The following is a 1153433-nucleotide window of genomic DNA, read 5'->3' on the forward strand; positions in this document are numbered from 1 at the left end:
CACCTTGACTAACCACTGGCAGCGATGGAATTGGTGACTAGTATACCTCGGTTTACAACTTTTGAAACTACAGGGTGGTCCATATGTCTTGTTACACCCATAATTTTACATAACTTGATAATAATACAACTTTATAATAATACAATATAATATAATGAAGTGTAAGGTAGCCATTGATTCCATATGTCGTGTGACACCAACAATTTTACATAATTTTATATTATAATAACAATATAACAATTTGTAAGACATGGATTCAGCGTCAACCAGGATGTTCACGCATCCAAAAGGTCAGTATGACCACCATTATTTTCATGGCACAAAATGACACGGCGCCATGACCTGTGTGAGATTTTACAAAGCAAATTTTTCGTGATTGTTGTCTGAAAGGCTGCCCTAATAGCGTCCTTTAATTATTCTGTTCTTTGGTATCGTTGTTGATACCTGCATTGTTACAAGATGAGAGATCAGGGCTTCTGGGAGGCCAATCCAGAGGCGCCGGATGATGTACCGATCCGCATCCTATCCACCTATTGGGAAACACTTTACTTAAATATTCCCTGACTGCGATGGCATAGTGGGGCGGTGCTCCATCCTGTTGAAACCAGGAACGTCCCAGGAGATTCATTCTTTGGAGCTGTGGAAAAAAAAAAGCCCGTAACATGGTGAGATAGGAGTGTTGATTGACTACGCCATCGAAGAAATAGGGACTTATCAAGTGTTTAGCGGACATAGCGACCCAGAGCATCACATGTGGGGGGTTGTTTTCCAGCTCTTCGTAATAATGCGGATTTTCCTTGGACCAGAAATACACATTCCTTGCACGTGCACTTCGATATATTGCGCATTCATCGGAGAAGAAGGCGCTCTTCTACATTGTAAGAACTTGTGTCAGCCATCTCTGCAAAAGAAACACTGAATTAGAGATAAAAAGATATTGATTGGGGGGGGGGGTAACAAGACATATGGACCACCCTGTACATTGCATAGACAGCGTAGTGCAGCACAGGGAGTGCAGACTCAGACAAATTGTCGAGAGAGAGGTCCCGGGTTCGATACCCGGTGGAGGCACAAGTTGTTCGGATACCACTTTAAACTGTAGGTCCAATCCCGATTAGCCTTAATGTGCATAAAGTGCACTTAAAACAACAAATCAAATCAAAACAAATCGTCGAGAGGAAGTGAACTTGGATCTAGAAATTTTAGTCATGGCAGATGGCAACACTTTCTTACTATCTGACAACTATGAAGGTGAGATTTGCAATTTCCAGAGGGAAAAAAAATAATTAAAACACCAAAAAAATATTTTCTTGGATGGAACATTTAAGAGTGTTAGCAAGAGTTTGCTTCATTAAACACTATTAGGATTGTAGCCCTCGGACGAAACGCTACTTGGTCAGGTAAACGTAAGTTGCCTGTTACCAGGAATTCGGACGCGAAACGCTACGCCACGTGCTGTACACCTGGCGGTTCAGAAAGCGAAGATGAGCATGAGCGACGAATGCTGAAACTGGCTGAAACTGATGAAGGGACACTCACAGAGAACACTCATGTGCAGGTCGGGATTCGAAACCGGGACCCCTGGCATCGTAGCACGCTGTGCTAACCACTCTGCCACGTAATATTTTTTTATTTACTCATTTTTAGCTACTTCCTTTTAAACTAACTAACTAACTAACTCTCTAGCTTGACACGTTCTTGCAATTACTTCACGCGTCGTATTATTTTACTATTAATATTAACTTAATAATACTCAGCGGTGAACGATGAGACTCAGGTACAGGGATAGTGTTAGGCAAAGACAATATTCACAGCACAGAGAAATAAAACCACATTACTACAGTATGTATAAACTGAAAGGGTTTATTCTTTATTTATTGCATTTATAATGCAAATGTACTTGAGACGAAGGCGAGGACTTCGCTTTGTCGATGAATTGACTCAACTAAAATGCATAAACTCAATGCGTGGCTATCGGCAAGCCTATGATCACATAGACCTAGCTTGCGCCCCGAACTACCACACCAAGAGATATGCAATGATAAGTGAGCCAATATTTGCTCTTTAGCCTTTTATTTCCAAATTAATCCTTAGGCTAGCTTTACTATTTAACGTAGAATGGTTGCAGTATTGTGCATATCATCAATGCATGGCTATCGGCGTACCTATGGTCACATAGGCCTAGCTTGCGCCCCAAACTACCATACCAAGACGTATGCACAACACCGAGGAGTTCTTTTTAATTTTAAAAGCTTCGTCGATCCGTGGCGAAAAAGTATGATGATCTCTTACGCGATATCCTCGCTTTTATACTATTTTCGAGAACAGAGATTAAAGTACAGATGAATCACTCACTATCTACAAAAGGATACTATCAACAAAACTGAAATCTATACATCTTTAGAAATACAAATTCGTATAGTGCACTCTTGCAAACATGAAGATACATTAAATACTCATAACAGAGCATAAAATACAATAAACATTAAAGAAAAGAAATATATTACAAACAGGGTGCAATATTACATATAATAACAAAACATTTACGCGTCCTTTCATAAAAGTATAATATATCAGTGACATATTTTAAAGTTGTGACGTCACATAAAAATATGGATCATATCAAGGTTTCTTAAACCCGAAGGTTCATGGCTGCAGCAACACAGGCCTTCCATCTTTCCCTATCTTGAGCAAGATCTATATACTCTTTTCCATCCCTACCGATTTCCTGTAGGTCCATCTCAACGTTGTCCCTCCATCTTGGTCTTGGCCTTCCTATAGGTCTCTTACCATCAGGTTTCCCCAACAAGAATCCTATAAACTCCTCTTTCCTCTCCCATTCGTGCCATATGGCCTGCCCACCTAATTTGTCTAATAACATCTGGACATGAATACAAATTATGTAGTTCTAAATTATGTAACCTTCTCCACTTACCTGCCTCCTCATCCCTTTTAGGTCCAAAAATTTTCCTAAGGATCTTATTTTCAAATACTCTCAATTTATGTTCCTCTTTCAATGTAACGGACCAAGTTTCACACCCATATAATACTACAGGCAAAATTACTGTTTTGTATATTTTAACTTTTAGTTTCTTAGATATTAAACGAGAAGACAAAAGTTTATGAAGAGAGAAGTAACATGCATTTCCTGAATTAAGCCTACTTTTTATTTCCTCTTTAATATAATTTTCATTTGTTAATATTACTCCTAAGTATTTGAATTTGGAAGCTGGTTCAAACGAGTTGTTATCAATAATTAGATTTTGATTATTACCTAACACTTGGTTTTGGCCTGTAAGCATATATTTAGTTTTCTCTTTGTTAACTTCCAAACCTATGTCTTTAGCAGTTTCGAAAAGTATTTTAGCATTATTCTTAATTGTATTTATATCATCCCCTAATAAGTCTACATCATCTGCATATGCTAACAACTGAGTCACACCATTTAATTTTAGTCCTTCTTTAGTTTCTTTTACCTTCCTAACAGCATATTCCAAGGCAAAATTAAAGAGCAAAGGATATAATGCATCTCCTTGTTTTAACCCATCATGAATTGTAAATTTGTCAGACACATTAATACCCACACGAATTTTACTTTCTGTTTCACTTGTGCATACTTTTATCATATTAACAAGCTTCTTAGGTATTCCAAACTTGACTAATATATTATATAATTTATCTCTTTTGACAGAATCATATGCTTTTTTTAAATCAATGAATAGCTGATGGACATTTTGATTATATTCCCACTTTTTTCAAGTGACTGCCTTTTACCTACGCTAAAAAAAGAAATTAAAAAATGAATATTAGTATTTTTTTCAACATGTCCATTGAGAATGTAAATGATCTGTCCATTTTTCATTTTGTCAGGAAACCTTTAAAGTTTGACATTATAGTTATTGGACCTTTGTCGCCATTGCACTGAAAGTTTACATCATTGCAAAGGTTGATATATCTATCTACCAGATAGTACACTGGAATTGAATGAGATTAGGTAGTTGTTCTGTAATGGAGATAACACAATGCCATTATAACTTTAATCGATTACTTTGATTTCACTATTATTCAAAATGTATCTATCTGTTAAAAGCAAAAGTAAGAACCGAAGTCCATGCAAGCAACGCTACTACTTCTAAGCAACTCCCACAAGTGACTGAGGTTAGAATGAAAGCTTGTCTTGTTTTAAGTTCACTTGTATGCACAGATAGGCTAATTGGGAGTGGACCTACAGTTTAAAGTGGGAAATGAACCACTGTGCCTCCACCAGGAATCGAACCCCGCTAGAATGTAAGTGGTTTCTCATACTCAGATGGCAATTGTAGTTGATTGAGGGAAATTGTAGGCTGAAATTGTTTCATCTCTTATCGTCTGATGTCTACATACAAGCAATTTTGGTATATTGAGTGTGTGTTTTCGTTCATCTACGCAATATGGCAGCAGCTACAAGAATGCAAACTCAAGACAGGCACACAAATTTGGAAGTAGTAAATACTGTATAGATGAATGAACAGGGCAAAATTTAAATTAACACACAAGTATTGCTTTCGAAAGTCTTAGCATGCTGTGGAGCAAATTGTGGTTTTGCTTTAAAGGGAAGACACGCGAATACCACTACTCACTCGTGCATGCAGTGATCGAAGTGGTAGTTTGTAGCTAGGGTGAAACGAGCCTTGGAAATCGGTCGGGAAGTTGTTTGTTATTGTTTCACATAATTTGTAGGTAGTCACACGTAGTCTGAAAAACAGAAAAGTCACACATACAAGAACCTTGCTTGCAGGCCACGGACAATAATCTTCATGGGTTAAAAAGTGTAGCTTTCCTGGCGAAGTGTTCTCGGCTTGCGAGCCAGCTGAAATCGGCATTAGCGTTCAATGTTTCGAGCGCATACATTGCTCCCATCATAAGGTAGAGAGCATTCTGCTTAGAGCAATGTATGCACTCCAAACGTTGGACGCTGACGCCGATATAACCTGGCTCGCAAGCCGAGAACACTGTTCGAATCTCCACAGGCATATAATAAGAATGTATCGTACCCAAATGGCATATCTGGCGTAATACCTAACATGCCAAATTTTGGAAAATAGGAGCTGATAGCGTGTGTGAGAACCAGAGGGACTTAACTCCAATTTATCAAATTTATAGGAGAGGAAATAATGCATTCTTTGGAATATGACTCTTAAACGTGACTCCGCCTTACAGATAAGAATTAGAAGTGGAAAAATGTCGATTTACTCCAAATACTCTTCAGAGGATTTTTTCTAACAAAACTGAAAACAGCATTATTGTAGTTACGTTCCTCTGATTCCCGTAGGACGATAGGTGAAATACATTTCATATGTGATGTTTGAAAGAAGTTGTGTTAAGATGTCAAACATGTAGCCCACAGCCATGCTGTATGAAGAAAGCATAGAGGATAAGCTCCAATCACACTTAATCTAGGCTCACAACAAAGATAGCGGCTGAGTAACCATGCGTAATGAAAGGCAAAGAAAACAGTTAATCATTGGAAGAAACAATGAGTTTCATGTTTAAGATCATTCTATCATATGTATAATTAATGCAGTTGCTTATAGAAATAAGAATGGTCCAAAGTGCTTCAAAGTAATTTAAAATATGAGGTGTTGCGAATACGAAGGGCGAACTCAAAAAAGTTCATTGTGAGGGAAATGCATTTCAAGTTACCAGACACAGTGCGAACTCCACAAAAAATTTTGAAAATCATGCATGAAACATTCCGATATACTGTTACCAAGTTTTTGTGGAGCTAGAACTGTGCCTGACAACTTGAAACCCATTTCCCTCACAATGTAAGTTTGTTGAGTTCGCCCTTCGTATCTGCAATGTCTCATATTGTCTCTAGGAAAGACCATTCAAACTAAAAACCACGATTTTCATACTAAATAGAAGGCATTTTCACCACATACTTGAAATTAGTTTGAGAAAATCTAAAATAAGAGGAATTCCTATCCCTGTTCTCGTGTTGATATTTCCTGGCAAATAAGAGACTGTCGCGGTCTATTGCCGTGCTATACATTGAAGAAACAATGCTTTCTAACGACCGCCATGTTAGGCAGATTTCAGTTGTATATTGGCATTTATCTTATTCGTATATTTTCAAGTTAAGAACTTGGATTAAATTATTTATAGTTAATTGTTTTTATAATTCATGTATATATTATGTTTTTTTTATATATTTTATAATATTATTCGCGTATTTTTGCAACATTAATTCTAATGATTATCCCAAATAATATATGCAACGTTTTCATTGTTTTTGAAGCACAAGTTAAATACATTTCTTCTCAATATCGATTTTTGTTCAACAATGTACAAGATTGAAGTAATTTGTCTTTGGTATAAACTAAATCTTTATTTAATCATTTTTTATGTACAAGGGCAAATATGATTTATTTGATAAAATCAGTTTAGTTATTTCTATATAGTTTAATATTGTAATATTATAGCAAAGTATTTCTCCCTCGTTTTCAATAAAATATCGTATTCCTATTGGCTGTTGTGTTAGGAGTAGTGTTGCCCACGGGACGAGACGGGACAGGCTTTTAAAAATTCGAGACGAGATGAGATTGACCATGTGTCATAAGACATACGAATATTTTCGAGACGAGACAGCATTTCCATGAGACTTTGGCCTGTCTCGTCTCGTGGGCAACACTAGTTAGGAGTGGGGGAACCACGCTTCGTGTTCTTGGCGATGTAAAAACTTCCACGTTGGCATTTTTAATTGTTGCCAACCTTAACTTTAGCTTACTATCGCTAATTAACATTGATTCTTGTGTTATTTTATGTTATGAGTTTGTATTGTAAGTTAGAACAATCTGTTATGCTGCGCCTCGCGCTTGAGGTAGCATGTGAGGTCTTGCTATTAACTGTGAAGGCGGTGCGCGGACTCTCATGTTAAATAAATTGCTTATGACTGGCTGCGAGCGTGCATGACCCAATAAATTATAACTTTTAACTTGTGCGAATCAGTACGTACGCGTGCGATTCGTGATTAAAGATTTTGGACATTTTAATTATAAAGTATTTTTTTAATTTTATTTACTGTCACGTGTCGCAATTCTGTGGTTTCCTTCCTGGAGGAAGGGTGGATCGTCTTAATCCTGATCCTTGAGTGAGAACTGGTGCTCCCAACTGACCAGCCGGAACAAGGAGCGGTGTGTTGCCCATTCGGATCTCCATACCCTGGAGTTACGAGTGGTGGCACGTTGCAGCTTTATACTCCGAAGTCGATACCAAAGGTTCATGGACGTCTGCAGGATTTTTTTCCAGGGAGGGGCAAGCAAGGTAGTTTTTTTCCAGGGGGGGCAAACAAGGTGCATGTTCCCCCATAACAGTGTTGTCTCCTCAAAAAACATTGCTTTCATTTGAAGTTATCATGTTCATGCAATAATTAACATATATTATTATAGCTAAAATGCAATTGCGCGATATATATATAATTTTTGGTTGACTTTCCTTTTCCAGGTGGGTCGTGCCCTTGCCTCTCTTTCGGACATTCATGCAAAGGTTCTATTTTTATTTCGCGTCTACCACTTTCGGTTAATCGCGATGATAAAGGATGTGATAGGTGATGGATATTTGCTATAAAGACAAATGACCCATCCATATTTTCTAATCCGACATTAGACTTCGCAGTGTATTACGCTAACTAATTTGACACGGGATCGGCTTCTTCGTGTTTGTCTACTCATCAAATGAGTGATTAGTTATTCAAACTATACAGGGTGTCGCAAAACTCTTTCAACAACTCTTGTGTGCTGGTAGATATCATTAAAACAAGTAACTTTTCCCTATAAAGTTTACCTCGAAAGCGCTGAGATTCTGAGCTATAAGCGCTTAAAATCTATCCTGTACATATGCAACCCAACAAAGCAAACGCTGGCTGTGACATAATTACCAGGGGCGCATGGCAGGGTTGCCACTAGCGTTCCTCGTTAAGAGAGAAGACTTGAAAACAACAACTTGGGAGTCTTGCCTGAGCAAAATCCAAAACATTAATGATACTTGCGATGTTGTAAGAAGAATTCACAGTATTTATAAACTGACCAAGACAAATAATGGGCAGACTGAAATTCAAGATTACTTACTCATTCTAAAATATCTCCATAATTGATCGATTGATTTGGATTATTTTAATTTGCTTTTCTGCCACCTTTGCCTAATCGCGAAGATGAGGATGATAGCTATGATGAAATAACAAATGACACCATTGTCTAGGCCAGGATTTAAACCCGAGACACCTGGCGCCTTAGCAATCTCTGCTAACAACATCACCACGGAGTGTTTCGTGTATCATGCAATATCAGCAATTTCAAGGGACACGTAAGGTAGGGGAAATCCACGAACGAACAAATGTATACATAATGTGTTTGCTGCCTCGTTTCGAACACGCAGACTGTAATGTTATTACAATTTATTTGAAAATTATTCCTTGTAATCAAGGGGTCCCGGGTTCGATACCCGGTGGAGGCACAAGTGGTTCGGATCCCACTTTAAACTGTAGGTCCAGTCCCGATTAGCCTTACTGTGCATAAAGTGGACTTAAAACACCAACTCAACTCAACTCAACAAAATTATTCCTATCTGTGCTAGCGTTATTGCTAATCGTGTTCGTCTCATTAGGCCTCCCCGATGGCGCAGTGGTAGCGTCGTCGCCTCCTAATCAAGGGGTCCCGGGTTCGATATCCTGTGGAGGCACATACTGGTTCGGATCCCACTTTAAACTGTAAACCCATTCCAATTAGACTTACTGTGCATAAAGTGGACTTAAACACCCAATCAATCAATCATAAGGAAATAATTGCAAGGCTCTTTTAATTTAATGATTGATTGATTCATTGATTGATCGATTTTATTTATTTTACCTATCTTTTTGTGCCACTTTTGGGTAAGTTGCGAAGATGGGGATGAGTGATGATATGATGAAATTGATGAATGGACACTCACAAACATTCATACCCAAGCCGAGATTCGAATCCAAGACCCGTGGCATCGTAGCGCGATGTTCTAACCACTCCGCCACGGGGGCCGACTTTCAATTTAATGAAAAACGTCGTTTATACATGAATAAATTCACAAATTAAAACTAGTGCTTATTAAGAACCAAAGCCAAGAAATGCATACATATATCAAGCGCTGAACTGTAAAGGGCACTCGTATTGCACATTTGCGCATTACTTACATTTGTTCGTTCGTGGATTTCCCGTATCTTACGTGTCTCTTGCAATTGTTGATATTGCATGATACACGAAAAACTACGTGGTGATGTTGTTAGCAAAGATCGCTAAGACACCAGGTGTCTCGGGTTTAAATCCTGGCCTAGACAATGGTGTCATTTGTTATTTCATCATATCATCCTGATCTTTGCGATTAGCCAAAGGTAGGAGAAAAGCAAATTAAAATAATCCAAATCAATCGATCCATTATGGAGATATTTTAGAATGAGTAAGTAATCTTGAATTTCAGTCTGCCCATTATTTGTCTTGGTCAGTTTATAAATACTGTGAATTCTTCTTACAACATCGCAAGTATCATTAATGTTTTGGATTTTGCTCAGGCAAGACTCCCAAGTTGTTGTTTTCAAGTCGTCTCTCTTAACGAGGAAAACGCTAGTGGCAACCCTGCCACGTGCCCCTGGTAGTTATGTCAGAGCAAGCGTTTTCTGTGTTGGGTTGCATACGTACAGGATAGATTTTAAGCGCTTATAGCTCAGAAACTAAGCGCTTTCGAGGTAAACTTTATAGGGAAAAGTTACTTGTTTTAATGATATCTACCAGCACCCAAGCGTTGTTGAAAGAGTTTTGCGACACCCTGTATAGGTAGGAAAGCTATATAAGATAACGAAACAGAAAAAAATCCACTTGACGTCTTGTAGTACTATCATCAACCTACAATTTCATGCTCTCAAATCCACACAGAAAACTTCTTGTGGCATTAGTTTTGTGGCCTTCGGGAATAAAGATCGTCCATTTCCTGGTTCAGCTCGAAACAATTCAGGTGCCTTATCGAAGCTGCTCTAGAGCACGCAGGGTTTCTAACCTACTTCGCCGTAATTCAGTTGTTGTATCTTGTTTAATATGATGTATTGTAGAGCCAACCGCAGATTAAATAGGAGGAAAAAGATTTTTCCGACTGAAAATAAGTTGGCAATGCTGCGAACACCGAGGCATTCTTGATAAGACGCTTGAGGAGGGCCGAGAAAACTTTCCTGAAAAAGCGTAACCCCAGTATCGAAGGTCATGCTACACGTGGATTGGTAACTTTCGGGAGCATGCTGTCTGTCTACACAATTCTACTCAAATACCTGTTTGAAAATGAATCTTCTGCTCGCATTTTATTTTTCAAATGTAGTTCTGACATTGTAGTCATTTTGCAATTATTTTTATTTGTTCTTGTTTTGCTTTGCTTTTATGTCACTTTTATAATTAATCGAAACTATGAAGATGGATGATAAATAGATGAAATTGATGAAGAGACACCTAAAAAAGATATTTACAGACCAGGACTCGAAGCCGGAACCTAAAGCGGATAGGTTGGGGGGGGGAAGAACGTTAATAACTCCCGGCCAGGAACTGGCTTATAACTTTTGTAATTTCTCAGGAGTATTTTTTGTTCTGTTCGTGCATAATGCCTGCTTTCGGAAACTTAATTTATAAGTGACACACTTCGTTCGTTGGGGACAAGCCACGTATTGTTTGAGAGGAGGGACACATCTCGTTCATATACTAGATACAATCATGGACTATACTTGAAATGGCCTCCCCGATGGCGCAGTGGTTGCGTCGTCGCCTAGTAATCAAGTGGTTCGGATTCCACTTCAAACTGTAGGTCCAGTCCCGATTAGCCTTACTGTGCATGAAGTGGACTCAAAACACCAAATCAATCAATTATATACTTGAAATGTGACGTGCTAAACACTACTTTCGGAGATCAGATGGACATGGCAATTTTGATATACAAGTTGCATTTTTCTACTTAGATTATTTATGTCCAAATTTTATCCTAATAGATAATCTCGCAACAACGCAAAATGTTTAAATTGACTCGAATTCACAATGACTCATATACAGTGTGTTTGTAAATGAACGGTGCGGCTTCAAAAATTAATAATAAATCTATTTATTACCTTACACGGGCAAAACCTACACCGTAATCAGCAGCAACTGTCCAAGTTTATATAACTTTATTTAAATTGGCATAAAGATAGAAATCGAGAGGGGGCAATTGCCCCTCTGTGCCCCCTTGCAGGTCCTCTTGGCCGTCTGGGAGAAATAGTGCACGAAAGACGTGAAAACTAAATCCATCTTGAGTATCCTTTTGTCTTGCTACTCTTAGATTCTGCAACCTTTCTTTCTATAGTCCAATGTTTGCCTTCCTTACCTCCTAGAATTGATTTCTGTACATGTTTGAGGGCTAATCTCCCCTGCCCCCTGTGGTTGTGCCACTGCACCTTCTTCCGCCGTTGTTGCTTTGTGAACTTTCATCGGCTTCAAAATACTTCATTTTCTTCAAGAGCATAATATCGTTTAATAATCGGCGATATGATGCCTCTACCCTAAATTTCTGGATTAAAGTATAACAATATAGGGGCATGGAAATCTGGAAGGGGGCGAGGATGGCCACCTCTCCCCTTTAGAAAACGAATGTCAGCTAAAAGTATTTATTTCACACATATAATTTGATTTGTCATAGTAATTTAAATTAATTATTATAATGGGGATGCAGGAATACGATAATTTCAAATTCAAGTGGTGTTTCTTGAGGGTTCAACACTATTATCGGGTTAATATGCATATGCAAATGGCATATTTCCCTGCGTCTATAATATCGACAGATGTCCATGATTAGGGGGGGCATTTGCCCCCCCCCCCTTGCACCCTGTGCGCACGCCTATTGCTACACTAGCCCGACCCTGTGGCTGAGTGGTTAGCACATCGCTCTCGCCAAGGGTCCCGGGTTCGAATCCCGGTCGGGCTTGGTTGTTTGTGAATGTCCATTCATCAATTTCATCATTTCATCACTCATCCCCATCTTCGCAAATTAGCCAAGAGGCACAAAACGCGAAGTAAAATAAACTAAATCAAATCAAATCATTGCTACACTAGTTGGAAGCTTTATTCAATTTTGAGCCCAAAATGTAATTTAATATCAAATCAGGGTTGTTAAACGTCCACGAACCCATAAATTCTACTGGGTTCTATTGGGTTCCGCAACAAGACCGGAACCTTTTTTATCGCACAGTTTAAATTCGGTCCAAGTTGCGTATTCTTTCATTTCAATATGGAACTTATACCATCTTTAAATTGATCCGGAAAGAAGGTCCCTGTGCCGTATTTCAATTGATCAGGAGAAAAGGTCCCTGGAACGAATTGAAATACATAAAAAGGCTCATTACAGTCCAGAATCATTTATGCTTGCTAATATTCCCTGCTGAACCGGAATTGAATTGATTTAAAATTCTTGACCCTTTAACAACCCTGGTTTAAATTCATTTTTTTACAAACAACCATATTTTTAACGGCTATTTCACATTAATCCCATACGATATACTGAGTTATTTTTCGCAATGTTCCAATGAAAGGTAAGAGATTTTGGCTATTCCTTTTTCTTCCTTGATGTTAAATAGATCATATTCGTCACGCGCCTATAACGTTACTAGCTAACATTTGTGAATTGTTCTTTCCTTGTAACGTTAACATCTACCATACTGAATTTATTTACGTTCCTTATGCAGATGGTATCTACCCAACTGCATTTTGTTCCGTTCCGCTACAGTGGTTTACATGTTGCTACATTCCTATGTAACGTTAATTAACATTTTGCCTTTCACTTCATTCCATTACGGAGGATTGCATTCATTACGTTCCTATGTACCGTTATTTACTACCATGTTGCATTTCGTTACGTTTTTGTAACGCTAGTATATACCATATTGCATTTCGTTACTACGTTCCTTGTAACGGTAGTATATACCATATTGCATATTACGTTATGTTCCAATGTGCTCATTTCGTTCCGTTCCTTTATAACGTTAATATCTACCATAATACATTTTGTTACGTTCTCTGTAACGCCAGTCCATAACATATTGCATTTCGTTACGTTACATGGGTACCAGCAGCTGAACCATACTCTTCCTCCTTCAAAATGGAACGTACCGTGTAACGCAAATTGGGTACGTTACGACTCCCTGGTTACGCCATCCAGGAAGAGTAGAATCAAAATTTTTCAGACGAAAGTATTTTAGATAATTTAATATTTTGTCCTTCTTTGTAGCTGTGCGGTCATGCTTTGGGCTCTGGCTATGGGACGTGTGCAAGTTTGAGTCTCCTTGGGGAAACGTAACAGCTTTACTCGTGAGATTTTGGCCTGTGTATGAGACTAGTGAACATTCACCACCATGATTAGGGTTTGATACCCGGTGGAGGCACAAGTGGTTCGGATTCCACTTTAAACTGTAGGTCCAGTCCCGATTAGCCTTACTGGGCATAAAGTGGACTTAAAAAACACCAAATCAACCAAATCAAATCAACCATCATGATTAATTTGGGGAGCTATGAATGAGTAGCATAACCTGGTCATGGAAACCTACAACGATGACTGGGGGTTCGTCGTGCTGACCACATGCCACCCCGTAACAGGTTGCATAATCTTCCACCTCAGAGTAGGATCAGGTGGGAGTGTGGCCAGCTGTCGGTAGGCAGGCCCTCAATGGTCTGTTGCTAGACGGGTTTTGTATGGATAAAAATATATAAATGACTTACGTGAGTGAGTAGAAATGGTTCAAAATGACGTTTCGGAAGTCTGTACTACTTTCTTCGTCAGGTAAATAAAGTAAAAGACTTTAGGTGCCAAACAGGTACCGTGTTGTCAAATCGTAAGCTGAGGATAAAAAAGGTAAAAAACTTAAAGTGACTGCATAAAAACTCCGATGAAAACCTTCACTGGTTAAAAAAGTTTAAAACAAGAACCACACAACTAAAAATCAATGGCCTATTATAGCCCCCTAGTGACTCCTTTCAGTGTTGGGTAGAACACATGGACTGGAAGCGCTCCGGTGCTATGTTGAAGGGGAAAATTTCCACTCCAACGTTCCCCTCTACGATCGTTTACGTCACCACCTCTCTTCTTCGATGGCCCTCACAACCTCGGGAGTGACATGAAAACCCATTTTAGTGTTGGTATTTACTGCTTTATCCCACTTTTTAAGAAAAGCGATCCACCCTTCCTCCAGATTACCATCATCTCTGTTAAGCTTATTCCTTTTTCCGATGCATATAAATGCAGCTTCATAAACGTTCCTGTTTAATTTATTCTCCTCCTTCCTAATTACTTCTCTTTTTATAATCCTATGTCCGCTCATTATGTAATGTTCGGATAGGCCTGTTTTGGGATCCCCTTCCGGAGCGATTTTACAATACCGGACCCTTCTCTAATTTTGTTCATATTTCGCACACTCACTAATTTAGGGCTCCTAATCACGAATCTGAAGTTAAAATTTGGCACTCACATGTGGAACTTGCAAAATAAGGGGGGTCAGTGATCGCAACCGACAATGCAAGATTGCTCATTATTTATCGCAAAACTTTGCATTTCGAATACTTAAAGAACGAAATTTATATTCCTGATATTACTACGACCCCAAAATTTAACTGTTTGCCTAACCTAACCTAACCACACGTCAATGGTTTGTGGGGCTAGAGTCAATGGTTTACAATTATTTTGCAATTTCTAGATCCTGATACTTCCACGACACGAAATTTTAACTATGTTTTCCTAACCTAACCGAAACTAACCTAACCACACGTCAATGGTTCGTGGGGCTAGCATCAATGGTTCACAATTATTTTGCAATTTCTAGATTCCTCATTAGAAGGCTTCAATTAGTAAGTATGCCAAATATGAAGAAAATCGGAGAGGAAATGGCATTTTCCAAAGCTAAACTTACGAAAAAATGGACATTACTTCCTTCCTTCAAAAGACACCATCTTCCTCACATGAACAACTGACGAACTGAAGGTCTCACTTATCGTACAACACTTTATCAACCTTCTTGTGTACTGAATGCAATGTAATGAATAACGGGTCTCGCTTATCGCACAACACTTTAGCAACCTTCTGAGCGCAATGGAACTAGTTGCGGACGTCACTTGTTCACATGAGAAAACATGGCTTCTTCATTGTTTATGTATCGACAATCACCGTGGTAATTCACAATGCTACTTTACAACTTCTACACGTTAAATTACAATTTCTACACGTGACCACCAAATCTAAACTGCAGATACGTCATCAGGCCTCCATAATTAGTGAGTATTAGAATTTTTAACGAAATTATGCCTTTTTTGGTATTGTAAAATCACAACCTTCTAAACTTTATTTTGAAAGTTCCACACAAGAGTGCCAAATTTTAAGTGCAGATTCGTGATTAGGAGCCCTAAATTAGTCAGTATGCGAAATATGGACAAAATTGGAGAAGGGTCCAGTATTGTAAAATCATATCCCCCTTCCTTAATATCTTTATCATGTTCATCCCATCTAGTGCGCATGATGAAGGAATCAGCTTTACCAGGGAAAATATAAAAGGTGGAAGTATTAATTTTTTGGATTTAAGCATTACAAAAACTGAAAAAGGGCTTACTACCGGTGTTTTTCATAAACCACTTGCAGGCGAACTGTACCTCAACAAAAAATCAGAACACCCCTATGGGGTTAAATTGAACATTTTCCTTTATTTCTTTATCCGAAAGACTATGTAATAATGGCAATGAAAAACAGAAAAATCGCCTGGATTAAAAGAGTAGGTCAGAAAAATGGATATAATATCCGAGATTTGGACAAGATGGCTAAGAAAGCAAGAAAGATTATCGTGAATGAAAGTAATAATTAAAAAGAAAAAGATGATAATGAAAAATGTAATGAAGGACATTTCGTCGGAATCCCCTATTACAAGTGGGTCTCCGAAAAGATCTCAAAAACAATGAGGAAATACAGCGTAAAATGCAGGATGAAGGCCCCTAAAAATATCGAGAAGAATTTTACTGGGTATAAAAAGGGGGGGAGGAATAAGAATAACCCGGAAGAACAAAAAGGGGTATACTGGATAGAATGTGAATGCGGGAATGAATATGTTGGGCAGATGGGGAGAAAAATGCGCACTAGATGGGATGAACATCATAAAGATATTAAGGAAGGGGTTCCCAAAACAGGCCTATCCGAACATTACATAATGAGCGGACATAGGATTATAAAAAGAGAAGTAATTAGGAAGGAGGAGAATAAATTAAACAGGAACGTTTATGAAGCTGCATTTATATGCATCGGAAAAAGGAATAAGCTTAACAGAGATGATGGTAATCTGGAGGAAGGGTGGATCGCTTTTCTTAAAAAGTGGGATAAAGCGGTAAATACTGACACTAAAATGGGTTTTCATGTCACTCCCGAGGTTGTGAGGGCCGTCGAAGAAGAGAGGGAGTTCACCTTGGAATGATGACGTAAACGATCGTAGAGGGGAACGTTGGAGGAGAAATTTTCCCCTTCAACTCGGCACCGGAGTGCTCCCAGTCCATGTGTTCTACCCAACACTGATGGGAGTCACTAGGGTATATAATAGGCTGTTGATTTTTATTTGTTTTAGTTGTGTGGTTCTTGTTTTTAACCAATGAAGGTTTTCATCAGAGTTTTTATGTAGTCACAGTAAGTTTTCTACCTTTTTTATACTCAACCTGAATCCTCAGCTTACGATTTGACAACGTGGTACCATGTTTGGCACCTAAAGTTTTTTACTTTATTTACTTGATGAAGGAAGTCGTACAGACTTCCGAAACGTCGTTTTGAACCATTTCTACTCACTCACGTAAGCCATTTATATATTTTTATCTGTATTGATAGTGAGTAAAATGCACCATTGTAAAATGTTTGGGTTATGTATGTTTTTTTGTTTAATCATTTCATGGTATGAGACCTTGATTGTCAATTCTTAACTATGTTAACAGAAAACATTAAATAGTTTTTGATTCAGTGAACTAAAACAATACAAACTGAATGTTCCAATATATTACTATGAGAGAAAAATGTATTTAATTTTTTAAAAAATATAAATTTATAAACATAACCTGAAAAAACCCAATAAAACCCAGTTTTGCCTGGGTTTTATCTAAAAAAAAACACCTGGGTCAGGTTTTTTAAAAAAAATGGGCAAAATGCCAACCTTGCTTCACACTGTGCTACTCTGCATGTTACATTCACGTTTTTCATTTGTATACTGTAATTATTGTCATCAATTCTTAATTTACACAGTACTGTATTGTATTGCAATGACATACAGTATTCCGGGCTAAGCATGTGACATTTTTGGCTACCAATGAGGCTCGTACCAGTGTACAGCTTGAAGCATTTTAGATTTAAACTTGCCTATTTCCAACAACTTTTCCTTCATTCCTTTTTTTCACTATGTGCACTAATAACGGATTTTGATAGAGGACTGTACTTTTCATTCACCCTGTATTTCTAAGAACTGCGAATGCAAATACCAGCTTCATGTACATTAATTCAAACAATATTGTGTTTCTTATTTGGTATACTTTTACTTTTGAATTATAGTAATTTGTCTATCAAAATAGTGTCGTCGCCTTGTAATCAAGGGGTTCCGGGTTCAATACCCGGTGAAGGCTCATAGTGGTTCAGATCCCACTTTAAACTGTAGGTCCAGTCTCGATTAGCCTTACTGTGCATAAAGTGGACTTAAAACACCAACTCAATCAATCTATGAAAATATGTTATGATGCATTACCTAACCTACCTTAACCTGTTACTAATTACAGGTTATTTATGGTAAGGTTCTCATTACTTACCTCTCATGTAGATCAAGCAAACTAATGTGGTGTGTGAACTCATGTGAATACATAATGTATCACGTCTTCCTTAGCTGCTTTGTTATTATGCAAGGGGAGATTGTGATACTGCCTGGTCTATCTTCCCTTTGAAAATAAACTTTTCTTCCTTCTTTTGTAAATGAACCTTTGCAGTTCTGTTCTCTCAGACTAGTACATAGGAGATGCTGGTTTGATTATCTTTGAGGAATTGTGCTTTAAAGAAATGCACGTTCATTACTCCTGCCATCAGACATCAGTTTAAACTGTGTCTTCATAGTTAATGCCTACCTTGTGACCCATATTAGAATAATAAAATGGAGAAGACTTAGGTTGGCAAGCCATACGGCATGAATGGGAGATGAAAGAAGAGTTTACAGGATTCTTGGTGGGAAACCTGATGGTAAGAGACCAGTAGGGATTGCCAAGACGAAGATAGAGGGATAACGTTGAGATTTACCTAAAGGAAATTGAAAATTGGATTGATCTTGCCCAGGATACAGACAGATCAAAGGCTTGTGTTGCTGCAGCCAAAAACCATCCGGTTTAATGAGGCTAGATAGTTAGTTAGCTAGAGTGCACGTCAAATCTCCTGCATATGGCCTTGAACGGCTGAACAGCACCAGCGAATCACGGACGTGCAGCGTTGCCTAGTTTGCTCAACCACGCTGTCTCTTTTCCGTGTGAGATATCGACATGGCGGGGTGTAAGGGGGTACCTTCCACGTAGGTGCCCAAAAGTCAACCTCACTTCCACATAGTGCACCCTGGACTAAAGACTAACGAGGCTCTGGCGACTGGCACTGTGGCCAGTATAATTTTGTGTGTGTTATCCTGTTTTTTGTCCTTGTGTGTACTGAGTGCCCGTTTACAGCCCCAGCTTTTAACAGAAGTCAGTAGATTTTAAAATTTTTAGTTATGCAACGTTAGAGTTGTTATTTGTAATGATAAGGGGCTGGCCCCCGTATAATGTGACGGGAGCAAAATAGCCTAAGTGCTGACACTCCCACAATTTTAAATTCAAAGCAAAAATCAAATATCGACATGGCAGCGCTGCAGTGCGCTGCTATTGGCTATCGTCGTATGCAGGAGATTTGACGCTCACTCTAGCTTGTTATCCATCAGGATCTACTTTTGATTTTATAATTGTGGCTGCTGAGGACTTTGTATCATTGTTGGTAAGTTTGAGTATTGTACTTGTAACCAGTTCACAAATGCCTAATAATTTGTGCTGGACCAATCTTTTCAAATTCAATCACCAATAGCTGACACCTGTGGCAGAGTGATTAGCATAGCATGCTTTGATGCCAGAGGTCCCAGGTTCGAATTCCAGCCTGAGATGGATAAACAACTGTTTCCAAGTTGCCATTATCCATCTTTTACCCCACCCCCCAGAAATACATCTTCCTACAGGCAATGGGAAAGGGCCTATATATGAGGCATGCATGCTTCTATATCCCCCCCGACTCAACCTTGCCACCCAATAGTCCTTTCCCCTCCTTCCTGAACTCCACCCACCCACCTTGCAGTAAACACTGGAGACACATGTTACATTTGTTACATATCAACTGTCTCTGGCAACGCTGTATCAATGCCACCGTCAGTATTCTGTGCCCCTGCTCTAAGTGATACTGTGCTAATTCTCTCTGTTGTGAACATGTGGTCGTATATCCCACGAAATATCAACTTTTTTTCTTTTGTGTGGTGAGTATTTACGGTCTTCTTCGTCATTTGTGTTTATTCGCTCTTCTGGCATTTATTAACTTTAATTTGCAATATTTCAGCAATCAGGACACCTATAGAAGTAATCCAGATAGTGTTGGAAAGGTCTTGTAGGGCTCTTTCACACGAGATGTTGCATGTCTATGTCAGTGTAAAAACAAATTAAAGTGGTGTAAAGAACATTTTGGTAAGTCATTTTCTCAAAAAATTATATGTTATACATACACTGTTACTCAATGACTGTACAAAATTTCAGAATGCATGGAATCTGGAGTTATGGTAGATTTAGGTAAGGTTAGGGTAGGTTAGGTCATAGTCATTAGCTTTGTTTGGCACACACCACCTGCTAGCGATTTCTTGTCAGATGTTCTAGTTGTGAGCAGTCTACTCTTCTCAAAGGAACACCTACTCTTCAGTAATACTCTTCCTCTTCTGATTCCATGTTTCAAAACACGTGCGTGTTTTGATATTTGAAAGTATGTTTATGTTATAAGTTGGTGTTTCCATGCAAAACTGTAAAATATCCACATGACGTGAGTACATGGTTCATAAAATGGGGAAATGGGATATCCACGCATTGCAATTGTTTATAAAGAGTATTACGATATTGTTACTGAAGTGAGCATTGGAGAAACAAATCTGTGATTGATTGTGTAGTTTCTCCACACTGGCGGGAAGTTTCAGGCACTGTATATGAACTTGGGTGCATTTTGACATGACCGGCATCGTAAACACTAATACTGCTCGGGGTAGATTCATGTTTTGTAACCAAGGACATTTGTTTCCAATTTGTGCATGCCACTTATAAGTAGTGGCATGTTGTATTTTTTGGGTGCGCCGTAGGTTAGGTAATGCATGATAACTTATTTTGATAAACAAATTACCATAATTCAAAGGGATGACTGAAAAGTCCAGTGTCATAGGCAACTCTGTTATTAGTGCACATAGCGAAAAATGTACAGAGGGGGAAGTTGTTGGAATTAGGTTAGTTTCTGTCTAAAATGTCAAATGCTTGGCCTGGAATACTGTATGTCATCACAATACCATACTGTACTGGATAAATTCAGAATTGATAACGATAAATACAGGCAAAGTAAACAAGTAAAAACGTGAATGTGACATGCGTGGTGGTACAGTGTGACTCACATAATGTAGCCTGATTCTCATTTGTGCATGTGTATCATTTTCTAGTGGTTTGGGGAGGGTAGGTGGTTGATCGTCACATGTACAAATTACGAGGTTGGATTTCTTTTGTAATAATAATGTTTCACTTTTTATTGGAGCTTTTTGAGACATCAAGAAAAGCAGCACCATTCTTGTAGAATCTGAGCATGCACCTCCCATCACATGGGAGGCATATCAGCAGTATTAGTCTGTCGTGGAAAAACTAATTGAAAACAAAATTGTCAAAAATCGTTTCCGCTATAGAAACTGTCTCGAAAAGATGCTAGAAACTCCTGGTAACTGCATGTAACACGTGTATATCGACAGGTGTAAATAAAAATTACCCCTGTGGGTTTTTCAATGTTCGCCTGAAATCATTGTAAACACTTTCGGGCGCCATTCTGGTGGAATTCAACTATGCACCTTCTGTCACACGGAATGTGTATCAAAGGTATTTGTCAGGTGAAAAATAATAGAAAATAACTTCCTGAGTGCTGCAAATGCATAATGTAATTGTGATCTTGCTTTCGTCTATTACAGAATAAACAAGGTGGTTTCAGAAGTGAAAGCTTTGGGATGCTAAACACAGTGGAGGGAGGGGGTTGGGGGAAGTGGCATGGGTTAGTGACTCATTGCATACACAAGACGATATCCTCCTCTTGGTCTACATAGCAACAGGTGACTCATTGAATAGGTATGATGTCATTCACTCTTATAATCAGCATAGCAACTCCTTTACAACCTGCAACTAAGAAAGCCATTTCTTGAACCTGAATTGTACTATGCATTATATTGGAGATATAATTGTTTGTTGCTTTTCCCATCAAAAACCAATACACAACACACACAAGCATTATACAGATGTAAGTATGGTAATTTGTATATCAAAATGTGTTGTGCTTCACCTAACCTAAATCTAACATAACTCTGAATATCGTTGGCAATCAATCTTTAAATTTTGTACAGTTATTGAGGTCTTTTAAATTGAAAAAATGGCTACCAAATTGATCTTTACACCACCATCATTTGTTTTTTACTCTGACATAGGCATGCAATGTTTCATGTGAAAGAGCCCTTCAAGCAGGGACGTAGCTAGGTTGATCAGTTTGGGGGGGGGGGGCCAAAACTTAAGATTTTTTCTAACAAACCATTAAAAACTAACAAACTATTAATATAACATATAGGCCCACATATATGTACAGTATGTGTGTGTGTGTGCTTTATATATATATATATATATATACACACACATAAAAAAATACGAATATAGATTCGCGAAATCCACGGCCATTATTCGGGAATCTAAATGCAGAATGAACTCATTAATTTAATGGCATCTAGACAGTCTTTAAAAATCCATGTATTTCTCTTATGTTAGATTTGAGACACCAAGAACAATGCCATTAGTCTTTACTCCTTAGATATGTAAATTTGATCGAAGAAAATTGAGAAGTAGAGAACACCGTGGCTTTTATTTATAGCAAAATCGAATCCGGCGCCCTTTAGCACAAGGCGACAGCATTAACCACTATTTTATGGGACATGCCCGAGTCTTTGTGGCGTCGTACTGTACACATTGGAGAATTATGACGATATATAAGAAATGTTATGCATACATCTAATTTCTTAAAAGTAATCTTCTTTCTTTGTACGTGCAAAACTGAATAGGCTATATGATGGCAATAGAAATAACAAAATTCCCCCGTGCTAAAAATATTGCGCTCTCGTCTTTGGTATGACAAATTCAAGGTTCGATCCCTGGTAGGAAATCCAAAATTTCTGTAATGGCCCAACATTGTGAGGACAATTGGGAAGCTACTTTAAATCAATATGTAAGTGAATTCCACTCTCAACACTAGATGGGACTCGATGTGATGACCACGCGTCACCGAATGGAAAAACACTTCGGAGGCTTTGTCCTTCAAAATTTATTTTACTGAATAATTGTAGTTTTCTTTAGAGGACCTAAACATGGTTCTTTTGCACAGTACAATGTTGTTTTCTTTCACCCTATACTTGTATAGTTTTACATTCAAAGGATTCCACTCCCGAAGCATGAGCATAACGCGCTACGAAACCATAGGTCCCAGTTTCGGACTTTGGACAGGTGTGGTTGCATCATGTCTCTCGCATCGCTATTCCTTCAGATCATCATCCAATCTTATCATCGCATTTAACCCAAGAGGTAGAAAAGCGGCGTAAAATAATGAAACAGAAATGATTGATTGACTTGGTTCATTTTTACTTCATTTTTCTGACCATTTTTGCTAATCGTGAAGATGAGAATGAGTTAAGATTAAATTGATGAAAGGACCATCACAAAGAAGACACATCCAGGCTGGGATTCGAACCCGGGACACACGGCTTCCTAGCGTAACCTGCTAACCACTCCACCACAGAGTTGTCGGTTCAAATAGAAATGAAAATTATAAAATGCCGTCTTGAATTTGCAGGAACCGAGTTCATCACCAAGGGCAAAAGATTCTCGCTCTTACTAGGATAGGTAAATAATAGAATATACTTGATAAGTAATTTGGCTCTCCATATTTCATGATATTATTATGGAAGTAACTATTATTCGCTATATAACTGGATTAATTCTATTTGTATGTGTAGTCAACTTTCCCGCCTAAGCAGCAGCCACAGCGTCTGCATTTGTGGGTGGAGACCAGAGTTGTTAAAGGTCCAGGAATTTTAAATAAATTCAATTCCCGTCCAGAAACTTTTTTTCCTGTATGAATTTAAATACGGTGCAGGAACTCTTTTTCCGGTTGTATTTAAATACAATCCGGGAATCTTGTTTGCGGCTGAATTTAAACACTGTCCAGGAACCTTTTTTTCAGAGATCAATTAAAATTCGGTGCGTAAATCTTTTTCCATATCAATTTAAATACGATCCAGTAACCTTTTTTAATGGAACAATACACTACTTGGACCGAATTTATATTGTGCGAGAAAAAAGCTTCTGGTCCTGCAACGGAACCCAATAAAACCCATTAGAACTTATGGGTTCCTGGACCTTTGACAACCCTGGTGGACGCTAAATGAAGAAAAATCACAGAAAGTCATAAAAATATGCAGAATTTTGAAACGTAATATTTCTAGAGCATGCACACTACTATAAAAAGTTGACTACATACCTCGTTTCCTTCCATAAATGAAAAGTGACTTATTCTTCATCACATGTGTGATCAAACATGTGGTTGATCAGTCGATCCTACTTCAATTTTTTCGACAGGAAGACAAGCTGGCAGCTTCGCCAGCCCCCGTGGCAGAGTGGTTAGCACATCGTGCTACGATACCAGGTGTCCCGGGTTCGAATCCCGGACTGGGCATGGGTGTTTGTAATGTCCATTGATCAATTTCATCATATCATCACTAATCCCCATCTTCGCAATGAGCCAAATGTGGCAGAAAAGCGACGTAAAATGAACCAAATCAATCGAATTTTTACTCGCAATGTATGAAACGAGATCTCGAGCACTCCGTGATCCTACCGGAATCTCACGTTTACAGAAGATAACTATGAAACCACTTCTTGGATCAAACTGTTCTTCGAACTAGCTGACAGTCATCAATTGTCGACCAATCAACACAGTAGGGCAAAAAGAAGCAGATGTTTCTTGAAAATTAGTGGAAAGTTATCAAGGAAAAATATAAAGTCGGTACATTACAAAGGCTTATTATGGCCTTTCCCCTAATTGCAGGTTATGAGCACAAGGGTTGAATGTGGGTACCTGAAGGAACCGCGACATCTTTGTCATTCATCTCCTGCCAGAAAAGGGACAAACAGTAGAATTTTCAATTTGAAAAGCCTATGTCCATCCTGAACCATAAAGTAATTAACCCAGAAAGTCCTAGCTACCTGCAGTGCTTTCCGGCGCGGCCGATAACCAGAGCCAGATGAAGAGAAGATTTTGTGGGAGGGGGTGACCTGGCTTAGGCGCTTAGGTTCCCTGGTGTGCATGAAGGGAAAGTGTGTTTACAAAAGGTCCCCGACTTCCCAGAAAGGGACGGCCCATCAAATCACTGCATTTCCTAACAATGCATCTGTTTGTGTTCAACCAAAGTGTATGTCACCGTAGGATCCGAGCGCTTCGAGTTTTGTCAACATGGTGTCACTCAGAGTTTCTTTCTGCCAAGGTCGTTGCACCTATAAATCGGCTCTTCAGCTTGAGTGGCAAAAGACAAGTTGGACGGAGGAAAGTTGCACCGGAAAAGTTACCTTCATAAATACGATGAAACCTGTGAAACATCCACAGATATTTATTTGGGGGTGGTCCCTTTGACAAAACATCAATATTCTCAAAATTCTTCGAACGGACTGTGTAAAACATTGCAATACTCCAAAAACTGAACCTGCTCTGCAAGACGAGGAAAATGCCTCATTAAGCAATCAATGTGCCTTTGTTAAGTTGGTATGTTCAGTATGGCACTATATTTTAATTAATGCTGATGGAATATATCAATAAAGTTTGTTAAATGACAACGACTCCTTACCACAAGAATATAATTATTCTTTATGGATATCCCCTATAACGGTTGGGGGTTCGACGTGCTGACCCCACGTCATCCAATTACTGGTTCAAGATCTCCACACCTCTAGGTAGAATTGTGGGAGGGAGACTGGCAGTCGGGAGATAGGCCAAGGCCCTTCCAGGGCTGTCGAACAACGGGTTATTATTTATTTATAGATGCTTAAATATATGTGCAACCACACATGTATTTCCAGTGACTTATTGCAAGGGTTGCTTATTGTACTTGACTCAATAAAATAAACTTACTGTGTGAGGCAGATTCATACGAACAAAAAATAGCCATAATAATAATAATACTAATAATAATAATAATAATAATAATTTATTTCAAAATAAAAAATATATATTTACTTGTTCAAATTTTCGATTCTTCGAAACGTTTGTTAAGGAGTTGAGTTGAATTGGTGTTGTAAGTCCACTTTATGCGCAGTAAGGCTAATCAGGACTGGACCTACAGTTAAAGTAAGATCCAGACCACTATGTGCCTCCACCCATGTATTGAACCCAGGACCCCTCAATTACAAAGCAACGACGCAATCACTGCGCCATCGGGGAGGCATCGTTTGTTAAGGAGGATTCTCAAAATCGGTCTTCATGAAATCGAAACAAATATGCGACTCAAGAAATCGTACAGTTTGTGAAGATAATTACTTTTAACATGTTGCGTATTTTAGACTGTTTCAATAGTAGAATAATTATTTGGTGCGAATAATACTACGTACTTACCCGGAAGTATGATAATCTACATGGCATCCTGCCACCATTACACTTATATTAGCGTGTATTGCACTCTGATTCGAGCCCACTTGTAACTGTTTGCATATATGTGGTTTACCGCTGCCAAGCGGTCGTTCTTCAATCTGGTCACAAACTACTCAAGCTCGAAACATTATTTGGACGCAACGGTAACACCCAACGCCCAACCCTGCCTGTTCTTGACCTGCGACTGCGAGCGGTGGAAAGACCGCTCCATCAAAATTCCAAGAAACATTGAAGTGCTAGGTTCCTAGTCCTACACTGATATCATCCACTATAGCTAGAACTAGGGAAATGAGAAAGAAATGTTTTGTTTGGGGTTCGTGCCATTCACATTCAAGAAGTATTTCAAACTAAAAGCAAAATTTACTGAAACACTATTTTGCAATATTTGTCATGGAAGTAAACTTTTCAGCAAGTGTAGAACAGTTTGCCGGGGCCACGTGAACATTTCGGGGGGCCAGTGCCCCCCCGTGCCCCCCCTAACGACGTCCCTGCCTTCAAGACCTTCCCCATGCCATCTGAATCATTTCTGTAGGATAATATGCAACTTTGAATATTTTCCTACCTCAGGTGCCTTTTTCAGAATGCCAAATTTCAAATGAATCAAAAAATGTAAGATTGAGGATCTTTTTCATTTGACCTGGAATGACCCTACTACAGTGTTGAAATGCCAGTTTTGGTATTGATATGGTTCACAGTGGTATTGGCAGAGCTCTACTAATAACCATAGACAATGGCGAGAGCATAGTTAACTAGAGGCTACCATATAATAACCACAGAAGAGGTTCTAAAAATGCAAATGTTACAGTTAGGGTAAACTGAAATCTAATTTTTGTCAATCTGTCCTGGATGTTAATTTGCTTGGGTGAAAAAGGCCAAATTAAGTGAGCAGTAGTTGAGTGGGCATAATCATGAACTATTGCCCATTAAATTTAGTCCTTGCACAAGTAAGTTAGCATCCAGGCATGCTGAATTAAGCTAATTTTCATCAAAATGTAGCATGTTTCCTTTTAGAACTAAGCCACATTCAGATTTTTTACTATGAGTTTGACTTTTCATTGGATCGGTACATTTTCCAGTGTCAGTAAATTTTCTATTGGGTACTGTGTGTACATTAGTATAAATTTCATATATCAGTACATGTATGGTACAGAAACCTCGCATGTTTATGAATACTAATCAGTTAAATACGCTAACGCATCAATTTTCCCATTGTCCTGTATGTGTTCATTGATTCATATTTGTGTTTACCATTCCAGGATTTTGCAGTTGGTTGTACTGGAATGCCAGGAGCTGGTCACCAAAGCGGTGTCGCGCCTCTATCATCTTCAAACAACACTTCCGTTCTGGTAGATGTGAAGAAGAAGGGTCATGTTGTGGACAAAGAAAACAAGCAATGCTAGAAGATGAACCTATCGTACCATGCCCTGTTCGGTTAAGAAATATTGACCCTGGCAGACCTTGTCAGCTCCTGCTCAGAAATGTGTAGAATAAGCTTTCTACAGGAAATGGTAAGAACACTGGCCTTTGGCAAGAGGTGACGAGAGGCCAAGCGAGGGTTTATATACGTGCGCATGAGAGCGACACGAGGTCTTTTAATCTGGAATCATCGGAGAAGCAGGAGCTACTGGTCTTATTTCTAAACCGAACAGGGTAAGCTAGTCTACACCCATTCTGCCATTTGCATTGCTCACTTCAGTCTAGAAACGAATCATGAGTCTATTTGAATGAATAGTTAGATATTTGTACCTGCCCGTTCAGGGCTGTCTCTACCATCAACTAGTACTAATAGTACATCCCTATTTAAGATCCCGCAACCAGAGGAACGCTACGTGGTGGATTGATGCGGGCCTTTTCATTTTCTTTTGGAAATGAAAAGCGTCAAAGACTTGTTTTCTTAAACAGACATGACAATTGAAAGGATAGGCATCGTTACGTGGTTTGAGATGCGTGGGCTTTTCATCCATTTTTACGGAAATGTGATGAAAATTAGCGCTACGTAGTGGAGTTGCGGAATTTTTTCATTTATTTCACTCTGAAATAAATTAAAATTGAAATTTGTTAAATAGTGACATGTCAGAATTGTTTTTTTCTCCGCGAATCTTTATTTTTGGGGAAAGCTGCGTAGCACGCAGTTTTAATGTTAATGATGGTTAATGTCGATAATCAGCTTTAATTCAGTCCTTACCCACCACACCCACCCAATAGGCTAATCACCCGCTGCATTAAAGCACATTACAATGCAGAGGAAACGAAAATAGAATGTTTCCTTTGGTAGCCACGGGCGCTTTTGCTTCGTCGCGGTTTTCCGCGTCGATGCGATGTGGCATAAGGTACGTCCGTCATTCCGCGCGCCGGAAGGTTCGATGTCGGACATTCGAGTGTCATATTCCGCCCAGAATTTGGCCAGCCCGGGCACGTCTACCGACAAGCCCTTGTCATTCCGCTCCTAGTAACGGCGTGGTTCGCTCGAACCCGGTACCTTCGGTCAGGTCCTGATGGCTATGACAGAACTACCACCTGGGAAATTTTCATCAATTCCCAGGATTTTATCTAAATTTTGAAAGTGGCACTTAATTTTGATGACCCTTGTTTTTGCAGTAGTCTCTTGAACAATTTGGTATTTTTTTTTTAACGTAAATTTGGTGCGTGACTTATGATATTTCGGCTATAAACGATACGACTCAATCACACCATGGTGTGTGTACTTAGTGGGTCACAGCAGAGAGTATTGCTGAAGTTAATTGTGTTTTTAATTAATTAAAGTCCTTTAAAGTTTCAATTTCATATATATTTTTAAAACAGACCGTAACTTGTTAATGATCCGAAAAGTAACGCCGTTTGTGTTTATGTGTTTTAAGTTAAACTGTTAAAGATTATCGCAAGGAGGATATTTAATTTTATCACGTATAGTTTTGAAATGCACAAGGATCAGTGGTCGACTCACTCGTAATTTAAAATGACTGAAATCTCCTCTCCCCGAAGATGGGAGCCTTGGTACTAATAATTGTAGTGCAAATTGATAAGGAGATAGTCGAGAGAATACACGAGTCAGTCGCAGAGCATTTTTATTTTTACCTTGTTTAAGGAATATTTATTTTACTAAAGTAAAGTTAATATGTGAAAAAACGAAACGCTAATTATATTTCTAGGAATAGAGGAGCAATTATATGTCCGCTACTATACGCTGGCGTAAGTAGTAAGAGTGACGCTACCATTCGGCTAGAGTATAACCCGCTCGTTGATTCAATGTTCTAGCTAAGGGATAATAATAGGTGTTTTTAGTTGTACGCGCAGAAATACCGGTAGTGAAATATAAAAGAGTGCGCAAGTGTTTATATATATGTTTTAAGGAATAGAGGAGCAATGATGTCCGCTACTAAAGGTAGTAAGTGTGACGCTCCCTTCCATTAGTTTTAAGGTTAATTATGTCTTCCCCTACGAATTAATTGTGTACACAGAGGTACCCGTAGCAAGAGGAATGACACTGTCATTGTAGCGCAATGACATAAGAATGACTTAGTCTGCATGACTTTTAGTTTGTTAAAACACCATAGTTAGGCGTAAGCCAACTTGTAATGAAAAGTAGAACGAGACGTAAGCGGTATTCAAGGCGTGGAGTATTTCACATATTAACGAGATTTTTTTGTTATTATCCATATATTTATTGTCTCCTTCAGCTATTTATTAAAGGATAGCGTTTTCTAGCTTTGAATTTTAAATACCTTAAATTTCATGTGTATTTATATTATGATATTTATATTTCAAGTTACGGCATTCCTTAATGTTTAAATAAACATTCTTTAGCGTTATTCAACAGATTTCGTGTGGTTATTTAATCGCATCGCAAATCATTAAATCACTAAATAGCGATAAAAGTTAAAAAGGTTGTTTAAATTAAGGCAAATCTGGTTGTCATTTTTTTCATTAAATAACGATGAAGTATTGCGAATAGTGTAATCAATCAAGCCCTCCCCTTAGGTATAATCACGTTTACATTCCGTCAGCTTACGATAGGTTTAAACACGCAAGTTTAATCTCAGCACCGAAAGCACGATTCATTCGTTGTTTTCCTTTTGTTCCTTCGAACTCAGGATATGTGCAGTCGCAAGACTCAAGTCCAGGATTTTCCTCCCATGTAAGTCGCCAGATTTCCGTGCGGAAATTTTCACATTCGAGTTAGCGGAAGAATCATATCTTATTTCAGTCTCGGAGAGAGATAATTTGATGACACCTTTCTTTGTTGTAGATGAACTTTACACTCAGCTGGCGTCGACACTGAAATTCCTAGCCTCCCAAAGAGGCGAGAATAAGAGTCTTTTCAAGGGCGCTTATTTATGCGACGTTTTCTCGTTCCTTCAGAATTTTCAAAAGTTTCCAGAATGAAATTTAATTACTTCTTACAGATTAATTTCATGTTAATCTTCGTGAAGTAGGTAATAGCGAGTAATTGTGCTTATATTTTGATCTCCCACACGTCATAGACTTTAGTTGAAGTAATATCATACGAAATCCTATAATTTTCTCCCGGCCCGGCGTCATGATGTTCATTTACGGTTCCGTTTCAATTTTTTTTCCTAAGGCGACCATAAACAGTAGTTTTGTTTACCTTATTAGGCTAAAAACTCAAAAGAGTGGATTTAGACGCCTACAGTTGTCATGGGTCAAATGTAATCTCTTACGCGACGAGCATTTATGCTAAGTGACGAAGAAAATCCACGGCGGGTTATAGCATTATTATTATTCCTCTTTTCTGTTTAACGCAATACCTTATATATATTTTTTTCCCCTTTATTCTCAGAACCGTAAATTTACTTCACAGATAGCCAAGAAATGTTTTCTAAATCAATAACCCAGTTTAGTTTCAGTTTTGAATTTACTGTTATCCTATTACTAATTTGGAACTTCATTTTAACTGTTTATTTATGCTATACGTCAGGCGTATGCAAGCGCAAACAAACCTTGACTAGTGAGCGCTAACAGTGCGTCACTATGTCGCCTTGATTTATTCATCCATTTTATTATGTATCTTTCGTAATTAATGATCTTAACGTCATTGGAGCCATGTCATTTACTCTTTTATTTTACTTGTGGCTAGGTCCGTTTTAACAGCTGTGACGTTACCAAATTTTGGGTTAATTATTTTTTTTTTTCGTCAGTTCCTCATTTTTTACAATGCTTTGACACTTCTGACATGATATTAATGGATTTCGTTGGGTTAATTTTCTGATACCAGGGGATATATTTTATACCATCTCCATTTTACTTTTATATATTTATCAATATTTAAACCTAGATATTTTCGTTTATTTTATTGTATATTGATCATGTCCCAACAAAGGGCATTTAGTGCCAAGTCATAACTTTAGTTTATATTGCACATTATTTTATATTTTGGGAGAAGCCAGGGGCTATATATATATATATATATATATAATTTAGTCAATATATACATATATTACTTTTGATGAAGTTAGATTTTCATTTTAATGGTGTTCCAGTATTAAGGCGTCAAATAACATTTTCCGCCTTTTATTTTCTTTAGCCTTCATTCAAACTTTGTTTTATAATTTATATCACTTATTGGGCAGTTTATTTTATTTTAGTTTACTTATCTTTACTCATGATTTTCACTTGCCTATAGAAGACGATTACTTTACACATTTTTATATATTTTCAATATTGAATGACTGAGAGCAATGTAGTTTTCCCATGTCCAACCTGTTTCCTTCCCTGTTCGGGAATTCCAAGAGTTCAAGGAATTTCGAAAAGTCCAGTGATTTTTTGAGGCCGGAAGAAGAACGCATTCCTGAAGGCTTTGGAGCTCACCAGCCTCCTTTGGTTTTCAGCGGTGTATGTCACGTAGCAGCACCGAAAATCCTATTCCAAGTGACATCCCAGGACTGGAACAGCGTCAGAAACATCAGAAGAAATGTCATCTTACAGAGCAACCCCCCCCCCCCCCCACGACTCTAACCCCCTTAAGAAGAAGCATGAACATCTTTCATGTACATCGTCCCCTTTTGCTCTGTAAGGCCAGGCAATGTCCTTCACCACATATTGGAACTTTCCGGGTACAGTCAACGACCCAAATGTGTTGAGACCCAGCCCTGTGGATCAGCAACCTGCCAGGCCACCTGTGACGTTTCATCCTACCAGTGGCCATAATTACTGTATGCAATGGCGTCTGCTGTGAATTTTCGGGGGCCTATCCTAACATCCCCCCAGTGTTCGCCATTGGACAAGGCATATTTTTGGGGCTTGGAACCGCTACTTGGAGTGGCTTCCCATGGACTACCCTGTGTTCGCCCGCCCCACGGCCCACGTCTTTTCATCTGACCTTTGCTGACCAGTATTCCGAAACTTTCCACACCGGGATTCGAATCCGGTCCCCCAGTGAAAATGATCGGTCAAGGACCATGTATGTCACAGAACAGTGCTTCGTACCCCAGGACTCCGGGGTTGGAATGTATTTGGACTGCCCTGCCGTCTCATTTCTCAGGTCATAGTGTGCACACATAGTGTGCTAAGAACGTCAGTGGCAAGTGCAAACATAACCTTCATCCATTTTTTAATCTTCGTGTGGTTGTGGAGTTTGGTGTTTACCACGGTCCTTTGCTCTCGCCTCGAACTGTCATCCTGATGAGGCGGAAGATTGCGAGCATGCGGCATTAAAGTTTCTCACGGATTATGTTCTGTGCTTATTTAGCACTTGTTCAGAAGCAAGTCGCATGTATCGCGTTACGATGCAGTGTGTTGAACTTTCCGCTGACTCCACGGACCTGCAAACAACACTTTATATCGCATGTTGACCAACCGTCAGCATTGTTGATTACGAAAGACTCTTCCAGCGTGTGGCTAATGTAAACATAGGACTTTATTTCAGCATTCAAGCTTGAGCTTAATTCTGTTTCATTTAATTTTCGGTGAAGGGTCTCCGACATTTTTTTTATTATTTTATTTTATGTAACCTTTTTTTTTCATGTAATAAACAAAAACCTTTTAAATTTTGGTGAATGGCAGAAGGTTCAATTTAAACTTTTCATGACTACAATTTCAATTTTGGAAATTGTTTCGCAAGAGGGAGTGTCGTACCATGCCCTGTTCGGTTAAGAAATATTGACCCTGGCAGACCTTGTCAGCTCCTGCTCAGAAATGTGTAGAATAAGCTTTCTACAGGAAATGGTAAGAACACTGGCCTTTGGCAAGAGGTGACGAGAGGCCAAGCGAGGGTTTATATACGTGCGCATGAGAGCGACACGAGGTCTTTTAATCTGGAATCATCGGAGAAGCAGGAGCTACTGGTCTTATTTCTAAACCGAACAGGGTAAGCTAGTCTACACCCATTCTGCCATTTGCATTGCTCACTTCAGTCTAGAAACGAATCATGAGTCTATTTGAATGAATAGTTAGATATTTGTACCTGCCCGTTCAGGGCTGTCTCTACCATCAACTAGTACTAATAGTACATCCCTATTTAAGATCCCGCGTTCAGAGGAACGCTACGCTATGACTGAAAATAAATAGTACCAATGTGTTATTAAAGGCAGGATAATATTGTAGGTTCTGTTGCATGTATACATTTTTCCCTCTCAATGAGAAGAAATATTGTGTGTAAATAAAATTGATTATCAGTACTCTATTGGTATCTGTCAATATAGGCATATCAGTAAAATTACTAATGTATTTACCGATGTCATATTTCTGTGAATAGGATGAAATGTAATGCACAATTCTGCCATTTTGCTGTTATTTTTATGTTCACAAACATCAATTTGTATAGAATTCTCACTGACCTCCATGGCATAGTGGTTAGCTACAGTACACACAGTACACCACGCTACAGTACTAGGCATCCTGGGTTTGAATCCCAGCCAGAGCATGAGTGTTCTTTGGGAGTGTCCTTCATCACTCATCCTCATCTTTGCAATTAGTCTAAGATGCAGAAGAGAGAAGTAATATAAACCAATTCAATCAATCAAACATATTAAAGTTAAAATCCATTGCAGTTTTATATCAGATCAGTACAATATCGGTTACATATGCATTTTATATCTGTACTTTATTGGTATTGGCTAAAATTTATCAGACCATCCCTAATACTAAAAAGCAACCATACCCAGTGTTTGCTAAATAAATGTATTTTTGTATAATATTTTGTGTAAAATTAGAAGAAAGAAAGAACAGCACACATGTAATAGTCACTAAATTTCTCTCTCTCTCTCTCGGCTACAATTTAAGCATTCTTAGTAGATACTGTAATGGTTTAAAGATAAGTTATTTTGCAGAAACATTGCTGAATCCATGTACTGCAAGGCTAAAGTTAGACTTTTTATGCATGAAATTATACAGGGTGTCCCACTAGCTTTCGAACCCGAAAAAAACATTATAATTTCCGAACGAACATACATAGGAAAATGAAATTCACAATACTTATACCTTGTTTCATGCTGAATACATGATCGTCGCAGCAGGTGCTGCAAGTGTCTTGCCTGGACGTCCAGAAATGTTTATACACGGTGTTCCATATTGGGAAAAGTCTGATGTAGAGTCTCCGGTGTGATCTCGTGAATCGCATTCTCGATGTTGTTTCGCAACTCTTGCAGTAATCCTGGTTTGTTTCTGTAGACACAACCTTTAAGGAAACCCCATAAAAATAAATCCGGAGGTGTCAAATCTGGGGATCTTGGCGGCCACAATCCTTTGGAGATGATTCTGTCACCAAAAAAGGACTCAATTTCTGCCATAGACACGTTTGAAGTATTGCATGTCGCTCCGTCTTGTTGGAAATAACCGCGACGCAGTTATTCATCACCCAGCTGATTCACAAATGCACTGAAGATGTGTAAGTAAACTTGTGTGTTTACTGTATCTTCAAAGAAGATGGGTCCAATGATACGCTGTCGGGAAATTGCACACCAAACTCCCACCTTCAATGGTCCTTTACGGCGTCCAAATTCATGTTGAACGGTCTGATACGATCCCGATATCCAATATTTCTTTACAATCAACACTCGTTCTGGTACGGTGTACCGTTCCATACTCGTGATGCAGGGACTCTCGCATTACTTCCCCTGGTGCCACCTACCATCTTTGTTTTGATGCGTGCGTTTATTTTCAACCCTGCCTCGTGTTCAGCATGAAACAAGGTATTTGTATTGTGAATTTCATTTTCCTATGTATGTTTGATCGGAAATTATAACGTTTTTTTCAGGTTCGAAAGCTAGTGGGACACCCGTTACATTTAAAAAGTAACATTATTGGTCAGTAGTCATGTATATTATGCAATATTATTATAGTACTGTTTAGATTTTTGTGCTAACTGTATTCCATGATAATTGCATGATCCATACATGCAAAAAGTTGTTTGATATGAAGATATACATGATTGCTATTAGTTCTGGTCATTCTTTATAAACTTATATTTATTTGGAGATTGTGAAAAGAGGAAACTGGAATGCATTATGCATGAACAGAAATACTTCAGTGTGAATGTAAATGTATTTTCATGTTCCAAAGAAGAAAGAATGTTATTGTCTACTGCATTGTATATTCCACTTCAAAATATACAAGTGTTACGTGTGTTTAGCTAAAAATTGTATTATGTACTTTGTTGCAAAATTCATGTATTTTATTGTATTTTCTTGTATTGCTCCTGGAGTTAAATAAATAAATAAATTTATAAATATGTTGTTGTATTTTATTTTAAAACTCCTATTTTTTTAAAAAAAAAATTGATTAACAAACAAGCTAATATTTATTTTAAAAATTTAAGAGAGATTAAAAGCAAAGTAATTCAATTATTTGTCAACAGGTAATTGCAGCAGTATAAAGCTTGCAGTTTTCTTCTTTGCCACTACCACAAAACATTGGCAACATATTACTATAATAATAATCCTGTGCATAACAGCCCAAGGGCCTTGGTTTTCTACCAACTTCTAGTCTCCCTCCCACGCTTTCCTTCATCATATTGGAATAGTCATGGGGGTCAGTCCAATTACTAATAATAATAAAAATAGAATGGATGAACACTTGTGTGTGTGTCAGTTCTTGAGGTCATAGTACCACCATATATTGTTTAGATATAAAGTGGTAACAATGTAGTTCAGCAACTTACCACCAGATGGCAGCACCATGCAGTGCAGTGCTGCCATCTATGAGCAGGAATCTGAAGCTTGTAATTCAGAGCCTCGCCACTAGATGGCCTGACATCTATTGGTGGAGCTCTGAACTAACCCCAGTAGAGCAAAAAGCAAAACGGCTCTCTTGCAGCTCAGTCAGTTAAGGGGGATAATCCTGCCTTATGAGCCCTTTGCTTGGTGCAGGTATATAGGTCTTTGGACTTGGTGATCTTGCATCCACCTCCCGCCGGCCCCCTAGGACAGGCAATGGTGGTTGTTGGCTTCCACCCCGATCAGAGAACCTGGAAAGGACTTAGGAGGAAAAGGTAAAGGATTGGCTTGAAGAGGTGAGGTATTGGAAGCAACCAAAAACTCCAACTGCACCAGGATTTGAACCTGGAACTTCTGGGATGATGCCTTTACTGATATTTTTTTTTTATTATTTTCTTTTTTAAAAGGAAAGCCCCTATTCCAAAGCTTCCCCATCACACTTCATTCACTCATATCATTTCATTCATTTTTCATTTTCAGGACAGACAATCACAATCATCCATGTCCAAGCCAGGATTCAACCCCGGGACCCCTGTCATCATAGCACGATGTGCTAACCACTCAGTCACAGGTGCCAACTACTGAGAACACTGGAGATGAGAATTTCAGAACTTCTACTTATGTTACCAATTACTGACGGATAAAAAATATAAAAATATATATATAGTTTCTCACTATGTAGGATTGTTCTTATCAATGTAAATAGAATTATGAACAACCTACAGTACTTAGAAACAGGTACAAGTATTAAAAATATAAACATTTCTAGTATTAAACCTCCACATATGTATCTTTGTTGCTTCAACCATACACACTACGAAGATCAATTTTTTCATTTGAAATGTTTACAAAATTAATACATGTTTCAAAGTAGAGTACTTGTACATACTATTGACACTAACATAGTGTCAATTCCACATAGGGACGGGCTACATTATTTTATTCTGCTTATTGAGGCATTAAGATTATTTCTAGATATGTGTATTTATTACTAAATATGCAATTTTGTTTCTCAATTTTATCAATTTTTATTATTTTCATTTTCATTATTATTATTATTTTAACTCTGGGACAGAGATGTTTGTGGGTTACTGAGAGGAAAACATGACTGGAGCTTGAATATCAAGTGTGAAATCCAATAGGAATGCAATACACATGGAAAATTCAATTTTGTGATGAAACAATTGTATTGAAAAGAGCTGAACCTGGAAGGCAGAATCACTCAATTTCTTTTCAATCAGATGCATGTAATATCATTCAACGAAATGTTTTTCCAGATGCAGATTTTATTATTCGATTGGAAGTTTACATTAAAAACACAATACACTGAATTGTTCAACACTAATTCAAATGATGGAGGATTCATATGGAAATGAACATCTGCACCAGTTATTCTCTCTCCTTTGATCATTGTGATTAGCCAAAAGAGGCAGACATGCAATGTTAAATCAGATGAATCAATGTCTGCTTTGACTTTCATTTCTGATTGTTGCTGGAACTGTTACTTAAAAGTGTTTGAGTTTGAGTTTTTAAGTCCATTTTATGCACAGAAAGGCTTATCAGGACCCCTTGATTACAAGGTAAGGACCCTACTACTGGCCCATCAGGGATATATTTGAAAAGGACGAGGCATACAGTTTCCTTCATGGAGCATGAGGAGCTCAAAGAGAGGAACATATACGTAACCTGAAGTCGGAGAGAAGCCAGAATTATATCAGTGTTCGGAAGGTACTTTTTAAAAGTAACTCAGTTACAATTACTGGTACTTGAAGAGTAACTGTAAGTTACTTTTAGTTATTTTATGCTGAAAATTTTCTTGCAAACAAATTACACACAGTCAATGATCATTAATATATGAAGATGTACATGTGTTGTATTTATATTTCTAGTACATAAGTCTCCATAGATTTACTTTATAACCACAGATAAAATGAAATGGAACAGAGTCAGCTTTGCTTGAATGGTCATTCAATTTAATTTAATCTCTCTGCATATGGATATCCCTTTAACATTATCTCTTAGCTTGACTGTCATGTTCCAAATGAATACAGCAATCCACCCCAAACACTAAAGGGGTATGAAGGGTGACTCTTTCTCAAGACATCCTTCCATGTAGTACACCCTGGATGAGGTTGTGGGGTCTGGACCCATGGCAAGTATAATCCTCTGCTGTGTGCATCACATTGTGTTTGTGATTGTCCCTTCTTCCATTTCATTACTATTCATCCTCATCTTCGTGATTAACCAAAAGTGTAAGATAATATAAAAGATAAAATCAACTTCAACTTCGAAACACAAAATTCACATGCAACTAGAAATTAATTGCAACAGAGAATGGGCTTCTAATTTAGCATGTAACGAAACCTAGCTTCCTTGCCTTACACAATTGCACGAAATATCATTTCACCCTAGCATCCACAGAAGACACATAGTTGGTAACAGAGTTGCTACATTTAGCTATTCCTCCACGTTACAGATTTTCAAGTTCTCTATTTTAGTATCATAAAGTAATTGTTGATAACATTACTTGTGTTGCAAAAGGCATCTCTGTGACAGTTACATACTTTTTAAAGTAGCTAGTTATATTTATAATTCTCCCCAAAAGTAACTGTTCACTTCACTTGCATAATATTCACATTAGAATAACTACAAGGGCTCGTTTTAGGTTCCTTCACAGTGGAAGCCACCAGGAAACAGCCAGGGGGCTTTGATCATAAAATGATAGCAATAGTAAATTTCTTGTGAAATAGTTCCACTTTATTTGTATTAACAATTATTACAGAAAGAAAGATATAAGGTTGAGAATTAATTTATTCACGGGGAACTGTCACAAAATGGAAAGTAAAATAAACCAAATCTTCGTATTCCTAATGTGCATTTATTCTTGACTACTGTGTTGTCTTCCTGTCTTGTATTTACAACATAGAACACAATAATGGACATATGTCTGTTCCGTTCCAAATAATACTCCTACTCAGGGCGATTCCTCCATGTAGGAAGTGAGAAACTTCCTACAGTTCATTTATACTTGCTTCTAGTTCTCTACTTTTTAGGAGTTATAAAATAATAATAATAATTATAATAAAATAATGCGCGTTATAAAATTATGAGCTCAATGTACGTACACTTGACTAGGTTAGCTACTGTCAAGAGTTGACTGCTGTCGCTCGCTCCAGCTGCAGCCGAAAGGCGATGGACACACAGGCTTTTCTGCCCGTCTGGAGGAACCTTGCTGGTATCACTACAAACAGATGGATGAAGAGTTGAAAAGGGGCAGGGGGAAGGTTGCGGTTTTAAAGCAACCAGCGAGGAAGCATCGAGGGTTTCCTCAACCAGTGATGACAACTCCAGCAAAATGGTACCGGTACTAAACCTAGCACAGTTTGATCTTCCTTGGTACCTAGCTCCCTGCTTTTGGCATAATGGTAAAATATAGCATAATCTGCAAACGTAAGTCCCTGTGAGAGGGAAATCTAATTCAAAGGAATATGTTTTCATGAAATAAAAGTAAAATTAGGTCCAAATCTTATTATTACTTCACCAGCGGAAATGTTTCAAATAAAAAGGGAGTATGTCTACACAGCGACAAGTTTTTTACAACCATGCCACGATCCATCCTCTATTTTTTCTTTATCTTGCCAGATTTTGTTCATGAGGAAATTTTATGGCAGAAAATCGGTAGAAGGTTGGGGTCAAACAGAGACTTTTCTAAAATCGTTTCAAGTTCTATGCTGAACCCATTTCGTTTGTTGAGCTTTCGTACACAATTTTTCAAACCTTCCTCGCTTTACCATAACTTCTTCCTACACCCCAAAAAAGCCAGGAGTCGCCAGTGGTCTTACTTCCCTGAAGTTAATTGATAGCATTCATTTCACCCCTGCTTCATTCAATTTAATCTAAAGTATCCCCATCCTTTATTACTGGGGAGTCCCCGATGGCATAGTGGTAACGGCCTGGTCTTGTAATCCAGGGATCCCGGGTTCGATACTCTGTGGAGTAGTGTTGCCCACGGGACGAGACGGGACAGGCTTTTAAAAATTCGAGACGAGACGAGATTGATCATGTGTCCCGAGACAAACGAATATTTTCGAGACGAGACAGCATTTCACAGCATTTCCACGAGACGAGACAGGCCAAAATCTCGTCTCGTGGGCAACACTACTGTGGAGACATGTAGAGGTTTGGATGAAACTTGAAACTGCAGGTCCAGTCTCAATTAGCCTATCTGTGAAAGTGGACTTAATAAAAACTCAAAACTCAATCTTTTGCTGACTTTAAAACAAAACAAAAATAAATAAGTAACTCTACTTTCAAATTTCGCCGAACATTAAGACATCCAGATTCGATTCCCGACAGGGGTTCATTCTTGCTGTTTAAATCTTATTTTAAACTGTGTGTCCATGGACATAACTTGGGTCCCTAATTTTGGAAGGCATAATTTTACTTAGGGCTTAACTTTGGAGGGGAGGTAGACTCGAAAAGTTATCCATCCCATTATATTAACATCCAGTGTTGCTTACTAAATAAATGCTACTTTTCGTCGTTGCCTTGTAATCAAGAGGTGCCGGGTTCGATATCTGGTGGAGGCACATGGCACAGTTGTTCGGATCCCACTTTACACTGTAGGTCCAGTCTTGATTAGTCTTTCTGTGCATAAAGTGGACTTAAAACAACAATTCAATCAATCAATCAGATGCTGCCTTTGCGAAATCATAAAAATTACGCTTCATTACTTTGCTTCTAGGAGTTTCACGAAAGTACTCGTAAATTTTAATACAGTTGAGACCTTTGGGGAGCAAGTGCCCCTTGCCCCCGCCAAATTATGGCTATGTACGTGTCTTCTCCGTTTAGACCCTGTTCATAAAGTGGACTTTCTATTCAGCAATCTTGTCGAACCATTACACTGAAAATTAGTTTATTCGTTTTTCTTTCTTTTCCCCTTTTTTACAATACAATTGTTTCGTTTTGTGGCTTATTTAATCGTTTTAACGAAAGACAATCTCATCCGCCTGTTTCCTAAAAAGAGTTACTTGATCGTAAATGCAAGAATGAAGCCGGCTTTGGTCTCAGCAAAAATGCAGTGGATCCTCGTTCTGACTTGCGAAAAAAGTCCATCATATTTTAAATGCGTTCTCTATGATACGGAAAGCGTGTTTGAGACCAGCTGAACGATAATGTGCCTTGGAAGGTGTCCAGGTGGTAGAGCTAAAAAAAAAAAGTTAAATCTTAGCCAAGAAAGGAACTTCTTTCAACCATAGAGATATTCCAACATTGACCCTTCATAAATTCCAACTTATTTCTGCTTTGAATATATCCAAATCTGGTAAGCTTTTGGCAAAGAGGGAACAAAGATATTTTAGTGCTTAAACCATGGGGATACAGCAGAATGTGTTTGTATATGTTGGTGATATTACCTCGCATTTCTAGCTCTCTGGGTTAATCGCGATGATGATGAAGAATAGTAAATTGATTAAGCAGACGAAGAAATAAACACAATGAAATATCCAAGCCTTCTCCAGGACTCAAACCTACGACTTTTGGCACTGCAGCTTGCTACTCTAATACAGGGTGTTTCACTCGCTCTCGGCCCCTGATTTTCGCTTACTAAAATCAAAATATTGGTCATTATGTAATGAAACTTGCAACGGACATACTTTGGTGTATGAGAAGCATGGTGACGTTACGTTAGATGGCGCCACAGTCTCTAATCCTTGCGTGAGCATGCGCGTCCGTCTTGGCGATTCTACCGTTAAATGCCAAACGTACGAACGTGTGCTTTCAGTCTGAGTTCTTGGTCCTGCTATTGTGACGCACCTGATAGTGGTTCGTGTATGTTCGGGTTCGGTTGAAAGTTCGTGAAGAAACGGAAAACAACGGGAACATTGTTGGATGTGCATAAATGTGGACGTACGCCTGAAGCAGAGCGCCTGACTTTTCCCACCGGATTTCTTCCTTTGGGGCATGCTGAAAGGAAAGGTCTATCACAACAAGCCATGGAACTGTAAGACAGCATTAGACGGGAAATTGACGTTATTACTCGTGATGTGTTGGTGGCTACCTTCTGTAACATGGAGAGGCGTGTGCAGGAGTGCATTGATGTTATTGGCGACCACTCCCAACACTCGCTGTGATGTCACCATGCTTCTCATACACAAAGATATGTCCGTAGCAAATTTCATTACATAATGACCAATAGTTTGGTTTATATAAGCAAATATCAGGGGCAGAGAGCGAGTGAAACACCCTGTATGTGTAATGATGAATATACCCAGTTTTTCAAGTCATTCAATCCTATTTTTGATATATATGACATGAAAACAGTAAGATAGATTTACACTAGTTATTATGCATTATGAAGTTTCATCCATCCAGAAACTTTAATAAATTTTGATGCCTGTATACTCCATCTTGGAATTTCGACAATTAATTAAGAGTTCAAGTCAGAATGGAGAGAAATATGTGTATATATATTTTTTAAAATGTCACAGGATTATACATCAAAGTTTTGTGACTGATACCATGCTAATCTGTGATTTGCGACCACGCAGCCATTATTTAGAATATCGAATCATGGGTGGAGTGAAAATTAATATTTTAGTGGCATATAGTCTTGCTTGAAATCATTAGCAGAACAGAATTTTGTCCGCAGGTGAAGAACCTGACCATGCAATAGTACCAACTTTACATACATTGATGAGGGGGGGGGGGGGGGTGGCAAGTTTTGATACATATGTATATAGTGTAAAATATTGTTCATAAGTTCCTTCATTTGGTATTTGTGTCGTTTGAACGCGGCTCGCTTAGCGACTGGAAGCACGCCGCCTGCCTGCGAAATGGGATGTACGTATTTTTAGGGTTTACAAACTACAAGCGAGGGAGGGTGTCTTACGGTCACTCTGTACATTCTATTGTGGGGTATGAATGGCAAGTCAACCTTATCTACACGTATCCAATGCTGCAGGCCAACGCGGCTCTGGCGTCTGATCCCACTACCAGCATAATCTTCTGTGGGGCTTGTGTTGTGTTGTCCGTACCATGCCCCCTTCCATCGTCGCTATTAGCCAAAAGTGGAAGAAATGCAACTTTAAATAAACTAAACTGAACAAGAATTCTATTGTAAACAATACATCGATTCCCGGTGGAGGCAGACTGCAGACTGGTTCGGATTCCACTTTAAACTGTAGGTGTTAGTCTATCTGAATAAAGTGGACTCAAAACAAACTTTCGCAATGCATGGAATTGTTTAAATCGTTGTTTTAAGTACACTTTATGCACAGATAGGCTAATCGGGATTGAACCTACAGTTTAAAGTGAGATCCGAATCACTGTGCAATGTGCCTCCACAGGGCACAATGGCGGGTAGTTGCGTTTGACGAACCATTCTTCACTAAGGCAGGAACTTCCTTAGCCCCCAAGCATTTTGAGGACCTGTTGGTCTGTATGACATATTCACTTTTGCAGCTTCCTGCAAGACTGTCGCAAAAGAAACAGGCAGAGGGGGAGGGGGCCCAGTAAAATTTCACAGTCTGACAATAAAATTAAATTACGTCCGCTAGGTGTTTAGGGGGGCCGGGGTGCGAAGGAGGAGGACTACATGTGTGAAGGATGCAGAAAGCGGAAAAGCGAGTCTGAATTTTCTCTACGCTCGCTAACTGCCTTCGGAGGGTCGTGAGAGGAAATAACAATCACGGTGGAAGGGAAGAAGCTGGATAACATGGCTAAAAATAGCCACAAAAGTGTCAATATGAAGGAAGGAACATCCTTGTTTACGGAGAAGCGAGATGTACAATTCATAACCTAAACGCCCCATTACTTTACCTTTGAATTTCATTTAAATTTACCCTTGAAAACTTCAATTTAGACGTTATCGTGAATCGAGTTAAGGTTGGCTGACTTTTATTCCAATCTCTCGTATGCCAAGATCCTCCTTGCAGTGCGCACTGGAAAAGATAGCTTTGCTGGTTAACGAGGCTCTGGCGACTAGAATCAAAACGATAATAGCCAGCCTGTGCGTCGGAGTCACAGCGACGCCCTGGGTCCTGGGATCGAATCCCGACCTGGGCATTCGTTTTGAGTGTTCCTTCATAAATTTCATCATATCATCACTCATCCTCATCTTCGCTATTACATAAAATTGATAGAATTACGAAGTAAAACAAACAAAATCAATCGATCAATCAAAGCCATGATCATGTGCGGATTTGCAATGTTTGTTACAATTATCAACAAGCATAAAGTTAGGTTTAAATTAGTTGTCAACCATAGGATGTAATATAATCTTGTAGTTTCCTCAGGTCAACATCATTAAATTAATTTGGTGTTGCATTTTCAACGCCGAAAAATCCATTTAATATTTTGACTTTCACAAAAAGATTTGTTAATGAAAACTGATCCAATTAATTGGTCTGTACGGGACACCCGGTTCGATTCTTATGGTGGGTGCTCTCATCCTGATTTTCTCTGTATATATCGACTCTTGAGTTCGCCCAGCCTCTAGGGGCCTTCATAGAATTCTAGATCAATCAATCAATTAAACATTGACACACATAACCAAGCTTCTAATTCATCGGTACCTGAAGGTAATCCTAGAGGGGACATTAGCGACCAGAGCGTGGTGCTGATCACATTGCACCCACTACTGCAGAGATCGAGAATGTGTGGGACCTTACCTCCACATCCCCAATGGCACTGTGTAACGCACAGGGGATGGCTTTACCACTTACCTTCTTATATTCACGTAGGCTTGTGATCTGCAGTGTAAGGTCATCTCTGAACTACGCAGATGCAAACCGGGAGTCGAACCAGAAACTTCCTTGATTGAAAGGTGAGAGTGTTATCTACCTCACTATTGAGGAAATGATTGAGCACGCATTCTGTGCTTTATTAATGAGAAATGCTAGCTACCCACAGAAAAGTAAATGCACCATCTGAAACAAGAAAATGCATAAAGGCTGTAGCTCAGACCAAATGTTTGTTTATCATCGAGAAAGAAAAGATGCATAAGGGTTCATAAAATGCATCAAGTGATGCATTAAAGTGCATTTCAACCGAGAGGAATACTCACTTGAATCATATGATACACTTTGGTGTTACCATAAAACACGCTACAGTTCATCAATCGATGTATTTCTGGTGCATTAATAGATATATTTAAGAAGCATTTAGTTTTCTGTGTGTAGTATGTTGAAACGTAATTGTAATTATTTTGACACACTAATTAATGTTTTGATTGTTGACTTTGCAACGGTATATTTTGTGTTTTTAAGCTGATTCTCAGCAACATACACAATATACACTACCATACATTTTTGAATCCTTGTCCCGAGGTTCAAAACTTGCAGTACCTGAAGTTCTGTGGATGCTAGTTTAGGCAATAGACACGTACCTCTTCAAATTACAACTTAACGCCCATTTCCTTTTAGATATATATAGGTTTATTCATAGTATATTTACAGAAGTTAATTCTTGGCCGTTATTCACAAAATTACATTTCGGTGTACCCTGTCCCCCCTTCCCGAAGAGAGTGTGTAGACTCGCGTAGCCACTGGCTCCACGAGTAAAAAAAAATATAACCCTCAGTACCAAAAAAGGTGGCTGAAGGTATGTGTGTTGTGTACCCGGTTTCCCACATGAAATAAACTATTGGAATAATGTGAAAAGAGCAAGTGTGTGTATTAAAAGAAAGAGAGAAAGTTAAAGTATCCGCCTATTCATATTATCAAGAAAAGTCTTCGTTTCGCCCCATAGAGAAAAGACACCTCTTTACCTCACCGTATTGCACCAAAACATCTGAGGCCGACTGCTGCCTTCCCTTCCTTTTATAGGCCCCGCTAATGACCTAAACCGTTACTGGAAACTTACCGCTCCCCAACGGCCAAGAACTCAAACGTACAGGACATAGACATAGGCATACACAATTTATAACATAAAAAAGGATCCAGTAATGATCGCATCATTACATAGTCCCCCCTTCCTGAAGAGAGAAAAATCAAAGTTCTGTAACCTAGAAAAATAATAATAATATACACAATACACTTGTCCGCAGTTTCTGTTCACTACAAACACACTTTCATTAGGTCACACGACACTGACAGTCAATGTTCACTCTAATTTTGTCCACAAGTGTACTTCGAGATCTGCGTTCTTCCCTCAGCACTGGAGCTGGTTAACCCACGTCGATTCTTACCCACTCAGCATCTCTTCCATCCTTCCTCCTGGACCAATTAGGGACAGTCTCCTGGAAATCCATCCAAGTCACCAAGGCTGCTGGTTCGACTCCCGGCAACGCCACTGTTCTGCGCTCCTGCCGAGATCGGAAGACACCGCTTCGACCGGCTTCCACATGAATGGGTCTAAATGGCTCTACATCCAGAGATGTCACTGCTATTCACTGGATTTTCTCACCACCGAACTGCGGCTTCTCGACGAAAATACGTGGTAAAGAAATACGCACTAACTTTGCGTTACTTTTGTTGACTGCGGAACGAAACGTTTGCAGGAGTAGTGTGTGAGGTATCAGAGAGAGAAAATAAATGAAAGATAAAAAATAAAGAAAAGATAGATAAATCCCTATATACAATATTTACAAAAATCCCCTTTTGAAATTAGATCAGAATCTGTTTCTCAGCTTGTAACGCATCTGGGGTACATCTTCATTCTCGTCTTCTGGAGAAGATACGTGCGCTCCCTTCGCTGAATTTTGCCCGGCTACTTTCTTCGCGAACTCAGGCGGCGAAGAATAAGGTTTTAACTGATCGCTGTTGGCTCTCAATATTCTTCCGTCCTCGCTGTGTTTTAGTTTGAAAGTATTTGCCGAAGTTTGCTCCACAATTGCGTGTGGTCCAGAGAACTTCCCCGAGAGTTTACTAGTTACTCCACGGGCCTTATCAGAGAGAGGATGTTCCTTAAGCCAAGCTTTTTCCCCCACCTTAAACGTGCACTTGCGGCGTTTCTTATCATATACTTTCTTCTGTGCATTATGCATGCGCTCTTGATTGTTGCAAGCTATCTTCTTGGCCTCTTCTATCCTGAATTTCGTTTCCTCCACGAATTCCAAGATGTCCTCCTGTCTGATTTCAGGTCCTTGAGGCAAAGCGTCCCTGGCCTTCTCGAAAGGACCCCTCACAGAACGTCCAAAATGCAAATATGCTGGACTGAATGTGGTCGTGTTGCAAACTTGGGAATTCAATGCAAACTGCACGTACGGTAACGATGACGCCCACTCGTTGTGCGACGAAATTAGTGTGGAAAGAGCACGTTTAGTTGCCTTTACGTAGCATTCTGCGAGATTGCCCTGCGGGCGATATGGAGAAATTCTGATCTGCTTGGAATCAAACATCTTCATCATCTGTTTCCACATTCTGGAATTGAAAATGCTTTGATTATCAGTGGAGATTCTCGGGTAGAATCCATGGATCGAGAATATATCCAGTAATTGTTCTAGCACAGATTTCGCAGTCACAACGCGAAGGGGGCGCAAGATAGTAAATCTGCTAAAACTATCAACGCATACTAGAACGTATTGGAAATTTCCCTTTTTCGAACGAACGACTGGTCCCAGAATGTCACAGTATAAGTTCTTGCCAACTTCTGTTTCCTTATTACTTGCCATGAAGCCTTGCTTCTTAGTCGTGTCCCCTTTAAATACACAGCATGGTTGGCACGACTTACAGTATTGAATAACGTCTTTTGTTAGGCCTAGCCACGTGTATTGTTCTCTGACCTTTGCTAAAGTTTTCAATCTTCCAGGGTGAGAAGCGAATGCACTATCATGCAAGGACATAAGAATTTGCGCACGTAGAGAAAGAGGTGCCCATATTTTGCCAGTTCCTTTCTCTTTGTACTTTTCTGCAGGCAAATTTCTCCTAAGGATACCATCATCGTCGAAATACGAAGATTTGGCCAGTGTCTTCAACTTTTCCTTGTACATCTTCGTCCCTTCCACCTCCTCGTTCCTAACAGTCTTCGCTAAGTCTGCAAGAAAATTATCTTTCATTTGCTCTGAAATGATTGAAGTGGTGTCCAGAAGCCTGCTCGGATCCAGCGGTTCGTGTTCTTCATTCCCCTCGGCCACGGAGAAAGGCAACAATGAAAAGCCCTGCATCTTTTCACTTTTAGAGAGACGAACCTTGGGTAGTTTGATCCCTCGAAGCAAATTTTCTCGTCGTTTCTTCTTTATTTGCTTCGCGCTTTGTATAGTGCACAAAGCACTGAGGTCAGCAACTGGTTTCTGTGCAATATCTGACGAATCGATCACAGCTCCGTCTTCCATCTCGAATTTCACGTAGCCTTCATCATTTTCATCTTCCAGGGGGAATGTTTCCTGCGCTGCGGGTAACCCGTCGTACTCAGACGGATGGGTGTTGCATACTTCATTTCTCGATAGAAAGTCTACCAGATTTAGCTCTCCTTTCACGTATTTGATGAGCAGAGGGTAGCGCGAGAGACGAGCGGTCCACCTTGACATCTTTGCGCTCTTGTTTTCAGTACTGAATATCGTGGTCAGAGCACTGTGGTCAGTGAAAACTTCCACTGCCGGAGCGTGGCAGATGTACTTGTCGAAAGTCTCGACTGCAAGGAGCAAAGCGAGGAATTCTTTGTGCGTTGTGCTGTAGTTCTTCTGGGCTTGTGAGAACTTTTTACTTCCAAAGGATACAACATGCAGTTTCCCCCCTTGGTCCCTCTGTCCTAGTAAGAAACCGGCGCAGTTATCGCTCGCGTCGCTGTAGATGACGAACGGCTCATTCAGTACAGGAATGTACAGAGAAACGTTATTCTTTACTGCTTCTTTCAGTTTGGTCAGGCACTCTTCGTGAACATCCGTCCACCGAAAACGAACTCCCTTACGTAACATGTCAGTGAGAGGACTCGTCAACTCTGACATATGGCTAATATGACCTTTCAGAAATCCGAAGAATCCTAAAATGCTCTGGAGTTGCTTCACATTCTTCGGAGCCCTTATCTGGTCCAAATACTCAATCTTGGATGGGTGGCACATCACTTGCTTGTGAGAAATTCTGAAACCCAGGTAATCCACTTCCGAAGTAAAAAGTTGGGACTTCGATGGTGAAAGTGTTAAGTTCGCCTTGTGCATTCTCTCCAAAACTTCTTTCAGTGCGAGCAACAATTCTCCCTCCGTTTCTCCATAAACCAAAATGTCATCGTAAAAAGCAATGCATGAGACACCCTGCAGCTCTCCAAGGACAATATTCATCAGTTTCGCCAGTGTGTTAGGAATCATGCTCAATCCATAGGGACATCTCAAATAGCGAAAGATTCCTCGTGAAGTGTTGAAAGCCGTGTATTGGCGTGAGTTTTCTTCCAATAAAAGCTGGCCAAAAGCGTTTACCAAATCTAATTTACAGAAATATCTAGCCTTGCCTAATTTACTCAAAGATTCAAACATATCCGGGACTTCATTCCTAGATTTCTTTGTTACTGCGTTTGTCTTTCGAGGATCCAGGATCACCTTGTATTTATCCCCTTTCCTGATTAACAACGGTGAATTAATGTAATTAGATTTGCAGGGCTCAATGAAACCCCCAGCTAACAGCTCATCGATACAGTTATCCATTATTTCTTGCTTTTCTGGAGTCAAAATACGAAGCTTAGAATAGAATGGTGTCCTATCGGTTAGTTCTATTTTGTGCTGTAAGATGTGTGTAACGCCAGGTTTTTCAGAAAAGACGTTACTGTAGATGTTTAAAATATCTGCTAATTTTTTCTTTACTTCTGGTGAACATTCTGCACGCTCAATCAATTCTGCTATTTCGGGACGTCTTTGGCAATATCCCATCGTCGCGGTTGTTGCATCAGATGTTTCACTTTTTCCCATCGTCGCGGTTACCGTCGCGGTTGCCCCAGCTTCAGCCTCCACAGTCGACGTTATCCCCTGCAGAATCGGAAGACTCATCCCCGCTTCCCTCTTCTCCGCAGAAAACAAATAGATGACGTCACTGTCTGCAAAGCTGTAGCCTCCCTCTTTCAAGTGCAGAGATAATCCGGCTTGCCTTATGAACCCACGACCTGCGATGAATCCCTTGAAACAATCGCGCAAAACGACGAATTTATGCCTAAGTTTCGCCCCATTCAAATGTACAGTAAGATACATTTCCCCACATGATTGTACAGAGCCTACTGCCAAAGAAATATTGATACGTTTATTGTTAATCTTATTTCCTTGTTTTTCCAGTTGTTTTGCGATTTCTAAATTTACAGTGCTCACAGAGGCCCCTGTGTCTACGAATAAGGAGAAGTCCTTTCCATTGATTTTACAGGGGACTAACGGCTCTTTTTCGCCAGAAGTGAAATTCCTGCAGTTGCGTATCTTCCTACTCCCCCCTTTGTTTTTCTTCCACGCAGCGCCTGCTACGATGGCGGTGTCGCTCTGTTCGGGCCTAACGAGTTTTTTGGAGCAGTACACATGGCGGCTTTGTGGTCAAGACCGTCACACCGAAAACAACGGATCCCCCTTCTCTTCGTCGGTTCTTCTGCTCTCGACGGGGTTCCAATATTCCCGGAAAGGCTCAAGCGGTTGAAAAGACCCGGATTTATGGCACTCATTGATACTTCTGTTCCCACGCGGCCGAAAGTGTTCATTGTCCCCGCGGCTGCTAATTGCCTTGTGCCACTCGCTGAAGTCGGCATGGCAGACAGATGCGGCGAACTGTTGTCCCTCAGTTCTGGACAATAGTACAGGGCTTCTGAATACAATCTCTTTTGAATGTCCATAGAATGGGTTTCCAAATCTTTGATTGTTGCGAATGTTCTGTTGTACAAGTGTGTTCTGAATTTAGGATGGGAAAATTTCAAAACGTGCTGGATGACCTCGTCTTCTGTCCCCCGTTTCTCCCTCATTGCGAAAAGCTTCCTGGTGTGTCGAATAAATGCAAGAAGAGACTGGTCTGGTGACTGGTAATTGTTCTGAATGATCCTTGCTATTTCCGAGTCGTAATCGACACTAAAGAATTCTTCCAAGAACGCCTTCTCAAATTCCCTAAAAGTGCCGAATGGTCTCGAAAATCTGAACCAATCTGCAGCGATTTCCTTCAACGAAAGCGGCAAGATTCTATCTAAGAGAAAAGTATCCCCAATTTCCATGATTTCCTGATAATTGCGTAATTCATACAAATAATCGTGTGGACTTACATCGCCGACGTTTCCCTTAAAGATCGGAATGTTTATGTTGCTTTTTTCCAAGATTTTGTTCATTTTCTCCTCGCCCGTCCTTGCCGAAGTTCCTTGCGTAAGGTTTAGAGAAAGTCTCTCAAGTTCCCCAACAATATCTTCCTCAGGCCTTCCCTCCAAGTTCGCATTGCCTAGCAACTTGCCAATGAGCTCCCTGTCTATTTGAATTGCCATTTTGTCTTCTGTTACTTTCTTTCCACTTCGCAATAACATATGCCTTCAGTACTTCTTACAAAAAATATCCCGACTATGAGCCCCCAGTATGCAACGGTATATTTTGTGTTTTTAAGCTGATTCTCAGCAACATACACAATATACACTACCATACATTTTTGAATCCTTGTCCCGAGGTTCAAAACTTGCAGTACCTGAAGTTCTGTGGATGCTAGTTTAGGCAATAGACACGTACCTCTTCAAATTACAACTTAACGCCCATTTCCTTTTAGATATATATAGGTTTATTCATAGTATATTTACAGAAGTTAATTCTTGGCCGTTATTCACAAAATTACATTTCGGTGTACCCTGTCCCCCCTTCCCGAAGAGAGTGTGTAGACTCGCGTAGCCACTGGCTCCACGAGTAAAAAAAAATATAACCCTCAGTACCAAAAAAGGTGGCTGAAGGTATGTGTGTTGTGTACCCGGTTTCCCACATGAAATAAACTATTGGAATAATGTGAAAAGAGCAAGTGTGTGTATTAAAAGAAAGAGAGAAAGTTAAAGTATCCGCCTATTCATATTATCAAGAAAAGTCTTCGTTTCGCCCCATAGAGAAAAGACACCTCTTTACCTCGCCGTATTGCACCAAAACATCTGAGGCCGACTGCTGCCTTCCCTTCCTTTTATAGGCCCCGCTAATGACCTAAACCGTTACTGGAAACTTACCGCTCCCCAACGGCCAAGAACTCAAACGTACAGGACATAGACATAGGCATACACAATTTATAACATAAAAAAGGATCCAGTAATGATCGCATCATTACAACTTTCTCTCCTGATGGTCAGTGCTTTATCCACAGACAACAAAAACTAGTTTCACAAATGCAAATTTATATTCATTATAATGTTAAATTATATTTATACCACACTAGAAACTTCCTTAAGTGCCCCAAGATTTAAAATGTTGTACACACGGGATGGTTAATAAAAATGGCTATGAAGTAAGGAGTCCTAAGTTTGAATCCAGAAGACCACATACATGCTTTTCTGTTAATTCATTCATTCATCTATTTCATCATATGCCCTCGCTAGCCCACTTTTCTAGCTGAGTGGTTAGCACATGGGTCATACTGTACTGGGAATGGGTATTCTTTGCGATTTCATCATATCATTACTCATCCTAATCGCGATTTGCCAAAAGTGGAAGAAAAGCGACGCTAACAATAAAAATCACATCATTCGTTCTCGTTGTCTCCATTAATCTAGAGTGTTACAAAGCTAAATAAAATACCAAAATTCAAACATTTCATTTTGAGTTTGAGAGGGGTGCAACCAACGAGGATAGAGCTGTGGAAAGCTTGAAATGGGCCATTTTGTTTAAGCAAATTGAAGGTTAAGTGTTTTGTAACAGGCGGGAGAGCGCAGGGGCCGTCGAGTATTTCCGACACTCCATTGGATGTCGTTTGCTCCGCCCACTCGCTTTCTCCTTTTCGCTACCGTTATGCGCGACGTTGCTCCACATATTCCTGGATTGTCAAGTGTGTACTAAACTTATCCGGAGAGATGGGAACCTTATGTTGCTGGCGGAATGGACCTTCGGGTTTTAGAAGCGCCAGAGAGTTAGTTTTCAAAGAGATAAGATTTTTTTTTAAAAAAAAATTGTATTAACAATAACATAAAATATATATGTAACAACATGTGTAATTATCATAAAAGTTTAACGTTTTTAAAACTAGCATTGAACGATATTCATTCGAACTTTAAACAGAGTTAACAAGTCATACCTCAATCAACACACAAATCACTTCGGAAACGTATCAATCACTATCCCAACCACCATCACTCTTCCTTTGGAGTCGAACGTTCTCTTTATCTTCATCATCTTCACTCTCGTCACTCTCCCACTCTCTGCCTTCCTCTTCAGTCTTCTCCAACCTTCTTCTCCTTCTCTCCCCGTCTCTCTCCATCATCCTCCTTGTAATTCTCTCTTCCTGCACCTGTATTTTTCTTTCTTCCTTTTGTAACACTTCCCAGTTCGTTATTTTCAATTGCTGAACTCTCTTCACAGAATTCTTCATGAAGACCATCATCCTCAGTCCGTGCCTTTCGGGGCTTTTCTTCACGACCTTCAACCTTTGTGCAAATCTGCTGCCCCACTCGTGAAGCTCCTCAGCCTCTTCATCAAACTCTTTGTTTACTTGGTCTCTCTTCTCGGAGAGCCTCACACTGAAAATAAGAAAGAGCAACCAAATTTATTTTCTACGGAAAGAAAAAGAAATGACAGTATTAAGCTTAGCTTACCCGTACTATACGAGAAACTTAGTTGACTGAGGAAGGGGGGGGGGTGGTTCACAGGCCCACCATGCGCATTTTGCCTCCTATTTAAATTATAATTATTTTTTTAATGAATGAAAAATAATACGGTAATATTGGGAACAAGCAATACAAAAATTACCATCATTACCAAGCAATTGTACACTCTCACTAAGTATTAGGGATGGCCAAACGGATCCGGATCCGAAAATTTCGGATCTGGATCCGAGAGTTTCGTATCTCAATCCCATTATAATATTAACACACCTTAAAAGGTATGATTTTCGATTACAAAGAAATTTTTCATTAGTTAGTCCTACAAGATTTTCTTTTTCAAGTGTTGTTCCTAAAATACTTTGCTACGCATCGGCTAACACACACGTGCACAGAAATAATCTTACTTGTTTAACATAAAATGTCAGAGGTGATTTTGTAAATGCTATTGATACGAATATGTATTAATTCGAATGTATTGGAAATGGAAACACACATAAATGTGAGACATTCCATTCCAGGATGAAACCTTTAACACATATAACAAGATAGAAATGTTATACAAAAATTATACAATTTTTCTACAGTCACAGTTAGTGTTGCCCACGAGACGAGACTTTGGCCTGTCTCGTCTCGTGGAAATGTTGTGATGTGAAATGCTGTCTCGTCTCGAAAATATTCGTTTGTCTCGGGACACATGATCAATCTCGTCTCGTCTCGAATTTTTAAAAGCCTGTCCCGTCTCGTCCCGTGGGCAACACTAGTTACAATTTTACAAATTAAAATAAAACATTATAATATATGCAGTGTTATATAATTACAAAGTGTAAGACTAACAAGGGAGGTTATCTAAGTGTCCCCCTCCGATTTCCAAGAAACTTGGCAGGTGTATAGTGGAGCTCAATGGAAGAAATACGTATTGTTTTGTTTCAGCTAAAAAACTGTTTTAGGGGGCAAAACCCCCTCAAATGTGAAGATGAGGACAAATTGAAGTGAGGATCTAACCCCTGTGTCCCTCTCCGATTTCCATGATACTTGGCAGGTGTGTGTATAAACGGACCCAAAGGAAGAAATTCGTGTGTTTTGTTTCGGCTAAAAAATTGTTTTAGGGGGCAACACCCCTCAAATGTCAATATGAGGACAAATTTAAGTAGGCATTTGACCTCCGTGTCCCCCTCCGATTTCCATGAAACTTGGCGGGTGTATAGTGGGGCCCTAAGGAAGAAAAACGTGTTTTATTTTTTTGTTTCAGCTTAAAAAAGGTTTTAGGGGGCAAAACCCACTCAAATGTCAAGATGAGGACAAATTGAAGTGGGGATCTGACCCCTGTGTCCCCCTCCGATTTCCATGAAACTTGGTAGGTGTGTGTATAAACGGGCCCAAAGGAAGAAATACGTGTTTTTTTTTTTTGTTTCGGCTAAAAAACTGTTTTAGGGGACAACCCCCTCAAATGTCAAGATGAGGACAAATTTTAGTGGGCATTTGACCCCTGTGTCCCCTTCCGATTTCCATGAAACTTGGGAGATGTATAGAGGGGCCCAAAGGAAGAAATACGTGCCCCCCCCCCCCCAAGGCCCATGGAGTCGGCGCCTATGCCCTGCACTGAATTTTTCAGGCTAACGAGACACTGATTGTGGAATCACGCAAACATATCCTCTGTGAGGCTCCTGTTGTGTTCTAGGTATTCGTATGTGTTTGTGATTGTCCTTTACATCTAATCACTTTTCATCCTCAACTCATGATTAGCCAAAAGTGCAATTCGATCATTGAATAAAGTAAACAAACGTTATCAACAGTCTTTGGTATACAAAATATCTGCCATCCGTCCTCTAAAGTATGATCGTTAAATTACAACTATATTCAAGTTCAACATGACCGAAAGAATATAAAGTTTTAATGCCGTTTTAAGGAACGAGTTTACAATACCGGACCACTCTCCAATTTCTATGAAATTTCGCCTACTCACTAATTGTGAACTCCTAATCACGAATCTTCTTGTAATAATTGGCGGTCAAGTATGTAAATCGAGAAAAAAACGAAATAAACTATGTTTTTTTAACGTAACGTAACACAGTAGCTCCACGGAAGACGCCATTTTACCAACATGAAGAAATCAACGTTGAATACACTGTATAGTTCTCTAAGCCAAAATATTAATTTTTCTTTGTATTTATGCTAATGGAACCTAACCTAACAGGCCTAACCTAATCTCGTAGCCATTCCTCGTCGTGCATAAAGGATGACCATTATGGGATATCGAAAGAAAGATGGTTCCGAATTGCTGTGTATGGACAATCACCGTGGTAATTCGTAAGGTTATTTTACAAGTTCTACACGTAAATGTACAATTTTAACAAGTGACCGCCAAATATGAACTACAGATACGTCATCAGGACACCGAAATTAGTAAGTAGGCGAAATTCTATAGAAATTGGAGAGTGGTCCGGTATTGTAAACTCATGCCCGTTTGAAAATAGTTATGTAAGAAATAACTACTGTACCAAATGTTAACAATATAGTGTTAACTACTACTAAAATCACTTATGAAGCGTTATTTCAATGCAAACAAGCTCGGTATATGATGGGATAGAGTTCAGAGAAGTCGAGAAACATCGTGAAAGAATAGTCAATATTTTGCCTGCAGGCCTGATTTAACAATTTCTTTTTCACCAATTATTATTCTTGCACGTATATATATTTTATATGTAATATCTTTCTCCTCCTTTCGTGTTAAAATAGTTTGTAAACTGCAAATTTATGTTATCTATGTTCTCGTAAGATGTAGAATAGAACAACAGCCTGAATCTTAACTTTAAAGTTGCGGCTTTTCAGTGTGAAATATCGCTTATTAACTGTTATTAATCGTTCATATATGTATTTAATTTTAATATTAACATTATAATATTACTTACAGCTTTCTGTAACAGTTTGCTTGAGACATTGTTATATTACTGTTCTCCACCAAACTTGGCTTTCAAGGCTACAAAGATCAGGAATATCTATCTATCTCTGCATAGATCATCGCGTATGTTAAGGTCTGTTCGCTCAGGTCTGTTCGTTCATGAAAGCACACTAGCGATGACGTCACATTAAATCGGTTGAATCGTCAAGGAAAATGAGCAGAACGCAATATCGCGACTGGTTTAAATGTTGCACATTTATTATGTATTTAGTATTTTAGTATTATTTAGTATCAACAAGTAAGTAGCATTATTTATATAAGGATAAAGGCTTCCCCGATGGCGTAGCCATAAGGTCGTCGCCTTCTAGTTAAAGGGTCCCAGGTTCGATACGTGGTGGAGGCATATTGCACAGTGGTTCGGATCCCACTTTATATTGTACGTCCAGTCCCGATTATCCTATCTGTGCATAAAGTGGACTTCAAACATCAATCAGCCGAATTCAAGCAATTCAAACTCAATTCAATTAGGATAGAAACTCAATGTAGGGGAAACCTAAGGTGATATTATCGGCATTTATATTGCTTCTAGATTAAGTTGTCCACGTTATTTTATTTCGTTTGTGTTCATACTCAATAGACGTAGTTAGTGCATCTAAGCCTGCACATCAAAGAGATAGAAGACGTTCAAAAATTATATTCGGTTGATGATTGGCACTGCGATTTTCTTATATTTTCTGACTTTCGCAGCACTTTCAGAATAATAAATGTTCATTTCATTTCAGCTTTTGCTTTTCTGATTTTATCATTATTTTACTTCTTCGATTACAAGTTAGGTTCAAGTTAATAATGTTCGGAATAAAAAAAACATTTGCTCCATCCTACCACGTTGGAATAATTGTCACATCTTTTGCTCTTTTAAGGGCCTTTTTTTGTCTTCCTCGCAATATTTTGTTTTTATACCTCTATAGATAATATGAGAAAAAATGTTGCTAGTTTCTAAACTAGTTTTAAGATTTAAGTAGTCTCAAACAATGACTGCAGGGTTTAAGGAAGTGAAGAGCCTAACCTACCTCTATACATGAACATAAACTTCAGCTTGATTAAAATGATACACTACAAGCTGTAGTAATTAACATAGGTTAAAATATCTAAGCACTACTCAGAAAACTATATACTTAATATATTTGCAATGCATAACGCATTCAATTCCCTATGGTGCAGTGGTTGCGTTGTTGCCTTGTAATCAAGGGGTGCCAGGTTCGATACCCGGTGGAGGCACATAGTGGTTTGGATCCCACTTTAAACTGTATGTCCAGTCCCGATTAGCCTTACTGTGCATAAAGTGGACTTAATACACCAAATCAACCAATCAAATCAAATTCAATTAACGCATTCACTGTGACAGTAACGTAGTTTCAGAATTCAATCCTTGCACTTTTTTTATTGGGCTCTCTGTGTCAGTTTTTTAATGACTATGTCAAACACAATTATTCTTGTGACTGTTTAGAATAGTGCAACTTACATATATGTATACACATACAGGAATGTGGACATCACAGTCATATTTCAATTACAATGTCAAGAAACCAATGCAATTAGATTATGAAAAGGTTGATTGGTGTTTGATAGCAACACTACAAAAGAAAGAAACTAGTGGCAGCATTATATTTCTGAAATTATATTGTATGGAACCAATTTCTTTGATAAAAAGTTCAAGGGGATATGAAACCTTGTGTAAGCCAATAGCTCTGTGGTAATATGTAAAAAATGATAGTTTTTAAAGTACAGTAAGAATGTAAACAATATTAAAGTACTAGACAGTGCTATTTTTGTGGAACAAGCAGCAAGTCAAAACTATTGCATGTGTAAAAAAAGTTATATTCCTTTTTTAATTCATAAAAACACACACATGGGGAAATAAATATTTTGTATACTGTTGGACAATGCAATGGTGATTTCGGCCATGGTGGCAACATAGAGCTGTTGTACCAAGATGCTGCAAATTGATGTAGATATTGCCTATTTTTTGTGTTTTATGTAGAAAATTTATTTTGAAGTCAAATATAAATTAGATACATTTTTTTTTCTGTACAATAAAAGTTTACACAACACTTTTTTGTACACTCTTTGTCACATAAAGTGGTACATTTCTTAAGGTTGAATAGTTAAAGTATGTACCACTTTAACTAAACAGGACTAGACAAATGGTATCACTGTTTTCAAGGTATTTTCATGTGGTAGCTTTCACTTTCTAGAAAGTTTACTTAGTTTTACACATTTCAAGGAATTTAGTCTACAAATAGCAGTTTTTATACAGTGTTTATTTTGTAATGAACCACTCTCACAAGTATATGGAATTACATTCTTGTTCTACTGCAGCTAAATGCAGTGCTTCACTTCACCCTTCTCCAAAATTCTCGAAAAAATAATCTCCAATAAAATACATGATTTTTGCTCCAAATTTAATATTATAAATGAACATCAGCATGGTTTTCAAAAAGACAAATCAATGAATTCTGCAACTGTACAGTTTATAAAGATAATTAATGAAGCCTTGGAGGACAATGAAATTCCAAGCACAGTATTTCTAGATCTGTCCAAAGCATTTGACTCTCTCAACCACAACACACTTATGCATAAACTGCATAGTTTAGGTATCCAAGGTGGCACATATAACTTAATTAAATCATTTCTATATCTGATTGGATACAATGCACTCAAATTGAGCATATAGATAATTCATCTATCAAAACCTTCTACTCCAGCTACAAATCGTCAAAGATAGGTGTCCGTCAAGGATCTATACTTGGTCCATTATTATTCATCCACTACATCAATGACATTCCGATGAACAACATAACTCAAACTATCACCTATGCAGATGGCACTAACATAATATGTAGGGCAAGAACAAAAGAACAATTTGAAATTCAGTCTTACATCTCAATTAATGAAATAACCCAGTACTTGAACACTAATAGCCTAAATGTAAACAATCAAGAAACAAATTTCATGATTTTTAACCCTGGCAACAAGAAGAACTTTGATAACTTGATGATTTACTTAGATGAAAATGAAATAGAGAATATTGTATTACTATTAAATAATATTGAAACCTGTATTATGGTTTTATTTATCCTCACTTAGAATGCTGTATTACAGCTTGGGGAGGGGCAGCTCACATACATACAAAAAGAGTGTTCACACTACAGACAAGGGCTGTTAGATTGATTGATTGATTGATTTATTAGCATCCATTCAACTTTACAAAAGTTTGGAATTGTCACATTGTACATGTACATTTAGAATACATCTATAAAATTATATTATATTATATTATGTGCAAAATCCCATCCAGATCCACATGCAGAATTGCAAAAACAAAATTATGACTGTATACTCGCTCAAGTATTATCTATGTACTTAATGACAAGACACAATTAAGGAATTAAGAAATTCATGGACATAATACAAGACAAAGACAAAACTTTCATATCCAGACTAACAGATTAACTCTGACATACAGATCACCACATTCTGCAGGTATAAAATTCCACAACAACCTTCCCCCTTGGCTAAAAAATATCATTCCCTTAAAGAAAAAATTGCATCTAATCAAAAAATACCTCACAGACAGAGCTCTGTATGACATTAAAATACTATAAATTAGATTGGGTAAAAATATCATGTGGACAAAGAAATGTAATAATACCATAGAAGAAACAATGTAACTTCTATTTTTTTAAAAAAAAAAAAGTCATGCATGTATTTTATATATACGGTAGGATATATATATATATATATATATATATATATATATATATATATATTATACAGGTATATATGCTTATTATTGTTTTTAATATTGTGAATGTAATGTACAATTTATTTTTGTATTTTTTATCACATATGTGCAGCATATAAAAATCTTTTGTTCTTAAACTTATGTAATTGCTTGTATACCATACCTTATATATTCATGTATCTGGACGAAATCCATACCCATGCAAAATGGGTCAACGAATGAAGAAAGATTATGATTATAATAAAATATAAGTGCCTTTCAACATTCTGTGATCAATGTGGCTGTGTTGAGCAGACAAGATTTCAGTTTGAAACTCTGTTAATTATGGAAATAATTGATGTGGACACACAAAACTGTTGACATTTTCATTTTCACACCACCCTTTTACAGCTTTCCAAAACTACGGTGAGACTCTGATTTGGAAAAAAAAAACATTTTCATTTTAATACAATCACAAAAACTGGAATTTTACAACCCAACCTAACCTAACCTAAAGTATATTTATTACCTTTTGTTACTTGAACTGCCTCTGTAATTACACTATATCGCAAGGCGTTCAAGCGTTCATCATAAATATTTCCTCATTGGCCGCCAGCCTGCCATCCTCATACAGTATTCTGTGGCTCAAACCTGGGGTGAGCAAGGTTCAAGATTACTCAGAATTCAAGTGAGCAGCGCTCGCTGAGCAACGCTTAAATATCAATATGTACCATGATTGAAGTATTCAGAAAGAAACATTGTTACGCATAATTTATTTTACACTCTGAAATTTACAGCACTCCTCTTGAATGTAATTTTAACAGGAGAAAGTAGTTTTAAGCTCACTTTTCCATGGTTTGGCAAATGGTGGAAACAACTGCTGGGAAAATGCAAGATCAACTTCAATTTGTTAACCAATGTACACCCAACCTTTCTCATATAAAACCTCTAATTGATCAAACAATTCTAATTATTTGGGTCAGTACCTTTCCAGTTAGTTATTTGGATCATTGGGACCTTGAATCAGCTCTGATACTTCTTTAGTTCAGCTCACAGAGCCTGTAGTACTGACTGTGTAAATATTGTCTGTGCAAGTGCTCATTCTTTTCACCTACTAATGAAGTACCATATGCCATACATAGTGTGTATCTGTGAAATTTTTATTGCAATGTAGCGTAATCCTTGAAATTACAAAGGGGATGAGCAAGTTAAACGTGAGCTATACTCTGTCCCGGGAATCTGTGGAACAAGGCTGTGCATAACGGGAGAAAAAGGGAGAGCATAGCAGTACATGCTGCTGCTAACAGCTGGTAGTCGCAGCTTGATTTAACTCTTCTTGCACTCACTTCTCTTCTCACACATTCATTGGTCAAGCCCTCTCGAGTCACTACTTGCACAGAGACTTGTTTTTGTTTGCTTACTCCAGACATTCCCAGGATAGATTACACAGTGCAACAAATTTGAACTTTGTGTCTTGCCACGAGATGAAAGAAGGTGTTCTTTACTAAATCAAATATGCTGATTACGAAAATGAAATCAGAATGTTCCATCACGTACCAATTTTTCTGGAAAAGATATGCCGCATGTACCACTAAGCCTATATTTCATATAGTAAGCAATAAATTGTAATTCATGAAAAACAAAGTAGCAACTTTCGCGACACTTGGAAATGACTCCATTACAGTACAGGAGGAACCTGTAGCTGGATAAAATACAAATCATGGAACAAAATTAATTGTTTGTATTACAAAACATAAAAAAGGTACGCGAAAGCTTCAAAAAGCTTGAAATGTATTTATAAGTTAGAAACATGTCCTGGAAACTTTCCTTTTGTGGGTGGATGGTGAAACTTCTTGTAGGAGTGTCCAGCAGTAATCTGCCAAAAGGTTTGGTGACCATCTTCCCTTATATATGGTCTTTCCATGGGAGCGGTATCTTGGTGAAATCGCTCACCATGTTCGTCACTCACATCTCCGAGATTAGGCAGGAAAACATCCAAATGAGAATGCAGGAAATGTATTTTGAAAAACATGTTGACCCCCATAGCCTTGTAACAGTCCAGCATGTATTCCGTCAGGTCCCTGTAATTGTCAGACCTGACGTTACCCAAGAAATTGTTGCATACATCTTTGAAGGGAAGCCAAGATGCCTTCTCAGTATCTTTTGGGTCTTCAAAGGTTATGTCATTCATCAAGTCACGAATCTGAGGACAAATTAAAATACCTTATTTAATTTTTGCAATACTAATCTCAGGAAATTTGGACAGTAAAAATTTAAATTTTTCATGAAGCCCAATTTCAGACAGCACACTGTCTTTGTCAACAACGGGCTCATGCCAATTCTGCCTGTGACAATGGCTGTGGTTGGGGCTGTGATGTAGATGGCATGTAATCAAGATCTTCGTGATCTATTGGTTGGTCACTACCATCGTCTGTTTCATCTTCCAGTGTCCATTCCGTTCGTGGTTTTGGAACTGGGAGAGAAAGGGAATGCGGAACTGGGCGCACTGCAGATTCCAAATTTGGATATCAAACTGTGTGTTTTGATTTACTAGAGATTCCAATTAGTTTCATTAAACAATAGTAGCAATCTGTTATGTGGTCTCTAGGTTCCTTCCACAACTGTGGTACGGCAAATGGCATAGATGGGTTCCATGCAACCAGCCTCTTAAATAGCAAGAGCAACATGAGCAACAGTTCTGTGGTGCCCAACACTTACCCTCATCTACCTTTGAGTCAAAATACAACTTGTACACCTTTTTGACGAGCAGGGAAATGGGATGTCTTTGGGACTTTGTCGTAAACGCACCACACACATAACAGAAAAGTTTGGTAAATTAACACACTTCCTAGCCATTGCTGAACACATGAAACATGCGAACACAGTATTCTTCATGTTAGGGGTTTTGCATGACACACACTGCAGGAACAGACACTGCGTGATCCCACTAGCAACTGACTGATGCAAATAACTGCAACTCCATTATACCTTACTATACCTCAACCAAGTGGCTATCTATCCCTTCTCACTCCGCCCCTTTCCTATGCACCATCGAGCCATAGTAACAGGCTGTGCTGGTAAGTGCCGCGACAACAATAACATGCAGTCGTGCGCTGATAAAACTGCGTTTCCAGAGAAAAGTTTAGGTGATAGTGAAAAACTGTTTTCACTATTGTCATCAGGGCACTGAACTCCATAGGAATCACATGTTTTTGTTTTGCGGCAATTTTCATTGTCGCACAGTGTTATAGTATGACCACTATACTCTCACTTTGATCTTTCTCTACAGTTCATGTTCTCTGCTCTTCCCTCCCCAAAAATGTTTGATCTGTGATGAATTAAACATTGCCAAGAAAGTCTTAATGGGCATGTGAGGAGCTGCAGTGGTCTAATAGGTAGGGCATCCGACTGCCACGTGGGAGGCCCAGGTTCGATTCCAAAGGTTGGTGATCTAAGGTCGGAATTTATCTGGCCTTGTCAGGCCCGTAGCCAGGCAGGGGCGAGGGGGATCTGGGTGGAAACTAGTGCATTCCGACTTGAGAAATATTTTTGCTTATGAGTAATATTTACCAAGCTCATGTCCTTGCATCCTAACAGAGAGTGTGCATCCTTCTGGGTTAATTTTTTTATTATTGCTTTTGCTGATCCATAATACATATGTTCATTTTGGTACTTTGCAGTACAATAATGCTAATTACTTTCTGTCTATATTATGTTTATAAAAATAATATTTCTTGGATACAATGAAGGTGACAATGGCAAATATTTGGTTATACAGGATGATTCTGAACAATGGGGACAAACTTCAGGAAGTGATTCCTGACAGGACAAGGAACAAAGGAGCCAATATGAATATATGTCTGGAAATGTGTGTGTTCCAAGAAAAACTGAAACCACCTGTTGTCATGCTGGGAGTCCCCCGTAAGAGCACTAGTTGACTAACATGGGAAAGAATTGCATGCAATTCATCATTTAGAATGCACTTGTACATGTGAATACTGTCAGAAAAATGAAGAAATGTACAGAAATGCACAGTCAGTCCTCATAAGCATCATGACAGTACATGACATTGCACGACACTAGTATGCCAGTGTTTGGACAGGTTCACACATATTCATACTGCCTCATGGGTTTCAATGCAAGCACCCATGTGGTGCATCAAGGATTACACACCTGTTCGAATTTGCCAGTCTGTACCTGACTAGCATCACAGGCAGCATAGTTATGTTAAAATACTCGAGTATTGCCCAATTGTTACCATTTTTGGCTATGTATTTTGTATTTGTATGTGTAAGATCTATTAATGTAGTATTTTATTGTAATGTCCTATATTACCATCTACTGTTATTTGTCAGGACTCGAACTCGGATAAACCCCAAAAATGTCTACGTAGTACATCTCCTGTGTGTGCCTAATCTTCAATAATTAAAATCTCTATGCTGGGAGGAACCAGGCAACATCGAAGTCTATACAGTGTTTCAAAGGCAGCAGATCCCGTTGTGGTAGCACTGACAGACGATTCCACGCAGGTAAAATAGCGACTGCGAAAAATCGGGCAAGCCCAGGCTGGCTCAGTAGCTCAGTGGTAGAGCAATGGCACAGTATGCCAGAGACTCTGGTTTGAGTCCTGGTTGAGCCTGCAAGTTTCGCTTAAAAAATTCTATGAAAAATGTAGTAAAAAACAGTTTCTAAATCTCCTTCGAGAGTGTACTGCAAAATTTAGAATGTGAAATAAATGCTACGTAGAAATTTCAGTGAAAAATGCAGGCTTGACCAGGACTCGAACCAAAGCCTCTGACATATGACATTGCTCTACACACTGAACTACCCAGCCAGCTCTGGTTTCGACTGATTTTTTCCTCTTGCTGTTTTACCTGTGTGGAATTATTCCTGATGTGCTATTACAATGGGATCTGTTAGCTTTAAAACACTGTTGACATCAACACAACAGTCCCTAGCAACCAAGACAGGCTTAGTATCTCAGTTGGTATAAAAATGGCATGGTATGCCAGGGTTCGAGTCTGCCAAATGGTAGAGGAATTTACATTTCTCTTCTTTTTGTTTTCATTGAACCATACTTTACAGTTCTCCTCCAGTAAAGGTAATGAATCGGTGACAAGGAGGAAAAATATATTTCAAATTGATGTTCAATATATCGTATTGAAAAAAAAAACTAAATATCTGAGATAAGTTCTATTCCATGCACTGAAAATGTATTCCTTCGCATTGCATTTTAACCCAAATTGAGCATACCCATTTTTAAATTTTGTGCACATATTGAGTAATTGTGTATGTATGACAAATATTCCTTTGAAAAAGAAAAGAGAAAATAAAACCTATTTTTGAGAAAATGACTACCAAAATTTTCTTTACACTTCCTTCAATTGTTTTTTACCCTGAAATAGGCATGCAGTATCTCGTGTGAAAGAGCCCTTCAAGACTTTTCCAACGTCATCTGAATCACTTCTATAGGTGCTGTTATTGCCCAAATATTGCAACTTAAAGTTAAGATGTTTAAAAAAATGGTCAAAATTGCACATTTTTCAACCCTGTAATTTCAGAAATGGATCTGGAATTTTGCATATTTTCCTACCTCAAGTGGCCCTTTCAGTATGACAAATTTGAAATGAACCAAAATAAATGAGGTTGAAAAGTGCATGCAGCATGACATGTTTTCTGTGCAATGTCAAAACAACAAATGTATGGACCTTTCTTCTGTATGGGAGAAACTGTCACAGGAATTGCATATCTAGACATGCTCCAGAATTGACTCTTTCTTCAACTGGAGCATCAACAACAGAACATAATTTGTCATCAAGATGGTGCATCCCCCCCCCCCCCCCCACTTTCATAACAGAATGTGGGAATCGTTGAATGAAGTTTTCCTCCATTGCTGGATTGGTCGGTCACGATGACATGTGAGCAACCAGGGCAAGAGTGGACATCGGGGCAAGAGTGGACATCGGGGCAAGAGTAAACATGGCATTTCCTTAAGTTCGGAACACTGCTAAACAAGTGAATAGCGAAGACTAGAAAGACATCATAGATGCCGAGTGGTAAAGGCAACAAAAAGTTCAGTCTTAACTGTGATGCCTAGGAAAGTGTCGTATCACTGAAAACTGCCACCTGAACAAATGTTTTGCAGGTATGTGTTACATATGCAATTCCGATGACACACAGATATACCTACCTACCATGCCAATTACAGTTAGACATGATGTTATGGTTCTCAACGATGAATTAAAAAGAATTTCCACCTGGTGTGATTCCAATGCACTGATATTAAATCCCAAAAAAATCCACATACATGTTACTGGGGAACAGACAAACAATTACGAACGACAAGTATAACGACATAGTCTTGAAGATACATGGGACGTGCATACCACATAAAACAACATCTAAAAACCTGGGTTTGGTGATTGATAGTTCTCTTACTTGGACAGAACACATCAATGGACTGTGTAGAAAATCATTCTACATTCTCAGAAATTTATATAGGTCTCAAAATTATCTAACAGAAAAAGTTAAACTGAAGCTCGTTGAGCTCTTATTGTGGTCACTCTTTGATTACTGTGATGTAGTTTATGGTGCTGGGGTCTCAGTCAGAGATAAAAGGAAAATTCAGGTGATGCAAAATTCTTGTATACGATTTGCATTGAACATAAGAAAATATGAACATATCCTGCCTCATTTGAACACAAAGAAAATATTAACAATGGACAGAAGAAGGCATCTGCACTATATCACCTTCATAAACAAAATTTTGAAAGTAAGTAAACCAGATTATCTATTCAGAAAACTTAAAATAGCCACTCAAATACACTCACACTTCACGCAAGAGCATAACAAATTTTTACATGTCATTACAGTACCGCCTCCTTCAAATCAACATTCTCGGTAAATGCAGTTTCAACCTGGAATAAATTGCCCATAACAATAACTAACCAATCAACATTGCATGCTCTTAAATCCACAGCAAAGAACTATCTACTATGTAAACAGTTTGAATCTAGAAGCACACACAAATAAAAATACATCCCACAATGTATTAATGTCAATGTAAGAATTTGATATTACTTCATGTCAAATATTTCTATTCTTGCACCATCAAACATTAACAAATATGCATTTACGTGCACATGTGTGTGTGCCTATATATATATACTTAAAATTGTATTTAGAATTTAGTTTTATTTGTATACATATATTCATTAATTGTATCTTTACAGTTCTTATTTGATTTCAAATTGTCCATACATTTTTCTTTCATCTTTCTTACTTATTTACTGTTATTATTATTACTACTTTTTTGTTTTGTTTTCTTTTTTTCCTTATTGGATATATATACCGTTTGTAACTGTAGACTGTATTCTGGCAAGGGTTAGGTGGGAGAACAGCGTACATTGAACCTCGCCCGCTCAATAAAGATATATTATTATTATTATTATCTGATAGCGCAGTATATACAAAAGTTGAAGGTTGTAAATTTTCGTCCAAAAGGCTTCATTCCTTATTATTACTTTGACACGGTATTGAAAAAGAACACGTTCCCAGCCTAGAGCTGGCAGTCATGAAAGTCAAAGACGGCAATGCCGAGGCAAGAAGAATTATGCACTCTTGCCCCTATCGAGATCTTAGCTATTTCTCCACTACCTCTCTGCAGTCTAACACAGGGCAAAGGGAAAAATAAACTGCTCTTACAGCATCACCACATAAAAGTATGCTTGTAGAAAGAGAAAGGAAAATAGAATATGCCAGCCAAGCCAATAGAAATTCATCATTGGAGCCAGAAGTGCCAAGTAAACAATCCAACAAAATACCTTTGTTTCATGGATCTGATAATGAAATCTCTTCTATGCAAGTGGAAGAAACAACACGTGATACCACTAAAAACATTCATAATACACCTTTTCAGTTCTGTGGTGAATTGTTTGCCAAATCTCCCGTAGGTGAAATGTGGGTTGCTGTGCAATTTGCCAGCAGTAGTCTCACGAGCAGTGCTCAAACTTTGATCCTCCACAGCCTCTGCATGTGTGTGACTACTGCAAGTGATATTTGTATTCCATTGCTACTTTCAGTTTCATTTTTACAAGTGTTTCTGTTTATACTTTTAAGTACATTATGAGGACTTTCTCATTCAGAGCCACCACAAGTTACATTCCAATTATTTCATTGGCAATAATGATCACATATATTTTTTTCTTTAAAATGTGTTCCAAATACAATATTTGAGCTCATTGTAATGTAATGTATTTTGTATTTCATGAATTGTGTAATGTTTACTATGCATTCCTTCTTGCCCTGTGCACTGTTTACTCTTACCCCACCCACTGGGGCAAGAGTGAATTTTTGCAGAGTTTGGAAATATTTCCTGTGGCACATTTATAATTTATCTAATTTCCATAGACGTGTCATTACTATGATATTAGAAACTTGTAGTTTTCATGTCCTACCATTACATAATCTCTTACTCTACATGTTTAACTTATAATTCGTCTTCCAAAACAAGATGTTCACTCTTGCCCTGCTTTCCCATACCCCTTCTCCAGTGGCCTCCATAATCTCCAGACCTCACCCCCTGTGATTTCTTTTTGTGGTATTATGTAAAATATAGTGTCTATGTGCCACCGTTACCTGCCAACTTACAAGTCTTGACAACCAGGATTGTTATAGTGCTAGAGTCGATTACACAAGATGTGCTAATATCACTGTAGGAAGAAATGAACTACCAGCTGTATATGTGCAATGTCACAAAAGGCTCCCACATTGAACACTTTTAACATGTATTATTGAAGCTTGTTGATTTACTCTTTCAACTCTTCCATTTACAACAAAGCAAATACATTCTCCAGATCCATTGGCAAGCAAACTCTCACTTTTATTATTACGGCGGCTGGTCCTAGTTCCGGCAAGGAAAATGGGGAGCTAGATTACGCTGCAGACCAGCCAGACAACAGTGGTGGTGGCAAGAGTTAGGATGTGGCAGGAAGAAGTACTACATGAACCTTGTTCTACTGGCTGCTGCATTTCTTTTCATGCTGGATTGGTCGCTTCCCTGCTCTACTTCCCTTGCAGCATTAGAATCGGCCACCATAACAGTAGAAAGACCTTCAAGTAATGAGGCCAAAATGATGCATGGTCAATATTTTAAGAACAGGATGTATGCAGCGGGAACTATAAGGAAAGAGGTATTGGAATGCATTCTTAGTGAGTTGGAAGAACTTGGACGCAATTGAAGGTTTGCAATCACCCCACATATTCCATACGAGTGACAACAACCCTCCCTCACTGTAAGCAGGAGTTTAGTTTCAGTAGCACAGACTAATTGGTTTTTCAGATTCTCCAGGAATGCACAGTCTTGGATGTTGCATATGCTTTCTCTGATTCTGAGGAAGAGTCAGATACTGATGAGTCTGATCTCAAGTTCTCGGGTACTGAGAACTCTTGCGGATTGTGGAATTGCTTAGTGACAAAACTAACAGGATGAAGAAATACATTTGTGTCTGCCATTCAGAAATCTCAGAACAAAAAGTTGATGAAATCTATACGCATTTCTGGAACCACTTGGAAAATCTTGTATAAAATACTGATCAAAATGAATGGGAGAATAAATCATACCTCCTCCACACATTGAAATGAATGGGTTAAACATAGGTCTTTGTACTTTCAAGCAGAATCCTGTATGAATATTGTAGTACTAAGAAGCTACTAATTGGTATTTATATTTTTTGTAATGCCATTAAGAATACAGATTAACAGAAAAGAGTAATGAAAATGGTACTAAAGGTGTTCATTTTACATTAAGACTTGAATGTACGATGTTACAATCTACAATCCACCCCCCCCCACCCCCCAAAAAATATGATGGATATAATGTTGTAAATATTCACAGTTTTCAAGTTGAATGATGGTATGTCAAGTTTTACCAATGTGTGAATCACTCCTGGAACTCCCATTATTCTTGAATAGCCCCAAAGCAAAGTTATCACAGAGCTCACTCTTCAAGAAAGATAGATAGATAGTTTTCATCACCTTCAGAATGAGTACATTCATCGTTTCATCATGGTTGTAATTGGATAGTAACAATGTCATCATTCTGAATACTATAATGATTCTGGATGAGCTCAATGTCTTTTTTTTTTTTTTTTTTTTCAAAATAGGTAGATTTGAAGTGTGTGATTGTCACACCCACACTCATTTGCAGGTTTCAAATATGGGACAGAAAAGACTTTACATAACTTACAAAGTAAATTTAAAGTATCCTCTATTTGATTATATTACATGCAAAGCAAAGAATGTACCTTTGCAGGTTATGTTGTTATTCACTTGCCATAATAATGTAAATTATAATCATTAATTAAAATGTCAATAAGAACTAAATTTTCTTACTGAGCAATGTTGCCCCACTGATGTTTATGCTCCTCACGGGCATTGGGAGAGGAGGTCAAATTGGTCCACCACATCCCCATAAATTGACATCATCCATTTTAAGTTTGAAAATAACAGGCTTTCTGTCTTTTGTTTGATATAACAGAAATAAAACTTCAGTTAATATTCAAACAAAATAACCAAAGTAAAAACTGCTTTGTGTAAAATACAGGAGCAATGTTGTTTTCATAATCTAGCATTTAAACAAAAAAATAAATGGTTCCACAACTTTATCGCCTTTGTTTATTTCTTTTAATTTAGACTTGGAATATGAATGAAGGTGGAAGAAACTCAAGTAAGACTAAAATTAAATTGGATAACTGAGTCGTAAACATACACAGATGGCTTTGATATAGGCTACTGGGGAATGATTTGAAATCAGTCAGTGCCTAAGGTGGAAAATGTTAGCTGGGGGAATGTTTGATCGAGCCTTGGAATAAGCTGAGGAGATGCTCCTATGTTTTAACATGGTGGTGACAATGAGACAGCAAAATTTTGCTAGCTGGGGTATACCATCCCCTGCATCTCCCCTCACTTCGAACACTGAATACAGTTGATAATAATACTAAAATACTTTTACAAGAAGCAAAGGACATAGGTTTGGAAGACAGCATAGAGAAAACTGAGTACATCCTTACAGGTTGAAGTCAATTGGTAGGTAATAATAAAAAAATAATTACAAACAATAACATTTTTGAACCAGTTTCTAAATTCCAATATTTAGGAGCAATATAAAAAATGAAAATGATATTAAAGAGGAAATGAAAGGAAGATATAAATTAGATATTGTAAGTTATTTTTCTATTTATAAACTTTTATCCTCTAATGTTAAAGAATCTAAACATTAAAATATACAAAGCAGTAATTATGCCTGTAGTTCTGTATTGACGTGGAAGGTGGCTCTTTACATTAAAAGATGAACACAAACTAAGAGTTTCTGAAAACAATGTGAAGAAAGATATTTTGATCTAAGTGATGGAATGACAAGTGAGTCGAGGAAGTTACATATAACTGAACTACATAATCTGTATTCATTCCCTGAGATAATAAGAATAATTAAAGAAAGAAGATATCAGTGGGCGGGCCATTAGCATGCTTGGGAGAGGATAGAAATGTTTACAAGGTGGCAAAAGACTTGTGGGGAGGCCAAGATGAAGATTGATTGACAATATTAAGATGGACCTGCAGCAAATTGTACTCTGTCCTGGGATTCTCTGGAGTGAGTGAACTAAAACAAGTCTCCGTGCAAGTAGTGACTCAAGATGGCTCGACCAATGAACTCGTGAGAGGGGAAGTGAGTGCATGGAGGGCAAAACATGGCTGCAGCTACTAGCAGTTTGCAGCAGAGCACACTGCTTTGCTCAACCCACTCGCTATCTCTCATTCTCTACCATTATGCACAATGTTGCTCCACAGACACCTGAAACGTGGTGTAGTATAGCGATGGTCAAGAGTGAATTGAACTTGTCCGTAGAGATCGGAAACTTATGTCGCTGGAGCAATGAACCTTCTGGTTTAGAAATACCAGGGAGTTATTCTAATAGACAAATATTTTTTTTTGAAACAGCTGTATTCAAAATGCAACACACACACACACACACCCAAACACACACACACATACACCCACACACACACACGTACAATAAAAAAAAAGGATTTGCAGTTTTATAAATACAAATTGTAAGTCATAATGATCAAGAAATTTAACACATACAAATAAGAATCGCACAGTCAAGAAAGTAACAAAAGAATATATCTCCAATATCGTCTCTTCAAGCTATTTTGCATTCTTCTCCTTTGGAATTTTATTTTCCTTTACTTTATCCTTTATCTGCCTTGCTCTTCTTCTCATTGTCTTTCAGTGTATCTCCTTTCCTTCTCAGCCTCTCCATTTTTCTTTTCAAGGTTTCTTCATTAACCTTCCTCAGGTGTTCAAGGTTGGATACAGAGTTTTTCAGTAGGACTAGCATTCTGAGACCAAATTCATCTGGTCGTTTCTCAGTCTGAACAAGTCGAGCTTTGAATTGTCTTTCCAACTGATTATTATGTTTCTTGTTCTTCAGGTATTTCTTACATTCCGAACCCAATTCTTTCTCTCCTCCATAATGCAGTCTGAAAATAAGGAAGAGCAATCAAATTAATTTTCTACAGAAATGAAAAGAAATGGCAATATTAATATACCAGATCACATTATCTCAAAGCATAGAACACACTTACAGTTAGTGCAATATATTACTAGTAAATACTAAGCAAGTCAGTGATTTATCTACACACCCCAACACACTCCCCCCAAATTCCCTCAACATCCACCTGATTTTTTTCACAAAGACTCAATTTATGGTCATTTTGGCACCAAATTTACACTTACACTCTCTAATTCTAGTCTTGCACCCCTCATATGCCAATTAATATAGTATATAAAACTGCAATTTTGGAAATGGGTGATGTAGCAAAATCTATATTCTTTTATCTGTCTAAGGTATTCCACAGCAAGTAAACCATGGAAAACTTTACAATTATGGAATAAGATAGATACCTTTTAACTTAATTCAGTCGTATTTGCAAGGTAGAAATATGTATGTACATGAAAATGAAATTGAATGAAGCTAATGTTAAAACAGTATTCAAATCAGAAAGAAATGTTGAAAGTGGAGATCTACAAGGGCCACTCTTAGAGCCCTACGAGGGTCACTATTTATATTTTGAGCCTAACAATGAAAACACAGGAATTTGGCATTGAAAACTGCTTTATTGTTTTTCGAAGTATTCTCCTTTATGGTCAATACACTTTTGCATTCGTTCGAACCAATTTTCAAAGCAGTTTTTCCAATCTTCTTGAGACACCTCCATAATATGGTTTTTGAACGCATCAACGGCGTCTTCCGCCGACGAAAATCGTTGTCCACGCAATTTATTCTTGACATTCGGGAACAAGAAGAAGTCATTGGGTGCCAAATCAGGACTGTGCGGCGGATGACCCATCAATTCGATTCTTTGATTGTTCATAAAGTCGGTTGTTAGACGAGATGTGTGACAGCTGGCATTGTCTTGATGAAGAATTATCCGACGGCGTTTGTTTGTTTTCCGTATTTGACCGAAGACCTCTGGCAAACAAATTGTTGTGTACCATTCAGAGTTGACCGTTCTATGTTCCTCTAAAGGCACAGTTGCCACATGACCAGTTTTCCCGAAAAAACAGGCGACCATTTGTTTCGATGTGCTTCGAGCGCGAACAACTTTTGTTGGATTGGGTTCATCTTGAAACACCCATACAGTCGACTGCTGTTTACGTTCCGGCTCATATGCATATATCCATGATTCGTCACCTGTTACAATCTTATATTCGTCTTTTGAAGCACCACGATTGTATTTATTGAGCATTTGTTTGCACCAATTGACGCGAGCGTCTTTTTGAGTTTTTGTCAAATTGTGTGGGATCCAACGAGAACATACCTTTCTCACAGCTAAATGATCATGTAATATTTTATATATGCTGGTGGAACTAATGCCTATGGTTGCCTCAATCTCACAGTATGTCACATGACGATCTTGCAGTATTAGGTTTTGCACAGCATCAATGTTTTCTTGAACAACAACTGATTTTGGACGACCTTCGCGAATATCGTCGGTGAGCGAATGGCGGCCACGATTAAATTCGTTATACCAGCGTTTCACAGTGGCAAAGGATAGGGCTTCATCGCCAAATGTGGAAGTAAGTTGATCGATGCACTCTTGTCTTGATAATCCACGTCGAAAATCGTAAAAAATCATCGCGCAATCTCCAAGGCAACATAAACAACACAAATGAAGCTATTGACAAAACATTTGAAGTACGTTATGGTCAATAATGCCAGACGATTCCGTGCAAACGTCAAATCGCGCCTAACTTCAATCAGTGTTGCCAAGGCTCAAAATATAAATAGTGACCCTCGTATATACATAAATGACATACCACACCTTGCACATGGTGAAACTACGTATGTTCAATTGTGCAGATAAAATACAACATTAAAATGCAGAAGTAAAGAACCAAAAACTAGAAATCAATACATTTAGTGCCGCAAATCAACTCATGCAATATCTTAATTCCAATGAGTTACCCACAAACAATGATGAGACTAATAGCAGAATAGCTCAAGAATTTCCCCTCTCCGTGGCGACGACCAATCCGATTGGTTCAAGGGTTCATGTGACCCTCCCTGCCTTTTGACGGAAAAGACAATAACAGAATTTGAAATTGGTTCTTTGAGCGATCGGGCTTTACATTTAATGAGTACATATGAAAGCAGACGCGTCCATAGCATTAATCGCAAGTACTACGTGTAGTGGTCTTTGGGAAGGAAGTTAACAATTTTTGCGCTTTGCCTTTGATGTCGGCTCCAGTTAAGGGGAGTGTGGAATCCAACAACGTGAACTCAGCAAAACAACCTTCCTCATGCAAACTTCCTGTGTGAGTCAGAGAGCAATTGAACTCCTTGCCTCTTAAGATGAGCAAAGGGTTCAACAACACTTGATTAGGCTCGATTAGTTGCACTTCAACCTCACTTCAAATAACTGCAAGTTAGTGCTCGGTTCCGTGTTGATGACTTCTGCAGTGGGTTGCAGCTCTCCTTGGCGAGAAGCAAGGACGTATTATAAAGGGATCCAGGGTGTCCGGACCCCCCAAAAGACTTATCAAGTACTAAAATTATACCGGGTGGTCCATTTATAATGATAGTATGGAATTAGAGAGCTGCATATCGGTCAGAATCGCTTACTAGGCCCGCCTGGCTGGTCGGGCGGGCGAGTAAAACTATATACCTGAGTTTTGACCCGTCAAGCATCGAAAGCCCACGGGTAACTGGAAGGCCTTGCAAGACGAAGCTCGCTTAACTTCAGCGTACGCTCATTCCGGTTTTGCACCGTCTCCAGATACATGAGTCACTAAGTCACCGTTGCCAACTTTTAGATTCTAAACTGTTCTAGGAGCACTTAAAATGTTCAACACTTTTATCAATTTGAAATTGCAGACATTTATTCCTTGGGAGAAAATATTTGTATCATTCACACTCAGTGGCGGCGATTGGGTTCCAAAACTAAGGGGCCAAGGTGCAAAAGTGGGGGGGGGGGACAAGGACAGTTTAATTGTTTCAAAAAGTCGGGGGGCGGGAGGCAACTGCAATCTCTCGGCCCCGCCCCTAATTGCCGCCATTGCTGACACCTGTAAAGGAGTACGAACCAAGTATCGCAAAAAGTGCCATCGTAAATATTTTGGACTTTGTGTTACTGGTGGTTGTTCTACATTATAATATTGGGGGGAGGGTGCTCCACTATGGCGCAGTGGTAGTGTCGTCGCCTTGTAATCAAGGGGTACTGGGTTCGATACCCGATGGGGGCACATGGTGGTTCGGATCCCACTTTAAACTATAGGTCCAGTCCCGATTAGCCTTATTGTGCATAAATTGACCAAATAAATGAATCAATTAATCAAACATGATTTTCTCTCTGGTGTAATTTTGCCAATGCAATATCCGAATTAGTTGCTCAAGACCCCCCCCCCCTGAACACTAAGGCACGATGGTCCATAAAATGGAAAATGAAATCAGACTTTGCATTATAAAAGGTTTTTGAATATTGTCATCTCTTTCAACAAATCGTCGTTCGCTCATGTTGTTGTAACACCAGTAAGCCTTGTTTCCGTGATATGAAAAACTCAATATGCTGACCAACGCAGAAATTTATTTTATTTTAAAACATAAACTAAACGTAACGTTTCAACCTTCTAGCAAGGTTTTCTTCAGACTCTGTGCTCAGTATAAAAAAATGTTGTTGCTAGTTATCTAGTTCTACAGACCGCATTGATAGTAATACGATGCAAAATATAATTATTGTTAGCTTGTCTCTTCATATGGGTGCAAATTGCAGGCAATGCTATTTACACATTTCAACATACGAACAACGTAAAAATGACACCGAGAGGAGATTTACGATATCAAGACCAGAAAAGTGACATAAAATGAACAAGACACACAAACCTATTTGAAGACCTTCGAAACAAATTTGGAAAATATGTGGTAGTTGGTTTCGCATAATAATGAAACTAATTTGAGAAGTTACAAAAATCTTAGGTACAGTGGCGTAACAACATATCGCGAGGCCCTGGGCGAGATTAGAATGCAAGGCTCCGTCCGTTCTTTAAGTTTGAAATATGAATGTGAATCGATATACAGTCATCAAGGAAACGTCAGCAAATTATTATATTTATATAATAGCCTATAATAATAATTAATTTCTGACGAAAATTATATTTAATAGTACGCGACAGAGAAATTTACACTGGGCAGAGCTACAGTAACACGCTGCTGGAATTTTCATTAACCAAGGCAGTAGTAATAGTACGTTTTTTAAGATGTTCTTTAGACAGTAAGACATCTGAAATATCCTTAAATATGCTAAATTTTCTTTTAAATAAATCAGAAATACAAACTAAGAATCTTTAAATATAACCTATATATACCTATATATTATTTAATGAGTCGTTCATTGTTTCCTCATTTCAAAATTTGTAGGATGTAAATGTCACAAACCATGGCTTATAGAAAATATACAAGGACGCACATAAAATGTCTGTGCTTGATAGAGCGGGGGGAAGGGGCTGCGCTAAACCACAATCCTGTCTAGGGGCCCAAAGTATCTACCTACTCTTCGACACAATCGGTTTCAACATCAACAAATCATAAAACGATAGTAATTTGCCCCATAAATGTGAAATCTTTGGTGTAATCAATTGATACAGCTAATTTTACTTTTTTAATTAGCAATTTTGACTTTGTTGCACATTAATTGTACTAGTTTACTTTGAATTTTAGGGCTTAGATGATAATAATAATTGTGAATCTCATTTTGTTGTTACGTCTTAATGTTCTTGCAATATTAAATATTTGACGCAGTGGCGTAACAAAATCGTAAAGTACGCGGCCGCAAGAAACAAATTTGGGTCCCTCAAGTACAGTCAGATTCTTCCAGGAAATGTATGTAATTACTTAGAATGGCTGATTGTGGCTACACTTACATTAATAATTATACAAATCGATGCTCTACCTCTGAATTTTCACATATTACAACATATTAGTTAGTCAAATATCAGCTGCCATATTTATTTACAGTTTAATGAAAATGACACTATTTACGGTTTAACGTGATTAGTATTTTGTATATTATTCTATTTAAAAAATGTGCTATTTTTGTTTATAAAAAATATTGAATTTTAAATCAAGGGAAATTTAAGTTGTTTTTTTAAATGACATATTACATTTATTTTCGTATGAGCTTCACTCCATCAGGACATATATTTTGTTTCCTTTATTTCCTTTCTCATACCATAATAAACACTATTAAATGAATACGAGATTAATATACTTTCACAAAAAGTGATTCTGATATCTACAAATTTCTTTTTTTAAATCTTATTTAAAGTTATTTCAATAAGTGTTTTTTTTAAAAATAGAATTCCCCAATTTAAATTTTGATTTAAATCAAACCACCTTGCTTAACAGAAAGCTGGCTTCTGGGCGGCGAATGACACTTAAACATTAGATCTTGCCCTTTCTCGTTCAAGAGTGAGATTACTGAGTCCGGTAATCATACCATTCGACACTACCTTCCAGAAGTTTTTCCTAAGTTTCAATTTTGAGAAAGATAGTTCTTTTTTCGTGGTTGTTACTTGGAGAGTAGGAAACAAACAGAAGGCGGTACAGGATACAGAGAACACTGGAAGCTAGTGTAGAGCTATCAAGGAGAAGAAACTTTGCCAAAGCACTTGATTTCAGATTTAAGCACATTCCTGAAACGTAAAACTTTATCAGGATATTCTGAAGATAAATCATCTTCGTGCCCGTTACAGAGGGCAATAGCTGCATCTGAAGTTGTAGGAACGAAGGAAGAACTGCTAATATTATCCATAACCTTCTTCAGTTTAGAACACCGGAAGCATTTAAATGCCCCATACTTTGCTCCGTGGCAGTTTGAGGTGCTTTATCATTAACATATTAAAATCGTGTAGGCTATGCAAGGTTACGAGATAGAAGCAAAGCCGAGACAAAGCGCTTTCTATTCAAGAAAATAATAATTGGATAAAATTGTCCAAGCATTTTTTGCATTAATGTTTCACATGAAAAATGAGAATTGTTTTGACTTTTTGGGTCCCCTTAGGCTTAGAGCTCCCGCCCGCCTCTGATTTGACGTATTCATTCAAATTATAACGTTAAACTAGAATATAAAACCAGATAAAAAAAATGTTTTAATTTTATTGCCCACAAAAATTAGCCTTTTCTATCTTTCTCACTTCCATTTATTGCGTTTTTCGTATCAACCTCATAGAACGCGAGGCCCCTACATGCGCGAGGCCCAGGGTGGTCGTCCAATTCGCCCATCCCTTGCTTCGCCAATGGTTATACAACCTCAAGGCACCTGCGCCTAGCAGAAATTCAAATATTTCCATGCGTAGTGAAATATAATGGCTGTTGGCAACACTGACAGTAGTGCTCGCCGTCTACCTGCAAGAACTTCATCGAGTCTCACGGGTCTTCTTAAGACCCGGGTAATAGAAAAACCTGGCAGGCATCGATGCCTGAGCACAACTGTGACGTGAAGCTCGCTTGCGCGATTTCGAACACCTGGGCTTGACTTGCGTGTTGCATATTATTGTAGGCGCGCCTCCTCGCAGACGGGTATTTTCCGGGTCTTGTGCAGTCTCTCTATGGAATATCGCATGCAGAATGCATCCAATCGAAAAATTGTACAGAAAAAAAGTTTGATACTATTGAGAGGGTAAGTCAATGCCCGCAAAAAATTTCGTCGCCACCACCCACCCCTTAGGGGGGGTGGGGGTAAATGTGAAATTTCAAATGGAACACCCCCATTCGTTTTACGTATTTGGATTCCGTGTTGAAAAAGAAGTATTTTTTGTTCGAAAAATTTTGTAAAAAAATTGCAACCTTCCAACATTTATAAACATTTGGTAGTTTCAGTTTTATTTTGTTCCCTTTATGTAATAACAGTTTTGGTTTCCGTTGAGAACATTGCAAAAACGAATTTTATTCAAAAAATGTGTGCAAAGAATTCAGCAAAAGAAAATTGTTTGCAATTTATGTTTTTGTGTAACAATAAATAATATTAATTTGTTCCAACTCTTTGGTTTCAAGGAACAATTTCATATGAACAACAAAATTAAGTATGTTACTAGGAATCAGTTATCATTTGAGGTACACAAATAAATGTTTAAAGGAGCAAATGTTCAAAATGATGACAGTTCTCTTCAATTCATTTCAAAACACGGTGTCTGAAGCTCCACACTGTTCGTCCCAAAATGTCAGGAGTGATAGAGGCACAACCATCAATAATTCGTTGCCGCATGTTTTCTGGCGTTGTTGGAACTTCGTGGTAGCACTTTTCTTTAAGTAGTCCCCAAAGGCATAAATCAGGCGACGTGAGATCGGGTGAACGAGCTGGCCAAGAAACGGGTCCTCCACGTCCTATCCATCGACCAGGAAACTTTGTGTCCAACATGGCTAGAGCCTGAATGGAGTAGTGAGCTGGACAACCATCATGTTGATACCACATGTTGCAGCGCTGGTGCAGTGGCAATTCTTCTAACAGCCCTGGCAGAATATTTACCAAAAACTCTGTACTTTTGTCCATTTAATGTGCCTTCAATGAAATATGGTCCACTCAATCGGCTTCCAATTATTCCGCACCAAACATTTACACTCCAATGTCTTCAGGGTGTTCAACTTCTCGAATCCAATGCGGATTTTCAACAGACCAATAATGCATATTGTGTCTGTTAATATGACCATGGTTGATGAATGACGATTCGTCAGAGAATAACACGGATGAAAAGAATTGTTCATACATTTGCATCTGTTGCAGTGCCCAATTGCACAAATTTAAACGATTTTGAAAGTCTTCGCCATGAAGTTCCTGGTGCAAATTCAGCCGTTTTTATTTTGTGGTTGATTACTTACTTTCTAATTTTACTAATGCTTTGATTGTTGTAACCTGGTTCGGCTTGCAAGCTCTGGGCAGGGTTGGCAATTGTTTTTTTTAAAAAAAATAACAAAACAAACTTTTTTTGTTTAAAATATATTTTTTTGCATGAGTTAAAAATAGCATGTTTTAAATATGTTTAAAACAAAAGAAAGTCAACCATTACGCAGTAAATTATATTTAGTCGTTAAAGAAAAAAAGAAAACTCAGTTTTATGAGTACAGTGGCATCAAGAACAGTTTATTTCCCTTTGGAGATAAGGTTTACTATAGTGCAGGGTAGGGGTATGAGAGACAGAATTTTTTGGGTCGGGACGGGAAATTCTTTAAATCCCGACATTCGGGACGGGGAAAATTCTTAATTTCACGACAAAGTTGGGAAATTTTCGGAACGGGATATGTTCGAAATTTCCCAAAGCTCTTCAAATCTCGAATTCTACACGTAATTTCCATCTTAAGTGCTTGTTTTTGCACTTCTGGTACAAATACTAACAATTTCCGATAAATTCCAGACATTTACAATGCAGAAAACTTCGAGAATTGACGACTTTTTAAAATGACCATTCGGCATTTCCCGACTGCTTGGGATCCCGAAAAGTCGGGAAGTCATTCCCAGAAGTCGGGATCGGGACGGGATTTTTTTTCCCGATCCCAGTCCCGACTTTTCGAGATCCCGCACACCTCTACTGCAGGGACAAAAGTTGGGGAGGTAATAGCCCCCCTTTTTCCGCCACTGCTGAAGTAGGTTAGAATTCATATTCATCTAAATTTCAAGAAACTAAATATTATAGAATTAAGCCCGCATCACACGGAACTGGAAATCCAGAAGGTATGCCCTAGTTGGCGCTGAACTAGCTACCAATTTGCTAGTTTTCGCCTCACACGATATTTATAAGCGTACTTGTCGATAGACTTTTGTTCCCATACGAGGGAAGTTCTAATGGCGGCCGCATGAGATGTAAACAATGTATCACTTCACATTTCCCTGCAGTAGAGGTGTGCGGGATCTCGATAAGTCGGGACTGGGATCGGGAAAAAAAATCCCGTCCCGATCCCGACTTCTGGGAATGACTTCCCGACTTTTCGGGATCCCAAGCAGTCGGGAAATGCCGAATAGTCATTTTAAAAAGTCGTCAATTCTCGAAGTTTTCTGCATTGTAAATGTCTGGAATTTATCGGAAATTGTTTTAAACAAGGAAAACATTTTTTTTTGTTTTTTTTAAAAAAAACACAAATTTTGCCAACCCTGCTGTGGACCACAGTACACATCGTGGAAGTTGCAGAAAAGGTGCTCCTTCCCTTTCATATCTCCATACGCAGACTGCAACCTGAACGCATGGATGTCTGTTGTGTGTTCAAAATCAACATCCTCCCAATGCACCAGAAGAGCACCCGACTTCTCTTCAATGTCAACAACCTGTACCGGCCCCATGCGAGAGATTCGTCCGAGAGTGAGGATCTTGTTTTGAAGTTCAATTCGTGCAGCACTGCCTGATAATTGAAATGATATGTCTGGCACTTGGAGTTTTGGAACAGCAGGTAGGCTTCCTAACTCGGAAGCTTGCTCGGCAAATGTCAATGTTCTATCTGCCCTAGCTCTCCAACATTCAGAATGTTCTTCCCTTCCTCAATGTACGTCCTTGTGTCGTGCAGCTTCTCCTTGATCAAATCCTGGCAAGCCAGCAAAGGCTTCAATCCAGCCCCTTGTAAGCCTCTTACCTCTGCCTTCAGGAACTCGCGTCTTTTGTTTAGGGTATCCAAAAGAGCTGACGACAATACTTGAAATGTAAAATCAATTTATGTGTTGGTTTTGGAAACACTGGTAATGTTCTGAGTTTCTGCCTCTTCTACACACTGCAAAAGCTCCTCCAACTTTGATGCACATTCCTGTGCTGTATCTATAGTTTCCAACACAGTTTTCTTACTCGCAACTTCCATTCTTCAGAACATATTGATCTCCAAATTTGCAGTAGTGCCATCAGACGTCGCGTTGCGAGTTCCCTGCGATTGACCAAACTTTATCCGGGCGTCGAGAAAATACATTTAAACGCATTAGACGGTAGTTTAAATCATTAGTAAAGTTAAGCTTGGGAAGAGTTGTTATTGAAACAAGTTGTTACTATTTTAGTCCCACACCACATTCTCTGGCATAAGAAGAACAGCATAAGAAGACAAGTTGATATTGATTATTGGAAATGCCACTGTTTATAGTGTAAAATGCAGTGAATATTGGATTAGAAGGTTTATTTTCAAATACAAGGTAAAAATTAGATATTATTAGTAGTTTATTTCCTTTTGTATTAATCTTATTTACAGTTCACTAATTAGCTAACTTAAGACTTGCGAGTTACTGGTCGGTCTGGTGCCGTAAACCCAGAGCTCGCAAGCCGAATCAGGTTACTACAATCAAAGTAATAGTAAAATTAGAAAGAAAGTAATCAACCACAAAATAAAAACGGTTGAACAAAGACATACGCTACGGATGCAACTTGAAACTTCTCAGAATTCACAGAGTACTGGTTTTAGAAATTCCGGAACCTAGGGATATTTGCCTTGTGCTGATGTGGGATTGTAAGCAACAGCACTTAAAACATTAATTGCAGCCTCTTCATTTGTAACAGTTTTCCTCCTGGTCTTAGATTTTGGATGAATAGTGCCAGTTTCCGTGAATTGTTTCACTATGCGGTAGAAGGTTGCAATGCCTGGAGTATCTCGGTCCTCGTATCGATTGCTGTACAAAGTTCTTGTAGCTTCAACATTTTGATGTGCTTCACTGTAAAGCAGAACGATATCAACTTTTGCTTGTATTGACTGACGCACCATTTTACAAACCTATTCCTCAATTCGACAAACGTGATACTACTAAATCATTGGTACCCTGCCAAGATACGGGAGAGACATTTACATTATTTCACTCCAACACAAATATGGTACGGGTAATCACATCTCGGATCCTTCGTAGATTTAATAAAACACAAAGTCACGTTTTCACTAACATAACGGAAGCATGGTGTTGAACGTCTTTGAAATATTCAAAGCCTTATCCTTTCAAATCCATAGGTAATTCAAAATAAATAACAGCACATGACAATTCACAATCCCCACTATTTCAATCTTCACGCCCGAACCTGTTGAAAAGTAAAAAACACCATCGTAATTTCCCTGGTAACCGTACATACAAGAAATGTACATAAAGGTTAGTCTCTATCTTGACATTATTGGTGATTGGACTGAACATTAAATAAATCTACGTACATCACACAGGCCCGTAGGTAGAATTGATCTCCAGGGGGGGCTCACGGGTTATCAGGGGGGCTTTGTAAACCAAGTCCATTTTCAAAAGTTTAACAGTGTTAAATGAAGGTAAATTATTTGTGTGTGTGTGTGTGGGGGGGGGGGGGCATTATGTTAAAATATAATTTAGAAATATCACACAAATAGTACAATTTTCTATAGGTATCTTCTAAAACATCTCTTGAAGTGTTAATTGCTATTGACATCATCCCTTATTACATACTACACACTACTTTTGATGATAAAGATATTTATTTGTATCATAAAAAAAATCACAATATTCAATCATAGTGCCTACCCCCGGGTTCGATACCCGGTGGAGGCACATAGTGGTTCGGATCCCACTTTAAACTGTATGTCCAGTCCCGATTAGCCTTACTGTGCATAAAGTGGACTTAAAGCACCAAATCAATCAATCATAGTGCCTACCGTACATTCCACCCCCATCCCTTCATTCCAAAAACTTAGGAACTGTTGACCATTGATGCAGATATGGAAGGAATGTGGATGATGACGTCAAAGTCACAGATTACTGTCTAAACGGGAGACCGCAACAGGGGCAGCAAAGGTACAGTTCCTCTGTGAAAGAACGTTCTCTAAATACTTGCCGCTACTTCGACTTCAGCTTATAAAGAAGATGAAGTTTATGTTCTGTGAATTTAACCTTCACCAAGTTGTCAGCAAAATAATATCTGCTGTCTACATTTTCACTCTTCACTGCAAACAAATTATACAAAATAGTTTTACCTTATGTCAAGGGGGAGCTCAGCCTGGTTACGGCCCTGCTATGCAAGAACTTTCTAAACTCTATACAACCTACTAAATACAGGGTGTCTACAAATGATTGAAGCAGTTTAACGATGTTACTGTACGTGTATTATTGATCATATTGTTAAGTAACTTTACAGTTTTGTAGAGAAACTCAACAAGTTTTATGACACATTACAAGTGTTTGATATGCCCCCGCTTTGTGATTCTGCGGACATAATCAAGTTCTTCCCAAACGCCTATCAATTCGATCAAAAGCACGCAGTTCTGCTAGATCACTCGGTAATGGAGGCACAAACACTAAATCCTTCACACACGAAAAAGTCACCGTGAGGCAATGACAGCAGTTGTTGATCATCATATCCACAACGACCGACCCATCGGTTTGATACTCTGGCGGTTAAGATTTTTTGGACATCGTGATGGAACTGGGGCGGAGCACCATCCAACTGGTGGATAAAGTTCTCACTGTCTGTCTCCAACTGTGGCATGAGCCAATTTTATAACATGTCAAGATACCTGTATTCTGCAATGGTTGTTCGCTGGAGAACAAGCTGCCGTAAACTCCAAATTTTGAGAGTGCACAAAAAGGATTGAGTTCCGGAAAGTCACGAATATGCTCAACGCCGCCACGGTGATCAGAAACCTCCCATAACTTGTAATGAGTCACCAAACTTGTTGAGTTTCTCTACAGAACTGCAAAGTTACTTCGTGATACATTCAGTAATACATGTACAGTAACATCATGAAACCGATATCAATCATTTGTAGACACCGTGTACTTTCCGCTACTTATACTTCAGTTCATAAACAACATGAAGGAATGTGATAGCTGATCGATCTTCGTTCTGTGAATTTGTCCTTTCATCAAGTTATGACCACATAATATCCGCTGTCTGCATTTTCACTTGTCACTACAAACAAATTATAGGCCTGCAATAGTTTTACCTAATGACCGGGTGCTAACGACAATGCAGGGGGGGCTGAGGACGATGCCAGGGATTGAGGCCCCCCCCCCCCTGGCCCCTGCCTGGCTACGGGCCTGACATCACATATAGACTAAGATTAATAACAATAATAATTGGAACAAACGGAAAGGTCATTAAGAAAACAAAACAGTCAAATTTGTACAAAGGGGTTCGGACCCCCCCCCCCCGAAACATATTTCTAGATACGTGCCTGGCTAGAGGGTTGTTTGCCACAGCCCAGTTCATTAAATCAATGATTCCCTTTAGTTTCTACCAAGTTTAGGTTTTAGCGGATGTCTCGGTTGGTAGGATCAATGATAGAACGTAGTTACTGCTGTTGTCAGAAATTATGTTTGATGTTAGGTATTGGGAGAGTTTTATAAGGTGCTGTTACGGGTGTATTTTTGTTGTATTCTGTTGAAAATAAACAAAAATATTAATAACATAAAATCCTGACAAGCAAAAATTTGTACTTGGAAAAACCTAACGTAACACTTTCATAATTATTTTGGGTCTTTCATATGGTTCTTTTTGCCTTATACCAAATTTTACACACACACATACATACATACATATATATTCATATAGGTACTCGTGCGTAAGTCCTTTCGATCACCGGCCTGATCATTGATGTTCTTTGTGTCATCAAATCATCACTCATTCTCATGATTTGCTAAAAGTGACAGAAAAGCTACGTAAAATAACCCAATTGAATCACTCAATCAATCCTTTTGAGCAAATAACATAACTAACGTGATAACTTATAACTGATCGAGATATGGTTAAGGTGACGAGCGTTCAAATTACTTTGATTATAGCTTTAATAAAAGGTTCGTGCAGAAGGGCTGCACTCTTCTGTGGAGCAGTGCCGCTCATAACGGTAGAGAAGGGTAGAAAGCGAGTGGGCGGAGCAATGCAGTATGCGCTGCTGCAAACGGCTGGTAGCTTCACGTTGCTCCCTCCGTATAACCCCTAACCATCTCTGCCGTTCATTGGTTGAGTCCCCTCAAGTCACTACTTGCGCAGAGGACTCGTTTTCGTTCGTCTGCTCCACAGACTCCTTGGACGGAGTATACGTTTGAGGTAACCACAAATTATGGCTACAACAAAAGGCGCATTTATGAGGCACTATCAACTTTGTGGAGTAGAGATGGATTTCATAGAAACGGCATTGGTTTTTGCAGGGAGTGTAATGTTCCACAAGTGGCTTGCGGATACCACAATTGTAGCCAGAAAAAGCAACAGGTCTCGTCTGCGAGTAAAGCCATTTCCTTTTCCGGCTTCCCTCTCCCTGTGGCGGTTAACCTGTAGACACAAATAAGTGATGTTAAATAAGCCAACCTAGGCAAAACGTACAATCTGTCCCGGATATCTCTGGAGCAAGCGAACGAAAAAAAAGTCTCTGTGCAAGTAGTGAGTCGAGAGGCGTCAACCAATGAACGCCTGAGAGGGGGAGTGAGTGCATGGAGGGAAAACGTGGCTGAAGCTACAGCCGGTTGCAGCAGCTCGCACTACTTTGCTCCGCCCACTCGCTTTCTACCCTTCTCTACCGTTACGCGCGGCGTTGCTCCACAGACTTCTGGAACAGATTGTTGCTCTTCTGCACTAACCCTTAATTAAAGTTTTCTCCCCTTCTCTACACTCTTTCTCGGGAATCTGTGGAGCAAGGCCGAGCATAACGGTAGTGAAGGTAGAGATTCCCGGGACAGAGTGTACCGTTATGCACGGCCTTGCTCCACAGATTCCCGAGACAGAGTATATCCGAATGCAAATGAATTTAAGATATCAATTTGCAATGCATCTGCAACCACAAAGAGAAAAACACGTTCCCAGGTCTTCATCGCGTAAGAATTCCATCAGGAAAAAATGCCGAGGAAAATACGACACTAAAAAGTTTGTAGTTGTTAACAGCAGGAAAGAGGGAGAGATTGGTTTGGCGAAGAATCCCGGAATTGGTGGGCAACCTTGAGAGAGCTCTCTTCGCCAAAGGCCATCGGATTTGGATCAAAGTAAAGCCCTCTCTTTGGCTCGTCGATCTTCTTTACAGCATTAGCTGGAGCCTGGAGACCTCAGGAAAATGTTCTAACGACATATATCCTTGTTACGAAACTTTTCCATTGAAAAAATAAAGATGTGACTAGAGTTTGTAAATAGGAAAAGGCAGAAGGTACCGTGGATCGACTTAACACAGAAGAGGATGTGCCTATCTCAAGGACAGAAATACAGCAGTTTAAATGTACATTTCAGATATCAAATTTTCAGAGGGCTATTGCGTCATGGAGTAATATAATCCGTAATTTATTGTAAATTAGTAGAGGAAGCACGGATATTGTGAATACCGTTTTCATTTAAAAGTCCTTAAACGCTGGCGTTGATTTGTTTTATGTTGCTTCGCTTTTCTGCCACCTTTGGCCACTCGCGAATATGAGATTGATATGATGAAATTGATGAAGGGACACTCACAAAAAACACCCATGGTCAGGCCGGGATTCGAACCCCTAACGTCTTAGCGGGCTGTGCTAACCACTCCGCCAGGGAGGTCGGATGAAGTCCTGATACGAACATCATGCAAGTACAATAATTATTTTCCCCCTGAATGTGCCTTCATAGCTAGGTGTTATATTCACGGGGAACTTTACCTTACCTATTCTCAAATAAAGTGTGAAGTATTTTCTTTAGAAACAAAATAATATCAGCTGCACAGGATATATATTGTAAGTTATACTAGTAGTTTAAAAAATCAGAACTATTTTAGAACCTACCAGGTGGGAGGGTAATGTGGAATACTATTCCACATTGGCCTCTATCTATCTATTATATATCGTCATATAGCTTAGAAAATATTTGTTCTTGCTTATTGAAATAATAGACCTACGAACAAGGCTTGGTTACAGACGTGAATTTATGTTAAGACAGATTATGCAATGTAAAGGACATACTAAATGCCAAAGCACATGTTTCCTAAACAGCTTAGATAAATTTTGCTGACCGCATCTACTACATGGTAAAATTCACCACCTTCAAGAATGGAAACTGATAAAGTTGAATACTATTCCACTTCATCTTGCTTCCAGGTTTTTAACTCTACCCACCGCCCGCCATTTTGCTATTTGAGAACATATTTCTAAACTGGTCGCACGAATATGTAAGGTGAACCTATCGTTTAGTGTTTACAACTTTCCTTACCTACGGACACTGCTATGTAATATACAAGTTACATTAACGAGGTGCAATCTAAAATCCGAGCTCCTTGTGAAATTGGTTTTTAAGCTGCAGAAGCGACGAAACCATTTGTTGCCAGCTCAAACCTCCATCGAAACTTCAATGACCATGGTGCAGCAGTTTATAATATTTCCACCAGATATCACCCTCTATCGGAGCCAGAATCGTATCCTCTGTCTCGGGAAGCTGTGGAGCAAGGTCGCGCATAATGATAGAGAAGGGGAGAAAGCGAGTGGTCGGAGCAAAACCGTGCGCGCTGCTTCAAACGATTGGTAGATGCAGCCGCATTTTTCCCTCCATGCACTCACTTCTCCTCTCAAGCTTTCATGGTGAAGTTGTAGAGAAGTCTACAAAGCCTTGACTTCGCCACGATAATCAAGAAGTAATAAATAAATAAATTGGTCGAGCCCTCTCAAGCCCTACTTATGCAGAGGACCATTCTTCGTTCGTTTGCTCCACAGATTCCCGGCACAGAGTGTAGTATTCCACGTTACACAACCTATTCCACAATACCCGCACTTCCTCTATTCTGGAAATGCTTCTTTAGCCAATGATTAATTATCACATTGTAGTGGTTAAAAAAGTAAGAACATTGCAGGAGATAATGTATTTACTCCGTCTCAGGGGTATCTGGAGCAAGGCCGCGCATAACGGAAGAGAAGGGGAGAAAGCGAGTGGGCGGAGCGAAGCAGTGTGCGCTGCTGCAAACGGCTGGTAGATGCAATCGCGTTGTCCCTACTTTCCCCATATTTCCCTCTCGCGCGTTTATTGGTCAAGCCCTCTTGAATCACTACTACAGCTCTTTTCTGGTCTTACTGCGGGCGCTCTACATGCTGGCAAGGGAAGTGGGGAGCGGGGAACTGACCAATCCAGCGCTATAAGAGACGCAGCAGCCTGTAGAACGAGGTACACGTAGTAGTTCCTCCCCTCGACGTCGTAACTCTCGGCGCCACCGCTGTTGTCTGGTTGGTCTGCTGCGTATTCCCCGCTTCCCACTTCACTTGCCAGCATATAGAGCGCCCGCCGGGAGTGGAAAATACCTACTCGTTTTCGTTCGCTTGCTCCACAGGTTCCTGGGACAGAGTATAATACGGAACTTTGAAGACGGGAATTATTTGAAGTACGACATATGCCATGAGAAGATAATAAATAAACGAAATTGACGTTCATTTACACCAGTAGGATTCTGAGTATAGAATGCATTCATGTAAAAACTGAAGTTGCCAGTATAAGAAAGTATTACAGAACAATAATTGCACTGAATATCATGCTTTATTTTGCGATGTTCCGTCGTCAGTAATAAACACATTTCAATCTGCAGAAACTCCAGTTCCTTCTCTCTCCTGCCTTTAAACAGTTCAGCTCTTTTGGTGTCAATATGTTTGTTCATGAAAAATTAAATATGCTGACCAAGGCAGTAATTTATTTTATTAAAAATCATAAACTAACGCAACGTTTCAACCTTCTAGCAAGGTCTTCTTCAGACTCTGTATCAAGTACTTTTGTACTTGATACAGAGTCTGAAGAAGACCTTGCTAGAAGGTTGAAACGTTACGTTAGTTTATGATTTTTAATAAAATAAATTACTGCCTTGGTCAGCATATTTAATTTTTCATAATCATGGAAACAAGGCTTAATGGAGTTATGTTTGTTCAGTCTAGAATTTCTTCCTTGGAGGGTATGGACTTAATTTTCTCTTCGTTCGAATGTATTTGACTTGCTGGTTCAGGTTTTCGGTAAATACGTATTTTCTCTGTTTTTCCTTGATGAAAAGCTTTCCTGCGACCCGTATATCTGAGTCTTCGATTCGATTCGGTTATTGATTTTACTTCCTTCTCTTCCACACCTTCAATATACCATTCTAATACAGAAGTTGTCATAGAAATTAAGCTTCAGTTATAACAACGTTCACTTCTTTTATTTATGTATATGGCATTTGTCAGACCCGTTCCCGAATTCAGTACTGTGACATGGAATTATTCCTGTAGCATTGTAAAAGTGACATATTTGAGAATATACAAAATAAATTTCTTTCATAATTATATTTTAGATTTAAATTGTTTAAATTCTTTAATAGCTATGATAATCTATTGAACAAATTGAAACTTGAATCCCTTTCACCTAAAGGAAACAAAAATGACCACAAATTTGTTGCGAAAATCTTAGAAGGTTATTTCTCTGTCCCCATGCTTTTATCCAAAGTATCTATACGAGCTATCTTGTAAGAACAAAATGCGCGTCATTAACAACCTGCAAAGAATATTAAAAATGATTTACTAAACTCTATTGTCAGCAATTATAATGATTTTAACCGATCCTAAGGATCGCATTGTATTGTAATGCATGTATTATGTATATCTGTATTTTTTATTATGTAAGTGCCCCATCTTACGCTCGCCAAGTTACGCCTTTGAACTTAACTTTATCATTTACGGTTCGAATCTACCTATGACTTTTCAACTGGTTTTAACGAGATACAAGTGAGCATCACACTGCACTCAAACTTGAAAGGAAACAAAACTTAATCATTAATTAAGGTGAATAATGGCAACGAAATGAAAATTGCACGGAGGCAAAATTAATCTTTTTCAAACACAACAAGATCTGAGAGAACAGCTTTAGTGGTAAACTTGCTGCAAATTGTCTCTTCGATAGCAGTTAGCAACGGGAGAAGGGAAATATCTGCATACCAGCATATGCGTTCTCATAATAATGTGGGGATGGAATTGGTTCTACCCACTGTTGATTCTGCCAAAGGCAATTACACCCCGTGTCACGGAAATGGAATTCTCGCTCTGGTCTAGCATTTACCACATGCCTAGAGGGATTCACAAACAAGATCTGTTTATTGTTTCTCTAACCGATGAAACTAAATATTAATATCTCCATTCTAATATACGTAGGTAATATTCATTAACGAAATGCATTTATTAAAACTAATTTGTCGAGGTTTTTTAATATCTAACCAATCTTGAAAAAGTAAGAGAACTACTTTGTTCATGTTAATTTATGACAATCTGTTTACACGTCACCTGGTCCAATAAATTGGGTCATTCATGTTAATTATTCATTGGGTATTCGATTGCATTAGACCAATTACAACATATAGATGTTAATTATTTCCAACTGATTACGCGGCTTTATTATGTTATCGTGTATCACGTTTGAGATCGCTCACGCCATTGTTTTCCAAAGCGATATTTTGTGTAATTAATTTAATGCTAGACAAATTTGGACCTCTACACAGTTTTAAAGAACTAAGATACATCTCTAATTTCCATTAATTAATTTCGTTTTGAGATATTGTAAAGTGAAACACACACACGTACAGTCACCGGCAATAAAAATGGGACACATAGATCCTGAAATAATCGCTACTCTGCATGGCGTTATGTGTGTTGCCTAACTCAACGGCGATAACGGAACCTGCCATTGAAAATTTGCTATTAAAAAGAACTTTTCGCCGTAGAGTTAGGCAACACACACAACGCCTTGCAGGAAAGCGAGTATTTCAGGAACTAGGTGTCTCATTTTTATTGCCGGTGACTGTACGCACACACACTGCTATCTTACTGGGAAGGAAGGTCCTGGTACACTTAATCATTTATATCATATTATTGTTTGTTTGTTTGTTGGAGTTGGTGTTTTAAGTCCACTTTATGCACAGTAAGGCTAATTGGGACTGGACCTACAATTTAAAGTGGGATCCGAACCACTATGTGCCTCCACCGGGTATCGAACCCAGGACACCTTGATTACAAGGCGACGACGCCACCACTGCGCATCGGGAATTTCATATTATTAAATGAAGAAAAACAACATGTAATAGTGACACAACGATACTGAACCAGAGCTGAAAAAAATACTTCAGTATATTCAATAGTACGTTTGCACATACTGATCTACATTTCTTACGTTAACATGAACAAACAAAAAAAAAATGTTGGTTGCCGAACAACACTGATGGTCCAAGTCGAGTCCTGACGTCATAAATTCAATCTCTTCATTCATCTTCATCGTGGAGCTTAACCTAAAGAGAGAGATAAGCGACTTCAAATAAGAAAATACACGAACAATTATTTGTTTTCAGGTAAACAGAAATAATGTAATTGTTGTAATTGTTGTTTGAGTTACAGACGTGCACTGGTTGTTATATTGTCTTCTGTGTGGGTGACATTCATCCAGCCTCCTCACTTTATGAATGCTTGAGTTCGTCAGCATGAAGTTACTGTAAAAGTAACTGTTGAATTAGTTTCAAAGTAACATTTTCATGATAAGTAACTACAACTGAGTTACTTTTCAAAATTATTAACTGTAAATTAATGATTTTTCAAAACGACTCTAACAGCTATTTCTAGAAATGAGTAAGTCTTGCTAAGAGCAAGCAACTTTAATGAGATTTGTCTTTCAGAACAAGTTACAGTAGCCGATTTATTTTTTGGTAAAGCAAGTTTGTAAAAGCTTCTTTGTTTCAAGTTCACTTTATCCTCATGTAGGTTAATCGGGACTGTACCTACAGTTTGAAGTAGGATTCAAACCACTGCACAATTGGCCTCCACAGGGAATCGAACCAGGGTTGCCTTGATCACGGACGACAGCGTTACACTACGCCACCGGGAAGGCCCTTAACAAAGTAAATGAAACTGGGCCACTTTTTAAAACAAGTAAATGAACGTAAGGTACTCTTTGAAACTACTAGGCTAACTGTAATATTTTGCATAAATACCGTGATCGGGACTCGAATTCGGAAACTTGGGAAGTGAAATTCTGAGTCGATCACTCAACGCGCCTACACTCTGTCCCAGGAATCTCTGGAGCCAGCGAACGAAAACAAGTCCTCTGCGCAAGTACTAACTCGAGAAGCCTCGACCAATGAACGCGTGAGAGGAGAAGTGAGTGCATGGAGGGGAAAACGAGGTTTCAGCTACCATCCGTTTGCAGCAGCGCGCAATGCTTCGCTTCGCCCACTCGCTTTCTCCCCTTCTCTACCGTTATGAGTGGCTTTTCTTCACAGATTCCAATGACAGAGTGTACTTTACAATTAATTGATTGATTTGGTTTATTTTATTTCGCATTTATGCTACTTTTGGATAATCGCGAAGATGAAGATGAGTGATGATATGATGAAATTGATGAAGGGACACTTACAAAGAACACCGGGATTCGGACCCGAGACCCCTGGCTTCGAAGCGCCGTGATAACCACTCCGCCACGGAGGCCGGCTTAAGTAACAACTAAGTACACGTATACCCTGTCCTGGTTATCTCTGGAGCAATGTAGCTCATAGCGGCAGAGAAGGGGAGGAAATCGAGTGGGCAGAGCGAAGCAGTACACGCTGCTGCGAAAGCTAGTAACTGCAGTCGTTTCCCGCTCCACGCAATCTCATTTCCTCTCACGTGTTCATTGGTGGAGCCGTGTCGCGTCACTACTTGAGCACAGACTGGTTTTCGTTCGCTTGCTCCAGAGATGACGGGGATAGAGTATAGCTGTAATTACAATTGAAAGTAACTTCATCAACGCTGTTCGCTGATACCAGCTCCTGACAGTTTCATGCCATCAGGCATTGTTATAGACTTGCGGATAGATGAACAAAATAAAGAGATGTTTTAACAATCCATCGGGCATATGCGATTTCTGGAAATTAAGGTTTTTGGGGAAAACAAGCAAGAAAACAAGATGTCGTGAAAATATTAATTCCACTCCTGGTTGCCACTGTGCCCTCCCAAGGCCAACCCAGTTCCCATGGCAACTTGTCGTTACAGCATCAGTTGATTGGTTTTCAACGAGGATGTGTCAATCCCATGTCCAGAATAGGCAGACTAATAGCGAAGCCGTACGTTGCTTTCCCTGAAACCTTTTTCACGCCTCTAGTTCTAGAGAGTCCTCGGGATGGCTTTTTAGAGACGATTGTTCTAAAAGCCATGACCTGGTGGAGGGCAGTGGGAGATCATTACATGGTAGGGAGTTTCAAAGGGATTTTATTTATACATTTCTAGAGAGCTATCATCCTCCCACTGCTGTCCATTTTTAGCTCTTGGTTTAAAGCAATACCGCAAAAGGATAGGCATTGGGCCACACCTGACGATACAAAGTTGGGCTTCTTCAATACAGGTTAGCTTGGATTGATTGATTGATTATTTTATGTCGCTATCTGCCACTTTTGGTTAAGGATGAGTGATGATATGATGAAATAGATGAAGGGACATTCACAAAGAACACTAATGCCGGGATTCGAAGCAGGTTACATTGGAGTTTCAGTAAATGAGAATGAGACAATATAAACGATGGTGTAACAATTCATTTTAGCTGTCTTAGCAACGGTCGAATTGTTACGTAATAAAATTTAGCACATTGTTTATTTGAAGTTATATTTTTGGGTGCGTCAGCACTTAAAGGCTATTTTGCACCCGCCACGTTATACGGGGTCCAACCCCTTACCTTATCCAAAATATATATAAGAACGCAATTGTGCCATAACTTGAATTGTTTTAAATTTGAATTTAAAATTTTGGGTGCATCAGCACTTAGGCTATTTTGCACCCGACACATTATACGGGGTCCAGCCCCTTACCATAACTAAAATTTCATAATTGCAGTGTCGTGTTACTAAAATATTCTGACTTTCGTTAAAAGCTGAGGCTGTGAAGGGGCACTCAGCACACACAAGGACAAAGACAGGACAACACACACAAAATTATACTGGCCATAGTGCCAGTCGCCAGAGCCTTGTTCGCCTGCAAAATGCAGTCCAGGGTGTACTGCGTGGAAGGGAGGTTGACCTTTGGGCGCCTACGTGGAAGATCACCCCTTACACCCCACATTGTCCATTTTATGAATGTTCCGGTGGTAGAATGTACTGATTTAGACTCAGAAAATTTTGGATTCGAATCATTTGTTCTGTCTCTTTCATCTACCACACGCACCTAAACTGGTCCTCTAGGGCCTTGGAGTGGTCACAACTAAGTTACCCAAATCGGACTTCTCAGTTAGCTAATAGGGTAAACAGATGACAGGCCCTGACTGTTCACTGGTGTCGGATTTATACTTTTCCTTTAGTTAGAAATGAAAGGTTATGGAACTTTCTTCCAATAAAGTTTGATTTATTATCCTTTTATGCACAATATACTTATTTATCCACTGGCAAACCTGGATCGAGTTGACAGATGCAGACCTGTGTACAAATCAGTAACGGGCAACCATTCACGGTTTGATGGTATCGCAAGAACCCAGCGCATAAGCAGCAGGTAAAAAGGTAAAGGTAAAGTGTTCCCCTGTGCATAGCACCACGCCATGAAGGCGTATAGGGGGTGTGGGGGTAACGCCCCACACTTTCTTGATCCGGTCGTGAGTGGGGGTGATGTGATCAGCATCACGCCCCTGACCGCCTTTACCCCCCAGGGTTTCCCCCAGGTACCCATGTTATTCGACGCTGGGTAGGCGCCGGGGCCGCTTCCACCGTTAGAAAAGTTCCCGGATTTGAACCGGCCGGGGATCGAACCCGGGACCTTTAGCATGGTAGTCAGACGCGTTACCGACTTTTTTTTAAATTTTATTTTATTTTTTTTATTTTATTTTATTTTTTCCGACTGAGCCACCGCGGCATAAGCAGCAGGTTATGAGAAACTGACCCAAGCATAAGCAGAGCCCGACAGGTGGCACAGGCAGTTCTCCTTACGAGGTTGACTTGTGATACTAGCCTAACGGCAACCGGGTGAGAAAGCCGAACTATACAGAAATCTGGTTCTCTTTTATAACGAATGGTTGTTTACAAAATACCAAGGATTTTTTTTGCGGGGGGGGGGGGATTTGTAATCAGGATTTGTGTATCCCAGCATATTGTTTATTCTGAACATTAACTGGAGTCGGAAATGATTACAAGAAATGTACAAAGTTCAAGTATTACATCAATAAGTACAAAGTCCTCATGCAAGGGACGCATGATTAAGGAAATATATAGAGCATTCCCTGACATTCGCTACGAGACTCGGCGGAAAGCAGCCCGGCATCAGCGCTTGTCTTTCCCGGCGAACGGGGTCCGCGACAGTCGGCTATTAAAAATTACAGTTTTCATATTGTGTACTAACATTGACTACAGAAGGTGTTGAAAATGATATCCCTCTGCTGCAACACATTCCTGGCACCTCCGAAGGAAATTGGCATTTACACGTGCAAGTTCGTCTACTGTAATTCTCCGAATTTCTTGTACAATACTCTATTTTAACTCACGGATGGTGTGCGGATTGTCTTTGTATACTTTATTTTTTAGATTTCCCCATAAATAAAAATCGCAGGCTGACAAATCGGGGGACCTAGAGGGTTTTTGAAACACCCGTTTCTTGTGATAGATTTCCGACGAGACTGTTCTAACCTTTGTCATATCTCGTCGAGTTTTGGCTCAGTAAGTACACGTGGGTTTCTCTTTCAACTTTTATTCAGAACTGACCCTGTTACTCTAAACGTTTTTACGAGGTTTAATATAGTGGTCCTATGTGGAACGAGAACACCAGGATATTTCGTTGCAAGACGTCGTCGCACTTCTCCACAATTTCTCTTTCCCAAGTAACACTCGACAAGATAAATCCATTGTTGTAATGTAAACTTTTGTGGTACCATATTAAGCCACAATCTTCAACACACGGACACGACACAACACAACTTCCGAGGGAGGATTATACTGGCGTCAGTCTGCAACGTCAACAGAAAGGGAAAGAGAGCGAAGGCAGGGAGAGCGAAAAAAAACAGACTGTAGCGTGCGACTGTCGCGGACCCCGTTCACCGGGAAAGATAAGTGCTGACGCCTCGTCGCTTGCCACCGAGTCTCTTAGCAAATGTCAGGGAATGCTCTGTATAATATTCCCAAGAAATCCCAAAAAGGGAACAACACAAGACGGAACAACATAAAACATATATCTCAGAAGAGCGTCGCCAACGTCCGAAGATGTTGGAAGCCTGCTTCTGAATCGGTCAAAGTTCGTAGATGTTCTAGTCCATCTACTAATAGCTGTAGCGCCCTGAAGGTGTCGGGGTCCCATAGTTGACCGAGTAGTCGTCGGACGTTCCGAAGAACTTCTGATGTCTTCCCGGGAGCGGGTGACGTCGGAGTAGTTGCAGGAGGCGAAGAGCTCGCTGTAAATCGGTGATTTGCTGACAGCTGGGAAGCTGCTGGTCGCTGCTTCGATGGAACTTCGGGCTCTTTTGACCGAAGAATGAAGTTGATTGGGACAGAAGGCGGTGGTTGTTATTCTGTCTTCTGCCGTCGAACTTGTAATGGACGATCGCTTGGATGTTTTTGGCAATGCATCGACTCGATTTTTCAATACAAGGGACAACCCTTGTAGTTGGCGGTATGTTGACCGGAACAATTGGCACATCGAGCTGATATCTGCGGAGAACGTTGTGGATATTCCTTAATTGGAAGTTCTCCCGCACATTTGACACAGTGGGGTTTGGCCTTGCAGAAAGCCTGACATTTATGGCATTGCAATATTCCTTGCGGTCGGAGTCTTTCTACCCTAATGTTAAATTGGAGTATGGTGTCCAATTTCAATATTTCCGGGGCGGGACGATCCTTGCACCCGGGTCGAAGATCACTACGACGGAGTTTGACGTAGACGAGCGGGTAGAGGTGGCATTCCTTCTCCCAGTAGCCTGCATATGACGAAATCTTCTTTGGCGAAGTATATTCTTGTTTGCTAAGACGTCGAACTTCTATGACATGAAAGCCGAGTTGCTGTAGAGCTTTTTGTATATCTCAGTTGGAGTGATCCGGGGGGATATATCGAATAACCACCTTAAGTGTTTGATGTGCATCTAAACCAGAGGCGAACTGCAGGTGCTGCTCAAATTTGCCCTCAATAAGCGCTTGCCAAATCTTGTTTCTCTCTTCTTGTGTCGAACAGGTAACTCTCAAGCAGTTCCATTTATAGGTGAATGTTAGCATTCGTCGAACCAGAAAAAAAAAACATACCAAGGAAACTTGGTCGATATTTATACGTATCCATTGATCTACATAATTACATCATGCAATTTAGTCTTATACATTTTTTACATAAAATTATTAAAGTTGTAAATTACATACCTTCCTAAAATATGTTTTCAATGCCTAAAAAGATCACATAATTATTAATTTTGTTATCTTAAAAACTGCAGATTATTTCCAGAACATTCGAATTTCATGCAAGTCACAGATAATGTATGCATAATCTAGCACGCGCAGATGTTGAGCTCCTGCTTTACAAATAAAAGCATGACCAGATCCGACTGGGGCCTACACATCTATCTACGTATCTCCCTTCCAAATGTGTGTGTTGTGTGTGTGTATTTATATATATATATATATATATATATATATATATATATATATATTCTGCTTGTTTCCTTGCACTTCACATATTTTCATGTATCGTGTGACTTTCCTGACAGCCTAGTGGTCAGGTGATAAGATGATTTTATTTTTTGTTATATTGCGTCGCTTTTGTTCCACTTTGGGTAATCTCGACGATATTTATGATTAAATTGATGAAGGGACACTCATAGGGAACACCCCTGACCAGGTCGGGAATCGAACCTCGGACCCCTGGCGTCATACACGCTGGAGATTTAGACTTAGTTCTGGTTAGCTTCTGTGTAAAGTGACTAATGTACCTTGTTAATCATTGGTCCTAAGAAATCAGTGAAAAATTGATGATACAGACCCGCATTCCTTTTGGATATCAATTCTGTGGTGTTAAAAATACATTTACTTTGTGAAATTTTGTCTCACGGTCTTCGCAATTAACCCGTTTATACTGTTAGGAGACATAATTGGTATTCAATTTCTGCATTAATAACTTGCATTTTGAAGAAGTTTTCGATATCGGTAACGCCGTCAAAATTCGCCCTTCATGTGTAAAAGTTGCTGATAAGTATGGAAATTATAGTACCATTAATTTGTCTTTATCATCCGGCACAGTAAAGCAGACAAGATCATTCTCTTGAAATAATGAACTTTTGGAGAAAATAGAATTGACATAAGAAAGAAGAATAAAACTGACATCTTGAATATTGTTCTTTCAGTTGAGGGGAATTTACCATTGGCCTTGGATTTCATTCTTCATATTTTTAATTTTCTAATACCAATTATTGTTGTCCTGTTCTTAGTGAAAGAGAGAGAGATTATATTAATAACTTCATTAGGAGAAAATAAATCGTCAGAGCAATAGATAAATAATCATAAAATACCTTCCATTTCAAAGAATTTCGCATGGGAGGGAATTGGGGGGTGTTGGGGGAGAGAAAGAATGGAGAAATATATAATTAATATTTTCTATCTTGAGACTAATTGGCTCAGTCGGTAACGCGTCTGACTACCATGCTAAAGGTCCCGGGTTCGATCCCCGGCCGGTTCAAATCCGGGAACTTTTCTAACGGTGGAAGCGGCCCCGGCGCACACCCAGCGTCGAATAACATGGGTACCTGGGGGAAACCCTGGGGGGTAAAGGCGGTCAGGGGCGTGATGCTGATCACATCACCCCCACTCACGACCGGATCAAGAAAGTGTGGGGCGTTACCCCCACACCCCCTATACGCCTTCATGGCGTGGTGCTATGCACAGGGGAACACTTTACCTTTTTTTTTTAGACTAATTAATGTTAAAAGTAGGTTTTGAAGCTATCCTGGCACAAATTATGAAATTATTCTCTCTGGCTATCGACGAGGTGTGTTGTGGAAATGATTCGAAGCTTTCGAAAGAGAACGTTGCTCTTATCTTCGGGGTAGATGAGAAGATGAGAGTGACGTTAGCTCTCGAGAGCTTGGAATGGCTTTTTTTAGTTGATAGCCCGGGAGAATCGTTTCATAATCAATATTATTCCAGGCATTTACCTCTTTCTATTTTGTTAATAATCCATGTTTATTGAGTCCCGGGTTCGATACCGGGTGGAGGCACATAGTGGTTCAGATCCCAGTTTAAACTGTAGGTTCAGTCCCGATCAGCCATTGTGTGCATAAAGTGGACTTTAAACAGCAACTAAATCAATCAACCATGTTCATTGATTGATTTGGTTTATTTTACTTCGCTTCTACTACTTTTGGCTAATTGCGAAGATGAGGATGAGTGATTATATGATGAAATTGATGAAGGGACACTAACAAAGAACATTTATGCCCAGGCCGGGATTCGAACAGAGGATCTATCAGTCTATGTTTAGTTTATAATATAGGTGATAGATACATGCAAGTTAGCTAATGACTTGCATTGTCTAGTACAGGGCACACGATTTTAAACGGAATAGAAAACATTCTTGTAAAGTAATAAAAACTAACGTGAAATGCACGAGTAGTGGTAAGAACAGAAATTACGTTGATTGCATTAATGTGCACAATTCCTTAATTTGTCCGAAAGACGAGCTACGTAAGTCTACATATCTCCGAATTTGTTAGTTCCATTAGGTAACAGATAATTTTTGCAATAAAGGTTTATATGCAGCACATTTTCACCCTGGAATCTTAGAGGACTGGGATAGACTAAGATGTTACACTTTAACCTTCCATTGATGATCCATATCAACGTGGATTTTTCATATTTTTGCATCCCAATTTTGCCACTCTGCCTTATCGCGACGATGAGGATGAATGATGATTATATGAAATTAGTGAAATGATACAAAGAAACACCCAAGTCCAGGCCAGGAGTTGAGCATGGAATTTTCTATGGCGAGAGCGTAAGTCCACAACTTAACGCCTTTGGTCAACGAGGTGCCTCACATCTATCTGTAACAATCTCTTATTCAAATTTATAAGAAACATTAGCTAGTTGCGCAGACATGCAATGTTTAAGAAGAAACTGGACCAATAATACTGAAGTGTACACCGATGAAGAAGATGTTTCTCTACACTGTGTCTCGGGAATCTGCCCCGCATAACGGTAGAGAAGGAGAACAAACGAGTGAGCGGAGTAGAACAGTGAGTGGTGCGGGAAACTAATGGTAGCTGCAGCTGTGTTTTCCCTCCATGCACTCACTTCCTCTATCACACCTTCATTGGTCTATATCCCTCTCGAATCCTACTGGCGCAGAGGAATTGTCTTTGTTCGTTTGCTTCAGAAATTCCTGAGAGATAGAGTGTAGGCAGCTGAAACTGCTCCCGTCCGAGATAAAATAAATATAATGCCATCCAGGCTTGGATGAACTCGCTGCATCTGTTGAACACAGCTCTACTTGCCTCCTCTGTTGGTTACCTCCCAAACATTTGCTGCCCCGCCGATGATAAGGAAAGATATCACATTCAAATCTCCTCGAGCTCTCTGTCAAATTATAGTGTCATCTTTTGTACTCTTTGGAATCTAAATAAACATGTTAACCTAACTTACTTACATTCTAAATTCAGCAAATAGTATAGCTACGCTAGAAATTGTCTTTTCTAAGGAGATAATTGCTACAATTGTCGGTATTAATATGCTTGAATTGTTGTACATGAAGGGAAATATTGCCGTTGATAAAGTCTTGCTGAAAAATACGCTAAAATTCATATACCTTACATCCTTTCCTGAAAAACAACCTTGCATCATGTCTGACTTGTCTGTCAAATGGAATATACATTAAATGGATTGTAGGGTATGTGTGAATGATTTCATAACAATGGTAATTTTCCATTAACTTTCCATGTACACGGACACTTCTGGGGTGTAACATACCCATATGCTTTCAATGGAATTGCTACAACTCAGAAGTATCCGTGACTGTACAAAGTAATTATGGAATTATAGAAATATTAGGAAATTATAACACTTTGTATCGTTCAATCGCTTAGTAATTCTTTGATTTTCTTCATATGACTTCGCTTTTTGCCACTTTTGTCTAAACGCGAAGGTCATATGAAAGGTGGTAAGTTGAGATGGATGGAAAGACAATCACAGGACACAACAGAAGCCAAACAGAGGATTACACGGGCAGTGGGTCCAGACGCCCGTCCATGATGTACTAGGTGGAAGAGAGGTTGACATTTGGATGCCTTCCAAAAGGGTCACGCCTTACACCCCCAACCGTTTAATGAGAGACAACTTTCATTTTCACCAATATTTGTCATGGGACGTTTTAAAGATTCCCTAACAACGCTAAATTCTCCCTGAGTGTACATAGAGATTTGAACACATTTCGAATGGGAATGCGAGCAATTACAGAGGATGGCCTGAAGTTGTTGTCCTGGGCCTGGTCTCGTAAGCAAATGAGCCCTGGGGCTTTCATATCACGACCTGACTCCAAAACCAGGTTTTGCAGTGATGACGAGTTTTCCATCTCTCAAGCTGTGGACGATGTTCGAGATGAATGCATATTCGCCTCTGCTGTTCTGAATAGCAAATGAAGCTCTGGTCCGTGGAGGAAAAATACACTTAGATCCTCCGATAAATCCTACTATGTCTTTTTTTTATAATTGTTTCGTGACTGAAATCAAGGCTATGCAGAATCTCCAAGAAAAATAATATGTTGTCAGTAATGTAATGAATTTTGCATTTGAAACACAGCTTCCAATGCCTTAATAGAGCATACGCACAATTTCTTACCTGAAAATATTACTCAAGAATACAAATTTTTGTATTCCCTACAAAATAGTAATTTACAATTACATTATACTAATGTATACTTACTGGTCTGTATATTTAATTAACTAAACCAATTGAAATTCCTGTTAATTCTATTTTTCACCATTCTATCTTCTCTTTAGTACACTCCATGTAATATTAAACACCCAAATAAAAGGAACAACATTATTTGAGTTCTAGTTTTTGTTTTAAGTCCGCTTTATGAACGGATAGGATAATCGGGACTAGACCTACAGTTTGAAGTGGAATATGAACCACTAATTTCCCTCCACCGGGTTATCGAAGCTCGAAACCCCTTTATTTCAAGGCGACGACGTTACCATTAAGCCATCAAGGAGCCCTTGAACAGCTTTATTGTTATAGCGGTTAAATATTTTATTGCTAATAACAATAAATACATCCAAATAATATTAAATTCAGAATTCACGGAAGGAAACTACACAATACAAATCTCAGAATCAAAGCAGTACTAAGCTCTCTACAAATGGTTTTGTTTCTTGTCCAAGCATAAAACTACTAACTAGCGTGTTCAAAATGTATTTACGCCATTTCCCGTGATCAAGTGGTTAGCACAGCGAGCTACGACGCCAGGGATCCTGGGTTCGAATCCCGGCCTAGGTATGGGTGTTTTTTTGTAATTGTCCCTTCATCAATTTCATTCTATCATCACTCAACCTCTCACGCGGTGGAGGCACTTGGCACAGTGGTTCTGATCTCACTTTAAACTGTAGGTCCAGTCCCAATTACCCTTTCTGTGCATAAAGTGGACTTAAAACACCAAATCAAACAAACAAATAATCACTCATACTCATGGTCCCGATTAGCCAAAAGTGACAAAAACGACGATAAAGAACAAAAATCAAATCGGATGAAATTGAAAATGTGTTTCCATTTTAATTTTGGATATTTTACGTCCATCTTTACTTTCGGGTTAATCGCGACCATGAGGATGAAATGGAAGGTGAGACAAAGAAATCCCTTACGCAGGGTTTTAACCAGGGACGTTTGGCTTCGTAGCGCGATAATAAGCTTCCCTTTAATGTAAAAGGGGATGTTGTAATCCACACAAACACCTATGCTTTATAAGAATTCGGGTGTAGAATATACGTAAGTTATATGAAAATTTCGCTTAAATAAAAATTGCTTAATATATGACTTATTTGAAAATCCCAAAGGAGTGGTTGTCTGTTAATATGTATCATATCGATAAATAACCAAAGTTTAATGTTCAAAAACTTATAATTAAGTTTGTTATTATTTTTAGCTCTTTCGAGACCCGGAACGAAACAGAGAAGGGATCGAGATTTGAATTTACAGATATCGAGACGAGACGGAGACGAGAGCTGTACCCTGTCCCATCTATATCTGGAGCAAGGCGGCGCATACAGAGAAGGGGGGATCGAGTGGGCAGAGCGAAGCAGTACGTGCTGCTGTGAAGGCTGGTAACTGCAGTCGCTCTCCTCCCCTTCACGCAATCCCATTCCCTCTCACGCGTTCATTGGTGGACTACTTGCGCAGAGACTTGTTTTCGTTCGCCTGCTCCAAAGATAACTGGGACAGAGTGTAGAATAAAATGAAACGAGACTTGAGTCCAATCTCGTCTCGTCTAGGTACCACCGTCGCTTCTCTACCTTTTGGATTAATCGCAACGACGAGAATGAGTGAAGAACCGATAATATAACCATCCTTACCCAGAATTCAAAGCTACGATACATCCACGGCTTAGGAAAGGCAGCAAGCAACTCCTGCAGCACAGGAATTGTAAGGGAGACGCCGATTGGTCCCTTTCCCCGTTAATAACTTGTTGCAATCTGTACTGTTTCCTTTTTCAGCTTCCGGTGATGTACAGTCATAAACATCTCTGGGGTGTTTATGACTTTGCATTATTAACTTTGAATGCAATCGTTACAACCCGGAAGTGTCCTCGATTGTACATAGTCTATTGGAGAATGAAGATCCAGGAACAATATCTTAAACAATACTCTATTTCGGAAATCTGTGGAGCAAGGCTGCGCCATAGGGTAGATAAGGGGAGAAAGCGAGTTGAAGTGAATCAGTACAGGCTGCTGCAAATTACTTGTAGATGCAGTAGCTCTTCCCGCTTCACGCATTTCCTTTCCCTTTCACGTGTTCATTGGTCGAGCAGTCTCCAGTGACTACATTGTCCCGGGAATCTCTGGAGCAAGCAAACGAATGAGCAAGTAGTGACTTGCTTCCTGGATTTTCAATTTACTTCTTCACGCAGAAGCATTTTTATTGACCGATTCCTTTAGGAGAAGCATTCATAATGATTAGTAATTTGTAGATTGGCATAGAACTGTAAGGGCGAGAGAATGACTCGCTTTATATTACACAGCCAGTGCTACATTTTATAAGCTTTTCACCTAATCAGCGCTTTATATACAGGTATTGAACAAAATAATGGAAACACCTGTGGAAGTCGGAACATCATGTATTAATACGGTGTTGGGCCACCTTTAGCATGCAATACAACTTGGATTCGGGACGGGATAGACCGATACAAGTCCTGGATGGTGGTGAGTGGAATTTGAAGCCATTCTTCATGCAGCACAGCCTCCAGCTCAGGTAGAGACGAAGGAGGTAGAAATCGACGCCGAACCGTGAATTCCAAAACAGCCCACAGAGGCTCGATGATATTCAGGTCTGGGGACTGGGTGGGCCAGGGAAGATGTTGAACCTCATCAGCATGCTCTGGAAACCACTGTTGAACAGTGCTAGCAGTATGAATGGGGGCATTTTCATCCTGGAAGATAACATTCCGGTTTGGAAATAAGGTTTGCACCATTAGATGGATCTGGTTATCCAAGAGTTCTCTATACACTGCTTATGAGACCCGACTGTGTAATGTGACAAGGGGGCTGCCGAATACCATGATATAATGCCCCAGACTATAATAGAGCCGCCACCATGTTTGACAGTCGGGCGGTGACAGTCCACATCGTATGCTGCCGAGGGTGTTCGCCATACAAACACGCGTCCAGTAGTGGGGAAGAGGGTAAAGGTTGACTAGTCTGACGAAATGACATGTTTCCAGTCCTCCAACGTCCAAGTTTTGTGGTCATTGCATCATGCACGTTACCTTCGAGCAGTGCTGATTAAGTTCTGTAGTCACTTTGGAGGCCATTGTTTTCTTCTGCAACGTCACAATACGCTTCAAGGCCCGGCGGTCCCTTTCCTGCAGCTTCGTCTTTCAACCACTTTTGTGCTTAGCAGACCCTATTTCACCGTGCACTGTGTATGCGGTCATGACTTTCGAGACCGTGCCTCGTGTTACACCGCATAACTTTGCTGTTTTGCTCACAAATGCTCCAGTGAAACGGGCACCAACAATTAGTCCTCTTTCAAACTCCGTCAGGTCGGCTATACTGGTCACTCACTACACCTGAACAACGTGCAGTACCACACTGCCTCACTCTACTGTCAGTGCACAGTCCATACTACCTTCAACAAACAAGAGAAGGTTGATTTCCGCCGTGTTCAGTATTACCAGGCACATTGAAAATATGTCCCACTTCTGACTCGTGTTTCCATTATTTTGTCCAATACCTGTAGTAAGTTTGAGATACTCTAAGCTTATTTCACCCACTGTGGGAAATCCACTGAAACTTATATAATCTGCTTATGTAAAAGAAAAAGGGAAGTCACTTGTAATCAATATTATATGAAAATCTTTGCATGCAAGAGCTCGCTTCGTAGAATATTTGCATCAGCACTTGCGGCGTTCCGCCCATTCCCTTTCTCTCCTCCTCTGCTGTCATGCGCGACCTTGCTCCAGAGATTCCCGGGTTTCATTTTCTTACGCGTACCTCATTTGAAAAATTCGAATAAAAACATTGAACACATTGTAATTTGAAGACAGAGCGTTACTTGGCAGTCTCTTTAACCGCCTTCGGTTCAGATTACTTTGAAGTTCGCGTGTACCGATTGCCAGAGGTTGTCAGCTTTCCCTCCGCCAATTGTGTAACATCCAACGAGGACGTTACATAAACACGTCCATGTTGTGACTTCCCTCTGGAGAAACATGACACGGTCGACTGGATTAAATTTCTCCCTTCCCCCTTCTCCCTGCCTCTTTCACCCTTGCTCTTCCTATCTTGTTGATTTTCTCTAATGTGCTATCCCATTTCCTCTTCCTTACCACGAGTCGGCCCCCGTGGTGGAGTGGTTAGCACATCGCGCTACGACGCCAGTGGTCCTGGGTTCGATTCCTGGACTAGGTATGGATGTTTGTGAGTGTCCATTCATCAATTTCATCATATCATCATTCAACCCAATATTAGCAAATTAGCCAAAGTGGTACAAGAAGCGAAATAAAATAACGCAAATCAATCAATCAATCAATCTTCCTTAGCACGAAACTTAGACTCGAGTCAAACCGGAAGAGGAAAAGGAGATAAACAGAAAATTCATAGAACAGGGATCTGAGGAATATAAGACTATGAGCCTTAATTATTTTTTAATTGGCATCAAACATCCTACCCAACAAATCTGAATGCCATATCAATTTTTGAGTTAATAACATAAGGATTATGAGGTGTAAGTGGCGCACAAGTGTCAATATCTCTATAGTCTGTCTCTGGAATCTGTGGAGCAAGACCACGCATGACGGTAGAGAAGCGAGTTGGCGAGCAAAACAGTGGCTGGCAGCTGCATTCACTTGACCCTTTCACGAGTTCATTGGTCGAACCATCTTGAGTCACTACTTGCGCAGAGACTTGTTTTCGTTCGCTTGCTCCAGAGATTCCTGGGACAAAGTGCGCTTGGGTATGAACTGCATGCGTTTATCTGTAAAAACGACTGGATTAGAGAGTGTGCAAATAACAATTTCATCAACCACTGGGTTCGAGCTTATTTTTCTCTCCTCCCTTTGTAAATTACAGATGCAAAATGCTAACTATGTATTTTAGTAGAAACCAATATGTCGGATTATATAATTCCAGGATGACGAACATCGACAATATTATATAAGATATGGTTTAGCATATTCATTTCTAAGTGATTCTAAAATGGCGGAAATCGATGATATTATAAGGAGAAACCAAGATGTCGGACTGAATGAATCCAAGATGGCTGACAACGATAATGTTATGTCCGGAAATGCATGAAGTATTAAGTTTCTAATTAACCTAAGATGGCTGGCGGGATAATTTGAAGATGGCGGATATCGATGGTATTGTAGGGAGAAACCAAGATATCAGATTGAGCGAATTCAAGAAGACAGACAGCAATGATTATATGCCGAAGAGTTTAATAATGTATTAAGTTAGGAATTAAAATAAACTGGCGGCCAGAGTTAATTCCGATAAAGCGGATACCGATTATGTTAATGTATGCCGCTGTAAGCATTGTCAGCGAGATTGCAAAATATAATAAATCTGTGCAGAAGTTCAAATTTAGTTAGTCTAAGCGAATACAAATGTAAGCTATGCGCTTTAAGCATTGTCAAACCTTACTGATAGTGTTGAAGCCATATACATATGTAGTGGCTGCGGTGAAAAACGAGATATTTTTTTTATGAACACCTACATATGCTAATCCCGTATGGTAGGGACTTTTAGGTTCACATGTAAAAGGAGCTAGTGAAGGTTGTAGATATTGTAAAGTTCGTCTGTTAATGTTAAAGCGATTTGTGACGGTGCAAAACCTTGATATTTGTTACTTAAGACAATAAGAATGATAGTCATGCACCGCAAGCAACGACATAACAAGATATTCATTATCGAGATGTTCGTAGAACATGGGAGAGGAAAGAAGAATTTGTTGGAAAACCTGATGGTAAGAGACCAATAGGAAGGCCAAGACGAAGATTGAGGGATAACGTTGAGATGGACCTAAAGGAAATCGGTAAGGATGGAAAAGATTGGTTTGATCTTGCCCAGGATAGGGGCAGATGGAAGGCTTGTGTTGCTGCAGCCATAAACCTTCGGGTTTAAGAACGCTAGAGAGTTAGTTAGTTAGTTTTCGCAGAAGATCAAAATATGTTGCTCTAAGTGACTTTAAAGCCTGACGATGCACCGTAAGCCACGTTTGATTTTATTCTTGCCAAGTTAAAAGAAAATTAGTGAATAGGTTTAAATTATTGAGTTTAGATTTACAAGCATTTATTTATTCGAATGTATTATTTGGATAATGAAGTCAGACACGCTGCGAAAGTAATTGATATTTGGAGATAAACGCAAAAAAGGAAAAACTAATTTTATCAATGCTAATGGGTAATATTGTACAAAATACAATGAACAATATTGATTTACCGTTTCTATGGAACAACGAACACAGATACCTCACGGCAGACACAGAAAAGTAAATAAAGGCTGAAAACAAAAAACTGGAAAGCTCTGGCTGTGCAAATAGATTTATCCGGCTGTTTTTCAAACGATTTAGCTGTAATTGCTTGAGCATCATGATCTGATCACATTTTGATTCAATTGTACGTGATGACGTGAACAAGAAGGGATTAGGGAAGAAATCGAACGTTGGGATTGCAAAACGTTCTCCTCACGTGTTCAATGCCCTATCACGCCTGATTCACACTTTTATTGGATACGGATTGACGCAAATCAAACAAAAATACGTGATATATATCCGATAGAAGTTGTTACGTCTGACAAAAATAAATACGTTAATTATTTTGCAAACTGTGCATTAGAGTATGACGGGTAGTTAAAATGTATCAATCAATTAGTTTAAGTAGTACTTCAAACCTACGTGAGACTTTGATAAATTCAATATATTTTTAGCTCATGTTATTCACGAAGTTAATAAGGGCCTTAATTATATCGATGAGAACGTGAACTGAGCTATTTCATATCACAAACTAATTTAGAAGAGAAGTTAGTACAAGTATTTAACCATCAGTGATGTGCAGTCCGAAAACCAGAAGTTCCCGATTTGATTGTGTTTTTCTTACTTCGCTCCTCTGTCGCTTTTGACTACTCGCGACGATGAGGATGAGTGAAGATGTGATGAAATGACGAACAAACATTCACAAAGTGTGCCCATGCTCAGGTCAAGGTTCGAACCCTGACCTCTGGCGTCGTGGCACGCAGTGCCAGAAGTTTGCGAGTTGTAAGCTTTATAGAGCTATATTTTACATACAGGATGTCGCCGTAAATAGCGGTACATTTTCACAGTGTGTAGAGGACATGAACGCGAATATTTCTTAACAACGTTTAACTCGTTGAGGCCTGGTTTCGAGGCTAATTTTTATCTTCTATGTATATAACTTCGCGGCACACATTTACCGTTGAAAATTAAATGTATTTTTTGTATGGTGTATAAGTACACAAAGATCCAGAAGTATCCAAGAAATTCTGGTTAATCTTATGTGATTATTGTAAAAAATATCATAATAGTTTAGTATCTTCAAATGAACGTTATGTAGTCCTAGTGTATTACAAATTGTATTAATTATGTGAACCTGTTATCCTAGCGGGTCCAATGAGTTTCATCAAAGGCAAGGAGAAATAATTTTCGATAAAAATAATCATGAATTATGATTTCTAACAAGATTTTCTGGAAGTAAATCGACACTGGTTCAAGCTGATGAATTTATGCATCTATGCAAATGCAATAATGTACATGGATTGGTATTAAGGTGTACGTTCGTACTAATCCTACAGCATTACCGATTCCTTTGCGATTTGCAAGCTATTAGTGTAATTGGCTCAATCACATGTTTAATCAATTAATGTGGATCAATAATCGGCGACAGTGTTAAGAAGCGTTAAGAGACTAACATTCGCGACAATACACAATGAAAGAAACTGCAGTTGCGTGTAGAAGTTGTGTAATGGGAAGGCAATACAATCTACAGTTTGTCCCAGGAATCTCTGGAGCGAGCGAAAGAAAACGAATCTCTGCACACGTAGGACTCGGAGGGTTCGACCCGGGAACCGAGTGCAGCTACCAGCCGTTTGCAGCAGCGGGCACTGCTTCCCTCCGCCAACTCGCTTTCTCTTCCGTTATGCGTGACCTTGCTCTACACATTCCAGAGACAGAGTAGATATACCAATTTTTTACTGAATTGAAGCACATTTTAACAGCATTAGATAAATGTGGATATTAGGAAGCTTTTGCACCGAACTAACTCGCATACCGCTCGATTGATTGATTGATTTGATTTATTTTACTTCGCATTTCTGCAACTTTTGGCTAATCGCAAATATAAGGATAAGTGATAACATGGTGAAATTTATGAACGGACACTCACGGAGAACACTCATGAACAGGCCGGGATTGGAACTATGAACTCCTGGCGTAGTAGCGCGCTGTGATAGCCACTTCGTCACGGAGGTCGGCACATGACGCTTGAACACTAACCGGTCAGTTACACTTTATCCCGTGAATCTCTGGAGTTATACCGCGCATAAAGGTAGAGAAGGGGAGAAAGGGAGTGGGCGGAAGGAAGCAATACTTGCTGCTGTAAAGGCTGGTCACTGCAGTCGTTTTCCCCCCTACACGTAATCTCGTCCCCTTGCACTTGTTCATTGGTCGAGACGTCTCGAGCCACTACTTGTGCAGAGACTTGCTTTCGTTTGCTTGCTCCAGAGATTCCCGGGACAGAGTATACAGGAACATGCCTGTAAATGCCACGAGGAATGTCACACTTGGCATGTAACTTCAGTGTGAAGGTTTCCATATGTGAAACTGTACCTTTTCCTGTTAAAGTTTATTCATGCTCTACTACAATGGATCCCAAAGGGTGCCCCGCCGGCGCGCTGGGGCGCCGTGGTTGGCTTGCTGGGACGCCGCGATATGTTCCAATATACTCAGTCAATTCTATGATTGTTCCAAATATGTGTTTATTTAGTACTTATTACATGTAAAATGTTTGTGAATTTGGAATATAAGCTAAAGTTCCCCAAATCGCACCAGTTTTTAAATAAATGGGCGTAGCTGCAAAACAAGTGACATGACTTACTATATTGTTTTTTCTTTGGTTCTATTAGTACAATTTTTATTCTGCCGTCGAACAACGTGAATAACACAAGAGACCTGCAGTGAATTTTTATATTTAAGTATGTAAGTATTTATACACAAAAAATACTGTATTACTATTTATTAAAGGCCAAAGAACCTGACTTCTGCGGTTTACAAACAAATCCGGAATACACAGATTAGTCAGCTTCCGGTGTGACTTTGTTGAGATATCAGACCAAAATATTTCTTGGAGGTTACTTCACTGAGTATTTACGTCTTCGACGTAGCCACTTAGCTATTTCATTCACTTTGCGTTAAACACGCTTGAAAACACTAATGGTGAACACTTAGGGGGAGTTGGGGGAAAGCACAAAACTTGCTGATAACGAGTTGAAGGTCTTCTATCTTCTAATCCTCCTGTCGTTGGTTTATAATAAAAATGTAGCCTCTCTTCTTTAGTAACCCTTTTTCATGTTCTGATAGGAATACTGCACAGGCCGATAGTTCACTCACAGTTTATTCTTTAGACACTATCTCTCTTTCTGGCAAAGATTATGGCCGATAGTTCACTCACAGTTTGTTCTTTAGACACTATATCTCTTTTCGGCAGAGATCATGGCCGTTAGTTCACTTACAGTTTCTCACGGACCGCGAAACCAATAACCAACGTAACACGGATCCGTGTATAACGGGTGCGTCAAGATCGGTTACATTACGCTTTTGATATATCAGCTCATAAACGAAACTTTTACCTTTCTTCATATTCTTTTGGAAAATTGTATTCCAATTGGAAGTACCAGAAAAATATTAAATTCTAAACCCTTGCAAATGGCGCGATTTAGGGAACGTTTCCCTAAGTTTATTTTTAACTTAAGGCAAGAAACCTAACCACACTAAGTGAGTATTGCAAGTGTTAAATAGGCCTACATTCTGACTTGGACGCTGCGGAGAAATCTTGAAACACAAAGGGCGCATTGAAGCGAAAAAGTTAGGGAACCCCTACTTTACTATATTCTTCCCACTAAATACATTGTAGTTTCATTGTGTCCTACTTGGAATCCTGTTGTGCTCCATACCCACACTCTCATGATATCTTGCTGAAGTAGAACATGTTGCTCACTGCCCGTGGCTAAATAATTTTCCGTCGGGGCCTGGTACATCCATTGTAAAACGGCCAATCAAACGCAGCTGCTACAGGAACCAACGTCCCGCCTGCCCAAGCACCTCCTTCTGATGTTCGTGGAGTGTCTCGTGAGCTTGTTATGAGTCAGTTGCAGGCATCTTGGGACGTAGAAGTGGATAATAAATTGCACGCAATAAAGCCACAAGTTCTGGAGCGGAATTCGCGTCGCTGTCGGCGCGAGGAAGAAGTCCTCGCGGTGGTCACAACCATTTGTTGCTAAGTGTGGATCTTCCTGCGAGAAACGCATGCAGCCCTCATGTGAGTGTTCTCCTTGTTCCTCGGGAGTGCGATTATATTCTGGTCTGGCTATCTCTGGAGCAAGGACGCGCATAGCGGTAGAGAAAGGGGGAATCGAGTGGGCACAGCGAAACAATACATGTTGCTGCGAAGGTCGGTAACTGCAGTAGCTTTCCCCCCTCCACGCAGTTCCGTTCCCTCTCACGTGTTCATTGGTGAAGCCGTCTCGCGTCAGAACTTGCGCAGAGATTCGTTCACTTGCTCCAGAGATACCTGGAATAGAGTATAGAACTTTCACTTAAGGGAGAGTTCCTATTCTCCAACTTGGAGCGCAGGAACTCTGACACTCAAATGTTAGACACTGTTTCGGTTTTCTTTCTTTTGGGGAGGTAGGGTTGCCATACGGGATTGTCCCCTTTTTTAAAGAAATGTCCCAGTATCCCGGAAAATGTTCTCGGGACGCCCATTTGTCCCGTATTTAGCTAAAGAAATAATAAGTGAATGAGAATAAGTCATGTTCTGAATTTTATAGTAATGCATTGGAAAAAAAAATGTCCTCTTCAAGGACGCCAAGAGTTCACTCAAATATTAATATAATCAAAATGTTAAAAAATTAGGGATTAAGAATGCTTTAAACAGCAATTGATTTTGTAATGTTTAAAAATGTTATAAAAAATAAATTTAACTATATCCATGCCTATAATCAGTATGTCCCGTTTTTCTATTTTAGAAATCTGGCAACTGGGGAGGCTTTATTTTACTTCACTTTTGTGCCACTTCAGGCTAATTTGCGAAGATGGGGATGAGTGATGGACAATCGCAAAGGAAACTCATGCCCAGGCCGGGATTCGAACCCGGGACCCCTGGCGTCGTAGCGATGTGCTAAGACTCTGTCTCTGGAATCTGTGAAGCAAGGACGTGCATAACAGAAAGAAAGGGAGAAAGCGAGTTGGAGGAACAAAGTAGTGAGAGCTACAGCTAATGGCGGGTAGCTGCACTCGCTTCCCCTCTCGTGAGTTCATATGTAGAACTCTCGAGTCACTACTGGCGCATAAACTTGTTTTCGTTCGTTTGCTCCAGAGATTCCCGGGACGGATTGTTATCTTTTTCCTCTATCAAGTTTCTGCAGAATGACTTGAAGTGGGTGGGTAGAGTGAAATTCGTTTTCTGGGCACCTCACTCGATAGCGTACACTCTGTACCGGGCGGGAATCTCTGGAGCAAGCAAACGAAAACAAGTCCTCTGCGCAAGTAGTAACTCGAGATGGCTCGATCAGCGAACGCATAAGATGGGGGAGTACGTGCATAAAGGGGAAAACGCGGCTGCAGCTACCAGCCGTTTGCAGCAGCGCTCATTGTTTTGCTCCGCCCACTCGCTTTATCCCCTTCTCTACCGTTATAAGCGGCCTTGCTCCACAGAGTGTAGTGACTAATGTTACAGAAAATAAAACGTTAATGTTTGACCATACTTAAAATTATCTTCTTAAGATCAGTAATGGTATCATTTATTTGGTATTGTACGGTGAAGAGGATGTTTGGTTTGAGTTGCTGTTTTAAGACCACTTTATGCACAGTAAGGCTAATCGGGACTGGACCTACAGTTTAAAGTGGGATCCGAACCACTTGTGCCTCCACCGGGTATCGAACCCGGGACCCCTTGATTACAAGGCAATGACGCTACCACTGCGCGATAGGGGATGCCCGGTGAAGAGGATGTGCTAGATCATTAAACACGTGATCTATAGAGGCCTCTTGATCATTATATTTTGTTCTTTTCAAGAAAAAAATAGGGAATTAACTATTGGAATTCATTGGGTGAACAATTTGAAGATTTGATGGGACAATTTGCCCACTTCGCAGATTTAGTTCTCAATCTCACTTGGTAGGAAAATAAAGCACGTCGAGTGTTCCTCTCATGATTTTGACTCCATTGTTGTAATGTAAACTTTTGTGGTACCATATTAAGCCACAATCTTCAACACACGGACACGACACAACACAACTTCCGAGGGAGGATTATACTGGCGTCAGTCTGCAACGTCAACAGAAAGGGAAAGAGAGCGAAGGCAGGGAGAGCGAAAAAAAACAGACTGTAGCGTGCGACTGTCGCGGACCCCGTTCACCGGGAAAGATAAGTTCTGACGCCTCGTCGCTTGCCACCGAGTCTCTTAGCAAATGTCAGGGAATGCTCTGTATAATGTTCCCAAGAAATCCCAAAAAGGGAACAACACAAGACGGAACAACATAAAACATATATCTCAGAAGAGCGTCGCCAACGTCCGAAGATGTTGGAAGCCTGCTTCTGAATCGGTCAAAGTTCGTAGATGTTCTAGTCCATCTACTAATAGCTGTAGCGCCCTGAAGGTGTCGGGGTCCCATAGTTGACCGAGTAGTCGTCGGACGTTCCGAAGAACTTCTGATGTCTTCCCGGGAGCGGGTGACGTCGGAGTAGTTGCAGGAGGCGAAGAGCTCGCTGTAAATCGGTGATTGGCTGACAGCTGGGAAGCTGCTGGTCGCTGCTTCGATGGAACTTCGGGCTCTTTTGACCGAAGAATGGAGTTGATTGGGACAGAAGGCGGTGGTTGTTATTCTGTCTTCTGCCGTCGAACTTGTAATGGACGATCGCTTGGATGTTTTTGGCAATGCATCGACTCGATTTTTCAATACAAGGGACAACCCTTGTAGTTGGCGGTATGTTGACCGGAACAATTGGCACATCGAGCTGATATCTGCGGAGAACGTTGTGGATATTCCTTAATTGGAAGTTCTCCCGCACATTTGACACAGTGGGGTTTGGCCTCGCAGAAAGCCTGACATTTATGGCATTGCAATATTCCTTGCGGTCGGAGTCTTTCTACCCTAATGTTAAATTGGAGTATGGTGTCCAATTTCAATATTTCCGGGGCGGGACGATCCTTGCACCCGGGTCGAAGATCACTACGACGGAGTTTGACGTAGACGAGCGGGTAGAGGTGGCATTCCTTCTCCCAGTAGCCTGCATATGACGAAATCTTCTTTGGCGAAGTATATTCTTGTTTGCTAAGACGTCGAACTTCTATGACATGAAAGCCGAGTTGCTGTAGAGCTTTTTGTATATCTCAGTTGGAGTGATCCGGGGGGATATATCGAATAACCACCTTAAGTGTTTGATGTCCATCTGAACCAGTGGCGAACTGCAGGTGCTGCTCAAATTTGCCCTCAATAAGCGCTTGCCAAATCTTGTTTCTCTCTTCTTGTGTCGAACAGGTAACTCTCAAGCAGTTCCCTTTATAGGTGAATGTTAGCATTCGTCGAACCAGAAAAAAAACATACCAAGGAAACTTGGTCGATATTTATACGTATCCATTGATCTACATAATTACATCATGCAATTTAGTCTTATACATTTTTTACATAAAATTATTAAAGTTGTAAATTACATACCTTCCTAAAATATGTTTTCAATGCCTAAAAAGATCACATAATTATTAATTTTGTTATCTTAAAAACTGCAGATTATTTCCAGAACATTCGAATTTCATGCAAGTCACAGATAATGTATGCATAATCTAGCACGCGCAGATGTTGAGCTCCTGCTTTACAAATAAAAGCATGACCAGATCCGACTGGGGCCTACACATCTATCTACGTATCTCCCTTCCAAATGTGTGTGTTGTGTGTGTGTATTATATATATATATATATATATATATATATATATATATATATATTCTGCTTGTTTCCTTGCACTTCACATATTTTCATGTATCGTGTGACTTTCCTGACAGCCTAGTGGTCAGGTGATAAGATGATTTTATTTTTTGTTATATTGCGTCGCTTTTGTTCCACTTTGGGTAATCTCGACGATATTTATGATTAAATTGATGAAGGGACACTCATAGGGAACACCCCTGACCAGGTCGGGAATCGAACCTCGGACCCCTGGCGTCATACACGCTGGAGATTTAGACTTAGTTCTGGTTAGCTTCTGTGTAAAGTGACTAATGTACCTTGTTAATCATTGGTCCTAAGAAATCAGTGAAAAATTGATGATACAGACCCGCATTCCTTTTGGATATCAATTCTGTGGTGTTAAAAATACATTTACTTTGTGAAATTTTGTCTCACGGTCTTCGCAATTAACCCGTTTATACTGTTAGGAGACATAATTGGTATTCAATTTCTGCATTAATAACTTGCATTTTGAAGAAGTTTTCGATATCGGTAACGCCGTCAAAATTCGCCCTTCATGTGTAAAAGTTGCTGATAAGTATGGAAATTATAGTACCATTAATTTGTCTTTATCATCCGGCACAGTAAAGCAGACAAGATCATTCCCTTGAAATAATGAACTTTTGGAGAAAATAGAATTGACATAAGAAAGGAGAATAAAACTGACATCTTGAATATTGTTCTTTCAGTTGAGGGGAATTTACCATTGGCCTTGGATTTCATTCTTCATATTTTTAATTTTCTAATACCAATTATTGTTGTCCTGTTCTTAGTGAAAGAGAGAGAGATTATATTAATAACTTCATTAGGAGAAAATAAATCGTCAGAGCAATAGATAAATAATCATAAAATACCTTCCATTTCAAAGAATTTCGCATGGGAGGGAATTGGGGGGTGTTGGGGGAGAGAAAGAATGGAGAAATATATAATTAATATTTTCTATCTTGAGACTAATTAATGTTAAAAGTAGGTTTTGAAGCTATCCTGGCACAAATTATGAAATTATTCTCTCTGGCTATCGACGAGGTGTGTTGTGGAAATGATTCGAAGCTTTCGAAAGAGAACGTTGCTCTTATCTTCGGGGTAGATGAGAAGATGAGAGTGACGTTAGCTCTCGAGAGCTTGGAATGGCTTTTTTTAGTTGATAGCCCGGGAGAATCGTTTCATAATCAATATTATTCCAGGCATTTACCTCTTTCTATTTTGTTAATAATCCATGTTTATTGAGTCCCGGGTTCGATACCGGGTGGAGGCACATAGTGGTTCAGATCCCAGTTTAAACTGTAGGTTCAGTCCCGATCAGCCATAGTGTGCATAAAGTGGACTTTAAACAGCAACTAAATCAATCAACCATGTTCATTGATTGATTTGGTTTATTTTACTTCGCTTCTACTACTTTTGGCTAATTGCGAAGATGAGGATGAGTGATTATATGATGAAATTGATGAAGGGACACTAACAAAGAACATTTATGCCCAGGCCGGGATTCGAACAGAGGATCTATCAGTCTATGTTTAGTTTATAATATAGGTGATAGATACATGCAAGTTAGCTAATGACTTGCATTGTCTAGTACAGGGCACACGATTTTAAACGGAATAGAAAACATTCTTGTAAAGTAATAAAAACTAACGTGAAATGCACGAGTAGTGGTAAGAACAGAAATTACGTTGATTGCATTAATGTGCACAATTCCTTAATTTGTCCGAAAGACGAGCTACGTAAGTCTACATATCTCCGAATTTGTTAGTTCCATTAGGTAACAGATAATTTTTGCAATAAAGGTTTATATGCAGCACATTTTCACCCTGGAATCTTAGAGGACTGGGACAGACTAAGATGTTACACTTTAACCTTCCATTGATGATCCATATCAACGTGGATTTTTCATATTTTTGCATCCCAATTTTGCCACTCTGCCTTATCGCGACGATGAGGATGAATGATGATTATATGAAATTAGTGAAATGATACAAAGAAACACCCAAGTCCAGGCCAGGAGTTAAGCATGGAATTTTCTATGGCGAGAGCGTAAGTCCACAACTTAACGCCTTTGGTCAACGAGGTGCCTCACATCTATCTGTAACAATCTCTTATTCAAATTTATAAGAAACATTAGCTAGTTGTGCAGACATGCAATGTTTAAGAAGAAACTGGACCAATAATACTGAAGTGTACACCGATGAAGAAGATGTTTCTCTACACTGTGTCTCGGGAATCTGCCCCGCATAACGGTAGAGAAGGAGAACAAACGAGTGAGCGGAGTAGAACAGTGAGCGGTGCGGGAAACTAATGGTAGCTGCAGCTGTGTTTTCCCTCCATGCACTCACTTCCTCTATCACACCTTCATTGGTCTATATCCCTCTCGAATCCTACTGGCGCAGAGGAATTGTCTTTGTTCGTTTGCTTCAGAAATTCCTGAGAGATAGAGTGTAGGCAGCTGAAACTGCTCCCGTCCGAGATAAAATAAATATAATGCCATCCAGGCTTGGATGAACTCGCTGCATCTGTTGAACACAGCTCAACTTGCCTCCTCTGTTGGTTACCTCCCAAACATTTGCTGCCCCGCCGATGATAAGGAAAGATATCACATACAAATCTCCTCGAGCTCTCTGTCAAATTATAGTGTCATCTTGTGTACTCTTTGGAATCTAAATAAACATGTTAACCTAACTTACTTACATTCTAAATTCAGCAAATAGTATAGCTACGCTAGAAATTGTCTTTTCTAAGGAGATAATTGCTACAATTGTCGGCATTAATATGCTTGAATTGTTGTACATGAAGGGAAATATTGCCGTTGATAAAGTCTTGCTGAAAAATACGCTAAAATTCATATACCTTACATCCTTTCCTGAAAAACAACCTTGCATCATGTCTGACTTGTCTGTCAAATGGAATATACATTAAATGGATTGTAGGGTATGTGTGAATGATTTCATAACAATGGTAATTTTCCATTAACTTTCCATGTACACGGACACTTCTGGGGTGTAACATACCCATATGCTTTCAATGGAATTGCTACAACTCAGAAGTATCCGTGACTGTACAAAGTAATTATGGAATTATAGAAATATTAGGAAATTATAACACTTTGTATCGTTCAATCGCTTAGTAATTCTTTGATTTTCTTCATATGACTTCGCTTTTTGCCACTTTTGTCTAAACGCGAAGGTAATATGAAAGGTGGTAAGTTGAGATGGATGGAAAGACAATCACAGGACACAACAGAAGCCAAACAGAGGATTACACGGGCAGTGGGTCCAGACGCCCGTCCATGATGTACTAGGTGGAAGAGAGGTTGACATTTGGATGCCTTCCAAAAGGGTCACGCCTTACAACTTTCATTTTCACCAATATTTGTCATGGGACTTTTTAAAGATTCCCTAACAACGCTAAATTCTCCCTGAGTGTACATAGAGATTTGAACACATTTCGAATGGGAATGCGAGCAATTACAGAGGATGGCCTGAAGTTGTTGTCCTGGGCCTGGTCTCGTAAGCAAATGAGCCCTGGGGCTTTCATATCACGACCTGACTCAAAAACCAGGTTTTGCAGTGATGACGAGTTTTCCATCTCTCAAGCTGTGGACGATGTTCGAGATGAATGCATATTCGCCTCTGCTGTTCTGAATAGCAAATGAAGCTCTGGTCCGTGGAGGAAAAATACACTTAGATCCTCCGATAAATCCTACTATGTCTTTTTTTATAATTGTTTCGTGGCTGAAATCAAGGCTATGCAGAATCTCCAAGAAAAATAATATGTTGTCAGTAATGTAATGAATTTTGCATTTGAAACACAGCTTCCAATGCCTTAATAGAGCATACGCACAATTTCTTACCTGAAAATATTACTCAAGAATACAAATTTTTGTATTCCCTACAAAATAGTAATTTACAATTACATTATACTAATTTTTACTTACTGGTCTGTATATTTAATTAACTAAACCAATTGAAATTCCTGTTAATTCTATTTTTCACCATTCTATCTTCTCTTTAGTACACTCCATGTAATATTAAACACCCAAATAAAAGGAACAACATTATTTGAGTTCTAGTTTTTGTTTTAAGTCCGCTTTATGAACGGATAGGATAATCGGGACTAGACCTACAGTTTGAAGTGGAATATGAACCACTAATTTCCCTCCACCGGGTTATCGAAGCTCGAAACCCCTTTATTTCAAGGCGACGACGTTACCATTAAGCCATCAAGGAGCCCTTGAACAGCTTTATTGTTATAGCGGTTAAATATTTTATTGCTAATAACAATAAATACATCCAAATAATATTAATTTCAGAATTCACGGAAGGAAACTACACAATACAAATCTCAGAATCAAAGCAGTACTAAGCTCTCTACAAATGGTTTTGTTTCTTGTCCAAGCATAAAACTACTAACTAGCGTATTCAAAATGTATTTACGCCATTTCCCGTGATCAAGTGGTTAGCACAGCGAGCTACGACGCCAGGGATCCTGGGTTCGAATCCCGGCCTAGGTATGGGTGTTTTTTTGTAATTGTCCCTTCATCAATTTCATTCTATCATCACTCAACCTCTCACGCGGTGGAGGCACTTGGCACAGTGGTTCTGATCTCACTTTAAACTGTAGGTCCAGTCCCAATTACCCTTTCTGTGCATAAAGTGGACTTAAAACACCAAATCAAACAAACAAATAATCACTCATACTCATGGTCCCGATTAGCCAAAAGTGACAAAAACGACGATAAAGAACAAAAATCAAATCGGATGAAATTGAAAATGTGTTTCCATTTTAATTTTGGATATTTTACGTCCATCTTTACTTTCGGGTTAATCGCGACCATGAGGATGAAATGGAAGGTGAGACAAAGAAATGCCTTACGCAGGGTTTTAACCAGGGACGTTTGGCTTCGTAGCGCGATAATAAGCTTCCCTTGAATGTAAAAGGGGATGTTGTAATCCACACAAACACCTATGCTTTATAAGAATTCGGGTGTAGAATATACGTAAGTTATATGAAAATTTCGCTTAAATAAAAATTGCTTAATATATGACTTATTTGAAAATCCCAAAGGAGTGGTTGTCTGTTAATATGTATCATATCGATAAATAACCAAAGTTTAATGTTCAAAAACTTATAATTAAGTTTGTTATTATTTTTAGCTCTTTCGAGACCCGGAACGAAACAGAGAAGGGATCGAGATTTGAATTTACAGATATCGAGACGAGACGGAGACGAGAGCTGTACCCTGTCCCATCTATATCTGGAGCAAGGCGGCGCATACAGAGAAGGGGGGGGGATCGAGTGGGCAGAGCGAAGCAGTACGTGCTGCTGTGAAGGCTGGTAACTGCAGTCGCTCTCCTCCCCTTCACGCAATCCCATTCCCTCTCACGCGTTCATTGGTGGACTACTTGCGCAGAGACTTGTTTTCGTTCGCCTGCTCCAAAGATAACTGGGACAGAGTGTAGAATAAAATGAAACGAGACTTGGAGTCCAATCTCGTCTCGTCTAGGTACCACCGTCGCTTCTCTACCTTTTGGATTAATCGCAACGACGAGAATGAGTGAAGAACCGATAATATAACCATCCTTACCCAGAATTCAAAGCTACGATACATCCACGGCTTAGGAAAGGCAGCAAGCAACTCCTGCAGCACAGGAATTGTAAGGGAGACGCCGATTGGTCCCTTTCCCCGTTAATAACTTGTTGCAATCTGTACTGTTTCCTATCAAGGGGTCCCGGGTTCGATACCCGGTGGAGGCACAAGTGGTTCGGATCCCACTTTAAACTGTAGGTCCAGTCCCGATTAGCCTTACTGTGCATAAAGTGGACTTAAAAACAGCAACTCAAACTCAAACTGTACTGTTTCCTTTTTCAGCTTCCGGTGATGTACAGTCATAAACACCTCTGGGGTGTTTATGACTTTGCATTATTAACTTTGAATGCAATCGTTACAACCCGGAAGTGTCCTCGATTGTACATAGTCTATTGGAGAATGAAGATCCAGGAACAATATCTTAAACAATACTCTATTTCGGAAATCTGTGGAGCAAGGCTGCGCCATAGGGTAGATAAGGGGAGAAAGCGAGTTGAAGTGAATCAGTACAGGCTGCTGCAAATTACTTGTAGATGCAGTAGCTCTTCCCGCTTCACGCATTTCCTTTCCCTTTCACGTGTTCATTGGTCGAGCAGTCTCCAGTGACTACATTGTCCCGGGAATCTCTGGAGCAAGCGAACGAATGCGCAAGTAGTGACTTGCTTCCTGGATTTTCAATTTACTTCTTCACGCAGAAGCATTTTTATTGACCGATTCCTTTAGGAGAAGCATTCATAATGATTAGTAATTTGTAGATTGGCATAGAACTGTAAGGGCGAGAGAATGACTCGCTTTATATTACACAGCCAGTGCTACATTTTATAAGCTTTTCACCTAATCAGCGCTTTATATACAGGTATTGAACAAAATAATGGAAACACCTGTGGAAGTCGGAACATCATGTATTAATACGGTGTTGGGCCACCTTTAGCATGCAATACAACTTGGATTCGGGACGGAATAGACCGATACAAGTCCTGAATGGTGGTGAGTGGAATTTGAAGCCATTCTTCATGCAGCACAGCCTCCAGCTCAGGTAGAGACGAAGGAGGTAGAAATCGACGCCGAACCGTGAATTCCAAAACAGCCCACAGAGGCTCGATGATATTCAGGTCTGGGGACTGGGTGGGCCAGGGAAGATGTTGAACCTCATCAGCATGCTCTGGAAACCACTGTTGAACAGTGCTAGCAGTATGAATGGGGGCATTTTCATCCTGGAAGATAACATTCCGGTTTGGAAATAAGGTTTGCACCATTAGGTGGATCTGGTTATCCAAGAGTTCTCTATACACTGCTTATGAGACCCGACTGTGTAATGTGACAAGGGGGCTGCCGAATACCATGATATAATGCCCCAGACTATAATAGAGCCGCCACCATGTTTGACAGTCGGGCGGTGACAGTCCACATCGTATGCTGCCGAGGGTGTTCGCCATACAAACAAGTGTCCAGTAGTGGGGAAGAGGGTAAAGGTTGACTAGTCTGACCAAATGACATGTTTCCAGTCCTCCAACGTCCAAGTTTTGTGGTCATTGCATCATGCACGTTACCTTCGAGCAGTGCTGATTAAGTTCTGTAGTCACTTTGGAGGACATTGTTTTCTTCTGCAACGTCACAATACGCTTCAAGGCCCGGCGGTCCCTTTCCTGTAGCTTCGTCTTTCAATCACTATTGTGCTTAGCAGACCCTATTTCACCGTGCACTGTGTATGCGGTCATGACTTCCGAGACCGTGCCTCGTGTTACACCGCATAACTTTGCTGTTTTGCTCACAAATGCTCGAGTGAAACGGGCACCAACAATTAGTCCTCTTTCAAACTCCGTCAGGTCGGCTATACTGGTCACTCACTACACCTGAACAACGTGCAGTACCACACTGCCTCACTCTACTGTCAGTGCACAGTCCATACTACCTTCAACAAACAAGAGAAGGTTGATTTCCGCCGTGTTCAGTATTACCAGGCACATTGAAAATATGTCCCACTTCTGACTCGTGTTTCCATTATTTTGTCCAATACCTGTAGTAAGTTTGAGATGCTCTAAGCTTATTTCACCCACTGTGGGAAATCCACTGAAACTTATATAATCTGCTTATGTAAAAGAAAAAGGGAAGTCACTTGTAATCAATATTATATGAAAATCTTTGCATGCAAGAGCTCGCTTCGTAGAATATTTGCATCAGCACTTGCGGCGTTCCGCCCATTCTCTTTCTCTCCTCCTCTGCTGTCATGCGCGACCTTGCTCCAGAGATTCCCGGGTTTCATTTTCTTACGCGTACCTCATTTGAAAAATTCAAATAAAAACATTGAACACATTGTAATTTGAAGACAGAGGGTTACTTGGCAGTCTCTTTAACCGCCTTCGGTTCAGATTACTTTGAAGTTCGCGTGTACCGATTGCCAGAGGTTGTCAGCTTTCCCTCCGCCAATTGTGTAACATCCAACGAGGACGTTACATAAACACGTCCATGTTGTGACTTCCCTCTGGAGAAACATGACACGGTCGACTGGATTAAATTTCTCCCTTCCCCCTTCTCCCTGCCTCTTTCACCCTTGCTCTTCCTATCTTGTTGATTTTCTCTAATGTGCTATCCCATTTCCTCTTCCTTACCACGAGTCGGCCCCCGTGGTGGAGTGGTTAGCACATCGCGCTACGACGCCAGTGGTCCTGGGTTCGATTCCTGGACTAGGTATGGATGTTTGTGAGTGTCCATTCATCAATTTCATCATATCATCATTCAACCCAATATTAGCAAATTAGCCAAAGTGGTACAAGAAGCGAAATAAAATAACGCAAATCAATCAATCAATCAATCTTCCTTAGCACGAAACTTAGACTCGAGTCAAACCGGAAGAGGAAAAGGAGATAAACAGAAAATTCATAGAACAGGGATCTGAGGAATATAAGACTATGAGCCTTAATTATTTTTTAATTGGCATCAAACATTCTACCCAACAAATCTGAATGCCATATCAATTTTTGAGTTAATAACATAAGGATTATGAGGTGTAAGTGGCGCACAAGTGTCAATATCTCTATAGTCTGTCTCTGGAATCTGTGGAGCAAGACCACGCATGACGGTAGAGAAGCGAGTTGGCGAGCAAAACAGTGGCTGGCAGCTGCATTCACTTCCCCCTTTCACGAGTTCATTGGTCGAACCATCTTGAGTCACTACTTGCGCAGAGACTTGTTTTCGTTCGCTTGCTCCAGAGATTCCTGGGACAAAGTGCGCTTGGGTATGAACTGCATGCGTTTATCTGTAAAAACGACTGGATTAGAGAGTGTGCAAATAACAATTTCATCAACCACTGGGTTCGAGCTTATTTTTCTCTCCTCCCTTTGTAAATTACAGATGCAAAATGCTAACTATGTATTTTAGTAGAAACCAATATGTCGGATTATATAATTCCAGGATGACGAACATCGACAATATTATATAAGATATGGTTTAGCATATTCATTTCTAAGTGATTCTAAAATGGCGGAAATCGATGATATTATAAAGAGAAACCAAGATGTCGGACTGAATGAATCCAAGATGGCTGACAACGATAATGTTATGTCCGGAAATGCATGAAGTATTAAGTTTCTAATTAACCTAAGATGGCTGGCGGGATAATTTGAAGATGGCGGATATCGATGGTATTGTAGGGAGAAACCAAGATATCAGATTGAGCGAATTCAAGAAGACAGACAGCAATGATTATATGCCGAAGAGTTTAATAATGTATTAAGTTAGGAATTAAAATAAACTGGCGGCCAGAGTTAATTCCGATAAAGCGGATACCGATTATGTTAATGTATGCCGCTGTAAGCATTGTCAGCGAGATTGCAAAATATAATAAATCTGTGCAGAAGTTCAAATTTAGTTAGTCTAAGCGAATACAAATGTAAGCTATGCGCTTTAAGCATTGTCAAACCTTACTGATAGTGTTGAAGCCATATACATATGTAGTGGCTGCGGTGAAAAACGAGATATTTTTTTTATGAACACCTACATATGCTAATCCCGTATGGTAGGGACTTTTAGGTTCACATGTAAAAGGAGCTAGTGAAGGTTGTAGATATTGTAAAGTTCGTCTGTTAATGTTAAAGCGATTTGTGACGGTGCAAAACCTTGATATTTGTTACTTAAGACAATAAGAATGATAGTCATGCACCGCAAGCAACGACATAACAAGATATTTATTATCGAGATGTTCGTAGAACATGGGAGAGGAAAGAAGAATTTGTTGGAAAACCTGATGGTAAGAGACCAATAGGAAGGCCAAGACGAAGATTGAGGGATAACGTTGAGATGGACCTAAAGGAAATCGGTAAGGATGGAAAAGATTGGTTTGATCTTGCCCAGGATAGGGGCAGATGGAAGGCTTGTGTTGCTGCAGCCATAAACCTTCGGGTTTAAGAACGCTAGAGAGTTAGTTAGTTAGTTTTCGCAGAAGATCAAAATATGTTGCTCTAAGTGACTTTAAAGCCTGACGATGCACCGTAAGCCACGTTTGATTTTATTCTTGCCAAGTTAAAAGAAAATTAGTGAATAGGTTTAAATTATTGAGTTTAGATTTACAAGCATTTATTTATTCGAATGTATTATTTGGATAATGAAGTCAGACACGCTGCGAAAGTAATTGATATTTGGAGATAAACGCAAAAAAGGAAAAACTAATTTTATCAATGCTAATGGGTAATATTGTACAAAATACAATGAACAATATTGATTTACCGTTTCTATGGAACAACGAACACAGATACCTCACGGCAGACACAGAAAAGTAAATAAAGGCTGAAAACAAAAAACTGGAAAGCTCTGGCTGTGCAAATAGATTTATCCGGCTGTTTTTCAAACGATTTAGCTGTAATTGCTTGAGCATCATGATCTGATCACATTTTGATTCAATTGTACGTGATGACGTGAACAAGAAGGGATTAGGGAAGAAATCGAACGTTGGGATTGCAAAACGTTCTCCTCACGTGTTCAATGCCCTATCACGCCTGATTCACACTTTTATTGGATACGGATTGACGCAAATCAAACAAAAATACGTGATATATATCCGATAGAAGTTGTTACGTCTGACAAAAATAAATACGTTAATTATTTTGCAAACTGTGCATTAGAGTATGACGGGTAGTTAAAATGTATCAATCAATTAGTTTAAGTAGTACTTCAAACCTACGTGAGACTTTGATAAATTCAATATATTTTTAGCTCATGTTATTCACGAAGTTAATAAGGGCCTTAATTATATCGATGAGAACGTGAACCGAGCTATTTCATATCACAAACTAATTTAGAAGAGAAGTTAGTACAAGTATTTAACCATCAGTGATGTGCAGTCCGAAAACCAGAAGTTCCCGATTTGATTGTGTTTTTCTTACTTCGCTCCTCTGTCGCTTTTGACTACTCGCGACGATGAGGATGAGTGAAGATGTGATGAAATGACGAACAAACATTCACAAAGTGTGCCCATGCTCAGGTCAAGGTTCGAACCCTGACCTCTGGCGTCGTGGCACGCAGTGCCAGAAGTTTGCGAGTTGTAAGCTTTATAGAGCTATATTTTACATACAGGATGTCGCCGTAAATAGCGGTACATTTTCACAGTGTGTAGAGGACATGAACGCGAATATTTCTTAACAACGTTTAACTCGTTGAGGCCTGGTTTCGAGGCTAATTTTTACCTTCTATGTATTTAACTTCGCGGCACACATTTACCGTTGAAAATTAAATGTATTTTTTGTATGGTGTATAAGTACACAAGGATCCAGAAGTATCCAAGAAATTCTGGTTAATCTTATGTGATTATTGTAAAAAATATCATAATAGTTTAGTATCTTCAAATGAACGTTATGTAGTCCTAGTGTATTACAAATTGTATTAATTATGTGAACCTGTTATCCTAGCGGGTCCAATGAGTTTCATCAAAGGCAAGGAGAAATAATTTTCGATAAAAATAATCATGAATTATGATTTCTAACAAGATTTTCTGAAAGTAAATCGACACTGGTTCAAGCTGATGAATTTATGCATCTATGCAAATGCAATAATGTACATGGATTGGTATTAAGGTGTACGTTCGTACTAATCCTAGAGCATTACCGATTCCTTTGCGATTTGCAAGCTATTAGTGTAATTGGCTCAATCACATGTTTAATCAATTAATGTGGATCAATATTCGGCGACAGTGTTAAGAAGCGTTAAGAGACTAACATTCGCGACAATACACAATGAAAGAAACTGCAGTTGCGTGTAGAAGTTGTGTAATGGGAAGGCAATACAATCTACAGTTTGTCCCAGGAATCTCTGGAGCGAGCGAAAGAAAACGAATCTCTGCACACGTAGGACTCGGAGGGTTCGACCCGGGAACCGAGTTCAGCTACCAGCCGTTTGCAGCAGCGGGCACTGCTTCCCTCCGCCAACTCGCTTTCTCTTCCGTTATGCGTGACCTTGCTCTACACATTCCAGAGACAGAGTAGATATACCAATTTTTTACTGAATTGGAGCGCATTTTAACAGCATTAGATAAATGAGGATATTAGGAAGCTTTTGCACCGAACTAACTCGCATACCGCTCGATTGATTGATTGATTTGATTTATTTTACTTCGCATTTCTGCAACTTTTGGCTAATCGCAAATATAAGGATAAGTGATAACATGGTGAAATTTATGAACGGACACTCACGGAGAACACTCATGAACAGGCCGGGATTCGAACTATGAACTCCTGGCGTAGTAGCGCGCTGTGATAGCCACTTCGTCACGGAGGTCGGCACATGACGCTTGAACACTAACCGGTCAGTTACACTTTATCCCGTGAATCTCTGGAGTTATACCGCGCATAAAGGTAGAGAAGGGGAGAAAGGGAGTGGGCGGAAGGAAGCAATACTTGCTGCTGTAAAGGCTGGTCACTGCAGTCGTTTTCCCCCCTACACGTAATCTCGTCCCCTTGCACTTGTTCATTGGTCGAGCCGTCTCGAGCCACTACTTGTGCAGAGACTTGCTTTCGTTTGCTTGCTCCAGAGATTCCCGGGACAGAGTATACAGGAACATGCCTGTAAATGCCACGAGGAATGTCACACTTGGCATGTAACTTCAGTGTGAAGGTTTCCATATGTGAAACTGTACCTTTTCCTGTTAAAGTTTATTCATGCTCTACTACAATGGATTCCAAAGGGTGCCCCGCCGGCGCGCTGGGGCGCCGTGGTTGGCTTGCTGGGACGCCGCGATATGTTCCAATATACTCAGTCAATTCTATGATTGTTCCAAATATGTGTTTATTTAGTACTTATTACATGTAAAATGTTTGTGAATTTGGAATATAAGCTAAAGTTCCCCAAATCGCACCAGTTTTTAAATAAATGGGCGTAGCTGCAAAACAAGTGACATGACTTACTATATTGTTTTTTCTTTGGTTCTATTAGTACAATTTTTATTCTGCCGTCGAACAACGTGAATAACACAAAAGGAGACCTGCAGTGAATTTTTATATTTAAGTATGTAAGTATTTATACACAAAAAATACTGTATTACTATTTATTAAAGGCCAAAGAACCTGACTTCTGCGGTTTACAAACAAATCCGGAATACACAGATTAGTCAGCTTCCGGTGTGACTTTGTTGAGATATCAGACCAAAATATTTCTTGGAGGTTACTTCACTGAGTATTTACGTCTTCGATGTAGCCACTTAGCTATTTAATTCACTTTGCGTTAAACACGCTTGAAAACACTAATGGTGAACACTTAGGGGGAGTTGGGGGAAAGCACAAAACTTGCTGATAACGAGTTGAAGGTCTTCTATCTTCTAATCCTCCTGTCGTTGGTTTATAATAAAAATGTAGCCTCTCTTCTTTAGTAACCCTTTTTCATGTTCTGATAGGAATACTGCACAGGCCGATAGTTCACTCACAGTTTATTCTTTAGACACTATCTCTCTTTCCGGCAAAGATTATGGCCGATAGTTCACTCACAGTTTGTTCTTTAGACACTATCTCTCTTTTCGGCAGAGATCATGGCCGTTAGTTCACTTACAGTTTCTCACGGACCGCGAAACCAATAACCAACGTAACACGGATCCTAACCGTATCAATGCTTGACTCGGACTGTCTTCTCTGCAACGCACATCAACCGTTCACTAGAAAAGACGTTAACTTCTCTTGCCGCCCTTTTTTCCCCAACGAGGGCGGGTCAACCTTTTATAACGGGTGCGTCAAGATCGGTTACATTACGCTTTTGATATATCAGCTCATAAAGGAAACTTTTACCTTTCTTCATATTCTTTTGGAAAATTGTATTCCAATTGGAAGTACCAGAAAAATATTAAATTCTAAACCCTTGCAAATGGCGCGATTTAGGGAACGTTTCCCTAAGTTTATTTTTAACTTAAGGCAAGAAACCTAACCACACTAAGTGAGTATTGCAAGTGTTAAATAGGCCTACATTCTGACTTGGACGCTGCGGAGAAATCTTGAAACACAAAGGGCGCATTGAAGCGAAAAAGTTAGGGAACCCCTACTTTACTATATTCTTCCCACTAAATACATTGTAGTTTCATTGTGTCCTACTTGGAATCCTGTTGTGCTCCATACCCACACTCTCATGATATCTTGCTGAAGTAGAACATGTTGCTCACTGCCCGTTGCTAAATAATTTTCCGTCGGGGCCTGGTACATCCATTGTAAAACGGCCAATCAAACGCAGCTGCTACAGGAACCAACGTCCCGCCTGCCCAAGCACCTCCTTCTGATGTTCGTGGAGTGTCTCGTGAGCTTGTTATGAGTCAGTTGCAGGCATCTTGGGACGTAGAAGTGGATAATAAATTGCACGCAATAAAGCCACAAGTTCTGGAGCGGAATTCGCGTCGCTGTCGGCGCGAGGAAGAAGTCCTCGCGGTGGTCACAACCATTTGTTGCTAAGTGTGGATCTTCCTGCGAGAAACGCATGCAGCCCTCATGTGAGTGTTCTCCTTGTTCCTCGGGAGTGCGATTATATTCTGGTCTGGCTATCTCTGGAGCAAGGACGCGCATAGCGGTAGAGAAAGGGGGAATCGAGTGGGCACAGCGAAACAGTACATGTTGCTGCGAAGGTCGGTAACTGCAGTAGCTTTCCCCCCTCCACGCAGTTCCGTTCCCTCTCACGTGTTCATTGGTGAAGCCGTCTCGCGTCAGAACTTGCGCAGAGATTCGTTCACTTGCTCCAGAGATACCTGGAATAGAGTATAGAACTTTCACTTAAGGGAGAGTTCCTATTCTCCAACTTGGAGCGCAGGAACTCTGACACTCAAATGTTAGACACTGTTTCGGTTTTCTTTCTTTTGGGGAGGTAGGGTTGCCAGACGTCCCGTATATATACGGGATTGTCCCCTTTTTTAAAGAAATGTCCCAGTATCCCGGAAAATGTTCTCGGGACGCCCATTTGTCCCGTATTTAGCTAAAGAAATAATAAGTGAATGAGAATAAGTCATGTTCTGAATTTTATAGTAATGCATTGGAAAAAAAAATGTCCTCTTCAAGGACGCCAAGAGTTCACTCAAATATTAATATAATCAAAATGTTAAAAAATTAGGGATTAAGAATGCTTTAAACAGCAATTGATTTTGTAATGTTTAAAAATGTTATAAAAAATAAATTTAACTATATCCATGCCTATAATCAGTATGTCCCGTTTTTCTATTTTAGAAATCTGGCAACTGGGGAGGCTTTATTTTACTTCACTTTTGTGCCACTTCAGGCTAATTTGCGAAGATGGGGATGAGTGATGGACAATCGCAAAGAAAACTCATGCCCAGGCCGGGATTCGAACCCGGGACCCCTGGCGTCGTAGCGATGTGCTAAGACTCTGTCTCTGGAATCTGTGAAGCAAGGACGTGCATAACAGAAAGAAAGGGAGAAAGCGAGTTGGAGGAACAAAGTAGTGAGAGCTACAGCTAATGGCGGGTAGCTGCACTCGCTTCCCCTCTCGTGAGTTCATATATAGAACTCTCGAGTCACTACTGGTGCATAAACTTGTTTTCGTTCGTTTGCTCCAGAGATTCCCGGGACGGATTGTTATCTTTTTCCTCTATCAAGTTTCTGCAGAATGACTTGAAGTGGGTGGGTAGAGTGAAATTCGTTTTTTGGGCACCTCACTCGATAGCGTACACTCTGTACCGGGCGGGAATCTCTGGAGCAAGCAAACGAAAACAAGTCCTCTGCGCAAGTAGTGACTCGAGATGGCTCGATCAGCGAACGCATAAGATGGGGGAGTACGTGCATAAAGGGGAAAACGCGGCTGCAGCTACCAGCCGTTTGCAGCAGCGTTCATTGTTTTGCTCCGCCCACTCGCTTTATCCCCTTCTCTACCGTTATAAGCGGCCTTGCTCCACAGAGTGTAGTGACTAATGTTACAGAAAATAAAACGTTAATGTTTGACCATACTTAAAATTATCTTCTTAAGATCAGTAATGGTATCATTTATTTGGTATTGTACGGTGATGAGGATGTTTGGTTTGAGTTGCTGTTTTAAGACCACTTTATGCACAGTAAGGCTAATCGGGACTGGACCTACAGTTTAAAGTGGGATCCGAACCACTTGTGCCTCCACCGGGTATCGAACCCGGGACCCCTTGATTACAAGGCAATGACGCTACCACTGCGCGATAGGGGATGCCCGGTGAAGAGGATGTGCTAGATCATTAAACACGTGATCTATAGAGGCCTCTTGATCATTATATTTTGTTCTTTTCAAGAAAAAATTAGGGAATTAACTATTGGAATTCATTGGGTGAACAATTTGAAGATTTGATGGGACAATTTGCCCACTTCGCAGATTTAGTTCTCAATCTCACTTGGTAGGAAAATAAAGCACGTCGAGTGTTCCTCTCATGATTTTGACTCCGAAGTTGCTGGTTCGAGTCCGAGCCATTGTCGTATTCCCTTTTAATTCTGTGTGTTTTAACCTAAACAGATAGAAAAATTCATTTTTGATATTCAGCGTCACTTTTCCTCAGTTTTGGCTAATCGCGACGATGAGGATGAATGACAATATGATGAAAATAATGAAGGGACACTCACAAATAACACCTATGCCCAGGCCGGGATAAAGTGTTAAAAAGCAACTTAAAATAACCAAATTAAAGTACAATATAGTAAAAGACAGCTTGTGTATTATATATACACAACGAAAAAAGTCGACCACGGGCCTCCTATTTGAAAAATTGACACAACCCTTATGAGAAACTGAATCGAAGATATTTCCTGGCAAGAAACTTCAATATGTTTTCACATTATCCCTACTGCGGCTTTCAGGAAAGAAAAGGGTTCCGAAGAATATTGCATTCCACGTCCGTCCAAAGAAATGGAGAACGCGCGTGTAGAAGCGAACGCTACTGTTCTTCATGCTTTCGTCGCTTGGAGGCGCTGGGGTCGTACGAAACCGCGGCACGCAACTGGTGGAAGCTTTCTCATTCCAGTTGTGCGGGTTGCGGAGATCGAAGCTAGAGCGATTGAGCTCGTAATCCTTTAACATCTCGTCAAGTTGTTGGGCCCATCACACGTAGCTTTCCGATTCTCCAGCTCGTCTCGTCTGCGCTGCAGCGATGCTTATCTAAAACCTTGTACTTGTCGAAAAAAGCGGACTGTGTTCGGTGAGTAAATCAAAATAACTTTTTCGGTTTCTTAGTGGTATTTTACTTTATATTTAAAATACAAATTACATTATTTGATGACGGTACCGAACAAGCAAATGAAAATAACGACAAAACATTTATTTAATGCACGACATATTTTGCATCTTTAAAAATAATCGAAGAATATTTAGGAATACAAACACATGTTCGTAAAAATATAACACGAATCGCACTATATTTCTGATTTAGTGTTGCATATTTTAAACTTTAATCCAAGTATTGTTTTATATTTTGGTTATTTAACGTCACTTTTCTGTTACTTTTGGCTAATCGGGACGATGAGAATGAGTGATGTTATGATCAAATTGATGAATGTTCGAACGGGGATTCGAACTCAGGACCCCTGCGTCGTAGCGCGCTACGGACTTTAAAAAATACGTCAAATTCACTTTACCTTCAAAATAGAATCGGCATCAGGTCTACCTATGAACTAATAGGGAGGGTAGACATACATAATAGTGAAATGCACTTAGAAATACCTAGAAATTTATTAAAATATTCTCATATACAAATCGCGACAATTAAACAACAATTTTCAACCCTTTCACAGTTTCAAGATAGGTGCTCTGCACTATATATGGGGCAGTGGCTCGCTCGATCACCCCACTAATTGATCACACGTCATTGTGCACTGTTTTCTTAACAAATATGGTTGAGTTGTTCATACTTGCTGGTTTATTTTTTTCTTCTCCAGCCACACTAGTTTCCAAGTATTAACAATTTGAAATCAACTAGATTTGAATGGGATTCAAATACGTACAATTTGAAATGTTCAGATAAGAAAAATATTATCTTAATATATGAAATTTATGAAACAAAAGCACACTGATAGTAATATTCTACTATTTAAATTGTGAAACTCCAAAACATAGGCAAATTATAAAGCATGGTTACCCAAACCATGGCCCGCCGAACACATCCAGCCCCCATAGCTTTGTATGTGACCAGTTTTGGAAACTATTTTTTAGTGTACATATAATGTAATTTGGCCCGCGAGGAATTACTAGAGTAGTTTCTGACCTTACAAAGTTTGGACACACCTGCTACAAAGTCTGACGTGTAAACTAATTAAGATTAAGTAATCGGTTACTATGACATATAAACTTAAGTTATGTATTATTGCTTAGTTGTAATATATACGTATTTCTCAAGCACTTTCATAAGTTTTTGCTTCCTTTTTTATGGTTTAAAATTAGGAATAATATATATTTATGTATTCGAGACATTTGTGTAATGCATTAGTTTACAACATACAACAAAGCTCGCCGTCATTCAATTTTGTTAATATGATGCTGGGTACCAAAGATTCTGGGTTGAATATACGTAAAGTACGGATGTATGTACAGTCGGAGAAAGAATTACCTGGGCCACGGTACCTAGAATTTCGTAACGTCTTAAAGCCTGTTGTTTATGCAACCCAAATAACAAATTATTCGCTTAAGTTTGTCTGGTGGATCTGAGTTCTCGGGAAGGATTGAGCATTGATAGCATGAGTCACATGACTCATGCCCCAGCAACAACAAATAACAGCTGGGTGCTACGTGGCCTCAAGAAGAACATTTCAGCAACTGGTTTCTTAACAAGATCTACTCGTAAGAAAATATTTTTCGAGTGATACTAGTCATTGTCAAGAAGGTTCACTGAAATGATGGTTCTCATCACAGGCCACATGCCACACGCTAATGGTTTAAGTCCACTTTATGCACTGGACCTACAGATTAAAGTGGGATCCGAACCAAATGTTCCTCTATCTGGTATTGAATTCGGAAGCCTTTGATTACATGTCGAAGACGTTACCACTACGCCATCGGAGAGGCAATGGAACGCCTTGAGAAAGAGACGAGTGAAACCATATTTGACGTAAATTTTAAAAATAAGACAATATTTTGTGGCTACAGTTTCGAACCGTGGGAGAGGCATATATATTATTTTGTCCCATCGTCCATTTCACGAGTTTATAATTCTTCCTCACCGACACGATTAACGTCAGTGGGAGAAGAAAAGCGAAGTAAAATAACTGAAACAGAAATAAAAGGAAAAAGCGAAACAAATTTTATCCATAATATTCTGCAGTCACTTCAGTCGTGTTCAAGGAATCCTACCTTTAAAGAGAGCCGTGGTCTCTAACTTGTCTTTTCCCCTTCCTTTGTGCTCTCGATTCCCTCTGTCACGATTGGTCTAAAACTAATTAATGCGACGTTAATTAAACAATCCAAACAACGAAACAATGCACAATCAACTGCACAAAACAACATTCCATTTGTTTTCGAACCGGAAAACAATTGAGATGCTGTAAAATGAAGCAAGAAGCAGTAATAAACTGGGAATTTGGTACGGTATAGAATTAAATCGGTGAAGATGTTCCATTTGATTAGATTTTGTTATTTAGTGTCGCTATTCTTTCACTTTTGGCAAATAGCGACGATGAAGATGAGTAATGAGTGATGATATGATGACATTGATTAACGGACACTCACCAAGAACACCCATGGCCAAGCCGAGATTCGAACCAGGGGCCCATGCTGTCGTAGCGCGCTGTGCTAACCACTCCGCCACGGAGGTTGGTTAGGAGTGGACATTATACCATATTTTGTGTGCGCAATTGGGATCAATCAATCGAATGACTAGGCATATTATATTATTAATATATTCATATCATAATATCACGTCATATTATTCGGCACGAAGTAACATCATAGACATTCAATCTTGCATTATTGCCTTTCAACTATTTCTTCGACTTCGGGTTAATAACATCAATAAGATAAATTATGAAACAAATGATAATGAATGTGGGATATTGACAGTTATTTCGAATTACCTGACACAAGCAACATTAAGCAGACTCGGTGGGCAAGCTCATTAAGTGGTCAACCTTCGATCTCGTCACCAAAGTTCCCGGATTTGAGTACCGTCCTTGTCACAGGTGTTTGAGTATTTCGTCATTAATTTCATGTAATGGTCAGTCGTCCACGGTTGGGAAGAAAAGTGATGTTACGTAACAAAACTAATAAAAATAAACATGATCGAAGAGTACTTATTTCATATCTCACGAAATCTCCTATAAAACCGGGATATATGAAATATATGTATACTTTTTCGATTTCTATATGTAACTAGCCAAGACCGAGAACGGGAGAGCAATTTTCAATTCGAGAAACCGAGAGACGGAGACATTGTAAAGTCTTGTTTCTTTCTTGACATCTCCCTAATTGAGTTGTTGTTCTGTTCGTTATTGGCTTTGTATTGGCAATTATTGTCATTATTCCTCCCCTGGAGGTAAACCATAACGACGATTTATGATTAAATACATTAAAGCAGATAAAAGGGCAAGAACAAGAGAGTCATGCGTGCCCGGGACTTCAACCCAGAACCTTAAGTAACGAGATTTGAAATTCTGGAGAAGGCATCTGTGTTTTGCTTGGCTTTCTCTTTCCTCAACTTCTGTTATTTTATCATGCACGTATAATTAAAATGGATCTGAGAAAATACGTTGCGATCCATAATTGTGTTGGTTAGATGCTATAAATGTGAACTCCAACATGGAATAAATTATTCCTTTTGTATGTGGTTGAACATGAAATTTTCTTACACTGTGACAATTTCTTTTTTTTACTTTTTCTGCACAGATAAGCTAATCTGGACTGGACCTTCAGTTTAAAATGACATACGAACTACTACGTGCATCCACCGTGTATCGAACCTGGGATCCCTTGATTATAAGGTGACGACGTTATCATTACGCCATCGAGGAGGTCCCGTGAGAAAATATTATTTACTCGATCTATACAATAATTTATATAAACATTTACATTTTCGTTTTCTTCTTTCTTTTTTGTTAACTACTCTTCTACGACTCTTTTTTGTCTTGGAATTTTTTCTTGTTTCAGGAAAAAAAATAATACATGCAGGCTGTATACCCCCCCCCCCCATACAAATAGATAGAAAGCTCACTCTCGAGAACTAATTTATAAATAACGTAACCATTAGGAAACAATTCGAACGTTAACTGATATAACTGCAGATGAAACAATACTTCCAAACGCTAACGAAATATCTATTCTTGCATAAGCTTACAGACAACAGGTATCTGGTGAGTCATTCACTCTTGCTAACTACGAGCGAAGGTCACTGAACCAAAGGGTGGCAAACAAGCGTCTGCTCTACGAAACTAGGGGTAGCAGACGAGGCGTGTTCCTGTTATCAATGACGTACGAAATAAGGAGGAACACAGCTTTCATATCAAACTAGACCCTTGTTTTGGTCCCGTCATTGCATATAAACACTTTTTCGTCGTGGCCTTGAATCCCTACCTAAAGGCTTCTCTGCAAGAAAGAAATCTTACCATTGAGGGGAGGAAAAGTGTGTGTGTGTATCGAGGTCCTTCAACTTTCGTATTCTTCTTCATTTCAGAACGCGTGCTGTATCGTCGATTTAATCCAATCTAGCCGTTGTAGGTTCTGTTTCTGTTGGGTAATTTCACATTGTCTTCCTGCTTATGTTATTCGCGACGGAGCTTCTGGTTTCAATAATCTGGACGATAACGGGATTGTGTTGGTTGGTTGATTTGGTGTCTTAAGTCCACTTTATGCACAGTAAGACTAATCGGGAATGCACCTACAGTTTAAAGTGGTATCCGAACCACTATGTGCCTACACATTACTTTGTTGCTAGATATTTGCATGCTAAGATCTAGGAAATGCTACATTTTCAGTGTGTGGAATTGAGAGTTATTTCGGATACGAAGAATTGGAGAATGGAGTAGTGAGAAAAGTATCACCTCACATGTTTGAATTATAGCCCCCCCCCCCCACACACACACACAGGACATCGGCCGTGGTTTTTATAACGAAATATAACATGAATGAATTGTGTCAAGAAAAACTGGAGCCTATTCACATCCCTACGGAACTTGGAAGAAGTCCACATAGAAATTAGAAAGTTCTGTTCCGACAAAATCGGGACGTTTAGTAAATGAAAGAGCAAAGTGCTACCTTGTGCTTTGCACCAAGCCATGAAGGCGTGTAGGGGGTGCGGAGTTAGGGTCCCACACTTTCTTGTTACGGCCGAAGGTGGGGATAATGTGATCAGCACCACACCCCTGGCCGCCTTTACCCTTTCCCCCCACAAGTTTCCTAGAGGTACCCATTTTATACGACGCTGGGTGGGCGCCAGAGCCACTTGAACAGGTGGACAAAATTCCAATTCTCCCCAGTCGGAGATCGAACTCAGATCTCTCGCATGGTAATCAAACTCCCAAACGACCGAGCTACCGCGGCACATATAGTATAGTAGCCTTTGTAATTAAGGCAAGAATTATTTTAGCGTTTCGTTCAACGGTTTTAGGGGAATCATTTTCGGACATAGGCTATAACTCTTGTCGGTTCTGCGACCTGGCTTGAGAAAAGGCGATTTTATGACGAACAACATTCCACCTGATGTCACGTGACTTTCCTACATTTCCTGTGTCTGTTGGCTATTGCATAAAAGACGAGTTGGTCCTTGAGACAGACAGAATCACCCGATCACCTAAAGGTGCAATGTGTGTTGCCTACCTTTCCGGCATTATTTACTCCCATTAAAGTCTTATGGGGAAGAACTTTTCTCCACCACTGTACGCCTTCACTTATCTTTCATCATGATTATGTATCCGACACCATTATTGTCGTTAGCATCAGAAAATATTGGCATAAATCCAACATTTTCTTCCAACGTTTCGATAGGAACAGGATAATTGAAATGTGTTTGCTCATGTCTGAGTATATAAACTTTCAATAGCCTATGTATAAACCAGCTGGAGTAGTAATTAAATAACATCTTTATGCTGCACCGAAATTAGTACACGCAATTAGAATATTGTAGAAACAACGTTAGTTGAAAGTACTTGAGTTTCATTACTATTGTTGAGTTGAGTTGGTGTTTTAAGTTCACTTTATGCACAGTAAGGCTAATCGGGACTGGACCTACAGTTTAAAGTGGGATCCGAACCACTTGTGCCTCCACCGGGTATCGAACCCGGAACCTTTTGATTACAAGGCGACGATGCTATCACTGCGCCATCGGGGTTACTATTGTAGGAAAGCTCAAGGAGCATAATTTAAAAATTAATACATTTTTCCGTTGTTATTTTTAACGGGGTTAAAACATATGCCTTTTCTACAAGTCACTAATTTCTAGCCAACATCTTACTTTTCTATTTTTTCTTTTTAGTAACAATTGGCATTGGGCATTTTAAAGAAAAAAACAAGTACCTAACATGTATCTAACAATAGAGAATATACTGGTACATCAGCATAATATTGTAAAGGCACAAAAGACCTGCATACACAACATCATAATATAAATAATGCCAATAATGTTGCATACAAGGCCTTTGAATACATGCTAAAGTAGGTTTAACACATGTTAAAAATAGATTTAACCACATATTTGCATTCTCCTTTTCAGTAACAAGTAAGTTAATTCTAAAATATTATATTTTAACCCTAAATGTTCTTTAGAAGTCAGTCCTATATTTTTTCTGCTTTTGACGTATTTAATTTAGGAAAAACGAACCAAAAGAGAATTTCCCTGTACTTCTACTACTCCTAACTCCATCCCCCTTCCCCTCCCCCCTACTTGGTTAAGGCCAGAGAAATATGTTGGTATTTTCCTTAACGACCGATAGAATCACAGGAAACATTCGTTTGTTGGTTTCCTTTTCTCTTAGTAAAAACTATGTTTATCTGTGTTGCATACAATTTGAATAAAAAAAATATTAAAATTGAGAAAATCATTTTGTTCACTCCATGATTCATATCATTGTGAAACCATTTACTTGTGTGATATTATGTAGTAAAAATATTGAAGAATATTCAATATTCTCTTATTTTTCATGCGTGTTCTCCGATTTGACATTACATGAAATAGGAAAAGACTAGGGTGTCCACCAGATACACTATCTACGGACTTCGGTTCGAACCATGGAAGTAAACATTATTTCATTTCCTTCGCTGCTGTCAAATTGTGAACTTCTCTGAAAGCTTGCCCAGTTTCATCACTCATCCTCATCATCGCTATTATCCAAAAGTTACAGAAAAGCAACGTAAAATAAACCAAATCAATCAAGCCCACTCAACCTATCTGAAAGAAACAACGAGAGGACAGAATATAAAGCTTTCGGAGCGTGATACTTATCACAGAACATTTTTCAAAGCCACGGTCGAGAATGTCAGAAGTCTTGCTTACAATGTCTGTAATTTTCTTGTAACCTTGAAACATTGTTAAATCACAGGGGAAAATGTATCCTTTGCTTTATATCAATTTACAATTTGTCAAAAAACAATATAATTGATAAGAATCCTGAAACATCTTTTGTTTCTACCGTTGACGGAGATGTTGCTTCGTACAGATATTTTCCTTCCTTAGCACCGATTCTTTACCATTATTGCGTAAACAAGCATAGTTTGACGCAACAGTACAGGCATTGGTTGCAAGGCAAAATCTGCAAAATTGGCTACTGTAAGAAAAATTTTACACCACCACCATATTCGTTCTTTAAACTTGAACTTTAAACACAAACACAATCCTACCCAAATATACCCATCAACATATATTCGGGATCTTCGGGGAAAGGCATGTAAATCACAAATTGCGATTCTATGTTGCTTTAAGTCTCTTTCAATCATTTAAGGAGCTTATTATAAGTACGATTTTATATTGGGCACGTGTAAAGATTCTAAACAGTGATGGTTCAATATGTATATCATGTCTACAATGTTTGCTATTAAAATAATAAACATAAAAATCACCTTCTGTAAAATCGCATTTTTTTACTTAAGTGCTCTTTCCCGAACACCACAGATATGATCTTCCATTTCATCAACCTGTGCAAAATGTTTTCTCAGCAATAAGGTAGCGACATACAAAAACATTAAATGTTATAAAAATAGACTAAGTTTCCAAACTAGATTTTTTGAACTGTGCGCACAACAGGACATAGGGTATTCTTACCCGTCCCACAATACAGGGATGAGTCCCTTAACTAAAACAAAATTGAGGACAGGTCCCTAACAAGAAAGCAAAATATGTGTGATGAATATTTACTTACTCAAATTTTAAAAATTAATTAATTCATTCATTACTTAACAAGAACTAAAATTATGCTGTTTCCGAGGACTAACATCTCCTTACCAAATTTAAAGGTGAGGCTGTAAAGGGGCACCCAGAACACAGAAGGACAAACACAAGACAACACAAACCAACACAGTAAAATCCTGGCCGTGGGTTCAGGCGCCAGAGCCTCGTTGGCCTGCAAGAAGCAGTTACCGGGTTGTGCTACGTGGAAATAAGGTTGACGTTTTGGTCCCTTACACGCAATTTCCAAACTAAAGCAACACTAAAACGTAAATTTTCAAATGGCACACAGAGAAAGTAAAAATGTTCTTGCAACACTGTTGTTATCTTCTACAAGGGTTGGATAAAAAGTAATGGCAACACTAAAACGTAAATTTTCAAATGGCACACAGAGAAAGTAAAAATGTTCTTGCAACACCGTTGTTATCTTCTACAAGGGTTGGATAAAAAGTAATGGCAACACTGGTATAATTGCTACTTGACTGTATTGGCAGAGGAGCACGTGTTACATTCCTTCAATGTAATCGCCCCCCCCCTTCCCCATCTCTACGACATTCTGCCACACGTATGGAAGGCGTCGTACACCGTCAGCGCGTCCATCTCTGTCGATGTCCCGCAGTGACCGCCCTATAGCACGTATGATGGCTTCGCGCGTGTCGTAGTGCTTCCCGCCCAGTGGTTCCTTCATTTTGGCAAAAAGGTCGTAATCACACGGTCTCATACCGGTGAATACGGCGGATGTTCCAGTACCTCCCACTACCAGTTATGCAGGAGCGCCGTCACAGTGTTCGCAGTGTGACACTTTGCATTGTCAAGCAGCATGATGGGACACCGTGCCAGAACGTGCCGTCGCTTCCTTCTTAATGCGAGACGAAGGTGGGGTTGCAAGAAGGTGCAGTAGTAGGCTGCGTTGACCGTCTGCCTAAGAGACGTTGTTCTTCTTGCCTAAACATCTTGTTAGGGTGCTTGCACTCTCGTCCTCTGCTTCAGAGCACTGCTGTTTTTGACTGAATAACATACAATCGCACCCCACTCACTATACTTCCTCGTCTGACATTCCTTTATCAACCACGAAACGGTTGTGGCGCTGTGACTCGCCCCTTTCACGGGACAGCAGTGTTGCCATTACTTTTTATCCAACCCTTGTATATATATATATATATATATATATATATATATATATACAAATGGATGTATGTGTGTGTGTGTGTGTGTGTGTGTGTGTGTGTGTGTATATATTTGTTTGTTCCGGCATAACTCTCGAAAGCCTGGAGAAATTTCAATCAAACTTGGTACACATATCACTTGCAATCTGGAAAGAAATACTGTGGGGGTAAGACACCCCTGGCTCGTCTAGGGGCGGGGTGGGAAGGGTGACATGTAAAAATAATCGAGAACGACAGATATTAAATTCCGCACAAACAGGCATCCGTGACTCTATGCAATCCGCACAACGCTAGTGTTTCCCGGGTTGTCTAACATTCAGGCTGTGTTGCGAATGGAATCCATAGTATTCGTGACACTCCTAATGCGGTTCAACTCCAAGTTCATCACCTATCGGCATGGAGGGTGAAAGGGGTGAAAAACATTTAAAATTAGTTACATTTTACATTATAGTTAGAATTCATTATTTTCCTGTCTAATACAAGATTGGGATAAATAAATACCCCGGCAACGCCGGGTAATCTGCTAGTTTTAAATAAAACATTCTTAGTACCTTGTTGCTTGTACGTATTTAGCAACATATGTGAAGTCACAGACACTTCTGAGTTGTAACAATCCCATTGACTGGCAATGGGATTGAAGTGTCCGTGACTGCACACATTACATTCATAATGACGTGAAAAAATATCCTCTGGAATATGAAATTTGACATATTACATTGATTGGACAGGCGATGTTTGTTTGTTATGAAACGTTTTGCTTCCAAAAAATTTAATTATAGCTCGTATTTCGATTTAATTCGTTTGAATTATCCACATAGCCCCGAGAACCTGATGCACAGAGGGCATAATTGGTCGTTGTGAAAGCAACTTCAAGCATTGAGATCCAGAATGTAGTGATCTTATTTCAATGTCTGTGCTACTGTAAATAGCTCAAGGGGATCTATTTTGGACAGCCAAGAAGATTCTAATTGAGTCAGATTGAAGCGCAAATAACTTCCAGTACAAGTAATCCTTCAAATTCCCTTCATTGTAAGGGGTGACCTTCTGTAAGTGTCAACCCCTCTTCCACGTAGTACAACATCTTCGACTGCATTCTTGCAGACTAACGAGACTATGGCGACCGAAGCCAGTACATTACTCTGTAAGGCGCTTCCGTTGTCTTGTCCATGTGTGTTTGTGATTGGCCATTTCATCAACTTCACCTTATCACCATTAATCAACCAATCATGTCCTCATTAATGCAATTAGCCAAAGCAGGAGGAAAAGCGACATTCAGTCATTCAAATTTAATGAAAAGGACCTAAAATTAATTTATGTGCAGTTTTGTTCAAATCTGACTCTATTTTACGTAATTAGTGATTTATAACAACGTTAAGAGCGTGTTAAAAAGTTGAAATATTTCGTTTTGTAATTCCATTGCTTCACTAGTATGTCAATATTAGTTATTTTAAAAAGCTTTCAACCTCCCTACACCCTGCCCGGTATGTCTGGAGCAAAGGAACGAAAACAAGTCTCTGCGCAAGTAGTGACGCGGGACGGCTCCACCAATGAACACGTGAGAGAGAATGGGAATGCGTGGAGGGGGAAAGCGACTGCAGTCACCACCTTCGCAGCAGCGTGTACTGCTTCGCTCTGCCCACTCGATCTCCCCCTTCTCTGCCGCTATGCACGGCCTTGCTACAGAGATAGGTGATACAAGGTAGAAGCTAGTCGCGGAGTTGGGACTAAATGATGAACACTCTTTTTTGTTAGTATCTGATCAAGGTACAAGATAAAATCTTATGAAGTGTTTTGGCCTTGGTTTTTGTGATTCAATACAAGTCAGTGCAGAAGCGCTAAATAATGGTTGCACTTAGAGTTTATTTAATATAAGTAGAAATTTAATTTTACCATTTCTGATATAAGGAACATGGCTTAAAAAAACCTGATCATTAATAAACAACGGGTAAGAGAAGTCACTAGAAAAGCACGAAGGCAGTTTTACTCAAAGACTGGAGAATATACTTTAAAGAATTACAAGATTATTTCGATCATTTGTTGCTAACTAATGTGTCGTTCGTTTCATTGATATAACAAACCGTTGCATAGAGCCTGGAGGATCATGAAACTGAAAGAGTACAAAAATGTGGAACATTTACATGAATAGACATGCAGATATGAAGACAGGTGCTGATATATTATGAGTAGGGCTCGGAAGTAGGGGAAAATTCATTTTTTTCCCTAGTGTCCGAAGACGAGGCCCAACATAATGTATGCTCATTTTGGGTCATTGTAGGCCAGAAAAAGGTGGATTTTATTTGTCCTTTTTTGGCTTATTGGTACTTTTTTAGCCTTTTTTAGGTCTTAACGGATTTTTTGCAACTTCACCTTCTATCGACTACGTTTTTACTGCCCATTCTCAATTCGAATCATCATCAGTTCATCACCTCTTAAACATCCTTTCTGTAGTGAAGAAATAAAAAAAGAGAGAAATAAATATATTTGAACCGATCCCTGAAACAAGAGAAAAACATTTTTGGACGACTGACACAGGTACGGTACAAGATTCTTTAACCGTAACTTGTCTGGAAGGTCTTTTTATAGGTTTTTTTTTCTTTGGCAATTTATAGGTCTTCAACTTCAGAGCCATAATTATGAGGGAAAACACTGAGCTGCTAGCGATTCTATACTCCGTCCCAGTAGCCTGTGGAGAACTGATGCGCATAATGGTAGAGAAGGGGAGAAAGGGAGTGGGCGGAGCAAAGAAGTGCGAGCTGCTGGAAATGCTTGGTAGCTGTAGTAGCGTTTTCCCCTCCATACACTTACTTCCCTTCACACGCATTCATTGGTCGAGCTCTCTCAAATCAGTATATTCAGGAATCTTTGTAGCAACGCCGCGCATAACGGTATAGAAGGGGATGAATCGAGTGAGAGAAGCGAAGCAGTGCAGGCTGTTGCAAATGGCTGTCACGTTGCCCCCTCCATGCCCCACCTTTCCCTCTCACGCATTCATTGGCGTTCATTATGTCACTACTTGCGCAGGGTACTCGTTTAAGTTTGCTTGCATCACAGATTCCTGGGACAGAGTATACTTGAGCAGGGACATGTTTTCGTTCACTTATTCCAGAGATTCCCGTGAGAGAGCGTTGTCTTGTCTTAGTGCTGAAATGGTATGTCACACAAAACAAAAACAGCTTAAGACGTCTGTCAGTTCTACTACGGAACGCAAAAATCCAATGACGTCGTTGAATTTAGCTAGGTAATTTTTCCATTGTAAAAAACAAGTAAACAACGGAACCTCATAGCATCCCTCGGCCTACCCAAACATAACAAGAGCAACAACATAGGCATGGTAAAACGAGGCATTCAAACGATGCCTTATGTCAACTTCATGTGGTTATCAGTCAAGTTACTTTTTGAACATACCATTTTTCCAGTTGAACATTTTAATTCTAACTTCAAATTAATAGTTTTAAAAAAAATCAATGTGTAGGTGGGAACCTACTGCAAATAGCACTGGAGCAAGTGCTGCTAGAAGATAAGGACGTTCTCCATTGAACTGCTTCCAATTGAGATATCAACCTGACGACACAAGGGAAGCGTGTAATCCACTCTAGGCAGGAATGCGATGAATTCGAAGAGCAAGTTCAGAGAACAACGAACGGGATATTGTACAAGTTCACAGAAAACATAGCAACGGGGTAATGAGCCGAGTATGAAATGCGAAGTAAAATAGCGCGCAAACAGTCATCTGTAATTCAATTACACGATCAGCACAGCTTACATTTCTGGCTCTGTCTGGACAAGTTTTTAGAAGCTGAAAAATTGCTATCAAATCCAGCTCACAGAACAATGCAGAACAGATTATTGTCTGAGGTAGACAATTAAAGTTAAGTTTCTAGCGGAAAAACTCAGATTACAAACTTTCTGGTAAAACTCCTACAGATATTACTTACGGTAAAGTGATTCCAAACTCGAATTCCAGCAGAGATACCTCTACAAAGCATCAAGACATTGTTATGTTGAGATGCTAAGGTAAATGGTAAAGTTCCCCGTGCAAATAGCACCGTGCCTTATATTTGTAGTATGTGGGATAGGGCCCCACATATTCTTGATCTCGGCCAGGCCTCCCAAATGGCTGTGGTAGCGTCGTCGCCTTGTAATCAAGGGGTCCCGGGTTTGATACCCGGTGGAGACACCATAGTGGTTCGGATCCCACTTTAAAGTGTAGGTCCAGTCCCGATTAGCCTTTCTGTGCATAAAGTGGACTTAAAACAACAAATTAATCAATCAAAATCAATCGATCTCGGCCATTTTGCAGGTGATGTGATCAGCACCGCGCTCCGGCAGCCTACACCCCCTCCCAAGGGTTGCCCCCAGGTACCCATTGATTTGAGACTGGGTGAGCCCCAGAGCCGCTTTATGCGCGGACAAGGCTGGAAAAATTCCTACCTTAAACCACCCACCCCGGAAATCGAACCAAGGTCCACCCTGTCAGAAAAAAAATATCTAAGTTAATTTTATGCATTTTCATATTCCGTACAAACACACAGGTTCTTGCTTATATGTATGTGTGTTGGAAAGGAAAGGTTGAATCTAGCTTGTATTCTGGCAATGTTCCACTTATAGTAACGGTACTCGATAATAAATTATCAGAAGTGAATGCTGCGAATACTAAACACGTTTAAAGCCCTTTATTCTAATCTTAACCCAATTTATACCAAATTAATAATTATTTATTATTTTATGGATTCCTTATTGGATTTACTTGACATTTCATTAACAGAGAATTGACACAATAAATATAGTTCATTATAGTAACACATTCACACATAAAGACTTAAAATACATTTTTGTGCAGAATTTTTTTTATTTAAGTGAACACAAGAATCTGAATGACCAAAATAACACATTGTTTTTTTGTCCAATATAACAATACCATAAATAATGGAAAATTAGAGATTTGTTCATGCGTGGTTTGTTCTATTACACCTTGGCTCAGAATTGGCTCCGATTTATTAATTCCTTTGTTCAACGTTCCTCATATATTTGTTCCCCGCATGATAGTTCTGTTGTCTAATAATCAAAGGGTCCCTGTTTTGTTTTTCTTATGGGGGTGTTGCCATTTAGATCCAACTATAAATTATAGATGTAGCATAATTTAGCCACTGCACATAATTTAGATTTTGAAAAAAATAATAATAAATGTAGTTGTTGATAGAGTTAATTGTATACTAAAGTTGTCTCAGTTGCATGTTAGTTTCCACTGTTACCGCTTCCCTCAATTTGATAATATATTTTAGTTACAATTATTGCCGGTTTGTAAGTTGTTGTCCTTTATGGCTTTAACTATTATACTTATGTTTAATAATGGGAGTAATGGAGACCACAAAGTGAACTCAAAGTTTGTACTAAACTCTGTAGTTAGGATTTGTTATGTGTATTTTTAACGATGTAAATGTAATAAATACACTTGTAATGTTGAGGAATTAACTTACCGCAATGCTTCTAAGAAATATCCAAATGAGTGTAAAAATTGTAATGGTGTTTGAGCGAACTATTTTGAGTGGTTTTATCAACTTTACCAAACCGGCTTTCGAGAATTATGACGAACAGTTTGACTTTGAACGCTAAGCTCAGCCGAAACTCGTCGAGTTCCGATGCAAGGATTTCTCTCGGCAGCTTGAGAAGAAATCGGAATTGAATTGAAAGTGGGTTTCTCCGACGTGGCTTATCTCAAGATGCTGCGGCACCTAGATTTCTCTCAAGCTGTGGAAATCTATGATTCTCATTATAATGCCTTCACTCTTAAAATCCAACAATTTAGTAGCCAATTTAAATGATGGTGCGTTCGGGACGATATTCAATGAATGTATATGGACCAAAATAGACAAAACACAAGGTTCATTCAATAAATAACCGGAAATATTTTTTGTTACAGAATCTATTATTAGAATCGAATACAACACATGATTATTATTCAACGTAGTCCCACTCAAGTTCAATGCACCTGCGCCAGCGCTCGACAAGCCTCCCAATGCCACGTGAAAAGAATTATGTTGGGCGTGTGCGTAACCAGTCATGCACTGATGCCTGGACTTCTTCATTACCCTCGAACCTTGAACCACTAAGAGCGTCTTTAAGTGGGCCAAAAATGTGATAATCTGAAGGTGCCAGATCCGGGGAATATGGGGGGGGGGGAGTGGGGTAAGCAGACGAACTTTAGGTCATTGATGGTAGCTAATGTGACTCTAGCAGTGTGAAGTCTCGCGTTGTCATGCAGTAACAGGACACCACTAGACACCAGACCACGTCGCTTCTACAAAAATGCTGGTTTTAAATTTTCACGCATAAGGTTTGCGTATGTCACACTGTTTACATTCTGACCTCTCGGCATGTAATGTTCAAGAATTGTTCCCTTATGATCCCAAAACAAAGTCAACATGATCTTACCAGCACTTCTTTCAGCTCGCACCTTCTTGGGTCTTGGAGATGAAGAATGTCGCCACTCCATTGTAGCCCGCTTTCGTTCAGGTTCATAAAAATGTACCCAACTTTCATCTCCCGTGACAATACGGTGAAGAAATGCCTCCCCCTCAGCCTCGTACTGTCGCAAAAGCTCCATGCGCCTTTCTTTCATTTCATTTTGGAACCCACCTCGCACACACTTTCTTGAACATCAGTACGTCATGAACATTATGGTGGGCAGATCCGACACTAACGTTCATCTCTGATGCAATCTCCTCACCGTAATACGCCTGTTTTCCCGTATCAACTCTCGCAATGTTCTCCGTGACTGCAGAGACAGAGCGTTCTGGACGTGGCGAATCTTGAACACTAGTTATACCCTGTTTGAACTTCTCTGCCCACTCTTGCACGTGTGTTCGACTCAAACAGCATTCACCATATTGCACTGCCATCCGACGGTGAATTTCGATTGGTTTCAACCCTTCAGCTAACAGAAATCTAATGACACTTTGCTGCTCCAAGTTGGTGCAAACCTGCAAGGGTGCCGCCATCTTGTTTCACTGATTCCCAGCACCCCGTTCGCGAGGCAGGTGTGCAAAGCCCATCTGTTAATAGTTCTAGGACGCCACCACAAAATAACAAAGAAACACCAAACATGGTCGTATTTTCGATTTTTTATACAACTTTTCCGGTTATTTATTGAATGGACCTTGTATCTGGATTGAACTCAATTGGAAAAATTCGAAATGATTCGAAGGTAAAATATAAAGATTTGAAACTTCACTCTCAAAGGACTTCGTACTAGTATAGTTAACATATACTATTCTCCATTTCCAAACATTTTCTGGTTAATCTCTGTACCTAAAGCGGAAACATTGAAAACAATTCGAGATTTATCTATGTATATCTCAAATATATTTCTTCTTAATATTATATCTTGTACCTAATATCTATCTAAGATATACACAAATTAAAATGTATATAAAGCAAATTATTATTATCGGTTAAATTTCAGTTTTGAATTTACAAAATTACGGGAACTTAAGAAAGTTTTATTCAGTATTTATTGTGTAATTATTATATACGTCTTCCCTCGAGTCAGATAATTGTGACTACAGGGATGATAGATGATCATGATTTCCTCGTATTTCCGTAGAAGAAGAATGGCTGATTATTATTGTGCTTGAATACACTACAAAAATTTTCTGACACGCCAATTTTTACATAAAAGGGAGTTAAAATTTGTTGGCTAGTGTTATCTGTCACAGACTGCTTACTTAATAGAGCTATTTCCACTCATTTATAAAATACTCGGACAATAAGAATTAAAAATAAGTAATATAATTGGAACGGTAGATGAAACTGATGCATAAGACTTCATGCTTATGTTCACTGAGCTTTGTTTTTTGTATTTTTGCTTTGTTAGATTTTTAAAAATGGGGATCTTTTATTAATTAAAGAGAGCGTAATATTTATAACGTATAAAAGCGTACATGATTAGGAACAAAGCCGAAATTATGCACCCATTACTTATACCGTTTTCTAATCTGGTTGAAGTTAATGGTTCGAAGATAACAAGAGATAAATTGGGGTAACCTCAAGCAATAATGAAGGTAGTTGTGTAGCATTATACCTCAATGCATTTGTCGAGTCCACAAGATGATGAATAAGCTCCAGAGTCAGTTCTTTAAGAACTATGAACAACTACTGGATCATTGGTAATAGACAAATGATTTAGACAATATGTTAAATGAAATACAAACTGAAAATTTGGTCGAGTGGAGTGGTCAAAGGGTCATTTATAACTGTGCGAAACAACGAAGTCCGAGTTAGAAATTAGTAAACCGCTCTGTTCGTCGAACGCAACCTTTATGTATACTCTTTCCAGGGAATCTCTGGAACAAGCAAACGAAAACAAGTCTCTGCGCAAGTACTGTGACTCGAGAGGGCTTTAAACTGTAGATCCAGTCCCGATTAGCCTTTCTGTGCATAAAGTGGACCTTAAACAGCAAATCAATCAATCAATCAATCGAGAGGGATTGACCAATGAACACGTGAGAGGATAAGTGAAGAGGAAACTGCTGCTGCAGCTACCAGCCGTTTGCAGCACTGCTTTGCTCGGCCCACTCGTTTTCTCCTCTTCTCGCCATTATGCACGGCGTTGCATTACAGACTCCTGGGACGAAGTATAGTTGCCAAAGTGAAGACTTGATTCAATTGGTTTATTTTACTTTGCTTTTCTGCCACTTTTGGCTAATCGCAAAGATGAGGATGAGTGATGATATGATGATATTGACGATGGGTCCCTCACCAAGAATACCCATAACCGGGCCAGGATTCGAACTCCGGACCCCTGGCGTTGTTGCGCTTTATGCTAACCACTCCGCCACGGAGGTCGGCCAAGAGTAGCGACTTAAAAATCAACATACAGTAGGTCTGAAACAAAAAAAAAATCTATTCGCGTTTTGCGACCGCTAATTTCGACACTGATTTGAGCTAATTAGTCATATCTGTCTACCTCTTAATTACATTTTATTATTTGTTCCTCCTTAATCAAAATAGGTGTTTATAGTGTCCAATAATTGCGAGACATGCCTCTCAACTTTATATTCAAGAGTCCCAAGGAAGAGAAATTGGTAGAAGAAGCTGTTCCCTCCTACGAGCCTCTTCTGCTTTTACTTTGACTCCTGTTTTTCGTCATTCCATGCATATTCAAGTACTACTTGACGATTACAGACAAGTCGCGCTCAAAAGTTATCGAAGATTGTTTCTATGCGAAGTTTCCACAAGAGCTCCAACGTTGCTGAGGTCCATTTATAATTAGACCTTCACAGACACTGGACTCATGAAGCAAGGTGACGTGACCTCGCGTCCAGGGTGTTAGGTGGAAACACAATATTTGTTTCTTTACGTATGTATTTTATGTTATAATAATCATCATGATTATTTTAATTTCATCGTAGCTGACAGTTTAGTTACTAATAGCTTCTATATCTTCTGGGTAATCTCTCTCCCGGTTCATTTAGGAGTTGGTCACAAGCATGTACAATTCTCTGTACTGATTGTATCCGTCCTGTTTGATTACAACGCAACCTCTCGGAAATGTTCTGTTTTGTAAACAAAGAGTAAACCTCGGAACGCGCAAGAGTAAAGCACTCTGTGTTTACAAAATGCAATCAGTGACGGCTTGTAACCACACATTCGCACACATTATTAGCATTTTACCAACTAGGACGACGCTTACAAACAGTGAAGTCAGTGGCGGCTTGTAACCACACATTCGCAATTATCTCGAAAACGGCTCGTTTGCAGACCGATGTTTACCGAGACTTTTTTGCTTCTATCATCGTGTACTTTCATCTGTGTCAGTTTGAGCTATTACTTATGAGACACCCTGTATATACAGGGTGTCGTTTTAATGGCGCCCACTGGTAAGCACATCGCGCTGCGACGCCAAGGGTCCCGGGTTTAAATCAGGCTCGGGTTTGGTTGTTTGTGAATGTCCATTCATCAATTTCATCATTTCATCACCCATCCCCATCTTCGCAAATTAGCCAAGAGGCACAAAACGCGAAGTAAAATAAACTAAATCAATCAATCAATCAATAATGGCGCCCACGGACCACATATTCGTATAGAGAACATCATAACAAACAACTTTTCTCAGTAACATTTTTCTCGTTGGTGTGTCGATTCGACGCTACAGCCGTTCAAAAAAGACCGTTTTGCTGCCTGTATACTGGCAACCCAACACAACATTTGATGGTATCTGTGACGTCATTTCCTTCGACGAAACAGCACACGGAAGGGTTGCAAGCAACACGCAAATTTTGTAAAAAATGACAGACTACCAACCACATTATTAGCTGTAAAAGGAAGCGAGAAACGCTTCCAGTAGCCCGAACATCATAGCCTACCAGCCAGAAGATCAGCAGTCATCTCAGGGGAAGGGGGAAGTGAACCAACGATATGAGAAATGGTAAAAACGTATTCAAAATGAAGTGTCAATATCGGATTTTGTCTCAGCCTACATGTCAAATATCAACAAGAATAAATTTTATTGGACTTACAGCTTACATGTGGCTCTTTACGCCCAGCTACATGTCAAATATTTGCAAATCTCGTTTCAAGGTTGATATCTACAGGTTTGTGTCCAGATGCCTTGTGGTACTTTTGTGCTGATAAGGGAAGTATCCGAGGTTCACGTTGTTACATTACGGCTAAAACACGTACAACCACAGTAACAATCTAATGATGAATCAGTAGCGAATATACTGTCCTGTTCACAGTTGCAAACTATTACATGTGTATCCGGTCCATAGATAAACAGAGTCGTCGGGGAGCTTGTACTCGTATTACTACCATTTTTGCCACTTGCCTCATAATGCCCTGAATATACATTATATTATGTGTTTCTTACCTTTGGAATTTTGAGTTCTTTCATTTATATTATATCATCTGTTCATATGTCACAGACAACTGGTATCAGAAGGACGAAGTGGATAGACTAAATTGTAGATGCCAACTTGGTAAATGGGGCCTCCCCGATGGCGCAGTGGTAGCGACGTCGCCTTGTAATCAAGGGGTCCCGAGTTCGATACCCGGTGGAGGCACAAGTGGTTCGGATCCCACTTTAAACTGTAGGTTCAGTCCCGATTAGCCTTACTGTGCATAAAGTGGACTTAAAACAACATATTATCACCAACACCAACTTGGTAACTAGATTTGCAAATATTTGACATGTAAGCCGAGACAAAATTCGATACAACCACTTCCACTTGAATTCTATTTTCTTTCTACCATTTTTCGTATCGTTTGTTTACTTCCTGTTAGGTTACAGAACGTGTTTTCTAGTTTTGTTTTACGGTACATAATGTGGTTGATTGTAGCTATGTCATTTTTCACATAATATGAGTGTTCCTGGCAACCCTGGAACGCATCGCTTCACGACGGGATATGACGTCACAAATGTAATCAAATGTTGTGTGTGCTTGCCAGCATTCAGGTGGCAAAGCGGGCTTTTTTGAACGACTGTAGCGCCGAAATGATGCACCAACGAGAAAAATGTTACTGAGAAATGTTGTTTGTTTTGATGTCCTCTATACGTTTCCATGATCCGTGGACGCCATTAAAATGACACCCTGTATAATACACACACACACACGCGCGCGCGCGCGCGCGTGTAATATGTGTGTGTAGGGGGGGCATACGCGAGAAGGAAAACACAAGTGCATATATTAACCAAAGACTGACATTGATACTGAAGGAATACATTTAGGGTAAGCGATTTTTTTACCCAATTTCGTTGAGTATATATCATTCCCTTGGTCAAGTTCACCAAAATGTGTCCTTTATTTTAACAACAACAATTGATTACTATCTTTCATTTAAAAAAAAAATATTCATCTTTTTATTTCATCAGGTTCTCTACTTTTCAACCACCTCTGTATTCATTTTCAGGTTTTGTAATTATGCAGATATCCACAGCCCATTCAAATTGAATTAGTATTTGGTTTCTTTCAAATACCTTGGTATTCACATCGTACTTTCGTACTGTATTTAACTATGCCTCTTGCGTTAACACGAACAATCACGATTTTTTTACTCAGATATGAAAGTGGCGTTCCGTCGGGTACTGCCAGGAAAAAAAAACTGGTTGTAGATAATATTTGAGATGGATTGCATTCTAAGAAAGGTTGATCTACGTATATGAAACTTAAGGATATATTGCCAAGTTTGCTGATGCAAGCTAAAAATAGCTACCACCATGACGGACTTCTTCGGGCTGACGTTTCTTTTATTTATAATCGAATGCACTTGTTTATAAAATGGAACAACAAACGGCTGAATGCTCAAATAAACTATCACGTAACGAAAGCCAGAACAAAAAGTTTGAGACTTAGGTTTCTTTTACTCAGACATGTTGATGGTTCGCACCCAGGAGATCGAGTATTATTACCTAAGTATTGAGCGCATTGATTTCTCCAAGAGGATGGAAATATCAGTGTTTGCTAAAATATAAATCTTGTTTCTTTAAGAAAATAATGTGTTACATTAATACAGGCAACCAAAATATTTTTAGTCGCAAATGGTTTTCTTGTATTCATTAGAAATTTTGCGCAATTTAGTTATTGATGCCTTTTTTCATTAACGTTCCATATTTTATTATGGCATTAATATTGGATGCAATGTATTGGAATGGGAGGAGATAGAATGAGAGAATGGGTCTTCTTTGTGAGTGTACCTTCATCAATTTCATCCAGAATCCTCGTCGTCGCGATTTGTTAAAAGTGACAGAAGAGCGATGCTAAATAACAAAAATACAAATAAAATGAGAGAACAATAAAGTGATACAAGAGTAAAACTGCCTCCCAAGCTCCCATATAACAAAAATATAATACAACCAACGACAGCATGAGAATATTAAGTATGTAATAAATTTACAATATTTATGCAATTCATTCATTCGTATTTGAGAAACTTTCACGTTCAACATTAAGTTTCAGCATATATTTATTCAATTGAAGATTGGAGTGGCCTGTGTTGTTTGAGCTAGATAAGAATTTTGCCAGAATGTCGACCATCTTGACAAAAAGACAGTAATCATCCTTTGATAAAATAATAAAATTCAATTCGCTACGACATCACAGGATCAAGTGGAAACAAACTTGGGTCTATTAACAAGTAATTAACTTTCTTCCAGGTTTAATTTTTGGGGCCTACAAATTCGCCTCCAGTCAGCTCAAGTTGCAGAAAATTCCACCACTTGTGAGAACACTTAGAAATGTGAACGGAATTATGTGACTTAAATATTGCATACGTTTTACTGTTTAAACTAATATACAAATTTCGAAATGCATAATTGAACTGAGCCATAAAACCTTTCGTAATGCCAAATTAAGTCCCAAATCACATTAATAACTAATTTCTAGGGCCGAGCCGATACCGATGGCGTTATATCGGTATCGGCCGATACCACTGGTATCGGTATCGGAAAGTATCGGTTGGAATTCATCTGCCGATACCAGCCGATACTTTTCCAGCATATTGGTCTTTCACTGGGTCAGCAAAAATGCCGTGCGACACTTTCTGTTTTCTAATTATCCTGAAAATTATGAAAAAATCAAACTTATTTTTATTTTTCACGAAAACTGTATCTTTATTACGTAATATCTATTTTAATATTCTGATGTAATTCTTGAATATTCTAAAGAAAATTTATTGGTAAATTGATGCATATAATTGGAGAATAATATTTACATACCAATATTGATCAATATTTTGAACAAATTTTAATTATTTTAATTTTCATGTATCGGTTCAAAGTGGTATCGGCTCAGCCACACTAATTTCTATGGCACGCTTAGTGCAATTCCATTATTATTAGATGAGAAAATAAATCAGAAAATTTTTCATAGGATTGTATTCTGTGAACAACTTAAGAACATTCTAATTCTGACAGATCGCTGATATCAGATAAAATTCAAATAACTTTAACTGGAGAAATTTGTTACAAATGAATTTCAAAACTTTTCTTCATGTAATTTCATATTCTAAAAACTACACGACATTTCTCAATGCATTAAAAGAAATAAGAATTTATTTTACGTGATATCTTAGCAATTTCTATCTCCAGAATGATGTACAGATCAAATCTGGAACACGGACTAAATTTAGATCTTTCGAGGGTGGTTTATTTGCAATTCATGCAAATGAGAATTTGAGATGAACGTTCGAAGATAAAGGAATGTCAAACAGAGCTACGTTCTCAAGGATTGCTTCACAAATTTCGCGCCATTACCTCAGAACTCAAATCCGTATTTTCTGCGCCATGCATTATTCAGCCGTCACTTGCCAAAGCTTCCGGAAGTAGGTCGCATCCCGGCTCGCCCTTCAGCAATAGATCTTTTGTGGTGAAAATTGAAAGCTCGGCCAGCGCTCTATTTCGGCCACATATGAAGAGCTCGTAAGATTTTTTTCCCCGTGCTGTAGTGTCGGAATTATTCCCGCTCAGCGCAAGTCCAATCTACCACTGCCCAGGGGTTCATTGATCGCTATTTTCTTTCCAGACCGAGAATATTTTTCAGTAGCGGCAGCAGAGGTAACAGTCAGACAAAGGGTCGTGCAACAACGAAAGGAAGATACAGATTGAGGAGCTGCAGGCACACAAAGAGCTAAGATTTTGTACTTTTGTCAAGCGAAATAGACCGCGAATCTAGGAATGACCGTCAGAGAAGGAAAAGTCAAGCACTAGGATATAACTACTCCTCGGAACAACGCTAGACTCATTTCAACAGTCAAGTGTCAAAAGCGGTTATAGTTTTGCTAAGAAAAGGACCCTTTCAAATTTCATTCTCATAAGTAGACGGAATTTAAGGATATAGCATTCGAGGATATGTATTTTATTTATTTTACCTAAAGTTTCAGATGCAGTACTGAATGGCCATTCAGAAGCCCTTTAACCTTCAACCGTACAATCCCAAACGCAGAAATGACAATATAATGCGTTTGTACGTTCGTCACTCCGATAGCAGGTGAATAGATCAGGCAGTGAAGAGATGTGATGTTCGATTAGTCACATGAGTGGATAAGGTGTAAAGCCTTCAACAGTTACAATTATTCTGGAATTTTCTTTTATATTATGAAATATCATTTTTGAAATATTTATCACAAAGTAATGACTGATATTTACAAGTGTAGCGTTGCTATTTTTTAAATTTTATATCCATACTATCTAGTGGTATGTCACAAATCTGTGCACATACGAATTGTCCCTATTCACGGCGTAGGTTTTCCCGTGAACCTCAGTTGATGAACAGATTTTAGTGTATGATGAATCTATCTGAAATTATACTTTTCGAGGACTTAATAATAAAACATTAATTTTCTTTATTTCCAAATCTTTATTTGGTCCGACTTCAACATGAAAATGGCAAAGGCTGTGCAAGGAATGACTATAATAAAATGCAAGAGCATACTTTGTTAATTTGTTTCATAAAAGTATTGTTAAACTTTGTATCGAAAGTTTCGAGTCTTGCCTATCGAGACCGAGACAGGGATTTACAATTCGCGATGAGACCAACAACAATACAAGCATTTCTTTGTAACTCGAGACTAGACTGAGAACGAGATATGCTTATCCATTCTCAAAACGAGGCTGTACCAGTTCAACTAACATCTCGTCTCGATAACTTGCCTACGATCCATAAAAATTAAGAATGGCCATATCAAGGACATACAAGATCGTTTTAGTGGAAATTGTTATTTCGTGGGCGTAAAAACTGAACTCTCGTTGCAACGTCTAAATGTCACAGAACTGAAATTATGATGGCAGCCTCTTGCCTCCCACCTACAAGGAAACATGCAAGACCACTGAACAGAGGAAAGCGCATGTGGAATTATGCACCTCACACCATTATCTCATTAAAGCGATGAGCATAAATAAATTGCACCTTATTAATGTTCCCTTTATTTATTAAACAGAACTTCCGCTTCAAATAGTTGGCGATGCATTCATCATTCATTTGGTATAATGGATACAATAGCAAATTATGCTTTTTGTAAAGTTGATGATTTATTTACTTGCAAACATTAGGATACTCAAAGATAATAAATTGGATACATCCTTGTTTTCTTAATACAAGGTAAAAGGTCATAGATAAATTTATAGGGACAAAATATCTACGAAATACTAGCCTAATACAATATAATGTATGCACTTTTGCACATTTACATTCCATTGCGAGTTAAATCATGGATATCACATTACCTAGAGTATGAAAGATATTTGATGGACCTACAAACCTTTCGAACATTGATATTCCTAGCATAGAATGGCCAATTAACTGCCTCTTGGAGATGACAATCAATTGTGGGCATTTTTCATATCAATAATACAAAATATTTTACATTAGATTTATGGTTTTAAGTAAAAGAACTCAAATGTAACCCATATCAAAGTACATATAATGCTGATAAAGGGAACTTTCTGCCTATTCTTAGGAGTAACACTTAACGTGCTATGCGGAAAACTCAGTAAATTGTTCATAAAAACCTTACACATATACACACAGATATGTATGTGTGTGTGTGTGTGTGTGTGGTTACTAAGAGTATTGCAGATATTGCATTTTTGGCATATGTGGGTTACGAATCTATATAAAGTGAAATGACAGTACATTAGACTACTGATTATTATTAAGCATCATAGGCGCAACTCTGAACTTATTTTTACCCAAAGACAGTGAGAAAGGGTGCAAGACCCAGTAGCCCTTCTGGAAAAACAATTTTTCAATAAAGAGCTGCTTATATGGGCTCCATTTCAAAACTGTAGTACAGTATTCGGTTAGAGAAATTTATAAAAAAAATAATTTTTTTTCTGTTTTCTGTTTTCAAGATCATCATCCGTTTGGTTTTTGGAAACCTATCGCGACCAAACCAAACGACATTGAAAGGTTATTACACTCTGCCTGCACATGAAGTGAACTTGAAAACTTTGTGGGGAAAAATGATTTCGCGGGGGAAAAAAGTGGCTCGTTTACGAACAATGGCTATTTTTTCGCATAAAAGATGAATGGAAAACGCTCTATATTGATTTATCCAACGTTCTGCATTCAGTGAAACGAGATCTCATTATCCGCAAGTTACAAAACAAATCTAATTTGCATCGGAAAAGCCCTCATTCTGACTTCCCAGCCATCAAACTTCAAAGAATAGCTTTATCGGAGATTTCATTGTGTTGGCAGTCAGTTTCATTAGGCATGCCACGCGGGAACCTGCAGTGAGCCAATTTCATCTGTTATTTACCCAAGAGGTAGCAGAGCAACAAAATGTGAAATGTATCTAGAGGTTAGACGCTGATGATAGCTCATATTGTTACATATTCATTTGGAGAGTCGATATGGAATGTCGACTTGACGTGTGACAGGAAAATCAAAAAGAGATGTCCTCCCAAACATTTACACAGTAGGTGTGCCAGGATATTTGCTTTCTTTAAAGGCCACAATAAATTCTCACATTTGCGTTTAGTGTGTAAATTCTCTTATTCTCGTGCCTTAGCTTTTTCTCCAGCAGCTTTCACCTATACTCTGTCCACGGAATCTGTGGAGCAAGGTTTTGCATAGCGACAGACAAAGGGAGGGGGAGATCGATTTGAAATTCAAGCGTCTTCCTCAAACGTAACATTCAAAAGACAATTAAAATTACACATGCTAAGCAAATGGATCTAGAAATTAAATTCCTAAACTACACAGAAAGGCAAAACAAAATAATGCATAATGTTTTTTGCTCATGAAATTGCTTTCTCTGTATGCATGTATATATATTTGTGTGCACACGTGTCTGCGCGTGTGTGTGCGCGTATGCAAACTGTTTTACTTTTGACTTACCTTTTTCATTTTTCATTGTATTAGTGAAGATATGTAATGATTACTGTTATTAATTATTATTAAGCGGTGTGTGTCCACATATACAAACTGTATTGCTTTTACTTTCATTTTATTTCTTATCTTTTTTCATTTTCTTTTAATTTCGCACTACGACGCCATGAGTCCCGTGTTCAAATCCCGACCTGGGCATGAGTGTCTTTTGAGAGTGTCCCTTCATCAATTTCATCATATCATCAGTCATTACCGTCTTCGCGATTAGCCAAAAGTGGCAGAAAAGCTAAGTAAAATAAACCGAATCAAAATCAAATCATTTTCCATTGTATTAGTAAAAAAAAATAATTAATACTGTAATTAATGATAAGCGGAAGAGCAGGCATTAGAGCTTTTACTTAGCCATGTAAACAAAGTCTTAAATAATATAATCATCCTAATTTCATAACCAATACCTCACTTGTTTATTAAAAAATTCCGAACGTTTGCTGCCAGACTGAAGCATATCAGAGCTTTTTATATTATTATATTTATATATTTATTTATTTCAATTCGTGTTTAAAATGCTGTACACAGATAATTCTACAAGAGAACGTGATTTCAAGTAAGTGATACATAAAACTCTGTGCCGAGCTTCCGTTTCCGTTGTGAGCAAACCGCAATACAGACAAGAGAGAAGTGAGGAGAGACTGCAATAAAATTTACATAGACTCGCGTATCACATGAACAACAATATCTTTCAAAATGCAACAGAGCTGCAACATTGTCACGGCTTCTGCACACATCGGAATTACCGCCTCCCCTCTCGGAATAAATTATTGCTGTCCACGTTGTTGAAAGAAGACAAAAACGGGTGTGTGTTGTTTTTGTTATGAACTCGTAACTACATTGGTCCGAGGCTGTGGCTAGATTCAGAATGCTCATGAAATGTTGAATGCAGTGTGCGATAAAATTAATCAACTAAAAGAAGTGTGACGGGGTTTCATAACGTACTTGTTACTGGACACTGAGAAATTGTTAGCATAGTAATTGATCAAAAACCAATAAAACGGGTAAAGAGCTGCACGACTGTTCGTTGACATAAGCAATAAAAACATTGAAATAAGTTTAATACCCTGTAAAACATTTTGCCTTTGCATAAAGGTTTTAATGATTTATTGATTTGCTTTATTTTACTTCGATTTTGTGCCACTTTTGGCTAATTTGTGAAGATGGGGATGAGTGATGATGTGATGAAATTGATGAATGGACACTCACAAACATCCATGCCCAGGCCGGAATTAGAACCCGGGACCCCTGGCGTCATAGCGCGATGTACTAACCACTCCGCCACGGGGGTCGGCTGTAAAGGTTTTAAAAATACACTTTTGTAGGTACCCAAAATATTGTAATTTCTGTTAATTATCTAACATTTTGGACGCCAGGGATCCCGAGTTTGAATCCCGGACTGGGCATGGGTGTTATTTGTGAGTGTCCATCAATTTTATCATATCATAGCTCATCCACATATTTGCGATTAGCCAGAAAAGTCAGATAAGCGAAGTAAAATAAACGAAACCAATAAAAAACAATTCTATATTTTGGACACAATTTCAGAAAATATGTAGATAAAACTGCTTATACGCGTATATTTGTTTATTGTAAAGTAAAATAAACGATTTGCTATAGGAAAACATAATTAAATCAATTAATTAAACAAGGGGAAAAATTTAAAATTTGAATAGTTTTGGCAAAATTTACAAAATATAAACCTAAATGTGCGAACTGATTTTATCCTATTTTGATTTTCCCCTACGTTACAGCTTGCATAATATAACTTTCTCGCACTATTAGAACTTGATGAAGCGAACTTCATTTTCGACCCACCTTGTTTTCAACGTTCACCAAAAGTCTTAGAACAGCAACATTTTATACTACGCAACCCAACTTACACAAGGTATTGGTTGGTGAGTTGCACATAGAGTTAGGCTCTATTTCAGAGTTGCCACATGCACAACATACATGTGTGAAATACACGAAAGTAATAAAATTGTGTGTTTAAAAGTACACATAATTTTAGTACTGTATCGCAAATAACGAGGTACTTTAGAAAAGAAATAGAGTTCTTGTATTTGAAGAAAATCTGGTTCCTGCTATTTCATCGCTGAGGAACCTACAGAAATAAAGAGATGAAAGAAGCAAGGGTAGAGGCGAGAGGAGAGGATATAGAGCAGAGGTGGAGAAAGGAGAGGTGGAAGAAAGAGAGGAGAGAAGTAATGAGAGGAAAGGAAAGAAGACGCAAAGGAGAGATAAGGGAAAGGGTGAAAAGGAGATAAGTAGAAAAAGAAATAATTTGGATAGTCTACGTAACACAGCTTTGTATCAAGAGAGGCTTGTGAATCGCATTCTTCTTGGCATGCTGAAGTAATAAATAGAGCGTCTGTGTGTATGAAGTAGATAAGTGAAGCTTAAAAACCGCTCATAAACATTTTTTTTACGAATATTGATCTCCATATAGATATAAGGAAGTTATTTTTAGTCAAAAGCATTCAGAACTTAGTTTTTTAAATACTAACGTAATAAAACGAAGAAATCTACTTTTCTAATGGTGTTCATAGTAAACATACAAGTGAATCATATTTGCTGTAAATAATTTAGAAATTTATTTTCATTTGTAAATCAGATTTTTTTGAAACATCAACTTTCAGTATCTCGAAACCTGCATTTTGTCACTTACCATGTTTTACACCCGAGGCCTTCATGTAATACTTTTTAGAATTTGCCTTGTTTCCCGGATATTTTGTCAGATTGACGTTCGCTGGTGTGTCACGGATGCATGTTGGTTCAACGTATACGCAACCTTTACCTTAGTCAATCTGTAGGAATATGAAATTTGCAAACGTGATAATTTATTCACAGATATCCGTCTCGTTTGGCCAGTGTGTTGACACAATATTGATCATATGTCATTTGTTGAAGGATGAAGTTTTCATTGATTAGGTTTATTTTACTTCGCATTTCTACTGCATTTGGCTAATCGCGAAGATGAGGATGAAATTGATGAAGGGACACTCGCAAAGAACACTCATGCCCAAGCCAGGATTCGAACCCGGGAACCTTGACGCCGTAGCGCGCTGTGCTAACTACTCGCCACGGAGACTGGCTTCCAAGGATGTAGTATTGACCACTAATGTGAATTATCCCTTTACACTCATATTTCTTCGTCATTTGATAATTCACAAGCGAGTGCTTCAAAACACAATCAACAGTTTTGAAATCATTTACGATTTCAATCTGTACATATGATCTCCGTAAGAACATTTTATCAAACATTCTGTCAAATATACTTTGCAATGCACAGTTCTAGCTCTAATAGAATGTTCAGTTTTATTCATACGACCCAATATTTCAATTAAGCTGTATGGCAATTAGATCGTCAGTTCGAGAAGTACTGAAAAAAGGATGTTGAAGGGCAGTGTACATATTTTACTTAACTTCTATTGAATTAAAATTCTAGGCAAATTACTTCTGTTTATGTTGGTCTCCCCAACGCCTTGCTCTGCAAGCTTCACTATATCCGTGCAGTTACGTAGTTTCCAATAAACTCTTAGGAAGGTACTGTTCCCTAGGAAACGTCACCTATACATCACTGGACCATCAGTTTCAGACACCTCGAAACTTCAGAATTTCTTGTCAAAGAGAAAAAGAAAATATCAAACCAAGTCGGCGGAGGTTGATAAACTGTGTAGTTTTGCTTTCCCGACTAATGATTTTTCGTAAACATCTAAAATCAGCGATGAATACAAGCGGGGTTAATGTTTACATTTTGCAGTTTCATTCAAAGAGTTCCCCCGTAAAATACAAGGTATGCACTGAAAGTAATAAGCCAAGTGATATTTCTCAAAGTCAGAAAGCAATATTTTTATTCTACCTATGGTAATACATAATTTGGAACTTGTTGTTACTTTTCCATATAACATTCAGATCGTTCAACACATTTGCGCCACCGTACCGGCAGTTGGAAAATGTCACTCTTGTAGAAGTCCGTTTCGGCACGACATAACCACTGGCGAACCTCATCCTTAAACTTGTCCTGTATAGCACTGTGTTCAATGTTCAGATAACGTGCAATTTATCGTACAGTTATCCTCCTGTCACTTTGGATAAGCTCGTCGATGCCAATCTTGGATATTGTTTTCTCCATCAAGACATTATTGAATAAGATCGCGGATCTCAGGTTTTGTGATATCGTCAATGGGTTGTAAATGTCTCTGCAACTGCTGGTATAGGGCGAGCAGGGTCAAGAAGTGAGCTCTCAATGATCTTCAGTAGGCATGGCCATTCAGCAGTAAAACTACTGTTGGCTTGGCGTACAGCATACCCCAAAGTTCCTCTATACCACTTCCTGACATAATGTACACGATCGTGCCCAGAAATCACATAAATAAATGGAAACCACCTAAGCGCACTACAATTTTGGACAATTCAGAAGTTTCTTCAGCTGCAGATACATTTTCAACAGCTTTCCATTATAATGGCTGGTCGAATGTCACAACACAGGTGCTCTGCTTAATTTTCTTGCACTCCAACACTGCATACAGCAGAGCAGAGTAGATAGTATTGATATCTGACGCTACATTATTGAAGAAAGGCAAAGGAACTACACTGCTTATATAAATGCCCGACCCTGTGGCCGAGTGGTTAGCACATCGCGCTGCGACGCCAAGGGTCCCGGGTTCGAATCCCGGTCGGTCTTGGTTGTTTGTGAATGTCCATTCATCAATTTCATCATTTCATCTCTCATCCCCATCTTCGCAAATTATCCAAGAGGCACAAAACGCGAAGTAAAATAAACTAAATCAAATCAAATCAAAACACTGCTTATATCAAAGGGAGAGTCTTGATCTACATAGCGTGCATGGCACCACTCCACAATGGTTGTGGCGTACCTTTCACAAGATGCATGGCTATCCAAAGGTTGTTTGAGAACTCTGCCAGTCTGAGTCCAGGAATTGGTGTTCCATCTGGAGGAGAGAGAGAGAGAGAGAGAGACTTGATTTCGAGTCTGGACAAGCCATGTTTTTTTTTGTAAGGAACTATTCTTTGTTTGCCGAAGGAAGACACAATTTCTGCTGCTGGAGTTCGCAGACGAGGGACCAGAAGACCAGTCACTGATTCTTCAAGAGACGTTCTTATTCGGATACCTCCCATGCTGTGGAAGGTTCCATGGACATCAAGAGTTCTTGTGTTAAAATCAGCATTGTCAAAAACAAATTGTGTGAAATGACAAGTGGGTTGCGAAGTAAATTTCATATTCGAAAATTCATATGCACGAACGTCAGTGTAGCTGACAGATATACCAAGACTGTGAAGAATATCTACTAATTTGCGGGAACTGAAATGACGTAAGCAGTAGACTCCTACAGCTGGTGAATAGGAGACGTAAATGTTCTAGGGAGACACATGGAAATAATACTGTGGCAGACCATGTCCTGTTATCTGGTCAAAATCTTTGGATCACATTTCTTACTCCAGGTAATCCCTCAACTAAGAGTTTCAGAGTCGGTGGTACATATTGATCCTTGTGTACAAACATGCGTTCTGCCTGAGGATAAGATGAGTTATCATATATTTTCGACTGAATGTCTTCTCTAATAATTTTCGATGCCATTGATGCGATCCGAGCTCTTTCTTGTTCCTCGTCGGTATCTCTCTTCTCATATCAAGGGCTATGCAGTAGCTTCTTACCATCATCTCTAAACGTTAGAACAGTGTGTCTACCGTCACCGTAGTAACCCTCTGTTACTATTAAACTGGAGCCAAATCTTTGTATGAATAGATTTTTTATTTGTGCTGCTGTATAGCAATCATCTTCGTCTGCATAATTTTGAAGCTTTGTATGGAGCTCTCTGTTACTGAAAATTGGCATTCATCTTCACTTTTTATATAATCACACAGTTTTTCAAAAGCTTCCCTCTTCCTCTTTTCCACAGGTCTGCCGGTTTTATTTGAAGTTGTGGGGTTAAAAAAGCTGCTAAAGCAATCCCCATGATATTTAGCTTCGGCCTCAACTAGGTCGACCACACTGTTCACCATAGCTAACACACTTTCACTTAGTTCATCACTTCTTTTCAACCCCTGTTCAGTTATGCTTCCCCGAACTTCTATTGTTATGACCTCATGAATTGATTTTAGGTACTTTCGAACTTTTCTCGTTTCCGTTCGAAATGAAGCGTCCTTTCCACAAAATAAGCAATGCTTTTTTAAATCAAAAATCGAAGTAGGTGCTGTCCTAGCTTTTCTCGATGTACTTGGTATGTACGCCTCTTCATTACTGGCGGATTTCTCTCTGCAGTATTTTATTATCTGATTCTCATTAATATAGTTCTTTCGGCAAGTGACATGTAAACGAATTTTATCAACATTACGAAAATAAATTTCTAGTCCATCATTGCGGTCACACTAGCTTTAATAACATTTGGGAGACCTCTAGCAACGGTCACAACCTCTCCTTCGTTGAGTGATGCATTGCAGATTACACATTCTCCGGACTCCATAGCGTTTCCGTCCAATGACAGCGTTCTCCGCCCTGCTACTTCTAAAGTTGAAGAAACGATGACTGACTGTGAGACCTGAAACGATAGAAAATATTACACATTTACAGTTTTAGAGCAAAATTTGAAATGAAAGGTAGCAATTGTAACTACAATTTAATAAGAAACCTTTTCACATTACACAAAAACTTTGAAACACAATCTGTTTCAAAATTAAATATCTGAGATAATTTTTAACCGGTCTGAACGGGCGTCTTCTAAATTGTAGGTAATGATTAGCTCATTAAAAATATTTCAACCTTTACCGTCTATTAATCGATAAGGAGATTTTTGCATAAACTGCCAGAATAAGGGCCAAAATTCCTACAATTTTCAGGTTTACATGGATGTAAATTCTTTAAAAGTGATTCGATCCAAAACTGTTACACTTAGAGTTAAAGTTAGGTGTTTTTAGAGTTCAAATAATTTTACACAAGTGAATTACGACTTATCATTTCCGAACTATGACCAAAATTCCGAACTGTACTCATACGGACTGGCCGCCATCTTTGTCGGCCATTTTGAGGATGACGCACACATTTTATTCTCTGCGACTTTTATTAAGTTATTCCAAATAACTTGAAAAACAAATCCTGACATTTTTAGCTTTATATAAATTATTTGAGCTCACAACCCTTTATTTACTGGGCTGGAATTTATGTAGCTCCAACTTTTTCACTAACAAGGAATTCCACAACAGCACGTTGACGAAACGAACTGTCTGTGCACGCCATTCTTCTACTACCGAGAGTACTGACAGCGAAAGTGCGCATGCGCTAGCATATGTGGACAGCAGATGGCTGTACCTGCCATACGTGTGGTTTCAACCCAAATGGTCAAGGCCTGAGAGTAATCGAACAAGGCTCAAGGCTTTCAGGTCAGGATGTGCCTTGTACAGTCATGGACTCTTCTGGATTGTAACGATCCTATTGAAGATAATAAATTCGTTACAACCCAGAAGTGTCCGTGACTGTACATTAGCATCAGCTGTAGCAGCTACAGTAGGCTAACGAATTGACCCTTTGAAAACGACGTGGGTCAGTCTCTGCGGAGATGTGATTAGCGTATCGTTCTATGACGCTGAAGTCCTAGGTTTGAATCCTGTTGCCTGTTTCATCACCTATTTAACCATTTAAGTATTCATCCTCATCATCTCGGCTAACCTAGATATGTAGAAAAGCGACGTAATAGAAATATAAAAAAAGTTCGCTCTTCGGAAACAAAGAAGTTTTCCCTATTTAAAAATAAAGAATAGATGAGAAGGAATGGAAAAGACAAATTTTAATAAGACCAAAATTGCAAAAATACATTTTTTGTGGTTTATGTTATTCAATTATCTTTATAGTTAATTAGATTGTGATTCGATAGGTAATGAAATTAAGGATGATGACTTTAAAAATATAGCAAACTATCACATAAAATCAGGTAGTAATCTATGTTATAAAGTATGGAATTTTAACTTTCTCGTACCATCCTCGTTACAGCTCAAATATATTGGAGTGGTTATTTGATGCACATTCAGCAGATTAACCAGCTACTCGGCGCTGGTTAGTGGTTAGCTGAGAAAGTAGATCTCTCGAAAGTACTGCTTTTCGGCGTTCGTTTGTGCTTTTATTTCAACTGTTAATCGCCCATTCTCATCGACCTGATTATTCTAGAGAGACAGAATAATGGAGTAAAAATAGTTCAAATCAAAAGCAGTCACTGGAAGGATTTTAGACGGAAAGTGTTTCATTCTCAAAGATTAAGTTTTTCAAGAGATCCGTGCGATGGTGGCAACACTGCGTTATAAAAGCCAACAAGCCCAGGCTTGAAGAAAGCCTTTATCTTTCGATCCTCTTTTTTTTTTACGCCAAGCGCTTTCCAAATGCCTTCTTCTTCTAGCTCTCGAGGCATTTCTTACCTTATTTGATTCAGGGCCCGTTTCGAGACCATAAGGAGAGCGTCACGATACAATAGCACTTCGGGCACTGCTTGCGATATTATTGAACTACGTCACGACCTATACTTGAAGTGGAAACCATGCGAAATTAATCCGTGTATTCATTCATTCATTGTTTTCTGCCTAATTGGCAGGTTTTTCACTGCAATCTCCAGCTTTCCCTGTTCTCTGCCTTACGCTTCGTAATAGCATACGACCCAGTTAATTTAATATCATCCATAAGCTGATATCTCTTTCTTCCACGGACTTTTCTTCCTTCAACCATTCCCTCCAAGGCATCTCTTAGCAGGCAGTTTCTTCTTAGACAGTGTCCTAACCAGTTTATTTTCCTCTTCTTGATGGTCTCCAGTATAGATCTTTTTTCACCAACTCTTTTCAGTACGGCTTCGTTTCTTACCTTGTCTGTCCATTTTACACGCTCCATTTTTCGCCATGTCCACATTTCAAAAGCTTCGAGTCGTTTCTCTTTATTTCTTCTCAACGTCCAGGTTTCTGCACCATATAGTGCTACACTCCACACAAAACATTTCACTAATCTCTTCCTTAGACCTATGTCCATTTCTTGTATGCAACTAATATTACAAGCGTAACGCGTTAAGAAGCTGGATGTCGCAGGTTCGATTGATTGACTTTTATATTGTGGACACATCAGCACATAGGCTACTTTTCTCAGTCAATTTTTTAAAACTAATACAGTCTTAGATTCTTTAACAAGAAATAAAATGTTACTGTCTCCAAGGAAAAAAATCTCCATACCCTCCAAATCTTCAAAAGCCGAGGCTGTAAAGGGGCACCTATCACAAAAAGGACACACACAGGACAACACGACCCAACAGAGGATTATATTGGTCTAAGTCCATGCTCCATAGCCTCACTGGCCTGCAAGACGGCAGTTACCGGTATGTACTACGTGAAAATGAGGTTTACTTTTGGGTAGCACCCCCCTCCCCATCTCAAGTCTCACACAAAATAAACAGGATTGTGTGAATAGAGTAACTCAAATTAATTCTGAGTTTAGCAAAAGTAATGAACCATACATAGTCTTAGCTTTCATACCAGCATCCTTATTTGAAGCCAGCATACTGGGTTTTATTGTTGTATTGGCCTTCTCTTTCATAATGCAGGGAATTGACATTGTCTATTGCAGCAACTAGGAAAGTAGTTAACATTCCATTGTAATTGTATCAGGCGATAGTCGTGAATCCATTGAAAAAACTCTCTTTACGTCCTAAGGATCATTTTAAGAATGTTTCTCGCGTCGTAGATGGTAAAAAAAGACCAGCATTTGCTACACTTAGATAGGCATCCAAATTCACCGCAAATGTCCAACCATATTTGTCAGGCCTTTCTCACACTGTTTGCTATAGTTTATGCGACATTCAAAATTGACAAATTTTCTTTGTGATGTTTTTCACATTCAAGTACCGGATGATTATGATAGTAGACTTTAGATATTATCCTACCCTGAATATTATTTGTGCGGCTGGATTACAAGCCGTTTCATTTTAATTGCCGCATGTGGTGTACAACTGGTAGAAGTCTGTGCGACTTGAGTCTTTCCAGACGTTAGGAATTAGTAACACCATGTGTTTACTTTCATCTTCCGTATTTATTATTTCTTTCCTAGATTCACCAAAATTACGCTTCTCACAAGCTTCTTTAATGGCATTGAAAAGAGCCGTGATGTAGTCAAAATTAGTTTTAAGTCCATCATGTGCTCAGTAGGATAATAGTTTTATTTATTATCATTTAGTTTATTTTACATCTCTTTTCTGCTACTTTCTGTTAATCGCGAAGATGAGGATGAGTGACGATATGATGGAAAGGGAGACTCACAAAGAACACCCTTGCCCAGACCGGGATTCGAACCCGGGGCACACGTATCATGCTGTGATAAACACTGCCACGACGGAGGTCGGCTTGGGTAATCGGGACTTGCCCTTGATTATAAGACGAGAGCGTCACTACTACGCATCAAGGAAGCCCTCACAGTGATGTAGCTCACCAAAAAGGCTCAATTTGCCCGAGCTTCGGTCCGCAGCCAGACACATGATTACGCCATGTCGCGCTAATGAACGGGGTTTTCATCCGTGAGAGTACTGAGCTTGTCATTCAAAATGTGGCACCATAGTCGCTTTCCAAATAAATTTCCAGAGATCGAAAAAACTTTCCATATTTGCTTAATGCTAATGCCTTGACTGAAAAAGATAATTGAATTTGAAAGAGCAAATATAATTACGCGACAACTCGAACAATGCAGGTTAATTGAAAAGGAATCACTTTCTCCTTTGTAATGATTAATTACTTCAAAATTTTCTTCCTTCCAAGAAAATGCTGACTGCGTAATAAATGTCCGACGTGCCATAATGTACCGCAAATTTAATTCTTCGATTAGAGAAATCTGGGATTCGCAGCATCAGCGAAAGGGTTTAACAGATTCGAACTTATCCACAGCACAGTTTTCTAGGGAGTTCCAGACTCGTTTCAAGTAGAACCTTCACTTCGGCTGTGATGTCGCAGGCAAAGAAAGTAGACGTTACAAGATTTAGTGAGTTTTCTAGTGTTCCCTCGTACCACCTACACGTTCAGAATCTCAGAACTTTTCCCGAAGTCGATCTGATGTCAACTTCTCTTTCAAGAAGAACGTCATGGAAAAAGAATTCTTCCAAGGTAACGACGTCGTCGCCTTGTAACCAAGGGGTCCCTGATTCGATACTCTGTGAAGACACATAGTAGTTCGGATACCACTTTAAACTTTAGATCCAGTCTCGATTAGCCTATCTGTGCATAAGGTGAACTTTACAAAATAAAACCAACCCGATGTGACTAGTTTGAATCACTGTGAGAATAATACCGTGTGAGGATGCGTGTCTCCGATGTTATCTAATCACGGTTTTCATCTTAAATATGGGGATTTTGAGTTTTGTTATTTCGTCGTGTGTGACCCAGAGGGACGTAACTCATATTATATCAAGTTTACTGGAGAGAGGAAACAAAGTATTCTTAAGAATATACCTGACTCTTAGAAAGACTCAGTTAATGGAAGATACGTGTCTCCACGTTACTGCTTAGGATTAGAAGTGGAGATACGTTGATCCGACTCCAAATAGAGATCTTCACAGGAGTTTATTTAAACAAAACTGAAAACAGCATTTTTGGAGTTACATTCCTCTTATTCCCATACGAAGATTTAGCGTAGCTTCTGCTAATCGCGATGATGATGATGAAATTGATGAAGGGATACTGCCAAGAAACATCCTTGCAGGCTTGGATTCAAACCCGGGACTCTGGCGCATAGATATAGAGTTTTTAGTCGTTTATCGTATATTTCTTGTTCATAAGGAGTATATTTGCGCAAGATGAATCTTATCCAATACTCTTAATTTTAATTCGTGAACCCAGTCCTGCATTTCATTTTTATAAGGGGCTTGTACCCTGAATCGTGCAAATAACCTAACTACTCACACATTCAGGATTTGTATGTGAATGAGACAATCGATAGTCAGAAACTTGAATAACAACATAGTTTTAAAATTCTCCCAGCTTTGAAGATGAACACAGTATCCTGAATTGTACGCAACCCGAATAACTCATAGAATCTGTGGGTTGCCTGCACGCAAGGCGTACGCACAAAATCTAAAAAGTACGCACCTTTTACAGAAGGAAGAGATATTGAGTTAGAAAAACTTCATCACTCGTGTATTTTGATAAGAGAGTTCGGGTAAGGAAGGTCGCAGCAGTATCCTGAGGCACGAAGCATGAAGTGTAGGCTGCTTAGGTGTGTAAACTTATTTCCTGCGAGTTTTTTGATTGAAGTCTTGTAAGACATTAACTGGGTAGTAATGAAAGAATTCTTGCTGATCAACCATTGCTGATCACCAAATATTTTCAAGTCTGAGTTAGTGCCTGTATTGATTGATTGATTGATTTTGCTTTTTTATTATGCTTTTTGTGTCATTTTTGGCTAATTTGCGAAGATGGGGATGAGTGATGATGGGATGAAATTGATGAATGGACACTCACAAACATCCATGACCAGGCCAGGATTCGAACCTGGGACCCCTGGCGTTGTAGCGCGATGTGCTAACCACTCCGCCACGGGAGCCGGCTTAGTGCCTGTATTCCTCAAGAAGAAGAATATTTGGAATACAGGAGCAGTCACTTACGAGCCACTGCGAAGTTCTATCCACCCATCTGCTTGCAACATGAGACCATTGTCGAACTTCCTTCTCTATTTGTAAGCTTGCTGGTGTGGTAAGCATGCATACAGATATTTAATTTTCATTTGCCGGAGAGTGTCTATACGTTTCTTGGCTTCCAGATGGCAAGAAACCATTGCTCTTTGTTAGTGCAAGTGTATCTTTAAAGCAGTCTTTAAAATAACAAAAATGGGGTTTTGAAGCTCGCCTGATCAGTGTTGCAGCCCTGAGGTCGTTTTGTAAATAACAGTTGATCCCTGATGTAAAGTTGATCTGTATATAGTATGTTCTACAATTTATATCATACTATTAAGGTTTTTATTCGACTCTCCCTCCTCTGCGTTTTGAAAACAGTCCTTGTTTAATTACAGAACCATACAGAAATGAATGTAAATAGTTAAATAAACGTACTCAATTTTATCTTATCTAGCTTACTGTGATTCTGAATCGGATTTATTCACAACCTGAACAATAGCTCTCACCCATTCCTCTGCAGTTTCGCGAGTTAGGGCTTCTGTGTTGTCTGTAATCCCTCTCGAAATGTCCTTTCATCGGATCGCCAGGCTACGTGCGCATGCTTGCACTTCCTCAATAATTCAACGTGGTCTTCCCACAGAAATTTGTTTGGCTAAAGGTTTGAGTACACGTTGAAAAGTACGGGTCGTGTGTCCCTTTGGACTGGTTTCTGCTTAGTCTATACCTTGGCCAGGGATTACTTGTCTCTCTCAGTTTCCATGGAAACGGAATACCAATTATTTCTCTGTTTCCAAGTTTCCACCTTCTCACTTCATTAACGTTTTGAACACATGGTGCTCGCCAGACCATGTGACGAGTCTACGCCATAAGACAAAGGAGGAGCAACTAATTGGCCACTGCTGAGACGGGTAATGGGATGATCTTATAAAGGGGCTGTTATGTACATTTTTCGCTTGAGTGTTTTCCTGTGTTTTCTATAGAATTGTCAGAGGTTACAGTGCTACTCTCAAGAAGGGGAAGAAACAGGAAGTTTAATAATTACTTTTAAAGGTCAACTAACTAATGAATGGTGGAAAAGAGAGAAAACTTTCCACAAATTACTTTCGTTAAAAACGTTACGCACACCATACGAGTTGAACTGTAACAACTACGTACAGTTAAATCAAATTCTACAATTATTAATTCTTATCCTCAATGACTAGGTTTTTACAAAGCAATTTCTCATATATTACAACCAAATGCTTTGCGAAATATAATTTTACACAATTATCCCTATTTTATTACTTATAATTTCTGCATTCTTAGAAACAAAACCTTAATTACATTGTAAAGATATGCAGCATGCCCAAAGCTATTGCACATTATGGGATATTTAAAGAAAACTATTTGAATTCAACAACACAAGGATAATCTATTCATCATACTATATTCGCATAAATAGTTTTGCAAAGTTCGCTTCATGTTCAAACACTATCAGGATTGCAATTCGAATCAATGCAATGTAACCCTTGATTCAAATGAATTAGGTTATTTAGGTAAAAAAAGGTAAAAAGGTAAAGTGTTCCCCTGTGCATAGCACCACGCCATGAAGGCGTATAGGGGGTGTGGGGGTAACGCCCCACACTTTCTTGATCCGGTCGTGAGTGGGGGTGATGTGATCAGCATCACGCCCCTGACCGCCTTTACCCCCCAGGGTTTCCCCCAGGTACCCATGTTATTCGACGCTGGGTGGGCGCCGGGGCCGCTTCAGGGTTATTTAGGAGACTCAGGATACATGTGGAACTATTTGAAACCACAGCCTTTAATGGTAAATTTGGAATAATCATTGTCTATGTATTGATCAGCTTCATACCTACTCGCAATATAAAGATCCACAAATACAGAGTTATATTCTATTTTCTTGCACAAGTAAGAGATAATAAATTGAAATAGTAAAATGGCAAAAGGGAGAACAAATTGTCACACTTTCATCCTCATAATTACTTTCTGTCGTTCCATATATGTACATACATATTAAATATCATTCGTCAATAAAAGGGTCATGTGTAATACGGACCGAGGGTTGGCAATGGCTATGCTCGGAATTCCCATTTTCTGAAATTCTGTATCTTAATTTTTTGTCACAGAAAGTTGAATGCGGAAAGGAGCTCTGGCTATCAAAAGAAAGCTTTTCAGTCATAAATTTGCAGCCTCTCTACAAATCGAATACCTAAAAGCTTGCCGAAGTCGTTGAAAGTTGAATGTGGAAAGAGAGACGAGAGTATTCTAGTTTAAGATATCTTTGCACTTAGACCTAGGAAGATTGAACTTTTCGCTACGGAAACAAAGCGTGAAAAGATTTTTGATATTTACCTATTGGTTAAGGATATATCACCCACTTAATTTATGGATAAGTCGTTGTCTTTTTTACATATTTAGGAACCTTGAAAAGAACATACTTAAAATATAACAAAGAAATAACGTCATAAAATGGCATCCATGAAGGATTTAATTTTTATCAAGATTGTCCTGCTTGACTACTACTGATTACAGTCATTATACGGAGCTGGTTTGAACTGATAAACGAATATGTGGATGTTCTGGGCAATCTCACCGTAACAAAAATGTACGATGTTCATCGATGCTGATATGACACTGATAATGGGCAAACTCAATGTCCATTTTGCGATTTTATTTCTGTAAATGCCATCAGATTGTATACGATTCTCAGAAGTTGATTGAAAAATGAAAAGAGATACGTCATCTTTAAGATCAGAACCTGTGGTAATTTACTGATAGAATGAATATTATGAAATCTGTTGCTCAAAGGAATAAAAGTTTTCTTTATGTTATGGTTCGCCTATCAGAACAAATGTAACAATTTATAGAGTTAAAAAGCCTAAACAAAAGACATATTTTTATCGTAAATTTATCGGTATATTAATATCGAACCTGATTAACAATTTACCGCTAAATGTATTATGATTTCCAGTAGTTAAAGAGTTGTAAAACAGCATAAAAATACCTTGCAAGGTACGGTTCTCATGTTATTTCAAGAACATAAGTATGGAACACTTATGACAAATTTTTGTTTAATAGTATTCAGGATGTGCAGAGTGGGACTGACAGTTTTTTTAAAGTGTGTTATTTTAATATGGTAAGGAGTAGCTAGTAACAAAAACATAACATTTTGAAGGCGAACTCGCCAAGTTTTATTGGAAGCAGTTACCGCTCAATACAGCTCCGTTTGTTGCACGGATAATGTCCAGCCTGTATTCAATCTCCCTTCACGTGTTCTGTAGCATCTGAGGGATTACAGAAGCAAGAATATTCCGAATACGTTCTGCAGTTCTTGTAGATCATCTATCATTTAACCAGAATACACTATGTCTTTGATGTACCAAAAAAGAAAGAAGTCTAGAGGGGTAAAATCAATCTTCTGCACTATATCCAATACAGGGTAAGTCAAAATGATGGACCCGATTTCAGACATTTATTCTGTGAAATATAATAAACAAATGTTATTGTGAGACATGTGCTAAGAAAGGTAAACTGTCAAAGTTTTTTTCAAACAAATCACAAGTGTTCTATGTGAGCACCTCGCGTAACACGGCACACATCAAGCCGATAGTCTATCTCCTGCCAAACCTTGTGTAGCATGTTGCGGTCAATATCAGCAATGGCTGCTGTGATGCAGGCACGCAGGTCATCCAATGTTGTTGGAAGTGGTGGTACGTAAACATGATCCTTGAAAAATCTCCACATGAAGAAATCACATCGGTCGAGTCGGGGGAATGAGGTGGCCAATGAAGGAGAGGTCGATCCTCCGGAGATGCACGGCCTATCCAACGTTGTTCCAATGCCGCATTGAGATGGTCTCGAATGCTGCCACGGCAATGCGCAGGGCCACCATCCAATTGGAGAATGAAATCTGCGCTATCATTTGCAAGCTGTGGAAGGAGCCATAGTTGCAGGATATCAAGGAAAAATAGTCCTGTCACAGTACGTTCATGGAAGAAAAAGGGCCCATAAATCTTTTCATGGGAAATGGCACAAAAGGCATTCACTTTGGGAGAATCGCGTTCGTGTTCCACAAATTCATGGGGGTTAGCAGTTCCCCAAATCCTTACGTTGTGTCTATTCACTTTCCCTGAAAGGTGAAAAGTTGCTTCATCACTGTAAATTAACCTCTCAGAGAACCCATCCGTTTCCATTAATGCAAGGAAATCAGCACAGAAGGACGTGCGCAAAGCATAATCAGTGTCTTTTAAGGCTTGAACTAGTTGCAAGCAGTAGGGTTTCTTTTGTAAAAGTTTCCGCAGAACCCGCCAGACAGTTTTCTGTGGAAGTTGAAGTTCTCTCGCTGCCCGGTAGGTGGACTTCTGTGGACTCCGCACGAAACATGTGCGCACTCGTTCCACTGTCTCTTCCCCAGTCGATGGACGGCCAGTCGATTTTCGTTTACAGATGCAGCCCGAATCTCTGAAATGTTCATACCACTTACTTCCCCGTAGGTGGTTCTCTCCGATATTTGGTACTGAAATGCCGTTGCACACTAATCACAGACATGTTCACATGATAATCAAGCACACCGAAAAATCTCTGTTCTCCAGTCAACGCCATTTTCCTGCTCGCTGCTGACTCCTAGCGGTAGAAAGTGGAAACATTGCGTGGAAACTAAACTTTGAAAGTTAATCTTTCGAATCGCATGTCTCACAATAGAATAAATTTCTATAATCGGGTCCATCATTTTGACTTACCCTGTATAATCAAACTCGACAATGTGTGGAGCACTACTCGCATCCCCGTTACGTCCCTTCATGGCATGCTACACAACCTATTTGGATAAATAGCTACACCATCGTCATCCGACGGAATACCTTTTTCTTTTTGCGAGATTATTTTTTGTTTCAATATAAACTTATGACCGGTGAAGTTGTACGTATTTTTACAAACATGTTCGTGGTTCCGTAGTTCCAACAACACTATATCCATCGGTTGATTGATTGAATTAGGTTATTTTACGTCCCTTTTCTGCCATTTTTGGCTAATCACGACGATGTGGATGAGTAATGATATGATGAAATTGATGAAGCAATACTCACAAAGAATACCCATGCCCAGGCTGGGATTAGAACCTTATTATTATTTCCGTTGAGTTCAGAAAGCAGTGTTGATATTTGGTCGTCGTAATGTGGGCATGGGTACTCAAACGAATGTTCCAATCCATTAGTAAAAATTGAACAGTGCTGAGAAAGAAATTGATACGTTTCCTTTTGTCCTGAAGCTCCAAGTTAAGGCGGGAAAATAAAGACTGCCTGTCATTAATGTAACACCAAGAAAATATCAGAAAATCTCACAAATGGAAAACTTATCAATAGGGCAGAGAAACAAGAGACTCAACACAGGAGAAGGCGGAAAAATACATCAAATCCTTCTTCATTTCAAAGGCAAACACCACAAAGTATATTATGGGAAACGAAGTTCAAAATATTAATTAAGCATATGATCTATTGTCTCATGTTTTCAAGCATACTTACTGCATTTTAGATATAGAAAATTCTAGCAATGCCCGCGGTGCAACACAGGATTTCAGTCGGATCACATAAGAAATAAAAATAAACTATTGGCAACCTTTTCTTACTGTCATACTCAGTCAAATAAATGTGGGAGTATTTTATTCCTTCTCACCTAGCTAGGTAATATCACATGATAATATAACTAACAATCTTAGAGACATATTCCAATAAGACTTAAATAATCGTTTTGCCAATTGGATTTCAATTATTTAGTCTCATGTTCTTGGGGAAAATGTTAAAGAATTTCTTCCAGTAATGGTGTGGCTGTGAAAACTGAGATGCTCTAAGTCATCATACTTTTTAATTTATTAATTTAACTTTCCAAGGTTTCCACAATAAAATATATACCATACAAACAGAATTATGAAAACTTTACTTTGTAGAAAACTTTCACTGATATGCAATTTTTAACATAGAAGAGGCACACTTGGGCTTCATAATTTATGATAACGTTATTAAAAAGGCACATCAAATTCGCTCATCTCTTAATAAGGTTCAGCTCATATTTCAATATTAATTATGAAAGAAATCAATCATGCACGCTTATATGATCATATTTTGCCCTTATTCTCTCTACAGTGTTCCAGGGTTACTGAAAAATATACAAAATACTGAAGAGATATTTTCCTGGTTTCCCCATTTATCAAGCTGACATTCAAGATTGCCAGACAGAGGTATAGATTTTTCCATCAGCTTAATTAGGACTAGAGACCTATAATTTTTTTTCTTTTTGATACAACACATCATGCGGTTTACGGGGCCCCATCAGTCATACTAAACGGTAAAGGTCATGGGTAATCTATCCTTTACGTGGTGTTTTCAACAACGCATTCGATATGGACTCTTGTGACATCTGAATGTTCGCACACAGTCGGTACGAAATCGAACGCATATTTCCAATATCGAAACTTCCTTTGCTGAAGCAGTCTCAGAAGCCAAATCCAGTGAATCGGATTTTCATTGGGCTTCGGCTGGTCAACTCATCGATTTCCTCTTTCTGGATTTTCCATTGCTTTCTACTTTTCTTATTCCAGTTGTCCTCGCAATCCTGTGTCAATACAGAAAATACCCGCAGGGAATTGAACGTGGCATCTCATAAACAGAAATATAGCAATTTAAATAGTACTCAATGGCATCGACACAGTCTTGTGAATTCAAAATTCAAGAGAGGAAAATAGGTCCAACAACAAACTAGTGCTGACTGTTACGAGAGACGCAGCTTCCCCATCCCTTACCTCTCCCCAACAGCCGAAGGAACAAACTAAACAAAGCAAGTACATTTTCGAGCACGAACTACAAACATTTCAAGTGCATCTTCATAGTGGCAAACAAACAAACTAAAGTTCTGCGGTGGACCTATTGAAAGCTTGATTGTGTCACTTTGCCAGAACACTGGAAACGCCAACAAATCACATGCACTATATGTACACTTAAACCCTTCCAAAACCTGCCGGCCCCCGTGGAGGAGTGGTTAACACAGCGCCCTAAGAAGCCAGCCGATCAGGGATCGAATCCCGGCCATCACATGAGTGTTCTTTGTAAGTGTCCATCAATTTCATCATATCATCACTCATCTTCATGATTAGCCAAAAGTGGCAGAGCGCGACGTAAATTACCAAATCGAATCAAATCAAAGTTTCCAATATTACAGAAAGTATGATGAGGATGTATATAAAGCAATATTTAAGACTATCGAATTTCAAAACACAATCATCCTTCCTTGTGAACCATCAAAATATCTCTCTTACGGAAGATCTTCAAATGTTTGGATTTCGCACGTAAGAATTCTCATGATTTCCCGCGTATCACTCAGTCTCCTCTAAGCATAATGATAGGAACTTGCTGCTGGTGAAATCTCTCCCGTTTTCGTTAAGGAGTCAAAGTGGTATTGATCTCCATCTGTATCAGTTGTCTGATAATAAATAAATAAAATTACAATTGTTCTGCGAAGCGAACCCTTGCTTGTATAGATTTTTCGTTGATATTTATTACAACTTACTTTCCTTTTTCTCTCATACATGCAGATTACATAAGTTTCAGTGGCTTTCCCACTGTATACTCTACCCCGTCTAGCTCTGGAGCCAGCGAACAAAAACACGTCTCTGCGCAAGTAGTGACGCGAGACGGCTCTTACAATCAACACGTGAGAGGGAATGGGATTGCGTGGAGGGGAAATCGACTGTGGTTACCAGCCTTCCCAGTAGCGTGTACTCCTTCGCTCTGCCCACACGAATTCCACCTTCTCTATCGCTATGCGCGGCATTGCTCCAGAGATATCCGGGACAGAGTATATTTGGAAGAAGCTTAGAGCATCTAAAATTTAATAAGTAAAGCGTTAATTAGGTAAAAAGATTGTAAAATATAGCACTGGCTGTGTAGACTAAAGCGAGTACTTCTCCCGCCCTTACAGTTCTATCCTCATCTACAGTATCCTGGGTTCACTACTGATCATTATGAATGCTTCTCCTAAGGATTCGGTCAAGAAAATCGCTCCTGCATGGAGAAGTAAATTGAAAAGCCAGGAAGCAAGACATTGCTAATTAAGCAACTGCTTAAATATTAAAATATTATCCAGTTTCTCTCCAAAGCTAGCCAAAGGTCCCGACAGCCTTTGTTCATTCTCCTTGGTTTCTTGTAACAAAATATATGTGCAAATATTAGTTGGTTTATCTTGCAATACTTTTCTTCTTGCAAGGAACATGCACTTTTTTGTTGTACGTGTGATAGTCAAGGGGATTGCGGACTTTCCCCACTATTTTCTTTGCTAACATGCATTTTTCAGAGTTTCATTATGAGAGGATGGCGTTAGGCCTCAGGGTTCAACATTTTTTACGATGGGCACTTTGCAGTTTTGATTTTCAAAATATTAAATCTGAAAAATGTTTTATTTTGTTTCCATAGGCTCGTCAACTATCACACTTTATTATTTTTTTTCATGTTTTGTTCCTAATATCTCTACGAGCAAATTGATAAAATATTTTTTTTTTCATTAAGTGAAGTACTTTATTAAGTGCTCATTTTGCTAAGATAATGAATATGAATGAGAGACAGAAAGACAAATATCTTTTAAATTTCCATTATTAGAATTGCAATCTACATTTGCTTTGAGTATCCTGGCAGAACAGAATATGAAAACACATTTCATAAAAGAACCAGAAAGAATTCTTTGGGATATTTGCAAAGCTAAACACAGAAGAAAAAAATACTCCCAACAGTCAGTATTTGAATTTCATTACTTGATTAGCTTTTCATTACGCTCTTACTAGAATTCTCCTATTTTTTGTTTTTTTAATTTCCTGTTTTTCTCTTCCGCTTCCCTTTGTTTTAATACGATCAAAACGCAATTTGCGCACAGACAAAGAAAGCAAATACTCCATCCGTTTTCCTCTGCGTTCGGAAAGTTCCGGACTTCCATTTCCAGGGACGTTTCCCCTCCAGGCATTTTGCTCGTTCCATCTCGGAAAAAAATATACTTCATTGGTACATTTGCACACTCAAGAATTTTCCACGAGAAGCTATACATACTTACTCGTGTATCGAAAAAAATACCACAGAAACACAAGTATAATTTGGCCTTAATTAGAGGAAAATGCGACGTTCGAGATTTCCAAGAATTTGTAATTAGACAGAAGATAACAAGATGAGAAATTTATCCCCAACGTTAACTCTATATATATATATATATAATAAACGAGGAATTTGTGGAACGAGGAATATTTCATCTCTCGTGAATTTCAGCGGTAGATTTGACATTTGCATACCCAGATGAATGTTTGTTTCTTGTACAACAGAACAAACTAGCCTTCGTAGAAACTAGTAGGAATAGTATTGAAGTTGGAAGTAATAAGTAAAAGAAATAAGACTAACTAAATTCCATCCCTGTGTAGTGCAATTGTATATTCGTAAATTTGGTCATTTTACGTGGCTTACATTTCTTTGTTAATTGTGGTGAAAATGAAAGATGAATCGAGGAAATACACTCTGTTCCGCCAATCTCTGGAGCAAGCGAACGAAAACAACAACTCTGCGCAAGTATACTCTGTCCTGTATATCTCTAGAGCAAGCGATCGAAGCAAATCTCTGGGCAAGTAGTGACGCGAGACGGCTCCACCAATGAACACGTGAGAGGGAATGGGATTGCGAAGAGGGGGGAAAACGACTCTAGTTACTAGCCCTCGCAGCAGCGTGCACAGTCTCGCTCTGCCCACTCTCCCCCTTCTCTGCCGATATGCGCGGCCTTGCTCCAGAGATACACGAGGCAGCGTATAGGACTCGAGATGGCTAGACCAATGAAAACGTGATAGGGGAGGTGAGTTCATAGAGAGGAAGACGCGGTTGCAGAAGAGCGCACTGCTTTGCTTCTCCCACTCCCTGTCTCCCCTTCACTGTAGTTATGCGTGCCTTGCTCCACAGATTCCCGAGACAGAATGTAGATACAGGTACTGACACTAAACGACCCTGTTTTACCGAAGTACCGTTTTCGTAGCGCGTTACAGTAACCACTCTACAACGGAGGCTGGTTTGTAGAGTACAAAACAAGACTCTCATTCATAGACTCTACAACAAACTCCAAAGGTGCTAAAGAAAGTTGAGAAATGAAAATCTATACTCTGTCCCTATATCTCTGGAGCAAGCGAAAGAAAACACGCACCTGCGCAAGTAGCGACATGAGGGGGCTCCACCAATTAACACGTGAGAGGGAACGGGATTGCGAGGAGGGGAGAAATTTACTGCAATTACCAGCCTTCGTAGCACCGTGTACTGCTTCCCTCTGTGCACTCGATCCGCTCCTTCTCTGCCGCTATGCGCGGCCTTGCTTCAGAGATTACCGGGACAGGGTATAGTATGCGCATATTTGCGCGTGCGTGTGCACTTATTTCATTGCATGAACTCAAACAAATAAAACAATAGAGTTTCTAATTTCTGACCTGGACACCGTAAAAATTAATATACTTGTAAAACACATTATCTTACACATAATATGGGGGATATGTACATTTCGAAACTCCGTCGTTCTTCTTACAGCAGGCACGAACTTTCAATTTGTGGTAGTGAAACTAAAAATTCCATTAAAAAGAAGAAGGAACTCCAGTATAGAAACTACACCAGTTGTGTCAACAGGATGGCAATTTAGAGAGAGCAAACAGACCATACGGGGCAAGAAAGAACATCGGGAGGAAGTTTAATAACTGGATCTTCTACTAGCATACAAAGTCAACTGAAATTTTGAATTTGCGGTGTTAAAGTTTCATTCCATGGAAGTTGTAGTTTGCTACTTTGCGTTCACGATATTGCAGTACCTTCGGCTAAATTAAAGCTCTCCTTTGCTTGATATTCCAATCGTGCAATCTACATGAAATTCATAATTTCTTAACGATTATAACATGTCGTTAGAAATTCTTCTAGAAAAGAGCATTTGTTTCCAATTGCTCTACTCTTTATCAAAAAATATTATATTTTGCTACGGTTTCTATTCAAATGTTAAGACTCTTTACAAGTTTGAGGGAACCAGGGACCGGGAATTCTTGATTACGAGGCGACAATGTTACAATACGCCATCGGGGAGGTCCAATCGCTAATATTTAATTGCAATTGTCAATGATATGCTTATTTCTAAATATGTTATGTTACAAAGCGTCCACACAACAAGAACCTTATGTAATATTATTACTGATTTATTTTATTAATATTTCAATTTGTATTTTTATTGTTGGATATTTTATGTCTCTTTTCCACGTATCTCCATATGGATGATGAATGGTGCATTGCTGAAATATAAAGGAGTGAACAAAAATGCCGTAACCAGGATTCGAATCTAGTACCCCTGATTCGCACCTTAATCACTACACAAGTAATGCCAACTTTAATGGTAGACTATAATAATTATATTTTTTCTGGAAAGCATGTTAATAGCTTGTGACATATACAGTATTTGCTTTGTAAAATTGATTTTATTTATATTTAAAGTAAGTTGAATTTTATAATGTGTAGCTGATAACAATAAGAATTTGTGGCAGAGATTTTCATCTTTTGTTAATTGTTTTTATTTCTTCCCCCTTCTCTTTGTCCAAGACCAGAGGAAATCCGAAAGGCTAATAATAAATCGTTAGGGTTGCGTAGCATCTGTTGCACAAACCACCAATCTGCTGCATCGCTGTGGTAAGTTGGTATATTTAACTCTCTGTGTGTTCGTTATTAAAACTGATGATTGTGGTAATTAAAACCCACTGTACCTGCGGGAAATAATTACCCTTTGAGATATTGTAAGCTTCATTCATTTTTGTCGTGTTCATACAGCATCCCAGAACAGATCTCCCCTTTCTTGTTAAAAATCCGAGTTATTTTTCGGTGAGTAATCTGGTTTCTGTGAACAATACTTTTAATGTAATACAATCTTTCATATGGTGAGTTTTTGCAACGTTTCCTACTTTAAAAAAATATTTTTCAAAATTCAAAATTGCTACACCAACGCCATTAATGCAATAATCAATAAGGTCATGTATTTCAAACATAAGCATCTCGCTTTTACTTGGAGTAGATTATCAGCGTTAATTATTTTTTAAAAAAGTATTCTTAGTATTATTCTTTCTTAATATCACAAAACGTTGCTCGCCACTTAGAGCCTAGAACAATAGATAATATTATAATAAGTATTATTTACAAAATTTGCAAAATATTTACTAAAACGCAGTGGCGGCGATTAGGGAAAGCGTGGGGGTGCAATTCCCCCCCCCCCCACACACACACACAGTTTTTGCCACTTTTACCCCCGCACTATGGCATCTTAATGTTAAGTCTTGTCTACCAAGAGAAAGTACACTGTCCTTGCCTACCCCCAGTTTTCGCACCCAATCGCCGCCACTGCTAAAACTTGTTCTCTTCCTTCAGTTCGTGAACTTTTTAAACATATCTTACTACCAAAAGGGGCAATAGTTAAGTAAGGTAGGATTTAACAACCAATTTATGGATAAATAAAAGAGAGAGATGAATATTAGATAGGCGTATAGACATGTGAACTTGTAATATAACAAAATCAAAACTTCATAATATGTCCAAGATAAGAATCAGATTTATACATTAAATGATTTGTTTATTTTGTTTCATGGTTTGCTGAAAACGATCGCATGACTAGTATTTAATATTGATCAAAACTATGGATAATTTCGAACGCACTAGCGAATTATGTCATCTGAGCTCGCAATGCGTCAGAATTCATCAATTATCTTAATATTATCTTGAGCAATCATTGCTTTTTTCCAAATCAATTTAAAGTAGGGTACAAAATCCTACAAACACGTAGATAGGATGAATGCCAAGGGTCCTATCTTGACTGGCTCAAAGTTCAAAACTAAATCATTAAAAAAATGTTATATCTTGGATATACCTGACGTTTTGGTTTTCACATGTCATTCAGACTTCTCTTGAACGCATTTTCAGCAATACTGCCAAACCAACTTCAACATGAAAGTTACATTTATGCTTAAAAAGATCCTTCAATGTGATCATTTTTATATGAAAAATGCTCTTACCGGAATACATTGCGGAATATTGTTGAGGATTTTAGTTCCAATTTATTTTGAAGTTTGTGAAAAGTTATATTTCTCCTGTGAAGGAACTTAATACCGATTTTGAACTTGCGCCTACACAGATCCCTGAGTCATTAAGGTTACGAGGGACAGTTTCTCACCGGGTGAGAATTTATTTCATTAACGTTGTAATGTGAACTGCTACTGAAAAAGCGACAGAGGCTAAAGAGAGCATGACTTCTTTCCCCATGTTAGAAGTGGTTTTTGAAGTTGCTTATTAATAACAGATACAATGTGTGAAAAATATGATGATTAAGTATTTACAGGATCCCCATATATTCCTAACGGAGAGGCAACTTAACTTCACGTTACGTCTAATCAAATGGACATTTTGACTTTTCCAACCGCAAATTAAAAATTGAGCCTGTTTTCTTTCCGTTCATATGTTTTTCTACGCTATCGGAAGTTTGGCATTCTCAAGAGAACAAGTAAAATAATACTTCAATAAGCGTAATGTTAAGTTTCTCACCTTCCTACAACTACCCAGAGGACAGACCACTTTTCCCCCAGCTCGCCGCGGGGAAAATTCGGTGCGGGGAGGAACAGTTAAGGGTCCTCGCGTCTGGATGGACACAAACTGTTTCTTCTGCCCTTAATGAAACAATGCTGGTCACAACTCTACGGATGCCTCTTTAGTCATTCTTAGTCGACAGTAAATGGATTTCATAATTGAGCACCACGATCAAATAGTTTTAAACCAACAGGCTTACCGCAGATTAAATATCCGATATACGCTAATACCTCAGAGTTTCAAGTACAAAATCCCTTGTAACCTATCAACCGAGGTCAAAATACAAACAGTAGCAACTATTAGGTTTGTAGTGGTGAATTTGAGAATAATAATGGAGTCCCCGACATGACATAGAGCCAAAAATGTTACTGTTATTATCACTTACTGAAATAAAATTATATATGGTGGATGCTTTAAGGTAGGTATAACGGCAATGCAAGCGTAAACACGCCACTGATAGTTTCTGTGCGTGAACTTTTGTGTTTGTGAATGCTTTTAGCACAGAAAATGAGATTTGAGAGACTGAAATTTTCTATTAGCACGCTTGACGTAATTAATCAAGTTTTGTGAGTTTTAATTACAATGTTGCGCAAGAGAATCTTAATTGATCCATGCTTTCGTTGTTTAAAGGAAGCAGTTTAGTAGATATCAGCAGGAGAAGGAAAATCAGTGATGCAGGAAATCAAGAGATAGCGTTGGAGCTTTTTCACATCAAGATATTCTCAAGATATTTTCTTCTACGAGCAAACTTGAAATTTAATCACGTAAAGTTTTAAATAAATTAAATACTTGATAAATGAAATGCATCGCACATGTTACCGAGAGCACAATGGTATTTTATCTTGCATGGGCAGTGAAAGATGCAGGATATGTGAACACCAATTAATATCCTACATGGGTGAAAAACGTTTAACTTTAAGGAGAATTGAAGCTATTACATAATGTTGATGTGGAAAATATGAATTGTTTGGCGTGAATGATGCTTCTCAGCGTGTTATATATTATATATGTATTATATACATATGTATGTGTGTGTGTGTGTGTGTGTGTGTGTGTGTGTGTGTTATATGTCGGTCTCAGTGGCAAAGTGTTCAACGTAACGATGTACAAAAAGCCAGGGTTCGAACCCTGGTTACGGCATGGATGTATCATTGTCCCACTGTTCATTTCTTCAGTTCAGTATTCACCATCATCGTCGCGAGTAACCCAAGATGTCTAAAAGCAACGTAAAATATCCGAAATAGAAATACATGATTTGAAAATGGAAAATAAATAATGTACATCATTAATTTTCCATAATATATTAATGTTATAAAGAAACAAATTTCTTCCATTTCAAGGAAGGAGAACTAATTTTTCGAACAAGAGTCGTGGAGACTTCTCTTCAAGTATTTTTACTGAAATCGTGATATTGCACGATAACTTGTTGCTATTTTTTCGTAACAATGAAGTACCATTGTTATACACTGTTGACCAATCTGATCTACTTATTACCGGTTTTATTATTTAATTGATTCTGTTAGTATGCTTTTATCATATTTCGAAAACTGTAACTTAAGCAACAGATCAAGAAATGTTCAGTCTAGACCAACAGTGAGTTTGATCAGTCTATGAACAATAGTTCTTTACTTGCCATTGTCCGTTGCTGTACACCTTGTCTTATTATTCACGATACAAAATTAACTGATCTTTTCCAAATTTCAAATTATCTTCCGTAAACGTCGGAAGGTAGTAGCATTTTTCTGATATGATTGTTTAATTTGGCTTGATTTGGTTTATAACTTCGCATTTCTGCCACTCTTGGCTAATCGCGAAGATGGAGATGAGTAATGATATAATGAAATTCATGAACTTACACTCACAAACACCCATGCCCAGGCCGGGATACGACCCCGACACCCCTCGCGTCATAGCGCGATGTGGTAACCACTCCGCCACGGAGGCCGGCTTTTCTGGATTTTTTTTTTTTTCAAATGAAGGCGATGGAAACGTGATTGAATACCTCAAAGTTTATTTTGTTACTAGGTGATTACCCAGCGTATGTGATCGTGAATGACACCAATTAGCTTAGCGACTCCGAAAACTATGGATTCGACACTAATCTAGGTCATTTGTGGCATTTTATTTTTCACCCCCTCTCACCCCCATGCCGATAGGTGATGAACTTGAAGTTGAACCGCATTGGGAGTGTCACAAAAACTATGGATTCCACACTAATATCGGTCGTTTCCGCAACACAGCCTGAATGTTAGACAATCCGAGAAACACTATCGTTGTGCAGGATTGCATAGAGCCACGGATGTCTGTTTGTGTGGAATTTAATATCGGTCTTACAAGTCACCCCTTCCCACCCCACCCCTAGGAGTGCCAGGGGTGTCTTACCCCGAAAGTATTATTTCCAGATTGCAAGTGATACGTGTACCAAGTTTGGTTGAAATTGCTCCAGTCCAGACGTTCGACAGTTATGCTGAAACAAACAAATATATACACCCACACACATACATACATTTTTATGTATATACTAGCTGATTGCCTGGCGTTGCCCGGGTATTTATTTATCTTAATGTTCTATTAGACGTGTCTCTATTCATCTCAGCGGCCCCGAAAACTATGGATTCCACACAAATATCGGTCGTTTTACATGTCACCCCTTCCCGTCCCCACCCCTAGGGGTGCCAGGGGTGTCTTGGTATTGAACGGCATTGGGAGTGTCACTATTCATTTCAGCAACCCCGAAAACTATGGTTTCCACACTAATATTGGTCGTTTTGCATGTCACCCCCTTCCCACCCCCGCCTCTACAGGTGCCAGGGGTGTCTTGGAGTTGAACATCATTGGGAGTGTCACTATTCATCTTAGCGACACCAACAACTATGGATTCCACACTAATATCGGTTGTTTTGGATTATTTTTACATGTCACCCCTTCCCACCTCCATCCCTAGGGGTGCCAGGGGTATCTTACCCCTACAGTATTTCATTCCAGATTGTAAGTCATATGTGTACCAAGTTTGGTCATCGTGCATGTCACCAATTAGCTTAGGGACTCCAAAAACTATGGATTCGACACTAATGTAGGAGGTTATTTTTGACATTTTATTTTTCAGCCCATCTCACCCCCATTCCGATAGGTGATGAACTTGGAGTTGAACGGCATTCGGAATGTCACTATTCATCTTCGTGACTCCGAAAACTATTTATTCCACACTAAAATCGGTCGTTTTCGACTATTTTTACATGTCACCCCCTCCCAAGCCTAGGGGTGCCAGGAGTGTCTTACCCACACAGTATTTCTTTCGGGATTGTAAGTGATACGTGTTCCAAGTTTGGTTGAAATCGCTCCAGGCGTTCGAGAGTTATGCTGGAAAAAACACACACACACACTCACGCACACATACACATCCATTTTTAAATATTAGAAGATTAGATAAAAAATAAAAATAAAATGATAATTAGATTGTCTTCATGCTATAACGTAAAAAACAATGTTTTGTTTGATTGTTTGAGTTGGTGTCTTAAGTCCACTTTATGCACAGTAAGGCTAATTGGCACTGGAACTACAGTTTACAGTGGGATCCGAACAACTATGTGCCTCCAAAAAAAATGTATTAGTTAACTAACGTACTAGTCGCTTTTATAGGTTTGTCACTTCATTCTTCGTCCCATTCACAAATTGCTTTCATGTTCGCGCACTGATGAGAGCTCGTTTAACAAAAGCCACATTCGAAAAGCCACCGTAGAATAAAGAGTGGAAAAGGCGTCTTCATCACGCTTCACTTGATGTGCCCAATGGGGAGATTCAAATTGCCATGGGACCATGAGAATCGATATTGTGTGGCTTGTTTACTCTAGGATCAGCTTACAAAACTAATCGATAGGGCGTCGTATGTGGAAGGTTGACACATATATGATGAAGTGGCCGTATATTGTCTTCAAGCAGACGTTTCAAACACATTAAATATTGCTTTCTGGAGGTTTATTATAAGGAAATGTAATCATACGCAATCAGGTATAAAGCCAGTTGATTTATCGTCACCTACTACAACACTTAATCACACCTTACAGCAACCAACATGGCACAGAGTAATATTATGTTTTTCGAATAATTGAAAATTTATAGCTGTGCAATGTCTTTAGTAGTGAAGCACATCGTGTAAATTTTCTGGAGAATATTCTTAATATTCATTGACCAAGAAATTCCTAATGACATTTTCGTTTATCTTCTACAGCAAAAAACCTAAAATATGATCAACATTTGATTTGGCAAATTGCCACCTTTTAAAGCAACAGATAAATTACATAAAGTCTTAAGTGTATTGTTTAACGTACTCACTCGTCGTAATTTTAATGAACGATGTCGTTCTATTTCCGAATAGTTCTAATTGCGAACACTTGCTATCTCAACACGAAAAACACTATATAACCTGGAAGGGTTGTGTCCCAATTGCGAACACGTTTTCTACCTTGGGACCTACAACTTTTCGCCACATCTGCATTGCGACCCATTTTGTAATGGTTTTTCACAACTGAAGCACACAACCTCTCCAGTTAACTGTACAGTCAACGGCAAGATAATAATAGGCAAATTGCCCATCGCTACTTTTATCGTGTGTTGTTTAAAGCAATGGAGATACGCATTATCTCCATTGCTCTTTAATTTTGACTTAGAATATGCTGTTAGGAAGGTAAAAGAAACTAAAGAAGGACTAAAATTAAATGGTATGACTCAGTTGTTAGCATATGCAGATGATGTAGACTCATTAGGGGATGATATAAATACAATTAAGAATAATGCTAAAATATTTTTCGAAACTGCTAAAGAGATAGGTTTGGAAGTTAACAAAGAGAAAACTAAATATATGCTTACAGGCCGAAACCAAGTGTTAGGTAATAATCAAAATCTAATTATTGATAACAACTCATTTGAACCAGTTTCCAAATTCAAATACTTAGGAGTAATATTAACAAATGAAAATTATATTAAAAAGTAGGCTTAATTCAGGAAATGCATGTTACTTCTCTCTTCATAAACTTTTGTCTTCTCGTTTAATATCTAAGAAACTAAAAGTTAAAATATACAAAACAGTAATTTTGCCTGTAGTATTATATGGGTGTGAAACTTGGTCCCTTACATTGACAGAAGAACATAAATTGAGAGTATTTGAAAATAAGATCCTTAGGAAAATCTTTGGACCTAAAAGGGATGAGGATAGAGGTGAGTGGAGAGGGTTACATAATTTAGAACTACATAATTTGTATTCATGTCCAGATATTATTAGAATAATTAAATCAAGAAGACTTAGGTGGGCAGGCCATGTGTCACGAATGGGAGACGAAAGAAGGCTTTACAGGATTCTTGTTGGGAAACCTGATGGTAAGAGACCTGTAGGAAGGCCAAGACGAAGATGGAGGAACAACGTTGAGATGGTCCTAAAGGAAATCGGTAGAGATGGAAAAAGAGTATAGATCTTGCTCAAGATAGGTACAGATGGAAGGCCTGTGTTGCTGCAGCCATGAACCTTCGGGTTTAAGAAGGCTAGAGAGTTAGTTTGTTTAAAGGAATGGAAGTAATTTATTGACGTTCTTATTTCAATTCTAAAGTCACCTAGTATACACCTAGTGGACAAGCGTGCAAGGAGAACAACACACAATGAGCATGTGCATGTCAGTGGCGGATCCTAACAATGCATTCATACATTCCCAATTATCTCCCAACTGATTCATTTGCGGACCTGTGTTTTCAGAGACTTTTGCTTGTGTTTGTACTTTTCACCCTCACATTCAGAGGCCTGCACAAGACGTGGAGCAGACCCGTTCGCGAGACACCGCTCCTGAAATGCCATGCAACCTGCGCAACACCCTCGCTTGAGCACCTTGCCTGACCATCTGCCCAGATCGTTCTTGGCAGGTATTGAAAACCCACCGGGTACCCGCAGTCGTAAGATACCTAGTAGGTCTCAGTGCGTTCATTCAATCAACTGCACGCCTCTTCCTCTGCATGACGTAGTTGCTTCGAGTAGAAACTGCACCGGGCCCACACCGTTCTGCAGTGTTGCCAACTGCAATAGATTTTCACTACTTAAAAAAGGGAACTCAAAGCTTCGTAAGCCACATCACCAATGAAATGAGATTTACGAATGTTGCTACCCCCCACACACATTGAAATAGGTTTTCCGTGGCACAGGATCCATAAGTATATGTCGTAAACAACCAATATACGTATATAGTGATATAGGGCAGGACTGAAACATGTCACGTTCGACGCTGAGGTCGCGAGTCGAACAACACACACTGTTCTACTGCGAACACCAGGGCCGTAGCCAGCCAGGGGCATTGCCGTTACCCTCGTTGGGGGGGGGGGGGGGCAAGTACTTGGATAAACGTGCCAACAACAACAATCACAATATTAGAAAAAAAGTAGCATGAAAGGCATTATTATCCTCATAAATCATGCAAAAAGGTGGTAGAAGTCGGTTCTAACGCATTTGTGTTGAAACAGAGGATTAGAAATATTTCTTTTCAACACGTCAATTTCACATTAGCTAATAATGGAAAACAAGCACACAAACTGTTTTTGAAAGAAAGAAAGTGCATGATAAATGCATTACGAATGTATATACATATGGCATGTAAAATTTCCATCTACAATATTTTCTTTTCACATGGAGCGACGTATTACATAATCAATTCATCCAACTCGTAACAAACCAACATTAATAGCAAATAATATCACGGGCCGCCATAGCATTCTCTGTTTTAAAACTTTTCTCACTTAGATTGTTCGGCGCTCAGGACCGACTCCCGCTACCCCTTTGCTACGGCATTGAACTTGATGAGACTGTATAATATTTTATAATATATTTCTACTTTCATAAAATTTGAAATCAAGGGGTTGCAATTACCCCTCCATTCCCCCTCTGCAGGTGCCCTTGGCCGTCTGGAAGGAAAATGCAAGAAAAATATGAAAATTAATTCCATCTTGAGTACCATTTAGCCCTGCTACTCTTTAATTCTGCCAGCCTGTTTTTTCTTGTACTTTAATGTTTGACCCCACCCTGACTCCTCCGCTAGACTTAATTTCCGTCCAAGGTTGTGAGAAATGCACCCTGCCCCCTCTGGTTGCGCCACTGCGTGCCTGGTTAAGGCACCATGCAATGGAAAACAATTAGTTTTCAGTGAGTAGATTTTTGTTTGCTCGATCGTTCATTTAGATAAATGAAGCTGTAATATTGCGTGCATTTCGTGGCAATAAGATAAAAACTGCTTACGCTGAAATGAAATCGCTAAGTATATAAATTCTCCTTGGAGGAGAGAGCTCCTCCTAGGACTTCGTAGGATTTAGGAGCTACGTAAGTAGGCAACACTGGCTGCAGCCGTCCACGTGGTGATGAAACACCTGGAGCGACACGCTGCCGGAGGGATGTTTCCTTCCAGCAGGTTTTGCAGGCGCCCGGGTCTTGTTGAATGCCCAGTTACCTTGTAAGCGCAGAGCGTCTTGAAGACCAAGAACCCGGGTAAAGACGCAAGTCGACTCGTTGCCGTTGGCAGGCGAGCAGGTATACCTGTCCTCGCGTGCAAGCGGGCAGTGGGAAGGTAAAAGGCAGACTATGCAGGCCTCTACTCACATTCTGAACCATCACTTATGATGGTTGTGAGTTTCCTAGTATTTCTAACACAACTACAAGAAAATAATTTGGACGTTTTTGTAAATCTACATAAAGAGTGAGAACTTTCATATATGATTTGCCTCATATTTTTTTTTATGTTTTATATAAATTGATATGAACTGTATGTAATAGGTGGACAATAGCATATTTCTGTTGATATGCTGGAAAATTATAACAACAATGGCCTAAATCTCTAGACATTTATCACCTCTTCTGTTGTTGTTTTTTTACCACTCATGGACCTATACTCTGTCCAGGGAATCTCTGGAGTGCGCGAACGAAATCAAGTCTCTGTGCAAATAGTGACTCCATAGGGCTCGACCAATGAACACGTACGAGTGAAGTGGATAGTGTAGAAGGGATAAACAACTGGAGCTCCCAGCTGTTTGTATCACCGTGAACTGCTTCGCTTCGCCCACTTCTTTCCTGTTCTTCTGCGCGACCTTGCTCCAGAGATTCCCGGGATAGAGTAAAATGTAGGTTGATTTTTCCACGAAAAATTTCTTCCTTTTGTGTGTTTTTACTATACATTGTATTTTGGAGGGAAAGTGTGTTTACTGAGGAAAGAGAACATTCAGAGCCGAAAAAGGGTTAAAAGATCATCTCAAAGCACATATAGGGCTATGTGTATACTACAAACGTACATATTTTTTCCGTGGTTTTACTCGTTCAGTGAAAATTTAAGTTTGAGTTTTGGTTTTAAGTTCACTTTATGCACAGAAAGGCTAATCCTGACTGGACTTACAGTTTAAAGTGAGATTCGAACCACTATGTGTCTCAACCAGGTATCGAACGCGGGGCCCCTTGATTACAAGGCGACGACGTTACCACTACTTCATCAAGGAGACGCTGTTCAGTGAGAGCGAATTGTGAGATGGTGCTTTTGAAACAGTCAAGGATGCTACCTCTCATTTCCTCTCACTACTCAGTCTCCATTAGACAAGTGTTAAAATAGATGTTGTGAATTAAATTAGCCAATCAGCATGCATGTGCGCAATGTATTTTGTTTGCACAAAGCAATGTAAAGGAACGTTATACCAAGTTACTACCTCTCCACTTTAAAGTCCTCAAAGAAACCATAGAAATATAATATGTAGAATTTGATATCGTGATTTGCTCCTCTACTGCAGAGAAGAGCAAACGGAAAAGTTATTTCCTGAGCAAGCCATCTCGTAATATCTTATTTTCCTGGAAGGCATGAGTCTGCTCTGAACAGCGTATTGACATGAAATCCAGCATAGCTGAAAGTCAACAAGACGGAAATTCATCCTTTGTAGTAAGTCTAAGAGAAGCCTATAGATAGAGGAATTGCAACAGAGGTGTGAGTGTGTGTTCTGTTATGTTGCTTCTCACACATTATCACTTTATTCTATTCGATGATCGAATCATCTTGTTTGTTTGTATTGAATTTCAAACAAAATTCCGCGTCGCAACGGGTTTTTGAGTGCCAAGATATAGCCAGGTAGGTTCTCGATTGAATCCACGTGATCAGTGTGTGGATGACAATCGTTATATACTTTGTCCCGGGTATCTCTGGAGCGAGCGAACGAAAGCAAGTCTTTATTTATTTTATTTATATATTTATTGAAATTTCCAGTACAGCAGAAGCCATTTTAAACCAGAAAGAAACAACAGTAAAACAATAGACTCAGATTAAAAAGAACGGATAACATAAAATAAACAAAAATAAAACAAGCCAAAAAAGTACCAAGGTAAGAAGATCAGTTTCACAAAAGCATTACTTATGTACAATGTTTTCTATGTTGCTGATAAAAAATGAATATGAAGTGAATATATCTATTTGGTTTGAGATTATATTGAACTGATTCGGTAGCCTATGGAATAGTGATCGTTGCACGAGTGAGAGCCTGGGAGTTGTAGTGTGGAAAGTTTCCTTGCTCCGTGTTTTATGTCTAGGCACTCTGGGTGAGAGTTCGTGGAGTGGGATGCTGCATCTTAAGTTTCCATTTATAATCTTTTATAGCAATTTCATATCTGCAATGTATCTACGAATTTCTGGAGTATTAATATGAAGTTTTACAAGCACATCTCTCTCTTAGGCAGGTGTCTCAGGGCAGTAGTGAGTCGAGAGGGCTCGACCAATGAACACGTGCAAATGAACGGGATTGCGTGGAAGGGGCAAAGCGACTGCAGCCACCAGCCTCTCCTCGCTCCGCCTACTTGCTTTCTTATCGTTCTCTACCTTTATACGCGGCCTTGGTCCAGAGATTCCCGAGATAAAGTATAGTTTTACCTGCCTTCTCCCAACCTCCCCACTTGACCTTAACGAGGCGGAGAGTCTCCATCGGGAGTCGAAGCTGCTCTCACCAACTCTGGTATCTCAAATATTTTACTTTCCCTCACTTCCATCCTACATACACGAAAACTCATACCCCAACGATATCAATTCAAAATTCAAGTACACTCTGTTTCGGGAATCTGCGCAGCAAAGCCGCACATAACGGTATAGAGGGGGAGAGAACAACTAAGTGGAGCAAACAAGTGCGCGCTGCTGGAAACGGCTTGTAGTTGCAGCCAGTTTTCCCCTCCATACACTCACTCCCCGTCTCACGCTTTCATTGGTCGAGCCCTCTCAATTACTGTTTGCACAGATGACTGGTTTTCGGTTACATGCTCCAGAGATTCCAGGGACAGGGTGTAGTATTCAAACTCACAAATGCCGCAACTAATTTTTGAGATAATCTATGTGTATATATGTGGAATTGTTCAGCAAATATGAATTCTGAACTAAATTACGCGAAGATTCCAAAAAGTACCAAATTTTCTACAATAATATCCCCTGAAATTCTTGCTGATAACCCCTACACTCTGTCCCATCTATCTCTGGAGCAGGCGAACAAAAACAAGTCTCTGCGTAAGTAGTGACGCGAGACGGCTCCACGAATGAAGCACGTTAGAGGGAACGAGATTGCGTGGAGGGGGAAAGCGACTGACGTTACCAGCCTTCGCAGCAGCGTGTACTGCTTCGCTCTACTCACTCGACCCCCCCCCCCACTTCTCTGCCGCTATGCGTGGCCTTGCTCCAGGGAAAGTTGGGACAGGGCATAAGATTTGTCGTAATATCGCTTCCCCGATTTAAATTTCTGGATATATAACTGTAAGACAGAATTAGATCTATTTCCCTTAATGAAATTTTAATTATTTATACAACTAACTTTTATTTTACTGTGTGGGTCCTTTAGATCTAAGAAATAATGGTGTTTCTATTTCTTGTACAGAAGTTCTTCCTCTTTAAAATGGAGACAGTTTATCTCTTGAACGCATGATCTGTTTGATTTCGGCGGGAACAAGTGAGGAGCAGAGCGTGGTTAACCAGTGGCATGGTTCTGGCTTCGTGCAAGTCAATGCGTTATCGAACATGCCAATACGATTAACACAGACGCATGTGTGTAGGATCTATCATGGCAAACATGTCCATTGTATGTGATGTCAGATATTATCGGTTGCTCTATAGGTTCCTCGTGCTCTGCTGAACACATATTCAAACTTGACTTGATGAACTGCCCTGTGGGTGGCAAAACATCTAAACTTTTTTTATTCTAGTAACTCAAAACGAGAGTGGGAAAACATTGTACACAGTTCGTGTCCTACACATGTACTTCCTTTTAATATAAATTATCCACAAATGGCCTATTATTGACGAAAAATCAATCGAGCTTACAATATTTGTATAATGCAATACGTAAACATTATAAATAGCCTGGTGGTAGGGTTACTGAACCTGGAATTGCGGTACGACAAAAGTGTTTTATTATTATATATTTTTGGAGCATTTTCGTGTTCCGACTGCAAAACTGCCAGGTTTCAAGTCTTCACTGTTGAGAAAAATGAGATATCAGTCCCCAAAAGCAATTAAGCGATCTATGAATAAGCCATGCTCTATAACTTTCGATTTCGATACCGAAGTTCCAAAATTCGAGTCCTGGTGTGGGCATGGATGTTTCTTGCGAATGTCGTTTCATCAATCTCATCTGTTTATCACTCATCTTCATCGTTGGAAGAAAAACGACTTAAATAACAGAAAATAATAAAAAGAAAACATATTGGGAGTGACACCTCCCTCCTATGGATTTTTCGAGCCCAGTTCTTAATATACGAGGAGTGATCAAAACTTTCGAGGCATATTGATTAAGGGATGAATTTACGAAAGTGAAATAATTTGCTAACTTCTTTCATTTTTAAATGAAAATTCTCTATGTGGATCAAACATACAGATACAAGATTTACAGAAACTTCCTAGTTTTGAAACAATTCACCAAACCAGTATGACCTACAATCTGTCCCAGAAGTCAGTGAAGCAAGGCCGTGCGTAACGGTACAGAAAGAGAGAAAGCAAGTGGACGGAGCGAGGAAATTATTACTGAAGCAAACGGCTGGTACAGAGCTACCACAAACAAACAAAAATCTTCTGCCAAAAGCCTACGCGCATCTTCCCCTCCATTCGTTCAACTCGGGCCATAAGGTAGCCAGCTCCACTCTACCCTTCCCCTCCTCGCGCGAATACGATGCACAGGAGACGCGGTTCTGCGCAGGTTCTTTTGCCTGTGATCCCACTATAGCTACAACCGCGTTGCCCCTCCATTCAATCTCTTATATTTATATATTTTCCACATTTCAAGTAACTTTTTCATTTTGTGGTTCTTTTCAAATAACGTTCCCTTGGTCGAGAGACTCCTTTGCAGGTTGTGGCCCGGGGTTGTAGCCCCCCCCCCAAATCCGCTACAGAACAAAGAAAAAATTGACTGCGAGAAATAAGTAGAGGTATTTTTAGCATTAGCAGCATCTATTGGTCTTTGTAACGAAAATGGGTTATACCCTACAGAGATAAATGGTTTTTCAGTCTTTCCCTACCTCTCGCTCGCCACTGTTTCGCCTTTCTCCTGTTTTTTAAGTGTTGTCATTAATCATGAGTTAAGTGAGCTAACGACAAGTGGTTATGTCATTTGTTTTAACAAAGTACTCCATATCAGGGAGCGAGACTCCAGAAACAGTCCATAGGCTTTTAATCACTATCTTACTGAAGCAGCCCTTTTGTTATTTTGTGCAACTTGTTCACATGTTAAAATCGAACTTTCAGACGTTAATTTTAATAGTAAATGAGTTTTAGTTACAGTTAGTTTGCTTAAAAAAATAAATCAGCTAAAATTAATGTTACTTACTTTGAAAACTACTTTTACAGTTTCTTTAAAATATAATGTCATTGTTAAAAACTCTTTTCATAACAGAAACCTCATCACATTTATTATTTACTAAGAGTTCCAGTTTCTTCATTACTTGCTGAAGTGATTAACGCGCATTGTACAAATAGGCTGTGTTTAATAATATTAATAAATGCAACTTCAAACTTTCAAAAGATGGCGGATGTCATGAATACATGCAACTTCTTTTAATTGAAATTTACTATTGTAGAGTTTCCTTTCGATGTCGTGCAAGTTAAAGTTTACCTTATTGATATGCAACCATACAGAAAATATGGGTTGTCGCTGTCTCGAGTATATCTAAAGCAAGCTAACGAAACAAGTCTCTGTAGTAATGATGAGAGACTACTCTACCAATGAACACATTAGAGGGAACGGGATTGCGTGGAGGGAGGAAAACGACCGCAGTTTACCAGTCTTCGCAGCAAGGTGTACTGCTTCGCTCTCCCCACTCGATTCTTCCCTCCCCTACTTTCCCCTCTCTGCCGCTATGCGCGGAATTGCTCCACAGATTACGGGGATAGAGTGTAACTTGCAGGTGAGTTTACAGTTCTGATCAATAGCTGTTCTTTTTGGCTGAGTCACATTGCTCGTGTTACAGTTGAACGAAGAACTACTTTTTCAAGTTATTTATTTGCACGATCATTTACTATACTCTATCCAAGTAGTCTGTGGAGCAAGCGAAGGAAAACAAGTCATCTGCGCAAGTAGCGACTCGAGAGGTTTCGCCAAATGAACACGCGATACAGAAAGTGATTGCATGAAGGAAGCAAAGCGACTACAGCTATAACCCGTTTGCATCAGAGCGCACTGCTTTTCCCCGCCCACTTGCTTTCTCCTATTCTCTACAGTTATGCCCGGCGTCGCTCCACAGACTTCTGAGTCGAGATATAATTGATTTAATGGTAGCGTAGTGGTAATGCTGTTTTCTTGTAATCTCCGGTGAAGGCACATTGAACAGTAGTTCTAAACATACTTTAAACTATAATCCCAGTCCCGATTAGCATGTCTTGGCATAAAATGGACTTAAAACAAACTTATTGATTAAATTTTTAACTCTGTCTCGGGTATCTCTGGAGCAAGCTAACGAAAACAAATCTCTGTGCAAGTAGACTCTATCCCGGGAATCTCTGGAGCGAGCGCGAACGAAAGAAAGTGTCTGCGCAAGTAATGATTTCGGAGGACTCGACTAATGAACGCGTGCAAGGAAACGGGATTGCGTGGACGAGAAGAACGACTGCAGTTACCAGCTTTTACAGCAGCGTGTACTTCTTTGCTCCGCCCACTCGCTTTCTCCCCTACTCTGCCGTTATGCGCAGTCTTATTCCACAGTTTCTCGGGATAGAGTATAGTGACGCGAAACGGTCTGCCAATGAACATGTGAGGCAACGGAATTGCGTGGAGGGGCGGGAAGCGACTGCAGTACCCGATTTTGCAGCAGCGTGTACTGCTTCGCTCTGCCTACTCAATCACCTGCCGCTATGCGCGGTCTTGCTCCAAAGATTCCCGAATAGAGTATACACCTACTTAAAATATATTTAATTGTAATTAACAAATTGTTTGTCTTCGTTATCTTTACCACTCAACAAATTATATATAAGTTGATTTTTACACCTGTGAGCGTGTACGTGTTTGTATGTACACTGTCCTATTGTTTGTTTGTTCGTTCGTTTGAGCTTATTTGAGTTTTTAAGTCTACTTTATGCACAGAAAGTCTAATCGGAACTGAACCTTCATTTTAAAGTATTATTATGTGCTTCTACCGGGTATCGAACCCGGGATCCCTTCATTACAAGGCGACGACGTTACCACTACGCCATCGTGGAGGCGTTTGTATGCATATGTACACAAACACACGCACACATATGGGGTGTAGGGGGTGGCTTTTCGGAAGACGTTCAAATGTCAATCTCTCCTCCACGTACTACACCCTGAATTACATTTTGCATACTAATGAGGCTCTGGTGTTTGGACCCACAGCCAGTATGGCTTGTAACTGCGTATATGATAGTCCATTCATCAGTTTCGTGCATTTAATCTTCATCTTCTCATCTTCGCGATTAGCCAAAAGTAGCAGAGAAGCGAAGTAAAATAAATCAGTCACACACACGTACATTAATGTGATACATACACACATGTTTCTTAATGATTTACTAGAATTATTTCTGTTAGCTTTTCTGCCACTTTTGGCTATTCGCGAAGATGAAGATGATGTGATGATATGATGAAGGAACACGCACACAGAGCATCCATCGAACTCGAGACCCCTGGTGTCGTAACGCGATGTGCTAACCACTCCGCCACGGGTTGTATGGAACTCAATGAAACAGTGCTTTGTAGTGTTGGACGGGTAAAGCTAGCCAGACGATATTGGGTGACACGGGTGAGCTATCGTTTTTCCTCTCCTTTTATAGGAAACCGCTACTTCTTCTCCTAGTAGCTCCCAGCTGTCCACGCAATGCTCTTGTCAATATGCAGCATCTACACTCCCACCCGGAATCGAACACGGTATAGTTCGAATCAAAGGCGAAGGGAATAATCAATAGGCAAGAACTGAGATTCCGAACATGTAAGAAATAAAACCACGCATTTTCATTAAAATTTTTACCAATATTGTTCCGTGCAATAAAATGTAACTTTATATTGAAAACTAATACAAGCACTCACTTGTTGGTAAAACGTAATGCTCCAAAATTAAATTAGCCGACCTCCGTGGCGGAGTGGTTAGCACAGAGAGCTACGACGCCAGGTTCGAATCTCGGCCTGGGCATGGGTATTCATTGTGAGTACCCCTTCATCAATGTCATCATATTACTCATCTTCATCTTCGCAATTACTAAAAGGTGGCAGAAAAGCGAAGTAAAATAAACCAAAATTAAATTATCAAATAACATGCATATTAAAAATATTTATATTGCTTGTGTAGAAAGCACTTTCAGAAGTAGCCTACACCCCGAATACTCATGGAAGTGATGTTGGGAAGTTATAATTACTAACTAACTAACTAACTCTCTAGCATTCTTAAACCCGAACGTTTATGGCTGCAGCAACACAGGCCTTACATCTGTACCTATCCTGGGCAAGATCAATCCAATCTTTTCCATCCATACGTATTTCCTTTAGGTCCATCTCAACGTTGTCCCTCCATCTTCGTCTTGGCCTTTCTACAGGACTCTTACCATCAGGTTTCCCAACAATAATCCTGTAAACTCTTTTTTCTCTCCCATTCGTGCCACATTTATTTAATTATTCTAATGATATTTGGAGAGGAATACAAATTGTGCAAATCTAAATTATGTAACCGTCTTTACTCCACTCAAGTTGTAATTACTTGAATGTTGAATTTTAAAGTACTCGTAGAGTAAATATAATATGCAATCTCCTACTTTGGCATGCATTTTATTTGGAACTTGCTACATGATATTTCTAACCAGAGAAAATGTTGAATTGAATTATTGTTTTCTAAGTCCACTTTATACGCAGAAAGGCTAATCGGGATTGGACCTACAGTTTAAAGTGGGATCCGAACCACCGAGCCATGCTCCTCCTCTAACCAGAGAAAAATATTAGTTAATTTTACAGAGAGAACTTTATGATAATATCCGAGTGAGCTTTGATTCTTGAAAATAATCTCTTTACAGCACATGTGCATTAAAAATTCTTTTGGAGATAATGCTTCCTCTTTAATGAATAATATACAGGGAAAATGCAAGTGAACAAATTAATATTAAAGTGAATTAGGTCATCAGTATCATCGATGTAACAGTGTCAGTGCGGAAGAGTACAGCATGTGTGCCGTGGGGGTAACTTACGGAGGAAAGGGGGATATCTCGCCCTCATCTCAAATGTTCAAGTTTCTTAAAATTTACAAGTTAAGGGTACGTGTTTTTAACCTCCTGCAACCTGAGGTTTATATTCTGTTTCCACAAAGTTAAACTCCAAGCTACGCTGCTGATGTGTGCATTATTAAGTTCAGCCTTTTGAGATGAATCTCGGTCAAAATAATGCCTTAAAAGCAAATTAGTAATTTTAGCAGACATTTGTTTTTTTAAAAAAAAAGGTAACTTAAATATCGCAAACTGATCAATTACTTTACTTTGTCCTGTCTATCTCTGGATCAAGGCCGCGCATGGCGGCAGAGAAGGGAGAGAAATCGAGTGTACAGAGCGAAGCAGTTCACGCTGCTGTGAAGGCTGATAACTGCAGTCGGTTTCCCCCTCCACTCAATCCCATTCTCTCCCACTTGTTCATTGGTGGAGCTGTCTCGCGTCACTACTTGCGCAGAGTTCAAAATAAATTCACTCCCTATATAGTTTTTAGGATAGATGGTGTATAATATCCAAAGATGACACCTTATAACGAATTACTAATTAAATTACACATTACCTCCCTTGCAAACAGAAGAACCATACATCAGCTCCTTTTTCTTTTCAAACTTCTTAACGACAAATTGGATTCTTCCTCTCTGCTTTCAAAAATAGCTTTCTATGTCCCCCATCCAAAGTTGCGATCAAGAAAGCAACTCTTTGCAATTTCCTGCACCAGCACAAAATCCGCAGAAATGGCTCCCCTGCGAAGAACGTGTAGCTTGCATAATAGAGAGGGGCGTACACTTGGACATATTTGCTAAATTTTCTGAGTATAAACGCTGTTTAATGGACAACATTCTTACTTTATTTTTTATTTTTTTATTTTTATTTTACCTTCTTTATGTGTATGTACAGGGTATTTCGTAAGTTCGTTTACAACGCTTGGGGGGTGATTGTACGAGTGAAAATAAGGTGGAAAGTTCATGTAACGAAATTCCGGAAACTGCTTTGTTGCCGAGTTATTGACGTTTGAAAACGTTGGAAAAAGATTTTCCGAAGTGAATAATGGCAAAACGGGTGGAGAGAAGTCGTCGGTGTTGGGCGGTTCACTAATAAATTTGGTACGCTCTTGTCAAAAAATCACGCGGCAATGTTGTGCAATGTCGGCGCAAGGGATTCCCCAAAGGACGCGAACGAAGATGTTGACGGGAGTGGGGTGGGTGTGCGTTCTGCGTGAGCTGGTATCGACGAAAACTGGCATGTGTTGAATGGCACCAAAAAACAAAGAAAATTTCCTGAGCGAAGGGCACCATGACGTAAAAACGAAAAAATGAACTGTCATAGGTTGCATACCCTGAAGGGCACACAGTATGCTTAATGGAGATGTGAAGAGAACCTCATCACAGACGGTTTTCAAAGTGTCCACCATGTACTTCCAAGCAGAGGCGACAACGGCGAATCAATGATTGTCGAGCGCGACCCAACAACCCCGGCGTTTCTGCTATCGATGCTGCAGCTACATTGATACGGGCAACGAGGTCCTCAGCTGACACGACAGGTGTTTCGTAAACGAGGCGTTTCATCTCCCCCAGAGGAAGAAATCCAGGGGCGTAATATCAGGCGATCGAGGTGGCCATGGCACAGGCCCTCCCCTGCCAATGCACTGGTTGTGGAATACGGTATTGAAGAAATGGCGCACATTCCGATCGAAATGTGGGGGTGCACTGTCATGTTGAAACCACGGTCTTTGTCTCAGTGCCAAGGGCACGTCCTCTAGTAGTTCAGGCAAAACCTCACTGAGAAATGCTTGATAAGTGGGTCCACATAGGCGAACAGGGAGAATGTACGGTCCAATCAAATGGTCATGCAGTATCCCGCACCACACATTCACTGCAAATCTGTGCTGATGATGTGCCACTAGAAGTGCATGTGGATTTTCATGTTCCCACACATGACTGTTTTTACTATTGAACACACCAGTTTTCGTGAAGATAGCCTCATCAGTCCATAGTACCGTATTCTGAAAATTGGGGATAGTTTCAATTTGATGAACAAATAAATCATTGGCAAAAGTCCTCACGTGGGCCAAAGTCCCGAGGTAGAAGATCTTGCACTTTCTTCAATTTGTTAGGGTGCATCCCCTCTTCTGCCAGGACTCGCCACACATTCACATGGGAGGTGTTTCGTTCGTGGGATAGTGCGCGCGTACTGGTGCCTGGATGATCCATCACTGCAGTTAGCACATCTTCCACAAACCGTCGTGTTCGCACACTTCGCGGTCGTCCAACTTCTCGACGAGGTGGCAACACTGATCCTGTTTCCCGAAGTCGAGTGTCTACAGTTTGAAATAAGGTGTGCGATGGTAACACCCTATTTGGAAAACGTGCCCCATACAGACGCCTTGCAGACGGCTATTACCTCCAACCTCCCCATAAATCAGATATATGTCCGCCAGCTCTCAGGACGTGTATGCAGCCATCCCTTACTCCGGGCTACAAGTATTTATGGCCGTTAACACTAGTACTCTTCACAGAACACGATGGGCTGGGGCTAAGAATTAGCACGTAACACTGCTAGGTCAAATGTTTGCCCAACACTACTGTCCAAGAACCTTACGTATTTCCATTCAACCATGAATGTTTAACAACCTGCTGCTAGTACAGCACCGGAAGCACGAATGGCACAGACACGAGCGCTCCTACACTGTTGGCGCCCCTAGCGGAAAATGTGGTACTTAACGTCAGATCACACGGACACCCATCTGCCCTTCAGGGTATGCAACCTATGACAGTTCATTTTTTTTTTCGTTTTTACGTCATGGTGCCCTTCGCTCAGGAAATTTTCTTTGTTTTTTGGTGCTATTCAACACATGCCAATTTTCGTCGACACCAGCTCACGCAGAATGCACACCCACCCCAATCCCGTCAACATCTTCGTTCGCGTCCTTTGGGGAATCCTTTGCGCCGACATTGCACAACATTGCCGCGTGATTTTTTGACAAGAGCGTACCCAGTTTTAGTGGACCGCCAAACACAGACGACTTCTCTCCACCCGATTTGCCATTATTCACTTCGGAAAATCATTTTCCCACGTTTTCAAACGTCAATAACTCGGCAACAAAGCAGTTTCCGGAATTTCGTTACATGAACTTTCCACCTTATTTTCACTCGTACAATCACCTCCCAAGTGTTGTAAACGAACTTTCGAAACACCCTGTATATATATCCATACATATATGAATGTAATTGTGTAAAATTTGATTCATTTTTATCCACGGTAATGTATAAGGATGATATATATATAACCTCTATATGTATTTTTTTATATCTGAAAATGTGTATAAATATTATGTTTATGTGTATAAATACTCAAATGTAAGACATTTACTGTGCACTGTAAAAGGGCAGATGCCAGTTGTGTGCAGGATAATAAATAAATAAATAAATAAATCCAACTGGGAGAAAGATTCAAGTTTAAGTTTAAATTAAAAACAACAATTTCTCAACAAATCACGTTGACATCAGTGTTTCTACCTATTTGGATATTGATATGTTATATAACCTCTATTTTGAATATTTAGGAAACATTTTTCATCATTCTAAAGAATATAAAACGCTAACTAAATAACACCATCAATAACGTACTGTTCGATAATTATTTAGAAAAATGAGCTTCTAAATTCATTTTTTCCACTCTAATTTATAAATTTTTCGTTCTACTGAGCGCTAGCTATGCTTTGATAGTTTGAAACTCATGTAATGACGTAAGAAATTCGATAGAAGGAAAATGCAAGCAAAAACAATTAAGGTACTTAATTGCTCAAAGAAAACAATGCCTTTGTACAGTGTCTCTCAAAAGTTTTAGGACAACGACATTTTAAACTAGGCAACCCAAATTACGTAAGGCGCAGGTGGGTTGCGTGTTGAATTAAGCTCAATTTCAGGGTTGCCATATGCACAATAGATATTTACGAAATACGAGAAAGGAATACAACCAAGTATTATTATATAAAACTCTAAACAAATATCAGTATTACATTTGTCGCAAATAAGAAATACTTTCTGAAAGAAATAAAATTATTTTCTAGTATTTCATCGCCTATGAGTCTACACAAAGGAAAAGGGGAGAGAGGAAACGAAAAGGGACAAAAATGAGAGGAGAAAAGAGAGCGCAAGAGGGGAAGAGGAAAAGTAAAGGAGGGAAGAAAAGATAGGACAGATGTGGATAGGAGAAGTAATGAGGAGAAAGGGAAAAGATGCGAGGAGAGATGAGGAAAATGGAGCAAAGAGGAGAAGAGAGGAGGGGAAAAGATAGGAGAAGAGGAGGTTAGAGAGGAGAGGAAGGGACGAGAAGAGGGGAGTTGAGAGTAGAGTAAAAGAGAGAACATGAGAGAATGAAAAGAAGAGGAGAAGAGTGAAGTGGGGTCGGAAATCTAAGACAGGAGAGGAGATAAGAGGAGTGGAGAAGAATGTACTCAAGTCCAGCGTTTACTGGTCGATCTCTCTATAGTTGTTCTACTTGCATAGAGGAATTGTTTTCGTTCGCTTGCTCAAGAAATTCCCTAGACAGAGTGTAAATCCTTACTAAATTAGAGAAGTGGCTAGTAGTTTTCTAAATGCACAAATATCGATTACTCGAGAACGTCATGTTTTCAGTCGAATGCACTTTTCTCACGAATGTATGTTAGCCATGTGTGTGTCGGTACTTGTTCATGTGAACATAACACACCGACTAGCAGAAATGTCTTTCTTCACTTTAGCAATTCTATTTTGTGGGGGTGGTTTCTTCATTTCTTCAAACATCTATTGTTGTTCAAAATCAAAAATTTCGAAGAAGATTGGATACCCTGTTGAAGCTTGAGGGTATATTTTTTTCTAGAGCAGTAAAATTGCATTTGTCGCACCATCGCTTGAGGCTTCCCATACGATGGCCAGAGTTAGAAATTGTTCATCAGGAAGCTCTATTGTGGTTTTTGAAATTCTATAGCAACGAGTCCTACGCGTTTCTTCTCTATTTACTCGGGCAGTGCGTGTTTTTCATTTAACACAGCAGGATATCTCTTAAATAAATGTGTACCCCGCTTGTTTTCTCTTTCCGGGAATCATCCTCGCCGTAGGAAGCTCCAAAAGAAGGCTGCGTTGGAACAGAAAAATACTGCCTCCAGGAAAGATTTTATCTGACGTAGTTCGTGCTTACTACTTTAAGGGAAATGCAGTTCAGTTATCGAAATTTGAACTCTTATCTAGAGCTCAACTACATATTGAAGTGTGACTCAATTGAACCTTGGGAATCGAGAATCACCGGGATGTAGCAAATTATAAAGCGAGAGGTTTATGGTTCATAACTAATTCAAAAGGGATCCCCCCCTGGTCAATGAAGGAAGAGATGAATTATAGATGAGTGAGAATGCTCTCTCCACACTATCATACCTGCCCGAAGTTCTTGTCCTACAAGGGTTGGATAAAAAGTAATGTCAACACTGCTGTCCCGTGAAAGGCGAGTCACAGCGCCACAACCGTTTCGTGGTTGATAAAGGAATGTCTGACGAGGAAGTATAGTGAGTGGAGTGCGATTGTATGTTATTCAGTCAAAAACAGCAGAGGACGAGAGTGCAAGCGCCCTAACAAGATGTTTAGGCAAGAAGAACAACGTCTCTTAGGCAGACGGTCAACGCAGCCTACTACAGAAGGTCGTTCGGGATCTCTGAGGACAATGTTGGAAGGGTGATAAGTTCATGAAAACCCATGTCGCCACCAACGATCATGCTCAATTGGAAAACCAGCATTCCGCACTATAGCCGGACAACGTAATTTCCATTACAACAGACTTTTCCGAAGAGTTATCATGTCTAACTTTTCCCACTCTTCCTGACTGGCTTTCCAGAGGCCATTGAGAGTGTGTGGACGTCTCTTTCCTAAGGCCCGTTTTAGGAGTCCAAATGCACAGAAGTCCATGGGTGACCCATCTGGCGCCTTGACCAGAATGTCGCTGTAAGGAATTGCACGGATGCCAGTTTCCACCTCCATTCGCTGTAAGAACAGACGAGTCGAACGGGAGGTATGGCTGGATGCTTTATCTTGGTGCACCCAGACCTGGTTTTTGGTCCCCCCATACAGTGCCGGGATATCTATGTTATAAATGGGTGTTAAAACCTCATCCTGATAGTACGTTCACCTTCACATTATTAGCTACACGGCGAATTGCTAGCTTGCCATTATAGCAGTATCCAGCGATGATCATGAAACACCGTGGAAAACTTTCCTGGCATTCTCGATACAATGTTTGATAATTGTTTTTGTCGCGAGGGTGGTAGTAAATCGCGCGGGGTTTGTGACAGTCACTAAGGTAGACATATGCTTCGTCTAATGTCACCACATTTTTCCATCTCTCCCCTGCAAGATAGGTCTCATAGAGCTTTCTAGCGTTCGTGCGACGTTCTGCAATGTGACGAGGCAACAGCTTGTGAACTCGCCGCTTATGCCGCATTTCTAGTTGCAGGTCCTTCTTGATTATGGTGTTCACTGTTGACACAGACATTTTCAACTTACGTGCGCTACTCCTTTGGGGGGCAGGGTTACCACCTGACACAAGGGCCTTCACTTTTCTCACTATGTCCGGTGTACGACTCGTAGCTGCTCGTGGATTTGCCTGTTTCTTCCCCTGTGGAATTAGGCCCAGTCGGCCTTTGCCTTTTTTGTTGAATACCGCACCGATCCCGTTCTTCGATATCACAAAACCACGCTTCTTGCACATTCCTTTGATTGCCGAATAGCTATATTTAGCATCGGAAAGGGCTGTTATGTAGCCCTCCCAGTATGGTTCAATTTTCTTCGGCATCGTTGTAGGTAAATGACACAACACTCTGCACATGCGTTCTCGGTACTGACGTGGCTCAGCATGCACCGTTTGGACGGACTGACGTTGATAACAGCGCCGCCAGCGGCTTTCAAAATCGTCACCAGAGATCCCGAACAACCTTCTGTACTGCACCTTCTTGCAACACCACCTTCGTCTCGCATTAACAAGGAAGCGACGGCACGTTCTGGCACGGTGTCCCATCATCCTGCTTAACAATGCAACGTGTCACACTGCGAACACTGTGACGGCGCTCCTGCATAACTGGTAGTGGGAGGTACTGGAACATCCGCCGTATTCACCGGTATGAGACCGTGTGATTACGACCTTTTTGCCAAAATGAAGGAACCACTGGGCGGGAAGGACTACGACACGCGCGAAGCCATCATACGTGCTATAGGGCGGTCACTGCGGGACATCGACAGAGATGGACGCGCTGACGGTGTACGACGCCTTCCATACGTGTGGCAGAAGGTCGTAGAGATGTTGGGGGCGATTACATTGAAGGAATGTAACACGTGCTCCTCTGCCAATACAGTCAAGTAGCAATTATACCATTGCCATTACTTTTTATCCAACCCTTGTAGATAAAGATGTATTCTCAGTCCATATCGTGTCAGAATCCGTACTTCCAGTCTGACCAACTTGTCCTCCGTTATCCCGCGCCAAGTGTATCGAAGTAGATTCAGAGTAAAACTGTGAGGGAATGAGAGCGATGTTCTTCCGCACTTCGCATTTATACTCATGCCGGACTAGAGGTTGTTACTCCTCCAGTCTTCTATCGTCGAGGCGCACTTTCGTCACCTCCCGCAGAACTTCAGTATTGAGGCAATATGAAATGCAGCGCATTCCTGGGATAACTTGGAGGCAATCGATGAAGGAGGCAGGTTAATGAACAGTGGAAGAGAGCATTAAACGAGCCTCTTCTCGAGTTTTGAGTTGGTGTTTTAAGTCCACTTTATGCACAGTAAGGCTAATCGGGACTGGACCTACAGTTTAAAGTGGGATCCGAACCACTTGTGCCTCCACCGGGTATCGAACCCGGGACCCCTTGATTACAAGGCAATGACGCTACCACTGCGCCATAGGGGAGGCCGAGCCTCTTCTCGAACTTCACTCCGATATTCAAACTGTGACATTTGTGTATACAGAAGAAGAACATGAAACACGGGAATGAGTCATACAACTTTATTACTCAAGGATCAGTACAAATTGTGCTTTCCATCTGCCTCTTCGTCTGTCATTCCTGTACTACCATTTTGGCATACCGGACTATAATTATGGGACAGAGGGAGTATTCAAAATACGCCCTATTGAATATTTTATAATTTTTCATCCGCTCAAGTCAAGACTTAAATAAAACTCAGATGTCTAACACTATGCTCTGGCCCGGGAATCTCTGGAGCAAGCGAACGAAAGCAAGTCTCTGCGCAAGCAATGACTGCTCGACAAATGAACACGTGTCATGGAATGGGATGGCGTGGTAGGGGAAAAGCGACTGCAGTTGCACCGTGACATGAACACACGTATGAAATGTGGTAGCAAGGTCCCACACATTCTCAATCTCAGCCATAACTGAGGTGATGTGATCGGCACCACGCTCCGACCGCCTTTACCCCCAGATACTCATTGAGGCTGGGTGAGAGCCGATCTATGCAAGAACATTCTCTTTAAAAAATCCCACCTGAGTTCGCCCACCAGTGTCTTCAGCGTGTCAGTCTAACGACCTACCGACTGGACCTCAATGACTCCATATATTACACAGAGTTATTCAAAATGATTGTCGGTGTTTCGACATTTTTTCAGGCATAGTACAAATAAGATATGATTATATTTTTGATCGTAAGTTTATTTTTTATAACTTTACAAATGCTCTATATGTTTGCACCGTCCGTCGCTCTGCAGATGGGTCATTCCATGTCAAATCGACCAATTTCAGAAAAGTTTCCAGGTCATGTTTATTTTAATTTTGGATGAAATTTGGCACGAAGGTTCAATCATGTCTGGAAGGTTCGTATTCCAAATATTAGGTTCCTCCAAGGAATATTTCTGAAGTTATAGTCTGTGGAAGAAGGTGGTGCGCAACAGAAAATGTGATCCAAATATGAGAAATGAGACTCAGAGCTAACTTCAGGACTCGATAACTTTGGAACTATAGATCACAGCCTAGTGATATTAACACACCAAACAAACCTTCCACCAAGGAACACGTGTATTGCATCAAAATACCCTCAGCCTGTTTACGTTAGCAAATAAAATACCCCAAAATATGCCTTAAAAAGCCTTACGTGTCAAAAAATGCATATTTTCTGTGTGTGCCTGCTATTACAACTGTAATTTAACCAGGAAGGTGGCATTAATTTTTCTAGTAACCCTGATGTTAGCGCAGTATACACACATTATGTCGTCTCCATATATATAACCCAATCCATATTATATGTGCTTGAATATGCAAGAAATTGAAAAAAAGCTGGAAAATGGTGGATTTTTGAAAAGGTGTAGCACAAAGGGACAAGATATATCCAAGCCAAGTTGCATACACTACATAATTAAATATTCCTCTAATGTGTGTCAAAATTTCAACTTGTTATTGCAAGTTCCTAGTGCACAGTAAAGGTAGACCCTTAAACGCCCAGCGCGTTTTCAGTGGGAAGTTTAAAATTGAGCAAGGTTTCAAATGAAGGTTTATATCTCCGTAACTACGAATGCTATAGTTACAAATTATAGCTTTTTTTCTTTCAGTACAGTCTCAGCTACACGCCTATTGTTGAAAAGATCCAATTTGCACTAACCAAATATAAGAAGAAGACGAAATTTAATAATCTTATTTTTTCTTTTTCAAAATGTCAATTTCGTCAGGCCCCCACGGAGGCAACGCCAAGACGTAAAGGTTCAAAACAGTTCCTGCGTATTGCCTAATATGCATTTCATTCTTGTAGCAAGAATTGTGCACTTACTGATGACACTTTCGTAGAAAAATATTTTCTAATATAAAAACCATGCTTTTTAACGGGAAATTCAAAATTCCAAAAATTGTATAACTATAACTCCAGAACTATTTCTCGGAGAAACCTAATATTTGGAATACGAACCTTTCAGACACGATTGAACCTTCATGTCAAATTTCATCCAAATCAAATAGCCATGACCTGGAGGCCCTGATCGATCTGACGTGACCCAAATGCTTAAGCGATATTAATTAGTCAATTTCTTTCCAAACTCGTTGAAATACGTCAGTTGTGGCGGTTTGAATGGCCGTTGGGATTTGCACTTTCAGATTCGGCATGCTTGCAGGAAGAGAAGAAAAACTTAGTCCTTGAAGTATCCCCATGGAAAAAAAATCGCAAGGGGTTAGGGCTGGAGAACGAGATGGCCATGAGAGTATCTTCTGATCTCCATTCCCACGATCGATCCATCGCTGCGTTAAATACTGGTTTAAAAATGCCCTTACTGTCCGGTGGAAATGGGGAAGGCTCCATCTTGTTGCATTACAAAGTCAGCTCTGTCCCCATTCAGCTGGGGTAGTAGCAAACATTTACTAACAATTACAACTTTAACAACAATTACAATTCGTATCAATCCATTGGATTATTCTTCACGTAACGAACTCTGAGGTTCGTGGGATCGAACCAAGAACCTTTAACCATTCAGGTGGGTGATATAACTTGCTAATCACTCGCTCTTCATGGTAAGCCTAATGGTAATGAGCAAAAGGTACAAATATCTACACACTTAAATGGCAAACATAACACTTGAGTTCAAACCCCTACAGACTGGATCAGCGTGGCTAAGAATAATGGTATACCTGTCTCTACACTGCAGTCGAAGTTCTGTGAAGTTTGATTCTCATGGCCACTGTACAACAGTCTGACTTGAGACTCGCTACTTAATACGTTCTTCCTTGAACCGTACTTCTCCCCTGCTCCATTTCAGGCTCCTAACTAACTGCCTCGCTTCGTACTCAGATCGACTGCTCGACTGCCTCACCGTTTAGAATTGCTCGTTTGGAACTGACCACTGACCTCTCTCTCCTCCCAGATAATTTATTCCAACTCAATTTACTCAATATCGCCGACTCAGTTATCTGACGACTCTTCCTTGATCGCGGTTGTTTGCACAACTTTACAACAGTCGCGATCAAGGAAGCTCAAGGAAGCTCGGCAATGTCTGACAAGACATTTCTTAAATGTTTCGAGCTATTTCCTGACTGGAAAGTTGACGGCTAAATGTCTGGGGTTCGGAGGTCTTTGTGCTTTACATTTCAACAATTCTACCTATTGTTACGAATTTACTTACAACATTTATTTGTAAGTATATCCAGATACGTCAGGCCCTTTTCGGTATTTTCTGCAAAGAAGATTGGCCCAAAATGATTAATTTTCACATTGCATAACACATTCAGTTGGGGAAATCACGAACCACTTCAACAAAAGGGTGGGTATTTTGCATCCTCCATATGCGAACATTGTTTTTGTGGATCGTGACCAAAAAGTAGTCCATTGAATAAAAACATCTTCCACCATGAGCTCTGGCCGTTCACTACAGAAAGTCTTCCATCGAGGGTGGCCATCAGGTGTTAAATCTTGAAACATCATTAGTCGGCCTCCGTGAAGGAGTGGTTAGTACAGTGGGGGTACGACACCAGGGGTCCCGAGTTCGAATCCCAGCCTGGATGTGTGTTTCTGTCAGTGTTCCTTCGTCAATTTAATTCACTCCTCCCCATCTTCGCGATTATCCAAAAGTGGGAAAAATACGAAGTAAGATTAACCAAACCATTCAATCGATTGAAACATTGTTAGGCGAAAGAGTTGCATTTCTAGTCGCTTCCGCAAAATACACCAAACTGTAGGTTGAGACATGACAATTTCATTGCCGTCTCAAACAGTCGATTTTCTAGGATTCCGGTGTAAAGCCTTTCTCTCCCGGTCCACTCAGGTTACTGCCACGGACAAACGGCGAATGCTTCTTCCTTTGCACAGGCACCTGGTCTTCTCAAACTGTGCGTACCAATGGAATTGTTGGATGGTGGATCTTCTTTAAAATTTTGTGCGGAAGTGCCACTGGACAATGGTAACTGACCTGAGTTTCATGAAATTGGAACACGTAAAACGCCATCTTTGCCGCCATCTTGCAAACTCTGACTCCTAACGGCCAAATGCGTCACTACAGGACATTATCCGCAACGAAAGAAACTTCCAGAATTTCTCCATCAACTGGTCCACCTACAAATATTATGTTTTTCAACCCCCCCTCCCCCCACAAGCCGGCCCCCCTGGCGGAGTGGTTAGTACATCGCGCTACGACGCAAGGTGTCCCGGTTCGAATCCCGGCCTGGGCGTGGATGTTTATGAGTGTCCATTCATCAATTTCATCATGTCAGCACTCATCTCCATCTTCGCAAATTAGCCAAAAGTGGCACAAAAAGTGAAGTAAAATAATGAAAATAACCCTCCCACAACAAAATATTGAAACTCCAACAATTATTTTAAATAACCCGGTATAAAAGCGACAAATAAATATTTGTCCATCAAAAATGATTCGAATGAAACAAAACAAAACACTGTTTGGCAGTGTAAGTAAACAATTATACAAATAGGGATCAATATGTTTATCCATGACAATCTTCATTGCCAATTATCTGAGTATTTATAGCATTGAAAATGTGTAAAAACGATTGGTTATTGCAAACAAAAAAATCCCCAAAGTTCAAACAAACCTTTTGGTACATCAAAACAAAATCACTTTTTTTCAGTAAACAATTCAAGTCGGTAAAATAATCAAAGTAATTTGACTCTTTTGTTACGTAACATTAATTTAATAGTTATATTATGAACAACAAAGCTGTTTAAACTTATTTCATTTAAAATTAAATTTATGCAACAAGGAAATCCTGACCCCAACGGCTTCCAACTGGGATTGACTATTGCATTTGATTGCCAATTAAATTAAACTAACTATTCAGCTAGTGATGAGCTGTTTATCCAATGAAAGTTGATATTTAAGGAGCTCTAGGGGTGTAAGGAGTGACCCTTTCCGAAGACAGACAAAGGTCAAACTCCCTTCCACGTAGTACACCCTGAACTGCATTTTGCAGGCCAACGAGGCTCTGGCGTAAGGACTCACGACCAGTATAATGTTCTGTGGGGCTCTTGTTGTGTCGTCCATATATCTTTGTGATTGTCCGCTCATCCATCTCATCACCACTCTTCTTCATCTTCGCGATTAGTCAAAAGTGGTAGAAACGCGAAGTAAAATAAAACCAATCAATCAATCGATGAGCTCTACACTCTGTCTCAGGTATCTCTGTAGCAAGCGAACGAAAACAAGTCTCTGCGCAAGTAGTGACGCGAGACGACTCCACCAATGAACACGTGAGAGGAACGGGATTGTGTGGAGGGGTAAAAGCGACTGTAGTTACCAGCCTTCCCAGCAGCGTATACTGCTTTGCTCTGCACACTCGATCCCCCTCCCCTTCTCTGCCGCTATGTCCGGCCTTGCTCCAGAGATACCCGAGACAGGGTAACGCTGACAATTTTCCAGGTGGTAACTAGACTGGTGCTTCTAGTGAGGGGGATGGGTACTTGGGACGAGAAGAGATGGAGCATCACCTCTGCTCCCACTACCTGTTAGAAACGTACTTAGTATGGAAGACATCTTTATGTTTTTTTCTCCTTTGCCTTACAAGGGGAAATAAGATTTCTGCGCTTCGCGAACTGGGTAATACAATTCAAAGTTAATCAGAACCTTCGTAGCCACATCGTTCCGTAGGAAATCCAAATCATGCTTCCTTCTTACCTTTGAAATTCTGAAGCTCCGAGTGAAACGAATTTAATATAATTTCTCCCGGGCGCCTCCTGTGAACTTTAATTTTCTTAGGACGAGGCTTACTCCTTTCATTCCCATCCAAACTCGTGCATTTTTAAAATCCTATGTATGCTTCTGTTCTAACAGTTAATTTGTTCAGTCGTTTCTCCATCGAGATGTGCCACAAGCGGTGTAATCCTATATTAAGTACTAACAAGAAAATGATTTATGTGTTGAGTTAGTAATTAATTGATTGACGTATTCTTATCATATTTATTTGTCCGTAAGTTATAGCCGACCTCCGTGGCGGAGTGGTTAGTACAACGTACGACGTCAGAGATCCCGGGTTCGGATCCCGACCTGGGTATGGGTGTTCTTTGTGAGTGTCCATTCATCAATTTCATCATATCATCACTCATCCTCATCGTAGTGATTAGCCTAAAGTGGCAGAAGAGCGACGCTTAATAATACAAATCAAGTAATAGTTTCAATATTACTGTAAATCTTTTGCTTTATTGTTATTACACAATGGTATGAAAACAATGGAATGTGAATTCATTTTAACAAAAAGTAAGGTGTTATGTTGCACGACAAAAACGTAATTTTTAATGGTTGGTGAAGTTTATTATAACTCCGTTATATGCACGGATTGACTAATTGGGACTGGATCTACAGTTTAAAGTGGGATCCAAACCGCTATGTACCTCCACCGGATATGGAACCCAGGACCCTTTCATTACAAGGCAACGAGGTTACCACTGCGCCATTGGCGAGGCCATTAACTTCATTAAGGTCTTTCGAGTCCTAAGGACCTTGCAATAATTATTAATTCATTTCTTTTATTTGAAACAAACATAAATAAAACATAGCCCATAGAAAGCTAAAATATATTAATTTTTCTTTGTGTCGGAATAGTTTTAACAAGATATTCATTTTTCCTTAGCTTTTGCAATTTGCATAATTTGCAATTTGTTTGACATGTTTTAAGTTAGCAATGTACTTTTTCTATCTACTCTTCCTTTAATATTTATTTTCATTATTCCTTCATACATCACGATATATCAAAGTTTTCCAGTCCTTGATATCTACCTTTGGTATACATATTAAGATTACCTGTGTCGGTAATGCACAGCCATAAATCTTGTGCTACATCCTTATGAGTTAACAACTATTTCTTATTGCCAAATCTTTACCTATGTTATCAATTTTTTATATCTTTGCTGAATCTTATTACCAGAGCTAGGATTGATTTTGATTACTTTGCATATTCGGTCCGCTAATCTTGAAACGCACCTGCTTTAATATTTACTCGTTTTGTCCCAAATTAATAAAGCTTTTAAAAGGAATTCGTTGGGGCATTTTGTGCATCTTTATGCAAATTCGTGCATACCAGTTTCTTCGTCTTCAACATTCAACATTTAATTTGTGATTTAGTTCATTCATTGTTTTCCAAAACAAAGTTGAAGAGTACGAAACGGAAGCGAAACTAAAGAAAAACGTCAAGGATGTTTTCGGTAACATCTAATTTTTCATCAATTTCAATCTGATTTTTCAATCAACTTTTATCAGACTCATTGCATGTTCTACAGTCAGTTTATGATTCTTCTTTCTATGATATAGATTCCTGCCTTTCTTAGAATTCTAAGCATTATCCTTCATTCCACATTATCAAATAGTTCCTCGAGCTCTACAAAAGCAAGACATTTCCTACAATATCATGAAAATCCTTGGGAGGAAAAGATGAAAGCACATATTACCTCCATCTTATTAGCTTATAACCTTTTATTTTCTTTCCGGAGGCCTAAAAATTATTCAAAAATTTCACTTGGCATTTCAATATTCCATTCGAGGACTTGATTGCTTCGAAGTTTAATAGAAGGACGATCGATATTTTTTAATTAAGATCAGGGTTTGAGCTTGGCAAGTTGCTTACCCCGATAAAGTCACAATTACTTACAATGGATCAGTTCTCCAAAATTACCATGGTCATATCTTTATCTCCTACCTCAATCTTTTGTAACGTGATCCGGTCTTTTCGGAATTTATAGTTGGATCTGTTTAATTAAGTTGAAGAATTCGTTCGCTGTGCTATCTCTATAATGAAAATATGTTATTGTTTTAAGGCAACACCTTTTAAAATAATCACATCCTATAGCTCTTGTCCAGTCTTGCGGCGGGCGCTCTACATGCTGGTAAGGAAAGTTGGGAGCGGGGAAGCGACCAATCCAGCGCGATAAGAAATGCAGCAGCCTGTAGAATGAGGTGCACGTAGTACGTCCTTCCGCCACGTCGTATCTCTCGGCGCCACAGCTGTTATCTGGTTGGTCTGCGGCGTATTCACCGCTCCCCACTTCCCTTGCCAACATATAGGCCGCCCGCCGTTAGAGTAGACAAGAGCTATAATAATGTGTCACAAAGAGAACGTATCATCAGAAAATCTGAGAACTACTACAAATGAAATTGTGCAGAGTATTTTTTAAAGTACTCTATTCCGGGAATCTCTGGAGCGAGCGAATAAAAACAAGTATCTGGCAAGTGGTGTCACGAGGCGGCTCGACCAGTGATGAACAAGTGCGAGGAAACGGGATTACGTGAAGGGCGGACGCGACTGCAGTTACCAGCCTTCGCAGCAGCATGTACTGCTTCAGCTCCGCCCATTCGTTCTCTCGACTTCTCTGTCCTTGTGCGCGGCCATGCTCCAGAGATTCCCGGGATAGAGTTGGAGTATATATTTTACACTACGGTGGTGGTTGTAACCCCTTGGAAAAGAACTCCAAGTACACTGAAAGATGGTACTTGTATTTTCGGTTGTTTGATGTAACCTCTAGATTTATTAGTATGATGCAGATGAGTAGTTTCATTGTTTGACTTCGTTTTTCTGCCACTTTTGGCTAATCGCGAAGATGAGGATGAATGGTGATAAGTTGAAATCGATGAGAGGACAATCACAAACATATGGACAGGACACATGTTCCAGAGAGGATTATATTGGATGCGGGTTCAGGCGCCAGAATCTCGCTAGTCTGCGAGAATGCAGTCGAGGATGTACTACGTGGAAAAGAGGTTGACATTTGTGTGCTTTGTCGTCACCTCTTATACTCTCAAATGATTATGGAACTTAATTCAAGAGATGAAGGGACAAACACCATCCGGCTGGTAGCTGCAACTGCAGATGCGTTCCCCCCTCCACGCACTCACTTCCTCTTTCACGCGTTCATTGGTCAAGTCCTCTCGAGTCACTGCTTACGCAGAGATTTGTTTTCATTGACTTGCTCCACAGACTCCTGGGACAAACGACCAAAACATACATGCATGGTGTTGTGTTTGTGAAAAATTAACATATCGACGGCCGAATATATCAAACCTTTTCTATACATCTAGAGCCAATTAAGGAAAATATAAATATTAACATAATATTAATAATATAACATTGAAATTAGTAACATTTGTGAATTAATCAAAATGTTCATCCGCTTTAGTTCAAACAACCGGACATTTTCTAAAAATATGATGTTTCATATACAAATATATAACAGCTTCATAATTTAAGATAAACAATAAGATTGAGAAATATCAACATTACCAGAAAAGTAAGATAACGTAAAAAGGAGAAAATGATTAGTATGCGCCCACAGTAATATTATTGACACAATAGAATTCATTAATTTCAGTAACGTTACACAGAATATTATGAAAATTTGTTATATTAAATAACATATATTTAGGTTCCTTAAATAGAATAAATGAAAGGTGGAAAAATTTCACATTTTAGATATCTGTCTTAATATAAACACACCGGTGGAAAATTTGGTATTTTTCTCACTATAAAAATGTATTTATCAAACGTAGCACAACACGGAACTCTTATGCAAGAGCATTGACTCACTATAATTAAAACTTGGCCTTTGTCGATTCTTCCCTTCCTATTTAACATCATTTGAAATGATTGATGGTGCGTATATTTAGAGGTTGATCAATAAAATCCATCAGTCTACTTTCTTGTGTTTCAGCACAATTTGCATCACACTTGAGTAAATGCAGTAAACTAAGGAACAGAATAGTACTTAAGGGGAAGCAAGAAAATAGAAACCTAAGTCAACAAGCAATATAAATCGACTCGTTTTCCAAAAGGAAAATTCTTTCATTTTTATGTATTATTAAGAAGTTGAGGTGTTTAATTTTATTGTATTTTCTACCACTATATGGGCCAAATTAATATGCATTTCAACACTTTCTGACAGAAGTCTAACCTAATTGATGATGTAACTTAGTTCACTTAACTTACTTTCTTACTCTTGATTTCAAATCTGAAAGCTACAATCAGGAGACGAAAACTTTGAGAATGTAAACACAACTTTGGATAGGATCTGTATTTCGTATAAGAACCTACGATTTTGAGTTCATGCCTCTTACTCTAACTTCCATATCCAGTCTCGGTTATCTGTGGAGCAAGGCCGCGCATAGCGACAGTAAAGGGGAGGGATATCGAGTGGGCAGAGCTAAGCAGTACACGGTGCTGCGAAGGCTGGTAACCGCATTCGCTTACCCTCTCACGTGTTCATTGGTGGAACCGTCTCGCGTCACTACTTGTGCGCAGAGACTTGTTTTCGTTAGCTTGCTCCAGAGATATTCGGAACAGAGTATAGATAACGGTCGTCCGGTGAATATATTAGAGAGAGATTCTAGTTCAAGTTTTTGTTGTGTCTCATACCATTACAATAATTCGCCGGTAAATGAATAAGTTTAAATTTCAATATGGTACTCCTTGCAGAACGGTAATTTCGAAATCTGCGGTGTGCTCCAAAGTCGCATGACCCTAACTTGGACTATGAATAACATTTAAACCGTTAAAATATCTCCATATTAAATGCATTTTTAGTATTTTTTATTTGTTTGATTTTTCGAAAGCAGAAATTGCGAAAAATTGACTTTTACTGTTTCTATCCTTCATTACGTTCTGCAAAAATAAAGAGCATTTTAAGTAACGAGCTCAATTGGTTAACACGTGCAGGCACGTATCCAGGAATTCCTTTCGGGGGGGGCTCAACATCATTTTTTTAAGGGGTATAATAAGAACCTCACAATTGTGTGTTTAAGACCAGAGGTGGCAATTGGGTTCCAAACCGGGGGGGGGGGGGGGTGCGGAGGGCGTTGCAAGGAAAGTTTACTTTCTCTTGGTAACCAAGGCTTAACATTAAGAGGTCATAATGTTCAGGCAAAAAAATTAAAAAATGGGAGCAACTATCCCTTAAATCGTTGCCACTGTAAGGCTATCATTTTAATCAGAACGTGAAATCTGAACATTTTTTACCACTCGACTCCTCTGTGCCGGAACCATCTCAGTATGTGGGTTTGTCCATTTCTTCTCATCAGGCATAAAATCATCTATGGTGTCTTTGAGTGTTTTTACGAAGCTGTTACACATGCACGGGATGGACATCCACTCGACAACGCGAGATTCAAATTGTGAGATGCGAACTGGACGCAGACAGCTCTCGAATATTTCTCTCTGATTCGAGCCTGAACACCACTAACGGTCTTGTCCTCCCATTTTTTCAGCTCTTATAAAAGCCGAAACCCAACAAATTGTTCAGATTCAGGCCTTAGCAGTCACAAGTGTTCAAAAATGCCTGTCACAGCTTCCGCTGTCTTTGTTTCGGCACGAAACAAAGGAAGTCTTCTCGAATACAGGTGGATCACGAAACAATTAATGCACAGTGAAAACCCTTCCGTTCCCAACACATCTAATGTATCGTCTCCCAGTATGATGAAATGCTTACTCATTTATTTCTAGTGACGTGCCCAAGGGAGGTTTGGTGAGGTAATAACCCCATTTGACCCAGTATTCTTAAAAAAAAATAAAAAAATAAAGAAAAGGAACGTCAAAGACAGGGAAAAAATGGCAAAATCAGGACTAACCACCAACAATAGTATGCGTAACCCCTCTCCCTTCCAAAAATCCTGGGCACGCCTCTCTTTATCTCGGACACATTTTTTAAAATCAACTCACCAGAAGTTTTTATCATCGTATTGGAGATTGAAGTAAGATGCGTTCTTCCTGCAGGTTTGGATATGATCCTTAAGGGTGCTGTCGTCTGCCTGCCTTCACACCTAACCCTAATTTTCCATCCTTGTGACTTGGATTTTCAAGACTTAGGAAGGTTTCAGACCAAAAGGACACGCGATACATGTCGATTGGAACGGGCCAATCAACAGCAACGTTTCACACCGTAGCGACACAAAAGGCCGCACAAACCTAATCTTCAGGCGACACGGTGTGAAATCTCCCTTATTAGGCCACTGTCATTGTCACCTCGAAGTAGTAGCTCTTGTTGACCACAGAAAAAAATTCTCCTCAACCGGTGGGAATGCTCCTCAGTTTTCTTCTCTCTCCTATAGTTTCTGTGCTTGTTCACTATACAGGCAACACCTTACGATTTGATATACACAGGACATGTACTATGTAGACATTTTAACGAAAAATCGGTTGAAGTCAAGGATGGCTAGGTGGCTCCGTTGGTAGAGCCCTGATTTGGGTCCTGGCAGAGCCTGCAATTACCGCCTAAAATGTCTACATATGCAACATCATCTTGCTTTCTCTTCTCGACATTCATAACATTTTCGGTTGTCTCTTTATGGTAGTTAAGTGTTTGAATGTGTTTCGAACCCCGTAGGCTTAAACAAAAGTATTTTTTTTATACCATGAAATTCTCGGACTGCATATACGAAATTTAGTTCTGGCAAAACTAAATCATCACTCAAAACTTTGCTTTTCAGTTGATCTATGCAGTTTATTTCTGTTTTAATAAACCACTCCAATATCCGGTACTGCTGAAATATTCACTTTAGAGAGAGAGACCTTTGATCTCTTCGGCCCTCGAACCGTGCTAGCCCTACACTGAGGCCCCGGAAGTTCCGCTGTCGTCAATGTCTTCATTTTCGAATCACTATATCTTATAAAGCAACCAGAGGACGCTGACTGATCTGATCATCAATCGACTGTGTGAATTGTCACACTTACCTCTGAAATCTCATTAACCGATTCTTTGTACAGATCAACCGAAAAATTGAATCCGCGTATTTACATCCTCATTATATTCTAGAACATTCCGCAGATAAAACGATTCGTTAATATCGCCAGTAGTTGACTCCTTCTCTCATTCAAGAACGTACCCTCTACCGCCTTCCAGAGATTAGAAATTACAACGAATCGCCCTACGTGTGGCGCTTCCTTTGTTGTGCAGCTTCCAAATGCTGACAAGTCTCTACATAGTGCTCCAGTGCACTGCGACAACACCGAAAGTTCAAGAAAAGTGTACGTGCAATATTATTAACAACATTGTTATAGAACATTCTCCGTCTTGCCTCGATAATTGTCTATCTCCTTAAATCATCGTCACATTATTCAAAAAGCCAAAAACCTTATTTTATCTAGTGTAAAATTAAAAAAAATCATGGGGGGGGCTCGAGCCACCTCAACCCCAGCTTGGATACGTGCTATTGACAATAATAGGGTTATAGAACACTCTCCGTTTTGTCTCGATAATTATTTCTCTCAGATTTATAAATTTATTTTCTTCACATTATTCAAGACGCCAAAAATCTAATTTTATCTAGTGTAAATTGAAAAATTTCCTGAGGGAGGGGTGGGGCTCGAGCCATTAACAATAACAGGAGTATAAAACATGCTCCGTCTTGGCTCGATAATTATTTCTCTTCTTACATTATTTTCATATTATTTAAGAAGCCAAAAACCTAATTTTATCTAACGTAAACTGAAAAATTTCCTGGGGAAAGGGTCGAGCCCCCTGTGCCCCATCTTGGATACGTGCTATTATCAATAACAGGGTTACGGAACATTCTCCGTCTTGCCTCGATAATTATTTCTCTCCTTAAATTATTGTCACATTATTTTATTTCACACCACAAGAAATCAAAAACCTCATTTTATCTAGTGTAAACCTAAAACTTTCGGGGGGCTCGAGCCCCCTAAGCCCCCCCTCTGGATACGTGCCTGAACACGTGCTTTCCAGTTAACAACGCTCTAATGCCTGAACCCATTTGCCAGTATAGTACTCCGTGGAATTGGGCAAATTGTCTTGTGTCTTATCTGTGAGTCGGGTGTCTTCATGTAGCATCAGTTTTTATTGAACGCGTAGTTAATTCTTCAAAGCATATTAATATATTTCTAATAAGGAATTTATCACCATATCATTTGTTATAGTCTAAATATTTGGTCTTTTTAACTGACTAACTTAAATTGGTATTGTTTTTTCTAAAGATGCAAGCAACTTTATGTTGGCGCAACCATTACAATTGTTAGTAATCGATCACAGCACCACTTACGAAACCTCGAATTCAACATCAGGAATGACTTTTGTTGTAAGTTTCTTTGTGCATTTATATGTGATTCAAATCCGCCGGCTTGGCGGCAAAGTGCATTAAGTGGGCTACTTTCATCTAGCCAGTGAAGTTCTGTGTTTGAATCTCGGCCGGAGAATGGATGTTCTCTGTGGACGTCCCTTCCTTACTTTCATCTAATCATCCCTCATCCTCACGATTAGCCAGAAGTTACAAGAAATCGACGGTAAACAACCAAAATCAAACATTATTACATCTGCACCAGTAACTTAATTCTAGACGCTCCTGTGCGGCGTTAGTAGTGACGCGAGACGGATCCACCAATGAACGAACACGCTAGGGGGAAAGCGACTGCATTTACCAGCCTTAGAAGCAGCGCGTACTGCTTCGCTCTGCCCACTCGATTTCCTCCCCTTCTCTGACGCTATGCGAGGCCTTGCTCCAGAGATACCTGGGACAGGGTATAAGCGAAAGGTTGGATGGATCACTTTGTACTACTGCGAAACTAAATGTTTATTGAGTAAATAACGCAGAGACTATTGAATGCGACGATGAATTCCTATCAAAGAAGAATCTTGAACATTGAATATTTGTATTAAACTTGACTCAAGTTATTTAGATGCAAGAGCTGAAATCATTTTCATCTATTGACATCTGGTCTTCTCCGCCTTCGTGTCGATATTTTTCCATCTAACAAAGCCAAAAAAGGTAGATACGTAAACACAAATATATTACAAAACCTTATTTGAAATAGTGCACCAATAACTATAAATCTACTAGTCTGATGAACCGGAAATAAAAAAATATTTATTAGTGAAATCCAACTCTAGCTTCCCTGTATTTCAACTGTAGGCGTTTCCTTTTGCGCTTTCCGCAGTACGCTCTTGTCCCACGAAGTACTTTGAGCCACTTAAAGCTTCAATCAATATCCACGGACGTCAGTAACTCCAAACAAAGTTTCACGTTGGTGAGGTCACTAAATTTGCTTGAAAGAAGAAAAGCTTGCTTCGCGTAAAACAAGTAGCGGGAGTATGGAGTCTGTGAACTGGTTTAGCAAGTCAATTGCATTAACATAAATTTTTAGACATGTATTTAAAAATACAGCATAGTGATAAAACATAACGCTTTTGAAATACCTAAAATAATATGGTAGGATATTGATATTTACAGTGTTCGACTCCTAAAAATTATACAGAATTGATTTAGAAAACTGTAATGATCATTTATTTGATACAAGTTATGACTAATTCTCTATACTGTGTAGCTTGTTTATATTTTGCTTGGAAAAACTTGCTTTATACTCAGGTATAGGATGAGACTAGAACTGCAGTTTAAAATTTGATATGAACCACAAGAGATTCAGATGTTATTTTTATCGGATAAAACCCAAAAAAGAATCTGGGATGTTTCATTCTTGAGAAAATTTAAATATGCTAGCGTTGTATCAACTTTGTATGTAAATAATAATATTGAAAAATACTGTTTCAAAACGCGTGCATAACTGTGAACGAAACCATCTGGTGGTGCTCACGATACATTTTCGCCTCAGGTACTGGAAAATACGATTTTAAAAATGATTGATCATTATTGCGAAAAGTATTTTTAAATAAATTTCATCTAATCTCTTGAAATGTTTCAATTTGACGGTAGACGCATTCCGGTGTTGCTAACTTCACAAAAAAACATCTCTACATCCAATTAGGACGCAAGGGAGAGTAAAGATTGTGTGATATTTATTCTTAACTCACTCTATAGATTCATATTGTATCAAAATGCTATTTAAATTCATAGATTGCGCGAGGTGCAAACCTATCACCAGTGTGTTTTCCATCTGGTAAAATGATTTGTCCCTAAGCTGATTCCTTAATGGTACGATAAATATTACGAAGCGTGTCCGGAAAGAAAGGTTACAACGGCTAGTATTCATTAAAGAAAATGTATTTGAGAGCACGTCCACTACATATTATTTAGTGTTACATGAGTTATTTTTCCACATAATTTCCGTCATTGTCCAAACACTTGTTAAGTCTAGGTACTAGCTTCTGTATTCCACAGTCATAGATTTCTGCCGACTGCTGCTGGAACCACATTTCAACTTTGTTCTTGATCTCTTCATCGTCCTGGAAGTGTTGACCTGCAAGATGTTTCTCAAGGTGAAGAAACAAGTGGAAGTTGCTGGGCGCAAGGTCCGGGATGTACGGCGGATGATCCAAAACTTCCCACTTTGAATCCTTTGAGAAACGCCTTGGTGACATTCGCTGTGTGAGCTTTTGCATGGAGAAAACATATGACGGAGCGCACTTCACATTTGGCGGAATTCTGAACCGGCGCAGCCATTATCAGTACGTTGATATTGATATGTTGTTTTAAGTCCACTTTATGCACAGTAAGGCTAATCGGGACTGGACCTACAGTTTAAAGTGGGATCCACTTTGTGCCTCCACCGGGTATCGAACCCGGGACCCCTTGATTACAAGGCAACGACGCTACCACTGCGCCATCGGGGAGGTCCCATTATCAGTACGTGTTACTCGAACTAGACTTCAGGTAACAATGACGAACGGTCGCGAGACGAAAGCGGAAGGATGAAGGTCAAAGCCAGTGTTGCCAACGTACGCACTAAAACATCACCTTTCGTCCTATACGGGCTGTAACCTTTATTTCCGGATACGCCTCGTATGTTGCCACATTGTCGTGTTCTGAACTTTAAAAATTTCTCGCGGTGGACAATTAAGGGGTTGAGAAATGTTCATTTTCACTTTGTAGTATGAAAAGTGATAGGCTGGAATACAAGATTAATTAAACATAATTCATGTGTGAAAATTGGTAGTACGCACAACATACATTTAGGGATATACCAATGCACTAATTATTATAAGACTTGAATAATATGTTAAAAAGTTCTTTGAATTTAAAGAGGCTATGTCTATTTTATGTTGTCGAATATGAGTTTATTTTGCGTCATATTTGCCTTTATTGCACTTTCCATTTAACATCATTAATCAGTTGCATGTCATTCCTTTTTCCATATGCTGATGATCTACGCATACCCTCTTTTCCGTAGAGATCAAATATGAAAGAAAACAGTTGTGCCTTACTCTCGTATTTTCCATGATTAAACTCTGCGTTGCAAGATGCTTTAAGGCACTTCCCCGACCTATATTTCATTCTGCATTTTCGATCTGATGGAATCTATTAGATTTGCCTTGTGGTAGCCCCAGGAAAGGGTGGCTGGATAGCCACTGCTTATTAGACAAGCTTTCTCCAAACACTTCCACAAGAGAAGCTTTAGGTTCAACCGGAATCAAATCCTGTTAAAGTTGTCGTTTGACCGGTATTATTCGAGAACATATCGTAAATTATCATTTTCAAATTTGTCTATATCCTACTGTTTTGTATATTGGATTGCGCGGCTTCCTCATTTATCATTTGTTTAAATATATCGAGCGTAACGTACATACTTAAAAGTAAATACATTCAATAATGAGAACTGTATATGTGTTCTAACCTCAAATAAACCCTCTAATTGTTGGAGAGTGCATCAAATAAGCATTCACGTTAGCTATATTTTCACCAATAACTTTTAAATGAATTTAAATTTCAGGATTCTTTTCTCTTACAGGCAACAATATTCATGACCATTTTAAGGGTTTACGTGATGTTTTCTTCTTGTGATGTATTTAAAATTTGAAAATTGCTATTTATTTGCGACAATTTCTTAAATAGGATGACCGAATACTACATGCAAGATAAGGAACATTACGTTGTTACCTCATTGTTATGCGACCTTGTTGTTATACATGTCTATATATGTATGTGTGTGTGTGTGTGTGCGCGCGCGAGCGTGCACGCGCATGCTTCTAATTTGTTAATTTATTTTTTCTCTGTTGATATCCTGATCTAAAATGGATTTCTCTGTATTCAGGATTTTCCAAATAAATAAAATAAATAATCAAGAGGTCCTGAGTTCGATACTCGGAGGAGAGACATACTGGTTCGGATCCAACTTTAGAGTGTAGGTCGAGTCCCGATTAGCATATCTGTGCATAAAACGGACTTAAAAACGCAAGTTAAGAAACTATTCGCGTGCATTTCTTTTATACAGATTGAAACTTCAATTATTGAGAAAGAAATAAAAACAGTGAAAGCGTGTGAGTGTATGTGATTGTTTCAGTTTATTTTTATGTCCACTTTGTGCTAATAGGGACTGGACCTACAGTTTAAAGTAAGATCCGATCCACTAAGTGCCTCCACGTCCACCGATATCGAACCCGGGACCCCTTGATTACATGCGAGTTCATATGAATAAACCAAAGTGCTACGGTGTGGGGATAGGTTCATAAGTACAGCCGTAGCATTTTGTCAAATGTTTGGAACGAGAAGTTAAAAAAAAAGGTAAAGTGTCCCCTGTGCTTAGCACCACGCCATGAAGGCGTATAGGGGGTGTGGGGGTAACGCCCCACACTTTCTTGATCCGGTCATGAGTGGGGGTGATGTGATCAGCATCACGCCCCTGACCGCCTTTACCCCCCAGGGTTTCCCCCAGGTACCCATGTTATTCGACGCTGGGTGGGCGTCGGGGCCGCTTCCAACGTTAGAAAAGTTCCCGGATTTGAAGCGGCCGGGGATCGAACCCGGGACCTTGAGCATGGTAGTCAGACGCGTTACCGACTGAGCCACCGCGGCCAGTCGGTAACGAGAAGTTAGGATAAAAATCAACATCTCCACCCTTGTCTTGCAAACAAGATGTTGCAGGTCTGAAGTGCCTTGTGGACTAGGAACAACTACCTTGCTGTTAATCTCAGCATCGAAAAGTAACGCAATATTCATGACGCCCTCCGTCATGCTTGCTTTTTAGTCTCTCCTCCGTGTATGGATTCCGTAAGTACATTTCTCGAGGCATGGTAACCGAACGGATTCCTCGTTTACAAGCGAATGCAAACATAAAGGTGCTTCTTTGTTCTCGAAAAGCGGATATAAGCTCAAAGGTTTCCTTATTACGGCTCCAAGTTCCTATCCCTTTCTTCTCTCTTCCCTTCCCCCTTCCACTTCCTCCTGCTGCGATGCCTTGAAGTTCTGCTCGAGATCTTGGTTCTTTTCCAAAATTTGTTATTTGCAAGGCGTTGGATACGTTACAATTTTCCTTAGGCCGTTTGAAAATACAAAAAGAAATGTCTTAAAACAGAAAACTTTGTTAGGGAAACTAAAAGTTTCACTTTTTCCAAGAAAGTAAATCAGTTCCTTACAATTAATACACCTCACATTTACAGGGATGTAAGGAATGACCCAATCTGAAGACATCCACATGTCAATCTCACTTCCACGTATACTTAGTCCCGGGAATATCTGGAGCGAGCGAACGAAATCAAATCTCTGGGCAAGTAGTGACTCCAGAGGACTAGACTAGTGAACGCGTGCGAGGGACGGGATTGCGTGGAGGTGGAAGTGCGACTGAAGTTACCAGCCTTTCCAGCAGGGTGTAGTGCTTCGCTCCACCCACTTGATTTTCCCCATCTCTGCCTTTATGCCCGACCTTGCTCCACAGATTCCCTGGATAGAGTATAGCAGGCCAACGAGGCTCTGGCGTCTGGAGCTACGACCTGTATAATACTCTATAGGGTTGTCCTGTGTTTTGTCTTTGTGTGTGCTGAGGGCCCCTTTACAGCCTCAGCTTTTAACTAGGTTAGGATATTTTAGTCTTCAGAGACATGCATTGATTTATATTACAATAAGGGGCTGGGATCCGTGTATTGGGCAAATAGGCCAAGTGCTGACGCACCTAAAATATTCAGTTCAAATAAACAAACCTTACATTTACAAATTTTGCGTACATTTCATTTTGTTACAGCTTCTTGTAATATTTCTCTACATTATAAGTGAGCAATATATCTAAGCACTCACTTTAGTAATGTAGTGCCCAATTTGCGTGTTGGATTTCAAAAATATGAAATATATTATAAATATGCTTTTTTTCTCACGTACGTTAACATACCCTTAATTCTTCTAATCGTGTTTACTTGTGGCTTATTTCCAGTGAGACCTCAGCTATTCGGAACACACACATGTATACTCTTATAACACCATTAAGCCTTGTTTCCATGAAAAAAAAAAAACAATATGCTGACCAAGGCAATAATTTAATTTTATTATAAAACATAAACTAAACGTAACGTTTCAACCTTATAGCAAGGTCTTCTTCAGACTCTGCACCAAGTACAAATGTAACAAGATACAAAAACAGTCTATGTTTTATAATAAAATTAAATTACTGCCTTGGTCAGCATATTGAATTTTTATGTATACTCTGTCCCAGTAGTCTGTGAAGCAAGCGAAAGAAAACAAGCCATTTGCTGATATTAACTTAAAGAGGCAAATAAAACAATACAAAGTAAGAAAAATATAAAACCCTACCCTGGATTCGAGCCCAGCATCCCTGGCATTGCCGTAATCTATGCTAACCACTACGCCACAAGGACCTGCTCTACTCTTTTCCAGGAGTCTACGGACCAAGCGAACGAAAGCAAGTCCTTTGCGCAAGTAGTGACTCGAGAGGGCTCGACCAATGAACGCGTGAGAAGGAAAAGGATTTCCATGGTGGCAGCAGCAGTGCGTACTGCTTTGCTCCGCCCACTTGCTTTCTCCCCTTCTTCACCGTTATGAGTCTCTACAGACTCCTGGGACAGACTGTAGATATTTCGTGATCGTTAAAAGTTTGCCTTAGATTTTTACACGAAAGGGAACATTGCTCCCACGTCACGCATGTATTTTTAACGAAACCACCGAAGAGACTTATGTGCCCTTTGGGACGATTTATCAGCAAGCGGTTAAGTTGAAGGTGAGATCGGAACGTAGGAAAAGAAGTGCAACGTGAGAACGGAAAAAAGCAGGCTTCCCGGTTCACCTCTCCAATATAAAGAACATGACGTCACTGCAGAGGGAGGAACAAGAAACTACTCGCAAACATTTGCTGAACATTGCAGAATATTTCAGTCTGAAGGTTCTTGCCTTCAGGAAATATATAAAGAGACCTAAACGGGTACGATGGAAAGAAAATACAAGAGGAAGTAAATGAAAAAGGTATTTTTTATTTTTTTTTTATTTTTTCCCCTTTCAAACTCGGAACTTTCACTCAAAAGTAATACTAACCTTTTGATCCTTGAAACTCAAACTGAGATCTGAATCGAAACATTTTCTTTACGAGACCTTCTGTTTCGATTATAAATCTGCAGAGAGTTTTAATTGAACGTTGCAGTATACCGTGAAAAAACGGTCTCTTTTAAAGGCCTTTGTGTGGCTTATAATGGTTAATTTTTAATGAAAATTACCCCTTTTTAAGTTCAGGGTTCATTGTCCCGACAGAATGCCAAAATCTTTCCTCTGAATTTATTTTTATTCTTTTTTTGAAACGTTTAAAATCTTTCTTTGTATTTATTTTAACACCAACTGTAAAAAGAACATGATGATACAAGAAAAATTACGCTGTTGAAACTAATATGCCTTGTAAATATATGCGTTCATAGATATTATATCGAGTTCTAAATTTTGAGTCTTGAAATAATGAACACGATTTTGTCCTGTTTAAATTGTTTTTCCCACTTTTATCCTGGTGACATTCCGAAAATTTAGCCTCATTGATTAGCCAAATATTCCGGATATGAGAAACTCTAATATATTTATATTTATATATATATATATATAACTAATATCCTCATTCGTAATGAAGTTTTAAACCTGCCTGGATTCATTATCATCAGTAAATCATTTTAATCAATACAACACACACACACACTATATATATATATTGCGTTATACTGCGTGATAAAGATGTTAAGTTAACAATGTATGAGGTCATAAGTGTTTTTTCACTATTAATTTTCCATCTACATAATTAAAATGCATATATATCATGTAATATATATTACCTTAAATGGATCATTAGTTCAGTGGACAGTACTTTTACCTAGTTACAGTGTATTTTTAAAAAAAACAGTCTCTTATTCGTTCTTCTTGTATTTTTTTTGATCACACATTTCTCTGAATGTTTACACATATTCAAGCACAGGGAATGTATAATATTAATAAATTTTTGATAGTTTCGTGCCTTTAAAATTCATAATGTTTCGCTTTAATTAACTGGCACACACATCAGAACTGTTAGGATTGTTGCGACATATATTTGGGTTTCCTAATTAGAAAATTTAATGTAATGACATACCTGCTTTTATAATTTTTCTGCATGAATTTAACTGTATTTAATTTACCTACCCTAGGCCTAACCATATTCACCGCTATCGTCATATTTCTGTGCTGGAAACATATCCTTTGACAAATTGCCATACGTAAAAGTAACAGAAATATCACTGCGTTCTATCCCAAGGTTGATCTAGTTGTAACTAGGAAATATGTTTCCTTGGAAACGTTACCAACCAAAAAAACAGCTAAGTAAATTGTAACCGATACTAGGAATCCCGTTACTACATGTAATCTGACACAGGAAACCAAGGTGTGCTCAGTTGCCGTATGATTTTTCTATTGTTGCTTCCCTTCATTAGTCTCTAAAATTGTTATAAAATTTCAAATATTTCCATTCTGTTCTCCAAATATGAAAGGGTCGTATTTTATGATATCTGGTAGCATGTAATCATTTTTTGTAATTTTTCTTCTTGAATAGTAACTACAAGGAGAGATAAGAATTGAAAGCAACTCCGTACTTCCTTTGCGTTCATTAGCATTTTTCTTATTAGTGTCATGGACGCTGAACAAACGATAACAACATAACGAAAATTTAATTTTTTTCCAGAAGTATCGCCCACTTAAAATCTTCCCCAGTATCTTACCTAAACTTTCAACCTTCATTTTGAGTATTCACTGTGAAGAAAATTCTACGCATTCTGTGCATTATTATTTGTAATCAATTAGTAGTTTCATCCAACTACCGTGCTCCATCCTACACGTTTCCAATTGAGCTCCATTTACTGTTCCCATTATGTTGAAAATTTTCAAGCACGCTCATTAGTATTTACAAGCACTGGTTTATATACAGAGTTTTCTAAATCTTTACCATTGATGGACGTTGTATTGCTTCTCAAGAAGTTTATATCGAGTATCCTTGTTATTTTAATGATCTTTTTAAATTCAGTCACCATCCTTGGCTTGTTATTCACTAAAGTTTACTTGCCCTTGCATTCTTCTTAAAATGTTCTTGTAATCTTATTTTTCGGATTAACCTATTTTGGATCTTTCGAGAAAGAAATTCGGTAGGCAATTATTTTCACGGACGTTTCCCAAAAATGCAATTATTTTATTTTAAAGAAAGATTTACATTATTTGCAAGCATTGCTTTTTTTATCATGTGTTCTAGACAAATATTTTGTACTTCTCGTCTCCACCTAAAGCGTACTTGTACACACATATACACACATCCCCGAACACAAGCACATCCCTATACATTACATCTTCTTAAGGTTTGGTGTGTGTGTTTTGCTGTATGAGTAAGTGCACATGTTTATATGCTGCACAGCAATAAGTACACTTAGCAACACTTTAATTGACCATACCTCGAAAAATGTCAAAGCTCTGAAGCCGACCACAACATATCCAAGCGCTTCACCCGATGGCTTAGTGGTAACGCTGTCACAAGGAATCCAGGTTTCGGTACCCGCTAGAGCCATGTAGTGTTTCGGATCGCACTTTCAACTGTAGGTAGATCCCGGATTAGCCTATCTGTACATAAAGTGCACTTAAAACATACTTTGTCAAACTTTGACTTTGACAATAACATAGCAATTGTGCTTCAACTGCAAAGAATTAACAAACTTGCAAATGATTGAATTCCAGTTAGATTTTTAATATGTTCTACCTAACTGGTTGGTTATTTTGAGACTAATTCATTATTATTTTGTGATATGTCGCATCGCGCCATAAAATGAACATCTTTGTTTACAGGAGCTGAAAGAGCGCCTTGTGAATATTGTAATTCCATCCTCATTTTGAGGTTATAAGAAACTATTCAATCTGCGCAATATGATTAAATTCTAGAGGCGAGGTTGTTGTAGGATATACCTGAGTACATTTGGATTTAGATGTGATTAAACAGAAACCTCCAACTAAATCTTCATGGTTTATGGTTTACTTAACCGCAAATATCCTGTTAGGTGTAATGTGTTGGTCGCATTAAATTATCTAAAGCAGAGCCTACTTAAGCATTTCCGGTGCTTGCAATGAGCATTCTTGTTTAAGAATGGAAGTTCTATAGTAAAAGCAATGATTCCCAATGGAAAACAGATTAAGTGGCAACTGTGGCCAAAACGAAATTACTAAGGGAATGCTCATCTTCGCGATTAGCCAAAAGTGAAAGTAGAAAAAAAAACAATCGATCTTTCTATATCAATCTCGTCAAAGATCGTTTCAAGTACACTTTAAGCTCCGATAGGCAAATGGGACTGAACCTACAGTTTAAACTGGGATTCACCGTGAATAGAACCCGGCATCCCTTAACCACAAGGCAGCAGCGCATCCTAACCGTCGTAATTAGCCGGAAGAGGCAACAAGCGACGTAAAATAGAAGAAATGAAAAACATACACCGTGTTTCATCCCATTGTAATTACAACAATTTTGCAACTACATTGTCCTGGAAATTTCAATTCAATAGTCTTTATTCTTGGGCGAGGTTCAGCAAATGCTGATCTACCACCTAACCCCACAAAGAAAGATGTAGCACAGTACATGATTATACAGGAAAATTATAAGACACTACATTAATATAATAACATAAAGAACTTATATAAATTTTTTTAAGACCTGATACGGCAGATAATATTTCAAGTACAAATTATTTAGGAAACTGTGATTTTTCATCTTTTTTGATTGACTGCTGGACATCCAGCAATTTTCTACCTGTAATGTATTGGCATTCTGCCTCTGTTTAGAGCCCGAATTTATCTTTGCCTTCAGGCTAAGTTTCGGTTGTCAAGCTCAAAAAGGCAGATCTTCCCTTCAGAAGAAATATCGTCGACTGTCACACGACTCCAGCCATGCCTTCCAACTCTTTCGCTTCACTTTCACGTCCATTTCACAAAAAGAAGAATCGATTCCGCAAGATAAGAGACAAAGGATCTTGAGGCTCCTTAATCCATCTTATACACTGACAGCACAGTCCATTGAAAACCAGAATGGAAATCTCAGCTTAGAAGATGCAGAATGAAAGAGAGGGATGCATTATAGAATGAAACAACTCTTTCAGTATCCAAAGTTGTGGAAATTAAATTCTTGTTACGCGTTCAAAAAGAGACAACTGGGCGCATCAAGAGAGAGACTTCGTTTTTATTCCCATTTTCTAGTCCTTATTGAGAACTCGAAATCTGTCTATATTACAGTTAGTAATAAAAAAACTAAGGCCTTTATTTTCTCCTATATTCTCAGAAGTATTTAATACAAACACGTTGGATGTATCTTTTCGGAAAGCTAATGACTAAAAGTTTGCTCTTTTATTTTCTAAAAAAGAATCTGAAATAAAAATTGGATGTTTGATTCATGTCATTTATTTCACTTTGCCTTTCTGCCACTTTTGGATACTTGTGAAGATGAGGATGAGTGATGATATGATAAAATTGATGAAGGGACACTTACAAAGAGCACCCATGCCGGGATTTGTTTTTCTTTTCTTTTTTTGTGAAGATGAGGCTGAATGGTAATAAGATGAATTTGATGAAAGGACAATCATAAACACATATCAACAGCACGCAACACAAATCTGGCTTGATTTCTTATTTTATTTTTGTTATTTTAGCGTCGGTTCCTGCCACTTTTGGTTAATCGCGACGATGAGGATGAGTGATGATATAAAGAAATTGATGAAGGGACAGGCTGTGCTAACCACTCCGCTACGGAGGTCGGCACCATGGTCTGGCGTTTGGACTCTCAGCCAGTATAATATGGTAGGGCTTGTGTTGTGTTCTGCCCATCTGCGTCCGCCACACACCTTTACTAATTTTCTAAATATGATGTTTACATCGGTGTACAAGAAAAGTACCCTGTTGTTCAATGGAGTTTTCTCTTTTGTAAACCCTGTTGGGAAGTTTCCGAACTGCATGAAAATAATCAGTTCATGTGTATGAGTAGATGATCCACATAACCTAAATATGTTAAGCGTGTTGGAATAGCAGGGTTGGAATCCATTTTTATCTCTCTGAGTGGATATGAGAGACCAAAAGTGTGGTCAGAATGAGAGGTTTCCAATGAGGGAGTTAACGCTATGAAATTTAATCTCAGCTTAAATCTCATTCATACGCTGTATGAAAATCCTGTTTCGGGGTTCAATACTCATTCATGTCCAAATATAGATTATCAAGAGATAAAATTAAATTTTGTTCCTTTGTTTGCCGTAAAATTCCCAATGTTTATGGGATCAAGTTGAATAGCATAAAATCCAAAAGCAAAATGGCAAATAATTCCTGGTAAATATTATTTAACCACCAGCTACAATACCCAATAAGATATTGAAAATTACACAATAAAGTTACTAATCAGTGTGCTATATTATGCCGTAAAATATCCTTACATTATATCCCTGGAATCTCTGGAGCGAACGAACGAAAACAAGTTTCTGCGGAGGCGGCTCCACCAATGAACACGTGAGAGGGAACGGGAGAGCGTGGAGGGGGGAAAGCACCTGCTATTAGAAGCCTTCGCAGCAGTGCTTCGCTCTGCCTACTCGATTTCACCCCCTCTCTGCCGCCATGCGCGGCCTTGCTCCAGAAATAACCGGGACACAGTATATTTATTGGTCATCGACAAATTATACCTGAATGAAAATCTTTGTTTTAAAATGTTTCTCCACCTGAAAATTAACTTTTTTGTACCTAAAATATGATGTATGAGAGAGAACTTAGAAAATGATCAGTAATTTAACAAGAAGTCTTAGGTAAACATAAAAATGCATTAGAACATTTTTTTTGTTTGTAAATTTCTTAGCTGTCTCTATTCGTCACAATAAAGGGAATGGTGCGTGATTATAACGAAAAATTAAAATGTCATATCAGGATTATAACCCATGAGACACCTGTGCTCGCAGAGGCTAACAGTGAGGTTACGGAAGACAGCAAGACCAAAGTAACAAAAGCAAATAAAGTGGGTTAGATGTTAATGGCTTTTCTATTCAGTCCTTTGAATTTCAATCGGCCAATTAGAAAGGGAGGAGAGAGAGAGAGAGAGTTGGAATTATTACCGAGACGTGCGTTCCTACAATTAACACAGCCATCTTGCCCATGCTATTACTCCAAGTGACGAAAAGGAAACGCATAACTTTCAACACGCCCATTCCCATCAGCCAATAAGCTTCGAGAGCGCAGTCGCACAAAGCCATTGTTGGCGCGAGCTCTGACCCTGCAACAATCAGAAAGAGAGAACCAGATAGGAACTGCTCAACACAAGAGACAAAGTCAACCCATGTATTTCTAATGCACCAGTGTCGTAACGGGGTCAAATTAAATTACTTTCAAGTATTCACAAGTTAATAGAATCTGATAAGTAGCGAAGTGCTTCTCTGGCAGTCAGCGGAGAGCGGCCTTTGTTGCACACCTGATTTCATGCAAAACTAATTAGTATTCGGCGGGTTCTGAATAAAGGAGCGATCGATACTGTAAAATTTGATGCATTGTGGCAATTTAGGTGATCAAAGCAGGTCCCCGGTTCTGTGAATCATTTTTCAGTTCCACAGGGCTTTTAGTGTTGGCGATTTCGGAAGCTAAATAGACATCCGATTGAATTCTATAGAATCGACTCGCGAAAGAGCTATTTGAATGCGAGCCGAGTCTTGCGATTGAAAATGGGAGACAGTCACACTTCTTTTGGATGACGTATCCAGAAACGTTTCAGAATAAAAGTGACCAAATTTTTATAAAGGTTGGTGCATGATAAGACGAGCATTGCTTCCTTGTAGTCACGGATAGTTCTGAGTTTTAACAAACCCATCGACTTTCAACCGTGTTGTTACAACCCAGAACTGTCTGCGCACATACCTGCCAGATTGAATGACATTTTTGTTAAGACCACTTTATGCATTGATAGGCTAATCTTGACTGGACCTACAGTTGAAATTGTGATCTGGACCACTGTACAATGTGCCTCCACCGGGTATCGAACTCTGGACCCCTTGATTAAAAGGCGACGACGTTACCACTACGCCATTGATTTGGTTTATTTTACTTCACTTTTCTGCAACTTTGGCTAATCGCAAAGATGAGGATGAGTGAAGAAGAAGAAAAAAAAGTAAAGTGTTCCCCTGTGCATAGCACCACGCCATGAAGGCGTATAGGAGATGTGGGGGTAACGCCCCACACTTTCTTGATCCGGTCGTGAGTGGGGGTGATGTGATCAGCATCACGCCCCTGACCGCCTTTACCCCCCAGGGTTTCCCCCAGGTACACATGTCATTCGACGCTGGGTGGACGCCGGGGCCGCTTCCATTGTTAGAAAAGTTCCCGGATTTGAACCGGCCGGGGACCTTGAGCATGGTAGTCAGACGCGTTACCGACTGAGCCACTGCGGCCGAAGTGAGTGAAGAAATTATGAAATTGACGAAAGAATACCCATGCTCACACCGGGTTTCGAACCCGGTACCCCTTGAGTTGAAAAACTCAATATGCTCAACATTCCAGTTCATTGTGTCTTCTTCTCTATTTCCTTGGCCTCCTCCCATTTTCTCACTAGTACTCTCTTCTCCCTTCCTATTTGGTTAGCCTCATCCCACTCTATGTCATGTCCTGTTTCTCTCGTGTGTTTAATGAATGGAATGGGGGACTCAAGATAAACAAAGAATGGAAGAAGGTGTTAGAAAGAGTGGAAAGGACAAGAGCGAAAGAAGAGAGAAGAAGGAAGAGGAATGAAGAAAGAAAGGAAAAGGAGAGTGAGATAAAGAGTCCAACCACTTTCCAGATGAAAGGAAATGTTTAGCTAAATCGCCTGTCAGGTGAAAGTACAGTTGACAAGGGAAGGTCACCTGCTGGAATGTTCCAGAAACAACTTTCTAATAATCTTGTGTCTGGAGGGGAGTGATTTTTGTGTATATATATCTTCCTGTTTTGTACCTTGTTTCATTTGTACTGGGTACAGAGTCTGATGAAGACCTTGCTAGAAGGTTGAAACGTTACGTTTAGTCTGTGTTTTAAAATATAATAAATTTCTACCTTGGTCAGCATATTGAGTTTTTCATATTATGGAAACAAGGCTTAATGGTGTTACCCTTGAGTTGCAGCACGCTGTGATAACCACTCTACCACGCGTATCTCAAAGAATCTGAATGTTTGGAACTATCAGCAGTTAAAATAATTGTGCAGTGTTTTGTTTTCGATCTGGGCAGACAAAATTTATCTTACAATTAAAAAGCTATCCCGTATGCCTTGCACTGTGTCATGGAGGCACATACGGGGCGTGGAGGTAGAGCTCCGCACATCTCGTCCATAGTCCAGACCACGTGATCAGTACATCTAAAGCCGTCTTTACCAATATCATTGATGAGATGCTGGGTGAGCCCTAGAGTATAGTGGATATTGTCGGGAAAATGCCCACCAGAAAACAAATAACCCGAGAATCGATTGATTGATTGATTTGTTGTTTACGTCCACTTTATGCACAGTAAGGCTAATCGGGACTGGACCTACAGTTTAAAGTGGGATCCGAACCACTATGTACCTCCACCGGGAATCGAACCCGGGACCCAACCCGAGAATCGATACCGAGCCTCCCGCGTGGAAGTTAAATGCCATACCAACTGGAACACCGCAGCTCCTAAGTTTTATAATACACGCAGAAAGTAAATGCATTAGCTGAAACAAAAAATGCATAAAGGCTGTAGCTCATGTTTAAGTGCATCATTGAGAAAGATGCATCAAGAAACGCATCAATTCATGCATTAAAGTACAGCTTGACAGAAAGAAAAAGGAAGTTGCATCATATGATGCCCTTTGGCGTTACCTTTACAAATAATGTACACAAAAATGCATCAAACTGTGAAGCTGAGTGTTTGCAAAGGCCAAAAAAAAGAAAACCCTATTTCATTGGATCAATGAATGCGTTTCTGGTACATCAAATAGATTTTATTCATTTAGTTGTCGATGTGTACAGCATTAACATAAAAGTGAAGGCCTGTACCATTTTTAGGTTGGAGAATTTTTTTGAAATGCTAACGTGGTTACTCTCTATAAAATAAAATTCCTTTCTTTAAAATGACACGTGTCTACTGAAATCTGAGCTTTTCATCTTCCATCTCATCTTTCAGCTCTATAAAATGAAAATTAGAATATTTTCCGTTAGTAGTTTCCGCGAAACTTGCGAGCCATACATTACCCAGCCAAGCTAAAGGGATTACCTTACTAAAAGAAGATCAAAAGCGTCCCCATTTAGTGAGATTTCCCTCGAGGAACCGAACCTTACAAACTCCGAATTCATTCAATTCCATGCTGGAAAATTGAGAAATGACATTGACATTTGGATAGTCCCTGCGTCTAGAACGGTTTTAGAAGGTGGTCGGTCTCGTAGCTTGTTCCATTTCGAATCGCTCAATTGGTTTAACTGGTCGAGCCCTCTTGTAATTTACACTTGCTTCATTCTGGTCTGATCATTTTTCAATTCGGTTATTTAACATCGCATATTTTCTACCATGAGGCAACGGAATTTTATGCACACTTGCATACATTCAAGTGTAGGCGCTTATTGCATTGGTGCCTTTAAAATAAACCAGGGCGTCAGATCCGTGGAATTTCGGTTTCCCCGTTTTCCTTGTCCTCCTTCCTTATTGTTGCTTTCATATACATGTTTGAGGCGTTAAGCCACAACTGGATAACGTCTCATGTATATTGTGGACGAAGAATGTTTTGGCGTACCAGAAACAAGCCTGGTTCACAGATAAGATTTATGTGCTAGTAGTGCAATAAAATAAAATGTATATATATTTATCAGTAAGTTAGTAATAGAACAATGGTGTAATGTGTTATGATAGGGGGACTAGAACGAGTGCTATTTCTTGAATGATATTAAATAAGTTAGTCTCACTAAAATATGAGAATTAGTAAATAACAACAACAACAATAATAATAATAATAATAATAATAAAGAGAAAAGAAAGAAAGAGAAAAATGGATTGTTGCACAAAATTGAATTATGCACAGAAAGGCTAATCGGGACTGAACCTATACTTTATCCGGGAATCTCCGGAGCATAGCCGCGCATAAGAGAGAAACCGATTGTGTGGAGCGAATCAGTGCACGCTGCTGCAAAGGTTGGTAGTTATAGTCACTTTCCGCTCCACGGAATCCCGTTCCCTCTCAGGTGTTCATTGGTCGAGCCCTCTCGAGTCACTACTTGCGCAGAGACTTGCTTTCGTTCGCTAGCTCCAGAGATTCCCTGGACAGAGTATCCAGTTTAAAGTGGGATCCAAACCATGTGTCCTCACCGGGTATCCAACCCGGGACTCCTTGATCACAAGGCGACGATGTTACCACTACGCCATCGGGGAGGCCCTTGTGTTTTTAATTGTTCAGTCATGGCGGACCCTGTGGCCAAGTGGTTAGCATATTGCGCTACGAAGCCAAGGGTCCCGGGTTCGAATCCCGCTCGGGCTTGGTTGTTTGTGAATGTCCATTCATCAATTTCATCACTCATCCCCATCTTCGCAAATTAGCCAAGAGGCACAAAACGCGAAGTAAAATAAGCTAAATCAATCAATCAATCAATTGTTCAGTCATCAATTTCATCCCATCACAATCCATTTTCATTTTCGATTAGGGAAAAGTGCAAGAAAAGCGAAATAAACAAAAATCGAATCAAATCAATCAATGAATTGAAAAGTTTGTTTGACAAAGTTTATTTAAGTCTGCATATGTGCTCAGTATAATCGGAACATGGTGTAAAGGAAAAGTAAAAAAGAATGTTTCACTGCAGAATATGTGTCAGATCATATTTTAGATCCAAACCACTACATTGTGCTGGTGAAGCCAAATCAGAAGATGTGGAGGAGGCAGCGTCCACACATGCTCGATTTCGGATATTTTTGAAGATGATATGATCAGCATCAGGCTGCAGCCGTCTTCACCCACAGGGTTGTCCTCAGGTACCATTAATTTTATGCAGTGAAAAGGCAGGGGAAATTACGACCGTAGATCACCCACCCTGGGAACCGAACCTAGGTCTCCTCGTGTCACAAACCCTACCCACTAGACCACCGCGGCTCAGAACACACTCGTCAACTCTATTCCTATCGATTTTCGATCTCTGTACCAAAGGTCCCGGGTTCGAGTCTCCGCCTGGTTTTGTGTGTTCTTTGCGAACATCACCCTTCATCAGTCTCATCTAATTATCCACCCATCTTTATGTCGCGATTGGTCAAACGTGGCACAAAAGTGACGTAAAATAATAAAAATACGAAGATCAAGCCAATCTATAATACTGTTCCGAAAATTAAATGTTGATAAGTGTATGTACTTGGAAATTTAGGTTCATAAAGATTTGCGCAGGACACAAATTTTAGCACATTTTGTTTATCAGACGTATTTTTAATAATTATTGACCATGTAATTATGAATGGATTCAATTCGTGACAATCAAATCCTTATTAAATTAATTTTCTTGAATCTGATTCTGGCACTGGCTATACTCCGTCCCGGGAATGTGTGGAGCAAGACCGCGCGTAACAGTAGAGAAGGGGAAATAGCGAGTTAGCGGAGCTAAGCAGTACGCGCTGCTGCTATAGCTCTTTTCCAGTCTAACCGCGGACGTCCTATAAGCTGGAAAGGGATGTGGGGAGCGGGAAAGCTACCAATCCAGCGCCACAAGAAACGCAGTAGCCAATAGAACGAGGTTCACGTAGTACTTTCTTCCGCCGCGTCGTCTATCTCGGTACCACTGCTGTTGTGTGGCTGGTCTGCGGTGTAATCCTCGCTCCCCACTTCCCTTGCCAACATGTAGGCCGCCCGCCGTAAGAGTGGAAAAGACCTTTAACAGTTGTTAGCTGCAGCCGCATTCTCCTTCCTTTTCATGCATTTCTCGTACTTCCCCTAACATTAAGACCTCCCGAGTCACTACTTGCGCAGAGACTTGTTTTCGTTCGCTTGCTCCAGAGATTCCCGGGACAGAGTATAACAGATAAGGTGCATGCAGAAGATCACAAGTGACTTGTAGAATAATGATATTCTACTGTATAAACTGTCTTATGTAAGAGCACAATTGCAAATAAATAAAATCTCAGGAAAGAATCTTTAGTTCGAAACAGGTGTAATCCCCCACTTCTCTCAGACCAAAACGTTTCTCTACGTTGATGCACGTATGAAATAAGACACCGTTCTTGAACGTGATTTTTAAAAATCTAAATGGAATGCTCCTTTCATAACCAGACATTCAATTTTAACTGCTTTGAGTTATTTGGTACGTAAAAAGTAATGACCAAAGCCTTTTCAGTCTTTTATATCCTTTCCGTGAATTCAGACGTTGAGTTGCGGTTTAACGTGAGCAAAACAGCTTTGACAAGAAATGATTAATGTTTTTTTTATATACCACTGGGTAAAACTGACGTCAGCTTGCTGTGCTTTAACAGGTGTTTGTGATGTGAAATCAATGTGAAAAATATTAAAATGTATTTTTTGGGATTTCTTTTCCTCTTTCAAAAGGTAAATGAAGCATCCTGCAAATATTTTTGAGCAAATAGAGCTCAGGTACGAACATTCTTTTGTTTGCTGGAGAAGCAAGGTAGTACAAAAAGTAGAGATATGAATGCATAAATGCATGAATTATTGATTTAAGTCCACTTTATTCACAGAAAGGCTAATCGGGACTGGGCCTACAGTTTAAAGTGGGATCCGAAAAGTAGAGATGTGTTAATAGAGAAACTGTTTATTTGTTGAACATTTTCTTTAAACATATTCAATTAATTCAATTTAATTATTCTTCATTAAAGGGCGAGGTTCAGCTTTCGGCTCTTCTGCCACCTAACGCCAGACAGAACACAGTGCCATACTCTTATATGGGATTGCGTGGAGGGGGAGAAGCGACTGCAGTTACCAGCCTTCGAAGCAGCGTGTACTGCTTCGCTCTGCCCACTCGATTCCCCCCCTTCTTTGCCGTTATGCGCGGCCTTGCTAAGGTGCTAATCGGGACAGAGTATAGTGGGTACCCAGGATGGTTCTAAATCCCCCTCCTTTGGCCTAAGATTTTTAATTAAAAAAAAGAACGTTGCATGTAGGACCAGAAGACCAATATATGTCTCTCATCTAAAAAAAATGGACGGAATATTCCTCCCTCGTACAAATGTCACTCTCTTGTGTTTCTTGTGGAGATTAATGCATACACATATCGTCATGAATACTTATCACACATTATACTGTTTGTAATTCAATTTATTTCAATATGAATAATCATAGGGCCTTATTCTACAGAGTGGTCACAAAAGTGCTGTATGCTTGATAAGGACATGATAGTTTAAGAGTCTAGAACATCGCCATGTTCTGTGCAGATGTTTTGGGGAGATAATTCTAGCTCACTTGCGCGAAAGCATCTTTCACGGCTGCTCGTACTTGCGTTGTGCGATACCGGTTATTTCTGACCTTGTCATTGATGAACCACCTCTGGAACTTCTTGAAGTTCTTTTAGAACCTCTTCCAATCAACCGCCCGGCAAAGGTCTTATTCAGGTAATGACACACTTGCAACGCGAAGTGTGCCAGAACAAGGCGCAGAATTCGTCTGTGCTACGAAATTGACGCTCTCCATACCAATGTTCCGGACTCTTAAACCATTAGGTATGTGTCCATATCAAGCATTCAACCATAACCATCGTGGTGTAGAAAGTAAAGTAGGGTATGCCCACTTTGTGACCACTCTGTACACCAACAAACTTTCACAGCTTGCAAAGGATATGAAGACTTCTGATAACGTTTTGCTTGTCAAAACAGAACCTTACTGGAAAATTCAATTTGCAATTGGAAATAAAAACTTGCCCTGTAATGAACGTACTCCTTCCTCGAAGGAGGTTAAATTCTACTAAAGCTCCATTCCTATACACTGAAGGGCTATGTTTTGCAAAGACTTGCTAAGTGTCAGCATGTCTTAGGTATTCGAGTTTGCACAAGATACAGCTAGGTACACCACCCTCCCTTATGTTATTTAGTACGTTAACAAGAAAAGCGTTACTGAGAAAAGTTTTTGTATTGATTTCCTCTGCAGGCTGTGAAACTTTGTCGCTATTGAACAGGATACCACATATATATTCAATAATAATTGCCAATTAAATTCGACGCCGGAAGTAATGGATTTAGAAAACACGAGAGCTTCTCATGGTTCAATTTATAACGTCAACAAATACAGACTTGGTCACATACCAGCTAAAGAATCCCATTCCCTTAGATACTCGTGTTTCCCATCCCTGCAACAATTTGTTTCAATTTTTTTTAAAAAAATGTAAAAAAAACCTCAATGAGCCGATCAATAAATAACAAAGTTGAAATCAATCATACCGGGTTTACCGAACACGCTTTCGTTGAACAACACGTAATTAATCTTCCACGTCCCAATAATTCACAAAAATACATTCGTGGCGTAATATGGGTAAAATACAGGCTATAATGAAGAATCCCATAAACGGATTTTTCACAATTTTTATAAAATAAAAACAAAAAAATAGAGTGGTTAGATCAGTGTCACGTTTTACTAAAATTAATTTATTTTATTCTATTTATTTTTTATTGGAAGAAATGGCTCTGTAACATATTCAGGCCTACTACTTATAAGATAACAACTTTTCTTTACTTTGTTCTTAAAATGAATAAAATATAAACTCTAAGCACAGGGGAGCACTTTTTTTTTCTTTTCTTTTTACATTCCACGCCAAATTAAACCAAACATCACCTGTTGTTATTTTAAAAATACATCCCTCATATTGAGATGCATTTCTTTGATAATTTGTAATATCACAAGGATAGATTAGAAGCCATAATTCTTTGTTTGGAACATTAAATCACGTTCTCGTATGTGAGGAATAACTAAAGAACTCACAAAGTAATTCGGCGAATATGTTCATTGGTATTAATAAGACCTTCCGCCTCGGAGATGGAGCGAGATGTCTACTCAGCTTGCACTACAGAAAGTTCAAGATTGGAATCCTGGCCTGGGCGTAGATACTCCTTTACGTGATCACACTCACCGTTGTGATTTGCCAAAAATGTATAAAACCAGCGTAAAATAAGAAAAATTCAAAAATTAATAAATTTATTTGAAAAGTTGCATGTTATATATCTACATCTGAGGAATTCGAGCTTGTTCATTTTTTTTTTTAAAAAAAAAGTACCAAAGATTAATTTATACATATTTATTAGAATCGACATTTATACATACAGCGAATTTAGGATTCAAGGATGAATTATTATTATTTCATATAGTAGTGATAATAGTATTACTAGTGGGGGTTGTTTGTTTTATTATTTTAGTTGTTTGTATATTAAATGGGGTTGCATTGTTTGTTTGAGCGGAGGATTCTTGGCTGTAATCAGGTTCGTACGTAGGGGTCCTAATAGGGTGGGTGTTTCTGGTGTTTTCCGAGTTTTGCAGATGCTCTAAAATTTAATTACTATCCTTATAATTGTCTCCTATTTTAGATTATTCTCGTCTTTATTAGTTTGGGTTACTTTTCATTATTATACTTTAATATTTTGTTTTTATTTGGAAGCATATACTATATGCCATATAGAGTACAATAAAATGTGTAAATAAACAGATTTGTTTGAGAGGCGGTTTGCTTTTGTCAACAGCTGCCAAGTACGTAAATAAAAGGAAGAGCAAGGCGAAATCTTTTATCTTTAAGTTCAGTTTCCAGTTTCTACAATTTCTAGAAAGGTCGAAAGGTCCGTGATGGGTTTTCCTTCCGTTGAACGAAGAGTCCCCAGACTCCTTTCGACTGTCAACCAACCTTCTTAGCCAATCCCATCCGTGAACAGCGCAGAATACACAGCAGGAAATCCTCGGGGAACAGAAAAAAATGCACGGTCAAAGATCCAGCGTATGAAAATTTAACTGGTTTTGACTTTTCAGAAAGAAAAGGGAATGTTAAGTTCGCGTCAGGTTCTTCAAGCGAAATTATCCACCCGTTTAGAGTTCTAATAAAGAAATTGAAATGTACGTCGGTAAGTCACCCTTTAAAAGCCTCACATTGAGCGTCAAAGTAGACATGTTTTTTTACGGTGGGTTGGCCGCCAATGATCTCAGCCCAGAGATTCATTACAACTGTTCAAATAGACGCTATTACTCAAGTGACTCCTTCAACACGGTAGGCCATTTAACGACACCTTTTTGTGAAAAAAGACCTGACAGTGTTTTAATCTTGTTCTTCAGTTTGATGCTACACTGCATAATCGTACCTACACGCAGGAAAGTAAATGCATCAGCTGAAAAAATGTATAAAGTATGTAGCTCAATACAAATATTTAAGTGCATCATTGAGAATGATTCGGGAAGATGCATCAATTGATGCATTCAAGTACAACTCGACATCGAAATAAATACTCGCTTGTATCACATGATGCAGTTTGGCGTTACCCTTACTGCAGCGCCTTGAATAACGTAGTGTGGAAAACGACCCAAGAAACTGGTTCCCCGAGACGATGACAAGTAGATGGCAGTGCGATCGACCCAGGTGCTAATTTTGTTATGAAAGTAATGCAGCTTAGTTAGTTTTTGGAATATATTGTGTAGATTAGTTTCTCTAGAAAGGCGGTAAGTGAATTGATGGAAACAGTTATATTTGTGGAGTGATTTGCAGTCACGAAATGGCATTAATTTGGAAAGAAAAGTAAAATAAAATTAATAAATAAATAGCATGCGTAACACAAGAAGAAACATCGCAATGTGATTCCGGACGTCAGGTCTTGGACTGTGTATTAGAGTTTATTTTTCTATGTTATTAGAATATAAATAGTATCCTGAGAGATATTTCATACCGAGGCGACAAACCACAAATGTCGCTTGAAAGCGAGCGGTCGGAAATCAATGCAGCCTTTCGAACCGTAGGGACCACAAGCTCTGACTGCACTGTTTCCTCAAGGAGATTTTACACCAAAGCGACACGCGACAAACGATACGATGAATTCACACCAAAGCGACACGGGTCCTTCGGTCCAAGGCAACTTTCACACCGAAGCGACACATGTTGCTTGGAAACGAGCCAATCAAGAGCAACATTTCACATCGTAGCGGCATGACGGGAAGCACGGACCAGCGTTCGGTTGGTGAAATCCTCAAGCGATAAGTGTCGCGTGCCGCTTGTCGCTTTGGTGCGCAATCGCACTAAAGCAAGACACTCATTGCATCGCGTATGTGCGAACAACAAACCACGGCAACATGTTGCAAGCTATTGAGGAAATGGCCCAGTTTGAGCGACGCAGAAGCGACAAAGCGACACGTGTTGCTTATCGTGTCGCCTAGATCTGTAGTTGTAATGTGCGGTTTATCGTGTCGCCTATCTGTTGTTCGCAAGCAACGCTTGCTAATAGACTGAAGGCACCATGTCGCTTGTCACTTAGTTGGGAACTCCCCCTGTAGCGCGTCGCTTCTGTCTGAGCACCCTTCCTTTAAGGAGCTTTCCGACCGAAGTAACAAGTAGCACGCGAATACGCCATATGAACGTGTCGTTTGCTGTTTGGACCCTCATGTGCAATGAATGCTATTTTACAGTCTGGAAGTGTGTCTCACTAGTGTGACAGTGTGAACATCCCGTGTCGCTTGTCCCATTGGTTTGAAAGTTTACTTACAATCATGTCGATGGCACTAAGAAAGTTTTGTGGGGTTTCCCTTGTCGTTTCATGCAATCATCATTATCATCATCGCCGCGATTAGTTTAAAGCGGAAGAAAAGAGACAGTAAATATCAAAAATACAAATGCTTCAGTGTGTATATCTTTAAAAGAAATGATGATGATAATAATAACGAACCTAATTCATACACAAAAATTTAATGCCAAGAGCATTCCACGCGTATTTTTTCTCCCGTATTATTAACGAAAGTATGACGTTAACAGGACGTGGTCGACTGTCTAGAGTGTTCGTTAATATCTTCGCGACCACTGTACCAAATATCATAGCAATTATCACATTCATAGAAATGCTTCATGTAAAAGAATCAGACGTTGCAGCGAAAACTCCATTTACTTCCACTATAAGCAGTCGAACACCAAGAACCGGGGTCAACACCAGCGCCTCTAGCGGATCATTTTCTAGTGGAACCATCCAGAGAGCGCAGAAGCATGCCGTTTTCCACACTACGTTATTCTAGGCGCTGTACCCTTACAAACGATATGCAAAAGTGCATCGAAATATAAACCTGATTCTTGAAGAAGGCTAAAATACACTACAATACATCAATCGATGAGTCTCTGGTGCACTAAATGGATCTGATGAATTTAGTTTTCGTGTGTAGACAAACTAGGCATTAGTAAGAATAAAATAAATGTTTGTTTTGATTCATGACCACTTTATATGCCTATAGACTAATTAAAAAGAACTTAACATAACACGTGGCGCAAGAGCCTTTGAGGGCTCCCTACCGACTTCCGGCCTAACTCCCATATGCCGTAGCAGAGGTTGGAGATCGCCCAACCAGTTACGGGGTGACGTGTGGTCAGCACGACGAACCCCCAGTGGTTGCTGTAGGTTTTCCACGACCAGATTACGTTCCTCGTTCGTATCTCCCCAATTTCCTCACGATGTTGCATGAAAGTTAATTAAATATAACCTGTCCCAGGTATCTCTGGAGCAGGCGAACGAAAATAAGTATCTGCGCAAGTAGTGACGCGAGACGGATCCACCAATGAACACTTGAGAGGGAACGGCATTGCGTGAAGGGGGAAAAGCGACTGCAGTTACCAGCCTTTGCAGCAGCGTGTACTGCTTCGCTCTGCCCACTCGATTTCCTCCCCTTCTCTGACGCTATGCGCGGTCTTGCTCCAGAGTTAGCTGGGACAGGGTATAGATTCAACAGAAGATATTCTGGAGGTGTGCTTCTTGCGAAATTTCCGTGTGTTTACGATTGACAAGCGTAGTGCAAAAGAAATTTCATGAAATAGTAATAACGGTTTGAAATTAAGTATGATTATTCGCTGTTTCAAAATAGTGAGACGTGTGTATTTACAGCTACTTGGAAAATAACATCAGAATAAACAACTAATGATTCCGCTCTTAAACCTTTCTACTACGGTAATGTTTTTTCTTGCCAGGAAATCTCTTGGCGTCTGCTAGACCATTATATAGGACCAATATTGTTATCACATTCCCTTTTATACTCTGTCCCTGGAATCTCTGGAGCGGACGAACAAAAGAAAGTCTCTGCGCAAGTAGTGACTCGAGTTGACTCGAACAATGAACACGTGCAAGGGAACGAGATTTCGTGGAGGGGAGAAAACGACTGCAGTTACCATTCTTGGCAGCATCGTGAACTGATTTGCTCCGCTCACTCGCTTTCTCCCCTTATGCGAGGCCTTCCTCCACACATTTCTGGGATAGAGTATACGTATAGAGTTTAATAACCCATAGCTCTACAGCCCGTGAGAGCCTTGGCTTACCTACCGACTGCTGGTCTCCCTCCCACACTGTTCCTCCGTCACCTGTTATAGCGTGGAGATCTTAGACCAGTATTGGAATGTCGGGGGATCAGCCCGACGAGCCCCCAGCCGTTGCAGGTCTTCTCGATTGGGTTACGCTCACTCACTCGGAGCTTCCCAATTTCCTCACGATGGTGGGTTGCCACCGGCCCTATACGTAGGCCGAATAAATTCCGACCAGAGCCGGATTCGAACCTACGCCGTCCCGCAGCGAACGATCTCAAGACGAGTGAACGCCTTAAGCCGCTCGACTACGGAGGAGGACACGTATAGAGTTTAGTAATTGGAAGAAAAAGTGCAGTATCAGGTCAGTCCCAGATTTGAACCTAGTCAGGCATGGATATATCATTGTGTTTGACCCATCCCATCTCCAACCTTATCGTCGCGATTTAGCCAGTATACTCTGTCTCAACTATCTCTGGAGCAAGGCCGCGCATAGCGGCAGAGACGGTTGGGATTGAGTGGGCAGAGCGAAGCAGTACACGCTGCTGCGAAGGCTGGTAACTGCAGTCGTCCACGCTATCCCATTCCTTCTCACGTGTTCATTGGTGGAGCCGTGTCCCGTCACTACTTGCGCAGAGACTTGTTTTCGTTCGCTAGCTCGAGATAGCTGGGACAGAGTGTAGGTGGGAAAGCAACGTAGAGGAAGCAAAATAGAAATAGATAAACATGACAAAATAGAGTATAACCAAACCCAAACATGCAGACTCGCCCGTGGATGTTTGCATTTCCATTCAGAGTGCTTATTATTTTTTCTACAGGAACGTCGGGTTCAGATAACAGAGAACCCTTGTGCCTGTTTGTGCTTCTCTTTTGGATCATACCTGTGTGCTTCACCCGACAGGGCACTCACGTGCATCTGGCGCGGAGTGACAGGTAAAAGGGAAGGCCGTTGCCCCCTGCTACGCTCTGTAATTTTCAAATAAAAATTCCCGCCAGGTGCTGTTTGCAGTTAGTTTATCGATTATCTTCCCAGAAGAATATGAAAAGGATTTTTTCCCCCCCAAAAGTATAGCCTGCGAAAAGGCAGATATTTTTTTTTTCGGAGAAAAGAACGTGGGAGAATCATTCTCGCCTACATCTTATGCGACACAAATAGCAGTTCTGTCCAGCGGTACAGCCTGACATTCAGGATATAACAAGGAGATCGCGAGAAATGATACACATCTCATTGAATCTTCCTTTTGTTATTGTTAGATTGAAGGTTCAGAAACACGATCTTGATTTTCTCCTGGAAACGATTGCAATATGCTGATCATAATTGGAGAAAGTCTATACACTTTCTAATAGCTTTGCAAAATTGCCAAAAATAAGAATACGACTTTTAGAAAAACAAATAGAACTTACCAACATGGTGATCACGTAACACTAACATTCGTAACCTCAGAAGGAGTCAGGAATGTTTCTTTTGCTGTTTTTTCCTAATGTCTTTCATCAATTAATTCTCATCAACGTGATTGAAGAAGTGAAATTTATTTACAAGAAATGAAGATCTTCCCTCTGAAGTGCACTGTGTCATGAAAAGTACAAAGGGAGTATGGAGTTAAGGAACCACATAATCTCGATGTCTGCCATAACGAATATGATGCCAGAAACTCTACTGGCCTAATGTAAGCCATTGGTGAAACTTTGCACGAGTCCGGAACCGTTTATGCAAGGGACATTAAGAGAATCGAACCAGGGTCTCATGTGTCACTCAAGACACCCTACCGAATAGACCACTGCTGATATAAAATAGATTGAAAACGACGCAGAATAACTAATATGCATAATACACAGCTATTCGTTTTTTCCAGGAGTGTAAGAGGCGGCCTTTTGATTGATTTTGTTTATTTTGCTTCGCTTTTCTGCCACTTTGGCTAATCGCGCGAAGAAGAGGATGAGCGATGATATGATGAAATTGATGAAGGGACGACCAGGCCAGGATTCGAACCTGGGACCCCTGGTGTCGTAGAGTGTTGAGATAAACCACTCCGCCTTGGAGGTCGGTTGGCGGACTTTTGAGAAGGCACACAAAAGTCAAACGTAGTACGTCCAGTCTTGCAGTTAAATGAAGCTCTAGTGCTTGAATCCAGAGTCCACATCCACTGTAATTTTTTTTTTGTTTTGATTAATTGAATGGCATTATGTTACTTCGCTTTTTGTGCCACTTTTGGCTAATTTTCGAAGATGGGTATGAGTGATGATATGATGAAATTGATGAATGGACACTCACAAACATCAATGCCGGGATTCGAACCCGGGACCCCAGGCGTTGTAGCGCGATGTGCTAACCGCTCCGCCACGGGCGCTGGTTCACCAATAGGTGTTTGTGATTTTGCATTTATCCTATTCATCTTATCATTTATCCTCATCCTCGCGATTAGCTAAAAGTGGTACAAAAGCGACGTAAAATAAATAAACATCAATAAGTTCTTTCTGCATCTTTCAACGTGTAATTAAATTTGCAGTTTCTTGCTTCGTATATATTTATCCATTACCTCTCTTGGCTGATTAGTCTTTGGTAGGATTATATTACACTATTAACAAGGAAACGGTGACCTGCTCATTGTCAGGTCAGACTCTATTGTTGATTTGTATTATAGCTACAGGGTGGCACATATTATATGTACGTATCAGTTGGCAACCCTGTAACGCAGGTGCGCATGCGCAGAAGTCTCCCATGTTTAGCAGCTGCAATCTGGCAATCAGTCTGACATGAAATGTTCACCTGTTCAGGCGCGAATCGTGGCAGTTGACGCGTTCATCCGAACGGGTGCCATTCATGAGACGCAGCAGCCACTGCGATGACGGTTCAATGAGGGTCGCCATCAACCCGTGCCAGAGCGTCACAACATGATACGATGGGCCAGATAATAGAAATCCAATGGCAGCGTGCAGAAACAGAAGTATTCAGGTCAGAAGAGGCGTATTCTCTGGCGTCCTGATGCTTCTCAGTGCAGTGCTTGCTGCGTCTCCTGAATGGAACCCTTTCGGATGAACACATCCACTGGCATTACTCGTGTCTGAACCGCCCAACAGTTTCATGGCAGACTGATGGCAAGACTTGCAGCTGCCCAAGCATGGGAGGTTTCTGCATTCCAACAGGGTTGCCAACTGATACTGGTGGATACAATATGCGCCATCCTGTATAATATGAGTGGGTTACGAAGGAACGGAGTGTGTACAACAATATTTGCGATTAATAAAACCCTTTCATAAAAACCAGACTAATGAAGCCATTGCACACTTAACTCCATGTGGACCTTCATCGTTCATCAGTCTTGTGTAGAGTCTGTCGCATAGTTACAAAAAGACAGAACAATACTAAATCTAACATTAAAAATCTAGTAAAATAAACAGAATATTATTGCAACAGTTTCGAATTGTAAGCATGATTTGCAGACACGAGGAAATTTTTCTTCAGAAAACTCGGAGAGGTTATTTTCTCGTATGAAATTCCCTGAGGAAATTACCACATAAATCTGTTCTTCTTAAGGGAAATGCGTGGAAGAAAAGAACTTCATTACAAAGCACCGCCATCCACCCCCTCTCCCGCTCTTCCCCCTTCTTTCAATTTCTTATCTCCCTTATTGCCACCCTAATTCATATCTAATGCATGTCGCATCACAAAAGAGTCGACAGGTCTGAGCAATTTTGGTTCCATCATTCAAGTTCTCGAATTTTCCTCCTCTTTTCATCACTCTGTTTATCAGACTACAAGAAAATTAGATTCTACTTGTGATTGGGGTTAGTCTCATGAAAAACTAAATGGTTAGAGGATTTCTGAAGATTATTTTACTTTAATTGACCAAAAATTACACAGTAAGTACAAAATATTAACCGAGAATTTTCTGCTAAAAGGTGGATAATGCAAATAAGTTCTTATTAGAGATTGTAAACAATTCAGTTATAGTTCCAGTAAAAGTTACTTTAAAAAGAAACTAAGTTACTTTTAAACTTACTTTGTTCTAGCTATAACTCGAACCAGTATAACATGGTCAATTCAGGATTTGCAAGAAGAATGATATTTTCACTGACAATCATGAAAAATTTAACAAATCTTCGATAAATTATAAATAACCTCATTTTTAATACGAAAATATATAGGTTATAAAATTCAAAGCATAGACCTGTGATTCAAAATGATTATTTTTTTTTAACAAATCATAGTTTTGTTAATTGCTGTAAAACTAGGGATCTTTGGCCACTACAGGATGATTGACATATTATAGCTATGTCCTAGTGTTCTAAAACAAACGCAGCTGGGACATATATGCAGTGGCAGTACTGACGTTAAAAGTATAACATTTTTTTTAAAAAAAAAATAATTATAAAACAACGCATTCTTTCAGAACATGTGGTTCGCGATAATGAAACAACCTGATCGAAGAAAATGTTCCTCCATGCAAAAACCTAAAGAGGAGTAAATTTTAATTTCGTAACATGTTTATTGAAAAAAATAATTGTTATTTCCAATGATTAATACACACACACACACACACACACACACACACACACACACACACCTTACGAAATGAAATAGGACACACTCCAATGGATCTAACAGTAAGACACTCAAATAATATTTCAACTGTGATCGCGTGTTGCTTTGCTTGATACACCAAAATATCCAAATCGTATCTAAGGGGTATACGCTGAAAAATGACAAGAAATGCGCGTTCTATTTTCATGAACTTTTTCTTGAATGAGAAATATAATTAATATCTACAGAACTTGTGAACATGAACATCAAGAAAAAAATTATTAATAAATATAAATTCGCATGAATAATTTGTCACATAATTATCTCTGCTACAATGTACTTGTCTTATAAAACTATACACATTTTACTTCTACCGAAATTGTCTTCAGTCACACACAACAAATGATGTGATTATACCTTAAACAAAAGAACCCGCTTCATTTCATATCTTTCCTCTTTCATTCCATCCTACGTATCGTCAACTTGAATTTTTCGTTCGCCAAAGTGTTGACATAAGCAACGTTAACCTATTACTATCTGAGTAGGTGGCTAAAACTAAACTATCGTTATACTCGCCATGCATATGAAATAAAACACTTTCAAAACTGAACATCCGCATAGCGAATTTTAGGTCTTCCGACTCCAACATCTGCATGTGATGACTAAGAGCGTCTATGAAGCTTGACGGACAAAATTCACACATCAATGAACCCCCAGTTTTATGCATGAAGCGAAGGCTCTTAATGAGGTTGGTACGGAACGCGATATGATGACATACGGCTTTTGAGGCCTACCAAGCTCGGATTGGATGCTAAAATGCTTGTCACGTTTCAGATTACCGTTCCCTTCTTTCCATTTTTTTACAGGCAAAGCAGATATGCAGAGGTACCGGATTTCGTTCTTTACTATTTCAATCGTTTTTATTCCTTTCAATCTTGCTGAATATTTTGTTCAGTGCTGAACAACAAATGTTAACTTAGTTTTAAGGGTTTGATTTTATTTAATATTTTCTCACTTTTATTTATAAATTTATTAAAATAACCTTAAAATGGTAATAGTGGTAACGTTGGTGCCTGGTAATCAAGTTATCATAGGTTCGATACCCGGTGGAGATAAATAGCGATTCGGATCACACTTTAAACTGTAGATCCAGTCCCTATTAACCTATTTGTCCTATAAAGTGGACTTAAAAACTTAAGGCGTCAAGACTTACTTAAATATTACCAACACAATTTTATTTATTGATGGTAATGATACATTTTTACTAATAATCTTGTAATGATAAAATCACATTATAATGCAATATGCTAATACGAAAATGAAGTGTAAGTTAAGTAGAGATGATTAATGTAAAAAATAAATTGCGTAGGTTTTATCACAAATAAACTGATTAATTTGAGAGTAGAAGTAAATAAAAAAATATTTTTCCATAAATTCTGGTATTGTTACCTTCTAACTACAACTATCAAATAAAGAAATAAAACTGAAAATCAGAATTGACATCTTAAAGCATCCGATCGATACCTCTCGGCCAACGGAAGCGATTGTGAGCATTAATTGGGATTTAAATTAAATATTCGCATATCTGCACGTGATTAGTAATGAAAATGTAGTGCACTCGATTTGTCTCTCCACATACTCATTCAACTATGACGCGAGCTTTGTTATCGACAGGTATTTTATACCCTTTACCTATTCACGATATGTGTGCGTGATATAGAGCTCATGACAAACGCATGCAATTTACTGCCACTAGAAAATCTGATGCGTGACCTTCGATAATGTAAGCCCATAGTGTAATATTGCTCATGAATGACGGATGGAGATCCTTGCCGACTACGAGAGACTTCTGACGTACTGGACACTGGCTGGACAGGCTGAGTATATTGCATTACAGTCTATCGCCCTTTATAGGCCCTCATGGCCGGGTGTAATTTACCTAAAGTCCATTGATTTATTTTGAGTTCTTAAAAGTGCAAGAAAAGGAAATTGTTTTAGTTTAGATTTTTTTAGGTGGATTGCTCCGGGTCATGTTGGCTGTGGGGGGTTTGGGCTGGGTTGCGATTTGCTCTGACTCGTGTAGCCTTTACTTACTGACTGCTGACTATCAAATGGGACAAATTAAACTAGGTTAACTGGGAGATAATCCATAGACATTTCTGTTGAATTAATTGTATTTGGAAAGTATAAGTACTAATATGTTTTGTAATAAATATTGGGTTAACGAATATTAAGTTCCAATTGTATACTTTAAGTACCTAATATATGATCATCCACTGCGCCGATAAGACAATCCTCGTCTCACTTCTTTGGTATTAAAGGGGAAACAAGAGACGTAGAGGATTATAATAAGGAACGCACAGAATGGAATACGAAGTTACTTCGTGAAACGTCAATTTTATGAAATAGCGGTTTCGAAATGCTTTTTTGTTTTTTCCGATTTCAATCATCGATTTTCACTGTTAAACCAAACGGGCAAAGGAGACTAGGGCTGGTGAAAGATACGACTGAGACGAGTCAATGAAATGTCAATGAGCGAAGGTGAATTTCCATATTTAACAAAATAAGTCTTTGAAATCCAGAGAGGTTTATATATTAACATTTAAATAAAAATCATTACATAATGTACTCTTTCCCTGGAATCTGTGGAGCAAGGTGGCACATGGCGGCAGAGAGGGGGAGGATCGAATGGGCAGAGCGAAGCAGTACACGCTGCTGTGAAGGTGGTAACTGCAGTCGCTTTCCCCCTCCACGCAATTCCATTCCCTCTCACGTGTTCATTGGTGGAGCCGTCTCGCGTCACTACTTGCGCAGAGACTTGTTTTCGTTTGCTTGCTCCAGAGAGAGTCTGGATAGAGTATATTTTTATTAATCTTTGCGGAAAACCTAATTTTAATTTCGTTATGTAATGCTGCTTTTTAACGTCGTTAGGTTAATCGTGGCGATAAAGATAAATTATGATTAGTACCTTTGACAGCAAGGTTTGAGTCGAGCATTCAAAGCGATGGGTCAATGTCGAATACTGTGAAATAGATAGTGATAACGTTGTTAAAACCATTTCAACGACATATATAAGGATAACTATTTCAGAACTCTTTTATAGTTCTATAGATGAAATATAACAATTGTACATTTGTTTATGCATTTTTAAAATTCTAGTAGTTTTAGGTTATGTTTTGCTAAATATTTTCAAATGCTCTGTAGTCCAATACTTTGGTTTTGGATACCTTGAAATATGTAACTTTGTAACCTTGTAACCATGTAACATGCAATACTGCTGTACTAAGGCTGGAAAGCTGTTCTCGGCAGTTTAAAAACACTTTTAAATAAATAAATAAATAAATAAATATGCTGATATTAGACTTGTATGTATGTATCTATGTTGTATGATAAACTAAAATAATGGTAATTAAGTCATTTTTCAAGTATTTCGTTTCTATGATTATTAATTTATAAAATGTTTCTTTCAGACCATTTGTGCAGTATCATCACCAGCAGAAAAGTGAGTGTAAGTAGACAGTTTGTATTGTAATAAATATGAAATTGAAACCATGTAAATTTGCGCTACCGTTACTTGTTACTAAACTTTTTTTTCTGTCAAAATATTGTGTACTGAAGGAGTTTCCTTTGTGATTGGCAATTGAAGGAAATACAATAGTTAAGAAACCAAAACTGCTCTCTCAAAATTATTAAGAACTACAAACTATACTCTATCCCCGGAATCTGTGGAGCAAGGTCATGCATAGCTGCAGAGAAGGGGCGAAATCGAGTGGGCAGAGCGAAGCAGTACACACTGCTGGAAAGACTGGTAACTGCAGTCGCTCTCCCCTTCCTCGCAATCCCGTTCCTCTCAGTGTTCATTGGTGGAGTCCTCTTGCGTCACTACTTTCGTTCGCTAGCTCCAGAGATACTTCGGAACAGAGTATATTATAGTATAGTATAGTATAGTATATATTTTGACCTACAAAAATATTCCTTGAACTTGCTTCACTTAATATTAAGTGCCTTCATGAAAAAATCAAATGATTTTTCGTTTGAAATACCCCCAGTAGATTTGCTGACAAGAAAGAATCAGTTTACCTGCTCTAACCCTCCAGAAAAATAATGAGATCATTATCCTTTCCTTTCCTAATTTTAAAACACCATTAATTTGTTCATGGAATATCCAAATTGAACTTGATTTGCGGTGAATATTATTCTGGTAAGTTTAGGAGAAAATCACATGAAAATGCTTCTAATTTAACCCTTCAACAATTATAATAAACAACCCGGTTAAAGGAAATTACATATATTTGAAGTGTTAAAACAATTTTGACAAAGATTATCCAAAGTAATTTTGTGCTCTGTAGATGATGTCTGCTATAAATTTCAGAAACAGTTTCCATCGCCATAACAACTTGCTTCAGTCATCGAAAACCTTCGTCGAACATGACACCATATATCCAATATCGTGCTTGGTAATGATTTATCTCCAAATTGTGTGACAGGAACAAATGGCTTCGGCACAGACACACCCATATAATCAATATCTTGTCATAATCTGTAACTTCCAAAATATATCACGTTGTTAGGTATGTATCTCTAATGACGGACAACACCGATTCGATAACTTATATAATGTTGGATGGATATGTCCTACGGATAACAGACTTGCTCTCGCAATGTCGAATGGCCAAATCCTGAATGTTCAAAGTGACTACATGTGGCATTACATTACACACAAACTATAACCAATTGACACAACTCTAAGTGAATAAAATAATGACTGTGCACAAAGTAAATTGGTAATGTTATTTTATTTCACTAATTTTCATTAATTACTTTAGGTAAAGGTAAAGTTCCCCGTGCATGAAGGCACATTTAAGGGATGTGGGAGTAGGGCCCCAGACATGCTCGATCTCGGCCATTTTGGAGGTGATGTGATAAGCACCATGCTCCGGCCGCCTTCACCCCTAAAGGTATCCATTGACTTGAGACTGGGTGAGCCCCGGAGCCGCTTTATGCGGGGACAAGGCCGGAAACTTAGATCACCCACCCCGGGAATCGAAACCGGTTCTCCCGCGTGACAGTCAGACGCCCTGCCGACAAGAGCACCGCCTCTCTTTGAGTAGTTTGTTTCTTTGTTTTACGGAAATAATAGTGCTTCTTACTAAAATGTGTATCCAATATTTAATATATGAATTAAATGAATCAGATAATGACCCAAAATACACGCTGTGTCAAATGTCAGTAGTTTGAAAACTTATTCAATCCGTTTTGATTTGATTGTTTGATTTGTTGTTTTAAGTCCACTTTATGCACAGAAACGCTAATCGGGACCGGACCTACAGTTTAAAGTGGGATCCGAACCACTGTGCCATACGCCTCCACCGGGTATCGAACCCGGGACTCCTTATTCAATCCGTTTTAACAACAATCTAAGGTTCGTGTACCAAATTTCGCCACCTATCAGGAAAAGTGATTTTTTTAAAAAAATGTGCGCATTTGTTAGTAATACAAGTCGAAAATATTTAAAATAATCTGTCTAATAATAAGAAAAGAAACTTTGATTCCCAGTGGAAACCCCTAAAATTTCGACGTTGACCCAGCTTCGTGAGAGCAATTTGGGAACTACTTGAAAAAATCTAGCGAGCTTCGTTCTTGAAAGACAGAAAACATCGTCGATGTTACTGGATGCGCTGACCATGCGTCACCCAATGGAAAAGCTGCTCTGGCTCGCCCTGCCCCTCAGAGAGCTGGTGCGCTATGGAACTAAAGCCATGTACTTTAGTAACAGAGAACACAAAACAATTCTACGAAATAATTCAAAAGCACAACAATTGAATACACAATTCTATCAAATCAATTAATGCATTTTGAGTAAAAAATATATTTTTATGCCTTTACTTTCTCTATGTAGGTGCATTCAAAGAAGGTCGTAATGTTGCTTTCGATTTTCATGGTGCATCCTTACTTTCACTCTTAATATTTTTGAGTTTCTCGTCACGGTTATGTCAAACTAATACAGATTAAAATGTAAATTTATTGGATTTTGGTTATTAAACGCCACTTTTATATCTAAATAAGTTAATCGCATCGATGAGGATGAATGATAATTGAATGCAACAGATGAAGATCATAAAACCTCTTTCTCTGGCCAAGACATGAACTTTCAACCTTTCGGTCCTGGGTTCAGTTCCTGGTGAAAGAACGATTCAGTAATTCAGTAGATCCTGTCCCGATTAGCCTATTAATGCACAAAGCGAATTCAAAACTAACTTGGAAAAATAGAAAGAGCCTTCGTGGGCGACATCATGAGGAGTCAATTTCTCAATGATCTATACTCTGTCTCAGCAATCTCTGGAGTAAGACCGCACATAGCGGCAGATAACTCAGAGCAAAGCAGTACCGTTCCCTCTCACGTGTTCATTGGTGAAGCCGTCTCGCGTCACTACTTGGGCAGAATCTTGTTTTCGTTCGCTTGCTCCAGAGTATACGTGTCAATACAATATATATTATGAATTAAATTAACATTTCTGTCTAACTACAGTAAAAAACCAAATTACCTTGTTGTGTAATTAATTCCCCAATATTTCAGGATAATGCAAATGATGAAAATCTGCATCATGTTCTACAGATTCTACTTGAGAATCTAACTCGGAATTAGGCCGTCGGTCTAGGAATAATAATCTCGGATGCAGTTTTACGGTAAAAAAACAGCCTGAGTCTTGTTTGGCCTGCAATGAAACTAAACCAAAGCAAAACAACGGTCTCCGATGTGGCGTGTTTTCCTAACCCTTGATGCGACGTGGGATTAACAAAGAAACAACAAACATGGAACCAAAAAAAAAGAAAGAAGTCTGTTACCTGAAACGTTGAACATAAAAGAAACCTTTCGCCCACATGATTGGTTTGGTTTGATTTGGTGTTTTAAGTCCACTTTATGCACAGTAAGGCTAATCGGGACTGGACCTACAGTTTAAAGTGGGATCCGAACCACTATGTGCCTCCACCGGGTATCGAACCCGGGACCCCTTGATTACAAGGCAACGACGCTACCACTGCGCCATCGGGGAGGCCCTCGCCCACATGACTTCGAAATTATGTTTGTTGTTGGAGGAAAAACAGGCCGTTCTTTTGACAAAGGAGGCGACCAGCGGTGTTCCTGCAGTTACTGAAGAGAAATTCATTAAAACGACTGCTGCAGGGAAATACTTTTTTAGCTTTTCTATGTAAGCGCAGAGTTTTTCTGAATTAATTTCATCTTAAGTGCTATTGAAATACAAAAAATGGCATGTACAAGTAATACACAGCAAATTTAAGCTTCGTTACGGAAAGAAATGCCTAAACTGTTTTCTTGTCAAATCCTTTAATAACTGTAAATTAATATCAACTATAGATCAATCATTTCCCAACGCCTATACCTTGTCTCAGTTATCTCTGGAGCAAGGCCGCGCATAGCGGCAGAGAAGAGGGGGAAATCGAGTGGGCAGAACGAAGCAGTACACGCTGCTGGGAAGGCTGGTAACTGCAGTCACTTCCCCCCTCCCACGCAATCTCGTTCCTCTCACGTGTTCATTGGTGGAGCCGTCTCGCGTCACTACTTGCGCACAAACAAGTTTTTCGTTCGCCTGCTCCTGAGATAGCTTGGACAGAGTGTAAAACATCGTCCTTCATTCAAACAGCAAAGCCGGCCCCCGTAGCGGAGTGGTTAGCACATCGCGCAACGACGCCAGGGCTCCCGGGTTCGAATCTCGGCCTGGGCACGGATGCTTGTGAGTATCCATTTATCAATTTCATCATCTCATCATTCATCCCCATCTTTGCAAATTAGCCAAAAGTGGCACAAAAGGCGAAGTACAATAAAGCAAATCAATCAATCAAACAGCAGAGATGAGCATAGTTAAAGTTTATGCTTAGCTGGGGGCAAAGTTTATATACATGGATGTACACTCTTTCCCTGCAATCTGTGAAGTAATGCCACGCAAAGCGGCAGAGAAGGAGGGAGCGAGTGAGCAGAGCGAAGTAGTACACGCTGCTGCAAAGGCTGGTAACCGCAGTCGCTTTCCCCCTCCATGCAATCCCGTTCCCTCTCACGTGTCCATTGGTGGAGTCGTCTCGCGTCACTACTTGTGCAGAGACTTGATTATGTTCGCTTTCTCCAGAGATACCCGGGACAGAGTGTAGATGCCGTAAATCACAGGTTTTCGGCAGGAAAATAGTTTATTACTTTTCCAAAAGAACCTACTTGTTTCTCAGGTGTTGTCAATAAAACAAGTACAAGTTAACAGAGGAAACCACAACATGCCACCTTGGTGGACGAGCGCATTTGGTGGTCGACTTACGGTCTCGCAAAGAAAGGTTACGGGTTCGAGTCCAGGCCTGGGCATTGACGTTCCTTCATCTAATCATCAGTCCCACTCATCGTCACGATTAGCCAAAAGTGGCAGATAAAATACGGAAAATGGACACAGAGACCAACACATGTCGCGAGAGTTGAACAGAAAATAATTACTGAAGCTCCGGTCCTACCTTTGAACCGTGCCGGAATCGACATTTCTCCCTTTTATCTTTCTATTTCGATCTTTCATTTCCCCCAGCCATGGTTGTGCAACATTGTGGGGCTCCTTTGATGTCTCGAATGTTCCGTTTCACAATGAAACAAAGGAACCGATGTCGATTACACAGCTTCTTGGTTGGAAGTTTTTAAACCCTAAAACCAATGAAGTAGTTCCGAGTCTTTTCTTTGTCTTACAAAGCATCCCTAACTGTGCACGTTTTGTTTTCCACTTGAGATGTCATGTAGAATTACATCGAATCATGTGCACTGCATATGCATATATTATATGATGCATGTTCACAAAAAAATATAGTCAAAACAATGTTGTTTTCTACTTTAGTTAAAGGTGTGAGGGTTGTCCCTTTCTGAAGACACCAAATATCAACCTCCCTTCCATGTAGCACACCCTGTTTTTTTGCAGACTAGCGAGGCTCTGGCGAATTCACAGCCAGTAAAATTCTCTCTAGAGCTCGTTTTGTGTAGTTCCTGTGTGTCTGATTGTTCCTTCACCCATAGTCGAAGTCCAAATTCTTAGCGGACAGGATGTGTGGTCGAGTCTTGAGGCTTCCTGTGGGGAAGCTCCTATGGTTTCACATGGCGACAGTGAGACAACTGGAGGATGCTTTCCGAAAATTTATCTAACTTGGGGATACCATCCGCTCGCATCCGTCCTCATTTCGACCACTGGAACACGGAGTTTACTGAATCATGGTCAAGTAATTTTACGCTCTCTCCTACTGAGTGATCCTATACGGTTTCCAAGGCTCTGGAACCATGGGCGGAGTTTGAGCTTTTGCTTTTGGGGGGCAGACTCTGGGAGAAGCATATGATATACCTGAGGGTTATTCAATATCCCCTAGTTCATAAGGGATCCGGAGGCCTTCCCCCGGAAATTAAAAGAAAAAAACAAACTTAAAAACACTGAGTTGTAGGCCTTTTAGATTTGAAAATGTTAAATTTCCTCGCTTAAGTAAACAAATATTAATTAGTATATTGGTTGTCAGTTTCAAAAGAAGCAAAACAGTACGATGATTGAATTTTGCATTTCATTAATTTTTTATTGATACAATACTCGTATTGCTTTAAGAAAGTTAAGGTACAATAGCAGAAATTTTTGAAAAATTAAATTGAAAAGTTCTTTTGATGCCCCAGCAGTAACTGTGAACTCAACACAAAGTCATTTTACGTTTTTGTTTCTTCAAACTGTATACATCAATCAAATCGTCTAAGACCCGCTATTGTGGCGCAATTACCACACATAACATCATGCCAAACGTCAAGATTTGCGGTATGGCTTCATAACAAAAATGTAGTAACTGAACTTAATCATGTGTTATTTTTTATTTTTTTTTAAGTTGGGGACCCCCCCCCGGCCCCTCCAGAACTCCGCCTATGTTTGGAACCTCTACACTCTGTCCCAGTTATCTCTAGAGCAGGCAAACTAAAACAAGTCTCTGCGCAAATAGTGACGCGAGACGACTCCACCAATGTACAGTGAAATGAACGGGATTGCGTGGAAGTGAGGAAAGCGACTGCAGTTACCAGCCTTCCCAGCAGCGTGTACTGCTTCGCTCTGCCCACTCGATATCCCCACCACCCCTTCTTTGCCTGTATGCGCGGCCTTGCTCCAGAGATATAGTGGAACCACAAGCAAAAAAAAAAAAAAAAAACCTGCCCAGGTCCGCGACTCCTGTGCGCCGAACTCCCGCACGGAGGGAAGGGGCAGAGTGGAACATGCTTTCTTATGGTCTTTTCGTCGAAGGTTCTTTTGCTTCTGGTCGCTCTATACCTGGGACAGGGTATAGTACCGAATATGTCTATACTTCTCGTGGTCTTAGTTGTTTACATGATCGGTCATACTGACAGACCTATCGATCACATGCATGTTCTATTAAGTTCTTCCCTGACCACCGTTCAATACTTGATGCTTTGTTGCCACTAAGATAGGTTGGTTGTTATGGTTATTAGCTTGTAATCAAGGGTTCCAAGATCAACTCCCTGTGTTGAAAGCAGACCTCCGTAGCGGAGTGTATAGCACATCGCGCTACGACGCCAGGGGTACCGGCTTCGAATCCCAGCCTGGGCGTGGATGTTTGTGAGTGTCCATTCATCAATTTCATCGCGTCATTATTCATCCCCATCTTCGCCAATTAGCCAAAAGTGGCACAAAAAGCGAAGTAAAATAAACCCAATCAATCAACCCTGAAGTCAATCTGATTTGAAACCCCAGCTGCTGGCCTTTGTGATGGAGTATAAGCATGACTCGCCGCGAAAACAGAGATACTATACTCTGTCCTGGAAATCTCTGGAGCGAGTGAACGAAAGCAAGTCTCTGCGCAAGTAGTGACTCGAGGGGGGTCAACCAATGTAGAGGTGATAGGGAACAGGATTGAGTGGAGAGAGAAAAACGACAGAAGCTACCAGCTTTTGCAGGAGCGTGTACTGCTTCGCCCTGTCCACTAGCTTTCTCCCCTTCTCTGGCGTTATGTGCGACCTGGCTCCAGAGATTCCCGGGATAGAGTAAAAGTTCGATTCCAGAATAAACATGCCATTGTATCTCTTCAATTGCCAATGGGATAATTCATACCGAAGAGACACGCGACAGGCGACACGAGAGTTTCACACCAAAGAGACAAGCTGCACGCGACACGCAGCAAGCGACACTTGTTTCTTGCTCAGTTCGCATGATGATACCGATATAATTGCATTAATCAGTTCTTTAGTCACCCGAAAAAAATGTAACAAGAGACATTCTTACATATAAATCGCGTTGTAAAATTTGAGCAAGTAATATAAACTTGAAAGAGGAATGTTGTGCTTGAGAAACGGAGAAATAATATGCACTCACCTCAAAGAGTATACGCTAGACTTTCCAGCCTGGATAAAGCGAAGACCTAAACACTAGAGAAATGATTCTCAACCTTCTTGAAACCATGACACGGTATTTCATTCTCAATTAGCAGATGTGCATAAGGTTATCATCATCATAAAATATACATTGCACCGAAAAGTGTCAATTTACAGTATATTGAAGTCTCTTGTCGGAATTAGCACGGTCTTCTGATAGGATTGCAAGCCGATAACGTTTTCCATTCAAAATTCATCATTGTAAAAGCATTTTTAAATGTCCTCCGCAAAAAGCGGGTAAAAATCATTTATTGCTGCTCTTCTCCACGTGATAAAAGTCGAAAGCATGAATCGATGAGAGATTGAAGACGAAACTCTAAAATTGCGGTAATCTGTGCTCGCCGAGACCGCGGATCCGAACCCAATCAAGCAGATGGCAGCCAATTTTCCTGCTGCTAATTGGATTTCAAGTGCAGAGCAAATTAGAGTTCAGATTCCACACGTATTCAACATCGCCCGTGGGAGAAACTTGCATGCTTGGCTTTTGTAATAAGTTAATTATTAACGCAATCAAGTAAAGAGCATATTTTTTCTCCTAAAGTTTTATCTGAACAATTGCTTTTATTCTCAATTTGACCATTCGAGGAGAAAGCCAGACAGTAATTCCACTCGCGTATATTGTAATTTCCTCATGCAGTAGATCTGAAGAACAAATAAAACATTTTCTGAAATTTCACTTACTTTGATTACTATTAAACTTCTGGTATGAAAAGTTAGAAAATGCATTGCGCAGAAAAAGTTGACACAAACGAAATTCAAGAAATGCCTTTCTATGCAATTCATACTATCAATTATCATTCTGTGTTGATTGTCATTTGTAGATATGAAAATAGCACGATTTTGTTTATTTGAATTTCATTTCTAGGGTGTTTGGGAAAAGGCATATGAGTCACAAACTGGGATTTTCAGTTGCATACATTTAATCCACACTGAATCAATTAAAGAAAATATTATAAGTATAATTTTATATTGGGCATGTGCAAAGATTCTAAACAGTGATGATCCAACATTTATATCATGTCTGTAATGTTTGCTACTAGAGGAATAAGCATGAATTTCTGCTGTAAATTGCATTTTTTTATTTAAGGGCTTTTTCCGGAATAGCCCATATTTGTGTGTGGTATTTTCTGATTTTGAATTTTCCGCAAATGTTTGCGTCGCTGTACCATTTCATTCCAATCTACTGTTTTGTTTGTTTGATAGATTTGGTGTTTTGAGTCCACTTTATCCACAGTAAGGCTAATCGGGACTGGACCTACAGTTTAAAGTGGGATCCGAACCACCATGTGCCAACACCGGGAATCGAACCCGGGACCCCTTGATTACAATGCAACGACGCTACCACTGAGCCATCGTGGAGACCTCCAATCTACTGTCAATATTGAATTTCTGTTGTAAATAATCGTAGAGGTAGAATAAGTAAAAGATCATACTTTTCCACCTCTCTTAATTGTACTAATCAGCTGCCACGGTGAATGAGCACTTGGAGTGATCTTCTCTTGATCTCGCCAGCGAAGTTTCCAGGTTCGAGTGCTTGTGTGGGCATTGTGTCCCTTTGTAATTGTGAATTCATCAATTTCATTTAATCAATATTTTTCCTCGTTGTCGCGAAGTAGCAGTAAAGTGACCAAGAAATGAAAAACCTAATAAGCTATACACTGTCCCGGGTATCTCTGGAGAAAGCGAACGAAAACAAGTCTCTGCGCAGTAGTGACGCGAGACAGCTCCACCAATGAACACGTGAGAAAGGATGGGTTCACGTGGAGGAGGGGTGAGCGACTGCAGTTACCAGCCTTCGCAGCAGTGTGTACTACGTTCTGCACACTCGATTTCCCCCCTTCTCTGTCGCCATGCGCGACCTTGCTCCACAGATTCCGAGGATAGAGTATAGTAATCCTTACCTCTAAAAGTCTGTGGAATAATGTCCGAGAAAGTCAGTAGTTTTGATGCTAAAAGGCTTTCTTACTCTGCTTCTCATCTCTCTTTTCTGTGTCTTTTCATATTTTTATTTTCCCTCTGTCCATCTTTCTTTCCTCCTCTCTCTTTTTCCCCCTCTTTTTGTATCTGTTTCTTCTTCTCTTTGTCTATCTCTTTTCCTTCCTTCTATCCTACTCTCCTTTTCCTCCATCGCATTCTTTCTTTATTCTACTTATGTTCCTGCATGTACCTCTCCCTTTCTTTTTTCCTTCCTTTGCTGTTCTCTCTTTCTGTTTCTCTCTACTCCTCTGTCTGTTTCATTCAGGGTTGTAAAGCAGGTCCAGGAACCCATAAATTCTAATAGGTTCTATTGGGTTCCGCTTCAGAACCGGAACATTTTTTTTCGCACAATTGAAATTCGATCCAAGTTGCGTATTGTTTCATTGCAAAAAAGTTCCTGGACCGAATTTAAATTCAGTCTGAAAAAAGGTTCCTGGACCGAATTTAAATTGATCTGGAAAAAATGTTCCTGGACCGAACTGAAATACTTTGCGGATAAAAAGGTTCTTTACGGTCCAGAACCCATTTACGCTTGCTGATTTTCTCTCCTGGACCGGAATTGAATTCATTTAAAATTCCTGGACCTTTAACAACCCTGGTTTCATTATATCTCTATTTATCCCTTTACATGTGCGCGCATGTGTGTAATTCTAGTTTTTCTCTTATATAAATTACTTCGAAAATTTCTCGTGAAATTTGCCTGAAGGGAGAGGTAAACTTAGTTTACTGTATGCTAGAACCCCCCTTCGCCTCCAGAGGTGGCGACGACCCTGATGGTCATTCGTGACGGTTTCAATAAAAATCGGTGCCAAATGTATGTCACACATATTGGCAAATAGAAATTGCAAGACGAGAAAAAATCCAGTTGTGATCGTATTTTTTCAGCCGTCGTATCTCTGAGTGTGATAACTTCTCATTATATATTTTTTTCAATTGAATACTTTGCCTCAGATCTTTACTAAGATATGTACATTTTTCATTCTCTGGCTATAGAAGTGTTGTCAGACGTCCTGTAGGGGTCCCGGGATCGAATCCCGCTCGGGCATGGTTGTTTGTAAATGTCCATTCATCAATTTCATCATTTCATCGCTATCTTCGCAAATTAGCCAAGAGGCACAAAACGCGACGTAAAATAAAACAAATCAATCAATCAATCAGACGTCCTGTATTCCACAATCTGTTTTGGTGACCTGTGAAACTTTGTTACGTATTATATACCACTACAAGCGCAGAAAAATGCAGGGCGCCCAGTCGGCATGGCGCCTGAAAATTTTCAACTGGCGCCTAAATTTTCAAATTCAGTCCTGAAAAAAAAATTGGGTGATATATCGAGTCCACTTATGGAAATTTCCATTACTTTGTTTTTTAATAACGCGTACAGGATGTGGTTTTTTTTTTGCACCGCAAGTATCATTAAATCATAATAATAAACATGAATTTAAAATCTACTGCGATATGGTACAGTCAGTTATACAGGTTGTCCATAAGGTCTCACCCCACCCTCGGTATTCTGAGAACGGCTGTAAATAGGAAAAAATTGCGAAACACGTATTCCATGATGTTCAGAGGGAAACGTTTGAGGCCAACCATTCCCTACCCCTTCCCCCCACAAGGGGGTAGGCTGGGGTCGACTCAATTTTTTCAAATAGCAAGGGGGGTCGAAGAATATGTCGTTTGAAAGGTCTTATCATAACAACAATAATACAGCAAATCCGGGGTCTCTACGTAGCTCCAATTGACAATGGCGTGAAATCAAATGTGGAACATGACCAGCATTGGACAGGACTCCAACTCCTACAGTAACAATCCTAGACAACAGTGGGAGCTGGAAAAATGTTCCTACACTGTAGCATGATTCGGAGATATCCTAGCAGTGTCTACAAATACGTACACCCCTCCCCAAGAGATGGCAAGCGTCCGTACACAAAACCGCATATCATCGCGCCCCCTGACATTGCTACCAGGAGGACAAGGACATCTTGTAACCCTCCCCCCCCCACCCCATTTGCCTTCAGTTGACATTGTACATGTAACTACCAGTGGCGTAGCATGGACATTTCGGGTGGGAACGCCAAGTCCGAAGGAAGAGTCGGCCCTTTCTTGCTTAATAATTTACTTATGGTATTAGTCGCCACGGGTATTATTTGCCTGAAGTAAGCTGGGTTTTCAATAAAACATCATCCATGCATGTTTTAGCTAGAAAATTAAATGCCTCACTATGCCACAGATGTTTTGAACTCTGGTGTTCTATACCTTTTTTTATATCTTTCTGCATGACGCAAGTCATTAAAAACCTACCTGAATCACAAGCGCCTCTGCACAACAGTAGACGTCATTGTTGTGGGCCATCCAACTACTGATTGATTTGGTTTATTTTACTTCGCTTTTCTACCACTTTTGGTTAATTGCGAATATGAATATGAGTGATGATATTGATGAAGGGACACTGACAAAGAACACCCGTGCTCACGCCGGGATTCGAACCAGGGACCTCTGTCGTCTTGGCGCACTGTGCAAAGCACTCTTGACACGGAGGTGGGTGGATGATCCAAATATCGTACACTCTACTGACGTAACAGTGCCGATTAGTAATTCAGACCACTGTTTATTACATCTTGAGAATGCTGATAAACATTTTAAAATAATTTTCTCCAGAGACCATTCGATGTTAAGAGTTTTCAAATGAATGCTAAACATTTCCATTCACACAATATTAAGTAGTTAGATAATAACGAAAAAATACAATAAGAAAATAATAGTTTTGCGGGTTAAGTGGTAGAGCAGCCACAGGCTGAATTTCTATCACGAGGACTTCACCAACTTATTTGACAAAAACTGTGTTGATCTTTTAGTTTCTAATACACATCGCTGTTCGTGCGATAAATTATACAATGCAGTGGCCATTAAGAAGCAGTATATTTGAGATTGGTAAAGTTACGTTCAGTCAATATTGCGTATTGTAGCATCACACAGCACGAGTTGCATGAGCGCGAAGAGCGAAGAACCGGGTAGGAATTCTGCCGCTGTGGTCTGCTTCAGAAGGCAGGAAGGGTCACATGAACCAATCACGGTAGACCTCTCGTACGCCGGCGTAAGAGAGCCTATTTACGCGCGTGCTGTAGAAATGGAAGCTTTCCCTCCATAAAAGCAGCAAGGAATATAGGAGTCCTGTACGCCGAACCTGCTCGGCGTCCGGCCGGGAAAGGCATTGAAAAGAGATGCTAGAACGAGTGTTGAGAGTGGAGCGTTGCAAGCGGATCGCGAAAAATAGCCATTATAATGCCATGAAGGTCAAACATATATGAAATTAGTCACGTTTTACTTTATAATCACAGCATTTAAGCATTTTTGAAATTTTAAATCTGGGAACGCCGGGCGTACGGGCGTACTATAACGCTACGCCACTGATAACTACGTGCCAACTTCACCATTTGACTTGAGTTGCGATTGTGCATGTCGGTCCTTGTCCTCCTCAGGGGGGAATTTTTTTTTAGTTTTGTCTATCCCTGTGCCACCATAGTCTAAAAGTCCGAGGACTCGCCGCAGGGCACAGCACTGTGATGTGACTCGGCAGAAGCAGCAGCCGAGTTCCGCCAATTCGCTTTCTCCCCTTCTCTTCCGCTATGCGCGATTTTGCTCCACAGATTCCAGAGGCAGAGTACAGACGTCTGTTGCTGCTCCCATGTCACGCCACACGTGCTGCCCTCTGGGGTGAGTCCTCGAACTTTTGGACTGTAGTGAATTGAGTTTTTTAAGTTTACTTTATGTATAGATTGGCTAATCGGGACTGGACCTACAGTTTAAAGTTGGATCCGAACCAGTATCTGTCTCCATCGAGTATCGAACCTCGGACACATTGATTACAAGGCGTCGCACTCTAGTTGTATATTGTTTTAATATATGTTGCGTGTTAGTACATCAAAGCTGGTATTTACATTTTCGTTTTTGACGACCTACGTGGCAAAGTGGTTATCACAGCTCGCTACGACGCCAGGTCTCGGGTTCGAATCCTGGCCTGTGCATGGGTGTTCTTTGTGAGTGTCCCTTCATCAATTTCATGATATCATCTTCCATCCTCATCTTCGCGATTAGCCAAAAGTAGCAGAATTGATTGATTGATTGATTTAGTTTATTTTACTTCGCGTTTTGTGCCTCTTGGCTAATTTGCGAAGATGGGGATGAGTGATGAAATGATGAAATTGATGAATGGACATTCACAAACAACCAAGCCCGAGCGGGATTCGAACCCGGGACCCTTGGCCAAAAGTGGCAGAAAAGCGAAGTAAAATAAACTTAATCAATCAATTACATTCCCGTTCAGTGTGTCTTGCATTGGCAAAAGAGAGATATACTATGCAACGTTACATTACTTAGACAAGCGTCCCCTGAGGCATATAATTGGAAAGAGTGTTGAATTATCTAACGTTTGAGCAATGCGAGAAAGATGTGAAACTGACCTTTAGTACTGTGCTATAACATGGCTGAATAACTAATATTTGACTGTTGGAGAATCATAAAAGCCTATACCTACTATTCTACATGTTGCAAGAGGCTCATGGCGCTTAGTATGTGAAACACATCCGTTCATGCATGATCACGGTCTGCACGCAGCATCTGAGATTAACTCAATCAACGATGATCGCAGAGTCATTACATGGTAAATGGCCTTGTCATGCAAAAACGTTGATGGACTCAGAATAAGGTTACTGTGCATTCGACCATCTCCTACGATTATCGCAACTCGTTCATAACATTACCTATTTTTCTCCCGTTCGCGCTGACATCAATCGATCACTTTTTTGTCAATCAAGGCCTGAAGAAAATTTCCTTTAAATCACAGTGCAAAATGAAGAGTGGGAACTTTCTAACAGCCTATTCTTGATTAGACCCTAATCCAGGTCTTTAAATATGCACACTCAATTTTGATTAACCTATTTGCGTAAAGTAAACTTTACAATAGCAACGTCACCAAACTTGTTACCGAGAGAATATGGCATAGTTTCACTTGATTGTTGTTTGTTTGAATTATTGTTTTTGGTCCACATGCACAGAAAGGCTAATCGGGACTTGACCTACAATTTAAAGTGGGATCCGAACCACTGTCCAATGTTTGTATCTCCACCGAGAATCGACTTCGGGACTCTTTGATTACAAGGCGACGACGTTACCACTACGCCATCGGGAAGGTTATTTACTATTACTCTTTTATAATATTTTTAATTATGTCACAATTATCAGTATACTGTTATTCGGTTTTATTTGGATAAGTGCATCTCTTAGAAGCATTTTTATTTGTATATTTGTTATTCGGAGTCTCTTTTCTGTCACGTTTGGCTAATCGCAACGATGATGAGTGATGATTAGATGAAATTGATGAAGGGACAAATACCCACACCAGGACTAATCCAAAAACTTCGGTTGAGAGATCGCAAGTTGACCACTTAACGCCACCGACCCGGCTTTACTATAGTGCGTTCCAGGAGTCTGTGGAGCAAACGAACGACAACAAGTCCTCTGCGCAAGTAATGACTCGAGAGGGCTCGGCCAATGAGCTCGTGAGAGGGAAAGGGATTGCATGGAGAGAAAACCCGACTGCAACTAGTGCACTGGTTTGCTCCAATCACTCGCTCCCCCCTTCTCTACCGTTATGCGGTCTTGCTCCACAGAATCCCGGGACGGAGTAGAATATACTGTATGGCAAGAAACCATGTCTAATTTCGTGCGAATCATTACTCATTAATTCCAACTAAAACTATAAACTTTATCATGTAGAACAAATAGGAATGAGTTTAGGAATTAGTCGCAGAAAATTGAAGTTTTCTATCTTTGTCTGTCTGCTTAAGAAGTTTATCGAGAAGAAGATCCGCAGACTAAATGTGAGATTATTACGAAAATTATAAAGTAACTATCAGAATCTGAATTCCTTTATAGTCAAGTTTAGTTTACGTCCCTTTTTGCAGTTTGGATGGCCAAGTGCATTTAATGATGTAGGATCTAAGTTCAAATCTCGATTTATCATCATTCACCCCTATTACCGTGATTAATCTAAAGCAGTAGAAAAATACTAACTCTAAATGATGAATACGCCCCTTTTCTAACTTTTTAGATTAATCGAGACAATGATGATGATTGATAAAATAGACTTTCGGTATTGCGGCACGTTGTAATAACCAATACACCAGAGAAGCCGACGCCGACTTGTTTTGAAAATTCCTCCTCATCGTCAGAATTATTCTACTGAAGCAAAAAATAATATATAATAACTAAAATATACTCTGTCCCTGGATTTTGTGGAGCATCACGAAAGAGAAGGGGAGAAAGCGAATTGTTGGAGCAAATCAGTGCGCGCTGCTACGAACGCTGGTGGCTGCAATCACTTCCCTACTCACGAATTCATTGGTTGAGCACTCTCGAGTCGCTACGGGGCGGAGTGTAAATTACATATTCAAGTTTTTAAATTTAGTGTATTCAGTTCATTTAAATTATGATAGATGGGATTGTATGTATTTTAGCTGCACGCATCCACCACCTCGTACGGGGAGCTTTGTTATTACTTATCAGGAATAATACGTCCTCTTGATCCAGGTTATTCTTGGCATGAGTTACTTGTATATTTAACGTTGCTGGCCCACGTGGCGAAGTGGTTAGCACATCGCGCTAGGACGCCAGGGGTCCCGGGTTCGAATCCCGGTCTGGGCATGGATGTTTGTGAGTGTCCAATAGTCAATTTCATCAGTCATCCCCATATTCGCAAATTAGCCAAAAATGGCACAAGAAGCAAAGTAAAATAAAGCAAATCAATTATATTTAACTTTGGTTTTCTGCCGCTTTTGGCTAATTCGGCGGCAAGGATGAGTGATGATTGGATGAAACTGAAGAAGAGACAGACTATCAACTATCAAATGCCTTGTCATCCATGTTAACGCCAGGAATCGAACCTGGAATCTTCAGAGATCGTGAAATCGACAACTCAACGCACTTGATCACCGAGGAGGTCCAAGAAGTGCCTAATGGTTTCAGTCAATAGCCGGAACGCCAACCACAAATGAATTGACACGAGTACTCCAGCTACTACTACTAATAATAATAATCAGTGGGTTTTTTTTTCTGGGAAGAAATATTCCGGTACTCATCAACTTGGTTAGTTATTGTGTTTGTCATAAGAACTTATGGGCGTCCACAGGAAGGGTCAAAGGGGGAGTCGCTTAAACCCCCTTGGAATAAGCTAAGATTGCCTACTTCTCTTTCCTTCCTCTCTTTTATATGTAACACTTTTGTCTCTTTCTTTATAGTTTTCGACCTTTTCTCAGTTTTAGTACCTATTCGTTCACGTTTCCTTTTGGGTCACGTTTCCTTTTCGGTCACGTTATTCATGATCTCTTCTTGACCATTTTTTTAAATATTTCCCTCCCATTTTCTTATTAATTCTCTCTCTCTACCGATCGTTTGTTCTTTCTCTTCCTGCTTGTTTTATTTTCAATTTTCCTTCTTTCCTATCTCGCTTTTCTGTTTTCTTTTTCCCTCTCTCTCTCTCTCTGCAATCTATATTTTACTCTCTCTTGCTCGATTCTCTATTTCTTTCTCTCCTTCACGCTTTTTTCTCCTTCTCTCTCTCTCTCTCTGTGTTTGGCTTCATTATTTCCCTCCCTCCCCCTCTCTTTCTCTCTGCGTGTGTATATTGTCTCGCTTGTTTATTTCCCTTTCTTTACCTGTCTCTCACTTATGATTCCCTTCTCTTTCCTTTTCTCTATCCGTGTGGCTTCCTTACCTTTCTACCGCTACATCTTTCATCTCTTTTTCCTTATCTCCCTTAAAACACTACTTTTTTGGGACAGATTAATCGGTATCGAAAGATATAGGCATATCGGTGAATCGGTTTATCGGTAATATTACCGATTATTTTATCGATCCGATATATCTATAAATATATTATAATTTAGTGCAAAATTCTGCCATTTTGTTATAATTTTTATGGATAATCGCGATGTCCTACTTTTAAAAAAAGTAAATGTCTAAATATGCAACTTCTTTTGCACTATACACACCTGGAAACAAACATTTATTAAGGAGGTCAATGAACTATTCAGGTTCTTCAAAGACCATTCGGAATTTTATATCGGATTGATAGAATATCGGTTATAAGTATCGGTAAATTTTATATCGGTACTTTATCGGTATCGGCGAAAATTTCATATCAGTCCATCCCTACTACTTTCCTTATGATGACATGTAAACGTCATGTCAATTTTTACACCCCATTGAACATTTTCTTAAGGCGTCCATGTAAGTAGTACTCAAAATATTGTGGTCTCTTCATAAATGATTATGTATTCATGCATTTACACGTGCGCGCACACACACACACACACACGCACGCACGCACATTTCTAAAACGATATTAGATTCAATTCTCACCTATAAAAAGATGTCGGTACAGCGTACCGGAATAAAAAGCACTGCCAATAATAATAATAAATGCATATGAAAATAACACGGTGTTTATTATTATTGCTATTATTATTATTACTATTATTATTATTATTATTATTATTATTATTATTTCATCCAAAGTAAATATATAAACAAGACCTATTGCGTCTGTCATTTCAAGAAATTACGTTCTCATTTACATCTTAAACCAATAGCATTTACCAAAATATATTATTTTCTCTTAAATTTCGGGATGGCCCACTGTCAGGAGACAAATTTAATACAAGAACTTTATATTTCTTCTTCATCTATTGTTTACAAGAATGTAGCAAAGAATGAAATTTTGTACAGTGCATTAAATAAATAAAAGGGATGTTCAATGTTCAGCATGAACCGAGTTCCGGCACCAAACTGAGTTGGCAGCCCAAACGATCTCATGGAACCACCGCTATCCGCAACATTGTCCACGCGCCTCAAACACATTCTGTGCGAGGGTTGGAGAATTACAAAGTCTTCAAGGTAGAAACAAGCGAGGCAACCTTTGAGCCATTTGTTTTCCTTAGCACGTTGCCTGGAAGTCGATATCTCCTTCCTACACTCTAATAGCATCTGCAACTTACTCTACCCGCGATGGCGGTTGTGAAAGCGCTTTATGTAAGTTTCGGCTTCAAGATGCAGGAACTCATTTGGAGCGTTGCCAGGGTTGATGATAGTAAAATTATCGCAATATCCTCTGACTTGAGAGCAAGGGTGGGCCCCGTGGAGGAACAGCAGAGTCTAAAGATCTTCCTCTTTTCAAACTTCTTGCCGTGGTTTGCTCTCCTTCATGCGAAAAGATAAAGTCCGAACTAATAACCGGAAATTAACAGCTGAAGTGGTATCACTGTATCTACATCAGATCAAATAAAAGATCGTCAAAATCAGAAGAAACGAAGCCGCACATTAGAAACATCAAAGTAAGCTTCTTTGAACTCCATTTGCAAATTAGGCTGCGGGGAAAAAAATAATCGGTCTTTGGTGGCGAAGATCACTATTGTAATTCATGGAATATTATCGTTTTTACCCACATTTGTCAAAACTTATGTGGTTTTATAGCAAGAATTACCTTTTAAGAGCAGTGGCTGTTCGTGAGGTTTGCAAGAGGTAGGGCACAATCAAAATATGGAAATATGATAAAATATGCTTCCTGCAAATAGTAGCTAAGAGTTCATTTTGAATTATCTTTCATGTAGCTTTGAAGACACTTGAACCACTTTCTAAATGGTCTTTCAAAACATAGTCGAGGTGCAATTAATGAGTCCTGTGTTTTGTCATGACCACGCAAAGCCCATTCAAATTCCTCACAAAATTTAATCGCATCGATAATACGTGACAAAATATATATATATTTTCTACACAAGTTCATTATGTCTTAAAACTCTACAACGATCATCAAGTTGCACTTTGATATCTTACTGTTTATAAGTTCTTTCTTTCTCTTTCTTAAGAAAACAAAATGTTTCATCATTATACGCCGAAAGAATTCTCAACTTAATTACTGACTTAGTGTTATAATATTTCATAAAAATTTGTCATCTCCAATGTGATACATTTCCGTGTCCTGTATTATTTGCACCATTCGTGCTCACATCGTTTTTAGGAAAGAACTTAAAGAACCAGGATGAGGATATAGACGCTAAGAACTCTCAAAATAGGTAGGCGAAATAGAACCTAACACACAAAATAGGCACTAAAATTGATAAACATCGACAGGTTTTTCGTATTTTCCCGGATTAGGCACTCAAAAATCAGGTATCTGCGAAATAAGCACATATGACTAAAGTAAGCCAAAACAGCCACTGTATAATTCGCGTATTCCTCTCAGAAATTGACTGAAACAGTTTTTAAACGTAAAAGTCTACATTATCTGGCCAAGGAATAAAAGATGCATTTTAGAGCAAATCCTAACCCCATTTATGACACATATTATTGCATAAAATTATAAAACAAATGTCAGAGTTCAGTCCACCCAATGTTTTTCAAAATATGGCGCCACTATATGCAAGTTATATGTATTCCTTACCATCAACATCGATTGCTGGATATTGTCTTGGAAATATTGAACAAACCCCCTAACGGACATAAATGCAAATTTGTTGCTACTATAATTTCAGATATTTCAGATTCACAGGCCAAGACTTTATGGACTTACCGAGTATGAAAAAAACAATTGAAATGCAATTTTATGATTAAGAAATGTTACCACGAGCTAGTATGTAAGAAATAATAAGTCCGGAAGTGGAGAATAGTGTTTATAAAATGGGCAGAGAAAAGCAAAATAGTTATCAACAAAAACGCTTGGGAATTAGAAGGACGAAGTGGAAAAGAGTTGAATAGGCTGGGAATGGTTGGCTCAGGGGATCTAACAAACAAGTTGGTGAATTGGTCAACGAAGGTGGAGGGAAGGAGGAGAGAAAGGATGGCACATAGAGAGAGAGAGAGAGAGAGAGAGAGAGAAAGAGAGAGAGAGAGAGAGAAAGAGAGAGAGAGAGAGAAAATTGCATTGAAGAAAGCAGCTATTAACAACGACATTGAAAAAAAACTCCACGCTGCTTTCACTTCCTGAAGGAAAGTAGCTCTCCTTTCACTTATGGGGTTCACACTCCACTAGTGTCACCATACAACAGCGAAAAATTTCACAGCACGTAGAGGACATCACGACAAACAACTTTTCATCGTAACGTTTTGGTCGTTAAGGCCTCGCTTCGACGCCACGAACCCTTGAAAAACTACATTTCCTATCCTGCATGTATGCAGCCATGCCACAGACATTCATGATTGCCACATGCGTTGTGGAATAGTTTTGTTTGGGTCACCCATTATATTGTAATGAAGGGGTTCAATACCAGGTGGATACACATAGTGCTTCGGACCCCCATTTAAAAATGTAGTTCCAGTCCCGATTAGCCTATCTGTGAATAAAGTAGACATAAAACTCAAACTCTTTAGAGCATACGAAGATATAAACTCTGTCCCGTATATCTCTGGAGCAAGTGAACGAAAACAAGTCTCTGCGCCAGTAGTGACGCGAGATGGCTCCACCAATGAACACTTGAGAGGGTACGAGATTGCGTGGAGGGGGAAGCGACTGCAGTTACCAGCTTTCGCAGCAGCGTGTACTGCTTTGCTTCTCTCACTCGATTCCCCACCCCTTCTCTGCTGCTATGCGCGGCCTTGCTCCAGAGATAACGGGGCAGAGTATATAAAGCAGTATCATCAAATTGAAATACTTTTTGAGAGAGACCAGATTGATATAAATGCTATTTTAATACACGTGTTTAGGAATTTCGGGGGGTTACAGAAATTGACTTGCCGCTACAAAGTCTGGGCCTATATTACAAAGTATTATAAAGTGTTCTAGTTCATGATGCATCACACAAACTTAAGTATTTTTATGTTACAAAATGTTATAGCCATAATATTCTGATTTTCCAATTGATGGATCGAAGGAAAAATTAGAAATTTTCAAGCTATTTTGCAGTAATGGAACATGAAATAAACTTTTCCATATCTGCGAGAAAGCAAATTTTAGGTTTCACAACGCGTTATGTTAGACCACTTGTAATACGGTTTGTGGCGATTATAAAGGAGATTCGATTAGAAATTTTCTCCAGTGAGGCATATTCTGTTAAATTTTGTAAGCGTACACTTGGAAGGCAAATTGCCAGTTTAAATGAAGGCATAATCGCTTGTGAAACTTTGAAAGCTAGTTCTCCCCCAATACTGGTCCCTTGGAGTTCTCCATAATGTAATTAACTTATCAGGAAAATATCAGGCCTTGAAGCAACATTTAAAGTTACTACGTAGGATGCTTTGATGGTTTCTACGATCGATTTCAGGAGTTACATGCCCCTCGTAAATAAATTACAAAAAAAACAAAAAACAAGAAAAGAAATTTCTTCTCTTTAAAGTCTTCTTGTGTTTTTCCCTTTGAGGTAACTTGTCAGCCAATAGAACGATCCATAGGAGTTATATTAGGGCGCCTGTGTGGCAGACTGGTTAGCACCTCGCACTAACGCATAAGGGGTTTCTGGTTCGAATCCTTGTTAAAGCGTTCATCTATTTCATTAGTTCATCAATCATACTCATCGTCGTGATAAACACGGGTAAGAAGAAGAGCGACGAGAAATAACCGAAATAATAGAGTTTATCTTCAGATTCCGGTTTAGTTACAATTTTATTTATTTTTACTTTTATTATTAATGAGAGTTCGAATCCTGGCCTGGGCATGGGTGGTCATTGTGTGTGTCCCTTCATCAATTTCATCACTCATCCTCGCCTTCGTGATTACCCAAGTGGTAGAAAATAGAAGTAAAATAAACCAAATCAATTAATCTATCGACTCTTCTATTTTTCTAATGTTTTTACACTGTACTTTCCAATGTAATATTAATACTAATATTATTTTCAAACATATTTTAGTATCCCCAGAATATTATCTCGCCGGCTGGGTCACCGAGAGCATTAAGAGGTCGGCTTTGATCTCGTCACCGAAATTTACGTGTTCGAGTACGTGGGCATGTTTTTTCTTTGTGAGTGCTCCTTTATCAATTTCATCTCATCATCACTCATCGCCATCGTTGTGATTATCCAAAAGTGGCAGAAAACATATTTCAAATAACAAAAATAGTAAAATTATATATTATCTCAACTATATTGTAAATTGTTAAACAAAACCTGGAAATTTCAAATGCACAATGAACTGAAGTAGTGGAAAAAAATTGAGTTGTATTATGAATTCGTAGCAGTTCCATATATATTTGCTGCAAGTGCGAAAATTCCTCTAACATTGATTGATTATATTACTTCGGTTTTCTGCTACTTTTGTCTAATCGCGAAGATGAAGATGAGTGATGATATGATAAAATGGATGAAGGGACACTCACAAAGAACACCCATTCCCAGGCCGGTATTCGACCCCAGAATTATCAATATGCAATGAAGTTAAGGACACATGGTGTCGTAGCGCGCTGTGCTATCCACTCCGCCACGAAGGTCGGCACTCCTATAACAATATCGAACACAAGTATAAGTATTATATTACATAAATGTCCAATTTTCAGACTGAATCCTTCAATGCACTTCTTTCCAATGAGATGCTTTTAAAACTGCTTATTGGGAGTATTATTTCGAGCAATGCCGGCCAGCAACAACCTTTCATTAACACGTAATTTACGTGTATGTTGCGTTGGCCTACCGGTTAATGTATAGTTCAGTATCACCAGATCGAATCTCAAACAATTCGTTGTTGTTTGTTACTTCATAGTTACCAAATTACCACAATCATTCGTCCTAATTGGTTAATTGAACAGCGTGTTAGATGACAAACCTAGAAATCGGACACTAACCATACACCATAGCACGTGTATTCCTGACCATTCCGTGTGTACTGATTATTATTGATCGGAACGATCCGATTAAAACTTTAAATAGAGTACTAATTTAATCTTTACAACTTAGATATATCCACCATAGGGGTGTAAAGGCTGACCCTTTCTCAAGACATCCAAATGTCAACTCACTTTTTGCAGACTAGCGAGGCTCTGGCGTCTGGACCCATAGCCAGTATAGTTCTCTATGGGACTTGTGTCGGGTGCTGTCTATTTATGTTTGCGATGTCTCTTCATCATCCGTCATCCCTCTCACCTTATCACCATTCATCCCCATATTCGCCATTTGCCGAAAGTGGCAAAAAGCGAAGTAAAATAAACTAAACAAATCAATATATCCACTACAAAATACTTGTCTTCTGTCTTAATTTTTTTCAAATTTTTAAATTTTTCAAATTTTTTTTCAAAATTTTCAATTTTTTAAATTTTTTTTAAAAATTTTTCAATTTTTATAAGTGTATGTCCACTTTATGCTCGGATAGGATACTCTGGACTGGACTGGAAATTGTGCAGTATGTGTGCTGTACTCATTGATAATTGACACTGCTTAAAAAACTCACTGAAATGAATTCGCTTACGCCACTACATAACGTAAATACAGTTTTCCATAACATTACCTCAGTAACAAACCTCCATCATCAACCATCACATAATTTAATTACACACACTCGAAATTTAATTGCACATCTCAGTGATTCTCATCATTAGTCGCTTCGTTGACATTAAAGTAAAATCATGCTTCTCTATCTAAGGATTTTTAGTGGTGTGTTGATTGGTTTAATTAGCAAAACTCATTTGTACCATTATGTTAACCGCAGGGAGAAGAGAAGAGAAGCATCAAAGCAAAGAGACAAGGAAGTGTGAAGAAATATTTTTGACCTTCACTGAAGGTACTACCCCTGTAATCGGTTGGAATGGAGGATGAAGCCAAAGGGAAACTTAAGTCAGAATGATAGGCTGTGTGATTTTAACCTACAATTTCCAGAATACGAGGTTGTTACTATAAACACAATATACAAGTTATGTGCGTCTGTGTGGTGTGCTTAAAGTGTTGACATAATAATTTTGTCTGGATAGTTTTTTCACAAATTTCAGACCATCAATGTCATTCCTCGTTTAAGTCCTCTGTTTTAGTGTTTCTAATTTCAAATGAAATAGCCAAATACACTTTTTGGCGCCAAAAATTATATTTCGAGACTGAAATGTAAAAACCTAAAATAGTGACGTTAGATGATGACTACCATGCGAGAGACCCGGGTTCGATTCCCGGCGGGGGAGAACCGGATTTTTTCCCACCTGTTCAAACTGCTCCGGCGCACAACGAGCGTCGTATAAAGTGGGTACCTGGAGGAAACTCTGGGGGGTAAAGGCGGCCAGGGGCGTGGTGCTGATCACATCACCCCCACGTTCGCCGTGATCAAGAAAGTGATGCCCGCCCCTATACGCCTTCATGGCGTGGTGCAAAGCACAGGGGGGCACTTTACTTTTTTTTTAGATGACACCGTACATATAGACATTTTTAGACTCACAGTTGTGAAAATATATTAGCTGATATGTATTACTCCAAGAATTTACTTACAACGTCATCGCCTTGTAATCAAGGAGTCCCGGGTTCGATAGCTGATGGAAGCACATAATGGTTCGGATCCCTCTTTAAACTGTAGGCCCAGTCCCGATTAACATTATTGTTCGTAAAATGGACTTAAAAAGAAAAAAGAGTGGAACCCCATGAAGAAGCATACATTCAGGTGTATGCGCTTGTGATCTGGTGCTTATAAAATAAGCCACGACGTCATTTCCTTAGAATTACTGATCCCCCGTTTCTTAAAATGTGGAAATCACTTTATTTGTCAGTATATTTATAATGTATAAGATAAGTATTACATAAGATACAGTTGTTTAAAACAAAATACTCAAAACTAAGTCTCAAAGAATGATTGAATGAATTTAATGAAAATTTTGGATGCTTCAGCACTTAGGCTATTTGCACCCATCACATTATACCATAACTAAAATCTTTACGTCTCTGAGATCTAAAATTTCCTATATTAAATGCTAAGGCTGTAAAGGGGCACTCAACACATTGAAGAACAAAAACACAGGACAATATTCAGTCCTAGAGAGGATTATACTGACTAAATCCAGACGCCAGGGCCTCGTTGGCCTGCAACATTGCAGTTGAAATGTAGTACGTCGAAGACCTTTTAAGAAGGTCAAAAACTTTACTTCGAGGATAAAGGCTCTGGTGGAGCTTTTGTGACTGGGATAATCTCCACTATGAAGGTGAAGAATGATTCAATGAAAGTGATGAAGGGACACTCAGAAAGGGACGTCCAGGCCAGGACTCAAAGCTGGAATCTTCGATTGCGAGATCGTAAGTCGCTCACTCAAAGCAAGGTTTTTCTGAAGCTAGGGAAACATTCTTTTGCTGTTCGACTTTTTGAAGAAAGGCTCTAAATTGAAGCTTGCGAAAAGGGGAAAGCCGAGGCAAGAAAAGATCTGTGACCGCCAGAGCTTTTCATTACCGTAGCCTGTTCAGCCAAGGTCCCTGCGAGCAGAATACCAAGGAATGCAACAAGCCACGATATATCTTCCGGGGAATCTGACACGATTTGTGAAACCGTGGATTTAAGAGAGCTTGAATTACACGTAGGGCGACAGGACGCTGTCGCACTTATTAAACAATAAATCTTGTACCTGGATAAATATAACTGTCTCCGGAAACTTTAAAGAAACGGACGGGTTGCAAAGATGCCTGACTTAAGTTTAAAAAAAAAATAGAGCTGCTTGCAAGATTTTGGCGCCCTAGGCAGGATTGTGGTTTGCCGCTTCGTAATATAATAAAAGAAATTATACAAAGTAATAAATCTAATAACATTTACCTTAAAATATATCACCGATAAAAAAACATTTTTATCTCCATAGTATCACTTAACTACTCAACAATATGAACACTAGGGTTTATCTTCTTATTTACGATATTTTCTTCTTATGCCATGAATTTATTTATTTAGTTAATGTTTTAAGTCAACTTTATGCACATATAGGTATATCGGGACTGGACCTACAGTTTAAAGGGGGATTCTAACAACTGTGCAATGTACCTCCACTGGAAATCGAACCGGGGGCCCCTTGATTACAAAGCGACGACGTTACCATTACGCCATCGGGGAAGCAGTCTTATTAAAAAAAACTTATTAAAAATAATATAGGTTACAGTAAAGATTCGTAGTTTGCATTTCTGATTTTTAAAAAGTTTAGTATATTGAAGAATATTTCAGCGGTCTTAATCTTGAAAAAGTACTATTACTACATACTAGGGTAAATTTTTCCGTCGCATATTCTTCCTTGTTGTCTTTTCTTTCTGGAAAAAAAAAAAAGCTTTGAATGGCTCCCTAGCCTTCAGCTCTTCTACCCTATCCCTCGCTACGAGCCTGGATTTGAAATCTTCAAACCACAAACCATAGAGCGTATTATCAAAGCAAAGTTCTCGAAATTTGAGACGTCCGTATGGTGCATCGTATTGAAGCATCTCCCCTTAAGCGAAACCGGAACTTGAATCCATCCCCTTTACGAAATGTTTTGCCATTCCTGTTGAATATTTCACAACTTTTCCTGAGTTGCGGGAAAGCCTTCAAGATTTAATTTATACATCCTTGTGGAGCTGACTTGTTTATGTGAAGGGCTGTGTTTCGGAGCTGAACTTAAATGAAAATGGAGGATGACAGATAATGGGCTCCTAATTACACATGAAATGCTAACACTGAAAATGGCTACGAGATATACTTTTGACACTCTCCTGTAATTTATCCAATTAGGCTAGAGATGAAAGGCACTACTCAATATAATAATAGAGAAAGCTCATGTTCACAGACATCTTCCTACACAAGGAGCTCATATTTCATATCACATTATGATTCATCTTTAAAATACATGATCTGAACAGTTATTTCCCATCTGTTGTCGTAAACTCTTATCTCGTTTAAATATAGTCGTATTACACGTACTGTTTCCATTTACTTAATTAGCCACCTCCGTGGCGGAGTGATTAGCACAGCGTGCTACGACGCCAAGAGTCCCGGCTTCGAATCCCGGCCTGGGCATGAGCGTTCTTTGTGAGTGCCCCTTCATCAATTCATCATATCATCATTTATCCTCATCTTCGCGATTAGGTAAAAGTGGCAGAAAAGCGAAGTAAAATATACCAAATCAATCAATAATTTACTTAACAGTAGAATTAAGACAATAAACATTAAGTAGTGATATACACGCGATATGTATGCAAGAGCAATTTTATTTTAAATAATGAGCAACAAATATTACATTCATATCAGTACAATTATTATGCGAAATGTAATAATGAAACCGAATTATTTGTATTCTTACTTTAAGTCGCCTTTCTGCCGTTTTGGCTAATCACAACAGTACACTTACAAAGGAATTCCCTGGCCAGGATTTGAACCTTGAACCTACTGTGGGGCGATCTTGAGTCGATCATTCAAAGCGGTGGCCTTTGAAGGCGAAATATGGATACACTCATTAGAAAAATGGGTTATTTTCTCCATCTTTATGAGTTGAAAAGTAGGATTCGTGCGCCCTTTCCTCAACGAGTAAGACAGATACATTTTAATAAGTGGAAGCATACATAAGGAAGTGAGTTCACGCTCCATAGTAGCAACTACGTTCCTGGATGCAAGACACAAGTCATTCATTTTTAAAGCACACAGAAATAAATGAAAATTTTCCCAAGGGGAAGAAATAACAGAGGAAATGCCTAGCTTCTTAAAATACTAGATTTTTACAATTGTCCTTGTCAACGATGAAAATGGTGTAAAACTACTATTTTCTCTTGAAAGCTGCCCACAGAGTTGAGCATTGCTAACAACGTGATCGCGGGTTCGAAACTCATTGAACGAGATGTACGCCAAATCAGGGTGAATGTCTTTATTTGTTTATGCGTGTTTATTTTTTCTAAATGAATGCCTTGAGTCTTGCTTCTAGGAAGGACGTAGCTTCTAGTGGCATGCACAAATCGGAAACAAACATCCTTGGTTTCAACACCTAAATCTACCCCAAGCAGTGCACATGTTCACTTTAAGAATGTGTGCAGGTCATGTCGTAATGCACCCACACTCGTATTCAGCGCCAGCAACTTCCTGTCAGTGTAGAGAACCAGTACAATCAACCATACAGTTGATTCTCCAATGCCCAATTCAACATCGACATAGCAATACTCCCTACAAAAATCTAGGAGAGTATGCCCTATTTCCGATGTTCCTTTCCACTCTACTCTACGACCCACGGATGTGGATATGTGGATATTGTACGTATATCTATGGATCTATATCTAATTGTGAACTTCTCACAATTACAAACTCAGTCTAGAAGACAAAGCTTTAGAAGAAGAGCAAATGCAGATCATAGGCGTGCGCAAAGGGGGGCAAGGGAGAAGTTGTACCTCTCTAACATTTATCGCCGTTAATAAACAATGTTACATATCTAGTCTTAATATAATGAAGCATTTTCAAGCCGAAAGTTACAAGCTACAAGGAGGGCATTATTTCTTATGTACCTGATTGTGTCAGTGACATGTTGAAGGTATTAAAAATTCTTGTATCACCTGAACGAAGACTAACATTATAGGATAGGATATTCTCGTAAGACTTCAAACGTTCATACTAATGTTGGACCAACGGTGTTTCATATGCTATCTCATATTTGTAAATACATGTATATGTGCACTCAGTTCATAAGTGCCGGCCTCCGTAGCAGAGTGGTTAGCAAGCTGCGCTACAACGCCAAAGGTCTCGGGTTCGAATCCCGGCTGGACATCGGTGTTCTTCGTGTGTCCCTTCATCAATTTCATCATATGAAATCTTCATCTGATCCTCATCTTCGCGATTGGCCAAAAGTGGAAGACATGCGAAATAAAATAAACCAAATCAGTCAGTCAGTTCATAAGCGTGAGTGGTGAAAGTTTTAGTTTGAGAAGAGCTGTGAATTTTCATTACATTCGACTCTCCTTTTTTTGAAGTAAATTTGAGTTCAATTTCTGTATCAGAAGTAAGTCGTATATACAGCGTGCTTCAAAATGGTAACGATAAGAAACCGTTCCAGAAGCGATAAAACTTTAGCAACAATTAAAGTTCTATGTAAATACTTTCAACCATATCCTCGAGTTTTGTTTGCAATGGTCGTAGTAGTTCCAAATTTCTCCACTAGGTGGCAGGGTGATAAGTTCCAAAATGGCTGCCTGTGGTGCAGAGAAAGCTTTTTGCGTCCTACAGTTTCACGTTTATCGGTCTGTTGTTAGTGTTGAGCGTGAGTTTCGTACGAACTTTCGTAAAGAACCACCATCCAAAATCTCCATACGTAAGTCGTATGATAAATTCAAGACAATGGGATGCATTTGCAAAGGAAAATCGTTCGGTAGACCGTCCACGTCTGAGGCAGATGTCGAAAGAGTTCGAGCTAGTTTTCAACGCAGCCCCCAAAAGTCTACAAGGAAAGTGAGTCAAGAGCTAACAATGTCTCGAGCAGCTGTTTGGCGCGTAGTGCGTAGGCGTATAAAGATGTATCCCTATCGAGTGCAGTTGTTACAACATTTAACACCTAATGATCACACGTCCCGCAAAAATGTTTGAGTCAGTTCTAGAGTTATGCAATGGTGATGATGATTTTTATTGACAAACTTTGTTTCAGTGATGACGCTACGTTCCATGTGACAGGAAGAGTGAACAAGCAATGTTCGCATCTGGGGGACTGAAAATCCTCGTCAAATCGTTGAAGTTGTGCGTAATTCACCGAAGACTAATGTGTTTTGCGCCATTTCATCTACCAAAGTGTACGGTCCGTACTTCTTTCACGAAGAAACTGTGACTGGACAAACATTCCTACACATGCTTACTACAAATTACCTTAATAACAGACTGCCAGACCGCTGGATTGGGCGATCTACTCAAAATGATCAACACTTACTACGTTGGCCACCAAGATCCCCGGATTTAACCCCCTGTGATTTTTTTTTCTGTGGGGACATCTAAAGGACATTGTGTACAAACCTCCTCTACCCGCAGATGTCAATAAACTGAAAGAGCGCATTACTGCTGCAGTGCAAACTGTTGATGCAGACATGTTGAAACGGGTCTGGGCGGAATTGGATTATCGAATTGATGTATGCAGGGTAACAAAGGGGGCTCACATAGAACATTTGTGAGATACTGTGTTCAAAATTTTATCAAAAAAAACTTGGACAGTTTTAGGAATTGCGTGTAAAATGTAAAGCAATTTGGACGAAAAATAGAAAAATATATAAGGATTTGAAATCGTTCACATCATTTTGAAGCAGCCCGTATAATTACGTCTACAATTACACTAAATGTACACAGAAGTGAGGTTTTCGGGGGGGGGCAGGGGCCCGGATCAATTCGAGAAACTAATTTGCCCCTGTTTTGTACACTTTAATACAGAGTTTGTAAAACAGTGGAATGTAGTTTTGGAACTTTCATCACCCCTCCCCTAATCAGGGGGTGTGCGCACGCTTATGATGCTGATTAAAGGATACAACTATAAATGGTGATAATACTCCCCATCATCCTTACTACAATAAGCAACTATTTTCGTCAACGGGTGAGAGTGCATTTTCCACATGTAACTTCTAGCCGTTGTACTCCATACTTTCGGTCTGTCAGACCACACGTTTACCAGCTGTGTTCAGAAATTGGCTTCTCTTTCAGAAGAAACGCATTTAATTTTAATTGAACGCTACCGTAAATATTTTTTCACATATTTCTTTTTAATGTTTTTTTTTCACTCTATTAATTTAACCTAAACTCCATGTTTATACAATTACAATCGGAGCAGACCCTAGGGAGGGGTAAGTCGGGCACTCGCCCCAGTCCCCGCGCTCTATAGGGCCTCGCATCAGATTAAATAATTGTTTGAGCACGGTTTATGGGACGCTTGTGCTTCCAGTTAAGTAACAAATCTGATTTTTTACATGTTTCGTGGATTGTTTTGACATGCTTTAAAATATCAATATCCAAAATTACTGAAATCATATTCTAGACATAAAAATCGTGATCAAGTATTCAATTCAAAGTAGTTAATATGCACTATTCGTTTAATTACAGAATAAAATCATGAAGAAAAAATAATATTTTATATGAAACAATAAATATAATATATAAAATAATATCTGGCAATAACAACAATACCATAATATAAAATACAATAACATATATAAACCTTCAGCGTCAAAATTCAATGAGAAGTAAACAAAAGGGAATTATATTAGAGAAGTCTGTTTGATATGATTAGAAATTGCCACTTTGATAGATAAATTACTAGTTTGGTATTGAACACGCCAAGTTTTCTAATGAAATATAATGAATGTCGCACCAGTGCCACATGGGAAATGAACATAGCAAATAGAAATAGTTTAGAATCTTATTAGCTTCCCACAGTTCTTGGCTTTAACCTTCAACACGTTCGGCTTATTGCTTTTAGGTAATAATACAATAAATATATAAATTAATTGTTTATTAATTATAATATTATAATTGTGTAGGACCGTCTGCTTCAGACTAAGGAACAAAATCTCTATTTTTTTCAAACCTCTGAAAAACTTTTACTTGTAGGCTCTGATTAAAATTATATGTATTATTTTTCTATATAACTCGGGTGGATTCAATGTAAGAATAATCACATTTTGTATTATCGTATTCAGTTTGTTTTCAATAATTATATATATATATATATATGTGTGTGTGTGGGGGGGGGGGGTGTGTGTAGACGTTGCTTAAATAAAATCAAGGTAGTTTCATCTTAACGAGTTGCCCAACAGTTTGGTGCAAACAGATAAAATGTTCAAAAATGATTCATGTATTTCGACTGGGATCAGGCAGATCGCACAATACGAATGACAAAAACTCTAACCACATTACCACTTAAGGGATAAACGCCAGGAAAATTTTCATTGTAAGGAAGTTGTTGGTTGAAAATGGAAAGTATTTTGAGTTTTGAAATTTTGTGATAATATGCATGTATTATTCATAGAAGAAACGTCCATTGTATCTCATAAGTCATTAAAAAAAAAAGAGAAAAAAGGCATACCGAAAAATTTCTGGGCTTAAAGACCCTAGTTGTTGATCAGATAATTTGCAATAATCTCCACATGTCATCAAAAGGAAAGATTACATTTTGCCGTGCACACAAAATCTAAGAATATGACAAATAATGCACTTACCTTGAGATGCAACATTCCAACTAGTCTCACCACTACTCCACAACATTGACGGCGTCAGAAGGGGGCAAGGGACGCGCTTGCCCTTGATCAAGGGCCATTTCTATGTCTTAGTGGTCACGCTGCTTGTAATCAAGGGGTCCCATGTTTGATTCCCGGTGGAGAGTACATTGCACAATATTTCGGATCCCACTTTGAACTGCAAGTCTATCCCAATTAACCCATCTGAGAATAAAGAGGAAGTAAATACAAATTCAAACCACCAAAGTCTCTGCTGGTACACCTATCTGTCCCCCCACTTTCCCGCAGCAAACATTATTCTCTTACATTTTTTCGTTATTTTACGTCGCTTTTCTACCTCTTGGTTTAATCGTGACGATAAGGATGAATGATGAACTGATGAAAGAGATAATAGAACACACATAATGACCTTACCCAAGTTTCGAACCTTTGATCTCTAGCTTCGTAATGCGCTACGCTAACTACTCTGTCACGGAGACTGTTTCCTCCAGCAAACTAGAAAAATCTAAATAAAAGTTATCTTACAGTACATATTTAGGGGTATATTACCCCATAATATTATTACAGACCAAGTTCATTTTGTTTTATTGCGATTTCATCATGCTACGAATGCAATTTTAACATGGTTCGATTTCGATTTATTTCTGTTAACACATACTGCGGAGTTTTAGCGATTATTTAAGAATTTGTTCAATATATGCTTTCGTAGTTAGGTAGGCCAGGTTTGGTTATCTTAGCATTAAAATAAATGTTTTTTTCAAACATATTTTTTTTTTCGAAATCCAAACAGTGCTCATTATTTTAAGGAAGGTTTAAATTTCGTGTGACAATAATTGCCAACATTCTACGATAATTAGTCTTCCTGCTAGGAGAATTTGAAAAAAATCATACAAGAACCGGAACCGTTAAATTAAGAGTATATTAATCTTATCCCCCCACCCATACCCTCTGCCTTCCTATGGCAGCAAAAACCATATGCTCAGCTTTTTAGTACAACTCGCACAGGTATTGCTATTTGGAACTGAATCCACATTTTAAAGTGCAATGCAAAGCACTCAAATGTGTCCCCATCGGGAATGAAACGGCATTCCTACATTACAATGCGACAGCATTAACCACTACGCTACCGGGTAGAAAGAAGCCTGCACTAATGCTAAGTTCTAGTTGCTAAAAAACAGCCGAAGGTTTATAAAGTTGCACCATTCCACCTCTTCCTATTCACCTAGGTTGAACACGCACACACTATCACGTGACACTGGTCACTGACGGCGAAGCACAGAAACATTCTAACAGCACTAGTAAATTCGTCTGTTTGTTTGAATTCGTTTTCAAGTCCACTCATGCATAGACAGGTCACAAGTAACACGTGAGTTTCACTGCACGAAAGCTGCAAGTTGACTCTGTGCTAACAGACTTCGCAGTGCACCAACTTCCGAACGTTAATCCATGATAAATCACGTGACAGAGGCAGAAGTGGTTTTCGTGGGTCTCACTTATCGGACACCGTATTCAACACCGTCGTCTACTGGCGTCACGATAAATGTTTGCGTTGTTGGGTTAGGCCAGGGTGCGAAATTCTGGGGGGCAGGGTGGATTTCTCCCCACCAAAAATTTACAGGGGCGAGAGTTTTTGTTGTAACAACAAAAGATGAGCAATTAGTTTTGACTTGTTTTGAATACACACCATCTCTTTCAAGAGATCATAAACAAATCTACAAAAATAACAATATATGCACAATAAAAGTAAAACAACAATGCAAGACATGTAAGTATGAAACCTAATTGCTTTATATTAATAGAAAGCAAAACTAAACAAACTATTTCATTTCAATGTATTACAGTATTACAGAATGAAACTATTTCAACAATTTTGTCATTTATTGACATCTTTAACCAGTTAGTAAAGGAATTAGTTTGCTACTTTATAAATATCTGATGCATGGGCATCCGGAAAGGGAACAAGGTGGGCCACGCCCCCCCCCCCTGGAAAATGGAAGTCAACCAAAAAGTACATATTTCACACATGATTTCATATCAGTCACAGAAATATGTGTGAATTATTTCAAGAGCATTGCAGGAGTATGAAAACTTCAAATTCAAGCAATGTTTTTTTGAGGCGGACAATATTTTTATGGGGGAAAATGTGCCTAGTCCTCCTGGAAAAAATACCTTTCTTGCCCCTCCCTGAAAAAATTCATGCGGACGTCCATAATCTGATATAGTACGTATATAAAAGGAACAAACAAATTCCTTCTTAATAATGTATTTTAGAGCTTTTAGCATAAATAATGCATTTTTGGTCAAGCCCCGAACTAAACATAACTGACCGTACCTAACAACGAAGGCATTCCGCGCTGACGTCGCAGACGAAAGTGTTCACAACGGTGTGCGATAAGTGCCAGATTTACGCCAGTCGGTCACTACAAACGTACACATCACCACACAACTCGACTCAACAACTTCCTTGTCTGTCAACGTTCGTTCAAGGCCGAGAACTCACTGCGCAGAAAAACGAGTTCTTTCGCCGCAGTTCAAACCTTTGAACACTGGTGTTGAGTGTCGACCTTACAAGGAAGGAAAATATTAGATTCCATGTTCTTGCACAAAACAAGACAGGTACACACTCAAAACAAACGGATGTGAAAAAGGTTTTGTTTATCACTTTATGCTCAGAGAGGCTAATCAGGACTGCGCCTACAATATAAAATTTTCACCCGGGCGAGGTGGATTTGGGGAGCTTCCCTAGTTTCCACCTTGCCTCACCATCTTTCTACCCTGATCCTCATACTTTACACCTCCCTTTAATAAAAAACAAGACGGTTTTAGTGACGAAAATTAATAGTCTTATTTTAAAAATAAAAAATAATGTTGAAAAACACGTTTGTTGTATGTGTTTAATTAATACCTACATAATGACATCAAAATAACAGTAATCTCTTAGTTTAAACTGCTACATGATTTTGAATTGTTGTTGTTGCTTCAAGTGCACTTTATGTAATATGCTTATTACGTTATGCAACAGTAACCTCAATAAATTATTTTCAACAATAAATCCAACTCTTACTAAAACAAATAGCCACACACCCGGTGGAGGGAGATAGTGGTTTGGATCCCACTTTAAACTGTAGGTCCAGTCTCGATTAACCTTTCTGTGCTCAAATAAACTCAAACTAATAGCCAAGCTTATGTAATCCGAAATAAGGGTTTGGCGTTAATCAAGGGGGATGGTCCGGTTTGGTCCCCCTGCCTACAATTTAAAGTGGGATCCGAACCACTATGTAATGTTTCTCCACCGGATCAAACGTAACGAAACAACTAAGCAGGTAAATATTATTTCTCCCTAAAATACCACCCTCCCTAGTACCAACCTTCATGACGTTTAGCGTATAGCGCACTACGAATCTAAGGGTTGCCTTGATAAAGCAAGGTGTTTTTCATTGTGTTCATTCATCCTCATAGTCGCGATCGCGAGAAACGTAAGGAGGCAGAAACGTGACGTAAAAATAACAAAAGTGCAAAATGCAAATCTTCCCGATATGGGGTAGTGTAATTTAAGTGGCTTTATTAAGTTTCAATTGTCTTTAGGTAGAATATAATTCTAAATTGTAAGATTTTGGTGAATGTTTCAATAACTACATAACATTAATTTCTCCTTACCACATAGTACATCCGAACTGTAGGCTACCATACCAAAGTTTCGTCGCGCATATTGCATGAATGCAAATTAGAGAATCAATCCGATGAAAACAGCAGAAATTATTAATCAATGGGTGCTTATTGATGCATCTACGTGTATATTCTGCTGATGACATGCTTACTGACAGGTTCATTAACGAGGTCAGTGAAATCTAATTACACATGTTTGCAAAAATAAATTATTAAAGATAGTTTTATTTTCAACAAGAACTCTTGTATATTCATGAATCTAAAGTAGAAAATGAGGTTTTTATTATAAGTTATCGTGAATAAATATAGTATTAATAAAACTAACACTATTGAGAGCAATAGAGTTGTTATCACACCACGCTAGGACGCTATAGGTCCCGAGTTCGAGTCCCGGACTAAACATGAGTGTTCTTTGTGAGTGTCCCTTCATCAGTTTCATCATTCATACTCATCTTCGCGATTAGCCAAAAGTGGCAGAAAAGCGAAGTAAAATAAATTAATCAATCAATCAACAATTGAGAGCACGGAGACAACATTCGGCTCTTATTATTAAATCCTTTTTTCAATAGCTATTATGCGTAAAGGGGAGGGGAATATGAATCCTTTCTTTCATAGTCAGTGCTAATCGGGGAAGGGGGTTTATGACCTCCATCAAAAGTAGCGCCAAGATATATGAGCATATGAGGCTCGAGCCCACCCAATAACATGTCTATTATTGTTATATTATATTTCAGAAAGACAGCCCCGCATTTAATAAAAGAGAAGGTTGCATAATTACACTCTTAAAGAATTCTTACAACTTAATTACTGAGTTAGTGTTATCAAAATACTTCGTAATAATTTGATAGACCCCCAATATAATATTTCAGTGTTCTGTATTATATATCACTCTCCGATACACAATGCTGCTTCTTTTCTGGCGGTACGCAACAGTACGACGTACCGACACCTTTTTATAAGTGATAATCATCTGCTAATCCTCTTCATACTCTGATACTAATAACCAGGGCTAGGATTTACCGGTATAATGTTAATACATACTTTTAGTTTGACAAATCACCACTGAAATTTTGTAATATCTTTACGAATAATAATGTTTGTAGTGATTTAAGTATTGTCAATATTTTTCCATATTTCTATCTTTAACACATACTTTTACATATTTAAGGAAAACATACTTATTTTTACATATTTCAACAAGTTTGTTTCACATATTGTTCATATTTAATCATTTTGGAATTGTTCCAACTCTCGACTCTGGCACGTGTTTCTGCAGGAGTTGTATGAAGGAGGCTGTCATTTTTGCTGCTTAATGCCATCCATATTGTATTCTTTGTTAAAATTGCCATGCTTTGATGGGTGACAATTCCATAGCAAAAGAAAACGCCGCGCGGCTTATCGTCTGGTGGCAGTATATGTACTTGTTATTGTTGCAGAAGCCGGCATCGTTTGTAAATGTGCAACAAAGGCAGCCAACTGTCGCCCATCACATTGAGGCAATAATACTGCTGAAAAAGGAGTGTTGTGGTTCAATTGTCGAGGTTTAACACGTTCGCTGGTTATTTGTTTTCTAACCCAGGCCCCCTGGCGTCGTAGCGCGATGTGCTAACCACTCCGCCACGGCCCGGCATTCTCCGCATGTGTCAGTCCATAATTTAGTCCTTATTTGACCAATAAAGCTACTTAGTACATATTAATCCCACCCCTGCAAATAACGTTTTACTTTAACAAAATAAATGTGTGTGTAATTACATGAGTGCACCATCATTTATGAACATACTACAATATTTTGAGGCTTGCATGGGTAAGTTTTTTATAAACTCTTCATTATTTCCATCCTTAAGTTGCATATATTCGCATCATGTTTACATGTCATCACAAGAAAGAAGTGTTTTACGGGAGATAGAAAGAAACGGTAGACAATGAGAGGTAGGAAGAGAATCACAGACGGTACACAGAGAGGAAAAAAGAAACAAGGAAAGCATAAGTGAGAGGCAGATAAGGAAAGAGAAAAAAGCCAGATAACAAACGCACGCACGCACAGAGAGAGAGAGAGAGAGAGAGAGAGAGAGAGAGGCGATAGGTACAGGGAAGGGAAAGAAAGAAGGAAATAGAGAACAGAGACAGAGAGAGAGAAGGAAAGAAATAGAAAAACGAGAGAGAAATTTAGAGGAGAAAAAACAGAAAGAGAGAGAGAGAAGTAAAGGGAGTAGCAGATGAACGATAGAGAGAAAGGATAAAGAAGAAACTGACAGAAAATGGGAAGAATAACAAATAAAACGGATGGAGGGAGATGTACGCATTTTTTCGTTATTCCAAGGGGGTCAAGCGAACACAACAAACCAAGTTGACGAGTACCGGAACCTTTTTTCCGGGTAGAAAAAAGCACTGTATACATATGTAGTGTGTATGTGTGTATGTATGTAAAGGGTGCCGCAAGAGTCATCATCCTATTTCAACTGACCTTTATTTTGACATCTTGTTGTTTATATCAGTAGTGTTTTGTCAGTTAAATAGAAGATACTCACGAAATTTATTGTGTGCGAAAACAAGAAAGTGGAAAAATTGTGATAATTTTGCGTGACACTTTTCCGGGCAGAGTAATATCCCGTTTTGATGATTTACCATGGCCGGCCAGGTCCCCCGATTTGTCCGCTCCAGATTTTTCCTTTGGAGATATTTGAAGTAATTGGTTTTTGTGCATAAGCCAGAGACGTTACAGCAACTAATATTCAGCATGAAATTTAAAACATTTCCCCGCAGATTTCCAACACCATGGAAAATGCAATAAAAAGAGCCTAAATTTTCCTCAATTCGAATGGTGGTCATTTATTGGATGTTATTTTTAAAAAATGAGGACATAAAACTTAGAAGTATCAATAAAAGTTTAACACAAAAAAAACTACTTTGTTTAATTTAAAACCCAAGCTATAGGTTAAGAAAAGCAAGTGATGACGTTTGCACCACCTTGCACACACCTTGCACACCATCTTCAAGGTAAACGGAGATGTATTGATTGATTGAGTTGGTATTTTAAGTTCACTTTATGCACAGTAAGGCTATATGTGCCTCATCGGGTATCGAAACCGGGACCCCTTTATTACACTGATATATATATACATATATATATATATATATATATATATATATATAGCAATCTCTGAAAAGGTTGTCACATAGGAAAAAAAACAAGTACAATGGTTAAAAGTCCGAACAATTCATAATGTAGTTCTTTTTTTGGTGGTAAATATAGCACAATTCGCTACTTTTCTTGTGACGATAATTCCAATACACCTGGTTAATCCGAAACTAGAGATCGATTGTTTGTTTTTTGAATCGTGACCTTAGAGCTTCAAATAACTGTTGTAAACATGGCGGTCTTGTAATTAACACAAATAAGTCTTGCATTACAGTAATTGGCTCTAATTTTTGGGAAGTAAAATCCAGTTAAACACGTTACCAATTACCCTTAATCACGCGGAAATGTTCTGCGCTCTGCAACAATAAAAGTGTGTGCATTTTTTTTTATCAGAAACGTAATTGTCGAAACAACATATTACCCTCTGTGAAGAAATTTTAAATGCACGACACGTCGATTCAAACAGGAACCATGTGTAATAGATTTCCAATTCGACGTGAATTGCTTTGCTACAAATTCTACTAAACTTCACCTGAACTACGTTACTGAAAATCTGTAAATCCATTATCTATCGAAACAATGACCTTTCTAATATTTTTCGGATCCCACTTTAAATTGTAGGTCCAGTCCCGATTAGCCTTACTGTGCATAAAGTGGACTTAAAACACCAAATCAATCATTCAATCTATTTCTTTTCTTTCAGGACAGAGAATCACAAACATCCATGTCCGAGCCGGGATTCGAACCCGGGACCCCTGGCGTTGCAGCGCTGACTTTCTTTTCTTACTTTTTTTTTATTTTCGAGACTTACAAGTTACATTTTATATGAACACGGTTATATATAATATACCTCTCTTTTATTCATATACAACATTTAGGAAATTTGAATAATTCTTTCTGTTTTGAACAATAGTTTTGCATTAATTAATGATGTAAGAAGTCTTTAAAATTACATGTATTTTTAATATTCTTGCAGTTTAATATATAGTAAATAGAATTGCTAATAAGCCATTGCACTGCTTTCCATTTGATTTTAGAATAATACTGAAAGTCTGGAATTATTACAGTCTGTGTCGTATAACTAGCTGTTGATGTACCTACGACATATTCTATTTAACATGTTTCGTAATTGTTGCCACATAGTACTTGCGTGAGGACATTTAGTTATTCTGTGTTCTATTGTGTCATCTTCATTACACACATTACATAAATACATGTTACTGAATTGAAGTCTGTGTATTTTACTTTTGGTATCATATTTATCATGTACTAATATGTACTACCATAAAGATTGAACCTTATTAGTTAAATGCTTTGCCCAAACATTCACCCATACCATGCACCATTCCTTATGGGAGTCTGTTGCTCTACTATCCTTATCTGGATATTTAGGTCAAGTTCCTGTTGATACAAGTCATTAACTTGTAGGTTTTGTATCGTACTTTCTGCTCCCAATCTGTACACACACATTCTACAACGGATGTTAAAAGATCAAGGGAAGGCCATTTTGTCCAGTATCAATCGAAGCAGTTTCGCTGTGTAGCTATCTGGTTGTTGTGTTAGCGTCTGAAGATTGTGCATGTTGAACAAGGCCGCAGCTTGCCATTCCAAGTGTGTCAGTCCCAATCCACCTGTCGTTTGCTGTTGCACTGCAGTGTGATAAGCCACTCTGAAAACCTGGCCTTCCCAGAAGAAATAGGTAGCTAGCGATCATAAACGTATTGAATATGTTCTTGGCAGTGGAAATGTGCTGCCACAAACCAAACTTTGTCACCAATCAGCCACGTAAGTCGACAATGACTGAGCTACCACAGCTACTGCATGTGCTGGCATCAATTCCACTTGAACCTGTTTCTTTCGCTTCCATTCCAAGCTCAACAAGATCCACTCCCTCGACAATGACGCACTCCAAGCTTGACTACCAGGTTCCAAATGAATGCAGCAATCTACCCAAAGCTGAAGTCTTCGTATGCAATTAGAAATTACAAATTGTAATAAAGAGTGCAAAGAGTCCTAGCTTTTGCCTCGGGCGATATAATGAAAACCCTTTATCTTATTTATTTATTTTTTTAACTTGCATAAGTATCCCTCTACCAACACTTTCTCCATCTATCGCCAAACTCGACCAAGCATGCCCCCAACTAGGAATTTCCACTTCAAGCACTGCACTGCACATACTACACACCAAAACAAACAAACAAACAAACAAACAAACACACACACACACACACACACACACACACACACACACACACACACACACACACACACACACACACACACACACACACACACACACACACACACACACACACACACACACACACACACACACACACACACACACACACACACACACACACACACACACACACACACACACACACACACACACACACAGAGAGAGAGAGAGAGAGAGAGAGAGAGAGAGACCTTTTAAGGCACTATTATTGGAAAAAATTATGTACATTCATTAACAAGTAAGTGACATCTAGTAATTGTTGTTGGATTGGATTGTTCTTAATGCATCTTTTTAATTAATTTCAGGTGCAACAGGTTTACATCACACAAACCAACTTTGCTGAAGATGAGTAGTTTAATGAATTCACTGACAAGTAACTCAACCAATCACATTCCTCCTCAAGAGACAGCCAGGATTCTGGCAATGCACAGAAATACCCAATCCAATGCGGTAGTGTACATAGTAGTTGTCCTTCTTATGTATGCTACTGCCTTGGTTTTCATCATGGTGAAATACCTGAAGAGGGAGCGAGACGAGTCTCGCCTCAGCTACTTTGATTCAGATTTCTTCAAGAAAGATCGGCTCAGAAGACAGAAAAGAGATGGAAACACTGGGTCAAGTGCTCCACTGGTTGGCGACCCCACCTTATCTTCTGGGACAAGTCGACCTCCAGAACCTTGCCAGGTGGTTGTTACAATCGGCACTAAATTGGAGCCAAATGGAAGGATGTCATCGGAAATGGTGACACACGTATAAACACAAAGCCAGTGTGTGTGCTCTTTCAGTGTGGAGGTTATAAAAAAAGGTTGAAACTCACATTCAAATAAAAATTACTATGTTGTCTATTTGTAATGTGATACCTCTTCCTTCAAAGATGTCAATATATTTATTTTGAAGACAACAGAAATACTATCTTCCTACTTTTGTACTGTGAGCTCTAAAAAATGTAATAACAGTAATTTTAAACTGAGTAATATGTTTGTAATGTGAAAAAAAATCATAAAAGTTCTGTGCAAGGGCGCATTTCTGTCCTCATGATAAAAAATTTATATTCATGTTAAACGTACATATGTCTATAAAATTTTAAAGTGGTGATTGTTGTGTATTAATAGAATCATTTAAAAATTTCCCATAAAATACTATGGTTATTAAAACAAAACAAAGTGCATAAAATCCTCAAAAAGTAACCTCACAACCATGGACATCCACAGGATTTTTTCCAGAGAGAGCCAAGCAAGGTATTTTTTTCCCAGGGGGGAGCAAAGGAGGCAAAAGCATGGCCCCCTCAGAAAATACTTGTTCAGATTTAAGTTATCATGTCCAACAAGGTGCTTATAAAAATAAAAACAAATTATTGTGAATGAAATGAAGTGTGTGAAATATTTAATTATAGGTTGACATTCATTTTCCATGGGGAGCTACAGCCTCCCTTGTCCCTTCCCCTTCCGGATGTCCATGCTCACAACATTATATCTTGTGGATGAGTGTGTTAATTACTTACTACCTGATTTCAGAGTAAAATAACTACAAAACTTTTAGGATGAATGAATAAGCTGAGTATGTGCACACAGAGATAAAGGAAATGCTGTGAAATAAGTTCCTCAGAGTTACTCATCACTTAGAAAGTAGATCATAGAAAAGATAAAAAGGAACAGTTAAATTAGAATATTAGAAAAATGAGTACAACTGACTTTTCAGAATTCCAAATAATTAAGGCAATGGATGGCTGCTGTAAATTTGCTATACATACCTCATGTATAGCAAATTAAAGCATGCAATAAATCAAATTGGAAACAGTGGACCAAATACATCAAATGTACTATAAACAATAAGCTAAACACATTGTAGCTTCTATAAATAAATGCAATTTCAAGCAAAATTAAAGTATCTTAACTCATGAACATGGCAACAAATTCCATCACTTTGTGAAATAAAAAGATCAGGAAAGTTATTTTGTCATAATGCTCATGCTTAATTGTATTAATACATTGTTGTGGAAATTTTACTGAGAATATACAAGTGAAAGAAATAAGGTGTCATTATAAGTGATGTTGAGATTGATGTAACATTGGCAATGACTGCTAAACATGTGTCATTTCAATGGGGCTGTTCATTGTCAAACTTTTTTGCTAGAGGTGCCACCCCTGTTGTGTCCCTACAGAATTTCATTCATCATCTGGTTGCCCTAAGCTTTACATTGGAGCGGGATGGGATGGCTACCCAAACTTTATTTTCAACGAAGTTAAGAATTTCTCGTGCAAATCGATAATAAAAATGTATTTAGATTATGTAGCAAATCATAAGTTTCCAAAAATTACATTGTCCTAAACCTAACAATTAATATATTAAAGCGCAACAGCAGCGTAGCTCAAACTGGCTAAATATAGTATGTTTATGCACAAAGAGCACTAAACTTGACGTTATTTTTGTCGTACCTAGCTGCCATAGGACGATAATACAAGAATTTAGATTCTTACACTACGCTTTCTTTCTTCTGGTTGCGAGTATGTCTGATTCAACGACGGGAGTAGGAATCGGAGAACTCCCAAAATTATAAAGTGCGTAAGCACATGGTATTTATTATTATACACTATGACACTATGCCATATCCGATAACTTAATATTTACGCATGTTTTCATTGTATTAAGCAGACATTTCCCCCTCATATTTTCATCTTTTTCTTTTGTAACAGCAATTTTAAAATTATAATCCCTGTTAATAATTAAGCCCTAGAGGTTGCAAGACATGAAACAGAAAATAAAATATTTTTTTAATAACTATTCTTCTCGATAAATGTGTATATCTAAAACAGAGGACCATATTTACTAGCCATGTGGAAAAGTATGATATCATGGGGAAAAAAAGAGTGAGTTATTAATATGGCCTGGATTCTCAGGTTTTAACCTGTTTTATTATTTACTTGGTAACGTCACTATTCTAACATATATTTTCGTTTTAGCCATTTCTTAATGAAATACATGAATCCTATAGATCCTAAAAATGGCTAAAAGGAGTTAAGATCCTTAAAAAGGCTAAATTGAACGTTTTGTTACATCAGAGTGAACACATTGTTAACTGTATGGCAATATGAAAACTTATTCTCTCTCCCCCTCTCTCTTACACACACACATACACGCACATACAGAAGGGGGAATGGAAATGAGAGAAGGGAAAGCGCATGAGAAAGAAAAGGGAAGCAAAGTTGGCATTACAAAAGAAATAGCTTAACAATGACACATTTTAATTTTTTATTATTTTCTGTATTTTCTAAAAACTGTTTTTTTTATGCTTTAAGTTTAGTAAACATGTAATATGTGAAGGAAAATGTTTTTGCAGTATTGATGCTCATGTAAATGCAAAGATTTGTGATTGATTTCAATAAAAATACGGGTAGGGTAAAATCCTAAAAAGGGCTAAATCATCTCTTTACAAAGCCTAAAATGATGTCTATAAAATTCTAAACGTCCGGGACCTAGTTATTAATAACAAGTAACTATAAAAATTAAAGTAGTCACGTGGAATTATTATGTATTATTCTTTAGCGGTTTCACAACAATAAAGTACTTAAATTGTGAAAATTGCAAGCGACGTAAACAAGTGCTGTGCAAATTTTAAGACTTTTTTGAGTTCCGATATCTTTTTGGTTGTTGACGATTGTCTTTTCAAGAATCTTAGGTTTACATCAGCACTGATTATTTTATTCAACTATCATTTTCAGACATAATTTCGGAGGTTAAGATGAAATTAAACTTGCAATTTAATGTGATAGCAGCACGTTAAGCATGAAATTCTCCATGAATTTGAATGGGAGAACAATTACCAATCAAAAGCGTGGGGACACAATAGGGGTGCTGCTGCCTACAATAGTTTGCTTTGACCAGGCCCATTTAATTTTGCTCTGTAATATGATATATACAGAATGTGTGTCTTTTTTTCTTCATGAATCTTAATTCCACACTTTTCCACAGTCACACTAAATAATGAATATTGTAAATAAGTGTAGAATTCTATTTTACTCAATGCCACTCATTGCAGAGAAGATTGATCAATTCATATTAGCTGTGGCTCCACCAGTTAAGGGAGGAAAGATCAATATGGAATAAAATTTCAGGGGCAAATAATCCTATGCATAATTTCTGTTGGCATTATTAATCTGTTAAAACATCTTTCATGTATGACAAATATTGCTCACTGCAGCACATGGATCAATCAGCAAACACACAAAGTGTGATGTGCTTTTATTATGGAAACTGTCCTCAACTACATTCCTTTGATCGATCAAGCTCCTCCCACTAGTGTTACGTTACTTAGTTCGCAGGCTTAATGGCTTGGCTGTGAGGTTGTACATGCTTAATTTAGAGGTTGGCTAAATGATTAAATGCCCTATTGCACTTCACCAATCTTTAATAGTGACCTTTATAAGTGAGAGAGGATGATCAGGTATGAGCCGGGTTAAGAAAACTAAACATTGGTACTTAACAGGTTCATTGGTAGAGTCATGCTGCAGTGCTGTGTGACAATTTCTACATTGAACACTGCCCAACCTTCACGTGGACACACTTTATGCTTCACACCACTGAAGTCTACTACTCACTTTGCCCACTCTCTTAAGACTCCCCCAGCAACCTCTTGTCACCCGGGAGCAGGCTGGCATTTTTGATGATATAGCATCTTATTTCCGGCTCATGGCACTAGCACAGGAACTACATCCTGGCTATGCTATCATCAAACTTCCGTCATCATCTGTCATGTTTCCAATTGGAGAATATTATTACCATTAGAATATTGTTACTGTTGAAGAATAACAAATGCATGTGAAACTAAATGGGGGAAAGATGTAGACCATGCAGACAGTATTGCAATTATTGGCAAGGATCCATCACCTATGCTTACATCTATCAACAAAAATAAAGGCCCGGAATATGTGTTACTTCCCTCATGGAAATTAAAGGTGAGAAACATCCTGCTTCCAGGAAGTGTAAAACATTTACAGGTGAAAGTGTAAAAAAAGTAAAGTGTAAAAAATTTGAAAACTTAAGGAAAACATGAAAAAACAGTCATATAACATCATAAATGAAACTCAACTCTGTATAATTTTGGACTAGTAGAATACAATAAATAAAATAATATGTCCTGACTTTTTAGAATAACATATGCCTTTGCAATAGTCTTAAATGAATACTGTTTAACAAATGCTCCAGATTTGTTTATTAATATTTTTGATGTAATTGCAATAATTTTCAATATTTGGGTGTGACTTAATGTAATGGTCAGGAATACCCTTCATTGAAACCAGCATCCACCACTAGAAATCTGGCAATAATAATATACCTTGCATTCACCTAATAATGCTGGCATTGGCATAAAGAGCATGTGGACAGAAGAATACATCCAGTTTCTAACAATTTTAGGGCACATACTTCAGGAGTGCTTCATTGTTTTCTTCCCTACAACTTATACCTTTGTAATTATCATTGTTGTAATTGATCACATCTCATATGAGAATGAAATTCTCTGAATCATCGCTGCCCAGGATGACTGCTATGTAACATTACTGGCAATAAATGTTTTCGAACACACTGGTGTTTGCCCATGTTCTGAATTGGAGTGCTGCAGGGAGAGCATTTCACTTGAGTGCCAAATAGTTTGCATGGATGACAGTAGAGTGTATGAAATTGAGAGCTTTTTCACCCAAGCGAATAATGCTTGAACAGGCAAAACGAGCAGTATACACTCTAAGCCCAGTAGTACACATATAATTGTTGTCCGAGGTAGTGGGCCCTCAAATATTGATAGTGAAGTGAAGATGCAGTGAAATTGAAACTTAAGAGAACATAGTCATCATCTCTATGTTAAAATGTGGCTTAGTCTATCTTACCAATGAAGATGAAAGAGATGATTGTGGGCTGAAACTACCAAGGTGGATATTTGACATATGTGTGTCTACGATTATTGTCACATTAAAATGATATTCCATTGTACAGTATATGCTAGAGCGTAGAATGAGTATGAGCGACCGAAAGTGGTCCCATGCAGTAATCCATTCTGAACACATTTTTGCCAGGAGTTGGGTAAAATCATAAGCATCTGATTAGGGGGGGAGGGGGAAGTATAGTTGAAAGTTCAGTCAAGGAATAAAAACTATGTTCCATCTTGCTGCTTTACAAACTCTGAACTGATGCATACAAAGCAGGAAGTTTGTCTGGAGCCATGAAATTCCAATTCTTGTGTACATTTAGTGCAATTTTAGGTGTAATTACATATGTCATACCTTTGATGTGGAAATGGAACTCATATTTTCTCAATATAAAGGAAAGCAGAATCAAATAACTCTAACTGTACCTCTGTTACTTTTAAAAAGAAACTTTATGAACATTGCAGTGGCATATTCTCCCATGTTACTTGGTGGACCACCGGTAAACCAACTTTTTTCATATATATATATATATATATATATATATAAATTGCTGGAAGATTTGAAGTTGTCAAACTTCTATTTTTGTTTCACATGCATGCCTGCATTGGTATTTTACTTCCCTTATATCTAATACATAATTCATATATATACAATAAATAAGAATTATGTGGTAAACCAGGTCAAATCTTCAGAATACGCCACTGGAACACTGACAATCTCAAAGTTAGTTATTCCAAGTTTCTGCACAAATGTTATGTTGCCGAACTTACGAATCCTCAATTTTTAATTTTTGCACAGTGGTGAACTAATAAGTCATGAATTGAAGTGTAAAAATATTGGCAGGGATTGGTAAGAGCATCTGTTCTGCTCAACTATTTTTTAAAAAAATTATTCACTGAAAATTACAATATAACTTCCAATGTCAGTTTTCCATGCATACAATTATACAAACCAAAAATACTTATACTGTCCCATAGAGTACAAATCTCCAAATTATCTCCATTACTTATTCACAATGTCTGAAATATATCCATGGATATCCAACAGATATCCAGTTTTGTATATCCATTGGATGCTATTGGATATTCCATCCTAGATATCAATTGGATACACATGCGACCTCCAATGCTGGATATCCATAGTATATACATGTCCACATTCAAAAATTGACACCAATGTTTTGATATTCATGGAAAGATTCATTCATAGTGTCTTAGTCATTCAACTGTATGTCAGGAATCCAACTATGTGATACAGTCTTAAATCATAGCTCGCACACATTGCCCAAAGTTATAAGAGTTGTGCACAAGCTCATTGTCTGATCCAGTGAGTATGAGCTAGTTGAAAATTCCTATGCTAGGAGCCTTTGTGTGCGTCTCACTTGCCATGCCAGTTTGAATTGAGCAAGTTGCAGTGCTCACACGTGGTAGTAAAGAATAAACTCAAAATTGGCACATAGTCTGCTTATCATGGATATGCATGTGAATCTAAAACACTGTGCTCAAATAGATGATACCCGGCACCTCCACCATTTGTAATTGTATGGGTTTCCTATTGTGAACTGCACCCAAAAACAAAGTTAGCAGCAAAGTTATGAACATGTGAAAACTTGCATGTTACATTTCAGATGTGTAAATGTGTGCATTGGGGGGGGGGGGGGGCAAGTAGGTTCTGAACATCCTTGATATGCCTAAGTAGAGTAAAGTATGTTCTTTTCATATCCAAATGTGCATGAAAAATATACAGATAGTGTCCCAACAATGTCTAATGAATGTCCTTATTAGATCCACTTCTAGTCCAAAATATATCTTTTTCTTATCTACAATCAAATAAAAACATCCAAATGATGTTCTGTTCATGCAAACCACATAACATTGGGATCCAAAACGTATCCGAAAATGATACACATAATATCCATGAAACATCCTTCCTAAATATTATATGGATGTCTGCTGGATATTCCTGGATATCTTTTGGACATACAAACATCAGCAGTAGTATCCGAAAGACATACATTGGATGTCCTTCTGAAATTAGCGTAGTGTATGGGGTTAAGTACCAAATCTTCTTCATTAACCTATTTGAGCACAAAAGCAAAATTAAAAATATGAATAAAAAGTGTAAATAATATTCATAATAACTACATTCTCTGCCAAGCAGCTTTTCACTGCATGGTCAGTGTATCAAGTCCCATTGCCGCCATAATCTAGCTTTCCAGATTATAGCTCTTGAATTGTCACCATGATGGTGAAGCACGAAATTTTTGAGGTTCCCAAAACAGATGTTACCTGGGTCAGCTTACAGCTTGTCAAAGACAAAGGTTTTCCTATTTGGATAGTCAGAGCCTAATATACACATAACAATTAAAAATTTACATTTCCACCCAAAACGTCTGATGCATTACTTTCTTTTATTTATTATAATAATAATAATGCTGGGCGTAGCTCATTCATATGGAGAAAAGGTGCATGAGGTATGAACATGTCAGAATTAATATCATGTTTACCTTTGATATGCTTTCTTCTTTGCTATATATGTATATCAACATCACATAAAGAAGTTCAGTTCTGAATAAGATGCACATCTGTTTCAAATTGTCCAATTATATATCATAAGAAACAGGAATGTTATAAATTAGGCATTTCTAATCATTGAAACTGCAAGTGGAACATTAATTCAATACTTCAAATTAAGATCAATAAATATTTTCAGAAAGAGGAAAACAATTATCTTCAAATTTACATTTTCAACAAACATTTTGGCATCTTCGAACAGTATTTTTTTTTTACTAAATTTTTCATCTTTCCATTCATAATTTTGTAATTATTTTCAAAACATGAGTAGAATTTATTTCTACATAAAATGTAAAATACATTGGATTCTAAATAAACTCTCACACAAACATAAGTTTACCCTGCAGTTCCTCAACATTCTTCACCTACAGAAGAAAACTGTACCTCCTCTTAAAAGAAATACAGTTTACACATTGCATGTTGCTCCTCTCCTATTCAAAAAGAGTTAAATTTTCAAAATATGCAAGGAATATACATTTTCAATTCAGACTGAAGTTCCAACTTCACAGTGTTTTTTTTCAAGCAATTAAAATACATTTTATTTCAAGTAAATTTGTCAGTGTTTTGAAAACCCAACTTATTCTTTCCCTGGGCTTTATGGGATGATCACATCCACTTCATGCTGGATCAGATGTAAATATTAGATGCTGGAAGGTCTTCACACATATTAAGAAATAAATCAACACTATACCAATGCATGGTTAAATATGCACATGTACAAATGTACAGTGTGTCTCACAAGTCCCCACACCCATACTTGTATGTATTCTGTTCCATACGTATAGAATATTAGCTGGTATTTGATTGCTTTGGAATGATTTCATTTACGTGGTTGTCATCCCTGCTCTGAAGGTCCCACAGAATGCTTGCTCGAATTTGTATGTCAGTTGTTGCACCAGTGTTAAAGTTAATGACTTCTCTGACACATTGTATTTTTTAATTGTGCATCAGTATAGTGTTACCTTGTTCTGTATGTGTGTGAACATAAATGATGATCATTCTACATAGCCCTGGAAAAAAATTAAGTTTTCAAACCACCAGTGTGAAATCAAACTTTTGCTCTCAATCTGTAGGTACTCTCTAATTATTTGGTTTGTGAAGATTGGTGCAGTGTGCACATTCAGAATGTTTTACTGTGTTATCATTTATCAAGTTGTTCAGGTTTGATCATAGCATCAGGTAAAATAAAACTATATAAATTATAAGTTCAATACAACCATTGTTAAAATCTCTTTTCAATTACAAATTATTTTGACAATAGTTGTTACCTGTTTTAAAACATCCCATGATGGGAATATTTAACTTTCTCTTTTCTATCCATGTTATTTCACACTGTGCCAGGCATTCTTCAATATACATCCATGTTTTCATGAACTCTAAATAAAAGGGAGAGTGCAAATATATAAAAAATTCCTTGATTTGATTCCACTTCATTCAATAAGCACACACAGATTTATACATTGTTCCAGTAATAGGAGCAAAAAGGAAGAGAAGGTCATGACCCTTCACTTAACTATATCCTGTCATCTGCAGCGACACAATTACACTATCTGAAGCAACACAAGATTCCTCTTATCCTATTTTGTCACATAGTGGAATCAAGTCAAATCAAATCCAAAAGATTTTTTTATTCGCACACTATTACCTCTCAATTTTTTTTAACACAATGTCTTCACAAAAGATTTACACATACATTTAACAGGCGTTAAAGGAAATGAACACTTACTACCCGGCATTAATAACTAAAGATTCCAGATGTCTTTCATTGACAATGTAAAATGTTGCATTGGATCGTTTTCTTTTCATTTAATTCACATATAAAAATCATACTGTAGGAGTACTAACTTCAGTTTATGAAGGACGGCTTAACTCACAGTCATCATTTCCCTCCACGTGTGCCTCAAAACCTGTGTGAAAAAATGCCACAGCACTGACTGTGAGAGTAATCTTGAAAATCTAATATCAATACTTGATGGTACATTGAGGGGAGATATAGATGGTGCTCTAGCACACTATAAAAGTATAAAGCAATTGTTAGCAAACAACAAAATGTAATGATGATGCAATATGCCCAAATATCCAAACAAGCAAGTACATCAAACTGGAAGCCGATAGTTTTACTTGATATTACAGTCGCGTGTAAATTGACAATTCACAACACAGCATAAGGCACTTTATCATCAACAGAGTTGCAAGGTTTTAATTATGGAGTACCTCATGCACAAAAAATTTGCATTTTAAAAATGATCCATGTGTAATTTTTAAACATAACATAATTTATATCAATGGGACACTTTTAATTGATGATAATGAAGATTACTTTCACTCCAGTACATTTGTAAAGCACTTGGTTAGATTCATGTACACACCAAAATTTCGTAATAATCAAGAAAGTACTAACTGCTGTCTCTGGATTTCACGCAGAAAAATAATAGCCATCAAGAAACAAATTAATGGAGAAATAAACACCAAATATCTCATGATAACACATAATACACATAAACATACGTGTCTTTTGTATTTGTATACTGAAAAACATCACAGAATTATATCATTCAGGAAGACAGATACACACTGTATGAAACATTAAGTACAAATTTTAAATGCTAGAAATCAAGAATACATTCTTGGATTTGTTCCATTTCCTTTAACACCATCATAGAAATAAACTCTCAGTAAATTTGTAATTCAATCTGATGGCAATGGCACATACTCTCACAACACTTCACACACTCTCACACACATACATAAGCAGAACCACACTCACATCCTCAATTGTATAGTTGAAATACAACATAAAACACAAATAAGACACCAGTGAAGCACATTGCTCAGTGTACTCTGAATCCTGTAATTGTACATGGAGGCACTGCCTAAAAAGAGGAAGAAGTGGAAACCAGTTTACTCAATTTTTCATTTTACATATTACTCTCTCTGAACAAGATCTATGTTCATTTTCAATTCCTTTCTTAGTTGAAAGATTAGACAAATTAAGTATAAAAACAAACAGAAGTTTAATAGTGTAAGTACTTATCATAAAATTTGAGAAAAAGAGGCTAAACATTTTACTTCTTCAAATGGAAAGACAATTTCATTCAAAATTTTGAATCATGCAAAATTTTATACTCGTTGTGTGCATATTATTAGGTAGCTAGAGGCTCTGATCCAAATCTTTAGGTCTGATGTGTATCCACTCAATTTTCATCCTTAACTACCTTGTTTTATTTATGGAGTAGAGTATAATCAAGTTGAAAAGAACTAAATTCACTACTTAAAATATATTCAAATATTTTTTTGAGATATTAATAAAATGAATACAGATTTACCACAATAAATAAACACGTTATTAGAGCTAATGTAAAATACTGACTAAAATTCTGTATCATAGTTCAATTTAACATAGTAGAAGTACTGATACTTCATACTTCAGGATGCTTTTAGAAAATACACACGTTTAAACATTGGGGTAAAAAAGAGGCACTGTATATGCAATGTTGCACTACAAAAGTTTTAAACTTGTGTCAGGTTCACTTAATGTTTTCTTACTTCAATTCTTGTTTCAAAAACTAATTCTCTATTACCACCTTGACATAGGCAATATACTTTAATATAAAATTTTAAAGGGCAATAATCACTATTACATAGTTGTATACACTTATCTGTTCAAAAACTGAATCTGATAAAGTTTCAAGGAAGTCATCCTTCATATTAATATAAGATTTATCTTATTTAAAGCACAGAAATGTCAATTTGTGAGAGAGTTAAACAAATACAGCATAGGAATTTTCAAGTTATATTTACAAGTAACAAAGCTAAAGAATGTTATATATGTGGCTGTAATTCAATGTTTGTAATTTAAATTATTGTTTTATATGCAACTTTAAAATAAAGAAAGTCTGCAAACAATATTGAACTTCCAGACTGATAAACAATTTTCACAGAAATATATTTGACAAAGGTACAACATTTAAGAAATGTTTAATGGAATAGGCTGCACATGCCACAGACCTGCTTGCAAAAAATAAAACCACCTTCCAATGTACTTAAGATTAGAGTACACTAAACAATAATATATTCACTGGTTAACTTTACAGTGTGCAATTCTGTACACAATAATTCTCATATTGAAAGCTTTGGTATATAACTAGAAACAATAAAGTACAAATTGACTGTGTCTATTTCCATTTCAATGTTTAAACTGCAACCAAATAATTAGCATTATTAGAAAACTGTACAAAACAAAATAAATATTTTTTAATTAACCTTTCTGTGTGTGCCAATATTTCTCAAGTACATACTCTTTTATTTTTATGAAAATAAAAATATTTAAATTATCTGAAATTTGCCAAAGAGGACAAGAATGCCTGGTAGCATCGGTGTTCCATGGGGTGAACTCAGTTCTTGGTGTATATCTTCTCAACACATTCCAAGGAATAAGGATTCCATATATTCTTTTTGGTCCCAAACATACACAATTCGACAATCCACGTGGCTTCTTCAAATTTCCCACCTCACACTCAATCACCCTCAGACTAGTAAATCTGTACAGCTGTTCAAATAAAATGATCATGCATGGAACACAACCAAGAGACAGCACCCAAAACCAATGGCAGTTTGGGACTTGCACGAAGCCCTGGACTGCATGTTACTTGCAGGCTACAACACACTTGACTATCTTCACTACAAGTGTCCAGTCTTGAAGTATTCAAATTCAGTCTTCTGACAATAAAGTGTGTTGGCAAGATTATCTAACAAAATGCCTGGTTTATAATGCCCCCAGATGGCCTAAACTACATCTGCTGCACAGTGCTTGGACATTTGAAAACACATTCATCCAAAGAGTTATCTGCTTTTCATCACACGTTTGGATGTTGTGATTCACCAAAAAAAAAAAAAATTTACAGTGTACATATGATACAACATTCATAATAGGTAACAGTCTCTATCTGACCTGCACTTTTTAACAAAAGAACAACAAAATATTGATATGCAGCATTCAACTGCATACCACAGTTATAAAGTTAAAATTTGTTGCAGCTTTCCTAAGTGTCTTTCATATAAAAAAGGGGATTTAAAATAATTGCTCTGAAAATCCTTCCGTATCTAGATCCTTGTCATGACACTAGATATCCTAGTATCATATTCCAGGCACTCAATGTTAGGAAACTATTGTGCTTTCAAAGACACATCTAACATCCTCCCTATTCCAATAAAGCCATTCACAGATTTCCATTAAAAGTCCAGGATTTCTGACGTGAAACCATAGGTTTGGCACAGACAAGTACTTTGTTTGTCTGAACCACCATGGTCACACGACATTCTGGTCACCTGATCTCAACAATGAACTAACTCTAATAAACACTTGTAATTCCATAAATCACAGTTTTCAGTTGCATGTGCACAAAAGCATATCACAGTTTCAATAGAGATTGGCCAATAAGAGATCAGGTGACCCGCGATGTCAGCATGTAGAGGTTTCTTCACCTTCAAGCGTACAGGCCACATTTTCTAGCTTGTGTGCAAGGTGCATTTTCTTACAGTAGGGATCGGTTTCAAGTGCTTCCAAAACCTAGAAAAAGATAATACAATGTATGAAGCACAACCTAAGTTTAACATAGAAATACACAAAATTTTAAATTTTCCTGCTTATATTACAAAGCATATATACACCAAGTTAATGTTTTCATGATTACCTGAATTATTTTTAATTGTGCACTGATAAAATCATAAAACCAACATCCCAACCACACCTACTGGAATAGTTGATTTTTTCAGAGCAGATGTCTTACAGCAGATAAATAACTTTATTATAACAAGATGGAAAATACTTCCTTATTTCATGCACTTTTGTTTAGAAGAACCTAATAATTCAGAAGGTTTGCTGCCTCTTCAGAGGTGTCTCCTGAATGCATGCGTCAATTGTGGGAAAAAGGCTCAACTACGCTTATATTACATTTCTTTGATCTGAAGTGAAATAAAGTAATAATTATTTTCCCACAATTGACGCATGAGTTACTTCAGATAGAAGAAATGTAATATAAGCTTAGTTGAGTGCTCTTGTCTAAAATAAATACTTCTCCTATATGAATAAATTAGAATGTAGAAATGCTCATTAATGTGGTCTCAGAGCAAGCTGTCCTTTTTCCCACAATTGCTGCATGCGCAGCATGCATTGCATGCATTCAGAAGATGCCTCTGTGCCTCTTTCAGGTTGATGGTGTCACATGAGAACCAGAGGAATGTAACTCATAAAATGCAGTTTTCAGTTTTGTTTAATGAATCACCTCTGTGAGGAGATCTATTTGGAGTCAGATCGACATATCTCCACTTCTAATCCTTAGCAGTAAGGTGGAGTCATGTATCTCTAATTTGCGGACACTTTTGAAGAGCCAGGCAGACATATTCCTGCAAATACATTATTTCTTCTCTCCTGTAAACTTGAGTTACGTCCCTCTGGTTCTCACACGATGACATGCATATGCGAAAAATCAAACTTCCACCACATGATTGTAATCACAACAATGTTACTTACATCCAATATGTTATCAAGCTGAAACCTTTGAAAGGAAGCAACAATGAAAAAAGTCTCTTCCATCTTGGTTTACCTAGCTACATATATAGTTATTCACTCCCATTTGACAGATGGCAAATTTTCAATATGTACTGACATTACAATTAATTTCATCTACTTTGAAGGATAGATAAGGATAATCGTGTATGCATTTTATCAATCTTAAATTCATGGTTAGGAGTGGATTAGGTATTATGTCTCCCTCAGGAATATCCCAACAGCCCCTGATAAACAATAGCCAAATGATATTAGAGTGAAGGACAAAATGCAAGATGGTTTGACAATGTGTACTGGATGAATCGAATGCCATGCCAATTTAAGGCTCAGATGGTCCTTTGGCCAACGCCAGTGAAGCCATTTATAAAATTTACCTTCCTTTCGAAAATTGCTAAGATATTTCAAAATCTAAAAAATTTACATCTGCCTAAAATTCCTTCTAGAGCATTCATGTAGTTTGCTTTCACTGTCATCTAGATATTCCCAATAGCTTTGTGGCTACATAAGCATATTAAGCTATTGGAATTATCTAGACAACAGCAAAAGCAAATCGCACAGTTTCATATCAATGCTCTAGAAGGGATTCTAAGCAGATGTAATTTTTCAGAATTTGGAATATTATAGTGGTTTTACGAAAGGAGAGGAAATTTCAAAAATGGCTTTGCTGGTGTTCAACAAAGGTCCAGCCAAGCCTCAATCAGCAACTTAACGACATTCAGGTTTTACTATGGAGCAAGTATAATGCATGGAATTGTTTAATATGTTGTGCGTTTCATGAGACTGAGAATATTATCAGGTAGCAATGTCACAAAATGGAAGACATAGTGGCAACATTACAACTGTTACACAAATAAGACTAAGCAATCACAGTTTAGCAATAGTGTTGCTGGATGTAGTATGTCAGATGTTTGATGCCTACTGCTTCCAATACAATACCAAGAGCAGTAAGAGGGGGAAGACTTAGTGAAATCTTTCAAGTTTTAAGTGAACCAACCCAAAGAAATTGAATGAAAAATGAATCAATTGGTCATGTTAATAAAATTGACCATCTATTAATGTTTTCAATTTTTTGGAGCACCTGCTGCATTTTGTATGTTGAGAACCTGTTCACACACGTTTGATCTACTTACTTGGTGAGTACGTGCTCCAGCAGTGAGCATGTGCTCACATTTTGATATGAATGGGAAAAATGCAGGTTCTCAGAAATTGACAGGTGCTTAAACAAACACACACCATGCATACATGCAAGAGTTTAAAAATGTTGACATATCTATGAATAGTCAATGGGTTGGAAACTATGTATAAGGGAGGACTTTATTCCACCCCCACTGGAATGTGTGTTCATTAGCACCTAATCATTTCTTATTAATATCACTCAATGTAGTTGAAAATTTAACTTTTCTCTCTTTGGATGAAATCAGTGGTGGCTATTGAGGGGGGGGGGGTAGTTTTGTCACCCAATTACCACTACTGGATGAAGTAGTTCCATTCACACAACTTCATACTTATTTGTCACTAGTTAATGATAGTGAATCATTAGAAGATATATACAGTGCAACCCCAAATGTCCCTTGAATCAGTCTTCCTCCCTGCCTGAGAAGGTCCCAACATAATTGGGCTTTTTAACAACCCCCGCGGTCGAGAATTCTGTGACGTCATCACGGAAGCACTTGCCTTCTTTTGCCAGTCTTTTTACATGGAAGCGCATTGGAGACACAAATGTTTTCAATTAGTATACAAACCTATATGTATGCAATTGTTGTTGGAATTTTTGTATGCAATGTCGTATTTAGAGGAAGGGTTCTGTGGGTTAAGCTCCCCCGGAAAAGTTGACAAGTACTAAAATTGAATAAGCAAAATACTTGGTTACAGTATGATCAGTGAGATGGAATGCTCTGGAACTCTGTTGTTGGAATTCAGTTCCTGCTGTGAAAGTCCATTCTCTGACACCTTGTAAGCAATAGGTAATGAGGAAAGAGAAAGTTCTTGAACGAAATTTGACTGATGTCGGTGGTTGGTCCAAAAATTTAGAGAAAAGAAAATACATTTCGGTCAGTGCTATTCATTTAAGTTGTAATTGAGTACCTAATTTCCTGAAACGACAGACGTGATAGATCTTGTGTTTATATATTTACTTTGGATGCAATAATATTATATAATAATTATAATAATAATAGCCGGCCCCATGCTGGAGTGGTTAGCACATCACGCTACAATGCCAGGGATCCCAGGTTCAAATCCCAACCTGGGCATGGTTGTTTGTGAGTGTCCATTCATCACTTTTATCATGTCATCACTCATCCCCATTCGCAAATTAGCCAAAAGTGGCAAAAAAGCGAAGTAAAATAAAGCATATCAATCAATATCATCAATCAATAATAATTATAATCTTGGGTCTCATAGCAGTCAGATGCCCTACCAACTTAATCACCACAGCTCCCTGCCTCTATTCACAAATCATCAATAAGTATTACAAGTATTACCTAATCTTTATCTATTTCTTTCTACTTAGTTCTTTTATCGCTTTTCTACCACTTTTGGCTAATCGTGACGATGAGTGATAATTGGATGAAACTGATTAAGAACACGCATACCCAGGCTGGGGTTCAAACCTGGGAACTTCGGTGGCGAGATCGAAAGTCTACCCCTTTACGCACTCTGTCATAGAGCCGGCTATCCTTTGTCTTATAACACAGTATTATTAGCAAATATTGTAATATAAAGACATTTTTGTGTGATACATATTATACTATTATATGTGATACAATTGACCAACAATGTCCAAGAACCCTTCCCAAAATATATTTCTAGATAAGTCCATGTCATACCCCAGAAATAAAATAAACGATATAAGGAGTCAAATATTTAGTTGTAACTATTGCAAAATATTGACACCTCGTCATTGTTTTCAAATGAATTTGTCAAGGCAGAGGGGAAGCTTGCTTCCACGGTGATGTCACAAGTTTACGATCCCCGCCCTTCATGGAAAAGAGGCGGTTATGGTCAGACCTCTTCAAGTGGGGTAGGGGAAAGTCTTCACGTGATAAAGTTCTCACATTTTACATTTTCCTACTTTATACAGATTATCTCTGGCCCCAATGCAGAAAAATCTTATAAAAATTTCCCAGATTATATATTTTCATGGATTGTATCTGTAGCCACAATAATAAAATGTTTGTGCAAATCTTAAAGTGTGTTCAAAATCCACATACGTCACCAGTTCTCCTGAAACATTAGTGCAGATGAACGTATGACATAGTATTCAGCCAGTCACATGACAATGCAAAATCACAATTAGCTCTGGTTTCTACAGAAAATTGACATTAAAAGTGTATATGCTGCCAATACAGCTGATTATGTTATACAATTTTGTTTCAGAAATGTACCAAAAACATTTTACAGAGGTAGAGGACATGAAGAGAAATAACTATTCTTTGTGATACTTTTCTCCATGGCACCTCCTCAGTTTGGCACTAGATCACATCAAAGTTATCTACCTGCACAAATTGAGTCACACCAGTGTGATGCCTGATTTTTGTAGGGTGCCGAATCAAGGTACTAGAGGGAAATATTACTATTAAAAGAAGTTTGTCTTGATGTTTTGTGATTGTGCATGTGTTATTTTGAAACATGATTTATCGAGTTAGTTTTTAAGTCCATCTCTGTGAACTTTGATCTCTTGTCCAGTGTAATCGAGGTCCTGTTGTTACTTATAGTAGAACATCGATTTTAAGTTTCTCAGGGGATCAAGATGGTATTATTATTATTATTATTATTTAAAATTATTTAATAATAATAATAATAATAATAATAATAAAATAAAACAAAACAAAACTTGGAATGTGGGGAAAATGTAAAATCCAGGAAAATTTTATATTTGGCACTACTGAGACAAAGACTGAATGTATAATCCAGGACAATGCAAAAACTGGGAATGTAAAATTGGGGTTCCACTGTTATTTATGTCACTTTTCTAGCTCTTTGAAATAATCATCTATAAGCATAAATGATGATTGATGAAAGAGATGATGGAGCAAATACAATGGAAAGTGTCTACCTTACCCATGTTCTGAATCTAGGACACAGAAGATGTGGTACCAAATTTTGTCTGTTATACATATGAAGCTATTATATTATTAGATACTGACATTCACAAACTATCATTCACACTTTAAATATATCAATTTTGTGCTTACCTGTTGGCTGTATTTCGTAACGTAAATGTACAGTTCTTTTAAAGCTGATATAATATCAAACTCTCCACCTTGTGAAACAGATAACTGCTGCATAGCCGTACCCATTTCCTGATCAGTAATCTGTGGTAGCATTTGGACATCACAATAAAAATGAGCTACCATTTCCCGATAATGAGGAATGTCCTTGGCAAACAACAACTTGTTTGATGGTGAGTCCTTCCCCAAACGATGTTCAGTGGTTGAACAGGCATCCATGAAAGTCTGAGCAATAACGGAGAGACACGAGTCAACAGTAGTAGTTTTGTTGATGTCAAATATGAAGTCTGGATTCTTGATGAAATTCACCCAGAACCTTAATGGAAGACTGAAAGAAAGAAATTACCAATTAATACACAGTTTCTAGGGTACGTGACATACAATATAAATGCTTTTCTGATAATAATTTCTTCAAAATTATACAAAACAAGTGTGTGTTATAAAAGCAATTGAATATTACATGCTCAGTAAAATTTTACATGATCAGTAAAAATAATAGGTTCAGCCCATATATTTGCATTAATCAAACATCATTCACAATTTCTGTAGTCACAAGCTGGCTATACCACAGATACAAACAATTGTTTAGATTAATAATCACAAATTCAAATTAGTAAGGTAAAGCAGTTCCATTTTCTCCATGAAAAAATACAGTAATGGATACATAAAAATATGTTAGATACATTTGAGTCATTGTCAAGCAATTTACTCCTACTATAAAAATAAATTTATCATGTTATAATTAATGATACTAATTTCTTAAGTCTAAGGCAATAGCAAGAATTTTCATCAGGAAACCTACCTGAAGCAAATAATGTCTTGCTTCCTGCAGAAGAGATGCATATCTAGTTGTCTCAGATGAGCTGCATCATTTACGCACTTCGAAATACTATTTTTTAACAAAGTAATATCTTCCCAAGATGTGTGAAATTTGGAAGGATTGAAGAACTCCATTCTTCTTGGGGGTTATGTTCCACAGTGCAAATATCTTGTGAAATTATGTGCCTCACTTGCATGAAACTCCAGGTCAAGCAGTTTTGAGACAGACCCTACAGGTCTTCCACTATTCCACAATCCTTGAAATTCATCACATTTCGTACCATGCTGTAAGAAGCTTCCACATGATCCATGGATAATACTGAGTAAGTTAGAAAATAGAAAGTAATTTATTTTCTTGCAATTCACTCACCTTCTGAAGGCTTCGCCAAAACAAATCAAATTGGTAAAATGTCCTTGTGCTACATTTGCAAACATACATTTTTCACCTCTTCAAATTTTTAAGTAGCATAACAATGCATTTTTCTCTTTGGCCCAATTATTTTTCACATTTTTTACATGGGAAATATTTGACAGATCTGATGTTTACCATCAATGTCACATTTCTGCACTGAGAATTGTACTTTTCTAATTCAAGATTTTCCTTCTATTTCATATAATTTCTGTCATATTGACCTTTGGCTACAATAAGGAAACATTCCACCATTCAATTGTATCAACAGATCTTTTGTGTTTCCCAGTCCCTTTGATCCAAATTGTTTATCAATTATTAGAAATTTTTCTTCTTCTTCTTGGATTTAAGACCGAATTTATGACTCTTCTGAACTATCTTCATGTACATCCAAATACTCAAATCTCTTCTGACAACAGAATTTGGTTTCATGTTCTGATCAGGCACTAATAGCATAAATATCAATATATTTATCTTGATTCTGTATATTCTGCATCATTGTCTTTTTCTTACATTGAATTTTTGACTTTAAGACTAATTTTAATGTTCTTTGAATTTGTTTCTTGAAGCATAACAATTGTTAGAGTAATCCACCAGCTTAAAACGTTGAAAATATTTGTATACATGGCTTATACATTTGCTATGATTCTTTCTCCATGATTTATATGATTTTCTGTTAATAAATATATATAAAAATCTTAAATTTAGTGATACAAATGATCAATATAATGTTGGAAATATTCAATTTCCCATATATATTTTGTCTTTGGTTTTCACTTTCGTGTAAATATTTTCATAATTTATTCATTTAGAAAAGGATACATTTATCCTTATTCTATTCAGTAAGAAAAGGTCTTCAAAGAATAAGTTGATACTTATAAAATTGATTTTAAACATAAATATTATTTTTTGTCAGTATAAAAATAATAGAGAAGGCAACAATTTAGGGTTTAATTTTTGGGCTCTTTGACAATAAAAATTCACTATTTCTGGTACAACCACGGTAATAAATAAATGCAAACCTTCTCTCATTATTAATAAGTAAAAGTTTGATAACATTATAATTTCTGTTGAGAACTTCAATTCCACAAAACATAATTCAGTTTCTTTTATTGTTATTTTCTTTTCATGTCACTATTTTCTTGTTATTTATATTCGTCATTATTTTCATTACAAAACTAGTATTGATCTTGAAGTTTTATTTGAACATTATACTTATTGCTAAATACAAGTGTCATTTTGTTGTAGTAAGAAAAAAATTGTAAGGTAAACATAGTTTCAGTAATTTTGAAGTGCCACGTTCTGGTATTCACTTTTTGAAGTGCATGATTTTTTAAAATAAATATCTAATTCTCAAATTTAAAAAAGAAAATATCTTTTTGTCAAGCTTCTGCTCTGTAAATTGCAAATATTTTTCATAATTAAAAGCTAACAATATCCACATTCTCTGTTTTATAATATTTGAAGTTTTCAATGTATTTTTTATGTGAAATTGCATACTATACTTTACTGAAGTAAAAAATGATCAACAGGGCCTATTATAAACTTAACTGTATTTTGGAGTAAATTTGAGAATTCGCCATTCCTTCACAGTTACTTTTCCTACAATTCTATTCTATTAACTTTCGTTGGAGTGTTTTGTTGAAAATGCTATAACCTAACGATCAGTATTTTATGTCGAATTTCTAAAAATGTACATAATCTTTTTGCTTCTTTAGTGGGCTTTTACTCATCAGGAAGGTACACACATCATAAAATATATCTTCATATGGTTCACTCTGCTCACTTTAGATAATTTTCATCAGAAGCTTCATCCAGACAATATCCTTGAAAAGTATTTCACATCACTTTGTATGCAGCTCATTTGAGAATCATCAGCTCAATAGTTATGACTGGCATTCTGTTATTATCTTCGTAAAATGCATTCTATGACAAACTTTATACAGTATATATACAGTATTTGTGTCAAATGCAAACTTGAAATGACTAAATTTTGGTGCCATTTTTGAACTGGGTAGCTATTTTTGATGAACTTCCAAACTATCATCTTCTCACAAAAGCATCTCTGTGTTTACAATAAACACTGACTAATTACACAACTTACTTTTAAACACACAATTCTGTTCCAAAATTATTAAATAAAGTGATCACAAATTTAGAGAAATTGATTTTTTTATGTGACATCTTGACTCATTACCATCTTCCTTAAATCTGCAAATAATTATGGGCAGACCTATTATTATTACTGATCTCAAATATGTATCTGCTTCAGCTTTTGTATTTATATATTTTTTTGCAAACTATTAATGTATTTATTTGTAAATTGCTCCTCTCACGCTTGAACTAATATGTTTCAAAAATCTGAATGTTATTCTGTAACCTTCAGCTCACTGATATTCATATAGTAAATCTCTACTTCATCCGTGTACATCCTCCCACTTGGCTGAGTACATGCAAGGATGAGAGAGTCATCTCGTCATGAAGGTGAAACTCCTTTTATTTATCCAGTTGCAGTTCCTATCACGTAAAGAAATACTTCCCAAAACATCTGATAATTTGGAAACGTGTTTTCTCTTCATAAGTATTACAAGGCAAGCGGGTAACCCACCTGTTGGATTTCCAGGCGTGGACGACCTCGGGATCGATAATGCTGTGTTTCTTTGCTGCATCGTCTAGCAAGTCGAAGAGCCACTTTACTGCTGGTGGGAGGGCTTCGTTTGCAGTCAGTATTGTGTTGAAGAAGTCATCCACAAATTTTTGAATAGTACCCTTCGTAGACAATAACCTAGTGAGGAAGATTTCTGGAATGGCTTTGTGAGTTCTTTCAGATTTATTATTCTGATACTGATGATCATCTATTGGCTTAATTAGGTGATACATTCTAAAATTTGAACCTGATTCCACATCACCATTAGCTGCTATAATAGGAGACAGGGTAGTTGTGAAGTATGTTCCCGTACCTAAAACAGTAAAGTAGAAAACAAAACAATTAGGAAGCTTTGGCTATTTGGAAACAACTTCCGCAGACACAAAAATTCAATATCATCATCACAATAAGTAAATGTCTGTACAGTGGAACCTCAATATTACATTTTTCGGGGGACAAAGCTGAAAAAAATTAAAATGTGGGAAAATGAAGAATCCTGGAAAATACCATAGCTAGGTCAGAACTAATACAAATTTTAACCAATACCCACACTGGCATACACAAGGGGAGAGCTGATGGGGCTACAGCCCCTCCAGAATTTTGAGCAAAGCAAAATTTTTCCAATCAAAGCAGTAAAGATCTTGGGTAATACCAAAGTGCTAAATGCAAACTCTGCTTAAAATGACACCCAATTACCACATTTCTCTTTGAACAACTTTTAAAATGAAGATTAGAAATCGTAATTAGGAAATTTTTTATACTGTATCTTCTCTCACCTTCCCCAGAACTCAGATATGTAATATCCACCTTTGCAATTCCAATCCCCTCAAATACAATAATAATAATAAATAAATCATGCATATGCCTGTGGATATGCATATGAATGTTGCTAACCTTACTGATTTCCACCAATACCAATGCTTGAAAACTGTGACAATTAAAAATTGTTCAAAATAATTATTAGTAAAGAATCAATTTACCAGTTTTGCTTCAAAATATTCAAGAATTACATCACAATTGTAAATTATCTGTTATAAATCACAAAATACAGTTCTTCACCCAATATTGGTGCAAAATGAATGGAAACTCAGAATTTTGCATAGCTTTCAGAATAATTGGACTCTGTGCAAGTGTCGAAAGGCAATTTTTCAGACCCCCCAAAAGAGCAAAATACTCAGAAATATCAGCCAGTGACAGTAAATAAAATCCAGCCAATACTTTTCAATATCGATACCACTGCTATCAGATGATACCAATACATCAGCATCGATATCAGCTCAGCCCTATTTATAACACATGACTTTATTGGACACAAAGTTTGAATGTATAATGCAGGAAAATGGCAATTCCAGGAATGTAAAACTGGGGTTCCACTGTAATTAACAGTTAAACAATTTCATGAGAGTTTTTGAAATGAAATACAACAAAACTTCCATGTTTCAGAACAAAACTTCACCACTAGCGATTTTTAAAAATATATTCCACATACATGCATAGGCAAAAATCTTTGTTCTCTTACAACTGATACACAGATGATGCCAAGACCAAGCAACATATCAAATTCATAGCTAGTTAAGTAAAGGTGAAGAACTTAATTACCTACGTGAAATTTTGTATTTTCGCGTTGCACAATTTAACAGTTATTTCCGATTAATTTCCAAACTAACAAAGAAGTGATGTGCTACCATCTTCACTCCAAATGTCATGCCCTTAGTGAATGAAGGCAGTTAGCCTTCGAAATTAATCTGAAATAACTATTAAATTGTGCAACTCAGAAATACGAAATTTCACGTAGGTAATACTCAAACCACGTTTACCACACCCATCATGAAGAACTTTATATTTATTTTTTCAAGAAGTTAGTCTGTATTTTTATTTAAAATTCTCGCAATCAGCTTTTTAATATTTATTCTCAAACATATAAAACTTAGGAACCAAAATAGAGACTGAAGTGGCACTGTGAATAAATAGCACAAATTGATAATGAAGCACCAAATTTTTTTAAATAAACTAGGGAATATTGCAACCACTTGTAGAACACAAGATTGATACCCAAAATCTGAAACAAGATGTAAAGTACAAATAAGGACTTAAAAAAAAAAAAAAAAAAAAAAAAGTACCACAATCCATTGCAAATTTAAAGCTCTATCATTCTAAAGAGACCCAACAACAAAATGAAAAAACAATTTAGATGTTTTTGACGTACTTTATTTGCCTGGCCCAGATAAATACACTGCACAGCACACACAGCAAATAATAATTTTCTAACCCGTAGCTAGAATTTATGGATTTTCTGAAAGCTAGTTTCCCTCTCATCATCATCATCGATCTCATCAGGAGCTTTATCAGCGAAAAACTAAAAGATCTTATTATCATTTTAGGAGTCAGAAAAGTGTGTGCCACATTTGCATTACACTTACATACTAATAAATAAGGTAACATTTTAGGCAAAATTTTTGGAATTCTTAGATGACATGGTGAACAACTGGCCCAATTAAGCTACTGGAGAACCCATACATACATAGAGTAAATTGATTGGTTTGCTGTTTTAAGTCTACTTTATGCACATATAGGCTAATTGGGACTGGACCTACAAGTGGGATCCGAACCACTATGTGCCTTCACTGGGTATCAAACCTGGGACCCTTGATTACAAGGTGATGACATTACCACTATGCCATCGGAGAGGCCCTACATAGAGTACAGAGAAATAGCATAATCAGGACTGGACTTCAGTGTGAAGTGGAACTCATAGCAGATAGTAAAAAATAATAATAATAATAATAATAATAATAAATAAAAATAAATAATAATTAAGAATGTTGATGAAGACTAGAATCTGATCCAGTAAGTTCTGTTCACCTCTTGAGAACATTACTATTAAGATACAAATCACTAAAAAACTTAATGAAACATTTCATGTTTACACTACCTCAAAATGTCATTTCTTGTGCATAATTTTATGCTTGTAATTAAGAATTTTATTTACTAATTAATGCTTAGAAAAAAGTACATCAGTATCAACATCGTGCTTCTATTAGTTGTATCACTGAGAAAAACAAGCTTCTTGATGATATTGTTGTTTTGTCTACTGTTTTCTCTGTAATACGGCCAGGTAACACATTGAAAATGTCAATATTAAATAATTATAAAGAATGTCAAGGTATTTAAGATTTCATATTTGTGAAAATGTTCTCCAGAATGGAAGAATAGCACAAGGTTACTAGATGTGTTGTTAGACAAGGATATATTTCAACTTCTCGGGTACAATAAAAATATAAATCGTATGCAGTTTGAACAGGAATATCTTCATAGTGATAGAAAAGTAAGATGTGGTCTTTATGCATTTGCCATGCTAAAGCTGTACTTTTTTAGAGACAAGAGCCAAGGAGTCATCAAGAAATTTGATTTCCATTGTACCTTGCTTAGCATTTCAACAATTTGCTATGCTCAAAATTGAAGAAAATAGAAATTATGCACTAACTTATCTATTAGTTTATTCATCATGGCAAATCACATTGGAAATTATAGTCTTTCAGCAATGATAAAATATTTCCAGCATTTAAATCCATGTTATCACACTTGACTATTCCTTATAACAACACTTTGTTATTCTGTCATTTTTTGGCTAATCACAAAGATGATGATGAATGATGATGTGATGAAATCGATTAAGGGGCACTTGGAAAGAGCACCCATGCCCAGCTGTGATGATAATCACTCCACCACAGAATTCTGCATGAAAATTTTGTTTCAACATATTTGTGCTACACCACATCACACAGTCTTCAAATTAAAGTCCTACAAAGTGCTACATTGATATATCTGTATATTATTTCAAGTGATATGCAAAGATATAAAAATGAAAGTATATGCAAGCTTTATAAGTTGACACATCCACTACTTGTGCATGTGCAAAAGTGGCTAATACTGACAGCAGACTATATAAATGATTTGCAAAAGGGGGCAGGAATGGGCTTGAAAGTACAAAAATGGGTCTCCAATAAGGCTCTTAAAGCGAACCACAATAAATTCATTTTCCATAGAAATGCGACTTGTGAAAATGTTTTTTTCCCAGTAAATGAAGAAAATATAAATTATGTAGTAAGGTAAAGTTCCCCATGTATATAGCACCGAGCCATGAAGGCTCTTTTAGGAGGTGTGGGGGTCGGGTCACAGGAACAAACTTAAACTTAGGGTTTATTGATATTTTTAATAAATTATATAGTAACTATTAGTTTATTCATCATGGAAAATTTCACATTGAAAATTAAGGAGGTCTTTCAGAAATGACAAACAATTCCTACCCTTTAAATCCATGTTATCATACTCTGCACTATCCTAAAGTCTGTGTTATTTAGAAGTAAAAAATGTATAAATTAATCTGCATGGAATCCAGAGGTACTTACAATTCTGACAAGGTTGTTTGCAATTTGCATTAAAGCTGTCATTTTGCCGAGGTATCAAAGACATCACAGCTGATTCTTTTACACCATAATGAGATAGCGTATTCAACTTCTTCCAGCCACAAATAGATTTTGTTGTTAAATCTTCATCCTGCAAGGTTAAATGGCCTCCTCTTCCATGCCTCCACTCTGAGAAAGAAATATAAACATAAGCATGTACATCACAACTTTCTCACTGGAAGAAATAAAATAAAAGTAGATTAAATGACATTTGAATAATGAATATTGGGTGTAATTTCTGTACATCTAAGTATTTTGACTGAATATGCTATGGTATAGCAAGAGTGCGGATTATATTTGTTATTTTATTTGACAATGCAAGATGTCTGAACACCTCCCTCCTATGCCATGTAACTAACTCATTCCCAAAATTTTAACATAAAAAATAAAAATCCAGAAAATGATTCAGTTTGGAGATATTCTTACATATTTTAAATATGCGAGTCTTCAAATTATATTACTTTAAATCTATAAAATAGATAAAATACAATTATTAAATTATAATATTAATTTATTACAAGAAAATAGACAATTGTTCCGTGCTGATCTGAAAAAATAATTATAATCCAAAGTTATGGGTAAGTGCAAAGAAGTATATACCTATACAAATGGCATGGAATATACATCAATTTATCAAGAAGGCAATTTAGCACAAAAACTACAGGCTGAAAGATTGAAAGTTCACTAAATATAATAAATCTTCCGATTGTCATTTCATTATTTGAATGGAAAATTACCACAGATATTACTAATCATCTTTTCTAAAATAAAGAAAATATACTTGAGCTTATTTTTCCATGAACATGCCTTTTCATGATACCCAACATATGCTCTAAAATAGACTTTTATACTTACCCAAATCAACTTCATGTATGGATGGTCTTAAGGAAAATGGTGTATTTTTGTACAAGGCATCAAGAATTTTAGATTTGACCTGACTTATGGTGTCACAATCCAATACTTTACACTGAATTTTCTCATCCAAATCATCTTGAACCACATGGAGAGTCTGAAATTCGAAACGAATAATTAAAATCGGTAATAATTTTATTTACTAATATCGATATATCCGATTATTTACTAATATATGATCAGACTGGGTGCTTCACCACTGTAAACAAAAATTTGACAATTCTCTACAGTACACAATATATTGGCTAGCAAAATTAAAAAAAAAAAATTCTACTGTATTCTTTCAAGTGAAAATCAAACTCAATTATAACTAAAATCCTAAAACACATCTACATCAAGCAACATACTAGTTTTCCTTTCTTTTTTAAAAACTTAATTAATGAAGAAGGTAAGGTTTTATCAACTTCTTCTATTTAAATATAATATTTGAATACAAAAAGATAAATATGACAAAATAGAACCTTGATTGTATGATTTTCAGGGCGTTGTGGTTAAAGAACTTATAATGAAGGAAAATGTAGAAAATCCAGGAAAATTTTGTAACATTTTTCTCTATGGGAACTCCGAAGACACAGTGTATAATATGGACAAATATATAAGCCATGAAATCAAATTTAGGTTTCACTTTATCTCTCTACTTGTATTTATAACACACACACACACATAAACATTAATGTAATCATTTTATAAACAACACAGTGTTATATAAGATGTAAGCAAGTTACTAAAGTTATATCCACAAAACTTACTTGTACATGTTCCATTAATTTCGGTGGTCTCTGCCACCATCCACTTGGGAACTCGATGCAGAGGCCACCGAAATTAATAGAACATTTACAAGTAAGTTTTGTGGATATAACTTTAGTAACTCGCTTACGTATTATATTATCAACTGCATTGTTTATTCTCCTTAACATGAACACTGTGTTATTTGGAAAAATATATTACAATAAAATTATGTAATTTAAATTATATAGAGAGAATTGGGTAGCTTCTATATAATTTTCAATTAGTTGATAATTAAACAATGTGCTAGATGCAATTACTACTGTGTTAATTTATTCTCTTGATTATAAGCTGTTGTAGAATACACTATTTCTTATGTGTGTTATTGTTATACACTATGGTTCTAAAGCTTCTAATTGAAATGATTAATAAATATGATGCTACAAGCTACTGTAATGACAGTTCAACCTACAATATGTGAGAAGAGTATGCACCCTACTACGAAAGCAAGCAACACACTTCACTGTGCAAATGGTACTAAATAGGGAAACTTACTGTAGATTAGAAATAAGAACCTTAATATGCAACAGAATGACAGAAACTAAGAAAAAATAAGTTATTCATAGCTGTCCATGAACCTTACGAAAAAATAAACATGAAACAGATGTTTCAAAATCCCCACACATGAATTTCACTTTAAGTTGGATTGCAATTTAGCTGGCAATATTTTAATCTTTACAGTTTATTTTCAGTAAGTGCTTTAAAGTTACAGAATTTGATTTATAGTTTTAAACTGAACTTGCAGTAATTTAAACCCGTATCGCAGCAAGTGTCAAATACAGTTACTCAGATATCAAAGATGCCCAGCAACTTTTAGGTGGAGTAGTGCAATTCCATTTTTACCTTGTTGTATTTGTATTTTCATTTAGTTTGCAAACTAAAGTATTCTGAAAAAAAAAATGACATCACGCGACACATAAAATACTTATCGAATTCGAGCTCTATTGGGTACAACAAAAATGACAGTAATACCAGCCTTAAAGTTATAATTGTCAGAGATTGACTGATTGTTTTGCTTTTATTTTACTTCGCTTTTTGTGCCACTTTTTGGCGAAGATGGGGGATGAGCGATGATATGATGAAATTGATGGCCACTCACAAACATCCATGCCCAGGCTGGGATTCAAACCTGGGACCCCTGGAGCCATAGCACAATGTGCTAACCACTCTGCCATGAGAGCCGGCTGTCAAGAGATTGAAACAACCTGTCACTAGTAAAACAGTTAAGATAGAGTAGATACGAGTTTTATGTACTGTACTGTTATATTAGTGGCTCATTTATTATTTTAATTAAGATGCACCAATATTTTTAAGTATTTTCTACAATGACATAATAATATTTGTGAAAATTTATGCCATTTTAAGATAACTGGTTTGATTAGGTGTAAGGAATTTAAGATTTTTTTTAGATAGAGTAACTGCAGTAAGCTGTGTTTCCGAGTTTGAGTTTTGTTTTTAAGTCCACATTTATGCCCAGATAGGCTAATCGGGATGGGACCTACAGTTAAAAGTGGGATCTGAACCACTATGTGCCTCCACCAGGTATCTAATCCAGGAGTCCTTGATTACAAGATTACAAGGTGGTGGCATTATCACTATGCTATCGGGGAGGCCCCGAAGCTGTGTTTATTTTTCAATCTCTGTTATCAAAAATGTTACATCAATATCTTCCCTGTCCCTTCATACCTGAAAGGTTTAGTAATAGATACAATCGGCAGCTACGATAACAGTAGACAAATTGTCCATCACTATTCTCATTCTTTATTATTCTATATCCTATCGTTGTATGAGAACCAGGAAATGTAACTCCAAAAAATTTTAACATATCTCCTCTGAAGAGGAGTCAGATTGACATATGTGCACTTCTAATCCTCAGCAGCAAGATGGAGCAATATACTGACTGACTCTTTGATGAGTCAAACACATTCCTAAAAATACATTATTTCAGTTTTCCTGTTATTTCATAAATTGGATTTACGTCCCTCTGGTTCTCGCACATGTTGTTTGAAGGAGTGGAATTGTGCCAATTCTGAGGCACACATTGTCCTCCGATTATTGGTGCTATTATTAGAATTCATTACTCTCACATTCTGGAAAACAAGAATGAAATTGTTGGACAATTTGCTTACTATTATTCTTGCCATTGACTGTAGAAAGTTCCAAAGCGGAGATCTCAGAATATGAATTTCATGCTTTCCTTTTCCACCATAAACAACAAATGACAGGATAGTCAACCTATATTCACCAATCCTAGCAACTATAACTACAATAAGCAAGCAATACTTGGAAACAATATGTAATGCAAAGAAAGCAATCAAAACAAAATAAAAGGGGATAAGTGGAAAAATAAGTATGATCAATTGCACATACTTGATACGTTTGGTAGGGAATTTTTTCATAATGTGGATCCTCTTGCACAAGGTGGATTGTCTAAGAGAAAAAAGAAAGGGAAAAATGAAGATCAAAATGAAAATCAGTAAGCAAATGCTATTTTTAAAAATAATAGACTGCTTCCAAAATAAATTTTTAATGTAAATTTGGCATCATGCAACATGTATTACTACCTAATATTGGGTAATTGTGCTTACTGCATGAAGTAACATTTGAATGAACACTTTCTGAATAACAATGTATCTATGTAACTACGAAATCTTCATTAAAACAGTTCCCTATTTAAGTTAGTACACTTTAACTGTTAGACAAGCATGATACCGAAGCCCACATATTCCTAAAGAAGCAGAAATTAATTGATTTCAAGTATGCATACATTTATTTTTGAATTGACAGCCATGCAAAGCTCAAGCAACTATTACACCTATGTTCTTTCTATATTGTAATAAATCAGTTCTGAAGACCCTGTATGTACCTTTTGTTCGCAGAAAACATTTTATTTCTTACAGGTTTAAAAATCTAGAGTAGGAATGTCCACCTTTTAAAACACAATCTAACACTACAATATCTAAATTTCAGATTACTTATGCAAGGAATGGATACTTGCTCTGAAGCAAAACATATTAAGAGTTAAAATAATTAACATATTTGTTTCTGGAAGCATATGTGTGCATGTGCATTTGCGTGGAGTTCATAAAAGTGCATTTCACACATTCAGTTTTTGCAAGACATTTACAGTGTAACTAAATAATATGCTGTACAATAGTTGTGAAAAATAGTGTCCAATATAGACCTTTTATACATAAGTTCATTAATAATTTAAATTAAATAATTATTGGTGAGCATCATAATTTCTTAGCAACTTTTAAAATGTTGTATTCACATGAAATCATTACAACACAGAGCCTCTAGTATTTCCAATAATTTTTACACATCTTCCACTAATACAGGGGTAAGCAATCTAAATAGTTGCATTTCAGCATTGTAACATCATGTAACTATCCATGACTCCAAATTTGGACTTAAGCATCCACATTAAATTTAACAAGTTTAAAGTGAACTATGTAAAACCAATACAGAATATATTAAATTTATTGAGATGCTATATTCTGTACAATCTAAATTTTAAGCATAAATAATGTCCATATGTTATGTGTGGTTTTTTAATACTTACAACCATGCCATGATCTATCTGTTCACGAAGAAGACGTTCTTCTGACAAGGAATAGCGAGCATCGTGTGTAACAGCGTCAACAGGCCCTTTTTCAATTTGGTGTTTGATGGCTTTGAACAGTAGAAACAATGCAGATCCTGCATACTCCCTTAAATAATTGTACATGCATAAGGCCATCCAATTTGTAAGCATTTTCTCTACCACAGATTCAGTTCGACGAAGCATCAACTGAGGGTGTTTCGTTCCAACAGATTTATCAATTAACCTCAGTAATAAACTCTTCAAAATATCTGTGGCATATTCCATTTTCCCCATCAGAACCACCATAATAAGAGAGGCAACATTTACTCTGAAAAATAAAGCATATTATTTAAAAAAATATGTACAAGCACATTAACAAACAATTAAAATTAAACACCTCAAGAAAATCAACACGACCATTTTTTCCATTTAAAATTAACTTGTATTGTCATTTTAAAATGTATCAAAGGGAAAACAAAAGTATGGAATTAGTTACTTTCTCATATGTGACTTGAATATTTTCATTCTTAAACTGAACACAAACATGAAATATGGCAATGTGTGTCAAGAGAGAAAGCAATTATAAATATCTCAAATCTATTCAAATAAAATATTAATACTTACTTGTCTCTAATATTAAATGACTTTTGTGCTTCTAAAGTTTCGATGAAAGTGAGGATAAAATATCTGTTGTTTATTAGCTGCTCAAACTGAAGCATTGCTGCATCATAATTTGTTCTAGGACCATTAATTCGCACCTGTAACAAAAGATAATGAGAATTAAATATATCATGTTAAAAAGTAGCAAATATAAATGCACACAAAATAGCAGGTCCATGTTGATTTTCGAATTCAACGGGAGTCTCATAAAAACCACCATATTAAATAAATTCACAAAGTGAAGCAATATAGAATATATATTTTTTGTGCAAATATTTAGTAACTATATTCCTGACCTTAGACATGAAAATTTTATTACTGATATTCTCTGTGAATATTTCAATTCGTGTAAGCAGTTCCATCTTTTTCAGTACATTAGGGGAATAAAATACACTCATTTTAGTCCATAACTTTTTCCTCTTCACTAATTTAAAATGAAGAATATCAGTTTAATATAATAAATCTTTACAATAACCATTACATCCATCATTGGGCATGAGTCTAACATGTGAAAAGATGGTAAACAACAAATTAGGACACTGACAAGTAAAAAAAATGTATACATCTTCTCATATAAATATACAGCATGTCATTTTAATGGTGCCCATGGACCACAGAAACTTACAGAGGACATCAAGACAAAACAACTTTTCTCAGTAACATTTTTCTCGTTGGTGCATAATTTCGGCGCTACAGTTGCCCAAAAAAGCCCATATTGCCACCTGAATGCTGGTAACCACACACAACATTTGATTGCATTTGTGACGTCATATCCCGTCGTGAAGCGATACATTCCAGGGTTGCCAGGAACACACATATTCTGTGAAAAATGACATGGCTACAATCAGCCACATTATGTACCATAAAACAAAACAAGAAAATAAGTTCTGTAACAGGAAGTAAGCAAACAATATGAAAAATGGTAGAAAGAAAATAGAATTCAAGTGGAAGTGGTCATATTGAATTTTGTCTCAGCTTGCATGTCAAATATTTGCAAATCTAGTTATCAAGTTGGCATCTACAATTTAGTCTATGCACAGTCTTTCTGATACCAGTTGTCTGTGACATATGAACAGATGACAAAATAGAAATGAAAGAACTCAAAATTCCAAAGGTAAGCAACACATAATATAATGTATATTCAGGGCATTGTGAGGCAAGTGACAAAATGGTTGAAAATACAGGGATATAAGTAGTAGTAAAACAAACTCTCTGACAACAGTGTTTATCTACGCACCCGATACACATGTAATAGTTTGCAACTGTGAATAGGGCAGTATATATGCTACTGATTCATCATTAGATTGTTACTGTGGTTGTATCGTGTTTTAGCCATAATGTAACAACGTGAACCTCTGATACTTCCATTATCAGCACAAAAGTACCACAAGGCATCTGGACACAAACCTGTTGATATCAACCTTGCAACAAGATTTGCAAATATTTGACATGTAGCTGGGCGTAAACAGCCACATATAAGCTGTAAGTCCAATAAAATTAATTATTGTTGATATTTGACATGTAGGCTGAGACAAAAATCCGATACTGACACTTCATTTCGAATATGTTTTTACATTTTCTCATATTGTTGGTTCTCTTCCCCCTTCCCCTGGGATGACTGTTGATCTTCTGGCTGGTAGACTATGATCTTCGGTCTACTGGATGCCTTTCTCGCTTCATTTTACAGCAAATAATGTGGTTGGTAGTTTGTCATTTTTCACAAAATTTGTGTGTACAACCCTGCCGTGTGCTGTTTCATCGCAGGAAATGACATCACAGATACGATCAAATGTTGTGTTGGGTTGCCAGCATCCAGGCAGCAAAATGGTCTTTTTTTGAGCGACCGTAGCGCTGAAACTACGCACCAATGAGAAAAATGTTACTGAGATAAGTTGTTTGTCTTGATGTCCTCTATACGAATCTGTGGTCCATGGGCATCATTAAAATGAGACCTTGTATAAAACTGCTCGACTTGATAAGTATTTTTGCCTCAGAATTTAATTAATTATATTTTAATTGCACCAAAATGATGGAATAGAAACACTTGAGAAAAGTGGCAAATTGGCATTTCGATGTCCTGTTTACTCTGACAAGATATTCATAGCATGGACAAATTCCAAGAATTATGCACAATGTTACACTCAATCAATTCCTAATATATATTTCCTTAATCTGTCAAATATTTGTAACAGGTTTCTAAGTTCATTTCTGTACAAAAATTATATGAATGCAAAGTTCATTATTAAAAGTACTTCAACCAAAAATCAATAGAGTTTGTAATCTTATCAACAAATTATATATTATATAGTTCCATGTATGTTGGCAACATTTTTCAGCCTTTCTAAATCTAAGGGCTCCTGTCAAGCCAAATGCTAGCGCTCTAGCATTTGGTGCAAGAGGTCTCAGGTTTGGTTTAAAGTGGGAGCCAAAATTTTCAGTGTTGACCCAGAATTTTAAGGACAATTGGGGAGCTACTTGAAAAGAAGAAGTAGCGATCTCTGTCTCAAAAGCCAGAAAACAGCAGTAAAATGGGACTCCCATGTGTTGACCATGCGTCACCTAACAAAACAGAAATTCTCTGGCAGATCCCGACTCTAAAGGGCTGTTACGCTATGGAGTTAAGTTTAGTTCTAAATCTAAGCTAAGAAACCTAAACTCTGTGGTGCAAACCTCCTGAGGGTCAATGTTTGATGTGTTGTCGGCACAACAAGTTCAATTCCCAATTCTGACTTTCTAGCTCAGTCTGTTGGGCTCCCAAGTATCTTTAAAACTGTTCCCACCAGGAGTTGAACAAGGAATCATTTGTCAAACATGACAGTGTTAACAATTCTGCTACATGGAAACTCTCTTTTCTACATCTAATTTGTAAGTCTAAAAAACCACACACACACACAATTACCTTTGGGTCATTGAGGATTGGATGATCACTTACACCTGGGAAGAACACTTTCATGACGTAATTCTTGTGATCGAGTGTGGGAATGCCTGATGATTCTAAATCAGCTGTCAGATCAGTCATGTCTGTCTGGAGTTCAGCAAATGCTAAAAAGAGAAAACAAGAAAATCATAAAATTGGTTGTAAAAATATAAACAATTAAGCCCCATTTTTTTCACATGCTAGTACCATTATGCAGACATATTCCCACCATAGAGATGCAGACTTAAAACAGTGATGCAGTAATACCCAAACAAAACAACTATTTCACCTGCGGACAGCTTACTCAGCCAAATTATGATCATTGAATTACTTTAGGCTGTTTTGCATGATACTATTTCTTTCATCAATTACATCTGATAGTGCACCCTTACAGAAATCTGAGTACGAACTTCCTGAGAACATAAAAAGCCAATGGAAACATTAAATATCATCTCGTCAAAGTATTTAGCCAGCAGCCAGCCTGCTTGCTTTTTGTCATTCATCAAAACAATGTTAGCGGTAGCTTTTATTTTATTTGTGAACTGTACCCAGTTCTGGATAACATTCCAGGCTGATCAGAGTACTGAACGGTACAATGAAATGGCTACAAGGTAACTAAGTTTCAAATCTGCCATTACAACTTTCTCTTTTTACATGCACCAGCATATCTGAAATCATTCCTTCAGTTCACGCATTCCATCCTAAAGGAAAGAAAAAGGTATTAGTAGAACATGCTTGGCAGGCTGTAAAAAAATCTGCAACTGAGTTAGTAGGTTAAGCTTGGACACAATGCATGTGCAGAGAAACAAGCAACTACCAAATTAAGCAGCAGTACCATGCATCTGCAAACCACCATTGCGCCGTGGATCCCAGGTACACATCTGAGCGAAAGCTGAAAGAAATGGAAAACAAACACCCCTTTATTACTAAGTCTGATCACTAGTTTTCATTCTAACATAATGCCATTAGAAAATGTAGTGTAATCATAAAATGAATTGCCAGTGCATATTAATGGATATTTTTGGGAAGAAAATAGTAAAAAAAAAAATAAAGAAAAAGGTTCGTGAAAATTATAATCACAGCAAAACAGTCATGAGGCTAAATCGTGCTTCAAGATTTTGTCATTTGCATACTATCAACTACAAGTGCAAAGTATCTAACAAACACGTTACAATATATTTTAAAAATGAACAAAAAACATAAAATACAAAATAATTCTTGCCTTGTTTGCATTCTGATCGGACATTGCTCTCAAGTGTATCCATTTGTATTTGTATTCTCTTGTATTCCCTCTCTGCTTGCGTGGATTTCCGGCGATATACAATGAGGACAATCAGGAAAAGGAAAACCAGAAAGAATGTTCCAGCAGCTATTCCAGCTATTGCTTCTGGTGGAAAGGTGTAAGGTTTGATCACTTCATATCTCAGATATCCTATTGAGAATCTCAGACTTCGGCCCACACGAACAACAACTAACGGCAGGTTGTTATCACTTTTAATCCCAATTTCATCTGTTCCTGCAGGTTGGACTTCCGGCGGGGTGCATACAAGCTGAGATAATGCGAGGGATGTTACGTTACATGGTCTTGTTCCAATCGTTACATTCACATCGGATTCATCACTTGCCAAGTTCAAATTTTCTCCCTGTAGAAAGAATGACACCATGAGTTACTTTTCATGCCATTCATAGAGTTTACTTTTTATTTGGGTTACAAGACAGCACACATGAGCTTGTATTTCAAGCTCAATGTTGAGGGAAAACTTTTATTTTCTACACATTTGTGAATGTCAAGGTTGGGACTGTGATCAATATGGGAAGAAGTTCACAATCATTAATGTTCCAATAAGTAAACATGAAAAAACTTCTAATAGCAACAAGAAATTTAAAATATGTCTCAAGACTTAGACAATTAAAATTACTTTAGATTCAAATGCACCCAGTATCTGACACTTGTGTTTCATTTCAAGTGAGGCTCACTGTATGTATAAAAACTAGTTAACTATTATAAATTCTGAAGAAGAAGAAAAGAAGAAAAAAACATTGCATGTATAAAATCTCTGATTAGTACATGCATCAATACATCGAGAGTGGTGCAAAATTTCTCTATTAACAACTCTATCATTTGATGAATCAAAAACTTTCTTTCTTCAGAAGCCACTTAACACACAGGTAAAATAATATATAGGATTAAAATCGATGAAAAGTAATTAGGTTACTTCACAACCTAATCAATTCTTGAAAAAGTAACATCTAACTCATAAATACTCAAGAAATACAAAAATTTAACAGCAAATGGCAAATTCCCAACAATAAAGTGTTATAAAACCCCCAAAAGTGAATATGCATACAAAGTAAATATTGCCTGCTTTAGTCACTAAATATCTTATGTTGATACCTCAAAATATAATAAAACATGCAGAGTATAAATGATAAATAACTTACCTCAATTACTAAGGTGTCCCCTTTGTAAAGTTTTATTAAGTTTGGAAACTTGAAAAATTTGGGATCATCTACATAGGTGAGATGAGATCGCAGGGACTGAAAGTGTTTTTGCAAATCTTTGACAGACTCTACATTGTCCATAATAAAACCAATTCGGAGATGAACAGGATCTCTATATTTCTGAAGGGATCGAGATGACTTTGTGAGTGAACGCTCAACTCGTGTTGCATACACAAATTCATGGCTGACAGGTGGGGAAGGGCATTCCATTTGGTTATGGTTAAGAACAGTGCACACCTGAAACAAGGAAACAACTTTTAAATATTGCAAATTGACAAACTGCAGTATAAAACTGTTGTAGTATTTCACATAAGAAACCTCAATTTCAACCATGTTATAGAACTTGAATATATTATAAAAGAATAAAAAAAAAAAAAAACATACATTCATAACAAATCTAAAAATCCAGATAGCATGTGAGCTTGTATCAAGTTTACAATAGCTTATAGCTTGTCCAACAGGGAACGAACCTGGATGACTCCAATTACAAGGCAATTGTGTTACCACTATGCCATCGGATAAGCCTGTGAAGGTAATGTGAAAATACTTCTATCAAATGGGAAGAAACTAATGAAGCTAGAATAAGTACTTGTGATGTGATTTGAAAGCAAATACTTACAGTTTTATTTACAGGTTCCATATTATCTTCAAAATAAACAACCATTTCTGGCTTCTGAATGGCATCCAAATGAGTACCATGGACAGTAATCATTCTTCCTCCAGAAGCAAAACTTTTCAAAGGTCTTATATCCCTAATGGTGGGATCCATGGTGTAGTTAAATGGCTTATTTTCCAGCGTTCTATTAGCACCATCAATTGTAAGTGTCAATTTCTGGATCTGACGAGGGCCATTGGATCGAGATGTGATGCATGTTATTCGGCTGCTGGAAGCTTGAGTTGTGTTCACCTGACAAGGGAGATCATCGAGGAAAGCAGAGATTGTGCTACCAATGTTGAGGTACTGTCCTGTAATTGCCAGTTGAGTTCCACCACTTTGAGGTCCTATTGGTGGGAAAACGCCCTTCAACTGAATATCCTGTAAAAGAAAATTGTACATTGTTCATTCATTTTTAACAGAAAATTACACTGAAATGTGCTGCATCCATGCAGCTCAATTATCCATATACAATATTAATATAATTTTAAGGAACTCTACATATTATACATTAGATGGATAAATTGATTTGGTTTATTTTACTTCTGCCACTTTTAGCCAATAATGAAGATGAGGATGACTGACAATATGATGAAATTGATGAAGACACACTTACAAAGAGTATCCATGCCCAGGCCAGGATTCAAACCCAGGACCCATGGCATCATAGTGCACTGTACTAATCACTATGCTGCCAAGGTCGGTATATTATACATTAGGGATAAGAAAGAAAAGATTCTCTCGGGCCATCAACCAGGTGAGTTGTGGAAAGGATTCCAAGCTTTCGACAGCTAATGTCACTCTCATCTTCATGGTCTTCTACCCTGAAGATGTGTGTTATTGTGTGTCTACAATCATACAAGTCCAGTTGCAAATTGCAAGTGTTTATCACACAAAATATACTTCTCCAATTATTAATATTTATGTGACTTTTATAACCTTATTACATTATTTCCTTATTTTAAACTATGAGGTGTAAAATCTATAATTGAAGGGCTCAGCTGTAAAAAAATGCAATTAACATTTTGGTCATTGTTGTGTTACAAAGTAAAATGTACCATCCTTCAATTTTTGCTTGCAATTGCCATGTCATGCAATTTGCATTGGACTCATTGAACCTTCCTGAAATTGGTAAACACAACACAAAAACAATTTATCCACAGTAAGCTTCTAATAACCTTTCTGCTTAAGAAACTCAATAATGATCAAAATGTTACCATGTTTTACCCCAGAGTCCTCCAATTAATATAACACTATATTAATGTTATTAGATACTACTACTACTACTACTAATAATAATAACAGCAATAAAAAATTTAGTAATGAAGATGTGGCCTTCAGATTTTTGATTCGGTAGTTACATGGTTCCAGTTAAGCACAGAGTTTGACAAAAAAAAAAAAAATTCAAGCCTTATTCCTAGTCCAAAGCACTGATGATCTATGACTCACACAAGAGTGCATATTCCATATGCTATGTATCACTTACACTGTTATTCTTACATAAATATTTATGCAGAACTCTCATATCACACATGTAAGGCACCAATTTAAAAAATAATGCATCCTACTCACTTTGTAGCTAAAGCGCACTGCAGACTCCGTAAAACCAGCATCATTGCCAACTATTACTGGTGCTACAATTTCTCCTTCAGATGGTCCTGTACGGCACACTATTCTGACAGACACTTGGTATCTTACTAATTCACAGGGGGTGTCTCCAATCTGAATTTTGCCTTTCACATCTTCTTCCTTAAGCCCCAGGTTACTACCTTCAATTGTCACCAATGTTCCTCCTTCTATGGGACCACTCAATGGCTTTATCTGAAATTGAAACAACCACATTGACATGACCAGATTACAGACACAAAAAAACAGTTGTCTAAAACTGGCACATACAAACAGAACTTTATTTCAATTGTAGTAACTCCAAGTAGACTATTACTAAAATCAGGGAATTTTAATGAACTGCATACTCATTGCTCAAATTTCATTACTGTGCAAGTTAAATGCAAAATGAAAACTGAAAAGTGCAACTTGTAAAATTTCAATCACTAAAATATCTGTATGTTGTATTTTTTTTCTTATTTTAACATCAATTTTCTGCCTCTTTAGGCTGATTGCGATGATGACTATGATTAGATTAAATTATGAAAAGAAACACCCATCCCTGGTCAGGACCTGAACCCGACATCTTAGGTAGTAAGATTATGAGTCAATCAATCAATGTTGATAGTCACCAGAATGGCTGTAAATTATCTGATGAACACCTTTCCAATCAGTAGAGTATCTGAAGTAAGTCTTAAAGCTTTCCTGGCAACAAATGATGAAAAGATTATCTAGGGCTATTGACCAGGTGAATAAAGAATTTATTATTATTATTATTGTTCCTGAAGATGAGAGTGATGTTAGCTCTCGAAAGCTTGGAATCCTTTCCACAGCTCACCTGGTCAATAGCCCGAGAGAATCTTTTCATCAGTAGAGTATTGTTTATATGCATTTAGTCATAGTTTTTTTTATTATTATTATTTTGGTATGGAAATATGTACACATTCGTCTTGTTAACTATTTTAGAACAGAAAATTAAAATTTACATGTTTTATTACCTAAAGATGCAATTTTTAGAATAAAACATCCAACAAAACTTTTAAGGAAATATCATGTAAGTTATTCATGGGAACTACTATCAACTGATGAAATTAAAATACAGTGGAATCTTTTTAATTCAAACTCCAAGGTGCCACAAAAGTTTGAATTATCCAAAATTCGAATTAACAAAAACATGTATAATTAAAGATGATTTCAAGGGGAATAAACTTGTTTGTTGAATTACCAAGTAATTCAAATTATCCCAAGTTCGAATTAAAAAGAGTCCACTGTACAACGTTTGATAGTAGTAGATCCTATACATACCATATCAATGCGAGGTTTTGGACATTCGTTCACAGCCATCTGCATGCAGCTTTCACTGTAGCTACAAGTATTTCCACACCATGTACAGCGATACTTTGCATTCCGTGTGACACACAGGGAGCAGTCTGGATGTTCACGGTGAGATCCAAGAATGTCACACTTGTACAATGTTACATTAATCGTATCGACATGATGACTACGATTCCACACAATGGTCACATTTGCTTGGTATTCCCCTGTTGCAGCCTCATAAGAATACTGAAATAAAGAGCAATACCATAATAAAAAAATGGTACAGTTAGAATGAGTATGAATTTCAATAATGAAATATTAGATAAAACTATCAAGTATTTGCAATAACAGCATCACCATTTATTAAAACCCATATGATTAAATGTGGTATCTTATCGATATTTTTTTCTTTCAGGTTGTAACCAAGGTGGAATTTGGTCTATGTCCATATATGAAAACCTTTCTCTGTATGCAGGTCTATGATTCTGTGGCTTTTGTTATTGGACATTCTTTTTTCTTTTTTACATCTCCATGTTAATTGCAATGAAGTATATGACAAGAGGAACAAATTGACTAATCCATGATGTGCCCAGAATTAGAACTTCGAACCTCTGGCTTCATGTCATGTTAGATTAAATACTTCACCAGAGGAGGTTGCAATATCTAGATTGCACTTGCCACTGTGGTCTGTATCTGTAGTTCTATATTTTTCCCAAATATAATCAAACATTATATACATGATTATACAGTTGTAGCTATGTTTTCAAAGCTACATTTTGACCATTACTTCACATCACTGAGAGTAAGCATAAATTTTAGTTCTATTGTTGATAAATAATTGTTTATGTAATGCACCTTGAGTATAAAATATTAACTTATTTCCTTATATTATTGATATAGTTGTGCTCAATTGTGTGTAAATAGTTTGCCAGCTCCAAACATGACAATTGTAGAGAATTTGTAACAAATCCAAGAGTTTTGGTTGTTATAATTATGAATGGGATACTAGTATGTTGAATTGCAAGATACTTTTGTTCTTGTACAACTAACCTAGTCTTACATTACTAATACCAGACATTTATGTAGGAAAAGGTTCATCATTTGCAGTAGGGTTGTGTTAAATTTAAACTAAAAATGCATCAGTGCATTTTTCTTGTCATTCCTTAAACAAAATATGTAAAAATTTTACTTCACATAAAAAAAACAAAAAAAAACTGAATGGAGATTAAACAGTGATTATAATACAAAGTTTTAAATGTTTTAAAAATATTCCACAGTAACTCTGTTGGAATTCCTTGAATTATTAAAATCAAGGATGTGTTCAAGTTTGATCATTAATACATTTCATGTTTACACATAACAAGTTGAAAATTAAACTAAACCATTTATGTCCTATGCTATTTAAGTCCCCATCATTTAGGAAGATGGTTGATTAGCAATGGTTAAAACAGATTTTCTCAACAAATTCCCATATTCCGTGTCTTTGACCTTAACAAAAGACATGAAGAACGTACTCAGAAATCAAACCCAAGACACTGCGTTGACAAAAATTGTTCCATTATTCTACTACAACACATTCTAATATGCTTTCCTTGCTAATGTTTAGTATAAGTACAATGAATTTTACTTTAACATACCGTAGTTTTGTCACATACTATAAACCGGTTGGATTCAACTCTTGCTGGAACCATCATATTTGCTCCTTCAATGTTGACAATGCATTGGAAACCTGAATGCCCTGGTTGAGGATGAGGCAAGTTCTCCACTTCCAAAACAATTTCTTTAAGGACATTATTTGGAAGCAATATATCTTCATTGGGGTGACGAAATCGAGGGCAGAAGTTTGCACCATGTGTTATCAAGTGTGCTGGATTCTGCAAGTACAAACAAAAATAAATCATTAATTCATTTCTACATGATAGATATAGGAGAAATATGTGATGGTAATTATATCATAGCACATATAATTAATATGACTTGGAGACAAACAGAATTCTAACTCAGTTAACATCTTGAAAGTTTTTTTTTTATGAACTGGCATGGCAAAGTATATATGAAACTGATTACATTTTTCAAATATGTATAACAACATATTTCTATGTAACAATCCATTTTTAAATAAGTGAAGTGAACAGACACAACAATTAATTTTAGATAAATAATACCATCTTACACATTTTCACTAACATCAACAATAACATTTAGATAGTTTCTATTACATGCATTTGTGACAGCTAAACACATACAGTCAAACTCAATGCTAAATATTAGTAATATCTACCAATGACTAAGATTATACATGTAAATTATATGCAGTACTATACATTTTATCATGACTGCTATTAACTATCACTGAAAGAAAGTAAAGTTTGAACAATTCATGTGATGCAATGTGACCAATTGACCCAATATAAGAGTATTAATATCTTTCACGCCTTGCCTATTTCTCTATCTCTCTTTCCATATTAGATTAATTAAAAACTGGATGAAATGAAATTTTCTTTGGGTATTCATATTCTATTTTCCCTGTGTGTCTCATTTTAAATTTTCGTCACAAAATTACAGATTGAAGACATTCATTTACTTCTATTATGTAAAGAAATAGCAACAGAGAATGAAAGAAATAGCGATGTCTTCCACCCAGCAGGTTATCTATCACTAGGATAAAAGAATATACTGCATTATTCTTGTTATCAACAGAAGTATAAGAGTGAAAAATGTTTGCCAAAATACTTTCAATTAGCTTGAAGAATAACGTAGCTCTTAATCCACGTTAGGGGACTTTGCATGCAGTTTTGCTTGATTAATTTCAGTGACCCCTGTTCTGATATGGATGGTGACAGCAGTCACCAAATTTAATCGAGCAAAATAAACAGGTACACAGATACGTTCACATGTTTCATGTGCATATGAGTAGCTCTTAAATGTTTTACACATTCGTGCAGGAAACACCACATATAATAGTAAAAAAACATGAAAATAGCTATGCAAAAATTAAATTACTAAAGGTACCACAACATTTTAAAGAAATCTTTCTTAATGCAAATAAGTATTTTGATTAATACATATCTTACCAAAATCTTCTGACTTTCATTTTGAACTGTAAATATTTCCAAAAAATCCATAATGTAAGTACAATAAAGGGCACCAAAGGTAAATATGCAAGGATGTTCAAAAATGGAATTTCTTGGTGTTCAGAAATTTTGATATCAGTGCCTATCATATATTTGCAAAGTACCAATTTTATTTTTTGCTGATAATAATAAATAAAAGAAAGAGGGATAAAAGATATTGCTGATTTTCATCCTGATATATAAGAAGCTTGTGAAGATACGATTTTCATGTTTGTGAATACAAGAGAGTTAGTTGGTTATGACCGGAAATATTCCTATATTAAGTATTTATCCAACATCTTTGATGAAAATATAAGCAGAGTAAGCTGAAGTGATGACTGATGTTCTGCCTCAATCTGTGTTCCCAGGAATATAATTTTGAACGTGCTGCTTGCAAGGAACGGGGGGGGGGGGGTCGAACAAGCAATGACATATTTAAGTAGTTTCTAATATAATGATGACAGATGAGAGAGAGAGACAGAATAAATTGAAGCACAAATGACAAAATAATAGTGTGGTAAGCAATGAGAAAAAAAATGTTCTATCTCTAATGTCTGCATGATGGTCAACACAATAAACAAAACATTTACAAAATGTATACTGTGTAAGAATCTCAAAAGAAATAAAGGTTACAGTATTCCCAAGCTTCACTGGAACACTATCAACAGAGTTTCAATAAATCACTCCACGAATGACCTCTACAGTGACTCAAGCATGACTTCCTGAATAATGATAAATTGGTGAGCATTGTCTGTAAAATAACCAAAGAATCAAATGTGACTATTATTTAGTCCCAAAGTCACATGAATGTACTGTCTTGTGCATTCCAGAAATATGCTACTTTGAGCTGTTTAAGAACATTTAGCACAAACTTTAAATTTAATTTATTTTCAAAATATGTTGCAAACTCTAATATATAATTTCAATTTAATTACATTCAGGAAAATAAATTCTTCTTGAAAGTTAAGTATTGGTCTGGGGTATCATCAAATTATACATCTTACGTCTCAGCTAGATCTTTGGCTGACGCCAGAAAAGCCATCTTCGAATATTTCTCCTTTTGTAAAAATGCAATGATATTCCAAAATTGGAAAAATTACATATCCTTAGAATTACTTCTAGAACTCATGTGAATCTTCGTGTGGTTTGCTGTCTAGATATTCTCAATAGTTTCATGGCTACGTAATCCTGTTAAAACTATTGAGAATATCTAGACATTGGAGCAAGCAAACTGCACAAAGATTCAAATGGTCTAGAAGTAATTCTAAGGATATGCATTTTTTTCAGCTTTTGAAATACCATAGAGGTTTTTGGAAAGGAGAACAACGTTAGAAAACTGATTTGCTAGTGTCGGTCAAAGGTAAAGCTGAGCCTTAGGCACTTGTATAGCTACAGACTTTCATCCCATTGGTTTACTTTACTTTATTTTACTTCGCTTTTCTGCCACTTTTGGCTAATTGCGAAGGTGGGGATGACTGATGATATGATAAAATTGATGAATGGACACTCACAATCATTCATGCCCAGGCCGGGACCTCCAACGTCGTAGCACAATGTGCTAACCACTCCGCCACGGTGGCCCTTTCATCCCATTGGGATATTACAGTAGGACAGATAAGAAAACAACTGATACAGAAACTCAGTGGCTTTCAACACGGATAGCATAAGTGCAACTTATTAAGCTAGAATTATAATATTTCTTAACTGGTTCAAGGACATTTGTGGGGGTGGATTTCTGGAGAAATTTAAAAAAAAAAATGGGCAAAAAAAAAATATTGGAGGAAACTGAAGTGATATCAAAATTATCAGGAAAATTTACTGCAAGCTTTTGAACATCCTTAGCAAAAGGGAGAAGAGAAAAAGGTGAATACCTGTTGAAGCATATGGAGGATGCTTACGTTTTCTCCACTGATCACCGTACGTTGGCAGGAAGATGTATTGTGCGTACACTTGTTCTCGTAGACACACCAATTGCATGCCCACTGGGATTTCACGCAGTCCATGCAAGTAAGGTGACGTCCGCAGTCATAGTAGGCAAAATTGCGACTGACAAAATCCTTGTTGGTCTCCGAAGAACGGACGGATAAAGGGACAAGCACATGATCTCTGTCATCCGAGATGCCTGGCCTCACGGAAACAGGTGGAGTTGGACAGGAGAGACCAAAAGATGTTACAGAAGCATCAATTGGCTCTGCTTCGCCGAAAACACATTTGTACTTGGCCCCTGAGGGGAGTTCCGGTAATGTCCTGATGGTTAGCTGCACCTGGAGAGAGAGAGAGAAATATTTAAAAATTAATTTTCATATTCATAAATTAAATACATCTCTAACAAGAAAAAGACATTTCTGATGAATACACACACCATTTTCAGAACAACCATGCCAGGAAATTTTGGGATGAGGCTGAAGGATTTGTCTGGATTGCACATTCAAAGCATGCCAATAATTTTGCTCCATAATTGATATTGAAAGATTCATAAATTAACCTACTTCAACATTTTACATGAAATTTTTATTGTGTATGGAAGAATATGATTTAGGCTATCCTCTTTATTTCTCAAAGGATGAAAATATATAGAAATAGATTATAGTAAATTCTTAATTAGAAGTAGAGTTGTGGATAAATGGGAAAAGGCTTGATGATTTTTGGTTACTCGTTTGATATAAAGAACACTATGGATCTTGTATTACAGGCAGAAGCGTAGCAAGGGGGAGGGGTGATGATCGCTCCAGGCCTCGCGTCCCATGGGGCTTATTAAAAAATATTGTAATAAATAGAAGTAAGAAAAAAGATGGGAAGGGGTAATTTTTTTGTGGAAATACAACTAAAACATTCTGTTTTTAATCGGCTTGAAATTTTAATTAAACGTTACAATTTGAAACAATACATCAAATATTTATTATTTTAAATAAACTGGGCGGTAGTCATCTGATTTTAGGATTTTAAGAAGGGTAACGATTCCGAATGTTTAATGATTTCTCGCAACTTTTATGGGAGTATTAGGAAGTATTTTAGAATACTGGAAATGATTGTAGAAGTAAGTTCGAAGCTTCTAGAAACTAATTAGCACAGTTAAAAGCTTCACTAAGTGTTAGTTATTGGAGAAATTAAGATTTGAAATGTAGGTTGCGCGAGTAAGAATTCTTGGTTTCTGGTCTACTTGGACACCCACAGCAGGGGCCAGGATATTCGGCTCGTCTCAAAACCAACATGAAAAAATAACTTCATTTCGTAAGTTAATTTCCGGGCACCCGGCTCAGAGAAAAAGTCCCCCTCCCCTGACAAGGGTAACCGAATGACGAAGCATATGTGGAAAATATATACCATTGTCGCGCTTATCATTTTCATCGCGCTTTTGGCAAGAGGGCGTGGCGGCAAAGGGTGACAAATCTCATGTTGTCGTAATGCTGTTTGGCGCGGGGGGGGGGGGGGGCTCGCCATGCGTGGCTGGTGTTACCACGAAGGCGTACACCCCTGGTCACGACAATTTTTTTCCCCCCGCCTGTTTCGATTTCTCATAACGACATAATCCAGGCCGAGCTCCCGAGTCCTCTCTTGCCGCACTCAATATCGGATTTTACATCAACGTTAAGATTGCTTCGAACGTGGGCAACCCCTCCCTAACCACACCCCCTGCACGCCCGCCGGTCCCTTTTCATGTGACAAGCGAGCACGCAAATACCGGTCGTCGCAAGTGCGGTGTTCACCTGACACCTCAAGATTGACGCCTTGGCAATTCTTCACGTTGGCCCTAACTGTGTGTGGGGGTGGGGGGGATGTTTATAATTACATCAGCACCACACGCACTTAAGGCAAATATCATCGGACTGCGTTCCGGCCAAGACGTCTCAAATCTCCAGACAGTACTTTCCTTTTCGTCTACAGCCGACCTCCGTGGCGGAGTGGCTAGCACAGCGCGCACCGGCATAGGTGTTCTTTGTAGCGCGCACCGGCATAGGTGTTCTTTGTAAGTGTCGCTTCATCAATCTCATATCACCATCATCCATCCTCGCGATTAGCCAAAAGTGGCTGAAAAGCAAGGTAAACCAAATTAATGAATATATCAACCTTTTAATTTACGCAGGAAACCGCTACTTCTTTCCCACCGCCCCCCTCCCCCAATTAGTGGGGTAGGCAGATGGGGATATTTTCTCGGATTTAGTTACATGCAATACCCCGAGTATTATATCACTAAGTACAATCATTATATTTGGACTAAAATAACACATATTTATATAATTTTTGCCTGCTGGGGAGCAAAGACTGGTTGACTGGGGGCGTCCGCCCCTCTGACGCTGTCGCTGGCCTGTCTCGTTACCTTTGTTGATTGATGTGATTTGCTTTGTTTTTACTTCGCTTTTGTGCCACTTTTGGCTAATTTGCGAAGACGGGAATGAGAGATGATATGGTGAAATCGATGTATGGACTCTCGCAAACATCCATGCCCAGGTCGGGATTCGAACCCGGGAACCCTGGCGTCGTAGCGCGATGTGCTAACCACTCCGCCACGGGGGAAAGCTCCTTTGTTGATTTAATTGATTTGTTGTTTTAAGTCCACTTTATGCACAGAAAGGTTAATAGGGACTGGGCCAAGAGTTTAAAGTGGGATCCGAACCACTGTTGCCTCCACCGGGTAACGAACCGGGACCCCTTGATCACACGGCGCGTTACATTTTTGTTCCCACACTTTGCCATAAGTTTCACTCCTCTATCTTAAAAACATCAGAGAAGGTAGAAATGTTCGTAATCATGCAAGGACTTTGCGGGACACTCAAACCAACATGATTACTTCTTTTTTAATATAATTTGAGGGGATGTTCTGTGAGTTAGTTGGTGTATAACAGAGTGCATGGAGGAACTATATGCTATGTTGATGGTTTCTATGGAAGCAACTTTAAAATAGGTTATGTTTGAGCTTTACATGCGTTACTATGAGTTAAATGTTTGCACGATGTATTTGTAGATGTAAATGTCATGCCAATACCTATACTTCGATATAGTGAAAAGTCGATACCTGAATTGGCATTTTGCTTCTTCTAAAGCTTATTATCTTCGAATTATTCAGCTTGTGAAACACGAGCTTTGCAACAGTCAGCTACCATAATCTAGATGCATGAACAGTATCAAGTTCCGTGCAAACCAGGGGCAGGAGACGAATAATGCAAACGCATACACCGCACTCACTGGATCGCATTACAGTCACGCTGAGTCTTTCTTGAAATTGCAGACATTTATATAAAACTACAGATGTGCTGAAACATTTTCTGCAAACATGTTTCAATTACATATGAAATTTCAATGTATCTTAATACATTTGATGTTCTCACATAGTTCTGGAAAACAAATCATTATCAATCCCCACAATCTGAGCGGAATCTTTTGCGTTCCTGCTGTTCTAGAACAATCCTAAACTGATATACCCATCACACAAGCATATAAAAATTGCATGGGGAGATTTGAAATAAATTAAAGTAGAATTTCTACATTTGGCGACAGTTTTAACAGAATCATAAGACAAAATTAATTGAGTTTGTGTTTTAAGTCCACTTTATGCACAGTAAAGCTAATCGGGACTGGACCTACAGTTTAAAGTGGGATCCGAACCACTTGTGCCTCCACCCACCGGGTATCGAACCCGAGACCCCTTGATTACAAAGCAGCAATGTTACCACTACGGGGAGGCCCTAATACAAAATTAATGTTCATTCATTAACCCGTATCGATGACTGCAAAGATGAATATGTTCCTCACATACAAACTTATTCAAAACATTAGAATGTAATTTTTACAGCATTAATAGCAGTAGAGGCAGCTAGCTACTCCTTGACGAGTTAATTCTTTTAACTTGAGGATGTTAAAACTGACCCGTTGTATCTTTGTTTTTTCCATGTGTTTCTGGTCCATCATAGGTTAACAGTCTCGGACTTAAAATTAATGCGGATATATATTTATTAGTTTCTAGTCATTGAATATGGTTAATATGGAAATACCACTGCCCCTCTCCAATTATTCATTGAGCATATGGAATGTGTCCGCTGTCGATCTACGTACTACATGGAGGCGATGTGATCAGCATCAAGCTCTGGTTGCATTTTACGTCATGGAGGACAGATAGTTTTCAAAGGCACCAAGAATTAGGAAAACAGATAAATACGCTCGCTTGGAACCGTAATTGAATCTTGGTAGTCAGAAGAAAAATCCATGGAATCAGGATGGTATTTGAAGGGGGGATTCCTCTCTGGTTACTAATTTTTTGGATCTTGTGTGGAGGGGATATGTATATTATTTATATAATATCCCAATGCTTCAAGAGTTACTGCAAATTGCAGCAACACTTGGTTCTTATGATATTTCTATAGCAAAACAATGTCTATTTGCACTAAAAACAGGTCATACTCATTAGACCCGTATAGTTCGCTGCATTTTTTGATACAAGGTGCACAGCAGGTGTAGGCTATCCCGGGTGTCAGGCTGGTGCAAAGAAACCGTGCTCAACCAAATAGACGAATAGCGGTGTGCAATTGATTGATTGATTGATTTGGTGTTTTAAGTCAACTTTATGCACAGTAAGGCTAATCGGGGCTGGACCTACAGTTTCAAGTGGGATCTGAACCACTATGTGCCTCCACCGGGTATCGAACCCGGGACTCCGTGATTACAAGGCAACGACTTTACCACTGCGCGATCGGGGAGGCCAAGCGGTGTTCAAGTAAAAAATAGGTTCAACAAATGCCTATCTGCCGTTTTCATCGTTCACTTGATTGGTTAGTACGTACCACGTGATCATACACCAGACTGTACACCGTTCCAGAACGTAGTGCAAACGGTGGAGACACCAAATACACTACGTGACACAAATCAACGAAGTAGGCGACACTGTGTTGCAGTTTGTAACCAATTAGACGCGTGAGTGCAAAGACAGCCAAAAGGTGCAGCGAACTATACTCCGTTTTCGGTATCTCTAGGTCGAGTAGAAGAAGGAAAGAAAGACGGGAGAAAAAGAAGCGAAGCAGTACACGCTGCTGAGAAGGTTGGTAACTGCAGTCGCTTCCCCCCTTCCACGCAATCCCGTTTCCTCTCAAGCGTTCATTGGTGGTGCCGTCTCGCGTCACTACTTGCGCAGAGACTTGTTTTCGTTCGCTTGCTCCAGAGATAGCCGGGACAGAGTATAGACGGGGCAAATGGTTACGGTTTTACAATGTCGGAGTCTAGTTTACTGAGAAAAAACGGGAAGCTTTCCGACAGTTTGGCCGTTATAAAATTTGATTATAATTTTATTCTTCGCCAACACATTTTTACCTGAGCTGACAGAACCAACAATTGGACAGCAAAAGTAGACAGACTCGATTTGCTCTCACGAAATCACTCACCATTACAAGTCGCACGCGTGAGACATATTTTCTGAACACCCAGTCAGGAAATACAAACGTTTGAGTTCAATGCGGGTTATTTGCATGGAAAGGCATTTCGTTGCCAACTTCTCTCTCGGCGTTCGAGGCACAAAATAACTTTACTTCGACGCAAGAACAAGAGGACAATTCCTCTCGGCGTCGGAACGGTTTGCAATAACCAAGGCGACAGCCTGCCAGCCAAACCACCCTCCGCTCAAGAGTGAATGCCGCGCAGATTTTGACCGCTATCACGGCCCACCCACCCCCCTCTTCTTCGCAGCAACTCCGTTTATTTCTCCCTTGCAGATAATTAAGGAGAACTGTGCCTAAATCGAGGCACTTCTTCCCGCAGCACAGGGAGCAGATAGACAGACTTTTCAAGTACCGTCCCCCACCCTTCTCCCCCGCACCGCCGCGTCACGGCCCAGCCTGTAGGGGCTAGCGATAAGTAAGGGGAGCGAGCGATCGATAGCAACCGACACACACACACACACATACGCTCTTTCAAACGAAAGGAAATAGATGGGAGGAGGAGGGGGCAGACGGAACACAAAAGGCATTACTGAAAGGGGAAGGTAATATGAAAGTTAAAGAAGATGTAAGAAAGACAGGGAGGGAAAAAAAGTTGGAAACAAAAGGGGGGGGGGGGTTCAAAAGGGGAAATCACGTTCACAACGAAGGTGCCAAGTACGGAAGTTTAAATGGATGCTTAAAAAAAGAGCAGCCGTTACAGAATAAAAAACACAAACTATTGACTGAATAACAATGTACATACAAATTAAATGCAAAAAGGGCTGGGTTATTTTTTCCAGTTGGAAAACAAGGCAATATAATATATAGTAATGAATACAGACAAAATCTAGAGAAGATTTCAGATCGAAGCGACACGCGACACATATCGCTTGGGAACGATTGACTGACTTAGTTTAATTTACTTCGCATCTCTGTCACTTTTGGCTAATCGCAAAGACGAGGATGAATGATGATGAGATGGATGAAGGGACACTGCAAAAATACCTTCATTTCGTTACCAGTTGCCTGAAAAAATAACGAATTGATTGGTTTTGTTTTACGTCATCTGCGCAAGTGGGACTCGCAAGGGTTCGGGCAATGAACGCATGAGAGGGGAAGTGAGTGCTACCACCAGTTTGTAGCAGCTCGCACTCGCTTTCTCCCCTTCTCTACTGTTATGCCTTGTTCCATAGATCCCAGAGACAGAGTGTACTCTATCTGGATATAAAGTAGACAAAAACAAACTGTTTGGCAAAGTTTGATTTATGTGTGCAATGCAGCTCCGCTGGCAATCGAGCCCGGGGCTCCTTGGTTACAAGGCGACAGCGTTACTACAACACCATAGGAGTGTCCCAGATTGAACTCGCTACAGTTCAATTCTACTAGTTTACTTTGCGAATTTAGGAACTCTACTGTTTTCGCCGCGGTGCAGGCTGTAATTTAAAATAAATATTTAGTAATGTTCTTGAAGACCACGCTGTTTTGTTACGCGAAGAGGCAGAAACGAGCATAAAATTGATGGGTGTGCAATATTGAGTGTCTACTTCCGAAAATCAATGCATCTGAAGCTATGAAGAATGATAAGTACAGCTCGCGAAACTAAATAATACGTTTCCAATACAGGAACTCCTTTTCCTGTTCGAGACTGCTGTACATTTAAACCTACAAGTGGCAGTTTCTTCTTTTCGTTTTTCACGGTTGTCGTGTCCTGAAGCGGAGCTCTATTTTTCGTAATCACGGTTTGGTAGAGTCTCTTCTTCAATCTATACTCTGTCCCAGCTAACTGTGGAGCAGGTGAACGAAAACAAGTCTCTGCGCAAGTAGCAACGAGAGACGGCTCCACCAATGAGGGGAAACTGAAACGTATCCGAAAATAAAATTACGTGCTCCGCTCACACGCATAAGGCTCGGCAGCGAAATGTTCAGAATGTATTCATGATGTAAAAATAACGATTGTGTAAATTGCGTTCATTTCTGAAATGGGGTTTTCTTGTGGAACTTTTGGTGGTTAAATATTACCGAGACTAAACAATTTAAGAGAAATACACAAACGTCGACCTCTGTGGCGGAGTGGTTAGCAGAGCGCGCTACGACGCCAGAGGTCCCGGGTTCGAATCCCGGAATGAGTGTTCTTTGCGAATGCCCCTTTTTATCAATTTCATATCATCACTCATCCTCATCGTCACGATGTCAAAAGTGGCAGAAAAGCAAAGTAAAATAAATCAAATATACGTAAGACAAGAAATATATATTTCCATTACATAGGTGCCATAACGAATAAACAAAGGCATAAGAACGCATCATTCAGCATTTGCCAACGTGCACGGAGGATCAAATAGTAAAAAATGGACCGGAATAGGGGTTCACGAATCTTAGCACATAAACTTATTCTTAAGCCTGCAGAGAAAAGGTATTTTTAATAATTTACGTAGTTTTTCTGCCTCTGTAGGCAAATCGTAAATCGTAACGATGAGCATGAATGATTACATGAAACTGGCCACGGCTCGAACCCGGATCCCGCCGACCTCCGTGGCGAAGTGGTTAGGACAGCGCGCTATGGCGCCAGGGGTCTCGTGTCCGAATCGCGGTCTGGTATTTGCGAGTGTTCCTTTCATCAATTTCGTCACATCGTATCATCTTCGCGATTAGTCAAAAGTGGCAGAAAAGCAAAGTGAAATGAACCAAATAAAATAAAAATCGAACGCAGATCCTTCAGTGGAGAGAATGCAAGTTGCACTCAACGCCTCAACAACCGATGTGGCTTCAAAGAAAGATTGGTTAACTTCTATCTCTCCGTCCACATACACGTGGGGTGTAAGGGGTGATTTTCTACGTAGTACACCCAACTGTCAACCTCACTTCCACGTTAGTACACCCTGGACTGCGTTTTGCAGACGAACGAGGCTCTGGCGACTGGCACTCTGGCCAGTATAATTTTGTGTGTGTTGTCCTGTTTTTTTTGTCCTTGTGTGTGCTGAGTGCCCCTTTACAGCCTCAGCTTTTAACGAAAGTCAGAACATTTTAAGCTTTTAAGATTTTACTTATGCAACGTTAGAGTTGTTCTTTGTAAAGATAAGGGGCTGGACCCCGTATAAGGTGACGGGTGCAAAATAGCCTAAGTGCTGACGCACCCAAAATTTTAAAATCACAAATCACATCACATACACGTATAAGCTACACAAACGGAATTATGAAAGAATATTTGATAAAGCTTCCTCCATTGGAGTAGAATGCATGGAAGATACGCGGGTGATTTTTTTCAAAGGAAAAAATCCGGCACATTCATGAAAGAAGCTGGAAAAGGGGTGGGTGGAAGCAGGCACGCCTAATCCATAATTTAGCAGGAAATCATGCAGGCTTACTGAAACAGCCGAATTTGTGTCTTGCAAGCCACCTGATACACTCTTAACTTCCTCCAGAGAACGTGACTGCGAGCAGTTTTATGTTCCGGGCTAGATTTTTCATTCCTGCTTTGACCTTATGCTCCACTTCTCCCCACTCTAAAACCCGGGCCACCCTTCAAGCCACAGATTTAGACACCCTTCAAGCCACAGATTTAGACAAATGGATCTGTCCAGATGTGAGTGAATGATAATAATGGGGCTGTTCTTGTACTTTTAGGTGCTTTACTTTCGTCTTTGCCATAGTATATTCTACGAACATTCTGTTTGTTAGCTGAGCCGTTGAGCTACATTGAACTGTGTTCAATATTAACATTTTATTTATTTAATATTCTCTGAATGTTAGTGACAATGGTTCTTGATCAGCATGCAGCAAAGAAAGAGAGGAGGGAAAGAGAATAAAGACATGGAGAAACATGTGAAGTAAGAAATACGAAGAACAGAGAGAGAGGAACAGTAAAACAACAGAAAGATAGGAAGAGACAGAACTTAGGATAGTGTGTGTCAGGACAATGGTTTCAGCAGAATGCAGCAGAGAAAAAGGGTTTGGTTTGAGTTGCTGTTTTTAAGTCCACTTTATGCACAGTAAGGCTAATCGGAACTGGGCCTACAGTTTAAAGTGGGATCCGAATCACTTTTGCCTCCACCGGGTATCGGACCCCTTGATTACAAGGCAATGACGCTACCATTGCGTCATGGGGGAGGCCCAGCAGAATAAAAGAGAAGGGAAAGAGAAATAAATACATGGAGGAACATGTGAAGAAATAAATATAGACAACTGGGGAAGTAATACGAACAGAGGGAGGAACAGAAAGAGAAAAGAAAGATATGAAGAGACAGAACGAAGGATAGAGAGTGTTAGTGACAATGATTTTATCAGAATACAGCAGAGAAAGAGAGAAGGAAAAGATAAATAAAGACATGGAGAAACATGAAGAAATAAATATAGAAAACAGGGGAAGAAAGAAATAAGAAGAATAGAGAGAGGAACAGAGAAAGAAAAGAAAGGAAGAGAGATACAGAGACAGAATGAAGGATAGAGAGAAAGGGTGGAAATACAGAAACAGGCAAAAAAGAGAGAAACAGAGGGGAGAATAAGTAAGTACCGAGAAAAAGAGAATATTTGTAGATATGACCATAGAACCAGAGGCACTCTTGAGATAATGCTACTGAATGTAAATAGATCGTTGTAGCGTGACGTGGTAGTGTTGGCCTAGTCGGAGGTATCTTCGAAGCCTTGTTCTTCTTTCCCCGAGTTTGAGAAGAGTTGGAGCAGGGTCCATTCGGGAAAGACGAGCTAGTTTGTTTACATATAAGTAAGTAGTCACATTATTTATTTATTTATTTGAGAAAATTTCAGATACAGCACAGGTGGCCATTTTACACTGAAATTGTCAACAATGAGAAAGCAATAATTATAATAAGCATAAAGATAAAAAATAAAATAAAATAAATAAATAAAAATAAATAAGTGAAATCATTTATATTTGTATATTCATAAAATTAGAGTGCGGTGTTGATTTCTAGGTATCCGATAACAGAGAAAAAATTTAAGCTTAAGGCTTTACTTCATTACGAAATTGTGTTTCGATCCAGGGCGCTTCAGTTTCACAATTAAATACAGTTTTGAAAGAGTCAGAAAGCAGGTTTTGATCGACTCATATACAGAAATCATCGAAATACCAAAGTTAATGAAAAAACCCACTGGGTTTTAAAAAAATTTCGAGTGGGCTTGTTAGTTCGGAATCCTGTTCTAGTGCAGGCCTAGAACTCCCGTTGTGTCCATCTCGCCTGGAGTCGTGTGGAACACATGTACCACTCGCGTAGTTTTTATTTCATTAATAGAACATTCGTTCGTGCGTTTTAACATTGAAAATAACATTTTTTGTTAGTATATGCCGCCAGAATACTACGGTAGCATTTCTCACCATTATTGCTCAAAATAAGGAAAATATAGCATTTTTTTTTTTAAAAAAAGAGGACTTACCCTGTAATTATTAATAGAATTGCACGCTCCACAATAAGGGTGTTGACTGGGTTGATGTTTTTGCTCCCTGACAATTAACTATTTTAAGAAATATCTTATTCACAGGAACATTAGAATACTTTATTCGAGTCATCTTTACAACATTATTACCTTGAAAGAAAGACCTAATCATTTCATTGTGGTCGGAGTGTTTATTCACAAGTTTTTATCATCAATCAACGCTTTGGTAAAAAAAAAATATGCACAGACACACACTTTATCATTTAATTTTATTTTTTTTATTATTATTTTAATAGGTTCAGAACAGTGATCTGCAGTGTAAAACCAGTTCCATTAATAATTCGACAGTTCCCTTCCTCATACATAGTTATGCGATGAACACTGTAAAGAAAGTGACGTTATGTTGATTAAAAATTACTATTACTTTACAAAAGGATCATAGTTGCGGCTGACGTTCATATAAAATTATACCTACGTAAAAAGTATCAGTTACGGTCATCAACGTAACAACTACCCGTTACGCTCATCCAGTGCTACGCAAAATGAACCAGCTGTCGCCCGATAACCAATCTTGTGATCCTTGGATAAGGGTAATTGTTCCCGGCTCTACTATCATTATGAAGTTCGATAGAGAGCTTCAACCTGTTCCCATACATTCTTGTCTGCATGCCTAGTGCGACCGGAAGATTTAAGGAATGCATGCAATAGAAATCCAAATCTGTGTGAAGGAAGGAATCCCTAATTTTCAGCGCACATCCATCACGAAGAAATTTGGCTGTCTGTACGGGTATAAAGCCTGAGTGAACGCACTGATCGCGTTGTTCTAAACGATTGAGAAAATGCTGAATTGATTAATTTTGACGATTAAAACAATTGGTAATTGCCAAATCCGACGAATATGGGAGATCACGAGCATCCAGGGACCACGTTGGCAGCATGTGCGCAGGCGCACCGTTCTGAAACAATACAAAGTTCCGGATCCGAAGGCCTGGACCTGAAGTGCCGGTTCTGAAACAATACTTTGTTCTATCTGATCTACCATTTTTTTATTTTGATTTTTGTTATTTAGCATCGCCACTTTGGACTAATCGCGACGACGAGGCTGAGAGATGATATGATGAAATTGATGAAGGGACACTCATAAAGAAGATCCATGCCGGTTGGGGTTCGAACCTAGGACCCCTGGCGCAGTAGCGCGCTGTGATAACCACTCCGCCACGGTCAGATTTACCTGATCTACCATAGTCTACTGTGGAATATAAATCGGTAACTGTCTTCACGGCTAAGGGAGATTTCACATCAAAGCGACAAGCTAAGGGTTCGCTTTCAAGCGACACGTGTTGCTTGTCGCTTCGGTGTGAAATCTCCCTTAGACTTGACAACTACAAGACGGAATATTGCATTTGTGTTTAATCCTACGCAATGATAGTAAGTAATGGGGAAATAATATGGGTACTGCTGTAGTAAGAGTAAGCAGACCGAAAATTTGCAAACTTTGAAAAGAGGGAGGCTTCTGCCAGAAAATATTTTTTATCATTCTATGGGGATGTCACTCAAACTGTCTACAAAGGAAGAGTTTGCTACAATAATACTCACACTAACAATAGAGGTGCAAATCCAGCTAGTCGATATGAACATTCATCAGCATACATCAGTTCATAATTGTCTCAGTGTTGCAATATATTCGACAAGACATTTGCTGATCTCGTTACGGGCAGCCTTCTCTTGTCTAACGCGCTCCTTCGGTGCCACAAGTGGTTTGAGTGTCAGCTCGGATGAAATCAACAGAGTTGTTCACCGAGCTATGAGTGAACCAAGCCCAAGTACTTCGGCAGTAAAATGCGTTGCGGAAGTTATTCCTTTGATTTCCTAAGGGACGGCCGGTGGGTGTTACTCCCATCCTCGTCGATCTCAACGAATGTCACACACCGAAAGATCGAACCTCGACCGGGCCCTGCGCCGTCAACCTCACGAGAGGAGCTCAACAGACAGCGCTGGGATTTTGGTGGCTTTCGGGCTTCCCTGGAACCTGATAAAAAATTAACAACGTCAGATTTCCGCTTCCTTTTTCTACGTTTTGAGACAGGACCCCAAACGACCCCGCCACCACCACCTTGTCTTAACCCTCCCTCTTTTGGTGACGTACGACACAATCCTGCTGCGAGCAAAATGTCCCCCATGTTGCTATGGGAACAGGACATAAATATAATTTGCCGCAACCAGTAACAGTCTCGGGAGGCCAGGAGAGATCCACGATCAGAGAGAGAGAGGAGTCTGGGTGATTTTTCTCTCCGAGTTCAAGCATCTTTCTCCTGCAATCACAAACTCTCAGCGGAAGGATATTAACTGCAACTATTTCCCATATTTTATTCCTACCACCTTACGCAGATGAGTCAAAAACACACATGTAATATTTTGCATCCTGACCTTTTACAAGGTGGATACTCTAGGACCGTGATAAAATTTAAGTATAATTCCCGGTTTTCAAGGCGAATTTTCCAAACATTCAAGGCTACAAGAACATGTCATCTCGATTTCAACTTACGTATTACCCCCTCTCAACACCCACCCACACAAATATATTAACAATATAAAGGATGTGTGTGATTCCAATGTATCCAAAAATTCCAATTCAATTAATTTGAGGTGCGAAGTTTAGATTTGCCACTTCACATACTCAGACTGAGTTGGTGTTTTAAGTCTACTTTATACACAGTAAGGTTAATCGGGACTGGACCTACAGTTTAAAGTGGGATCCGAACCACTATATGCCTCCTACCCGGGACCCCTTGATTACAAGGCGACGACGCTACCACTGCGCAATCGGAGAGGCTCTCAAACTTGAAATATATCCACAAACATAAGTCACAAATGTTTCGGTTTATATTCTAATCTACGAAAAATTGTTAACTGTACATGAATTTCATCATACGAAAGTTTACCTATTCATCTTCAAGATATGATATCTTTCATCTGTAAGATATTATTCTGCAAAGGACATTACCAAAGTAAACGGGCTGAGAGAATTCGGTTCCTTCCTCGATAAAAATAAAAAAAATAAACTGAAAAACTTGCCTCTTAGTATTCATAAATATGTATAAATTCAATGTGATTTGGATTAATAAAAGTTGCAATTTTTCACGTCTATGGAGAAAAACTCACGCAGAATTCCCGGGGAGTAGCCACCCTGTTTTGAATTAATCAGAAAATATACTGCTCGAAAAAGTAGTAATATTCAAGCAAAGAGAAAGCTCCCAGATATAACTCCTTTGTTGTTGCTATGATTCAACGAATTCTTTCTTTATTTCAGTTATTTTAATAGATTTTTCACTTGCGGGTCCTTAGGGCTCTTTACTGTCGTGAATATATTTTAGTGAATGCATGCACCAAAATTCTCTTTCAGCCGACCTCCGTGACGGAGTGGTTAGCACAGCACGATACAACGCCACGGATCCCGGGTTCGAATCCCGGCCTTGACACGGGTATTGCTTGTGAGTGTCTCTCCATTAATTTATCATATCATCACTCATCCCCATGGTCGCGATTAGCCAAAAGTGGCAGAAAAGCGACGCTAAATAACAAAAACGCGTTGGGTGATTGACTCACTATCTCACCACCGAATGTTCTGGGTTCGTTTTCACACATTATAGAGTTGGTGTTTCTTTATGAGTGCCTCGTTATTAGTCATCTTCATTACAATTAATCGTCGTGATCAGTCAAGAGGGGCATAAATGTGACGAACCTACACACAAATTATCTTCCACACACTTATTACATTATTTATAAAGGACATATGAAAATAAATACATTACAATATTTCTTGATGAAGTATTTATGTGTGGACATAATATTATGTAGAGGAAGAGTCTCTGAACAAGTTTATCTTATTTTAATGGAATATTTTTTAAAAAATACGTGCGTATGAATTCGAAACTGCCTCTTATTCGTAACGAACTACATTCTCAGGACTATTCCTTTGTAATAAAAGTGTTTATTCACTAGTTATGTGGTATATATTCTGATATGTTCGTTTGATACTGTATTCCATATCTGTATCTTATTTCTTGGCGCATGCTAGACTAAATTTGTCATGCAGTACTCACAAAATGCATTGCTTGGTGTCTCTGAAGTAGTGAATCCATTGAAGAAAATCCCTCTTGTGGTTACAGCATCCCACCTTTGAAGGAGACTTCCGAAAATGAGGCAACACTGCGCGCGCAACAGGTCGACAACTGAAAGCGCGGCCACTAATTCATCTTTATACAGAGAAAACCGTTTACCTAAGCTAAACTAACATTTAGTTAATATAAAACCAACACCGCTTTCGCATACAGAACATAAGGCATTTTTGAAACAACGTCGTCGCTTTGTACAAGACTAGTAACACGGATTGTGGGCAAAACATGTGTCGTTCGTACAGTGTTTGTTCTCGCATTCACTTTACGCTTCGAATTTCCACCGCTGGTTAATTGCAAGGATGAATGAAGATCAGGCAAAATTATCTTTCCTCTCAGATAATTGCTTCATGGCACATTGCTGTACGGTTGAAGGCTCGGGCAAACTGTCCACCACCATTGGCACTCACATTTATGCATATTTTATTTGATGGCTTGCATTGGTGGAGTTGGGCGATCTTGTTTCATTTCTTGAAACTCTTAATGACCAAAAGGAATGGAATGTGTTTGAGGCCAATTTGGGTGCACATGTATTTTAATTGGTAAAATCAATTTCATTTTTTTTACACGGGTTGCTTGTGCAGAATATTATTTTCAAAAATAAAATAGTAATGATTTACGTTACGCACAATTTCTATTTGATCGGCTAAATCATATATTGAACAATAAGCTCATTTCATTTACTGGGGCCTTACTTGTAGAAAGCAGAAACTTAATATTTCTGTTGCTAAATTTGAATTAAAGTTGTACAACACACTTATGAATCTTGATTTGGAAACTCGCTCTTTTCAAATTATTTAAGAGCTATATTAGTTAAGAGTGTAATTTTGGCATTAAATTATTATTATTGTTCAATGCTCAGTTGATACGCTTTTGTATACACACAATTTTCTGTGATATAGATTGCAGTATTTTTTCGTGTTAAGAGTATTCCACATGCGTTAAAGATGATTTGGGTGAACGAACACTTTTTGTGAAAAATGCTTTAAAACGTTGAAAAAGAGCAGCATATTCAAGAAATTAAAGCAAAATTGGATTTTTTACATCTGCGGCAAGCACAGCATGGCCAATGGGATAGCGTCGGGGACAAAAGGATAGAACGGTAAGCCAAACGAATGCGCAGGCGCGCTTGTGTATGTGTACGTGTGTGTGTGTGTGTGTGTGTGCCGGGCGCCACCGCAAATATCACACAGATGGCCCGTAATTACCAAGTTCCCAATCTATCTACTCTTTTTTTTCTATAATTGAAATTAAACTGGTCCAGAGATAAATTTCGGTTCCTGAGGGAAGAGAACACCACCTCCCAATATTAGCCGGCCCACTTCTCCACTGTAGATCGAGCAGGAGGAAGAGGGGAAAGGGGGCGCAGTGGGGGATAGAAATTGGATCTTTCTCAATTAACGGTTGAAATCCTCGGCCACGCATTTTTGGCCATTAAAACCCCGACTTAAAGCACGGAGGGGGGAAAGCCCGTCTTCCTTGCAGATGCGATCTGCAATCGCAAGTTCAAAACCCTGTCTTTGGTTTCTTATACCCTGCTCCTCCAATGTAGAAAATTAACCGTTCCGATTAGTGGTATGCAAACGAAAGACTTTGCCTCTTACCTCGTGGCGTCAAGATGAGTCATCACGTGGCACATGTGCAGAAACCCTTACGTGTTCGTGAATCATTTACTTACCAAAACAACGGAAGAAGGGTTAGATATGAATGTGACAATTTTACATTGCTCACCTGGTCCTTATTAGGTAACTTTCGTCGAGATCAGGCAGGTCCAACTCGGTGGATTCACTGACATGACACAATTTAGTAATAATTTTCGAGACTTCTTACAGAACCACACACCATTTTCAATGGCTCATAAGCAATGATTAAACGCTCCAAAATTTCCGTGATGTAGCATCATTTTGAGTTATTTTGGTTTTTAAGTCCGCTTTATGCACACATAGGGTAATGGAAGTGGGATCCAAACCACTATGTGCCTCCACCGGGTATCGAATCCGACACTCCTTGATTACAAGGCGATAATGTTACCACTGGAAAGTCCTGTTGTAGCAAGAGAACAGTTGTGGAGCTACTCGAAAACAAAAGTAGCAGATCCCAGCCTCGAAAACTAGAAAAATAGTGCGCGCTACGACGCAAGGAGTTCCGAGTTCAAATCCCGGCATGGGTGTTCCTTGTAATTGCTCCATCAAATCATCTCTCATCCTCATCTTCGCGATTAGCCAAAAGTGGCAGAAATGCGAAGTAAAATAAACCAAATCAATCAATCAAAGCTAGACAATAACCGATGAGGGCTCGATGTGCTGACCACGTGTCACTCAATGAAAAGCTACTGAAACACTCCTAGACTCAAAGGGCTGTTGCGCCGCTGAATTTGGTTTCTCAATTAATAAAAAAAATGTATCTGTAAAGATGGATTCAACACTTGAGCAGTCCTAGCTCTACAAGACTTCGTATGAGTTTTTGCTTTAAGTACGCTTATGCAATGATAGCTAGTACTTTAAATTGGGATCCGAACCACTAAGTATTTCCACCGGGTATCGAGTAACTTGAGTATATGCTGTAGGAAAAATTTAACTCGAATTGCAGGGATAAAAAGAGACATAAATAGTGTCGGACTCCCAACTACACAAGAGTAAATCATTATTGTTAGTAGCACACTTTTAAAGGCTGTCAGCGTCTCTTAAACTGTAGGTACTTGCATCGTTGTGAAACTTTTAACTATTATAGTACTTTGCAATGCGTTTTTCTGACACCTCGAAAAGGAGAAAATGGGTTAAAGCATTCATTCATAACTTTTTAATGGTTAAAGATTCGTCGAATAACCTTCAATACTGCATTTCTTGTGAAATTGTAGCCTGATCTTCATATATTATATCACCCCTTTATCCATCTAAAATTTTGAAGTTTAATTCAATATGGCGGACATCGGCTTGACAGACACAACTATGGTTTCCCCTAGGCCTAACCTGTTTTTCTATCAGGAGCCATGACCAATTATATCCAGCATAATTCCTTTACTTTTTATGGCGGGTATTAACGGACTTTTGACTCACCCTGTAGATTCAGAGATATTAATGCATCACATGATACAGATTACCGCAGTAACAGTTTCTAACAATCAGTAGCTAATATCAAAGTACGAGCATAAACTTCAGAAAGTGTACTTTCTATTTCAGCTAATCTGATTTGTAACTTTTCAGTGGAAGCAAAGTTTAGTTCTATGCAAGTTCTACATCAGATAGTAAAATTATGGTTGTTAACTGACTCAGAATAGAAAGCTCCATATGTACTGAGAATATTTTTTTTAAAAAAAAAAGTCCTGTTAGTCGCACAAACAACCCTTTCGTTTCCAACCACTCTTGTTCCTCCAGGCAGTCCCTGTATCTTGTCCGTCCCTCCATGTAACTAAAAATTGTAACACACAGCTGCTTCTGAACGCAGGGAGACCGAACTCTGCTAACTCAATAACTACTGAAAGTAATGAAGTAACAATGTGGTAGGGGAGATATATACATTACCCAGCTGTGGAATGAAGAAAAATAAAAGTCCAATGTACAATGACATTCCCCCAGAGACCCCCTTGGCTATTATCTTGAAATAAAATGTAATTCTCCCCACCCCAACAATGAATGGGGGGAGCTGCCCCTTGTTTTTCGAAATCAAGCATTTTTCTCTCAATGTAGCAAACCTATGCTCCTCGTACCTGTGAAACCTTTTTTGTTCAGCTGGGTTTCAAGGAACTCGAGGAACAGGCTGCCCAAGTGTGCTACCTTGATTAGAGGAAAATAACATGCTGGTTCCAACTTTAATGGTAGCGCTCTTTTCGGGTTAATCAAGACGAGGCGACCAAACACCAACCCTGGAAGCCTCAACATCGCTACCATGTTCTTTGACAGCAGTGAAAAGAGAAAACGGTCGAGTAATGGGAAAGAAGATTGAGAGAAGGAGTGGGAGGTAGAAGGAAGATGAACAACACACGATGCCGTCAAAATGTTCCAACATTTAACATTCGCTCCTCCTACATCTGAAGGACACAAATGCACAGGCACTTTGCAAGATGCTGGCGTGTGTTGCTGCTGGAAGGGCCTTGACAATCCAACGCCCACAGAACTAGATTTGGAATTCTCCGAAAAATGTTATCTTGGTAAGCAATCAGGGCATTATGGAAAAGTTAATGGTTTTGTTGAGAGGTGCTTGTAGGGAATTCAGTGCCTGGGCTTGAAAAGCTATTGTTGAGCCCTTCGAAAAAAATAGCTGCTGATTTGACAGTTCGAGCGGGCTACTTGAAACCACGTTCTTCCTACATGTCCACTCAAGTGGTTCACCAAATGCCGGTGTCACATTTTTAGAGTGACGTTAGAGAACAATTCCTATTAAACCCCAATTTTGAAACTTACACAATTTCATCAAACAAATCAGAAGTTTTGTATGAAATAATTAACTAAAAATCCACTTCTTAATATACGTTCAAAATTATTTATATTCAAAATATTTCATCATGTAACGGTTAAATATTTTGTTATTATGCCAATCGTCCTCGTTCCTTAATGTTTCGAAATTAGAGTTTAAAGTCTTAAAGTGGACTTTTATTTTACCAGCTTATAATTATTTTTAAAAACTTCAGCATTTGGAAGAATATGAAAAATATCAACCCTTACGGGTGTAACTGGGTGGTTTCATGTGGTAATATTGCAGGATGCAGTCATCAAATTACGATACCATATTCACATCCAAACTATACTCATAACTCAAGTAAATAGTAGCAACCTGAGAAAGGCAAATATCAACCCTTACGGGTACCTGGGGGAAACCCTGGGGGGTAAAGGCGGTTAGGGGCGTGATGCTGATCACATCACCCCCACTCACGACCGGATCAAGAAAGTGTGGGGCGTTACCCCCACACCCCCTATACGCCTTCATGGCGTGGTGCTATGCACAGGGGAACACTTTACCTTTTACCTTTACCTTTTTACCTGAGAAAGGCAAAAGCAATAGAGATTTACCTAATATAATTATTTATTCCAGTTTGACTAAGTACACATTAATATAAGGCAAGGTCTACATGCTCGATTGGATGCACGCGCGCAAGGCACACGCATGTATGTATTGTAACCTTCAAAGTTGTAAATTCCAAACATCTACAAGAAACAAGAAGAGTATCTTCTCTTCACGTCTTTCTTTCATGATGACTGGATTCAAACTGTCTCAATGGATCAGTAAATGTTTGTAATCGTAGACCGTTCTTCGATTAACACATACAAAGCTATGATCTCGAAGGATATAGGAAAAAATCTTCAAGTGCCACACACACTCGCTTGATTTGATGGCAAGGTCTGAATATCTAGTCCCTACTAACCCTTTATTGATAACCTCCTATTCTTTGACCTCAAGCTCAAATGTTGAAGTTGTCATTTGAGTCAGCATTAGGCATATTTGTATAGTTGCTTTAAACATTGAAAGGACGTACTCATTAACATACAAAATACAATAATGTTACAAAGTAATTTGAGAGTGGCCATAGGGTTACAAAGTTCTTCTAAGTAAGCATACTTCGTTTAAAACTTTGCAAAACATTTTATCAAATGAAAATGCTATGTAGGGGTACATATTTCACATTTTCTTCCACATCCTTCATACACTTCAGTTTAATCATGAAAATAAATTAAAAACAAATACAATTTACAGAACATTATGTGAGATTTTATCACGATTGGATTTCATATGACGAATAGCATATGAAAATCGACGAATTTAATATTTATATCAATAAGATAATCAAGAAGAAATATTAATTTTGTTAAGTAATTGTAATGGTATTCACTTGCAGGTAACTTATGATAATTAGTAAGTTCACTCCTTTATATTGGTCTGCCGTTATGTTAATTAAAAATCTCTTAATTATTCTATTATACTTTTAGAGGTAATATAACATGAAATCTTCTGTTCGAGCTTGATGCTGTTAACAAAAGTGCCCGAAAGAGGAACCATGCTATTTTCAAAACTGCGCAAGCTCTTATAACGTCTACAGACAGAACATTTTTTTGTGAAGAAAGGGTTGAATAACGAGCCGGCATATGCCTTGCTCTTCAAGCACGCCGACATAGCAGAGGTTTGCTCGTTCCTCACCTTTTACCTTCTGTCCTTCCAACTCCCTCTCATTAAATCTAATTAGCTAGCGACGCCCGTTCGAGCTGTTTGAATAATAATTAACCCTTTCCCCTCTTGGGCCTCAAAGAGCCGCTTCTCTGGATGTGGGTCGCTCCTGCTGAGCAAGCGGGTCTCTAAAAACGTTCTGTACCAAAGTCTGGTGATTTCCTCGTCCAGAAACAAAGCACAGACATACACCGTGCGACGTTCGAATTAATATTTCCTTACACACCGGAGGCGATTAGCAACTTTTCTTCTGCATTAAGCTTTCATACCGCCAAGTGGTGCTCAGGCGTTAGATTTATTCACACCGAAGGCGAGAAAGTAAATTAAGAACAAATCCTCTCTATATTTTATCGGCTCATTCGCCACTTCTTAGAAGACTTCCTATAAAGCAATTTTCCAACAAAACTAAAGATTGCTAGCCTTTTACTTGAAATTTCGAAACGAGATGCTGTACTCGCGGGGTACCATAAGCGCTGAAACACTTGTAGACTAAGAAACCTATGGCGAATAGAATATTGGCCAAAATTTTTAATAGTTTTCATAATTTTCTCCATTCTCGTTTCATCATTATTTCGTCCTAGTCTATTCTGACGAACTAATTTAATCCTTAGTTTTATCGTAATAATGTAACTGTGTTAACAGCTTAAGTAGTGACGCTACCGTATAATTAGAAGTGTGTAAAGTATTATACAAGACTTTATATGTATTAATATTATATTGTATAAAGACATTAAAATTTTCAATAGTGACTTAAGAATTAGGCAATTACATGTACCTATACACAGAGTAGTGACAATGAACAAAAATTTCCATATGTGTACAATTATATCTTGGTTATAATACCCGGGTATTTCATAGACGGCTTATTGTCTCCTGTATGAATGAATTTTTAGCTTATTCGTATATTGCATTGCTTTTCCGCAAAATTTGACCAAACTCGACGATGAGGATTGATGATATTTGGATTAAATTGATGAAGGGGCATTTACAAGGAAACACTCTTGCCAGGACTCGAAGCTAGAACCTTCGGTCAAAGATTCCTGTTTTTTAGCTCATTAATGCACTATTCAAATCTCCCTTGTTTCATCATATTAGCTTAGAAAAATAGTCTTAACTTGACACTGAGACCAAGAATAATAAGTTTGTTCTGTCTTTATTGGGTTTATCCATTTTAATTGTTGCAGATAGATTAGAGGTGGAAATATGCAACATTTGACAATATACGTGAACAGGCAACATATGACAAAATATGTGAAGAAAGGTCATGTGGTTATGGTGTACACCCAGCTTAACATGTCTTGCATTACTGTGCTAATAAATCTCACCACGGAAGATGTTTGAACCTATGGCAAGCAGGTTTTTTTTACACACACACACACACACACACACACACACACACAATAACAAACCGTTTAAAAAACTATATTACTACCTTTAGAGAATTTCTCCTAAAACAGTATATTTTCTGATTTTTGTTGTTAAATCTATAGTTTAAATTAGTTTAGCGTATTTTGCGTTCTTTCTTGGTAATAGCTTATTTTACGTCGCTTTTCCAAGTTTTGAGGCCTAGCTTTAGTCTGGGAGTTCCTTTGTTCAGTGCCCTTCATTGATTTGATTAAATTATGATTCACTCATAGTTACGATTAGCCAAAAAGTGGCGGAAAAGTTACACAAAATACAATAAATGCTTTCTACCTCTTACGGTTAATCGCGATGACTGCAATGATAACGTTGAAATGAAACTGTCGAAAGGGACAAAGAAATACCCAAGTTCAGGCGGGATCTCGAACCTCTGTTCCAACAGCTGTGAGGACACATGCCCAGTTGAAAATTGCCATACATAAGAAGACTGTTCGTTTATTGACCCAGCGTTACAAAGAGATGCAAAGGAAATGCTGGGAGATAAACGCCCAAGACGAGCGAAGCTAATAAAGGTTCTAAACAACACTTCAAGCACATCCAGCAAACAAAGCACATCAAGTATTCTACGGATGCCCTTGGTACCTACATGGTCGCGGCAATTTTTTTCTTTCTTGAACATGTTTTCGCTATTATTCAGAAACGTTAATTCGCTACAGGAATAAGCAGAGGAGTCACGTTAATAAAATTTCAATCATTAGAGTTTACGTGACTCAGATCTTAATGCAGCAGCGGTGGCTCGAAAGTGTCTACCTGAACTCGCAACAAAACAACTTCTTGCCTCTCGGACCCCACCAAGACAAAACCGGAAAAGAACTATTAGGCGTATTAATGGTGCACAGATGCGTCATTATGCAGCGAGATGAACGGGGAGAAAGAAAACATACTCGCAGAATTCTGTAAATAATACAATAGTAACTTGATCCTGTTGAAATTGAGTATTCTTGCTAATGTGATTTAGTATGATGGCGGCAGTATGCTACGATTGCAAACAATGTTCAATTGTTGGGAACGGAAGCAAAAATACCAAACAAAAATTAATTTCCTTGAAACGCTTGAAAAATAAATGGAAATTAATTTTAAGCGCGTATTACCAATAGACATGCATCATGAGTTCAATCCTTGGAGCAAACGTATATTAAGCCTACAGGCACACTCTTTCTCCTATCTGACCGTGTAGTGAGTCGTTGCTGATTATCTGAATCGATAATCCCAATCGATAATGTAGAGCCTCTCATGTATGTTCAGGACTAAGACATTAGGCAAGAACTAACATTGCCTTTTAAAAAAGTAAAAGTTCACTTTTTCTCGAATAAAATTACATATTTGATAAGAATGTCACTTTTAGAAGCTTTAGTACAGTCACACTAGTATTAATAACAGTCGCAAACTGTTGACAATACAGTTATTATTAGGGCTGAACCGATAGCGATACCGACGCGATGATTCGGTATCAGGAAGTATCGGTTGGATTTTATTTACCGATTCCGGCCGATTCTTTTCCGTCATTTTGATCGTTCGCGGGGTCCGTGAAGAATGCCGTGCGACACTTTTACGAAGTCAAATTATCCTGGAAATTATGCAAAATTCGAAATTCCCATTGTTTTTGTGCTTTTCCATTTCCAGTATTATTATGACAAATGTGATCTTTTAATATTTGAAAGCAAACTCTGGTTAACTGATGCTCATAATTGGAGTGGAATGCTCACCCAATAATGTTAATCGATATTTTGAACAGCTTTTTAATTGTTAACAATATTCAAGGATCGGTATCGGTAGGATTTGATTTTTGATTGATTTGGTGTTTGAAGTCCACTTTATGCACAGTAAGGCTAATCGGGAGAGTTTAAAGTGGGATCCGAACCACTATGTGCCTCCACCGGGTATCGAACCCGGGACCCCTTGATTACAAGGAGACGTCGCTACCACTGCGCTATCAGGGAGGCCCTCGGTATCGCTATGGGCATCGGTTCAAAGTGGTATCGGCTCAACCTTAATTATTGTTATTGTAGTTTCTCAGTTACAGTTTCATCTTTTAGCTTATTATCCAAACCTTCATCAAAACAAACATTGAATAACTAACTAACTAATACGGATCTAGAATATTTCCATTTCAAGTTAAATTAATATAAATTTATTTCGATTCCCATCCTCGTTCGTTCTCCAAGTTGAAGCCCAAGTCCCAGTCTGAATCTAATATCGCCTCAAACTATTCTCCTAAGAGCTTGAAAATAAAAACAGTCGCTTTCGTGTTTCCAATGCATCAGGAAATGTTATATTTTAATGTTGGATGATGACAAGTGTGTTTTCCCCTAAAACGCTGTGTGTAACCTCGCTCCTCCCCCCACCCTATCTACCCACATGAATCATCAATGTGAGGGCAATAATTACTGGGTGTTTAGTTGATTGACTGTTGCTCGAGGAAATCACAACACAATGAGACTGATCCGGACTTTATTCCCATTACATCGCGTGAAATGTACGAGTATCGTTAAACAACGAACGACAGGAAGAAAGCTCTTTTCTGAATACGAAAATTATATAATATAATACAGGGAGGTTATTGCAGCATGCCACCGCTTCAGCATCGGCCGCTTGCCGGTCCAGTCATGCAACAGGTGCCGGCAAATTGCGTAACAGATAGCCCGTAACAGAAACCGCTTGTTTTGTAATGTTTCCACTTTTCACAATTACAGTTACAATTACAATTGAAATAAGCACGTACCTTGTCGCACGGATGCAGGAAAAGGTGTCCTCCCAAATACAAATATTTCTGGCACCTTATTTCTGACGTCTAATCTTAGATTAGTCATCGCTACTTTATTCTCAGTTGTCGCGACAGCGCCTGCAGCTTATCGGGGGTTGGGTGAGTTGTCAGCCGCGAGATGGCGCTTCATACTGCACGTGTCGGCAGTGATGCCAACCGTAGGGACATGTCCCTACGCATAGGGACTTTTCACTAAATTTCGCCCGCGTAGGAACGTAGGGACAGATTTTGCCAAATGAGGGAAAACGTAGGTACTTTTTTCAATCTTGGTAAATTACATTTTATGAATTAGTTTATCTGGATACTTTAGCGAGGAGGAGAAAAAAGAACTAACTAACAGATCTCCATCAGAATTTTGGAACATGTTATCGGTTACCAAAAACTTTCAAGGCAAGTTCCTTTTTGAAAACATTTCCACTCTCGCGAAAATAGTGCTAACATTGCCGCATTCTAACGCGGAAACGGAAAGAATATTTTCAATGTTAAGTGATACAAAAACAAAAAAGGGAAATAAAATGGGACCAAAATTGTTAAAGAATGCAGGAAATACAGCATCACCAACCAACATCTATCTCTTCACAGCAGCAGCATGTATGACTTCAAATAACATAATCAACAGTAAACGACTCAACGTTATTCATTAGGGGTGTGCTGGATTCTTTACTTTAAAAAGTCGTTAATTCTCGACGTTTTCTGCCTTGTAAGTTTCTGGAACTTATCGAAAGTTGTAAGTTTTTATTCTAGAAATGCAAAAACAATCACTTAAAGTGAAAATGACTTGTAAAATTCGAGATTTCCAGTGCTTCGGGAAATTTCGAACATTTCCCGTCCAGAAAATTTTCCGACTTGGTCGGGAAATTGCAAATTTTTCAGTCCCGAATGTCGGGATTTAAAAAAATTACCGTCCCGATCCCGTCCCGACCCAAAAAATTCTGTCCAGCACACCCCTATTATTCATTAAGGCAAGAATTTACAATACCGGACCCTTCTGTAATTTCTATGCTACGTCTTATACTCACGAAATAATTATTCGTGATTATTTATCTCAAGTTAACATGTTGGGGTGAGGGGGAAAAAATGTTCATTAACGTGTAGAAGTTGTAAAATAAGCTTTTCAATTCTCGCAATGATTCTCCGTATACAAGTATGGTAGCCATATTTGTTGATATGAACAAATTAAAATTAGTTACGCTGTCTACAGCGTTGCCACACTGTTGATTTCATACTTGGAGAGCATGGATCGTGTAAGAATGGCGGAAGAGAACAGTAAAAAAGTTGTTAATGTTGTACAGATTGTTAGGTGGAGTGTGCAGGAGGATGGCTGTGGGCTAATTAATAAACTTATGGATTTCAGTATATTGCCCAAAGAACGTGCTTACATGTGACAGCGACAATCACGATGTAGAAGAACTGATTTGATTACAGGTAAATTTGGCAACAGTACATCAATCATAAAATTGCAGGATACGAAAATGGCCTTCGATGATGAACGTTTGCCGTTAAAGTGCTACGAAAATAATATTTTTTATCGGTTCGTAATCACAATTACCGCAAAACCATTCAGGAATAGCCCCACTGACCATTCTCGGTAAGTTTAGGTTAAGTTAGGTTAGGCAAACATAGTTAAAATTTGGGCTCGAAAAAAACATGCACGGGTAGCCCAACAAACCATTGACGGATAGCCCCACGAACCATTCAGGTACGGTTAGGTTAGGTTAGGATAGGCAAACATAGTTAAAATTTGGGGTCGTAGTAATATCAGGAATGTATATTTCGTTTTTTAAGTATTGGAAACACAAAATCTTCCGGTAAATAATAAGCAATCGTGCCGATCGCGGACCACTCAATGTCACTTATTTTGCAATTTCTACACGTGACCCCCCAAATTTTAACTTCAAATTCGTGATTAGGAGGCCTCAATTAGTGAGTATGCGAAATATTACAAAAAATCGCGGAGAGGTCCTATATTGTAAATTCGCTCCTTCATTAATTGTGGAAGCACCGAGCAGAAAGATTTGGTAAGTAAATGTGTATATTTTATCTTCTGTTTGCATGCTCATGAGGTGTTTTTTTTTTAGTCACTTTACTTGGCGTAGGGACATTTGGTCAGTTGTAGGGACATTTTGACTACGTCTGTAGGGACATTGCCGAAAAATGGTTAGCAACACTGTCGGCTACCAGACAGTGAGTCTACGCTCATTCATGTTCACTTCTGTTCGCGTTTATCAGTACGCGTTTTGTTTATACTGTGTTATTGAGTTGGTGTGCTAGTGCTTTATTGTGTGTTAATTGTTATTCATTCATTACTTATGTCGTTAAACAAATATAGTCTTGAACATAGAGTTTTTATGTACGATAATTACGTGAAAACGAATTCTTGCAGAAAAGTGGTCAGGGATTACGATAGACAGGATCTCTTGAACCTAAGAAACGTGTTGTATTGCTGTTGAAGGAAGTCATTTTCAACATCTCTTATAACACAGGAGGTTAGTGATCATCATTATTATTACTTTTAAATATCATTTTACGCTTTCGGTTTGCTTTATGCGCCGGGATGCTGTCTTCCCTTTCTGTCAACTGAGGATAAAGTAGCGATGTCTAATCTAAGATTAGATGTCAGAAATAAGGTGCCGGAAATATTTGTATTTGGGAGGACACCTTTTCCTGCATCCGTGCGACAAGGTACGTGCTTATTTCAATTGTAATTGTAACTGTAATTGTGAAAAGTGGAAACATTACAAAACAAGCGGTTTCTGTTACGGGCTATCTGTTACGCAATTTGCCGGCACCTGTTGCATGACTGGGCCGGCAAGCGGCCGATGCTGAAGCGGTGGCATGCTGCAATAACCTCCCTGTATAATTCTAATAAAACATCAAATGTTTAAATTAATATAATTTACAGATTTATTCGTAATAACATGTAAATTAATAAATATCGTATTGTTATTATTACATAAATTGGTAAATAAGACTGTATAAGAATAGAGATGTAACAGAACGTATTCATTATCTAGCTTACGTGCAGTTATGATCGCAAAATGTGTATAAAACGACTGTCCTGGCAAGGAAATTAATATAAAACAGAATTGAATATTTATTGAGTAACAAAAAAGGATGACAAAAAGTAAAGCTCCTGATTAATATTTTATTCATGTTATTGTATGTAATAGTGTACATAAATCATCTTTGGTAATGTCATTCAAAGCCATATGATCCCAATATAATCCTTGCCTTCCAGTAAGTTCGGCGGAAATAAATTAGCCTCGATTGTACGTACAACAAATACTAATCAAGTACATTTTCATTATTTAATTTTATTACTTGGCAAGTCTTCGGGTGGAGAGGGGACCCTCTCCCTAAGTATGTTCTTGCAAACCATCGTATTTATAAGCCTCTTCCGGCAATATTCTTATTCTCACAATTCACATTACACAAAATAAAGACACTTAGATAAAATGGATTCGCAATGATGATACGAACTTCTTACTTTTGGAAAGATAAAGATTGGCTTGGATCTTGTTTCCTACATCCCATCTATTTACGAAATCCTCCATGTAATGTAATTGTAGCCGCCTGCACAAGACAGGTGAACATCCGCATTGATTACATCTCCAGCGCTTTCCCCAAGCCCCTCTGATTTTATTATCTCCACGTTGCAATTCGTCGATGACGTGGCCATCTAATTCAGGTAGTCTAATTACTGTTTCGCCTTGATAGATTGCAGTACGGCACTAAAATCAATGCGAAATCCCTTGGGAGTGTGAAGAAAAAAAGGGAAGACCAAGTAAACTAGAATTCAATTTTGGTAATTACCAAGTTGCTACTCGTGTGTTATTAAAGCTAACATTGCTTCAGGCCTAAGATAAACAATTTATCAATTGTTATTTACGCGTGCTTCGTCGTGGTTTGATACATAATACAGTGTTATCTAGTTCCATTTCTAGTAGTATTTGCATTGTAACGAGCGCACCCTATGCTAAATTGTCAACATATGTTTTTTTTTTTTTTTTTTAAAACTATGAAACTTGACCAAATGGGGTTATGATGATCATACTGTAATTGATTTTCATATTATTTGTTATTTTATGTGGCTTTTATATCTGTCTAGGTTAATCATGAGGATGAGGATGAATGAAGAAATGGCTGACGTAAAGAAACACAATGACATATTCATGCCATATCCAAGATTCGAACCAAGGGGTCTAACTTCTCCGCCAAAGAACTCAAGTTTCTTCAAACAAAATACGTAAATTTCAGAAAAATAAATATTGGAGGCAGAAATAAATAACCAGCTTTTACGAAGCTCCGACACGAAATAACAGTGAAAATGGAAACTTAATCCTTCAATTTTCATTTTATGTAGAAGTCGCTAACCCAATTACAGTTCATGTGTCCTTTACTCTCGACACAACATAATTCGGTAACTACAGGATTCACAACCAACATGTTCCCTTATCGGAATTGCTTGTATCTTATAGTAACTATTATGCGACTTATTTTTTTGTAACAGTACGATCTGCCACAGGGAATAGAATCCAGGACCTTTGAATATGCGACAAAGCGTTAACAACTGCAGTATGTGCAGTCACGGACACTTCTGGGTTGTAACACTCCCATTAACCTTCAATGGAGTCATTCCAACCCAGAATTGTCCCTGACTGTACACGGAATCCAGAGAGAAACAAAATATAATTAGTGATTATCTCTTATCAAATTAAACAAAAAATGCATTTAAAATTATATTAATTCAAATGAAGTTCAGAATTACCTAAAGTATACATTGCTTTTATATTAATTTTACATAATTTCGATTTCGTTATATTCACGACAATGATTGATTGTTAAGAAAACTCTGTGAGAAGAACGACACTCGTTCAAGTAAAGGAGTTTTAATTCTATTTCAGTGCCTATATCGATCATGTTCACCGATTTGTTTGAAAATGAATATTAAAGACGATGGCAATCTATGAAAAAGTTCGTTTCTAGTCCACTTTATGCTCAGATAAGGTAATCGGGGCTGGACCTGCAGTACAAAGTGGGAATCGAAACCCGAACCCCTTGATTACAAGGAGAAGGAAACAACGATGGTGGTAAAAACGCTGAACATGCGTACAAATGCTGTGAATTATCGATATTCATGTAATAATTCTTCCAAATGTCGTATGACATTAACTTCAATCCAGTGGCAGGCATCAAATTAGTTAATTGCAATTAATGCAAGGAAACCCTATTATCTAACACTAAGTGCAAACTTGGAGATTGGTAGGAATGCATGTTTTTAAAGAGACCACATCACCCTAAATATCAGAGTAATACTTCGAATCTGCAAAGTTATTTATTTACATTGAATACTTTCAGCAAAGTAAAAACACAACCTAAATTAGTTGTAATAGAGCTATGAAAAACAATGAAATAATTATATTCAGTGATAAAATCCAGAGATCGTGTTAAATTAAATACCCAAGACTCAGGTTCACACAGATAATTAATATCAAGTTAAAATAACACAAGAAAATAACCGATGGGAAATACAAAATAAATACCCCAGCACAGAATATACTTACCGTTGTCATCTGGTTTATAGGTATGCGATCGGGAAGAACTTGTTCGAAGTCGATGCATTGCTGTCCAGAGCCCAGCGCCAGCCAACGAGGTGAGCTGTGGCTAGCCTTCTGACAAGCGCTGCGAACCGTACACCTGGAACAAGAGGAAAAAGGATTTCACACACAACGAAAATTAATGTCTGTATTTTACCCACACCCACCAACCCTCCATCTTCCCCTTCACACTCGACATGGAAATACGCGCTGAAGCCCCGGTAATTGCGTTTTGCTTCCCTCTGCCCCTTACCAATCGATAGCTGGCGGCGACTTGTACAAAAACCACCCCAGGTGAATTATGAGCTAGCATGAAGAGGGGTGATGGGCTACTGTTGCTGTTATGTGTGTGCGGGAGCGTGGTTCGCACATACGCTCACTGCTGCGGCAAAGTTGACCTAAAGTTCAGTGCGTTGCCCTTCCTTGCCAACCCTGGCAGTTTGGGGTAATTGAGAGTACTGATTCAACACGGAAATGATGATTAAAAAAAGTGCGAGAGACCGTACCGTCAGATTCATTATAGCTTATCTGCAAACATGCTTCGCTTGTACTATGATTATGGCAATGTTATGTATCGTACCATAATTCTTCTGTCCACCAAACTACCCTCACCCCCATTTAAAGCTTACGAAGTGCACTATCCACCTACGGCTTCATGCTCAATTTTATATTTCACAACTCGGCGGTTAAAATTGTTATATCCGATAGAAATCCCTGTATATATTGTTCCCTATTTATCAGTTAGTTCCAAATTCAGGGTTTCATTTTAAGGTTGTAATAACCAAAATGCTAGTGATACCTTGTGTCAGCATTTTTCCTATTTTACGTCGCTTACAAAGACGATTATTATTATTATTATTTATAATAATATTATTATAATAATATATATTTTGACAGTGATGTACCTGGTTGTCAAATCGTGCTCATCACAAATAAATATTATTATTATTAAACATCCATAACGAGCCCGGGACTCGATCTAATAAACTTTGGTGACGATGGCACAAGTATTGTAACCAAAATTTAAATTTAGAAAACACCATATCAACATTTTATGCGAGAAAACCCTGTAATGATACAGCGTGTTTGAGAGAAGGCATAGCTAAGTACCTTAAATCACTTATTTCTTGTAGTACGTACATGCATCCATATTCAACATAACCTGTACATGATTAAAAGATTACCCAATATAAAATGATTGAATCCATTGCCGAAGATCGAATTGCAGTTCTTTTATTAAAAAAATAAATAATGGCCTGATAGTCCATCGGTTTACCACTTCGTACGTCAACCAATTGCTATCGTTCGCCAGAAAACACTGAAACAGATTTATTCGATTAAATCAAATTTTTCACGGGAGGCTTCTTTTCTACTAGTACTAATTTTCTTGGAACAGAGTTAGTGTGCACAAAAAAGCCTCAGAAGGGGAAAAAATCTTATTGGAATCAAGCTATTCAAAGCAGCACGACGTGAAAGTCAAGGTATCATAAAAAGAGACACCGGACACGAATGGGAGCTTTCTGAAAACGGAATTAAGGAGGATGGCCAGTTCTCATCGATTTCCAGCGGGCCTACGGGGGAAAAATGCAGCGGAACAAACGTTTTCCCGCAGAGTCAAGTGATCACTCTTGTTGGTCTCAACCATGAACCGAGCTTGGAAAACAACAAAGTCTCCATCTCACGACTTCCCAACAGACGCTCGCTCTCCTCCGTCTCTTGCCCTTGTGGACCTCTTTAACCTTAGCAACTGGCTGCAAACAAAACAAGAAGACATTCTCAACGTGAGATCTGAGCGCAGAAAGGAAACTGCCACTCTCAGAATTCCCAAAACAAATTTTGATTCTCCAGTACATGGAAACCTCCTAGACGGCGTTATACTCCTTCACGGTTCTTGGACGTCCTGTTAATTGCCCGCAGAGCAGTTCTTGAGACCTATTCATGCAATCACGATCTGTAATCAATGCAAAACGAAAGGACTTGGCAAAGGTGGTGTGCTTTGGGACAAGAACATCAGCATCCAACAAGTTTAAGTACCAATTAAAACAGGGTAGATTCTTTTCTTGATTAACTTCATAATTCCAACATGCCCTTAACACGTAACGTATCCTGGTACTCCCGTTTTTTTTTTTTTTTTTTTTTTTTTTTTTTAAAAAAAGATAATACTATCCTGTGGTCAAAGATCATGTGGAAAAATGAAACCGCATCTGCATGTAACGACACTGGCAGTTGCAGGATCGAAAAATCAAATAAACAAAAGTTCAATAAACGTCAAATGTAGGACATTTACAGGATTGTTTACATGTCCTGTCAAAATACACGATCATAATTTATCGGCTACGCCAATAAAAAAATGGAAGAAAAGTTTACTGCATAAACAATAGTGTATCAGTGCTTTTGAATAATATAGTACATAAATAAGAACACCGTTATGGCCCACTTTATGCACTGCACAGGAAGGCTAATAGGGACTGGACCTACAGTTTAAAGTGGGATCGGAACCACTTGTGCCTCCACCGGGTATCGAACCAGGAGCTAATGAGGATCATTACGGGAAGGGAAAGGGCGGGAGGGAGGGAGGAAACTCAAATAAGGGACCTGGGAACCCTCCTACATTACGCCTGGACAAAGGGGGCGAATAAGATGAGGGAGGGGAGTGAAAGTGCTTGAGAGCGGTGTGCAGAAAGCGAATTGTTGATTCAAATAAAAAAATGGAGAGGAAGATAGATTGTAGTGAGGGAAGATCTCACAATTAACATGAAAGGAATAGACGAACATAATAGGACATAAGGAAAGGGGATATGTAAAAACACCTCATTGATGAATGGAAATGTGTGTACAGCCGAAAAGGCTCATACTGAAAATAAATCTATTCTATTCTATAAATAAGGACAATTACTTTTGGCTGGATTAAAGGAATAGATGCATCAACAATTGCGGTAACGGCACACAAGTAGGTATATATCTATTTAAAAATGTAGGTTAAAAATTCGACGTGATAAATGTTCCACGTGCTCTCAAACGCACGCAAAGCATTGGCTCGTAGGGCGGTAATGGTCAAATGAGAAGCCAAACAAGCAGTTGGCACAGAGACTACAGTCACGACACCATTCATCACTACTCAGGCACCAACATCCTGTTCCTACCGATCTGTTATATATGAATACCTCCAACATATCGCTACATATAGCTTCGTTGTAAAGTCACGCACAAGCCAGTTTCAAAGAGAATTCACTTTCCAAATTGCTTTTCCGAGAAACGCACACCTAGGCGCAATTATATTTTCACCCTGTCTATGACAAGGCATAATGGATCTGGTTGTGAAACACGATAAAGCTAGTGTGCGTTTGGAATCGTCAACCTAACGCACTACTGTGAGTAAATATTTGCGGAAATGTTCAAAACCATTATGTACGGTGATAGAAAGTTTTCAATTCTTCGATGCAATTTGTCGTGTCCGTTTATATTTATGTGTATGTGTGTGTGTGTGTTTATATATATATATATTGTGTGTGTAACGAAAGGAGGTCAAAATCAATGGTGAGGAAGCGGTAACAGACCTCTTCGATAGCTGAGCATGTGAAGTCGTCGAATTACGATATCCCTTCCGAAAGTTTTCGGTTCGAGTCCTGGGTAAGATAAATGGATGTCTCTTTTGTGACTGTCGTTTCATCAATTTCATCTATCATGACGTATGTCGTCGCTATTGGCCAAAAGAAGTGAAAAGGATAATAAATAAATAAATCGACAAACATTCTTGTTTCCCATTTGTTTGTAGGTCAGTCTCCGTTGCGGAGTTGTTAGCACAGCAAGCTACGACGAGAGTGGTCCCGGGTTCAAATCCCGACCTGTGCATGGGTGTTCTTCGTGAGTGTCTCCTCATCAATTTCATCATATCGTCACATTAACTAAAGTGGCAGAAAAATTACGGTAAGTAACAAAAATACAAATGCCATTTGTTGATTTGAGGTTTCCGAGTCCACTTTATGCAGAGAATGGCTAATTGGGACTGGACCTACAGTTTAAAAGTGGGATCAGAACCACTATGTGCCTCCACCGGGTATGGAAGTCGGTTTCACTTGACTACTTTACCAGTACGCCATCGGGGAGGATCTTGTTTTCCATTTTCCTCTAAGTTCTTGCAAAATTTGAGTTTGTTCATTTAAATTGTAGTCTTCATTCCCTCGTCGCCGCCTTGTAATCTAGGGTTCTCGAGTTCGATACCCAGTGGAGCCAGATTGCACACTTGCTCGGATCCCAATTTAAACTGTTGGTCCAGTCTCGATTAGCCTACTTGTGCATACAGTGGACTTAAAACAAAAACTCAAAACTCTTCATTCCCAGTTACTTTGTGACCTGGCTTGCTTCAATAAGTTGCGTGATTTGAAAATAGTAACGACATTTTATTTTTAATGTCTATAGTTTATGTTCCCTATTATCAAGCAACAAGGATAAAAGCATTTCGGCGTTTTAGTATTTCATTCAGATCAGGTCAATACAAAAAAAAAAGTTATCAAAAATTTGATTAGTATTTTAAAATATGTAAAGCACATCGTGCTAAACTCAAAAGCACTATTTATCAAACATGCCTTCATATTAATAACGATAAATCATTCTGCAAACAAAAATGCGCAACAAGGACTTTCGGTTTTGCAGATAATGGTTGTTTTCCGTCCAATCTGTGTTGCAAGGACGAAGACAACCCTTTTCTGCGGTGGATGGTTTAGCCTACTTCCGTAACGCAGCAAGACAGCGCGAAACTAGACTGTCAGAAGCTTTTGAAAGTCAGGCCAGAAACTCAACTCGGCGAACAAGTGGAAACCGAGACCTCAGCTCCTGTAACACGATCTAACGTGACAGTTTACATCTTCAAGTGAAAGGGAGGCTGCCATTCCGAAATCCACACTCGCCACCCAACATCTCCCTACTGCTGCTCCTACCCCTCTTTTTCATCCCTTCTGTCCCATGGGGAAAGTCTGTCAATTCTATCTACAGATTGCGACTTAGTTCAAGTTCTGGAAGAATAATTGACCAGCGCATCGAAGTTGTCATCACAACCGACGCCAGACAAAATAACAATGGCCAAACGCAGGTCGTGGGAAAACCAACTGAAAAGTGTTCTTTATGGCAAAAGTTTATAAATATACTGATACAATATCACTTAGTCTCTGCAATGTATTTAACAAATAGAATCGTCAACGATTATACATGAATGATCGAAATTTAGAAAATTCTGAAAAAAATATGAAATCTTTGTTCCAAGTTCGTACGCGCAAATATATTTTAAAGCATCAATTCAAGCACTTGGCTGAGATTTTTTTTCGGCAAAGTAATATTTGCTATGTTTGTGCCCATTGATTCGAGATGAAACTCCTTACTCTCACCGATATCATGCATCCGTCATGAGTTTAAATGTATAAAACATTGAAGAATTATATCAAAATTGAGAGAACCAAAAATGACTCTAGGAAACGTAGTTAATTTTAATTACTGGATGTGTCTTGAACAACTATAAAATGTTAATTTAGAAACTTTTTCAAAGGCTGACACAATTCATTTTGAAATGGAAATGGTTTCAGTGAACTGTTTGTTCTTAACACTTCAACTTTAAGTGCCAATCTGGTTTCATCTGATTGTTGTTATTTAGCGTCACTTTTCTTCCACTTTTGGTTTATCGCGACGATAAAGATGAGAGATGATATGATGAAATGTGTGAAGGTACACTCGCAAAGAACACCCATGTCCAGGTCGGGATTCGAACTCGGGTCTCCGGCACCGTGGCGCGCTGTGTTAACCACTCCGCTTTAAGTGCTAATCAAACGACTCCTTAAAACATTTTGAAAAGTATTTAAACTGCAGACTTGAGTACAACATAAAAAACAAAGAAAAACATACGTTGTAAGGCATGCAGTAAATATTTTAAAACTATATTTTTAAAAATTATATGTAAGAAAAAATTAGTCCTTCGTTTGAAACATCCCGAAACCAGCATTCGATTGGTGAAATACTCCAGTGATACGTGTTGCTTGTCGCTTCGGTGTGAGATCTCCCTTTGCGTCAGTACACAAACGTTAAGGTTCAATATGAACAGAAGATAAGTGCTCTGGCATAATTTCAGGTTTGGCACTTTAAGTTTCCTCAGAAATATTTTCATGGCATTGGGAAGTTGCAACTGAACAGGAAATTACCTTACCTCGCCCGTGCAGGTGACACAATTTCCAGGCAATAAAAAAAAAATATCGGTCCCCGTCCGTTTTCCGGTGAACAGAGTTTTCCATTAAGCCTGCAACACAGAAGTGTTCTTTTGAAGTGGACCTCTGTTAGCAACATGGTGCGTGCGCGGGCTTTACGGAAAATAGAAACAAGTATTTGAAGTCTGACAATGAACAATGTTTGTCTCCTTGCTGAAAAGGAGTGACATACGTGGCAAAAACGGACAAAAGGTGTAGTTCGTTCCTAAGTCCATCCAGACTGGGATGAGAGTAACGTTCGGGATACGAGATTACGTTATTTTCTGGTTGTCTTTTTTTCCCTCGTTCATTGTTTTGCCGCCGGTGCAGTGAATTGGAGAGGAACTCAGGCCATTGTAGAAGAGAGAAACAAATGAAAAACAGACTAATTCACGATGAACCGAGGTGGCTGCAGCGCGTCTCCCTCCTGTATTCATTTTGCGACGGGGCGATATTTGATCAGGAGCGGCACGGAACGAAAATATTTTGTATCCAAACAAGAGGGTTGAGATAGGAAATGATCGATTCCACTGCCGAACGGAACACGCTGCGGTCAGTCAACTAATTGGAAGGACCGAAGTTCCATCGTCCATGCTTTGTCGCGTTCCACGAAGACACACTCCAAATAACAGGCCTTGTATGTAAGTGTTTATTTACAGAAAATTCGGTACGCAACAAAAACATTTGGAAAGTGCGTTCGCTCCAGAAGTGTAAAGTTGAATGTTTCTCCACAGCAAGGACGCTTCGCTGAAGATCCAGTGTTTGGGAAAGCGAATCCCAGGGGAGCACCAAAAGAAAGCATTGACGAATCGAATGGTGAAAATTAAGCTGTGACACACTCCGTGAACTTATATTTCTACGAACAGAACGGGAAACTCAAGACAAAAATATCAAGTTTTTAATGTCCTAATGCACAGCGATTACGAATCAGATTTAGATTTTTTGACAATACATGGCAGCCTTTTCAAAAGTTTAAAAGAGTTTTTCGAGATTATATCAACACTTCCTACACGTTACAGTTGTAGAAAAACACGGTTGACGAGAATAGGGCCATGGTAATGTTCGATGTATCAATAATGTGAAAAGTATTGTTGTTTACAGCAATTGCAACACGCCCTAAGATTCCTACATGTATAGGCTATATTTTTTTGGCAGAGAAGCCTAATACTGGTAAAAATAAAGAGCCAATACACAATGTAAGATATTTTTATTTCAGGATAGGGTAAGCTATGAGAATTCTAGACTGTTTGGAAAAATGCACATAAGTCACAAATTACAATTGCCTGTTGCATTCTTTTAGGTCTCACTGAATAAATAAAATAATACTATAAGTATAAGATTCTGAACAGTGATGATCCAACATGTAAATCATGTCTGCAATGTTTGCTTTTAAAAGAATAAACATAAAAACTGCTGTAAAATTGGATTTTTTTAAAAAAAATTTTTTATTTTTATTTTTTTTTACTTAAGTGCATTTTCCCGAACAGCCTAGAATGTCAGTGTGTTTTTCAGAAATCTCTAGCACTCACTGTTTACTCCTAACTGTACAATAATATCACCTGTTGTAAATTTGGGGAGGGGGTGTAAGAGGGAAAATTAAATAGAGAAAAACATTCCTGATGTTTAATGACACAAATTAGGCAACACATGTTGCATTTATTAATTTAAGAAATATTCCGTACCTATCAATCACGTGAAGATTGAATCTAGGAAAGTCATCATGTATGGATATGCAACTCCATATAACACCAACAATTTGAAAAACGAAAAAAATTGTACCAGCTAACCCAATCTCCTCCATGTACGTCAGCATTGTAAATGCTTGGGTTTCAACGTATGAATCGTGGAATTGGAGATGTTTCCCCATACGCCACCGGTTTCATGCAGAAAATGTAGACTCGCGTTTGGAGAGGAAGGGGGGGAAAAATTGTCAATTTGTGCGAATCCCCGTAGGGCTACTACGTACCCACTGATTTGACTGGGAGCGTGTGCATTGTGTCCAGCATCGTGACAGCGGCGGAGAATAGCCGACTGCTGGGACACCATTTCCGCTCTCTCGAAAGACCCCAATTGCAGTGAGCTAATTCTACACGTGCCTCGTTTGCGTATTGACGAGATGTTGAAGAAAGCTGTTTTTCGGATGGGGGAAAATACACAAAAGCCGGGATTTTAATCCATCCGTTCGGGTCCTAGGACAGATGTTCGACCTGAAAATTATCATGAGGACTTCACGTTGACGATTTGTCAACCGGCAAAGGAAGTCTGTCTTCAAAAGTATACCGATAGTCAGGAAATTTTGCGCCCCGTAAAAGTTGAAGTTCTCTCCATTGTCTTGCACCGTGGCATGGGGGTGAACAGGGAGTTGTGGGGTTCCGTGCATTCTTGATCTCGGCAATCGTGATGATTGACGTTCGACGGCCAACCGATTGGGCCACGCCGGCTCGTTGCCCCTTCGGGGAGGTTACGTTGGTCATATAAAATTGGTCATATAAATGACGGGGGACGCCAGGGGTGCCGCGTTCGAATCCAAGCTTGGGCATAATTGTTCTTTGTGCATGTCCCTTCATCAATTTCATCACTCATCCTCATATTAGCCAGCCCAAAAGTGGTAGAAAAGCGAAGCAAAATAAGTCAATCAAAAACCATTTAGGTGCGAAATTTCTTGTCTGATCTCTCACATAGAAACACCAATCCTTGGAATTCTTATGAATAAATAAAACTCGATATTAACAACATGAAAATTGCATAATTAATGAACGAAATGTGATATCGTTAGTTTTTACACCATATTCATCGAGCCACCTCATATTATGATGTTTATGCCAAGAAACGAAAAACTTTTCTTTCAACAATCATTATTGATAATTAATTATGAATATACATATTCTGGGACAGTTCTGAATAAAAAGTTAACAACATGTTATTTATTTTACAGGCGCCTAGCAGCAGACACACAGCCTAACAAATAAATGAGCTTGGGGATACCCAAAGGATTCGATTTTCAACCGTCAGTCGGCGACTGAAATTGAACTCCCAATTAGGAACCCAGGAATTCCTCTCACTAACAGAAGCTTACAGTTACCAATTAACTTTTTCCCCCTTCTTTTTTAAGTCGTGGTTAAGTGACGGACATAATACAATATGGCTTACCAAACTCTACGTTAGCATTGTCATTGGTTATCAATCCATAGAAATGCACTTCAAGTTCACAAGGGTTGACAACAGGAAGTATATACGAATATGGGATGAATGAAAAGATATGTTTACATTATCCGACAAGAGGAATGTTTAGATGAAGCCTAGTTGATGCCAGAACAGGAAATTGTGCTTTGTACGTGCGCATGGCTAAGTGTCGTACCCGACGGTGGAGTGTTAAGTGATGATGTGGGTGGAGTTACGTGAGGAGCCGGAGACTCCAAAGCTTTGTCCTTTTGTTAGTGACGGCCTTGCAGGAAGACAATGGATTGGGAGGGGAAATGCGGTGATGTAGTCCGCGAGGAGAAAGGATTCCTCCGCCTGAATAAAAGTCAAGTGAGTCCCAGAGCCAAAGAGATTTCTTTTCCCCAATCCTCTTCGCAGGGAGCATAGCGTAATAAAGGCTTCTGCGACTGTCAGATAAGAACTGGAAGTATTGTTCGGTAGCCTCGGCAAAGTACCCTCCTTTCTGGAGTCTGTGCGACATTTTGGCAAGGAAAGTGCTACTAAATGAAGGCATAAATTGCGAGCGGGATTGCATTCTTACATTGTAGCCGAGAACGTATTGTGATTGATGAGTACTGCAATTGCTTCAGTTGAAGAAACCTCGAGAACAGTGTCTTCATCTCTCAATCGTTGTAGAGAATGTTGAGTAACCCCTTCCAGCTTCACAAAGCACACATACTTGGTTGACTTCCAATGTCGAGGTAGCTATTTAGAGACATGCATTTTTACTAACACAGTAATCTCGAAAATGTGCAATTACAGAAAAACATATTTCCATGGTCTAGTGGTTAGCGTAATGCATTGCGAACCAAGTATTGTGTGGTGGTGAATATTCCATTCTGTTGCCTTTTTAATCAATTTTATGTAGCCTCATCATCATTACTGAATTAACTGAATAAAACTGATGTAAAATACAAAAAAAAAAAATAACAAATACAGAATAAGTTAAACTGATAAATGTGGGATCCGAACCACTTTTTATGGCCATAAAATGGATTGATAACCAATGACAATGCTAATGTAGAGTTTGGGAAGCCATATTGTATAATGTCCGTCACTTAACCACGACTTTAAAAAGAGGTTCCTTGCAATGTGCCTCCACCGGGTATCGAACCCGTGAAACTAATCCTGTCTTTGTTAAGTTTGTCTATATATAAAAATACATTCTTCGTCGATGGAGACCATTAACATCCATGCCACAGTTGGGATTCTAATCCAAAACCTTACCTTCGTAGTTCGCTATGGTAGGCCACAAATTCTGCCTTAGCGTGGTAGTCCAGTAACAAAAGGAAATGGGCAAGTCTGAAGTAAAAATGAAGGACAAACTCGTGTTTGCAATATCATATAACAAAACTCACGTACGAGAATGCAATATCATAATATCATATTACAATTACAACATCTGAACATTCCTTTCAAGCCTGCACGATTCTGAAAACAACTGAATCGGGCTTGTATTTCTGCAGTTTTCGAGCTCAACTGAATCAAGAATTTAATGGATTGGTGCTAACAACTGCTCACCGTTTCCAATTGCGGGAATTTGATCGTGAGCTTCGTTCTCTTTAGAGCCCTCAATTTACTTTCTGCGCTTGGCAACGGACGAATCTGGTACGAAGAAAAGACCGGATGGTTCTTTCGGAGGCAACTTTCATAATCGTTTCATCACACTCTTGATGGGAGTTCATCTCCATCTCTTCCTCATAGCTGTAGAAATTAATAACTTCACAGTGATAGAGGCAGGGTTGCCCTTGCTCGAGCCCAAATTACGTATTTTCCAAGAACCAAGCCCTTGTTCAGTTTCTCTGCAAAAACCAACGCAAATTCAACATTTTTTATAACGTGAAAAAACGATAGAAAATAGAGAGTGTATGAGCAATGAACATTATCCAGGTATATACATAATAATGTTAAGCGACAAATAAAACAACGTGAAGTATGATATAGCTAACTGTGCCGAACGAATTTAATGTTGTGTCGGCTGATTAATGAAAGCTTAAATTACATATTTAACGTAGTAGATGTTTTACTAAAGATGATTAATATTGAATGTATACGCACGCAACTTAAATTAGCGTGAAATTCTATTTCACTGTATGTCTACTTCTAAGAAGATAATAAGGAAGCATTTCGTGGTCCAACTTTAGTACTCAATCTCGAGTACGTACACTACTGGTAGTATTGATTGCGTCAAGGAGATTATATTTTTAAGGAGGAAAAAATAGCAATTAAACAAAGTGCATATCTCATTATGCACTTCTTTATTGTTCCTGATGTTTAAAGTAAAAATGGACACGATTTTTGTGTAATTAGTTAAATCTGAGAAGGAGATGCTAATTTACTTTAAATTGTTTTGCAGTCATGAACACCAGAAAGGTAAAGGTTTTAAAATATGGCCAAGTTGCACCATGAAGAGACACGGGAGTGTGGATGCAGGGTTGCACACATTCTCCACCTAAACCATAGTGGAGGTTAGCATCACGTCACGTAGAACTCCCAGGTACTCATTCACAAGAGGATGGATAAGCCTTAGAGCCGCTTAAGCTGGGCAATAATGGAACACGTTTCCTGAGATCGCCTATCCTGGAACACGAACCCGGTGGCCATCAGGCTGCTTACCGACTAGAATAGTTCGACTTATTCAAAATACCGACTTCACACTACAAAACACTTTTATGTCAGTGGCAACAGTGTTTCACGTTGGAAGGAAAAGAGGCTTCGTTTTCTGGGAACTGGTAACTTCGTTTAAAGCTGATTCCACGTTGCTGTCAAGAGATCAAGGTTCTTCAATTACCTGCCCTTAATCAGAAATAACTAGCTCAATCACTAATTATGTAAGTTTCATTGTGTTAAATCAAAGGGCGACAAGGAAGGAAGATTAAGGAGAAGATGAAGGAATATGGCGAACCTTTAAGAGGATTACCAGTATCACAAGTATATTACCATCAATTCTTGCAAAAATTCTAACTTATATTACCATATAATTAATTTAATTGTTCATCTTTACGTTACAGGCTATTAATTTATAGGAACTGTTGAAAAATAGGATTGAAAAGGAGCGAAAATGGAATATATTTCCGTAGCCTCATTTAAAAATTGAACTTATAAATTAGAGTAACACCAAGAAAAACACTACAACATGACCAATATGAGCCATTCCTAGGGTTGTAGTAATAAACTGAAAAATACGAGTCTAGCATTCTGGCTGATGGATTAGCTGTGTAGGGCGCAAGTAAATAAAACGTCATGTGTCCTTTACAACGAATTTACAAAAAGAAAAAAAATCAATGAGTGTTCATTAATTATGCAAGTTATTACGATGAGAGAATCCTAACTTTTTTAATAAATCTCCCAGAGTAGAGTTTTAGAGAAACTGGAAAAAATCTTCAAGAGAAAAGAAGGAATTCCTTGATTCCAATACTGGATAAAGACTAACCAAAACGTCCAGCAGTATAGAAGGTATCTCCAAAGGACTTGAGATATCTGCATGGATTATGTACGCAAAAAGAAAAAAAGGTAAGGCATCAATAATTTTTGGTTAAGATGATCGACCTGCAAGTGACTATGGTATAATTACAAAGACTACTTTGGGTAGGATACACTGCTTGGGTTCTTAATTAGAATGTCTAGGTTGAAAAGGAAGAAACGTTCAAACATATGGTTGTGGTAGAGAGAAAAAATCAAGTCACAGAGTTTGATAACCCGGGTTCTTTAGTACAGAATTTGGAATCTCAAGGAAAGTAAGCTGTGTGTAGTTTGTTGCATTGGATATTTTTTCTTAATTGAGATTGAATGTTCTACCGATCTTGCACGAATATTTTCCAGCGTGTACACAAACAAAAGAAAAATAAATACAATAAAATATTGAAATTATGACCAAAGTAAAAAAAAAATATATATGTTCGTTTCTACACTAACTCGCAACAGATTATGTTACGTCATTTGGTAACGGATAACACTGGTTCAAGTCCTGGTCGAGTCTGCCTTTCTCGCTTAAATTTCTACATAATATTTGTGTCACGAGAGAAAGATCTGAAGCAAGATTTATAAACAAAATTTTCGATAAGATAGGTTAGGTTTTGCAATTAGTTACCAGATCTTCTCCCATACAAAAACTATTTGCAAAAATGTTTGTGAAGATGGTTCTAGGACTTATGAACTATGCAACAAATATTCATTCAGGTATTGCATATTGCAATGGGCATTACTTCTTCCCAGTGTGAAAAGGGGTGAACATCCTCTTTTCAACCTCCATCCCACAGAGCGAGGTGCCTGCGTATGACAACGGATTTTGCACGACACAGGTTGTCCCTTTCACATGTGTGTGCGTATGTGCACTCTTCGTTTGTTGTGTTGAGAGATATGTCCTCTACATTTCCCCAGACTGCCTGTGGCCTACATTTGGACGGCTTTTTTGTGGTTGGGGAATTACTGTCGGTCTTGGAGCGCCTATTTCTACTTTTATCGTCTTTGATAAATGAAATCAAAGGAAGCAGAAGAGCGTATGGCAAGTGTGGAATGTATTCTGCACAGTAGTGATTTAAATGACAGAATTTTAATTGGCATACAAAGTTTAACAGACTTCAAAATTTTGCATGCTTATTATTATTATTATTATTATTATTATTATCCCGACAGTACTTCGGGTGAGGTTGAACCTCGAAATACCTTTAACTTTCTGAAGTTGGTTTGAGAGTCCACTTTATGCACATTAAGGCTAATCGGGACTGGATCTGCAGTTTAAAGTGGGATCTGAACCACTACGTGCCTCCACCGGGTATCGAACCTGGGACCCCTGGATTAGAAGGGTGCGACGTTACCACTACGAAACCTTTATATAAAGTGCGCTACCGTTTTGTAACTTTTCTCCACAAACATTCCTAATTTCTCAAACCAGCTCCCACACACTTACCTCACCATAGAGGAAGATGTTTCATGATAATGAAATATGGACGGAATAAGGAACAGTAAATTCTTGGTGCCGGTAACCCGAGAGAAAATTGGTACTAAATCTATCTGTATCACATAATTATATGGCTTCCCTTCCTTTCCCGCCGTTTCGTGGGCTCTAATTTCTCCTGAGAGAAAGAACACAGGGAAGAACCAACGACTTGGATGCTTGTATCTTCCGAAAACGAAGTCCATTGTTCCTCTTTTTGTGCAGAACTGAAGGGGTTGGGTTCTTTTTTTTATTACATCAAGCCAAGTATAGAATTGAGAGCGGGGTGAAAAAGAGTTGATGAGTGCCGGGTGAAAGTGAATTAGAACCGGGATGACAGGTACTGAATATTAATGCGCGGTGTACACTGCCACCATACAAACACTACGGAATGCTAATCTGCCAGATCTGACAAAATTAGGTCGAACATCAATACAGCAGAAAACATTTCGGTTGTCAAGGGTTGTGGGCGACCAGAGGGGTATATTTGTGTGCGGCCTTCTATTCAATAATAACTTGGGCACATAGAAAAAAGAAAAGTGGACGATTTTATTTTTACAGCGCCAGAGTGGAAGAGATAGGAGAGTAGTGTGAAACGTCCCTCATTCCACCCCTTAACAAGTGAACGTTTGGAAATCTCGCTCAGACAGGACATGAGAAATTTCCTATTTGTTAGAATGCTAACGATAATTTAGTGCTAGGGAATAATTTAACAGAGACAGGGGCGGAGGAGGGGGGGAGGGAGAAAAAGCCCGGGAGAAATAAAAGTAGGACATTTCAGAGCGGCTGGCTGTTGTTCGATTCATAAAGCAATGCTATTTTCCGCAACGCTGAAAGAACACTCTTTCATAATTTTGTTTCCCATTATTAACATCACTGGCGTTTGATTAATGGCATGATCGTAACCAGTAATTTCGATTAGCAGAGTTCCATCATGAACCAAATTACTTTTTCTTGGCGCAGGGAGTTTAAATTACAAAATTTACCCATCAATGTCACTCCTGCGCGTGCATAATTCAAACAATGCTCATACATTATCGATACAAATAATATAAAACACTCATAAAACCTGCATCGTGCTCTACGCAAACCCCAAGTTGTGGTCTATGCACCACGTTCGTAATTCCATATTCATTTCGAACGTTATTGAATTCGGGGAAACTGGGGAAAGAAAATAGGGCGGAAAAACCGACGCTGTTAGGCAGATACATTGATACTTTTTGAACCATGCAGGTGATGGCCATAAAATCAAATTCAAATTTGAGCTAAATTCATAAACGTCATTCGGAGTTTACATCGAAGGGAGACTAACTTGATATATGTCAATAATGAAGAAGTTTAATTCCAGTAGCAAAAATTTAATGAATTCAGGTGGCCGAAATTGCGAGCGAGTGAATTATGGTTCGAAGGGTGTGCTTGCACCATGCGTGTTCAGTGACCTTTAACGATCGGTACACAGCCCAGGATCAGATTAAAGCAAGTCTCTAAATTTACATTTTATTCCCTACAGCACGAATCACGAACACTGTCTACCTGCTAACTATGCAGTCCGTGGGTGGTTGTGGATAAAAGATGGTTGTAACTCTCAAAACTGACTTGTGGGTTCGTTTGCATGGCAGTCATCTGTCAAAACCTGAAGATGCAGCTGCTACACTATGTCCTGCAGCCAGAAAATTATTTGTGATGAAGGTTTCTCTTATGGGTGAAGGGAGAATTAGAAATATTTGATTTATTAATTTACACTATGTATATTTCGCTCGTTGTGCACACATTTTCGTTGCCTTGTTAGCCGAACGCGTTGAGTGTTGACTCACGATGGTTCCAGGTTCGAGTCTTGGCGTGGGCATGGGTGTTTGCGAGTGCCCTTCTTCATCTAACGACCTTTCATCCTCACCGCGATTAGCCAAAAGTGGCAGAAAAGCGATGCTAAATAACAAAAACTGGGTATACACAAAAATGTACCGTCACCCGCAATAAAAGTGGGACACTTAGATCCTGAAAAACTCCCAGCAAGGCGTTGTGTGTTGCCTAACTCTACGGAGGTGGTAGAAGTTGCCATTGAAAATTCGCTATTAAAATCCACTTACTGCCGTAGAGTTAGGCAACACACATAACGCCTTGCAGAGAAGCAGGATCGGTGTCCCATATTTATTGCCGGTGACTGTACATACTTAAGGAGCTCAATGCTTATTCGCGAAAAATTGAAAAACTTCTAGTGGTGATACGTCTGAATTCTTCATGTAAATACTGAACAATTATCAATCACACTTTGTAAAGTACTAAACCAGAGTAATTTGGGGGGGTTCTATTGAAAAGTTGTGTCCCCCCCAAAAGTAGGGATACAAACAAAACAACAATCATCTGTCAGGTAGTGTCAATTACATGTCAGGAGATTCCACACATAGGAATTCCTGACAGGAAATGTTCTCAGATTAGGACTGGCCCCTTCATGTTGCTTTGTGTATAGACCCTGTACTGGGAGTGTATATTTATTTATTTTATTTATTTAATAGAAGATTCCAAATACAGCGTTAGCCATTTTACATTGGAACGATTTTATAGAACATGAGGACAAAAATAATAACATACAAAAATGACATGTGGTTAAGAGACTTAGATACTTTTAGTTACCTTTCTTCTAAAGCAGTCCAGATTTTCAAAGATATAAGATGATGGTTGTATCTTTCATCAATTTATTGTGAATCCTCGTCTGAAGAAGACCCTGTTAGAAGGTGGAAACTTTTACGTTTTGAGTGTGTAATTTTTATACAATAAATTTTGCCTTGGTCAGCATTTAATGTTTTAATAAAAATGTCTGTATATCTTCAGCTTATATTTTTGAGTCTACGCACTGGCTGTAGAAAATATGCACAGAGTCGGAATAAACCGTGATATAACACCTAATTGACTATTAAAGACCTCCATTCTTGGTGTGGTTTGATGCAAATGGTGTAACAAGACACCAAAGATGGTGCTAAGTAACGTCAATTCTACATTAACACCAAAAGAAGGAGTATCCTGTTGCCACTTTTTTCAACTCAGTTGTATATATTTTTATTACAATAATAATAATAATAATAATAATAATAATAATAATAGAGTGCACTGATGAAGAATTAATGAAATGGGTGTGGAACAACTACAATGAAACATTCGGGATCCGAACCCATGCATGTACCGCTTTATGCTAACCACTACATTTAGGGAGACAGGCCAAATTGAGTTTATGGTCCAACTTATAATTTTCTAAGGTGTGGATTACATAATAATCAACGGGAAAAGCGGCAGTGTGATAAAGTGTGCCACTGAAGTTACCTCGGCTTCAAAGTACTTTCAAAACTCTCCAAGTTACGTCTCAATTGTCATATGGAACTTTGGTTAATGGAGGACCCGTCCTGTACTTCCGTCCTTTTTGGGGAAACTGTGGGGAACACACGAGAAAGTTTAATCAGGCTAACCCCATCATTCTTAAACTACGCACGTCCTACAGAAATTAGCAAGCGGCGGTGGACCAGTAACGCTCTCTCCACGTTGAAAAAGATTCAACGTTCCATATTCTTGTCGAATGCTTTGGTATATCTTCTTTCCCATTACTCACATGACAATGTCACCTCCTTATGCATATTCAGATTATGTCTGCCAGTCTCTACTTAGAATAAATTTGTATTCAGTCGCCGGAAAGGCGCTTCCTGCCTTGTGTGGAATTACCATCCACTATGCCAAATGCCACGCGAGTTGCCGTAAAAACGTGACTATGTAAAACCCCCAAAGTGACAAATGACATAATTCAATGTCAGCCGCGTCCCCTATGGCTGCCTCCCCTCTCTCCCCTCCGTCGCCCATGCACAAGAGCACAGAGCCATCCATGTCCGCAGACATAACAATATCGCAAAGTTCGTTGCAACAGCCAATCGGAAACTCTAATATTAACGATAGATCTCCTTGCACGAAACCGAAGAAAATATGAACATTTTGCGAATTTCCGTGTGTTTGACAACGAATTATTCGACTGGTTTCGGCTGTAGTGTGAATAATCCCCAGAATATGTATGTATAAAAAGTTGTTATAGTCCAAGTCCACTTGATGCACAGATAGGCTAATGGGGACTGGACCTACAGTTTAAAGTAGGATCCCAATCAATATGTACCTCTATACGTTTAAACTATGTATGATCATTTATATACAAAGCACGGAATGTTATCTCAAGATTATATGAATATTCACTCCTTTTACAATCATTCAGACTTGATTTTTATTTAGCGTCGCTTTTCTGCTGACTTTGGCTAATCGCGACGATGGGGATGAATGACGATATGATGTAAAAGATGCAGGAACAAAAGTAAGGAACGCCCATGCCCGGGTCTGGATTCGAACCCGCGACCCCTGACGTCGTAGTGCGCTGTGCTAACCACTCCGCCACTGAGGTCGACGAAATATCCACATACCGAAAAGCAATTATCTGTATATTTTTATTACGAAGCTCCCCAAGCAAATCTAGATAAATCGATGTAAGTACTGTCGTTGTCTTTCAGGTAAGAAATATGAAAAATAATAAAAAGAAACAGAAGAAATAAGTGGTGGTATGAAGAAAAAAAATAAGAGAAGAGATGAAAAGAAAAGGGAAAAAGAGGTAAGAAAAGAGAGGATGGGAAAGAAGAGGGAGGAGAAGTAGAAGGAAAAGAGTGTGAGGAGAGGTAGAAGGAGAAAGGGAAGGGAGGAGAGAGTGAGAGAGAATGAAAAAGAGAAGGGAGGATAGGTAGATGGGGAAAAAAGAAGAGAGGAGAGGTAAAAGGAAAATGAAGAGGAAGGTGAGGTAGCAGGAAAGGGGGGAGAGGTAGAAAGAAAAAGAGAAGGGAGGAGAGGTAGAAGGAAAGAGAGAAGGGAGGAGGTAGAAGGAAAGAGAGAAGGGAGGAGAGGTAGAAGGAAAGAGAGAAGGGAGGAGAGGTAGAATGAAAGAGAGAAGGGAGGAGAGGTAGAATGAAAGAGAGAAGGGAGGAGAGGTAGAAGGAAAGAGAGAAGGGAGGAGAGGTAGAAAGAAAAGAGAATGGAGGAAAGGGAGAAGAAAAGAGAGAAGGGGAGAAAAGTGAACAGATTAGAACAAGAAGGGAAAAGAAAAGTAAGAGGGAAGAAGAGAAACAATCCAGACTGGCAATTAATTACCATTTTCCACCGTGTATTTAACCGAATAAAATCCACATTGTGCTGCATACGGGACTTGCAAAACAGCATCTACATGTATTATTACGATAAACGTTAATAGTAAAGTTAACAATAATAACAAGTTCGATTTCGTGGCGCGTATTTTTATAAGTGCAACGTTAGGGATTACCTCTGAGGAGAAATGTATGCAACGAAAATCAGGAAAGAAAGAACCGCAAGGGCAGGTCCGAGACTAAACGATATTGTACAATCTAACAGATGTCCATTTTTCTGTCTCGTTTGGACCTGCCAATGCCTGGCCTTGTCCTCGATATCTAACCCTCCGTCTCGTTTCACTCGGTCTCGAAGGGAAGTCTCGAACTAGCATAATAATAATAATAGGAGACACGACCGAAACTTGTCTCTGTGCCATCAGTTTAATTTTTTTTTTAATCTTACCTCTACGGAAAGAACAAAAGAAGGATTACCTCCTTTGAATGCTCGAGGATTTTCATACCCGCTGAAATGTTGAGGTTCAAGGAAAAACAAATGCAAAAGTTGGTGGTATTTCAGCTTAGGGATAACGGAATTCTTCTCAGCGGCAGTAATCAGCAACAGAATTCTTCTGGCATTTGTCCCAAAGAATAAAAGATGTAAAGCCCAGCTCCGTGCTTATCGGGAAAGAGACAGCCATGAGGTTTGTGAACCCGTAATTCGTCTTATCTGTAATTGGCCTGGTAACAACTTCAACGTTTCATCAGCCTGTTCTCATCCTGTAGTTTCCTCCTCTCCCGTTAGAATTTCATCACGTCCATCCAAGATTCTCGTTTTCATGATCCTATTTTTTTAAAAAAAGGTAATATATGATACAGAAAGAGAATTTTCGAGAAGCACTCTGAAATGAATGGTTGTTACATTAGCTTTGCTCTCACTTTGAGATGTTCAGTTACATTTTCCAAAAGATATCTGATTTGCAAGCTCCGTCTCGGGTAACATTTTCCATGGCACTATCTACAAGTACCCATTACTTATTTTGAAAGTCGTTTTATCCTTTGTTGAAGGGAAGAGCTATTTTTTTCTGAAGGAAGATAATTTAAAGTGTGTCTTAAAGTAACGATTTCCTTACTTTAAGTATCAGAAATTACAGAAATGAAACATATCGTAACAAAGCACAGAGCTGTAAGAGTTCTTTATAATTTTATTCAATCTCAATCTTTACAGAAAGAATACAGAGCATTATATCTAGGAACACTTGAACCTCTGATTTTCCCGTGTTATAATTTTAATAGTATAACTTGTAACCTGAATCAATGCAATAAATATTGAAGTATGCATAGAAATTCATCAATATTCGTAAATTTACCACTAAAATTCATTCAGTCCTTCAGAAGAATGATTATTCTTCGATTCATCCGAATGGTTCAAATACGAGTGTTAGTGATTCGTAACTGGTACTCTGCGGCACCTATGCAACAATAATAGAAGATAGCATAGTCTTGAAGCTTTCCTGGGGACGAATTATGAATAGATTCTCTCGGGTTATCGACCAGGTGGGTTAAGGAAAGGTTTCCAGGCTTGGAAACTTATCCATAACTCACCTAGTCGATAGCCCGAGAGAATCTATTCATAATCATAAAGACGTTGTTCGTTTGATGGTTTACATATGGCAGACCGTAAGCAGTCATTCACAGATAAATATATACGAAGTAACCATCAACAATATTGAAATTATTCCGAAATAGTCGCAGATATTCAAGAATTTTCAGAGCATCTATGCTGGGTTTCAGCTCATCCGCTAACATGGGGGGATGGGGGTAGGAGGCGAATGCGGACTAACCAAACAAGGGGGGAGCTAAAATTATTGTCCCAGTCCCAATTTGTGAATGGCTTTGACCAGAATTAATGCCTGCCAATGTTTCTCCTTGTGTGAATGGGATATTGATGGGATCAATTACCGCATCTGTTGTTAACTTATTCAAAATCTGTCCCTGATTTAATTGGTATCTCTTGTCAGGATGCTTGACGGATTACGGTGGATCCCGGCATAGCTAGATAAATAGCAGTGATGTGTGATTTTCGATACGACAGGTGATTCTTGAGTTGCATTAATCACGTGAGGATTGAAGTCTGCACTGGCCATAGGATGACAAAGATAAGCATTGATTAGTGAATGCAGTACGCAAATGCACCAACTCTACTATCAAGAAAATCCTTGCTAATGTTTTTTTCTTTCTTTTTTTTCAAGTTGACAGGGGAGCCCCCGTCGTCCGATTAATCCGCGAGTAACATCTCATATGTTGCTTGATGAAATATTACTCATGCATCTTCCTAATTCATCGATTATCATTCACGAACCTTTGTCTTTTAAAGTAAATATCCGAAGTTAATACATGCCACGTAAAGATAAGTGGGAATTTTTGTATGCTTTTGTTAAACTTGTAAAAATATATAAACGTGAAACATACTACTGCTACAGTTGTTTTATTTGGATAATAAGTTTGTATACATACACACCAATTATATGTCCTGGGTTAGCGTTTGATGAGTCGCACTTTCATTCTAATTGCTCGTGTCAAACGTTTACTACAGTTGTTACAGAATATCAATTTTCTCTCTTCTATGTCACCAGTTGAGAAATGTTATTGTCGTTATGGGACAGGGTAGGCTTTTTTTGAATTTTCATCTCCTTGTAAAAAAATGTTATCTAAAATCTGAAAAATGACATCTGCTTAGAATTTCTTTTATAACATTCACGTGAATCTTCGTGTTGTTTGCTTTCGCAGTTGTCTAGATATTAACTATAGACTTACGCAGCCACGAAACTATAGATAATATCTAGAAAACAGCGAAAGATAACCACACGAAATTCACGTGAATTTTAAGCTATGTAACTTTTCACATTTTAGAATATCATAACGATTTTTTGCAAGGAGGTGAAAATTCGAAAAAAGCTATCTTGGCGTCGACCAAAAGGTCAAGCCGAGCCTTAAATACTAGTGGTAACTAAGAAAACCATCCGAAATGTGCAACAGAGCAGCCATTGCGGAATTTTCATAAGTGATTTCGTTGTGTCCCATTGTTGTTGTTGTTGTTACCAGATATTGTAGTCATTGTACAATACACTATACTCTATCGCGGGAATCTTTGGAGCAAGCGAACAAAAGCAAGTCTCTGCGCAAGTAGTGACTCGAGAGGGCTCGACCAATGAACACGTGCGAGGAAGCTGGATTGCGTGGAGGGGAGGAGCGACTGCAGTTACTAGCCTTTACAGCAGTGTATACTGCTTTTCTCCGCCCAATCATTTTCTCCCCTTCTCTACCGCAATGCGCGGCCTCCAGAGATTCCCGGGATAGAGAAGGTGTTCTCGGCTACACTGTTTCTGTCTGTCTGAACCCATACACTTGGCGTTACATTACGCTCACACGTTTTACATTGAAAGGCGTAAGGACATACAATGCACCTGCGCGTTTTGCATTGTCAGGAGTAATAAATACAATGCACCTGCGAGTTTTGCATCAACAGGAGTAAGAAATACAATGCACCTGCGCGTTTTGCATCGACAGAAGTAAGAAATACAATGCACCTGCGCGTTTTACATCGACAGGAGTAATACATACAATGCACCTGCGCGTTTTGCACCGACAGGAGTAGGAAATACAATGCACCTGCGCGCGCGTGCACAAGAGGTTACAGGTTCAATCTCTGGTCAGGTCCCGATTACATATTGGTCTAGAAGTTTAAGAGGTCTCAAAAACCGTATTTATCCGCCTTTTGGGAAAAGGAAAAAACGCAAGCATATTTCATCCTTAGTACACATTTGGAAACAACGAATATACTCGCTATCTAATTGCAAGAACCCAGTGCACGTTGGATAACCTGCACATTATTTGCGTGCGATTGTTGGCTTACGTCGGTAAACGTTTGCGTGCAGGGACTCTGTGCACATTTATCTGCGGTGAAGCAAGCGGGGTTCTGCTATATGCCGGCGTATCTATTTACGATAAAGCTACCAGTCACGTAATTTTCCAATTTCACTTTTACTTTTGCTCCATCTCTTAGCGTACTTGTTTCCTCTGATAAGTCCGGAGCAGATCTGATAGCCAGTCCATAGCGAGCGTAACTCAAAGTAAGTGTGTTATAATGTGGCGAATTGCACCAAGTCGTGCAATAATAATAATAATTCCCATCGCGGGTAGAAAAATATAGGACCCGGTCGCCATGGCACGTGAATTTTCAAATTCAGTGCCATTTTTTTCTTTTAATATTTCCAGTTAGCTTATAAAATTTTCATTTCCTTCTTTTTTTTTTAAAAAAAAAAAAACTTTTTCCTTTTTATGTTTTTGTGTTTTCTGTGTGACTTGTATCATTAAATCAGAATAAACATGCATTGTTTTACTGTTGCTAGTCGAATTTTAAAATCGCCGGCGATATGGCAATGTCGACCATATATTGGAATGTTTTGATTTGATTTAGTTTATTTTACTTCGCGTTTTGTGCCTCTTGGCTAATTTTCGAAGATGGGGATGAGTGATGAAATGATGAAATTGATGAATGGACATTCACAAACAACCAAGCCCGACCGGGATTCGAACCCGGGACCCTTGGCGTCGCAGCGCGATGTGCTAACCACTCGGCCACAGGGTCGGGCATATATTGGAATGTATTGCATAGTTATTCATAGTGTTGCCTTTAGGAATGCCACTCTGACGGAAGAATTAAATATTTTTAATCCAATCTTGTATTAATTAATAAATTAAATGTTTTAAGATCATATTTAAAAATCCTGTAGCTTTATCTTAATTGGATTCTTGGCGTCTTACTTCTTATTTGGAGGCTGGCTGGCTTCTGAATAGTTTTTTTTTTCTGCTCCTGATTCCCATTATTATTATCATCAGAGTCCTGCGAAGCGTGTAATTCCACAAGCAGTGCGGTTCGTAAACGGATCAATGACCGTCTTGCGCATAAAATTGTGCACTGCATTATGCTTTATTGCAAGGCGGAATAATTATGGTTGTAAAGTTACGAAAGGAGATTGCCTAGCCAAAGTGCGAACTAGGAGGTTTCGGCTAAATTCTGGAAGAAGCTTTACGGCATTTTAGAACCAGTAACAATGCAGTACTAATGAGTTCTTTAACATGCGTGAGCACGCCAATCAATAGAAATGTGTTAGGCCTGAGTCACGACATTTACAGCTGCATACTCTCCCATGCCTCGTTCTAACGTCTTCAGTCTGTCAGAGGAGCATTCTTCCTTTCACAACTTGGTCTAGTAACTTGGCAGCCAGCTCTTGCCGGCTTAGAACAGTCAAAACATAGAAAATAACATTACACATACCACTGGAGTCTGTGGTATTATTTTTAGAATGTTGTACTGTTTGGTACATACCTCGAATGACATCGTGTCATTCTTTCTTTTTTCGTTTAACTTTTCGTCAAGACTTTTTTCAGCTTATATTGAGTAAGGTTTCAGTGTTAGACAACTTAATGATCACCGAGTTTACAGTAAGTTGTGTTTATGTGTCCGTATTTTCTATCATAGCAGAGTTATTTATTGATTTAGTTTATTTTACTTCGCTTTTATGCCACTTTTGGTTAATCGCGAAGATGAGGATGAATTGTGATAAGATTAGATGGGTGAAGGGACAATCACAAACACATATGGGCAACATATCGCGAGCCCCATGGAGGATTATACTGGTTGTGGGTTCAGACGCCTGAGCCTCGCTAGTCTGCAAAATGGAGTCCAGGATGTACTATGTGGAAGGGAGGTTGACATTTGTGTCTCTCTAGAATAGGTCACCTCTTACACTCCAGCAGAATTATTGTCACGTAGACTATATACTCCAGCAAAAACTTATATCCATGCTCGGCTACACTTTTTTACGTGGCCAATTTTACGTGATCTGCAAGGATCGTGTAAAATTTTCATATTTTTTCCACATGAAGAATGAGTGAGTTTATCGAAAAAATGGAAGTAATTTCGAATTTGTCACCGCTGTCATCTACCATACGACATCATATTATAACTCAAGATTTGAAACAAACTTATATATCTGGGGGAAATAGTTACTAAATCGAGATTCGTTCTTGGGGAAAAGTCTAGTTTCGATAGTCTAGAATCCTCTCCCGTATGTAAGTTTGTCATTTTTCCTCATCTTATAGCCACTCATCCTCATCTTCACGATTAGCCAAAAGTGGCAGAAAAGCGAGGTAAAATAAAACAATCAATCCTTTCTGGGAAATTAAAGGAATTCTGAGGGTGGAAGTTAAGACATTAAGGGCAAGTTTTGAATGTGGCAACCAGCCTGGAAACACGCAGGTATTTAGAGAACTTAAAACTAACACGTTTCAGTGCCGAGGTGTTTAAGGTCCCGTGAATGGTGAAAAAAAGGCCTTCGGGGTCTCTCTCTCTCTTCCTGGTCTAAACAAAGGCCTCTCGTATGGATCTGTTTATCTTCCTCGTGAACAGTTCCAGCATCCACCGAACTAACGGTGCGTCACGTACCGATTATTGCACGTAAACAAAAAGCGGTTTCAATCCACGTTCGGAACACATGTGGCATAAATGCGAGATCCCTCGCACGAAGATCACACGTGGATATACTGTCACATACTTGCTTAATCGCATCTCCGTGTAAGTAAATACAGAGGCTGGAAGAAATTAGTGCTAAGAAATGCCTCACAGCAGGAACGTTGTTAAGGAGGGGTTGGAAGGGGGGACATCCACGTGTCCCCCTCCCCCGAATTTCGGTCTTAAACAATTTACTTTAATATCAGAAAAATACCTTCCAAATTATTTATTTAGAAATCTTTTCATGCGGATCGTAATCGGTTACTATTTTTAATTATTGTACTTGTTGAGATACAGACTAAGTTGAATATTAACGTAATAATGCGTCTCTGGCAAATTCGAAAAATAGTCTACGTTTATTTTTTATATATTTCATAAATATTCGACACGTGACCACACACCACTGTTCATGTTATATCTATATTTTTGAAGTGATTGACATACCAGTTGCACGCACACACACACACACACACATTATATATATATATATATATATATATATATATATATATATATATGTGTGTGTGTGTGTGTGTGTGTATATGTATGTATGTATGTATGTATGTATGTATGTATGTATGTATGTATAATACACACACGTCACTGTTTCATAGTTTCAAATAGTAGTTCGCTGTATTAAACGAAATACGATATTTATGTAAATTCACCGTTAAAATTGGAAATAGAATTATAGGGAAAAGACATGAATAGAATCAAGGAACTATTACAATTGTTAAATTCTGACACAAAATATTTGACATAGTGGACCACATGTGATTCAAGCAACCAATCACAATACGCTATCCACCGCTAAATGGATCTTCCGTGATCATTAGTGCTTCTCGAGAAGAGGAATCAGTTGTGTCTCGCGCACTAGATGAAATGTGACAGCATTGGAGCATCCGAAAAAAACAATTCAGCAGAAGGACTGGATGGCAATAAAATGAAGGTAAAGTGTAAGTCTGACGAAACCTGTTCTCATCTTCCAATTGAATGATAATGAATTGAAAGGGTTTCATAAAAATAAGAATAAAAATAAATGTTTGTGGCACTTCTGCTTACATTTCTCCAAAGACATGCCAATCCATATTTAGCTACGTTAACGTGCAAAAAACTACGTTAAGTACATCTTGCAAAAAGTTACACAACAGGTTTCAAACTTGGCAACACCATTTATGGTTCGACTTGAAACTACAAATATATAAATTCAAATTCAGCTTTTCCATTGATGTCTCGAAGAATAGTAAACGAAGCACAGAAAGAACTTCTGCTATTTGTGCTCCTCTAAAGAGTTCCACTTTACATGCCGTGCATAATTTATGCACTGTTACCTCTAGGTCAACTTTACGCAATTAAAGTTTTTATTTTACCAAGGTATAACTTTAATTAGAAATTCTTATCCCTAAATTAAATCGCAAAAATTGTGTTTTCCATTAATGTAAATGAAGGTACGGACTGCTCCTTTCGCCACTCTTTGTATTTACAGAAAACTAACTGTTAAAAGAATTTTCTTTGTGTTTGTATTTTGAGTATATTCGTATTTCTTCCATATTCGGCTAATCGCGGTGTTGAGTGTGAAATGATAATTACAAGCGCAATGGCGAGCCCAGGCCGGAACTCGAAACTGTATCCTCAATAGGAAGTTCATGATTGATTGAACTGATAGAATTTCTGCCACCTTTGGCTCATCGCGACGATGATGATGAGTGATGAAATGATGAAATTGATGAAGGGACAATAATAAAGAACACCCATCCCCAGGCCGGAATTGATCCCGGGACCTCTGACATCGTAGCACGCTGTGCTAACCACTTCGTCACATAGGTCAGCCGATCAACAAGCTCGGCAATGGAAGAGGCTCGATTTTGTTTGCGAAAGTGTAAAGCATCATTGTACTCTGATTGATTGATTGTTGTTTTAAGTACACTTTATGCACAGAAAGGATAATCGGGACTGGGCCTACAGTTTAAAGTGGGATCCATTGTACTCTGTATGAAAGAAGATACATATTATTCTACCCCTCACACCAATAAAAATGCCAAAGTCCCGCTTCCGCACAAAATATCCCCTGGTGTTAATTTGAACAAAATAATCTAATATGTTTGAGACTGTGTTTCCCTTCAAATGAAAAATAGCGATGGGACGCAGTTCCATTTGTCGGTAATAACCCATCAATGATAGAACAGTAACACAATAGGCTCGTCGTTGATCAATATGTCTGGCACGTCATAACATGAAGGTGCAGGAAGCACGCACACCAACAACACAAACGACATTTTTTGGGTGGATAACATTCTGATGGAGAAGCATTTGTTGCGAAAAAATGACGGTAATATTCCGGCCAAAGGAAAGGCTGTGTAATAACGTTTCACTTGCATTACGACTGCGAGCAATTGTCAATGAATGAGGAATGCATTTCGTACTACAAGCACGTTTTATGGCGCCCCATTTTCAAAGAGAAAGCAAGTTGGAACCGAGTGTACGGTGCGCATTTGTGATGGGTTCCATGGTAACTTTGGTCACTTTATATACATTGTTGACTCTTACATTCAAATATGCTACTGATAACAAATATGTATTCATGGTTGCAATTACATATCTGGCGTAAATGAACATTTTACATCACCCAAGTTGCGCTTGTACACCCAACGGCGAAAGAAACAGTAGGCGAATTGTCCACCACTATTTTAATTCGGTCTGTATTACACATTGTGATCACAATGAATTGAAATAATGACGTCAATAAGCAGAGAACAATGCCTGCTTCGAACCAACATAGTTTCATTCATTAAAACAACACAGGATGTAGAATATTAAAAAAGTAATTAAAATACCATTATCTTTGCCGTTGACTGTACATTGTTCGCAAATGTAGAGGGTGATTCTTTCGCTATTGTTACAGAAATACCTGAATTACTCATAACGTCTGGTAGATTTTAAATTTACGCAGATTATCTTTGCCGAGCTCCCTTTGGAGCAATCTGTCCCAGTTTGAGGGAGGCGCCCCATTTTTCAATTGGCGACCCACTTGATAAGAAAGAGTCAGCGGACTAGAAAACAAAAAAAACAGGTGATGGAACTCTTATGTGATGATCATGCCTCGATTAATAAAAAGCTACTTGGCAGTTCAAAAGTTTTTAGTTTAGATTTAATACATTTTGATCACATATTGAAGATAAAATATTTCAATCTGCGTTTTTTTTTTCGTTTCTAAGATCAATATATAAGATTGCGTTTCTTAAGGCAACTTTATTGATATACTTTACTTCCCTTTTCTTCCACTTTAGGTTAATGGCGTGGATGAGGATGAACGATGATGATATAAGATTGATGAAGGGACAGTTGCAAGCATACGCAGACGACACAACAAGAGGCCCACGGAGGATTATACTGGCCGCGAGTCCAGACGCCAGATCCTAGGTAGTCGGCAAAATGCAGTCCAGGATGTGCTATGCGGAAGGGAGGTTGACATTTGGGTGTCTCTAGAATGGCAATTTGGAACGCACTTTTGCTCGTGACTGTACAAGCAAATGCGCCGGATGTAATAAGCTGTGGTCCTACTTCTAAGGGGCTGAAACTCGAAACTTCCAGCCCCGCTGATGGAATGGGGCATGATGTGCCGAAGGCCACAAAATTCACCCATGCTAAGATTTATGACCGCGTGTTTATAAAACAGAATCACGTTACGACCTCTGTGTGACTGCGGCCGTCTCGTGCACATCTTGCACCCAACACGTGCGTGTGTGCTTTCAGGAAGGTAAGTTGCTGAGCACGCGCTCGTGGGCGTAAGTTTGCAAGGGTAAACGTATCCCCTAAGAAATCAAAACGATCGTTCGTGGCGAATATTAACCTTAACTAACCTTTGTAGTCACGTTTAGCACGACTTTCTTTTAGCCTTTGTAATGGTTTCCAGATGAAAATAAAAAATAAACGTGGGGGATTATCCCTGGCACACGTTTGTAGGTTGTTAAAAGTACAAAAAGGAACTCCGAGAGAAAGGCTCTTTTAGTCGGATTGGTTACGTGACCCAATATACCATAAAACTTTGCACATTACTTACTTTATGTCACATTTGAACTTCCCTATTTTACTACGAAAATGAAATGAAAGATTAATTCATGATACAGAAGGTAAATTAGGACTATCCAAGCCTTGACTTGATTCGTACCCAGAAAGTAACACTACCGCCTAAACCCCGTACCAGCTAACTGTAGACAAGGCGAACGAGAACAAGTCTGCGCAAGTAGTGACGCGACGCGACTCCACCAATGAACAGGGAGAGCAACAGGATTGCGTAATGGACGACTGGAGTTACCCGCTTTCCCTGCTTCAATCTGTCAGCGTTGCAAACTTTTGAACCGATAATACCGTACGCATATGGCAAACGGACAGTTCTTTTTTTTTTTTTTTTTTTTTGGTCCAGGTCCGTACGCTTGGTTTAAGAATGTTTTAGGGAAATGTTAGGGATAAAACGGCAAGTGCAAATTTTGACAAGTCGTAAATTTGCGTACAGACTAAGGTCTGGACCGTACGTCTGTACATACCATGAAATTTCCGTACATGTACCGTCAGGATCGTACGGTTGGCAACGTTGAGCTTTCACCACTCGATTTCCGTCCTTCTCCTCTGCCGCTATGTGCGGCCCTGCTCTACAGTTAGCTGGGACAGGATATAGATTACGTGATCTACTCCTTACCAAGAGAGGCAAATATTATACTCTGTCCAGGCTCTGGAGCAAGACCGCGCATAGCGGCAGATAAGGGATGGAAATCGAGTGGGCAGAGCGAAGCAGTACACGTTGCTGCGAAGGCTGGTAACTGCAGTCGCTTTTCTCCCCTCCACGCAATCCCATTCCCTCTCACGTGTTTATTGGTTGGAGCCGTATCGCGTCACTACTTACGACTTACTTGTTTTCGTTCGCTTGCTCCAGAGACGCCGAACGAAAATAAATTGACTCAACGTTACCGGGTTTTGAAATGTGTACAACAATGCTGTACCTAAATCCCACCCAATTAGATTACTTTCCCATCTATTTGAGTAATCAATGAATACGACAGCATAAAATGGAACAATATAACATCACTGATCAAGTAATTAAACTGGGAACAAAGAAAATATAAATTGATTATCGCAATACAGCGCTAGTAGTAAATCAAAGTATAAGTTTAAAATTTCCCTCGGGGTAAAAATAGGACTGACATTGATTTTGGTATTTTACTCGGCATTTCTTCAACTCTTGGCTAATCGCGAAGATGAAGATGAATCGTGAGGGATGAAATTAATGAAAGGACAATCACAAACGTACATGGACAGGAGAGTACACTAGTCCCACAGATGATCATACTGGCTGTGACGCCAGAGCCTCGTTAGACAGCAACAATGTAGTCCAGGGTGCACTGTGTGTACGTGAGGTTGACACTTCCTTCCGTGTCTTCTGAAAACCCATGCTGCCGGCTCCCGTGGCGGAGTGGTTGCACATCGCGCTACGACGCCAGGGGTCCCGGGTTCGAATCCCGGCCTGGGCATGGATGTTTGTGAGTGTCCATTCATCAATTTCAACATATCATCACTCATCCCCATCTTCGCAAATTAGCCAAAAGTGGCACAAAAAGCGAAGTAAAATAATGAAAATCAAATCAAACCTTCGATGCTAAATGCACATGTAAGAAAATACTGCTATAACAACTTCGCAATCTACAGATAATTCTCGCTTACAATCTGGGGGGGTTAAAGTTTCAAAACACCGCCGTAAAACGACTTCAACTGTAAAGCGATCGCATTAATTCTTTGTACTCACGCATGCATGCAAGTAACGACTAGTGGCATTTTACTAGAATAGTATTTCAAATGCACAATAGGAGTACTCATAAAGAGGATGCACTTCGGGGAACAGACGTAAGAGAAAGTCAAGCTCCGAAAATAACAATAAACATGGATATGCCGTATTAACGAAAAAGATGTAAAGCGAAGCGCCTCTAGAATGGGACGTCTGCAATAAGGCAAGTAGGCTAAGGACCGAATGTCGGCGTTGTGGTCTAGCACTGCATAAGTATGAGACAAGCAGGAAGCTGTACATAGAATTCCACCACTGCTTTTGGAGGGCAAAATTCTACGCACCCAACGTAGGAACTTCCTTTTTCCAGGGAGTACTAAAATTTTAAGGACTGTTGTCGAATTTGTTCAACAAGAAGGAGAGATTACGGTTCGCTCGTAAACAACAGAGATTAGACTTCAGAGTACCTGGCTAACGGACATTACAACAAACTCACTGCTTCACTTCAACATGGTAGAAACCTTCTTTGACTAATTCATAATCCATGAGACTGAGAGACTGAAGTCTCTAGTGTGACACGAACAAGTTAATGGGGCTTTAATGGTCAAGAGACCACAGGAAACCCACGTCTATCAGGTGCTCGAATTCTAACATATCCCATTCTTTATTTATAAAATCCTTCGCGCGGGAACGTACAATTGCTCTTTTACTTCTCATGATAGCCCATTTCCACTAAATGACGCAGGTAAGAAATCTACTTGGTGATGTTCTGGAAGGAAGGAAAAATTATAGTCGTTAAGTTTCCTCACGAGAATGGTGGTTAGGCTATGCAGTGAAAATTCTCTCCTCTCACATCTATCCAACTATGCATCATGGCTTTGCTTCAGAAATCATATCAACAGAAACACGTATAAATATGAAAATAAATTTTGCGAATAATAGCCCCCTTTCTCTCTCCCCAATTCTGATATTAATATTCAAGATTACCCAAAGTGACAGAAAAGAAATGTTTAAAATGTAACAAAAAATCTGATAATATTACAATACGAATTAATTGTATTGCGGTCACCTGATGAGTTTCTTCACGTATTCCAAACTATTCTTGGAGTAACAGCAGAAGTTTCATCCCTTCTCCATGAAGAAGAGCTCACCTCTAACGGCGGAATGGTAAACACAGCATGCTACGACGCCAGGGGTCCCGGGTTCGAATACCAGGTTGGGCATGGGTGTTCCTTACGAGTGTCCCTCCATCATATCATATCACTCATCCTCGCGATTAACCAAAATGGAAGAAAAGCGACGTAAAATAACCTAATTCAATCAATCAATCTAAAAATAAGAAATGTTTAGGAAATTTACGAAAGAATTAAAGTGTATTGGACACGTGCAAGTAACATTCCATAGGCCTAATGTCCCACATCATTCGTGGAACGAACTGCTGCAGTGAAACAAATCTACCATCAACAAGACACTCCAATACACAAAAGAGTTCGAGTTCTTGTTTAAAGTACACTTTATGAAGAGGTAGGCTAATAGGGATTGGACCTAGAGTTTAAAGTGGGATCCGAACCACTGTGCCATGTGCCTCCACCCTTTAGTCTACTATTCCAGTACTATTTCTATTATCCCGTGTTGGTGCCAGACTAAGGAAGAGCAGGCCGCTCGTCAGCGTTCAAGCACATGGAAAACATTCACTGATCTGTCTCTTGTCACAAAGAACGTCCGCTTAATCAATGGAGTTTCTGTTATTTGGTTCAAGGCCGACGCGAAGACCGCTTGGACAATAACGAAGCTATAAAGGACACCAAACTTCACGAAGGATAGAAGGACGCATGCAAGTCCTTCCAAGTTACCAGTCAACGTGGAAGGCTTCTCTCGACACCCAACGCAGAGGATCTTCCGAGCCTATTAAATATAAATGGAAGCGACGTGATTGCAGCTTTTAGAGGGAATCTCCCTTCTCCGTCTTCTATTATTCAGATGCGTTTCATTATGACTATTTTCTTCAAATCTCCTTCACCTTGTTCAGCGCCATTATGTGGAAGGAACCAGAAACCCTCTTCCCTTCGTCGATTCAATTCACTCTTTGCGATGCGTGGTAGGGTGCGGTCACAACGGGAGCTGCGTACTGGAATTTTAGGCTTGAAGACAGGGAACAAAGACGGTTGATGAAGTAACAACGACGCATTGTTTTACACCAACAAACTGAACTTTCCCTATCTGCTCCTGACTGTGAAATCTCTCAACATGCTACAAGATCTTGGGAGTACTCCGAGAAGACAAAGCAAAAACAAGGATTCGCCTTAATGCGTTTTGGTTGATGTTTGATGCATAGTAAACGAGCTGCTCGATCCATGGCATCTTTCGTTCTCCAATACCACTCTCGCCCTCGGAAGCCCTTGCTAACCCTTCTCTTCTGCAGGCTAAGGCCAAAGTACCTGCCCTGGGGGGAAAAGGGCAGAAGTGGGGGCAGGGGGAGTAAGAAGTAACGGGGATCCAAGGAGTGGAGCAAAGTTTACACAATCGCAGTCTCTATGTCTAGAACCAATTCGCGCTCAGTGAATTAAGGTGTTCATGTTTATGCAAATCCAAGTCTGTGGATTGCCTCCTTGGGCGCACTCAGTTTCCCTTAAACCTCACAAAACTTCGTTCCTCATAATACACAAAGACGGAATGAACTTTCTCTTGGAAAAGTGAACTTTTGGTTTGGGGTCTGTCGCTGCATTTTTCGTGCAATTTAATAAAACTATTAAGGTACACAAGGATTGGAATGAAAGTGCATTATGAACAATTCAGCAGAAGGAGGAATTTGTCTGGCCTGTTTATTCGCAAGTAGCATGAAATGACGAAAAGCTCTATTCCTTACTGGTGTTTAGACTTCCAGTTTTTCATCAAAGCGTCTTTACCTATTCAGGAGTCTACGTCTAGGAAAATTATTTCATCAGTGCTCTCGTGGCGACACTACTTTGTGCCAACGTTCAGGAATCTGTGAAACGGCTGAAGAAAATAGTTTCCAACACTGAACATTCTGAAAGCAACAGTAAATTAAACTACAACTAATTTTGTAGTCAAGAATGAATTACCAGAAAATGTCTTTCAATAGTGCTTTGTCAGTATTTCTGGTGAAAATGAATTTGATGGTACCAGAAAATGCTGAAACGGCTTTTCAGTGACACGTGGTTTTCTACGAATAAGCATTTTAGGCTTCGAAACTTTCAGGGGGAAAAATGTAGAAATCACACAATTAAGACGTCGTTGACACTACCTCAACATGCCATTGGCCACATGTGAAAAACTATCGGTAGATAAAAGCGGCAAAAGGATGTCCTTGGCTAGAAAACAAATCGTTGTTGTATTGCATACATGGGGGGAAACTTAAATAACAACAAACTCAGTGGTTTAATAGTCTACTCCGAAGCCTTTCACTGCCCAGTGCATTGAGTCCCATCGCCGCTTGACCACTATTATTTTCAAGTAATTATCCAGTTGTCCAAACAAATGCGAGGTCGTGCCGAATAACTCGCTTTCCACCAAGTTTCGAACCCAAGTTTTCTTATGTGAGAACTCTATAACTACCTAGGTATTACGATAAATGTTAATCCTAATATAATACTTAGGGATGAAGAGAATAAAGAAGACGCAGTGTTGTCAGATATCACATTAATTCCTTACACATTTTTAAGAAAACCTTCTTTTGTCCTGTTGTCGTAAGCTGCTTATGTATTTTCCTAAGGCTTGTGGGAATTTAATAATGTACTTGTGCAGTTAGCGTCAAAGTGTTTGAAACATAATACGAAATTTTCATAGCATGCAATAATGATGAGCAAATTGTGATACAAAACAGGCTTCTGTTACGAAATTGCAACAACTTTTCTATAATCTGTATTTAGAATATTGGTCACAATCAGCTTTACATTTTTGTATATTTAAGTTTAAAAAACGTTAATACAATTATGTAAGCAATAAAATTAACTTTCAAGCTTTATTGAAATTTTAATTATCTTCATGATGTCATATTAATTAAATCAATCTTTTGACATGATACAAGAAAACATGTAAAAGCACACCTCGATGTAATCCTGTTGGTCCTTAAAAAAATAATTAAGTTAACTACCTCAATACCACCGGTCTCTAATGAACAATGTTAAGTTCCAAAATAGAGCGATCGCTACCTCCCTTCACCACATTCTACTGGAGACACACTGCCAAGTCGATTGTGGTGAGAGTTGCATCTGCATCAAGACGTAGCCTAGAAAGTTCCTCACACAAGTTTGGGGAGAGACGAGAAAAAAAATCTTTGGCGCCATATTTAGGGAACACTTTGGTCCCAAACTTGGGCCTTCACCATTCACCGTGCTGCGAAACAACAGATAGCCTGTAACTTCTCCTTGGCCTCTACTCAAAGGAACCGAATCCAATTAACTTCAGTGGAACGTCATCTAAGTTGTGAAACCCACTGCAAACAAAGCGAACCGACCCTGCTACCCTCACTCCGATTTCATTAACTCGTCCAACATGAAGGGACTCCGGGACACCACAGCCTTCGAGATCGACTTCCATTCAATAGCCAGACGGTGTTTGCACAGGATATGGAATCGAGACGTTTTCATCAAAATCCGTTTTATTTAGCACTATCTACTCTTTATTTCTCATACAGTCCTTTCGGAAAGAACTCCTAGCAATCCTTCGCCTCTCCTTATATATACTTCCAGTTTTGGATTTCCTTGCACCATCGCATTTTGTGAATCATCCCTACTTCTTAATCACGCAGACACAATTCATGTTCTATTTTAAACTTAGTCTTCTGATGCAAATGTACAGGGTGGGTGAGAAGTAACTAGACATTGAAAATTTGCTGTAGTGTTTGTAATATTTAAGCAACCTCAATGGAACTTTCTGTACATGTACATTATAGAATAGGATTATACATGTGCATACGAATTTCACAATATCGTAGCCGATAGGGTTGCAGGTCCATATTTTCTGCATGACACTATGAATGGCGAACGCTACCTGACAATGTTGCAAGGTCTGGCCCATCGTATTTTGCTTGGAAACATTGGCGAGCTTGTGTTCATGCATGCCGGCGCGCGGCCACACTTTGCACTCACCGTACGGGCCTGGTTGGGCCACAATTTTCCAGGATCTTGGCTGGGACGACGACGAGGACCTCACGAATGGCCTTACAATAGTCCAGATCTCGCGACCTGTGACTTTTTCCTGTGAGGCTGGGCAAAGGAGGAAGTGTGCAAGACAAAACCCTGCACTGTGGAACAATTAGAAGCACCTTCGGGTTGTTCCGAAGGAATTCCTATAGAAGATCGTGGATTCCACGCCGTTCCTTGGAGGAAGCTGGTGGATGCCGCCGGTGCCTGCATTGAATTCTGACTTGGCACATATGTAATCTTATTACATAATGTATATGTACAGAAAATGTCATTATATTACAAAAACTACAGCACATATTCAATGCCTAGTTACTTCTCACCCACCCTATAGTTTGTTATATTTTTTCTTGCCTGTGACTAATTCACGTTTTGGTAAGTGTTTTAAGTCTTTCCAAGTTCAGTGCCCATAATATGCCAGCAGTATGACCATAATTTAAAATTCTGACATAAATCAAATCTACAAGGGTCGTTCAAGGTTGACCGGGACTTTCGTACGTAAAAAATCGATGAATAGCCGGATCATGATGAAACGTGCGGGTGACGTAATGTATTCCTTCGTGAGTAACTAGCGCCCGGCATGACGTATTTCGCGCATGCGCATCAGTTGCAGCGAACATGGCGGCAAGCAGTGTGTCTGTGGCTGTGGAGCAGCGGTGTGTAATCAAATTTCTCGTGAAGGAGAAAGTGAAACCAGCTGAGATTTTTAGACGATTGCAAGCACAGTATGGTGAACAAACGATGTCGCGGACAAGAGTGTACGAATGGTGTGAGCAGTTTCGCGAAGGACGGGGGCTGGTGACAAATGAAGCGCATGGACACATTCGCCCGACTGCAGTCACGCCAGTGAATATCGCACGTGTTGAGCAAATGATTCTTGAGAACCGGCGAGTAACAGTGCGGGATATTGCTGCCGAGGTGAATATCAGTGTCGGGAGTGTTGAGACAATCATTCACGACCACTTACGCTTCCGCAAAATCTGTGCAAGGTGGGTTCCCCGCCAGCTGACATTCGATCAGAAGTGGACACGCAAGACGGTCTGTGAACAGCTTCTGAATCGGTTTCGAGCAGAAGGTGATGAATTGTTGCAATCCATCATCACGTGTGATGAAACATGGTTGCACAATTCAACCCCAGAGACCAAAAGACGCAGCATGGAGTGGGAAGAAATTCACGACAGACGAAGCACTGTGGAGCGATGTCCTCCAGTGGCTACGACACCAACCACGTTCTTTCTACGCCAAAGGAATTCGGGAGCTGCCAGAACGATGGCAACGGTGCCTCGGCGCGCACGGAGAATACTTTGAAAAACTGACATAGTTTGGTGTTTCTTCTGCTACCTATTTCCTCTGCAGAAATAAAAGTCCCGGTCAACCTTGAACGACCCTTGTATTAAACCACTCCCACATGAGAAGCAATGAAATAAAATGATGCGATTGACCGCATGTTTATTTCACGTTAAAGGCTATTCAAATGCATGCCTGGCCCTTTCGGGCAACCAGTCGATAAATTCTAGTGCCGACACTGATGGTTTGATTCAAACGTTGTCACAAGACGACCCCGGGCATTTCAACAGCAATGCAAGCGAAATGAATACCTACGTACTTTACAATTTCACCAAAAGCTATTTTAGGCTCGCAAAGTGACTGCAATTATCTTCCAATATATTGATGGCAGCCGTGATAGAAGCGGCGATACCTCCCCTTGTGATTGGCAGAGAGCATTTGTCCAATGGGAGGGTGTAAAACAGTTACATGCGACAAAGTACGAGGAGATGCCCATATTAACAAACATCCATCACTCATGGTGTGGGTACTCAGGGCAATCGGTTTCAGTGATAACACGTCTGCAGCGAGCAAATGTACGCCATGAAATCAGTCGAGGTGGCTAGTTCAATGTGTCGACATTCGCTGCCGCCGAACCCACATAAATCGTGCTCAGAGCACGGTAAAATTTCTACAAACATAGGATTATACCAGGTTATAATACAGAACCATGAGGAATGCATACAGCATAAACGTTGGAGTGTTCATGTATCACGCAATTCTCTAAATGCAACGATGATTCAGTTAGCGTGCTACTAAATGCATGTCGGTTGTGCAAATTAATGACTATGTTTGATAATTAAAAAGGGCGATAGGTGCCATGGGGTTACGCACGGAGAAATTTTTAGAGGCTCATCTTTGTCGAACGGGAATTAAATCAGTATTTTCTAACTATCTCTATCTCTAAATGATAACTGCTCTTTTTCAGATAAAACAATCGAAAATTAGTTTACTAAATACACGATCGCCTAAATGTTAAGTAAACTAATGAATCAAGATTCAATAAAACACAAATATGAACAATATAGTACACGATTCCCACATTTTATTTTACTTCACCATGCAGAAAAATCTATTGAACATTCTATATAAGACAGCATTGCATTTCTGGGGCCAAATACATGAACACGTGTTCAAGTATAAAAATATTATTATTATTACTATTATTATTAATAATAATAATAGTAGTAGTAATAATAATATTCATAAGAATGAGTGCATGTTTTATTGTCGAGCAGGAGCACGTGGAAAAACCAAGAAAATGTGACGTGGTGCGTAATTTAATTAAACTCACAACACTTCAAATAAAATCACTTCCATTTTACACATTTTCATTACACGGAAAAAAATGGATCACAACACTGATAACTCGTGACAGTTTTTATTCTTCATAGCTTTCGCACTTCCCTTTTTATATTTCCTATTAATTAGAAAACGTTACTTCTTCAGCACCTACGATGTAAATTGCAAACTTTCCACTTCTCTTACCAAAGCTGCAGAAGGTGTAAGCATTGCAGTAATTATTGCTCAAGTTATCCGCCAATTGCTACCCAATTTGACAAGGGCCTTCGGCGAGAATTTCAAAGTCACGAATGATGCCGAACAGCATCCCTACACCCCTACCACAAGTGAGATTTTGTCACGAGATAATTGCCATCAGAACTGACAGTCGAAAAGCTCGATCCAGTTTCGCCAATCAAGGCTGAGTACTCTCTTCTCATTCCGTCAGCAATACGTTCAGCTTCGAACCTCAATTTTTGAATGGACAATGACACTCTATGCAGACACAAAAATCCATTAGTTTCGTAGATATATTTTGTACATTTATTGCACGTAATTCGAAGCAAGTAAAAGAGGTGACAAAGGAAATGTGACTCATCAAAGCTAGAATATTAAAACGGGCTTTGCAGCAACGGAACGAAAAGTTTCACTGAGTATCTGAAAAGTGATAAAACTGCATGTTTATATTTGCATGGACGTAGAGCTTAGCTTATTCATAAAATGATGATTTCTACATTGATTTTAATGTAAGTAACCCACACAGCAAATACTTATTCATTTTTTAAAAAGACAGCCTAATAATTTCTCAAAAGTATGAATACTACTCTAGAAAATTAATAACTAAGTATATTCATTTACTTCTTCCGGAATTAAATTACTTCTGAAGAGCTTCTTTAAAACACATTTTGATACTTGACATATGATAGTCTGGTTATTTGCACGTTTTGTAACTTTGTCTTTTTAACTCAAACCGTGCCCAGAAATCTGTTCAATGGCTGAAAATAAGTATATATTCAGTTAACAAAGAAACATATCGTAATGAGTACTGCAGAAGGTGTATCCGTGAGCCATGTCTAAAACACATGGCAATGTTTTCTTTCTTTTTTTATTTATTTACAACTGTTTAAAACATTTATATGGATGAAATAGTTTTGTGTGTCCGAACAGCCACTCGCATGTTACATATTAAAAGCACACAAAATACAATGAAATATGATTCACGATATCGCACTGGTATAACTTTCATATTGTGCGATTCAATGTCTTTTTAGTGGACGGCAGAATTACTTTAGACACTGTTTTTTAAATGACAAAATTTGATACTGCTTCGTAATTCTGCATACCTTACGGTAATGCATTTTAAAGATTTATCTTGAGAATATATATCCGCATGTAGGTTCCTACGATAGTTACGGTAGTGTGTGGTCCAAGAGAAAAATTACAATATAGGGCCTCCCCGATGGCGCAGTGGTAGCGTCTTCGCCTTGTAATCAAGGGGTCCCGGGATAGATACCCGATGGAGGCACAAGTGGTTCGGATCCCACTTTAAACTGTAGGTCCAGTGTCGATTAGCCTTACTGTGCATAAAGTGGACTTAAAAACAACAAATCAAATAAACAATTACAATAAAAGAGTGCCAAAAAATCACTCAAAAGCTACATCCACAATGCAATTCACGGCAGGAAAGGGAAATGAAAAGCAAAAAGTTATCAAATTTCAGGTTTCTTGAACCTTCGTACTATTATTTTCATAATGCGTTCTCTTCCACCGGGTTTTCTAGTGATATGAACCGAAAAAAATGCACTGTGAATGCGTGTAGGTCTGAAGCTGTCCCTATTTCACTGCATTAGACCATTATCTCTACACACAAAAAGCTAAGGCTGTCCGCTGCGACAGCAGAGAGCGTATCGCGCTTCGATGTTATCGAGGTTTAATGGATGCTCAAAGCGAGACGCCGAGAGGTAGAGGAAAATGCCCCGAGGTCCCATGAAGGTAATGTTTGATGCAGCTTCTTATCTGAGCGTCTCTTATTGATAAGTGGCCTCCCAACTCCAAATGAGGATAGTCTTGGTCGTTTGGTGTCAAATAATTATACTTGAATAATTTTCGTTATGCGAGGACGGAGTGTTTAAAGTGTTCGGAGGCGCTGGAATAGAACACCAAGTGCGCAATAGCTTTTACGGTAAAGATAGTTAAGTGGAAAACATTCGGAAGTTGGAAGATAGAGTTCCCCTGTGCGCATTATTAGCTTCCCCAAAACAATGAGCCAAGAAAACCTGGTGGGCCATTAAGTGTGAAAGAAACAATTATTACAACAAAAAACATATCACTATACGTGTGAAGGAAACTGTTGAAAGTTACAATGGAAAATGGAAGTTTTACTTTTAGCAATAGAAAGCAAGAATCAAGTTTCATCATTAAAAATCAGTTTTACTGTCTTACAATCGCACACAATAGTTTAGGAATTGGTGACGCCTACTTTAGAAGAAAAAGAATTCTGAAACTTTTCAGTATTTAATATAGAGATTAATGATAACGGGGCCAGGATGGAGCATGCAAATGTGAGAATGCATTTTTTTGGAGAGGGTTCTACAATTCCTCTATCTTACTTTATTTAGGATTTTATTTAACGGAACTCCAAACCCTGTAGTCTAAAAGTAAAATTATTGTAACTATTAATGTTATTAATTGGTTTATGCTTTTAGCATAAAAACTTCAGCTTGTCATTTCCTGAGTACTTTTTCGCAATATATCAACGGCATCATGCTTTCAAAAAATATACAACTTTTGTTACCAGATGCACTGTTCAGTCAAGCTGATAAATTATAATGGGACGTGAAAAAATAATGAACATAACTGTACAACAAACACTTATTAATAACCAAATGCATTCCACAAGCATATTTAATATACTTTTTTATGGAATGGTCAAAATTTCACCACAATCGTCTTTCTGTACACAAATCTGGTTACAATAAAATTATTCATTTACTCGTTAAATAAAAATCCAAATTAAGATATGAAATCTACCGTTCCAATGCAATTTGGGAACAAAAAATATCCATCTCTTTATGGAATATTCTCAAGCAAGGAAAGGGTTCAATGAACACCGGCACATCAAACAAAAACTCAACCCATTAAACTTTACACCATGTATGCGCGCGTGCTGATGTAAATTTTATACATAATATTGCTCCTCTGCTTGCGAGGGATTTGAGTTGAAGGGGATACGGCGCACATCACAGATAAAATTTCTGGGTCTGTTTAGCAGAAAACACACGCTTGATATTAGTAAAGAGGCTATCGACAGAGAAAAGCGGCGGGCGGATGCTGCAGAGAGAGGGAGCCCAGGCCGCAGAGAAATTAAATGAAACTGCTCTACAGGAAAGAACGGCAATTGAATTATGTATCCAATGTACCTGCGTATATCTCGTTTTTGCCAACGCTGTTAGTAATTAAGTAACTCACTGCTTCTATTTTGGTGCACTTTATTTTGATTGATAGCGTTAGAAGTCGTCTCTCAAAACGAGATATGAATCCAAAAACATCAGCATCTCCTATCCTGAATACGAGGCAAAGGTAGGAACGCATACTTTTATCAAAACTCCAAACACACATTATATGATATTCAAGTTTTGAAAAGGCATACCAGGGTGGAAGATCAATGTAGGTTAAAATTCACATTAAAAGTGAATCTTTCTGGACACAGCGATAAAACAGAAAGACCGAAAGGCTAAAAATATAAAATTGTGAAAAGAACCGAGAATGACTCACCAGACTGCCTAAAGATTTATTACGTATTATATTTCATGGTGTTAACCGTAATCCTTCTCTCCACATGGGATGGTGCGAAATATAATAATCTTCATATTATATTGAAGGTGTATCTTTCATGATTATATAACTCACTGTTTTTATTATGCTGCACTTTCATCTGACTGACTGTGATAGACACTGCTGCATTACTTGCACTTGCACGTGGTTCGGATCCCACTTTAAACTGTAGATTCAGTCCCGATTAGCCTATCTGTGCATAAAGTGGACTTAAAACCTCAATTCAAATTCAATTCAATATATGCACTGCCACACACAAACACTTGTGTCTAGTGAAGCTGTGTTGGTCCACTCAGTAGGGCATCTGATTGCCACACGAAAAACTCTGAGTGTGTGATCTCAAACAGGAATATTTTCGTTGATGTCCCTGCACAAGCGACTGTGGAGATCACGCAGCCACTCATCAATTAGTGTTGCCCACGAGACGAGACTTTGGCATGTCTCGTCTCGTGGAAATGCTGTGAAATGCTGTCTCTTCTCGAAAATATTCGTTTGTCTCGGGACACATGATCAATCTCGTCTCGTCTCGAATTTTTAAAAGCCTGTCCCGTATCGTCCCGTGGGCAACACTATCATCAATATGTTCTGTGGGAGGAAGACCCCTGGAGCGTGATGCTGATCACATCACCTCCAATGTGGATGGGGTGGAGAATATGTAGGGTCCTTCCTCCACATCCTATGGGTGCCTTCACACAGGGGATAGCTTTATCCTCTAGTAGTATACCACAAATCAATAAATGTAAGATTGATGTGTTAAAATGAACGATTTGGTTTATTTTACTTCGCATTTCTGCCACCTCTGGCTAATTGCGAATATGAGGATGAATGGTGATGAAATGAAGTGGATAAAAGGACAAACACAGAGATGGCACAAACCCAATTCTTACAGAAAATTATACTGGCTGCAGGTCCAGGCGCCAGAGCCTCGTTACTCTGCAACAATGTAGTCCATGGCGTACTACGCGGAAGTGAGGTTGCCATTTGGATGTTTTTACACCCCGATGTGTTGAAAGTATTATTCTTCATTCGTTCATTTAGTTAGTACATATTTATATGTATATGTTAATTTAAAATGGAAGTACGTATATACCATGGTAATGCAGGAATGATCGTGTGTGTAGGTTTATACAGTATATACATAAAAATTGTCCCTATACTCTGTCCCAGCTAACTGTGGAGGAGGCAAACGAAAACAAGTCACTGCGCAAGTAGTGACGCGAGACGGCTCCACTAATGAACACGTAAGAGGAACGGAATTACGTGGAGTGGGGAAAAGCGACTGCAGTTCCCAGCGGCGTGTGCAGCTTCGCTCTGGCCACTCGATTTCCTTCGCTTCTCTGGCGTTATGCGCGGCCTTGTTCCACAGTTAGCCGAGACAGGGTATAATGGTATTCTCGTGAGAGAAAGAGTTCTGTCATTATTTTCTGCGTAGACCTATAGAAATGAAAGCGGTTATATCACATTTCTTTCTACAGTCCAACGGACGACAAGGATATACTTGTCCTGTTCGCCCCTTACAAGGTCTTCCACCAAAGTGTGCCACAGGAGGAATTCCAACCAGCATATCGCACCAGAAAAGCAATGACACAAGAAAACGACGTCGTCCTGAAAGTAATCAGAGAAAGAGGTGCGAATATTTGTAAACATTGGACGAAGAATGGGACAAGAGACCCGGTCCCAAAGAGTCGAGGCTCCATGCATTAGAGTGGGCATGTGTCGGTATAAGACGGCTCGCGCCACTTCCCATCTGTCGCATCCAATTCACTCTCCCAGCATCCCTACAAACCCAGCATGCATCGCTGTTTGTGTTCCCCGCTACGCTCGACAATTGTCTACCCGCGGCCATCCCACTACCGTTTTTATTAGATTACCTTCTTCCTCTAGGAATGAATAAAAGCTGCTCTTACCTCTTCTCCAGGGAGCACCAGCCACAGTAAGGATCCCTTGCTTCCAGACACGCCGAGCAGTTTGTGTAGGTGTTACAGTGCTCCACCTTCACTTTGCTAACCTGCAAAAGGAAATGAAGAAAGGTGAAAGACGACAAAGGAAATCACATTCGTTTACAGTTCCCAACAAAGACTTAATGTATAAAGAAAGATAGGGGGGAAAAAAAACAGTTCGTTTGAAAAATCGTTTGGTTTCTCCGCTCGTTTGGAAACAAGAAAAGATAAATCGATGTTATGCATAAGTTCTACTTCGGTTCTACACCTGTAGTGCCGTGCTTCTTTATGTACCGACTCAAGACTTAATATATTGATTAGTTAAATATAAATGTTTTTCATTCAAGTTCCTACAATAAACGCACATAAGCGTTTGTCTTAATAATGTATATACTTTCTTATTCCCGACTTAGAATGTATTTTCAAGTTGTTTTTATATGTGTGTATATATATATATATACACCCCCACCCCCCCCCCCACACACACATACATATATATATCCTTCATTTCATAAGGGTATTGATTACGTTGTCTAACGAATTTGTACCACGTATTACTTCAAATTATAAATCACCCATTATCCGGTCTTTCATAGATTATCCTATTTATCTTGTGTACTTTCTTATTTTATTCTATTCTGCACTTAAAACGAGAATGACAAAATATATAGAATATGGAAAAAATACGATAAATATTCATTTAATTATTACATTAGAAACACATACAGTTAATTGATAAGCATATAAAAAATTAAAGCCACCTTACGCTTTGCAAGATGCCATGAGGGTATATAGGAGGATGTAGAAGTAGGGTTCCGCACATTCACAATCTCGACACCACGCTCGGCTAACGACTGGACCACTACAACTTTTGAAAAACCATAAATCGTGCTATTTGCGTACCAAAAACGTATATCAATTGCATCAGAAAGATAATAAAAGTGAAGGTGCTAGAGAGTTTACATTAATATTTACTGTCCGGAATATGAACCCACATGAAATGATGACTATCTTGAAAAAGATTCCTCTTTTTGTTTGCGATATTTGATTATTAACGTCGCATGTTTCAACCACCGAGTTAACAGAGTTGATGATAATGAACGAGATTAAAGGTTATGGGCTACAAAATCTCGTGCAGTCCCTAAGAGCCATTAAACCTAAGCGAACGAAATATCGTCAAAGTAAACCGTCACAACATTAATTCTTATTCGAAATCTATAAGCACGTTCTTGGAAGATACAAACAAATACGGTCACACTTATAAACTTCCTCTCAAACGATACTTTCCTTTGAGTACATCTACAAATTGGACCAGTATATCGTGACGCGGATCACATGCTATATGCAAATTTTTAATATGCATGTCTAGCCTTGACGGTGAATTCACGTGTGTTGGATCTTCTGTACTAATATAATAAGAACGCACTTTGAACTTTAGATGGAAGATATGAGTCAAAATTGCTGATGCGAATAACACGAACTTCGCAGAACGAAAGGGTTGCACGCAAAAGTCTCCTCTTCGGAAAAGGTTCCATGTGAAAGATCTTTCGAAGTTGAAGGTCCCACTTGAATTTGGTTTCATTGATTAAAATCCTAGTTATACCAATACGAGCTTGCACTTGCTTTGCGTGGCCTATTTTCTGGTATTGCGTGATCACAGAGCAAAAGGGGACACACCACAGACAAAAGAAGATCCAGCGCATTAACATTCGAGCTATGTAAGGCAGATTTATCCAACCTTTTGTTAAGTGGAATGAACTGTACGGTGTTGGTTGCAGCCTGCGAATAATTTAAAACATCGATGAATATCCCAACAATTTCCACGAGTTTTCTACGAATTACATGAACATTCCCCCAGGAGGCCTGGACCGTCGAACCCACAAGGAATGCAAAGAATGGTCATTGATTTAATATGAACACTAAATGCATGCATAAAATCAGTATAAAGTGGAATTTACAGTTTTCAAATAAATAACGAGTTGAAAAATACCTCGACAGAGCCTGGACATAATTCGTTTAATGGTTTTCAGCTGCGTTAAAGTTAAACGATACGTGTGTATTTAAACTATAAGATTGGCGATTGAACCTCATTTTTCTAAAGTAACTCCGACATAATGCTCATTATCGAGTCATTCTAGCAACTATGATCTTGCGTGGAAACCAAATGAATGTGTTGCACACTCCTGTTCACATAAAGGGGCACACTTTATACGGTTTAGCAGTTCAAACATGTGCCACTTTATCTGAACAACAGTGTACAGTGACTTATATTTTGCACCTACAAATCATTTCACAGTGCTTATGTGAAATTGAGTATCCCATTAAACATACCTACATAATCGAATAACCAGCCTGATGCATCCTTTAGAAAATATATATTTATAAGAATTACAGAAACCAATAAAATATGATAGTGTCCGCTTAAAAAACGAGTTAAAAGTTTTGCACGAATAATATCAGGGGATACAAAACCACCATACAAATGCGTCAAACCGACTTCTTAAGGGAGTGGTTTACGATGCATTTCTGATTTCAATAAATCATCCAGGTGGATAATGAAAAACTAGAATGGTTTCTTCTGATATATCAATTATTTACGTGTGATTTGTATGATGCCAATATTACCTTGCGAACATACTGCCGCATATTAGAAACGCTGAAATTAACTACTAAACTTTCGGTCATTTTGAAAAGTTTACTCTGTTAGAAACTTTCTTGTCTGTATAATAAACGCATTGTGAAAGTTTTCCTTTGCGTCACTTAGCAACGGAATTGGGTGCAGTTTCTAAGGCAACATTTCCTAAAAGTTTTAACAATGAGATAACCCTACTCCAGAAAAACGTTCTCCAACGAGAACTGGGATATTTGGAATCAGGATATAGTTAGCTGTAAATTTACTTTGTAATGTCCATCCGTTATTGTTAGAAACAAAAATATGAGTAACTAAATTACATTTCATTGATTTCGATTGATTGATTTAGTTTATTTTAGCGCCACTTTTGGCTAATTGCGAAGATGGGGATGAGTGATGATATGATGAAATTGATGGATGGACATTCACAAACATCCATGCCCAGGCCGGAATTTGAACCCGGGATTCCTGGCTTCGTAGCGCGATGTGCTAACCACTCCGCCACGGGGCCCGGCAAAATTACATTTCAAAATTATCTTGAAGCAATTTGTAAAAATGTTGAGATAACATTTGCTACTTCAGCTGAAGAACACACGGCAACATTTTTGTTGTAATTAAGATATATGTAAGATAGTATTTTACTACAATTTAGATTGCTATTGTGGTAAACATTATTACGTTATAATGCGGGTTGCGGGTTTCAAGACAATGCAATAACATTTCTTCAGTAACAATTAGCACGATTAAGTTAAGAAGTATTATACAAACAGATTATCATGTAAAAACAACTATCAGATTCAAGCAGAACAAATCAGTCCATGTTTATAGTTAATAAGGATAATTTAGATGAAATGATCCTTGAATAAACGAACTTGAAATTCTTAAAGCGCCGAGATGCAATGAAAAACTAAATTTGGTTAACATTGGGATAATATATAACTTTCTTCCATAACTTTTTGTACCAAAAAAAAACAACAACTGAGACCATATCCGTGAGAGACTGGAGAGCACTGCCATTAAATACACCGATTCGGATGAGCATTTGTCAAATGTCTAGGCAGTGTAATTACTGTCTACTTGAAGGATCCCCTAATTTGCCATGTTAGTCACCGCGATATGCCCGACAAATACACATCTCTTTTCGCGAATTTTGTAATTCCCTCACATCATCAATGGAGGAGTAACAGGACGCAGCCACACCTTAGGGATCACACTTTCCAGGATATCACCGATGCTCGAGTGCCGATAAGAGGGCTGGGCTATCAACACTCCACGAAATATCTGTGAAATATTAGTACTAAAAATATAGCCTACATGCAAAATTAATTCTCTTTCATTTTCCACTTTTTCATATTGGTAGTATTTATATAAGTCGCAACGTAATTTTATTAGCCAAAGTTGCCGGCCCCCGTGGCGGAGTGGTTAGCAGATAGCGCTACGACGCCAGGGGTCCCGGGTTCGAATCCCGGCCTGGGTATGGATGTTTGCGAGTGTCCATTCATCAATTTCATCATATCATTACTCATCCCCATCTTCGCAATTAGCCAAAGGTGGCACAAAAGGCGAAGTAGAATAAAGCAAATCAATCAGTCATTCAATCAATTATTAGCCACAGTTCGAGATTAATTGTTTCGTACACAACGGACGGCAATATTCTCTTCGACCTCAAACTCACTCGAATATTAGAATATTCCTCGAAAAGTACATTAGGTCTCATGTAAAGTAAGTAAAACGTAATATGATTCATGGGAAGTGTCAATTCATTCAATTTTTTAAAAAATCAGTAGAGGTATGTGGGGTCGAAAATTGCTTGGAAGTGTCACTCCTTCATTCCAGAAATGAGAAAACAATTACTTCGTGGAGAAAAAGTGTGTAGAATTCCACATTTCTACAGAAACATATAAATGTATGTATGTATGTATGTATGTATGTGTATATCAATGCTGAACTTGAAATAATAACAATAATAGGCATATTACAATACGCAAAATGTGGGTTCCCGAGATTATTTGGAAAGGTCATGTAATGGATTTAAGAAGCATAGTGTAATTGTTTGTGTATGATCGGGCCATTGTACAGATTTTATGCAATATATACCTCTAAACAGCAATTTTTTGTCTGGACACGAATGTATGCTGTTCACAACCAAACATGGAAAGTTACATTCCCTTTGGACATTTTGGTATACAGTGCAGTGTTGTATCTTTTGTTACACAGTGTTGTTTGTTTCTTCTGTTGAAGTCATATTCACTTATTTTTTCACGTGATAAACAACTTAAATTGTTCCCAAGTTCTGAAATGGAAGTCTCCATTCGAGAATTCTGCATACGAGCATAGACAATCAGCATTGCACACAAGGGTGTAGTATTGTTTGTCAAACAACTTCTACCCTGTTGGGATTCTAATTCAATGCAACGTTAGACCGTGATCTACAGCCTTTTGTAGTGCCCGATGCAGTCCACACAAAAACCAAATAAAAGTGTGCCACAACTCGGTTATGGAATAAAACCTCGGCGCCGGCTCTTATTTTCTAGCACCGTCGCATTAACATCCATCAACATCAGCAGAGAAAGTAGGTCCTGTATGAACGATGTCGAATGATTGTCATTTCGAAGTCATCCGAGGGTCCCTAAACACGAGCTTTATTCCGAAATCCCTTTCGCGGCTCGTAAACACGTCACGTTGCAGGCGTACATCATTTTTACGTTGGGCTTCAATTGCTCACTCAGGGCACGATTCATTTTCAAGGCAACAACGGAAAGGTCAATGGTGCAAAAATTCTGGAATACACTTTAGGTAACCAGAAAGGCAGCCGGGGGGGATGGTAAAAAAATCCATCCACGCATCGAGCGTATGCAACTTATCCACGAGAAGGTTGGCCAGCAACCTATGTTCCGAGCGACGCATCAACTGTCAGGAGGCAGAATGTTTTCTTGTCACATGGATCTCTACTGCTGGCGAGAGAACATCCTTTTATTGACCTACGGCAGCCGTTTCTGCAGACTGTCTGGCACTTGTCTCTACAATTCTCGTTCTACGGGCGGGCTACTCTCTAACTGGCTTGAATCGTAAGGTTGACACGGCGCCATCACTCAGTGTCTGACAGGTCTATATTTCCCCTCCCCTCTTCTCCCCGGGAAAAATGCCTGCAAACCAAAAAGTCTTTCTTTGTGTAGACCCATCCGAGAATTAATTACTTGTAGCGGACAGAGTCGGTGCCGCAGGACCACCGAGGTGGATCCCGAGCACTTAATGCCAGGTTGCCAGAATTAAGAGAGCAATGGACCGATGTGGTGAACGACACTGGTGCTCTCTGGTGAGGAAAAAGCGAGCGAGCACACATGTAACGCTGCTCTCAAAGGAGCATCCATTGCTATATATAATCAGACCACCACGAGAGTTCCTTTCCATGCGGAAGGATTTCCTGGATTAGGAAAGCAGGAGCATCCCACGTTTCCTTTTCTTCTTTAACCATATCCGCAAGCTACATCCTGCAGGTATAACACTTGCTAAAGCACCGTGCATAACGGGCAGATGTTCAACCATTAGGTATTGCCTTGCTTAGCTAACAACATCCCTATTACACGGTGCAATACTAAATGGGACCCCCATCGGCTTTCTAAATTTAATAACCAACTGCAAATAAAATACTGCAGTTTCTTGTAGTCAGTGAGTTTTTCTCTGGCGGCACCTTTTTATGGGTGAGAATAAAAACTAATAACGTTTTATTTTAATGAAACAAATTGTGTGTGTGCGCGTGGTGCGTATAACTGCATGAATGCACGATCATTTATGAACATATTTTGAGTAGTTCCTACATGGACGTCGGCATAAAGTTTACATCCTTAAGTTAAATAAACGGTAGAGAAACAGATCAAAAGGGACAAAATAAATAACAGAGACAACATGAAATTTAGAAGGAAAACAGGCAGAAAGAGATACAGAGAGAAAATAAAGAAGAAACTGGCAGAAAATGGAAGCCAAAAAATCAAGAAGGGAGGAAGTACACACGATGAGTGCTAAAACACGAGGGATCAAAAGCTATAAAAATACAAGGAAAGAAAGAGGGGAAAGAGTCACAAAGAGAGGGAGGATACAGAAGTGCGCAATTCTCCTTATTTCAAGGGGGAGTAAAGCGACCGCTATCACCCTTCCTGCGGGCGCCCACGATTTGCTTTATTTTACATCACTTTTTGTGCCACTTTTGGCTAATTTGCGAAGATGGAGATGAGTGATGAAATTGATGGGCACACAAACATCAATGCCCAGGCCAGGAATCGAACCCGGGACCCCTGCGGGCGCCCACAAGTTCTTATGATGAACACAATAACAAACTAAGCTGAAGAGTACAGGAACTTTGCTTTCCAGGAAAAAAGCACTACTTGCAATATATATTCCATATAATTACAGAATTTATCCAGATAAACACTAACAAAAATATCTCATACCATGATCTGGCACCATGATGTTTGAGTGAACTTCAATATTACTCAGTCTGAACATAGCAACCCAGTTCAGTATTTAATTTATAACTCTTATTTAATTTAGTTCGCTCTTCTGCTACTTTTGGTTAATCGCGACGATAATGATGAAGGGACACTCACAGAGAACACTTATGCCCAGGCCGGGATCCGAACCCGAGACTCCAGGCGTCGTAGCGCGCTGTCATAACCACGCCGCTCTAACCCTTGTAGTCATTGTCTTAATATTACGAAATCGTGCCCAAAATATCACGTTTACGGCACATCTGTTTTTATCTAGCATAGTCGTAGACGCACATGATCGATTGATTTGGTTTAAATAATTATTTTACTTCGCTTTTCTGCCACTTTTGGCTAATCGCGAAGATGAGGATGAGCAGTGATCTGATGTAACTGATGAAGCGACACTCGTAAAGAACACCCATGCCCAGGGTGGGATTCGAAGCCGTGACTTCTGGCGTCATATTGTGCTGTGCTAACCACTCCGCCACGAAGGACGTAGAGACACAAGACGATTGTCTTTCCCCGATTCAAATTTAATTTTAATTTCTATCGTTTTACTTATTAAGTTTACTTAACTGGATATAATTGTCAACATAATATGAACACAATAATCTCAGTGTCGTGAAAAGACAGAATTCTAAAAGACAAAACAAACTTGCAGGATAAAAAAAAGATACCATTTGCCGATAAATAAATTCCACGAATACCCATCTGAAAACCCTACGAGACTCCTCTGGTTACGCCGAATTAAGATTTTGGGACTTCTGCCACCTTAACCTACCCTCAGATAAATTGTGCGGAGAGGGAACACATACTGCATACCTATGATCGAGCTCATCTACAACGTGCAGACGCATTTATAGCTTTTTTTCTACACAGGAAGACACGCTTGCTGTCATCTTGAAGATATTTTCTCAAATTCCTTTCGGCAGGGTTTCCAACTCGATGCTACAGGAAGTTTAAGGTAATATATTTCCCTCACTCCCCTTTAATTAAGCTTTCCACGTGTTAACGACGAGACATACACGCTTTAACATTGAAATCGGTTCTGTTTCACGGCTAATTCTGAAATGATCTAGAGACGAACAGCTGTTGAATGCCTTTTTCCTCACACATCTCTTACAGTGAAATGGGTGTCTTATGTCTAAAGTGTGTGTCAGCTGATCTAAATGAGGCACTACAGATTCAAATGACAGTTGCTGTCGGCTAATTACATATCAAAATTAGGCTTTCAACAGCCATTCTAAAATTATAAACATCCTTTTCAGAGGACAACCGATTATAATTCTTCTGGTATGCAAAAATGATACTGTAACCCTTATGTCTCAATCTACAAGATGGAGCTTGTGAATTTTAAGATGGATGTGACATTCTTATATGGAAACAATGTAAGAAGATAAGATGTTGGTTCCCAATACTCTTCGGATACACTCAAATACTACCCTAATATATCCCTGTAATCAACGAAGATATATGTACGATAAAGAGAGTTTGTACTTGCTGTAGCGCCTAAATTTACAAGAAATTTAGTTCATGTATACACAGTATATATTATATTACTTGATTTAGCGGCTTAATTATTTTGATGTATCACATTGTTTTATACATTGTGTTGGAAAGGTGTACTACTATCAAAAGTACAAAACAGCTTGTACTTTTTCGAAATGCTATCTACCAAAACTCAATAACATACTTTTTTACTAAGCCTAAATTTAGGTTTTAATTTAATAGTCCTTTTTTTAACGTAGTTCCTAAAATATACTATCATTCAAGGTGGAAAGTTGTGTAGTGTATACGGATAGTCAAGATACGAGAAATCGTTTACACTACGTCACTATAGCAAGTACTGGATTAAGACAGTAGACAGAAGGTCATAAGCCTTTCACTTGCATGCCCAACTCACCATTCTTGGATGTCACATTCTTAATATTTTCAATGTTATGCATAGATGCACCCAAAAATGTGCGGGTAGCAGTTAGAGTTTTGTGCGTAGTGAGAACAGTATCACGTTCCGATCTGAGAAAATCGAAAGTGGACCATTCATGTCAAGTCATACTACTAGTTTATGATGAACAATTTTGCATTACATATAAAGAAGGCACTGGTGACATAAAGGTCAAATTGTATTGAGGGAACGTTTAGACAAAAACGACACGCGGTATGTGTCGCTTTGAAACGAGCCCACAGTAATACATGAAACCTTTCGAACCAAAGCGATACGACAAGTTGCGCGTGTCTGGGCCGTTTTCTGAATACAGTGCGTCGTGTCGCCTCGGTCTGTAGTTCGCGCATGAGCGGTGAATGCTTGCTTATAGACAGAACGGGCCGGCGTCGTTTGTCGCTTCGTTGTGAAACTCTCGTGTCGCGTGCCTCTTCCGTTGAATACTACCTTAAGACTATTTGGATCGTGCATTGCCAAACCTCTACACAGATTTGGCTCTCTTGCGTGGTGGCAACGAAGGAAATCAAACTGAAGGTAATCGAAAACAACATTAAGAGAACTATAGCAGGGTGTGTTAAGAATTTTTGTCGGAGAGCCCGGAAGAATTTTGGGAAGCGCATGCGGCGTAAAAACACGCACCTGCTCAGGCACCTGCAACTACGTTAATTGACTAACAGGATGGTCGTACATAATCATCAATTTCACAGTCATATTTTTGAAGGAAACATCAACTCGATATCAAATACACTCCACTTCTTTATCATACTACGATATTAATTTTAAAATACTTAAACAAGTTTTTATTTGCCGTGAGTAACCTATGTTTCTAAGAGATGAGTGGGGGCAAATGGAAGTATAATTACAAAGAGATCGAAGTTGTTTCCCCGCTGGGAGGAATAGTATATAGGATTTCTCTTGGTGAGGTAAAGGGGAAGGGCAGTGGGAGAGAAACAGAAGCGCATATGAACATCCCATTACCTTCTACTAAGTAAGTGACACTATTCGCAGCATAGTGTATATTCCAAATTGGAGAATTAGTAATAAAAATTATGCACCTTTTATACCCAGCTTCAGACTAAGCTCTTTTACTAACTTGAAAATTTCACAATTATCATGATATATTCAATAGTTATTTCAGTTTGCTTAAATTTAAATATTTTAAAAACCCATACTTAAGCAACACAGACAGCGCGGATAAGCTAATAATATATTACTAAACAGTGCTTCTCCTACAACAATACATAGCATTTAAAATTAGGCATATAGCCAGTGGTATTATCAATAAACAGATTTCATTATAAATATTTACGGGATTTTTTGTGGGCATATCATTGAACCAATAAAATTGTGACCAGTGAAACAATGACATTTCTGAGTCTTCACTACGATTGTTTCTCAATCTTAGAAAGACCGATAAAACATTTTCATTTTTACAGCATTCCAAAGTAAATGTTGATAACTTCGTGAAAAGAAAAAATGACCGAAATATTCACAGAGGATAACAATCTTGTTAATATTTGTGAAAGTTAAATAAAAACTGTAAAGTACATACAACAGGCCGAAACACAATGAAAAATACAGTTAAGAGAAAACAGACATATCGTAAACAAGAAAAAATGTGATATGATTACAAATTTTAAGAGGAAAAGTTCCTCAGTATTTCTTTTCTTTGCCATACTTCATCTGTTGTGCAAAATGAAAGTCCAATGTTCCCAATCAACCTAAAAAGAAAGTAACTTAATTTACCTGTTACAGGGTGGCTACAAACAAGCAAAAATGAAATTCCCTGACTTTTCCAGGTTTTCCAGGACAAAATTTACATTTTTCCCTGACAATTACAAACTAAACTAAAGCGATGTTTTTGTAAATTGAAATAATAAACTCATACAGATCCAGGCATGGATTTGTTAAGCACCAATATTATCTTCAATGAAATTGACTAAATTCCTCTATTCTCTATGATTTGAATTCAAACTGCAAAATAGTGAATTTGGAAAATTATTACAATTCACAAGCTAAGGAAGAATTACGGAATTTTGTTGTACCCAGTAAGTTTAAAATAAAATACTTGATTATTTTTAAAGTTACGACTAAATGAGATAAGAGTGAAGAGTGAATAATTAAGAAATACAATTTGTAATTTATCAGTCTCCTTATCCATTCTCGGTATTATATGTTGATATTTCCACTGAAGTTTGGAAGCCTCTGCTTGCAAGAACCATGAGTGTGGACTCAATTTTCAATGCATAAAGCTACTTCCCTCTTCTCTGTAAAGCAAACAACTTAACTCTTTCATATAAGTGAAACAATTGAATCGAACAAAATAAAGTGTCATATTTCCTTACATTATCAATGGGATTTCTAAATGCTTCAGTACAGTATATCCAAGTGAAGTACTGTGAAATTGACAACATGCAGTTATACCATTAATGCTGACGAAAAGGGTATGTAGATATTAGAAATTTAATGCAAGGAATTTATAGAATTGCATTGTATAGGTACCTGATTTAGCTAACCACACATTAAAACACTAATAATAAAAGCTTCTGAAAGTTCATATACGAGGGGAATCCTGAAAAAAGCTCCAATGGTGTCTATACGCAGCACTAGTGGTCGGAGAGCGACACACACACATGCAGGCAGGAAGAAGTGGCATTTAGCTGTAAATGGTAATAGTCGTAATGCAGCCGTTTTAGGAGAGTTCTAGGTTAAAGATTGCAGCTTTCATACAGTCTCCCACAGACTGCGATGTAACCTACATTGCACGCTCGGAATTTGGCACAGAACCACCAGCAATTGTGTGAGGTGTGCAGACCGGACGTCGTGAACGATAGTATGGTCAGACGATGTTGCAGACAATTCACGGAAGGCCAATCGAATGTGCACAACCCCATACAGCACAACACAGGCCCTTTGCATCACTTCAGGTGAGAGATCTTGGATCACTCCATGCCCTTTAATGTACCGACTTTCATCTCCTGGTTTAACTGAAGATGTTTCTGGCAGGGCAAGAATTTGACAGCTACACTGCGGTAGAGATAGTTCCAGTCTTTGTTTGTCAGACACATATACCATGGGCATACAAAATTTAGTGACATGCTACGACAAATGCCAGAAGAACGATGGTGATTATGCCGAAAATTAAGTTAGGACTCACTGTTACTAATGCAATAAATTACTACTGATATTCTTGTTTTATTTATGCCTAATCGGTAGGGACCTTAATATTTTGTAGTTTTTTTCTAAATTGGTGTATTTTCTTATTTTTTAGTTTTTACTATACGGTGTTATTTTTCCCAAATTCACATTTTCATTTTAGCGCATTTTCTGGCAAATATCTGAAATTATACCTTGACGGTGTTTTTAAACTACTGTTTCACATGGCCTACATATCTTCATGAGAGTTTGATATGTTGAAAGTTGTTTTGAGAAAGTTATTTTCCATACATCTTTTTTTAAATTTTAAGGTAAGGATTTTAGATAATGGAATTTCCCCCGTATATACTGAAGGGTGCATAATGACCATAAGTGGCGACGCACCAAAAAAATTTTAATCAATCAATCTCACGTGACAGATATCGATATATTATAGCACCAAAAATTGGCATTATCTTTTTTTGACTTGTTAGTGTTATGTTTCCCAAAATTCGCGTTTTTGTTTTAGAACATTTATCTGCCAAATATACCGAAACTTAATACTTCATTGTGCTTTTAAACTATTATTTTAAATTGTAGGTCACATGGTCTACGTATTTTCGTGACAGTTTGATATGTTGGAACTGGTTTTTGAGGAAGTAAAAGTAAAGTGCTCCCCTGCACTTTTCCATGAAGGTGTATAGGGGTGTGGAGTTAGGGTCCCACACTTTCTTGATCACGGCTGAAGGTGGCTAGTGATGTGATCAGCACCACAGTCCTGGCTACCTTTATCCCTCAAAGTTTCCTCAAGGTACCAGTTTCATATTATGCTGGCGCCGGAGCAGTCTGAATATGTGGAAAACATCCCAGTTCTCCCCCGCAGGGGATCTACCCCGGGTCTCTCGCATATTAGTCAGATGCCCTAACGACTGAGCTCCATTATTACTCGCTTGACAAATGCCGATGGTGCACACTTAGCTTGGTAATTCAAAACATATCTTCTGTGACAAATACGAAGATGTGGCTCCCTTGTGACGGTAGATATGCACTCGATCTCCTGTTAGAACCCTACCACTTTGCTCTGTGATGCAAATGGTTTTGATAGAAGTTGAAAAAATTGTGGGAAATACATGATTTAATGTGTCTATCAGAATTATTCCATGTACGTATAACCCTACAATTTACTCTTGAGTAAAATGTTGGAAAACTTGCATGTTCTATGTACATAAACATGGCCTAGAAAAGACAAGAATGTTGGATTTCATGGAATTTTTCATTTTTTTAAGGACATTTCTTTTAAAAAATCGTTAAAAATGCCAACAATTCGCATTTTATGCCAAATTCGCATTATTTCGATATTTCGAAGGGGCGAAAAATGTGTCCAGACATCACTGCACATTCCTAAACATAACTTCGCAGCAATTACCATTTTTCACGGTTTTGGCGTTTGCGAAAAATCAATGTCCCTACTAATTGGAAATTACTTTCTGGCCACCCCTCATATAAATCAGTAGATGGAAAGTGAAAATTTAGCAGGGCTGGTAGAGAAAAGTCAATCCTTGAAGAAAGTGATTTGCTTTTATGACTGAATGAATCGAGTAAATATGATATTAAAATATTTACGTATTTATTATTAGTATTTTGTTTCATAATATTGGATATTAACCTTACCCTGTGAGAGATTAATGACCATCTCTCATGAGTTTAAACAGACAGGACAGAGAGTGGCGTTAATTTCAATGCAATACTAGTGTTACAGTAAATTTGAGGTTGGGAGCATGCTCTTGCCAATTTTTATAACTTTCACCAATGCAGTTTATGTTTCACTTTTTCGTGATAGTATTCAATATATATCCCGTTTGGTTGAATTCTTCTTGATATCTAAGAATAGTGCAATGTCATTGTAAACGTATGTTAACTTGTGCGAAACCAGTAATACGTCAGGATGATGAAAGAAGACCTACATTAGCACTGCTACATTAAATAAGGTGAAGTGAGCCAGGAGAGTAATAAAATTCCAGCATCATATTTGCAGTCCATGCAATTTCTGTCGCATGTTGTAGTGAGATACTTTGTCAGGTGGCGATATTCAACAAAAATCGTATGTATCAATGGAACCTATTTGTTTCCATGTTCCTTCAGTTTGCCCAACAAAATGCTTTACTACGTGACAAGTCCCCTTACTACTCCCATATGGACAAGAAAAAATGATAATTCAATGCATTTTGCACGTAATATTTAGAGGCTTAACCTTTACTCCCCCAATGATACCATATGTTATCATCAGAGTAAGGTCGTACTGGCCTGATGATACCATATGGTATAATGGTGCTGATTACGAAATGAATGTGCTTTTTGGACATTCATACTCTTATGTTTGGGTGGAAACTCTCACACAGGTCTGGAGCAAGCCTGGGAAATTCATATTGATGACCAACCTTCCCCCTCTCCGCAACATATCCATGCCACATTTCCGAACAGAGTTTCACATTTTGGCTCATTATTCAATCTGTATGGCACCCAGGAAAATGTAATATGTTTCATTCTCTTTGGAAACGACCATTCTTTGAAGAGAATACTAAGGTTTGCGCCTTTTCACTAAAATAGCGGGAGAAGAGGGGGCAAACCTCAGTTTTTTATGTTTTTTCATTGAAATTCGGTGGTCGCGCCCTCAAACCCCCCTTCCTCCGTTCGGCGATCTGAATTGTACACGGTTGCATGCTCTGATGTTTTATCTGTAAAACAAAACTTATCCGCAGTAGATTGCTCCCATAGTGCCCGAGTTATAACAATTTTCCTCCAAAAATGCAAATTACCTATTTTTCGTAAAAAAAATAATCACATTTTGGCTTATTATTCAACTTGTATAGCAGTCAAGAACATGAAACATGTTTCATTCTCTTGAGAAATGCCCATTCTTTGAAAAGAATACTAAACTTCGCGCCTTCGTCCCAAATAGCGGGAGAAGAGGGGGCAAACTCCAGATTTTTATAGTTTTTAATTAAAATTCAGGGGTCGCGCCCCCAAACCCCCCCCTTCCTCAGTTCGGCGTTCTGAATTGTACACGGTTGCATGCTATGATGTATTAGCCGCAAAACAAAACTTATCTGAAGTAGATTGCTCCCATAGTGCAAGAGTTATAACAATTTTCTGAGCAATATGCAAATTACCTATTTTTAGTAAAAAAACAGTGTTTCACATTTTGACTTATGGCACCCAAGAACATGAAACATGTTTCATTCTCTTTGGAAACGTCCATTCTTTGAAGAGAATACTAAGGTTTGCGCCTTATACCCAAAATAGCGGGAGAAGAGGGGGCAAACTTCAGATTTTTATGTTTTTTTCAATGAAATTCGGGGTCGGTCTCCCCCAAATTCCCTTCCTCGGTCAGGCATTCTGAATTGTACATGGTTGTATGCTTTGATGTTCTATCTGAAAAACAAAACTTATCTGAAGTAGATTGCTCCTATAGTGCCTGAGTTATAACAATTTACCTCCAAAAATGCAAATTACATCTCTTTCGTAAAAAAAATAATCACATTTTGGCTTATTATTCAACTTGTATGGCACCTAAGAACATGAAACACGTTACATTCTCTTGAGAAATGTCCATTCTTTGAAAACAATAATAAAATTCGTGCTCTGTACCCAAAATAGCGGGGGAAGTAGGGGCAAAATCATTTTTTTTTCCATTGAAATTCGGGGGTCGTGCCCCCAGCCCCTATTCCTCGGTCCGGCGTTCTGAATTGTACACGGTTACATGCACTGATGTTTTATCTGAAAAACAAAACTTATCTGAAGTAGATTGCTCCTATAGTGCCCAAGTTATAACAATTTTCCTCCAAAAATGCAAGTTACATATTTTTCATTAAAAAAAAATCACATTTTGGCTTATTATTCTACTTGTATGGCACCCAAGAACATGAAACATGCTTCATTCTTTTGAGAAATGTCCATTCTTTGAGAAGAATACTAAAGTTTGCGCCTTCTTCCCAAAATAGTGGGAGATTTTTGTTTTTTCTATTGAAATTCGGGGGTCGCGCCCCCCAAACCCCCTTCCTCGGTTCAGCATTCTGAATTGTACACGGTTGCATGCTATGATGTTTTAGCTGCAAAACAAAACTTATCCGAAGTAGATTGCTCCCATAGTACCCGAGTTATAACAATTTTCCTCCAAAAATGCAAATTACATATTTTTCATTTTAAAAAAATCACATTTTGGCTTATTATTCTGCTTGTATGGCACCCAAGAACATGAAACATGTTTCATTCTCTTGAGAAATGTCCATTCTTTGAAAAGAATACTAAAGTTTGCGCCTTCTCCCCAAAATAGTGGGAGAAGAGTGGGGCAAACTTCAGATTTTTGTTTTTTTCTATTGAAATTCGGGGGTCGAGCCCCTCAAACCCCCTTCCTCGTTCCGGCGTTCTGAATTGTACACGTTTGCATGTGCTTATGTCTTAGCTGCAAAACAAAACTTATTCGAAGTAGATTGCTCCCATAGTGCCCGAGTTATAACAATTTTCTGTTCCCGTGCAGAGTTTCATAACGATATCTTTAAATAAAAAAATTTAAAAAAGTCAATGAAGACAAAATTCCCTGACATTTCCCTGACTTTTTTTGACACCTCAAATTCCCTGACTTTTCCCGGTTTTCCAGGTTTTCCAGGTCTGTCGCCACCCTGTGTTAATTCTACAGTGAATGTCTGCGAGGAGATAAATATGAAAAAAGGGCCTGCTGTAAGGGCAAGAATTCTCCCTTTACAGACCCTTTACTGCAACATCAATGGAATCATCCTGAAACCAAGCCTTGCAATTACATTGCAATTTCCGTCTCTCGTGTACGACAACCATATACGCTTCCTAAAATTTTTACTCCCCGAGGTTTGGAAATTAGATTACAACTGTGGTGTGTATCGTATCCTGAACTAAAATGTTGTAAATAAAAGTTTTAATTCTGTTATAAGCTAACTGTAGCACAAGCCGACATCTTCCCCCCTTTTCCGCTATACAGACACACACTAATTTCCCACCAGCCATCCAAAGTGTTGAAACGTTTCGGTTATTCGTACAATGAAAATACCACGACTTTTGCTACTCTCCTAGGGTCATCATCCTAGAGGACTTTCTGTCAGCTAATGACTGTCATTCAATTAGGAACTTGCCTCTCGTTTCGAGAGGAAAAGCACAAACACAAGCACAAATAGGAACAATAACATCACCAGCTGGCCAGCAAACTAAACCCTCTCCTCAATGCCTCTCCCCGACATACATCATCAATGGTTAGTTTGATGAAAGCCGTAAAAAGAACATAACAAGACAAAGCAACAGACGGGCGACGAAACGAAAAGTCACGTTCTTTCGTGTCACTTTTCCAAGAATTTTATCTTATATTGCTTTCAACTTATATCCCTCTAACGTGACCACTGCATTTACTTTGCTACAAACGTAATGCGTTTGTCTGAATTACATTTGAAACTCGACTGTCATGGTGCACCATCAAGTATTTCTTAAGGTCTAAAAGGAGAAAAATGCCAAACACACTATTATTACTACTTGCTGTCATTCTTTAGCTAGCTTATAATAAATGATGCAGCTACTATTGACAGTGCTAAGGTCCGTTAAGATTTTCTTATTCAAAACATCCCAGAGGAAACCGAGAAAGGTTTTATGTAATTTGGGCGTGATGATTACTAATAAATTATTTAACAACTGCCAACTTAGCTCGGTTGGTTGGTTCGAAGATACGTATTTTAGTGTAGCTTCAGTGATATTAAGCGAGGCAAAATGTCTTTCAAATTTATATTTAGGCGCCAGTTACCACCTGCCAAAAATAACAAGCATGAGATTCTGAATATCTTCTCACGCACACACATTATAAAAGGCACATTACGATGAAACTCAGAACCCCATAAAAGTCAACCACCATAGCTTCTGTTTCATGTCTTTCCTTACTGGCAAAGGTTCAAATCCTTCGTTTAGCCAAGAATGTCGTAGACCACTAGCCCACGAGGCAACCAAATGAACAAAATTAAGAATATTCCCAGACTACCGTAATGCATCAAAAACGTGTCAACACACACTATTCTGAATATGATATTAATTAATAAAAAATGACTTGACTGAATACACGAATAAATTAAAAAATTGTGGTACGTAAGTACTTTCGGCTATTTACACCAATCACGATTATATGGATTGTAAGCACCTTAATCTACAATCAAACTTTGTTCAGATCTTACAAATTAACACAAAATCGGTCTCGATTGAAACTTACGATACAGAGATGAACTCCTCACAAAGAATGAAAACAATAAATGTATGAGGATTAAGTTTAATTTATCCCAACCAATCAAAAAAGCTGAGGCTGTATAGAAGCAGTCAGCACGCACAAGAAGAAAACACAGCTTCACGGATGGGTTATCGATTCTAAGTCCAGGCGCCATAGCTTCGTTAGCCTACAATCACGTAGTTCCTGCGGTGTACTGTGTGAAAAATAAGGAAAACTGAATTATATGGCAAGAATTACAGCTAAATAAAGTCCAATAATAATCCCTCTTGTTTTTCTCATAGTGTAAAAGACAAGAAGTTACTATTTTTCTAGTTTCTCTCCAGTGCTTCTAGGTAAACGCTCTCACGAGACCATTCTTCTTTCCACTTGGTAATGGTACAGGTTTACAATATAAAACAATACATCATTAAATTAAAGAGAAACATTAGTCCCTCTCAACTGACAAGTACTTCCTCTTGTAACTTCACGAGCAAATGGCATGTTTTGTTTTCATTTTGAATCTTTAATTGTTATTACAGAGATAATTAACGCTGGGTGTCTTAACGTTTGTTACTTTCAACAATACAGGAATGACAATAACAGCAAAATAATGGATAAATATGAATGCATCTTCATGCTCTAGATTCAATAAACCAACAGCTGCTAGCCGAGTTTAGGTAGAGCCATATTAAACCACAGGAATATATTAGCCTGCAATTCACTAATGAGAAAATTACTGTTGCATGTCACTTCTCAGTTTTATTACAATTTTATGTCCTTTACTTCCATAACACAGACTAAATCTTGTGTGCATGAAGAAAGGAAAGGAGCACAAAATAGCAGTGACCTAAATGGAAGTCAAGCTATTTCTAAGCATTGACATTGTACCTATCTTTAGGAATCATCATTAAATGCAATGCTACAATTTAAGCAAACTCACTCAACAGAAATTGTGAATCATTGTGGTCTTTGTCTACATGTTCTTGTTTACACTACCCCATAATGGTCTCTGCGTACATGTTCTTGTTTATACTACCCCAGAAAATACACAAAGCAAATTTCAAGTACTGTACATTACACGCACACAGTAAAGTAAAATGGACTTAGTTGGTACGGTTTGTGGTAAACACAACTATATTAGAGCAATGAACTTTTTGTACAGCTCCTTGTTTTCCTTAGTTAATTCCAAAGGTTCAATTTGCTACATATAACCGCAATAACCATCTCTACCTTTTCAACAACCTGAACACTGGAAAGTAAGATATGGGTGGGGTACAGAGAAGGGAAAGAAAGAACTTTAAACCAATAATTTACAGTATGAATATGATGTGATCGTTTCATATACTAGCTCACGTCGCTTGATTATCAATTTTCCCAGGAAATATCATCCCTACTTTTTTCTTCTTCTTTAACTTTGGACAAGGATGTAGATTATTCAAGGCCCGAACATTAGAATTAGGAGCAGTGTAATCTCTTCGTTTCTTTATCATGCAAGAGGCAGTGCCAGTTTTTGCTTCGACAATTGGTTGGAAGGAAGGACAAGTCATGCAGACGGGACCACAACGACATAGGCGATAAAGCAGGTTAAACTGGCCCCTCCATCACGTGCTTGTAGATGCAGCATGTTTGGAATGGAAAAACCTGATACCAATCCACAAATGCCCCTCAGCTGATTTATTATTTAATTACACAGTCCGGCAGTTTTCACAATTACGATGCAACTCCTTTTCCTAGTATGGACCCCAAACCATAGCGAAGACAACAAGAGCCGTGGAAGTTTTTCTCTACTTCATACATTGCTTGAGCATTCAAAAGACTCCGACATCATCTTGACCAGGATCGCGGCAGATACGAGGTAACTTACATGCCAAGTCGTCTCTTAACTATCCCGTAGAAGACTTGAAAGAACAGAGTGAGGAGAAGGAAAGAACAATGGCTTATACTATACGCATCATTCGAGGAATGTGAGAGTGTATGAGTATATAAAGTAAAACCATGTGCATAAAACATTACGGTACGACGAATAAGGTATTAAAAGTTGCGTGAAGTTTGAAAGAAGTTTTTTTTATATACTCTCATTTTATCAAGAACTCGAGAAAATGCTCTCCCACATTCGTATTCACATGCAGAAGCAGGGGACTAAACGATAATAGATCCTCCCGTGTATGTTCCTTTCATAAAAGCCACAAATACAATGGAATCTCATGTAAATAGAATGCGTGGCCCTGGGTTCTAACGCCGATAAAAGCCCATTGGAGAGTGGTTTAGATCCTTTTTTAAACTGTAGGACCAATTCCAATTTGCCTATATGACCACAAAGGAGACAACATAAACCTTGATAGACTTTTTTTTAAAAAAAATAAAGAGTTCGTGAACAATCACAGTGCAACCCACTCAGTCATAGAAACAGGTGTGGACAAGTATTCAACAAATACACCGAGTCCTAAATACAGACCAAAGCGTGTACACAAACATACACCGAAATGGCATACATGCATATTACATACAATGCCCAACGTTAATTGGTACTGATTAATACATTACCTGTAATGCTATCGGACCAACGATATTAGGCCCTTTAAATTACTTATTCTGCCAGTAATCTGCTCTTAATACTTGAGAATATACTAAGTGTGCTTTGCTTTTTATGCAAAATATGTCATTAAAATTGGATGCTTTCAAGATGTAATAATCTGAAAACAAAAAAGTGGTTGTTATTTGTCACTGTAACATGCACAATAGCAGGTCTGAAATAGCGCAATATTCAAAGCGTTCTGTAAATGATGGGTCCTTTTCAGCTGCATATTCTCCGCCTATTCATATTTGCAGCCCGTCCATTATCTATTGTTCATTCTTTTCTCTTCTCTTTCATCCTTTCTTGTTAAAGGAAAAAAAAGATTGAGACTAGAAACATATGCATTACGTTGGTATATGGGAAATGTAAATTTGCTGCTTTTCCTCTCTTCATGTGAGCCTTCCGGGGGTAAGGGAGAGGAAATGAAATAGGGAGCATTGATGTCTTTTCCAGAACCTTCTCCATTCATCTTGCACGTTTGCTCCCTATTCACTTTAAGACTGTGACAAATTGCAAAGCTAGAGACTAGCCAAGCCAAATAATTTTTCTCTACGGTTTGGTTTTCTCCTGGAACCACGATACTGCCTGCTATACATTATTCCTTATCTTTTTTTCCAAAGACAAAAACCACCTATTCCCTCTCGGCATCGTGGGATGGTCAAGTAACCCACCACTGACCTCTTTTTAAAAATTTGATCCAACAATCAAATGCAGGAAGACAAATTACTTCACCATACGCTCCAGTAGAGTGGGTCCTTCCAAGATCGAACGAAACATCGGAGAAATCTCTCCAACATTAAAAGAAAGGAACAGTCTTGCATATCTTTTGCTGATGAACTTACAAGGATTCTTGTTTATTCGAGAATAACATTGGGGAGAAGCAATAAATCTTGCTGAATTCTGTTCTCTGACGATCACGTTGAAAACAACTTTTTAGACGATGGCCAATTCAATTCCAACCGCTGGGAAAGTCGCCACAAACTGCTCAGGACAGCAAAACGAAGCGGAAAAGGGAGAAGGCACTTGGGAACCCTAAATTTTCTTGGCTGACATGTAGCACCAAGGAAAATTTTCTTGTCATCCAAGGAATGAAACCTTCCGAAAGAGATGAAGATCTTCAAACAAAATGTTCATATCTACATTCTTTGGACAAGGCAATTGTATGCATGCGCTCTCTAGAGAGAAAAAAATAAAAAAAGCTGGTCTCAATTGTGTCCATCATATTTTCAGTAAAATTTACTTGTGCTTCAACATACTTTATTTGAGAACAATAAGCAAGCACTGCTCGAGAGAGAAAATAATAGGTATTGTTATAAAATCTAATATTTTTATTTTATTGTGTTACTTCCTTTTACCAGCTATTTGCAAGTCATAAACAAAAGAAAAATTTCCTTGCTTGATTATTTCCGTGCATAAACACACCAGTTTACAATTCCAACTTAAAGCGTTGGTATTTAATGAAATAGCCAACCATATTTTCACCCTTATCTGCACAGGTTATTCTGAAGACGAACGAAATAATCAACATTATTTTCATCACTTCCAAGTAAGCAGACAAATTACATCGTTTTCCTCATTATCTACATGGTCTTCAACTTGTTAACTTGATTACACGTCAAGCCGTTGAAATCGCCCATTTTACAAAGGTACGCAAATTATATCAAAATATTGTTATCTTAGAGGGGAAACAATAATAAGCTACCTTGAACGGTTTTCCTTCTCGATCTCATCTTGTGAAACAGCCAGTAATCAGCGAGTTGTGCCCTGCCCTACCCACATTTTAAGCAATTAACTATGGGATCGATAACTAAAGGTTCTTTCTTTGGGCTGCCTGAGGCACTTTCATTCTGCCCAGCACTGTATGGAAGATGTTGTGATTAAGAGGAGAGACAAAGGGAATGAAAAGGCTAAATCTTACCACATTTCAACAAACGAAATATTATTATACATTAGACCAGTGTGTACGCTTCATTGCAAACTCGCACCGATTGAACAGCCTCAAACATATGAATTCGCTCTTCATTCCGAATAATATAACGAAACTGCTTTGTGCCAAACGATAAATATAATTTCATCTTCCCACATATGTAGCAGACTACAGTACACCTTTCGTTCTCAATTTTAAGAATATGATAAGATAATACAATATATAAAACACGACATTACTTTATTTAATATTTTTTCACAAAAGTGAAAGCCAAAATGCAACGGAGAACCAATGCCACACTAAATAAAAGCTATACGTATATAGAATTAACAATGCTAAATGTGTGGATAGTATCTTGCAAAACACGAAAATAGAGATATTCGAGAACTCAAAAGTTTTGCAAGTGTTAGGAATAATTTCGGTCGCATTAGACTGTAGTAAGACAACCTCCGTGGCGGAATGGTTAATGCAGCGCATCACGAACCCATGAGTCCTAGGGTCGAATCTCTCATCAAATCATCATTCATCCTTATCATCGCGATTAACCTAGAGAGGTACAAGAGGCACAGATTCAAACAATGTCAACCGGCAGCCCAAGTTAGCGTACTCCTTTCATCAATGTTGCCAAGATCCGTATTCGATGTAAATTACATCGCTAGAAATATTTTTCATGATCTATTGGAAAGTACTGATATAATGGCAATTCATGTAAGTGTGCGAGTATCGCCAGCATAATTCGCTCCATGTTACAACAATTAGAATAGGAGGAATTGGAATAAGATGTGTTTCCGCATGAAATAAAATTTGGTGTGAAGTGAACTCTCGTGATACCGGAAGTGTCGTAAGGAATGTCCTTATTTTTTCCCCAGAAACCGCAGCTTTGTATATCCTGAAACCTTGCAGCAACACCACGGAAGTCGGATACAGTGTTATTATCAATAGAAGTGATAATCGCTAAGTTTTCCATTCTCGTAATTAACCAAATGATTAAAAGTTGGACATGTGTTGACTTTATGTATCCCATTCACATATATTTTTTTTAATGGCAAAACGCAGAATGCTTCACGCATCCAAAAAGCCTCCTCAATTACAAATATATATATATTTTTCAAATCATACAACACGTTGTCCTTGTACAGCATTTTTATTATAACTAGAAAACTGAAGGTTTTTTTCTAATATGAAAGTTACTAATATAGTGTTAAACTTATACTATTCTTAAGGATTATGCAAGTATCATTTCGCCAATATGAACCAATTCACAGTCATCTTTGAGCAATCTCTGGTTACCTGAATCTTACGGATGTCCACTATAATACAACCTTCCTGATTACGACACGAAAACCGCGACTCCTCGATTATAAATATTTTCCACTGTTAAAGGTAAAGGTAAAGTGTTCCCCTGTGCATAGCACCACGCCATGAAGGCGTATAGGGGTGTGGGGGTAACGCCCCACACTTTCTTGATCCGGTCGTGAGTGGGGGTGATGTGATCAGCATCACGCACCTGACCGCCTTTACCCCCCAGGGTTTCCCCCAGGTACCCATGTTATTCGACGCTGGGTAGGCGCCGGGGCCGCTTCCATCGTTAGAAAAGTTCCCGGATTTGAACCGGCCAGGGATCGAACCCGGGACCTTTAGCATGGTAGTCAGACGCGTTACCGACTGAGCCACCGCGGTCACTGTTGCAGAAGCAATCTTCAGGAAACAAGTTACTTTATTGCATTATAAAATGTTATTTTTTCAAATAGATTTACGTATATGTTGTCGAGTCAGAATTTCACCTATGATCGAGTAAATATAATCCTCCTAGCAGTAATCAAATAGACATTTGAATGCAAGCCATTTATGTTCAGGCTCTTTGATTAACAGAAAGTAAGTCGTAGTAGTCATAATCGGGACATGGAAGCTCTTGTTTTAGTGTATTTCTTCATAGGATTACAAATGGTTCCCAGCCTAGTTCTTGTCTTTCTTCTCTCACACATTCACTCAGATGGTATAAGATGTATGATATATTCTATTGAGTAATAGAATGAGAGAGAACGGCTTTGAGAAAGAAGATGAGTTAACAGAAGGTAAGGGAGAATCAGCAATTGTAGCAAGATAAGAAAAGATGATGCTCTCGATTTATATTTTCCTACCGTTCTTCCTCTATCTCTCGCTTCTTCTAGAGAAGTGACTAGTGCTCTTTTTAAAACTAAACCGAAAGTAATGTATTTCTGTTGCCCTTCACTCAACTTGCATTTTCAATACTATTCAGCATCTTCGAATTTCGCATTTGCTTTGTGGTACGATATGGTTAACTAGCAACACAGCTTCTTGGGATTCTATCTATTCACATGCCACCCGCTCTTGGTAAAAGGGCATCACTCACGATAGTGGGTAAACCCGAAAAAATTGTGTACTTGCTTGAAGTTGTGCAAACGACACAAAGGAAACGTGTGCTCAACAGAAGGTTAAGATTGATATTCTATATAAAATCTGGAAAAATCTATGGTATCAGGTTGGTAAACTGAATTTGATGGAATGTTGATAATATGGGAAGTGAAGAATTTAATGTCCTCCTATTATCATATTTTTTCTTGCTGAACAATTTGCATAAGCTGCTTGCAATTAGAGTACTGGTATTGTACGGATATGAATACGGCTTAACTGTTTACTAAACATGTTTGTGTACAAGTTTCGCATCCAAAGACAGTATGGTAAGCGGGAATGTACTATCGTGCGAGCATCACGTACGTTCATAGCAACTACCTGCAGGATCACGAACATCAAGAGGAACTGTCTGCTTCAAGCTAAAGACTATTCTGAAAAATTCGTTCCGCTTTTCAATTCCAACGCTTCTTCCCCCACCCTGCACCCCGCAGCCGCCACCAACGAAAAAGTCAGCGGGAACCCCTGAAGGCTCACGTGTGGATCTTCCATGCAATGTAGTCGGTACCTTCACCATTCTGCCTCGCAGAAACCTGGGAGGAAGAGAGAGACAGACAGACATGCACATATGGGTTTGTGTGCGGTATGGAAACTTTACTTACTGTTGCTGTGGATAGCACGTAGAGAAATTCGCCGGTGGGGTCGACCGTTGTATCAGGGAGGAGGGTTCGGCCTGAATCCACCACAACTTCCTCGTACTCCACCGCCTGGGTGGTGCCTGAGAGCAGAACCTAGAAGAGAAGAAGCACCTATTAGGAGACACGTATCTAGAAATATATTGCGGGAAGTCCGAACCAAGTGTATAATAATAATAAAATAATGTTTAAATTAAAGTAATTATATTAATTAAAATATTTATTAAAATTGCAAATTAATTATTATATTATTTTTGGCCGCGACTATTTTCACCAGATGCTGAGGGACAGCATATGTGTATTTTCATCAGCAAAAGTAATTATCTGAATCATACAATGATATTTTATTTTATCTTATTTTATTACACTGGCAGTGATGCTGAACTTACTGCTAAAAAGTTATTTCAATTAACAATGGGTGCGTCACCTGGTAGAGAGAATAGCATGAAGTGCTGAAGACCAGAAATTACATGATCAGGTATTGGTAAGTATTTACAGAAGTAATTTTAATGCTAATAGACCCTAAACCTGACCTGCCTAACCTAACAATGAAAGCATTTAGGAAAGCAATACCCCTTCATACTTCCGTAACGCAATGTTAATACTGCGTTGGGATCGAACCGCAGACCCAGAATCGTCTATTGGGTGGCGTAGCTATTAGTCATTTATCTTCCAGATGTTTATCACTCGCTTGGCCTATATGCGAGATATGCAAGAGGTTACGTTCAAAGGAATGGCAAAAGACTTTAGATGTACAATAAATGGATTTTGTACTCTCCACGACTGAACCGATATGGACTTTGTTAAGAAAAGCATATTACTTGCCTCCCGTGTGGATGATGATTATTCCCACAGATTGTCCTTCAATAAGGGTAATTGGCACACATCTGATCTCCCTGTCAGAATTCACTCTCCTCAAGCACTACTGTTCAATAATCGCGTCATGAAACACATTAGCAGAAATCAACAGGTAGGTCAAGAAAAAGTCAAGAAATTATGGATGTGGTCAAGAATTTTTGCTATTTTTTTACACTATAGTGAATTTACATTGTTATATACCCGTACTTGTGTTTGATAAAATTGAAAATCTAAAATTGTATTGGGTTGTGGTTACTTTTTTTTCGCTTTGTTTCTCAATTTCCAACCATACCTAAGTAGCGGGGGCGATTAAATACATAAGAAAAAGGGGGGAAATGTCAAGAATTTTGGATTTGTTATTTTGGCAGATACCCTGACATGCAGTTTAAAATCTGGTGAAAATAGCTCAAAAGCTAGCTTCACCACCTGGTGAAAATAGTCACTCAGTTTATTTTTATTACATGAATAGGCAAAAATGTGGTATAAGAATACTGATACAACTGCACGAATTCATTACCTAGATTACGTACAGATAAGATCGCCAAAATTTGTATAAAACTGCCCTGGAAAAGAAATTAATGTAAAATAAAGAATTATATATGTATATATATTGAACAACAAAAAAGGATGTTAGATCCTGCTTTTGCAAAAAGTAAAGTTCTTGATTAATATTTTATTCATATTATTATAAGTATGCCCTGTATCAAATATCTCTGGAGCAAGGCCGCGCATAGCGTCGGAGAAGTGGGGAAGTGGGGGAAATCGAGTGGGCAGAGCGAAGCAGTATATGCTGACGCGAAGGCTGGTAACTGCAGTCGCTTTTTCCCTCCACGCAATTCAGTTCCTCTCACGCGTTCATTGGTGGAGCTGACTCGCGTCAGTACTTGCGCAGAGACTTGCTTTCGTTCGCCTGCTCCAGAGATATGTGGGACAGAGTATAGTAGTGTGAATAAATCTTCTATGGTACTGTAATTAAAAGTCGTATGATCCCAATATAATCCTTGCCTTCCAAAGTTCGATGGAAATAAACCTCGATTAAACAACAAATGCTAAGCAAGTATGTTTTCATTATTTAATTTTTAGTACTTGGTAAGTTATTGTGGTGGGGAGGTCCGGACCCCCTGACCCCCCCCTAACAAGCCACAATAAACACGGCGGACTTCTCGCATTAGAAGGGCTAAAATGTACAAAATAGTCACTATTTATCGAAGAGGTTCCTTGTATGCAGCCCGGGCAAATTCTGGGGTGCATACCAAATATCTACCATTAAACTTTAAAAAATAAGCACATATTTATGTAATTTCATTATCCATTAAAGATAGGAAAGATTGCGAAGAAAATAATATGCATCCATGCTCAAATAAGTCCTTCACAAGTGAAACGCATATAAAAATAATCTTCTAAATTCAGAGTCAAAATTTGCACAGTAAATGAATTTAACAAGTTACAATGTACAACATTAGATCGATTCAACAGAAAATGTAATTATTCATGTGACGAAGGTATCTGTGACACTTTTCAACTTGCCTATAAGTAACTGAAGCAACACAAAATTGTGTAATTTTACTAAAGAAAATATTAATAAATTAGATTATGATTTACAGACATATAAGAAGACGTGTATTACCACTGACGACTTGATATTTCTTTGTTTGCGTTGTTTCTTTTAATGTCGCAAACAGAACATACCTAGTGCAAAAATACATGCTCATTCCAGAGGCTATTAACTGTTTGTTGGTAGAAGCTCATGGATGGAGATGATTAATTATACACTGAGTATCAAATATCGATTTTAAACACAGGAATTTTCATGTGATGAGACTAATAAAACGGCGAATTACAGTTTTATGACGAATTCCAAACGAGACCATAGGTTTCTGTGCCAACGGATTTTCAGATTCCATACAGAGGCATTTGCACTGCCCAATTGACAAACGAGCGAGTCGGTTGAGTTAAGAGATACAGATATGCGAAATTGCGAAGTTTTTCTTAGAAGATTGCATGCTCACTTGGGTAGCATTGACATTAATTGGCTCGGTGGCCAAGCATTTAAATGGTCGACTCAACCACTGAAGGTTTGGGGTTCGAATCCTGGCGTGAGGATTTACGACACTGAGTGTTCCTTCATCTATTCCATCTAATTATAAGTCATCCTCATCGTCGCTATTAGCAAAGAAGGTAAATTAAGAAAAGCAGAAATTGAAAGGATCGTATGAAATTCGGAGATGCATATCACATGATCTTTCATGAGGAAAATTGCACTGATACGCACACGAAATGTGAGTATAAGAAGTACTCTCTTTCAAGTTCATCCGAGCCACTTCCCTTTGACCTATTTCTTTCTGGGTAGCATGCCATCCCAGGACACGCGGCTGGAACATCTTCAATGATCTTTGCGTGTATCATGGTTTGTAAAAATTTACCAGGGGAGTCACGCGAACCCTTTGCATTAGTAACTCCCAACCTGCATTACAAGAAGACTTCTCTCCGGAGACAAAAATGTTACTCTAAAGAGAGGTAGGAACAAAGTACTACTAAATTAAGGGATATATTAAAGTGCATTATGCAGTTCTTCCTGAATAAAAAGCGCGTTTGTTTCATTCTCTTACAGAATCTGCATTCCTATGTTGTATGATTTCTGCAAATATACTGAACCTTTCACCATTAAATCATTAACGTGCTGGTAAATAACAACAAATTGGGTCCATTCCTTGGCTTGTAAAAATCGACAACAATATTGTTAGGTTGGGCAATTGTATTTGTGTTCAACAAAGCACTAGGGTAAATGTACTAATTTGATTCAGGAGTTTGTCTGTGGTAAAATATACACTGGTGTTTAATAACTAAGAAAATGCTGAAATAGTAGTTTTTCTTGTGTAAAGAATAATTTTATGAATATGTGATATTGTAATTCTTAATTGAAAAGTTTGCCATTCTAGTTCAACATTATATTTTGTTATTTGTTCAGATAAGTAAAAGCATAACAAGAAAATTTTCTTCAAATATTAGATTACTGCACCGACAGAATTTTCTATAAAATATCATTTGAATGGTTAACGTGAAACAAAATTTTAACTTTTGCGCCTGATATTTAAATTCGAACTAAGTAAAGGTAGTTTTCGACTGGAATTTCAACATTAAATTATAAATGATCTTTAGTTTATGTTCGTCAACAATAATTTTACATAATGTGGAAATGCAATCTTTGATACCGAAATGGCAGTGGTATAGAAACAAATTACACTAAACCACACATTGCGAGGGAAACAAACAACAGAATGAACTCGCAGCTAACGAAAGGTGTTGTTTTTCGAGGTATAAGATCGCAAGAGCGAAGTTAACATTCCTCTGTGTCTATTCCAACCAGAAAAAGCATAGTGCCTCAATTGAAACAAGCACACCGGGCTTCAGAATCCTTTGAGAAACATATCCAATTTCGGAAACTGAGAAAATTAAAAGACAGTTCCTGAATTACTGCAGTGTTGAGCACGTCTTGAAATTCAAGTCTTATCTCTAGTTCCCGTCTCGGGTGTTTTTCATTCTTCTTTTTTTTCATCGAATTCATAGTTTTGAAAGTATATATATTAATTATATTTTATTGATGCATATTAATATTACACATGAATGTGTATTAATTGAAACAAAAGATGATGGCGACTTAGTAGCCACCGTAATTCGTGTAACTCAACAGCTCATCGAGTAATTGCCGGACCCCGTGGCCGAGTGGTTAGCACATCGCGATGCGACGCTAGGGGTTCGAATCCCGCTCGGGCATGGTTGTTTGTAAATGTCTATTCATCAATTTCATCATTTCATCCCTCATCCCCATCTTCGCAAATTAGCCAAGAGGCACAAAATGCGAAGTAAAATAAAATAAATCAATCAATCATCGAGAAATTGTTGTTGTTGCTGGACAGCCAATGACGTAAAGAAATAGCAAGGGTGCTAACAACGCCAAATCTACATTAGTACCAAAACGAGGGTTCTGTTACATAAAGTTGATTATTTCTAAAACCATGCTTGATGTTACATTGCACATTGTTTTTACAGTGTAGCAGAAACAGCTAGTTACTACATTTTAAAAGTGAATAAGTAAAATATTAGGAAAATCAAGTTCGGAAACTTTTTAGACAGAACCCCTGTTGTCCATGCAATACTACGATCAAGATAAGATTATTACTGAGCTTCCAAATAACCATTCATCTTCCTTGGTCTTGGGGGGAAAATACTAATGTTAGCACGTGTGTGGAAATCAAAAAGAGAAAAACGAAGCATATATTTCCTCATGCACAACCACTGCTTGTTTTTCACATAGTACCAATAAGTAACGGGAACAGCTAAGCTGGGAGTAAATATGCATGAATGGGAAATGCATTCTCATACGAGGAGCGTTTTAATCACTCTTTGGTAAAGCGAGACAGAGTGGAGAAAACGTAACGGTACGTATGAGCATACATACAAACAATTAAGCCGTCGTGATCAACGCATCAAAGCCTGATTGGCGTACTAAAAGCTGTGATGTGGTAACACATGTACTCTTGCTTTCAATTCATGTATGCTGAACAGTTTACCAAAGCGCCCAATAAAAAGCAATTTTTTGAAAATTATAAAAAGCATATAAAAATGTTGAAAGCATGAGAAATATTTTTCTGCCTTGCATCATCATACTAGCTTCTAAAGGCACCAGACAGTATGCATTCCATTTCACAAAGCGTACCTATTTGAATCCGTTTATAAATTGAAATGCATAGGAGTTATAATAACAAATGAAAACTATACTCTGACGAAAATTAAAAGTAGGCTCTATTCAGATAATGCTTCTATTCATAAACGTTATCCTCTAATATAAAAGAATATAAAAGTCAAAACATACAAAACAGTAGTTTTGCCTGTAGTTTTGTATGGATACGAAACGTGGTCCCTTACACTAAAGAGGAAGTTGACCGTAATTACGGAAAGACAGAGAGACAAAGACACTTGGGTTTGAAAGATTGTACTAATTGTACCATTTTATGCCGCTTTTCTGTTACTTTTGGCCAATTGCGGCGAGCGCTCGAAACAGATAAGCCAATAGTGAGTGGAGAAGATTGTGCAGTTTAGTAAGCATCCTCCGATATAATGAGAAAAATTAAATCAAGACGACTGCGGATCATGTAGCACACGCATGGGAGAGGAAAGGGAAGTTTAAATATACCTTGTCAGTAAATTTAGTAAGGTCAAGAGGAAGATATAGCAATTTGGACCTGAAGGAAATGTAAGGATGATCAAGAGTCGATTTATCTTGCCCACAGGGACAGATGGAAGTCTTGTGTTGCTGCGGCAATAAACCTTAGGATTTAGGGGCAACAGATAGTTAGTTTTCAAATAGTAATCTTCAATAAAAACAATGTATCTTCATTGGATGCTATTGACATTTTCTTTTCTTTACATACTTATATAATTATGCGCGCGCGCGCACGCAAACACTTTTAATATTATGGAATAAATACCCGTTACATGAAGAAAAATTTACGAAAACTTACTATAGAAACAAATGTTAAAACTGCATATTGTATACCAATAAGCTCTGCAGTGAAGAACCATTGAAGAACAATACTACTATTGGGAATGAACCTGAGTTTAACTTAAGCCACAATAATATTAGTTACTCTTTTTTTTTTTAAATTTTAACTGACGTCAGGAAAGCGATTCGGTCATTCAGAAGTTAGCTTCCACGAAAGGCGCCATCATGAATGTTATCAATAGAATCTAAATGAAATGAACAACAATCAATTAATTGTTTCCATTGATGAGAGGCGTCAGTTATTGAAATATGCACGCGTAGCGCAACACATTTTCGTTTAATCGAGTTTCGGTATGTGATTGCATGGCTTTAAAATTACAATGTGGTTAATGGGTGAACAGAATTGTTCACTTATAGATAATTCAACTCTTCAGCAAAGAGCTTTGTTACTTATTAATGTATTTTAATATATTAATTCTATGTGCATGGGCGTACGCGCTCTCACACAAATACACACACACTAAAGTTTGGTTCTTATCAAAAGTATCTTAGTAAAGGTACATACAATGAAACTAAGGGGTCGTCACATTATGATGGGCCGGGGGTGATGCATGACGGTGAGTCAAGTAAGTATGATACAAGCATTTAGTGTCAAAAATATCTTATCTTCTGCTTCAACTTAGCTCAAGGTTTCTAGACGTCTGAAGCTCTACGTTGTTAGTGTTTAAAGGAATGAAATTACAAATTTCAGAATTCGCTTTGGCCCCAGTTTAATAGGTATCTGGTTGCAAGAAATCACACTTAAAGACAAGGAACTTCTCAAATTTTGCCAACGTTTCCGAAGGAGAGGTACTCAGTCTTGCCCCATCTTGGACCAATGTGATATCAATTCTAACTAACTAACTAACTCTCTAGCCTTCTTAAACCCGAAGGTTCATGGCTGCAGCAACACAGGCCTTCCATGTTTCCCTATTTTGAGCAAGTTCTATATACTCTTTTCCATCCCTACCGATTTCCCTTAGGTCCATCTCAACAGTGTGGATTTCGAGCTAGGGTCTCAAATTACACTTACAACTGTAGGTCCAGTACTGATTTTTCTTTAATCAGAAAGCACTAACATACTTTCTAAAAAGCTTGTTTTCTAATGGAGGACATTTCTGGGGAGTATTTTTCTCCGTTGGAAAATTAAAACAAGTGATTAAAGGTGCCGTCTCCACGGTGAGTCCAATTTTAGACATAGCCGTCGTGGTATTTGCTCAAAGCAGCTAGCTGCGTTTGATTACAATTAGAAGCAGCGTTCCTGCAGAAATGACCTCAGCTTTAAGTTTTTTCCCCTTCTGTGTAAACAAAGAATCCAATGTGCGTTGAACTGTAAACTTGATGCTCTTTTTGGACGCACGCAAATTGCTGGCTTCCTCTTGGCTGTTGAACGCGAAAGGACAGCGCCGCATGAAAATCGGTACAAGTCAAAGAAAGTCCCTGACACTTCTTCCGAGTCCAATGTTTCCGCTATATGGAAATATACATCAAAGCCTTTACACACCAAATCCGCAGAGGAAAAGTACAGGAATTGCTCTTCCGCCGTCGTGTATTTTTAAAACCAAAATAATTTTGCGGATGTCTCGTTTCGTTTATATACGTATGTATCCGAGGTGGTATGATCAAGTTGTGTTCCATAGAATGTGGAAGTTATTTTTGTAAGGCTTCTGAGCCACAGACAAATGTAATGTTTGTGATACGCATATCATCTTTAAGTGCAAAATGCAGTCCTATGCTTCGTCAAAATCATTTCGGAAGGAGGAGATAAAACTGAAATTAATTCTATTCTACAATTTTAGGGAAACTGGGAAATTATTAGAAGCTTATGTTATTTTATTAAGGATTAAATAATTGTAACAAATTAAGTAATGGGGTAGGTATTTGACTTCAATATTATAAGTAAATAAAGGTTGTACGAATATTTTTGCGCCTCGTTTAATCTTCATTTTTGCGAATAACATTTTTCCCGACTTCCTAACTACTCTTTATTCTAAGAGGTATCACATTGTAAACCATAACGAATGCAAATAGTCGAAGTGCTGACGCACCCAAGCAATCCCAGTTCTATTATATGCTAATTATTTTCAGTAGCTATTTCCTTAAATATTCTGATTAATCGTGACGATGAGGATGAATAATACAAGGAACCTAACAAAAGAAGAAATGTAGAGAAACTAATGCCTTACGGGACTCAAACCAGAACTCTTGTTTTCACAGCTTATGCTAAGCACTACGTCATAAAGGCAGGCACAAGGAAGCTTTCTTTAATAAACAGCAGTGATGAGGGTTAAGGCATAACTAATGAAACCATAACCAAGTGAACGTTGACCTTCATTGTGTTGAAAAAGAATGAAAAATTAAAGAGAAAGATTCCGAATATGTAAACCAATAAATGAAAGACGTGGATTCCAAGATTCAACCAGTTCATCTCCAAATTATGCTTTGACTGAAACAACACTTTCCTGGATTAACTAGAGGCAAGTTCCACAAGACCAACTGATGCAGAAAATTTAGAAAACGAGTTTCATTCCATCTCGTGTTGGTCATCGTCCCCTGGCCATTCTCTCCCATCCAGAAGAACCGTAATATATTATTACTCCTACCTACCTACCGTGTTTTGGGAAATCAAGAGGTCCCGGATCTACCGGAAATATTATGCTTTAACTACACGTTCGCTGATATTAAACCAGTCTTCCTGCCCTCCAACCATCCTAGCACTTTTTATGACACATTTCCTGTCGTCTGAAGAGGAATTAGGCACACTGGAAAAGACACGCTATCGCCGGCCGTTGCTTGAGAGAGAACTCTCGACACTTTCCGTTTCTGCTTTTGTTCACATGTTCTCCCTTTACTATTATTATATATTCGTCAAATAATTGTTGTTTTGTAGCGAATCTTTAATCAAAAAACGTACTTACGAATTAATATCGGATACAGTCTTTTCTTTGGTCTGTGAAACTTTGCACGAGATGACCTCCTTGGTTAGCTCAACGCGATGCGACGCCAAGGGTTCCAGGTTCGAATCTCGGCCTGGGCATAGGTGTTCGAGAGAGTCCCTTCATCAATTTCATCATATCACTCATCCTTATCTTCGCAATTAGCCAAAAGTGGCAGAAGTAAAGTAAACCAAATCAATCAATCAACTTTGCATGTATGCCCATCGAGGACAAGTCATGATTGCAATGCAGTTGAATGCAAGACAGTAGTAAACAGTGAAAGGGAAGTTTGGTTGCTTGATTTAGTTTATTTTACTTCGATTTTCTGCTACTTGTGTAGGGGTCCCGGGTTCGATACCCGGTGGAGGTACAGTGGTTCGGATCCCTCTTTAAACTGTAGGTCCAGTCCCGATTAGCCTTACTGTGCATAAAGTGAACTTAAAACACCAATTCAAACCAAACTCTGCTACTTGTGGCTAATCGGAAAGATTAGAATGAATGATAAGATTAGATCGATTAAGGGACAATCACAAACATATAGTGACGACACAAGACAAGTCCCACAGGGCTGTAGGTCCAGGTGCCAGAGCATCGTTAGTCTGCAAAATGCAGTTCAGGGTGTAGTACGTGGAAGACAGGCTCACATTTTGGTATCTCTAGAAAGGGTCACCCCATGTACATACATGGTATTTTGTTAAAAATCTCTGGGTTCAAACCTGATTGCTTTCCTTGAATACGTCACTGGATCATAGTTTTTGTTTTAAATATACTTTGCAAGGCGGTGGAAAATGTAAATACGATTTAGAACGCAAAAATTGCAGTGTTTCGGATACAATTTTAAACAGTGGGTGGGTGCAGTCCAGATTAGCCTATATGAGCATGAAACGAGCTTAACACAAAGTTTATATTAATGCTCTCGAGAACATTGATATTAGTCATACTGCAGCATTTTTCACCTGCTTCCACTGTTTGCATAGCTCAACGTAGATCAATACAGTACAAGCTCCCATGGCTTTTTTAATTTTTTCTCATGAAAAATCGTTATTGGATTAAACGTTTACTCAACTAACAATAATTTTAGCCACGCCAGGAGATGGGTTGAAGCGTTTTCGAACGAACAATATTCACAGCTGCAGGGTACGTTCAACCGGAGGAGAGCCCGGCTATGTGAAACAGCTGGTGTTTAACAACTCTGGTCATTGTTCAAATATTGATGGGTATTGTTTGTAACAGTGTTTACCTTTGCCCGGCGTAAAGCAAGAGGTTTGTTCAGTTTTAAGTTTCCTTCTGTGCTGTGAGCATTTCACACTTTACTCATTGACATGCAAACAATAAACTACATAGGCCGTTCTCGTGCAAGTCCTTCATTTTCCTCAAAGTCCTTGACAATTAGGAAGCAGAAATGAGCCTATGTGTAAGCAATTTTGGAACAGTGTGTTTATCTTCATTTCATATATTGATTGGTTGTGATAGAATATTCTGGAATTACAGGTACGAACTAAAGCATCGTAAATTTTTATTCATGTACATCAATGCCAATAATATATTCCAAAAATTGTTTGCCAAATCAAACTGCCTCAGCACAGACCGATTTCATGTTAATTATTTTATATTTATTTATAATTTTCATCCATCATTTAATGCGAAAATTGCCTTTAAAATCTGCCACTTTCCAGTTCCAAATATCTTTAAAAATTATAATGTAATTGCTTTCACAGAAGCATCTTCCATCAATGATCATCTTGATCGATTGAGTTAAAATTTGTTGAGTGAGTCAACACTCAGGGTGTCAGCCCCTGTCAAACTATTCGAGGGAAATTCCGCTTATCTATAATTCGTATCTAAATTAGAAAGGCGTTCGAAAGCTTTCTGGTTGGAATAAAAGTGCAAAAATAAACAAAAAACGCATTTGAAACGTATGTCACTACAATCATATTTTTACATTAAATGACGAAAATATTCCATTTTGCGGGGGGGTTATGATTTCAAAACTATTAGACATTACGCTTCGTTTGTGGGTTGATCGGAGTTGCTGAAATTTTAAAGATGATTTGAATCCATCCCTACAAATTAGTTCTTTTCATTTATCTGTTTTTCTTCTTTTTTTACCTTTGAGGCAGTCACATCACACGGTAATTGATAACGAATTTACGATGTTTTATTATTTTTACAGATATCGTTATTCTTTTGCTCTTTTAAAACTTTTTTAGGATAAACTGACGTGGATTAAACAACTCTTATTTGATTATCGTATAGGTTTCGCACAAAATGAAATAGTTTTCATCGTTGTAATTGTTTTCAAAAGCATCCCGATCGCCTCCTACTGTTTTTTTACAAAGGGCTGCCGGAGTGGGAAAACTAATTTGTTGGTAGTTTAATAATGGTGTTGAACAAATAAAATTCTCATTCATGCCACTGGTCGATTATTGAATTTATGCCCGTGTTTTGTTTGGAATTCACAGTATTTTTTTTCTGAACACTTCTTTTGTTCTAATATTATCGCGAACAAAATGAAGTTTTGGGTTTCTGATTAACAGTTTTGTTTTGCTCGTTTTTTTTTTTTGTAATTTGCCACTCAGTGTCACTTGATGCTTTTAGAAATGTTGAATTCAAACATGGTTTGGGCGAAAGTGTGTAAATTAATTCTGTGTAATGTGAGCTGTTGGACTGGTGCCTAGCATGTAAGTTGATCTTATTTTGACTTCTCTTCAGGGCATGCTTAACCGAAGTTAATTTCTGACAGGACACAAACAATAGTCACGTTTTGTGTCTCAGAGATATAAACCATTCTTGTGGAAGCAGCGGGTCAACTTGGCTAGAATTTTTGTTTCTGGGAACGTTGACTTTGTTTAGTTCTGAAGCTTGAAAATTCAGCCATTTTCATGGTCTTGAAATGCTCAGGGAATACAGGGATCGACTAGAAAATATTTAAGTTAACTTCTAAGCTGAATCACATTTTCTGCATAATTTTAGGTATTACCACAAGTAATAATTGTGTTAATTAGTTCTAATGTGTATCTCGTACCTCTGAGTAATCTGCGTAAGGAACAATTACAGTCTATTGGGTGTCAAGAAATATTTTTTCCTAGAAAGAAAATTGATGGATGAACAGAAAGAAGTACAGACATAGACAATTCTGGGTTGTAACAACCGCATTGATTTTCAATGGGGTCATTACAGCCCAGAAGTGTTCCTGACTGTACAAGTTGTAGTCCTGGTAGAAATAACGACGTGGCTGTCATTCCAAGTTCCAAGTCGATAAATTTTATGTACAGGAATTATTTGGACAAGCACAAACAACGATAAAGCGTAACGAATGCTCTTTTTAAAGGCAAAGAAAAATCTTAAAAACAAACGCAGATGAAAAAGTTAATACATTCTGACAATTTCTACAATACAAATTACGAGAGTAGTGGAAATAAATGTTGCTCTCGTGGTTATATATCGATAAAAATATTATTACTTCCTGGATTAAGTAATTTTAAAACTATTAATAAATTGACTGACTCTCATCTCTCTCTCTTATGTGTGTGTGTGTGTGTGTGTGTGTGTGTGTGTGTGTGTGTGTGTAGATGGTCTTTACTACTGAACGTTATGGACTGCAACAAAGCACTGGAAATTGCTCTCCTTGGCTTTCACAAGGATAGCAATGCAAGGTCAATGCCCCAACAAGGGGACAATGAAATGCTATAAACATGCTCGTTTTTTCCGTGCTTTGTGCAAGATTCCCATGTTGTGTCCTCATGTATAGTTCTCTGCAACATATCATGCTACTACACTTTACACGAAATGCAACACATGTCTTCCACGAGAAAGAATTTTGGAATGGCCATGCGATGTGAAATTATGCATGGGAGCAGGCAGCGTGTAGCTGGTGTGCGTAAATGTATGTGTGTGTGTGTGAGTGTGTGTGTGTGTGTGTCTGCCTTGGCATTTACCTCAAGTGACCGAGCGGAAGCTATTAAGGTCTTTACATACACGCCATAACATATCGACGGATTTGTATGAAATCAAAATACTTCATCGGTGTGTAATTAACATTCCTTCTTTTGCATGTCCCCTTTCCCGCGCTAGGGAGCGCTCCACAATTTCGGTGCCAATGAGAAACGAGGAAAAAATCGTCTGCTGGGCAGCGAGGAGCGAATGGAAGCCAGAAGAGAGGCGCTTACGTAGACACTGTTGCGACGTTGCGTATTTTAATTGGCTGCCTGGCTTTGACTTTCCCCAGCACCGAGAAAAGCCAGGGAGCAACTAGCGCGGGAACCGGGACAGGTTGTAACAAACGCGGTATAGACTGCATCTCGAAAATCAATTTATGCAGTAACTATCTGGTAAGATCCTTTCATTACTTCGATAAAAAAAAATCTTCAGACGGGATCTTAGCCTCTCATCCCTTGAACGTTGCATTGTTTTGAAATTTCAAATCTTATTTTCTATACATCTCTGTTGTCTTACGTGCATCTTCTACTTATTAAATTAATCGCGACGATGAAGATGAATAATGACCTTGTAAAATAAATGATGGGACAAACACATTGAAACAAGCACGCCTTACCAGGGTACGAACCTGGAACCTCTGGTTCCGTAGTGCAATAAGCAGACCACTCACCCGCGGATACATTTCAAATCAAATAGACAAATGTATGTAGAGCAATCTTATCAAAATTTATGCACAATATAATATTTAATGGTTGTTATATTTGCTGTTTATTGTTGCGTAACCTTGGTATGTAGTCTGTATAGTTCATTTTTCTCATTTATTGTCTGATAAATCCTACTTGAACTGGTTAGGATAATTGAAATCATAAAAGAGGACTATATATATATATATATATATATATATATATATATATATATATATATATATATACATACACACACACACACACACACACACACACCCACCTCTCAGGAAAAGTTTGAATATTGTTACATTTTGCACAACAAGTTTGTAATATTCCAGCAGATAGACAGATACCATGTGTTGTCGCATGCCAAGCCTGTGCTTGTCACCTAATGCCTAATATAACAATATTCCAAACTTTTTGTGAGGAGTGTATGTATGTAAATGTAAATCCCTTTAAATTAGAGTTGAGTTCAGTTTTAGTTTTAAGTCCACTTACCCGAGCACGAATCAGCGTTGCTTTTTGGAGAGCGAGACGAGATGAAACCGAAAACGAGACTAGACAGACTTAGTCACACACGATACGAGACAGCTGACTGCCAAGTTTCATCATTAACTAAGAAACAAACAGGCAATGTGTGTTGTGAACTGGGAATTTCACGCGCCTTATCGTTCAACCAACACTTTTACCAAACGTTTCAACAGCGAGGCAACGACTAATTCAACAAATTCTAAGGACAGTCTGACCGCCTGTAATGGGGCAATCACTCAACGATAACCCCCGCGAGGAAACTGAATGCAGCAGCGAAGAAAGTCAACGCTTGTGCTAGTGATCGATCTTTATCCTGAAGCTCGACACTAGGCAAATTGCCTTCGAATTCAATCGTGTCTGATCCACAAGCCTTTCCTATGATCCACCTAAGCAATAGATTTTTTCAATCGCAGTCGTCCCTAAAGCGGGCACAGTAGCTTTGCAGGGAGAGACACTTTCCTGAATTAGAAAGGGGCAGCTTCTAAATTTTACCAGTGTGTTGAAGTTTCAATACAAAAAATTATCGCACGACTAATAATTCCAACATTAGAAAGATTGCAGATTTAGTTAGATGATAGTTCTCCCTGAAGACGAAGATCACACATTGATTTTTATTTTGGGAAAAAAAAAAACCTGACGGCCTTTACCCCCCAGGGTTTCCCCCAGGTACCCATGTCATTCGACGCTGGGTAAAGTTCCCGGATTTGAACAGGCAGGGGATCGAACCCGGAACATTTAGCATGGTAGTCAGACGCGTTACCAACTTTTATTATTATTATTCTAAAAGGAAAGCCCCTAAGCGAAAGCTTCCCCCATCACACTTCATTCACTCATATTATTTCATTCACATTTCTATTTCAGGGCTTTTCAGGACAGACAATCACAACTACCCATGCCTTACCCGGGACTCGAACCCGGAACCTCTGGCGTTGCAGGCGCGCTCTGCTAACCACTTCGCCACGGAGGTCGACTCGACCGAGCCACAAATTTTGATGTTTGTTATTTGATGTCGCTTTTCTGCCACTTTTGGCTAATCGCGACGACGAGGATGAGTGATAATGATATGATGAAACTGATGAAGACACCCACAAAGAAAGCCCAGGCTAATCCATGAAGAATACGAATGATTAATTTATTAATTCATGCATGTTATCAAGGGGCTGTAATATATTTTGCTTTAGAAAAAGAAACTGTGTATCCAGACATTTAATTTACAATGATTATACCTAAATATTCATGAAAATAAAATGATAGAATTTTTTAAGATTTATAGAAATATCAGATCGATCAAATTAACGACAATTTTACTGATACTCAGTTCAGATTTATCTGCCTCGTTACCGCAATAAACAAAGGCACACGAAACGATTTTATCATTTTCCAGCCATATTTTATCAACTTTCTGAGACATTTAAAGCCAAAACGCCGGGCGCATATTTATCAGAAATAAAAAAAGAAAAATACTGGACCCGTGCTTCCGGATTTGATCAGCTAAGCCACTGTGTCTGATATTGCAAGACCAACATGCGAATGGGAATTAGAGTTAAAACCTGCCATCCATCAGAGGTCCACCTACACAAGACTGCTCTAACATTCTAATCCCTAGTGCCAGCTTGCTCTGTAACTCAAGTGTTAAAGTTCAACAGGGGAAATTTGGTAATTTAGAGGAAAGGGAAAGTTTTAATCCAAGTTTAATTAGGAGTTCAAACACATTGTTATTGAGAAGTTACATTCATTGCATTTCGGGAAAGAGGGTCTGAATTACTGATAGCGACAGGACGTTCAATAAATCACATTTCATTCAACCTCTGTAACCCGCACTCCAATTTTTGCACATAAAGTTTGTCTATTTCTGTTCGCCTTTTATGGGTTGCAAAATGCCGCTCAATATAAGGTTGGTTGAGTAGTGATAATATATTTCGGTTAATTCGTATGTGCAACGTTTTAGTTTTTACTGGCTACAAATGACAAAATATTAAAATTCAGATTAGAAAATCCAATATTTTAGAAACTACGCCTATTCAGCAGGTTTACGCACATCCGAAATAGTTTCCAAATAAAAGATTTATAATTACGTTCTGGTATATTCACTCTTAAAAGTGAACCATGCTGGGTTGCATGGTAAAGATTTCCAACATCATGCCCTCGATGGTATCTTAAGTCGGTAATTTTAATTAATTAAAATTTATATATAAGTATATATTACATAAATATTATTTATTATATGTATAAGTATTATTTCTTGTCATGTTTATTTAAAATATAAACTAAAATTATATAATTAACGATACTATCTTTTTCATTTTAATCATACTTTCAGTGATTTACTCGATAAATGTACTTCATAGAGGATGCTACGCAAAGAATCTATTGCAATCATTATCAAATATTGTATCTATTCCATTGGAGCTAGAAAGTTACATAATTAACAATATAAAAAGTGTGTGGAAATTATGCACATTTATGTATAATATATAATGTGTGTGTGTAAAAGGAAATATAATTTGGTTCACGCATACTACAGATAAGATTTTTATCTTGAGATCCGTCTTGAAGACGAAACCGAGTAGTTCAGATCTTGGCACTACAATGCCTATTTTTAGTCTTCAAAGCAAAACACTATAAAATACGGAGAATTTCCACAATTTCAGCACATTTCGCAAGAAAGTCAGCCGCACGGGGAAGACCCCGACACTAAGATAAGGAGGTAACAAAAACCGAAGATGAGAAAAGGATGGGTGGAAAAGTTCGGAATGATTCTGTCACCTTGAAAGAAATATGAAAAAAAAAATCTATTGAGCTGGGCAGGCTCCGTCCAGTCAGCCAGAGAAAATACCACGTTGCTCCATTAAAACGACATCCATATTTTACTTGGGAGGGACGCTGTTTGTATAGGAAAGAGAAGAGAGCACTGTCGCTTTCATATAGCCGACAGAGGTTCGACATGCTAAAGAAATTCGATATAGGATTCCCAGCCTCATAGAAACAGATAACGTGGAAGGTGGGATGCAACAATGCCTTTCCTATAATGACGCCCGTACATCAAGTGACGGAATACCTTATCAGAAGAACAATCCAGCATCCATCAAAACGGGTTCCAACCTCGCATTTCTTGATCCGTTCGCTCTGCCTCCAACAGAAAGCGTGGTATTTGACAGAAAAAAAAAAGCCAATGTAGCCAGTTTCTTTTACGAAAGATTACCAAGGAGAATGCTAATGCACTGCCACAACAATGCATTAAGATGATTCTAAGTTCTTTCTTTTCCCCATCAAGCAAATGGTCCTTGTTTTCCCGTTAGGCAACGTTAAAATGCTGAGAAGAAAAATGGATCCGCAGTATTTTTACTGTTACACCTCTACTGATTTTGAGTATTATGCCAGGAAACTAGGTGCTAAATAAACATGGGCGTCCACTAACGGGTACTGGAAAATGAAAAAGATAATAGTATGCTTTATTAGTTTATTTCTAATATTTGTATTCTATTTACCTCTTTTCCTTCTTGTCTTTCCTGAATTTTTATCTTTCTTCCTATGTCATTGAATCTATTTATTCTTGCTTACATTCTTATTATTTTTATTTTTTATTCATTCGATCGAACTTCTTTCTCTCACTCTCTGTCTCGACTTTCTTCAATTCCTTTTACAAGAGTTTCTTTTTCTCTCTCTTTCTCACTTCCTTCGATTTCTTTTCTGTCGAGCTTCTTTTCTCTCTTTCTCATTTTATCAACCTTCTTCAATTTCTTTCTCTCTCTCTCAATTGTACAATAACCGTAACCACGACGTCACACGACTTTCAATATACCACCCTTCAAAACACTTAATTAATTTTTCTTATTAATTTATTTTTGGTATTGTTAACACCATTAAAAATTCCCCTTTGATGCCCATGAAAGCAATGATATCCTATTGTAATAATAAGTATAACCAGAGTTAATTTCCTGCCCGACCCTGTGGCCGAGTGGTTAGCACATCGCGCTGCGACGCCAAGGGTCCCGGGTTCGAATCCCGGTCGGGCTTGGTTGTTTGTGAATGTCCATTCATCAATTTCATCATTTCATCACTCATCCCCATCTTCGCAAATTAGCCAAGAGGCACAAAACGCGAAGTAAAATAAACTAAATCAATCAATCAGAGTTAATTTCCGATTGGGGCATATTTCAGTGACCCGTTTCTCACTTTAAAACTGAAAGTCAGTGCCGATTAACCTCAGAGCAAGGACAGTTTACTTTTTCATGGTAGACAAGGGTTCATTAAGAGGCCATAGTGGGGGGCAAAAGTGTCAAAAATTGTGGGACTGCCCCCTCCCTAAACGCCGCTATTGGTGATGGGACAATTATCCTGCTATTACTTTCGCCGTTGCGTGTACTATCTACGCCTGTAGCCTGTGAATGTTCTTTAACCTGCTTCGAATGCTTAGATTTCTGCAGGAGTAGGACCGATACTCTTACCTCCGTAGCTCACGGAAACATAAGACGCTGTGGCAAATATTCATAGTGCTTTTCGTGAAAAAGTTTTTCAAAGTAAAATCCTTTTCCCGTTGCACGCACTCCCGCGATGGACCCATTCGAAGTGAAACCACTGGAATCGTCCCCTGGCGACATCCAGACCAAAGCCACTCATTTCCACACAACGCTTGGGCAGGCTTCGAAGTGATCGAACATTTTTCGACGGTCCTGTGGGCCCCGAGTAAGCACAACTTGAGGTTAGACGAGGGTGGTTTAACGATACATTCCCGGCATGTGTGTGTGACTGCCTCTCGCATTCATCATCGCTACGTCCCCCCAACGAGGACTGCCAGACTCCTTGAATTGCCGATGAAACTTCGGAGAGAGAATTTGGACCAAGTCTGTTATCTTCAGATCATCGAGGATCTGTAGTGTGTGTTAGGGAGGGAGGCTGGGAGGGGGAAGGGAAGAATGGGGAGTCATCCGGGGCAGTAACGACTTCAGGCTACAGTCCAACTATGGCAAGAACGATGCTTTTCCCCTTAGTTGCTTCCTTATCAGCTATGCCCCTCCAAAACTTGGGAGAAATCGTCAGATTATCCAGGGAATAGACAAACCCACGGATTGGCGAGGGTGAAGAGAAAAACTAGTGTTGCAGACAAGAACAGAGCTTTGCAACTCCGTTGGAAGGTTTTGGTGTACGACACAAGATACGCTAGCTTATGAAAGTCTTTCCAAGAATAACTGCGTTTCAGAAAAACGCAGAACAGTACGTGCGGTTGTGACATCACTTCTGTGCTTGTTCTTTGCAAGCAGGGGCGCGTCGAGTATCTGGGCGTTCAGCGAGCAACGTGATCACTCGGCTACTTGACTGCCAAATAAGCGTTGCTCCATGAACGCTGCTCACTTGCACGCTGAGCGAACTTGAACCTTGCTCACCAGAGGTTTAAGAAACAGAATATATCGTTTCTAAGTCTCCATATTGTGAAGCAAAGAGAAGAGGAAAATTGTTTGAAGATCCGGCAAATGTAGAAGTATTTGTGATTAACGGAATTCGATATAGCGTAATTACAGTGGAAGTTCAAGTAACAGAAGGTAATATAATTTTCCACCTTTTGTAATTGTATTAAAATGCAAGTGTTCATTCGAAATATACACCGTAGTCTTGGAGCGAAAAGAAGAAAATTTCGTGCACATCAACCATTTCCATAATTAACAGCTTATCAGAATCACTGGAATCTTATCCACTCGACGCAGCCATATTGCGCACAGGTCAAAGGCATGATATTTTGATCAATGAGCGTCAAGTAAATGGTCTGCCTGCTCAACGAGTGAAAATCTTGCTCGGTGAGCAACGCTCAGATACTCGACTCGCCCCTGCATAACAGTTCTTTCCCCACACTCAGACCCTACAATTGATAGGTCTTTCCCGGCTCCCCCTGGCGTTCATTTAAATCAGACGAGGAGGATCTTTGTGGAAAGGGGACGAAGAAATAAAGCGCCTTTCCGCTGTTTTATGGGATACCAGGGCGAACGCGAGACGCCCGCGAACGGACTATTTCGCAAAGTTTTATTAGCAAATCATTTCCCAAATATCTCCTGCGTCAGTCGATTCCACATACAAGCCGTACTTTTTATGGCACACGACTTGGCTATGTACGTCCCAAACACGTATTTGTTATGCCAATGTGGTGAAAATTGAAGGAACGGGGAGATTGCCCTCCTTCCATTCAGACGGCAATAGGAATGTTAATGTTTTAACGAAGCATCAGCTGCACTTCATATTTCCTCAATATTAAAGTCCATATTCATCTGCCTTTTACATATAAATCACCCATGACCGTGCTTTTTATGAAGGGCTAAATAATTTTCCCAGACAAATATTCGGCTACCAATTCATAAAACTCTCAAAAGGTTTCCTGTCTAAAAGTATTACGACTTCGGCTGTAAAAGGACTCCGGGAACTTGTGAACGAATACTTATAAATTGTGGGACTTGGACGGAGGTTAGATATCCAGTTTTTTCCTCCATCGTACGTTAACTCTGCCTAGACCTTGAGGAAAAGCCGAAGAACATGGTTAACGAATACAAAACAACATAGTACGACCGCTGCTTATTCAATTTAAAAAAATGCAGTAAAACAGAGAGAAGAGGGGGGCTATAAAACTGGCAATTTTACAGGTACTCTAGGATGTGCTAAACTCACTGATGAGTTCGACACTGGAACGACCAAAAAAAATAAAATAAAATAAAAAATAAAAAGTTGCTCTACTGGTTTCGTTTTATGCTAGAATGAGGGCAAAAAGGATAAACACTTAATTCAATTTAGTCTCAGACAGACATTTATAAGCTCGTTTGGATTCCCTAATATTTCATTTCATTCCCGGTGCACCAGCATATTCATGGCGAGATAAGGATCAGAAGCGGAGAGATAAAGCAGTTTTACAACCCTGCTTCGCGCGCAACTTGACAGATTCGAAGTTGTGATAAAGAAACATGTTCACTGTAGCCCGGCTTCTTCTGAACAACCATTCTCTAGTAACGCTGATGCCGCTCAACAATAAAGAACTCATTTGATTATTACACTATTATAGCCTGTGATTTCGCGTTTTTCCTTTCGCGAATGTCATGCAACTTCTTCAACATCACCTCCATGTAGTCATCAATCCATTGCAACCAATTTAGCTGGACTATGTGAAGTAGACAGAGTAGAGAAGAAAGGACAATGACGCACCAAGAAATGGCAATGCTTGACAAGCAAAGGCAGATTAGTTACACAAACACGCGTTCGATATTAGGTTACAATTTTTCTGTAGCCTACGTAAGCATCTTCAGAGATCACAGAGACTGTCATCGGCGTGACTACAACACGGGGCAAAGGCGACCTCAGCTTACTGCTGATCACATCACCTTATGGCCGAGGTCAAAGATGTGTGGAGCACACCCCTTTAATTTCGCGGTACACTAACGCACAAGGTAGAACATTACCCATCATTTTTTTCCATCTCTCACGAATGCAACTGATTAATAATTCCAATAACTTCACTGTACTATAGACACGAAATAACTTTACGGTCACGACTGGCAAAATTAATTTATATTCAGTTTACTATCAACTGTACTTTACAAGTCCTTAATTCTACATTAACCTCCCCAATGGCGCAGTGGTAGCGTCGTCGCCTTGTAATCAAGGGGTCCCTGTCCCTGTGGGTCGGATCCCATTTTAAACTGTAGGTCCAGTCACGATTAGCCTTACTGTGCCATAAAGTAGACTTAAAACCAACTCAATCAATCAATTCTACATTACATTATATTTGTCGATAATCCTTTTTTTTTACGTGCTCTTGTGATTAGATTACTCTTAATATGGAACAGAGCCTTCAGCGGCCGGTTCACCATATCGTCACCTGAGGTAGGTTCCGGGTTCGAGTCCAGATCTCAATATTATCCTTAGATAAAATAAGAAAATTGATGTAATTTAAATAATCTAGTCATAACATTTCCTGTCTTAAATTGAGGGGAAAACATACAAAAAAGAATAAAAATCCTTTTGTTTTGTATTTTTTCTCCAAAATTTAAGACAGGTTAGATCTTTGAATTAGGGTACATTTATCTCGTTTATAGCACATTTATCTCACTGCAAAGGTCCTAACTTTTCACGTGACGTTGCCAGAACACAATAGTGACTGCACCGATCGTTGTCACACGAATAATTCAAGCAGAACGTATCAGTGAAACGCTACTGATCTCGGTTGCTATTTGGCACAGCCAAATGGCTGTCGTGTTCGTGCTACAGATGTTCCAATGCATATTTCATGGTCAACTCCTGATTGAACTCAGATTGGAACAAACACCGAGACAAGAAAACGGAAAGTGAATTCGTCCGTTTCGCACTTTTAGTTTCACTAAAATAAAAACAAACTTCATCTGAAAACTGTAACACAGATCGGTTTCAGGTTTCATTTACATTGAAACATACATTACATTGGTGTATCAGTTCGTGGCATAAATTCAGCTTGTAATTGATATGGATGAAACATACACTGTGTATAGTCTCGTCTAAATCTCTTCTAAAACACTGTTGTTGTTTTTTTTAATTTAATTGCTTCATGCTGCTTTTTGTAGAAAGGGTCAATTTACCCAAAATTCAAACCCACACACAGTTACCGTAACCAGAAGGTCAATAAATGAAATTTTAGAATAGGCGTGTGCACAATGATGCACTTCCCCACTTTTTCTATTTCTGACCATCAGAGAAATATAATATCAAGCAGCAGATGTTGTCTATGTTACGCTTTACACACAGATTACGAATGCGACATAGAAGACTCGTCTCGTTCGCTGCACTTTTTGTATCCCGATGCCAGGCTGGTGAAATGAAATTACGTTCAACCAAGTAGACGAAAAGCTGTGTTCCATTTCAGAAGGTTCAACAAGTGCCTGTATGCTGCTTAAAACGTTCATTTGATTAGTCAGCACCCACTACGTGATCATACACCACACCGCTCCAGAACGTAGTGCAAACGGTGCAGACACCAAGTACACTACTTGACACCAAATCAATGAAGTAGACGAGTCTGTGTTGCACCTTGTAACCAACTAGACGCGCAAGTGCAGAGAGTCAAAAGGTGCAGCGAATTAGACTGACAAAGAATTTTAAGAGGGGTCCAAACCATTGCAATCAAACCAGCTAATCATTAATTACACAGTGATACAGTTTTAATTGTAAGGTTTCGTAAAGAAAGACTAATAACTAGTAATTACTCATAGTATAGCGTTATAGTCAAATCTTATTACAATATTTCGCACTATCTCAACTAGGACAAGCAAGAGGATTTCAACTCCAGCTGAAAAATATATGATTAACCTTCCATAGATGAAAGCACCTTCCATATTAATCACATAGCAAAAAATTTACTAATGCATAGCAAACTGGCAGAAATGAGTCGCTTAGGTAATACTCCACAACCAAACGCTATTGACTATGCTTATACAAGCAAAACTCATTTGATTGTCTCCATTCCACTGCGTTGACTAGTTTAATGCACATGGGCATCATGCGACAGTGAATGTGTGTACTATGGCAACCCGCATGGCTTTTTTCAACTGCTTCTTGGTTTGTTGAATTGGTTTCACGATGAACACCGACCCGTATCCTTTGAAGAAAAAACATGGGAACCCAATGTCAATGGACAATAGACACCACACACGATCAGTCTCGAACACGTACATATTGCCCATTTAAAGGGCATATCGTAGAGTTCGACGGTACCCCTTTAAAGTGTCTCAGACGCACTCAAAGTTGTGCAGAAATATTTCTAATAACAAGTAAATCAACACAGAGGCTGGGGAAACTTGTTGCCATGGGAACGCTTCAATTGCTGAGCTCCTTAGCTGAGTGTTGCTACTCATCTCATTAGTAAACAAATTCTCATCTTATTGCTAGAAGGAAGTGAGCGTGACATGTATATGCATAACTCCAAATGGCACACATGCAAAACTTTGTATTCGATATTATTATTTTTTCTCTAACAAGACTTTTCTTCACTCAGTGCAGAAAAGGTGACACTGTTGCAGAAAAATGGACAAAGATCCGAAATGTGTTCAAATTGAGAGATAATTTTAGCTTTACGACTCGATTCAGAACGATATGTACAGTCATGGACATGTCTGGATTGACAGCAATTCCGTTGGAAGTCACAGTAGGGTAGTTAACACACAAAAGTATCGATGATCTACAAGTTTTTCATCTTCAGGGTTTCCTGCGAGAATTTGATTCATATTAACATTTCCGGGAAAGAGTGGTGAATCGATAACATTACCTCCAAGTTCCTAGTAACTGATACAGATTACTGCAGGCAAAATTTACCAACTGCGGTGGTGAAGTTGTTAGCATAACAACCAAGCATTGGTGTAAATTTATAAAAGTAAGATTAACGTAATGAGTTGGAACAACATATTACACCATATGTAACCTTTAAAAAATGTGTAGCCGACCTCCGTGGCAAAGCCACAGCTCGCTACGACGCCAGGGGCCCCAAGTTCGATACCTGGCATAGGCACGGTGTTCTTGGCGAGTGTCCCTTCATCAATTTCGTCACATCATCACTCACCCTCGTCGTCGCGATTAGCCAAAAGCGGCAGAAAAAGCGAGGCTGTATAACAAAAATCAAACCAAGTTTTAAAAATGCGTTTTGCGGGGGGTACACAGGGGGTACACAGAAGTTTGGGCGTTTCCAGGTTTGGGCTGCTATCACGAACAAAGCACGCGTTTGTGTTACATTTTAAAACTGACCTTTGTGATATATTACGTGTTGTAAAACCAGGGGCATTGGGTTCGAATCTGTACTTGTCTCACCATCTAGTTCATGGTAATTAGTGATCAATTCGCAACGCAGCGGTCAACCTAACGGTATACATACAAAGATCTTAAGTAACCGAATACGCAAGCAACCGAAGCCTAAGAGCGCGGACGTTAAATCTTGAGAGCATTTATAAATCGACTGTTTACGTCCCTTATCGCACTGAAACAAATTACCTTCTTTCTTGGAAGAAACTACGCACCACACCTTCAAGAGCAACACGGCAGTTCCACATAACATGCACGCGTGTGCACGCGTGTCTCTAAAATTGGTTCTACACTTTGACTTGTAGTTTTTACAAGCAGAGAGGCTTAAAATTGCTTCAAGCAGATCGGGATTCCTAAACACACAGGAAGGAGAACAGGGGATATTATGCTCACCACTAGAATGCAGGCAAAGAAGAAAGGTGCCTTGTATAAGACGCGGTGGTTGCGTATCGTGATCTTCAACGTGTGTGTCTAAGGTAAAATTATTTTGCCTCAGAGTTTTTATGGGGGTCGTCCCATCGCCCTGTGAGCATCAGCTTTGAAGGAGACGTACGTAATATTCATTTAAATCGCATTACGGCCACACAGCGGAATCTTCTCAGTGATGTAAACCCCTCTAGTAAGTCCCCAGACCTAGGTATTAGGTGGCACCTCTCCTGTCTAAGGCTTCCATTTCTTGGTGTGAATGCGATCTTTCCTTTCTATCCGCTGGGTAATATTTTAAAGAAACCTTTTCATTACCAATTCCGAGATAAGAGGCGGAATGACAATGCTTCTTCAGTCGATATCCGTGGCGGAGTCATCAGCTTAAGGAGCCATGAAGCCAGAGGTTCTCGGTTCGAACCCTCGGTAAACAATAAGTGTGTCATTCTGCTTGTCCCATCATCAATTTCATCAGTTCATCATTCATCTCCATCGTCGCGATTAGTCCAAGGGGTAAAACAGCGATGTAAAATAAATGAAATAGACTATATTTTTCTAAGAAAACAATTATTCAACAACAAGGATTCGAAGACAACTGGCGTGGTTCAACTTTATCCAAAACGGAAACTAAATCTCATATTTTCATAAATTTTGTTAACTCTGGACACACATACCACCAGTACATGGTATTACCTGCGCGATCAAGTGAACAGCAAAGCTTGAAGTCGCGGGTCAGTCATTATAAAATGGATAACAGTGTAGCCTGGTTTCACATTCACTGTTTAAGTTTAAGTGACAGTTTCGCATCACTTGTACATTTATTTCAATATCGTCGGAATGGGCACTGCTACCAAAAAAAATCTCCAGTCAACAGAGAGTATGAATTTCTCCCTATTTAGCAAGTAGAAGCGTTTTTTTTTAAAAAGTTGATTATTACGCTAGATACGATGATTGAAATATATGATAAATAAGAATTTTCAGAATCCCATGTATTCTTTATGGAGAAAAAAGGAACATCTTCAACTGCCGCCTGCCAATCAAATCTCTAACCTGTTCTCTCTCCGTTCATCTGTTTTTCTGTGGCATCCGAAGTTTGATATTCCCAAGAGAACAAGTGAAATAACACTCCCATAAGAGTAATTCTAAGTTTTCTCCTCCTTCTACGACCATCCAGCGCACATACCTCTTTATCCCCAGGTCACCGCGAGGAAAGGTCGGTGGGGAGGAGCAGTTTAGGGTCCTCGCGTCTGGCTGGACACAAACTATTCCTCCTGCCCTTAATATATATTGATTTGGTTGATTTTACTTGGCTTTTCTGCCACTTTTGGCTAATCGCGAAGATAAGGATGGTAGAATTGAAGGGACATTCACAAAGAACGATCTTGTCCAGCCTGGGATTCGAACCCGGGCCCCATGTGTAACCACTCCGCCACGAAGGTCGCCGAAGTTTGTAGAGATGTATCCGCGTTGTCGTTCATCGCCCACCCACCTATTAGCCAAAAGTCTTCTATCAGATACTGGCAAGAATTTTTCAACGCTTTGGTTAGCAACACTACTCGAGCATCAGCTCCCTTCCAACACGGTAAGCACACGTCACGTGCCGGTCTTATCTGAGCCATGCAGCCTGAAGATCACATCACACTCCACATTCTACCCTACGCAGACATCACAAGACCACAAACTCGAATTCGGTTCGTAGAAAACAACGTGCAGGAAGAAAAGAAACTGAGCCGCAGAAGACGTTTGACGTCATGGAAATTAAATTCCTCCACCTCAGTTGTTATTCGGATGAAATTAGAACTACTACAGTTCTAGAGCTTCGAGGTCGTTTGAAGTGAGCGGCGAAGAATTCCTTTTGCAACAGAAATCCCTCCGCGTAGGTAGGTAACCAACCTGTTTGGTATCTGAATGAACAATGGCAGATGAAATGTAGCTACTTCGCAAATTCCAATAATTCATAACGTCGACGGGTTTTTGTTAATGAGAGTTCATTACAGGTTCCCGGGCTAACTGTTGAGCGCATCGGGAGTGCAGTAAAGAGGTTTGCAGAGTTTTACCTCCACATGACATGTTTTATTTTCCAGGCTGGTTGGAGCAGGGATACAATTACAAGAAGCAAAGAAGTTGTCTGTAATGGCGAGCAAGAAATACAAAAGGTGGTTGTCCTTTATTGAACGTACAATAAATTGTCAAGAAATCATTGTCCATCATCGTCTTCGGAAAAGACAAGTGTTCACAAAGAAAATTTTTATCGTTATAAATGTTACTGGCGGTGGTAGATATGATAGAAGAACATTAGAGATGATAAAAATAAGTTCATATGTACAGTCACCGGCAATAGAAATGAGACACCTAGATCCTGAAATAGCAGCTTCCCTGCAAAACGTTATGTGGGTTGCCTAACTCTAAAGCGATAAGTGGATAGTAATAAGAATTGTCCATGGCAACTTCTACTAGCGCCGTAGAGTTAGGCAACACACATAACGCCTTGCAAAGAAAGCTAGTATTTCAGGATATACGTGTCCATTTTTATTGCTGGCGACTGTACAGTGGAACTCATATACAACATTAAATTGAATTTCCTCGGTCACCACAGTTTGTCTTTAACTCCACAGATTACTGGTTGATGCATCGATCAATTGGAACTACTGGCGTACGCAGGGGTGGAGCTGATGGGGCTACAGCTCCCCTGAAATTTTGAAAAAAAAACAACTAATTTCAAATGAAAGCAGTCAAAAGCTTGGGAAAGTCAAACTGGTAAATGCAAACCCACATAAAAATGGCCCCGATTACCCCTTTCGTCTCTGAACAACTTTTAAAAGGAAAGTTAAAAATGGTATTACAAAATATTTTATAGTGTGTAACGCCCATCCCTAAAACGCCGCTACGTAACATTCGTCTTTACAATTCCAGTCCCACCCGAAAAAAAAAAAAAAAAAAAAAAAAAAAAAAAAAAAAAAAAAAAAAAAAAGTCCTGCGTACGCTAGTGATTGTGACATAATACTGTCACATTAGCAGTGTAATATGAATGATGCAGGAAAAAGTGGGGGGGGGGAATGGTACGATCAGCAATAACATGCAAATTACCTAATTTAAACAATCAATTTCAAGGTAACAAAATTTTCATAGAAGTGATTGGAAATGTTTTACCAGTGAAGAATAGTTGTAAAAATCTTTTCGTAAAATTCAGGATCAATGCTTCAGAGACATTGAAGCCCTCCTTACTACATGCGTGTTACTGGTACAAATAGTGCAAAATGAATTTATGTACACTTCTGTAGCAAATTCTTCTGAAGTGCAAATAGTGGTATTAATATATTTATGAAAATTGCTTTACCATGGGTTCGTATCAAGTCGTTATTGCGTCCTCCCTTCAGATAGTGTAGGAAAAATTCAGCTCTACTCTCTACCCGAAGGACTAACGACAGCACTTATGGGATCTTCGTAGGGAAAGAAATGTTTGAGTTTTCTTTCGAACTTGGGAAGGAAATTGCTGCAAGGGTATAAACGTCAAAAGCAATTTATTGACGTCGTGTGAGAGAACCATTACAGAACTGGCAGAAGTTGGGAAGACATATATTGTGCTTCGGTACATCTATGAAGAACCAGTCTGGCTGTTCTGGTTATTTCTTACATCAAGAAAGATGTATTTACAATATTTTCAAGCTATTGAAGCGTCATTACAACGAATAACCTAATGCTAATAAAATGTATATATATGTATGTGTGTATGTATATATACACATATAGCATATACAGTGTGTCCGTAAAGTCATGGTGCACTTTTGACCGGTCACAGGAAAGCAACAAAACAAGATAGAAATGTGAAATCTTCACCAAATAAAAGGAAAACTCTCCAAGTTTCCGTACTATGATGCGCAAGCGTGTGCGCACACAGGTGATGACGCAACACCACGAACTGCGCAGCAGCGGATCTGCCCTCGCCCACGCCAGTCTAGATGTGGACTGTACAGAAGCGCTTCGTTGTACACGCGACGATATTTACATTGCACTTTGCTCACGGATTCGAACTTCGCAAGCCACAGAACACACTGGACTTGCCTCTGTACCGTCCATATCTCGACTGGCGTGGGCGAGGGCTGATCCGCTGTTGCGCAGTTCGTGGTGTTGCGTCATCACCTGTGTGCGTACACGCTTGCGCATCAAAGTACGGAAACTTGGAGAGTTTTCCTTTTATTTGGTGAAGATTTCACATTTCTATCTTGTTTTGTTGCTTTCCTGTGACCGGTCAAAAGTGCACCATGACTTTACGGACACACTGTATATGAAAGTATGATGAAAGTCGTAGAGAGTTGGCGCATTAATATTTCAATGAGGAAACTTGTATTAACGACAAATGCATGGAAAACATTTTAACCTGCTGATAGAGCGTTAATATGGACTTTCATGTGTATTCTGTTATAGCACCAAGGAAATATTAACGTTCACGGAGGTGTGCGCTCGTGATGTAGCAATCCAGGCTTATCTAAATATAAAATACAGTTTCCCTTTCCTGCTAAAAAAAAAAAGGATTAAATAATCAATTCGAGATGCGGATGTACTCGAGGCCGGAAGGAGATTTTTTTTTCATTCGTGCAACGCTATTATTTCTCGGCTATCACACGAACTCTTAACTGTGTTGTTATAAATTCTCACCTTTTGACTTTCTTTTGTTGAAATTATGCGTAGAGTTCAAAGTGTGTTATTCTTTGTTGTTTTAAGTCCACTTTATGCACAGATAGGCTAATCGGGACTAGACCTACAGTTTAAAGGGGAATCCAAACCACCATGTGCTTCCAGCGGGTATCGAACCCAGGACCCCTTGGTTACAAGGCGGCGACGTTACCACTACGCCATCGGAGAGGCCTCGCGCATTTCAAAGCTTCTTATGATGAATATATATTATGCACAAATTCATACTGTTACATCAGAATGCATTGCATAATGAGCTGGGTATTCCGATAGCGTAACGTTATCGCCTAATGATCAAGGAGTTCCGGGTTCGAGTTTAGTGCACAGTGGGTCCAGTTCCGATTAGCTTGTCTGAGCATGAAGTGGACTTAAACCTTTGCAGGACAACATTGCTCCGTGCCTCCAGGAGGTGAGGCTACACACATTCTCGATCACAGCCATAGTGTTCTGGGCACGTTTAGCCGCCAGGTGTGGCCGGCCACCCGCATCCATCAACGAAGGGTGCGAGGGGAATGACCGGGAAGAAAATCCAACCCGAGGTCACCAAGCCCAGACGAATCCACCGTGGTACTATTCTAAGGAAGTAAGGTGCAGTATTTAATGTCTGAGAAGTCTGTAGTCTCATGTAGAGGTGAGAGTTCGAGTCTCGTATTTGGGTGTTCTAGGTTAGAATCAGTGTTGTAGTTCAAAAACATTCACAGGCTATACGGTAAGTTTCGTGAAACGTTAAGTGGAGACCATGTATCCATTATGGATGAAAGCATTTAACTTCCACAAAGAATGCCACTGATTATAGAATACATGATAATTACAATAATTGGTACAAAAGAGTCACATAAAGAATCTAAAACGTGTGTTTTAATGTTTGCATTGAAATATAAAGGCTGCATTATGGCATGTTACTGAATTTTATTTTCATGCTGATACTGCTTTGGTGAACTGTCAGTTTGTATGCTGTTAATAACTTTTAATAATACTTCTAAGAACATTAAAAGCAGAAGGTATACGGTAATGAGTAATGTTAACCAGACTGTATACCCTCGACTACAGCCCTGATACTGCACCTAAAATTAACTACTTGGATGTAAGGACAGTATCGCAAGATAGGCCAGTGATATTTCGATAGGTTCCATGTAAGCCTTTCATATGGTGCTGTAGATATATGCATATGGCCATTACGAATTAAGAAAAATATGTATATTTGTAAACACAATGGTGGGAAATATGTAATACAGATTCAGTTCGGCAATTAGGTATGCATTGTTAATTTGGAGAACATGCTGTTCACACGCTCACTTAGCTTGAGAGGATAATTTAATAATGACATTCACTGCAGACCATTTGTAACTAATCGTGTTCATGAAATCGCTCAGTTTATTTATTTATCATCCAGCTGGAATATGAGGCGCATACATCCTTATTGTGCATGGAGTTCGGAGCCAAGGGCTACGAGAAGTAGCTAAATAATTTATTGCAGCCTCTTCGTAACAGCTACAACAACGAACACGTTGGAATATGGGGAAGAGGAACTCGATCCCCACCCGAGAGTGAAACCTACTATTTTATTGATCCAGGCGTCCATACATGTACATGGACATAAATGTGTATGAACCTAGAAGGCTCCCCCCTTTAACATACGAGAGCTCCATAGTTATCCGCGCATGTGGTTCGGACGAGAAGTGCAACATCTGTAGGAGGATGCCTCATGACGAAGATCTGACAAGTTTTTCAATAATGCAACTCTCTTTCATCTTTCGAGAGGACCACGGCGTGCCGCTGATGAGAAAATGTGCTGCCCTGAAAACCAAGCACCTAACTTAAAAACCTAAGCGTCACGGGAAAAGCTGCCCTTCCAGAGCGCTGGAACTTGAAAGCTTGTAGTGTTGCCTCTAATGCACATTCGTATAGTGTATTTTTAGAATACAGAACAGAGGAATTTCACTACGGTAGGTAGTGCAACGATATTTTTGTTAGCTAACGTCTGGGATCTAGGTTCGAGTCCTGGGCACGATTTTCACGTTTCAATTAGTTTTTGTTCCTGTACTTTCATCTTCATTTTCACGATCAATCACTTTCATCTTCATCATCACGATCAATCTAGAGAGATTGAAAAGCGACATTAAATAACTAAAATAGAAACAAATACACGATAGTACACGTATTCATTAAATTAACTGCAGAGGGTAAAGATGAAATATTCATTGATTTACTTCATTTCACTTTTCTGCCACTTTTGGCTAAGCGAAGATGAGGATGAGATGGTATGGTGAAACTGACGAACACCCATACCGGGACCCATACCGCGCTGTGCTAACCACCCCGCCATGGACGTCGGCGATGATATATTAAAATTATATTTGTATTATAATTTAAGAGACGCATTAATTATACTTTCCTTGTTTACATAAGTTTATCTGTCTCTTTAGGCTAATTGTGACAATGAGAATAAATGACAATTACATGAAATTGAAGAAACGTCACTCGTGTTCACGCCGGGACTCAAACCAGAAACCTTCAGTGTTGAGACATGAGGTGCATTACGCCAAGAGCGTGATATCATCTTTGGCAGACTCCGATTAAACGGTTACCATAGTTTGCTGTAAGATCATAGACTCTACAGTTCAAATCGTGTAGGACGGTCACCAATGACCAGCAAGACCCTGAAGTTTAAAGTAGGAAATTATATGTGAAATCAAAATAACTCAAAATAATCATTAATATATTTGAGATTACTTAACAAATGCAAGGATCTTAGGAAATCTCAAATCTAAATGGAACTGAACAGTGCGTGCGAAACCGAAATCTCGGTGGAAAAAATTCGTGAACACCAAGTCCAAATGATGACGACAGATCCTACAGAAAGACTTCTCTTTAATAAGACTGGATTCCGAAAGCGGAAAAAAAAGCCTAGCTTGTTGAAACGTTCTTATGACGTCAGCCTTTCCCAGCATTCAGCACAAGATACGAAACTCCGTCACACTTTGATGATCCTGTACAACAGGAGAACATTTGACGAAGACCAAATTTCGCGAGAGGAACTACCACGGTAAACGTTTAAGCTTCAAAACTTCGTTAACGGTCGAGGTGAAAAAAATCTATTTCATTACATTTTTTCCTTTCCTTCAGAACTTTTGTTTCCCAACTCCGAGAATTTTCCCTCTCCCTGTTTTGTCCGTATCTTTTCCAGAGAAGATGGAACTTAATTGAAAACGATATTCCCTTGGAAGCTGCCTAGTGCAATGTCCATTAACTTAGCCTTGTGGACTTCTTCTATTCCACATCGTACCTTCCAGGTAGAGGAATATAAGAGTTCATCTTGGAACTCTGATTATAACTGCAAGCCTTGGTACTGAGCTACAAAGCCAGAGGTCCCAGGTTCGCATTCTGGGTAATGCATGAATATTGTATTGGTCCCTTCATCACTTTCCTATTTATTCTCATTGAGACTATTTAATCTAGTGAGGTAAAGAAAAATATGGAAAATAACACAAAAAGTGGCTCAAGTCAAATTATACTCAAACGCTCAAGAAAGATCTGAAGGAAATATTGAACTGAAATTCTAATAAAATATTGGAAAACAAAGTGTTCAATGGAGAAAGGAGGGATTGTTCAGAACAATTTTCTTAAAACTCTCAACTCGTAACAATAGTTAGTAACGCATATGTTTCAGCACACATACGATTATATTTTCTAAATCCCTTACGATATATACCCATATCAGATACAGATCAAATGAATTATAGCCATAATAACTGATAATTCTTTGAATCGTTTGGGTTTATACATTTTAAACGATTCCATTGCAGCATTCGATGCGATAAAAAGTGTATTCGAAAATGAATGTGGGCGTTGTACTTGTTTTTGTAGTTGTATTATCTGACGTTGCTTTCTTGCCACCTTTGGCTAATCGCGATGATGAGGCTGAGTGACAATTAGATTGAAGTAACAATTACAAAGAACACCCATGCCCAAGCCGTGACTCGACCCCGGGAACTTCGATGGCGAGATTGAAAGTTGACTAACGCGGTAGAAAGTATGTTAGTTGAAGAATGAAGATTAGTATAAAAGGCATGTGGTCCGTGCCAATGTTATGCCAGTAAGCTTCTGTTTTCAGTATCCGCAGAGGCATTTATGACTATCTAGCTCTGATATTCAACGTGTGAAATACTTCAAGCGAAGCGAGATATGTCTGAATCGGCAATTTCGTATCGGCGGTCATTGAAAATATTAAACATGCAAATTTATGCACGTGCGTCCTTCTTTCCCCTTACGTTACGCAGATACAGTTTTATGCATAGCTTGTCCTCAGAGCAGAACACAGCGGGATATCCATGCAATCTAGGCAGCCACATTGACAGTTACACGTGTTTAAATTTATCAATTGTACCGGGGCTCCTTGTTTAGGAACTGCGCTTTCAAAATTCTTTATGCAGTGCAGTGTTTGCATCTCGCAGTTTCTACACTTTTCACGTCAACTGGGCATTGCCAGCAGCGGTTTTGACTAATCGCGACCATGAGGATGATTAGATTAAATTGATGAGGAGACACTCGGAAAAGAACACCGAAGCCCTGGAGTCGACCACTCAACGCGGTCAACCACCGAGCCGGCGAGATGTAAGGATAAAATTGTACTCCCCCCATAATTTCTTCTCATATCTTCTCGGTTCGTATTTGAATATGTTTCAAGAAAGTGAGGCGAAAGAAATAGAAATGAGGTTAAGGTAGAGAGAGATAGAGAAACAGGAAGAAAGAGAAACAAAATAAGAAAAGAGGAAGAAAATAAAAACAGAATAATAAAGGTAGAGAGAAATGAATGTAAAAATATAAGTGAGAGAAAGAGAGAAAGTGATAGAGAAACTTGAAAAGAGAACAAGAGATAGGGGAGAAGTAGAAAGAAATATTGAGAAAGAGAAAGGGATGGAGACAAACAGTAAGGAAATAAGAGAGAAAGAGGAAAGAAAGAAAGAAGAGGACGATAGAAAACCTTGTAAAACAGAAAGATCATAACAAACCTTGACCACCAAAGCAGTTACCACCTCAAAATATTTCGCCTCCCTTTGAACCCACCCAAGATGAATTGATGAAATACAGGAGAGAAGCAACACAGTGGCTTGCCAGGATTCTCATTCCTGGTTTAGTAGCGCCATACATTACCTAAACGACGGAGGCCAGTTCATTTGCACTAAAATTAAATGTTGCTATTTGAGTATTTGCACATAAATATTGCAACTATGGAACAAAGTGTTCATGGTCAGATACGAATATATATAACAAAGTTTCACCGATTACAGGTTTAATGCCCTAAATATTATTACTATTTTAAATTAATATGTAATGATCATTGACACAGTGCACTATTCAGCGAATGCCCGTTATACTTATATGTCCTCTTCTATCAATTATGAATGATCAATTTGATCATAAACCAATACTGAATATGAAAAGTAGTACATTTCTGCTACTACCTGATAAAGATGATTTAATTGTATGTCCATTCAGAAACACGGGATTAATTTTGCACATCTGCTTCACAAACAAATATAATTTCACCTTTGCGATCAGACGCCATGCCGGTTTGGACCACCGCGGCTCTCATACATAGCTATAACCAGTTTAAAAAACAGACCAAACTGAATATTCGTATCAAGTTCAGTATAGTTAGAAAACTGTAACTGTTCCTACCTTTTTCAGCACACCTTCAGCAGTTCCCAAGTAGGCAACGGTGTGTCGCTCCGTAGTTGCCATAGAAACAGACGTTACAGATGTGTTGGGAAAATGGATGGCTGCCTGACTACTTATTGGTGTAACTCCAGAAATTTTCAAGCCAGCTTCGCAAAAGTTCAATATGTTCCCGGTAGTCTGAAAGAGAAAAAAAGATATAAAACATTTAATATAACCAAACGTTTGGTGTGATTGCATATAATATGTGAAAACAAACATTAAACTGAGGACAAACATATTTTACTTAGACAAAAAGTAAGTCAAAATATAAATGATACACTACAAGTCAGGTAAATAAAACTTGTATTAATCACACAAAACACTCTACTAAACTGTGGAATAATTTGTGAAAATTGTTTTCTTAATAAATAGTTCTATCTGTAAATCCAGTTATTACACAAAATAAGTGAATTAACTTTGGAGAAACAGGTTCCGTAAAATATTCAAAATGCTCATGTTGGACAATGAACACGTGGAATAAAGATTTTTACTAATTGGTATATATCTTCTGTATTAATAACAGTGATAATTATACATTTCCACGTTACTGGTCTACAATATTCTTGCATATGCAGCATTTCCAAGACGCTCAAGAATTATTAATAAAATTCAATTAAAATGTAAACAGTTTATAAAAGATTTCTTTAAATTTGTTAACATGAAAATTTAAAATTGTGGGATCACGAAAAACTAGATTCCTTCCATGGCAAATCTAATGAGAAAATACATATTTTACTTCTGTCTCAACAGACTGTCTTGTCTCGTACTTCTGATAACGTGCTGCCCAGTTCAACCTCCTGGTTCTGCTACGACGTGATGTGTGGGTTTTGTCCTTTTCATCCCTATAAACACAGCTCATCTGACGATTCAAACTCATTATTAATTAAAGGAAAAATAAAAAGGCTGTGTAAAAAATTCCGAACACGAATGTCGTGACTAATTGCATATAACTTTGAGAACTTGTGCCTATTTTGCATGTTTCTCTAACGCTAATTATCCCTGAAAAATTTGCTTCAAAATGAACGGAAGTATGAAACTACTTGCTACATGTTAACGGATTCCGCTGTGGGCAAATTACACTTGAGGTAGTATCGTCTGGAAAAAGAGGGGATTAAGATTGGCGGAAAGGCCTCACATCACTAAAGGCATTTCTCACTCACTAACACATGAATACATTTGTAGCTTGCGGACCTGGTCACCGCCATAAAAAAAAAAAGTCAAGCTCCATTACATTTCAGGGTAAAATGTCTATGTTTCGTAAAAAGTGGCGCATACTAACAGCTATAAGGTGTAAGGTATAACAGTTTATGTATAATGAGATACGCTAAAATTTGAACTTGAGGAAAAAGCAGTGAAAACTTGTACATTTATTTCAAACTGCAAATACATTCATTATTTGCCGTAACCTTAAAAAGGATTACTGAAAATTACGTAAACTAATTGCAGACTGGTAATCTGCAAATATAATGTATATCCAAACGTGAAGTTAGTGGTTACTTCCGCTAGCTATGCTTCTGCGGCACGAAACTATAATTCAATGTTAGTGATAATGTCTTTATTATTAGTGTTAATTTTCAATCTTAACTGCACATTATGTAATTATAGTTTGCCCTTTACGTACTCTTAACACTGCAATTTATTCCTACTTAGGATATTTTACGTCATTTTTTACACATCTAGAGTTAATCGCGACAATGAGGATGAATGTGAACTGATGAAATGACTTAACACAATAACAGCTACGCCATAGCTAGAATTCGAACTTAGGACCTCTGGAATCGTAGAGCGTTACGCTAACTAACCACCAGTGAGGCCAGGCACGCTACATTTGGAGAGAAACGAAGAAAAGAGAAGTGCTTTCTAACCACAGGCAGAAGGCAAACTATACTCTGACCCGGCCCCGTCTATACTCTGTCCCGGCTATCTCTGGAGCAAACGAACGAAAACTAGTATCTGCGCAAGTAGTGACGCAAGACGGCTCTACCAATAAACTAGTGCGAGTGAACGGGACTGCGTGAAGGAGGGGAAAACTATTGCACTTATCAGCCTTCGCAGCAACGTGGACTGACTGCTTCGCTTTTCCTACTAGATTTCCTCCCCTTTTCTGCCGCTATGCGCGGCCTTGCTCCACAGATTCCGGGGATAGAGTATAGACGATAGACGCAAACGGCAAAGATTGTATACTGACGCCACGAATAACCGATAGACCAGGGAAGCCAGCTCCATCTCATAGGATCACACGATCATACTGAGGTCAGATTCTCGCAGCTTCCTTCTTCGTGTTTTATTAATATTAATACATTTCAATTCAATCATAATATTACTTTACGAGTGGAAAATAATTGATTATTTTCGTACTAACTTTTAAGGCCAGTTATTAACTTTGACGTATGACTCAATTGAGAAACTGCTATTTCGGTTTCTTTCGTGAAGAAGTAATTGGTATGTATCTTACTGTTCATGGACGGATAAGTAAACAACAAGCACTATGCGCTCCAATTCCCTAGTCCTAATTTAATTATATTTGGGAAAACGAGATTTGGAAAACCACCTCAGTCTTGGAAAACTAAAGCAATGCTGGTAAAAAGAGGAAATGATGAAGTAGCCAGCAATCAATTACCGATTCGTACAAACTTTAACGAGGGCCAAAACTGTCTGAAGCGAGGAAAAAGTTGGAAATGAAAATTAATGTGTTAGTACTTATTAGGTACTTTTGTAACATGATTACCGTCGGACGAGGGAAGGGGTTAACAATGGACAGCTCAACCAGCTCATATTTAGAGGACCATTCTTTGTTGGAGTGACTTCGGTTGCGCACAACTGACCTTGGATCTAAAGAGTTCTATTCTGCTTGAAATAAGCCGATGGCCATATCCTCTTGCGTGCTGACCACTGCCCCGACAATGCAGACACTTAATCACGAGTTATTAGAACAAAGGGATAAGTTCCGAGAGGAGAATGACGATAAAGATCATCGGACAAGCAAGAAAGAATGCAGAAGAACATGTATCAGCGGCCAAGAGCAAACATACTGACTGGGAAGATCGCTCGATGTGGACCAAGACTGGGCAAACATCTCTGCCTTTGAATGTTTTATTATAATAAGAGATCGAGGAAGAGAGATACACAATACCGCTGGTCTGTACAGAACAAACTAACTACTTCAGTCACGAATTTCTTGATTAAAAAAATAATTATTTTTCTATTTTTTTAAATGAAGATGATAAATAGGCTTCGAGGTTTGTGCTCAATAATATGTTTCATTTGTTACTTCTACATCTCAAACAAAAAAAAATGGATGAATCAGATTACCATTCATTTGTGTTGAATTAACTGCAGTTCTTAAGTAAGTTCCTCCCCGATGGCGTGTCACTATCTTGTAATCAAGGTGTCCAGATTCGATACCCGGTGAATGCACATAGTGGTTCGGATCCCACTTTAAACTGTAGGTCCAGTCCTGATTACTCTTTCTGTGCATAAAGCGGACTTAAAAACAAAAATAATCATACGGACAGTTCTTGAGTAATGAGCAGAACTGTTGCCTCAGTGTCAAAAACTGAGTGGTGAGCACAGCTCGCTACAACGGCAGGGGCCCCGGGTTCGAATCCTGGCCTGGACATGGGTGTTCTTTGTGAGTGTCCCTTCATCAAATCATCGCCCATCTTTATCTTCGCGATTAACCAAGAGAGACAGAAAAGCGAAGTAAAATAAATTAAATCCATCAATGAATGTCCCCCAAAAAAACGTATTCATCCTAAATATGTCTGTTACCCTCAAGTATTGCTCCATCGTCACTTTCTCTTCCTTTATACCCACGCTGTAAAAACAAAGATGAATTTGTAAATGTTTATAAGCTTCCAAATCCTGATGTGCACCGGCAGATGTTCTTATATTTGTTTGGTAGGAATTAAAATTGTATTCGAAAAAGGAACAGAAGACCGATCCTGCAACCTTGAAGTCTCTCTCAATCTCGTTTCACCTTCAAGTATTAATTTCTTCTCTTTTCGCGAAAAATCCCGGTTTGGTGTTCTTAAAGTTAAAGCTTTGCTCGCCTTTCCTCCATGTGTCTTACGACTTTCACGAAATCGATTTCGTTAAATGATGCGACAGGAAACGACGAAATATCATTCATTTTTCAAGCAGTCTACCTTTCTTCAATCTAAACATGGATATTTCACCTGTTGATCTTGCAATTTAAAGTAATACAAAAAAGACAAAAACGTAAGCTTAGCCGACTGGGAATACCCAAACATTTAACTGCTACATGATAGTTTCCTCTTTCATTTCTTCTTCACTTCTTGGCCTCTTCATAATCTCATTTTATTTTTAATTTTCTGCAAACGTCACTCACTTCACAGTGGGTGGGTTTTCTAATTGGGTCTGACTCTTATGTAAAGAGTTTCTTTCTAGAGCCGCACGTGACCAATAGAATTACCTTTAGTGAGAGGCCTCCCACATTAGAATTTCATTTCTCAATTTCTCCTTTCTCTTCCAGTCTCTCACTACAAATTTTATTCAAGGCCATCCTCTGATCACGGTAAAGAAAAAGACTACCGACAACAGAGGAATTGGATAGAAAGGTTTATATCATGAGATGAGAAAATGTGTACTGAACCATGACCACAAGTCAGCCTCTTGATTGAGATCAGAATATTTATTTCTCGCAGCATGAATACTTAATACATATAGATTGCCATTTTGAAGTTGTGGTTGGATGGATGTGTTCAAGCGTGACACAAAAGGTGAGTGCTTTCGCTTAAATTGTGCGGTGCGAGTAATAAGATGTACACATAAAAATTTGTAACGTCATTCGCTGATCTAAAGAATCGAAGGTTCATCAAAGTAAGGATAATCAAGAGGTGCCGGGTTCGATTCCCGGTGGAGGCACATAGTGGTTCGGATCCCACTTTAAACTGTAGGTCCAGTCCCGATTAGCCTTACTGTGCATAAAGTGGACTTAAAACACCAAATCAAACAAGCAGTAAGGAGAAAAGTCTTGTAACTCCTGTCTAATGTATAAAAGATAACACTGAATGGAAATACCTCCGAAAGGAATATTGAACAGCTACATGGTACTGACGCTATTAACTTACCAGTTTTATTCCAAAATACAAAAATACCAATTAATAATAACCAACTTAGAAATGCAATGTCTGAAAGTACATGACAATGTAATCGAAGGAGATAAGCAAGCAAGTAAAGTGTATGTTGGTTTCACACAATGTGTTCTAAGGAAAACATGTGTGAAAACTTACTTTCTATGGATGGAGACCAGAATAAAAAATCTTACTAATAGATTCATATTAAGTAGTCCGAAGACCGGCTTTATTTCTTCTACGTTACTGTTGCAATAACCGATATGCTCCCCACTCACTAACATGAAATGATGTGGTATCCTCACTGAAAAGTGAATGAAGTAGGCTCCTTGCAGTCGTGGATGTTATATCACTTAGCAGTTCTTAAAAATGTCATTCATGTCATTCAGTCTAGCTTGTTCAATATTTACAGACTCCATTCAGCAACTTGTCACATCAATTACGGTCGACAATCGACATTCGAAAGGGAGGGGGAGGGAATTCTAGAGAGCTTGTCATAATAAGACTAAAAATCGAACAATTCTACATACTTCTTGAAATGGCACCTTATCACATTTCCTAACCTATACCTTTTCTTCTTTTTATTGTTCCTTTAAGGCGTAGAGATCGTTCTCTGCTAGTCATATTAATACCATTTGCCAGAAACGAATGAGGTAAAATGAAAAAAGCTAATAAAAGTGAGCCATTTCTATTCGATATCCCTTGAAGAGCATTATTCTGCCAGTAAAGTCAAACGTCCATATTTTTTCAGCTCAACCTTCCAGTCCCCCAAAGTGGCAAATCAGAAAATTCTTAGAAGCTTCTAAGAAGGAACGCATATCGACTGAAAGAGTTTTTCACAACACATAAATAAAATGTATACGGCTCCTTTCCGGAACGTGTCTTGATTTCATCCACTTTAGTAAGCAATCTTCTCGATTTCTTTCCATCCCGTAAATGGATCTTGCAGTTAACCTCATCGACTCAAACCTGACTGGATATTCGATTTGAGAACTGACAATTCATTTTGCTGGCGACCCTCTTCGTCCTCTCGTTAAATCAGATTGGGAATTCCCCTTCCAGCCTCACTCTTTATGTACTGCAGCAGCAAACCGTAGGCGTGCATGGACGCCCGGAAAACTGGCGCCGACGCGTTCGACGCCAATTTCATCTCGCCGACGCGCCGACCCTACCAGTCTTGCTCATCCCAAACGTCTGAAATCCGACAACTTCTTCATTTGAGCTGTACAAAGTGTCTCCGCTGCTGTTATCGCGACACCACCTTCAGCCAGCTGAGCGGCTTCTACTTCTCGATGCGCAATCGCAAGATACAGTGTAGATTTGCCTCATGACCTCGAGGGACATCCCCAGAAAATAACTCTCTCTTAACCCAGGGGCGGTTTGGCGACTGACCGAGGCGCCAAACCAGGGCGTCCTCCTTGAGTGGCGCTAAACTCTTCATTTTAATTATATAATCGTGGTGTGGCTATTTGTTACAAAAAGAGTTGGTACAAACCAGATATTTCAACAACACGACATTTAAAGAAAGGAGTTTCGAAAACGAAACATAGATGGCAGCACAAGATGAAAATAATATATATAAATTGTTGTAGGATAAATATTGATTTAGTGAAAGTAAAATATGATTAAAAGCAGTATAAAAAATGAAAACAATGTATAAAATATAGATAATAGATGTAAAGGAAAATAAAAGTGGTTTTCATTATTCAACAAGTTAAAAGTGTATAGTCGATTATTTGGCACGCATAAAGAAGTATTCAACGAAGTAAAAATTTACGGGCTCCATCCAAAGAGGAAATCTTTTGATTTACTGCTGAATAACATTATACATACATTGCAAAGTCGCGGAGCAATTTAAGTTAAGAGATTAGTGTTATTTTGATATAATGATATAATTATGTATGTATTAAAAATAAGGCTTTTATTTTCATTTGAAACAGTAACATAGTCAAGGTTTTATTGGGATTGGAAAGTAGTAGGGGGGGGGGGCAAAAATCCACCGCGTCCGGGTGAAAATTTTATTTTGAGCCGCCCCTGTCTTAACTGATAGAAGACACCTGTATACATATACGCCTTGTTCTCGAAGAGGCAAGCCTTATCGGAAACACTTATGTGAAATTCACCAACAGGTGGGTGAGAGTTGAGACTCCTGGGATCAAAATCCTCCAGCTCAATTAGAAGACCTGGCAACTATGGGTTCAATCCTCATGAGAGCTATGCTTTTAACTACGGTCAAAACCGCTTGTCTCTCCTCGCCCCCCGTCGGCCGTCGTCAAGTGCGATTGGGAGAAAAGAAGGCTAACGCCGAACCATTCGATTATCTCAGACATTAACTCATTTGGAATAAATTGGTGGCGAAGTAATTTACTACGAATTAATCTTAGCTAAAACTAAACGTAACATTAAATGCTGAGTCCTAATTATTGATTGATTTACTTAATTTTACTTCGCTTCTTGTGCCACTTTTTTGCTGATTTGCGAAGATTGGTATGAGTGATGATGTGCCACGGGGGCCGGCAAGAGCCCTAATTATAGCTACATAAACAAACATTCCACAAAACTTTCTTTTAAAACAATTTGACACGCAATAAATTCTAATTATTTCTTTTAAAGAGTTTGAGAACTGGAATATGGTACGAGGATAGTGTACTAAAATTTTAAATTTATGTTCCTTCACTTGCATCCACTTTGCACCAACTCCTAGTACCAAACGTCAGTAATGTTCGGATGTAAAACTCAAACTGCTGAATAGACAAAGTGAATACTGTGTTCATATTATTTATTAATTTATTTTCCTCAAGTTTCAGACCATTTCATAGATATACTGTATGTCGTCTAAGACGTTTCATACATATTCTGGAACAAGTACAACACAAAACAAGATGGCATAGGGGAAAAAATTATACATGCACATACATTACGCAGAAATGCCAAGGCTTTGGACGATAATTTTGCCCATGGAATCACGTTAGTTTAGTAGAGGTCTGGCTTTAACACAAGTAAGTCTTGTGCATACTTCAAGTTTCAAGAAGGTTTTTGTTTCTTGATTCAATTGAAAGAATAAATCTATCTGCTTTGTCATGATAGAAATAATACACGCCAAGGAAAGAAATAAAAAGCCAAAACGCGAGAATACCCATTCGACGCAGCATACATCTCTGTAATATGGTACACTATTCCGAATGTGTGCATGCCATGTTATCTAAAATTCCCAATAAATCTCTCCGAAATATCTCTTAAGAAAACCACAAGCCAGGAGCAAGCAATTATTTTCATCCGGAGCCTGAATTAGTTTAGAGCTAATTATAAATTCCACTTCCGTCACCATGGTGCTGAAGAATAAACCAGTGCAATCCAGCTAGAAATAATTAGCGATTTCATTTCAGTTTTTCGTTGTTTTGTGGCGGTGGCCCTTCCCGTCTTCAACGCTCTTCCTGGTGGATTAGACCTTATTTACGTAGAACAATGTTGGACGAAGCACAATCGTCTTGGTTTATGGAGTAAGATGTGAGAGCAGAAGATAATTAATATCATACAATGCACTCTGCTTCGTTTGTAATAAGATAAGAACCAAATAACATTGTCAGACCAGATTTTCTTGTTTGTATCTAAAATCAATCGAGATAGTTGTAATGTAGGCTTCAACAACTTGCTTGCATTTGTGTAGGGCAGTTCCGTGCGGTGCGAGCTTTCCGCCTGCTGCTCGCTCTGCAGTCGACATGTGCATACAAGAACGTTCTTCGACAATTACAGCGAGTTGACCAGACCTCTTGTAATGCTTCGAAATGTTGGGAGAGGAAAGATCAATCACTAAACCAAGTCAGAATGAAACTTACTTATAATTTTATTTGGTATATTTTACTTCGCTTTTCTGCCACTTTTGGCTAATCGCGACGATGACGATGAGTGATCGTATGATGACATTGATGAAGGACACTCACGAAGAACACCCATGCCCTGGCCGGAATTTGAACCCGGGACGCCTGGCGCCGTAGCGAGCCCACAGAAGCCGGCTTGAACTTTTGAAATGAGTCATGTGTGCATCTTGTATAGAATTATTTTTCTTGCTGATGTCCAGCATGTTGGAGCGTAGACATAAAATATAAATTTGCATTACATTTCAGTGCAAAATTACAATAAATTTTGAAGCCAATATGTGGTTAGTGTATGGTCGGTCATTTCTTGAGTTCCAATGGGATTTTTTTGTCATTCGTGACATTCACACTCATAAAATATTTCATGCATGCCTGTCTGCGGCAAACTACATTTTCACGCGATTGCATCGTGATTAGAGAAACGTATTTTTCATTCAGTTTGAGTATTTGAAAGAAGTTCATTTTAGCCTTTACCATACGTTAAGAGCGATGCATTAGAACCGACAAATATTTTTCTGCAAAAGAAATAATTTACGGAACAGAAATGTTGATTTGCACATCTTTTAAAATTTTCATTATTAAATATTACGATTTGAGCTGTTGAACTTTCAAATAGCAATACGTCAATAAGACAACACATACAACTAAATTATTAAACTTAAAGAGAAGGAACAGATTCGAAAGTGAATCTGCTGCTTGGATACAAGTGGCCCAGGTTCCGATGTTAATTGCCTCGCTGGCATTAATACCTGTTGCGTTTTCATTTAGTTTTCGCTTTCAAGCATGTTGAATCAATTGTGCATCCCCTTCGCTTTACCTTTGAAAGCGAAACGACGTCGCAAACATTAAGCTCATACTGTGAACAAATTGCAGGAACGTGAGAATGATGATCGCGTTGTACCATTCAACCTGGAAGGAGCAGTTTCTTTGAATTTTATCACATCATCAGAATTTCATGGAGACAGTGGCAAATTGCTTGCTGTGTTCCTGGTTACGAAGGAAACATTTACGAGCTCGACCTTAACGAAATACTGTCTGATATGATGGAGGAATATTGCATTCTGCTCTGCTGCAATTCATATAAGGGTGTCTGGAGAGAGACACTGAAGTAGCATCCCTGTTAGATCTCGTTCTCGACTTCCAAACTTTAACCCTATCTCGGTCATTGTCTCGGTGTCCATAGTTCACTCGTTTCTGGTTGGTGTTCATATTGCTGATGCTGTTTTGTCTTCACTACGAGCAAATCTCGGTGGGTATCAATCACCTCGTTACATACATGAGCTACAAAACAAGACATCTAACATTCGGAAAATTCCAGGTAGAGCGCATATGCCAGTTCAGGGAAAGGGTTGTTTTCATCCTACCTCAATTTTCCTTTATGAAAACTTACAAATGCTAGATCCATGGCTTTGTGAATCACTAAACCTATTAGAAGGACGAACTAGCAAACAGGAAAAAGTTATTTTTCATACCTTCCTTGATGACACAATATTTTCCTTTGAAGCATATATATATATATATATTTGACATGAAAATTGAAAAATATTTAGTAGGCTGCACGACTCAATAGATCTTTTACACATTCAAATTAAAGAATCTGTTGGTATTGTGGAAGGGTTAATAGAAAGAGCTAACTTTTATAGAATACCTATAAGACGATAAATATATCCAGAGTAATTAGTTCATTACAAATGCCAACACCAAAGGGCTGAAATAGAAAATTGTTTGCTCAGAACATAGGAGAAATGAAAATGCTACAAGTTACGAAATAGCTGTTGCAATTGACTAGTTGTAATGGATTTAGCAATGAATGATGTTATCAATAATAAGAGAGCTGTGTAAATTATCCCCTATTTCTCCAGAACCCAATGAGCAACATCGGCACAATTTGCAATTTCGTTTCTCTTAAGTTAAACATTGGATGATTCTTCTAAAGAAATTTTGTGTGCGTAAATAATGCACAAACTGAGACAAATACACTCCTGCTCCCACGCACATATATGCAGATACATATATGGTTGCCTCCGTGGCGAGGTAAAGTGTATTTGTCACATCATCGATTAACCTAGAAGTAGAAAAGCGACGATACATACATACATACATACATACACACATACATACATACATACACACACACACACACACACACACACACACATATATATATATATATATATATATATATATATATATATATATATGATGAAGAAATATACATGTATATATTGTTTGTGTATATATATATATATATATATATTGTGTGTGTGTGTGTGTGTGTGTGTATGTGTATGTGTGTTTACATCCATATACACACGTGCATGCATACACATAATAAAACAGTATTGGCAATTCGGTAGAAGCATCAGGTGAACACCATCCCCCCCTCTAATATAGCTATTTACATTTCAACTTGACAGCTGTATCGATCGCATAACACTAGCAATTGAAGCAGCTTGCCTTCCTCAAAATACATTTCTAAAAACTCGCAAATACTGTATGGAAGGCTATTGTATATGCACTCAAGAATGCTACGCGTATCAACATGTTCATACGTGTCTTCTAGCGTCAATAATTAAATTGTAGCTTGCTAACAGTTCACACACAGAGTAAGTGAGTAAGCGAAAATTGGAACACTGGTGTAGATTTTTTCTGTTACCAACCTAGCGAAAGAAGACATGAATTTGTTGAGTAGATATGCTTAAGTTCCTATTTTGCAAATGCACTTGGAATTGCCCCACACATTATCAGCCTATGTTAATTGCACTAATGGTAGTGATACATGTAGGTAATCACTATTGTATTGATTGCTAAAACTTGCTGAATACTTCAAAAACAAATAGAGAATGTGGAAATCATCGATATGCAATTCCTGCTGATAATTTCAATATTGTTCTGCTATAAATGGCACGAGAAGAAAAGGTTTTACTATTTTCTTATGTGGAATATCAAAGAGTTGCGTTATAAATTACTTTTCAAAAGGCAACATACACCAGGTCCATAATCGTTCATTAATATCTGTTTGGAAAATATTAATTTTATACTGTAATGTCCTAATCAGAGACATCTGCTGGCGCCCTTTAAAAGCAGTGCGTGTGCACTAGAAAAATAAATGAACGACAAATGAGTGGGGAAAATGCGAACTGGAAATACAAGTTTCTTTCCTTCATATGAGCAAAAAGAAGGTACCCGTATCGGTAATGTGTGATAAGAAGATCCTTCCTTGAACTAGAAGGAAAAATATCCAATAATTTGTTTACTGGAATCAAAAAAGTATTCGTAACACTTAAGAGCTATTACCAGAGGTCTGCACATCACAAGTTTCCTAAAGATGTGTTTCCATTCCCTCTTCCTACTTTATTAGCAGCAATAAAATTACACCCCGTTCCGTTTTTGTGTCGTTGCGTGCACTTCATCACTAACTGTAGCCTTAGGAAGAAGAAAAAATAGTGAAATTCCAACTCCACTGCGACTCCAACTTTTTTCATCAAACTTAGGACGAGTTGAAGGAGGATGTTTCAAATTTAAGAGCGATAGTGAACTTGCCAAAAACACGTCTTGTATCTTTTTCGCATGAACAGCGAAAGAAGCGACACTTTTTTGTTGTTGTTTTCTGCACGGAAACTTCTTCGTAAGTAAAAATGATGTAGAATATTTGAGAACATCGCGCAAAACTTTCCCAAAAGGTATCCAAAATAAAAATAAAAAGTTTGGAAATGAAGCCACGTAGCTTCGCAAGGAAAACAAAATTTCTTATACCGTGAAGGATAGGCATATATTTTGATGTCTAGCATGGTGGAAAACGGTATATTTCGTTACGCACGATAGCCCTTTTTTGTCCTCTTTTTCTGTGTGATAACGCCATAGACTATTGGATCTTGGACAGGGGCAGAGCTCACCGCATGATATATTCGAAAGATCTTGTCCGATCCCCTTAGCTATAAATATGAAATATGATACCGTAGGCAAGTTAAGGCCGCCCGCTCGGCACTACTATTCGTCCCTATTCTTCCCCGGTCGATTGATATGCTCAAATAACTTCCCGGTGTTGTATGAGCTTGGATCCGAGTCCACGAATGGCGCCAACGACCACAAATGAAGGGCATCGGCAAACGGCGTAAGTTGGGCACAGTCCTTCACTATGTATCACAAAGGTTGGGAAGGGCATAAATTAAATGATAAATTACCCTTTAAAGAAAAATATGAGTCATTGGAAGCAAGAATAAAAGTTTTTAGTAGTGATATTTCAGCCACATCTTTTGAAAATGTACACATTAGTGGTCGTTGACTTTGTAATTATATATCAGTATTGTGTTCTCCCCGAAATCGTGTCAGCACTGCCAGAAATGTGTTATAAAATTCCTGCCAAAAGGGGGAGGTGGCAGATTTAAAAGAGAGAAAGAAATGGAGAAAACTCAATGGAAACACTGGATAATCGGGTATGTTTAAATAAGCCTATACACTTCAATCATTATCATCCTAGCATGATTGTATAACAAATACATTGGTGTGCCACTGGTTGGATATGTGTCAAAACAAATCGCTTTCTAACATGTCAAATGTACTAGTGGACGAATTGTTGTCCATCATACTCATTAACTCTCCGCAATTCGAGGGTCATGAATTGAAAACAACAGACCTAATAAACACAGGATAATTCCTTAAAATAACATAGAATGCAGAATAAAGAATTGACTGATTGATTGACTTTTTGGTTAATCCCGAAGGGCTGGATAGTTAGCCTCTTATCTTACGTTGACTCTCACGATCCCAAGACTAAGTTGGAACTGTAATTGGATCGATAAATTACCAGAGAAGCAGTCCCATATCTAATAATTGCCGAAGAATGATACGAAGAATCAAACGTTTAATAATAGGTGTCACAAAAGAAATACTCTGTGCTTCAGTTGTTGAAGCAGTAAATAGTGTGACATTCAACAGTATAAACTGGATTTGTTTCTAGGAAGCTGCAGGTAAAGAAGGTGCAGTCGTTCATTGTCTTCGTAGTCCTCACCGTAACAAATGAAACCTAACCACATGTGTTCAATATACACTTTTCTATTATATTTTAAACTCCGAGGAACTTCACATCCACGATTCTTTTATAAATAATACACATTTAACAAACGAACATGATGAAAAACAACCTTGTTCAAAAGGTAAAATTATTCCAAAGTTATTTAACGTTCATATAGTAATAATTAAGTATTGAATATGATATGGATCGACAGAGGTATATAACATGGAAACACGTAGATAAACATGTTGCTTATCCTTAAACAATATCATATTTAATAAATTCCCTCTATTTTGCAACTTTAGAATATACTTTACTGTATTTAAACACCAGAATACATTTACAATAACTAAGAGCTCTCGAAAAGTATAATGTTCACCGTGAACTTTCAGTAGCAACTGTTTATACCGTTGAAAGTTCTCAGCAGCTCTTCGTTCAACAAACAGAATTCGCTTGAAGCAATACAGAAAAAACCTTTTAAGTTTTCCTAACACCTACAAGGAATAATTTCACATTTCCAGAAAAAGCATACGAATGATCATGTATAAAACCCATTTCACAGTTGAAGATAGCGCCTAACGTGAGTATCTTGTGGATTTGCAGTATTAAAAAGTATCAAAGAATGGGAAAATGTCGATGTTGTGCTTTTGGTTACACGAATAACAAGCCTCGTCAGCATCAGTGCGTCCCCAACTCTAGATCTCCGGGAGACATCAGCGTTTCTATGGCAACCTCTTATAATGGAAGCGATACTTGTCTATATAGACATCAGGACGTCGTTATATGGTTACAGACCAGTGGAAGAAGAGGATGTATATTCTTCGAACTCGGATCGCGCCTCCAGCCTCACAAGAAGTGTTTTTTTTCTTTCTTTTTCTTTTTTTATGTGATCTTGTGAATGAGATAACTAATAAAGTAAAAGGGAAGATCAAATACCTTAATATATTTTGCAACGTTCTGAAGATTGTACATTGGAGTATGTACCTAGATAAGGAGCAAATAGATTCTACCTTACCTACAGCCAAGAAATTCTATTTCTGGAGACAGAGATCTTACTTGGTTCCTTTAAGAGCACCTACACCGCCTGTTTTGTGTTTTATCGTGAACTAAATATAATTGAATTTGTTATTGATATGCATTGCATTTAGGCGGAATAAAATACAGGGTTAAAGAAATCACTCATGCTATTGGTTAGGTATTTGCCTAGACCGAGAAAAAAATACAGGGCTCACGATTTAGATTTCTTAACTAGTTTATATAACCTAAACCGTTCCTGCGATTTGTATATGTAAACGTTGCGAGTTATTTCTGTGTTGTTTTTGTAGATATTTACAAAACTAAGAACATTACATTCAAAGACACGAGTCTTTTAATGTGTGGTTAAGCCGCAGATTCTGTATACATATATACAAATGCCATGTCATTCTTAGATGTCAATTAAAAGGAACATAATTAGTCGTAGGGTATAACATGCTTATAATAGGACCAACTATTCATAGTAAACTGAAGTGTCACTAGTGTTCTTCAAATTATTTGATTTTGCAGGTTTTCTAGTATTTTTTGATTGCGATTCGAAATTAACTAATTGTACATGAAGCATTCCCTGTCAGTAAACGAGATACTTGTTGTCTGAAAGATATAGTATTTAATCTGTTCTTAAAAAGTATGGATTGTTAAGTGTGGAAATTATATTTTAAGATTAAAAATTATTATTCAAAGTGATCGTTAGTTTATGGACATGGAACACTGTAAAATACGTGAATAAGAATGAAGCTACATATCTTTAAAACTCGGAATCTACTTCGGAACTTGCCTATTCGATAATCATACAGAGCAACTTTATCAAGAAAGCACAACTGAGAAAAACGAATGATGGCGTCCTACACATGTAGACCTTATTGTAATAGATATGTACGTGTCATCATGGAAAACTAATTCTATGTATTAACTGCAAACTATTTCGAAGAAAGGTCGATTCTACGTAGTGCTTCAAAACGTATCTATAACTAATGCCACTGCTCTTTTGAGTCAGTAAATGCATATCACATTAGCAAAGAGGTCTAAATTGGCCGAGCTCCTACACACTTTGACAGCAGATCACGGTGGCCTTATTCTGTTAAAGCCATTCACAGCAGGGCTGAAAAATACTTCATTAACAACCTGGCCTCGAAACAGAACATTCCTCCACGGTCGCTTTAAATTAGAAAGGGAGTGCAAATAATTTTGGTTTACGAGTACACTTGCTAAGTGCTAACTGATACCTGTTGAAATGAGTCTCTTGAAATCTGACACGGGTAAGTAACAAAACACTAACTGTAAGTGCTGCGTCGTCGTGTGATGAAGAGCCAGGGAAAACGAATTAGTAAGAGTAGGTGGCTAATTAACTGGCACGGTAGACAGCCGAGTCAGTGCTTAGTAGCATATTAGTGCCAATTATCGACAACAGAAGAAAAACTGAAGGTGATAATAACAAAGTAGCGTGGGAGGTCTGAACAGGAATACATAAGAGATTTGCTACGAGAGGCGTGGGATGAAAAAAGTTCGCCTTCATTGCAAAGGAGCAGAGAACAGCAGATGAGTCAAGTTCATATGATGTGGAGCAACTTGGGGTTACTTGTAGAATCTTAGAGACTCTTCTACAAATGGATATAACTCGGCAATTACATAATTCGAGATACGAATGACTGTGACACATTCCAGGTTACATGCCAGTTCAAACGTTCTACATCATCTACCCTCAGATTAAACGGCATCAACACTCGCAAACAGAATGTCAAAAAATGGGGGGTGGGGGGGCATGGGTAGAAAACGCTTAAAATAATTCAGGCGCCAGCCACTTTTTCTCAGGAGCAAGTTTTTTTTCTCAACTGGTCTAATAAAGCCATGAATGCAACTAAGATCAAGCTTTACCATTTTAAAACATTTTATATATTAATTAATACAAGTTTGGATTAAAAGTAATTTAATCTCTCCCCGGAGTGGCCGTCTATACCATATCGCCGCAGATTTTAAACTTCAGCTAGCAACATTGCAAAAATGTATAATGGCATGTTTATTATTCTGATTAATTATACATGTGATACAGAGAACACATACTGTACTTCTTGTTTGAAAAAAAAAAAGGTAATGGAAATTTCAATAAGCGAACCCGAAATTTCATGTAAAAAAAAAAAAAAAAGAACTGAATTTGAAAATTCAGGCGCCATGGCGACTGGGGGCGCTCTATTTTTCTACTCCTGATGGGGGTTTCACATTGTGGAATCGATGCTGTTGTCGACCACACAACCACTTTTTAGTGCCAATATGAAGGAGTTAGGACGCTTTCGTACAAACTAATGGATTAGCCTTGAATCCAAATTTCTGGAAAACATTCTCGTCTCGTTATCCGTGCGGAAATAAACACGCTCGCACAGTGTACGCTTTCACATATAATGCTGCATAGATATAATCCAGCTTTAACAGCAAGTCTCAGACTCTATGCTCTCGACCCAATGGTTCAGCCTCCAGATCATTAGCTAATCCAGTATTAGAAGAAAACTTTCTGCTTCCAGAGCAAAGGCTTAATCAATGAAAGAACGGTGACCAGACACCTTGCATTCCCACGCTATAGCTTCTCGCATGTTTTATCCATATTATAAAACCATTGGGGTGTAGAGTATAAAGATTAAAAATAGGTTGATAAGTAATTTCACCGAGTTAAGGGAGACCATTTGTACTAAAACCAATTGCAATTGAGCAATGTCTGTGTGCTCTACAAACAGACTATAAAACTCAAACATAAAACCTCAAGTGACTGAAGTTTCCCACTGGAATTCAACCTAATGTCATGAGAGCATCCGTATTATCGGTTCCAATTCTGAAAGCGTGCAAGGCCATCACAATTTCCTCATAACGACTTCAAACATTTCGTTGGTGGCATTATTATGCTTCCTATCATGACTTCCTGCACTATCATTCGAGAAAAGGCAGAAGCCTCAGAAAACTCCCGGCATATGGAAAATTTTTTAACCTCTTAGGAAACCACGAAGAGGCGGCATTAAAAAGTTTAAAAAGGGGAAGAAAATCCAAGACGTAAAATTGCCTTAGAATCCCCCATCCTCCGACAACCATCTCCAAATAAAACTCTTCTGCTCTCATCTTATTTGAGGCTGTAATGGGATACGAAATGGAATTTGAAATTCTCGCTCGTGCATTTCTTGCCTTTACGACCGAGTGCTGGTATCCCCTTGTAGGAAACCGTTGAACTTAGAAATATAAGTAGTCTAAGAGTATGTAAATAGCATTGAACACACTCAAGTGAGTGATAAATCAATCAATCGTTTTGACTGCAGTGCGCTTACCATAAAAATTGAATGACAAAAATGAGAAGATTAACAGAGTATGTATGCATGCACTTCAGCTTTTCAGAATTACCGTTAACAAAAGATCAAGCGAGAAAATCCTGAGTGATTATTATAATTATATACGGCTTTTCCTGCAGTTTTTATCGTAGGTGAGAATAAAATGTAATAATAGTTTTGTGTTAACAAAAGAAATATAGATAAATATAAGTGAACGTACGCTCACATATGAATTTACCGCAGTAAACACAGTAGTCCCTATCAGTTTTGAATCCGCCAGCGTAACAAACTGCCTGAAGTACGTCGAGTACTGGCACTTTTAATTTTTCCCAGTGTGTGTACACACACTCAAAACACTTTACTGGGACGTGTAAAATAAACTCCAAAAATTCCGTTTGTAACTGATATCCCAAGCACTATTTGCGCTAGGAAATCTTGAAAGCAAAATCAATATTTATATAAGGGCCCAATTTTTTTTATATATTCAGGGATATGAGTAATTACATCCACACTTGGTCGAGGGGTATATTACATAATACTTAAACTAAATACAATGTCTCAAAAGAGAGTTAAGATATTCTGTAAGTACTAATGCTGGCCCGCTACAGTAGTTTGAACAGCCCTGGTTATGTTCTGTCCGAATTTCATCCACAACTTTCATAATTTCACCAAGAATGGAAATGAAATTTGGCACAATAGCTTACGTATTTCGTGTGTTGTGGGTGGATGAGAGGACTGCGGCAGTTTCTTATAGCCTCAAATGGGTAAAGAAACACCATAGCTGAGTATTAATTTCTTCTGTCACTTACAGGACGTTTCCCAGTGTAAAATTACAGAGCTTTATGAGCAAAACATTGCTTTATGGCATGTAAAGATAAGGAAAGCAATGAACATTACGATACTACAACGCAATTTAAATCGGACATTGATCCGCTCCATAACCTTCTTTATATACGTTAAGAAGCTGAAATTATCAGGCATGACAAGACGCTGCCAGACGTACGATTTGATTAATGTTTTTTGAACGACCCTTGTCATTTATGTCTTGTAAATTACACGTCATCCTTCTAAACATAAATGAAATTGATAAAGGATAATTTAGTCAGAAAGTGTTGCAGCTGAGCTCTTGATTCTTTGTTGCTTTCGAAGATCAGAGATTATCGCAGGTCAAGAGGAAGTGTTCTGAAATTATCTTTATCGTGGTTCTGCCCTTGACAACGAACAAGTTTCCAATTCAGACACTGGTGTACACAAAGAGTGTTTTCGGAATATGTCACCTTGTATTATCTGATGAGCTGCGGTAAAATGCTTGTTATTTGAAACGTTCGATAGGGATCATTGGAAATAAACATGTATGGACTTCATTTCTTGGAAGTAAATCACGTAACTGCTAAAAATACTATTAGTTCATTTATTGTTGAATTACGAATTTTTAGCTTCTTGAATTACGGCTCCGCCTTACACACAAACGCACGTGTGCGGTACATTTTGTAATAAAGAAAAAGTTTCCCGTTTCTTTTTACATTTATCAGTCTTCAATTTCTGCCACTTTCTTGGAGTGGGTATCAATTTCGTCTAGAAATATTTCTTCTCTCGCTAAGGTTTGTGCAGGTTAATTCATTTCAACATTGGTTTCATATGGCTTCAAATTGTTCAACGATCCTTACAGTGGAAAGAAACGTCAAAAATAGGGAGGAAAAAGTCTGAAAATGTTGTCTACGACAAAAGAAGCAGCAAATTAAAAATTTATATCGCTTGCTACGTAACAGTCATCTTATGTTATAAGTACTACAATAATATCAATTAAATTATAACTTCTAGGACGGACCGAAGGTCACATCAAGACATTTTAAAATATTCTATTTTGATCATGTAAGAACTCACATGATGAAATGTATTTGGTATGATAAAAAATAAAACAAAAATGTTGGTTGTAGTTTCTAGGTACTTCAAAATACAATGACATCTCACTACTATCTAGGGGTTAGTTTTGAAACATAAGCTTTTAACTCGTTCTCTTTTTTATATGTCCTGTCATTTTATTGCCATTCATTGTTTTCATTCTGACCTAAGTGGTCCTCGAATATGGCTGCAATCTACACAGTGAAAGCTTGAGTCAGTCACTGGTAAAACATGGGTTGCAATTTTCTTCCATCACCACCCACGTATTCTGAATGATTCGATTAACCTGAGTTACAAATACATGACGTAATATAACCAGAGCTCTTTTATCACTGTCACTCATGATACCTTGCCATCGACGTACTTTCCCTCCGGGCGAAAAGATACCGTAACAAGAAACAAAATGGCCGCATTAGTGTCCTTTATGCCGAGCCACAGAGATGCAGAACTCCCTGGGGGTATTCCGCAGGTCACAGTCTGGTTCGTAATTAACCAACGATTTGCCCGCACTGACCTTGCAGGGGACTGGCTCCGTATCCTCCAGTTGCCGCTAGCTGTCTGGTTTGGCTTGCTTTTAGGTAGTTCTTGCAAACAAGTTTAAAAAGATGAGCGCATCGTTTTTCTTCCAACAGTTGCTTAATTTATTACAAAGAGCAGGTAATGAAAAGAAAGTAAACTGCCCTCCCAGTCGGTACGGAATGCCTCCTACAAATTACAGTAATTCAGCTCGATTCTCATCTCAAAGCTGAAAAAAAAACTATCTGGAATATCAAACAGCGAAGCTTGAAAGTTTCTGCTAAAACGTGTATTTTAATGACACCGCGTTCTTTCTTAAGTGATATCTTCCATCATGTAATCAAGATATTAATTCTAACAACGAATTGGCGCACGATAAGTGAATATATATGAGCTATTGATAACCGCCCCTTTGGTGTTTTTACTGAATAACATATAAAACGTGTCCTCCTTTCAGGTGCTCCATGGTAATTTAATATCTCTCCGGTATTGTTTTACATCCCCTGCAGGACATTCGTGGGCGGGAGTCGGTTCTTTGTTGAGCAACTTTCACAGAAAGGAAAATAAAAACGGTTCGTCTAATGTCGGATGGAGGCAACGAGCAGTTGTGTAGTCTTTCATGAAGATCAATGTAAAAACAATTTGGAATATGAAACTTCAGTCTTGAAATGGGGACAATTGTAAAATTATAAAACAAAACTTCATAATTCCCAAGTTTCTTTAATTAAGCTAAGTCTAATTAAGTGTGCTTTATTGATGAAAGACTCCATTTCAATTTTCCACGTTTGCTTGTAATGATACATGGAATCTAATTATTTTATAATTCGGTTATTTTGCGACACTTTTGACCTCTCACGTTAATCGCGGCAATGGGAATGAATGATGAAGGGAATGATGGTACACAATGCCGAACTGGATTCGAACCTGGGACGCGTCATGGTAATTTTTTTTGGGGGGGGGACAAAATTTTATACCAATTCTATATATCTTTACTCAAAAATGGGGGGAACATTTCGTTTGATTGACTTGTTGGAAGTGGTCGAAAAAAGAAAACTGCTTTTTTGGGGGGGAAACCCGCGGGTTTTTTTCGGCTTTTTTCACAAAAAAAGTCTCAAATCAATGAAAATACAGGAGTTGGCAGTATTTTTCCTGTTCCATGATTTTCGTTTATCTCCCTACTGTAAAGTAGACACTAATTTCTAAATATAAAATACAATTTACAATATGAAATTCGTAGCTAGACAAAAACAGGGTTTTCGAGAAAGCTAGCTTTTTTGAATGGGTGGTTCTTTCTGAGTGTTATCTTTATATTCCGGAAGGCTTATTAAATATATCTGTATTGCATAAACATATTCACATAACTAGAGTAGTTTTGTATGTGTTTTTAATAGACCCTAAGAGTATGATATGATTTCCAATGCTTGAATTTGTTATACGAACACATACATGAAGCAAAAAATAAAATACTGCTTTACCTTTTGAAAATCTAGTATCAAATCTCTTTGCATTAAATTTTGTGTTCAGTAACATATATTTGTATTCTGGTTGTCCAGTACATCATGTATAATTTGGTTAAAAGGCCGCTAAACCTGGTCACGGAGCAACTCGTGATGTATTTTGGCTGCTTGTTGCAGTGGTTCTCGACCTTTGCGAGACCACAGCGCAGTCAATTTATTTCTTACAAGTTGATGCGCTGATCTCAACAATTTCACTCAAATACATTTCTGATCTTTAAAGTTTATATGGAAATTAATATACAACCTTAATTAATATTAATATATCAAGTATGGCATAATCATAGTTCAAATATGTATAGACTTGCTGAATTAGAAGCAAATAAGACTTGCCGCAAATGGCAAAATAATAATAATAATAATCTGGCATGGACCTACAGTATGAAATGAGATCCAGAGCACTCTGCCTCCACTGAGAATTGAACCTCAGACCCCTTCATATTACAAAGCTACAGCATTACTTTATTTCACTCCAGAAACCCATTCATGATTATAAAAGGAACATTCTATCAAAAAGCAGGCCTTTTCCATCAACAGTACTTGCAATTTGTTCTCTATGATTTACAGGCTAAATAAAATTTAATCTCTGATGAAGTAGCTAACAATCTTGTTAAGTATAGAGAATAATCAGACCGAAGCAACACATGACAGTGCGGGGGGAGGGGGTCACATTGAAGTGACAAGTGACATGGGCCCCTTCGGTCTGTAAGCAAGCATCCACCACGCATGCACAAACAAGACCGAGGTGACATGATGCGTGCCATTAAAGGAGCTTTCAGACTGAAGTCGCAGATGGTAAGCGACACAGACTTCTTCAGTATAAAGCAAAACATTCAACATGCATGTAAGAAAAACAAACCGATGCAACCGTGCACGATGCATGCCATTGAGAAAACAGTATAGTCCGAGCAACATGCAAGTGACATGTTTAGCTCATTGTCGTACTTCAGTTCAAAAGGTTGAATGGATTACCGGATTACTGCTTCCAAGTGACACATGTCACTTGTTGTTTCGGTCTGAAAGTTCCCTGAGAAAACGGTACAGGCCAAGTGGCAAGCGACACTTGCAGCTTGGTTGCATTTACTTCTAAAGGTTGGTTTCCAAGAACCAGGTCTCTCTTCCGTCTCAAAGCTCCGTTAAACAGGATATATACAAACATTCACAAAAAAAAAAACAGTCCCTTCAAAAAAAAAAACGGCTTTTTTGCAACTCTACTTGTTACTGATTTTAGTTATGGTTATTATGTACAGTTTCCTTACGTGCCTGTGGGTGATCGCGGTGATAGGGTTGAAGTGCCTTTAGAATCGGTTTGGAAGAGGGGGGGGGGGGGCGTGCTGCTCGCTTCGATACAAGGTTAGTCAAGCAGACAAACTGCTAAGAATAAGGATCAGTACACTAACAATGGCAGTGAACCTGAGCAGTTTTGTACGTTTTACGTTAGCAAACATGAAAGTGAGCCTACACTACCTAAAGTAAACATACATTGCTTAAAGACCAAAATAATGTGAGTAAATAATTCGGCATAAAGGGGGTCGGGGGCGAATGTTCTACCTTTTGGGAGGGATGGGCACCCCTGCTGGTACATCTTGCTTCATAGCTCGTTCCACTTCCACCACGGAACAAGGTGATACGTGTAATAAAATAAGGTGATATGAGTATTCTTTACATGTGGCATACTTTCCAGCTACACATCTCTTAGTGCAATTGTGTTGCTGAAACGAACACACTACGTTGTCGCTGTGTTAGTTTACTTACAACAAAGAGAATCCAAATTGAAAAGTTCTGCTGTTTCCTGTTCTTCTTCCCCTCATTTTTATCATCTAATTGATTTTCAGCTATTGCCATTTCCGTTATAATTAGCAACCACAGTTGATAACTTATTTCCGGCATTAATTATACGTCTTCACTCCACATGCTATCCAGTACTTCGATAGAAGCGACCACACAAGTGCGCAGTCTATGAGAAACTCCACATCCCACTCTGCGCGTTGAATCTGAATGAACTAACGTGCAATTTGGCAATCCAAGTTAACTTCAGTTAAATGGGATCTGTTTACTCATTACCTTTGCTGTACAATTAGTGTTTGGCTGTCTGTATGCAATAACGACCTTGGAGACTTGTCTGCAGAGCTCAGAGCAATCGTATGCTGGGGTGATTGAGGTGATGGCGTGTTAGTGATAGAAGTGGTGGGTGGGGCCAACCCATGATCGACAAACGGTGGTTTATATCAGTCGATTGTGGAACATGAAAGTCGCGTGAGTGTTGGGGGAACCATGGGAGGAGCAGGGACAAGAGGACATTAACAATAAATCGCTGGATCCGCTATATTTTTACTATACTTACAAGCAGTGGCCATTAAAGAGAGTAGAAGACATCCGGCGGTAGAGTCGTCTGGATGTTAACTTGTACTCGGTAATTGCTACGGGAATATCACATAAGCAAAGCGTAGGCTTCCTGTAATCAACTCCATTCCATGCAGCAAAGATGCATTTGCTGTGTTCTCAATTGGTTCTGGTAAGTTTTATGACGTGTCGTTAGTGTTAAGGTCCATAAACATGTAAAAACAGTACTCTTGTGACAAATGAATGTATTTCTTTCTATTGGTAAACCATTGGCAATCCTTCACTTGCCCCGATGAACACCAGAAGAAACTTTTGAAATTTTCTTATTTGTCTGTGTGCGAAATGTATTTGTTATGGTTAAATTTCAGCACTTGAGGAAATTGATTTATTATGGTTAAATTTCAGCACTTGAGGAAATTGATTTATTATGGTTAAATTTCAGCACTTGAGGAAATTGATTTATTATGGTTAAATTTCAGCACTTGAGGAAATTGATTTATTATGGTTAAATTTCAGCACTTGAGGAAATTGATTTATTATGGTTAAATTTCAGCACTTGAGGAAATTGATTTATTATGGTTAAATTTCAGCACTTGAGGAAATTGATTTATTATGGTTAAATTTCAGCACTTGAGGAAATTGATTTATTATGGTTAAATTTCAGCACTTGAGGAAATTGATTTATTATGGTTAAATTTCAGCACTTGAGGAAATTGATTTATTATGGTTAAATTTCAGCACTTGAGGAAATTGATTTATTATGGTTAAATTTCAGCACTTGAGGAAATTGATAGGTAGGGAGGAGGTGTTTATTCGATCCCTTGCTGGGATAGGCTATAGTTTAGCATGATGACGAGACACTGGACTGTAAAAACGTTTGGCAATTTTAAGTTCGCTTTATGCACTTATAGACTGGGGCTGCGACTATGCATTACTAAACGTGGATCAGAATTTAAATGTCTTCTACAAAGAGTGCGAAATCATTGAACATTTAAATTAAAAAGAGAGGTACATTTAGAAACAATATCAGGAAAATTTCGCCAAAGACTGGTGGGGAGGGGGAGGGTGAACTTAACGTACACACACATACGCACACACACATATTTGTTAAACATAAAAATAAATTTCCAAATATTTAAAAATATATGATGATCAAACAAAAATAAAGAAATTAATTTCTTACTTTTATTCATATCAGATATTTATAAAGTAACAAACTAATTCCTTTACTAACTGGTTAAAGATGCCAATAAATTACAAAATAGTTGGAATAGTTTTAATATGTATCAGTTCTTGTTTAGTTTTTTGCTTTCTATAAATATAAATCAATTAGATTTTATAGTTATATTCTTTTAAACTTTTATTGTGCATGTATGGTTTATGGTGTAGATCTGTTATTTATGTCTTGGAAAAAAAAGGGTTTTCGATATTATCCTTAGTAAAGTATGTTTACAGTCAAAACTACTTGCTTATTTTTATTGCTACAACAAAAACTCTTCCTCCGGATAAAAAAACTGGTGGGGGGATTTTTGAGGACAAGAGTGTTGGTTGGAGGAAATCAACCCTGCCCCCCCCCCACCCCCGCCCTATACTTGGAATCGAACCAGGGGTCTCTTCATTGCAAGGTAATCAACGTTAATCATTACGAGATTGGGGAAGCGTATATAGTGGGTGTCCTTCCTGGAACTGTAACAATAATTTAGGCGTCGTGTGTTTTCCGGCTTCGTCACGATGATTCAGTCTTGCCCAGAAAACAAATATAACTCGAGACCATATAGGGGATAGTTTAATCTCGGTGCTGCGGTTAACCAACAGCAAGGATTGTTATCGTACAATGGTCGACATTTATTATTTTTCAGCAAACCATCACACGGGCCGTTGACATCAAGACCTCTCTCTCTCTCTCTTGCAAGAAATGAATAAATAACTTCCTTCCTACCTCTCCACTCAAAAGTTGACCGAGGAAGTCCCCTATTCCCTTTACAGGTTGAATGCACGAGCTAGGAAGGAATTTCACGCGTCAGAAACAATAATTTTATATTTTTCTCGCAGTTCGGAAAGCAGCTATTCCACGTCCTTCACACCTGACACACATAAACTGGAGGCGGAAAAACGTGAGGAATAAATATGGAAATAGGGAAACGGCAACGTGGCGAGTTTGAGAAGTGAAGTCCTGGAATAAAGTCTTACTTAACATTTTGAAATAAAAACACTGTATATTTGGACTCGACAACGTTAATAAGATTGCATATGAATCTGTAAGAATCTATCGCTATACATCAGTTGTACTTTTTATTCATGGTTGATGCAGTCCTAAGGGGAATATACAGGGTTACTGGATAACATGATGGTATCCACTACTTGGGTAGTGCCCCATACTTTCCCGTCTTGGCAAAACCAAATTACACCAATTGTTTTTTTTTAATAACTAAATCAATAGTTACAAACTAAATGTCACTACAAGCCTTATACCTCCAAGACTATTACCGCACGAAGTCTAAGGAAGATGAAACCGAAACTTATTATACAGTGACACTTAATGTACCCTAAGAGAAATACGAACCCTAATTGTCCATATTCCATGCATTGTAGAGATGAAAGAACGTACCATATATAATATTACCACTTCAACCACACCAAAACATACTATCAGTTCAAACGTAAATGAAAATTAGTGATGAGAGTTTATACATACATTTGAAATATATAACATAGTGGGAAAATTGATAAACATTGTATAATGCAATCACATTGATTTTGCTGTACACCTTGTGTTTAAGAATTTTAGTTTTGAATCATTTATGTTATTTCCTGTGCACATTTTATCGACTTATTGGCTATAACATAGCACGAAGCGCTTCAGCTCGGGCAGGATTATTGTTTGATTTATTAGTATCCTTAATTGGTTCCAAGCACGCTCAGGAAGTGTTTCATGTGGAGCCCAATCTACTACTAATACAAAACACACAGTCTTCTTTCCACTTTCCAAGCCACAATATGCAAGTTTCTATGCTGAAAGGCAAAGCAGGTAACCACGGGCATTTTAATGTACTTGCATGCATTGTTAACTCTTGATGGGGGATATCATGAAATGTGGGATGAGGAGGGGAGAAGGAAGGGAGGGAGAGAGAGAGAGAGAGAGAGAGAGAGAGAGAGAGAGAGAGAGAGAGAGAGAGAGAGAGAGAGAGAGAGAGAGAGAGAGAGGACGAGAATGGCGAGGGAGACGGTTCTTGAAATTGCTAACAGCTAACGACGTCATCCAAACGCGCCTTAGACATAATATGCAGATTCATAAAAAAATCTTGCTATTAAAAAAAGTGATGTTAGAATGTTCAATGAGAGCACTGGCAGATGTTCAGCATCAAATTTTAACCATGAGATGGCCCTGGGAATTAAATTGATTAGGTGTTTGTATTACGCACAGCCAGACCAAAACCTTCAGCATCTTCAGGAATGAAGATTAGAAGTAAGGCGTCTTAATGGAAAATCACTATCGCTCAAGATTGAAATATTACAAAATATCTAAAAGGGTGATCTTACTACGAACGACAGTTTTATGACAACAAAATAGATTGATTCAACTGATATACATTTTCACATCAAAATATGTGGGGTCCAAATTTAATCACTCACTACCCACACCTCTTGCCACTCTTACATACACTGAAAATCTAGGCCAGAAGTCGTGCTTACAATAAATACAACTGTAACAACAAAAATTAATGCGAGATATTAAGTTATCTTTCAGTTTCAATTTTCAAATATTACCTCACATAACTAGAGTTAAAGAAAACATCTGAGGTCTTCAATTAGAATACTCATTTTACTTGTAGGTGCTTTTTATCAATGTAGGTTTTCAAACTAAATTGAGCCTTACAGGTTTGTAGTAGACAGTATTTGTTAAATTTGTTTTTGTACTACATACTTCAAGTGAAAATTTTATCACTGTTTATAAATTAGAATTACTTGTATAAACATGAATGGCTTACTTTCTTGTTGTTAAACTAGCTAAAAACATTTTATATTCATGATATTTCTTCTGTCAATCATTCAAATTATAATAAATAGTAGTAGGAGTGTGGATTTCCTGTACAATATTCGAGTTTTTTCTATTACACTGACGATCAGTTTGACCAGTTTCAAGTACCGGCGCAGAATTTCAGGCCTGTAACCTGAACTACACACTCAAATAATCATGCAAGCAGTACAATTTTCATATAGAAAGCTGAAGCGCTGCGATGCTCCAAATTGGAAGGTTGATCCTCGAGATCAAAGGGAGGAAAGGACATAGGATTGAGCTCCCAGGCAAAAGCAATGCTGTGAAGAAAACCGAGGGGATCTGGTCTGAGCCGTCAGTTCCACAAGAGCACGTGTTGCAAAACATTGCTCTCGGCGATGTTACTCAAGAGTCTGAATCTCAAAGGTACCAGGTGAAATATGTCTCACAAAGCACGATAATTGTAATACAGCAGCTAGTGACGTTAACTAATATCACAGGGCAATTGCAAAGCCTGAGAATATAAATTACATTCATGAATATCTCATTTACAGTAATTATGCCCATTTCATCAACAAAATATTCATGTTAACAAGCAAATTTAATCACTTCCTGAGCATGGATTTATTATTAACGCGATCTAAAATCACTATTCTGAATATTTTAAGATATACTATCATTTCCAGTCCTAGGGCAAGTATCTAGAATTCCAGCCAGAGTTTCTTATGTCAGTTCCTACTATAATACGCATGTCGTAAGAAATATTTTGGTATACTATTCTTTGGGAGAGAATATATAACCTAACTACCAACACCTGAAAATCAACAATCGATCTGTCTTCCCCGAATGCAGATTAGTAACGTCGTTGCCTTGCAGTCAAGGTGTCCCGGGTTCGATACCCAGTGGAGGAATTTTGATTTCGTATGCCAGGTTAACTAAATATCCCATGCGAAGTAAGCAAATGATATTAGCAAAGTTACCACCACAAAGTGATTGAAAAGTAAGTCGATAATAAACAAAACATTTTCATAATAACAAGAAGTTTCTTCTCAAATAATTTATTGTTATTTTTTGTAAGTTTTATGTGAAATAATTCTTACAAGTGCATTATGGCACATAGTGGTTAGGATCAAATTTTAAACTATAGGTCCAGTCCAGATTAGCCTATCTGTGCAAAAAATTTACAAAAAATAATTAATAGGGCTTATTTGTGAAGAAAATTCTTGTTATTATGAAAATGTTTTGTTTATTATCGACTTACGTTTTCAATCACTTTGTGGTGGTAGCTTTGCTAATACCACTTGCTTACTTCATATAGGATATACAGCTAACCTGGCATATGAAATCATAATTCCATAAATTTGTAGTTATACAAAGCCAGAACTCGTACTCTATATTACCAGTTTCAATAATCTTAATTTGTTTGCGTCTATGTAAACAAATCTTAACATATGTACTGCACGCATGCATGCAGAAAAAATTTAAGCAAAAAAAAATTACGCCATTAGTTGGTTTGTTGTGTTCATTCATTTCAGCTCAATGTTCAGTTAGAGTTTAATGAAATAGTTATAAATGTTACATGTGATATACAAGGTGCAATTACCTTTCACATGTTTCAGTTATTGATTTTATTTATGTTGTGATGGAGGGAAAACATATCTGCACGATATTACATTTTGCTAACATTGTTGGTGAACATTTTTTTACATAGCGATTGTGCTTTCATAATGTACGTGGTTTATCACTTTAGGTTGAAAAGCTGCTTTCCCCATCGGATTTTGCTTGATGGGATAAATAATTTAGTTGAGACAGCAGTGTCCAGAATCAATGTAATTAATGAGGATCTTGTTTGCGGGGGGGGGGGGGTGCAAATTTGTAGTTCCAAATTAAGTTATGCTGGAGAGAGTAAAAAAGAGGTAGGAGCATCGCACGAGCAGTGCATGGCACTTCAAAATGTATCACAGAATACAAAAGGCTATGAAAGTGTCTTGCTTTCTAAGTTTCATTAAGCTGTAAACACTTTCCAATGAGCGAGAACAGCTTGTAGCTGTGGTTTCAGTCTCATTCGCTTTCTGCTTGAACGCTGCCCATTAGTTTGCTCCCTTGAGTTCGTTCTTAAGTATACTTTATACACAAAAAGGCTAATCGGGACTGCAACGTAGTGGGATCCCATCCAGAAAATTTAACTCTTTCGGAGCCACCGTACGTATAATATTCAAGATGCTAATTTTAATTATAGAAATAGGCTAGTAAATAAATTCAAAAGTGGCGTGGTAGATAATGTTAAACATTTTTCTAAGAAGGTGCCGGTCCTTCTACAAAATTTGGAGAATAATTACTAGGTCGTTAAAATGCTGTCCACACTATAAAAATTATCTGACGAATAATTGAATTCACTTCCGTATGTTGTTAAAATTATGATTTGGTGTCTTATCACTCATCCTCATCTCCACGACTTGCCAAAAGTGGCAGAAAAGCGAAGTAAAATCAAATCAATCAATAAATAAACATTGAGTTTCTGTCCACTTTATGCATCCTTCATTTTCAAGTGAGAATCGAAAACTACCAAATCCAAATTAAATCTAAAACAACTTGGATGTCACAAAAAGCCAATACTTTTTTCGCTGGATTGGCTGATAACCCCTAGTTTGCAAGTTGTGAAAGTTTGTGCAGACCATATTTCAACTTCCAGTTGACATTTATCATGTCCGCATAGAATTGGAAGACCAACAATAATATATTCCGTCAAATTCGCAAAGTTTCTGGTACTTGTAAGCCCTGTTCACAAAATATTAACAGATAACAATAGTGTGCCAAAATTTGTAATTTCGAATTTGTAAACACAGTTCAATTTTCCAGTGTTTCGGTCAACCATTTCTTAGTCAAGGCATCACAAGTTCGTATCATCATCTGCCAGGTCACAGAAATAAAGCACATGAATATTTCAGGACAACGACTCGCGTGAACTTGATTCCTTCAATGTGGCGAGACTTTCCAAATAAATTGTTAGTTTCAGACAAACTGAAGACTGGCCGTACAACAGCAACACGCAAACCGCGGAGGAGTCGAGTGTTACCATTGGTACGTGTGTGGATGTTCAGACTAACTTTGGTGCGTGCATGAATATCGATTCTAGTCAGCTTATGTCATATGGTCGTGCAGCATGCAACCACTTTTACAAGAAGGTTTAACCTACTTTGTGTTCATCAAAAAGATGGGGGGGGGGGGATTTGCTGTGTGCCACTGATAATCATGAAAGGAAAAAAAGAAAAACGTTTGTTACGCTGCATTATTGTTTTCAATGCAGATTTGCTCATTTAACAAACTGTTGTTTTTATGTACCGCACAGCGATTTCTACGGGGAAATGAATTTAACTGAGTAATGAATTAAAATTAATGTCGAGTTGTTAAAAGATCGTGATGTTAATCAATTCAACACTTTCGGTTTCCACATACAAGGTTGAGCTCTTTGTCTTGAATGAATGCCTTAAGACCGTAATAGTTTCTTCAAACAAATTTCCCCATATTAATATTATAGCTAGAAGATTCAGAGATAATCGCGATAAAACCTATCTCGTATATCAGAAGCTATACGTATGTCATTTCGACTCACCTATGTAAGTCTGCCGACAATATGGATGAATCTTTCACTTTTCCCTCAAGTAATCAGTTTCCAATGTCATGGTTCATTATTTCTTAGAACTGCTCAAAAAACACTATCTCACATATTTTTATTGTAACAAATCAGTATATCTCAATGTAGACTGACGAAAGTACACTCATGTTATTCGAATTTTAGTGGAAAAAAAAGCCCAAATGTAGGATCAGTCGCCCAAACTAATGTTTCTTTCAAAAATAAAAATGTTTGAGCATGGTTAACAAATGGCACTTTTCCAGAGGTAGCATTTATTAGTGGAATTATTCTTCTAACAAATCTGAAAACCTAATGTAGGTATCATTCTGAAGGACTTAATACATTGAAAAATATATTCTCTCTACTTTTTAATCGGATCATGAACATTGAACAAATCATCACATCAGATCAGTCAATTCGAGAAAACTTCACGAAAGCAGATTTATTAAATCGTTTCATAGCTGAATGTTCCAGCACGTATCGATGGCGATTAATTAGAAGTTAAGGAGAACGGTTTTGAGGAACAAAAACCTAAAATTATTTTTATTTTGTGGAATTCCTCTAAATGTAGGTGCATGCAGTGAACAGTCGAACGATTGACGTTCAGGTTTGGCAACATTCCCAGATCGTTAAATGTGAGGAGTATTGATTATATCTCGGAATTTCATTGAAAGATCCGCGTAATCACTGTGTCAGTCGTGAGTTTATTTTCCCTTATATTTTCTTCCTTAACAAGATACCTTTCGTGGAGTTGAATGGATAATCAATACTGGTTACTCTGTTTTGCAGTCGAGATAATGGCATTACCCCAATCAAACGTAAATTGGCATGCTTCATTTAATATCAAGCCGAAAACAATTCATGTCAATTCTCCTCCTCATCCTTCACCGAATGTCACTGGAAGACGAAGCTCCCTCATTTACAATCTGACCGACGTCGACACGGTAATTAAAACTGACAACGGAAAGCACTTGTTGCATGCTCGGTTTGGATTCTCGTCGGAAGCTAAACATTTGCTATTTCGAATAATACGGCATTAAAGCAAGGATTTCAGTTCTCGACTATTCAATCTCCAATTGTCTAAATTCGGATTATGTCAATCTCACCTAAAACAGATAAACAGTTCATCTCTTCCATTTCATACAACATTCTCACTCGACTCTTTCACAAATGATAGCAATAATATGACCTATTCGTCTCAGAAATACACACATTATATTTCCTTACATAACGCTATTTCTTGAATTTGGTCATTTAAAATTCCAATTGAAGTACCAATAAGTGTACACCTTAATCGAATCATGACTTTTCACGTTTGTATATTTTATACTAATATACATTTTTGTCTAATTTTTAACAAGATTCCTTCGTCAGTAAAGAACATATGAACTTTCACATTCATTTTTAAAAATTCATTCAATTTCAATGCTAATTAACAAATGGTTATGCAATATATGGACAATTAGTAGCTCAATTATCGGATGTATAGGCTTGCCCTCTCCCTATGTGATAACTTGGAAGAGGAACATTGTGTAGTGGCAAGCAAGATCTATTTTGAAGTCTACTAATAGGAATGAAGAATATCCTTACTCTTGTGAATACCGTAGTGTATTTGAAAGCCAAGGACCTTGATTTCGAATTTAGGGTATGGCATGTAAGATTGGCCATCTGTACTCAAACTTCCAAGCATTATCTGAGTTACCTTTCATTTAGGAACTGAATTCCTAATATTTGTTAATTTTTTGACATGTCATGCTGCAGTGAAAGATCAGAAAATATTCAATGTATTTTTTAGTACAAAAAAGTGAATCTGTGGTGTCGCATATATTATATCCACTCACAATGCTCTAACACCCGCCAAATTCTCATGATATCATTATTTTTTTTTTACGAAGTCCTTGTTTGTGGTTGTTATGGCGCCAAATTTAAATTCACATCACACAAAAACGTTACACTCTCCCAATATAAAAAAAAATGATAAATCGCAGTTTATGTGCATATATAAACGTGAGAAAAAGATACTGGAATAGTTGTAGTTAGTTACATTTCCAAACTTCAGTACTAAAAAGGGCTGTTTTCAGTCTAGTTTTGCTCTTCTCAAAAGTCCTGTTATTTACTCCGGGGTAAAAAAAGAGGCCTAGTTTTTCAATCTCGATATCACAGAATAGTTTGATCAGAGCCTTGTAGCTGGTCGCTGCGAAATAAAAACAAGTTCGTAATGTATGACGTAATTTTTGTGGTAACATGGTTGGAGATTTCGAAAAGTATGATTGATTTATTTTCCAAAACTCCGATTCTATGAAGCTTAAATATTAATCGGTAACGCTTGCTCTCTATGGTTCAAGAATACTATTTAGAATAAGAATATTATAGTTTTAATATACAGATTTATATTGCATCTCTCTAACTACAATAAGACTGTAAAAATTAATATGACAAAGACGGAATTCTTGTAGATTTTAATTTCTCGATTTACTTTGTCGCGGAAGTAAATAAATAAATTAAAATATACTAGAGGTTAATTATCTTATGTCGGTTACGAAAGTAGTATTTAAATTCTGTTCCATAAAAGCGATTCTTCCAAAGGTGAAAGAATCGTTGAACATACTCGAATTAGTGAGAATTTCTAGCTTTACGTGATTTGAAAGAACATCTGTTTTCTGACACACACCAGATGGCTTCCATCAGCACTTTTTACGAATGAAAAAAACAACACTGTTGGCAGCATGCTACAACAATGGGCTCTGTGAAGATTGGCCAAGATCTAGAAAAGTCTGACTGAGCATATATGTCTATCGTGGGTGAAACTTGGAACATGTGTATGCAGTAACATGGATTCCAATGGCTACCCTCACGAGGGGAAATCAAGTTTTCATGAAGTTTGTTTGCGGAGTGGTTAGCACATCGCGCTAAGACGCCAAGGGTCCCGGGTTCGAATCCTGGCCTGGGCATGGATATTTTTGAGTGTCCATTCATCAATTTCATCATATCATCACTCATTCCCATCTTCGCAAATTAGCCAAAAGTGGCACAAAAAGCGAAGTAAAATTAAAAATCAAATCATGAAGTTTGTTCAAGTTTGCTCTATTTTGAGGCTAAGCGGGTCTGGGCCTACTGTTTAAAGTGCAGTACTCCCCACCTGGGGTCGAACGCAAGACTCCCAAGAATACAGAGTGGCAGCATATATACACACGCCCCTGAACCTTACATTAAAAAAAAAAAATAAGGTTTTCATTGACTTGACTATACCCTACTGTTTCAAACTGACAACTTTGCAAAATGGTGGTATATGATTTCACTTCGAATTTTTTTCACCTCGCTAAATTGCGGTTTTCCGCTGAAATAATAAAGCTCCCAGCCTTATGCATAATCTTCCGAATCTATCCCACAGGATATGTTATTCACCACTGCTCAGAAATCCGCACATGAAAAATTCTCACGCATTAGAATCGCGTATGGCATTCATTTAATTTTTCAGCACTCCACCTGGTTTTAATTTTCAGCAGTACGACACTCCAGACATTTTCATTCAATGTCCCTCTTGACTTCGTTCACTTTGACAGTTTGTATGCACTCGACCAGCGTAATTTCGTTAAGTTAAAGGTAGGGGGAGGACGGTACATTGATCAATTCACGGTGTCTATCATCGTCCTCTGTGTTCCCTCCTCTGTCAATGAAACATACAATTCTCGGTCATGTCCGTGCAGCGAGAAATAAATTCTCTCCTCTGCTACGAAGGGAGCTGACGCTAGGAAGTAGTGGATGACTGCAGAGGAGACCCAATTTACATGCTGAGCAATCTATGCGCTTCTCTGTGCCCATGAAAAGAGCATTCGAGTAGCTTTTTCAGCTTTCCTTTTACAACATGGCTCCTGGAATAATAATAAAAAAGTACCTTTTATCACAGCATGTGCATTTGTTTTATCTCAACTGAGTAGATATTCAATCTGATCAAAAAAAAAAAAAAAAATACATTCAAAATTCGAATTCAAATTTGAAATTTATGATCCCATATTTTACTTTAAAAAATAATCATTCGCATAACCAACATAATTTTGAGCCTTATTTAAATCATCATCTTACATGTTTATTGAACATGGCTTTAAAATAACACATCTGACAGGAAAGGATCGATTAATGTGACAATTAATACGATAGTGTTAACTAAAAGAATGAACCCATATTTTCAGGATTTGTTATTGAGGAAGTTTCATTGCAGTTTCTAATTTTCGACACAGTATTACACTCAACAACTTGATTGCTTACGAATCTATTACGGCACATTGCACAGTGATTTGGATCCAACTTTAAACTGTAAGTCCAGTCTCGATTATCATATCTCTGCATAAGTGAACTTAAAAAACAACTCAAACAAACGAACGAATCTATTATGTAGAAAAACCCTTTCTTAATTCTGTGGCATATCGAAACAGTGTATTGAATATCACAGGCTACTTTCAGGTAATACCATTTTCTGCTTTAAATTTGGACACGCCCGCTCTTGTGTTACGTTTCTGAGCGTATCGGAACTTTTGTTATGCGAAAAGATTGATAATTAATCACGTCAATCAATTATTAAAAAAAAACACAATCCTAAATATGTTTACCTCTATTTATAAACAAACAACAAAAAGGTGGGGGAAATGACTGCCATAGTTTAATTACCAGTTTCGAACTTTACTTGTTTCGTCGAGATAAATCTTTTTTTAAAAAAATCTGATAACTACACAAGAAATAACATTTTTCCAAAATATATTTCTTGGGTATGTTTCTGACTTCAGGGCGTGTGAGAAGTATATCCTAATTCAATTATTATGAGCATTCGTTCATCTCTTTACAGAGACCATGCCTATTTTGGAGAATTCAGCAGAAGTACCCTCCCCACTACAAGAACTTACGCATTTGATAGAAATGCACCTTGTACTAATGACGTTTTGTTTTTCACCACCGAGGAATAAAGAAAGGCCCAAAACCAGGCAAACAAAGTAACGGCAATGTGCTTGCTTCTGATACATCTTTGGTAAATTCAAGAACTACCAAAAAACACAATGGAAATTCTTTGAATTAATTCTCTGTGTAATTAATGTCTAAGAGGCCTTGTAAAAGAAAAGTTCATCAGTATTTTTGCAGAGTTGTTGTGTGACAAACACATGAACACGTACAAAAACTACATGAAGTAGTGGTGCCAACTTAGATGAAGTCACACACAACGAATAACAAATGGTACTAGCATAGCCGATTTCATTCATCATCACCTTTGTAATCCAGTGGTTCGATGCCCAGTGGTGATGCATTTCAGTGGCTTGGAAACCGTGCAACCGATATTGACCATCTTGTTTGTCACATACAGAATGTGTAAAGCCGTTTATAATTCAACCTACATACTTCACTGTAGAATCATTATACAGTATTTTCACCGTAGATAATAATAAACTAAATGAAAATTGTTGTAAACTGTTTGTTCCTATCATGCGTGGTGCACATTGATACTAAGACGGGAAAGCAAATTTCATGAAAGTTGCTATTATAATAATAAAAGCCTCCCCGATGGCGTAGTGGTAACGTCGTCGACTTTGACGGAACCTTAGCTCGTAACGTTAGGTTAAGCATGAATGATGATAAAATAGTGTGTTGAACTGGTCGGGATTCAAATCCAAAACGTTCGGAGATCGTGAGTCGAATACCCAACACACTCGGCCACCGAGTTGGCTAAGGCTAATATATTTCTCGAACATACGAGAGAGATATAAAATGGAAACTCAAAATGCATCGGAGCACGATAAGATTTTTGGCTTTATTCCTTCCACCAATATACCGTAGTTGTTTCATTTATCTTCTTCGTTGGGAGTATTTACCCTCATTAGCCGGTTAAGGAACCAGACTGAAATTACCAGTGTATCGAAAAAGTTAACCGGTAGAACATGAGTAAGCACTCAGGCACTAAAAAGTCCTCCGAGTTTAGTATATGTAAGCAGCACTAGAACTACCGTGTCTCAATGTTACCCCATTTCAGCCAACCTTCTCATAAATGAGCGTGTAGGCAAGGGCACTCGCGTGCGTGCGTGCATTCATGTATGCATGTTGCCGAAAACCCCGAAGGCTCACTACTCCAGGAACTTTTTGCTCGAGGCAAAGGATTTAGATCATGTTACACTACAGCTAAACAATACGGCAAAATTTGTCCACGACTGAAACTAGCCTAACTGGAAATGCAGAAGCGATATGAAGGATTTGGAAAAATATCGATTTCCACAATGGTTACCTGAGGGGGGGGGGGCGGGGGTATCGTCTTCCATATGTAATGATGGCATGAGTATTTCTTATCAGTTTCCTCAATTTCAACGGCTTCGGTACAGTATCTGTAACATCGCCATATTCGGTATGCGCGCGCATTTTTTTCCTTTCCCTTGCACTAACACATTGTGTTGGATGATTAGTCCTCCAACACTGCTCTCCAAGCCCAACATGAAAGGGGCCGCCTCGGCTAATGGTACTGCAGATTGTCACGCTATCAGCCCACGGTAGAGGTCTCTCTCACCCTTCCCCCTTTCACATGGTCAGGGGGAGGGGAGGTGGTTGGGTCAATGGTGAGAGAGCAAAGAAAACGCTAGCGCTTGCAATATTTAGCATATTTACTCGCATGGAACTCATAAGAATGTATGAGAAAAAAATGGAAGGCGTGGACAATGAAGGTCGGGAGGATTTTACTGGGCGGAGTTAAAAGAGACACCTGGCTGCTGAATTAGAAAATCTAAACTTAATGTCGGGGCGTCTCCTCGATTCCTCGATTGGCAACAAGATTCCTCGATCTTTAACTCTGGCCAATGGAAGCGTTGTTCACACGATAAAAGAGAAGTTGGCAAGTGGCAAGTCATTCAGTTTTCCTCCTCTTTTATTCCACGGCAAAACAAACGGCAAGAAAATCAAAATGCGCCTTAAGTCCGCTTTATGCTCGGATATGCTAATTTGGTGGATAGGCAATTTAAGGTGGACTAACTCTACCGGGAATCGAACCAGGGACCCCTTGATTTGGAAAGTTTTGAGAAACTTGTAGCATCTCCATTGCTGTTTGGTCGTATCCGTATTCTAAACCACGTTACTTCATTCATCCGAGTATAATTGTCACCGCCACTTCCAAATGTGTGCCCTTAAGAATTTTCTCTTAAGAATAACTCTTCTGTGTCTACATTTTAACGTGTATATTTTGAAAATCATTTGTATTTTTTCTCGCTTAGGATATATGAATACTTACTTTGGAATTTACACATACATTTGTTTATAAATCTTCTACAGAAATCAGCAACTGGACTGTAGATTATCTATGCAGCTTTGGAACAGAAAATACTCGTTTTAAATGTAACCCTGACACTTTAATTTACTTGCAAACACGTCTTTGTGTGAATTATTAAATAACGGTGTCATTCTCGTTAAATACAAATAGTTTGAAATGTTCTTCTTAAAATGCCTTAACTCAGATGATCGCATAAATATATTTGTCTAAACAGACTTGCAAGTTGATCAGGCATGGAGCTAAAGTAATAATCTCCCAAGGACAGCAAATTCAAATATTCTATGCGGACCAATACCGCAAATAAATTTTCAACCTCGCACTAAAATTGCATTCTGCAAAACTTTCCTGAAGAGCACTTAGCGAAAACTCGTGAGTTCCATGCAAAATGCAATTAGCAACTTGCCCAAACGTTTTCAAGTAGCAAACAACCTACGTAAGAACACACAAGCCTCAGAAAACAAATACATGCCTTCGTTTGTAAAATGTAAAGTCGTGACAAGAGTAACACTCTTCACCTCAGTAAAAACAACAAAGAATTTGTTTAACCTCTAATTGCTGAACACTATGCAGCTTGTTCCTTAAAACTTTAAACTTTTCAGTGCTTTGAAGCAAGCGTAGAAGATGTTTCTGTGCACATCCCGGATTTGTACTGTCAGAAACTTGCATAGTAAACACGCTAGCATCACCACTTTGACTATACTTCACTTAAGTCATTGTATTTCCAAGACGTACTTCAGTTTTAAGATTGTGTGTTGACGTTAATAGAGATTTCGTGATTCAAAACCGTTACCGCATTTGGTTTCCTACACAAACAAAAACTCTCCAGGCGATTATTTTGAATGTCTCATCCTCCCTGGTCTATGCATTAGGCATCACATAGTACAAGCCAGAGATCTCTGGAGTGTAAGGGATGGCCTCTTCGGAAGACACTCAAAAGTGAAACTTATTTCCACGTAGTACCAACCTCCCCCTCCCCAGAAACAGCAATATTGCAGGCCAACCAGGTCCTAGCGCCTATACCCATAGTATAATCCTCCGTCATGTCCATGTGTGCTTGTGATTCTACGTTCAACCACCTCACCAAATTAATATTCATCCTCATTATTTCGATTAACCCAAAACGACAGAAAAGCGACATAAAATAAAACAAATGCTATGAGTTCTACTCCAAATAGAAATTAAAAATTAAGGTTTTCAGAAATGACACGGGGTTATGAGGACAAATGGAATGATGTTAAAATGAACTGCAGAGTAATAAAACATATACAGTGTTAGTCAAAAGTATCGGGACAGGCCAGTAATACCGAGACGCGTGGACGGAGGAAAATCACAGGTTGCAAGTGGGTATTGGTGCGGAAACTGCATTGAATGGGGGTGTGGCCATCATGGCAGCCATCTTGGATTCCGCCATATTGGATATCACACAATATTTTCAAATGGAAAGAAGGGGTATGTATGACACACCAATTTAGGCTAGAATCGTCCCATAAACGACAATCCGAACTCATTTTGGACCTATCGCCATTCGTGGAAGAGAGAGGGTGTGCTACGTTTGACTGCAAAAAATGATATTTGTCTGAAGTAATTGTTTACTGAATTCCGGTGGGTAACTGTACACTGCAAATTAGAGAGAGCAGGAACAAGAAAACATGACATTGACTTACAGAATGCCTCAAAGCAAGTGCTCACACTGCTTCCCGTCGACTATCTGACAATATGCCAACCGATCGTAAAAACTGCAAAGTGACCGTTGTAGCATATCCCGAGAAAGTCCTCTTGTTTCGTCCAAAATGCTATTCCGTAGATCATAAGCAAGCATTATAATTACATTACACACGCGCGCATATTACATACATATTTCAGAACGATTAGTCTTCTATAATATGTGTATACTAAAGACAAGTAATCCAAAAAGTGTAATTTTTTTAAACACAATATTAGAAAATTAAGGCTAAAGTTTCGGGATCACTCTGTTTCTTTCCAGGAATTTGTTTCAAACCATTTTCCACTCAAAGTAACTCGTCCTCATAATTTGCTTCAAATCATTATTCTAAACTTATGTTGTATTTCAGCAATGAATATCACATAGAAATCTATTTTCTTAACAAACAAAGCTACGACATGAATCGTGAAATAACAGCTATTCTATATTATCAGAAAACATTTACAGTTCGTACTGAAATGAATGCTATGATGTGATTTACTGACCGAGAAAAAGCAACCAGCAAATCCAATGTGATACGGTTTTAAACAACTGAAATATGAAGACAAAACAGCGATTGTGCATTTCATTTGCACGAACAACACACAACAGCAATTTCATTTATGGAAAATGTTAAGTAAGCATCGGGGGAAAAAATTGGAATTGCTTGTAGTGTGACAAAAGTTTGTTTAAGTCAACTTTATGCTCAGATAGGCTAATTAGATCTGCGCCTACAGTTTAAGGTGCCTCCTCTGGGGATCGAACCTGGGACAACGTTACCGCTACTTTGGGCAAACTGGTCAATAACGTTAGTTTATTCTGCAACAGATTTGTATGTTGTAGGTCAATTGGTATACTAAATTTCGTCTATATATCCGCAACAGTTTCTGAAGAATAAATATACGTACATTTGTTTGTTCTGTATTGACTGAATATTGTTTATAATGTGTTAATTTGGAATAGTATAGGTCTTTCGGTGTCTACAATTGTATATTTCTGGTTTCAGTTGTTACCGATATATTGAAACTTAAATAGATGTGTTGGACTAGATCAGATTAATGGATTGGCTGATCGAGGTAAAATTCAGGTATGTATGTAACATTTATGCGAAAAGAACACACGTATAGACAAAGTGTTTTTTTTTAGCAACGGCTGTGCTAGACGTAAAGTCGGAATGAAATATGAATCTCAGAAGATTTCTCCTGGCACGGTTTCTTGCTAAGCACTAGCGAGTTTTGTGATATTTTAGAACTCATTTGACTATTGGAAAACGGAGTTGTTAAAATTTCAATGACGGGTGCTGAACCTTTTCATTTCGTCTTCCTTGCGAGAATTCGAATAAAAAGCACATTTGTTATTCTCGTCAGCTGCTTCCAAAAAAAAATCCAATAACGGCAAAACATCTCAAGAATCCATTGCCATGATTGAGATAAAGACTGCCTACCCATTACTTTGCTTTCCTGCAGTTTCCTTGGAAAAGGAATTGCTGCAAAATACGGAACATCAATTACTGCATGCAATCGATTTCGAGTGTGTCAGAAGATTTGTTTTCTCCTTATTCACCGAAACTTAATCGGATGTGAGAGAAAAATCACAATATTAATTGCGAAATGGAATATTTAATTTTATTTAAATTCGATTTACCTGTTGAAAAACAGCCAATGAACCTAATACATCAGTTTGATACAAATGAAACAGTTCAAATGCAGTTACAAGTTCCCCAAGACATATGCCTTAAACATAACTACACGACGAAACTACCCAGTGGAGGCACATAGCGGTTCGCATCGCACTTTAAACTGTAGGTCCAGTCCCAATTAGCCTTTCAGTGCATAAAGTGGACTTAAAAATAAACAATGAAACTGTGCCTAAATGAAACATGAATAGATCTGCATTCAATTTGTGCATTGAATACAATTTTTCAAAAAAACATTGTTTAGTTTTAAAAGAAAATTTCAATATAGGTATATTGTTGGTGTAATCAGAGTTAGCTCAAATAGGAGTGTTGTCATTAGTTCGTTGTGAATAATGTTCTTCTGGGCATTTAGAAATACATTTGTAATCATAAACGTTTCTCCGTTCTAACAAGAGTTTGATTTTAAATATTTCTCATACTGTAATAGTCTTAATAAAAATAAAAAACGCTGAATCAAATCTCCTTCGATAAATGCAGATACATCTCGGTAACAAGATGAAGTGTTGAGGTCAATATTATGCCCCAGCAACCATTTCTTGTGGAATGCCGGCGACTGTATATTACAGGGGTTGGAGGAGTTAAGTATCGGACATAATTATGAAGATATAATCCAGGCACGCGCGGCAGGAATCTAATAGAGTCATCCATTGTATTGTGAACTATGGAATCAACCTTGTACCCTTTCTCCAATTTATTGGTGCATGAACCCCATTGAAGATATCTACCTACGCACAAGTCTCTCTGAAATGATAGGTGGTTAACAAGGATCTGGCGAATGAAAAAGCTAGGATGTACATGTCTAACACTTAACTTCTGTGTCTCTTCTCCCTGCCACTATAAAGCTCCGAATTTAGCATAGGCCTGAGAAATATTCAAACTCCTCAGGATTTGATTCCTTTATTGTTATCGTTCCATTTCAAGAATTCATTTTCGCTTAATATAGGTCAAGAGCACCTTATGTCACAAAAGGCATTCATTGCAATCTTGTGGTTACAGTTGAAAGTAGATCTTTAAGGCGATTATGGAGCTAAAGGAAGTTTATTAACAATTAATAAACGGGTTTTCATTCCCCTATATATACTCTTTGGTATTTCCTTTATTTTCGACCTCTTCTTTCAGTTCATATGATTTGTACAGTCATATTACGTAACACATAAGCTCCCATGTAAAATTCTACCTTCAGTCTTACAGAGCCCTACTGGATTCAAGTAGGAAACTTTCGTCGTCTTTAAGCCCAAATTACGCCTACGAAGTTGTAGAATTAAAATATCTAAGGATTTTTTTCTAAGAAAGGACATGCAAAATACTTCTTTTTTCAAACAAGGACCTTCCCTTCCCCCGTCACACAACATTTCAATTTGAAATTCTGGCTTTCTTCCAACAACACTGTGCCAGTAATGAAATTATGTATGGAATGTTATTTAGGACTAACATTCGCTTTCCAGAAAGGGTGGACTAGGATTGCATTCCTCTACCGCTTTTTGGAAGCCTATCTGAAATGAAAGAATATCTGAAATGTTGCTCCACCGGGAATTGAATCTGAGACCCCACGATTGGAAGACGTTGACTAACAGATAAGCTATACCCCCACGCGGGGAAAGCATAGTTAATGTAATTTTATTGAGAATAAGAAAAGCAAGGAATTGTTATGAATTATGGCTATCATACAACTGTAGCAGGTGTTCAATGGTTTTTACCAATAAACATGCATTTAATTATTTCACCCGTCCATCCGTTGCTGACTGTGTGTAGTCACGGGCTTCTGGGATGTAACGATTCGGTTGAAAGTTAAGGGCAGTGGTAGCGTCGTTGCCTTGTAATCCAAGGGTTGCCGGGTTCGATACCCGGTGGAGGCACATAGTGGTTCTGATCCCATTTTAAACTGTAGGTCCAGTCCCGATTAGCTTTACTGTGCATAAAGTGGACTTAAAATATCAAATCAATCAATTGAAAGTTAATGGGATTGTTACAACCCAGAACTGTCCGTGACTGTACATTCAATAAAAAGAGATCAACCTTCCAAGAACCTGGCAATATTTCTACAAGATATGGAAGTTAACAAAATAACTGTGACAGTAAGACAATTTACAAGCAGTTTCCGCAAAATGTCCGCAGAGGAAACAGTTCTAAGAGGTCTTGAAAAATGCGAAAGTTTTGGGAAACTTTTCTGTAACATGTCGCCCAAAGTTCAGTACTGTGGTTCGGAAACGTTTGAAGATACATCATAGTGTTATTTACAACTGTTTTTTTTCTCTTTATACTAGTTTCTAATTTGCCAAGCTGTTATGCGAATTTAATAAAGTAAAACCCACAAATTTTGAAGAAAAAGCTAAGACATTTATCGGAAATCGGCCATGTAACTTTACACTCAAATATATTCAAATTGCAACCTGAATCCATTATTACAGCATTTTAGAAGTTTGAATTTAAAAAAAAGTAAAAGTGCCATGAGGGCGTAGTTAGGTAGGGGGTTTATAGTTAGGGCCCCACACTTTCTTGATCACGGCCTAAGGTGGGGTGATGGGATCAGCACTACGTCCCTGGCCACCTTTACCCCCAAGAGTTTCTTCCTCCAGGTAAACACTTTATTCGACGCTGGGTGGGCCGCTTGAACAGGTGGAAAAAATCCCGGTTCTCTCCCGTCGGGGTAGTCAGACGCAATAACGGCTGAGCTACCATGGCTTCACAGGATAAATATAATTAAGTATAAATATAGAGTATGTTATAATATATACAGTGCTTTTATTATGACTGTACGCCATACCGGCACCTTTTTTCAGGTGAAAATAAAAACAAAATAAATGTGTGCGTGAATGCGTGAATTTACGAACATTTAAGTTAAATACATTGACATGATGTTTAAGAAAAAGGTTAGAATAAGAGTGATGAAAGAAGCGCTAGAGAACGAGAGAAACGAAGAGAATCAAAGAAACCAGAGACAGAGAGAGGAGAGAAAAACAGGTAGAAATAGAAAGCGAGGGAGAGAGAGAAAGAATAGGGAAATAGACAGCGCAAGGGTGTGTGAAAGAAATACAGAAGTCTGAGAAGAGAGAAAGAAATAAGAAGCGAGTTATAGAAGGAAAGAAAAGCGAAATTGAAAAAAATAAGTAAAGATAACAAAAAGAGCAGGTAAATTGAAAACAGGCAGAGAGAGAGAGAGAGAGAGAGAGAGAGAGAAGGAAGGAAGGAAGGAAGGAAGGAAGAGGAGTAGTAGAAGACCGATAGAGAAAGAATAAAGAAGAAACTGACAATATTAGAGGGAAAACATAGAAAAAGAAATCAAGAAGAGAGGAAGGTCAGAAGCTAGAAAAGGAAAGAGAGAAAACAATTACAAACATAAGGTAAAGGTAGGAGAAGTACGCATTTTTCCTTATTCCAAACCGGGGCGACACGAGGGTTTCACACCGAAGAGACAAGGTGCACGCGACACGCGGCAAGGGTTTCGACATTGTGCATATCGATACTTTATTATATCAGCAAATTAGAGGTTCAAATATGATCCCGGCTGGGCTATCTTCCGGAGTCTAAATATAGCTGGTGGCAATGAAGCATTCACTGCGCATACGCGAACAACAAACTGAAGCGACACGCTGCACGGTATTGGGAAAGCAGCACAGTCCGAGAGACACGTAAGCGAGACGCGACACGTGTATCTTGTCGTGTCTTTTCGGTTCGAAAGGTTGCATTGATTATTGAGTGTTGACTTCCAAGCGACACCGATTTCATCACAAAAGACGAAATGAAGATTTTTGCTGATCCAAATTTCTTAAATATACATTAATTTTTCATTTTACATATTTCGCAACTCGTCAAATTGCTATCATTCTGAAATCGTTCAAACAGAAAAAATATATTTTAATGCCTTATTAATTTCTCCTCTGAAGAGCAGAAAAACATAGAACGTCTATAATATCCAGTAACTAAAATCCTTATATATATATATATATATATATATATATATATATATATATATATATATATATACGCACAGACACATACATGTATACTATTGTTTGGCTAGTAATATACAACCTCCTACGGTTTACATATAAATTAACTCTCTTCATCTTACGGCACTAATTAATATCCCTTGGCCTTGGAAGTCAAGCAGTTTGGGAGTACAAGTTTGTTAGTTTGACCTCGTCATTAATTTCACAGTGTCACGGCTTAAAAAGATAGACTTTAGAATTTCACAACCCTTTTTTTTAATACTCTTTGTGAAAGAAGTAAGAAACCTAAATTGGTTGAACGCTCAATATTGATTTCTGTCTAAACAGGATGTCGCAGTAAGCTTTTTAGCCATATTGTTGCCATTGTTATCATTTAATTTCTGCCAAGAGTGAGAATCATTGTTCAGTACACATCGTTATCACTTTGAAAGTTAATACTATACGTGCTTGTCTTAGATAAATGTGGACATAATAAAACATGGCAAACAGAAAAATATCCTTTCTACTCTCCTTTTTTGTTATCTGTTTCCGCATTACAAAAGGTTTACTTCCTCTGAAGTAAATCCGGAAAGGCGATTCAGGAACGCCTATAAGGCACACTAACGAGTGGCACTCGTATTTGAACTTTCGATTACATTTCACGCTAGCAGACCTCCGTAGCTGAATGGTTAGCACAGCGCGCCACGATGCCAGGTGTGCCGGGTTCGAATTCCGACCTGTGCATGTGTTTTCTTTGTGAGTGTCCCTTCATCAATTCCACCATATCCTCACTTATCTACTGTACATTTATATAAGTGTTGTTTTGACTCATTAATTTTGGCTTTATAGTTAATACATAATTTTGGACTGCAATTTCAAGGTAATAAAACTTGTATTGAGGCCAGGAGGAATAGCCTTTTAATTATGGCTTTGAAGGTCATTGGTTTTAAATTAACTTAAGGGCTTAGAAGGATATAATAATTGGTTGTACTAAAATGATTCCAAAGATTGATGTAAAATTGCCATTAACCAAACGTGGCAGAAAAGCGAAGTAAAATAAACCAAATAAGATAATATATCTACTAGCTCTGATTATGGAACCGATTCATATATTTCATTTTAGATAAGATACGATAATTTACTTATTTTACATCAAGACTTAAGCCAGAAGCAAGTGAAGCAGACATACTAACAGCTGGGTCCGATACCCGGTGGAGGACATAGTGGTTCGGATCCCACTTTAAACTGTAGGTCCAGTCCCGATTAGCCTTACTGTGCATAAAGTGGACTTCAAGCACCAAATCAATCAATCGATCAATACTAACAGCTATGCCGAACCCGAAAATAGAAGACACGATTCCTGGTTTCGTAGCAGGTTACTCTAATTACTACATGAAGAAGAAATAAGAGAAACGAGTATAATTTAATCATCAAAAATAAATATGCCGCCAACAGCAAACAAGTTAATTTTGTCCTGTTTCCATGCAGAAAATTAAACGTTAAAGTATATGGTAATTTTATTAGACACTAAATTCTCAGTTATAAGCAATAAAAGAATCCTTTATAGCAAAGCATATCGCTTCTACACAGCAAAAATGCAATCTTTTATGTCATCAAGAACTATTACAAATGCATCTACCATAAAAACGTTTATAAGCTGAACCAATTTCACAGACTATTTAGATACTAAACATTTTCTCCCAAGCATTTACAATCACAAGAACATGCTCCAGTAGTTGCAAAAAAGAATTGGGCATAGAATGAAATAAAACAACATAAACAAGAATAACGTTTCGATGTTTATATTACATGCTATAGTGCTGGAGATTACATTGATTGATTGCTTTGTTTCTCTCATTTCTGCTACTTTTTGGCTAATTCCGAAGATGACGATGAGTAATGATGTGAAGCAATTAATGGACACTCACATAAACACTCATGCCCAGGCCGGAATTCGAACCCAGGACCCTTGGATACATAGCGCGCTGTGCTAACCACTCCGCCACGGAGGCCGGCTCTGACTGTTTATGCATAAAGACTTGTCCGTATTGGATTCGATTGTAATAGATCCAATCGATTGCGCTAAGAGGGCGAAGAACCCGAATGAATACAGATTGTTTAGTTTATTCCCTAATTTTACCAATGGAGTTCCGTTCGATAGAACCAACAAACAGCGGCAATGGGACAAGATGTACTAATGATGCATCACACAATGAAAAGCTGCTATGAATGGCTTGGCCCCTGGAAGTGTTTCTAGCCATGGACTTTACAGTTTACCAATAAGGAGGAGAACAGTATTATGAGAATGAAGGGTGACAAAATAGTGGATGGAAGAACAAACAGTCAGCCAACCACTACACACCGGAAATAACTAGAAAAAAATACAAGACCAGATGATTACGATGAATATTATACAACAAAGAACTTCGATTTATACTTTCTAAATATTTATAATGTAACCAGTACTTTTCTTTCTGGCAATACGCAAAGGTAAGCCGTATCGGCACCTTTTTGTAGGTGAGAATGAAACCAATGATATTTTATTATAACAGAAGAAATGTATGTGTAACTGCATAGATGCAACAAGATCACATACGAACATACAACACTATACTTTGAGTAATTCTTAAAATGAACAGAGTAACAATAATAAACCAAATTAAAGAGTACCGGAACTTTTCTTTCACAAATAAAACACGAATGTAACATATATATCACAAGGCCAAACGTGGCTTATATAAATATCCCCATGGGTAAATGTGGCTAAACTTTTAGTTTATCTATAATTTAGTCCTGTCCAACTTCATTACTTCTCTTTCTCTCGCAAAAATCAATATATTATGGCCCATTTCACTGCAGAAAAGTAAAGAGCGTTCACATCCCACAGAGAATTCATGTTTATATATACGGCCACGGGAAGCTTACAGATGATCGCTGGAAGCGTTTTACACAAAGTGCCATATAGCCGGTCTCACGAGAACAGGAAATGTGGACTCCACATTGATTTAACATTTTTCTCCTGATCAAATATTGTTGTGTTTACCTTCTACCATCGACAACAAACTTTGTCAGTAAAATCAATACTTGTAGCTATTAATATAAATATACTGCTATCTTTGACCTGTGCACATCTGCCCAGTACATGAAATACCGTGCACATAATGAGAAAAACTGATTCACCTTTATTAACTGAAGGTTTACTGGAAAAATTAACAAATTTATTTCCTCCACTTTTTCTCCCACAAGCCCAAAGCATTAACTACTAATGGAAGGGCAATTACCTATATAGCTAGGAGATATTCTTTTTTTATTACTGGCTGGAGGCACATGTCCCGCCAGTTTCCTCATCATGACACTAGGTGGCAAACAGTACTTTTTCTGTAACAAGTTTAATACAGTGGTATGATGTTTTTGTAACTTTTATAGCCTTGGCCCAGTGCGTATGATATGTCCTTCATTCAAGCAAAATTATACAAATTTCTTGCACTTTAATGCATTTAAAGATACCTCGGTGGCTCAGTAAGAAAGGCGTCCGACTGTCTCAAGGGACACCCAGGGTTCGATTACCAGAGGGTCCATGACCTACGGTAGAAATTTTCTTCCGTGGGTGTTTCTGCACAAGTGGCTCTGGGGCTCATCCACATTGTCAATAAATTCCTGTGGCTCCACTGGGAGAAGAGGCGCGGCTGAGATGAAGAATGTGCGGAGTCCTGCTTCCCCGCTATCAATGTGGTTTCATGTCATGGTGCAAAGTGTAGGGGGGACTTCACCATTTACCTTCAACCATTTTGAAAACTTGAATGATAGTCCGTCTTGTAGCCTGTTACACACACAATTATTTTTTACCGAATAATTCACATTCCCTTTGGTGGATAATTTTTGAGATTGTTGTACTTTAAGACTCTCTTCCGCAAGTATTTTTTTTAATGTACTTTAATTGAAAAATAAAAGAATGCATGCAATGGCAAATTGAGTTATCACACATTCTGTCTAGCTGTGGTAAAATTATGGAATTTTATGTGGAGTTATGACGTGTCTGCTAAAAGCAATGAAAATATTAAAGCTAACAATAGAATAAACTCATCCAATCCCACACAAGGAACACTAAGATTTGACAATACTTGAAAGTTCCAACTTCTCATAAATTGCATGTGGTCACACAACAAATGCTCCCGGATTTGAATTTCAGGCTAAACATGAATTTGTTTAGAAAGAAGTTGTAATTAATAATCAAATAATCTATGAAGACTTATCAAAACGTGAGAGGGGCCTCCCGATAGCGCAGTGGTAACGTAGTCGCCTTGTAATCAAGGGGTCCCAGGTTCGATTCCCGGTGGAGGCACATAGTGGTTCGGATCCCACTTTAAACTGTAGGTCCAGTAACGATTAGCCTTACTGTGCATAAAGTGGACTTAAAACGTGAGAGATTCGTTCAATGTATCGATCCATTATTAGATATTTTTTAGGCAATTTTGAAAAACTAGAAGTTCGATCTTGATTGTATTTCAATCCCTTCACTGTCGCTAAATCACTTTTTAATTTCGTTCGCGGCGGTAGGGTCTCTGACTGCCACGCGGGAGACCGGAGATCGATTTCCGGCGTGGATAATCTCCAAGTGGGAATTTGCCCCCTAAATACCTGCTTAAGGGGATCTGTGATCCACCCAACCACTCATCAACAGGTGTCTGAGGGCAACTCCCAGGTGCAAAGGCGGCCGGAGCGTGGTGCCGATCACACCACATCTACCAGATCGAGCATGCGAGTAGAAACCACCTCACTCTTGGCAAACGCAATGCACAGGGGAGAGCTTTACCTTTTATTAAGTTTTCATTTGAGTTTTACGTTTATGACTTTTTGGAGTGGGGCGAAGGGCGTTCGTTCAATTGCCTCACTTTGTTTTCATGTAATTTTCCTTTCTGGTAAAATAGTTTGAGGAAAACCAATTCTAAAAAACAAAAATTAAATTGGAATATTGAATTACTAACGAACAATTAGTATTTTAACTTGTAACCTCGTGAATCAATGCTTATTCAATTCGAAGTCTAGAATCACATTACACTTAAGGAGCTTCAGTAACTTCATTTAATTAGAAAAATTAGAGGTCAATGAACTTATATTGTGAAATAAAATGCCACTAAGTGAATAAGTATACAAAGTTCGGTGTCTAATTGAGGAATATAATATGTATAAATTTAAATTAATTCTTAATCAAAATACAATATTTTTACACCCTTCTTTATGAAAGAATATTACGTAACAGGAAGTGAGGAACCCTCACAGTGTTATCAATGCCAAGTATGGTGTCACACATGCGAAACTATCGGCGTTAACTGGCAGATAAAGGATCATGTTGAGCCGCCCTACACTCCCAGATGCAAACTTCCCCTTTTGTCTTTGTGACAAGTGTGGTATCAGCCGTGGCAGGAAGTGAAGAGGTATGCCCAGAGATAAAAGGCTGTCTACTTAAACAACAATGATGTCATCTTGTGTGACCATATCATCCTGAAATTTTCTAAATTTCAAATGGACTCCCACTTTGTGCATGAAAAATTTTACTTTTGTTATGATAGATTAATAACATTTTAGTAACAAAATATGAGCTAACATTTAACATGCATTTGAAAAAAACGCAAAGAAAATTTAACATCTCTTGTTGGTTGGACTCAGAATGTTATTCACAGCCAGTAAGAGACTTTTCTATTGGAAAAGAAAATGCATGGTGACGAAAAATTAACCTATCACAATCACCAGACACTTTCAATTGTTTCTCCCTCGATTATACATTGAAAAAAAAAAAACAAATTTTATATTTCCTATTTTCTCTTTGTCCATGACAAACCCATACAGTAACACCAACATTTTTTAACGTAGTAGAAAAATGAACAATCTAAAATGAACTTTACATGTGTATGTTTCTTTGTTTCATAAAAACTTCATTAATTACATATTATAACAATATGTTCTCTCCCTAGTACCCACTTAATTTCTTGTTGCATATTTCTTGACAGTAGAAACATCAGTGAGAACTTTTAATCTCTCACCTTCGGAGATGAATTTTTTACAATTATATATTTCTTTCCTTATGATTTCAAACATCAGAATCATATTGTGCATTCAAGTCCGCTCATGAATTCATTGACTCGGTTGGGGTTCACAAGAATATGGAAAAGCAACTTAAGACTCGGCTATAACTAAGGGACAGGGAACAGGTGTGTCTAGAAATATAAATAAACGGAAAGAAACCACTAGGAGTGTTAGTTTTTGTGAAACTAATACAAAATGTGAAGTACTATAGAACCAGTAGATTAACTCTGGCTTGAAGATATATCTAATCCGAGGAGAATCAACATTGAAAACTTCTAGCATTAAGAACATGTATTGTAAGCAGATGCTAAACATCTGGATGATAAAAATACATTACATACAACATAAATAATCTTCTGACAGAAACCAGGAAATTAAAAAAAATAGCTTGCTAAAGTGAGGTTTTCAATTTTCAAAGAAAATTTGTAGGAACTTATATACACGCCCACAGCCTAGAAATGTTTTCATGCTTCTCTAGTTATTAATTCAGAACTTCATGGCACATTTGACACATCATTGTTGCAAGCATTCAAATTACTTTCTCTTTTTAATTTCTGAACATACACAAGTCTCTTCGCTTTCCTTATACCAAATTTTATGATTTTTTTTTCACTCTGGTTCCACACACATGGCCTATATTAGCAGACAAATATTAAAATAAATTTAGAACTACTAACAGTGTAAATAAAAACTACAACGAATGTACATTGCACATCTAAACATATTTTACTAGTCAAAGTAGGTATATTGGTAAATGCTACAATGTGCTGAAGAAAAAATAAAATATATTCTAAAACACAAATGTATGAAACAAATCCATAACTAATTTCAAAAACTAAAAAGAATATAAAAGTGTTTGACTTACCCCAGCTTTCGGGCATTTTCCATCCAAAATAGGTCCTGAAATGTAGCCCATATTTCTATATTTTATGCTTCCATTAAAACACATGTGAATATTTTCGTTGAACTTAATTTCAATATCTTGAAGACTATAAACACACATGACCGACTGTGGCTGGGGTTGATTTGTTATTCCACGACTGGGACTAAACACTCCCACAAATATTGGATCACCAGCCTCAATGCCAAGGTTATGGGCAAGGTCAGGGCCAGCTCTCGTCATCTTTGCATCTCTGAGGATGTTATAGTTCATTCCGTCGACAGACTGACACTGGAGGGTCACCTCCGTGTAGCTGTCGTAATTCGCATCATTGATGCAGGTTCGTGCAAGGCGTGATACGTATCCCTGTTCCTCCTGACCCGGCAAATGAGACTGTTTCTGAACAATCACGAAATACGCATAGTCACTCGCGTTAAAACCGTACACATACTTCACGAGAAAGTGATCCCTGTATTTCACGTCTATGTTCAGTAGGGACTGCTTCGAGAACGAAAACTCGGCGATATCAAGATTGTACAGGTTCCGACTTGCAATTGCGGGCACATCCAACCGGTAACCGCCATTGTTTGTGAACGTGGTACCCACGTAGAGGACGTTGGTTCTACCCCACGGTTTGTAGTGTTTCGGGCCGATGAACGCGTACGTGGACGAAAATTCGTCGTTGGCTGCAATGCTGACAGGAATGAATTCAGGTTGGAGGGAAATGTTCGCCATCTTGTACTTTTCGCATGCACCTTGCGACACGGATCCGCAAACGATAAGCATTCTGGATTCCGTATCAATCACCAACACTTTGTTCACATTGTCCGTCAGAAGGGTTGCCATCTCAGGGGAGCTGCACCCTGTAGCGTGGCATTCTGGACTGTCCATCCGTGGACCAGTTTTCACGGCTTCCTCCACACGCAAGGAGCTGTTCAGCTGAAACAGTCTATTAACTCCGGCAACGAACACGCGTCCTGTAGTACGATCTACGGCCAGATGCGTGAATCGCGTGGAACCATTTCCCGGAACGTACTGGGTGACTATGTGTCGGAGGGTAGGGCCGGTTCCTGCCGCGTCGGTAGACAAAGAGGCCCCCGACGATCCCGGCGCCGACGAAGAAGCTGCCACGGCCGACGACGGGGCTGGTAGCGACGATGGAGTCAAGGATGATGAGAGAGGTTGGGCAGCTGCGACAGATCCATCTCCTATGCTCGCCCTCGGTTCGGTGTCGACGCTGCCTCCAAAACCGGCTGATAGGGCCAACCCGAATGTTATCCAAAAGGTGGTCACTACTGGCAAGTGTAAGGTAGGAGCCATTCTTCACTGCTGTGGGCGACTTGATCCTTTAGGAGAAGCGATGATCCACCATTTCTCGACCTGAAATGCAGATATAAATATTTTAATGCATTTCCTAAGTGCTCGATGAATAATTCTTAGTTTTGCAAAATGGAACAATACATCAGTAACATAACATTCTTATGTGACGTCAAATCATTTTTACAAACTGCGTGACATCAACATATAAAAATAATAATTACTGCTCAGTAATGTCACATTTCAGGTAAAAATGCAACATATCATAACATAGAACCTACTACTGTTCACACATCATAGTACGTATGCGATAATATTGAAACATTGCGTTACTAACACATTATCCCGTGTGTGTTCACACTGCTGGCCATAACACCAGAATCTTGAAGACTAGTTCACAACTCCATCCCGTTCAAATATTGTTCTACTGGTCGGAGGGGGGAGGAATCGTTATAGCGCACGCGCGATACATATAACACCCATCGAAGACAACGTAGCTATCCACGCGCACATACACCACTCACTCTCCTTTACTATTAATCAACAAAACAGTTCTCAAGCGTGGAAATCAAGAAAGACAGTTCACCCGCATGATTCAATGATTAAACCTCGCTCGCTTGGTAGGAGATTCGGTTTCAGGGTATCATATTTCCAAAAGACTTCTAATGAGGCAAGAGGAACTACTAAGTACATATTTATTAGAGCCCACTTTGAAAATTTTGTGCATGAATTGTTATTTTTCATCATACAATTATATGAAAACTAGCAACAAGCAATACTAAAATTAGCCCATGATATACCTATCCGCATTCATATTTATGTTACATATTTTTCTCATTTTACGTCGATTTCTGCCTACGTGGGCTAATCGCGGCGGTAAAGATGAATGATAATTAGATAAATTTAACGAAGGGGCTCTTTCAAAGAAAGGTCCGTGCTCAGGACAGGATTTGAAGCTGGAACCTTCAGTGAAACTATTGTCGATTAACGTGCTCGGCCATCGAGGAAATTAGTACATGCTATGACAGATACCCTGTTTGTATTTTCACGTAGAATACGCAATCCATAGAACGCTACTCTGTCGGACAATAAAGTATATTTTCAGCGATTCACTACCTTTCGGATGGAAACACAAGTTTTTCGGACTGTCTACTGTGAACATTTATAAAAATGCACCAATTATAAAACAGAATAGAGAAAATTATGAAAATATTTCTTGCTTGATCTGTTGTTATGCTCATTGCGAAAAACCATTTCACATGAAGAGATGAAAATCATTATCATTAAAAGTAAATATGTTAATCACGGGTCTTGAACACGAAGATTTAGATAAAGTAGAGAAAGTTTGTTCCGGCCTAACTTTTAAATCCAGGCTTCCGATTTTCTAGCTCGGGCTCCGTAAAGTTGCCACGCACTTTCCAATTTCTGATTCGTCACGTTGGACAGGGGGCGTTCTTTACTTGTCAAAGTACTCTGTGCTCAATAGGAAAGGCGGCGAATATAAAAATTGCATAGTTTATTAATATTTTAAAATCTACTTTGGCACATTTTCGAACTTCGGATGCGTAAGACTCATCCAATATACCCCAAAAAAATTGCATAAATATTTATCTACGCTGGGCTTTTGCTGAGCAGTGCGAGTTAATTCGTAATGATTTTCAATAAACCTAACGTGCTTAAGAACAAGAAAAACGCTCACGAATATTTACAGAGTTGAAGAAAGGAAAATAATCGATTATATAAAAGGCGAAATTAATTTGATTAATAAATATGCATTTTAACATGCTTTCTACCATATCAAAGATCAAGCTTTTCTATTCATTTGCGCAACATATCATTACCAATTAAATTCTCAGTTCCATTAGATTCCATTACATCCACAGTCGTATTACTTCTCAAGGCCAGTAATGGCATGTCTACCGAAGCTATTCGTGACCGAGCTATCCAACCCGCCTTCCCAAGTATTTTCCACGCTTCATAGCGCCAATCTACAGATCCCGTAGTCTTTCAGATCCATTGAAATATCGAATTTCACGAGCAAGCAAAATGGGCAAGCTTCAGACGAGTTAGACAGACGGGAAATCACAAATAGGGCTTCAACCAACTCTCCTGCAAAATAACATGCATTGCTTTTTGCCTGCACGTATTTTTTTTTAATCCGATCTACGAATGGAGATAATGGTAACGTAAGCGTGCTCCCTACTACCGTAGTGCGTGTCCATTTGTAAAATTAAATAGACACGCAAAACTATACGCATGCGTTCATTCCGAAACATTTAAGAGCGTACTCAGGGGTTACCGATGGAAATGGAATATTTCGCTCCTCTCAGATTCCGTAAACTATCACGATAGAGCACGCAAAAGCTTCTTGTGGGTGTGATTGGCAGTGTTAACAGACCGAAACATACGCCGTACTTCTACGAATTTTCTAGCATAATAAGATTTCTTACTGAAAAAAACTAGATCGCTGCTGAAATATGTAAGTATGCATTACCCCTTACCCCATGTCCTTTCGACAGGCGCAAAGTAAAACGTGAAATCATTATTTGTTCGCTTCGGCCGCTGCTGGTTAACGTGGCCTATCACACAATTTAATAATATATTTTTGCAATATTACGTTTTCATTATTACTATTGTTCAAAGAACGCTAATGTGACCGTGTGGCTTTGTGAATTATTAAAACTTTGCTTGCCTCGTTGTCGGACGCGCCGAGGGACTGCGCCCACCAAGCCGTGTTTCGCAAGCTCTGGCTGACAACGGTGTACCCGCGGCTGGCGGTCATGTCCAACTCCCCCGTTACCAGAACGGATGAAACTACCGCGCCTACCGTATTACATAAACGAAAAAACAACAACACGCATTCCAATCATAACGAAACAAATTTCATCAATTTCACCGATTTTAATAAAACGAAAATTTCACTTTTAAGCTGTTCGGCTTCGCACGCACTGGATTACAAAGGACCGTAATAACAATCCACCTGGTTTGAGTCCTGGTTCAGTATTTTCAAACATGCGTGTGTTAAAAATACATACTCATAAGATTTGACATGCCTCATGAAAACTGCGAAATTATTCGTTAATGAATAGTAACTTCCCTTATAACTAATAACTTCTCTTATCCTCTCCAATGCACTTGACACTTGGTCTATTTCTTACAAATAGTGCCTCAAAAATGATCAGATTTTCCACCCCATGATATGAACTACTGTAGTTTTAAACACAGCTCTGTGTTCATAGCAGAAATGTCACTTTTATATTTCTAGAGCGAAAATTTCTACAAATTCCACAATAGTGCTAAGTCAATAAAAGATGAAAGAAACGTTAATTCAAAATACTTGCTAAATATAATGTACTTGCCTTTCTTCTGCGTTGAAACTACCGCCTATCCCTGTGAGCTTAAAAGTTGCCGATATCTAAGGCGCATAGCCAACCGTCAATTCACCGAGACTAGCCCAACGACAAGCGGTCCCCTGTGACACAAGGTCCCAAGTACACGCCGCTCTTCAACAGATCGGGCGAAGACACTAGGAGAGAACGTTTCACAAGTGCTTTCTCAACTATCTCTGTAATTGTAAACTCTCGCTGTCGTAAATGTGTAACTTTCAAATGTTCATTGTCAGTACTCGCAATCCTCAACGAACGTTTTGCACTGTACCACAATAAATGTCTTCATTAACATACACTCCAACTAAACTTTCACAACGGTTTGCACTATAGTGATGACAGAAACATCCAACAAGCAATAAATATACAGACGATTAGGGTATTTTGAAACTTCACACGATGTACGTCTAGTATCGTCACTTTTGGCAGTACAAGACAGTAAGGCAGCATCTCTTTCGGTTTGCCGATCCGATAGGTGCTGCTGCGTTTGGGAAATAAACGTTAGGTCGAATGCGAACTTGAAACTTCCGAATCGACACCGTCATCGGCATGATGAGTTACACAAAATTCCCCGTGTTCCTCACTGCTGCCATCGGCATAACTTGCGGCGAAACGCGGGGTCTAGATTCGACACAAAGTTCACGCTCAACATTACTGGTCGAACGCCCCGCTGAACACTGAGTTCTGTTCACAGCTAGGTTTCGACTCCCTGCTACGAAGGACGCGGCGTGCGCGATGTACGATTGGCGTTAAGGTCCAGTGATCCTGACATAGAAGCGAGTCGATCGCCCTTATGCTGCTCCCCTACAACCGCGCGGTGTGGTCAGGGTTCCTAGCTGCGGGGCGGGAGAAGGGAATGAATGTTGTTTCTCGTTCCCGACGCGAAGATCCTCTGCACACTGCTGCCATCTACCGACGCGAGCTATCCGACAGCGAGTAGAAACATGCACAGGTGGTTAAAATCCGGGATGAAAACGTTTTGCCTTCGCATGTTGACCGTGCAGCCTGTTTCTTTGCCCGAATGCACCTGCGAAAAAACCAACCCGGGCGAATTAAGCGGCAGATGAAGTATTCCACGTTTTTATCACGTTAGGAATACACAAAATACGTAAAACACAAATCCGAAAATATTTTATTCCTAACGCTACGAGAAAGCTTTTCGCAATGACGAGTTCTATTTCTCGCAAGAAACTAGGATGGATTTATACCTTTTCTAAGGATTCACAAAAGCTACTTTTTCCTTATATTTCACATAACAAAAACACTATACACATAAAAATTTTATCAACAGAGGCCGATGTAGTGGTTGAAATTGAGCAACTATTTTATTTTTGCCTGTCAACACATTCTCACACAAACAAACGATTCTTCCGTTATATTTTATTGAACTATTTTTAAAAACTGCTAATTACAGAGTAAACTGGCTCAAAAATACACAATAAAATTTGTTCCTCTATCAGTCAAGCATGAAATTGCTTAATTTTGTATTCTAATGCGTCTTTTGTAATTTAACGTCGCCACTACTAATTTACGCAAATCGCTTATTTAGTTAATAACTTATTGATAATAACTAAATGTTAAAAATTGTAGCAGATGGCATCATGCAATTGGAGAAGTAATATCTCAATTCTCAACAAAAAATTTACCGTGCTTGTGGATGGCAACTATATCGATAGCAAATTTTCTCGCGTTTAGAAAGACATTTTTAAATCCAAAACTTCAACTAATTCTAATGTAACTTTTAATTAGCAAAGAAACGTGCACATAAGCTGTGCTAAATTGGAAAAATGGTTAGTAAATGTGTCTTGTTACGGACCTGATGTAGGCATGCCAACCCTCCCGGAATGGCTGGGAGTCTCCCGGAATCGAACACACACTCTCGGTCTCCGGAACATATTTGTTATCTTCCGGAATGACGATATATAGTAATATTACATTTTTATCATTATATTTTTATTTTATTTTTGTGTGCATTTGTCGAGCGAAGTAATTTATTATTACAAACCAAACAATTCAACTTCTCAATCTAATTTTGAATACTCGTGAAAAATGAATCATTGTTTAAGTAAGTGGGAACAGGGAAAATAGAAAATTAATAAAGGTACGTTTTCCTAGACGTGTTCTACAAATTTCTATCGATCGACCAAATAGCTTCTCTCAGTTGCAAGAAAGGGAAAAATGCAATCAAATTAATATCATGGTCACTAACATTTCCATCTTGAGGAAATTGGGGAGCTACGAAAGAGTAGCGTAACCCGGTCATGGAAACCTACAGGGCACTAGGCCTCACCCGTTAGAATAAGGAAAATTGCCAACTTCCCATTCCTCCCTCCCTTTTATTTCTAACTCCTTTGTCTTTCTTTCCTTGTATCTTGCTTCTAGCTTTCTACCTATTCTCAGTTTTAGTACCTATTCGATCGGTTTACTTCCTCTGCTTTCACTCCTATTTTCTGACGGTTTCTTCTTTATTCTTCCTCTATCGATCTTCTGCTACTTCTCTCCCTTTCTGCCTGTTTTCATTTCGTTCTTTCTTACTCTCTTTTTCTTCCATGTCTCTCTCTTTCTTTTCTCTGCGTGTGTCGGTTTTGTTTCTTCGTTTCTCTATTTTTATGTTTCTCACTTATGTTTCCCTTCTCTTTCCTATTGCATGATGTACAGAATAAGGGGAAGGAAATTTGCGTCCGTTAATGGAAAGTTTAATACAGGCTCCATTATCCACCCCTGTGTCGCTGGCTGGAGGTTTTCCGTTTCATCCTTGGCCATCGTTTGCAAATGTGTACACGCCTGCACGCGTGGTACGTAATTGATCTTGCTTTTTCCCTCTCTCCCCTCTAAACTTCGCGCTTGCAGGAAAGGCTCGGCTTTACAATACCGTCTGGTAGCTATCCAAGTTATGTACAACAACAATCAAATTAAACTTGCTCGTGGATTTCCGTTGGCAGGAAATGTGCAAACTCACACGCCAAATGGAATCGCTATTCAGATATTGTCGGGCAAAATCGCGCTAAATCACGTTTACTTTCCTGGCTGTAATTAGGAGCCCGGCTGATGAAATGTGGCCTGGCTCGACAAATTGATTTGCCTACCGACGCGAGCTCCAATGCGTCGCCAATGCCTTCCTCGCATTCCGAACCAAGCACCCACTCACGGTGTCAGTTACAGCGAGCATGGATGCCAAATAATATAATTCCTAATGGCTTTCTCAAAATAACTAGCCTATGACGATTCTGCAATATAGTTCACTGTGCAAATTAAGCTCCTAATGGCTAAAAACAATCAACCTATTTCCTTTATGCAATTTTTACACACAGGGGAAAACATAGTTTATAAAATCAAAATTAATATGTGCTGGAGGCCAAACTTTCGATTAAGAAGAACTTTTATGTGTACCAACTTTTATGTCTGTGTCTTACCAAATGTGTTTAGTATTACCAACACAATTTAGTAAAGGTGGTGATTATGTTTACCAAAAATCTCAATGAAACGTTTTTGACCAAATCAAACTAATTAGTTTGTTATCTGTATGTCTTCTATGCTTGCTTGCTTGTTCATGTGTTGTCTTGTGTATTTGCTTCTTTAACATTGTTATATCAATGCTTCTTCATGTTTCATTGATTTGGCTATTTTACTTCGCATTTCTGCCACTTTGGCTAGTCGCGAAAATGAGAATGAGTGATGATGAAATTGATGAAGGGACACACAAAGAACACAAACGCATAGGCCGGTATTCGAACCCGGGACTCCTGGCATCGTAGCGCGCTGTGCTAACCATTCCGCCACGCAAGTCGGTTGAGTTTGCTCGAGGTGTATATTCAACGTAGGTTTCCTTATGTATAGCTGAAACAATCAAATATAATATACAATTGTCTCATCTCTATTTGCACATCTCTTAATGTGTCATATATTTACATAGAATATATTACTCGTAACAAAGAGCTATCAGAACTTGTAGAAATTTCGTTTTCGATATGATCAATCCTTAAGAATTAGTACTTATACCTACTTACGAGAGAAATAATCAGAATAATATCGCAATTACTATAATTATAGCCTGAACAAATTATTAATGGACTTATTATCAATTATTTCTGTCACTTTATATTTAAGTGACAGAAATCACAGAATAAAGTTTCGGAAGATCAACAGCTGTGGATGATGTTCCTTTCTCATCTCTCTCTCTGTTTACTTTCATGCCCAGTTTATGGCGAGACAAATCGGACCTGTGAAGGAGCTTTCACAAGGATCGACTCCCGGATTTCCTGATCCATCTCATCAGAAGTGGACGTCACTTTTGAGAGTCTTCGCTCATCTTTCTTCCTGCCTTGTTTTATGGGTTTTGCATGCGGCCAGAAACTGCTTGCAGCACAGGTTGGTTAGACTAGTACGGGAGCTATAAGAAATGATGACCGTTTAGCCGGTACCAAATGCACGTTACAAATCCATACTATTCACAGAAGTATAACTAAACTGTGCCTAACAGAAGCATACTCCAAGGAAACTAATAAGTTCACTAAGCTACCGATACGCAGGGATAGAAAAATACAAGGTGACCGGTCGCCATGGCGCCTGAAGATTGACACCTGGTGCCTGAATTTTCAAATTCGGTTCTGAAAGAAATATATATTTTTTAAAAAAATATTTCGAGTTCGTTTGTGGAAATTTCCATTATATTTTTTTTAATAACAAATACAGTACCGGTATGTGTTTATTAATGTTTGTGTGTTTCCTGTATCACATGCATCATTAAATCAGAATTCTAACATGCCATCAATTTTTTTTATTTTTTTTGGCTGTTGCTAGCTGAATTAAAAATCTGCAGCAATATGGCAGAGTTGGCACATATTAGAATATAGTACATAATTATTCATGCTGTTACCATTTGAAACATCTTTAGGATAGCCACTATGCCTCAAGAATTAATTTATTTTAATCCAGTCTTCTATTAATTAATAAATTAAATGTTTTACGATCACATTTCAAAATGTGGAGCGTTACCTGAATTGGATTCATGGCTTTCATACCCCGCATTTGAAAAAAAAACTCTGGCTCCTGAGAAAGATGGGCGGTCACCTGAATTATTTTTAGCTTTGTCTACTCCTGTCGATATGCCATATTATATTGATTGTTCGAATCTAGGCCTGAGCATGGGTGTCCTTGTGAGTGTCCCTTCATCAGTTTCATCTAATCATCACACATCCTTATCGTCGCCGTTAGCCAAAAGTGGCAGGAAAGCGGCGCTAAATAAAAATCAAACAACTAAATTTTGTATTCATAGGCTCTACTAACTCGATAGATCACGTGATATCGCTTGCTTGCTGTCCATTTCCCGGATCTCAAGTACAGGTAGATTGAGAGATTGATCGAAATTCATGTAGTCAATATGGTTCAGTAGCGTTTCGTCCGAGTTGCAGTTCGTCCGAAAGCGAAATTCGTAGGAAAATGCTACAGTTCGTCCCCGACGGTTTAAGGCGAGGAGGGACAATTTCCCCTAGGTCTTTCTCGCTGGGGCAGCTGCCGATCACTGTTGCAAACTTCGCTTTTTTGGAGCCAGATCTGGCTCTTTGGTGCACTCGTTTGACTGTGAACTGTGGCACCCGCACTCTGCCCCACCATGATGCCACCATTGGCTCAGGCCAATAAATACCAACCTTTACCATGAGAGTACATTTTGAACGTGACGTGATATTCATATGTAGGCTGCATCACCAACCACCTCTTTCCTCCCCAGGTATTTTTATATATAGCGCTGTGGCTAAGGTGAAGATGACAATATTATTATCCGGGAATCCTTTATTTTCGATTTCATATGAACATCATTGGATTATTGAGATGGGTGATGCCGCCAAATCTAGGCGGAGAAAACTAAGAATAATTGCCATCACTTTAAAGCTAACAGTAATAGCAGCACCCCCACCCCTCTGACACCTAAAATTACCCTAGAAGGCACTTTAGGCAGCCTTCGTTAGTCTAGCTCCTTGAAAGTCATTTTTATCTCTATTAATGGTGAAATGTAGCTCTTTTATGCACATCAGGTTTGGCAACACTGCCAGGATAGCTGTAGGAGGCAAGGAGAAATACATTAGGTTTATGGGGCCATTATTTTATTCGTTCTTTCTGGAATATCAAACATCCAATGTCGTGGAAAAGTACATGGACGGAAAAGGACACGTTGAACTAGGTCATAGTAGAAGGAAAAGTCGAAACTCGCATTTGATTAGCCGTAATTTGAAGTTGAAGTTAATTTCCCATAAGGAATACATGGGATTCTGTAAATACTTATTAATCATAATTTTCAAACATCGCGTATAGCTTACTAATCAACTTGAAAAACAGTTTCCACTTGTAACATTGCGAGAAATTCATACTCTCTTGCATACTAAACCCTTTTTTAAATAGCAGTGCCCAATCCGAAGATATTGAAATAAATGCACAACTAGTGCGTAATTGTCCCTCCTCGCCTTAATGAGTTGCGTTTCGTCCGAGCTTGGATCCAGAAATTTTAGTCATGGCAGGTGGCAACACTTTCTTACAAGTTGACGACTGTGAAGGTGAGAGATATTAATATTTGCAAGTTCCAGAGGGAAAGAAATATTAAAACAACAAAAAAAAATTTTCTTGGATGGAACATTTAAGAGTGTTAGCAAACAGTTTGCTCAGTTTCATACAGTTCACGTAGATTTAGGAAACGGTAGAGAAGAGACAAATGTTACGCCTGCAGTTTTTTGCGTTTCTTCCTGACAAGAAAAAGATTACCTACATTCGCTTATTTGAAGCTATCCTTAAAGTACGCCGTGATTCAAAAATAATATACGTATTACAAACCAAAATGCTGTTGAAACTACTCATCGGATTATAGTTCAGCGGTTCTGAACGGAAGGTAACATCGTATAGTTTCGTTCAATTGCCGGTAGATCGCTGCCGAGTGCGGTAATTTCATGGAGCTGTTAAGCATTTTAAACATTCTAAAAATAACTTAAAATATCCATGGATTATCCGTGTCGGTCCATGCCGAGTGCGAGGCTATACGGCAGACCTACCTCTATTTTCATACAGATGGACCTTATCGCACTGTAAACCTAAGCAATGATCAATAGGTTTTAAAGCTTCATTAAACCCTGGAATTCGGACGAAACGCTACTCGGTCAGGTAACCGTAAGCTGCCTGTTCCTGGAATTCGAACGAAACGCTACTCTGTCAGGTAACCGTAAGCTGCCTGTTCCTGGAATTCGGACGAAATGCTACTCTGTCAGGTAAACCGTAAGCTGCCTGTTCCTGGAATTCGGATGAAACGCTACTCGGTCAGGTAACCGTAAGCTGCCTGTTCCTGGAATTCGGACGAAACGCTACTCGGTCAGGTATCCGTAAGCTGCCTGTTCCTGGAATTCGGACGAAACGCTACTCGGTCAGGTAACCGTAAGCTGCCTGTTCCTGGAATTCGGACGAAACGCTACTCGGTCAGGTAACCGTAAGCTGCCTGTTCCTGGAATTCGGACGAAACGCTACTCGGTCAGGTAACCGTAAGCTGCCTGTTCCTGGAATTCGGACGAAACGCTACTCGGTCAGGTAACAGTAAGCTGCCTGTTCCTGGAATTCGGACGAAACGCTACTCGGTCAGGTAACCGTAAGCTGCCTGTTCCTGGAATTCGGATGAAACGCTACTCGGTCAGGTAACCGTAAGCTTCCTGTTCCTGGAATTCGAACGAAACGCTACTCTGTCAGGTAACCGTAAGCTGCCTGTTCCTGGAATTCGGATGAAACGCTACTCGGTCAGGTAACCGTAAGCTTCCTGTTCCTGGAATTCGAACGAAACGCTACTCTGTCAGGTAACCGTAAGCTGCCTGTTCCTGGAATTCGGATGAAACGCTACTCGGTCAGGTAACCGTAAGCTGCCTGTTCCTGGAATTCGAACGAAACGCTACTCGGTCAGGTAACCGTAAGCTGGCTGTTCCTGGAATTCGGACGAAACGCTACTCGGTCAGGTAACCGTAAGCTGGCTGTTCCTGGAATTCGGACGAAACGCTACTCGGTCAGGTAACCGTAAGCTGCCTGTTCCTGGAATTCGGACGAAACGCTACTCGGTCAGGTAACCGTAAGCTGCCTGTTCCTGGAATTCGAACGAAACGCTACTCTGTCAGGTAACCGTAAGCTGCCTGTTCCTGGAATTCGGATGAAACGCTACTCGGTCAGGTAACCGTAAGCTGCCTGTTCCTGGAATTCGGACGAAACGCTACTCTGTCAGGTAACCGTAAGCTGCCTGTTCCTGGAATTCGGATGAAACGCTACTCGGTCAGGTAACCGTAAGCTGCCTGTTCCTGGAATTCGGACGAAACGCTACTCGGTCAGGTAACCGTAAGCTGCCTGTTCCTGGAATTCGGACGAAACGCTACTCGGTCAGGTAACCGTAAGCTGGCTGTTCCTGGAATTCGGACGAAACGCTACTCTGTCAGGTAACCGTAAGCTGCCTGTTCCTGGAATTCGGATGAAACGCTACTCGGTCAGGTAACCGTAAGCTGCCTGTTCCTGGAATTCGGACGAAACGCTACTCTGTCAGGTAACGGTAAGCTGCCTGTTCCTGGAATTCGGATGAAACGCTACTCGGTCAGGTAACCGTAAGCTGACTGTTCCTGGAATTCGAACGAAACGCTACTCGGTCAGGTAACCGTAAGCTGGCTGTTCCTGGAATTCGGACGAAACGCTACTCGGTCAGGTAACCGTAAGCTGGCTGTTCCTGGAATTCGGACGAAACGCTACTCGGTCAGGTAACCGTAAGCTGGCTGTTCCTGGAATTCGGACGAAACGCTACTCGGTCAGGTAACCGTAAGCTGGCTGTTCCTGGAATTCGGACGAAACGCTACTCGGTCAGGTAACCGTAAGCTGGCTGTTCCTGGAATTCGGATGAAACGCTACTCGGTCAGGTAACCGTAAGCTGGCTGTTCCTGGAATTCGGACGAAACGCTACTCTGTCAGGTAACCGTAAGCTGCCTGTTCCTGGAATTCGGATGAAACGCTACTCGGTCAGGTAACCGTAAGCTGCCTGTTCCTGGAATTCGGACGAAACGCTACTCTGTCAGGTAACGGTAAGCTGCCTGTTCCTGGAATTCGGATGAAACGCTACTCGGTCAGGTAACCGTAAGCTGACTGTTCCTGGAATTCGAACGAAACGCTACTCGGTCAGGTAACCGTAAGCTGGCTGTTCCTGGAATTCGGACGAAACGCTACTCGGTCAGGTAACCGTAAGCTGGCTGTTCCTGGAATTCGGACGAAACGCTACTCGGTCAGGTAACCGTAAGCTGCCTGTTCCTGGAATTCGGACGAAACGCTACTCGGTCAGGTAACCGTAAGCTGCCTGTTCCTGGAATTCGGACGAAACGCTACTCGGTCAGGTAACCGTAAGCTGCCTGTTCCTGGAATTCGAACGAAACGCAAATCGGACGAAACGCTACGCCACGGTCAATATCATTCACGCCCGCTCTAATAAAGACGAATTTTATTATTATTATTATTATTATTAAAGGCAAACTTCATAAATTTATGGGAAAGAATTGTACATATAGGCAATGCGGTGCTGATCATTCCATACATCTACAACTACTTCAAGTATTTTCTCTACAGCTGGTGTGTTATACACAAGAAATAACTCTGTGGTATTCTTAAACCAGAAGGTTTATTGCAGCAGCAACACAAGGTTTCTATCTATCTCTATCCTGGATACTAGCAATTCAACGTTGAAAATCCGTACCAATTTATTTTAGGTCTATCTCAACATTACCTGTTCATCTGCATTTTTGCCTTGGCCTCTTTAAAGGATTCCGACTTACGAGCACAATCTTTTAAAGCCTCAAACATATTTTGATGATCAGATTTGTGAAATTTTGGCACTAGTGATAGGCAGTCTGACAGTGGCACTTCAATAACGGAATAACACAAGTTGAAAACTACGCCTTTAGCTCTTCACGGCTGCCAGAATTTCTTGTCATATAGAAACGTTTTGTCACCTTGTCGTGTTAAAATCAAAGCTCCAAATAGAAAACAGGCAAGAAAGATGAGAATTCTACCATTGAGGAAGAAGGCAGAAACGGTGGCTCTGACGTGGAAGACTTGATATGTCACCAAGATATATTCTCTTTTCAGGGCCGCCAAGGGAGCACATTTCGCACATTTTCAAGTTTACAACATAATGTTACACGAAGTTTACAAGGACGTGTTTAGGGGTGGGAGTCTAAGATAATGAAAATATGCTTGATTAGCATTTGTTGTACAGTTAAGGTTTATTTATTTCCGGTTATCGATGGTTATTACTGAAAGGCAAGGATTAGATTAGAATCATACGACTCTGAATGACACTACCAAGGAAGATTTATGCAGACTACTAATTAGTAATTATGATAATATGCATAAAATATTAATCAGAATCTAACATCTTTTCCATGTTATTCGATATAAATATTGATTTCTACATCTCTTTTTGACAATAATTTTATTGCCTGGACAGTTGTTTTTATACATATTTTGGCAATCTGAACTACATAGTTACACACGTAAGCTAGATAACGAATACGTCATGTTATATCTCTATTCTTATACCGCGTTTTTACCTATTCATGTAATAATATCAATACAATATTAATTTACATATTATTACATAATTTTACGGGGTGTAAGGGGTGACCCTTCCATGTAGTACGCGCTGGACTGCATTTTACAGACTAACAAGGCTCTGGCGTCTGGACATACGACCAGTATAACCCTCTGTAGGACTGTGTATGTGTTGTCCTGTGTTTTGTCCTTATGTGTGCTGAGTGTTCCTATACAGCCTCAGCTTTTAACCTAGGTAAGATTGATTGAGTTGTTGTTTGAAGTCAACTTTATGCACAATAAGGCTAATCGAGCTTGGACCTACAGTTTAAAGTGGGATTCGAACCACTATGTGCCTCCACCAGGAATCGAACCCGGGACCCCTTGATTACAAGGCGACGATGATACCGCTGCGCCGCCAGGTAAGAATATTTTCGTTCTCCGACATTAGAGTTATGTTATATTAGTATTTTTTTTGTTATGGTAAAGGGCTGGACCCCGTATAATGTGACGGGTGCAAAATAGCCTAAGTGCTTACGCTCCCAAAATGTCCAATTCAATCAATCAATTACATGATGTTACATAATACTTAATTACATAGCATTAATTTACATATTATTATTAAATATAAATTATATTAACGTGTTAATTTATATTATTATTATTTCTGAGACACTTTAGTTTGGTTTGAGTTGGATCATTAAGTCCATTTTATGCACAGTAAGGCTAATCGGGACTGAACCTACGGTATAAAGTGGGATCCGAACCACTGTGCCATGTGACTCCACTGAGACACTTGGCTCGGAATATATATATATACACACACACACGCATATATATGTGTGTGTGTGTGTGTATGTATATATACATAAATATGTATTTCTAGACACGTGCCTGGAAGTTTATTAAATGTATTACTTTAATTTCATTGCAAGCATTGGAATCTTAAGTGCCTCAGCTAAGTTCCACACCCAACTAATTAGGGATTGCATTAGAAGCTAAGATCCCAAGCTGTTTGTTGTCTGTGAAAAACTACTCTAGCCGTAAGAGAAGAACGGCTGGGACGGGGTAATTTCGTAAAGAAATGGTTCCATAGAAGAGGTTGCGCTGATGCTAGTCATATACTATCCATTTAACAGCTAGAAACAGACGACGTAAAGTTCAGGAGAGGGTGAGGTCGGGTTGGTTCAGGGATCTGCATACACTCACGACACTCACCGAGTTCCCGGATCCTCTTCTCCCTCTCTTTGTTTCCCTGCGTTCCCAGGAGTCGCACATAAAATCAACGCCATTCCAACTCTCCTAACCCAAATTACCTACTCGCGTTAACAGCATTTTCCAATTAGGGAATCCACTGCGATAGTTGTCGAGTTTTGACTTTCCACGTGAGGGCCCGGGCACTACGGAAAAATATTATTCATCATAACCGGAAGAGTTCGCTAGAAAAACAAGGAATTCTCAAACTCTTGCTGGTTTTACCACGTTACCTCGTTTTGTGGGGTTTGCGTAGAACATTTTTTTTTTCCGCGAGTCGTGAATTTGACGAGGAACTAATTGCACTCGTGCGAGGGTTAATGCGTAGCAATAACAAACAGTCTCCTAATACTAACCCAATTTGTAACTTATAAAAAAAGCACATGGAGGAAGACATTGAACTCTCGGTTGGCATACTAACCAATTAAGACTACATCATCGTTATAGATAGACAACTGGATTGCACAATTAAGGCTCCCCGATGGCGTAGTGCTACGTCGTCGCCTTATAATCATGGGATTCCGCGTTCGATACCCAGTGTAGGCACATTGTACCATGGTTCGAATAGCACTTAAAACTGGGGATCCAGTTCTGATTAGTCTATCTGTACAGAATGTGGACTTAAAACAACAATTCACACTTTTCAGTTGCACTATTAATAGATTTTATTATTTCACACATAGTTGCAACGAAACACTCAAATGTTTAACTAAATCATTTCTTTCTTTCTTTCTATTTCAATTATTTTACGTCACTGTTATACTTCTTGGGTTAATCATGGCGATGAGGATGAATGATTAACTACATGATGGGACAAACAAGGTGATATATCCATGCCATACCCAGGTTTCGAACATGGGATCTCGTAGTCCTACAAAGCTACGCTGAGCATTCCCCCGCAGAGCATGAAAATTAATGGATTTGTAAACAAATATAACCGCTATGTACGTTCCATCATTACCTATACATGTTATTAAAAATTCACTAAAATGTGTATTGGTAAGGCATTTAAAATTTGGATATTATGATCCACAAATAAACACTCGAAAATATGATTGGAAATGCAGGTATACATAAAAGGACTGGCCAATTATTCTCGAACCACTTTTGATATTACTTAAACATCTAATTTCGCTTTTTACATCATTTCGTGTTAATTTCTAACAGTTTTACGTTATTACCACACGTGCCCATAGTTATACGTTTACCATCATTATTTGTTTAACGATTTGGCCTGTTCCATAATTTAGTCAATCGTTTTAAAATAACAGTGTTTTTCAATTATACTATTTACGTAATGGGTTATTGGAAAATTCATTGAGTAGCGAGGACTGCAGACTTCATTTTGAAATGCAATAAACTGTAAACTCCATTGCATTCTCGCCCAACCACGACTCCTGTTTTAGTTAATCACGAGCGTGTGCGTTAATGTGTAGTTAGAATGGAAGTTATAGAACTGAATGACGGGAAAAATGTAGATAATTCACAGCCTTAAACTGGCATTAGAAATAAACGCAATTCCATAAAACTAGACACAGCCGGTCTCTGAGCTGTTGATGTAGTGGGAAGCATAATGTGCCACGAGGACAGAGGTTCCGGGATCGACTCGTTTTCATAAAGCCTTCCTTTTTCGATATCCGTTGCTATTATTCAAAATATCTAAAAATAAATCATGTAAACCCCATAAACACAATTGTTTCTTTCATATACTAACTACACTAGTCTAATTTGTATTAGTTATAATACTAGTGTTGTCTGCAAAATCCAAAGACCACCTTGGTGGTAGACTCGTGATCTTACAACGGAAGGTTACAGGTTCGAATCCTTGCCTGCTCTTTTCTTTATGACTGCCCCATCATCAATTCATCAATTGCATGTGACTTCATAAAAATCGATTAATTTTTCATTTTCAAATACTGTTTTTTTTTTTAAACAGGAAACGGAAGTACCAAAATAATTTCAAAAGCAGTATTTCCTAGGGAATAGACTGTGGCAGTGGCAGCGATTAGGAGGGGCAAGAGGGCACTTTTTGCACTTTTTGGCCCTCACTATGGCGTATTAATACTAAGTCTTGTTTACGAAGAGAAAGTAAGCTTTCCTTTCCTCCCAGTTTCGGCACCCAATCGCCGCCTCCGGATTGTGGCGCATCAGTAGGCAAATTTTTCTAGGACTGCATATTGACAAGAATCACTGCTTCATGCGCATGCGCAGCTGTTACAAAATCAACCCCACTTACAACATACATAAATAGCTTCTTGCTCTTTCTTCGTCACATGATTTTGACATCGCATCGCTGTTATCATTCTGGCGATCTATGAAGCATTCAAGTAATAACCGCTCGGAGAAAACAACATTATCGATCCCAGTACCTTGCTTTTAAAGGACATTTTCCGACATCCAGCAAACAGACATTACGAAGTTACCGCTTGCGAAACATGAAACCCAGGCGTTGTTAGTGAATTACGTGTCACAAAGGCGGAAAGCTTATAATTTTACGAGATATCTCTAACCTGTAACCATCTTATTTAGTAAAGTTATGGCAGAAAATATGAAGACTGCAGTTATCTCCGCGAAATGCATTGACACAAAGGGATTTGAGTCCACGTTATGCACAGATAGGCTAATCGGGACTAGACCTACAATTTTAAGTCGGATCCGAACCACGATGTGACTCCACCGGGCTTCGAACCCGTGACCCCTTTATTAGAAGGCGACATACGTTGCCACTACGCCATCGGGTAGACCCGATAGAGAGTAGAGTTAACACAAGAATAGTCGTAAAATAGACGATTTTTTGTCTTGTTCGTGGTATTATATTTAAAGTATTTAAAAACTTTATAAAGCAGGATAACGCAAGTGCGTTTACAAAACAATGCTCTCACAAGAGCCTCACCATATATTTGTGTGGCCACTTTACTTTAGGGTGTCCATAACACGGTAAAAATAAACTATTAATATTAGCAATTATTATATTATTTTACATTTGTAACGAAATTTCCGGGATTGCGTCCTGGCCGGGCAGGGAGCTTTATTGGATCCTTTTCCTTCATCAGTTCACCATTCATCCTGATCGTAATGATTAGCCGAATGTGGCAGAAAAGCAAATACAAATAAATTCAAATGCAACGTAAAATGTGAAACTGTTTTTTTTTTTTTAGTAGTTCACTATTATCTTATTTGCAGTTTGCCACTAGCGCCCGTTATATGTATGAACTTTTGTATTTGTATTGTTATTTTAAGTTGCTCTTGTGCCAATTTAGCATAACCGTGACGACAATGACGGATGATGGTTAGATTAAATTGAAGAACGGGCGTTTACAAAGGAGCATACATGCCCAAGCTGGGGCTGGAACTAAGAACATTCTGTGGTGAGATCGTTAGTGTATATGTGTGGGTGCAATCATGAAGTGTGCTGTAAGGTACTTTTTAATAATTGACGCCGAAACAAAAAGAGTTTGGTCTCAAATTAAATCTTTAAAAGGCCACTGTGGACAATAATAGACGAAAAGTGACATATCCATACAGAAACCAGAGATCGAAAATCGAAAGAGAAAATAATGGTCTTTGAAGTTTTCGGATAGTTGCGGCATCATATCCCATGAGAGCACCTACAAGATTTTCCTGAAGTTTTCCTCAATCCCTGAAGGTCAATGTCAGACTCTATTCGATTCCTTTGGATCTGCATTCACCCATTCAGTATTCACAGTTGTAGTTTACCAAGAACCAGAAATACGCGACTTTAAAAAATCCTCAATAATAGTAATCCAAATAAAATAAATAAGTCTGGCCAGCAATATACCTAAGAAAGGGAACATACCTGATAACTGAGTGCAAACTTTTGTTCGTTATGTGTTTTAAAAGCGCGTGCATGTGGGGCACTCCAGCTGCTATCTGGTCAATTACCTTAGGAGCAAATACTTCTGGATAATTGCCGTGGAGAGACTCCGAGCTATCACGCAAAGACTTTCAGACATTTATTCATCACGCTAAAGTTGAAGAGACAGAGTGAGGAAAAATATGCGGGCGTTAACAAAAATTACTTTTAGTATGTTTGTATGTGAGTACACATGTACTTCCCATCTCTCAAAACTTAGTCAAAGTTTGTTGTTAGTTCACTTTAAGCTCGGATAGACTAATTTGCCGACCTCCGTGGCGGAGTGGTTGGAATCCCGGCCTTGGCATGGGTGCCTTTGTGAGTGTCCCTTCATCAATTTCATCGTATCATGACTCATCGTCGCGATCAGCCATAATGGAAGAAAATCGACGCTAAATAACAAAAATAGCAAACGTAATGTCTATCCACGTTAAATACTCTCTTGATGCTAGGAAAGAGTCTGCAATTGTACTACAATCAGGAAGAAATTGGCGTTGTTGTTTATCTGTCAAAATGGAGTATAAATTATACGATTTTTAGATTTTGATTTATTTTATTTACTTCGCTTTTCTGCCACTTTTGGCTAATCGCAAAGATGAGGATGAGTGATGATATGATGAAACAGATGAAGGGAAACTCACAAAGGACACCCATGTCCAGGTCGGGATTCGAACCCGTGACCCCTTGTGTCGTAGCGCACTGTGCTAACCACTCCGCCATGGAGGCCGACACAACTTTTAGGGAGTGTTTTTATGATTCCATAAGTATCTTGAACCCATTACAAATACATTAGCGCTCTTGAAATAACTTGACAACTGAAGAGAGTCAAACTACAAACTTATTTAGTTGCAGATCGAGAGAAACCTTACCCCTACACACGCGTAATGTGCCTTCATGTCACAATGCTAAATACAAGAGATTGAAAATCCCTTGTATGATACTATTATGTAGATACCAAGGCTCCAATGGATATGGAGGTAATTGCAAAGTATTTTGCCCGAGGTCTGAATCCACAAACACCTATCGTTACTCATGCAGAATAATACAGTGACGTTCCCCGTTCGTAAATGAAATAGTGGCCAGTAGCCGAAATGCAACATACGCTAAACCCCATTATACAACCTCATACTCCGTGACAGTAATAACTCTAATGGCGGACAGCTAATATGACGTGAAAATAACAACAGATAACACCACCGTCACTGCCAGCGACTAATCGCCAGGGCTGCCAACACACAACGTACATCACTGCCATCTAACTATTAATCCGAGTATTGTTTTTCACTCTTGTTGCCAATCATACCATATTATTTATTCCAATGTGGGCTTCCAAGTGTCGAGTGGAGCGGCCTCTCGTTGACTCACCCATATCAGCTAACAAGCACCAACTAATTAGTTTGTGTTCGTTTAAAACTACCGTTAATCGAGTTTCAACAGATGTCCGCGGCCAGAGGTCACTTTCCAATTCAGCTGCCTTAATTACACATTTCAGATGACGCGCAATGCTGTAATCACTAAACTTGTATCTACTGCAATTCATCTTAACCCTTTAGAGATTATGATAAAATAGTACCTCATATATTTATGGAAATACTTCCGTAGAATTTAATTCATAAAACAAACATAATTTTACAGCCCCTAAAGCAACGTTAACACATTTAAAATTATTTCGTAGATTGAAAGTGTATTATTTTCGTCATCATCACCATCATAAGCTTAGGCGCAATTTACCCGAACTAAAAGACCACCTCCAATATCTACAAATCTCTGGATATATGTATACATACATGGGTATATCTTATTAAAATTTTATATAAAAGGTTTTACACCCTTTGTATTATATTTTATTTGTACACATTTTCAGCCTGTTTCATAAATTACATGAACGTCCTTTTGAAGGCTTCATTTTTGTGATTTAAAGTGTTTATTGTTCATAATGTTTCTTGGCGCAATATTAGAAGATTTTTTTTCCTCTCCCAGTTTCGAGTTATTATAAAAGATTTACAGCAATACAAGTTATTAGTGGATATATATTTCTATGTTATATTTTAATTTCATCCTTTAATTAAAGTTATAATTGATCTGCGGCAACCGTACAATTTAGAATGTCATTCACATTTAGAAAAATGTAGCTCTGTCAAAATTCACTTCGTTTCCTACACGATTAGTTTCTTTCTATTTCTATAATTTTCCGTTCATTTTCTACGTATGAATGACGAAGTGATAACACTGATGATGGGGCAAACAAAATGACACATCCGATTCGAACGTGAGACCTTTGGCGTCGTGGACATGGGAGTTGTAAGAAATAATTCTTGGGTTAGGCAATTGATAAAACTTGAATAGTAGTAATAACAATAATAATTATCATGGCTGTTATTGTTATTATACACTAATAACTGCTTTAAACAAATCCAAATTTATTATTTATTAATCTTCGGGAAGACTCTTCTACTCGATCTACCAGATGAGTGAATATCCAGCCCAACTCCCTTTTATTACTTCTTTACATTTCATACAGTTATTGAACTGAAATGAATTGTTATTTTATTTTTATATTAAGTTTTACACAACTCGTTCAAGGAAAATCTTCAAAGTTAGAGGGAAATTTTAGTCGTAAAGTTTATGCTGTGTGGTTTGTCACATAAAACTAATTTATAGAATTCTGAATACTCTGAAATCATTTATTCTTTGGATTAAATGCTAGAATACTATTAAAGAAAAAAGACGCAACTTGTTTCCTGCATTTTTCGATCTAACGCAGTATTTACTTTGTTATTCTCTTCTAATACTTAATAACTTAATAATATTAACAATAAATATAAAAACCTTTCTGATTTTTTTTTGTACTTGAAATAAACTATGTCAATTTTCAGGGGGAGTCGACGGCCTCTCGACGTCCATGGTCGTGGAGCATTACGCTAACCACTCTGCCACGAGAATTCACTCAGCATCTTGTGATTATTTGACATGCTATTATGTAAATATAGGTTGAAATAATACATCTATAATATTTTAGTTCCAACTCAAAAAAAGAAAAGCAACATCGACAGCTTTATGTGAAATTCAAAACTGATTTGGAGTTATGAAGATGTAGAGCGAAGTAAAAAAATCCAGAATTGGAAACACTAGCTGACAACGGTGGTATGGTCCAGCTATGCCGAAAGTTGGAAGGCCAAACAGAGAAACGTGACTCGGATTGTGTTGGAAAAGAAGTGAAGTTCGAGACAGTGTATACAGAGGGCTGGACCCCTAACAGCGTCTTTCCTGTTAGGGCCCGAGTCTGGAATTCCTCACAGTTCAGACTTAATATGGTAATTTCGTTCTTCGTTTTATATAAGAGCCAAAGGCATATATATGGTTTTATAGCTTCAAAGACCCATAGCATACAAGACGTACCGGTAAAAGAAAGTTACCCACTTATAACTTAGTCATTGTTGACATTTACATTTAGTAAGGAAGCGATATCAAGAAGTGATGAGCGGGAAATCCAAAATGACAAACCATACTACTGGTTTTCTCAGAAACCGTGAATTGATAAGTTTTGTATAGCATTTGTTATAATAATAATTCTTATTATAATACGTAATTCCATTTTCGTCTTGGACTTCCAACAGGTCACTAGGTGTCTCCCAACAAGTATCCTGTAAGTCTTTCTATCCTCTTCCATGTCCTGCCCACCGAAGATTTCTTGATATCATTTTTCAAATAATATCAAGGATAAATAGAGAGTATGCAGTTCAGTATTATGTAACCTTCATCTCTTGTTGCATCTGTAATATAAAAATCATAACCTGTGGCATTACAGCCCTGGAAATCTGCCGACTGCCAGTCTTCCTCCCACAAACCTACCTAGAGGTGTGAAAATCTTCAACCTGTAATGGGGTGACGTGGGGTCAGCACGTCGAACACTCAGCCCAGTGGCGTGCCCAGGGGGGGGGGGTTGGTGAGGGTTATAACCCCTTTTGGTTCAGTATTTCTAAAAAAAATAATGTCAAAGGCAGGAAAATATAGCAAAATGAGGACTGACTACTTAAAAAATGTCACATAACCCCTCCCTTTCAAAGATCCTTGGCACGCCACTTTCAGTCGTTATAGGAGATTTAACAGACCGGGTAACGCTACTCATTCCTAGCTCCCCAATTTCCTCACGATGGTGGGTTGCCACCGGTCCTATACACAGGCCGAACACCCACAGACTGAACCCAGGCGGACTCGAACCCATGCCGTCGGAGTCCAAAGCACCGCACGGCCACGGAGGAGGACTTGTTGCATCTGTCTTGGGTGAAAATCTCTTTTGCTTCCACACCTCCTAATGTTTCCTGTAAGGAGACACATCCATGCAAAGTTACAGAAAAATTATTTGACAAAACATATTTTTTCACTTCTCAATTTAGTATTAAAAAAACTATAAAATCCTATAGGTAGCAACTAAACATGTCATTGAAGATCATCATGCATGGTAAACATTACAGTGAAAAACGTTTCAACTCTGAAAGTCTTTTCCTCGGATTCTTCGAGCATAAACATGCGTAGGTCATCTTCCGTATGCATGTAACTCTAATGAAAAATGTCCTCTTGCTTATGTCCAGAAATGGCATGAACAGATGTCTTGAAATATTATTAAAAGGATTCGAACATTAAACCACACTCGGTTTACCCATATACGATGTGATATATATTTCTCTACATATATTCTAGTTGTACGAATACGCCTTGTACAGTTTAGACAAATTATTGTTTTACTCCTGGCATTCTAACCCTCGTCTGTCACATTCCCCCCAAGAAGCATGTGGCGGCATATCTTTGTGTTAGGTTTGTTGCACATGCAATCCACACATCGAGCCTTTTCACCACTGTGTGTTTAGGGAACTGCAGTGGGTTCTGGGTTGTGTCTTCCATTTTCATGCAGGCTGTCAAACACGAGATCTGCTTTCGCCTTGAAAGGTCTTCAAGATAGCACGTTTCTTTCCTAATGTAGGTTATGGACAGGAAATACAAAACCAAATCCCTTCTTGCACCCGACTGAGTTTTCGAAAAAGAAGATTCTTTTAAGCGGATCTACGTTGTTTCCCTTGGAAATATATATACTAATTATACATTGATTATCACTTATACCACAATCATCAGTGGGGCAAGAACAGGATAGAGGATAAAGTACCCCCTAAATCCTTTGATCCGAATTGCACCCTTGTGCACCCTCAAATAATATCACAGACCTAATATTTTGCTGTTCAAAGAATCTCAGTTTTAGTAGCTAAAGGAATTCACACCACCATTGAAGCCTAGAATTGTACATGCTTTTAAAACCTGTTAAACACTAGCTTGGAAAAAGCCATAACATTTGTAAAAAGTTCAAAATTCTTTTGTGAATATTGCTTCTTTATTGGCAGTACAAAGTTATGCAACTTTTAATTTACAAGTGGAGAGCTATGTGGGCAGTTCTTAAATAGAATGACCCACGCTTATATTATACATGCATATGGAGATTGAACTTTGTACCTCTCAAATCGAAAACCTTCCTAGACCACAGATTTTCATGTTACTTAATATTAGAAGACATGCTCTGTAGCAAAGAGTTTGTTTAGTCCATTCTACACTCAGAATGAGCACTGAACCTAAAGTTTAAAGTGGGATCCGAACCGCGATGCAGTGTGCCTCGTCAGGGAATCGAACCCGGGACGCCTTGATTACAAGGTTACCACAACGTCCTCGGGGAAGATCACATGAATAGCACCAGACCGAAACGAGTGCAGAAGCAATATTGCACATTATCAAAGCAGTCATCCATTGACAAGAATTCACCTAACTCTCTCATACCAATTTAACAAAATTCACACGGTATCCACGGGACTATTTCAGTCCTGGAAACGGGCAAACTCCTAAGACCTCTCTCCCCAACTATAGAATGCCAAACGCGTTAAATTCCATTTGAACCGTCCAAATCATTATCCCCTTAATGCAAGTTTAATTCAATGTTATAGGGTAAGGGGTAAGGACACTTTCTCGAGTAGAAGGGTAAACCGATCCAATCACAGCTGAATTCTAAACAGCTGAGTGTCGTAATGTGTAGAGACAGATGTATCTCCGGGGCAAGGCATCCGTGACTACTGGTGAAGCAAACAAAGGTACATTGCTATTAAGCTAGTCAACTGTAGTGACTACAGGTCAGTGGTGTTTCTTATTTCTCTCTGCAAATGGAGAGTGTGTACATTTAAGTTAGACCATGTGTGTTTAGTGTTTTCTTTTCGTACATTTTCGTAATTACATTAATTTTTTGCAATATTGATCACTTCATCTAGCCAGATCAAACCTGAAGTGACATTAATCATTGGTAAAGGATCTAAGTGCTAAATTGTATGAGTTCGATTTAATCCCATTTTAGGCTTAGGCAGGCTAATCGGGACCGGACCTACAGTTTAAAGTCTAATCAGAACCACTGTGCCATGGGCCTCCACCGGGGATCGATCCCGGTTCTCCTTACCTACAAGGCGTCAGCGTTACCACTACTCCATCGGGGAGGCCGCAAGTGCTAGATTATACAAATCTTATGATGTGTGTATTGTTTTCAAGATGAATCTTATAGGACTTTCACATCGCGCTACGACGCCAGGAGTAACGGGTTCGAATCCTGGCCTGGTCACGGATGTTTGTGCGTGTCCATTCATCAATTTCACCATGTCATCACTCATCCCCATCTTCGCAAATTAGCCAAAAGTGGCACAAAAAGCGAAGTAAAATAAATCAAATAAAAAAATATATAGGGCTTTCATGATAGCTTAGTGGTTAAAATGTCGATTTGGAATGAAGGGGTACCTGGGTTAGACTTCTTGGACCAATTGGATTTCTATTTCTAATTTCTGTTCCAATTAGCCTCTGTGAGTAAAACCTTTAACAAAATAGAGGTGTTCGATTCGATGGTATATGACTGGCAAGCATGTTAAAATGTTATTCCAATCGTTTTACCAAATTCATTAAACTCATGTAAAGCTATTTGGGTGATGAGCAGAATGTTGGGGGCAGACAGTTCGTGGAGGGGCTGTTTCCACAATTATTGTACTTTCTCCTGTGGCGACGCCGCTATGTGCGATACACATAACAAGATACGGACTCAGAAATTCAGAGGCGCAACCACGATTTTTTGTCTGGGGTGGGGTGGGGGCAAGTACCAGGATAAACGTGCCAATAATAATAATAATAACAATAATGGCATTATCATTATTACTAGTGGTAGTATCAAAGATTTGAAATATTTTTTCAACATCGTCAATTTCACATTAGCTAATAATGGAAAACAAGCAAACAAACTGTATTTTTGAATGGCAGAAAATGAATGGTAAATGCATTACGAACATAATTATTTTTGCACATATATAACATGTATAACTTTCATATACAACATATGTTTTACACATATGCAATATGGAGCGACACATAATAAGAAAATGCATATGCAACATGGTAACACTAAGTTGTGTACGTATTCAAAGTTTATACAACACACATTATTTAAATACATCACATTACAGAAAACAATTTAGATCTTTTAGATCCAATTTTTGTAATTGAAAACAATATTGATTTAATTTGGCACAAATAAATGTAATTTCACTGGACGCCATGGCATTCTCTCTTTTACAACGTTTTTCTTTTCATTTAGATAGCTCGGCATCCATGGCCGACTCCCGCCGCCCCCTAGCTACGTCTCTGAACTTGACGAGATTGAGAAAGGAAGGTATTGCGAGGGAAGCGAGCAAGATAATTTTACGAAATGTATTTTTATTTGCAAATCATTTGAAATCAAAGGGCTAATTGCTCCTCTGTGCCAACCCTGCAGGTGTCCTTGGCCGTCAATGTTTGCCCCCCTTGCACCCCCTAGCATTGACTTCCCCCTCTGCCCTACCTGTGGTTGCGCCACTGCAGAAATTTCGAGTCTTCACACGACTCGAAAGTTTCAAGTTGTGTCACATAGATGGCACTGAACCCTTGTAACTTTTCAAACGTTATTAATTTGATTGTTGTGGAACACCTTTCTGAAAAAAGACTTTGGAAAAGATAAGAATAATAAGTGTTACATACATACATGCTTGTAATTAAATACACTTAAAAGGTGGTTTAAGCGCATAGAAAAGAGGGGAAAAACTCCAGACGAAACTTTAAGAAGGGATTTAAAAGTAACAAATGCGAAGTGGTAAACAATTACATTTGATGTTACAATGGATTTGTTGCTCTTAACGCGATACTATTTAAATACATTGTATAAACAAGGGTGCGTATCCGCTGAAAACAAAACATTTATCCTTCAAAGTTACAAAGCTACCTCAGGTAAAAGAAATGAATATTTATTTGTGTTCATACTCTCGCACATGTCATCCAATTTATCCTCCTCGCGGAAGAAAAGCGACTTTATACAATGTAATATGACACTGTGTTATTGTTTTTAATATAAATTTTACAAATATTCCTCTTTTGTAATAATAATAAAAACAAGTTTGTTTTAAATTAGTGTCCACAGGCAGAAATACTTAAGCTCTTTAAAATATATGGGGAAGCAAGCAACTGGAAGAAAAAAAGGTAATATTCTTCACGATCGCTTCACTTCCCTGGCATTTTTTTCATAGAATGTTAGGTTTAGTACCTGAGAGTTATGTGAATTACACAATTCTTATGTTCATGGACTTGCACTTAAGGGAGATTTCAGACCGAAGCGACAAGCGACGAGCGACTCATGTCACTCGGGAACGAGCCAATCGACAGCAACGTTTCACAGAGTAGCGGCATGGCAGGCCGCACAAGCTTGCGTTCGATTGGTGAAATACTAAAGCGACACGTGTCGCTAGTCGCTTCGGTGTGAAATCTTCCTAAGAGTTTATTCATGAGATTCCTTGGTCGTACTGTAGTCCGGTATATTCTATACTAACTACCATGCTTTGTCTCTATCGATCACGGACCTTGGAGTGGAAGTTAGACGCCTATCCGCCTAGGCCTATGCTGGTTTCCAAACATGTCACGTCTTAATTAATGGAACCATTGGTGTCGTTAATTGCTATACGACTTTCCTTCAAAAGACAAAGCAAGATAGTATCGATGCACTAATCACAAGAAACTTCGAATGACACTCTGCACTATACTTCCAAGACAAAACGCTGTTGGTGGTACCGGGTAAGTCACCCTCCGTTTTCCGTGCTGTTGAAATTAGCCATCTTTATTTAGCATGGTGCTGGGCATATTTACAGAAGCTTGGGAGGTGAAACAGGACAGGAAATCCCGTATTTGTAGCGAAAAATGAAAGTAGAGGGGGAAGTGTCGGTTCGTCAACATCAGCCTAACCGCTGGGAAAAGGGTGGAATGGAGATTTTTCACTTTGACAACGCAGGTTTCATGGACAGTGAAAGGAGGGTGGGTAGAAGTCAGGTCGGGAGGCCCAAATGTAAACAATTCCTAACATTTTTGCCTCGGCGGTTCTTAACAATGAAATCGATCTTTCCTACACTGCAACGTTCGTTAGCTTCCGTGGAAAATAAAATCAAACCATATTTTGAATCCTGAAACTTCTCCATTTACAAGTCATTTTGGGCTATATTAATCCATGGTGTTGACAAAATGTTTGTCACCTATACACTGTTAGATATGCATGGTGTTCCCATCCGTACACACACAACGAAGCTATTTCTTTAAAAGTTGGTATGTTTTTAGCTGAAATAACAATACTCAGATTGCAACCATTGATTGATTATCTTCATATGCAGATGATGTAGACTTACTGGGGGATGATGTAAATACAATTAAGAATAATGTTAAAGTTTTTTTTTAAAAAACAGCTAAAGAGATATGTTTGGAAGTTAGCAAAGAGAAAATTAAAAATATGCTTTCAGGTAGAAACCAAGTGTTAGGTAATAATCAAAATCTAATTATTGATAACATCTCGTTGGAACCAGTTTCAAAATTCAAGTACTTAGCAGTAATACTAACAAATGAAAATGATATTAAAGAGGAAATAAAAAGCAGGCTTAATTCAGGAAATGCATGTTACTTTTCTCTTCATAAACTTTTATCTTCTCGTATAATATCTAAGAAACTAAAAGTTAAAGTATACAAAACAGTAATCTTGCCTGAATAGTATTATTTGGATGCGTAACTTGGTCCCTTACATTAAAAGAGGAACATAAATTAAGAGTGTTTGAAAATAAAATCCTTAGGAAAATATTTGGACTTAAAAGAGATGAAGAGACAGGTGAGTGGAGAAGGTTACATAATATAGAACTACATAATTTTCATTCATGTCCGATATTATTAGAATGATTAACAGTAAATCAAGAAGACTTAGGTGGACAGGCCATGTGGCACGAATAGGAGAGGAAAGAGGAGTTTACAGGATTCTTGTTGGGAAGCCTGATGGTAAGAGACCAATAGGAAAGCCAAGACGAAGATGGAGAGATAACGTTGAGATGGATCTAAAGGAAATAGGTATAGGGATGGAAAAGAGTGGATAGATCTTCCTCAGGATTGGGACAGATGGAAGGTCTGTCTTGATGCAGCCATAAACCTTCTGGTTAAAGAAGGCTAGAGATTTAGTTAGTTAGTTGATTGATTTTATATATCTGACTCTCCAGGCGCTTGGAAACACATTGCACAGCGGTTCGGATCACACTTTAAACTGTAAATCCAGTCCCGATTAGCTTCCCTGTGCATAAAGTGCACTTAGACTGAACCAACCAACATAATAAGAACTTACGCCAACGTGAACATGAGGCGAACAGGGGTGCCTCCCCATAAGATAGTCTGGCTGTGCCAGGTGCTACAACAGGACGCCGAATGATAACCAATATACCTAGGTAACACACAAGTGGGGATTCCATGGCGTGAGGCCAAGGCACTTGTTACTTCAGCCCGTTGAACTTCAAGCTGTTTTAATACTGAATCCCTCCAGGAACCACCTGCCGGCTCCCAGGCTGCCTCTTGCACCGCGAAACCCGGTAACAATTAAAATCACACAGGGGTGGATCCTTTTTTATTTTTGTTCTTTTTGGCAACCGCTGTTGGAAACTCGGCTCCAAATAACTGGAAATGAGATTTTAGCGAGGACAGTGTAAACTTGATACATATTTGGTTTCGTACATTGAGTTGTTAGAGATCTTCAAATTTTGCGGACATTTTGTGTTTAAGTCCACTTTATCCCCAGATAGGTTAATCGGGAATGGACCTACAGTTTAAAGAGGGTCCCGAACCACTATGTGCCTCCTCCAGTATCGAACCCGTGACCCCTTACTTTGCAGAAATTTTGATACAAAATGAGAACACACACACGTACTTTCCACCCACATAACATACACTACATTTATACATACAATGCAGTGCATCCATGTAAATAAATTCAAATAACAAATTGCATTTTTTAAGTGTTAAAATGTAAACGTAACAACTCGTCTTAAACTGATACACACTATCTTGTCTCGAATTTCAACTTCTTGTCCTCATTTCCAAGACTGACTCCCGAACTCGAACCCAGTCTCAGAGACTTCATATATCAATTCAGAATTGCAAAAACTAACGTATTAGTCTGTACGGATGCGAATATATGAAGGGTCACTCACAAGGAAGACCCGTGCCCGTGCCGAGATTCGAACACAGCAACCCTAGCGGAGTAGCGCGCTGTGTTAACCACTCCGCCAAGGAGATCGGCGTTTGTGTTTTCTCATCAAGTCTATTGTTAATAGAGTTTCCACTAGCAAACAATGAAGACTGACACTTCTATTGGACACAGGGCCGTATTTATACATGTAGAGGCCCGGAATCCCCGTGAGGTTCTCTATATGCAATTTCAGTTATGACTTTTGGGACAAGAATTGGCAGATGGCTAGGTCCTTTTTTTAAAATACATTTCAAATATCTCAGTTTTTCTGGTCCTTTTACAAAGCAATTTTTCCCCAGTGGAGGTCCTGGACGGTAGCCGCCTCAATCTCCACTACATGTACAGTCATGGACAGTTCTGGGTTGTAAGGATTCTGTTGAAAGTCAATGGGACTTTTACAACCCAGAAGTGTCCGTGACTGTAAATAGGGGAGAGTCGTACAGTACCGGCCGTCCTACAGTATCGGCCAATTGCTAGTTCGAACATTTGACGCTACATAGCAGTAGTTCACGGGAGTAGTAGGGAAGGGTGTGTATTCGTGTGCGCTATAGTTCGGGATCACCCGTTTTCACGCAGTATTGTGAGAGCTGTGCCTGTGTTACTGTGAAGAGTCAAGTCGCTGCGTGAGAGAAGTTATTTCTAGAACCCTGATATTCATGTTCGAGGTAAGTGTTTGATTTTATTGTCAGGTTCAGTTTATCGGCATTCTATAATGATACGAAAACCTGTAAATAGTTTTGCAAATTGATTATAAACAACGGAACTTTTGTTACCACCTAATGATCGTACAGTATCGGCCAGCAAAATGTCGTCCAGTATCGGCCACACAGAATTTCGTACGCACCTGCTACAGTCCTGCTTGCTTCTGTTTTCAGAGTAAGATGGCAGACGAGGAGGGCAACAAAAGAGGTAAAATGGACTGAAGAGGCCATGAAAGCGGCGGTAAATGAGGTAACGACAAACAAAATGACAGCAAGACAAGCAGCTAGTATATTTTGTTTACCAAGAAGCACGTTAGGAGATAGATTGAGAGCAATTCAACGTGGTATGGATGTGGACCTGACACCTAGATGGGCTGATTTAAGAAGACGTTTGATGACGAGATGGAAAAACAATTACTTTCGTATATGAAAGACTTGGACAATAAGTTTATGCCCCTCAGTAAATAAGAAGACAAAGAAGACAGCACAATGCAGAATTTGTCTAGAGTCATTTGAGGAAGATTGGGTTCAGTGTACCGAATGTGGAGTTTGGCACATGTTGAATGCGTATACCAAGAAAATATTTTGTATTTTTGTGACTATTGTAAAAAATGTGATTTCTACTCCGATTTAACGGACTTTATTTCCACATTTGTTAACTACCACACCTTTGTACACATAGTTTACAGTTTCTTCATAAAACTGAAGCATTTATCAATAGTTACCACCACCTAAAATTAAAATATTCACTGGCCGATACTGGACGACAATTTTTCCACTCATTGAAAATTCAGCTTTTTGTTTTTTATTGTAGTTCTGAAAACATTTCAGAGAAATTAAACCCGTGTTCCTTGAAGTATGCATTGAGGTATCATATTACTATGTTCAATCAGACTATCTCCTAATCCTTTATCAGTTATAATCAATAAGCTTAAGGTGGCCGGTACTGTACGACTCTCCCCTATACATTGCTTTCTTTTCTAGGAAGAAAGGTTTCGGTACTCTTCAACTTGGATCAGGAAAAATTGTCTACTTCTCCTTCTAGCTTTTGTTCGACCCTTTCTCAGTTTTAGTACCTACTTGTATTCATTCGTGTTTACTTCCTCTCTTCTTCATCATTAATTTTTCTGTTTTCTCTCTCATTCTCTGTCACTCTTTTCTTCTTTCTCTCTTATCGATATTCTGCTATTTCTCTCCCCCTTTCAGCCTGTTTTCTTTTATATTTCTCTTTTCTTTCTCTCACGCTTTTACATTTTCTTTTCTCTCATCTTCTCTCTGGCTTATCTATTTCTTTCTCTCGTCATTCTGATATCTCTATTTCTATCAGATGGTCTAATAGGGACTGGATCTACAGTTTAAAGTGAAATCCGAAGCATCGTGCAATATGCCTCCACCGGGGATCGAACCTGGGACATCTTGATTGCAAGGTGACAGTGTTATCACCATCGAGGGTGTCACCATGGAATAAGGGCGTGACGCATTGTGAAATGAACGATCCATGTGATACAGCCACGGACCCTTGGAAGACAATGGGACCGTTACAACCCAGAAGTGTTCGTGACTGTACAACTCCCGCAAAATGAACAGATATTCAAGACTGACTACATGTACTTTTCCTCATTTTAACCATTCATTTTCAATTTTAACTTGACTATTTATGAATATATTTTTGTTTATTTTAAATGTTTTTAGTTCAATGTCTTAAACTCTTATGTATTATTATTACATAATGTAAAGTAGGGATGGCTAAGTGGAACAAATGGATTGTGCCTTAACTTCGCCATCCAAAACAATAAATGAATAAGTACCGCTATAGTTCATAGACTGCAAACTTTCACCGCCTTTGTTCCTTACGATAACACAGGTTTTCGGGTTTAAATGTTTTAATGAGATGCAAATTTGAGTTAGTTGGGACAATTAGTACTGTCTAGACACACAATCGTATCTTCTACCCGTCGCTGAAGTCCAATCAATAGCTTTAAAAATAAAACAGAAAATAAAACACATGCAATTACGAACATGTGTCAAAAGTGAAAATCAAAGTTGTATGAGCAAGGTTGATCGTAAACGAAGTATTGCGAGGTATTCAATTATAACGCCATTGCCAATAACTTTGATTATCTAGCCAATAACATTTGAAAAATGAGTGCATCAATTGTGCTTTCTTCATTTTCATCTGATTTTTTATATTGTAGTGACTCAATCCATCTTCAGCATCTATTACATGGGACAACGATCATTATTTACTGAATAATAACGAGCCTGTTTTATTATTTTTAATATACGTATTCTAATAGGCACACCGAAAGGAATTATGAGGTCAGAATGAAAGAATCCCACCTTTGGACTCAGTTTCGCTGAAGAAAATAGGCCCATATAATAATTTCCCTTCATTTTTCTAACCTTAGTGTTTTTGCAGCAGTTGACCCCCTCCCCCCTCAAAAACAATAACTTTCTGGGTGCATTTATGTGCATTTTCCTGTTTTGAGAAGCCAGAGTGATAGTTTACATATATCTTATATTTTTAAAAGAAATGCTATATTCAGTGAGACTTGTGTATGCCACGTCTAAGGGAGGCCAGATCTACATATTTTAAAGTGACCCTGGTTGATTTTTGAGTATCCATTAAGAACATGTGACTATGTGGCGTAAAGTGATCGAAAGAATGTATATGCTATATTTCCTAATATTATGTTTCAAAATTTCACGTAATGTTTTATAATCACCCATACTGTCATCTGCTTTTCACTGAAAGAAACAAAACCCATAAGTTCAATTTGTACTGCAAGTCTGCATCGACTCGCCAGTATACTATCATATGTGAATGTCATATCAATGTTTTTCCTGTACCTTTAAAGATACTGGGTAAAGGAATTAGGGTGGCCGTGACAAGTTCTAACTTTCCAACATGTAAATTATTTAAAGAAATAGGGACCTCCCTGTGCTATAAAAGCATAGCATAAAGCCCATGCTGGATCGCAGTCGTATATAGAGATGGTGTTGTTAGCACCGTGCTGAGATTATCCCGTCAACAAGATTTAACGATAAGTTATTGTCGACGTTTGTTTAAGTTTTATTCCCATGTACTTACAGTTTAAAGTGGAATCCGAACCACTGTGCAATGTGCCTCCACCGGAGATCAATTGATTGATTTGGTTAATTTTACTTCGCTTTTCTGCCACTTTTAGCTAATCGCGAAGATGAGTATGAGTCATGATATGATGGGCACAAATAACGCCCAGGCCGGGATTCGAAACCGGGACCCCTGGCGTCGTAGCGCGCTGTGCTAACTACTACACCACGGAGGTCGGCCCACCGGGGATTGAATCCGGAACTCCTTGATTACATGTCGACAATTTCACCACTACGCTTACAGGGAGGCAGGCCATCAATGATAGGTCGAGTGTTCCCAGAACCCTAAGCACAACACACGGAACACTTGTGGATCGAACCCATGTCCTCCTTGTAGCCAAACACCATACTGATTGGAAAAAATAATTCCAGAGTACAAAACTTAAGATTTCCCACCTAGAAAGCAAATGACATTGAAATAAAACGGTCGCACTGATGATTTAGCCTCAACATGCTATGTCTATATGTCATGGTACAACGTCATAAATGTGTCGAACTATAAACAGTGTTCTCGTCAGTCGTGTTGTTATGCACTACACAATAATATATACACATGGCAAAAGTATCATGCACACAACATTGGCAAACTTACATTAAATGTCGCCTTGCTTTCGCACGGAACTTCGAACCACTACACTTTTCCTCTATTTATCTGTCATTCTTGTAAACAGTTACACGTAATACGTTCGCACTTTTCACCAAAAAAAACTTCCATGTACCAACAAATGTGCGTTTGTTAAATGTGGTTACTGTCAACCCTATAAAAAGTTTCTATATCACTGAATAATGCCAAAGAAAGACCGCTCGTTCATCCCTTCGCGTTTCAACATAACACCCCACGGTTTCCGGACAGTCTCCACACTTCTTGCTGTATCGCGCCCGATTCTGACACTAGCAGATCAGGCACCGACTTCGTTACAAACCGAGTCCAGCCGAACGCATCCGTCGACTAGCCGAGTATGCATGTGGACATTCGAACGTCCTGCATGTTTTGGCCCTCTGGTTAAACCAGACTTCAGCGCCACGAGTGGCACAACCTCCAATTAGTCTCCAAGTGATGGACGAACACGTACTGCCCCTTGCACGACGTTGCCAAATTTTGATGTTCGGAGAGGAAAGTAGAATAAACAACGTAACAAGGAGTGTGATCTAAATGCTTCCATAGAAGACAAGGGTGGAAATGTTGACCGTTGAAACGCGAGGCAGCTTTAAGCATTATGGTTGGTTTTGTTATTTGCACCATAATGTAGCGATGATGATGAACGTACGGTGCGATGCGTAAATATTACCAGGTGAATTGTGATATTTTTTTTCACCCCTTGCGCCTTACATGTTTGTAACAAAAACAAACTATTGATACTCTGCATCTTGTTGGTATTTTGTTTCGATTCTTGTGTCTCCTCAGCAGTGGCGTGCCCCGAACATTCGAAAGGGTGGGGAGAGGTGGTTATGTGTACTTATGTGTACTGTTTTATGTGTTCATTTTGCCATTTTTTCCCTGCCTTTCACGTTCTTTTTTACTAATACTGAACCAAAGGGGGAGTTTATGGCCTCCACTACCCACCCCCTTGGGCACGCCACTGCTTGAGTGACGTAGTGGTAACACTGTCCCCTTGTAGTCAAGTGGTCCCGGGTTCGATCCCCGGTGTAGGCACATAGCAGAGTGGTTCATATCCCACTTTCAACTGTAGGTCCAATCATGATTAGCGCATCTGAGCATAATGTGGATCTTTCAGACCGAAGCGACACGCGACTCTTGTCACTTAGAAACCCAACCTGCAGAAATGAATGCAACCTTTCGTACGGAGATGACACAAGCTGAACGTGCTGCTCGTATTGGGCGATTTTTCAATATCGTGAATCGCGTCGCCTCGCTCTGGTAGCACATGCTTTTCTACAGACTTGTTTACAGTCCTCGTCACCAGGACGATTTTTGCCATCGCTCTCACCTCTTCTTCGCGATTAGCCTAAAGACACAAATACACTACTCAATTTGCTAGCATGGCTGTAACGTCCATTGCATTCAGTACAATTTGTTATGAGGTAATTTCTCTTTCTGCTCGATGTTCCGTGTGTCACTAATTTTACTGACAGATACGAAAATAACATCTGTGCTAACCAGTCAATTATCATTTTAATTAGCCTATTAATTAATTCTAGGAAAGGAAAATGTAGTACAGTTCAAACATAAAATTGATGAGCTGTGTTGTATATTTATAGTGCACCCACACGTTTTCAGTGTATCATTACATCTCAGATCAGATATTAGGAATTTGATTTGTGATGTTTGTTCACGAGTTTAATTGCTTTGTAATACAAACGAGTAAAATTTTTCAGATTTTGTTATGAAATACGAAACGTCATCTCTGACGAGGCTCGGTGAGAAATTAAATAAAAATTGTGAATTTTTTTCTATGGACTTTATGGAACAAGACGCAAATTTTGCCCTTTATATGCATTTTCTTACATACATATGTGTGTGTGTGTGTGTGTGTGTATGTATGTATGTATGTATCGATACAGTGTAGTGTATATCAAGGTGTTTGACTCATCGTTCATCCTCATCGACGCGGTTAATTCAAGAGGGAGGAACGCGACGTGGAACAACCAAAAAGGAAATGCAGAAACAACTATAATCAAAATAGTTCACTTCTAAATTGTGCACATGCATATCGGATTGCCACTGTTAAAAGCAATTCAACAAATAATTTTCCACAACGAGGACCTTACACCCTGTTCAGAATTTGTACGTTTTTCTTTTTGTTTTCTTGTTTTTAATTCCAGCCTCCGTAAAGCTTAGAGAGTACTTTTTGATCACGACTATCGCAAAAACTAATGGGCAGAAAATATTACACTTTTGCTTGAACACCAATAAAGCATTCGATTTGCAATGAATTGTTGGAAATTTTCAATAACTTCAACTGAATACAATGCTGTCAGGGTCAGTGATGCTTCGATCATCTAAACCAGCTTCATAGACAAGCAGGGATTGTGGACCGACGTGTTGATCTGGAGCAAAATACTTGTGCTGAGAAAACTTTTCAACCTTCTCCTTTTCATACTATGACGTGTTTTGTCCTTTCCCCGTGAACACGTTCTGTTTGTTTATATGTCGAACACTGAACTTATATGTATTACCTTGAAAATGTAAGATTTCTTGAAACAACATTTGGCCACGGTCCATTTTATTCTCATTGATGTAAACGTTGAGCAATGCCTCAGAATTTTCATGAACCTCTGGCTACCGTAAGATTCTTTGAGCAGTCCCTGAGAATTTCCATGAAGCTATAGCCACCGTAGGATTCCTTGAGCAGTCTATGAAAATTTTTGATGAAGCTCTGGTCACCGTAGGATTCTATGGGCAGTCCCTGAGATTTTCATGAATCTCTGGTCACTGTAGGATTGTTTGGGTAGTCCCTGAGAATTTGCATGAAGCTCTGGCCACCGTAAGATTATTTGGGCAGTCTCTGAGATTTGCATGAATCGCTTATCACTGTAGGATTATTTGGGTAGTCCCTGAGAATTGTTCATGAAGCTATGGCCACCGTAAGATTATTTGAGCAGTCTGAGAATTTTCATGAAGCTCTGGCCGCCGTAGGATTCTTTGAGCAGTCTCTGAGAATTTCCATGAAGCTATAGCCACCGTAGGATTCCTTGAGCAGTCTATGAACTCTGGTCACCGTAGGATTCTATGGGCAGTCCCTGAGGTTTGCATGAATCTCTGATCACTGTAGGATTATTTGGGTAGTCCCTGAGAATTTGCATGAAGCTCTGGCCACCGTAAGATTATTTGGGCAGTCTCTGAGATTTGCATGAATCTCTTATCACTGTAGGATTATTTGGGTAGTCCCTGAGAATTGTTCATGAAGCTATGGCCACCGTAAGATTATTTGAGCAGTCTGAGAATTTTCATGAAGCTCTGGCCGCCGTAGGATTCTTTGAGCAGTCTCTGAGAATTTCCATGAAGCTATAGCCACCGTAGGATTTCTTGAGCAGTCTATGAACTCTGGTCACCGTAGGATTCTATGGGCAGTCCCTGAGATTTGCATGAATCTCTGATCACTGTAGGATTATTTGGGTAGTCCCTGAGAATTTGTATGAAGCTCTGGCCACCGTAAGATTATTTGGGCAGTCTCTGAGATTTGCATGAATCTCTTATCACTGTAGGATTATTTGGGTAGTGCCTGAGAATTTGCATGAAGCTATGGCCACCGTAAGATTATTTGAGCAGTCTTTGGAACTTTCATGAAGCTCTGGCCGCCGTAGGATTCTTTGAGCAGTCTCTGAGAATCTTCACGAAGCTCTGCCCATAGTAAGACTCTTCGTAATATGAGGCGAGGAACTCTAGAGAAAACGAAGATTCAAAGGGCAGCGAAGAAAATAGCAGAAAACAGTTTTCCCTCGCGTTCACACCTCCTAAACAATTCTGAAAATATTTCCGAAAACTTAAGCAGAGGAGGAAAAGGAACGTAAAGAACCGAAGAAAGATAAGAGGCGAGAATCGGTTACTGCAATTGTCTCTAAGAAGACAAAAAAAGAAAGAGAGTGGAAAAAACGAACGAAACAATTCCCAATCACAGCTACATCTAGCCGTTAAAGAGGCATAAAATTGAATTAGCACCCAAACAAGAAGCGATAAGAAACGTAATTTCAGTGTCGGAAATGACGCTCCTTTTGCTTCACTGAACTGAAAAGTATTCGGTCTCTCTCAGGGTTGTATTATTAAACCATAAAAGGAATCTGTACTGGTCTGGAAATTAGATCGGGCCGATTTACCGCCTCCATGCATACGAGGAGAAGGGGGATGGTCCATGCAAGACCTCTCACCACCCTTCCTTCATTACATCGACCCCATTTCCCTTTTCATCTGTACACGTCCTTTCCGAAGTCTTAGCATGCCTTTCAGGCGACGGTTTCATGACCCGATTAAAGCCTATACTCACGGTTCGATGCTTGGTCGAGGCAAAAGGAAATAAAAACTCAACTGCTGCAACAGTTTTATGTCGTGTATGGTGGGACACGACTTTTAACGGCACTTTTCTTGTGTCTTAAGAAGTTTTAAAAAAATATTTCATAGTACAGAGTGTAACGTATGCTTGCCGAAACAAAACGTTTAAACAGGCCTTAACATGGCAGCACGGTCACTTTTAAATTTTATCTTTGTGTTTCACTGGCAGCTAAAAAAGAAATGAAAAGAAAATAAAGTTCCCACGAAGGATCATTAGGGGTGGAGGTGAGGCTGTACACATTCTCGATCTCGGCCATAGTGGAAGTGATGTGATCAGCATCTCGTTCCAGCCGCTGTTAATGAGAAACTAGTCAACCAGAGCAGTTTTATGCATGGACATCGTCGGGAAAATTCTCACCCCAGGAATCAAACCTGTATCTCTAGTGTGGCAATCAGACGCCATATCGATTTTTTTTAAAAAAAAACCTGTCAATTTTATCTTTTTTCTGTGTCTTTATATTTTATTTGCTTAATTATCTTTTCATTTCTCTTATTTTCTACTAACTTTTCTTAATGAACAACGCAAAACCCATATCTTCGCGATTAGCCAAAAATTGCAGAAATGCGAAGTAAAATAAATCAAATCAATCAATCTGATGATTGGATTTTAGTTATTTAGCGTCGCTTTTCCGCAACGTTTGGCTAATAGAGATAATGAGTGATGATAGATGATGAAACTGGTGTGGGCAGAATAAACACTCAATCCCAGGCTAGAATTCGAGCCCGGAACCCCTGGCGTCGTAGCGCGCTGTGCTAACCCCTCCACCACGGAGGTTGGCCAATCAGTCAAACGAACACCTATGCCTTGGCAGTGATTGGACCCCAGAATCCCTGGCGTCGTAGCGCAGAGCACAAACGCGGTGGCGTTATAACATCTCTTGCCAATCGGTTTCACAGTGGTTGCGTCGTTGTTATCCGGTTTTCTACACTGGAGTCCGCTACTTCCGGCTGTTCTTACAATGCTTAGTCAACACTGAAATTTTACAGCTCTCACCGAAGGCGAGAATGCTAAGCATTTGGGTACGTGTTTGTGAGAGAGAGAGAAACAGAGATGTAGAAACTGAGCAAAAAAGAACTAGAGAGAGAAAGAGAGGGAGAGAAAGAGAGAGAGAAAGAAAGAAAGAAAGAGAGAGAGAGAGAGAGAGAGAGAGAGAGAAACAGGAGAAATTGAGAAATGTAGAAACTAAGAGTGACAGAGGGTGAGAAAGACAACAGCGAGGTGTAGAAATCGAGGAAAGAGAGAACCGAACAATCCGGATATAATGAGAAATGTAGAAACTAAGGAACAAAAAGAGTGATAGAGGGAAAGAAAAATAGCAGCGGAAAAGAGAAGCAGGTGAAAAAGAGAAGGAAAAGTATATAGAAACCGAGGAAATAGAGAGAGGTAGAAAGAGAGGAGGAGGGAGAAACACGGGCAAATGATAAGCTGCAAATGGTAAGCCCAGGCCGGGATTCGAACCCGGGACCTCTGAAGTCGTAGCGCAAAGGTCTGCGATTATTTATATAAAGAATGTCCATTTATAGTTTATAAATTAACTTAACTAAAGTCAAATTTAACTGCATATTAGAAGTGATTGGCAAGAATCGTCGAAATCATACTTATTCTATTGGCTTGTGTTGATCTGTGACATTTTCTTGCTTCTTCAGTTCTATCAGGCTCACTACTTTCTTCCCCTCTGTACAGATTTCTGTGTGCAAAATGTTAAATTGAATACCAGAAGTCTTCAAAGCACATAATCGCAGCAAATAAATGGCAGTAATCGTTAACGATCAACCCCATTCAACCGTCTGGAAGTTAGATGTACAGCCAGCCTAACTGCCATCTAAATAATCCATTTTTAATGGATTTTATGCACCTGCTCGTTTCTTGTTCAGAGTCACAAAGCAAGTGTTTACTCATTTATAAATGAATTCGGTTGGATTAAAATTTAATGAAACTTATTGATGAGATTTTTGCCAGGTGACTTTGTTCATTCTTTGTTAGCTGATCCAGTCTCCGATTCACCATGAAGATCGAACGCCGAAGAATAGAAAGAGAGAGAGAGAGCTGCCGGTGGAGAGTGAAAAATTCTTTGACACGAACGAGTTTTCAGCTTGACAGGAGTTTACACATCGACTGGATCGTTACCTAGGTTTATTTTCTATGGTGCCGCATGTGCCTTAAGCAAACAACTTGTGCCAGCTAGTTGTATGAGGTAAGTGACAACAAGCAGTTTCGGAAAGAGTCTGGAATGGAACGTCAACAGAACTCAGCTGTTTCCCGTGCTGCAAGTGGAACGCGTGGAGCTCACAGCGTTCGGGAAATGTTTGTTCGTTTCGTCAAGGTTTTCCAGCGTGGAGAGTTTCGGCTGAACTGGTCACTGCAACCGCAGCTGACCACGGGAGCAAACACCAACCCCATGGTCTGACTCACCCGCTGGAATAACATTAGAGCTTCTATGGTCAAATAGAACTACCAGCACCTAGTTAGAGGAAAATATTTTGACCATTTTCTTCTTTCTTCTCTCCATACCCTTTACCCCTTCTCGCTACTTTATTTATAATCTCTTTCCCGGTGACATTGGGTGGCAAATATTGGCTTGTCAACCCTAAGCGCATTTTCTCTCTATGGAGAGCATTTGTCGTACAAAAACTAGTTCTCGTGTGTAAACAGAACCATCTGTCACGAAGTTTAGTCTTGTTAGGTCGTTGCTGTTTTTGCCAAAGAACGGTGGGCGTGGTTTCTAACAATACCATATACAGTGCAGCCACTATACAACTAAGGGTTTACCAAAGTTTCTATGCTCCGTTTCGACGCTGTATGGCTTTATCTATCAGTCTCTCTGTGAGGACATATAACAAGGTTATTTTGATGCAATGTTACCGAGACGAGACAGTAACCAGTCTGTTTGATTCTCGGTCTGAAGTTAAAACTATCTGCCTCCATCTCGACTGTTTTCTCTCAAAATTCATCTCGGTTTTGAAGTAGCTTAATCATATTTTTGACAACGCTAAGGATGGTTGAAATATTATTATTATTTTGTAGTAGTTTTGTTATTTGGTGTCGCTTTCCTGTAACTTTTGGCTAATCACGACGATGAGGATGTGTGATGATTAGAGCTAGGAATTTTAGGTGCAAAAATTTGCCAATAAAGGTGCAAAAAAGGTGCCAATTTTTGTACAAAAAAGGTGCTAAAATAGGTGCTAATTTTCAGATGTAAAATTTATTGTGAGCAGTGCATACATATATGATTCAACTTGTCTGGATAAACACATAGAGTATTCTCTGGTTTTAAATCGTTTAATATAACATATATGATTCAACTTGTCTGGATAAACACATAGAGTATTCTCTGGTTTTAAATCGTTTAATATAACATATATGATTCAACTTGTCTGGAAAAACACATAGAGTATTCTCTGGTTTTAAATCGTTTAATATAACTAAGCAAAAAAAATTCTCTGATACATTAGAAAGCGACATAAAGGAAAACATGCTTCTTCTTACTTGCTGAGAATTAGTCATCTAGAAAACTGTTAAAATAGACAACATTCAAAATTTCTATGTTCTTCTGAGTGAGACTACATCTGCGGTCACTAAGCAGATACTTGTAAGTTGAAAAAGAACGTTCAACATCAACAGACACAAGTGGTGCATATTTTGTTTTTAACCGGTAATCCACATCCTTGTTGGTTGCGACTTCTTGAACATCAGGGTTTTTGGCTAAACTTTGTTCTAACTTCTCTTTCCCGACCCCTTGCAGCTCTCGTTGCACATCCATCAAAACAGCCCACTGTGCTTCCTTTTCAGGACACTGCTCCTCCAGTTTTGTGATTGCAGTAGTAAGGAAAGAGAAGCCATGTACAATATAGAGTTCATCTTGCAATTCCTGTTTAAGTGCAAGTTTTTTGGCTTTTTCTACAGCTGAGGAATCACTAGGCAAAGCATCTAAAAATATCGATATTGTATGGAAATGATTGCAAATAAACACTGCAGCTTTTAACCATGTACCCCATCTAGTGAGGATGGGAGAGGGTGGTAGTGGAAGTTTCGTAATTTCTACGTACTTCTGTATTCTAGAAGGAACCTTTTTCAGTATTTTCTTAATGCTAGAAACAAATTCGTTCACATATGTATATTCATCTTTAAGAGCTTCACAAACTCGATGCAAAGCATGAACAATGCAGGTCACATGTTTTAAGTTAGGATACATATTCTTCAGATTAGAAAATGCAGCTAACATGTAAGATGCTTGATCTGTAAGAACTAACCACACACTATCATATTTTACGCCCTCTGGCCACAATACAAAACATGCGTCATTGAAACTTTGCATTACACTTGCATTGTCTGTTTTGCCGAGAAAATAAGTTTTTAAAAGCATGGGTTTCATTTGATGTCCATTGAGAGGTGCTACTAAAATGTTCAAAACGTACCTGTTTTGCCTATCTGTGGTCTCATCTAGTATGAAATAGACTGGATGGTCAGCTACTACTTGCCTGATCTGCGAGATTTTAGCTTCATAAAGAGGTTGAAGGTAAGATTTTCTTAAGGTGCTCTCATCTGGAACTGACTTCCCAGTATATTTTTGCAAATATGATTTCATGACAGGATTGTTAAGTTTCGAAAGAGGTATTCCACACGCTATAAATGTCCTTGCTGTCTCACTGAAAAATTCATTTGTATTTCTGGAACTCAAAGATGCAAGCGCCTCACCAATGAATTGCTGTCGCTTCCCACCTTTACCATCTCGTAGTTCTTTATTCCTGACGTGCTTCCCACTTTGTAGATGCTGCACAACCCGAGTGCGTTGGTGTTTGTCATCAACAGCAATAGAAATATCACACACATCACACCTCAGAACAGATCCATCACTCTGAATGCCGTCACCGCTAAACTGTTTAACGATGTCCTGCAGTTTCCCAATATTTACTTTATGTTTTGGCATGGTGAACAAGCAAATCCGATGCATCGATCAGTAGATCACAGACTGCAGTTACCTTGGTCGCCGAGACGGGAGAAGGAAACGAAAACAAAACAGCTTTCCTACAACAATTCGTAAACAATACAGCATAGGACAAAAAGAACACAACTTCTAGCAATTGTAACGCGTCATTGTTGACACTGTTTAAAGTCCATGCGCTTACTACATTAACGTCCAAGAATTGAAGAAAGCCGATTCATTGTTGTACGGTAAACAAGAATCGCATGCCAAGAAGCCGTGTGTCGAATGTGGGTGGGGTTAAACAGCGCGCGAGTTGTATTTAAAAAAAATGATAAAGATGCAAAAAGGGCGAAAAGGTGCAAAAGGTTCTGAGATTGTGAAAAAGGTGGAAAAGGTTCTGAGATTGTGAAAAAGGTGCAAAAAGGTGCAACTGAAACACCATGAGTAGAGTTCAATACGTGCTTATTTTGGGGATGAGTCACTTTTTTACCCATTTTCACACAAAAAAAATTAAGGTGCAGCACCTAAAATTCCTAGCTCTGGTGATGATATGAAGAAATTGACAAAGGGACACTCACAAAGAACACCCATGTCCCGGAACCCCTGCCGGTTGAAGGATTAATTAAAACACCATTAAGCCTTCTTTCCATAATATGAAAAACTCAATATGCTGACCAAGGCAGAAATTTATTTTATTATAAAACATAAAACTAAACGTAACGTTTCAACCTTCTGGTAAGGTCTTCTTCAAACTCTGCACCAAGTACAAATGTTTGTTACGTTTAGTTTATGTTTTATAATAAAATAAATTTCTGCCTTTGTCAGCATATTGAGTTTTTCAGGATTATTTAAATAAATTAGGAAATACATACGCGTGACACACTTGTGAAAACAATTTACTTAAGAACGAGCTAATTGACATTTTTAACACGATTGAAATTTTGATATATTTATTCTTTACATTTATGGTTTACATGTTATGACACCTTTTGTGATTTAAAAATTTCTCTTTTATGATTAACAACAATTTAAAAGGACCAGCAATTAAATTAGGACTTAATGTGAACAACTGTAAATTTTCCTAAAAGAATATATCATATTTTTTCTTAAAATGTTTTGAAAACGACATTTAGCAAGTGACTAGCAATTATCATTAGTACGCTAAGGGCAATCATGCTCAACTCTATACATTATGGAAAGCTCCATTATCGATTATGACCATTTTGAGTTGTATTCTTCACAGTGGGTTCATCCTAGTGGAAACAGCGAGATAGATGATATATTTGCCAGTTAATACAGTGACCTCATTCTGTCCTCTCTGATTATTCACACAGACATGCGACGAGTTTTTATTAAGCAGGAGAGGGGTAAAAAATTCCTGTTGTACAAAGCATTTGTCCTACTCCATTTGTCGTGGAAATGTCAAGGATTTTATACTCTTGAATTGCGGATAGAGATCATAGTTATCCAGAAACCTATTAATAACCCCATAATAACTAGTTGTACAGTCACGGACAATAATAAAGGGGGAACCCCCGAATGTTACCAAACCTCCACCCGTATGCATTCGAGGGCATACGCTTTGTCCCAGTGCCTCTGTGAATAAACTGGGACGTCTTTTGCTCGAATTACGGTTCCCCCGTTATTGTTTTGCTCTACCACTTTATTAAATTTCCCATTACAATATTTGAAAGTATACAAGAAAATAACATTACTACATACATGAAATGATTACATAAAATAGTGTATGAACACAGTATTACAGTGCACAATTATTTCTTCGTGAGATGGAGATTCTGTATGAAAGTGTTTGCAGTTTATTGTAGTTTGGTATGGCTGTAAGTACCGGATTCTGTGGTACCAGAATCTAAGAAATTGAGGATTTGTATGGCTCGAGTGCTCTATTTAATATAGTTGGTCACGGACACTTCTGGGTTGTAACGATTCCATTGAAACTGAATGGAAACATAACAACCATGAAGTTTCCGTAACTGTTCACACTTCAAACAAAGCCAAGATAATGACTTGCTGTCTGCGAATCAGATGGGTTATTGCAAGCTGAACATTTTTAATGATTATTGTTTTTAATTACGTTATCTTGTATTTATTTAGCAGAAAAGGTTTCAATTCAGCAACGGTTTTGAGGGAAAATAATGACATATTCAACCATTTATATCCGAGTAATATGTACGTACACGACAAAACAAACGACCGACTTTCCGGCAAGGCAATCAACTTCACTTCCTTGTAGTTTACCCTGGAAACTGCATTCATGAGAGCTGTCGGTGTTTTGGCGCCTGGACTTACAGCCAGTGTAATCCTCTACGAAGTCACTGCTTTCTGTATTGTCCGCCGCTTGAAGTAGAAATTATTATTTCAACTGTTTTGGGAATTCCCTGTTGTAGAAATAAATTAATCTACCAATTTGAGACATTAATGAATTTCCATCCTATCTAATTAGTTCCAGTGGTATATCCAAAAATCACACTTGGGAATGTCGAAATTATATCAGCTCCATCGAGGAAAACCCACAGAGGACTCCAATATAAGGCATCATGCTATAAGACTACATGTATGTGTATTGCGAAGATGGGGATGGGTGATGAAATTGATGAATGGCCATTCACAACCAACCATGCCCGAGCGGGATTCGAACCCGGGACCCTTGGCGTCGCAGCGCGATGTCCACAGGGTCCGGCGTTTGTGTGTGTGTGTGTATATATATATATATATATATATATATATATATATATATATATGCGTGTGTGTGGGGGGTGATGGTGTGTGTGTGTGGGGGGGGGGTGATGGTGTGTGTGTGTGTGTTTGTGTGTATAACATTTGTTATAAAAACAATAATGGAAAGATACAACTGTATCTACACCAATATCCATTATCTCCCTCTCTCTACTCATATGCATTTCTTTCTACACACTTTCAACTGTTTCTCTCTATTTAACTCTCTCTCTCTCTCTCTCTCTTTGATTCATGAAGAGAGCATAGAGCACATAATAAAACTTTCGTCCTCAATAATATTACGTATTGTTACACCTAACACCCATGTCTTGGCAGTTGAAGGGGTTGATCGCCCCATCTCCCCTCCTGTGGATACGCGCCTGTCAGACACGTATTTAGAAATATGTTTCGGGGGGTCCGAACCAAGTGTCTCAATAATAATAATAATAATAATAATAATAATAATAATAATAATAATAATAATAATAATAATAATTATTATTATTATTATTATTATTATCACTATTCGTATTATTATAATGTTTTAATTGAAATAATTGCATTAAATCAAATTAATACTATATGGTAGTATTAATTTGCATTATACTAGATGGTATAAGAATAAAGATATAACAGCGCATATTCATTATGTAGCTTACCTGTAGTCTAGACCGGAATAATTTATATAAAAACAAGTGTTCTGGCAATGAAGTTAATGTCAAATACATGAAGTATTGAATATTTATTGAAAAACAAAAACAATGTTAGATGCAGTTGGAGAAAAATAAAAGTTTCTGATTAATATTTTATACACATTATTATGAGTAGTAGTGTTTGATTTGGTGTTTTAAGTCCACTTTATGCACAGTAACGCTAATAGGAACTGGACCTACAATTTAAAGTGGGATCCGAACCACTATGTGCCTCCACCGGGTATCGAACCCCGGACCCCTTGATTACAAGGCGACAACGCTGCCACTGCGCCATCGAGGGGGGCTGAGTAGTAGTGTGTATAAATCTTTGTAATGTCATTCAAAGCTGTATGATCCCAATATAATTCTTGCCTTCCAATAAGCTCAGAGGAAATTAATAACCATCGATTATACTACAGATGCTAAACAAGCATATTTTTATTATTTAATTTTAGTAATCCTTTCGGGGGGTCTGGACCCCCTGGACCCCCCTAAATACGTCCTTGGCGCCTGTATTAAACAAAGTTTGCAGTAATATCAACTGTCTTTAGATTTAATGAGAATAAGACTGCTTTTTAGCGATATACTAACATAACAGAGTTTTCAAGAAGTAACGAGTAATAAGCAAAACACCATGGGCTTGTACAAATAAGGGTTGGTAATTTAATTTTCCAAAACAACTTAGCTTCGGAAGTTCGGTTAATATACAAGATGGCTATTGTCCAAGATAAACCCAGGCGTAACCACTCTCAGAAAGAGTTAAATATGCATCCACATACATCTAAATAAAAGTCATTTGTTCCCCATAAATATAGGGACAGTGTTATTCTATCTACTTGGAATGAAAGCAAGTTCTACTTTTGTTCGTCTTTATGCATGCGCTGAACTGTCAACTTCTGTTTACTTAATAGGACGATGAACTTGTACTAGCATCTTGCAGCATCTTACCAGTCACACAAACACAGTAACTGCCTGTGTCCTCCAGAATGGCTTTCAAGCAGATTTTTCTCCCCCCCCCCCTCTCAGCATGCAATGAAGAACCAGAGGGTGCTTCCAGTGTAAAGGAAGACTCTCTTGTTTTATGTAGGTTGAACATACTGTTGAGGACTCTTCGCAGGATTCCTTGTGAAGATTTTTGTACAACCAAGAGGAAAGCAAACGAAGCCTTAATTGGATCTACTTCAGGCGCAATAGTACAGAAGATAGTGAACATTCAATGTATAGTTTGACCAAACAGGATTCCTAATATTTAATGCGGGAACGACAAATAAGCCCTTTTATGTTTCTGCTGTAGTAAATGTACTGAATTCACAGTGGGTGGTTGTAGGTCCATGATTTAGATAATTTCCCCCCTGAAACGTTTTGAAAGATACTATACCGAAATATTATTAACATATCCACTATTCCATGTGGATATGTTAGTTATTTAATTTCATTTATGGTTAGTGCTGGGTTAACAGCGAAGAAGGAACAACTGATGGAAATGGTTCACCGCGTTCGTAAAAGTTACTATCCCAACATTGCCTGAAAAGACGGACGTAATATCTGGAAATTACAGAAACCAGTTAAATATTAGTACATACTATAGTCATGGAGCCGGGGTGGTCTAGTCGGTATGGTGTCTGACTGCCACCTGGAAGACCCGGGTTCGATTCCCGGGGTGGGTGGGCCTTGTCCTCGCATAAAGCGGCTCTGGAGCTCACCCAGCCTCAAATCAATGGCTACATGGGGGCAACCCTTCGGGGTAACGGCGGCCGGAGCGTGGTGCTGATCACATCACCTCCAAAATAGCCGAGATCGAGAATATTTGGGGCCCTACCCCCACATTCCCTAAATGTGCCTTCATGGCACGGTGCTGTATGTGCAAGAAACTTTACTTTTTAGCTGTGGTTCATATGAGTATCAATTGTAACTCACAGAATCTAAACTTGAACAAAGGTGAAGGGTCATAAATATTTGTCGACAATATACCAATAACTCACGAAGATGCACATAGCAAGTGGCGTCTGTGGAAATCGATCGTCCAAAGGAGATTCAGAATATTGCGCCATATTCCAAGGCATGAAGGAATAATGGAAACAATAAATAAATGAAGAAAAGTCATATTGGTAGGCCAAGGATGCATTGCACCAAGCAAAACGCTAAGGATACAAATTGCAAAAACTACAAAGAAATATAGGAGAAGAGAACAAATGGAGAAATGCAACAAAGTAAAAACAAAACATGAGACAGTGCCATGACCCACTTTCTTTACACAGGAAGGCACGAGAAAAGAAGGCAAAAAGGATACGACAAATATGGAGTAAGGATAAAAGTGACTGGGAGAAAGTAACTCTTCGTGAGGGGAAACCAAAGAGCTTGAACAAACCAGTCTCTGGGTTGAGTACTTAAGAAGAACATATTTATATATATTCCTAAAGCTTACTCAAGATGAAATGGCTCTAAAAAAAAGAAATAAGTAAATAGAAAGTTTAAGTCGCTGATATGGAGAACATTTTTCTAAGACCCCAAAAAATATGGTGATTGTGTGAGTGATATTGCATCATAACATCGAATTTGAAAAATATATGATTTTATACCTGAATGATTTGCGAAATGTAGACAACAATTTACACTCTTGACGAACTGGATGTTCAGTACAGAATTTCTTGTCAAGCTACTCTGGTAAAACAATCACATACTGTATTTTACCTTCACCACTTTTAATTGTTAACTATTTTGTTGTTGGTCATTATTTCAAATTCTCTATAAAAAAGATCTATGCATTACAAAATTACAAAATGTTTACAATCTCTTAAGATAATCTCTTTCCATTTGACACCTTAATTTTTCTGTTAATCTTAACCAGTGATAAACTTTCGTAAAAGTGACATTTAACTATAATTGATGATTTAATAGTTTGAACTTCCCGATCAGTAGCATCCTTTGATATTCCATGCAAGAATTATATTGCATTTTTGTTGCTCACGCCAAACAACGGTTCCACAAACAGTGTATTAACTTATTACATTACTTCAATTTTTTACAATAAGTTCCACAACTTTAATAGTTCATTGCATTTACAAACAAACTGTATTTAAAGCTTTATTATTGTAAAATGTAAAGCTTGTATTTTATATTATTATATTTTTACAGAAGTATTTAAAATTTTATTTTAAAATATCAATTTCTGTAAAGTTTCGAACCAATTTGCTGACCTATGTAGCAGAACGAGTAAGAAATACTGTTAACTCCAGTCCCGATTAGCCTATCTGTGCATAAAGTGGACTTAAAACAATTTCAAAAAATCAAGTTAACTCTTTATTAGTTAATTGGAAGAGAATAATGATCATTCTTGATTTTCCATCTAATATTTTGATTTGAAATAACGTAAATGGAAAGTGAACACTGCAATATTGTTTGATATCCTGTAAACCTGTTCGCTGGGCACAATTCCCGTAGCCTTGAGGGGCGTGAAGTGCATAATGCAGACAACTCATTTCCACACGTTGACATTATCGCAACCTCACTAAAAAAAATTAACATCTGCCCTTCAGGGAAAGATCTAAAACAAAAAAAAAAGGAGAAGGGTTACCTGGGAATGCAAATGTATTTGAACCACGTCGACCAGTAGCAATAACCAAGGCAATTAACATATTGAATCTTTATGCTATCTGGAACATAAAACTGCTTACAGGGCAATAGGTTCTTAGGGGCCATTAATGATCAGGTATTCAAAGAAAGCATTCGGAGGCGTGACTCTGCATAGAACGTTATGTGTAACCTTTAAGATCTACATCGTTAGCACAAAGATATATGATAGAAAAATGTATTTATGTTGCCGAGAGTGCAATTTAGATTGCACTGGATTATATCTGATACAAAAAGAAATACTTTCCAAATGGAGAAACGTGTGTTGATTGGGGAAGAGCTTGATCTTAAAGTATCGAAATGTAAACAAATCTTTAAAAAAAAAAAAAAGGACTACAGAGCTAGTAACCGATTGTTTGTAATGATAGATTTAAATGTCATAGTTCAAATTATTGGTCTACAAAGCACAGTTTAAATATTTTCATGTAAATGTATAAACATGGCAATAGCTGTCGTGCTGAAAAAGCTGTTGTAAAAATGTAGGAACAAAAGTTTGAAAATTCACAGATATTGTAAGAAATATCAGAGGAAGAATGTAATTGGAATTTCAAGTTGTAACACAAGCACAATCATATCAATAAATAATCTTGAAAATGACTGCAGCTGTGTAATTTGTAGATATTTTTTTTCTATTGTGACTTTTACTGTTCTAAATACTAACACAAATTTCTACCTTCGTGTTCATTCCGCTAATCCGCCAATGGCTATTGATTATTGCCATTAGTCACGCCCACAGATGCGATTTTCGCATAGGTTTTGTAAATATCTCGAGACCCTTTGCTGGTAGTTGTTAATTTAAAAAAAATATTTAAAAAGCAGAAAATTTCTTTATAATTATTAAAAAGCAGAAAATTTCTTTATAATTATATTGTTTATATAATGTTTGCAAAACATTTCAAAAGGTTTGTAACAATATCCTCTATTGTTAATATACTGGTTATAATTTTATAGACCGTAGCAGTGCGGTTTCTTTTCATTAACAATGGTGACAAAATTACACCATGTAACCTACTGCTTTTCTGTACTCGCCTTCTTTGGAACTAATGGGGACCTTCTTCAAACATGCTGCCGAAGAAAAAATCTCTTCGAGTTCCTCACTGCTTTTTCATGAATGGAGACAGGAAGTTCTTACTGAGTGTTAAAAGAGGAGACGGAATAGAGGATGTTTTCGAAGCGAATAGTGTTGACATCGTGTTCGTTCCTATTGGTGGTGGATTGTGTTTCCTAGTTTCGACCGAGGCTCGGAAGACGAACTGTCCATCCTGGTTAGTGATTTATCAGGGGAGATGGGGAGACCGAGAAAAAAGGATAAATGTTTTCTAGAGAAGCAGATGTGGAAAACTGGATGATTCATGTCCGGCGGCGTATCTAAACAGAGCACATATTCAGATTGGAGCTTCGTCATGGCCCTTTATAAGGGTAGGATTTGACAGTCTAAGCCCTTGCTTTTGTAAACATTTTGCATTAATTTTATAATCAAATCATCATAATGTCAATAATTGGTGAAAACAATGCATTGGTTGAAATTATGTTGAAAGTTATATTAATATCACACACACGCACAACGTAGTTTTTCAAAAATAAAAGCCTAACTCTAATGAAGTCAGATATAAAAACAATATTGTTATGGTTAATATAATTAATGTAGGTCTATAACAAGCAAATATTTATATCAAAAAGGTTTAGAAAGAAAATATTATTGTTATCATTTAAAATTGTTTATTAACAATACAAATAGTAACAATTTAGTTGAACCGTGTCCATTATTTCTGCAAATATACGGTCATAAGCTTCGTTATAGTCCCTAAGATAAAACATAAAACAGACTCCACAGAAATATTGGGATAGTTTATTTAATAGAGCCAATAAATACTTCTTACTTTTATTCTATAACGTCTTAATTAATTGTCGCGATTTACTTGAGTTCTTAAGTCCTCTTTACGCAGACATAGGCTAATCGGGACTGGACCTACCTACAGTTTAAAGTGGTATCCGAACCACTGTGTGTCTTCACTTGTATCGAACCCGGGACCTATTGATTACGAGACGACGGCGTTACTACTGCGGCATCGGGGAGACCCTTGCAATTTACTTAACGGTACAAATAAGCAGCATTAATTAAAGGAACCAGCGAACAATGTACACTTCTTTTGTGTTGTAGAAGGCACTGATTAAACAGAACCAAAGTGTATAGGTAGGATTCAGAGAATCCAAAAAAATAACAGCCTTTGTTCTGATAGCTGCCGACAATGAGCCAACGAAATGAAACAAATCAAAGGAAAGCCACAGAGAAAGAATGTTCTGACAAGAGAACACACGTGGAAAAAACACACAATAACATGCTCAAATTAGAAAGAAAATCGGGAACACATAGAAAAGAAATATACACCGAACACGGGTTTAATTGGATCGCGTTATATTGCAGACAGAGGAAGTTGAATTGCGGTTAGTGGCTAATAATTCGTAACAAAGCCCACAATAAAGGAGTAGAAATAGAACTAGCAACCAATAGCTCACTGCATGGGTTCCAAGAAGACACACAGAGGGGTCCGTCACTCATCTAACTCGGGTATCATCTCCTCTTCGCCGCTCTCTTTGTTCTCCACGGGATTTTCTCGTTTGGCCGTTGTGAGATGAGGGACACCTGCGGCACAGCCCGGTGTGAGGAAACCATAAGTAAAAAACAATCTTTCACGCTCCTTACCTCGTGCAGAGTCCACAGAAATGGAACATTTTTGCGATATATTTACGTCCTGTAAATTGATGCTCCAAAATAAAATTCGTTTGTTTTCAACCATAAGCATTTAACTAAGAAATATTACTTACTTATTTCTTAACTTTAACTTGTAAAAGCTCATCTCCGTCAACTCCAAGGAGATTTATAATTCTTGTCTCCCCGGCATAGTGAAAGAAATTCACAAAGTCAAAGAAATCTCACAAATTAATTACTGGCTATTATCAAAATTATTCATAATAATTTGTTACATATCCAATATGATACTTTTCAGTGCCCTATATTATTTACACTTATAGGCGTGCGCACGGTGGGACAAGAGAAGATTGTTGCCCCTCTAATAATCTCACTTAGAAATTTAGCGTATTAAACAGTATTATCCTCTCATAAAAATTAAGTTCCAAGCAACTACGGAAGGGGTGCATTATTTCCTATGTAATTGAACTATTCACCTTCGTTCTCTAGCAAATTTATCCCACACACTTTATTCGTTAGTATGTTACCTATGTGTTTGCAGAATAAATTGCCCATACATTGGAAATCTGTAGCGGCAATTGGGGGCCAAGACTGGGGAGAGGCAAGGGCAGTTTACTTGTTCTCGGCAGACAAGACTTAGCAGTAGTGTAAGTGGTAAAAAGAAGTTAACCCCCCTCCCCCAACTTCCCCTAATGTTCATAAATGTTGAAAATGAATAGATTTTGTGCAGTTGTTTTGAATCTGCTGTGCATGTTTATATGTAATCTAGTCTCTGAGCCACAGATTAAGGAAATAAATGGGGAGGGGGGGGGGGGGCAAAAAACAATGGTGTCACGGAAGTTTGAATTTTTCTAATACAGTGATTGTATTGAGTTTGGACCCGCCGAAAATGACTGTATTAGAAGAATTCAAACTTCTAATACGGTGATTTTCGGCGGGTCCAAACTCAATACAATAAAACAGTGAGATGAAATGAGGTTTTTCTTTCTCAGATTGAACTTTCATCAAGGCTTTTGATTGCCCTAATCAAAGGGTCTGCGCACGCCTATGTTTACACTATCTATGGTCAAGTCGGTATTAGGAAAGTAAGGGAGGAAGGGCTCATAACCAGGATGACGATCGATAGGCAAGGCATTAGAAACCCTCAAAACCAAAGAACCTAAAAATAAAAAATGGGCGCTAAAATCGGCAGATTTTTCATAATTTTCCAGGTTAGGCACTCAAAATGCAGTTTTCTTTGAAATAGGCACTTATAAGTCGAAAAACCTACACCGCAAAATTCATGTATTCCTCTCATAAATTGCCTGAATTGGGTCTTATACGTTAATACGTAAAAATCTACATTTTCTAGCCAAGGAACAAAAAAAGGAATTTAGGGCATATACTCAGGCTACTTATAAAATTGTAAAACGAATGTACGAGATCTGTTCACCCATTTTTTTTTTCTAAAGTTGGAGCCACTGATTAAAGACACGTACCGAAACAACTGAATGGGCATGGGTGCTCTTTGTGTGTCCTTTCATTAATTTCATCGTATCATCACTCATCCTCATATTCGTAATTCGCTAAAAGCGGTTGAAAAGCATGCAAAGTAATACAAATGAAAAATCAACTGATTATGTTTTCCTACAGCCGCAGTAGGGCTTCCTGCATTGCCACACCCCACACATGCACAGCCACATTTTCCATTTTCAATGCACGGGCCTTTACTAACATGTTCCGGCCACTTGTTTAACGGAGACCTCGCTTGTATTTAATTTTGCATTCAGTGAGGACCACTCCTCCCAATGCCACCGACATTATTTCCATTATTTCGCTTCCTGTTCGCTGGCTATCTGTGGTAGTCAAAATGGCAATCAAAAAGTAAATAAACACACAAAAGCTCTCTGAGGAAAGAACTGGAGGAAGATGAATGATTTTTCAAAATTCGCGAACCACTTTTTGCCTTTGAGTTTTTTGTATTTTTTTTTGTCCGAAATATAATTTCTTATTTAAAGCAAATATAGGGTAGCGTCGATGTAACAGGAATTTTCCATTCAAAGGCTCAAACTGTTTTTAATCACTAAACTTCAACAAACCATTTTGTTATTGAATCACTGCTTCCTTTGTTGATTATATATGTGCAGTTATTTATTAATTATAATAAATACAAATATTACCATAATTAATAGAAAAAACAATTGAAGACTAAAATTGGTAAACAAGAATTCAAACACCGTTTTCTCCACGTTAAACTGTGAAATGTGCCATGCTTTATCATGTGGTAAACGTGAAATTAGGCTGGTAGCCCTCTAAGGAGTTCAAAGTGCGTGTAAAGAGTCACTATGTGGTGAACGATGCGATTTCCCAACACTTTCGCCTTTTGCATTTACAACGTTTACCACGTTTAGTCCTCAATTATTGCATGAGTGTCACACACACATTTTACCATTTACTACAACTCCTAAAAACCATAATGATTTTTCATTAGTGCCTTTTTGTTTATGGAAGTGCAATTGTTTATTAATTATAATAAAGGCAATAATTACCATCATTACCAGCCAATTGTACACTGACACTGGCACGAGTGTCTCGAAAACGTATTGAAAGGTCGCGCCTAATAGGCCCACCAGTGCATTTTGCCTCCTATTTACATTACATTTACGTATTTATGAACGAAAGCAATACAGAAATATTGGGAACACCCTAGTGAACAATGCAATATATTTTCATTTTATTAAAGAAAATATCACAGTTGAAAAATAGAAAATATAGAGGTGGTGGACCTGACCCCCCCCCCCCCCTCGGTAAGCTATAGGGTTAACACGTGGGCAAGACTTTTAACTCTGCTTATGCAATAAAAGTTAGTAAAGGATGCTTAGACGGTTCAAATTTTAATTGGCATTTAATAGAGATCGAGTACAGTCCTGCGTACAGCACTTCCCAATTTAAATTTGGAGAGAATAGTTTCCAAATGTTTCTTGGTGTCACTTTGAGGATCGTCATATACTTGGTAGTCCTAATCCTAAACCCTAACTTAATCCTAACTGCCTGTATAGTCAGGCATACAGTCAGAAGAAAAAGTGGCGGAATAGTGACACTAAATAACAAAAATAAAAGTACATTCCATTATTATCTAAGAATGTTTTCTAAGGAAAATAATGTAATTTTTAGAGCATGATCAAATACAGCTTTACATAAAAAATCATAAATAAGTCATTGATTGTAATTGATTTTCAATGAGGGCAAAACGGTTTGTTGTAAAATCTAATGGCTTACTCAATGGTTCTGGATATAAAAGATGGAATCAAAGTTGCAAGTCTAGAATAAACATGTAGAGTATAACTTCATGTAAGTAAAAGTACATGCAAAAACAAAACATGCAAATCTAGTATACCGTAGTATACATATACCTTAAATGTGTGGGCTCGCACGCGCTACTATGAAGGTCAAAGGCAAAGTATAATTCCGTGTTATTTTTGGCACAAAATTTGTTTTCGTCAGCTACCTTATGTGGTTTTCGAGCCCTGAGAAACATGTTAGTTTTTTATATTACTTCAATACGATATAATGTGACAGTCAGATTTACCGTCATTATTATTATTATCATTATTATTCATGTATGTAGCGGTAAAAAGACGAGTTGATTCAAAGTGTTAAGTGTTTTAATTTGTAAGATTACATATTTGATTTTTGCCAAGCCGACGGGAGGAACGAGACATCCGCTTGTGTTAAGGGCGAGCACCTGAAGGGTCACGCTATGCGGCTAAAGCTTAGGAAATTCGACCGTAATGACAAACATTTAAATATCTCGGTTTCCAACGGTCAGATTCATGTGAAACTTATACCAGCGCAGCGGCATGTGTGCAAGGACGGATATGTGGAGTTTCGTCACGATCAAGCGACAATTACGGACGCCAGATCAAATCGGTTCTAATTGATCAGTTTGTGGACAGCGATTGCAATTGAGCTATGGGCGACAGCCAGGCGGAAGCTTAATCCGCGCAAGTCAACTTCGGACACGGTACGTCCTAGTTTGGAGACAATAGAGCAAAGTGGACTGACCCCTTCGGAAGCGTCACTCCAACGTGCGCATAGCGTCGTTTTTCAAAATCTAAATAAAACGAAGGACATGGTTTTTCGACACACAGTCTTACCGCGATCCTTGTAGGGAGAGCAGCTCCGTGCTACCTCTCCATATACAGTTTTTGCCGCGATTCTTGGAACGAGAGCACCTTTGTGCTACCTTTCGTGTACAGTGGACTTTGTTGTGTCGTGCGAACACCAGTGTGTGTGATAGGCAGTAAGTCTACACGAGTGCGCCTACCTCAACCGCTGGGGGAAGTTGAAGCGAAACGTGTTTCCGTGATTACCTTGCGCCATTTATAATTTTTGAGAAACAAGGAACACCGGAAACTATGGCGGGCTAGAGGAAGAAAGGAGATGAGGGCGTTACGTCGATTCGCCTGATGTCAGAAGAAGCTACGCCGACGATGCCTATCCGCCGCCATGGAGAGAGAGAGAACGTCGAACGCCGCCCCATTGATACGCCGACGATGCCTATCCGCCGCCATGGAGAGAGAGAGAACGTCGAACGCCGCCCCATTGATACGCCGACGATGCCTACCATCCGCCACGTTGACGTCCCGACGACGCTTACCAGCCGCGACAGAGAGATGTAGAGAGAGATGTTGACGTCCCGACGACGCCTACAACGACCGCTCAGATGCGACGTCCGAACCGCGTCATACCACGGAGATCCGCCGATCCCGAGAGGAAGAGGAGCCGGGGAACTAGGTGTTTGAATCCTTCTCGCATCTCCATCGTCGCGACCAAGGAAACCTTCCGTGTGAATACTATGTGTTTTCAATCGCCCATAAAGACGCCAGGATGCACCCCGGGAGCTGAGAGATGGTAAAGTATTCATCTGTGTGAACCTTAACACGTGACGGCCCGATTGGTTTAGAGAACGCCCTTGAAATTCGTCGACATTTTGAAAACGCCCACTCAACTCGAAATTTTACATCAAACTCCCGTCGCGCTTGTCATTTGTAATCTATTCGTCTCAGGTCAATTTTTCTTATTCCTTGTGATATTTTTTTTTATGATCTTAAATTCATTGTTGTTTGTGCTCCTTTGTATTTGTTTAAAGTGCGTACTATTAGAGTAAAGCGCCGCCCGCTTAATTGCATATTCTACTTGAGGTTTGTTCATTTTTATGTGTCAGCGCTGCGTCGCTGCTAGCTATGTCCGGTCGCATATGTGATGATTTGTTAAAGTATTTGCCTGGTAATGTGAATTGCTCGTCGCGGCGAAGTGTTTAAGTCCCGCCTGCTAGAGAGTACATGTTTGCGTCACTCAACGGAGGTTATTTGTTATGTTTGAACCACGTGAGGTCTTGTAAAAGGAAAACGTCCGCCCACGTGAATGTAATTGCCGTTGAGACGCCTTTGTTTATACTGGTCAAGTAATGTATGGTCACCGCGCCGACTAGTTTCTTTTTTAAAAAACAAAAGGTGAACTTAAGTAAGGGCTGGCTAGGATTTAAGTAGCACTGGAGCAAAATCACAAATGACCTGATTAGACAAAAAGTAAGATAAAATTAATTGAGAATGCAATAATTAGGGCTTGTCGTCATAAAACCTGTACATGTCATGTATAATTTCTAGTGTCGATAACCCCATGAGGATTGAATCTGAGAGAGAATGTGAGAGTGCAAGTGTGGGGACCTGTAATGATTCCATTTTTGTTGGTTACAAATAGAATATATTATTTATTTTCATGTTAATTTTGGGCTATATCATTTTCGTATGCATGTCGCTACCCGTGATTTTCAGGTATGCAGCTAGCCGCTTCCCGGCTACAGGTAAAGAGGTGGTAATTTGGAAGTACACTTGTCTTTGTTTTTATTCGATACGGCTTATTACTATGCACTGTTGGTCACCGGTTCCTACACACGAACTTAACCTGGACCGTAACGCTATTTCGCTTGTCCGAGGGAGATTTTGCCGCCTCTATCTAGGTAGTGGTAGCATTTGTTTTCCCCGGGCAAGGGAGGGTGTTTCATTCAATCATACAACTTTTGGCGCCCGAACAGGGACCGGTATATTTTTAAATCGAAAGCACCCTCAGTGCAGAGGTATATGTCGTTTTTGTAAGGGCTACGTCAGGCGTATTTTGGTGTCATGTAACTGTGTTTCATTGTGAGATTTTATTGTTTTATTTTGACGTGAGGTGGTAATTGAGACATTAGGCGTTTATTTTTGTCAAGGTAGTAGGGCAGCTACTTAAGGCGTTAGGCATTTTAAAATTTTTGTTTGGCATATGGCATTAGGCGTTAAGTTGGGTTCTGGCAAAAGGGGAATCGACCGCCCTTATCTTTTTTCGTTTGTGAATTGTTTAAATATATATTGGTATATATTGTGAGCGCTCACGTTTACGCTTGTCAGCGAGCATTGAAAGTCGACCGAGGGTTGAATTTTTGATTTCATGAGATTGCGCAACCGCCGCATCGAGAACTTGAACATGAGTGACGTAAGGGTGATTTGCGATGTCTGCAGCGAGGAGTTCCCAGAAAGTGAAAACGTCGGCACAGCTAGCCTCGTTTGCTCCCGGTGCGATGTCCCGTTAAGTCCGCGAGAAGAAACCAGTCTACCGAACAGCGGGGGGCAAGCCAATGAGACCAGCGCGCAACAGGTTTCTCCGGGAGGTGCAGAACGGGTCAACGAAGCAGCTAGCCTCAGTGGTACCAACTCCCAACAGATCATCGAGATGTTACTACGGATGGAAGCCGAGATGAAGGCCACGCGAAGCGGAATCGAAGCCAAGATGGAGGCGACCCAAAGCAAGATAGAGGCCATCAGCACCCAGATGCGAGTGACGGAAGACCGCCTCCAGGAAACCATCCGTACTTCCGGTGAGGTGATAACGCAAGAACTCGTCACTCGGGTACAGGAATGCGAATCCCGTGTCGAAGCCAAAATCACCGAAATCAACTTGCGGATCGACCGGCAAGAGAACCAGATGGCAACACTGTCTCAGAGCGTGCGCGACCAGGAGGAAGGTATGCAGCAGATGGCCCGACAATGCGTGCAGCTGGAAGCGACATGTGACCGTGGCATAGACTCCCTGGGGCGACAAGTGAGAGAAATTTTAGTTCAAGCCGAAGGAAACTCCGAACGAATTGAGGACCTCGAGATGAAAGTGCGTCAACTGAGCGTGACTAGCAGCGGCACTTCACAATCGTCGCGGCAGCCCAGATTGACGTCACCACCGGCAGCCGACGTCGCCACTTGTTCGAACGGGGAAAGCGACCAGCGAGCTCCAGAAACGCCCCGCCCCCTTCGAAGAGAGGACACTGCGTCACCACGGGTGAGTCCGCGCCGCGAGCAGAGGGACGAGGATTTACAGTTACTACAACCGTCCGCCAGAAGAGCTCTGTTTCCGCCCGAATACCGGAAGCACTTCAAAAAATTTTCGGGTGCTGACAGAATCCTTCCTTCCACGTACCTCGAGGAATTTAATTCTACCGCCCGTGAGTTAGGTCTGACAGACGAGGATAGGCTTCTGATTATGAAAGGTTTAATGCAGGACCGGGCCAAGAACTGGATGGACAGGAACGAGGGGAACTTCAATTCATATGAGGAGTTCAAAGAAGCGTTTCTCACTTATTTTCAACGTCCCCTGCAGGTCGAGAGGATGCTAATGCAGGTGCGAAACGAACGATACGACAGGGGCGGAGGACTCACGTATGCCCAGTACTTTTGGAAACGTTACAATGAATTCAAGTCTCTGCAACCCCAAATGACCACGGCGGAGATAATAGCCGCTCTGGTGTACCATTTTCCACACGAGATTCGTCGTCACCTCAATGGAGCATGCGTGTTTGACGCCGACGCGATGTCCCTCACACTGGAAAACCTGTTTCAGTGCGAGGAGGAGAGGCAGAAAACCAGGGGTGAGAAGTTTAGCAAGCGGCGCCGACCGGAAGATGATTCGTCGCACCGGAATAAACACCCGCGCGTTCATCTAGTCCAGCAGGGATGGAGAGGACAGCACCACGCTCCAGGGGCTGAAAGGAACCGCCAGCTGCAAGATCCGCCTTCACCGCAACGAAGACGCCCGTTCAGAGGCAGGAGACGGCGTGGAGGTCCGACTCGTGCGTCGCCAAGGAGAAACGACGGCTTTTTTCAGAACGGCCAAGTCCGGGATGGATTTTATCAGCGAAACGCACATAGCAGATCGGTCAGCCCGGAGTCAGATCGGGGAGATGCAGGACGCCGTGGAGCGAGGACGCAATGGAGCCCAGCGAGACACCCGAACAGGCCAAATTCGAGACACGGTTCGCCCAGATACGAGAGAGAGAGCGACGTAAGAGCGCAAGCTGACACGTAAATGCTCACATCTTGTTCTTGTTTTGTACATATACTCTTCATATTATGATATATTCAGGGTGTTATTATATATGTTATGTATCTGGAAGGTCACAGTGTCCGTGCCGTTCAGAGAGTAAATTTTTATATACAGGGTGTTCATGTATTTGTTGGTCTATTTTATATACAGAGTGTTCAAGGATTTGTAAACAAAAAAATTTCTGTCCCTGTGTAGAGCGAATTTTTCGCGCTTACGAAATCCTTGGAAGAAGGAGAAGGGCGAGGTTGTGACAGTCAGATTTACCGTCATTATTATTATTATCATTATTATTCATGTATGTAGCGGTAAAAAGACGAGTTGATTCAAAGTGTTAAGTGTTTTAATTTGTAAGATTACATATTTGATTTTTGCCAAGCCGACGGGAGGAACGAGACATCCGCTTGTGTTAAGGGCGAGCACCTGAAGGGTCACGCTATGCGGCTAAAGCTTAGGAAATTCGACCGTAATGACAAACATTTAAATATCTCGGTTTCCAACGGTCAGATTCATGTGAAACTTATACCAGCGCAGCGGCATGTGCGCAAGGACGGATATGTGGAGTTTCGTCACGATCAAGCGACAATTACGGACGCCAGATCAAATCGGTTCTAATTGATCAGTTTGTGGACAGCGATTGCAATTGAGCTATGGGCGACAGCCAGGCGGAAGCTTAATCCGCGCAAGTCAACTTCGGACACGGTACGTCCTAGTTTGGAGACAATAGAGCAAAGTGGACTGACCCCTTCGGAAGCGTCACTCCAACGTGCGCATAGCGTCGTTTTTCAAAATCTAAATAAAACGAAGGACATGGTTTTTCGACACACAGTCTTACCGCGATCCTTGTAGGGAGAGCAGCTCCGTGCTACCTCTCCATATACAGTTTTTGCCGCGATTCTTGGAACGAGAGCACCTTTGTGCTACCTTTCGTGTACAGTGGACTTTGTTGTGTCGTGCGAACACCAGTGTGTGTGATAGGCAGTAAGTCTACACGAGTGCGCCTACCTCAACCGCTGGGGGAAGTTGAAGCGAAACGTGTTTCCGTGATTACCTTGCGCCATTTATAATTTTTGAGAAACAAGGAACACCGGAAACTATGGCGGGCTAGAGGAAGAAAGGAGATGAGGGCGTTACGTCGATTCGCCTGATGTCAGAAGAAGCTACGCCGACGATGCCTATCCGCCGCCATGGAGAGAGAGAGAACGTCGAACGCCGCCCCATTGATACGCCGACGATGCCTATCCGCCGCCATGGAGAGAGAGAGAACGTCGAACGCCGCCCCATTGATACGCCGACGATGCCTACCATCCGCCACGTTGACGTCCCGACGACGCTTACCAGCCGCGACAGAGAGATGTAGAGAGAGATGTTGACGTCCCGACGACGCCTACAACGACCGCTCAGATGCGACGTCCGAACCGCGTCATACCACGGAGATCCGCCGATCCCGAGAGGAAGAGGAGCCGGGGAACTAGGTGTTTGAATCCTTCTCGCATCTCCATCGTCGCGACCAAGGAAACCTTCCGTGTGAATACTATGTGTTTTCAATCGCCCATAAAGACGCCAGGATGCACCCCGGGAGCTGAGAGATGGTAAAGTATTCATCTGTGTGAACCTTAACACGTGACGGCCCGATTGGTTTAGAGAACGCCCTTGAAATTCGTCGACATTTTGAAAACGCCCACTCAACTCGAAATTTTACATCAAACTCCCGTCGCGCTTGTCATTTGTAATCTATTCGTCTCAGGTCAATTTTTCTTATTCCTTGTGATATTTTTTTTTATGATCTTAAATTCATTGTTGTTTGTGCTCCTTTGTATTTGTTTAAAGTGCGTACTATTAGAGTAAAGCGCCGCCCGCTTAATTGCATATTCTACTTGAGGTTTGTTCATTTTTATGTGTCAGCGCTGCGTCGCTGCTAGCTATGTCCGGTCGCATATGTGATGATTTGTTAAAGTATTTGCCTGGTAATGTGAATTGCTCGTCGCGGCGAAGTGTTTAAGTCCCGCCTGCTAGAGAGTACATGTTTGCGTCACTCAACGGAGGTTATTTGTTATGTTTGAACCACGTGAGGTCTTGTAAAAGGAAAACGTCCGCCCACGTGAATGTAATTGCCGTTGAGACGCCTTTGTTTATACTGGTCAAGTAATGTATGGTCACCGCGCCGACTAGTTTCTTTTTTAAAAAACAAAAGGTGAACTTAAGTAAGGGCTGGCTAGGATTTAAGTAGCACTGGAGCAAAATCACAAATGACCTGATTAGACAAAAAGTAAGATAAAATTAATTGAGAATGCAATAATTAGGGCTTGTCGTCATAAAACCTGTACATGTCATGTATAATTTCTAGTGTCGATAACCCCATGAGGATTGAATCTGAGAGAGAATGTGAGAGTGCAAGTGTGGGGACCTGTAATGATTCCATTTTTGTTGGTTACAAATAGAATATATTATTTATTTTCATGTTAATTTTGGGCTATATCATTTTCGTATGCATGTCGCTACCCGTGATTTTCAGGTATGCAGCTAGCCGCTTCCCGGCTACAGGTAAAGAGGTGGTAATTTGGAAGTACACATGTCTTTGTTTTTATTCGATACGGCTTATTACTATGCACTGTTGGTCACCGGTTCCTACACACGAACTTAACCTGGACCGTAACGCTATTTCGCTTGTCCGAGGGAGATTTTGCCGCCTCTATCTAGGTAGTGGTAGCATTTGTTTTCCCCGGGCAAGGGAGGGTGTTTCATTCAATCATACAATAATGCATGACAATATCTCGTTAAAATATAAAATGACTGTCTAGAAGCTTGAATAAGAACTGTTCAACCGAATGAATTTTATGCCATATTCTTTGGTCAATAATTGCTCTGAAACTGTGTGTAATACATATATTAAATAATAACTATATATAAATAGAATAAATAAAACTAACTACACCTAGAATACATGCTTGTTCTTAATTCTAGCTAGTATATTTCTCACAAGAACTTGGATGGCGATTTATTAAGAACACTGTTCCAAAACATCGAAATTCTATTAACCCAATAAGTTTATCTCAACTTCTCTACTTTATTATTTTTAACATCCACATATTGTCAGTTGCAAAGAATGTAGCTCTAAACAACAGTTTCCTTTTTGACTCACTTTTTTCTTTGAAGCAATATTTTGTTTTTCATATGTAGGTACATGACACTTGCAGTAAACACAGATCCAGGAACACAATATTTTACTGCTTTTACTTCAGTAACAAATGACATTTGCTATTCTTGGTAGTAATGGCTGCCGTGTGTTTTTTTATAAACCGTTCTTTGTGTTGTAGAGAAATATTTCATTGTTGTATTTTAATGAGTGCATGATGGCTTATAAATGCACGTGGGTCTTGAGACATCACAGCTACCTGAAAATAAGAATAGTAGGTATTCAGATACCCCATGGCCAGTCCACCTGGGATGAAAGAGCCGAGAGATTGCCTTCGCTACACACGTGACAACCGTAATATGTCCAGGGCCTGGAAAACATTAGGCATTTAAACTTGTTTTTGGTAGCGAACATTCCGCAATCTTACGCACATTACACACACAAATCGACCTGTCCTCTGATTATATCTTCAAGGAATGGTTGGAAGTAACCTGAGATCCGAACGATAAGGCTTGTACCAATTAATAATACGCCTTTGTGAAGAGTCGCGATCGCGTTGTACAATAGCTCCGAAACATAAAAACGGAACATGGAGGTGAAAATCTTTCTCTCGGTTTGTGTTGTGTCAGAAAGAAAATAGCGGCTGCCAAGTTGGAAAATTTGGTATCGTTAGGATCCACCTGTTATACTGCACTGAGATGTGTATCTGAATGACAACAATAGACGTTATTCAATTACTGATCTTTTCTTTACAAAGGGACATGTTCAAACGAAGTTAACATTACATATATGTCTTGTAAATAACACGAAATAGAAAATAATACATTTACATGTACCACTATAGTGGAAAACTGAAATTAACCAAAATTATATAAAAAAAGAGGTAATCTACATATACAGTACCATTAGCAGAAACCGTGAGAAAACAATCCTTACATGGCCGCCTGTCTGGTTAAAAAAAAATCACTGTACAAGCCTGGTCGGTGTGAAAGAAGCAAAGCCACACATCCGCATTCCTAATCGTTCGTGTAAAATTGAACTACACAGGTATCCAAATGCATGGTATTCATTATATGCTATCAGAGCTTGTACTTTTGGCTATTTGCAACAGTTAAGTTGCACCTGTGGGTCTTGTAAGCCTATTTTGGCTTGATGATATCTGTGCCTGGAACTCGTGGGAATTTTCATTTCAATGTTTTTTTGTAGTAAATAAAAAAGCAAAAAGGAAATATGTAGTTTGGAATTGATACATTTCGTAAATGCTGCTTCTTTTTACCGTTAGAGACTACTCTAAATTATTTTCCGAAGATGGAAAAGGTGAGCAACTTCATATTAGATTTTGAAATTAGATTTTCAAACTATCTCAACTCGGCTATTTGTGGAGGTGATGTGATAGGCACCATACTCCCCCCGTCTTTACTCCTTTATTTAGGGCTGGCTGAACCCCAGAGACGCAATTCTTGAAAAATTCCCACATGATATATGCATGTGTGTGTGTGTGTGTGTGTGTGGTGGAATGGGGGATGTTGTGATTTGAAGACTAAAATTGGTAAACGCTGTAAATGCCACAAGAATTAAAACACCGTTTTCCACGTTAAACTGTGAAATGTGCCATGCTTGATAATGTGGCAAACGTGAAAAGTGGCTGGTAGCCCTCTAAGTAGTTCGAAGGGCGTGTAAAAAGGCACTAGTGTGAACGTTCGTACGGGCTGATGTGCTGAACGATGCGATTTCCCAACACTTTCGCTTTTGGCACTTACAACGTTTACCACTTTTAGTCCTCATTTCATTAAAACAGCGAATTGCTGGGAAACTAGTAAACGATAAATTTACTTTTCTGAAACGTTCGAAACTGCGCCGGAAGAAAGTGGGGCAAGAGCGAGTACCTAACAGATTATTGCTTTCATATCATATTCTGTCGCCATGAAGACCGTAGTAACAGAAAATAAAGTATTTTATTTTAAAAATACTTTTGACAAGAAAATATCAAAATATCCCGTTTTACCCCAGGAAAATTTTGTTGCATGTCTCAAGGATTCATTCTTGGAATTCAACACATTGGATCCAAGCCACTTTTAATGTGGACATTGTTATTTTAAAATATAAATTATATTAAATATTCTAGTCCAATAACAGTAAAAAATCAAGAAATGAATTAATTTCCCTTTTATCCATGGAATTACGCACTACTCGATTTTGTCCCACTTTCCAGAAAATAGTTCAACCTCTCAGATAAAGCGTTATCAACATGGTGTTCATTGGATCCAACGTAAGACAGATTTGACTATTTATTCCTCAACAGATACTTAACAAAACTGCACAAGACATCGATGAGAAAATGAAACCTTTTTCATATCACTTTCCCATTATACTTGATTTGTGCATTAATTTAGGATTGATGGCTAAATACTATGTTATTTGGAGAATGCATGCAAATTAATATGACAGACCACTTTTAATCCTGTGTAATATAGAGAACCGAAGGAAGCATATAATATAATAATCCACATGGACATTTTCCTAATTATCCTCTTGTTTGCCTACACTTTGAAATCTCATGTGCTTATATTAATTTATATTTTCAATTAACATGCATTGCAAATTAACTTTGGGAAGGTCACATGTTCACGTATATATCCATTAAAGAACCAAAGAAATTCATAATTCTGAATTACATAAAATTAAGAAACAGTGAAACAAATACAAAATTGTATTTATATCTGCATTTTCTGTTATATAAAGGTTAATCGCAACAGTGAAGGTGTAATATGAACGGAAAGCACAAAGGAATGGCTATGCCCTGGCAAGAACTCATGCCCAGATCCTTCGGACATTATTTATATATTAATCTATTTCTTATTAGGATTTTATCAATGCATGTGTGTTGTTATTATTGATTATATTATTAATAATATTTTATATTAATATCTACTTAAAGGAGCCTCCCCGATGGAGTAGTGGTAGCTTCATTGCACTGTAGTCAAGGGGTCCCGGATTCTATACCCGGTGGAGGTTAGTTGTTGGGAACCCACTTTAAACTGTCCAGACCCGATTAGCCTTTCTGTGCTTAAAGTAGGCTTTAAAAGCTCGAAAAATAATAATACGTATTTAAAAGGTAAGTAAATATTTAGAGAAAGCAAAATTTTGGTTGCAATCCAGCTCTTCATAATCTATTGACACTATTGAAGTACTGGGCCTCGCCGATGGCGTCGTCTTGTGTTTAAGGGGTCCCGGGTTCGATACCTGGTGGTGGCACAGTGGTTCGGATCCCACTTTAAACTGTAGGTCCAGTCCCGATTAGCCTTCATGTGCTTAAAGTGGACTTAAAATCCGAAACTCAAAACTCAAAACAAAAGAACTCAAACTCAAAACTATTAAAGTTGTGTTAAGGCTACCATCACGATCATCGATATGTTTTAAGAACGGCTTAGTATAATTATTTTCTCTGTGCGTTTTATATTCCCTTCTCAGAAACATTCTAGTTTCTCTGTTCAGATCATATCGTTGTTTCGTCTTGTTTTTAAAATCGAAAAAAAAAGGAAAACAACGGAAAGGAATAAGCTTGGAATCAGGATGAGACCATTTAGATGCGTAATACGCATTCCCTTGTTTGCATTTCGTTCTTGTAAGCAATATTTTCCGGGCATTCACAAGCCCTTTCACCTGTTTCGTACGACGACGATTGTTATATTCTGCTAAATGATGCCAGGAAGCGAATAGAGGAAAAGTAGATTACTGCCGCGAGTCTGTATAAGATGCTGTTGGTGCTGTCTAGCGACTCTTTATGCCGCCAGTTCTTGCTCTCACCCTCACTTTTCTTCAGAGGAACAACAACTAAATCTCATTGCGTATGCACTACCGGGCCTGTCCGGGGAAGAAACTGTTGCCGGCTACGTGGAGTGAATATTAGGTACTCATTACGGTCCTCCCTCCCTCACGGAGTTCTTCGCGATCCCTTTGGAGAATTCCTACTTCAGATGGGGCACCCTCTTTGTGGGGACAGCTTGAGTGTGCGAGTTCCTCACCGCTAGGCCTTCAAATGGTGCAGTTTGTCAACGAAGGAAGCTGTTTCTCTCGGTAATTTGATGTCGGCTTGCGGCAACCCTCATCTTTGGTTATAGCCTTCTGCCTTGCCTTTCTGTGTCCCAGTCTGACCCCGTGACCGCAAGCTCTCCCGTGTCGGGGACGCGGTAAAATGGAGCCCAGAAGGCGTTTTGCGATTCCCCCAATATGCAACAAATTAGTTACAGCTTTATTAGCCCATGTCGACCTCCGTCCGCGATTCCTATTACACGCTACACCTACTCTGTCCCTCCTTCGATATCCGCTTTGTCCTTGCATACCGCCGCAGCTGGTCATCTGGGAAACATTCCTTCCCTATTCTTGAATACTCTTACCCTATCTGGACCATAGCTTCAAAAACTAATCTCTCCCGGATTGATTCTGTCCTCAGCTGCCATTGCTCGTCATAGAATACCTTATCTATGGTACCTCCATAAAACAGATATGTCTGTCTTGAAAATCTAACCACCACACACTCGTCACGAATTAACAGACATGGCATTTTTGCATGAAATAATTAATGGCAAGATGAAATCCGAATTTATGATCAACAAATTTCATCTACGAATACCTACAGGGCCAACCGGCAACGTAAAAGCTCTTTCACAATCCCAGTACAAGACTCTCCCTTCTACAGTGGTCCCTTTCCTAAGGTTTCCACACTCATATAATAACCTGCCTCCAATGTTGACATATTCTTGTCAGAGAACAGTTTCAGAAAATTGTTAACAATGTATGTGTAATTTCAAACATTTTCTGTGTCATCTTGTTTTGTTGTTATTATTGTTGTTTTTTTCCTGCTTTTACTGTTTCAGTATAAAACTTTAGGTAAAATAAAAATAGTAAATAATTTCAGGGTTTCGCTCCACTTTTTTTTTACTCTCTTGCACTAGTTGGTTACAAAATGCATCACCAAGTTTATTTGGTGTCACGTAGTGTATTTGGTGTCTGCACCGTTTGCACTACGTTTTGTGGTATACAGTCACGTGGTACTTGCTAACCAATGAAATGACCGATGAAAACGGCTGACTCGCATTTGTTGAATCTTTTGTATTTGAACACCTCTTGGTCTCCCCGATGGCGCAGTGGTAAAGTCGTTGTCTTGTAATCAAGGAATCCCGGGTTCGATACCCGATGGAGACACATAGTGGTTCAGAACAGACTTGAAACTGTAGGTCCAGTCCCGATTAGCCTTACTGTACATAAAGTTGATTTAAAACACCAAATCCATCAATCAATTGAACACCGTTTATCGTGTACTTGGTTGAGCACGATTTCTTTGTACCACCCTGACACCGGGATACAGTTCCGTACCCAGGATTTTCTTTAGGGAGGGGCCAGATCCGTGTTTTGTCTCTTGATGCTTATCTACCAAGAGAAAATAACTGTCCCTGCCCCCCCCTCCTTTCCAGTTGTGGCACTCAATTGCCGATACTGGTCAGAAGTATTCGGATAGTTCTGAGTTTTCGCAAATTAAAGATATTATCAAATTTATTTTATTTGCTTAGACCAGAATTATTGGACAGCCACAATAATTCTACGTTTAGAAAATAATATACTTTCAAATTAAATTATACACATTAGCAATTATTATTACAATAAAGGATTCTAAATATGAGTAAACCCATAGCGCGCTACGAAGGATCGTAGCCGGCTACGGTTAACCACACAAAAAGAGAGAGAGAGAGAGAGAGAGAGAGAGAGAGAGAGAGAGAGAGAGAGAGAGAGAGAGTTTCACCTCGTAGCCAGTAGCAGCGATTGGGTGTCAAAACAGAGGGGCAATGGTTATAAAACTAAAATTACCCAATATCGCAGACTGCAGAAAAATCGTAGATGTTATCTTCGTAGCTTTTCATAGGTTCACATTTAAAAATGTCATGGCTCGAAGTGGAGGGGGCATGGCCCCCATGGCTCCTCCCCTGGGTACAGGCCTGCCGGGATACACCTGCACTACACCTGGTGTCAAAAAGTCAAAAAGTGCAGCGAACTAGACGGGGCCAATTTTTGTTAACCTCCTACGACCTGAAGAACAAAGAAATTGAGTATTTTTTTTTTATTTCTGAAATGTAAGAGTTATTTAGCAAAATAGTCCTGGATGCTATTTTTATGGGATGGAAATTTTTCGATAAAGTTAGGCTCCAAGTTCGATTCTGCTCCCCCCTCCAAGTTAGGCGCCAAGTTCGATTCTGCTCCCCCCCCTCCAAGTTAGGCGCCAAGTTCGTTCTGCTCCCACCTAAGTTAGGTCCCAAGATAAACCCCCCCAGAGTTAGATGCCAAATTCGATTCTACCCCACCCCCAAGCTAGGCGCCAAGTTCTATTCTGCCCCCCCCTTAAAGTTTAGCGTCAAGTTCGATTCTACCCTCCCAAGTTAGGCCTCAAGTTTCGTCCATGAAAACATGGTTTACTCTAGTTTCACGTGCAGTATGTTTAATCTGGATGAGAGATCTTCACGTTCCAAATTAGCACTTGTTCACTTCGTCTTTTATCTCAGAGGAACATTTTCATCATCTTCAGTCGCAGCGTCGCGTCCCCGCGAAACGGAGACAGGAATCTGCGCCGTTGAGATAAAAACTAATGAGTTTCAGGCTGGAAAACTATAAGGACCTCGGTCCTCGAGGAGACCATGTGGCACGAAAAACACACAACTGGTGTTCAAACACTCGGAACAGCCGCGTGTGTCGCAAAAGGTTTTCAAAGGAACGTGCAGGGAGGCTTTCGTTGATCACGACCGACCACACCGAGAGAAAGCACGACGGAAACATCAAGCTATGGGACAAAGGGTGGTTCTTCTTTTGGCTTCTGTGGCTAATTGGATTCAGACCACATGGAGAAGGAAGACTAATTGTCTGAGAATGGAAGGGGAGAGGAACATTGAAATTTTGTGCTCCAAATTTACATTCAGAATTCTGCTCAACCGATATTTTACAGAAATAACAAACTATATTCACACGTCTAAAGAAGCTTCTTATTCATTATTATATTTGACTTTTTAATTGGTTTTTGTTATTCAGCGTCACTTCTGGCTAATCGCGACGATGAGGACGACCGATGTCTGATGATATGATGAAATTGATGACAAGACACTAACAAAGAACACCAATGCCTAGGCCGCGATTTGAACCCGTCGTTGTAGCGCGCTGTGCTAACCACTCTGCCACGGAGGTCGGCACATTATTATAATTAGCGATTCCTAATTGAAAGTAAATTTACTGCAAAACCTTTGTGGACATGTTCATGCGATTCTTTCTAATTACCATCTAACTGAATAGTAATGTATGTGAAGTTCAAACAAAAAGCTATTACAAGTAGGTATTTTAAAACTTATCCAAATCTCATAACCATATCATTACTTATTACAATTGAATAGTGTTGGAAAATTAATAACTAAAAATTGTCATTTGACTTGAAATTTCAGTTTTATGCTCCAATAAATACGTAAGGGGTGCCCTTCGCTGATGACCGTCAAAGGGCAGTCTCTCTTCGGCATAATGCACCCTGGGCTGTAATGAGGTTCTTCCGCCCGGACCCACAGCCAGCATAATCCTCTGTGTCGTGTGCTTTGGAACGTCCATATGTGCTTGTGATTGTCACTTAGGCTTGCCAACCCTCCCGGAATGTCCGGGAGTCTCCCGGAATCAAACTCACTCTTCCGGTCTCCCGGAATGACGAGATTTAGTATTATTATATTCTTTATCATCATCTTTATATCGTATTTTTGTATGCATTTGCCGAACGAAGACATTTACTATTGCAAACTAATTAAAATTCTGAATATTATTTTGAAGACTCGTGAGAAATTTAACATTGTTTAGTTTGAGTTCGTGTTTTAAGTCTACTTTATACACAGCAAGGTTAATCGGGACTGGACCTACAGTTTTAAAGTGGGATCCGAACCACTATGTGCCTCCACCAGGTATCGAACCCGGAACCCCTTGATTACAAGGCGACGACGCTAGCACTGCGCCATCGGCGAGGCCCGAAACATTGTTTAGATAAGTGGGAAGAGGGAGAAATACATTTTCCTAGAAGTGTGGTCCGACGCGGTAGGAAATAAAGAATTGGACAGAGAAAAGGAAGAAGATAATTAAGATATAGAAAAAGAGATAGAAAAAAGGGAGATACAGAAACAAAGGAAGAAAGACCGAGAAAGAAAGAAACGATAGAGTAAAAAGGAAAGAGTGAATGGTGGTATAGTGGAAGATAGATTTGATTGATTGATTGATTTGTTGTTTTAAGTCCACTTTATGCACAAGAAAGCTAATTGGGACTGTAACTACAGTTTAAAGTGTGATCCGAACCACTGTGCTATGTGCCACTACCGGGTAGCGAACCCGGGACTCCTTGATTACAAGGCGACGACATTACCTCTACGCCATCGGGGAGGAGATAGGTAAACGGATAGCAACATGCAGAAAAGAAAGAGATAGAGAAACAGAGGAAGAAAAACCGAGAAAGAAAGAAACGATAGAGTAAAAAGAGGGAATGATGGTGGAGATAGAGCAAGAAAGAAGGAGATAGGTAAACGGAGAAAGAGAATGCAACAGACAGAAAAGAAAGAGATAAAGAAAGAGAGGAGGAAAAGTCGAGAAAGAAAGATGTAACGAGTGCACTCACGGTCCCCGAAATGACGTGTCAATCATACCCCGGCACGGGGCCAAACGTCGTTATGTGTACGGGAAACCGGTCGTGACTCACGGTCCAGTTATCAAGTTCGGTACTGAGACGGTCGTTTATTGTCATACTATTGCGAGGCGGAGATTAATACCTTGAAAAGTTACACTGTTTTGTTCACCTTTGATATGTAGATTCGAACAATCATAAAACACTAATAGCATAATATCTGGTACCTGAAAAACGTCAAATAACAACACTGACGAACGGTAAAAAAGTGAATATATATTGTAACAACAAAAAAATATTGCAATCAACAACTGTTTACAAAGCCTCCTCACTCTCACAACATTCACTCTATCTTTCTTTCACACGCATGAGGTATTTTTACATGTGAAGTATGGATACAAATTATGGATCTCATTAACATATCATTCCTTTTAATTTTTAAACCTTTATGTGAATTTAGGGCATTTGTCTGCCAGCTCCTGTGCTCTTTTAAATTAACTTAAGTGCCAGCCCTCGGAAAGCGGTTAACTAAGACAATTGGGTCGGCGTGGTTAAATCTTTCGTTCGAATGAACGTATGCATCGAGTCGTAAGCACGACATTATACAAGTTTCTCGGACGGGGGTTATACACATAAGCCTCTCTCGTCCAATGAGAACAACTACTCAATTACATAGGGATGCAAAAACTTAATTGGCTCCAGCTGCCGGAATACACTAATCAATCGTCGGCGCGAGCAAAAATTACCTTAAAAACCACTATGCAACATATAATACTATTTCACGCACACGACCTTGCAATAAAAACAACTACGCTTTCCACAATTAAAAAGGACTCATCAGTCAACTATTGACAAATTAAATGGCGCGACGGGGCGGTCGGTTACACAAGAAATGGAGCACACTTTGCCCATTTATACTAAATATTAAAGAAATAAAATGGAGCTTCTAACCCTGAATGCAGACAATTAAATTAGAACATCTGAACATGAAATTACCCTTTTTTATAACAATACCAAAAATTATCAGACGCGGGGGTTAGGTTCGGGGTTTCCTGAGTAACTTTGCGAATAAGTGAGACTTCGGCGTTAACTGTACGGTGTTGATACTAACGACGCACGTTTACATGGACATGAGACCCTCTGAAGTATACTGTACCAGACTCTGCTACGTGGCGTGGTCATTCATCTCTCCTGGACGCGGGACTTGTACACGGTTCCTTTGTGGCGAAATTGTCCTCCGAGGTCGATCGCGACGAAGAATAATTGCGACGATCTGGTGTACTTGCACCTCCTTAGTACTTCGGGCGTTCCTCTTGCCACTAGCGTCGGATGTACGTGGTCACGCGCCGGTCAGGAATCTCTCCAGTGTCGGGCATCAATTGGACGTCGATCTGCAATCATCTCTCTCTGGAAACGTCCTTCGGGCTTTGGTTGGGACGTCGATCTGAAAGCGTCCTTCGGGCTTTGGGCAGTGTTTGGTTTCGGCGTCGTCTGACTGGCTTCGGCGTCGTTGCAGGCGTCAGGGGAGTCGACGGACTCCCTTCTCTATCTTCTTTAGCCCTCCATCCTTATGTAGTCCACGCTTGGCAAAAACAAATCACCGCGTAATCTTCACCAAAATAAGGCGCACACTGGTAACTCTCTATCTGCAACTCGCTCGCGGTACGTAAGGAAACAAAGTCCACGGACACAAAACAATAATCACGCGAGAGTGTAGCGCGGAGATGCTCTCTCGGTGAAATCCGGGTAAAAACTGTGTCTGGGATGGTAGCACCGTATATTTATAAGAGAATCAAATTCGTCCGTTGAAAACCCACGCTAAGGTGGCTTCGCTTTGGTTTCGGAGGGGATGCGAATGACCTGTGTCCATTGTCTTGAAACTCGGTCACCGAGGCGTCTTCGATCCTTGCAGGCTTGGGCTCCAGCTGATTTTCCTGGTCATCCGTGAACGTGGGTTCGAACGCCTGCTGCGACTCGAGCCCTGTAGCGGCGAAAATAATCTTTCCTTATCTCCGTGTTGGTGCAAATATGTCATGTTCTAAGCCGAAAAAGGCAGTTACGCTGTCACTCAAGAAAAACTCGTCCCCAACTCCCGACGTCTGGCTCGGATACAAGTTTATTCACAAAATAAGATCAAACCTCACACTTTCATGTTTGTGCATAAAATGAATCAATAAACAAAAAATAATTTATATCGAACTGCGTTTCACATGTCACTAGATACCGTGACAAAGATACGATGTAAAAAGGAAAGAGTGAATGGTGGTAGAGGTAGAGAAGGAAAGATGGAGATAGGTAAACGGAGAAAGAGAATGCAACAGGCAGAAAGGAAGAGAGAGAGAAACAGAGGAAGAATGGCCGAGAAAGAAAGAAGCGATATAGTAAAAAAGGAGTGAATGGTGGTAGTGATAGAGAAAGAAAGAAGGACATATGTAAACGGAGAAATATAATGCAACAGACAGACAAGAGAGAGAGAGAGATAGAGAAACAGAGGAAGAAAGGCCGAGAAACAAATAAGCGTGATGGATTCTGTGTGTGAACCCATCTACGATACAGGCTTATTCTCACAGAAGCGACGTAAAATTTAACGCCCAAGCGCGATTAGTATTCTTTTTTGTTTTTAACAATTTTTATGAACATTTTTCCATTTTGTACTTTCTTGGTTGTATTGTTTCATTTATGAAATCGGCACTGGTTATTTGCTATTTATGTTGCATACATTTATGTTTTTATGAACTTTCTTCTTTTTCTAGTTTTATTATTTTATTTATGTAATCAGCACTGGGTATTTGATGGATGCGCCGCAAAAATGACGGTAAATGAAATGGCAGAACGCACGCATGAGAATGAATAATAGCTGTCGGGTTTCGAACTCTGAAATCCATCTTGCATGACCAAGCATACCAAGTGAAGGTTTCGTTCCAACTGTCCTGTTTTCGTGACCCTGCAAGAGCGTGGTAATTTTAGTGTGTTGAGCCACTCGCCATACTGAGGGAAAATTTGTCGTGAATGTTTTGTTATTATTAGGCACACAAGAGCATCCCTATACTTATTGATTATTTACACTATAAATTGTAGTTCGTTCTCTTCTAGCTCCTGCTTATTCTACTATATCGAAGAATTCATTCAGAGACCGTTGCAAATACAGGGTTGTTCAAAATGATTGTCGTGGTTTCAATTTTTGTGTGTGTGTGTGTGGGAAGGTCATGAAAGATATGGTGTTTAAAACACATCAGTTGATGGAGATACTCTCATCGTAATAGGCAATGTTCTGTAGATTTAAATTTCAAGAGACATGGTGCAGCATAAAGGAAAAACCAGAAGCCCAAGTGAATCAGGTTAGAGAGGATTTCTAATTGAATCCTAGAAAATTAGAAAGAACTCAGCATACCAAACTGACAGTGTGGCATATTTTGGGGAAGCGACTAAGAAAGAGGCATATTGACATTACTGCTTCGAGCTTTAACACTTGAGTCTCACAATCGAGTGTTGGACAATGGCAACTGACAGACTGATGAAATTGTAAAATCTGCCTCCTATCTACAAAAAAAGACATTGCCTATTACGAAATCAAACTTTAAGTGTGTCTCAATCAATTGGTGCCATATGTTTCATGACCTTCCCAGAAGAAAAAAAAAATGGAACACCGACAATAATTTTGAATAACCTTGTATAATTGCCTCTCATAAACGTTCAAAACTCTGGTTGAAACACCATTGAAAATTCGCATCCGCATTGCTCTTGCAGATTCCTAACATTCTCTCAGTTATTTTCTCAGGTGGGTGAGATCTCTTGGGGATTTCTTTTCGCGACAATCAGTGCTAGCATTGGAATAAGCAAAAGAAACTCTTAACGTCATAGCAAGGGCAGGAAATGTTGTTCTTGGGGCCCCTTGTTTAAGTGCGGGCAGGTGGGGAATCCACATGGACACTCAGCGGGGCTTGAAAATCTCTCCATTCACCGATCAAAGACCGTTTGTCATCATACGCAGCACTTCAGCTCGTCTAACAGTAGGCATTTGAGCCATGATCCATTGTAGCCCGCTTCTCAGCCCAATAATCGTCCCCTTAGACAGATAGGAAGAATGGACGCTCGGAGGGGATTCTGGGGCCACATGGTACCTTCTCTGTTTCGAGAAGCAAGGGGTATTTCTGAAGGGGTCACTCCATTCCACCCTCCGGTCCGCAGGATGCCCGTACGCCCCCTGGATTTCCTGCAACCCCCGCTGAGTCAATTAGACGGCCATGATTTCTTATTCGGAACGGAACCCAATTTCCTGGCGATGGTTTAGTCAAACTAGGATAATCCACTCTTTGTCTCGGTAATGTGTGGCAGCGAGATTGAAAGGAACAGTGATGTGTACGAGGAAAGCCAGGACGATCGGTCAGGAGCGTGGCAGAGCGGCTCTTCAATAAAACCCTTATCAACGCCGATTTGGACGGCCTTCCTTCATCCAGGCATTGCAATTATAAGTCAAACGCCGAACCGTCCTCATTGCGGATATTCTTTACGCCACCCCTCTCATCCAGAAATCCTCTGTCTCTCACTCCAACAAAAGGAAGGGAAAATTAATTCGGTGAGCACTGGGACATTGCTCTGCCCTTCGAAGAACAATGCTGATTGACGGATGACCTTTGGTAGCGAGCTATTATTCTTCGCAGAGAAGGCGGGAATTTTGTAACTTTGGTTAATCTTAGCGGCTTCGGGAATAATCGCATTATAGCTAGCAAGAAAAACAATATCGTCATTATTCATTTGTGTTTCATAATCACACTTATTGCTTCCGTTTAGAACGTTCGATTGTACAAAGGCAATTTCGTTGACCGATGCGTGGTGAGCCATTCGATCGATTGATTGATTGATTTGTTGTTTTAAGTCCACCTTATGCACAGAAAGGCTAATCGGAACTTGACCTACAGCCTAAAGTGGGATCTGAACCACTATGTGCCTCCACCGGGTATAAAAACCCGGGACCCCTTGGTTACAAGGCGACGACGCTACCACTGCGCCATCGAGGAGGCCCGTGAGCCATTCGAGTCACATCGCCTACTTTGTCTGGTTTCTATTTAGACCGAAACATGATGTGCCTTATGCTATGCTACTTTCGATACTACTTTTTACTTGATAATTTAAAATATATATATATATATATATATACTGAAATTTTCTGAAAGTAGATCAATGGTAATCTTGAAAATGTTTTATGGCTCGATACGTCTACATTATAGAAAGCAGAAATTTTATACTTTTGGTAACTAGGTTTAATTATCACCCCAAAATCATTCATTACATGAATGCCTTCTGTATGGTGTGCTATCAACATTAACTAAAGATGTTCATGGTTTGAACATAAATTTGAATTGAATTCAATTGAAATTTGACTTTAGAGTGGGATGGCCCCAAACTAAAAGACTTGGTTTCAAATACTCGTGTATTGTGCATATAATTTTATCACTACACTATAATATTATGTTTAATTTTATATAACATAAATGAGACCTCAAACATTCAACTTACTAATAAATCAAATGAGCTTGTCACAATCTGTATTTCCTCGGCGTTTGTTGGAAGTAGTCAAAGAATTTGTGTGGCCGTAGAAGTTAAATATCTGCATATCTAAATATAAATACATCTTAAAGATTGTTAAACACTGACATCTTGGCTTTGTTATCGGAGATACATATGACCCGTGCTATCAGTAAAGTCTTCAACAGCACAAGGGATCACTGAATGTCGAAACCTTTGACGCTTTAGAAATTAAAAAAACATGCCCAAGTCCATATAAAGAAATGTCCTTAGGTAATTAAAAAAAACTATTTGACCTTTCCAAAGGGTTATCTACTATCTTCGTAGGATTTGAAATGAGATGTCAATTAGAATTGAATGTTTACAACTTCATTCTATGTTTGTTTAAGTTAGGCTGGATATAATTATGATTTTGTTTTTTTACAAAGTCACTTTGAAAATATACCTACCGGCATTAAACTTATTTGAATGTTGGATAGGATTGGATTTTAAGCACCGTTTTTGTTTTCATTTCGGAGATATCGCCTATTTCTGTCTTCAAGGATTTATACTCAAATGATATTCGTATGCTTTTTCTGGGAGGATTTTTTAAATGGTGTTCAAGGTTCCTTCGTGTCCAGGTAGAGTAAGAATCTCTAACGAAACCTTGCCAAGGGTGCCGACTGCCGAGTTCGAATCCCGGCCTGGGCATGTGAATTCTTTGTGCGTTTTCCTTCATCAATTTCATCATATCATCACTCATCATCCTCCTCGCGATTAGCCAAAAATGGCAGAAAAGTGAAGTAAAATATACCAAATCAAATCAATTTCATCACATCATCACTCATCATCATCTTCGCGATTAACCCAAAGTGGCATAAAAGCGACGCTAAAATTTCAATTGATTAAATTTGATTTTCGTTATTAACGAAATCTGTAGTGCTGTGTACTCTAATTACGAGCTGATTGTGTGGATGATTTTAAACGAGACTATATGATAGGATAATTATGTATTTCACATCTCGGTCTTTAATTCTATATACAGGAATGCTATTTGTGGTTCTACCTATACATGTCACGGTACATATATTAACACATCAATACGCTGATGATGGAAACGCTTGACGCCTTGTAATCGATTGATCTCCAGTGGAGGAACAGTACACATTGGTCAAAATCAAACTTTAAGATCAGCCCGGATTAACCAATATTGACTTCTTAAAAAAGATTTACGCTGACCTTTAATGTGTTTGTGTGTAAAGGTCAATGTGGTCGTTGCAACTCAAAAGTGTCCGTGACCGGCACCTTTTTATACGTGAAAATAAAATCTAATAACGTTTAATTTTAACGAAAGAAATGTGCATATGTGTGTGTGTGTGTGCGCGCGCGCATGATACTACATGAATACACAATAATTTATGAACACTCGACAATATTCTGAGTATTACTTGCATGGAGACACCAAGGAAATGTTCCAAGGGGGTGTAAAAATCGACATCACTTTTACATGTCATCATAAGAAAGAAGTGTTTTAAGGGAGATAAGAAAAAAGCACTGTGGCACTGTATGTGTGAGAGGCGGCAATTAGGATGTCGTTGGTTGTTCAGTTGCCTCCCACCCGTACGTTTTGGCACTTTTTGCATCCGCACTATAATCTCTTAATGTTAAGCCTTGTCTACCAAGAGAAGATAAGCTGTCCATGACCCCCCCTCCCCCAGTTTTGGCAGCCACTCGCCGCTCCTGCATTCATATATATATATATATATATATATATATAGTACATATCAGTTTAAATCTTGATGTCATCAGCATAAAAATATATATTTTGAACTTGTGTGGTATTATTGCAACAAATGGTGAACTGAAGTTTTAGTAAAAAGGACGTTAGCTACACGTAAATACAGGTTTCATAATTTCTATTTCATTGTGCTTGACTCTTTTCTTACATTTCCCAACGGCAACACCCTTGCACGCGCAGCATTTATCATGACCTTCTAACAAAATATCAAATGCACGTTTCGTTGGTGAAATCGATGATTTCATCGTAGTGATGAACATTTATTATTATTTTTTTTTTGTAAATATTTTTCAAAAATTACCAATTCACTTGAGCGAAACGGTCGGGGGATAGAAAATAAATGGCACGAATCTGAATTTGACACAAAGGTTCGGTTGTGACACTTCATTTCCTCTACATTTGTTAGAATCGTGGAAGAGCGTGTTGTGCAGGCCCTTTTCAGTTCTCACAGTCAATCTACAAAGGGTTTACGATAACATGACAAAATCAAGCGCAAAACAGTTAACCTTGACTGAGCCTATCCACCTAACTTTTCCCCCTCCATACCCCACGGACGTGTGGTACGACGTAAAAATTCCCATCATTGAGAGTCCGACAGTTACAGCAGTTGGGATCGATCTTGAAGTCGTAACAAAGTTTTAGCCATCGCGTTCTCTTCCTCTGCCCAAGCGGGCAACCAAAAACCACCTCAAGCAACCCACCAAACCGACTCCCCCAACCGCTACCCCTTTCCGAAAAGTGTGGCGTTTTTCGTGCTCCCTTGGGGCCAGCACACGCTAGGGAGCCATGCGATGCGATTCTCCGCTCACAATATCCCAACTAAATGCCTCACACGCGATTGATCCTCCAAGCCATGAATAGAAGATTGATACAAGGATGACTGGGAGCCATGGAAATCCAGCTTCTCTAATCCCTTTCTTGTTCACGAATTAATTCGACACAATTAAGCGTAAATGGCATCGGCCATATGGGTCGGGATAGACTGCAATGCATTAGCAGCACCCTGGCCGGGTTGCTCTCACCCCGTCCCTCCGCCATTGCAGAATTAGGACATCAAAACTGACGTGAATAGAACAAGAGCCATTTCGTCTGACGCAGAAGAGCGCTAACTTTGCACCGGGGACTTCAACAATGTAATTGCCAGAGTGTCAACACAGAGTAAAAATCTGGGCAAGAAAATGAAAGCTTTGGAGAAGAAAGCTCCGTCCTTGTCAGGGAACGTCTTCACTTATCCAACGGCATTGCCCGACCACTCATTAAGCAATGAGGCTAATCAGATAGGGGAGTAGACAGGTTTTCTCCTTGTAATCGCAAAGACAAACTGTCAAGCTCCCTGACTGAAACATCCAGGATATTGAATCAGACCCATGATTTATGAATCGCTTTAACGATGCACTCGTTAAAATGCAGAGGAAAGATGTGCGGACCAGCGCTCTAAAACACCGGAATTTCTGGATTGGAACGCCATTCCGGTCCACAGCTAGAGGAGAAGAATGGGTCGATCTTGACGTAAACGCTTCAAAATATTCAAAGCTTGAGTCCAGAAAGAGGCAACAGAACTATTTTTGCATTTTTTTACAAAACTTTTCGTTCTTTTGTGCTTTTGTGTTTATACCAACATCATGAAAGTCTTAATTGAGGCATGTAAGTGTTACTAATTTGGTTTCATTTCGTTTGGGTAACCGAAAAAAGTTTGTGTTTTTTAAAACCTTCTCCCCGTCTTCACCGAACTAGTCTCATATGTATATGCACACAAACACCACCCAACACACACACACACACACACACACATATATATATATATATATATATATATGTATAAATACACACATACATACGTATAATACGTATATATTTTCTGCAGTTCTTACGATGAACACAAGAAGAAACCAACTTGAAGAGTACCGGAACCTTTCTTCCCAGATATAAAGCACTGTGTGTGTGTATATATATATATATATATATATATATATATATATATATATATATATATATATATATATATATAAGAGAGAGAGAGAGAGAGAGATTTAGATGTGAAGTGCACAGTGGTGGATGGAAAAACTTTCCCCAAAGGGCTCTAACAGTGCTTGATACCAGAGTCCTATGGGGAAATATTTCTTTCTGCGACTGTGCATATGTAATAAGAAAATGCTACGGCAGATACTTATTTATTTATTTATTTATTTATTTTACCTAATGTTTCCGATACAGTACTGAATGACCATTTTACACTGAAACAGTAACAGCAGGAAACTAACAATAACAGCAACAACAAAATTGAGTACAAGATGGCACTGAAAACAAATCAAAATTATACATATATCGTTAACAATTTTCTAAAACATTGTTCTGGCAAGAATATGTCCACATTTGGAGGCAGGTTATTATATGAGTGAGGAAGCCTGTAGAAAAGACACCGCTGTAGAAGGGAGAGCCTTGTGGTGGGATTGTGAAAGAGCTTTATTTATTTATTTTATTTATTTATTTCGTCTTCTTTTACATGGCGAAGTTAAGGCTGTGGAGCCTTTTCTTCCACTTGACCATGTTTACAAAAAAATTGAATATGAAATAATTAAAATTTTGGAAAAAAAGGAAGAAAAAAAATATATAAAAAATTACAGAGAAATAAAAAATACAAAGAGAAATTACATATAAGAAAGGTAATCTAACCTATAGATACGGACACACACACTCACACACACACATACATATCTTTGCCCTTACACACGTACAAGCAAATACATAACACTACACTTACTTAAGCACAGTCCAATATTACACATACTTAAAACACAGTCCAATACGGTATACTTTGACGATAATTCATCTTAACTATTACTCTAATTCATTTTAATTTACGTTGCCGGTTGGCCGTGTGGGAACACGTAGATGAAATTTGTTGAGCAGAAATTGGGATTTAATTTTACCATTCATGATTTTGTGCAAGAATTTCATGTCTGCTACAGTACGCCAAAATTGGAGAAATGCGAAGTAAAATAAACCAAATCAATCAATAAATCAAGCAAACGAATTGTAGTACAATTACAACCCTAAACGAAGACTAAGGAAGAACGATTGTGCACCCTCAGAAAGCAAATCTCGTTGATGCGTCATCTTCCCAGTTTCTTGCACTCGATCATGTCTAAACATTGAAGCGTCACCAAGGCATTTGCTTATTGTACATTCCAGAAAGCTAATTGCAAATGGACGTCTGAGCAGAGGCAAAGACATTGGATCTTTGCTTCGGGATTTCACAAGAGCGTAACTGTTCTTTACAGTGAGGAAGCGCGTTGCGGGAGGAATGGGGGCACACAATGGCGCAAAGCTTCGAGTTGAATGAATTTCAGCCTCCCCCACACACCCCTTTTACCTCTTTGTCGTTGTCCCTTCTGTCCTCTCCGGGTGCAATAAAGATTAGGAACGGCGGAGGGAAACTTCACAAAGCTGGGCATTTTATCCTCGTCCACCCCACTTCCACTTTTGTCTTTGAGGTTCTCTTGCCCAGGCATGATCGATTATCGTGGTGCATATTTACCAAGAGTTCTATCATCAATAATGAAAGAGCACTTTTTTTAAAAGCTGTTTCTTCATTGTTGCTGGCACGTCTAGGAGAAAATGCCCAATGGTTGATAATGACTGAAGGAGGAAAGAGCTGGACAGATTCAGCAAGAATGTTTTCTGGATTTGCATTGATCGAAACGTCAGGAATAGAGGGAACTGAGGTCATTAGTCATTATTAGGCCAGCTTTGCATGCACTGCTGGTTCTCTTTTTTCCCCTTGTTTCCCTCATGTCGTAGACTCGCTACAAGGAAGGTCAGCGGAAACATCTTGGCCGGAAAAGAAGAAAAGAACTCTTGCGGCTTTCAGTGTGAACGGTGCTTCACAAAGATAAAATGCAGATTGAAATCAGCTCAGGTTAGAAGCAAGAGCGAAAGCAACTTTGATGTATGTCGCGTTCCTTTGTGTAAATGAAATTTGTTTGCAGTTACGGGTTCCGAGGTCGACGTTCTGACAATGATCAATTTGAATTCGGGTAGTCAATATAGACTCATTCATCACTGCTACTTGCGGCACAAAAAAAAAAAAAAGAATTCTGAATCATAACACTTCCGGAAGTTGTTAAAAAAATGTCTTCCGTGAGGAAGAGGGTCTCACGTACGAGAGATCAGATTAACGCACCGCAAAGTCAAGATGCCTGAGTCCGAATTCCGAAAAGAACATAGAAAAACAGAGGAACCAAGAAAAATAGAAAGGCGACTTGAAATTACTAAATTTCAACAAATATAACATTTTCTAAAAGCCTCATTAATAATATTTTTAGAAATATACATTCACTGATACGTGCCAAATGTGATGCTTGATCTTGCAAGATCAGAACTGAACCACTGAACGTGGTGGAAGGAAAATAATATTTAATGAGTGCGTAAATTGGAGAAGTCTCAAGATAATGGTAAAAATCCGAAGCAAGAAACTATAAGTACCTTCACATCTGCTATTAGTTAATTGAATTACAAATTATGTAATTCAATACTTCTCTTTGTTTAAGTTTCCAGCTTCACACAGTTCAATGGCTCTGAAGAGTTCTTGTAAACACTGCCAGATTCTGGATTGTCATCATTTAGTTTGAAGAAAGAAAGTTGAAGACGACGAAGGAAGAGGGTCCAATACAAGAGCCCTTGAGGAAACTTGTATCGAAAGACAAGATTTCCAACAGTCAATTGAATGAAGATCTGTAAAGTGGCTCATTCTTAGTTTTGTTATGAAATCTTGAACGGTGAGGTAACTTTTAACACACTTCAGAAACTACTTACTGTAGACGATTTTATGCATAGTTCAGGTACAATTTTATACTTTGGACTTCTGTTGTTACTAAGTAGTTTCTCAACACACACACACACACACACACAAAAGTATGTTTTGTGTATTGTACTGTGTCATGCGGAGGCTCCACACAATTTCTAGAAATCTGCCGTAGTGAAAATAGCCTCATATATCCTTCAGGTTCATCCCCTGTTATTTGTAGTTGAGAAATTGGAAGAGATTGATTGACGATCTCTGGAAATGAACACAATTTTCTGGTTGATAGCTAGACGCCTTACCTAATGGACCACTGCCGGTCTCTCAAACAGTATATATTATTATTATTTACTTTGCAGTAATATGTTTCTGTGAGAGAAGACTACTAATCTCAGCAGAATAAAGAGTGTTGTTTGTTTGAGCGTTTACTTTCTCCACTAACTTGTATGAGACATTTAACTTTTTCTTAATAAATCAAATCAGGTGAACCACATTTTAATAAATTCTATGGTCTTTGTTGGCCTCCCCTAGTGGTTCGGATCCCACTTTAAACTGTAGGTCCAGTCCCAATTAGCCTTACTGTGCATAAAGTGGACTTGAAACACCAAATCAATGAAATAATCGATCTATGGTATTTGTTGATATTTAGAAGTAAAAGAGCAGGAATAAATTTTGTATGTAGTAACGAAATTAATTCCTTTTTTATTACGAAGTGTGTGTTTATGTATTAAATAGGTATGTTCTATTTTAACAATCAGTGCGCTTTATTTGCATTGTATAGTGAAAATTATATTTAAGTAGTGTGTTGGATATTTCAATGAACAAAGTGATCATGGGATTATTAAGAGCAAATAATCGGAATATAATACTTGAAGCTCTTTTCTTGTATGTCGGTTATTCACTGTCGCTTTTCAACCACTTTAGGTTAATAGCGACTATGGATGATGATTGCCGAGAGAATACATTCGATTGGATCACCCACTTTGAGCCGGAAATCGAAGCCAGAACTTTCGGAGCCGAAGTATAGTTAATCGACAACTCGCTCGACCACCGAGATGGCTACAACATGCTCCAGGGGTAAGCCAACATATAAAGAAGGAAAATTCCTCCTCATTACAAACCGTCTGACAAACGCGAAATCCTGCCCTTCTCAATTCAGTCAGAAAGCACTAACCACTGACCCAAATCGCACGGTTCTTAACTTGCGATCTATCTAAAGTGGGAGGGAATGGACGGAACGTTTTGGAAAAAGAGAACCCCTTCTCTGCAAGCGACTGAAGATGATTTCCATTCCGCATGACAAGACACACAATTACACCGTAACGGATGAGCTCCAGAAAGCTGCTTTAAGTATTCTCTCTCTGGCAAGGATTATTTTTAGTTTGTTATAAAATTGACAGCCCCCAGCACGCGAATGGTAGATCCTTGGTGTGGTCCGAGCGGTTTGGAGGGTTGCCGGCGCTTTAGTCCGAATCTCCTCCTCTCTTCACTCCTGGCAATTCTTTCCATCTTCAATGTTCACTTTACTGCGAAACTTCGCCGCAGCACAAAGTTTATAATTTATATGACCTGAAACGCCAGGAATAAATGGTGTTGGGAATTCTTTCCGAAGAATCTCAGGCAGCTGAAATAAACTGTGTTTTGGAATAAGAAGGAATAAATATGAACTACTTACAGCAAGTACGTACGGTATGAACTGCTGTGGTCAAGGTGGTAGGGTCGGCCGCAGTAGCGGAGTGGTTAGCACATCGCGCTACGACGCCAGGGGTCCCGGGTTCGAATCCCGGCCTGGGCATGGATGTTTGTGTCATCAATTTCATCATATCATCACTCATCCCCATCTTTGCAAATTAGCCAAAAGTGGCACAAAAGCGAAGTAAAATAAAGCAAAATCAATCAATCAATCAAGTTGGTAGGGTGTCTGACTGCCACGCTGAAGACCCAGGTGCGATTCCCACGTTAGGTGATCTCAGATGGATTTTTCCGATATGTCTCTATTTTATTTCTTCAAAAGGGAAACCCCCTGAAGAATCGCAACTCCACCCGCCGTATGCGCTTATTTGCTTTGCTTTGATTTGCTTTATTTTGATTCGCCCTTTCTGCCAATTTTGGCTAATTTGCAAAGATGGGGATGAGTGATGACATGATGAAATTGACGAAAGGACACTCGCAAACATCCATGCCCAGGCCGGGACCCCTAGCGTTGTAGCGCGATGTGCTAACCCCTACGCCACAAGGCCGACTATATGCGCTTATTGTGATGAAACCTTTAAATAAACCTGAATCACGGTTCGCCTGTTTTTGTGTGCTGAGCATTTTATTTGTATTTTATTTGATTACATTACTCTACATTACATTTGCATCTATTACATTACAATTACATATTGGTCATTTTCATTAATTGTGTCCATTTTGTAGGATAAGTTGTTCCTATAAGTTTCTATTGGTAGCTTTTGTTCTTTTGATATTAACATCTTGTTTCAATGTATTCAGTATGTTAGTGAAAATAATGACAAAAGATAGAAAAAATAGTATTAATGAAGGCAGAGTTTATTTATTTATTTATTTATTTATTTATTTATCGAACTCAACAGGTACATACCTAATTACAGAGCCCATGTGAAGGATACATAGTGAATACAATTACATATATTTCTGTAATATATATATATATATATATATATATATATATATATATATATACACACACACACACACACACACACACACACACACACACCTACATAAAATACATTAAAATTATTTCCTATATATATATACACACACACACACTTGATCACATATTATTTCATTAGGAAATTATGTGTTTAAGCTTAGGTTATTGTGTTAATAGTGGCTTTACTGAGGTCCCTTAGGTTCATAGAAAAGATGTCAATGGTGTTATTCTTGATTAGCAATTTATTGTAACTGGTGCACATTCTCCACAATGGAGATTTCTTTTTAATTTCCGATCTAGCCTTCTTTATAAGAAAAATTTCGTTCTTGAGTCTAGTTTTCGACGACGGGATTCGAACATTTATCTGGCAGAGTAGATGTTCAGCATCTACCTCGTTATTTAACAACTTCCACAAGAATACTATTTCCTGTAACGTTCTTCTATGGCACAGCTTTGTAAACCGACTTTCATATATTAGGTTGTCGTAGTGTTCAAATGTGGGGTAAACTTTCTGAAATTTGTATTTTAAAAATCTTAGAAATCGTGATTGGACTCTTTCAATTGCTTCACTGTACTTTGCTGTGTCTGTATTCCATATAACAGATGCATATTCGAGTTTTGGTCTTACATACGAATAATACAAAACTTTTAGTGTCTCTATATTCTTGAAATCCCTCCCCATTCTAAGAATGAACCCAAGGCTCTTGAACGCTTCACTAATTATTTGTTCTACGTGTTTATTAAAAGTAAGATTTGAATCAAAAATAACCCCTAAATCCTTGACTAAAAAATTTCTTGCTAGAGTATGGTTGTATATTTGATACTGAAATTCAACTGGGTTTTTCTTTCGAGTATATGATACAAAATGGCATTTATTGATATTTAGTGTTAAATCATTGTTTATTGTCCACGTTTCTAAATTTGTAATATCATTTTGAAGTTGAACACTATCATCTTGTTTGCTTATTTTCCTGTAGAATTTCAGGTCATCTGCGAAAAGCAATTTGTGTGAATTTTCAAATGAATCAGGCAAATCGTTAATAAGTAACGTGAAAAGAAGTGGCCCAAGGTTAGACCCCTGGGGTACTCCAGAGGTGACTCTTATCTTTGAAGATGTGTGGCCTTTATACGTCACGTACTGCTTACGGTTCTGCAAATAGGAAGCGAACAATTGGCGCAGTGGTTCAGAAATATTGAAGCATGCTAATTTACTTAATAAGATATCGTGGTTAACCAAGTCGAATGCTTTGCAGAAGTCTGTATATATTGCGTCAACTTCAAGCAAGAATGAAATGTTGGAATATTAAATGAGAAAAAAAAAACATAAAATTTTGTAACTCTTATTCTAGATTGTATATTATAAATCCACTAATTTGTACTTCATTCATGTTTAATAATATATATCTGTAAGTTATATATCGGTATATACTACAAAACAAACAAAGCAGCTAATGTAATAAGTTTTTAAGTGAAGTAAAATGCATATAGAAAGTATACATGTAGAAGATATAATAAATAAGTATGTAAAATATGGTTGGTTTATTTGTGTATATGTGTGTTACAGGTTGCAATTATTTTGAGGGTACTAGGAAAGAGGGTGGATGTAGGAAAAGGATAATCGACTATGCTTACTCAGTTTTTCATCAATGTATGCCTGCTGGTAATCTTTGTTGGGACGGAGGGGCTGGTAAAGGTAGCCGGAGCGTGGTGCCGATCATATTCCCACTTTAGCCATGGACGGTTGTGTATAAAACTGCTTCTACACCCTAGTGTCGCTTCATGACAGGATGCTATGTACAGGGAAGTGGTTTACTTTTGCCTTATTTACATGTGTAACATCCTTTCCTCCCCCACCCCATTATCTGTTTCTCTCTCTCTCACACATATATTACTTACACAGCAGAGTTGAAGTGAGAGAATGGAATATGGACGTTGAAGCTCTAAATGTGTCATCATAGCACTGGCATACAGTGACTGTTCAAAACCATACAAAAAGGGGCCTCCCCGATGGCGCAGTGGTTGCGTCGTCGCCTTGTAATCAAGGGGTTCCGGGTTCGATACCCGGTGGAGGCACAAGTGGTTCGGATCCCACTTTAAACTGTAGGTCGAGTCCCGATGAGCCTTACTGTGCATAAAGTGGACTTAAAAGAACAAATCAATCAATTAATCAAACCATACAAAAAGAAAAACCGTCTCAGTGAGGATGGCCGCCGAGGGACTTTGAACCTACGACCTCCCGGATAAAATATTGTCAGCCGAAGAACATATATAAAATCATTTGACACACACTAAAGCACATATACATATAAATGCTAGATCACTTATTTTATGTATATTTTCTTTTCTTTTACTGTCAAATCTAAGACATCTTTAAGTTGTAAATATTTTCCATTCTTCCTGCAAGAAAATTTCTTAGCGTTTTTTGTTTACTTGCAATACACGAAGCATAAGAAATAAGGTAGTCATTTCATGATACTTATATCAGAATCGATGTATCGAAACTACATTTTCCTGTATCAGACTATGAAATGACACGAAGACTAGCTGTATTTGATATAACTATTGGTATAGATGGTTTTGGTATTGTATGAAACAGTTGCCGCAGCAGATTAATATACTCTTGTTATTAGTGCTATTATTTTTAATAATACTAAACTAGACTTCATAATAAATATTATTTTACTTCCTTCAGGACTCAAGAAAAATAGAAATGAGGAAAAATTATAAACTGAAAGAAACTCATAAAAGTTTTGGAAAATAAGACGCGTGGTTGAAAAATATGAATTCATTTTCTTCTGGAAGACTTCGCAAAAGCCTTTCTTATTGACGGAGCACAGCAAGCAAACAGCATGCTCCAATCGCCGGGGTATCTTTAATTAACTTCCTTTGGATCTTGTCGGAAAATATTCATACGACCTAATATTGATGCAGGAGGGCTGTGGATTTGATAGGACTTGGGAAACAACATAACCAGAAGAAGTATTTTTCAGAGCTACCAAAAATATCCTGACTTGCAAATTTTCATTATTTTTGAATTTCTTTCTTCCAAAGAAGAAGAAGAAGGTATTGCCTGGGTATGTGTCTGCAAAGGAAAAGGAAGAATTCAGGTAAAACTCGTTTATATTATCGACCTAGAATATTAAATATTGAAACACCTTTTAATACATACCTGCTCCTTGTAAATGGATAACTAGGTAGTAAGGGACAGAAGAATAAATGTGCTTATAAATTAGGAGATGAAGTTCGTTCTTGGCATATATGCTTTTTACTACAAAGTAGCACAAGGTGTATGATATGCTAAATCATATGATTTTGCGATAGCAAACGCAAATAGAGATGAGAACGAATGTACTCTCCAAGAGTCCTTCTTGTTTGGGACATTAGTTAATTAGAATATAAAATAATAATGAAAATTTAATCTAAGATTTGCATTAGTGGCTGATTCAGATATACTACGTTGGTCTTCCCGATTGCTTAACGGTTGCAATGTAATCGAAGGGTTCCGGGTTCGATTGCCAGTGGAGGGACATTGTGGTTCCGATCCCACTTTAAACAGTCCTGATTAGTATATCTGAGCATATAGTGAACTTAAAATATTTTTTTAGTGTTACTTCGCGAGTCGAGACGAGAACGAGACTTTTCTTTTGAGACTGAGATGAGGAAGAAATGAGGGATAAAAATCGAGAATAAGACATTATTTTTCTTAAGAGACCAAGACAAAATGAAACAAGGAAGAGATGAAAGAATGTAGAAAAATCGGAACGAGGTACCCGTAGAGGCACATAGTGGTTCGGATCCCACTTTAGGTCCTGTCCCGATTAGCCTTTCTGTGCGTAACATGGACTTAAAAACAAACTCAAACAAACTCGGGACTAGGCCGAGAAATTTCCCAAGATTGAAACAACAAAGAAACGATGGTACACTCCTGTTCAGATAAAGTGACACATGCTTGAACTGTTCAACCGTATAAAAGTGCCATTTTATGTGAACAGTTGTGTAGAAAAGTATAGACTAGGCCGAGAACGAGACAGACATTTGCAACTCGAGAGGAGACCGTCCCAAATCTAGTCTCGTCTCGATATCATACCTTGCTTGACTAATCTATACAACCTCTGAACTAAAACCCCAAATTTGACATTTTTTGTGGTGCAGGAATCATACCAATCTTCTAATTTTCAAGAATCTGGCAACACCGGAGGCTGTTCTGTAGAACAAGCTCTCTCGTCTTCTGCTAATAAAAGCTCTCGGTAAGGCGGGGTTCTCTACCTCCAAGCTGCAGAAACTGAGAACGTGTTCAGCATCTCAAGTCGTGTCTTCACAGCCACTTGAAGCCACGTGTGCTCCTGGCCGCAATTCAATAAACACAACGATAACTTCACCACCCACACCGTCACTAACAACCCCTCAATACTTGCCTACTTTGTTTTCAAGAGTCCGGGACAGCTGAGAACAACAGAGCAGATGAGACATTATTATGCATGCTGTGATCTCGAAACGATTGTCGCAAGACATTTACCTTGTGTTCCTTGAATTAGCTCGGTCAATAACAAGGATAAGAGAGTAGTTCATACCAAAATCAAAGATATCACATTTACATAATCAGTGTTGCTTCATGATAAATTAACCACATTGATTGGTTGATTGATTTGGTTCATTTTACTTCGTCGCTAATTGCGAAGATGAGGATGAGTTATGATATGATGAAACTGATGAAACGACACTCGCAAAGAACACCAATGTCCGGGCTGGGATTCCAACCACTCTGCCAAGGAGGTCGGCAAATTGACCAAATGCTGGCTTGTATTTTTTTTTATATATATATATATAGTATGTAGTATGGTCAAACAAATTATATGATAAAAAGTAGCAATGTACGATATAACAACAGTTATTGTTTGTAGAAAGCTGAATGTTTACCAGAAATGTATAGTTCTTTGCATTACAACCGAAATTAAAGACGATAGACAAATATGTAATAAAAAGTATCAATGTACAGGGTCAACGAAGTTAGTAATAAGGTGTGTTTTATACAGCACATATTTATATACTTGTAGGTTGAATTGTATCTTCTGTAAATATGCTGTATAAAGAAACAAACTGCCGGAGTACTAAGTGAGGTGAGTGTACGTTCTATAATAGATATTGACAAGCATATGTTCAAAAGGTTACAAAATAAACGAGAAAATATATAATAACAGTTAATTGAAAGAAACTTGCATGTTTACCTGAAATGTATAGTTCCTTGCATTACAACTGAAATTTAAGACGATAGACAGGTTGTAAGAAAGTCACTATGTCAAGCAATCACTTTAGGAGCGAAACTTAATTTATTTAGATGAAAGATAATAATCTTGCGGGTGATTTTTGAAGGGTTAAAGGGGTGAATATAAACCTCAAACAGTGATTCGGGAGAGATTCTAATTTTAAAATTCTCAATCCAACGATGTTTGACGTGAATCTTCATGGGAGGAAAAAAACAAGTGTTAACAGAAGTGTTATTGCTGAGAAAGTTTCTGTGTGCCCGTGTCCATGGAAAGCCAAAGATGGATGAATGAGTGACAAACGAAAATTTAGTGCTGTGTAAATTAGAGTTGATTCCATAACATTTCTGTTTTGGAAGATGAGCTTAAGCCATAAATATTCCCGTTTCATTTTGTCCACTGAATCACAACACTACTTCGTTTCCAGTATGTACGTAAATGGATGCCTTCAGTAGAAGTATGGCGTACCACAATGTCATAAATATACTATTAATAACTTTGTATTTCATCAATGTGTGTTTTGGTTATTCATCGTCGATTTTCTGCCATTTCTGGCCAATCGCGATTATGATATGATGAATATACGTATATATTTGTGCAAATGTCAATTTTAGATTTACTTCATATGAACACATTGAGGCATGTTGGCATTTAGCTGTAACAAATCAATGCATTGTATGTACGTGAAGAGACCGTTAGTCTCCGTGGCAAAGTAAGAACTGATTTGTTTTTCAAATAATGCCAACTAAAATTGTTAACAGGAGAAGTAAAAACATACGAATTACTTCAAAGTTCAAGGGCAATTAGAAATCTCAGAGTACTGATTAAGTTAATGCTGAAAGCAATCCGCATTTGCTGCTGTTGTTGTTGTTGTTTAAAGTCTACTTTATGCACAGACAGGCTAATCGGAACTCGACCTACAGTTGAAAGTGGGTTGGTTGGTTGATTTGGTGCTTTAAGTCCACTTTATGCACAGTAAGGCTAATCGGCATTGGACCTACAGTTTAAAGTGTGATCCGAACTACTATGTGCCTCCATTGGGTATCGAACCCGGGACCCCTTGATTACAAGGCCACGGGGAGGCGCAATTTGAACCACAGTGCAATGTGCCTCCAGCGGGTATCGAACGCACGACCCCTTGATTACAACGCGACGACGTTGCCATAATGCTATTGGGTAGGCCCCAATCCACATTTGCAACGTTAAACAATTTTTCAAGCATTATTTCATTTTTTTGTACAATGAAATTCCTGAAAATAATCTCTACCCAATCTGTTCTCGAGATACCATTAAAATTGCAAAGGAATATATAAACGTTCTTCACACGACCAGAAGATCATAGGAAATCCGAAGACTTAGCAGCAGCTTCCATTTTAAACAATTTCACAGCAGACCCATGATTCCTTACAACTACTTTCCTCACTGATCGTGAGTCTAATCGAACTCCAGGAAGGATTTCTCACTTCAAGTGGCATCAGTCACGCGACGTTTCAAGTCAATCAAAAGTCTGTGGATTTTCCATCTTGTCATACAATGGAATGGAAAAAGGAATCACCGCATTGTGGAAATAAATTCCATATATTCAAGCACTACAGTTACATTTTTTTTTAATTTCTTCTCGATAAAATGTACTGTCCAAGAGAGAAAACAGATCTAGGGGCAAAAACGATCTTCCAACACACTTCTCAGAAGTATCCTGATGTGAATGCTTTTCTGCACATAACTTTGAAAGATGCATCGGCATACAAATAATTAAAAAGTTTTAAAGAACTTGTTCATGATGATATTTTAACTATTAATTAGTCAGTTATCTAATATGTTCCGCCGGCCCCTGTGTAGGAGTGGTTAGCACATCGCGCTGCGACGCCAGGGGTCCCGGGTCTCGGCCTGGGCATGGATGTTTGTGAGTGTCCATTCAACAATTTCATCATATCATCACTCATCCCAGTCTTTGCAAATTAGCCAAAAGTAGCACTAAAGGCGAAGTGAAATAAAGCAAATCAAATCAAATCAAATCTAATATGTTCCATAAAAAAAGATTCAAATTAAATAGTTGTCTGTAGTATATTTGCCTTATTGTACTGAACGAATTCTATAGCTGGTTAATTAATAGTCAGACTATCATTGTGATTTAATTGTTCTAGCTCTGTGCTTTATTCATTCCAATATCAGATTAGTACCATTATTATAATGCACCTATGTATTTTTCGACTCCATTTTTCTTCACTTTGTTAGTATTGTGGCGTTATCTGTATACTGCAATATAGTAATAATTCGAACTCATCCCATTGCATATTGCTTATTGATTTACAAATAAACTAAAGTAGAGCAATATCAGTTTTCAGCAACAGTGCATTACACAACAATAATAAGGACCATCATTATTAAAATAGTTGCGATAAATAAAAATCTCAAGTTTCATTTATCTTTACAAGCCTTAATACATATTTTAAAAATATCAGATATTCAATAATAGAAATAATGTGAAAATAACTATAATTGAGATACATTCCCTTTGTTAACTAAGTTAAGATTTAAACAGAATATGAAGGAAGTTAGTTGGATGCCGACAAAATATTTCCGTAACCATTTATCAAAACAAATTCATTTGGAACTTTGGATTCATACAGCAGTTTTGTAATTTTACAAACTTAACTTGAATAATTATTTCACTATCAATTTCTCGTGGAAATTTTCTTATACAAGTAAATCCAGGTATACCAGTATTCCAGTAATACAATTCTAACATTCTGACTGGTACCTTTTGTGTGAAAATTTTTTTCGCAAGAAAATAAAGGAAATAGAAAAACAAAATACGACGCGCAGTATTATTTTCTGTTAATCGGCATATCGATTTCATACCGAAAGAACAAACACGTACAATAACTTGATTTACTTTGTCTTACTTTTATTATTTAATGCCTTTAATTTGATTATCTCTATCTTTCTTTCAGTTTTTCGTTGTAGATTCTGCATTGTTTCTTACACATTTCTCATTTCTTTCTTACTGTTTTTCTCCTTTTTTGTTACCCTTTAAAACTTCAAATACTGACAACATGTTTTGGTTTCAGTGGGACATTTGTAATAGCTGGTATGATAAAAAGAAAAAGTTTATAATAACCATAGCCAGAGGCAACAACTGACCTATGATCAGGAGAGATGGATCGGTTTCAAAGCAGACCTTGCTTGGTTGGTCAATCTGACAAGAGGTTCGGATGATGGACTGTCTAGAGCCCGCCCATTATAGAGCATTAACAAGTCCATGTTATAAATGGAGTATGTCATGAGACTCTTCTGACGGAGAGAGATGATAACATTGTGTATGCCCTTACGCCATTTAACAGATTAGGTAGAAAAGGATGGTAACATGAGATATTCTTGACTCCCTGCTCTCACTGACCTGCCATGAGTCATGATTACCATAAAAGCATACCAAAGGTCGTACCTCATTTAAACAATATTTCATTGGAATCTTTTCATGAAAATAGTCTCAATTTTAGTAGTTCGGGAATATTTTTTTTTTAAAAAAGTATAATTATTACATTTAGGCCTATATGCATTTTGCATATGAAATATTTATTCTCCAGGTCTTAACGCATGGCATGCAACTACAGCAGTATACAATGTATCCATATTAAAGTGTACATACATGACATTACGAATAGGAGAGATATAACAGAAGACAGTTAGCGTGGTCTAGCGGTTAGCGCAGCGGACTACAAGGCTACAGATGTTGATATATAAACCAATTAAAATGTATATATGTTACTTCATTCATTCAATTATCCCAGAAGATAGAAGGGTTGAAAATAATAATAATTGAAATGCTACAAAATTTAACAAAATTTTTATAATTGTCCTTCCAGATTTATAATTTTGAATCCTGGTTTTTCAGTTTTATTGGCTTATATTTATAAAGAAAACTGGATTTCATGAGTTGGTTATTTTAATACATTTAATATATTGCATTTAATCTATAATATTTCAATACAGACTCGGACAGAGTTGCAATAAAAATCCTCCAATACAAATTCTTCCCATTATTATTTGCTATAAAAGTTTTCCTACTATTATTGTTTGCTATAAAATACAAATCAAGTATAATTTTTTGAGAAAGTTTCTCCTTTTTGTGTTTTCTTTAAATTTTCTTTGATATTTTGAATTTTTGAAGTTTTATATTTCGCAAACTGTTAGATATTCAACTCAATTTGTAAAATGTAAAGTAGAGATGGTTAAGTGTAAGAAAAGGCTTCTGCCTTAATTTCGCCATCCAAAAGAAGAAATAAATAAATAAAATAAAATAAATAAATGTAGTTTGTAAGTTTTGCTGTCTTTATCATAACACATTATTTAAGTATCGGATATGAGTGTGTTTCAAGAAACCTCTCAATTTGTACAATTAAGAAAGTAAAAAAAAAAGTAAAGTAAAGTGCTCCCCTGTGCTTAGCACCACGCCATGAAGGCGTATAGGGGGTGTGGTGGTAACGCCCCACACTTTCATGATCCGGTCGTGAGTGGGGGTGATGTGATTAGCATCACGCCCCTGACCGCCTTTACCCCCCAGGGTTCCCCCCAGGTACCCATGTTATTCGACACTGGGTGGGGGCCGGGGCCGCTTCCAACATTAGAAAAGTTCCCGGATTTGAACCGGCCGGGGATCGAACCCGGTAGTCATGGTAGTCAGACGCGTTACCGACTGAGCCACCGCGGCCGAATTAATTAATTATTAATGGTAATATTTGTACAAAATATATGGGAGTTACATGCGCTTTACTGACATGGTCGATAATGTGCTTTGCCTGTAGACATTAGGTTCAATTTTTTATTTCCAGATCACCGAACTCTATAAGAGTTAATGGAATAGCGAGATTCGATAATTGTATAACACGACTTTCCAACCATAATTATAAAACCATTTGCGATCTGCTTTCCAGCCAATTGAGGTTAGTTGTGTTTTTAGAATCCACGTGTGAAAATCCTGTGTGAGAGTTCAAATAACGACACATTTTCTTTTTCGACTGTTACAAGAAACGCGATGTGCAAAAAATAGATATAAAATTGCAATTTCAAAACCAAACAGCTACTTTACGGGTATTTGTTTGTATTTATATATTGTTATTTAGTGTCGTTTATCTGGCTGATTACTTTTCTAATCATGGAAGAATTCTACATTTTGTCTAGTCGATTGTCTTCTGTTGGTTTTGAAATCCAAGTTATTGATGTTAACTTATCATTTTAATCAATATGTAGATCAATATACACATATAATTTTCACACATATGGCCTATACATATGAACGCGGTAACAATGTGTGAATGACAATTATTACGATCAAAAAAGAATGGAGAGATATAAATGTAAACAATCATCATTCCTATAGTAATTTATTTTATTGGAGTAAAAAGGCATTTAATGAGTTAACCACTTAATTTGTTTCAAAATGTTACCCTGTGTTGGCGTCTTTCTACAATGTAAACCGGTTTTATGCCTCTGGTGGAAAGCGCACGACATCAAAACACCAAAAAGAATATTTTAAATTTCCTCTTTTCTTTTAGTGTTTCATATTTCAATGTGGTAACTTGATTCAAATCATAAAGATGTTTCGACACTGTTGTGTGGTTACAATCAATGCATTTTTTTTTGTTTTTTCATGAGACTGACATTAATTTTCTCGATTTCCAAATAATGGCACTTGAAACCAATTGCTTGTTAGAACAGCATATAAATTTACATTTCCAGTTTCATTTGACTTGCTATTATCAGCAGTTAATGAATGTTATACTGAATAAACTGTGCGAGATGTTTTTTTAAGAAAAAAGTCTTGATTAGTCTAATTGGGTACCATTATTATTAATGGATAGATAGGCTATGTTAATTAAATGAACCAACAACCAGTCTTTTAATAGCTGGCTAAAACTATGTTATGTAGGCTTATTCAATTAATTTCATAAATTCTAGACCAAGGGTGGACAACCAACGACACGCGTGCCAGTAGTGGCATGTGCAAAGTCGCCACGCATATAAATATAATATTAGGTTAAACAATGAATGAAATATGTTGATACTCAAATTAAATAACATTTAACAAATATGCCATTCAGGAGGTATTCAATTTTTAGTAGGGATGTTAGTAGCTCTCCCCTGCCCCCGCTTCCGGTCAACCATGGCCCCTCTGTACACAACATGAGCTCTCTCCTTCCTTCGTTTTTGAAGAACACTGTTCTCGCTTGTTTATTTCCGATTGCATACAGATTTCAAATATAAAATTATTTCTCTCTTTTTCGGAATTTTATATACATAATTTCTGACAACCATTGGAGGAAGGACACATCCAAGACTCTACACAGAAAAAGTGACATATGGTAATTTTCAAACAATTAATTTTAATTCTCATGTTTAGTAGTAATGAGTTAAATATAAAGTAGAGGAGAGGTTAGAGCAGAGCTTAACGTAGTGCACTATGGTGTAAAGAATCCAGGTTCGAATCCCATGTTTTGTCCCGTCATATATTTTCTATAGTTCAAAATCCATCCTTATTGTTGTGATTAAAATAGCGAGTTAGAAAAGCGTCAGAAAATAGCCTGCACAGTGTGAGAAAGAAATTTGTACTTAAATCAATAATTACAAAGGGGGACGAGAGAGACACTAACCTCAAACCTTGCACATCAGGGGTGAAACATCAGATATTAATTATTTTTTTCCCCCTAAAATGCTGTTTTTCATGACTGTATACAAAACGGATCTTTCAGACTTGAGAAGCTTTCAATTTTTTTCTGAGCCTCAGGTGAAGAATATGATCCAGGCAGCATATCTACGGCTATAGAATGTAGAAGAGTTTAATACCTGTGTAAGTCAGGAATATAATGCAGATTAGGCTATATAGGTGAAAAATGTTCATTATAGCCTTTTTTGTCGTTTTCTGCTCTTTTTCATAATTCAAATTCAATAGGAAAAAAACTTTTGCAATGGCAGACCGGGACATTGGTCTCACAGTTTTGAAAATACATGGTAGCATAAGAACATAGTAATGAACCCGACTTGTAAGCAAGCAGGCGGTAGATGACTTCAGGGCAATGAACAGAAGTCTGGTAAATGTAAGAACGTTACACGTGGTACAAACAATGAAAAGATTAGAGTGACAGAAATGAAAAATGTAGTGGTGTAGAATACAAGGAAAGGAAGACGAGTACATAGTTGGTAAAGCCAGGATGCGGAAAGAATAAATTGCTGGTGCATTTAAAACTGATGCCTAAGGAGAGGAACAACTACAGACGAAAAACTCGAGGGTACGACCCTGGGAGTGAGAAATATTCTTCCTGTTCTTCGGATGTGTCTGAAACTGCACCTCGATCAGATCATAGAAGCAGAAACTTCCAACACGCTTTTAAATTAAGTGACTCTCATCGAGAATGGTTGGCGTCATATGTGCCTTTTTAATTTTTATGATGTGCCTTAAAATGGTCTTACTATAGGCATAAATACATTTTCATATTTAAATTTATGTTATACGTGGACTAAAACATGCGTAGGTTTAATGGATACGAGAGTACTATGTTCAAAACTTCAACTATCCTCCTCCTGTTTTGACGTCTAAAGTCAAACGATCGCTCCCTAATTGGCAGGAAAACACATCAATAAATCTTCAATATAATTGGCGGTCATAGACACATTCTTATACAACGAAGTTCTCAACTGGATTAGGTTTAGAACTCCAAATCCCATTGGCCGAATGCTGCCGGACCCTGTGGCCGAATGGTTAACTCATCGCGCTGCAACGCTAGGGGTCCCGGGTTCGAATCCCGCTCGGGCTTGGTTGTTTGTGAATGTCCATTCATCAATTTCATCATTTCATCACTCACCCCCATCTTCACAAATTAGCAAGAGGCACAAAACGCGAAGTAAAATAAAGCAAATGAATCAATCAATCAATCAAATCCAAATCCCATGAGTCCAGGACGAAGAACGTACCTACTGGGACTATTCTTCACTTTCGGCCATTTTGGAGGTGATATGATCAGCACCACGCTCCGGCCGTCTTTACCCCTCAAGGTTACCTCCAGGTACCCATTTATTTGAGGCTGGGCGAGACCCAGAGCCGCTTTATGCGGGGACAAGACCGGAAAAAGTCCGACGTAGTTCAGCCAGACGCCCTACCGACTACACCACCGCGGCTCCTGTGCAAACTCAAAACTTTATTGTTAGGCAATAATCAAATTAAAATATCTGATGGACAATCTGATTTCAATTTTGAATTCGACTATTCCGCGGCAGAAATGACGCCATTGCAATTCATTGCGTTTGTTCAATGATGAATTTGTCATTGGGCGGGGGGGGGGGTGTATGTTTATGTTTAGATGGTGTACGGGTATGTTTAGAGCCAAAATGACCATAAATTGGGTCTTTGTGAAAAACTTTAGGTGGTGTTGGGGCCAATGCTCTTCCTCCAGTTTTCTAACACAGTGTAGAACAGACAGAATTACAATCAGGGGACCGAGTTAAAAAGATCTAGACGTTACGGATGAAAATTCGAAATAACTTCATGCACAGTGGCATCGTTGGAAGTAACAAACAATTCATGTTTCTTGATCAGCTTGGAAGAACCTGGCAGAAAAATCGCCGGGGCCGATCCCAGACTGGAATCTGTCCGGGTTCGAGCACAAAGCCCCTCTCTGTTGTTGGGAAGCAAACCAGGAAATCTCAGATTTCACTATTAATCACTCGGGCAGGGCGGGTGGAGGTTGCCCGCGGGAGAGGTCTGAGTTACTCCATAGAGCAGTCGTTATCACAGAACCTTATCCCTGCTCCAAAGCACTCCCATGCTATCTCTGGCGACGAACAGCCAGCCTCCACCCTGGACTTATAAACTTTTGGGGTGAGAGAGTCAAAGAGAAAAGAAGGAAGACTCTTGACTTTTTTTTTTACTTGTGCTGGTTGTTTGGCGGAGAAAAACCCCTTGATCAAAGGTGAAGTAGTGTAGGCAGTGCTGAATACTAAAATGTCGTGAACTTTAGCAGCAGCAAAGATTCTCAAGTTACAAGTACTTGAATGCAAGCGTCTAAATTTTTACGGTTACACAGTGACGGACTGCAACAATTTTCCAACAAACTTTATCGAAAGTTTTGGACCACCCTGAGACAAATATCCTGGCTACGCCTTAGGAAGAGAGATCTGGAAATGAAATTTTACATAACTGAGAAAGAAATCCTGAACTAGCCTACAACACCATATACACTTATCTTGGAAGAAACAATGACAATTCGATTTCATTACCTCTGAAAGGACTTTCGGTTTCTAAAACCCAACAAGATTCCACATTATTTTATTTTAGGCCAATTTATTATAATCACATGACAATAGGACCTAACTTAAATGAAAAAACTGCTGTGATTAACATAAACTACCCAACTATCTACTTTACTCCAGGGGTCCTTTGGAGTAGCCTGAAGAGGATCTCCTGGCAAGAATTCTCGCTGCCTGTGATATTGTTCGAACGACCCCGGGGTTGTTCCAACACGTACGCCGGAACTTTGTGCAACGATGTCATGCCTGCAGCAAAGCTGGGGGACGCCACTTTGAACAACTGTTGTGAATGTAGCAGCTTGTGAAACTTCTGCAGGTAATAAAAGTATTACATCTTCGTACACCGATTTTCGCTTATAGCTTTCTACTAAGTCGTTTCCGGACCAGGGTTCCTTATCTTAAATTGATACATCTGCCCTTCTCCATCATCCCTGAAAGTTTGTATCATCAGCCCGGAAACACCCTGTATAGCAATTCATATCATGAAGAAACTAATAACATTAAGGTGCATTTTAAGGGCATATTTTGGCATAGTTGGCCATTACTGCGCGATAGAGCATATTTTGATAGATTTTCGGTCATATTCAGCATATTTTTGCATTTTCAAGAAGTATACAGTCATTTTCGAAGCGGATTCGTTCTTACTCCCATGTTTACTTGAGAGTTTTGATTTCTTTGGACTGTAGCAAAATATTTTTCATTTTTATTTGAAAATTTAGAGAAAGTATTCATTGTGCATTGCAACTCAGGGTCCATAAAGTGAACTAAAAATAGTACGTATGTGAAAATATCTCAGCATTTAGATATTGATGTTTGAAACAGCCCAGTTATAAGGGCATATTTTTCAAATTATAGTGCATATTTTGTAAACTTCTAGGTCATAAGAGCATATTTTATTTTGCAAATTTTGGTGTTTTTTAGGTCATAAAAATCCTAGCCCTACTCATCACTCAACTTCATTGTCGCGATTAACTAAAAGTGGTAAACATGGACGGCAAACAACATAAATCAAACAAAATCTACTCTAATAAAGCACTTCATCTCCCTCATCATTGTTCTATTTGGCTTGTACTATTAAACTGACCAATGGGAGAAATTTAATTTAGTGTGTCGCTGCTGAGATGATCAGTCAGAGATCAGTCAGAAGTGATTTTCTTCCCAAGGTTTCCAATCCTGCGTACTTTCCATTCGTCATAGCCACGGCCCTTACATTAACAATGTCATCTATTGACAAAACAATATATCCTTGCTAATGACAATATGGCGTTGAAATGAAGAGAATTTTATAGAAATATGAAGAAACAGGAAACAAATAAGAGAAGGAAAGACAAAGAAAGAGATAAAAACGTAAAATATAGAAATGAAGACAGAGTTAAGACAGATAAAGTAATAGGAAGAAAGAAGATAAACAAAGACAGGGAAGAGAGAAAAACATGAGAGATAGAAATGAAGACAGAGAGTTATAGAAAGATAAGGAAACAGAGGAAGAAAGAAAAAGAAACAGTAGAAGAAAAAGAGAAGGAAAGATAAGCAGAAGGAGAAAAACATGAGGTATAGAAATGAAGACAGAGAGTTATAGAAATGTAAGGAAACAGAGGAAGAAAGATAAAGAAACAGTAGAAGAAAAAAGAGAAGTAAGGATACACAATGAAAAGAGAGAAAAAAATTAGAGATAGAAATGAAGACAGAGAGTTATAGAAATGTAAGGAAACAGAGGAAGAAAGATAAAGAAACAGTAGAAGAAAAAGAGAAGGAAGGATACACAATAAATGAGAGAAAACATGAGCGATAGAAATGAAAACAGAATTTTATCGAACGATAAAGAAACAGGAAGGAGAAGAGAAAGAAAGACAAAGAAAGAGAGAAAACAAGATGTAGAAATGAAGACAGAATGCTATAGAAAAATAAAGAAACAGAGGACGAATTGAGAGAATGAAAGAAAAACAAAGAAAGAGAGAAAAACATGAGATATAGAAATGAAAAGAGAAAGAAAGAGAAAACATGACAGATAGAAATGAAGACAAAATGTTATAACAGGAAAAATGGAAGAGAAAATGTGAGAGTGAGAGAGAGAGAGAGAGAGAGAGAGAGAGAGAGAAATCATTTGATACAGAATCTTAGCACCAATGGCCACAGAAGCAGAGCCCACCTAAAAATATTTCGTCAACCTTTGAGATCATCCGAACAAAATTCCAAAGCCACATCACTGATTAGTATTTGACTAGTCAGTCGTATACAGTATGTTTCACGGCTTTTTTCATATATTTCCCGACGATAACTGAAGCAAGGACAATCCAGTCTGTGACTGCTTATACATTTTAACCCACGAAAATTATCCAAACAAAGGGAGAAAAATATAATAATTGCATGATAGATATAAGAGTTTCATTACATGTAACATTACTATTCTTTTTTAAAAAAATGTCCCATTGTAATGCACATTTATTCCTCATAGCGGAACCCAAATTACGATGGCGAGATATTAGAATTGTGTGTATGGGGGGGAGGGCGTTTATGTTCATATAGAGGAATGTGATAGAGAAATTAGAGAAATTTGATAACATTATGTGTGAGAGGTGAGTAGGTGTTACTTGAAGTGATTTCAGTAGTAAATCACGGGTTATTTATCATACAATTAATTATTCATTTCATTAATATTATATTTATCAGTGAAACTTGAAAATTTGGAAACAAACCTACCAGCATTTTCTTCTAGAAAATTTCTGTTCCATCTACCAGTTGAAGATTATGCACATAGATTGGGGTTTTCTGTAAACAAATGAATTAAATATTTGTGGATTCTGAACAATGGTCATATTTATCTTAGAAAAACTATTTACACTATTCATACATGCCAATTCTAGTAACGCTTCAACTTTCTACAGGAAGTCATAAAACATTGTCAAGCAATGACATTTTTAAAACTGTAATAAGTTTGGGAGTGTCGAGAGTCTGGTGATGGCTCTATTGTAGACATGGCATTTATACGACTCAATTTAGTCACACTGCACAAGGAATGGCTCTGAAATGACACCAACACGAAGGGAAAGACTGGGAAAAGGTCAGCATTTGGGCACCGCCAAGATTCCCAGAGAAGGATTAAGTCTGCACAATATAGATAGCGTGAAATGCGGGGTGGGTAAAAAGCAGAACCGTGTGCTTCCGAAGAAAAGAAGTAACCCCTGTTGGTCATTAGGCAGGACCTTGCCGCTCCATTTTAGGGGAGGCTATAGATAGCCGGAGTCTTGTAAACGGATACCGAAAGAGCGCGGCAAAAGCCCTTTCAGAATATTGGAAGGGAAGCCACTTTAGATATATGGCTGGGAGCTGAGTGGCGGCGGCTGTAAAACAATAAATGTCTCTTGCACCTCAGAATCTTCTGCCTACGTCCCTACAAGATCCAGACGCTTGTTGTTCCTGGACATATCTACCCAAACCGACTTTTGTCAATTCCTCCTCCACTTTCTTGCTTCCCCTCCAATCTGCAAGCCTCGGGGGGGTCTGGCAACTGGGGAAAACAGTCCACTACAGACGTCGGTACGAACGGGACCTTGGGAATAGCGAAACATCAACCCAGGAAGAGAGAGCACATAACAAATCTCATTCCGAGCAAGCGACAACAAGGAGAGCTGTTGGTCTGGTGGGGAAGCAACTGGGAAGACGGGCGGAGATGGTGCTTTGGCTGCGTCCCTTGCAGAGTTCGCGGTGTCTAATTAATGAAGTGTTTTCTGACGACAAGGAAAGTAGAGGAGGGGAGCGGGAGGAAAAAGAAGGATCAGTTTGGAAAACACGATCCTTGCCTACCTCGAAGTTTATGGTCTGCCTCCCCTCGGTAGGCCTAAGGAATTTACAAGACCCACCATGTCAAAAAGGGCAGGCAGATAGACAGAGAAGAAAGGGCTCGCACTTCCTTTCAGAGATAAAAGAAAGAGAAAGTTTCCTTCATTCCAGATTTTGAGAACATGTTTCCACAACTTCGACGTCCCAGAGCTTGAGAAAATATAACTGAAGCAGCGCAGTAATATATATTATGGCTTTACAACGTACTGTACGTATTTGTCCAACTTTGTGGGTTTCACTTTATTCATTCATTCATTCATTGTTTTCTGCCTAATTGGCAGGTTTTTCACTGCAATCTCCAGCTTTCCCTGTTCTCTGCCTTACGCTTCGTAACAGCATACGACCCAGTTAATTTAATATCATCCATAAGCTGATATCTCTTTCTTCCACGGACTTTTCTTCCTTCAACCATTCCCTCCAAGGCATCTCTTAGCAGGCAGTTCCTTCTTAGACAGTGTCCTAACCAGTTTCTTTTCCTCTTCTTGATGGTCTCCAGTATTGATCTTTTTTCACCAACTCTTTTCAGTACGGCTACGTTTCTTACCTTGTCCGTCCATTTTACACGCTCCATTTTTCGCCATGTCCACATTTCAAAAGCTTCGAGTCGTTTCTCTTCATTTCTTCTCAATGTCCAGGTTTCTGCACCATATAGTGCTACACTCCACACAAAACATTTCACTAATCTCTTCCTTAGACCTATGTCCATGGGTCCACAAAAAACATTTTTTCTTCTATTGAAAGCTTCTTTTGCTATTGCGATTCTCATTTTCACTTCTTGGTTGCAGCTCATGTCACTGCTTATAGTGCATCCGAGGTACTTGAAGCTATCCACTTGCTGGATTCTTTCACTGTTTGCTCTCACATTAATATTCCTTGGTTTCCGTCCTATAACCATTGTCTTTGTCTTCTTGGTTATAGATATACTGACTGTAAATAGAATGTGATTTTAACAGCCGAACTTTACTATAGAATCTCGAAGCCCTTCGAATTGAAAAATTTCATTGAAGTCCAATTTATGCACAGATAGGGTAATCGGGACCGGACCTACAGTGCAAATTAAGACCCGAACCCGGGACCCTTGATTACCACTACGTCATCGGAAAGGTCCTCTTTTAAATTGAATTTGTTTACAATTTTCTGTCAGGCTATCTGAGGTGCAGCCATAGGCGTAACTTGGCGCGGGCAAGAGGTCACTTCCCCCCAAAATTTTCAGGCAACTACATTTAAAACTTAATGATACTTTTGTTAACCTCTTGGTACCTGAGTAGCAAAATATTGAAGTGTATTTCTTTATGATTGTGCAAATGTAGGCTATTGAGCAATATAGTTCTGGACGCTATAATTATGGGATGGAACACTTATTAATTCTGCCCCCCCCCCCAAGTTAAGTGCCAAGTTTGATTATGCCCCCAAAGCTAAGTCCCAAGTTAATTATGACCCTCAAGTTAAGTCCCAAGTTCAACAAAACGAGAGGATGTTCGGAACATTTCAATGTCTTACAAAAGGAGAGGATGTTCGGAACACACAATCAGTAACAGAGCATAATTATTGTAGAATTCAGTTGATAACCAACTAATTAAGATGTTATGAAATGTTATGGATTCTCAACACTCAAATTTGTATCCCGTCGTTGCCTTGTAATTAAGGGGTCCCGGATTCGATAACCGGTGGAGGTACATAGTGGTTCGGATTCCACTTTAAACTGTAGGTCCAGTCCCGATTAGCCTTACTGTGCACAAAGTGAATTTAAAACACCAATTCAATCAATCAAATTTGTATCAGTTTCAAATTTCAAAAGTATGCTAAAAATTAGAAGTTTTTGCACAAAGGAGTTGCTATTTCCTCAGAAGTTAAGTTATTCGGACCCTACTTTAATGTGAAGGTCCATTCTGGATTAGTCTATAAAGTGAACTATATTTTTACTGTTACACCTTTAGTAGCAAAAAGCACAATTTTGCAGACGTCTTTTATTGCATAATTTGGCATTAATTCACTAGCATTAATATGTGTATTGAAAAGAATCGTGTATAATTATATGTTAAATGCATTATGATGTAATTACGTTGCTTGAAATTATCTTCGGCTTTTTGGGATAATTTGTACATGCGAAACATGTTTACGGAGTATATTTTGAGCTTGCTTCCTGCAACTATTTATGATTTGTCGTAGAAAAGAATACATGAAACTATACGGCCCAGAAAGTCTTCTTGAAATGTTACAATGTCAAACTTATCGTACACGAGTGTAATTTGCCTGTCTTATGTGCGTTGTGTGAAAATTTGACCTGAGGAGAGGCACTTTCGCGCCAGAACAACGACCTAAAAAACATAATTTACATAATTAAAAACTTCAGGTTTGGAGAATTAAGGAACATGATTTATCATGAATTTAAAAAGACTTTGTCACATTTTAAATAGAATCACAGGCAACAGAAATGGAACCTTAAAGTAATTTTTGTACTATAAATGCCCCAAATGCATCAATATTAATAGTAATAGTGTATCCGTATTTTATTGGTTTGTGGATTAATATTACGATGTCAAAATGTATGTCAACATGACAAAAGTGAAAATACACTTCTTAGGTTAAAATCGAATTGCAGGAATATTGATAATTGGTCTTTCAGGGTCCATTTTAATCAAAGTTTCACTTCATACTCATGTAGGCTAATCGGGACTGGACCTAAAGTTTAAAGTAGGATCCGAACCACTGTGCCATGAGCCTCTACCGGCAATCGAACGCGGGTCCGTTGATTACAAGGCGACAGCGTTCCCATTACACCATCGGGGAGGCCGGGATGTTTGAATCGAAACGCATTAAATGTGTGAATAACATTTCCTTTGTATTCAACTCTAAGATGCAAGAAACATGAGACTTAGCAACGTCTTTCATTGTTCGTTCTCTAACTTCCTGTAGCACGTAAACCCACTGCTGAAAAATAAGAGATTTGCACGCATGAATACCAACCAGCTTGGAAGAACCCTCGAATGAACGCTATTTGAAACAGCACTGTTGAATATTCTCCCTTTGATCATGCACCATGAATGAGAGTGTTGGTGTCGTGAAAGATGAATTCGTATGGAAACTCGATCAATTTACGTTCTCCATCATACATATGCCATGTTTTCTACCTTCAAGAGATTTCTCATTCGTGTTAATGCATGCAAATAGATTGATTTAACAGTTTTTTCTTAGCGACTAACATGTTAATCAACCTGCATGTATGAAAACAACTTGTAACCTTTTGTTTATCTTGCTACATTTGTTACCTAATGCCACAAATTTCAGTATTTCCAAGAATAGCTGCCAGTACGCTGACCAAGGCTGAACATAAATAATTATGTCCATTGTGTCTTTAAACGCTATATTTGTCCTCCATATACCTTGAACAACTAATCAAGGAACAATAGGAAATAACTACCGAATGTTTCAAGTCGTTCTGAATTGTACAATAAATACATGCAGTGAATTGTTCACCGAAAACAACATTCTGAATTCCATGAAGTGGAAAGGTGCTAACCACCCCACATACTTACATCTCCAATTTTACCAGCTCCCTCGGTAACTGTGCACATTATGCGGTCCACTTATGCTCTCGCCATCGAAGGTTTCAGGTTCGAGACCTGACCTGGCCATGAATGTTTCTTTGTAAGTGCGCCTTCGTCAATTTAATCTAAGCATCATTACACACCGCCAAAATTGATAAACGGCGAAATATAAGGCATATAAGAGTCTGCAATCTTACTGTCCCAGCTTCTGTGGCCGAGTGAGTTGACTGGTCAATTTCAAATCCAAAGTTTCTGTGATCGAGTTCTAGAATGGAAGGTTATTTTGTGCGTGTTCTTTCGTCGATTTCATCTATTCAGCATTCATAATCATTGTCCAATTAACTACACAGGTAAACAGTACGAAAAGCGGTTTCCTGTGTATTTCACCTTACCATGTAGCATCCAAGATTGCTCCAGGGATGGAGGCTGGATAATTATCAGAGCCACTTTCTTCGACGGAAGAAATTCCGACTCCAAATCACTCACACGAAAATCAAACCTGAATCGTAAAATATACAAACTGCAAATAAATACAAGTCTACTTCTAATTTCAATTACTCACAATTGCACATGCTTTGGTATTTAATGCACGTAATAAAATTTATCAGATTTCTCTCTCATTCAATAACTTTATTATGGCCATACTTCCATTATCTGGGAGAGATCATGCTCTATGAATAAGTTGAAAGCATTAAGAAAGGATACATTACAAACAAGACGAGACATTATGAAGTAGATAGGCTCCAAAGTTAATGTATTGATTGAGATGCATTATAAGATATTATCTTTGTTCCTGTGAGCGCCCTTGTATTTTGGAAATCTACCTGAAATTACAAGAAATTATCTTCTAAAAAAATCCATTTTTATCTTTAAAATTTTGAATGAGCAACACAAGTAATCTGAAATAAATTTTCCATATTAATCTGATGCCATGATTAAAAAGTATAAAGATAATAGTGGTGCAAAGGCTTTCCGTGTAGCTTACGGAAACACATACCACTATTTTTCCTTCTTATTACTTCATTTTTGTTAATCTGCCGATATTGACTGCAATAATTTAATGATTAATTGGGTGGGAAGCAGGAAACTGAGACACACCACTTATCTGTAATATAAAATTTAAAATTACTGATCACATTAGTGCATCGCGTGTGGGATGTCGAAGAAAGGGAAAGTCCTCCATCTTACTCTGACTAGTTTACGATGGTTGCCATTTTATCTTTTTTTTTTCATCAGTTGAGCAAGACATAAACAAGGTTCTCATTTTAACCAGACTTAGAACAATATCTCTGGTGTTAATTTTTTAAGCGTGATATCACTACAAGGACATCTTAAATTACTGAGATATTGAGTATCTAATTCTATGGGACCAACAAAACAGAAAGTATCAAATAAACTTCTTGCTTTCGGTGGATGTTACTTATTTATTACTGATTTGGTTATTTTCTATCCCTTTTGGTTAATCTATAATTTACGTTTCAAGTAATGCGGGCGCATTCTTGTCGTCACCTCTTTGTGATGGTTAGATTGAAAAGAAAACATGGTGTCCGTAATGGTTTGGAATATAAATGTGTGTGTGTTGGTGTGGGTGTGTTCATGAGTGTATGTGTAAACAGATAGAAAGATATAGGCAGGCCTATAGTACAGCATCGAGACACATAAGACAAAATTCAAACTTAAATTTGTACATTTTAGCTTGCATAAAGAATAGATAATGATTAGAAATTGCAGTTCGGTTGTGTACAGTGGTGGAAAAAAGTTCTTCCCCATAAGACTTTAATGGCAGTAAGTAATGCCGGAAGGGTAGGCAACACACATTGCACAATTAGGTGATCGGGTGATTCTGTCTGTCTCAAGAGCAACTCGTCTTTCATGCAAAAGCCAACAGGCACAGGAAATGTAGAAAAGTCACGTGACTTGTCAGGTGGAATGTTGTTCGTCAGAAAGTCGCCTTTTCTCAACCCAGGTCGCAGAACCGACAAGTGCTACACGTTATATCTCCGAAAATGATTCCCCTAAAAACGTTGAACGAAAGGCTAAAACAATTATTGCCTTAATTACTGTATGTGCCGCAGTAGCACAGTCGTTACGGCGTTTTATTACCATGCGAGAGATCTGGGTTCGATCCCCTTCGGGGGATAATCGGGATTTTGTCCACCTGTTCAAGCTGCTTCGGTGCCCACCCAGCGTCGTATAAAGTGGGTACCTGGAGGAAACTCTGGGGAAGGGGTGGTATGGCGGCCAGGGGCGTGGTGCTGATCACATCATTCCCACCTTCGGCCTGATGAAGAAAGCGTGGGGCTCTAACTCCACTAACTCCACACCCCCTATACGCCTTCATGGTTTGGTGCAAAGCACAAGGTAGGACTTTGCATTTTAATTTACTATACATCCCAATTTTGTCGTGAAAAAACTTCCCAATCTCTACGTGGGCTTTCTTCCAAGATCCGTAGGGATGTGAATAGGCTCCAATATTTCTTGACACAATTCATACATGTTATATTTCCTTATAAGAACAACAGCCGATATATATTTTGTGTCTTTTTTTGGCGGGGAGGTATAATCCAAACATGTGAGGTGATCCTTTTCCCACTACTCACTCCATTCTCAGAAATAAATCTCAATTCCACACACTGAAAATGCAGCACTTTCTACATCTTAGCATGCAAATATCTACATAGTAGCAAAGTAATGTGTGGAAAGAGAAAAATTAACGATTTGTAACGACACTCTGGAAAACTTTTAGTTTATTTTTTTTCAATTTGAACTGACATTCATAACATTCATTAACAATTCCAATATTGACAAAAGAATAGCTTAGGCGTTCTGCTACTTTCAATTCTTCATTATCGTAGTCACCGTAACTCTCTCTCTCTCTCTCTCTCTCATCCTTCCCGATGGCGCTGTAGTAGAGGAGTCGCCTAGTAATCAAGGAGTACCCTGTTCGATACCCGGTGGAGACACAGTGGGTAGGATCCCACTTTAAACTGTAGATGCAGTCTCGATTAGCCTTTGTGTGCATAAAGTGGACTTAAAATACCAAATGAAAATAAAAATCAAAATCACCGTAACTCTCTACAAAGCCAGAGGATCCATTTTTGAAACCTGTTGAGGCTTAGATGTAGCATTGCATTCGTATCATTACCCATCATCTTCGTCGTCGCGATTATCGCAAGAGGTAAAAATGCGACACAAAATAACCCAAACAGAAGCTTGGAATCAATCTGAATATTGGTTACGTTTGATACGTGGTAGAATTGTTTTAAATATCATTTCCTGTGATGTAATAGGGTTTTTTGATTAGAGGCCATTTGTATAATGCATATCGTTGATGCGAACAATAAGTAGTTTCACGTTCACCACACTCTACGGTTGTTTAGAAATCATAAGGATGAAGGATCTATAAATTTCCTCTTTCACATGTCAATGAAACTTTAAAATAAGTTCAGTGTAGGTCACAAAAGAGATTTACATATTGTTATGATATCTTTTAAACACCACGAAATCTAATTCCAATAGAATACGATACTACTCCTTACGTTCCTGTAAATGTTCACCATTAGTCTGGTGAAAGAAAGTAACTAAGATTTCCGTGTTTCCTTGAGGAAAGATAAGGCGCCTGCTTGTAGTAAGCAAGCACCAAGTGCTTCGATCAGTGACCTTCACTGCCAGAGTGACTCACAGCAGGCCTGCACCCGTTCCAGTGTGCGTATGAAACAGGTATTTTATTTCGTTCGTTCCAATCCACAGTTATATCAAGCTAACATTCTAATATTTTCGTAAAATATGTAGTAAACAAGTTGTATACATTGTGGTTTTCTAGAGTGTTGTTGCCTACACGCGGGAGATGGGGGTGTTGTAAACATTTCTGAACCCAAAGGTCGAGCACGAAGCAAAAGTTGTGTAAGCATTGGAGGTAAGAACAAGGTAATGGAGGTTGAAGAAAATGCTGGAATAAATTATATCAGAAATTGAGTAAAAACAGTTCTCATCACACATAGGGCTATCAGATCACTCTTCAGCGGAAAGTAGGACAAAATGTCTCAAAATGTTGAACACGATCGTATTTGCAGTAACTATAATAGGTTACTAGGACATCTTAGCATATAACGAGAATATGACACATCTTCAGCTGAAAAATTAATGTTGAAGTGAACGGTTGAGTTCAAAATTCCTGAACTGCTAATTAATAGCACGGCTGTATGTGATTTCAACTTGTGTATGTAAGACAGAACGTTTTTCGTCGATGTGGGGCCAGGAAGAGAAAACAATCCATGAATTCGGGAAGGAAAAAAATTACAATTTCGTAAACAAAGTCTGGAAGTTCTTGTTTATTAATATGTAAAAAAAAACTACTATACACTGGGAAAAAAACAGAATTGTGTGCCTTATTTCTCCAATAAGGAGAAAAATTACTTGTTACTTCGAACAAATTACCGACACTTATATCGATAAAACTTCACAAAGTAAGCATTTTATACATATATCCGGACTTTTTCGGATCCAGAAAATCGTGAAGTAATTTCTGAGCTGGGATTGTAATTGTTTTCCCGAACATCCAGTAGCAACCATGCACACTCTTTGATTTAAGCATACTTCTCCAAGGAACCACGTTATCTTAGGCTTTCCTCAGTTTTTCTGTTTCTCCATCTAATTTGAAGTTACGTGATGCTCAAAATACGTATAAGACATTTGAGATTTCTTTCAAATTCCTTCCGGAAGCCAGACACAACTATAAAATGTAGGACACGTCCGGAAATAACAATGATTCCTATAAGTCTTTTTATTTTCTTATTTAGCGTCGTTTTTCTTTCACCTCTTGCTAATCGCGACGACGAGGATGAGGGATATGATGAAATTGATGAAGGGGCACTCACAAAGAACACCCATACGCACGACGGGATTCGAACCCAGGACATCAGACATCGTAGCGCACTGTGCTAACCACTCTGTCACGGACGGAATTCTTATAGCTCTAATCGTTCCTCAAGCATTTGTCCTATCTTTAACTACACACGAAACATAAAGAACAATCTAAATAAACAGGTGCCAGTTCACACTCTAACCGTAAAAACACATATGCATGTGAAAATGCAAAATAATATTTATTTTTAGGTAGTTGTGACTTATTATTGTATATTAAAGAAATATATTAGTGATAAAATGACGGAAGTAGAGGAACATCTCCAATGAAACACTCATGCCTTATGGATATTTTTATTTCTTGCCGAACAAGGTTCCGAGTTCGAGTTTTGACCAAAATGGATTCATTGTGTATGTTCATTCATGTCTTTAATGTAATCATAAATCGTCGTCATGAATAATTTAACTTCAGAGGAAGAAATCTGAGGTAATTACTAATAAAAACAATAACAAAACAAATTTGATCTTAAAGCCCTGGCTTTGCGCTACATATTCCATCACGGGGATCATAGGCGTGCGCCCATGGGGCCAGGGGGAGGGCAAATGCACCCCTAATCATGGACGTCTGCAGATTTTTTCCACGAAGAGACAAGCAAGGTATTTTTCCATGGGGCATATTACCCCGATAATAGTGTTTCATTATCGCATTCCTGCATCCTCATTATAATAATTAATGTAAATCATTATGACTGAAATCAAATTATACATGTGAAAACGTACTTTTTGGTTGACATTCGTTTTCTAAGGGTAAGATGTGGCAATCCTTGCCTCCCTTTCAGACATCTATGCCCCTATATTATTATATTTTCACCTAGAAATTTAGGATAGATGAATCCTATCGCCGTTATTAAACTATATTATACTCTTAAAGAAAATTAAGTATTTTCAAGCCGATGAAAGTTCAAGGCAACTACGGGGGAAGGGGGTGCAGTGGCGAAACCACAGCCCCCCACAACCTTGAACGGAAATCAATTTTAGGGGCAAACATGGAAGTAAAGGTAAGCAAGAGTAGCAGAATCTAAGAGTAGCAGGACAAAAGGATACTCAAGATGGATTTTGTTTTCACGTCTTTCTTGCATTATTTCTTCCAGACTGCCAAGAGCACCTGTGGGGGGGGGGACAGAGTTGCAATTGCCCCCTTGATTTCAAATTTTATACAAATATAAATACCTTTTGTAAAATGTCAAATATTCTAGTCAAGTTCAGAGCCGTAGCTAGGGGTCGGCGGGAGTTAACCCTGGACGCCAAACGATCTAAATGAAAAAAATTGTAAAAGAGAATAATATGGCGCTCCATGAATTTTTTTCCCCATATTAAATCGACATTGTTTTCATTTTGCAAATATTTGGTTCTGAAAATTTATTGGTCGCTTTGCTCGCAATTTGTTTTCTGTAATGCATTTTATATTACCGAGGAGAGAAGTACTGCTGCTAAAAGGTTTTCTCTTAAGTGCATGAACAATTGTTGGGAGGAAAAGGAACGCGCAGATTTGAGAGACAATTTATATGATTTTTACTGTTGGTATATATGTATATATATATATATATATATATATATATATATATATATATATATATGTGTGTGTGTGTGTGTGTGTTGTATACATATATATATGTATGTATGTATTTATATGTGTGTGTGGGGCGGGGGGAGGGGAGTATATATAAACACACCCATCAATGCAATAAAATTTAAACAAGTGAGATGAAATTACGTTTTAATCAAGGCTATCCCCCCTAATCAGAGGGTCTGCGCACGCCTATGACGGGGACTGACACTTTACGTATAATTGACACGCTTCGTACAATTTGATGATATCGCGATTACGTAATGGATGTGCAGCCACTTAACTGAAGCCCCCAAAATTCACATTTTATTACTAAATTCTAAATTAGCATAATATCACATAGTTTACCTATTCATAATATGCGCCGCTTTGGTGCACTTTGTGGATTGTGCATTCATCAACATCAGGTTAATCGCGGCAGACAAAGTGGAGGGAAAATGACAATGAAGCAGAGCGAGGGGGCCCTTGGTTCCCGATTAATGAAACTTTGTCTACATGCAACTGAGTCGCTGCGTGAAATCGCTGAAAATGTCATTTATTAATTTCTTAATTTTGCTTATTTTATATTGCTTTTCTAGCACTTGGCGTCAACAAAGGCGATGAGGATGATTAATGAAGTTATGAAATGGATGATAGGACATGATGATCCATGTCTTACACAAAATTCAAATTTGGGACTAATGAATAGCGATTCGTCTTATCATTAGTCAAGTAGTTGTTTTTAACTCCAATCTTTTTCAAGGTCTTCTGGGTTGAAAGCATGTGTGTTGCGCGATGATGATTCGACGAAAACCACCATTTCAGTGAACTTTCTTGACAATGACTCTAATATCAGTAAAGAGAACATTTTCTTACGAATAGCTGTTGTTAAGAAACCAATTCCTGAAACTTTTTCTGGTGGTCTCACGGCACCCAGCTTTTGTTTGTTATGGCTGGGCTTGGGGGTATGACTCACACTGCTGTCAATACTCAATCATTCCCGAGAATCCAGGTCCGCCAGGCAAACCCAAGCGACAATTTTGTTATTTGGGTTGCATAGACAACAGGCTTTAAGATGTTACGATATCGTTGGTCTCGTGGCCCAAGAACTACTTTCCATGACTGTACACCAAAGATATAATTTTTATAAAACTCAATCACTAAAATTGCTTAAATTACGGTTAACTTTTAGCAGTCTTTAATACTTAAAAATGGGGTGTAAGGGGCGGCCTTCTTCTAAGGCGCCCAAAGGTCAACCTCACTTCCACGTAGTGCACCCTGGACTAAAGACTAACGAGGCTCTGGCGACTGGCATTATGACCAGTATAATTTTGTTTGTGTTGTCCTGTTTTTTGTCCTTGTGTGTGCTGAGTGCCCGTTTACAGCCTCAGCTTTTAACAGAAGTCAGAACATTTTAAGATTTTTAGTTATGCAACGTTAGAGTTGTTATTTGTAATGGTAAGGGGCTGGCCCCCGTATAATGTGACGGGAGCAAAATAGCCTAAGTGCTGACGCTCCCAAAATTTTAAATTCAAATTCAAAATTCAAAAATACTTAAAAACGATCATGGTCAAATTTTTGCGATAGTTTGATGCCAGAGGAAATTGATGGTACTAGACTGTTATTTCTCCAGTTAACCTTTCACAGTGTACATGACATACAAGCAGATGACGGCCCTGAGTTACAGTTAATAACTTCAAGAAGTAACTAGATATACTTACCATTGCTTGAAAAAGTAAATATTACTTGTAACTCCGTTACATTTTTCTTAACTGTGTTACTCATCACCTCCAAAGAATGTGTATAGAGAACACTGACTGGCGGTTTTGAACGTTTCCAAACACAAACTATTCGTCTATGGCTTCTTTTCTACACCTAAACCAAGGGGGAGAAATTCAGGAAAGACTGCTTAAAAATTCATTTATTTGAAAGAGAACTACACACGCAATGTCGCGTTCAGCAACTCCGCTGAGAATTCCTGATCCACAATAAAAAAATGCATTCAGCTCGCACCTTTATAAGAATTTGCAGTAGCCAAGTGTGGTGCAAGGGTGTCGAGAGAGAACCAAGGAGCACTTGAGGTGATGCCAGTGGCAGGAATGAAGTCTTGGTCTACATCAAAAGTTGTCGTTGTCCTTGCCCTTGCATTGTTACCCTTTAATCCTAACTCGGTCAGCTGCGTTGTGGCCAATCGATATTATCTGGCTTCCCAGTATTGTTATTTCAGATCTTGACGCAATCTGCGTCATATGCCGCTGCAGAGTTGAACGAAATGGTATCCAAAAGTATGAAACTACAGACAAATCTTAATGATAATTTAAAGTTCAAGTTTCGAATTTCCTGAGATACCATTCAGGAAACAATGTATCGTCCCTGTTCATCTATTCTTTGAATGAATGTGTGTGTGTATATATATAATATGCGAGGGGTTGAACTTTTGGTCCTCCAAAGACACGTAAGTTATTATAACAATAATTATTATACTAACCAGGTTACGGTTATGCAATAATATATTGCTACACACATTCAGTGTTAATAATAAATTGATCTTGATGCATTACGTTAATTCTAGTGTTCATCACATAATTTTCAATTTTAATTTTTATTTCAGTTATGTTAGCATTATTATCAATAAAATGTGTCAACATATACATTTTAATAAAATTATGAAGAGACCTAGAACCGAGGAAACCATATGTTTTCCAAAGTCTTAAATTTGGGTGAGTGCGTATGTAAATTTGACATCAAAACGGTTACACACTAATTAAACAAGTTTATGTGTTATTGATTATTTGAACACACAAGTCACGCAAAATGTTTAATAAACTTGTTAAAACCTCCTTTTAGATAATGACATGCTCTAAGATTCATTGTTACCATTGAACAACTGTTCGTGAAGCAAAAAAATTTCTCTATTTAAAACATGACCAGTGTAAACATTTAAAATATTTATACCTTCACTAAGGAGGTTATCCTTGACTAAAAGTAATTAACTTTTAGCTCGAACTTTTTTTGTGGAGTGTTTAAAAATTAATATATATGGTCTTATGGTAATCCAAAAAGACTGTGAGGAAAGAAAAATGTGTATTGGGGATAAGAAAGACACGCACTGTTGAGAAACTTATAAATGGGAGACACGTCAACCATTTTCATTATCAGAACATGAAGTAGGAGTTTATGCTTGGTAGCCCCCGTATGCAAGATGATCTAAAAACAGAAATGCAGAGTATTGCAATGAGAACCATTCGGCTGCCGTAGCACCAGAGGCGGTCAACGTGTCGGAAACCCACAGCCACCATCCATGCAAAAATATAGGAAGTAACAAACGCATTGGGGGCGTTTAATGATGAGAAACCACTAGACAACGTTTGGAGAACCCTCGCCGATGCTCCTGTGATGAGAAAGGGTTCGGAGGGTTCTCTTCGCGGCGAGAAAGGTTGATGTTCATATGCGATGGGTTGAAAGTGTTCAAGCTAGAGAAGATTTCAATGAAAAGGTTTCATTATTATTATTGCAGCCGCCTATTGGATTCGCTCCCTCGCCCATGATTCAAAATTGAAATTCGACAGGGCGGAAAGTGAGGCGAGGACGCGGAGATGATGGAGATTGGGTGAATGCGTTGGCAAGCGAGGAGACGCTGGTGTTATTGAGGACTTACTAGTTGAGTTGTCATTAGGGAAGATTCAGGAGACAGGGGCCTCAAGTGGAGGAGCCACATCAGCGGAGATTTTGAGTTTTAAATCAAGATGTGAAACAGGTCTAGAAGAGTGATATTATTTCCACTTCCAGATCTTTCGTGTGGTTCCTATTCCCGCATCTATCTTAATTTTTTTTTGTTTTCGCCGTGTGCACATTTATTGAAAGTTCATCAAACCTCTCAGGTCACTGAATTTTGAGCCATTGAAGAAAAAAACAAAGGGGTATAGGAAAAAGTGTTATGAGAAACCTAAGCTCTTGAAATTGGACACCACTACTTGGATGGCATTTTATTTAACATCCCTCAAGCTCTCAGAAATCGAACACAATCTACATAAATTTATTTTTGTTTGTAACTTCGATCACGAGAATATACTATAAATAAAGTTATCGATAATGACAAGTTTCACTTTGAATAAGCTCAAAACTTGTTACAGTTATTCAGGCCTGATATTGTTAATCCTTGTTTTGCATATTTTCTATTTCTATCTTCCTAATAAAACTGTTCTCCCTTTAAAGATTAACTTCATAGGCCAATCAAAACTTCAGGTGTGTTTCCAATCTGTAGGTAAGTTAAGAAAAAGAAATTGTGATCAAGTCAAAGATCAAATTAACTTGATGTTGTATCTTGGTACTCAGATAAACCTGATAAACCAATTAATGACAACGTTGTTGTTTACTGGTAGTGAATTTATACTTTAATTTACAAATAAATTAGTGGAGTTTATTTTTTACACTTTGTACATATAAATCAATTACAATAATTTGAACTGTTTCAAAAGTAATTTTAAATTGCTGTTCAGAACTCGAGGAAATAATCATTTAGAACTTTAAACGGTCAACGGTTCGTGGATAAGATTTAAGATTAAACATGTTTTGGCTAAAGAGGTACTCTATCCTTGCAATTGGATCATAATTATAATACACTAAAGTTGCTGACCAAGGCAGTTTATTAAAAGCACTTCACACGTAACGTTTCGACCCTATATCATGGTCTTCCTCAGACGAAGAACTAAACTAAAATGATGGAATAATACCCAACCACGAAGTATTTATACACATAGCAGAGTGTCCATACACACAAAAACACATCATGTTGACAGTTCTTATCTGGTTGTGTATTCCATCATTTTAGATTAGTTCTTCATCTGAGGAAGACCATTATATAGGGCAGAAACGTTACGTGTAAAGTGCTTTTAATTTTTTAATAAACTGCCTTGGTCAGGAATTTTAGTGTATTTAATATGCAAACAAGACTTAATTGTGTTATAATTATAATAATATACATTTTTAATAGTAGATTTCGTATGTAATTTGCCACTTGGTACTTCGATATGTAATTAAATTGAACTTTAAGAAAATTCAGAGTTTAATGTTAAGGACTTATTAAAGTTACCAATATCAACCCCATTCATTTAATTTCTGGAGTCCTTTTGAAAACTTGAGTAAACGTTATAAGACCCGTTCTCTCCAATTTAACTTTCCCCCGCTCACATATATAACAATTTTTCCTGTCCTATGCACATACCTAATTTTTTCCCCTCGTTCCTTTCATTTGAAAGTGGAAAGCATTTTTTAGCGCTCGTAGCAAGTCCTCAGACCTTCGAAAGTTCAAGAAAGAAAGACCAATATTCACAGCACACAACGAAAAACTTAATTTGCATATTCAATTATATTCCAGTGTATTGGGAATAGAGTTTCGCTTTGTTTTCTTAAAGAGTTCTCCTGCCCCGCTACAGTCCTTTCGAACAGGCAAGACTGTCTTGTTGCTATGGAAACACAACGTCTTGGGACAAGAAAAAATAAGGGAAGAAAGACGAAAGGGGAACCAAAGAGTGAATGGCAAGGGGGCACCGAAACAGTCCTTGGAAAATTAACTGTTCTTCTCTCGCTTCCAGTTCTACTGGTATCCGATTGGAAAGTGTAATATTGTGATTAAAGTCAGAGAAAATTTCCGTCAAAACTTTTTAATCCCTGGAAGAAAGGGTAAGGGATGGGAAGTGGTTGTTGGTGGTAGGAGGCAGCTAGATGATGGGCGGAGATATGGTGAAGTCGACCTCTTTTCGAATGTAGTTGCTCTCAGCCCCTCTTCTTGCTTGTAGACCTCTTTATTACAACTTGTGAACTCTCAGGAACCGGCAAACTAAGGGAAGAGTGGAGAACGAGAGATATAAAGTTAGTTGGCATGGGTTCTGATCTCCTCTCTCTTTTAATTATCTAGAACATTCGGCAACTGAGCGCAGGAGACTGTGTCAACAAGAGTTGAGCAGTGTCTGCGGGAGGAGGGAAGAAGTTGTTGGAATAAAAGGGGTTTCATTCTTCCATCATTTTGTAGCTGCTTGCACAAGGCGCAACAACTTAACGAAAAGTCTCTGTATAAACACGACATGAATCAGTACCTTTAGAAGGAGCTAAATCACATTCAGATTCAATTTCTGGATACTCTGAGGCTGAGATATAGGAGATTCCTCAATCTGCATTTCAACGCAGCTAAATGTTGAATGCAATTAATGGAGAAAATAATATTAATAGAGATTGGTTGACTGCAATATTCAGTGGTATAATTAGAATGTTAGGTTGATTCTATGTGTTCCTCGTGATTCGAACCAACGGTGCCTATAGTTTTGCAGCATACCACAAATCTCTACACCAATAAATGTTGGTGGTTGGATATTTTTAAAGATAGCAGTAAATCTAGAAAAAAATACACACAAACTTGCATTAGTTTACGCCCTGATATGTGTACGTGGGGGGCTGGGATACAAATTTGCTTTGCGATACATATACATACACAGACTCGAGCCCATAAAGAATCCATCAATACAAAAATAATATCACTTTTATCTCAAATTCCTCCACACCTGTTCTGACTTACTGTAGCAAAATTCACCTACGACAAAATTGTCTCGCAACAAGAAGATCGAAATGTGCATTTGTTATTTTGTATATTGTACATTTCTCTGTTCTGTAGGTAATATACAACGCGTTGCTGTGTAGTGCATTGAGTACAATTATTACTGCATTCAGAGAATATTAATATTTGTAATAGAACAACATTGGGAAAATGAAGGTTGTGCTTTAAATTAACGTAATATAAGACCAAAAGTAAGTGTTATTTAATACCTTAACATCAATAATCACTACTGAGAATACCATTTATGTCTCGTATAATAATAATAATAATCCGTTGCGCAACAGCCCATGAAGGGCCTAGGTATACCTACCGACTGCCGATCTCCCTCCCACGCTTTCCTTCGTCACCTCTAAGCGTGGAGATCTTCAACCAGTATTGGAATAGTCGGGGGGTCAGCCCGACGTATCCCCAGCCGTTATAGTAGGTCGTCTCGACCGGATTACGCTCACTCACTCCTCCCCAATTTCCTCACGATGGTGGGTTGCCACCGGCCCTATACGCAGGCCGAATAAATTCCGACCAGAGCCGGATTCGAACCTACGCCGTCCCGCAGCGAACGATCTCAAGACGAGTGAACGCCTTAACCCGCTCGACTACGGAGGAGGACTTATGTCTCGTATACGTTTATCTAAATGCCTCTGCACATTATTATATTAGACACGCGGGTGCCTACCTAGGGCTTTGAGAAAGACTGACAAGGCAAGTGTGACTGCACATTTACAAGTACTTTCCATTACAAATAAGATGTGCAAATTTATGCCTGTTATAATAATTGTAGCTGTAACTGGTAGGTTAAGATATGTCAGATGGCTAGTTGTGTCTCACATCTTGGATCAAATTTAAGTATCTCATTATTTTTATTTTTGTGGCCTTTTGAAACAATCTCTTCTTCCAAGTGGAGGTCATTTTGCAGATGGAGATCGGGGCCTGTTTCCAAAGACATATACACCAATTTCATTCTGCTTGCTGAATAGACACTTCAACTCAGATAAAATGGCACGTTCTTTAATTCTTCAACAATAATGAGTATCTGTAGAGAAGTGTGCAATTACCAGGGCGCCGACTTGTCAAACTTATTGGGGGGGGGGGCTCTGATCACTGAAATAAATGAATGAATGACTCACGCCCTCCCTTTTCTAAAAATAAAAATTACGTCTTCGTATAGCAGTTTTTAAGCAGGTATTATATTCCTCATGCAAATAAAATGTAACATGAAAAACTTTTAGAAAATGTTTCAAAGTCTCTTTATGTCTTCTTTTTTTTAGGTAACAATTAAAGTTTTTATTGAAAAGTACGTATGTATTTACATTAACAGGCCAACCTAACAGTTTTACGTCGGTCTCGGTAGCCGAGCGTGTTGGTTGGTCGACTCAACTCGCTTTGATCCAGATTTCTCGGGTTCGAGTCCCGGGGAGGGCATAGGTGTGTTTTAATGTCCGCAACAGACATGTGACGGGTTGCAAATAACCTTAGTGTTGACGTACACATAAAATAACGAATATTTACAATATTTAAGTTTTATTGAATTATTTACATAAATGCAAACACAAATCGCAGGAAAATAGTTTTACTTTTTTATTATTGCTACAATATTTTACTTTTTAAATTTAATTTTGCAATAATAAAAAACAAATAGCATGTACACTAAGATATAAAGTGACATACACAACAAAAACATATGAACATGATTTAAAATTAAAGCAAAAGGTGCTCTACGCACTGGGATATTTTTTTATGAACTCATTAACGAGCGGTCTCATGTCCAAATTATCAAGCACAGTTTGATGTATGTGGGGTACCGCTAAGCTGCTTAGTCTCTTCTGCCCCATTCTAGATCTCAAATATATTTTCGGTCGGCGAAAAGCACTGAATGACCTTTCGGTTCTGGCCATGGTTCTGGCTGTCGTCACTGGAACAGTGCGGAGGACCATCATGAATTTGGCAACTTCAGGCAGAAGCTCCTGGAGGGTGCTGTCTTCCAAAAGAAACTTCCTTATCTCACGCATGGTAGTTAGAACCACTTTCTTCTGTTTGGCGATATCACCAAGCATGGACATGTGTAAGGAGAGCCTATCGGCATCCAAATCTTGGCGAAAGAATTCTCGCATTTGCTGAAAGTTTGTTGTGCAACTGTTCACAGCTGAGATGCATTCTTTCTCTACAGCTGTTACTTTTTGTAGTCCTGTAGATTCATGTCCTTGTTTAACACATGATTTTGCTGTGTCATACACGTCAGTGTACCCATATCGATTTATAATACTATTTTGGGAGTGTAGAAATTGTGAGGTTTGGCAGCATCAGGTTTTTCAAGTCTCTTAGGGACGTGATGTTGCTGGGGCAATTCTGGCTCATCAACGAGACTGGGTTTGCCCTCTGTGCATTTTTGCCAGAACTGCTCAAAACCCATTCGCTTTTCTTGAAAGATGTCAGTCAAGTATTTTAGTTTTGATTCCACTCCTGTAGCACCAATGCGTGGAGACTGAATCTTACAGCTTACCTCTTCTATTGGGTCCATCACATGGCAGTAGAGGGAGAGAATGAAAAATGTCTTGAAGTGAAGCATTGTCTCCAGGTATCCAGCACATTTTGATGCTCGCGTCAGTAGAATCTTCTTCAGAAAAAATATTGAGAAGGTTTTCATAGTTCCTTAAGATCTGTTGCATACTGGAGGTATTCAACGTCCACCGACGAGGGCAAAGTGGTCGCAGTCCAGTATGGCCAGCCTTCTCATTCACATCAATAATATTCCTAAATATTTGCATTCTTTTAGGGGATTCCGAAACAGTCTTTAAGAAGTCGTTGGCTAAATTCATTATGTCTTTGATTAATATATGTATAATAGTAAATAATAATTATATACTTAGTATATAGTAGGTGTCATGTGTTTTGCTGTCTCCGGTCATAGCCCCCCCCCAAAAAAAGTTGATGATTTAGCGGTCTCAGCCCCCCAAATTGATGGTCTAGAACATTTCAAATGTGTATTTAAAGTTAAGTTCATGTGGCACAATTCAGAGTAAACTTTACAAGAGAAGCAAAATAATACATTAGATTCTCTTAAGCAAAATTATTTGGGGGCTCTGCCCCCACATCGTTAACATTGGGGGGGCTTGAGCCCCCCCAAGCTCCATGGGGTGGGCGCCTATGGCAATTACCTATCTAGAAAGTCTTGGCTTTAAAAAGGTTGTTTTGCGACGGAATTAAGTAGTTCAGTAGAATAAGAATTAAGCATCATACTTTTCATTATAAACATATCCTCGCACATGTATATGATCAACGTTCAAGCAAGCATTTACAGATAAAATAGGAAATTGGATATCAAATATATGCTTGATCTTTGTATCACATGCTGTAAATTAATTAGAAGCTTGTTATCTGTTCACACTTTAGAAAAGTCCCGTTACAATCACCGTAGACCTGCTGCCAGCCTGCTGCAAAGTTACAGCCATTGATCAGACGCAGAAGCAAAAAACACATAGCAAAATATATGAAGAGAGCGTTTCTCTGTTTTGCCTTGGAGACATGGACAAGAAAAACAACGAGAGCCTTATAAATTTGAACATCCCATCTTTTCGGCAGAGTGTAAAAGTATAGGAGAGTCTCGGGGGAAAAATCTCAGCCAGTCTTTTTAAAAATTTGATTTGCTGCAAGGAAGAATCTTTGTAGTATTAATCACGACTAGGATAATGGTATACGGTGCTCTAACGCAATGGCTATAGTTTTTCCCCTTGTATAAATCCTATTCAAGAGATGTCAAGAAAAAGCACGCGTAACTTTCTTCCTAGTTGAAAGCAATACGGCTTAACATGATTTCTTCGTTTATTTTCAAGGAAATTCCAACCAAAGGGTGGTCTTTTAACTGAATTTAGAGGCAGTTGTCATCTATTACCACCATTTTCCAAACACAAATGTATTTGGTAGGCGGAACCCAAGCAACTTTATTTTTTGTGGAGCTTGAAAAATTGTTCCAGGAAGAAGGGAAAATACATCAAATCACTATAATGCAAATGATCATATGTTACATTTAGATGAATTTAGTAATTCTAGTTCACTTTACTAGTTTCCAAGCAAAGTACATACTGCTCTCCGAATTTAAACATCAAGTTTCACCCATATAATGTTAAATATATTTTTTTTAATGAATTTATTCAACTCCACAGGTATTCTATAATTTATACACCAGTGGCCAAAATCTATAAAAAATATGTAACACAACTACAAAATTTGCGTTTCTAATAGAAATAGAAACTAAATAATATAATATAAATATATAACATTCCAATATAAAATATAAAAAATAGAAAATAAATTTTATTGACTGATCTTATCTTTTAATTTCTAGATTAATGAGGGTCATATTCCCGATCTTGCTTCCGACGCTCATCTTTTAATGATTGCCATTCATTTATTTTCAGCTTTCAGAATTAATGCTTTTAAATCTACCTGTTCGTAGCATTTCTAATTATCTGTTAATGCAACATTTTATGACAGTTCAAGATGGTTTGTGGGAAGTCATAATTAAACGTGTATGCTACACATAGTACTTTCGATCAGTTTGAATATAAATCAAAAAGGAAATTTGCGGTCAGTTTTTTTTCTTTAAATGCGAACTGATAATTACATTACATAGTGGTTAGGATACAAGTGCAAACTGTAGGTCCAGTCGAAAATTTCTTACCTGAGCATAAAGTGGAATATTAAAATTTTGCAAACTGGGAGTGCACTTAACAAATGCTAATTACGACCTACGAGATAATATAGTCGTAATTAAACCAAAAATGAAATTAATATTTACAATATTACAAATTTACATAAGAAAATGTAAATTTTAAAGAAAAGGTAATGCAACTCAATAGAATGTTACAATAAGATCCTTATAGTCAATGTATTTTTGCATATTTTAACTTTTCTTTACTACCAGCGTAGACTAATCGTGACAGTGGTGATGGATGATGAATTCATCAAATAAATAAGGTAACAAAAGCAAAGGAACATCCATTCCTTAAATGAATTCTAACACTCTACTCAATGCTATCTAATCTTAGATTTGGGCTTGGGAATTTTTTACGCATTCTCAGAAGTATGTCAGATATTGACAAACTTCGGATTAATTCATTCAAAATGAAGAAAGTAATAATAAAAGAGCTTGTGAAAATTGCAAATTTGTGTAAATGTAAAAGTCGAAATTTTAAGATTCGTCTATTGAATTATGCAAGAAGACTGGAGGAGAAAATATTTTATTGGTCTAATACTGGATATCACAGTAGAAAGATGCTCAAGTTGCTTATAAAATTAGGAAGAACCTATGGAAAACTAAATTATATTAAACTTCCTGTATTAGAAATCCAGAAACAACAAACCACATCTAACACAAAATTGGACAATGATGACAGGGACTTGATTACCAGTGGGTGCAGTCTCAGTTGTGAAGGATTGAGAAAACAATCTCCCAGATCTGGGGAAATGGCTGTAGCAAACGATATCTCCAGTTGTGAAGCTGTCATCGTTTCTCTTCACGACCCCAGAAAATGCTATGCCAACAGCTGCAAAAACAGACCTGGAAAAACACCCACTCTATCAGCACATGGATTTGTCTTAATCTAATTTTAACAAAGTTCTGCTCCCTCTTGGACAATATGATATAAGTATAAAACCACTTGTCCTTGTTGACAAGGAAATTGATCAGGTGATACGCAGGTGTTCGGTCTTACCATGTGTCTTTGTCTCTTTTTGACACTGAACTGAATTATTATAAGAATACTATTTATGTTGATAATATAAACAAATATAATATTAGTAATTCTAAGCAATTTCTTATACATTGCTAGTCTATATTCTGCGAGTGGCATTCTACTACATTTCGTGCGATTAGTCGCCCTCCGTGGCGGAAAGGTTAGCACAGCGCGCTACGACTACAGTTTCCCGGGCTCGAATCCCAGTCTGGGCATCATTGTGAGTTTCCCTTCAATATCATCAGATCATCACTTATCTTCATCTTCGCGATTAACCAAAAGTGTCAGAAAAACGAAGTAAAATAAACGAAACCAATCAATGAAACAAAGAAACGTGTGTTCTACACAAATATGCATCTAACATGATTATCAACAAAAATGGATAAACAATTGCCATTAGGAATAATAACAGGAGCAATGAAATATCTAGTAATGTGTCATTTACAATATACTCTCTGTAAAATTGAATTTGTTTGCTATACTTGTATTTGGTAACTAGACTATGACTTTCTACCTTAATAGATTAAATATAACAGTAGGGATGACTGCGATTAGAACCAACGCAATGAACCTGACTGGAAACTGTAGTACCAAATTTGAGTTGGCAACACCATAACATTTCAAGAAATATAGCCTATGCTAGGAAGTCCCAGTACAATTACAAGTATGCTTACATGCTAATGAAAACGCCAAGTTTTCTAATATAGCAAATACTAAGCACTATGCTGATAATATCAACAATCTACTGCATGTAAATAGGGTTTTAAACTTTCAATACAATTTTTAATAATTACTAACCCGCGAATATAACTGTGCTATAAATAAAAGTAGTATGGCGTTCCTGTACATTTGTTTTATCACTATGTGACGTCATACAGTTTGGTGCAATCGGCCAAATAATGAATACAACATTCGAAAACTGTTAACGTTAACTAAACAACCTGATTGCAGGTTCTGAAAGTTCTTGTAAATTTACATATTTTATCCGCAATATGTTCAGATCTATGTAACGAGTGCACTCACGGTCCCCGAAATGACGTGTCAATCATACCCCGGCACGGGGCCAAACGTCGTTATGTGTACGGGAGACCGGTCGTGACTCACGGTCCAGGTTTTCAAGTTCGGTACTGAGACGGTCGTTTATTGTCATACTATTGCGAGGCGGGGATAGATACCTTGAAATATTACACTGTTTTGGTTTACCTTTGGTATGTAGATTCGAACAATCATAAAACACTAATAGTATAATATCCGGTACCTGAAAAACGTCAAATAACAACACTGACGAACGGTAAAAAGTGAATATATATTGTAACAACAAAAAAAATATTGCAATCAACAACTGTTTACAAAGCCTCCTCAAACGCTCTCTCATTCATTCTATCTCTCTTTCACACACATGAGGTATTTTTACATGTGAAGTATGGATACAAATCATGGATCTCATTAACATATCATTCCTTTTAATTTTAAACCTTAATGTGAATTTAGGGCATTTGTCTGCCAGCTCCTGTGCTCTTTTAAATTAACTTAAGTGCCAGCCCTCGGAAAGCGGTTAACTAAGACAATTGGGTCGGCGTGGTTAAATCTTTCGTTCAATGAACGTATGCATCGAGTCGTAAGCACGACATTATACAAGTTTCTCGGACGGAGGTATTACACATAAGCCTCTCTCGTCCAATGAGAACAACTACACAATTACATAGGGATGCAAAAACTTAATTGGCTCCAGCTGCCGGAATACACTAATCAATCGTCGGCGCGAGCAAAAATTACCTTAAAAACCACCATGCAACAAATAATACTATTTCACGCACACGACCTTGCAATAAAAACAACTACGCTTTCCACAATTAAAAAGGACTCATCAGTCAACTATTGACAAATTAAATGGCGCGACGGGGCGGTCGGTTACACAAGACATGGAGCACACTTTGACAATTTACACTAAATATTAAAGAAATGAAATGGAGCTTCTAACCCTGAATGCAGACAATTAAATTAGAACATCTGAACATGAAATTACCCCTTTTTATAACAATACCAAAAATTATCAGACGCGGGGGTTAGGTTCGGGGTTTCCTGAGTAACTTTGCGAATAAGTGAGACTTCGGCGTTAACTGTACGGTGTTGATACTAACGACGCACGTTTACATGTACATGAGACCCTCTGAAGTATACTGTACCAGACTGCTACATGGCGTGGTCATTCATCTCTCCTGGACGCGGGACTTGCACACGGTTCCTTTGTGGCGAAATTGTCCTCCAAGGTCGATCGCGACGAAGAATAATTGCGACGATCTGTTGTACTTGCACCTCCTTAGTACTTCGGGCTTTCCTCTTGTCACTAGCGTCGGGTGTACGTGGTCACGCGCCGGTCGGGATATCTCTAGTGTCGGGCATCCATTGGACGTCGTTCTGGAAGCGTCGTTCTGGAGTCGTCCTTCAATCTCTCCCTCTGGCTTCGATCGGCGTCGTTCTGGAGTCGTCCTTCAATCTCCCTCTATGGTGACGGGCTTCGATCGGCGTCGTTCTGAAGACGTCCTTCGGGCTTTGGTTGGGACGTCGATCTGAAAGCGTCCTTCGGGCTTTGGGCAGTGGTTGGTTTTGGCGTCGTCTGGCTGGCTTCTGCATCGTTGCGGGCGTCAGGAGGAGCGACGGCCTCCCTTCTCAATCTTCTTTAGCCCTCCATCCTTATGTAGTCCACGCTTGGCAAAAACAAATCACCGCGTAATCTTCACCAAAATAAGGCGCACACTGGTAACTCCCTATCTGCAAGTCGCTCACAGTACGTAAGGAAACAAAGTTCACGGACACAAAGCAATGATCACGCGAGAGTGTAGCGCGGAGATGCTCTCTCTGTGAAATCCGGGTCAAAACTGTTTCTGGGATGGTAGCACCGCATATATATAAGAGATTCAAATTCGTCCGTTGAAACCCACGCTAAGGTGGCTTCGCTTCGCTTTCTCAGGGGATGGAAATGACCTCTGTCCATTGTCTTGAAAGGCGCGGTCGGCGACGCGTCCTGGATCCTTGCAGAGTTGTGCTCCAGCTGGTTTTCCTGGTCATCCGTGAACATGGGTTCGAACGCCTGCTGCGACTCAAGCCCGGTAGCGGCGAAATTTAATCTTTCCTTATCTCCGCGTTGGTGCAAATATGTCATGTTCTAGGCGGCGGCTGTCACTCAAGAAAAACTCGTCCCCAACTCCCGACGCCTGGCTCGGATACCAGTTTATTCACAAAATAAATCAAACCTCACACTTTCATGTTTGTGCATAAAATGAATCAATAAACAAAAAATAATTTATATCGAACTGCGTTTCACATGTCACTAGATACCGTGACATCTATATAGTTTGGGAATGGCAAACGGTTAACATATATGTAATATAATATATATATAATACGTGGAAATTGTTGCATATTTTTGTTATTAACATGCAATAAAATAACCTACATAAGGTAAAATCTTTTAATTGTTGGATTATTTACATATGATTTGTGTGCTGTACCACTTAAGAGATCATTTCATCATATCATCACTCATCCTCATATTCGCGGTTAGCCAAAACATGGCACAAAAGCGAAGTAAAATAAACCCGCATGTTAGTAATGCTTGAAAGTTTTAACACTTCTCGTATCACACGTTTATTCTAATGTATTAATTAACCGAATGTAACTTAACTTAATGTACCCTTACAAATAGATGTTACTCACGTAAAAAGGTATGCGAGTACGTTCAATATCCTTAGATGATTGATCTAGATGGATATTCATTAGTAGTAACCCTCCTAGAAATGTTCCCCAAGTTACCTAATTTTCTGCATTGCAGTCACATGAAAGCCCCTCAGCTAATTTTGCCTTTCCCATCTAATTTAATCACCAGATCATTAATAACATCCAAGAGTCAATCTGTAGAGTACATTTATGATTCGTCTATATATGCTCAACATGGTTGTTACCTTCAAGAACATAGCATTGAAGAGTCAAAGTAACGTTACAAGTTGACTTTTTTCCGAAAACTTTCTTCCTTGGATCATAACTATTTAGAAGACGGGGAACATGTAACAAGCATTACCCAAGGAAAAAGAGAAAGCGGGAGGAAGGGGCGAGGCAAAGTAATGAGTGCGGCAGAGGTAGAAAGACTCATAGAAACAACGTCTGTAAGCCAACGTTTGAGGCGAATCTCTCAAATTAACCTCATTTAGAGTCACTGAAAAGCTTCAAGATTAAGGGGCCCAACCTGCCACTGTACTTAAAAGGTTGTTGGGTGGGCTCTGTTAGGTACGGCAAAGGGACTAGATTTACAGCGTCGAAAAAGTAGGGGAAGTCTACCAGAGACGAAGAAGGAGGATAGTCTTTGAAATCCTCTTGGTGCTTCTTGAAAGCGCTCTCCCTGGATGACTGGCAAATGAAATCTGCAGAAGGCTTCTTGGATATCATTTTCTGTGGCCTACCGCGTGCAGGAACGGGCCAAGGGTGGGTACGATGGATGAGATTCCCTTGCTCGAATCCGCAGCAGAGGGAAAGGTGGATTTACTGCATTTGTTTCTGTGAGAGCATCTTTCGGGAAGAGGCTTTGACTCCTACAAAACGACGAAGAAAATTCTTACATTTTCTTCCTGCGGAAGACGGGCCTCGCGCATTAAAGTTAATTTGACGTTGGGGACCAGAAAAAAATACATCATAATTGCAAGATCTACGGCAGCTTCAACCTTTAACTCACAAGATAAAAATCACTCAACTAATATTGCAGTGAAGATTGCAAAGGAAGAGAACACCAAAACAAAATCACGAGGTGGGATAGAAAGGCAAGCAAAGCAAAGATTAAAGTAGGAAAAGTTTATTTTAAGCCCACTTTATGCACAGATAGGCTAACGGAGACCGATCCTAAGTATAAAATGAATTCAAACCACTATGATAGTAGATAGAAAAACAGGGAAGAAGGAAATAAAGATAAACGGAAGAAGAAAGAAAGAGAGAAGAAAAGAAAGAAATGGAGGAAAGAAAAATGAAAAGAAAAAGAGAAATGGAGGATTAAAGATAAGAAAAGAAAGATAGAAACCAAGGGAAGAGAGAAAGGTGAAAATAAAAAAAAGGAGAGAAACGGATGATGAAAGAGAAGGAAATAAGATTGATAAAGAAGGAAAGAAAGAAAGAAAGATGAAAACAAAAAGAGAGACGGGTTTGAAAGAGAAGGAAAGGAAGAGAGAGAAACAAAGAATCGTGGAAAGAAAGAGAGAAAGGGAGGATGAAGAGAGAGAGAGATAGAGAGAGAAAGAGAGAGAGAGAGAGGGGGAGAGAGCGAGAGAGAGAGAGAGAGAGACAAAGAGAGAGTGAGAGTGGGAGATAGACAGAGAAAGAGATACACACAGAGAGAGAGAGAATTAGAAACACACAGAGAACAAAAGAAGATATAATCATAAATAGGACGACAGGGAGAGTCAGCGTAGACCACTTCACCTGAAAATATTCGTCCATCTTTGAGCCAATCAAAATTCCCTGGTGACGTCACTGCCCCTAGCATGAGGGGAGCGGTTCCGTTTAACTTCTTTCTTCTTCTTTACTCTAGCATTTCCTACAACAATGCGTAAGAAATCATACAGAGAGCAACACAACAGGATTAAAATCTAGAAATGAGGCTGGTTAAAATGAATGGCCGTTGGGACAATGTGGGGTCTTTAAAAGGTTCCCAGTAATATATGGGAAGCTTGCTTTAGTTCGTATCTGAAACCTCTTGTGTGACTTCAATTGATTTGTTCCAGTATTCTACCTGTAAGTTAAGCTCGACAATGAGGATCAATGAAGAGGGGACAAAAGCAATGATAATTCTATGAATGTTAGTGACAATGGTTCTTTATTAGTATGAGGTATTAATTGGACATTATTCATTGTCTAGTGTTTTAACATTGCATGCCAAACGCAATCGTGCTTTCCTCAGGATTAGTACCCAGAACTACTGGATTCACAATGCGTCACACTAACCACCCCGCCACAGAGATAGGTGTCGTCGATAGTCCTGTGTTTAAGGGCTTTGAATTATACCTATTGGGGTATGACTGAGCTAGTACACCCAACTTCGATTAGTCTTTTACATTCAACACAAACAAAATAAGAATACATTTTCTCACATTTAAAGATGTTCTGGTTCTACCCATTTGAGATGGCACTCACAGAGTGAGGGAGAGTGACAATGAGTAAAAAGTGTGTGTGCGATGGGGGGTGGCTATAATATTGTTCCATTATACTTTGGTGGTGAGGAAATTCAACTATGACTCAGGGGAGAAGGGCGGGGAATGCTATAATAGAAACTAAATGTAATAAAAGAACATGTCTACTTGTCTATAAAAAGGCTCAAGGAGGCATGGAACTATAAATGTCCCATGTAAAGATAACAACACTTTGCTTTTTCATTATTAAATTTTTAGACTTGTTCAATTAAAGCGGAAGCAAGGAATCCGATTAAATTGATTAAATTCGTGTTTGGTGGGGGCCGGGAAAGCAAGAGGAAAAGAATGAGGGTCTATTACTTAAAGACCAAAGTCGTCGTTCATCTCTCCCTTGCCTTATTTTGCATCACAGTGGAGATGCGATGGCAAGCAGTCCCCATACTTTCCCTCATTTCAGCTTGAAAAAAACATAATCCAGCCCCTCCGAATGCCTTTCACTTAGCTAATGAGATAAGGTGGCAGAGAGGAGCGATTTCGATTTAGCTCGCTGGTGCAGCTAATGGCACAGTCCAGGTGATGACCACTACAACGGGCTTCCTCAATCACTCCAATCAGACCAATCGGGTCTTCTGGAAACCACATTTTCATATAAATCAACCGCTTAAACTCACCCAGACCCTCTCAACGGCAGCTGACCGAGCGCTCTTTGATAGTCATGTCACTTCCGTTCACAGAGGGCCCCACCACCAAGCCACCATCTGCTTCGGAGTGAGCATAGAAGCGCCCACAGCCCTCAAATCTGTCCCATGTTAAAGCAAGCAGAATGTGGAGGTTGTCCAGAATTAAATTAATATTCAAATGTATTCAAGCTCAGTACAAGAAAATTGAATAATGATTGTATGAGGGAAGTACATATTCAATAAACACATTAATTAAATATGAGGTTAAAGTGGAGTTTCGACATGGTTCCCCTGTGTCCACAACTAGAAAAATGTAGACATTACAAAATTATATATATTTAAAATTTACTTTGCATTATCCGTAGTCAAGTTTGTATTCAGTGAATCATATTGAAAATACACATATTGATGTAAAACGGAAAACAACTCTAAGGGATTTTTGATTAGAACAACAATTTTTCTATTCAAAATTGATTTTTCAGTTGACAAAATTTAATTACATAACTTTCTTTTTTACATATAGACAAAGAATATTCCTTAACGATGAATGACAGCTGGTCCTACCACTGTAAAGCTGCAAAAATATTAACTAATTTATTGCTAACTTACATTTTTTTGTGAATTTGAAGTGATATGAAGCCCAAATTAAGAATAGCAACAATTTACAATGGAATTATTTGACGCATACTTGGTAAATTTGAATAGATATAATGATTCTATTCAATCGTTGATTGAATAAAAAATAATGTAAATTAGTGCACACTTATATAAATTTATACATTTTCAATAAGGAATAATGACAGCTTGTTATATAAAAGAACAACTTGAATCAAATGGTTTCCTTAAATGTTCTGTATAATTCTGCTCCGTACTCATACGGGCTAATTGGGAATAGATTTCAAAACTGCTTGAACCATTGAATTGTGTCACCGTCGATAATAGAATTCGCGACTCTTTGAGCAGAAGACTACAGAGATAACTACCACGCTATCGGGTAGGTCCGTTCCTCTCTTGTATTTGCATGTATGTAATGTAGCGTCGTTTTGCTTCCTATCACTTTTGGATAATTGCGACGATTAGGATAATGATAAGGTGAAAGGCAGGGGGAAATTGTGAAGTATTGCCTTGTGCTTAGCAACTAGGTAGGTATTGATTTGGAGAGTATTCAACAACAAACTGACATGCTGTAAGGCACGACGTTACAGCACCTGTAAAGATTGATTGAGTGAATTGCTTTTTTAAGTCCATTTTATGCACAGAAAAGCAAATCGGGACTGCACCTACAGTTTAAAGTGAGATCCGAACCACTCTGCCATGTGCCTCCACTGGGTATCGAACCCGGGACACCATGATTACAAGGCAACAACGCTACCACTGCTCTATCGGAGAGGCCACCTGTAAAGCTCCAAGTGTTCATTTGATAGAAGGTCGGGCGCAGATTCACGGGGAGGGCGATAGGGGTGATAGCCCCTCCCAACTGCTAGATTTTCGGATATATTATTATGTATTATGTGCCTAATATTTCTTAAGACTCAAATGGTCTTTCATCACAAAGTTTAACAGGCTCGAGAATACTTTTTAAAGTTTGACTCAAGTCCACTTTATGCTCATCTCATGATAGGCTAATCGGAACTAGACCCACACAAAATTTGGATCCGAACCACTGTGCAATATGCCTTAAAAAGGGATCGAACCCAAGAATCCTCAATCAGTTTACCGTGGCATCTATTCCAGCCCTGGACCAATTTTTCGCTAAACAATACGCTGATCTCTAGAACATGGATCTGAGCTGTTCCCTGCTTATAGTACTACATACTCTTTACATAAAACAGTGCAAGTGTAGGTTAGATTTGATTCTTGGCAAGGTGACGCACCCTACCATAATTCGCCCCTCCCAACTGTAACTTCTAGATCCGCTACTGTAGAAGGCTGAGTGAATTCTAGATCTAGGTAACCAATGAAAATTCGAGATACGTACCTCATCTCTGCGATCATGAGACCTGTTGCCACTTGACCTAGAGTGTAAATATTTATATATTGTCCTTACCATGCACGAAGTAGAGACTGAGTTGGATGTTCCTCCACTTGTAATGTGACTGAGCAGTTCCAGAAAACGATTAAATTTTCACCCGACGTGCACAGAAATCTGATCTCTGTTGCGTCATGCATTCTTTGCGACGACATGTTGCAACAAAAGAGGTGGCACTCTTCTTCAACCGCCTCTGCGATGTTCCGCTTCTGCACAACGTCACGTGTGAAAAACTGTCGAGAATACCAAGGAAGTTCAACGAAATCGGAAAGAACGGGGATTTTGCTGTCTGTTGAGGAGATGGGAAGGTGAGACTCTTTCTTTCAAGATCAATTTCGTGACGGAGAAGTTTCTAGCAAAAACGCCAGAGTTCATTTTGGAGTTGGCGCAACCAAATGCAAGATCTCATATACGAATGCCAATTGACGACCTTTACAGATACGGCGAAAGAGAAGCTTATTGGAGTCCGATCCGTAGTTCCTTGAAGAATGCACTTTTGTACTTCCCCCGAAAATGAATCTAGTACTAAAGCTAAAGCCATGAAAATAGTCCATTTAAGGTCACGCCGCCCATCTACAGTGTTACCAACAATTTCAACCGACGAAATCAACCGTATAAGTACTACAACGCGCGAAGTGGCGACTGAGCAACTTAGAAGAAGTATGGCAACTCTGGAGGGCCAGGGGTGTTGAGGATGCAAGGTGAAGCTCCGACCTTGACAGGTATATTTTCGTGGAAAGAGCAGTAACAGAAATTGAACATTTTATTTTAATGACGTGTGCCACGACACTGTAATGCAATAACAAATTAAGTATGGACTTCGTATTGAACATTTTTTGGTATAATATAGTTTGTAGATGGTAAATGAAATGGAAACATATCTATCTTGGCTTCAAAACTTTATTTTTGCTTTATCCCCACAAATTAATTAAATACGTATGACAAACCGCCGTCTTTATGCCTCCCGATACCGTAGTGGTACCGTCATCGCCTTGTAATCAAGAGGTCCAGGGTTCGATATCCGGTAGAGGCACGTTGCACAGAGGTTCGAATCTACTTTAAACTGTAGGTCCAGTCCCGATTAGCCTTTCTGAGCATAAAGTGGACTAAAAACAATCTCAAACAAACAAACACCAATCTTTGGGGGTGGTTCTTGTATTTGGACTATGGTCTGTGAAAGAAATATAAAGAGAACAGACAAAATGGAAATTGCTTCATCGTCGCGTTTAGCCTATAGTGGCAGGAAAAGCAACGTAAAATAATAAAATACAAAACACGAATAGAAATGAACAAATCTAACAAAAGAGAAAATTATATTTTTTTCTTGAGAGTTCTGCTTCCCCTTTGCATGTATGAATAAGAAAGGATACTTTTGGGTACTGATAATACAGTAGGCTCAATTACTATTCTTTAAAATGCAAGAGTGAGAAGACCTTTGGAATAGGGGGAATGCTTAGATACCAAAATATCTCGGTGGCCTAGCAACGGCGACAATGTATCTTGAAAAAAACACCCTAGTCAGCTTTACGCTTGGTTGCATTGTTAGGCCTTAGGAGGAGATATTTTCTCCATTAATACTTATCTGTCACGTGACACGAGATGAAAAAAACACCAATTGTGGGCAGAACAATTCAAAGGATAAAAGAGCTTGCGTGTAGGTTATCGCTCCATGGTTACCAAACTTATAAACAGAATTCTCGTAGGTCCCTGAACCGAGGCACTCTCGCTTGTCCTTCCATCATTTCAGCTATCGACTCCAGTTGACCCCCTCCCCTTTTTCTAAACGCTTCTAGGAAGATGAGACAGGATTGTCCAATTAATTAAGGCGCAGAAGGGGGGAGTGTTGGATGAAGCGGCATGTTAGATATTGATCCAATATATGCGCCATCTTTCGGGAAGATAGCAGGGATATGGAGTTTTTATACCCTCCTTGGATCTCACCGAACTTTATTAGATTTCCAATCAAATTACCTTGTGACAAATAACAACCACTTCCATGTTCATAAAATACATGTTTGTGAATTCCCACGTATCAAAGCGCCTTGGGAATTGATGTAAGCAACTATAGTTTTTAAGACAAAGGGTCAGCAAAGGCTGAGTTAGTGAAAGTTCATTTATGGTTAATGCTGTTGCTATGCATTCTGCTTTGAAGGTCAGTATTCCATTTCCCTCACGGTGTGGTGAGATTGCTTCGTAATTTTACTACAGCGTATTCGCATAATATGAATTAAAATAGCTTTTTAGGTAAGAGGAATCATGGAATTAAATCATAGGGTGTAAAAGCTTCGACCAGCCGGAACCTTGGAAAAGATGAAGTGTTGCGTGAAAAGAGAAGGGGTTTCTTGAGAGAACATATGTATTGAAGTGGGTATATATGTGGAGGGATGGGTGTGAAAATGTGTATGTATGAGTTTGAGCATTTGTCTTGATACCAATACAGTGCAATGCAATCTACGTATTTTACACTATTCGGGAAAAAGCATGTAAGTAAAAAAATTCAATTTTACAGCAGACACTTATTTATATTTATTCCTTTAATAACAAACGTTGCAGACATGATATACATGATGGATCATCACTGTTTAAAATCTTTACACATACTTAATATAAAATTATACTTATAATATTTTCTTTAATTGATTCAGTGTGACTTCATGAAAGCAACAGACAATCCCAGTTGGTGACTTATGTGCCTTTTCCCGAACACCTTAGTATTAATTACTGGTAGTAAAAATTATATCTACTGAGACTATAGCTTATTTGTTAAATATTTAATAATGTAATAATATATTATTTACAACTACTGATTTGAAATTGAATTTTGGGTGCGTCAGCACTTAGGCTATTTTGCAACCGTCACATTATGCAGGGTCCAGCCCATTACCATAACTAAATTAAAACTATACGGTATAACATAAATGTAATGTCGAAGCGCTAAAGTATTCTGACTTGGGTTAAAAGCTGATGCTGTAAAGGGCACTCGGCACACATAAGGACAAAACACAGGACAACACACACACAGTCCTATGAGGATTACATTGGCCGTAGGTCCAGACGTTAGAGCCTCGTTAGTCTGCAAAATGCAGTCCAGGGTGTAATACGTGAAAGTGAGGTTGACAATTGGGTGTACTACGTAGAAGGTCACCCCTTACACCACTATTTACAACTACTCATGCACTAAATTATAATTTATTCATATCACATTAAGCCTATATATACTTTCTTACAAATACTTTTATAAACTCTTCAGACATGAAAATCTAAAGTATTCAAAGTGGAAAAAAGTCGACGCAAGATAAACAAAATCAAAATCAACAACTGCAAGCATAGAATTCTCATCAATTCATCAGCTCATAGAATGTATTGAAATTAATTTTATCTGGTCTACTAGGAAAATTTATATTTTAAAATATGTTTACAACAAGGTTTTGATGCATTTTAGCAGTTGAAATTATAATTCAGTTAGAATTGACATAAAATTTTAGTGAAATTACTAACATGGTGAAAATAGCAGTTAAAATGAAACTGTTTCCGTAAACAGTAAAAAACCATCACGCAAGATGAAATCAAGAAAAAAGCACTCTCGAAGTTAATTGTCAGAGTTATTTACTTTACAACTTTCGGATATTAATTTGTTGGGGTTGCGTTTAACCAGTCCTTACAAGTGAGAAGAAAACTGGCTTTGTTTGTCAAAAACACACACTTTTTTGTTTGCACTTTGACGAGAAGGACTTTGATTACGGGCCTCATTATTGTTGCATGCGTCCATTAAAGTCTCGTACCCTCCATCTCGCCCGTGAGCCAAGTAGCAAAGGTGCGGTCCATTTCCGAGAAGGTTCCCAAACGCATCCATTACAGCCTTCCTGACCCTATGCGGTTCCAATGCATTATTTTTGACTTTGATTAATACATGAGCTCCTCACCTGACGCGGCGCTAAGAACTTGAAATGAACTGGGATATTTCTCCCCAAATTTAATTGTGACTTAGTAGGATTGTGCTATTTATATCATTTTTGTGATCTGATTTTCTAACATAAGGTAAATTACCGTGCACGTACTACATGGTTACACCGAGGAAGATAAGCAAAAGCAAAAACATTGAAATTTGACATTGTCTCAATGCTGGTGACGGTGATTCTCTATTATTATGCATTCTTGGGTTTGTTTCTTTTATGTCACTTTCGTGCTTCCTTTGGTTCATGGTCATTTAGATGAGAGAAATTGTGCAAAAAGCAAACAAACGCAGGAACCAGAATGCAAGGTCAACAGAGGAAAATACTGACTGTGTATCCAGGCACCAGCGCCTCGTTGGCCTGTATGAATGTAGTTTTCAGGATGTACTACTTGGAAGATACGTTGATTAATGCGATCTCAATTGGATATTATTTATCCAGTGTATGTGTGCGTGTGCGCACATCTACTCAAGAGATTATTATTTCGTCTTCAGGTGAACTCAGTACATTTCCACCACTGTCTATTTGAGTTTTTAAATCCACTTTATGCACAGGAAGGATAATCGGGACTGGATCTACAATTTAATACTCCACCGGGTATCGAATCCGGGACCCCTTGATAACACGGGGACGACTACACTAACGTCGTCGGGGAGAATTCCACCACCGTCGTGCAGTGTATTATACACTGTGTATGTATATATGTGTGTGTATGTATATATTATTTGTGATCGTCCTTTCATCAAGTTCATCTTATAACCTTCATCCTCACATTCTCGATTATCCAAAAGTGGCAGAAAAGCGAAGGAAAATAATGCAAATAAAAAACACCGGCGAGGAATGATTTATGCAAATTTTGCTTGCTTGAGGATTGACTGACCATATTGCTTCACTTACAGTACTCTCTGTCCTCCCCCACCCTTTTAAAAGTGGCCCTTTCACACATTTTCTATCAATATCCTAAGCATCAATAAACATAAATTTATGCCTAATGGTGTTTTTCCGTTAAGTTAAAATTAACACGGAAGATTAAGAAGAAATAGAGTGGTAATAAATTAAACGACAAAATGTGCAAAGCAACGTTCTTGTTTTCTTTTCTGAAAATTTTTACACATAAACACTAGTGTCTTCAAAAGTAAATATTGAGTTGATGATAAATATAGACCTAAGTAGGCTTTGTGTGTTTTTTAGAGCTAATATCAAGTTCTACGTTATTAGGAAGTCTTTACTCATATCTCAAGGTTCTCCAAAGAATAAGGTTAAAGTCAACAGAAATTACCATACATAATACCTAGATACTTTAAGCAATACCTCTGAGTACACACAAATTTAATTTGTGATGTAAATGAGAATCCTATTGGAAGTTAACCATTGAAATTTAAAAAAAATATTTTTCGGATGCCATCTCTTATTTATTTTAAACTACTTCGCATTTTGATTATTGATTTATTCTCTGCGAAAAACTTGAAATTAATATCCTTTCGCATTTTGCTCAATGTAGATTCCTGGTGTAAGGTAAGGAGTGGCCCTTTCCGAAGACATCCAAATGCCAACCTCCCTTCCACGTAGTACACCCCCGCCGGAGTGGTTAGCACATCGCGCTACGACGCTAGGGGTCCCGGGTTCGAATCCCGGCCTGGGCGTGGATGATTGTGAGTGTCCATTTATCAATTTCATCATGTCATCACTCATCTCCATCTTCGCAAATTAGTCAAAAGTGGCACAAAAAGCGAAGTAAAATAAAGCAAGTAAAAAATCAAAAAAATCACGTAGTACACCCTGGACTGTATTCTGCACATTAACGAGGCTCTGACTTTTGGGATTACAGCTAATATTATCCTACGTGGGGCCCGTATTGTATTATCCCTATATGTTTGTGATTGTCCCTTCATCCATCGCATCTTATCCCCATTCATCCTCATTGATTGATTTGATTGATTGATTGATTTTATTTTACTTCGCGTTTTGTGCCTCTTGGCTAATTTGCGAAGATGGGGATGAGTGATGAAATGATGAAATTGATGAATGAACATTCACAAACAACCATGCCCGAGCGGTATTCGAACCCGGGGCCCCTGGCATTCATCCTCATGTTCGTGATTAACCAAAACTGGCAAAAAAAAAGGGAAGTAAAATAAACGAAATCAATCAGTCAATGTAGATTAAAGTTTAGAACGCACCGCACAGCTTATTTCTTGGCTGTGATTTTGAGCAGATAGAAGCTAAATTTTTCATCACAGAACATCTGATGTTAATTATAAAACAAAATTCAAGAAAACTTTATTGTTGTTTGTGGACAGGCTAAGAAAACAAGGCGAAGAGAGTGGAGTTACATTAAATTATTAATGCAGAGTTGAAACAAGTTTTAAAACTGTTTCAGATAACAATGCGTTAAGAGCTCAAAAAGTTTCGTTTCCCTCACAAATGCAGGAAAACTTGTAAACACTTTGCAGGAGGGCAATAAATACTTTAGGTACCCATCGTTTACTCCGAGTATTACTTACTTTTACTTACTCATCGCATTGCTTCGTGTATCTGGAAGTCATGACGAAATATATATATATTTTTTCCTGTCTTCAATGATGTCCTACAGAATTCTATCCCGTACACAAAATAAATTTCCTACTATTTTAGTCTAATAATAAACTAATAGAAACTTAGTGGCTGTGAATGACTGGCATGTAGTTTCTTAGTTTATAGTGGTTTGTAAAGATATCTTAATATTTCATGTAATAAATTTCCCTTTCTTCTTGAAGCACATGAAGTTATAGTCGATCTTTCGTTATGGTAAAGGAGATGCAAATTGTGGCAAATTATAATTTTGAGTATTTATAGTACGACCACTATAACTTCACTTTATTTTTCTGCCATTTTTGGCTAATGTGACGATAATGATTAATGATAATCGGATGAAGAAGTACTCGCAAAGGAAAATCTATGCCAACGCATAAACTTGGTGAATTTTAAAGCGGATCTGGAAACACAATTCTGAATCATATTGCAAAAGGTAAGTCGAATAATATGTGTTCTTTTCTTAGAAATAATACGTAGATGAGTTGAGATGTGAATTGCCATTGATAATATGCGATGCCCGAACACTTTCAGTAGTCGACTCACAATCTCTCCACCAAAGCGTTCAAATGTGAATGTCTCCCAAAATCAATCACATCTAATCGTTCATCATCATCGCTCCAATTAGCCAAAGATGGCAGAAAAGCGACGAAAAATAAGAAAAATACAATAAACCGTGCATCATCCTTTCCAACACTTCTACATATACTAACTTCTTATAATATGTAAATAATTCCTAAAGATGAATACCTTTTTTTTTATTTTAAGTTCACCTTATGGCCACACAGGTTAATCGGGACAGGAGCTACAGCTTAAAGTGGGATCCGAACCACTATGTGACTCCACCGGGTATCGAATCCGGGACCCCTTGATAACACGGCGACGACGTTACCACTACGCCATCGGGGAGGCCCATAATTTTAAAGATTATAAGCTAATAGGGTTTATTACTGTGAATGTTGAATTTCTCCTGAAGAGACAGAATTACCTCAGGGAGAAAGAGATTCTCGTTTTGTCTGTTTACAGCTCCACTATAGCCAACATCAGTGGCGCAGGAACGGGGGAGGGGGAGGGACAGGGGACATTGTACCCCCCAAATTTTTGAAGGAGGTATTGTACCCCCTAAATCCGTAAATCCAGTTGTACCTCCTGTACCCCCTTATATAATTTCACAGAGGCAAGGAACTACTGTTAAAAGAACCTATTTTCTATTCGCTCAATAAGAAAAAGTTTATATTAATTACATGCATTATCTTTCTTACCACAGAAATGCAAACCAATGTAAACTTATTCTACTGCATTGTGCTTGCTACTAGTTAGTTCATTGGCCTGTATTCGGGTTTGAAAACCTCTCTAAGGAGATGAAAATCGTTGAAAATGTTTGTGGAACCATAGAATCAGGTAAAGTTTACTCTCAGAAAATCACTCTCCAGGTGAATGCTCTTTTGCGTAAGGGAGGTACACTTTTCTAAAGACTTGGTCGTGTCAATTCGAAGATAAGATACAAATCTTCATCAGAAGAGTATATGACTGACCTTTTCATTTGAATTTTTCACATGGAATTTTCCGAAATGAAATACTTACAAAAACGACACGAGACCGACTTGGGGGTACAATGTACTGCTGTACCTCACGCATAATTTTCATATCTTTGTAAGAGGGTGCTCTGTAAACTATACTTAATCCTATATATTAACATATTTTTTTGAAAATAGAGATGATACTGAGACAAGAAAAGTCTGTGTTTTCTCTCAATTTTCGAGACGAGACTGAAATAAATCTCTGCAAAATCAAAGCGAGACGATCCTTGATGTCCGTGACGATCTCCTTCGAAATTCTGGAATCATATTTGAAGAAATTTCTTAAAATAAATTTAAATTACTATTAGTCTTATCCAGACATATCAAGCTTATATCTTATTGCTTTTTTTTGAAAAAAATAAATCGTATATTTGTTTACTGTAGGGTAACTTCGGTGAATAACGCCAGGCGGGAAACAACGCCATTTCAAAGTTTCAACTCTGAAAGCATGGACGCATATAAAGTTAAGGGGTGACTCACCGTTTTGCGATAAACAATGGTGCCTGGTAGCATTGCCGATAAGAACGGTTGCCATTGTCGAGCCTTCATTTAAGAGAAACACTTTGAACAGTGTAGACGTTTGAGTTGCGTTTCGAGAAAAAAGGGTCCACATTTTCATCGCGCCGACAAAGATGAGTGTTTTTCTATTGTAGGATTAGATTTTAAATGTTAACAATGTTGTACGTACACAATACGTTTATTACGTAAGAGAATGATGAGTGTACGGTTTTCATGGTCGGTGTCGTAAGTTTAGAACAGTTGGTTAAACTGCAATCTGTTGTTTCGGGAAATAACGCCATCATCGTGTCGGGGAATAACGCCACTCAATTTAAACTCAAATTTAAGGAAATGTTGATTTCGAAAATAGGTGTATTCTTGCTCAGTTACCTTCGAGGCGTACAGATATTTATTTTCGGTTAATTTCCTCTTTCAGATGGCGAGAAAATGTAGAAATATACAGGCCAAATGGTCAGTAGATGACTTTAGGCAAGCTATGGCAGCCGTCAAACAAGGAATGAAGATAGCATGTGCTGCACGTTTGTTCCAAATTCCTCGCAGAACTTTGAGGGACTGGGTATCGCGAAAAGACAAAAAAAGACATGCTTTTTCTAATAACTTACTACAGTAATTATTTTTCCTAGTACAGTTTAGTAAAGAAAATGTGAATGTTTTATTTGTAATTAAGATAATGTGAATGTTTTATTTGTAATTAAGATAATGTGAATGTTTTACTTGTAATTAAGAACATGGCGTTATTACCCGACAGGTCTGGAAATAACGCCATTTTGCATTAACAGAGAATTTCGTATTTTATTGCTTTCATTATAACAGTGCAATCAATATTTTATTATTACACAATAGAGGAAAGTTCATTCTCCTAAACATGTAAGTTTCATGTTCCTAACAATAAAAATGTATGAGTTATAGAACAAAATGACCAATTGGTGGCGTTATTCACCGAAGTTACCCTAATTGTAAAGTTAATCCATACTGACAATTACGAGCCAGTGCTGACCGGTTTAATTTACTCAGGATAAAATTTCATATTTCGACGGTTCCCAGCGTCGAAACAAAATGTAAAGCAGAAAAATGTTATATAGAAAAGTTCTTGCTTTAATGTACGTTGTGAAAGTTTGAATGGTTACACATGTACGTGTTGCTTATACTAAATATTTGTGAGTCAGGAAGAGATACCTCGCTTTGTAGTTAAGGGGTCCCACGTGCACAGTGCTTTTAATTCCACTAGAAACTGCAGATCCATTCCCGATTAGCCTACCAGAGCATAAAGTGAATCTAGAATAAGTTTTAACAACGTCTGATTGGAAACCGAAAGAAAAATAAGCACAAACAAGAATGAGAAAGACCTCACTACACAGGAGACGAGATGAGGCTATGACAATTCTCGACTCGTCGCATCGCGATATCATTCCTTCGTGAAATTAAATGTTTCATAGACATTAAAACAGGGATCAATTTATGATTTTTATCAAAGGGGAGAGGACTTATTTTTAAATATATATAAAGTGTACTTAGAATTGGACATTAATTGCTTAAAATCTAATTTTGATATCGAATGTAACACAAACGCCATTTTATGTTAAACTCTAAAGTCAAACTGTAGGAAAATCACATTAGTCAGATGAATGCACGAGATAAATGAGACTCACTGCAGATTCTATGGTTTGCTTGCCAAGGGCACTGTGATACTTAGACTTGGTCTAATTTCTTGCAAATTCTTCTGTATGAAAGCAATGAACTGGGGGTTAGAAAGGAAAAGTAGGTTTAAAACTTCTAAGAGATATCTATAATCAGTCAAGGTTAGGTTTATGGCATTGAGCCCGCTTTCACATTCGGCTGTAGACATTAGTAGATTTTGGATTGGATTCACAAGATCTTTGAGTGAGATGGAATAATTTGATTGATTGATTTGGTTTATTTTACTTCGCATCTGCCACTTTTGGCTAATATCGAAGATGAGGAGGAGTGATGATATGATGAAGGGACACTCACAAATAACACCTATCCCAGGCCGGGATTCGAAGCCGGGACCTCTGGCGTGGTAGCGCGCAATGATAGCCACTCCGTCAAGGAGGCCGGCGAGGTGGGAATGTGTTTTGGATTTTCTTTGTAAATGCGAAAACATTTACCTGTGATGTGTACATGCTTTTGCTTACATTAAAGTTCACCTTTTCACATAAACGAGGAATTAGCATGTCACCCTAAAACAGACGCATGTACCTGCATTCAATACCACTACATACAAAAAGAAACGTTGGCGGGTTCTTCATGGCCACCAAAGATTGAATAGAAAAAAACAACTTTCGAGCGTGTTGTTTTCCTGGCTTGCTCTGAGATCTGAAGGATTTCGGTTTTGTACATGAAATGAATAATACTGCAGTACTTTCAATGCTTGAGAGCGTCATTAGGTACAGCTAATTATACGAGGTCAAATGTTTTAGGAATATTCCAAAGTTAGACCTCTCACGAGTTGATCAGTAACCATCTAAACTAATTTTTTGTTTTGTTTTATAATACAACGTCCTCTAGACGTCTGAGAAATACCGGTTTCTATAAAGCATTGGATGTGGTACACATCAGCCAAAAATTGTTTAAATATCTTTCTATGTGTAGCTATGGGACTTTAAAATTATATTGAACTGAATTATATGGTTTCTATATCCAGTGGTTGGGAGATGATTATTCCTGGTTAGGATAGCTCAAGATAAAGGACGAGGGAATCCTCCTTAGTCGTTTTAATCTCACCCTGCATTAAAATGAATAGATGTATCTTTATTCACTATTTTCACATTTCTAACTCTTGGTTTTCCGTTCGGTTAAATTCAAAATGAGCCCAGAACAAGGTCCAGAGCTTTGTGTTTTGGAATTATTATCTGGTCTTAAGAGTTGTTTTTAAAATAACCATAAATTCTAAGAACAAAGAAATACAAATCATTTATGCATTAAAAAAGAGAACAGGAAATTCGTGTGTTCTCATGCGTTCACATTATACCTAGGTATAGGCAACTGTGAAGTAGTATATGTGTGTGAGTGAGTGTGTGTGTGTGTGTATATATATATGGGAGGCTGAATTTTGTACTCCCCGAAATGAAAAACGTTCCTGCCCCACTGGCCAACATGTTGATGTTGCTATGGCAACCAGGCAGCAGGCAGAGAGATCGGGAGCAGCAGGTGAGGGAATGGTCACAGGTAGCGTTCCGCGAGTGGTATTTTGATTATTAGCGCCAACCAAGTGCATGGTCATGGTAAACACCTCCTCCCGACCTCACAATGCATACCTCAAATTACTTTTCTTACACGAGTATAATTGAAAACTAAAATTGGTAAACGCTGGAAGTGCCACAATAATTCAAGCACCGTTTCCACGTTAAACTGTGAAATGTGCCACGCTTTATAATGTGGTAAACGTGAAATGTGGCTGGTAGTCCTCTAAGTAGTTCAAAGGTCGTGTAAAGAGGTCACTAGTGTGAACGTTCTTACGGGCTGATGTGCTGAACGATGCGATTTCCCAACACTTTCGCTTTTGGCACTTGCAACGTTTACCACTTTTAGTCCTCAATTACTTCTCAACTATACTCTGTCCCTTTTATCTCTGGAGCAAGGTCGCGCATAGCGGCAGATAAGGGGGGAAATCGAGTGGGCAGAGCGAAGCAGTAGACGTTCCTGCGAAAGCTGGTATACCCTAAGTCTTCTAAGCGTCACCAGTTCGGCATCTTTGACACAACCCCAGAGGAAGCCGACCGGACCCGTATCTGGTTTCGAGCCACCACCTGTTTTTTGGCAAAGCGCTGTTGTCACTTTTGCCTGCAGTGTTTAGACATCCATTCATTCACTGTGACGTTTTACTCCCATGGTGTTTATATTGTATAAAAAAAATAGCACAGCACAATAACACAACCTAGCAAAGATAAAGAACCGCAACCTCGCGTTCAGTAATCTCTAAAGAAACTGCATTAGCAACATCTCATTTACTCCACGGGAGTTGACAAGAGCTGTCATTTCTTGGACGGACGCTATTGGTGGGACAGTTGTCAGGGGTGAATTTACTGAACTCCACGTGGACTTGATATATGGTTGTAAGAGGGAAAACTGATCTTTTCTCCAAACTTTCTTTGAAGTAGAGTGAGGTTGCTTTGAAGAACAGCACTATAACGGCAGTCGCTTTCCCCTCCTAGCAATCCCATTCACTCTCACGTGTTCATTGATGGAGCCGTCTCGCGTCACTACTTGCGCAGAGACTTGTATTCGTTTGCTTCCTCCAGAGATAGCCTGGACAGAGTAAAGAACCGGCGGAGAAAAGAGACGATGCTATTCTCCAGCCACTGCAACATCAAAGTTAATGTAAACAAAAACACCTGACTTCTGAGAAATATCTCCTTTCCTTTGTGTTAGTTCTGGTTTTATTTTGCGCATGAACACATTGGTTGTAGATGTACAGCTCATAATATCAGTTTCTACAACTTGAATATAGCAGCTACGTTGAGTAAGTAGCAGTAGCGTAGCGTCCTAATACGCCCATACGCCCGGCGTTCCCTGATTTAAAATTTTAAAAATGCGTAAATGCTGTAAATATAAAGTAAAACGTGACTAATTATATACATGTTTGAGCATAATGGCATTATAAAAGCTATTTTTAGCGATCCGTCTACAACGCTCAACTAACAGCTCTCCTTGTAGGATTTCTCTAATGTCTTTGCTTGCCGGACGCCGGCTAGGTTTGGCGTACAAGACCATGCCTGCCTGTAGGCAGAGAGAAGGAGGGAAAGCTTGTGGCTTGGATCTCTACAGCACGGGCGAAATGCTCTCGCCATACGCTGGCGTACGGAGCGGAGCACCTGATTGGTTCTAGGGGCCATGTGACCTTTCCTGCCTTCCGATTCAAGGCGCTGTACTTCCGATGCAGACGACAGAAGTAGAATTTCTACCCTGTTTTTCGTGCTCGTGCCTCTGCTCGTGCTGTGTGATGCTACAATACGCAATATTGACTGACGTATCTTTAATGACCACTGCATTGGGTAATTTATCGCAAGAACAGTGAAGTGCATTAAAAATTAAAAGAACAAAACAGTTTTTGTCAAACAAGTTGATAAAGTCCTCGTGGTAGAAGTTCAGCCTGTGGCTGCTCTACCACCTAACCCACAAAACTATTTATTTTTTAAAAAATATTTTTTCGTTAGTATCTAACTGCCTAATATTGTGCCAGTGGAAATGTTTAGCATTCGTTTCAAAACTCTTAACATCGTATGATCTCTTGACAAAATTATTTTAAAATGTTTATCAGCATTCTCAAGATACAATAAACAGTGGTCTGAAACTCTGAATTACTACTAATAGGCACTGTTACGTCAGTAGAGTGTACGATTGTTGGATCATCCACCCACCTTCGTGTCAGAGTGTTTTGCACAGCGCGCTAAGACGCCAGAGGTTTCCGGTTCGAATCTCGGCCTACGCATGTTCTTTGTGAGTGTCTCTTCATCAATATCATCACTCATATTCATATTTGCGATTAGCCAAAAGTGGTAGAAAGTGAAGTAAAATAAACCAAATCAATTAATAGTTGTATCATCCACAACAATGAAGTCTAGTGTTGTTCTAGAGGCGCTTGTGATTCAGGTTACTTCCGTCATGCAGAAAGGTTTCCTTGATTATAAAATACTGTTTTGCTACACATGTGTTACGTGTGGAGCAAAATACTCCGAATGGTGTACGGTGTTTCTGACTTGAGCAATCTATATAATTAAAAATGGTATAAAACAGTGCTCCAAGCATTTATTGCGCACTGAGGCATCTTATTTTCTAGATAAAACAAGCATGGATCATGTTTTATCGGAACCCGTCTGACTTAATGTAATAAACACAATGAGATTTTAAATAGACAATACATATGTCGGCTAATTCCATAAGTAAACTCTTAAGCAAAAAAAAAAAAAAAAGGCCTACCCTTCCTTCTAACTTGGCGTTCCCATCCGAAATGCTCATGCTACGCCACTGGTAAGTAGTACCATAGCTTTATTACTTGTTCTATATTCCTACGTGCATGATTCCTGCACATCTGCCATTCGAACAACCAATAGGATTTCTCAGAAGCCACGTGTATTTGTTTACATTGACTTTGATCTTACAGAGAATAGATAATAGTAATACATGGACACATATATATTAAATACAAATAGTATTAGTGTAAAGTGGAAGTAGTACTCGAACAAAACTAATTATGTAACTTTATTTAATCCACTTGCTTAATTTAATTATTTAATTTTATTTAATCCACTTGCTTAATATCTGACATGGAAAAGTTTTTCGACATCTTCAAGCGCAATTGAGCTTATTTATATCCATATACTTCAAATCTTCAATAACTACATTTTGTATTAAGGATGTACAGTCACGGACATTTCTGAGTTGTAACGATTTCATTGAAAGTTAATGAGATTGTTACAACCAAGAAGTGGCCGTGACTGTACATTAATACAAGACGTAGAATGGAAGTTCTGAAGCATGTGGACATAAATAAAGTCAATTGCTCTTGAAAATCTCGCAAAACTTTTCCATGTCAGATGTTAAGCAAGTTGTCCAGACTCTTCCAAAATCAAATCCTCCCAAGAAACTGGGGAAAGAAGTCCTATTATAACTAATTTATGTCCACGGCACTAAACCCAAACGTAAGCTACCGTGGTCCGGTCATGTTCCGATTGTGCTTCGACAGTGGCGTATCGTGTGAACTTGCCTCTCTAGGCAAGGCTTCGTTTCTACCTGACCGAATAGTTTGATTCGTCTATCTTCGTTTACATAGAAAAATATGCCAACAGTGAAGCTGCTTGCGGGTGCCAAAGCGCCGTAATATTAATAATAATATTATTATTATTAAATAATATCTTGATTTAGTGGGCGAGGTTCAGCCACTGGCTACTCAACCATCTAACCCTCGTCAGTATCTACATGTAGAATAATACTTATTAAAATAACAGTAACTAAAAATAATACATACGCATGAGAAGCGATTACGATATTTCAACCTACATATGTAGGTACACGTAAACATATACGTAGTTGTAAGAATAAGATATATACACGTGAAACAGTTAGCAGTGTGCGAATTAAAGGGGGGATAACGGGATAATCCCCCCACAAAAGAAATTATCCCGGCAAAATAAAATTACTTTATCCCTGCCAGGGATGTTTTTACCCCCTGAAGGAAAAAAAATGAATTGAAAGCACATAGTATACGATTTCTTAACTACGTTAGAAACACAATTGAAAAATCATATGTGTACATCAATGGATCAGTCATCAAAGATAAAATATTTCCCTATCGAAAAGTGTGCAGCCCAGTGGATTAAAGGACTCCATTCTTCAACTGAACAACTCACCGACCAGAGACAACAGCATTGAACTTCTCATGGCAAAGTGCTGATATTTGACATGCATTAAAGTATTCACAACAAACTTGTAGGTGGATTAGATGGGCGTTAAGTTTGAACTTGGCAATAGAAATTTGGTCAAGTTTTCGGTGTTACTAGTTCGAGAGATATTTTTTGTGCATGAGTTTGGGTTTTCGTAGAATGTAAATACTGTATATGTACTAAGTGTTTCTCAATTACGTTTATTTGCCTCCCCTATGCGCAGTGGTAGCGTCATTGTCTTGTAATCAAGGGGTCCCTGGATCGATTCCGGGTGGAGGCACATAGTGGTTCGGATGATCGGATCCCACTTTAAACTGTAGGTCCAGTCCCGATTAGCCTTACTGTGCATAAAGTGGACTTAAAACACCAACTCAATCAATCAATTAGGTACTTAGAACCGCCGCAAAGTAATAGTTAAGTACCGTGCGTCCATTTCGATCTGCAGCCGAGAGATCGGGAGAAGCGTGGCGGGCGGCGCTGGCGAAGATGCCGACATTTGCGGCCTGAAATGCCCGCTTATTTTTATGGACATATGCAGACATTTATATAAATATTGCACAACGAGCACTAACCTGTGTTATAAGAGTATGGTTTTAATTTTAGTAGCTTAGTGGCTGTATGTGCTGATGATTTTGACACTCCCATCTCCTGTGAAACACGGCGTAGAGGTTTGTTTGGATAACTTTCTAACGCTGCCCCAATTTCATCGAGTTCATCGAGGAAGCTCACGAAAACCATTGACTTTTAATGGTTTCGTCGGCAGCGTAATCTTGATACAGTGTTGCACATTTGAAACCTCCAAACGATCCCCATCGTCACAAAACTCTTTCAAGGATATAAACTTAAGCAGGACGTTGCTGGTCAAAACTATGATTAAAATGTTTTATTATCTGTGACTCTTATCGTCACTTCTAAAGCGTATTTTTTTTGTGTATATAATTGCAGAACTTGGATGAATTACAGATGATGAATTATAACCCAGGTTAGTGCTCGTTTTGCAATATTTATATAAATGTCTGGATATGTCCGTAAAAATAAGCGAGCATTACAGGCCGCAAATGTCGGCATCTCCGCCAGCGCCGCCCGCCACGCTTCTCCCGATCTCTCGGCTGCAGATCGAAATGGACGCACGGTATATTGACTGATAAAACATACAAATTTACACACCACCCAAAAATCTACCTCCTGAATTGAAATCACAAATACGCCACTGAGTTGGTTGGCACCCCCCCCCCCTCCAAAGCAAAAAGCTTAATTCCCACAGTGGCAGTAAGTAATGATATTAATATCAATGTTACTTACATGATCGAGTGAAGGAAATAATTGAATTTCCTTGGTACATGTAGTACATCAGTTCTATGTTACTTAGTATGTGGTGTGTTGTGCCGTTGCTCGCGAGAAGCACTTTCATAGTTTGCTTTTGAAATTATTCCATTCATTGAAAATTTTATATTGGTTGGCATTGGATTCCATGCTGTTGGGACCGATACTGAAACAGAGGACGTATACACACTGGTAGATAGGTGAGGAATACCTTTTTCAATATTAAGGCGCGTTTTGTTTCCATGAATGGTATTGCGAGGACGTAGTTTTTTATATAAATATACTGGTTTATGTTGGTGAAATATAATCCCGTCTTTGGGTCTATACCTAGAACCTAGATACATGAAAACAGCAATTCGTTCTGCCTTCTTGGGAGCAATGGCTTGAGAAAACAGAAGAACTATACTCTATCTCCGTAATCTCTGGAGCAAGCGAACGAAAACAAGTATCTGCGCAAGTAGTGACTAAAGAGGGTTCAACTAATGAACGCGTGAAAGTTGAAGTGAGTACAGGAAGAGGAAAATGCGACTGCAGGTGCCAGCTGTTATGGGCCTTTTCTACTCTTACGGCGGGTGCTCTATATGCGGTTAATACGCAGCCGACCAACCATACAACAGCAGTGGCGCCGAGAGTTACGACGTCGAGGAGAGGAACTACTACGCTCACCTTGTTCTACAGCTGCTGCTGCGTTTCTTATCACACTGGATTGGTCGCTTCCCAGCTCCACACTTCTCTTGCCAGCATATAGAGCGCCCGCCGTAAGACTGGAAAATAGCTATAGCAGCAGTGTGTACTGGTTCGCTCCACCCACTAGCTTTCTTTCCTTCTTGACTTCGCTCCACACGTTCCCTTGACATAGTATACTCTCGGTATTAATATGTCCTTGTCGACTTGTAGCGGGGGTGTAAGGGGTGACCCTTCCAAGTAGTACACCCTGGACTACATTTTGCAGACTGACGAGGCTATGGCGTCTGGACCTACGGCCAGTATAATCCTCTGTAGGGCTGTGTTTGTGTTGTCCTGCGTTTTGTCCTTATGTGTGCTGAGTGCCCATTTACAGCCTCAGCTTTTAAGCAAGTAAGAATATTTTTATTCACCGACATTATATAGTTATGAAATGTTAGATATGGTTTAGCTATGGTAAGGAAGCGGACCCTGTATAATGTGACGGGTGAAAAATAGCCTAAGTGCCGACACACCCAAAATTTCAAATTCAATCAATCAATCGACTTGCAGCACTGATAATTGTGATTCACTGTAAAGCCTAAGGCTAAGCGAGAATAACTCCTCTCCTAGTACTGAAAATACACTATATCCAAGCTGATATTTTGATCGCAATTTGGCGGACTATTGTCTTCAGCGGGGATTGAACTTCATCCTTCCGATTACTGGTTGATGCAACTAACTGGGCTGTCATCTCCTACATGTTACTCATCAGGATGCGTGCACTAGCACTGCATTATGCAATGCACTATGGAAGCATCTCCGTCTGCAAATTGAATTTCGTAATGCATTGCATGTTGCATCTAGTGGCACCATGTAGTTGGAATTTCGGAAATTACTCAGAAATAATTTCAGCAATGCAGAATAAAAAAAATATATCAGAATGCAAAGACATGTTAACTTGCGTATTTGAGGTGAGGATTCTTTTAAATCTTGTAGGTGGAGTCATGGCTTTTTATTTAAAAAGTACTGAGCCTATATTCATTAACACACTCAACAAACATTTCCATAGTAGGTTCATATATACAGTATCAGAAACAGAAAAATGTATATTTGCATATATATATTTTTTTATTTTCTTTAATCAAAGTGCTCAAATATTTTTCAGGGCAGTTTACCAGAAAAAGCCATGGTGTCACAAACCATTCAAGCAAATTTAAACGCTTTTAAAAAAAATTAAAATCGATTAAAAAATCAACAAAAATGATTTCTTAAAATAAAAATCATGATTTTTATCCACCCCGCCCACAGGCTGTTAGTCCAGACGCCAGAGCCTCGTTTGTCTAATCAGGATGTACTACATGGAAGAGAGTTAGACATTTTGGTGTCTTCACAAAGGGTTGTCCGTACACATCTGAATGTATTCTTAGCGTTATGGAGGTTGGACAACAATTGACGATAGAATGTAAATAAAAGAGGCTGTTTATCTAAGAAACCATCGGAAATGCACCAATTTTATGGATGTGAAAGGGACGGTAGAGAAGAAACCAGGAATAGAACTGAATAAGAATAGCCTCCAACTGCACTGAAAGAGCAATGACTATGTTCCGACGCAGAACGAGAGCAAGGTTTTTCCATAATGGAATGTAGAATTAACCAGAGTTGACGATATAATTTAATCTAATCACAAGCTGACATTTTCGCAGTAATTACTGCAACGTTGAGGTTGCGTGTGCATTCGTGCTGTTGCTAGAACTGATCAAATTTACCGCTATAAACACAGATCAATCTTCTGCAGCGCGCTTTCATCACGCAAATTATACCTTGCCTTGGCTTACAGATTTAGGGCGTTTACTGTGAGCTGATTTCATTCGTGGCTTGTGGTAGAACTCAAAAGCACAACGTAAGTTATCCCTAAACATTTTCAAGATATTGTTGAGTTTTGCTATTGCTCTTATCATTGTTCACACATGGAAATCGAATAATTCTTTAGCCTCTATCTATACAACCTTTCTACGAGGATTAAATTACAAGTTATGGAACTACAGTATTGTAAGTTTTTAGTTTTTCCACATCAGCTAAGTGGGAAACGTTGTATCAAAAGATAATGAACATCTTTCATAAGCAATCTTTAAATGAACGTACCCATAAACACACACACACACACATCTCCCCCACATGTAGATTCCGTACTCTGATATTATCATGTTCCGAATTGGAAATTTAAGTGGAGAAAATTCACTTACGTTTCATTCATATTCACTCCTTGTTTTCTGTTTGCATGTTTTGATGGGAAAGTACACTATATCTCGATCTTCTGCCTTACGCTTCATAACTGCGCATGATTTACTTAATTTAAGTCATCCATAAACGAATAACTTCCTCGTATAAGCACCTATCCCTTATTAACCATTCTTTCTAGTTCATTTTTAGCAGATAATCTTTTCTTGGTTAATGTCCCTTTATTCTCTTGAACCTCTCATGTTTACCGATTGCGAAAACATTTCAGTGTGTCAGCAAAGTTCATGATAGAGAAGAACATAACATATTGGTTCATTTATGTTTCAGTGTAAAATATCCTCATAATATTTATTCAACATATAACAGTTGGGCTGAAAAGTTCGTAGGCTGACTCATAGATGGCGTTACTAGAATTAAATCCATGTGATTTTTACTTAGTACTAACCTTCAAAAGATACGTGTATAAATTTCACAGCTGCCGGATAATTAGATCGTGAGATATAGCATTGTGAGTGAAGCAGCTTTTGTTATTGTGAAAAAATGGATAAAAAAGAATTTCGTGTGTTAATAAAGCATTGCTTTTTGGCGAAAAAAAAATACTGTTGAAGCCAAGGCTTGGCTTGATAAACATTATTCGGACTCTGCACCAGGAAAATCAACCGTTGAGAAGTGGTTTGCTAAATTTAAACGAGGCGAAATGAGCATCGAAGACGATGCACGCAGTGGACGCCCCAAAGAGGCTGTTACCGACGAAAACATAAAAAAAGTCCACAAAATAATTTTAAATGATCGTAAAGTGAAGTTGATCGAGATAGCTGAGACTTTAAAAATATCAAAGGAACGTGTTGGACATATTGTGCATGAATATTTGAACATGCGAAAGCTGTGTGCAAAATGGGTGCCGCGCGTGCTCACAATCGATCAAAAGCAACAACGTTTTGATGATTCGGAGCAATGTTTCGCGATATTCAACCGTAATAAAATTGCTTCCCCATCCACCATATTCTCCAGATCTGGCCCCCAGTGACTTTTTCCTGTTTGCAGACCTTAAAAGAATGCTCGCTGGAAAGAAATTTAGCACTGATGAAGAGATAATCGCCGAAACTGAGGCCTATTTTGAGGCTAAATAGAAATCGTACTATAAAAATGGCATCGAAAAATTGTATGACCGCTATAATCGTTGTATCGCCCTCGAAGGCAACTATATTGAATAATAAAATCGAATTTTGTCAAAAAAATATTTTTTACTATGTTAGCCTACGAACTTTTCAGCCCAACTGTTAAATCAATAAATATCGTACAAACAACATTATTGAAAAGATATAGGTACTTGGTGAAACCAAAAAAAATACACAATCAACGTTTTTCTATTGTATAAATTTTATGTTAATTTATAAAATGTTCACATATTTTTGTGCAATACAAATACTCGCATATTAACTGATTTTTAATTTGTACAATTTTAGCTGCAAAACAAAAATAAGCTGTTCAGCATTACAAGGTTGTATTTAGGTTCTAAGTCAAACTGTCTCTGTCACAGTTACCTAAAATTTTCATTATTACATATTTTTTAAGTTGTGAATTGTACGGTAAATAGCAAATTATATGAGAAGTTCTTATGCCCAAGCAATTCGCAGGAATGGCTCAACTAACCACTCCAAAGCTATAATTACCCATTCCCAGCGCCAACGCTACTCGCAAAAAGAGGTTAAACGAAATTCCCTGGTTGCGATTCAGGACAGCTGTCATACGCTGAACTCTCTTTGTGGTTTCATAGCAGCTTGGACAATGTGAACGAGTCAAGCACTCCTGAATAGTTTACATGCCTCTCGACACTCTTCTACATTGGGAGCTCGCTCCAGGCTGGTGACATGACCTCGCCACGTTCTACCAAACAAAGCATGGAAATTTTCAGTTCCTTTCGCTTGCTCTGCTGTACATTTTGCCTACACCATACTCAACGAAAGCATTTGTTTCTTCATAATTTATTCTGAGTAACCAATTAAAAACTATATACATATTTTTAAAATATTTTAACGAATTTATTAAGATCATTACATGTATCGTATTTCTCAGTTAGGTTAATAGTTATGACTTGGCTGACAGAGGTTCATTACAGCCTTGTAAAGTAGATGGAATCATTTATTAGTTTATTATTTATATATTTTATGTTAATTTAAAATATATTAAGATTTCTTTGAATCACGCTCACCAGCGATAAAATTATATGACAGAACATCTTTTGGTTTTCAGGTATTTCTGAAATTTTAATAATTTAATTCTAATTTATATATTAGAAAATCTTCAGGGAAATTTGAAGCGAAGTAATGATTAAAAAAAGCAAACAGTTACACATGTCTCTAGATCATGTTATTTTTCTTCTACATTTCAAATTATAAAAATATATTATACTTTCAAATAAGAAATGCATTTGCTTTTCCCATTAAATAAGGAATCTAGTGAAACCAAACTGAAGTGTTGCTTGTATATGAGGCTAGTTTATAAAGGATGAAAGACAACGGAATGTTGGAATATTTCAAAGTGCTGTTAATCTGCTTAACTTGTATTTTTATACTAAGGATCAAACTACAAAACTTCTAAAACAATACGAACTTCTAAGTAAATAAATGTACAATCAAATAATTGATAATTGAAACTTGCTTGCTGCATTGAAATGTTTGATTATGATTGTTTATGGGGTTTAAAACAGCTCCAAGAAGAGACATAATAAAAACCGTAAAATACAAATGAATCCTAAAACATATTCCATTAAATTAATGTCAAAGCAAACATTTCCAAAAAGGTTGAAATATATATGTTACAGCGTTTCTGTTTCGAAATTGTGAACTCATGTGCTCGAGTCTGTCAACCACCCCCCTCTTCTCAATATTTCTCCCAGGCCAGGTCAACTTTTTTAATATTATTACTTCACGTAAGGAATTTCCACATTCAGACTAAAACAAAGCCATGCATGTCTTAATGGCACTGCACAATTTAGACACTTAGACGAGTCTTTCAGTCGCTGTCGGAATTTTGGTCTTATTCAGTTTGCCCCGTGTCTTTTCTGCTATGCACACAGTTTCAATTCCGTGATACGTATAATCAAGCACAGCGAAATTGCAGCATGTGCCTCTTGGTCCCTTTAATTCCATACCCATTGTTGGAACGGGAGACGCTTTAACCACTTCATTGGATCAATAGGTTCTATTGCCTCAACGTCTTCCAGCCTCCCTCCCGCCAGGCCTGTTTTAATTTGAGGGAAGGACTGGAAATAATTTGTAGGCTGTATTATGGTAAGGAGATTTTCCCAGACGACGCGGCTATGGAATGAAAATAGGTCTTAATGCACTAGAAAATGAAATAAAGAATCCAGGCATAAATTTAATCTGGGAAGAAAAGACATAGATTCTTGTACCCTAACCAGAGAAAATCTCAAGATGGATTAAGTGAGTTTGTAAATTGTATACTTAAATTGCCAATTCTGGTTGTTCCCAAGAATTTTTTCCTCTTTTTTTCTTTCCTTTTCCACTTCAGTCTTCAGTGGAAACTTTCCCGAACTTCCCTCAAATCCCTAGACTTGACCCGGAAAAATGAGACTCGACTCCACAAAGCCGGACACTTCAATTTGCGTTGCATAATCCCATTGTTGTTCCAATTTGTTCCAGAGCATTGTTGACTGGGGCTCGAACAAGGAATATGGGACATAGATTTCTCGGACAACCAGCGATGTTTACGCACCTCTCCTCTTTGATTGTCATTTACCCGGAGGTCGCAAGAGGCAAGACCAATGTCTCGCATGCAAATAGGAAACTGATATTGCCTGCTGAAGTTAGAATGAATTTGGTGCTTTGAGAACCCCATAAGGATTGATTGTTGAGAGCTTTTACCTACACCTTCTCAGTTTCCGTTTTTAGTTTTTGGTACCACTTCAGTGTATTCTCTGGACACGTTTCAATGCATATTGAACATTCCTGATTTTCGATTAGATCCGAACTGTGGAAGTGGTCAACTGAATTATACGTACATTTCATAACATAGAACAAAACTCCTGTCCCCTGTTCTTTCTTGCACCACAGACATACACAGCCCGATTCTTAAAACTTGTTTATTGCAGAAAAACAAACATAGAAAAGAGGCATATTACAATATTTGCAAATTTGAACTTCGAGAAAACAAATTCTATATTCATTATTTCTTTTCGGACACTTTTCTGTTTCTTTAGACCAATCCTAGTTTGATACACGGAAAAGTAAATGCATCACTTAAAATAAAAACAACACAGACCAAATGTTAAGTCCATCATCGGGAAAGATGCAGGAAGGTGCATCAAAAAATGCATCAATAAATGCATTAAATTACAGCTCAACATGGAAAGAAATACTCACTTGCATCATATGATGCACTTTGGTGTTACCTTTACAAATGATAAAAATGCATCAAACTGTAAACCTGATTCTTGGTAAAGGCCAAAAACACACTTTAGTGCATAATTTAGTGCAGTTGCGTTTCTGGTGCATCAAATAGATTCGACGCATTTAGATTTCACTGTGCACATGTTTATTGTGTGGAAATGGTATTATAACTAAACCAGTAGGTCTGTACGCCAGACAAAAAATAGTCGCATAATTTGACAAGCACTTGCGTGTAAGTATCGATTATATGCGGTTTTGGGGGCAGTCAAACGATTTCGCAACGTAGCGGGTTCGCAAATGTGAGCACTTGTAATATGAGAACGTGCGAAACCTGTGAAGCACCAACAGATTTTAATATTGATGGCGCGAAAGCCGAGAATTTTTGGTGTCATCGATTGAAACCACGGCAACCGGGAGACGCTATCAGCGGAAGCCTGGGCGTTACAAACTGCGACCAGCGGTCACAGAACGCTCGCAGTAAAAACGAGAAATAGAGACGATAAGGTGCAAGGCGGCAATAAGAACTAATTTGCATATGCACGCATGTTACTCAGCTTTAAAAAAGATGGGAGGAAACGTAGGCGAGAGAGAGAGAGAGGAAGGCTTGGAGATAACATTCAACCCCCCTTTTTTGCGCAACATGCAAGAAAATTGTAATTTTAAAGCAAATTAGTTAACTCCCTTAATTAAAACTCCTCTCTTATCTGTAAATTGTAATAGGTTTCTCTTGCCAATGAACTCCGAATACACACATAACTTTTAAAATTAGAATGTGGGGGTCTTTATTTTAGAAGTAACTCAAAATTGATTCACTATAAACTTTGTGAGTATCTTTTTATAAATGTTTCTGTTGTATGTGTATAAATGCTTCTAAATACTAAATGTAAGATCTTAGCATCTTTGTTGCAGGGGGAAGAACTGCAAATGCAGTTTTAGTGTTTAATGTGAGGTATATCATGAAATTCATTGGTAAGCACAGCCTAAGGGTCAAGCCCAGTCAATAAATATCATATCATTACAAACTTAAATTTACAACTAACTTTCACATACTTGTTAACAGGGATGTTACTGGGCTTGAGTGTCCTACGAAATTGTTCTAACCATCAACATCTTTCACGTAATGTCTGGCTTATTAGAAAATTGGAATCAACAACATACAATTTCGGGTACACGAAGGGTGATCAGGGAATGGAAATTACTGTGTATGAATTCAAAGGATTAAGACAGAGCCAATTTACAAAATGAGAAAAAAAAGAGCAATTGTTTCATGAAAGAATTCAAAGCCATCAAAAATTTTATCCTTGAAAATGAGCATATTACGTAATATTAATTAACTAATCAAGAAGTAATGTCCTAATAAATATATTGACTACATTATATTTAGTTCAAGTGTAATTGGAAAACTATACAAAAATATGGAACTGAGTGGTGAAAGTGGTGGCAACAGGACACTCACTCCTTTAGGTGTTAATACGGAATTGACGTTTTTTGGTGTTGCATATTTTTTTAGAATGTACTTTGTTCTTTAATTTTAATATATTAATGTTTTTGGGGCATTCCATTGTCACGGGTGGGGAGCACAGACTACAGTTTTTGCCATTAAAGTCTACTAATAGTTAAGTAACATTTTTCTTACAGTTTCTGTGGAATGAATTATGGAACTAATCACTGTTGATTAAGCATAACCACCCTTAGAATACTTTCCCAGATTTATAGCTACAGGTAAAGAATTTTCTGTCGCGGGTGAGACAGATAACACACTTCCTTTTTACTTAATAAGACCTGTATTTTAATTTCTATGAATATTCAAACAATGAAAATAAATTATTGAAGATAAAGAGAGGAAGTAATTGACCATTGAATAGAGTAAATGTAACAGTAAAGGAGATTTTATTTTGGTGTCACGGGTGGGAGACAATACAGAACAAAAGTAAATCAAGAAGTTAAAATAAACAAATCTTCTACTATTACCTAAATTACGTAAAATACTTGAATTTCTACACAAATGATAATTTTAATTGTTGACTAACAAGATAGAGCATTGCATTTAATTTTAAAAATACACATTCAGGGGCACTTTGTCATGGAATGTTATATCAGAGCTCAAACTATATCTGTGACTTTTAAGTAAAACAGAGCGAAGAATAAAAAAGAAGAGTGAGACAATACTAGAAGTGTTCATGCATATCCACATTCTCCATCTGAGTATTTGCAAAGGCTACTCAGCTTCACTTATGAATGATTTCAAGCGTAGAATTGCTTCTTTATTGGCTTTTCAAGGACTTCAGATTTCATTCAACTAAAATATGATCCTCGACATTCATTATTCTTCTTGACTTCGTGTCTTGAGAAAGGCATTTGAGTAATTTGCATTCTTAGCTATTAAATAAGTCCTTAAGCATGAGAAAACCGCAGAACCTGTTTGTCAAATTGACGATTCGAAGAGTATTTGTTCAACTTATATTGCCGTTTCTCAGATTCCGGAGATAACTAGCCTACTGGCCTCGGGTTGTGAAGTGTAAGTTTTTACTTTCCCGATTGTTTGCTGGACGTTTGTATAGTTTTTACTAGACATATTTCTCCCTGTGTTTCTTCGTCTACACACCCAACATGAATTTCGTATCTACTTACATTCAAGATATATTATACGATCACATCGATTGATTTAAATCTTGTTCTGATGAAGAGAGTCTCTCGGGATATCGACCAGGTGAGTTCTGGAAAAGATTTCAAGTATCAGAGAGCTAAAGTCACTCTCATCGCCAGAGTAGAGAGTGACGTTAGCTCTCGAACGCTTGGAACCCTTAACAGAACCCTGTTTGACAGCCCGAGAGAACCTTTTCATAATTTGTTGCCAGAAAAGCTTCAAGACTTACTTCAAATCTTGTTTTATTATAAATTTACTAACAAGGAAGAGGATCCAAGAGTTGTCGCGCAACTACGATTTGTATGTACGAGTAGTGTGTTGTATATACCTGTACTATAACGAAATATCCATACAGCAAAATTTATAGCTACGATGGAGCCTCGAAATATAGGCTATATACAGTGACAAGAAAGCAAACTATCTATGTATTAATTAGGTTATCAGCTAAATGTTTTAGACATACATGCAAATGGCTCCAAGATTTTGTATGCATCAGTCAGGCACTCTTCAGGGCATTTTGCTCTGCTTGTTTTGTGGCGATGGAGCATACGAAGAATTACTGGTATCTTCACTATCAACAAATGATGAACTTCGTTCTGGAAATTACTCTACTTGTAACGCTTAATAATTGCTGAAATCACTACCAATTTTCTGAACATTTCAACAACAACCTCTTCTTCAAACAGTTCTTCCCTCGATGGCGTTTCCTCCAAAATATCGTAGGAATCCACTAATAACGACCACAGCTTGTTTCATTGGTCCAGTCTAGTTCACTTTCTAATGTTGATCACATCACCTCCACAAATGGTCTACTGTGAAAGTATGGAGTCCCACCTCCACATCACAACATATCCATTCATGACAAGTTGCAATGTGCAGTGTGTATCTTTACCTTTTATCTATAAAGGCTTCGTGTTTTAATATTTTTCTTTCAAATGCCATTTCAACAATGAAAGTTTCGGTAGTATTTGTTTATAGAAATAAGCAACTTTGCGCTCTATACGTTTCCATTGTTTCACCCACCTCCAGAGCGTATAGTCTCGATAAGCAGCTGCAATGAATTTTATAACTTTGATGTGCTACGTGTGCATCCGACAAGAGAATTCGCGGTGGATCTGTCGAAACTTCGTCGTGTCACAAAGTCGCCCATTTGCATCTGAGCTTAAATTTCCAATTCTGCATGCAGACAGAGACACTATAATCCACATTTTGATCCATACAACTTTCGCACTAAGTTGATGTTTAGGGTATAAAGAATTGAAATTTTCTATTTCCAGAGTATATATATGGCACATAAATTCTTGAATTTATTATATTTTTGTTAAATTTAATTAATATTTCTACGCCCTACTTAGTCTTTTATTGAATCTTTGATCTATTTTCTTGCATATTTTTATCATTGGTATCAAAACCACATTTATTTTTCCAAAGTGTCTACCAACATGTTTTCGGTCATTTTGATTTTCTTCTTTAAGATCTTTTCTTGATGTAGGCAAGTCGAAGATAACTAATGTAATAATTTCTGCCATAGATGCATGAAGAGTTCTCCGTTCATAATATTCATGGTCATCGCGGGTTCGAATCATTGTTTTTTCAATTAAAAGAATGAAATGAACAGAACATTATTGTCACGGACTATACCCGGACATCACCGGCTATACCCGGAAACCCTATCCTAAGCATTTCCCAACTCCCGAGAGCGCTATAAATGGGGTTAACAACCGGCCTCAGGGGGAGAAGCCAACGAGGACGTCAAGGATCAAGATCGGGTCGCAAAGAGCGCGACAGTGCCGGACGGGGGAATCGTCTACAGGGCCGCCCAGAAGACGTGGGGCCCAAGCCGGGGCCTGTCCAGAGGTGAGACGCCTCAGACCAACCAGCGGAACCAGCCCCCAGCCGACCGTTCCAGCGTCCAGGCGATCCGGAGATAAGTATCTGCCCCTTTATGGTGCTAATCCTTCTCTCCTAACTTCTCCCTCTTAATAAAATATTGGAGTGCTTTCCAAACAATAAACTCAGTCACTTAAATATTCAATTAGTGTTTCTTTAATTTAACTGCTTTACCTCTGACTCGTCACCCATTGGTCAACGTTTCCTACCCTCTAATACAGAGGGTGAAATCCGGTACGACTAAGGTTTTAACGCCCCCAATTGTGTCTCCAAAGACCAGCCCTGGGACAGAACCTTAGCTCGTAACGTTATGGTATCTTACGTGGTCAAATATACATTTAATTGTTTTAATTGTTAATATACTCCATATTATAGCCTATACACACACACACACACACATATATATATATATATATATATATATATACATATACATACACACACACGTATACATATGTGTGTGTATGTATATGTACAGTGTCCCAAAACAGTATTTACACTTTTTGAACGTTTATAACAGCAAGTATAAACATTTTTAGTGTCACATACCTTAAAGCTTTAGATTTCAAAATTACCGCCATTGTAAGCAATATATCGTCTGCAAAGCTGACCAGATCTAGAAACAGCAGATATGATTGCCACGGGAAAGGAAGCACAGGTAGTCTTAATCGCATGTCTCATGTCATCCAGGGTCCGTGGTTTTGTGGTGTACACATCGTTATTCACAGTTCCCCACAGGTAGGAATCTACCGGTGTTAAACCAAGAGATCTGGGTGGATATTAGACACTTTTTACGTTGCTTGAAACAAAAATTGCCCACCTCTGTAATTTTGTCTACACTAATGCCTACAAGCTGGCGGGCTGTAACGGAAGTAAAAACAAGACAGTGCCTACACGCTCACGCATACTCAACGCAGACATTACAGCTTCAAATACAAAAAGTCCAGTCAAATTATCTTTAATAATTTCTCAGTTATTAACGTTCAAAGAGTGTAAACACTATTTTGGGACACACTTAAAGAAGGGCCGCGAATTAACTTGTATTGGCAAATGTGTATTCTTCTATCTTCCTACATATGACATGACACATGCTAGCTAACATAGATGTATGGTCAAGGACGGAGTGAAATTCTATTAGGAGCAGATCAAGATCAGATTGTCTCCAACACTGGACCCAACGCGTAGGTATGTCAACCCTAATGCTTGCTCTAAAGTAGCTGAATATCGTATGAATAATTAATATTGACACTATAGATAACCATATCAATAATTGATTTCACATGGTCAGTGTAATATCGTGCATGAATATTCATACTTTGCGATAAAGATGATATAATATAACACGTAGAATTCTTGAAATTGTTCCCTCTCTGTTAGAATGAAATATTAATATTTAGTTACATATTAGGTTCAAAGAGGGCAGATTTTTACATTCTAATTCTTAAGAAGAGCAGTGCCATGAATTTCTCATTGGAACACAATTATTGCCATGATATGTTGCATTTGCAAGTCTAATTTTAAAACAACAAACATTAAATTAACATCTGGAGACTTCGGAACGGAAAATATGAAACATGGATTTGTGTGTGTGTGTGTGCATTTAGAAGATTAGAAAAGGTTGCCCGTACTTCATCAGAGGACACGCGGGAATTTATTTTGTAAAATTCTGAGTTTCCAGTGTAGAAAAACACATTTGTAAGATTGTTAGTATAAAAGTTTCAGTAGCCAAAATCATGTAATATCTCATTAAACACAAATTGCCAATTAAGTCCTGGTGCAAACGAAGGGTATTTGGCGTAGCGAGTTTGCTGCATAAAAAATCCTCTTATGTGCAAAAGAGCTAAATGTCTCATTTTAGTTTTTCATTTTTCTGATAGTAAATTAATTTCCTTTCTTTGAATTTGAATCAATTTTTTTTGGGTGCGTCAGCACTGAGGCTATTTTGCACCCGTCACAATATACGGGGTCCAGCACCTTATCATAACAAAAATATAAGTGTGTCTGAAAACTAAAATTTCGTTACCTTGGTTAAATGCTGAGGCTAAAAAGGGTGCTCAGCACAAATAAGGACAAAACCCAGGACGACACAGAATTATACTGGCCATGGGGCCAGTCGCCAGAGCCTCGTTAGTCTGCAGTCCAGGGTGTACTACGTGGAAGTGAGGTTGACTATTGGGTGCACTACGTGGAAGGAGCACCCCTTACACCCCTTTTACTTCTCACAAATACTGAATTCATACTAATCGTCTAGATTAATCGACGTAAAATAATCAAAATACAAAAATATGAAACTTTCAGAATGGAATTTATACTGCACCTCAGACAATGTTATTAGTTCTGTTCTTTGCAATTAGTAGATGATACATTGATTGATTTTGTTTATTTTACTTCGCTTATCTGCCACTTTTGGCTAATCGCGAATATGATGATGAGGGATCACATGATGAACTTGATGAAGGGACACTCACAAAGAACACGCATGCCCAGGCCGGGATTAGAACCCTGGCAATTAGAATATGTTTCGGAAACATAAACAACGGTAGAGTGCACGTAAATACAACCGAGTGTGTTCTTAGCACGTTTGGAACAATGTATTGATCTCGACTGACCAAGGAAAATGTCGATCGTGCCTTCCAGACACTATCAGAAAACGAAGTTACAGTTATTGCAGTCGATTCACACGATCCAGTTCAGCTTGTTGTCAGTGCTGGTGCCATTGTACCCATTGAACACGGTTGCGACGTCGAGCATGTCCACCTTTCCCAGTCCACACCTTGCCCTCAAACCTTTTAGGCGTTTCAGATGCTTGGAATGCGAAGCGTGACAGGAGCAGTCAATTTTGAGCTAGTTCTCTCTAAAAAGGAACCGTGGAAGCATGTGAAATTCACAGAATGTAGCATTGGGACAAAGAGAAGAGATGACTTCCTTAATATGTACATCATAGTCATCGCGTGTTGTCCTGGAGAAAGGACAGGACATGTAGAGACGACTTTATCAGCGTCAACCTCCACTCACGGAATTTGCAGTTTTCTTCAGGAATATTTCCTTCCTTTACCGAAGCATGAACTTTGAGACATCTAATTTTCACCTTCTGACTTGTGGTTTTGTTCCATTTTCCAAGAAGGAACATTAACTCATCTTTTGCAGAAGAATTTACTAATCTATTATTCAAATTGTTTCCCGTGTCGTTTGGTTAGAATGAGTCCCTGAACACTGCTAAATTCTTCCTAGAGGCTACGAACGACACGCCAGAGTTCGAAGACATGTGCCTCTGTGTTGAACCTGGTAATTAGTACCACTTTCAAGGGTTGTCTTTGGCAATCATGGTTGCTTAAAAAAAACAAGTCATGAATATTCAGTTATTTCAGCGTTCGTGAATATTAACAAGTCACTGTCCCTGCATGCAGAAAAAGTACCCGATGGCAGTTTTTTTAAACAAAAAAAGTAAAGTTTTTCTTATGTGCCTTAAGGTAAAGTAACACATTAAAAGTTCTTGTAGCTTCTGGAGGATTTTCCATTAAGGTTTTCTGAGATTTCTTTACATGGTAACATATTTTTCCATTATCGAGTTGAATTGGAAGATGTACGTTTGATGTTGTGATTCTGGACAGCAAATTCAATACATTTTCCATTTTTTTTAATGGGTCGTGCAGATAGTCTCACGTATCATTTCCACATCCATCCACTAAATGCTCTATTCCTTTACGTCTTGATGTGATGATATAACTCACGAGTGTTGAACAGAAAGTAAAAACCTTTATCTCTGCATTACAAATAATATTTTTTTGTTTCGTCCATATTCAGTTCCTTGAATTTATTCCTTCCATCTTCAAACATAGAGAAAGATTCAAATTTTTACTCCTGAGAATGGGACATCAGGGACCCTTGTGGAACAAAAACCATTTTACTTCCCAGAATTGCCGCCTAGGTAAATATTTGATACGTCTATGTGAAATAGTATCGCAGATAAACAACAATAAATTTCTCTGTTTTCAAGAAGGTTTATTGGTATGGAGATAATGCTCAACTCCAAGTGTTTTCCTCCAGATGAACATTTCATACAGGACCAAGTGTTCCTCAAGAAGAATGAAAAATTTCCAGTTTCATCCGTGAAGAAAACTTGGTTTCCTTAACTCTTCATAAAGGTATTTGCTAAGAAAAAAAGGGCAAAGAAATGCACATTATGCATTATATATTCTTACAATTTATTACGTATTATCGGCATGAATTAGGAAAGAAATACCAGAATTTTAAGTTTTTTTTACTGTGACATACATAAAAAAGGAGACACTTTGTGCGTGTAAGAAGAAGGGTGTAACTTCGGACATGGAAGCCTGAAGCCGTTTATTACACTGTGGTTAAAAACCGAAGAATACAAGTTACAAAAAAAAGTCTCCATTCTTCAAAAATTGCACTTTTCTTTCTCACGGCACGTGTGTTGCGTGCAGAAGATGTTTGACTTGTCGAATGTTGTTGAGTGGACTAGTTTGCTTCGGGTGGCTTATACCACACGAATCCACCTCTTCTCGCCACACTCTTCCACACACAAACACATACCCACATGCGTGGTAGTTTGACAAGAGTCGCCAAAAACTTAGTGCATTCAACCTGACAAACGCAACTTTAGGGCAAATGTCTTATTAGCACATTTTTCTTCTTGTGACACAGATCACGTTCATGTAGCGTTACGTGTAGGGTTATGGTACTTCAACAAGACACAGATGGCAACCTATATATATTCAAGTAGGACGTTCATATCCTAACTGTATTAAACGGGCACGATTTACGATGCACAAAGTTATTTTGATCTGGAAAGCCGATTGGATTTTCTTTGATGAAAGTGTCACTACAATGTGAGGTTGGTCTTCGGGATATGAAAAACCGGATATGACTATTGTATCCTGGAACTAAACAGCTTGAGAAGAGGCGTGGTCTGAATTTATATAACACTACATGTGTGTACTACACATGTTACTGAGGGAAGAAGGACAAGGACACAAATTGAGTAATAACTTTTCATTTCTGTTACTTAGAAGAAATATAACATTTGAAATTTAACTAGAAAAGTGTACAAGAGCATAACTTACGATACGTTTGAATATTAGTTTTAGAGAAAGATCTTGAGGTACCTGGTGAATGGCCTTTTACTCATAATCATGTATTCCTGGCCAGGTATGGATGTATCATTGTGTTTGTCCAAGCATCCATTACATTTTCATCATCACGATTGACTCAAGAGGCAGAAAAGCATTGTAAATAGAACGTAGAAAAAATATAAGTACAATAGGAACATTTCCAATTCGTTTTTGTATTTATGTGTAAATTGTAGAAAGTTGTTTTTGACAGTGACAATCTGCTTCCCTACAACATCTCTTTCTTTTGGTCTTTCAAATGCCAGCTTCCTTTGTTCTCAAGCGTGTGGAAATTCTATTCCAAGCTTCAAGCAAACAACCGTTCCAAGGAACGCTAAAAAAATGTTCTTCTAAACCACTTGAAAATGCACTGGGAAGAACTAAATGGCAAACCCTTAAACAAGGTTACAATTACTTCTTGAGTGCCAGGACACAAAAAATTTCTCCACTTTAATATCTTACTTATTTTAATTTCAAGTTAAATATTTTTTTGCAAGGAATTATTCATCAGGTTCGTTCCGAGATTCGAGCGAGCATTTGCACAAAGTCTGCAACAAGATTTGCCGAAAAGGACCCTTCTTCCCCCTCTCCTTCGCTTTCATCAGGTAAACGACACGAGCAGAGAGTCTCGAAGTGGGCATTAATTAAGGTTGAGTAAAGAAAAATAACTCCATACTTTTCATCACAGGATTCGCCGTTGCGTTACGAAAATATATCAACAGTGAGCTTAGTGTTCAAAACCATCATATACGTCACGAAATGCTTCCACTTCAGGACAACGTTTTTCTATCTGCAAGTTCCGGAATGGAGACGATGATTTATTTACTTCGTCTCTCAAGTTTGGTCATGACTTACAAGAAGAGGTAAGAAACCTAAGCGGCATCAAAGTAATGGCTTTCATGGCAATGGAAAAAAATACTAAGTTCGTGTCGCAGAAAGAAACGCCCTGTAGCCTTTGCAGAAGATTATACTTGTGTATGTATATTTATTTTCTTGTATTTTTTGTGACGTGAGGCTAAGATGCTGAAACACCCGTGGACCTTGTGGATGTATCACGAATATTTTTCGAAAACTTTATCGTCTCGTAGGATATCACTACATCACTGATATCCCAAATTCAGAAAAGTTCGATCTTTTTACACCTCCCCCCCCCCTCAAGAGTAACCAGCATAATTATATTGTGTAGCAATAAATTTAATTTTGCCTAAATATTTGCACAAAGTAGTAGACTCACATCGCCTGGAAACCACTCTGCGAGAAATGGGACAGTAATATAATTTTTCGGAATTGGAATCTTAGCGTAGCTCTTCGAAACGGAAGTCATTTTTGAAGAAAAGAAACACGCTTTAGCTACTCTTATTTGTTTTCTGTTTTTTTCTTATTTTACGTCCCTTTTCTGTCTCTTTACGATAAGGATGAATGATGATTAGATGAAATTGATGAAGGGATGCACACGTAAAGGTAAAGGGACACTCATGCATATGCCGAAACTCGAACCAGTAATCTTCAGTGGCAAATCGTGAGTGGACCACTCAACGCGCTAATCCGCAAAGGCGGTTCTAATGGTGTTAAATAAACGTCGTTCACAAGCAACGTTTGTATATGTAAATATATTAGCACTCATTTTTAATATTTCGAATAAGTTTTACAAAACAATAATTATTATAATGCTGCAACGAATGACACAAAACGGGGAAAACATACATCCCAAATGTACACCAAACTGAATAAATTTGTTTTATTTATTACTGCTAATTATTTTCTTGTGTGTGTTTAAACATAAAAAATGTTTTGGTCAAGTTTGCCTAAGTACACTTTATGCTCAGGAAAAAAGGGGAACCAGTATTTTAAAAAATACCCGACCCATTTAAATGTGCCTGCACCTTTAATCAAATCCTCAATCGCTATTGAAATCTGATTTATTCAACCCCCCAACTCGAAATTAATTTATAAATACAGTTATCGATTTATTGTCTTTTTAATAATGTGTATTTAAAAGCGATCCCATTGTGTTGTCGAATTTTTAAAGCTTGAAAGGTCTCTCCTCTATCCCGCAGGTTCATTTAGTGTCCGGATCTTTGGATCCGACACACTTTTGTTTTTTTCTTCATGGTTCACTGACTAGACATAATTTTTTTTAGAAAAAGTGCTGACCAGTAATTTAATCATCAGCTTATATTGACGAAGCACTCAGCGTGTCTCCATGTTATTTCGAAAGCGAAAAAGTGGAAGGTCGAATGAAATTCGTCCAATCTATCCAACACTAACAGTTTGTAGGGATAGAAAAGAGCCAATAAGAGCTTAAATTTCGTATGTAGTGGACCAATTACTTTTGCATGCGCGAATACGTTTCAAATATAAAAAAAACTGAGATCAACACTTCATACGTTCCACTTGAAAATCGTTAAGTATTGGCTGAAATTTTTGCCACTTCCATTTCGGGCATCAAGTAAATGAATGGACGAACAAAACAACAATACCACCGAAAGCGTTACCATGGTTACGCTGTATGCTGTAGCTTTCGCTGCTCCGCTTATAGCCATGCCGTGGAATTCTTGTGGAGCGTAAACAACAGAGATGAGTGAGTTCGATTTGTGAAATTCAAAACCAGATCGTTACGTAGTCGAAGATCGAAGCGCAAACAATCGAGCTTGGAATGAAAAAGAAATTCGTGGCATTTCTCTGAACTAGGAGAAGAAATATATTCGCCATTCATTTCCTTATTGTGTAATGTAGCGTAATTCGTCTGATTCCTAGGTTAAGAGGAAGGATGGAGAGTGATAGCAGTATCAGAATATGCAAGGATATGAGATAGTGTTTGAAAATCTTCCACACAACGATTGGAATGTCAGGATTCGATATTTCTTACTTCAGTACTCTGAACATCCTCTGTCTTCAACCACTTGCTCTAGTTTCAACTTTGGGCGCAACAATTAGAATTTTGAGAATGTTTATAGTAAATATTTTGATATTCTAGGTACACATTTTGTATTTTAAGCATGTTACACTCGCCTTCTTTGGAAAGAACACTACATTCTTTTGAACTGAGTACAATTTAGAAAGATATAGCCCCCTTTATTTTAGGTTTCAACCTTGCAAAAATTTGTGTAACGCTGAAAATTTGTGGGGAGTTACTTTACACATATCAGAATAACACACTAGAAGTGCCCAAAAATCCCATGAACATCATGAATACGATGAATGATATTTAGGTGATATACTAGAACCAACATAGAACGGTCAAAGCCCTGAGTGGAACTTCAAAGTACACTCGATCAGTTGACGTGGAAGTAGAAATACATACAGTGTGATTCAAAAGTCCTGTCCCATCGAACAACATTGTTATTATTGTACCTAGCGAAAAATGTAAAGAGGGGGAAAGTTTTGGAAATACGTGGGTTTCAATCTGAAGTGCTTGCAACGTAGCATTCACCGTTGAAAATTCAAGCTCTTTAGATTGAAACACATATATGTCGAACCACTTTCTCGTTTTCCATTTTTCGCTATGTGTACTAACAACGGAGTTGCCCTGTGTGACTCCACTGTTAAATCATCCTGCATACACATAATTGACTCAATCAATATTGCAGCTCACGTAGCCTCTGGCTACGTGTAAGTATGCGCACTAAGGGGCATTGTGGTCATCTGCGCATGTTCTGTGTGCGAACAACGAGCAGTTACACTCTGTCCCGGGAATCTCTGGTAGTGGTGAACGCTTTTTCCCCTTCTCTACCGTTATGCGCGGCCTTGCTCCACAGATTCAAGAGACAGAGTGTCAGTGAGCGGGGTTTTCTCCACAACGTCAGATTCTCGACTCCCTTGGAATGAGCAGAAATGTCCCGAAATTAAACAAGCTCTACTGATATTTAGACAACGACTACGGCAAGAAAATTAAATAAATACATACTCAGTAAAAAGTACTTTGTCTGCAAATAATCACTCACATATTTATGCACACCTGCCTGTCAGCAAGGAAAAACTCAATCACCACCACTGAATATCCAGCTCTACCTTCCGTACAAACGCTGTTGTTTCGTGTCATTTCATTAAAAAAAAACTCTAATTGCTAGCTAACTTTCCGGCAGCATCTCGTGCCGATACCAGAAAAGCAGCAAGGACAAGAAAATTAGAAGGAACGAAGTTCATTCCACGGCAACAGCACTTCCAGCACGCGATCGACGAGGAAATGGATAATTATTGAAGACTCATTTTTCCTCTCTATCGCCTGCGGTGAGCACCTGCAGCCATAGATCCTTTTAGTTTGCATTTATGTACTGAGTCACGTGGTCAGTGACCATCCAGTTCAAGATTCCTAAGGATTTCTTTGTCTCTCTTTTTTCCCCATTTTGCTGTATTTTTTTTTAGATGTAAGAGCATGCAAGTTCCCTTAAAAATATGTTGAGGAGATTACAAGGGATAGAACCTCACAACAAACGGATTGAAGATGAGTAGGCGATTTATCCATCAGTTTATCATTGTGCATACAACAAAACACACACACATACCCTCACATATTCATGACAGAAGTTAGGAATTTGAAATATTAAGTTGAATAAGGGGTTTGTGTTTTCCTGCACTTAACTGTATTCAATTTGTCACTAACGTATAAGCTTGCACTAATGTGATAACTATTTGTGCCCAATAAAAAAATGTTTCAATTGTGTCTTAAAGAAATATTCTGAAGATGAGTTCCGGGTTTCGAAGGGCAGTGAGTTCCAAAGACGAGAAGTGTGAACGGTGAAAGATTTCGAATAAAAATTTGAGTTTTGCTAGGGGAAGAGTAACGGAAATAGAAATAATACTGACTAGACAATTTCTACCAATTGAATTAGTGCTCCAATCATGATCTCGCTGCACAAGAAGGCCGATCTCAGTGACAGTGGTTAGCACAGCGCGCTACGACGCCAGCGGTTCCATGTTTGAATCCCAGCCCAGCCATCATATCATCATCACTAATACTCATATTGTCGATTAGCTAAAAGTAGCAGAAAAGTGAAGTAACATAAATCAAATCAATCAATCAATCGCCCCTGAAGGTTCTAGGTTCGATCCCCGGTCTCTGGACATGGGAGTTTGGTGCCCCTTGGTCAATGTCGCGTAATTATCATTCATCCGTATCGTCACGATTAGTCAAAACTGGCAGCAGAGCGCCGAAAAATAAAAATACAGATGCTACCACGGAATGTCAAAATTACTTGTGCTTGAAGAAATGCAAGATATATACAGCGGTACTTTCATGGCAGCACAAATCAATATACCGAAAGTATTCGGAAGGTTGTTGGTTTAACCCTCGTGGTTGTTAATCCAGCATTTCTCCTCAGTCACTACATGCAAATTCTCTAATTACTCTGACACTTCCTCCAATTTTGTTGTTCCTTCTTGTTTTGTCCATTCATCTTCCCGGTCACGGATAACTTTAAACAGTGCTTTTTTCTCTGGGAAGAAAGGTTCTTGTACTCTTCAACTTGGCTTGTTAATGTGTACATCATATGAACTCATGGGCGTTCACAGGGAGGATCAAGGTGTCACTGGCCCGCACCTCCTTTTGAATAAGAAAACATTGCCTACTTCTATTACACTCTTCATTTTATTTGTAACTCCTTTGCCTCTCTCTTTCCTGGTATCTTCTGAACCATTTCTTTTTCTACGTTTTTCCTCCAATTTTCTTCTTTATCCCAACTTTGTATCGATCTTCTATTCTCTTCCTTCTCTCTCTCTGTTTCTGTATGTTTTTCTCATAAATTCCTTTCTTTTTTTCTCTCTCTCACTCTCTAGCTTCTCTATTTCTTTCTCGCTTCTCTTATTCCTTCTCTCCCTCTCTTCTCTATTCTTTCTCTTTCTCCCTATCGCTTCCGTATTTCTTCTCGCTTTCGTTTGTCTGTATTTTTATCTTTCTCTCTAGCTTCCCTATTTCTCTCTCTTTCTTTCTCACTCTCTCTCTCTCTCTCTCTCTCCCTCTCTCTCTCTCTGCGTGCGTGTCTATTGTCTTCTTCTTTAACTGTTTCTTACTCATGTTTCTCTTCTCTTTCCTTTCCTCTCCCCTTTCCCTCTTTATGTCTAGCTTCCTTTGTCTCGTTCTCTGCAGATTCTTTCAGCTCTGTTTTTCTATCTCCCGTAAACACTTATTTCTTATGGTGACATATAAACACGATGTCAATATATCGAACTTAACGATGCAGTTTCTCGATTTTGACACTCATTTGGAAAATTTTCTGCGGGTAGTTCCATGTAGTTACACGTGCACAGACAACCCCCCCCACACCCACACACACACACTTATTTATTTCGTTAAAGAAAACGTTATTATTTTTATTCTCATATACAGGTAGAAAAAAAGCCCTCTATATGTGCAACGTAAAATATTAGCCACTTAGCCACTCGGAAAAAAAAAACTATTCGGTTAGCATTACAACAAAAAATTACACGAGATATCAGAGGTAAAATTGTCCGTTTCATCGACACATATTTGCTAATTTATTTGCTTCTGATGTATTTTGGCCGGTCAGCCTTCGTGATATAGCGGTTTGAATATCTCTCCAAAATTCGAGGTTTCGGAATCGAATCATGAATCTCTTCCACTTGTCATTCATCCACTCCATGTTTATGAATCATCACCTCCACTGGTTGCTTTTTAATTAACATTCGACACATGTGACGTTAATTGGGATGTAAGGGGTGATCCTCTGTTAAGATACCCCAACTTCTCTTCCACGTAGTGCACCCTGGGTTGCATTTTGCAGACTGGCGAGGCTCTGGCGTTTGGGGGGCGTGTGTTTTTTCCCGTCCTGTATGTTCATGATTGCCCTTTCATGTTTTCATTTCATCCCCATTCGTCCCCATCCTCGCGATAAGCCAAAAGTGGCGGAAAAGAGAAGTAAAATAACCTAAATCAATTAATCAATATGTCAGAGGTAGACTAGCAATGGAAAACCAATTCATTATATACAGATGTTTTCGTAATATCCTACATACCTCGACGCAGGTTAGGTTATTTTCAAGTTACACAAAAAAATCTAATCAATGTCATGTTCTTCGTTGTCACTAAGGAGCTTAAGGAATTTCTTACTAGTAGTAAGCCAATCAATGCAAAGTTAATTAATCGAAAAATTATCCCTCACTTATCTTATTCTTTAATACTCGATGAATTTAATTTTTCTTTACTAAAGTTTGACTCAAGGAGATGTTAATAGATTGACGAAATCATTTTTACAGGCTGTTTTATTGCTTTTAATTTTCAGATACATAAATATAATTTTTGTTGTAAGAAACCTTCATCAGTTCTTTTTGTTGTATATCGCGCATACAAAATGCTACCATAATTAGTTCTATTATGTAAAGAAAAATGAATGCAGTTTGATCTACGTCTGAGAATTCAGGCGATGCTGCTGGTACCCGAAATCTTTGCCGCTTCTGGAAGACAATGCTAGGGCCACTTCTCCGTTTATTTGACAAACAACAAGCCTCGGAAAAAATGCAATACAGCTTGAAATGAAACCCGAGGCAGTGAGGTTTAGTTTTACACATGAGAAAACATGCAATATTGCTAGACTTGTCTACAATGCAGAACGGAAGCGTGCATCGTGGAAAGCATGCAATTCGAGATAGAATTTCCAAAGGATGTGCGATTCAATGAAAGGAAGGCGCTATGGAAGAGTTGCTACAACCCTCCTCCAAACAGCCTCCAAGTCGGAAAGGGAAAGAAGAGTTCCAATGTTAAATAACTTATTGTGTGACATGGTCTTTTACTTTGTCCTATTTCTGCTTCCATCTTCTTTCCCTACTAACACTTCTTTCATCTTCTTTTTAAATAGATATTCAAATGCAAAAAAAATTCCAAAGCTTTATTTGAATTGCAAACATAATAAAGACTTTCATGAAAATACTAAGGCTGTATGTATGCAGGAGAAATGATAGTCTGAGTGGAAGTCTTAGAAAAATGAAGTGTTTCTTACACACATCCTAAGGATAATTTCAGTTGTCGTATCCCCAGGATAATGTTGACGTAGATTTCAAACCCTGTTCGATAATGGACAAAATTTGAAATTGACAATATAGATTAAAATTTTAAAGAAGTTCATTTTTGTTACTTTTATTCCATAATGTGGAGGAGATTTACACATAAGTTCTAAACAATTTAACTGGAATCCGAAATATAAATGATGTTTTTGGCTCTGGACATAGATGCATTGTAAATCGATAAAATATATTTGATTAATCTAATAATCTAGACCAAAACAATTCTATCTGAAAACGCAAGCAAATGCTCCGCCTGTCGCAGGAAAAAAATGGCCATAGAAAACGCACACCCTCTTTGTATATTTGTGATAATTATTCTCCAAGATTTTAAAGAATCGATATCTAGGGTTATAGCTTACATAATTTTGTAGTAAATTATATTTTCTGCAATAAATGAATGCAAATTAAGATTTCCTTGAGTTTATATTAATGGGAATTTTTTTGTCTCTATCCAGTAGAGTTTATATTTTTCAAGATGTCGAATTTGTGTAATCAGGAGTCTTCTGAAGGATACAAATGTGTTTTTTAGACTGGAGATAAATTTCAAATTGAATTCTGACTATTGTTTTGAATATTTTGGTAGATAGCTGGTATAATACCATATTTGACGTGAACTGATGATATTGCATAACTGAGTTTGAAATGAATTCTCAAAATATGATGGTGGATTGTATTTCTTTAAACAAGTAATAAAACCTCGACATAAAATTTTACACTAGCTTCCAACATAATTACATCAGCTATATAATTATAGCTCTTGGTGCATGTGTATAAAATAATATGCACTAACTATCCGTTTATGTTAATGTAATACGATTTTTCGGAGTTTAGATATTACGCCCTGTCTTCTTTTATGCGCACAAATACTTGATTTTCAATACATAATTTCAAGGCTCATGGCTTCACCGTGAAACCATAGCTTTGCAAATAGTAGGGGAACACACGATTCTCTATGTTGATAATGGAGGAACCTATGCGCTGAATTAGTTTGCAAGGCCAGACTTCATAAATATTCCTTTGCGCAGCATGCAGTACGTTTCCTGGTAATGAAGTTGGTATATTCCTCGAAGCAAGAAAATTTACAACGCAGTAACTTTTCGTTGCTTCCTAAGCCTCCTGCATCAGGAAAAGAGTATGTAAAGCAGCCTTTTTCTTCTCACGACATTCAAAAGATGCTAGGAAGAAAAATTCTGTATATAATAATAATAATTCCTTTATTTAGCGGGCGAGGTTAAGTATATATAGGTGCATATATATGTAATCACATTACCTTTTAGAACATCATACAAACAAATATTCGTAATGTATCCAATACTGAAATATAAGAGGCTACTGCTAACCAAAACATCACAAAGGCCATTGTGAAGACGGTGAACTTATTCTTGCAGTATTACAACAACTTTTAAATATGTGACGTTCAACTAGTGTTTATCTGTGTTACTATGATAATGTGCTGTTATTTCCAGAGCTTATTACGCTTTGCACATCTTCAACCTATGTCTGCTCTCGTCGATATTACTAGCCGACCTCCGTGATGGAGTGGTTAGCACAGCGGCTGCGGCGCCAGGGCTCTCGGGCTCAAATCTCTGCCTGGGCATTAGTGTTCCTTGTGAGTGTCAATTCCTCAATTTCAGCAATCATCATATTCGCGATTAGCCAAAAGTGGCAGAAAAGCGAAGTAAAATAAACCAAATCAATCAATCGTCGATATTATTGAAACTGCACATTTGAAATCTGACTCAAATATCTTTAAAATTAATGATTTACTTCAGTTCCATTCATTATGGTTCATATATAATAATCATGATCGCACATTATACTCCTTCCCCGGCTTGGGAGTGGGTGTTCTTTGCGAGTGTCCCTTCCATCAATTTCATCATAGCATCACTCATCCTCATCTTCGTGATTAGCCAAAAGTGGCAGAAATGCGAAGTAAAGTAAACGAAATCAACAATTATACTCCTGCTTTTGCTACATTTCGAAATGAGTAATTTTTTCTGCATGATGGTTTGATTTGATTTGTTGCTTTAAATCCAGTAAGGCTAATCGGGACTGGACCTACAGTTTAAAGTGGGATCCGAACCACTTGTGCCTCCACCGGGTATCGAACCCGGGACCCCTTGATTAAAAGGCGACGACGCTACCACTGCGCCATCGGGGAGGCCTTTCTGCATGATGGGATAACACTTGTATTAACATAATGATGCCTATGCACAATTCACAGGTTATTACCAATGCTATTAATTTCTTCTCTTAATGGGAAGACAAAAAGTTTTCATCTGCGAGAAGGGTGCATGTGACACAACAACTAACCTACATTTACGGCGTGATAAGAAACTAAAAAAAAAAAACATTATCACCTCGGATGCTGATTCAGTGAACTCTGTTGTTCACTTGTGTGCTATCACAATCGGACCCTCAATGAATGCAATGCAGAGGAGGGATGTTCATTGTTGCGGTGCGAATATAAAGTTTCAACGTGAGCTTATTTACGGGAAAATGTATCATTGCAAAACAACAAAAGGACTCCCTTTTTTATTATTCTGTATCTCTCTCGCTCTCTATTTCAGGAAACCAGATGAAAACAAATGGGCTATTACACTCAACCTGCTCACATCGTGGATTGCCAAGACCACGATGAGGTGTACCAAGATGGCAGAGTCAAATTACAGCACATTTTGTGGAAAAACATGCAAATGTACTTACTCTCTGCCTTTATGATAGTTCGTCTTATGATATTCTGCAATAATAATTCAAAAGCACGGAAATGGAAAATTTAAGGAATATTAGCTTCTGTCATTATTTCTTTGTATCCTTATTAGATATAGAGACTGCGTGAGAACAGTGTTGTTCTACGATAACGCATTAGAAGATATATTACTTTCCTTCTAAGAGTAAAATATTATCGTTACTTTGCGCAAAAAGTAACATGTTACTTTACTTTGAGCCAACAAAGAAATTTCAAGTGAACCATATATAAACATGCTATACTAATCCACACACATCATTCAAGGTCAAGCCAAGGTCATTCAAGGTCAAGCCAAAGTCTTTCCAGTACGGTCAAGGTTATTTAAGTAAAGTCCATGTCATGCGTATGTTCACATCATTGTCATCCATGGAGCTAATGGTTTCTGATTCTTAATTTTAAGAAATCTGTTTTACTGTTTTTGCGAATAAATAGCTCAGTGGATGTCCAGCCTTAACAGGTCTCTTTAAAAAACTTCCTACGTTTGAAAAGTTATATTCGTTTACGCAGGTTATTATTGTTCTCTATGAATTTTGTTCCATAACGTAAGTTGATCTTGAGTCACAACAAAAAAGGCACTTGATTGTGTGTACTGTTATGGTCTTGATCTTGATTTTTGTTATTTTCTGTCCCTTTTCTGCCACTTCTGGCTAATCGCGAAGATGGAGATGAGTGATGATATGATTGATGATACTGATGAAGGGACTCTCACAAAGAACACCCGAACTCAAGCCGGGATTCTGTTATGAAATTGTATTATTCTTAGTCGTTACTGAATTGAAATAAGTCCAATTTCTAGAACTCTTCTTTCCCAACTATATATTCGTATATGCAGTGCTTTTTTTATGGTACGCAATGGCACGCCTTACCGGCTCCTTTTTACAGGTGATCATATATGAACACACCACAATATTTTGAGCAGTTCTTGTGATGAACAAAAAAACAAACCAACTCCAAGAGCACCGGAACCATTCTTTCCAGAAATAAAGCACCGTGTAATGTGTGTTTGTGTGTATATATATATATAAAACCAAGACAGCAACTACATATTTATTTATTGTTACTGTTTTATTCAGGGTAGAGAAAGAAGCAGTTTATTGTTCATTTCCCAAATAACGTCTTTATTAGGCACTTCCTATGCCCTTCTAATGGGTTGAATTAGCTGCAGGTTTTTCTTTTCTCTTTCTCGAACTTGGTTGATGATGAAGAGCAAATACTTAGGTTTCCCCAGTTGTCTCAGCTTCAGAAAACAACGCTTTGTTGGCGCCAACTCACTCACACTTAAAACTGGCTTACAAGCAAAATCCTTGCCCCTTTTGACAATAAAACACTTTCTCCGTCCCACTCGCGGGTCTTTTATTTTTTATTTTTTTTTAAGGCTGAAGGATTTTATAACCGGACACACACCAACACGTCACATGAGCTCGCATTAATTTCGTACGAAGAATTCCAACGCTTTGAAGAACATTTCAAGTCACAAGGAAAATAATGGCGGCAGCCGCATACAATCTTCGGTATGTAATGGCCCTTTTTCTCAGAAGTGAACCGCTGCAGATGGGACGAGAGTAAAGCGACCACATTGCAACGTAACACCTTTAAGGATCAAGGAGGCGCCCCTGGAACAGTCAACGTTCCAAATTATAGCACCGTGGCATTTGTGGTACGTTTGGTTAATATCCAACTCTCAGACTTTGAATAATCGCGTGGGCTTTCCCAAAGCGTTTTGCGACGCCTTTGTGTTGAATTGAGTTCCTTGTCTACGCGTTGAGCTTAGACTATGATTATGGACTTCCATACAACTGACAAACCTTGCCAAGTCTAGTCGAGCTGAATGAAGTCTTACACGACAATAGATGCGTACCAGGCTTAATAAATGGTTCGTAGTGTGTGTAATGTTAAGACATGTGTAATACACCTGTCTTGGAAGCATTCAACGATTTATCAGAATGCCTCTAGAATCTCCACCAAATGTGAATGTGAGTTGAAACTTTTTCGAAATATTAGTCTTGTCTGGAGGGTTATCGCCAGTTGTTAAGCAGCTTAAAAATTTCATCGATCACAAATATTTAACATATTGCAATATTTCATGGGACAAATTATATTTAAGTTACGGAAAAGTGACTGCGGACTCAAAACCTACAATGTTCTACTACACAGATAACAAATCAAGGATGAAATTTACGATGGCTTACTGGTAAATAAATACAAAGATTAGGACTTCGATCCCTTCAAACGCTCACAAATCTGGATTCCGAGAAAAATCCTTGACACTTTCGCACATTGAACTGTAATAATTGAAGACTGAGAAGGAGATGGGAATTGGACCTATACTCTAAGTGAGATCCGCATCATTGAAATGTGACCCCTCGCGAATACATCGCAGGACCACTTGATTAAAAATCTGCAGCGTTAAACAATACCGCCACGCTAACACTAGAGTTGTTTAAAAATAGCTCAGAATTCAGATAGCCAGAAATTGTAATGAAACGAGATTACTAAGCTGAACATTGAGCTAAGACATGTTTATTTGACACAACTCTTAATGGAATGCTGCCAATCATCATTGTGTTTTAGAAGCCTTATTTTGGATTAAATATTCTTAAAATATCATCTTATAAACTTTACCTTGGTATACTTCATGCATTCATTGTCTTGTTTTCACCATAGAGATCAAACACACAACGACATTATATGAAGTTGATACCAAATTACGAAAAGGCATGTTTTTGGTTTAAACTTTAATATGACACATTTATTAATTTCCAATTTCTTAACTTGAAAATGAATAACTAACGTCATCATTTCAGCAAATTTGAATGAATTTGTTTTTCTTTTTCCTGAATTAACTTCATTGTTCGCATTGCATATCAACTTTGATTCACAACCTGGAAGAAATTGGTATACATATATCTATGTGTACTAGAACTAGTGAGAGTTGAATAATTCATAGTTAGATAAATTTTGCTTCTTGGAATTGCAATATTTCCAGATCTAAGGGCGTTGACTCTTGGAAGGACACAGCTAACAAATACACACTGCCATTCCTAGAATTTTTGAGCTGCTGGTGCACGACAACAGTTGTTAAATCATTAGAACTACGGTAGAATGAGTTGCAGGAATTTCAGGAAAGAAGCCGCTGGTTATAGTCGAGATGGTTCACACGCGAAGCAAAGGTCGATGATGTGTCTGCCAAAACAGAAACTACAATGACATTAATCGGTTGAGGTTTAGTAATATCATTTATTGTAAACCGATTCAAACAAGTGCTTGCTGATGCCAGCTTACATTAACAATCGCTAAATCACGTCATTTCGAAGCTTAGGAAAATGGGACGTGATGATGACATGAAATAGAAATGCACGCCCGTGTTGAACTGAAATCGAATTCATGTGACCGTTAGTTGGGTTTTGCTGCGTTGGATATTATGTTTCCTTGTACATGTACAAATAGGATCAGATTATAAATGGAGGTTACCGCCTGCTTTTCTGTACGCTTGAAACTTTGCAGAGTTTTCGGAGTTGATATCAAATTACATTCGTTATGAATATATTTATATTCTATGCCTCATTTGAATGTAGATTGATGTTATAGGTACACATTTTTAAGAGCAATGGATGAAACTAGATAACTTTGATATTTGGAAAACAGAGAGAAGAAACCCATTATCTCACAAACTCAATCCCACGTTCTTGGCGTAGTCAGTCACTTCGTTCACATGTCATGGTACATTTCCATAATTTGAACACATGCTGTTGTGTAAAGAGATCCATCCAACCTTTTTATTCTTACTTCGGAACTCAGGGATTGTTCTTGACAAGTCATATTTTCCTGCTCCTCCTTTATCATTGGAACTGGGATTTTATCTGCCTACTATCCATTTGCATATTTTTGGTTGATTCAGTCTAGTCTTCTTAAAGCTAAATTCGTCCACTGTTAAATGAACGCTTGTTTCTGTGTCTGTTGTTAGGAGTTAGAGGTAGTTATTATGCAAGTCCATTTAGACTAACGAGGGATTAAGTCTAATGGACCATCCTCCGCAAACAGAACCTGAACCTCAGATAACAATCTCAATTATTGGGTTATCCGATTACTGCACATCTGCTAAACTTTGTACTGAAACATTTCAATAATTATCTCTCTTTGAATCCATGCGTGCTTAGTTTTTATAGAGCAGAGACCAACGCATAGGTTGGGTCTCGCGTTCGTCTCCCTGTAAAGGCAAATTGCACAGCGTTTCGGACCCAACTTTAAACTGTTCAGTTCCGATTATCCTATCTGAGCAGACGTGTTCTTAAAATTTACCCACAGTGTAGAAATTTCTATCACAGTCTCACAAACCCTACTACACTTTTAACTCTCTCTGCACTCACGGGTCTAGTTGGTTACACGGTGCAACACCGACTCGTCTACTTCGTTGATTTGGGTGTCAAGTAGTGTATTTGGTGTCTGCACCGTTTACACTACTTTCTGGAGCGGTGTAGTGTGTGTGTATGGTCACGTGGTGTGTCCTAAATAATGAAATGAACGTTTAAAGCAGCAGAGATACATTTGTTGAATCTTCTGAACTTGAGCACCGACATTCGTGTACTTGGTTGAACGTCATATCCTTGCACCAGCGACTGGGATACACCTGCACTACACCTAGTGTCAAAAAATGCAACGAACTAGACGGGCCCAGTGTTTTGGATCAAACTTTAAATTGTCCAGTTCCCATTATACTATCTGAGGAAACGTGTTCAAATTTACCCATAGTGTAGGAATTTCTATGACAGTCTCACGGAGTCACTTGAAGTCGGATATCGGTTGATGTTATTTTCAACTTTTGTCGCTGACAACAGGTGCTTGGAAATACACTAGGAGTAACTGGGCGCCATATGCATTTCAGGAGCTGTAATTTTCTTGTAGACCAGCACTATAATAATGACGTGGCCCTGGTTATAAAAAGACGAGTGGGGGGGTCATTGGTAGATATGGTCACCACAAAAGAACAAAAAAAAAAAACTTTCATTGTAGCTGAGGCACGAATAACATTACTGAGAACCCTATTTCGACAGAAGAGCTTGTGATCAAAATTCACTGGGTTCTATTTCACGCCTTGCATTTTACATCTGGTCTCCACTTCCAAGTCAAGCATTCGCCTGCACCGCCAGGAAAAATAAAAGAAAGTTTCAATGCAACAAACAGTCCAAGGGCAACGTCGTTGATTGTTTCGCAGGGCATGAAATAACTTCACATTTTTACCCGTGCAAATTAGGTGTCTCGATCAATATTGCGAGATGGTTGAGACAAGCGAAAAGATTGATAGCTTCCTGCAGACTTGTAGTTTTCGGTCCTCCAAACAGTTTCCATTTAGCTGGCTCTTTTCAATTGCTCGAAATTACTTGAGAGTTAAGTGAAATTGATAGAGAATTCCCCCACTCTTTATCGTTGCGAAAAACTTGAAGTTGGCTGGCAATAGCTTTGCTGTTTCAAGGTAAATCTCACGAACTCTCCCTCCACTTGAAGGAATTTTCCAAATGCCTCTGAAAGACTGAAACTAGGTTAAGCAGGAGGGAGAACGAAAGAAATAGAGAAAGACTGGTGGGGGGGGGGGGGCATGGATTTCTTAGCTGCGTCATGGAAACAGTTGTTGTGGCGGAGCGGATGTGTTGTCCAGGTTACGTATTTTAGCTTGTTGAAAAGTAGGAATGAATGTAAAAGTGCTTTTAGAGGAACGTGAGGAATTTCAGTATTAGGTTCAAGTTATGTATCTCTCAGTCTAACGTGATATTAAATTTGTAATTGTGTGTAACAAGAAAGAAGCAATATTTTAATGTTTTAGTCATGGCTCCTTCAGAGCATTTGCATATGTGTGTGTGCTGCGTGTGTGTGTAACTATAGTCTATCTCAGGAATCTCTGGAGCAAGGTCACGCATAACGGTAGATTGACTGATTGATTTATTTTATTTTACTTCGCTTTTCTGCTACTTTTGGCTAATATGATATGGTGATGATATGGTGAAATTCATGAAGGGACACTCACAAATAACACCCATGCCCTGGCCGGGATTTGAACCCGGAACCCCCAGCGTCGCAGGCATAACGGTATTGAAGGGGAGAAAGTGAGTGGACGGAGCAAAGCAGTACACGCTGCTGCAGTCGCTTTTCTCCCTCCACCCAATACAGTCGCTTCCCACGTGTTTATTAGTCGAGCACTCTGAAGCCACTACTTCCGCAGAGACTTGCTTTCGTTTGCTCGCTTCAAAGATTCCAGGAACAGATTATAGTGTGGAGTCTATAACACCCTGACTAACCAACTGATACTCTTCCTCCCCATGGTTTATTTTCAATTTATAATTTTTGGGATTTCCAAGGGTCCCGGGTTCGAATCCCGGTCGGGTATGGTTGTTTGTGAATGTCCATTTCATCATTTCATCACTCATCCCCATCTTCGCAAATTAGCCAAGAGGCACAAAACGCGAAGTAAAATAAACTAAATCAATCAATCAATCAATTTTTGGGATTTCTCGATTAACATACAAGTTTGATTTTAGTTTTGTTGTTGAGCGTCGCTTTCCTACCACATTTTACTAATCGCGACGATGAAGATGAATGATGATATGATGAAATTGATGAAGGGGCATTCACAAAGAACACCCACCCACTCCCATGCCGGGATATGAACCCGGGACCCCTGGCGTCTTAGCGTGCTAATCTAACCCCTCCACCACGGAGGTAGGCTTAATATGCACGTCGTGCATTTTTTTGCACAAGAATCAATCAGCTTCGAGCCGCTCTAAAGTTAACTCCGAGTCAGTGGCGTGTCCATTTTCTTAAGGAGAGGGTTATATATACTTTTGTGAATAGTCAGCCCTCATTTTGCTATATTTCCTACCTTTCATGTTTTTCTTAGGAATACTGGGACAAAGGGGGAGGGGGGTTATGAACACCCCACCAATCACTCCTGGGCACGCCACAGCTCCGAGTTATCCTTACGTATTTGTTTTTTATCATATTTTACGCCACTTCTCTGCCGCTTTTGGTTAATTGATGATGAATAGATTATATTGATGAAGGGACACTCACAATGGACACTTATGTGTCCAGGCTAAGCCTCGAACCCGGAACAATGAGTGACAAGATCGTGAGTGGATCGCTCAACACACTCGGCCACCGATTGTAAGTACAGTCACCGGCAATAAAGATATGAGACCTAGATCCTGTTTGCTTTCCCCCAAGGCGTTATGTGTGTTGCCAAACTCTAAGGCGACAAGTACATTTTAATAGCAAATTTTCAATTACAACTTCTACCACTGCCGTAGACAACACACATAACGCCTTGGGGGAAAGCAAACATTTCAGGATCTAGATGTCCCATTTTTTTCCCGGTGATTGTACATTCTTATGGGCTGGTTATACATTTCAGTCTTATGTGAGACATCCTATTCACTGATTAGTTATCCACAAAATATAAGCCTTTTGTGGACATTTCTGAAGTTCAGTATGTAAACAAAGAACTCACCCAAACCTATATAATACCAGTTTTCTTTAAAATCCACACTATATAGAGAGTTTGTTTAGTTGAGTTGGTGTTTTAAATCCACTTTATGCACAGTAAGGCTAATCGGGACTGGACCTACAGTTTAAAGTGGGATCCGAACCACTAATGTGCCTCCACCGGGCATCGAACCCGGGACCCCTTGATTAGAAGGCAACGACGCTACCACTGCGCCATCGGGGAGGCCTCTATATAGAGGTAATCTGGATGTGAGCTAAATGTTATAGAAAAAAACACCTTAGCCTCTAACCTACGAAGTTTTTAATATTTTTTTTTCTTTAATAATTCACTTTTAAATTTTCAGATTCACATTTGAAGCAAAAATACAACTATACATTCAAACTAGACTATTTTCGTTCTTTTTAAACTGAAACTGAATTAGCTCTCTATCGCTTCATTCCAAACGAGCAGTTATCTTCCAGAAACCTGCGTATTAGAAACACCCACTTTTTCGTTATTTTACACAGCGTCATATTAAATCGAGGCTTGCTACCAGGTAAGAGCTGTATTTTAGTACGAGAGCATTATTATTTCGAGCCATAACAACGCAAATGGACCGTGTTGGAGTACGGCCGTGAAACAAACGGGCCTAATGGTGGCATTCACTCGGATCAGCAGATGCTGCCTCGGCAGAGAATTGTTTGAAAAGATCAGCTGAGACCGAATCGGCTTTCAGAGGAACGACCTGAATTTCAATTATGACCTTCCAGTACTGAGATTTAGCCACACTGCACAGAAATTGTCTAAAGTTCAGTACAAATTGCATAAATTTAATCATTAGTTTTAGAAAACTGCTTATTAACTAGACTACCAAAATTACATCTTGCATCAAAATTTAAATTTTGTTCTTGTCCTGTTGTCATTGTTGTCATGCGTCGTTAACTAAAATATATTATGTTGAGCCTTATTTTATTTTCTTCTCGTATACGTATCTTTCTCGATTATTCAAAAGTAGCAAAGAAGCGAAGTAAAATAAAACAATGAACCATATGCTGGTGTAATGTTATTTCTGGATTTCAGCAATCGGACTGATACTTGTGCAAAAATATGGATCTTGGAATCGAATCTTGTTAATGTGTATAGGTTTGACATACCTATTTAGGCTAATGAGTTCATCATCCATTTTCACCCTTTACAGTACATTAACTGAGAGATATGGAAAAGAGAAGGGGATCAAATAAAGGATAAAATAATATGAAAAAAAATCAGCCAAAAAATTGATTAAGAGCTTCCAAGACAATAGAGAATCACATTTGACCTTGAACCTTAATTCTCATGTATTTCTTTCTTTTGTGTCGAATTTCACTATATAATAATAATAATAATAATAACCCAGGGTTTTACAGGCCTGGAAGGGCCTTGGCCTATCTCCCGAATGCCAGTTTCCCTCCCACAATCCTTCCAACCGGTAATGGGGTGACGTGGGGTAAGCACGTCGAATCCTCAGCCGTTACAGGAGATTTCTTAGACCGGGTTACGCTACTCACTCGTAACTTCCCAATTTTCTCACGATGGTGGTTGTCACCTGTCCCATACACAGGCCAAAAACCCAGAGACTGAACCCAGGAGGACTCAACCCCATGCCGTCCCGCAGTCGGAGTCCAAAGCGCAGGGCCTTAGATCGCACGACCAAGGACTCGAATTTCACTGTTTGTAAAAAATTGTACCTTGCAAATTTGTTTACTGCATCACCATATTTTAGTTAAACCGACATCAAGCATACGATTTTATCGAAGATACGAATGGTGTCCATGACCTGTGGTCAATATCAGTCAGGTTTTCTAGATCAGAGTCCGCTACTTCTTTCAAGTTGCTTCCCAACTGCAATATCGTGGCACCAATACCAAAACCAGGAATGTGCTAAACCTTATTTTAATATTCTGTATTGGGAAAAACAGGTTTTACATTTAGATAAATGTTGTCATCGGTAAAGTGTATGCCTACTTATGACTCTTTGTTAGGTCATATTAGTTAGCATAGGATATATATCAACATAAAGTAGTCAGAAGCTGCAAGTCAAAATTTACACATTCGTTGTATTGGAATTGGTGCGACGATATGTCAACATAAGAAATTTGGAGCTCACAATATAAGCGAGAGCGCTGTAACAGTACATTCTCCGAATATTATATTTTGCGTAAAAAAATGCAGACTTTTAGAGAAAGGTCCATTGAACACCATTCTTCTCAGATGATCACAATAACGATTCGGTCTTGGCAAACTTGGCACACTCATGTCGCTGTCAGTTTTTGGCTCAATTTCAATTTGGTCCTTATTCGCACTTTCTTTTTGTGAAGCAGGAGCATGCGCAACCCCTAACCACTGAGAGAAACATTGTTCCTTGGCTCTCTGAGCCCGGAGTAGTAAATCTTGCAGTTTGACATACTGTCTGCCTTAGGAAGTAATTAGAAGCTGCCGAGAGACATATGCGAAGTAGAAGCAGATAGGTGGAGGCTGCGCGTTTGACGCGGGGGTGGCTCAAGCCTTGATTTATGCTGTGCTCGCAGCGTTAGAAATATGTCTAAAACCTCCTGAAATGGAAAACAAATATGCGCTCTCCAGATTCATTGCCATGTGTGTGTCCGTGAGAATGGCAATTGGCAGAAGAATCCCATCCATCAGTGGAGCTCTGGCTAAGAATTCAAACATTTGCACGAGGTGTCAAGCCACATGAAGTTGTTTGTGAGAACTTACTACTCTGGACGACTGTTTAACTCGCAATTAATTACTGCAATTAAGGATCTTACCTTCCTTATTTGTGAATTGACTCAGAACGCCCCAGTTCTCATTTTGATGTCATACAAAGCTTCGAAAAGTTCTCAGAAAAGATCTGCAGAGACTACCTAGATCCCTGATCATACCTAGTACAAACCTTATGTAATATACCATCTTGAAGATGCGACATTATGTTATCTATGAAATTTAGACGCAAATCCACGTCGATAGTCAATATGACATACACCTTATTTACATTACTTTACTTTCAACAATTCTTACTTGATTTTGATTTGATTTGTTAAGAAGAGTCGGTTTCTGACATTTTTGGCTAATCGCGACGATGAGGTTGAGTTATGATATGATGAAGCTGATGAAGGAACACTCACAAATAACACCCATGCCCAGGTTGGGATTCGAACCCGGATTACCTAGAGTCGTAGCGCGCTGTGATAACCACTCCGCGACAGAGATCGGCTCAATAATCTTTACATGGACTCCATAGTGAACTGATTAGCGTAGAACGCCACGAAACCAGCGGTCGTACGTTCGTATCCTGGATCACGTTTGAACGTTCATTGTGTTTGTTTCTTGATCTACATATCATACATTAACTATTGATATTCATTCACTTGCTGAATTAATCTTGACGTGCCCCATAAACAAATCTGGAAGGGTTTTCTTAGTGTGAAGGCATGAGTTCAGGTAGTGTCGCAGAGTACTGATATCTCAAATAGCTTAAAACACTAATTTTCCCAGTAAAAGCACTGTATAAACAAAACATTTGAATATTTCAGCACTTTAAAATGTCACCTGTACTATACATATCCAAGTGTGGGTGTATGACTTTATCTATGCAATTTCAGATTTCATATCCATGCTGTATCTTTGAAATTCGCAGGTGGACAAATTTATCTCTCAAAAATGTGTAGAAATGCTTGGAAAAATAATGAAGTTAATTTAATTAAGTATATACTCGTAGTTCTTTACAGATAAGGCATGAAACGGGTTTGCGGTTGAAGAATAAGGATAGGAAGAGAATCTTTTGGCTCTCATTTGTGTCAATTTATTTTTGTTTATTTAAATTATGTATTTATTGTAACATATATAGCTATGTATCTGTCTGCCTAAGTGTATGTGTGTTCATGTAGGAATGGGATTACAGGTTCATCAAATACTCGTTTCTAAGCGTCCTCTAACAGTCTTGGTGGCAAAGCGTTTTTTAATATAATTTAATTATCGTTCATCCTTGTAATCGCGATAACCGAAATGGCAGAAAATCGAGGTAAAACAAGAATACAATACAACAATATTAGTAACGTTTCTCTGATTTTGATGTAAGGTGCCAATTATCCCCGGAGATCTTGCACTCAAAAGTTGAACTGCTTGAAGGATCTTTGTCAGACACTTGAAATTGGATATCATCTTATTCATGAAAACCGCCTACCCTCAGCAACATCCTTACTCGAGAACTTTCCGAAGAATGTTGATGGATGATGGATGGGAATCTGACGTGAAGCTCAGAAGCCGTTCTGCTCCAAAAGCCTCGACCTGGATTGAGATGAAAAGTGTCAATGTGACCTTTTTGGTGACCTTCAGCGTGAAAGATGGCAGAGAAGCTGTATCCGGTTGGAGTCTTGCGGACAATTTGTCTGTTGCTAAGTGACTGGGGTCAGTTAGCGAGATCGTCTGGTGCAGGAGAGAAAGAAGGTAGAATGTTTGGTTCACAACCATTCATCATCATTTCCCCACCAGAACTTGACTGCTGCGAGGAAGACTGAGACAAGCCCTGTCGTTGCCTCGGCTCAATTTTTCACACCGTGACACTGGGTGGCAATTAGGACGTTGGTTTTCCAGATGACAATATTACCTATTCCTTGCGACATTATCTTAATTAGGCTTTTCTGCAAATAGAATTAAATATCCAGGGATCTCCTCGTTGTAGTTGATGGTGGTTTCTTTTCGTGCAAGCCAGCATTCATGCTTAATTTACATATATATTATTCAATTGATTTGTTTAGCGAGATTTACAAAATTAAGATTATAAAATACTTTCGTCTACATTAATATATCCTATACGAGTGTGTAGTTAGTTGGATCATTGCAAAGACACAAAAAGAAAAGACCATTCGTATGTACAGTGTCTCTCAAAAGTTTTAGGACAACGACATTTTAAACTAGGCAACCCAATTTACACAAGGCGTTGGTGGGTTGCGTGTAGAGTTAGGCTCAATTTCAGGGTTGCCACATGCACAATATATATTTATGAAATACGCGAAATAAATAAATCTAAGTACGAGTATTATTGTATAAAACTAGAAACAATATAAGTACTACATTTGTTGTAAATGAAAAATACTTTCTGAAAGAAAGAAAATCGATTTTCTAGTACTTCATTCCTGATGAGTTTACACAAAGAAAAGAGGAGAGAGGAAACGGAAGGGGACAAAAGAGAGGAGAAGAGAGAAAGGGGAAGAGGAAAAGTAAAGGAGGGAAGAAAATAGAGGACAGAAGTAGATAGGAGAAGTAATGAGGAGAAAGGAAAAAAAGATTCGAGGAGAGATGAGGAAATGGAGCAAGAGGAGATACGAGGAGGAAAACGAGATGAGAGAAGAGGAGAAGAGATGTTTGGAGAGGAGAGGAGGAGACGGGGAAGAGGGGTGGAGAGTAAAGTAAAAGAGAGAAAAGAGAAGAACGAAAAGAATAGGAGAATAGTGCAATGTAGTCGGAAATCGAAGAGAGGAGAGGAGATAAGAGAAGTGGAGAAGAGTGGGATGGAGACAAGATGCGAGAAAAGTATGGGAGGCGATATGAGATAAAAGCAGAGGAGAAAGAGGGGAGAGAAGGAGAAGAGAAGAACAGAAGGGACTGGAGACGAGAGAAGAGAAGAGGTAGTTGCAGAAAATATAGTCTCAGCCTCAAGAATTGATGCATTGATCAAATTATCGACATCAAACATTCAATAACATTTTGAAATGTATTGGAGAATGTATTAGATCGGTGCGAAATGCTTTTTGGCTGAATTCAGAGCAAGCAAAAATCTTCCACGCAAGATCTTTGATTTTACCTGCGATTATATCACTAAAAACATGAATGTAATTTTAATATATATAAGAATTATCAAATTTTTCTCCACTTCTCGGTTCGTTCAAATGGAGATTTGTAATTTAATATTTCCCCTCCCCCATCGTTAATTCCAAACTGAATTATTCCGTTTCACACGGCGTGGACAAAGAACAAACACAATGGGATATGTCTAAAACTTACGAAAATTTTCTGCCACCGGAAGGGTTTGAACCTACGACCATCAGGTTGACAATCCTTAAAGTTAACCACTACCCTACAAGCATTGTTTCAAGGCTCCATAAGATTTGGCAACTTTCAATTCATCACTGAAAATACAGTATATGTATACCAAATTTGTAACATTACAATGTTTTTACTGAATGCAACTTTATTCAGTGGTGCAACCACAGGGGTTCCAACCTTGGTTGGAAATGAGTTCTAGGGGGCAATGGGGGCAAACATTGACGGCAAGTGTACTTGCAGGGGGCAATAACCGCCCAGAGCTTCAAATTTCAAGTTCAGGACCATAGCTAAGGGACGGCGGGAGAAGGCCCTGGGCGCCGAACGATCTAAATGTAAAAAAAGTTGTAAAATTTATTGACTGATTTGTGTTTTTCTGTCTACTTTACGCACAGAAAGGCTAATTGAGACTGGGCCTATAGCTTAAAGTGGATTCCGAACCACTATGTGCCTCCACCGGGTATCTAACCCAGGGCCCCTTGATCACAAAGCGACGATGTTACCACTACACCATTGGGGAGGCACACAAGTTGTAAAAGAGAGAATGCATAGGCGTTCCGTGAAATTATTTGCGCTCTATTAAATTAATATTGATTTCAGCCTGCAAAAAAAATTGATCCAAAAATTTTCTTCCTCGCTTCGCTCGCATTTTATATTTCTTCGCTGTAATACATTGTAAATCACCAGACAGAGAAATATGACTTGTCTTAATTGATTTTGTTTTAAATGCATGAACAATTGTTTTGAGGTAAGGGAGCGTGCACATTTCAGAGACAATTTATGTCATTTTTGCTGTTGGTTTATTGTGAGATGGATGAATTGGTTGTGTAATGTATTTAAATAATATATGCTGTATATAATATTTATTAAAGAAACTTTGAATACGTACACAATTTAGTGTCCACGTCACTCCACGTTGCATATATGTCAAACATATGAAAGTTATGTTAATGTAAAAAAGAATTATATTTGGAATGCATTTATCAAACATTACTAATAGTAATAATAATGTTGGTCCTGGGTTCGAATCCCGGCTTGGACATGGATGTTTGCGAATATCCATTCATCATTTTCATCATGCCTTCACTCATCCCCATCTTCGCAAATTAGGCAAAAGTGGCACAAGAAGCGAAGTAAATTAAAGCAAATCAATAATAATAATAATAATAATAATGTTATAATAACATTATTATTAACAATATTATTATTAAAATTATTATTATTGGTACGTTTATCCTGGTACTTGACCCCCAGACAAAAATTCGTGGTTGCGCCTATGACTTTATTCATTTTTATATGTACAAGGGATCTCCGCTTTTTATATCTGGAGTTCTCATAACGTTCGTTACAGTCATTAATTTCTGTGAAAGTTTGTAAAATCATATACAGTATATCCTCGTTATAGCTCTTTTCAGTTCTTACGGCGGGCGCTCTAGAAGCTGGCAGGGGAAGTGGGGAGCGGGGATTACGCAACAGACCAACAAGACAACAGCAGTGGCGCCGAGAGACACGAAGCGGCCGGAAAAAATACTACGTGAAACTCGTTCTACAGGCTGCTGCGTTTCTTATCGTGCTGGATTGGTCGCTTCCCCGCTCCCCACTTCCTCTGGCAGCTTCTAGAGCGCCCGCCGTAAGAACTGAAAAGAGCTATAATCCGGACTAATGGGGGATAAGTTGACCGGTTTAACGAAAGTCCGGATTAAGTGAAATAACCTAAAAGAACAGTAGAAAGTGCATTAAAACTCCGTTTATAGCAAAAAAAAAAAAACCACGTTTATTATGATGTATTTAAAGAGCATACACAGAAAAAACTGGTTTGTTTGGAATTACCAAAAAGTTTGGTTGAGCTGTTTGATTATGCTTTTAGTTTCCGATAACCAAATGTTGCTTGTAATTACTGAATAATTTTGTTTAAGAATTCCAAAAAATTTGGTCAGACAAAATATTGTTGACTTGGAGGTAAAATATTAGAAGGTGTACTTGAAACGAAACATTACGGAGACAGGATGTTCTCGTCGGTTTGGAATGCAGACCTTACAAATTCCATTACTTGCCTCGTCCGTGGAAAGGTACCAGCCTGACAGACGGATATGAATCGACAGGTATTGGAATTTGTATAGCGAAGCAACCGAACCGATCTGAGAAGATCGGAAGTGAATTTCAGGATAAGTATTGGATTTGGTTTTGGTATGTGTACATCGAGGAAGACAGCGCAGGTATGTACCTGGAGGACGGAGGCGTCTCTCCGAACATAGAATGGTCTGAGCCTTGTTACTAAACCTCTCGCTAGTACCTTTTCTTACTTACACCCCGGTAATAAAATAATGAAATAAGGGAAGGAGGAAACAATATGGTATTCGTAAACAAAATGATACATATGTAAGTAAAGAGAAACAAAACTTTTGGTTAAATTTACTATATGTGCGTGAGCGTGCTTCCGAATTTGAAATAACGATTGTCCAGTTTCGTCGAGTGTAGTATGAAAGTCCCTTATCGAAAATTGAAACTCATGTAGATAGATAATTACTCGAAGCGAGTCTTTATGTTGCTGTGTAAGCTAATATTCTGAAAAAAAGCTCAGAATATACTTACTTTATACTGAGTTTCCTACACCAGCCGCTAGATGGTTCTGTCAAAATGTGTACAAGAAACATAAGTTTTTGTACAACAAATAATGGGACGTTTCATTGTAATCATAATGAAAAATTGTGCTTTAACATTCTTCGAAAGATATGTGAACATTAAAGTTACAAATTAAAGAAGAAAATGTACTGCAGTGAATAAAATTGAATCTCCCACGAGCAACCTTTTGATTCTGGACTATATAAGTAGAAGGTAAGTGTGGCACTGAGATACAAACAAGCTCGAAAATAGGTTTACCTGAACTTTCTATTCTGAATGTGTATTTTGAGATCAGTTAGTTTCTACAAACTATCCACCCTAGCTAAAATTATGAATAAATTATTTAACAAATTATTTGGTTTTCCTAAACAAATGGGCTTCATTTTGTTAGATTTACCAAAATAATATTTGGTCTTGGTAACCAAAAAATTGTTTACGACAAACAAATAGAACTTGACCAAATCTTTTGGTAATGGTGAACAATTGTTTGGTTGATGCCTATTTAAACAAACGTTTTGTTCACCACTACCATTTTTTTGGTTACTCCAAACAAACATTTTTCTCTGTGTAGGCCTAAATACACTATACAGTACAAAGTCTGCGGGGAACAGAATTTCATCAGGGTTGACTGCCTTTTCTTTGGGAAGTTCTCTTGTTGACTTCTAGACACATTTAAAACCTTGCATTCTGCTTTTTTTTTTTTGCCTGTCCGTATTAAGCGAAGTACGGCTTATCGGGGAGCGGATTAACGAGGTTTCACTGTACTAGTTATTAAAAATAAGAAATGTGATCTGAAAATTTGAATTTAAAATTCGTAGAATGTAGATTTGAAACACCAGTTGCGAGTCCTTGGACATAAATATTCAAAGGGCTATTGTCATCCTTCGGACTTCAGAAAGAGCTCCCTTGGTGCATAGAGTTTTTGCTTTCAAATCCACTATTTAAAACAACTGGCCTATTTCAGGGATGTCGTAAAGAGGCCCAAAACCCGTGGTGCTAAGAACGTCGACACAACTTGCGCCTTGTGCTGGCTGGCAAGCATGCTTCCTTCCGGGCATTTCGCCAGTGAAAACATTCACAGCTGCCGCTTCTTGAATGAAGCACTCGTGGAGGGGCTATTTATTTTGCTGCTCAAAGAACGCGTTTCTTGGTCCATGGAGTTCCTAACGTGTCATTCACATGGTGGGCTGCTGTTTCCAAACTTGCAGTCGGCCACTTCTGGTCCCCCCTTCCAATACTAGGTGACAGAGACCAGACAAACATGTCATTTGAATCGAAGCAATATTGCGGGGAAAAGTAAACATGAACTCGCTTCCGCAAAGTTGTATTTTTTTTTCCAGTCAGGAGCAGTTCAAGTTGATAAGATGGGTTGTCCTGCACTACAATGTTTCTTAGGCCCTTGAACAGTATGTTCTCCAATCAAAAGACAAAGATTTCTTTTTTGTCAGAAGTTTTGCACAAAAAATATTCCAGACTCCACACATACTCGATATCGACCATAATGGAAGTGATGTGATCGCCACCACGATGCGGCCACTGTGCCTTTCCTCCAGAGGGTGCTTGATCAGAGGCTGAATGAACCGAGGTGGATATCGAATTTTTGTTTCTTTGAATTATTGTTGTTTTAAGTCCACTTTATGCACAAATAGGCTAATCGTGACAGTACAAAGTGGGTTTGATTGATTTATTGATTTGGTGATTTCTAAGTCCACTTTGTGTACAGTAAGGCTAATCGGGACTGGACCTACAGTTTAAAGTGAGATCCGAACCACTATGTGCCTCCACCGGGTATTGAAACCGGGACTCCTTGATTACAAGGCGATGACGTTACCACTACGCCATCGGGGATACCCGAGGTGGACATCGAAGGAAGCAATACTACTGTGCGACCACAAACAAGAGAACCTTCAGCCAGAAGCCTTAGCGCATCTTCCCCTCGATTCGTTCAGCTCAGACCACGGGGAAGCCAGGTTCACTCCACCCCTCCCCACCATGCGCGAGTACGATGCGCAGAAAACGTGGTTTTGCGCAATTTTTTTTCTTGTGGTTTTACTTTACATGAGATCATCCGCTCCGGATATCAAACCCGAGTCTCCAGCGTGATAGTCAGTCGCCATATCGACCGGACCATCACGGTTCTTTCAAAAACGATTAAGATATCAAAAACACTGGTGTTATAACGACACAGGGTGCCCCAGGAGGTGCTCACCACATATTTGGTCAAAGTTTAACCAGTGGTGCAATATGGTGTTTATCACAACCATTTATCTGCATTGTTTTATCACCAAAAGGTTAAACGTTGACCAAAATATTGTGTGGAGGATTTCCTGGGACAACTGTCTGTGTCGCTTTAACACCATCTTTTTGTAGTGAATATACACTAAGATGAAATTACATTTCTAATTATTATTGTTATATTGTGGTGTAGTTTATAAATGTTTGTGTAAGTGAACTTCGTCAATTAGGAACGATACCCTTTGGTGTAGGTTTCCATGATCAGGAATAAAAATTGATAGTAGGCCACGCGGAAGTCTGTTTGTTTATATAATACCCTTACATATTCCAGATCGGCAATATAAGCTATTTCAAGGATGGCATGGACTGGAGAACAGCCATTTTGACAACCAGGCAGTATTGTGCTAAGTGAATATGTGGAATGAAGCAATTACACATCAAGGTTTACCACCACAGACCTTTCCTCTGGTTAACCCAGTGACGTTTGGATAGCTTTGAGGTGCCTGCTGGCTGTAGATTGTTTCCTTACATATGTCCACAACAACTTCCCTCTGGCTGCCTCACGCTCTCGTTACCACATCCACATGCGAATTGATCATCCTTGTGGAATGCAGCCCAACGAGGAAAATAGAAATTCCAGCCGGCCCTGCGATGACCTCATGTCAACTGCGGTTGAAAACTTTCGGTACTGCTCGTTGCAGTCTATCATATTAACGCGTGCTACATGCAAATTTCGCGTGCGGTGTGTGATTGCTGGATCTCTACCCCCTTTCTCCCCACTTTTATTTCCTTCTCGCCTTTACCTTCTCCTCTCGTGCATAAGAGATAATCTGTTTCATGCGTCGGAACAAAACTCAGCGCAAGGCTTGGCTGTGTAAATATAAAAGGCACATGAACCCCGACAAGGGCGGATCTATCACCAGTGCACTTTCGTTTTAAATGTCTTCATACCACCTCTTAATATTCATTAAATCTGGCCTTTTTTTTCGCCCTTTTTTGGCTGAAGAGATAATCTGAAGTATGTACCCTTTATCTGCAAAGAAAATCTCAAGCTTCAATTTAGTTGTTGATTAAGATAAAATAGTGGTCAATTCCATGCGGGGGCACATCTCAGTAGTTCTTGTGTAACTTTAAGCCGTAGGTCTAGTTCCGGCTAGCCTATCTATGCCTAACGTTGACGTAAAACAAGCTTAGCCCCAAGTCAAAATATTATACTCGTGGTGCCATTTGGGAAAATCATTATCTAATAGTCACAAAAAACATACACACGAAAAAAAGCATCCACGGCAATTATAATAGTAGCGTATCAGAAAGATTATATTGAAATTGAATTGAAATGTATTTATTTAAGTGTTGTTAACAGTTTAGCCTTTATACAACACTGTGGTTTAACACACGTGCATAAAACTATTTTACAAAATAAGGTTAGAATACATAGAAGAGGGTTGCAATAATATACATTCAATACATACATCAGAATTAAAAAGAAGAATCTATATAAAAGTCAAGACACAATTGTTCTTAAAATAGCTTACATTCTTGTCGAATTTTAATTTCCATAGATTGCGACATTCACCTGTGGTAACCATACTAATTTGTCCATCCAAGAGTTGGATTTCAAAACTGTAGTTGCAATTATATTATGATGTCTTCTGGTGTTATAATTAGGCACTTTCATGCATAATTTTTCCAGATTTGTTTTACTATCTATTACACCTGATAGGATATTTTCTATAAACTGATGACAGAATATACTTCTTCTACTTTCAACGTTACGTAATTTAAGTTTTTTACTTAGATTACTGTATTCATACAGAGGTGACGAAGGAAAGCGTGGGAGGGAGACCGGCAGTCGGGTTGGTAAGCCAAGGCCCTTCAGGGCTGTTGCGCAAAGGATTATTATTATATTATTGAGACCTTGAACTTTGGGAACAGGTATAATTTTAACACATTTCCATTTATTTGGAAAAATTCCTTTCCTTAATGATAAGTTAAATATCTTAACTAATACAGGTGCCAATGTTTCTATATTGGCTTTTAGTACATAACTGGGAAGAAATGACGGTGTAAAAGAGCTCCTAGGTTTAATTTTCTTAACCGCTGCTATAACATCACTTACATCTATTCTAGGTATGGGTATATGTATATGACTGTCTCTCGTCTTATATTCCCAACTCTGGCCATTATTTTTGTAGTTAGATTCGAAATATTTTGGAAAGGTGTTAGCAGCAGTTATACCATCATTGATAATGACATCATCATTAATAATAATATTGTATAAATTTTGTGTACCTTTTGATTTGACTTGACTCCAGAACCATTTTTTGTCTTGGGTGCAGCTAAGAAGTAGTTTATTATTGTAATTTTCTTTGTCCTCAATTATTTTTTCTATACATGCCTTTCTAAGTTCCATATACTTAAACAAAAATACCAACTTCCCTGATTTTCTATATTTATTATACATATTTCTTTTTTTGTTTAACAATGTTTTAGTTTCCTTGGTAATCCAAGCAACGTGATTATTAATGTAATTTGTTTTTCTTTTAGGAATGTTTTTATCAATTACTTTGGATAGATATTCATACAGATTTTCTACAAAGATATTAACATCATCATGTTCAATAATCGTATCTAGTAGGTCATAATATAATTGTAAGAAATTACCTTGATTAAAGACATAGTGTTCAGTACCAACATTAGCATTTTCTTTGTGTTCTTTAAAATCAGAGCTATATTCCAGCAGAAATTCAAAACGAGGATGAAAATGGTCTACATTTGTTAGAGTAGACAAAGTATTCTATATTAGTAATCACTAGATCTAGCACATTATTTGCAGATTGAGAGTAGAATGCTAAATTTACTTGTTTACAATTAATTACTCTCTCTCTAGTAATTCAAACAGTTTACTACTTTTCAATTCAGGAGGTTGGAAATTACTACTATTGTATTCACTCCAGTTAATACTATGAATATTAAAATCACCAATTATTAATAGGTGTTTTGATCAATCAATAAAGTTATCTACTATAAAATTTATGTATGCTTCAAATATGTTAGTGTGTACATAATCAGGGGGATAATGCAAGCCTAGCACAACACTGGTATTCGCATAGAAAATCTCTACCCAAATTATATCTAAGTCATTAAAAGTGATATCCAGCAATTTATACTTAACATTTTGTTTGAGGAGGATGACACAGCCACCTCCACGAGACTTACAATGATTTTTGTAAATTTCTATCTTTACGTATTACTTGATATTCAGGTAAGATATCAGTGAAATAAGATTGATTTTCATAAAACCAAGTTTCAACATAGTAATATATCATAGGATTCAGACAATATATTATTTTGTAAATCATCAATTTTGGTATTTAGACCTCTTACATTTTGATAATAACAGACAATCTGCTTATGGTTCATATATATACACACAACATAACATACACATGCCACTAAAAATGAATATGCACTCGATTATTGTCTTCAGTTAACCACTGTTGTCCATTCTTACAAACTGTTACAAGAAGCTGTGGATAGTGGATATTATGTAAGACTATGAGAACAATGATTTATTACGACCTCTTAAGATTTAAAAACATCCACTAAAAAGTGTACATGTTATACTTGTTTAGTAGCTGTGTTCTTGAGACAAACAGAAGTTAATACATCAGGGTGTTGTTGTTTTCTACAGAGCTTTTATTTTAAGAAGTCATCTTTGTTAGTGCGAATGGATTAATGTTCCTTGCGTCGCAATTGTAAACGAAGGAAAAAAGAGCAAGAGAGGGGAAAAATCTATTCGGACGGTGACGACAAAGAGAAAGGTTTTGTTTTCAATTTTCTTTGAAGCTCCTGAAGACGACCAGCCTCTGCCAAAAGACGTATAGCTTCCTGTTTGTAGCATCATCACTTCGTGTCCTGGTCTCATTTCTCTCAATCGTTTCCATCTCGTGTTGTTCAAGATTCCCAGCCACTCCTCTCCCCCGCCCAACCTGTCTATCTGTCTCTGAATTTATTTCTTTGCTCCCACTAAGACTGCTTGCTCCATTTGTGAAGCTGCGTTGGTAGAGGCAGCGGTCCGTGACTTATGGGAACCTGGCGAGTCAACTCCAGATAATAGACAAAACCTTCTTCTCGCCACTATATTGAACAAGATGTGCTCCGGACAATTCGACAAATCACTTGCTTCTTCCGCAGATGAATTCCAGAATGGACTCCAGACAAAGAAGCAGATTGCCTCTTTATGATTCGACACTAAGAAAAATCAGTTCTTTTCTCTCTCTCTCTTGAAAATTTCTCTATTTTCCCCCATTAATTCGGTAATGGTATTAATTCCACAAGATGTTTCATATTATCTTTATTTTGTTTGTTAGAAAAAGTAAGTTCGGTACCTGAGTCCCTAAAGGCTTCTTGCACCTTTCTCTTACTAGTGAGAAGCTCCTTAGAGACAACAAAGAACATGATGAGCAGGGCTCGGAATTTGATGACCTAAAAATATCTGACTGATTGATTGATTTGCTTTATTTTACTTCGCTTCTTGTGCCACTTCTGGCTAATTTGCGAAGATGGGGATGAGTCATGATATGATGAAATTGATGAATGAACACTCACAAATATCCATGCCCAGGCCAGGATTCGAAACCCGAACCGATGGCGTCGTAAAAACTATCTAAAAAATTATCTATAAAATGACCTAAAAATATCAATAAAATTACCTATAAATGACTTTCAAATGTTTAATTCAAGGTATGACAGTTAGTATGGCACAGCTCTTATTTCTCTAACGTTAGATCTGAAATTTCAAGGTGTTTGTGAATTTCAGGGGAAAAAATCGTATTCAGAATTATTGCAGTAGGTAACAGTCAGTATACGAAGGTTCTCGAAAGTGAGGAAACACCCTGTTGTTGGACAACACTCCTTCACGGATACAATTTGTTGCAGAAAAAGTTGCATGGATTTCTTCTTACTTGCAAGTTGCACTACCACGACCAACATGTCGTCGCATTTAGAATCAGCTTTCGGCCGATATCTTTGTTTCACCGCACATCTTACAAAATAATGCTTTACCGTCCCGTCCGTAGAAAAAAAAAACATCTCCGAATTCAGATACGATCAGTCTTAAATGACTCGATAAAGATGGCTTTATTTTAGGCACGGCTGAATGAAACTTCGGAAACAGAAAAGCAAAATTTCCTCTCTGAAAATCTTCTTTTGCTAATTTAAAAGTGTGGCGTGACAATAATAGCCAGGTGTCGGGAAAAATGCGCCCGGGAAAATTGCGCTCTCGCAATAAAAGTGGGAAAAATGCGCCCTCTCAAGAGTAACCACAATGAAAAGTGGGAAAAATGCGCCCAGCACACACAACCTTCACCAATATGATAATATATTGATTAAAACAACCTTTACGCAGCTTCTCCTTACACTTAACACAGGTTTGGGACTGTCAGGAAAGATAATTTTGTTTTTAAAGTACAGTAAAAATATTCATTTTTCTGGCGTGTTTAGAAGCTGGAGATGATGTCCGTTGTCATAATTTTTTTTAATTTTACTTTTGTAATTTTGATTTAATATGTTGTAATTTTTATTTTATTTCATTAAAGTTTTTATTTACATTTGTATTTCCATTTCTTGTGACCTCCGTTGACGATCTTTTACTCCATTTTTTGGATGTACGCCAGACTTCTCAGGCACTTGGTAAGGTCCTTGGGTGTGCTTGTTTTGTAAGTATGTAAAATTTTGCTAATCTGTTCATCCAGTTTTATGTACGTTCATTTCCTCTTCGTTCCTTCCAAACCGATGATAGCCCTGTCATATTTGTATCCGCTGTATTCCACAGTGCCACACATCAATTGGTAGATTTGGATTTTGCAGCCATTGTTGCACAAAGTAGTCAAGAAACGCTGTCCGTTTCTTCTGCTGACTGGTCATGTGTGCTGGGCGCATTTTTCCCACTTTCTAATGTGGTTACTCTTGGGAGGGCGCATTTTTCCCACTTTTATTGCGAGAGCGCATTTTTCCCGGGCGCATTTTTCCCTGATTCAATAGCCAAGGCACCGACTTTCAACATGTGCATTGTTGAGCGGCATGTTGCTTTGTTCCTGCAATCGCATGGCGGAAGAATTCGTGTTTTCATTGTTTCCGATATCAAGGCGATAAATGCCAGTTCCTGGCTAAAATGAGTGAGTGAAACGTAATTCAACAACATTACGTTTTTTTTTGCAATTACGCAGAAAAAGACGTAAAACGCGAAATATGACCAAAAATGACGTAACACGCGAAAAGTGACAAAAAAATGACGAAGCTTGAAAAAATGACCTAATACTTAAAAAATAGAAAATATGACGAAAAATGCAGAATAAAAATCACATTTTTATAACCAGAGTTTCGTATTCGGGTTTTAACACTTAAGAGCAATGCTAGTAAAAAAAGATGACGGCATCAAAATCCGAGCCCTGATGATGAGTTTTGTTTGTATAAGTTGAAAATCGCCTAACATGCGTCCAGGTATGTAGGTTATTACGAAAACATTTGTTCCCAAGGAAATTGATTTTCCATTTCTAGTCTACCTCTGACTTATTGATTGATTGATTTAGCTCATATTACTTCGCTTTTCTGCCAAGTTTGGCTAATCGCGAAGATGGGAATGAATGGTGATAAGATGAAATAGATGAAAGGACACACACACATGGACAGCACACAACAAAGTCCCATAGAGCATTATGCTGGGCATGAGCCGCGTTAGTTTGCAAAATGCAGTCCTGGGTGTACTACGTGGAAGTGAGATTGACATTTGGATGTCTTCGAATCTTACAATGATTTGAAACACTGTACAAGAAGAGTATATTTGAATAAATTGTTGTTTTCATCAGCTTAGGCACTGGCAATGTAATTAATTTAATTAACGTCGCTTATTCGTACCGTTAGGTAAATTGCATCGATGAGGTGAGAGGATGATGGAATGAAAGTGATCAGGACGTTTTGGAGACTCTGCGATCCCCACTGAAGGTACCGTCCCAGCATATTATTGGAGTGACTGAGTAAAACTACGAAATATTTATGTCAGGATAAATTTCAGTCTTATAATGTGAAACGGATTATACCTGAAATAGAACAAATGTTTCAGAAAGTCCTGTATTACATTAGGTTCTGAATTCAATCACACTGGTTTCCATACAGTAGAAACGTTTCACTAGAAATTAAATCTAGTTTAATTTACTTATGCGTCAAGCTGCACCAAGTTTTCCAAACACATACTGACAAAAAGTAATAAACTAAAACTAGAATGTACAGAAACATCCTTTAGTACGAGAATAAATAAACTAGAACAGAAGACTATGATATTTAATAAACGTATGCACGATTTTGTATACAACTTTAACACTGCAACAAATCAATCTAATCATTTACGTAAAATTACAATTTATACAGCATATTCGTACTTACATTATGTGTGAATATACATACATTTTCACGCACATTAGTACAGATATCCAACATGCCGTGCAAACATTTTTGTTAAAGAAAGGTTGAAACTTTTGAGGCACCTTACAACATTCTCTCATACTTGATGTTTCCTCAGAAGTTTTCGACAGACTCTTACTGGATTATAAATTTGAAGGAAGAGTGGAAAAAAGTTTCTCAATCTTGAACTTAGATTCCTTCTTTCACTTTTAAAACTCGAACGCAGAAGAGGATTTAAAAATAAACTGAGATTTTGATTCCACTGAAACCGCTATTTCTGTGAGAATATTACAAACGGTTCAGTGGAGAAAGGATCTTATATAAAACGCAACTCCTAAAGTGAAAATGAAACAAGTTGTGATCATCTAGTTTATTTCGCTTTATTGCACCTTTTATAATCCATAAACTCTTATAGAACTTCATTGAGAATTAGAAAAGAGTTATTACAAACTGTACGTGATACTGGTAGTCTTACTGTTATTAATTTCAGTGCCTATTTCAGAATTAACGGGTAATATTTGTATTAAGTAGATTTTTAGTAATAAGAGTAAGATATAACACGGAAGAAAGTGAAGATAATCTGAAGATATCGTTATCTGAAATTAAAAAAAACAACTTATTTTCGTTTTATGAATAGTACATTTCTTATTTTTAAAAAATATATTTACGTAGATGTATATGTGCATGTCCACAATCATCTAAGAATATGTATGGAATATTAGTGAAAAATATTAATATTAAAAATTTTCATAAGCGAGGAGTGTTGTGAATTCATGTTCGGAAAGATAAAGTTTCATATTTCCGAAAAAGCATTCTTATTGATAATGATAATTTTTATTAGATGTAAATTAACACGTTAGTTGCACAGCAATATATGACGGTTTTATAGCAATGTGAGAAAATAAAATAACAATTCAGTGATATAGAGACATTAAAGTTTAGCTGTGGTTATCTTATTGTAAAGACTTCAATGTCTTTAGCAGAGCGCCAATCAAAAGTATTATGGAAGGTTATGTAATATTGCCACTGTCTCTCTCCACAGTTTGAAGGAGTTAGAAAGGTAATGACCCTTTACCTTCAGTTTAACGAGAAACTCAATAGCAGGGACCAAAGAATAGCTAGCTATTATGATGAGTTGTTTTGAATACTTCTCAATATATATTCAGATTGAGTTGAGATAGACGCAAATTGTTGCACGTGTCTGTAATTTATTGTTTCCTTTTTGCACATGATAATGGCTAAACGGAAACTCTTAGCTTCCCTTTGTATGCAGGAAATGCCTGGGTGGTAAGAATATCACTATTTGAATGATTCTGCCACTTCGAATTCCAATTCCTGTGAATGGAATACTAACAGTTCAACAATCGGTCACGCCTCTTTTGTTATGTCCACTGGATTATGTGAATATTAATGATTTCACCAAACATATTACGCGGAACAGTCCGACAGTCGAACATACATTGTTCATATTGTTGGCCATGCATGGACACAGTGAGATTATAATCACATTACGGACAAATTTTCCCCTAGGCAGGGTGTGAATTAACGGGGATGGGGAAGATTGCACCCTCATAACAAAACGTTGCTTTGAAGTTCAATTTGTTAGCCCTACGAGCCATGACTTTTCACCCTAAAAACAGTGTAGAAACATGTAGTTCAAAGTTATTCTGGAAATCGAAACATTGTAGAAGTTTGGTTATTATATAATATCCCCTATCCCTGGGGGTCAATGAGACCGGAGGGTGAGGATGATCACATCACATTTACAAATAGCCGAGATTGTGAATATATATGGCCACACCTCCACACCTCCTCCTCTATGTGCCTTCATGGTATATAGGAATGCGAAGTGGTAGCTTTACTTGTATAATACATTTTAAAACAAACTTCTGTGTTCCAGTATTTTGTTGTAACTTAATGGTCCTTCGTTACTTATTTTCATCATACTTACAAAGGTTCATCCGAATATCGATCCTAAAATGAAATAACTGCTATATCAGAATAAAAACAATATTCTCCTTTCATTTGAATATTATTAATGCATATACGCCAACAGATAAATAAGCTACACACGATTAAATTTTATGAAAGAAATAGTAATTAGAAGTATTTATAATACAACAAGACTAGAAGATACAATTAGAAAAGATAGTTTCCATAGACATATGTAACGAAGTGTGCTAAGGACGATAGCAGTAAACATATGAGAATAATTTAAACTTGTTACCAACACTACAAGATTACTATAAAGTTATAGCCTACGTCTCCAGATTGATCACTAAGCAATTAAAAGGACAACGTAATAGACATAATGCAAACATCCAATCTAAGTGATATCGTAGTTCACGGAGGAAATTCGGAGACCAGAATTACCTCCGACAGGTGTGCTTCTTCCTCACAGTGTTAAAAAGTTACACTATAACATTATAATATAGTTTTGTGATTTAAATATTTTACGATCTATCGATCATATTTCCATATGAACCAAGTCTTTCCTAATACGTGTTGTTGTCCAGAAACGAAAGCAGTTCTACTTTGCCATAAAACTAACTTAGGCAGAATGATAGAGCTTGCAGTACATTTCAAAACACAAATCTTCTAAATAGACATTGACCGATTTTTCACCCTTCCAAAGTAGCTGGATTGAATTGTAGAAGCTGGTTGTTATTTACACAGGCACATCTTACAAAGTTGATAAGCGTTGACAGCAGAAACAGATTAGTCACATAATGAGATCATCTTGAGTCCCCCATCTACAAAACCGCCATCGAATATGTTCTCCAATTCTTTGAAGAAGATGCTGTGGCAGATGGTTTCGGTGCAAATCTCCTCCATCTCCCCCTTAATGCCTCAACTTCTTAATGTCATGGCTTTCCCTGTGTTCAAAGCGAATGGGCCTTAATTTCGATGGAACGGCGAAACGCTCAAAATAATTCCCTTTTCTCTTTCCCACAACGGGTAACTTCGAGCTCAAATATTGGAGCCTCATTTTGCCAATTTCAATTCTTTCCCTGCTCCTCCCTCCTATCCTCCCTGTCCCTCCCTCCAACCCATCAGAGATTCCCTCTTGTCTTTTCCTGGGTAACATTGCCGCGATTTTCAACTCAAAGGAGCAAAATGCTGGTCTTGTCTGCCTCGTCTCTTGATGAGTTACCATCAAATTGAAGAAACAGCAGTTGTGAAAGCAACAATGTCATATAAGGGGTTTGCCACCAACCCTTCCTCTTCAGCCCCCCTATTTCCATTTAAGCTACACCAGCCCCTCTCACTCAGAGAGAAAAAAGAGCAGTTTTCACAAAACGATTAGAATTTAGAGACGGGGGCAGGGAGTATTAAGGACAGGAAAAATTAAAGGCGCGAAATAAATGAATGTAACAAAAGATTCCAACCCCTCTTCAGCCATGAGCTTCAACGCTGCGAGCAAAGCTAGGCTTAATCAATCATCACCAAAGATGGCGTCCCAGATATCGCACTTCTGGCTTTTCTTAATGAAGGAAATCTGGGCTAACAGCTCGCATGTAATTCTGTCTCCCTTCCCCCCATATACAGGAAGAAAGAGGCGACGATAAAGCAATTACTGAAGACCATGTAAGTCTGTAGAAAAGGAGGAGGGAAGGTCCCTTATTTATTGTTGCCGTAGCCGTTTTCTCAGTGGCACCACAGCTTAGGGAAAGGATACAGCGACAGCTTGAAGCTGACATGAGTTATTCTCCCCACCCATAACGAAAGTCCCCCCGCTATTGTATTTTCAGCATAACAGAACGTTTTATTAAGTCAGCTAGACAAATTACATTGCTTCGTGGCTGGCAATTATGGGGTATGAAGTGTGTACGGAATTGCATACAAGGATGCCAACAGTTGACAGTCGATATGAATTAATTTAGCACTTGCGTTGTCCACACGGAAGCACTTCTCGCCTTCTTAATATGCTGAAGCCCCCATGCCTCCTCCGTTCTCAATAACTACCTTTGAATAATATTAACGCCCAGGAGGTAAGTTTTAGACACACGAACTTAAAGGCTTATTGATTCTCCAAAGCAAATGTGCGTTCTACATAAACGTTAATTAATTACCTTTGGGAGTGCCCCTTCGTCAATATCATGTAATCACCATTTCATCCTCATCGTAGGAAGTTAGCGCAGAGGTAGGTAGCGTCGTCGCCTTGTAATCAAGGGGCCTCGAGTTCCATACCCACATACTGGTTCGGATCCCACTTTCAACTGTAGGTCCAGTCCCGGCAAGCCATTCTGTGCAGAGTCGACATAAAACCAAACTCAAATCAATTTCCATTGTGAAGTTAAGGCTGTGCAGCCTTACATTATAGTTTGCTCTTCTTGCACTCAGAAGGGCACACGCATGAGAACCACGATAAAAAGACTTAAATTGGGCAGGACATTAATTAAATTAAAAACAACAGGTAAGATTATTTCCTTTAATGATCTTTTAGCATTAGAGATAATATTTGTGTTTGTGAGGGCAGAAAAAAAAACATTTCAGGGTGCAAATACACATTGTGTTTCGAAATTTTCTTGTTTCAATCTGTTACTGCCAAGAAACTATTGAGGCTGAGTTAGAGGAAGAAATGAATCAGCAAGCAAGATGAACTCTTAAAATTTATTGAAAAAATATAAGTACATTTTGATGAATTTATTATTTTGGTAAAATGAGTGGTTTCCAGCCCGAGCTGAATCCAGGAGCTCCGCAGAATATCCGAGGTGATGTTATATTTAACTATTTTTATAAAAGTATAAAATGAAGGGCTCGGGTGTAAATCATGGTAAGTGACATTTTGGTCATTCCTGAGTTCATTAGGAAAAGAGGTTATTAGAAGCTATACTATAGATAAATTGTTTTCGTGTTGTGTTTACCAATTTCAGAAGGCTTCACCGAGTAAAATGCAAATTGCATAACATGGCAATTTCACTCAAAAATTGAAGGATGGCACATTTTACTTTTTAACTAAAAAATGACCAAAATGTCACTTACCATGTTTTACACCCTTCAAATAGTAAAATAGCTACCGTAGTATCTAAAATCCATAATGGCATATTTGTTTTAAGTCAATTGCGGAAAATAAAGCCTTAGCATATTATTTCTTCCCTGATATTTTTGTTAGTAAACCTGATCAAACTAATGTAACACATAAGATCCATTAAATAGGTTTGTTCAATCTCGAAGTTAATATCGTTATTAAATTAACAGCTTGGATTAACGGAACGTAACGTGTTAATGTTCTAATTAATCTAATTTTGTTAACATGTTAACATATTCTACAAAAAGGAAGGATAAAATGTAACTTTCGGGCAAATTTTAATACAAATGTTATAAAAATTAAACTGAGTTTGAACTGTGTTCTTTAAATTCTCGCAACGTAAGTTACATATTATTATGGAAAACCCAAATATGTGAAAAGGACTTCAAATTCAACTTTTAAATTGTTTAAAAGTCTCCTCATCGCCCACGTATGAACTAGAAAATCAGTGTAATGTACAGTTGCAAGAAATTTGCTACAAAAGTTTATGAGCAAAAGGGAAAATAAAATCATTTGGCAGTGACGTTAACTAACTGACTCTCTAGCCTTCTTAAGCCGAAGATTGATGGTTGCAGCAACACAAGCCTTTCATCTGTCCCAATCCTGGGCAAAGTCAATCCAATCTTTTCTATCCTAACCGATTTCCTTTAGGTCCATTTCAACGTTATCCCTCAATCAATGTCTTCGCATTCCTACAGGTCTCTTACCATCAAGTTTCCCTGTAAACTCTTCCTTCCTCTCCCATTCGTGCCATATGGTCTGCCAATCTAAGTCCTCTTGATTTAATTATTCTAATAATATCTGAACATGAATACAAATTATCTAGTTTTCAATTATGTAACCTTCTCCACTCACCTGTCTCCTCATCCCTTTTAGGTCCAAATATTTTTCTAAGGATCTTATTTTCAAATACTTTTAATTTGAGTTCCTCTAGTGACGCTACTGAAGAAAATTTCTGGTTTCATTCTTCACTCGGTGAAATTTGAATATTTTGTCTACACGTTGAAACACAAGTAGAATAAACCATCTTCGGAAAGCTGTAAGCGGACAAGAGTTGACTGTCTAGTCTCTCTCCCCCACTTAATTATGCATAATATAAGCAAAGAAAATCAATAAGTCGGAAGAATGTTAATTAGGCTTTCTCCGACTCTTTACTTGTATCCGACAAAGACATATAGATTGATGAAAGAAAATGCCCATCAAATCACGATCGAAATCTATGCAAATTACAGCTATTTGATCCATTATAATTGCAAATAAACGGCTTGATTGAGACAGTTATGAATGGGTCATCATAATTAAAGCACAATTATTTAATGCTATTAGGAAAGGTTGTCTCACTTTGTGAAAGTGAAAGAAATTCACGAACATGCTTGAGGAAAGGAAGCAATTAATTTCTTACAATACCTTCTGTAAAACATGCTCCACATGGGACAAAATCGCGAACTGTTCATTAGAATTTCACACTTTTACAGTGTTGCCACAATTTAAACTATTAATGTTATTTGTAATTGTGTTTCTTTGAGTATGAAGTTACTGAAATCAGTAAGTTATTATAATTACGTGCAGTGGCGGCGATTAGGGGGCAGTTGCCCCCCCCCAAATTTTCGCCACTTTTGCCCCCGCACTATGCTAAACCTTATATACAAAGAGAAATAGGCTATACTGTCTTTTCCCCCCAGTTTTGCACTTTGTCCCCGGTTTTGGAACCCAATCGCCGCTATTGATTACGTGTGTGTATGAAGGGAAAAATGAAGAATATTCTCTTCCTGTTTTAGCCAAGAAATATGAGGAATTGTACTCGTATTTCTACACAGTTATTTGAAAGTCAATATTGCAATTGCAAATGTCTGTGAAAATTACGGGTAATACCGTTCAAACTGTGTAAGATTTTATAAACATTTCACAATATATTTAAAAGAGTACTAATGTTTGTAAAACAAAAAATCGATAGCAGTAGTTTTCCTGACATTCACAGGGATGGGTTGAGGATGAAATATCACTTTTCCATCCTGAGGAACACATAACTGAATGTTCCTCTATAACTTCATCAACAGCATTCATGAATTCCAGTTCTTGAGGAGAACGTAGATAATACAAATACTAGAAGAACAGTATCATAGATTTGAAAAAGTTCATCTACGTCGTTACATTCAGTATGGCTTCGTACACTCAAGAACAAATGTGGATTGGCGTTCGGAGAAGATAAGTCTAACGTCTTGTCTTCAAGGGGTCCCTGGTACGATACCGGTTAGGTACATAGTGGTTCGGATCCAACTTTAAACTGTACGTCATGTCTCGATAAGTAGATCTGCAAATAACGTCGACTAAAAACAAAAACCTAAACTCAAAAATATGTCTAAATTACAACAAAAAAGGGTTTCTACTTAACGTGTGCAATTACCCGTAAAAACACGTAAAATATGAGAAAAGGTAAATTAAGTCGGACGAAATCCAATGAACAATTGCACTTAACATAGAACATAAGTTTATACGCCCTCAGAATGTCGTAGAATTATATACTTGAATTGTTTGAGATGTTTTGATTCGGGTATTTTTTTAATAAATCAAGGAAATTAGGTGTACGTTAAAACGGTTTTGTAGACCAAGTAATTTTCTGGTAAAATAATCATAATTTATGTAAAATTACCTCTCCAACCCAGTCTGCAACTCCATTGACTTCGGACTGAATATTATTTTGCAAACAGTTTAAATAACATTGTTGCTGTACCACTGGGTTGACGGTGAAGGGGGCATAAGAGTATGTAGGGTATCTTCATTACAGCGTTCGAGGTCTTCATTAAAGGATGCATCCCAGTGTTCATCTGAGTTGACTGACAAACTATGGAACAAAAAACTTTGATTAGGGCTACCAGTCGCGGGATTTGACAGTAAGAATTCTCAGAATATACAAACTGAGAAAAACTTACTGTTTTTCTCTCTATGTCGGTTCTTTTGCGTCATTTCTCTGTCTTTTGGATTAATCGCCACGATGAGGAGCTGACGAAATACTGGGTGAGTCTTTTAAAAGAGGCCCCGTGGAAAATGTGCTCCTTGCTTGTAGGCAACCCTGGTACACCGAAGAGAAGAGCGGGGCGGGGCACAGAACAGTCTAGGATATGTCATGTCATGTTGTCGAATATGCTTGACACCGATATCCTGGACTGTTCTCTAACCCGCTCTTCTCTTCGGTGTACCAGGGTTGCCTACAAGCAAGGAGCACATTTTTCACGGGGCCTCTTTTAAAAGACACACCCAAATAAGAACAAAGATACATTAATGTTTCATCCAGAGTTCGAACCTGGGATCTCTCACTTCATAGTACAATACACTAGCCACTCCACCGCTGAATTGTTGTTTTAGTCCACTTTATGTACAGATAAGCTAATTGAGACTTGACCTACAGTTTAAAGTGGAATTCGAACCACTGTGTAATGTGCCTCCAACGGGTAACGAACCCGGGACCCTTTCATTACAAGACAACGACAACTCTTTCACGGAGGCTGGAACGAAAATCTTACAGTCGTTTAAGTTTAAGTTTTAAGTCCACTTTATGCACAGATAGGCTAATCAGGATTGGACCTACAGTTCAAAGCGGTATCCGGAACACTATCTGCGTTCATCGAGTATCGAACCCGAGGCTCCTTGATCACAAGGTGACGATGATACCACTACGCCATCGGGTAGGCCCATCTTACAATCGTATGGCGTTAATGATAGAGGATGTGTTGATTTATTGACTTTTGTTATTCAGCGTTGCTTTTCTGCCACTTTTGGCTAATCACGACGAAGAGGGTGAGTGATGATATGATGAAAGGACACTGACAAGGAACACCCATGCCCAAGACGGGATTCGAACCCGGGACCTCTGGCGTCGTAGCGCGTAACCACTCCGCAACGGAGGTCGGTTTAGTGATAGAGGAAGGAGGGCCTCCCCAATGGCGCAGTGGTAGCGTCGTAGCCTTGTAATCAAGGGGTCCTGGGTTCGATACCCGGTGAAGGCTCATTCCACAGTGGTTCGGATACCACTTTAAACTGTAGGTCCAGTCCCGATTAGCCTTTCTGTGCGTAAAGTGGACATAAAACAAGAACTCATCGATAGAGGAAGGAAACTGTTTTCCCACACCGGGTTTATTCATTGAGAATATTGTTTGGAGTTGAAGAAATTGTTTCAATAGCGGCGATTCTTTGAACAGAATTTCTTGATGCTCCAAGTTTTTTTTTCTTGTACGAGCTAACCGAGCGGGAGAAGGACAGAGAACAAGAGAAACAAAAGAATCCATCTGTGCGGATGTACTCAAAGGGGCTGCTGTAGTTGTGCTGCAGAACAGGATCGATTTGGTCGTTGCGCAAATCACTGCGTACAGATGAAGAATAAAAGGACGCATGTAGAAGCTGATTTAAATATTCTAAAACAATGTATTGGATACGCGCGTGACATTGGGAGAAAAATTGCATTCGACCAGACGTTCACTTTGTTACTTATTAAGATATATAACAACAAAGAAAGCAATAAATGCTCTATCTGCACATATATATTTATTCAATGTACATTTCATGCTGAAACATTGATTACTTGTTATGCTTCATCTTTTTTATTATTTTGGTTGCTTTAGGTTCATTTTCTACCTCTACCTAGGTATAGGTAAATCGTGACGGTATAGACGAATGATTCCATTAGCCATAGATCTATCGTTAGTTTCGTAGCATATTTTCTACAAAATCTTTCCCAGTATAACGGAATTAGCAGTGTGATATTATTGTCACATCACCATCACATCACTAAACATCCATGTGGATGCGTAAGCATTAAACAAATTAACATATTATAAGTTTTTGAAAAAATCATCTAAGTTCTTGAAAACATATTTTACATATTTTGTCATATTCAAATATTGCATAATATATACCGCAAATTTTAAGCCTGGAAAGAAGAAGAAATGTGGGTGAACAGAATTAAAAGCGGTATAATTTTTCTACTGTCTTTTTGTTACTTTACGTCGATCTTTTCACACTTTGGGCTAATCGCAACGATGAAGATGAATGATTAGATGAAAGAACACTCATTATGATGCCCAAGCTGGGTCTCAAACTAGGAACTTTCGATGTGGAGATCGAAAGTCGAGCACTTGAAGTGCTTAATAAAGTAATTTTAAAAATATGCATTTATAAAGATTACCAGTAAAAAAAACACTTGGTATTTGGAAAGGCTCAAAGAGAATAAAGCAAGTAATTTTGGAAAATAGGTGATTATAGCAACAAAGTAATACCAAAAGAAATAAAATAAGGTTAAATGAAACTAAGGAGAACTTAAGTATGTCTTTATAATTCAAAGCAGGTCTTTAGAGTGAAATACAGTGTGTACTACAGTCACGGACACTTCTGGGTTGTAACACTTCAATTGAAAGTTAATGAAATCGTTAGAACCCAGAAGTGTCGTTGACTGTACAAGAAATACAAGTATACTGCCCGTAAAGACAATGTTCTCATAGGAACTTGTAAAAGCTTCACCCTGAAGTGAAAAATACACACCATCAAGTGATCAATGATGTAATACAATATTTATGGCTTGGTTTAACGTTTGTCTTACTACTTTCTGAGAATTGACGAGTACAGAATAGTGCATTGACACTTTTTTATACCCTGGAAAGATTATCCGCTTCTGACTTTGCTACTTCTCATTGCTGTTAACGTAAATGGGCCATGTGAACTACAGCATTGTCTGTAACAAATCTTTCGGACAAGAGGAGTATACAGTAACCGATTTCAACATCGTCACAATATCTCAGCTGTCACATGAAAGCCAGCAAATGGAACGGCTTATCGTTTAGATCCTTCTGTTTCTCGTTTCGTTACTGTCTACAATAGATAAATCTAGCGTGGCTCGCTTTCAAGGTTGATGTAAAACTATTGCGTTGTTGGCCATTCGGATTCGTATCTCGAAATATCAGGTAACAATTTGTGAGATGGCACGAAGGCGACTCTCTTTGCTTCTGCCTTGCAGTTTTTGTGTATCCGGTACAGCAAATTTGTATCCTCGGTCATATCATTTTTAAAAGCAACTCAGGAAAACGCCCTGGCATTGCGAACACTGCACAAAACCATATTAATTGTTGCTACATGTTTTCCTTTCTGAGCAGTGTAAGCAGATTCATTGTGAGTTACAGCTAATGCCAAGTAGATTGTAGTTTAACAAGCTGTTCACGTGGATGAGTTACTTTAATGAAGTAATGGGTAATTGATATTGGTAAAACTTAAAAGTGCTTGATTAATATATATTATCCGTGATAGAAGATTAGAAATGCACACACACGTTACTTGTGAAATAGTGAGAACTTCATATGGTCGTGCTTCTCCAGATATTATGTATTATTTACTTCTGGAAAAATGGTTGTTGTTTACTGTCATTATGCAAGCACGCACACAAACACACTATTACGATTTCCCTTAATTTATATGCTTTGTGAGGTGAAGGATATATAAATATAAACAACACCAAGAACAACAAAAATGAATAAATCTTTGTGTTATGTAAATGTTACAGGGAAAATAATAGCTTAATTTTTACACCCCCTCCAGTTCTGCGTATACAAGATTATATTTATAGTAATATTTTGTGCGTGTGTGTATGTATGTGTGTTTGTACGTGTATATATATATAAAAAGAATCTCACATGTGTTGATAAAAAAATAAACACAAGTATTAACTCAATAAGCAACAGCATAAAATTGTCATATCTAGTCATTAATAAGTAAGAGCTTTATTATCAGAAAGTATCCCGTTCTGTCATTGACTGTGCAGTCTTAGTTGTAATGTGACAGCTCACAGCTACGACGCAAACGATTTGTATGTTTCCATTCTAATTTTAAATCTTCGCTTGGGAATGATACAACGTAATAGTCACAATAGCCTTTATGTTGACGCATCGATAATAAAGGAAGGGGGAGAAGATGAATTAGTAAACTTTGGGAGTTCGAATTAGTGAGATGTGATTTTACAGAGGCAATGACGTTGAGGACATTGACAACCTTTGACCGCTAAGTTTCACATAATTCCACAAAACAACTTATTGAGAAAAAACACAATTTTTGGTTAAATCTTACATTTCTTGACCAGGCAAAAATGTACAATTTGCTAATGTTTGATGTGAGATAAGACATGGAAACAAACATACCACATCGACACATAAGTGATGATTACAGATGGGTGACTCAAAACAAAGCATTATTCCAGAGCCCTACAGTAAAACATATGTACCTATATATCAGTTATACACACAAATATTTTCACAATTTTCATGATTTGCATAAAACTGTGCATTTTTGTTTATCAGAGTGCTTGCTAATCGGATTACAATTCGAGTGCCTTCATAACTTAAAAAAGCAACACCTACAATACAAATATATAAACAAAACAAAACACCCTGATAAACCAAAACAAGTGCATGAATTAAGAAACTGTTTGCACAACATCCCTTTATGCCTTCAGAACGTAGTGAATATTAATATTTGAAAATCCATATATTGATATTGTATACTCAATCAAAACATTTGAAAAGGAAACACTACCTATAACTTCAATTGCTGATACATTTTAAAGAAATGAGTTCTGATACATCTTACGCAAGAAATCTTCTTGATGAAATTGTTAAGGAGCACTATATTAAAAATATTTTTTTGTAAAGTAAATATAAAGGTTTTACACATGCTAATAGAAGAAACAAAAAAAATATGCAAAATCCTGAAGCGCTACTTAATCTGCATAAAAATGTGTTTAAAATATCATTTTATCAAGTAAAAACTACTTTCCGGCAATAATCAACTCTTTTCGAGGTATCGCGATTGTGAAAATTTAAGTTTCCTACATACACTATTTCCTATTACACACATACATACGTATTATATTATAACAACCTTGCCAAAAAAGTCCCCAAGTTCGAGTTCCTGCCTGAGCATGGGTATTCTTTGTGAATTGATTGATTGATTTGTTAATTTTACTTCGCTTTTCTAGCACTCTTGGCTAATCGCGAACCTGAGGATGAATGGTGATAAGCTGAAATAGATAAAAAGACAATCACACAAGGATTGCGTCCCATCTGGGATTATACTGGCCGTGAGTCCAGACGCCAGAGCCTCGATAGTCTGCAAAATGCAGTTCAGGGTGTACTACGTGAATGGGAGGTTCCTTACACCTCTTTTTTTGCGAGTGCCCCTTCATTAATTTAATCTAACCATCGCCTAACCTCATCGCAGCGATTAGTCAAAAATGACAGAAAAGCCACGCTAAATGACAATAGAACCTTATATTATACACGTAATTCATGTGCAAGGTTTCATTTCAACTAACAAAACGTTCTAGCTTGTGTGGTTTGTTTGTGACAGCACTTGGGATGTCAATCAAGACTGTCTTTCCAAGTCAAGTAATGTGACGACATCCGAAATCGCAGTTGACCCGTGAAAAATGAGCGGAAGACGACACTTTCGAATGAATTCCTGGAGCGGAAGAAGGCGACGAGTTAACTTTTCATCAACTCCCATTATCAGATCGACTTTGACAAATGCAACGCAAACTGAGGATAGGCGACGAGAGCAAGGTATTCCATCGTAACAAGTTCAATGTTTCAGAAGTATGCTAACGAGTTGTAAGAGGAACGGGACAAAAACGCAAGCAAAGGAAGGGAACCACTCCCGCGGTTGAGAGAGAAGCACTGGATGGAGGGAGGGGGCGTGGGGAATTTTAGTCATGTAGCCTCGAAATAGATTCATTCAGAAAAACAACTTTATTTCTGAGGGACTTAAAGTTAGCAATATTTGTCGCTTTCCGTTTCCTGTTTCCGGAATTTACGTCCAGTTGTGCGACTTGGTGGCGGCTGGAGCGTGGTATTGATCTCGTCACCCATGTCCGAGATGGGGAATGTATGGAAGTCTTATCTCCGTATTCCCCATGTGCCTTCATATCACAGAATAGCATACTTTTAGTTTACATATGAAGAAAATCAATGTTGTCAGGTAGCTTCATTTACAATCTGAAAGGATACACGTGTAGAAGGGGGCCTCCCCCATGGCCCAGTGGTAGCATCTTTGCCTTGTAATCAAGTGGTCCCGGGTTCGATACCCGGTGGAGGCACAAGTGGTTCGGATCCCACTTTAAACTGTAGGTCCAGTCCCGATTGGCCTTCCTGTGCATAAAGTGGACTTAAAACAGCAACTCAAACTAAACCAAACGTGTAGAAGGGTGGTTGTGTATGCTTATGTGACTAAAATTCTGTGACCATACATCTTCAAAAAGAGGCGGGGGGAGGGGGGCTGTGTCAGTTTGTTCCCGGTAAAGCATAATATATCATGTTTTTATTACGGACACGAGAGACTGATGTCTGGGAAGAATGATTAAATGACTAAAGCGCTAGGATAATAGTAAGGGTTGTGGCGATGTCAGAATGGGCATTCCATTTTCACGGTGACTCACGCGGACTGCATTTTTGATATTATATTAACTATTCTATTGATAGTTAAGCAACATTTTTATTACAATTTATATGCAATGAAATATAAAACTTAACACTGTTGATTAAACATAACTACCCTTAAGATACCTTAGGAAAACCTGGGGGGTAAAGGCGGTCAGGGGCGTGATGCTGATTACATCACCCCCACTCACGACCGGATCAAGAAAGTGTGGGGCGTTACCCCCACACCACCTATACGCCTTCATGGTGTGGTGCTAAGCACAGGGGAGCACTTTACTTATTTTTTACTTTACCCTTAAGATACTCTCCCAGATTTGTATCTACAAGTGAAATATTTTGTGGGGTGGGACAGACGAAACACCTCCTCTTCACTTAATAAGAAATTTATTTTAATTTTTCGGAATTTACAAATGATGAAAATGTAAATTATTTATGACAAAGAGAGAAGATAATTGACCTTTTAATATTCTAGTGAAGTTGAGGGGGAAATGAATCTTCAATATTCTTTTATTTTTATTTTAATCTGTACTTTTTGGGGTTAGGTGGTAGCTCAGCAACAGCTGAACCTCGCCCAGCAATAAAGTCAATTCAATTCAAATGTAGCAGATAAAGGAGAAATTAATTGTTTTTTGGTGTCACGGGTGGAACACAATAGAAAACGCAACTAAGTAATGTGTAAAATACATTCTACTTTCAAACTTAATTATGTGTAATACTTGAATGTTTATCCAACAGACAATTTTAGTTTGTTCAGTCACAATATATGATAAAGTTACAGCATTGTCTTTAATTTTAAAAATTGAGGTATATATATATATATATATATATATATATATATATATGACACATACATACATACATACCCATAGTGCTTTTTTCTGTGAAGAAAGTTTCCGGTACTCTTCAACTTATCTTGTCATTGTGTTCATCATTAAGAACTTAATGGTAGTCCGTAGGGAGGGCCATAGCGGGTAGGGTAGCTTGAGCTTTACTCCTCCTTGAAATAAGGAGAAATTGCGCACTATTGCATCCTCGTTTTTTTTTCTTTTTTTGCATCCCATTTTCTGTTAGTTTCATATTTATTTTTCCTCTCTATCGATGTTCTGCTACTCCTCTTCCTTCTCCCTGTCATTCTGTCTCACTCTATTTCTGCCTGTTTTTCTATTAAATTTATCTTTTCTTTTCTCTATAATTTTAACTTTTCTTTCTTTCTATGTTTCGCTTCTATATTTCTCTCTTCGCTTGTGTGTTTCTTTTCTCTTTTTCTCTCTCTAGTTTTCTATCTCTTCCTGTCTTTCTCTCTCTTTTTCTGGCTTCTCTATTTCTTTCTTCCTCTCGCTTCTCAATTTATCTGATTCTCTTCTATCTCTCTCTTTCAGTGGCTTCTTTGATTCTCCTCTTTTCTCTCATTCTCTACCGTTTCTTTAATCTGTCCATTTTCTTTCCCTTTAAGCACTTTTATCTTATGATGACATGTAAACATAAAGTCGATATATCTAACTTAAGGATAGAAACTTCATGGCGATGTCCATGTAAGAACTCGCTGGCCCCCGTGGCGAAGTGGTTAGCACATCGCACTACGACGCCAGGGGTCCCGGCCTGGGCATGAATGTTTGTGAGTGTCTGTCCATTTATCAATTTCATCACATCATCACTCATCCCCATCTTCGCAAATTAGCCAAAAGTGGCACAAAAAGCAAATAAAAATAAAACCAATCAATCCATGTATGAACTACTCAAAATATAGTTGTGAGTTCATAAATGATCGTGCATTCATGTAGTTACACATGCACCACACACACACATTTCTTCTAATAAAACAAAACGTTATTAGTGTTTATTCTCACACATAAAAAAGATGACGTTACGGCGTACCGTTGTGTACCGCCAGAAAAGAGCACAGGATTTTCACCATTGATTTAGCACACGGAGAGGAATGAAGTATCATTTGTATAGGTGTCTCTCAAAATGAAACTCGTTATAAAAGTTATTTTTTGCAGAACGTCCTCCCCCTCCCTCACAGCCTCCAACGTTTGGTCAATTATTGTCTTCAACATTAAAGGAACAAACACAAACAACGCGCTTTGGCGTTCAAAGGGTTATATTCAACATTTTATCTTTGCCAGATCGAATTCTAAATAAGGTTATCTAATTGCATACATAACAAATTCATATATTCCGGATATGTTCTAAAGTAATAGACTTGTGGCACTAGTGTGTAGGGTAGTGAAACTAAACCATTATTTTGTTTTGTTTATGCACTTTTGAATATTTGTAATATCTTTGCAAGGTGCATCTTGGAGATGTGGTTTTATTTCTGTTCATTTTACTCCACATAATGTACTATAATGCTTATTCATCTTATTGTGCTGTATCTCTTGTTCAGTTTAATTTGTGTTGTTCAAATCAGTAATATTAGCGAACAAAGTCAAGACGAATTTTATGAACATATTTGAAAGAAAATGGCAGAGAAGTTCATGGTCTAATCATTGGAGTTGGTCCATATAATTTCGAGAAGAAATAGGCAGATAATGATTCAATTAAATGTCAAACAATATATAGCAATTTTTTCAATGTAAGCGATTAGTTGAGTCGCTGGAAAGAGTAATAAAACCAAAAAGAAGCTCCACCCCTTTCGCTTACGTACGTAGAAGAGGTCAAGAGGAAATTCAATATACTACCAAATGATTTATTTCATCGCAATTCAACAAAATCTGGTTACTTCAGACAGTGAGAGAGATGAGATATGTTTGGTAATTAATTGATGAATTAAAAAAGACTCTACGAATTTCCAATAGTTAATTTTACCTGTGTAATTTCGTCATACAGGTATCTTTTTTGTCAATATAAAGGCACATAATTTGTGGACCTTTCTTTTTTAAATACATTTCTAGGTCATTTTTTTCTAGGAAAAACTCATTAGACATTGTGACATCTTAAATCTGGAGGTGTTATTTAATTTCAGGTCTTGCAAAATTTCCAAAAAATATTCTGTAATTAAGGACAAAATGCTGTCATATTTATATACATTATGTGCACATTTTATGTCTGATCAATATCTAATCGGCTTTTGGTGTTGATTAATTTCATATTAATAACCTATTGATACTGATACAAGTTCTTATCGGTACATTCACGTAGTAAAACCAACTATTCAATTGTAGCGAGCCATTGTAGATTTGTCCCGATGTGTTTCATGAGAATCATGTTTTTACAAAAATACAAACAAGGTACTTCAACCCAATAAGAACTTTACACTTAATTTTATTTTGCACTCAGTGATAAAACCAACATTTCAACGTAGCAATGGAATTCTAATTTAACTTAGAACATCACACAAAAGAAAGAAGCTGCCCTGAATCACATCAACATTAATTAGAATTGTGTAGGATATCGTCATGGTACATGAGTTTATCGGTAAAAATATTGATAATCTTGCTCATCTAACATTTCTCGAAATAGTGTAGTATATTATACAGTATAGTATACAGTATAGTTTAGTGACATGCTTCTAAAAATGTGTAACTGCACTTATAAATATTTTGATATACATTTAAAAAAATAAATTAAGTTCTAGAAGGTATATAATTCTTCAGAATCTGTATGAAATAGTCCCATTTTAGTCCCATTCAGTACATTTTGTACCGGTGCTTTATTGGTGCATCAGAATAAATTTAAAATATTAGAATTTTTACCACATGGCACAAATGTGTTGGAAATAATGAAAATTAGTTGCATAAACCTTGAAAAATCTTCAAGATAAAGGAATACATAGGCTTAATATCTGTCAAACAAGGAGTAGCAAAAGCTGTGTATTTTCCTAAACATGATTCACCGTGAAAGATAGAAACTTATCTTAACAGTCATTTTGCACGAGTGCCGTGATAGTTGGTGATGCGTGGGAAGATAGCAAGATTAGCTACGAACACGCGTCGCTGTAATCAGAAAGTTTTACACGCGTAATTATACAATCTTTCCGTTGTCCGGCCTTTCCACACTTTTCAAGAAAGTTTACGGCAGACGACAAACTTTCTGGGTCCGCGTAACTTAAACGCCTTAGAGACGAATGGGGCCTCAGCAATTGGATTTCCGGAACCTCTCAACTCGGTGAGCGAGCGACCTTTCAAGACAAGTAGATCTCGAGAATTAGAACTTGGTCACTGTAAATCAAATCTGTCCAGTATATGGCTTCCATTTGAAAGTACTATTCCTTTTTCTTGTTATTCTTCTTCTTTCACTTCCACCCCTTTTCCGATTCAATGACATGATTCAGTGGAACCCACGGCATAAGGGAAGAGATAAAATAAGAAATTTGCAAGAATGATCCCCGATGATTAGTTCATTACAGCCTCACACATATAATTTTTCGAGATGTATCTTTTCTGTTGAGGAAATAAATACAATACAAAAATCCTTTAGTGTTCTTTTAGTTTTATCTTGTCTAGTTTCTCTGCCACTTTTGGCTAATCGCGACGATGATGATGAATGATGATATGAAAACACTCGACACGTTCAGTCATCGAGGCGGTTTTCTTATTCTAGATTCATGTGCATTCTTACACAATAAAGTATTCCAGAGACCGTGGACATTTTTTAAATTGCATGCTTCAATTTTACAGTAAATGTTTCATCTTGGGATGTAAAAAGTAAGCCAGCAAAGACGAGGAAGTAGGTGATGAGTTTAGTTACCACCATCACTGTTGTAAGTGAAATATAGACAACACTTCATAGATGATTCTCCATGTCCTTGCTGAGCAACAGAGTTTGTAGATCAAATAGTATACCTGTGAATAGATTGATTGATTTGGGTAATCGCGAAGATGAGTGATGATTGATTGATAGATTTGCTTTATTTTGCCTTTTGTGCCACTTTTGGCTAATTTGCGAAGATGGGAATGAGTGATGATATGATGAAATAATTGTTGAATGGACACTCACAAACATCCATGCCCAGACCAGGATTCGAACCCGGGATCCCTGGCGTAGCGCGCTATGCTAACCACTCTACCACGGAGGTCGGCGTTTCATCTTGCAGTTTTGCAAGATATTTGAACAAGTGTAGTCTAGTTTCAGAAAACTATTTTGCACATTCAAGAATTCATGTAAACTGACTCGATTTTTCTTTTAAATTTGGAAGGTATAGTATATTTCTACTTGTAAATGGTTTATCTAAAAAAAATAGGAGAAAAGTAAATGTGAATAAATATTGCTTAGTCGTTAAGCTTCAGTATTTTCACGACCACCATACTAGAAAGTACACACACACATACACAGTTAGAGAGCACCCACCTTCCACACGCATAAAGTAAAGTTGTTCTCTGGGTATTGAACCGTACCATTAGGTCACATAGAGATGTGGTCGTAGAGTGACACATTATCCACGCTTGACGATGTAGAAGTTATGTGGTCAGCAACGAGCCCTTACGTACGGTGCAATGCAATATAACTTTGCTTTTTATGTGTCTGGGATATTGGGGCTGCGTGTGTACATATCTAGCCCCAGAGCTGCATACACAGTGACACAAACGGAAAAATTCCTACCCTGGGGATCGATCTAGGGTCTTACAGTAGTATGACGGCCAGAGACCCTACGGACTTGACCACAGCCAGATATTTGTTGTTGTTGTCGTCTGGGTCGTTCGATGCCCCTAAATTCTACCATGTGAATTGGCTGAGGAATGCGAGGTTGAAGAAACGTAAGGCAAGAAAATTCTATAATAATGATAATAATAATAATAATAATAATAATCAAATTGCCGTTATTGAGCGGACGTGTTTCGGCGCCTCGCGGACCAAACTGAAATAGAATAATAAAAAATATATACTTTTGATATAAGCATAATATACTGACGATAAAGAGTTACATTTAAAACCTCGCTTTGTAAACTATTATTACAAAGTTGAAACTAAAACCAATACCTCATTCCTGTTCATTACAAAACCAGGAACTGTTGTTTGGCCAGTAGATATTTATTTAAGTTTAATTTATATGTTGCAGGATTGAGCTCCCCTGAGATCAGTGGTGGGGCTAGTTCATTCCATTCATTTATGGCTATGAATTTGAACGAATTTCCATAGAGTGTTGTTTTGTGTACAGGAATCACGAATTTAGTTTTCTGACGAAGGTTAATTTGTTTTCCGGTCTTCCTGCACTGGGCAATTTTGTCATGTAAATATTTAGTTTCCTTGTTCAGAATCCTGTACTGGAACTACAATGCCAGAAATGTTCTATTTCTAACGTTTAACCAATGAAGTTCCTTTCAAGTAATCATTGAAAATAATCATGGAGACACTACATGAGACCTTGTAAACAAAGTCTAAAATTCGTTATGAGGTTGGCATCTAGAGGGAGTGGAACATAAATTAAAGAGTATTTGAAAACAAAATCCTTAGAAAAAGATTTGGGCCTAAAAGGGATGAGGAGACTGGCGAGTGGAGAAGGTTACCCAATTTAGAACTACATAATTTGTATTGGTCTCCAGATATTATTAGAATGGTTAAATCAAGAAGACTTAGGTGGGCAGGCCATGTGGCACGAATGGGAGAGGAAATAATAGTTTACAGGATTCTTGTTGCACCTGGTGGTAAGGGGCCTGTAGGAAGGCCAAGACGAAGATGGAGGGATAATGTTGAGATGGACCTAAAGGAAATCAGTAAGGATGGAAAAGATTGGATTGATTTTGCCCAGGATGGGAACAGATGGAAGGCTTGTGTTGCTGCAGGCATAAACCTTAGGGTTTAAGAAGACTTGAGAGTTAGTTAGTTAGTTTAGTTAGAGAAGCAAGGAATATTGATGTCGGACATTAGAATACGTCATAAGAATATCAGTTGCACTCCTATAACTCAGGGTAATTTCATACGCAATTAGGATGATTCCAATCGTGTTTGAGGTCATGTTTCGTCATATATTAGCGTGTCTTTAAAACTGCTGAACCTGCTAATAGAAGTGACATATACGACAGTAGTACATTCCAAGTTTCTGGAGCAACAGCTGTGAAGGGCGATTGACTCGATGAAATGTGAATTGATGAGTTGAGTTTTTACGCCAAATGAGAAAAGCTACGTCATGGCTGGAGAAGGTATTTGCTCACCAAGGCTCAGGTAAATACCAAGCTTTACAGTCATGAAATATTGTTATTACAGTAAAAGTTTCTTTATGTAGTTTCCAGAGACTAAGGTGGGTGTATTAAGTAACGCCTTCTTCCACATATGCAGCGTATGTAATTGGGTTAAACCCACGTGGGGAAGTCCATATCAATTTGCAGACAGATGCCCCATAATAATAACAAAAATAACTATTAATGACTAATAAAAATAAACCACTTTTTCCAAATCTATTATTATTATTATTATTATTATTATTGACGAGACTTTTATACTTGATCCAACAGATGAGTGAATATCCAGAACAACCGTTTTTCATTACCTTTTCCATGAAGTTCGTTCAATTTATTCTATATTATTAACTTTTACACACCTCGTTAAAAAAAAAGATTTAGAAGTTAAATTTTACTCTTCAATAAGAATCCAAATACATTAAATGTATTTCGTTTCACCTCTCGCATAAAATTCTAAATTTTAGAATTTTAATAACTGTTGGTATGGATTCATTTAATCTTTGGATTAAATGGTAGAACATGAAAAACATAGATTCCTGCATTTTACACTCAATTTTTCGATCTAACGACTTTTTTATTTGGATATTCTGTTCGTATACTAACTAACTGAACTTTATTTCTGTTATTTACAATAAAAATAACAAAGTTTCTGCTATTTGTAACTTGTGTGAATGAAGCCAAATACCAGGGGGTTTAACGGACCTGTAGTGCGTCCTTCCCATTCCTGACCCTTCAAGTCTTAGCCCTTTCACGGTTTTCCGCCCTTCTCTTCTTTCCAAGCAGTGGCACGTCCATCTAGAGAAGTCCCTTCTGCAGCCCTTGAAAACCGTTAGGTATATTCCACGTGCAACTTGTGTGTAACGGAGAATAACAAGGGCGATAATTTGATTGGAATTGGCTTTTGGTGTTGACGGACTGTCGTGGGGTGGCGCGACACTTGTTTCCACCATGGCGTCTACCCTGATGGAAAGGAGTTGGGAGGAGGTGAAATTGTCCCTGGAGTGCGTGATGAGGGAAAGGGGATTGACGGGTGGGGGAATGGAGATGCCGTTGCCATGGAGACGATGGCGTCTTCAGTCGACTTAGAGCCACTGCGGTGGTAGGAGTGGATGATGTCACCCAGTGTTTGCACAGGATTGGCATGCAAAGCAAAATTGAATCCAAACATCATCGCTGATGCCGGGAAATGTACATTGCGTCTGCATGTGTGAGTTGCTGAGGGAACACGCTCATGAGTGCGTGTGTGTGTGCCTGTGCGTGGGTGATCGAAGGAAACCGGAAAGAGGACAAGCTACAAGAAGAGTCCATGTTTTTTCCGTAGTCGAGGGGGATGTATTTTTATTCAGCAGACGGGAGCTGGATGAGTGGAAAAGATCCGTCCGCGGTCTTGCTGATTCTTGCACCACTTCAAATCGCGGCACATCAAAGGAAATTGGACGTCAAGTTCTCCTGTGTAGGCTACTTCAAACAGACGTGAACGGAGGGGGGAGAGGAGGAGAAGAATAAAGACTAGTGCTTCCGAAAAAGAAGCACAGATACACTTTTCCTGAAACAGTTTCAAGCTTCAGATATCTGAAGCACTTCAGGAGACAGAAAATTCCCTCTTCCATAAGAACCGAGAGTAAGAGATCTTGAAGAATGGAAGTAGTGCGATTCAGCAGCTTAGGCCCTGTAATATTGCCTCTTAAGATTAAAGACACCGCTTTTGTTCAACATAGCCACGAGGACATATTTTAAAAGTGAGATCTGGCATGCATAAAAAAAGGGGAAAAAAAAGAAGAAATCAGATTTGAGAGAGACAGATGGGGTGGGTAATGGGAGAGAAGAATATGCGTAATGCGTGCTTCTTCGGGGACAAGACCGAGTAAGTTAAATGCAGGCAAAGTCTACTTCTATTATTAGCAACTCATTGTAGACGTGATGTAATATTTTCCTACAAACTTTTCTTGGAAATTTGTATTTATGGAACCACCAACTACCTCTGGCTAGTTATTTTAGATGACTTTTATTTCCATTTGACTGCGATGACGAACATGAGTCTAGGGGTGATGAAAAATAACAGGTTCAAGGAAAAAATAATTTCTTAGTTGCGATTCGAACCCAAGAGCCCTGGAGGCACTCTACTATAATTAATAGACCGCAGAGATCGACATAGACATAGCGTCATGAAGGTCATCTTGACCGTAGGACTATTTGACCCATTTCAAAACCATACCAACATACCTATATAGCCTTTTTGTTACCTGTTCAGTTCTGAAAATTAAGAGAAAAACTTCACTCAAAAAGTACCTATCTGGATAGTAAGGAAGATTGATCGATTTGGTTTATTTAACTTTACTTTTCTGCAACTTTTGGCTAATTGCAAAAATAAGGATGAATGATGATGTGATGGAGGCATACTCACAAAGAACACCCTTACCCAGACCGGGATACGAACCCGGCATCGTAGGGAAGATTTCGTCCATCTATGATCACACAAAACTCTCTAAAACACATCTGCACACCTGAAGTCCGACGATAAAATCCTTAAAATGAGTTATAATACCAAAGGTATACCAACGGGTTGGGGTGGAGGTATTCAGTCATAGCAAGCATCTTTGGCTCGAATCTACCGTAACCTTACGAACTTCTTGTAACTTAAGAAATCTGTCTAGGATCATAGGAAAGGGTTTAATTCTTGCTTTACTTTTTCGTAACTTTTGATTTAGGGCCTCCACGATGGAGAGGCAATGTTGTTGCCTTGTAATGAAGGCCTCCTGGGTTCGATGTCCGGTGTAGGCTCATAGTGGTTAGGATCCCACTTCAAACTGCAGGTTCAGAACCGATTAGCCTATCTGTGCATAAAGTGGACTTAAAAGCTCATATGACTTTCGATTTAAATTTTGGTGATAAATAATCGTGAAATTTCTTTGATAGTTATAATTACAATTTTGTATCATTGTATTATTGATATTGAAGGAAATACATAACAAATAAAACCTAATTCTTGCTTTTTTTCCCCCCTTTGCGACGAACTACCTTAAGTGTCCTACTGGGAAGTCTGGGGTATTCTATTCGAACTCTGGGTTAGCCATGGATTTTCCTTTGTATTTCTTCCCTCATCTATTTCTTCTATCATTTCAATTACTTTTACGTCGCTTTTTAAATCCTTGTGTTAATCGTAACGATGAGGATACATTATTGAAATGATGGAAATGGATAATTGGACAAACACAACATATCCGCCATGTCCTAAGCATGGTCCCAAACAGAAACAGTGATTACACCGTTACGGAGAACAGCCCCTCATCTATTTTATCAACCTAAGTGCAATTCTAAATGAACATCTAAATCTAAAATCTAAATCCAAAACTAATAATACACCTACCACTGAACAGAGAAGAAAGTCAACTAAATAGAATGGATCACTACATTCAACACGAAATGTAAACTCTGGCGCTGAACAGTAGAATGTACTCTATTGATGGATTCATTCGGTTTATTTTACTTTGCATTTCTGACACTTTTGGCTAATCGCGAAGACGAGGATGAGTGATGATACGATTAAATTGATGAAGGGACACTAACAAACACCAATGCCCAGGCCGGAAGTCGAACCCAGAACCCCAGGCGCCGTAGCGCGCTGTACCAACCACTCCGCCACGGAGGCTGGTTAGATATGTAGCTACTCTAGTGAAAAGGAAAAGAAAAACCTACATTACTCTAAATTTTAGCTAATTTGTGTAAGAGAAACAGTGCTGACAATGCAAGGGTTGACCTGGGCGTTGTTCATTCACTCCATTGTTGCAGTATGGGTCATTGTCTGCTCTTGCAAGTGCCTCGCTTGCTGCAGTTGTCTCGTGAGCTCGCCAGGCAGTTGCACAACCAGCTAGCTCCCCTGAGAATGGGCTGAGGGTGTTACCGTTTGGCATGTTGCGCAACGGTGTTCTGTCACACGGGACTCCAGAGGCGTGTGATAAATACGTGTATCTGCATTGACAACAAAGTGGATGAAGGCAAAGAATACTCTAGTTGTTGTTAACAACACGCATTGTGAGAGGCATTACAAAATTGGTTGTATCACGCCCGATATTTCAGACTTCATTTTATGACTGTTTTCCGTCCTTGTTCAATCCCCAGCCACTATTGTAGAATGGAAATAAAAAAACTTAATAAAATAATAAAATATATTGCTTTTTTTTCTGGACGTACGTAATGGTGTGCCGTACCAAGACTTTCTCAATAGCCCATGAATAGAAACTAATAATCGTTTAATAGCAAAATAAATGTATGTATGAAAATATGATTGTTCTTGATCGTTTAGTAGCTCTTGTGAAAAGCTCTACATGAATATAATTTTTTTGTGTCGCCATAGAAAAGCTAAATTGCGAAGAGCCGGTCTCCGTGGCGGAGTAGGTAGCACAGTGCGCTACGACGCACGGGGTGCCGGGATCGAATCCTTGCCTGAGCATGGGTGTTCTTTGTGAGTGTCCCTATATCAGTTGCATCATATCATAACTCATTCTCATCGCCGCAAATAGTCAAAAGTGGCAGAAAAGCGACGTCAAATAACCAAATCAATCACTTAAATTGTGAAGAACGCGGAAACCTTTTCCCCAGAAACAAAGCCTTTCGTTCTATAATGTGGGCAATAAATAATTATTTATCAAATATAATAATTAAACTACACGATAAAATATTAAGGCAACTGTAAAAATAAAAAGAAACAACATTATTATTTTCAAAATAATTAATAATTAAAGCATTCCACTTGTAAATAAAGTTACTGATATTTATATATACTGAATACTTTGGACGCAAATTGATTTAATAATTTATTAAACTCCTTTACTAACATTTATGTTGGAATATGGATTTGAGTTTTGAAGAATGGTCTCCAATTTTAATACAACTTCCTCTGTCAGTTCAAAAAAAAAAAACGTTTTAGCCGGTTTTCTTCTCTAACAATTCTCTAAATCATTTAAAGTACAAAACACTGTTGCAATTGTGTTTATGCGAACAGTGTAATTTTATCTGATAACTTACATGGAGTTTATTCATTACATACAAAGATATTGTTCATTATACCATCCAAAATTTTATTAAGAATAACGGCTAAATTTACGTTCTCACAAACTCTGAATGTACGGATGGAGAAAGGAAGAATCGAAAATGTGATGAATGCAGATTCTTTAGTCCCTTTTCAAAAAAAATAAGAAAAGAGGTAAGTGGTGATTTCGAGAACCAAGATGCCCTTGAAGGACTGTAAATCCAGCGTGTTTACTACGGATGTGAAACGAACGTTTCCTCTGACGTAATAATATCTTTTAACATTTTACAGTAAGATCTCACACAAGGGGCTGACTTTATATCCTTCGTGGAGTTTATTCAATTTCATTAACTGTGGACAAGCATCCCTCAATGCTGATAATAAACTGCACAAAATGAGCTCGGAAGCAGATTAAGAAGACATTCCCTCAAAGGGAAAATGGGGGAGGGGTCTTACCGTATTTACGGAGGGAGAAATAAAGTTTTACGAGTTGATTCTTACCGTTGAAAGGCTCTAGAAGAGTAATGCGTATGCAAGGCGCCAAGTCTGTTTAACCAGGTAAAAGTAAATGCATTTGACCTCGCTATAAAGAGGATACGTAAATCGGCGGCGACCTGGAACGGTGGATATAAGTGCAGACTCTTCTGTATTTCGAAGTTTACTTTTGTTTTTAGATTCTATGAGGTACTTCAACGAATTAGCTTCCGAGATATCTGAATTTTGACTTTATCTCAGAGTTTTATACAGAATTTTCCATCTGGGGGGTGTAAGTTTGTATTTAGGGGGTGTAAGTGCAAATTTATAGAGCCAAAATTACCATAAATTGGGCCCTTGTGAAAATTTTGAGGGGTGTGTTGACGAAATTTTGGGGGCGTGTTGGTTGTGTGTGTGAATAAATCTCTGCTTTATCTTATTCATTTGTCGCTAAAGGAATTAACCCCCTAAACTTCGAGTATGGTTTCTCGATAAGACAACTTTTTAAAACTTGGTGAGAAGCCTGAAATATAATTTCTCGGCAAGGCAACCTTTGTTAGATTGTTTGATTTAGTTCATTTTACAAGTACTTCCCTTTTCTTCCATTTTTGGCTAATCGCGAAGATGAGGAGGAGTGATATGATGGAATTGATGAATGGACACTATGCCAGGTGGATTCGAACCCGGGACCCCTGCTAATCACTCCGCCACTGAGGTCGGTACAACCTTTGTTAAACTACAAGAATTCTCAGGTGTGGTTTTCGTGCAAGGTAACCTTTGTTATACTTTATATGAGGCTTCAAATATGATATCTGCGGAAGGATTTCTTTGATAGACATTGAAGAAAACTCGGACATGAATCTTCGGCAAAACAAGCTTTGTTAAACTTTGCAAGAAACATCAGGTACAGTTCTTCCCCGATAGCTTAGTGGTACTGATAACGTCGTCACCTTGTAATCAAAGGATCCCCGGTTAGATACTCTGTGGAGGCTCATAGTGGTTCGAATCCTAGTTTAAACAGTAGGTCCAGTCCCGATTGGCCCATCTGTGCATAAAGTGAACCCAAAACAAAACTTAACGCGAAGGTTTCTCGACGAAGCGACTTCTTCTTGGACTTGACAAGAACCAATGCCATCAGCAAGTAAGCTTGACAAGACCTCGCAAGCAGCTTTGGATGTGATTTCTCGGCAAGACAACCTTTGTTAGACTCTACGGGTTTCTTCTTTGAGGAAAGGCTAGCAACCTTATTTCAGCGTATCCGTAAATGCCTTGACGGATAATTACCGGAACTGACAAGGTGGAGTGTGTCTGCTCTTCGTTCGATTGCGGCAGTCGTAAACACAGCAGAACACTGCCCACGTAAGATCTGTCGAGTCAAGAAAATTTCATGGACCCTTTCCAGCCAGACATTGTTAGCGTCTATTTTCGGCGAATCACATCTCCAAGTGACGGAACGCTTGTCTTCAGAAATGAAAGTAAGCACCTGATTGTCTGCGGTTGTTAGTCAAAGCCGGTAGTGGTTAATAATGTACGTGTAGCTTTTGGGTAACTTAATCAGTGCAAGAACAAGAAATTTTACCAGAGATCAAGAAAATTGTAGCAGAGGAGGGAAATTTGATACATGTTTGGCACTTAACGTCTATATTTATTATTTACGAAGACAACGTATTTAAAGTCGCGCTATTCTATATTTGGTTGCTCCAGACGATGAAGGATAGATGGATAACTGAAGGAAGGACTGGTGCCATATTCCATCATCACATATCTTCCTCCGGGTTCGATACCCGGTGGAGGTACATAGTGGTTCGGATCCCACTTTAAACTGTAGGTCCAGTCCTGATTAGGCTTACTGTGCATAAAGAGGACTCAAAAAACCAACTCAATCAATCAATCCAAACATATCATATGAAAGAATGCAAAACAATGTTTCGAAACAAAATTTATCAGAATAAACAGTTCAACAAATTTACAACACAAGTATGTGATCATCTAATTTTTAAGAACACTTATTTGCAATTGAATATTAGTTTTGGACAGTCGTTTGGAAGTTCGAAAAAATTAATCTTCGAATGGTTCAGATTGACGAGTTAGAATTGTATAAGAAAAATGCATTAGACTTTACAGACAGTCAGTCTTTAATTCTAAATTATTTCTAACTAGACCATCAAAAAATATAGAGAAAAATGTGTTTAGGCCCAGTTTAGGCTCAAATAGGTTAATCGTGATGGGACAAATAGTTGGAGTGCAGGCTCCAAACCACTATGCAATATGACTCGGGGCCCCTTGAATACAAAGCCAAAATAGGTGGACAGAACCTATCAATTTATCTTTTTCCAGCTGAATATGTCAAATATTATACTGAAATCTTACAAATATTTCATCTCTCCTTTAATAATTACATTTAATCGGCACATATACGCGAGCGCGTGAACTTTAATATAATTGCATGTACACTTTGATGTAAAGCTTGAAATGAATGGACTATTTAGTGAATAGAACTCATGTAATTATGGGCTTAATTAGTGTTAATTTCTCGTTAAGAAAGCTTGCAAGCAGGCCTATTATATTCGACTTCAACTGGAATGCCAGAGACTTCCCCATCTTCGTATTGTGTTCCTCAAAAGACGAAGAACTTTACTTGATCTTTCGCTCATCGAGATCACAACAAGAAAAAACTCTCGGTTCTTGTTGTGTTCCAAAGATCAGAAGGAAAAGTTGTCGCGACATTGTTACCAGATTTAATCGCAAGATAGCAAAAAAGGGAGGAAAGGGGCAGAGTTGAGGTGTTTGGGAAGAAAGAAGAAAAAGCGTTAACAGTGTAGTGTGGACCAAGAGGTTACGAATTTTTCCCCCCAGCTGTGCTCGTAGTTCCGTGACAATTAGAAGAGTTTTTTTCCCCAACTTGAGATCTCCACTAAAACCAAAGCAACAGTAGATTTCGCTTTCATCCCGAAAATCAGTGTTTGAGGTTTCTGTGTTCCCTACTCTGCCATTGCATCATGCAGAAATTTCATTTTAGATTCTTTGTTTCTGGCTCTTTCTTTCCCTTCACCATTTCAATTGGACCAGCTACCTCAACATCAGCCTCCGTTCTTTGAACCCCTCCGGAAACGGAAAGAAATTAAGAGGTTAAAGTAGAGAAATTAAAAAAAAGATTGAGAGGAATGGAATGGGGGGAAAAGTTACAGTGCTTCAAACGGCTACGCTACACAGCCTTAATTAGTCCTCAAGACAACAACTTACTTCTTCCAAAAATTCGTTTTCACACCTTGTGATTACTAATGCTTAATAAACCTCAAGGGTCCCCTGCTAATGAAGCACCCTCGAAGACGACTTCCTTATTAAGATTTTGTCATTTGCCAAGAGTGTCCTCGTGCAATCTCCGAGATGCTTCTCACCGAGGAGAAAGATCGATCATCTTAGAAAGTGGGATGTGACTCCAAATGGGGCGGCTGTAATGGAAGAATCTTCGGGAATTGGAGAGTTCACAACCAACCAAGAGCTGCACTTCCAGAATATGACGGTAATATTTGTACAGTATCCTGATGTACTTCTTCTTTCTCACGTTTCTAAACATTGATGTAATTAGAGAGAACTGCAAGATGAAAAATCGAAAGAAAAAACATGATGAAGATACTAATACTAATAGATGATGTGGAGTGTAAGGCGTCTTGCATGACTATTCAGTCTAGATCACTTTAAAATGTATATATATTTTTTGCTTTCTACTTCCCAAACTTTCTCGTCTCTTTCCTGACTAATTGCGAGGATGAGGAGGAATGTTTATTACATGATGTTGATGAAGGGACGCTCAAAAGGTGCATTCACGCCCAGTCAGGACTCTAGTCCAGAACTTTTAACCCGTAAGAACGCGCGTATGGGTAAAAATTACCCAGTCGATTTTGTCGATTTTGAAATATAATTTTTCATTACTTCCGGTGAGTATCAGAGATCACCCTTCTCAGAACCTTTCGAATGAACCCTTCCGAGTGTCGAAACCTTAAATCTGCTCTTATTTAGTTCGTTTGTTATGCTGGCAGGGCCGTAGAGACACTGCTTGGGCAAATTTCATCCAACGCGCGCTCATACGTTTCAGTTTGACATTTCAACATGTTCTTTTTTTATGTTTTTATTTTAATTTGTGTGACGCAATGCAAGTGTTCAAAATTAATAAAATTAGATTAATCATTGAAAGTATTTTATGTACATGCTTTAAATCAATTCAAATTTGGACTTAAGGAATAATTTTGATTGTGGGTATTCGCGCGTCCTTGTGTTATGGCATGAGTACTCGTCTCTCAGAATTTTTTCTCGTCTTTTTCTTTGTGTAATGAAAAAAAAATGTTCAAATTTAATAAAATTAAGTTAATTATTGTAGGTATTATTCTTTACATGCTTTAAAACAATTAAAATTCGGACTTAAAGCAATTTTTCTTGTGGGTATTTTTTACCCAGCGTGCGTTCTTGCCTCCTAGCGGAGAGCGCACGTCTTGCCGGGTTAAACTTAAAATATTATTACCAGTATAATATCAAAGTCACTGACCAGTTATGACAAGATAATATAGACAATTAAAACAACATTCACACCTGCACACACACTATCAAACAGATGGAAAAGACTGCAAAATCCTGAAAGCCGAGTCTTCACCGGAATTGCTGGTCAGTCATTCTTCTGTCCCTGGCAACATTTCTCCTGTCTCTCGGACAAGAGGATCTAACCCAGGATCGTGTGTATTGGAGCAGAGCACGATGATCGGGAATGGCGAAATGCCCGAAGGATATGGCAGTGGAAAACGGGGGCAATTTAACTCATTCCAGATGACTGGCAACTTCCGCGTGAACCCCACGATTGTTCGCTTTTGCCAAGATCCAACGCCCTTCTTTGCAAACTCCGATAACATGTGTTTCGGGATAGGACTCGGTTCTGTTAGGCTAAGGCAAATACCAAGAGCATCTGCTGCAGAGAAAGATTTTTCTAATGGAAATTCTTGTCAGCTTAGTACATGCCATGAAGGTGAACACGTATCTAGAAATATGTTTAGCGGGGGGGATCCGAACCAAGTGTCTGAAAATAATAATAATAATTTTCAAACTAAAATAATTATATTAAATTCATTAAATATTATTAATTAAAATATTCAAATTAATTAATATTATATGTTTATTACATGAATAGGTAAAAGGACTGTATGAGAATAGTGATATATCTAGCTTACGTGGAGTTAAGGTTGGCAAAAAAAAAAACCTGCCCTGGCAAGGAAATTCATGTCAAATAGATAAAGAATTGAATATTTATTGAATATGAAAAAATAATATTAGATCCAAGTGATGAGAAGTAAAGTTCCTGGTGATATTTTATGAATGTTACCTTATGAGTCGTAATAAATCTTGCATAAATCTTTTTTGGTACTGTCATTCAAAGTCGTACGATCACAATAAAATCCTTGCCTTGCAATGAGTTTGGCGGAAATAAATAACTCTTGAATAAACAATAAGCATGTTTTCATTATTTTAGTTATTTTATTATTTCATTATTTAATTTTTGTACTTGGTAGTAAGTCTTTCGGGGGAGGATCCGGACCCCTGGACGTCCTTGGATCCACATATTCTCGACGTTGCTTGCCGCAAGTTTGCCACAAGCTATCCACCTATTAAATATGGACTCCAACAGCGCGGCTTTTAGAGCTCTTAGAATAGTTTCGCGAGACTTGTGAAGTCGCTAGGGCACATTCTTGAATGTTTGATAACTTTCTACTAAACCAACCATGCAAAACTCAGTTCTCAAGTTTCACTACAAACTCAAGATTATTGGGGTTGTGTCTTCACTACTAGTGTATACTTGTATATTATGCTAATCGGGAGTCGCTGGTGAGTAAAGTAGGTAGTACAGTAGTGTTCAAAATGATGTTTTGACACATGTTGTCACATTGAGATTTACAAACGTAACAAAAATAAGTGGCACAACTCAGATAAGGGCTTGTGTTGTGAACACTATGTGCTTCTTGATCTAGTAGGTGTAAACAGGGAATGTATTAAAAATAATCCAGTCTGATTTTGAGGAAGATAAATGCACATTATTACTATTGAGAATAATAACTATAACTATAACAAAATATTAAAAATTACAAAAAATATACAATGAATAATTCGCCCTCTCCCCCCCCCCCCCACATATTGTCTCTGACACTTAACTGTAAACTATTGGACTACAAGGATTTATTTTTATTCTTCACTTATTATCAATGCATTTTAGAGTACGTTCATTATTTTTTTTCTACACAAATGGTACTGTTTTTATAGATTCAATATTTAAATCAAATTAGCAAATTTGAGTCTTTACATATAAACTACCGAAAAGAAATCATCAACCCCATATTCTAGTTCCAGGATTTAATGTAAGAATAAAGAAATGAGAACCTTTACTATGTCGCCTGTATTTCAAGACCCTCTTTCTGATTTAACCTGATGTCTTGCACCGTAAGTTCAATATTTCTGATAACAACAGATTAAAAAATGATTTTAAAAAAATATCTACTAACGTACATTCTGTTCTTCTTCTCTACATCACAAGCTTGGTTTCATTATGCAGTACCACGTTTGCAGACCAGCCTCGTCAACGCTTCTGAACCATGTGCAATTAATTCTGTGTTGTACTCAGCCTGAAGAATGCCTGCTAGATGTGTTTACAGTTGCCATGGTTTCGTTCTCTCTATTTGAAGTAGGTATGGTTACATTTACCCCCCTTCTTCAATTATTTTTAGATCAGTTGAAGATGTAGGATTTAAAATATTATTTACTTCCCTCCTACTTTTTTTTCTTTACTCTGCACCACATTAATGACAGAGACACCGTCTTGGTTTTTCAATGGCAATATACTTTTTTATTATCAGTATGTTGTGCATATATAGTGTTTATCTATCTAATGGTAAGTTGGGCGTTGTTATTTCTTTTCCCCATTATGGAGATCCAGGTAGCCGCATTGTGGGTGTTCAACTGTTTCTGTTTGGTTACCAATGAAACACTTTTTTTTTACCTCTTAGTTATTCTTCTTTCATCTTGTGAAACCGCGCCGCCCAAATGTAACCATCGCTCCTGCTGTTTCTTTTGGAATAATCTGTCATGTAGAATTCTTGTTTATGGACTGTTAAAACTGGACTCGTTGTAGTGGCCAGCCTTAGCAAATATCTGTCTGCTCAACATGTTTGAAATGAGAATATTTACTTTCGTCTCATGCAGAGTAACAAAATAAGATATATTTTTCCATGTTCCTTTGCGAGTGCAATTTACGGTAATTGTGAAGTTTATACATCTGAGTAAGTAAATGCACATAATTAGTTTACCGTGGACATGAAAATGACTAATGTGATTTCTTCATTTCTTACAGTATACTTCTTAGGGTCCACATAATTGTGGAAGAGGTTGAATGTGTTCGGAGTAAACCGGAAACAATCAGATAACACGAATCTTGATATTTCAGAAAATCAACTTAACGATCACTTTAGTACATTACCGATATTTTGCCATGCAACTAAAACAAATACAATTGAAGATATAAATTCCTCGCCAGTATCACATTCTGGTCCAAGAGTCTCTTATGTGTGGTCCAGAAGGAATGAGGTAGAAGTTGCAATCAATAAAGTAAAAAGGAACACACAAGGAACCGATGACATTTCTATTACTATGGTCAAAAAAAAATATTCCAGTCATACTTGAATATGTCACTGACATTATCAACTTTTTGCTCACCTCTGGGATTTTCCCATCATAATGGAAATTAGCATATGTGCGAGCACTTCCTAAAATACCATCTCCGGTTAATGCTTCGGATTATAGACCAATTAGTATTCTGCCTGCTTTATCGAAAACCCTAGAGTATGTTGTCCATAGCCAAATAAACAAACATCTTATAATAAATAATATGTTAAATTCTTTCCAATCAGGCTTGAGAACTAACCATAGTACTTGTACAGCCCTCGTAAATGTCACAGATGATATCCGTGAAGCAATAGATAACCACCAAATAACTATATTAGTGTTACTGGATTTTAGTAAAGCCTTTCAGACTGTGGATCATGATATACTTTTGAGTAAACTTGGATACTACTTTAATTTTTCTGTGGGTGCAGTTGATTGGGTTAAATCGTACTTATCTGGTAGAAGTCAATGCGTTGCATCATCGTTTGGAAAATCTGACTGGAAATCTTTACACTCTGGTGTTCCTCAGGGTAGTGTATTGGGTCCATTGTTATTTTCAATGTATGTAAACGATATAACAAGAACCATAAGAAATCTTACACATCATATGTATGGTGATGATTTTCAGTGTAACATATCAAGTTCATTGTCGAATTTATCACGTGGAATTGAGCTGATGAACATGGAACTGTCAAATATTAATAATTGGGCTACCCGTCATGGGTTATATATAAATTCCAATAAATCAAAATGCATACTAATTGGATCACGTCTGGTTTTAGCACGTATAAATTCGGCTAATATGCCAACTGTACAACTAAACGGTGCATGCATACCATTTTTTAAATCTGTCAATAATCTAGGGGTGATTATAGATACAAACCTTACCTGGTCTGAACACATTAATAATATATGTAAGAAAGCCTATGCCTCCTTACATCTATTATACAAATAAAAAAAAATTCTTCCGCCTGTTATTAAAGAACGACTTGTACATACAAGCTTCGGTCCTCTCACATCTTGACTATTGCGATAGTGTATATGCTGATTGTAATGAAATGCTGGCAATGAGAATTCAAAAAATTCAGAACTCATGCATAAGATATATATTTAACCTTAACCTTAACTGAATATTATAATAAATTAGGCTGAATTAAAATGAAAGAAAGACGGAGGTACAGGAAACTAGTGTTGCTATATAAGTTACTTCATACAGGAAGTCCTTTATATCTCACAGACAGATTGCTTCCCTTAGGAAATCCAGAGATATCATACACAAGATCCCAAAGTTCCAATCTTCTGACAATTAAAAACCACAAAACTGAATTTTTAGTAACTCTTTTACTGTATCAGTGGTTAGGGACTGGAATGCGCTTTCACATGAAATGAGAAAATCAATTTCCATAGGAATCTTCAAAAGAAGATTAAGAGAAAGTTTCATGGAGTGATTTTTTTTGTCAAATTAGTACATGTTTAATAAATATTTGTAGTGGCCTGTTATGTATATAAACCTATGTATGAGTGTGTGTACATGTATATATATATGTTTTATGTATTTCTTTGAATTACATATTTTTACCGCTGTTGGTTTGACATGAAATGTATATGTGTGATAGTTATTTTCAATATTTATATATGAATCAATTTATGAATATGTTCTATATTATGAAATTTTGTATTTGGTTGAGTGTATGAAAAGGCATGAGCCTTAATCTCCGCCACAAATAAATAAGATACAAACAAATAAATAAATAAATAAACAAACTATGCAAGAGTTGCAATTGTGAAACACAAAAATAACCTCTTCAAACTCTCTTGGGTGTTTTATTATTAGTTTTACGTTGCAACGCTATTCGTTGAATTAATTTCTTTACAAAGACCTGTTTGAGTTTCAAAAGCACTCGCTTTTAAAATAATTTTCTAGCAGCAAAATCAACAACAGTGTCAAATAACACTGCAATAGAAGGAAATATCATGATTTGACTCGTACAATATTTTGACGATATATATATATATATGGGTGTGTGTGTGTAGTAAAAATTTTGTACTAGTAAATCTATTACAGTGTTCTTTGACATTGTTGGTGAAATTGCTGCTAGAAAATAATTTTGAATAGAAAAATCTATTTGTACGAATACTTTTTAAACTCAAAATATCCGAATAAACATACCTTCTAACAGTGAAACACGTCACGACTATAACTGAAGCTTACTTTGACTGTGGCCTTCATTGCATTGAGAGAAACATAACAGTTCTACGCATCGGCCTTCTGTATACGGCCTAAGGTAAAAATGCCCTGTCGTGAAGTAACCGAGTGGAAGTCATTCCTGCTGTCTGTTGTTAATCTTAATGTCACGACACTGTAAATATCTTCACCTTTTTCTTAACGACAGAAAATGCACGAGCGCCGTCGGAGAAGAAGAGAGCATTTGCCATCAGTCGAGCGAATATGGTCAACCACTTGGAGCATTTTCACGGCTCAGCTGAAACCAAAGCCTGGAATCCTACATCACGTTGTCAAGTTTCTCTTTGTTCCTTTCGGTTCCGGCCAATCTTTTAGTCCCCGACGTCTCAGAGTTTCTCGACTATGTCTCCCACACGGCTTTTCCTCATCAGCAGAAGATGAAATACCAGCCAATGTTTCATGTCTAAAACAGAGCGCCTTCCTTCAATGGCCCATTTGACTCTCGGGGACCTGCCGGATGCTTGGAATTCATCGCGTTGCAGAAACGGCGATAGCACACGAGGCCACACGTTTGGAAGTATGTTAACGGAACAAGAACGTCGGAAAGATTCGAGTTTATAGATCAGCTGAACGTCGCATGGTAAATAACGTTTGAAGAGCGAATGGAGATATCGACGCTGGGGTAACGCTAATGTAAAGAGTGGTAGCCTATCAACGGACCATGAGAGTCTCCTGACTATAAAAACACTAACGAGTAACATATATGGGGGAACATTGTTGCTCTTTCACTAAGAGACATCTTTATTGTTTCCATCTTGTTCGCAGTTTTAAATATAACTTCTAATTTCACCCTGGCCTCACGTCTCACCATATTCTCTTCTGTATACTCTAAGCAAGACTATGTTGACGTAGATGTGGCACCCACATCATCTTGGATATTATCGAACCCTAAGTCAATAATTTATTGCCCGTGTGATAAAATTGTTGAGCTGAACGTGGAGGAGAAATGTAGTTTCCTGGAAACTCTGCAGAAGCAGTTTACTGTTTACTGACAAAGCCAGAGTATTGTTTAAAACACACAGTTGTAGCATAAAATAACTCTCCTGGCATTGAGCGAAATTGATGTTATGCAGCACCAATATGTGAGCCTATCACTCTATTTACCCCGGAGACTAAACTCACAATTTTGACAAATGCACAAGTTATTAGTTTCTGGACTAATTAGGTGTAGTGCTAGATTAATTTTGGTGGCAACTTAGTGATTATTTCTTCTCTGGGACATGTGATAATACAATATCTTTTCCCAATGAATGGGTATTTTTAGTGTTAATGATGGGTACTTTAGTGGTAATTAATATCAGAGTCATAGCTAGAGATTTCAGCGCCCGGGGCAAGAACAGAATTTGGTGCTCCTTTCTACTAATAATGGTAGACCGCATGATTTACATAGCGGTGCGCCAAGAGGATTTGTAAGATTGAGATAGCAACTTCATTTAATAATGATTTTTGTTATCGAGTCAGATGCTCTCTTTCCTTTTGACGAAAATACGATTAGTACCAAGAAAGGCTCATAGCCTTTACAAACGTTTCTAGCCATGTAACTTCTACAATCGGCAGCAAAGTTAACAAAAGTCAAATTGGCCACGGACATTTTTGTTCTGGTTTCATCTTCATCTTATTATTATTATTGTTTGTTAAGAAATTGGATTATGTTCATACTTGAGCAAAGGTTATCTTCTGCTTATTGGTTTTTCTACTGTAATTCTTGAACCTTACATTGAATAAAAGGGTGTAAATGAACATGTTGATGGACAGTTTGTCCACCATTACCTTTGTCATTTACTGTACGTGCGTATATCCTTTGAACTTTATTTTGTATTTGTGATCCATTTTATAACTGCGAGAAATTTACTGTATTAGTGATTAATAGTAAGAGCTGTTAGATTTATAATGATACACTTTCAGTGACGTTAGATTTCTCTCTATTACTTTTCCCACATTGAACTTGTATTTGGTTTCTTACTGTAGCACAGGAATCCACGTTCTAAAGAAAGAACAAATTCTAATATCATATCCAATGAAACAATTTCTTAATCCGAGCTGCAGGAATGGAAAGAATGTGTACTAGCAACGGTTTGCACTTCATAATAATATTAAGACTACGCTTTGATTAACACATTTGGAAATATGAACACTGTTATGCTGATCATTCGGATATTTTTTCATACAAATTAGGCATGAACAAGCATGAAATTATTTGATTGCTTTCTTTTTTCTACTAGAAGAAGCACACTTCGGGTACATCAGAAAGAAGTTCGGAAAATGCTGAGATCAAGTATGTACTTCGCTGAGATGAACATTTCTTTTGAACCATTTTCGAGCTAACATCATGCCTGCCTTTCTTTTTACAGCGAAGAAGGATGATGTATATGTATATGTACGCTCACATGTAAGTGAAAGGGTATTAATTTCACAGTGGTTGTCCGAGCAGGGCTTTTTGTTGTCAATGCCCAGCAAGAGCACCATGCTTCCTGCTTCTCGGGGTAAGTTTTTATAACATCTCCTCTCTCTCCTCCGAAGTCGCTATTCAACGTCAAACAAGAGGGCCTCCGGACCCCAGGCTCAGTTGTTCTCAGCCACTTGATAAATAATTACCGTCATTAACAATGCTCCCAGAATTCCTTGTACCTCTTGAGTAGTTTGTAGGGAAAACGGGAAGTTACATGAGCTTTCAAAACAAACCATTCAATAGACTGGTTGTCGTTCTGAGGGCCTGTTTGGTTTAACCTGCAAGGGGCCGTTTTACCCCTTTCCTCAACCATTCCTCCTCTGAAAGCATCTTCGTTTTGAATTTTTCCTTGTGTAACCTACTGTCATTTTCAGCTAAGGTGACAAATGCCAACAGTATCTTCTGGTGAGATTACAAGATGGGTTGGAGGTGTGTGAGAATTCAGAATGGGCAGAAAGGGAAGGTACCACCTTTCACCCCCTCCACAACCCCCATTTCTCTAGTGCCTCTGGGCGTTCTGTCTTCCTCAGAAGGAGTGGTAAATAGGAAAACGCGACTCACCAAGTCCGAAGCCTTTGTTTCAAACCGCCGTGGCCACGTTTACACCGTGTTGTAAATGAATGCTGGCAGAGGCAGCCATTACAGCAAAGACAACAGGAAGCAAGTTGCTAACTTAAGCGTTAGCATAGAATGAAACTTGCATACCACGAGGACAGCCGAATCAAATGGAAATTGTTCATGTTTGTACTCTAGAATTTTAAGTGTTTCCAACGGAGATAAAATGTTAAGGCAATTTAAGATGTCACATTGAAACATTAATCGCAACAACAATCGTTAGCAAATTGACAAGGACTGTTGAAAAAGGCAAAATCAATTCAGTTTACAATTAATTGACAAGAACTGTTGAAAAAGGACAAAATCAGAATTCAGTTTACAATTAATTGACAAGGACTGTTGAAAAAGGCAAAATCAATTCAGTTTACAATTAATTGACAAGAACTGTTGAAAAAGAGCAAAATCAGAATGCAGTTTTCAATTAATTGACAAGAACTGTTGAAAAAAAGCAAAATCAGAATTCAGTTTACAATTAATTGACAAGGACTGTTGAAAAAGGCAAAATCAATTCAGTTTACAATTAATTGACAAGAACTGTTGAAAAAGGACAAAATCAGAATTCAGTTTACAATTAATTGACAAGGACTGTTGAAAAAGGCAAAATCAATTCAGTTTACAATTAATTGACAAGAACTGTTGAAAAAGAGCAAAATCAGAATGCAGTTTTCAATTAATTGACAAGAACTGTTGAAAAAAAGCAAAATCAGAATTCAGTTTACAATTAATTGACAAGGACTGTTGAAAAAGGCAAAATCAATTCAGTTTTCAATTAATTGACAAGAACTGTTGAAAAAGAGCAAAATCAGAATGCAGTTTTCAATTAATTGACAAGAACTGTTGAAAAAAAGCAAAATCAGAATTCAGTTTACAATTAATTGACAAGGACTGTTGAAAAAGGCAAAATCAATTCAGTTTACAATTAATTGACAAGAACTGTTGAAAAAGGACAAAATCAGAATTCAGTTTACAATTAATTGACAAGGACTGTTGAAAAAGGCAAAATCAATTCAGTTTACAATTAATTGACAAGAACTGTTGAAAAAGAGCAAAATCAGAATGCAGTTTTCAATTAATTGACAAGAACTGTTGAAAAAAGCAAAATCAGAATTCAGTTTACAATTAATTGACAAGGACTGTTGAAAAAGATAAAATCAATTCAGTTTACAATTAATTGACAAGAACTGTTGAAAAAGAGCAAAATCAGAATGCAGTTTTCAATTAATTGACAAGAACTGTTGAAAACAAGCAAAATCAGAATTCAGTTTACAATTAATTGACAAGGACTGTTGAAAAAGGCAAAATCAATTCAGTTTACAATTAATTGACAAGAACTGTTGAAAAAGGACAAAATCAGAATTCAGTTTACAATTAATTGACAAGAACTGTTGAAAAAGGGCAAAATCAGAATTCAGTTTACAATTAATTGACAAGAACTGTTGAAAAAGGCAAAATCAATTCAGTTTACAATTAATTGACAAGAACTGTTGAAAAAGGCAAAATCAGAATCCAGTTTGCAATTAAGAACGCAGGGGGAAAATTATTATAAACAGAGATGATCATAGGAGATTATATCGCAGTGCTTGGAAGCAACAAGTTACTTTTGAACGCAGTTATATGTAACAATTACTTTTTAGGAATTCTAACTGTAACTAGCTACTTTGATAAGTAAGTAGATAACTGTAACAGTAACTGTTACTTTCTCAGTAAATGTGACGCTAGTAATGGCGTTTCCTAGGCAACTTTTGTTTTGATTTTACACACGAGTTTATTAAATTGCGTTATGTACTAAATTAGTTACTTAATAAACTAATTACATTTATTAAGTTACTTATTTTCCAAAAACTAATAAAATCCTTTACAAAATCATGAAGCAAGCGGTCCATTTAAATACAATTTTGAATGTAGAAAAGTGCATCTAATCTATGATGTATTATGGATATCTATACGTAACTTCGGACAGATTTTAGATGTAATTGGTTACTGGAAATGATAAGTTTGCATAATATAACGCTAGAATACTTGACGACTTTTGTCCTCTCTGTACTCCCATTTACACATTTCTTTTAAAGTTGAACGTGCACTGTTTGTCTCTGTTGTTCGCAAGATCTCCACATTCATTACAGAGCGGATGTAGTGTTTGCATAAAGAAAGGGTTGACTGAGAAGGGTGATTCCATCCCTCTTGTTGTGATCTTTTCTCCCCTTGTTTTCCCTTCGCGGGCCAATATGGACGAACACCGAGGATGCTGCCTGGATCAGACACTTCCCATTACTGGCTAATGAGAGATGTCACTTTTCATCTTTCATTTACGGACTAATGTCGTCATGTAGCGAGGTGGAAAATCCTCACGATCTGGCAGAAGGTTAGATGGTTCCGCCGGACATTGGCGGGGCAGCGCGTTACACCATGGAAATCACAAGTGAAGCATCGTCCATCACTGCTTTGTGCATGTGGAAAAGGAAGCATGGAAGGGACATTTCCTCGCTCGGCAGTCCGAGTGATCGACGAGCACATCTTGTCTCTCTCCTCCGCTCCACTTCCCCATTTCATGCCCGGTGCCTTTTTTAATGAATTCCTTCTGCATTTTACGGCGAACCGAACGTTGAATCACTAAAGATTTTTAAAATAACATTTCCGTGGTTGAAAGAGAATTTTACAGGGCACGCTCGTGAAATAATCTTCTTGGATGGAGAGCCGATCTCCGTGGAAGAGTGGTTAGCACTGCGCGCTATACGACGCCAGTGGTCCCGGGTTCATTTACCGACCTGGGCATGGGTGCGAGTGTCCATTAATTTTATCATATCATCACTCATCCTCATCTGCGCGATTACCAAAAGTGGCAGAAAAGCATGGTAAAATAAACTAAATCAATCATGACAATTCCTTCTGCATTTTACGGCGAACCGAACGTTGAATCACTAAAGATTTTTAATATAACATTTCCATGGTTGAAAGAGAATCTTATAGGGTACCCTCGCGATAGAAGTTTCTTGGTTAGAGAAAACACTTTGAGAAGAATTTGAACCGATCTCCGCCACGGAGTGGTTAGCGCTAAGATGCCAGTGGTCCCGGTTTTGATTCCTGGGCTTCGTGAGAGTCCCTTCATCAATTTCATCACATCATCACTCATCCTCATCTTCGCGACTAGCCAAAAGTGGAAGAAAAGCGAAGTAAAATAAACCAAACCAATCGAGAAGAATTTGAACACTTCAGTTACAAATCTCATAAATCCTCCCATGTGTATACTACTAATGTACTACACCAACAATGCATTCCTACTTATTTTTTTGCATGTGTTATTTACTGACTTCGTTAAGCAATTCTCCACAAATCACGATTACAAATATAATAATAATAATAATTATTATTATTATTATAATGGCGCCACTGCATGCTGTAACACTATAACAAAGCTCTGCGTCGGAGGCTTCTGAAATTGCTGTAGGTTGAATATCAATTGTATAGCGCAAGACGCCAAAGCAAAAGTTTAGTCACTCCCATCTCGAGTACCTTCGTCGACTTGTAATGAAGGCGTCCAGATTCGATACTCGGTGGAGGCACATAGTGGTTCGGATCCCACTTTAAACTGTAGGTCCAGTCTCAATTAGCCTTACGGTGCATAAAGTTGACTTAAAACCAAATCAGCCAATCAATCTCGAGCTCGTGAAATTAAACTCGTCGCGCTGTTATGAGCTACACTTCTTGCAATGCACAAACGTATATTTATTTCTATCTGTTCCATATGCATTACAGCTACTAGCTTACATCATATTGATTCTTTCTCTTTACTTACACCAGGAATTGGAGAAAGAAGTGCAGATGTTGCGTTCAAAGGAAATTAGTATTATTTTTATGAATGATATTAAGGATTTCCCATTATAATTCGCAACAAGCTTACAATTAACGAATAGACGAAATACTTACACATCCACGCTAGTCACCTTATAATTCAGAAGTACCTGTGGTTAGATTCCCAAAGGTGGCTCACATTCAGTCAATTCTATTTGAAATTTTAGATGTAACACCAAAATGCCTAAAACGGGCTTCACAAAATTATTTCAGTTATATTAGGCTATCACATACCTAGAAGATAACCGATTCTTACAGGTTAACAATTATAATCAACAATTGTTTTAGGGGTCAAATTTGCCCTGTATAACGCAAGTAACTTCGTTAATCTGTAAAACATTTAAGATAAAATAAATGATTACTATAAAATCAGCTTAAAACAAGAAGATACATGCTGTACACACAAGCAGTGTCAAACACTATCCTACATGAAAAAGAAAGGAAATATCGCCTCACAGGATATTAAAATCCGCATAATGACGACACGTAAAGTATAATAAAACTTGCAAGCTTTTAGACTTGAGTAATAAAATCCAGAAATGGCGTACTTAACAGAGGAAAACCAGGAGTACTTTACTTTCGCTTGTCTGTGCTTCGTTAGCCTGCCAGCTTAGGAGAGTGCTAGATACACCCTTATATAAAATGAATTCCAAATTAATTCATACGGCAGAGATTAATCACATTCTCCTACCCTACCTTCTCTCCGGCCTCTATTTTTCAGCACATATCTTATTTTCTTGCCTTCTGTCTTCTATTACCTTGATAATTTCATTTTTATCATCTTTCCTCTCATCCTCTATCGTCTATATCAAGGATTGATTCTCTGTCTACTTTCATTCCCGTTACCATTTCCTCCTTATCATTTCTGAATACATCCTTAAGCTTTATAAAGATACTTTAGTTTCGTTTCTTCCATCTTCAATCATCTTCATCAGTTCATTCTTATCTTCTTTCTTTCCTTCTTAAATCATCTTCTTCAATTCATTCTTATCTTCTAGTCTTCCTTCCTCAATTTCGTTTCTTCTTTTCCTTCTTCAATTTTCACAATATGGGCAAGAACAAGGTGGATGAAAAAGGGTGGAAATTAAATGTTTATTGGCCATGTGCAACAGTGTAAGGCTGTGTGGTTTAGCGGTTACCGTCATGCACTTCGAAGCCAATAGTATTCTGAGTTTTGGTTAAATGTCCACTTTATGCGCATTAAGGCTAATCGGGACTGGACCTACATATTAAAGAGGGATCCGAACCACTGTGTGTCTCCGCCAGATATCGAACCCGGGAACCCTTGATTACAGAGTGGCTACGTTAGACAATATAATCTTAATACAGGCACAGCGCACAACATTCAGGTAGCTATTTACCACTCCTTTCAACACTGGCTTTCAGACTACCATACTTATGCTCAAAGTTTTTGTTGATTTACTACAAAAATTAAACAGGACTTAATTGCTCGCTTGTTAGTGCTGTATTTTTCACATATCTAAAGTCCTCCCTTTTTAGTTGAAAGAACACACAAGCAAATAAGGGATATGATACTTCAAGTGGTTTTGACGCCTGATAAAAAATCACACAATATTTACCAGGACGAAACATTGTTGTTTTAAACTCGTGCATTGGAAGTTACACTGGGAAAACACGTTCTGCAGAGAACAGATGTATAAACAGTTAAATGTTTCTTTTTTAATAGTATGACAATGTAACTACAGCGCATTACATTTTTGAGTAGCTACCTTACCCAACTTTACACATAGTTTGTTGGAAACCAAATATTTGTTGTGACATCTCAATCTCACTAACATGGTCTACTGTTTTAACAAATGTAATTGATGCCTTTATAGGGGACATGATATTTGTGAAACAAATGCCTTTCTGAAATATGTAGGCTACATTAAAAATAGTTTTTTTAAGTTTATATTTCTAATTACCTCTCTCTATCATATTCATTATTCCTCGACGTCCTGTTCGGTGTCCCCTCTGCCCCTCTCTCTGCGATCCTGACTCCTTCCCAAATAAACGTCTGTCCAGATAAAATCTTCGAGCAAATACAACCTTTAAACTAACCACAAACTGGAAATTTGGTCGATATCCAATAGTACAAGGTGGTTATAATTAAAGTGACGGTGTTCAGAGTGGTACAGCACGGGCTGTAATGAGAGTAGCAGTCTGAAACTTCGTAGATATGCTAATGAAGCAATGCGCTCGCGAATTATGCAAAAAAAAAAAAAAAGTTCCAATTCTCGCCACCAGGGTAAAAAATGGCGCTGTAAGCAGTCAAAACGTGGTATAGTTACAGGAAAAAGGCAGGAAAGATCAAACACATGAGAACAATGGCTCTGGCATGTTTATTAGGAACTATGGTTACAAGAACTGTTCAATATGGCCTCCCAATTCAGCAACATGCTGCATTCGTAACACGGCATGGTCGACGGTTGCTCGCAGCATGTCTGGTGAAATCTGAGCGACATGTCGTTGTATGCTAGCCTTCAGATCAGGCAGAGACCGGACATGTCCCTGATAGACACGATCTTTTAAATATCCCCACAGCCAGAAGTCACATGGATTAAGGTCGGGGGATCTGGAAGGCCAATCATCTGGAAACTGCCTAGAGATGATGCGGTCATTAGTGAAGGTTTCTCGCAGCAAATCTTTCACGTGGCGAGCGACATGTGGTGTTGCCCCATCTTGCATGAAAATGGTGGTGTGTTCACAGTTCCGTTCTTGCAAAGCTGGAATCACGTGTTGCACAAGGAGGTCCCTATAACGTGCAGATGTCACTGTACACCTAACAGGCCCTCGAGGTGTCATCTCCTCAAAGAAAAACGGACCAAGAATGAAGGAGCTAATGAACCCACACCATGCAGTCACGTAAACTGAGTGCAATGGTTGTTCCTGCACAACATGTGGACGAGTGGAACCCCATATGCGACAGTTCTGAGTATTCACTGTACCGACCAGAGTAAAATGCGCTTCGTCAGTCCACAGAATATTCCCCGGCCACATGTCATCCACTTCCATGCGTGCCAAAAACCGATGGGCAAACTCACGGCGTTGTGGAATATCTTGGGGTTTCAATTGGTGCACAATTTGAATCTTGTAGGGATACCAGTGTAAAATGCACCGCAAAACCTTGCGAACTGTTGGCCAGGGGAGTGACAATTCACGTGCCACAGCTCTAGCACTGGTTGCAGAAGTTGAGGCATGTGCTGCACGGTCAGATACAGCTACAGCAACTTCGTCCACAACTTCCACGGGGATGGGCCGCCTTCCTCTCCCTGGTGCAACATCCAATTCACCTGTTTCCTCGAATTTCTTCATCATCTTCTTCAGCCCATTAATTGACATGGGCCCTCTTCTCAGCCCTTTCTGTTGGCGATATTTCCGCAGTGCAGCGTTACTATTGCTCCCATTCTGGTAAAACAATTTCACTAGCAGTGCACGGTCTTTCTTCGCAATAGCCATTGCTTTTTACACGGGAAAAATCAAACTTTTAATGTTCGGCGAACATTCACATCACTAAAGGAAAAAAAAAGCAACAAGCGTCACCAACAACAACCAGGGAGCTCACACAATGGTTAGGCAATGTCACCGACTTTGACGTCAGAGTTACGGAAAATTCCACGTTTTGACTGCTTACAGCGCCATTTTTTACCCTGGTGGCGAGAATTGGAACTTTTTTTTTTTTTTTGCATAATTCGCGAGCGCATTGCTTCATTATCATATCTACGAAGTTTCAGACTGCTACTCTCATTACAGCCCGTGCTGTACCACTCTGAACACCGTCACTTTAATTATAACCACCTGGTATAAGAAACTGGAAAGAAGAATACATAGAAAGAAAAGGAACGAAGACAAATAACCTACGGACTATACTATACAATTACGTGTTGAGTTTGTCTCCCTGGTGAAGTGGTTAGCGTAATACGCTACGAAGCTAGAGGTCGCACGTTGAACCTTGGATTTGGGTGACATATTGTGTTTGTCCCATCATCAATTTCATCAACTCGTGATTCATTTTCACCGTCGCGATTAACTTAGTGTAGAAAGATTACGTAAAATAACGAGGAATGGAGAAATAGTGCCAGAGTTAACGGTGGAACAAATTTCCCAAAATTCATATCTGATCATAGGAATTCTATTCCATTACTTGCAATAGCCGATAGGGGGTGAATTCACGGAAACCAAACGTCTTTGATTTGGTTTATTTTACTTCGCTTTCTTGCAACTTTTGGCTAATGGCGAAGATGAAGATGAGCGATGATATGATGAAATTGATGAAGAGACACAAAGAACACCGACGCCTAGGCCAGGATTTGAACCTGTGATCATGATGTCGTAGCGCGCTGTACTTACCACTCCGCCACGGATTTCTTTGTTATCTGGAAAAAAAAGGAAAAAAAACCACCAAATTTTTGGAGTGCAGAAAGTTTGAACGTTCCCTCTTGTTCGAAAGTTTGGTCTGGTGAACCAAACTTTCCCGATTATTTAGTCAAATGCCGTACGAACCGAACCATGGCCCACTTAACACAATGTATTATTATTATAAATTTCGATTAAAAAATAAACCATACGATCAAAATCTTGTACGTTATTAATTTTATTTCACATGTTTCGACCTTCTTACCTGCATCGGGAAAATGAGGACTGGACGCTACACGAAAAAAAAAAAACACTTTCTGGTAGCTATTTTTGATTAAATTTGGTACACATTATCAACGTTTGGAAGTGCTCAAAAAGTGTATTAAATGCATACTTGAAGTGTACCCAAAACTTTTCCAAAAGTGTGATAAAGAGTGTTCCCAATTTGTTGGCATTTCCAATGTATAAGTTTCCTCACGAAACTACTTTTGATGACTTTTAGTACACTTTTCTCACTTGTCGGCCTCCGTGGCGGAGTGATTAGCACAGCCAGGGATCCCGGGTTCGAATCCTAGCTTCGACTTGAATGTTTGTGTTTGTTCGAAATGAGTAAAAACGAGAATACAGTAAAAATTGACATGTGTGAAAGTTTGAGAAATGTGTGAAAGACGGGGTATACTGCAGTATTCCTTTTAAGAAAAAAAGAGTGGTTAGCACCTCGCACTACTACGGCAGGGGTTCCGGGTTCTATTCCCGGCCTAGATATGGTTGTTTGTGAGTGTCCATTCATCAATTTCATCATATCATCACTCATCTCCATCTTCGCGATTATCCAAAAGTGGCAGAAAAGCGAAGTGTAATAACCGAAATCAATCAATCAACTTTTCACACTTAGGACACGTTTTGAAGAATTGAAAAATATGTTTAGAACACTTTCAGGACGTATTGAAAATACCTTTTGCACATAATGAGAGACGATAATATTTTTTTATGCCGAGGAATAAAAGTAATTTGATTTCCCTTCCCACTTTCTACATATTTATGTCTTACTGTGAACATACAGATTAACAATAACAGAAAAATCCAAGAAATCCAGAGCACGCCACTGCGTGTAATGCAAGAACAGTCCATGCTAATTCTGAACCTCATCGATTAATCCGACATAATCGTTTGAATGGTTGAATAGTTTACGCTTCTCCCAACGATACGATAACACATATGGACAACATTCTTTGAGGCACTTCCCCTCCGTATGAGCTCAACCAATCAATAAATAAAATGGCAACACGCAAGTGTTGAAACCTTTGCCACGTTGTGTAAGAGATTGTAAACATTGTCCGAACCATTGGAAGCTATTGCAAGATTTCCCTAGAGGCTTCTAACGTGAACGCTGCATACGAATAACGGTCAGGTACACACCGTTAGTGTTAAATGCATCCTATTTGGCACGACTAAGCACGTGAGCCGAAGTTGACCTTAGCAAATAGTGGCTCCTTGGAAACAAGGGTGCAGCCAACCTTATTATAAGTAAACCATTAATGATAAAAATCAGTCGAGATGTGTTGGGACCGAAGGCCTCAAAGGATGATAATTACAAGATTATTACGTCTCTTTTGGACGGAGCACGAGTTGCGGAAATGCTGCTTTTCTTAACTTGTGACACTCTTCGGTTTAGCCTCAAGTGTGCAAACAATGGTCATTGATAGCGGAAGATGATAAGCACGAATTCATCGCTTTTGAAGAATAATGGTTGGTTCCTGATTCACGTTTCAAATTACCTACGCTTACAGAAGTACAGCTGTTGAGCTAGCCTTCCCACACGGAAGCATCTAAACCACTAGGCAATTTCATTCAAATTCACAGCACGTCACTCACGATCGCTTATCGTTTGATCCTGGAAAGCTTACAGTAGGTACCCTCTTCTTCTGTGCAGGAATAAATGGGAGGAATTTCATGACGCATCATTATTGTGGATCAATGCAAGGCTTTACCATGATTGCACAGTTCAGGTGAAGTTGAGACTTCTATTACTTCTGTATTGTGACCATCAGGGCTTCATCCACTGTGAGTCTTCGGCAACAAGACCAAGAAATTATCGAACGGGACAAACAAATGAACGTGAACGAAACAGAAAAATAAACCAGAAGCTAGGTAAGTTTGGAAACACCTTTTGTCTAAAAACTCAAATGCCCACAACCAGTGGCGTCTCGTGGCCTCAAATTTGGCCGGGTCTTATTTTTTAAAGAATTTAAAATATAATGACAATTCACATGAATTACAAAAAATAGGTATTTTTTTCTTCTAGACTACAAAACTGGACTTTCTTTTTTGAGAGAATTTAAAATGTAATGACAAATTACATGAATTACAAAAAAAAACGGGTATTTATCTTCTTCTAAACTACAAAACTGGACTTATTTTTTTGAAGAATTTAAAATATAATGACAATTCACATGATTACAAAAGAAACAGGTATTGTTGTGAAACATACCTTTCTACGAATGTTGACTCCTGTTCTTCTGCTCAGCAAATTTTGTTATTACTTTTTCGATGAAGCCCTCTATGTTTGAAATGTATTCTATCTCTATTGTAAGCAAGTGCCAAGGCATTTGGTCTGTCTTGTCCCATTGCATTTCTTAAGCAGGTTTTAATACGCTTCAATGTGCTGAAACATCGTTCAGATTCAGCTGTTGCCACTGGAGTTATTAAAACTATGTTTGTCATTTTTACTGTTTCTGAAAAGGTACCCTCTAAATAATTTTAAATAAAAAAAATGAATGCAATCTACTGATAGAGTTTATGTTTTTCAACTCTTCACTACAATAAAGAACACGAAGTTCCCTCTTTAGTTTTCCCTCTTCTATGAAGGGATAATAAATCTGGGAAGATGCCTCTGTTTAAATATTGTTCTCTTTCATTATGTCCTCGTAGAGCAAGTTCATGTCGACCACAGAATTTTAAGCAATCGATAATTCTATTTAATATATGCCTATTTTTTCGGACAAATTCATTGTGTCTTGTAATTGACAGCCTATGTCCTTCATCAATTTATGTTCGAACATCAACCCTGCCAAACTCACTCAAACATAGCGAATGAAAGCCACCAAAACACTACAGAACAACACGCGAGATCGAACGCGACGCAACGGAATCAGCACTCAAATCCATTGCACTCTTCCCTCCTCTCTCTGCTAGCATGTGACCTTCACTGTAGCGTAGGTGGGTGTAGGCCACGCCTTCCTTTGCGACTTGCCCCGGAAAACGATAATTGACATCAATGCCGCTAGGAGCGCTGTCGTATCCATTGCAACAGACGATGAATTTACGTGCGTAAAAATCGCCTTTTAAAAGACTGTGTGATAGTTATGCGTTATGGTGATTGATAATTATGTGCATACGTCCGTTTTTCTTTAGGGGCTAAGCCCCGGAAGCCCCAAGGGACGAGACGCCACTGCCCACAACTGATATAGTTCAGGTTTCTTTTCTGGGTATTCCAAACACATTTCCAATTGCAACTTACCACCTCATGTTTATTTCTCACGAATGAAACTGTACAGCAATATGAAAATGCACTTGGAATGGACAGATATGAAATTGTAACAGATACCGATAATGTACCTACATAAAACATTCTACCGATTCGATATAAAATTGCAAATGTTCCATAAACACTGTGAATGGTTCATTCACGTCCTCAATACATGTAAACAAGTACCTGAAATGGGATTTGTTTTGGGGGGGGGATCGAGTATCCGGATCTACTATTTCATGGGAACTGGATAGTTTATGATCCAGGTCTGGTCAATGCATAGTGTGGATACTACACTTCATAAAACTCTTGGTGATTTGTTATACAATCGGCGGGCTAAAGTAACAGTAGAAAAAAAAATCCATCGCTATTTTCGTTGTTCTTTATTTATTCATTTATTTATGGAATTGTTCAGATGCTAAGCAGACATTTTTCTCTGTTAATGGTTATGTTTAATTCAATTCATTACCCTCACGTTGTTGACAAGAGATTTATGAACAATTCGTCCACAATTATTTTTGCTGTTGGCTGTAGATATCTACTTTGTGTCTATTGGTACTAACAAAGCATGGCCCACGATCAAATTAGCTTCGGTACGAGCAACATAATTTACAGGGTAAGTAACATGTTCATTAGATTCAGACTTGTTGCTAATACTGAGCTATTGTGAACATTCTTGTCATAAGGTAATTTATCTCAATTAGAGAACATAATGAAAATTAGGAATTTCTGTTCAGGTGTATATTTTACTACAAGTATATTATCCTTCACGGTGCTGGACTTAATTATTGCACGCTTCTTTTGCGTACCAATTTGTATTATGAACACGCCGTCGTACCCCTTGGTGTGCCAGCAGTAACCTACTGTTTTCTGTACAATCCGTTTCGCTGTGACAGAAAGGATCAAGGTGTTTGAAGGCTAAACGAGGCGTTGTGATGGACAGAGTGAAATCTGTTAAAGGCGCATTTCCTTTGAACCCCTGCTGGGACAAGGAAAAACGTCCATTGTTTGGTAAACACCTTGTACCTGACTCCTCCTCTTACCGCAGGTGTCAAAGTATTAGGGGTTAAGAAGGAAAGTTTGGCTGGTTGAAGACATTGTAGACATAGAAGCGTGTAGCCAGTTGGGAGTCCGACCAATCCCAAAAGACTTTTGTTGTGGTCCCAAAGCAGCTGTTGAACTGTCGCTGTTGTTCTCGTGGGCTGCTGCTCTTATCAAGCCGTTCACACTTTCAAAACGGTATGGCGATTGAAAATCTTCCGCTTAGTGTCGATTTTAGATATTATCAGCAGAACATTCTTAGCTGTGAATCCTTACTTCTCAGCTGGACATCACTGGAAAACGTTGTGCACAATAAACCTTTTGACCGGACAGAAACTGGCTATCCTTCCTTTTGAGGTTCTATCGTTTTGAACACTGCTTTACACAGAGAGAGAAAATCAACAGGAAACAGGTGTTTCACTTCATATGTTCACATCTAAAACTGGGCAGTCTAATGTTTAATCTTATCGAGTGTCACGTTCGATTCCCGGCGAAGGTTCCGTGATTTGAAATGTATGTTCAGGTCAGATTAGTTACTGCTCACAACTGGTAAGGTGGTAGGAAACTGCTTCGGCACATTCAGTTTATCTCCACATCAGAGTTGTGAAGATTTTGATAGCGGAAAATTTTAAATATTAGAAGAGATGGTAATATGAACATTATACATAAATGAACACATCCACACGCGTACACAGTGCTTTTGTTCTGGCAGTACGCTACGTTACGCCGTACAGGCACCTTCTTTTAGGTGAGCAATAACATTTTATTTAAATAAAATAAACGCTTGTATGTAACTACATGTACGAACATTTATGAACATATCACAATATTTTGATAGTACAGGCAAAAAAAATTCCAAGGAGGTATCAAAATCAAAAAGTTGCATCCGTAAGTGCTTTAAAGAAGCAGAAATAGAACAAAGAGAAATGAAAGAAGCGGTAGAGAATAAGAGAAAGGAAGAGAAAATAAGAGAGAGAGAGAGAGAGAGAGAGAGAGACAAAGGGAAAACAATTAAGAAACAGGGAAAGAAAAATTAAGAAGCGACACAACACACACGCCCGATGCACGCAGAGAGAGAAAGAGGCGATGGAGAGAAAGAGAGTAACCGAAAAAGAGATAGAAAGAATAGAGAATGGCGAGACAGGAGGCAGAAGGAAATAGGGAAGCGACACAGACAGAGGGAGAGAGAGATAGAGAGAGAAATAGAGATGTGAGAGAGAAAGAAAGGGGTGATGAATACAACAATGAACGAAGTAGAATAATACCGCAACCTTTCTTCCAAGAAATATATATGTACTGAATGATTGATTTGGTTTATCGCATTTCTGCTACTTTTAGCTAATCGCGCAAATGAGGATGAGTGATGATATGATGAAACTGATAAAGGGACACTCCCGCAAAGAACACCAACGTCCAGGTCGGGAATCGAACCCGGCACCCCCTTCCCCTTAGAATTGATTGATTGAGTTGGTGTTCTAACTCCAGTTTATTCATAGTAAGGGTAATCGGGACTGGACCTACAGTTTAAAGTGGGATTCGAGCCACTATGTGACACCACCGGGAATCGAACCCGGGACCCCTTGATTACAAGGCGAAGACTACCACTGCGCCATCGGGGATACCCTTTCTTCCCCGTAGAACATGCAATATAAATTGCAGACTTCTGTGATAAGGAAGCATATAAGGATACTTAGTCCATCAGATTTCTCTCTTTTATGGTCAGTGGTTATAGCGTAGGGTGCTACAACACCAGGGGTCTCGGATTCGAATCCTGGCCTGAGCATGGGTGTTATTTGTGAGTGTTCCTTCATCAATTTCATCATATCGTCAGTCATCATCATCTTCTTTATTCGTTGCAGAAAAGCAACGTAAAATAAACTAATTCAATCAATCTTTTTTGGTGGTGTTTAGTGTATTTGCTAATTTATTAAGGCAACCATTATTGATTGGCAATATAAAGTAACATTGAGCAGCAACAACATGTTCTCCATCCTCAGTTTTATTTCATACCATGGCCCTCATTAGTTTGTACATTACTTTGAGAAACGCTCTTCACCGATTCTCTTAGAGATTTATTCAGTCGACCCACGAAAAAAAAAAAAGAAAAGAAATGGGCAGGAGGGAGAGTGCGAGATGTCTTGGAAAGTGGAATGGGGATGGATGGCAGCGGGGGAATTGGATGCATGTAAAGGAAAGGAATGAAAGCTTTTTGAAAAGTGGGCTGGATATCAATATTCTGTAGAGAGCATTAGAATCCGGGATAAGGAAACTATCTGCATGCAAAAATAGGACGAACAGAAATGCGAAATTCTCTCAGTTATAGAGAGAAGGCAATTTGTTTCATTCGCAGGTCTAGCTTCTGGAAGTGTAACAAGCAAGTAGGAACAAACTTGGTCTTATTTTAAGTTTCTGTAGTTCTGGGCGAATCAAATAAATGTCAGGATAAGAAAATTTTGATAGAAGTAATACATAATTTACATGAACAAGTTGAAATTCACTAAAAAAGAAAATTAGTAATTACATATATGCTCAATAATAATGTAGGACCTATTAGTTTAAAATGTAATAAAATAGAATAAAATAACTTCGTCATTTTGTACTATCAGGTAAGAAAGCTATGCCTCTGTACATCTATTATACAAAAAAAAAAAAAAATCTTCCGCCTCTCATTCAAGAGCGACTTGTAGTACAAGCTTTGGTCCTCTCACATGCTGATTGTAATGAAATGCGGTTGGTTTGACATGAAAGGTATATGTGTGATCGTTATTTTCAATGTTTATATATGAATCAATTTATGAATAATATATTTTATATTATGAACTTTTTGTATGTGGTTGAGTGTAAGAAAAGGCATGAGCCTTAATCTCCGCCACAAATAAATAAGAGACAAATAAATAAATAAATAAATTTGTGTATCCTCTTGGACACACATCATATTTTATAATCATCACATTATATTATTATTATATTATTATATTATTTATAATCATATTTTTTTAAAAATTCAACACATCGCCTGGCACCTGGTAAATAGGCTAATCTGAAATGGACCGATACGAACCACCGTGCAATGTGCAATGTGCCTCCACCGGGTATCCACCTGGGACCCTTGATTACAAGGCGACGACGTTAACACTACCATTTACAATTTTCAAAATACACGCCGATCACTAGGCGCTTTGCAAATTGCACCATCATTAACAAATAGTGTTCAATAATTATTCATGTGTGACTCACAGAAATGGCCACATTGCGAGTGAAGTGAGTAAGAACATTTTTAGGTGCATGTTTTTGCAAACTGACAATAATCTTATTTATTATTAAGGTGATGATAACCTAAAATTTCTGCATTCAGTAAAGTCGATATTTGACGCTCGTGGGATTCACAATTATAAGAAGACACCTGTTCAACTTCAATGTACACATGACTATGGGGTGCGATTATGTAACTTGTTTTTCCATGACAAAATGAAGTACGTGCTTAATTCCTGAATATCTACTGCATTGCTATTGGACTAAATTCTCATTTTTGATAAAATCGCCAAATTCCCACTCAAGTAGTTCTGAGTGGTACTACCATTACAGACCCTCTTCCTTTCTGACATTTCCAAACCTGTGAAAATATATCGGTGTGCAATGGATGTGATTATGGACAGCGAGGAAACAATGAACTCAGAAGCCCGTTTGACAGCCACGCAATACGAAATCAAGAAAATGGAAGCAAGATATTGGTACTTACCTTTCGGCTAACATCGATTCCAACTTGACGCCTTGACTAATGTATTCTATTAGGGTAAGAACTTACTCTCTCATAATAAATGTTTCCATATTGTCCATTCTGTCTACCTCCATATATCTCGAACACTCACTTCTGCACAGCAAGTCCATGTCTGATTCTTATCGCACAGATAGAACGAACAAACCTTGCTTCACTACAAGCACAAACAGGAGACACTGGTGAGCAGAGCAAATTGGCTTTTGTATCCCCGCAATAACTCCCTCTGGAGGATTAACATAGAACCACAAGCACCACCTGAAGGTTCGAAGAAATTAGAAGGTTTGCGTAGCTTTTAGACCGAAGAGATGCGACACGAGGATTTCACACCCAAGTGGCAAGAGACGAGCGACACGGGCCCATCTAGTCTCCAAAGAACCTTTCAGATCAAAGCGACAAGCGGCACTAGCAGCTCCAATCTCTAATAAAAACATTCACTTCACATGCGCTTCCACCAAACCGAGGCAACATGCACGCTATTGAGAAAACTGCAAAGTCCGAGTGACACGCTAGCGACAAGCGAATCCCGGCCTGGGTATGGGAGTTCTTTGTGGGCGTTTCTTCATCAATTTCATCATATCATCACTCATCCTCATCTTCGCGATTAGGCAAAAAGTGACAGAAATGGGAAGTAAAATAAACCAAGTCAATCAATCAATCAAAGAAAGAATATACTCATGCCAAGGATTTGATTCGAACCCTGGTACTTCGGTGGCAAGATCGAAACTCGACCACCGAGTCGGTAGGACTCGAACACGCAATCCGTGGTGAGATTTTGAGTTGATAACTATGGAACTAAAATAATAATAATAACGATTTTGATAGTTACTTGCAGCTGTTACGCAACGCTACGCCGTACCGGCACCTTTTTACAGGTGAGAATAAAAGATACAAACGTTTTATTTTAACAAAAGAGGTATGTGTGTGGGAGGAGGCGGGATGTGTGCGTGTATTTACACGAATGCACGATTATTTATGATCATACTACAATATTTTGAGTATAGTTGTTACAAGGGCCCCTACCCCTTAACTTGTGAGGTGCGGTCTCACAGACCGCTTGAGGTTCTGGAATTTTCAGATTACCGCCTTTCGTTCAAGCTAGTGTCGCCATCTTCCGTCTACCTTACTCAATAGTGTCCTTGGCCCTCCTCACAGCATCAGTTTTTCTCCAGCTTATCGCGTGTAAGGAGTGAAGCTTTGTTTATTGCCAAGTGCGGTCTGCCTGACGTACCTCACAAGGAGCGTTATGGCGAATGACGCTCAGTCTTCTAATAGAAAATGAAAATCTAAAAATATATTTGAACACTTTTTGCTTTCTGTAGTTAAATTGTACTTACTAGTTGCTAAATATATCGTAAAAGGTTATTTTTTGTGTATATTTGTGTATTTTTTTGACAGTTCGACAAGTGAAATGAATATGTTCACATTTATAATAATTCTTGTAGATGAATAAACTAATGAATATAGTAGCTATATATAACTTACCTTCTGGCACTAATTGCTGTCAAATCAGTCACTAATAACCATAATGTATTATTCTTCAATATCAGAAAGTTAAATTGGTAACTTATGATGAGGCAGATGTGAACAATTCTGAGCGGTCTGACAGACGTACCTCACAAAGTATGTCACAGTATAAGCACCTCACAAGTTAAGGGCTACATAAAATTTCTATCCTTAAGTTAGTGTATTGACATCAAGATGAAGAAGGGAACAAAATAAAGAAAGCCGCAGAGAGAAAAGGAAAACAAGTAGGAGTCGAAGAAGGAGAAATAAAGAAGAGAGAGCGAAAGAAATACAGAAGCCACAGAGAGAGAGAGAGAGAGAAGAGAGAGATAGAGAGAAAGAAATACAGAAGCGAGACAAAGGAAGGAAGAAAAGCAGAAAGAGAAAAGAAATTAGAAATTTAGAAGATAAACATGCAGAAAGTGAGAGATAAAGAGAAGAAAGGAACGGGAATAGAGAGAGGAACATCGACAGAGATGAACAAAGAATATAGAAGAAACTCAATAACAAATTAACCAGAAGAGTAACGGAACCTTTCTTTCCAGAAAAAGAAATACGAAAAAAACACTGGTCGTTCGTCGCATTTATGACCATCTCTAGACTGATCTGTGTTATATACATATATCAATAAAATAAAATAAAATAAAAATGCGGACAAATTTTCACGAAAATGTAGAGCTGTTTAATATAACAGACCTTTCTGGAAGTCCGTAGCTGTGAGTGGTTCAATAATAATACGCCAGAGGGAATATTTGTAGAGATTAGTCAAGTTACTTCGGCTGATGCCAGTGTGGGTCTCTTGTGCGAGGTGTTGCGAAGCAGGAGTTAGTTGTTTGTTTCGAGGTATTTTCAGTGCAATACGAATCAGAGCCGGACTTGTGCAGCCCAGGCGAGAGTGTCAAAATTCTAGACTACAAACTTCCGTAATCGAAGAGGGCGAAATGCGAAAGTGTGTACCATGAGATAATTGCTTCGTACAGCAGTCAAGTTGGGCTAGCGATTGGCCCAAAGGTGAGTCCCATTTTCCGTTCTTCCATTTTCTTGATTTCACGTTCTGTGGGTAGATGTCAGCGATATGCTGCTTGTGACTTTCGTCCTTGTATTTGTTCACTTCCAGCGCGGCACTCACGAATTAGCGTTGCCATATATTTTTGTAGGGGTGATCAGACCCTAAAATTGAATACCTGATTTTTATTTTATTTTTATTTGTTGCTTTAAGCCCACTTTATGCAAAGTAAGGCTAATCGGGACTGAACCTACAGTTTAAAGTGGGTTCCGAACCACTTGTGCCTCCACCGGGTATAAAATTGAATACCTGTGGGTGGGTGTATGCATATATAGTAAACTCTCAAGTTTCCTTCAGCTATGTAACACCATAATGCTGCCTTTGGATTACTAAGGAAGGTAGAAACCTAATTAATTTGTTAATTGTACAGGGCCGGGCTTGAGGACTGGGCTTAAGGGTTGGGCGCCTCCCTCTTGATTAGAGTCAAAACCTTATTTCTGATTACATAAGCGTGGCTATTCGTTTGTTTGATTTTATTTTTCAGTCCACTTTATGCACATATAAACTATTGTTCTGTGCCAATTTATTATACTAATAATAGTGGCTCAAGTCACTACATTAATGAAAATCAGACACAATCGTTTTCCTTTATTTTCAGTTAACACTCACATATCTTGTTCAACAAAATTATTTGTAAGTAGAGAAGGAATTTTAGTCATGAAGTTCAGCTATGTTTTGTAACCTTTTACACCAAAATCTTATTTTTGGAAGTTTGTAAGCTCATAAATGTTTGTTACTTTGATTCAATTTTATTTTCATTATTCTGATGACATTACTTTATTTCGGTTATCGACTAATAATAATAATAACAAACTTTTTTCTCAAATTTAATATAAAGGATGTCAATTTCCAGGTGAGATCGACGGACCGGTTAGACACCCCCCTTCCAGACCTTATGCAGTACAGCCACGGACACTGCTGGGTTGGAAAGGTTCCACTGAAAGTCAATGTATTCATTACAACCCAGAAGTGTCCGTGACTGTACACTACCCTCACTTATTACTGCGCAATTCACTTCATTAAACAGAATTTTAGTGCAAGACTTGATTGATTGATTTGGTGTTTTAAGTCCATTTTATGGACAGTAAGGCTAATCGGGACTGGACCTACAGTTTAAAGTGGGATCCGAACCACTTGTGCCTCCACCGAACCCGAACCCGGGACTCCTTGATTACAAAGCAGCGACGCTACCACTGCGCCACTCCTTTAGTGCAAGACGAAGGACTGTAGGACTCCGAAATGTTCTCTTTTCCTTTTCTCCCCTGTAGTCCAATGGCTTAAAAATACGTTTCCTTGAGCTATGTAACATCATAATGCTGCCTTTGGATTACTAAGGAAGGTATAAACCTAATTAATTTGATAATAGTACAGGGCCGGGCTTGAGGGTTGTGCTTAAGGGTCGGGCGCCTCCCTCTTGATTAAGAGTCAAAATCTTATTTCTGATTACATAAGCGTGGCTATTTGTTTGTTTCAGGTTTTTTTCAGTCCACTTTATGTACAGAAAGGCTAATCGGGACTGGACCTACAGTTTAAAGTGGGTTCCGAACCACTATGTGAGTCTACCGGGTACGTGGCTATTTGTTTTAAAAAGAGTTGGATTTATTTTGACAAGAATTAGACTAACTGAAGTTACTGCTGAATAGCATAATAAGTATATTACAAAATCATGTAGCAATTTAAGCTAAGAGATTACTGTTATCTTGATGTCATTATGAAATCTTTTGAGTTATACCGATGTGCATGGGTGTATATACACACATGTATGTACATTTTTGACATATCTTTGGGTAATATCGCCAATTACGATACTTTGCCTTCTTAATTCCATTGTGACACCCATCATTTATCAACATATGTAACATATTACATGTGTCAGGGGCATAAATGTACAAGAGAATTTAAATTACGTGTTGTCTAAAACAACCAACAACATAGGAAGATGCTAGTATTGTTTTGTCCACATGAGCATAGTATTTAGAATTGCAGAAGATGCTCCCTACCAAGAGAGAGAGAGTCGTCCAACATATGTCAACGTCTTGAAGCTGCAATCTTCTCTTCATGATGCGTTTTAGCATATTTATGTTAATTAAGACTCATAAGTAACTTCTGACAAGCGAACCATTCTCACTAGGCAATATTGTAGCAAAAGGCTGGACAAGAAGCCCATTTGCATAATGAAGCCTGTTTACAATTTCTGAGCTGCGAGCTTAATGTCGCGATTTGAAAATGCTCTGAAGGTTTGTGAAGAAGTCCAAGATTCAAAGCAGGAATAATCTTGTATGTTGATTTTGCAAAAGAAAATCTGGTGCTTGAAACACTACTGCCGGTATAAAAGTTTATGACATTGCATAGGCACTAAAGCGTTCGGGCTTATTATTATTTGTAATTTTGGACGCTTTCTATGAGAACAAGTAAAAGAATGAATAAATGATGGAAAGTTGACAAATTGAAACTCTAAAAAGTAAATCGACCGCATGCTGACAAGCTGACAAAGTGTCTTAAAGGAATTTATTCCTCTCAATTATGTCTTCCAACGTACATTATTTCGTTGTTATCGTAGAAGTAACCATAACAACAGAAATTCACCATATTTCAATAAAATGGAAAATTATATCTAGACTTTCTTTCGAGTGTATTACATGTGAAAATGCATTTTTGAGAGAATAAGTGTTACGTTTAAAAATATATGTTTTTGTTGTCTCTTTGACAAGTTAACATGTTCACTTTTGCTTACTTTCTGCCAGTGGCGGCGATTGGGTACCAAAACCGGGGGGAGAAGGTTTAGCATTGTGCGGGAACAAAAGCGGCAAAAAGCAACTGACTCCCCCCGCCCCTAATCGCCGATACGGCTTTCTGCATATGAAAGTAAATTTCAAGTATGCTAGGCTACAGAAAGTATTGACATCAATTTTCTATTGATCTGAAAGAAGTTTGTAGTGGAAATTTAATTTAACTATGATTTTGAAGTTCACTGCGATAATTTTACTTGTTGCTAAAATTCTTGTGTTATAATAATGTTTAGACAAGGATATTTTCCGTCAATACTATTATGTCTAATAATTTATTTTCACATTAAAATGACAATTGGACCGTACAGAAAACAGTAGTAAAAAAATAATAGAATTCATCTTTTGTCAAGAATATCGGCCGTGTGTAGAGATCTGTATACGTATTTGGCGTTGGTTCCGGGTGATTCCCGGTAGAGGCACTTTGCGCAGTGGTTTGGATCCCACTTCAAACTGTAGGTCCAGTCCTCATTAACCTATCTGTGCATAACGTGGACTTAACAATTGAAACAACTCAAACGTATTTGGCGTCAAGCATTTTGCAAACAAATTATTCAAAATAAGTAAATAATTTCCAAGAATCCTTCAGTATAATTTCATAATTAGATGAGAGAAGATATTCGCAAAAACGGCATATCTAATTGCAATTAATGACAGAAATTAATTGAAACAGTTATTGGAAACTAGCAAAAATAGAATAATTTGGCATGGAGATACTGCCCACAGGCTGTATGTATTACCACATTACCAAGGTGCTTGTGGTTCGGATTCCACTTTAAAGTGTAGGTCCAGTCCCGATTAGTCTTACTGTGTATAAAGTGGACTTAAAACACCAAATCAATAGAGAGTAGGAATTTTTCAATATAAAGCTACTTTTGGTGCAGTCTGGATATATATTTACATTTTAAGAGAATTGTACATTGGTTAAGGGGCTGAAATTCTAGAAGCACTACGCCAAACACATTTCAAGAGTTTTAGCGATAATCATTTGTAACTTCCAGGAACTTGCTCAATTGGAACTTTTATTTTTTTGTTATTATCAAGCGAAACTCAAACGAAAAAAATAGGACATTTGGATCTACTAATGAAAACCAAGCTTCTACTTTTCACAGACACGATGCAGTTTTTAATTCCACCAAAAATCACAATTTTGGCTTTATTGTTCTTTGCTTTCCACTTGTCAGCTCCCCTTATTGACGCGATAGCAATTTTCCTGCCAGAGAATTTTTTGATTCGAAGTACGGAAAAAGAGCGAGCGAAGGGCTTGAAATTAGTCGACTCGGTAACTGAATGTGATGTGAGGATTGACCACCCACGAGCGCCAGGGCAACATTTAACTTGCGTACGAAGCTTGCAAAACACAATTCCAACTTCCTGATGCGTGTAATACGGTAGCTGAACTTCCACTGAATGCGAGATTTTTTGAAAGCGTGCTCTGCGGAAAATAACCATGGACCTTCAACAATCACACGTACCGTAGGATGCTCCTGCGTGATGCTGCTAAACAAATGTGTCATACATGCGTTGATACATTACATCCTGTTCGGCAGGCAAACCGCATTTCATGTGCGTGTGGCCAGATAAATGGGCACTGTCCTCGCATTTGTGCATGTGGATTTCTCTAGTGGGAATGTGATTCATCCATAGTCGGCGTTTTAATCGAAATCATAAAGTTCGCCTATTCAGTCTTGTATGATGATTGCATATGATCAACGAACTACGTCATAGCACGAAGATGAAATGCGTTGCGCATTTTGGAATCGCATGGGTCACAGAACAGCGTGAAGTGACATCCGTGGGTTGCATGAACGATGCAGCTGCATACTAATGCACTGTTTCATTTTTCTGCGGAAGCAACACATCTCTGAAATTATCTTCATGATCATTTTTTCTCTTATCTCTTCTTGTGAAGTTCAGCAAAGCTACTCATTTTCCTTTTTTTCATTGAAAACACAAATAATGTTTATATTTTTCTCATAATTCTTTCAGCAAAAATCAATATATGTTCGTGAAATCCTGGTTCAATAACGTGAATAATTTTTAATTGTCATTCCATTGTTAAGTTACTTGAAATCCAACAAAAATCTAATACATATATTACGCTATTCCATTGTGTTCTAAATTTTCATTAAACTAAATCCCACTTCATTCTACATTATTTCTTTCCTTAACCATCCATCTCATTATCAAATACGCCGACCTCCGTTACGGAGTGGTTAGTGTTCTCTGTGAGTGCCCCTTCATGAATTTCATCATACCATCACCCCTCCTCATTTTCGCGATTAGCCAAAAGTGACAGAAAAAAGTAAAGTGCACTCCTGTGCTTTGCACCAAGCCATGAAGGCATATAGCGGGTGTAGAGTCGCCCACACTTTCTTGATCACGGGCGAAGGTGGGGGTGAGGTGATCAGCAACACGCCCCTGGCCGGCTTTACCCTCCAGAGTATCCTCCAGGTACCCACTTTGTACGACGCTGGGTGGGCGCCGGAGCAACTTGAACAGGTGGAGAGAATCCCGGTTCTCCCCCTCCGGTGGATCGAACCCGGGTCTCTTGCAATTGCTAACATTATAGATCATAAAGAGACATAATACTCCTTCAATTTATTGGAGTATATTTAGAATATTTTTACCTGGAAACACAACTATCATAGAACGAATCCTGATAGCCAATCACCGAAACAAATACTATTCAGGATGAGCAACATATGATTTTACTCGTAAACATGATGAACTTTCACTCACAAGCATAGGAATTAACCATGAGTAAATTTTTTGAAACACCTTAACAGGAACTCTAATTATAAGTAACACTTCTTGCGCGTGATTTGCCTAAAGAGGCAAAAAATAAAGTAACACCGGAAGGAAGTAAGAGGAAAGTTTACTCACAGTTTTCCACAAAAATTACTTCTTGACTAACCTTAAAAATCAATAGTACGGTGGAAGAGATAGTTCTTATGGATGTCCTTTTACTTATCTTCAAAAGAGAAATACAAAAAAAAATCTATCTTCATGTGTAATCTTTCTTGACACTACAGTACTAAGTATATACATTAGCTAAAAACTCAAAATGCTGACCAAGGCAGAATTTATTTTATTTTAAAACATAAACTAAACGTTACGTTTCATCCTTCTAGCAAGATCTTTTTCAGACTCTGTACCAAATACAAATGAAATAAGGTAGAAAACAGGAAGATATATATACACAAAAATAACTCCCCTCCAGACACAAGATAATTAGAAAGTTATTCCTTTCCAGGTGTTCTAGCAGGTGGCCTTCTCCTGTCAACTGTTGTTTCATCTGGCAGGCGATTTTGATAAACATCTTCCTATCTTTTACCTTACTAGAAGGTTGAAACGTAACGTTTAGTTTATGTTTTAAAATAAAATAAATTCTGCCTTGGTCAGCATATTGAGTTTTTGGTTATCATGGAAACAAGGCTTAATGATGTTATAAAAAATGAATACTAAGTAATAACAGAATATAGTAACTAATGTATGTATTTAGTACTGTAGTGTTAACAAGGTAACACATGAAGTTAGAAATTTTTCATGGAACGTGAAATTCGGTTCTCTTCATTGTTTTATTTTTTTAACATTTCTACTCACACTTCAATTTTGTCTAAAAAGAATCCATTTGTAAAGGTTTCCTGAATACGACACCAATTATAATTGTACTCACTTCAGCACTCTTTTAAAGATGATGAACATTTTATTTTCAAAAAATACTCGGAACCGCCTCGAGTGGTAATTATAGCTAGGCGCTCTCTTTCTACTGAGTTAATTAGGGTGTATTAATTTCAATCCACTATCCTCAATTTTGAGTACGAAGAAGAGAACACGGGGTGGATTCAAGAAAAATTAATTATTTCAAGGCTATTACAGCAATCGGTTACTAAATACCTACCCCAATTTTCCATTATATTAGTTTGTTAGTATCGACCGTTGTAGAGGAGTCGAGGAGAGTTTTCCCCATAAGGGTTCCTAAGAGTGTACTATCGAATAAACAGCAGAGACTCGCCCTCGCGGCAGCAGCAAAATTTGGAGCATCACGTTCCTACCGGGAGATCCAACAGACTCATTACAGGAAAATTACAAGGAGATTACATGTGAGAAACGCTGAACGAGTCCCCCCATCCACTTGCGCGGATGAAGCAACGCTGGTGCAATGTTCAACGATTAATAAGCGACTGGATTCGCATTGTAGTTTAATGAGAAGTTTGTTTCACTAATTGAACTATCCAGGTCAATCCCCACTTCAGATGTAGAGTTCTGCCGCTACCAACTTCTTAACTCTGACATACAGGAGGAAGAAAATCCGTATTGTAACTCAAACCGCTTAATTATCAACGAGAAAATATTCGGAAAGGCACTAATTTGAGATCGAATACTAATTCTTGTTACTGCTAGGTTTTAAATTAGCAACAAGCACAAAATATATAAATTCTTGTTATAAATAAAATACAGAAATCAACTTACGAGTTCGTGTCTTAGACTATATATCCCATAATACATTTCATAACAGTAAAAGTGATAATAAATTCTCCTTCTTCTTATCAAAGGTTATTATCGTGACAATTTAATTGTGAATGTTATAAAGAATGACAGTCACATTCTCCAGGATTCCTTTTCGTGTGTAAAGTAGTGTAGAACTGTTTGGTTTCGGTGTGTACTGTTTGGTTTTTAAAAAAGGTGATAATGAAAATAAAATAAAGATAGGAGTGTCCTTTCATCATATCATCACTCATCCTCATCGTCGCGATTAGCCAAAAGTGGAAAAAATGCGACGAAAAATAACAAATATTAATTCAAATCAAATCAATTTAAGTTTCAACCTCACACGTAGTACACCTTGGACAGCGTTCTGCCAACTAACGAGGTTCTGGCGTCTGGATTTACAGCAAGTATTATCCTCTCTGGGGCTTTTGTTGTGTTGTGTCGATGCGAGTTTGTGATTATCCCTTCATCCTCAACTTCGCGATTAACCAAAAGTGCCAGAAAAGCAAAGTAAAATAAAGAAAATCAGTCAATCAACAGTTTTGGTTCGAGAGATGAATAGAAAAACACTGTGTTGACTTTGATCTTCTCACATTTCTTTTCAGCCTCTCAAGGATAATCGCGACGTGAGAGATTTATTATTTATAAGGTAACAAACAAAGAAATATCGGCACCACCCAGTAGAGTTTGAAGTTAACACTTTTAGACTAGTACGAAATATAGTTGTGAATATTAACATAACTAGATAAGGATGTGGGTTAACATGAAATATAATAAATTATTCAAGAGCAACATGCGCAGGTTGGGTCTCGAGTCCGTGAATTTCGGTGGTGACTATTTTACTTTGCTTTTCTGGCACTGTCGGTTAATCCCGAAGTTGAGGATGAAGGGACAAACCCACATCGACACAACACAACGTAAGGATAATACTAAATCCAGACGCCGGAATCTCGTTAGTAGGCAACTTAATGAACTCTGCCACTGGACGGGCTTGTATAATACCTTTCTTAATTTTATGTTACATTTAATTGTGCATTACACTGATTAAAATAACTTATAGGCCTTTGACAGCTGTTAGTGACATATTGTTCCCAAATATATTTCAAAAGTAGACAGAAAAGCCTCCCCGATTGCATGATGGTAACGTCGTCACCTTGTCATCAAGGGGACCCGGGTTCGCCCACAGTGGTTCAAATCCTTCTTTAAACTGCAAGTCCAGTCCAGATAATCCTATCTGTGCATAAAGTGGACTTAAATACTCAAACTATAAAATAGACAGAAGTGTTTTGCGTCTTACTTTTGTTAATCAGGCCGACTTCCGTGGTGGAGTTGTTATCAGAGCGCGCTTCAACGCCAGGGATCCTGGATTCGAATCCCGGCCTGGGCATGGGTGTTCTTTGTGAGTGTCCTTTTATCAACTCATGCCCATCGTCGTTATTAACCAAAAGTGGCAGAAAAGCGACGCTAAATGACAAAAACCTAATCAAATCAATTTCTTAATCACAATCAAGTACAATAAAATATTGTACATTTAACCTCGGATAGCATAATCATTTCACATTCATGAAGACATTTCTAAAATTTTATGTAAGTAATATTTTCTCCGAGCGTGGTACTGGATGGTTCATAACATCCGAATCCGAGGAATTTCTTCCTAAAGTCTCTCTCCTACTGTTTTATGCAGGCACCGTTCCCGGAGAGCGAGGGAGAGAAAGGATCAGCTAACCGAGGGAAGTGGCGTCACACTTGTCACCAGATTGAAGGTTGCCTTACACAACCTGCATATAGATGCTGTGGTGATCAGCATATGGAACTGTGTTAGGCACCCGGGCAAAAAAAATCCTGGCAACAATTTTCAAACAAAATCCTAGCTTCGAAAGTGAAAGGGGTGAAAAGGAATAAGTAATCTGATTACTGGGAGAAGGAAAAGTGACAGTGCGAGAAAATTCAACGGTGGATGATGCTGACTTTTTACGTCAGTTCCACGTGCCTGTCGCATGTTCTTTTCTGTAAAAACTGTGTCATTTGTGTTCCAATGTTCACAGTACGCTAACGTGCGAAAATGCTGTTGGTTTATTTTGAGCAATTGATATCTGTGTTACCAGGCGGTTACTTATTTATTCTTATTATAATCTGCATTTAACTTATGAAGTGTTCCTCCAAGTAGCCTTTAGGCCCTTCAATGGTCTAGTATATTGAGTGGTCGACTCAGGACCTCACCACCGAAGGTTTTCCGACTTCCGTGGTGAAGTGTTTAGCACAGCGCTTTACGACGCCAGCGGTCCCGAGTTCGAATACCGGCTTGGATGTTCTTTGTGAGTATCCCTTCATCAATGTCATTATGTCATCACTCATCCTCATTGTCGAGATTAGTCAAAAGTGGCAGAAAAGTGACGTTAAATAACAATAATCCAATCTAATCAAACCACCGAAGATTTAGGGTTCGAGTTCTCACATGAGCCCGAGTGTTCATCATCGTCGCGATTATTCGAAGAGGCAGAAAGCAACACAAACTAAGAAATAGGATTGCTAGTCTTCAGCAGTGTGTATTTTACAATACTGTATTTGTTTAATTGCAACATTCCAATAACGCAGTAAATGCTATATTCCTAATTATCACATGCAAAATGTGTACTGCAGGCAAGAAGAATGCGTTAAATATTCATGCGTTCCTTTTTTTTTCAAGGGAATGAAAATATAAAGGCAGCGGATCCCCTGGCTCTCTTTGATTTGCTCATTATATCATGCTTCATTTCTAGTGAAACATCAAAGCTACATGGATATTCCATCAACTCTTCCAATGTTTACAGTCTAACAACACGTCACTCGTAGAGTTTTACATTACTCATTTAATACTCTCCATTTTCCCTCTGTTTGAACAGATTTCCGAAAATAGACGAAACCAGAAATATAAAAATAAGGTCAAATATTGGACGGACTAGTAAAAATTAGTAACCATAATTCACCTCTCCTTTTTTCTTTTTTCTTTAAGGGGGTGCAAGGGACGACTCTTTCTGAAGTCAGCCAAATGACACGTACTACATCATGAACTGCACTTTACGGACTGACTGGCGTTTGAACCCACAGACAGTATAATTCTCTGTGGAGCTCGTGTTGGGTGTCATCCATGTATGTTTGTGGTGGTCCGTTAATCCATCTCATCTTGTTGTCACCATTCATCTTCATCGTCGCAATTAGTCAAAAGTGGCAGAAAGGAGACGTAATGTCAACTATAAATAAATAAATCAATCCTTTCTCGATTTAATTTCCTTGTCCTTAACAGAAGGCTCTGCATTGACCTCTGGGTTAAGGCAGGTTGAGGCAGGTCGAGACAAGACTTTCACTCCTCGTTGCTGTATTGAACGTCCTTGAGCCATTTGCTTCTGAGCATTGTCTGTCCAGAGATCCAGAGAATCTGCCTATAGTTCCGTATTTTAGTAGTTTTATCGTAAGGAGCATCCTGCGATTGTCTTCCGATTTTAGGCTAATCGGAAGGCTAATCGGGACTGGCGTACACTTTAAAGTGGGATCCGAACCACTGTGCCATGTGCCTCCACCGGGTATCGAACCCGGGACCTCTTTATTTATTACAAGGCGACGACGCTACCACTGCGCCATCAGGGAGGCTCTGTGCTCAAAGGTAAAGCACAATTGTAACATGTAGTGAAACATGAGGAAGACGTGGATGTTGAGACTCGCACATTCACAATTTCGGCCATTTGTAGAGCTGATGTGATCAGCACCACGTTTTGGTCGCCTTCACCCCCCCCCCCACACACACACACACTCCAGGTACCCATTTATTAGAGTTGTTCCTTGAAGGGACATGGCACAGACTAATAAATACTCTCTGGACATGGCTAGAAGAACTCTCACCTAAAATTATCCAATGAGGGTCTCCCGTTTGGCGGTCAGACGCTCTACCGACTGAATCACCATCTCTCTCTACCAAATGGCAAATTCTAAAGGATCGTGTAATTTTGAGCCTTCAGAAAACCTGCTCCTTAATCCACAAACTACTAAATTCCTGGAAGCACATACTTGAGTATGTGAACTCCCTTATATATCGAAAACTTTATTTCGCGTATGCCTCATATCCACCTTTACCAAATTCCATGTGGTCTCTTGCATCGTATATTTACTTATATATGAAAGAAAATAAAGATGATTACATTTGCCATATATATTGCTTCCTACCATAAGCTACTGTGTCTCAATGTTCGACATCATGTTGTCATCAGTAAATAAGAGTGGAAAAAAAGTAAATCTTTCCCATAATTCTCATCTCAGGTTTACGAGATGTAAAGGAAATGATTCACACATTCTCAATCTTGTTTTTAATGGTATCATTGTTGCCAAATTATTATCTCAAAGGATTAGGGCAAATAATGGAATACCTTATGCTGGAATGTAACCGAAATTGTGGCTGACGAATGATAAGGCTAGAAATTGTACCTGTACTCTTTGAATCCAATGCTCTAAGATTGGAGTTTGCATTTGTCGTTATCATCTTAAACACTTACTATTTCAATAATATTTACTTTCCTAAGCAGTATTTCTAGTTTTGTGCTTCAAAATATAATAATGTTCTTCAGTGAAGGGTACTGTAATTTTTTGCCACATTTTTTTTTATGTAGGAGAGGGATTTTAAACATTGTTTAAATATTAAGTTATGAAAAATTAAGTATGGCGAGTTGATTTATATTTTGTGGGAAGACACAATACAGTATATAATATCTCTGTAGTATGCATCTATTACTTTCCTTTTTTGTAAATATAAGCACATTGAATTCTTCTGCATTCTTAAGGACTACTTAGAATAGTAATGTATTCATACATTAAGTCAAGAAGGGTCTGGATGGATGGTTACTCCCACCTCTTACAAAATTGTGTCCCAAAGTCAATACTTCAGTCTCAGAAGTGACGAAAGAAACGCGGTGTTTGTAGAAGACTGTTTCGTAATCATGTGTGTGTGAATTCGCTAAAGAAATCACTAGTTTTAACGTAATTTGATGTGTATTAAGTCTACTTTACGCCCAGACCTGCAGTTTGAAGTGGGATCCGAACCACTATCTGCCTCCTCCACCCAGTGTGGAAAACCCAGACTCCTTCATTACAAGGCGACGACGTTACCACTACGCCAGCTTTAACGAAATTATTAGATTATTTGACAGTCATATTTTTGGTATCCTTCTATCTGCTACCATTATGCATTGTTCAGTTTTAAAGACATTTTCGTGTGTCTTTACATATTCGTTATCTTAAAAATCGTATAACACTTTTGTTTAGTTTTACCATTCTTCTTCCTTGTCCATAGCTGAAAATTATCTGTCCAAAAACTCGAAGGGGTCGATGTATAAAACAGTATAATACACATATTGATATATCGTTGCACCATTACTCAATGTCAATACTAGGAATGTGCAAATTTTGACTTTTTCATCTAGTGCAGCTTCCGACTACATTTTGTTGATAGATTCCTATACTAACTAATATAACCAAATAAACAACCATAAGTAGGTTCCATATTTTACCGATAACAAGATTTATCCAAATGTAAAACCTTCTTTTCCCGGGTCTTGAAAATTAATACTGCTTGTGTCCAAAAAGTAAGTTTTAGCACATTCGTGATTTTGGCATTGGTGCCATGATATATTATTACGAAGTCCTGTTCAATATTTGTAGTACGCAGCGGTTCTGATCGCACTTCGTATCTTGAGTCCCGATTAGCCCGTCTTTGCATAAAGTGGACTTCAGCTTAATGACAAACAACTGACTAAACTATAGGCACATTTTGTAGGTTCGGTTTTAAACTTTTCATTGTCGTACGTCTTTCTCTTGCCCTTCTCAACGGCTGTGTACTTATATATTTCACTATTTAGACCAGCCGAAAGCCTCAGTTACAGATAACGTATAGGGCCCTTTACGCATGAGGTGCTTGTAGTAGTACAATGCACGAGGCCTATTCAGAATTTTCATTTCAAGGATGTTCTTCCTAATGTCGAAGAAAAGCTGCTTTGAAGTAAGACTTTGATTCTCCGGATTCTTCCTCAAAGATAGCTCAAATATTCCAGACAGATATTCAAGTCACGAGGTTCGGGAATCCCCTTGCGGTCTTGGAAGCGTGCACTCAGGATGCTCCGTTGACTGATCAGAATGCACTCTCGTCCTTTGAAAATGCCTCATATCCCTGAATCCAAAAGCTCTCCAGATACTACTTTGCTCTAGGAGAGACTATTGCAGGGGACCTTAAATGGGATCAAAATAGAGAAATAACAGCCTCCCTCGGTCCACTTTCAGTGCATGTTAGTAGGTCACTTTTTCAATGTAAGGAGTAATACAGTTTCAATTGTGGATCTCTCTTTTCCCGGCGGATGCATTAAAGAGAAGCGTTTTCACGGCTACGGACATACGATAGAAGTCATATACCAATTCGAAGATACCGTTCCTCGATTATAAAGCAACAATGTTAACCACTGATATATCCAGAAAGCTCAGTACTTCGATATATTTATCCCCCTAAACCTCTAAAATGTAATCAATGGCCACTTCGTCCTTGACTGACAACCAAAGTCTGCCGTTTCCAAAACGATGACCTCCCCAATACTCTCCCCTTTTTATCATTGGATCAAGAGTTCGACTCCCGGTTGAGACAAAGTGCTCCGATTGGAATCCTACTTTACAGGCCCGGTCTCGATTAACCTATTTGAGCATAAAGTGGACTTTTAAAAAATGTGTCACCACCGGAATATGTTTTCAAAGAGAATTTTCCCGTTTCGAAAGATTAATTGCAAAATGAAACATGAATATTACTCTGACAATATACTCATACTCAGATTCACCTTCAAAACGAAAGTTAAATGTTTAGAGACGCCATGAAGTATTTAATTTAATATAAAATAATACATTTTTAACTTCCATTCTTATAATTATAATAACCCATAGCGCGACAGCCCGTGAGAGCCTTGGCTTACCTACCGACTGCTGGTCTCCCTCCCACACTGTTCCTCCGTCACCTGTTCTTATAATTATACAAATATGAATTTACAAATGAATTCCCGACAAGTGTGGCAGAATTGGTTGTATTTTTTAATTTTCCCAGATGGATAAATTCTTGTCTTTCTGCTTTCAAACTCCCACATGGAAATTAGTTGCAAGTATATTGCCATGAAACAAAAGCTGATGTGTTTCGAAGTTCTTTATAATGTAGGTATTTAAAAGAACACAGCGCAAAAGCGTATTTAGTATCTAATGTTACTATTCTCTAGAACGTCTAAATATGATCATTTATTCTCAAAATGTTTCAAGAATGATGATAGAAGTTCCAAAATGTAAGAACATTCTGTGTGTGTGTGTGTGTGTGTGTGTATATATAATACACAAACACACAGTCTTCTTATAATTTGCATAATTGCTAACAGAAACACAAAGCAAGAACAAATTTAGTGAACACTAATTGCTCGCGAGCTATCAGAATGTTTACCTTTAAAATTATATTTTTCTCTTTTAGATAACAGTTAAAATATATTATAAAACGTATTCGGGGTCTCCCCGATGGCGTAGTGGTAACGTCGTCGCGGTTCGGATTCCACTTTAAACTGCAGGTCCAGTCCAGATTAGCCGCCTTACTGTGCATAAAGTGTACTTAAAACAAAAAAAACTCATACAAACTCAGACGAATTCAACAGGTTCTAATACCGAATAATGCTAAAATAAAAATGCTTTTCCTTTTAGAAGATGGATTTTGAGACAGGTTTAAATCTTCGTCAGAAGGAAATTTATTTTGTCCCTCGCCAGAAGCTTAGAGAAAATCACGTGACAACCTTCATCTTGTTGCTGCAGCAGGGTGCTCTGAAACCTGAAGAAGAGAAACTTGAGCTGAATCAAAATCTCAGCTTAAACTGCTTGACATATGACGTAGGATATTGCTCCGCTCTCGACCAATGCCACTGTCATCTCTGATGTGAACTTCTCTTTCTGGAATCTTTCATCAGTCGCAGAGAAAAATAACTTCTTGTTTTTCTTGCTTGACATTCCAGTTAGGATCTCATTGTATGAAGAGTATTATCTACACATATCTTAATTTTTATATTTTTGTTGTGTTACGTCTCATTTCTGACACATCCGGCTAACCACGACAATGAGATTGAATGATGAGATGAAACTAACGGGAGGGCGCTCACAGGAAAACACCAATGGTCAATCCAAGACTTCAACTTTGAACCTTCGGAGGCGAGACCAATGCGACTCATACTTCTTCATGTTAACTAGACTATTAAAATAGTATTTATTAATTTTATGTACAGCCACATAATAGTTTAAAAAGTAATTTCAAAATTAAATTACATGAAACTATTTATTTACTTAAGTAATTGAAACACAACAGGCGCATGCTCAATTACAGTGTTCAATATGGGATGACACCATTACATAAACAAAAACATAACTAAGAAAATTAACAAGAAATATGAATGACGCAATATACATTTTACATGTAAGAACAATTGTAAGAAGACTTTAATTATTAGATTATATAGACAAAGGAAACACAGAGATAATACAATAATAAATGACGCTAAACTGTTGGATATAACCTTACAAGCTGAATGAAAACCGAAATTCTATGAACAAAACAAAACATACAGAAATTCAGCAAATATATTTAATGTTACAATTACATTTAAATAGGCAAATGCTTGGCTTATTCTTAGAAACTGAATTAAATAACTTGCACGTTCTCCTCATGTGTTCAGCAGCTTCGGCCGTTTTTGGTTCTTCCAAGGGGCATTTGAAAGAGGTTAGTTCTGGGCCTTAACATAAAGTTTGGTACATAAAAATTTAAATTCGACAACAAATTAAAATAATCTATTTTACCAGTAGTAAGCTTGGAGAGAAAAGTTATTTGACTTGTTTGCCTCCTTTCGTCGAGTGACGAAATATTGAAGATTTCGCGTAATATGTTGCTAGGAGTGACATATTATATTTCTATCAAATTATATACAGTAGATTCTTTCTAATTCGAACTTGGATAATTCGAATTACTCTGTAATTCGAACAGAGGTTTATTCCCCTTGAAATAATCTTGAGCAATATAAGTTTTTTTTTTATTGTTGATATTTCGAAGTTTCGAATTTTTTTTGGACTTCAAATTAAAAAGAGTGCACCATACTTATTAAATTATTTACCAAATATCCACTGGAAAAGCTATTTTATGGAAAGAATAAATAGAAATAAAAATATGCAACAACATTACAAAATAGCATGGAACGTTAATTGAGCATTATCCATTGTCTTGTGCTTATTATACCTATACTTATTCTCACAGTATGTTTCGAGAGAGCGCCTCCTCTCTCGTCAAATTTAATTTTTGTCTGGTGGGTATGGAACCTAGGACACATCTCTGATTTTACAGCAAATCCGTTGCGTTTACCAACTAGTCCAAGAAAACCAGAATCAGCACAGATAGGTAATGCAGAAATCTTGTAATGTAAGTCATTGCAGGTGGTTAATTGTATTTTTAAAGTTTTGATCTATTGTGGTTAATGATTTAATAGTTTTGACCACCGAATATATTCTTAAGGCATTAAATCAAGTTGCAAGATGGACTGTCCGTTTTTTTAACCACTCTCTTGGAATGTTCGATATAAGGCTTTTATTCTTATGAAGCATCATTGTAAATATAATTGAAAACTCTCGGACATAGTTCGTGCAAGATTTCTTTCGTTGTATGCTTCCCTGATTTTGAGCATGAATGTTTCTTCCTCTCTCTCTCTCCCACGCAGCCATATGCGCAACATAGATCAATTGAAGTTTGTCAAGAATTGTTTTAAGTTCACTTTATGCACAGATAGGCTAATCAGGACTGGGCCTAAAGTTTAAGATGGGATCCGAACCACACTGTGTCCCCCATTGGGATCGAACCTGGGATCCTTTAATTTGAAAGGCGACCTTTACCACCGCACCATCGGGAAGGCTATTGAATTAATGTAGAAACTTGAGAAATTCTCCGAGTTCGAATCTTATACAGTACGAGTTGCGGATAATTGTGGAGTACCAGTTCTCTTTATTCAATCATCGTTCTGGCTTGTTTGTCGTGATTAACCTGTCAGTACAAATACTCCACGGCAATATTGCAGATTAGGGTATACTGCAGAACAAATTATGCTGGATAATTAGAAAGATTTCCAAGGGTCATACATCACTTCCAACAGAAGCTAGGATCTCGATGCATTTGCAGCCGGAGATTTCAGGTTCGCTGTACGCTTTAGTCTGATTTTCGACCGAGAGAGAATTTTTTTTTTCGGTGGGAATTTGTCAAGGACAATCCTACGAGCTGCGTTTGCCTGCCACAAATCTCGATTACGAAAATCAGATTCATCCGATTCTGACTGGTGTGAAAATGGAGGTATTAGTGGAAAATTAAATTTTGTGTGCCTACCTTTTCCAGCACGCTTGGCTTTTAAGCTGAAATGACACCGTCAGATCTTGCTTAGTTGAAGAAGCCAGGTGTTTCACCCAAACTGTGGACATATCTGTGTTCCTGTTATGTAGTTATCAATCTGTAATAAAATAATTCATAGATTGTACTTATATTCAAAATATTTATGTAAAGAAAGGTTCCGGTACTCTTCAACTTGGGTTGTTGTTGTGTTGTTGTTTTTTTATTGTGCTTATCATAAGAACTTAAGGGCGTTCGCAGGGATGATCATGAAGGAGTCACTTGACCCCTCCTTCATTGGAGATAGGAAAATTTCTACTTCTCATTTCTTCCTGCCATTTATTTGTCTCTTTCTTTCCTTGTATAATTTTTCTATCTTTCGACCTTTTCTGTTTTAGTACCTGTTCAGTCGTGTTTATTTCCTCTCTTATTGACCATTTTTCTGCTTTCCCATTTTCTGTCTGCTTATTCTTTAATCTTTCTCTCTACCGATCTTCTGCTATTTCTCTTAATTTTCTCTGCCTCTCTTTTTCTTTCTTCCTGTTTTCTTCTAAATTTCCTATCTTTCTTTCGCTGTTCTATTTTCTTCTAGAATGAATGCTTCTATATTTCTTTCTCTCTTTCTGCCTGTTTTCTTCTAAATTTCCTTTTTTTCTCCCTCTTGCTTCTATAGTTCTCTCTCTCTCTCTCTCTCTCTCTCTCCTTCTGTCTCTCGCTTCTCTAGTTCTCTCTCTCTCTTCTCTATACTCTCTCTCTCTCTCTCTCTCTCTCTCGATTTCTATTTATGTCTTTCTATTCTCTCTTTCTCTCCCTGTTTCTGGCCTCTCTATATGTTTCTCTCTCTACTGCTTCTATTTTTTTTATTTCTCTTCTCTCTATCTGCATACCTTTCTACATTTGGCTTCTTTGCTTCCCTTTCTTTTTCTGTCTCTGACTTACGTTTTTCTTTTCTTTCCCTCCCCTCTCTCTGTGGCTTCATTAACTAACATTTTTCTCTAATTCTCTACCACTTCCTTCATTTGTTTGTTATCTATTATGAGATGATGAGTTCTAAACTTATCAATATACGTAACTTAAGGATTTTGATATATTCTTGGAAAATTTTCTGCAGACGCCCATGTAAGAACTACTCAAATTATCGTGGTATGTTCATAAATGATCGTGCATTCATGTATATACACACATCATATTTCTTTTGTTAAAATAGAAAGTTATTACTCACCTGTAAAAATATGAGAAGATCTGTATTAATAAATTTACAATTATTATTATTCTGAATCGTGGCGATACCCACATATGTACATTGGATTTCAATGAGACGTACCTATATTGGTAAATGGCCGTGGGACTTTATACTATAAGTGCACAAGCCACAAATTTATAAACTAATCCCAGGTTGAATTGTTGTTGTATACATACAATGTTTAGTGTTATTTTAGCAAAAGTGAGCAACTCTACTCAAATTATATACCGCGAACCTTTTCTAATTAAGGACAGACAAGTGCGAATATTGTCTAAGTGCTAAATAAACAACGAGTGCTAGTTCTAAAGTAGTTAGAATTCACGAAAACAATATGGGCTAAATGCAAATTGCTTAGCCAACACATTTGACACACCCCTTGAACATTAGAATTAACCGCAGAGAATTGAACATTCATCTGAATGTATTCATATATTTTCAAGTTTACAATTTATCTAATTTCTTTCTTGAACACACACCCATAACTCCCTCCAAAAACATACCCATGTATAGAAATGCCGCAGTGATGGCTGAGCTTTCTTATTTCTTGTTTAGTTTTTAATGGAGAGGAAATTTAGATTCTTACGTGTATATTGAAATAGTGAGACCAATGCTGATGAATTTTGTACATTAAGTAGGGCTCCTGTGCATTTTCTTTAAAGATTATGATATTCCTGTTTGATATGGATTAAGGCCTTTTGAAAGGGCAAAGCTCAGGAAAGCAAACAAAGTTAACGATTCTCTTCATAAGGGAAAAAATGAGCTAGTTATAAGTTCCGAATTTGCTCTCCGAAGTTGAACTTTTGAAGAAAGTTTTCGGCGCAGTTCATAATCCTTTAGTTAGCCTGACCATGTCTATTAAACTTGCAGTGCATTTAAGAAATTATTTAAGAAGACTAGGACGTTTGGTAACATTTAATTTGCACAAAACTATTTCTATTGACTATTGTTCTATTGAAGACTCAGAAACTGAATATTGAGTGTAGAATATTTTTGTAAGATTCGAGGGAAATAAATATATTTATGAGGAAGCATGCAACACTTTAATTACGAATTACGGTTTTCTAATTGAAGCATCATAAAAAGAGAATAACTAGCATCTGGGAGAAGGGTAGGTTATACAATCTAAGTAACATTTTGATGCAGATGCTGTAAAAAATAATAAGCGCTGTTGAATTCAAATTAAAACTTTGAAAACTCTAACCTGAAAACAACTTTAAAACAACAAGGTTATTACAATATGTAATTGTTTACATGGTGCAAAATTAGCTTAGGCCAGAAGATAACCTCGAGCGTCGTTTTCCCCTGCTTGGGAGAAACAAATGAATTGCAAATCAAGCGCGTTTTGTTTTGTTTCCTTGTTCATACACTAAACGTAAACAGAGAATCAGAATTTTAAATGAACACATAGGGAACTCCACACTTTTTGCGTTCCACTAGGAAAACAAGATGAAAATAGAAAGAGTTGTGCATTATTATCGGCTTAGTTGAATGGTAGCATGCAAGCTTCGGCTTGGGTATTCTCATTCCCACTGATTTCAGTATATCTGAGCGAGTGGGCTCTTCTGATAGGAGTATCAGAGGGGGGAAAAAACCCAGCGAATCCAATAAAAACATGCAAATATGGATCGGGTTATCAATTCAAAAATTGAGATGGAATGCATCTCTATAGCCACGTCTCAGTCTCTAGGGAATGGTCAAAGCCAAGTCTGGATCCGAGAATTTCAAAACTCCAGAGAGGCTGCGAGTACCGAAGCACTGTCTTCGCGCCGCATGTCCTTATTTCCCAGCGGGCAAAGAGATCCAAGAATGAAGAAGTGAGTTTACAGATCTGCGAGGGTAAGGATACCTTGAAGGTAAGTAACACAGCTTGGGGTGTTATTCTCAGGAGGATTACCCTGTTTTCGTTTCTATCTCCTCTGCAACTTCGGTCAGTTTACATGTGCCCTTACAGAAGCAATTTATCATTCCACCCTTGTGTTTCTCGTATTGCCAGAGGAAAGCAAAATTGGAAATCTCTCTCTCTCTCTCTCTCTCTCTCTCTCCATACAAAGGTGCGTGTAAATGATGAAGTTCCAGGATTTGCTCTCTGCAGAGATAACGTTTGCAAATTTGGGAATTTCTCCTGCAAGGGTAACAAGCTGCAAACGTTCCTTGTAGAGGTGTGTTTATACAGTTCAAGTTCGTACACTGAAGCCTCACGAATACACAGGGAAACCTCAATAAATATTCAATACCTCGTAATGTATCAGAATGAATACATGAACTTAAACGAAAGGAAAGCCAAATGCCCATTTATAGTATCATTCGTTACACGAAACTGAAATTTGAAAAACATAACAGCAAAAAATTTAGGTAACTATCATGAAAGAACCTTAAAATAGGAAATCTGATCAATAGCGTTCACACAGATATCCATAAGCTTCAGCTGTTATCAGTGTTAAATTTGTTATATTTCGGGGCATCTAATTATCCCTTTACTATCAAATTATTTTTCTCAATAATGCAATTTGTGACATATCCTTAAAGTGTGATTGAACACCATTTGAAGCAAAACGTGCCAGATTTGCAATTAATTTGTTTTTCTTTGTTTGGTTTTTGGAAATCATGAATAACTCTTTTACTGCCTTACTACTGTGTTTCATGGGACGTAAAAATCAGCTTTGGAAAGGATATTTCCAAAATCCATTCCAATGTGTAGTAAATTGTGGAGAAGAGGAAGGGAAAAGAAAACTTTGAACTTCAAAGTTGAAATAGATTTCCATTATTCATATAGACCATTACATGGTATAACCACCATATATCATTGTATATTAGCGTGTTAATTTCATATACGAGAACAAAAGTTTTAAAAGTGAAGGCGAAAGGTTGCAGCAGAATAACTATCGAAGAAGTATGTCATGATCAAGGTAAAACGCTTTTGAAAAATATGAGATATCTACTATACGTTTGTTACAATTGATCTTAGGTATGAATATGCTAATGAAGAGAAAAGGGCTACTGTATAATCACCCCGTTTATTTCTTGAATCTCAGTAGTGTGTGCAGTATCATAGCAATGCAATGGAAAGGATCCCAAATTCAGGAAAGGCAAGAAAAGAAACTACTGCTGTGGTTGTAAGTCGACTACTGTGGAACCACGTAGTTCCTTAATTTCTTAAGGACATGAGTGTGTACAGTATCAGTGCAATGCAATGCAAGAAATAGAACTTCCTTTGCGCTTATGAGATCGGCTTCCTTAAGACCACGTTGTTCCTTTTTTCCCTGCCGAGGACAGATTTTGGAAGACGGACAAGTGCAAACGAGCTCTTGTCATCGTTCCTCAGGAAGGAGTGTACTGCCTTTGACAGGCACGAGTCGGACTTCTTTTTTAGATAAGCCACTCAATTCCAGACGGTCAGCTAAGGAAACACGCACAGTTAGGAAGGACTTGACTCAGCATGTGGACAGTAGCATGTCCCTCGCATGGTTGAATTTCATTTTACTTCAAAAATCCAGACATGGTTATTTTTTGTTTCGTTCTTTTCTTGTTGATAAAATGTTCACATTTCACCACGATTAACCAATACTTTCTGCACATCAGAACCAACTGTTGTAAGTTTAATTGTATGAAGGCGGAAGTGGACTGCAATAATCAATTGTTTTTACTGCGAGGTACATTGAATGCATATTTAAATTTATTTAGATAAAGTATCTTTTTAGTTGCCAATGTTTGTTTTTAACTCCACTTATGTACAGATAGGCTAATTGGTACCGGACGTTCGGTTTAAAATGGAATCCGAACCACTATGTGCCTCCACCGCTTATCGAGCCTCAGGACCTCTTGATTACAAAGATCCGGCGTTACCACTACGCCATAAAGTGGCACTGTATCTTTCTCTAATATAAAATATGATTGTACGAAGAATGGTGACATTCATTCATAAGGTGCATACTTTGTGCAGGGGCTAATATTGACTCTATAAACGTAGTGTATAATTTCTAACCACATATGGCTTGGTAAACGGATGAAGACGGTGTGGAATGAATGATCATTTCTTTGTTTGACTGTGTGTGTGTGTGTGTGTGTATATATATATATATATATATATATATATATATATATATATATATATATGTATATGTATACTATATATGTGTGTATGTATGTATGTACACATACATACATACATACTTACTTATTATACAAACTTGATAAACTTGGGTTTTCAGATAGTTATTGTAAATGGTTTAAAAATTACCTCTTTGACAGAACATTTAAAGTTAAAATTAACAATTGTTATTCAGAAATAGCCAACATGAAGATTGGTGTACCGCAAGGGTCATCCCTAGGACCATTTTTGTTCTTGCTCTTCATAAATGATATGGAACATTCTGTCACAGGTAGCAATCTCCTATTATATGCAGACGATGCTAAGGTGTACAAGGAAATACATTTTATGATTGTTATTTGTTACAGAAAGATTTAAATTACATAAACAAATGGATGCAGAACAATCAATTGCAACTAAATATAAATAAAACTAAATTTCTAAGGTATACCACGACAACACAATATACAATATATAATTACAAGGTTAACAATGTACCACTACAGAATGTAGACAATATCAAATACTTACGTCTTATATATGATACTATGCTTACATTTACGCAACACAAAAATATGATTTGAAAAAAGCAAGATCTATTATGGGAAACCTGATACGAAAGTGGAAAGCAAGCGGTAATTTGGAACTTTTCATCTTCCTTAGAATATACTTGTCGTTAAATTTAAAAAGTGATACATCGCTAATTGAAAATGTTCAACGCACGTTTTGTAGATTTATGTATAATAATTTTAAAATGTATCATGTCTATTATGAATACAGTAATCTAAGTAAAAAAAAACTTTAATTACGTAACGTTGAAAGTAGAAGTATATTCTGTCATCAGTTTATAGAAAATATCTTAGCAGGTGTAATAGATAGTAAAACAAATCTGGAAAAAATATGCGTGAAAGTGACTAATTATAACACCAGAAGACATCATAATGTAATTGCAACTACAGTTTTCAAATCCAACAATTGGATGGTTAGCACAGGTGAATGTCCCAATGTATGGAAATTAAATTCGACAAAAATGTAAGCTATTTTAAGAACAATTGTGTCTTGACTTTTATATATATTATTTTTTAAATCTGATGTATGTATTGAATGTATATTATTGCAACCCTCTTTTATGTATTCTAACCTTATTTTGTAAAATAGTTTTATGCATGTGTGTTAAACCACAGTGTTGTGTAAAGGCTAGACTGTTAACAATACTTAAATAAATACATTTCAATTCAGTCAATTCAATTCAATATATATATATATATATATATATATATATATATATATATATATATATACTGTATATATATATATATACGCGTATATGTATCAACAGTTGGTGATTCATCCCAGATTACCTACACGGTAACATTGCCTCGAATGTTGGCTACTACTTTTTATATACGGCGCTTTCTTTGTAGCCGTACGCGGCACCTTTTTATAAGTGAGAATAAAAATTATAATGATTTTATACTTTTACGAAAGAAGTGTGTGTATTTGTGTGTGTGTGCCTGTTCAACTACATGCACTATCATTTGTGAACATACCACAATATTTTGAGTTGTTCTTACGTGGGCAAATTAGTTATACTGGCATCATGTTTACATGTCATCATAAGAAAGAAGTGTTTCAGGAAGATGGAAAAGTAGAGATGAAAGAAACGGTAGGGAATGAGAGAAAGCCACAGAGAGAAAGAGAGAGAATGAAAGTGATGAGAAACTTAAGAAACAGATGAAGTAAGAAAACTAGAAGAACCAAAGCAACACACATAGACAGAGGAAGACAGAGAGAGAGAGATAGAGAGAGAGAGAGGAAGACAGAGAGAGAGAGAGAGAGAGAGAGAGAGAGAGAGAGAGAGAGAGAAAGAGAAATAGGGCAACCAAAGAGAAAGACAGGAAAAGGGCGAGAAAGAAATAGAGAAGGGATAGTGAGAAAGAAATAGAAATGCGAGGGGGAGAGAGAGAAAAAAAATAGGAAAGCGGGAGGTACAAGAATATAGAAGAAAAAGGGTAAGAGAGAGAGAGATAAAGAGAAAGAGAGAGAGAGAAGGAAGAAGATTGATAGAGAGAAAATATAAAGAAGAAGGTGACAGAAAATGTGAGGGAAAATATGGAAAATGAAATGGTCAAGAAGAGTTGAAGTGAACACGAAGGAATAAGTGAGAAAAGGCCGAAAGCTGGAAAGATACAAGGAAAGAAAGAGTCAAAAGAGTTACAAATAAAAGGGAGGCAGAAAGAGGAAGTAGGCAGTTTACACCCTGTCCCAACTATCTCTGGAGCAAGGCCGCACATAGCGGCAGAGAAGGGAGGAAATCGGGTGGGCATAGCGAAGCAGTACACGCTTCTGGGAATTCTGTTAACTTCAGTCCCTCCCCCTTCCACGCAATCCCGTTCCTCTCACGTGTTCATTAGTGGAGCCGTCTCGCGTCACTCCTTACGCAGATAATTAATTTTCGTTCTCCTGCTCTAGAGATAGCTGAGACAGAGTGTAGGTGCTAAGGGGAGCTAGATTCTGAACAGCTTGGTTTCAGGAAGAGAAAAAGGTGTGTAGGGTGCGGATGTGGGTAAATATTCACCAACTGACACAGGTATTGATCAAGCATCTTGTTTTTATGTCATACTATGATGTTTGGTAAATGTATATTTTGTGTGGGTTTTGTGCATGCATTTTACATAATGGGATTTCATGTAATAAGTAAATTACACAGTTTGTTTGTAGGTGACTTATATTTAATTTTTTTTTTAAAGAGCTTCAGATATTAAGGTCATTTCTACAGCTTAGTTAGAGATGCACAGGAAGCAACCGCAAAGTAAAATCATTATTTGTTACCATAATTATCAATAGTTTCTTAAGTGTTACTTTTTACTTTTATGATTAGTTATGGGATTAACACATAAAATTAATAAAGGATACATAATTTGTATAAAAGTAATAATTTTCGTGTGATATTATTCGGTGTTATACTTAAACACATACACATTCCACATCAAAATAAAGACACACCCACTAATTAGGGTATGTCTAATTGCTATTTCATTCATGTAGTGCTCTACATTTTTTCTGTATTATTATATGCAGTACTAAATTATTATTTTTATTGGGTTAGGGGTAGATGGACATTTGCTAAACATTTCTTGAGAATAAAGCTAGTCCTGGGGCTTATCTTCATTTATGTTAAAAATTATTGCATTTCTAAGGATTAGTAAGAAGAACATATTAAGCATATTTTGTACAATTTCAAGTTGACAAAATATAAAAAACTGGTAAACGCGAGGTAAGAATGAAAGCCACGCAGAACATCCATGATTCACACATCGACGAATATTATCCATCTAAATCATTGTCGGAAAGAGAAGCAATCATTGTTCGAGGCAACCAAGCGAAGGAATCATTTCGACGTTCTGGCGATGCCTCATTAGATATTCATTAGAGCTCTTTGCTAACACTGGCATATTTTAAACACAGAAATCCAATATTATCACTGCGCCACAACAATGTACGAGTAATTTAGGAGAGGGAATTGAATAGTGTGTTGTCATTTTTTGAGGGCGGACATGCTTTCATATTCCGGCTTACGTTAGTTCGTTGCTTCACATTCAGTGAATAGTGTAGTAGGGCATACTACAATTCTGTCAAATTTATTGTATTGGCCTTTTATAATCAGAATTATAATAAGTATTGAATTAATACAAATACTATCACTGTAAATCATGCACACTTTTACTTCGATCTACATTTAAAGAATGCGTATATTCTTAAATGTATGTGTTACAGCATAATATTGAAAAATAATAATTATATTTTATATAAAGTGCTGATGTATATCTGAATCACTATATCTAATAGCATATTATTTGGGATATGGGATATTACTGTCATGTTTTTTTTTCTTATGTATTCCGTAATAAATTATAATCCGTTAAATGATTTATTTGATGAACTTGCACTCACATATGGAATTGAAATTTCCAGAATATATAATACAATTTATATAAATATTATTATAATAACCTTCAAGAAGTTTTGAGCAAATTTATTTCACATTTTTAAAATAAAATTAACTTTTGATATACTCATAGCTAACTGCAGCATAGGCTATTTCTTAACTTTGCTCTTAGAATGACTGTACTGTGAGGTATCCTATTTCGAAAGATAACCTTACCCCATGTTTTTACCAAAGAAAGCATACTCGCATTAACCGAGTGCACAATTTCACGCACATAACCACGAAATGGGATGCTGTAAGTTGAGATTCTACAATCACCTGAACAACGCCTTAGGGAATTGGAAGCTGATGACGTTGGGAACTGACATTCTATCCACTAGTGCCGCAACCGGTCGAAACCACAACCCACTGCTACTGCTAGTTTTGCAGATTTAATATCAGTTGTCTGTAGTTGATGTAAACAGGGATGAAGATGAAATTTTTGAACTAGGGATGTGGAAAGAGTTTCCATTTTGTGTGGAAGACTCTGTCAACAATGATTAGATTCTAAGGAATACAGAAGTTTATATTTCTATGTGTGCTCCTCTAGGTACCGGCCTGAAATAGACTACCTCCCTGAAAGCCATATCTACCTGAGCTCGAATATTTAAGCAGGTGTTTTGGTCTCATGGGCCGTTCTTACAACCAACCCTTGTCAGGGATACAATAAATGAATAAAAACAATGAAAGAGAAAAAACAACATAATGATCATGATAATACAATAATAACAATGTAAAGATTATACAGTGATAAAATAATACATTGAATTGATTAGTATGTATACTGTGGAGTAAAGGTAAGAAATAAGACATCAGTAGTGCATTGTAGGGGGATGTGATAGGTATGCGTAATATGATATGTAAGTGCAGGTGAAACTATTAAGATTGATGTAGGTTAATGTAGTTGTTGGGACAATAGTAAGTTCTTTAATTTGTTCTTAAAACTATCATGGCAAATAATGTTAATCAATGGTGCAGGTAGTTTTCTCCATTCCCTAATCTCTGTAACAATGAAAGACTTGTTATAGTTGGCGGTTTTATGTTTGGGGATCCGTGGACAGACTATCCTTATGTAAATATGCACAGCTCTATCTGCCTGTGAAAACCAAATAAAATTGGAGCGGATAGGCGAAGTGGGTGGAAGGCCACCAGTCCCATTTGTACAACATTCTTGTTCTTTGGTGGTGTTGTAGAGCTAACTCTAGAATGAACTCTGCAGATGACTAAATATAAACATATACAAGCTTAAATCAATAAATTATTTTGAGTGTGTCGTCTCTTTCCGTGAGATCAAACAGCGCATCGGTTGAATATGTTGACAGGCAAAAAACGAAACTCACTGAATAAATACGTGGTGCACATACAGTTTTTCCACAGTGAGACTCCAACATTTTGAAAGTTTATTTCTTTTCCATTTCAGGTCATACTGTTGGGATTCCAATAGGAACAGAAGCAGAAACTCAAAAATTTTACGTGGTAATGTTGTAGTTCGCACTAGAACCACGGTGGCGCTAAAGCAATAAATTGTTTCTAAAATGGCGATTCCAAACGAGCGTGCACAGATTGTGTGGTGGCATGCAGAAACAAAATCCATTTAGATTTTTTCTTATGGGGGTATGTCAAAGACGGAGTGTACAAGAGTTAACGATATACTGGACTTAAAGCATCGTATGAGAAATGCCATACACTCTGTCACAGTAGACATGGCATAACATTGACTACAGAGGTTACATTCTTCGTGTCACCAAAGGCGCCCATGTGTAAGTGCACTGAACTGAATTTTGTGAGTTTTGTGAGTTACACTGAAAACTTTGTGAGTCACATTTATCATTCTCATGTATATTAATAATGGTATACAAATTTTCATTTGCACTATATTTGTTTAAAATATTGGAGTCTCACGGTGGACACCCTATATATGTACACACGGCGACCTACTGTATGTATGCATGCGTGTATATACGGACAGACCATGTAACCAATAAAAGGAAAGGCCGCTTTGTAGAGGTTAAAAACGTCTGGACAAAACTTAAGAAATCACAGTTCAATGCACAAATATAAACTATCATATGTAACATGTGCATGAATGCTGATACATGCCTTATTTTAGGAGAGAAGGTTAAAAAAAGCAGCGCCATTGATTTGTGCCTAAAACTGCATCGTAGGAAACTTTTTCATCTCTGTTGAATAAATCTCCACTTATGACGTAGAGCTCGCTTCTGATTGGTTATGCTCAGGGGCGTGCCCAAGGCGGGTTGGTGGGGGTCATAACCCTCCCCCTTTGGCCCAGTATTCCTAAAAAAAATTCAAAGGCAGGAAAAGATGGCAAACTGAGGACTGATTATACTGTGCAACAATGGTTTTGTTAAAAGTAAAATTTCAACGGCTCTTTATGTTTTGCCACCTGCTGATTCCGTAAATGATGTCAGAAATTGTCAATCACCCACCATTTTTTTGTAACAATAAACATATAATTCTGCATTATTATTGCACCATGCAGTCCATAATAAGCTGATTGGTAGGTAATATTTAATCTTTTTTTATGTCTTTGCTCCAACAATACACTAGTAACTTTAGGCCATTGATGTCTGCATGAATGACAACAATTAAACTAGTTAAACAATCCAACTGAAAAATTTGACAATAATTATCTTTTCAACACAATGCTGAGAATTAACTGTCATATCTACTTCTCATATCAGTAGCAAGTTGTCTGGAGGAAAGAAGCTTTTCCTGAGTGTTTTTCAGTTCCAGTGAGTGTTTCGAAGCAAAGACAGAATCATATCAAGAAGTTGCGTAAACGACATGAACAATTTCTGTTATATCTGTGGTGAGTTGACCTTAAAAGCAAATAGGAGAACATGTGTAAGAAAAGCTTATGAATGGTACTTTGACAATAAGATAGACGATTTTTGATTGATTGATTGACTTAGTTTATTTTACTTCGCGTTTTACATGGCTAATTTGCAAAGATGGGTATGAGTGATGAAATTGATGAATGGACATTCACAAACAACCAAGCCTGAACAGGATTCTAACCCGGGACCCTTGATGTCGTAGCGCGATGTCCTAACCTCTCGGCCACAGGATCCGGCAATAATATAGACGAAACAAGAAATGGGCCCCTGATATATGTTGTGCGAACTGTGTAACGCTTTCGAGTGGTTGGCTGAAAGGTTCTCGTCATATGCCTTTTGGAGTTCCTATGATATTGAGGGAACCTAAGGATCATATAACAGACTGCTATTTTTGCTTGACAAATATATCTGGTATAAATTCGAAATCAAGGCATACAGTACAATATCCATCACTAGAATCAGCAACTCGACCGGTGCCTCATGGACCTGGAGTTCCCATACCTGCTCCACCAGATGACATAAGTATAACGGAAGAAAGTGAAAGTGTTCCTAACAAATTTAGTGAATTGCATAATGATCTTGATCCTTAATAACTCAAGAGGAACTTAACGTTTTAGTTTGTGATCTAGAGTTAAGTTTTTAGATACGTATGCTGAAGATAAGGACCTTGTTTTCTGTTGTAACGTCGATGGTCTATTAGTGTCACTAGGTGATGTCCATAAAAGTGAAGAATGGCGTTTGTGTTTAGACTCAAGTTTGAAAGGAGTGCTACTGCACAATGGAATTAAATATCCAAGTATTCCCGTAGCATATTCCTATGGCATGAAGGAACGTTATGAAAACATGAAACTATTATTAACAAATATCTAGTACTGTAAATACTCTTGGCAGATATGTGGAGATTTAAAAGTTATTGCTTTCCTCTTAGGATTGCAACTAGGTTACACCAAATTTTGCTGTTTCCTGTGTAAATGGGATAGCAGAGATAGAAAAAAATCATTATGTTAAAAGGAACTGGCCGAAGAGAGAGTCACTCATCGCAGGACAGGAGAATGTTGTTCATCCACCACTTGTAACTACAGACAAAATCTTACTGCCTCCTCTCCACATAAAGCTTGGTCTGATGAAGAATTTTGTAAAAGGAATGGACCGTGAGGGTAGTGGATTTATGTTCCTCAAAGAGAAGTTTCCGCGAATTACTGAGGCGAAACTAAAAGAGGGAATATTTGTTGGCCCTCAAATCAGGAGACTAATGAAAGACAATGATTTTGAAAAGAGCCTAAATGAGCTGGAATTGGCTGCTTGGCAATCTTTCAAGGAAGTTTGCATAAATTTCCTCGGAAACTACAAGTCAGAAAATTACAGAGAACTTGTCAGTAATTTGATTCAGAACTATCATGCTCTGGGGTGTAATATGTCTCTGAAGATACACTTTTTAGACTCCCACCTCGATTTCTTCCCGCAAAACCTTGGGACAATGAGCGACGAACACGGAGAACGTTTCCACCAGGAAATTGGTGAAATGGAAAGGCGCTACCAGGGAAAATGGACTCCAAATATGTTGGCAGATTATTGCTGGACACTCAAACAAAATACAGCCTAAAATCAAGTTCGAAGACATTCTAGATATGCCATTGTAAATAATATTGCATCGTATCACTATGAGGCTATATAAGACTTGTATGTACCTGATATTTTGTATGTACCCTGTTACTCAAACTTCATGGGTGATGGAAAAATTCTGTAATTAGATTTGAAATCAGCACATCAAATTCAATTAGAATCACCCACAACTTTTCTTTTAACAGACAAAAACTTCAATTTTGTTGGACAGTGTTATTAAAAGAAGTATACGTACCCCACCCTCTTTTCGAAAATCCTGGGCTCGCCACTGGTTATGCTACGCGAGATGTGAAATATGGCATCAAAATGCTACAAAATTTCTTTACACGGTACAATTTTCGACAGGTCGATTACCGTTCGTTTTAAAGATAATGTAATTACGACATAAGACAGTGACTACAAATATTCATTTCTATTTCTAACTAGGTTATTTTACGTCGCTGTTCTACTTGAGTTAATCGCGACGACGAGAATGAATAATAAAATGGTGATGGGACAAACACAATGATACACCCATGGCTGCTGACCAGGGTTCTAACGTGCGACCTCTGACCTGCGTCAGGCTGACAAAGTGCTTATTATATAGTGTAATAGGCTTTGAGCAAGGCACCCATTGCGCCTGAAAATTTTCACCTGGCGACTGAATTTTGAAATCCAGTTCTATTCTTTTTTTTAATAATTCGAGTTCACTCCTGCAAATTTCTATTATTTTTTTTTTTTACGTAGTGCAGTAGCCTCTATGTTTTTTAAAGGTTTGTGCGTTTTCAGTATCAGCTGTATCATTAAATCAGAATAATAAACTTGCCATTATAAGGTTTTGCACTGTTGCAAATCTGAAGCGATGTGGTAGAGTCAGTCATATGTTAGAATGTACTGCATAATTATTTATGGTGTTACCGGTAGAGCCTTTTTTAGGAAGGCCACAGAGGCGCAAGAATTAATTACTTTTAATCCAAACTTGTATTAATTCATAAATTAAATGCTTTAAGTCCACATTTCAAAATGATGCACCCGTGGTTTTGAGCATCCTTCATACGTGCGGGAATGATCTGTTGAGATTAATGATTGAAGCAAATACCGATATTTTTCTGTAGCATTGCTATCTACGCTACCCTCAGCATATTCTGGAGAAACTACAGGGGATGGAAGGAAGAAAGAAAGAAACGAGAAGGAGGGGAAACTTGGGAGAGAAGTTTCAATGGGGTGGGGGTGTCTTCTTCCTCTCCTTCATCCTAAACACATACAGGAACATGCACCCTCAGCCCCTACTATTAATTTCCTTCTTTCACGTTAATTTAATTTGTATTTTGAAGGCTCGCAAACTTTGTACACAGCCTAAGGCTGCGAAACGGGGAAACTGGGCGGAAATTACTTCGATGGTTTTCTGGAATATTATCAAGACGGGAGCTAAGCTCAAATACTTTCATTAAGGGCCAGAACTCATCATCCAGCGCATTTTTGCCTCGCCGGCCTCATTTTAAATTTCAGCATCGTGCCGGCGAACGCTTCAGCATAAGCTTTAACTGAATACATTTATCGTTTTTCACATTAAAAAATTATTCAGTGTAATTTCGTATGCGCTTTTCTCTTCAATTACGTCCATAGTTTATGTCTCTGTGATTTTTTTTGTTGTTGTTAGACTTTGTTCGAACGTTCCCTACAATCTATCCAACGTAGACGATGTGGGGATTTCATGTCACATTTTTATATATCACTTAACTTTGCTCTTATAATGACGCCGACCTTCGTGGCGGACTGTTAGCATAGAGCGCTCCGATGTCAGGACTCTCGGGTTCGAATCTTGACATGGGTGTTCTTCGTCATATCATCACTCATTAGCCAGAAGTGTCATTAAAGCCACGCTATGGAACAAAAATCAAACCAAAGCTCTAAGAATTAGTGTAAATATGAGGTATGCCAATTTGGAAGAGAACATCACCTTATGTTTTTTCCCGTAATTGTACACTTGTGCATATTAATATAATAACATTTTAATTATAATACTTTAGTGTTAAGAAAGCTTGAAGGCAAATTATGGCACAACATTCATTATAATAACGAAACATGTCTATTTTTGACTGCGAAACAAGAAGTTAGCTCATAGGATAACATAACAAATATTGAGTAATTAAGAAAACAAACAGCGATAGTAGTTTATCGTTAATATCCATACAATAGTACTGCATACAGTGATTCTCAGTACAATTATAAGTGAGTCAAATGCTACCATGTCGTCGCACCAAGGCCAAAATACCGAATATGCTAAATCTTACTTTGAGATAAAAAAAAATCCTGGAAAAGAACAGGTTCTATATTTGGATAAATGTTGTAATCGATGAAATGTGTATGACTGTTTGTCAGGTCATATGAGTTAGCATAGAAATCTACCAACATAGAGTATTCAGGAACTGCACAAGGTGAAACAGTCAAAATTTGCACATGTATGGTTTTGATATTGGTGGGACGATATATTTAACGGATCTGATCTACTTTACTTACTTACATTTAGTTGTATACATAGATTAATTTTTAAGAGTTCTCTGCTCCCATTTGCACCAATGGTGTCAGAATGTAGTTAATAGGCAATATATACACATACTATATATACACACACGCACACACATACACGTTTTTTTTTCTGGCGGAACACAACGGTCTGGTGTATCGGAACCTTTTTATAGTTGAAAATGAAACTAATAACATTTTAACGAAAAAAATGCGTGTGTAACTACACGGATGCAATATCATTTATGAGCATGTCATAATATTTAAGTAGTTCTTATGATGAACATAATAACAAAAACAAACCAACTTGGAGACTACTGGAATTTTTTTTCCCAGAAAAAAAAATACTGTATAATTTCACATTAGTGGTTTCTTTTGAAAGAGTGTTGTGGTTCACTCCCCAGTGGAGGCTCAGTGAGTCGGACCGATTCCCGACCGGGTTTTACCACAACTTATTATTATGTGTGGCGTTGCTTTCTCGCGAAGGACATTCTTCAAATTTATTTCTAGCAGACTGCGAGACAATCATGCCTGTTCTTACTTCATCATCTGAACAGCTTATGAAGCCTTGATCTGCTGCGAAGTGCAGTTTCGGCCAAGATAACGGTTCCACCGAAAGTTCCTTGAAACATACAAAGTAGAATCTGCGGTGGAGGAAGATTTTCAGAACACAAGGGTCTTACTTGAAACTTCAAAAGTTTGCCATGATTTATCTGCCTTAACTTTCTGCTTTAGTCGCGAGGCCAGTCTCCTTCCCCAGACATGAGGTATAAGATACCAACAAAACCCATTGTGACACAACAAAAGATCAGCCCAACCCAAAATACAAACCAGCATGCAAGCTCTGCTTATGAAAAGGCCTTCGGTCTGAACACTTTTATCCTTTGAGGCACTGGGACAAAAATATATCCTTCAAAGGAAAGGCCGTGGAGGGCAACTAAGAGAGAGGCAGGGGTGTTTGAGTTCAGGAAATGAATGCCAAGGAAACAAATACATAGGAATTCGGCAGCTTCCTACTGTTCCTTCTTCTTCAGTGGCTCTTTGCTTCATAACTTTGGACTGTCCCCTCTTTCAACCTCACCGTATTATATTTCATGAAATTCATCATTGAACACTCTCTGACAACTGTTCAAGAATGCAGTAGAATATGTACGGTTACCATACGGTGCAAGCTTGATCAAAGTTCTTTATTTCACACAGTATTTTAAAATGTAATGTACAGTCAACGGCAAAGATAATGGTGGGCAAATTGTCTACCGCTATTTTCATTACTTTTTTTATTCTACAGCGTGTGTTGTGTTAAGGAATGAAACCATGTTGGTTCGAAGCAGGCATTGTTCTCTGCTTATTGAATTCATTATTTCAATTCATTGTCATCTTATTGTGGAATCCAGACTGAATGAAAATGGTGGTGGATAATTAGCGTACTGTTTCATTTGTCGTTGGGTGTACCACACATATACACAGTACTATTTCATGCTTCACAGATATAACACTAATGGTGAAATGCATTGTCCGGTTTCAGAATACCAAGTTACAAATCAAGAACTACCACAGTAAACAAAATAAATCTACAGTCTGTCCCAGTTATCTCTGGAGCAGGCGAACGAAAACAAGTCTCTGCGCAAGTAGTGACGCGAGACGGCTCTACCAATGAACACGCGAGAGGGAACGGTGTTGCGTGGAGGGGGGAAATTTACTGGAGTTACCAGCCTTCCCAGCATCGTGTAGTGTTCCGCTCTGCCCACTCCAGCCCCTTCTCTGCCGCTATGCGCGGCCTTGTTCCAGAGGTAGTGGGACAGCGTATAATTTATCTTGATTTCAGGGTAAAGTGGAATCACCAGCAAAAAAGTTTGCGCTGACCCGCGATTCCTGTGCATCGTACTCGCGCGTGGAGGGGAGGGTAGAGTGAAGCATGCTTTATTATCGCCTGACTACAAATATATAATTAAATTATTAAGTCTAACAGGAACATACGTACAACTCCCCTCCTCTGAATTATTGAATGGGTCATGCCCCCAGTCCCCCCGATAACGGTGCCCATGCTTTAGACTAGGACCGACCAGTCCTATTTGTACGAAAAGCAGACATATCTGCGTATTTTATCAACAATTGTACAGAATTACTGTCCTTTGGAGCCACTCCAACTTAATAGGACACAGTTGAGAAATTCTGCATTTTTTTCTGATATGTGTGTGTCTGCATATTTGTATTATTCTCATTGCACTTTCATATTCTACCTCTCTAGGTTAATTTCGACGATCAGGATGAATGGGGAATTTATGGCATAGATGACGAAGCAAGTACAATGCATAAATAACCAGCAATCCTACCTATACTTTATCCTGGGAATCTGGAGCAAGCGAACAAAAACAAGTCCTCTGCGCAAGTAGTGAGTGACTCGAGGTGGCTCGACCAATGAACGAGTGAGAGTAGAAGTGAGTGCATGGAGGCGAAAATGCAGCTGCAGCTACCAGCAGCGCGCACTGGAACCTTGCCTCACAGATTCCAGGGATAGAGTGTTAAATCTCTGACTAATCACATGGGGGCTGACATATAATTTAAACAGCCTCCCCGATGTCGTAGTGGTAACGCCGTCGTCTTGTGATCAAGGAGTCCCGGGTTCGATACCCGGTGGAAGCACATATACTCTGTACCGGGTATCTCTGATGCAAGGCCGCGCAAGAAAGAGAGAGATTGGGTGGGCGGAGCGAAGCAGTACACGCTGCTGGAAAGGCTGGTAACTACAATCAATCTTCCCCCTCCTCGCAATCCCGTTCCCTCGCACGCGTTCATTAGTCAGTCCTCCGGATTAACTACTTGCGCAGACGCTTGTTTTCGTTCGCCCGCTCCAGAGATACCTGGGACAGAGTATAGTCGTTCGGATCCCCATTTAAATTGTAGGCCCAGTCAATTCCAATTAGCCTATCTGTGCATAAAGTGGACTTAAACGACAAATAATACAGACTAAGAAGCGTTACGGTCCTTGGGGTAATTTTCGGGCTAATTAATTGCAGCACATATTCATGTGACATCTAGCAGTGGAAAGCGTCAAGATTGTTTCCCAAATCTCCAAGCTTTGCCAGAGCTTCGTTGTCTCGCCCCAAACCTCCCACCCCGGTCTTTCTTGTTGTCACACAAGCAGTCTTTGCGTCCTTCTCTTGACTGAGATTTCCGCCAACCTCTTGGAGCGGAGACATATATCTGTCAACAACGACGGAGTGAAGCGCGTCGTAAGAAACGTGCAGACCATGTGACTGACTTGCAGCCAGAGCCAGACAAGCGGTGACAACATTCCCTACACACCCAGCAGATCACAGGAACCACTTCTTGGTGGCCAGGCGTGTGATCGTGTTCTAAATAACTGCTCCACCTCAAATTTCCACGGAGGTGATTGGGAAAGGTTGACATATTGCAAAGGGAGAAAAAAATTCGGGGAAGGAGACGAATTGATTTCGGAAACACTAGATCATTTTCATTTTCCTTTCCATTAAAATTTGTCAGCCCTTCTTCCCTTCCAGTCGTGAAGTCCTGCGAGAATTAAAATATATAGAGCTGAAAATCAAATTTAATTTAAATCGTACGTTCACGATTGTTTGAGTTTTCGTTTTAAGTCCACTTTATGCACAGAAAGGCTAATCGGGACTGGACCTACAGTTTAACGTGAGATCCGAACCAGTTGTGCATTCACCGGATATCGAACGCGGGCCGTTACCACTACGCCATCGGGGAAACCCCTAGTTCACGATTGTATTTACAGATTAAAATACTCAAGGAAGGTTAATTTTTCGTTATCAAATATTCTGCTTAGATTGTAATCAATATATTGGAATTATAGAACAAAATGTGAAAGTATATATTGTAAAAGTTGACAAAAACTCAAATCCAAAACACCGAATTAAAGAACGTGATTTATGAAATCATGAATATTCTTTATACTCTATCCCGGGAATCTCTGGAGCAAGCGAACGAAAACAAGTCTCTGCGCAAGTAGTGACTCGAGAGCGTTCGACCAATGAACGCACGAGAGGGGAAGTGAGAACACGAATAGGAAAATGCGGCAGCAGCTACCAGCTGTTAGGAGCAGCGCGTACTGCTTTGCTCCGCCCACTAGCTTTCTCACACTTTCTACCAGTCCCGATTAGCCTAACTGTGCATAAAGTGGACTTAAAACAACAAATCAATCCAATCAATCAATCCAATCGTTGATGCTGTTCTGTTGCATTCCTCCATTTGTCTTTTCGCCGGATCCTGTGGCGAGTGGTTAGCACATCGCGCTACGACGCCAAGGATCCCGGGTTCGAATCCCGCTCGGGCTTGGTTGTTTGTGAATGTCCATTCATCAATTTCATCATTTCTTCACTCATCTCCATCTTCGCAAATTAGTCAAGAGGCACAAGACGCGAAGTAAAATAAACTAAATCAATCAATCAATCAATCAATCATTATTCCTTCATGTCTCTGTTGTATCTTATCTGATTTCATTTGATTTCCGTTATTTAGCGTCGCGTTTCTGCCGTTTTCGGCTAACCGCGACGATGAGGACGAATGATGATGTAAGCCTATTATAATGGGAGCCAAAGCTCTGTTATAGATGAAAATAAATAAATAAATAAATTATAAGATGAAATTGCTGAAGGGACACTCACAAAGAACACCATACGGTTGTAATTCAAATTTAGAGGCTGCACGGATGACAGTGGCTTTGAATTTATTGATTGATTGATTGAATTTGCAATTCATTTGCGCCGAGGGTTCTTATCGGTTCATTTCCGCCGTGACATATGTCAAGACCATCCATGGCTGGTTTTCCCACAATCCAGAGTGTCATCACCGCCGCGCGCACGTGTGTTTATGGCCACATAAAATCAAACGTATCTTTATGACGTTACACAGCTGTGTTTACGCTGAAATGTTAAACCTATCCACAGAGTCAAATATGACTTTACTTATTTCAAAAGACGTTACACAGGAGTACTTGTATCAATTTTATTCCACAGCACAAAATATATAAATCAGCATCAGCCTATTAACTATTAATCATTTATCGTTAATCGTCAAAAAAGCATTGTAAATACAGTTATTTTTTGCAAACATTATATAAGTAATATCTACGTATATAAACACAATATTTCGATATACTTGCACAAGAACAGTACAAACGTTATTTGAATTCTTGTAGGTATGCAAGTGCTCGAAGTCATCCTCGAAGATCGCCTGAGCTTCTGTACTTCGAAAGAAGACACTCAACACATTTGTCCATTTCGATGTATTGATATTTTCATTCTCAGCCATCTTGTCGTCTCTTACAAAACTCAGTTTTACATAAATACTAATTTCCCAATGTAGATCCCTCATATGTACATACTTTCATCTTACATTCATTTACCAATAACTTTCCTTTTCAATCGAAGATAAACACAGCTATAGCTGGGCAACGTCATAAACATACGTGCGCGCGGCGGTAATGACACTCCGGATTGTGGGAAAACCCACCAAGGGTTGACATATGTCGCGGCGGAAATGAACCGATAAGAAGACTCGGCGCAAGGGACACGGACTCGTTACATTATACGGGGTCCAGCCCCTTGCCATAACTAAAATATAACTAACGTAACATAACTCTAACGCCGGACTAATATACTGTAAAGGGGCATTCAGCACACGTAAGGACAAAACACGGGACAACATACACATAACGATGTCCAGACACCAAAGCCTCGTTAGTCTGCAAAATTCAGTCTAGGGTGTACTGTGTGGACGTTAGGTTGACAATTGGGTGTACTACGTGGAAGTTTCACCTCCTTACACCCCAGCGGCTTTGAATTCCCACCACGACTATCACGAAAGCATTTTCTGTTATTAAGCAGTGGAAACACCGAACGAAAGGCCGTCGTTCCAGGTGGTGGCCAAATCGGGCTACAAATCGCAAACTTCAGGAGAACGTCTCGCGGCTCGGCGGTTGAGAAACACTGCTGTAGATCTTTACTCGTGACGCACGCTGTGTACTCGAAACCTCTCGTAGACGCAAAACAAATGTAATCAATGTTTTCTTTTGATGTTAATGGTGACGAATTCCCTTGCCGCTCTCTTCGTGTCATTCTAATTACTCTACAAATTCTTCACAGTTCATTATGACTTGATTTAATCTAAAGAAAGAAAGCAATAAACAGAAGAGAGGGACGTGAGCAAATTCGGAAAGTGGTGTCTCTACGGTACTAGTGGAAATTGTGAAGCGGAGATGACGTGTTTACATATCCCACATTCCAACTCCGGGACCCCACCACCCACCCTGCTGGTGGGCCGCAGGAGGCCATGGCACCGCTGATAGGTTTATTGTTATTACTGCGCGATGTTCGTAATGTAAGGGAGGTGGGTCCACCCTACTGGGAAAATCCTTCAGGGAAAAGAAGTTCCCCTCACGACTCGAGCCAGTCTGAAGTAGTTTCATCACCTGCTGCTTCTGAAATGAAATAAAAAGTCGTCGGTGGGTGGTGGGAGGCAGGAGACCTCTCCAGTTTTCCAAGTTGGAACTCGCGAGGGGGTCCTTTGCCATGGTGCCTTGGCTTCTTAAGTAAAGACCACCTTTGTATCTGGTGTTCCCGTCCCGGGATAAACTCGGGAAAGCTGCATAAAGTCAATACATATTCCGATGGCTGTTCCGAAGTCTCGCCGACGCATAAATCAAAAGGGGTCAAACCGTGGAAGCGTCTTGGGAACCGTTTTATCGTAGCCCGGTGTTCGGTCACTCGAAGAAACTGCTTTGATTTACGAGCGATTACCCGTCAGGTTTATGGAGAGAGCGTGAAAGTGAAATGGTTTTCCTAAACCTGATACAGAGTTCCAGGTTCGAATCTTCAGAATGAGAGAAGAAAGTCTTCTGCTTTAAAAACCCATTGCCTTTTTTATTATTATTCATTTTTTTCCTTCAAAGTTTCATGTATCGTAAAATATGGCCATTGATTTGCCATGTTAAGTTGAAATTTGTTCTAAGCATATTGAATTCCTCTGTGGCTGATTTGGTTTATTTTACTTTGCTTTTTGCCAGTTTTTGCTAACCGCGAAGAGGGGGATGAGTGATGAGTGATGAGGGGTAGAAAAAACTTAAAATAATAATAATTATTATTATTGTTATTTATTATCCCAATAGGGTTACATTTAAGCTATACAACATTTCATTTAGAACAGTATTAATAAAAATAATGACTTGATGCCCTATGTTGTGAAATAAAAAAAAGAAAAACATATAGGCTATACAAATGCTACATCTAAGAAAGATGAGATGAATTTTCATGAGCATGTAGAGTCTTACATAGTAGCAATTAAATAAGGAAAGTTTGAGTGTTATTTTAAAGAAAAGAAGGTGTATGGGTTTGGATATGAGTGTGTATGGAATTACTGTTTGAAAAGGATAGGGATGAAAATTTAAATCATATGTGCGTGGGGGGTGGGGGGAAGCACTGAAAATAATATTATTGTGAATTAGAATTTATAGACATGTGAACGTAGAAGACGACAGAACTGCGCTTTGCTGGTACTGAGTTTGACCTTCGTCGGGAGTGAAGTCCAGGTTACCGCTGCTAGGTACGAGAAGGACTTCTGACCAAATCTGCTTTTGTTAGGTTTGGGGATTACTAGGTCTTTATGTAAGGACGATCTGGTGTTTCGGGTGCTGAACTCGGAGCGGAGCTTAAGCCTATGATGCAATGGAGATGATTTGTTATGAATACTATGGAATACCTTATTCAGGTAGATGTAATGTATTCTCGAAGTGACTGTGGGTATGTTGTAAAACTTGCGTAATTGTTGGGAATTATTTTGTTGGGGGTGCATGTGAATGGTTCTTAAGCAATTGTTTTGGATAGTTTCAAGTTTCTTCAGATGAGTTAAGTTACCGCCAAAAATAAGACTAGCACCATATTCGAATACGGGACGAATAAAGGAAAGGTAGAAATGCCTACTAAGATTTCTATTGAGATATTTACGAATTTTTCGAAATATGTAAACATGGTGATAGATTTTACGAATGTAGTTATTTATTTGGAGGTTAAAATTTAGCTGGGGGTCGATAATAATTCCGAGATACTTTAAATGATTGCTCAAAGGTACTCTGGCGTCATTAAGGGTAATATCTATCGGGATTCCCTTACCGGTGTGAAGCACCATGGCCTTCGTCTTTGCAACATCGCCATTACAGCATGGGTGGGGGTGTCTGCATAAACGCACGGGAGGGACTAAAACTGCATTCGTTGTCTTTCGAAATCGAAGGAGAGGTTGACGTTGAGTACCTTGCAGCTACGGTTGAAATAAAAAAGGAACGTCTCGGTATTTGTGTCGTATACAGGCCTAAGCGTATTCCATATACACAGTTGTCAATTTTAGAAGATGTATTGACCGAAATGTATCCCTTAGTTAATGATCTTGTTATAGCTGGAGATTTCAACATTAATTTCTTACATCCAGACTGTGCTGACGTGGTTTACATTCAAGATTTGTTTAATCAATTTCAATTAACGCAAATAATCAATAAACCGACCAGAATAACCTCCACGACTAAGTCATTAATTGATCTGACGTTTGTCAGCAACATGCAAAATGTAATCCAACATGGTGTCGGTGAGCCAGTCAGCAATAGCGATCATAGAATGACGCACGTTGTACTTGCGTATACCAAACCAGAAAACGTGAACAGAATTATATACCACAGAAAATACGGTGATATTGATTATGATAAATTCGTGAAGGATGCAGAAAAAATTAACTGGGGAAAAATATATAACACCGATAACTTGGATATGAAAGTAGAGTATTTCAATGCCAACTTACGTGATCTCTTTGACAAGCACGCGCCAGTCCGTAAAACACGAGTTCGTAACAAACGTATGCCGTGGATTACATCGAATGTGAAGCTGTTGATGAAACTAAGGGACAATGCGTTTCGTAAATTCAAGCGAACCGGAAGTGAACCTGCATGGAAGGAATACAAGGAACTGAGAAATTTCACGACATCCGTTATTCGGCAAGAAAAAAAGTGTCACTTTGAGCATAACATCAATAAAACACCAAGACAACCAAAGCATTTATGGAAGCAACTGAAATCTGTAGGCATTGGCTCAAATAAAAATGATCTCCCCTCCACGTTTGACAATGCGAACGAGATAAATGAACACTTTATTAATTCAATTGATAGTCTAAATATCGACCAACGTCTGATATCTCAAGAATGTTTAAAATTTAGTAACCGAAAGTTTAATAATATGCTTCTCGAATTTGCTTTTCAAGAAGTGGATGACTATACTGTAAGAAAATGTTTGTACGAAATCAAGTCTACTGCTATTGGTACAGATGGAATATCAACTACAATGCTGAAGTTATCGCTACCTTTTATTTTGCCTATTATTATCACACATATTATTGACTTTTCGCTCGAGAAATCCGTATTTCCCAGGAAATGGAAAGAAGCTTTGATAACACCACTCCCTAAGACGACCCGACCAACTAATGTAAACGACCTTCGACCTATTAGTGTTCTGCCTGTATGTTTAAAACTACTAGAAAAAATAATCTATAAACAGACATTTAGCTTCATTGCCCAAAACAATATTCTTCCACCCTCACAGTCAGGATTTCGGCCGGCACACAGCACTGCTACGGCTTTGCTGAAAGTCACAAATGACGTCCTCCAGGCTATGGATAAGAAATTCGCCACTGCATTAATATTATTGGACCTGTCCAAAGCATTTGATACGGTACAACATAAATTACTGCTCAGTAAACTGAAATATTACAGTTTTTCACAATCTACCCTTAACTGGTATTTTTCATATCTAAGTAAACGAAATCAACGTGTAAAACTGTCGCCTACTTTATTATCTAATAATTTATATATTTCATCTGGTGTTCCACAAGGATCTATACTAGGTCCCTTATTGTTTACGATTTATATTGCAGACCTACCCTCAGTTGTCAAATACTGTAACGTACATTCATATGCTGATGACACTCAACTAACCAAATCATTCAATCCAATAGAAATTGCCATAAGTATTGAATACATAAGTAATGATTTGGGTGCGATAAAAACATGGTGTGATGCAAATGGCCTTAAAATTAATGCTAATAAGTCATGTTATACATTTATTGGAACTCGAAATGCTATTGGTTCGGTCGAGCACACTAATACAACAATTAAAATAAATGATGATGTCATACCTAGAGCTCAAGTAGTTAAAAGTCTTGGACTGATATTTGACACTCGTCTATCATGGAATGAGCATATTAACCGCCAAATCAATAAATCATTCGGAACACTTAGATTCTTGTTTAAATTTAACAAACTATTATCTTCAGAAATCAAGCAGCGATTAGTTGAAACACTTATATATCCATTTCTCGACTATTGTGACGTAGTGTACTCTGGTAGAATAAATAAAACTTTACAAGCAAAAATTCAAAAATGCCAAAATGCGTGCATGCGGTTCATATTTTGCATCCCGAGGCGTGAACATATTTTACCTTCCATAAATAATAAGAATATCCTCAATATGTACCGTAGGCGACTACTGCATACATATTGCCTTATACATAAAATTATTACATCTGGCAAGCCGTCGTATCTGGCAGACATGTTGATCCCTCGCACCAGTATTCACAGCCACCATACAAGAAATAATTTCAAATTTAACCTTCCACTCTGCAACACACAGGCATATCAGTCGTCGTTTTCATATTTTGCTGCAAAAATATGGAGTGCCCTACCTAAGACCATGTCGAGCATATCTAAAATAGAATCTTTCCGAAATGAAGTAAAGAATTTTCTTTTGGCAGAGCAGAGATTGTGTTCAAATACTATGACGTAACTTGTATGTTTATGTTATGTATTTTGTCTACATATTTTTATTTATTTTTTATTCATTTTGTTTTATTTTATGTAGTTGTCTTTTCACAATTTTTGTATCATTTTATTCATACATTTATTACAATTACTTTATCAATAGATTTTGTAACTAAATCATACAGTTTATTGTACACTGTATTAATACTGTAATAACATAAGAAATGTAAATTTAAATGTAATCGATGACACGGGTTAGGTGGCAGAACAGCCTCAGGCTGAACCTCGCCCAAGCAAATAAAGAATTTAAATTTGAATTTGAATTTGAACATTAAGCTTCAAGTTGTTGATGTTATACCACTTTAGTACTTTGGGGAATGAGTTTTCCATTTTCTCCTTTACATCCTGGTACGTTTATCCAACATGGACGAGAAGGCAGTCATCTGAGTACAGAGTAATCGATAAATCTTAATTTATTAGTGTGATATCGTCAATAAATAGGTTGAATAATTTTGGGCCAAGTAATTTTGGCCGACTATTAAAATTTCTTATTATTGTGATAATAGCAAAATAGAGCAACTTGTCAAGTTCTTTTACTTGCTTATTTCATGAAAGAAGGTAAAACTATGTTTTAACCGGAGTGCAAGTCTGTATGGCAGACTGCAAAGGAAGTCCTTCTAAGTCACATATCAGTGCTCAAATATAAACAATTGTTCCTCGGAGAAACGAACGTTAATATTTTGAATGCCAAAAAATTGAATGTCAAGTGGAGGGATATAATTTTTAATCAGATGTGACTATATTTTAAAGTTTACAAGTGTTATTAATACAGAGCATTTAATTAGTGAAAGTGAAGTACCAAAACTGTAAATAGTAATAATAGAATAATGTCGGCAGAGCCCAAAACAAAGAATAGCCTAGAGGCCCAAATTTTATAATCCCCCCCCCCCTGTTTTGAATCAGCATCTATAAGCAGTTATTGAAGAGGACATGTTCTGTTTTTTCCACACCAGACATTTCTTCCGATAATTACTTTTTTTACAATGCTGCAATCTGCAAAAAAACTTACAAAGGATGTATCTGTATTACGATGGTCTGACTTATTACAAGGTTCAGTATGAAAAACTCATGATCCACGCATATACAAATACAAACTGGAGAAATGAAATGGGAAGAAAAGATGCACGATATGCACGTGGAAAAGAATGAAAGAGATGAAAAAGAAGACAACGGTGAAGAAGGATCAAAACCGTTTCTTTCGATCTTCGGCTTGTCTGCCGGAATGGAAATCTCGGATTACTGCATCTCCAGTTCATATGGTGAGCTACCGTGTGCGTAATTCTAAACACAAAACGTCCTGTCTTTCATCTGGGAACTTCTTTTATCTATCCAGTGCAATTCTCAAGAACATTTCATTTTTTCTGGGGGGGGGGAAATGAAGGACTGCAAACGAGAAAAATAATAGAGGATAAGTCAACCGTCCGTTTCGCTCTCGTCTCCAGCTACTTTCTTTTCTTCCCTTTCCCTGCAAGCTTCGTTAAGGGAACTTCACTTTGACAGCACTTTACGTAAAGGTGCCTCATCTACAATTGCTATTGTTCAAATAGGGCGCGTTCACTCTTTGATCCGACTCTCTAATTAGCCCGGTTGGTCCTCGGAGGAGCTTCAGTTTAGCTATCTCTTTCAGACTCTGATTAACGTCGCTGGATCTTCCAAAGTTCACGGGAGGAGACGAAGGAGCGCGTCTTTTGCTTATTCTTCTGTTTGATTTACAGTCTGGTAATTGATTGACGATATTCCAAATTTGAAGAAAGGAAAATCTGGATCCATAATATCTAGGGTGTTCGGGAAAAGGCACATAAGTCACAAACTGCGATTTTCTGTTGCTTTCATCTAAGTCACATTGAATCAATTACATAAAAAATGATAGTATAATTCTATATTGAGCATGTGTAAAGGTTCTAAACAGTGATGATTCAACGTGTCTATCACGTCTGCAATGTTTGTTATTAAAAGAACAAACGTAAATATATGTCTAGAGTAAAATTACATTTTTTTTTTACTCAAGTGCTTTTTGCCAAACAGCCTAGACATTTGACAATATTTTATAATGTCAACATCTTCATGCTCCAATGTTAGGTACCGTTTGCTTACCTAGACGCACGGGCATGAATTTAGGCGGGTGGCAGAAGTTCGCGCTGTTGGCCAGGTCGGAGCACAACCCCGTGTGTTAGGAGGTTTAAGAGAATGAAAGCTCTCGTTGTAGACGCGTACATATACCGTAGGTCTTAATTTCTGGGGCCTATAACGAACTTTCAATTCACGCAATCACCAGATCTGCATCGAATGGGACTCGAAAGTGCTCTGGAGAGAGGTCAGTCTGACGCTCGAACTAGGCAACGCAGCTCGGTTGACGTTGCCACACAGTGCGCGGGAACCAGCAACTTTTGTCCCGCTCTCGCTTTGCTTTTCCCATATGTGGCAACAGCGTAATTCTACCCACCCGCCTATTCTCAAATATCACCTGATTTGGCATTCCTAACACTACAGTTGGAAGAAGTTGTTCTTGTCACTTTCATTCAATTCAATTAATGTAACGGATTTTATGTAAATCATTCTAAATATAAACACAGTAGACAGCTTTAAACAAGGAGCGTAAACTATTACACTGAATGCACCTGAATTCATTTCGACAAGTTCAGGAGAAGGGGAGCTCCGACTCCAAAAATTCAAATTACTCTGGATGCCAATTTGCGTAATTTGGTAATTAACTTTGTTAGATGAGATTTAATGGTAGGTTTAGTTGTCGGAGCAACCAGATCAAAGTCTTTTCAGTCTTAATGAAGAATAACCTTATAATTTTGACCTTTTCCGCGTCTGGTAGAAAGCTGACGATCATTTTTGGATTTTCCAAAACGTCAACCCTAAATCAGCCACTGACATCAACATTATTTGAAGATCCTATAATTTGATATTTCATAATTAAGTAGTAATGGTTATAAAATAAATTATTATTAATCATGTCAAGCATTTCAAAGAAACAAAAGCTTCAGGGAATTGTTTTCATTGTCTTTCATATTTTTCAAAAAAAGTATATGACTAATGCTTTACAACGATATTAAATATATTTAACTATAATTACAAAAACAACAAAATTGTAATATTTACGGGATATAAATAACAATTAATAATGAATATTTAAAATATATTTCCATGATCATCAACTTTCTCGGGATGATTTCAGATGTCAGTGTAATTTCCATGTTTCATAAACTTGTAGGATGATGATAATAATAATAATAATAATTATAATAATAATAATAATAATAATAATAATAATAATAATAATAAGAAAACAGCACAATGGATTATATTCTGTCCCGGGAATCTCTGGAGCGAGCGATCGAAACCAAGTCTCTGAACAAGTAGTGACTTGAGAGGGCTCTGAACATGTGCGAGGAAACGGGTTTGCGTGGAGGGGGGAAAGCGAAGTTGCCAGCCTATGCAGCAGCGTGTACTGCCTCAGCTCCGCCCATTCGCTTTCTCCCAATCTCTGTCCTTATGCGTGGCCTTGCTCCACAGATTCCCGGGATAGAGTATATTTCATCTAAACAATATCCATCTTCATCGTCACGATTATACTGAATAGGTGGAATGGCGTCGTAAAATAAAAATTCAAGTAGAAATAAGTTAACCGTCGTCAGAAAACTTAATTCACGACTTCCCGTACACAAAACAAAACTCTACCAAAATACTTTCATAGTCATAGCGATAAAATAATGGAATAAACTTACCCCCAAACTGACCTCAAGGGAACTCCACCCTGCATCACACACATTAAACTTAAAGAAACATTTTCTCTCCCAACAATAGTGCCTGTAATAATAATACACTAATTGTCGTTCTAGATTTTATTCTGTATCTTCAGTACATTAATTGAAGCCATCCTTCAAATTTCGCGTGTAATTGCCATGTCATTTGCATTGCACTCATTGAACGCTTCGGAAATGGGTAAATAAAACACGAAAACAATTTCTCTACAGTATAGCTTCTAATAACATTTCCTCTTAATAAACTCAATAATGACCAAAATGTCAATTACTATGTTTTACCCCCTAGTCCTTCAATTGTTTATATTGTATTACAAGTATATGTGTTTAACTTTTCATATCTTAATTTTTATACTGTTACAGTGATTTCCAGAAAGTGTTGTTAAAATGCGAATTGTTATAGGTATTCAACAATGGTTTGTTGTAAAAGGGGTTTCCTAGGCTGAAATACGCCTTCCCAATAAAGGCGATTCCACACTACTCCATACCATTGACATGTAGCCCGAATAGACTTTCAAAAGAGGGTTTGGTAATGTTGAACTAGACTGAAAGGGGGGTGGGGGCTTTATGAAGAAAATTAAGAATCTTGTGTCGATTTATAAGTGTAGAGATTTCTGAGGAAAGGGTAATTCGAATAATTACGACGAAATGACATTTTTGTAAGGCATCTAATAATGTTGCTGAATTCACTTTCTCCTTTCTAGTAACGTCTAATTTGGCTACACAGACGTTGAAGAGCAAATCCCCTGTTTTCCTACCGTCTGAGAGTAACTTGAAGCCGGGCGCAAAGCTCTTCTCCCATCACCATGGCAACCGGATTGTGTTTTGACAGCGAACTGCAGAATGGTCGCTTGCTTATCCCGGCTCTGGAAATTGATTCACAAATTTAACCTATTACGGTGTTTGCTCTTGAGCCATTAATCATGCGTCCTAATCAGCGAACCTTCCTTGCCCCCGCGTTCAGGTAACTGGAGTGACGTGTTAAGAGCCCATTTCCGCTTCTTGTCCGTAAGAACCGACCCTGAGAGGAGCAGACCATGGTACTTACTCCCTTGGCAGTGATGTTTCTGCCCCAGAGGGAAATTTCCCTGTCGTATGGCAAAAAAGTCCCTTTTCGACCTTAATATTCCCTGTTGTATAATTTTTTTTCAAAAAGATATTTACGAAAGGAATGTTTTTTTTGATTTACGTGCTAGTTTGAGAGTGCTAAGTTTCCGGGCTTGAGTCCAGGCTGAGAGTCTCGCCATCAAGATTCCGTGGCGGAGTGGTAAGCACAGCGCACTACGTGTCACGGGTTCCAATTCAGACCTGGACAAGGATGTTCTTTGTGAGTGTCCCTTCATCAATTTCATCAAGTTCGCGATTAACCAAAAGGAGCAGATAAGGGAAGTATTTTTTTCTCTCTCGCTCTTTTTCTCTTTCTTTACTCTCTTTCTATCTTTCCTGTCTTTATTTATTACCAGATCTTGTTCTCTTTTTTACTCTGTTGTTTTCCTTTCCTGTCTACTTTTCACCCCAGATCTTTCCTCTTCCTTTACTCTGTTTTTTATTTTCCTACCTTTCTTTCTTCCCAGGTCTTTTTCTCTTTCTTTAGTTTGTCGCTTTCTATTCCCATCTTTCTTCCTCCTCAAATTTTTCTTTTTTTACTCTGTTGCTTTCTTTTCCTATCTTTCTTTCTCCCAGATCCTTTTCTCTTTCTTTACTCTGTTACTCTCTTCTCCTGTCTTCCTTTCTCACCAGATCTTTTTCTCTTCATTACTCTGTTGTTTTCCTTTCCTGTCTACCTTTCACCCCAGATCATTTTCTCTTTCTTTACTCTGTTTCTTTCTTTTCCTACCTTTCATTCTTCCCAGATCTTTTTCTCTCCTCTACTCTGATTCTTTCTTTTTCTGTCTTTCTTTCTCTCCAGATCTTTTTCTCTTTCTTTACTCTGTCGCTTTCTATTCCCATATTTCTTTCTCCACAGATCTTCTTATCTTTCTTTACTCTGTTGCTCTCTTTTCCTGTCTTCCATTCTCCCAAGATCTCTTTCTCTTCTTTACTCTGTTGTTTTTCTCTCCTGTCTACCTTTCATATCAGATCTTTTTATCTTTTTTACTGTGTTGCTTTCTTTTCTTACCTTTCTATCTTCCCAGATCCATTTCTTTTTCTTTACTCTGTTGCTTTCTTTCCGTGTATTTTTTCTCCCCAGATCTTTTTCTCTTTCTTTGCTATGTTGCTCTCTTTTCCTGTCTTCCTTTCTCCCCCAGATATTTTTCTCTTTCTTTTATCTGTTTCTTTCTTTTCTTGTCTTTCTCTCTTCCCAGATTTTTTCTCTTTCTTTACTCTCTCCTCCTCTTTATGGCTTTTTCTTTATCTCGTCCCTTTTCTCTTTCTTTACTTTATAGATATTCAATATTCAGTAACCGATATATGAAAAAAATATATAAATATGTGCATTAGTAAGTAATTTTACTCTTTTGTAGCAAACATGGATGTCGGAACGAGCAGACAGCCAGCCTACCCCTCACGATGCCCCGCAAAAATATATTAGGCTATGCGTATGTATGATATTGGTGTATTATACACTATATCGCCCTCGATAATAATTCAAAGTACCGACGTGTAAAGTGACAAAAGGCGTGTGGCTTTCCGTTGTAGTGAAATATATTCTCCAATTTGTTTTGCCAGTTATTCTGAGTACGTACATAGAAAGTTATGTTATGTGATTGCACCGTGTCATGAAGACCTGTAGACATTGCTGTAGTTCTAAAATTTCCACAGTTTCCACAGCTAAGTTGTTTCCCGTATGCATTATGTTTCCGTTAAATACATGAATGAAATTAATTATCCTAAAAATGTCATTCCCATATTTGGCATAATAGAGGCATATTGCAATAGAGAAATCATTTTTAGAAGAAATATGAAACGCGTATTTTAATAATTGCATTTAAACATAACGGCTACTGTAGTATTTTATATATTACACTACAACATGCTATTCTGTTTTACTTTCTTGTTGATATTGATTTTGTGAATTATCATTGTGTACACTGTTAATAAATTTAATAATACTGTTAATTAGACCAGAAATGAAAGACTTGGAAATATGCTTACATAAAAAAAGCAAAAAAAAAAAAAAAAGAACAGAAAAAGCAACAATTCTCGTTTTTATCGTTCTGTCAGTGTTTAAAACTAAAATACAAAAGACTTCAATTGTCGTTTTTAACAGTAAGAGCCTTTATAGTTTGCAACCAATTGTTGCAGGAAAGAGAAACAAGAATATTGTTAAGACTTTCGCATGGTGTTCCTCCATACTTCGAAATCTCAAACCAGTTAAGTTAAACTTCTACAATAGTTTTGATAACAAAAAGCAGATCACATATTACTCAAGACCTGCATAAAGGACCAACCAAGAAAGCAAAAATTCGAAAAATCGCGCGCATTTTTACAAAATTAATATAGTAGTCAAATGATGGCGATAAAATGCTGACGGGAATCATGTATTCATACTCTGTCCCATTCTTAGCATTGTGTTCCCAATCACGTGAAACCAGAAGTATTTGACGGCAAAAGCCCATTGGAGTAATGGCCAAATTACATAAATAATATTAACCAGGTTAATAGTGGCCCTATCTGTCTAAGGTGTCAGACTTTGGGTTCGGGCAACGGGACGCACGCTGGTTCGAGTCTCCTGTGGGAAAGCGTAACAACGTTTACCCTGAGATTTCAGCCAGTATATGATACCGTTGGCTACCCGCCATCGTAAAAAAAACTTTGGGAGCTACCAGCTACGAATGAGTAGCGTAACCCGGTCATGGGAACCTACAACAACGACTTGGGATTCGTCGGGCTGACAACATATCACCCCGTAACTGGTAGGAGGTATGTGGAAGTGAAGCCGGCAGTTGGTGGTTAGGCCCTGGCCCTCACGGGCTGTCGCGCCACGGATTAGTATTTAGCTAATATAAACAAAACGAAAATAGATAGGTAGCAGAAAATATACGCTAATGAGTAGGGTTAACAGCATAGACTCGAATACAGCCCTGCTTGTAGGGGATATGACCGTATACATTCTCGACCTCGACGGGTTCGATATCCGGTGGAGGCACATAGTGGTTCGGATCCCACTTTAAACTGTGGGACAGAGACAGAGAGAGAGAGAGGGAGAGAGGGAGAGATAAATATCGCCAGTACCTGGTGTTGCAATGGTATTGCAATAACACAAAAGTCATTGTTGAATTAATTTATTTTAGGTAGCTTTTCTATCTCTTTAAACTCTGTCCTAGTTATCTCTGGAGCAAGGCCGCGCATAGCGGCAGAGAAGGGGAGGGAATCGAGTAGGCAGAGCGAAGCAGTACACGCTGCTACCAAGGCTGGTAACTGCAGTCGCTTTCCCCCACTCCACGCATCCCGTTCCCTGTCACGTGTTTATTAGTGGAGTCGTCTCGCGTCATTACTTTCTCGTTTGCTTGCTCCAGACACATCCGGGATAGAGTATAGGCTAATCGCGACGATGGGGATGAGTGATTATAAGGTGAAACGGATGAATGAACAATCATAAATACACAGGGGACACAACAGAAAAATCGTGGATCAATGCACCAGAGCCTCTTTAGCCTTCAACATTGCCGTTACGTGGTCACCTTTTCAAAATGCCACCATTTCCACCCCGGCATCAAAGTCGTGTAGAACTACAATACCATTTTGGAATATTTTCACACCACATTTTTCATAATGCATGATACTTGGAGCAGTGTATTCTTTCCAGGTTTGATCAAATACACTGCGGGTATTATTTTGACCATTTTTCACTCAAAAGTGCACACAAAACCCAAAACTTGTCAATTGACACATATATGTTGACTCCAATAACACATTAATATGTACAAACTGCTAATGAAGCACTTTTTGGTGTGTCAAAATACACACAGAAATGCATAAAGGGCACTTTTATTAGCTTGTGTTCCGTGTGATGCACTAAATTGGGAAGATCAAACAAGATAATTTCAAACATAACAAAATTTCACTTTTAATGCATAAATTGACACAGCTGAATGTGTACTTTTATTATCTTTGAAACGATCTTTTCTGATCTTTCCAATTCATGCACAAGGAACACCAGCTCATAAAAGTGCCCTTTTATGCATTGCTGTGTGTATTTTGACACACCAATAAGTGCATCATTGGAGCCAACACACATGTGTCAGTTGGCACGTTTTGGGTTCTGTGTGTGGTTGAAAATTAAGGCAACTGACCTGTGACGCACTAGAAGACATACACCAGGGCAGAGAAATTCTCTTGTTTCTTGAATTCATATCCTTCCATTACTACCCCAGTCTGCCAGGCGAGGACAGGCCACGATGTCCTGATGTCTAATCGGCTGCTATATTTAGCAGTGGACCACACAAACTGCGCCACGTAACTGGACACTCACTTGGCATCCCCTCTTGCAGCAAATCTTTCTGTTTTTCACTCCCGTTCTCAAAGCACATTTGTCTAACCTAGCAAGAAACTGAGAACAAATTTTAGCCACGGCCCAATTGCCTGGAGGGTACAGCTACAGCTGGTGCCAAACCAAGAGCACACACGTAGCACACACATACAGCTGGCACCAAGATCAAGAGATTTGGCTCCCTTACTAAATGGTTTCCTTTTCACTCTGCTAATCTGATGTCTCCAAGCATTTAAAATCAGTTCTTGACGTTACCAAAGGCTCCGAAAGCCACCATCGTAATTACCCAAGATAATTGCCAGCTATTAGATACCTCATCCAGCTTGTCTTATGACATCCGCCGTACGATCTATTAATAGTTTATTTTAAGTCTCGCTCCAGCCAGCAAGCAAAATCCCAATGTGAAGGGTCTTCCTTCACCTGGAACAAATTACTGTCTTTCGGCACACTGTTCTACGGAGTGAGATACTACCACACATGACTTTCGCATGTGCTTGAAAATGTCCTTTGAAATCTTTGTGCCTATCTTGGTTGTTTACGGATCCAGCCTGCTTGCTTCGAAACCTTGGATCCCAGGTTCAAAGTCTCATGTATTGCACAGGATCATCATCCAATGCGATCACGTTTTAACTAGAGACTTCATATAATTGACAAAATGCAAATTTATTCTTGGCAAACATTTCTATTGAGAATTCTACTCCATAAGCCTTGCCGGTAAGGTAAAATGAAGATCAACACTTTATTTAACGCACAACAAAATTGAAATCACAAACGACGCATTCATTAAAACGTGGAAATGCATTTATTTGTTCCCAGTTCTTGCTGGTCAAGTTCATTTCATAATCAAGAAATTAACGACCATTGAGATGTATTTGCAGTCTAAACGTTTGAGTTTCAAATTTCTTATGCAAGGGACACATGGTACAGTGGTTAGGATCCCGCATTAAACTGTAGTTCCAGTCCCGATTAGTCTTTCTGTGCAAAAACTTGGCTGAAAACAACAATTCAAACAAGCAAATAAACAAACAAAATGCTTATGCTGTGCACGTGTGCAACTATTTGATAACATTCCCCGAAAAAAAATTACCACCAAATTTAATTCTATGATTTAAGTTTTCTTAAAGATGAACTTGCACAATACAAATAAGAAAGCAGTGATTTGTTTAAAGTACTGTTCTAGTTACGTTATATTAGAATAAAAATGTTAACGTGGAAAATCCTACCAAGCGTATTGTTGGAAGTGTGACAACTTCCAGCGAAGTTCCGTAATTCCAGAAACTGTGTTGGAAATGACTGACAGAAGATATTTAAGTAAGGTAGCTTAGAGGGCTGGAGTTTCAAGAGCTATGCTTGCTTTCCCACCGAGCTACCTTTTCTCCCGTCGCTTCGAAGCGAGGAAACTCCACAACAGCTTTAATTTCGTCATTGTTCGCAGATTATTACGTTAAATTGGGACGCAAGAACGTGGAGTTGCCTGGCGTTTCATTACAACGGAGGGAAATTACTTCGCTTCGAAAAGACCAGATCTCAATCCGCTCTCTTTTCACATTTTGCTTAACGAGATAAATTGCATAAACCAATAAAACTTGCAGATGAAGAGAATTCTAAGCTGTTTCTTCCATTTGCACTTTCTCGTCACTGTCGCCATTTTGTGATGAGCACTCACGTTTCGAATGGAACAGAGAGATTTTGCAAATATTTTGCGTAAAAACTTAGTTTTTTAATATATTGAAGGTTGATTCATGTCATTTTAGGTGATGCGCAACTGGGGATGAATTATGAATGGTACAGACAAGAGAACAATTTATGGTAACTTTTATTTAATCTAAGACCTGGCTACGAGGACAGTCAACTTATTGAATTGTTTCAAGTTATAATAAAAATGTGTGGCGATATGTTTCCAAAAATATTTCAGCCGGCCTCCGTGGAAGAGTTGCTAACGAAGCCAGAGGTCGCAGATTCGAATCCTGGGTAGGAATGGTTGCCCCCATTATATCAGCTGATCTTTTATCCTCGTCGTTCTGATTAATCTGAGAGGTAGAAGGGAGTCTATGAATACATTTTTACTTGTAATTTAATATTTCTATTTTTCACAAATTCATATCATATATGTGTGTATATATATATATATATATATATATATATATATATATATGAACAAAATTTGTGGCTTACTGAAATCTCATAATAAGTAGCATGATATGATCATCACCAGTCTCCAACTATTTTACACACGATTGGACTGGATGGGAACACCTTGTTACCAGGATTTGGGCCTGTCCATGGAAAGTGGTCCCCAGTGAGCTTATTTTAACTAATGCAAAGTATAACATATCATATATCATTTTAAAGGTGGAAGTCTAATCTTTAAGAATATAACAACATTTTAAAGGTTTACTCTAAGAGGAAATGCCCAAAGTAATGTAAAGTTGGTACATTTGAATAACAAATTAATAAATAAAATTGTGCAATTGGCAACATTGCATTATTTCATTAGCCTATTGTTCTTCACGCTTGCAACTACTGTAATTGCTTCCTGTAACCCAACTGTGCATGTTTAAGTGAAGATACCAAGAATTTGAAGTTTCAGTAGGTGAGTACAACAAATTATAAATTTTAAGTTCTTACTGTAGCATCCGGCACCGAATAATTGTTAAAGTTTTAACAGCTCTTAGCATAATTTTTCAATGATGATGAATTCTTGTATGCAAAGCAGATTCATGATGGTTAAGTCCATGGTGAAGTTAGATGTAGTCTGCTAATTATTTCTTGTGGTAGTTCTGGTAGTGCTGGATGCTACATTCCAAAGGTGCCGGATGCTACAAATGTAACCCGTAGCATCCGGCACCTTGCTACAAATACAACTGATAAGCCTCTGCACCTTTTTTGTAAATTGTTAGGCCTACTTTGCAATGTTTCTGTTTCAAGTAGTCCTATTGAATTGTTTCTTTTAAATTTAGGTAGGCCTACATTGTTTGAAAATTATTTCCATGAAAAATATAAAAGGTTTCACTTGCATTACTTATGTAGGCCTAGATCTTTATTTGAACATGGGTAAGCTAGTTTTGAAATATAACAGTAGGCCTAATGAATACTATAAAATTTAACAAATCTTGGCCTACACAAAATAAAATAAACTCTCTTAAGTAACCTAACATAATACACTCAAAATTTGGTAGATTTCATATAAATATGACATAGGCTAAATTACTCTAGGGCCAGAATTGACTTTGTAGATCAGTTTTTCATTTCAGATTGCTATATTACATCATTTGTTTAGGCCTAAGTATCAATTTGTGCAATTTTGGGTAAATTACACTTCTTTCACTACTTCTAAATGACATACCACAGTTTCTGAGACGTGTATTCATTAAGAGAACACAAAGCAAAGCATTTGAACGTTTTAAAAAAGAAAGTGGTCATGGTTTAGTTGTTGAAAACTATACTGCACAATATCAAAATGAGATTCAAAGTGCACATTGGAATCAAACCCAGATCACACTTTTTATTGTTTTATTACTTTGTGTTTCCTAGGACATATGACAGTGACATTGTTTCTAAACATATGATAATTCAAACATTCAAACACCCACTGAAATTAGAGGACAGCAATTTTTTGAAGACTTGCCTGAATGTTTGAATTTTCAGTAGCCTAAAACATTAGAAAGTGAGGCACCAAAATAATTAACATGTACATGTCACAAGAACACGGGTTTCTGTTTAAGTGTATATCTAACGCAAAATATGTAACCAAAATTAATTATTTATTTTTTCTATTTTTCAAGTATAGCTTGTATATTTTTATTTTACACTGTAGTCTATGCATATATGTGTACACACATTTAGTAACGTTTGAATTAATAAAGGTATTGCACAATGTAGCGTCCGGCACTTTTATGTTATTCCGGCACCGACATATAAGTGACAATATATAAAAAACAGAAATGTTTTAAAGCACAAAAACAGACTGAAGAACTTGTATACCACTATGTTCATATTTCTGTACAGCAATTATGTTTCTTGGATAAAAAGATTCACAGAAAAACTGCTCAAAGTTTAAAAGTAAGAAAAAACAAAATTATCTGTGTAGCATCCGGAACTAAAATAAAATGATCTGTTTTACGTTGTATATTTGCTCAAATTTTAAATTCTAATATTCCAAAATGTTGCATATTTTACTCTCTGTTCAACCATATTACAATAAGGACAACTTTCAATATGGGTACTGATAATATACAAAAAAAACGAGACATAAACACATGCGAATGTAGCGTCCGGCACCATGGACAGGCCCATTTACTACCCACTACACCACCAATCAAGAAATCAATTAATGTACGCACCAGGAACCAATTAATAACTGTTAATTCAAACATCGTTTGAATTGTACAGTTATTTAAATGAATCACATCTTTTATTAAATTATGTATTTTATGATAATTTTATTTTTACAGATATTTTGTAATGAATTGTTAAGTGTTTAATTTTCATAGAATTAAATTATAATATATTAGTAGTTAACTTTGTATTGAAAATTGACAGTTTCCTGTGTTTCTCTTAGGATTACGCAAAGGTCGATTTGACTGATGAGTTTGAAGCATCAATTGGGTTGGAAATAAATAGTATTTTTTGGTTGCTTTCTATCTGTCATTTGTTGTCATTCCTCTGCGTACATGTTTAACACGAATTACATAACTGCATGGGAATTAAAAAAAAATACCTCTGGGTCGATCGTGGCAGTTTTATTCATTTTTAATCATTGTTAACTAAATACAACAGCAGTACTGGGAATAAAATTGAGGAAAAGAGATGCTCGAAAAATTGAATGTTTTCGGTTTGTTCATTCAACGCTTACAACTCCCAGAATTACCATTCAGAAGTTAATCAGATAAATCATAATGATGTTTTGAAACGTTGTTAAAATTACTTGTCTGCTTTCTGATGTCGCTCCAGATTAGGCGTACATGATAGCAAAGGCCACAAAAGGACATTGTTGCTTTGGAATAGCAAAGAGAATGCATTAAACGAGAAGGAATGACAACCAAGCATTCGTTACTCTGCTTACTAAGTGGGCACAACCTCTTCTTCCCTTCCTCATGCATTGCGCCTTTGTATGTACACAAAGAACAGCCCTGCGAAAGAGCAACTGGAAGGCCAAGTAGGGTGTTTGCACTGCTCGACACTAAGGGAAATGTCAATACAGGATGAGATTCGTGCTATCTGTCCAGACGAACCGGTGGTTCATCTTTACTCTATGTACTCTCCATCTTCTCTCTATTATGTAAACGACATATGGATTATGCGGAAACATAATTTGTCGCCCAAGCTATGACACGCTTAAAATGTATTCGGATTATTACTTTTATGTCATAGGAAGTTAGGAATCAAATTTTTCTTCTTGGGTGATCCTTTCTGAAGACAATCAAATGTCAGCCTCACTTCCACTGGACTGCATTCTACAGACTAACGAGGTTCTGCCGCCTGGACTCACAGCCAGTACAACCCTCTGTGGGGTTCGTGTCGTGTCGGCAGTATGTGTTTGTGATTGTCCGTTCATCCACCTCGTCTTATCACCTCACATTCCTACAGTCGCGATTAGCCAAAGGTAAAACGAAAGCGACGTAAAATAAACTTAGTCAATCAATCGATCTTTTCTTCTTCAATTTTGTATTTGTTTACTTACTTACTTTTTCGGCTTCTTTTAAGTTAATCGAAGTGTTCAGGATGTAATTATTAGAAACAAATCCTTATTTTAAACGGAACGGTTTGGAATAATATTTGTAAAGATCTGATTCTAAAATTTTGCATGAACCACATAGGAATTGAAACCAGCTACTATTCAGGCTGATTTTAATGAACAGTTTTGTGAACAGTTATTGTGCACATTTTATATTTTTTGTTAGTGTTTTTATTCTGCGAACTGTAAATATTATCTGCAGTGCTTTTTGTATTAGTCAAAGTTGCATGAACTACGTGGAAATTGGAGCTAGCTACTATTCAGGAAGATATTTCATGAGTTGTCTTTGTGGACAGTTATGCACATGTTATATCTTTTGCGAACTGTAAATATTATAGTAGTGGTATTGGTGGTGGGATGAGGACGAGAAAGTACGAGCCCCTCTCAAGCAGATTTGCTACACTTAAAACAGGCTCAACATGCCCATATGAGCTTTTTTCTCAAGTGTGGAACTCTTGCCTAATCCAAGATTTTTGTAAAAATGCCCTCATGGATTCCATGAGAAAGTACGAACCCCCTCAGATTGATTTGTCTATACTTACAAAAGGCACTTCTGTGAGATTGTTGTCCATAAACCTGTCAAAAATATGCCCCTCTTGGGCCATACTTAAAACTAGGCTATACCCACCTATATACACCTACACCCACCCACACCCACCCACACCCACCCACACCCACCCACACATATTCACTTCCGGTCCACTTCCGGTCTACTTCCGGTTTACTTCCGGTCCACTTCCGGTCCACTTCCGGTCCACTTCCGGTCCACTTCCGGTCCACTTCCGGTTCACTTCCGGTTTGCCTACTTCCGGTCCACTTCCGGTCCACTTCCGGTTTGCCTACTTCCGGTCCACTTGTGGCCAAGTTGTGGCCTATTTCTGATATTTTTATCCAGCATAGAGATTAGATTTGACCCCCAAGAAATTGTATATAAATACCAAAGCCAAAAATATTAAGTGTATACACACATACACACGTACACACACACACACAGCACAGTGTTGAACCCAGCTGATATTTTTATCCAGCATAGAGATTAGATTTGACCCCCAAGAAATTGTATATAAATACCAAAGCCAAAAATATTAAGTGTATACACACATACACACACACACACACACACACAGCACAGTGTTGAACCCAACTGATATTTTTATCCAGCATAAAGTTTTGAATTGAATCCCAAGAAATTTTATATAAATACCAAAGCCAAAAATATTAAGTGTATACACACATATATACATACACACACACACAAATCACACAGCTGAACCCAACTGATATTTTTTATTCAGTATAAAGTTTTGAATTGAAACCCAGGAAATTGTATATAATAAACAACAACAAAAATGCCGAATCAAAAACATTGTAATCAGTGCAATAAAAATATATCCAGCTCCAATTGGGCCAAGCACCAAAAGATTTGTAACCCAGATAAATACAGAACTCCCACAATAACTTGCCACAAATGCCATAGAGAATATAACATGGAATATTTCACATATAAACATAAAGATACTTGCTCTGCACAATCATCAACATCTGGTCTGAAAAGAAAGCACGAAGCACCTGTTAATGCCAGAGCAGCAAAGCAGCCACGCTATGAACCCATCCGTAGCAGTTTTAACGGCCAATTAAGGGATCACAAGTTTGTATCAGAGCCAAGATGTGGAATTAATAATTTTTTGAACAGTAAAAAACCTGATATACAGGCAATTCTAAATGCACAAAATGGCTCTTATAAGCTGTCCCTCAAATTGTATACTCAATATAAGAAGCCAAATGACACAAAATTTACACAGCCCCACATAACAGAAACTGTACCGGTTTATTCAAATACAAATTCGGACAAAATAATAAGCAGGTTGATAGATCAATTGAATATGAAACACTCTGAATTTGCGGCAAAAGAGTCAGGATGGAGCCTATGCGGCTCTCCACACAAGTTATATGTTAATATTTCTGAATTCAACCCATTACAAGGTTCTACATATCTGCCATTACCTGCCAATATCAAAAACAAACAAGCCGTGGTTAATATAAAAAACACCGACCAGAAATGCTTTTTGTGGTGTATTTTAGCTGCTTTGTATCCAGTTTCAAGCCATCCTGAGAGAATAACTTATTACAAACAGCATGAGCACGATTTTGACGATGCAATGGAGGGTTTAGAATATCCAATGTCAGTTCAGAATATTGATAAATTTGAAAAAAAGGCCCGGGATATCAATGGCAAACAATTATCTATTAATGTATTTATTTGTTCCACTGGCAATTGCCCGATAGCACCTCTCAGAATCAGTACACTTGATGATGAAGCTGCAATTCCGATTGATTTGCTCTTAATTGAAGGAGATAGCACATATCATTATACTCTGATACACAGTCTTCAAGCTTTAGTGAGAACACAACTAGACAAAACTCATACAATATTCAAGTTGTGCAGAAGATGCTTAACTGAATTTGATGGCAGGAAAATGGTTAAGGGGGTTCGGGAAGAGAGTGCAGAAATTGCAAAAAACAAGTTAATTGAGCATCTGAAATACTGTGGGAACCATAAACCTGTTCATATGGTGATGCCAATGCCAAGTGAAAATTGCAAATTCAAAAAGTATGAAGCCTCGTTGGAACACCCAGTATATATTGTCTGGGATTCTGAATCAAACCTCAAATCTCTTGCATTCTGCAATCCAGATCCCGAAGAATCTTCAATTACACCATACCAGCAACATGAACCTTCCAGCTTTTGTTTTATGGTTATACGGGATGGTGTTGTTATTAAAGAATATTCATACAAGGGACCAAATGCCATCAAAATATTTGCACATAGAATAGAAAATGTGTGCCGTGACATAGCATCTAACATCTTATTAAAATCAAAACCTATGTTGCCTTTAACAGAGAAACAGATTGAGGATTTCAACAATACAGAAAAATGCCCGGTATGTGATTGTGAATTTTCAGATACAAATATCAAGGTGAAACACCATTCTCATACAGATGGTAAATTCTTAATGGCCCTGTGTAATAGCTGTAATATTAAGATCAAGAGACCAAGATTTATCCCCATATTTTGCCATGGAGCATCCAATTATGATTTCCATCATCTGATCAGGTACGAGGGGTTTGACAAGCAGAATTTAAATATTTTAGCTGAAAATGATGAGAAATATATATCTATTAGCAAGATAATTAAAGTTGATGGTGTTCCTATTCACATAAGATTTCTTGATTCTTACAGAATTTTATCTGCTAGCCTGGCTATACTGGCCACTCAATTATCTGATGATCAATTCAAAATCACACGTGCTTCGTTTCCAAATCAGGACCTGAAATTAATTAGGCGGAAGGGTGTATATCCATATGACTATGTTACAGATTTTTCTAAATTTGATGAGTGTTCTCTGCCACCACAAGAAGAGTTTTATAGCAAAATCAGAGGATCTGGAATCACTGATGAAGATTATCACCATGCTCAGTTGATGTGGAACAATTTAAAATGCAAGACATTTGGTGATTATCACATGGCATATTTAAAACTTGATGTCACCCTCTTAGCTGATATATTGCAAGCATTCAGAAAATCTTCCATGCAAAATTATAAACTGGACCCAGTGTATTTTTTCAGTGCCCCGGGCCTAGCATGGGCCGCAATGTTTTTCAACACTAAAATGCAATTGGATCTGATCCACGATCAAGATATGTATCTGTTTATGGAGCAATGTATAAGAGGAGGGATGGTGCAATGTTCCCAGAGATATGCCAGAGCAAATAACAAGCATATGCCTGATTATGATCCAGCACGGCCATCAAATTATATACTGTATGTGGATGCAAACAGCCTCTATGGTTATGCCATGATGCAAAAACTGCCATATGCAGGGCTTGAATGGGTTGAAAATTACAATATTGAAGATCTTCAGGACTTTGATGACAGTGACTATGGCCTCTTCTTAGAGGTTGATCTGGCCATTCCTGATGATTTGCACAACAAATTTTCTGATCTGCCCCCAATTCCCGAGGTTCAGTGCTCACCTGGCTCTAAACAGAAGAAGCTCATGATGACTCTGGAACCAAAAGAAGGCTATGTCACATATTACAAAAACCTCCAGTTCCTGATGAATCATGGTGTTCAAGTGACCAAAGTTGGCAAAGTTTTGAGGTTCAGGCACTCAGAATGGTTGAAACCATACATTGATACAAACACAGAGCTTCGAACATCTGCAAAGAGCCAATTTGATAAGGCCTTGTTTAAATTGATGGTGAATTCTGTCTATGGCAAAACTATTGAAAATGTCAGAAAACATACCGATGTTAAAATAATTACTGACCCCAGCCGGAGCAAAAAATTGGTTGCAAAGCCTAATTTCAATTACAGAAGAATTTATGATGAGCACATGGCTCTTTTCAACATGAAGAAAACAAAGATCAAGTTTGATAAACCTATTTATGTAGGGGCTGCGATATTGGAATTGGCCAAATTACATATGTTAACATTGTATTATGATGTGTTGAAACCTTTTTATGGTGATCGTGTAAAATTATTGTACATGGACACGGATAGTTTTATTCTTGATATTCAAACAGAAGATGTTTATCAAGATATGTCACAGCCTGAATTGTTTCAATACTTTGATACCAGTGAACATACAAAGATTCAACCCCACAACAAAAAGGTGCCTGGCAAGTTAAAAGATGAGACATGTGGTGATGTTATTGTGAAATTTGCTGGGTTAAGTGCCAAGATGTACACTTTTGAGACATGTAGTGGCACTGTTGCCAAAAAGGCCAAGGGTATTGGCAAAGTAACTGTTGAAAAAGATCTTCAATTTGAAGATTATGAAAATTGCCTCAAATCCCAGAATTCAATCAAAACATCAGAATCCAGAATCCAGAGTGTGGATCACTTATTGACTTCAAATATTGTAAGAAAAGTGGCCCTGGACCCACATGATGATAAGAGATGCATTTTATCATGTGGCATACATACTTTACCATGGGGTCATTGTGATTTGAAAAATGGGAAACAATGCCCAATTACAGAGCATGATTTGAAATAAATAAACATGCCTATGAACTTATTTGGGTTCAAGAAACAGGCTATTATGGACCTGCCAACACCACAACCCTCTTCTGATATGATGTCTAAACTGAGTGGCTTGTTAATTATTCATCTGAACAGCATACTTACAGATGTTGATGATGAAACAGGTAAAATATTGTACATATTTAACAATAATTTAAATCATTACCAATTACCTGTAGGTGGGCAATTGCAATTTATTACAACCCCTGAGGGTGATGTCAAGATTTCAGTAGGGAGAAATATTTATAGAATTAAGCACTCAAACATGATTTCTGGCACTGTATATACTGTTTCTGCTGGTGACTGCTTATATATTGAGGTCCCTGGATCATATGACAAGCTTATACCCTTTTTTATAGAATTAAGAATCAGATACTCTATAATAAATAACCATTAAAAGAAAATGCCTAATGATATTTTTGGCCATACAAGACATGAAGATCACAGTGACGAGATTCTTATGCTTGATGTCAGAGTCAAGAAATTAAGAAGTGATTTACAAGCTTTACAAACCACACTCAATGCCAGTCTTCAATTAGAAATTACAAATTTACAATCACAATGCATGGACCCTCTTCTTAAAATTGATTCTGAACTCAAAGTGCTGCTTCAGAAATATACTGATTTGGCAACATTAGATAATTTTCAAAGTTTAGAAGAAGCTGTAGCAGCTCTTCAAGCCAAATTTAAGACCCAGGCCACCAATTCCGAGCAATTGAAACAACAATTGGAAGAGCAAATAAATAATGTCCAGGCACAGCTCCAAACAATTGTCAAAAGCATAAAATCACAGGAAGATTTTGATCTAGTGATTTCCACTCTAAAGGAACAGATTCAGTCACTCCAGATACCTAATCTGGACCCTCTGAACAATGCCATAGCCGAGGTTAAAGAAAAAATTGAGACACTTGAAAATTTTATGAACAACTTGCCATCTTCTGATGCTTTGAGTGCAATAACTCGGAGTGTAGCAAATATTAAGCTGCAACTTGAAACATATGAAGATTTTGGAAAAATTCAAAGTACCATAACCCATCTTGAAGGTACAATAGCAGCAGTGCAAAGTGATTTGGCAAATGTACTAGAATCCCGCCTGCCCGGTATTGTAGATACTCTTGTCAGTGTCCAGCAACAAATCACAAAGCTTGAAAACCTCAACACTGAATCTGAACTATCACATTTTCATCACTTGATCGATGATATCCAAACAAAACTTGAAATTTTACAACAATCCACACCCACTCAGGCAGATATAGCCCTGCTCCAAAATGCTATGCAAAATGTGGCTGATGCATCTGAATTAAATAATGTGAAATTGGCACTTGAATTTTTGCAAAATACAGTATCAAATCTTCCCACATCACAGGAACTTAAAAATATTAAGAGAGCTGTGAATAGGATATTGAAATCAGAAGATATCAAGAATATCCAAGCAGAGATCAAACAACTCACTCAGACAGTGGCCACTCTTCCAACCAATCAACATATTAATGAATTGCATGCCCTGTTTGAGGATATCAGAAGACAGGTCCATGATCTTACTGCTCAAAATTCAAAATTGGCAGTTGTTGAAAATTTACAACAAATTGTAGCTAATATCAAGCACCAGCTAGGGACCATGGAATCCAATCAAGCAAATGCTCTGTCTGTTTTTGCCACCCAGCTTCAAGAGATTGTGCAACAATACAAGAAACTTGTTGTGGACATAAAAATCAAGCCAGGCCATGATGATGTTGTTAGGACCATCAATGAGCACCTTGAATCTGTAACAAGCAGATTGCTTACAGCAGAAAAAGAAATAACAGGCATAATCGAGAATCCAAAACATACAGTAATTCTTGAATTGTACAGCATCCCCAACAAAGAATATGATTCTCCATTTACACCAGGTGGCAAAATATATATGCTGTCCCCTGCACAATTTTATTACCAGTTTTTTGTTGGGGGCACATTGAGACCAATCAAGATCAAATATTGGCTTCAACCACAGGCACACCACTACCCTACCTTATCAATAACAAATGCAGAGAACAAAGTGAAAATCACCAGTGTAGAGTTAGAGGATTTTACAGACCCCAATACATTAGAAACAGCCTATACTGAAGATGATGGCAGTTTGGAATTTAAAATACAAATAGGAGACAAATTATATTTAGAAAATCCTGTAGTATCAGCTGCTGAACACCCCATAGTTGCAATATTCTTGTTTACATATTATGTCTAGTTGTTGATGAACTACACAGACAAGCCAGGCATAATTTTAAGAGACTCCCAGTAGTCTCAAAGGGCATAGATGATTTATGGCAGAGCGACTTGATTGAAATGGCAAGTGGAAAGTTGAAAAACTTAGACAAAATCAACAAGGGCTACAAGTATCTACTCACTGTAATAGATACATTTTCAAAATTTGCCTGGGCTGTGCCACTCAAATCCAAGACTGGAAAATGTGTTACAGAAGCCATCAGAACAATCATCAATCATTCAGGAAGATCCCCGCGCTATTTGCAAACAGATAATGGCAAAATTCAGTGTTCCAACAATTTATTAAAAGCCAGGCAATAAAACATTACTCGAGTTACAGTGATCTCAAAGCCTCAATTGTAGAGAGATTCAACAAAACTCTAAAAAATCTTATGTATAAACAATTTACACTTCAAGGTAATTATAAATGGATTAATATTCTTCCAGAACTTCTACATAAATATAACAACTCTGTCCATTCCACAATCAACATGAAACCCTCTGAAGTAACTTCATCTGATGAGCAAAAATTGATCAGCACTGTTTATTATCCTAAATACCAGCCAACAACAAGAAGGGCCAAATACAGGGTGGGTGATCAAGTAAGAATCAGCAAATATAAGCACTTATTCAAGAGAGGCTTTACAAGAAACTGGAGTACTGAATTATTTACAGTAGTTCAAGTTAAACCTGGGACCCTTAACACATATATAATAAAAGATCACCGAGGAGAAATTCTCAAAGGCAGGTTCTATGAACAAGAACTCAGTAAAACTAAACAGCCTGACACTTATCTCATAGAAAAAATCATCCGCAGAAAAGGCAACAAGTTACTTGTCAAATGGCTGGGTCATCCGGAAAACAGCTGGATCGATGCAGACAAAGTGATAATATGAGCACCTGGGATGTTATAAAAAGGCTGCCAGAACCTGAACAACAGAATAAGAGAAATGGCAACTTGCTGCCTGATAATATTAGGTGTCTTATTGTTGGGCCATCAGCTTGTGGCAAAACTACACTAATGGTTGATTGGCACCCAACTGGTTAGACTGGAAAAACAGGCACTTGTATGTTTTCTCTAAGAGCTTGGAACAATTAAAATATCAGCAGCTGATGAAGCTATATAATGGATTGGATATTGCCACATTTGAACCAGATGTTAAGCCACTTCAAGAATGTCTCGATAATTCTGTTGTTGTGTTTGATGACATTATACTGGATAATCAAAACAAGGTTAGAAATTTCTTTACACAGGGCCGACACAAAAACATTGATTGCTTCTACCTGGCACAGACTTTTTCTAAAATACCGAAGCAGCTGATCCGAGACAACAGCAATTTTATATGTGTGTTTCATCAAGATCATACCAACCTCAAACACGTACATGATGAATATGTAGGTGGGGACTTGAGCTACAATGATTTTTCTAAATTTTGCAGCAAGTGCTGGAACCAGGACAGTTATGGGTTTGTCACAATTGATATGACAAGAACACCCAGTAGCGGCAAATACAGAAGTAAAATCAACGATTTTCTAGACGTTGAAACATAAATAAACAACCATGAATCGACCAATCATTGATGATCTTAAATTAAGAGATTATCTTGTAAAAAGATTTAAGGGATGGAAATCACAGAACCGGGGAATTTATGAAAAACACAAACAAACAGAACAGCCTGTAATTGATGCTATTAATAATTTAGGTAAGAATATCAAAACTGTTACAGAGCAAAATCAAGATTTGATCACAGAGCTTGTGCCTGTAGCTGCAAGGAACATATTAGATTATCCATTCACCCCACTTTCCAGTATTCATACACCTAGTCCTGTTGCTCCTAGAAGAATTGAAGCTACACAGGATCCTATTGAATTGGGTCTTCTTGCTCAAAAATATTTAACCACACCTAAAGACAACAAAGATGAGGTTTTTGGCTTATATGCTGACACAGAGCTTGACGGCAGCATCATTCATAGAATTGGCAATTTCAGAGTAACATTTATGGGAGATGATATAATTGTATATTCAGAATCTCGTCTCGGAGAAAAAGGTGGTTTTGTTAAGTATCCCGGCACACCTGGATTGTGGGAACTGATGACTAGGAAAAGGCCTGGCAGCTATACAGATCAAGATTATGAGTATTACAAAGAAATATTAATAAAATCAGATGCTCTATACCAGAACAATGATCCCACACAAAAAAGGGTCAAGTCTAGCAGTGGGGCAAAATACAATAACTTAATCAAGCCCATATGGTCACAAATCAAGACAGGTAGTGGAATCAAACAATACAACACCCTGCCTAAAGAATTTGTATGGGTTGATGATGTCAGGAAACTTGTAGATAGGTTGCTGGTGATAGCTGGGGAGGAAAATGCTGGCAACCACAATTTTTACAATGAAAAGGTTGGAATTATGGACATGATAAGCACAAAATTGTCTAATTTTATAGTGAATGACCCTAAGGGGATTGGATATCTCATAAAAATTATTAATACTCTACCACCTAAATTTTGGAATATTTCTGAGGGTCGGGGCCTGGTTAATGACATTATAAACAAGTTGCCATTTGAACTACACATTCCAGGCTATCAGTATTGTGGTCCAGGCACAAAATTGGAGAATAGATTAAACAGAGGGGATCCTGGTGTAAATCCTTTAGATGCTGCTTGTAGAGACCATGACATAGCATACAACACACATTCTGATCTTGACAAGAGACATGTTGCAGACAAGAAATTAGAAGAGGCTGCATTTGGCAGATTTGTAAGCAAAGATGCTTCTTTGAGTGAAAAAATAGCAGCATTGGGGACCACCATAGCTATGAGCACCAAACAAAAACTGGGGTGGGGGCTGTGAATATGTATATAATAAACCTACAATGAAGGCCAAGGGTGTTATGTATCAAATACCTTATGCAGGTCTTAAATCTCTTAAAACTATTGACGGCCTTTTGACCAAAAAGCAGCGCAAGAAAAAAAGCTCTTGTCTTGCAAAGGGCCATGGTATGAAATTGTTGCTTAGTACCCCCCAATTAAAAAAATTACAGCAATCAAGAAAAAAATCACATGTGGGGGGTTTCATATTTACCATCCCTGCCATCTTAGCTGCTCTCGGGGCTGTTGGGAGCTTGGCTGGGGGATCAGCTGCCATAGCAAAAACAGTAATAGATGCCAAGAAAAATAGGGCAGAATTAGATGAGCAGAAGCGCCATAACCTGGCCATGGAGAAAAAAGGCAAAGGTGTTAAGAGAGCCATGAGTAAGTTTAAAAAAAACAAGAGCCGCTTACAAACCAAGATATTGAAGCTTTAATCAAGCCACTGGGCATCAAAAATTTTAGAGGTGTGTACATGTCTGATTCTTTACCGGAACAACCACTCAACAAAGAGTGTGGCATTGTTAATTTGGATGAGTACAAAAATCAGGGCACTCACTGGATTTGTTATCTTAAATATTTAAACAATGAGGCATTTGTGTTTGATTCATTTGGAGGTGTTCCACCTGAAAATTTAGTAAAATATCTAAAATCACCTAATCTTTATTACAATAATGCCCGTGTTCAAAACTTCAAAGATGTTAATTGCGGACATTTGTGTTTATCTGTTCTCAGATATATGTCCCAAATAAATAAACCATCAATTGAAAATTTTCAAAAGGCCTTGTGGTATCTGAAACATCATGGGGGTATTCCATCTCACCAGCCAAAATTCAATATTGAAACTCAAATTGCATGATGACATAGTGTATCCCAAAACAATAGCTCTCAGGGCATTTTATGGCATGTACCTGATCCCTAATATTACACACCACAACAACAAAATTGCAGTAGGGGATCAAAAAATTGTCATCACTCCAGGGCAATATAATCTGTCCACTCTAAATGCTCAGTTACCCAGAGGTGTAGTGTTAAGTCAAAATTCTGTCACTCACAGAGTAGAGATTGTATCTGCTACAGAAACAGTGGATCTGGGTACTATAGGAGAGCTGTTAGGCTTTGAGAACAACACAAAACTTGAACCGGCCATCAAACACACTGCTATTAATATACCTAAATTCTTAGCCATAGAGACTCTGAATATTCACTGTAATGTGGCGGAGGGTATGATCACCAAATCAAATGGCATAGGCACTCACAAACAAACCGGCATCATTGCAACATTCAAACCTAATTCTGAATTTATGGAGCCAATCATCTACAATCCATCCCCAACATTATATTTTCCTGTGTGCCATAATAGAATAGATTACATTGAATTGATGGTCACTAATGAAAAAGAAGAATTAGTTGATTTTGCTGGAGCCACAACAACTGCTATCATAGAGATTAACATTTAAATAAAAATACATACAATGGAAAATATTGAGAGTTATGAGCTACAATCATTCCCTCCAAACAGGAGGACCTTTGCAAATTTAAATCAACCCAACACAGAGATTGAGGTTGATCTTGATGTAGGGGATGGATTTATACACCCCCACAGAGCAGATCTATACATCAAATTTGATGTTGTAAAGCTCGATGGTACAGATTATCCGGCAAATTCAAACATAAGATTGGTGGATAATTTTGTGCCGCATCTGTTCTCTGAAATTGAGATCAGAAAGCATGGCGTTGTTATAAACAGAGTGGATTATCCCGGCATTACCTCCACAGCTTTGGCCACTCTAAAATTATCCAAAACCGAGGCTTCTTACTACAAAATAGGTGGATTTGAGGCTGGTGATAGGATATTAACCAAGAGCCACACTGTACTGTTCCCCATGCGCCTGTTGCCAGGATTCTTCTCGGATTACAAAGAAATTATGTGGAAGGGCGGGTTAAGAATTACATTTAGAAGAGCTGCAAATGATAATAATGCTTTGATGAGATACAGCACATTAAACCCTACAGGGGAAGCTCTGCCTAATACCTTACCTGATGCAGGCAAATGCATTATTCAGACTATGGAGTTAAGAATCCCTGTTGTTGAATATGAGGCCAGTTACGCTCTTAAACACAAAGCAGATATAGTAAAAAATCCACAGATTCCTCTGCAATTTTACACATATCAATGCGTACAGAAGCCCGCATCTGGCACATATTATGAATTTGATGCCACAAATTCATTCTCCAGTATTCAATATGACATGCCCGATTTTGTAGTGGTACTGTTTCAGACTGGGAGACACAATAATCAGGAAAAAAATTCAAGTAGATTTGATAGCTGCAACATCAAGAATATATATCTTAAAAATGGCAGAAATGAGGTCTTTCCTAGAGAAAATTACAATTTAGACATTTCCAAGGATGATTTTCTTAAATTATATGAAGCTTTTTCGGCTTTCAAAAGAGTCACTACTGGCAATACTGATATGTATTACACACCAGATGAATTCAAAACACAGAGACCCATGTTTGTAATTAACACCTCAAAAAGAAAACAGGTTGTGGTTAATGACAGGACAAACATTAAAATTATCTGTGAATTCCACGAGGCATTACCAGATGACACCATTTGTAGCGTTATTCTCATAGGAGAAAAATCATATGTTTATGATGTAAGAAATGAGCGGGTCACAGAGCAGTTCTAGAAGAATTGCATTGTTTTAATAATAGATAAACAAATTGAATGGTATCCAGTTGAACTTAAACCGGAAGTAGACCGGAAGTAGACCGGAAGTGGACCGGAAGTGAACCGGAAGTGGACCGGAAGTGGACCGGAAGTGGACCGGAAGTGGACCGGAAGTAGACCGGAAGTGGACCGGAAGTGAATATGCGTGTTGTGGGTGTGGGTGGGTGTAGGTGTATATAGGTGGGTATAGCCTAGTTTTAAGTATGGCCCAAGAGGGGCATATTTTTGACAGGTTTATGGACAACAATCTCACAGAAGTGCCTTTTGTAAGTATAGACAAATCAATCTGAGGGGGTTCGTACTTTCTCATGGAATCCATGAGGGCATTTTTTACAAAAATCTTGGATTAGACAAGATTCCACACTTGAGAAAAAAGCTCATATGGGCATGTTGAGCCTGTTTTAAGTGTAGCAAATCTGCTTGAGAGGGGCTCGTACTTTCTCGGGTTTATCCCACCACCAATACCACTACTTATTATCTGTAGTGGTTTTTGTATTAGTTGAAGTTGCATCAGACCTTGCAAATAGCATGATAATTGATGGCATGTGTGTATCTCTGCAGGAACAGTTGGCTGATAGGAATATTGGTAGTTTGAAAATTTATCAGTATTCTTGTGAATCCAACCAAGTCTACCCTATTCTAAACACTGTAACTTCAAACATATCGATAATTCAAAAGTCCTTTTCTACTGGGTTGATTAGTTCCGTAAGAAAATTCATTTCAGAAATTTATGGTACGTTTCTATAAGAAACCTCTTTTACATCCTGAAGGAAAAGAAGAAGAAGAAGAAAAAAATACATGCCCTCCTAACTTTCAATACCCTTATTTCCCTAAACTCGTTGCCTTCTCTGCTGCACTATTTTCCTCTTTCTCATTCCTCGGGAGGAAATTTACTCGCAGAAACACAGACTTTGTTATGTGCTCTTCATTTCCATGGAGCTGAGAAGAGGAGCACGTGGGGATATCTGACGTCACAGCTTCCTCTTGATTCATGTTTTTCCTCATGGTCCCCATGGGACTCGTTTCCATGTCAAGCCTGGTCGGTGTGGAGAATCCTGACCTGCAGTTCTCGCAACTTTAACAGTAAGCACTCTTCAGCTCTTCTCAACTTACAAAGAAGTCCATACACAGAGCAGATTCCGCCAGGAATTGAAATGAAACCTTATGATCTAACTTCAGCTCTGTTTCCGCATTAAGGCCCTCGTTACTTACGTCACAATAAAAGTCAATCTGCGAAGAACACTCAGGAATAGGGGCTCAAAAATTCCATCCAGTTCATTGGGTCATGCCTGCTCTCGGATTTGTGGAATGATCTTATTCCACATTCAGACATTTGGCGACGGCTTCTCTGCAAAAACATCTATATTCATTAAGAAGATTCATTTGAATTCAGCTGCAAGAAACGCACTTTTTTAATTTAACATAAGATTCGTAAATCAGAAAGTTTATATTGTTACAAGAACTCAAACATTTGAGGCAACCAATTTTCAAGATATTATTTTAGACTACGCTTATTATGGTGCTATCGAGTTTCATTTTTGCAAGAAGAGGATTTAGCTAATGTGAGAGAACGATCAAACATTTAGTAGGACTTCAATCATAGATTCACATTCAGGGGTTATATTTTTGGTTAAAATCAGCCAAATAATTATTGCTCCTACTATTTTCAACATTGTACCATAAAGAATCTGTGTTGGTAAGGCCTTTTCTAGCTCCCACCTCGCTGAATGGATAACGTTCTCGACTTTAGTACTAGCAGTCCCTGGTTCGATCTCTGGTAGGAGCTCCAAAAAACAATGGTAGCAGTGTCCGGTCTGAAAATCCAGAAAATAACGGCAATACTGTATGACTCGTTGATCTGATCAACCAAATAAAAGCCGCTTGGTAACCCTAGATCTTCAAAAGTTTCTTGCGCCGCTGCGATAATTTTTGATATCATTAATAGGCATGTCAGTTTTCATCTACAAAATTTCAACAAACGTAGGAAAGGTGGTGAGTTGATCATGTTGACAGAGTTTTATGTTTGGTATTGATTGTTTAATTTTTGTTATTTTACGTCTTTTTTCTGCTACTTTTGGTTAAACGAGACGATGAGGATGAGTGATGATATGATGAAATTCATGACGGGACACGTACAAAGAACATCCATACCCAGGCCTAGATTCGAACTAATCACTCCGCCACGCAGGTCGGCGACAGAGTTTTATACGTCAACTTTTTCCGCTGAATAGAAACAACAAGTTTTTTTCCCCTTTGTCAATTTTTATGGTTTGTCATAATTTCCTTCCTGGTTACCATAATCGCATAAGTAGTTAGCAATATTTTACAAATAAAAACAGCGAGAGGAACTTTAGTTCCACGCCATTGTCTCCTAAGGAAATTAATAATCGCTGCTTGATCAAGACATGACCCATAAAAATCTCATGACAACCCTTTGATGGTGTAAAATTGGCCGTAGCGTGGGGTAAAAATCGAGATTTATATACGCGTCAAGCCCCTGTTTTCATCGATAGAAAGGTGTTATACACAAATAATGAAAATACTGTACACATATAGTATGAGCTATGTGAATTTATTTTGGCATTCTTAATAGCTGTTAGATAATACAAGGAAATAATGCAAGTTTCATCAAGGATGTATCGGGGTGAACCCAAACGTCAATTTCTCTTCCAGGTAGTACACTCTGGGCTGCATTTTACAGGCTAACAAGGCTCAAAGCCAGGATACTTCTCTGTGGGGATTGTGTTGTGTTCTGTGTGTGTTTGTAATTGTCCCTTCATCTATGCCATCTTATCACCATTCATCCTCATATTCACCAAAAGTACCAGAAAAAGGAAAGTAAATAAAACCAATCAGTTAATCAATCATCAAGGATGTACCATACATCTTACATAAGTACGTATTAAGTACCGCTTTGTCTCACTCAAGAAAAGCTACCATCACGTGTGTTCAGGCTCCAGGCTGTGGCTCGAGCGTTTGGTCTTAATTGATTGATTAATATGGCTTATTTTACTTCGAATTTCTGCCACTTTTGGCTAATCGCGAAGATGAGGATGAGTGATGATATGTTGAAGTTGATGAAAGGACACTTACAAAGAACACCCATGCCGAAGCCGGGATTCGAACCCAGACTCCCTGGTATCGTAGGGCGTTTGATCAAAAATGTGACTAGCCGGCAGAGTGGTTACAGCGTGCTACGAAGCCAGGGGTTCCGGATTCGTTTCCAGACCTTGGCATGGGTATTTCTTGTAAGTGTCTCTTCATCAATTTCATCATAAGATCACTCGTTCTCATTTTCACGATTAGCCAGAAAGTGGCAGAAAGGCGAAGTAAAGTAAACCAAATCAATCAATCTAAAATGTGATAATTATCTTTACGAGAGTGACTGTTACCGAATGGAACTCCAGGTACAATTAATTGTGAATGTTGAGCACAAAAAGTGGACCAGGAGTAAATTTTTTCTCATGGAGATCTTTTTATATCCACCTCACCAATGGAAGAGTGGCGTGTTTTCTCTCAAAGCATACAATCCTCTCTGAAAAAATGAAAGTACCATGCCTATAAGGTTTGCATGGCTGCCCAAGAAGTACGGATAACAAATTAAGAGTTACTGGAGAAGGAGGGGCTCCCAAGTGCTTGCCTAGCGACAGAGGACAGTGTACTACTCAACTGGTTAGAGCGCAACAAGCAGAGAGGCCAATTGACAAAACGACAAGCATTACACTTACAAACACTGGACACATTAATGACTGGTAAGACACGCAACTCAAGGAGACCATGCAAATACTTGAGTAAAATAAGATTGATGAGCAGTACATGACTTACGCTCGCAGAACTGCCATGTGGGTTGTTCGGGGGCTGAATGCATGTACGTAATTTGCAGACATAAGACTGGACAGTGTAAATACTCGCTCGAAGCCCGTGTAAACCAAAACCTCGCATGGACAAGGAGTGCAACGCTACCTCTTTTGGTCGGTAAAGACGCGCCGTAAGAAGGAAAAAGCAAGTAGTTCAACACATAAGTAGATGGATATGTGATCTCTAGATCTTAATTACAAGTAAGAGAGTGTATATAATAATTAAAAATAATGGAAAGGCACTTGAAACGATTCGTTGCTATCGTTTATCCAATGGGAAATGCATCTAAATTATTTTCGTTAATTCTATTTAATATAAAATATATCTGCATAACTTCTTTATCTCAAATTGAAGGAATTATTGTATTTTTCATTTATTTTTCCAAACATTTTTCTCTTCAACCTTTATAAGATAGTGTGTAAAAAGATTCGAATGTCGTGGCTGTTTACTAAGAAGTCACCGTTCGGCAAATTATGTTCAATAGAACACATCCATGGACGTCCGCAGGATTTTTTCCAGGGAGGGGCAAGGAATATATTTTTTTCCAGGGGGGGGGAAATAGTGCAAGACTAGTAGAGTAGAAGGCTGGGGCCATACCTGATCACGTGGTCCTTGACGTCAGGCGTGACGTCACGCGCGGACAGATCACTCTACGCTCCGGTTTCGCAGCCGAATCAAAGCAGTAATTATGAACAAAAAAGAGCCGTAATTATGCCCAGAAGCTAATTGGGAGTGAATACACAGACTTACTTAGGATCCGACATAACGTATGTCCTTACAGTTGGATTACACAGCTATTTACGAACACATTTTATCGGTAGTTTATAAGTCGTCACATTCCTCTGTGAAACATTAGTTTCATGTAAAATTGCTGTTAATACACCTAGTAATGCATTTTGTTAGGGCAGAAAGAAAAATATATATGTTGAATGCGTAAAATAATTTTGTTAAATAAAGAAAGGCAGAAAGCCAAAATTATGGATAAGTTGAATATGTAAAAGAAAACAATCTCGTCTATTGCTCTCTTTTAGGAGTGAGAGAGGAGCTGTTTTCATTTAACTTCTTCAAATTTGGTAAATTTGCTTCGACTATTGGTATTTATTTCTTAAGTAATTTTCCTTATTCAGATTACAATTCTGAGTCTTATGAATCTTTGAACTACACAGGGAGGAATGTGAGGAAGTTCCGTGTGTATTATGTAACACACACTTTAAAAAACTTTTCACTGAACGAAAACTTGAGACATAGAACTGAAGAAAGTCGAGGGTCACTTTATATACGTATACGTATATATAATCAGTGGAATGTCGAACAGGGGTGCCTACAGGCGGGTATGTGAAAGCTGGTTGAGTCCACTTAACTTTGGGGGGGGGGGGGGATTGTGATGAAAATTTGACTGAATAAATAATAGAACAATGGAGGACGGAAGTTGAACTACGTTGTCATTTAAGCATCACTCGTATATAAATAGCAAGTTGTGTATTTTGAAGTGTATGGTAGCCTGATGTTGTGTAATGAGACTACTGGTATTGCAATCCACTAACAAGTCTCGTTAGATGCGATGTGTTCAGTTATATATTGTCACCCGCTGTTTTTATTTTTTCATCGGAGATCACGACACGTCGCAACACCTCACTGAAGGCATTGTGAACTGCAACACCTCACAACCCACCAGGGTGCGAAATCATTGAAAACTGGTGAGGGGGAGAAAGTTCGTAACCTACAACCCCCCTCCCCACAAACATATGTGTGAACTATACGATGTACATATTTGTAATGTTATTAAAAGTAAAAATAAATTACTCAATTAAAATAATTATTGTGATTATTAATTAGAAATTAATTTGTTACTTTCATACATATCAGATAGTGTAAAGCAGCTAACTAATTCCTTTACTAACCAATTAAAGATGTTAATAAATTATGGCAGTTGAAGTGGTTTTATTATGTGTAAGTTTTTGTTTAGTTTGTGCACTATGTTAATATAAATCAATTAGATTTCATAGTTATTATTGATTGATTGATTGATTGATTGATTGATTTAGTTTATTTTACTTCGCGTTTTGTGCCTCTTGGCTAATTTGCGAAGATGGGGATGAGTGATGAAATGATGAAATTGATGAATGGACATTCACAAACAACCAAGCCCGACCAGGATTCGAACCCGGGACCCTTGGCGTCGCAGCGCGATGTGCTAACCACTTTTTTTTTTTTTTTTTTTTTTTTAAAAGGAAAGCCCCTATGCGGAAGCTTCCCCCATCACACTTCATTCACTCATATCATTTCATTCATATTTCAATTTCAAGACTTTTCAGGACAGACAATCACAAACATCCATGGCCGAGCCGGGAATCGAACCCGGGACCCCTGGCGTCGTAGCGCGATGTGCTAACCACTCCGCCACAGGGGCCGCCCACTCGGCCACAGGGTCGGGCTCATAGTTATTATTGTTTTGCATTCTTGTTTTACTTTTACTGTGCGTATTGATGTAGATTTGTTAATGATCTCTTGAGACAGAAAGCATTCAACACTCACAACTACACTAATTTGTGTGTGTTTTCAATATTATTCTTAGTAAAGTATATTTGAAATTTAAAGTAATTGCTTATCTTTTCATTGTTATAACAGTGTTTTTTTTTTTTTTTTGGCCAAGATTGTTGGTGGGGGGAAATCCCCCTCGTCCCCTCCAGGATTTCGCACCCTGAACCCAACAATCGAGAAATACAAGAAAAAAGGAGTGAAAAGAACAAAACAGATCAGCCTTTCCACGTTTCTTTCCGTATGGGGTAAAGACTCAGCTGGGTTTTGTCCGCCCATGACGTTACACCCGCGGCAGTCGCGAAAAGAGGCGTGTCTGACCCCAGCCTTTCCTTCTAGTAGTCTTGGAAATAGTGTTGTTCCCTAAAAAAACATTGCTTAAATTTGAATTTATGGTGTTCATGCAATAATTAACACACATTATTGTGGCTAAAATGAAATTATATGTGTGAAATACATAATTTTTGGTTGACTTTCATTTTCCAGGGATGGCCACGGCCCCCCCTTGTCCCCCCTTCCGGACGCCCATGAACACATCCTGATGATATAAAATTCTTCATCCTTATTTTTCTAGCAAGAAATTATTCAATGGACGGTCCACACGCTACGTCTTATAGTACGTCTTGCTTGCGCATGCACGAACTGTGCATGCAAGACGTAGCGTGTGGACAGGAAATTCAGAACTGCGCACATGCGGAAATTGTCAACCAAAGACTGAGCCCAAGAGCATAGATGTCTGCGCAACTCTCAAACATCTGCACAAACAAGTCTGTGCGTGTGGATGCTCCTCTCAGTCTTTTGTCCCCCTGTTGCTCAATTCCCTTCTACCCAAGTGCTGAAACACTATTAATGGAATTCGAAAATGTTGCTCTCTTTTTTCTTGATAAATTCGTTTTTGTTCAACGTTGAAAAATCTTCGTCAGTGTTCACGTGAGTTTTTAGCGAGTTCATTGAACTCTACAAGAAATGTCCGTGTTTGTAGGGAGTAAAATCAAAGAACTAAGTGACCAGGACAAGAAGAATCAGGCCTATGAAAGCTTATATTACAAAAATACAAAGAGGTTGACGCTTCAGCGAAAAGTACGGTAGTAAAATCAGTTCGTTCTGGTGCTGGGGATGATGTTTACTTAAGGTAATTTCATTTATTTGGATTCTTGACTGATCAAGAATCTACGAGAGAGTAGGAATTATTTTCTGCCTTTCCAGGCTAATCGCCCAAGGCTAAGATTGAATGTTGATTTTATTGAACAGATGACACATGGTAACTCTGTCGCCACCTAATCAAGGGGCCCCGAATTAAATTATAAATCAAGCCCGGATTAGCCTATATTAGTGTCTGTGGCGGAGTGGTCATCACATCGCGCTCTGACGCCAGAGGTCCAAGGTTTGAACCCCGACCTGGACATGGGTGTTTGTGTGTCCATCATACATTGCCCATCCCCATCTTCGTAATTAGCGAAAATAGCGGAAAAGCGAAGTAAAATAAGCCAAACCACAAATGGTAACAAGGTGGTACAGTCATGTTCAAAAAATCTGTCGCATGGATTTTTTCTAAGTCCAACGTCTTACGAAATTATGTTGGTAGCTCTGAAACAAGGAAGTGTTGTGAAATATACGATCCTCCAATTAGAGCGAAGTTCGATTGGGAGGAACAGGAGGCGTGACTCAAGGTCTTGTCCACAGGAAGTTCAACCAATGCAGCATTTCCAAATATGTGATAACGTCCTCATTGGTTAAATATTGTTTCAATAATGCGAATCGGTAGAAAGATTGCGCAAAAGTTTACTTTGTCGTTTTAATTGCCTTTAATCGTTTCAAATTAGTATTAAATTGTCCCAATTATAGTTCACGAACTTAATATAATGTATTCATGTATGTGTTTGACAATCATATATCACTCATTAGAACAATTTTCACATTGTTTTCACTACATGAGATGACATTTCATTTACACTTACGATAAACTAGTGGTTTGGGTGTAATAACAGTTTTCATTAATTAATTTAGAGATGCATTTTTATTTGTTGAGTTAATGATTAGGTTAATTCGTTATTTCTCGCGAAAAGAGGGAACCACAGCTGAAAGAAAATACACAACTTGTATTACTGAGGTCAAGAGTTCGTTTTAACATCACTTTTTGCACACATAGGCTAATCACGACTCGGGATACATTTAAATTGGAATCTGAAACATTATGCGACCTGACTGGAACTCGGAAAAGGACACACTGATTACAAGACGTCGATACATTACCACTTGGTCTGGCGAACACCAATAATAATGAGGGGTTGTGGGAGTGGGAGAGAGGTGACGGAAAGTAGAAAATAAATAGTATTTTTGGGGGTATTTAATGTTATATTTATACACATACAAACCTAAGAAAATATTTATTTTGATACATGTGTGTGTGGGGGTGGGGAAGGGGGAAAGAGAGGGACAGAAATATATTGGGAGAGATGGGACGAAGAGGTGATTGTGGAAAATGTTTTATTTGACGTTCAGTAATAAAAACAATCAAAACAATGATGATTATCTTATAAATACCATATTTAATGTAAATTTGTTTTTAAAAATGGGGGCGGGGAGCTGTTTGTTTTACGTTCAGTGCAGGATAACAAGTGGAGACACATAGTGGTTCGTATCTCACTTTAAACTGTAGGTCCAGGCCCCATTAGCCTATCTGTGTATAACGTGGATTTAGAATTCAGTAGAAAATAACGTCGATCTAGTATTTTGGATTTTAGATGCGTTCACACCACTAAAATTTCCAATTCTTATAATAAGAAACCTGTCCTCATATTACCATTTTGAAAGAGAGAGAGTTAATTGTATAATCTTTCGTTGTTAGTTTCAAAGAAGACTAATTCAAATAGTAACAATGGGAACGAATAAAGCTTACGAAAAGTTTTTGCCACCTTGGGGATTTGAACCTACGACCATTAGAGTGACAACCCAGTGCGATGACCACTACCCCACGAGTTCGTTCCTTCTTACTGCATGATTATGAGTTAAGACCAATTCGTTCAATATGCATTAGAAATATAATCCCAACCCGTCTCGGTATAAACAACACACCCAAACGCTCCTTTGTAGCAAATGAAATAAAGGTGGTATGAATGTCACAAAACATTTAAGCAAAATCTACTATATTTACGACGCAATCGTTTTACATGGAGAGGCTACAGCTTCGAAAATTGAGGTTGTGACGTGTCTTCTTGTAGTGGTAGGATATTCGTATGGCAAGGTTCCAGCGTGCACTAGCCAGTAATTTCCGAAAAAAAAAAACTTTAATTTTTTTTATGATGGTTTAGTGGTTCGGTGATATACTATCAGTATTACACGCCGAAGATTATAGGTTTGACTTCTGTTCGATTACCCCTATTATTATTATATATAGCAACTAAGTATTGTATTTAATTCATAATTTAAAGAAATGAAAATGTTATATATTTCTTTAAAAAAATAACACTCCTTTCTAATGATTTTACAATGTTGTTTTTGAAAATAATTTTTCAGAGTATGTTTTTGAATTTCTCATCATTTTACTAGGATTTGCATAAAAATGATCCATGTGTCATATTCGACGAAAGCGAAGCGAAAGTTATACATTTTTATTTTAGGGAAAATTATCAAGAAACAAAACAAATAAATACTATTGACATCCTTTTGTGAATAGTATTTATTTTACATTATTTTTTGTTCACCATGCATAGTTGTATTCTTGTAAAAAGCATGAAAAACAATATATTCTCTACATTTTGCAAAGCAAATAATATACGAATTTTCGTAATAAGTAAAATGCAATAAATAATTTTTCGGTTTAGTAAGAAATAAAAATCGCAGAGTTAACCGAACAGTGAATCGAACACAGAATTTTACAACCCATAAAATGAGTTGTAGCCTTTGCAATGAAGTGATGTAGATTCAAGTAATACAATTTTATGCAAAATCGCACGTTATAAGATTGTTCAAATATATTAAATCAATGTGTCCATAAGTTATTATACTGTCAGCCATTTGGCACATCTCGTTACAAAATCTCAGCACATCACCATTCACTAGTTAATCGAATTGAATATTGATTCACTTCACAGTTCAATGTGCAACAATAGTTTCGACTCATATCACATGAGATGTAAACTCAATTCAATTCTCTCATTGTATGTAACTTGTATGTTGAGCTCATGTAGAAATATCAATTATGAGCTCTAAGCTAAATTTGACGCTACAATCGTTTGATCAACTCTTGCGTCTCGCTGCCAGACATTCTACGTTCCTGTTTGCTCCAGGTCGCTTCTGCATTTCATTATCATTGTTTTTACCTCTATTTCATTCTCATCGTCGTTATAAACCTACGTAATTTCTACTGTTTACAGTAGACAGAATCTACTGTTATCAATTGTAGTACTCTACTGTGTCTCTCGGAAACCTACTCAAAATCAATGATTTCCTAGTGAACACTTTCAGTAGGCCTAATGTGTAATTACAGTTGAGGAACTGCAAGAGAAATATTCTCTTCAGTACTACATGTAATATTGCATGTAGTGTGTTTGAATTTGAATTCAAAACTTTGGGTGCATCAGCACTTAGGCTATTTTTCACCTGTTACTTTATACGGGGTTCAGCCCCTTACCAGAACTAAAATAACATAACTGTAACGTCGTGTTGTAACTAACATATTAAAATATTCTGAATTCGGTTAAAAGCTGAAGCTGTAAAGAGGCACTCAGCACCCACAAGGACCAAACACAGGACAACACAGAAAATGATACTGGCCATGGGGCCAGTCGCCAGAACCTCGTTCGTCTGCAAACTGAAGTCCAGGGTGTACTACGTGGAAGCAACAATTGGGTGTACATACTTCGTAGAAGGTCATCCCTTACACCCTTGTAGTGTGTTTAGCTCAGCATGTTAGCTGTAAATATAACTTTTTATTCTTCCTCACTAACAATTTGTTTTTATATCTATTTAAAATTTAAACCAACCTCACTTCCATGTAGTACACCCTGAACTGCATTTTGCAGACTAACGAGGCTCTGGTGACTAGACCTACTGTTAGTATAATCGTTGTAGGACTGTGTGTGTGTGTTGTCCTTGTTTGTGCTGACTGTCTGTCGCTTTACAGGCTCAGCTTTTAACCCAGGTAAGGATATTTTAGTTTTCAGACACGCTTTTATTTTTGTCATGATAAGGGGCTGGACCCCGTATAGCGTGACAGGTGTAAAATACCCTAAGTTTTCAGGCACACAAATTGTAATTCAAATTTAAAAAATCTTAACATAGATGTTTCAAAACACCTATTGATCTACTGAAACCAGTACAGTAGAGAAACTGCAAGTGAAATTAATTTATTCAGTATAGTGTATAAATGTTAAGTTTAATATTTTGGCTGTAAATATTAATTTCATATCCCCTTATTATTTTATTGTATTGATATCTTTTTGAAAATCTGAACACCGTAGATGTTTCACAACACCTATTGATCTACTGAAAACAGTAGACAAAAGTTTCATTGGAGTAAGTAGAAAAGAGTCATGAAATAATACCCAAAGAAGTCAACCATTATGAATTAATGTTACATACATGCGATTTACTAGACAGTCTCCTTTTCTGTGATTGATTCATCGTGCCCAGTCGGGGATTACTACCGTTCAAGGTAAAAGGGGAAGGGGAAGAAATCCACCACAGTACCATGACGTATGAAGTAACATGTTCACAGGCATCCAATACAACTGATAAGGGTTCACCTGACCTTGGAAGTGTGGGAAACACGTTTCACGCTGGTTTCCAGAATTCTGTGGCTAAATCTGGAACTAACGGTGGAATAAGAAATAGTTTGTAACATTTAACAATGACATTTCGCATTTACAAAATATGAGATATATAGACTTTGATTTATTTATTATAGTAGACGTTAGAGAATTACTTACCACGAAAGTCAAGTTCTAAATTGCAGACATCAAAATCTACTCCAGATTGTAAAATAAATTTGTAATAGACAGCAGATAGGTTAATAAGGTTTACAAGATTGCTAACGACTCTTAAGACAAACGTTCAACGAAGGTTATTGAGAGAGAAAATGGGAAATTGTTAAAAATAGCGGCCTAGTTGAGTGAAGATCGAAGGTTCGAATCTTTTATAGAACCGGCTATTTTTTGACACTCATTTTTGGTGCGTAATATATTTAATGTATTGTCGACATTTATAAGAAACAAAATATGAAAACTCTCCTTCTCCGTAACGGTGCTGTCTAAGACTCTGTGCTTTGGACTCCGACTGCAGCGAGACGGCATGGATTCGAGTCGTCCTGGGTTCTCGGCCTGTTATCTGTATAGGACCGGTGGCAACCCACCATCGTGAGGAAATTGGGGAGCTACAAGTGACTGGTGTAACCTGGTTTCAGATATCTTCTATAACGGCTGAGGGTTCGACGTGCTGACCAACGTCACCTCGTTGCCAGTTGAAGATCTTCACAACTCTAGGTAGGATTGTGGAAGGGAGACTGACAGTCGGGAGATAGCCCAAGGCCCTTCGAGGTTTTAAAATATGAAAACTATTCCTTCCGTAAATCTGATTTCTTGTCATTGTCACATGAGATTTCTTTTCAGTATGACTCCTGCAATACTAATTAGTTCCTAAGAGAGATAATGAGATGCACAGAGAGATTTTAAATTATGAGTTCACTGTTTAAAAAATAAGCATTAACACATTTTTATATTCACATACCTCTTTAAAAATTCCTGAACACGTCACTACAAATGAACCAATCTAGTGCACACTAGAACCTTGGCTTCGCGATACCTATGGGGTATCCTACAATTACAGTCAAACTACAACCTCAATTTTCAAAGCTGTAGCCTCTCCATGTAAAACGATTGCGTCGTAAATATAGTAGATTTTGCTTAAATGTTTTGTGACATTCATACCACCTTTATTTCATTTGCTACAAAGGAGTGTTTGGGTGTGTTGTTTATAACGAGACGGGTTGGGATTATATTTCTAATGCATATTGAACGAATTGGTCTTAACTCATAATCATGCAGTAAGAAGGAACGAACTCGTGGGGTAGTGGTCATCGCACTGGGTTGTCACTCTAATGGTCGTAGGTTCAAATCCCCACGGTGGCAAAAACTTTTCGTAAGCTTTATTCGTTCCCATTGTTACTATTTGAATTAGTCTTCATTGAAACTAACAACGAAAGATTATACAATTAACTCTCTCTCTTTCAAAATGGTAATATGAGGACAGGTTTCTTATTATAAGAATTGGAAATTTTAGTGGTGTGAACGCATCTAAAATCCAAAATACTAGATCGACGTTATTTTCTACTGAATTCTAAATCCACGTTATACACAGATAGGCTAATGGGGCCTGGACCTACAGTTTAAAGTGAGATACGAACCACTATGTGTCTCCACTTGTTATCCTGCACTGAACGTAAAACAAACAGCTCCCCGCCCCCATTTTTAAAAACAAATTTACATTAAATATGGTATTTATAAGATAATCATCATTGTTTTGATTGTTTTTATTACTGAACGTCAAATAAAACATTTTCCACAATCACCTCTTCGTCCCATCTCTCCCAATATATTTCTGTCCCTCTCCTTCCCCCTTCCCCACCCCCACACACGCATGTATCAAAATAAATATTTTCTTAGGTTTGTATGTGTATAAATATAACATTAAATACCCCCAAAAATACTATTTATTTTCTACTTTCCGTCACCTCTCTCCCACTCCCACAACCCCTCATTATTATTGGTGTTCGCCAGACCAAGTGGTAATGTATCGACGTCTTGTAATCAGTGTGTCCTTTTCCGAGTTCCAGTCAGGTCGCAAAATGTTTCAGATTCCAATTTAAATGTATCCCGAGTCGTGATTAGCCTATGTGTGCAAAAAGTGATGTTAAAACGAACTCTTGACCTCAATAATACAAGTTGTGTATTTTCTTTCAGCTGTGGTTCCCTCTTTTCGCGAGAAATAACGAATTAACCTAATCATTAACTCAACAAATAAAAATGCATCTCTAAATTAATTAATGAAAACTGTTATTACACCCAAACCACTAGTTTATCGTAAATGTAAATGAAATGTCATCTCATGTAGTGAAAACAATGTGAAAATTGTTCTAATGAGTGATATATGATTGTCAAACACATACATGAATACATTATATTAAGTTCGTGAACTATAATTGGGACAATTTAATACTAATTTGAAACGATTAAAGGCAATTAAAACGACAAAGTAAACTTTTGCGCAATCTTTCTGCCGATTCGCATTATTGAAACAATATTTAACCAATGAGGACGTTATCTCATATTTGGAAATGCTGCATTGGTTGAACTTCCTGTGGACAAGACCTTGAGTCACGCCTCCTGCTCCTCCCAATCGAACTTCACTCTAATTGGAGGATCGTATATTTCACAACACTTCCTTGTTTCAGAGCTACCAACATAATTTCGTAAGACGTTGGACTTAGAAAAAATCCATGCGACAGATTTTTTGAACATGACTGTACTTTTTTCAACCCCGCAGGAATTGTGTTTTGAAAACTTATTACCTATCTCCATAGCAATACTGTCAGAGCAATGCTCTAGAAAGCCAGATGTCCCACGTTCGAACCATAGTCATGTGTTCGTACCATCACCATTTAATCACTTGGTCATCCATTATCATCGTCGCGATTAATAAAAGAGGTAAAAGAGCGACATGAAGTAATGAAAATATAAATAACTTGTACATTGTAATTAATTTGTTATTTATAATGGAAATGTTTTAAGCAAGCTGAATTATGAATACATTTTTCATAAGAGAATCATCAAGAAAAGGTATTTATGTTAACTTATTTTTAACATTATAAAGTATTTTATGGAATTAGGAAAACTAATCTTAGTGAACTATTGGAATAGTCTTTTAGGTAGTGTTAATATAATATTATACGTTTACAATGGAGGTTTATTTATTCACATATTTATAAGAGGGCATAGGTGATAAGTAAATAAGCACAATGTTTCTCACCACGCAATTCACGAAGTAACGTCACGTGAGAAAATTTCTGCATTTTCAGTAGCCAATGCCTGTACGTACCATCCTGAACGCCTCGTGCTCTTAAGATGTTTAATTTGCCTTCTTTTTGGAAAACAAACTGCGAAAATTGACCTTAGTAGCTCTTCCTCCATGATGGACAGCGCGGAACTGAGTAGGAAAAAATGTACAGCAAGACGTAGCGTGTGGACGCGCCAGAACTGTAACATCTCTTCCTGTACAGTTTTGAACTGCACAAGCAAGACTTACTGTAAGACGTAGCGTGTGGACCGGCCTTAGAGCTGTAGCTCCCTCACTGCATACATTTGCTCTTTTATAATACATGCTTTGATTGATTGAGTTGGTGTTTTAAGTCCACTTTGTGCACAGTAAGGTTAATCGGGATTGGACATACAGTTGAAAATGGGATCCGAACCACTATGTAAACCCGGGACACCTTGATTACAAGGCAGCGACGCTACCACCGCGCCATCGGGGAGGCCCCTCTAATACATGCGTGTTGGAATTAATATAATGAATGACGTGTACATTATAAGAATTGCCATCGCTAGACTCGTGTTGTTAACACTTCACATATAAGCTAACAATTAACGAATTGTTATCTACAATTCGTACAGCTTTGTAAATCTTCTCTGTAACATATATACTTATATGTTAAAAATAACCGTGTATTTAATTTGCTTTTTACCCTGACAAATTAATGTAATTATTTTTAACACTTCAACATATCAGCAAAATAATTTCAAACACTCCTTTCACGCTTGTTAAAAATCCTCTTGCATTTGTTGCCATTTCCCCGCAAATTAGTTGCATACAAAGATACTCTTTAAAACGTCTGTTGGAATGTACGTGAGAATAAAAATAAATTGGTCACGCACCGGGGATTTGCGAGGAACACGCATGATCTATGGCACGTTTGGAGTCGCTGAGATAAAGAATGGACCCGATGGGCAAATTAGTAAGGGCAAAGAAACAAGTCGAGAGACGTGCTGGCTTGAGAAGTCATGGCGCATGTAGGTGGGCAGGCCTTGTTTAGGCGGCCTTCTGGAACACTGCTTTCCAGTCTGCATTTCCTCAGGGAGCAAACTCATTAGGAAGTTTTATAAACGCATAATTGTTTATTGTATTCTCAACTCCAGAAATACAGCCGTTGTCCAGAAAATTTACAAGCTTGGGGACTCATCCTGCAGGCGAATTCAACCCACTAAGGGGGATGGCGCGCCGGAGGAACAGAGAAAGAAGTGAGTATTTGGAAGGTCGTTCCTTTCTCCCTCTTCTTTTATTTTATGCTTCCCAGCGTCTAATTAGTTTTCAATATTTATTTTGTTCCTCCTAATGAAGGGGAAAAAGGAAACGGATTGCAAATTTTGAAGAGAAAATATTTTTGACCGTTACCGGTAACTTTATGAGGTAGAACGCACTTTGGAATTCTTAGTGAATGAAGAACTGAAGTTGTGAGGTCATACAAATGGTCTGTTTGACTTTACATTCCTCCGTTCTCATGTTGTTTCCAGTCACCTCTACCAGAAGGCCATGAAAGCATGACCCATTGTATCCCCACCGAAGTCTGGTTTCAAGTCTCGACTTCGACATGAGCGTTATCTTGTGTTTGTCCCTTCACCAATTCCAGCGCATCATTATTCATCCTCATCGACTTCACTATCGTAAAGAGGGAGAAAAATCTATGTAAAATAAACTAAGATTCATACAAGCACCAAGTGGTTTCGAATAGGAATATCAATTTGTCTATCGCCAATTTAGAAACTAAAGAAGATAGTATAATTAACATAACATTTTATGTCGATATTTTGTATAGAAACCCTCTCTATCAAATTCAGCTGCAGTCTACCCTTTATATAGGAGCCTCCCCGATGGCGCAGTGGTAGCGTCGTCGCCTTGTAATTAAGTTCGATACCCGGTGGAGGCACATAGTGGTTCGGATCTCACTTTAAACTTTAGGACCAGTCCCGATTATCCTTACTGTGCATAAAGTGGACTTAAAACACCAACTCGATCAATCAGTCAGTCAATCTTCCCTTTATTTAGAAATTATCTAAAGGTTTTTAGTTTGAATCGTACTTCACTCACCTTCAAACATAATCAGACGAGTAAAACATGTTTTTTACGGTTCAGCGAAATGAAACTCTAATATTTTAATATGTTACAAAATAGATGTAATAATTTTGAGAATTTGAACATGCATTCCCACTTCTATCAAATGTGTAAGAGTTTTAGAAATGCTAAATCAAAAATTACTGTTATTTTTTTACTATGTAACTGGTACTTGGTTTATACATACTCACAAGAGCTGGATAAGTTAGTAAATTAGTTTAACGAAAAATGCATACAAATACATAAATTAATATTATGATAATTGAATTTAAGACACGGGAAGCACCTAACATTATCGTCTGACATACGTATCTTATTTTTTCATGACTGGAGAGATTAAAATGCATATATGGCGAAGAAGAACAAAGATTACATACATTTTATGCACTGAAAATTGTGTAAATCCAATTCTTTATTCTGTTACATTTTTCTATTTTTTGTTATTTTACGTTGCTGTTATACCTCCCTAGGTTAATCACGCCAGTGAGGATAAATGATGAACTGCGTGAATAGTTTATTGGCGAAATACAATACTTTATGGTGAATTCGAACCTAGGGCTACTGACTTCTTAGTATGTCATGGGAGCTCATTCATTACAGAAGCGACACTTTTATTTTGTTACGTATTCCATATTGGTAAGTTTACAATTATCCCACTTAGTAATATATTGTCTTATAAGCCATTAAAAGAGGATGCAATAATGGAAACTTCTGATTACCGACAAATTTGTTGCAAATTACTGACGCAGTGCCATTGCAGATCACCGTCTTTAACCCTGGAAGGGAAGTTCCACTTTAAGTGTTCTTCCTACAGCGGAAGATGGCATAAGGCCATAAATGCGCATATATTCATCCTTCCATGCAACAAAGGGAAACTTTGTGAAACATAACTGACACGAAATGCGAAAGTAGCTAAACATGGCTTCCACGACAACAGCCCCCTGGTGCCTTTAATGGCGTCAATGTCTCCTTGTTGACCGCGCAGACCATCAATGGCTGATTTTCAATTGGAAACTCCTACTGGACAAAAATGATAAGCAACAATGGTTAGGTTTTGTTATTAAGTAGGACTTATTTTGGTGTCCCGTTATTTTAGCTATTGATACTGTTTGAAAGATCTCCTCAGTATAATATTATGCATGTGTATAATAAGAAATGGGGATATGAAGATTTCCTTAACCATAGAATACTTGACCGTATTTTAAGCTTGGTAACTAGACATAACTACCTCATCTTCTATTATAATAATTATTAATACTCTAGATCATAAAGCCGGACTACAACGCCAGTGGTTCCGGGTTCGAGTCCCGGGTAAGGCATGGGTATTTGTGCTTGTCCAGACGATAAGAAACTGAGAAACTGTAAGAATTGAAAAGTGTAAAAGTGAGAAAAATTGTGAATGGCGGGGGAATCCCCCCGTGTAGGGGGTATTTCCTTATAATTAAAAAAAAAAGTGATTAGCACATCACGCTGCGACGCCAAGGGTCCCTGGTTCGAATACCGCTCGGGCTCGGTTGTTTGTGAATGTCCATTCATCACTTTCATCATTTCATCACTCATCCCCATCTTCGCAAATTAGCCAAGAGGCACAAAATGCGAAGTAAACTAAACTAAATCAATCAATCAATCTAGATCATAAAGAAACTTAAGATCCTTTCAATTTATTGGAGTATATTTTGATTTTTTTTACCTGGAAACACAGTTATCATAGAATGAAAGCTAAAAGCTAATCACCAAAAATCAATACTGTTCAGAGCGGTCAAAATATAAATTTACTCGATCTTAGACACCAAATATGATGAATTTACACTCTCAAACATAGGAATTAACCATGAGTTCATTTTATGAAACGCCTTAACAGGAAAGCTAATTTAAGTAACATTTCTTGCGCGTGATTTGCTTAAAGAGGCAGAAAATAAAGTAACCAGGGAAGGACGCAATATATAGGCGTTAATTATAACAGTGGGCTAAAAGAATTGTTTGTTATATTTTTGTTGTTATGTTTAATAAGTAGAATCTATTTATTAAATAATATAAAATATTTCAATATTATCTTTAGTATTTGTCTCCAGCTTAAAGTAATTTTTACTCGCACTTTTCCACAACTAATTATGTAAAAATTACTCCTTGACTAACCTTAACAAATTAATAGCACATACACCGTGGATGAGATACGAGGGTCACTATTTATATTTTGAGCCTTGGCAACACTGATTGAAGTTAGGCGCGATTTGACTTTTGCACGGAACCGTCTGGCATTATTGACCATAACGTACTTCAAATGTTTTGTCAATAGCTTCATTTGTGTTGTTTATGTTGCCTTGGAGATTGCGCGACAACAATAAAATGGAATTAACTCGTGAACATTTTCGTGCGATGATTTTTTACAATTTTCGACGTGGATTATCAAGACAAGAGTGCATCGATCAACTTACATCCACATTTAGCGATGAAGCCCCATCCTTTGCCACTGTGAAACGCTGGTATAACAAATTTAATCGTGGCCGCCGTTCACTCACCGACGAGATTCGCAAAGGTCGTCCAAAATCAGTTGTTGTTCAAGAAAACATTGATGCTGTGCAAAACCTAATACTGCAAGATCGTCATGTGACATACTGTGAGATTGAGGCAACCATAGGCATTAGTTCCACCAGCATATATAAAATATTACATGATCATTTAGCTGTGAGAAAGGTATGTTCTCGTTGGATCCCACATAATTTGACAAAAACTCAAAAAGACGCTCGCGTCAATTGGTGCAAACAAATGCTCAATAAATACAATCGTGGTGCTTCAAAAGACGTATATAAGATTGTAACAGGTGACGAATCATGGATATATGCATATGAGCCGGAACGTAAACAGCAGTCGACTGTATGGGTGTTTCAAGATGAACCCAATCCAACAAAAGTTGTTCGCGCTCGAAGCACATCGAAACAAATGGTCGCCTGTTTTTTCGGGAAAACTGGTCATGTGGCAACTGTGCCTTTAGAGGAACATAGAACGGTCAACTCTGAATGGTACACAACAATTTGTTTGCCAGAGGTCTTCGGTCAATTACGGAAAACAAACAAACGCCGTCGGATAATTCTTCATCAAGACAATGCCAGCTGTCACACATCTCGTCTAACAACCGACTTTATGAACAGTCAAAAAATCGAACTGATGGGTCATCCGCCGTACAGTCCTGATTTGGCACCCAATGACTTCTTCTTGTTCCCGAATGTCAAGAATAAATTGCGTGGACAACGATTTTCGTCGGCGGAAGACGCCGTTGATGCGTTCAAAAACCATATTATGGAGGTGTCTCAAGAAGATTGGAAAAACTGCTTTGAAAATTGGTTCGAACGAATGCAAAAGTGTATTGACCATAAAGGAGAATACTTCGAAAAACAATAAAGCAGTTTTCAATGCCAAATTCCTGTTTTTTCATTGTTAGGCTCAAAATATAAATAGTGACCCTCGTAAACCTTTCGTTAGTTGACTATCAACGAATGATACGAAGCATTGATATTTATTTATTTATTTATTTATTAAAAACATGACACTACAAGCAAATGCCCATTTACAGTGTCTTGTATTATCACATTGTTTGTTACACAGAATATGCAATCAATAGAATCGATAAGGTACAATAATATGATAATATGTGTTAAAGTAATATAAAAATTAATATAAAAATTAATAAGGAGGAGTAATATGAGAAAGGAATAGAAAGTAGCAACCTGTCAAGTGAGGTTCGATCTTACACAGGATATGACAATAATAGTAACAGTAAAACAAAACAACCAAAGAAGAAAGATATGAGCCACGTATTTTATATAAATAATGAGGTATAGAAATAATGATAGTAACTAGCAAAAAACTGGTCCTTAGCATTAATTCTTTCACGTGAACAAAGCATGTAAAATGACTGAACTGCTAAATAACGTCAAATCTAGTTTTGAAAATAAGTTTCAATTTCCCTTTTGAACTTTAGTAGGTAAGGTTGTAGGTAACCTTGTCATATGATTTTGCAATTTCGTTATACAACCTACACAATTAAGGAAAAGAGAAGAATAACAGAATATATTAATTAATATATGTACTTAGTACCGTAGTGTTAAGAAAGTATACACATGAAGTAAAATATTTTCTTTGTATTTAACGGATCTTTTCTTAAAAATTGACATCTTAGAAATTAAAACGTCTTAGGGCTACAATTACTGACGTGATTCTGGCAAAGTAATGCTCATGTAGTTACAACAATATAATGCCTTAGCACCGAATATTTAGTGGAAAATAGAATATACCTACCAATGCAGTTCTAGTAACCAATGTTCTGTTACACGGGTCCCCTATTGCTTAGCGATTAACGTTGTCGTCTTGTAAACAACACGTCCTGGGTTTCATTCAATATGGTGGCACATTTACTTCGAACTGTAGGTCCAGTCTCGATTAAGCTTTCTTAGCACAAAACGATCTCCAAATAAAGTTTGTAAAATTTATCTCTCTAAAAAGTTGCACTTTCACGTTGCAATTTGTGAAAATATATTTATGCAAGATTTGAGATCAAAGGGCGAAATATTGCTAAATAGTGAGGCCTCAAACAGACCGAAACAAGAGTACAGATAGTTCATGAAAGAAAGATCAATTAGATTAGATATAAAGAGGGCTGCTGCTCAGAACACTTTTATCCTTAGAGTACGCACTCTGTCTCTGGAATCTGTGGAGCAAGGCCGCGCATAACACTAAGAATGTAGGCGGAGCAAAGCAGTTTGCGCTGCTGCAAACGGCTGGAAGCTGCAGCTGCGTTTCCCCTCCATGCACTCACTTTCCCTCTCACGCGTTCACTGGTCGAGCCCTCTGGAGTCAGTACTTGCGCAGAGACTTATTTTCCTTTGCTTGCTCCAGAGATTCCCAGGACAGAGTGTAGAGGGCCTGCAGTACACTGGGGGGTTGTTCAAGTATAAAACTTCACTCACAATTATAGTGTTAGTGGCGTTATCAATATATGCTTTACCTGGGAAATATCATCAGGTGTCTGATAAATTTGATTGGTTTATTTTACTTTGCTTTTCTGCTACTTTTGTCTCATCGCGAAGATGAGTGATGATATGATAAAATGGATGAAGGGACAATCATAAAGATCATCATCCATGCCCAGGTTGGGATTCGAGCCCAGGACCCCTGGAGTCCTAGCGCGGTTTCACTCTGCCACGGAGGCTGGCTAGGTGTCTAATAGAGTGATTACATAGTGCAAGGGAAAAGGTATACATTCTTTGGTGACACTCACTTGTAGGTGAATCGTACGTGCCATAAGTACGGATATTGTACCATTTGGATACTGGTTTCTTTATCAAAGTTTAGTGCTTGTAATGAAAGAACATTAACATTTTTCTAGGACATTAAGAGAGAGATGGAAATGCATGTAGGAACAAGGAGGAGGTTAAAAAAAATAACTGTAAGCTTTGGCTCAGTTTTCTCCCAACGCTTCACCTATTGTTAATTGCATTATGGGGCAGAGAGTCCTCCACCTGCAATGCATTTGGGTGTCTTCAGAATTGCAAATATACCGCGCGCACCTAACTTTCGGTATGCTACTTTAAGTTCGCGTTGCCAAAGTCACATTACCGCAGTTTTATTCATTCAGTTGAAACATTTTATTTTAATTTTTGGTGTTGATTCGAAAAGAAACTTTTTCACTCTCCATCATACGCAATTAATTACAAAAAAAGGGGGAAACGAAAAAAAAAATATATGCAGAGGCAGTGTGTATCCCTTTTTATTCCCTCGCTCCGGCAGAGCAGCTTTAAATGCGCCAGTGAAGCGTTCAGAATATCCGTAACAGAAGTACAAATTGTCTGTGTTTAGTGATAAAGAATGAAGGGGATTTTTGGGCTCCTTGTTTCTGGGTTTTGATCAGCGAAGTGAAGCTCAAATACTTTTTTTTTATATATTTTTTTGTCGAATGGAAATGGTACGGAATATTCCTAAGAGATTATTCACACGGGTAACAATTCCTCATGCAAATGGACACCGCTTGAGCCCATTGAGGAATAAAATCAGTTTTTTACCCTGCTGCTTCTGTTTCATGGTCTGATTTTTTTTTTATCAGAAAAGTATGTTCCTAGAGTACTTTAAACTTAGAATTTCATCCCACACCCTGATGGCGATTTTTAATTTTCCTTCAATTCCTGTAAAGGAACTAGATTTTGAGCTGAGTATTCACCACACATGTTTTTGTTGTGCATTTGGAACACATGCAGATCTCACGCAAAGTGTCGAATACATTATAAATGATATGCACGCATAATTCAACATTATTTAATTGACCACAAATTACCATTCAACAAATTATGATGAACTCCATTTATACAAGACAAAACACAATCTCTTTTTACCCACATATCCACAATTTCAAACGTCTTATAAACCATACAGACTATTTACGCAATAAGCGTCACACATACCACAGTTTTGTTAGCACAACTTAATACTACAATTTTAGATTTTGAATGAAATTTGCCTTAAAAAGCTTTAGAATATAAAGAATTAACTTCCTTTGAACACAACATTACTGATTTCAATTGTATACTGCTTTTAAAACCTGACGATACTTGGGGTGTAAGGGGTGACCTTCCACGTAGTACACCCAATTGTCAACCTCACTTCCACGTAGTACACCCTGGACTGCATTTTGCAAACGAACGAGGCTCCGGCGACTGGCCCTGGCCAATATAATTGTGTGTGTTGTCCTGTGTCTTGTCCTTATGTATGCCGAGTGCCTCTTTACAGCCTCAGCTTTTAACCGAAGTCAGAATATTTGAATATTTTAGTTACGACACGACATAACAGTTATGGTTATTTTTGTCAGAATATTTTAGTCTTCCAACGTTACAGTTATGTTATTAGTTACACTTTAGTTCAGGTAAGGGGCTGAACCCCGTATAAAGTGACGGGTGCAAAATATCCTAAGTGCTGACGCACCCAAAATTTTAAATTAAAAATTAAAAAATGACGATACTTTGAACTTACTCAAGTCATGGGCACTTATGGGTTGTAAATATCCCATTTTACATTGGCTTTCAGTACGGTCATTACAACCCGGAAGTGTCCGTGTGACCGTCTGTGTATAATATACACAAGATCTGTAGTGGCGGTGGTACATTCGGTAGAATGTCTGACTTCCCCACGAGGAACCCGGGTTCGTCTCGTGGTGTGGATGATCTCGGGTGGGAATTCTTCCGATACCCCTGGTTTGGGGCCTCTAATCAATGGGTACCCTAGTTAAAACCTTGGAAGGAGGTGGTGTGAGGAGAATGTGACCACCAAGCTGTGGGAAAAATACACACACACAAGGTAGATCTCCCTCCCCACCCTGCGCATTAATTTGATTGATTGACTTGGATTGCCAGCAGATTGTGGCATTCTGTGATTGCATAAGGAGGAAGTGTCGGTAGGGTCCCACACATTCTCAATCGGCTATTCGTGGAGGTGACATGATGAGCACCACGCTCTGACCGTCTTTCCCCCCTAAGGGTACCCACAGAGCGGCTTCACGCCGTGACATTGGGAAAATTGCTACCAGAAATCACCCACCCCTCGAATAAAACCCAAGTTAACTGCGTGGCAGTCAGACGCCCTACGAACTGGGCCACCTCTCTCTCTCTCTTCTCTCTTTATATATATATATATATATATATATACACTTACTGTATATATGTTATACACTACATACATACACTGCGATTTTGAAATTTGAGGATATTTTGTAAAAATTGTAATATTTAAAAAAAAAACATTCTCCTCATATGCAGATATGGAGGGAGGCACATGGCACAGTGGTTCGGATCCCACTTTAAACTGTATGTCCCTCCCCATTAGCCTACCTGTGCATAAAGTGGACTTAAATGAACAAATCAATCAATCATATGCAGATGTGACAATCACGTACCAATCTCTTGACCAACTATTAAACATAATATCGAGAATAATTGCGATATATTCCCAGTTGCAATCTTAAAAAATTACGGAGTAGACCAATCATTGTGAAAACGATTGGGGAGCTACCTGAAAAGAAAATATAACTGCGTACACAACCAGCTGTAGGATTTCTATTTCTCCGTTTTGTTTCCAGCTAGGAAAGCTAAAAGGCCACGGGGTTTTAAGAGAGGGGCTGAGTATGTTGTAGATACTTGTCCAAGATTTATTGCCGTCCCATTTCCGGACTACCATTCCTAACGTGCATGCCCTTCCGGAATCGGAACAACCATGCTACGGCAACTCTTTGTGTACTGTGACCGAACAGCAGGAATTTGCACCGTGGAGGATCCAATGTGGAGCGTCTTGTTACTGCGGGTATCTCATTCTTCCTTTTAATTTGCAATCTTTTAAGCACCACGTGAGAAAGTTTTGACTTTCTCACATGATGAACTATGCAATACATTCATAAGCCCACACAAGTATATTTTGCATATATATATATATATATATATATATGATGAGAATAAATACTAATAACATTTTAATTTCACAAATTAAATGTGTGTGCGCCAGATTAACTGCATGAATGCACTATCATTTATGAACATACTGCTATATTTTGTGTAGTTCTTACATACGAATTTGCATAAGATAAAGAAAAGAGAAATCAAAAAAGGAGACGACACACACGCGCACGCAAGGAAAAGAAGGAAATTGAGAGAGAAAGAAATAGGGAAGCGAAAGGGAGATAGAAAGATATACAGAAGGGAAAGATAGAAAGAAATAGAGAAGTCAGATAAAGAAAGAAAAGAAAGAATGACAGGTAGAAATGGAAATCGAGAGAGATAGAGAGAGAGAAAATAGAGAAAAGAGAAAAAGAAAATAGAAAACATGAGAGGAAGAAGAGAAAATTAGAAGAAAAATATGTTGATAGAGAAGGAAGAGGAGTAACAGAAAATGGATAGAGAGAAAGAGTAAAGAAGAAACTGACAGAAAATTAGAGAAAAAATATAGAAAACGAAATGATCAATGGTAGATGAAGTAAACACGAATGAATATTTACTAAAAGTGAGAAAGAGTTGAAAGATAGAAAGACGATACAAGGAAAGAGAAAAGAGAGTTACAAATGAAAGGGAAGGATGGAATGAGAAATACGTATTTTTCCCTTATTTGCAAGGCGGTTCAAGCAACCTCCCTTGACCCTCTCTGCGGACGCCCATAAGTTCTTATAATGAACGCAGTAACAAGTCAACACAACACACCAAGCTGAATACTACCGGAACCATTCTTTCCATAAAAAAAAGCACTGTGTGTGTGTGTACATTACATTTATATTTTTATATTTCCTGTCGTTTTACAACGTGTTAAGATACATAGTTAGTTCCAAAATATATTACAGCAAGAATAAAAAAAAGACAGACCAATATATTATCGATGCATCTCTGTTTGTAATTTCCACCATGAAATCATAAGATTCTTCTAACCTTGGAGATCTTGAAACAAACTAGATGAAATATACCTTGCCCCCCTCATCTATTTCTCCAGTTCACCATTCATACTCATGGCCGCTATTAATCCAAGAGATAGAAAAGCACCGCAACATAATCAGAATTGAAAGAAAGACAACTGTGTTAGTAATTTCAGTTACATCTGTCCAAGTCAAATTTTCTCTTTACAGTAATCAATTGGTTAGATTCACATTTTTATGTATCCTGCCATGTCTCGTTTCGTAATTAGAGCAAGCTCATTATAATGTCAGTTATCATCTCTATCTACATAATACATAATTTGTTATTTGATGCAGTACTATTTATGCCTGTAGTCAAAATATTCCGGTTCAGATCATGAAGATTTGCTTGATTGATTGATTTAGTTTATTTTACTTCGCGTTTTGTGCCTCTTGGCTAATTTGCGAAGATGGGGATGAGTGATGAAATTGATGAATGGAAATTCACAAACAACCTAGCCCGACCGGGATTCGAACCCGGGACCCTAGGCATCGCAGCGCGATGTGCTAACCATTTTTTTTTTTAAGAATTGGTGAAAGGGGAAGGTCATTGGAAGATAGCGTGACGGTATGGTAACAAGCAGGTTGAGGGTTCAAGTCACGGGAAAAGTTTGATTCTCCATTTGTATTTCAGTGTAAATGCTAAATTTTAACGGTTTTTTCAAGTTTGAATAGAACCACTCGGCCACAGGGTCGGGCAGGTCATGAAGAATTTTATCGAGTTACCTCATGTCGAGTATCATTAAAAGCATGAAACCTAGGTATGGAGTGGATGTGCATGACTCTATATTCATTTCAAGCTTATAAATATACTCTTTAGCAATTAATATAGTTAATATGATGTTAACATACCAAAACATAGTAATATAACAAATGCATATGTTGCAGACATTTTCTTTATGTACAAAATTGGCCATCCTAACAATCCCAATTGTCTATTGGAGGAAAACTACTTTCCAACCTCATTACCCTGGTAAGTCCTGACTAGCAGTATATTTAGACATTTGGAAAAAAGGAAACAAGAGACGAACATTTTGCCAGGTATGTGGTATGTCACGAAGGAAGAAAGAAAATTGATTTCATGCCTTGTTCCTTTCACAACAATATCCATATCTCTCTTCCTTTTGTATTTGCTTGAACATGATGGATTTTCACCCATTTCCTTCTGTTTTTTTTCCTTCTTTATTCTTAACAATGCTGCTGTCTGAAGAGGGAAGAAAAAGAAGGTTAAATGTTGGGAGATACGCATATTGACCGGCACAGGAAGGCATTAAGAAAGAAAATTATATAATGGTGGCAAAATGGGGGGGCCTATTTGACAATGCTGAAGATAACGGACCGTGAAGACGGCTCCACTCAGGATTTCTCTCCGAGTTTCACTTAGGCAGGGGTCATTATGCTGTGCAGCCATTGGTAGTTGTGAATGATCAGCAACGATGTCTGTTAGAGTCGCGTGTAATTCGATCACCTTCTACGTACCAGTAGCCCTCGCAACAATGCAGACAACTTGGTCACGGCTGCTGAGCCCGCTCGGAGCCTGATTATCACAGCAGGACGTCCAGGTTAAGGAAAAACGTGGAACGATTCCCCGCTTCAGATTTATCTAACCACTGTGGGAGGCCTTCATTGCCAGAAATGTTCTGGATCCTGAAGGGATAGAGGTTGAGGAATTTCAATGACAACAATCTGCCCATAGGAGTGTCTTTCAACTAATTTATCTTGCGCACCCCCTTACATAATCAAGTCCAGGATTTCCCTTGTTCTAAAGGAGTGCCGAAACTCCAGAAATGGTGCTGTTGAAAGCAGAGACTTTGGCGAAGTGTGAGCGTTTGAGTGGAATGCAAAGCTGTGGGCACTAGACTGCGTACGGACGTCTATGACTGCTGAAGACTATTTATCTTCCCCACTGCCTCTCCAGAATTTGCCCAATTTTGCCCTCCAATAGGAAGGCGAGGAAACGCATTTCTTGTTCGGTGACAAAAAAGTACTTTTTCAAGTGTGAGCAGTCTCACTTCTCAGAACGATTTCAACCGGAAAGTCCTTGTGAAGCTTTTTCTCTTTTCTTCATTATGTTTCGGATATCTGTTTGCTTTGAACCACGAAAATAGGTAACTAAAATTAGAATTCTCATAAGAACCTTGGATGAAAAAGGAGGACGGGAGAGGAAAACAGAAGGGGGAGATAACCAGACAAAGAAACCCTCCGAAGAAGTAAATTTCTTTTTGTTGGTGCCGAATGGTCTTCCCTGTAAAAGCGTACAAATTATTTTGAAAGATGGTAGTTTTGAGCAACATCTCATCGGCTGCTGGAAGTTAAGGAAAATAATTTCAAGTTATCACAACCTCCATATATTACCTGTTCAACTTCTCCTGCCTTCTCATGCCAGATTTGTAGCTCAGGTTTTTGTCGGCCTCGAGGTACTTTCATCTGTCGTGGAGACGCACAGTCCATCATGTGACGTTGGCAAGTGTGTTCTGTTTGACGCATGGCTGTCCTGAAGAGAAAATCTGAAGAAACTTTACCCTGCTACGCTTATGCTTTTAGGGCCTCCCCATAGCGCAGTGGTAGCGCCATTGCCTTGTAATCAAGGGGTCCCGGGTTCGATACCCGGTGGAGGCACAAGTGGTTCTGATCCCACTTTAAACTGTAGGTCCAGTCCCGATTAGCCTTACTGTGCATAAAGTGGACTTAAAACAGTAACTCAAACCAAACCAAACGCTTATGCTTTTAGCACCCACTCACAACGCTGCAGTATTGCTGAATGGGAACGTTTTTTAACGTCAAACTCGATTTTTATATATATTTTTTGCTTCATAATATTTTCCATACCATGCTTTTGAGTAAAGGAAAATGTTAAATAAAACTTCTACGTAAATGTCGTAGACTATTGTAAATGAAAACATCAACAGACAAAATTCCCACAGACAAAAACATTTAATATGTATTCTGTTCCTTAATACATTACGCAATTATATGTGTACACACAGTTATGATATACTCAGTGGCCCTTGGCAAATTATATGAATATTAAATTGTGGCATTCGTGTATTTGTCTTTGAATTGCTGTAATGTTATTGGATGTTAATGTAAGTCTGACTTCTGAGTGTGCATTGGCAAATTTGCTATATTATTTATGAGAAAGCTGCTGTTATCGTTAGTGGTGATATTCCAGTAATACACCTGTCCTAAAATATCACCTGAGAATTATGCAAATATGATCAAACTTTCCAATTAATGAGATTTAATTCCGGAAACAAAAATTTGTATGTATGAAATTTAGAGCTGTGAACAACTACAGATGTATTGTCAGCAAATTAGAAAGAAATGTATAGAAAAATAGAATATGATGCCAATGCCAAACGGCAAGAATATTAAGAAATTGCCAAGTGCGTGACCTTTTGGTTATCCCTGCCGTTGTGTGCAAGTGTATGTGTGTGTGTGTTGGTGTATTCGTGGTACGTGGATATGATTTCCTATACGTAATTCATCATTTAACACAATACGAATTCCTCTTGTTATTCTTGCAGCCAGCTACATTCCTTCTTCCTAAATTTCCTATACATCTTCTCATCTTTGAGAAATGTTCACGGCTGTAACACCGTGCAATATCATGGTTATCATAAACTTTCCATTCTTTTTAGTGCTGTAGATTTACGTATTTATAATAGTCTAACACTTAGTTATGGCCGACAACAGATTATAAATATATTTCTCTTTACAACAATTTAATTCTATTTTTAAAAATTAAGGTGGGGAGGGGTGTCTGAAAAAAAAACACATTCCAATAACTGAACCTATCACTACCTCGGTAAATAATAATTCCAGTGCATGTCACAAAATTAGATATTTTAGATTGGAAATTTTAGATTTCAGTTTTCTCAAATAGAGTTTTGATTGTCATATATAAACGTTGGTTCTGGAGAACATTGTGTAGTCGATTCACATACTCACCACCTAATGTTTCGGGATCGAGTTCTGGGCATGGATGTTTGTGTTTGTGTGTCCCTTCGTCAATTTAATCTAACTATAATTCATTCTCATTATCGCAATTACGCTCGATTGCAGAAAATCGACGTGAAATATATATATAAGCACACATGCAAAACTACTAAACGTTACTAACCACCACAAATCACAAATGGTGTTGTGGACCACAGTACTAGGTGTTCCACGAACGCCAATCATGCTTGAAGACCAAAAAAATGAAACCAGAAGTCCCAGATTCGAATCCTGGGTAAGGCATGGATGTATCGTTCTGTTTGTCCCATTTCATCTTTCATTCTCATCGTCGTGATTAATCCAGAAGGTAGAAAAGCTACTTGAAACAACCAAAATAGAAAATGGAGAGTTCGTTCTGCTTGAAAACGTCACTTATGATTGAACCTCTTTTTTTTTCGGCTTGGGGAAGTCAGAAAATAAGGTTCCCTAATTATATAATGTTCTGTTCACCAGTGTAGTAGTCATATTGAATATGTATTTGTCAAGATTCAAGTGTAACTGACATTGGAAACCGAAGGCATCTACCAATCAAAATCTAAGATTCATCTCAGCCAAGAAGCAGCTCGACTGGAATAGAACATTACAAGTAGATAGGAGGCACCTGGGAACAAGTTATCTTATCACTCGAGATAAGATAAGATAAGAGCGGCGTACTCTTGTAGGGCATGTTGGAACCTATGTATGACGTAATCATTGATAAGATTAGAGTAGCCTTTCATGGGTTAAGTAAACCTTACTGGTGATTAGCGTTAAAATTGGATCCGCCATTTTGTTTTTCCTCTGTATTCGGAACAATGTTTGTGTTGTGTTTGATGATATGATAGTAGCAGGTCATGGGATGAGTAAACCTCAGTATGACGTTGTATGCATGTCGCCAGTATGTCTGTATCGATGAGAGTTTTTGAGGTCACGGTGTGAATGAACTTTTGTAGTGGCGTCAAGCTGTCTGGGAGTTTCGATGCAGGTTGTATCAAGTTTTGTTTTGACTGTGACGTAGTTGATAATGTAAAATTGGGAGTTTGGAATAGACGTGGGTTGTTTACAAGTCGGTGGATGGAAGTTTTTAATGTTGTAGGATATGAATAAAGATGATCCGCCATTTTGTTTTTCCTCTGTATTCGGAACAATGTGTGACGTCACTTGTTGGTAAGGCTGTGTCTGCCACTGTAGCTGAGGCATGTTCCAGGTTGATGGGACGTTATGACGTCAGAATGGTGATGTGATTTTTATATCCTTCGCAATATGTGTATGTTTCCGCGGCCATTTTGTTTTCTTTTCTGAATTGGGAACAAGTTGTGATTGGCTGATTGTTTTGTATTGTTGTCAGGCTGTCTGATAGTTCCGATGCAAGTGTGTACAAGTTGTGTGACGTAGTTATTTCCATCTGGGTGTTGGTGTGTGCAAAGCCCAAGATGTTTTAATATGCGAGAGCATCGCTAGAAAGTGCAAGGCGGGGGGTTCACTTCGTATTTACCACTATGACATGAACAGCGTGAGGAATTTTGGAATATGAAAGAAGAAATAATGGAAGATTTCAGTTTAACGTCAAGGAACCCGACCCTATTTTAAACTGTACAGAATCTCTATGAATCAATCACTCCATCATGTTTACAACCAGAAATAATAATAATAATAACAATGATGATAATAATTTTGAAAATACGTTAATTGTATTACAGTGGGAATTCACAATGTGAACGGTGATAATATTTATTCTTGCTGTATATTCCCTATGGGGTTGTATTGTTATTTGATTGAGTTGGTGTTTTAAGTCCATTTTATGCACAGTAAGACTAATCGGGACTGGACCTACAGTTTAAAATGGAATCCGAACCACTATATGCCTCCGACGGGGTATCGAACCCGGGGCCCCGTGATTACAAGTCATCGACGCTACCACTGCGTTATCTCGGAGGCCCAAGAGCGTCGTTAAAACTGCAACGCACGGGCAGTATTTTATATTTACCACAGCATGTTTCAAGGTGTTTTAATATAAGAGAGCGTCGCTAAAAATGCAAGGCGGGGGTACACTTTGTATTTACCACTATGAATGAATAGCGTAAGGAATTTCTAAATATAGATGAGATATTTAGTGTTACTATGCATAAATTGAACTTAAAAACAACAAATACGTTAATTGTATCACGATAGTAATTGACAATGTAAACGGGGATATTTTTTTTGTCGGATTAAACTTAAAATTTTAACTTAATAAATGCGTAAAAAAAATGGAGATATATATGAATTCTATTACAATGGAAATTCAAAGTGGACTTGAAACAACAACTCGAAAAATGAACTTAAAACAGCAATTCAATCAAAAATAATGATCTGTTCTACAGATACGTTAATTGTATTACAAGGATGAAGGTGGCTAATTCCGGATAAATAACTTCAATGTGAGTTCTACTCCGTAAACGTCTACTCTGTATTCACCAGGATAAATTAATGTGAATAAAACATGGGAATATTTTAAATATGTGTTTTGTTTTTGTCAACCTGATTTTAATATTATGACAGAATTTTATGTTATTATAGTTAAATCATGTACATAGTGGAGTGCGGTATTTTCAAGTGTAGCTGTCGTACAAATTGCCAATGGCTTCTAATTGTACGAGAGTTTCACTAGAAATTGCAACGCGCGGGCCCCACTTCGTATTTGCATTAGCTATGTAATTTTTACAAAAAAAGTAAAATAAGAAATAATAATGAAATAGAATGAAAGTGGGTGAAATCTTCATTTTGTAATTTTTTTGTGACGTTGATGCTCCTACAATTTGATTTTCCAACTATTTTGTAAATAGGTTTTCTTTTGTTTTTTTTAGAAGAAAATTATATTTTACACTGGTCATAACCTTATTACCCTTTAAAGACAGCTTATATGTTGAACTGTAATTGTTTAACAACAATATATATATATATATAGAAAGTTGAAATTGTATAATGAGATTATATATATATATATGTATATGTTTTGGATTCAAATAGAACACTCGAGTTAAGTTTTTAAATTTTTTATTTAATATACATATATAGAATATACAGAATTTACATATATGAAAAATACTCTACCATAAAGCAAAAGTCACATAGGTATTACAATTTAGCCGGTGCTGAAAGTCTTCCATGAGGGATTCATGGTAAGAGAGAAATTTTCTCCACTGCTCAACATTGAGCGTGACTCCACCAGAGATATTGGAGATTTCCACTTTTATGTTTTCTCCGCTACCCTCGAAGTTGAAGTAAAGTTCTCCTATAATGTTTATAGATCACTACATTGTTTCAAGTTGTTTTTTCTCTTTTATAAACATACACACACATATAAGATATAATCTGTTTTTATATCTGCAACTCTGATGTTTTTTCCACTCTGGTGAGTGTGTAAAATTATTGATCGGTGCAATCTGTGTCGGCATTGACGGCAACCGCTTGTTTGTTGAGGTGGAGCAATTTTGCAACGAGATGACCATTAATGTGTTGGCCCCTATGTTGCTATCAACTGCAAGGACAATTGAGTCGCCGAATTTTGATTTCAATTTCAAGTAAAGAGAGAGAGAGAGAGAGAGAGAGATTGTGAAATTTATGAAATATAAAAACTTGAATTGTGAATAAAACATGGGAATATTTTAAATATGTGTTTTTTTTTTTTGTCAACCTGATTTTAATATTACGACAGAATTTTATTTTATTATATTTAAATCATGTATATAGTGGAGTGCGGTATTTTCAAGTGTAGCTGTCGTACAAATTGCCAATGGCTTCTAATTGTACGAGAGTTTCACTAGAAATTGCAACGCGCAGGTCCCACTTCGTATCTGCATTAGCTATGATGAGTCGGGATGAGTGTTTTTTTTTTTTTTTTTTTTTTTTTTTACGGTTGAACGTCAGAGAGGAGGATGTTGGTATTGTTGGTTTCAAGTAAAGGATGAGTATATTAAGAGTGTTACATTGAAAAAAAATAACATAAAATAATAATAATAATAATAAATATGGTAATATTGTATATTTCCCAAGATGTTTTAATATGCGAGAGCATCGCTAGAAAATGCAAGACGTGGAGGTCTACTTTGTATTTTAACACTATGAAATGAACAGCGTGAGGAATTTTTGAATATTAAAGAAAAAATAATGGAAGATTTCAGTTTAACGTCAAGGAACCCGATCCTGTTTTAAACTTTAGGTCCAGTCTCGATTAATCTTACTGTGTGTGAAATGTACTTAAAACAGAATCTCGATGAATCAATCACTCCATCATGTTTACAACCAGAAATAATAATAATAATAATAATAATAATAATTTTGCAAATACGTTAATTGTATTACAGTGGGAATTCACAATGTGAATTTTTGATAATATTTATTCTTGCTGTATATTCCCTATGGGGTTGTATTGTACAAGAGCGTCGTTATTTGATTGAGTTGGTGTTTTAAGTCCATTTTATGCACAGTAAGGTTAATCGGGACTGGACCTACAGTTTAAGGAATCCGAACCACTATATGCCTCCGACGGGTATTGAACCCGGGACCCTGTGATTACAAGGCAACGACGCTACCACTGAATCATCTTGGAGGTCTATTAAAAGTTCAACTTAATAAAATAATAATAAAAAAAATATTTTGGAGATATATGAATTCTATTAAAATGGGAATTCAAAGTGCGTTAATTGTATTACAAGGATGAAGGTAGGTAATTTCGCATAAATAACTTCAATGTGAGTTCTAGTCTGTAAACGTTTACGGGGATACACTCGGTATTCACCAGGAAAAATTAATAGTGTGAGGAATTTTTAAATACGATATTTTACTAGTAAGGACTGTAAGAATATGAAAAGAAAAGAAATTCTTGGTAGTCCTGCAACTTGGGTTTCTGACTATTTTGTTCCTGCATCTGGTATGTAATTTGGTGATTTCCCTATATTAACCTAACACAATATTCAATAAAACATACAAATGTGAACAGCAGTCGCCATTATACACCCACTTATATGGTAAAGTAGAGGACTAGGAGTGGAAGAAAGAAAAAGAGAATAAAACGGTGTGAATCTATTTTGTTATTTAGTTTTATAGTAATTTTCATGGTATTTTTCAGGTATTACTGTTTTTGATTGATTGACTTAATACTTCTTTATACGAGACTTATTTTTTTCTTTTTTCTTTCATACTACAAAAACTATATGTCACTAAGAACTAAAGTCTATTTACCGAAGCTAAATGCGTAGACTGTTTATTGATTAATCACAGGATAATACAAACTTTACAGACATTAGGTCAACACAGCAAATAAAACAGTTGGTGTATTTTTTTTAAAATTTTAATTTTTAAAATTTAATATACAAATATAGAATATAACAGAATTGTATATATGAAAGGTACTCTACCAAAGTTTGTACGTCATATAGGCGTTACAATTTAGCCGACGCTGAAATTCTTCCATGAAGGATTCGTAGTAAGAGATAAATTTTCGCCACTGTTCAAAGTTGAGGGTGACAGCTCCGGAGATGTTGTTCATTTCCACTTTTATGTTTTCTCCACTGCCCTCGAAGGTGAAGTAAAGTTCTCCTATAATGTTTATAGATCTGAATCTGTCTTCTCTTGTGGGGAATCTGTTCTTGTAAGTGTCGAAGATCCTATCTGATTTGTAGACACATTCCGGGTACTCGTAGTAATTTAAGATAATGTAATTTTTATTTTTATGCTTCAAAGCCAATTCAGTGTCTTTGAAAGTACCTCGAATAATAACATCTATGTTATTATCGATGTTATATAGACTTTCTGGTTCCATGTTTTTTTTTTTTTTTTGGAGCGTGTGTCTGCTAGAGTGCTAGGCTTACAAAGATTTTGTTCAATATAAATACTATTTTTTTAAAATATATATATATACATCAAGTACTACAAAGGAGCAGAAATCATAAAATATACACCAAGTACTACAAAAATGAACGGAAATCGTTAATATATATCCTGAATTGTATCTAAAATTCAGTTTGGTCTTTACACAACCAATATTTGTTATTTCAAATAACTATATGTACCAGAAACACATAGAGCCCAACATTAACTAGTCTTCGATTTATATAATATTAGATGGTAAAAATAGATTTTCCTATGTAAGTATCTATTTATTAACTTTCTTTTTTTTTAACAAATCGTACAGGAAGATGACAAAATACATGAAACGAAGTTCTATAGTATAGGTGATTGTATAAGAAAAAATGAAAAATAAGATTTCTGTAGAAAATGCAAGACGTGGGGGTCCATTTGGTATTTTACCACTATGAAATGAACAGCGTGAGGAATTTTTGAATATGAACTGTATGCATTGACTGTACATACTATTCATTTACTCGTGAAATTAGATCGCTAACGGAAATACGAAGTGGCCCCCCGCGTTGCAGTTTTAGTGTAGCTCTCGCATAAAAAAATAGTTATATTGTTTAACATCTACTTAAAAACACCATCCCTCCACACATATGAAATATTAAAGAAAATAATTCCATTCAAACAGTCAAAGGAGCGTGATATTTCCCAGGTTTTCAACCACCCTATGTTGTATAAAGTGGGTACCTGGAGTAAACTCTGGTGTAAATAAAACCAGAAGTATAATGCTAATCACATCACCCACCTTCGACCAACCATAACAAAGTGTGGTGCCCTATTTCCATACACCCTCTATGTCTTCATAGTGTAATGCTAAGCACAGAGGAGCATTTACTTTTATATATACATATATTTTTCAGTTATCATCAACATAGAGTGTGACATCAAGCATAATTCTTCATAACAACACAACCAAGGGACCCTAGGGTTTAATACCCGTTGGAGATACATAATGCTTGTAGATCCAGTACCAATTAGTTTTTCTGTACATAGAGTGGAGGACTTAAAACTAGAGAACTCGAAGCATGACCAAAAGAATTGCGACATAATTTACTCGTAGCCATAGTCATCGATGACCTTTCTATATATATATATAAAAAAAAAAAAAAAGACGACCCCGGTTTTCAACACCAGTGTCGTATAAAATGGGTACCTGGAGAAAATTCTGGGGGTAAAAACAGTCAGAAGTAAGATGCTGGTCATACTACCCCACACCTTCGACCGTCCATAACAAAGTGTTGTGCCCTAATTCCACACACCCTCTATGCCTTTATAGATTGGTGCTAAGCATAGTGGAGTACTTTACTTTTTAATATATATATATATATATTTTCAGTTCTCATCGATATAGAATGTGACGTCAAGTATATTTCTTTTAACAACATGACCAAGGAACTCTGGGTTCCATGCCCTTTGGAGACACATAGTGGTTGTAGATCAAGTTCCGATTACTTTTTCTGTACATACATTGGTGGAGTTGAAACTAGAGAACTCGAAATATGACCAAAAGAACCGGTGACCTCTTTCATGTCAACCCAGACAGACACACTTGCTTAATTCAAACATTACTTATCCTACACATAGCTTGTATCAAAAGTTGATCAACAAAGAAAGGATGAAATTAACTTGTAGTCATCATCCCTTTGGAACTGTTGGACGTCAATCCCAACAGATACATTTCTCTCATCTCTAGATTGTTTATGTTCCCCAAAATTGTTATCAACAATGTAACCAACAGATATGGTTTACTGAGTCATTATCAACATATCCGATGTCTACAGACATGTCGGAGGTAGACTTGACTCATTCCGAGATTAATCATGCTCCGCACATTTTTTATCTGCAACATGTCCAAGATTAGGTTTACTTATAGTCATTAACGCTATCAACATCTCTGATAACATATGCGAGAGCTACACTAAAACTGCAACGCGGGGGGCCACTTCGTATTTCCGTTAGCGATCTAATTTCACGAGTAAATGAATAGTATGTACAGTCAATGCATACAGTTCATATTCAAAAATTCCTCACGCTGTTCATTTCATAGTGGTAAAATACCAAATGGACCCCCACGTCTTGCATTTTCTACAGAAATCTTATTTTTCATTTTTTCTTATACAATCACCTATACTATAGAACTTCGTTTCATGTATTTTGTCATCTTCCTGTACGATTTGTTAAAAAAAAAGAAAGTTAATAAATAGATACTTACATAGGAAAATCTATTTTTACCATCTAATATTATATAAATCGAAGACTAGTTAATGTTGGGCTCTATGTGTTTCTGGTACATATAGTTATTTGAAATAACAAATATTGGTTGTGTAAAGACCAAACTGAATTTTAGATACAATTCAGGATATATATTAACGATTTCCGTTCATTTTTGTAGTACTTGGTGTATATTTTATGATTTCTGCTCCTTTGTAGTACTTGATGTATATATATATATTTTAAAAAAATAGTATTTATATTGAACAAAATCTTTGTAAGCCTAGCACTCTAGCAGACACACGCTCCAAAAAAAAAAAAAACATGGAACCAGAAAGTCTATATAACATCGATAATAACATAGATGTTATTATTCGAGGTACTTTCAAAGACACTGAATTGGCTTTGAAGCATAAAAATAAAAATTACATTATCTTAAATTACTACGAGTACCCGGAATGTGTCTACAAATCAGATAGGATCTTCGACACTTACAAGAACAGATTCCCCACAAGAGAAGACAGATTCAGATCTATAAACATTATAGGAGAACTTTACTTCACCTTCGAGGGCAGTGGAGAAAACATAAAAGTGGAAATGAACAACATCTCCGGAGCTGTCACCCTCAACTTTGAACAGTGGCGAAAATTTATCTCTTACTACGAATCCTTCATGGAAGAATTTCAGCGTCGGCTAAATTGTAACGCCTATATGACGTACAAACTTTGGTAGAGTACCTTTCATATATACAATTCTGTTATATTCTATATTTGTATATTAAATTTTAAAAATTAAAATTTTAAAAAAAATACACCAACTGTTTTATTTGCTGTGTTGACCTAATGTCTGTAAAGTTTGTATTATCCTGTGATTAATCAATAAACAGTCTACGCATTTAGCTTCGGTAAATAGACTTTAGTTCTTAGTGACATATAGTTTTTGTAGTATGAAAGAAAAAAGAAAAAAATAAGTCTCGTATAAAGAAGTATTAAGTCAATCAATCAAAAACAGTAATACCTGAAAAATACCATGAAAATTACTATAAAACTAAATAACAAAATAGATTCACACCGTTTTATTCTCTTTTTCTTTCTTCCACTCCTAGTCCTCTACTTTACCATATAAGTGGGTGTATAATGGCGACTGCTGTTCACATTTGTATGTTTTATTGAATATTGTGTTAGGTTAATATAGGGAAATCACCAAATTACATACCAGATGCAGGAACAAAATAGTCAGAAACCCAAGTTGCAGGACTACCAAGAATTTCTTTTCTTTTCATATTCTTACAGTCCTTACTAGTAAAATATCGTATTTAAAAATTCCTCACACTATTAATTTTTCCTGGTGAATACCGAGTGTATCCCCGTAAACGTTTACAGACTAGAACTCACATTGAAGTTATTTATGCGAAATTACCTACCTTCATCCTTGTAATACAATTAACGCACTTTGAATTCCCATTTTAATAGAATTCATATATCTCCAAAATATTTTTTTATTATTATTTTATTAAGTTGAACTTTTAATAGACCTCCAAGATGATTCAGTGGTAGCGTCGTTGCCTTGTAATCACAGGGTCCCGGGTTCAATACCCGTCGGAGGCATATAGTGGTTCGGATTCCTTAAACTGTAGGTCCAGTCCCGATTAACCTTACTGTGCATAAAATGGACTTAAAACACCAACTCAATCAAATAACGACGCTCTTGTACAATACAACCCCATAGGGAATATACAGCAAGAATAAATATTATCAAAAATTCACATTGTGAATTCCCACTGTAATACAATTAACGTATTTGCAAAATTATTATTATTATTATTATTATTATTATTTCTGGTTGTAAACATGATGGAGTGATTGATTCATCGAGATTCTGTTTTAAGTACATTTCACACACAGTAAGATTAATCGAGACTGGACCTAAAGTTTAAAACAGGATCGGGTTCCTTGACGTTAAACTGAAATCTTCCATTATTTTTTCTTTAATATTCAAAAATTCCTCACGCTGTTCATTTCATAGTGTTAAAATACAAAGTAGACCTCCACGTCTTGCATTTTCTAGCGATGCTCTCGCATATTAAAACATCTTGGGAAATATACAATATTACCATATTTATTATTATTATTATTATTTTATGTTATTTTTTTTCAATGTAACACTCTTAATATACTCATCCTTTACTTGAAACCAACAATACCAACATCCTCCTCTCTGACGTTCAACCGTAAAAAAAAAAAAAAAAAAAAAAAAAAACACTCATCCCGACTCATCATAGCTAATGCAGATACGAAGTGGGACCTGCGCGTTGCAATTTCTAGTGAAACTCTCGTACAATTAGAAGCCATTGGCAATTTGTACGACAGCTACACTTGAAAATACCGCACTCCACTATATACATGATTTAAATATAATAAAATAAAATTCTGTCGTAATATTAAAATCAGGTTGACAAAAAAAAAAAACACATATTTAAAATATTCCCATGTTTTATTCACAATTCAAGTTTTTATATTTCATAAATTTCACAATCTCTCTCTCTCTCTCTCTCTCTCTTTACTTGAAATTGAAATCAAAATTCGGCGACTCAATTGTCCTTGCAGTTGATAGCAACATAGGGGCCAACACATTAATGGTCATCTCGTTGCAAAATTGCTCCACCTCAACAAACAAGCGGTTGCCGTCAATGCCGACACAGATTGCACCGATCAATAATTTTACACACTCACCAGAGTGGAAAAAACATCAGAGTTGCAGATATAAAAACAGATTATATCTTATATGTGTGTGTATGTTTATAAAAGAGAAAAAACAACTTGAAACAATGTAGTGATCTATAAACATTATAGGAGAACTTTACTTCAACTTCGAGGGTAGCGGAGAAAACATAAAAGTGGAAATCTCCAATATCTCTGGTGGAGTCACGCTCAATGTTGAACAGTGGAGAAAATTTCTCTCTTACCATGAATCCCTCATGGAAGACTTTCAGCACCGGCTAAATTGTAATACCTATGTAACTTTTGCTTTATGGTAGAGTATTTTTCATATATGTAAATTCTGTATATTCTATATATGTATATTAAATAAAAAATTTAAAAACTTAACTCGAGTGTTCTATTTGAATCCAAAACATATACATATATATATATATAATCTCATTATACAATTTCAACTTTCTATATATATATATATATTGTTGTTAAACAATTACAGTTCAACATATAAGCTGTCTTTAAAGGGTAATAAGGTTATGACCAGTGTAAAATATAATTTTCTTCTAAAAAAAACAAAAGAAAACCTATTTACAAAATAGTTGGAAAATCAAATTGTAGGAGCATCAACGTCACAAAAAAATTACAAAATGAAGATTTCACCCACTTTCATTCTATTTCATTATTATTTCTTATTTTACTTTTTTTGTAAAAATTACATAGCTAATGCAAATACGAAGTGGGGCCCGCGCGTTGCAATTTCTAGTGAAACTCTCGTACAATTAGAAGCCATTGGCAATTTGTACGACAGCTACACTTGAAAATACCGCACTCCACTATGTACATGATTTAACTATAATAACATAAAATTCTGTCATAATATTAAAATCAGGTTGACAAAAACAAAACACATATTTAAAATATTCCCATGTTTTATTCACATTAATTTATCCTGGTGAATACAGAGTAGACGTTTACGGAGTAGAACTCACATTGAAGTTATTTATCCGGAATTAGCCACCTTCATCCTTGTAATACAATTAACGTATCTGTAGAACAGATCATTATTTTTGATTGAATTGCTGTTTTAAGTTCATTTTTCGAGTTGTTGTTTCAAGTCCACTTTGAATTTCCATTGTAATAGAATTCATATATATCTCCATTTTTTTTACGCATTTATTAAGTTAAAATTTTAAGTTTAATCCGACAAAAAAATATCCCCGTTTACATTGTCAATTACTATCGTGATACAATTAACGTATTTGTTGTTTTTAAGTTCAATTTATGCATAGTAACACTAAATATCTCATCTATATTTAGAAATTCCTTACGCTATTCATTCATAGTGGTAAATACAAAGTGTACCCCCGCCTTGCATTTTTAGCGACGCTCTCTTATATTAAAACACCTTGAAACATGCTGTGGTAAATATAAAATACTGCCCGTGCGTTGCAGTTTTAACGACGCTCTTGGGCCTCCGAGATAACGCAGTGGTAGCGTCGATGACTTGTAATCACGGGGCCCCGGGTTCGATACCCCGTCGGAGGCATATAGTGGTTCGGATTCCATTTTAAACTGTAGGTCCAGTCCCGATTAGTCTTACTGTGCATAAAATGGACTTAAAACACCAACTCAATCAAATAACAATACAACCCCATAGGGAATATACAGCAAGAATAAATATTATCACCGTTCACATTGTGAATTCCCACTGTAATACAATTAACGTATTTTCAAAATTATTATCATCATTGTTATTATTATTATTATTTCTGGTTGTAAACATGATGGAGTGATTGATTCATAGAGATTCTGTACAGTTTAAAATAGGGTCGGGTTCCTTGACGTTAAACTGAAATCTTCCATTATTTCTTCTTTCATATTCCAAAATTCCTCACGCTGTTCATGTCATAGTGGTAAATACGAAGTGAACCCCCCGCCTTGCACTTTCTAGCGATGCTCTCGCATATTAAAACATCTTGGGCTTTGCACACACCAACACCCAGATGGAAATAACTACGTCACACAACTTGTACACACTTGCATCGGAACTATCAGACAGCCTGACAACAATACAAAACAATCAGCCAATCACAACTTGTTCCCAATTCAGAAAAGAAAACAAAATGGCCGCGGAAACATACACATATTGCGAAGGATATAAAAATCACATCACCATTCTGACGTCATAACGTCCCATCAACCTGGAACATGCCTCAGCTACAGTGGCAGACACAGCCTTACCAACAAGTGACGTCACACATTGTTCCGAATACAGAGGAAAAACAAAATGGCGGATCATCTTTATTCATATCCTACAACATTAAAAACTTCCATCCACCGACTTGTAAACAACCCACGTCTATTCCAAACTCCCAATTTTACATTATCAACTACGTCACAGTCAAAACAAAACTTGATACAACCTGCATCGAAACTCCCAGACAGCTTGACGCCACTACAAAAGTTCATTCACACCGTGACCTCAAAAACTCTCATCGATACAGACATACTGGCGACATGCATACAACGTCATACTGAGGTTTACTCATCCCATGACCTGCTACTATCATATCATCAAACACAACACAAACATTGTTCCGAATACAGAGGAAAAACAAAATGGCGGATCCAATTTTAACGCTAATCACCAGTAAGGTTTACTTAACCCATGAAAGGCTACTCTAATCTTATCAATGATTACGTCATACATAGGTTCCAACATGCCCTACAAGAGTACGCCGCTCTTATCTTATCTTATCTCGAGTGATAAGATAACTTGTTCCCAGGTGCCTCCTATCTACTATTACATATTAATTAGGAAACCTTACTTTCTGACTTCCCCTCGTATGTATTATCCTGGATGAGTAAGTAGTATACAAAAATAAAAATAATAATGATGAAAATAATGACTGTTATATTCTTATTTTATGTCGCTTATCTACCTCCTTATAGCCGAGTTTGAAGATGTGCGAATTATGAGTAAGTAGTTCCTGGTTTCCAGTCATCGGCCTTGAGCGTGAGTGTCCCTTCATCAATTTCATCTAATCATCACTCATCCTCATCGGAAATTAGCCAAAAGGTGGCAAAAAGAGACATAAAATAACAAAAATACAAATGCAAGGAGCACCCATCCCCAGTCCGCAACTCCTAACCCAAAACTTTGTTGACAAGATCCTGACTCGACACTTCATGGCAATGTCACAAATACTACTAGTTTCTTACCAGAATCAAGAAAGATAGTGAGTAGAACATAAGTTTTGCTCTTTCTTCTAGTGGTGTCCTGCGTTTCATTACAAAATAATCTTCTTTCGGACTTGTTTTGCAGACCTTGCGAACTGTAATGACCGTCACAAAAAACGCTCCATTGTTTGTTGGTGTTTCTTCCTTGCACTTTACATTTGTTTGGCTGTCAGATCACAAGCATCACCATTCCTCTTGTTTCCTTGCAGCTGTCTGCCTTTTTTCACCGTGCTCGCGGTTCCGAGCTCGTCCCACGTTGCTTAAGAATTTGTCAACCCTTTTTTTCTTTGCCCTCCTTGTTCTTGTTTCGCGTTAAATTTATTTACCCTCTCATCAAGATTTCTCTGTTTTGGTCTTGATGTTAGTATGTGACCAGTTGCTTCGGCTCATTTGTATTACGGGTATTTCAGCAACCATTCCCCATGTTAGCTCTTATTGCCAATCAAGATCAGAAGCATGGAAACTATACATGTATTTTTTTGGGGTTGGTTGAGTTTTTTAAAGTCCATTTTATGCACAGGTAGAGGCTGGACCTTCAGGTTAGTGTGGGATGTGCCTCGACCGGGTATAGTACCAGGGACCCCGTGGTTAGAATTTCTCTTATATGTAATAGTATTTTTCCTAATTGGAGCCGAGCTCTGTTGCTGCGTGCTACGACACCAGGGGTTCCGAGTTCGAATCCTACCCTGGGCATGGGTGTTCCTTGTGAGTGTCCCTTCATCAGTTTCATCACATCGTCACTCATCCTGATCGTCGCGATTGTCCAAAAATGGCAGCAAGGCGCCGTAAAATAACTTAATCAATCAATCCATTTTTCTAATTTATATTTGAGAAAACAGATAATCATTCAGTGACGACCTGTGTCATTTAACCTTATTTTCACTCAATTCGTAGAAAAATATTACCGTGTATATTTAAAATCACCAGCTCCAAAATATACGGGTGTATTGGTTATCAGAAAAGTTTGCTTTAAGCTCCCTTAATTTTTATATAGGTTAAATTGAGAGTGGATCTATAGTTAAAGTGGGATCCATACCACTGTGCAATGTTACTCCCGAGGATCGAACCGGGGATCCCTTGATCATAAATTGACAGCGTTTCAACTACGCCATCGGGTAGGCCGGCTATTGTAATGCATCGTCAAGTTCGTTTGTCTTTCATCCTTATATTTGCGACGCAACATATTCAGGCCGGCTTTCGCGGTGGAGTGGTTAGCACAACGCTCTACGACGCCTTGGTTCCCGGGTTTGAATCCCGGACTGGGCTTGGGTGTTCTTTATAAGTTGATTTATTGGTTGATCGATTTGTTTTATTTTACTTCGAGGTTTGTGCCTCTTGGCTAATTTGCGAAGATGGGGATGAGTGATGAAATGATGAAATTAATGAATGGACATTTACAAACAACCATGCCCGAGAGGGATTCGAACCCGGGACCCCTGGCATCGCAGCGCGATTTGCTAACCACTTAGCCACGGGGTCCGGCTGTTCTTTTAAGTGTCCCTTCATCAATTTTATTACATCATCACTCATCCTCATCTTCGCGATTAGCCATAAGTGGCAGAAATGTGAAGTAAAATGTACCAAATCAATCAAGCAAACAACATAATCAGATAGAACAACTAAATAACAAAAACACAAGATAATAGACCCTCAACTGTCAATCATTTACACTGAAGAATGACATTCTAGTGGAAGTAAATACATTGTTTAGCATTGCATTGAAATATTGCTTTGCACATTATCATAACGTTAAATAATTCTTGAAAGTATGTAATTAATTTTACAAAATCATGAAATAAAATAGAACTTGTAATGATGCACAGCATTGAGTTTAATCATCTGACAATACGGGAAATGGAAAATCTTCCAGCATACCCCCATTGTGAGCTTTTTATTGATAGAATTTAAAACCTTCAAATACGCGCTTTAATTCAGTTTTGGTCGTTGGTAATTTAACACTTAACACTTGTTTCGTTGCCAATGTTGTACTAGAATTTCAAAGGTTTTTAATATTTGAAATTCCTATGAGCGTTTCCTGGTTACTCTCTCCTGCTTCAGTTCAATAACTACCTCTTTCTGTCGCTGTAATGTTTTTGGATAGGTGGTTTGTACATGCCACAACCTCATAACCTCGCTGGTTATGTCGGTAGGGGTCAAACTGGCGCACGGGAGACCCTGATTCGAATCCCGGGGTGGACGTTCTCAGGTGGGAATTTCTTTGTTAATTTTCATGCATATGCTTCTCTAGTGCTCACCCAGCCCATCACCAATACGGCTGAGCCTGGAATTGATCACATTACCCCTGCTCGTATGACTACGATCGTGAATGTGTGGAGCTTCACATTCCCTATGTGGTTTCAGACACAGTACAATGCAGAGTTAAGAAGGCTTTACCTTTATATACTCAGAACTCTCAGTGCATGATAATTTATATTTAAATGTGTACAATAGAGATAATGGAGCCTCAATAGTCAAATGGGAAATATATTTTATATGGCGACCTCCGTGGCGGAGTGGTTTGCACGCACTTTGACGCCAGGAATCGCGAGTTCGAATCTCGACCTGGCCATGGGTGTTTGTGAGCGTTCCTCCATCAATTTCATCATATCATCACTCATCCTTATCGCAGCGATTAGTCAAAAGTAGCAGAAAAGCGACGCTAAATAACAAAAATCAAATCAAACAATACACAAAAACACCAAGTAAAATTCATGAAGAATTGATATTTTGTTAATACGAACAATGAGGCATAAATGACCAGACTTGCCTAAAATCCGACCCCAGACCACCTGACTGTAAAGACTGTCATTAGACACAATTGATTATATTTATATTATCATAGAAGATAACACACAAAACACTTTCATACATGAACTAAACCAGCATGATAGTATTCCATAGAACGTTCACAATTAACTTTTTGAAAAAAATATTTTCAGATTAAATATATATCTTTAAAATATGACTCTGAAAATGAGGAACGCTTAAGAGCAAGTAGATGAGAAATCTATTCACATAGTATGAAAAACCCAAACTTCTCTTAAATTGGTTGATTGCTATGTCCTCATATCACATTTTAATCATTTACAAAAACCTAAACTGATGAAAAAATAGATTAAGGCTCATCGATTTTTAAATTTGAATTATCGATTCATTTTGTCGAATCGGTAGCATGGAATATAATGTGGTTCATCCGAGAGAAGGTTGATAAAAAATGCTTACTTTTTTTATATAAAGAACTTTCCTTTTTTAAGGCATTTTCCCCACAGTAGTGGCGGCATCTGAAGAAATTCGATTTCGGTGAAATGGTTTCCGAGAGGAACTAATTTAGCTCTTTCCGTTTCCTAGACGAATCCAGAACCGGAACCATTGAAACTGGAACAGACGGAATCGAACCCAAATCAGAATCTTATAAGGCTGCATTTGGAAACGGGGGTGTGGGGTCTGTGAAACTCTCTCCCTCTTCGAAACGGTTGTCTCAAGCAGACAAGGGGAAGGTCAAAAACTATGATTATTGGAAGGAATATATGTAGAAAAGCAGGTCGTAGACTTGCAAATTGAAGCAAGAAATGAGCTGCTATGTTCCTTTACCCTTTTAATAAAGTCCAAGTGGAAGAGTAAGATGGAGTTCAGGAACGTGAAAATTGCGCGATTGAATTCAAAATTCTGATTCTGCGAAAATATCTTTATGGATATTATAAAACATTTAAATGAAAGAAGAGTGAATTCATGGCTAAGTAAGAGCTATGTACGCTCTTAAAATGTAGATACAAGTTATCGGAGGGCATGACTTGAAATATCATATACGGCATAATCTTTTTCCTTTGCATTGAGTAAGTTCCTCATCTTGTGTTAAGTGCTAAACATGTACGAGAATGATTACTATGACTTACGGTCGAATTTTCTAACAATTCAGTACGTTTATGCACCTCCTGGTATGATTTTGTTCAGTTTTCAAAATTGTTTCAATTGAAAATATGTTTAAACATAATGGGATTTTTTTTTTTTTAAAGGTTTTGCTTATCTTTTACATAGTTAAGACTCTCCTTTACTGTACTCACAGAATTATATAAATAATACAATATTTAGCATTAAAAGTGCTAAGTATAAAGGTTTATTGAAAGTTACATTCTACTTTTCTTGAATGTTTTGATGACAATATCAAAATTTAATTTATACAACGAAATAGTTAAAAGGAGTTTAAATTTATAGCAGTATATCAAATATCAATTTCAATTTCCCAATTTTCCTTGTTACTTTGGTGTGAAAGTTAATCAGATGGCATATACACCACCACATAATTAAAATGTAAATGCAATAATGCTTCAATTTAGAAGAAATCGAACATCATTCATCTGAGGCTATGGGAGCCACATCACAACGTTAGAGTCATTGGGGAAATGTGCCCATCGGGGTTGAATGTCCACCCCCTCGTATCTCGCGCAACGTTAATGTTATGTCAACTCTGCGACTTGTTTGAAAGCGCCCTCCGTGGTGAGACGAGGCAGCAGATTTGGAACTTGTGAGAAGAATCTGAAGCCATCCAGGGTTAATATCATGAGGTAAGAAAACAATTTTTGAGGTAATAATTTTTTGGGCGTTGCTGTATTAACAGTGTGCAATAATATTCCCAAGAGAGGAAGGAACTGAATTATATTTGGTGTAAAGATCAAGAGTGAAGGAAACATATCTGCAGAGTGAAACTGCCGCATGGTGTTCAGAGTTGCCAACCCAGTGATCCAATTTTCTGCTTGTAGCTGTGGGGTGATATGCCCACAGAAATTAAGTACAATATCCCCATGGGCACTATTATGAGAAGAAAGGACCACAATGTGTCTGGATCCAGTGTATTCGTTGTAGTATGTGGATGCATGAAATATGTATCAAATTCACGTCCATGTGTCCAAAGTACAATGCAATTTCTCACAAATGTAAACAGTAAATGAGGCTATGGTAAATTCAAAATAAATGTTGTTCGAAACGCTATGCTTGTCTGTACAAATGATGTTCTGTTTACGAAACAGACGTTAATAATCTTCCAGTTAATGCTGTATATTATTTTCCTTTAAATATGTCATGCAGGCCCGTAGCTGTAATTGATCTCCATGGGGAGTTCACTTGTTATGAGGGTGGCTCACGGGTTATCGGGTGGGCTTTGTAAACCAAGTCCAATTTTCAAAAGTTTAACAGTATTAAATGAAGGTAAATTACGTGGAGGGGTCATTAAGTTATATGAAATTTAGAAATATCATACAAATACAACATTTTTTCTATATCTTTTAAAACATCGTTTTCTTATAAGTGTTGACTACTACTCAAATCATTCCTTACTGCACACTTCATACTACTTTTGATGATACAGATATCTATATCACACAAGAAAAGATGCACAATATTCAATCATAGTGCCTACAGTACATTTCACCCCCGGCGGAAGCAATGAAACTCCCCTTCGTTCTGAAAACTTGGGAGCTGTTGACCTTTGACACAGATGCGGAAGGAATTTGCATGGTGGTCATCAAAGTCACAGATTTCTGTCTAAGTGGGGGGTCACAACAGGGGCAGCGAAAGTACAGATAAAGAAGCTCCCCTGTGAAAGAACCTTCTAGAGCCTAGAGAAGAGAATCTTCTAAATACTTGCCGCTACTTATACTTCTTCTTACAAATAAGATGAAGAAATGTGTTACTGTTGTTCATGTTCTGTGAATTTATCCTTCACCAAAGTTGTGAGCAAAATAATATCGGCTGTCTATATTTTCACTCTGCACTACAAGCAAATTAGAGAAAATAGTTTTGCCTAATGTCAAGAGGGCTGAAGGCAGTGTCAGGGAGAGCTGACGGTAGCTCCAGGGGGGGGCTGAGCCCCCCTGGCCCTGCCTGGCTACGGGCCTGATGTCATGTCAAGTATTACAAAAATTGTTTCTTGTATTGGCCATTTTACCCCTAATGGGTGGGCATTTTACCCTGAACACGGGGTGATTTGCCCAAATTGACGTTCATCTGTTTATTTATCTATGGTTCTTTTGCTATAAGACTTACAGTAATACAACTTATAGGTAACAATAACAAAACATGTAGCTTTCATTTGACATCCTTTTCATTGCGACACTCCTTCATTTAGCTAAGCTATAAACTGCCAAAAATAAATTGGGCGTATTCCCCCGAGTGACTCTATATTATTGTTATACGCAAGCATCGCACTTAAAATAAAAGATAATATTGTATAAGTTGAAGAACTAAATGTGTTTACCTAAACATAAACATTTCTTATAAAAAAATAAAACAATCAAATGTGCTTACGAGTTTAAAGTACCATGGGACATATATTGCGTTTCTGTTGCCTGCAGTTGTTGATTTATAATTTCAACCTATTGTTGTAATTGACCAAATGGGACTAAGCGGTGGCCTATTTATCTCCTCTGGGCGAAAACATCCGCTGAAGTGTGCAAACTAAGATAAATTACTATGTTTGTGCCCTCTCAGGATTTTAACCTGCATGACAGGTTCGAGTAGCAGTTAACGCTCTTGAAATACAACACACGGTGTTGCAGAAACGAATTACAAGGGACTTTTTAAGTATGTATTGTTATTATATTCTGCAGAGCTCCATTTAATCGCAATGTGTGATGCAGATCAGTATCCGAATAAGAACACATAATACAAAAACCTTAAATTACCATTCCAAATTCGCGTTTAAAATATTTCACAACAATATGTTTATTGTTGTATAAAAGGAAACGACAGTAGTAGAGAGCGCCCGCGCAAGATCCTTTAATGGCATCATAGCATTCAAGTGGATAAACATGCATGCATGAACACACACACACAAATGTATGTATATATATATATATATAGTATTTTTTTAAATTTTCAGTGAGGATAATTCCTGCAGGTAGTCTTGAGCATCTGAATATTATATACCGGTAAATTATCATAACTGAGAATCAAATCTAAAATTCGATTATGCCGACTTGGTGGCCGAGAGGATTAAATGATAAACTTTTGATCTCGCCATCAAAGTTGCTGGGTTTGAATCCCGGCATGGGCAGGAGTGTCGTCTGTATCTGTCCCTTCATCAATCGTCACTCATATTCATCGTTGCGATTAGCTAAGAGTGGCAGAAAATGACAAAAGCACCATGCAAGTACAATAATCGATTGTGCTAACGTAAGAAATAGAAATATACATATACAGTCACGGACTTTTCTGGGTTGTAACGACTCCATTTACTTTCAATAGGATCGTTACAACCTACGACTGTATGTGGTTGTACGAATGTGCTAACATATATGAATATTATACAATAGAATTTTTAGTAGCTTGAATGATTTTGTAGCCATGGTAAATCGACGAATGATGCATACCGGAACCTATTTGCCTAAAGAAGAACACTACATAATATACATATATTCTGTCTCTGTGTGTGAGTGTACATATATGTACATACATAAACACCCACACACGCAGAGAGAGAGAGAGAGTAAGAGTAAGCTAACGTGATCTTTATCATTATATGTAAAACTTGTACGTACTTAAATATCCTTGCATTTGAGATTAACCAACCGATTAAACATCTTAAGGGTTTATTACTTATGTGAAACACGCTTTTAAGCTTATTTTGTTCGCATCTTTAGCTAATAACCACAAGGTAATTGGACGTTAGAAGCACCTAGGAAACCACTAGTAATGAACATGTATATTATTCGTTTCCTTTGATCCTTCCTACCTACAATTTGAAGTTACGCAGATTGAGGAGGAATGCTTAAAATCTGTTTGACAGGAGAGCCTGGTTTAGAAGAAAAAATATAAATGTCCAAGAAGGAAAAGAGGAGCGATCGGTTTTCAGGTTTTAATTGGTAGAGAGTTTCTCTCTCGTTATCTTGTTAGAAACTATGTGCTCTGAACTTTCTCATCCTTTCGGAGAATCATAGTGCATATCAAGATGACGAAAAGGAAATCTCGAAGTTTGTAATGGGAGGAAAAGTTTGTAGGCCCTTTCAATATGAATGAACTTAAAAGGCAAAACGAAAGAGGAACGCCGTAAGATTTTAAAAGCAATTATTATATTCGTCACGCTATGTACGGAAAGTGTTATTATGGTGGTGGATTGTATACAAGAATAGTTTCAACCTATGTCATACTGATGAGCAATATTGTTAGTCGCATTAATAATTATAATAATAACAATTATTATTATTTATTGCTTCAATCATGTAAGTTTGCTGTATTATTACAATAATTATGAAAATTACAAATTATAAACATACTGTACATAATGAGCATGTGCTCGTGTCTGCCTTAGTTGTCTACATATGTATATGCATTTAACTTTGAATTATGAAGCAATTTTGGAACACCTAATGTATTCCTTTTATTGATTGATTGATTGATTTCTTGTTCAAGTTTATATTTATATTTTTATGCACAGAAAGGTTAATCGGGATTTGACCTTTTATGCGAAGTATTTTTTAAAAAGATCATATTGAAAATGAATTTTTAAATTTATTTTCGAGGTTATGATTGTATTTGTAGTGGCTCCTAGAGAAAAATCTTTCACTTGTATACATATTTCGTGTTTGGTTCCGTTTCCTGAGTGCTTTCTACTTCTAGCTGGGAATATGCAAAGTTTGTAAAAGGTCGAACAAATCACGCTTATTTTGCCATGTGGCACGAATACGAGGAACTCACTTGCAATAGGCGCCTCTCAGCCCGTTAGCTACTTTCCAGACTGTCTGAAAAACGAGCCAGTTTATATCTGCAATTCCACTTCCAGACAGAATACTTCCTGTGTGTGCTCTCACCCTCTTTTCTCTATCTTCTTTTCTTATTTGGAGAAAAGCTTCTGCAAATTTTCTTGCGATTTTTGCTTCAGTTTTGTTCATCGGTGAAGAAAGTGGGAATACTGAACACTTCTCTGAAATATATTGGAACACTTATTTCAGTGCCAAAGCACATATACGTACATTGTTAATTTATTCACTGATCTATCTGTAACATTACGTTATTATACATCTATTATTGGCTGAAGTGACTTAATTGACTATATTAGAGAACAGCCACAAATTAGAAAAACGTATCTTCCAAACATGGATTTAAAAATGACAAATTGCCATCTTTACGTTAATATGTTTAAAATATATAATTTCTCATAATCGGTTGCATGATAATTTATATGAGATAATCGAAACTGAGATTAAAGTATCATTCTTGAATATGTTCATAAATTTATCACCCAATTAATAGCAAACTGTTTCTTAAGCACAAAATATTTGAATGCAAAAGGAATATTTTATTACAGATTTTTTAGGATTTTGATTTTCTATTTTCGTGAAACTACGTTGCCTTTCCATCTCTTGAGTTAATTGCACGATGAGGATGATTTATGAACAGATGATGGGATAAACACAAAACATCCTTGCCTTAATGAGGATTCGAACCAGGGACCTATGGCGTCGCAGTGTGTTACTATGAGCACTCAAACACTAAAGTCTGCTTTCCACGTTTATTAATCGCCTCGCTAGTAGTAGGTAATTAAAAAATAGATATCATCAAGTTTGCAGAACAATATAGTCACAACTATATAAGAACATTTAAAAATTAAGACATCCTTGAATCTTAACGGCCTTATTAACAGACCAGAATAAAGATTAGATGGCAAAGTTAAATTAGTAAGATAGTAAAGAATCATGATAATGCTAGAGAGTTAATTGGTTAACCTAGAATGTTACGGTTTTTAAGTGTGTTTTTTTTCTTAACTGGGAAATGGAATACAAATTTACTTGCCGTAGATATCAAGCGGAAAACGTTCAACCATTTTTACTTTCATTTAAGAATTACACGAAATGGCTTTAAAAACATTCTGTGACGATAAAAAGTATGGTCCAATACTATCATTACTCGAAAATGAGATACATGAATCTTCATATGAATAACGTGGATTGCTTCGATTGCGAGATAAGTTAATTAACATCCAAACGAAGCCAGATGTTGTGTCACACACTGGTCCAATGCGGACCTATTACCAGATGGTTCGCTGGTTTTAATTAGTAGAAATGCATGATAAACACATACACCATTCTTCTAAAGTTCAGTAAGCAAACCCACATTTTTTTCCCACACACTAATTAAACCGGATTGAAAAGGGAATGGTGAAACAGTGAAGAAGCGATCCCAAGTTTTGAAACCCTTATGTTGCATTGGATTCACCTCACTTTATTTTAGAATAGTTGTGGAATGACAACATGTAGATCTCATTGATAAAGTGTACAGTATGTGGGGTATGCGACATACAATATTCAGAGGGTTTTTGAAATGAAACACTCAAAATGCCGACCAAGTCAGAATTTATTGTCAAATAAACACACAATAAACGTGACGTTTCAACCTTCAGACTCTAAGAGTCTGAAGAAGACCTTGCTATGAGGTTGAAACATCACGTTTAATGTGCGTTTACTTGACAATAAATTTTGACTTGGTCAGCATTTTGAGTGTTTTATTAAACATGGAAACAATACTTAATAGTGTTATCATAGGGTATTTTTGAATGAAAAGGCAAGCGTGAAAGCAGTCGATTACTGCACGCTGAACTAGCAGGACAGACACCATGACAATGAAAAATTTAATAGAAAAGGAGCAGAACAGGAGGTGTGTGAGGTTTGAGGGAGGTTTTCACACTCGGGAGGATAACCTCCATCTTCCCGAATTGATCTTCGTTGACCTCGGATAATACAAAAGTGCGTATCTCAGCAAATTCTTAGAGGGGGGGACAAGGTTGTTCAGTAATAATGCCCTGAACGGCGACTGAATGTGAAATAGAAGTGAAAGAGTTTGAGTTTAAAGTCCAATTAATGCATAAAGCAGCTAATCGGTACTGAACCTACAGTTTAAAGTGGGATCCGAACCACTATGTGCCTGCACCGGGTATCGAACCCGTGAACCCTTGATTACAAGGCGACGACATTGCCAGTACGCCAGCCGGGAGGCTCTGGATGTGAAATAGTAGGCAGACAGTCAACCGGCAGATTCAGTCATTTAGTCCACCATAGTGGCATCAACTATGGTTTATTTGTGAAATTTAAACGCTCTGATATTTCTATAAATACCCTTAATTTAATTTAGTATTTTTAATGAATGTAATAGTATAACCCATGCACCCTTGTTATATCAAGTAAAAGTTTAAATAGGCTACATAGTTTTTTCTCTCTAAGACAAAACTTATCGAAGTCATCTTGTTACATTTTGTAACATTATATCAGATCGGTAAATTATCGGTTATTGGTATGGCTCGATGCCGACAAAATTTTCAATACATCCCCGATGTGTGGGTGTTTTATATACAACGTACAGTGCGTCCATTTCGATCTTCAGCCGAGAGATAGGGAGAAGCGTGGCGGGCGGCGCTGACGGAGATGCCGACATTTGTGGCCTGTAATGCCCGCTTATTTTTATGGACATATGCAGACATTTATATAAATATTGCAAAACGAGCACTAACCTGTGTTATAAGAGTTGTTCAAACTTATATCCACCAAGTGCCAAGTTTGTAGACTTTCGGGGAGAATACGTTGAATAGCCTGAAACTTTCGTGCCTGTAGCTAAAGTCCTTCTGGGTCGGGCCGAGAACTTATCAGCCCCCCTCGTAACGTGAACCTTGCGGCTGGCATTCCAATCCTCTCACTGACACAACACACATACACACAGCAATAACACAAACAAGTAACGGCAAGTAACCAATAATAACACTCTTGCGCACAGTATGAAATTAACACGCTCTTGGTTTACATCTGCTCGCCACTATATTCACAGCTCTGTCGCGAAGGAACAAAAAACTCGAGCTCGGAGATTTCGGATTGCAAGGAAGCTCACGAACACCATTGACTTTTAACGGTTTCGTCTACAGCGTAATCTTGATACAGTGTTACACATTCGAAACCTCCAAACGATCCCCATCGGCACAAAACTCTTTCAAGGATATAAACTTAAGCAGGACGTTACTGGTCAAAACTATGATTAAAATGTTTTATTATCTGTGGCTCTTAACATCGTTTCTAAAGCGTATTTTTTTGTGTATATAAGGGCAGAACTTGGATGAATTACAGATGATAAATTATAACACAGGTTAGTGCTCGTTTTGCAATATTTATATAAATGTCTGCATATGTCTATAAAAATAAGCGGGCATTACAGGCCGCAAATGTCGGCATCTCCGCCAGCGCCGCCCGCCACGCTTCTCCCGATCTCTCGGCTGAAGATCAAAATGGACCCACTGTATAACCTCGTGGTTGAGTCGGTAGGGTGTCTTAACTGCCACGTGGAAGATAAACGTCGGAACCAGGTGCTGATCACCTACAAGAAATGTCCAAGAATGTGAATGTGGTGTTACCGTTATGTGTGTGTGTGCGTGTGCGCGTGTGTGTGTGTGTGTATATATATATATATATATATATATATATATATATATATATTTATGTATTCATGTTTGTGTGTGTGTAAACATACATACATACACACACATACACATAATCTAAAAGCGGATTATAGTAATGAGTAATGATGGGTAAAGTTTCCCACCCTTCATTACCATATCTACTAGAAGGACGTAGCCATGGACGTAAGCCATGTGAAAGTGCAATGTGTGAAAACTGACACTCTGTCATTTAATCCATTGACTCTGGCGTCTTAGAAGCATCGTAAAGCAGGCTCTAGAACTACAGTAATGGAGAAGATTGGGGGAAACTTGAATACTGAGAGAAGCTGGCCTCATGAAAAAAACCTTTGAACTGTGGATCTGCATAGTAAATCTCTGGAGAAATCGTCGAATTGTTCTCCATAAAACCGTGTCATATAAAAGACATTACGGAAGTCTGCTATACGGTAACATTTTTATTTTTATTCCAGAAGCCATTCCCACTATTTCTTCACATAACTGGTCTTCCTGTCTAGACGGCTTCAATACCCAATTCTTCTTCATCATCTGTTCTTCTAAAAAAATCCTTTCTTTCCTTTTCATTTTCCTCTTTTCCTTTGCTCTCGTTCGCCTTAAAGCCAGATTTAAGTGTTGCCTTTGTTCCTCCAACTTCTCTGTGTAGTCGATTTCCCCAACTGAGTTGCGAGACTTTGTCTGTAAAAGGCTAATACTGCATTCATGGTAGAAAGGGAAGGGAAAAAGATGATTGCATTGAAAACAGCTTTGCACCTTCCGGTCCAAGTTTTATATATATTTTCCCCCATTTGGCCCTGCTGTATGCAAACGTTTAGAACTTTATCTTCACAGGGTTTTACGCATGTTATCCTCCAACTTCATTATCTTCTCGTCCTTCTCTGTGAAAGTTTTTCTCTGCGTGTGTGAGTTTTAATGTCATTGAGATTATTCTAAATGTCTTATTACCCCTTTGTGTTCGACCTTTATAAACACGTACCTCGTTATAAAGGCCTTTAAGGGCGCCGCTCTTTTTTTATAGAGCATCTTTTATGGTAAGAGACGAACGAACTGCTCTTTATTGCTCGTTGGATTAGTGGAATTTCTTCCTATCGAGTATGATCCCAGAGAATAGTAAAGAATCGTAGTACGGGATTCTTTCCCTCCATTTTTTGCAAATTTCGTTTTGTATCTTTTTCTTTATTTGAATTTCATTGACTCAGATTTGCAATAATCTTTTTTTGGTACCATTTATAATCAACCATTACTTTTAACAAGATCCTTCCTTTATGGTTAAGGGGTTGTGATCAAGAAATCCGACATTCATTTCCATCCAGGGGTAACACATTTTCATTTCAGTGTTTCCCTCTTTGTTTCTAACGTGAAAAAATAAACTTGATTAGCGATTGCCATTCTTTTGGTTCTTCGAAAGATCTGTAGTAATTTTTAAGCGTTATCAACTTTATTTCCACTGCGCTTTAAGTCTATAGGATTTATATATGCATCCTTTGACAATTTCTACATGTAGTAAAATGGCAGTGTCTCGTCCGCTAACAGAATATATAAATAAATATAACAGCTACATGATATATTCTATCATTTACATGAAACGGTGATGAAAAAGAGCAAGTTAAAGTGTATTAATAATATAATTCGACATTACAAGAATAATAACACCAAAAGTCTCCAATCCAATCTTAGCTACGTAGAATAGATTCTGACTGTATTATTACTGATTGTAATTCATTCTACTTTATTCTTTTTTACCACAGGTTAGATAAATGCAGTCTTAATCTGACAAAGCTGCAAACTTTTACGCTTACAGTTCGAAAGTTCCTAATCTACATCGTGAATTTAGACAGTTAATTTTGCTTTTTTAGACGAATCCATAATATCGTTAAAACGATTTTTTCCGGGTTCGATACCCGGTGGAGGTACATAATAATACGGACCCCACTTTAAACTGTAGGTCCAGATTCAATTAGCCTATCTGTGTATAAAGTGGACTTAAAGCAGCAACTCAACAACAACAACAACATTTTTTTGATTAGTTCAAATTAGTATATCCATTGCTTTCCTCCCCTAGAAAAATAGTGGGGAGGTAATTAGAAATGGAATTAATTTGTTCTCTGAAAATCTTGCAGAGTTGCTCCCAATATCGAAACAATGTTGATGGAAATACAGGGTGACAAGAAATAACCCGTACAAAGTTTGGCGTATCCTGCCAAGAATGTAGCGTACCGTAGCCAAATAATGGTTGTGTTATTGGATTCGCCATAGTCTTTTGTAACTGTACCTGTTGTTTCGGCTTCATAACGATCACTTTCTTTGTGTTTCATAATGTCAACCAAACGCAGTGCAATTTTGGAACTGTGGCGTCAAAGAAAGCGTCAATGTGAAATTGTTCGTTTGCTGGGTGTTCCAAAAATGACAGTCTCAGACGCAGTACGGCGATTCAAGGAGCTCGGCCATGAAGGCGACTGTCCTGGAAGAGGAAGAAAGCCTACCGTCAACACGTTCCAGAACCGCAAGATCATCAAAAAGCGAGTTCAGCGAAATCCGAGGGTCTCCATGAGAAAAGTCGCCCGTGAGATCGGGATCAACCACGAATCGGCGCGGCAAATGACGAAAAATATCCTCAACCTCAAGGCGTTGTAAGCCCATAGTGTAATATTGCTCATGAATGACGGATGGAGACTCAACAGACAGGTGACTCTGGAAGGTTCTGCCATTGGCTGGGCTTCTGCGCTGGTCGAGCGAGAAGTTTAGCGTGGCAGATCCTTGCCGACTACGGGAGACTTCTGACGTACTGGACACTGGCTGGACAGGCTGAGTATATTGCATTACAGTCTATCGCCCTTTATAGGCCCTCATGGCCGGGTGTAATTTACCTAAAGTCCATTGATTTATTTTGAGTTCTTAAAAGTGCAAGAAAAGGAAATTGTTTTAGTTTAGATTTTTTTAGGTGGATTGCTCCGGGTCATGTTGGCTGTGGGGGGTTTTGGGCTGGGCTGCGATTTGCTCTGACTCGTGTAGCCTTTACTTACTGACTGCTGACTATCAAATGGGACAAATTAAACTAGGTTAACTGGGAGATAATCCATAGACATTTCTGTTGAATTAATTGTATTTGGAAAGTATAAGTACTAATATGTTTTGTAATAAATATTGGGTTAACGAATATTAAGTTCCAATTGTATACTTTAAGTACCTAATATATGATCATCCACTGCGCCGATAAGACAATCCTCATCTCACTTCTTTATTAATAAAGGGGAAACAAGAGATGTAGAGGATTATAGCGTACAAGCTCCAAAAAGTTCAGCTTCTCACCGACGAAAACAAGCACCTGCGACTCAAAATATGCCGCCCTCTGAAGCGCCGGGACGCAGGTCAGCGATGGGAGCGCATTCTCTTCACAGACGAGAAGCTGTTCACCGTGGAGCAGGCGCACAGCCACCGAAAGGACAGGACCTGGTCTGCAGAGGCTCCCGGTACCTCAGCCATCGTCGAACACCGCCAAAATCCGCAGTCGGTCATGGTGTGGGGCGGAATTTGCGCAAGCGGCAAGACACCCCTGGTTTTCGTGGATCAAGGGGTCAAAATCAACCAAGAAGTTTACCGCCGTGACATTCTCAAGAACGTCGTCCTTCCGTGGGCCCAGCAGCACTTCGGCGATACGCAATGGACATTCCAGCAAGACTCCGCTCCGGCCCACAGGGCGAAAATGATGCAAGCGTGGTGCAGAAACCATATTCCGGACTTCATCGCATCGACGGAATGGCCGCCCTACTCGCCGGATCTCAACCCAATGGGCTACAGTGTCTGGTCGAATTTGGAGGCCAGGGTATCGTATCAATCGTATCAATCGTATCAATTATTATTACACATTATCAACAACACCTAGTGATGGAGCTAAATAAAATTCCCCTCCACACTGTTTGCAGTTAAAACAACAACTTTTCCCCATCTCCCAAGTTCTACGGGTAATTTACTACATTTTTACATTGCCCCAATGCAGTCAAGACGACAAGCAATCCAGAAAGAAGAGGAAGCAGAGAAAACATACATTCTACAACCAGCAGTTCTGGTCACAAACAATAATTACAGAATTGTGCTACAGTGTTTCTACACATACACATGTGAGCTCCTATCATGTGTATCTATTTGGTCATTTAACATGCATTATGGGAAACAGTATTTTTCCATAGTCCTTATATACATTTTCAGTTTTGTGTCATGCATAAGAACTAGTTTTATATGCATTTAAGTTTACATTATACTGCAAGGAAGCGACAAGCATCAGTGGTGTCAATTGACCAGTGCATCAATTAGTGCCTAATTTTTTTTTACGATGAAATTTTGCACTTTGAATAATAAACGGACATGCAAGCAATAAAAAACATAATTACAGCACTTTCGAACATTTTAGAAAGCATGCTTTAGTGACAATATTTTATGCATATGTTTATTGCATGCAGATATTAGTGTGATATATTTTTTTTTCTCTTCTCACCAACATGGAATATTGAAAGCGACACATTTGTTCGCAGAACATTTATTTGATATTTAAACTCAAGCACATAGTTTTGTCACTTGGAAGATTATTAATTTTGTGTGCAGTCATACAAAGGTATTCACCAAGCCATATATATGTATACAGTGTACAGATTAACGTAGAAAAGAAAATTGAACGCTATAATTAAGTTTTACCAGCGACAGTTATCAGTGTAACCAATTATATACATTGAATATTGTATAATAATACATTGGAATGTGCAACATAGCCGTGCAAGTTCATATATTCAACGATGTTAGGAGTGCACTGGCTACGTAGTTCGTAAAACATACGCACTTTGATATGATCAGGTTTTCACACGGACAAAACAGTGAGATGTGACAATGTTTTACATGCTTACTTACGTGTACTTACTTGTGCACCTTTTTAAGGTATTTTTTATTTTTGAAGAGTCTATATCAAGTGCAATATAAACAAACATTGTGAATTTCGTTCTATCTTGCAAAGACGCTCCAGCCAGCCGTTTGCCTCGCGGAAGACACAGAGTCGTTACCGCGTGGCGAGGCATCACAGACTCTTGACTAGGAGCAGGTTGATGAGCAATTATACATAATACACATTACGTACACGCACATGTGATACATTAAGAGTTTTATCACTTAACGACACGAACGTTTGTGATTTCTAGTCCTATAATAGTATATATTATTGTTTTTTTACATCGTATAAACATACGAATTTGTTAGTATTAAGGGTATTATTCATTTTAGAGTTTAGGGAATAAAAATTTTTTTTTTTCATTCAGGCTACGGCAAACAAGGGAAAGTTATGTTTTGGTGGATTTTTTTTGTATATTTGGTTTTTTATGAAAATATATGGAATTGGCGAACCTGAGTCATGTCAAGCTTTGCAATTTGACTTTTAAATTTTCAAAGGAGAAAATTTTTCTTAGGAGGCGCGAACGTATCAATCCCTAAGATTGTATGTTTATTTTATTAAGTCTCTCTGAACGCTTCATGTTGACCAGGGCATTCACTTGTTTTTCTCAGCTGTCTCAAGCCTCTTAGGCATGTTTACAATGCATTGTGTTGTGCCATGCAAACCTCCTGAGCATTCAGGAAACAGGTAACACTTCTGGGTTTGGTGTCAGCGGTTTGCATGGTAGCAATTATAATAAACACGATTCGGCGATTCGGCATCGAGGAAGAGCTCGATGGCCAGGGAATATAGAGGTGAGACAAGCTGGGAAGTGACTGGACTTTGGGAATTGAGTTGGTAGAGAGAGGAGGTCAGGAAGGCAGGAGGTGAAGAGTAGTACAACGCTCTGGTCAACAAATAGGAGAGAAGCTCACAGAGGACTTCGCTATTTTCATTCAGCTAAGAGACTTCAGTTAGACAGGTAATTATCCTACACCCAGCCATGATACAGGTTCAACGGTTCACAAAATCCAACGAGTTGCCATTGTCTTTTCAGTAGTTTAATTCCTTTGTGTAAATTGTACCTTTCGCATGCCAAGCAATAACTCGTCATGTCAATGACGAGTGGTCTCATCAAGAGGATGAATGATGAGTAGTTTACATCACCCCATCAATTAACTGGTTCAGATCCCTTCATTCTATAGAATGACACGGTATGTGCTAAATGCCACCACAGTTTGGAGTCGCTGAAGCAATCGCTGCGTCATGAGTGGAACCGATTGTCGCCCGAGGACCTGCGGCCCATCGCCCAAAATTTCAAAGCCCGTTTGGACCTCTGTATCGCCGCCCAGGGAGGCCACTTCGAAACCAGCTGAACATCTTGTTCCTAAGGTCCCATGTCATTGTTCTTCAGTGTTGTTTTGCTCAATTGTTTCGGTTTAATAAATGTATGATCACAAACATTAGTACGGGTTATTTCTTGTCACCCTGTATATCGCGTGAAATTATGGATACGTTGAATATGTCCTTGCTTTTACAAAGGCCACGCGGTGAAAAGTGCTACGGCAACAAACAAGTGTAAAAGAGGTCAAAATGACGTACTCGTTACTTCGGTGATTGATCTTTCATTGTCATTTGTCTGACGGTCTCGACATTCGATACATAATTTGGCGTATTAAAGATAGATCGAGATTCCTAGTGACCCCGTCTAGTTCACTGCAATTTTTGACACTATACCCTGTCCCAGGTAACTGTGGAGCAAGGCCAGAGCGAAGCAATACACGTTGCTAGGAAGGCTGGTAACTGAAGTCGCTTTCCCCCACTACACGCAATTCCGTTCCTCTTACATGTTCATTGGTGGAGCCGTCTCGCGTCACTACTTGCGCAGAGACTTGTTTTCGTTTGCCTGCTCCACAGTTAGCTGGAACAGAGTATAGTTGTAGTCCCGGTATCAGGCTGGTGCAAGGAAATGACGTTCAACCAAGTAGACGAACAGCGGTGTTCGATTCAACAAATGCCTGTCTGCGGCTTTAAACCTAAGTTCCTTGGCTTTAAACGTTCATTTGATTAGTTAGTACGCACAACGTGAGCATACACCACATACCACACCGCTCCAGAAGGTAGGCAAACGGTGCAGATACCAAATACACTATTGACACCAAATCAAGGTCGGTGTTGCACCGTGTAACCAACTAGACGCGTGAGTGCAGAGAGAGTTAAAAAGTGCAGCGAACTAGACGGAGCTATTCTATCATAGTCCATTCCAGGAGTTTATTCAGAATTTTCAATCTTGATGGAGTAGGGAGAACTTTAGATGTTTAAAGGAAAATTTAGAATCAAAATTAATACAGAATAGACCCTTGCGCAGACTTGATTTTGATTTGTTGTTTTAAGTCCACTTTATGTACAGAAAGGCTAATCGGGACGGGGCCTACAGTTTAAAGTGGAATCTAAACAACTAAGTGCCTCCATCGGGTATCGGACCCGGGACCTTTTGATTACAAGGCGACGACGTTACTCATCCTGTAATCAACGCACCAAACGTGTTAATAGTTAAAATTTGACAAAGTGAAAGCCAATGTAGACTTGTTTACGCACTTCGATTTTCTTAACTCGGGTGCCACCGTGGCGACCTGAGGGTTTTCACACTGTCTCTCTGCAAAGACTTGCAGGATCCCGGCCGTCCGAGGTTTACCAATCTGCCTTCCTTAAGATTTGTTTCTCCACCGTAAAGCCAGCCTAGGCTCCAGATTCCACGAAGAAAACTCTTTACTGTCGGCTTAGGCTTTAGCCTAGTGCCCGAAAGCAGTGGTCACCACCTGAGCCTCATTCCATACACATCGCAAGGAGGACGAATGAGATTTTGAGTTGGGGGAAAACTTTAAGGTGTACCCCTTCAGGTCTCTTACTCTAATTTGAAAGTATTAGGTTCTTGCTGTGATTTTTTTGGTATTATTCTCAATTTTCTTGAACAAAACAAAAGAATGAGAAAAGCACTAAGATTCCTACAAGTACCATCACAAACTTGCACTTTTTATCTTACCCTAAAGTTAATCAGTCCATGTCTGTTTTGATTATTCTGAATTCAAAGTGTGTGTAGAAAAAGTATTAGCTACATATGTTCATGTACATGCTCACACATGTGTCTTCATACAGTTGCCTAGTTGGTCAGGGATTTACTCTACTTTCATTTGAGTGATGGATTTGAAGAAGTTCAGCCCTCAGGCACATACAAGCCTTTAAACTGACCCTCTCACCAAAGCAGAAGCACTTATTTTCTTGCATTTTATATTGAATACACGATTAACTACAATAATGATCGTGGGTTTTTATAACCAATATGAACATGGTAAAGAGAGATCTAAAACTTGGTAAGCCGGATTTAAAGTTTTTTTTGAAAGAAGAATGGGAAAAAATGTGCACATTTCTTAGTGTTTATGACCAGAAATCGGTTGGATTGCGTTAACTCTTTGCTTATTTGCACTTGCCATTTACTATGGGGATAAGATTCTTAGCGACTCGAATCGAAACAAACATTGTATTAACCCGTATTCAAGAACTAAATACAATTTTCAATGCCCATAATAGAAGCTGAGTCTCTAACTAATTATGCTTTCAGAACAAAAGAAGATCAAAGCACTGGACAGTACGCAATGTAAGAAACACAAGAGACGATTATACTGGTTCTGATTCCAGACAATGGAGCCTCGCTCTCCTGAAATAATGCATATTCCAGGACTTGCAGAAACATACGAAGTTGTCATTTCAATGTCTTCTCAAAAGTTACCACTTGCATCTCGAAAAATAGTATATTGTTTCAAAATGTACCAGGTGGTTATAATTAAAGTGACGGTGTTCAGAGTGGTACAGCACGGGCTGTAATGAGAGTAGCAGTCTGAAACTTCGTAGATATGCTAATGAAGCAATGCGCTCGCGAATTATGCCAAAAAAATAGTTCCAATTCTCGCCACCAGGGTAAAAAACGGCGCTGTAAGCAGTCAAAACGTGGAATTTTCCATAACTCTGACGTCAAAGTCGGTGAAATTGCCTAACCATTGTGTGAGCTCCCTGGTTGTTGTTGGTGACGCTTGTTGCTTTTTCCTTTAGTAATGTTCATGTAATTCGAATAGTGAAATTGTAGCGATATTTTATTACAAAGAGTATTGTTTTCTGCGATCTATAGTGTTTTTCCTGTAACTATACCAAGTTTTGACTGCTTACAGCGCCATTTTTTACCCTGGTGGCGAGAATTGGAACTATTTTTTTTTTTTTTTTCATAATTCGCGAGTGCATTGCTTCATTAGCATATCTACGAAGTTTCAGACTGCTACTCTCATTACAGCCCGTGCTGTACCACTCTGAACACCGTCACTTTAATTATAACCACCTGATACATGATAGAAAAATACAAATAAGTGATTGTCAATACAAACCTCTCTTGTTTTGAAGATTTTCAAGTCTCTTTTCTTTCATATTGAATTTCTAATGACATTTTTTGTTTGGATTGTAATGATTTCTTATAGGTTCAGGCATAACGCATCTTTTGACTTCTGTTCCTGAATTGTTGTAAGAAGCAAGGAATGTGTGTCCAAGTTGCGCCTCCAATTTACCTGAGTTAGTCAATGTGGAAAAGAGGTGCCGTGGAAGAGAGAGCCATCTCCCTTGGGGATAAGGGGCGTTCGAGGGGATCACAGTGTTCAGGGGACCCTTAATCTCCTTCTCGGCAAAGGATCACCGTGAGCTCGGAGTCTGACAACTTCAGGCCAGTAATTAATTGTCTCTAAACTCCCTTCATTTTTCCTGGATTTGCATGCCCATTTATCAATCCGATTTTTTCTCTCTGCCCGTCTTTCTCTTTTGATTTTCTGCGTTTTCTCTACATCCCACCGTCCCCCCTTTTTTTGTTTAGCGGACATCCTCTCTTTTGTAATTTGCGAGAGCTCATCGCAGGTGAGCGGGTGGTTTTGTTTTCGTGGAATCACGTACGTGAGTGTGTTCGTTTGCATGCAGTTAACCGCAGCCATCAGGACCAGAGCTCAAAGAACGTGGATCATCATGGGAGTCTGGATTCCACAGCGCTCCTGCTCTGAAATGTTGCAGAAACAATCTCACTGGTGACAGCAACGAATGTGTCCATATATAGAGCTGCACGGTCTTTTTGTCAGGGAAATAATTCGCGCACAAGGAACACAGTTTTTTCGAAGTCAATCTACTGTTACGAGTGTAACAGTAAAAGAAATAAAAGAGTAATGGTAATAAATTGTCAATTTAGATCCACTTGCCTCCCATTACGGAACATTTTCCAAGTAAATAGAGGCCGGTCTGGGAGCTTCCCACATGAAAGAGGGGCAGAAACCCTGGTCTGTTCTCCCCCACTCTGGTGCAGGACAAAGAAGCAAACAAAAGGTCTTCACCATGTTGAAACAAGATTATATTCTGATAAAGTAAATACGCTAACAAAATTGAACCTTGCTACCCTATTAAAAGCTGAATCCCGGTGCACGCAAGGACAAAGGAGGTAAAAAAAATGTACTCGCGAGAAGAGAAAATAACATATTGATGTCATATGATGGCACCAGTGTCATAGCTGCTAGATTTCTGAACCAGAAGAGCCATGTTCAGCTGCCCCTTGTGGAACATCTGTCGCCTGGTGGATCCTTAATATATTCGGCCTACAAAACTATTGTTCGTTGATACTTAGAAGGCTGTCGAACAAAACTGACACGTCACGTGATACCTAATGTCGCACGTCACTTCAAAGTGAACCTTAAAATAACAATTTACTCATTTCATACTGGAAGGGTGTGGGTGTCACGCAAGTGTCAATCTCTCCTGCAATTAGTTGTACATCCTGGAACCTGCATTCATGCAGACCAACAAGGCTCAGGCACCTGGACTTACAGGCTATTGGGTCTGCGTTTAGTTGTTCTGTGTGGTGGATGCAGTGGCGTGCTCAAGGGGGAGTTGGTGGGGGTCACAACCATCCCCCCCTTTTGGTTCAGTATTCCTAAAAAAATAAAGAGCGCCAAAGGCAGGAAAAGATGGCAAAGTAAGAACTGACTACTAAAAGTAACCGCCCTTCAAAAATTCTGAGCACGCCACTGGGTGAATGCTCTTATACAGCCTCAGGTTTTATGGTTGGTGCGGAGATTTTAGTTTTCAAATAGTTCTATTGTTTTGTGGGTAACGAATTCATCTCTGCATGATGAATTTTAATCTAGGCTTAATGATTTTTAATTTCTGGGGTTTATCCAAAGTTTCGTTGTTGATAAGAGATGTCCGCCGACCTCCGTTGCAGAGTGTTTAGCACAGCGTGCCACGACGTCAGGAGAACCGGGTTCGAATCTCAACCTAAGCATGGGTGTTCTTTATGAGTGTCCCTTCACAAATTTCATCATATCATCACTCATTCTCATGGTTGCGATTAGTCAAAAGTAGCAGTAAAGTGACGTAAAATAACCAAATCAATCAATCAATAGATAAGAAATTGTCGAGTCAGTCGTGATGGGTTTAAATAGCCTAAGCGTTGAAGCATCACAGAATTTTAATTTAAATCAATCAATTCCACATTGCAACAGGTGAGATGTTCCATATTTCAACAATCGTGTAAAATATTTTTCTTAGTATTACTATTGTGTAACAGTTAATGGTAAGTTTGCTCACGACCAAGTGTTCTAACCTGGATGAATCCACTTCATGCCAGCATGTTGATATTTAAATATAAGATACGAACTTCCAAGGTGTTCGCTTGAAATATAGTAAATGTTTATTGAATAAATTCTAAGAAAGCTGTGGGGTGTTAACTTTGCTCTTATCTTCCTAGAGAAACAGTGTTGAAGAAAAGAGCACATAAAATGTCAAGGTTAATTTGGATGTAGCTTGTAATTTTGTAATGAATAAACAATTCGAAATTAATGTCCCATTTTTAAGTCGTCTCTGATAAATAAATATAATGTGTAGTCAAGTCGGACAGCTATCTTTTTTGCAATGCCATTTGTAATTCTATTTGTGAATAATCTCTGAAGTTAGTTTAGCTTAGAGAAATGTTTTTCCTCCTTTGTCAGGTATATTGCGTATTAAATCCTTTAGCAAGACAAGGACAAGGTGATCGAAATAATTCATGCTGAGGATTAATTTCAGTTTTCTACTCAAGTGCTAATTGATGAGTTCATAAATGCGAACTCGTGGAAGTGAATGTACTCGTGGAGAAAGTTTAAGCTAAAAGTGGCTATTAGCTAGACGTTACAGGTGGTCACGTATAAAAAGTATGGGAGGCGCAGAAAAACAATTCACTAAAGAACACGGATACATAAGCTACAAGGACAAACATGCATTTTCTAATGTATGGTTCTCGAAAAATTCGTTCTTCTTCTCCCTCCTTCCATTTTATTTGTAACTCTTTTATTGTCTTTCCCATTTTCTGTCAGTTTCTTCTTTATTCTTTCTCTCTATCGATCATCTGCTGCTCGTCTTCCTTCTCTCTCTCTGCCTGTTTTTCTTCTGAACTTTTAATTCCTTTCTCTCTCGCTTTTCTATTTCTCTCATTCTTTCTTTCTTTTTCCTTCGATTATCCATTTCTTTCTCTCTTTCGTTTCCGTATATCTTTCCCTCTCTCCCTATACATTTCGACTCTCTCTATATATCCCTCTCTGTACGCGCGTGTGTGTTGTCTCGCATCTTTATTTCTCTTTCTTTATCTGTCTCTCACTTATTTTTCCTTCTTCCTTTTCCCTCTCTTTTTGGCTTGTTCTATTCTCTTTCCTTCTCTCATTCTCTACTATTTCTTTCATCTCTGTTTTTCTTCTCTCTCATAAAACACTTCATTCTTATGATATGTAAACATGATGTACATATATACAACTTAAGGATGAAACTATGAAAACTTTATGAAGGCGCCCATGTAACTACTGAAAATATTGTAGCATGTTCATAAATGACCGTGGAGTCATGTATTTACACACACAAACACGCACACATATATTTATTTTGTTAAACTAAAATGTTATTCGTTTCATTCTCACCTGTAAAAATGTGCCAGTACGGTGTAGTAGAAAAAAACACTGATTATATTTAATATATATATTAGGCTATGTGTTATCGGTGGTTGATGTATAATATATCAAAATAAGATTATATTTATTGTCAATGAATTTGATGAGAAATTCTTCATATTGATAAATTAATTAATATAAATTAGACACTTCAAATGCCATTGAATACATTTATTAGACTGAATCAATTGAATTTATTTGATAAAGTTTCAAATATCTTTTAAGGACATTTTCAAAGGGAAAATATAGCTTGGTGAGTTAGTGAAGTTAAACATCTGGAGAATTCCCTTCTACATTTTCTGAATGCTGTTGTTTTCATTTTAGTCTGAAATCCTTCAACCCTAAATATGCAAAGTTGGATGTGTTCTCATTAACGAACTGCGGAGAACGGGCGATAGTCCAGGCAGTCATTCTGCAAGAAACGAAAATACGAAGCTCCCCGCCGGTCTTTAAGCAGCGCGTGTTGGAAATTCCACCGGTATTAGAGCTTAACTCGGTCCCAAATCGTACTGGCTTGACGAAGGCGCCACTGATAACCTGAAGCACGACATTTGGTCATCTCGATTCGTAAGATATCCATTTGGCCGTCTTTAGATGGACGATGTCGAGCTAAGCACGCGAGTGGCCAGTTATCTGTAAAACAGGGGAGGTCGGGAGAACGGTACACCCAAAGTTCTTCTCATCGTTTAGCCAGTCTTAGAAATGGTCACTCCAACGAATTCCTCTGATTGAAATTTTTCAGATTACTCGAGTCAGGCAAAGACCAGAAAATACCCTGCAGATCTTACGCTCAAAGCGAATTGTTCATCGCCATTTTCAATCTATCCGTTTTCAACAGTGACGATCATGAATTGAAATAATAAAAAAAAAATAATAGGCCGAGGACAACATCAAATTCGTATCAACAGAATTTCATTCCATAAAACAAGACAAGATATAGGCCGTGTCCGAAAGGTGCAAGACCATATTTGAAGCGAGCATACTTCGAGAATGGTCTGCGAGATCAGTCTCGAAGTCTTGGAAGTCTTCGAATTACGCTTCGACTGCAGTGCATAATACGTTCACACTACGAACACATTGTTTTTCCTGCGGTATATACACTTGTTTTTCACCATAGAAATTACATAGCATTTTAGAAAGTTCTTATATTTCAATTCCCATACAACAGAAGAACTACAACCAGCAACTGGACGAATTTCGACTTCCATGATTTCAAACAAGTGCATAACAAGCACACGAGTGAATCAGGGACGACGATCGGTACAGTTTAAAGTGGGATTCACTTTGTGCCTCCACCGGTTATATCACCAAGGGCCCCTTGATTACAAAGCGACGAAGTTACGCCCCATCGGGGAGGACCTTCAAAAGAGTATCAATCAAATCAAATGCCATGCTGACTTCTTTTCTTATTTGGTTAATTTTACTTTACTTTTCTATCACTTTTGGCTAATCGCGAAGATGAGGATGAGTGATGATATGATGAAATTGATGAAGAGACACCCAAGCCGGGATTCTAATCGGGCACCCCAGGAGTCATAGCACGCTGTGCTAACCACTCCGCCACGGTCGCCCAAATGTCGTACTGGTGCATACCTATGTATGCTGAATAGTCAGTGTGGCACTTACGTATATAAAGGTTATGTACAGTCATGTACACTTCTGAGTTGAAACGATTAAATTGAAAGTTGATGGATTTGTTACAACCCAGAAGTGCCCGTGATTGAGGCTGATTCTTGATTGATTGATTTGGCATTTTAAGTCCACTTTATGCACAGTAAGGCTAATCGGGACTGGACCTACAGTACAGTTTAAAGTGTGATCCGAACCACCATGTACATCCACCGGGTATTGAAATCGGGACCCCTTGATTACAAGGCGACGACGCTACCACTGCACCATCGGGGAGGCCCAAAGAGGCTGATTCTTGATCAGTAATATGATCGTCGCCATGCGAGAGAAAGGAGAGTACTAAGTATTTTTGCACGAGAGGAGGGGGGATAATTGAGAGTAAAACGCTTGACGGAAAGAGAAATCCACGTCTTCTTTGCGGGAGCATTACATACACATTTCACGAAGAGGTGCCTCCATGTTAACTAGTCACGTCTATATGAATGAGATTCGGTTGTAAACAAGGGATCAGGATAATTCACATGCATACCTTCTGACCACCTCGCGTCTCCAATCCTTTTACAGAATGGACCCTCATGGAGAAGTTTACCCTGCATCCCATCTAAATGCGGAAAACGTACCAGCCTGTCGTCTGCCTCCCTCTGAACGGCCGCTATGAATATGAAATTCCCGTCTCCAATCTCTTATCCCGAAAAGTTCAAACCACGACAAAATGGCTTTACGAGACACCTGAGCTAGAAGCTAAAGGTGTGTTTGCTCTTTCTGTGTGAGGAGCAAATGAATGTAATATTTGTATCTGTTGATTTTGTTTTGTGCCGCAACTTATGGGTGGAGGCGTGAGCTCATCTGAGCATAGAAGCGACAGAGTGTGAGTTTCTGGACAAACAGCTACTCGCGGAAGTCTATCGAGTGTGGTTTTTGTAGCGTCAAACGGAGCGAAAATTATTGAAGGGAAATTTCTCTTTTTCTGAGACACACACGCACACACACACACACACAAAACTCTTGCAGAGAGAAATGAACGAATTCAGTAATTATCAATGGTATCACAAAAGTCTCTTGATTATTCACTTTTGTTCACCAAGTTGTAATGTCACCCGTGTCACACCATGAGTCATCTTCTTCTTTCGGCGACCTCCGTGGTAGCATAACACGCTAGGACGTCAGGGGTCGCGGGTGTTCTTTGTGATTGTCCCTTGATCAAGTTTATAATATCATCACTCATTCTCATCTCCCTGGCTGAGATATGTGCTACTACGCACTACAACCCTCGCCCTGGACGCCATAACCTTTGTTAATGAAGGCAATGTTCTTCGAAAAGAATAAGACGACAGAAAAGTGTTTAACGTTTCCTACACACGCATCGAGTAAGTTTCATTTATATTGTTTTGTAGAGTACAAAATGAGAATTAAAGATACAGATTCGTTCACGTTTATTTTACTACAATATTCTTGGTGCACATAGTGTAGCACATTGACAGATTTACCGGGAGGGACACGGGGACACGTGCCCCTCCCAAAAGGGATGACTAAATTTTATTTTAAAGAAAGTGTTCATAGCATTATTAAGAAGCTATAAATGTTAGAGCAATCATTTTCCAGATACGCGTAGTAAAGAAATAAAACAAAGTTTACCACAAATACATATTATGGACTAGATATACGAGACACTTAAGTAAGTAGAAGCCAGAAATCGAATCCGGAATTTGTTAATTTATAAGACAATAACGTTAACTGATGGGAAGAAAAATATATATTATTCTAGGTAAAATATGTATTTCCAATCTTCATGACAGTTTTATGACTCAGAACTACTTCTGTTTCACAAAGAAACCACCAATGCTATCACTTTATAATCAACGGGTCCTGGGATCGTTTCCCAGTGGACGTATAGGTATTGTATTGTATTGAATGTCATTATAATTACTATATATATTATTGTATATATTTGATTGATTTGGTTTATTTTACTTCGCCTTTGTGCCACTTTTGGCTAATTGCGAAGATGGGGATGAGTGATGATGATATGATGAAATTGATGAATGAACACTTAGAAACATCCATGCCCAGGCCGGGATTCGAACCCGGGACCCCTTGCGTCGTAGCGCGATGCTCTAACCACTCCGCCACGGAGGCCGGCTATTGTATATATATATATAATATTATATATATTAACCCTTGCATGTGTATAAAGTTCATTTTAACGCTTCGAAAAATCTGCACATTATATTTCCAGTCTTACATCATAATCTTTGCCCTTCTTAGAAAAATATTTTAGATCCCCTTCTGGTGTAACCCACATCTCATATCCAATTCAGGTGACCATATTGCTGCAATTTCACTTTGCTGGTGATGGAAAAAGATATTAAAATAAGGGAACTTGCCACGGAGGTCGTAAACCTTTTTATAGTAGTTCCTTACTCAGGTTCCGAATTTTTTTGTGCTTTCATTCCGCCCTGTGGATGATGGAATCATCACGTCTGAACCGTTTTTCTTGCCCTTGAATTCAGAAAGAAACGTGTAGTATAGACAAAGGTTGGTTGGAACGTGCGCATTTCATCTCAGGTGTTGTGGGGGGCGATGAAGTTCTCTTCAAGACAGGATTACACCGTGTTATCTTCAGATTCTGTGTCTGCAAGAACGCTTTCCTGAAATGATATGAGATGGCATTCACGTGTCTCTACCAAAATCCGTCATTCCCGTTCTTTAGTGCGCATAAAACTTTAGAAGGGCTCAAGATAGAGAGGACGAGGGAGGAATGAGGGTCGTCGCTGCGTACATTATGGCCGCCCAAACACAAAGAACGTGGTGTAAAGAACAGGCTAACGACGTCTTATCCTACTGTGGCAACCTCTGAAACGCATACATTTACAGAAACGACCGGTTTATGTTTTCAATTGTTAAAAACACTTTCGTTAGGTTCAAAGAAATAGAAAGATGAAGGGTGAAGCAAAGAAATGTGGGAGTACCGAATGACATGCTCTGCAAACAATGACTGAGTTTGCATATCCTTCTGGATACCTTAAGACGGTCGTCTCCACAATGGGAGAACTCCCCTAAGCCACCATATCCGTTATCCAAGATGAATACAGTCTGCACTCACTCGTCTCACTGATGGGGGGTTGTTGGAGGGTTGTTGGAGGGTTGTTCACTGTCACACAATGTTCATATATATAGTATTTCAATTTCTTTCTGTATCAACTGGCTTTCAGGAATATCTCCATCAGTACAAGAAATCAATGTTATCAACTCCAATTCAAGTTCTGTGTTATTGAAAATAAATTGAACAAAAGTTATTGATAATTCTTATCGCGTAGAAGTAACTGAAAAGTTTTAGAAAGATATTCTGAATTCGGCTCAAACTTGTTTTTCATTCATTGGTAAGCCGTAATATGGTTTCTGATATTATGAAACTTCTTGCTCAAGTTGAAATAGATGTTTTTAAAAGCGTCAAAATTCACTGAATTTGTGTACGTGTTTTTGTATATGTGCCTTATTGGAATTTAAATTTTAGGACGCCTCCATATCGCAGCGACACCTCCGTGCAAGCCACTACAACATAAAGACCGGCTTTATGTTTTTAGAGAATGTAATGAGTTTCTCAAATCCAGTCATTTTGGAACGTAGAGATGTTGACAATCTTTATGTACGGCCGCGAAGATGAACTTGTGCAATTCCAAGTAAAGACATGAATATACCGGTTTTTTTTGTTTGTTTTTCTCCCGTCTGGCCAGTCAACACAATAACAAGGAAAGTTGCGTTGAACGTAGAGAGATCTGTATGAGATGTGCAAGCATTTCTTCTTACATCCGTCTGAGAGGTTTTTGTTTATCGTTCAAAACCAGATAAACATGACAGATAATTGCTTCAAACTCCCAAGTATAACAGGGCTGAAGCAATGGATGAGGTTGAAAGGCGTTTCGGATGACAGATGTTGTTGTGCATCGCTACTTGTCACACAAATTTTAGACTGGAGTCTGTCCGCTGATGCAAATTCTTCAAAGTAACACCGAAATCCGAATATTGCCTTGGATTAGAACCTGATAAAAGTTGCATCTAATACAAGTAGCTAACCACTAGGCCATCTTGGAAGCCTGTCTTTGGTGTGAACAACAAAAATCTTACATTTGAGCCCAGAATAGACTGCATTAGTTCTTTTATACGAATTCCCTTCTATTTGCAATACTTTGCATTGGCGATTCCATACAGCATTCGAACACAGAAGTTCCTCTTGTCCAGTTGTGTTTCAATGAGCGGGCTTATGAAACATACCGATCTACTGGGACCACAAAACCGCCTAACGCATATATAAAGCATGGAGGGTTATGGACTTGTTTCATGATGCGTAATAATGCAATACGGCGTATCTTGTAATTAGCTGTGGTTATGAAGTTTCCCTTGTTTCCGTCCAGCCTGCTAACAGTTGCAGAATCATTCAATTAAACAGTGGGGAGTGCGCTTATCATTGTGTTTAATTTTTAATCAGTGAGGGTTGCAGTGAAGGAGAGATACCTTCCGCCAATTGACGTTAACCAATATTCTTAAAACGTTGTTACACATTAAAAAAGATTGACTGATATTGTTATTGGCCACTCTTTCAGGGCACTATCATTGTTATGATCATCGATCTGTGGGTGAATAGCGCCAGAGAGAGCAGATGGCGGACATGAATTCTGTATACCAGCTAAATTTCAATCAGCATTTCCTTGCTGCCGTCGAAAAGCGTGTGAGCAAGCTCAAGCGAGAGGTTTTGGAAATTGAGAGCTGGTGCTTCAAACTGTCACCCTGCGAAAACATTTTATTGGCAGATAATTTAGATATTAATTCTCTAACAGATTACATATGTCGAACTGTTTTATTTTAAGGAGTGCAAATCATTAGAAATACTGGTTGGAATATTCATTTATGGACGGCACAATTCTATGGCTAAACCAATAATGTTGATAGCAAAACTTCGCGAATCGTTAGAGTATGTTATGCAATTTAAGATGCCGAATGCATAAGTAGTCAACTTTTGATCTAACCCCTAATTTTCCGGGTTCGAGTCACAGCCTAGATAAGGCTGTTGTTCTTCGTGAGAATCCTTTCATCAATTTAACCTGATCATTACTCATACTCATGTTCACGATTAGCCAAATGGGCAGAACCAGCCACGTAAAATAACAAAAATACAAAACAAAATGAATACAAGTGATGACAAACAAGTAATTTCATTCCATGGATGTTCGATCGATATTTTACAAATTACATGCTAATTTCTGTAGAGATATATGGCACATTAAATTCATCAGTAATATTTTTTATGAAATCGGTAAGGTGATTTATCCACCCTTTCCCCCGCCCCCAACCCTCAAAAGGTTTTCATAAGTTTCACTAAATTTACTTTCAAACCGCTCTAAAAACAACCTTACAATCCCCACCATCATATTTACTGACTTCTTGGTTAAGAAGTCCCGCGTGTAGTTATCTGCTTCTTCTTATAGTTTCAGCTATTTCTATGTTGTCTATATGTACTTTAGCCTTGACATGTTATTTTTCCTTGGTTACAACCAAATATGTATGCTTACTTGTATTTCTGTAATTTCAAGAACGTTCCTTGCCGTGAAAATCATGTGAACTTGTACACTCAAAGCAAAAAATGTAGAGTGCTCTAATTGGGCAGTTGTCTGTTGTGTTGGATTGATTGGTTGATTGAATTAGGTTATTTTACGTCGCTTGATTGCTACTTTTGGCTAATCGCGACGATGAGGATGAGTGATGATAGGATGGACTTGATGATGGGACTCTCACAAAGAACGCCTCTGCCGAGGCCGGGAATCGAACCCTGAAACCTCTGGCGTCGTAGTGCGTAACCACTCCGCCACGGAGATCGTCTGTTGTGGTCGAAATAAATAAATGATTTTAAGTCTTGAAGCTTTCCTGGCGACGAATGATGAAAATATTCTCTCGGGCTATCGACTAGGTGAATTGTGGAAAGGATTGCAAGTTTTCAAGAGCTAAGATCACTGTCATCTTCTACCCTGAAGATGAGAGTGACGTTAGCTCTCGAAAGCTTGGAATCCTTTCCACAATTCACCTGGTCGATAGTCCGAGATATTATTTCATTAAATGAATGATTATCTCCAACTTCAAAATTATCTAAGAGTTAGAAAAAGCGACGTGTAACTGTGTTACAAAGTTCCGGGATATCATCCCCGCCGGGAAGATAGAATATCTGAGAGGTGAAAACTTGCAGTAAAAATACGAACTTATTCAACCAAAAATTATCTTTCGCTGCGTTAACCATCCATTCCTAGTTATCCGGGAGAAACCTGAGGTTTCTTTTTTCACGAAATTTTTCGTTCCAACGCGAAACCAGATTGTCAAACAATGTTTATACCGGAGTTTTTTTGTTTTCGCTTCTTTTTGCTTTTACCTTGCAACGCTTACTTAACCATTTTTTTCTGGTACTTGCATTTTTCCCTCCCTCCAGAGCGTTTCCTGGCAAAACAAAGAGCCCCCATATGAGCGGTTTAAAATGAGCTCGGTGAGGGTAGAGAGAGAGTCAAGTTCAATCCTAGTATGCAAACCGTATTACTTACGTCACGGTCCCACATTAAACTACTTAATCTGTTCGCGGGACCGTCAGTTGTCCCTCCTGTCACATAAATCCGAAACTGTGGTGGAGCTTACTACGACATGACGTGCATGCATCGCTTAAATCAAACCCACATTGTCCTCGCCTCGCGGAGAGAGAGGTGGGCTTAGAGCGCTGGGACTCTGTGTACGCCAGAAATTTGTAACACGACCACGCAAACAAAATCCGGTAAAGGTTACAAATGGACGGGGCTGTTTCCTTGCTCGCTGGTGTTTTCCAGTCACCTCTGGAGTATCTTCCAGCGCCGAGGTGGCGCTGTTTACTGTTCCCTGAATCCTTGGTGCTTGATTTAACCTTTAGGATGTCTACGACCAGTGCGATCGAGGATGGAAATGGAAGGAAGCGTCCATGGCCTTCGTTGCAAGTTCCATCCCAGCAAAAATAAAGTCCATTTTATGCTCAGATAGGCTAATCGGGACTGGACCTGCAGTTTAAAGCTGCCGAACCAGTGTGCAATGAGCCTCGGCCGGGGATTGAGTGTAAGAGAGCTTTCGTACCGAAGCGACAGGGACAAGCGACACGTATCTCCTGGAAACAAGCTCTCAGAAATTAACGAAACCTTTCAAACGGAACCGACAGGAAAAGCTGCAAGTGTCGCTTGAATGTCTCGGATTTGGCCGGTGTCTCACCGCGCTCTGTCTCATCTCGGCCTGTTGTTCACGCATGCGCGGTGAATGTTTTGATTTAGACTGAGGGGGGTCCATGTCGCTTCATTCTTCAGTGTGAAATCCCCGTGTCGCTTTGGAATTAGCGTTTGATTGGTGAAATCCTCAAGCGACAGATGGCAAGCGACAATGTCCTTTCAGTCTATAAGAAAGCATTCACCGCGCATCAGCAAACAGCAGGCCGAGCCGACACAATGCACACCATTGAGAAAACGGCCCAGTCCGAGCGACTCGCAAGCGACAAGCGACACTTGCAACATGTCGTGTATCTTCGGTTAGAGAGGTTGTATTGATTACTGAGGGTTCGCTTTGAAGCGACACGTGCCGCTTGTCGCATGTCGTTTCGGTCTGAAAGCTTCATCAGAGAGCTTTTCTAACTTTAATAAATCTGGTCGTAGAATCAAATTTACATTGCAAGTGAAAATAGATATCATTATATTTTTGGTGGAAAAAGAACAAAAATATCTTCATAATTTTCTTTCCCGCACGTTTCAACTTCATGCTTACAAAGACAATTAACGGTTTCATCCAGTACTCTACTTTTAGATGACATATTTTTTCCTTTGTTGTTTTTCTCAGCTGCTTCTTTCTGCCGCGCTTTGTTGTTTACAGGTTCCCACCTGAAAGAGTTTTTGAGACATTAATGCTTCTATGTGTGCGTTGTCAGACAATTAACACTTGTATTATGAGCTCTTATTTTTCTGTGGAAAGTGGTAAAAATCCTTTTTTCTTGTCTTTTGGAGAGTGTGGTTGAAAGAATACGAGCTGTAAAACATCTCCAGTACAATTGAACTGAAAGCTGACATTTGAAGGGAATCGGCAATTATGCTTCATGAATTACATTGACGATGAGTGATGAGCAGAGAATTACCCTTATTGTCAAGCTTTCTCGATGAACATGAGACGGACTTTGAAGACGAAAGGGATGATTATGATAAATCAAATTTTAATAAGAGCGTTAACATCAAGACCTCGTAGTAATTCGAAGGATTACTCAACAAGTTCCACTTTTGTTCTAAATTTCTGATTGTGTACAAGTCACACAGAATTTCTACATAAGTAATTCACGAGTACACAAAAATTAATGAAGCTAAAAGAAAGTGAGTTTTGAATTTGAGTTTTGAGTCAACTTTTATGCACAATAGTCTAATTGGGATTGGACCTACAATTTCAAGTGGGATCAGAATCACTATGTGCCTCCACTAAAAGAAAGTGGATATTACTTGTTAGAATTATTAATGTATGTGTGGATATAAGCTCAATTTATACTGAATAAGATTAAATTATGAACAGACATCAATGTTTCAACACCCTTAATCACATCATTAGAAGTTTAGTGTTCACAGAATTCAGAAGTCACGTGTACAATATATATATATATATAATGCAAATTTAAAGTGAAATCTGATTCTAAAACTGGGAGGGGGGCACGGAGGGTCCTACTTTAGCGACACCACTGATGAATATGAATTGATGATATAGATGATTGATCAAAGGCAATGACACGTATTGCCCTCACCCTATATTCGAACTTAGATCCCTTGGCTTTTTAGTGAATTAAGCTACCCACTCCAATAATAGCCTAGCCTGTATTTTAAGTATAAATTTGCACTTAGAGTGTGGATTTCGTGGATATTCTAATTTCCACATCTCTGGCAACATTCACAAAATACTTTTTTGTACAATGTATGCATTTATGAAATGCATAATTCAAGAGTGGTTTTGGAATATTTTGCAGAGAAGCAAAATGCGGAGAGAGGCACGTTCACACTCATAAAACAAGCATTTTCTTACTCATAGCTCATGCCAAAACCATTTTTATTTTGTTTTCTTTTCTCTCTCTCTCTCTTTGAAAAAGAATCTCGGCCTGGCGACGTTCGTTGTGCAGAATCCAGTTCTTAGTTGAATGCTTATCGCTCGTAAGTGGTGTGTGGCTAATGCCCTGAAAAATGGCGGAAGTGGCCGGCGCTGGGGGCTCCAGGCTCACGAAGGTTATTAATTTGTATTAGGCTGATAGGAGCCAACTTGGAAGTAAGTAACAGCCGTGTGCCTTCGGAGAACGTAAATTGCTGGAATCACGAAAGGAGTGTCAACACAAATCACAAGCACTTTGTTTCACTATCGCGCACTTGAAGCCGTGGCTGGGGTCTTAGATAGAGCCATCGTTCTGTCCCCAGTGGCAAGAAGATGTGTCACAAATCACATATTACACTCGTGCGGCCTACGAATATTTTGTATGTAAGAATAAATAATGAAATGAAAGTAAAATTCATATTGTATTCAGAAATTCTGCCATCTGTTAATTTTTCCCAACTTCACCATACAAGGGCAATTAGAATTTTTAATTTGAGAAAATATGTCGCAACCACATTGCCTTTCGGTATCAATTATACACAGATATGTGCAATTGCAATTCAAATTCAATTTGGTTTTTTAAATTTTAAAATCTCTTCCATGGAAGAGGCTCATTCAAAAAATACCTATTATCATTAACCAGCAGATCGTTAAAAGAAGGAATATTATGAGGATAAATTTTCTGTAGATTATGAACCTTAATACTTAATTTTAAATTTACAATTGATAAATGTAAACTAACTTCGTTTAATAATCTTGAAGTGTTGACGATTGTGAATTCTTAGGCAGCATTTCATATCAATTTATGCAAGTTATATGGTAGGTAGATAGTAACCGTATTTCTTAAATGTCAGAAATAAATAATCCATTAATTCTGATTTGGCTATACATACCCAGTTTCATTTACATCCATACCTAATGCGGACAAAATGCAATTTACAATAGTCAAGCTTACCACAGGAGCTCCACTACCTAACCACATGTAAGTACAGATTTAACTATTACGATAAAAATATCTGCGGATAGATCTCTATTAATGAAACATTTTTTCCGATGTATTTACATTATCTATATTTGATATTTACATTTGTATTTTCAAAATATCCTAAGGGCATATTATTACACTAATAGAGTCAAAACATAAGCCATATCAAAATTATCCAACTTGGAGATCGTTCATATCCCCTAACTTATCACTGGTCAAATACATAATTCATATTACTAACACCACCTTGTATCAATATGACAGTTATTTTACTACACAAAATTTACATTTATCTTATTATTCACTTCTTATAGTAATACATTAATATCAGAATGAAGTAATCGTGAAGATGGTAGGCTGTGTAGTATACCAGGTATAAGAGAGAAACTGAACAAGATATTAACTCTATGAGGATTAGTTCTAAAGGCATTGTTGAAGGTGGGAGATTATTAAAATTTTCTACAGGGAAATCCCTAAGGATAGTTTCACAGCGAAGTCTTCGAGTTTATTTTTCAGTCAGAATTCCAGATTAATGATTCCAAGCTGTAGCGGCGATTGGGTTCCAGAACTGGTGGGGGCAAGGACAATTTACTTTCCCTTGGAGGATAAGGTTTAGCATAGTGCGGGGGCAAAAGTGGTGAAAGGAGGGAGAGGAGGGGCAACTGCCTAATCGTCGCCGCTGGCCAGGGATACTTTGCTTACAGCTGTCCACCTCTACCTCTCGAATACTTGTTTGTCTTTAAAAACGAATCTTATTCTTTAAACATAAAATGTTCAAACAAAATCTTTTGTTTTGAACAAATTGTTGAATTTTGCAGTTGTAACGCATGAAAACTTCACCACCGTCAGAACTGCTGTAGCTGTTCAGAAAATTTCCTTTGATCTTACAGATTTTCCTAAATTGAGATTACCGATTGCATTCGTTATTTGCTTTTTAATATTCTTCTTATATAAAATAATAAGTAAGGTAGAAAATAATCTTCCTAGAAGTTCTGTTACAGTTTTACAAAACTCTAAAGTGATTTTAAAATGTCAAGTAGAATGACACATCAGGTGCACTTTAAATAATAATTGCTACAATTAATTCCACTGTAGCTGAATTTTAATTGATTGCATTTGGACTTAGACGATGCCAATAAATGAAGTGATATAAAGACCTAGCTAATACTTACGAACTCAATGTTAGTGGCTAGGAGTGAAATTGCTTTAGATATTATTTACTGGAGTATAAATATTAGGATGTTTTTTCGAACTTTTACATTTTGATATGTAGAAATATATAACTGGATTGTGGATACATTAGAAGTTATATTAGAATTATCTCTTCCATTTCCTAATATCCTTCTCGGCTATGGATAAAATATCAGCTTCCAGCATGGGTTGCTACTTGCTTGCCTACTTGCAAGAACAATAATATGTGTAGCTTATGTATCATTCAGTATACTACATCATGCGGAGCCCGCGAAAACCGCATCTGTTCGCCTAGGAGATGCAGACAGAAATAACTTGCACATTTCACCATTGCTATCTTCACTCCTTCCAGAACAGAAGTTCTCTTTCTGATATGCCTTCGGCCCGGAACACACTGTCTCCATTTCCTCCAAGTCACAAAGTGCTGGAAGCGAAGACAAAAGCGCTAAAATGAAAATGAACATGACATGTATTTTGGTGCTTGTTTCAGGGCCGATCTCAAATGGAAATCCGTATCCCTTCCACTCCCATCCAGAATGACCATCCACTTCCCCTGTAAAACCTACTTGCTGGCTCTGCAGAGATCTAGACGGGATGATAAGGGGGGATGTATAGTAGTCGTTGCGAGATAACGTCCCAACTGTCCACTTTCTGTAAGGGAAGAGAGAGAAGGAAGGAGAATTAAAACAAGACTAGGAAAAAAAATCTCTCTCGAGGTCCTTACTGATGAATTGCTTGTCTGTGGCCTGGAGGTTTTTTTTAACCCTCTTACCACGATGATCTCAGTCTCAAAGGGTCTTTCTGGCGAGCACTTATTTCACAGTTTCCTCCGCAACGTAGGTTTTTGGCTACTGCACAAACCTAATGTGGGCAGTTCTTTTTGCTCCTTGCTCTTTCTTAGTCCATCTTAAAAATAAAAACTAAGCAGCAATTCATATTTCATTTATCAAATTATTGACACTAGTGAAAATAGTTTTACACAATTCAAACATAATTCCTATTTTCAAATACACATAAATAGTGGATAAGTTGTACACAACTGTTCATTTCCAAATACGTATATGTTGGTAACATTGACGTCCGGAAGAGGGACAAGGGGGTCCACGGCCCCGCCTGGAAAATAAATGTCAACCTAGATTATATATTTTACACATCTTGTAGATTCATTTCAGTCACAGTAATTTATGTTAATCATTATAAAAGCGTTGCAGGAACATGATAACTTCAGTGTGAAGGAGTGTTTTTGTGAAAGAGAAATAATATTATGGGGCAAATATGCCTCGTTTTTCACCCCTCTTCTAGAAACAAGTTACCTTGCTCGCCCCTACATGAAGAAAACCTTGCGGACTTTCATGGTTAGTAAGATTCCTGCATCCACATGCTTGCCTATGCACTAAGATATTAGCACTTGGCACATTTGTATTGATTAGCTTGTCATGACATTTGTACTTATACAATTAAGAAGATCAACTATGTGTACATCAGAGGAGAAGGTCTAAGTATGGGCGAAGGTTTAAATATGGGTTTTGGAGTTATCAGAGCTCCCGGCTGCTGAAGCCTGGCAGAGGCTATTGGAACTGGTTATCTGTTAAGGACAAAGGTTGCGGCGCCAATTCGCAAAAGAAAGTGGTGCTTAGTTTCGGCCTTGGACGCTGTTATAGAATTCTGACCTCCGGAAACTTTTTGCAGGTATGTTTTAACTCAGCTTTTTCTGAATTCTCATCTGCTTTGTATAGGTTATGATATTAGCGGTACATAAGACAAATGTGGGCTTTTATAATGCCATGATTTGTTTGTGAAATATGTAACACAGAGAGCGAAATAAAATTGAAGAAGAAAAATAGCGTGATGGTCTAAATATGAGGTCTAATGTTGAGATCACATTTTCAACAAATATTTGGAAGTTTTTCTTAATTTCGATTTTTCCCATTCCGCGTGATTTTCAAAACAACAGATTATTCATGCATATGAATTTTATAATGTTTTAGCGATAAATGACGGTTTTTTAAAAAAAATTAATTGCTTTTTGTTATATTGCCACTAGTAGCCCATATTTAGACCACAATTTTGAAATACATCATTTGACCATTTTTTGGAAATTGCTTTTTTTAAAACAAATGGAGACCTTCTATACTTTAGCATGCTATTTGTTTCATTGATATGCATTTTAAAGGCAGGTGCTTGATATATTATTTTCTTCCTCCGAAAATGACAATATAAAAAAGGGGGGGTATATTTAGACCTTCTCCTCTATTTGTTCCTGTTATGTGTGCGTGAAAAATGTTTATATTGGTCAAACCTGTCATTATGTCAATTTTTGATCATTCTTTTAACAAATTGCTGTACTTACACGAAAATTATCCCCACTTTATTGGTTTTATAGTTACATGTACGACACTGTTGCATACCAAATGTTCATTAAAATGTAGATAAAATTATTGATTGAAGGGAACTGTAGTGTGAGCAATACTATATAAAGGAGTACATACGGAGAACAATGTTGTCATTAGGTGTTACAGTAAAAAGATCTAATACCATAAGAGAATTCGAAACCAGAATGCGTTATGTTGAAGCACGTTACAGCAACAACTGGATCAAAGTTCTGATAAATTTGTTTGCACTCTTCAATTAAATATAAATTAAGAACAAACTGAAATTAATAAGTAATATTTAAAATATCCAGTTCCACAATGTTTAAACAAAAGCATATTTTTAGGAAACCTTCAACAATACTCTTTCAGCATTTACTGGTAAAAATCCAGTTTTGGTTTGGGAGTGATTTCAACTCGCAATCTTGAAATGCGAAACCAGTATTTAAGTACCCTTCCAGCTTCATGCAATATTAAAAATAAATTCATACATTATTGCATAACTTCTCTCAAATGCCTGAGTGAGGAATAAAGTGTGCCATTTGCAGACATCGAATATCATTTTTTGTAAATACAGAGCTGTATGAAAAAAAAGTCAAATTTGAATTCTTCATTTTTCATTTCCTTGCACCGACAATAGCCCTGCGGCTTTGGTGCTCTTCTGATAAAATGTTCCCCAAGCTTTGAGGCTCGGGAATCTATATGTCGGTGGCTCCATCGTGTCGACCAACCCTCTTCCAAGCGGGGATTGTTGATGGAACCAGAGAAGGTTGAAAGCAGTTTAATTGCAGAAACGTGTTACCACTATTTCAATCCGTATCCTTTCAAACCCAGGCCATCTTTCACGCTAGGGTCACGTCCAGGCACTGCTTTGGTCTGGGATGACTGTCTCCACTTAAATTTGTCGAGGTCATTCGTGTCAACACGTTTGAAGAGAAGCCTACTCAGCGTGTTCATCACAATGATTTCACTTGTACTGGCGGGTGGTGATGTTCAAGTTTTTCTACATTTTTCTCCCTCTTCACCCCACCCCTCTTTTTTTTACACAATGAGATCCAGGTTCTGGAGAAGATCCTTGCTTCCTCGCAACTTGAGTCATGAGAAAGCCAGTTATAAAATATGCCAAGCACTTCGTGGTGATTCAGCAAGTTTTAAGTATTTTTTACTTGTAGAAAAGTGATAATTGTGGACTTCTACTTATTGTAGATTGCAGCAGATTGCTACTATATTTCAGTTTAGTAATATAAACTTTCAAAACTAAAAATGTAATGATATTCCATCCAATTCGAACAAGGCCCTTCCGAAAGAGTTGCTATGTACTAACGTTGCATATACTTGTAGATAAGCAACATACATACATGTGCCTTGTAATTTAATTTTCCGCTGTACTTAACATAAAGTGAATTCAATTTGAATAAATTGCTTTTGTATTGACAGTCTCTACTAAAATCAATGTATAACCAACGACTTCACTTTTCCTCACTTGTAACTAAAAACCCAGCTTTTATTATCCTATAAATCTTACCTTTGTGTACTCACATTAACACGAAATTCTTTCATGAAACCGCAGCTTGCATACAAATGTCAAGCTCTTAATTAGATATATCAATACACAAATTGCTATATTTCTATTGTTCTCCATATTTTTAGATCTTTATGTATTTATTATTATTAATACATGCCATACCTTGATTAACTTGATTAACTGTTCCGGAAATATATTTCTAGATACACGTCTGGTTGGAAACATACAATTCTAACTGAAATTATTATGTGCAAAGAAGAAATGTAATACTATAGCTGGTAGAGTTTAAGCGTTGTATATGATGTTAATTTGATTTTCCTACATGAATCTAAAGAACTTCACTGTATATGAACTATAAGTAGATGGTAAGTGAAAATTAAATTAATTTAATTTAATAGTGGTTGTTGTGCAAGAAACAAACATGGAATGGTCTGTTTTTGTCAATGCCCCATACAGTTTTATTAATGCCAACATTCAAACGAATGAAAGGAAGCGCTTTATTGAATTGCATCATAAAATTTCACATGTATGAAAATTTAAAATTTCGATATGCATTCATTATTATTTTGGCCATCAAGCAAGTAATACAAGAACGTTCATTTTCAGCCAGTAGGCCAGTTTCTGACACACTGATTGAGGTGTACAATAGAACAGAACCAACCATGAGCCAATTCGGCACCTGTATGACAGCATGAGACAACATGTGATGTCATTGACATTTCATCGTCAAACCTGTTGCTACACCCATTACTGCTGTCATTGTCCCCATATGAAATTTTGATCGATGAATACTACTACCACGTATACCTTTCACACTAGATAGATGTTGCAATGTTAGGGATTGATATAGCCTAAAACACACATGATTGTATCATTTCCGTTTAACAATGCGCAACAAACATATGGGACTTTATCAACATATGTGTCGAATGGATGGAACATTTTGAGAGATTGTGATGAATTATTGTCATGTTCGTAATTCGTGCGTACTTTACGTGAGTTCTTTGTAATTGACACCCAGAACTAAAGGAAGTGCACAGAATGTTATTTTGAAGAGAAATAGTAAATCGAGTAAAATAACAATCATAATATTGCACCTTTACAACAATATTTCCATAGAAGTAATTATTATCGTGATATAATAATAATAATAATATGTAATTATGACATTATTACTAATTTGTAGATGAATATTTATATTCACACACACATTCTTTCTTCATTTATAATATTATTTTGAGCCGCAGTGGTCCAATGAATACCACACGGAAGAGCATGGCTTGACTCCCGAGCGTGTGATTCCAGGTAAGAATTTTTCAAGCAATGTCCCTGTAAGTATCGGCGCTGTAATTCACCAAGCCTTTAAAAATAAATGAATACGTGGGTGGAGGGTGAAAGCGGCCGGAGAGTGGTGCTGATCACATCACCTCCGCAAATGGCCGAGACTGAATGTGTGGGGCCCTACCTCATATCTCGTCATATGTATTCATATCATATTGCAGTGTGCATGGGATAGATTACCTTTCACGCCAATGCTAGAATATAATAATGATCGATTACTAGAATTGGAGATACCAGAACAAATCTTATACTTTATTCATATTGAACTTCTCTACGGTATATCACACTTTTGAATAATATTATGATATGTGATTGATTGCTTTGATTTATTTTACTTCGCGCTTCTGCCACTTTTGGCTAATTGCTGATGAAAAGATGAAGTAGATGAACGGACAATCACAAATACCCATGGACAGCACGCAACAAAAGTCCCATAGAGGATTATGCTGGTCATGTTTCCAGATGCCAGAACCTAGTTAGTCTGCAATGTGCAGTCTAGAGTGTACTACGTAAGTGAGGTTGATATTTGAGTGTCTTGATAAAGGATCTGAACTGAAAGTATTATTCAGTATGTAACATTGGCACTTACATTTTTTTCAGTATTGACGCATTGAAGATTTAAAGGTTTGAAGATTAAAAGATTGTTCTGGGTGTGCATTGCTATTTTGTCAACGAAAACAATATTTTCTTTTCGTTCTCTTGAAGTACCGAACGGAAGAACTCTGTTTCCTGTCATCAAAAACACCACATCAGGATGAACCCGAAACCCATTACCACACTCTGTCTGTCACCCTGAAAAGAGACCTGTCACCTCATTTCTCATTTCAAGACATCATATGTTTCCATTATTGCCACTGGTAGATCTACCCTACTACTGCTTTATCCTTGCTATTAGTGGAAGGATGATGAGCTACCACCGTTTAAAATTCTCTTTGGAGGCATAGTTTCGGTTGTTCTTCATAAATAGATTTTGAAATTTATTCATAATTAATTCTTAGATTATGGGCTATTGCATTGTCACATGTTTAAATGGGTGACAGAAGGTAACTGTGAGTCCCGCGCAGAAAAAAATATATATTTAAAATATTAATCAATATGTCCCTTTAAGGACTGACAAGCGTGACATTGTCATTTTAAAAAACGCCATTCCGAAATATTATCCTTCCATTTAGTCCAGAGTGAAATATGTTTCAAAGGTAAAAAGAACAGTGTGTAGATGGGAATTCCAAGGATGGCATTCACTAAATATCTAAACGTTATATAGGGGAGGCACGAATTTAAGGAAACGTTGAAAATTATCATTTTGTAAAAGAAAGGTTATCTTTGCGTCATCCTTTTCTCTGAAAGTTTGAGCCATGAATGCTTGTCTTGCTTACCCATTTGTAAATCACAGCCTGGAAATTATCATTAATATAGTATGCCATAGATAAAAGATGGGTAGATAGATAGATAGATAGATAGATAGAGAGAGAGTATTGTGTGTTGATTGCAAGGCTAGTGTTCATTTTTTACACAAAAGGCAAATATCAAACAAGAAATCGTTGCACTTAATTCATGAGTTCTGAAATACTAAAAATTACTAATTACACATTAAAATTAGAAGTACGTACATCCATTAAAATATTAAAATAATATGTCTCTTCCGTAACAAAATATACAGGTGAATGAATATTCATATAAGTTAATGAGAGTACAACAGAATTGTTTCTTAGCGTGGAAATTAATTAGGTTTTATTGGGGCGTTGTTATTGTTGCTGTTGCTATCTATCGTCTCTGCTTGCGCCTCTCCTGAAGATAATAACAACACAAATTGGTAACATTATTGAAGAAATATATTTGTTGGCATCTTTGACACAGAACATTCAGAACGGTATTGAAGGACTAGTGAAAACTACAAAAAATGTTGACTTATCTTTCTTTAGTTTTAGTACATGATAACCGCACCGGGAAATCCCTCCTTAATAAAATGAAATTCGCACTTTAATATTAATTTGTACCCAGTATGAATGTTCCGTGTATTCAAGGTGATGGATATAAATGAGGCATGCGAGAGGGAGTTAATAAATGGAAAAGGACATGTCGTGAGTACCCTGTATGTCTATGTGAGTGTGGAGGAAACTAGGTATAATAAACAAGCTTAAAATTAGGAATAATGGCTGGGGATTTTGCGAAATAACGTGTATAATTCCAAGCCCATATCTCAAGAGAGATTGTTCCGTGCGATCTTGGTATGTATCCAGACCGTATATACACGGTATCCGGGCTCCATGCATATTCAGAGGGTCTCGTTGAAGTGCAAATTCGTGCCCAACAAAGAGAGGGGATTCACAAGAGAGGAGGAAAGTCCGAAGTTGATAATAGCAAACCAACAACAGACCAACCGGTTAGTTGTAGGAACCCTGAAGTTGTGATGTTAACATCACTTGGCTCGTATGAGGCATTATTCCAAAAGGGGAAGCGCTATTTGTAACCAGCGTCAAAAACCATGAAGGTATCACTGAGTTCTTGAAGTACGTTTGAGCCGCCCTTATTGGATAGTTTTAGGAAAACGTTTAGATTTTGAGATTTCTGTTTATATTAAGCGTTTGCGCAACGGGACTCATAGTTGAAGAATTGTCACCAAATGGTGCGTGCTATTGGCTCCCACTGACAAGAACACGGATCAATGAAGAGGATTTATGTTGAAATGGTCTTAGATTAGGGGTCTTGTTTTGCGAGTTACAAAGGTTATTCTTACAGTAGGAATGCTCAAACATTTACTTCACGTGAGGGCATTTTTCTGTTTAGTGTCACAAACTGGATTTTTTTATTGAGGAAAATGATTTTCTATACTCTGTCCCGGTAATCTCTGGAGCGAGCGAACGAAAGAAAGTTTCTGCCCAAGTAGTGACTCGAGAGGGCTCGACCAATGAACAAATGCGAGAGAACGGGACGGGGAGCGACTGCAGTTTCAGCCTTTGCAGCAGAGTGTACTGATTCGCTCCGCCCACTCACTTTCTCCCCTTCTCTGCCATTATGCGCGGCCTTGCTCCAGAGATTCCCAGGATAGAGTATACTCAACTTATTCTATCTACGTTTCCCCTCAAACTGATTCTGCACACTTTCGACTTACAGCATCTTGTCGCATGCATTTTATCGCTGACTGCATGATCTCAATGTTGCTATTGGGGAGGGGATATAAATAAATATTTATGAGATACTTCTTGTGCAACGTTACTCGAATTCTCGTAATTTGCTTATTTCTTGGCGTAAGTAGATAAAAATTTCCCAATTAATGGCAGGTGAATGTATTTGAACTTGTAAGTCTTAAGCAAGTTACTTTAGATTAATTGGTTGATTCATTTGGTTTATTGGCTAATCGCGACGATGAGTTGAGTGATGATATGATGAAATTTATGAATGGGCGACAGCTACAAAGAACACCCATGCCCAGGACGGGATTCGAACCCGGCAAGCTACTTTAGAAACCACATATGTCATATCTGATATGTGAGAGAACTGATAAAAAGTGGTTATTCGAATCACCACTACTGTTTGCATTTTTCTTCCACTTTGGGTTAATCGCGGTGGTGAGGATGAATGGCTATTATATGAAAGGGATGAAGTAACAATTACAAACGCAGAGGACACAGAACACAACCCTCATAGATCATTACAGAGGCTGTGGGTCTGATGCCAGAGCCACATTTTCCCGCCAGATTGCAGTTTGCGGGGCGTACTACGTTGAATACATGTTGGGGTTTGAGCACATAGACTCACTATTAAGAAGAAAAGTTATCTCGGTGTGTTGCATCATGTTTTGAAGGCACGAAGGGGAAATGGAGGTAGGACTTCACACATTTTCGATAGCGATCAAAGTGGAAGTGGCGTGATTGGGGTTTACGCTACACATTCGATCCAAGCTACCAATTGATGGCTTGGCGAGTCCAGAGTCGTTTATAGAGGATCATGTACAGAAAAATTCCAGCCTGAGATCGAACGGGGATCTCTTGCGTGGCAGGCATTGCTTACTGAACCACTGAGACTTTTCGTTCTTGATATTATTACAACTACTCCTACTGATGCTGCTGTTGCTCTTTTATTACAGAACTGAGGTGTATGAGGTTAATATTTGTTTCCCAATTAGTACGTAGCAATAATCTGCAATGAAAACAACATGAATAATACCAGTGTTAGAGAAACTGCTATGAAATATATTCTAGTTCGCCGTCATCACAAATGAAATCCTCAGAATATTGGTGATCATAAAATCTTGCCAGAGCACAGTTTCAGAAAATTGTTAACAATGTACGTATATTTTTTTCTGTGCCATCTTGTACTCTATTGTTTTATTGCTATTGTTGTTGTTGCTCTCCTGCATTATTGCTTCAATATAAAATGGTCATTGACTACTGTATCTGAAACTTTAAGTAAAATATATAAATAAATAAATTAATTTAAAAAATCTAAATAAATCTAATAAATAAAATCTATAAATGAAGATATAAAAGAAAGAAAATGTTGATATGGCCAGAAACATCACCATTTTTATAATCAAAATTTAAAAAATTGAAAATTCATAACATAACAAAGAGTAAAATAAATTAAAGTATGTACATTTATTGTCCAAGTAAAACTTATGTAAATATTTTATTAGCCTTTGGTACATTTAAGAATATTTCGTCGATGCTTTGTAATGAAGGGATTCCGGGTTCGATATCTGGTGGAGGCACATGGTTCGATTCCACTGTAGGTCCAGTCCCGATTAGCCTTACTGTGCATAAAGTGTACTTAAAACACCAAATCAATCAATCAATCAATTTAACAATATTTTTTCCGCTACAGGCAATCATGTTTCAGATCAGTGTCTGAAATCTGAAAGGAATAATTGCATTCATCAATTTCTTGCATCCTTCTAGGCGGAGGATTGTTTTCACGGCTATTTTCCATCTTGAAATGGACGCGATGAACAATGGCAGCCATATACATCTATCTATATATATATATATATATATATATATATATATATATATATATATATATATATCTTTGGGTTCAAACATTTCGGGACGAGTGTCAAGGAAGAGTCAGAAAATGTCGCCGGTTCAGGAAGATTTCTCGAGCCTTTCCAAAATATCAGTTTTCCTCAGGAATGCCATAGAGCCATGGGTGGCGGTAATAAATCCAGGGAACGTTTGCCAACACAGGCGTGGTATTCTTTCAAATAGGCAAAGTTCTCAGAAGCGGAGTGGCATTTATCTTCGCTGCATGGAAGAGTTACAAAGCAGTGGAAGCGAGGAAAACAAAAAAGAAGAAATATGCACAAACGGAAAAATCTGAGCGGGAAGAAAAAGGACGTATTACTTAAAAGGAATCAATATGTTTTCAAACCCGGTATAGAATGCTCTTTTGTGATATTGGCATCCTTTACCATCCTTGACAGAAGTAAAGCGTCAATAATTTTCAATTTAATATATAAATCATTCATAATTTACGTAACTCTGACCAGAACAAATCAATTGTTTTTAAAATAAATTTCATGCACAAAGGTCAATCGAGACGATGCATAACGACAGTAGCGTATTTCAGATTTATTTCGGGGATGAGGCTAAATATTTATATGGGGTTTGATTAATAGTTCTTTCCCGTACACTGACTTCACACACGCACATCGTAATTCTATCTTAGGAATATTCGATATACAACTCCAATGTGGGCTGAATATTTATGAATTCATGTTTTTTTATCATGAAAATTCGTATGGTTTAAGGATAACAGTCATTACAATGTATTTGGGATTGGAACACTTTGGAGAAGTTTTGTACTACGAAGTGTAATTATTTTTTGAGTGAAAAACATTTCAGAAGCAAAGTCCCTCCTCAAATGGTGGTTGAAATGTTTCAATGAATGCAAAAGCCTGCATATATCCGTGTATTGACTTGATTGATTGATTGAAGTAGGTTATTTTACGTCGCTTTTACATAACTTTTGGCTAATCACGAAGATGAGTTTGGACAGTGATACAATGAGATAGGCGATGGAACAATCGCAAACACAGTTCCTATAAAGAATTGTACTGGCTGCAGGTCGAGGCACGAGAGCCTCGTTAGTCTGCACCTCCCATATATTCAATTGATTTGATTTTTTTTAGCGTTGCTTTTCAGCTACCTTTGGCTAATCGCGACGATGAGAATGAATGATGATGTGATGAGATGGATGAAGGGGCACTCACGAAGAACACCCACGTCCAGGCTGGGATTCGAACCCGGAACCCCTGACGTTCTAGCCCGCACTGGTAACCACTCCGCCACGAATGTCAGTCCCTTATACTGACAAATAATAAAGAACATTATTGTGGAGTTTTTGAGGAGTTCTCCAAGCTACTAAACTCAAGGAATTTCTACCATAAGGAAAATTAAATTGGATAGCGCGCGTCTATTCGCAGCTTCCAGAATGTTAAGAAATGTGGACCTGCAAAGTACAGTCGATGAATCAAGTTCACGCTCCAATTCAAATTTCTCTCTTTGCCTATCTCCCTTCTCTCCAGACTTTTCGCCGCACCAGAGCCTAACACCAGTGTCCATAGGAAATTGCTTTTTGTCTCGACCGAAACCTATACTCTATCTTCTACTTCCTCCCATCTTACCACCCTCAACCTCTGGAACTGGTTAAAATATTGTCTTGAGTAGATCTTCCGTGCCGCGCATGGCAATCTACCTCCAAACACACACCTGGAGGGAATACCCCTTCTCGCCTACCCTGTTCTGAATTTCAAATCCGCTTCCTTGAAGAAGGTTGCTGTCTTGCTGACAAGATTTGGGGAAAGTCCACGTATCGACCGAACCACTTGAAAATCTTTCCAACTAGGAGGCAACATTCGCCTTCTTCTCAATCGTAAACTTTGCATACTTAAAGGGACGAATTTCCTACTGCAACTTTCCTTTCCTTCTCCCTTTCCTTGCTTCCTACTCTTCGCAGAAGATCCTTTGAAGCAACAGGGGCCAAGAGGTGTAACTTACAACTACAGATAAGAGTGCCGATTATTTTGGATATTTTGAAACTAGTTCCGAAGGTTATTTCCTAAACTAATTCCTATTAATTAAAAAACATGATTATTATTATTGTTATTATTATTATTATTATAGTGAATACTATTTCAATAATATATCTTATAAAATGCTCATATATTCCCAGAGGAATATCTCAATTCTAACATATCTAAAAAAGGTCAGAGATGTAATCTTGTGATGATGTATAGATTGTATGATGCATTGTATTATTTTATAATTAAATATTTAATTTTGTAATTTCTTATCTCTAATTTGATATTGTTATGTACCTGGTTGTCACATCGAGTTCATCGCTTAAATAAATATTATTATTACTAGCTGATTACCCGGCGTTGCCCGGGTATTTATTTATCCCAATCTTCTATTAGACAGGAAAATAATGAATTCTAACTATAGTTTAAATATCATCGTGAACGTCAGCAATTAGCTTAGCGACTTCAAAAACTATGGATTCGACACTTTATGTAGGTCATTTTTGAAATTTTATTTTTCACCCCCTCTCACCCCCATGCCGATAGGTGATGATCATTTTTACGTCACCCCCTTCCCACCCCCATAGGGGTGCCAGGGGTGTCTTATCCCCACAGTATTTCTTTCCAGATTGTAAGTCATATGTGTACGAAGTTTGGTTGAAATTGCTCCAGGCGTTCGAGAGTTATGCCCGAACAAACATCCATCCATTTTTATACACATATGATTGAAAACAACACTATTAACACAAAATCGAAAGCTATAGGGTAAGTTCCTCTAAGAGCGCTGTCTCTAAGAGTACGCAGCTTGATTTTTGAAGGTTGGCAGCATTGCAGGACCCTACCATTTAGTCATCAGAAGGCTGCACAAGAAGACACATCATTCCTGGTGGATATTGTGGTGTTTGCTGTGAAGTTATCGGCAAGTCTCTGTTTTTTGCCTGTTCACTGTAATATTGAACTCTCACATTTTAAGGGTTATGATCTGGTAATTGTAGTAATTTGTTTTAAGTATGGTAATAAGTGTTAGTATACACCACAACGTCGAACATCAGGCATATGTGAGAACGACCCCCCTGCATGAATTCTGAACCTTGTCTGGTACCTTTAAGAGTACGCAGTGCATAGGGAAGTCAGAAATCAGAAATTCTCACATCTTCACAGTACAAAAACTCACTTCCGGCTTCAACTTCCGGGACTTTGCAAAAACGGAACGACACAGTGACAACTAAACCAGTGCCTCCAAGGAAAATTGTGCGACTCCTGATGATGTAACTCCATCAACGTCAGCACAGGAAAGTTATTCTGCCCTGGGTGTGATGAACAGTGTGTGGAACCTATAACGTAAGACTGGGATCAGTGCGTAGCATGTGCTCAATGGTGGCACGAAGCATGCTCCTGTTATGAGGGCATGGGTATATTTAAATAAAACCCCTGCTAATGCGTACTCTTGAAGGACCTTGTACGCACTCTTAGAAGAACTGCCCTCTTAGAGTGTACAATTACATTTTTCATAAATGTATAAAAATAATACAAGTTTATTATTACCTGGACCTTTGTTCATATGTATTCAAAAGTCAATGTACCAATATGTGTTTCAGTGCAAACTGTTTCTCGTTATAATTATTTCTTTAGCTTCTGTGGGGTTGAAAAGTTAAGTGAGTACTCTTAGAGAATTTTTCCTTAAGTATAAGATTTATGTAGATTAGTGAATTTATTTTTCTCTGTATCTCTTTATTGTATAAGGCTTTTGGAGTAAATGAATGAATGATTTTACTTCGCGTTTATGCCACTTTTGGCTAATTGCGAAGATGAGTATGAGTGATGATACGATGAAATAGATGAAGAGACAATCACAAGTATATATGGACAGCGCACAACACAAGTCACTTGGAAGATTTAACTGGCCATGGGTCCTGACGCCAGAGCCTCGTTAGTCTGCAAAATGCAGTCCAGGATGTAGTACGTAGAAGTGAGGTTAAATTTTGGTGTCTTTAGAATGGGTCACCCCTTACACCCCACAAGGCTCTTGGGTTTGACTGTGTTAATCCCAAATCAGTTAATTTATCCGCATGAAGTAGTAAATAAGACTTGGTGCCTTTCTGCACTTGACTTTTAACAACAATTCCTTTTTTGAAACACTTTATTAACTGCTACACGGAAATTGGTGATGAAATACAAGTATTCACACTTGACTAGGGCAACAAAATAAGTATCACTGGACACTGATTACAAAACTAGTAAAGTACAGTATAACGTAGATCAAGGCATGTGAGCCTACACGAATAAATACTAGTGCTTTTTTCACCCGTTAAACTATTTCATATATAATAGACTGAGATTATGTTTCCCATAAACTACACCTTTATTTCATTTTTGTGAACATGCGTGCGAACATTAGTAAAAAAAGAAAACAGTAAATTGTAGGTTATGGAGATTTGGTATATTCCCTAACAGCCATTTCTGTTTCATAACTTTCTTCTTTCCGTCTATGTTCTTGGCATACAGTCGTATGAAGTAACATGGTTCTAGAGAAATTTGTTAAATAAGACATGTAGGTTGCTGCGACGCCAGGGATCACGGGTTCGAATCCTGGTTTGGGCATGGACGTTTGTGATGTCTGTTCATCAATTTCATCATATCATCACTCATCACCATCTTTGCAAATTAGCCAAAAGTGGCGCAAGAAGCGAAGTAAAATAAATCAAATTAAATCAAAAATCATAATCAAATCGAATGTAGGTTTGATCTTTAAGTGTCCCTTCTTCAATTTCATCCAATCATCATTCGTTGAGTTGGTGTTTTAAGTCCACTTTATGCACAGTAAGGCTAATCGGGACTTGACCTACAGTTTAAAGTGGGACCCGAACCACTTGTGCCTCCACCGGGTATCGAACCCGGGACCCCTTGATTACAAGGCGGCGACGCTACCCAATCATCATTCATCCCCATCGTTGCGATTAGCACAAGGAGGTAGAAAAGGAACGTAAAGTATTTAAAAAAAAAACAAATAAGTGTTTTCTTTCATAACTCATGATCTCATGAGAGTTTGAGGTGAGTTTTTGTTCAAGTCCAATTCATTTAGTATTTATTTACATTTTCCTTGTGCGAGCTGTACGCACTACATAAATTTTACTTTACACACACTTTTTCTTCCCTTAAAGTCATGTATTAATATTGTACCCTCTTTACGTTAGTATACCAATAACTCTTAGTAGTTGATCAGCTACAAAAAAATTAAACATAATAAGTATAGTTTAACAATCCAAATATTGCACATTCAAGTAAAGATGTGTGTCCTGGTCATTTGGCCTCCAATATCTATACACCTGTACTCTGTTTCAATCTTTCACTTCCCACACGAACTCCCCCCCCTTTCCACTATCGGACTGTCTTTCATACTTCCAGCCTCCCCTCTTCGTTATGTGAAAAGGGATGTTTACACTTTGTTACACTCAGTCCACTTTTTGCACACCACTTTTTGCGCCTATGATAAAATTGTTGCATAACAACTGTTACAAATATGTAATTAAAAAATTTAAAAATATGCTCCGTAATTGCAAAAATGGCCGCTCCCATTGCGCATCCAAATGTTGCCCTGTCTCTATACAGAATCCCAACAAGCAATCAGAAAGGATTATTAGCTACAGAGTCATTTGAGTACTTCCACCACTCGAGATGAACATGCAGCTGAAATGGCAAAGAAAGAAGAAAAAAAAAGATGTACGAGTGCATTAGGCTACTCACTTTTATGTGCACAATAAGAGTTTTGACTTAACGACCTATTGAAACTGAAAGGCATAACAGAAGAGGCCTTTTCAAATACGTGAAGGGGCCGAATGTAACAGAAGCTGCCATTCATAGCAACAGGAGACCGAAAGTCAAGAGCCTGGAGTTAAAAGTAGCGGTCATTATCTTACTTGCCACTTCACACAGCTTAAATAATTTGGACGACTCAATTGGCCGACCCATAGTAATGAAAGCGACATTATTTTTTATAAGGGATCGGCAAGTCTTCTAAGATTTTTCTCAATCGATCTCAACCAGTGTACAAACACGCTCTTTCTTTCTCTTTATACACATGTATGTGTGTGTGTAAGAGGGCAGGAGTGTAAGTGTGTATGTGTATATGGCACATCATTGTAGGAATACACAATTGTGTAATTCAGAGTTTCTCTTATTTAACCCTTGATGGTAACAGGAGTGGCGCACCATCCCACCGTAATTTTCTTTTTGTTGTTATGTTCGTACTCTTGCAAAAATTATCAAGCACGATTACGTAATCTTCCTCTCTAATGAGCTTTATTAGTAGGCAGTTGTTGGAAAGAACATTGTTGGTGCTAATAATTATTGTAATCGCTTGTAATCGACCCTCTGGGGGTGGTGTATCACTCCTGTTATCTTCCATGTGTGTAACAATTTTGTTCTGCACTTATGCAAAATGAAATTCAAGAAGATGATCGACCATGAATTCGCTACTTTTGTGTGTCAAATTTCGCAAGAAGACGATGACTTTGATGATAATAACTACGGAGAATTTGAAATTGAGGACAATGGAGATGAGCGTGTGAAAACTCTCTCTTGAAGTGTGTATGTATCGATCGTAACCCTCGTTACGTTTGTGAGCAACTTTACTTAATTTCACTTTTAATATTGTAAAACTTATATAAATTACAATAAAATAAAGTAATGCATCACATATTAATACTTATGAAAATAACTGACATGTATTATCATATTTAAATTGTGTACGAAACCTATGGGGTGTTGAATAACGCCCGTTACTAACGAAAGGTGTGAAATTTATGTTTCCAGGCATGGGTTAATATTTCTATTTTCTTTAAAGTTTTGATCCGCCAGTGCGTTTTTCATTCGCATCTCGCCGGCCCGCGTGGCGGAGTGGTCAGCACATTGCGCTACGACGCCAGGGGTCGGTCCCGGGTTCGAATACCGATCTGGGCATGGATGCTTGTGAGTGTCCATTCATCAATTTCATCATATCATCACTCATACCCATCTTTGCAAATTAGCCAAAAGTGGCACAAATGCGAAGTAAAATAAAGCAAATCAATCAATCAATCAATCAAAATAGTAATAATGTTTAGTTATTACTTCAATTATATACCAACATGGGGATCCACTTCAAGATGTTCCCTTGTCAATTTAATTTAATCATCGTTCACCTTCATCGTTACGATTAGCGTCGAGAAACAGAAAAGGAACGTAAAATATGTAAAATACACGAGGCAAATAATTGCGATTTTGCAAGTTTATATAATTTTTCTACGTGTAGGCTCAATCGATCTGCGAAATAGGTTTGTGTGTCTGAGTTAGAGTGAAAATATTCAAACCCATATTGTACTCTATCTGTCGGTATAGCTTTTGCCCTGGCTCGTTAATATTGGTGTTGAAAAATATCGTATTAACCAGAGGCAATGCTCGATAACAAACCAAAGACTTCGCCCCTGAGGTTCTATTCCACACGATCATTACACACCCTGAGGGACTGTCACTCGCTTATAGCGTGTTTGCAAGAGAATACATACAGAAATTAGATTTCGAACGAGCCAGTTGTGTAGCTTGGTTTTCAGAATTCTGTCGCCATAAATATAAAATATACAGTTCTGCAGAATGGACTCGGCCGATATTCTATAGGCAAAGTTTTTTTCCTCATCTGTACTTCCTCTGCACAAGCCAGTGCTGCATATTTTGTTCTCTCTGTTTTTGGTTCATTTACGTCGTGTTTCTACCCCTTGGATAATTGCGATGCTGAAACTGAATGACGTATTGATAAAGTAAACGGTGTGAAAAACATTACTGACTTTAATTAATATAATAAATTTTTAAAAAAATATTTAAAACTGCTGACAACTTTCACAACCTACGATACTTTTAAATAGTGTTAACGCCATTATTTTATAGAAAACAGATTTTTTTCTATGTGACAGTTTATCAAATTCGGTTTTCGGTTTGGAAAATAAGTTTGTTATCAAAAGAAGAAGTGTTTTAAGGAAGACAAGAAAATAGAGATGAAAGAAGTAGGGGTAGAGAATGAGAGAAAGGAAGAGAGTTAAAGAATCACACAGAGAGTAAAAAGGAAAGATAATGGAAATATAAGTGAGAGACAGATAAGGAAAAAGAAATAAAAAAGGGAGACAGTGCACACACGCAGAGACAGAGAGAGTGAGAGTGAGAGTGTGTGAGAGAGAGAGAGAGAGAGAGAGAGAGAGACAGAAAAAAATGGGAAGCGAGCAAGAGAGAAAGAAATAGAGAAGCCAGCAAGAGAGAAATAAATTGAGATGCCAGAGAGAGAGAAGATAGAATGAAATAGACATGCCAGAGAGGGAGAAAGATAATACAAAAGTTAGAGAGAGAAATAAATTAGAAAATTGAGAGAGAGAAAGAAAAAAATAAAAGAAAACAAGCAGAAAGATAGATAAGGGAGATAAATAACAGAAGATCGATAGAGAGAAAGATAAAAGAAAGAAACCGACAGAAAATGGGAGGGAAAACTAAGAAAAAATGTTAAAGAAGATAGAAAGTAAACACGATTGAATAGCTACTAAAACAGAAAATGAACGAAAGCTAGAGAGAGTGAGAGCATGCAGCACTCACAAGCACACAACTTTGTGTTTTCGATATTATCCTTAGTAAAGTATACGTATTTGAAATCAAAACTAATTGTTATTGTAACTAAAACTCTTCCCTGCGGAAAATGTTAATGGAGGGAGTGATTCTTGAAGACAAGATTGTTGATTGGAGTGAAATCTCCCTTAGGATTTCGCGTAAAGGACATAAAGAAAAACAACTTTCCTTGGTAATGTTTTGTTCGTTGAGACCTCGTCTCGGCGCTACGAGACCTGAAATAATTACATTTCTGTTCTGTATGTATGCAGGCATGCGCCATAGGTTCAATTATTTTCAATGCATTCCATTGTTTAAGAGGAGCTCCCCTCTCAAACATTAAAAATATGTGTTTTTCAACATTAGTAATGAAAACGACATAGCATTTTAAATCCTTATGTCGCACAGTTCATGCCCTCCTTCGTCTCTCTAGAGTAATGCATTAATGGCATATTTCGCGAAGAACAGGAGGACCTTGACTTATATGCAAATTTGTGGAGCATTTGTATCTGATCAAACCCTGGTTCTGAAATCGGCCTTCCTCTCTTCCACGCTCCAGCTCACTGCAAAGCTAAAGGAAGCAAATAGTTTTGGTATTGACGTAACAATCTCGAAATTTGCGTTCAAGAAGATTACAGGGCCTACTCGTGAAACCATCGACCGTGGAGGTAGAGATTTCACTTCACCGGCTCTAAATTGTGTTTGGAACTTGTTTTGCACTTGGCTACACTAATCTGAAAAGTAAAACCGTCATTACGTTAATAGTTAGGTATGTAATTGAGAAGATAAATAAGATGATGGATGTGCAAAAGCAGCAGAATAAATCTTGTTGGTATTGGAGAGCTGTGTGGGATAAAGGTATCACAGGAAGAAAGGATGAAAAAAGGAGCTAAAAAGTTGTATGGTTTGCAAGGAACGTGACACAAACATCAACGGATGCCGTTTATCGATATTCGCATGATGATACAAAGATGGGAGGCCGGTAGAGATAACATAAATTTAGATTTCAGTGATATTTCTCTAGTTTCCACCTACTTCTTGATGAGCAAAAACAGATCATCAGTACATATGACTAGATACAGCATACTTGCGTTGAAATCGAAACAAAATACATGAGCAGATTTGAACCAGAAATGAATAACTTTTGATTTGTGTGAATAAGTAAAATTGTCTTTATGTGATTTATAGTGTTCGTAACTGAAATATTTAGTAGGCATAAATGTAATGGATTACTTGCCTCTATCATAGTTGTATCATATTTTCTGTTTGTTTGACTGTATAAGTTTCGCGGGTACTAGCCACAGGCTGAACTTCGCCTATGAACAAAGCATTTCTATATATATCTAATTTCCAATCTCAGAGGATGGTGTATTATTTTAGTTAATAGCTGTGCTGCTATAATTGTAAATGTTGTGTATCTGTCATTTATACTTGAAGTATGAAATTAAGATCTAGAGGAAGATGAAATAATCTTAATCTTAATAAAATAATGAAATTTCAAATTTTTTGGTGCAATTATCGAACGAAACCTTTTGGTTTTTAAAACAACTCTCTCTGGAAAAAGAATAGAAATGTGCTTAAATTCTACCATCTCTAAGTTCTTTAAAAAATCTTGCTTCTCCAAACGTTTGCACTTAATTTACGTAATTAATTTTAATAATAAACTAGAAAAAATCAAGTTATTTGATATTTTCAAACACTTAGCTAACTAACAGTGTTTATTGGTAAGTGGGAAAAAATGGAAATATTTCCGTGTTAAGATGTTTTCCATTTCCCAAAATTATAACGTTCTGGATCTCACTTGTTCTTTGGGTGTTGCCCATTTTCAGGGCTTAATGTGTGAAGTAGGTTCTGAGGGCGGCCATCGTTCATCCGTAACCCATTTTTATGCGGACGGCCTTGCGTGTTATTTTGCAGTGACTCACAAAAGTGGCGCTTCCAAACCAAAGCGGTGGACAAGTCAAAATTATCTTCCAACATATCACGTAATTTGTTAGTTTTAATTTTATCAGTTGGTAAAAGGTTGGAAATTCTTTTATCACGTATACATCTTCTGAAATTTTACGTTGTAAGTTTAAGTAAGAAAGTTGTAAGTGAATATTTCGTTTTCCTGTACTTTTAGTGCATTTTACGTCCAATTTAAGTGTAAACACAGTGTAATTTATAAAACGTAACCTATCTGAACCCTTCATAAATTAGACAATTACCTTTATTATCCTGATGAAGTTTTTGACAAATCGTGTCGAGAGGAAAACTTCTATTTTGCATCCCATTTCTGTTAAAGAAACGCCTTTCTCATAGTGTAATTATTCAAACAAGTTAATCATATTTTTGCCGGTCTAATTATAATATATTTCTCTATAATAGATATTTCATATTCCTTCATTTAAAAATAAAAGGTAAAGTGTTCCCCTGTGCATAGCACCACGCCATGAAGGCGTATAGGGGGTGTGGGGGTAACGCCCCACACTTTCTTGATCCGGTCGTGGGGGTGATGTGATCAGCATCACGCCCCTGACCGCCTTTACCCCCCAGGGTTTCCCCCAGGTACCCATGTTATTCGACGCTGGGTGTGCGCCGGGGCCGCTTCCACCGTTAGAAAAGTTCCCGGATTTGAACCGGCCGGGGATCGAACCCGGGACCTTGAGCATGGTAGTCAGGCGCGTTACCGACTGAGCCACCGCGGCCACTATTCCTTCATTTATAATTCTCTAATTGTTTCTTTTCAGTAAATTCCCGAAGAGATGCAATGAAATCAGGTACGTGTTCTCTTTTGCTGTGAGCAAGATAGGTTTTTATATTAATTTTATATTATCTAAGTTGAATGTTGCGATAATTTATCTGCAGAACATTAGCATAGCGGTAAAAAAAACATTTTTGCGTATGGGCTCGAGTTATTCTTCTATTCACTGTTGGTCTCCAAATGTCTTTACAAACCAAAATTTATCATCTAGAGTCTCCTGGAAGTCTAAGAAACCATCAAGATTTACAAAAATGTTCCATTGCAGAATTTTCATTCTGAAGGTAACATAACACAAAATTTCCATTAATTTAATTGAGCATTTACTCCAAATGTCTCCAAACGAAGAAAATCTATTCCAGAGAAAAGGGTGGAGCGAAACATTTCGTATATCAACTGAAATTTCTTTAATGTTTATTTTTGTTGCTTTATTCGTATATATTCAAGGAACTAACGTAATAAAACATTGAATTACATCATTTCTTAATAAGTAGCTGGATCTAATTATTAATTTTACAAAAGCCATATCTCGAATTTACAAGGTTTTTCGATGTTATGTCAATATAATGAAATTAAACAAAGTGCAAAATTGAAATTATTCAACATCACTGATAGCCAGACACTTGGTCTATACACGTTTGTATTGTATATTTTTAAAAAGGTCTTCAATTATTTCATGTACGATGGAATCAAGAAGTTTTAAATGGTACACTAGGATACAGAATTTGAATGAACGGAAGGAGAAAAAAAATATTTGTTGTAGAGATTTTAAATGTACGTCAAATTCCAGATATTATTAGAATGATTAAATCACAAAGCCTTAGGTGGGCAGGGCATGTGGCACGAATGGGTGAGGAAAGAAGAGTTTACAGGATTCTTGTGGGAAAACCTGATGGTAAGAGACCAATAGAAAGACGTAGATGGAGGGATAACGTTGAGATGAACCTAAAGGAAATCTGTAAAGATGGAAAAGATTGGATTGATCTTGCCCAGGCTTGTGTTGCTGCTGTCATAAACCTTCGGGTTTGGGAAGGCTAGACAGTTAGTTAGTCAAATTCTCAATCATGAATGGTTGATTTGATGTTTTAAGTCCACTTTATGCACAGTAAGGCTAACCACTCTGTGCCTCCACATCGAACTCAGGACCCCTTGATTACAAGACGAAGCCACTACCACTGCGCCATCGGGGAGGCCCTCTCAATCATGAAAATGTAGTCCTTAACCTAAGAAATTTAGTTAAACTCCAATTACAAGATACGGACAAATTACAGCTGCTCAAAAGCAGGTTAAATGTTCAAAACTCCTTGTAAATATTTAACAAATTTTAACGTAAACAGTTCCATAAAGATTTCGGTCGTTTTTGTGAGGTTTTGAAGTGAGACCTATATTTAAAGGAGAGGGGAAGAGAGAAACTGTATCTTTATGCAAATTTCTTCGATTTTTTTTGCAGTTAAACCTTCAATTAACTTCTGGAAAGTTTACATTGTTTCAAAGCTAACGTTGATGAAAGAAGTTTTGGACGGAATTAAAATTAATTTCTTTAGCAATCTTTTACAGATGCTTGGCAAAATAGAACTGGAAGAATGCTCAATACTTGAGCGTTCTGCCAACTCTTACTTCTTTTTACAGATGTCAAGTCTGGCAAAATTCAAAGCTACATTGGAAATACAAGACTTTCAACTTTCTCAGTTCTCAATTACATGCATCTCCCTTTATTAAATTGCTTCTTCAGTTTTCTTCCCGTTTTATGCATGATATGCAACGAATAACACTGAATACAATTTGAGTGGCTAAAATCATTTCAAATGTTGTTACTGGTTTAAGAAATAAACAGTAAGTGTTAGTGGTTTCGATTCCTAGAATATATTTTGTATTTCATCATTCTTGTTTTTAAAAATGACTGCTGCAAATATCACTTTTTCTTTTAAAGGCATGTCAAACGATCTCTTAAGATTTCTCAACAAAGAGCTTTTCACACAAAAAACTTCTGATTTCGAAAAACAACAATGATGTTCCAAATTTTGAAAAAATTGCATTTGCATTGCATTTCACGAAGATCAATACTCTAGGTATAGCTTCTGTATTAATTTCGTTTCGCCGTAACTCTGTTTTCTACCATATGTATCTAGACAATATCGAAAGCAAATCACAAGAATATTCCTTCTAGAACGCTCTAGAAGGAATTCTAAACAGATGTAATTTTTCAGAATTTTAGATCTAAATGGTATCTCAAATTGAGACAATTAAAGACAGAACATGTTTGCTGGGAAATACCAAAGGACCGGCTGAACTTTAGAAAAACATTATTCAGAAAATTATTCGCTATATTGTATTCCGGTTATTTCACGGCACTTTTAGACCTCGGTGGTGAATCGCGACTATGAGAATGAATGATGAACTGATTAAATGGATGAAGGGACAAACACAATTATATAAATATGCCTTAAGCAAGCAAGGTTTTAACCTGGGTCCTCTGACTTCGTAGCGAGAACTTGTTCATCTTGATGTTGGTTGAATTGATGTTTAAGTCCACTTTATGCACACTAAGGCTGATTGGGACTGGACCTACAGTTTAAAGTGGGATCCGAGCCACTATGAGCCTCCAGCGGGTATCGAGCCCGGGGCCCCTTGATTACAAGGCGAAGACGCTACCACTGCGCCATCGGGGAGGCCCATCATCTTGGTGTTATACGGTGACACCTTTTGTGGCGTATATGTGGGTGTAGGTGGGAGAGGGCGGTGTGTGGGTGTTAATTTCATTTGGAATGAGAAACAGGAATTGTATTCTTTTTAGCCGATTTCAATAAATTTCACGTTAGGATTGCGTAGATATTGTTTTGATAGTAATGATAACAACAAGGTTACAGTATAATAGGCAAATATAGTGAGGAAAATCTTGAACAAATATCCATAATCGCATGGGAGGCATCGGAATCCAATGTTTAACCACCTGAATGTCAATTTCCCCAGCTGCGACAAGCAAGATACTAATTGAGTGCCGCTGTTTACAGGTGACTGCCTGATAAAGTATCACAGCATGAGCAGAACCTGTTCTCCGTGGCTTATCGCATGTATCGCCTTACAATATGTCATTCGATCTCGATTTTGTACAATGAAGTTCGCTGGCGGAATCAGGAGAGGTGCCACGGAACGGAAGGCATGGACAATCAATTGTGTCGGACGGACATTACAACTTGCTAAACCTGGTACAGGGACAGCCAAAGTAAATGGGTAAGTGTTGCGGTGTGAGACTGCGACGGCTACAGATAACACATCTGATTTGCATCCATCTGCCGTCTCACATTGCGGGGTCTTGAGTGGAACAGCGTTAAGAGAGAGAAGAAAAAACAAATTTACACATTTCTTTCTTCAACACCTCTCTTTCATTTGTTCTCAGTGGTCTAGACTGTCGTTGTCCTTCGTTTCAATTGCGGTACCGGCGTGATTGTTATCTAATCTATACCATCCCCTTTATTATTCTGAGAGGTAGAGAAGTGACGTAAAATAACGACAATGCAAAAAATAAATGAAATGAATTAAAAATTTAACACACGCTCCGTTTTTATTATAAGCACATGTTGATTTTCTCGGAAGAATGGTTCCGCTATATTTCATAAGTCGGTTTGTCATGCTGAGAAAAAATAAATGCTGTGATACATATTTATCTCTGTTTGTCTTTCTTTAACAAAGTAGCAATTACTTTTTATTCGCACCTCGTGAAAAAAATAGCAGTATGGTTACCCTTGAGTAACGCGGTGAAATAGAAAAATACTGTGGGTGTGTGTGTGTGTGCACGCGTGAGAGAGAGAGACTGCATACAGTGCGAGAGATCTGGTTTAAAATGTCCAAACTCAGTAATAATATTCCCTGAAAGTTTCAAAACACTAATAACAAAATATGTAAAGGAGTGGCGTATAATATGTTTCATGTCCATTTTAATTCGCACATAGACAAAGCGGCAAAAGACCTGTTCTTAACATTTGGATCAGCCCTACTGAAATATGCCTTCATCTTTAATCAAACACAACAACCAATTCGTGGCAGCGATTACGGGGGAAAGGAAGGCAGTTGCCTTTTCTACCACTTTTTGCTCCCGCACTACCAAGACTTGTCTACCAAGAGACAAGCCAAGCCTTGCCCCCTCTCCTGCCAGTTATGGCACCCAATTGCCGCCACTGCAACCAACACAACTTCATGGTGATTTGGGCAAATCCGTACCATCTAATTCATACCACAGTCCAACGTGCCGGAGTGGTTAGCACATCGCGCTACGACGCCAGGCGTTGCGGGTTCGAATCCCGACATGGGTGTTTTTTTTGCGAGTGTCCCTTCATCAATTCCAACAATCATCAACTCATCCTCATCGTCGCCGCGATTAGCCAAAAGTGGTATAAAAGCGACGCTAAATAACAAAAATCAACTCAAATCTTATCCTTATCTCTTCAGGTGAAGAAAGGATTCACCTCTCACTATCTTAAACTTATATGTCTAACTGTTTACTTCTTGCTTACGTTGCTGTTTAAAAACATTATTCCACCTTTACTAACTCAAATACAGTTATTGCCTAACATGCAGTAAAATTACAACACCACGAGAGGTAATCTCCCAAGAATATTACAGCTTGTAATAGAACATTCATGTGTAACGTTGAAGGGTGAAACGGCGTTTCCTCTTATTTCCTCTCCGATACGCACTTCCGGCTGATCTGCGAGATGTGCGTTGCACTCAATAAAGTGGAAAGCACGGCAAGGTGCTACTTTTCCGCGAAAACTTCGACCACCGTTTCCGTAGGAAGGAAAAGGAAAATGGTGTACAAAGACGAGAGATGATTCCGTGCGCATGTGCTTAATTTGAGGGTAGATCAGAGAGAGGGAGAAAAGTGAACAGAGCATTTTGAGGGTAGTTAAAAAAAATGCCGGAGAGATAGAGACGACATGGAAAATGATGGTAAAGAAAATGGTCGGAGAAGAATGAGAAACAAGGGGTCAGAATTGAGAAAATGGTGTCTAAGAAAACAACGGAAGGGAGACCATGGAAAACTGAGAACTAAGAAAGACAACGGGAGACAGAAGATAAGCAAAGGGGGAAAAGCAACGACTTCGTTTGAAGGGAAAAAGAACTGATAACAGTGGGGAAAATTAGGAACGCCGCAGAAGGAACGCTGGCGTGGGAGTCGCCACAATGTCTTGCGAATGCCCTAATTTGTTTGTCTTTCAGCGAGCTAATCACTTTAGCAAGATGCGGTTCCGTATCTCGCGTCACTTTTCTTCTTTCCCTCTCTTCTGGTCGTCAAGAAAGAAATGCCTTGAAGGTGGAAAATTACGTTTCCCCATATGACAAACGATTTCATTAAAGTTTCTTCCTTCTTTTGCCTCACGTTTCTGTTTTTGCAGGATTCGTTTCACGAACGCCAAAAAGGGAATGGAAAAAAGATGAAAGGAAACACCTTCGGAGACGCTTTTTTGTTGGGATTTTGCGTTAACTAGTAACACGTTAACCGTACATGTCTGTGTATCAATTCTGGTGTAGCCTCACGACTTGCGTTAGCGTTTCACTTTCTATACTCATTTTATTGATTGATTGATTTGGTTTAATCTATTTCGCTTTTATGTCACTTTTGGCTGACAGCGAAGATGAGGATGAGTGATGATAGTATGAAATTGAAGAAGGGACACTCACAAGGAACACTAATGCCCAGACCAGGGTTCGAACCAGCGACGCCTGACGTCGTTGCGCATTGTACTAACCACCCCGCTAGGTGGCGGCTGTATATACTCCTTTGATAAATGCAACTGTGTCTCCTTTTTTAAAAATAGTTGCATCCTGTTAGATGTTATACTTAACTTACTTCGGATAGCTACAATGGTCCAGTCGGTAGCCAGGAGAGACAAGTTCGATTTCTGGGCTGACTGATTTTATGTAATAACTTTTCGGTTGATGGCTCTAGGGCCCACTCAGTATTTCGCGGAGCTTTAATCTTTATTATTAGCGTTGCATTTCTGCCACGTCTGGCAAAAACGCCCATGCCCAGGACGGGATTCAAACCCAAGAATCGGTTTCGAAATTGAAAGTCTACCACTTAACGCCCTCAGCCACCGAGTCAGTTGAGCGTGGTGCTAGCCAGACAATTATACCCAGTTGGCGTTGTTAGCACATCCCAAGACTTCATTTTTATGTTCTGTATTCATTTCAGGACGTTTTCTCTCTCTGTGGGTTGATCGGTTAATGGGTCAAACACAAATACACGTCTTACCCAAGATTCGAACCTAGGTTTCCTGTCGTCGTAGCACAATACGCTAATCTATTTGTCACAGCCAACTTTTCGGCAATTTCTAATTCATAGGGGACAACACTGATTTCATATCACAGCTAATTTCACAAGATTTTCCTAAGAATTTCTTCTTAAGAATATGTTGAAATGGATTGAGAACACGAAAATCACTTATGAATTTCCATTCTGTTCGATTGTTTAAATAAATATAGAAAGTTAAGATCTTAATTCATTAATTTGAAGTAACACAGTTATTTCATCATAAGTGCAATTAGACCCTATGTGTTGTTGTTCGTTAAACATTTTTGGAAGAATTGTGTATGCAGTAATTAATAAGGTATTGTGTTCTTCTTATAATTTAGTCGTTTGGTTTGCTCTGGTCAGTAATCAGTATTTACAAATGCAGTTTTAGTTTTATGCCTATTAATATCAATAATAGCTTACATTGAAAGTCAGAGTGTGTTCCATATCGTTGTATAAGAACCAGAGGAACGTAACTCAAAAAATGCGGATTTCAGTTTTGTATAAATAATCTCTATTTGGTTTTGGAGTCAGATCGACATATACAGTATCTCCAATTCTGACCCTTAGCAGTAAGGTGGAGTTACGTGTCTCCAATTTACTGACTCTATTTAAGAGTCAGACATATTCCCAAGAATACAGTCTCTCCTCTCTCTAAAATTGATAAATTTAAGTTACGTCCCTCTGGTCCTCACACGACGACCAGTTTTGTGCATGGTATCGTTCAAATTGTATTTTTGAGCGGCAGCGGTAATTGTCGGAACACAAGTAAAGTGAAAGCATTACCTCGATTTACGAAAAGTGATTACTGTTCATTTTCGAGTTTCCTAGAAGTTTCAGCGCTTGAACTCGGAGTTGGGAAAGTGACATCATGCTAGATGCAAGAACATACTCGTTCTGTCGACAGGCAATCAAGACGGACAGTGGACAAGGTGTTGCCACTTTCTGCTGACGAGAGGCAATTCAGAGCCTCGATTTCTCTTGAGAACTCGTGTCACTCACGATTACCACTGGTCCAGATTTTTTTACGAGCTCTTTCCCGGAAGTTTGGATCTTCAAAACGTGAGATATTTTTAAACTCAGAATGTAATCTTATAGGTGTTATTTATTTCGTTTATGTTTAAGTGAGCAAAAAGTTCACCACAAATCACAGTTTTTGTGTGATTTTTCATCTCAAAGCCATTGTTCACATAAATAACAACATGATAGAAAATAATACTCCTGATTTATAAAATTAAATATTTCATTTCTATTCTACACCACAACCTGCATTCTTGCAAAAAATGTTGCATATGACAGCTGTTATCAATAATAAAACATTGATGTGGATATGAATAAGGCGATCCACCCATCGTGGCTGAGAAGTCAGCATATCGAGCTACGAAGGCAGATGTCCCAGGTTCCAATCCTGGTCAGGCATGGATGTGCCATTGTTCTAATTCCATCAAGAATTTTATCACCATCATTAACCCTCGTCTTCACTATTAGCCCGAGAGGTAGAAACAATAAGTCAAAGGACCAAAATAGAAAGAGTACATTGTAAAAGGGTCCCCACGTACTTCATAATAGAAAAATCAATACTACTTGAAATAGGAAATAAAGGAGAACATCATTGTTTCTTGTGCAACATCATTGTTGTGAAACACTTCTTGAAGCTTTTCTCTCAGGATATTAGCGAGGAAACAATATTTTATTTAAAGTATTATTTATATTATATTATAATTTATAATATAATATTGTTTATAATATTTTACTTAAAGTTTCAGATACAGTTGGATGACCATTGTGTATTGAAACTGTAACAGCCGGAAACAACAAAACAACGTAAAAAGTACAATACATGATGACACAGATTATTTTAATAAAAGTTACAGATACATTCTTAACGATTGACGAAAACTGTATTCCGACAAGAACATTTGGAGGCAGATTATTATATAAGCGGAGAAGCCTATAGAAAAGAGACCGTTGAAGAAGGGAGAACATTATAGTAGGATTGCGTTGCGGGATGATCGTGTGGGTACTCGTATATTAAATTGATTGATTGGAACTTCGATTTTACTTTGTTCATTAATGATTTCATGCAAAAATTTCATGTCTTCTAGTTCTCGACGAGTGTGTGATAGATGGATATTCAAAAGAGACATAATATCTGTTTTATTGAGGTATCTCAGAGAAGGTTTTCTTTGGCAAGCATTGGCGAGGAAAAGGCTGAGGACAGAATTAATCCTGGAAAGATTAGTTTTAGAAGCCATTGTACAGATAAAGGAGCAGTATTCAGGAATAGGATAGATAAAATATTTTGAAAATGTGCTAACGGATGATTGGTTATGGTTTTCAGTGAACCTGTACAGATGACGAAGGAGACGCTTGGCGGTCTGCACTGATCTAATTAAAGTTTAGTTTTTCGTCGATGATAACAGTAAGATCTTTTTGAGAGGAAACTTTTTTGACGGGATTGTTTTCAAGAGAATTAACAGAATGTCCATTGTTATTTTTAGGGAAATAGTGATACAGGAGCATTTGTGAGGATTCAATTACAGATACCACTGATGACACCACACAAGTGATTTTGTAAGAGCTTGTTGAAGGATTAGCGAATCATGTTCTGTTGAGATTTGCACTTTTATTTAAATTTTGCAATGATCCTACGTCTTCAGGTGTATTTGTGTAAAGAATGGACTTTTGTGTCCTTTCCTACGAAATAAACCACCTTATATCTAGTGTTTCAAGTCTAAAATTCCTCGACATCTTGAGTGCTCATTCGTCCTTCTCCTCGTTCCGCTTGCTAACCTGTTCCTGGTTTCCTCGATAGCACAGAAAGCCTATGGAGATCCCCTTGTACCCAAGTGACAACCGGGCCGTCTCCCCCAGAAGAAACGGTTTGCGGAGACTGTATCTAGATAGTCACATTTTGTTTTTGCAAGCAGCCGAGAGAGAAAGAGAGATTTCCCTGGAGCAACAATGATTCATGGAACCCATCAGCAGCGGGACTCACAGCTCGGACTCCAGGAAAAAGAGCCAATGTTGCCAGACAAAGGAGAAACTTCTCTCTGCCCAAACAAAATATTCTGGATTCTGGTTTCGAAAGTGAACATTGTGAAAAGTAACTCAGTGAATTTAATTGCTACCGTATGTCATAGTACACGAGAAAAATCACGAAACAGTAGAAATTTCTGCAAATATCCCTACACGTATGTGTAAACTCAGTCGTCCATGTGTAAACATTTTAAATTTCTCTTTTAGTTTTCAAAAGAACCATTATCCATAGCTTCGATTTTGCAATGAGATTACCATCATTAATACTTCGTAAGTTTTTAAAGTTGGGAACTACTACTTGCTGATGCAATGTCTATAAAGCAATCGTAGACTTCGTGCAAGATTGGAACCTTGCATTCACATACAGACCGAGATGGAAAAGTCATGTAGTGATGTTATATGTTATTCTGTGATGAATTCATTAGTTTTTGGCAACATTATTTTTATGTAAAATTGTATTTACTTTCGTCATCATTTCATTTCAGCTATGAGTGGGGGGGGCATGTAAATATGCTCATGCATAAAACATTTGTATTCCTGTATAATTTTTATGAATATAAAATATTAGTAATATATTGTTCATCATTCATTAATAGATACTTTGGAGAATATGTTTTTGATTATACCTTCACAATATGAAAATCAGTTTAATATATATGTATTCTTGTTGGATTTCTAAAATAAAATGTAACAGGCAAATGACTGGGTGGGCTCGAACCCCACAGGTCCATATAAGTTGGTGCCACTGTCAACTCTTGTAATAAAAATACTTGTCCTTTGATCGGGCAATGTGATTGTAACAAATAGACTAGCATTGTTAAGAATGGAAACTTTGCCTCACATTCACGATTTGATTGAGGTGAATATAATACGTATAAGAAAAATTCTTCCTGTCAGAGTCAAGCTTTGATTTTTGGAAAAGCAACTCTACAGTTTTACTAACACATTACCTAGTTGGTCCAGGGAGAGACATAAAAAGATTATGCCTAACTGAAGGCGATTTTGCTGTACTATTTATACAGGATATACACTAGATAAGGGGCTCAGCTCTTTACAGAAATAACAGAAATGCAATTGCATATACATCACGTATTTTATTAACGAAGTTTAGTGTTTGCATTTTATGCGTCGCAAGCAAACTCAGTACAATTTAAAATGGACCAGTAGACAGAAGGGAATTAGGCGGGGTGTACTACAACAAAAACGTCGTTTTAGCATCACATTTCCAATGGTTTTACAGTAATACCTACAGATCAACGTATATTAACGGTGACTGATGCGTTAATCTCAATTATCTTGGGGTTAGAAACTCCCGGTCCTAAAGCCAAGATACGATATCGAACTTTCTGCTGGACATTTCGTGCATTTCAGCATAATTACTCACTCGTTTTCGCTGTCACGGCAGCAACTGAAATATGTACCAGATCTAAATTAGCACATTACTCGAACTATTACTGTTGCACCCTTTCTACACCGAGATGAATGTCAGATTTTACTGCTAGAATGAACATATTAAACATTCTTATATTTCGGTTTTCAAACGAGGTCTATTTGAAATACATGTTAACCCCCTCACAAAATTTCTAGATCTTTATGAACTTGTATTTGGTGTTTGACGCTTTTTGGTATCTAGTTTTGCATAATTACAAGATACTTTATGTAGGAGTAACAAGTGTAGAAGTGAAAGTTAATAATCATATGGATAAAATCCAAACGAAATATTCGACCCTACAAGTTTAAGTTTGAATCCCAGTCTAGATTATTTTACTTTGGAGAACAATATATTAAACATTTAAATTTTGTAAAAAAAAATACACTTCATACACAGATATCTAATCTAGTGGAATCCGATCCTATGAAATCTCCAACCGACCCCATCAATTCTTGATTACAAGGCAATATTTTCAACTCATCCGTAACTTGTTAGTTCATTATAGTGATTTTTCTTTGTAAACAACTCGGAATAATATGGTTTCTTCTAGACATTTATTAACTATGTGTTAGCATGGTGTCATATAAGCATTCTTGAAGAGAAAAGTAAATAGATTTGTCAATTTATATACAAGAAATTCAGATAAAAATGTCCTGCAACCCTGCAAAATGATAGCCTGAAGACTCCGGAAATTGTGGACAGAGACGATCGTCGGGTCAAGCTCTGTGCTCGCCTCTGAAACAGAAAGACCGCATCGTTTGAAACGAAAATTCAATCCACGTTCTATATTAGCCCCCTGATTACTACATTCTCGAAAGCGTCGTCTTTGGAGACCGATAGTTGCGCTCTGCAGTCCCTTGGTGATGTTTAACTTAATTCGCCTGGGGTTCTAAGGGAGAAGGCTCCTACAATACACGTACGTTGTTTAGTCACGAAGTTCTCCGAGTGAGAATGATGTCTGTACGGTGCTAACTGGGAAGTATTTATCTACGCACGTTGGGAACAGAAAAATACTTGAATTTTGTTTAACGGATTTTTTACATCATTTAATCAAAGCTTATAAATAGTAAAGTTATTGAAGCACTTGAGTATATATGGATCATAATCAATGTTATTCTAAGACTTGCTTGTGGTTTCCTTAGCCGTTATCTCACGTTGCCAAAACAAGCGGATTTTTTTCTTTGGAAATTAACACAAGATATATCCTCAAAACAATTTTATACCGAATCTTCAATTGTTGATGGTATTTTCAACGAGTTAACGCAATCGAATTATTTTGATTGATTGATTGATTTGGTTAGTTTTACTTCGCTTTTCTGCCACTTTTGACTAATCGCGAAGATAAGGATGAGTGATGATATGATGAAATTGATGAAGGGACACTCACAAAGAACAACCACTCCCAGGCCGGGATGCGAACCCTGGACCCCTGGAGTCGTAGCGCGCGCAATTATTTTGAGCATTTCTATGTTTACGTTAAATTAATCTTAGATATTTTATAGTTGTGTTAACACCTTTGTACACAATAAAGGAAAACATATTTAACCACAATGGATTATGTCCCTCCGGTTTTCATATTCCTGATGACATCAATAAAAATAAAATTTCAGTACAAAAGATTACAACGACTTGGCTTGCATTTTAACATTGCTCTGTGAAGCTAGAGAGGATAATTTATTATCAACTTTGTGAGTGCAACACAAAATAAGCAAATACTACAGAATAGAATATGATGTGTGCGAAAAGTCTTTGTTTTTAAAAGCTTTATTCATATCTTTTGGTTTCAATAATGATTTATATTTTTGACACAATTTTTTTCATATTTACATTAACTCAGACTTCATAAATGAGTACAATGTTACATAATAATTGTGACTTTTGTGTGGAGAAAATGTTTCACATTTGTATGCTACTTAATTGTACATAGTATGGTGCCCAAGAGGTGTAAATATACTTTTCGTGGAAATGGAGTTACAGGTATAACTTAGAACTGTGAAGTATCAACATATCAGTGCTAGAAGGTTCTCTTAAGCTTCAAATTCTTGCTCATAAAGGCACCACTATGTTTGTGTTCTAACAGCTAAACACAGTATTTAGTTATTAAATGTGCCTTTTTTCTCAAAACTGTCTTGAATTACGCCACTTGTGCTCTGAACCCCTCATATAACTCAAAATTGTCTTATTTTTCAAATTTCTAAAGTAGCTATAACCTAAATATCACGATGCATTATAGTGTTCAAATTCTGTCAACCAGCGATTTTGTTTCTATAATATATTGCAAAAGACGACCTGAAATTCTCAAGCGGCACTTTTACATTGCTCTTTGGATATGACTTCGCACCATTCTCTCGCATTCTTCTTCTCCTCAGTCGTCCCATTCTTCCTCTCCACTAACTCCCCTTTTTATCACCCCAAAAGCCGCTGCCGCCCCAAATGAGGGTAGCGTTCATTTGGACCTCTTGATGCTGGAAAAACATCACCCTGTGTAGACGTGGAACATGTTGTCATTTTCCCACACGGAATCACAGATGAAGCTGACAATCTCCGGAGGTGGGAAGAGTTCCTGCATCCCCCAGCTGCCTTCCCTTCTCAGCCGGTTTATTTTATGCTTTCTAAGAACATTGAACTTCATGCAGCATCGTTTTCTACCAATGGGAAACTATATCTAAATTTATTCAAACTTAGCGGCAGCGCCTTCCCCCTCTGGTCCCATCTTTTCGGTTTGTGTTTCTCTAGTGAAAACATCAACAAGTTTATCAGATGAGAATGATTTGCATATCAAGCCATTAACGTTTCGTGTATATTAGCATGTGTTTGCCGTGGATTGGGCGTTTTAATGCCACGCGGGAGACCATGGTTCGATTCCAAGGGAATTTTTCCCAACCATATCCATGCATGTAGCAGTTATGGAATTCGCCCAACCACTAATACATGGGTACCTGGGCAACTGGAGTATAGCCTGCATTCAGAATGCGTGAGCCCCTTTCTCTGCGCAATCTCTGTACCAGGGGCACAGAATAATGCACAAGTGATAGCTTTATCCTCTTTTTAGTAGATTTCTAGTATAAATGAAAACGAGAAAATAGTTTTTGAAGAAGCAAGTGCGTAAAACAACATGCATGCAAGACATTTTAATAATTATGTAAATACATATCATGAGGAGTTTCAGAACACGTTATTGGCATTATATTAGGAATATAAGACACTGTAAGTTACAAAAATGAAAGAAACACTAATAGCTCAAATTCAGAATGATGCTGGAAAGTTATAATAAGTAGTTAAATGTTTAGATTTAAATTAATGGACACTTATTTATCTGTAATTTTCTAATTCAGATGCAAAATTGTCATACCAACAGAAACTTTCATTGTGTATTTTTCTGTTTGACTCCCATCCTAGTCTTGTCATCTTTCAGATCTTCATCTTCATCGCTTTGAAAACTTCCTTTCCTTTCAGACATTCAACAGCGGTCATCTTCTTTATCATTACATACAAATAGAAAAGATACACAGGGAATGAGAGGAACATTGACATGAAAATCTTCATTTTTTCTTGTTTTTATATTACTTATAAGTGTATGGTTGAATTTTTATAGGCTTCAACGAATTTATAATTTTAATATCTTATATGTTCATATATTTATTTATATGCATAAACATGCATATAAATCAGCTGAATCAATGAAATATTGAACCAGATGTGGAATGAATTATTACACACATTGAGACTGAGAGCTGCTAGACCTGTAGAATTTTGTTTACTCGTATATGTAATACAAATTAATGATTTAAGTGTCTATCCATAACCAGATTTAATTTTTCGTGGTAAAGTCATAAATTATATGTTACATTTAACAAGTACTTTTGATTGTTCACCCAATATTTTCTTTAAAAAAAAGGATGGCCGTGGCTTGGAATTGAAAGACAGACATGGTGCCTTGAACCTCCACTGGTATAAGTGAAAATTGCCCACTTACTTTTTTCTTTAGTTTTTCCCTTATCGTTTTTATTTTATCTTCCTTTTATCATCTTCTTTTCTCAGTCTTGCTTTCTCCCGCTCTTCTTGTATACTTCTTCCCATGTTCCCACCCGTTTTCTTCCTAATTTTATTTTCTGTACTCCCTTTATCTTACTTCTCTTTCTCTCTCTTTTTTCTCTCCCTCTTTCACACATTCGTCCACACGCTCCCCATATCTCTCTCTTCTTTATTTCTAATTGTTTTTCATTGTTTCTCTCTTCCTCTTTCCTTTTATCTTCCATTCTCCCTGTCTCTATGTCTCTCGCATATTTTGCTTCTAATTCTTCTTATTCTCTATCGTTTCTTTCACCTCTCATCTTTTCTCTTTCATTTGAGGGGTGTAAGGAGTTGCCATCGCTGAAGGCACCCACAAGTCAACCACATTTCCACGTAGTATACATCCTGGTAACTGCAATGTGGCAGGCCATCGAGGCTCTGGCGTCTGGGCCTACAATCAGTTAATCCTCTGTATGGCTGGATGTTGTCCTGCGTTTTGTCCTTACATCTTCTGTGGGTTCCTTTACAGCTTCAACTTTTAACGCGTTGATTTTAGTTAAAGTAAGGGGCTCAACCTCGTAAAATGTGAGGGGTGTAAGTAGCCCAAGTGCTGACGTACACAAGATTTTCATTTCATACATTCATTCATACTTTCCTTGAAACATTTATTTCTTTTGATGACACGAAAACATGTCCCACTTAAGTACACAACTTCTCAATTTAAACCCCACCCCCTATAGGAAAATTCCAGTTCTTAGTTAAAATACGAACATCCAACCTTCATTCATTTCACCATATCATCACTCATCCTCATCTTTGCGATTAGCCAAACATTGCAGAAAAGCTAAGTAAAATAAACTAAATCAATGAATCAATCAATTAAAATGAGAAGAGCTGATCCCAGTTCAGCACATCAGATTTTTCAGAATACCAGTACTAACGTGTAAACTACAGCCATGTTTGAAAAGAGCGATCCCGAGTCAGGTCCAAAATGCCGCCGATCCTAAAAGAGCATCTTTCTATTTCGGTTCTAGAAATAGCATTTGTGCTGGATCAACTCTTGCTCTTATTTCACCATCCAATAAATTTCCTCGAACGCTACTTTATGTGAAAGTAACGCACATGCAGATCTCTTGGTTATTAACGTTCGCTTTATCCGATACTGAAACTGAAAAACTGATCCAATAATTCACCTTGGCAGCAAGTCAAAAGAAAACACGGAAGGCCCTCTGTGGGGAACGGAAACCAAAGCACCGCTTCGGAATTATATTTTCGACAAGGATGAATGGAGAAAAATATCACACTCTGCAGGTCAGATTTAAATCCATCAATTAGGCACTTCCCTTATCGTTCAAAAGGTTTCTTCGAGGTTCGTTTGTAAGTCATCAGCGCTTGCAGACTCTGAAAACACTTTCTTGCAGTGCTGACAGTGGTAGTAGATCTATGAAAAGACTCTGTAACGAAAGCACGAAACAAAAGAGTGGGATTTAGAGACTGAGAAACCTGAAATAATAAAATGTCTCAGTTTCTGAAGTCTGTTTACTTGGCTTTTTGAAAACATCAGTGGAAGAAGTACTTGTAGATATGAAACTTCCGAATGTAACAGCCTACCACCGTGGAGGAGTGGTTAGCACGCCAAAGGTCCCGGTTTCGGAACTCGGCCTCAGCATTGGTTTTCTTTGTGAGTGTTTTTTCATCAGTTTCATCGTATTTATCATCACTCATCTTATCTTTGCGATTAGCCAAAAGTGGCAGAAAAACGAAGTAAAATAAACCAACTCATTTAATCAATCAAATCAATCAGATAACAAACTGTATAAATACAATGAGGAACATAACCAAATAGAAGAAAGTTAATGAACTCTAAATAAAAAGGTTGAAGATCTATGACCAAGAGAATAAGTAGTTTTCTCAAAAATAGATTTTTGGAATCTAACCGATATCGTATAATGTAAATTTGATTCATGTCAACACATTGGCGCTGATTAGGAATTTAGTTAGGGTGGGTAAAATATTATCTGATGGTGGTTGTGGCTTCTAAGGTGGGCGTTTCTATGGCCAAAACTAATTTACAATTCACTAAAAATTAATTAACATGTATAAAGTGGTAGCTCTTGACGTTCTTTCTTGCTAAACGTGACTGATAATTTCAATAAACAAATAGGTAATCACAACGAAATAGCATGAAATTCCATTTTATGAAAAAGTGTGCAAATATATTGAAAATTGTTGTTCTGAATAGTTATGTTAAACATTACATTTACTAGTTGATGGGGATATATGGCCAAAAGAATGCGGAGGACTGCTTCTCCCCTTCTTCGAGATGCACGTTGTGGTAAACAATACTTAGGAAAAAAGGCCAGGCAGCGAAAGAGCAGGGCTTCATTCTGCGATCTTCCAGATAACCATGATAGACTTTGAAAAGCCGCTACTTAGCCCCATACCTGTTTTGTCCTTTTGTAACATTCGGAGCGTCTTTTCGTTTCCTGAAAGAACGTCCACAAGCTGAAGTCTCCGGTTTTCTTGGAAGTAACGCACGCTTCTATCTCTAAATTTGTTACTCCTTGTCGACCATTCGCCTTTGGTAGTTTTCTGAACATCGGCCATCACGCGGGCCTTCATTTGTCAAGAGTTTACTCAATCAGAAATCCTTTCCGAAGAAGACGAGGAAACAAAAAAGACAATCTTTCGGGGGATGCAAAAGGGAAGAGAGGATGCAAGAAGCTCCAAAGAAAAGAAAGACCAGTTTCAAAGCTTTCACCATCAGCTTGACAGCCTTCACGGGTTGTTGCTCACTTTGTTCAACTGATGTACCGCATAAAAACAATAAGCAAGTCTCCTTGCCGTAAACAGGGACCCTTTCTATGGTTTGAATTGCCTTTTCCAGCCTTTCTGTCCACGAGTTAAACGACTGATATGCGGCAGTGTCGAATCCGAGATTGGGCTTTGAAAGTCTTGGAGGAACTCAAACCAAAGGGTAATTAGTCCGACACTTCTAGAAGAGATCCTTTAATTTCGATCTTCTCTGACTCCTGCTTGTGTCTACGGACGAGGAGAATAATAACGACGTTGTTCGTAGTACGTGCATAACGCATTCTTCTACAAGCCTTCTGTTTGCTTCCAAGTCCAAATTCCTAAGAAGGTTTCGAATATCAACAGACTTCAAAAGCCATCACCTAAGGTCAAGATTGAGCCCCTACTACGCACAAAAAACTAAATGCATCAAATTTATTTGATACACCACAACGCAAAGTGTGTTTTTTGGGGTTTGCCAGGTTTACATTTTGATGCATTTTTGCACTAGCGTAGCAACATAACGCGAGGCCCTGGGCGAGATTAGAATGTGGGGCATCCATCCGTTCATTAAATTTGAAATCTCAATATGAATCGATACAAAATATTCAGTAAAAGAATTATCAAATTTAAATAATAATAGTAATAATATTAATAATAATAATGATAACTGACTAAAATGATGTTTAATAATTTCACTCACTGTTTTATAAATAGTTGACGTATTTATTCAAATTGTAACTGGAATTTAATGCCGGGTAAAAACAGAATATTGTAGTTTTATTAACCACAAAAATTATCCTTTTCAATCTACTTTTGTTCGATTCCCGGTGGCGGCACATAGTGGTTCGGATCCCACTATAACTGTAGGTCCAGTCCCGATTAGCCTTACTGTGCATAAAGTGGACTTAAAACAACAAATCAATCCAATCCAATCAATCTACTTTTCTCCCATCTATTTTTTACTTTTTTGTTGTACACACCCCATGGGAGGCGAGGCTCCGGGCGTTCGGCCGGTTCGTCCACCCTTTGCTACTCCTATGAATTTTTGTGTAAAGGTAACGCCAAATGATGCAAGTAAGCATTTCTTTCTATGTCGAGCTGGACTTTAATGTATCAATTAATGCGTTTTTATGCCCTTTCCTGCATCTTTCTCGATGATGCACTTAAATATTTGTTCTGAGCTACAGACTCTATGCATTTTTTTCCAGCTGATGCGTTAACTTTTCTGTCTGTCCAGGCCTGGGCAACCTGCTGTATTTGTGGAAGAGCGCTGTCGTATGCACGTGTGGGCTGAAGAGCGAGCAGCGGCACTGGAGGGATCTGGAGGGATAGAGAAAGGCAGGAAACTTCGTCGATCGCGTGCGTGCAGAGTGCAGGTGGGCAGCTCGCACTGCACGGCAGTGCTCTCCGTCCTCTACAGGTGCAAGCGAGTAAATAAAGCCTGCCCTGTTTGAATTGATTTGATTTTTTGTTTACAGACAGGTTAATCGGGAATGGACCTATAGTTTAAAGTGGGTTGATTTGATTTGATTTATTTTGTTTATTTTACTACGCTTTATGCCACTTTTGGCTAATCGCGAAGACGAGGATGGGTAATGAGGCCAGCTGTCTAAAGTGGGATCCGAACCACTGTGCAATCTGCCTTCACCGGATATCGAACCCGGGACTCCTTGATTACAAGGCGCTGCCTGTTTGAAATCAATGCATACCAATTTCAGAATCTTCTGGGATCACGCTTCCAGTAAATATGAAGGAACACTCGGCAGACGTCTGTGGTCCCCACCTTTCACGAAATCATCACAAAAGGTTAATTCCGAAGAGAAATGAACTGTGTCTTCTAATTCCCGATGAACTTGGCTACCGGTAATTTTCAACGCGGTTGGCTCTTCTTCTGTTTCGTTCTTGGAAAGAAAGCTATTCCCCCTAACATGCGCCTGTATTCTACAAACAATGCCAAACAATAAGAGAAACGTTGCTCATATCTTCCTTCCCTCGATCTTTGTTGACTCACGGAGCCTCCAATGAGGCTTAGGGTTGTGGGTTTCTACAACAATGGATTTTGTGCTTATTCATCTCCGCGACTATTTCGCCCTGCGTTATCAATTCTTGCAGGACGTATTGGAGAATCCACCCGTCTTTATACTCCTCTCGAAGATGAACAGACTGACTATGTTGATTTTTCTTTCTTTGGTATTCCTTCATACCTAACTGATTAAATCTGCTAAGAAACGCCTCCGACCGTCATCTACTCTTTGAAAGAACAGAATTTGCTTTAGAGAGGAAGAATAGAATTTTTCATCAAGGCATGCCACAGACATTCAATTCACATCTCCGCCTGCATATAAAACGTCAGAGCTTTCATCACAGGCTAGTTGCTTCTTTCAACAGCATTGTAAGTAGCAAAAATTTAGACAGGACTAGACGGAACTGTAGATTAAATATATGAAGACGTGGGAGAGGTATAGTGCAACGGATAAAATTATGGCATTGTTTACATAAAAATTAAACTAATAAATAAACGGAAAGTTTCTCTGCCTTTTAATTCATTACGGGCCCTTTTTAGATTAGAAAATAATCCCTTAACCATCCCCAGGGAATTAAAGTATCAAGAATCGGGGTTCCTCATAGTTACCCAACGTCTGCTCTTACTCGTTGCAAATGGGACCTTTGTTATGTATACATTGTACGCATTTGTTGTGTGATGAAGATTGACTGACAATTTCGTCTCTATTATTGCTTATCTACAATCCAACTCAATTCTGCTCGACACCGGACATTAACTCTCAACGTTGCTGATTTCCTAGATACCGAAACATATCCTCACTTCTTCCTACTCGAATATGTAGACTGCTGTGTTAATAATGTATGTTCATATGGAAAACCAAAATAATTATAATATGCACGACGTGTCTGTTCTTAACAAATCTGATATACTTTATTATTGTTTGACCATCCCTTAAGAGCATTCAAATAGATTATAGACCAAACTAATCTTACCAGCATCCGTTGAGAGAATTCCGTTTAATATTTAAATATATAAAACTTTTAAATAAAATAAGTTGAAAGTAATTGCAGTTCAAAATCTGGGATGAGAATTTGAACAAAGTGCTTTATTTGGATCTCCCCGATGGCGTAGTGCAAAGGTAGTCAGTCGGATTATAAACAAGGAGTCCTGGATTCGATACCCGGTGAAAGCACATAGTGGTTCGGATCCCACTATAAACTGTAGGTCTAGTCTGTGCATAAAGTGGACTTAAAACAAAAACTCAAACTCGAAATGCTTTATTTGTAAGCCAGTCGAATTAGGTTTCGTGGTCCTCTTTGCCTACGATGTATGTTTCCTTTGGAAGCAATCCGCGTATTTCAGTATTCCATCCTCGAAACTCTTTTTCCCGTAGAATACATTGAAGCCGATACTTCTAGGAAATTAGAAATAACATGACATCTGAGCGTGATGATGGCAGGCCTCTCTGAAATATATAACGACTGTTTCTCAAAGAAGATGACGAACAACTCTCTATGGAACTTCATATCACGTACAGAGAACTTAACATTCTCTGCATTCAACATGCATCTATCATCAAACAGAATGTATAACCCTTTTCAGCATACAACATATTTCAAGGATGTCAATTCTTTCCCCTCCTTCTTTGGCAAAATCCACCCTTGCCTCCTGCTTCAATTACTGTACACGTGGAGGAACGAACAAGGCGAACAGTAGGGAGAAGACTTATTTCCTAGTTTCTACTGAAAGTTAATAAAAAAAAAATGAAAATAAATGTGTAGGGAATGCTCAAAATGAAATATTTTTGTAGGTAGAATTTTGACGGATATATTTCAAACCGTATAGGCTAACTTTGCTCATTGTAACGTCTCATCATGGAATATCGGGTCAAGTTTTTGTTGTGAACCTTCTTGCAAAATGCCATTGTATGTCCCACATCACTGGGAAAATGCGCGTGTGTGTTTATCTATAATATAATTTAAATTAAATACCGTGTCCAAAGTTCTATGAGGGCTGAGGCCTATCAAGTGGTTTTCTATTGGGCGAAAAGTAGTCAGCGCATCGTATCCCATCACCACTGTTATCAGGTATTCGTAACCGGAGCCCCCTACTACGTACTTTCAAATATCCATCTCCTCAATTGTCCTCAACATTTTGGGGTTTCCGCTAGGATCAAACACGTAACCTATCGCACCAAAGGTGAGAGTGCTAACCATAAACCTTTCATATATTTGAGTCGATACCAAAAGAGATTTTCTCATCCTTTCATATCTTAAATGTAACATATCTAAATAAAAATTAAGACAATTCCTTATCACGACACGTCCATAACGTCTTCTTAGAGTAGCGATTACCTGTGTCAACTTCTATTTACTTTTCTCTATTTCGATCCCTCTTTCGCGATTTCTATATTTGTAGAACACCTTGAATAGGGTTTTCATTTATATTTAGTTTCCATGATACCATAACAACCCATATAAAATATCGTATTTGGTTCACTGCTATCTGCCATAAAAAAGCTCATATTTATTAAAAGGCAGAAGTAAGATTTTTGGTGTCGTTTAACATTGATTGATTGATTTGGTTTATTTACTTCGCTTTTCTGCTAATCGCGAAGATGAGGATGAATGATGGTATGATGAAATAGATGAAGGGAAACATAAGGACGTCCATGACCAGGCCAGGATTCTAACCCGGGATCCCTGGGTGTTGTTTAACAGAAAACTAATAATAATAATAATATAGAATTATGTTTGAGATAGTGTTGAAACTAGAAATTCGTTCATATTTCAACAGAAGCAGAATTTTTACTTGTCGAAGAAATCGAGAAATTTCTTGATTTCAAGAATTTTAATTTTTAATTCACAAAACTGAAATTTCGCTAAAACCACACTGTGAGTTGATTCAAAATTAATAGCTAAATCTGTGTCTGATAGATTTTAGTTGACTTCAAAAAACATAGTACTGATTGGAATATAGGAGTAAGATGAAACCAAAGGGTCTGGTTTTCTGGTTTCACTTAGCATCCTGTGAAATGACCGACCGTTTTGATTCCCTGGTGATATGTCAGAGCTGAAGGCAGGACTAGACGAGATATAGGCAAAGTTTCTTCTGACCATCAGAGTGGAATAATAGGAAAGTTTTTGGCGAGTAGTTTTCATGCCACATGGGAATCTAACCACTGCTACTTGCATCGCTAATCCAGTTCGCTACCTGTTTCGAAAACTGAAACATAGGCTATAATGCAGTGAGTGATACCGGCATGCAGATGTGTGATTATAGAATTTTGAAGAGTGTGTTCCTGTTGGGAATTGTAATTTTCGTGGCGGTAGGAGTTTTGTGTAATTTTTGATTTGTACAAACTTGCACAAACTTTCCTTTATTTGACTTTATCATTTCTTACAAATATCTTCCATTGCCAAATGTTATTTCTACTATGTTTATATTTTTTTTTCAGTTTTGATGTTAAACTCTAACATGACATGCTTCATTATCATTATATATCCCTATCACGTTTTAGCTTGGTTACTTTACTTGTATTTGTATTTTAGTTTTGTAATTTAACATTGCATTTCTGGCACGGTTTGGCTAATTGCAACGGTGAGGTTGAGTTATGATTAGATTGATTGATTCATTTGGTTTTTTAAGTCCACTTTATACACAGTAAGGCTAATCGGGACTGGACCTACAGTTTAAAGTGGGATCCGAACCACTATGTGCCTCGACCGGGTATCGAACCCGGGACCCCTTGATTACAAGGCAACGGCTTACCACTGCGCCATCGGGAGTTATGATTAGATGAAGGGACACTTATAAAGAATATCCATGCCCAGGACAGGATTCGAACTTGGGACCCCTGGCATGGATATTCTTTATAAGTGTCCCTTCATCTAATCACAACTCCCGATGGCGCAGTGCCCAATTCGGTCAGCCATTTTTCTGGAATGACACAAAATGCATGGGAATCCTCAGCCAGGATTACCAACCGAGGTGCTCAATGCAAGGAAATCACAATTACAACATAAATTAACACATATTCATTGTCGGGGCGTCGCTTTTAGACTAAAGAGGCAGAAACGCGAGTTAAAATAAGAAAAAGAAAAATATATTAACAGTGTGCGTATACAAATGGCCCATTGCGTGGTTTTCCAAACAGCAAAAGCTGTTGCCTATGACGAAATAGAATAACAAATTCACCATAAACATTTAGCCAAGTTTCGCTATTAACTTGCAAGCTTAATTTTCCTTGGTGGTTTTTGATGTTTTCAGTGGAGTTTACACAGGGCGCCAGAATGTCGGACTGTTAACTGCAAGTTGTTTTATGGCAGGGCTCCGTAACAAAACAAATAGCTTAACAAAACCCCGGATGAGACACCAAACAGCAACTATTCAACATTCCTAACTTCAGGCGAAGCATGTACAGTCTTAGAAAAAAATACCTGGGCCACGGGACGTAGAATTTCGTAACGTCTTAAAGCCTGTTGTTTATGCAACCCAAATAACAAAATATTCGCTTAAGTTTGCCTGGTGATTCTGAGTTCTCGGGAAGGATTGAGCTTTGATAGCATGAGTCACATGACTCGTGCCCCAGCCACAACAAACAGCTGGGTGCTACGATGCCTCCAGAAGAAAATTTCAGGAACTGGTTTCTTGACAAGACCTACTCGTAAAGAAATACTATTCTTTCAAGTGATATTAGAGTCATTGTCAAGAGGTTCGCTGAAATGATGGTTCTCATCACAGACCACATGCCACACGTTAATTGTTTAAGTCCAGTTCATGCACTGGACCTACAGATTAAAATGGGATCCGAACCAAATGCCTCTCTATTTGGTATTGAATTCGGAAGCCTTTCATTACATGGCGAAGACGTTACCACTACGACATCAGAGAGGCAATGGAACCCCTTGAGAAAGAGATAAGCGAAAATTGCTACGTGACAAACCATATTTGCCCGCAAATTTTAAAAATAAGACAATATTTTGTACTGACAGTTTCGAACCGTGGGAGAGGCATATATTTTTTTGTACCATCGTCCATTTCACGAGTTTATAATTCTTCCTCACCGACACGAGTAACGCGAGTGGTAGAAGAAAAGCGAAGTAAAATAACTGAAACAGAAATAAAATGAAAAAGCGAAATACATTTTATTCATAATATTCTGCAGTCACTTGATTTGTATTCACGGGATGCTATCTTTAAAGAAAGCCGTGGTCTCTTCCTTGTCTTTTTTGCTTTCTTTGTGCTCTTGCTTCCCCCGTCACGATTGGTCTAAAACTAATTAATGCGACGTTAATTAAACAATCCAAACGACGAAACAATGCACAATCAACTGCACAAAACAACATTCCAAATATTTTCGAATCGGAAAACAATTGAGATGCTGTAAAATGACTTAAGATGCAGTAATAAAGTGGGAATTCGGTACCGTATAGAATTAAATCGGTAGAGATGTTCGATTTGATTGGATGTTTGTTATTTAGATTTGCTATTCTTTCACTTTTGGCAAATAGCGACGATGAAGATGAGTGATGCTATGATGAAATTGATGAAGGGACACTTACCAAGGACACCCACGCCCAAGTCGAGATTCTAACCAGGGACCCATGGCATCGTAGCGCGCTGTGCTAACCACTCCTCCATGGAGTGGACATTATAGCATATTTTGTGTGCTCAATTGGGATCAATCAATGGAATGAATAGGCATATTATATGATTAATAAATTCATATCATAATACCACGTCATATTATTCGGCACGAAGTAACATCAGAGACATTCAATCTTGCATTTTTGCCTTTCAACTAATTCTTTGAATTCAGGTTAATCACAACAATAAGATAAATTATGAAGCAAATGATAGTGAATGTGGGATATTATTACGAATTACCTGACAGAAACAACATTAAGCAGGCTCGGTGGTCAAGCTCATTAAGTGATTGACATTCGATATCGTCGCCAAAGTTCCCGGGTTTGAGTACCGTCCTTGTCGGGGGTGTTTGACTATTTCGTCATCAATTTCATGTAATGGTCACTCGTCCTTATCGTCGCGATCATCGAACAGGGAATAAAAATTATAAAAATAAATACGATGGAAGAGTACTTATTTCATCTCTCACGAAATCTCCTACAAAACCGGAATATATAAAATACATGTATATTCATTCACATACATTTTCTATTTCTATATTTAACTAATCGAGACCGAGAACGGGAGAGCAATTTTCAATTCGACAAACCGAGAGACGGAGAAACTGTCAAGTCTCGTTTCTTCTTGGCACCTCCGTAATCGAGTTGTTCTGTTTGTCATTGGCTTTGTATTGGCAATTATTGTCATTATTCTTCCCCTGCAGGTAAACCATAACGATGAATTATGATGAAATGAAGCAGATAAAAGGGCAAGAACAAGAAAGTCATGCCTGTTCGGGACTCCAACCCAGAACCTTATGTAACGAGATTTGAAATTCTGGAGAAGGCGTCCGTGTTTCGCTTGGTTTTCTCTTTCCTCTACTTCTCTTATATTATCATACATGTATAATAAAAATGGATCTGATACGATATGTTGCGATTCATAATTGTGCTGGTTAGATGCTACAGATGTGAACTCCAACCTGCAATATAGTATTCCCTTTTGTTTCGTATGTGGTTGAACATGAAATTTTCTTACACTGTGACAATTTCTTTCTTAGTTTTGGTTTCGTGCACAGATATGCTAATCTGGACTGGACCTTCAGTTTAAAGTGGGATACTAACCACTATGTGCATCCACCGTGTATCAAACCCGGGATCCACTGATTACAAGGCGACGACGTTATCACTACGCCATCGAGGAGGCCCCATGACAAAATGTTATTCACTCGATCTCTACCATAATTTATTTCAGCATTTACATTTTCGATTTCTTCTTCTTTTTTCCTTTTGTTAACTACTCTTATACAACTCTTTTTGCGTCTTCGAATTTCTTCTTGTTTCAGGAACAAATAATACATGCAGGCTGTATAAAAATCCCCCGTTCAAATAGATAAAACGTTCACTCTCGAGAACTAATTTACATGTTTATCACTAAAGTAACCATTAGGAAGGAAACTATTGAAATGGTAACTGATATAACTGCAGATGAAACAATACAGCCACTAACGAAATATCTATTCTTGTGTAGCCTCACAGACAAGTATATGGTGAGTCATTCACTCTTGCTGACTACGGGCGAAGGTCACTGAACTAAAGGGTGGTGGCAAGCAAGCAGGCTTCTGCTCTACCAAAGACGAGGTCACGTGTTCCAGTTATCAATGGCGTACGAAATAAGGAGGAACACAGCTATCTGCCGTATATTTTGGTCCCGTCATTGCACTTTATCGTCGTGGCCTTGAAGTTCCCTCAGGGCACTCCTACGTAAAGGCTTCTCAGCTAGAAGGATATCTTCCCCATTGAGTGGAGGAAAAGTGGGTGCGTATAGAGGTCCTTCAACTTTCGTATTCTTTTTCATTTCAGAACCCGTGCTGTATCGTCGACTTAATCCAATCTATCCGATGTAGGTTTTAGGTTCTGTTTCTGTTCGGTTATTTCACGTTGTCTTCCTGCTTATGTTATTCGCGACGAAGGTTCTGGATTCGATAATCTGGACAATAACGGGATTGTGTTAGTTGCTTGATTTGGTGTCTTAAGTCCACTTTATGTCCTGTTAGGCTAATCGTGAATGGACCTATAATTTAAAGGGGGATCAGAGCCACTATATTCCTCCACCGAGTATCGAACCCGGGATCCCTTAATTACAAGGCGCCCACGATCCCACTGCGCCATCGGGGATTGTGTTCGAAACGAATGAATCAAATTTGAGTGATATGATATGCAACCATTGGAAGACTATTGAAAGAAAAGCTATGGGAACCTGCCAGTTTTTCTACTGCAGACAGGAAACCATAAACATGGAAGAGAAGCTTATATTCTATGAAACCTGACGCTATGTGCTCGAATACTGGCTAAATATAATCCATAGAGGCATAGCAACGTTAAACAACCTCTTATATGATACATATAGGTTTAAAAAGGTCAAGATACAAAGATTGTGTGCGCCTCACTGATGGCGTAGTGGTAAGGCCTTGTAATCAAGGGGTCTCGGGTACGATACCAGGTGATCGCACATAGTGGTTCGGATCCCACTTTAAACTGTATGCACTTCAGATTAGTCTATCTGTGCCGGTGACTCAGTCGGTAACGCGTCTGACTACCATGCTATAGGTCCCGGGTTCGATTCCCGGCCGGTTCAAGCCCGGGAACTTTTCTAACGTTGGAAGCGGCCCCAGCGCCCACCCAGCGTCGAATGACATGGGTACCTGGGGGAAACCCTGGTGGTAAAGGCGGTCAGGGGCGTGATGCTGATCACATCACCCCCACTCACGAACGAATCAAGAAAGTGTGGGGCGGCGTGATGCTGATCACATCACCCCCACTCACGAACGAATCAAGAAAGTGTGGGGCGTTACCCCCACACCCCCTATACGCCTTCATGGCGTAGCGCCAAGCACAGGTGAGAACTTTACCTTTTTTTTTTTTTTGCATACAGTGGACTTACAACAAAATTTCAACTTGCGATAAAGATTATGATAAGGTATTAAAGAATTGGGTCTAACACATTTTTTTATTGTTTACCAATGACATTATTAACTAATATTCTTAATTTCAGTTTCAAGATGAAATCGGCTACGAAATAAAAGGAGTGGGTTCATATTTCTGTTACGAAATTCTACTTTTGTAGTAGACCTGTGCCACACTAAGTTGTGACAATAAACAAATCTGAGACACTTTCAAAGTATTAAATTTCTATCTACGTATTTGGGAAAAATCTTTCAATATAATACTTTTTTTGGACGCGTCAAATCATAGTATTTAATTCCTGTTTTAGCAGCTTTAAGAAACCTGATTTTTTTGGGGGGGCGTTACAAATGCCCTTTCTGCTCCCGTCAAGTTACGCCTATGACAAACAGGAATTCAAAGTAAAAGACTGTCCCGACTAAATCGGGAGACACGTCTGATAAATTTACAATTGGGAAAATCATAATTAAGCGTGTAGTTGAAAACAACCTATTTTCATATATTGCATGCAGCTCTACTTTTTCTGCAATGTGGATCAAGACCTGGGGACGTGGAGAAGCACAACACTCCACGTAACCAATAGTCACGTGACCCTCTTTGCTTTCCTGTCATGTTGACCTTCGTGTGGAACACATTTCTCGGTGTTAAGACAGGCAAAATCACCCGATCATCGAAGGGTGCAATATGTGTTGCCTACCCTCCTGCATTACTTGCTCCTATTAAAGCCTTATGGGGAAGAACTTTTTTCCATGACTGTACAATACGTCTGTATTGTTTTTGGCGACTGTTAGCCTCGTTAATGGCAAGTGCCCTTGCATAGTTGTCCATAGTTGATTTAAAATCTTGTTTCACGATCTAATGGTCCAGACTGTTCTAGCCTTTTTTATCAACATTTTGCAGAAACTCCCATACTATGTGTTGGTGTCCGTCAACTACTTTAACGTCTTCTTGTTTTCTTGGATTCGTTTCTGGTGAATTTCTATTGCTTTCAATTTTCGAAACAACCCCGTACTTAGGAACAAATTACCAATGTTTCCAATAATTTTACAATCTGTATTCGCGGACTGGAGAAATTGCCTGCCTACCTCCATGGTGAAGTGGTTATCACAGCGCGCCACGACGCAAGGGATCCCGGGTTTGAATCCCGGCCTGGTATGAAAGTTATTTGTGAATGTCTTCATCAATTTCGTATCAACACTCATCCTCATCTTTGTGATTAACAAAAGTGGTAGAAAAGTGAAGTTAGAAATAACAAATTAATCAATGACTGGAAAAATAGCTATGGTGGGAAGCAATGTTGTATTTAATTAAGTGCATCGCCATCATCAGCACATTAATTGATTACATTACAAGTACATATATTTTTATTTTATCTATATTTGAATTTTCCTACTGTAGCAGTCGTTTTCAAAAAGTGCAATGTAAAGTACCACTTGCCACATGTAGTATTTGACACTGACATGAGAGAGAGAGAGAGAGAGAGAGAGAGAGAGAGAGAGAGAGAGAGAGAAGGGATGCAGAGATGAAAATAAACAGAAATAAAGGAAAAGTCAGGGAGATCAAGGGAAAGACAAGACACAATAGAGAGAGAGAGGGGGGGGGGATAGAGAAACAAAATAACATAGATCAAGAGAATGACAAAAAGGAAATACAGAGATGAAAAGCCAAAAAAGAAAGGAGAAAAATGAAGCGAGAAACAAAGTAAAAGAAAAGGAAAAAGTAGGTGCGAAAGACAGGCACAGAGAGAGAAAGAGGGATAGAGAAAGAAAGAACAGAAGGACAAGAGAGAGGGTGAGAGAGTAAGAGAAGAGAGAGAGAGAGAGACATAAGTGAGGAGGAAGACAAAAATAGAGAAACAGAAAGATGAAGTGGCAAATTACATCAAGTATATCCTACCTCACATATTTGTGTGTGTGCATGTATATATATCTATAACGTGTGTGTGTGTGTGTGTGTGTGTAGGTATGTATTTTTCCTTCTTTCATTCTTTCATGATGATTAATACACTATTTTAAAGGCTAATATGAATTTGAACGTTCCAGAATTTTAATAGAAATTCCCTCCTTTTTCCTGCAACTCTACATAACTGTACATATACTTTGAAACGTATATTAACTTTTTTTATTACGTTACACGCTGCTGGTGAACACAGAGAAAGAGGTATGTGTGGTTTTTACTACGGGTTTTGATGTGGTTATGGATCATTTGATGCCCTCCGAAAATGTTTACCGTGCACAAAACCGCACTTAACGGACAGAATATAAATATATTTAAAAAAAAGAAGAAAAAGAGAACAAAATGGATATTAAAAAAATGGCAGAATGTAAGACTAGCGCAATATCCTCAGCATATTCTCGCCATTAGTGGTGCTGTGGATGGTAAGTGTCGCGTGTGTTCAGCTGGCAGCTTTGTGGGGTCGGTTTCCTTTTGAAGCAGATTTCTTCTTTTGTGGTCTCTGGTCAGTGAGGCGATGCACAGAAGGCGACTTCCTAGGGCGGTCTACTCGACATTACGAATGTTTTCCTGTTGCTATATATCGTCATAGAAATCTCGAGATTCGACTCAGGTTTTTTCGCGTCAAATATTGGTCAATTCAAGTGTTCCGCTTCTTCCAGTACAAAGGACGAGGGCCTCTTTCAAAAGGGTGTCCGGAAGGCCATAGGTCATGTCACGTGTCAGACGGAAAGTCAAAGGCGCTTTTGCTGCATGCCACCGTGTTGCTACTTGTTCTTTCTCTAGGCAAATTTGTATAATTTTAATTTAACACAATTTAAAAGCTGCATCACGCATCACGGATGGAAGGACGTAACTAGAAGAAAAAAAAACAAGAAATTATATTTCATTTTTAAAACATAATGCATAAAGTTGAAATTATTATATTTATTTTTTATCTATTTGTACTCATTTCGGTACCGCTAATTTATTTTCTAATATATTCTACAATTATATATATATATATATATATATATATATATATATATATATATATATATACAGGAATAGGTTTAGAAATGGTGCCAGAAGGGCGGATAAATACAAATAATGAAGGAGACAGTAAACACTTACCACACGAATAGAAATAATTCAATATTTCGCGATCTGAGTCGCTTTTTCAAGAAGGTAGATAAAAGATCGACGACACTTTGAGTAGAGGCACAGAATACTGACCGTAGCGTCTCTACGGTCAGTGTTGCCAGAAACAGTTGAAAGGAAACACGAAATACTTTAGCCAGTGTTTACTGTAAGGTGGGTGGGTAGTTTGGGAGAGGAGAGGAAAGAGTTACTGGTTGGCTAGGTTGAGTCCGGGGGGTATAGTGGCGTGCATGCCTGCTATATAGGCCCTTTCCCATCGCCTGCGGAAAGATGTGTCAGAGCGGGGGGGTAAAAGGTGGATGATGGCAACACGGAAGCAGTTATTGAAGGTGGTGTTATGGGTGTTAGTGTGGATGGCACTGGTGAACGTTTTACAACCTAAATGAGGATTGGTGGGTGAAGGGAAAAGCTCTTTTTTAACTCTCCTCTTAGGTCTGGTTTGATGTTGACTTTAAAACTCTCGACGCCAACTCTAGAATACAGAAAACCATGTTATTTTTGTGTTCTGTGTTCTGACGATAGCAGGCATGCACGCCACTATAACCCCCGGACTCAACCTAGCCAACCAGTAACTCTTTCCTCTCCTCCCCGAAACTACCCACCCACCTTACAGTAAACACTGGCTAAAGTATTTCGTGTTTCCTTTCAACTGTTTCTGGCAAAACTGACCGTAGAGACGCTACGGTCAGTATTCTGTGCCTCTGCTCAAAGTGTCGTCGATCTTTTATCTACCTTCTTGAAAATGCGACTCAGATCGCGAAATATTGAATTATTTCTATTCGTGTGGTAAGTGTTTACTGTCTCCTTCATTATTTGTGTGTGTATATATATATATATATATATGTTAAATACATGTAATTTTTGCACAATTTTTTGTTCTTGTATGGTGAAAGACAAGTGAAAGATTCCGATTGGTTAATTAAATTATTTATGATTATGTAATTGATTACTTGTCTTATTGGTTTATATATATTTGTATGTATGCTAACTCCATTGCTTCTGTTTTTGTTTTTTTGTGTGCATAAGCCAATATATGTGTATGTTTATGTGTAATTTGAGGTTTTGCCCCTGATGAGGCCAGTATTAAAATAAATAAATAACAAAAAATATTTACTTTCATCTAACTTTCTTTGGCCACCTTTCAGTATTGAGGAGTTTACCGATTGTAATTAAAACTACACAAGACACGGACTGTAAGTGAAGTTTTATGTCTGCTTTACCTCCAGACATTACTACATAGTAGATTGACATCAGCACTATCAGGAAACAATGTACGTTCATGTCTCATAGTATTTGCTTTGGTGCGCTTTACGTATGTTATATTTACATAGGCAAAGTATCAATTAGATAATGCTTCTAATGGAACTAAACACACAACAACCTAAAGGAGAAGCCTCTGTTTTTACTTTCATGTAAAGCAAAAATATATTATGTTTTGAGAAAAAAATATAAATTATTACAATTATGTAACGTTATGTGCGGCAATGAAGAATCGGAACTTCAAAGCATACACATAAAACACTAAGACAAAACAAATAAACAACGACCTATTCTGAGCTTTATTGTGTTATTTTAGGCTATGTTCATAAAACAAACTTGAATAGATATGCTGGACTTCTGTTGCTTTCGACAATGAATATTTTTGTCATAAATCATATCGTATTGTGGGTAGATATCAATATTCATTTTTCTAATAAACTCTAGCATGCAGGAGTCTTTTCGTGCTTTACAACGTGCTCTCTAGGAATAGGGTTTATATGTAATCCTATTATATATGACAACTGTCTGGGGAGATCCGGCTATTAGCCTGTCCAAAGGGTGCATTGCTGAAGTCATAAATCTCTATTTGGTTCAGTTTATAACAAAAATAAAAATGGTAAAGGTGATAAAATATAGCAGTAAGTACTAAAAAGAAGCAAGAGGCAATCAGATATGCTAAGCGGGATTGTACGTACATACAGTTTATAGTAGGCTCCGATGTACGTTGAAAATTACCTCCATCGAAAATCGAACCCCGGACGTCTTGATTACAAGGCAACAACGTTAATTGAACCGCCTTCATGGTCATATCCCTCCTTAACCCTAGAAAGCTAAGGCTTCGACAAATTGACGACGCGTAAATACAAAAAAAGGTATCCCCCACCCTTCTTACCACATGATGCGTTTGTCACCCTTAGTACCTTCAATTGGCCTTCAACTGTGAGTGATACTGTCTTGGTTGAATTTCTGTCCGAGTGACACATTTTTTTATATTATTAGCCTATCTGAGCATAAAGTGGACTTCAAACAAAGTAGAGAACATCCTACCTTACGAAATATCTGGACACTTGATTTGCAAGGAGTATGAAGTCCTGGGAGCATGTCAGGAAACTGAATGAACACTGAGTGCTGTGAGATAGATACATTGAAAAACAAGCTACGAATAGTTAAGAAAAACAAGAGAAGGGATGTGAATAAATTATGTGTGTGGAGCTCAAGAGAATTTCGCATTGGAATCTGTGATTGATGATGGCGTGTTGCAGTATGACAAATGGAACTGTTTAGAGGATACATGTAAAGGTGAACTTGAGTGAACCGAATTCCAAAGTATGCTAGCTCATCCGCACTGCATGTACGGGTTGAGAGAAAGGTGTAGGGAAGATCAGTTTCAAAAGACGTTATGTTGTATCCATACATGTGAATTTTATATGCATATGGAATGTTATGTCAATATTTCCTTTATTATGGTCCGAGTTGTATCCAATTTGAGCAAGTTATACAGAATACTTTTATTTATGTGGAGGCCCAGGGCTAACAACATCGTGAGACAGCCCCTCCACACACACATATACAATTTCAGTTATAACTTTTAGGTCAGGTTATGTCAGATGTTTAGTAGGGTTTTCAAAATATTTTACCACATTCAAAATATCTAGTTACTTTCATTTTTTTGACACTTTCAAAGTAGTTTCACCCAGTGGAGCCCCATTTGCAGATGAAGATTTGGGTCTGTAGCCCTCCAAGCCCTCTCATTCCGGACTGGGATCGATCATTAATGTTTCCAGCCTTTACGGCGAATTCTGAATAAAAGCATGCATAGAAAATTAAATGCATTAAATGTACATTAAATTAAATTTTCGAAACAATCATGAACTAAATATATATTTGTCTGTTGTTGACGAATAATGCTAATTAGAGTGTTTACTGTATGAAATGAAAGAAAGGAAGTAGTTGACAAATGTAAAAGTATCTACACTAAATAACAAGTTATTACATTTTCATTGCACAGTTCATTCGTTCAATTCGTTAATTTTCTCGGTTTTTTCGTGTGCATATAGTCCCAAACAATATAGTTAAAACTTATCAATATCTAATGCAGTACACCTTACAATGTGGAAAACGTATATAAGCCATTACAGTGGCTAAATTTGGTGTAAGATGTCTAAATATTGTGGTTCTATGTGGTAAGCAGCTTCTCAACAAGAGTTTTTGCCTTCCACCAAGTAATTTTACGATTGCTTTAAACGTAAAGCAGTCTTTACTTGAATTGGCTGCCACTGAATCGCATTTTGTTATGGACCTGGATTTTTAAATTTACTTACCCAATTTAAATCCGTTGCTGAATGAGTGTGACTACCTTTCAAAGGACAGTTTCCTTTTCCTCGAATCATGTTTCGGAGTAAACTAAGAATGCAATATTGGTTGATTTGACTATCTTTGATAACACTGGGGAACAATTTTTTTGTTGCATTGCTAGCAGCACTTGTTCTAACCTAATTTGGTGTGCTGATTTCGAATCTGTAGTTAGGTTTTCACTGTAAGCTCTAGTTTTTATTTCAATTCAAAATTTTAATTTCTAACCGTCATATTAAATTTTCAAAATGCAATTTAACATTTTAAAGTTGGATGCCATTTTGGATACCATCTTTGTGAAGATATTCTTAATTTATTCACAAAAATGTCTAGGTGCACCAAAATATGCATTGCAGTTTGAAAATACGGTAAAGTGAAATCACTTTTTTGAAGTGTTAAACATATATACAATATAGTGAAATATGAATATAAATTTGAGTTTCTTTTCTTTAAACTAACATGTTAAACACATAGAAAGCAGGTAATGTAAAAATAATATAAGCATGGCATGCAAAGTTCAAATAAGTTATTTTCAGGCAAGAATTTGTACTTGTAGCTTTTATGTTTGCGGACTCTCTCAGGACAATCTTATTTGATGTCCCAGCATTAGTCTGTCATCATATTCCTACCCCATCGCCCTTGTTAGCACTCTTCCATCATTTTCATATCTTGATGAAAGCGCTCTCTCTGTTCATCGCTAACAGTTCCAAGGCTTTTGGGGAATTGATCAAGGTGACTGTTCAGGAAATAGTTCTTGACACTCATGTTGCACCCAAAATCTCAGAGAGCCAACAACTACAACCTCATAAGTTGTTGTCTGCCATTTTGTTACCAATAAAGCAATAACGTTTTTTTTTTTAACTCCCGAAAACAGCCATGCTGCCTTCTTCTTGTTCTTTTTCCTTAAAAATTCCTCGCCAAGTTCAAGGATACAAATTTGAGGTCCATCGAACACACCTATTTTGATCTTCTCGAAAGACAAAGCGGGGAAAGGAAGCTATGTACGTACTTATATTTCGGATACAATCACCATTAGTATTCAATGCCTTCACAAACTGCTTCATCAAGCCAAGCTTGATATGGGGATAATGATCCTGTCTCAGCTGGCAATTAGTTCATTCATAATGTTTGACATTCCTGCTTCCAGAGTTTCGGGACACTCCTTCTGCGTCCAGTGCTTCTCTAGAGCTTTCTGCTTGCTGCTCAAGCATGAAGTTGACCATTTTGGGATCTACACATAATGATGCAGTTGTGCTCGTGATATTTCAGTAAGTCAATATCAACTTTATGTGATTATGTTATCTCAAGTGCACTGAGTGCCAAACTGAAACAGCACCATAAACATTCCAGTTGTGTAAATGTGCTTAGAGCTATCAAAATATAATCTCAATTTTTTGGACTATACAAGATAACACCTAAACTCCGTACCAGCCAACTGTAGACCAGGCGAACGAGAACAAGTCTCTGCGCAAGTAGTGACGCGAGACGGCTCCACCAATGAGCAGTGAGAGAAACGGGATTGTGTAATGGGCGACGGGAGTTACCCGATTTCCCTGTAAGCGTTGCAAACTTTTGAAAAGGATAATACCGTACGCACATGGCAAACGGACCGTATTTTTGTCTCCAGGTCCGTACGATTGGTTTAAGAATTTCTTAGGGAAATATTAGGCATAAATCTGCAAGAGCAAATTTTGACAAGCCGTGCATTTAGCGTACGGACTAAGGTCTGGACCGTACGTCCGTACATGGACCATACGGTTGGCAAAGCTGCGCTTTCACCACTCGATTTTCCTCCTCCTCCTCTGCCGATATGCCCGGCCCTGCTCTACAGTTAGCTGGGACAGGGTATAATTGGTTGAGAGGACATGGGATATCATGGCAGTAAGAAAAGAATTTGTCTTCTGAAATAAAAATCCTGAAAATTCTGTTTCCGCTTTCGGAAATATGACTCTGTGATCAGCAGTGCAGTATATATATTTTATTTGCAGCCTGGAGGCTAATAACGCAGCTGCTTTCTTATGTTTACTTGAAGAAGCAATAATTCAGTACAAAAAACAGAAAAGAATGTGTTTTCATCTGTGTCTATGTCAGATCTAAGCGTAGCTGTGAACCTATTCCCAGTGTAAATACGAATGGATGTCCATTTCCGCAAAAGGGGCTGGACCCCATATAATGTGAAGGTGCAAAATAGCCTTCGTGCTGACGCACCCAAAATTTAAAATTCAAATTCAAATTCAAATTTCCGCAAAAGTAAAAGTTTAAAATTGCATAATAACTAGAGCATGTACAGGAAAACCAATATCAAATTTGAAAGCAGCATTGAAAAAATATTCAGAAACAGTTGAAAAATCTAATGCAACAGAAAATGAGAAAAAAAATTGTTCCCCAGTGTAATAGACCCCTCATTGTTTCTTTAAAATTGTTCTGTCACCTGTCTCTTAATACATCTTCAACGTTGCATTTGACCTTAAACGGCAAACAGAGCGACGTAGAAACAAAAGCAAAGTGCAACATATGTATAATATTATAAATGCTGTTGCTTTTGCTGCATATTTAACATTTGATTAATTTATACCCAGGTATATTTTGTTGAATTTAGATTCTTTTTCAGGAAATATTAGTTAGATATATCTTTGACAATTATTTCATCATGTTATCATTTAACTTCATCAACAGCAAGAAACAGAACACCTTCCTACACGCCATTCTCAAGGTTAAACATACACAAAAACTCTCCAATAGTAAGAGTTCAGGAATCGTGTAATGAGTTAGTTATTCCTATTGCATGGTTTGGACATATTTTTCGAATCATATAATGTTATTAGCCTAGATGCAAAATTCTGTGTAACTTTATATTTTATTGGATTTGACTGTAAATGAGTTTTAAGTGTATTTATAATAAGTATGTTGTTACACTATCATAAATTTTAACATTATGTATATTATATTCAACATAAATGGGATTTCAGTCCTGTGATGAATAAATAAATGAAATCAAATGAACGAATTAAAATGTAATTTCTTTAAAAAAAGAATAACCCTCATTCAAAGAAAAATCGTGTACCATTAGTACATTACAACCTTTTGAGGTTCAACTTGTACATTATTTTATGTCTTGTTGCACTTCTGTAGTTCTTGTTTAATTGTCAAGACGCATGTATATAATTAATTCGTTTTATCCAAATTATTGCTTATTTACAAAACTGTACATACTGCATATTGATTTAAGCTCACGTACGTCTCCAGGGAATCATGATGACAAGTTAATGACTTCTCTTAGCGTAGCAAGTCGAACTCAACGGAATTTCTTCAATACATTTTATATGCTTACAGTTAGATTGCAGACGATTCCCATATATCTTCCGGGTAGTTCTGGAAAGCAAGGTTTTCCCCCAAAAAAATCCGTAAATTCTTTAGCTTTGTAGCTGCTACCCCCGGGAACCAACTGGTAACAGTGATTCATGGGGCCAGGTGCGTAGACGTTCGCGACAACAGAACTTCACAAAAATAACATGGTTTTCTGTATTCTAGAGTTGGCGTCGAGAGTTTTAAAGTCAACATCAAACCAGACCTAAGAGGAGAGTTAAAAAAGACCTTTTCCCTGCACCCACCAATCCTCATTTAGGTTGTAAAACGTTCACCAGTGACGAGAAAGAAAACAAAGGAGCCAAAGCTCTCAATGAGAATGGGTAGTTTTGTTCTACGGGCAAAAATAATAAAAAGGGAGATAAAAAACCGATGAAAGCAAGCAAATAAAACATATTGTGTTTTAATTTTTGTAGACGCAAATAACCCGGCAGATATTTGCATTGTCGTTCCATTACACCTCAATTTCCACGCTCTGAGGTCTCAATGGAATGGCTGGCTTCTGTTCTGTCATTATTTGTTGTATCAAACCACGTCAGAATGTTCACCGAATTAACAGTTTTGTTAGTACATCTTTTGTCGGATAATAGGACGAAAAAAATACTGTTACACATAAAAGAATACATTTTTTTTGGAAACAAAAACTTTTCTTGTTTGTTGAACTGTCACCATGAACCACACATCGTTCCCCTGTGTAATGCACACACACGCATAAAATAGGGAAATATCAATAACAACATTTCCCCAACATTGAACACATTTTTATATATTTACCTACAGCTGAAGGTGATGTGAAATCCCTATCACGATGAAGAACTTTGTTTGTGTGTACACACACACACACACACACACACCCACAGACACAAACACACAAATATACATGTATGAAGAACGTCCCTATGAAGGCACATAGTGGTTCGGATCCCATTTTAAACTGTAGGTCTTGTCCCGATTAGCCTATTTGTGCATAAAATGGACTTAAGACTAAAAAAATATATGTAGAAAGTGTAGCAAACTTAATGTAGTGGTTGCTTGTATTTTCATCGCTCTTTTTGCCACTTTTGATTAATAGCGACGATGAGATTAAAAAGCGATTATATGAGGCTGATTAAAGGACACTAATAAATAACATCCATGACCCGACCAGGACTCGAACCAAGGAACATCGGTGGTAAGGTGAAAAGCCAATTTTTTACCCTTCGGCCACCGAGTCGGCTGGAATAGTACAGAATCATATTAATTAAAACGAAATATATTTTTGCTATATCATCTGAATAGTGAACTTGTGCAATTCTATCTCATATTAGCCGCCTGCTTCTATGCAGTTAATCGGTTCGTCATATTTATACCATTCCACTAACCGATCTATGACACTTCCAAAACAAAATGGTCAACAAATGAATTTAACAAACGTAAAGATCAATACTCGTTGCGGGTCTTTGATGTTTAGCTATCACTGATTAGATTTTACGGATTACTGTGAAAACATGAAACGAATGTTGTTACAAGGATACACTTGTCTCACTTGGAACATCTTTGAAAAGCCGATGTATTACGGTGGATTGTCACATTCTTCATAGTGGCAAAATCTACAGCAACTGACTTCTCCCATTCATGGCAGGCAGCCAACTCCCGTGCTGGTGAAGAATAAGATTCCGTCCTCCGTGAATATTGAAGAGATTTCATGCTACTCGAACCGTCCGCATTGGCTCAAAAAAACCTCATACTATGGAGTGTGTCTATGAACCACAGGGCGATGACACAAGGGTCTATTCAGGTCTTTTCGGAGATTTTCACGGGTGCCGGCTGGAGCCTAACTGGCCGCTCCAAAGACCTTTGCATTCAGGGAGTTCTTGACAGAATAAGGCGGTAGTATCAACTACCCTTAGGTAGGTAAACGGGTATTTTATATTTGTGAAACGGGTTACAAAGGAACCCCCGGCTTTCGTAGAGAAGCTGTCAGCCTCCAGACTGAAGAGTAGCCTGCGACCTCCCCACCCAGCAAACACCCAGCAGCTGTTCCTCGAAGGCACTTCTTGGAGTCCCTTGATTTTCTTTACCTGGCTACTTCGCGGGCTAATCTTTTGAAAATTGGGGGTGGAATTTCCAAGTTAAGGGAACATGAAGCAGACAGTATTATGACCACGTTGTGTATGAAACTTTGAAGTATAGAATTCAATCAGTTACCTATTCTTCAGCTTAGAAAATGTATCAGGGGAGGGGAGGACCATTCTCTACTCTAACAATAATGCCTTTGGAAGACGAGTGATTTCTTAGTGCTGAGGCAGCGGTTGTATATTCCCCCTCTTCTTGCACCTACAGTCTTCTTCCCCCGTTTCGTCTGGCATGGTTCCTCGCCACTGTTATCTCCTCTTTTACGAGCAGCGACAAAAGAGGGAGTTAGAAAATAGTGGGGGCATGCAAGGTCCATATTTTTCTCTCTTTTCAAATCGTCTCCGCTCTGAGAGTAATCAACCCAAGGGGGACCATTTTAGGGAACACCGGAAAGGAGAAGGGGGTGGGCTATAGTTGAGGATGAAAGGCACAGAGAGAGGGGGGTGTAACCTGGGTGGTTGCTCGCACATTCTCTCACATGCCACCTCTTTCCTTCCCTCCGGCGGTACGCGAAGCATCCGGTTTCTGCTTTGGATCACTCCCGGCCTTGTTTGCCTTCACCGGCTCATCTGTGAATTATTTACCCCGGAAACCTCTACGAGATTAAAAATAATGTCGGTTCTATTTCCTGGCTTTCCCCAGAACCAGCAAACATTGTAATTTTATTATAATAGCAGGAATATTCTATGATGTTTTGTATCAAGTTTTTATATTTTTTTTTCCATTTTCTTTTTCAAGCGGAAATTCAATTCGGTTCCTGGGAAAGCGGAGATGAAGAACGAGAGTTCTCTGCTGGCAAAGGGTGGAACTAAATGAAGGTTATGTCTCAAATGATATTTCGCCCAGTAAATAAGAATATAGACTTGATTACTCAAATATATATTTACAGATTAGATAAAAATAAAATTGTACTTGACCGTTAAAACTTCATAACACCTTGATAGAACAGTGCAGCACCTACGTGTACAAACATGGCTATTAAAGAAGAGCACAGAAGACCAACTACTAATTTTTTGAAAGAAAAATACTGAAAATAATATCTGAACCCAACAATCTGAAGAATGAAGATACGCAATTGGAAGACTAATAGTGAACTCCACACATTGATAAAACAACGGAAAATATTGAGAGAAATAAAATTTTGACGGATAACTTGGTTCGTGTATTGAAAAAATGAGAAAAACTTGGAAATATTAAAAGGATAACTAAAGATAAAACCATATACATCCAAACCAAGAGGAAGACCAGAAGAGGAATACAAGAACGCCTATGACCCAGCACCGTGAAGAGAATTGTGTAGGAACTTGAAACCACTTGAAAGCTAAATAGCGGCAATAGGACTCAATGGATGAAAAGCAGCTTAGGACGCCCAGGCCCTCTAAAATGGCTATTATGCCATGGAGTTTGTTTTGCAATTATTTAGTGCAAAGGTACATTGAACTATTAGAAAAAGTGTTTTTTTTTTACAGACAGTCAGGGAGAAAAGAAGTGCTGTACAGAGACGAAAAAAGAAGAGGAATAAGTGTTAAGTGAGAACAGACAAAACAACCAGAACTGCTATGATAACACCTGTACGGAATTTGTGGGAAAGTGTAAGGCTATATGGAAAAAAAAATCATAGTAATGTAATAAAGTAGATGTAGTGCGCACAACCCATGGCTCACGTATGAGAAATAAATACTAATACTAATAGTTTTATAAGAACGTTTAAGGGGAATGAAAGTCAAAAATTGTAAAATGCAGTAATGTGTAGGAATGAGTGCGGTGGGGAGGGCACAGTATTGATAAACAGGCCCAAACTCAACAGGAGTTACAGGATGAAGATCGGATTCCTTAGGAGAGGGTGCCAAAACTTTACATGAATTCAGTTTCTCAGTCTGACTTGCGTGTGCGTGTGTGTGAAAGTGTGTGTGAACATTATTCAATTGAGGATTTTGTACAAACTGAATTCTGAAGCTAAGGGAAAGTAAAAATTAACTTCGGTATTTAACTGTTACGTTAAATTTAAGTTCATTTTAATGAAACAACGATTAAAATGCATACCTTATCGTGTTGCGAGTACTCTATGGTACTTATTTGTTACATAATTGCAGTTCTTTTTTAATATATTAACTAATCTTTCTTCTTCTTCTTCACTGTAGCCTCTTCGGAAAAGAGAGAAATGAAGTCAAATAAGAAGTTTCGTCATCTTACCTTAACATTTCAAACTATGATGTTAATAAACACAGATAACAAAATTATAAGATTTCGCACTATGAGGTAAATAAGCACTTAATGAACACACGGAAAACAATATTAGAAGACGTTACCAAAAGCGGAATTAAAAACTGCTGCAGCGAAATACAAGTGCGGCTTATTTTACGTAATTTATCTTACGAACAGAAAATAATGAAAATTGTAGATGGCACACTGAGGCTATCTACGAGCTGTAGCCTATAATTTCCCGGGAGTGTTTGGAAAAGCATAATAGAATTTGCATCCACAAAGAGCTTCCAATGAGGTAGCGTTGTTTTTCAAAGTAATGTTAGGATGCGATGAAGTGGGGCCCGTTCCTAAAGAATAACTTTGTGATGTAATTCCATTCTCTTTTTTTTAAGTGGGCGAAAGAAGAAGCCCGTATGGGAAATTGATGGAATTACTTCTGAGTGTTTCCGGGAATCTTGGCTGAGGCTCCAACACCACGAGTTACCTTGAACAATGTTTATACTGACATCGGAAATGAATTGGGAGAGCCTTTCCGATTTGGAAAACCTCCCGTTCCGGAGCGACTGGAAATGTTTATTTGTTGACCTTTCATCACGAATTCCACAGAGGAATTTCATTTCCTTGTCGCAATCGCAAACAATTGTCCTGTGATATTTGAGAAATTCTGAGCAAGCTATAATATTTTTCTCTTTTTCGTTTTGTTATTCTCTTGATGTTTGAGTTCTCTGCTTGTTCATCAAGAATTTTTCGACTCTTTCCTCATCCGAAAATAAACTATTGATTGAATTCCGTGTGATGTTCTCAGAAATTGTTCCCTCTGAAGTAACAAATCCAGATACTCGTAAGTTAGTTAGGAAATATATTGTTTTATTTCATAATCCTTGTAGTTTATTCGTATCAATATATTGTAACAAATTTAGCTGTGAACCCTCTGAAGTACATTTATGTAATCGAACCGTTCGATACATCAGAAAAAACTTTGCATCCAAATATTTTTTGCGTTACTGTGAACTTGGTAATTTTCATAAGTTAAACCTGCATATACTCCAATAACATAATTTCTTTATCATTTTTACAGCAGCAGATAAAATAAAATAACACAATATTCTACACTTGACATTTCTTTTGATCCAAGAAATGGGCAAGCGCCTTTTGTTTTGGACATTTTTATTTCTTGATCTATCACAACGTATAAAGCAGCTGATAAATGATAATAAATGTTGGTTGGTTATATTCTTAGCTCATTTCTATTCTTGTCTATTTTTACTTTGCTCACAATTTCATGCTATTCTTTTTAATTATTAAAGTTTTAAATTTATCAACGAAACTAAGTTGTAATAAATAAGAGTATTATTAAACTATTAAATCTAAGGTCTGAATTGTCTAACAGGAGCCTAAAATCCAATATATCAAGTGCCTAAAATACAACATTGTAATTTTGTTTCTTTCTCGACAGCTTAAAATTGTGCATTACCCTTCACTTACAAATTATAAGGGTTGGAATTGGTCCTAGAGAGAAGTTCACCCTTCAATATGATATTTGTTCACCGGCCCATCCTGCCTCCCTTGTAGAGCGATTATATGTTGGAAAACTCTTATCCCATATGATAACACAGGGGATATATGGAAATTAATTGAGTGTGAGATTGTTGCCTATGGAAAATAAGATTTTTTCGACCCTTGCCAAATCCGGAAAGGCAGAAGTCTTAGTATCTTTACAATCATAGAATCCATAGCCTTTTAATGAAAACTGGAAGAAACATACTATACAGCCCTATCAAGCATGTCAGTGCAACAATGAGACGGCAATGCTCACATATATAAACAGGGTTCAATTAGGGTGAGTTCATTGTTTAGCCGTGTTTCGCTTTCAAACATCGTCAAAGATTTTGCAGCACATTAGACTCTATCTTTGGAGTTCATTTTCTCGTCTTCGGGACCAACTGTACACGTTCATCTCCGCTTGTAAATGCAATTAGTCAGGGGTATATTAACACGGGTAAATACGACGTGACTTCTTCGAATTGGTTGTTAATACAGCTGGAATTGGATCCATTACCGGCCCCAATTTGCAATTCATCACTATCACCATCAATGCGCCTACATCAGATTCTTCTCCGTCCAAATAAAAAGTTAGGGGAAGGAAATTACTCTTTGATGCAAATGTGTTGTGATGGGAAATTAGAACAGCTCAACTTTAGGAAGTGGTAGGGTACAAGCATTCCCAAAACGAGACGAGATCAAGCAGACGTCTTTGTTCGATTTGGATCTCGTGTTAGAAGTTTAAACGATATTTTGTGCAAGAACTCCACTAACAACCTAATGGATATAGTGAAAGATTTGGAAGTGTAATACACGCTTCAGCATACCATTAAATTAGCTAATCAATATTTTCTCCCTGCAAAATGGGGGGAATATGGGGGCCAAACAGGAGTTAAGTGATCTAATTTCCTTGTATGATGATTCAAGCAAGAGTCTGACAACCTTCTCGCCCCACGTTCCAAATAGCTATAAAGAATATTACTCAAGTAGCTCGAGGATACCAACTTTATTGAAGTATGCAAATGTGCTTTCTCGTCGGGAATTGTTCGAAATATTAGATCTTCGGACCTTTACAATCAAATCACAAGTTCAATTTTTTCGATTCTCTTGAGCATCTGTCCCTACCTTATTTTATTACCACACTGCTTCAGACTATTTAGGGGAACTGTTTTTTAATGGGAAGGGATTCAAATTTTCCGGTTCCAATTATAAACACGCACAATACGTGTAAGTTTACAAAATAAGTTGCATGTACGGAGTGGGTGAGAAGTAACTTGGCATTCACAATTTGCTGTAGTATTTGTAATATTTAAGCTATCTCAATCAAATTTTCTGTACATATACATTATGGAATAGGACAGAACAGAACAGATTTCTCACCTAAATATTTGTTTATAAACTATTTTCCAACATATTTTTGGGATATGTATTTATGTACAATGTTATTTTATTTAATGAAAAGTAAACACAATGGCGTGCAAGAGGTGACACTTTCTAAAATAACCCAAACGTCAACCTCTCTTCCACGTAGTGCAGCTGGACTGCATTTTGCAGACTAACGAGGGAATGGCGTCTGGACTCGCAGCCAGTATAATCCTCCGTGGGGCTTTCACTGCGTTTTTGACTTGCTTGATTGACTCGGTTTATTTTCAACTGATGAAGGGACACTCACAAAGAGCACCCATGCCCTAGTCAGGATTCGAAGCCAGGACCTTTGACGTCGTAGCGCGATGTGCTACTCACTCGGCCACGGAGGTCGGCTTGTCGTGTTTTATCCACATGTGTTTGTGATTATCCCATCTTATTACAATTCATATTCATCTTCGCGATTTGATTTGATTTGATTTAGTTTATTTTACTTCGCGTTTTGTGCATCTTGGCTAATTTGCGAAGATGGGGATGAGTGATGAAATGATCAAATTGATGAATGGACATTCACAAACAACCAAGCCCGACCGGGATTTGAACCCGGGAACCCGGGATCAAAAGTAAGAGAATAGCAAAGTCAAATAAAGTACTGAGCATACAACCTCTATTACCTATGCCTGAGGCCATGAACGTGTGGAGCTCCACAATCCTAATGTGCCTTCCTAACACGGTGTTCAATGCATAAGATAGATATTTAGCTTACATTGCCTGTTTACATGTTGCAGCCATCTTAGCCTTGTTAACCTCCGATAAATTTCACAGCTCCCAGAATGCACCGAGATAGGTTGACAGTTAGTACGCCACCACAATTTGGGATATTATTAATAAATAGGAGACATTCCAAAAATTGGTACTTGGTTTGCGTTGCTGTTTTAAGTTCACTTTATGCACAGTAAGGCTAATCGGGACTGGACCTACAGTTTAAAGTGAGATCCGAACCACTTGTGTCTCCACCGAGTATCGAACCCGGGACCCCTTGATTACAAGGCAATGACGCTACCACTGCGCCATCGGGGAAGCCCTAAGAATTAGTACTAAACATACGGCCATGATAATAGGCGGCTGTGCAGAATTGCGCTGCTGCCACATATGGGAAAAACAAAGCGAGAGCGGGACAAGACTAGCTGGTTCCCGCACAATGCGTGGCAACGTCAACCGGGCTGCGTTGCTTAATTCGAGCGTCAGACCGACCTCTCTCCGGGGCACTTTTGTGTCATCCCTGACCTTTCGAACAAATACTGTTAGTTTGTATCACATGGATTACAAAGACCAACTCAACAACTCTACAACAAGATTCTCTTAAACCTCCGAACACACAGGGTTTGTGCTCCGATGTGGCAACAGCGCGAACTTCTGCCACCCGTCTAATTTCATGGCCATGCGTTTAGTTCCTCCGCTTGTATACCCATAACTCTTATCTTTGCTACTACTCAAATAGTTCGCAACAAAAAATCTAGGTCCGTGGAAATAATAAGGCTTCATAATATTCATGCGTGCTTAGCTTAGCTTACACCCATGAGTGTGATTTGAAAACTTTTAAAATTATACCAAATTAACAAAATTTGAGCTTTATAATGGTAATTTCCAGCTCGGCGAAAGAAAAAAAAGGGGGGGGTATATTGCGCGAGGTACTTAGCAGCCTTACTAGAATGAACAACACGAAGCAACAGCGGAACCTCGGTCACAAAGCGCCAAACGCAATTAAAACTCCATTTCACCCGAATAAAGGAAGGTTAGACTTATGTAAACTCGAAGCTTCCATTTTTCTTTTCTGCTGGAAAGTTTCCAGCAATTCATAAGAATTAACATGAATCTGGAACAGTCATCTTTAAAAATTAATCGAATGGCTACCACGACAGCAATACTAAATAATCGTATTGGCCGGCGTATACATTTTTATTATCACAGTCTTAGCGAAAAAGTATATAGCTATAGTTATTCGACGTAACCATCCAACTTTCTATCGCTATTTCTTTAATGTATTTTTACTTGCCGTGTATTACCTAAAGCAAACGTTACCTCGATTCATTAATTTTTTGTAAACGTTGATATCTCACTTGTAATATGTATCTCTATTTTACGTGGTCGCCTTGTAATCAAGGGGTCCTGGGTTCGATGCCCTGTAGAGGCACATAGTGGTTTGGATCTCACTTTAAACTGTAGGTCCAGTCCCGATTATACTCTGTCCCGACTATCTATGGAGCAAGGCCGCGCATAGCGGAAGAGAAGGGGGGATTGAGTGGGCAGAGCGTAGCAGTGCACGCTGCTGCAAAGGTTGGTAACTGCAGTCGCATCCTCCCGTCTGCACAATCACATTCCCTGTCACGTGTTGATTGGTGGAGCCGTCTCGCGTCACTACTTGCGCAGAGACTTGTTTTCGTTCGCTTGCTCCAGAGATAATCGGGACAGAGTATAGCGTATCTGTGCATAAACTGGACTTAGAAAACAGCAACTCCACTCTATCTACAGTGATTTTTCCACATACCCAAACACCCTCGCTAACACACCCCAAAATATATTCAGTACTCCCCTAAAATTTTTCACAACGATCCTATTTATGATCATCTTGGCTCTAAATATACTCTTACCCCCTTCCAGATGGAAAATTATGGAGAAACCCTGTCTCTCTACTTTAGCAGCTCTTTCTACCTCTCCAAATTATACATATACACACACACTGCTGATTGTTCTTCATCTGAAACTGCACTTCATGCAACATAATTAATTCACAATTAAATTTCAAAGAGGGAAAAAGAGAGGAAACAAATTATAGTAACACCCATGTTGCTAAAACAATTTGTGTTATGGAATTGTAACTTTCAAATTCTGTGTCGCATTAACATTTCTCACTTCATTCTTACCTCCCACATCCGTGTTTTGTAAAGCAACCTTAGCGTTTGGCATTCGTAGATGCATTTTTTTGCCCAGTGCTTTATATGGCGGCCCGCTCGTTACGTTTATCCGCTCTGAAAGGCATGAACAGGAAACGGTAAATCACGTGGCTGTTTCCTTCACTTCATGATGGTTTTGCTTTATCGTCTCGCCCGAAATAAAAGGAAAGGAAAAGGAAAGAGAGCGACGAATGTCCGGGTGGCAAATAAAAATAAAATTTGAGTGGGTGGTTTTCATGCGCTGATAAGACCTTGCTCCATGGTTTAATGTTTTTCGGACCGGGGATCGTATACGCCAGCCCCCGTAGGGGCCGTGCACACTTGAGACCTGGCCCCTTGCGCTGTCGACGGATTTTCATATTTCAGCCACGATTGATGACCAAACGTTGAAAGAAGAAACGGAGCCATTCCTAGGGCCATAGCCTCTTATCGTATCCATTCCAACAGGCATCTACTTCTTTACTTCTGCACTGTGCGCATGGATGGAAAACACATCATCTACTTCCCATCATCCAAGTCGATATCCACCCCCCCTTCCTCCTTCTCTCAGAAGATTTCCGCTTGTCCCCATCGATGCCTTGTGTCTGTTTGCACCCACTCACTCATATTTGTAATTTGTCCGCACGTTGCTATTTTTACATTATTTACTTTTTAATTTATCCTCCCTCTGTTAAACCACAGATAAGGGTACTGTTGAACTGTCGTGCGCTGAGTATACTCTATCCCCAGAATCTGTGGAGCAAGGCTGCGCGTAGCGGCAGAGAAGGAGGGAAATCGAATGAGCAGAGCGAAGCAGTACACGCTGCTGCGAAGGCAGGTAACTGCAGTCGCTTTCCCCCTTCCACGCAATCCCGTTCCCTCTTGCGTGTTCACTGGTAGAGCCGTCTCGCGTCACTACATGCGCAGGGACTTGTTTTCGTTCGCTTGCTCCAGAGATACCCGGGGCAAAGTATAGATAGTCGACCTCCGTGGCTGAGTGGTCAGCGCAGCGCGCTACGACGCCAGGGGTCCAGAGTTCCAATCCCAATTCGGACATGACGCACAAGACCAGAACACAACACGAGCCCCACGGAAGATTATACTGGCCGTGAGTCTAGACGCCAGAGCTTCGCTAGTCCGCAAAATCTAGTCCAGGGACTTCAAAAGGGTCACCCATTGCAAACCTCGATTTCTCCTGGGTATGGGCGTTGACTTATAATCACTAAATCAATTAATTAGATTCATCTATCGTCGTCATTCATCTTCATCTTCACAATTAGCTCCAAGTTTCAGACGGGAGAAAGAAATCTGACTACTTTCACCTGGAAAGTTAAATTATCTACCACTTGCTGCTATTGAATATCGACAGGTACTAGAACTATATTTGAGGAAAGGTCTGAGCCAATTGTCTCACTTGCAACAACCAATAGGTTAATAATATTAAAAATATATAAAATACGTAAATTAATAATAATTATTGTTGTTATTATTGCATGATCAGATAAAAGAAGCATGTATTCATTATCTGGTTTATGTGTAGTACGATCACTAATATTTATATAAAAACAGCTGTCCTACCAAAGAAATTATTGTTACAAAATTTTAATGGATTGTTTATTGAATAACGAAAAGATTGTTAGGCCCAACTGATGAAAAGTAAAGTTCCTGATTTTTTTATGTAACGAAATCACGATTAAACACGTTGCAGTTACAATGTCTCATATGTTTTTGGTTCAGTGCTGGTTGAATGCATAAATGGCACAGTACATTCACATTCAAAACAATCCTTAACTCAATATCAATTAAATGTATCTGAATTTTAGTAATGTGTTTGGGTTGCTTAAGGGCCTCGTCCTCCACAGTATATGTTTTGTTGTCTACACCAGTCATCTCATATCGAGGATGAAGAAAGGGCTTGTTGAGGGAATTGCGACTGTAAAAATAAGTAAGATACACCGACAAACATCTTTATCAACAATTTATGGCTCTGAAAGCACCATTTCTTTGTTGTGATTATGCTTAATTTCTTACCGTATTACAGTTATAATTGATTTTCATTTCAGAATATTGAAGAAGTAGGGGTCTGTGGGCAAGTTCTTCATATCTCCGATCCATTCCAACGTGCTTGTTCTGCAAAAGTTGCTCTTTGCGAAGTTCAACCGAAACACGCGGGGCCATCCTTTTGTATTTTGCGGTTCACTGCGTTTTTCGGCCTTCCCCACCCAGCCCCTCTGAAAATTCCTCGGTCTCCCCCCTCTTTCTGGTAAAGCACACATTGTCCGAATACATCCTATATATTTATACAGAGGGTTGAGCGAAAAATGGAACGGGTCAGTAAGGGTCAGTTGAGATCTCACCCATCTCTGCTCCGGCTCATAAAAAGACTGAAATAAAAGAGGAGGAGGAAAAATGACGCCAAATGGGGAAAGATTTTTTCAATGGAGTTCGGTCTTCAACTGTCGAATGGAACAATATTTCGGAAAATGGGGAATATCCGCAGGTTTTTTATTTGTATGTTAAACTAAGAATTCCTCTTTCCTTTCTGTATTTATTTTTGTTCTTCCTTTCTCTCTCGTTTTTTTCTTCTTCTTCCGTTTTACATATTCCTCTCGAATATCCAGGACCGGTAAGCCCGATGTTGGATCCCGAAAGCATTACGCGTTTTGTGTTCTTCTCTTGTACCCTCACACCCCACCGACATATTTCCAGACAATTTACGTTTGCAACGTGGGTAAGGGAGAGAGCTGTGAACAGGAATAAGGGGTGAGGTTATTCTAAAGAAGGTTGGTAACAAAATGGGATTTCGTGCTCGCATTAAAACAGAATTTATTGTTCCACAAAATAGAGACTGGGTCCAATAATACAGAAATGTACATGCTGTTAAACATTTTTTTATTTTCATAGTCCGATCAATAGGAAATAGAAAGAAAAATTCAATTTTTAGCTTGGGATAATTTCTAACGCAAGGTGAGGAAGTTCTGAAAAAAAGAACAAACCTCACTTTTTTCTTCAAAATTGAGAAAAATAAGAAGAAATGAAACACATTGAAACATAATACTGTTTTACTGTTGTAGTAAAGTATCTCATTTTAAATGTTTCTCGTAAAATGTAATGGACTCTCTGGTTGACGCGCCATGTCTCCACCAAACTTTCTAGCCTGGGTGTCTTTGAGGTGTCTCCATTAATTTAACTTAATCATCATTTATCTTAATCGTTGCAATTAGACAAATGTGTCAGAAAAGCAAATACAAATAGGTATTAAACTCTATTTAACTAGGAAATTGAACGAGCCAATTAAATGAAGTAGCAATATGCATTGCTCATTGCATATATGATACAGCATTAACGCCAACTATAAAACTTACATTTTTCCGAAAAATATCCTAATTTTACAATAACAATCATTATGTGTACGTTGCGAATAGTTTAGTCGTCACATATTTAAAGAAGGAAAATACACATCATTTCAAAATAATATTTCTCTTTCAGAGAATAATATTCTTGAAGAACACAGAACACGAGTCTAATTTCCTAAGTGTACCTGATAACAACATTATTTGATGGATAAATGTTTAATACACTGAATACACAATAACACATTTATACTTTCTTAGATAAAATAAATATTCAAAATAAATGAATAAATGTGTGTTCATAGAATTAAGCTAGGTGTTGCTACATGAAAAATTGTTCTTGATTCTTATAGATCTTATAGATCTTTACTCTATCAATTCGCCAACTGAGTATTTTTGATGCTCAGATGAAATCGCAGTTTTAACAGTGATATAAGCAGGGTAGCATTATATTGTAGTTTCTATCGTGAATTTCAATTTCACTAGCCAGAATTTTGATTGTAACATGTCTTAATTTGGATATAACATAAAATTTTCTCGGAAAGACTGTCATTTATATCATGAGAAAGATATGCGAAGAAGCTAGGACCAAAAAGTTAGGACTAATTATACATAACAATCACAAAAAGTCCTGTTTATATTTTAAAAAGTGCATAAATATACACGGTTCGAACTTACGGTTCTGACTGCTAGTAAGATGCTAAATGCTCTGATGACGGTATGCGGATAATTATTCAGGGTGTGTGGGGGCATCTTTTGAGTTTCAAAGCATTTAACTCCTTCGACGGATTCCAGCTGCTTTCGCAAATCAGTTCCTATGCCACCAATTGTTGAATATCATGACGCACCAAAAGCCACCGGAAAATGAATATCGTCACTGATGACACACAAGGGTGTCGAGGGATTTAAGAGCAATGGTTGTTGGGGTGGGAATTGGTCTCATGTAATCCAATCCAACGGAACACAGAGACGGGGAGAAGAGAAAGAGAGAAGCGGAGAGATTGGTTCGTTCTCTCCTCTTTTGCTCGCATTCCATTTCGAGATGAGTCCCTTTGCGACACCGATACATCCAGGCACCAGCTTCCAGGAATGGGAGAAATTGTTATGCAAATCCCTGCTGGAGAAAATGGGTCGGTTCCGCGCCCTTTGCTGGAGGCTAGCTTGGAGTATCAACCGCCCCAAGGGGAACAGGAGACAAATCCCATTTTCATTACATTCTGTTTCCAATACGGTTTCTCGGCAACCGTGTAAACGGGTACACGTTACGATCTGCAATCAGAATCAGAGGAGGTTGCTGTAGAAGGAAAAGGGAGGAACAAGAAAGAATCGTCATCCTCAGACAGTATCCGTTCACGGAAGCTTGAAGTTTCACGACTGTTATAAAACCCCAGTGTGGTAGAAACTGCCCTTCCTCTACGACGGATGAGAAAGGTTTTTGGCTATCACCACCCGGCACATACTATACGAGGTTCCATGAAGGTGACCACACCCAGTAAAAGGCAGGACATTGGTTCTGTTAGACTTGACTGCAAGATAGAATGCGACAATTCAATTTTCGTGCTTCCTTGTCCCTTGGTCGAGCAGCCATAACACCTCTTCCGATGGTCTTTACCACTTTGAAAGAAGGCCGTTCGGACTTGAAGTAGTTTCTCTGGAAAAGCTTATCCATTACCAGTCTCCCTTCGTTCATGCCATTATGAAGTTTAAGAGCTAATAATGATGTAAACCACTTTTTTTCTTGTCAAAGTTTCTATGTTACCTTTCAAGTTATATAAGCTAATACACTGGTAATATTTTGAAATAAACATATACACATTGTTTATTTGTGAATCATTTCAACATAACATAAAATATATCTCTGTACGTTCCTTTGCTTCTGACTCAACTGCGTCTAATTTGTTACAAGCAAATATATTACTTTGTGGACTGTAAATTACTTTATTTTCTGCACTTTTCCTCTTACCTCTTCCTTTATCCGAATATTGTATATGTATACTTAGCTTTGTTTTCATTTTCATTACGTTCAATACTTTTCTTCTTTCTTTCTTGTTTAATCGGTGTGCGAGGGATGACTGCAATGTTGTAGTCCAGCGAGGCTCATGCGCCTGTACCTAGAGTCAGTATAATCCTCTGTGGTGTACTGTGTTATGTCGTCCATGTGAGTATGTGATTGTCCCTTCATCCATATCACCGTATCACCATTCATCTTCAGCGTTGCGATTGCCAAAAGTAGCATAAAAGGAACGAAAATAAATCAACAACAAATCTATTTAATTTATTGAATTCATGCAAAGAGGGAAAATAGAAAATTATGAATAACACAAAGATACGTATAGTATATCAATGCAGGATTTAAGTTTAAGTCCACTTTATGCGAAGATAGGCTAATCGGGACTGTACCCACACAGCAATATTAAACTCTGATTTTATACTTTTTGTTTCTCTGTGATTCGAATCCCTTTCTTATTTCTCTTTGCATGTAATGAGGAAAAGACTATTTTATTCCAAACAATCATTCTCATATAACAAATACATAAAAGCCTTTTCTATTTTGGTTTTCCTCTTCCACTTCCGTATATTGAATGTAATCATGCTACCTTTTCAAGGCGGATTATTTGTGCAATAAATCAGAGATTTTTGGAGGACGATAGCAATCCTTATCACATGCAACCTTCCGTTCAGTTTCTCAACGGCGAAAGAAAAAAAGAGTCGTGACTGCTATCAGCAAAGCGTAGCTTGAATAACGATATTCATCTCAGCGCTCTGTATTAATTTCTATCTTTGTAGGCCGCGCAATCATGTATTTTAATCTATTTGTTCGTTCTGTTCCGACAGACGCAGTTGCATTTTCAATTCGATACAGCGCTTTTATTTAAGCCAATGTGCCTGTGGGAACCCAGCAGATGGCAACGGATCAGAAATGCGGACTTGATGATTTCTGGAGCAGCGTTTGTGGTTTCTGATAAACATTCCAAGCAGTTCTCATCATCACTCACAGATCCCCCTCTCTTTCGGGGAGGGGAATTACCATTTCGACAAATGACACCAGATGTGCATCATCTCCTTCCTGGAGACATCGTATGCTAATACAAGTCCCTTTCCATTAAGATTTTGCATCTCTCTCTCTCTCTCTCTCTCTCTCTCTTGATGTAGAGATACTAATTTCGCTGATGTATACAACAACTCGAACTTTCGCAGACCTTGATGCTGAAGAAAATGGTGCGAAGAGTATTTTCTTCTGTTTCCCCTTTACCGACTGCTTTTACAATTGTTTCTTCAACGAAAATGTTTCCTTTCTACTTTTCCCTTCCTGGGCGTTTCGTTCAGTTGCGTACAATACACAGTTTCCTATGCGGAAATTTATTTTTAAACAGTGTTGTTTATACTTGTTTTGACAAGAAATAATAACAGGTATATTCGATTTTGTATTTTCGAACACGATCAAAAACTTATATATTTTTTTCTGAATCTTGCAAAATACTCCTGAACCCTCCTATAAAATTATTGATTGAGTTTTGATTGAGTTGGTGTTTTAAGTCCACTTTATGCCCAGTAATAATCGGGACTGGACCAACAGTTTAAAGTGGAATCCGAACCGCTATATGCCTCCACGGTGAATCGACCCCTTGATTACAAGGCGACCTCATCGAGGACGCCCTTTAAAATTATTGATAATTGTCGAATGTAACAACCAGTTTATTTACATAAAGACCCTTCCAGGTGTCAAATTCAACTCATTTTACAGAAATAAACTGTTGCAGACTCTGTGGCGGAGTGGTCAACGTAAGGTTCCTCGAAAGAAGGGTCCGAGGTTTGAACACTGGTTAAGGCATGGGTAGGGTACATCATTGTGTTGGTCCAATCATCCATTCATCACTTCATTATTAACACCAAAAAGGCATAAATGTGGTGTAAAATAATCTAAATATAAAGGAAGTTAACTTAGCTCACACCTTTTACTATATATATATATATATATATATATATATATATATATATATATCACACAAACACGTTGCCACGAGTGATTATCTGTGTTCGGTCATTGGAGTAAACCTTCGGGTTTGGTTGTTCCAGAGAGTTAGTTCCACTAGTTCCGAGAGGCCCAAACCATTGTTTGAGAAGGCACTTGAAAAGGTTCACTTAGGGTAAGGTGGTACATTTTTGATAAAAACAATTAAATGCAATATAACTTGTTAAAAATAGGCAGCAAAATTACAGCTTTTGTGCCAATGAAATGCTTACCTTTTACTAAAGACGCTGCCATAACATGACATTTTTTGTTCTACTACTGTAGACAGCAGAACGAAAATTCGGTCGGATAAACTTTGATCAGAATTGTACCTAGGTAGGTACAAATCTGATCACCGTGCGGTACAATTTGGATCAACATTGAGTGAAGCCTACTACAGGTGCAACTTCTTCTATGGCGTAGACCTACAGGAGCAAAATAAAAGCAAACTGCATGTTCTGTTAGTTTAATAACTCTGTTTGACTACTCAACGTTACATAATTCAAAATATAGGAAAAATATGTATAGCTATGCCTAAAGTATTTTTTCCGTTCTCTTAATATTAGGCTACCTTGTAAGTACTACTCGGATATTATATTAGGGAGATAAGTTTTTAATATATTTTTTACTACATTACAATATTCTATGTAGTTATGTATTTGAAACATACTATGGTTTAAAAATATACAAAAGCAGAAAGATTTTAAACAGAGGAAGATCTTTACGTAATATTTATAGATAGGTCTATTTTTAACATGAAAAAATCACAAGGATTTATTGACGTGTGTTCCTTGATTTGCTGTTAGTATCATGAAAGGAAGTTCGTTGTGTCTACAGCCATTACAGATATTTGCCGCAGGTAAATTGCTTCTTTCCTTGAACGCCAACAGACAACTCGTGATATCAACGATTGCAACTCTGACACCGTATTCAGTCTACTTTAGATTCTGAGGCAACACTAACAACTTATATTACAAAATGCACACACATCATCGTTATTTTTCATTGCTGACGAAGTCTCTCTGCTCTTTTGTCTCTCTGTCGGTGGGAACAGTCTCTTTTTAGTAGGCCTATTGGTTTTTGTTGCTTGTTAAATGAGTAGAAGATGTTTTCATTCTCTTTCTAGCATTACTTCCATACTTTGTGAAGTAATGTGTTGCACGCGTTACGGTAATGGAACTCAAACTGTATACATCGCTGATCGAAATTTTACCATTTCCGCCGATCGAATATGTACAACTTTGTGCATGGAAACAAATATTTCTGTAGTTCCCTCATCTCTCATCAGATGGTTACACATGTCACATGCTACAGCCACCACATGCTTGTCCACGTTTGATCTGAATTTCGCTGTCCTACGTTCAAGCATAAACAAGGGGCAGGCAAAATAACAGGCAGACGTTTATATACAAATCACCTATTCTATCTGCAACGTACTCACCTTGCCATACAAAATTACGTCTGGTTCTCCGTTTTTTTCCGTAGAATTTCTCGATGTTTCTGCACAATACACCCAACATTCAGATCTATCTGAATCTCCAAAACTCGAATGTCCACATTTTTATCATAAAACACATACAGCATGAATTAAAATCCGGATATTCGTCGTCAGGATATTTGGCCAAGCCCCCTCCACCACTTGTGACCAAAGTGTCACACTTTCGATTGGCGGTGGAGTCACATTTCGCAGTGCTTCGAATTCAACTTTATACTGTAGATCTACCCATGATTAAACTATCCGAACATGTTACACATATATGGATGTATTATGTAGTGGTATATTCGTTCAGTTAGAAATCTCACTTTTTAAGAAAGAGTTGAACGGTCAACTCACGAAAAGTTCCTTATTTGAGTACGATCTAGACATGACTGTTTCCTTGTGAGTGTTTCTTCATCTATTTTTCATTTATTCTCGTTGTTGCGAAGAGCCTACGTGGCCGAAAAGCGATTAAGAATACGAAAAATGCAATAGGCAAATAAAAGTGATTAGATTTGTAGTTTTCAAATTGTTAACGCTCTTTTTCCAAAATTACAAATTGATTGCTACAAATTGAACAAGTGTGGATATAATACAACAAATAAGATTGGTTACGTGTTTGATGTAATTATGGTTGCTCATTTGTGCCGTCTGATTAACGACTACGAAGATGTGATAGGGCGGTGGTAATTAAGGAACAAGGGAGTGAGAGATAGATGTCCATGTCTTTTTCCAAGAAGCTATCCAAAACTTTGCCTCAGGTGTTTGGAAGAAACAACGGAGAATCCTGAATCAACATGGACGTCCATGGCATTCAACCTGTATTCCCCTTGAATACAAAGTAAATAAAAAAAATAACTAATTTCAGTTTCCGAAGCACTTTTACTACAGAAGGAGCCGTATAACTCTTACTCTAATTAGGGAAAATATATATTGAATGAAAACTATGCATGCGTGCAATAATAATAATAATAATAATAATAATAATAATAATAATAATAATAATAATTGATTGATTAATTTGTTTTATTTTACTTCGCATTTGTGCCCCTTTTGGCTAATCGCGAGGATGAGGATTAATGGTGATAAGATGAAATAGATGAAGGGTCGACTCATGATCTCGCCACCGAGAGCTACGAGTTTGAGTCCTGGCTTGGTCCCTTGCAAGTCTTCCTTCATCAACATGATCCATTCATCATTCATGGTCTTGAACACACCTAGTTTAATGAGAGAGGAAAGCGACGTAAAAAAAGAGAAATATGATAAAATATAAATTAACTTGTAAAATTATGTCGTTAATATCCGTCTGTTGTGAAACCTTTTCAATTAGCCTGTAGAAAGAAAAATTACAGAAGATATAGTACTGACATACATGTCCCGTGCTGGCGAAATTTTAATTTTGCATCCTGAGTCAGAACGTGATTCAGTTTGCTGCAAATGTACTAATCGATCAGCCAGTCATGCAAATTTCGAGTTTGTCACGGAATTAAGGGAAGGAAAAAAAAAGGGGGAGGGTTGAAGATAGCATTTGTAATGAATCAATAGCTATAAATTTCATTTCTTCTTTGTGAGCCGAAGGAAATGCATTTCAACCGAGTCAAAAGCAAATAATTAACCCCTTTGATGTCACGAACCAGATAAATGGCAGTATCTCTATAGTTCGCCCTTTCGGCTAAACCAGAAGGGTTGAAGAGAGCAAGGTAGGCTGGACCGAAGTGACACACACAAAAGCAAGGATTTCGGTCCATGCGACATTGTTTCCCAGTCATCGATTCTTCAGTACAAAGAGCAATGTAATGAAGCCATTTACTTGTAAGAAAGGGTTGTAGGTAGAGCTAAAAAGAAGGGAAGAAAAAAGACTAGGGGTTGCAGCGAAAGGCAAGGGTGACTGAGTATTCCAAAAGCGGGTGTGAGGCACGTGATGCGAACCACAGTAGCACCCAACTTCCTTCTTTCAGAGCGAGGGAGGGTGGTTGAAAAAAAAAAAGCTCACACAACCTGATTAGTCGACCATATCTCGCGTGCCCTTGTCCAGCCCATTCATCTTCTCTGCGCGTCAACTATGTCATGAGGTTGTGGGTCTGACCAGGAAATAAAACAGAACACAGAAGAAAGAAAACAAGGCGTGACCGAATGGCAAAAGCAGACACAGGATGGAAAAGGTCGTATGTCAAGAGGAACGAAGAAGAATAATAGACAGAAAGAACGAGTGAAGTTCCAACTATAGAACACGCTCTATCTCGGCTGTCCGGAATTGGTTCCACGGCGGACAAGAAGTATTCAGCTCGCTACAAAGCAACTGGAGAGAATGGACTCTGTGCAAGTGTCCTAATTTCCCAAAATCGACCGGGTGCAGAAGTTATTTTGGAAACAAAAGCCACTCGGACGTTCTAACACCAACTTCCAAAAAATTCCTCTCTGATAACAATAAAGTAAAATAAACAATGATGCATTCGTTTGCTCAAACTACAATTCAACAATAACATGAAAGTAATTGAAAACATTTTATTTGATCATATAGGATTGAAATTGTTTAGTGCGGCTCGTGATAATATAAAATGCATAATTATTTAGTGACTAAATATTGCTATTGCTGTCTGCAGATGATTTTTATTTTGTAGGGTTCTTTTTCTTTCATTTAAATACTTATAAATTGACTTATAGGTACTCTTGTTAATATATATTCATGTATATTTCAACATGAAACCTTTGTAAGCTAGTTTCTCTCAAAGACAGCAGGGAAAAAATAATGATTATTTAATTTGTAATTAATTATTAATGAGCAATTAGTAAAACTATAACTTTTAATTAGAAATATTATTTAATTTGAATTTTTATTCTTCAAATTTATATTCCAAAATACTCTTATTTTGGAGCATTTAGGAGAATCTTCCGTTTGGGAGTGGTTAGCGTATCGCACTACAAGTTATGGATCCTAGGTTAGAATCTTAAGTACGTAATGTGTGTGTCCATCCTATGATGATCAGGTCACCAGTTATTCTCATAGTTGCGATTTACCGAGAGAGGTAGAAAAAATGACGAAGTTTCTCCCTAAACGAGAAAAGTCTTTTTCTGGATCTTATATATTTGTGAACTACTTGGTGTACAAACATTTCTAATTCATCTACATTATGCATGCAGAATATATCAAGTATAGGTCCTAGATATAGTAGGTTTATAACCTGTAATAGCATTCTTTGACAGACGAGCGTGGTGCTGTGTATCATGTTCCTGAAGAAAAGCAATCTTCCACCGTGTTACCTCATGCCCTAAGGGCATTAAGAGCTCCTTCCTTGTGTCCACACCAAACCATGGAAGGACAAGATGAAACTTCTGTGTCTTGAGGAATCAATGGCCACTGCTGTGGTGCCGATGTCATTTGTCAACAGAAAAGGAAGAAGCAAGATCCACTAGTTTCAGACCATGCCAAGGCTAATGTTTGAGCTGTGGTCCACCAAGTCCGAACTTCATCGCAAGGTTTTTCTTTTTCTTGTTCTGGCAAAGAACCTAACCAAACTTCGGAAAATGCGTTTGCTTCCTGCTTCCCCAGCAGATTGGCTTTGTTTCAGGGGAAATACTAGGTTCACATTTTTAATTCTGGTGTTTTGTGTTTGTTTGTGTGTAGCTGTCTTGATACAATGTTGGAAAATCTTGGAAAATTCATTGGCAGAACTTTGGATTATTAAGTTTCAAGGTTGCTTAAATCTCACATAAATCACAATTGATGACATATATTTTCAACGCAATGTTTCGATTTTAAACAAATCATTTTAAAGTTTGCGTAACATTAAAAACATTAAGGCAGAAAATGAAGTTATTCCTTGGAATAGAAGTGCCAGTCGGAATTTAACTTCTCGTTTCTTTTAAGTTACTTGTTTGTAATGCACACTATTTCTAAACGTACACGCCTAACTCTATTATAATTGTAGTTGAGAGCGAAGTAAGGAGATTATGAATTTTCTCTGGAGTAGCAGATTGAGGTGGAATATCCTTACTTAAATTCTGAAACTGAAAATCGAAATCTTCTATTTGATTAGAAATTTAAATATAACAACATAATGATGCAGAGAAAAACCAACAGGCTCCACTTTAGCATACAGGCTACAGGAGCCAACAGGCTCCACCAATCACAACATGACACTTTCAAAATCACTTGATCAATAAATAAGTAGTTTTGGAAGTTAAAAAAGGCAAAATATGAGTCGCTTCTGTCTATCTTTTGCCGAGTGTGGTATGACGATAAAAGGAAAAGGCTGGTTAACAGTCGTTTGATGATAACTTTCATAATTCGATAACGATCCAAACTTTAATGCTAAACAAACTAATATCACAAAACAGCATTGGCATCTCAACTTTCAAATTGTCTTTGAAGTGGGTTCATATTTCATAAAACCCTATCCGAAGGGTATTTATGGCAATTTTATTTAGGGAAATTTTCCCCTACACTCCATAATATCCTTCAATGTTTAATTTTATTTATTCATGCTAATGGTGCCGGGTGTTTTCATATAACTGCTCCTTTTACTCTGAAAGACTTTAGGTGAGCACTAACCACGAGACTGAAAAGTAAATTTCTTGACTCATTACAGATTTGAAGGTGTGACATTTCAGTCGATGATTATGACGTCATGGGAAGGGTAGTACTTCCTAATCGCAGTGACGGATAACAGGCTTCTCTCGTGGGACCCAGAGAAAGTATAATTTTTATGGATCTGTCGATACTCTATTCATATATAGGAATACGATTTCATTTATTGTTCGCTTTAGACGCCTGTGGGATGTGGCTGGCTAATTCCTATTTTAGGTATTAATGAGGTTGACGATTTGTTGCTAGTTTTGCAAGAGGCTCGGAGAGGAGGATTGACGTAAAGATAAAAACAAAACCTCTCCTGAGCCTTGCACCATGCCATGAAGGAGATAGGACGCCACATATTCTCGATCTCGTCCATAGTGGATTGATTGATTGATTTGATTCATTTTACTTCGCTTTTCTGCCACTTTTAGCTAATTGCGAAGAAGAGGATGAGTGATGATATGAGGAAAATTGATGAAGAGCCTCTCAGGGAACACCCATGCCCAGGCCAGGATTCGAACCGGGGAGCCCTGGCGTCGCAGCGCGCTGTAATAATCACTCCGCTCGTCCATAACGGGGGTGATGTGATAAGTACCACGTTCCGGGCGCCTATATCCCTCAGTTACCCATTGATCAGAGGCTGGGTGAGTCCCAGAGGCAATCAGATGCCGTGTCGACTGGACCACGGTTAGAGAGGTAGTACGTACAAATCCGGAAATTACACGAGTGTTTGAACTGAAGGTTCTGGAAGAACACACAGATGGCGCGTAACCCCTTTCACATCATTGATTTCAAAGTAGTGGACACAGTAAATATAGACCCTCTTATGCTGTAGCGAGGGTCTGCACGTAAGCTTAGCATTTTCTATATCCCACAATCAGGGTGCGAAATCCTGGGGGGAGGGGGACAGGGGATTTCCCCTACCAACAATCTTGACCTCAAAAATTCCCCCCACCAAAACTTTCCGGGGGAGGGAGAGTGTTTGTTATAACAACAAAATATAAGCAATTATTTTTTACTTCAAATGTACTTTCCTAACGATAATATCGAAAACACACAAAATGGTAGTGTGGATTGGATTGATTTGGTGTTTAAAGTCCACTTAATGCACAGTAAGGCTAATCGGGACTGGACCTACAGTTTAAAGTGGGATCCGAACCACTATGTGCCTCCACCGGGTATCGAACCGACCCCATGATTAAAATGGTAGTGTGGTTGTGAGTGTTTTCATTCTGTTTCTTTCAATAGATCATTGACAGATCTACGCCAATAACAATATAAGCATAAGAAAAGTAAAATAAAAAGGCAAGACAAATATAACTATGAACTCTAATTGATTTATATTAATCGAAAGCAAAAACTAAACAAAAACTCATACATAATAAAACAGTTTCAACTGTTTCGAAATTTATTGACATTTTTAACTAAATATTATAGGAATTAGTTTGCTTCTATATAAATATTGATATATGTAAAAGTAACAAATTGATTCATTTGTATGTATTTAATAGTAATGTATTTTTAAATATTTAGAAATTTAATTTTTATATTTAATAACATTATAAATATATACATCATATAATATAATAATTCATAATTTATTTACTTATTTGTGTGTGTGCAGATTCATATCTCCCCCACCCCCAACAAGACTTTAATGATTTCACACCCTGCCCACAATAACACCAGACCTTCTGCACATTGATTTGCAGTCCATGGTATATTAGGAACACCACAACGGCCTATCCCCCCTCCCCCAACTTTTCTCTCTTTTTCTTTTCAGCTTTTCCCCAAGTGCTTCTCCTAAAATCGGTAGCGTGAGTTGAATTTTCCCAGCAACCTCTGGAGACTATTAGCTGCAATGTTCCAAGTGAACCACTAAAACACTAATTTCAATTTCTCTTTAAGGCGCTTACGCAAAGGCTTCTGAAGGTCATTAGTTTCTATTTAGAGCTGCACTAGAGAAGGCCCTAGGCTCCTGTGACTTGATTGCGTAAACCATTCCTACAATACTTTCAGGTATTACCAACATTCCTGGAAGCACTTGTTCAGCATTGTTGTTGCCTTACCTACTATGGCGGAGCTTTCAGGGTAATAGGAAAAATGGGGGAAGAATGCACGTACTCATATATTCAGCTACTATGAGACTTTTTATTCAAATTTACTACTTTTACAAAATTCCATCAATGGTATGGAATTTAATTATACATGCATACATACATATATACAGGGTGTACCAAAAAAGCAAACCCTTCTGAAACGAATTATTAATAGAGTGTACAAATTATGTCCCTTCTTTCTGTTGCATGTTACTGTGGGTTTGAACTTTTCAACATGAACAGGTGGACTAACCCAGAACGTGCTTCCATCGTTGAACTTTACTTTTCCAATGGACGAAGCATTGTGCAAGCTCAGCGAGCATACAGACGACAATTTAATTTTCGCATTGCCTCCTCAAAACATGTCATACGGCGATGTGTTGATCAGTTCCGTGCTCCAGGTAATGTTGCTCACAAGCCCCGATCTGGACGTCCTAAATCGATTCGCAGTGCAGAGAAGATTGAGACTGGCCGTTCGTCAGTGTTAAACATTCCCCAGAAATCACTTCACCCTCGTTCGCAGGAGCTGAGGATACCAAAAACGTCCCTGCGCAGAATCTTACGTGCTGACTTGCACACATATCGCGAGGAAATTTAAAATTGTTCAGAAAATAACGCCTAGAGACATGCAACAAAGGTTACAGTTTGCACATGAGTTCAACAAAGGTTACAGTTTGCACATGCTGGCAGAACAACCAAATGGAAACATTAGCTGGGCTCCGAGATCACCAGATCTCACAGCTCCTGATTTTTACCTCTTAGGGTTCCTCACACAAGGATAATGTCTACCGGAATAAACCAGCAACCATTGCTGCTCTCAAGGACAACATTCGCACAGCCATTCGTGATCTGTCCCAAGAATCTTTGGCGAAGGTTAAAGAAAGTGTGATACCTCGAATCCGTCAGGGTCCAACATGTTGTCACACATGATCTCCCAACAGTAGGCTTCCCATAGATATATCTATTTTTGTTGTACCTCATAAGGTTGTTTCGTAATACACATGACAAATGGGTTTACTTCTTTTGGTACAAACGCTGTGTATATATATATATAATAACTAGAAACCCTTAAACATAAATTACAGTTAAACTCGATGATGGAATCCCTCTGTGTAAATGTTCTAGTGTGCGTATGGGCTTGTGTGTTCTTCTAAATGAATAATAAAACTAGGATTAATATGTATTCTGCAATTTTATTCATTTGAATATTTATTACTTTTAAACCAACATAGGAAATTGTAATCTCTAATGACAGTTCAGTTATTCATTAAAGATAACAGTAGCTAATAGGGCTATCTTCTTTTTGAGTCAAAAGTGCTATTTGGTTGGGTAATATATTTGAACCTCTTATTTATGCTCAGATGGGCTAATTTATATTGGACCTACAGTTCAGTTCAATGTGGATTTTAGGACGACACTGTTAGCCACAATGTATCTTAATGTCCAGGAATCAATACACGTTGAAAGCTTTTCCCCCCAATGAATAAATAAACTATTAGTGTTATTTATATTATTAGTATATCATCTCTCATCCTCCTTTTTCGCAAATTAGCCAAAAGTGGCACAAAAGACGAAGTGAAATAAAACAAATCAATCAATCAATTAATCAATTATATTATTAGTGACTATCATGTAATGTAATTTGATATTTCTAGTTCGATTATCGCTAAGGTCCCAGTCACTATTGCAATCGTAAGTACAAAGTAGTATTTTCTTGTCAATCAAACTTTAGTATCTCGGGTTCATATCCAGGCCTGGGCATGGATGTTCTTTGCGAGTGTCCCTTCATCAATTTCATCATATCATCACTCATCCTCATCTTTGCGATTAGCCAAAAGTGTCAGGAAAGCGATGTAAAATAATCCAAATCAATCAATCGAAACGTTAATAAACTGGTCGAATTTTATACATTTATGATGCATTTGTTTAATCTTTAGAAATATTTCAATAGTTATTAGGTCTACTTACAACTTTGGTTAAGAACATGAACATTTAATTCAAAATAAATAGGTCTAGTTACTGTGTTTTTGAACATATTTTTTTTCATCAAACTTGATATAAAAACAAAACTAGAAGTTCGTAGTCATAAAAAATATTTCCCTGTATGCGACTTGTATCATATTCTTAAAATTGTATGATGTTAAGAATTGTACGATCAATATTTGAAACTCACAGACAAAAATAATCCTCTTGCTTCTTCTTGACATTACTTTTTGAAACCTTTTTCCTTCACTCTTCGTTCGTTCCTGGCCAAACTCTTCCGGTCTGCTCGGACATGTACGAGAGCCTATTCTGCCCGAATGGAACTCTATGGAACCGGAAAGAGCTGTTCTCTTCCAGCATATGGTGCCGGAAACTATGGCCTAGAAGTCCTTAGGGACATGACCTGGAGAGGGTAGCAGCTTCACCTGCGTTGGAAAATGACACAGTCCAAACGTCAACAGATACGGAACTGAGCCTTGTATAACTTAGACTTTAGACGAAGTTATTGCAAAGCCTTTCTTTGTGCAATGAAGAGGCATCACATATTTTTTCTACATTAAAGCCTAGTGCAGTTCCGTTGTTTCTTTACTCTTACGTAAAGTCATCGAACTGTTTGACTCTCTTGTGGTTTGAAAGCCTTTTAGGTCGACCTCCGTGGCAGAGCGATTAGCACATCGTGCTACGATGCTAGTGGTCCCGGGTTCGAATCCGGGTCTGGGCATGGGTGTTCTTTGTGAGTGTCCCTTCATCAATTTCATCTTTCATCACTCATCTTCATCTTCGCAATTAGCAAAAGTGGCCAAAAAACGAATTAAACAAATCAATCAAGAAAGCTCCTTAAGAGAGCCTGTTCATGAATGCCATCTAAACATCACTCTCATATACTCTATCCCCGGAATCTGTGGAGCAAGGCCGCGCATAGCGGCAGAAAAGGGGATAAATCGAGTGGGCAAAGCGAAGCAGTACACGCTGCTTCGAAGGCTTGTGACTGCAGTCGCTTCTCCCCCCTCTACGTAATCCTGTTTCCTCTCACGTGTTCATTGATGGAGCCGTCTCACGTCATTACGCGCGCAGAGATTTGTTTTCGTTCGCTTGCTCCAGAGATACCCGGGACAGAGTATAGTAGCGATTAGGCCAGATAGAAAGAAAAGCGATGTAAAATATGAATAACATAATTTTCATACGCATCTTACCTGACAATTATGAAACTGAATAATAAATGGAGGATAGTTCTTCATTGAAATATTAATTGGAAAAATACTGTTTTAATTACTTCGTTCAGCAAACATGCAGGAATATTTGTGTGCATGCTTTAAACTTTCGTCATAACTTTAAGAGCGAATTGGCTGATAGAATAAAAAAATAGAAAATTAACATTGGAATTATGACAAATTTACAACGCATATACACGAATGATTTCTGAATTACAAGAGATCGTCGTATTTTATTGATTTCGGACAACTGGAAAAAAATCAACTCTCATCAAAACAGAAACACACATGCCGTTGTAACACGTGCTGCCTTTTCAAGAATTTTTGCTACCCTTTTCTCTTTTGTGTGTTTTTTTAATCCTCATGTGTTATCGATCGTGCATTTTCAACCCACAAACAACACACTACATGCAGTCTGCTTTTCCACAGCGTGTATATAAACCACGCGGGCAAGGTGATCGTGATCATTAAACGCTCACCGCAGCTATCCTAGGATTGAATCCTGGTTAGTGCGTGAAGAGAACTGCGGCTTTAATCAGGTTAGCGGTTTTTTGTGGCTACTACTATCTCCGTATACCCAATATTTAAACGCTCGGCAAACTTTATACGAGATGACCTCAGAGGAGTTTGGATGTTGTGTAGTGACGTGCGGTAAATTCAATATTCTTGTAGCTAACTCTCTGGCAGCGGTCGGTAGTTCCTTTAATGTTATTTTCTACTCGGTCTATGTTTTTTTTTTTTTTTACTAAAACAAGACTTTTAATTTTTCCAGAGTTTAATATCTCTTAGCAACAGTTTAATTGAGTTGTAATAAGATCACACTCAATTAGACAATCCTGAACTCAAACATGTGGATGATCTTATATTCTAAGTCGATATCGCTCTGTGCTTGTAACAGAATTTTCTTGGCACTTAGCGGCAGCATACTCCAACATTAAATAAAGCAACATGTAGATTAAACGACGATATTCCATTCTTCAAAGGGCCTCCCCGATGGCGCAGTGGTAGAGTTGTTGCCTTGTAATCAAGGGGTCCCGGGTTCGATACCAGGTGGAGGCACATGGCATAGTGGTTCGGATCCCACTGTAAACTATAGGTCCAGTCCCGATTAGCCTTACTGTGCATAAAGTGGAATTAAAACAACAATTCAATCAATCAATCCATTCTTCTGATCTAATCGTCAAATCGATAAGTTTACACTATTTCACTCCAAACATTCTGATTTTGATTGATTGATATTTTAATTTGCGTTTCTGCCACTTTTGGCTAATCGCGAAGATGAACATGAGTGATGACATGATAAAACTGATGAAGGGACACTCACACAGAACACCCATTCTCAGCTGGTATTCGAGCCTCGTTTTCGTAGCGCGCTGTGCTAACCACTCCGTCACAGAGGTCGGCCAAAATATTCTGAAAAACAGAGATAATCAATTCTTCTCCCATCTCTGTATCACATCTTATATGGTGTGCTGGTTTGCGTGATGTACTCAGATGTAGGGATCCTGGATTCGAATTCCGTACAAGGCATCTTTGTGTATAAAGAGGGATTATGAAAGATCGTTTTATTATTTTGTACTTCTATTTGTAGGGTTTTTAATGTTTTAATTGTTTCGCCTCAGCTTATCAAAATTATTTTAGGTTAGGGTGACCTAGGATTAGTTTCTTATTGTTTAGCAATTTATTATCAAAATGTGTGTTCATGTGCGACGGGCATATTGACAGCGTTATGAAATCTGATTGAGTTAATTTCTAGAAGTTCGTCATGAATGGTCTATTCTCATTTTGATTCCTTTACGTTATTATACATGTTTAATTGAGATTATAAGGATGAATGTTGAATTTATAAAATCGATAAAGCAACAAGATTTCCTTGCCAAGGATACGAATCAAATATCTCCGACTTCGCAGCGCAATGATCCCTTCTTATTGTCGCGATTCAGCTAACAAAGGAAATAAACAAAATTATGTAAATAAATTCAAATAATCATAACACAAATGTATGTAAAACTTCTAAAAATTTGCCGAAAAATCACGTGAACCACACAGTTTCAAGATGGTTTACATGAGCATGTACGAGGGCAGGATATTGAGTTGTCACCACAGTTACTTGCACTTCTCTCCTCTTTCAATGAATTATTTCATTGGATGCTGGGCTATAACGCTGGTCTCCTTGACAGCTAAGAAACCATTGTCCCTGACAATTCATCCTCATCATCGTAGTTAACCAAAGAGATAGGAAAATGACGTAACATTATCATGCCGACTTTAAGCAATATGACTGACTATACGTAATTAGCAGATCGGGGATGTTTCTGTAACTTTTTTTTAATTAAAGGTTTTGCAGTTGATTCGAACTCACTTCCGAATGTTTATATTCACTCTTTTAAGAGATGTTGTAGACCTTACGTGAGAAAAACATAATCACATTTTTGATAAGACAGTAATAACATTAAAATAGCAGCCGTCGTATTCATTACTAAGTACCACCTTAATTTGAACTAGTATAATTACTTGAAATTGACAAGAACATTACTTTTATTCACATGGAGACTAACAATTTACGTAAGGCTTAAACTGTACAAAATATTAATGTATGTATGATTTTGCGAGATATAATTACATAAGGCAATATTATTTATTTTACTGAGTTGATCATATTTTCTAAAACGCGATACTCAAAATTTATAAAATGTTACTTTCATATTTACCAGTTTAAAAAATTCGTATACATAACATGATGTTTTTGGGAATTCTCATATTTTGTTAAAAATATCTTCACGAATAAACTAGTGAAATTACATGTCATTCTTTTTTGTGTTACTTAATATTAATTAATATGTTTGAGTTTTTGTTTTAAGTCCACTTTATGCACAGAAGGCTAATCAGGACTGGACCTGCAGTTTAGAGTGGGAGCCAAAACACTCTGTGTTTCCACCAGGTATCTAATCCGAGACTCTTTGATTAGAAGGCGACGACATTACCACTACGCCGTCGGGAGGCCCTCACTTAATATGTGTTTTATTGTTTTCCTACTTTTGCCCTTACGAATAAAAGTTGCTAAATTATAACCTAAACATTAAAATAAATAAAAATCATAAAGGTACTTGATTCGAATAGAGGCTGTGAATTTTCTGTTTATTACAGAAAAATAATCTTGGAATTAAACAATTTGAAGGTGAATTTGGAAGTTTACTAAACTGATAAAGTACTTATTATGATTTACTTTTGTCCATATCAAAAATATACTTATTTGTAATAATTTTCAGGTGGGTTTTGTATTGTAATACTATAAACTCATTAACTATTTTATTATCACGTTTATATAATACATTTGTTTATCTTACTTTACATCAAATCCTGCATACTAATTGCATTTGCAGTGCTCATTTGAAATAAATTTCAACTGAGATAGAAAGTTGTTTAGAAAGCCTATTATTAAAATATTTTTGTCATTATTTGTTTATAATGTTCCAAATTAAACTACAAGATTGTGTTAAAAATTACTACAGATATTGAAAACATTCTTAGAATCTACGGGTTCAATAGTTCCAGGGATTGAGTACAATCTCCAACGGCTGCACAAAACATTGTTAAGTAACCTCATTGTCCTGCGTAAACATGTTAAGCACCGTGCAGCTACTAAAAGAAAAATGCAATCTACTTTAATAGAGTTAATGGTTTGAGCTCAATCATTGTAACCTGCTTTAGCACAAGTGCGAGTTCCACGCGGATTTCTCAATTTGAAAATCCATTGGGCCCTTGTTTTGTGACTTCCCCTCTACATATTGATCCAATACAACTTTGACTCTATCAGCAATCTCTGGCAAGGGACCAGAGAGCGCTCTTTTTTTATGTAGCTTCAAATGCCGCAAGCGATACCAAGCATTATTGATGCAAAACAGAGTTTCCAAGTGCGTATGCCTCTCGGTTGTTATAAGTTGGTTTCGTTCGAACCAGTATCACATGACCCTAGTCCTTTGAGGGTAACACGAGCGAGTTGGATTTCCTAGAAGAAAACTTTGAGTATACAGGAATCTGAGGCAGATGCATTCTATCTGTTCATTATGAAAACTATTGTAAACCACTTCCACGCTGTACTAAAACTCGTTATGTTTTCTTTTCGGTTAAATAGGACAAGAACAAATGAAGTACAAACCACTATCTTTGTTTTTCAGAATTGTCACCCTCCGAGGCGTATTGGGCATCGTAACGCTCCTCGAAGCCGGAAACTTCAGGTTCGAACTCTAATTAAAGCATGGCTGTGATTGTTCCATCATCCATTTCAACAGTTCATACATTGTCGTCGTTGCTATTAACCAAGAGGTAAAAAAGCGACGTAAAATTACTGAAAAAGCAAGCAAGCAAGAAAGGAAGGCTTACATAAAAAATTCTTACGTATTCTATTTATAAAATCTTATTTAACTATTCTTAAAACTTATTAAATTATTTTTATGTCTCAGGAAACTGCTTAACATCGCCTGAAGGTACAAACTTAAAAAAGATCAATTATGTGCTGAATATATCCTTTTGACATTAATATTTATTAGTGTGCAAGACTTTGGAGTGGTAGTTATATAAGATATTAAATTTCGAAAAAAATATTTTCGGAAATTACAAAAAATATATATATATTTTATACTTCTACATTAATTTCACATGCAGTTACATGTATCTTGTTATGATCTGTGCGGAGCTTGCTACAGCTTAATGGTTAACACTCACATTGTAATCATGTTGAAAGGGCAATGCACAGTTTTCTGCATGTCACTTTAAACTGTAAGTCCAAGACTGAATAACATATCTTAGCATAAAGTGGACTCAAACCAAACATTGTCAGACTTCATATATGGTTAGTACAGTTTAAAGTATTCACTCATGACCGTAATTTATCTCTTCATCCTTTCCTCACTGTAAATATAAGATTTTTTTAAAAAAATTCTAAAATTAATCAATGTAATGTGCGAGAGTTCTTGTGAACTCGTGGTGTAAGAAGTTCCAGCTTTGTGTAAGGAAACCAGAAAAGCAAATCGAAAGCTACAGTCCCCTCTTGTTAGAATTAGATCTCCAGAATAAGATACCATTGATTGAGACAGGCAGGATTTCCTCCAGCTGTGACACCTTTTCTATTTAAGGTATTTTCAAGCCTTTTTTTGTTGCTGTCCTTTCTCTATACTGAAAAGGTTTTTCAATACACAAAACCTCTCAAATTCTGAGAGTTCCAGTTCTCTGTCTTTGATGCAATCGTAGACGGTGTCCCATTTCGAAGTCTTATCGAGTGTCGAGAACATAATAAAGACACGGATAGCATTGTGTTTCCTTCATTTAAGGGTGGTCTTGCCTATCCAGCCCCGCGATAGCATCAGGAAGTCAGTTCGGAGAAGACAATTCAATCAATTGTGCGAGGAAGGAGGAGATAGACCGAAACGGTGTCTGGGTCTTTCCTCTGTCAGATGATCGCCCACTGCACAATTCAGAATCTATTGTGTCAACCATCTTCCGAAGGTCTGTTGTCGGGTTTTCGCTTGCAGGATCTACGCTTCAATTAAAATGAGTTCATTGGAAGTGGATGTTTTCTGGCTCCCGATTTGCTGTAGATAGCAAACTTGCCGAAACTGGTCATTCATGACGTAAGTGCGGATATTACACAATTTGCAAGTCTGTTTCATCTTTGAACGTAGAAGGTATTAGCACGTTTCTCAACTTCATTGCAAAATAAACTCATTGCATTGGTTAGATGTTTATGAACCAAACCAATACCTTCTCTAAAAGTTTGGCAAAACTTATTTTAAGTGCACTTTATGCTCAGCTAAATCCATATGTGCCGTCACCTTTGACATGATATCTCACACATAAAGTATACGTATATATATATATATATATATATATATATATATATATATATTAGGGGCGACTTCTCCTTGTCCTGCCTGCTAAATACGCCAGGGATATAAAACCATTCTATCTCACTCGCCATGGTGATTTCTTATCAGAGTAAGACACATCTTCCCTGGAAGAATTTACATGTAGTTTATAAATACACACATTACAAACAATTGTAAATACTATAACAATCCCGAATATAAAGATAAAGTACATCAGTAAGAACTACAGAAAGGAAATATACTAAAAGAGTCCTGCTGGCTCGAATGAATTCAAAAACAAAAGTGAATGGATTTTCAATCGTTATCAATTATAGTTTGGGGCTGATGTTTTATTTGAAGCTCTTGATTTGCTTAACCTTAATCCTACGCAGGTTGGTGGAATGTCTTTCAGATAAAAAAACAAAAAACAAAAAAAAAACTTACGATCAATATCTTACGTCCTACAATGTAATTATAAACTTCATCAAAATAAATCTTACTTTATTTTATTCGAAAGACACCGTTGATCATGGTATGTAGACGGTACGGTACGTTAATGATTCGTCATTTAGTGTCGAGATTGGATATTAAGCGTCTTACAGGGAAGCGTTATGAGATGATCGTGATCTAAAATTGCTAATCAGCGACTGTTACGAGGATTGCAAATTAATTTCACTTCCTGGTGGTTGCCAATTATAGGGAGGACTGATTGATCTCAGCAGATGTTGCATCAAAGATCTACATTAAATATTAACAGCTTTTCGATAATGCATTACTATTTTCATGTATTTTTACACACAGATGATTTAATGAACATTGCGAAAGTTGAGAGAGAATGAAAGAGAAGCTATTTCAAAAAAGGATCCCGGGTTCGATACCCGGTGGAGGAACATTTCACAATTCCCCATTAGCACATCTGAACATAAAGTGGATTTAAAACAAACTTCGATTCAGTGTGGTTCCTCATTTTCTTTCTTCTTAAGTGCTCAACCGAGATGTTGGTTTGCTCAAGCTCTTTTTTGTCATTTTAAAATATTTTACTCCTCTGTGGGGCTCGTGTTGTCCCGTTCATGTGTGTTTTTGATTGTAGTTTCACAAATTTTATCTTATCACCTTTCATCCGCATCTTCACGATTAACCAAGAGTGGCAGAATTTCGGCATAAATCATTTAAAAAAATCAAATCACATAATCTTATACTTGCATCATTGCCTTTAATGTTTACAGAGTGTAACATTTAAAACAATAAACTGTGAAATAATATCTTCTCACCAATGCCAAAACCACAAATGTGCTAAGTCTTAATTTTGAGATAAAAGTATTTTAATATTCAAAATCCCAGAGAAAACGGGTTTAACATTTGGCTAAATGCTGTCATAGGTAAAATATGTATGGAGGCACATAGTGGTTCGGATCCCACTTTAAACTGTAGGTCAAGTCCCGATTAACCTTACTGTGCATAAAGTGGACTTTTAAAACACCAAATCAATCAGTCAATCAATCAATCAATCAAGGTAAAATATGTACCTACTAATGGCTATTTATTAGTAATATAAGAAAACATAGGAATCTATCAAGAAAACGTAATCAGAAGCTAGACTAGAAGAAAAGTCAAAATTTGCACATTCGTGACTTTGGAAGCAATGCACATGATTGGTGTAGTTAACCATGAAAATAATTTTAATAATAATACCTTATCCTGTGTTTACTAAGATCATAAATGAATATGCAGAAGATGTCAGGTCATTATTTTCTTATCTTATGGGCTCGCAGTTAATATAAGTTTATTTCCACTGTTGTTCCTGGATATTTTAAATTTAATTTCTTTTAAAGAACACGAGAAAATTGTACGTAGTCGGGAAAATCTTCTTCCGAAGAGAATGGTGCAATTTCTGCTGGATGCCATTATCGCGAAAGGATAACGAAGTGAAGATCGAGGATCCAGTTTCATCACGTCCAAACGACAGAGCCGGAGTACCACATAAAAAGTTTGAGTTTTGAAATAATCCGGGATTAAGACGAACATAACTTTCACGACTATCCATGAACAGCAGCAAGGAACGATTGCAGAGGGAAAGCAATAACTCTTTTCTGAGCAAACCACTATCTCTCACAGGTGGTTGCTTCCGAGGTAACCATAAAACACAGAAAGGGTCTTAAGAGGTGGCTCAGTTAGTACGCAAACAAAGGGCGAGTGTCTGGAACAGGCATTTCCAGAGATATAGAATAGCATGTTGAGCTTTAGCGCTATCTCATTGCTGGAAGATGATTTCATGTGCTTCATCTAAAGGGGTGAATCCCCGGATATCATTGTGCGAACTCCTACCAAGAAAGATTTATGGACCGACGGTGATATCTGGGAAGTGAGGATTGGACAATACTTGCTCAACTTTAACCCGTGTTGCCCAGATATGAAATAGCATGAACGTAGACATTTAAAGACCTCATACCGCACGCATCATTTCACGTGCTTTCTTTGTAATGCTTTTTGGGGGTGTTTCCTCTTCCATATCAGCTTCACGTTTTTCAAAATCCTGCTCGTAAAGACAGTGCCTCGTATTGATAAGCAAGAGGAAAACATGGGCGTTTTAGTAGCATGTGTCTGCAGTACCGACTCATGGTCTGATGGTGTTTGCCATGATGCGCAGTTAGAAATTAGCCCTTTCCAGTTTATTGCTGGCGATCGAGGCGGATAGCATTGTAGAAAGCGTGGACTTTTTAATTTCTTGCCATCCTTTTCATTAACGTTAATGCATTGTGATGAGCCACGAGTGGCGTTTCACTCATTAACCGTTATAAATAGAAGAGTATTGCCAAATGACGCGGAGAAGGAAACATAAAAAGTATATTCCCTCGTGAGAGCTGGCACAAATGAATGCAAGCGTGGGTTAACTCGATGAACTTGCGTGGAAACAATTTATGCTAGCTACTGGACTGGAATGTCCATAACATGTTATTACCGTTTTCAACTTGGCTTTTCAGTACTAGGTCGCAACAAGTGTAATGATAATTACATTTCGATGCTTACTTTTGTAATGGAACGTGGCATGTTGATGGACAAAAACGATTATGGACTTTTATTAAAAACCTTGAAAAGAAAAATGAAACCTTAATTTTTTTGGGCAACATCTGCTTGCAAATCTCGACCATTGCTTCGTCTAAAGTAAAGTAAAAAGTAAAGTGTTCCCCTGTGCTTAACAACACGCCATGAAGGCATAGCAAGATTTACGACAATTTTCAAAAATGATTTCTATTGAAAAAAATCATTAAACTATCATTCCGTTCGTATTTTTACCTGAAGCAATGTCAAACCCTCAAATAGAACTTGCAAATAAATTAACGGAAGTTATTTATATATTTAATTCCCTTCAATCGTCTTCGTTCTTTGCTAAGTAGAAACGGTCGCAATAAATAACTATATACAACCATTTAAGCAAAATATGGTACTACAAACATAAAATATATTCGAGTGATTCGGTTGTGCTACTTCGGCATCCTCTCTCCAACGTTTTGTAATACGTTTTTCAGTCGTATGAAACGATATTCATGAACATGTGACTTCTGAAAACTCTCGAACACCATAAATATAATGAAAATCTTTTACAGAGCTCTTGATTTATATATTTGCAAGCTGCACGGCATTCAGTCTTGCAATTTACGAGTGATAAAATAAGTCAGATGAAGACAAATATTTTTTGAACAGCAATGCAGATAAATGGTTTATGAACTGACGAACAAATTTTCCTTTCTCAGCCTTAAAATGATTTATTTCCCAGCCTATCCCCCCGCCCTTTGCCTTTATTACATTCCACGAATTGTGACTTTACAAGTGTACATTCAGCTTGTGATGAAGAATTATTGATAAATAAACCGGGTTTTTTAAATTCTCCATTCCAGAAATGTCGCCACTTGCAAAGAAGGGAAATCAAACTCTATGATGATCTTTTGAGGATTCAGGTAGAATCAATTTACTGTTATTTCAGTATAGTTTAGTTTTAACATTTTATATTTTACACAAAATTTCTTCAGTTTCCCAGCGGGGACATTTACGGTTTGGATCAAATTTCAAACTGTAACTCCCGTCTCTATTAGTACATCTGTGCACAAAAGTGGACTTAAAATGTACTTTAACAAACATTTTCTTGACGATTTTTTTAGTCAGTAGAGTTTTCGCTCATTTTATATTCGTCTTAACCATAGTACTACTATAAAAAGCAGGATTTACTTTTGAGCCGTAAAAGTAAGTTTTCAGTGTGAAGACATGCTCTAAATTATTGTGTCTAATATGGAAGTAACTAAAGTAAATTGCATTTGATTTATCTGATATGATTGAAGCATTACATAAATACTATTACATATATAGAAAATGTATGTAATTCTAACAAACGTTTTTATTTGTGGAACTTAACGTCAAAATTCAAGTGGGTCATTTTAAGGGAAACAAATAAAAAGAACAAAATTTATTCATTAGATAAGGGCTATTTGTCTCACGACGCTGAGACATGGTTGGTTTTATTTCTGTTATCTTTATTTTCTATTTTTTGGTTTAATTAATACGATAAGGATAAAAGACAGGAATCCTGTGTAGTGCCTTGCACAGAATTCGAACCCTTGTCTTCGTAACGGAGAGAGCTAGATTTGTATATCCTAAATTGGATGTAGGGGGTGACAGTTTCCGAAGGCTCAAACCTCAACCTCCCTTCCACGTAGTACAGGCTAGAATCTACATGGTTACGAGGTTCTGGCGCCTGAAACGACAGCCAGTGTAATCTTCTGTGAGAATTTATGTTGTATGTAGAGACACGAGAATATTTTCATGGGGGCAGGGGGTCATGGAGAGCCAGACTGGCAGGTGGAGGTGCACAGAAAATTCTCTTGTAAGAAATTATTTATTACATAACATTTACTTACATAACACCGTTAACACTTGTATTTTTGCCCATTTAAACTTAAAATAGTCTGCAAATACTGGTTTCTAACACCTTCCAACTACTTTATTTATATATACATTATTATTTTTATTATTAGAACAAATACATAGACACACCTAAGAAAGAAAGAAATTCTCATCAGCATGTATATTAACTAAACTAGACATGGCATGGAAGTTGGACATTATTTTAAATGATGTCATTATGCGTTGATAACAAAATTATTTTGTTTTGAAAACGGGACACCGTAGCGTCGTCACTGATGTTTTGTCCTCCTTGTACTGAATGCCCCTAATGAGCTTCAGTTTATATATTGGTGTGAAGATTTTAATTATTCATTGAAAAATTAATGATTTTTCAAACTACTTATGTTATTTCACTGTATATACATACATTGCTCAATTCTTTTTCTGTTAAGGGACCTGCCCCAAATTATGTTACGGGTGAAAATAGTCACTGTGATGACACGACCACAATTTGAAACTCGCCCAAGCTCGAGTAAGAGATTATTGAAACACTTTCCTTATTTTTTCATTTCGGTTATTTTACATCGCTTCTGTACCCTTTGGGTTAATCGCAACGATAAGGATGAATGATGAACTTATGAAATGGATGATGGGACAAGCACGAAGAAAGCTGAACACCTTAAATAGGGTTTTGATTCTGGGACTTGTGGCTTCTTAGTGCATTATACGGAGGCCGGCACATTAAAACACTATTATCTTTCACTTACAGATCATATTGACTAATATTCGATATTGTGAAGATGAAGATGCACGATGTTAAAACTTGGCACTTCGAGTTCGAATCTCGTCCTGGGCATTGGCGTTCCTTGTGTCTCTTCATCAACTTTATCATTTCGTCACTCATCCCCATCTTTGCGATTAGCCAAAAGTAGCAGAAAAGGAAAGCAAAATAAACCATATCAATCAATTGTTTACCTAAGCTAGGTGTTATAATAGAATTGCCACTTTTTATTGATTGATGTGATTTATTTTTCTTCGCTTTTCTGCCACTTTTGGCTATCGCGAATATGAAGTTGATGAAGAGATACTCACAAAGAATACCCATACCCTGGTTGGTATTCGAGCCCGGAATCCCTGGCGTCGTAGCGCGGTGTGCTAACCACTCCGCCACATACGTCGGCACGGTTGTAAACAAGGTATGGTTTTTCGTGAAATTCGAGAGCTGAAAGAGCGGTCCAGAGCATCATCTTTCTCGGAATCTTCTTTCAAAACCTTCATTACGAATCCCCTGCAACGTTTATACCACCACACACAGACTCGGCGCAGACGGCGATCGATAGTGATCTTAAGAACATCGGGGAAGAACAATTTAAGAAGATTCAAGACTTTTCCCAGCAACCGCGAAATTGGTTCCAGACGACAACAGGATTCTTCTCTATTTCTGCCCATATGACTCGCAAACTATTGAAATTTCCTGAAACATGATTGGAATAGTATATTAAACGTGACACAAAATGAATGTGCAACTTACAACGTGTAAAATTGTGTGTGATTTGAAAACTACGGATATTGCATGATTTCTATTCCATTCATATTAACAATATTAATTTATTGGAGTGTCATTGATTGAATAAAGGAATCGATTACAGAAAAGTATCGAGTCTAAGTTTAAAAGCATGATTTTATTCGTCGCTTTTTATTATTTTTTTTACTTGTGAAGTATTTCAGAAGTAATGACGCCTTGTAATCAAGAGATCACGGATTCGATAACCGATGGAGATAGTGATTTGGATCCCACTTTAAACTGCAGGTCCAGTCCCGATTATTTTATCTGTGCAAGAACAAAATATAACTACTCTACTCTTCAAAAGTAATAATCTTAATAGCATACATGTTTGTCAATTTCTTAACAACACTGGGCTATATTATATTTGCATGATAGGCGTGTTCAGTATTCCGTTCATGTAGATCTCCGCAGAACACAACCACATCGAGATGTTTAATACCTACACACAGCGTATCTGATTAGGACTTCTGCTTATAATATAAGGGGATATGGTCTGTAAACGTATCAATATAAATATAAAAAACTTTAACATGCCTTTTCACCCCCGTAGGGGTTGAATTAGGAAATTCCCTTATTAGTCAGAGCCTACTTCATGAGAGGAAGGCACCCCTAAACTTTCAGGTTTCTAAATTCACGGGTTTGGGGTGTTCGTTGATGAGTCAGTGAATGGGGACAAACTCTTATACTATATTAAGATTGCAAAGTTGATTCAATAGTCTGAACGATTTAGTTATTCCAGAACGCATGGCAAGACACCGATCTAGTAGTTGCTTAGTAGATAGCAAAACAGCTAAACCACTTTAGAAGCTAGATTATGACACATCCAGAATGTTCCATTCTGTTTGCTTCCTTGCTGTCAAGTATGGCGCTGTGTAGAGTTGTACGTTTCTCCAGACGTGGATTAAATTGTTGTTTTACATAAATTAGAACCTGCGTCTTTATTATATTACCGTAGATGGTAACATATAAAGTTTTCGACGAGGATGGAATTCGAGGACAGATTCTGGAATCATTCGACTTGGGAAAAGGTAATGTTGATTCATATTTGGAACGGTTTGAACAGATTTATGACGCTAACAGCATTCCAGATGAAGAGCAAATTAGTAATTTTATTGCAGTCTGTGGAGGAAATCTCTATGATATTTTAATAGAGTTAGTTTTCTCCAGATCCAGATTATCTTGTTAGTAAAAGGTATGAAGAATTAGAAAGATATTATTGGATCATTTTCAACTTAATCATAATGTAATTGCAGAAAGATGCCGTTTTCATCTTCCGAAGTAAGATTTAAATCAACCTGTGTTAGGATATATAGTTATTCTTAAACAATCAGGTTGTAATATTGGAACATTCTTAAATGATATGCTAAGATATTATATGGTATTCTGGGTTAGCATTGATGCTACCACGAAGTTGTTAACGTTTCCCAAAGCTTGTAACATTGCTGTGAATGTGGAATTTGTTTAAATGAATCACGAAAATCAACTAGTATGCTACAAACGTCTCTTCTATATTAATAATACCTACGTAAATGAGATGAATTTTAGTGCAAATTCAGTGTCTGATGCATTTAGATGTTTGCTTGAGGCAACAAGTTTTATGCACTCTCCTGCAGTTTGTCTAAAAAAATGATGGAGTAATTCAAAAGGTAAATTTAGAACTACATGGTCCTCTTTGCTCTGCATAAGTTTTGTCATATAAGACGTATGCTTGATCTCAAAACAGACACTGACTAAAAAGAAGCAAGTGATGACAGTTTTCCGCAATGAACTGCCAAAAGAGGAAAGCGATCGATGTCTCAGTCAATGAAAACAATTGGGAACGAAGTTCTTCGGAATTCGATTCTGTCTATGAAGTTACAAGAGGAAGGAACATGCAGTCTTCGGCCAGAGAAGGTTTTCAGCTCTTTGCGTCTTAAATTCTTACCACAAGAATCATGATGTATTTCGATGCCGTTGCAGCATGAAGAGAATAATATCTGGTACATACAGTACACTTTTACATATATAGGGTTTCCAATGAGAACGATACGATTTTACAATAAAATAAAATAAAAACTATTTTAGATACCGTGTCATTCTATAGAATGAAGGGATCTGAACCAGTTAATTGATGGGGTGATGTAAACTACTCATCATTCATCCTCTTGATGAGACCACTCGTCATTGACATGACGAGTTATTGCTTGGCATGCGAAAGGTACAAATTACACAAAGGAATTAAACTACTGAAAAGACAATGGCAACTCGTTGGATTTTGTGAACCGTTGAACCTGTATCATGGCTGGGTGTAGGATAATTACCTGTCTAACTGAAGTCTCTTAGCTGAATGAAAATAGCGAAGTCCTCTGTGAGCTTCTCTCCTATTTGTTGACCAGAGCGTTGTACTACTCTTCACCTCCTGCCTTGCTGACCTCCTCTCTCTACCAACTCAATTCCCAAAGTCCAGTCCCTTCCCAGCTTGTCTCACCTCTATATTCCCTGGCCATCGAGCTCTTCCTCGATGCCGAATCGCCGAATCGTGTTTATTATAATTGCTACCATGCAAACCGCTGACACCAAACCCAGAAGTGTTACCTGTTTCCTGAATGCTCAGGAGGTTTGCATGGCACAACACAATGCATTGTAAACATGCCTAAGAGGCTTGAGACAGCTGAGAAAAACAAGTGAATGCCCTGGTCAACTTGAAGCGTTCAGAGAGACTTAATAAAATAAACATACAATCCTATGGATTGATACGTTCGCGCCTCCTAGGAAAAATTTTCTCCTTTGAAAATTTAAAAGTCAAATCGCAAAGCTTGACATGACTCAGGTTCGCCAATTCCATATATTTTCTTAAAAAACCAAATATACAAAAAAAATCCACCAAAACATAACTTTCCCTTGTTTGCCGTAGCCTGAATGAAAGAAAATTTTTATTCCCTAAACTCTAAAATGAATAATACCCTTAATACTAACAAATTCGTATGTTTATACGATGTAAAAAACAATAATATATACTATTATAAGACTAGAAATCACAAACGTTCGTGTCGTTAAGTGATAAAACTCTTAATGTATCACATGTGCGTGTACGTAATGTGTATTATGTATAATTGCTCATCAACCTGCTCCTAGTCAAGAGTCTGTGATGCCTCGCCACGCGGTAACGACTCTGTGTCTTCCGCGAGGCAAACGGCTGGCTGGAGCGTCTTTGCAAGATAGAACGAAATTCACAATGTTTGTTTATATTGCACTTGATATAGACTCTTCAAAAATAAAAAATACCTTAAAAAGGTGCACAAGTAAGTACACGTAAGTAAGCATGTAAAACATTGTCACATCTCACTGTTTTGTCCGTGTGAAAACCTGATCATATCAAAGTGCGTATGTTTTACGAACTACGTAGCCAGTGCACTCCTAACATCGTTGAATATATGAACTTGCATGGCTGTGTTGCACATTCCAATGTAGTATTATACAATATTCAATGCATATAGTGAGTTACACTGAAAACTGTCGCTGGTAAAAACTTAATTATAGCGTTCCATTTTCTCTTCTACATTAAACTGTACACTGTATACATATATATGGCTTGGTGAATACCTTTGTATGACTGCACACAAAATTAATAATCTTCCAAGTGATAAAACTATGTGCTTGAGTTTAAATATCAAATAAATGTTCTGCGAACAAATGTGTCGCTTTCAATATTCCATGTTGGTGAGAAGAAAAAAAAAATATATCACACTAATATCTGCATGCAATAAACATATGCATAAAATATTGTCACTAAAGCATGCTTTCTAAAATGTTCGAAAGTGCTGTAATTGTGTTTTTTATTGCTTGCATGTCCGTTTATTATTCAAAGTGCAAAATTTCATCTTAAAAAAAAATTAGGCACTAATTGATGCACTGGTCAATTGACACCACTGATGCTTGTCGCTTCCTTGCAGTATAATGTAAACTTAAATGCATATAAAACTGGTTCTCATGCATGGCACAAAACTGAAAATGTGTATAAGGGCTATGGAAAAGTATTGTTTCCCATAATGCATGTTAAATGACCAAATAGATACACATGATAGGAGCTCACATGTGTATGTGTAGAAACACTGTAGCACAATTCTGTAATTATTGTTTGTGACCAGAACTGCTGGTTGTAGAATGTATGTTTTCTCTGCTTCCTCTTCTTTCTGGATTGCTTGTCGTCTTGACTGCATTGGGGCAATGTAAAAATGTAGTAAATTACCCGTAGAACTTGGGAGATGGGGAAAAGTTGTTGTTTTAACTGCAAACAGTGTGGAGGGGAATTTTATTTAGCTCCATCACTAGGTGTTGTTGATAATGTGTAGTCCGCTATACTGGGAAATGTATGGTTGTACATCCTTCCTGTAAAAGGTAGTCTCTGTGCAGTAATAAGTAAAAATGTCTGCATGTCTCCCTCAAATTGGTGGTGACGAGTCTCTTCTTGAAATAGTACTTAAAATGTCTGCATGTCTCCCTCAAATTGGTGGTGACGAGTCTCTTCTTGAAATAGTACTTAAAATGTCTGCATGTCTCCCTCGTAGAATGATACTCAGTCTTTCTGCCTGGTAATAGTAGACTGCCTGCGGATGTCCGTAATGAAAAATGCCCATGGATGGTGTAGGCATTGCTTGTCCATGGCGTTCCGTATAGACAAGTTAGGTTGAATAAAGGGAAAATTATGACAAAGAAAGGAAATTGCAATAGGATGGGTATATATAATTCAAGTATGCATGTACACAAAACCAACTAATTTCCACTGCCTTTTCTTTTAAAATTAAATTAAATTGTCTCATCAAAAATAAAATATGATTAAAATAAATTGATAAAATAATTGCCATAACTCTTTGAAAATAAATAAGGAAAATTTAAATAAAATATCCAACTGTAATTAAAAATATTAATGTCCATGATTAATGTGTTGCCTTAACCTATTAATTATTACTGCGCTGCTCTAAATGAATCTGTTTAGAAAGCTGATAAGGTTTATACAAATAATATCCTAGGGTTGCGGTTAATAAAACATTCCAAATAACAAAAACTAATATCGACATGGGCAAAGGGTTTAGGACTAATTCTTGAAATGAAATGTTCTTACTAATTGATTGATTAAGTTGTTTTAAAGCAAGTTCAAGTGGAGTCCATTGGGGAATAGTGAAATCAGATAAATTCTTGGGAATATTATGTAGTAATCCAATTTCCTTCATATTGACTTGTTCGAAAGCTAACATTCTTGTGTGTAAAATTTGTTGATCCACAATAATTTGCGAAAAATCCTGATAATTAAAAAATAAAGATTGGCCTTCGTTAAGCTGAACTGATCTGTGCGTGTTCAAATTATTATTCAAATTCTGAATGACAATAAATTGACCTGAACCTGATATTAAAATACCATTGCGTGTTCTGATAAACTGAAATAATTTATTGTCAGTAATAGACTTCACTTCAAAATTACAAAATGTAGAATTAATAAACAAAAATAAGTGTTGCAAGCATGTTCTAAATTATGTTTAAATATAAAAAATTATTATGTCGTGAACCCTTAAAATAAATATATAAAATTTGTGTTGCGCAAAGCAAGCTGTTAGTATCTAAAAGGTTACTTTGGCAAGCCTCTAATGGCCTCCTAATAAATGATAGGCCGGTGCAATTTGCCATGGTTGAATATAATGCAATATAAAACAAAAATTTCAGTAAACGCTACTTCTGAGTTTCGTTGAAACTCCAGGTGGTAACAAAATATAGCATCAGGGAATTAAAAAAGTGATATTCAAATTTGAAACACAATAAAAATAATAAAAACTTTCTCAATTTCAAATTTCCTTTAAACAAAAGAAATGTATCCACTCAAAACTTCTTGAGTCCGCCGTATACCTCAAATCACTTGGTCGTGTAAACAGACCCGCCGCGGAAAGGTATACTTGACCCATATAAGAATGGTGTGTCAATCCCTTAGGTATGTTTAAACAAAATAGATAGAGAATAGTTATGCAATATATTAGAATATAAATAGAAATTACTAGTTATTACCTACTGTACTAACATTAACACGAAGTTAATCAGTAAGAAGTAATGAATTTATTGCTGCATTGTCGAATAAGGTGCAAATTGGGTAAGTGAGCTAAATTTCCTAATAAAAAATTCTCAAATTCAACATTTGTGGTAAACCACACTGTTTAAATTTGGAAAGGCTAACGATGCCGTGGCGACTTTTGCTGCACATGTCTGTGCCAATCACCGAGGCTTAGCCTGGGCCTGTTGCTAATAATCTTGATTACTCTATGTGCATAAAGTGTTAAAATTGCCCTTTTGTAAAATTTCCCTGATTTTATCAAAATTTCGTTTGACTTTATCCAGATTTAAATGAAAAAATGCGTCAATGTCCCAAAAATTTTACTTACTATAAATATATCTATAAAAAACGGGAGAAATTTTGCGAGAAAACGCAAAAAAAAAAATCGTCTTGTTGTTCCTTTGAAAAATTATTGGTCGTGATTAGTCTGAAGTGCATAAATGCGACGTTTTACGGAAAAAATTATCTATATAGAACAAAATATCCCCAACGTTGTTGACATAACGTTCTATCGTGAAAATCAACTTCTGATGGCTATATGCTTAGCTAAACTGATCCCATAAAATTTTAATGGGCGACCGCCACTGAATGCGAGAAAATATGTAAAGCCTATGGTAAGTGTTTCCTGAGCTTCCAGCGTGTTCAAAGTACTCGGGAGAGCGCTTGAGTGCAGAAAAGGAATTCGTTGATACCAGACATTCTAAATTGTGCAAGGTTGCATTTGTGGTCGCTGGACGTAACTGAAAATTTCTCTATGGCGACAACGAGAGCTCTGGCAAGTTCGCTGCCGTGATCGGCGACTTCGGGGAAGTTCGGGTTCCGTTCGGGAGGTGGAGGGGAAAAGGTCGCTGCTTCGAGCAGCGGGCAAAGGAACGGAGAGAGAAAATGCAAGGCGATGGTTCGCTGATACATTGAATGACGCGTAACTGTTTACGAAACTTTAAATTACTACGAACAAGGTCTAGTAAGCGCTGCGGGAGTTCGAAATAAAGTCAAGGACTTTGAAATGACGTAATAAATTGGATGGAGAAAAAAAAACTTCGTTGCGCTTACGACAGCGTGTTACTTGAACACTTCCGTGCTGGTAAAATAACAACAGTTGGGAAGCTGTTAGCAAACTAAATGACTAATAAACCTTGCATAAGGTACAATGAAACGTAAAAAATAAATTATACTTAAAATTTGAAACGTAATTAATATAAAATTCTAGGTGAACATGAAGTCGTAAAAAATATGGTCTGTAAACGATACAACAGGTTCGGGAACCTGAAAGTTTGGCTTACTTTCTGCTTTTAAAGTAACACTTGAAATTTTCTCGACTTTTACTGGTGACTGATTCGCAAATAACTCTTTAACTTTTACAACTGGCTGAACACAGGGTGAAATAGGCAATTCACTTTCCATTTTGCGACTGTTTTGAACAAAATTAAGATCCTTGCTTACGGCAAAAGTCTGAACTCTATCTTGAACGGATAAAATATTCTTCGGCAAATCTATACTGTCGTCTTTAGTGACTAAACTATTTCTGGATACATCTTGAACTGCTAGTTGTACCCTAGGTTGAATAATAATGGACTGAGGCAAGAGTGGAGGAATTGGCGGGTGACTCGTTTTTAATGGTACCACTTCAACAATCGGTGCAATATCGTCGTAAATCTGCTCAATGGGTGGTGAATCATTAAGTTTGCTTAACGGTAATTCGTTGGTACACTCATGGTCATAAGTAATAGATTTCTTGCGGTGACATTGAAAATAACAGATTATGAAAATTATAAAAATACTAATAATAAATGTTGTTAATAATAAAATTGTAATTATATTATAAGGATAGTCAAAGGACTTGTTCAACAGATAAATAAAATTAGAAGCTTTTACGTGTGGAAGTAATCCGTTTAAAATAACTAAAATCGCAATGATTTTCATGTTGCTTAGGCAATCAAAACAAACAGTTCTTCAAAGCTAACACATACTTTAAGCCTGCCTAGTCTAATTAGTAGATATTTTAACTCAACTTTTAATTATTTCTGACTCTAGGCTCAATTTATCTGCGTAATTTATGTATTTAATATAATTTATTTATTCTCTAAATTTATTAGCACTGTTTAACTTATCTTATTTTAAATTTTACTGCAAACTTATCTTATTTTATTTTCAGGTGTTTACTTTATGTTTAAAAACTTTGAAATCAATCGAACCGTACTGAAGTACAAGGTAAGGAAAAAAATTGAGACTGATTTACTCCTGACTACCTGAAATAAAATAATAACTATTATTTATGCGATCTTTAAATGCATTAAAATACTAACATCACTAAAACTTGAAGAATCTTTAATTCTCTCTACTCATTCTAAAATATGCTTAGCATATTATTGTGGCAAAGCTTTAAACTAAAACCGTTGTGGTTTACTCATAATCATTCTGCGATGGCAGAATGGATTTCCAGGATTATCGGTAGCTATCCAATATCCGAAGGAAAATACTTGTTAGTGGAGCGCAAAAAAATCTTGACGTCGACGTCTACATATTCATATAATATAAATATTCTCATAACTGGCGCTTAAAATAAACTTTGCTAATATAATCATATACCTTCTTCTGAAGAGTAACTAAAAAAATTCTAGTGATGTATTCGCTGAGCTAGTATTATTACATACTGCAAAAACTTTTGTGCGTAAAGCACATTATTAAATAATAAATCTGCTTTTAATCTTTCATATTATTAGTGCTATTTTATTATAAATTATTATTATGTCACGCAAGTGAAATTAAAATGTTAAATCTGTTACTTATATAAATTTTCAATTTTAGTGACCATTGTCCGTGCGTGAGTCCGCGTTGTCCTCTTGCTGATCTTCATCTTCACCTGCCAAATTTTCTTCGCCTTCACCGTCATCTGGCGCATAATATTTTTTGAGTCTCTGGACGGCAATAGAGTCCACTACTGTCTTTCCGCGCTTGTTTTGGAATTCCACCAGGTATGTATTGGGATTCTCTTCTTGAATAACTGTGGCTGGGCCTTTATAAATACCTGAAAAGCACCGTGCGGTTCCAATTTTCTGGGTGCTGTCAAAAATTAATACTTGATCGCCTGGTTGAAACTTGATCTGTTTCCTCTTCTGATCATAATATTTCTTCACTTCAACATGTCGTTTTGCTAAGTTATCCGTAGCATTGGTTCTTGCTTTCTCCAATACTCGGAACCGTACATCATTCTCCACATTTTCACAGCTTGGTGTGTGTAATGCAAGCTCCCAGGGCAAAGTAGGTTGGAATCCATGTACTAAAAAGAATGGGCTATACCGCAAATTCTGATTCCTGGTAGTATTGTAACTAAATACACTTGGCTGTAAATATTGGACCCAATCTGTATGTTTTGAATTAACATAGCACTTCATTATACTCTGCAGTACACCGTGGTTGCGTTCAGAAAGACCTATCGAGTTATGAAGACCGACTGGTGAAAACTTGATGTTGATTCCCAATTTATTGCCAAGTTCCTGGAAAAGCTTAGATTTAAATGCTGATCCGCGATCCGTGTAGATATCCTGTGGGGCTCCGTAGCGTAACACGATCTCTTCATACACAAATTCTGCTGCTGTACTGGCCGTGCAATCCGCAACTGGTTTGGCTATTAAATAGCGCGTCCCAAAATCTGTTGCAGCGATTATGTATCGATGACGAAGATTGGATGAAGGAGGATATGGGCCTGAAAAGTCTAGACAAATCCTCTGGAATGGCTTCTGTGCGGGAAAGGTGCACAGTTCCCCTGCTGGTAGACCTGGACGGCGTTTATTCTGCTGGCATGTTATACATTCCCTAATTTTCCTCTGTATAAATAACTTCATATTTGGAAAATAAATTCTTGGTAAGGCCACATTGTAACACTTGGTAAATCCAAGATGAGAACCTCCTATGGGTGAAGCATGGAGTGTCTCAATCACAGAATCACGTAACGTCATGGGAATGCATAATAATTTCTTGGTAGTAGCTCCTAATTTCTGCTGTCTATACAATAATCCATCTTCCAACACATGATGATAGACCTGCCTCTGGATGTGTAAAGGTAATGTTCCATCGTCCCTGTCTGGGTCCTCCAAAACTTTAATAATTGGGCCAAAAAATGAATCCTGTCTCTGATGTTCTGCGACATCTGTGCTTGCATCAAATAAAGTAAGTGTCCTGGGTTCGGGAATGTCCTCTTCAGTGTTGCCATCCTCTACGCTTTCTCCACATTCTCTGCTGAGGGGATCGGCGATATTCTCCGTAGTTTCAACATGGATCGGTGTAAATGAAAAATCCTCCAAAAGGTTGCTCCATCGAAGAAGCTTTGAGCTCAAATTACGGGATGTCCTAATGTACGTAATTGCTTTGTTGTCCGTGTATAAATCAAAATGGCGCCCAACAAGATAAAATCTAAATGATTTGAAAGCATATAAAATTGCTGTTAATTCTTGCTCAATAACACTCAATCTTTTTTCAGTGTCGGTCAACGTTCTACTGCAGTACGCACATGGCAAGTACTCTCCTTCTGCATTGGGCTGCATTAATACGCCACTGACCGCATGAGATGAAGCATCGGTGAAAACCTTGGTGTTCTTCGCTGGATCGTACGGTAACAAAACAGGTGCAGTAATTAAAGCTTCCTTTAATTTCTCAAATGCCGATTGTTGTTCAGGACCCCATGTAAATTTCTTGCCCTTACGAATTAAACCCTGTAATGGTGATGCAATATCAGAAAAATTCTTGACATATTTCCTCACGTAGCTGCAAAGACCTAAAAACATTTTAACCTTCTTCGTGGTGGTGGGAACCTTATAATTCTTAATGGATGACAGTATTCTATCACTTATACGATAGCCATATTTGCCCACATTGTGGCCCAAGGCAATTGTCTCATAGTATCCAAATGAACATTTAGGTACAGCCAATTTCAATCCGGCAGATCGTAAACATTGAAACATTTTCTCTAAATTGACCAACATATCCTTAAATGTATTGGCAAAAACAAACATGTCATCGATATAAAAGGCGAAATTATTGTCGTTCATCCCCGCTGTAGCGAGCTGAACACATCGGGTCATTGCCGCAGGAGAAGTCACATGTCCCATAGGTGTAAAGTTCATCGCAAATTGTCCCCTGGCTGGTATAGTAAAGGCAGTGTACTTTCTCGATTGTTCTTCTAATGGTATTTGAAAAAATCCTTGTTTCAAGTCAGCACTACAGTAGTAGCTCTTACCGGCCATATTGTGCAATATCTCTGAAATGTTTCCAATTGAAACTGCGTCGAAAACGGACCTGGCATTCAATAATCGAAAATCTTGCACCATGCGATAAGCTCCTGATTTCTTCTTGACAAGAAAAACTGGTGAATTGTACGGTGATGTCGTAGGACTGATGACCCCTGCTTCTAGCAAGTTGTCAATTTGCTGGTTAATTTCCTTACGCAGGTGAACTGGTATAGGGTAGGCTGGGACGTGAAATTCCGAATCGTCCTTTAACTTTATACGATGCGTATAATTAGTGGCGCAACCAATGTCTTGCTCAGACCAAGAAAATACATCTACATACTTCTCTAATAATTGTCTAAGTTGCAATTTCTGATCGGGTTCCAATGCTGGATTGATGTCAAATTTAGTAATGTCGTGCACTGGTTTTGTCACGGTGCCAGTCTCCTTGGTCACCATAACGTTAGGTCCTTCGTCGTCTGCAATATGACGTGAAGCTGGTACTGAATTTTGCCATGCCTCTGCGGTACCTAAGCGTGCCCCTTTCCTAATTTTAACTTTGTAAGAATTTGGATTAGTAATCCAAATTAAAAATGACTCCGGATTTACAATGGCTCGAGGCACCATTAAGCCTGTGTCCATTTGAAACTGTAAATCTGGCTCCAAATAAGTTAAATTTTGATTACTAGAATTTGTCAATTTGACAGGAATGCACAAATGAGATCTAGGTTTGATTCTAATTTGTCTGGAAGTTACAAATTCCGGCACATATAAATCCCTGATCAGACTAGCAACTTTTATGGAAACGTCAAAGGTCTTTCTGTGTTCCGTCCTTAACTGGTTTCGCGGAGGAGTACCAAATCTCCTCAATGTGAGTCGATTTTGATCAAAATCCAAATTTGCCTTATGAGCTCTTAAGAAATCGTTTCCCAGGATTGTCCCATGTTCAAAATTTGGAATCATCCGAAAAGGATGGGTAAAATTGCGGCCGTTTATTGCAAATGTTAAGAGGACAATCTCTTTAATTTCAATTTGTTCTTTGGCTACTCCCCTTATGGCCGTATGAATTTTGAAACGTTTGGCGGTTGTAGGAATGCCTCGATCACTGGTGACGGATACTTGGCTTCCGGAATCCACGAGAAACCTCTGACGTTGTCCCCCTAATACTGCGTTAATATAAATTAATTCCTCATAGGGGAAAGTAGAGACTGATATCTGTTTGCCAACGAAATCTGCGCATACGTCTCTTCTATGGGCAGTCATTGTTCGTTTAAAGCCTCCGTGTTCTGAAAACAAGTGGCTGCTGTGTGATTAGGGTAATTACAAATTGAGCAGCGTGGTCACCCCCGTTGCTCTTCCCTGTTTTCCTGGTCTCGCCCTGCTGAAGACGAGGAACCCCGCGAGTTCTGTCCGCGGAAGTTTCCACATCCTCGCCATTGTTGGGTATTACCATATCGCCTATTGCGATCTGTGTTGTTACCATTATTATTACGTCCATTCCTGTACCCCCTATTGAATTGTCGTCTATTATTATTACCCCGATAGGAGCCTCTATAATTATTACTTGACTGATAATTATCCTTATAATAAGGTTCTCTAAATTTTTTTGGAGTAGATGAGTCGGTGCCAGGGTTCTGTTTTTGATCCTCCATGCTATCCAATCTCAAAGTGAGACTGGCTAATCTCGCTTCCAGACCAGTTTCCTGAGCCTGGACTTGAGCTTTGGTATTGTGAGGATTGTTAAATAATTTTAGTTGCTCAACCTCCTTTTGCAATGCTTTGAATTTTGCCTCAATGTCTGAAGTGGGTCGCGCTTGCGCTGACTCAGCAGTAGCCAGATTGTTACTCTGCAGTAAAATCTGCTGCTGTTGCGAAAGTGCTGGTGTATTATGCAAAGGAGAGAATAAACTCTCTCTTTGCTCTTCGTACCTCAATTCCTTCAGCTTGCGCTGTCTCATCAAAAATTGGAGTTTCTCAAAGGATTTTAAATCTTTAAGCAACCCATGCACGGACTCATACTCTTTATGGTGGATATCTTTCATGTAATCCACCTGTAAGCCTAATATGATCTGTTTGATCTGTTGTTGAATACTCATTTTGGGGTCTGCCTTGAGTAGAAGTAATTGTTTGTCCCGAACATAATTCGTAACTGGCTCAGTTTCTTTGTGTAATCTATATCGAATTTGCTCCTCGATCTGGAGTTGATCCAAGGACCCTGTAAATTCGTCTTTAAATTTTTTCTGTATCTCCTCGTAAGTAACTTCCTGATCTTCTGTACCATCTTTCCAGGTCTGGTACCATCGTAATACTGGCCCGGCCAGAAGGGCTGGAAATAATTCCAGTTTACGGGCATTATTCCATCCATTTAATATGGCAAGGCTATCCACTTTATCTAAAAATTTTGAAACGTCCTCCCCGGCTATCCCCTGAAATGGGATACCCTCTAAAATAGTTGGGGGAACAAACTGCGACTGAGCCATTGTTGCGAATTGTGTTTGGTCTAAATCTCTAAAATCCTGATCCTGTTGCTCTAATTGTGGTTCACATCTCTGTTTTTCCAATAATTCTCGCTGAAGGTGTCTAGTTAAAATTGGGCTACGTTTAAATTTGGGGGTGGAACTTGCAGCTGGACTGCTGACATCTAAATTAAAACTTGTAGTCCCTCGTGCTATATCTAACAATTGATCTAATGTTTCGTCGAGTTCATCAGCAAGGTGAAAGCTCGACATCTATCATGGCACCAATAACTTCTTCTCCCCCCATAAATGCAAAAGCTTTAAGCCCTATGTATTTTCAAAATAAAATATGGCAAGGACATACTAACGAAACTAAATAAATGAGCAAAATTTTAGGGTGGGTTTGAATTTAAAACCATGTAACAAAATTTGGGGTGGGGTTGAATTTAAACTGGTTAAAAATTTAACTGCAACTCTTTTCATTTTCTGAAAAAAAAATGAAAAGGCCCGCAACTCTACCACGTGTCAAGCTTTCGTTGGGGTGGGTTTGAATAAAACTGGTTATAAAACTAATATTTCAATTTTCATTTAGTTCATGGTGAAATAAATGAAAATCCCAGCACCTCGACCACGTGTCATTCTATAGAATGAAGGGATCTGAACCAGTTAATTGATGGGGTGATGTAAACTACTCATCATTCATCCTCTTGATGAGACCACTCGTCATTGACATGACGAGTTATTGCTTGGCATGCGAAAGGTACAAATTACACAAAGGAATTAAACTACTGAAAAGACAATGGCAACTCGTTGGATTTTGTGAACCGTTGAACCTGTATCATGGCTGGGTGTAGGATAATTACCTGTCTAACTGAAGTCTCTTAGCTGAATGAAAATAGCGAAGTCCTCTGTGAGCTTCTCTCCTATTTGTTGACCAGAGCGTTGTACTACTCTTCACCTCCTGCCTTGCTGACCTCCTCTCTCTACCAACTCAATTCCCAAAGTCCAGTCCCTTCCCAGCTTGTCTCACCTCTATATTCCCTGGCCATCGAGCTCTTCCTCGATGCCGAATCGCCGAATCGTGTTTATTATAATTGCTACCATGCAAACCGCTGACACCAAACCCAGAAGTGTTACCTGTTTCCTGAATGCTCAGGAGGTTTGCATGGCACAACACAATGCATTGTAAACATGCCTAAGAGGCTTGAGACAGCTGAGAAAAACAAGTGAATGCCCTGGTCAACTTGAAGCGTTCAGAGAGACTTAATAAAATAAACATACAATCCTATGGATTGATACGATACAACCAAACTTTTTAAATTCTTTTGAAGCGTAATCTATTACATTATGTTTTGAATAACACATAATTTAAGTGTCCATCTCGACTTTGTGCACAAGAGTGAATTCGATGAACCCAATTTTTGATGACTTTGTGCAATAACTCGGGCCTAATGTCACGAATGTGGCGTTCAATCTTAATGCATCAAGGGTTCGTGGTCTGTTTGCATAGACTATAGATTTCAAATAACCCCACAAAAGCAATCTAAAGGAGTTAAATCACAACTTCTTGGAGGCCAACTAACAGTTCAGGTAATTTCGTGAAGTGCACGTTGAGTATTCACAAAAGAACGTCAATTTTCATAATTTTTTTTGGATAATAACCAAACGTTCTTGAAGCGTGTATTTAGCCATGATGAATTGTCACAGTATACTAAACACAAATGACAACTGAGGACTAAAAGTTGTAAACGTTGTAAGTGCCATAAGCGAAAGTGTCCGCACATCAGCCCGTAAGAACGTGCACACTAGTGACCTCTTTACACGCCCTTTGAACTACTTAGAGTGCTACCAGCCACATTTCACGTTTACCACATTATAAAGCATGGCACATTTCACAGTTCGACGTGGAAAACGGTGTTTGAATTATTGTGGCACTTACAGCGTTTACCAATTTTAGTCTTCAACTAGTGACAGTTATAACATTTATAGCATAGTTGCCAGTTTATTTCAAAATCATATCATTCTTATTGGAAAACCTTATATATATTTCGTAGGAAAAAAACGTAATCAAGTAGATCTGTATTAACCATTGATTGATACCAACATTGATCCTAAATTGTTATAAATTGAACATTTGTGCAAATTTTAGAGAATTTTACATTAAGTTTGATGCGGCTTGGAAGGGTGCTGGGATGGTGATGATAAATCACTGACCTTCTGCCTGAAGTTATCAGAAGTTCCACACGGTCGGGTAGCCCTTTGATCCGAGAGAGGCTAAAAAGACATATGTCTTAATACATTACACCGTCAGCTAATGCTTATTACCAACGCGCCAACGTCATATGCATCAAATCAATGCAGAATATAATTTATGAGCGAGATATTCACATCTTCTCTGCAGAAGCTCATCCATCCACCTCTCCCTCTCTCTAAACTTAAAAACTGTTCCCAGCTTTCTTTATGAGATAAGAAACTTCTTTCCTTTTCCCTTTGCATCACGTTTACCACCCCACCCTAACACAACTCCACAAAAGACGACTTGGTAGAAATCGAGCTTTCATATTTCTCCCTTTAGGCTGTTTCTGAGTTTTCCTTTGTAATAATCTTTCTGGGTGCAGAAGACTCGGGAGTTTAAAATACGACCGTGCCCTGCGCCGCTGCCTGCCACGGTACGTAAATTATCTCCTTTTCTGAAAACTAGAGACAAGGTTAGCCAGTAGTGGGAAGGAAACGAAGCTTGTTAGATGGGTTTTATAAGATACCTGTCAAAGAGGACCCCAAGTATATCTACGCCTCTTTCTTTTCTCTAGCTTGCGTTCTTATCTCGAAAGCCTCAAGAAGTCACAATACTTTCTTTCTTGTAGTATTTATGTTTGTTTGTTTCTTCCTTCCAAAGCAGAAATAGGCAAGAAGGATTGGAGGTGATCTCTGTGTTGGCATGATCCGAAAGGATGATAATTCCTTGACTCTAAACTTTTCATTGTGTCATTTACCATCTGCTGTGACCTTTTTCCATACAATTCTATAAATAAAATGGAAGGAAATATTCTTTGAAGTCTAGACACTTTAACTACAACGTATAATTAAAAACGTAAAAGCGAAGCTATGAAAGTATTCTGACGACGAGGCTATATCTTGATCGTAGCTGGAAAAATGAAGCCAATAACAGCTGCGCAACCCTTATTTTAGTTATTATTTTTGTGACTATGTTCTAAGAACATAATTTTCACATTAATTAAAACTCTTGTTTCAGTAGTCTTTATAGAACAATAATTTTGAGAATGAAACTAATCTGCAATCGAATGGATATTTTGCATGTTACGTTTAAGTAAATAAAAGAGTAATGGCAATTTTATATCAGTACAATTTAATGAACTGCAAAATATTTAATGCTTTTCCTTACATCGTTGGGGTTTACGTTTTGATTCTGGTGAGAGTACACTTTCGTGGTTAAGATCACTTAATTTTATACGCTTGCGTTAATAATAATATTAGAAATATAATGGAATTTGTAAGATACTTGTTGTACATGATATTATTGCCATACCTCAAGAAGCGAAGGAAACTTCCTGTGTCCCCAGTATAGAAAACTTAATGAGTATGAATACGTAAGAATCGTCTTGCTTTAGCATCAGTAGAAACATAGAACGTAATTTAAAACGAGAAGGTAGTTCACTAATAGCTTACGTAACAACTGAGCAAAACATTTCTATTTATATAGCTTCTAAAATATACTGTCATCCACAGTAGACATCATGTACAGGGATGTGAAAAGTAAAAACCTTCCCAAAACTTTTATAAATTGAAATATTTTGTTAATGTGAGAACGAAGAAAAGAGAACTGTGAAATTACATTTTAGAAACTGTGTTCTATGATTTTCTCTTCGCTAGAACGCCTCACTCCACTAGCAGCCATACCAGTGGAAGGGCAGCTAATCATATAGTCCCTATACAGTGTGTATATATGATGCTGCTGACTGGCTGCTTGATTCATGTGTGTCAGGAATTTTGATTAAACCATTGAGGTCACTCGATTAAGTATGGTGTGTAAACAGTGTATTTTTGTTATTAAAAAATTCAATAATTATTTTGTATTGTTGTAGTTTTATTTTATTCATTAACCTCTGAGCCTTCTGAGAAATCATCGTTCGTCTGTACTTTTTTTGTGTCTGACCTGAGGAATTTGATCATCCAATGAATGATCAATACAACAAATCTTACTTCAAATTGAGTTCTCGATATTATGTTTTTCTTACGCAATGTTCCTTTTTCAAAAACCAATAAAAGAACGAGACTTCGCCGTAGTCAAAGCACGACTTCATTTCTTCGGCCCGAAAGAATCTTCTCTGCAACACTTCCCCCCCACGCTCCACCCACTTCCGCCAAACATTGACTCCTTTGTATGGTTCAGTTTTGTGAAATTTGGCGCAGAGTCGGTAGTTCTTATGAAAGCAACACCTCGCTCTGTGTCGAATCAAGCTCGACGTGTGTATACTAGGCAGCTGGAACGTGAAGCTCGAGAGGTAGAACCGATTTCTTTGCCACCCACCGCCTTCTTGTCAAACTCTAACACAGCTGCTTTTTCACCCTCTTCTTCTTCTTCCTCTTCTTCTTCCTCTTCTTCTCTCTCTCTCTCTCTTCCACTCTTCTCATCTCTTCCACTCTTATTTTATTTATTTTTCCCCTCAGTGGATGATGCCCTGTCTTCTTGTGATAGTTTTCTGGAATGATGGTGGCAGCCCAACTTCGTCTGCTTCTACAGTCGATGATTGAGTGGGATTCAGGCCTTCAGAGGTTTGACCCTGAGTTTACAACATCCGCACACACAAACAGGGGAACACACAAAAACCGAACAAAATAAAGGAGAAAAGGGCCTCTATGAAAATGGTTAACCAATATTAAGTGTGGTGCTCAATCAAACGGGATCTTCCCCTTTTTTATATCCTTATCGAATCTCTACAGAGTGATAGAAAAATGAAAGGCAGTTAGAAATATGAGCATGAAATAAGATGCCTCATAGTAATATTTCTGAAGAAACCTGAAGCCTTTAGAAAAATATGGTTCTTTGTGCTAAAATATTGTGAATCTTATTTTGCAAATATGAGCTGTTATACTGTTAAATGGCAAGAACATAAATGAATCAATTGGATTGGGTGATTTATTATTTCTATTTACTTTCATTTTATTACAAAACCAACAAACAAGTTACCAATAAAATTACACTTGCTCCGTCATAAAATAATAGTCACATTTGTGCAAATAACATTTTATTGACATACGTATGTTGGCAGACAAGTTTTTTTCTCTCAAGGTGGTGTGTGTGTATTTCCTTTTGTCTCGACTGCGTATCCTTTGCACTGTGGCAGTCAATAGCTCAATTTGCCGTGCTCACTTGTTTATTAACTTTTGCTTCAGGATCCAACATCCTCGTTGGAGAAATGCAAGCAAGGGGGTTCGATATCCGGCGGAGGCACATAGTGGTTCGAATCCGACTTTAAACTATAGGTTAAACCTCGATTGGCCCATCTGTGCAGAAAGTGGACTTTGAGCAAACACCCAAATATTTTTGGAAGATATAGTAAATTCAATAAATATACAGGTTTGCCCACATTGTATTCCTGGAATGACATTTAACGACTTGTTTCGAAGAACAGTCCAAACAAAGGCTTTAACATACGAGCACAATACTCTGCATGAGTAAAACTTAAAAGTGATAATATCTAAAAAATTGCAAATAATGAACATGCGAGGAAATAATAAAATATGAGATATTTTAAAATATTTCAACTGTATCCAATAAGAAAATCAAGTATGACTTTTCTTGTCATATCAGAACAAAAAGTAAAGAGCAAAGAAAGAATCATCCCTTAGAATTCCAAGTGAACATCAAACTAACATGCAATCTTCTAAACTATTTTAAGGCCAGATTTCTCTGTAGTAAATGATGCACGAAAATCTTGTTGATGCTTTGAGAAAAACGATTTTTCTCAACCTTTCCTCTTGCATTCAAAACGTGACCCTTCTTTTGCACAGCAGGGATGGCGCCATGTGGAAAGCTTTCACCAGATTACAAGAAATTTTCCACATCATGTTCTCCATCGATCAAACCACATTGTAAGAACCATATGAAAATGGAGTTCAACGTTTCTTCGCTTTAGGCAACGAAAGGTGTTAAAGGAATAAAGCAAAGTGTATTGAAATACGTAGAAGTTTAGATATTGCCTCTAAAAGGTAATTAGTTTAAATTACTGCTGAAAAATATTGTAAGATTTCACATAATTTCACATTGTTTCTTTGAATTAAAGGTTACCTTTTCTTTCTTACTCATTTTGTAACTTTTTGTCCGATTTAAACTACATTTTTCAGTTCATTACATATTTCATGCTTTTCCACTAATAAACTTTTATTGAAAGAACATGATTCACATGCACATACTCGTACAGTACCATTAGATATTTAATGTTGGGCTGTATATATATATAAATATATTGCAATTAAAAATATTATTTGACTGTGATCAGTCACACACTAATAAAACCCAGAATGAATAACTGAGATGGGATTTTTAGGTTTTAGAATTTAGGTCTTACGAGCACACTAACCCTACGGAAGATTGGAGCGTGTAGCGATCAGCGCACGGTCTATATTTATTTACTTATTTTTATATTTATACTCTTTCTCGGGTATCTTTGGAGCGAGCAGGTCTCTGTCGAAGTAGTGACTAGAGAGGGTTCGACCAATGAACAAATGCGAGGGAACGGGATTGCGTGGAGAAGAAAAAGCGGCTTCAGCGGCGTGTATGCTTCTCTCCGCTTACTCGCTTTCTCCCCGTCTCTGCCCTTATACGCGGCCTTGCTCCAGAGATTCCAGAGATAGATTATATCAGACTTCCTATACCTATTTCAGGGACAATTGGAACGTTGAGTGATTTTGGTTTTCCCAACATCATTAGGCTATCGATCTGACTGTCTATATTTTGAGTTGTACATCCGCACGATTATTTCTTCTGGTCACACTAAAACTAACTGTATAAGTTACGGGACTACACGGAAAAGCTGATTTGTTTGAATGAACAAAGCACGTTTAGTTAAGCTCTTTGGTAAGTATATAAAAAAAAATTTTGGAATTTATTAAATTTGGCAATTAAGACCAAACTCTTTGGTAACTCTAAACAAACATGCACGACTACTAAAAGAATTTGGTTCTGATGAACAATCAATTTAATCAAATGTTTGGTTGCCAGATATTGATTGGTAATTCCAAACAAACTGGATTTCTTTTTGTGTTCACACTGAATTAGAAATTTGGACAACACTACGGCCACTTTTCTTATTGTGCTTATTAAAGACCATCATTAGTAAGGCAAGTTATAAACGCACCATTAGAAATATATGTATGTCAATACTATTTGTAAGGCTGAGATGATTCCAGAATTAATACCTCGCATCGAGTGCCATCCTTGCTGTTTGCTGCACGGAGAACGAAGTCTGCCAGTATTGCTTTAATTTAGCTCCCTCCAATTGTATACACGATGCTGGGTCTTCGATCGAACCTGGAACCGCTTGCACCAAAGGCCAGAATGCTAATCATTCGGCAAGTGGTGGGGGGGGAAGTCATAGTGATATATAGAGATGATATAATGATCATTGAACTGAAAATTCAGCATAAACCACAGGATCTAAGGACATACTATATATTGCTCTACAATCACCGGCAATGAAAATGGAACACATACATCCTGATATACTCACTTCCTGTAAGGTGTTATGTGTGTTGCCTAACTCTACGGCGTTGGTAGAAGTTACCATTGCAAATTTACTATTAAAGTCCACTTATCGTTGTAGAGTTAGGCCTTGCAGGGAAGCGAGCATTTGAGGATCCAGGTCCCCATTTTTATTGGCGCTGACTGTACAGTCACAGACACGTCTGGGTTGTAACCACCCCATTAACTTTCATTGTAATAGTTACAACCCAGGAGTGTCCATGACTGTACATTAATATAATATTTTTTTAAAAAAATCTACACTTAACTATGCTTGGAAAGAATTTCAATGATGATAATATTTTTTGAGAAGTAATTAACATTATATAAAATTATTTTCTTGAGTGTCCAACGACCTAAATAAGTTTTATGGGTTACACAAGACGTGTCAGGATAAGTCAGTTAACTTCCAAGACTCTTCTTTCGGTAAGAACGGTAAGTTTTATTGATAAGCGGAGCCGCGCCCCGACTATCCTTTCTTGCTGAACTTTAAAGCCTTGATTCTCGATAAATGATGAGGTCAGGCTTTAGTGAGATCCTCTAAAAGGATTAATGTCAGTAGTCCTGCGAGAGCATTAAAACACAAATCCAATTTAGAAAACTTTGTAAACACAAGATAGCAGGGGAAAAAAACGAACCACCGCTCAGAACTGGAACTATCTATCCATTACATATCCAAAAAAGAGGAAGGCAAAAAAAGACAACGAGTGAGGGATAGAAACCCCCCTCAGAACTCCATTGACCAAGATATAAATTGGGAGAAGATAGGGCCTTTTTTTAGGTCTGATATAAAGAGCCAAAACAAGGGACAACGTATGATAAGCTTAAATTTATTGAACGCTGAGAATTTAGAAAAACTCTGTGGAAATCTTGGTCCAAGATTGCCAGTGCAGCGTTTCAAGTGCGAATCTACCCCTGTTGTGCATTTTATTCGTATTTTAGCGATAATTTGAGTGGCCGCAAAGAGAACTAGTATATATTTGTACATTTTACAAAATTTGTTCTATTAATTAACGAATGATCTCTTAATGAAACTAAAAATTACACTACTCTTATGTTTTTGATTTGAAGAAACATGTTACACGACGAATCCTCTAGTCTGTTTCCAAGTCAAATTGAGTATTTCCATTTCTTAAGAATGAGACTGTTGTAACACGATATAGTCTAAATGAGATTCCAAATTGAGTGTAATGAGATGGTGGTTGGTCCAACAATATTTAGATTTTTTTTATTACGTGAGTTCTTTAGAAAGCCGTTATCTAATTTCACCTAATCGAAAAGTCACTTAGCATTAGACTGTCACAAAATCTACAGTTGTCCATTTGATCATATTGGTAGACACAAATTCAAAACCTCAGTATGTAATTAAAATAGCAATCTGTATCTAATAGGCTTTCGTCGAATGTACTCATTTTATTTTTGCTATAAAGTTGCTTGTAACTTATTTCTATCTGGGTTAACTTCTTTGTCATACCTTCCAGCAGTTATGACAATAATATCAACCTCAACTTATTTATTAATTTATTAATAATTAACGAATTATGTCATATATTGGACCGTTCTAATTAAATGCTTGTATACAAATACAAGGTAAAATTAATTACATGCTTATTAATTAATACTCATCGACTACTCAAGTTTATATATCAAAAGCTCATATTTTTATTCAAAATCAGGGATTGAAGCACGTAAATTAAGCTCAACATGTAAAAACTGTACATATATTCCCTGAAGAAGAAAATGAAGAAAAATAGCGATTTTGGGTTTGATCCGCGGTGATAACTCTAAAATTGTTGTGTTGATTCACCACCTTGAAAAAAATTAGGGAGCTACTTTAAAATAAATAGTGCTGAACCCAGGTAACTCTACCAATGGAATCCGATCTGCAGACCAAACGTCACCCAATTAAAAAAAACAACAACTATGGCTGGCCTTGACCTTCAAATAACTGTTGCACCAGGGATATTAGTTTTACATTTCTAATTGGTGCAACTTTATTCTTACATGTATATTTTTTTCATTTTCTTAAATTTTAATTCTAATTTTTGTGGTGTGTTGTACCGAAGAGGAGGCTAATTTATTTTGTCGTACCATTTAGGATGCACTTATACAGGCTATGTCAAATTCACTTTGTTATACTTTGTTGTGTGAAAATTTTATTCTAGTTTCAGTTAAGACGTATGTTATTACCACAACATAGATATGTGATCTTGTTCAAAATAATTTCCATTTTTCTGCAATCATTTGGTAATTTTGTAGTTATATCTATGAGGCATACCAAGGGGTCCCGGGTTCGATACCCGGTGGAGGCACAAGTGGTTCGGATCCCACTTTAAACTGTAGGTCCAGTCCCGATTAGCCTTACTGTGCATAAAGTGGACTTAAAACACCAAATCAATCCAATCCAATCCTATGAGGCATACAATCACAAAAGATATGCAATACGTAACTATTTTATTTCTATTTATCAACTGCCATGTGAACGAGTACTTTTCACGGTGAACGCGCGATTTTGCCACCAACGGTTCCTGGTCAGAATCCTGGCCTGCGTACAGATTTGTCAGTGTCGTTAATTTATTCTGATTATTATTCAACTTCATCGTCGCCAGTAGAGAAAAGTGGCATAAAAGTTATACAAAATTACAAGAATCAAATTCAAATGCTTCTATTTAGTATTATAGTGTGGTGTATATGGCCTGCATAGGGAAACTCAGCAGTTTACTAAAAGTGCCTGTCCCCCGACTTCCGCGAACAGAATATTGGTAAGAAATATATAGTGCGGTCGGGGGAGAGGAAAAGGCATATCTATATAAGCACATACAATGAATAAAAGTAATAAGAATAGTAAAATAAAAATAAAAACAAAAAACCAAAAGTTTACACAAAAAATCTAAACCTAGACAAAGACATACATGAACACACATACACATATACACCCTCCCCCACACAATAAATAGTGGTTCACTAAATTTGAACACATACTAAACCTTTGTTGCAAGTAAGTGCAAGCAGAAAGTTAGTTACTCTTCATCTTTAAGACGTCCCTGGAAGGTAGGCAGCCTTGTTTTTTTAACAACAAACATCTTTGTTCTCTCGCGTTAAAATCTGGGATTCAGCTCCTTATCAGTTATTCTTCCGTACCAGAAAGCTACCTCGAGACGAACTTAGAAGCTCTGGCGTCTACAAAGCTGCAAATGCTTTCTATCTCATATCCTCGTTGGCTTTGTGGATTTTCTTCTGGAAACAAACAAGAGATGACTCTTCCCACGCTTGCCTTAAAGAAGCTCCTCAATGCAGCGCAAATCCTTTCGCAGCCTTGCATCACTCCAAAGTATTCCCGCTTTAAAACGTTTTGTGGGATTACGCGTGGTAATCTTGCCCAAATCTGTTTCAAAATCAGGGAGGCGTGAAAGATTATTTGCCACGAAAGAGTCAAGGTTGCTGGAATATCAGTCTGCTGAGGAAGGGATGGTCACGTTCAAACAAGGATTAGGTAGAGAAACTGTAGAGCTATAGGATGCAGCTTTGGAAAATACCTACATAGTGAAACAGTTAAATATACATAGGTATCTTACAACATCGAAATATCGTTATATATTTTAAGAAATCATAAACTTACAGAAAAGCCATATTATTTTATATTTCTGATTCTTTTCTGTCTTATATTACGATATCTTGGTTTTGGAATTTCAATACTTGAATATATTTATATTTTAGCAGTGCTTCCCACTTGGAATAATTCTGCTGGGTGTACGTACACAATAAAAACTGTTTCCTCATCGTGTAGCTCCATAGGTTATGCACGTGTAGTCCTCTCCGCAGCTCAGAGGCTAACACTATCCACTAATAATCAAAAAGTCTCAGTTTTGATTTCCGATAGATGCACGTTAGATAGTCTTTCAGATTCCACTTTAAACTACACGTTCAGGCCCGATTAGTCTAATATCCAACTGATTAGCCTAACTGAGCATAAAATAAATCTAATAAGGTTGGTGTGTAGTTATCTTCTATTATCGAATAACTTTATCATATCTTATAACAATATCTTAAACTGGTATTCAAGGTGATCTTTCTTTCGCTTTCCTTAAAAAAAGAGACAACCAGGTCAATGGCAACATGAAGATGAATTATTGAAAATAAATAAAATGGATGATGAGAACGCCTGTGTTCGTATCGAGTTATATTAACTACTCAGACAGGGATTAACAGATTCCAATTCTATTCTCATTCCGGGCGTAGAAATCTCTAGATATTTCTCTCTCTCTCATGTATGTATAACATTTTCCTTGCAGGTGATCTCTACGAGTTTTCAGCCAACCATGGTGCCGGTGCCAGATTTGAACATATTCAATATTCTATATTATGATATTTGGAACTTCTGGACATTTATCTTTTGGAATTGTAATATTGCTATATTATTTCTATTTAGATATATCAGAATTCATTATTCAATAAATTACAATTCTATTTACGTGTATCAGAAAACAGACATGCCGTTCCATCCTGAATGCAAAGGATGATGACCTAACGTAGCAACTGTAACTGGAGGGAGATTTAGGTGTAATTCGAGAACATAAAAGTTAAAATAAAAATACAAAACCACTTTATTCTAAATCTTCTTCGTAGTATAAAGTTTAAATGGAAAGAGTATATTCCCTTCGGAAGATTTCTGGGCATGCACGATGTTCAGAAAGACCAAAGAAACTTCAGCCTTGGTGATTTATTCTGCATTAATGTTGCATGTGACCCAGCACAGCACTACCGAGAGTTGGGTAGCACAAGACAAGCTGGGGGAGAAAGAATGGAAAATAAAAAGAAGTCGAAAGGGAACGCAAAGTCGTTCTCTCTCCCGGCTCCTTGGGGATTGTCCTACTGGCAAGGGTAATAGAACACCACTTGGAGCAACAGCACATAATGGAAAGTTAGTAGTGGCAGAATTTAAAGCGGACAGAACCCTTTCAAGGCAATGCGGCCCATCTATACTTATTGATTAAGACGAAGGACGACAAAATAGTGTCGCAGTGTGGATAAGGAAACAAGGTTGGATGCCTCGGGGATGTTTCCCTCGCAGTGGTCTCAGGCCAGATGAAAGTTTCACTGCGAGTGGCCGGTAGTTGCAGTGTAAGCTCTCGTGAGTCAGTGAGGAGAAGGAAACACATTTAAACCAGTATCGCCACTTTCTAATCTTTGTTTTTAATTTAAGTTGTACTCTATTTGAAAGCCTGGTTATACCGGGTGTTCCCTAAATAATTGAGGGGTTACAAAAATGTATTGCAAGTAAAGTATTGAACTTAGGTTAATGAAACCAGTCCGGAAAGAACGAGGAACTGAAACTGTTCTTTTTACACTTACAAATGTTTAATGTGTGCACCACGGGTGACACGGAACACATCGAAACGACAGTCTAGTTCTTGCCACACTCGCATCAACAGGGGCCTGTCGATAGTGTCTATCGCTGTGATGATACTCTCCCTTAGGGCTGCGATATCAGGCATCGGTGAGACGAATACCCTGTCTTTGATGAACCCCACAAAACGAAGTGTAAGGTTCGGTGATCTTCGAGACCAAAACATTGCACAAGACATTGTTAGTGATGTGAATGATTTGAGTGTCGCCTAGCGGCAGGGATATGAACCCTCAGCTTAACAAAACATGCACGCACAAACTGTTTGAGTTTCTCGTTCGTTCTGGACTGGTTTCATTAACATAAGTTCAATACTTTACTTGCAATAAATTGTTGTAACCCCTCAATTATTTATGAACCACCTGTATTTCGTCGCTCTTCTAAAGTCCATTTTCGGATGAATCGTGAATCGATGGAATGGATGAAGGAATGAGTGCAAATTATCCAGGATTCCAATCGTGGTCCCCTGACTTTTGATAGAAAATAATGTGTTTATCAGAAACCCGTGTCTTGGTCATATTCCCTTCATCCATCACAAAGGGGAAAAAATCACAGCTTATTTGACAAGCTCAAGAATTCCTTGCACACAAACACTCTTTATTTGCTCCGTTAGATTCATCGTGTTGATAAGCATGTGAGTGATGCAAGACAAGGAGAGAAACGTTCGTGGTCGCCGTTAAAGAGTCCATTTCAACATTCTTGTTCAATACCCACGGAGAAAAGCTGTAATCAGGATGATTGGGTTCAAGATTTGAACCGAAGGCCTCCCGAATATCAGTCTATCATCGCGCCCATTCACCTGATTGGTTCGGTTATGAAACTCTCATGGTGGAGTGGTTAGCACAGCGCGCTACAAATCCAGGGGTCGCGGGTTTGAATCCTGGCCTGAGCAAGGGTGTCATTTGTGAGTGTCCATTCATCAATTTCATTGCATCATCGCTTATCCTCATCGTCGCGATTAGCCCAAAGTGGCAGAAAAGCGAGACCAAATAAGAAGCAAAAAATCGATGACTTACGTATTCTAATGGATTCTTTTCCATATTCAGTGAAGACGAAAGGGAAAGAACAAGGAAAGAATTTACTATCTGATTTAATTAGTTACTAATTAGTGAACAATGGACTCCAATGCGGGATCTTCCTCGTGGCTTACTTGGGTGCAGATACTTTCACAATTCTCAGTCGAATATTGCATTCTACCAAGATGCAGACTCCTTTCTCTGGTTCGAATTGAGATGCAGAGATCCACTTAAGGGAGAGAGGGAGTTACTGTCAACACCAGCATCGTTAAAACTTTGCTTTTCGTTAAAGGTAAAGTGACAATTGGTAAAGAGTTGAGGGCTCTAAGTGTGACCGAAGTTTGATTGGCTGAGCCCCACAGCATCGGAAGACAATGCATTTTTTAACACGTTGGTCGGATGGAGCCGTCGCTACCCTCATCCCTGATCAATTTCATTAACTGAAAAGAAAAAGTTTTTCAACGTAGACGGCGCGTGGTTTCTCTGCCGTTTCCGAAAATGGAAACTTCTTTGAGACGCTGGAACTTCTCAATTTGCGGCTAATTACGAACGACATTTCGGATTTCCAAGAAAGCTGCAGTAATTTTAATAACTCACTTCCCTTTAATTTTCCTCGAGAGGAGCGCAGTTCCTTTCTGCTCTCGAACTTTTTTTTTCAGCCAAGGAACTTATCAGCCATGTACTTGTAGAAAATAAATCGAATTGTAAAATCCAGGGACATTAATAATTTTCTAGGTAGATAACCTTCTCCATTGCCAATAAGTTGCTTACATACTAAAGGAACGAATCTGGCTATGTATTTGTGGATAGAAGTTAATTGGTCCTGGATCAAAGGTTTTGTTGTATTTTGTGCTGAAATGGTTAATGATTCTGGTAACTTGATTCAAAACCACAGATCAAGGATCTGAATTCAAGGAAGTTGTTCCTGTGTGTTTGTTCTATATCTTCTTGTTCAACTCATCATCCATTCTCAAAGTTGTTTATTTTTTTTCTTGTCCACTTTAAACTCACAGAGAGAGAGAGAGAGAGAGAGAGAGATAGAGAGAGAGAGAGAGATATCATTAAGTAAACCATTGCAGTATTATTACTGGAATTGTCTGAATATCTATACCTACTTGTATATATTGACTGATGTACAATGTGGCAATTTGTGTGATTTGGATTATTTGACCAGTTCTGTACCTGAGCTCCAACTTTGTTCTGTTTGTGACTAAATACAGTTACTATGCGATTTATATTATTCAAAACTAGGACGAAAGGAACATTTAGGCAAATTAATTAGTTTTCAAAAAGGTACATAAATATTGCCCATTGTCGATGGAAAATTTATTCCACACAAATTACTGCATTATTATTATTATTATTATTATTATTATTATTATTATTGTACAAAGAATGCTCTTGCCAAGAAAATAAGTCTGTCATAAACGTGAAGGAATTCGGAAGCTTAGATTGTCGGATAGAAACGATGAAATAAAATCTTGTACGAAGAAATACACAGATCATATTATCGTTGCAACCTCACTCCCCTGTAACAACTCTCCATTTTACATGTTTTTTTACTGACACTCTCTTCGACGAACGTAAACAAGTGCATAGTGATATTTAACATTACATTTAACACTACAGCGACAGTGGCGGAGTGGTTAGTACAGCGCGCTACAGGGTCCTGGGTTCGAATCCCAGGCTGGGCATGGGTGTTCTTTGTAAGTGTTCTCTTTAATCAATGTCATCATAACACTCATCCTCTTGCTCGTGCAAAAGTGGCGAAAATACGACCCAAATATCAAGAATCAAATCAAATCAAACTATAGTGCCCAGAGGCGCCAACTTTTCAAAAACATTGGGTTGGCTCAAACACTTCAATTAAAAGTTCACAAAAAATCACATAAATCCACCCTTCCATGTATGTGCTCATCAACAATGCATCCTAACTTTTTTAAAAAAAATCTGTTGTTTACTGATGTCAACAAGTACTCCACCAGGAATCACGGTAAGAAATATAATAATAATAATAATAATAATAATAATAACAACACGACAAATTATTGGGTGGGCTCTGGCTCCATGGTCCATATAAGTTGTCGCCACTGATAGTGGCAGTTCTTAATGTATACTTATAATATTTAATCGGGTTATAAATACCGGTATCAGTAAGGCAGGATATGTCAATGATTTATCTTTTGTATATCAAATTTAATCTGAATTCTACTCAGTTACCTTAAAAGAGAAAGAAGGGCAAAGGATAAAGGGTATTGTAAGAAAGGGAGCAGATGCGTTGAAGATCATCTCATGATGAAAGCAGGATTTTCGAGCATGTGGTTGTTTCAACTGCTTCAGTCCATTCATTTTGAATCTATTTATCATCACCTCGGCAAAACAACCCCAGATCTTCAGAGGGAAACATAATGGAGAACAAGTGGCAAGCGGCGTAGCCTGCGGCGTTTTTAAGAGATGCATATTATTGTTTTCTGCCTGGGTACTGTTTTCTGACGTAATTAGCGAAGTTGATGACAAAATTTCGCCTGGTTTAGTCGGAGAAACTTGGTAGAAAAAGAGAGAGGGGAAAGAGAAGACGGGGAAAATGAGATGAAAGCCAGAACGCAGGATGGAGTTAGGGAAAACTAAATAAGAGGAAAGCATGTTGAAATGAGTGGAAAACTTTCAACGTTCCCTTGCTCCCCTGCTATCCCATCTCACGCTTCTGCTCCACACCATTCTGTTAACTGTCTGTCGTATCTGAGTCAGAGCTTGGCACGGACGTTATTGAGTTGTATGTGGGATCTAATTCAATTATAACCAGTACAAGGCATCTGAAGACCCTGTCGGGCTTTCAGAGGAAAACCAGAGATCGCAGGAACTTCGTGGGAGCTGCCTGTTGAGTTTCATCTGCCTTCTCCTCGCCCTCTACACTTGGAATATGGCAAACATTCTAATACTCCATTGTGATCTTCTCGGGACGAGTTTCTCCACAACTATGAGAAGAGGAGCTTGGCTTTTTTTAAAACTAGAAAGTGGAAGGAAAGAGCAAGGTACAATAGACAAGCGCATTATAAATCAGAAGTCTCGGAGGTAAAACTCTTAGCTAAGATTTTCCTCACATCACCACAGTGCTCAGATGTTCTGTAAGAACTGAAATCTAAGTTTTGTCAGAACGTTGTTGACCATTAATGCAAAAACAGGCCATATTACTTTTTATTTACTGCAAATTTTACTTTTACTTAAATTTATATTTTCAACAAATGTCTAGTACAAAGTACGTATATGCCGCGACAAATATTATTGAAGGGCCTCCCCCATGGCGCAGTGGTAGCGTCATTGCCTTGTAATCAAGGGGTCCCGGGTTCGATACCCGGTGGAGGCACAAGTGGTTCGGATCCCACTTTAAACTGTAGGTCCAGTCCCGATTAGCCTTACTGTGCATAAAGTGGACTTAAAACACCAACCAACCCAACTCAAATATTATTGAAATAACATATCTATGATAAATTTTACTGCTTCATCAAAGAAGGGAAAAGTTAGAAATATATTTAGTTGACAACAAAGTTACAAGATAGACAGTATTATGTAACACGATAGACAGTGTTAAGTAACAAGATAGACAGTTGTTCTTTAAGGTAACTACTGTACAAATACTGCATTTACCTTCCTTTCTTAATGCCTCAAAAGTCAAAGTTGGTTTTAAGTACACGTTATGCAATCGGGACAGGACCTAGAGTTTAAAGTGGACCATGCACCTTCACCGGGAATAGAACCCGGGACCCATTGATTTCAAGGCGACAACGTTGCCACTATGCGATTATTATTATGTTATTATGACGTAACTGTTTAAGATAGAAAATCAAACAAGGCACCAGTATAAAGAAAAACTCTGGAAGTTTTCCTCACATGATTCGTATTTCAATGATCCAATAAGGGAACCACATGACGTTCGGCAAACGTCCAAATGATAATAAAGCTCTTTGCCATACAAGCATGTCGTCGACTATAGTTTCGAAGACACTAACAATTCACCACTGTACCTCTGGCAGATCTTTTGGAAGGGGTGGAATATACACATTACTACAGAACTCGTGCAGAAATGTCTTTGCACCAGTTTGATTGAATCAGTCTTCACTAACTCCAACACACAACACGCGTTCTGCTGGCCACTTGCCATTTTGCCATTTTGCCATTTTGCCTCTTGGCTCATTTGCGAAGATGGGGATGACTGATGAAATAATGAAATTGATGAATGGACATTTACAAACAACCAAGCCCGAGCGGGGTTCGAGCCCGGGACCCTTGGCGTCACAGCGCGATGTGCTAACCACTCGGCCACAGGGTCCGGCTCCTGGCGGAGTAGCAGCAATGCTACATAAGCGTCCAAGTGGCAATAAAACTTCCATAGTTTTTCTTTATATTGATACCATGTTTGATTTTCTATCATGAATAGTTACGCCATAATAACTGTGTAAAGTTGTTTCATTCTATTTGACTTAACCTGTATGTGTATATACGTGCATACAAAGTGCTTTTTTTTTCTGGAAAGAAAGGTTCGGGTACTATTCAACTTGGTGTGTTGTGTTGGCTTGTTACTGAATTAATCAAAAAATGTTATGGGCGTCCGCATAGAGGGTCAAGGGGGGAAGCGTCATTGGAACCCTCTTACAATAAGGGGAAAATGCGGACTTCTCCTTCCTCCCTTTCATTTCATTTGTAATTCTCTTGTCTCATTCCTTCCTTGTATTTCCCTTCTTGCTTTTGATCTTTTCTGTTTCATTCCCTATTCATTCGTGTTTACTTCCTCTCCTCTTGACCATTTCTCTTTCTATGTTTTCCCTTATATTTTCTGTCAGTTTTCTTTATTCTTTCTATATATCGATCTTCTGCTACTTCTCTTCCTTCTCTATCTACATATTTTTCTTCTAAATTTATCTTCTTTCACTCTCACTTTTCTATTTTATTATTTCTCTATCGCTTCTCTCTTTTTCTCTCTTCTCTCCCTCTCTGTCATCTTCATTTCTTTCACTCTCGCCCGCTTCTCTATTTCTCTATCTTTTCTATTCTTTCTTTCTCTCTCAATTTCAATTTCTGCCTGTCATTCTCTCTTATCTCTCTCCCTTTCGCTTCCCTATGTCTTTCTCTCCCCGCTCTCTCTCTCTCTTTCCCTCTACGCGCTTGTGTCTTGTCTCCCTTCTTCATTTCTCTTTCTTTATCTTATGCAGTCTCCTATGTAAGAACTACTCAAAATAATGTAGCATGTTTATAAATTATCGTGCATCCATGCAGTTAATCTGGCGCACACACATTTATTTTGCCAAATTAAAACGTTATTAGTTTTTATTCTCACCTATAAAAAGATGCCGGTGCGGCGTACGCTAAGTACCGCTAGAAAAAGAAAATCACTGTGTGTGTGTGTCTGTGTGTGTGGGTGTGTGTGTGTGTGTGTATGTGTGTGTGTGTAATATAATACATGGTAAAGTTGCCGGTCCCCGTGGCAGAGTGGTTAGCATATCGCGGAACGATGTCAGGTGTCCCGGGTTCGAATCCTGGCCTGAGCATGGATGTTTGTGAGTGTGCAGTCATCAATTTCATCATATCATCACTCATCCACATCTTCGCAAATTAGCCAAAAAGTGGCACAAAAAGCGAAGTAAAATAAAGCAAATCAATCAATACATGGTAAAGTTGCCGGTCCCCGTGGCAGAGTGGTTATCACATCGCGCTATGATGCCAGGTGTCCCGGGTTCGAATCCTGGCCTGAGCATGGATGTTTGTGCATGCATTCATCAATTTAATCATATCATCACTCATCCACATCTTCGCAAATTAGCCAAAAAGTGACACAAAGCGAAGTAAAATAAAGCAACTCAATAAATCAAACATGGTAAAGTTGAATAAGGGAAGTTACTTGAGCCACATAGTATTTTAGTTATGCCGCCTAGAACTAAAGTAATTGCGTATCGATTCCATTTTAGAGAAGAAGCAATATCCGCGTGAAGCCAGTGCGCTCCGGTGTGTGCGGCAATGCAGAAATGCATACCCTTTCATGGAACTGAACGTCCCCTCTCACATTCACAATGCGATGGCGTGAAGCAAGGGGCCAAAGGGTTGAATGGGACAAATACAGCAACGATATCCGGTCTCCGGCCTTGCGAGAACCGTTCTGGACAAAACGATACGCGACTATGATTTCATTCACTTCACATAATAAGTCCATTAGGCGGGAAACAATTTCTTTATTCCTACATCGGAAATCGATTTCCAGAGGTATCGACGAAAATGACAAAGGACCGAAAAATAAGTTCCAGGAAGATGAAACGGTCTTATTAGTTGCCATATTTCCCCAAATGTGTGTTGAATCTCCTCTCTATTCCACTTGTTAGATATATATATTAGTTGAAACCAAAGGGTCACTAGTTCTATTCCCGGTGCCGGCACAAATCGCTTCCCCTACAGCATACAACATCCCATTTGTATTTATGAGATGTTACAATGTCTCAGCTATGCTACATGTACTTAATTATAATGCATCTGTCTTATGCATGTTGTATGGGTTGTTCGGGTCGCATTTTAAATACATGTAGTAAGTCAAATTCTGATTTTTTGATGTGTGTGATGTGATATTTAAAATGCCTTGCCAAGAGAGCTGTATATGTGTTGATATTGATTTTACTCAATAGAAATAGAAGCCTCAGTGGTAAAGTATCTTGAGATGTTGACTCACAAGCTCCCTATCGAAAGTTCTACGTTTGAGTTCCTTCCTGTTCATAAGTCTTTCTTTTTAAATTACCTTTTATCCAGGTATTAGGTATTACCTCGTTATCAAATACGTATTATAAATGTGTAACATATATATTCTTACATGTACATACTGTTAGCTATTCTTCAGCAGGATAATATAAGCATAAATAAATAAATTTTGTTTAATTATCATCGTGATTTGCCTAGAGAGGCAGAACATTGACGTAAAATTAAAAAATATACCCAATATATTTAGATTCTTAATATTACAGGACCTCCCTGAGCCATAGTTGTAAAGTCGTCGCCTTGGAATCAAGGGGTTCTGGGTTTGATACCCGGTGGAGGCACATAGTGATTCGGATCCCATTTTAAACTGTTGGTCCAGTCCTATTTAGCCCATCTGTGAATAAAAGTTTACTTTAAACAAAACTCAAACAAGCATAAAGTTGACTTAAGCAAATATATTCAAAACACCTACAAACGCTCGAAAATATATGAGTTTACCTCATAAGTTAAAAACGCCAAATAGATTAATGAAATACCACTACTCTATGCAGTGAAATATGATTTTAATTAAATACCCTTATATTAAAGGGGGAAACAAGAAGAGATTTTTATCCTCAATATTCCACATGCAGGTTAATTTTGTATTGGAATATGTCGGTAGGAACTCACAAACCAGAATTCAGAGAGCTCTTATTTGCAACGTTCCGCACCCTGTTTATTTGCTTTCTTGCAAAGCTTTGCCCCCGAGATCTCTCGGGATCTTAAGATGTTTTAGCATCGTTATTTCCTAGCCACGAGAAAAAAGAGAACAAACGCAAGAGAAAAGAAATGGGGAAAACCTTGCGAGAAAACAAACAAGTTAAGCCCGCTCCGTAACACTTGGTGCACGTATGGGAAATATTTCCAGCGTCCAACCTGAGGGCTCCACAGACGAAGGAAACTTCCTGGAACGTCAATATTATACAAGTCTGTTTACTTTAATAAACAAGTGGGTACGGTACATATGCATGCACGCGCAGCCGAACGATACAGTTCCTCCAGGCAAGAACCCACATCCAACCTGTGGTGTACGATGTTCTACACCTTGCGACGAAGAAACAGACTTCGGAATAACAGACGAATGTTCAAGTTTGAAGGTAAGATTTTTTTTATTTTGAAAAATATATTCTGTACAGCATATGCTATTTACCTTCTTACTCTCCGTGTTGTTCAAACACAAATTGGCCGCCATTTTCAAAGATGTCGGCATGGCATGTATGCTGTGGAAGATTTTAAATGAATTTTGCTGAGAGAATAACGGAGTGGTCGCATCCCAGCCCGAGCATGGGTGTTTTGTGAGCGTCCCTTCATCAATTTCATCATACCATCACTCAACCTCATCGTCGCGATCGGCCAAAAGTAGCAGAAATGCGACACTACATATAACAAAAATAAAAAATATCAAAAAAATCAAACACCTTCGAGTAAAACTGAAATTTCCTTTGTCTTTTCACAATGCAATCAATCTACCAAATTTTTCACTTTAAAGGCTCCTGTGACACCACTGTGTATAGGCAAAAATTAATTGTCTAAACCTTAATGAGAATGGTTCTTCATTAGTACACTGAAAAAAAATGTTGGTGTTAAAACGACACAGAGTGTGGTCCCTGGAGGTCTACACCACATTTTGGTCAATATTTAACCTCACTGGTGTCAAAAAGGTGTTGATTGCAACCATTTGTGTGTCATTTCAACACCAGTGAGGTTAAATGTTGACCAAAATGTGGTGTAGATCTCCAGGGACCAAACTCTGTGTCGTATTAACACCAACATTTTTTACAGTGTATACAATCGAAATTGAACATGACTTAAATTGTCTATTTTACCCTTTGTTTAGCCTGACAGGGATGTAAGGAAGGGGTGGCTTTCTTAGAAGTATGAACCTAACTTCCACGCAGTAAACCCTGTACTGCGCCGTTGCAAGCTAACGAGACTGTGGCGACTGGACTCAAAACCAGTATAATCCTCTTTAGGACTTGTGTTGGGTGATTTTCTTATTGTCATTTAATCATTTTCATCAATTTCATCTTCATCATCCTCATCGTGGGGATTAGCCAAAACTGGAAGAAAAGCAACGTAAAATTACCAAATCAAACAATCAACAAACCTAGTCTAACTCAACATTTCAAGAGCTCACCTCTTCTCTCTGCATAGTCTTTGCCTTCTATAAACTTGCATGTAGAAATATCTTGTAAGGGGTAAATTTAATTGAATGTATACTCTTTAGCAGTCAATATTGTCGCCGTCCTGATTGTGAAAATGTGCATAGTCTTGTTTCTGTGCTAGTGCCCATAAGAGAAATAAAATGTGTATTCGGTTTACCAATCTTTTACATTTGGTTTCTCAGACAATAAATAATGTGCTGCAACCACAAGCACACTGATAGCAACATTTCTGCAAAAAAAAAAAAGTTTTTTAAACTGATTGATTTGGTTTATTTGAGTTCTCTTTTCTGCCACTTTTTGCTAATCGCAAAGATGAGGATGAGTGATGATATGATAAAATTGATGAAGGGTTTGTGTTTTGATTTTAAGTCCACTTTATGCACAGAAAGGCTAATCGGGACTGGATCTGCAGTTTAAAGTGAGATCCGAACCACTATGTGCCTCCACCGGGTATCGAACCCGGGACCGCTTGATTATGATGAAGGGACACTCACAAAGCACACCCATGGCCAGGTCAGGCTTCGGATCCAAGACTCCTGGTGTCGTAGCGCGTTGTGCTAACCACTCCGCCACGGAGGTCGACCCGTTACGATTTTTATACGCTTGTTGCTGGTGTTCACATCAGAGGAGAAAACGTGTATTCGGTTTACCAATCTCTTATGCTTGACAGTACTTGGTTGGAATCGCAAACTGCTAGGAATATTTCAAGCTCTATAATAAAAAATAACGTTTTGAAATTGTTATTTTCCTTATTTATTATTGAAAGGAAGCTTAATTCGGCACGAGCATTATACGTTGAAACGCGCACGTGTTAACGTACTCACGAACGCACTAACACTCGCACTTCAGCTTGTTATAACAGTTTTTCAGAAACACTAATGATCGGCGCCCGCTCGCCAGCCCTATACAGCGACATGGAAAAGAGTCGTATAAAGTTTACACTGTCGTAACGTGGAGAATGGATCCGGGTTTCTGGACGAGGGATGGAGAGGCGCGTATTGATCTATCGTCGGGAGAGAGGAGAGGGAGATGGAAGAAAGAGGGGTTGCTGGAAGTCTGTTACTGAGCATGGAAAAAGATGAAAGTTTCCCACAGTATGAATCAATGTTGCAAGATCAGTTAATTCATCGTAAAATCTTCTTGCTCGGAAAGACACCAAACCGCTTGGAAGTTTCTTGTGCAGTTAGGAACTTAGTCAAACAAACCGAAGATTTCTCTGTAAACATTTTTAATTGCCAGTGCGACACCTTTGGACCAAGATTGTACAGCGTAATTGGAAAGACAGAACAGGCCAAGACATGCAAGAAAACGAAATAAAAAAAATAAAAAATGAAATGAAAATTAAATCCGGTGTCTCGGTCGCGCTTACACTGTTAAAAGGATTTCATCAAAACCGAATGCAAATTAATTGCCTTTCACTAAACTCAAAATTGAGAACCACCATTTAGTCATAAAGTTCTTTTACGAACGTCATCTGAATCTTTCTTCTCGTTGTATTGCTCCTCAAGAAAGTATTTCCTGTTGGTTGCTTGAAAACTGGTAGAGATACACCTTCTTGCCCTGTTCACTCATAGACACTTCTGGTTTGTAATGATCCCATTGGAAGTCAATGGGATCAGAACAAACAAGAAATGTCCGTTAAATACACATATGCGATTATATGCGTGTGTGCGTGTCGCCTTGGTGGCCAAGCGCTTTAAGCGGTCGACATTTGATCTCACTACCTAAGTTACCGGGCTCGAGTCCTGGCCTGCGGATGGGTGTTCTTTGTGATTGTCCAATTGAAGTCGAAGAAAAGTAACACCATATAACAGAAAGACACACACACACACACGCACGCACCCCCCCCCCCCACACACACATATACACATGTATAAAGCTACCCCTACTCATTGCAACATGCTATGAATGCAGGGAACGGAAGTATGAGGGTAACAAACCATCTTACATTCACAATCTCCGACATTTGTGGAGGTGTTGTGACCATTTAGATAAAACATTTATTCGAGTTTGAATTTCTAAAGCAAAATTATACTTGTAAACTATTTACATTCTACATTACTGTTAAGAGGATTTGTTTTATTATTAAACTATACCTCCGCATAGATCCTGCGATGAGCCAATATGAACCCATTTCTTGTGTTTGTTATGATACACTGCCCCGAAAAACAACTTGAAGTAGCAAGAGAACATAGCACAAGATGCAGCATATATTTTTCATCATGTATACTTTCATACAATATACTACGCTAATGAAAATATTGAAGAACATTTAGATGAGTAAATTCTTTTTTACCTGAAAAGCCTTCCCAAACTTCCATACGGGAAATGAAAAGTTCGAACCCTCCCAAAATCTTTAGATCTTTTCATAAACACCATAACCGAAAAAAACACATAGTGAGAGATCAATAAATTAAAAGCTCTGTCTATAAATGGTTTACAGTCATGAAAATAGATTTTGTAAACAACGTGATTTCATTTTCTAATTCAGCTATTAGTAAGGTAAATCGCATTTTTTTTTAAACAAGAAGAAAATTCTCTTGAACTTGGATAATGGTGTGCATCCCTTGAGTCAATATTGCCGATGACGTCAGAGAGGTAAAGCTACACTGATCGAATTCCCGCGGTTTTGCCGAGATTCTCATTCTCCATCTTGGAGACAATCTTGTTTCACGCCGAAGTGGATTTAAAGGACAGAAACTGGGAGCTCTTATCTCGTTTGTAGGAATAGCTTCGTTTTAACAGAGAACAAGAGATTAGTTCGTAATGAAAGCGTATGAAAGAATCTACGCGCCAATACTCTTCAGAGAAGCCAGGAACAAACAGTCTTTGAGCCTTAGCTTGTCTCATGGTAATCTATATATTAAACTTGTTGCTGCAATTTCAACATTGTCTTGTGAGTAAGAACGGATATGATATCCTGTGAAGTTTACACGTTCAATATTTACAATGGAGAAGTGGTGAATTAATGTACTTTTGTCGCTGTTTGGATGCCCTCTTTTTTAGCTGTCTGCAATTAACTTTGATGAAATTTAGTGTTAGTTTAAGATGTGTGCCTGGAGATTATCTCTTAATTTTAGATGCAAAGACCATCATCTTTTAGAAGTCAAAGAGAAAGAGGCGATCGTCTTATAGAATTGATTGATTGGGTTTATTTTACTTGGCATTTAGCCACTTTTAGCAAAGATGAAGATGAATGATGATATGATGAAATTGATGAAGGGACACTCACAAATAACACCCATCCCAGTCCGGGATTCGAACCCTGTACCAGTCTTTCAGAAGTTACATGGGCAGGGGCGATCGTCATTTACTCTTACATTAATCGACTATGTATTGTTATTACTGACACACAATAATTGCTGAAATGCCAGATCATCTTCGTATTTCTCAGTTCTTTTTCTTCTATTTATTACTCTTGATTGATTGATTGATTTGGTGTTTTATGCACTTTATGCACAGTAAGGCTAATCGGGACTGGACCTACAGCTTAAAGTGGGATTCGAACCACTAAGTGCCTCCACCGGGAGACGAACCCGGATTCTCTTGATTCAAAGGCGACGACGCTACCACTGCGCCATCGAGGAGGCCATTTATTTATTACCCTTATTTTTTCCTTATGGTGTAAAAGGTGACTCTTTCGATGTTTGTGTATGATTGTCCCTTTTATCCATTTCTTTTATCACAATTCATATCCATCGTCGCGATTAGCCAAAAATAGCAGAGAGTCGACATTAAATAAATTAAATCAATCAATCAATCAATCAAAGGAGCAGAGTCAATCGTCATTTACTCTTATATAAATCGACGATGTATTCTTATTATTGACACACCATAATGTTAAAATGGCACTTTATGTTTGAATTTTTAAAGTGAATGAGAGAGAAATGCAGAGGAAGAAAGAAAGAAAAAGAAAGAAAGAAATAGGATCAAAGAGAGAAGGAGAGACTGATGAAAAAGAGGAAGAAGAGAAACATAGGGAGATATGGAAACAGAATTAGAAACAAGGAGAAAGAGAGAAGGAGCGGGTGATGAAAAAGAGGAAGAAGAGAAACATAGGGAGATATGGAAACAGAATTAGAAACAAGGAGAAAGAGAGAAACATTAAAGAGAGAAATAGGAATACCTTAAATAAATTGACAGAGAAGAAGAGTAGAAGAAAAGGAGCGAGAAACAATGAAAATGAGAGATTGAGAGAGAGAGAGAGAGAGAGAGGGGAAAGGAATGAAGACAGAAAGAAAAATAGGAACAAGAAAAGAAAAAGAATGGAAAAAGTTGAAAAGAGAGAGAGATTCAGAGTGAGAGAGTTAGAGAAATTGAAATTAATGAAGAAAAGGAGATACAGAAAAACGGAAAAGAAAGAAAGGACAGAGAAAATTATAGAGAAAGCTACTGGGCTCGAGCTTAACACGATTGCATTTGTCTTTTCATCCACTTCACCCATATTGTGTATTTCTGGCACTGAAGTAAACAGTAACCACTTAATATAATGAATAATATAATTACGTGGTTGCTTCTTACCTCAATGTTACTTAGACACGGGCACTAGTTTTCTATGAAATAAATCTATTCGGGAGGGCAAAACTACTAACACAATGTAATTGTTTCTTAATTTATCTCGACCAACCTACCTTAGTATCACCTAAATACACTGAATTTGACGTAACATCCAACTAACCTAAGGCAGTTCGATTGTCTTATAACTTTCGCTGTGCACTGTACCCACATTGTTATTTACGCACAATATCATCAAATTAAGTTGTATGTAAGTGCTCTTAATTCAATATCGAAGTTGTTTAAATCCCATTTTATGCTCAGATAGATTAATCGGAACTGGATCTGCATTTTTTAATGTGATCCGAATCAGTGTGCCTGCGCAGGTGATCGAATCCGAGAACCCTACTTTTAAAAGCAGAAAACGTTACCACCCGAAAGATTGTGGAGGGAAAAACTGTGTTTACTTAAGTGTAGTATAGAAGGAAGGAAGCTTTATACCATAGATACGGTATGCGACTAATTCAATTTACAGTTTTCGTGTTCATCGATAACACAGCAATTGTTTTGTAATAAACGTTATTTCCAGAGACGCTATGTAGCGCTATTGATTTTCCAATAGTGTTTTTGCATTCTTGTCCCAGGATCCCGGATTCAATACCCGGTGGAGGCACACATTGCATCAGATCTCACTTAAAACTGTAGGTCCAGACCCGATTAGCGTATCTGTGCATAAAGTGGACTTAAAACAACAGTTCAATTCAAGCATTCTTGCATCAAATGTTATAAAGTTGCGATTTCGGTAAAATTATATTAATTTAATACGATTAACCATTATGAAACTAGAGTTTTACAATGAAAATATCAACTACACTTCTCTTTAGGTGCCCATGTCTCCAAGAACTGTCTCCTCCAAAGAACCTTCAAGCCTCAAACTTGGCTGATTTTGGCTGTAACAAAAACAGACTTCGGCACCGTATTCTTGCGTCGGGTGGTGCTAAGGCTGTCGGTTTCACTTTTGAAATTGTCAACTGGATCTTCCTTTGCCCATTACAGAAAGGGACATGTGTTGGAACTGGCGTGCGGATAAGTGTGGATGGAAAGGGGTGCGTAAAAGCGAATGGCACCGGTTCAAAGGAGAAAAGAAGGCGAGAAAGAAGTTTCTTCAGATAGTTGCAATGAAATAAACGGTCGGGTTGAATAGGATGATCCCTTCTTAAGGCACCTCACCCTTATTTTTCCTTCCTTCATCTTGGCACTAAATATAGCCCTCAGCCTATGACGACTGCTTCTTGGTGGTCCGACAGCTGAAGGGCTCAGGTTTTGCTATTCCAGCGTTTGTGTAATGTCTTCCGTTACTCTTAGTCACAAAAGAGCCTTGTCCAAGAGAAACGCTACTCACAAAAAAGCCCAAAGCTTCAATATTCTATGAGAACCTCCCCCTATATGGAAAAAAATGAAGATTAAAGAAGCCAACAGGAAGCATTTCGAGTGGGAGTTAGGTTTCGGCTCCGACCATAAAACACAGCAAGGAATTTCAATCAAGGGCAGATTTTGCCTTGGAAAACTTTCAAATAGAAACACAAGTAGTGCGATATTTTTTTTCCTCGTTGCAATTACAAGTTACTTCAAAACACATTTAGAATATTAATATGCATTGTCGTATAGTATGGGATCACAAACTAGGTTGAGCAATAGCTGAGAAGGTAACATTGATTGATGCGTCAGCTGAATGACTATTTGCCCCCGTCATTCAATACGGTGACAAACCATTTGAAAATAAGATTAGTGACAGGTGATAGAATTCTTGCACTAAAAGAAAGTACGTGCTTATAACAATTCATTCATTCATTAAACTTATTACATAGATCAATTTCTTAACAAATAACAGCAAGAAACAAGTCTGATAACAGAATCTCCATTTCTGCGATAAACGCTGAGAACAAGACAGAACAACTCACAAAACAACTAACTGATTGTTGCTCCAGGCACCAGTGTCTCATTAGCCTTCTGCTATAGCATGCAGCTCCAGGTTGTACTACGTGTGTACTTTCACATGTTACTCATTACACCTTTGAATAGATGGAATAGTATTTGCACACTAAAAATTAGTGCCAGTAAAGAAAGAGGCTTGTTTCATTCACTGTAATGAATTCTAGGTTTTTGTATCTGTCTTACATTCTGGCATTCACGTTTAAAAAACTTATGTTTTGGATTTTGAAAATAGCAATTGAATTTTTCTACACAGGTTCATATTCAGATGTTGAGATACATATCTTCAGTTACATTTGTGTGTAATATTATTCGAGGAATACTTATGAAAATATATGTTGGAATCAGATACATGTAATATTTTAACAATTTTGGTATTGAAATCAAGAAGTGGCAGTGTGATGATTTATAGTTCGCATGTTATAAATTGAGCTGATGTATTTGATGTGACTGAGCGTGTTGAGCGTCTCGCCTTACAAGATTATAGGTTCTGTCCCTGAGAGGATATGGGTGTTTATTCTTTTATTTATTTCATCTGTTAATTGTCCATCCCAGCTGCCATAATCAACGTAAAAGGCTGTGAAAGCAAGGTTAAACAAACTACATTACCATGAAATAGTTTAATCGATTTCGACTGCAAGGTCGTGCCATGAGAGGGTTGTGGATATCCCCCGAAATATCTTTGTAATAGTAGTAGTAAATCAAGCATTAAGCATGAAAACTCAGATTGCATCATCTAATTATTTTATATCACAATATTTAAATTTGAATTTCTTACCTACAGATAGAGTAGAATTGTTATTTAAGTATTTCTTGAACATCAAATCCACACCGCCCTCCGTGGCGGAGTGGTTATCACACCGCGCTACGACGCCAGGGGTCCCAGATTCGAATCCCGGCCTGGGCATGGGTGTTCATTGTGTGTCCTTTTATCACTTTCATCATATCATCCCTCATCCTCATCTTCGCAATTAGCCAAAAGTGCCAGAAAAGCGAAGTAAAATAAACCAAATCAATCAATCAATCGAAACCATCAATAGCTCTCATGCAAAATACATGAAACTACTTGTAACTTCATTTGAACCTGCAAGTATGACGGCAAAATGGTCATCATTCATTTCAAGTTCTTGTAAACGTAAATCACTAATATATATATATATATTTCTTGGAAATATGTAATTTACATTGCAGATATTCAAAAACAATTACTTCAGGGAGAAATAGAGTGCAGAAAACGAGATTTTCATGTAGACACACGCATCGCGACAATGACGATGAATGGTGATTAGATGAAATTGATGAAGGGACACTCACAAATAACACCCATGCCCAGGCCGAAATTCGAACTCGGGATCTTCCGTGGTGTGATCGAAGGCACGCCCCAAGTAGATTGTAATATTATTGAGATTCCTCGAAATCATTCTTAATGATTTTATTTTCCATGTAGTTATATTTTGTTTGGTAAGTCTAGTACAAACAGTAACATTCCTTTTTCTCTTTAATGGGTGTTGGTTTAGTTGCAGATTACAACAACCCCTCGATAAGGATCGTATTACAAAGAATATTTGTCTTTTCTAGACTGTTGTATCTCCTGTGTATCTCAGTCTTTTCTCGCTTCTTTGTCCTTGCATCCCTCAGTCCTTGCGTTCCTCCAGTTGTCCATGTGTATCCAGTCCGTATCCACCTGTTTCAGCTTCGGGATATAAGTTTCAAGGGAGACATCGCCGTTTGTTTATAGTAGCGGCATTTTGTCCCTCAAGAGAGCTGCTGTTCTTAGCCAACCAAGCCCTTTCTTTCTTTTCTGCTGAAGCTCTCACAGAAACCGCAGCAAAAACGACTGAAAGAGACGCACCGCACGTCTTCACACGCGCCCCATTTTCCCTTCGAATTTGAATTGTGCTTTGTTCTTCCTTCAGTTTCAAGATTTCTGTCTACCAAGTCATCGATCATAGCAATAAAAAAAAATATATGATTTTGTTGGCAATCGACTGCGACGATATCTATACGCTACACCATAATTTCATTGTAAATACCATGAAGGAAATTTGCAAGTTGTAACTCGAATATTCCATCTTTCTTTTCGGCGTGAAGTGGTCGACTGTAGATCTCGACATCAAAGTTTGCGGGTTCGAGCCCTGCCCTGGGCATGGATATTCCTTCTTAGTGTCCCTTTGTTACTTACATACCATCATCACTTATCCTCATCGTTGCGATTAGTCAAAAGTGTAAGAAAAGCAAGTTTAAATAACAAAAATTCAAACGCACCTCCTTTCCCCCTACTAATATGCAGTACAACGATTTGTTTTCATGAACATGCAATAATATTATAATTTTCGAATTTAATTGTCTCATGCTTTGCATGTGGACACACATCTTAGGTTAAAATAAAATTTAAATCTTAAAAGTACACTTCGTTCGCAGGAAACATTTCATTTCAAGGAAGGTGAAAGGTTGAAGATGGTTTTAAGTCGTCTTTATACACAGATAGGCTAATAGCGACTGGACCTACAGTTTAAAGTAGGATCCAAACCACTCTGTCGTCTCTCCACCGGGTATCGAACCCAGGACCCCTTGATTACAAAGTGACAACGTTACCACCACTCTATCGGGAAAGCTCTCTTGAATGTTGAGAAGATGTATCGTAACAAAATTTACGATGTGACACACACACAGATACACACAAAATTTACAAATTTGTATTCTCCCACTCTTCAATATAAAGTAAAGTATGGTGTCAACCGTACAAGCTCGCAACGTTTGCAGTCAGCAGCTCCTATAGAAACTTGAAAAGAGAAGTAGAGAACTGATGTATACAGAGATCGTTGTTTACGTGCTGACAGCAACACCTGACTTTAAAGCGAACTTCCTCCGATTCTTTCCACATTGATGCTTCCGTCGGCATTGTTGTTCTCATGCCACGTTGTTCCGAGCCAAGAAAAAAGTATTAATCAATAACATGAGATTTTATTTTAAGACGGGAATTGAAAAAAAAAAAAAAATTCAACATATATTTGGTTCATACAGCGATATGCATTTCTGCATTTGTAACGAACCTATTGACTGAAACTGATAATGTAAAAATGTTTGTTCCCAAGTTGTTACAATATGTAATGTGGCTCTTATGAACAAATAATTTGAATTCTGGAATCCCAGGCACATTTAAGCTGTGGTTATTGGTGTAGAAGACAGCGGATTTTCCATTGATTGAAAATAAGGTGAATCAAGATTTTGATATTATTGTAAAGAGTATTTCGTGTATACATAAAAAACACACGGTACCTTGGGTGAACTTAATTAAAACTGCGATAAAGGATATTTGAAGATAAAATTAGTTATGCATTTTTACCTATTTTAATGAAAATTCATGAAGTAATTAAATAATGCAAACGAATTCAGTTATCAGTTCGTAGACTTTTCTTAACTTATGCATAATTATGTATGTAGGAAAAAAAGAATTTGCATTGCATTCCCTCATATACAGTAAATTCAACGTGGTTCTTCAAGTTTCCCTTATTATGCACTAATTTCACTTACTTGGTTCTTTATTAGCTAAGGTTCTCAATTTACTTTTTAATTACTTTACAGTGGATTTATTGATTAGTTGATTTTGAATACTTTTTAATAGACATGAAATATTTTCTTTCCTGTTACTATAAGTTCTATTACAACCGCTTGTTTCTTGAAATTTCAAGTGAAATTGAATATTTATTGTTTTAGAATAGAGGACACAACCGCATAGACTCGAGTGCATGCTGGCTCATATTTTTCAATACATTCCCACACATTAAGCTCTTACACATATTATATCCAAAATTCATCCAAATACATAAATTGTAGGGTGTTCTGGAAAAAAAGAACTTGAGTCACAAACTGCAATTTTCTGTTGCTTTCATTTAAATCACACGGAATCAATTAAAGAAAATATTATGAGTATAATTTTATATTAGGCATGTGTAAAGATTCTTAATAATAATGATCCAACATGTATATAATGCCTGTAATGTTTCCTCTTAAAAGAATTAGCATAAATAACTGTCTGCTGTAAAACTTCATTTTTTGACTTAAGTGCATTTTTTCCGAAAACTCTAGAATTGTCAACACAAATGAAATGAAAATCGTGGGTGCATAATCACTTAGGCTATTCTGCACCCGTGACATTATTCGGGGCCCAGGCCCTTACCATAACTAAAATAAAACCGTGTCTGCGTATTAAAATATCCCTCCTTACCTGGGTTAAAAGCTGAGGCTGTAAAGGGGCACTCAGCACATTTTCAGCACAAAACACAGGACAACACACACACAGCTCTGCGGAGGATTATACTGGCCTTAGGCCCAGACGCCAAAGCCTCTTTGTTCTGCAATAAGCAGTTATCGGAGTGTACTACGCGGAAGTGAGGTTGACATTTGGTTGCCTTACTAGAAGATCCACCCCTTACACGCCCTCACCACATGTATGTGGGTCTCCCCGATGGATCCGAGTTCGAATCCCGGCTCGGACATGGATGTTTGTCCCAATGAGAATATAGAGAACATAGAGAAAATTGATATGTGTGAAAAATTGAGAAAACCATAAAAATCGGGGGAAACTACCCTTTTAAAAATATTGGAGTAGTGATATCGTCGTCGCCTTGTAATCAAAGGGTTCCGGATTCGATTACCGGTAAAGGAACATGGCACAGTGGTTCGGATCCCACTTTCAACCGTAGGTCCAGTCCCGATAAGTCTTTCTGTGCATAAAGTGGACTTAAAACAACAATTCATTCATGTGTATGTGTGTGTGTGTATATATATTATATATAGCTACATATGCATGCATGTATGTGTTTTGTATACACACACACACACACACACACACACATAGTTATTCCAAGCGTTTATTTATAAAGTATATAGACACTTCCAATCGGGTTCTTTCGTTCCTCGAGAGGAATGAATACATTTTAGATTGGTTTTCCGACTAGGTCCTTGAGCAGCTAAGCAGACAACTTTTGATTTGTTTTCGCCTGCTGCTCCAGCCTGTGCGGATGTCATCCGACAGACCCCTTCATAGGTGGAAACCTGTCAGCCCTTGCGTTCTGTGCAGACACCCATCAGAGGATTGGTATGCGAATAGCTCGCTTTGAAATTCTTCCGCTTCGTTGTTTTCCTCGGCAGCCAAGAAAACTCCTATTGGAGAACACATCGCATATTGGTTTCATTTGCTGACACCACACAGGCATACACATGCACGCCGCATCCCCCTCTCTCTCTACCTCCCTTCCCCCCAACTCTTCCTAGCTTTTGCCGCTGCCTGCGTCTTTCCAAGCCATAGGAACAGCACTGTGAAAAAGGGATGAAATTTCAACCGGCAATATATATAAAAAGATAAAAGAAGGTCAAAATGTTTCCTACATCTCCACAACCGACATTTTCCTTTAACCAGTATCGTTTGGAATCGTGGAAAAGCTTTCTTTTGCTAACATCAAAGTAAAGTGTATGATTTTTTTTAATATGTTGATATCTTCGTAGGAAAGTACTTGCGTTCTGGTCAGCCTCTGAAATTTTATTGAATCAGACATATTAAATGTGGCATGGGCGAAACTTGGGGCCTAACTTTGGGGGGAGGGGGCAGAATTGAACTTGGGGCTAAATTTTTGGGGGAGCAAAATCGAAAACTTTTTCATTCCATAAAGATTGCGTCCAGGATTATTAGCTAAATAACTGTTACACTTGTAAAATAACAAATATTATGTAAATGTTAAAAAAAAAGTGAGAGGCAAGTGCCCCCAAGTTACGCCAATGAAATGTGGCATGATTTTTCAGCTTAAAATTTTAACAAATACAGGGTACTAGGAATGGCATGGTTGTCTTAACGTGAAAACCAAACCAGTGAAGCATGTCCTCTTTCGGGAATCGAACACAGAATAGCTTCATAATCAAAGAGTTTTGTAGCTGCGTTAGCCTATTAAACTATTGATAATATCTAGAAAACAGCGAAAGGAAACCACACGAAGATTCGCGTGAATGCTCCAAAAGGAATTTTAAACATACGCAATATTTCAGTTTTTGAAATATCGTGGCGATTTTTCGAAAGGAGAGGAAATTTCAGAAACAGCTGCCCTGGCGTCGGCCACAGGTCCAGTCGAGCCTTAAAGCGATTTCCAGTAATTTGTATCGATAAATTTGAGGGTATATTTATAGAAGATTTAATCCTTAATACAGACTAATATATTATTTTAAATGCCTAGATTTGTATATTGTTGGATATTGTTGACTCTCTCTCTCTCTCGCTATCTCTCTCTCTCTCGCTATCTCTCTCTTCTTTCTTCTCTTCCTTCCTTCTTCTTTCTCCTTTCATTCTCTCCTTTTCTTCATTCTTTCTTTCCTTCTTTTTCCTTTCTTTTCTTCTTTCTTTCTCTTCTTCTTTCTTTTCATCTTTCGAGAGAGAGAGAGAGAGAGAGAGAGAGAGAGAGAAGATAGGTGTCTTTTTTGTTACAATCTGTCTCAATCTCTGGAACAAGACTACGCATAAAGGTAGAGGAGAGAACACGAGTGGGTGGAGCAAAGCAGTAGGGGTTGCTGCAGCCGCGTTTTCCCCTCCATTAACTCACTTCCCCTCTCATGCGTTCTTCTTCAGAAGAGACTTGTTTTGTTCGCTTGCTCCAGAGATTCCCGGGACAGAGTGTAGACTGTGTATAATCTTCAGCGTTTTAAACCCTTAGATTGATTGATGGAATTGTTGTTTTAAGGCCACTTTATGCACAGAAAGTCTAATTTGGACTGGACCTACAGTTTAAAGTGGGAACCGAATCACTATGTGCCTCCACCAGGTGTGGAACCTGGAACGCCTTGATTCCAAGGCGACGACGTTACCAATATGCCATCGGGGAGACCTTTAGATAAGAGTAGGAAAAAGAAAATCTTGCTTTAAGTTTAGTATAATGGGGATCAATTACAAATTTTAAAAAATATTGATTGTGAGGCACACTATTATCAAGCTTCTACATTCATCTTATTCTTTACTTCCTCGTGGTATACATTTTTGCGAAGAAGTTTATTTTCAAACACCCTTAGGTCTCCTTTTCCTTTCAAAATTAGGTTCTTAAAAATTGCGAAGTCTTACATGGGGAGTGAAAAGAAAAACTGGAAACGGTGAAGGGAAGCTTGAAACGACTCGCTAATGATACCACCATAAAAGGACGTTGAAGTTTCCTCGAAGCCCGCAAGAATTTCATCATCCTGAGCACGACCCTTCATCTGCCTCTAGAGACTCACCTACGCTTTGCAAGGGGCTTCGAGCGTCTGAGAGACAATGGTGGAAATTCTGGCAAGTATAACGTCTGCTCTGAGTCAAATTCCCCACATGACAAGCTGCAGCACAAGACATGCAACCACCACACGAGGAAGTTCGTGCAGAAAAGAGATGTTCTCTAATATGTGCACGATGCAGAGAGCTGCAGTCACGTGACACGAGGTTGGGAATTTCAGCTATGAAGAGGTTCGGGAAGACAGGAAATTATTCAAATACTCAATCCCTTATGTGTTCAAACTCTCGATCGTTATGAAATTTTGCTCGAGTTTTGAATTTTTAGGGGTGCTTATTGCTCTAGTGTTGTCATTGTCTGACAAGATGTTTACTTTGTGAACATAAACTGATCGGAACTGGACTGAAGTAGCACTGAAAGATGACTTTGCCTTCAACTGTTCTTTTGTCTTGGTTGATTGATTTGGTATATTTTACTTCGCATTTCTGCCACTTTTGACTAATCGTGAAGATGAGGATGAGTGATGATATGATGAATTGGATGAAGGGACACTCACAAAGAACACCCATGCCCAGGCCGTGATTCTAATTCGAGTCCCCTGGCGCCGTAACGCGCTGTGCTAACCACTCCCCCACGGAGGTCGGCAACTGCATTTTGGTTTCAAGTGAATAAAACACACTATTGTGGAATTTCAACTTGGATACTTCGGATAGTGCCAAGATCGATACCCTATGTCTTGTGCTTCATTAGGCTAATCTCAGCGACGGGGATGAATGATGATTAGATCAAATTGATGAAGGAATACTCACAAAACGGTAACAGTGCCAGAAAAAAATAGTCAGAAGATAGATATAGTGGGCGGAAATTTTTCCTTTGGCAGTCACATTTAATGCACAACTAAACACCACATGAAATGCATAATTGGGTTATAATAACATTTTGTTTGAGGTTGTTCCGCTTCCTCTGGCGCCACTACTCGCACAAAGGAACACTCAAACCCATTCCAAGATACGAATCTTGAACCGCTGGATGGCTAGATTGTGAGTCCAACATTCAACCCTCTCAGGAAACGAAAAAGATATTGATTTTTGACAAATGTTGGAGACAATATTGACTTGGTGCAAATAGAGAAAAGAGCATTGATATATGAAAGCGTATTCATATTGCTTCCATCCATGAATGTTATTTAGGGGAATCAGACCATGTATAACAGTTGAAAAGTAGAAATAATAACAACAATTACTATTTTTATCATGCTTATGATTATTATACAAGAATAACCATTGCAAACTAGTAAAATAAACCAATTCTATTGCATTGTTTTTATTATTATACACATGGGGAAACTTTTATTCTTGATGTACCAGATGAGGAATATCCAGCACAACTGTTTCTCATTATCTTTTCACATTTCATTCAGATCGTGTACTAAAATGTATTGGTCAATTTGTTATTAACTATTACACATCGTTCAAGGGAAAGCTTTAAAAGTTAGGGGAAAATTTTACATAAAACTCTAATTCTTGAAATTTGAAAACTGTGGAACCACTTAGTGGTAGAATCTGTATTTTATACTAATTTTCTTTCGATTTAACGCACTTTTTACTTCGGTTATTCTGTTTGAATACTAACTAACCGAACTTTATTTCTGGTATTAACAATAACAATAACGAGCTTTCTGCTTTTTCTGTAACTTGAAACTTACGATGCCAATTTCGGCGGGAGAGTGAGGTGACGCTAGGACTAGTTAGACCCCCCTCCCGACTAACATCACTACAATAATGAAAACCACCTAATTCGTAATGTCGCAGCGAAGTAGAACGCACACGGTTTATTGTATATCATTTTCACATTTAAAAAAAAAGGAACAGCGAAAGAGTTCTTCAGACGATCAATCTTGAAGTTGGACCCTACTTTGTGCAAATCCCGGTTGTTGGGAACCAAACAAATGAAACGCGATATTGGAGAATGGAAATAATGACAGAAATGTTGGAAGGTACCAGAATTAGTCTCCAAGGAGTTCTTCCGCGATTTTCCGATCGAACTTTCCCACTTTCCATCCAACGTAATTCCACCTTTCTCATTAGAATACCGCAACAGAGTCGAACGGACACAGAAGCCATGGGACCCTGGATACAGAGTGTATTTGCATTTTGATGAACACTCTCCACTATCGCGGGAAGGTGGACGGTGTGTCGAGGGAGAACTAACAGGCAGAATCGTGTTTCGGAATATACCTGCAAAATGCAATGTTCACCTCCTTTTCAAAAATCCATTCCGCCGCCAGAAGTAGTTAGTTTTACCTTCCACTGGGTCGATTTGCACGACCAACCCTGTTCTCTCTTTTCTCGCCTACGTTTATGTCCTGTTGTCAAACGTTGAGCTAACTAATCGTAACTTTCATGGAATTTGTGATTAGGATTCTGTCAGTGTGTGTCGCCCAGATTCCATAAATTATTCACCACGGACATGAGTTGCATACTGTTACCAATGCTTATTCCGAACATAAGAAGTAGTCGGCATATAAGTCCCTGCATCTTGTCTATATGCATAAGTACGATTCGAGAATTGCTTAACTAGCTCAAAGTAAGACAATGCTAAACTTAAAATTATTGGATTTTATTTTTAGACACGAAAAAAATATTTCGATGGAATGAGGGTTTTCATTCCTCTGTTGCTTTTTACGTAAGAATTATTTGGACCCTCTGCCAACATTCTAATCTGATGTACTTGGCCTTGTGGCAGAGTGGTTAACATAGCGCGCTACAATACTAATTGTCTCAGGTTCGAATCTTTAGTAAGGTATGGATGTGTTCGAACCATTTTATTTACCGACACTGGTATTTTACCTGTGATTTGATCGTTTGCGAGCTCCGCAAAAATGCCGTGTGACACTTTCGCAGAGTTCAATTATCCAGAAAGTTACGTAAAATTTAAAGTTCACATTGATTTTGTACCAATATTATGTGAAAAACTGTATTTTGCGATTACGTAACAGGTATTTTCATAGTCTAATGTAATCATCGAATATTTTAAAGCAAAACTGTGGTAAATTGATTCTAATAAAGTGGAATACTTACCAATTAATTTTAACCAATATTTTGAACAACTTTTAATTTCTACAATTTTCAAGCATCAGTATTGGTGTCGCTGGAAATCGGCAAGATAATCGGTATCGGCTCAGCCATAAAATATACATGTGTGTGTGTTTTGCTGCTTTGACAAACGTTATCTCCATTTTTATATGCATATTTTCCAGTCTCTTATATTATCCAAAATCAAATTACAAAAATCATTGTAACAGTACCTTTGGACGGACTGTATATAATGTGGCTCCAGAAAATACACCGCGGTTGCTAATAAACAGGTATCACTATTGTGATCACATGTTTTACAAGAGAGGTAAAAAGCAGAAAGTCATGCAACACAATTAGTATGGCTAACATCTGATCTTGGAAGCAAATCGGCTCGAAGATTTCCAATAAATATGTAGGCAAGCTATTAATCGGAGCATCGTCATTTTTATCTCCATAAAACTTTTGGCGTCTTTTTTTTATTCACTGCCTAGGAAAATGTATCACGTCGTAATTCAAGTTCCCCCTCCACTGCCTCGGCTTACAACAATCGCCTCCACTCAGGGTAAGGCGGTACTTAACACGAAATGTTTATGACGATGCGCGCCATTTCTCACATAGCAAATTAGCAATGCTTATTTTATCACATGTTTTCATCAAGGTCTAATATATAACGCTGCTTAATCATTCGTATCGACGAATAGGGCATTCATTCAAGACAGCTAATCAGTGAAGAAACGAAACGTAGTTTGGGCGCATATTCTTGTTAACTGGATGTTATATAACATCATGTTATCAAACTGAAGTTTTAGACTTAATGAAACTATCACCAGAGACAAACATTATAGGAATTTGATCAGGTTGCAAATAGGGAAAGGCTGGGAATACAGTACGCAAGTGCAATATTGAGACGCAGACAGATGTACGGACGGTAGAGTGAATTATTAAACAACTTGCGTTTGTATTTGCCTATTGTTTACACAACCAATGTGAAATTGTGCCATTTTGATTGCAAATGACTTTATTACGATGCATGAAGGATGTTCCTGGGAGAATTTCCAATAGTTGCTTCAACTTTCGCAATCAAAAAGTACATCCATTGCATATTGTGTGGTCACATGAACGTCCGCAGGACTTTTTCCAGGGAGGGGCAAGCCTGGTAATTTTTATTTCCGGGAGGGGGCAAATGAGGCTTATTTTCCTCCATAATACTGTTGCCCCCTCAAAACACACCCGTTCAGCTTGAAGTAACAATGTTCCTGCAACGTCCTTCTAATAATTAACACAAATTACTGTGACTGAAATGAAATTACATGTGTGAACTATGTAATTTTACGTTGACATTCACTTTCGGGGGGCGGCTTGACCTCCTTTATCCCCCTTCCGGACATCCATGTTTGATTGTTTGGTCAAGAACCAAGGGAGAGAAATGTATTGCAAGAAACCTACGGTGTGGATCTTGTGTTTACATGACTATTAGATTCATAAAATGCCTATGTTTATTTGTTCATACCAATAGATCATACACCCTACATATGTATGTACACTGGGGTCTATCGAAAATGACGCCCTTTTTGCACAATCCAAGATTGATTGATTGATTTGGTTTATTTTACTTCGCTTTCCTGCCACCAATTGCGAAGATGAGGATGAGTGATGATATGATGAAATTTAAAAAAAAAAACACCCATGACCAGGCCGGAATTCGAACTCGGGACCTCTGGCGTCGTAGCGCGCTGTGCTAACAACTCTCCCACGGAGGTTGGCACAAAATTCAAGATTGAATATAATCAAAATTGGATGATTCTCTAACCCGGCACACAAAATATTATTTATTTAACTATATGCGGTGTTTTAGCGATTTATACTAAACTTTTTTTATTCGTGTGTTTTGATGAGTGAACCATTACTAGTTAGACATTTGTCGATTTATTTTACTTAAGTATTGCAACAAAACTGCCACACCCTGGGGACAGTTGCAGGTACCTGGGAACAACTCTTGGAGCTGGGGGTAAAGGCGACCGGAGCGTGGTGCTGATCATATCATCTAGAGTATAACCGGCATCGTGATTATGCCTTCCTGGCACACATGCAATGCACAGGTCTTAGCTTTACCTTTTTTTATCTACCTTTGATAAATTTCACTCGCATCTTGAAAATAGAACCAATTGTTTTTGTTGAATTCATTAATGTACCTGTTGAGTTCAATAAAATAAAATAAATAAATAAATAAATTGTAAGTAGACTTGCAGAAATGATTAATTCTCTACAAAAGAATAGGCATTAGTTTGAGGTAAAACTGATAGAAAAAGTTCAGTTATCTTTGTTTCTTCAGTCCTCTTGAACCTTGAAGCTTACCTTTTCCCACAAGGCCTCCAGATTCGGATTCCGAAATTTGTGTTTTATTCCATCTTTAAAAGAAAAATCCAGCTTCTGAACGCTTGAGATCATTGATTTCAGAAGTATGCATGGTCAGCGCCTTCGTTGGCAAATTGCCAAGTCTACGATGACAGCCAGCAGCTTGTCTGGATCGTAGGGGTTTCCCTGTCTCTTTGGGACCGTGCAAACCACTCCACGGCGAGACTGGCCGGTAAGGTCATAACATGACCTTATCACACAATCTGACATTGACGCCTTGCAAGCAATCTACACTTTACCACATCGTTTCCTGTGTGATTTATCCAGGAGTTGAGAGCAAGAAAATTTAAAACTTGCCAACTTAGAAAACTCATCTTGTTGGTGAACACACACCCCATGTCAACTTTAGCATGAATGAAACTTATAAAATTAACTTCTGCAAAGTTTTAGGATCTAAAACCTAAACTTTAGGGCCAAGACCCGTCAAGTGTGTGGCATAAAATGCAATTCTTGTATTACACTTTAAAAATATGCTACTCAGTTGTCACCCAAAGTGGACCAAGTAAGTAGCTATATGGGTGAAGGGGTGTCGTACTCACGCAGAATATATTTGGAAATTCACAACTGCGAGCCATCAGGCGCGCTACAAGGACATTTAAATATACAATACGTTTGTACATTTTCTATCTTCTATCGAGAGTCACAAAATTTTAATAGGATGTAGAAGACATCTCAAAGTAAGCCCCCCAAAAAGCTCATAGTATATGCAAATGAGAAAAATCGATTTGGGGATGTGTTTTGCTATTCCACGTTGAACACTGAGACAGGACAACACTTGGTCAAAAAGTGATCGAAGTACCCATTTGATAATATGCATTATTGACATACATTGGACCCCTTGTTTACATGGCCACATCGTTTACACTACGCAATTCCGGGTTTGATACCCGTTCGATGCACATAGTGGTTCGGATCCCACTTTAAACTGTAGATCCAGTCCCAGTTAGCCAGTCTGTGCATAGAGTGGATTTAAAAAGAAACACTACGACACCGAGGAGCTCTAATTTTCAGTGGCGTAGCATGGACATTTCGGGTGGGAACGCCAAGTCCGAAGGAAAGGTCGGCCCTTTTTTGCTTAATAATTTACTTATGGAATTAGTCGCCTTTGCATGAAGTCAGCTGGGCTTTCAATAAAGCATCATGCATGCATGTTTTAGCTAGAAAATTAGATGCCTCACTATGCCACAAATGTTTTGAACTCTGGTGTTTTATACCTTTTTTATACCTTTCTGCATGACGCAAGTCATTAAAAAAACCTACCTGAATCACAAGCTCCTATGCACAACAGTAGACGTCATTGTTGTGAATGATCCAACTACTGATTGATTTGGTTTATTTTACTTCGCTTTTCTACCACTTTTGGTTAATCGCGAATATGAATATGAGTGATGATATTGAAGAAGGGACACTCACAAAGAACAACCGTGCTCACGCCGGGATTCGAATCAGGGGCCTCTGTCGTCTTGGCGCGCTGTGCAAAACACTCTGACACGGAGGTGGGTGGATGATTCAACTATAGTACGCTCCTCAACTGACGTAACAGTGCCGATTAGTAATTCAGACCACTGTTTATTACATCTTGAGAATGTTGATAAACATTTTAAAATAATTTTGTCCAGAGACCATTCGATGTTAAGAGTTTTCAAATGAATGCTAAACATTTCCATTGACACAATATTAAGTTAGATACTAACGAAAAATAATAATAATAAAAAAAAATAATAGTTTTGCGGGTTAAGTTGTAGAGCAGCCACAGGCTGAACTTCTACCACGAGGACTTCACCAAGTTAGTTGACAAAAACCGTGTTGATCTTTTAGTTTTTAATGCACATCTCTGTTCGTGCGATAAATTATACAATGCAGTGCCAGTAGCCATTAAGAAGTGGTATATTTGAGTTTGGTAAAGTTACGTCAGTCAATATTGCGTATTGTAGCATCACATAGCATGAGCGCGAAGAATCAGGTAGATATTCTACCGCTGTCGTCTGCTTCAGAAGGCAGGAAGGGTCACATGAACCAATCACCGTAGCCCTCTGCTCCGTACGCTGGCGCACGAGAGAGCATTTGGGCGCGTGCTGTAGAGATCCAAGCTTTCCCTCCAGATAGACAACAAGTCATGTACGCCGAACCTGCCCGGCGTCCGGTCAAGGAAAGGGATTGAAAAAAATGCTAGAACGAGTGTTGTTAGTGGAGCGTTGCAAAAATAGCTATTTTATTGCCATGAATATCAAACATTTATGAAATTAGTCACGTTTTACTTTATATTTACAACATTTACGCATTTTTGAAATTTTAAATCTGGGAACGTCGGGTGTACGGGCGTACTATAACGCTACGCCACTGCTAATTTTACGTTGATCTTCTGCCATTCTGGGGAGATCACGACAGTGAGGAAAAATTATGGATTTTTCTGTATTTTCTGTTTCTGTTACTTTACATCGCTCTTCTACCTCTTGCGACGATGAGAATGAATGTGAATTTATGTATGAATGATAGGACAAACACAGTGATACACATATGCCGTGACCAGACTTCGACCAGCCTAGTAACGCGTTGGGCTGACCACTCCTCCATGGAGTCCGACGTGAAGGCTAAATTGAATCAATGAAGGAACGCTCATTAAAAAATAACAGAGCAGGACTCCAGCCTAGAAGCATCAATAGCAAGATCCTGAGTAGCCGTTCTTCGCACTAAGCTAACGAGGCAGTGAGAAACATTAATACAAAATTAATTTAGAATATACCTTCCGAGTTTTAACAGTTGAGCTTTCAATCACAAAATTAGCGTGATTGACTTTTCCTTCTCATTTTTGTTATGCAAAACATAGTTTTGTTCATGATTGTTCATATCCAGGCTCAATATACATAGCGTCAAATATATATATATATATATATATACAGGGTGTTTCTAAAGGTCGTTTACAACGCTTGGGAGGTGATTCCTCACACGAAAACAAGCAAAAAGTCTAAGTTCCATTTTTACGACTGAGGCTTCGTTTCCGAGATAGGAGCCTCGCAAAAGGTGACAAAGTGAACGTCACACCTGACTGGGACGAATACTATAACAGATAGAGAGGCGGTTCCAAGGGAATCATAAAGGAATCGTATGTGCTCAGTCCGGAAGTCACTATGAAAAGTTCACTGTACGCATGCGCAATGGAGTCCTCAAAGGAATTGGGGATTTCCAGCAAGAACAATACATGGAAAGGGTATGTAACGCAGCAAGAAGGACCGTGACAATGAGAAATGATTTCAAGACAACACATCCCGACCTCAAACATCAAAACATGAGCACCGAACACAAAATCCGAAAAGTTGAGCACGGTTGCATACCCCAGTTACACGCGAGGAATGAACGAATCATGTCATGTGGCATACGAGAGACACATTACTCCACCAGGAGGAGGGAAAGGAAAACAAAATATCAGATGATTGCGACAACGTGTATTTTTACACGCGACAACTACGTAATATCCCCCCCCCACACACACACACAACAAACAACAAATGCTACAATGTCTTATGCACAGACAGTGCGTGTCATTGTACACCAACTGAAGATGTCACTTTCACCACACAAAGGGAGTGGGGAGCAATACCAAAAGTGTTCGCACCCTGTCATTGTGACGTAAAAGAGACCAGTTTTGGAAACGCTGCACAGGCAAGTCTGGCTCTCGTAGTCTACGTTTGACCTTCATGACTGCTGTTCCCGCGAGAGGAGCTCGAAGGGTTGGTTCTCTCCGGCAGTCGTTCCAGTCGTGTTGCAGGTGCTTGGATATGATCAGCAGTTCGCTCTAGGTTATCATAAGCATTGAAGAGTACTAGTATGTTGTATTGAAAGAAGTTGACGTGGTGGAGTGGGCAAGTCAAGTATCGCAACAATTGGTCTGTGGTGTTCGTACGGTGATACGGCCAATTTGTGCAGTGTGCCAGTGTAAGAAAAACAACAATACTTTGCAGTTCCAGCTCCCTATTACACAGATGGCTGCGTATACGACCCAGCAGCAAGCAGACATGCATCTCATGTATGGGGAGGCACGTGGTAATAGCCGTGAGGCAAGGCGTCTTTATGGAGAACGCTTTCCACATAGACGTTTACCGTCTCACACCTTCTTTCAGGTAGTGGACAGTTGACTGCGTGAAACAGGGTCAGTGTTACCACCGCGGCAAGAAGTTGGAAGACCCCGAAGTGTACGCACACATCAGTTTGCAGAAGATGTGTTAACAGCGGTCGCAGAACATCCTGGCACCAGTACGCGAGTGCTCGCTCGGGCACGAAACACGTCTCATGTGAATGTTTGGCGAGTGTTGTCAGAGGAACGAATGCACCCTTTTAAACTGCAGAAAGTACAAGAACTGTTACCTCGTGACTTTCGCCCTCGTATGGAGTTTTGCCAATGGTTGTTGCATCAGCTGGACACAAACTTCACTTGGGGGCAAACGAATTGTGGACAGATGAAGCCATTTTCACCAGGATAGATGTCTTCAATAGTAGAAACAGTCATGTATGGGACTTTGACAACCCACATGCACTTTTTGTGGCCCATCACCAGCACAGGTTTTCAGTGAATGTGTGGTGCGGGATAGTACATGATCATTTAATTGGACCATACATTCTCCCTGTTCGCCTGAATGGTCGCACGTATCATGCATTTCTTAGTGAGGTTCTGCCTGAACTGTTGGAGACCGTACCTTTGGCACTGCGGCAAGAAATGTGGTACCAACACGATGGTGCACCAGCTCATTTCGATTGTAATGTACGACATTTCCTGCATGACGTGTTTCGCAATAGGTGCATTGGTAGGGATGAGCCTTTGCCTTGGCCACCGAGGTCGCCAGATCTCAACCCTCTCGATTTTTTCTTCTGGGGAGAAATGAAAACCCTCGTATACGACACACCTGTCACATCAGCTGAGGACCTCCTTGCTCGCATCAACGTCGCCGCCGCGACGGTAGCAGATACACCTGGCTTGTTTGCTCGTACTCGACAATCCTTGATTCGTCGCTGTCATCTCTGCGTAGAAGTAAACGGCAGACATTTTGAAAACCGTCTGTGATTATTGCCCTCGGCAAATCTCAGTGAGAACACTCTTGGTATTGCTCCCCACCCCCTTTGTGTGGTGAAAGTGACATCTTCAGTTGGTGTACAGTGACACGCACTGTCTGTGCATAAGACATTGTAGCATTTGTTGTTTGTTGTGTGTGTGTGGGGGGGGGGGGGATATTACGTAGTTGTCGCGTGTAAAAATACACGTTGTCGCAATCATCTGATATTTTGTTTTCCTTTCCCTCCTCCTGGTGGAGTAATGTGTCTCTCGTATGCCACATGACATGATTCGTTCATTCCTCGCGTGTAACTGGGGTATGCAACCGTGCTCAACTTTTCGGATTTTGTGTTCGGTGCTCATGTTTTGATGTTTGAGGTCGGGATGTGTTGTCTTGAAATCATTTCTCATTGTCACGGTCCTTCTTGCTGCGTTACATACCCTTTCCATGTATTGTTCTTGCTGGAAATCCCCAATTCCTTTGAGGACTCCATTGCGCATGCGTACAGTGAACTTTTCATAGTGACTTCCGGACTGAGCACATACGATTCCTTTATGATTCCCTTGGAACCGCCTCTCTATCTGTTATAGTATTCGTCCCAGTCAGGTGTGACGTTCACTTTGTCACCTTTTGCGAGGCTCCTATCTCGGAAACGAAGCCTCAGTCGTAAAAATGGAACTTAGACTTTTTGCTTGTTTTCGTGTGAGGAATCACCTCCCAAGCGTTGTAAACGACCTTTAGAAACACCCTGTATATATATATACACACACACACAGGGTGTCATTTTAATGGCGCCCACGGACCACAGATTCGTATAGAGGACATCAAAACAAACAACTTTTCCCAGTAACATTTTTCTCGTTGGTGTGTCGATTCGACGCTACAGCCGTTCCAAAAAAACCGTTTTGCCGCCTGGATGCTGGCAACCCAACACAACATTTGATCGTACCTGTGACGTCATATCCTCCGGCGAAACAGCGCACGGCAGGGTTGTAAGGAACACACAAATGTTGTGAAAAATGACAAACTACCAACCACATTATTAGCTATAAAACGAAGCGAGAAACGCGTCCAGCAGACCGAACATCATAGCCTACCAGCCAGAAGATCAGCAGTCATCTCAGGGGAAGAGGGAAGTGAACCAACGATACGAGAAATGGTAAAAAACTTATTCAAAATGAAATGTCAATGTCGGATTTTGTCTCAGCCTACATCTAAAATATCAAGAACTATAAATTTTATTGGACTTACAGCTTACACGTGGCTGTTTACGCCCAACTACATGTCAAATATTTGCAAATCTCGTTGCAAGGTTGATATCTACAGGTTTGTGTCCAGATGCCATGCGGTACTTTTGTGCTGATAACGGAAGTATCCGAGGTTCACGTTGTTACATTACGACTAAAACACGTACAACCACAGTAACAATCTAATGATGAATAAGTACCGAATATGCTACCCTGTTCACAGATGCAAACTATTACATGTGTATCCGGTGCATAGATAAACACATAGTAGTCTTAGAGCTTGTATTACTACTACTTATATCCCTGTATTTTCAATCATTTTTGCCACTTGGCTCATAATGCTCTGAATATACATTATATTATCTGTTGCTTACGTTTGAAATTTTGAGTTCTTTCATTTCTATTTTGTCATCTGTTCAATGTGTCACAGACAACTAGTATCAGAAGGACGAAATGGATAGACTAAATTGTAGATGCCAACTTGGTAACTAGATTTGCAAATATTTGACATGCAAGCTGATACAAAATTCGATATGACCACTTCCACTTAAATTCTATTTTCTTTCTACCATTTTTCGTATCGTTTGTTTACTTCCTGTTAGGTTACAGAACGTGTTTTCTCGTTTTGTGTTACGGTACATAATGTGGCTGATTGTAGCTATGTCATTTTTCACAGAGTATGTGTGTTCCTGGCAACCCTGGAACGCATCGCTTCACGACGGGATATGACGTCACAAATGCAATCAAATGTTGTGTGTGGTTGCCAGCATTCAGGCGGCAAAACGGGCTTTTTTGAACGACTGTAGAGCCGAAATGACCCTCCAACGAGAAATATGTTACTGAGAAAAGTTGTTTGTTTTGATGTCCTCTATACGTTTCCGTGGTCCGCGGTATATATATATATATACCGCGTGAGGCACCTAAAAGTACCACCTGAAATAGCGAAGAAACCAGAAACAGTAGCGATGTGAGGTTTGCGGGAAACAATAATATCAAATGGTGCTCGTAAATCGGAGGTATGGGGTGGGTCGAAAAATATCGACATCTGGAGCAAAGTCATATTTCTTTTAATGGAACGATATACAATAACGTGCATAATATAAAAGAGCACACGCAGAGAAACACAACGCCGTTGGTCTCATGCATCTACTGCACATAGGAACGAAGATATGGCCATGTGAAAATATTAAACAAACTAACAAGTGGCCCACTTGACCGTCAGTACCACAGCATGTACAAGTATGAGATGTCGGAAGCCATTGGACAAGATGAAGACAGAACGTGTTAAAGGAAGAAAAAATACAGTAGACATCGTCAGCACCATGTATTTGACAGTGTCACAGCATAATGAAAATGACCATGACAGTATGTGGAAGAACCACTGCGTAAGAAGCGAAAACATGTCAAAGTGTGTGTTCAAAGTGCTGGCCGTCAGCTGCGATACAGGCAACGAGGCGCCCACGCAAAGATCGTTGCACAGAATGTAGCATCTCGTAGGGAATGTCCCTACAGGCCGCAGTAATGCGGTGTTGCATATCCCTGGAGTTGTTGGCACATCCCGGTAGACAATGTCCTTCAGCTTTCCCCACAGGAAAAAGTCTAACGGTGTCAAATCTGGGGAACGAGCCGGCCATTTGACAGGCCCTCCACGTCCAATCCAACGATTTGGAAATGTATTTTCCACACATGCTGTAGCGCGTCTTGCAGTGTGAGCTGGGCACCCGTCATGTTGGTACCACATTTCCCTCCTTGTCTGAAGTGGTATGTCCTCCAATAGTACAGGCAGTTCGTGTTGTAAAAACTGTATGTATCGGTCAGCATTCAGTGTCCCTTGTATAAAAAAAAGGGCCAATGAGATGTTCACCCACTATACCACACCACACGTTCACACTCCATAGGCGCTGGCGTTCCACTTGGCGAAGCCAATGTGGATTTGTCACCGACCAATAGTACATGTTCCTTAGGTTGACATTTCCATGATTGGTAAAAGTTGCCTCGTCAGTGAAGAGGATACGAGACAAATCGGGTGTGTCGTGTCGTAACATCCATGTGCAAAACCGAACACGGTCCACAAAATCATTCCCGTGAAGTTCCTGATGGAGGGAGATATGATATGGGTGAAACTTGTGTGTGTGCAGAATGCGCAATACACTTCGCTGACTCATCCCAGCATCCCTGGCAATTTCACGGGAGCTAACGTGCGGATTCACAGCAACAGCGGCGAGAACATTTGTTGCAATGCCTCACCTGTAGTTGGCTTGTTCCGCACACGTGCTCGTGGTGCTACACTTCCGGTGTCTCTTAATTTAATAAATAACTTACCAAACAGACGTCGAGATGGCTGTCGTCTGTCCGGATATCTATCTGCGTACACACGGTAGGCTTCTGAGGCATTCTTTTGGCATTCCCCATAAATCAGGATCATGTCCGCTTTTTCTATGTTTGTGAACACCATAATCTTCGCTCTTACCACTACGACTGCTTGCTATGAACTAACACGATCTCGTGGACCTGCTATCAAAACTTTCTCTGCGTAAAGGCAGTTCTGTCAGGCACCTGAGAAGTCTTACATGCCGTGGTACTGACGGGCAAGTGGGCCACTTGTTAGTTTGTATACATATTTTCACATGGCCATATCTTCGTTCCTATGTGTAGTAGATGCATGAGACCAACGGCGTTGTGTTTCTCTGCGTGTGCTCTTTTATATTATGCATGTTATTGTATATCGTTCCATTAAAAAAAAATATGACTTTGCTCCAGATGTCGATATTTTTCGACCCACCCCATACCTCCGATTTACGAGCCCCATTTGATATTATTGTTTCCCGCAAACCTCACATCGCTACTGTTTCTGGTTTCGTCGCTATTTCAGGTGGTACTTTTAGGTGCCTCACGCGGTATATTTGAGAGGAAATAGGAAAAATTGAAGTTCCTTTGTGTTCTATATCTATATGTAGGAGAGACATTTCTGGATATGGCCACTTTCTATAGAACCAAATAGCTCTACTGAACTTTTTAGTTCCCAAAAGTTGAAGTGAGTTGTTATTTGGAAATGGATGGACATTGCACTATCGTACGTGCACGATAAGTGGTTGTTGAGCCTGGCCGCACAAAGAATGTGGAACACTTAAACTTGACGGGTGTTTGTCATTCAGACACTCCCAATATATATCCCAAAAGGACACAGACTGAACAACACCATTAACGAAATGGCAGGAAACGGTCATTAGGTCATCTCTGTCCCTGGCCATTCTACTCCACCATTGTTGGAAGAATTTTCGGGGAAGCGGGCGAACGGAGCGCTGTTGCCAAATTACGAAAATGTCGCCCCACTGCCTATTGTGGAGGAACGCTAAAAGGAGACATGGTGTGTTTAAAATCGTCGAGTTTAATGGCGGTTTTGTCGGAGCTCGCTGGCATCCAGTTCAATTTCACTATGAGCAAGAGCCAATAAACGATAAAATATGGGCAGGCGGAATGACATAACCATCTCGAGCGCATTGTTTCCCTGGATTGGTCGTTCAGTGCAATTCGCTTCCCCCTCCTCGTCGGCGAGTCGTTGAAATCAACAATAACCAAGCAAGTACAAGGCAAATCGTTGACTGGGCGGATATATATGCTGTCTCCGACCCCTCCTGTAATGGAGATTTCATTGTTAAGAGATTTGTCCAGCCGGCTCGGAAGCTCTGTTCAGATAGTGGAGTGAATCATCGCGAACTCAAATTCACCTCATTGGTTCAAGTAAAACTCCACGCTGCTCTTTTCCCCCCATTTTATTATTCAAAGAAGAATGCCATCGTATTCAACAATGGAAGACAATAATTTGAATGGACTGCAGAAACGTTTTTGGTTGGCAAAGCAACCATACACCCCCAACAAACACATCAAGTTGAAATACAAAGAGGCTTATTTAGTGGCGTGGTAATAAAGTGGTTCCGGGTGCGGCTCTCGGTAAGGGCATAAAATTAGAAATGTTCCACTCATATAAAGTGAAATAATTGTGGAAAGTGACAGCAGCCGGTTTGTTAAGTGGTCGACTTTAGACTTCGCCTCCGAAGTTTCCGGGTTCAAATCCCGGTGTAAAGCATGAGTTTTCTTTGTGAATGTTCCTTCATCAATTTCATCACATCATCACTCCTCCTCATTGTCGCGATTAACCAAAATCAGAAAGAAAGCTCTCAGTATCAAAAATGTACATACAAAAACAAATTTACGGTTATTTGTTTCAAGACATGGAAGAGAATGTAATTTCAAAACAAAATCAAGAAAATATAGCTTCAACAGTCCAGTTCCAAGACAGGACTAATTTTCCCTTCAGCCCAGATTTCGAAAAGATGATAACACAGACTACTAAAAGCAAAAGATGCCTTATCTTTCCTTCTGTTTACTGCCCTATCCAAATCACCGAATAGTAACAAATTACTAGAAGTGCTAGATGGCTAACATTCGGTAAATACGGGAAATAAAACTAAAAGAAAATAAGGAAATATCGAGTATGAATATTCAAAAGTTGTTTAAATAGCACACACACGATCTCATCAATAAATCTAAAGTTGCCTTGTCTATTTTTAAGTCAGTAATACCCCAAGTTTATTACATAGCGCAACAATTGTAATCCAACATTTTATATTGTATACAATTGATGTTGGTTTTATGTTCTTTATATATCAATGCGCACTCATCACCTAGACATTCACCAGGAAATTCAAAGAACTGGAAATGCTACCTTAAAATCTTAGAATATTGGTATTGAAAAATAGACAAACAAAAGCAAGAACTTCAAAACTTGTTCAAGATTAAATGATTCAGAAGCTGAAGGGTAAACAACACTTCGGATTTAATCTTCTTTAATTGGTTCCGCTGGTCGGGATGCAGAAAGCTACTCGTGGAAGTAATATGCCCCGCTTCTGAGTAGTCGGATTACTAAGGAGAAACAGCTAAGTTGTTGAGTGGTTGATGAACAGCGCAAAGTTGGAAACTTAAAAGCTTGGTGCGCGCAATTATTGAGCTAATTAAACTCAAGACCACTTGAATAATTCTGTTACACGCACGCCCATTTGTGCTCGTGCTCTGAAGCAAGCATAAAGGAAGATGTACCTAAGGAGAAAGGTTTTCTTGCCGCCTTGAGATTAATAATTTTCGAGCAATCAACAATATCGATAAAAATTCATACAAGGTCTGGAAGAAAGCCAAACATAACATTTAATATATATATATTCTCAAATGATACAAAAGAGATACTTCTGTAAAACGTTTACAGCCCTTCGATGTATATATAGATGTGTACAAGCCGTTGCCAGCGATGTCGAAGTCGTAGTGTATCTGTAGCAGTGCCTGTTCTATTGATGGTTTGAATGGAGCGGTCTATTGCCTGAAGAATCTCTGAAACAGTTTGGAAGCTTCATCTTAGGATTCAAATCAAAGTCATAGGAGCTGGTAGAGCATCTGCCAGTCCCATCGAGCTAACAAATCAGCCTCAGGTTGCGCTACATGCGCCCGAGCATTGCCCTGCAAAATGATAGGAGAATTCAAGAGAAAGTGGCCCCTCTTCTTTCGTAACGCAGGTCGCAGGTTATATTCCAAAAATGAACAGTAATACTGCGTCTGTCCTGGAGGTACGGTGAGAATCACCAGAACTTTCACATTAGTGGGGTTCTCTGACTACGCAACTTTAGAGCGCCAACTCCAACGATACCCTATTCCTTTCGTCACTGCGCATGCGCCTAGTGTTGGAAGGAAGAGTCCATTTACTGGGAGGTAGCTTAGGTATCAAACTAACATGTGGTATAAGTGAGAAGCACCGGTTCCGTTTCATGTCGTATATACAGCAGTGTTGCCACTATTAAATTTCCAAACCACGTGTGTGTGCGTGTGTGTGTGTGTGTATTGTACACACACACACACACACACACACACACCTATCTATCTCAACTTCTATACCATTTTCTCACTTTATATATATCTCATGATTATCATTGTACAGTCACCGGTAATAAAAATGGGACACCTAGATCCTAAAATAATGCCTTCCCTGCCATGCGTTATGTGTGTTGCCTAACTTTAGAAATAGAAAGTTCTGCTACCGCCGTAGAATTAGGCAACACTCATAACGAACACATTGCAGGGAAGACACTATTTCACGATCTAGATGTCCCATTTTTATTGCCGGTGACTGTACAATGACAATCATGAGATATACGTATATATATAAAGAGAGAAAATGGTATAGAACAGGGGTTTCCAACTGGCGTTCAATGAAGTTCATCAAGAACCACTACAGAAGCCGACTGGCAGATTCTTCACTGCTTCACCTTCTGAGACTTTTAAATACAGAAATTGAAGTGGACATTACAACTTTAATAAAAGAAGCAGATCGGGCTCAATTTTCACATTGAACACTTACTATGAAGGACTCTTATTTGTATGGTGTGTTTTTTATTTCTTTCAATTCATCCATAGGTATCGGGTTTTTGTAAAATAAATTGTAATTATACCATTTTGATTTGTGATATCATTGTTTTTATTGCCTCATTTTAGAAATTTAGGTCATTCGAAAGTACTACATTTTCAGTACAGTACTTACAATTTTTGTAATTTTTAACACCCCCCCCCCCAAAAAAAAAAAATGCGGCCCGCCAATCAACTGCTGGATATAATTTTGGCCCTCGGACCTTTTGAAGTTGGAAACCACTGGTATAGAAGTTGAGATAGATGGAAACAGAGAGAGAGAGACGAACAGAAATGTAGAAAGAAATAAGAAAAGAGAAAGATGGAATGCTAGAAAGAAAGAGCTAATAAACTGAAGAAGGAAAATAGAGATATATAAACAGAGGAAGAAATAGAGAGGGGAGAGAGCGAGAGAAAGAAATGCATTAACAGTAAACGAAAGAGAAAGTAAGTAAGATAGAAAGGTGGAAAGAAAGGGATAGCATGATTAAAAAGTGAAAGAAAGAGATTGTGAGAACGATAGAAACGTGGAAAAAAGAAAGAAAGAAAAAGTAAGAAGAGTAGGAACGTGGAAATATAGGGATAGTAAGAATGTCAGAAACGTTAAAAGAAAGAGATATGGAGAAATATACACAATGAAAGTTGGAACTAGGAACGTGTAAAGAAGGAGATAGTAAGAGAGACACACACGTGGAAAGATAGAGATAGAATAATAGAAACGAATAGAAAGAGATAGTAAAAAAGATAAAACGTGGATGAAAGAGGATGGTTGAACACCAGTGCTGCTCCATTCAGGGACATTTCGGAAAAAAATACCCTCTGATATATCTCCTCGGGAATCGAACCTGGGTCTCCAGCAGGAAAGTTACATGCTCTACAGATCGGCAATTAGGCTTATGATGTATTAAGAGCACTCAGTATAGTGTTATTGTTACTAAGTTATCCACAGAACTGCTTCAGTGACCGATGGAGTTGAGTGGTCGACTCGCGGTCTTGCGGTCTCTTGAGAAGATTCCTGGTTCCTGGACATGGGTGTTCCTTTGTGAGTGTCCCTTTATAAATTTGTAACACTAGCGGCAATCAACACTAAGGAAACTGGCCTCCAATACTGCCAGATGTTAATCCGATTTATCTGGTCTGAAAGCGATTAAGCCATATTACTACTACTACTACTACTACTACTACTACTAATAATAATAATAATAATAAATCCCTAGCCATCTTCATTGTACGTATATTGATTTCAACATGACTTCCGGAATCGTATGTGCCGACTTAAAAATATAATCCCTTTTCCTAAGAAGCAAAACTCTTTGTAGTTCTGTTGACGGACAATCTGGGAAGACATTTAAGTATTTCAGCAAACTGCAGAAAATTTATTCTTCAGACAGTGAGCCCAGACTTTGAAATAGGATGTCATCAAGACAACCCCATGACAAGCTAATTCGGCACTCATCCAAGTCTTTTCCGATCGTTTTCCCCTTCCCTCTATCTGCGGGCAAACTAAATGGAAGACTAAGAGATCCCCTTCCTTCCAATAGGATAAACACAGAATTCATTAACAGCCGAAATCCTACATTGAGAATCTGATTGGAAAAGTTGATTGAAGGATTCAATTTGTAAATTGTTAAGTGGTACTTGGAATGTTTAAGGAAACACATATTAATCAAATGTGCGTTGCCTTCTCGCAACAGAAAATGTCATGTGTTACTGTTTCACATGCGGTTCAGAAATAGATTATACATTAAATTGAAACTCCACTGGCCATAAAGAGAGACGTAGCCGTTTTGGTTGTTTAAGACACTTTCTCACCTCTCGGGTTGTAGCGACGATGAAGATGAAAAATGAACTGATGAAATTCATAACTGGACAAACACAATGCCTTAACCAAGGTTGGAATCTAAAACCGCTGGGTTTGTAGCGCGTTGCTGTGGTCGACTCCTTCACGGAGGCCGGTGATGGCTAAACGCGAAGATGAAGATGAGTGATGATACGATGAAATTGATGAAGGGACACTCACAAAGAACACCCATGTCCAGGCCGGGATGACCGCTGTCGTCGTAGCGCGCTGTGCCAACCACTCCCCCACGGAGGTCGGTAAACGACTTTACAAGGGGCAAATCATACATGGCTATGGCAATCTTTTCCTAATTTTTTCCCTACCAGTTCTATCCTATGCCAAATACATTCTGAGGAAAGACAACTGAGGCAGAGGAGGTTACATTCTACGCCATCCCCTGCTTGGATATACGTATGTCGACTTTTAACTTGCAACTTAATTGTTAGAGATAATGATCATTTCATGGAATGTATATCTGGGAGGCATGAGTCTCTCATCAGCAATGGAGATTTAATTTGATTCTTGTTATTTAAGCATCGCTTTTGTCATTTTTGGCTAGTCGCGACGATGATGATTGCTACATAGCTACTATACAGAGAATATATGAACCTAGAAAATATTAGGTCAGTCAAAAAGTAAATGCATTCATTTTTTTCTATTTTTCACAGCAACAATAGAAAACTTACAATGATATATTTTTCCAACATAGTCCCCCTGTACTTCAATACACTTGGTCCAACGTTCCATAAGCTTTCCGATACCCTGAGAAAAAAAGGTTTTCGGTTGAGCAGCAAGCCACGTATGCACCGCTTCCTTCACCTGTTGATCTGTGTCGAATCGACGGCCTCTTAAAGCATATTTAAGTGGACCGAACAGATGGTAATCCGACGGGGCGAGATCGGGACTGTATGCAGGATGCTCTAACACCTCGAAGCCCAGATTCTGAAGAGTTTGAGCGGTGTTGGCAGCAGTATGGGGACGCGCGTTGTCATGCAACAAAAGAATGCCTTCCGACATTCGACCTCGTCGTTTGCTTCGAATTGCAGGCTTCAACTTGTTCGAAAGCATATCACTGTATCTCTCACTGTTTATTGTTGTCCCCTTTTCCACATAATGTTCCATAATTACCCCTTCTGAGTCCCAAAAAAGTGTGAGCATCACTTTTCCTGCAGAGTGTTGACGCTTGACTTTTTTTTTCACTGGAGATTCAGGGTGTTTCCATTCCATGCTCTGGCGTTTGCTCGCAGGTTCGAAGTGATGGATCCATGTTTCATCTCCAGTGATGATTCGTTTCAAAAAGGCTTCACCTTCGTTAGCATGTCTGTCCAATAATTGCTGACAGATTCTCACATGATTTCGCTTGTTCTCGTCAGTGAGTTCTTTAGGGACCCATCTCGCACAGACTTTATGAAAGTTGAGCCTGTTATGGATAATTTCATATGCAGAACCATGACTAACGTGCATATGGTTTGCCACTTCATCAACAGTCACTAGTCGGTTATTCAGAACCAGCTCACGGACTTGCTCAATGTTGTCATCAGTAGTGGATGTGGCTGGACGACCTGCTCTTTCCTCGTCCTTCACACTTGTTCGACCGCTTTTGAACTTTTCAATCCACTGGTAAACACTTCGCAGCGGTAAAATATTGTCACCGTATTGTACTGAAAGTCTTCTATGGATTTCAGCTCCTGGTACACCTTCAGACCACAAAAAACGGATTACAGAACGCTGTTCTTCTGTGGTGCACACGGACAGTGGCGCAGCCATGTTTACTTGGCAACACTGCACAGCGAACTGAAGTGATGACGCTGTAACCTGCCACAGGCGAAGACAACGATACTATCTATCGGCTTGCGAGCGCAGAAAGCTGTACAGCCAACCTACGGAAGAAAAGAAAAACATTGCATTTACTTTTTGACTAACCTAATGCATAATAAATTGAGTATCAACTTAATGAATATTGGTACGGCGGTACCCACACACACATTCACACATGCATATTTTTAATACAAGTAATTACCTAATTAATTAGCATAGTTATAAAGTATTACAATAAGAAAGAAAACAATGTTGCCTTGTCACGGAGGCATAGCAACAGGATGAGTGATGATATGATGACATTGATGAAAAGGACACTCGCAAAGAACATCCATGCCTAGGGCGGGATTCGAACCCGGGACCCCTGGTGTCGTAGTGCGTTATGCTAACCATTTTGCAACAGAGGTCGGCAAGAATTGAGAAATTATTCCAGTGATTGTTTTGCAAAATGCGGAAGGAAGAGGTGTGTGAACTTCAGAGAAGTCGAAAGAGAATTTGGAAGTCGGAGGACGAATTTGAGAGAGGTAGATCCAATGGCAAGAGCAGGATGCCATCATTCAATACCCAAGAAAAGAATTAATTCCAGATACCAATTTCTTGCATTGCTGCCCATTGATGACACGTTATAACATAGAAAAGTTTTGAAGTATACATAATATATAAATAAATAAGGGGAGACTTATCATGAAATTATCACTTTTCGTTATTCTGTGGCATCTTCAGCAGGTAGGAGGGAAGCACAATTCTAAACTCGACAACTGGAGCAGTCACTTCCTTTAGTCTTTGAACTGTCAGTTGAGGCGTGGGTTGTTATATTTACATACTAGCAAGATCAATATGGTACATTGTGTAGACCAACGGTGGATCACTCTAGATTACCTCAGTTCGTGAGAGATTAACCGACTCACTACATTCATGAAATTAGGTGAGGGTCACATTTTTCTCAAATTTATCTTATCATCTCTCTTACCGTTAATAAACATCGCATTGATTTCTTGTTATATTATAACATAATTAAGCCTTGTTTCCATGTTAATCCACTAAAGTTGTTTAAGAAATAGTTTAGTTCTTCGTTTGAGAAAGGCCCTGATAGAGGGTAGGAATATTACATGTAAAGTACTTTTAATTTTAAATAAACTGCCTTGTGCAGCAACTTTAGTGTATTTTTATATTAATCGCTACCATGATAATGGGTGATAAATTGATAAAAATGACGAATTAAGGAAGAGACATGTTACGCTTGGAATTGAATCCAGGATTTCTTGCTTCGGTGAGGGGTTATGCTAAGCATTATGCCTCCGTGACGGTAGAGATGTTTAATTTCTATGTAACATAACCAAATTTTTACGCCGCCAGGGGTTCCTGGTTCGAATCCCGGTCTGGGCATATGTGTTTTTTGTGAGTGTCCCTTCATAAGTTCATCATATTATCACTCATATCATATCATCCTCATGGTGGCGATTAGTAGAAGATGGAAGCATTTAATTATGATTTTGATTGTACATATCACAGGGTGTCCGGAATGGGAATGGCAGTTTTTAAAAGTTTGTGGTTTTAATATGGATAGAAGTAGATAACAAGAAAAGCAAGCATTTTGAAGATAATCTCACCAAGTTTTATGGTAGCAGTTACAACTCAGCACAGCTCAGTATAGCTCCACATGAGCTCCTTTTGTGATGTCCAATCTGAATTCAATTTCTCTCCACTATTCTGTAGCATCAGAGGCGTGACAGAAGCAATCGTATTCCTAATTAATTCGGTCCTGCAGTTCTTGTAGGTTTCGTACCTTTTGGGCCTGAATACACAATGTACTTCGCATAACCCCAGAGAGAGGGTTAACATCAGGCGAGCGTGGTGGCCAGGAAATTGGCCCCTCACGGTCTATCCAACGATCAGGAAATTCCCTATCAAGATACTCCCTGACTTGTAGTTTCCATCTAGTTGGAATATCACTGTAGGTTGTAAATGACGTAATTGGGGAACTGCAAAGTTTTCGAGCATAACTAGGAACACATTTCCTGTTATTGTTTGCTCCACGAAAAAGGATAAGCCGTGATGGGTCAATTTTCTGGCCACCACGCTCGCCTGATGTTACTCCTTTGGACTTTCTGTTGGGTTATGTGAAAGACAAGAACTGCAGGACCGAATTAGGAATTTGATTGCTTCTTTCACGCCTCTGATGCTACAGAATACGAGGAGAGAAATTGAATTCAGGTTGGACAACCTCCGTATCACAAAAGGAGCTCATGTGGAGCTATACTGAGCTGTGCTGAGAGTTGTAACTGCTACCAATAAAACTTGGTGAGTTTATCTTGAAAATGCTTGCTTTTCATTTTATCTACCCATATTAAAACCACAAACTTTTAAAAACTGTCAGTCCCATTCCGGACACCCTGCATATCTTAATTATGTATATTTTTGTATTCTATCACATAATAATAATAATCGTGTATACACATATTAACATTTATAGTGTATGTATGATGTTTTCTCTCAACATGTTTGTATTTCTATTGTATTTGCACTGTAATTGGAGATTTTTTCTCTATTGGCAAATAACTAAATAATACCTTGGAACGTCTTTACAACAATTAGGAATTGCTTTCGTGATGTAATGGCTAGCGCTCAGTGCATCTTCCAGACATAAAATAACAAACATGCCAAAAATGTAAAGAAAGGAAAATCACAGGTAAGAGTAGATATGCTGTTGACCACAGGATAGTGTTACCAGACTTTCCAGGGGTCCCGGGTTGTAATCTCGACCTGGGCATGAGGGTTCTTTGTAAGTGTTCCCTCATCAATTTCATTAATCATCCTCATCCTCGCGATTATCCAAAGATGGCAGAAAAGGGAAGTAAAATAAACCGAATCAATAAATAAACAATATTACCAACTTTCGTGACAGAGACGGGCTTGGAGCTGTGCACTACGTTCAAATTTTGGGTAAGGCATGGGCATTTTTGTGTTGTCCCTTCATCTATTTTATCAATATTGATCGTCGTGATTAGCCTAGAGATGTAAAAAGCGACGTATCTATTTTTATCAACCAAGTACGATATTTCATATCAAGCAAAAACCCATCAATTTAAATTTAATTCCATACCAACTGAAGAAAAGGACACTGTAATAATTCAAAAAACACTAAGTTGCTGACCAAGGCAGTTTATTAAGATCTAAAAACACTTAACATGTAACGTTTCAACCCTCTATCAGGGTCTTCCTCAGATGAAGAACTAAACGAAAATGAAGAAATACACACACTGAAGGATATATACACATAGCAGGGTGAATAGCCACACAAAAACAAATCCTGTTGACAGTCTTTTTCTTGAACGATTTCTCCAAAGGAATTAAGTCCTGGGTGGCTACTCACCGGGAATTCCTTGAATTCTGGGAATTCTGCGTGAATTCTGCTTGAATTTTTATGTTATGGTATGGTGTGGTATGATATGTTATGGTATATATTGTAACCTGCTAAAAAAATGTTAATTATGTAAGAATTTTTAATTCAAATCTACCTAATAATCTTCAAAAAATCTTATCTTGCAATAATCTTCCGTCTGTCAGATTGCTCTACCTAGGTACAAAGGACAGTAACAAAATTAACAGATCGAGATAATTTTGTTATATTTTTCACACAACATTATTTTTCTTCCTTGATAAAAATAAAAACTCAACTGTGAAAATCTCGCCTCAGGACATTTATCAATATGTACAAGTGCAATTGGGTTAATAAAAGTTGCAATTTTTCACGCCTACGGAGAAAAATTCAAGCAATACTCACGCATAATCCCCGGAGCCAATAATTCTCGCAGAATTCCCAGAATTCAAGGAATTCCCGGTGAGTAGTCGTCCTAGATAAGGACTGTCAAAGTGATTAGTTTTTGTGTGGCTATTCACCCTGCTATGTGTTTGTAATCTTTCTGTATGTGTATTTCATCATTTTAGTTTAGTTCTTCGTCGGAGGAAGACCCTGAATAGAGGGTTGAAATGTTACATGTTAAGTGTTTTCAAATCTTAATAAACTGCCTTGGTCAGCAACTTAGTGTTTTTTAATATGAAAACAAGGCTTAATTATATTATAATCATTCAACTATTTGTCATGACATTCTAAACTGCGACATTACTTGAATATTTCCGAAATGAGACGCGCCTGTATGTTCATGTGTCTTTTTCTAGGTTTAGATTTGTTGCGTTTACTTGACTTTTCCCATTTATGAAATTACTTTGTACTACCTTGTGTGCAATTTCCTTGTCGTTCTTTTTTATTTTTCGTATATGCTTATTCCAATGAAAAACTGTAGACTTGACCATGGTAAACCCTTAACTAGGCGCGCGGGGGTAAATTTGACCCCCAGGTAGGTATTTCTTAACGCTCAGACACTTGTTGGTTGGCCTCGGTGCTAGCTTATCTAGTACCCTCCTAAAACAGTCTGATTCAACTGTCGAGGTCATTTCCTTCATTGTGTGTGTAATTGCAGCAAGGTGAAGCTGTTCCAAAGTTGATGAGGGTCAAATTTACCCCCACACGCCTAGTTGCGTATGTGATTTTTTGTTGTTCATTTCTTTAGAACTTTCGCTTACTGTGCTTCGTGAGTGAAATATTTTAACAGTTTTTACTTGATCTGTGTTGTGTGATCGTGTTTTAAAGTGAATGTTTAATTTTTCTAAGAAATCGTTCAAAAGCTCGTAGTATGAAAGACAGCAGGGGGCGTATACGGTGGCTGTTGGAGGACATTTCGAACCTAGTTCATCTGGAGTGCTTCAAGATGAATAATTGACTCCAAATCAGATCATGATGTAGAATATCATGTTACTGAGTGAGAACATTATATTAATTCTAAGACAAATCTTGATGATGAGAATGATATCCCGGATGAAGATGAAACTTATTTCCTGGAAAAAGACAAAATAACTTTATGGAAAGAAGCTCCCTGCTCATGTTCGAATGTTCACAAAAGAAGTATGAACATTGTTTTACGTCTTTCTGGATCACTTGCAACTGCAGAAAATGCCAAATCTGCTATCGAGGATTTTCACTTTTCACAGATGACACTACTGTGAGAATCACTGTGGAAAATACCAATACGTACGTAGAAATTATACGGGAATATTCTGCAAGCGAAAGAAATGCCAAATTTGCCGATGAAGATGAAGTTTTATAAACAAGACAAGTTTATTTGACATAATATATGATCAAAAACAATAGTACAATGGTCACCTTTAGTTAGTTGTGTAAAACAATTTAGATTTTGAAAATTTATATGTATTGGAACTTCAATGTTTTCAAGGGAAAACGTACTAAAAATATATATTTGTATTTTAATAAGAAATGGATATTTGTAAATTTACACAAATATTTGAAGTGTATACCCTACAAAAAAATATTTTTGTATTGCTTATTCCACACTTTCCTCATTATTATAATTTAATTTAACTATTGCAAGGAAGGGTTTTGAAATGTAAAAAATGCAATGTCTGTCCATATTACTTTTTTGAAATTAATTGAATCTCTTTTCTATATTCAAAAACTACTTTAAGTTCTTGAAAATAGTCAATTTAATCGTATAAAAGTACTTTTTGGTGCATATGTATCTTACTTGATTACAAATAAAACTTTATACCGTGCGTCCATTTCGATCTTCAGCCGAGAGATCGGGAGAAGCGTGGCGGGCGGCGCTGACGGTGATGCCGACATTTGCGGCCTGTAATGTCCGCTTACTTTTATGGACATATGCAGACATTTATATAAATATTGCAAAACGAGCACTAACCTGTGTTATAAGAGTTGTTCAAACTGATATCCACCAAGTGCTAAGTGTGTAGACTTTCGGGGAGAATACGTTGAATAGCCTGAAACTTTCGTGCCTGTAGCTAAAGTCCTTCTGGGTCGGCCCGAGAACTTATCAGCCCCCCTCGTAACGTGAACCTTGCAGCTGGCATTCCAATCCTCTCACTGACACAACACACATACACACACAAACAAGTAACGGCAAGTAACCAATAATAACACTCTTGCGCACAGTACGAAATTAACACGCTCTTGGTTTACATCTGCTCGCCACTATATTCAAAGCTCTGTCGCGAAGGAACAAAAAACTCGAGCTCGGAGATTTCGGATTGCAAGGAAGCTCACGAACACCATTGACTTTTAACGGTTTCGTCTACAGCGTAATCTTGATACAGTGTTGCACATTCGAAACCTCCAAACGATCCCCATCGGCACAAAACTCTTTCAAGGATATAAACTTAAGCAGGACGTTACTGGTCAAAACTATGATTAAAATGTTTTATTATCTGTGGCTCTTAACATCGTTTCTAAAGCGTATTTTTTGTGTATATAAGGGCAGAACTTGGATGAATTACAGATGATAAATTATAACACAGGTTAGTGCTCGTTTTGCATATGTCCATAAACATAAGCGGGCATTACAGGCCGCATATGTCGGCATCTCCGCCAGCGCCGGCCGCCACGCTTCTCCCGATCTCTCGGCTGAAGATCGAAATGGACGCACTGTATTTGGGGGTCAAATTTATCCCCAAGCGCCTACTTAAAGTGGTGAAAGAGGTGCGCCTGGTTAAGGGTTAAGTGATAACCACAGCCTAAACTTGGCCATGGAAAATAAAGCGAAATAAATAAAATAGTAAGAAATATGACATTGTAAGTCACAGAAGCACCACAATAGAAAGAAAAGGTCATGATTTCTAAACCTTCGCATGTGATTGATAGTTTATCTTGAACTTTCCCTTTCTTGTTTTAAATCATTCATTTCACGGTCAAGATTAACATGCCCGGAGAACTACTCAATGCCATATGACAGAAGGTAAGTCTTATCTCTCCCTTCGCCGAGGAAAGATGCTGGCCTAGCTTGCACTAGCTACATGACTCATGTCTTCAACCTAATTTTTGTGCGCCGGGACGTCTTCTATATAGGTGGCGTGATAAGCGTCCTTGTTCAGTAAACAAACAGTTCAAAGCACAGGTGAAGTGCTGTTTTTTTATATGCGTGTGGTTTATTTTAACGGAAAATTTCCGTAGTGATGTGTGTTATCCTTATCGTGTGCATTGTGAGAAGTGTTTGTGCAGTGAAGCTGTTGAATTGCAGCATTCTCATAAGTTGTATTTCTATTTCTCATGTGCAACATTTTTGTCGATCGCACACGTCGATTGCGTGCATTGTAATGGATGAAGTGGCTGCTGGTGAAAATTAACTGTTCATCAATCCACCAAGTTATAGGAGTGTTAAAAGCGGTAAGTTTAGGCTATATTAGTTTCTATACTTCAGTAGGTGGTGGAAATGCATTTATATGTTTTTTTTGTGAGAAGTAAGAATCTCTGTGATAGCATGGTAGTCGAGTGACAGTGTGACCGAGTTCAGCTCCATTTAGTATCACAGTTCAATGATTCGGAGGGGTCCTTGGCCGACTATACTGCTCGATAATTATGTCGAACTCTTTCTTAATTGATAAATTTCCATGTTTTATGTAATATAAACTGTGTTTCAGGGCGCGGAAACTATAAATAACAGAGGTATATTAACGTAAGGAAAGAATTTGGGAGTACGTTCGCCATCTTTCACTCGTAAAAGCCGGCTGTGTGCACACTCAAATTGCGAAGAAAAAACGTACAAATGATAACGTCGCCAAACTTAGCACTCCTAACCTAACCAAAAGAGTAATACTCCTAACGATACATAGTTTCACTTTTATTTGTTAAGTTTTCAGTCCTTCGTGTTTGATTTACCTACTTTATTTTATAATACATTATAATGTAAAAATAATTAATGTTTATTGCATGATCTTGATCCTGGTCTTGTTTGGGTGTTACGTTAACTTGTTCAAAGCCTTTTGGCTGTGCTGCTTCAGGCTAAGGAAATAAAGGTAAGGCTGGTAACTGCAGTCGCCCCCCCCCCCTCCACGCAATCCTGTTACTCTCACGTGTTCATTGGTGGAACCATGTCGTGTCACAACTTGCGCAGATACTTGTTTTCGTTCGCCTGCTCCAGAAATAACTTGGACAGAGTGTACTTCTTTTCTTGTCACCAGCTATTCGGCCGTCTTAGTTGCGGACAACTGCTGTCATCTAGGTCACATATGTGGGGTGCGGTGAGCAATTGTGTAGATTCGAAAATTGCAAAAATGTTTGAAGATTTACGGAGATGTATGTGAAACTTTTCCACACGAGTAAACAGCATTGCAGCGGTGTGTGGATAATGGTTTCCTACCACATATCGTGCTGAGCTGATTAAATTATCACTGACCAAAATTGTGTTTGCCCATCATTTCATTATTCACTCTCATCGTCGCGTTTAACCCAAGAGGCTAATCCGTACCTGCATCAGGATTCGAACCTGGGATCTCTGGTTTCGTAGCACTTTACTCTGACCACTCCGCTTTGAAAGTCATCAAATTTCAAATCAATAATGCATTGATTGATTGATTTGCTTTCTTTTACTTCGCTTTTGTGCCCCTTTTGGTTAATTTGCAAAGATTGGGATGAGTGATAACATGAAGACATTGATGAATGGACACTCACATCTGTGAAAAAGCAATCAAAGACAGACGTACACATTTGTTTCACCATACTTAAGCTCAAACCAACATGGCTTTCTTCCTGGTAGCTCCTGTCTTACAAACCTGTCTGTTTTTCTCTCGCATGCTATGAAATGTATTTCAAATAATTCACAATTAGATGTAATATACTTTGATCTATCCAAAGCCTTTGATACTGTTAGTCACCGCCTTCTGATTCACAAATTATGAAATAGATTCAACATTCATGGCAAATTTCTAACCCTTCTCACAGGTTACCTTAGCGATTGCCAACAACGTGTCGATCTTCCAGGGTCTGTATCTTTCTTTCTGTCCTCTCTGGAGTTCCACAGGGCAGTGTTCTAGGATCTCTCTTATTCATATTATTCGTCGACGACCTTGCCGACCATCTCACAGCTCCCTCTAGTAACTACCTTCTTTTCGCAGATGACTGCAAAATTTTCAGAGAAATCTCCACTTCCGACGATACTCATATTCTTCAGAATGACATAACAACATTTACTTCCTGGTGCCTGACATGGGACCTTACATTACATCCTGACAAGTGTACTACTCTCACTATTTCTCTCAAGAAGAATCTGTTAAAGTCATCTTACTCCATCTCTGGCATTAACATCAAAGCAGTATCCTCTCACAAAGACCTAGGCATTGTTTTCGACCAAAAGCTCACATTTGAGGAACAAATTTTAGGCACCACTAAAAAGGC

General features: G+C 38.3%; 2 protein-coding genes and 1 long non-coding RNA gene across 10 annotated transcripts; 2 read left to right on the top strand and 1 right to left on the bottom strand.

Moving 5' to 3' along the window:
- Positions 1-134983: 134983 nt before the first annotated feature.
- LOC145980961 (uncharacterized) lies at positions 134984-304471 on the top strand. Of its 2 annotated transcripts, XR_014440901.1 has the most exons (4): positions 134984-135139; positions 186607-186693; positions 261910-261947; positions 304339-304471. It is a non-coding gene; the product is annotated as an uncharacterized LOC145980961 (long non-coding RNA). The 2 variants fall into 2 exon arrangements; XR_014440903.1 differs by lacking the exon at positions 186607-186693.
- An 8545-nt stretch (positions 304472-313016) lies between these two features.
- PlexB (plexin B) lies at positions 313017-811967 on the bottom strand. Of its 7 annotated transcripts, none has more exons than XM_083117847.1 (22): positions 811785-811967; positions 543967-545361; positions 490130-490306; positions 454014-454142; positions 427983-428083; positions 382591-382723; positions 351590-351982; positions 348243-348479; positions 346594-346851; positions 345256-345504; positions 343648-344064; positions 342969-343265; positions 341749-342169; positions 340509-340651; positions 337574-337707; positions 336929-337277; positions 335734-335793; positions 332521-332674; positions 331609-331794; positions 327161-327512; positions 323289-323652; positions 313017-318093 (listed from the first exon to the last, which is right to left on the bottom strand). In XM_083117847.1, exons 2-22 carry the CDS (start codon positions 545299-545301, stop codon positions 317986-317988), a joined length of 5997 nt encoding a protein of 1998 aa, XP_082973973.1. In that variant the 5' UTR covers positions 545302-545361; positions 811785-811967; the 3' UTR covers positions 313017-317985. The 7 variants fall into 7 exon arrangements, with proteins under 7 accessions (XP_082973973.1, XP_082973972.1, XP_082973974.1 ...); XM_083117846.1 differs by lacking the exon at positions 811785-811967 and adding an exon at positions 580445-580829; XM_083117848.1 differs by lacking the exon at positions 811785-811967 and adding an exon at positions 548658-549521 and having other exon boundaries at positions 351617-351982.
- Positions 811968-948218: 136251 nt separating this feature from the next.
- Positions 948219-948587, top strand: LOC145983825 (uncharacterized). Its single transcript, XM_083116870.1, has one exon. The coding sequence runs from the start codon at positions 948219-948221 to the stop codon at positions 948585-948587; it is 369 nt and encodes a 122-aa protein (XP_082972996.1).
- The last annotated feature ends 204846 nt before the right edge of the window (positions 948588-1153433 follow it).

This window comes from Lepisma saccharinum, chromosome 2, assembly GCF_977018435.1.
Source record: "Lepisma saccharinum chromosome 2, izLepSacc3.1, whole genome shotgun sequence".
NCBI classification, from domain to species: Eukaryota; Metazoa; Arthropoda; class Insecta; order Zygentoma; family Lepismatidae; genus Lepisma; species Lepisma saccharinum.

Excerpts from the sequence above, each read along its gene's own strand:
- PlexB (XM_083117847.1), bottom strand. The coding sequence starts at position 545,301 with ATGGCTCCTACCTTACACTTGCCAGTAGTGACCACCTTTTGGATAACA. Across the intron at positions 382,724-427,982 it reads TGGTGCTCCCTGGAGAAGAG|GTGTACGGTTCGCAGCGCTT; the intron begins GTAAGAGCAGCT and ends CTCTTGTTCCAG. Across the intron at positions 327,513-331,608 it reads CAAACAACCTTGTCAGAATT|GTACGGGAACATACTTCACA; the intron begins GTAAGTACCTCT and ends TTACTGTTTTAG.
- LOC145983825 (XM_083116870.1), top strand. The coding sequence starts at position 948,219 with ATGGTGTGGGGCGGAATTTGCGCAAGCGGCAAGACACCCCTGGTTTTC.